This window comes from Syngnathus scovelli, chromosome 13, assembly GCF_024217435.2.
Source record: "Syngnathus scovelli strain Florida chromosome 13, RoL_Ssco_1.2, whole genome shotgun sequence".
In the NCBI taxonomy this organism is placed as follows: domain Eukaryota; kingdom Metazoa; phylum Chordata; class Actinopteri; order Syngnathiformes; family Syngnathidae; genus Syngnathus; species Syngnathus scovelli.
In genome coordinates, this window is record NC_090859.1 from 8515618 (window position 1) to 9640983 (window position 1125366).

General features: G+C 41.7%; 76 protein-coding genes, 13 long non-coding RNA genes and 1 other non-coding gene across 188 annotated transcripts in view; 51 read left to right on the forward strand and 39 right to left on the reverse strand.

The window, feature by feature from the left end:
• Positions 1-16108: 16108 nt before the first annotated feature.
• brinp1 (bone morphogenetic protein/retinoic acid inducible neural-specific 1) lies at positions 16109-137060 on the reverse strand. Of its 2 annotated transcripts, XM_049737468.2 has the most exons (10): positions 137015-137060; positions 111521-111688; positions 101131-101317; positions 81423-81690; positions 62456-62646; positions 54193-54362; positions 40597-40702; positions 27907-28143; positions 26678-26900; positions 16109-20670 (listed from the first exon to the last, which is right to left on the reverse strand). In XM_049737468.2, the coding sequence occupies exons 4-10, from the start codon at positions 81638-81640 to the stop codon at positions 19536-19538; spliced, it is 2280 nt and encodes a 759-aa protein (XP_049593425.1). In that variant the 5' UTR covers positions 81641-81690; positions 101131-101317; positions 111521-111688; positions 137015-137060; the 3' UTR covers positions 16109-19535. The 2 variants fall into 2 exon arrangements, with proteins under 2 accessions (XP_049593425.1, XP_068508849.1); XM_068652748.1 differs by lacking the exons at positions 111521-111688; positions 137015-137060 and adding an exon at positions 101406-101509.
• A 4965-nt stretch (positions 137061-142025) lies between these two features.
• Positions 142026-169256, reverse strand: eng (endoglin). Of its 3 annotated transcripts, none has more exons than XM_049738014.1 (13): positions 169127-169256; positions 168250-168387; positions 158331-158470; positions 154392-154508; positions 150806-150983; positions 149154-149358; positions 148971-149073; positions 148694-148886; positions 148369-148517; positions 147499-147732; positions 147225-147291; positions 145342-145452; positions 142026-144471 (listed from the first exon to the last, which is right to left on the reverse strand). In XM_049738014.1, exons 2-13 carry the CDS (start codon positions 168359-168361, stop codon positions 144308-144310), a joined length of 1773 nt encoding a protein of 590 aa, XP_049593971.1. In that variant the 5' UTR covers positions 168362-168387; positions 169127-169256; the 3' UTR covers positions 142026-144307. The 3 variants fall into 3 exon arrangements, with proteins under 3 accessions (XP_049593971.1, XP_049593970.1, XP_049593969.1); XM_049738013.1 differs by lacking the exon at positions 169127-169256 and adding an exon at positions 168563-168584 and having other exon boundaries at positions 154392-154505; XM_049738012.1 differs by lacking the exon at positions 169127-169256 and adding an exon at positions 168563-168584.
• A 2993-nt stretch (positions 169257-172249) lies between these two features.
• On the reverse strand, positions 172250-177584 carry ak1 (adenylate kinase 1). Of its 2 annotated transcripts, none has more exons than XM_049738019.1 (7): positions 177418-177584; positions 174947-174984; positions 174142-174177; positions 173912-174075; positions 173669-173785; positions 173399-173590; positions 172250-173027 (listed from the first exon to the last, which is right to left on the reverse strand). In XM_049738019.1, the coding sequence occupies exons 2-7, from the start codon at positions 174951-174953 to the stop codon at positions 172962-172964; spliced, it is 582 nt and encodes a 193-aa protein (XP_049593976.1). In that variant the 5' UTR covers positions 174954-174984; positions 177418-177584; the 3' UTR covers positions 172250-172961. The 2 variants fall into 2 exon arrangements, with proteins under 2 accessions (XP_049593976.1, XP_049593977.1); XM_049738020.2 differs by lacking the exon at positions 177418-177584 and adding an exon at positions 175137-175200.
• Positions 177585-178500: 916 nt separating this feature from the next.
• Positions 178501-190425, reverse strand: gpsm1b (G protein signaling modulator 1b). The gene is made up of 14 exons (XM_049738005.1): positions 190168-190425; positions 186108-186329; positions 185350-185485; positions 185146-185288; positions 184932-185055; positions 184417-184532; positions 184123-184278; positions 183948-184056; positions 183736-183850; positions 183172-183242; positions 182943-183104; positions 180495-180642; positions 180219-180421; positions 178501-179970 (listed from the first exon to the last, which is right to left on the reverse strand). Exons 1-14 carry the CDS (start codon positions 190227-190229, stop codon positions 179764-179766), a joined length of 1974 nt encoding a protein of 657 aa, XP_049593962.1. The 5' UTR covers positions 190230-190425; the 3' UTR covers positions 178501-179763.
• Positions 190426-194476: 4051 nt separating this feature from the next.
• On the reverse strand, positions 194477-217149 carry LOC125979620 (uncharacterized). Its single transcript, XR_007485365.1, has 7 exons — positions 217040-217149; positions 216889-216953; positions 200507-200623; positions 199827-199960; positions 199121-199227; positions 198547-198597; positions 194477-195951 (listed from the first exon to the last, which is right to left on the reverse strand). It is a non-coding gene; the product is annotated as an uncharacterized lncRNA (long non-coding RNA).
• Positions 200499-208775, forward strand: lhx3 (LIM homeobox 3). Its single transcript, XM_049738015.2, has 6 exons — positions 200499-200897; positions 204576-204747; positions 205860-206062; positions 206680-206831; positions 207452-207623; positions 207697-208775. Exons 1-6 carry the CDS (start codon positions 200828-200830, stop codon positions 208113-208115), a joined length of 1188 nt encoding a protein of 395 aa, XP_049593972.1. The 5' UTR covers positions 200499-200827; the 3' UTR covers positions 208116-208775.
• An 11749-nt stretch (positions 217150-228898) lies between the features above and the next one.
• On the forward strand, positions 228899-230654 carry LOC125979616 (transmembrane protein 250). Its single transcript, XM_049738021.1, has 2 exons — positions 228899-228975; positions 229794-230654. The coding sequence occupies exon 2, from the start codon at positions 229891-229893 to the stop codon at positions 230308-230310; it is 420 nt and encodes a 139-aa protein (XP_049593978.1). The 5' UTR covers positions 228899-228975; positions 229794-229890; the 3' UTR covers positions 230311-230654.
• Positions 230655-232779: 2125 nt separating this feature from the next.
• LOC125979610 (nucleus accumbens-associated protein 2) lies at positions 232780-263340 on the forward strand. Of its 5 annotated transcripts, none has more exons than XM_049738006.2 (9): positions 232780-233389; positions 238504-238621; positions 251887-252055; positions 252453-253217; positions 253914-254090; positions 255022-255127; positions 255290-255387; positions 256248-256751; positions 256880-263340. In XM_049738006.2, the coding sequence occupies exons 3-9, from the start codon at positions 251944-251946 to the stop codon at positions 256996-256998; spliced, it is 1881 nt and encodes a 626-aa protein (XP_049593963.1). In that variant the 5' UTR covers positions 232780-233389; positions 238504-238621; positions 251887-251943; the 3' UTR covers positions 256999-263340. The 5 variants fall into 5 exon arrangements, with proteins under 5 accessions (XP_049593963.1, XP_049593964.1, XP_049593965.1 ...); XM_049738008.2 differs by lacking the exon at positions 232780-233389 and adding an exon at positions 233478-235117; XM_049738007.2 differs by lacking the exon at positions 238504-238621.
• Positions 263341-264002: 662 nt separating this feature from the next.
• On the forward strand, positions 264003-279745 carry nup214 (nucleoporin 214). Of its 4 annotated transcripts, none has more exons than XR_011088028.1 (33): positions 264003-264213; positions 264623-264818; positions 265247-265401; positions 266112-266310; positions 266392-266462; positions 266535-266598; positions 266680-266783; positions 267151-267257; positions 267332-267398; positions 267496-267619; positions 268382-268540; positions 268629-269022; positions 269122-269258; positions 269340-269428; positions 269625-269714; positions 269830-269979; positions 270050-270208; positions 270693-270796; positions 270873-271046; positions 271294-271382; positions 271455-271538; positions 271623-271940; positions 273731-273898; positions 274105-275544; positions 275648-275712; positions 275783-275948; positions 276022-276174; positions 277247-277418; positions 278468-278613; positions 278687-278720; positions 278870-279108; positions 279387-279414; positions 279497-279745. XR_011088028.1 is itself a non-coding variant. In XM_049737984.2 (31 exons), the coding sequence occupies exons 1-31, from the start codon at positions 264172-264174 to the stop codon at positions 278904-278906; spliced, it is 5457 nt and encodes a 1818-aa protein (XP_049593941.1). In that variant the 5' UTR covers positions 264003-264171; the 3' UTR covers positions 278907-279371. The 4 variants fall into 4 exon arrangements, 1 of the variants encoding a protein (XP_049593941.1); XR_011088029.1 differs by having other exon boundaries at positions 279501-279745; XR_011088027.1 differs by having other exon boundaries at positions 279387-279745.
• A 3113-nt stretch (positions 279746-282858) lies between these two features.
• fam78ab (family with sequence similarity 78 member Ab) lies at positions 282859-287866 on the reverse strand. The gene is made up of 2 exons (XM_049738017.2): positions 286902-287866; positions 282859-284530 (listed from the first exon to the last, which is right to left on the reverse strand). Exons 1-2 carry the CDS (start codon positions 287243-287245, stop codon positions 284005-284007), a joined length of 870 nt encoding a protein of 289 aa, XP_049593974.1. The 5' UTR covers positions 287246-287866; the 3' UTR covers positions 282859-284004.
• A 566-nt stretch (positions 287867-288432) lies between these two features.
• On the forward strand, positions 288433-293366 carry LOC125979613 (inactive phospholipid phosphatase 7). The gene is made up of 2 exons (XM_049738016.2): positions 288433-289298; positions 291548-293366. The coding sequence occupies exons 1-2, from the start codon at positions 288776-288778 to the stop codon at positions 291934-291936; spliced, it is 912 nt and encodes a 303-aa protein (XP_049593973.1). The 5' UTR covers positions 288433-288775; the 3' UTR covers positions 291937-293366.
• Positions 293367-293858: 492 nt separating this feature from the next.
• prrc2b (proline-rich coiled-coil 2B) lies at positions 293859-306751 on the forward strand. 3 transcript variants are annotated; one of them, XM_068652736.1, is made up of 31 exons: positions 293859-294035; positions 295583-295761; positions 295876-296050; positions 296136-296238; positions 296350-296413; positions 296490-296633; positions 296719-297044; positions 297119-297243; positions 297335-297498; positions 297793-297880; positions 298012-298150; positions 298882-299212; positions 299287-299471; positions 299722-299926; positions 300030-300246; positions 300352-302349; positions 302447-302601; positions 302691-302806; positions 302885-303026; positions 303099-303178; positions 303243-303521; positions 303607-303693; positions 303766-303958; positions 304136-304233; positions 304314-304432; positions 304509-304749; positions 304823-305008; positions 305186-305265; positions 305351-305435; positions 305580-305789; positions 305998-306567. In XM_068652736.1, the coding sequence occupies exons 2-31, from the start codon at positions 295647-295649 to the stop codon at positions 306043-306045; spliced, it is 6498 nt and encodes a 2165-aa protein (XP_068508837.1). In that variant the 5' UTR covers positions 293859-294035; positions 295583-295646; the 3' UTR covers positions 306046-306567. The 3 variants fall into 3 exon arrangements, with proteins under 3 accessions (XP_068508837.1, XP_068508839.1, XP_068508838.1); XM_068652737.1 differs by lacking the exon at positions 305998-306567 and adding an exon at positions 306605-306751 and having other exon boundaries at positions 293860-294035; positions 305580-305813; XM_068652738.1 differs by lacking the exons at positions 305580-305789; positions 305998-306567 and having other exon boundaries at positions 305186-305275.
• Positions 306752-311344: 4593 nt separating this feature from the next.
• add1 (adducin 1 (alpha)) lies at positions 311345-325964 on the forward strand. Of its 17 annotated transcripts, none has more exons than XR_007485360.2 (19): positions 311345-311500; positions 313727-313938; positions 314226-314388; positions 314484-314635; positions 314708-314788; positions 314873-315022; positions 315126-315269; positions 315337-315435; positions 315786-315959; positions 316032-316376; positions 318712-318807; positions 318877-318969; positions 319588-319674; positions 320208-320364; positions 320615-320854; positions 321889-321975; positions 322976-323009; positions 323965-324018; positions 324999-325083. XR_007485360.2 is itself a non-coding variant. In XM_049737989.1 (19 exons), exons 2-18 carry the CDS (start codon positions 313741-313743, stop codon positions 324014-324016), a joined length of 2334 nt encoding a protein of 777 aa, XP_049593946.1. In that variant the 5' UTR covers positions 311345-311500; positions 313727-313740; the 3' UTR covers positions 324017-324018; positions 324999-325139. The 17 variants fall into 17 exon arrangements, 13 of the variants coding, with proteins under 13 accessions (XP_049593946.1, XP_049593948.1, XP_049593949.1 ...); XM_049737989.1 differs by lacking the exon at positions 322976-323009 and adding an exon at positions 323410-323425 and having other exon boundaries at positions 324999-325139; XR_011087951.1 differs by lacking the exon at positions 322976-323009 and having other exon boundaries at positions 323410-324018; positions 324999-325100.
• Positions 325965-326204: 240 nt separating this feature from the next.
• On the forward strand, positions 326205-331997 carry nop14 (NOP14 nucleolar protein homolog (yeast)). Its single transcript, XM_049737986.2, has 19 exons — positions 326205-326354; positions 326817-326999; positions 327251-327385; positions 327462-327603; positions 327869-328017; positions 328091-328228; positions 328395-328517; positions 328655-328786; positions 328864-329188; positions 329362-329492; positions 329550-329635; positions 329713-329848; positions 330074-330175; positions 330288-330444; positions 330519-330678; positions 330768-330915; positions 331149-331267; positions 331346-331501; positions 331579-331997. The coding sequence occupies exons 2-19, from the start codon at positions 326817-326819 to the stop codon at positions 331673-331675; spliced, it is 2619 nt and encodes an 872-aa protein (XP_049593943.1). The 5' UTR covers positions 326205-326354; the 3' UTR covers positions 331676-331997.
• A 422-nt stretch (positions 331998-332419) lies between these two features.
• Positions 332420-337009, reverse strand: LOC125979617 (alpha-synuclein). Of its 2 annotated transcripts, none has more exons than XM_049738023.1 (6): positions 336862-337009; positions 336379-336533; positions 334489-334518; positions 333980-334122; positions 332942-333013; positions 332420-332869 (listed from the first exon to the last, which is right to left on the reverse strand). In XM_049738023.1, exons 2-6 carry the CDS (start codon positions 336497-336499, stop codon positions 332855-332857), a joined length of 381 nt encoding a protein of 126 aa, XP_049593980.1. In that variant the 5' UTR covers positions 336500-336533; positions 336862-337009; the 3' UTR covers positions 332420-332854. The 2 variants fall into 2 exon arrangements, with proteins under 2 accessions (XP_049593980.1, XP_049593982.1); XM_049738025.2 differs by lacking the exon at positions 336862-337009 and adding an exon at positions 336666-336848.
• LOC125979618 (uncharacterized) lies at positions 334650-376403 on the forward strand. Of its 2 annotated transcripts, none has more exons than XR_007485362.1 (7): positions 334650-334938; positions 335006-335077; positions 344240-344356; positions 347275-347411; positions 354582-354696; positions 357176-357301; positions 376239-376403. It is a non-coding gene; the product is annotated as an uncharacterized lncRNA (long non-coding RNA). The 2 variants fall into 2 exon arrangements; XR_007485363.2 differs by lacking the exon at positions 376239-376403 and adding an exon at positions 357606-359441.
• On the reverse strand, positions 360762-373949 carry LOC125979619 (uncharacterized). Its single transcript, XR_007485364.2, has 2 exons — positions 373764-373949; positions 360762-371821 (listed from the first exon to the last, which is right to left on the reverse strand). It is a non-coding gene; the product is annotated as an uncharacterized lncRNA (long non-coding RNA).
• Positions 376404-377322: 919 nt separating the features above from the next.
• klf4 (Kruppel like factor 4) lies at positions 377323-383973 on the forward strand. 2 transcript variants are annotated; one of them, XM_049739355.1, is made up of 5 exons: positions 377323-377438; positions 379081-379189; positions 380785-381619; positions 381966-382136; positions 383133-383973. In XM_049739355.1, the coding sequence occupies exons 2-5, from the start codon at positions 379103-379105 to the stop codon at positions 383306-383308; spliced, it is 1269 nt and encodes a 422-aa protein (XP_049595312.1). In that variant the 5' UTR covers positions 377323-377438; positions 379081-379102; the 3' UTR covers positions 383309-383973. The 2 variants fall into 2 exon arrangements, with proteins under 2 accessions (XP_049595312.1, XP_049595311.1); XM_049739354.2 differs by lacking the exon at positions 377323-377438 and adding an exon at positions 378734-378988.
• Positions 383974-385621: 1648 nt separating this feature from the next.
• Positions 385622-389158, reverse strand: rad23b (RAD23 homolog B, nucleotide excision repair protein). Of its 2 annotated transcripts, XM_049739356.2 has the most exons (10): positions 388946-389158; positions 388422-388503; positions 388046-388125; positions 387696-387895; positions 387571-387620; positions 387044-387171; positions 386832-386952; positions 386641-386768; positions 386257-386433; positions 385622-386086 (listed from the first exon to the last, which is right to left on the reverse strand). In XM_049739356.2, the coding sequence occupies exons 1-10, from the start codon at positions 389009-389011 to the stop codon at positions 385973-385975; spliced, it is 1146 nt and encodes a 381-aa protein (XP_049595313.1). In that variant the 5' UTR covers positions 389012-389158; the 3' UTR covers positions 385622-385972. The 2 variants fall into 2 exon arrangements, with proteins under 2 accessions (XP_049595313.1, XP_049595314.1); XM_049739357.2 differs by lacking the exon at positions 388422-388503 and having other exon boundaries at positions 388946-389154.
• Positions 389159-390255: 1097 nt separating this feature from the next.
• On the reverse strand, positions 390256-418796 carry znf462 (zinc finger protein 462). 3 transcript variants are annotated; one of them, XM_049739347.2, is made up of 13 exons: positions 418344-418796; positions 403950-404218; positions 398612-403686; positions 398392-398526; positions 396497-396864; positions 395561-395679; positions 395246-395446; positions 394113-394341; positions 393897-394045; positions 393563-393783; positions 392966-393293; positions 392765-392894; positions 390256-392590 (listed from the first exon to the last, which is right to left on the reverse strand). In XM_049739347.2, exons 2-13 carry the CDS (start codon positions 404194-404196, stop codon positions 392065-392067), a joined length of 7728 nt encoding a protein of 2575 aa, XP_049595304.1. In that variant the 5' UTR covers positions 404197-404218; positions 418344-418796; the 3' UTR covers positions 390256-392064. The 3 variants fall into 3 exon arrangements, with proteins under 3 accessions (XP_049595304.1, XP_049595302.1, XP_049595303.1); XM_049739345.2 differs by having other exon boundaries at positions 396497-396867; positions 418344-418795; XM_049739346.2 differs by lacking the exon at positions 418344-418796 and adding an exon at positions 413419-415412 and having other exon boundaries at positions 396497-396867.
• LOC125980216 (uncharacterized) lies at positions 411568-412527 on the forward strand. Its single transcript, XR_007485550.2, has 2 exons — positions 411568-412118; positions 412302-412527. It is a non-coding gene; the product is annotated as an uncharacterized lncRNA (long non-coding RNA).
• A 12327-nt stretch (positions 418797-431123) lies between the features above and the next one.
• On the reverse strand, positions 431124-437900 carry tmem38b (transmembrane protein 38B). Its single transcript, XM_049737462.2, has 6 exons — positions 437478-437900; positions 433928-434084; positions 432979-433163; positions 432792-432879; positions 432462-432579; positions 431124-431784 (listed from the first exon to the last, which is right to left on the reverse strand). Exons 1-6 carry the CDS (start codon positions 437584-437586, stop codon positions 431563-431565), a joined length of 879 nt encoding a protein of 292 aa, XP_049593419.1. The 5' UTR covers positions 437587-437900; the 3' UTR covers positions 431124-431562.
• On the forward strand, positions 435920-467310 carry LOC125979345 (inactive tyrosine-protein kinase PRAG1). Of its 2 annotated transcripts, XM_049737461.2 has the most exons (10): positions 435920-436049; positions 439464-439573; positions 452064-452161; positions 453250-453351; positions 457164-457504; positions 457581-459229; positions 461643-461776; positions 463140-463906; positions 464507-465196; positions 465589-467310. In XM_049737461.2, exons 5-10 carry the CDS (start codon positions 457241-457243, stop codon positions 466024-466026), a joined length of 3942 nt encoding a protein of 1313 aa, XP_049593418.1. In that variant the 5' UTR covers positions 435920-436049; positions 439464-439573; positions 452064-452161; positions 453250-453351; positions 457164-457240; the 3' UTR covers positions 466027-467310. The 2 variants fall into 2 exon arrangements, with proteins under 2 accessions (XP_049593418.1, XP_049593417.1); XM_049737460.2 differs by lacking the exons at positions 435920-436049; positions 439464-439573; positions 452064-452161; positions 453250-453351 and adding an exon at positions 453988-454275.
• Positions 467311-467524: 214 nt separating this feature from the next.
• cdca9 (cell division cycle associated 9) lies at positions 467525-469774 on the forward strand. Of its 3 annotated transcripts, none has more exons than XM_049737464.1 (10): positions 467525-467722; positions 467787-467915; positions 468198-468232; positions 468312-468369; positions 468439-468497; positions 468633-468694; positions 468766-468834; positions 469126-469207; positions 469492-469578; positions 469658-469774. In XM_049737464.1, exons 1-10 carry the CDS (start codon positions 467611-467613, stop codon positions 469700-469702), a joined length of 738 nt encoding a protein of 245 aa, XP_049593421.1. In that variant the 5' UTR covers positions 467525-467610; the 3' UTR covers positions 469703-469774. The 3 variants fall into 3 exon arrangements, with proteins under 3 accessions (XP_049593421.1, XP_049593422.1, XP_049593420.1); XM_049737465.1 differs by having other exon boundaries at positions 467526-467722; positions 468195-468232; positions 469496-469578; XM_049737463.1 differs by having other exon boundaries at positions 467528-467722; positions 468195-468232.
• A 525-nt stretch (positions 469775-470299) lies between these two features.
• Positions 470300-472514, reverse strand: edf1 (endothelial differentiation-related factor 1). The gene is made up of 5 exons (XM_049737466.2): positions 472280-472514; positions 471380-471431; positions 471139-471299; positions 470950-471043; positions 470300-470735 (listed from the first exon to the last, which is right to left on the reverse strand). Exons 1-5 carry the CDS (start codon positions 472355-472357, stop codon positions 470674-470676), a joined length of 447 nt encoding a protein of 148 aa, XP_049593423.1. The 5' UTR covers positions 472358-472514; the 3' UTR covers positions 470300-470673.
• Positions 472515-475183: 2669 nt separating this feature from the next.
• Positions 475184-498348, forward strand: sema4d (sema domain, immunoglobulin domain (Ig), transmembrane domain (TM) and short cytoplasmic domain, (semaphorin) 4D). 6 transcript variants are annotated; one of them, XM_049737705.2, is made up of 21 exons: positions 475184-475342; positions 481107-481222; positions 483932-483990; positions 489445-489578; positions 490964-491109; positions 491221-491283; positions 491532-491630; positions 491861-491954; positions 492044-492160; positions 492257-492405; positions 492495-492670; positions 492747-492903; positions 492979-493201; positions 493274-493386; positions 493470-493642; positions 493728-493774; positions 493859-494197; positions 495854-496015; positions 497010-497222; positions 497299-497390; positions 497984-498348. In XM_049737705.2, exons 4-21 carry the CDS (start codon positions 489482-489484, stop codon positions 498002-498004), a joined length of 2481 nt encoding a protein of 826 aa, XP_049593662.1. In that variant the 5' UTR covers positions 475184-475342; positions 481107-481222; positions 483932-483990; positions 489445-489481; the 3' UTR covers positions 498005-498348. The 6 variants fall into 6 exon arrangements, with proteins under 6 accessions (XP_049593662.1, XP_049593663.1, XP_049593658.1 ...); XM_049737706.2 differs by lacking the exons at positions 497010-497222; positions 497299-497390; XM_049737701.2 differs by lacking the exons at positions 495854-496015; positions 497010-497222; positions 497299-497390; positions 497984-498348 and having other exon boundaries at positions 493859-495017.
• A 382-nt stretch (positions 498349-498730) lies between these two features.
• shc3 (SHC (Src homology 2 domain containing) transforming protein 3) lies at positions 498731-509778 on the forward strand. Its single transcript, XM_049737972.1, has 13 exons — positions 498731-498805; positions 499617-501850; positions 503665-503735; positions 504154-504217; positions 505473-505592; positions 505684-505737; positions 505817-505868; positions 506162-506291; positions 506441-506588; positions 506664-506757; positions 506833-507021; positions 507086-507393; positions 507480-509778. The coding sequence occupies exons 2-13, from the start codon at positions 501305-501307 to the stop codon at positions 507606-507608; spliced, it is 1905 nt and encodes a 634-aa protein (XP_049593929.1). The 5' UTR covers positions 498731-498805; positions 499617-501304; the 3' UTR covers positions 507609-509778.
• Positions 509422-512877, reverse strand: LOC125979602 (sphingosine 1-phosphate receptor 3). Its single transcript, XM_049737974.2, has 2 exons — positions 512731-512877; positions 509422-512574 (listed from the first exon to the last, which is right to left on the reverse strand). The coding sequence occupies exon 2, from the start codon at positions 512540-512542 to the stop codon at positions 511388-511390; it is 1155 nt and encodes a 384-aa protein (XP_049593931.1). The 5' UTR covers positions 512543-512574; positions 512731-512877; the 3' UTR covers positions 509422-511387.
• A 5819-nt stretch (positions 512878-518696) lies between these two features.
• Positions 518697-531454, reverse strand: LOC125979622 (zinc finger and BTB domain-containing protein 7C). 2 transcript variants are annotated; one of them, XM_049738029.1, is made up of 4 exons: positions 531293-531454; positions 521735-522395; positions 520918-521579; positions 518697-520230 (listed from the first exon to the last, which is right to left on the reverse strand). In XM_049738029.1, exons 2-4 carry the CDS (start codon positions 522383-522385, stop codon positions 519729-519731), a joined length of 1815 nt encoding a protein of 604 aa, XP_049593986.1. In that variant the 5' UTR covers positions 522386-522395; positions 531293-531454; the 3' UTR covers positions 518697-519728. The 2 variants fall into 2 exon arrangements, with proteins under 2 accessions (XP_049593986.1, XP_049593987.1); XM_049738030.2 differs by lacking the exon at positions 531293-531454 and adding an exon at positions 525866-529176.
• On the forward strand, positions 528080-537685 carry LOC137840862 (uncharacterized). Of its 3 annotated transcripts, XR_011087980.1 has the most exons (9): positions 528080-528184; positions 529170-529305; positions 529696-529848; positions 530627-530760; positions 530927-531000; positions 532381-532491; positions 532763-532986; positions 534593-534758; positions 537133-537685. It is a non-coding gene; the product is annotated as an uncharacterized lncRNA (long non-coding RNA). The 3 variants fall into 3 exon arrangements; XR_011087979.1 differs by having other exon boundaries at positions 530627-531000; XR_011087981.1 differs by having other exon boundaries at positions 529700-529848; positions 530627-531000.
• A 7449-nt stretch (positions 537686-545134) lies between these two features.
• ctif (CBP80/20-dependent translation initiation factor) lies at positions 545135-572190 on the forward strand. Of its 3 annotated transcripts, XM_049737646.1 has the most exons (14): positions 545135-545339; positions 546865-546996; positions 548558-548780; positions 549311-549382; positions 549487-549609; positions 549701-549774; positions 549955-550059; positions 550173-550251; positions 555902-555978; positions 562657-563164; positions 563588-563881; positions 564828-564983; positions 568437-568490; positions 568622-572190. In XM_049737646.1, exons 2-14 carry the CDS (start codon positions 546965-546967, stop codon positions 568835-568837), a joined length of 2013 nt encoding a protein of 670 aa, XP_049593603.1. In that variant the 5' UTR covers positions 545135-545339; positions 546865-546964; the 3' UTR covers positions 568838-572190. The 3 variants fall into 3 exon arrangements, with proteins under 3 accessions (XP_049593603.1, XP_049593604.1, XP_049593602.1); XM_049737647.1 differs by lacking the exon at positions 546865-546996; XM_049737645.2 differs by lacking the exons at positions 545135-545339; positions 546865-546996 and adding an exon at positions 547022-548469.
• Positions 572191-573935: 1745 nt separating this feature from the next.
• Positions 573936-608887, forward strand: LOC125979461 (uncharacterized). 2 transcript variants are annotated; one of them, XR_007485320.2, is made up of 7 exons: positions 573936-574319; positions 574398-574484; positions 574565-574645; positions 574972-575125; positions 597162-597296; positions 606154-606243; positions 607832-608887. It is a non-coding gene; the product is annotated as an uncharacterized lncRNA (long non-coding RNA). The 2 variants fall into 2 exon arrangements; XR_007485318.2 differs by lacking the exon at positions 573936-574319 and having other exon boundaries at positions 574332-574484.
• Positions 590018-606162, reverse strand: smad7 (SMAD family member 7). Of its 2 annotated transcripts, XM_049737696.2 has the most exons (4): positions 605266-606162; positions 604265-604318; positions 599966-600037; positions 590020-590915 (listed from the first exon to the last, which is right to left on the reverse strand). In XM_049737696.2, the coding sequence occupies exons 1-4, from the start codon at positions 605732-605734 to the stop codon at positions 590377-590379; spliced, it is 1134 nt and encodes a 377-aa protein (XP_049593653.1). In that variant the 5' UTR covers positions 605735-606162; the 3' UTR covers positions 590020-590376. The 2 variants fall into 2 exon arrangements, with proteins under 2 accessions (XP_049593654.1, XP_049593653.1); XM_049737697.2 differs by lacking the exon at positions 599966-600037 and having other exon boundaries at positions 590018-590915.
• A 1771-nt stretch (positions 608888-610658) lies between the features above and the next one.
• On the reverse strand, positions 610659-635626 carry dym (dymeclin). The gene is made up of 17 exons (XM_049737873.2): positions 635390-635626; positions 634435-634625; positions 634054-634106; positions 633856-633949; positions 633198-633334; positions 632625-632697; positions 631518-631643; positions 630786-630925; positions 627300-627485; positions 626950-627128; positions 626591-626716; positions 626401-626514; positions 626233-626327; positions 624037-624136; positions 617772-617954; positions 615604-615717; positions 610659-611522 (listed from the first exon to the last, which is right to left on the reverse strand). Exons 2-17 carry the CDS (start codon positions 634572-634574, stop codon positions 611373-611375), a joined length of 2010 nt encoding a protein of 669 aa, XP_049593830.1. The 5' UTR covers positions 634575-634625; positions 635390-635626; the 3' UTR covers positions 610659-611372.
• A 350-nt stretch (positions 635627-635976) lies between these two features.
• On the reverse strand, positions 635977-636482 carry LOC125979455 (UPF0729 protein C18orf32 homolog). Its single transcript, XM_049737688.2, has 2 exons — positions 636315-636482; positions 635977-636241 (listed from the first exon to the last, which is right to left on the reverse strand). Exons 1-2 carry the CDS (start codon positions 636480-636482, stop codon positions 636176-636178), a joined length of 234 nt encoding a protein of 77 aa, XP_049593645.1. The 3' UTR covers positions 635977-636175.
• Positions 636483-636854: 372 nt separating this feature from the next.
• Positions 636855-639135, forward strand: rad1 (RAD1 homolog (S. pombe)). The gene is made up of 7 exons (XM_049737687.1): positions 636855-636988; positions 637181-637373; positions 637462-637573; positions 637667-637824; positions 637928-638028; positions 638102-638200; positions 638477-639135. The coding sequence occupies exons 2-7, from the start codon at positions 637188-637190 to the stop codon at positions 638655-638657; spliced, it is 837 nt and encodes a 278-aa protein (XP_049593644.1). The 5' UTR covers positions 636855-636988; positions 637181-637187; the 3' UTR covers positions 638658-639135.
• Positions 639136-639376: 241 nt separating this feature from the next.
• Positions 639377-641638, reverse strand: bxdc2 (brix domain containing 2). Its single transcript, XM_049737686.1, has 10 exons — positions 641458-641638; positions 641178-641289; positions 640945-640988; positions 640771-640841; positions 640658-640707; positions 640502-640575; positions 640378-640428; positions 640122-640223; positions 639900-640028; positions 639377-639782 (listed from the first exon to the last, which is right to left on the reverse strand). The coding sequence occupies exons 1-10, from the start codon at positions 641602-641604 to the stop codon at positions 639531-639533; spliced, it is 1032 nt and encodes a 343-aa protein (XP_049593643.1). The 5' UTR covers positions 641605-641638; the 3' UTR covers positions 639377-639530.
• Positions 641639-641789: 151 nt separating this feature from the next.
• Positions 641790-645945, forward strand: dnajc21 (DnaJ heat shock protein family (Hsp40) member C21). Of its 2 annotated transcripts, none has more exons than XM_049737691.2 (12): positions 641790-642273; positions 642350-642443; positions 642653-642776; positions 642841-642972; positions 643349-643653; positions 643775-643932; positions 644184-644283; positions 644724-644900; positions 644995-645043; positions 645221-645387; positions 645459-645546; positions 645655-645945. In XM_049737691.2, the coding sequence occupies exons 1-12, from the start codon at positions 642177-642179 to the stop codon at positions 645808-645810; spliced, it is 1647 nt and encodes a 548-aa protein (XP_049593648.1). In that variant the 5' UTR covers positions 641790-642176; the 3' UTR covers positions 645811-645945. The 2 variants fall into 2 exon arrangements, with proteins under 2 accessions (XP_049593648.1, XP_049593647.1); XM_049737690.2 differs by having other exon boundaries at positions 641820-642273; positions 645652-645945.
• Positions 645946-646342: 397 nt separating this feature from the next.
• On the reverse strand, positions 646343-652604 carry agxt2 (alanine--glyoxylate aminotransferase 2). 2 transcript variants are annotated; one of them, XM_049737695.2, is made up of 14 exons: positions 652357-652604; positions 650997-651117; positions 650733-650923; positions 650529-650652; positions 650078-650172; positions 649855-649948; positions 649189-649282; positions 648835-648935; positions 648630-648722; positions 647784-647916; positions 647509-647597; positions 647285-647434; positions 646747-646845; positions 646343-646663 (listed from the first exon to the last, which is right to left on the reverse strand). In XM_049737695.2, the coding sequence occupies exons 2-14, from the start codon at positions 651054-651056 to the stop codon at positions 646562-646564; spliced, it is 1425 nt and encodes a 474-aa protein (XP_049593652.1). In that variant the 5' UTR covers positions 651057-651117; positions 652357-652604; the 3' UTR covers positions 646343-646561. The 2 variants fall into 2 exon arrangements, with proteins under 2 accessions (XP_049593652.1, XP_049593651.1); XM_049737694.2 differs by having other exon boundaries at positions 651029-651117; positions 652357-652603.
• Positions 652605-652733: 129 nt separating this feature from the next.
• Positions 652734-661323, reverse strand: prlra (prolactin receptor a). 2 transcript variants are annotated; one of them, XM_049737693.1, is made up of 9 exons: positions 661171-661323; positions 657733-657822; positions 657419-657551; positions 656373-656542; positions 656118-656284; positions 655257-655398; positions 655063-655156; positions 654854-654923; positions 652734-654792 (listed from the first exon to the last, which is right to left on the reverse strand). In XM_049737693.1, the coding sequence occupies exons 2-9, from the start codon at positions 657791-657793 to the stop codon at positions 654007-654009; spliced, it is 1623 nt and encodes a 540-aa protein (XP_049593650.1). In that variant the 5' UTR covers positions 657794-657822; positions 661171-661323; the 3' UTR covers positions 652734-654006. The 2 variants fall into 2 exon arrangements, with proteins under 2 accessions (XP_049593650.1, XP_049593649.1); XM_049737692.1 differs by having other exon boundaries at positions 661086-661285.
• A 1476-nt stretch (positions 661324-662799) lies between these two features.
• Positions 662800-687688, forward strand: nedd4l (NEDD4 like E3 ubiquitin protein ligase). Of its 7 annotated transcripts, XM_049737672.2 has the most exons (32): positions 662800-663143; positions 664659-664732; positions 666647-666728; positions 667865-667903; positions 668151-668204; positions 673661-673696; positions 674288-674338; positions 675404-675465; positions 675555-675657; positions 675968-676122; positions 676216-676354; positions 676513-676701; positions 676789-676866; positions 677868-677927; positions 678370-678507; positions 679060-679224; positions 680166-680363; positions 680537-680614; positions 682505-682559; positions 682763-682821; positions 683071-683136; positions 683564-683793; positions 684346-684467; positions 684544-684614; positions 684689-684784; positions 685040-685113; positions 685193-685253; positions 685341-685400; positions 685481-685588; positions 685794-685890; positions 686058-686130; positions 686271-687688. In XM_049737672.2, exons 1-32 carry the CDS (start codon positions 663099-663101, stop codon positions 686371-686373), a joined length of 3021 nt encoding a protein of 1006 aa, XP_049593629.1. In that variant the 5' UTR covers positions 662800-663098; the 3' UTR covers positions 686374-687688. The 7 variants fall into 7 exon arrangements, with proteins under 7 accessions (XP_049593629.1, XP_049593630.1, XP_049593624.1 ...); XM_049737673.2 differs by lacking the exon at positions 673661-673696; XM_049737667.1 differs by lacking the exons at positions 662800-663143; positions 664659-664732; positions 666647-666728; ... (1 more) ...; positions 668151-668204; positions 673661-673696 and adding an exon at positions 670442-671701.
• A 1769-nt stretch (positions 687689-689457) lies between these two features.
• LOC125979968 (uncharacterized) lies at positions 689458-690325 on the forward strand. Its single transcript, XR_007485514.1, has 2 exons — positions 689458-689640; positions 689748-690325. It is a non-coding gene; the product is annotated as an uncharacterized lncRNA (long non-coding RNA).
• On the reverse strand, positions 690127-697335 carry LOC125979957 (alpha-protein kinase 2). Of its 2 annotated transcripts, none has more exons than XM_049738873.2 (10): positions 697155-697335; positions 695750-696923; positions 694582-694729; positions 694030-694157; positions 693591-693632; positions 693254-693522; positions 692630-692718; positions 691080-691297; positions 690944-690992; positions 690127-690867 (listed from the first exon to the last, which is right to left on the reverse strand). In XM_049738873.2, the coding sequence occupies exons 2-10, from the start codon at positions 696780-696782 to the stop codon at positions 690657-690659; spliced, it is 2187 nt and encodes a 728-aa protein (XP_049594830.1). In that variant the 5' UTR covers positions 696783-696923; positions 697155-697335; the 3' UTR covers positions 690127-690656. The 2 variants fall into 2 exon arrangements, with proteins under 2 accessions (XP_049594830.1, XP_049594829.1); XM_049738872.2 differs by having other exon boundaries at positions 693224-693522; positions 697155-697331.
• On the forward strand, positions 693405-765396 carry LOC125979967 (uncharacterized). 5 transcript variants are annotated; one of them, XR_011088020.1, is made up of 13 exons: positions 693405-693540; positions 694103-694242; positions 694562-694731; positions 722675-722762; positions 741493-741601; positions 746757-746881; positions 748834-748916; positions 749889-750022; positions 758481-759175; positions 761235-761550; positions 762125-762797; positions 764839-764902; positions 764977-765124. It is a non-coding gene; the product is annotated as an uncharacterized lncRNA (long non-coding RNA). The 5 variants fall into 5 exon arrangements; XR_011088021.1 differs by lacking the exons at positions 764839-764902; positions 764977-765124 and adding an exon at positions 765138-765396 and having other exon boundaries at positions 762125-762253; XR_011088019.1 differs by having other exon boundaries at positions 762125-764902.
• On the reverse strand, positions 697470-700629 carry LOC125979988 (uncharacterized). Its single transcript, XM_049738917.1, has 3 exons — positions 700572-700629; positions 697851-699144; positions 697470-697526 (listed from the first exon to the last, which is right to left on the reverse strand). The coding sequence occupies exons 2-3, from the start codon at positions 699096-699098 to the stop codon at positions 697470-697472; spliced, it is 1305 nt and encodes a 434-aa protein (XP_049594874.1). The 5' UTR covers positions 699099-699144; positions 700572-700629.
• On the reverse strand, positions 701976-706207 carry oacyl (O-acyltransferase like). 2 transcript variants are annotated; one of them, XM_049738874.2, is made up of 15 exons: positions 706029-706207; positions 705480-705613; positions 705317-705395; positions 705114-705249; positions 704850-705046; positions 704171-704383; positions 703992-704094; positions 703659-703760; positions 703422-703587; positions 703255-703334; positions 703076-703186; positions 702864-702987; positions 702588-702774; positions 702273-702415; positions 701976-702180 (listed from the first exon to the last, which is right to left on the reverse strand). In XM_049738874.2, the coding sequence occupies exons 1-15, from the start codon at positions 706183-706185 to the stop codon at positions 702058-702060; spliced, it is 2055 nt and encodes a 684-aa protein (XP_049594831.1). In that variant the 5' UTR covers positions 706186-706207; the 3' UTR covers positions 701976-702057. The 2 variants fall into 2 exon arrangements, with proteins under 2 accessions (XP_049594831.1, XP_049594832.1); XM_049738875.2 differs by having other exon boundaries at positions 705480-705590; positions 706029-706180.
• On the reverse strand, positions 706773-714454 carry znf532 (zinc finger protein 532). Its single transcript, XM_049738870.2, has 9 exons — positions 714114-714454; positions 710939-713216; positions 709980-710161; positions 709708-709884; positions 709187-709349; positions 708804-709115; positions 708591-708703; positions 708195-708327; positions 706773-708122 (listed from the first exon to the last, which is right to left on the reverse strand). Exons 2-9 carry the CDS (start codon positions 713183-713185, stop codon positions 707631-707633), a joined length of 3819 nt encoding a protein of 1272 aa, XP_049594827.1. The 5' UTR covers positions 713186-713216; positions 714114-714454; the 3' UTR covers positions 706773-707630.
• Positions 717829-721025, reverse strand: rx3 (retinal homeobox gene 3). Of its 2 annotated transcripts, none has more exons than XM_049738880.1 (3): positions 720714-721025; positions 719800-720041; positions 717829-719057 (listed from the first exon to the last, which is right to left on the reverse strand). In XM_049738880.1, exons 1-3 carry the CDS (start codon positions 720997-720999, stop codon positions 718641-718643), a joined length of 945 nt encoding a protein of 314 aa, XP_049594837.1. In that variant the 5' UTR covers positions 721000-721025; the 3' UTR covers positions 717829-718640. The 2 variants fall into 2 exon arrangements, with proteins under 2 accessions (XP_049594837.1, XP_049594836.1); XM_049738879.1 differs by having other exon boundaries at positions 719788-720041.
• On the reverse strand, positions 724045-728851 carry cplx4a (complexin 4a). Its single transcript, XM_049738882.2, has 3 exons — positions 728531-728851; positions 727165-727252; positions 724045-725240 (listed from the first exon to the last, which is right to left on the reverse strand). The coding sequence occupies exons 1-3, from the start codon at positions 728692-728694 to the stop codon at positions 725013-725015; spliced, it is 480 nt and encodes a 159-aa protein (XP_049594839.1). The 5' UTR covers positions 728695-728851; the 3' UTR covers positions 724045-725012.
• On the reverse strand, positions 729456-737441 carry lman1 (lectin, mannose-binding, 1). The gene is made up of 13 exons (XM_049738876.2): positions 737134-737441; positions 736096-736250; positions 735084-735191; positions 734719-734780; positions 734176-734275; positions 733979-734102; positions 733571-733629; positions 733298-733430; positions 732985-733172; positions 732422-732498; positions 730124-730292; positions 729925-730049; positions 729456-729846 (listed from the first exon to the last, which is right to left on the reverse strand). The coding sequence occupies exons 1-13, from the start codon at positions 737405-737407 to the stop codon at positions 729810-729812; spliced, it is 1611 nt and encodes a 536-aa protein (XP_049594833.1). The 5' UTR covers positions 737408-737441; the 3' UTR covers positions 729456-729809.
• ccbe1 (collagen and calcium binding EGF domains 1) lies at positions 742751-758391 on the reverse strand. Its single transcript, XM_049738877.1, has 11 exons — positions 758139-758391; positions 757979-758062; positions 748346-748398; positions 748020-748154; positions 747706-747843; positions 746208-746320; positions 745365-745461; positions 745149-745288; positions 744382-744417; positions 743248-743283; positions 742751-743152 (listed from the first exon to the last, which is right to left on the reverse strand). The coding sequence occupies exons 1-11, from the start codon at positions 758240-758242 to the stop codon at positions 742895-742897; spliced, it is 1194 nt and encodes a 397-aa protein (XP_049594834.1). The 5' UTR covers positions 758243-758391; the 3' UTR covers positions 742751-742894.
• An 8013-nt stretch (positions 765397-773409) lies between the features above and the next one.
• LOC125979956 (potassium/sodium hyperpolarization-activated cyclic nucleotide-gated channel 1) lies at positions 773410-817735 on the reverse strand. 2 transcript variants are annotated; one of them, XM_068652855.1, is made up of 9 exons: positions 817048-817735; positions 810957-811380; positions 797339-797500; positions 792105-792323; positions 790460-790606; positions 788029-788269; positions 784758-784922; positions 781285-781348; positions 777254-777598 (listed from the first exon to the last, which is right to left on the reverse strand). In XM_068652855.1, the coding sequence occupies exons 1-9, from the start codon at positions 817404-817406 to the stop codon at positions 777412-777414; spliced, it is 1968 nt and encodes a 655-aa protein (XP_068508956.1). In that variant the 5' UTR covers positions 817407-817735; the 3' UTR covers positions 777254-777411. The 2 variants fall into 2 exon arrangements, with proteins under 2 accessions (XP_049594828.1, XP_068508956.1); XM_049738871.2 differs by lacking the exon at positions 781285-781348 and having other exon boundaries at positions 773410-777598.
• On the forward strand, positions 784151-784435 carry LOC137840885 (uncharacterized). Its single transcript, XR_011088022.1, has 2 exons — positions 784151-784235; positions 784324-784435. It is a non-coding gene; the product is annotated as an uncharacterized lncRNA (long non-coding RNA).
• Positions 817736-831094: 13359 nt separating the features above from the next.
• Positions 831095-857375, reverse strand: LOC125979954 (probable E3 ubiquitin-protein ligase HERC1). Of its 2 annotated transcripts, none has more exons than XM_049738868.2 (80): positions 856962-857375; positions 855015-855987; positions 854823-854918; positions 854569-854751; positions 853927-854139; positions 853750-853848; positions 853588-853684; positions 853373-853516; positions 853181-853308; positions 852930-853074; positions 852691-852862; positions 852247-852381; positions 851904-852069; positions 851707-851832; positions 850985-851218; positions 850749-850901; positions 850262-850394; positions 849978-850181; positions 849703-849906; positions 849339-849512; positions 849083-849197; positions 848848-848965; positions 848590-848776; positions 848222-848525; positions 848112-848145; positions 847989-848034; positions 847666-847904; positions 847422-847604; positions 847218-847338; positions 846903-847143; positions 846673-846839; positions 846374-846526; positions 846175-846272; positions 846002-846097; positions 845740-845907; positions 845440-845679; positions 845278-845361; positions 844851-845076; positions 844514-844769; positions 843476-844179; positions 843182-843395; positions 842891-843060; positions 842564-842647; positions 842201-842387; positions 842003-842133; positions 841603-841820; positions 841275-841534; positions 841157-841209; positions 840895-841089; positions 840508-840673; positions 840209-840443; positions 839905-840139; positions 839513-839778; positions 839289-839416; positions 839034-839161; positions 838712-838939; positions 838485-838612; positions 838197-838396; positions 837833-837947; positions 837632-837760; positions 837336-837434; positions 837096-837269; positions 836559-836843; positions 836423-836488; positions 836117-836242; positions 835911-836049; positions 835600-835781; positions 834703-834858; positions 834519-834641; positions 834250-834352; positions 833986-834155; positions 833638-833776; positions 833402-833571; positions 833140-833309; positions 832869-833034; positions 832723-832799; positions 832389-832641; positions 832102-832254; positions 831675-831980; positions 831095-831519 (listed from the first exon to the last, which is right to left on the reverse strand). In XM_049738868.2, the coding sequence occupies exons 2-80, from the start codon at positions 855954-855956 to the stop codon at positions 831334-831336; spliced, it is 14241 nt and encodes a 4746-aa protein (XP_049594825.1). In that variant the 5' UTR covers positions 855957-855987; positions 856962-857375; the 3' UTR covers positions 831095-831333. The 2 variants fall into 2 exon arrangements, with proteins under 2 accessions (XP_049594825.1, XP_049594824.1); XM_049738867.2 differs by having other exon boundaries at positions 843476-844203.
• Positions 857376-858126: 751 nt separating this feature from the next.
• On the forward strand, positions 858127-860543 carry esm1 (endothelial cell-specific molecule 1). The gene is made up of 2 exons (XM_049738881.2): positions 858127-858937; positions 860003-860543. The coding sequence occupies exons 1-2, from the start codon at positions 858613-858615 to the stop codon at positions 860230-860232; spliced, it is 555 nt and encodes a 184-aa protein (XP_049594838.1). The 5' UTR covers positions 858127-858612; the 3' UTR covers positions 860233-860543.
• Positions 860544-864549: 4006 nt separating this feature from the next.
• arhgap24 (Rho GTPase activating protein 24) lies at positions 864550-886423 on the forward strand. 3 transcript variants are annotated; one of them, XM_049739025.1, is made up of 10 exons: positions 864550-864677; positions 867522-867728; positions 870828-870915; positions 880490-880612; positions 882540-882747; positions 883004-883136; positions 883215-883288; positions 883788-883909; positions 883973-885122; positions 885277-886423. In XM_049739025.1, exons 2-10 carry the CDS (start codon positions 867537-867539, stop codon positions 885554-885556), a joined length of 2370 nt encoding a protein of 789 aa, XP_049594982.1. In that variant the 5' UTR covers positions 864550-864677; positions 867522-867536; the 3' UTR covers positions 885557-886423. The 3 variants fall into 3 exon arrangements, with proteins under 3 accessions (XP_049594982.1, XP_049594984.1, XP_049594983.1); XM_049739027.2 differs by lacking the exons at positions 864550-864677; positions 867522-867728; positions 870828-870915 and adding an exon at positions 876091-876494; XM_049739026.2 differs by lacking the exons at positions 864550-864677; positions 867522-867728; positions 870828-870915 and adding an exon at positions 878842-879303.
• Positions 886424-886762: 339 nt separating this feature from the next.
• On the reverse strand, positions 886763-906188 carry mapk10 (mitogen-activated protein kinase 10). 9 transcript variants are annotated; one of them, XM_068652668.1, is made up of 14 exons: positions 905897-906188; positions 900267-900338; positions 899921-900090; positions 897886-898015; positions 897618-897676; positions 896964-897102; positions 896705-896870; positions 894986-895057; positions 894595-894777; positions 893284-893408; positions 892956-892982; positions 892297-892360; positions 891678-891755; positions 886763-890484 (listed from the first exon to the last, which is right to left on the reverse strand). In XM_068652668.1, exons 1-14 carry the CDS (start codon positions 905897-905899, stop codon positions 890342-890344), a joined length of 1431 nt encoding a protein of 476 aa, XP_068508769.1. In that variant the 5' UTR covers positions 905900-906188; the 3' UTR covers positions 886763-890341. The 9 variants fall into 9 exon arrangements, with proteins under 9 accessions (XP_068508769.1, XP_049595041.1, XP_049595045.1 ...); XM_049739084.2 differs by lacking the exon at positions 894986-895057 and adding an exon at positions 896042-896113 and having other exon boundaries at positions 905897-906186; XM_049739088.2 differs by lacking the exon at positions 894986-895057 and adding an exon at positions 896042-896113 and having other exon boundaries at positions 886763-890489; positions 905897-906186.
• Positions 894653-896043, forward strand: LOC125980166 (uncharacterized). The gene is made up of 3 exons (XR_007485539.2): positions 894653-894793; positions 895582-895639; positions 895718-896043. It is a non-coding gene; the product is annotated as an uncharacterized lncRNA (long non-coding RNA).
• A 1806-nt stretch (positions 906189-907994) lies between the features above and the next one.
• ptpn13 (protein tyrosine phosphatase non-receptor type 13) lies at positions 907995-934635 on the forward strand. Of its 9 annotated transcripts, none has more exons than XM_049738974.1 (48): positions 907995-908340; positions 911574-911693; positions 914440-914606; positions 915816-915881; positions 915963-916148; positions 916774-916861; positions 918060-918692; positions 921877-921969; positions 922048-922141; positions 923057-923273; positions 923603-923677; positions 923754-923922; positions 924000-924135; positions 924210-924348; positions 924442-924597; positions 924806-924988; positions 925119-925284; positions 925354-925738; positions 925931-926010; positions 926095-926148; positions 926228-926317; positions 926406-926513; positions 926589-926720; positions 926995-927380; positions 927704-927835; positions 928525-928618; positions 928699-928784; positions 928891-929065; positions 929172-929386; positions 929474-929572; positions 929753-930222; positions 930332-930464; positions 930550-930705; positions 930785-930956; positions 931038-931248; positions 931331-931413; positions 931565-931626; positions 931697-931852; positions 931928-932093; positions 932176-932363; positions 932441-932496; positions 932575-932675; positions 932844-932992; positions 933061-933151; positions 933275-933612; positions 933671-933886; positions 933973-934035; positions 934111-934635. In XM_049738974.1, exons 2-48 carry the CDS (start codon positions 911579-911581, stop codon positions 934186-934188), a joined length of 7608 nt encoding a protein of 2535 aa, XP_049594931.1. In that variant the 5' UTR covers positions 907995-908340; positions 911574-911578; the 3' UTR covers positions 934189-934635. The 9 variants fall into 9 exon arrangements, with proteins under 9 accessions (XP_049594931.1, XP_049594937.1, XP_049594938.1 ...); XM_049738980.1 differs by having other exon boundaries at positions 932575-932669; XM_049738981.1 differs by having other exon boundaries at positions 927704-927820.
• Positions 934477-938945, reverse strand: LOC125980069 (glutathione hydrolase 5 proenzyme). Its single transcript, XM_049739064.1, has 12 exons — positions 938785-938945; positions 937776-937903; positions 937616-937708; positions 937353-937548; positions 936951-937111; positions 936731-936877; positions 936530-936660; positions 936207-936394; positions 936050-936141; positions 935843-935952; positions 935650-935760; positions 934477-935572 (listed from the first exon to the last, which is right to left on the reverse strand). Exons 1-12 carry the CDS (start codon positions 938943-938945, stop codon positions 935426-935428), a joined length of 1665 nt encoding a protein of 554 aa, XP_049595021.1. The 3' UTR covers positions 934477-935425.
• LOC125980162 (uncharacterized) lies at positions 935947-939819 on the forward strand. Its single transcript, XR_007485534.1, has 4 exons — positions 935947-936111; positions 936181-936322; positions 936638-936842; positions 937803-939819. It is a non-coding gene; the product is annotated as an uncharacterized lncRNA (long non-coding RNA).
• A 2993-nt stretch (positions 939820-942812) lies between these two features.
• On the forward strand, positions 942813-958554 carry LOC125980116 (calcium-binding protein 1). Of its 2 annotated transcripts, XM_049739174.2 has the most exons (8): positions 949511-951224; positions 953643-953810; positions 954731-954761; positions 954841-954984; positions 955499-955608; positions 955719-955793; positions 955903-955975; positions 957154-958554. In XM_049739174.2, the coding sequence occupies exons 1-8, from the start codon at positions 951081-951083 to the stop codon at positions 957177-957179; spliced, it is 771 nt and encodes a 256-aa protein (XP_049595131.1). In that variant the 5' UTR covers positions 949511-951080; the 3' UTR covers positions 957180-958554. The 2 variants fall into 2 exon arrangements, with proteins under 2 accessions (XP_049595130.1, XP_049595131.1); XM_049739173.2 differs by lacking the exons at positions 949511-951224; positions 953643-953810 and adding an exon at positions 942813-944819.
• A 2174-nt stretch (positions 958555-960728) lies between these two features.
• LOC125980029 (caldesmon) lies at positions 960729-969293 on the forward strand. The gene is made up of 6 exons (XM_049738988.2): positions 960729-961157; positions 964331-964758; positions 965014-966808; positions 967356-967946; positions 968263-968377; positions 968587-969293. The coding sequence occupies exons 1-6, from the start codon at positions 960817-960819 to the stop codon at positions 968770-968772; spliced, it is 3456 nt and encodes a 1151-aa protein (XP_049594945.1). The 5' UTR covers positions 960729-960816; the 3' UTR covers positions 968773-969293.
• A 136-nt stretch (positions 969294-969429) lies between these two features.
• brf2 (BRF2 RNA polymerase III transcription initiation factor subunit) lies at positions 969430-972227 on the forward strand. Its single transcript, XM_049739123.1, has 4 exons — positions 969430-969693; positions 969780-969839; positions 969926-970247; positions 970790-972227. Exons 1-4 carry the CDS (start codon positions 969546-969548, stop codon positions 971559-971561), a joined length of 1302 nt encoding a protein of 433 aa, XP_049595080.1. The 5' UTR covers positions 969430-969545; the 3' UTR covers positions 971562-972227.
• Positions 972228-972273: 46 nt separating this feature from the next.
• On the reverse strand, positions 972274-974700 carry prlhr2b (prolactin releasing hormone receptor 2b). Its single transcript, XM_049739254.1, has 2 exons — positions 974260-974700; positions 972274-972907 (listed from the first exon to the last, which is right to left on the reverse strand). The coding sequence occupies exons 1-2, from the start codon at positions 974667-974669 to the stop codon at positions 972274-972276; spliced, it is 1044 nt and encodes a 347-aa protein (XP_049595211.1). The 5' UTR covers positions 974670-974700.
• A 3269-nt stretch (positions 974701-977969) lies between these two features.
• On the reverse strand, positions 977970-983675 carry anxa4 (annexin A4). The gene is made up of 13 exons (XM_049739175.2): positions 983619-983675; positions 981903-981929; positions 981728-981815; positions 981272-981366; positions 980572-980685; positions 980404-980494; positions 980251-980330; positions 980081-980137; positions 979909-980002; positions 979202-979297; positions 979073-979131; positions 978872-978994; positions 977970-978748 (listed from the first exon to the last, which is right to left on the reverse strand). The coding sequence occupies exons 2-13, from the start codon at positions 981909-981911 to the stop codon at positions 978692-978694; spliced, it is 963 nt and encodes a 320-aa protein (XP_049595132.1). The 5' UTR covers positions 981912-981929; positions 983619-983675; the 3' UTR covers positions 977970-978691.
• Positions 983676-984190: 515 nt separating this feature from the next.
• Positions 984191-999600, forward strand: LOC125980036 (AP2-associated protein kinase 1). 2 transcript variants are annotated; one of them, XM_049739002.2, is made up of 20 exons: positions 984191-985055; positions 986731-986849; positions 987133-987241; positions 987664-987806; positions 987999-988120; positions 988198-988279; positions 988967-989099; positions 989252-989355; positions 989598-989680; positions 989769-989929; positions 990358-990479; positions 990541-990843; positions 990987-991114; positions 991192-991364; positions 991437-991526; positions 991595-991690; positions 991783-991890; positions 991982-992152; positions 992844-992951; positions 998032-999600. In XM_049739002.2, exons 1-20 carry the CDS (start codon positions 984893-984895, stop codon positions 998559-998561), a joined length of 3048 nt encoding a protein of 1015 aa, XP_049594959.1. In that variant the 5' UTR covers positions 984191-984892; the 3' UTR covers positions 998562-999600. The 2 variants fall into 2 exon arrangements, with proteins under 2 accessions (XP_049594959.1, XP_049594960.1); XM_049739003.2 differs by lacking the exon at positions 998032-999600 and adding an exon at positions 993169-994504 and having other exon boundaries at positions 984194-985055.
• Positions 999601-999793: 193 nt separating this feature from the next.
• On the forward strand, positions 999794-1019357 carry LOC125980039 (bone morphogenetic protein 1-like). Of its 7 annotated transcripts, none has more exons than XM_049739012.2 (21): positions 1000402-1000517; positions 1011933-1012027; positions 1013178-1013261; positions 1013422-1013541; positions 1013611-1013728; positions 1013808-1013986; positions 1014055-1014160; positions 1014578-1014702; positions 1014792-1014907; positions 1015113-1015215; positions 1015272-1015388; positions 1015449-1015594; positions 1015689-1015884; positions 1015953-1016078; positions 1016649-1016809; positions 1016877-1017057; positions 1017119-1017244; positions 1017535-1017662; positions 1017740-1017953; positions 1018042-1018292; positions 1018367-1019357. In XM_049739012.2, the coding sequence occupies exons 1-21, from the start codon at positions 1000468-1000470 to the stop codon at positions 1018499-1018501; spliced, it is 2877 nt and encodes a 958-aa protein (XP_049594969.1). In that variant the 5' UTR covers positions 1000402-1000467; the 3' UTR covers positions 1018502-1019357. The 7 variants fall into 7 exon arrangements, 6 of the variants coding, with proteins under 6 accessions (XP_049594964.1, XP_049594966.1, XP_049594963.1 ...); XM_049739011.2 differs by having other exon boundaries at positions 1000403-1000517; positions 1016646-1016809; XM_049739007.2 differs by having other exon boundaries at positions 1000400-1000517; positions 1015272-1015594.
• LOC125980066 (anthrax toxin receptor 1) lies at positions 1001776-1009639 on the reverse strand. Its single transcript, XM_049739059.2, has 18 exons — positions 1009271-1009639; positions 1008284-1008355; positions 1008133-1008204; positions 1007976-1008057; positions 1007852-1007885; positions 1007559-1007638; positions 1007282-1007350; positions 1007131-1007211; positions 1006987-1007047; positions 1006638-1006736; positions 1005647-1005716; positions 1005486-1005564; positions 1005299-1005394; positions 1005152-1005196; positions 1004985-1005077; positions 1003710-1003874; positions 1003077-1003157; positions 1001776-1002711 (listed from the first exon to the last, which is right to left on the reverse strand). Exons 1-18 carry the CDS (start codon positions 1009423-1009425, stop codon positions 1002361-1002363), a joined length of 1785 nt encoding a protein of 594 aa, XP_049595016.1. The 5' UTR covers positions 1009426-1009639; the 3' UTR covers positions 1001776-1002360.
• On the forward strand, positions 1016220-1016291 carry trnag-ucc (transfer RNA glycine (anticodon UCC)). Its single transcript has one exon. It is a non-coding gene; the product is annotated as a tRNA-Gly (tRNA).
• Positions 1019358-1019450: 93 nt separating the features above from the next.
• trim69 (tripartite motif containing 69) lies at positions 1019451-1023090 on the reverse strand. The gene is made up of 6 exons (XM_049739066.2): positions 1022010-1023090; positions 1021392-1021487; positions 1020924-1021157; positions 1020437-1020459; positions 1020245-1020360; positions 1019451-1020133 (listed from the first exon to the last, which is right to left on the reverse strand). The coding sequence occupies exons 1-6, from the start codon at positions 1022619-1022621 to the stop codon at positions 1019589-1019591; spliced, it is 1626 nt and encodes a 541-aa protein (XP_049595023.1). The 5' UTR covers positions 1022622-1023090; the 3' UTR covers positions 1019451-1019588.
• Positions 1023091-1025196: 2106 nt separating this feature from the next.
• Positions 1025197-1032326, forward strand: LOC125980126 (calsenilin). Of its 2 annotated transcripts, XM_049739197.2 has the most exons (10): positions 1025197-1025334; positions 1026341-1026503; positions 1028794-1028918; positions 1029424-1029493; positions 1029575-1029645; positions 1029713-1029820; positions 1030075-1030179; positions 1030239-1030301; positions 1030376-1031552; positions 1031856-1032326. In XM_049739197.2, the coding sequence occupies exons 1-9, from the start codon at positions 1025329-1025331 to the stop codon at positions 1030421-1030423; spliced, it is 759 nt and encodes a 252-aa protein (XP_049595154.1). In that variant the 5' UTR covers positions 1025197-1025328; the 3' UTR covers positions 1030424-1031552; positions 1031856-1032326. The 2 variants fall into 2 exon arrangements, with proteins under 2 accessions (XP_049595154.1, XP_049595155.1); XM_049739198.1 differs by lacking the exons at positions 1025197-1025334; positions 1026341-1026503 and adding an exon at positions 1026542-1028047.
• A 154-nt stretch (positions 1032327-1032480) lies between these two features.
• Positions 1032481-1035768, reverse strand: prnpb (prion protein b). Its single transcript, XM_049739076.1, has 2 exons — positions 1035613-1035768; positions 1032481-1035248 (listed from the first exon to the last, which is right to left on the reverse strand). Exon 2 carries the CDS (start codon positions 1035242-1035244, stop codon positions 1033727-1033729), a length of 1518 nt encoding a protein of 505 aa, XP_049595033.1. The 5' UTR covers positions 1035245-1035248; positions 1035613-1035768; the 3' UTR covers positions 1032481-1033726.
• A 305-nt stretch (positions 1035769-1036073) lies between these two features.
• Positions 1036074-1041645, forward strand: LOC125980120 (protein phosphatase PTC7 homolog). Its single transcript, XM_049739182.2, has 6 exons — positions 1036074-1036569; positions 1037636-1037815; positions 1038075-1038273; positions 1039015-1039138; positions 1039221-1039350; positions 1039469-1041645. Exons 1-6 carry the CDS (start codon positions 1036368-1036370, stop codon positions 1039525-1039527), a joined length of 894 nt encoding a protein of 297 aa, XP_049595139.1. The 5' UTR covers positions 1036074-1036367; the 3' UTR covers positions 1039528-1041645.
• Positions 1041646-1042139: 494 nt separating this feature from the next.
• Positions 1042140-1046294, forward strand: LOC125980082 (TBC1 domain family member 10A). The gene is made up of 9 exons (XM_049739091.2): positions 1042140-1042830; positions 1043301-1043400; positions 1043497-1043604; positions 1043681-1043787; positions 1043907-1044021; positions 1044092-1044157; positions 1044221-1044410; positions 1044478-1044632; positions 1044755-1046294. Exons 1-9 carry the CDS (start codon positions 1042637-1042639, stop codon positions 1045139-1045141), a joined length of 1422 nt encoding a protein of 473 aa, XP_049595048.1. The 5' UTR covers positions 1042140-1042636; the 3' UTR covers positions 1045142-1046294.
• A 3163-nt stretch (positions 1046295-1049457) lies between these two features.
• Positions 1049458-1052550, forward strand: LOC137840858 (uncharacterized). The gene is made up of 3 exons (XR_011087975.1): positions 1049458-1049568; positions 1049680-1049788; positions 1052161-1052550. It is a non-coding gene; the product is annotated as an uncharacterized lncRNA (long non-coding RNA).
• Positions 1052551-1053206: 656 nt separating this feature from the next.
• On the forward strand, positions 1053207-1055451 carry LOC125980107 (apelin receptor B). Its single transcript, XM_049739160.2, has one exon. It carries the CDS (start codon positions 1053258-1053260, stop codon positions 1054323-1054325), a length of 1068 nt encoding a protein of 355 aa, XP_049595117.1. The 5' UTR covers positions 1053207-1053257; the 3' UTR covers positions 1054326-1055451.
• A 2695-nt stretch (positions 1055452-1058146) lies between these two features.
• On the forward strand, positions 1058147-1060080 carry nfkbil1 (nuclear factor of kappa light polypeptide gene enhancer in B-cells inhibitor-like 1). Of its 2 annotated transcripts, none has more exons than XM_049739157.2 (4): positions 1058147-1058575; positions 1058752-1058864; positions 1058972-1059086; positions 1059191-1060080. In XM_049739157.2, exons 1-4 carry the CDS (start codon positions 1058302-1058304, stop codon positions 1059766-1059768), a joined length of 1080 nt encoding a protein of 359 aa, XP_049595114.1. In that variant the 5' UTR covers positions 1058147-1058301; the 3' UTR covers positions 1059769-1060080. The 2 variants fall into 2 exon arrangements, with proteins under 2 accessions (XP_049595114.1, XP_049595115.1); XM_049739158.2 differs by having other exon boundaries at positions 1058149-1058575; positions 1059194-1060080.
• Positions 1060081-1060446: 366 nt separating this feature from the next.
• atp6v0a2a (ATPase H+ transporting V0 subunit a2a) lies at positions 1060447-1067045 on the forward strand. 2 transcript variants are annotated; one of them, XM_049739023.2, is made up of 20 exons: positions 1060447-1061032; positions 1062077-1062155; positions 1062223-1062320; positions 1062486-1062623; positions 1062818-1062915; positions 1062990-1063116; positions 1063196-1063278; positions 1063347-1063440; positions 1063508-1063720; positions 1063789-1063939; positions 1064013-1064152; positions 1064215-1064372; positions 1064445-1064535; positions 1064608-1064726; positions 1064800-1065010; positions 1065080-1065199; positions 1065318-1065434; positions 1065731-1065848; positions 1065951-1066122; positions 1066210-1067045. In XM_049739023.2, the coding sequence occupies exons 1-20, from the start codon at positions 1060922-1060924 to the stop codon at positions 1066310-1066312; spliced, it is 2541 nt and encodes an 846-aa protein (XP_049594980.1). In that variant the 5' UTR covers positions 1060447-1060921; the 3' UTR covers positions 1066313-1067045. The 2 variants fall into 2 exon arrangements, with proteins under 2 accessions (XP_049594980.1, XP_049594981.1); XM_049739024.1 differs by lacking the exons at positions 1060447-1061032; positions 1062077-1062155 and having other exon boundaries at positions 1062269-1062412.
• Positions 1067046-1067476: 431 nt separating this feature from the next.
• Positions 1067477-1076051, forward strand: osbp2a (oxysterol binding protein 2a). Its single transcript, XM_049739033.2, has 14 exons — positions 1067477-1068112; positions 1068491-1068696; positions 1071565-1071818; positions 1071926-1072094; positions 1072219-1072327; positions 1072400-1072466; positions 1072540-1072677; positions 1072764-1073009; positions 1073132-1073252; positions 1073573-1073676; positions 1073776-1073871; positions 1073944-1074128; positions 1074214-1074434; positions 1074661-1076051. The coding sequence occupies exons 1-14, from the start codon at positions 1067952-1067954 to the stop codon at positions 1074801-1074803; spliced, it is 2220 nt and encodes a 739-aa protein (XP_049594990.1). The 5' UTR covers positions 1067477-1067951; the 3' UTR covers positions 1074804-1076051.
• Positions 1076052-1076489: 438 nt separating this feature from the next.
• On the forward strand, positions 1076490-1081355 carry slc35e4 (solute carrier family 35 member E4). Of its 2 annotated transcripts, none has more exons than XM_049739155.2 (3): positions 1076490-1076769; positions 1077619-1078229; positions 1078964-1081355. In XM_049739155.2, the coding sequence occupies exons 2-3, from the start codon at positions 1077638-1077640 to the stop codon at positions 1079461-1079463; spliced, it is 1092 nt and encodes a 363-aa protein (XP_049595112.1). In that variant the 5' UTR covers positions 1076490-1076769; positions 1077619-1077637; the 3' UTR covers positions 1079464-1081355. The 2 variants fall into 2 exon arrangements, with proteins under 2 accessions (XP_049595112.1, XP_049595113.1); XM_049739156.1 differs by having other exon boundaries at positions 1076495-1076591.
• Positions 1081356-1082190: 835 nt separating this feature from the next.
• smtna (smoothelin a) lies at positions 1082191-1084315 on the forward strand. Its single transcript, XM_049739211.2, has 7 exons — positions 1082191-1082452; positions 1082800-1082875; positions 1082964-1083086; positions 1083165-1083195; positions 1083514-1083628; positions 1083706-1083857; positions 1083946-1084315. Exons 1-7 carry the CDS (start codon positions 1082360-1082362, stop codon positions 1084091-1084093), a joined length of 738 nt encoding a protein of 245 aa, XP_049595168.1. The 5' UTR covers positions 1082191-1082359; the 3' UTR covers positions 1084094-1084315.
• Positions 1084316-1084481: 166 nt separating this feature from the next.
• On the reverse strand, positions 1084482-1086622 carry LOC125980098 (tigger transposable element-derived protein 1). Its single transcript, XM_068652798.1, has 4 exons — positions 1086534-1086622; positions 1086353-1086454; positions 1084954-1086089; positions 1084482-1084826 (listed from the first exon to the last, which is right to left on the reverse strand). Exon 3 carries the CDS (start codon positions 1086079-1086081, stop codon positions 1085104-1085106), a length of 978 nt encoding a protein of 325 aa, XP_068508899.1. The 5' UTR covers positions 1086082-1086089; positions 1086353-1086454; positions 1086534-1086622; the 3' UTR covers positions 1084482-1084826; positions 1084954-1085103.
• An 801-nt stretch (positions 1086623-1087423) lies between these two features.
• LOC125980052 (inositol polyphosphate 5-phosphatase K) lies at positions 1087424-1093774 on the forward strand. The gene is made up of 14 exons (XM_049739034.2): positions 1087424-1087878; positions 1088696-1089172; positions 1089938-1090045; positions 1090127-1090235; positions 1090322-1090438; positions 1090809-1090984; positions 1091065-1091176; positions 1091384-1091493; positions 1091581-1091791; positions 1091874-1092011; positions 1092079-1092144; positions 1092207-1092311; positions 1092694-1093104; positions 1093660-1093774. The coding sequence occupies exons 2-14, from the start codon at positions 1088700-1088702 to the stop codon at positions 1093735-1093737; spliced, it is 2214 nt and encodes a 737-aa protein (XP_049594991.1). The 5' UTR covers positions 1087424-1087878; positions 1088696-1088699; the 3' UTR covers positions 1093738-1093774.
• A 662-nt stretch (positions 1093775-1094436) lies between these two features.
• Positions 1094437-1100180, forward strand: mat2aa (methionine adenosyltransferase 2Aa). Its single transcript, XM_049739133.2, has 9 exons — positions 1094437-1094732; positions 1095980-1096057; positions 1096383-1096505; positions 1097325-1097437; positions 1097508-1097651; positions 1097766-1097984; positions 1098061-1098243; positions 1098307-1098440; positions 1098519-1100180. Exons 1-9 carry the CDS (start codon positions 1094639-1094641, stop codon positions 1098619-1098621), a joined length of 1191 nt encoding a protein of 396 aa, XP_049595090.1. The 5' UTR covers positions 1094437-1094638; the 3' UTR covers positions 1098622-1100180.
• A 123-nt stretch (positions 1100181-1100303) lies between these two features.
• sftpba (surfactant protein Ba) lies at positions 1100304-1107652 on the reverse strand. The gene is made up of 10 exons (XM_049739186.2): positions 1104552-1107652; positions 1104427-1104479; positions 1102642-1102716; positions 1102190-1102318; positions 1101995-1102105; positions 1101838-1101918; positions 1101456-1101639; positions 1100755-1100813; positions 1100596-1100660; positions 1100304-1100423 (listed from the first exon to the last, which is right to left on the reverse strand). The coding sequence occupies exons 1-9, from the start codon at positions 1104601-1104603 to the stop codon at positions 1100607-1100609; spliced, it is 798 nt and encodes a 265-aa protein (XP_049595143.1). The 5' UTR covers positions 1104604-1107652; the 3' UTR covers positions 1100304-1100423; positions 1100596-1100606.
• A 97-nt stretch (positions 1107653-1107749) lies between these two features.
• mpx (myeloid-specific peroxidase) lies at positions 1107750-1113065 on the forward strand. The gene is made up of 16 exons (XM_049739028.2): positions 1107750-1107816; positions 1107936-1108001; positions 1108100-1108184; positions 1108663-1108838; positions 1108899-1109031; positions 1109245-1109374; positions 1109454-1109660; positions 1109735-1110095; positions 1110172-1110332; positions 1110402-1110660; positions 1110802-1110972; positions 1111041-1111278; positions 1111405-1111622; positions 1111765-1111808; positions 1111924-1111971; positions 1112639-1113065. The coding sequence occupies exons 2-16, from the start codon at positions 1107938-1107940 to the stop codon at positions 1112648-1112650; spliced, it is 2307 nt and encodes a 768-aa protein (XP_049594985.1). The 5' UTR covers positions 1107750-1107816; positions 1107936-1107937; the 3' UTR covers positions 1112651-1113065.
• Positions 1113066-1114819: 1754 nt separating this feature from the next.
• LOC125980167 (uncharacterized) lies at positions 1114820-1116549 on the forward strand. Its single transcript, XR_007485540.2, has 3 exons — positions 1114820-1115418; positions 1115522-1115631; positions 1116198-1116549. It is a non-coding gene; the product is annotated as an uncharacterized lncRNA (long non-coding RNA).
• Positions 1116550-1117015: 466 nt separating this feature from the next.
• loxa (lysyl oxidase a) lies at positions 1117016-1121449 on the forward strand. The gene is made up of 7 exons (XM_049739130.2): positions 1117016-1117773; positions 1118510-1118618; positions 1118995-1119126; positions 1120394-1120550; positions 1120641-1120736; positions 1120813-1120928; positions 1120996-1121449. Exons 1-7 carry the CDS (start codon positions 1117164-1117166, stop codon positions 1121000-1121002), a joined length of 1227 nt encoding a protein of 408 aa, XP_049595087.1. The 5' UTR covers positions 1117016-1117163; the 3' UTR covers positions 1121003-1121449.
• Positions 1121450-1121589: 140 nt separating this feature from the next.
• snx24 (sorting nexin 24) overlaps positions 1121590-1125366 on the forward strand; it is a 4326-nt gene continuing 549 nt past the window's right edge. The window contains exons 1-7 of the mRNA XM_049739223.2: positions 1121590-1122265; positions 1123016-1123099; positions 1123719-1123823; positions 1124115-1124209; positions 1124335-1124364; positions 1124456-1124520; positions 1124699-1125366. The exon at positions 1124699-1125366 is cut by the window's right edge and continues 549 nt beyond it. Of these exons, the coding sequence (XP_049595180.1) occupies positions 1122197-1122265; positions 1123016-1123099; positions 1123719-1123823; positions 1124115-1124209; positions 1124335-1124364; positions 1124456-1124520; positions 1124699-1124769 (519 nt within the window). The 5' untranslated portion in view covers positions 1121590-1122196 and the 3' untranslated portion in view covers positions 1124770-1125366. The remainder of the gene's footprint in view (positions 1122266-1123015; positions 1123100-1123718; positions 1123824-1124114; positions 1124210-1124334; positions 1124365-1124455; positions 1124521-1124698) is intronic.

The window sequence follows — 1125366 nt, forward strand, 5'->3', positions numbered from 1 at the left end:
ACACTTTTCTCCAGGCGCTACTGTAAGTGGTTTAAGGCAAGACTTGAACAAATCAATAGAGATAAAACATGCATGTATTGTCTTGCACCATACAAGTTTTATTACCTTGTGTGTGTGAATGTGGCTTCCTGTCATTTCTGAACTCAACAACAGAAACCAACAAAATCAATGATGAAACAGAGCCTTTTGAATTTTTCACATCGCATCCAGAAAGGGTGTGTCGAGAAAAAACAGCAAGGAACATAAAGACAAGAATTTGAGCAGTACCTATTGACTAATTTATTCTCCATATCGTGCCGTACATCCCCTTCCACAAGTCAAAGTGGTTGCATTGGGCCAAGATCGCAAAGCCGACCTCACATCAAGGAGCTCAGCCATCCTGCCCTCAAGCCAGGCAAGTCCCCAGGACAAGCCGAGGAACATACGAGCACAAGGAACATAACGTACTCTCAATCTTGCACGTACTTGGCAAATTAGTTTCTGGTTAATTCCACGAGCTCTGTTCAGTACAGCGATAAAATGAAAGAAAAAAAAAATCTATAAATGCCAGAAAAAAGACGTAAGTAAGTTTAATGTGAGGTACTTTTTGTGAGCCAAACGTTGAGTGGCTTAAAATGAGATTTGCTGCGTGCCTCTTTGCACCAAATAAAGTAGCTTTTAGCTTTAATAGTGAACTGAACCTCTAATATTGTTCTTAAATATTCTACCAATTTCACCATCATTCACAATTCATCCTCCTCTAAGAAATCCCCCTTCTTTCTACTAACATGCAAAACATTCTGAAAAAGTTATAAATTGTCAGTAAAAGATAATTACTATTGAAGCTGGTTTTGCCTTTGCAAACAATGCTCAGTCCAGACTCTAACCGTGAACAGACCTTGCAATATTGATTTTATTTCCATCAGAAATATGCACCTTGTCAGCTCATAGCAGCAATAATGGATGTAGCAATTACTGCCTGAACGGCATGTCACAAGAAGTGTAAATTCTGTTAATTAGACGCATTTTAAGGAGACCAAGTCTATTAGTAAGCCATTCACAGCTCCTTCATAGTTGCAGACGGTTCTCCCAGTTTCCAAATGAATCCCTCATGGGTGGTTTGATATTGTGATTGTCAATTGATTTTCTTAAGACTATAATTGTTTTTTGATATTTAAACAATAACACTTTTTATTATAAATGCTGAACATTTGGTCGCCTTTGTCATGGTATTGTAGAGTGTACTGAATTGAAGGGTCATCAATCAATGTTCATTCATTAAAAAAAACACTATCAATGTCAGCAATATGCAAACAAATATGAAATCAATGTACTTTTTTTAAAAAGATATAATCGTAGGTCTAGTAATCTCTAATCATATCGCATGGGTCGAGCTTCATCGTACAGAACATGTCTTGCTGCCATCCTCTACCGATCCCCAAAGGAGACAAAAATAGTGAATCGCAAATTTGCCAGAATCCACCATTTCATGCCACTAAATTACTATGTGATTTCATAATATTATTTAAAACTGATAATGTCAAAGAATGTCAACATGGCCTTGCACTCTTCAGTTTTTGTATGTGTGGAGGAAAAAGTTTGATACTCCTGCCTTGGGTGATAGCTGATTGAAAGGTGACCTGAGATTTGATGGTACACTTTTAGTGTTTTTGTTCCCAGTTCAAAGAATGCTTCAACTTTGTCTCTTAAGTACAAAAACATAACTGTCGTTTGCATTCTGATTGAGTAGCTACTTGTTTGGACTTGCAAATTGGTAATGACAGCTAAGAGATGTCCAGGGAGTTCTGTCCACTTTCTTCTCAAGACTGCTTTTAAGAAAGCTGTTAGTGTGAGTTTGACATGATTATGAGATGGGATGATGGCGATCAAGGCACATCAGTTGCTTTCACACGACAACACTCCACTCTGCCTACATCACCGAGGGGAAGAATCCGACTTGCTCTGTATACTAAGCAGACCCGTCACCTTTCAAAACGCCAAATGTGACATCAAGGTATCGTTAGAGCTTTCATTGTCTTCATTTTACACATCCCGGGGCTTTATTTGTCTGCCCTTTTGACAGATTGTAGGATTTATCATCGGTATTTTTCCCCCCTATTAGACTAACTTGGAAATGACGGCTTTAAGGGATGAGAAATTAGTGCCAACCTGTCTCTTGATAAGACAAGGCTCTGAGGAAATTCTTTCAGTGACATTTTAGTTTGAGCTCCAGGAGACCATGTTCTTAGCAATGCAGACTGGATTTTTGGGAAAAAGAAAAATAATCTTTGGGTGAGATTTAGTGGATGGATATTACATTAGACCACAAAAAAAAAAAAAAACATAGCAGAATGGGCTAAAAATGCAAATGGGCTCTAAAATCAAAGTTATTAAAATTATAGTATTACAGTTTCCATGGAAACAAGAAAAACATACTTGGGTAAAAACAGTACCCTGGAGATTCAGACTCACTGTACCAGCGATTGAGTCTGCTCATAGTCGCATCAAACACATTTCTTACAGTGTAGTGAACCAGTCTGTGAAGAAGAAAAAAAAAAAAAATCTTTGAAATAAATGATTACATTGTTGTCAGCTGCTGGGGTTTTAATGACTCTATGTTTTTGGACATTAAAACTGAATTTAGTGCTAAATGAAACAAACTATCACCAATTAATAGTGACGATGCGGTAGGACTGGGTGATGAGAGAGAGAGAGAGAGAGAGAGAGAGAGAGAGAGAGAGAGAGAGAGAGAGAGAGAGAGAGAGAGAGAGAGAGAGATTTTTTTTATTAATTGTTAAAAATAATGACTCGAGGGGGGGGGGGCTGAATTTAACATGCAACATAACAACAACATAAATAAGGAAAAAGTAAAACAAACTCACCAATATAAACAGGAATGTATTTTTAAAAATGTGTGTAGTAGAACTGGCTGAAAAATGCTTCTTTATGTTTGGAGGCAGAAACTGCTTCTTTGTGTTTGGAGGCCGCTGCATAATGCTGATGTTTGAAGTATGAAGAAATGAAGTATAGTAAGTTTCCTTATAGGTTTTGCTCACCAAGCTATGCAAATATTGTCTGTACTGTGGTGTGTGAAGCATTCCATTTTGAAATACATTATGGAGTCAGAAAAATGTTTCTCAGTAATGGATCACGATTTTGGGGGGGATATTGACATCAACAACACGGTCATCCCATCCATAAAACATAGCCTAAAAACTGTTTCTCACACACACACACATTTGTTAATGCAGTCCAGGAGTATTTGGACTGGAAATTGTTTTGCTCTGTACGCTACCATCTTTTTCACAGAAAGGTTTTGTCCTTGGCTCTCTATTTTATTTGCTGAATGCTGATTTGCTTTTGTTCATTGTCATGCTTAGAAGTCTCAAAAAACGAGCTGGTTTACCCCACGGGGTTTATGCTTATAAATAAATGCATCAATTGTTTTACTTTCTTCATGCAAATACATGTGTGGTCTCCGCATGCAAAGTAGAACCGTCCGAAAAGCGCGCTGTGTCAGATTGCCTCAGACATCCTCGGCCAAAGAAGGCAAATTGTGTTTCTGTGGAGGTTAAGCCCACCGGCTTTAGAATCAATCTAATTGAGAGAAAAGGCCTTTGCTGTCAAGCCCCTTGGGCTCTTTTAAACATTGCTCCAGTTCTAGCATTAAGCAGGCTGCCTCCCTGATGCCTTCCCTACGACCAATCCTCGGACAAATCCCTAAGCTGTGCCAATGATCTCGATGCATAGGTGTGCGAGTGTGTGTGTGTTGGGGTGGGGCTTTGCAACGGAAGGTCACGGTATTCTCAGACCAGCCGAGAGGTAAGACATGGTCACGGCTGAATTATGAGATGGCACGCGGCAGGGCATGAAAAAATTGCACAGCAGGTCGATCTCTTCAAGACTTCATTGTTGGACGGTTCCACTGTTAAAAGCTCATCTAAAGCAATTGCTACAGCATATTACTTATATCATTTGTGATACAGTCTCATACATGAATCACTGGCAGTTATGGAAAGATTAGCAACATGATCCACAAATCCAAAACCTCTTTTATAGTACCCTGCTTTCCCCTTGAGTATATCATGATAACATTCTATGAAAAGTCCATGCTAATTGCAAATATTAAAACTAAACAATCATTCTTCTTTTGAATATGATAATCCTTTGCATGGCTTAAAGAAAAAAGGCAATTTGGACGTGATCTAAAAAAGATACAGTATGTGTGCTAGCAAAAACGAGTACAAACTTGATGGCTCAAGCAAACAAATGTAGATGTTGATGGAGTATGCCCAGGGTTGCGTTTGCAGAACAAACTATTGCCGTATCCGACTACCGGTATTTGCGAATATGTAGATGAATTTAGCTTGTGAAATGTTGTACAGTAAACCTTTGATGCAATATGACATTGCATCTTTAAAGAACTTCCCCACGACTCTTGGTTGATGTAAAAATATGCCTGGTACTCCTAAAACTGTGCACTATTTATTGTGGGGCTTTTCAAAGTTTATTTATCCATTAGTGTAGTAATGATGTGCTTTTCCTCTGCAACGATAATCTTTAATTACTGCAGCAGAAACCATCAACTTCATGATGGTAGCTTGAGGGTAAGGACCCTTGCAGATTAAAAATGAAAAGTCAGGGGACCACAAATTTGACACTATATTTATGTTGATTTAAATGTTAGCAGAAAGAATGCAGCTGAACAAAGCACATAGTGGATGTTGCGCCACCGTGCTAGGACACAGTTTGTGCAATGCCACACAGTATAAAATCAGCTATGATAGAACATAGCTTCTGGGATGCTGTTTTGGTTAGCAACAGAGTTCCACTGTAGTTGGTTTAACCTTAGATAATAACAACAGCAGCGGGCCAAATAAAACGATGCGGTGGGCCGTATCTGGTCCTCTGGCCTTGGGTTTGACACCTGTGATTTACAGTATAGCCACCTGGGATTACTTGTGACTTGGTGGTGAAAAGATCTATTGCTTTTCTCTCAAAGATAAAATGCAAATATGGCACAAATTACAATTAACGTCATGACACCAACTTCAAATGGATGCATACTGATGATGCGATGAATCATTGTTTGGTGCCTGATATTTTCTTCTAAATATCATTGCTGTAAGAATTGCATCCTGATGTGCCTTAATTATTGTGTATTGTTTATATGTGCACCAATAAAACACATATTTGAAATAGATTCACTCCCTCTAACCAAGATTGCGTGCACCATAAGAGAGCGTGAACATTCAATAAATAACAGTACAACACAACCACTCCAAGCTGTGCACTATGCTTTTATCTTTAAGACTGCAAAAATCTTACAGCTTACAAAATAAAAACAGGCTTTACTCTTTGAACAACAATGACAGCAAAATTCAATTCTGGCCCACAAGAAATCGTTTTTTACTTTATTCCTTTTTTCTGCGAGTTGGCTACTATCCTTTAAGCGCCTTCACCTTCAATGACAATAGTAGTAACTACGATGTAAGCAGCAAACCTTTGGGTGCAAAAAAAAAATTACCTTCACTCCTATGACCTAAAGTGTTAGTAACAGAAAGCATCATATCAGAAAGGTAACTGGCTCTAAGATTGGAGAATTTGGAGGACTCTCACCAGCAATGACTGTACAAGCATTTAGAATGTTTTAGTTTTTTTTTTTTTTTTTGCCTGCCAAGAAGAGGTGATATGTATTTCCCAGAAAATAATTAAATAAATGATGAAATTTGTCTATGGCCACAAGTGTAGTCAGGGGTCCAAGCTGCCCATCCCTTATACTTTTACAAAAGTTTATTAAGCTTCAGGTTAGGCAAAAAAAAAAAAAAAATCATATACTAGATAATTATTTTGGTATTAAAAACTTCACATGTGCCAATTTGCTAGTATTCCTACTTGCCAGTACCCCATTTTAGTCAGACCTGTGAAGGTCTTTCATAGCCGCTCAGGGGTATTATTATTATTATTATTATTTTATGAAAGTGATTGGGATGTTTCTAGAAGAGAGCACACCCACAATACTGAAAATTAAAAAATGTACAAGGCTTCACTTTTCATGAGAGTTAGCAATAAGTGGATTCTTGGATTCTTTCTGGCGGCCATTCAGGGAAACAAACAGTAGCGTCGTCAAGGCAAAAGCTAATGCACTTAGGCGAGGACATTAGAAAGACATCCTATTTTATTAATGTGGTCAATACAGTCCATTAGGCCACGGATTTAGCTGCCACAAAGCTCTCGCTCCTCCATTAATATCTTGCTCCTCCAGCTCATGCTAATCTGTTTTTTTTTTGGAGTGGGAGGGACGAAGGCTGAGCTACATCTCAATAATTTTAAGTTTTGAGCCTCGGTATGTGTTTAAATATTCGTTAACCGCGGTGAAATAACTATCATTTTTTTACTTGAATTAAAGTAGTTTAAGTATTTCAGTTTTTTTATAGTTCTTTATGGTGGCACAGTGAGGCACTGGTTAGCACGTCTGCCTCACAGTTAGGAGGGTGCGGGTTTGATTCCACCTCCGGCCCTCCCTGTGTGGAGTTTGCATGTTCTCCCCGTGCCAAAAACATGCGTGGGAGGCTGATCGAGCACTCCATATTGTCCGTACGTTTTGGGGGTGGGGACGAGATTGGAAAATCGGCATTTCTATTCATTCTATTCAGTTTCAGCTATGAGTGTTTTGAGCTACAAGCATGCTCAAAGAATAACTCAAACTTGTATCTCAAGGCACCTCTGATAAGCAATTCCCAGGTCACCTAGCTTCCCAATAGACTCATTGACCTTGTTTATGTACCAAAATGGAGGAAAAGATATTCATAGAAAGGAGTGTCAGTCAATCGTTAAAGCTCAATAGGACAAAATCCACACATCAATGAACGTCGACCGCCGTGTCCGCAAAGAACCTATAGAAATGTGCATTGTTCACAACGTTATACGGTAGCATCTTGAAGGTCAATTCATTTTTATTGATGGGAATATTCATCCATTTTCAACCACATTTGTTGTCATTAGGGTCTTGGGTTGTCTGGAACCTATCCCAGTTGATTTTGGGTGTTTGAAATCATTTTGGTGGTTGCGGCACTTGATACACAACACAATGTATGCAGCACATGGACCCATCCCCAAAAAGGAATGACGTAAAAACACAAAACTTAAGACCTGCCTCCATGTCCTTGTGCCATTCTTGCATAACCTTGCAGGTCCACAATTCCCCCAAGATTGTGGAGGCAAACCTTCCTCTAAAATCAAGCTCCATGAGCCAGATATTTGCGTATGACAGTAATGACGCTTTAAGAGTCCAGCACAAGTCTATTTTCTTCGCTGCTTGACAAGGTCGAGGAAAAAAAAAAACGATTGTCTAGCGCTTGGAATCAACACCACTCTCGCTCTCACAATAGTGCTATTTCTGATAATCCCTACTAACATCATGGCAGCCGTCATCCCCACAATAGAATACGTACGTGTTAGAAAATGTGTTTGGTGAGAAGTGAAAGGGTTATGTCTTCTCTCCAAGCTGAAATGCACCATGAGTTTAGATTTTATTCGCCCGAGGTAATTTAACACTTTTGTGCTGAATGATGCATTCAGGTAAACATGTAGTTCATGGACAAATTTGTATTGAGGTACACTATTTTACTTATCACAAGGGGAAGAAAATAGACCTTAGATCCTCACTGAATGTTTTCCTTATCCGGATATTTTGCATCAGAACAGGCATATTCAAAGAATTACAGTAAGTAGGAGTAAATCAAAATATTGCTTGAATAATGTTGAAGTCACATATTTCTTGCTTTTCATCCAAACCCAAATACCCCTTTTGATTTTCTCACAGAAGTTTAGTGTCTCACTGAGCAGGATATTGCCAATCTTGCAAATGAGTGGGCTCATACCTGGCAGCATTGAGGAAGAGAGTGCTGGAGATCCATGCACCAAGCAAGACTTTTCCAATGAAGCTTTGGCCGCAGAGGAAGTCAATATTAGGACTGGAAAGACACTGCGCTGTGAAAAATAGAAAGCTTCTGATTGTGTTTAACGACTTTGGGACCAAGGAAGAAAGATTGTCCAGGACCGAGGTGGTTGACATCTATAACGCAATGACCCCACAAGGGAAATCACGGAATAGAACAACTTTTTTGGACTCACCTGAGAGGTAGTGGGAACAAGACTCTTGACTGCTGACTTTCGAGGCTGGAGATCAGAGAAGCGTAAGCCCCGGCCAAGCTGGGCAATTGGCGAGGCTGCAAACTGGAAGCCAACTGGCCGGGTGTCATCTGGGAGATCTCGGCGACAAGAAGAGCCAAGATGAGAGCTTTCGGCTTGGGGAAATGGTGTTGGAGGAGAAGATTTGGCATCAATTATAGCGACTATTGCTTTGACTTAATTGTGCTGAAAATATGTGTTACTTACTTTCTTGCAGCTCATTTAGTCCTTTGTCGACGGGTGCTCAGTCTGCTTGGTCTTGGGTGGCCTGAAAATAATGATGGGAAGGCTCATTGATGAAAAAAAAATACCGTATTTTCCGGACTATATAAGGCACACCTTCAATGAAGGGCCCATTTTAAAACTTTGTCCTTATATAAAGCGTACCGGACTATAAGGCGCACCATAAATGCATCATGTCAGATTTTTAATCCAAATCAAATCATTCTCCATTTCATCTTTTTTATTTCAACTTCAGACGCAACAAATTACTTTATAATCACAAAATAATGATCCATAGTCTTTTTGATTTATGATTCATAGTCTTCAGCGGGCCACTTATGATTGATTTCATGACACAATGCTTCGGGACGGTTTAAATTTAGGAATTTGGTCCATATATAAGGTGCACCGGACTATAAGGCGCACTGTCAGCTTTTGAGAAAATTTTAGGCTTTTAGGTGCGCCTTATAGTCCGGAAACTATGGTACTGTCATTAGCATGAGTTTAGCTGTTAGCTTTCTCCCACATTCCAAAAACATTTCACTGACCCTATCTTCATAAGCGTTCATGAGAAAGGTTGCACAAGCTCACCCAAAACATGCCAATAAGCAGTATAGGATATTGATCAAATAAATTTTCCATTTGAATTTATAAGAGACTCCAAAATATGGGTGAATAATGCCAAGATGAAACTTGAGACTTTACAGTTAGAGAACAGGGCAAACCTCTGGTCCATTACGTTCCCTGTGGACGTATTGACTTCTAGACAATATTATAGGAATATCAACAACCCACTTAGCAAATAGATATTTGTGTCAGACGAGATCAGCAAAAGTGGATACTGGGATGCGAAACGAGAGCTAGAAGCAGGAGGCAGGCAGCGTTCCAGGCTGCGGTAACCTTGATGACACCCTTCATTATGGGTGTGCCGGCTGACATCCTGACAGCGGCGTCCGGCACCAGATGGAGGGGAGGGACACACACACACAAGCATTCGCATCCTTTCGCCTGACCCATCCTTTAAAGAGAGCCCACGAGTTGCCGGTCAGGAATGAAGCGGGAGAGTTGTGTCGGCGCCTGGGCTTTTTGACCGGCTCAGCCCGGCAAAGCCGCCCTCGTCCTTGCGCCCGGGCAGCAGGCGGCCTCCATCGCCGCTCGACCTTGCCATATCAAAAAACCTAAGTCCCACTCTCCGTGAATACATGAGAACCCAACAGCCTCCGAACGCCCCCCACAGAGACGTCAACTTTGGTATGCTTCATCATAAATTTAAATTGTCCCTGTAGGGAGAAAGCACGCTCAGTGAAGATTGACAGCTGGTGCAAAAACTCCTTTAAAGGCAACCCGTTTAATGTTGACTAAAGTTTAGACAACTCCTACAGATGATGGCAATTAGGGAGATTTTTTTACACAAGTCAAGGGTTGGATTGCTTTTAAAAATTTCAAGTTGCTTTCTAAGCCACATTGCAGAGAAGCTACAGCATCACTCAGTCATTCCTGACAGTGGCGCAGTGCTGCAGGAAATAAAGTCATGGTGGACTGATCAAAGGTGGCATTGCCAGTTAAGTCCCTTTTTGAGGGCATTTGGAGTCAGCATAGGGGGCTGCCAAGCTTCTTTGTCTCCCTGGCAGCCACTTTGATGGAAGCCCCCCTGGGGTGGTTCACTCTTACTTACATGAGTGAAGAATCACATCAAAACGCATTGAAAGGGGGTTTAAGGCGAGAGCGGAGCATGAAAAAAAAGAGCTGATCAATGGAGATGATAGAAATGAGCGATGAGACATTGATTTAGATCTCAATGGACATGCAGTGTTCGGGAACAATATAGTACAAAAGGGTTACTGCCAGGGTTGGGGTTTCAAATTGGATTTCAAGACACGTCAATGGTTCAGAATTAGAGTTTCATAAAAGGGTTAGAGTTCCAATTAAGGCATTTGAGTTTGGGTTTGGAACGAGGGTGGTAAACCAGGGCTTCAATCTATGGTTATGTTTTTCAAATGAAGTTTCAAGTCATGTTAAGGGTTTTATGAATAAAACATTTTGATGACCCAAGGAAAATACATTCTTATTTTAAAGAAGCTCAGGGTATATAGTTGGTTAAATTAAACTTCTAATTTCATATCAGAAAAATTTAACATTGGCCATTTCACGTTGAGCACAGGCAGCCTCGTCAGCATTGTTTTATTTTATTATTTCAATGACTGGCAGTGGTGCTGTTTCCTGCCTGTTGGTGCCAACAGCGAGAGGCTCACATTAAACCTGCTCAATTTTGGCGGCAGATGGCAAAACTGCGTGCGCTCCCAAGGGGGGTCTTATGCCAGCCTGGCCTCTGCGAAGATTGCCAACTGGAAAGTTACTGCTTTTTGTGTGCACTTGACGTCGGACATCACATCGATGTAGCAATAGTAGCCAGGGTTAATGTTTCCAATTTGGTTTTACAAAATAGTGTGAATGTTTAACAGGATGATTTCAAATTTCACAATTTCACAGTTCAAATTAGGCTTCAAGCCAGTGTAAGGTTTTCAATCTAGGTTTTAAGTGAGTGGTATTGTTTCAAAATAGAGTTTTAAGTCAGCTTTGGGATTTCAGGCCAAGTTTGATATTTCAAATAATTTGGATGTCGAATTAAGGTTTCAGCCTGGATAAGGGTTTGAAACAAAGATTTGATTTTAAGCCTGGGTTAAGTTGTCTAGACAGTGTCAGGGTCCAAATAAGGGTTCAGGTTTAAAATAAGTCTTTCAAAGCAGCGTTAGGGTTTCAAACCTGGTTTGGCGTTTGCTGCCAGGTTCAAAAGTTGCGTTTCAAGCTCGGCATGTACATTCATTGGAATAAAGGATATGATAGTGTTTCACTTCCAATAATAATCGGGTAACACACAAAGAGGCCACAGCATCTTTTGTGTTCTATTTAAAATAAAACTGAGCTCAACGATTAGCATCGGGTGAACCGAGCACCTTTTGACAGCAGGGTGAGCATGCCATCCTGCTAAATTCCTTAATTACCTTTAGCCATTCGGGAATCACTCAAACTTGCGAAAATGTGCCTGGGCCACATGAGGTTAATTGGGCATTTAGCACCCAAAGAGCTAGCCTCAACCCCCAAGGACCATCTTGTCCCTGAAACAGACACAAGTCCTTATTAGTAAAAGTAGCACAGTGACCCTTTGCAATATGAAATAACTACTTTCTTGTCTTTGGTTGCCCCTCCCACCCACTTACTTCCCTTCCAGATACTCGTAAACGGATGAATGCCTGCACGTAATCCTATTCCGCCCCGGTACTGAGATGGGAGGGAAAGGACATAAAGGTGTCCCTATTTTAATAGTATTCCATTTTTAAGGAGAGCAGAAAAATAAGAAATTTTGTTCGTTCGATTCGACTATAACGGCTTTTCCCTCACAAATAATGAAACCAAAATATGAGCAAATGTAATTATTGCACAGATGCTCCGAGACAGGATTGTTTACACAAAGGCATTAAGAAGCTAACTTCTGAGCTCATTTGAACTCCCTTCCCGAGGAAAGCAGCACCACCGAAGCCTGTAAATAGACTCTCTGAAGAATTCAAGTATACAGTATTAAAGATCTAAAGATGGTCTTACATAATGTGGCGTTGGCATCATTCCTGTAGATTAAAATGTTTGCTTCATCAATCACTCCGCCTTGTTTCTTGACATTTTTCTGCTTTTCTCATTACAATGATTTTCATTTTGTTTCCCTTCACCTTTACGTGACATAAATTGTATTAGTCTCAAAACACATACAAATGGAGACGTCTCATATTAGACCACAAGGATTTTGTTGTTTTGGACAATCCGGACATAAGCTTTTATGATGAGGTAAGCACTGACACTTTTCCCCAAGTTCCCTCCCAGCTAATAAAATTGAAAGCTTCCATTGTGATCCATCTTAACGTTCGCTAAGGTCAGTCCCATTTTTTTTCCCCTCCCAAAATGCGATCCGACCATGCAGCTGGCGAGGCTCAGCACATAAAGCAAAAACACACAATGGCGAATCCAATAACCTTAAAAGTCTTGACACCATTACACTTTGTGTGCACAGCTGTCTGCACAACCTTAGTTGACTTTTTCAGAAAATGAAAGACAGAGAATGTTTTGACACATAATGCTACTGGAAGGAACTACACATTGATTTAAAAAAAAAAAAGTTATGAAGCCAACTCTAAACTTTTAACCTAAAATTTCAAGATTTTTTTAAATTACCTTGATATCCCAAGATAACAATTTTCTTCAAAATTGCATGCAATTATTGGCTGTATTATATTCTTCTAATTTCTAGTTCCTGATCGTATAACAGCCAAAATAGGATGACCGATATCAGTATTGGCCACCGTCGAGAGTACCGATGTCGTGGGAAAAAAATGAATTAATGAATTCCGAGCACCACTCGCATGACTATTTTGTTGTCAACTTTTTCACCAAGCAAGCAAAGTGCCTCAACATGCAAGCTGATTTGGGCGCGTTCAGAAACAGCGGGAGAGACAATTGCAGCATAATGCTCCCACTTTTCTGGTTTGTGGCTTCCAATTACATCTACAGATGAAGAGCAAAGGATAAAATAATAAATAAAATAAAAAGAACTCAATATATTTTTTTTGCAATGCAAAAATAGACTGGAACAAAAGTTATGAGAATATAAAAAAACGAAAGATTTCTTCGAGTTTCCCCAAATTAGTCTCATTGTGTTGTGCTACTTTGCATTTTTGAAATGTTGCGATGCCCAATTTACTGCCTCTTATCACAAATGGCTTGGTTTGCTTTTTGCTCAAACGTTAAAATGGGAGAAGGGAGCATATTTATCTCTTGCTAAATCAAAAATTGTTTACAAAGAAGAGACTCTAAAACCTGAAGTCATTTGAATCCAGACAACACTTTGCATTTAACATACTTTTAATGCTCAAAATGTCATGTTGTTTTTGTCACCAAAGCGGCTCGTGTGACTGTCATACCAATTCATCAGACAAAAACAACAGCCTTAAGGTGTTTGTGTTGTGTGTCTTCAATTATCAGGAGAGCTGCCTGGCAGCAAGCTTGTGTGCAATTCCTTTCAAGACAAATGGTAACTAACGAGGGTGTCGTCTGAGGTAAGTGTGCAGCTACCAACTGTTAACCCCAACTGTTCCACTGATGCCCTTTATTTATTTACATGTTTGTCTTTTTCCCCCTCTACTCACTCGTTCCCTAACAAGGTGGGATGTGTCATAATTGCCCCATTGGCACCCGGCAACTAAGTGGAATACGGCGGATTTGAAGGAAGGCATTTATCAGCCGGTGGTGGAAAATGGAGTTTACAACCACCCATGTGAAAAAAAAAAAAGCATCTATTGTCTAGGTGTGAAAGACAAGGCCCGGGGGCCAGATACGGCCCGCCACATCATTTTACGTGCCCCCGAAGACAAATTGTGCATCAACTTCATTGTCAATATTAAAGTTACAAATTGTCTTCACTTTCAAAAAAATACAGATATTGCAAAAATTTTGTTACCATTGATCTTTTCAAAATATTTGAACAATTTTTACTAGTCTCCAGTTTCAAACTTAGTCATTCATCAGTTTGAAAACTATGACTATGATGTGGCCCGCGACAAAAATGAGTTTGACACCACTGATCTATTTGAATGGATTGAATGTGTGACACACCCAGTCGGCAATTGTCTGAACCAAGTTGCAATTGTATAAGAACTCGTGGAAAAATTAGCAATTGATTTACTCACCTAGTGCGACACATCCACATTTATCAATTCACCTTAAGTGGATGACGCACCCGGTGACTAATTGGGCCACTGCGTCTATTCAAGGGATGGTATAAAAGTAACTGTTTTGTCCCTGACGAGAAAAACAAAGTTGTCTACTTGGGAACATATTTATTTAGCTTAAGTGGCTGAAGCACCCCAGTAGGCAACTGAATGTACCATGATACAGTCAACTGCATCAACGGGGAGAAGAAAAGGGAGCAATTGATTAAAGCTCACTTGAGGTGCTTGGATAACAATGGCTGGTCAATTAGCTCAGTTGGGGCGGGGGTGTTAAAAGGCACAGTGGGAAACCTCGTGTGTTGTTCATTTCCTATTGACTGATGGGAGAAAAACGCTAACGCAACAAAAGGGCTCTACTTTAATCTTACAGATTTTAAAGACTGTAACAAATAAGGCTTCCAGATATTGGCTAATCAAATTGAAGTCTTTGTTTTGCTTTAAAGGGCTTTCGGGCGGGGGGTGTGAAGGGGCTCGTTTCAGGCACAAGCATTGGACTGATGGCTTACATAAAAGGTGCTTTTTCTCCAACTCAAGTGGAGTGTTCACACAATAGGTTGCCTCTAAAGGCATTTTTCTTGGCTTTCTTATCCTTCCAGCTACAGGCTGAATGGACGTGTAACTCCATGAATTGTGCCACAAAGAAATCCAAGCAGCCTTTTCCAAAAACCTGCTCTCTTTCTAAACTATTAGATTAATTACTCTATTCAAGTCACATTTATTTATATAAGTTAAACACAAAAGAGTTTCAAAGGGTTTCATAAATCCACAGTTCAGAGATCAAATACATCCCCTGGTTTAAGTCCCCCACTGGGCAAGGAAGAATTCCAAGAGAAAACATTTGAAAGAGGAAGAAACCTTGAGAAGGGAACACATGCGGTGCAATCCTATTCCCAGGACGGCGTGACGGCATTGAATGATCACATTATCCTGCATGATAAACAAATGTGAACTAATGTTAGTTTCAACAGTGTGAAAGTCCATTTGATGATATGATGTGCCGCAGGTAGACACCTCTGGGGAATTGGTCCTCCTCTCTCAGGTGATCAGGATGCCGACAACTCCGCCACCAGTCACCTAGCCCTGAGTGACAGAGCAGCAAAAGGTTGAGTACCAATCCCTGCGGGACTCCGCAGGTGACATTACAATACTCGCATTACTCACAAGCCACAATGACATGAATTACATTGTATGTCCTGTCTGATGCATGAGATCCCTAACCCTTTTAGGTCTTTAATACCCAGATAAAATTAAAACATAACAGTTGGTAAAATTTAGTCAAAGATACTACAAAAAGTATCGGAGTAGATACACAGTACCGTATTTTCCAGACTATAAGGCGCACCGGACTATAAGGCGCACCTTCAATGAATGGCCCATTTTAAAATGTTGTCCTTATATAAGGCGCACCGGACTATAAGGTGCACCATTAATGCATCATGTCAGATTTTTAATCCAAATCAAATCATTCTCCATTTTATCTTTTTTCATCAGACGCAACAAATTACTTTATAATCACAAAATAATGATCTATAGTCTTTTTGATTCATGATTCATAGTCTTCAGCGGGCCACTTATGATCGATTTCATGGGCCAGTTTAAATTTAGGAATTTGGTCCATATATAAGGCGCACTGTCGGCTTTAGAGAAAATTTTAGGTTTTTAGGTGCGCCTTATAGTTCGGAAAATACGGTACATTTTTACATATCACCTAACCACCTAAGTACCATGTAAGGCTGTACAGTATTGTGCTGTGATTACAGACAAATGCCATGACCAGATATTACTTACGTTCTTCCATTTTCTATCACTCTTGTCCTCATTAGTGTTGCAGGTGAGCTGAAGCACTGCTTGCCATCAGCCAAACACAGGGCGCATATCCTTAAACAAGCATGCAAAATCTCTGAAGAAGGAAGATGAAAAATAAAAACAAGCATGCCAAATATTATTAAATATAGTTTTTTTTTTAATGAGAAATAGATTATAATATGAAACATTCATTGAAAGAAGCTGATATGACCTCAACAAAACGGAGGAAAAAAAACATTTACATTGGCAAGGTATTAGATGCGAAATTCTTAGGACACATTTAATGGATACATGTAAGCAACACTACATAGCATGATGCAAGACGCGTAAATGACTGCCGTTAAATTAGTTCTACTGTATACATTGCAAGTAGCGGAACATTTGCAAACTGTTCTTGTCTGGGCGCAAAATTCAAAAATAGTTTCTCATTCATTATGTATTAGGTGCATTTTGAGGTTCCCTTTAATAGTTTTTAAATTCCCATATATCACTCACCTTAGTCAAAATGACTAACCTCGCCCCCATAAATGTGAAAAATAGTCACATTTTTAAAGTAGGTTGGCGTAATTTCACTGTATACAAATGGTTTTACGCTGTCAGTATATGATATAGAAAACAAAATAAACACCATAGACGTGCATGTTTTATGGACCTTCCTGTTGCTCAACAACAAAAGTTAAATGGTCCCGATAACACAAAAACATTCTCAAAGTGTGACAGGCCTGATGAGAACCACTCTATACTTTGCACTAATACACTGGACTAATTAGGTTACTGCAACAAGCATAATACTGCAAAAAGTATCGTGTAAAATTGGGGATAGAATTGAATTTAGAAAGCAAAAGCTCCTTAACAGGAGATTGTCATTGATAGAGATATTTTGACCAGTTCTAAATATGTTAAAGGGATACATAACAGGCACTTAATCATAAGAATAATCAATTAAAAATAGAATTATAGGGTATAATTTCTTAAGAATTGTCCAATGTAGTGCCAATGAAACAGGGACCAACAGTATTTACCGCGTCTTTTATAAGCCTTGACTTTCTGATTTGACATCCACTCACAGGAGGCACAGTTTCAGCAGTTAGTACACTCGCGTATGAAAGCATCTGCGAGATTTGAACATTGAACACAAAAGCCAAACAAAAGTCAGCCTAAATGGTCGAGACGCCTGCTTTCAGTGTTGGAAGAGTCAACTAATATACAATATAAGAGATGATTATTGTTAGCATGCAAATGTTGCACTTGGGATGTTTCGCCACATTTTACCATTTCCATATTAGCATGCTACTAAGCTGAAAATTCGTAGTTGAATTGCATAAACTAATATGATAATGACACTAGAATGTTAGTTTGTTTGGGGCGGAGGGAACCTTTTACATAACAGCGTTGCACTTTTAACAATGAAAACTTTCCAAAGTCTACCGCGTGAAATGATAACTGAGTCAAAGTGGAACTTTGCAATTCAGGAATTCACACGCAAGCCGATAACATAAAGCAATTATGGGATCAATGGGATATCACAAACCCACGTTAAAGGAGACATGTTTTTTTTTTACCACTAAAAACAGTTCGAAGATCGGCACCAAGTATCACAAATTTTCTCATCCTTTTTTTTTTGCAGCCTTGATGACAAATTTAGAATTAGTCTCATCTACCTCTCATGTGTAGCTTAGGTTAATGTGCGGTAACTCTCCTGCTCTGCTTAGCTTTTAACTTCGACATGACAACAGTTGTGTTTAGTCCATCCTAATTCAAAAATGTTGTTTCGTCACTCAGCTTACTTGCCAAATCATGGGCAAAAAAAATCAGTGCGAAGGTATTATTTTGCAAATTCGACATAAAATCTTGCTCACACACATTTTAGAAATAGATACGTAGCTCACAAATGATTTACACTTACCAGGTGGACAGGCACATCAGAAAACCAACTGTGTGTATACAAGTGATTAAAAGGTCAATTTTCCATGTTATGTCCACTTTAAATACTGTTAATTGCGGCAAAATTAGGAAAAAAGAAACTAATTAAACTGCAAATCTAGGTATGGATTCGGAATTTGTGCCTCTGCGAATATCCACAAGACTTTGTGTTACATTCAACAGTGAAGCAGCAATATATAGCAAGATCCGAGCAACCAAAATAAAAATTAAATCTCAAGAGATTTGTTTTGCAATTCAGCTGGGATCTTCTTTTTTTGTGCCGATAGACTATTAAGGACACCAGGTCAACAGGTATAACCAGCCAAACACATGAGAGAAACAATATAATTTCCATGTCCAACAAATGGGATTATATACATAGTCATCTGGGATGGAATAAAAGCAAAAACAAAAATACAGGCAGTAGTGAAAATATTCCAGATTAAAATATATGATTTTACATGTGAATATTTTTTTTTGCAACAAATGTGGCTCGCCAATTGCTGGGTTATTGTCTCAAATCAACTGAGAGACAAGTAAATCGTATTGTGATCAACCCTTATTCTAGCTTTGGGGTGGAAGGGGTGGGGGCGTCTATGGCTTTTAGTCAGCGTGCCTCATGGATGAATGCTAACATTTTGGTGCCCAAGAAAAAGCTTCACAAACCAGCAGTCACAACATCGTTACTATTTTTTTGTTTGTTTGTCCGTTTTACGCAAAGCAGTACAAAATTAGCATCGACTGTTAAATCCACGACAATGACGCAGTCACGCAGCGGAAAAGTTACTGCCTTGTGAAAACACACCAAACCAAAAAAACACGCAAGAATTGAAAAACTGGACACATTCAATTAATTATCGAGCCCCCCAAAAAGTCAAAAGGTATGTGCTGACAAACACACACCATCACATCCACTGTATATGTATATATATAAACAGCTGGCTTTTTGTTATTTGACGTGACTATCCATTACGGGCCTGCTGCGTGTGCCTTACATGTCAGAACGATGACCGAGTGCTTCATAACTCACCGACTCGCCGAGGGTTGGAGAAGTAATAAAGACTCTATAATAAATGTGTTGGTTACGTTACACGCTATCGAGCTGTTTTTAAATCCTTAAGGTGTATAGAAACATTTTTAATTTGCATGTTAGCAGAAATAAAAGATATCTGGTCTGCCTGCTTGATTATTATTTTTTTGTTAAAAATGTTTTTTTTTTCTTTTTTTGACTTCCCAGGTAAAGAAGAATGGCAGTTTCAGATACAACCTTCCGATCAAGGCCTCTTTATCGTGAGTATTCTTTTTTTTAAATCTCTCTCTCTCTCTCTCTCTCTCTCTCTCTCTCTGACAAAGTTCTTTGGAGGAATGACAGACATGCTTGGACACGTATGTTACAGTCCTATAACGTTAGTTCCGATTAACATCGTCCTTTCATAGATGCCTTTTTCGTTTCCTCCCCTTCTTTTTACGAATTATGCTTACAAAGTTTGAGTTACATCAAAAAGGCAGAAAAGGTCCAAAAGAGGAAAAAGGCAAAATAAAAAATGAAATAAGAGCCCACCCAGGGGAGGTTCAGTTCATTGGCGGGCATTTTTTTCTGTGTTGTTCTCTGTCCTTACGTTGGACATCTTAAAGTGATCAACACAATTTTGCAGTCAGATGATCTGATTGTTTTAGTATCTCTGTGCTGTACATGTCCAAGGCATGATTGACCCTGATCATTTCGCTGTTGTTGAGCTTGAGCCGATGCTTCAGCATACATGAAAAGAGGTCCAGCTGGGGTTTGCCGGGCGCAGAGGGAGGGGCAAGACGGTTAATCCGATCCCGTATGTCCAGTAACAGGAGCATGACGGACGACGCAGAGTAGAACTGACTTCCCTGCGTGTACGACTGGTTGACCTGTTGCACGGCGCTGCGGAGGAGGTCTGCGTTGAAACGCAGGCTGTAGCCAAACACTTGAATGTCGGATATTTTGATGTAGATCTGACGCTTGTTTGGGTCTGCCAGATCGACAGGACCCGTGTCGTTGCGGAGCCCGGTGGGGATCTTGGCTCGGCTCCTCAAGTAGATATGGACGGTCTCGAAGAAGGTCTTCCAGCGGTTGCCCAGCAACAGGGTCCAGTTGAAGCACTGGGTGTTCTGAAGGCGCACCTTTTCCCAGCGGGGGTAACCGTGCTCACCGAAGGGCATGCTCCAGCCTTCCGAGTGGCTGCCGCTGAACGGGTTGACGTAGACGAAGAACATGGGGTCGATGCTGCTGTTGCGCATCTGACAGATCTTCATGGACAGGCCGATGATCATGTGGAGGTAGTCCATGCGGTTTTTGTTGCTTTTGAGTGTCAGGGACATGCGCTTACGCCACCGAGGGTCAAAGAAAGTCTCTAGGCGGATCTCGTTACTAATGAACGTGGTATGGATATACAGTCGGGAGTCCATTTTCTGCAACAGGTACTTAAGTTCCAGATCCTGAAAGTCCAGGTCCGTTTCGAAGCTGATGAACTGCTCGCTCCGCTCCGAGTCCACATTTTGGGGCTCGCAGCGGCCGCGGTACAACTTGTAGCCCTTGTTGCATGAGCCGCACTGCGAGATGTTGGCCAAGCTGCACATGGCGCAGCTGTTGTTGCCCCCGATGACACAAGGGATGGGTCGCTGGCACAGGGTGACACCCGTGTGGCACACGCACGTTCGCTGGCTTTCCAGGAAGGTTCCCCAAAAGCCGTTCTCATTGCAGTAGAGGAAAGACTGGACCCTGTTGAGCCACTGCATCACCGACCTTGTTGGAAAAGACATGAGAAATATACATATAGGGTTACAATTTTAGCAAGATGGAGGACAAAGTAACCAATTAAGCAATTGTCCCTTTCCCACTAGTCATGTGTGCGTACGGTGCGGACTCAGGATGAAAAATCAGAGTAGACCAACAATTTTCTAGTTTCCAATGTGTTAATAGACTCGTACATGGTTATGTAAGAATATGGCGAGTACCAGTGAAATTGTTTTATGCGCTTACGGTGTGGCCTTTGTAATCCAAGGCCAGCCTGTAGCCTGGAGCCGTAACAAGAGCGTGAAGTTTAACACCCGAGACTCATTTCCCATACCCTGTTGCGTTTCAAGCTGCCAACACTTATTTCATACGTCACACTAACCAGGAAATTCAAATTAAAAAGCAGTGATGCTGAAAAAAAGTATGGTCAATGAAATTTTTAAGACTGACAATGAAAAACGCTTCCTAACATTTATTATAAACAACGAACATTTAATATTCATCTGAATAGCCCATGGCAGTGTTCTGACCCTACGCACAAGGCATTTAATTTGATCAAATATGACTACATTTAAGGACAATTTTCCAAGCGTCTTAATATTTTGCAAGACATCTATTACTTTTTTTTGTGTGCGTTGAATTGGAATCTCTTGTGCATTTAATAAGGTTGTTTTTTATGAGGTGGATAATGGAGAGGGTTGAGATTGTTGGTGGTGGCTGTAAAATGCCAAAATGATCCATTCCCTGGAGAAATTTAGTCCGCCTTGTCTGTGAGGTGGCAATTCTGCGGAAATTCAGCGTGATGGAGACGAGAGAGTAGGACGTTCTTTCCTTTTTACAAAAGGGAGGAGTTTAGTTATTTCCCTCAGGTGGAAGGTAGCACTTCCTATTCTTAGTTCGTCTGCGCTTCCCCGCAGGCATCTTTCCATGTCATCCTGACAGTATTGGAACTTCATTTCTGATTATAGGAAGTGAATTCAGTTTTTTTTTTTTTTTTGAGAGAGAGAGAGAGAGAGGAGAGTTGGTCAAGGTTAGCATGACATGTTAATGAACCCGAGTTTCTCACCATGATGGATGACATTGCATTGTTACCAGAGCGCAAATCCCACCCGAGCTATACGCCTAAATGAGTTTGCACCTATGGAGGACGCTGAGCTGGCTAACTTTAGATCTGACGTATCGGTTTAGGAAGCACTTCATATTTGAAGCTGCCTTTAAGAAGACAAGGTAGTTCAATGACTGACTCCCACTGGGAAAACTGTTGAATCCGGGTCAAATGGTGTCACAACAACTTTGCCAAGTGAAATTACACACAACAAACTTATGCTGATGGGGTAAAGATGTCAATTACAGAAATTATTCCTATGAAAAACACCTCCAGGCCACAAATATAAAAAAAAGTACATATTGCCAATATGAAGGATTGTACCATATTTTCCGCACTGTAAGGTGCACCGGATTATAAAGTGCACCTTCAATGAATGGCCCATTTTAAAACTTTGTCCATTTATAAGGCGCACCGGATTATAAGGTGCACCTTCAACAAATGGCCCATTTTAAAACTTTGTCCATATATAAGATATATACATTTGGCCCGCGGGTCGGACTTTGGACACGTCAGCTGTAGTGGCTCAATATTGGTCCATATATAAGGTGCACCTGATTATAAGGCGCACTGTCAGCTTTTGAGAAAATCGGAGGTTTTTAGGTGTGCCTTATAGTGCGGAAAATACGGTACAATGTATTTACAAAATGATCAGTGCAAACTGAAATGATCAGGTTTGTTGTCTTGTCTCTTAATTACTAATTTCCTCATTTGGCAAAATACTTTGCAGCACTTCCCTCCAACTTTGGTAAATGGCACAACAAGTGACCGAGACAGATCACCTGTAGGAACTTTGCAGGTCTCCACAAGATGTCTTCAAGAGCTACCAAAGATGACGACCGCGTCGCATGTTTAGGCCTTGTTTGTGTTCGCTACATGCTTTTTGTATTCACTTATTGAATTTGAACCTGTAAATAAAGTTCGATGCATATAAAGTCAGCATTCACACTATTCCTCCTCTTCAGCTTTCAAGTATTCTCTTTCATCAGTAGAGTCCTGAAGAAGATAATACATTTTGGGAAAATCCAGCTAGACTGGAAATATTGTAAGTAGGTCATATCACAGGAGCTGTATTACTGTGTATTACCTTTTATTTGCTTTCTTTCTCATACCTCAGTATAATTTTAGCGTTTCAATTCTAATAATAAGAACGTTTTGGCCTGTGATTTTTGGCTTCTTTGCTCTGTTGGTTTTTACGTTAGACTGTCCTTGGCGTCGACTCAAAGCACCTTCGAATCAGTGAAGTGAAAAAGCTTTGCCTTGGAAAATGTTCATATTATCATATCCACATCATTATCATTTTGGTTCTGGGCAGACTCAAACTCTCATGCCGCTTGCCCTGGCTGTGGCTGTATGTTTATCTGAAATTAGGGTGTGAGGGGAAAGTAAAAACCATAAAGCTCCAGGCAATGCTTTGGCCAAAACCATACAGTTGTTGCACCAGGTGTTGACAGATAGAGCGGGAGTGTTGGAATAGATTGTCGTGAAGCGTTAATAATGTCGCTCTTATTTGACCAGCAGTTGTGTACAAATTTCAACCACACACTTGTTGATTTGTATTAGAAACGGCACCCAAAAATTAATGCTAATTAGCAGGCAGCAGGTTAAATATGCACATAAGCATGAATGTGTCTTTCTGGTTTCTATTCTAATTGTGCATTTGCATGAAACTCTTAAGCGGCTGATTTGCATAATGGTGCCATGACGGGGCGCAGCACTGCTCCAATTAGCAACTGGAAATGGGAACGACGCTCGCTATTCTGAGTACATCATGTGAATGACAGAACTCCCCAAAACAGTCATTTATTATAATAACCACTTTATGATTTCTATAGCAAATCAGATTGAGCTCTGAACCGGTTTTAATTGTCTGTATCTGTGACATGACTGTTGGTCAAAAATAATCCCATGATCAAGAATTGCAGCACATTTGAAAGTTCGCCTGGCTGAAGTCAGCTCGTTTTGAGAGTTTGGTCCTGACTATAATTTGAAAGAACGTCATAAGTTTAACAGTCTTATTTACGTAAGCTTTATTTCAAAGTAAAACGCCCCCGAGAACTGACACACATTAACTAATAGACATATAAAAGTAAGCCTTGGAAACTTAAAAAAAAATGCAATCATTTCATGTCATTATTAGGTTGAAATAGCGAGATAAATTGTTTTCACCGCGATGTCTGGCTTGCTTAGATTTGTCGTAGGAAATCAAAAAACAATCAAATGGAATAGATGTTTATTTCCACTGAGAATACTTAGCGTCTGTGAGGGGCTTCAAAGTTAAATGAGCTCAGATTAAATGCATCATAAATTCCTCCCAAAGAGACAGTCGAATCAACAGGGAAAAAAAAAAACATTAATTTACCTTTATTATTTGGAATATTAACGGCAGACTTTTGTTTTTATATAAGAGACATTGATTGTGTGTGGGGATTCTTATTTCAATTGTTTAGTCACAGTCGTATTTAAACCATTTTAAGTAAATGACTATTTTCAATATGTATTCTTCTCAGGCATAGATTACCAACTAAGTGCCACCCGAGCAAGAGTGTCATAGCAATTAGAGGAATGAGTTATTATCACTTAATGAATATATTGTACTAATTCTTTGCAGGGGTCATTCTAATTCCATACATGTCAGATTTGGTTTTTTCAACATGAATAAGTAAATCTTAGGTATAGCTTTACAAGAATTAATCTCCCGGGAGTAATGGGACCAGGTTGCCATTGAATGATTACATTTTAAATATAAAAACATATAGATTAATCACTCATTAACGCTTCTGGTGGAGCAAGGAATATTGTAGTCAATTACTACGGCTTTTTGGAGCTTTATGTTCTCAATACTTTATTGTCTAAAAGGTAAACATTGAGCATTTACCTAACATCATGTCATTAGAGAATGCACATTATGTTTCCTGGGTACATTTATTCACATACTGTTTTGCATTTCCACGACTAAAATAACCTTGACGTTGCCAAGCAACGTGAATTATCGCATCCTTTGCCAAGAACATTTAATTAGTCAGAAGAACTTTAGCATTAAAGCCTTCTTGGACTGCTTCAGATTGTTTTGTTTATCCTATAAAGATGTGTTGCGAGAAGCGTTGGATGGCCACTCGTGATGTTTGCACTTCTGGGGAGCTGAGAGGACTGCGGAGGAATCTGCAGGAGGCGCCACTGAACATAATTTTCACAGCGACCCTCCAAGTAAAAGCATGCAACATTGGCGGCTGTGTGACAACATGCAACCCCGTTGTGGGTTTTGATGTATGAATGGCGGCAGTCCCACGCTGGGGATAGGCCCTGTGGTGCATGTTGTGGGCCTGAGATGCTTTCACAGCATCATCATCAGCTGCTGCTGTCTGGCTTGGACGTGGATGTTAAAATGCCTCCCTGAGGAGGTGCTGTGGTGGTGGTGGTGGGCACACACTTTGGAAACACTTGACAGATAGATTTTCAGTTTTGCTGCAATTCCCTCATCTATTGATGAGGGCTGCCAAAAGTAAGGGCAAGTCCCACTTGGTGCGAGGGACCTATGTTCTAACACCACATACATGACAGCACATTTTGAAACTACCTTTGGGACTGGGCGTTTACAAGCTTTACGCTTCAGCCTAGTCATTTTGAGCTTTATTATCAGTATACTAATTTTCAATCGTATATACTTTGAGTATTGTGAAATTTATTTCCGCAATAAAAATAATGCTGGTGAAGTACTACCAACCTTACTAGCTCAGAGGAGTTAACAATTTAACCATATGCAAGGAACCAAACCCTGCTGCAGGTAGCAGTCTGCCAGCAATCAGCGGGAATGATACATGCATTCTGTTTTTAGCATGAAATGTTACAAGAGACTTAATCAAATGAGAAATAGTCAGCAACACTAAATATGGTAAAACATTAACCCATTTATTCAAACATTTAGGTTACACGTTGGATCCGCATGCTAGATTCAGACCCTGCTGAATAGACGCGCAAGAAACATGACTGCAAATATTGGATGCAGCCCAATAAAATAATTTTATTTTAACCAATATTAATCTAATCCAATATTGTTTGTTTATTTATTTATTTATTTATTTATTTATTTATTTATTTATTTATTTATTTATTTATTTATTTATTTGGGGCGGACACTGATATTATTCGATAGCATTATCGCATCGGAACACTCATAAATGCTGCATGCCAGCTCATTATCATCTAACTATAACTATCCCGGTTTAAACAAATTAATGATAAAGAAATGTCTTGAAAAAGGGGAAAAACTTGGTATTTGGACAGTGTTGTTGCATGACTGGAATGACGCTTTAACAACTGTTGATGGACTCTTACCGAAAGAAGCTCTAAGTAGGGGAAGCGCACGCTATCTTTGATAACACTTGAGAAGCCAACTCAGGCGAGGGACTAGTGACAATCTAAGTGCTCATTTTCAGAACGCGTAAATCAATATTTCACTACTTTTAACTTGTACAGTGACGCCCTCATCACAGAACACCGTTTTATATTTTGGGGTATTTGCTGTCATGTCAGGCGTCGGCGCACCGGCGTAGTGGAGGCTCTCAAGCTGCAAGAGCAGGGAAGTGGCGGCAGATGTGTGCAATGACCTTTAGACAACACTCCCAGAGCTGCATTTGCTTTTATAGACGGTGATGTGGAACTACACAAGTGAGGTAGGCATGTGCAAACCTCGGCACTAAGTCGACGTGATGGACACAAATAACGGAGCCATAATTTATAATGGATGATGTCCTTTTAAAGCGCGCAAGTGTGACGCAGTGGCTGCCCCCCCCAAAAAGAAAGTGGACATTTTTTTCTTCCGAAATAAGTAAGTGCATTGTCACCTCGAACCTTGGGGTTTTGAAGCATAAAAAGTTGAGCGTGTTCTGTCAAGATTGTATTTCTACCCACCTTTCCCTGGGCATCTGGTGGTTGGGATTGTGGTGACAGCGGATGCTGAGGCCAAAGAGCTTGCGGGCAGTGCGCTGGATCTTGATCCGCTGGACCTCTAGGGAGCTCTGGAGCAGCCTGTAGCGAGCCTGCAGGTCCCAGTCGCTACCCCACAGCAAGTGCACGCTGTTGATGGGCAGGAAGTGAGTGGAGGGCAGCCTCTTCAGGAAGGACTTGAACTCATCTGGAAAAGCAGAGAGGCATGTATTTATTTATTGTTAGACCCTTAGTTTTGTCACAGTGGAGACTTGAAAGTAGTTTTGTCATAGACCCCTTCTCACTCCATCATTCCGAAGCTCCAAAATTAAATTGCTTAATACACATTACATCACAATTTGGGGATTTCAATCACTGCTTGGCACGACCTTCAGTTAACTACGATAAACCAGCATGCTGAAAGGACCCAAAGTTCGACACCTTCCACACTCGATTCCTCTCCGTACTTCAACAGATTCGAACAGCTTTTTTTCTTTGCCCTAGCCTCGACGGAGACGTTTCTCAGAGTTTTGCCTCGTCCTCCCGAGGCTTGTCAGATCCGCTTTGCTCGTTTGCTTCAGAGATATCAGAATCCTTCTCCTCCACCCAGTGTTCACTGATGTCACACACCACCCTCAACGGGAATGTCGGTTCACGATTAAGGAACGTCTGAATCCGACGCCCTTAAAAAGACCTTTAACATGTCACTTTCTCCTGCCGGGTCGACAGCTGCTACGTTATGTATGCAACGGAAACGAACAGATCTGCTCCTTAATAGAAATTCCTAGAAACACCAAGATGTAGTGATGGTTTATCAAACCGAAAACACGACGAGGATATGTTCTTCCTGAAGTGCCTCATTTGCGTGAAAATGTTGATATTTACTAGAACAGATGTGCTCAGATAACATGTTTTGACTTGGTGAAGCAGCATGTGTTTCATTACAAACGGTTATTTGCATGCTTGAGTAAACAACTGTCAGCGAGGCGGGTCATGTCTAGTTTAAATTTGACAGTAACTGCCGTGTTATTCAGAAGACCTTGTAAACTGCATTCTCCGTAGCTGCCATATGCAATCTCTGATCTTACTTGAGAGATTTGGTCCTAATGTCTTACCTAATTGTCCATGACCCTGAAAGCAGTTAATGACGGAAATGATCAACTCAGTTTCGCAAACTACAAAACTCCGTTCTTAAAAAATAAAATTCTACTCACCGGAGTTCTCAAATTCTTTGTAGGAGGACGCCCACGACTCAGCCATGCCCAACATGGTGTTCTCCATGATCTGGATGTCGGTGATGGGACAGTTGCACTGGGGATACTCGTCGCCACATTGGCAGATGCACTGGTTGTTGCGGCACAGGTACTCTCCTTCGCCGTTACACATAATGTAGCTCAGAGCTGACTGGACAAACTTCTCCTGAAGGTACTCTGGGAAAATCACCTGAAGACCTGGAAAAGACCAACATAAAGGTCGATGTGTGGGAGATTATTTTATATTATATGGCAATGGAAAAGAAGGATTGAACAATATTTTGATGATTGTGAATGTTTTGCATGTGGGGAAATAAATGGCAGTGTAATTTCAGGGCACTCTAAAGGACGTGCTTCAGACGTTCTCAATGTTCAACATGAGCTTTTGTACGGGCTTCACTCTCGGTGTGACAGCTTTCACTTGTGATTGATGCCTCCCGTTGAGTGTACTGTCGTTTTATTTGATAATTACCACACAATTGTTACCCCCACCCCCGCCATTGTAAGCAATGTTTGTGTATTTCACAAAATTAGTCAACAAAGGAGTCCCCATTTGTGTGCATTGCATATCAATATAGGAACCAGATGACCCACAGAAGTGGAAGAGGCCATTTGCACTGTCTCCATTCCCTATAAAATCAGGGCGGTCAAGGCATGCATAGTGCTTGACATTGCAGAAATTGACTCGCCGCGCATGACATTGGCGCACATGAGGTGCATATAAACTGCAAGATCTCCCCTTGTTGATGATGTAGGGAACCACTGGCTGTCTTGTTATTCTTGAAAAAATATCCTGATTATATTTCAGTTGTATATTCATTGTCATTTATTGCAGTTATTTTCTTTCTTCCCCAAAAAAATATTGCAATATTATCTTTACCTGAAGGAATATATGGACATACTGCTATGCTACAGTACTGTAATAAAATATCACTGCACTTGAGTCCCGTTCATATTGTGCCGGTGTTGATCCATAAGTGTCTTTTTAGTTTGGTATATAAACTAAAGGCGAACAAATGGAAACAGAAGTCCATTTCGACCCATCTAACCATCTCTCAATATTTCTGGACTCTGGGCCAATTGATGTCTCACAGGAGATCTCACAGAAATGAAGGCTGTGTGGCAGTAAAGCCTTTTTCTTCAACCCAGTGCCTGAAAATAAATCCCCGGCTCTACAACCCAGTGGACTGGAAAAAAAAAACTAAATAGGTTTTTTTCTTGCCCTTTTTGTATGGAACATTGGGAAAGCAATATATTTTTTTTTAATCGGTCTTACTTGAACACAAATGTCGCCTCAGCAGAAAATGTGCACGCAGGAACCACAACATAACATCGCACTAATGAATGTTTTTTTCCCTCTTCAATTTTCCACTCGTGCATTATTTTCACCGAAAGGTGAAAAACTTAATAAATTCATGATGAATCAATGTAATGAATGGGGAGAGCAAAGGCTTTAATACACTTGAATAATTTGCCGATAAACTGTCAAACAGTGTCTCCGTTGTGTGCACACTTCAATTAGAGCTACTTATTTTCACTCGCTAAAAAAAAATGTTAATGCAAAAACTGGGATGGCTAAAAGTTAATTAGAATGTTCATATTCAACAATATTAAGCATACGTCGCATATTGTGCATGCTGAGATGAACATTTAATTTCCTGAAACCTGCTTGGAACACTAAAATACCAACTATAACCAGTCAGCGGTGAGTTAAATGGGGGCCAGCTAAGTGTTTTTATTTATAGAGGTTCATTAGACTTGCTGGTGAACTCCAGCCTATCCCTAAAAAGTTAACAATAACACGTCCCTTTTATTACGAGAATATTTAATAAAGATGTTAGAACAGCAACAGTTTAACTCTATTTTAATTATTCCCTAATGACAAAAAAAACATTGCCAAAATAGGAGCAAGATTTACCAGATTGTACTCTAATTTCTCCAGTTTTTTTTTTATTTATACAGTAAAAGCCGCTTCCCTCAACCGCACAATGATTGTTGCCCGTCAACCCGATGGGGTGGGGTGAGGGGGAAGGTCGGGTTCTGGAAAGAGCAAAGTGGATGGATAACTCATGGTGTGACCACAAAAGACTCAAATTGCACGGGCCTTTTTCTCTCTCCATCAGGCCTGTCTGTGGCCCCCAGATCCAATATTCATTTAGCTTGATGTATTCCTGGACTTGAAACTTTAATGTGATTTGTGGGACAATCCAGATGGCAAGTTCACGGATCAACGCCGCTCGTTGGCAGAGTCGGGTGCCAGCGGGGCCCACCGCACAATAACACAGAGTGCCTACCCTTCTCCTTCCTCTGACCATACTTCACGAGCGCCGAGCCTCACGTCAACCTGCGTCACTTCAACTGCTGTCCACTCTTTTCTGCTCGCCGACTTTGTCTCTCCTCTTTGCACTTCTGTCTGACTTCATTACGCTCACTTTTGCTCCCGCCGCGCACCTCCACGTGGCCTTTGGTTCACTCCATCACTCACTCCTGTTTCTTCACCTCTCACGCTCTCCCCCAACTACACTCGATCACTGTGCATCGACTCAGTTACTGGAAATGTGATGTCTTGTCCTCACACACCCTTTCTACAAAAATCTCTCGGCAGCTCTTGCTGCTCCAGCGTGACACAGACCGCCGCTAAGGCTTATACATTTGTCACGATCTAAATCCCCTTCAATGTCATTGCGCTGTAAAATAACAACAACAGAATACTCTTGTATAACCCTAAAAACTTTGCCCACACTCACCCTCACATAATATCGACATAGTGTACCTAAAATGCTCATAACTAATATTTCCAATAGATGCTACACGTCATAATGCCAAAACATTTATCAATTATTTTGCCGACAAGGCATCTTTTTTTTAGTTTGTGACTAATATGTGCCTCGGTTCAAAAAAGGTTGAGAACCATTGTTCTAAATAGAAGGGCTGAATTGCAAAGCATTTTTGCCTATGCCATCAAATGTGGGTGTAGTATGATGTCGAAGTTTTTATGGGATTTGTATATAAAAGCGAGTGCAAGGGTTCCGCTCAGCTTTATTTTCTATTATTTGCTAGAGGAAAATTTTGACCTTAGAGGCCCCATTGTAAATAGCGTTGAAGTCAATAAAGGCTTAATTCTATCCACTGAATGATGACGACCATGAACTCCATTGTGACTTTGCCTTTCCATTCTGTCTCCTTGTGGCGTGCACTATTTTCAAATGTTGATAGATAGGGGTGAGGGGGAGGGAAAATGTGAGGGGGGGGGGGGGGGGGGGTCAGTGCTTGTAACTGCAAAGCGGTCGCCTGCTTATTGCAATGCCACGCTTCGCCTCATAAGTCAGCGTTTCATTACAGATTAATTGACCATTGTGCGGCCTGCAATTTTGCTAAATAATCATTGCTTAATCCACTGACGCAATAAAGTGCATTTACTTGAATGGGAAGGTGAAGAGGGTGGTGGGGGGAAGCATATAATGAAGATTGGGGGTTATCATTATCACACCCAAAGACCTCGGATGTGGATTACTGCTTCTTGCATTTTTCTAGGTTGGCGAGCAGGCACTCTGGTCTGCCAGTGGAAGCTTTAAACCAGAGGGGGGTGGGGCATATCATTGGAAGATTTGCTGTGTCGGCTCATTTTGCACACATCTGTGCAGCCAAAGCTGCTATTTATCCACTTTTCATTTCTATTCCGTAAGACTCTCTCCGAGCAGCACCGGAGCTCAAAATAGCACTTTTGAGAAACTTTCAGAGTTTCAGCATTTAGGTATGCTGAGTAGATTATTGAAGATTATCATAAATGTTTTCAGCAAGCAGCCTGTGTTGTCAAACGAGGAACGTCCAACCCTGACGATCTTAACCTGCCAGACTAAGAATTGCACCAGACAGTTTTGAAAATATTCCAAGCCTTCATTTCCAGTACAATCATTTCAAGTGGACATACATGGATGAGGAGATGACGTTATAGCTTCTATTAATTAAAAAAGTAAAATATGCTCTTTCACACACACACACCAAGCATGCACACTCCAACATAGTTAGCCCAGATTGCTTATTAAAGCAATTGTGAGATTGAAGGAGGGCAGAGCTGTCCGTGGTACTTGATGAGCTGTCGGTGGCACTTGATGAGCTGTCCGCACAGCCAACATACGAGTCACACAAGCACGCAGTAAATGTGAAATAGTGAGGCCGCCTCTCGTCTTTTATCCTACATGCACCATCTCAGATGGTAATAGAAGTCTTTGTCATTTTTCTCCAAAGGAACAACAACAGTGAGCCATAAAAGGCATGTTCAGACTGCATTACAAAGATAATGTCAGTGTTATGCATTAGCCAGAAATAAATGGGCAATTTAACAAAATTACAATTGGGATTGTGTGTGTGTGTTAGCAATATCATGAGGAGGAAGTTTCAAATTAATAAACAGAAAAGGGCATAAATTGAGTGATTATTGCCGAAATTACTGGAGCAAGTGCTCAAATTAATTTCTTGTTTCTATTTAATGTGACTAACGCATTTTGGCAGCGCAGTGTAAAGTGCTTGGTATATCTGCCTCTGAAGCAAGTCGTTTTTAGGTTCAAATGACCTGAAATTACAGTAAATTTAGAGGATCACGAAAACAAATGAGGAAAAGTCATTATAACTTAAAGGAATAATGTAGCATAAGAATTTCAGCGAGACTAAAGTAGCAATCTGGTAAAATGTAATTATGGCAAAACCGTAGTTCTGGTAGTAACTTCTACACTAAACTATTTTATTACAAAAAATATATAAATAAATACACACAATAAAGGAACTGGTTACGGTATATTGATGGCCTGCAACATGTTCATAGTTTGAGCAGTTCCTTGCCACGTGTCCCTGAACAGCTGTAGCGGCTCTAGCGCACATCCGTGTCAGCACACACGAACATGCACACTCACTCGTCAAAGGTCTTGCAGAAATCACACGTTTTACAAGTACCCCGTAGAAATGGTGGGGTGGGCTCTTGCCCGATGACAAGCTTTGACGTTTCCGCTACGCATCTAAAAAGATACGTCCGCTCTCAAAGTATCACGATTACGCTGGCAGATCAAACACTTATACTGACTGCGGACATTTATTGGGGGAACTTAAGTTTAAATACTCTCCAGTGCACAAATCATTTTACACATTGAGATGTTTTAAGCCAAATAACCAACTGTGATGTATAAATGACAATTAATAAAGAAGTTGATTTGCTCATTTAGGCATTCTGCCAGGCCTGATGATCATAGGGGCAAAAAGAAATGCTGCAAGAAAATATTCTGTCACATCTGTTATGTCAAATCAAAACTAGTTTTCTACTACGACAGCGGGCAACTTGCAAAGGAATTTACTCGCTTGAGTTTTGGGTTGTCTGCTGTCTGCTGAATTTGGCAAAACAACAGAAGACTGTGGAATATACATAATATGGTAAATAGGGTATATTGTTTGTAATTGAAGGTTCAGACATTTCTGTCAAGATTTTAATTAGGAATAATTCAATCAGTAAGTACAATCTGGTGCCCAGCCTTGGTGGAATATTTTTCACAATATTTTAAGAGGCGAAATATTCACCTGATCTCAAGTTCAATTACTGTCAAAATGTCTATTGCTTCCCTTCAACTGGGATTGCGATAGTAATTTGGTGGGGCACATTAATATGCTCTTTGTTTATTTCTCCCGACTCCAGATTGACCCTTGAGAAGCGTTCTCAATATCAGTTGGAGTGGAATTTAAATTCCTCCAGCGATCTAAAAGGTAAAATGATTCAATTGAAGCTCAGATAGAAGTTGCAAGTAGTTAAGTGGTCAGGATTTTAATTGTACACAAATGTTTTGCTATGTTGGAGAGAAAGGAATCTCATTTATCATCATATGGAAATACAATACAGTAATATTTCGTCACAATTGAGCGATGCAGAAAATCTTCAATGCAACTGTAAAAATGCTCCCTCCATACAAGAGAGTCTGTTCCAAATTCAAACTCGGGTCCTCTCGACTGTGAAGCAGACGTGCTAGCCACTAGTCCCTCGTACTGTCCTGAGTTGAAAAAGTAATTGAAGAAAATCAAAGGGGCATGAGTAAGGTAAAAAAAAAGCCATTATCCGACAGCAAGCCAATCACTGTCAATAAGGCCGTCATAAATTAGAAGCACAACAAAAGCAGAGTAGTTTGTCTTCCTTGACACGTGCTTTCACTCACCAGGCTCTTTTCTGCATTTTCTCAAGAGTCTATCTCGGAAGACCCATGAGCCTATCGCGAAAGATTTATGAATATGTTCCAATAGCCTGAGCCAACAGTTTTCAAAGTGGTGAAGTGAAAATAAATTAAAGTGGCCCTGTAGGCTAGTCGTGAGCGGCGTGATGAATTAGATACTCATTGCACTGTCGCTCCATCGCCGTCCCTCCTTTTTTTTTTTTTCCTGAGGAAGAATGCTGCAAACACAAACATAAAAATTAATTTCTTTTACAACGGACGTGTTGAGAAATTGATTTGTAGGCTTACTCATGGTGGAAAATAATTAGCAACTTGTTTTCTCTTGGAATTTTTCATTTTATGGAACCAATTGCTCAGGATTTCTTCCACAAATGAGCATTTACAGTAAATCTTGAGAGGTATTGAAGCATCTCATAGAGAGTTCCATGTAACCGAACCACCGTATTGATTTCCTTTATTAAAACATGTGACCCTTTGCCCGGAGAACTGATAAGAACGGGATCATTTACAAGATGGATGGCTGCACCCGATTTCTACTCAAACACGGCAAAAGCCCCTCCACTACCTGATGAAATCTTCTCCGACTGACCTGCGGGTCAGCCTTCAATTGGAAGTGGTCAATCAAGGGTAAGTTTCCATTCGGGCTGGCACGGCCATAAATCTCCTCCTCCTGGCTCACTCTTGCCAAATGCGGGCTGTCATTTGTGTGTAAGCGCTAGCTCACTCTTGTGTCACAATGTGATGTAACCTGTTCTTGGTGGTAGGTCATTCTTTTATTTTGTTTTGGTTTGGTTTTAGAAAAGCACTTGCGATAAACAGAGTGATGAATTGTTCTTGTAGGGTTTCAATCTCATGTTTTATATGTACAGTATATATTTTCCAAATTATAAAATACAATCTACCGTATTTTCCAGACTATAAGTCACTATTTTTTTCATAGTTTGGCCAGGGGTCCGACTTATACTCAGGAGCGACTTATGTGAGAAATTATTAACACATTATTATATCATTTCACATGTTAATTTTACACTAAACCGCAAGAGGGCGCTCTAGGCCTGTGGAATAATTGGAACTGCAACTGCCGATGAGTCTGATGTAAGCCACGTAGAAGAGGAAAAGCCGCATCTTCTCCCTCTGAAGTTAGCGAAGTTGTTCAAAAGTGACACAGAGGATGCCATTGGATATAGTGATTTGGAGTGACACGGATGGTTTGGTAAACTTGTTAGCATGTTATATATGCTATGGTTATTTGAATAACTCTTAATATGTTACGTCAGGCACGTTCAGAGTTCATTGTTTGTGTTTATGTAACGTTAGCATGCCGTACAATTATTCATTTTTTTATTTTAAATTGCCTTTCAAGATGACGTCTGTTCTTGGTGTTGGATTTTATCAAATAAATGTCCCCCAAAAATGCAATTTATACTCCAGTGCGACTTATATGTGTCTTTTTCTTCTTTATTATGCATTTTATGGCAGGTGCGATGTACTCCGGAGTGATTTATAGTCCTGAAAATACAGTAATTCTTTTAATTTACAATTATTTTTTTTAGATTACTTCACTGGAAAACATTTTTAATCAGGAAATCAAATGGAAGTGAAGACACCTTATTTACGGTCCAATTAAGAACTTCAATCATGAAACTAGATAATGGGGAGTTTGAGATCGGCAGATTGAGAATCATCCATCCATCCATCCATTTTCTGAACCGCTTAGTCCCCACGGGGGTCGCGGGCGTGCTGGAGCCTATCCCAGCCGTCATCCGGCAGTAGGCGGGGGACACCCTGAACTGGTTGCCAGCCAATCGCAGGGCACACAGAGACAGACAACCAATCGCACTCACACTCACACCTAGGGACAATTTGGAGTCTTCAATCGGCCTACCAAGCATGTTTTTGGAATGTGGGAGGAAACCGGAGTGCCCGGAGAAAACCCACGCGGGCCCGGGGAGAGCATGCAAACTCCACACAGGGAGGGCCGGAGGTGTAATCGAACCTGCACCCTCCTAACTGTGAGGCGGACGTGCTACCCAGTGTGCCACCGAGCCGCCCGATTGAGAATCATTGTAATTTTAAAGAATTTTGCAGATTTTTTTTTTCTTGGTGTTTACAACCAACTTATTTGCATTAAAACTAAAATGCAAAAAAATATTTTTCTCTTCTTCCAAATTTAGAAATGTCAAATAATTTACAAATAACTCCGAAGATAATGTTACGGTTTTGTTGGTGCCTTTTTTCTTTTAAAAATATATGAATAGACCTAAATACTTGTGCATATTTAAGTGTTTTTCTTTATGTTGAGTGTTCAGAGCCTTGGAAAGCTAATGAGTCATTCTCATGACCTGTCACGAAGCAGCAATACGTTCTCAAAGTAGTTTCCGCTTGATAACATGCTCTAATGACCGTCTGCGTAGTCGTTACTGAATGTCGAACAAGCCCGAATATAAAAGAAACTTTTTAGCGGCCACATTAAGTTGACATCAATAAAAATCTTGGGCGTGATTGATCAAAGCTGCGTGAAATGTATTGTGAGAACAAATAAAAGACACACTTGCAGCATCATCCTTAATTTGGATGATTTGTTGAGAAAAAAAAAAGTAGCTGTTGGTTGAATATGCCAGCTATTGTAAATCTGCAGAGGCATGTACGAGGACAGTGTGTTGGCTTTGATAGACTGCACCATTTATGTTCAAGTCCAAGAGCATATTCTCATCTATATCTAAGTGCAGGCAGGAGGCACATCCAGGGAGTGTCATATCCGCATTGTGTTATCAGTGGCTCGCAGCCGAGCCTGCTTCTAAAAGACCACAGAGACCACCAGGGTGAGAGAAAAACACATTTCCTTTTGAATATTCCGATGCTTTGTGTATGATGTTCGTCTGAAATGTCTCCGGGGTGGACTAAAAAGTCATTTTCTTTGCTATGTTTGATTTTCATCTTGCACCTGACCTTGTATGCGGCTTGAATGTTGGGTTAGAACGGTGGCATAGTACATATTGTGACTTCCAGTCAGGCCATTTTGCTCCATTGAATGAATGTCGGCTTTGCCAGCCGACATTCACTTGAAAAAAAAATTACAGTTGTCATTTCTGTTCCTTAAATTAGATTAAAATGGCAAAGCTACACAAAAACATGACATGGGTTCCTAGCCCATTGAAAAGCACTGAAAATGTATCTTTACATAAACTAATGCGAAGATTTCAAGATATCATTATAGACGACGACTACCTTTTATCCCTTTTCAAAGCATTCACATCCTTTCACATCGTTTATTTTTACACACACGTTTTCTGCTAAATGAAAAGATGAGTGTGTTTCTATCAATGACAAGAAAGTGTAGTGTGTCTTTCACGGCCAAATCCTCAAAACATAATCAGGGGAAATGAAATCAAAATGTCATTTATGATAGCATATGTTATTGCCAACCTTTATCTTCATATTTCATTTTGGTCTTTATACCATTGTGTCTTTTACCGATTCCACGCGCAGGTATCTGAAACGAATTCAATCTAAAAGTTTCTCCATGTACAAAATATGTTCATAATGATCAATATGACACTTTAACACAAACTGTTCTGCTCTCCACCTTAGTGCAGCAGTTGGAGGTTAAAGTGCTCACTTAAGGGGCATCCCAATGGTGTTAATGATGACGTAAAATTCTTGTTTTTTGTCTCCAATGTTCCACAGTCCATGAGGCTATGACCTCAAGATGGCTAACCTTTGGGTCTACCGTTGCTGCTCTGAACGTAATGTCATGATACAAAAAATATTAGATTTACTCAGAACGTATGCTGAATAATGACTTGCTGTGCTCAAAAATTGATTGCATTGATTTTATTTATTTATTCCTATAACAGGAGGTGCCTTGGTTGGCACGTCCACCATATTACAAATGAACCTTTAAAGATGCCATGATCTCGTAGCCTGTTTGTAGGTGCATGTGGCTCTAATTTTTGTCTAAATGGCGCTTGACTACTTTTGTATTTAGACAGATGTATTATTTCTTATGAGCAGCCCGGTGTCATATTTTTTCTTTGGGATACTTTGCTTTCCTTTATGATGTCAAAAAAAGAAGATGCCTTTGAGAGCTTTTCTAAAGGGGGAGCATTAACTATAAAGACCAGCGACTCAGTCTTCCTCAAAGAAAAAAAAAAAAAAAAAGAAACGTGAAATTGCTCTAAGGGGTTCAAAAGTTTGTCCTGATGGTCAAAGCTTCCACTTTTTTTTTTCTTCTAAGCCAAAGAAATAAAGCATCTGTCAGTTTCAGTGAGATTAATCAAACTCTTTTCCGAATTGTACTGAGAGCGATATCCAAGAAGAGGCTTGTAACCTTTCTTATCAAAGTGTTAATTATGCGCGAGCACACTTTTGGTATTTTTATCCAAGCCCTTCTGACATAATGGGAGGCAATGTGGAAATTTATTCCGGCACTTTGTTTCATGGAGTGGCCTCATACTTCTTGGACGAGAATCAGTCATGACATAACATCAGTTTTTTCGCCTAGGCCTTCAAAATTAAGAAAAAAAAGTACTATGCTCATCATTTATTGCTTGTATTGTTGTAAGAATCATCACAAAAGTGAATTTTGTATCGCTGCGTTTTCATGTTAATTAAGTAGAAAAGGGATTTTTGATCTGTTACCTAAAACTTTTTTTTTATTATCTTAATCAGTTTATTCAGTAAAAGGGTTTTGGTTAAGATGACTACATGTGATCATAATTTTTTGTAAAAATAATATCGTTTCCATTTTTTTTTTTTTTAGAATTCTTCCCAACGTAAAGCATGTTTTAGTAATTTCCACTTGACCAAACGAAACACACCACGAGAGCACTGGCAGAGGAACTCTGATCACAACCTGAAAGCAAACCTGGGTTGAAGCATTTATGTTTCGTCTTAACAGATTTTCATTCTCTTCCTGTCGGAATCCAATCTATTGTTGTGTTCTGGGAAGAATACAAAATAAAGAGTGTCTAACTTTATGGATTGAATCACCGCATCATAGATCACACAGCTGTTATGAAACAAATCCATCCAACAAAAGGTCGGTGCAAAGAGGCCAAGAATATTGTCAGTGACCTCCTAGTAAGGTCAAAATAATAACACCCAGGTCGAAAGACAAGGTTTAAAAAAAAAAAAAAAAAAAACTGTCCAAAAGCTTTAATCGGATCAACATGTGTTTAGTTTGGGCTAAATCAAACTTGAGTCAAGTGAACTGAGAAAATGAAAAGCTTTACAGATTTTCTGTTCCCAAGAGAAGAATTTGCTGAGGGATGCACACGCCAACAATATATATAAAAAGGAAGACTAATTGCGACACGAGCACTAGCGCTCATGACAAAATGGGCAAATTAAATAAGTGGATGTCATTATTTCAGCAGCGCATACCTTCAAAGTGCTCTGCTGGGAATGGGCCTCTCTTTATGAGCTGTACAAAGTGCCATCGTGCCAAGCTTGTTGATAAAGTCAACCATCCACTTCTAATGAAGGAGGCCTCAAGCAAAATTTCACTCCTTTAGAAAAAAAACTTTTTGAGGTGAATTAGTTTGAATCTCAACAACTTCAATAGGAAGTTTTAGATACAAATTGTTCTCATTTCTTATATCACCCAAATCTGCCACTTTCAGGCCTCTTTCAGATTCAGACTATTTCCTACTTCATGTTTTTTTCTCTTCACTCTGCCATGACGCATTTTCAAATGGCGCCACATGAACTGCGTCAATTTAACAATGTAACGTCTTATTTGAAATACAGGTACCATTAAGTCTGTCAATAACATCTGGGTAAAGGATGCCTACAAAAAAAAAAGGAGGCTCATACTTGAGAGCAAGGCTTTTGGATGCTATTGAGTGCGGGATGACAAATTGTTCCTTTCACAAATCCACTTAGTTCTCTGATTTTTAAGAGTACAAATAATGATTTCTCTGTAGCAATGAGAGGGGCTGGTCATGGGCGCCACAATGACAAAAATGTACCTTTTGAGAATTTCTAGCTGCTCGTAATCATCTCGGTAAACTCGGCGAAATCAAAAGAAGCAATCATGCTGTTCAAATACTTGACCACACATTATGTGGCACTCCATCGTTGACTTCAATTGCATTTGTCTGCCCCCGTAATTACTTACGATATTATTTGAGATCTTCAAAGACGAAAACCGCTAGATTGATTTTGAAAAAAATAGCACAATTCTTCCGGGGTATTTTCTCCCAAAAAAGGTTTCTTTGACACTTTTATACTTTGGTAGAGAATAAGATATTCAGTGATGTAGCGGGGGATACTGGAGTTGAATCACAATTTAGCAGTGGAATACAGTAATCAAGTCCAACCGTAGGTGAAAGCTTCAATGCATCACTGTGCTCCATTTTGAAAGACAAAATGGAGTTTGCCCAGGCGTGACAATGTTAGACGGCATCCCCGACAGTTCATACAGACGGGGCTTGTTGTTTACCTTGCAGATGAAGCTTGCTCTCGGGGCTCTGCAGCAGGACGGAGCTGACCGAGTCCAGATTGTCGTAGCTGCTGCATCCTAGCGGGCCTGTGCGTGTCTCTGTCACCTGTCATAAGACAATAAGATTGAAAAATGTTTTGCATTGATGCGTATCATTTTGTCCAAGTAGTTTTATGACGTGCTACACAATGTTTTGGAGAGGTTCATAGTCTTGTGGTTGACTGAGTGTAACCATTTTATTTATATTTTGGTGCTTTTTAGAGCAAAAGAAAAATGGAACGCTAACAAAAAACAAATAGAAAATATAAAATCCATTGGGATGCAAGAAAGCAGTTTGTGCTTCTCTGTCCTGGCTGCTTAATGCATTCTGGCTAAACGATTAAATAATGCAAATAAAATCTGCATTCCTCCTCTGTCCTCTTCATTTTTTCACTCCTTTGGGAGTCTCATTTAAAATCGAAACACTGACTCGATTTACAGAAAAACAAATGAAGATTGTCTTACTCGATTGTTATGTTCCATATGCTCTAGTGACAATGTTAAAAAATGTACATAATATTACAGAACAAAAACAAAATGTAAATGAATGGGCTTTGTTGGAGGAACTTTGTATTTAATTTAATTTGTTAATGTTAGGAATGTGTCTTTAAAATTGCTGACCCTGCAATTTGTTTGTATGAGACAGGAGTACCTTATTAAATTTCAGCAATGCAGCAGTCGGCTGTGTAATGAATTGTCCCATCAGGTGTTGCCACAGTGAGTGACTCTCATGATTTGTCTGGCACAGTAGCTGGGAGTCGAACCCGCTCGGGCACGTGCTTCGACACAACCGGTGCCCTTCATAAATATTCCTCGACAGTCGTAAAAGTTTTATCGGGGTAACAATTTGGAACAAATGACTATCAATACACTAAAATGAAAGTTTTTGTTGTGTAAGCGTTGAGAGGGAGTGTATGGGAATTATTATTATTTTTTTGGGTGGGGTGGCAAATCCATCAATGTTTAATGGCTCTCCCAAGCACATGTTCAAGAAAGTCTACGGGAAGACTGAGAAACAATGACCATCATTAAATCTTACAGCGTACATTTAAGCGCCGTTCCAGAGAGATTTGAGAAAGATGAACACATTGTTTGACATTAAAGTGCTGGCGAAGGGCCCTAACTCGTCACTAAGGATGGGCTTAAAACACTTTTATGGGGGGCATCAATGGACATTATTCTCGAATAAAAAGCCAGAGTCAATGCCAAACAGCCGCACCAAGACATATAACAATGTCCTGACCCAGAAATGCCGTCAAGAAGAAATAATGGAGCGCTTCCGACGTGAAGAGGCTCCTTGTAATATACGACTTTCACATCCGCCTTGGAAAAGGTTGTCCTTAAAAACTTAAGGGAGGGAATACAAAGTGAAGGACTATTAAGTAGTCTCATATGGTACCTTTGAAAGGTTTGAAGGTAAAATATATGTAATTTGAAATAAAAGTGCAAATTCACTGCACTGTGGCGTGTGAATTAAATTCAACAAAAAGCAGACTGTATTCACGGGGAAAAGTTTGAAAGAAGTTGATCACGTTGGACTTTTCTTTTTCTTTCATGTTGATCGTGCACCAGATGGTGTGCTGACATGCAAGAAATTAGACAGACATGTTTCTTAGCCGCCGATTCAGGTCGTTAAGGCAGGCAAGGGAAAAAAAAATCTGATTGAGAGAAACATAAAGCTTGTATTTTGGCACCTGACGATCGTAAGACACACTGTTGTAAAAGGATAGCGTTGTAATATTTAATTACGTTTGCTGGTACTGGGATGCCTGAACACATTGTAGTAAAAGGGATGGATGGCTCATTTCAGGAAGCTCGATTGGCAGCATTTTAAAAACGCCGCGGAAATTGAACACCTGTCTATTGTTGCCTTGTGCCATCAAACCAACTATCCAGCCTTAATTTCATTATCAAACCTACAAATTCAATCAAATGTAGAGTAACATTTAATAAAAATGTTTCCAATTATTTCAGCTAGTCTACAACAGGAGGGTCAGCATTCGACAACCAAGGAGGAAAAGGGGTCAGTGGCCTGTATTTTGTTTCAATAAAAACCTTGATGTTTACATCCCGCAAAGGGTAATGTGACACAAACTAGGCCATTAAAGCTAACAAGCAACAAATGGTTGGTGAAATTGCATTTTTACGTAAGGTCTGTCGCTGTATTACAAGCGTCTCCTATCCTTATTTGTCCACTAACAAAGGAGAAAAACAAACAGTGTCAGTCTTGTAAAATTCAACATGATGATTGATTGCTGTGTGATTCATGATGAGATGCGAAATCACTGAAACCTTTTTGTATTCGGTATGAAAGTAGTCTTTGTCAGCATTACATTCAAAAAGGACATTTGTCATTTCAACACTTTATGACAATGAATGACTGCAAGCTTCATCTTCTGTAGCAAATGTTGTCTTGATCCAACCATTGCTTCACAAAACGCCATCTCATCTTTGCTACGATATTTGTCTTTGTAGTATCATTGCTTTATGACTGCAACTTTCCTGTTATTTGTATTTGGCAGGAGATCAGTTCAAGACAACAACCTATTCTGAATGGTTATTTGTCTTTTGTCACAGTATCACAATATGTACATCTATATACTATATAACAAATATATATAAGAAATCCGATCTTTGCATTTGGCCCACTGTGTCTCTTTGATACAACACATCTCAAATAAAATCTTTTTCATACAACAGATTCATGACTGTTTTTTTTTTTGGTCTTTGTCACACATCCCTGCATGATGAAACATGACACTACGGAACCTTTTATCTTCAGTATGAACCGGTTCAGAAAATGGATGGATGGACATCACGCATATTTCACGGTACCACATTATATGACATCATCTTTCTCCTTTGCTCATTTTATCACTTAACGATACCATACGACATATTTACATCTTTCCTCTCTGGTACGATACTTGTCTTGGTCACATCTGAGCTTCACGATATGACATCATCTACCAGCAACTTTCCTCTTTGTTACACCAAGCGATATGACACATCGTTACAGCAAGTTTCCTCTTGGTTATGATATTTGTGACACCAACAGTGCATGTTATGACTCTGCTATTTTGTAGATTATTTCGGGAGGTTAATTTTACAATTACTTGTGTCCTTTAAAAAGTAATGTCGCGTGGCAATGCGTATATTTATTTGTCCCTTGTCGCCTGCTTCCACCAGTCGGCAGAAACATGTTTACATTCATTGTCACCCACACGCATGCAACGCTAATACATGTGCATAAACATGAGCACGGTCATACACAGTTTTATGGATTAAAGTGCGGCCCTGATAATCTGCGGGACTTTTAGGAGAGCGTATGCGCCTCACTTCCTCTCTGAGCACACACCAGCAGATTATGAAAATGTGGAGTCTAAAGTAATAAAAATACAAGGAGCAATCAAACGACTGAAGTGGGCCTTGGGGGGGGACAGCGGAGGATTTGGATTATTAAGCGGAACACAACAGTGGAATCCCACCGGGCCACCACCACCCACCCCCCCTGGCCGGCTATATCAAAGCCCACCGTTAGACAGAACGCAGAGTTCTGGAACAGCCTCGATAATTGTCATCTGTCGTCATGAAAGTGATCTTCACGCTGTAAATAAAACGATGCACAGGAGATCCAAAGTTTCCTCTGCAGTGAAGTGGCAAGATAAATAGCGCCTTGTATTCCCAGCTCGACAAATAATGACGAATGCTAAATTAATTCCAGCACTGTGCAAAAGTCTCAAGCCCTGGAGAAGATGCGCTCTAATGACCCTGTAAAACTAGAATGTCAGTTTATTTTGTGCAGACCTTGACTAAACATGAAAAATTGCCCATCGTCATCTGTACTTTAAAAATTCATCTTCGATAGCCAGTGTGTGAGCGACTACTAAATTTATTTTCTTGATGGCACACATATTACTTATTCTGAACTAAAAAAGTGAATAAGTGTCACTATTTGATTAGCCTTGGCCTACTTTGACCTACTTTAATGAGCACACAACTCGTACCAACAAACTGATGCCGACGCTTTTCCATATTTCCCCCGCCCCTCCCTCCGCATACATCGGCCTATTCACTCATACGCTCGACCTTTCCTGCGCGCACACTTTTAATTAGATACCAATTATAAATCTCATTAGGGCCTCAGCAGCTTGACAGTAAAAAGTGAACCGGGCACATTCGGCAGGGTAAACGCACGGCTCACATCAAATCACAACAAAATGAGGATTCGCACAATTTCGGCTCTCGGCGGCGACACCGCATTGTTTTGACAACCGGACGCTGCGGCGCACAGTGTCATGGAGCGGCGCAAATGATACTCCATAATTGAAGTCTTGCTGCGTGAGTGTGAAAGATCGCAACCCTTGCGCCTAATTAGTAAGTTATTTTCTATTTCTTGTCAATGTACGAATTGTTAGACTGCATGCTGTAGGATTTCGGAATACAATAACACATTATGAGGAACAACATAGAGAAATGTGAATGTTCAAAAAATGGTTGCTGTTAAATTACATCCTTGTCAGCGCTTGTAATTAAAGCTGCAAGCAACAACAAAAATGCTCTATTTGAAGAGGCGAAATAACGCTAAGTGATCATCAAACTTCCTCCGTCATGTTTTTGCTGCCCTTAGAAGGCTTTGGCTAAAACGAAATCCCTTCACCATTAGTGTTGCTCATTCAGCAGCTGGATTGACCTCAAGCAGTCATTGTGAATGAAGCAGAGGTTCAGAAAATCATATTTTAAGAAAGTAATTAAAATGAAATGAATATTATTCCAGACTGGTACACAGTTACTTCAGCGTGTCACCAGACTTCAACCCAATAAAAAAAAAAAAAAAGCAAATACAAATTATAAACTGTTCATTTCTTTGTCAGCAGGGGATTACATAATTATTCCTCCCACTGGATATAGGGCTCCTTGTTGGCATAGCTCCTTTGATTTCTCATCTCAGCCGTGTTTTTAATTGTTTTAATATTTCAGCTTCAAGTCATAAAGAATTAAATGCCAATGGTCTGGTGGGACTTTGGTGGATTTCACACGGCCTCTACCGAGGCCTCCTAATCTGCCCATCACTTGCCATTCTCTCCTAATGACTTGCTATTTCTGGCCAATGTAGAAATGAAGAGATGTGCTCCAAGCTAATTTTTTGCACATGGTAGTGTTGAAGATCTCGGAGGACATTTGTCAAAAGTTGATCTCTCAGACACTTATGGGTGAATCAAGCCACTATTTTTACCTGGGAGTCTTTACGATGAATTTGATTTAATTTTGACAATAGGCATTGTGTCAAAATGATTTCCTCACCAATTTAGTGGAGGAAATATATTATCTGGAATTGCCTAGACTTTTAGTTTTTTATATATTCAAGATTCAAGAGATTTTATTTGCCATGTTTGAGCGTGCCAAACAAGGAATTTGACTTTGGTAAATCACAGCCATTTAGGTGACTAACAACACTCAGGACATGTGAAAAATGGCAAATATTCTCAAACATCCCCTGATCTTAAACTCCCAAGAGGGCAAGGAAAAACTCAAAACTCCAGCTAGGGGAAATGAGAAACCTTGAGAAGAGACCACAGATGGGAGGGTCCCTCTTCCAGGATGACCAGGCTGCAATGGATGCAGAGAGGACACATAGTACAAACAGTGTATATATAAAAACACTGATCGTTGCGGATTTGTCCCAAAATGGATTTGTATTGATTTATACAGTTTTAAAATCAGTGGACAACTTGTCGTCACAATGTATATTGGTTTTAAAAGAATAACATACTATACTATTCCTATATTGTTTTTTAATATCAATTTAATTCTTTGTAAATGCATAATTGTTTATATAAATAAAATCCAATGTCAGTTGAAGGTCACTGAAAATGAAAAAATAATTTGGGTTTGGAATTTGATCCATAATCAAACTCAATTTAAAGTCACCAAAATGATTTTGAGAAAAAAAAAAAATCTGCTTGAGTCGTATTTCAATATTTTTGGAATACAAGAAATTTTGTTTGGTGATCATTATTAGATTTTTTTTACTGTGTCATTTTATTCCACAATTACTTGGCATTCAACAGGGGTGTGTAGACTTACGGGTATCCACTGTTTCTCCCTACGTACCATAATCCCATTTTCTTGACAGTCACATTTTTCTTTACTAATTGCTAAAAGCATCTGTTCCAGGCACACGCATGCTCGCGTGGTTCCTGCTCCTCCACCATCGCCCACACACAGCAGGAGCAGCATTAAGGGAGGAAAAATGCATATTGAGCACTGATGTAAATCAATCCGTGGTAGCTGCGCGCATAGGTGACCTTGTGAGCGATGCAGTCAAAACACTGCCTGGCAGCCATGTGCAAACCTCACGCCCAAATGCATTAACGACACACATTGACACGGTTTTGCCATGTGTCTTCTCGGCACCACGTCATTTTTCATGCACAACCTGCACAGGAAGACACTTACAAATGGAAAGAGTGGTCTTTGCTTTTCATTAAAATACTCGGCTGGGTGTCTTAATGTTGTCACTAAATGTTGGTCCACACGACTGGAGTCCTGGGCGGCGCAGCCACCCAAATACAAACAACTTGACGTCATTTATTTTAGCGAAAAATGATATTGGTCACAGTGGGAAGGGGCTTTTCATTTCCTTCATGGCTGCACAGATAAAGCCTGTTTTTGGTTTGGTATTTTTTGCATGTTATTTCAGTGATTTTCTTTGGGGGGTGTTTTTTATTGTTTTTCTGGACATATTTTCTGGAAGTGGCTTTTTCTTCAGCTTATCAATTGGCTTTGGACTGACAATTGCATTTTTATTCTCGTGGAGATGGAAGTACAGTAATCCTCATATCATGGTCCTTTGTGTTCATTTACTCATCTGCACATAGTAAAAACTGTCTATCATTCTTAGAAATTATTTCCCAAAATCTGCTTTCAGGTTTACGGATTTCACCTTTTATTTAAAAAATAAATTATATTCTTAGTGTAAGTGAAAAGAATTATTGATTCAAGTAGCAGTCATTTATTTGAGTTGAGGTGTTCTATTTAGGTCAGTGTTGAGATCCTTAGCAGCTTTTACTTGCTCATTATTTTTCATTTCATCGTACTGAAATCTTTTTTACCTCGACAGATATCAAACATGGTGGGTCAGTTTAGTGTGCTTATCTGTTACTTTTTTTCATTGACGGGAGAGAAATAAGTACATCATTAGCGGTATGGCTTTCATTTATTGAAGGGAACAACCTCCATCAGAACAGAGGTCAAATATAAGAGTATTTTTAAATGTTAAAATCAAACTCTGCTTGCAGCGTTACAGATTGTGCAAGCATTAGCCAGATTATTTTTTAAGGTTTCCAGGAGCATTTAATGATGCAACTTTCTTGAGTCAATGTATCAGGCATCTATTTGGGGATAGGCCTTTTGTTTTGGGGTCAACTTTAAAACAGCTTTCACTCTAAAATTGGCTCATTAAACTTCAATGTGAACATCACAGCTTTACAGAAGCCACGTCTGTTGTGCAAGCTGTGTATTTGTTCAAGACGCTACCACATGTCATGGTGGACATCGTTCATAGTAGTCATTCAAGCACGAGTCAGTGTGCTAGCACTACGTTCATATATTAATGAATGCAGGCTTTGGCTGCTATAAGGCACGCAAGCTGTACTGTACAGTTCAGTCCATTCTTGCCAACGTAAAAGCTTGGGAGACATGAATGGAGTTGCACGATCAGAAAGAATGCCCATACTACATGATCTCATTATCTCCTAACCTCAGGCTAGCTTCCTCGTGCATTGTTGATTTACTGTGTTTGTCTCTGTGGAATCTGCCTCCTTGCTGTCAATGGTGAACACAAGCTGAAACAGGTGAGAGGAAAAAAAAAAAACATTTTTCTCATCCCCAATGGAGTTTTTTTTTTTTTTTTTGTCGTAGAGGACATATAGTGGAGAAGCTGTGAATGTTTGTTTAAAGTGATGTGCTTTCTGGAGAGTGCAGTAAACAACTCAGCGAGTGTGGAGATGTATATGTCTTAAATTTTGATTCATGGTGTGATGACGGTTAAAACCTCCTTGGATATGCTGAGAAGGATAGCGAGAGAGCCTTGATTTATGCGGCTATCGCTTCACACTTTTAGCGGCAAGCAATTGGATGAGGTTCAGACGTGCACGCATACACAGAGGCCGGTAAGATTAGAGATTTGCCACAAGAGGGTTTCACTTAATAAACGCTTCTCACATTTTCACTCAACTTTCTAATATCCTGTAATGACTTTGGCGGTCGTCAAACAATTGCGGCAAGCACAGCACAGCCGCAATAACAATCCCCAAAAATATTGTTTGTATTTTTTTTTCCCGCAGAAAGAGATTAATGAGGAAGCACCTGTGCAGATGTCTGCTAATATGTGACTGATTGTTATGTCCCGCTGGCTGTCGTCATGCTTTCTCATGTTGCATCGTAACGTTGCCTCGTTAACAATTTTATAATGGCGCGATTCTTCAAAAGGATACACAGGGGGAAAAGGCATATGGAGACAATCTGACTACTTTCTACTGATTGATCATGGGGAAAATCAACAATAAATGAATCAATTAATTGATATTTTGCAATGGTGGAGCTCATTGCCCTACAGGACCAAATGTAAACTAGTGATTTTTCTCTAACAATATGTTACATGTCCATTTTCTGACAAACTTGGTAAATATGCTATGCTTCGGTTCTAGGATGACGCATGGATCCATCATCAGACACACTTGTGCAGTCTTAGGCTGACAGCCAACAGCAAAGCTGGCGGCAAACCATCAGTGACCATCTTGCTGAAGGGGATGGTGCAGTCACCAGCTTGGAATATGCATTCATTTCCAAATGAGAGCATCTGCTGTCTCCCACATCAGATGGAAATAATAGTTGATGAATTTACATCAGCTTCTGTGTTTGGTCCAATTTATAGAACAACAAGCTCGAAGTCCAAGGGAATATTTTACATTTTTGTGTGCATTTATTTATTTATTTATTTATTTATTTATTTATTTATTTATTTTATTTATTTTATTTATTTTATTTATTTTATTTAATGTATATTTATATTTTATTTGTTTGAATAGGGACGTTGCACATTAATGAACATTATTATATAAACAAATGTAAATATGGCAGATCATAGATACAAATCTAGTTTATTAAGGAAGTGGACGATTGATATTGACGGGCTAATGTGGGTGGAACGGCCTATGAGGACTATTTCGCATATTTTTCCACTGCTGTGAGAATGTAATGGTGATTCAAAATGGTTATACAACAGAGTGGACTTTTGATCAAAAAGGGTTTTACCAAAATAATATGAATAGCTTTGCTTTGTGAGCATAGTGCATCCCAGTGGGGCAAAATCGACTTGCTTCAACTTGCTTCCGTGTCCACAGGAAACGTCTCAAACATTTCGGCCGTATTGACACATGCTTTTCATCCTGATTGTAAGTTTGCACTGCATAGTTGCTCTCACAGCCACTCTGAATCAATATTGGAGGAGCAAAGCCCTTGTTCCCTGTGTTTATAGATCCACGGGCTGGACTTTGCTTCCCCTGCACATTGGCATCACTTTCGCTTCAATCTACAACGTGAGCGGAAAACAGTTATTTCTGTCGTCGTTATTCATAGTCAAGAGGTTTTATAAGGCATATAAAGTGAGATTAAATTTGGCTTATGTTATGTCTGCAATAATACAGTTGGCTATGCACGTTTTATATTCACGAGGCGCTCGCTCACCGTCATCTCCTGCAAAGTGTCTTTTTTAGAATTGATTGTATTGTATTCTATTGTGCAGTTTGTAAGTGAGCCTTTCATACAGCCAATTTTTGAAAAGTTGGTTGTTTTCTCAAGTTTTTATAGGTCAAACTTGAAAATATCTAAAAATCCTTATGTGCTAGGTTAAAAAAAAGCCTTTTTTTTTAAATTAGCATCAAAAATACATTCAAGGACTATAAATCTACCTCTTTAAAATGTGCACACATGGTCATTTGTTAACATAATTTATTAACTATCTCAAATTTAAAAATAAAATTTAAAAAAAATGGAACCTTGGAATACAGATACTGACTACTTATTACTTTTAAAACAGGATTTGTCGTAATCCATATTTCAGTGAATAAAATAAATTACAGATTATCTATTTATTAATATTGATGCATTTACATCCTTGATCTTTTATTTAAACAAAACGGGAGTGATAACATAAGAACGTAACCTTTTAAAAAATTTGCAGGTGGTAAGCTGTGGTTTTTAATTTGCCTCTATTCAAACTGGCAAAATGCATCTTAAAGGGTTTTGCAATAAAAAATTTGGAAAAAAGGGCTCTTGTTTTTTTTATGACACCAAAATCAATTTGGGAATAATCTATTATCCATATCCTCCTACACAAGGCTCAGCCAAACTTAAAAACCAACCCAATTTAAAAACGACTGGCTTGAAACGAGGCTCCACAGCGTATCTTCAGCTTTTGTCTCTGGTGGTGAACATGCTGAAAATATTTGCCAATCTACAAGAAACCTCTCATAAAAATCAATCTCAACTGCGTCTCATGCCAACCAGTCCAATGCCCGCTACTGTTGCTCTCTCTGGAATTAAAGCAGAAAACAAAACACACCATAAGGAGCTGCTGTGATCTATGCACAGCTGTGTTTTGTCTATCTGTGCAGCAAATCGGCATCACTGCTGCATTAGAAGAGGAAGAGATATCCAGCAGGAGTTGCAAATGAGTCATTATGTCGCAACAGATGTGATGATATGTGGGATCTCCATGTGCCGTGTACTAAATCACAGCTCTAGGCCCTCCAGCAATTGTTCCTAAAAAAAAAAAAAATCAGACAAGCTTCACCTCGTGACATATGCCGTATGTCAGTCACACTTGACAAACACACTGTCCACTCCACGTCTTGTCTAAGAGGCATCCCAGCATTCCCTAGACACCGCTCGCGGTGTTGCCTTCCCTCAGAAACTGACTCAGCAGCCACTGTCAGGTTTGCTTAATTTGGCTACGCTCGACTCGTCGCTACCTGCACTCTCATCTGCCACTGCTCCTTAATCCTCTTGTCACTCACCAGCCCCCCAAAAAAGATAAGGATGTGAATGAAGTGCCGGGATGAGGAGTTGAGGAGGAAGCTCGTAGTCCAGTCGCAGACTAAGCGACTAATGGCATAATAGTCTTTTTCCGTGAAAAACAAGAAATATCAAGCCCCGGTGTAGTGAAGTGCTCTTCGATTTGTTGACAAGGTCACATTCAAGCACATTAGCAACTTTGTCCGCAGGGTACAAAAGTGAAGATTGCCAAGGGGCAAAACATGTAGTGCAAATGTACAGAGGTTTCACTAATGGGAAATTAAGACGACGAAGACATATATCCCAAAGATATCCCCAGATATCAGTTTTAGTCAAGCGAATCACCTAAAAATTGGATGCACAAAAAATTAGGACATCATGCCTAAATTTGAACAGATAGAGAAAAAAACTAAATTGTGAAGCAGCCAAATTTCATGGCTAGTACAATCTGCTACTCGGGAAATAAGTTCCAAACAAGCAAACTAAAACATAATTTTAAATAGTGAACACCTGTATGATGACAAAATCAGCTTTTTCCAACATAATTTAAATATGTACCGTATTTTCCGGACAATAAGGTGCACCTAAAAACATAAAATTTTCTCAAAAGCCGACTGTGCGCCTTATAGTCCGGTGCGCCTTATATATGGACCAAATTCCTAAATTTAAACTGGCCCGAAGCATTGTGTCATGAAATCAATCATAAGTGGCCCGCTGAAGACTATGAATCATGAATCAAAAAGACTATGGATCATTATTTTGTGATTATAAAGTAATTTGTTGCATCTGAAATTCATTTGAGGTGCGCCTTATGGTCCGGTGCGCCTTATAGCCTGGAAAATACGTTATATATTTTTTATTTACACAAACACCATCTGTTATTAGAAGTGAAAGATGATATCCAGCATTATGATGCCTTTACCATTTGGAACAGGAAAGAGGGATTTCAAGCCGATGTTTACTTTTTTTGTTCAGCAGCACTCCATTTAGCCCAGCGTTGGTGATTGAAAAATTCCAAGTGATTTACATTCGCAGAGGCCGATTACAAGTAGCAAGGAGTGCGACATTTCATTTTCTCTGTGGCTCGGTCTATTTCTACTTTCATTCCATCTAAGAATTGCGGGATTGTGAGATTTTAGAAAGCCAAATAAGTTTAAATAATTTGAAGCGCCAGGGCTTGAAATAAACAGCTTGTTGTTCAGCTCCTGTATGGGGTCATGTGATTCCATCTGGGCCTTGATTGTTTGCACTTGAAAAAAAGAAAACGATGTGTTTGCTAGCAATTTCTCCCTACCTCAAAGTAATTGTTTTAGGTCATATCTTGGACACATTTTTAGTAAAAATGAATTTGTACATGGCGAATTAAGTAAAAATGAAGAAAAATCTGACGACTGATTGTGGTCAAAGAAACACGGGACGCAACCCTCATAGAATAATTCATCCTACTGCAGTGACACGAGAAACTTTAATACTCAAGGTATTGCTTTTCAAAACATAAAGAATAAATAACTAATGTACGTGCCGGCAAGGTCATTGGAGAGAGCCGGACTGTTGTTCTGAGGGCCCTGGGCAGTATTATTTATTCAACATACAGCCGCATGCATTGCATTATAGCCCTTTCCTCACACTGGGCTTCAACCTGTAAAAAATGTGAAGCGTGATATGGTTCAGGCTGGTGTAATAAATTACAAGGTGTTATTTGCTCCCCTCCTGTCTTGAGATTGAGTGATCATGCAAGTCGTTTCATATGGAAACACGAGAACACCAGTAACTGCATTGATGATGACAATACTGGTTACTAGTGATCCATTTTGCGTAGAGCTTTCATTGTAGTAAATTGATTGTATTCTATTCTTAGACACTAACTGTCATTTAATCATCAGGTTATTATTGCAGACAATAGATGGAGCGTGTGCTCTTGTTGTTATTAAGTGTTGAGGACAGTAATGGAGCTTTAAGCGTTGGGTTAGAATGGTTCTGCATCGATTGTTGAGTGCATTCTCTAGTTCAGCTGTCACCAAGCAAACCGAGAAGTACTACTTTGGTACTGTTAATGTGAAGAGCTATCAATTTGCCATACACAAAAATAAATATATTTAAATTATTGTGAATTGTTATTAATTGTTTATGCTAATAGGATCTATGACAAACACAAAAATAAATTAAATCAAATTATTGTGAATTGTTAGCAATTATTTATGCTAATTAGATGTATGTAAAGAGACGGATGCTGTTTACGATTTCTCAATATTGTCAGCAATGATTTTATTAGGTAGGAAATATCAATATGTAATATTTATATATTTCTGCAAGGCAAGAATGATCGCTGTAAAAAAATCACAATGTATCATTCCTATGTAAGATTTTTTTTGGTTACTCATGTGAACCATAAAGGCTACCAGGTGCCTGTGGGTGACTACTATTGTAATCAACAGATTGTAGACAAAATTCTGTAGTGATTATTCATGACCAGCCAACCTTGATAGCATTGGTAGAGATCTGGATCTCGTGCAGCTTCCTCATTGTGCCATCACGGTCGATGAAGTAGGAGGAGGCCAGCTGGTGGAGGGCTTCCACATTTTGAGTGGCGTTGGCGAGCTTCCTGTCCAGCTTGTTTTTGGCCAGGTACATCGTCAGCGCCTCCTCTCCTACAAGGGAATATATAACATCGGTTATTACCAAGTATGTGCATTTTTTTAGATGACATGGTTCAAGCGACACCAATTAATTTCTTGTACAGTATCCAGTTTGTAGACGTGCCATGCGAGCTTTGGCATTAAAAAGAAAACATGGAATAGAGTCATCCATCCATTCTCTATAGAGCTGGAGTGTATATTATTATTAAAAAAAAAGTAGAAAATAAATGAAAAATAAATAAATAAAATATACTAAACAAACAAATAAATAAATAAATAAATAAATAAATAAATAAATACATACATAAATAAATAAATAAATACATTATGTAACATTTAGCTGGAGAAAGCAGATGCCCCACTTTTTCAGGAAAAAACTCCAAAGGTTTGCTGCTTCAATCCCCGGTTGGGATCTACACAATGGCACAAAAAGACTCTCGATTTACTCTGTTGCGATGGAATTACTTCTGTGAAAACAAAGGAAGGTCTTAGATACATGTGCTAGGGACAGAAATAGCAAGTAAACTGAACACAGGACTGTACCGTTCCTATGATGTTCTAATCACTTGAAACGAACTGGGCGCTAGGAGCATGTAGTGTCTTGGACTTGCTTGTTACGCCGAGCTATTTTGTGCGCCATATGCAGTAGGATGTTTTGACATTATCATCGCACCACAAGCTTCTGTTTATGCTGGCACAATCGGGCCAATAATCACATTTTTCTTCTTTAATACTAATCCAAGGTTAGGTGAATCTCACTGCCATTATGAAAAAGCAATTTCATCTCACGTAAACGTTACCAATGTGTCATCTCATTGATAAAGAAAAAAAACTGCACACAATGAAAGGAAGTATAACGAATGTGACCTTGTTCTTACATCCTGTTGCTACTTTGTCAGTATTGCAGGTTGTCTACCAGAATGTAGCCAAAGGCCCCTAATGAGCAGTCTTGTTGTTGTCTCACTGAAACTCCGGCAAATATTTAACAAGGTAGGTTTCTTACCTCTAACGAGAAGGCAGTTTCAGACAGTTGAAATAAGGTCACATATGTTATCATTCGTTTCGTGTATTTTATGTGCATTCTAAATAACCAAATGGCACATTTGAACTACGCTCTGAATTTTTGAACAGAAGTCATGATAATTTAATGCCAAAACTAGCAATAATAACAACACCCCTGTAACTGCATTACTGCCTACACAAAATAACACATTTCGCAATAAACACAGTCACACGTGTTAATTATAACGGCAACAAAGCATTCTGAGAATGCCACTTCTCTAATGGATGGCTATGAAGCCCAGATGAGGCAAAAACTACCAATCCTGCACAGTAGAAAAGGCCAAAAAGTGATTTATTCCCACAGAGTAATATGTTAAGCTTTTTTTGTTTTATTTGAGTGGTTTGACCTCAGTGTTTTTCTTCTACTGTCTAAAAATGAGCATGGTCACACACAATTTACACTGGTTCAGAATCAGCTGTTAGCATTCCTGGAGTGTGACCGAACATTGAGCTGAGGAAGAGTGTATGTCCTGCTGGGACAGAGCTTTGAGCAAAGAGGAAATGATGTCAAACTGTTTTTGCGGGGGGTTTTTTCGTCATGGGGGATGTAGAGGGAACGACGTTAAAAACTTAATATCAGTAGCAGTATCTGTAAAATGCCACTAGGCAGCGGTGCTGTTCTGGATATATTCTGTCAAGGATTAATGACAGGGTGAGTAATATTTGATTTTTATTCTGTTAGCTTCTTTTTACACTTAAAGCACATGACAAGCATTCGACATTTTACTATTAGCCGATATAGGATATGATGCATGTGACAGTTAATGATCCAGTGCTAGATGAAATATTTTTTATAAAGGGTGGTTACCGTATTTTCCGCACTATAAGGCGCACCTAAAAACCTCAAATTTTCTCGAAAGCCAACAGTGCACCTTATAACCCTGTGCACCTTATATATGGATGAGGACTAATTTAATAAAGTAAGCTTTACGTGTTTATTTTGTGTGTTGTGTGATATTAACGTTTGAACAACGTTGAGTTATTGATATATTGTTATTGTTTTTACTATTTCGAGTGTTAGTATATTGTGATTGCATTAACGTTTGAGCAACGTTGAGTTATTTATTCTATGCGCCTTATAATCCGGTACGCCTTATATATGGACAAAGTTTTAAAACGGGCCATTCATTGAAGGTGCACCTTATAATCCGGTGCACCTTATAGTGCGGAAAATACAGTAGTTGCTTTTACCATTGCATGCAACACACACAAAAGAAGCCCAAGGGAATTGTTTTAAAAAGGCAAAATCCATTCAACACATTTGCATGGTATATAAAAATAAACATTTGTTCTAGCTTGTTCTTCCCAAAATTTAGTATGGCTTTTAGAGGAGTGTATTTAACTGAATAAGAAAAATGTAGTAGACCAACGACACCTCAGACACGGGCGGGGGAGAAATGTGACTGCACTGAGCCATAACACGTCCAAATATTTACCCGCCGTGCGGCAATCGCTGGTGATTTGCATGTCATACATTTGTGTGTTGACACATTCTCAAAAGGTTTGCGCTTTGCTCATTCTATAAAACATCATGTTTATCCACATCTCATTCCGACGAGCGGAGGAGCAAACAAGCAAACGGCCCCGATTCAATCCCACAGGCTCACGTGACCTTGTCTTTCCAAGATTGCAGTTCAACAAAAAGGCAAATGCGAACGCCCGCAGCCGGGCTGGAGTGTGTCACACACGCTCACATCCGCGGTGCCCTCCAACGCTTTATTGTCCCTGAGCGACGCATGTGAATTGGTCACTTAACTTGTGGTGACCAGGACTTGCAGTCTGGTGCCTGGTTGGAGGACAAAATCACCTTTCCCCCCTCGGGGCCAGCCAGATGACTGAAACGGAGTGCACACAGACTGAGAATTTTTTCTCCCTTTCGCAATCACTCGGCAAAGGCCCGATTATTGGATGTTTCTAAAAGATTATCCTAAGCAAGTGTTAAATGTTTAGAGCAGAGGTACCTGACCTTTTTTGTTTTTACTCTGCTCCCTACCTTTGAGTATTAAGACCTTGGGGCCTATTCGTAGACGCGCGCTGGTGCGTTCAGCATAAAGATGAATCATCTTTATTTTTGTACTGGGGCAATTCTAGTTTGGCGTGTTTGGGTGAGGTGAAACCAGGTGAAAACAGGTCTAAGTTGTGGCGCAGGTGGTGTAATACAATTTTGATGGATTTGTTTCAGGCGATGTGTGGGTGGTGTCATCTTATTTCATTCACAAATATGACACGTGCATCAAAGAAATTAAATGAAAGAAATTAATTGAATGAATTATTATTATTATAATCTTTAATATTATTTTAAAACTACTGTTGCGGGGGTGGGGGGGTCGGGGGATCATTCCACCTGGATCTGCTCGTAAAATAGGTGTTGTAGAGAGATGACGACAATTTATTAACTGACCATTACCAATTTGGTCAACTTTGGTGGGAATGAGCTGCTGGTTCATCATATCTTAAATCAGTTAAGTCATTTACCTCAAATTAAAATAACCAAGTGTGTGAAACCAAAATGTTGCGAATAGATAAGATAATAGTAAGCCTTGCTTCCTCCCGTAGTTCTTCATATTTTCCAGGGAGAGGAGACACATAATTTCCAGGGGAGGTCTTCTCTGTATTGAAAATCTTGAGCCACATTTATTCCTTGTCATATATGATCTCTTACATTTTACAAATCTGTTTGGATGTTAAAAATCCTCATGTATGCGCCCCGCTTCAATGGCACTGCTGCACACTAATATTATTCCCACATTTAAGTTCTTTTTATAGGAAGCTAGCGTTGCGTGAAGCTTCATAAATATTTGTGGTTATTGCCTCTACTCTGGCAGTAAATTTCTATTACAGACCACCCCGCTTGCCCATAATCACAATTAATGCGCTTTTGTTTAAGCTTTTTAAAAAACAATGTAGTGTATCACCTTGAAAGCCCCCCACTAAGTAACTCCTTGCATATGTTTGCAAATGTATCCATGGTATCTACAGTGATGTCCACAAGGGTGTAGAGTGCAAGTAGAGTTTTACAGTAATGGAAAGGATGGAGCCCTCCATCCTGTGTTAATGTTACATATGTGGATCACTTTATGGAGAAGCATTAAACTATATGGTGATGCAATGTATGGCAATCACCCAGCGGAGCGAGGCCAAATGATGATTTTTTTTTTCCATTCAGTCACAAAAGAGATGCTTTTAAGTATGACAGGCACATCGATTAAAAAGACGGTAAAGGGAAGCATAGAAAAAATAATTCAGTGTATAATTAGGACAACGTAAAAGTGCTTCACAACAGGCAACCACTGCAGTATGTTATAAAAAATCCTCCTGATTCTATAGAAGAAATGTCCATTGTTGTAACTGTCAGTCTTGAACTATAAGACATGTATTTTTATCTTGTTTTTTTTTTCATGTATTTATTTTTCATGTCTAAGGAATCCAATTATTTATTCCAGTGAAACCTGCTCCAGACTAATGCAGTGTTGGTGAAAATAAACAATATCATGAGAAGATATTATTTGAACACAAACACAGTTTGAACACAGTTTTTATATGAATGCTTCAAAGTTTGTTTGTTTTATAACTCCCGCTAACAACCTAGGCTAAACCTGACTCCTGCTTGAGATACTGTTCAAATATCTTAGCCTCAGAGCTGAAATGTATCATTCTTCCTTGACACCAATTATTACTTTCCTATTAGCCAGGGTTTGTTATCATGTGGCATATTAAGGCATTACAGAAATACCACAAAAAAACAATAGGCTCTGTACTTTTTTTCATATTTGAGTGGATTAATATCTACTTGGATTAATTGCTCAACATTAATTCAACACACAGTGTGTAAAACACTGTTTGTACATGCCGGAGCATAAATGAGCCTTTTTCACAAAACACCTTGAATTGTTGTCATAGAAATCAATCCTAAATATTCAACCATGTTTTGAATGGACAGCAGACCAACACAAAGATTTGAAAGCGGTGAGTGATGTGACAAAAAGTAGCAGCACGAGCCGCTTTTGCTAGATTCTCTTTCACATCACCAAACAATCCCCCGCGACCCCGGCCGAGTCATTTCAATAAACCATTTCGGTGAGCGTGCCACTGAGCACAGAGGACTGTCGCAATGAAAGCACCTCGGATCCAATCACAGGTTGTGCATTTACGAGGGGGAAGCGGAATGAGCTCTCGCGCCCGCTCTCTTCCCCCTCAGCCGAAATCTATATTGCACTGCTTGTTGACGCTAAAGGAGTAATCTACTTGACAACCCGCTCGTTCTGTTCAACAGGTTCGGTGCTCTGAATCAATCATTTACGTTTAAGTTCCACTGCACGTCTTGTCAGATAAATGCCCCCTCCTTTATCTCTAGCAACCCTTAGGCAGGAGAAAATGTAGTCCAATTGTGCCCCTTTTTTCTTCCCAAAACTACCTGGAACATTTTATACAGCATCACATGTGATGGTGGGTAAACAGCATGATAATGTAGGTGACATATGAAAGATTATAATGTACCGTATTTTACGCACTATAAAGTGCACCTAAAAACCTCAAATTTTCTCAAAAGTCGACAGTGCGCCTTATAATCAGGTGCGTCATATATGGACCAATATTGAGCCACTACAGCAGGCGTGTCCAAAGTCCGGCCCGCGGGCCAAATGTATATATATCTTATATATGGACAAAGTTTTCAAATGGGTCATTCGTTGAAGGTGCGCCTTATAATCAGGTGCGCCTTATATATGGAATGAAGTTTTAAAATGGGCCATTCATTGAAGGTGCGCCTTATAACGGTGAGCCCTATAATGCGGAAAATACGGTAGGCTCGATGGCGACATCAATTTTGCTGAGGTGGTAGCACACATGCATTCATTTCATAGTATAATGATTGCACAATATATTACAACGGATTTCCCAGGTAGGTGCTGCTGTTTTGGTTAGTAGCAGCATTGAAGCAGGATCAGATCTTAATGTGACAACTGAGTTATAATTGTTTTAGTGCTGAGAGCAAAAAGGGAGCAGTCAAAAACTACAATGATTGCCAAGCCAGCGGCTATTTGATGAAATATGACGTATCTGAAACAGCTTTAGCACAATAGCCGATCCGCCCTCCGCGGTAAATTTGATAGCAGTAGCAGGCCCTACCATTTATGTATCGGCCCAGTTGTGCAGTAAATCCCTCGCTATCCAAAAAAGCACTGTGTGGGGCGCTGGAGCACATGAAATGAGCGCTGTAAAGTACATTTCGAGCTTCTGTTCTCAGCCTCCAAGTGTATCCAAAAGAAGTGAGGAGCAATTACATGGATAGTTTGATAGTTTTGTCAGTTATGACAGTCAACTTACGTTTTTGTTGAGGAGTCTGAAATGTTGAAAACATTTCAAGTTCTTCCCCTCTCACTCAAAGCAGTCGTCAAAAGCTACCACCGTCTTTCTGTGGCAACTTTAAAGCATTCGCACCTACTTGAACCTTTGCTTTGAGTCAAATAAAGTCCAAATGTTTCAATGAAGGAGAAACACTCAGTAATTCATGAATATTGGCCCAGAAATCTTAAGCACACTCACATTCATCTTAAATGGTGGTACCTGACTTTCAAATTGAATTTGTTCCTTGACCAAGCTCATGTGAATGCTTTTAATCTTGGTTTTCTGTTTACCTCATATTGACACTGCTTAACTTGTTACATGAAGAGACTTCATTCATCTCAATATCATTTAAAAAATTACTGAGGATATAACACATGAATGCTGCGCCTGTTTTGAGACATTTTAGAAGTGTTCATTCACCATGTGCTACAATAATATAATGTAACCTATTAACCTATGAAACTACTTTTACCTTTCTTCCACTGCCAATTCAGTATTGCAAGACTTCTCAAAAGTTTCTCCTTTGAAAAGTTAAATAAATGAATAAAAAGGCACTTCTTCAACAAGTCAAAATAACTGATGATGTCCTGCAGTTTTTATGGGAGCGTGCTTGCACTTCAGACTTGAGGCTTGAAAAGAAAAAAGTAATCAAGAAGAAATGAAAAAATTGAACTGTGTACCAAAAATAATGTTAGGGAGTCAAACTTCAGCAGGTAAAATATGATGGAAAATGTCTTAAGTCGCAATGGAGCACAATGTAAATGTCAAATTTTATATGGAAAAGGATAATAGCTCTCTCCGAAGAAATAGACAGCAGCCAAAGCGTCATTTGACTTGATAGAACAGGCCCAGAAAAGTGAGGACCATTAAGTAAATATTCACCCAAGAATGTCAGTGTATTCTATAGTTCTTCTCTTTCTATTTGGTTTCATATTACACTCAAATGGGCCAACCACTAATGGCACTCTTTACAGTTGACCAGTGAAATTTAAGTTGCCTTTGAAAATTCACTTCTTCCCTACCCTGGTGTATAATGACTCTTGAGAGCATAAAAGTGTTGGTGGTCACGCGGAGAATTAGCCTCTTCTTCTTGATTACTAGCCTGCTGAGCACCTTTATTGTCCTCTATAACGGTCTTCTTTAATGGGCAATCCCGAGAGTCAAATTGTAACAAGTGTATTGACCTGCAACTTGAGACAAAAAAGCCTCAAGGTTAAAAAACAATGTTTGGATGGTTAGGTTGTAAAAAGAAGTCGAAAATATGAATGAATAGGAATCGATCCAGTCCTATATTGTATGTATCAGTTGGTAGAAAGGTACCGTATTTTCCGCACTATAAGGCGCACCTAAAAACCTCTAATTTTCTCAAACGCCGACAGTGCGCTTTATAATCCGGTGCGTTTTATATATGGACCAATATGGATTTGTGGATGAGGACTAACTTTTTAAAGTAAGCTTTACGTGTTTATTTTGTGTGTTGTGTGATATTAACGTTTGAGCAACGTTGAGTTGATATATTGTTAGTTTTCACTATTTCGAGTGTTACTATATTGTGATTCATTAATGTTTGAGCAACGTTGAATTATTTATTCTATGCGCCTTATAATCCGGTGCGGTTTACAGTGCGGAAAATACGTTATTTAGTTTTTTTACTCCTCCGTCCTCAACTATTATCCAAAGTAGTGAAGCCGTTTTACCTCCCAGTGTGGCCGAGATGAGAATGTGGGTCCCATATTTCTTAATGATCGTATGGATGAACTGCTGCGTGGTCGGTCTGCGGCCCAGCAGGCGGACGCTGCGCTGGAACTCGGGCATGAGCGGCACGGGGTTCCGGATCAGGTCCCGCCTCTCAATCGCTGTATTCCTCACCTTCCAACGTGCAAATTCCCTGAATGCAACACAACGAAAACAATTGCATCAGCAAATATTAGGGTTGTCGTGAATAGGGGAATTTTTCAGCAAATAGATGATGTCTCTCCAACCCCAAAAAAACCTGCAAACTTTCTGAGCTTGTATAATTCAAGATGTCAAAGAATTCTAAACATTTGCGGTTCCGCTTTTGTTACAGAAGGTTAAAGCAGTACATCAGCCTTTTGCATTTCTTCTTTGCTAAGTTTACCGCTTTCACCATCACTATTTGCTGAACTTTTTCCTTAAGCTGACAACAATCTTCTTCGACAGGAGCAAAAAACATACAAATGTATCTGCCAGATTGAGCTTACAAATATATTTGCGTGGGAGCTTTCGCGACGTGTACTCATGAGACCGCCGACACGCACGTCAAAAAACAAGAGATAGAGAAATCTCTCTGTTACTCTGTGGCAGAGCACCTTTAAGCCTGAGGATAAAAGTGCCAGGTTTTCTACAGCAGTCTGCCACGTTGAAGCGCTAAAGCAGACGGACTGTCATTGAGTCAATAGCTCGTGCCTGGCATATTCAAGAACTAAAACGTCTAAGCGTGATTAGGCATTCAGGTAAAAAGCCGCCATTGGATGGCGCATTATCTGCCGGGAGAATGTGTGAAATGGCACAGACCACCTGCATTTTTTATTTCCACAGAAGTAAACAAAACTGAGCTTTGCTGTTTTTCTAAGCTCAAATTTATATCATTATGTAGTGTGTGTCATTCAACGAAAATATGCTAATCCATCACTACCGTGTCACTATTCAAAGGCTTCTCACTTTCGCAGGTTTCACGTTGATGCTAACTAAAAAACAACAATGCGTTTTGACAGAATTTCGCAAAACTTGATTAACTACCATTTCTAAAATAATACTGAATGGAATCTCGCAGCGTGTCATGAACTCCTGCTTTGAGGATTTTGTTGTATTGCACAGTGTGTGCAGTTTCCTCGGTTTATGACTGAGTTCCAATCCTAAATCACTTCCCAGTAGCCAATAGGCTTTGTCACACACAACGTGATGCACAGGTGCTTTTGGAGTCCAAACTTTACAACAATGGAGGAAGAAATTATCACTGCGGTCTGTTGTCACTCAGAGTTCTAGAACACGGCCAGCTCTCAATATTACTTCACAGGACACACGTACATGGTGAGAAAAAAATAAATACGAATGTGGGACAATACAGCGAGCTTCCCATACCTGCTGGGATGGAGTCAAAAAGGAGCAGGCGAGGAAGTTGTGTACTGATTTGTTTACAGCTGACCAACTGTCAATCAACACTGACGACCAAGGTTGGAAACTCAGTGACTGCTATTTCTATTTTTACGAGTTGATCGATGACTCAACCGATTTCTTCATATCAGCTTTTGTGCTTTTTGAAATGTATAAACCACAAACAGCACATCCAACTCATTATTTACCATCGCTGCATTATAATTTGAAAAACACATGCTGCTTGGTGTCTGTGCTTTAGTGGTGGAACAAGGACGTGACTAATTAAATACACAGCAGTGAGCACCATTAGAATATTGTAAAAGGACCACAGAGATTCAAAGGAAAAGGCCTGCTGTGACCACCACTGCGTGAAAAGAAGAAGATGAATATATAAAGCAAAGGCAAAAGAAAAAAAAACAGTAATTGAAAAAATTCCAAATAAGTACAAAAACAAAAAACTATATATCCCCAAAAATCCAACTATAAAGGAAAATATAACTATGTTTTCCTTTTCACAATTTAAAACCAAATGTCTTAATCAAATGTTTGACAATCTTTGATGAAAATACTCAAGGGATAAAGATTATATCCACTTGTCAAATTCAAAATACTCAAGGTTGCCAACTTGGCAACAATTTCACTTTACTTTTCTGACACCTCTGGTGACTGTCCCCCCCCCGTCATATTATATGATTAATAAACAGGCAGAGCCACCACAACGTGGCTCATGGTAGCATATGGACACTACTTCAAAAGGCTCAATATTGAGCCCTGAGGTACTCCTGAGACTCAACCATTTGCTTCCCCCAGCATTTTTCTTTTAAATCGAAGACAATTTTATACTATACTTTTACTATTTTTTATACAGACTTTATCCCCGAGTGAGATGACCATTTTCATACATCCGTGACTTCCCCTGATTTGCTCCCTTGCATGCTACTGTACAGCGACTGCCAAGCTAGTGGCCATATTGGGCGATGTAAATTATTCATTTGAGAAAGCTTTGCCATCCAAAATGTGATACACAAGCTCTCTTGCTAATTGAAAAACACAGAGAAAAGCATCTCTCACTTCCCAATTCCCTATGCTGCTATGTGACAACTTTTGCTACTTATTGAAGAGTATGGAAAATGATGTCATCATATTCCATAGTAGATTTTTTTTTTTTTTAAAGCAAAAACTAAAACGATGTATTCCTTTGATGATTAATTGAACTCAGACGCAATTTAACATCAAACTCCAAATTTTTTGTGACTTTCAAGGCACATTTGGCCAAATTCCACAGAGAGACTTTTGGTTGTATAACATTAATTGTACTTCAGTTATGAGCCAAAGAAAGCACTAAAAGCAGCACATCTATAGCTCACTGTCATCACAATCATTTTCAGTGAATCCCATTGGCTGCCAGTTGTTATATAAAACCTTAAACGGCGGCCATATGCGCTCCAGCCCTTGCGCCCCAGATTAAGCATGCCGGCAGATGGAATGGGGAGACATGATTCAGTGCTTTACTTCACCACTCCAAGACTACTTTAATGACCTATCACAGCACGTAAAGGGTAGACGAATGGTACGGCAGGCTGCATAGGAGGGAGGAAATTGGAACACAGGTGATTATTGCTTTATGGCCTTCCTGTAACTCACAGGGCTTTACATTGTGTTGGCGTGTCACATACAAAATGACAAACGTAAATAAATGCTTAAATCTCACTGGCAATTTTTGTCACGGAATTTAATGGTAAGGCCTGAGGTCGTTTCACAAAAACAAGAATAAGATCAGAGGTTATTCACTATGTGTTTCTATTCCGGCCTACAAAAAAATGGCAACATGCAGTATTTATATTGTAGCGACGTGCAGGCATTTGATTCACTTCACTCGTTTTAAAACATCTAAACGGCACGCCAAAAAAAGAAACGCACGAGTCCTCGAAGTCACAAAAAAGAGGAAGGGCTGATTAGCTAGGAAGTTTTGGGCATGAAATATTAATGCGGTATCTCGGATCTTTTAGCCACGTATGCGGTTGTTAACGACACGCTCGTCAACATCTCATAATGTGGACTTACAATTAGCCAAATGTACTTAACGACTAAAATGATTTAATGGCAAAACATTTGGTTCTGCATTAGTGATGGTTATTGGACCAATTTTACTTTACCATCTATGGGGATTTTTTTTTTAAATGTAAGAAGACAAGATCTTAACATGGATGTTCTAAATTATTATTTGAATTCCAGTGTCGTTTTAGGAAGTTTAGAGTTAGCATGGATGTAGCTCAAGTTAAGTTATTGTTCTTGTTAACATTTTATTGTTTTGTTTTTTTCCTAATCGCAGTTTTTTTTAACCACCATCCAGATTTGTAACTGATCTCTACATGTGTATTTGTACTTTGCTGAGAACATCTTGTATTTTCTGGGATATTTTGTTCATGTGCGGCTTCTTTTAACTCGTTCTTTTTTTAAAAAAGAAAACTGTGACACCGTCGGCCTTTATGACGACGTCTTGTCGGCTTCAAATACAAGTCGGTAGATTTCTGATAACCCTCACGTTTAAAGCGGGATGTCACATTTTTTTGATTGCTTTGCTTCATCATAAACGTTTGTTTTTCTCGACTGAAAATAAAGTTGTTTTTCGAGTGCTCAGTCTAACGAAGCTCAGGTTAGAACTGTCCAAAATAAGCACTTTGATATTTTTATTATAGCAAGTAAACAGGAAGATGATTTTTTTTTTTTCTTCCTCCCCTTGAAGGCTCGTAACTCTTTTTTAGATGTCTACTTTTGGGCTTCCAGAAACATGTTGTCTTTGAATCCTGCTGAGCCATTTTTCCTTTTTAATTGCTTACAGATTTTCTTGCAGTTAAAATGTTAAAACAAATTATGATTGATGATGTCTTGAATACTGGATGATTTTGGGTTTTTTTTTAGGTTCAGGAGTATGTTTTGCGCTTTTCTCAGGTGAATCACATGCTGCAATGTGCTGCAATGAGTTATATCAACCTAACGGCAATCGTTTACGTGTCCACACCAAGTAAAGATGGAGTCAGGATTGCCAACACATTTATAATTGAAAAGTTGGCTGCATTGCAAAGGTGATCATGTTTGTGATTGTAGTGTAAGTTTACAATGCTTATTCTTGGGGGAGGATAATGAAAATAATAATTCAAAAACACCTAACATGGAGGAACACAAAATGGCAAAAAACAAAACAAAAAATTATCATGGGTGGAAGCTTTGTTGTCCATTGGTTGAATTTCCTACCTATGTGAGACTAAAACTATTTGCAGTTATTTGCTAGCAAAGGGAATTGTGTTATTTATTCATAATAAAGTGTGTTTTTACTTACTTTACTTGTGTTTGTACTGTATTTATTTTCAATAATACTATTAGGGTAAAATGAGTTCTTTGTGTAACTGGAATAAATGAATTGCATTTCCATTCACTTCAATGGGCTATACTGAAATCAGTCACCTCTTTCTTTTCCCCACCAACATTTCAATTCAGTAATGAACAAAAGAAATGAAAAAATATATACCCTGTTGACACTGTTTGGAGGCCTTCCTTTTAACCATGCTCATTTATTGTGCCACTGGAGAAAAAAAAAGACGCAGTTGGCAAACTAGTCCTGCTCGTTGGCTCATATTTGTTTTTGAAAACAAAAAAATGAGAAAAAAATGTTTTAGTTGTAAGTGGAATAAAAACTGCGGAATTCAATGAAGCAAAGATAAATCCTAATCAAACTGGCCGTGCATTGTGTAGATTTGAGTGCATGTGTAGAAAACGTCAACTCATTTTGTCGCAAACAAGACAGCACCGGGTTTCATGCTTTGATGAGGGATGAACCTTTCATTTTCAGCCATTTGTTCCACCACCTATTTGTTCGGGATGACTTGACTAATACTTCAAACGCCGCAAGAGGCGGACACAATAACGACGATGTCAGCTCGCGTTCTTCGTCTCGCGCTCAAAAAGAAAAAGCGGACCGTCACTTGACAAAACGCTTCAGTGGGAGAGAAACAATTTCCGACGTGACACGTAAAGAGCGTTAAGTACAGTATGGATGTCAGATTTACAAGAATACAGCAGAGATGATTAGAGACTATCAACAGTCTTGTCATTTGTCAAACTATTTTTACATAAAAAGGTTATGTTAATAGCACGTTAGTTTGATTAGTACAAAGTGTGAATGCTTGAAAGATGATATCATCCATCTGAAATGCCCTAATAATGCAAAAGTCGACTTTGTTTTTTGCTTTCTGAAGCTTTTTTTATTGACACTTAATACAAAAGACCGCCTAACTTGATTTATTATGGCTCCATGTGCCCTTTTTTTGGTCTCAGTCAAAAAGACAAACTTGTTCTCAGCCTATAAAGATAAGATTTGTTGGGTCTTTTTGTTTTCCTGTTCTAGCTGAGTTTAGCTGAGGCTAAGTTGCCGCTCGCTGCTGTCGGTAGGGCAAGGACTTTGATCCGATAATGATAATTTGCCCCAGGAATGACTTTGTGAAACAATTTGGTGTTCCCACACAGTATTGACTTGTTTGCTCCCATTCTGTACATATTGTCCCCGCCGTGAAGCAATACAGCGTGATGTCATACAGTTTGTTATTATTTATTATTTTTTTGAAAGGCAATTACGGCAAATGTTATTAAATTCAATTTGTCGGATGGCCTGTCGAGGCCCACATTTGTACGTTTGTGTTTCGTCATCAGCAGCTGAAGGACGACAAGTTGCATGAGGTATTTGACAAATATATTACCTCTCCTGTACATTAGCTAGCACTATTTCATCATCTGAAACAGTCCACAAAAATCCTTTAATAAAGTAGTCATGGGTCTTGGATTTAAAAAGTACCGTATGTTTGTTCTCAAGCTCTTTTCAACAAGTTCGATCACATTTTGAAAAGCACAGATTTAAAAACATGGGAGTGACCATTGGTAACTACTAAAAGAAAAATGAAACTGACTTCATTCGAAAAAGACAATTCCTTCTTAGAGGTACACTTTAAGATACAAAAGCAAGACTTTAGAATTTAATTGCAGCCCATTCACTGGCACTCCTTAAAAATCTTCTCATTTGACTCATTTTCACACAGTGGTTGTAGAACTGGTCCAGTTTCTGAGTCAAATATCGTAAATAAGTCAAGTGCCTCACAGGCCAACAGATGTTTCAGTAATCTGCATTATACATCTCTTTTGTCTCGCTAAATTACAGCAGATGAAGCAAGCTAACATCTGGCGCTTTCTCTCTTTAAAAAACAAAACATTGCATGATTATACTTTGTAACATTCCCTGAAGGGCAGTAATAACAGGTTTTGCTTCGGAAGCGACCGCCGTAATCGTCGACCTATGGAACTCTAGTTCCTGTCGAGGTATTATGCGGCAGCCCACGGGGGATGTGGAGGGGGGGGCGGCGGGAAAAATACTTTTTCATGTTAATAAGAAAGCAAAGTCCAGCCATAAATCACACAGACAGAGACGCAATTGAAATGCCTTTGTGAAATCCCTCCGTGAAATTCATCTAGCAAAAAGTGTTCCAAATATTACAGAATGCATCTTAATCACACGCTACAGTGCACACTGGGGGGGGCAATAGGAAGACACACACAAACCGTGCAAGAGAGGTCGGGCGTTATTTCGCTTGACCTGAGCTGTTTGCTGGGGCTTGATTTATATATTGTTACTTTGGTTCTGTCATTGTAAAAAAAAAAAAAAAAGAAAAAAAATTGATGAAAGAAAATGCAGCGGTGGAGTTTTTACTCATTTATTGTCAGAGCAGTGGTGTTATAAACGAAGCGAGTGATAGCATCAGTAAACATTGCAGCAGGCGTTCAGAGTGACAGGCAATATTGCCTTGCAACTGTAACACACAGGTAAGTTCAAAGAAGCGATGCTCCAAGAATTTTAAAGACAGATTTTATTTATAACGCACTTTAAATTGAGATGTTTATAGAATATTATATGGTGACAACTGTGTCATCGTTCGGGGACATTAAGAAAGAGTGACTTTTTATCCTTTTCTATTTACAGTAAACTGAGGTTTCATGTGTGCCTTATTTGTGCCTGAACAAATAATTTTTGTCTTGGCTCACTATTTTCTCAAATGTGTATCTGAAATTTAGATAATTACCACCCCTGCAACTGAGTTTCATCACCCCTGACTTGCTAGCGAAGCTGGAAATCACTATCTTTAACATGGAGTTAAAGCCAAAAGGTAAGCAGAGTCGCACTGAGGATTGGTCCGTGTTGTTAACGTGGTGGAAGATGGCAAATTTTTTGTGTTTGGAGACATGACCATATGCCACGTGCACACAGTTCAGTGTATAAACTGCCGACTCCACCGTTAAAACTACTTTTATTGAGTTATTATTTTTTCTGTGACTAATGCATATTCTAATGCATCATCTTGAACATATGATGGCAGTTTCAGACACAATTATTTACATATTTTCAATGATTGTGTGCCCAGTTTCAGAAATAAAGCCATTTACATATAATTAAATACAAATGTGCAAGTGTAAGGTAAGCATAAAGAAGTATTTTAGTATTTTATGGTCTAAAGCCTTGTCCGTGAAACCAGCACTCTGTTGCAAATAGCTCCCTAGTTTTGAAGTAAACAAGAACTTTTATGAGTTTCTCATCCACTGTTTTAGTGTTCCTATTGCAGAAAATTCCCAGAGATGATCAGCATTCACCAAATTAACTGGGCTTCCTCTTCTGTTCCTTATATGAACTGCATGTAGTGCAGAACGACTCGTAAACATCCTTGTTTTTAACCATTTGGTCAGCAAATGGGACATGATTACCAAACTGGAACATGATGGGGTAATAGTCATAGGAGTGTGCTCGGCGGTTGTGATGAAGCTATGCGATGATAATTCATTGAATCAAAGCAATCCATTCAGTCATTCCAGTCTTAAGCATATGATAAGGGATAGTGCCGGAAGACAGAATAATTTGCAAGAGTAATGCATGAATGGCATAACTGACTAACTGATGTATAACATAATGATTTTGACAAATTTCATGTCGATCCCATTCATATTATCACTGGTATATGTATATATTTTTTATATCTGACAAAGGGAAAGAAATCTCATTCAGTAATCCCCTGCATATCTGCAGTTCATTTTGCATGAATTCACTTATTTGAATTTTTTGGTGGAACATATCCCCAGCTAGTTGCTGAAACACAGTTTTTCTGAATTATTCGGTCTAAACAGAAAAGTGGAAGTATCCTGAAGTGATATAGCTCCACTGAGAGATAAGTTTTCTATGTCAGGGAGTAGCTAGGTTTAGCCTGGGTTGTAAGGGAAATAAATGGAGAGTCTTTTCCACATGTGGATGTGCATTTACACTTAAGGTGCATATTGTTTGCTGTTTTTCTTTCCCAAATGAAATAAGTCATTTATTTTTATCAACAATGTGTTTGAAATGATATCATACTTTGGGGTACAATATATTAATGTTTTGAATCTCATTGAACAATGACAGTATTCATATACATTTTTTAAAATAGTGTTTCAGTTGTGTCTATGGTTTAGCTACTGTGATTACGTTTTCTAATAGGACTTCAGCTGTTACATGTCATGTATGTATTGTCATCAAGGACACATGGTCGCTGTAAATGCACAATATCACAGCTGCTTCACAGGTTCTATTTTTGAAAATGAGATACATGTCGTATCTTGCTCGAGTCACTTAGCAGGTCTCTGTTGTGCGAGATATCGGGCTGTGTGAGATATTGGGCTGTGTGTCCTCTTCAGCTTTAGAAATTATACACATACATATATATATATATATATATATATATATATATATATATATATATATATATATATATATATATATATATATATATATATATATATATATATATAAATGTAAAATGATGTTGCTTTGTCTTTCTTTCTCAAAGTTTGAGGCTCCCTAGAAATTCATCTTTGACCAGTTTGACCTTAATACGGTTTTATGAGGCTCAGCAGGTCAACAACATTTTGTCTTTGCTTCTAACACGCATTCCCATTAAATTGCCTACAACCTCTGCCTTCATGAATATAAATGGGCCCAACGTCAGAACATTAAAAACACATTTTGGGGTCTCAAAGTCGCTGTAGAGCGGACTCTAAATACACATTATGCCCTTCTCTATGATTCTGGGATACATTTAATTGCTACTGTTGGTCAAACATTCATAATTTCAAGGCTTTTGTTTCATCTTCCTGAGCATTATTCTGAGTTCAAAAATTCAAGCACGGCTCTCATGACATACATTGAAATTAAGACTGAAGTAGACTGCAATAAGCAAATCCCATGTCAAGGAATTACATGCAAAAATTGTATGAAGCCTTCCAACAACCTGGACACACACACATCTGATGGTTCCATTGCATATAGTTGAAGTTTGAAAAGTGTAAAACCTACTAATGACTCATTTATAAATATTGAGCATTTTTTGGCTACAGTTTAATAAAGCCAGTTTGCTTTGTTTCTGATTCTCTGCAACCTACACGAACATTTAAAGAAAAAATAAAAGTTTATACTCTGAGCCTCCTACAGAACATCTGACTCACTCTGCAAAACTGTGAAAATGTCGGACATTGTTATACTAGCTTCTTTATGTTAGAAATACAAAGCGTGGCAGGCTGCTTGGTGCTGTAAACACAGCGCTTACTTTCATGTGTGATCAAGCTGAATGAGTTTACCAGCTGCTACGCTGGGCTGACGGATGCACAGCCAGCTTTTTGTTCACTTAGGTGGCCGATTCCTATTAGAAAATGAAATGGCAAGGAAAATTAAAAACATGTTTAGTGCGAAATACATATTCATGTGTATTGAGAGTATGTCAGATGCAGCAGATATAAATAACCAAGATCATAAATGAAAATATATGTGAGATACAAGATATACTGTGCAAAATACTGTTACCGTCCAATGATTTTGGTCCTCAGCCAATCACAGGGCATAGTTTGACAAGCATTCCAGTCTTAATGGAATGTGTAAAGAAGCTTGGGTAATTAAAGAAAATCCATGCAAGCAAGGGAGAAGATGCAAACACCAAACAGGAGTGGCTGAATTGAGATTCTTAGAAATAATTGTGAATTATTTAGTAACTCATTCACGACCATTCACGGCTATAGATGTCAAAGATATTATAGTGGTAATACATGCAAACCAAGCATGTGACAACGCTCACAGGCATACATTGTCTCTGCTCAGTGGGTACATCGCCTAGTCATGGCTCCTACCGAAGCTGGGGAGCATTTTTCCTCTTATTTTTGCTGTGAGCTTCTCTTATAGCGGCACACTGCAGTACATAAAGGCATGCCACTTCAAATTCTGTGTTTACTCATTTTAGAGTTACTGCAACCAGCATGTCTGCTTTGCTCGCCTCGCCTTTTGTTGGCCACAACTTGGCCGCGCTCGACCTCATCCCTGTCCAAATTCGACAACTCGGGCCCATTCATCAACAGACTCAATAAACATTTGTTACTTAAATCTGCCTCTTCTTCCGTATCTGCTCTTTTTCGGTCATCCTTCGCACACTGAACCGTATCACTTAAAGTGTCACATTAACCTCAAACAGGGAGTTACCAAACTCCTAATGTCATAAATAGCATTTAAATATTGAAATGTGAACTCGGAATGGCAGAATTCAATGGGCAATTTATACGGCTGTGGATTAAAGTGTCAGCGCCCGACACACAAACGCCATTAACACGGGACAGGGCGACAGTTTTTTAAAAATATTATTACATGTACATTTCAGATGCTCTTTCACTATATTAGACAGATTAAGCGGCTAATATGAGACGACGGCAGCGGCGAGACCGACGTCCCCGCCTCCGAGTGCTGTGTTGCTCCTGTGGAGATTGCCATAGTCTCACGGGAGGTTGGCAGCAACCCACGCGGTGAATTAGTCACCACTTAACCCTGACACTTCCTTTCTCCCCTCCCTTCCCTGTTTCATCGCTAATTAGCCAACCCTTTTCGTTGCTGACGATTAGTCAGCGAACAGTTGGGGCTTTTTGCCCACAAAAAGGAAGTGGTGTGGATTGCATAGCAGATAAGGACAAAAGAGACTGTATAGAGCAAGGGATGCAGGACACAAGATCTTCTGACAGCAGGCACAGCTGCTGTCTGCACCTTGTGATCACAAACTGGCGGACAGAGAAAAATATTGCCTAATGAACCACATTCTGCTTCACCATGTTGCACAAAACTACTCTGGCTTTTGTGTTGTCAAAAATAGTCGGCTTTTTATACTTGTGTAAACTTGACATGCCTTAAATGTTGCATGCACTATTACCAAAGTTTTGCATTGGACTTCTGGCCTTTCTTTTCGATGCTTTCACCAAAGACTTTTTTTTGCCAGTTGGTCGCACACCCGAGAAGTAAAAAGGGCGACGCCCACACTCGCCATGTTTTTCCCATCGGTTTACTACTGACAGGTTAATTGAAGATCTAAATTGTCTTTAGGTATGAATGTGAGTATTAAGGGCTATTTGAATGACCTGCGGTTGGCTGTGCAAGTGGTCCAAGCTGTACCCAAAGTTATCTGGGAAAGAGTCTAGCTAACCCGTAATTGATGGATGTCTTGTTTCAAAATTTCTTATATTAATCATGACTGTCTCACTGCAGTTCACCCTCTTATCTGAACACAGCCATTATCTCTTTCAACTTTTAAAAATAGTCAGATGTACGCGAGTCCAAAAATGACTCAACTTGTTACATAAGCCAGCTAATGTGTTCTTAAAAACAAAGCAATGATGAGATGACAGCGTTATTAAAAAATAAAAAATGTTTTTTTGTGTGTGTTTGTGTGGGTGGGTGAGTCCACAAAGCCCATCCGTGCTCACGCGCGTGACCTCACCGCCAGCGCTCATCTGTTTGATACTAAACACAGCAGACCTGCTTTCATGTCTCCGTCCATTACTGTACCACCCCCCCCCCGCTCACCTTCCTGTCGCATCCCCTAATGGCCTTCTATGCCCCTCCCCCAGGCCCCCACCTTGCTCTATTTTGTGTTCTTCTATTCCTTATTCTGTTTCATCCATCCTGACTTCCTGTCACCTCTCCGTCGCTTTCCCCTCCTGCGGCTACCATGGTAGTACACCTGCTGAATTAAACATGGCCCCGGCAAAATTGCAAACTCCATCAAATCAGCTTTCCAATTACAAACCGCTCATCCCGGCTAACGCAAGACGCCGAGTCGAGACGAATGGCGCACCTTGTTGCGGTGAGTCATGAAAAAAAAAAAAACATTAAAAAAAGGACGAACTGTGGTTTGATAGAGACCTTGAAATTCGAGAGTGAGGCTTGAGAAGTTTTCATATGCAAATGACAAGCCCGGATAATTCATTCAAGGCTCATCTGCGGACTGATTAGGCATAATTAACAATGTCGAGGAAATGTTCTGTTAGCGCAATGCATAATGCGCTTGTATAACGGCATATGTCACGATATCAAGAAGCCGAGAGGAAGGAAGTCCATTTCAAATACATGCAATGCCATTCCTTAGAGATCCATAGAGAGTCGATATCCCAAAAAGAAAAAACATTGAACTGTTGTGACTCTTCCCAGAAGTCGCTACATAAATCACCCAAACAGCACAGCGACGACTTATCCAGAAAATCTGTACAACATCTAAGAACTGCAGGTCTCTCTCGCCTCAAATCAAAGTCAGTGTTCATGACTCAACAATAATGACAAAAATGTCATCTATGGCAAAGTTCCAAGGCGAAAACCACTGCTCACCGAAAAGCAACGTAAAAGCTCATTTTACTTTTGCACTCAGACCTAACAAACCTTGAATACACACACCCTGAAAGACCGTTATCCCTGAGAGCACTTTGAAACCCACAGATGGATCTCACCTTCTATACACCAAAGCCATGGTCTATGTGGGCAATACAAAGCAGTACATGGAAATGAATGGGCAGTGCTGGCCAATGCAATAATTTGGTAGACATATCCTTGGCAGCATACAAAAGAATCAACAAACAAGAAAGCAGAGAGAAAAAAAAGTGATCGGGTTTGAAAGTAGACGACAAAAATCATCAGGAATGCAAATTTTGCGCTTTTAAAAAAAGCATGCTCCATTTCTGCAATTTGGGTACTTGCCACTAAGTGATTTTAGCAAACAAAACCCTTCTTTTTTTTTATCCCTAAATGGCATTTTATGAAGTATTAACAGACTCTTTACAAAAGAACATTAAAAAAACATTAATACCACTTATTGATTGATTTCAGTTGTTGCTTCTGAGAGTGGCCAAAGCTGTTATTAGGTTTCAAGGTCAGGTACTATTTCACACAGGGGCTAACTTTAAATAGTTCGCACATCATAGAAGGACGGAAACAACCAGCAGAGGCCGATTGGTGTGGACGTGCATCTTCGGGACACGTCAACGCCGATAAAAGTCGCAGGCAGTGACTCACCCGGAGAGCCAGCAATGTGCAAATGGGCAGCTTAACACCATGACCGACGGTTTATGCTAATTGGTCGCCACTGGCTTTAGGTTTTTGATTGTCATAGTGATCCAGTAATTAAGTCTGCGGCAACCGAGTTGCTTAAGGGGTATTTTTAAGCATCATCTTCATTAAATCATTTTATGCGATCGTTTGCAATGTTGAGTGCAGCTCAGTGGAGGTTGAACAATTTAGCATTATTTCAAAATGTTTGACTTTCGATAGTACAAACAAATAAAAGTCAAATGAGTGCTCAACCCAACATACAGTTAAGTTCAGACTATAAGCATCAATTGCAGGGGGTGCCTTGACATAAGAGTTTTTGGTGGCCTCAACTCGGGCAGCGTAGTCTGCACACGAGCACCTGGGACTTCTGTTAGCACACTTGGCATTTGTGCATTTGACTTTTTCTCGTTTAATACATCTGAGAGTGCATCGATGACTAAAATCTTTTGCCCCCATTGCTTGTGAATTTAAAGTAGGCCTAAAACAAATATAAATCATCTCCAACTCAAAAAATTAAATTGAGGAGGTCATAAGTCACGTTACCACTTCATTTTTCCTGGCTTTAACTTTTGCTGCTCAAATAAAGACATGGGCCCAATTTCCCAATTCTCAGCTTATCTTTAACCCTTCACCTTTTTAAATCAAATCTTCACACAAAGCATTCAGATCAATTTTCAGATCTGTTCTGTCCCTCATCCTGCTTTCGTATCACTGTGCTGTTTCTACTTATTTCTTCCTTCAGTCAAATTGGCAGCTTTGCTTTCCCCGCACATTTGCAAGGATTCGGCTTTCCCTGAACATGCAGTTTAATTTGGAAGATTGCTAGCAGTTCTCCAAAGGAGAGGCCAAGTATTCTTACTTCATGCTGTTTATTTGTCAGAAAAGTGCTTTCCAAACAGCTTCCCTGTGATTATCATTAACTTCAAGTAATAACTCTACTAGCTTAATGATAGCATACAATGGGATTTTAAACCATCAAACTACAATTATTTTAGCATAAATGCAATAATAACATATACAAATGGAACAATCCGAATTTTACAGAACTCAATATTGACTATTAATGAATAGCTATGTGACTTGTTTCTGTTTATACCAAGTTCTCCACTCTGCAAGCGTATGAGGACTTGATTCAGTTAGCAGTTCAATCGCAACAGCCTGTTTTTGCTCAGACTAGCATCGCTCATTCTCTCCCTTGTACTCCATTATGAGCGACCAATGTGTTTCATACTCTTTGTTTGTTCTATCTCAGGTTCTTGCTTGCCCCACACCAAAATCCAATATAAATGCAAATCCGGAGGCCATTAATGCATTCTGAAGGCCTCGATTCGGCATTGTACTGTAATCAAAGACGAGAGCTGGAAGATGTTATTTCGACATGAAAAATATTTATGAAAATGCACCCTTTTGATTGATTGCTCTTTTTGAAGCGTTTCCCGTCCAATCTGTTAAATATGCGGGCGGCGTAATGACCTGTGGAGAAGTATAAAAGATATCTGATATCAAATAAAGCAACCAATCTTTCACTTTATTTAAAGGCACACTGTTTTCACAGTAAAGAAGGAGGAATATATTCTACTGGGAAAAAAAAAAACTCATTTAAAATGGAAAATTGGGCCAAGGCATATTTTACTGCACCATTTTCAGACGCTTGCAAATCTCTCTATCGTATTTATCATCGCTACGCTAAATTATAGAATGAAAATTGCCTTCACATACGCAACTATAGTCATGTTTAAAGCTATTATATGATTTTTATTAGGATTTTCATGCTCTATAATAAGCTTCATGCCAAATATCGATACAGTGCCTTCTGCTTGTCAAAGGTCATGGCAAAGTATAAAAATACTTGCCTGTATTTTATTAGTATTGTAACTTTGCAGCTGTAATTATTATTATTAGATTTTCAGACTCCAGGAGTCCCAGATCTCGTGGAAAGACCAAACTATACTACAAGTACTTACATTGATAGTCTAAATTATATGAATGAGTCAGAAAATGCTGTGCTGGCTGTACAATACGGCAATAAGCAAACATTCATAATAATAATAACAATAATAATAATAACAATAATAATAATTGTTGAGTCTTCTTTGGTGAGCCACATCAAATGCTCTTGCAGGACCACGTATGACCTGCAACAAACTCAGAATGTGGTCCGCAGCTTAAAGATTACAACAGCATTGATGATTACAAGTCGCCGTGGACTTTTTGAGACTCTTAAGTGCGGCGGGAGAGAATAATTGGTGCCTTGTGGCTCTCCGCTCCCCCCTAGCCAAAGCCACTGACCTTTTCAAAGAACGAGACAAGAGGCTGGCACCTCCTTAAGCAGTGTTTATCTTCTGTATTAGGCGCCGCGCCCATGTTATTAGAGATGGGCCAGATTTGTTTGTCGCTGATCAATTTGGCCTTGTCCAAGCACTGTTCCTCGAGGGTAATCCTTTGCGATATGAGACGCCAAGGGGAAAAAGGAAGGGGGAAAAAAAAATAGGACGTGTGCTTTCTGTCACTCTGCGAATCTGATTCGACCACTTTCAACCTCTAAATCGCCGTGGCCGACAAGGTCTCCGGGGAAATTTACAAAGCTATTCAGTGCTCATTGGCGCTTAAAGGAGAGCGCGGTAGGAGCGAGCGTTGTGGTCGAGGCTTCATTCCGACAAAACACTACAGCACCTGATGTCGCTCGTTTGCTTCCCCATCGCTGCTTGAAGATGCACTGATCTGCTACTCCAACACACAACCAGAGTCACCGGTCAATTTGTGCCGGTGGGTCGGCCAGTTTCGAGTGTTCACTGCAATTTGTCTCCATGGTGGTTGTGTGCATGCTGACAGCAGTCACACTGTGCATCAGTGTGTGAGACACATCCTATATCTTGTCTTTCCAATGCAAGTGAGTAAGTCCTCTTAGCTCCGTGGACTGCTAACCTAATGGTAAATTTGGCTTTGGTTACCATAATGACCAGCAATAGCCTGAGCTTTCTGACTCGTGAAGCTTGGTGGCTTGCCTTTGGTCATTGCGCTTACAAGTGTATGCGGAACAGCGGATTGGAGTGTAGGATAAAGCCAACTGCTTGTTTTTATCTCTTTTAGGTAACAAACATAGCAATAAAAACGAATTAAGTGAGCCACATTTTTCCCCCCACTCATTTCTAAGTTCTTTAGACTTAAAGCTGATAAGGCCCGATCGTCTTATGTCTCCTTCTGAGAGCAGAAAGTATAAATTGTTTCCCCTATTCAGAATTATTGATGGTACAGTCCTACTGTCAACCTTTACCATCATACACGCAAGGACAAGCAAACAAATCATTTTTTTGTTTGCAGTAACATCCTTGGTGGAGTTTTGCATTCTGCTACAGCATCTCTTCACTTTCAAAGCCAATTATAAAGCATCTGATTTTTTACTTTGATCGATTAGTCATCTGAACTCTTACAGCTAAAGATTAAATAATATATTGCTTTGCCAAATGAGAAAATATTCCAAACCTTTTTTCATGTAATTGTCTTGTAAATAGGAAAGTCTAGATGGCTAGATTTAAAGGTACAAATAGTTTGCCAGGAAGGGAAGACGATACCGGGGCATAACAACTTCCCCCAGCGTCTCCCTCCGTGCAAACACAGCCTGCGTTTTAATAAACCCACGCAGCATGCTGCACCGCATCCACCGGACCTCGGCTAAGAAGTCTCGCCTCTGAGAATCGCATCCCTGCCGAAACAATCCCTGCTCCAGTCGAGAAACGTATTATGCAAATGTATTGTTTACTGTTACATGTGACAACATCGGGGCTACGAAAACCCAAAGGGGAACAGGCAGGCACAGTGGCGACTTTCCAAGAGGAGTGAAATAGCACAAACCCGGGAGGGGAACAGTCAAAAGCAACATGGCGATTAACTTGAGTTTTATGACTTGGGTATTTCTGCACTTCTGAGTTTAGAGGCGGCAGGAGAATGCAAGGAAAATTCTAAGATGCACCTGCACTGCATGTGAGGAAAAAAAAAAGAAAATACGTACAAAGGTCAGTGAATCTTCACATATTATGGGACTTAAATTTGCAAATTCATATATTCCGTTTCAACCAAATGACATGGTTACAATTTTGTTTTGCTAGCCAAAGCAATACAAGTACTGGGGTGATATGGAAACCTCGCTTTGGTTAGTTCCCAATGTCTCTTCATTCCATTGGCTCTTAAAATTTAGAAGACCGTCAGTGGAACTGGTGGTACCCTGTGGCTTCGTGGGTGCACAGCAAGCACTCTAAGGGGGCCTGAGCAGCACTAACAAAGCCAGGTTCCCCGGGCTGCTTCTCACTGTACACTAATCTCGGATATACTGTATATAATTTTTGGAATACCGATATACCTCCAAAGTGATGAACTGTGCAACATGTGTGTCGCTCAAAACTCTGAAAAATATTTGTAAAGTGTGGGGGAAAGTTAAATTGGGAGATTCTACAAAAAAAGGGTGGAACTCTTTTCTACAAAAATAAAAATAAATTATTCACAAAAAATGTAATGTGGTTGAGTTTTAAATGTGAATGTGCATCTCTGATCATGAACACAATATATAAATTAAAGCAGGTGTTGTTGCTTTCACAAGGGCCGGTTGGCTTTGGAGGTCAGCATGACCGTTTTATAATTCCAAAGTTATGCCTTTGCAACACAGCCCAAGTGTCCTTGTACAAGACTTGGAACCCTTAAGAGCTTGTGACGAGCTGCTTTGCACCTTGCCATCATCACCAGCGAGTGGTTGTGGGTGTGAGTGGCTTGCATAAGAGGCGATGCAATGAAATGCTACGAGGCGCTTTTGGACTTAAGGGCTATAAAAATAGAGCTATAAATGCCCTCTATTTATGGAGGGTGTTTCGGCGTGGTAAAGTCCAGCTACTTGGCGATTGTTATTCTGCTTGTCAGAAAAAAAACATCCCCCCCATTCAAAGTAAGCAAGCATCAGCCTCATCAATATCTAATAAGTCGCGACAACACGCCACGATAAAAAATGCATAGTTAGTAGGTTAAAAATGTACATGCAGCTTTTTGCAAGTGGCATCTGAAAATAGTGCGCGGCGTCAGCGAACACTCACCTATAAATTTTATATCTGGTCGTGAATCCTTGGCGGAATCTATCCACAAAGGACAGATAACTGCGTGAGTGGTGGAACGGTCCGCGGTCGGAGATGAGCCAGTCATACTGCTTGGCAACATGTTGCTCAGTGGCCAATGGGTCCTGGCGGGAAGACTGAACTGTTATATGGTCCCATATAAACAGGAAGCAGATGACCTCAATAAACCTCCAGTTCATGCTTTTTTTTCAGCCGCTCTCTGTTCATTCTCGCTCCATTATGTGGAGACCTGATGGGAGAGAGAAGAAGAAAGGGGAGAAGGGGAAAGGAGGGTGAAGAGAAAGACAGTCATTACATGACAATTTGGGCTATATATGAGGTTAATTGTCCTCGTACAAAGAAAACATAAGCATGCTTTCACATTTGTGCTCTTCAGGTCTGTCAGATATGACTCATCACATGGTGTTATCAGATGTGTTGTCAGTTTAGCATTTAACTAGTTCGCATGTTGGCGGCTTTAGAATTGTGGCTAAGGTTGGGGTGAACGAATTGAGAAAAAAAAAAAAAAAATCATCCGGACAAGAGAAACAAACCAAAAAAGCACCCGAGACATACCCTTTACTTTACTGTTATCCATCACAAGCAAGTACCAGCCCTCATTTTTTCGACAAACTGCCGTCTGGATAAGGTATAAAAGATTGCATAGTTAATTTTAGTCTGGCTACATTTTGGCTTAGGTTCACTCTTGGTTCAAATTTGCATTTTTATTCATCTCATCAAAGATGGCCCATTAAAAAAAGCTTTTGGCATGCACCAGGTTTCAGATGACAGTTTTCACAAAACAAAGACCCACTCATAACGGCATTAGATATTGTCATAAAGAAAATCTAGAACGCGTTAGCAGCTAACATTTCAATGATGTGACTCGAGGACTGTTTTCCAATCGTGTTACTTATTAAATAAATCAGTGTATCACAATCACTGTCCCTCAGGATATTAGCGTTTGGTGAGGTCTACAACGATCCAATGTCATTATGAATTAATACTGGCGAAAAACAAACAATCATCACGTGCGCAAATGCTCGCAAGTATTGGCCAGACAATTACCAACAAACATGAAATTTGACTTTACTAAGAGGCAAAACAAATGAATGCCCCTCGACTAAATGCAAAAATTAAAATAAACGCTAGAAAAACTTGAAACATTTCATTTAAAAAATGAAAATCTATACAAAATGTGTGAGTACCTATAGAAAAGTTACTAAATGTTTACTGAGCAGCAAGAAAACAATTAAAGACAGCCTGCATGACTGTTGTATTGCTCTCAATAGCAACAAGTCATTATAATAGTAAACATGAATACGTTTCTATGAATTATTTAGCGCAAGACCTTCGGGGATTATCCTCAACTCACCCAAAAATAAATCTAAATAATGACAACATACGGTTTGCACATTCAGATTCAGAGAATCATGACTACAATGGAGACGAGATAATTCCTTGGTGTGTTCAAACTAGACTGCAATGTAATTCATAATTTACAAATCTTACAAGCTGTGAGTAAGACAAGATGAGAACAATATTCACAAAATCTTGCTCCTCAGAACATTTTAATGCTACACTTTCTCTTTGTGGAGAATTCCTGCATTAATATTCTCTCGCAAGTTAAATCAAGCCACTTAGTTACCGATAAAAGAAATTACCAAAAGAAAAAATTGTAATTGCGTTGAAAGAGCTGCGCCCCTTGGCCAAGGGAGGGATGGTCGACAGAGCGCTATCAAGTATGACTGTGTGAAATCTTTCCTATTTCATGCTTTATTACACAATAACATTGTAAAAGAGTAGACTAAATGTAATGAGGCTAATCTGTTCCTACTAAATAGATGATGTACAACTCGATACCTAACGAATATCACTGGTGCACATAAAATTGTCTTGCACAGGACTCTATAATATTCGTAACTAAGTTTAAAAATAAATGTTCTTATTACAGAAGAAAAAAAACACTGATACTATCAATATGTGAATAAAAAATAGTATTCTTCACATACCACGCAGAAAAAATAATTTTGCATTGATTCTGAATGGCTAGAGTATTTAATCGAGTCAGTGTTACTTCATTGACTAATGTCATATTGAAAAAAAAAAGGTGTCAGTTCCAGTACCAGTATCACGAAATATAGCTCAAACTAAAAGTGATCACCTAGGAATAAAAACTGTGAACTCAGCTCTCAGCGCCCACTGAACCTTTTGAAAGAATGTGCAGAGTAAGTGATGACGAGACCATTGAGATTAGACTTGCCAAAAAAGAATGATCACTGATAATGAGTCATGAATCTTCGAGTACAACCTGGAGACCAAACAGCAGAGCCTTCAATTGGAAGAATTTGACGTCACCAAATACACTAGTGCTGGAACTTTGCTTACATAAGGCGACTTGAAAAGGCAACTTTGGAGTAATACACGTTTCTAATGAGATAAAAACGTACATTGATGCAGCAATGTGAATATGTTGATTTATACAGCTCATACCAGTTGCCGACTGGTGGTATGCAAAACTACTACGCATTTTGGAAGTGGTGACAGATTCGTGACCTGTGCTGTGGTCCACCCGGAGGGTATGAAATTTTAGCTACCTAGCGTGTCATTTCCCTCTTGAATCCCCAAACCTCCTGGCGTGAGTACATTTACATTTGTATTGTCACAGGATGAGAATAAACCCTCCGTCCTATTTCCAAAGACACGATTCTGTTGGCGCATTAAGATCTTTATACCTCCCGCTGCCATGAAATGGTGTTCATCCAATGCTGTATTTTCTGCAGATAGTTGGACAGCGGGACTCTTTAAACTTTGCTTTACTGCCAGGAAAAAAGGATTCCGAATCAGCTAATAGCAGCACGAATATAACATGGCTTCTTCAAGGGTAGCAATAAGATAGTCATGTTAGCAATGAGCAACCAACAAATTTGAGCATGGCTGTGTTTATAATGACACAAAGTCATGGAGTTTTTTTATTTATCTATTAAATTAAATAGAAATCTCTGACAATTATTTTTAACACAGAGAAGCAGTGCACACATCCAGCACTAAGTATGCCACATAGGTTTCCGGATTGTGCTTTCATTGCTCCTTTGAGGACTGTCGTCAGATTGTAGGAAGGGCTTTTCAATGCCGTCCAAAGGACGACCAAATCATTCGCAAACCTGCAGGACAACTAGATAAAGGCTATCGAACTGAAAAGCACATTTACAAAACACAGATCAAAGTACAATAGAATGAGGCTGCAGGATGGTGCTATACCTGCATTTACGTGAGTGCGTCTATTTATTATTTCAAAAAAAAATATATATATATATATATATATATATATATATATATATATATATATACATTTTTTTGGATTTTATATATATATATATATAATATATAATTGGTTCCACGTCCTCAGCTTTTGTCTTAATGATCAACAAAAAACACAAATTAAAAAGGTACACCTACAAAGTTTCCAAGGTACTTCCCTTTCACCTTTGAAAAGTGCGTGTTTGAGGACATAAAGCAACAGAGTCAATCAAGCGCCCCGCTGTAAATATTGACCCATCGATTCTGTGTTTTCTGTTGTTTTTCCTCTTCCGTTTACATCCCGAGGCCAGATTTGATATGCGTTTCACAAAACAGCCTGGCGGCATGTCGTAAATAAAGGCCATCTTGTGCTGTTTGCAGATTACAGCTTTTTCCAGAGTGGATTAGCGAAGACGAGGGGAGTCGGTGAAGAAAAAGCGCAAGCTCTAAGGAGTGGATCGTGTTGAATAAGAAACACAGGAGGGAGGATGTCTGCTTCAGGAAATCAAGCAGACAGGACAAGGGAGGGCTTGTTGTCACTATCGCCTGTCTTAAAGCAGCCCTATTCATGCGCCGGCTCCTCCTCCGTCATTCAGGTTCATTCAAGGGGATTCAATTTCCATTCTGGTCCCATCACTTGCTTTGTCAATCCCATCTTCTCCCCCTGTGTGCCCGCCTCAAAGCGTCCCTCTTCATTTCCAAAAAGTTCATAAGAATCGAGAGTCTTGTTCTATGTATCTGAATTCGGAATCCCAGTCGCGAGAAAGATAAATGGAGACTGAAGTGTTTTGGAGAAGACAGACAGACGGCAGGGATGCTGCACGACTCGCTTTGCCTATTTTTTAAACTGCATCTGATCGCCATAATTATCAGGGCTCATTTCAGGCCAAATGATCCGCCATTTTAAGGGCTTTCCAGAGTGGACCCACTAAAAACACAATACACAAAGCTTGACCGAACTTTATGAAGGATCAACCTGAAGAGACCCCAAAGCCAAAAATGCATACATTATCATCTCCTGATGCTCTTAAATATATCATCCATCGAGCCATCCAACTTTCCCAGGAGTGCTACAACCGTTCATCACTGCTTGCCAGTAGTTAATATATCGATGTTTTCTATTGAATTCTCCCCTCCTGACACACTCACATTGAAATCAAAAGGACACTCGATTGAAGGACACACCGTCGTCCAGTAATTGGTTGACAGAGAACAGTCTCAATGGTACTGCTTGGCAGAACAGTGCCTTTCGAAACACAAAAACATTAGTCCCCTCGATGGAGGTAATAACCTTGATGCATCACCTCTCAGGGGTCCAGTTGAGGGAATAACCCAATGTAAATCTAAATTCCGAGAACGATGATCACACAGCTTTCAGCCATGTGCGGAAAGGCGTGGTAATGGTCTGCCACTTGCAATTGCCGGGAAGTAACAGAAGAAATCGAGGACTAGCCGTGGCTAACTTCATTTGGATTGGATTCCATATCCCCCCACCACCACACATCACAGTCTCTTGACATGGCTGCTACTTGGGGGGTGGGGGGTGGGGGGGGGAGCTGTGATGGCACCCTGACCTTCGCAAAACGTGGCTGAGCAAGCAGCATACTTGATAATTAAATTCCCCTATCTGGTCAGCAACCAATCAGCTCCGTTCCAAGATCAATGGCCGAATTTAAAGAGCAAACTAATTCAGTAATGGTCACAGTTATTCCAATTTACCTGTGGGTTGAATTATTGCAAAAACGAGGAGGAGCATTATATGATTGTTCCCCCCCGTATTAGCAGCAACGGCACAGAGGCAGTTTATGAGACGCTTCTTATAGCGGGGAACGTCTCTGTCATAAAGCAAACTAATTAATAAGATTTCAGAGACAGCATGAGATCAGTCGCTATGGATGTGCCAAGGCTGCATGTTTTTTCACTGTTATGCAGATAAATTGGCCACCAGAAAGGCTGTAAAATACAGCATGGAATAAAGAGGAAAAAAAAAAAAACTAATTCATTTGCTCCGTGAGGGAACTGGCAACGAGGGAAATAAAAACATTGCCAGCCTTTAATTATTTTTGTTCCTCAAGTCTATTACTTAAAAAAACAAAAAAACGGAGCTTGTGAATGAAAGACACTCAACATTATTGTTATTTGAAGCTGACAATCAGAAATGAAGATCAAAGTCTGCAGCGACTGTGAAGTTTATAGAGTGACTATGGATTTTAAAGAGCACCGTGGGAGCTCGTACAGCGACTGGACTATGGCCCTTATAGTGCAGCTATAGAACTTCAACAACAACTATGGAGTTTGTAAATCTTTTATTGACCATAGACCTCATGGGCTATGGAGATTAAATGGCAGAATGGAGTTTACAGAATATATTTTATATTGACAATGGCAATTAGAGAGTGCATACAGGGATGATGCACTACATCCATGCAGCATCTATTGTCTATTGAATTTATACACCAACCAAGATTCAATTCATAAGACTATCAAGGCTAGACGACAAGAAGAGGCTCATAGAGTGACAATGGAGCTTCTGCATACAACAAAGGGGCTTGAACTGGAGCTATGGAGTTTGTGCAGCTCATATACAGCATTGTCTACAGGGCTTGTATATAAAAAGAATCGGAAGATTCCCCCTGTGGTTCTAGGTTTGAGCGATTTGTCACCAAATTTGTCCGTGCTGCCGCTTCACGCGACCGTGGCTGCCTCACAGATGAAGATTGATCATTTGTCAAGTCACAAATTGGCTTTCAAGTGCTTTCTCTAATTACCCTGTGGTTTTATTGATGAGAAACCGCTGACTGTTTTCCTTGGATTTACCTCAGTAGGCACAAGCTTTTTTTTTTTTTTTTAAATACGTCTTCTCTCGCCAAAAAGACATTAAGGGAAGGGACATTCAAGCGAGCCACCCTGACAGATTGCACTCATCTGTTCTGCTGGAATAATATATGACGAGAACGTACGCGAGCAGATTCCCTTCCCTCAGTGGCGTCCCATAATGCACCGAGAAGAGCTCCCGACACGATTCCAAGCAGCTCAGAGGATGTCGATGACAGGTGCTCACTGTGTTGCTCCGCCGTGCTCGCGCATGTAAATGTCAAGCGATGTTATCTAATGTAAGCTAGCCCACTGACCCAAAAGGAGTCCATTGTGGGAGCGCGTGAACACAGAGATGTTATCTGACAGTGAGAGCATTACAATACACTGACAAAAGTGGACATAAAAAAATAAAGAAAATAGCAAACTGGTAAATACAGTACCATATTTTCTGGACTATAAAGCACACCGGCTCTTTTAAAAACGCTGTCCTTATATAAGTCGCACCGGACTATAAGGCGCACCATTAATGCATCATGTCAGATTTTTAATCCAAATCAAATCATTCTCCATTTTATCTTTTTTATTTCAACTTCATACGCAACAAATTACGTTATAATCACAAAATAATGACCCAGAGTCTTTTTGATTCATGATTCATAGTCTTCAGCGGGCCACTTATGATTGATTTCATGACACAATGCTACGGGCCAGTTTAAATTTAGGAATTTGGTCCACATACAAGGCGCACTGGACTATAAGTAGCACTATCGGCTTTTGAGAAAATGTTTGGTTTTTAGGTGCACCTTATAGTCCGGAAAATACGGTATATTACTTCACTTACAGTGCGGTATATAAAATGTCATCAAATAAATATACTTTATCCACAATGGGTCAAGACAGCAGTTCAGAACTTTCAGAAAGGGACTATTCAACTATTTATCTGGACCTCTGGATTTATCTGGACCTCCTGCATGTATGAATGGGTCTCCGTAGGGACTCAGTTCACCTCAGCACCCATTAACACTTTCCAATTGTTATTACCTGACGAATTAGACAGCGTTTCCAGGGTATCTCCCCACTGCGACTGATCTGTCACCTTTCGTTCATGTCATAATGAATTCATGTCTCACTGCGGGTGTCGCCTCGTTGCTTGTGATCAAAGCGTTGCGAGGAGACTGTGAAGATTGCAGTTGAAGTGAGGAAAGATGTACGCAAAAAAAAAAAGAGAGTAACATCTTATCAGGCTGAGGCTCATCCTATTCCGGTAACGGAGAGAGAGGGAATAAATACGAGTCGTTTTCCCATTCCTGGGGTTTTATCGGAAGATGACGCTTGAGCGGAATCATGTCATTGCCCCCTCCGACTTGCGCTTTTACCGACAGATGTTCATATATCACAAGGAAATATATGTAATGAAAAAATGGGGAAGAAAATGAAGAACAGCTGCTGCCTTCTCAAGGGATGCAACCGGCCGCATAATGCGCAGAGAGGTTTTTGTCCAGCTGCAGCAGGTTTATTTTTGCACTTCCTCTGATGAGGTGCCATCCCTGAATCTAGCGACCTCATTTCTTCCCAATTTGCTGTTTACTTTCCAATTCGCCCGCCTGACGAATTACTAATGAGCAGACTTGGGGGCTGACAGTTTCTTGGGCGGGCAGAGCAAATCAAGTGTTAAGCCAGTGTCCTGCCGCCTCCCACTCTTCCTCCATTCAAAGTCATACATTTTGTGGAAATGAGGGGGAATCAGAAGAACAAGCGAAGAGACTCGCAGGGTTCCATAAGTTGGCTAAATCGACCGAGATGCCCAGCAGATGGTTTCTTCTGAGTGACTTCCATCGCGATTCCTTTCAGATTAAGAATTGCAAAGCGAAACGGGCCGACATTACCAGTGCCTTGTGTCACCAATATCAATATTGTAAAGGCTCTTTTGTATCTTACTGAGCTCAATCACAACCACAGACGGTACCAGCCTATCTTCTGCCAACCAGCATTTAGAAGCCAACTTTGGAATCACACAGATGTGCTTTGTCAGCTCTGTTAAATAACGAGACATTACGTCACCCAATGACTTCGCCCAGAAGAAGAAGGACAACTATCCAGAAAAATAGAGGACATCCAACATTTGTTGCCTTCTTTTTAGAGCTGCCAATTTTTCAACATTGTAAACATTCCATTAGACTAAACAACCAGAATCATATTCTCTGGGCCAAGTTTGTTAAACACACAAATAATTAGTTGGCGGGAGTGGTCTTTCTTAGTCTTTCTTATTAAGAAAAGAGGATTGCAGTCAGTAAACAAATGATTGCATGCTTTAAGCAGACCAGAAGAATCACATCCATGGTTTTAATATCTCCAGTACACTTGAATATTGTAATAGTCTTTTAATTGGGCTCCCTCGAAAAATCATCAAACAGTTGCAGCTCATTCAGGATGGTTGCATCAAATATCTATTATCAAAATTACAGATGACAGCAATAACCAAAGAAAAACTAGAAAAACTTCTGTAAATACGTTGTCTAAAAATAAGACATTTAAATGACATGACGTTTGAATTGATCTTCCAGCCCACCCTGACAACGGCACACTTCATTTGAAAGCTCTGAATAAATAGGAGGAAGGAGCTGACTCGTAATGAGAGTGCCGCGGCGGCCTAATTATAAATACAGGTCATGTTTTTCCTTCTCACGATTTTTCGATGAAATCGCCCTGAGCAGTGAACGGAACAGAATTACAAACCGAAATTGTCTGTCAGGACATTCGGCGATTCACACTGAAGGCTGCTAACCTTGTGAAACAAGCACATACTGAAGCGAGAATACTGCAACAATAGTTGAGCTTGTCTTGTTAGGCTTCGAACTCAAGGTGGGTAGAGAAGCCAAGAATTGCAACATTAGGATATTAGGATGAAAGTAAAACTAATAACTTTACTTGCTTAGGTGCAATTTAGGTTTAGCAATGGAACAGCTTTACATTTGTTTCCAATGTAAACATTTGAGATTTGAACAGCTTGGAAGTCAACCATCATGACAAATTGACTTGATTTAAGACTTTGACAAAATTTGCTTCTTTCATTATTTTATCCTTCATACTGAATACAAAAATTAGCAAGGTATCCAAATAAATAAAATATAAAAATGACTAATAATTCACACTCTTTTAAAAATAAATGCAAATTAAATTGAATTCAAAATTTGGCCTTCGTTTCATTTTTTTCAGCAAATAGAAAGTCAACTTGCCACTTCAGCTCTTTTGGAACTGAGGCACAGCACTAAGGATATTTCATGTTAGAAAGATTTGTCCACGTTTTCCAAAACCGCCGGCTCACTGTAAGTAGTTTACTTCTCGACTTGTCTGCAAATGGATGTGATAGACGGAACGCAACCTTTTTGCGAGCTGCTTCCATTGTCTTGTTCCCAGATGGCAACGCAAACAACCCATCTGGCGCGTCACTCTCCGTGAGCCCTGCAAATGCGTACTCCATTGAGTCTTTGAGAAGTTGCACAACGCACGTCCATCTTGATTGCATAAATCCGCATACCACAGAGAAATCTCTTATTTCTGCTTCCTGTTTCACCTGTTCTTCCCTGCGGTTATCCTCGGCAAGAAACGCCCTCTTGATACAGGTTAGAGCAGCCATTCCGAGTGTTAAGATTGGAAATAGAGTGCTCTTGACCTCCTGCCTTTGAAATTCTCCCACCGCCACCGAAACTCCCTCGAGCTGTCTTCTTTTTTTTCCGGCTCAGAGGCTTTTGCCACAGGGCTCGCAGTTCTAATTTTCATCTCCGTTCTTTTCAAGATGGAAGGCAAAGACAATCTCACAATGGGCAACAATGTGGTTTCTCAAAATGTTTCATACTCGCCGAAATGCATGACTGAAGGTCGTTCGTATGTCTGTGACAAACTTGCAATTCTGTTCTAGTGCCTTTTAAAAGAAGTGTTATTTATATTTAAGCTACTTAAAGTAAACTGGAAAAAGTCTCAAGTCCTTATCTTTCTGCTGCCAAATTACTCACTGGACGTGTCAGCAGAATATAAATAAAGTATTTTGAGGGGGTCCTTAGTTTAGAAGTGAGTTTTGCTCCTATATTGTAAACTTGTATTTTAGAGTACTGAAAAAATCATTTAAGTTGGTTCTTTCAAAACAATTTGCTGAGTTACAATACGAGGTACAATTGATTCTGCAAACTCTGGTGAAAATGAGGAAACAGGAAAGACAATTTTCACATTGTCAAAATTTAAATATTTTGTTGAATTGCCCAACTTAAATTATTTTCCAAGTTTGTTACATTAAATTTTGAGTCAACTATAGTTTTTTTTTTTTAGTGTACAGTTTTGTAACCTGAATTTGTCCAGGAGTCAGGCTGGTACTTTAGCACTAATAAGTGAAGTTATTATTGTTTTGTTATAATTTATGTATTCTTAAGTATGAGTACTCGAAATATTTGAATGACAATTTTTACAAATTCACATATTTTCTGCTGTTTGATTTTTTTAAAAATCACATGATTATAAATACACAGTAATTTCAGTAAAAGATAAAGTCTTTCAAGATGCAAGATTCGCATGTAAACTAGTCAGCTCTGACCATTCCTGTAATTCTGCAAGCCTAGTCGTGACTGGATTTATTTTTAGCCCTAGCATGATCAAGATTGTTGTGCAGCAAACTGTGCATTTTTTTTTCTGCTAACGACTGCACGAAAGTGCTGTGTTGCCTTTTCTGCGCCCTACATGGGAGACGTGGCGGCATGCTGAGTGTGCACGTTGCGAGAACACGATACAGTGCCGCTAAGCTTCACCTGGGCCATTCTCTCTCTGTCATTACCACTAACAACAGTAACTCCATCAGCACAGACTGCACTCGCAGCATCTGTGGGAATATAATGCTCTTCATCTCCTCATGGACTTGTGTCAATGTACAGCAGCCGCCCTCTAAATATTGTTTGGAATCCACACTGTAAATGCACAGTTTGTGTGCATCCACATACGATCAGCGAAGTGGAAGAGATGAGACTAACTAACTAACACTGATTCCAATAGCAAAAGAAACTGAAACTGTCAAACAAATAAAAAAGGAGTGTTAATCTACTCAAACTGCACGTGAGAAAAAGTGTTGATTAGGAACAGAGGCCTTCATTTCACAAGAGTTTACAGCTAGCCAAAAAGGACGATTATGGACAAATGCGGCAAAAGGCTACATATAGAAATACATAAAAGGATAAACATGGACATAGCTAAAAGCTTCAGTTTTGTTTTTGTTTTGTCTTTTTAAATACATTTTAGCCTAAACATTGACCTGCTTGTGCTACAGTGCTGCTGTTTCGGTGAGCAACAGAGTTCAAATTGGATTGTTCAATTTTGCCATTTATGTTTTACAGTACGTACAATAATTAAAATATTTCTGTGTATCATTGCGTAAAGTCTACTTCAGCACAATAAAAAAAATAACAGAAGCAGCGACAATAAAAGGCCCAATGTCAATTGAATCATTGGAAATATGATTTGAATCTATAATCATAAATAGCTAATTAAATGTTAGCATCTACATTTTCAAGTGCACATCATTACTATGTCAGCAATTAGACTGAAAACTGAGAGAAATACAAACCTTTTCTATCGTCTGCTTGAGAAACACTCATAGAACTGCACAGGATATGAGTGCTAAAATGACATGTTTTCCAAATATGGGTTTATTTGGGTTGCTTTATTCTGAGTTCTTTTTTCCAAAGAACAAAAAATATATAAGATGATTGAAACAGCTCCACTTGAGTTATATGCTAAAATTAGGAGAAGTAGACTGGCAGAGTGTGCTAAAGGTTTTGTGCATATTCAACAACTTATTGTGTGTGTGTGTGTGTGTGTGTGTGTGTGTGTGTGTGTGTGTGTGTGTGTGTGTGTGTGTGTGTGTGTGTGTGTGTGTGTGTGTGTGTGTGTGCGTGTGCGTGTGTGTGTGCGTGTGTGTGTGTGTGTGTGTGTGTGTGGGTGGGTGGGGGGGGGTTAAAAGCACTCAAGCTTCTTGCCTGGTGGAAATCAAAAGACATATTGCAACACACACTCTAGTATTGGCTTTATTGCCATCGGATGATTTGCGATGCGCAAACATCTCAAAAGCAAAACAATTCATTTTTTTCCTGAATGTGTTTTATAATTGTTCAAAGACAGCCCATGGGGTGAAACATAAAAGCCTCACAATTTCATGTCAGGCAAAATATTGCATGTTTCTTCACAAAGATGAAGCACTTTTGGGGCAATATTGAACATTATTACCAGGATATTACACTTTATTTCAAGTTTGAGATATTATGGCCAAAGGCAATTAAAGCTGGCACAACATAACCTGATATTATTTAATACTACTCAGGGAAATTTATTTACAACCTGAAGTATGTATGAAAAAATAATGTTATTCTGCTGAAATACAGATTGAGGCATGTTATACTTACGGTACATAATGAAAGAACTGACTGCACAAGGACATCATTAAGAGCTGATCACGTTGGACTATAAAGAAAAATGTAACGTCGATCTAAGGGAAGGGATTATTTGTTCAAGTGAAGACAGTCAGAAAACAAATGCGCCTTTATGTTTCCTAAGTGCTCAGAAAAATTTGACTTTTACAATAACACACAACTAAGTAGGAACATAACGTGTACGAAGAACACCACTTTTATATTCTTCTGTTCACGTGTTATGGTAGGTGCTGCTGTTTTGGTTAGCAACATTCTTCACATGAACTCAGCAGTTAATTTTTTGAGGTCCAAAATGTTGTTGTTTTTTTTCTGAGGGGTAAAGGGAAGCGTCAATTTATGATTTATTTTTGTCCAGCTGTTCATGGCCCGCCGTTGGGATTTTAGAGGTCCCATATGTTCCCCTTAAAAATCATTGCACAAAGCCAGTAGGACTTTTGAAGTCATATAATTGCACTCAACTTTTATCCTGTGTCAAATTCCATTCCTCCTTCGGGCTCAAACTTCCCCCAACACGCTCCATCTCTGTCACCCCAATTTCCCCTGAAATACAATTCAAACACTTCAGACTCGTAATAGGTGTGCTACATGATGACCATGTGTCAAGATTAAAGAATGGCTACTCCCCATCCTGACGGGAGAAAATAGCATTCCTATAATTACTGATAAAACCGGCGCACTTCCTGCTTCCTCTCTGTTCGCCTGGCCTTCGTGTCAATGTGCAAGGCTGAGTGATTTAAGCTGAAAATGGCCCTGCTTCCTTGGCACTGCTGATATTGCAGTTTAGTTGAGGGAATTCAGGGCCAATTGACCAGCTTTTATTCACCTTCCAATTGCCGTCTCCTTTGAAGTGAGACCACGCCGTACTCGAGCCGGGCCGCCGCTTACCAAGAGGAGCTCGCTCCGCAACAAATCTCGTTGATAGTACACGTCTCTGAACATTCAGTACAGCTTCCGCCTCGACATTCTGACTGTGTTGTATAACCCGCAGTGGCTGCACAACAAAGCACAGCGGGTCTTTTTTTTTTTCTCTCTCTCTATCTCTATGCGGAGTGCCACGAGCGTGCCATGCTTTGCCAAGACCGAACTGCTGCGATTGTATTTTTTTAGTAGCCTCAACAGCCCAAGATGGAAAGCTGTGTATCCTAAATTAGAACGAGCGATTTAGAAAATATGAATGAATGAATGAATGAATGAATGAATGAATGAATGAATGAATGAATGAATGAATGAATGAATGAATGAATGAATGAATGAATGAATGAGTTGGGTTAGATGGGAGGGATAATGGTTGTACTTGCTATTCACTATGAGTGAGTATTTGACCAAAGATCCTTCGTTGATTAAAATGTATAAATGAATTGCTATCACTGGTCAACAATTTCTTGCAACATTTAATAATCAGCAATGAAAGTAAAAGTTTGCGGCTTAGCTTTAGCGAGCCTCAAAAGTTTGAGAAGTAACTAGGGTAGATCATCCAGCTGGCCTCCATTGTTCCGGGGAGTGGTTTTGCAGTGTATCATTGTGCTTTTTGTTATTCATAAATTCACTTATTTGCATTTTCTCTGTAGAACCGAGCCTAAATTATTTGCGGTTTTACTCCTTCTGTAGTACCCTAAGATGACACAAAATCTCAATGTCTGCCAAAGTCTTTTCACACATTTTTAAAATGGCATACACTTGCAGTTCGGGTGTTTTCCAAATTAAAATGTAAGCCATTCATTCTAAGGCTAATGTGAGTTGAATCTGAAATGATAAAAAGTTTTTTTTGGGGGGAGGGGGGCGACATTTATGGTATTTATGGTACAAATGAGACTACAGGAATTTATTTTAAAAAGTGTAGGGCTAAGTACTGGAATTTTTCTGCCACTCACAGCAGGGCAAATTACTTTGAAGTGGAACCAAATACAGCTGACATTAGCATGATAACGTCTACTTCATCTTCCTTGTGCTTTGCCGTCTCAACTAGCTGAGCCAACATGGCGGTCCTCTGAGCTTTTGTTGAAAAATGTTCATTTATTCAAGAGTTGTTGTTTCCCCCCCCCCCCCCCCCCCCCCCCCCCCCCCATTTTCCTAAGAGCCTGTGCAAACGCATGACTCTGCATTTTTCCTGTTATGGTGGCTATTTTTAAATGGAAAATGGCTCTACATGTATAATACTGTGGCATTTTTGTACTTTTGCAACTCAAAGCGCTTTATACCAGCAAGTGGGAGTTCAGTGTCTTGCTCAAGTACACTTCGACATTGTCACAATGGCTGGGGATCAAACCCCCAGTGCATTGAAGAATGGACCTTCGAAAAATCCAACTGAGAATGGTAGCGGCCATCTCAAATCATATTCCCACTGTGACACTCTAACCTTGGTGCAGAGAATGATCACGGAGAGAAAAAGAAATTCCGTAGGGAGCCGTTTTAAATTAAGAGACTTCAAAATATTTTTATAATCTTGCATTAAGTCCGAAACCTGTCTCATAAATTTTCCCAAACCGCATTTATAATTCATCGCATTGGGCGTTTGCTCCATCTCCAGCCTCAAGTTCTATAACTAGAATATTCAACGCCATTTCCTTTTTTCGCAGAAACCATGCTGACAGCTGACCTCACCCTCGCTCCTGTAAGTAAACCAACTTTTACGATTCACTTTTAAATTATGCAGACGGAAAGCATATTGCTTGTCTTCCTGAGGGTTGTGTCTGAGATGGAGTCTACCCCAGCTGACTAAGAGCAAGAGGCGGGGTACACCCTAGACATATTTCTGGTATAAACAAACATTCACACTTACACCTATTGGCAATTTACAGTATTTTAGAGTGTGGGAGGAAGGCTCAACTTGCACACAAGGCAATGGGTCCCATTTTTATAGTCTTTGGTATGACCCGGCAGGGGTTTGAACCCACAACCTTCCAGTCTCAGGGCGGACACTCTACTACTAGGCCACTGAGCTGTTGTATTTGACGCTTCAGGCATATTTTTGGTTGAACTCCAAATAGTACCACTGAAGGTTTTTTTTTTTTTTATATTAAAGCAAATTACCACAATAATGCAACAATCTAGTTGCTCTTAGCTCTTTATTTTATTTTTTTTAATATCGGAAAATCAAATTTGAATGTTTTGGTCACCATGACATTTATTTCACAAGTTTAATTATGGTAATGTCATTGTTATATCAGCAAGAATAAATCGACAATTTACTTATTTTTTTAGATTTTCATAACATTCTTCACCCTGAGGCGAGTCTTGTTTGAATGCAATAAGGCCACAACCTTCAGATCATGTTTGCCTTCCAAACATAAGCGTTTTAATTTACATCCAAAATAATGAAAAATCATATCAGTAGATCCAAAAGAGTAGAGACGGGGTTGTCATGGTACTTATTCTTAAAAAAGCAGATTTACACATCATGATAAAGTACGAAATTAAGGTCGAGCTGTGTGCCAAGTGGGGTCGGTATTACCATAGCAACAAGCCAGGAAGTAACATGGGCTGACCACAAATGCGTATTAATTGCTATCAAATCAATGTTTCCGACAGGTTGGATGTGACAGGATGTGGTTAGTGAGCTCGAAAGATCTCATCCACATGTTGCTAATGGGAACTGCTGACGTAAGTGACAGCTTTTATTATGGCAGATTTTTAACCACGGCCTTTCTCAACATGCGCCGAGTAATTGACAAACACTCGTGTTACATGATCAGGGGTGCCCGGCTGCATTCAATTCTACGAAAAGTAAGTGATACTGCAATTCACGCTACAGTCGATAGTCAGAAAGCTGACTTGGTTACGGACACTTCCTCTCTCGTCGCCTACAAACATCAGCGCCTCTTCAGGCTGACAATAAATCCTCTCCCGTTCCCATTTCTGTCTCCCAAGTGGTTGTTTTGGGCTCACCTGTGCACAAGCTGTGAAAGATAATGATTTATCTGTGGCACACCAAAAGACGTTTTGGTTCTCCGCCTCTGGAAATGTCGTTTTAATTCAACCGTATAGTGTTTTTTACCTGGAAGGAGTTATGAGAGATAATGTGAAATGCAGAATTTAATACAGATACTCAAAGCTGCGAAGAATATGAAATATGAAAATCAGAATCCTTATCTTGAGGCAAAGTAGCATATCGCTGTAATTTATAGAATTAATTTCAAGCTCGCCCACAAATTAAAGTAAGAATTAAAATAACCACAAACCTCTCTGGAAACGTTTCATTAAAGGGAAAAAAAAATGATTAAAAGCCTCACAAAAGCAAGATTAATGGCATTATTTTTACATTCCTAATTAATTGGCAACTGAGTTGATCACTGAATCAGCCACATAATCAAGGCCAAATTACAATCTCTTTAGTCTTTAGTTGAAATTGTATAGGCCAGACCCAATTAATATGTAAAAAGATCCAGCTAAAACCCCAAATCTTGCAGTCTATACCAAGTGAACGCAGCAGCCCATTAGGCTTCGGCCATATTTAGTTCAGCTGAAAAACAGTCCAGACCAGGAAGGTTTTACATTTTGCATTAATTGAATTAGCACTGTCATTGATTTTGATTGGTTGGCTAGTTGTGCACAATTCAAAATGCATTGAGAAGAACAACAGCATTTGGATTGACGTCCAGTGTACAAGATCTTACGTAACCAAGTGCAACTATTTCGATTGCAAGTTCAGGATTAATTTAAGGCTTTGGAAGGGATCTGTAACAAATACAAATGCTGCTAAGAGGCGTTGCCCACTTTGAAGGGAGAATGAACAAGAGTATAGTGGCAGAAAGTGAAAGATAGAGCTAGTGGGACCATATGTGACTCTTCAGAGGAGCAATTGTGCAGTCTGGAAGCCTCAAAAATTTATAAAAATAAAACGTCTCTATTGTGATAATTTCCTGTGCCTGCCCGGGCTCCCAAAAGGCTCAGTCGGCACAGACTTCAGTTTTCAAACTGCCTTTTTACTTGAATGGTGCACACAGCTGCAATTAAGTACCAGACTGAGAGTCTTTGTGGCTTAAAATTATTCATATGCAGGCAAAATTTTGAGTTCAAGTAAGTTCTTTACGCGTGAAATGTATATTAGTTCTATTTATCCTGATAGGCATATATTCTTCACTGTTTTTCGTGCATCTATTCAAGATAGACATAGTGAAAGTGCATTCTTGGGCAAAACAAAACTCTCAAAATAGTAAATTATTCTTTCTTTACGCCAATCATGACCTTTGTTCTACTCACAACGAATATGCGACAGCCTTGCTATTCATTAAAAATGAAAATAGCTATTATTTTTATTGACTCTGTCAAAACAAAGCATTTTGGAAGCCGCTTCCCCCCCCCATCATTTTCAAAAGATAAAACAGATGAAATATAAAACGTTAGGCCGGGGTATGAGTAATTCCAGTCTTAACTGTAGGTGACATGGCTTCAATGACTCAGCAGCTTTTTTCTTCTTTCTTCATGTCATTATGTGACCCAGTTATTTTGTCTGATATTTTTCTCAGAAGATACAGGCAGCTTTATGGTCCATGCAACTGTAAACAATTAGATTTTTATCACTGTCCATCACCTAGAGAAAATATTAAGGTCAGAGCAGTTTAGTGCAAATATTTTCTTGGAATGTTTTTTTTTTTTTTTTTTTTTCTTGTTAAAATTGGTTCAAGAATTGGCATGTGCAGGAATTTTTGTGAGCAAAAGAAAATGAACTAAATTTAGGGGCTCTGGACATGATGCCCCAAATTTCCAAAGAAATGTACTTAAATATATTTGACAGAACATGGTTACATGCTAAAATCCCATGATTTGAACATTTTAAGTTAAAAGATTTTAATTTAATTATAAATGTAATAATTAGTTATCAATTTGTCAATTAATTTTGATACTTCTGATTGGGAGAAACCATTTTGGGTTAATTAAGGGCTTGCACTTTGAAGAACTCTAACTAAGTGTAAACATTTGATTCCCATTTTGTGGTTTTGCCAGGATAAACCAGGCACAAGGGATCGTTCAATGCTGCCAGCTTTAGTCATACTTGGTTTTAAGCCTGAATTCACACCCTTCTGCAAAATCACCACTGACCAGTGCTGACAACATGACTTGAAAGAAACCATCCACACTGGGTCATTTAAAAGCCAAAACGCAAATACAGCTCAAAGCTAATGTTGGCCTTTTTCTGTGACACTGGGATCCTTGCGAACACGATTATGACGGATTGCAAATGAAAAGGCCACCAAATCGAATGAGGCATTGCAACTATAAGGCAGCGGGGTTTTTATCTGGAGGGAGACCAAACTATAATCACAGAATGTATTTACTCTGCTGTAAATATAATGCCGTCTCATCACGATGGGAAAAAACGGAGTGGGGTGGATGTGGGGCGGGCGGGTACTCGAGTCTGGAATCGCTCCAGGGACCCATTTTTTCCAACAGAAGCCGATTCTGTGGAGTTGATATCGGAGGATCATTAGCAGCCATCTCGCCTTGGGCCAGAAGCGTGACACCTTTAGTGGAAAAGAGCATGAGCTCCCCTCGCAGTGTGCTGGTGGAACAGCACAATCAAGGTAAACTTTTGGGTCAAACAACTTTGTAGTGATATGCCAGGTTCTACTTGAACAAGGGATTTTTCGTAATATTAAAAACAACGCTTGGAAAATGTATTTCTCTTTTATGGTTTTAGATTGAGCCTATTGAAGTATTTCTTTGAATCATCCTAACTTTAACCCTCATCCTGAACTCGGAGAGTGTGTATTGATCATAGATGTCCTTGGTCTGCTTTGCGTGCACAGTGAGACGTTTCGAAACTTGCTCACATGATTCTAAACACAAGAACATGCACACGCCACTGAGTACTAATTAGACTCTCTTGCTCACACATATATGTAAATAAACACATAACCAACCAGCTTGGCTTTCAGCCTATTTCTAACATGATATGCATGGTTTACAGGAAGCAAGCCTTTTTCCATATCCAATAACACAGATGCGACACACGTGTGCGGAATGAAAAATCTGTCCTGGAAACACAGATAGACTCAAGTCATTTGCATAAATGTTTTTTTTTAAACAAAATCAGCGCTCACTGCACTCCACAATAACCATGCTGACCAAGCACAGATGCATACAAAGAGCTCACACGCAGTACTCACCTAAATCAGATGCTCCCCTCCGAGTCTCGACCCCCCTGTGTGACTTGCGCGGACAACAACTTCTGCTGGAGCATCCGGTGCTCGGTGACGGCGATGCTTCTGCTGCTGCTGATGCTGGATTGCGGCTAATTGGGCAATCCTGGCAATCCTTTTCATGCTCGGGGGGAGGAAATCCAGGGCTCGGTCGCTATAGTGCACACAGAATGACAAGAAGAAAAAAGTCCGTCAGGAAGGAGCTCTCTCGGTGTATGTGTGAGTGTGAGTGTGTTACTCGCTGGGTCTATATCGTTCCTGTGGCTTCCTGTCACATAGCGGCGGGCTTTGCGGTTGGAGAAGGTGTGTGTGCGTGTGATGTGGAGGGTGGGAGGGAGAGGAGGCTGGGATGCTCAGACTCGAGGCGAGAAAAAAGGGGGAGGTCCATGCAGACGGTAAAAGGGGGGGGGACCGGATGAGGTAACCAAGGGGAGGGGTGGGTGCTTAGGGTGGATGAGGACAAGAACCTTTCGGTATATGGTTGGGAATGTTGTTCTCGTACAACTGGGCACAAAAAAAATCCTATTGATATCAGTTGTACAGGACTACAAATATGTTGTTTCAACAATTCAAGTAGAAAATACTAACCGCACATGCATATAAGAGTAAGTTTCAATTCCAAGTGATGAGCTGGTAGCAAATGAGTTGGAAAGAACATCTACATCTCAATTCAATGTTCCTTTTAGTCAGACAGCACCAACAGATTGCCTCAATTGCCAGTCAAACAAGATCCAAATTCAAAGGACAAGCAAACTAACTAGCTAGCATACAAAAAAATCTGTTAGTAGCAGTCTGTATGTTCGCTGCTCCCTCTCGATAGCAAGTTTAAAAGGATGGACTCAGATGCTGGACACCATTCGTACAATTTTATTGTCTGAAAACAATTCCCGCTGGGTTGACCAATTTTCAGTCAAGTTCCAAAACGGCCATTTATATTTTCACTCATCACGACAGATGGATAGAGTCAAATGCGTAACAGACGAAAAAAAGTTGCTTGTTCTCAAAAAGTTGAGTTGAAAATTCTGTCAAAACATTTACTTTTCAAACTGTCCATGTGTGTCCATGCTACAATAGATGATACCCATCTGGATTCCCTTCTTGCTTGCTGAAGTCCACATTAAACTACATTGTCTTATACATTTTAAATTCAAGTTAGTTTTTTCACAGAAATTTTTGGTCCAACTCACGTTGTAAGGATCACTAATTAGAGATCCAGAAAGCAGAAGGTGTAAGATGTTGCAGAGGCGGGTAGGAGTCACACACTCCTGTGACACGCGTGGGCTGTGTGGAGCAGCAATGCCAGCGAGAACGTCTGAACATGACACGCTTTAACAAGCCACGCACTGAGTACCAAGTCAAGAGGGAGTGGAAATGAAAAGATAGCGGCTGCTGTCCTTGGTGCTGAAGACAACTTTTGAGTGCACAAGCCACATCATTAGGTACACCTGAATGAAGAGCTAAATTCTTCTTCCTCGGCTCACATATCTTTTTGAAATCAATCCAGCCATGGGCCAATACGACATTGTGAAGTGCTATAATGCAGAATCTTACATTTTAAATCTAAAATGGCATCTCTAGTGGGTTTGTTAAGCACTGTAATGTCTCAGAGTTTGCAAAGGTTTACCTTGACAGAACATTTCTTTCAGCAATCAAATTAGCATGGAGTTTCTTCTCGTCTTGACAGCAGTTAAAATAAAAATCAATGAGACACTCGAATAACTGGAATTTGCAGCGTTAGATAGAGCTACCCATAACTGACATTGATATCAAATTTTATCAAGTCCAACCCCACCAGCAGATCAAAACACATTTCAAATACTGTCTGCCGTGAAGATTTCACAGCATTATGCTGAACATGCAGAGATGTGAATTTCTCGTCAGTGATTTATGAGCAGAATATTTATCATTAATTAGATGCGTAATGGTATGCATGTAACTAGCTCTTAAATCTAGTTTATTACTCCTCTCAAAAAAAAAAAAATCTTGCCTTGGATGTTAAGCTTGGGTGGTCAAAATGTATTTTTCATTAATCGATGCTACAAGTTCACTCGTGAGGGTATTCATTAATTAATTCATAATTTATTGCCAACATTAATATTCATAATGTTGTCCATATCTAGGTTTCAACATAAAATAGAATATGGCGTATAAATATATGCTGATGTAAGCAATATTTGTTCGACCAAGACAAACATCAAAAAATTTTAAATAAGAATCTCGGGTCCCACAAAAATTACTTAGATTGTTTATTTGTAATTTTTAAGGCTTTCTCGACAGCATCAATGCTAATAAGGATCATTCATTTTCAGCTTCTTGCAGACATGTACTGCTGTTTTGATTAATAAAATATAGGGCAATATTTCTGAGGTTTATAAGGTTGTGGAGTTATTTAAAATATTGATTATATTTTCAACTTTTTTAATTAGAAGCCAGAGAATTGGTACACTGAAAAGTTTTGTTGTATTTATTATGCACATGCAACATAAAAATATATTGGCATGATTCTCATCAGAGCGGTGTCAAACCTATTGGATGAATTTGCGGCATATGTGGACAAGGTTTATCGTTAATATGTGTAGATTTGTCATTTTGATATAAAAGACTAAACATGTATCAGTTTTGCATTTTTATTTCCTAATTACATTCCATTGCAGTTCTTTCGGGCAGCTGTCCGTTGTCCAACTCTTTTTATGCACCACGGACCAATTTCACATCAGAATATAATTTGACGGACCATTGAAGCCGTGGCGCAGCGACAGAGATGACCGTCTCGCCAGCAGTTCTCCTGTGAAGAGTTCAGCTACTGTCTCACGGTGAATTGATTCTCGTGACTTGACAAAGTTAACAGGGAAAATTCCAGTAGGTAAAGCGCCACATGCTGCTTCACCAAGTCTAAAGATTTATTCTTTACCCAATCACATTTCAGCCTGCTCTGGTAAAGTTTCCTTCTATTTGCATTTCCAAACAAGCAAGCCCTTTGACGAACATCACCCACACACACGACTATTCAAAGTGGCCGGCACGTTTGCAGTTTGTTGCTATTGTTTAACTTACGCACACACTGCTATGCCAAAAGCCCACAAGTCAAACCGCCTACGTCTTCCTCCACAAAACTACACAGCTAGTTCACTTCTTTGACTTTTTTTTTTCCAAACATTAAATAACTTCCAATAATTTCCATATAAATGCATTCTAAATGTAATTCTATTAAATGTAATAGACTTACAACAGGGCTGAGCAAGCCTGAGTAGTTTTCCATCACTTTTATATCCGGCACTCTGCGACCAAGCGTTACATTCCTGTGTTTATCCTCCACACTTAAACGGCCAATATTACTTTTAATGACGCCATCTTTAAGGTGACGGATGCAGTCATTTGTGCACGCCTTTCTTTGCAAAACCGACCATCCGTTTCGGTTGACGGAGTTCTTGGGGTGTCAAAGGCAGGCGAACATTCCAAAACCTTTGATAAGTTGATGTTTTAACTAAAAACTGGTGGTTGACAAAGTCTGTTTCAAACTGTAAATGTATTTATAGCAACATTGATATACGAATGAACCATTTAAAATGGCAATATGCTTTTAGAATTATGTATCTAGAGGAAGGTGTTTTATAACATAAAGCATGTAGCTGTTTAAAATAACAATTGATTGATTGATCGATCTTCAGATCCTTGTGATGTAAAGTAAAATATGACGCAAAGCTCAACATAACCGGTTCAGCCACTGTTCATGACGTAATTTATGTATGTTGCCCCACAAAGGTCAGCGTTTGCTTTTAAGCCATTTGTTGACTTGTATGGCATGTATTTATTTTCATCAAACTTTAAAGACAACATACTTATTGATAGAAATATCTACAGCAGTCTAAGATTTTTAGCTATTTAAAAGTCTATTTTTTTCAAACCCTTCTATATTAATAAAGTTGAGTCTAAGTCTAAGTCTAAGTCTATATAAACCTGTTTTTTAGAATATATTTATTTATTTGTCATTTTACACGATTTTTGCCATATTTATTTTATAATGATACATTTAGTATTATTTTCATTGCTGAAGAGAACTTTTAATTTAACAATCCCAAATCATAAGGCTAAAATAAGTTAATACTTTTCTGTTTTTCCCTCTTTCTGCTCATATACACTCAATGGTTCACTTGTGCGAGACTGGCAGAGGAAGCTGGCGAGTCCTGTGCAGCATTAAAGCCAATGAGGCTAAATGGACAAATGGTGTCATTACTGAGTCATTAGAGCTCGGAGACGGTGGTGAAACGTGACAATTTGACTTTGCTTATCACCCACGTCGAATATTCCAGGGATCCTGGCATTTCATATCAGTCCATTTCTCATGCATATCCATGTATTGCGCTCATTTGGAGCCAATATTCGATTATACTTCATCATCATTGGATTCGCATTAGAAGGAGTGGCGGCTATGACAACATTCGATATGATTGGGTTTTAATTTCTCCACTGAAAAGGGTTTTGGCGTGAAGAATTCAAAAGCATATAGGTTGGAAGGGTGTGTAAACATGTTCATGCATTCGAGAGCAAAACATCCATCATTGCTGCAGGCGCTATCAACACCTGTCAAAGTGTTTATGTGTATGTTGGCACTTGAAAAGGTTTTCCTGCAGCTCAGGATGGACTATAAGCGACAAGGGAAAGGGTGTCCAAAAATATATTTTTTTTTTTATCTTTATTGCACTGTAATGGACCGGAACTGAATTTAGGAGCCACATTTCCTCATATAGTGGCCCAGAAAATGAAGAATGAGATTTTACTCAACAAAAGTCAGCATGGTGAATTGTCTAAGGCTTTGGTGATGTGCAGTGCTGTACTTTTAGAATTATGGTTAAACCTTGGATTCAATAGACCTTACAACAATAATGTGTTTAGGAGATTTCAATGAGAGCTCTAAAGTGGGGGATATCTGAGCACCTGCAAATGGCATTAAATCTGACTTTCGAGAGAGGTCAAGTAAATTTGGGGCATTTTTGAGGACACAAATGTTGAAATGAAGGCACTATATTTCTAAATAATCCAAATTTAAATTAATAAATAGAAGATTTTACTCAAGTAAGCCACAAATAAGTTATTTTGTCCATCCATCCATGGAAGTATTTTTGTACTAATCTAAAAACATTGCCTTTTGTCTGACTTTTCCTTCAAACTTTAGCCATAACTCATCTCCAAAAATCCAGTTCCCAGCCAACTTTTAGTTCGTAGCAACACTTCTCTGCCCAAAGCGGAAAACCACAACATTATTTGATCAATAACTTTCATACAAACTTTGGAGCACACCAAGAAACAAGTCTTTTTTTTTTTTTTTTTGCCAGTCCATCATGGTTGCCAAGTGATGTGTGCAAAGCACAAAGTCACATACATCAAATTCCCTCATCATTTCTCGTTAGGTGAATTAACGAGGCATACTACTAATTTACATAACGCGGGTTTCTAAATACAGCTTTTATGTATTAAAAACCGTTAAATATGAACATATGATGTGGCAACGGGCGTTACTAAAAGTGATGTAGGAGCTTCACGATAAGTTTGGCCTCACGTTTTTTTTTACACCCAGCCAGCTGGTCAGACTGATGTTGAAACATTCACATCAACAGATTTAGAAGTTGAGCATTCTCTGTCGTTGATAGTTTGCTTGCTCTTGTCCAAATCAATTGATGCGTCTTAAATATTGATTTGGTTTCTTTTCAAATTGGATAAAATCCAAAAAAAACAAAATAAAATATAGCTCACTCCACTTTGCCTCATTGTATTCAAAGTGAAATCAATTGACAGAATTCAATAAGTTGTTTGGCAGGCTACGTCTTTAATGACCCAGCTGCAATTTCATTTTTTTTTTTTTATTTTACTATTTTTTTGCAACAAAGTGTTCCATCTTCCATCAATAGCTTCAAGACACGATTGACAGCCGTTTGCAAACACTTTTCAGAATTCTAAACAGTTTATAGATATTTTTCAAATAGGACAAACAAAAAGAAAAAAAATGTCTTTTTAAGCTTTTGAAGCAAGCACACTAGAACTCTTTTTTTGAACAGACGTCCTTGATGTTTCCCTGAATTTGTGAGTTGGAGTGCTCATAAGCTAAATGACTACTCAATTAATTTGTATTATGTTCCCTTTGCAGGAATAGAACACGGTCGTGAACTGAGCGCCCCTGTACCCCACCCTACTGTGAACCACAGGCCTTCAGTACATTAGAAATTTAACAACTGGGACAAAGTGCCGTACAATTTCAGCGGCTGAATCAATCTGTAATGATCACACTTTTACCTTGAGGCGATCCTTCCTCCCAGCTGGCCACAGTAGCATAAAGCCCATCGCTAGATTGACAGGCCCTTAATGGCGGATCTCCGAGGCCCAGGCCACGAAGGTGTCTCTACCCAGTGTTAATCCATGTTGTCTCGGGAAGCCCGTGACATTGTAACCGGACCTTTTCGCTGCGGCGGCGACGAGGGAGAAGACAGATGTCCAAATAGCCCAAAGGTTCATCACTCACAAGGATTTGTTTGCTGCGCAAGGGTCGAGGAGGGGCGAAACGCGGATGAGTAAAGATGGCACCCTTCTAGCATCTTTGCTCCTCTAATGAAAAACAAACTCATTCGAAGGGGGCCCAGTGAGTAATGACGGCCAACAGCCAGATCTTGAACTTTTTCTGAAGTATTGCCTTACTTCTGAGGTTGACCCATTGTTTTGTCAATGTCAAGAGTCTTCTCGCATTAAAGCTACAAACGGGAATGTTTGCTAAATCTCATCACTGTCTATTGGAAACCCCACATGTCCAAATATGGCCAATTTCATATTCATTTTCATATCCACCAAAATCTTAATGAGGAAGAAGCTCTTTTGTAAATGGATCGATGGACTGAGAGAGACATCTATTTTTCCCCTCCACTGCCTGTCAACCAAACCAGGTACTGTGGTGTGTCTTCCGACCTTTAGGTACCTCATCCCTATCGTGATTACCACAGTAGCAGGGTGCCAAAACAAAGAAAAAAAAATTAATAAACTGAATGAGCATTTACATAGTGGATGTAAACCAGAATGTGTTTTGCATAGTAACAATCATATTTTAATGAGAAAAATGCTATTTTTCCTACTGTGCGCGGTTCAGTAATCACATTTAAACATACAGATGCAATTTGCATAGCAATGTGCCAAACACATCAATTAAAAGAGAGTCAGCTTTATCTTGCAGCCACTTTTAAATTTCCATTGTTATTGTTGTTCTATAACATCTCCCATTCACAAATCTTTTAATTACATCACTTCACAATTTTAGTGCTTATCTAAAAAGGCTTTTTTTATGCAGCACAGCTCGCACAAAAAAATATGGGGAAACAAATATAAACTCCCTATTCTTCATTTCAAGCTCTCAACCTGCATGCTATATTTTCCACCTAATTGTCCAATGGCCAGATGCACGCTTCAAGCTAATTTGTAAACGTTTGTCATGAGGGGCAATCACTCATGGTGCTGGTGTTTACCAAAATGACATAACTCATGCTAAATGTATCAGCGGCCTGGCAAAATCCCAGCGCAGGCAGGTGTTGAGGGAGGGGGACATGAAGGGGCGGGGGTCGCACTAACTCGAGATCGGTCTTATAACCGAAGAGCTACAGAGCGGCAGCTGCTATCGACAATCGACTGAAATCGGAGTACTTCCGCTAGAGATAACGCGTGCTGAGCCAATCGCGTGCGCTCAATCGTAAACAAGCCGACAAAGGCCACACTTCACAGACGTGATGAATCCCCACGGATACAACGTTTTGAGGCGGAACGGCACAAACAGCTTATGTTAATGTTTACGTCGTTATCGTCGATTATCTGCTCGAGCTACCGTGTATGTTGACCGTGGACCTGCCTGCTGTCAGGAGAGATAAAACCGTGATTATTTCACGTTTAAAAGAATTGCCCACTGAATTAGCTGGGTACTCCATTGTTTTTACAACTATCACCTAATGGCTCACGATAAGGCGCAGGCACACACGCTGACAATCGGGCCGCATTTGAGTGGATGCCGTGATTGTGTGAAACAATAGCCAATTACAAAGCTCACTGAAGCTTTTGCTCTTGTCGAGCACAAATTGAGGAGCAACTGGTAAGGCTGAGTGTTTGTATACTGTGTCTCAAAAGTCATTTACCACGAGCTAAATGAAAAGGGGAAGCACTTTCACCTGCAAGCTGTAGTATAACTTCTATTTCTTCTTTTGTACCACTCTTTGTTCTTCTCTGCATTTTTTGGCAGTCTGGATGCCCTGTGGCACTATGCTGCCTCTTACAGGTCAGTCTTGGTATAACAAATATATGGTGTGAGGGAAGAGACTTGCAATTTCTTAAAATCAACATGGGCAAACACTGTCCAGGAACTTCTAGTTAAAAATAATGTGTGGCCAAAATAGTGTATCCACAGGATGCGGTATAGACAGTCTTCTAAATACTATCATGGAAGCTGCTGACGAACTCACACTAAACCCGAGAAGCCTCATGATCAACTACATACAATTGTTTATGCTGTTGGCATACAAGGATAATCTTGGACAATAAACCACACGCTGCTATGCCAATTCAAAAGACAAAAGATATAATCTAGTCACATGGAGCAGCTTGTGCTGGTGTATTTCCATCTCCAAATTTCTGTGCAAAATTATTTATAATTATTATTATTATCATCATTATTATTATTACTGCTACGTCCTTGCTTTAGGAATTAATTTCGTTTGGCAGTCCTATCGGATCACCTGTGTCTTTATAGAAACACATCTTTAGACTAAGCCTTTCAAAATCCACAAAGGCAAGATCGTAGACTTCTGCTTTTTTGTCAATAAGCTCAGAGTTTAAGGACAAGAAGTACTTTTTTTTCTTGTAGCTAAAAAAAAAAAAAAAATCCCTCCGCATGTGCTGCTGCACCAAGCGCTCTGCATGTGGTTGGCATATTTCTAATTTCCCATCTGGTACAAAAGGTAGCACAGCGTGAGTGCATGTCATGTAACATCATTGAGCAAAGCACAAGTTTAAGAAGCTCCCTCGGAATATATGAAAGCTGGCTGAAACGTAAAAAAATTGACTAATAATGTTAGAATGGAATGCTACTTGACTCAAGTACTGCCTCCATCACTGATAATATTGTCAACATCTTTCTTAAAGTTGTGTACTTTCAATGGGCCTCGAGTATTTTGAGATTAAAGTAGTAAAACTAAAATAAAGGTCAAATAAAAATATGTTGTGTATTGTGTGGAAGGGGAAAATGCTTTTCTATGATTAAAGAGAGAAAAAAGTTTTATATTCAAGAATAATGTTGGTATATCTATGCTAGGTATCGAAAGAAAAGTGCTTAGCTCAGACGGATGCCTCACCTAGTAAGTGGGCGGATTGTGAAATACACTTTAAATAGCTTTTTGTCCAGAGGAAATACTTCATATAACTCAAAAGACTACACCTTTTTCTCTTTCATTCTTCAATTTAATTATTAAAAATATCTTTAAGAGGAAGTATATTGTAATACATTACAATGTTTGTCATTTAATAATTAAAAAGTAGACAAACTGGATATGAATTTGTGACCCTTGTTAACTTTAAGGTGCAATTTCCTATATGAACTCTTTAATTGTCTAATTTTTATTCTAGAGAGTGTTCTCTCCGTATTGTTTGTTTGTTTGGCTGCACAGAAAATCATTCGCAGATGCAATATTAATAAAGAAAACTCTCAAAGAAATTATTGAGTAGGAAAGCTGTGATAAGGAAACAGCGGCTGAAAACTACAAGATGGCTTCATTACACCGTTTGCTGTAGAAGCTTCAAACTGACTTTTTATTCCTTGTCTCTGCCACCTTTCTTAAAATTATCCACCCTCTTTTATCCCTTTGTGGGATTTTTTTTTTTTTTTTTTTAATGAGCATTCATAACGTTTGTAATCATTATTTAATGTGTTTTTGTATTTCAGTGTTCCTGAGCTCTGGGCACTTTGTGAAATATATTCCACTTGCGATACTTTGTTTCTCCGCGCCTTCATGATCGTTTAATCCATTTGACAATTAATTTCATTCGTTGAAACCCTATAAATTTTGTTTGCAGAGCAACCAGGCTTGATAAGTCAACGCTTTAATAAGCATGTGATTTAAGTTGTGATATTTTAATTACTTGCTGTTAAAAAAAAGGTCGGAGCGGGGAGATGTGAGAAGGACAGAAGTTGAGTGTTCAGTACAACTTAAAACATGGCCTCAAGTACGGCTTCATTATTTTTTAAAGAGTACAAGAAAAGTTTGATTTTCTTTACATCTTTGCATCAGTGACATTCCTGAGTCCTTAGAGGTGGAAGAAGAAAAAAAAAAAGAGTTTCTACCTGAAAAGTGCTTCAAGCTGATGCGCTCTCACTTCGATTCATGTCGTTGGCAGTGGAGAGCAATTCAATTACTTTTATTGGCGAGGTTTGATTTCTTCCTCAGTTATGTGAGCTGTTGCCATATTTTGTGTAGCCAGCACGAGTCAGCACACAGCCAAACAATGGGACCTACAAAATAAAATAAATAAATTGAATGCTCGAGGCCAATCGAAAATAGTTGCAATGTAGTATATTGACTATAAATCAACCACTTAAGTCATGAAAAGATACGCTGATTCAAAACATGAAGTACTCTGTAGAATGCCAAGGAACACGACATTTCCAAAGTCAACAATTTTGCCCCATGGTCAATCAATGAAATTAAATACATCTCTGTCAGCGTGAAACAGTCACAATTGTAAGCCCGTCATTAATTTTTTAAAAATATTATTTGATTATTTGGTTGCCTGTTGTATTAAAATTATGATAAAACTGACTGACCATTTAATAATGTGTTATGTCCACATCGGGCTTGTACGACGTCACATTGAGCTACTGTTCTTGTTCCATCATTCTATCACTCCCTTGGCATAACATAAAATGAATAAAGCATACACATAAAGTATGTCATAAATATTGACATTTCATTGTGACAGCTGCAAACCGCAACGTTCCTCAACAGAACCCATCCGCCACCGCCTCGTCCTCCCTGAGGCGGATGCAGACGTAGACAAACAAATACACACACACAAACACACACAGAGAGGCAAACAGAAGACTGTTGAAAGGGTATACAGTGTTGAGAGCGACACTCAACTCAAAATAGTGACTGTCACAAAGAGACGTTTGAGCTGTTGCTGACGGCTTGAGAGGCAGAAAAACACAGTCTAGTCATAAACCTCAACAACGGGACAACCACATACAGTAGGAACACAAAAGAAATGCTGAAGGTTAACGGCAGTGCGGTCAAAATGGCTAAAGAATTCAATGAGTTATGAATCAAACACAAAATCTAGCTGTATATTTGTGGTCTCAGCAACTACCAGCATGCAAGCTAACCCATCCAGCGTTTGTCGTGTGCGTAATACTCAATTAGTAGATAGAACAAAACTGACCAAGCAATGCATCTGCTTAATACGTTTTCACATAAAACAATATCTGGCTGTTTGTTGCCACCATAGTTCTTGCTTGTGTACACCAAAACAGTCCAGAGTAGGCATATTTAAATTGTTCCATCACGCAAACATCTTTACGAACAGGGTCTCTTAAGTCAAAGACTGATTCTTTCATTTATTTATTTTTTTATCCTTCAAGGCTAGCATACTCCAATATGTGCAACCTATGAGGCATCGTTTTCATCAAACTGCAATTTTTAAGACAGCGGACAGGTTCCACTTTACTGGATGAATAATTAATGTTAAACTATGTGCCATTGTGGTCCTAAAAGGAAACCTGTTTGGATTTTTGCCTGAGGCTCTTTTAATCAGAGTTGCTCCGTAATGTCAAACTCATCACCTCGGCCCCTGAGCATCCCTTGTGAGGTCTCCGCGATAGAGACGATGGGGGCAGTATCCTAAACGTGAGTGATGCCTCGGACGACAGCTCAATCTCATAAACGACCGGGCACGGCTTTAAGTTATTGAGCTCGGTCGACGGGAGCGCCAACGGCCAAACCACTTCATCACGCCGGCCAATCTTCCTCCCGCTCTAATGTAATTAGTGTGGATCTCCTCAGCGCCGCTTTGGTCTTGTGCTGTTTGCTAAATGTAATTAGAATAAACAAGCATTAAAATTAAAAGAAAAATGGAGGTCTAAAACAAAGTGACAAGACCGGCTTCGTTATTACCAGAGTGGTGGAAAAATCATGCACACTCCAATTATCCTTGAAGAAAGGAGATTCTATATAAGCGACAACTTTTAAGGTGATGCTGACAACTTATTTACAAAATGTTGATGATTAGAGCACAGATGTTGTTTTTTATTTAAAATCACAGCCATCTGTTGGAAACTAAAAATGGAATGTTCACCGTGGTACAGCTGCACGGTGTCTACCAATTGATTGAGGGCTGGTTTGAAACGGCGACAACGTATTGAAAAGAGGCAGTGAGGCTAAATCATGCGGCGGAGGCGAGATGTGGCAATTTGTACAAGGTACAGTTGCTTCAACCTCAGATTGAACCACTGGATCATTCGTCTCGCAATCATTCAAGCAAAGCAGAGACTGTTTGGAAAAGGGTAAACACTCGGGCAAACCTGTAAATAATAGTACTATATACCGTATTTTCCGCACTATAAGGCGCACCTAAAAACCTTCAATTTTCTCAAAAGCCGACAGTGCGCCTTATAATTCGGTGCGCCTTATATATGGACCAATACTGAGCCACTACAGCAGGCGTGTCCAAATACATGGATTTATATATGGACAAAATTTTAAAATGGGCCATTCATTGAAGGTGCGCCTTATAATCCGGTGCGCCTTATAGTGCGGAAAATAGGGTAGGTATATATTTGTATACACCAGCTGGTATGTTTAAAAAACTGTCAGAGACTACTTTTGGTCAAGAGCTTCATCTTGATAAAGACTGACTGCCCAGTTCTGACTTTTCTGACTATATTGGCACTCAAATCTCAGAGGCCGCCGTTTTTTACGGCATCTGAAACACCCCCTTAGCTGCCGCCTCCATCGCCTCAAAAGCCGATTGGTACGCACTCATTTTTTATTTTATATTTTTATATAACTGCCCACAAATGTATCAGCTGACAGAGCAACGAGATGGATTTAGAGGATGACGTACGTACCCTTGCGGATTCATCTACCACACAAGGTCAAGATTTTGAATCATTCGCCGCGCCCGCTGGATGAAAGAGGGTGGCAATATTTGAGGGCAATCAATAAGCGTTACAAGAAGATCAAGGGAGTTGAAACGACCTACGGTCGCAGCGTGTGAAGGGGAGTGCGTGAAAAGTCTTGTGTCAAACTGTTTTGCATGAAAGGCTTGTGGGTATTCTGTTGCCATGATGCTGGAGGGAGCTACACTTTGTGAGGTTGTGTAAGCTATTAGTCACTTCATACATTATACACGCTCAAGCACAAACTCACTAATGGAGGAAAAATGTAACGCTCTGGCATATATTGAGTGAATTAAGTTTTTTTTTTTTTTTATGACGACCTAGGGATTCGTGTACTTGGGGAAACAAGATGCAATTAGTACACTAACTGGTACGTTCGAAAGAACAATAATGATGAGTGAGTTTGTGCCTACGTAAGTGAGAAGCTAATGACAGGAAGGGTTGTTTGTTCACTAATTGGCATGTTAAGGAGACCGACAACTTTACAGGAGGTATTTTTGCAAAATAATTACTTTATAATAAGTGACACGAACTGTGGAATCCGATACAAAGTAAATACATGGCCAGTATCGCAGATATGATACCAAAAACCTTTTCAAAATTTCAAATATCTAAGTTTCATGACCTTTATGTTTTTTTTTACTATTGAATAGTTAAAAGCCAAAACATCATTAGGACATAGTTAATTCATAAATAGACAATACTACTTTATTTTTTTCTTTTACCAGAAAACTAATTATTATTGTTGACGCCCCTGAACAACAAATCATGCAAAACATTTAAGAAAACAATTATTTTGCAAGTATGTTTGGGGAATCAAATACAAAATAAATAAAAAACATTTCTCCATTTAAGTGCAAGTGTGTGCTTGTGTGCGTGCCTCAGTTCAGAAATACAAGAGTAAACATTGTTTGGTTACAGCGTTCCGCTGGGAAATGCACACAATTTACACGGCCTAACAAGCACCGATTACGTTTGGGACCATCACCTGTTTGACTTTCCAGCTTTCTCCATTTCCAACAGAAAGCGAAAAAAGAACAATGTAAAAGCCATTCAACAAATTCATCTTTTCTGCTTTTTGTGGACGTCATACCTGCTGACATCAAACATTCCAAGTCGTCTCATGAGAAACTTCAGTTCTTGCCAAAATAATGAACAAGGTTAGATCTGCCACATGTGGAGGTTTTATTTTTTAGTTACCATTAAATCAATCAAGGAACGAGAACCTCAAAGGAAATCAATGAATGTATACTGCATTTGCTTCTATGGTATTGACCAAACAGAGGAACAAGGTCTTTAAAGACTATTGGCATTTTCTTGAGCGAGGCCAAACTGCTCAGGAACATATCAAAACAAATCTTGCACCAAGACTAATGACTGACTACTAACTAGACTGGATCATAAATGAATGCCTGTTCTAGTTTAAGTCCACCCTTTTCATCTGGACTAGCCTGTTGAAGTACAATCGCTAGCAATAACTATTGTGTCGTTGTTTCTTGTTGTGAGGTTGATCTCAACTGACTGGAGCGTTCCAGCCGGGATGCGACACTTAACACCGTCTGACCCAAACAATTTGCAGCTGTCCTCGAATCCACACCGGAGCGTTCGGGACCCCCGCTACCAATTCGCCTTTGCGGTACGAATCGATTTTTATGATCCATCCCTCCCGCACGCCTCCCTGAACAATCAGTCTTCATCACGGTGAGGTGCACGTCGCAGCTCTGCGCTTGACAGATTAAACCTGGCACACTCAGCAGAGATTGTGCCTCCCCCGCCTCACATCACGTAGAGACGGCGGGGATATTACGAGTGTGATTTACGAGGCAACATAATTGTTATTGCATTAGTTGAATCATATGTTGCATCGCTTCATTTGAATCACAGAATGGAAATCATCCGCACTTTCCATTTGGTTTAGATCCCTGTCAGACCCTCTGACTTTCTCAGAAGGGTTATCCGTGGTTACTAAATTCAATATATTTAATTTTTGGCTATATAAAGCTGCATACATACCAACAATCAGGCATCCCCACCAAAATTCACAAAACAGCAAAGGCACACTTGTCAGATATATCCTGTGGTGAGTACAAAAAGCGGTAATCAAGCCAAATTTGAGCATTTGTTCGTCTTTATAATTCAATTATGGATGCTAAGATTATCTTGAGGGATTTTGTAGTGAGGGTTATGATGTAAGCGATAACCCCCAGTTTGCGACATCTAGGGACCCGTTGAACCGGGTCAATATTTATGACCGGAAATAATAAGTGTCAGGTAAATACGGTGTTTAGTCGATCTGAAGACTCTATTAACTAGTTTGCTACCACAATGCTGTTACCAAACAGAAGCAAAGACATTATGAAATCAGTGTAGAATGAAAAGTTAGATAAAACCCAAACATAAAAGCAGTATAAACAAAAACACTGTTATCAAGTTCAATCAAAAAATAAGCAAGATAGTGAAAACGAGACATGAATTTCCTGCTTTTGTGGGGTCGTTCAGATTTGGGGGAGAAAATGAAGGTTGAACAGTAAGAGTCAATTTGTACACAAGCTGCCTAAAGGAGGGGCTTTGGCACGATGACATTGGACCATGTGTGCTATCTCCACAGCAGAGTACAGATGGACAGACGTTCTGCCCGAGCAGTAGTGGCTGCAACAATGACGACGCACTCATTGCTCTCTTCCATCCGTACAACGTTTTGAAGCATTTCAACATGTCGACCTTGAAATAAAAATGCCGTTGGAAATATTTGAAACTATGCCCTCAAAGCTTTTGCACTTTGCATATAAAAATCAATGGACTTCAAAATGGATCACTAATGTGAACAACGATGGCAATTTGATCTTCCCGGAAGTTTGGTATACGTACGAGAAAATGGGAGCACTTTTCTGTGTAGTTTTGACATGTTTGTACTGCATGATTCAGTGACTGATGTATTTGGTGTCCTTTTAAGGGGAAAAGAAGAATTCAGGTTGACAGTTGTGAGAGGGTTTCAGCACCATCAACTCTCTGGAGAACTCTGATGCTTTCCAGCCCTGAGAGCACACTGTCGCATTTTTAAGAGAAGCATCTGTCGTGAGCTTTATAACTCACAGCAAAGCACCTAAGCTTTATCTGCGGTCTCTTCCTCGCTTTTCATGGAGGATTCTGCCTTCATGTCGATTGCTCCGATGGACACAGTGGAATGCCTTTGGGCTATAGCCAGGTGAGCCGCACGCATGGGCATCTGGGAATACTTGAATATTCCAAACTTTTCTTTGACTGAAAGCCAATGCAACACTGTCATCATTACACCTTTGGTAAATGGCACAGTCACAGATTAGAATAAACCCTTTTTAGTCTCGCAATAGGTTCGGAACCTCTAATATGTACAAGAATAATAAAATATAAGATCAAAGTAAGATCTATGCACATACGGTATTTAAATGAGACAATGACATAAATTAGAATGAGCACCAACAGTGTATGCGGCAACTGTACATGAATAATGAATCATATACTGTACATGAGAATGTGAATGGCAAACTGAAATATTAATAATTGGAAATTAAATCCGCAGAATAATGATTCATTAATGTATCGCAATACTTCCTACCTACTTTGCAATTCAGTACCGATTCAGCAACTTTCACCCAGAATTTAGTATTGATTCAGAAAATCCTTTGAATCGCGAATCAAATTGAATGGCTATGCTCATATTATATGAACGCTATAATGTAGCTTGTCAGGAAGATTTTATGTAGCCCCAAAACTATAAAAGAAAAAAATGTACAAATACAAATATAAAAAATGAGACCATGAATACTCCAGTATATGCCAATGTGAATGTTAAAAACTAGCCAGAACAGGCTGTCGCACGCTGAGACAAACACAAAAAAAAAACCAAATGGTGGCTTTGCTTGGAGCATTTTTACATTTGCCATTTTAAAAACTCTTATGTTTGGATTTAAAACGTTCGACAACCTGTTATGCATAATTGCAAGCCGTGCCCTTTAGATAATGCGGGATGCCCTTTTCGTAACCAGTGTCGGGAGTAATCCTACCAATCAAACGTTCAAATCAAACAGGTGCACGGCTGATAAAGCCCACTTATAGCTTTGAGGGCACCGACAATTTGCAGATAGGCATCAGAAAATTATTTTTTGGGGGGTGGAAAGGGGCGAGCATTAGTGCCAATAATGTATTTTGCCAGAGCAAAAAAAAAAGTCAGTTTTTTTTTTTAAATTGAAAGGAAACTAGCATTTAATTAACAATTGACCAGAAGGAAATGAGTTTTATTGACTTGTTTGCCAAGGGACAACAGTCATCTATGCTTGTGCGCCTCACCGCTTTACGACAGCGAGGCGACTGGTTGGTTATCGGCAAATATTGCACATGGCAATCAATGGCGTCGGTCAATACGCGGACTTCTTCAGGGGAAGGGAATGAGCGGAGGCAATAATGGTTCCAAATTACGGCAAATTTGTGCACTTAACACGATGACACCAGCAAGAACACACGGCTGTCCATTTTATTTGTTAATGGTTGAATAGTATGAACATGCTGATGTAAACGTGTCAGTGTCTTTTAGTCATTTTCATAAGTCTCTTTGCTTGTGAATGTTTTGGCTGTTCCATTTGTTAATACTTTTAGGTTTTGTGTTTTGGACTGTGTGAAGCACATTGAGTTGCCTTGTGGATTATTTGCCTTGCCTCACCAACAGCTTCATCAGGCAGAATCTGTCTCCCTGCACCTCAATTACATTCTCCCAAATTGCCTTAAATGCACTCCCTGTGTGAATTTTAGAGCACTGCGCCATGGGGTGCATTGAGTGTTTTTGTCATCTCTCACAAGGAGATGACATGTAATATTAGTAATTTATTTAAAGAAGAAAAAAAGATGTCTGCGTCCAACTACTGAGAACCACCAATCGATTTATAAGTCAAAATCAATCAGGCTCTTGCTTGGACATAAAAATCAACGATCCCTAAAGGCTGCTGATTGGTTGAGCCGTGTCAGGTGACTTATGAACTGTGTTGACCTTTTTAAGACTCCACTTGCGACATGAAATCTTTATACAATCCTTGAAAACTGACAAATTTGGTTGCCTAATGTTAAATGTCCTTTAAAAATGGACCAGACGTCAAATGTTAAATCTGAGTCACCCAAACATAAGTGAAAGCACTTGAGTGCTGTCAATTTTGTGTTTTTCTGTGGCTTAAAATTTGAAAAAAAATAAGGGTGCAGGAGGGAGATTTTTTTTTTTTTTTATTGCATTTCTTGGAGACAGAACAAGAAAATAGCTTTGGATTGCTGTTGGACAAAAAACAAGTAGCTACTGCTGCTGCTGATGCAGCCGCAAGGTGGGCGGCTAGTGGACATTTTGCTCGCTTGCACAAGTGTGCGTGGGTGGGGCGCAGCTAAGGTTGAAACTCACAAGAGTGTAAACACACACACACGCACATGTATATACTATATATATGCAATTTAACTCACATCTCTCATCATTATTCATACTGTAGAATTTATTGTAATGCCCACAGGGCTACAGCTAATTGTCTTAGACATAAAACATGTTGACAAGTTCACTAGATCAGCTTGAAAGTTTGACTTTGAGCAGATGGTGCAGTTTTACAAAGTCTAATTGGCCATAGCATCAGTCTTTGTATTCCAGAGACTTGAAATGTCTCACACAAAGAGGCAAGTATAATGTGCTCTCCAAACACATCCTCTCAATTTCACAAGTTATCTCCGCATCAATTTGACTGACTTGAAATTCCTCCCTGAAGTTTCTATTTGGCCCTCTACTAAATAAATCCTTTTTTTTTTTTTTTTTTTTTACCAGAAGCTATCAAGCTGGGAGATTCCAAAGTCTTAGAGGCAAAGCTCTCACTCAAAGAATCCAAGTGACTTCTCATACAACTCCAGCTGAGTGTCCTCATACAAAAATGACAACTGCACCCGATTAAGGTTGAAAGGTACCAAATTCAACAGGCTAAACCAGTCACTCAATAAATCTGACTGACTTGAAATTCCGCACAAAAGTTCAGATCAAATATGATCTATAAAATTATACGTAAAAGTTCCAAAGATAATTGTTACCAGTTTTGATAGAACAAGCCCTCATTGAGTTTAACTGAATTTTAAATGTATCACACAATTCCAGCTCATTATACTCCACAATGATGTTTTCACTATAACCAGATTAAGAAAAAACAATTCCTTCCATTCCTTCCTATCTAGGTAGTCATGTCATCTTGCCTGGGTTGCCTCGCATACATTCCATGAACATAATGAAGATGAAAATAGTCTGTCAGCCTTAATATCCCCAAAGTTTCAAGAGACGTGGCTCATTAATAGTCCAAATGACTGATCTCCCATTTCTCTGCTTGTGAAGACTACTGATGTGATACTTTTTTTTTTTTTTTTAAACCGACTTGGACTCACAGAAGTGGCTTCAAAGCCTTCTTCGTGTGTGCATGTGTCTTTCTTATGGATGACTTTTTGTGTTTGCATAAACGAGAAAGTCCGTTCATTCATCAAGGCTTTACCGCTCACCTTTATAAATAATGTCAGCGTTTGTGCATCCCGCTGATACTGCTGGTATGTCGGTGCAAGTGTGCACAAACCAATGGTGCTTCAAAGTTGGCCATTTGAAAGCATTAGCATTAAAAGGAAGTCACGACCGCCGCAAAACAGACACTATTAAAACACTAGTTCAAATATGCTCCTTGGCAGTATATTGTGGGGGTGGGGGTTCAAATTCTAAAGAGAGAAACACAGAATCTTTACAAAAACTTGACTGAAGACAGAAAAGTTTGTAGAAAGGCTGAAGAGGAATGCCCATGTTAGCTGCTAGCTCTAACGCAGTTAGCTAAATTTACTTTAAAATCTGAACACTGCAAATTTTAAAATTCACAAATTGGAATTGTAGCTAAATTTCAAACTTTAAAGTTAGGAATGTTTTAGTTGGCTTCCGTAAGGAAATCTGAAAAGGCCAGAGAGACCGGAAACCTTTGCTGCAAATGCTAGCCGAAAAAAAGCACACGCTAGCCATAACATTATAAATTATTTATTCTGCATTATTATTTTTGTTAAGCATGCCGGTGACATGCCTTCGCCAAAATACTTTGAGAGTCAAGAGTTATCACACAATTATCCTACTTTTTTAGGGATTGGCCATGCAAATATTTTGTGTGTGGGCATTATGCAAATTAACCCAACTGTTACCTCGCAGTGAGGCCGAACGACTCACAGGCATTTGTTGTTATCTGCCTGTTTAGTTCTGCATTTAGTCGCTAACACTCCACTGACCAAAATTCATGTGGATTCAACCTCACAGAGTCCACAGTAGGCATTTTGAACTGCATAATAAAGTGAATAAGTAGTGGTTGTCATAGCAATAGTTATAAGTAATCTAAAAGCAAAATATATTGTCAATGCAGGCCAGATGTGGGCCAAGCAGGCAGAAACAAATGTGCGAATAAAAGTGAAGAGTTAATTAAACAAATTCCCCGCAGAAGGGGAAAAAAACAACAATTAATGAGTTATGTCTGATAGAACATTGATATATAATTTTAGAGTTACATGAATTCAGAGAATTAAGCAGATGTGTGAAAACGGTCTTGTTTAAAAAGGCCCAATAATTGAGCATGGGAAATAAGTCAGTGTTTTTGAGTCAGTGATTAAAAAACACGCAAGCCAAGCTTGAATGCATTTTATGTAATGGCTATTAGCCACAGACAGGAAGCAGTTTTAGCGCTCCTATTTCCCACTTCGCTGCCCGTCACCGTTGCCAAATCATGGCAGGGTTTTAGCAATCTAGCCGAGGCAGGCTGCCGGCATTACGGTGATAAAAGGATTCAGCGTGTCCGGGAAACGCACTTGCAAGCAGCACGCAACTTTGTAATCCTTTTCCGTTGAACTGCAGCAGTAATTAACGGCATTTTCACGGACAATTAATACAACTTTTTGGTATAATTTTCCTGAAACAGAAGCCATGTCCACTGACACAGGGATACGCGTTTGGTCTTTTCATCCAAATGTATTTTCGATAATTAAAATAGAACTTTAGTGTATGATGTCACAATGTCCACCAAATTGTCGTGCTTGTTTTATTGCTTAACAGTGGAACCTCCAAAGTTAAATACTAAACTTTTTGGGATGCTGCTCAACCTCTGATTCCTTCCCACTTGGAAATGTTTTTCCTCATTAGAATTGAAAATCAGTTTGATAACTTTATCGATAATGTTCATTAAACATATCAATCGCTTGTCTTCTTTTAACAAAAGCAAGCCAGCAAATGTGTGAGAGGGAGGGCTGTGCCACTGTGGGAATGGTCACAGCCAATTTTAGTCATGACCAATCAAAGCATCGCTTTTAGGTAATATAATATAGCTATATCAATGTCATCATTAGACTGATTGATTTCAATTTGGATTTTATCACATTAGCACCAACTGCAAAATATCTACACACGCATCCAACCTCATCGTACATGCAATGTTAAAACACTGAAATTACCATATTAAGAAAATATAGCACATATTACATTTTAACTAATCACAAAGGTGAGAGATCTCAGGTGATGAGGAAGTCTGACGCCAGAAATCTGAATGTCACCTCTATAAGGCACTTTTCTAAAAACACACAAAAATAAGAACCCTTTACAAACTGTTTACAAGACTTGCAGATTGTTGCAACCAGTTTGCAACTATTTCCAAAAGCAGGTGTTTGCCACCAACTAAGAAGACTGAGCAAGCCATATGTTCTTGGCAACTTTCCTCCGACAGCCGCAGGTCAAAGTGTACAAATTCACCAGAAACTCTCTATTGAATGGAGGCGGCTTGCCTCTTTACCCCTACTCCAGCTTAAAGATACATATGGTAGAAGAGCAGCTCAAGGATGCATGCCAGATGGACGTTCAGGAGGCAGAGTTTGCCTTTAGCTGTTGTAATTAAGTTGCGTAATTGCACAGATAATGAATCATTGTGCCTTAGAGTCAAAACAGTCCACGACACACAGCAGGGAGTTTTTTACCTCCCCATCATCTGCAGGAAGAAAAGCAACTTGTTTCAATGTATTACCAATGCAGAGTGGTAGCAAACTACACTGGCAAGCTGGTTGATGCAACACCATAAAACACATCCATGATGGCTTTAATTCAGCTTCGCATTATATTAGAAAACATAAAACATTGTAAAAATTGCCGTCTTTAATAGGATGCGGGGCAGCCAGGCGGCGTAAAACCTCCTTTATGGACACTTACTAGCCAATAAAAAAAAAAGAAAAGAAAAGGAAAAGAATGCAGTGTTGCTAATACTATAATAAAAAAATATATATATACAGTAAATGGGAGTTTAGTGTGGATTTGTGGAGAACAACTAGTCATAAATTGCATGTATTAACTCAGTGAACTTGCAAATGGTAACAAAGTACATTGTAAATGCCAAGAGGGCGCAATATTATCTTTCTAAAAATGGTTAAGACGGTCTGCTTTGGAAACTTTACATGCATGACAAGAGTAAAATATTATCTGTGCTGGTGGACGTTTGCATTGTTATGAATTTTATTTTGTTTTACACTATTTGTATTTTGCTTCCTGCTTTCTTTCTGTCTTAGTGGGATCGTTGTTCCTGTTATGGTGAATGTTGTGTTTCCTTGTGTTGTATATACATGCATACACTGGTGTGTGTTCTTTAATACGGCATCATGCACTTCATTAAAAATATGTGTCGGAATGCCAAACTCTTGTCAGCGTAGGAGTAGACCATAATAAGGAGTCTGCCAGATGTTTGTTTTTGTTTATTTTCTTGCTGCTAAAAGCCAAATGTGTCTCATTAACATTGCTTGGTGTGTTAAGTGTGTTTTGTGTAATAAAAACACTTGAATTCCAATATTGCGTGACTCATGTCATCTCATATCTAAGTGATGGACACTGGAACAATTTTTGTGTACGGGAATAACTCAGAGATAGAAAGATGAGTAACTTGTTCACTTTTCACCGGCCCGTAACTGTCACAGCGCTGGTACCTGGATTATATTTTACTTTTCACTTGACTATTTTACGAGCACCTCACCCACAGAACGGTGAAGAGATGGGGTGAAAGCGATAAAAGTGCAGTGGAGATCCCTGTGGGTCACTTTGGATGAGATCCAAATGAGTCCCGACATTTGACGCAGGGTTCATTCATACGGATTTTTATCATCTTAACTGTATTTTAAAATGTGACAGGTCCGACACTAAGGGAAAAACATGGCTGCTCTTTGGCATTCTCCTCTGTTATAGTAGCAAAATCTGAAATCTGTATTAGGCTGCATGGTTATCCAGATTGCCAGAAAATACTGTCACTTTTCTTGACAGAGTCAACATAGCAAAAGCGAGATAATGCAAATATGCTTATTTAGGGAACCTGCTTTGGGATCTCATGCTTAAAAAACCGTGTGGTGATAACCAGGTTTGAGAAAAAAAAAACTGAGTTCACTGCAAAAAGGATAGATGAGATATCTTTTAATTTGGATAGGCCTACACAAAGCGTATTAAATGATAAGAGGGCCGATAGCAGGAGTCATATCCAGCAAAGTTCTCTGAGGAATCAAGCCACGATCTGACATCTGCTCCCAGATGAAGCACTTGAGGACTAATACTCGCAATGTGCCATGATATCTGAGATCACTTTAAAATAAACATTGTTTTGCTCAATACAAAAAGGGAAGCGCATCCTAAGAAACAAAAACATTGAGTCTGAAGGACAGTGACGAAATCACCTGCAAGGACATAACTTCTTAATATTCCATTCAAATGTTCTATGTATCCATGGAAACAATGACATCCGGAGTAAAATTTGTATTCAAAACCTTATTTAAATGTGACATGATTCTTTTTTTTAACAACAAACATTATAAACAACGACAAAGACAAGTGTCACATGCTCATTAGCGGCAAGTTTTTTACCTACAGTACATAGCGACTGTTTACATATAGGCAGCAACATTCTCGTTTGATCCCTTTGAAAACAAAACGACAACGCCAGCAAACTTACCCCATATCCAGTTATTATTGTTACCATTACTCTTGTTGATTGTCAGTGACATTTCCAGCTTTTATGATTCATGGACTATAATCCGCTTGAAGGGTACTTTTATCACAGTTTGTTTACGGCATTAAGCAGGAATAACTCACAGTACTAGTCCATGGATGAGTGAGATATGGATGACAAAAAAAAAAAAAAAAAACGGATTTCAGATTATTTTGACCCAGTGTCAACAAGAAAAATCCTCTGTGGTCAGTTTTGGGCAAAAAGATTAGAAGGTTTAATTTTTGTTAAAAGAATTAAAAGTAAGATACACTAGTGCTGGAGTTGAGTCCCCCCCCCCCCCAAAAGACAGAATAATTCACAGAACTTGGTCATTTTGATACATTTTTCAAACCATCCAAACATCAAGCTTTTGCTCAAAATCCTTAGTTTACCTCTTAAAAATAAATATCAGGTAATAGAAATACCCCTAAAGAGCAATTTGACCCAAAGCAAACCCTAACCCGATAGCGGCCTACAGTTCCACCAGTTCCCACTCCTCAGCTAATGATTCCATGCAATTTTTTAAACTCAAAACTTGTAACTCCGAAGGGTCAAAAAGTCACTTTGACCCGAACCATGATTGTTAGGACTTAGATGGGCACTAAGGAAAAATTGGTTGCACTCACACCTTGGGTATTAGTAACCTTGAGTGCAACAAAACAGACATGCTTGCCCGACTCAGTCCCTCATTAAAGAGCTGTTTCCAGTTTGAGAACCCTATTCTTAACATTACTCCTGAGGCCCAACTGATTAATAATCACATGGCCTCTTGAAATCTATTTATTATATTATATTTAGGGCAAATGAGACGGTCCTCACAAAAGTGGTTAATGATCTTTTAACTAGCACCGTTATCAAATACCTGACGCTGCCTTTTGTATTTCATGTTAGTGTATAGGCTTGTTCTGGGTAAACTCTTATCTCATAATCTCTTTTCACACTGTACTTTGCAAATCATATCTTACGTCATCAAACTATTCATTGTGTGTGCAATGAGGGTAACCTTGAATCATTTTAGCTTAAACAAGGACTATCTGCAAAGATGGACAATTTGGTGCTTGCAAAAAAATAATAATAATAATAATTAAAAAAAAAAAAAAAAAAAAAAAACCGGAACAGCTCAAATTTTATTCAGAAAAAGGACCGTAGCCGGGTTATTTGAGTTCATGTAAGAGAATATCGGAATGATAGATGGGACCTGAGCCCCTGGCACCGCGCCTAGCTAGAAGTCAGAAGTGATACTACAGGTTAGACACTATGCTAGAAAAATCCATAGGGGAACATTTTCAAGTTCACTGCATAGACTCTTCATGAACTAACTTTAGTGGCTACAAGAGTGTCTGACAAGATGAGGATTTTTTTTTTTTTTTTCACCTGAGGAAACATTTGTGTGTATTAAAGAAAGGCGGAATGTAAAAGACAGATAAACATCACGGTTGGTGGATTTGCGCACATCCCTGCAGCCAGTCGCGCTGTCATAACACTGATTAATGTCGCCGTTTGCACGTGACAAAGCGAGCGGCTGAAACAAATGATAAAAGTAGCATATAAATCTGTATGGAAGAGGCTGTCTGGGACTGTCACGCTTTGTGAAGGGTAAATACGGCGCGGCATGGAGGACTCAAGATAGGAGGGAAGTGAGTGACAATAGGCCTGCAAGAAAAGGAAAAGTGGCACATTTGTCTCTGGCTGTAGAAAACAAACAAAAAACTGCATCGGAAGTTAGCAGCAGGGAGAAAAAAAAGTGCAATAAATTAGGAAGACATTACAACAGGATGTCTCACCTAGCTTGGAATCGCTCAACCGTGATCCACACATTTTTTTCTTTTAAGAAGAGTGCAAAAGCCAATTAATCAGGAGTTTAGTGGCAAAAGACTTGATTTAATCTCCCGGAGGAGGCTATTTCATGTCCGGCATTGAAACATGTCAGAGTTCAGGGCTTTAAGGGATTGCGGAACAGGCTTAGCGTGTCTGGACAGGGACAGTTATTGAGTGAGCTCGTCCTTGGGGGTCGGACAAGGGCTTACGTGATGGTGACGAGAGTGACGGTGGCAGATGTCCCCGATTGTGTCCTATAGTGGGTCGTGCGGTAAAAGGAAATGGTGTCCTTTAAAAAGGTGCTAGTTGACTTTTACAGTTTGGGAGCACAACAGGACCTTAGTAGTTACAGGCGATAGATTAGAGTCCGACTTGCCCTCCGGCTGATTTAATTACAGTACACAGGAATTTCAAATGGTTTGGTTCAAAAGCTTAAGGCAGCATAGTGAACATCCTCCCCATATGTGTGGTGCCCAAGTTAGCTTATAGGATGGATCACAACTGAGGAAGTAACATTTTTATATGTCAAGAGAGGAAATAAGTTTAGCCTGGGTTGTTAGTAGAACTCAAGGAGAGTCTTTGCCACATGTACCTCCAGTACATTTTAAGGGGAATGTTGCAAGATGAGTAACAAATCTTAAATAACTTTTTTTATTGCAGTTACAATTTTGAAGTATTAATAAATTAAGATAACTATAAATATTCTTCTAACACATTTTTAATGCACCGTGTTTTCCGCACTATAAGGCGCACCGGATTATAAAGCGCACCTTCAATGAATGGCCCATTTTAAAACTATACCCATATATAAGGCGCACCGGATTATAAGGCACACCTTCAATGAATGGGCCATTTTAAAACTTTGTCCATGTACAAGATATATACATTTGGCCCGCGGGCCGGACTTTGGACACACCTGCTGTAGTGGCTCAATATTCGTCCATATATACGGCGCACCTGATTATAAGGCGCATTGTCGGCTTTTGAGAAAATTGGAGGTTTTTAGGTGTGCCTTATAGTGCGGAAAATACGGTAGTTATTCACGTACTTGTGCTATTTACTGTAGGCCTCTCTCCCCATCTCCCAAAAAGGAGGGTTGACTATCCTGAATCTAAAACCAATGCATGGCGGCTCTCCAATAACTTTCCTAAAGGTCTCAAATTAATTTATTCACAAATGTTCTTACCAATCAAACAGTATTGCGCAGCTTTTAATAATGCTCCATTCATGATGTATTGGAACGTACTCTCCTGAGTGCTTACTTGGCTGACAACTGCAGGTGCTGTGATCCTATCAAACAATTTTTTTTTTTTTTGAACGTACAACAACTGGTTAGCTGCACCTGTTTTGGTTCATTATTTTTCCGCCTACACCAAAAACAGCCAGTTTTCTTTTTTCTGGTCTTCACAGCATCAACTACTTGAGCAGTGAGGATGCGACGGACAACAGAAGTGCTGTACTGGTGCCATCAGAACTCCACTGATGTCAGTCCATGTGGTTAATGCATGCACGGACCGGCTCCATATGCACACCTATACAAGCACATGAATACTGTCTAATGAATGCTGATGATCGTGCTTCTAGTTTCTGTATTCATCTCCAACTGCTCTCTTAATGCTAATTCATCTTCTTTTTTTGCTTTAGAATGAACTTTTTTTCCTGACTTTGTTGAGATTTATATATACCGTAAATTCCGGACTATAAGCCGCACCGGACTATAAGCCGCACCAGCTAAAATTCAGGGATATTTTAGTTTTTTTCTTACATAAGCCGCACCGGACTATAAGCCGCACGTGCACATGAGTTTTTTACAAAGAAAGACAGGACACAGAAAGTCGTAAAAATCCATAAATACGCCGCGCCGCCATTTAAGCCTCAGGGTTCAAAGTAACCTGAATAAAATGCATTAAAAGTTCACATTCATTACAACTTGTTTTTGGTGAGCAAAATGTCAGAAGAATTGAATTTAAATGCTGATTGATTGGGTTTTAATACAGTTCAGGTGGTCCAAACAGCGCCACTGCTTCGTGTAATCTCTGAGTCACATGGCAGAGTAAGAGAAAGGGTTTAGAGCCCTTTGACGCAGGTCACCTAGCGTGCATTCCTACTAAAGCTCATAATAGTCACAAGCAACACAGCCAGAATAAGTAGCGGCCATAGTAGTGTTTCAAAATAGTATTTTTGTTGTTGTTTTGTTCTTCAAGATACCGCACAACAGTGGTCCACAGCCTTTTTGCGAGTGTATAAAAGTGATCAAGTCATCACAAAAATCATGAAAAAAATCGTATATAAGCCGCACCTGACTATAAGCCGCAGGGTTCAAAATTTTGGAAAAAAGTCGCGGCTTATAGTCCGGAAATTACGGTATTTGATATTTACTGAGATAAAATCCGAGCTAGCAGTGAGACAAACTTGCCAGGTGGAATAAATGAGGCTAGAGATACCCCATGGGTCACTGAAAAACAAAATGGCCACATCCACTCACGTGTTTGAATGATAAATTAGGTGCTGAAACAACACATTTATTTACTGTCCATGCAGAAATTATTGATAGACTGCCTTGTGTGTATTACATATACACGTTGCTGAATGTGTTGGAGAACATTTCATCCTTCATTCCTCGTGGGAGTTTGTTGTGGAACAAGACACACATATTTACTTTTTTCATTTACAATAAAAGTCTAGCTAGCTCACAGTCACACAAATAAAAGGGGATGAGATTCTTTTTTTTAGGCAGACTATAGGGTTAGACAATTTCCTGCAACTGCCATTCGGACATTTGAAATGACAAAGTAGGAGTCAAAACTACCTGATGAGAGATGATTATTTTATACATAGCAACTATTAAACAACTACCCATTGCAAGTTTTTATTTTTTATTATTATTGAAAGATTGCTACATAAAAAACATATCACTGGGAATGGTTGGGGCATTCCATCGCCTGCCCCAATCATCGCAGTGAATCTTTGTTTTTGGGTTTTTTCATCCAAAAATAAAAAGTATTCTGGAGAAAAGAAAAAAAAATCTTTCTTGTAACAATTTACATCGTATTTCTTGTGTTATTAATTTGAAACAGTATGCAGCGTCAGCCATGCATGGCTACCAACTAAGCAAGAACACGATTTACTTCGAGTAAACACAAAACAAGTAGCCAAGTCAACCACAATAATGTCAGCATGAAAACTAAATTATTTTAGCAATGGACACATTATTCAATTATTTTACCCTGTCGTATTAATATGCAACCAAGAAATAAAAATCTCAAACAAATCATGAATCTAATCATTCAATGCGGGGCCGGGAGGAAATTAAACCTGCCTGGAGATAATTAACAGAAGCTGAACAGGTCAGCGGGCTATCACAGCGCCATTAAATATATCTGACAGATAAATAAAAACATTTACACAAGCACTCTCCTCTTTTTATGTCCTTCCAGGAAATGATTCAAGATTGCTCAAATGTGCTCTTATGATGCGTCGTTAAATTTGTTGCTGTGTACAGTACTTTTTTGTGATGCAACCGTGCTAGCTGCCTCAAGTATCGTGCAATCGATGTCAATGGGAAACAGTGAAAATCTGTTTTGAGAAGCGGGAAAATGAGGCTTCCTCGAGGGAATGTTTCAGGCAACAAAGGTGGTGCTGTGATTTTTGCTGGCTCTGCACTTTGCCCTCGGTCATGAGTTAGCGGTTTTCTTTGGATCAATAATCCAGCCAACCAAGGACGACGACAGATCCTTGGATCTCGGCACAAAACCAGACTCCAAACGGAGAGTTGGTTGAACAATAGGGGGGTATGCGTGGTCACGATTGAGCGCAGGTCCAAGAGAGGGGGGGTAAACAAGTCCTCATTAGTCGCACTGATTCCCTGGTAGTGTTATAACGCCAGGAGCGCCTCCGGCTCTTGTAGTACATGCTTGGAATATTTGCCCGAACCTGTGAAGACCTTCAAACTGGACTTTCAACATGAAATTTTGAAATATATTGGACGTTAGTTTGATTTAATGTCACGACTTTTTATAGCTGGTCACGATGTCATAAAAACAGCCGTTGTGGTTGTGAAAATGAAATGAAGCAATATTTTGATAACATTAAGAATGTCACAATGTTACAATATTAAAATTGCCATGACGTTGTGGTCGTCAAGAGATGATTTTTTTATCGATAAAGGATAATATATACTCCAGTCCTGAAAACAAAAAAACCCGCATTACATTCATTTATCCCTGCCGTCCATGTCACCCCTTAGAGGCAAGCATTGGCGTTAACATATTACTAAACTGTGCTCCTTCTCATTTGTCTGTTCATCCCCAGCCATTATCATAATTAGCTTTTTGAACCAGGAGCCGCATTGATTTTAATAAAGATCCCCGTGAAACAGCATGTGAGGACACAACGACGGCAAATTGGAGCAAAGCAAAAAGTGAATCATGCGGGGCAGCCGTCTCGCTGGAGAAATAAGTCGTGTTCCTGCCAGTAGCCCATGTTGTAATTGCTCCTTTCAAAAGAGCTCCAGCTTGGTCGCAACACGATAGACTGACCTTTTTTAGTTTTTATTCATTATTTCTGTTGTTTGTTTGTGAGTGTAAACCTCTAGTAGCGCTGCTTGGTCAAAAGCCGTGACCTTCTAGCTTTGGCTGCCTTGGCAAATATTCTAATTATGTCATTCAAGAGGCTTGTCATTTCACAACTCGATCTTTGACAAATGCCATGAATGTTCCTGAATGCAGCAGTGTGTAAAAGGGAAGCTTGAAGTAAAAACACATTCTTCACGTGCTACGCTAGCTTACAAAAGTGTGATTATTGTTACTATGGCAACAAGTCAACGAGTCTCTGCTATTGCATACGATGTGCTAACTACTATTATAGTAATTCAGTAAAAATAAAAGCTCCAAAAACCAGAAGTAATTGAACGAAAGAAAAATGTCCAATATTGTTCCAGTGAATATACAAATCAAGACATACTTCATGGTATATGACCTTTAACACTAGATGTGGTACATGATATCGAGTGGCTACGTAGTAATACAAAAAGGTGCGAAGAAGTTATGGGAATAGTGATGACATTACCATGGTAACAACAGGACATTTATATTGTCTGACTGTTTATTCCCAACGGTATAAAATGGCTCCGAAGTGGACTGCGCTTGTTATTGTAAAGTTTCAAATGTTACATTGTCGGTTTCGTCAAGATTAGTGTGTCTGACATGCTTCTGGATTAAATTTTCCTTTTCTCTCTTTGAATCCTAGCGGTGGTCAAAAGACACTTCATCGCTTTTTTGTATGCTTCCTGTTTGCCGCCGTGCAATCGGGTGGTGGAGTTACTCCAAATAAGACAGGCTGTCTGGTTTTGTGAATTTTACGTGAGAAGCATTGATGCAGCATTCCCAAGACGCCGACTCTGGATTTCTTATTCAGCAGCTTGACAAAGCTTCTTAGTGGTGGGTCATCTATCAGAAGATCAGCAGCACCCCAACAACCATTTGTAATTTTCTCCCCGCTGCCTGTGGCCCATTAAAATCTTTTCAGTTCTTTTGTGGTGGACACCTGGGTGAATGTCGATTCAAAAGAATTTTACTACCGAAAAAAACGACGTCATTTTGATCAGAAACGTTTCACGCAGGGGCTAACTGCAAATTTTAGTGAATTAAATTCATATTTATTCTCAGTATACATTTATTAACTACTGTATAGCTTCAAGAATGATCAAATGTTTTCCTTTAACATTGCCTGTACATTCGATCCTAATTGTTAAAGAGGAGCTGTCCATGGTACCAATCGGGACAAGGATTGACAATGGGCAACATTGGCACTTTCATCTGCATAAATACGTCACTTGTAAATACATTGTGTCTTTGTGACATTTGAAATCCGCCAAGCAACAGATGATGACTCATTTGAAAAGAAGAGTGCAGCCCCCACTTAACCATACAGTGTATTAATACGAACAGCTTTTTCAAAATGATTAGTGCACGAGCCAGACCCTTTTTCTATTTTCTTACATTCCAAGCAAACATTTAGCATTATTTGCTGTAAAATAATACGTACGTCTTCAACTGTAAGTGACTCTTAGCTACAGAATAAGGCAGCTGGGTTGTTTACTTGGCAGTTGGCTACAAGCTTATTGTTTCCCCTTTACAGTGGGTTTAATTACATGGAGGCTAATTTGGAATTAGTATCACTTAACAGAACCTTAATTACCGTCCTTTCTCCCACAATTACTCTGGATGTTTATTAGGATTTTATATGTGTATTCTCCCACACTCCCCCTACGCAAAAAAAAAAAATCTGGATATCATATTTGCCTTTGCCCAAAGCGCACCTTCAGCTCTTCTCTCATCACTGTCACAAGATGAAACGCTCATTTTTATGCCCTCCCCGCCCCCATCTCAGCCTCACCCCTTTACTAGGCGCATCTCTTCGTCTATTTGACTGCGCTCCCCCCCCACCTCTTCACCGCCCCGTCCCCCGCTAACCTTCATCTTGGAACAAGCAGAGACGCAGCCAGCGACTGTTCAAACAAAATGCTAATGCCCTACTAATGGATCCCCGCTTCCCTGATATCTATATAATGTACACATTGGATTTCTCCCATACAGGCGGTTCTCTACACTGCAAAGAGACAGCACTCTTTTATATAACTGTTTCTTCTCTCAGAGTTATTATAGCAGCACAAGGACTAGTTTCAAACACATTCACACAGATCTACATTATGTGTGTATGAGATTAAATGACCGACATGGCTGAATTTGAGACAAGATATCGAGACGGAGAGGGATAATTTTTCAAAAAGTTAATACAAAAAAATACATATTTATCTTTTAGTTTATACTTGTAGGGGATTAATGAATGTTTCTGCTGTTTGAGTTGATATTAAATTACAGGAAAAGAAAGATGGCAGATCATTTCTTTTCTGAACTTTTGGACAGGTTGATCCTTACAAGACTTGTTTATATAATGCGCAAAAGGATAAACATCCAAACAGCTTTTAAGGTCACTGAACAAAGACAGCGTGAGAGATTGTAAAAGCGGGACACTCCATTTTATCAGGAATAATTTCCATCAGGCCTTTGATTGACCAAAATTACCTTATTAACCACAATTTAGGAAAAAATGAGCTTTTCCCCTTATATTGCATTTTCAATGAGAATAATTTTCTGGGTTGAATGTGAACATATATTTCATGCATTTCAGAACATTTGTAGGCTTATTGGTGGGATGTGCTCAAGGTAGTAAGATTTATTCAAATTTTATTCACACGGTGTGAAAAATAGGAGTTCATACATGCAGTCAAAATATCCTCCAAAGCAATACGTAAAAATAGGCATCTATATATACATATACATATTATATAGTTTTTAAAAAGACTTCTGAAGTTAAGTTGTCAAGTGAAGGAGTATAGGTAAAGCAAGACTCGATTAACTTGAATTGCATCAGCATGGAGGCCGAGGTTGAGAAATAGAACAAGAGGCCCCCCTTGTGAAGGTGGGCACGAGTCCCTTCCTCCTCCTTCTCCTCTGAAAAGCATTTCTCAGCATTATCGATTCATTCCCCGCTCGCTGAACTGAATTACATTCGATCCAATTTGGTTCCCCCCCACCTTTTCTCCTCTGCAGGACCTGAGAATGATTTGCATGTAAGGGAGAACCCGCAATTGTAATCCAATACTTTTTCTCAGCAAATTGTACTGTGTCAAGGAAGTAAAAAATCGTCTCTCAGAAAAAGTTAAGAAGTACGCAGCAAGCAATACTAATCGGGCAATGCAACATCCACCGATTCAACAAGTATGACTGAGAGTGGGAGTCCTGTCAAGCTGGCTTCTTCTCCTTCTTCTCTTAGGTTATCGACGCATTACAACTCTTTGGCTGCCACCTACTGTACGGGACATGCAGTCGACTCAAGCAAGGCCCCCGTGAACAAACAGTCATTGACTGACTGACGGACTTTTGGTCAGGACGGATTAAATGCCCACCAGTGTCCAAAATAAATTGAAGCGTTTATAAAAAGTTGGTTGATGATGTCCTTCCTAGCCAGCTTGCTCGTCGCTAGTCCGAGAAGTTAACACAGATGTCTCATCTTGACTCAGCGGTCCAACTTGTCAAGCAACACAAATAAATGGACTCCAATTCATGACAGCAGTCACAGAACATCCAAATCACAGCTCGTGAATCTAGTGAAGCTTAGACTAGAATCAAAATCAGGACGTCACCAACCAAAACACAACAGTGTGAAAGTTTTAAAATCTAAAATAAATGTTTCTTGGAAAACCCGACGCTCACGTTTTATAAACACTATAGAAATGTATCGTTCAAAATGCTACAGCTCTTGCTAAGGACCAACATGTGCCATTGATGACAGATGGCTGTCTCGGTAACGTCTCAAAAAACCTTTAAATTGGATGTTTTTCGGCGCTGTGTCATGGGATCCGTCATTCTTAAAAAGGTCACCTATCTGACTAATGGAAACTGAAAAAAAAGGGGATGGCAGTTAGCACATTTCTCTTAAACTAAACTTAAGCTGGAAGAGCTCATAATGACATGGTGGAATACATGAAGCTCCTGCGCCCCATCCTTAGTGTCAAACCCACATCTGGTAAAGCCAAGCGGGGGCCGCTGACAGGACAGCAGGCCAATTAATGATTACTCTTCAGCAGGTGTCCTATCGCACCATATCCTCTGACCTTTCCCGACAAATACAACAGTCGATTGACTGCAACAGCGCCCAGTCAGATGTCCTCCCTTCCAACTAATGGCCCGTCAAGCATATCAGGAAGGATGATTTCACCATCATTTTACATTGACTTCATACGCACACAGCCAAAATTAGCCACGAAACGGAATAAACTGTTCATATCACGATCCCGCTGCCCAATTCGATCATAGTGATCACGATTATGATAGTCGGATGCTTCCCTGTTCTTTTTCGTCACAGTTTTTTTTGTTTTTGTTTTTTATGAGACAAAAAAATGGCGCATCAACACAAGCTGGTTTCCACAAAGGTTTAAAAAAAAATTGTGCAAAGTGTTCAGGAATTCTTGATGAAATATTGAGATACAATATTTTTGTACTGACATTGAAACACAACAATGATCGATACTTCAATAAAGTTAGCGGATGTAGAAAACAGTTTTAGGGAGCAAAATACATTCTACGAGATATGAATAACGATTGCTAAGTTGTTTTTGTCTCAGTAACATTATTTCACATTATGCACCGAACCGTTCAATATTTCTGCGAGGAAAAAAAAAACGTGAACATTAACGCTATAAATGTGCAAATTGTACTTTTAGTGTTTTCTCATCACATTAAACCCCACTGTAATTTGTTCCTGCTATCATTCCGAGCTCTCTGGTGTGTATGTCGCCGTCGCCATATCCGGAGGGAGCCCGCGAAGAGCCGTCATCCAATTAAGGCGAAATTTGATTTGGCTAAAAGGCCGCCATCATTTAGATCGCTCTTTGAGTCAAGAATCACAAAGATGTATCGACGCCGATACGAGCTTTGTTTTGTGTTCATTTACGTGGCCGTTAACGCCGTTTAATCTGTGCCATCTTTGAAACAAGCTGCTTCTGCGTCATGTCTCCTCAAAACATACGTGATGTATAATTCAGTTGCTTTGTAATGAATTAAAAATGATTGTAACAAGAACAGAATGCACCAAAAGTATAAAGTTGACTTTTCAGCAATATATTGCACAACACCGTGTTGCTTTCTGATACGTGGTCAATTAATTCAACTAGTCTTCTTTGCAATCAATAGATTTTGATTGTCTTTCAGATTATATATTTTCTCACCTGTCCACGTGAAACTGCCTCTAGTCCTCCAATCACTGCCAGCTGGCAATACCTGCAAACATACTCAATTATTAGTTAAGCTCCTCCCCTTTACTTTTGTATTCAACTGTTTTTTTCTTCTTCTTTCAGACAATGAGTTTCTTTAGGTCAGAGGTTAAAAAAAGAACCTAATTGTCTGAAAGAAAAAAAATACTTGAAGGGGGTCATTAACTATGCGTGCACAACACTGCCCCAATGAGGCCAAAATGTGCATAGCAGGAAAAGCGTAATTAAAAGCGCACACAACTGGGCTGTGTGTGTGTATACGTGCATGTGTTTAAAAAAAATAGCATTGTTAGAGAGAATTGGCATAAATATGAGTTACTTGGGAAATCTGTAATACACACAAGCACACACGCCTTAAGCGGGTGTGCCAATATTTAAGGAGGGCAGTGTGACATGTAAGATGCAGAATATTTCTACGATTATTATTTGAGCAGTATAACATATTTAAACAGTTGCAGGATCAAATAATTTCTCTGTCTCATATCTGAAAAGTTGAGTCCAATTTTTTTCTTTTTTTTTTAACATGTAACCTTTTCAAAAAGAAAAAGCTAACACCTTTTTTTTAAGTGGTGCATGGGCTAAATTAATTAAAAGTAAAGGGCAAATTATTTTTTTATGTACGTTCATGCTCTGCACTGCCAAAGGCGAGTTGTACCATATTGTGTGTGGGTGTCCTGCTGTGACATTACAGGAGGAACTTTAGGTTCCTGAGAATAAAACTATTTTGGATTGTAAAAGAGAGAACGTCTACAAAATGAAAAAGTCAAGATGATGAATTCCATTTCTATCGTCGTCACAGACCTGAATCAATATTCATCCTAAATGTGACTTTTACAAGTTCCACATGTGCTTTAGGAGTATAATAACAGAGGTCAGAATCCTTCACATCCTCACCTGTAATTAGCCGATTCACAGAGTGCATCCAGACACCGACAGCTGGCACAGACTAATGAATAGTTCAAAAATGAGCTTTGCGCAAGATGAATGGCACTTGTGCTGGAAACAAAGACCCAAACACCTGCCAGAACCTCTGACTTACACCCTGGTACGTTACGAGCGCTTGATGAGCGCTGCCACCTTTGATTTACGGCGGCGTGCACTCGTCCTCTTTTCAGCTGGGCTCGTTCCCCCTCTATCCTCCATCAACCTTCACGCCACGATTCTGCTTTTGAAAACGACTCGAGTCATTCGCCGCATTTAATTACCTTGCAAGTTCTTATTAGACGCTGCTTAGGCCAGCGCTCTCTTGGCGCGTTTGGACTTCTTTTTTTGGCCACATAGATCCTGTTAAGTCACTTAATCCGCCTCTGTAGAACAGAGGAATGTATTAATTCTGAAAAGTGCCTCGTGAAAGAGTATTCCTGTGCAGGAAAAGGTCAGCGAGAAGGGTAACCTGTCCAAGATGGTGTCAAGATATCACGTCCAACGCACCTTTGTATCCCAGGAGATGGTCAGGATGAGCTGTAAAGATCTCGGTTTGGTTCACTTGAAGTATTTATTAGTGCCTGACCAATATAGATTTTTGATGCTGATTCCGATATTTGGCAGGATAAAATCCCAAGAGCCGATTAATCGTCGGATTAATTAAAAAATATGTAATGAATAAAATTGAATGAATGAATAAAACTGAATGAAAAATAATTATAATAAAATTATTCTTTGGTTAGCTGAATATTTTATTGTTTTAGAATACTTGCTCTTTGAGTACTTAACTGTACAGCAGAAAGAAAAAACTGCAAAAATCAGCAGATTTGTGGAACTATTATTTTAAGGGCGGTTGGAATGTCATTACCTTTTTCTTAATGTGTTCTTTAAAATCTGCTGTTTATTTCATTTTTAAGAGCTAATAATAGGGGACTATATCAGCCAACCGATTAATCGGTCAAGGTCCAGCTCACCATGACCCGAATGACAAGCAGTAGAAAATAGATGGAAGGATGTTTTGGTTTTTGGAGGTTTGTATGCAAATGTCATATTTTAAATTCAAAATACTATGCTAAATATGGACTTTGTATAGCAAAAGAACAACTCTCAGCCCAACTCAGACCTCATACCCAATTATCCATGACAACTTCAACTTTCGACGTTCCTTGTAAATGTGTGTACAAGACCTGGTCCAAAACATTGTTTACAATTCTGCTCAACCCTTTCACCTGTGCTTTTTACCTTTTAAAAGGTAATAGCTTTTTGCTTTTTGGAGTGTTAGTTTAGCGCAGAGCATTTTGTTTGGGTCTGAGACAGGAGCTTTTAAAAGCAAGCAAGAGTGTTGCGGGTTAGAGAATGTGCATTACACAATAGAAAAGATCTCTCTATTTTTGTGGCTAGTTTGCCAAACTGGTTAAAATTTCTGAATCACTCCCAGTGCTAGAGGCATAACAGTCCCATGTGTGTAAGAAACAAAATAAAATATTGAACATGTTGGTATACTAGTCAAAACAATCACACTATGGTATTATGGTTAAGTGAAAGACATTAACAAAATAATACATTTTGTTTATTTACATAAGTATTACATAAATAATGAGTATGAAATGCTCTCTGGGGCATTATATGGCCCGGGAACCGTAGGTTGCTCACAGAAATCCAAATTATTGCCGTTGCTGTCTGCTCACTAGGTTTACTGCATGGAATTTGAGTAGTGCTACATTTTTAAAGTCAATGCGACTGATACGCCTTCTCCTCCTGTGCAAAGGCAGATATGGAAATAAGTCGTGGATACAAGAAAGCAGTAAGTGCGGCTGGAGATAAACCAGCGACTGGCTTGAAAAGTCGAAGGCGGCTCCGTGCCCGGAATGCAGAGGTCGCTTTGTAAACAAAGCTGCCGCTATTTAGCTGCAGTTGGCTTAATGAAAATGAATGATAGGGCATGGGGGGAGCTCGGGAGTCTTTGTGGATGGTGGAGGTAGCTGGCCTGGACAGATTAATATACTATAGTGGCCACGTGGGCAATTACAAAGGCAAGAAGAATAAGCGTGTACCTGAATTCAGATAAACAATATTTTTTTACTTTATACGTTTCACTTCATAAATAATTTATTTAATCAACTGTTTTAATTTCTTAAATTCACACTGCATTAGGGCAAACCTTGTATGGTTTAGAAACATTTTCAATTTTAAATTAAATGAAACAAGTCTTTGTACAACTTCTCTTGAGGAGCGAGCATATATAACATGTCATCGTTTGGATATTATTTTTTTAATGATTGCCTAATCTAAAGTGTTGAAAATGGCTTGCATATTTATAAAATACCATAAATATAGAATAGTAAAATTTAAAAGAATTGTAGATTTAAAAAGAACATAACTTAAAATAAAATATAATTTGCTAAAAAAATAAAAAATTATACAAATGCATACATTTATTAGATATGATATAGATCCGATTGATCAACATTTGCTCTTCAAATGACCCACCATAGTTTCCACAACATAAACAGCACAGACTTTATGTTTCCAAACGCTGACCACAAGGCCCATATTGACTTTGTGTCAGACAACCCACTTGGCCTTTTATTTTTGGAGGGAATGGCCTGTCAAGGTGTGAAAGGAGATGGACAGGGGGTTCGGGGTGAGGGAGGGGGATTTCTCTGAGAGAAGATGGCCGGTGAAAGGTCACGGTAAATAAAAGCCTTTTAATCCCGCCACCTTGGTTCCGGTGCCCAGGGAATATCAAAGTCATCCCAATCTCGGAAGGGGATTGGGTGGGGGGGGGGGGGGGGGTGGGGGGGGGGGTATTCTGTCTGTTAGCCTAAACAGCCAAAAGGTTAGAAGCAGCGCGGGTGTTTGTGTTTGCTCTCTCTCTCTCACCCATTGTTAGGAGATAAGAGATGAAACATGGCGGCTTGCAGTTTAAGGCTTAGCCATGTTACATGGAGCCAAAGCAAGGGAAAATACTGCAATGCAGTTACTTTGTTACAAAAGAGAGCAGTGCAAGCGTCTCTGTCGTGGCTGCTCAGCACAATAGGACAAAAAAAGTAGCACAAGTTGACAAAAAAAGATATTGGAAATTAAGCTCATTTTACAAAACAGACGCAGTCAATTCCCAGTCTGCACTTTTTCCCACCATATTGTTGTTCCGTGTAAACACTGACAGCATTTTTTGTGCATTGATTTCTTTCTTCTGTAGAGCATTTTTGCCACAGCTCTGGTTGCTGTTTAAGTGGTTTATAAATAAAGCTGAAGTGAGATGAGTTATGATCAACATTGCCAGCTACCTTGAAAAAGTAACTTCTGATTTTTAAAGTAGCTTAAGTTACTGATTGCTTGAGTAACTTAGGTGTTTTCCAGCTGTTGAGTATTTTTATTATACTATGTTGTAACTTTATTATCCTGTTTATTTTAATTGGTAGAGTACATATAAAAACATTCACCCAGAAAGACCAGCTTGCTGCCCTGATTTATTCAAACTTGCATATTTTTTTGATCTTATACATTTGGCATTCAAATTATGTACTGAATTATTATGTTCAGTTATGTATAAATGGGTGTTGAATATTTATTTTCCTTTTGCGACGTCTATGGGAAAAGAGGACGGTTACGAAATATCACCATCTAGTGGTGGTCACCTGGTCATCATACGCTAAACACACATGCACACAAAGTGCATCCTGTGTAATCCCAAAAGTCAACTGAAAATGGAAAATAGCTTAACATTTGTCAACATGCACTGTTTGCATGGTACACACATGCTTACCATTTTTGAAAAGGCATCTCAATTTCAAAATAAAAGCCTGCAGACTTTCAGCAGTGTGTTTGTGTGGTATGATAGGAAGTGGGAAGTACATAACCCCACAAATTCCAAAACAATGCATGACACAAACATTTTGGAGTTCCGAGTAACACTAAACACGGGGTTCAATTGTTTGCAATAACTCGGAATAGGCGGTTCCCTGTTTGGAGAATAACTGAATGTCAAACATCTGTCCACACGCCATCAGCTGTGTGTAAAATAATGACATTTGACAAATAAAGTCATTATCACTTTATTCATGTAATTTCCATAAAAAATAAGTATTCCTTCACAAACACAATACACAGTCCCTGGACTACAGTCTCAACAAATGGACATTTTTGTTAGTCTTGATGCCAAGTCAAATGTATACAGTAACTATTAAGAAAAAGTACATTTACAAAAAATATTGTGCATTTGGTCACTGCCTTCATTGAGGGATGGTCCCAATTCTTCAAAAGGAGGGGGACAAAATTGATAATTACATATAAAAGTCTAAAATATGGTGATACATTGATCCTGTAATTCTCCTATGATACATATTAATACAGGATGTAATGATTCATCAGCAGCACAATTTGATTTTGAATAAATGATTTAAGTGAAGGCAGGAACTCAAACAGTTTGATTTTTAAACATTAAAAATGAAGAGACAAAAGTGTGTCATCGCTCCTCCATATATTGCACAAATACTCAAGTGGTGATTTGTACTGGCCCTTCTGTCATCCGCATACATACAAAAATAAAGCACAAAAAAAGTGGGGCAGAGAGAAAGGTGAAATTCTCCAAATAAACACTGTCCAATGAAAAGGTGGTGAATTTTTTTTTTTTTGTGGGGGGGGGGGGGGGGGTACAACAAATGACTGTTGAGAAAGAGAAGTCTATACTTTCTTCTCCCAAAAAACAAACACTTGGACTTTTGTTCGTTTTTGTAGGGGGAAAAAAAATATGACTCGTTTAGAAAAGTGTCAAAAAAACAGATATTACTTTAGTTTTGATGTAAAACAAGTGACCTTTCTAAAATAAAAAAATAATGACTTGTGTATGAAAATCAGCAAATTAATCGCTTTTCATTGGACAGATGATTAATTGAACATTAGACACAAAACGCAGTGCTGCTATGGAAAGCACTGATCAAGAATACTGATTATGGAGAGTGAATTGTTGAAAGAAACCAGCTGGAAATTATTGCTTACATCTACTTTATGAAAATAAGGCATTAAAATCACATTATGGCTGTAACAGTAAGAGACGACGATAACTTTTTTTTCTACATTGCCAGCAATTATACATTTTTGCAATACAGGAATTTTAAGGAAAAAAGAAAAAGTCTAAAATACATTGACAACAACCCGATTTGCAGTCCAGCAGCTGATTTGGAGGCAACGTCGATGTTCTGTCCTTGTTGAGACAGTGTTGTGCTTACTGACAAATGCTACATTTCCTAACGTTGTCAAACAGATTGCTACGTTCAAAGCATTCAGAGTCCTTCCGTTGGTGGTTGTTGATTGTTTTTCAGGCAAGAAAAGCTAATATCAGGGCTGACATAGTGGCGGCGACAGGAAATTATGGAGACGGTAACCCGTTGTAAGAGAATATTTTTGGCAAGCCTAACCGTTTTCCCTTCATCTTCAACTCTTGTATTAACAAGAGCTTTTGTAGTTTTTTGTAACATCAAATTTGTCAAAGGGCGACACAAAATATGGCCATAGATGTGTCTTTTGATGTTTTGCTAACTGTTTGGAGACAGGTAGTAGGATGCTTATTTTACATTTCTGTCTTTTCACTTCATCACTAGTCCCTCGATAAGCTAAAAAAAAAAAAAAAAAAAGCTGTTTGCATCATATTTGTCAAAAATGGGAACCGGAACTAAGGAGACAAAAAATACAGTACAGTTTTTCAAATCTGCCTTTGTATTACCTAACTTGTCTGCCTAATACAAGAGCAGTTAGCCATCAAATTTATTGAAAAGGACAACAGGAACTCTAGGGACTGATTCCACTATCGGAGAGAGTTTCAGAGGTTTTGCTCAATTATTGAAGACCGCTTGAAAGATTTTTGTTGGTTCTTATGTTAACCGTTTTCAAGCAGTAGGCTTGCCTTTATCCACGTCTGTCGTTTGCTTCATCTCCCGCCGCCCCGACTTTGATTGTGCAACCGTCACAATCGGCGGAGGAATGCAGTGAATTTCCTGCTGGCTCTCAGGGGGGGACAGGGTTTGTTTTTCCTGTTGCTGGGAGCCAATTTGTTTTTCTTTTCCTCTTGCCCTCTTTAACTTCCTGTCTGGAAGCCACACTTTAAAGGGCGACCACAGAGGTGAGCGTCACACGCCATCCGTTAGACATTGCCGCCAGCCGACAGTACAAACAACGCAATTGTATCAATTCCAGGCTTGTATGTCAAAGATGGCGAGTTTCAATTAAAAAAAATAATAATAAAAGGGGCAGGGGGTGGTTGGGCCTCTATGAAATAAAAAAATTAAACCCAAAACTGACTCGAAAACTGACCTCGCCCTAATCTCACGCCATGCTGCTGGTGGGGGTGCTCTGGGTGCTTCCGATGCTCGCGTTGGCGCTGCTGTTCTCCGAGGCGGAAGGGTTCGACGATACGGGCTGCTGCTTGGCTCCTGAGCAGGGACAACCGGACGACAAGGAGGAGGCCATGTCCAGTCCGGTCGGATAGCCTGAATCAAGCAGGATGACACGCAATTACCTCTGCCAAGCTCCGAAAACAAGTGGGGCGGTGGTAAATGCTTGTTTGTTCATGGAAAGCCTCGGAAAGACAAACTCAATACTAATAAAAGTGACACTATGACACACACTTGTAGTGTATGTGGAGGTTTAGAGTGTTGAAATTATACAGTATCAGAAAAATTCCTTTCTGTTGTTTGTGCACTCAGGCCAAAGCTCTATCTAATATACGGAATAGGATTGCCTGTGGTTTGAAGTGAGAGGAGGAGCTTTATTTACTCCAGCCATCATATACAATTGAAAAGTAGTGCTCTTTCACCATCCAGTAGTATCATAAATCTTTTGGGGTTGGTGTCAACATGTTTTTTTTTTTTCCATTCACTGCAGCGCTAGGTAACAATTCCCCATTAATAGACTGCGAAAACTTTTTCTTGAGGAAGGGTGTACAAATATGTATAAAGGTTTGGGTTAAAAAAAAAAAAAAAAAAAATTGGATGCAGCTTCCTTTAAAAAAAAAAAACTAAAAAAAACAAAACAATAATTACGCCATCTTTTGAGTGAAGAAATAACAATTTTCAGGAAATAAGCCTCGTGAGTTTAACTCAAAAGGTTTTCCCCCCAAGTTTTTATAAAACAAATTTGAGTTTTGTTTGTCTTTAAATAAAACAAAAAATATGAACTACTATTTTATGGTGTAAACAAAGATTTTCTAGATTGAAGAAAAAAACTCAACCATTAAAAAAGGTCACAGTTTGATTGTCTACTCTATTGCTTGCATATGAGCAAATAAATGAACACTCCTTTTACAAACTATTTCTGAAAGAACCTTGTTGTATTGTTAAGCTTATGAAAGATTGGCCTACCTGTTTTAATTTTGATAAACCACAGCGCTCCAATTAGTAACACTCCGATTAGGAAGCCACCGAAAGCGATGCCCAGGATGGCAGGGAGGCCAAAATCAAAGCAGGGGGTGTCTGAAACATACACAAGAAAAAAGAAAAAAAAACATGATGCAACCTTCAACATTGGCGACAGCACTGAACTTTTTCTACACGTCTTTAGCTCTATTGGTACACACAGTCGTCGACTATGTTGACAGTCAGAGTGAACACCCTGGAGGCAAAATGTGGCAAGCATGATGTCAGGCTGTCGAAGAGCATTTCATTCCTGCTGCTTCAATGCAGCAGAATGGACTCACAACTAAAGAATCTTTTGTTTTTTTTCATATACAATGCCAACATTACTGAGTAGTTTGCATAAGCATCGTCAAAGAAACTACACATCATCTGTTGACCGCAGTAGTGACTTCTTGTGGACGCTTGGTCTTATTGCACAAAGAGAGATGAGTCACGAGTAATGAAATCGTACCAAATTGGACCACAGTGAGTGACATCAGTCGTCTGTAAATTGGTTGCCGTGTCAGTTGGTGCGCTTTGATGGCAAAGCTGAACAAACAGTGGCAGGAAGCAGGAGCAGGTGGAAAGGGATGACGCGACAGCGGGCCAGCACGGTGACGCTAACCCTCCAATTGCTTGTTTTGTTTTGTTTTTTACGGAAAAAACAACTTATACAGTTTGACGTTCCAAAGGTTGTTTTTTGTTTTTTAATAATAGCGCTAACTTCTAATCCATTTTCAAAAAAACTATTGTTTTTCTTAGTTTGAAGGGAAAAAAAATTGCTGCTTCGTTTTCCTTGAAAAACTACAAGTATCCTTTTTTAAGTTCGGGTCCCCGGGAGGAACATTATTTGTAAGTTCTGTTGTAAATCGTTGGCTGTGACTTTTTTTTTTTATCAGAATTGCACTAAATTCTTGCGAAACCACTGTGGTACTGTGCATTAACCAAAGGAAAGACAAAAAAAGTGGTAAGAGGCCAAAATAACAGCAGGGTTCCCGACTTTTAATCAGCCTCAACTTCCTCGCGTGATTCCACCGCTGGAATCATCTAAGTGTTTCTGCACGCTTGAGTAATGGCTGTCCAATAGGCTGACAATAGCTGGAGGCCCAGCGCCCGTGTTTGGACAGCGGCGCAGTCAAAAACCCCCGTGGAAAACACAAAGGGCTCCGGGCCGCGTCCCCTGAGAGTCGTTACTTGTGATTGTGGCCACAAGGTCAGGCTGCAGTCCTTCCTAGAGGACGAGCCCCCCCCCCTCTGCCTTCTCTCGGCTCCGCACCCACTTGGAAGGCGGCATCCTGAGTTCACTGCTATGACGACCGCCTATGCGCAGTTACTGGTGCACTCAAAGAAACAATAGCTAAACTACAGCCAGCAGTGAGGACACACAGCGAGGAGACCACTGGCCATTTGGAACTCCTTCAGCTCTGTGTCATCTTTGCAAAGAAAAAGTAAATTACACTGCACTGGTGGAATTGCTTCAATTGATGCACTTTGTAAGAATAGCCAATAAATGTACTTTCACTGAAGTGTAAACCTAGAAAAAAATGGAAATTTTTTTCATGTTTTAAAAGCACACAAAATGGGGAGAATATGAGCTTAATATCACATCAAATTTAAGAATTTAAAATATACGAATCAATATGAAAAATAATTTTTGATGTTTTTAGAAAAAAAATCTCAAAAGAAAATGTTCAAAAGCAACTAACTGAATACATAAATTTAAAAATAATCATTAAAAGTATGTATCAAGTAGATAAAAATAAGATACTAATAACAATCAATCAATACCATTTAAACAGTATAACGGAAGCAGCGAGTAGAACAAATGTTGGAGATTAAGCTGAACTCACTGAGTGTTTGTTGACAAGGCTGGGTGACCTCCAAGTTTCTTTTCACTCGTCCTCCATCGCCACATTTCTGGTAAGCAGCAAAAGACAAACAGTTGACCAAGTGGCCCCGCGTTTGAGCATTAATGAGTCCTAATCCTGCCCTGGTATCTTCTATGCTCGTCATTTATTTAATAGACAGTGTGTGACGTGATTCATTTCTCACTCGAGATTTAATGAGCCGTCACGTCCTTTCCCTCGCTTGCGGTTTTAAAAAGTAGAGCATGTTTTGAGTTACCTCGCTGTAGCAAAGTTTGACAGAACATTCCAGGTCCCAAGTGGTGGAGCTGAGCTCCTGCAGGTTATCCAAGGAGAAGCTCAGTCGTGTGCTGTTGGGGCATAAATTCGAGGAGCATAACTCTGGTATGAAGCGGAGCTCCTGAACTACCGGGCAGGAGGAGCCCTTGGAGCGCACATAGCAGCTCATCACTTTGATAGTCAGAACAATGTTACCCAGAGTGTGGCCCGAAATCTGAAAAAAATAGGCAGAAAACAAAAGATCCTGATTAATCCAAACGGGGAACTCTTACAAAATTCTTCCCCTAAATTAATCAGAATGAGTCACAGATGTTTCTAAGTGCCAAGAAAATAATTGGTTAATTGAAATCAATTACTTTTGTTACTGTCTTCTTTCATTCAATTTTTTTATCTGTTTATTTAGTTTGTCAGCTGGTTGGTTGAGTAATTCACTTTATTAGTTTGTTTTTTTTAGTTGGTTTGCTCATTCATTCAATTATTCATTTAATTAGGGAAACTCATTTATTGTTATTTTTTTATAGCTCATTTAGTAAGTTAACTTGGTAATGTGTTTGTTCCTTCTATTAATTTGGTGATTTGCTTTATTGTTTCATTAGTTCAGTTAGGTTGTTATTTTGATCATTCATTTTGGTAATTAAGTGTTTAATCAGACTTGTGTTGGTGTGTTCATTCATTTGTTAGTGAGCTAGTAAGTTAGTTTATTAGGAAGATTACACAATCCTATTACATTTTGGTGAAGATCAATCAGACCATGACCTTGGCAGAGGTCCGCACTCATCTGGTGCCATTGGAGCTCTTATTGCAACCTACAACTTCATTCAGACTCTCTGGGACGTGTTGTTATTCCTACCTCGGCATAGATTTTCTTGTCGCACTGCACCTTGGTATTGGGGTCCAGGGGTGAGCGGTAATCAGGCGCCGTGTAGAACTGCATCAGCAGAGGCATCTGATGAGGCTCCGCCGTGGTTGACGGCACGGCTTCTGTTATTGTTTCTGTCACTGAAGCACAGAGACAGTGTGTATATTTCGTGTGTAGTGCTAAATGTTGCCAATTTTCCCTTTGTTTGAGCAAATAATACAAAAATGTGTCCCGCAGTTTCTGACAAATACACGAGATGATATGAATTGAGGGGAGTCCATTCAGCGTAGAGTGGAGGCCACTATATTTTGCTTACCTGCCGGGCTGTCTCGACCGAGCACCAGCAACAAAGGGGAGCCCTCGGGTCTCATTTCGGTGTAGCTGGTAAAGGCGTCGGCCTTAAAATAATCCAGAGCCTTCTTCTGCACGTCCTCGGCTTGATCGCTGCTGAGCTCAAACATGGGCTGAATTCGGTGGGCCATGGCAGGCAGCACAATCTCATTGTTAGACTGGAGAGGTTGGGAGGCAGGCCCAGTGAATTAGTCATGACACTGGGACGGGTAGAGTAAATAATGTAAGGCGGCCAGACCTACGCAGAACTTGGTGTGCTGTGCGTTGAGGAAAGTCCAGGTGGTGCCCTGAGGACCCCTCAGGAACACGCTGGACTTCTTTGTGTCCACACGAACTGACACGTTGCTGAAACGCCGAAAAGGAAAGATGGAATTTGAATTTTGCACTTCAGGGGGCGCGGAACAATATATTTTTTCGCCGCCTACCGAATTTTGGCATCCTCTGGGATATTGATGATATGAAGCTCCCCGTCGTTGGCAGTGGGGCGGCGTAGCTGCTGTCTCTCTGGCTCCGGCGGCGGAGAGCAGGACTTGAATGAAGACGTCAAGGGCGCGGCTTCAATTTTCATGAAGTGCTTCTCTGATGGATCTTCGCTGTGCAGCACGCATTCTCGAGAACCGGCTTTTGTTCCTGCGCAAGTAACATTGTTTTGAAAGTCATGTGCATTTATTGACAAGAAAAACATCCACTACTGATTGACAGCCAGAATTATTAAGCATGTTTACCGTATTTTCCGGACTATAAGCGACTTATACTCAGGAGCGACTTGTGTGAAATTAACACATTGTTATTTTCACACTAAAACGCATGAAGGCGCTCTAGGCCTGTAGAATAATTGGAACTGCAACTGACTACGAGTCGGACGTAAGCCACGTAGAAGAGGAAACGCTGCATCTTCTACTCCAAATTCATGAAATAGGCCAAGACAAAAATCATCGTGCCCTTCACTTAATATATTGATGCACAAACTTTTGAGACAATCACTGCAAAAAACAATTTTGGTAACTTTTTTTGCAAGTAGTTTTAAAATCACCTTTGCAAACAAAAATGGACGTCATCCACATACTAAACAGCTTTCTACAAAACTTGAGTTTCAAGGAGGTGAGAGTGCCAGCTACTACAAAGGTTCCAATAATCACTTACATCTCCTTTAACATTCACTCAGACTATCTAGGAACGGAGGCATTGAGAATTTTAATGCCCACAGCTGCTTATTATGCATTTTCCTGTTGCTACCATGCATGGCGTGAATTCAGAATCTCTCTCGCACACTCTCTGGGGGAACTCAAATGTTCTATTCTACACAGTATTCAGATGCACAAGAGTACAACAAGACCAACAACACGCCCACATAGGTCATGGAACGTTGGAACTTAAATTTTCCAAATCTGTATAGCCAACAAAAAGGAAACCGTGAGTTAGTATTTCACTGGACTACTTGAAACCTTTCTTATGACATGTTCATCTTCAACAAAGCCACATTCCATCCCTAGAGAACAACAAAAATAAAAGCTGGACATGTTAAAAAACAGGACTGTCAATTTGTGCAGGGTAAAAGATAAAAACATAACCCCATAAAAGTTGCTCAAGTTATAATAAGACTACTGTTAGCGCAGAGATAGAAATAAGATCTATCCGAATAAATCTTCATTAAAAAGCCCGATTATTTGAGAACATCATTTTCCCCAAGAGATGTTTTCCCACAGAATAATCTTTTTGTTGCTTGGAATATCTGCAGTATTAACGACTGCATTAATCACTCAATTGAAGGCTCATATTTATTGGCGTGTTTAAATCCTTGCGGGGTCTCATGTAAAACGAGACCAGCTGATAAACACTAATGTAATGGAGGGGGGGAAAAAATGGAAGAGGATGAAAAAAACGTAACCACCGGCATGCGCCGCATCCAGCTTGAGCCGTGTCAGGGCTCTTCTGTGGCTCAGTGCGCCTTAAGGAGGATTTGTTGGGGAAATGATTGTGTTCACACGAGCAAGGGTAACTCGGTTCGCTCCGCTTTGTATTCACCTTGCCGTGATAGGAAAAACAACACACGTACTACCAGGAAAGGCGTCCTCACCTTCTATGCGCCTTGAAAGCAGCAATTTAAGATTTTCCACGGTGGTGAAAGAAGTCACGCCACCGAACTTGCGAGTGGCCCACCTCACCAGCTCCTCGTCCTCACTGGGTAAGTCGACGGCGTGGACGTTGTTGAGTTTCTCATTGGACCTAAAGGTCAGTGTCGAGGTGTTACTTCTCTGTAAAGTGGAGACAATATTTAACTGATGAATGATTATCATGCTATCATCTATTATTACTAAATGATCACATGGAAAAACTTTTGATTTGAACGTTTTGATTCGTAAAACAATAGCAAGAATGCTGAGGTCATAGTTGAAAGCCAAAGAACAGCCAGCGTAGCGTCACCATTGTTTCTATTTCTATTTGCCTCCAGCATTCCCAGACTTTTTTTCCATATCAAACATGTTTGTCGGCCCCTTCTCTCTCTCCCTCTCCCTCTCCCTCTCTCTCTCTCGTTCTCGTTCTCTCATTCACTTATTCCTCGCCTCCGCCCAGCTCTACTTTGTGTCTATTCTCTCGTTCGAAAAGAAATGTTTATTATGGTTAAGCGTCCACGGGCCCGGTTGCACAACCCCCTTTGGAGCCAAGGTCTTTCCTTTGCTTCCTGACTGGGGCCAGGAAATGGGACCTTTTTTAGCTTTGTGCGTCACCACGGTCGGCTGGATTCTGGCTCCATACAAGGTATAAATATATACATCCATGCTGGAGACGAGACACTGCCGTTTCCGTGTCTGACCCAATGGGGAAATAATGGACTTTGTTTCGACACGAAAGTGGCTGTGTATGCATCGACATGTATGCAAAAAGACTGATGCTACAAAAAATAAATACTGAGTGTTGACCATTTATATTCCTTTGGATTTGAAGATCTATTCATTTAATTTTTAACAATATTGCTACAAACATCTTGGTAAGCGCAACCCAGACTAAAAAGAAAACAGCGGAGGATATCTTATAAAAAGCCCGCAAAGCATAATATCCCATAAATGCTCACAATATAATCCTCAACCTTCATTCTGATAAATTATGCATTATGCATTCAAATTCTGAATTTACTTTCATTTAGCATTAACCTTTTTTGTGGGGGAAAATGTTGACCTATGTTCTCCTGTTATAATAATTGCTTTAATCACATAAAATTATGACCTTAGTACATGACTTTTCCCCATAACGTGAAATTTTAATCTGTAATTTTTTTCTGACAGTTTTAGTCTCAAATCTAGTCGCTATGTAGTACAATTCAAACGATGTTATGACTTTTCCAAACCTTTTTTTTAAGACGAATTAAAGAATTTCTCTAATATTAAAACTTGACCCTTTTAAAGTACATTTACAAATGACTTTTTTGCTCATTACAATTTGTGTCGTAACAACTACTGCTAAATTCTTGTAATAGAATAAACTTCTTTCTCGTACTTTTAACAACTTCTCTCAAATATGGCTATTCTTTATCTTGAAGACGCAAAGTGACTTTTCTGTGTTATTGGATTAGGGACAGACGGAGCACAAATGATAACCAGGTCAGTGTTTGATCCTGAAAGAAGTAAAAGTGCTGACTCTCGCAAAATGACTTATCTTTTGGGGGCTTTTGTGTCAGCCTAAGTCACCAAGGTCGCACGTACACACGCACGCAGTCGCTTACTCGAGTGTGTCACACCGAAAAGAAAGAATGGTGAAAGGCGAGGCAGCCTGCAGGGAGTCATTGGTTCTAATGTGACCATTTCACTGATGCTGAAACCAAAAATAGTACGTGCGACGGGAAATCTACCAAAAATACAAATGGGGAACTCCACTTACACTGGAATTTGAAAGAAGGTAATGTTTTTTTAATCGCGACACCACAGCGGATTTTAGCCTTACATTTTATTCAGTGTGATGTACCATGTTTAAGGTTTGAGTTGCGTTCAAGGATCCCAAGGGGCGTTTGTGGGAATCCGAGATGAGATCTAAAGGATAGTTCTCATTAGTCGTTTTGGTACAAAGGGAGGATTAAAAAGTCAAACTACAAAGGGATTAAAGTTTAATTTAAATTTAAGATTGATAAGAAAAATATTATCCATGGAAGAAACATCTTAGCCCCACCCAAAAAATAATTTTAATCAGTGATTTTTTTTCCATAACATTTTTTATTCAACACTATTCAGGATTTGATCCCCCTTAAAATATTACAACTTTATTCTCCTATTTTAGGAGGGGGGGGGGCACATTCATTAATTTGTCATATTCCTGCCATTAGTTATTTAATACAACTGCATTCTTAAAAAAGTAAGTTTTTCCTTGCAGTATCATTTTCTTTGATTTTTCTTATCTTTTTTTCCCCATGACGAGTATTCTTGGATGATTCAGATTTTTTCTTTATACTTGAGTTTCCCCCAATAATGTCAGTCACAGTGGGCTGTTTATTGAATGGTGCACTGCAAAATTAATTCTTATTTGTGGAAAAAATAATAAACACCATTCTGCACACTCAGCAGGGTCAAATGTGTGCATTTGCCACTTGCTGCGACCCATGCGCCGAGTCAATGTCCCAGCGTTAGCTGCGAGGGTGACCCTGAGCCGATCTGTCACAATCGTCCTCGGATGCAGAGCAGCTGCTGTTTTCTCTGACACTGCACTTCAACTCTATTATCCCCCAGTGATGCAGCTCACCCCTCTGTAACAAAACAAGAATTTGAACAAAACGTCCGGCGCTCCCAGGGTAACGTTGTCCAGACCCTTAGTCAGCCATGATAACAGTAATGCTATCACACAACTGTCAGCATATCTGACAGACGTCACTTTTTTTTCCAGCATACGAAATTGTTTCCAATGGCGGGCTGCTTGTGTAATGTAAAATAAATAAATGAATAAGTTGATATGTTGAATTTTAAGTGTAGAGATAATATTTTCTAGATTATAGCGAACCAAAAATAAAACTTTTTACTTTACTCTTGTAATATATTAGTTAAGGATGGGTAAGTACTGAGAACAGGTATGGGATGGCTGCCGATACCAGCCACCGATACTTAAGGTAATAATCATCTCACATTGTGCAAGTCCTCTTCTGCAATACTGTGGCGGTTTGACACCTCAGCAAATCATCCGGGTCAGAAAATCTCACTGTATTAATGGACTTTTACATATCAAAAGTACAAGAGGTACAGGAACTTAGTGAGAGTTTGATTCTTGGACAGATCCATTTTATTATCGTTCATCTTCGGACTATAAATCTGAACAAAACTTCCCAGGGTAGACTGTATGTGGTGCCTGCCTATTTAAAACATTCTTGATTGCCAATGTTGATGCAATGACAAGAGCTTCAAATCTTAATCCTGCTTCCGGGCTATGTAGTTGATAGGGGGCGACACCAGTAGCAGGATATGAGGCCACAAAAAGCACATTTGTCAATCAAGAAAACACTTAGCGGTGCAGACAAAGTTCAAGCTCACAAAAGAAAAGTGCAACGTGTGCAATAGCGGAGGAAGGTACAACAGCGCTACATGACAGCACAGGGACTTGGAGCTGCTTGGCAAGCCAACAAATTTTAGATAAAAGTTTTTATCTGAAGTTGTAGCACGACTAAGCGAAACGTAAAGGCTACTTACATAAATGTTGATGCCAGCATTGCTCGAGTAGAGACCGTAGGCAGTGTCCCGCGACGTGATGATGAGGTTCATGGGTTTGGCGTCTGTCATCGCCAGAGAGAACATCTGGGCATCCTGATAGAAAATTAAAGCAATGCGGTTAACAGTATTGAAAAGGGGGAAGAAAAAAAAAAAATTGTGCACGTTGTTGCATCTTCATGAATAATTAAGTCGCGCAGAATGGGTTAAGCAATGCGTCACTTTTATATGCAAATGTTCGACTGCTTAAGCATAAGAATGAGACAATAACTAGTAATGCTTATATGAGAGCTGCTATCGGTCCGACTGCGGGGGAGGTTTGGCAGTAGATGAAAAGACGGTCTGTGATTAGGGAAAGACGTTCCAGCGAAGCGGCGTAAATATTTCTCCCGCGCTGTCAAAGCGTCCCGGTGAGAGTTACGGAGGAGCCGAGTAATGAGGCTCGCCGAATGTACGCCGTGTTGCACAAACAAAAGGACAACTATGCGGGATGGCACAGCATCTTCTCGAGGATCAATAGGATGAATAGAATGAGAAAAATTTAAAATGGTGATGTGATGTTCAAGGACACTCCTTGACATATTTTCATTCAGGAAAAACCTGCAATGACATCAGTTCATAAAGAGAGAAGACAGACAAATGGAAGCATGCTAAAATGAGTGAACTCCGTTTCTAACCAAATCATAACATTTACGTAGGTGTGTGCGTGTGCGTCTGTCGCAAACCACTTATGATAAACATCCCGTTACACAACAGAAATAAATGTGTCTAGTAAAATAATGTGTACTATCACACATAATCCATGCTATCTATATAGCTCCTCTCAGTTATGCATCATAATACACAACCTTTATAATTTCACCACAGGTTTAAAAAAACATTCCAAGACACACTCGGCCGGAGCAATTTAACATATCACATGATTAATGGAGTAGCACTTCTCACTACTGATGTAAAAGAATTTCATAAAATGTGAGGTCATGCTGGAAAAGTGTGTGCACTGTATTAGCATACGACTAATGAAATAGCTTCTCTCGTCAGTTATTCATAATCTCCAGTTTGGCATGCGAAAGGTAAAAATAATCCATTGAGTGAACAAAGATCATGACATCCTCGGTCACATGCACACAATGTACGATGATACCGATTATGGTAAAAAGTTCATTACAGATCTTGCCTAACCGAAAACGAAAGTTTTAGTATTGATAAGATTACGCACAATTTGTCTTTGCGGGGCACATAAAATGATGTGGTGGGCCGTATCGGGGCCCCCGGGCCTTGAATTTAACACCTATGATGTAAGAGGTCTTACCAACGATGCTCATTCACTGCGTAAGTTATCCAAATTGTAATTAAGCCATTTTCCTCCTCTTCTCCCGCCTCCCGACAGCATTGCCTCAATTAACAAAGCTCCAAATTGGTTTAGAGGAGTGTGAGGTGTTTCGTTTGAAGTGTTAAAAATAACTTCCAGCTGCAGTCGAATCTAACTTACACTTCTCAGCCTATTGCGTAATCAGCCGAGGGTGTGACAGCTATGCAATGTCAACACGTCTCCGGAACAAGCGGCGTGCCAGTCACTTGCTCGGTGCAGATGCTAACGAGGTAAAATGTGCTTGCTATTTTTAACAACTCTGTGCCGTGCAGAAAATGTCACACACAAATGAGAACTGGTGAGCAATTTATTGTAGTTTAGGGGTGCGTAGTTTTGCAACATTGACATGATGACCAAAACAGATGTTTAGTCACCCCCCCCCCCACGTAGTCTGAACCTGGACGCCCACAATATTGTTGAGTAGTCCAGAGGAACACTATCATTAAAAGATCCTGCTGTCTCTTCATAACATAAAATCAGATTTAATACTGTGCAATGTTCACATTGAGAATTTGTTGAGGCGTCTCTTAGTGCTGCTGCTCTTTAGCAACAAAAGTTCACAGAGTTTAGAAGTGTTTGATGTTTGTGTGCGAACAATGCTTCTTTCTCCGGACCGTAAAAACGGAGACGTCTATTTGAGGGCCGAGTTACTCGCACACAATATGTATCGTTTGAAAGTAGTAACTTACAGTGTGAGAAGATTTATAGTTTTGAATCAGCCCAAATGAGCATTTGTGCGTCACCGCTCCAAGACAGTGTACAAGTTATTTGAAATAAACGCAAATCCGTAATGTCCCTCCAGTGAAGATTTAAGGATCACTGAAACTCATTAAGGTGGATTTTTTTTTGGTGGGGTTGGAGTGTAAGATTATTTTTCTGGGCTGCATCCAACAGGGAGGCGATGTGCAGGTCTAAACGCTAAATTAATTTTCTTTCCACCACATTTTGAGAAGGAGCCAAGAGAATAGTAATGAGCCAGGTCGGGCCAAAGAAAATTTGCAGAACCTGTGCTGAACAAATTAAGTCCAATGAGACCTCCTAAACTAATTGTCGAGCAAGTTAAACACATTCGCTTTGCATATAAAACAAAACCAAAAAAAACGTTTAAATTATGTAGTTTTTTTTTTTTTTTTTTAAAGAAGAAAGAATACATTTCACACAATGGCTACCGGATATTGAATTATTCAGCTCCTTGGTCAAACTACAAATTCTAAGACGTCCATCACTTTTATCAATAATGTTGCACCTCGACAAAATCCATTTTGGTTTGTGCTATTTCATAAGACAACTTTCACTCGGCTGCCTTGCTGCTACCTCCCAGATTGAATCTTTCTACAAGTTGACTGAGTGACTGCAACCAGACGCCTACGTTATCGTAATGATAAACATATGAGAAGGACGATCGAAAACAGAGAATCTTGTAAGACGGCAAACAGAAGACGAATGAGCACCAGCTGATAAGGTCGTGACAAATGCGGACCGTGTCGGTGAAATATGGAGTGCGGAACAGCGATAAGAAGGTGTTAAAGACTCCAGAGTCCCTTTTCCTGCCAAGTGAATCCCAGTTCCTTCAAAGACAAAGGACACATTATTTGATTGTGGAGTGCAATCTGGGGATACCGTATCAATACACCTGAATAGGATATCAACTGTGGAACTTTTATCTCAGTAGAGCCACCACCACATGACGTCATACTCTCCTGACTGTACGTTTTGAATCCTCTGATATTAATATACACAATTATCACATCAACACAAAAAAATACAAACAAGAATTCCTATTTGTATGGAAATTAATGTTGGGAAAAACAACTTGCGATGGTATCAGGAGAAATAAAGCAAATTCCAGGAGGGGGGAAAAGAAAACAAAGCAAAACTCGACCTTTGATTTTTCTATAAACGAGGAGGGGAAAAATAGTCTCTAAGTAAATAATAATTTTGTGAAATCTAAATCCCTGATTCTATTATGATATATGGCACAACCCTATACCAACATGACATGACTAACTTTTAGTTTGCGTATTAAAACATGATTATATTAAGACTGCATCAAAATACAGTTTTGCTGACATATTTGTGAATGGCAGATTCCATTAGAGCAGGAATACGGATATGAAAAATGTATTTCAATGCTGATCCAACCCCTCCCGTTCATTTATAAGGAGAAACCGGCCTTGACATCCTGTATTGTCCTGTCAGCTGCAGATAATCATCAGGCAGTGATGTCGGCCACGTGCCAGAATGTGGTGCGATGGATATAAATATCAAATAAGCAATGTATGACATCTTGACACTTGGCAGTGATGATGGGTATGATTGCACAACTTTCTACTGAATATTTATGTATGAGCGGCTGCGGCAGTTTACGTAACTGAGGTTGAGGGAGGAGTCTGAAATCGTGTCTTCCTGCAAATGCTAAGAGCGACGTTTACATCAAAGCAACAATCAACATTTGTGCCTGGGATTGATTTATATGTCACGATTACACAAAATCTACATAAACAACTCGGTTATGTACTACTACATTAGGATCGTCTCAACGTTCTTACCGTGGCAAAATTGAGCTTGAGGATGTGGACCTCGGCCTTGTCCTGTCCCACGAAGCTGGTCCAGCAGCCCAGTTGCAACTGCCTCACATATATCCAGGAATTGTCGCTTACCTCCACAGGAACACACATCGGCCGTGAGGCTGGAAGACACCGCAAAGAGAAATTTGTTGAGCCATGTTGAAAATTGTCACGAGCAACACGAGGCAATTGCTTGGCCTTTGTAGTTGTGTGCTCTCCCAGGGGCACATTCTCGTTTTACTGATAAATTGAGCCCAGGTATGTGTATCAGACTCGTGGTCCAAAAGGGTTTGAACTCATTGTAGTAACAGTGCGAGTATCACTCTATGTGCGACTCATAGGCCGCTGTTTAAAAACGAATCGTCTGGGACGCGTTTATCAAATGTGTCAGGATAAGCAGCCGCAGTCATCCATCAATCCACTGGTATGAGGCACTGTTTAACCCCGGGGGGGACCCGTGCCTCTGGAGGAGGAATCAATCTAGAGCAACCTGTCTGGTCACAGATGAGGCATGGGAGGGTTAAATGAATGCTGTGACCTGGGCAACATGTGTCCATGCTCTTATGTTACACAGCGCTGTCAACATACTTTACACTGACCAGAGGGAAAGCAGTGAAAGGGTCACATGACCAATCTGGATCCGTAATTCTTTCCTGACCCATGTCCCATGAAAAGGGTATAAGTTAACTAGCATACTACTATGGGGAATGGCAATCCATCCAGTTCATTCTGGTTCTGGGACTTTCACTCTCTAATTGTTCTGAATGACTACTGTATTTTCCACACTATAAGGCGCACCTAAAAACCTCTAATTTTCTCAAAAGGCGACAGTGCGCCTTATAATCAGGTGCGCCTTAAATATGGACCAATATTGAGCCACTACAGCAGGCGTGTCCAAAGTCCAGCCCGCGGGCCAAATGTATACATCTTATATATGAACAAAGTTTTAAAATGGGCCATTCATTGACGGTGCGCCTTATAATCCGGTGCGCCTTATATATGGACAAAGTTTTAAAATGGGCCATTCATTGAAGGTGCGCCTTATAATCCAGCGCGCCTTATAGTGCGGAAAATACGGTATTTCGATAACAGTGAGCTTCTGCTGTCATGCGATTCTTCTACTGCAAAGTAGTCGAGTGAACAATTAGCACATTAATAGTTGACTAATCTCAAGTAGCGCACTCCACATCGCAGTTGCTTCAATTCAACCAACAATTCCCTTTATTCCAACATTCAACTTGACCACTTTTTTTCAGACTGGATCATCATCACTTTCTGACTATTTTATGGAGACGACAATGACCTTCCAATGGTTGCGTAGTCTTACAACTTTGCCTTGCCATAAATTACTGTAGCACAGTCCAGGTCTTTGTGCTTCGATTCGAACTGAAAGAGGCATGAAGGGCAGTTGTGTCATTCATGGAACAACTTCTTCACGCCTTCCTGCTCTGTACTGCAGCTTGACTTTGTCCATCCCCATCAAACCGGAGGTCAAGGCCGGCTTCCTGTTATTCTGCCTTTCTGCGCTCATGTCTCTAGCTCAATAGCCACCACGGCCATAAAGGCATTTTTCTCTTGTTCTGCTGTGACGGAATCAACTTTCCATGACAGTCACCCCAGGAGATCTCGCTCATAAATCGTGTTGATTGCGGATTGCAATTGGGAGTGTGTGTGTGGGCATGTGTCACATTTTTACAACGCACCGTAGGATATGAACAACATTCATTTTGCCCTCGTGACCCAGGAAATGCCAATGGCCTCGCTAAGCGTTTTGCTGGTAAATGAGGTATGGAGGACTATTTCATTCCGTGTCCTCTTTATCCACTTATATCACCCGCCTCCATTTCCCATTTCATGAGAGAGGGAAATGTTTACGGCAGCTTGCTGATTTCCAGTTTGATGTTTGGGTTTTGAGTAGGTGGTTATAGCAGATGTGGGAAGAACAGACGGTAAATTAACCGAATTCCACCAATTCATGTCTCAGCGTATCAGCGACACGGACAAGTGAGCGAACGCTTTGAGGGGTGATTGCGGTATTTTAAAACCAGGTCCACAAAACAGCTGTTAAGTAAGCCCGTGGGATATCTGTCGTTGACACGGCTATCACGATGAAAGGACGCCAAGATCCAGTGATCAACCTCAAGTCAAACTTCTTTCACACACAAAGACGCCATGTGTGGTTAACCTTTCACGAATACAATGGCTCAGCTCTCTGACTTCTCAAGAAATTACTGTTTTCTTTGGTACTCCTCTTGGAATAAATGTTTTCTGGGCAATATCCAGAGACTAAAAATTGTGTTTGTGGTGCACATGACCTGATGACCTGATTTGTGGGTTTGATATACACAAGACCTCCAGCATATAACATCGATTCCACAATTCAACTGTTTTGGGAATATCACTCAAGCAGATATCCCAAAAAAAAAACTTTGTGTTCATGTCTCGCTTCCCTCAGGCGCAGGTTAGTTGTGACAAGCTTTGTTGCTTTTACGTGAACAGCACATAATACCTTCGGATAACCATATTCTCTTCACTCTCCTCTCCAAATAATAGCTACAGTATCTTGGAATAGAGTGCTTCACTGAAGGAGTTTGAATTTGATTGGCTATCTAAAAAGATCCCTGCAGAGTCTTCGTTTTATAAGATGCAATCGACGGCAGACATTGCAAACATTGTGAAGTATAGCTTTTTATTTATTTATTTATTTATTTTTATTTCGTTTGGGCCAGCACAAGCACCAATCACTGCTTATATTTCCCAATAACCATCTTTTATTTATATATATATATTATATATAAAATTTCTACATCACCTCGCTCGAGCTCCCCCTCCTTTTCTACACTTCCTGCAACAACTCACCTCCCACCAGATTTCACAATGTAACTTCTCCTTGAGCGAGGCTTTCCATTTGACAGATTTACTCGGGTAAGGATCCCTGCGGAGACAGACTTGCATCTGACAGGATAAAACATCACTGCGTGTCGGCGGCAAAAAAAACAACCGCTGTTCACCAGAATGCAGACAAATGCCCCCATTGCAGCGGTTGCCGGTGTTTTTCACAACATGTCGGACTTAGGTGGTCCCACGGTGGTTTTAAAATACAGGGTTTGGTTCATTTGCTGCAAGGTATCATTGGTTTATCATTATTCATCATCGACGCTCTTTCGGATTATTTGTCAGATCGGCTGAGCCGTTTGCATGCTTCGATGGAAAGTCAAAGCGAACAACTGAAGCGTAAAAGTGCTGTAATCAGACTTTAAAGGGACTTAATTTGGACAGCACAGAACATCACACCCCTTGTAAAGACAAGGGGTGTGATAACATCACAATTGCATCGTCTCGCATCGATACCTCATCTTCGGAACTTAATATAATCATCGTATATATCTTAACATTTATATTCTACTGTGAAATTTAGTATCAACCCAAACCAAACTAGCAGCAGACTTTTGGATGTATTTCTTCAAATATTAAAAATAAAGATTTTACTCCATGGTACAATGCACCTGGTTTTATTAGGGGTGGTGCTCCAGTAATTCTTTTTTTATCACTTTACCACATAATTACGGTATTGCATTCCAGTTTGGATAATAGCACACTAATTTGTATAGCAACAGTATACCACTGGTTGCTTTAACAATGTAAAGAGGAGCAAGCCGACATTATCATCTCCCCGTACTAGACTGCCCATGGGAGTCCATTCCTCTCATTTGTTTCCAGGATTAAATGAAAACACTCTTATTACTCCTTAAATGAAAGCTCACCGTCCGTGTAGGGCCAATATAATTATGCAGAGTGCACTTGAGTTGCACTACGGGCGACCGGTGACTGTATTTGGGCGTTCCTGGATACTTTGAGGTGATTTATCTTCTTCAGGGATCAATGCAGCCCAACACAGAGCAGGCTGGCTGGCATCCTGTAGTTCTACTTATTCCCTTTTGTTCCACAAAAGCGGCTAAATCCCCGACAGCAAGTATCTGGACTTGTTTGCACTGATTTAGCATACGAGCACCACACAACGTGACTAAAATGTATAAAACAGTAAGATGGACACGGTTATGCAATAATTTAAGAAAAATAGTTATGAAGCAGCATCGTGGAAGCCAGTAAAATATTCATTGCAGGGTGTATGCGTGCACTGTATTATTCTAAGGGCCCGTAATCCTCCCTTCAGAGTAACATCGCTCCACGCTCTGTTAAACATCATAGCGATAAGGACATTTTTATCTGTCAAGGTTCAACCTGAATAAAAGCAACTGAAGGGAGTTTTTATTTTTGTGGGAGAGGAGTGAATGTGAGGAGCCCCATGTTAGAAATATAGGCGGAGTGCTTCATTAAATTACAGTTACACATGAAATGCTATTGAAAAAATGCAATTCACCAATATTTAGCCATTAATCTTAGAAGCAGAAGTTTCTATTGAAGTTTGCTGCAGAACCATATTATAGAATCATTTCTTTTTCCAGTCCAGTTCTCATCTAATATTTAAGAACCGTAAATTTCGGACTACAAGACCTTTTTCGCAAGTTTTGAACCCGGAATCACGAGTTTTAGCTGGTGCGTCTTATAGTCCAGTGCGGCTTGTAGTCCGGAAATTACTGATTATGTCATCATTATTTTAAATTTCATATTACGTCAGTAATATGCACTTGAAATAATTTAAATTGATGTTTTGTCCTAGGCCAGCACAATTAAACGATTACACAATATTAGACGATTAATTGTGCCTCTTACTGTAAAATTAGGTTTGCATCTGGGGAATCGCAACGAGGAAGGAGAGGGCCTTTCGTTCCTTTCGTAGTGACTTGTTAGCTATGGCGCGCGTCAAAGCAACAACACACCACACGCACGTATGTATGTATGCACACACACAGACACAGACACACACACCTATTGTCCCGCCGTTTCCGCAGCTGCAGATTGAGGTCTGACCATCCACAGGAAGGTAAACAAGCTCTTATCAGTACTCTGCAGGGGCATGCACTGTCCCTTGGCCTCTCACCCCTGTGCTTGCTGTACATCATCACACAAGCTTCCTGAGCATCTTACTTCCTCAACCACCTGAAATACTATCCATAAAACACAAACACTCACGCACGGTGATTAGTGGTGTCAAAGTTTTGACAGCTTACAAAGGCCGTGAGCCAAACGGCTACTCCAGCCAGGCCACGCTTGGAAAGGAAGCCAGGACGTAATCGCCGAGCCTGGAGACAGCCTGTCTTCACACTAACGCTGTTTACCCCTAAGGGAGCCATTCGTCCGTCGCCTCATCGTTGTCGGAAGCCGACTGAACGGCGAGTACAGCGGTGGCGTATGGAAGGTCTATGGCTCACTTCCTCTGTGCTCGCTTTATGCCCATAATGAGACGTTCCCTATTCACGCAGGCATATTTGCTTCTATGCTGTCTTTTGTCGCATCATCAACAATAATATATCACTTTCACCTACACGCTCTTATAACGCAAATTGAAGCTTGGGGTTCAACTCAACTACAAACGATAGTAATTTTCATATCCAATAATTTTGTTAGTATTTAACAGTTCTTGTCGGGTAACACTATCAGTGTCTCTGTCCAGTATCGGTACTCATAATGTTTAATACTGTACACAGTGACGTCATGTCACCAGCCTGATACATAGCTTCTGTTTAGGAGCCATATCAGCAGCCTGCGTGTCCAGATGCTTTAAGGACACATGACAATAATTTTTGGTGAATGCAATTTATACTCTGAACAAGCTATACACATCTTGGGCAGCTGCCCCATGAGTTGAAAAATCGCTGACCAGAAAACAAAGTTTTCCAAATCCCGTTGATTGCTCTGAATGCACACTAGTATGTTGGTAAACTTAATAAAATACTTCTATAAAAATAACAATAGCTATCTGGGGTGTTTTTAGAACGAGGTGCTGAATTGAGAAATGCCATTTAATTGAATCAGGCCATGTGGTACTCTAACCCTTGCATCGGAAAAGATTGATTGCGTAACCTAATCATACATCTGCATGTTAGATGTGCACAAAGACTAAATTAAAAAGTTCCGTGCTAATTAAGCACAACAGAAAGCAGAGACAAATGCCACAGTGTCTGTTCCTAATCACTGGAGATTGATGTTGCTCGGCAACAACCTATGCATCATCCGCAACAAGCAAAGATTAGCTTCTATTTGTTTATTGGTGGGTTGTTTTTTCATTTTTGACTGATTCTCTCCAACGGATATGGATGACTTCCAATTTTGAAGGCAGGAACGCAACGAATATTTGAATCAAGACACAAGCCAAACGGAAACAACAAGGGGAAATGCACAGTGCTTACGAGACCAGAGAGGTTATCGCTCTCAGATAGCTCGTTTAATACTCCTGACAACACATTACGAGCTAATTAAAATGTTGCAGCAGTTAGGAGTTTGACTTCCAGTGATGAGGAAAAGTTGGAAATGTTAACGACAGCAGGGTTTCGGTATCAGCAGAATCTTAAACGGATTTGTGAGGCAGATTTGAACTCTGGCGTAAACTCAAAGCTGTCTGACAGACATTTGCTTTACAGGGAGTCTCCAATAATACCACCGATAATAGTCGATAGAGAAGTTAGTAAAGTTGTTACATATAGGAACCAAGTCTATAAATAGGCCAGAAATAAAGATTCTGTGTTAGAACTAAAAGACGCCGATCGTCCAAAATTTACTCAATATTTGAATGAGGCATGAAAGCGTCACAAGTGCATATTAACTATTGATGTATCCTTTGAGCATGTTGATGGAAGAACATTTTAAGGCACCTGAAAACTTTTTTTTTTTTTTTTTTTTAACAGCACAATATGTAATCATGGTTTGGTCCGATGCAAAAAAAAAATACTTGGGACATCAATAAAAAAAATAAAAAAAATAAAATCACTCGGGATTTTCTTATTACGTCAACACGCGCACACACACACACATTGTCACCCTGAGCCATGAAGATGCGATAGAGATCTCAGGTCTATAAATAAAGATTAAGCGGTATGGCACCTGAATCAACAGGAAGACTACCCGCCCAGTGCTCGAATCAAGAGGCTTGCAAACACCTCGATGGGAATGAGTTTGTTCCCAATGTCCCACGAGGATTTTTTCATAAGCTTTTCAACAAAAAGTAATAGAACTAGATTTAGCACACAAGTGACATATATTAGGGCAGTGACTTGGGAAAAACTTGAGCTTGTCTCGGACTGGACTTCCAAAAGTCTTGGTCCCGTTTTGGTCTCGCCTTGGGAAAGTCTCGGACTTGGATAGTGTGACTTTGAGCATAACACTACTGTTATAGGCAAATGAGACCTCCAAGACTAACAAATCAAATTTCTTACATAAAAACAGAACTTTTGTACAGTGTTTCGGATGTAACATTTATTGGGCAAAGTCCACAACCTTAAAGGATTGGGGCGAAGCATATCAAAAAATCACGATACGGTGCATTAGCGTCGAGATCATTTTTTGTGACTAATCTGCCGGGTTCAATTAAAGCGCTTATGCTCCCCCGCATAGCATTATCCTCATTAATTCACGTCCCGAGTGAATGATTGAGTGAAATTAAGATAAGGCTCACCCATAACGACAAATGAGCTTGCAGTCTTCGAGTACTTTAGGTCAGTGGCCGGTCAAGACGACCAATGACATTGCACCCTCACAGATCCATCCAAATGTCGGTACTTCCTGCGAGAGCCACTGGGCCTGCCCGTGGGCACAAACGGTCGTGAGATAACGGCGTACATAATGCCAGGTCTTATCAGTGCAGACAGCAGGCATGTTGACATGGGCACAAGTGGTCGCCATGCTGACGAGGCATTTATCTCAACGATGACTAATGAGCCGTTCAGAGCAAACTGCGGAATAAGAGCACTGGGCCAGACATCACAATATGGACGAACGTTAGTATTATTTTCAATAGTCCGTGTCGTGTGTGACAATTAAGAGATCTGAAGTTTGTTTTGTTGGCGGAAACGAAGCAGAGGAGCAACTAGTCAGGTATCAAAAGTAATTCCCAACAATAAAAATGACAAGGTGAAGCGTTTGCAGCTACAAAATAAGCCAAAAGTCAGTCTTCTCTTACTTTTTGATGCCCTTGTGGCACTATGCTGCTTCACAGAGGTCAGTCTTGGTACTACAACAGATGTCAAGTTCTGGGTAAGAGACTACAATTGTTTGTGTACATTTGTAGACGAAACTGACATTGGAATTTTAATCATTTTGTAGGACCACAAAAAATAAAGCAATGTTTGATATGTTCTGTATTATTATGCATGTGATGACTTTTGTTAATTGTTCTTAATGTAATGGTGTCAACAATATTGTCCATGGTTGCAGTTCAATATTTCTGGCCAGTCAAGACTTAAAAGTATATACATGAGGAATAAAGGAGATTGGCACTGGAGCCTTCTTTGCAGTGCATGGGGAGTTGAAAGAGAGGAAAAGCAAGGCAGGCAGAAATGGATTGTTATTTGGGAGGGGCATAACACTGAAGGAGATTGAAATCGGTCTGGGCCAGCGACAAGTGGTCGCGTCTGTCTCCCTGCCACCCAGTCTGACGGCCGCCCGAGGCTGGCTCACGCCGCATTAAAACACAGGAAGTGGCCTGTTTTGACTCGCCACGCCACTTTTTCGCATGACATCGGCCTCCTTTCGTCTGAGAAAACCCTCTCACGTCATCATTCCTTTCCACTTTGTAATACTTAACAGCTTCATCTCTGTTACATTATAATCAGCAAAAAGGGAATTCTCTAGTTCCCATCTGCTATCTCTGGTTGTACTGTATGATCTATTTCGCTTTTAAAACGGTTTTAACCACCCCTCCCCTTTTCTCCAGGCGCTGGGTAATCCTGCTTTTGTACTTTTCTCCCAGCTTGTGGAGAGAAGCTCCAGGGTGGGCACAACTCACAGTAGGAGGTCCACTAGCTCCAAAAGTAACGTACAGTAGCATACTCTGCACCATTTCCTGTCTGACAAAATGCTTCCAAGTACGTCATAAATCATATTTCAGAATCAATACCTCAGTTAGGCACACAGACAATTATGTAAATTTACACTTGAATGCATTGATCAAGTGAGATTATTAGAATAGAACATCGAGTAGCTGGTGTGGAATTGTTGAATCGCGTCTTGAAGAGGTCGATACCAAATTTGCCGCTTTATTTGGCTGCAAACCCAATCTGATTTATTATTATTGTAGCCTACGTAAAATTGGAAAAATAAAAGCACAAACTGTTTAAACACAGTAGTGAGAATAGAAAGGAAAAATCTCATTTCACATGTTTATCTGTTTTAACTAAGAATAACAAAGCAAAAGTAAAATTATGGGAAATAAATTATAAATAACACCACTGTTAGATTCGTGTTTCATTCTTCCATTGATAATGGGAATTGAATGGAGAAAGTTCCAATGATTTGAAATTATTTGACTTACGTTGTCTGAGGCAAATGCAGGAAAAAACACTGAATGAATGATGCTGTCACTTAGAATTCGGGAACATTAATACTAGACAATAGAACATGAAAAGGAATAAAAAATAAAAACTAGCAACAAAAAAAATATGTGGGGTGTTCAGGAACAAATAGTAATAGAACAACAACTTTTGTGAAGAGTATGATGACCACAATATTACAGTCGTGTCTCGCACGCAACTCCCATGTTCATTATTTACTATTAACTGGTGTCCATCAACATTCTTATTTCATATATCGGACAATATATCATTAAAAGTCACTACAGCAGCTTCTTTAGCCCCCAATGTCGGTTCATACCAAAAGCTGCAAACATGTTGATTGCAATGGTCTCATGGATAGTATTGATTGGATTTTGCAGGTTTGTAAATTTAATATATTGCACATCGATAGTATTTACAGTGTATTTTGATAAAGGTATGATCAAGTGACTCACCTGAGACAACTGCAGCAAGGCAGAGAAGAAAAGAGAGCAACTCCATATTGGACTTCAGTTGACCTTTCAAGGGATGTGGATGGAGAATTTCAGTAGCCTCCTGGAGGTGCATGCGTCTGTTAATAGAACTCTCAGGGCCTGGGAAAGATGAGGTTGAATGTGGATTTTGAAGGGCAAAGTCAAAGCAATGGGATTTATTGACCAACAACAGCATCCCGCCTTCCCTAAACAAAATGTTTTTATTATAAAGCGAGGACATAACACACTCGATGCACACAAAAAGAGAGAGAGCACAGGATTTTACAAAAATCACCTGACATCTTCACCCCGGCTTCCTTGATGCATAATCGGTTATCGTCTGGGCTGTGTACAGGGAATGTTTCAGGAAGCGCTTATACAGCAAAGCTTTTTGCTTTAAATAAAATCACAATGCGGGATCAGATAAGGAGCAGGAGGCTGACTCCTGTTATGAGAATCACATTGGAGGAGGGGGGGGGTCTGTAATTTGTTCAATTTATGAACCGACAACCCAAAAAATAATGGCAAAAGTGGGACTCTGGGGATGACGTGAAAGTTGCAAAATCCTTGATGGAAATTGTAATGTTTGCGACAACCATAAGGTTAATATATTTGTTAAAACTTTGCATTAATATCAGATAAATATAACTTGAAAGAACTTTATTTATAAATTTAGCAAAGGGCGCATGGAAATGATCGGGTTTAATCTGAAACAAGTGAAATGTTGCGAAAGTGGCGTTACAGTTGGTCTATTTGCAGCAACGCGCTCCAATACGGCTAATGTTTACAAATATGAAAAGTGGTGAAAATGGCCTATTCATAAAGTTAACAAACGTAAAACATTGGCGTCAAAACATACCTTTTCAAAGTGGCACGCGGTAAATTAGAGAAGGGATTTTAGTCCACGCGTGGATGATGCGGCTTTCCACAGCGGTGTGAGCGAGTCAGACTTGTCCAAAAGTTTGGCCACTAGTCTGGGCGGCGCACTTACACATTGCTACGCCCCCCACGAAGGCAGCCTAATATAAACTCAAATGCTCCACTCTAGTACGGAAAAAAGTTTATATTACAAAAACATTTTCTTCAATCAAATCTTGGACTGTTATTTTTTTTTTAATTTAACAGCTAAATACAGCTTTTAACTTCAAAAATACAATGACAATAAGGTATCAAATCCAAGTCCAGAAAGAAAAAACCCTACCACAGTTTGGCTTAAGCCACAGGTGCTTCTAATCAACCAACAGGTAATCTTCTAGTCAATCAACAGGTAAACTCACGGGACATGTTTACCTGCAGGCCTTGATGATGAGAATCATCTGAGCCGAAAATAAACTGTGTCAGGGTTTTTAATAATCTGGACCTGGATTTCAAATCAAGTCAAGTCAAGTCAAGTCAAGTTTATTGATATAGCCCTAAATCACAAGCAGTATCAAAGGGCTTCACATATACAAAACAAATTGACAATTATTCTCAAAGCATCCCCTGATCTAAAGCTCCTGATCTTGATACCTCATATTAAATGTCAAGCTTGAATTTTACACTAATGTTAAACCAAATTAAACATTCAAAGCATTATTAAATGATGTTTTTTGTTCTCATTTTCATGTTTTGTAGTTCTTGAGATGATGCTTTTACCACTTTCTGTGGCGCGTTAACACAGAAGCCAGAGGTCAGCTATCTTGCGTTGCCACCCTATCGATCAATCTTACCGATCAAATGTGCATGTTACGCTTCTCACAGTTTTATTGATACAAACAAATGCCATACACGGTAGCATTTTTGCCATAGTGACACAAAATCATAGATGTGCTTTTGTCATCATGACAATATATAAGTCAAGTCAAGTCAAGTCAAGTCAAGTTTATTTGTATAGCCCTAAATCACAAACAGTCTCAAAGGGCTTCACATAGACAAAAAATGACAATTATTCTCAAAGCATCCCCTGATCTTAAGCTCCCAAATTGCCAAGCTAGCATTGGTACTTTATAGCAATAGAAATAGAGACTATTCTTTTATCATCATCACTATTAGCCTACAGTGTTAACTTTACCCTGAGTAGGCTTACGATTTATCTTGAGTTTTTCCTCACCAACCTTTGTTGCGTGTTTTTGTAAATGGATTTAGTGTGTGCAGGGGGAGTGAGTCATTCTGTTCAGTCCAGAAAGGATGTTGTGACTACTTAATAGTCTATCACTCCCCCTCGCCAGTTTGTATTTGTTAAATTATAAATGCCATTGTAATGGAAATGTACCAGTACAGACTGTTAAGTGTGATCAGATAATAATGTCTTGGTGAAGCAGCATGTGGTTCATTGTTTTGAGGTTATTCTCGTACATTCTGTTCCAAGAAACCACAAACAATTGTATGTTTGTTATCATGACGCGACTCCAAAAGAGTGTGTATACTGCAATAATGTGGTATCCGCTTTAATTATGGTGGAAATCAGCATTGACTGGACTTTTGCTTGTGTGCACATTGCTAAGAGTGCTTCCAGTCTATCCCACCCCGCCACGCAGCCCACCCTAATATTTCAATAACAGGAAGCAATTGGCCGTCATCTTTCATCGCGGCTTGACGTCGGTTCCCGCACGGTGCCACCAGGTCTCTGCGGTACCAGTCGACCCGCCACCACCCCATTGAGGGTGAGGGGCTGGGGGGTGGCGAGTGTGAGTATGAGCCAGGTGACTGGTTTCCTTATAGGCCCTTGGAGGGAACATCTGACGCATGCTAGGATTGGCACTAATATTTTTAAAAAGAAAGAACAACGTCCCAGCATTGCTTCTAACACGTCTAATCAGTGACCCTTAGACTCCTCAGCCACCAAAAGGCAGATTTTGTGGTACCAGGTAATGCATAATAAATGCAAAGTAGAAAATGTATTTATTATTTAATAATCTATGTGACTCTTCATGCTATGTTTTAAAATAACAATTTAATCATGTTTGTGCTGTATAAAGTATTGGTTGTCTTGTCCTCTCAGTATCATTGAAAATGACGGCTTGATCGCTCAACATTTAAATAAATTTGACTATTTTGTTAAAATTATGTTCTCTCTGATGGTGAGGAAAAAGTCTTCAGATTATCTATGAATATTATACTTGAAAAATAAATTACATTCTCTCGGTTTGTATTTATTGATTATATTTTAAAAATCAAGTCCTCTTTTTTCAAGAGGGAAAGATGTATTATTTTGCAAAACTATTAACAAATATTTTAAAAAATACAATAACAATTTATTCCATGGTATATTTTAATATAAAATATTTAACATGTATAAAATGAAAATATTCTACCTTCATTTAGCTACGTGTGCTTTTTGCCAATGGGAGAAAAATATGTACTTGTTTTAACCATTACTGGAAAATAATCTCTCAATTGTCATTTCCTGTAATGCCACAGGAGGGCGTTAAAGCATAGATGAGGATGAAATGGTGTAATGTATTTCCACAAGGATGTTGGTAGGTCTCCATTTTACAGTTTAATTTGCATGTCTGGAATGCGCCCGGTGTGTCATCCACGTGCTACTCTTCCTGCCCTATTGTCTTTTACAGCTGCGTACGTGATTTATCGCATGGCCTGGATGGTCACCTTTTGTCCACTGGCATTTTTCAATGAATTTATTTACTGTCTGCATTCCAGGCATGACTTCTTTTCAAAGTGCTTAGCGACGCCTTTTCTTGTCGGGAGTTTCCGACAAAAATGCATCCTGTGCCCCCACGTACACACTTCTTCCCCATCATCTTGAGCCTCCTTGGAGGATAGTCCGGATACCTGGTAGAAATGTGCCTGTGTTATGAAGTGTTGACTTGATGGCAAAGCAACGAACACAAAGTGTGATGTCCGTCATCCTGTTGTGTCTGATATTTCTAAAGAGGGGCACTTCCTCTTTCCCCTGAGTCATGTGAATCTTATTTTCAAAATGGCCAAGAAGTGATTGTTTTAATGGCTGCTTTAAATATTAAGCTAGACCGTCATCAAACACTTTACATGTTGAAGATTTTATTAGACTTTTGCATTTTTATATACATGACGGCTTATTGTTGATGGTAACCTGCTCGTGTGAATGTGCTTTTGAGAAATAGGGAAGAAGACTTGAAGTGAGCGTTTGATGCTAACCATCAAATAGGAAATAGCGTAATAGGCGACAAGTGGCTACGTTAATCCTGCTATATGAAGATTATTAAATATGAGTACTTTTGTTTCTTATTGCAGCTTTGGAGGCACATGAGAGGAAATGTGTGAGGTTATTACCTCTGCCAAGGAAGTTTTTGTTGTTTGTGAGTAGAACTGCTTGGTCTCTTGAGGGTTCGAATCATACAAAGTTGTTTTGTTAAAAATCTATATCAACTTTTGACATAATGGTCAATTTCTTCGGAAAATTGTTAATATCCTTGCGGCTGTTGGGAGAAAACGTTTGGATGGCCCTAATTTAGTCCCTTCAATTTTTGGAATGTGGGAGGAAGCCAAAGAGACAAGAAAAAGAAATAAGAAACACAAGCAGGTAGAGAACCTTCAAACTAAACAAGGAGGATGGCGCTGAGATTTAAACCCCAAACCTCAGATTGTTGGCAATCTTAACATTCTGATGACGAATTAGGACTGTTGGCTCTTGGCGGAGTTAACTGTAAACTCAAAGCAACAAACAAACAAGAGTGGATTTTTTTTTTTTTTTTTTTTTTTTTTTCTTTTTTAAACTACAGTGAATCAACAGCTTTGGCGACCTGGCTGAAGACCTCCTCCACCGGAAGTTCAGAGTCCACCTAGGCAGGGCGAGATGATGATGTCATCAAATAGCCATAATAAGATCTGTACATCAATTTATTGCGACCATGCTGATTACTCAAATAACCACTAGAGGGCAGTATAATTTATAATCTGAGAATTCATAATAATGGGTATCCTTACATGCTTTGATTTTGCTGCACTCCGTGTTCCAATATCAACTTTTTACAGTAAAGTTTTGACGATGGTGGATGGCGTTTCGCATCATTTATTTCATTATTTTTTTATAAGAACGCTAGCAAACAGTAGTAAGATGTTTTGTGGTTGGTACTATTAAAATAATTATTAGTTACAACCATAGTTGGCGGCACTCATAAGTCACCAGTGCAGTAATGCGGATGTTACTCACCTTCTTGACAATGCCGCGCTTCTCATAGAAGGCGATGACGGGCTCGGTGGCCTTGTAGTAGAGGTCCAGTCGCTTCTTGATGGTCTCCTCATTGTCGTCCGAGCGGCCGCTTGTCTCACCGCGCTTCAGAAGTCTCTTCACCATGGTCTCGGACTTGGCATCCACGTACAGCAGCAAGCACGGTTTGCCGATCTGGGGGCGCAGAGACGAACGAGGTTTGTATGTTGCTGTTTGGCTTTTTTAAATCAGCAAAAAGCCTCGGCGTTTTACCTTCTTCTCAAACTCCTCGCCCTGCTTCAGCTCGCGGGGGTAGCCATCGATGAGGAAGCCTTTGGACACACTGGCCTTGGCAATCATGGCGTCCTTAATCATGTCCAGCACTGTGTCCTGAACACATAACAGCACGCTTAAGTTATACAATTCATGCACGATTTCACCTAAGGTAACCATATTTAGCTTTTTGACTTTGTTAAAAAATAAGAGTTGCATGAGTTCAACATGTGCTCCTCTCACCAGTGGCACCAGCTCTCCCCTCTGCATGATGGCTTGAAGCTGCTTGCCCCTCTCAGAGCCTGAGTCCACCTCGGCGCGGAGCAGGTCCCCGGACGACAAGTGGGTGAAGCCGTATTTTTTCACCATCATTGCACACTGGGTGCCCTTGCCGGACCCGGGTCCACCTACAAATCACAGCGTGTTTAAATGTGTGCCTTTGCAAATGAGCCACACTTGTGCATTATACTCACCAACCACAAAGATAATTTTAGCGTCTTTGAGCTTGTCTGGAAATAGAAAAAAAGGCATTATTTTAAAAAAAAGACTAGTTGTAATTCCCTTATTTTTCTAACGTGATGTTTTTAAACTTTTTTGGGTATAAATTCACTCGTGGCTCCATTATTTTTCAAAAATTATTACAAAATAATAATGAATGAAAAAAGGCAGTTAGGTAAGGTTTTGTGAGTGCAGTCAGTTTTAGATTAAATAAATATTAAACAAAATACAATAAACAAAAATACTCATTGATGCCAATAAGATACATTACAAGTTAAAATAAAATTAAAATAAAGTAATAGATTTTTTTTTTCTATCAGTGCACAAATATATAACAAAACGGCTGTTACAAACCATGTCGACAGGAAATATCTTGCGTAGAGCTGCATAGATTCCCCATGTCTGCCACACTTCTTACGTTTGCGTTGGCTTGGTTACCATGTCAACGAGCGATCCAAATATAGAAATGAACAGCTAATAAATATTAATAAATCTATTAATATAATATTCCCAACGCACATAAATTGGGGTAGATTTTAGCTGTTTTTTCTGAGTTTAGTTTTGAATATCTATAATAAAAACGTGAGCTTGTACGATACTCGCTCGCCGTATTCTCCAAAATGTCCACAAGATGGCAGTAGATGTTAAGAAAAGAAGCAAGGCAAACGAGTGCTTTCCACCCAACTTCATATAAAAATACGAATAACACTTCCGCACGTCTTAAACAATGACATCAGAATAATGTTGTCATCTTAGTGACACGTTTAGGGCGTCATTTACCTGCCATTGTGTTGCGTTCGTTGTCAGCTCCCTTTCCACTGAAATAAAGAACAATAACATCTTGGTGACGTCAACGAAGGAAATACACATGACTGGAAATAGTGCAAAATTTAAAGTTGCGTGCTGTGACGTGTTGCCATTTCAAGCCCTAAATTGCATAAATGAAACAAAAACAATAGCAGTGTCTTACATTTGGACATGAACTCTTGCGCATTCATCAAACCAAATTGCCCTTTGTTTTCCTCTTTCTGTGAATGAGGAAGGAGGAGGGCCAGCATTTTGATTGACAAGTCCAATCCTGCCCAACAAGCATGTTTTTTTTTAATGCGTGTTTTTTATCCATTTTCATTGCTGCTTATCCTGTCAGCAGTGTTGTCTTTTATTTTTATTTAAATTAAATAAAAACAGGTTTTTACTCCTTCTTGTATATTTATTATATTATATTATACTATATATTTATTATACTATTGCTTTTATTTTAGAAAACCTGATCTATCTCCAAAACACAAACAATTCCTTCAGTCAGGTTTGTCATTGCAAATAAAGGATGAACAAAGCAAACATGAACGTCCTCATGTTCTCGAGTCAAAACTTAAAAAATTATCATATGAGAAATATGACCATTGCAAAACTCAGACGACAAATTACAAAGGTTAGCGCTAGCTATACTCGTCACTCGTCTAAGGTGTCAATTTTTATGCCAGTTCCCGTTGACCCTGTGGCACCAGTAAAGGTCACTCGGAGGCCTGCATCCGAGTCAGCACCTTGCCTTTTTGGGACCGGGACATTTCATGGCACGTTAAACATGTTCACATGATGCTTACGGCAATTCAATTCCATACGTATTAAATCAGTTGATCTACTGTTTGCATTTTAAATGCAACAGGAACCCACCACCTCAATAATGTCCTAAATGTATTTTTTAACCTGCTAAAAAAAGAGCCCGTCGCAGCTGTTGTGAAGGGATCATGTGTCAGGCGAGCGAGGCGTTCATTGACTCCCAAGGCGTGTAAAAGGCAAGTGGCGCATTCCACCTTTGGTTGCTGTGGAGAGGCACTCGCTCTTGTGGTTCAATGAGGTCCAAGCGCTTGCTGGCCCTTTAAGGCAAGCAGGCAGTCAATGTGGAAGACCCTTTGACGTCAGAGCAGTGGTTGATATTTACTGGTGGAGCTCATGTTAGTACATGCAGCCTGACTTCCACAAAACCCATTCGAGTTAATCAATAGGCTGCTGCGAAATTGCCATTACGGACATGTTTCAACTATACTGCAATATGGACGCTAATGGATGCAGATGGAAAATGTTGTAGCACAAGAAGGCATGCTCTTCACAGTGCTATTAAGCCACTGCATTGTTGCTTAACATCCCCGGTCGTCTTTGTTATAAAACACAAAAAGTTCACTTCAGTCTTTTCTAGACTTTGTCTTGAATCACATTTGGAGTTTTCTTCTGCCTGTGCCTCTTTGAAGTCAATCATGCATTCTTTTTGCCTCCAAAGTGAACTTTGCCTTCACTTTTGTCCTTCTTGGACCTCATTTAGATTGACAGATGTCCAGGTTCCTGCACCTCCCCTATTTTACAAAACTGAAGTCAGTCAATCTTCAATTTGGTTCTTGCTGGACTCTTCAATTACAAAAATTGACAGAGGTGGTGACTTTTTCAAGTATACTGAAATCATCTAAAATACTTCCTTAATTTTTTGCCCTTCCTGGACCTCATGATGATTGACAGCTGGACTTCCCTATTTTTGAAAAAGTTTCAAGTCTTTTTTTTGTGATAAGTTGGTACTCCATAGGTCTCCTCCTCCTGCCTAGGCTTACTTTCTGAGTTGTCCATACTGCCTTCTTGCCTGCACTGCCACCATGACATAAATTTTAAGTCAACTCTGCTGTTACTTGGGGCCTTCATATCATTCCCCAGTAGGGCAAGAGGCCAAACACTTTGGAAGTCACTAGTTGAACATGCCTTCACTTGTCTTGAGCAACACAACACCCTTCATCCCCTTTATTTATTTATTTAAAAGATGGCATGAACCTTGCCATCATTCTATTGCTTCATCATTTTCTCAGACATTAGGATGAAGCATCAACCCTGCCTTCACTTTGGTCCTACCTGATAGAAATTTGTGGACCTAAGCCACAAAGAGAAGTTGAAATCAAACCACCAAGCCTTTTTTTATCCTCCCAATGTACATTCTCGATGCATCATCAACCCCATTTCTTCTATCTGTACTACCCCTTTGCTGGAACTTGAAATCAACTGTGCTGTACAAGTTCTGGTCATCTATGTTTTTTCCCCCATCAACCTCTGCCTTCTTGTTCATCTTGCATCTTCTCCATGTCAAAGATGCCAACCAGGCTACATCTCTTCAGTGTCTTTCAAATGAAACCAGCCCTCCCTTTCCCATTTGACAAAGATGACGTCACCCCACTGCCTTCTCGTTCTCCTTCATTTGCATCCTTGGTACTAACCTGTCCTATGTCTTCTGTCTCCTGATCTCCCGGTACGAGGAGCTGGCCGCTGACCCTGTGGATCTCCCCAGCAGTGAGTGAGCGGGCAAACGTGCACGGTTCCTGCTGAACGGCAGCCCTCCCTCCCCCACGTAACGCCTTTTTATAGCACGGCTGAGCTTCCGCTGTCTGCCTGCGCTGAATTCTGGGTAAGAGGGCAGCGGAGGAGATAAGGAGGGGAGGGAGAGTACGAGTGGTCGGAGGAGGCAGGGGTGAAATTACAGAGAGGCTGAGATCTGGAAAAGATGGCAGTTGTACAATTTTTTTTTCCCCTGTATTACTTCCTCTTCTGTATAAATACAGACTGGAAACATGGGACAACACCTAATTTGTTGTGGGAAAAAAGTAATTGTCCCACTTTGTTATTGTTGTTTTTCAAGACAAATAGCTCTACTGTACTTCATAAAAAAACAGTAACAGCATAATTTTATTTATTTTACAATACTGATCAATCTAAAGTGTTGAAAATGGCTTGCTGTCTTTGACAATGCATTGTTTAAACAAATGACGCGATGCCTACTGATATGCCTTTATTGTTATATTGTCTGTTTACATGTGTTGCTGCCCCGTCTGTGTTCAAATGTAAATAGCACTGACACAGGAGTGGGGCAGAGGAACTCAATTCAATTTCTGATTGCGGGATACCATTTGACTGGTACTGTGGATAATTGCGCAAATGTCCTTCTGGATTTGTGTAAAAGGCAGATAAATGTTGATGTAGTAATTTTGCAGCTCAGCGTAAAGGAAGTACATTTATTACTACGGTTTGTATTTTACTAAACTATCAAATAAAAGTGAATAGCTGCAATGGTATATTGGAGGCTTTTGCTTAGTAGGGAAAAGAATGAGAGAAAAAGTCAAAAAGGGTAACCAAAAAAACATGGGCCTGGATTCAAATCTACTTTGGGTGACCTGTTCACATTCCAACACAAGGAATGTTTTGTTAAGAGGCCTTTTGTGCTTCGTCTTAGCAAACATTGTGAAATACCACCTATTCAATGCAATGTCTGTAAACTAATATGTGTAATTACAAGCACCGATCGATAAATCTCAGGAACATTTTTATTAAAAGCATGGCAAAATTACTTGTATCCCCCAAACGGAACATAAATAAAAAATATATTTATATACTGTATATATACAAATTATGGCAGTGATAAATGGAAGCGTACCTGGTAAGTTAAATCACAAAAACTGCAGCTCCCAATTTTCTTTCCTATGCAGAGTTATACTTTGAGGTACAAAAATGAGGTATGAGCCACCTTTGTATATATGTTAGAGGAGGGAAAAAATAAAGGAAAACACCTAGCAGGTCATATTAACAATTTTCGTACCATTAAACTGATCACATTACTCACAGCTTAAAAACGTCTTTAGCTGGCTTGTCTTCACGTCAAGGAGTTTCCTCTGCAAACGTCTCACAGCCCTTCTTTGTGTACTTATCTAACAAAAATGCAGAGTTTCAGCATGGGTCAAGTGCAATATCACTACAGCATTACTGCGGACAGGGGCGCTTAACCAGCAATACTTCCAATACATTGAATTACAGAGGTAAATACAGGGCTTTGACCACATGGGCGCATTATGTCATCTACATTAACTGTGATCCGGACGACACACTTCCTAATACTGAACTGTACTTTTTGCTCAGGAATCTCACTTAATTTAATTACAACTATTAAGCATCACATGCTTTCGAATTTTACCACTGTGTAGGATAAACTGCAGTAATAACATCACTGAACATCAGTGACACCAGTCTTATAGGAATGCTTAAAGCAGCAATAATTCAAGCATTATTTTTATAATCATTTTTTGCCTAAAAATCATTACAACAAGATTTGGCATTTACCTTATAGCACATGTGCTAACCACTCACCCGCCGTGTTGCCCACTAAATAAATACAGGGGGAAAAAAAAGAACAGTGATTAAATGTGTTACTAATGTCCATAAATCGGATTTTAGATTCCTGTGCAAAATCATTGAGCGTTAGAATTTAGATGAGTTCTAAACAGTTGATGTGCTTCTACAAATACAATCTTGAGTCTGGCAACAGAAAATGCTGATTAAGGCATTAGATCTGAGTTCACACGTTACGTTATTTAACGTCAAGGTGGTCAAATATTGGAAAATCCCATGATCGTGCAAAAAATGCGCCTGTTTCCCCATTATATTTACACATATGAATTAAATGGCACCACCTGTTGCACGGGGGACATTTTTTGCTAGCAAGCGGCTGGCTCGTCTTGACGTGCATTTATTATCGTCTCGGGTTGTTGGGCCGAGAGCCCGCTTTGCCTACATCACTAACTGAGGAACCCGCCGGGTGGCTCAGGATCGGACGAATCCTCTCCCGGGCTGTCCTGCTCGTCGTTGGAGAGGTGGACACGCTGCTCGTCCATGCGTTTGGCTTGCACCCGCTGGATTAAACTGAAGAAGTCCTCGTCGGGCACGGTGGGCGCATGAGGGCCCGCTTCAGGCGGGGAACATCGCTGGTCATCGATCCGAGAGGACTGCGATCACACACAAAATGTTAAATATTCAACATTCATTTGCGTATAGTTGCTGTATTGACTTAAAGGTGGTCTTAGTACTTCAATCTATCCTGTCCATGTCTAATTAGTCTGTCGATTAATCGATGATGGGATTAAAAAAAAAAGCATGTTTTAATTTGCATCCCTTTGTTCAAAAATAGGATATACATTAATATAATATTGTCCGAAAATGCAAAATACCGATCTACAGTTAGTGCAGTGTTTACCTGGCACTTGATGAGCATGTTGAAGAAGTCGTCACTGGGTTCCTGCTCCCCCTCCCCCACCAGGTGTCCCAGGTTGTTCTGTGTGATCCTGAGACCCGGAAGGCTCCCCACGTTGACGCGCTGGTCATCCAGGCGGCGACTCTGAGAGCTGGCGATCAAATCAAACAGCTCCTCCGTCTGGGGGGAGGTGGTCACTGCGGGATCTTGAAAGGGGGGTGGGAAGAGGGGGGGAGTCAGTCTCACATTGATTTATTGAATGAATACCAAGCAACTGACCAATCATGTCGCACAGTGCGTTGCCGTCTTGGCCGTCGCCGTTTTGTGATCCATCGAGGCGGCAGCGCTGATCGTCCATGCGGCTGCTTTGGAACTTGCTGAGCAGGTCGAAAAAGCAGTCCTCATCAGAAGGGTCACGGCCAATGTTCTAGCACACATAACACGCAAGCAAGGTCAGCCATTTTAGGAAACACCTAAGCTGCCCATGAGATAACTAAACAGAGTGTCCATTATAATTATGCATAATGAAGCTTATCCTTTTGAGTAGCATGGGGAAATAATTTGATGGCATCACAAGAGCTCCATTAGTGCAATGTGACTGTCCTCTTTCACAGCTGTTCTACACTTTTATTCCTAAAAGTGTTACAATTGGATAAGCAGAGTCTTCTTTTGGAGTTGGGGGAGAGGGAGAGGGAAAAAAAAAAATCAACCCAGAACAAAACTCAAGACAAAAGTTCTCGTGATTCTTCAACGATTCCAAGCTCCAGGGCAAAGTTCCTGTGGTGAAGTAGACCATAAGACAGGGAGATGATGTTCATGATTTATACTTTGAAGTATTTTCTTAAAACTAGGCACATTAGAAATATGCAAAGAAAATAACCGGCACGTGAGGACCTTATTTAAACTTCAATATGCTGCAATTCCTACCAGTTCCAGGTTATAATGCAGCCACTAAGCACCAAGTACTTCATATGATGTATAAAATAAAAATTAAAAATACATCATTGATGCAGCTTTGACAGTATCTCGAAAATCGAAGACTGACTTTTCTCCTTAACTCTGTGTGGTTCATACAGAACAGCCACACATCTTAAAAAGGGCAGTGTAAATTGGGATTTACACAAACAGGATCCATCCTGCATCTGATACAAGCTCAGAGGTGGAAAATCACAAGGATCAACTTTGACCCCCAACTGACTTTGGTGCTGTTTTTGTAGAAGAGAACCACAGCACAAATTTTAGGACATAGTCAGCGGCCATTGTGGGGACCATCACCTTTGTGCCAATATGGTGCGGGACTGTTTGCTCTTGGTGGCAGCCAGAGATGCTACACAGACACAATTACTAACAAAAAGTTTCAAAAGATCACTGTAGCTAACTTCTCAGGAAACAAGTTGTGGTATTTTTCAGTTTTCACGCTTTAAAAAAAAGTTGAGTTGACTACGCCTCACGGCATAATGTAAAGTAGGTCAGCAGAAGTCCACATTGCCGTCGGCAGCGACAGACACAATTTTGCTTCATTTGAATTTACCTTTGAACCGCTGCAGCTCGGAAAACGTTACATGTAGACCATACGCAAGCGTGAGGACAAACTTTGTTCCTGAAAACATGAATGAAACAACTCACCGGCTGTTGCGCTTCCTCTTCCCAACTCGCCCTCTGTCATTCCTCTCCCCTTACGTCCCCCCCGAGCACCTTACATCCCTCAAAGCCCCTCTCCTCCCCAATTGTGTCCTTCTATTGCAGCCAACTCTGCTTTCAAGCGCATACTCCCTCCCTCCGTCTCTCTCGCCCTCGCTCTCTCTCTTCTGCGAGTCGTTTTTGTGCCATTCAGCCACTGTGGGAAAACAAGTCATTATGGGAAGGCTTGGCGCTGGGGAGGGGGTGGGAAGCGCTTCTGTGATCAAGGTCACATTATCACTGTGCTGGTGGGGGGGAGGGCGCAGTTATGAGTAGGTTGCATGCCAACGTTGGCAACACTTGGGCAACAATGTCAAGCCACCATTGTTTCCATGCCAACGATCATATAATGAATTAAGCGTAATCAATATTGACAAGACTTTTTTAGAATGTGATTGCAATTAATTCAGACCCAACTCGTTTGCTGCCCTAATGGACTGTCTTGAAGTCCAAGCGGAGAAAGTAAACAAAACGTTGCAATACGGTTTATTCCGCCAACACAGAATGAAATGAGGTTCTAATTAGCACGTCAAAAGCCTCTTTAGCGCTGCCTATGAAACCATCATGTTTGTTTTTTTCCACCCCGTTTGGCACCTCTAAGAAATTCAGCTCAAAGGAAAATAAGATGAGGGGTGAGTTCCTGTCTACGGTGGGCAACCTGTTACATCATGTTGAGCAAGCTCGAGGGAAATTAAAAGAATCCCCAATTTAACCTGGCTAATTGTGTCTCGTATAATGAAAGGAGACCTGAGGACATGGAGTAAAAGTATAATTGAAAGACAAGCGCAATAGCGATGCAAATGTCGTCTCCCTAGCAATAGGTGTCAAACTCAAGGCCCGGGGTCCAGAAACGGCCCGCCACATCATTTTATGTGGCCCGCGAAGACAAATTGTGCATTGACTTCATGTGTCAATACTAAAATTACAAATTGTCTTCACTTTTAAAAACTACAGACATTGCTAGCAATTTTTAATCCCTGCTCTAGACAGTTGCTTAATATCTGAAAATCTAGACATCAGAACTTGTGCGTAGTCTTGTCTACTCACTGGAACGGGAGGCGAGACTTGCAGATTGATATCGTCAGCATCGACAGGAGAGTCCAACCAGGGTCTTTCGTCTGACGAGCGGCTATCAGGGTAGCCTTTCCTTTTAGCCGATTGACTCGTAGACCTTCTGGGTAAGCTTTCGGTCTCGTGGCCCTCACCGTCCTACGATAAACGAGTCGTTAAGAGATGGTCAAACGCAAAGAGGGACAACTTCCGACAGCTTGTTTACCTTATAAGAAGATAACTTCCACAGCTCCACACTGTCCATGCTGTCCCTCTTAGTGAATTTGGGCCTCGCTCCTTGAGAAAGCGTAACAAGGACATCATGAGACAACACGAAGCTTGTTGCCGGCGGTCACGTTGTGGTCACAGCGGCCGTGACGCAAATGAATAAGAGTCTGTCTGACTGCACGGATGCCGTGGAGAAAATGGACAACCTTAACGTTGAGTTGTCAGCCAACAGGGACGCTGCATTTTAACATGGCTGTGTGTGCATGTGACCCAAAAAGAGATACAAGTCACGAGAATTTCCCCAAAATGTGTCCTTTAGTATTCTTGTGTGAACTAATCTATGTACATTTTAAATGTTTTTGTATGTGAAAATAAACAAACAAACAAACAAACAAACTACTGCGACTCTGAACTAAAACAATTACACTAACTTTGTTAATTAGTTATTTATATTTAAGTATAACGTATCAATTTATTTATACATCTTTATTCATACCCAAATTAGCCAAAAGAATCAGATAAGAGGCTAATGGAAGCAAAACCAACTCAAGTTGTGTGTCACCTTGCATCTCAAACTCTGAACTGGAAGGTGAAAGGTCGCCGTCACTAACACCCAGCGCCTCCATCAGCTGCTCCACATTCAACCTGGCTGTCAGCTCGCCGTTCCTGTCCCCAATCTGCCGTACATAGAAAAACAGAGGCAGAAAATTCATATCTGCATTAAAATGTGTTTGCGTTCATGGTAAAAATAAAAATAGAATAAAAAAAACTCACTTCTTTGGAGATCTCCAGATGTTTGCGGGCATAGTGGAGCGCTTGTTTGTGATTGGCTAAAGACACGTAGGCGTTCCCCAGACTCCAGCAGGCTCGGCCTTCACCAACCCTGACGGAACACGCGTGGTTCTTTTGAACTTCCGTAACTGGCTTTGTGTAAATGTCCTTGCTTTACCTGTCGGTGAGATCCTGAGCAATATACAGGTGCTTGAGGTGATACTCTATGGCTCTGTCATACTGCTGCAAAAGTGTGTAGGTGTTTCCAAGGCTGTAACAGGCCTGGGCCTCCATCACTTGGTCTCTAAGCTGGCGTGACAGCTGAAGAGTTTTCCTTCAAGATCCACAAAAAAAGGCATTTTGTGTGAGCTAACATGACACAAAATAATTGAGGGGACTGCTGCACTATATTGCTCAGCTTGTTTCACTTCCTCCGGCCACCACTAGATGTCAGGCTTCCTTTTCCAGTCACCTGTAGTAGTCTGTGGCTGTGTTGAACTGGCCCAGGAATATCAGAGCGTTGCCCAAGTTGCTGTAGGCTCGTCGCTCTGCCGCTTTGTCGCCAAATTCTTTCGCTATGGATAATCTCTATGGGTGACAAGATGCAATCTTGAGTTGAATAACAGAAAATGTTTTGTGCTTTTATCCAGAGATCACACACAATTCTGTCATAACCAAGCTTGAGCTGCCTTTGCCTTTTACTGTCTGATGTGACATAAGACAGTTTTTTTTTCAACTAATCTGTGACTTGAAAAGGAAATAAGATATGCTGGCTTGTGTAAAAGTATGAAAAGATGCTTTCTACAAAGACACTCTCCCATCTCTATCCCAGCTCTGATGCTTTCTTTAAACAGAACATTTCTGGGTCGACTGCCTTCCCACTACTTCCGTTTCTGTAAAATTGCGCTAATTATCTCCATCACAGAGTTTGTGCCAAGCACACATTTTGTTCCGGGAGAGATAATGAAGATGCTTAGAATGTCTGACCTGCCTGTGGAACTTGATGGCTTCAACAAAGTTTCCTAAAAGGTAATGTGTGTTGCCCAGGTTGCCGTATGCTCTGCCCTGAGCAGCTCGATCACCAACTTCTTTCACCAGACACAAGTTCATCCTGTCAAAAAAGTACACACTTTACTTCCCACTGATGGCGTGACAGGAATATCGAGTCCAATGAAGGCGTTCGTGTGTTTTGAATACAAACTCGTAAAAGCTGGTCGCCCGTTGTAGCGTGTCTCTGACGTCAGCGGGAAGATCTCCGGGTTCTTGGGTGCAGCCCCACAACTGCTGCTTGCCTTTGGCATGGAACACGTTGCCGATGTTGTAAAGCGCCCGGGCCTCACCCACCTAAAGCGTCAAAAAGTCAAAAAAAAAAGCTGTCGTTGATATCCAGAGAAGCGTTTCAGACCTTGTCGCCTTGTTCTTGAGAGATATCCAAATGTCTCTGGCAGCAGACGGCGGCTTCGTCAAAGCGGCACAGCACTTTCAGAGTGTTGCCAAGGTTACCGCTGGCTTTTCCTTCTCCGATTCGATCTCCAATTGTCCTAGGAGAGCAAAATGTGTGCGTGTTAATACAGCAATTCTCTATCAAATAAAATGGCCCTGGTTTAAAGAGCAAAGTGTGGCGCTTAAAGACTTGATTTAATTACGAGAGACACTAAAGTGCCTTTTAATGAGCAGCTTCACCAGGACTCGCTCCCGATGGGACTGGCAGTTCTGCAAAGTAACGAGGTAAATCCTGCCCACAGGGGTCTTTAATCACTCCCCTGGTAGCAAAATACCACCTGCATTCACAATGGGATGCCACATTTCTCACTGAGTTCTTCAATCACAGTTGTTTCCGAATTGAAAGTCCACTCACTTTTTTCTCCCAGTGTGTAAAACACTACACAACAAATCATCAGCTACATGAATTAAAAAAATTCAATTCTAAAGATGACATGATTGTGGTTATGACTTTTAATTTACAAAAAAATGAAACAATCATGCAATTAAACAAATGCACTAGGATATCATATTTAGCATTATTTGAAAAATGCCAATGTGGAAAATAAAAATGGGGTTGCAAAGAAAATTATTTAAAATGTTTAAAAAAAAAAAAGTGATGCGATTTGATTCAAAAATACAATTCCTTTTTGAAAAAGCAATGTGCTGCAATTTTCTCACCTGGCCAGCGTGAGGTCATGCTTGTGGTACTCCAAGGCTTTCCCATACTCCTTCAGGTAGAAGTAGGCGTTGCCCAGCTGGCTGTAGATAGCGCTGAGGGTCTTGAGGTCCTCCGTGCCGACCTGCACAGCCGCCTCGAAGAACGCCGTGCCACCTTTGAAGTCCCCCGCCTTGCACAGGCGCTCCCCTTCCAAGGCCAACTCCAAGCAGGACGCCTCCATCCTAGATGACAGTAACATTAGCTCCACTTTTCACATCTCTTTTCGAATTGTCATCATCTCCATGACAACAGGCGCCTTAGCGATGACACCTTTTCACTGCAAAACCCGTGTGCACAAAGACGCACAGTATCCGATGCCTTTCAACAAGAGGCTTCTCAAACGCAATACTTTGGTTACCACGGAAACCATTGGATCACATGCACTGTTTGAGGCCATGTACAAGGCATCTTTGTGTGCATTGACAAGTGCTTTATTGTAAAAGGAGCAGATAATGCCATGAAAAGTGCGTGAATGGAAGAATCGTACAAACGGAGAAAAGCATCATCAGCAAAGTGTATGGGCGGATGGATAATCCAGGATGAACTAAAGGGCAGGGTATTTGATGAAATTCCGGATTGTAGAGTTAATCAAGGATTACTCGTCAGTCTAATCAAATCTAATCTACATGTGCTGCCTATAGAAGGGAAGATATAGTACCATATGGGACTCAGTAAGGTTTAGTGGGGGAAAACAGCAAGGGCCATTTCACTGTACTCTTGAATCATTACACCTGTATATTATTTTTGTCTGCATGAAAAAAAAATCCTGCAATAATTAGTTTTGGAATTTGTGGAATGGAGACAGAAAAATCTAAAAACAATTAGTGAAGATATTACGAACTAGTTGGTCAGTATTAGAATGTATGAAAACTAAAAACACAAAAATTAACAAAACGGAGCGAATGCAAAGAGGAATAAAAATTCTGTTATTTAGAAAAACAACATTATGAAATTAAACTTGTAAGTCTTTTGTATTCTCGAGTTTCCATCTCTAATATTTTTGCTTCATCGATTTTGTAAGTTTACTAAAAGGAGGGCCTCCAATTTTGTTTTTTATTCTTAAAAAAATATTTTACACTTCCCAATATTGTAAACAAGTTATTAGCTCCTATTCAACACAATGGAGAAGGTGGATATCCGTAAAATAACATTTAAGACTCTCAGCGGATTTTCACTGACTCACTGCCAGGACAATCGAGGGCACCTCCGACATCCATTTTTTCATTGATTTTCATATTATGTATTACTTGTGCCCTCTCTGCATCCATTACAACCTGGTGATCCTGAAAGCGGGATCCTTCCATCTGTGGTCCCTTCTCAAGGTTTCTCAATTTCCCCTGGTAGGGGTTTTTGAGTTTTTCCCTTGCCTTTTTGGGAGCTTAAGATCAGGGGATGCTTTGAGAATAATTGTCAATTTTTGTCTATGTGAAGCCCTTTGAGAGTGTTTGTGATTTAGGGCTATACAAATAAACTTGACTTGACTTAAGGAAAAGATGAGCACAGTACAAGCTGCTGAGTTTCACTACCTGTGCTTTTGCTTGCCAATCGTCTTGTCCACAAACCTCTGCAACTCCAAGTGTAAAGGCTTGAGCACGGCGTGAGGTCGAGGGCCGTGGTGCACCAGTCTGCACACCGTCTGCTCTGCCCCTGTGAGAGGGCATGACTCCGATGCCATCATGACAAGTCCTTGGACGACTTGGCAATTTGCCACAAAAGAGTCAAACAGTATGAATGACCTCCTATAGTGTCCATTAATACAATGGAATCCAAAATGTCCAAAAGAAAACAATGAGTGAATTCCAAGTGCAAGATTCTAGCCCCAAGAATCACATCTGCTTCTCAGGTTCCAAACACAAGACTTTTTTGATGATTCCAAGATGGCGCCGCTCCAATGAAAAAAAATTTAAAAGTCAACAGAGGATGATTTAAAGTAGTCCAAGCTAGCAGAGATCGTTGCTGCTTCTGTGAGTACTTTTCAGTCCTACAAAGGATTGAACAGCTTGTACACCTTCTTAATTGTGTCCAAGCAGCGCCGTAAGTGGCCCGGGCTAATCCAACTATTTGCTTACTCCAGCAGGAACGCTATTAGATCAGACATCCAAGAGACTCAGTCAATGAAGTGTTTCGTTATTTTCCCCAAAAAACAAACTGCACCGTTAACAATTCTTTATTTAACGACCAATGCGTTGAAGTCAAACTGACTAAAATAATTTGAGCTGTGATTCATGCGCCCAGTTAGTGTGTCAAACTGCCCTTGAGAAAGAAATTAACCGCGTTGGGGGGATTTTCTGAGCGTCACTTATTGACTCATTTTTTTGCATAAGAAAACGAAAGTGAAAGTAGGAAGAGATTTTGGTATACCACCAGCTGCTAAAGAGACTTTGCAACTAAACACTCCAATCTGAGAAGTCATCTTGATGATTAGCAGCTACTTGGCAGTTTTATTCATTGCAGACAGTAGTTAGAAAGACATCAATTCAACTTCTAAAATCCCTCGAGGGAGTTGTAAAATAGGTTCTCGAATTGCAATATCAAACACTACCCTCGACAAATAAATTCAAGGAGTCAAATCTACGGAAGGAATGCGAAGAAAACAAGACAGAGAAGGGAGGAAAAGAAAAGCAACCGCACAAGAAAAACAGTAATTTTGTTTAACTTTCATTCTTGACATCCTTGTGGTTAACTGAAGAATGGCACTGTGTAATAGAGCCATTCAAATTGGTCAGCTTGGGGCAAACTGTCATTCCTACTCTTAAGCATAAAAAAAATTAATCAGCCATAATTATAAACTACAGACTGTCTAGAAAAGCAAAGGGTAGCTCAAGAATGTTATCCCCCACCAACTCCCCTAAAAACTGACACAAAAGGGTACTTTTTTGTCTCTTCTTTTCATAGTTTGCTTCAGGGAACAAAACAAACAACATGTCTTGCAGAAAGGTCACGTGTCGTTTGGAAATAAGAGCAACAGCTCACAGAGGGCAAGCGCCAGAAGTGTGAGTCAGTCTTCATATTTACCTTACAAGTGCCAAACAATCACACAGACCGTGAAAATGTCACTTGACAACATAGCAGCAATAACCATTGACTGCCACACTGGGCGGCCCACAATTACATATTTGGGATTTTTTTTTCCCCACCTTCAATTCAGTCTCGATTACTTTATTTAAAGTTAAAGTGTGCAGAATGTTTATATTTTCTTATGTTCATTCAATTTAAAAATACAATATTGATTTCAATAGTATGCAAAATAATATGTTTGATCACATCAACTTACTTTTTTGTATACATTCATAAGTCTAGTAATCTCTACACACACAAACATGTCAGCTCACTCCCCATAATTCTTTGAATTCTTTACACAGCACAATTCAAAACTCAGAAAAACCTGGCGACTACTTGTAGGCTTTTGGCAAACATGGAGTGTTGTTCACAAGCCAAAACACATTTAGTCAACAAAAAGAGAATCATTAGCCATACAACAATGTCAGGGGCGGGGTGAGGCTAATTTCAGCAAGGCAAGAACAGGGTGTGTTAAATTGTACTGCAATTCTTGATCTAGTTTGACAAAAGCATGCCATGTGAACCAAGGCACTTGCAAATTGTTTTGTGAAAAATCTGTGCAGTAGGTCCCTTTTTTAAAACTGCAGATCTGTAAATGTGACGTATGCAGCGGACACATCACCAAATAACACAGGTCATTATTTAATGTCTCATTCTGATGCAGATAGTTGGGCAGATTTAATTTGATTCCGACATCTGGATCTTTAATGTTGTATGTGCATTATTTTATTTTACTTATATAGACAAAAACTGCACGCCTCAAAAGTGTACGTGGGCTCCGCTCAGTCTGCATGCAAGTCGAGCCAGTGTTCTTGAGGTTTGGAACCGGTCTCTGGCTGCCAGCCGTCCTCGGAAGTCACAAACCACCGCCTGCCCATTTTCCACTTAAAAGCTTCGAGTGGTCATTTGTTATCATTTTCAGAGTTTGACAATATATGTTAATGAATGAAAACGGCTTACCTTGAATGTAGCCGCTTGCTAGCCAGTTCCTGCTGCACACCGCTAGCTAGCGACCGATCCATCTCACCGCCTCGTACCTGCTTCCGCCAGCCCCCCGAAAAAGAGGCCCCTTCACGGCGAGTTGGCTCTTTGACAGGCCCTCTCCCCCTTCAACCACTCGCCTTTGACTCGGCTCCTATTCACCCCCTTTCCCCCCGACTCTTTGACCACAGTAATGTCAGCGGCTGCAGAAAGCGACTGCGTAGCCCCGCCCATAAGTGACGTCACGTACCAGGAAGTCAGAGGGGAAGTGACATTTCCTAATGTTTTTTCAGTCCAACTCGTCCTTCAGCATTAAGGACAGCGAGATGATAATTAAATAGAAGAACATGCAGGCAAAGCCTATTTCGAAGCAATAAGAATATATACATATATATAATAAATATCAAAGTCAAAGTCAAAGTCAGCTTTATTGTCAATTTCTCCACATGCCAAAGACACACAAAGAAACCGAAATTTCGTTCCCCCCTATCCCACGGTGACAAGACATGGCTCACAACAGACAAACAAGTAAACAAGTATAACAAAAGCGTGCTGAATAAATAATGAATAAATAACACAACAATAAATAAATAAATAAATAAATAAATAAATAAATAAATAAATAAATAAATAAATAAATAAATAGGAGGAGCAGAAAAAAAAGGAGCAAGTGCGCGTACAGCAGACATTCCCGAAAATAGCGCAACAGTGCCGCACGCTACGCAGAAGGGGGTAGCGAGTTCAGGGCCCTAACAGCCTGGAGAAAGAAGCTGTTGGCAAGTCTGGTGGTGCGGGAGCGCAGGCTCCTGTACCTCTTCCCAGAGGGCAGAAGGTCAAACAAAGAGTGAGCCGGGTGACTCACATCTCTGGCAATCGAGGTTGCCTTGCGGGCGACATGGGAGGTGTAAATGTCCTTCAGGGAGGGTAGCGAAGCACCAATAATCTTACCAGCCGTATTCACTATGCGCTGCAGGGCCTTCAAGTTCTGTTCAGTGCAGTTACCACCCCAGACAGCGATGCAACTGGTGAGGACGCTCTCAATGGTGCCACGGTAGAATGTAGACAGGACTGCCTGAGGAGCACATGCACGCCTGAGCTTCCGCAGGAAGTACAAGCGGCGCTGAGCTTTCTTCGCCAGTGACGAGGTGTTTTCGGACCAGGAGAGGTCCTCAATGATGTGCACCCCCAGGAACTTGGTGCAGCTCACCCTCTCCACCACAGCACCGTCGATGATCAGCGGCAGGTGTGTTGTGTGACCCTTCCGGAAGTCAACAATCATTTCCTTGGTCTTATTGACGTTCAGCAGGAGGTTGTTGTCCCTGCACCACGTGGTCAGAAGGTCAACTTCCGACCTGTACCGAGTCTCGTCGCCCTTCGTGATGAGACCCACCAGAGTCGTGTCGTCAGCAGACTTCACTATGCGGTTGTCGCTGTAGGTCGCAGTGCAGTCATGCGTCAGCAGGGTGAAGAGCAATGGACTGAGCACGCAGCCCTGGGGGGCTCCCGTGCTCAGCGTGATGCTGGCGGAGATTTTGTCGCCAACACGCACCACCTGAGGCCTCTGACAGAGGAAGTCCAGTATCCAGTTGCAGAGGGAGGAACAAAAATGTTCACAATGCGAAACAAAAACAAGCAAAATGACAAATCAAAAGTCTCTCTATGTATTTTTTACTTTCTTATAGCTCTCACTGTTCAATCTGTTGTCGACAAATTCAATGCAAAAACGAAAATATCAATTGTAATCCACAAGCAAATGAAAATTCCCACAGCAGCCCAATGTCAGTTATGTCAAGCCATATTGTACTTCCCAACGTTATTACTTCCGACCATAATGTTAAAAGCATACATTTTTAATAAAAATGGAAATAATATATATAAATTTACTGTGGAACGTGAAAAGAGGGAGACGTATTTTTTTCCTCTGATATGCAACACTTCAGAAAAGCCACTAGAGGTCAGCAGTGTACTGGTGAAACGCTATTTTCAGAATCAAGCAGGTACAAAAAACTTTTTTCTCGTTTCTCATGAAGATGAGCGAAATAATTTGCTATACACATAAAAAAAAAACATCCATCCATCCATCCATTTTCTGAACCGCTTAGTCCCCACACTACCTGTACTCATTTATGTTGCACCGTATAGTATAATACTGTTAATTATTAGACTTGATTATTTTGTGGGATGAATGCAATTTTTTTTTCGCATGGACAATCAAAATTATTCAGTGACCACAACATGTTTTTGGAATGCAGTAGAGAGCCAGAGAACCTGCACGACCTCAGAGCCAGGATTTAAATTCATGACCTTGCAACTGGAGGTCATGATGCCAACCACAGTCTGTGTAAGCTCAATGTTTTGGGTTTCCCATAACAGTTCCTCTGAAGCTTGAGCCTTGTTTCTTTTTTTTTACAGTTGCAATATAGGCCAGATATTGCAATATTCTATATTTGGCCCATTTGTGACCCCTGCTTAAAAACAATATTAAGGGGGAAAACTACCCTGGTAAAGATACAGTACCAAAATAATCCCGTTTCCCACACATCCCTTCAAGGTTGTGGTCTATTATTTCCAGTGAAGCCTCTTAAGTTAATGAATTGCCCCCGTGAGTAATACGATTCTTCAAGTCTCCTGCCTTACATTTTCATATTGTTGTCATAATAGTAATAATAATCCTCAGGGAGGGGGGGCACATATCAACCGCACTAGCTCATTACGGAGCATAGTGAAGAGCAGCAAAAGCAAAAATGAGATTGAAGGTATAAGCTGATTTCAGATTTAAACTGAGCAACTTAAATTTGCCTCTCGCTGTTTGACAAAAACAAAACCATCTGCCTATATGTGTGTTTGTGTGTGTGTGTGTGCATGTGTGTGCGTGTGTGTCTCAGTCTCGGGTGTGCCCCGCCTCTCACCAAAGGTCAGCTGAGATCGACTGCAGCTCACCTGCAACCCCAATGTGGACAAGGCCCATAGATGGTTGCATGTAAAAATGCAGTTTAAGGAGTATAAAATGGCCTTTCAGTATCGGAAGTCACAGAGTTGCTTGAAAAACAAACAAGTGAGTTAAGTTTACTAATTTTTTAGTTGTGTAAGCAGGACACAAGAATTCATTAGTGTGAAGTGCATGATCAAAAGCAGACTATTTGCTTTTAGGCTTTTCTTCTTTCAAGGCTAAAGCTAACACTCAATAAAACTAATTGACCACAAGGGAGTGATGGAGGGGGGGCAGCAATGACAAACTCATTTGCATAATGTCAAAGGCAAATGTAATCTTTTGCACAACTCTGTTTGCTGCCATGAGGCGGAATGGAGGGGTGGAGGATGTGAGTGGTCTGGATGGATGGATGGATGGATGGATGGACAGACGGAGGTGGAATGGAGGGGTGGAGGATGTGAGTGGTCTGGATGGATGGACAGACGGACGGAAAAAAAACATCCGCTCAATTGCACAAGATGCTAACTCATGACTCAAAGTTTTAAACCCATCAAGAGATACACATCCATCTTTCTTTAATGGTTCGTATGCTTGTCTGCCAGCATGTATAGTTTACTGTATATCAATCAGCTTATACATCATCTGTCCACGCGTGTCTGTGTGTTGTGACTCCTTGTTCTTGGCCTATTTTGGCAGAGGTGAATTGGGGGCAAGTGGAGTCTATGAGTAAGGGGATTAGGTCTCCAAACATGCTCCTCTCCAGTTTGGGATTTTGCCTCAATGCCAGACACTTAAAGTCTGCCAGGGATTAAGACACGCAGAGAAGTAAGAGCGTCGTGTATTGTGGTTGATTTTTGTGTGTGTGTGTGTGTGTGTGTGTGTGTGTGTGTGTGTGTGTGTGTGTGTGTGTGTGTGTGTTTTGGACAACAAGGAGGAGGGGGTCGTGGTTGATAAATCAAAATAGTAATAAGATGATGATATGACCTATTTGGAGCAGGCTCGTGCCATGAAGTCGGTCAGTATGTTTTCAAGGGATAAGACAAAATAATGGAGAAGCTGTTCTTTTGATTTTGTTTGTATTAGTGGCTCATCTCAGCTTAATTTGTTGCTTTAATTAGGAAATGGCTCAGGTCATTAATGTCCTCACAGCTTCCTTATTTAGCAAACAAAGGAGGCCTGGTTGTATGAATAACGCTGGCACGTGGAAGCACTTATAATAGATGATTGATGGCCATGCATTTTCGATACGTGATGAAAAATTGTGACAAAACTGCTAATATCGATGGACATTACAATATTTTGTTTTAGACTCGCATAATAGACTTAGACTTAGACTTAGACTTAGACTCAATATGATGTAAGAATAAATAAACTAGAATATCTATAGTGAAAATTACAATATTTTTACAACACCAGTATAGTAATATGTGGAGAAAAATACAACGCAATGAAAATCATTATTTTTCAGCATTTTTTGCGATAATCAATATTTTAGATGGAAATAAAATTTAAAAACTACAACTCGTGATGGAAGCCTTAATAGACAGATACCTTAATAGACAGTATATAAGTTGTATACTGCCTCAGTAGGTGCTGCTGTTTTAGTTAGCAACATAATTCCAAATACTGAACTTGCGCCACTATAGAGGTGCGGTCATGAAATCTTACGATGGCATTCATTGTTCGTTCGAGAACATCAGCTGGAGGCATGAAGTGCTACCTGACCTCTTATTTGCCTTTAAGTGTGTCTTTCTCTTTGTCTTGCTTGAGTAAGTGGGTGGTGGTGGTGGGCAGGGGAGGGGCAGGGGGTTCCTCCACCCCACCACCCTGCGTCTGGAGGCTTCTCCCGGGTTAGAGGCCGCGGCTCCTCAGTGCCGCTCCTCCAAGAAAAGTGGGTCATGAGTCTGAGAGCGAAGGATTAGGAGGGCAGGCGTGTGCCAGGCCACCTCTTACTTAGCCGTACTGGTCCGACGCACACACCCCCTTCATGCTAAAGACAAGGGGGGTACTCGTGATCTCCACTCAAACTCCAAATTACACTAAATTCTTCAGAGGATGACAAAGGGCCACACCAATTTCAATTGTTTACTAATTTAATAAATGATATATATATTTTTTTCAATATGGCTAAGAATGACCATCTAAAGCCCGGTTCGGACCACCTCGAAAGTCCCCTACGTGGACCTCACAGCAGGCCAAGCAACATCTGTAACGACAAGTGAGGTCAAGCCTCAGCACTGGCTGAAAGCTTTGAACTCTGACCTCAGTGGCTTTGTGCCGAGCCTCTGGGGGCGTCTAAGCATTGCCGTCTGAAGCTGATATTTCTCACCCGCCAACAAAGGCCAAGAAGCAAAGACAACACGAGCAGCCGGGGTCCCCAGAAGGGAGCGTCGGACCATCCTGGCACTAAACGGGCCGGCACAGTTGTTGGGCCATTCATTGTGCAAGCGTGAAAGCAGGGACACATGTTGCCTAGTAAAAGTGTCAGGGCCCCACTGAAGACCCATTGTGTCGCTTTCCAGTTGTTGTCGTGCGCCTTTTGTCACGCATGTTGTTGGCTATTAGCATCTCAATATTAAAAGGGGCGGCGGGCAGTGGTGGCAGCCATTTCAGTCTCGAGTGCGCCCTCACACAACGACCAGCTGGTGACTCAAGCCGGAAACCCATACAACTTGACATAACTGACTTAAATTTGACCCGGTGCAAATATTTACGGTGTTGACTTAACTGTATTGTAATGAACAGCCAAGAAGATTCCATTTCCTGTTCGATGTCCATCGTCACACTTTGCCATCACTGGTGCCGTCAACGTGGTGGGTGTCACAAAACACCTGAAGAAAGAAAATCGAATTATTATTTTCCAGAGGAGACAATTTAGAGGCAGCCCTATTAATCTATTTACAACATATACAACAAACTGATTAATTATTGAATTAATCAATTTACAACACATGCAACAAACTTGAACCAATCAACATCTGTGGCATAGCCAGGAGTGGTCAAATATCAATTTTATGATTTATGATTTTTATTTTTTCATGAAACCCTAACAACCAAATGGCAAAGGCTCATTAAAACAACAAAGCTTGTGCCCAATACTGTACTTCTGACCTATTTAATCCCCTCTGGTGAAAAACAAAAGGCCCAAGATGCCGACACCACCCCACCAAGCGCCTGTGCTTGACTCACGCCAGATGACCATCCAGGCCGGGCCGTGCCGGGCCGTCGGGCCATGCCGGGCGACAGTTAGCGCTGTGTATGCATGTGTGTGTGAGCGTGTGCGTTGTTGTTACAGGAGTGTCGGTTGCTGCGAGAGCCAAGCGGGAAAGCGGTTGGGCAGTTTAGCCAGCTGCCGGGGGAGCGCAGCAGCACCGCCCGGGCCAGTCAGTGAAACCTCGCCAGATGGAGCCGTTTTCCAAACAATGAGAGCAAGGGAGGAAATTCATCTACAGTCTATGACCACGTGCGTTTGGTCACTTGTTTGTCTGGAATCTCTAAGAATTTCCTGAAATAGACATTGGCCGCTATCCCGAGACAGTTGTATTATTTGGACGGCAGCGTTGCTCCTGCTTTGCACACACGGGCTGTCTGCTCGATGCGCAACAGGCCGAGGTGTCTTGGGACCACTTTGCTTGGGAGTAACCAAGCCTGGCTAATGAGGCGTGTGATTGGTCCCCTCCCTCACGAACAAGGCCCGTCTTTTTTTTTATTTGGGTGGGGGACATGATGGATCATGACAGCAGCACAATGGTGGCCGGGTGTCAGGAGGGTGGCATGGGTGCGCTCGGCACCCCCGCGGCAATACTCGACCCCCCCCCCACACCCTTTTTGCTCGCCTCTACTCAGCGGCTTATGTTTTTTTGTACACGTTCTTGAGGCACTTGTAGATGCATGGCATGCGGAAGATTCTGCAATTTACCAATTATTTATAATATTCAAACGTCAGTATTTATATTTTATATCTATGTGCGTTGTACTCTTGATGTAATTTTTTTCTCCTCTAATTCACAGTGATTCATACTTAAATGACTTTAATGTATATGTATATTTGATTATTTTTCTGTCGCACGTAATTTTTTTATACATTTAAACTTTGTGAAATTTTTATTTTTCACATGTAATTTAATACATTTTCAAATATCTTCAAATGATTTTCCTTTGCATTCAGGCTGAATTAATCTGTTTGACCAGTTTTAAATCAGATTTAATTTTCATTTGAATATGCCTACGATTTCTTTCTTAAATTATATATAATTTTTGTATTTTAAAATTTAAAGGATTAAATTTAAAGTAAATGTAAAGTAGTAATTGAATTCATTGTAATGCATTGCAGCGACACCGAGTCAAAATATTAGAAACAGCTCCCATAATGACTACACAGAAAATGGCCAAACACCGCAAGGAATGCCGGCTTGCAGCTCGCAACAACATACCCCACTCGTCATTTTGAGATATTTTTTTCCCTCAAACATGAACACATTTTTACCGTTTGCCTTTTTTTTGTGCAGTTCACTGCAAACAAAAAGCCTGACCTTTGTGACATTTTCAAGACAGCATGTTTCCAGGAGAAACAACATCAAGGAATCGTGTTGCGCCTATCAGGGGCTCCAATTGTGCTGCATTTGTTTGTTCTTTTGAAGCGGCCCTTGAGGAAAGAGGCTCGACGGTGAAAAATCATGCAGCGAGAAGTGTGCGAGAGGACGAGAGCCTCGCTGAAGGACAGCCAGGGGCAGCTTGCACCTGCTTTCTCGAGTGGGACCTCAGCTGTGTGGGCATCTTTAGCAATTAGGTGCGATGATGCTTCAGATTTGGGCAGAGGATGGGAAAAAAATATACATGAAAAGGCTTGTTTATGAACGAGAAGGCAGCTGCAGTGATTGCATGATATCACAGCATGCCATAAGTCAAGAATAATACAGAAAATAGAGCTGTCGGTGCAACTTTAGCCACCTTTTCCTTACAAATACTGTAATATGTTTTAGCTGCAATCAAAATTAAATATTTGTATGGGCAAGACTTTAAAGGTGACATGCATTTTTTTCATAATTCAAAACAATTCCCAGGTGTCATACTAACATGTCTCTAAAAATACCGAAACACGTAAGAAATTGGCGGAGCAAGGATTTTTTTTCCTCTTGGTATTCATTATTTATTTTTATTATATTTATTTATATATATTACATTTGGTATTCCCCATCACGATTCATTGTACAGTGTGTACATGTGTGCGTGTGCTTGTGCGTGTGTGTGTGTGTGTGTGTGTGTGTGTGTGTGAGCCATTTATCTTAATTACACTTTATGAATGCAGATTTCTTTACATTTTCCTGATGTTTTATTATAATAGATTTTACATTTATATTTTACTAGAGAGTGCAAATTCAATTATAGTAAATTATTGAATAAATTAAATTCAGAAGTAAAGTCACCTTTTGATGGCAGTATCCTAGAGGGAAGTGGCAGAGGAAGTGTAATCGATCCTAAAAGGGTAAAAAGAAATTATTACAGTATAAATGATGTTGTGTGCCTGCGTAGCAAGTTTCTTCTCATTCAACACACCTGACTTTGCGATTTATTGTAGATTTAGTACCTGCTTGACATTCTGAGCCATGTTGTACTGACCTTTTACCATTCACACTTAACTATGTCAAACTAAGCTTAATTTTTGGTTCTATGGTTAAATCAGATTTTTTTCTTCTGATTTTCCGACATTATAGGTTCACACAAAAAAAACAAGTAGCCAACGACTTCAAAAATTAATTTACCTCCAGTACTGATGAAAAGATGAACTCTGGCAAAAAGTTTGTTACGTTTCAAATGTTGTGGTGAAAAATGAATAAACTGTAAAATATTGAAGTAAATCAGGAAAGCTTGTTAAAAATTCTAATATTTCATCCCTGATCTTTTTCAACATGTGCTAGATATTTTTTGACCGGCATGGTAGTGCAGGCTTAGAAGATGCTGCCCCCCCACCCCTCCCTCAACCCCCGGCCCCCTCCTCACCGTCCTCGCTGTTGTTGTGCTTCGCTGTGTTGCGCCTTCTAAGCTCCTTTGACACGGCGGCAGGCTTTACTGTATGTACGCCTCCTTGCAGATTTACAAACCTTAATCTGCGGAGAGATGCACACTGACTTGTTGACTGGAGATTAGCACCAATACAGCAAAGCAAAAAAAAAAAAAATACTATTTTTAAACAAATAAAAAAATAAACCGCCACTAATTCGAATCACAGGCGTTTTGATGGTAGGAACCAGATGATTTCTTTTAATGATGGAGGCTAATTGGCCTTGAAGGTGAAAGGTCTAATTGGAGTCAAATAGAATCAACACTGTATAGAGCAGTGAGGCTGATAATTGGCACATTGTCAATGAGGATGGAGACATGGCACTTGGCCAAAAAGGAGGCGTCCCAGTCACGCATGTGCATGACTCAAGTGGCTTTGTGCAGTCAAAGAACTACAGATGAATTACATAATTGCTCGTACAAAATATATATATTAATATTATTTTTTGACACTTGAATGTAATTTGGAATGCAGATCAAAACACGAAACGTAAAGCCAACCTTTAATCCCTAAACGCCACTCAAGATCCCAGCCAGGATTCAAATCCAGAACTTTAAAACTGTGAAGCAGATGTGCTCACCACTTAAACGCTACTGCTGCTCAACTGTTACAAAACGTAATGGGAATAAAATTAAAAATACTCACTTTTTGACAACAGAGAGGTTTGCTGAAGGCACCTGACCTCACCACGCTTGCTGATGTCATTAAAGTGAATAAAGAGGTCTGCTCTCTAGTGCAACCAATCTATCCATATAGAGCTGAAGTCTGTCCCAGCTGACCTTGGACAAGAGACAAATATGTTGAAAAATGTTTAAGTTTCTAAAAACGAATCAATGAATAGATCCAAACATAAGCATAATAAAACTGAACAGGTTTATGTCAAATAATGAAAATTCTACTTTAATATCCGCAAAAATAGTCTGTGCTAAACCGTTTATTTAAAATGAGTTGAAAATAACAATTAAATAGTCCAAGCCTGTAACACAGTATTTTGTCATATTTAAAAAAAAAACTTAAAACGTCACGTTTAAGTATTTAATTCGAGGATGTAAAAAAAAAACTGTGTCAGAGTCTGTACTAAACTAAGCTGATGATTTTAAAGCATATTTTGAGTATCATCATGGATGCTGCATGGTGCACATTTAAAGCAAACAAAAGCACAATCAACAATGTCCAATTGGCCTATTGTGTGGCCTGAAAAGACAGACACGTGCATCACAGCGTCTATAAAAGAAGAGGAAGGAGGGGAGGGCATAAATCTGTTTATACAATGCAATGTCCTCCAAATATGTGTGCGGGTAGCGTTCAGGACCATGGACAGTTACCTCCTACTCTGGTGTAGGTTAGTCGGGATCAGCTGACCGCGTACGAGTAACGCCCCCCTCCTCCTCCTCCTCCTCCTCCTCTTGCACTCCACCCTCCTCCTTCCTCCTGAGCATCATCTACGGCCACACGGAAGCAACACATGCACATTTGCTGACTTCTCCCTCTTCTGGGTGACAACACTCGGGAGAGACGACTACTTTTTTGTTTTCTTTTCTTTTGTTTTTTGCTCTTTTTTGTTGTTGTTAAACAAGCCAAGTGCATCCATTTTTTTTTTTTTTTTTTTTTGGAGTGGGAGGAGGATACAGCAACAAAAGTACAAAATGTTGCTCGAACACCCGGGCTCAAGTTGTCAGAATAATGCCAATTTCTCCCGCTACAGCGCAGGCCAAGGTAGGACTTTGATAACGAACTATTAATATTTGGTGATTTTTCAACGATGATAAAATATTTTATTTTGATTTCATGTTGTTAGAAAACTGATGGAAGCTGCTTCTTAAAAACATATGAGAGTACAATTTAAAATCGAGGAATATTTCACCAAATATAACTCGACTTTTTAAAAGTGTGTGAGCAGAGCCAAACCATTAAAGTGTCGAATGACGGATTTGTTCGTTTAATTGTGAATATTATGTTATTTCTAGGACAAATATTGTTGAATATTAATAAGTTATACACAGGTGGTAGACAAGTACGAGGCTGTTCGATCAGACCACATGCGGGTTTTTTTAGTGTAAGGTTCCATCATGAGGAGGGCCAAAAGACTTTTACTTAAAACAAAAATTGCCTTCAGATGTGTTTTTGGTATTCTAGGCAACACATGCGCACTTTTGTCACGTTTGGTTGCGCAGCATGCGTGCGGGAGACGTTATGAATGCGTAATGAGCTGCCATTGTTGCACAAATGGCCGGAACAGATGTTGTGCGCGTTCTGTCATTCCACACCGCCGCTGCCGCCATGTTGTCGTCACGATAACGGATATGGTGCATGGACCCCTGCCACACTCCCACCCTGCCACACACACACACACACACACACACACACACACACACACATACACACACATACACACACAAAGCTTGCACCGGAACGACCCAAAAAAGGTGCTCGGCAAGGTACTGCAACAGGTGTCACGTTCCCACTACCGTGACCGACAGGTGGGACACCTGAAGGGGTCAAAAGAGAAATGAATCGGGGAAAATGCACATGTATTCCCAAATAAAAATAAGAAGTTAAAACGGCAAAACACACAAAAATGAAATATTACAGTAATGCATAAATTGCCACCTTGAACTCATCATGCATATATAATCCAACAAAAAATTATTCAATACAATACCATACAAAATGTTGAAAAAAAAAACGTATTAAGGCCTAAATGATCGGAACAAACATTTAAGCATAAATATGACCGTGATATGTAAGAAAATAATCCCCCAAAAATAATACAGGTATTAAAATAATGTAATTAAGCATGTTAGCACGTTTCCTGGTCAGGTGGATTGAATTGAAAATATTTCCATTAATTTAGAGTAAATCTTAACACACTACTCCCAAATAGCTCATTGAAGACTTAGAAAATGACGAGTTGTTTGACGCTCAAAATTAGTAACAGACGCGCGCACACGCGCAAGCTAACGCACACACAGAATATAAACAAATGTTGTTGTTTTTTTTATGACATTCATCGAAAATGGAAACGATTAATTGAAACGTTTTTGATGGTATTTTGGTTACATTTAAGTCACACAACTAACCACCGGTATTAGTCACGCATAAAATCTGATAATGTAATAAAGCTCAACTTTATTCACCCGCTTTTAGGTATCCCACTCATTAATTAATTCATTTTCATGTTTCTTTTAAGGGTATTTTTCTTTTGAAACAGCTGTGAAAACATTTTTAAACATTTTGAGTATATTCAAAATGAGATAAATTATTTTCTAATTACCAGTAGCCTTACATTTTTATAAAGGGTCCATACAAAATTAACGAAAACGATATATTGCACACAAAAAAATAAATCATTTATTTATTAGCATTTAGTTTGTATTTGCGATGGTTTTCATAACAGTTCCTCAGTGGCTTTATTTGATCTTAGACAGATTCTAAATTGCATAAAAATAAAGTGAACAATCTACAAGCGATTAAAGAAGTTGCAAAATAAGAAAAGAGACATGTTTACCCTCCTTCACATATACACTTGCTCAAATGTGGACAAATGGCGCAATTGATTTTCGATTCCTCAGCATGCTTGCACTCCGCATGATTTCCCCAGGCGCCATTTTGTGCCAAAGATCAGCGTCAATAAAATTCATTGGGGTGCTGGCCCGATCAACATTGCTATTGAACAGCACGCATCGGCCCTAAATAAACACGAGTCTCGCAGGACTCCAAAGCAACCAATGGGAAATCCGATGATTCGAGTGTGTCAAAACGTAGTCAGACTCATATTTAAAAATACTGTTTAGTAAAAAAGATTTTTTACAATTTGTGATAGAAACCTGTGCATAACAATTGCCGATACAATAAGGCTTGTTGCCTGCGGTTTTAGCAATGAAATATTGCCTACTAATTATTAAATATAGTTAATATAAATTACTTTAGTACTTATTCTCACGGGTTGACTTATTCTACTATTGTTAGAATGAGTACCCCTGTAAGTTTGTTTGTAGAGGAGGGACACCTATTCAAATTTGCTACACTTAGAGAAAATACCCTGAAGATGACAAAGAAAAAGTAAAGTGATGCTGCATGGCATGAACTGGGAGCAAATTAAAATTCAACGTCTTGCTTTAAGACAATATGATACGATAACCGGAGAAAGAGTTTTCCGAGTCGTTGAAAGCACCCCGGGAAGAAAGCGAGTGAGAATTAAAAAAAAGGAAAATAAAAGAAAATAACCAAGCTTCTAAAGATGAAAATTGACAAACACGAAAGTGTGTTCCTCGTGTTTTTGTTGAAAACAAGCTGGTCCTGTCTGCTGCACGACAACGGCTTTGGTTTTTCACTCAATGCGTGCGCGCTCCTGCAGCAGGGGATCCCTACTTTGGCACAACCTCGGACAAAATCTGTGGCGAGCTCGATGATCCATGCTCCTTTATGATTTCGTGTTTTATATCACAGTGGATAAGTCGATGTAAAAAAAATTGCGAGGCTCCGGTTCGTAAGTATCGGTACCTCTGTACTTTAAATATATTTAAAAGTGGCCTAACATATATTCTGCATTCGTTTCTTTAACATTTTTTTTCTGCGCTTTTAGAAGTCAATATTTTATTTTGTTTTCATTTGAAATAATATTTTTAAGATGACTTTATGCTTACCAAAACCACAAAACACATTTGACGTTTTGATTTTTATTCTTATTTTACTTTACATTTAATAAACTTTGCCCAACTTTTTCCACACTGAATTATTTCTACTAAAAGGGGGTTCGGGTAAAGTGCCTCTTTTGTTGTTTTAATATTCAAAATGGAGCTCCAAAGGCGAGCAAATGACTTGTTGGACGGTCTTACTGTATGCTTGAGTAGCTGATCGAGCACCTGTCAGATGACGTCACCCCGTATGCACTCCCAAACTACAGAAAGGGCTTCATGCATGTTGCATGGCCTCGGTCACCATCCACAATGGCCATGATCAGATTCATTGCAGCATTTGTTTCAATAAATAATAAGCCGATTGTGTGACGCCTCCATGACCTGTCTGCTGTTCTCTCTTGATTATCTAAAAAATATCGGACGTTATTACATTACCTTCAAGCACATTTGATGGCAACATACCGGATTTAAAGGCTTTTATCACTATTTTATTTATTTATTATATGTTTATAAGGGCTTAAAAACATCTTGCACTGTAATATGTAATATGCTTATATTGCAAATAACTTGTCATTTGTATAAAAAAAATGATATGCATTTTTTAATGTAGTCCCAGGTTGCAATTTACCAAGTACATTTAACATTTTGTATTCTTGTATTACTATAATTTGAATTTGCCCCATAAAAAAAGTGCATATTGGCTTTCAACTGACCTGATTGCAACTAATTTTTGCATCCTTTTTTACGTGCCCAGACATCCCAGTGTGTGCAGGCTGCAACCAACACATCGTGGACCGCTTCATCCTTAAAGTGTTGGAGCGCCACTGGCACAGCAAGTGTCTCAAATGCGCCGACTGCCACACTCCCCTGGCTGACAAGTGTTTCAGCCGGGGGGACAGTGTCTACTGCAAGGATGACTTCTTCAAGTGAGAGCACGCACACACACACAAACATACACACAAAGTTAAAATGAAAGTCTCAGGAACTCCATGAGATTTTAAAGGCAAAAGTTTTGGCATCAAAAATAGTTGGCTTTGTTATGAACAAATGCTGGAAAATATGTAAAAATAAAGTTGGGGTTCAGTGAAGGACAACCTATCTCGTATTTTTTTGTTGTGAAATGCAGGAAAGTTTTGCCCAGTAAGGTGTGGTCAAATTATGTGTTCATTCAATGTTTGTTTGTTTTTTTTTTTGATGGTGTGATAACAGATTTTCATCACCATGACTGTTTTATGACAATGACTTTGGATGCATCACACTGTTGCTGGAAGAAAGATGAGTTTCTTGTCAGGCTGGTTTAGGTCGAAAATAACTGCTAGAAAATAAATCATGTTCAAATGACGGGCAAGTTTTATGATCACAACCATCATGAGAATTTAATTGGCTTTAGAAAAAAATGCATGTTTTCCATGATTATAAATAGTTTATCTGCTTGTAAATGCTAATTTTCGGGGGATTATATTTACTAAAATGATTTTATTTATTCTATTTTACTCTTCACTTTTAACTATAATGACCTAAGACTGAATGTAAAAAAAAATGTAAAAGTGCTCATTTAGTTCAATTTTCTATCAAGAGTAATAAGGATTATTTTGCTGTAGATTGTTAATTTTCTCAGTTTGACCTTGAATGTTTGTTTTTGTGTTTACAACGTGAAAGTAGAGTGTAGAAAGAAAATTTGATGACGATTGACCTATTTGATTGTGCTCAGTATATATTGCTGGTGCAATTTCCCCTCATTATAATTATATAATATAATAATTTTACAAAAGGTAGTGCATGCAAGGCAGACTTGTTTTTGTTCTTGCTATTAAATCGTTTGATGAAGTGAATATGGCATAACCTGATTTTGTGGGTGAGCTATATAGTGCCTGTTTCTAAAAACAAATAAGACTCGATTTATCTAAAAAACATCCATAAAATATCATTTTTGGTACAGCTGCCATGCTGGCTCTGATTCATTTACAACTATAGTTTAACATTTTGTCTACAAGACGTGAAGTGACGATCCACCTTGTCCACACTCGTCTCCCAACAGGAGATTTGGCACCAAATGCGCGGCGTGTCAGCAGGGCATCCCGCCTACGCAGGTGGTGAGGCGGGCCCAAGACTTTGTGTACCACCTGCATTGCTTCGCCTGCATCGTGTGTAAGCGGCAGCTGGCCACGGGCGACGAGTACTACCTGATGGAGGACAGTCGGTTGGTGTGCAAGGCCGACTATGAGACCGCCAAACAGAGAGGTGTGTGTGTGCGTGTGTGTATATCATATTGTTGCGTACTCCTTTTAATACAATTAAGCTACACGATGCACTCAGCTATATGAGGCCCAAAAGACCCGCATTAATTCGTGGTGCACTATATTTCAAATCCCTTTTTATATTTCCCCATCTGTTTGGGTTAGTTTTCGCCCCCCAAAAACACACACGTTTATTTTACTGATGAAAAGGTGCCATTATTAGGGGAAGGGAGGGCATCCATTTGGAGGATGTTTTGCCAACAGATGTGATGTAATTAGTAAGATGCCAGGTTTTACTTAATGGGTCATTTTAGCTGTTAAACTTGTTTTAGCCTCGTCGTTTTGGTCCAACTTGTTTTTGGATCACTTATAGCTAATTGGTTGGATTTGGGAAAATCTTTAGGGACAGGAATGCTCTTTACTTCATTCTAATTAAAGCTGGTACCAAAAAAAGGCACTAGGCTACTACAAATGGTGCCAAATATGGACATTCTTGCTGAGTTTTGCGTTCTACCATGCAGTGAACTCTACAAAAACTGTCCAGTGTAAAAAAAAAATCTTAAGGCAACAGAAAAGATGCTCTTTACTCCATTGTGCCTTTCGTGCTACTCTGCCCTTCAGAAGCTGACTCGACCGCAAAAAGGCCCCGAACGACCATCACGGCCAAACAACTGGAGACCCTGAAGAACGCCTACAATAATTCTCCAAAGCCGGCCCGCCACGTCCGCGAGCAGCTCTCCTCTGAGACAGGCCTGGACATGCGGGTCGTGCAGGTAAGGTTTATTATGATCCATTAGGAAGCTGATCCATTAGTGTCCCGAGTTCATTACGGCGGGACAATGGGCGGCCGAGCTGGCACCGTAGCACTCCGCACACCCGAACGCTGGAGTGAATTTACGGCGAGATGGAGCAAAATGAAGTCCACATCAAAGTCAGCGTGGTTTAAGTGCGAGCTCGTTAACAATGGCGAGAGCCGGCCCCATTCTCGTACCGTCGCCCGGGCCGGGGAGCCCCCCATGCCGGCGGCCGTATATATTGTTTTATTTGCAAGGACAAAAGTGGGGGACGGAAACCACTAAAATGCTCCTCATTATTCCGTGAAAGGAAAGGAAGAGAGGAAGGTTCACCCAGGGCGGAATCTCATTAAGGCGGATGTAAAAGGCCTTTTTGAGTTTCACGTTTGTGTGTGGGATTAAATGGTGGCGATTATTTTTTTCCTCACTCTTGTGCTTTCTCGCCATGGCATGAATAGAGTTAAGACAAACAACAAGGCACTCTAAAATGGCTACCCGAGCAGACTATCTTAAAGGAAGAAGCATTTTCAGGGCGCATGTATTGGAAGCTAATCGCATGAAATGAAACGCAGTAAACTCACATATTTTTTCCATCCCAGGTTTGGTTTCAAAACCGGCGAGCCAAGGAAAAGAGGCTAAAAAAGGATGCTGGGCGCCAGAGGTGGGGTCAGTACTTCCGTAACATGAAGAGGTCACGTGGAAGCTCCAAGTCAGACAAAGACAGCATCCAGGAGGAGGGCATGGACAGCGATGCCGAGGTGTCCTTTACAGGTACGATTCATTTGCACGCTCCAGAAAAGACGACGATGCAAGAACCAAACTTGATCTGTCTTTTCTGAAACAGATGAACCCCCCATGTCTGAGCTGGGCCACAGCAACGGCATCTACAGCAGCAACTCCCCAGCCATGGGGGCCCGCCAAGGGGGCAGCAACCACGCCTCTTTCCCTTTGGAGCATGCCGCCTTGCCTTCGCAAGAGCAATTCCACGATATGCGCTCCAACAGCCCCTACGGCCTAGCCCAATCGCCGGGCTCTCACCCGACGCTACCTCGGCATCAGCCACTCATCACCGGGCTGGTCTACCCCGAGTCGGGCCTTTCTATCATGACCCAAGGTGGGGGGATGAACCCCGCTGTGAGGGTCTCCATCAGCGCCGCCAATGGCCCGAGCTCGGACCTCTCCACCGGAAGCAGCGGCGGATACCCGGACTTCCCGGCGAGTCCCGCCTCCTGGTTGGACGAAGTGGACCACGGACAGTTCTGATCATTTGATCCTAAGAAACTGGACTTATATTTATGGTTTTTGTCTTCTGTTTGGATTGGACTAAATAAGACCGTGATTCTATGGCAGACTGGTGGAACCAGTTTCTCCTCATCAGTTCTGATTGGATGGAGGACAAACTCCTTCGTAAAAAGCACTTGGCCTAATATTGTAAGTAGTGTTCATTGGCGTCTCAATATGAACATTGAGAATTTAGGGTCACTTGGCTCCTCCTACTGCTTTTTTTGTCGTTGACAGTGTGGTCAGGTGCAGAAGTCTTTTAGTGTCTGGTTGTTGCCAAATGTCTATATATACGAATATAAATATATACATAATGGTTTATCATTGTGGAGACTTTATTTTTATACGAGGACCATAAAAGGAAAATCCAGCGAGGGAGGACTTTGTACATTCTTCAGACATACGACGTTCCAAGTGGGGCGGGTCCAATCACATCTATGCATTTGTGTGTCTCGTTCTGATCGAAAACAAAAAAAAAACCCGAAGAGGTGCTTGCTGTAGCAACTCGGAGGCTGTGATGTATATGTTTGTTAATGTGGAGAAATGTTTTATGTCTAATTTATTCCTTTATGGTGATGACCACGTTCATTATGATGATGACGATTCCTGATGCAGGACTTTAATAAATTAATAAATTTGTCACTTGTTTGGCTTTCTTTACATCTAGCGAGATGCATTTCTTTTTATGCAAAACACAGGGCAGTACTTTACTTGAATTGCCTTGCTTTTTTTTTTAATTTTGACTGATACCGATATCAACACAATGAGATCAACTCTTCCGAACTACATAGCTTCAATTTTGCCAATTGAGTAGCTGCCTAATAATCGACACTGCATCGGATGCTTTTAACGGGCCCTTTAACGGGCCCCTGATGCAGATAGTGAGTCCGCTCATCAATTGGGGGATTACTAGGACTTGTTTGCGCTCAGATGCCCTTATGGGAAAGGAATCTGCAATCCATTAGCCTGGGAGGGATCAAATACCCCCTGTGAATTCCTCCCATTTGTTTAGGCATTCAAAGTCAGGTTCAATTAAGTGGATTAAAACTGAAAGATAGGTTGGGGGTGTGTGTGTGTGTGTGTGCGTGTGAGTGTGTGTGTGTTATATCAATTTCCTCAGATGTTTTATATAGTCTACTGTATATACAGTACACATACACACAGTGTCGCAGTTGCCCCTCATTTCCATAAATAATTAGCGGAGCGTTTCCGCAGTAACCTGACCTGTTTAATTGATAATGAGGCCTTTGAAATATGGAGATCGGATAACCTCCTGAAGTTTTTAAATGATGTTGAACTGCGCTACATTTTTAGGGGCGGATATCATACGTTACCGCAGTCATTAGGTTGGCAGATTTTATGGGATGTTTATTTACTCAACTGCAGAGGGAAGGAAGATTTTACTGCATGGATGGGCAACTCGAGGACCACCAACCTGCATATTTTAGATGTTTTCTTGCAGCAACATACCTGATTCAAATGATCAGCTCACCAGCAAACTCTGCAAAATGCTCATAAGACTTGATTTGCCTGTTTGGTGTAATTAAAATTTAGGATTTGTACTGAAATGTAGACCGGATGTGTTTAGGGCATATCTAATTTATTCCTGTTTTTTTTTTTTTTTTTAAATTAAATGGGAACTGTTGAAGGGAGAGTTTGAATGCGTATTTAAATTTGTTTTATTTGTGTAATTTTGGAATTTATTAATGTTCTTGAATTGTTTACCTCCAATAGGATCAATATATTTTCCTTTATGGTTTTTATATTTATGGTTGATGAAAAAATGTGGCAAGATCATTTTGAGTTTAATAAAAAATAAAAAAAAACATCAATAAACTGTATGAGCACAGAAATTGACACCATTAGTTCTACCTGGGAACATTTTGAAATGGATGAATAAACATTTGAGTTCTGGGTGGCCAGCTGTCGTTCCTCAGCCACAAATGGCCGCCTGTTTCCCCTCTCAGGTTGCCGGGAAAAGAAAAGGTAGGACAGGCAGGATATTGGTTCGAATCTCTCCCGTCAAGCAGCAGGTGAACATGTTGTGACTGAGGCTGTGGTCGCGAAACCCGACCCTGAACAAGTTTGGGAACGGTTGTCAAAAAAATCATTCAACTAGATGTTGACTTGTCACGGAATCATCAAAATGAGAATTTTGTTACCAGCAGGAAATTTTGGAATCTAGTTGACCTAGTTTTTTTTTCTACATCTCAGCAGGCGTGAGATTTTGGTGACCAAGAAGTGAACCCGCACTCAAATAACAGGGATTATCCCAATCCACTTTTACAGATTGCGCTGCAAATCCTGACACTTTTTGCAAAAATAAAGATTTAGAATAAGTCAGGCAGGTAATTTGTCGGATGACTAACAACACAATGGCAGGAAGTCGCGACAGGTGTTAGTGCAGTGTAAATGTACAACTCGAGGGGAGTTTAGAATGCAAGAAAATTCACGAGAATGTCAAAGTATTAAATTAACATTGAAATTGGAAAATTATTTCCAGTGTCACATACAATTAATTCATATGAAATTGATTTATCGTGGAAGTCAAGTGTAAAATCGTCTTTATAATATGTTTTGTGTGCCCCCACTAGTGTAAACACGCTATTTAGATTAATATTGTGTTTGTGGAATAAGAAGTAAGCGGCGAAATTCACTCATTTTTATCCATCTGCAGCTATTTTGCTTTTTACTGCCACTTTTACTGACTAATTTCTCGTGAAAATAATTTTTCTTGTAATATTTCACTTTATTTTAATTGGTTGATTTGTCTGAGATGTTTCATTTTCAATTTTATTCTTCATAAATAAGCTTTTTTTTCATATTGATTAATTTTGGATCATTTTTTAACAGCACGGTGTAGTAGTGGTTCATACATCTGTCTCATAGTGGAGATCTGTGTTCAGTTATCACTGTAGGGAGTTCTTCCTATGATGTGTGGGTCCTTTTGAAAATAAATATCATGATATTTAATTATTTTTTTAATCAAAGTTCTGTTTGTAGGGTGGTGATAACTAGAGCTTGATAACTTTTCATTTTCTGTCTTTTTTGTTAACTTTCACTTCAAAGAGTATTGTGAGATTACTTTTATGGCACTCCTAGCACTAGAGAATTTAGAATGTGCATACTTGCGGTATAATTAAGAATCATGTGACTATAAATTGAATGATTATGTAGCACAAATTCATTTTCTCTCGGTGACCGATCCTCATTATATGAGGCTGCAGTTAAGCATTTAACAACCTTTAATGGTGCTTTCTGTGAAGGACTCTAAGCCCGTTGTCTCTCTCTCACTCGCACACACACGCACACACGCACTCACACACACACACACACACACACATCATACCCAAGGCCCTGCGACCCATGTCAGATGGTGGCGAGTAAATCAGTTCTGACAATAACACCTCCCTCGGGTCTCACACATCACAGCTACAATTCAGACCTAATGGAGCAGTGGACGAAGCGGATGCGTGCACATCTAAGTGTGTGTGTTAAATGCTGTTTTTCATTTTGGGCTGTGGTATCTCATCAATATGCGGTCATTAAAGTCATTCATTTTTTTGAAAATTCTGAGTTAAGTTCTGGTTCAACTTCAGATGTCTAACAAACTTTTAAGGGTAAGAAAGACTCGATTTGACCTATACTTGAACTCTGTGACTTGACAAGTTTACATTTGGAAATCCATTTTTGAAAGAAAAGTAATTAATTGTGTCTTTGTGTCGTCGTTCAGCCCCGACAACTCTGGCTATCGGTTTGGGATGGCCGCAGTGTGACGATGTTTATGTTCATTTGTCAGATTCAGGTAGGCTAGCTCTGTGAACTGTAAAGCTAAGCTAGCTAGGTTAGCACAACAGTTTAGTTCACTCAAAACTGCCTTAATTTGAACTAAACATATGCATGCGCGCATCGGACTATAAGGCACACCATTAATGCATCAGATTTTTAATCCAAATCAAATCATTCTCCATTTTATCTTTTTTATTTCAACTTCAGACGCAACAAATTACTTTATAATCACAAAATAATGATCCATAGTCTTTTGATTCATGATTCATAGTCTTCAGCGGGCCACTTATGATTGATTTCATGACACAATGCTTCGGGCCAGTTTAAATTTAGGAATTTGGTCCATATATAAGGCGCACCGGACTATAAGGCTTTTGAGAAATTTTTTGGTTTTTAGGTGCGCCTTATAGTTCGGAAAATACGGTACAATAAAGTACGGCACCATGGAGTATAATGGACTATAACATTGAAAGTATTTTTTATTTAAGAGTAGCTACTATTTAATCGAAAACCTCCATGGTAAGACTCAACTTTTAAGTACTTTTCTTGTCGTGAGCGTGTCCGCCATATTTGATGTGGTAGGGGCCCTCCGTAAACTAATACTTGTCAACTCCACTCAACTTCCTAAAGTCACGCAGTTAATGCCTCATATTCACCCATTTACGCCCACTAATAAATTTGGGAAAGGGATTGACAGCAAGGTACGCAATTTTTAAATGATTATTCTACAAGTTTACACACAGAAGCAAGTTTCAGTATCCACACAATTTGTTGACAAAACAGCGGACAACACAACTTCAGTTTATTGTTTACGCCCAAGATTAATATTGGCGGCATTCACGCTGTGCAACTAATCAACATGGTCATTAGCGCGTTGTCACTGACAACCTTAATCAAATCTATCACGGCTCCTGCTAGGCCTGGCCATTACATCTCCGTCTGCATAATTATCTCTTCATTCCGCCCCCGAGACGGGAATGCAATATGCGGTAATGTGTCGGTGGTGCCTGATTGAAATGTATTCTGGGACATTCATATTAGAAACAGATCAGCCATGTATCACTCGTGTCCTCCTTGCGAGGCGACACCGTCCTCGGTGTTAAGTCATTTTTTATGCAACACTCACGGCACTTCATATGCAAGTCGGGAGTGTGTTTGTGTGAGCTACATACTGATTTGCAAATGGGCTCAACTACTTTATAATAAATGTGAGGTTTTATTCTTGTCATAAGCACCACGTTTTGACATGATGTGGTTATTCAACTGAAAGACATTTTAATGTCCCAATATTATGAGTGTCAATTTTTGTTTTAATATTACAACTTCTTGGATTTTTTTTGCATTATGTACCAAACTAACTTTTTTGACTTCACCATGACCTAATTCACACAAACTCTTTTCTTAAAAAAAAAAAATTATAACTTTTTTTTTTCTTAATACTACAACATCATGTTTAAAAAAACACAAATGAAATGTTACATTACAACAATTTTCGCGTCAAATAAGCTTTTGGGCTGTTACTACTACATTCTCAAAATCAGGGCTTTGCTCTTTTTTTAAATCATAACATTATAATATAATTTAAGTAATAATAATCATTCATTATTTTAGTCCACAAGCGGTAACAATGCAAAATAAAAAAATTACAGAAATATATTTTTTAAGGCAAGTTGTATAAAATCACAATTTCCTTGCTTTTGTGAGATCGTGAGCAAACGGATATTGCTATAATATGCAAAAAGCGTCATCAATTAATTCCTTTATTTGATAATGTGGCCTGATGAATTTCTTTCCCATTCACTTCTTATTTATTACTTAGTGAACTCAGAGATTAGTCACGCTATATTACAAATGTCAATAGTACTTGGGTAATAGCAACTATTCAACTCAGCGATCTACTGAATGACTTTATGTTAGTTGGACTTTAAAATTGTGCCACTACATTAAGAAAAAAAATTCAATGTTGATAAAAAATTTAAAATACCAAATTGCTCATTTGAGCCCAAGCAAGCCTTTGACGAATGACCCCAACAAATAATTAGTGAATCAGGTTTCAATTAATCCTCTGTGAATAAATTAGTAGTTTTAATGGGTAATAAATCTTCCCTCCACTATTCCGCACTCTTGGAATGTTTAACTCTGCGTCCTTGTTACTGTTGTCAGGATTCATAATGGTACACCCGCTTAAACTCAGCGCGATAATCACCCGTTTTCTCATTAGGCCTCTTGGACGTGCAAAGGGCCATCTCGGGGGTTTGGGGGGGGGACTTTGTGGCTATGAGGTGTTAACTGCTCCCCGAGGGAGGCTGTCTGGCACTTGCATCGCCCGTCCACCCACCCCACCCCCGACACTCGGCAGAGCACTCAGACTCACAGATGGTTGCAACACAAGCAGCCGGCCTGGCGTGCTTTTCAATTACCAGCACGAGCCAGAGGGAAGGTCATCGCTCAGCTGTCAGCGGGATGGATGGCGGACGCCGAATTCCTGCATGCGCAACCAATGCTGGAGGAAGAAGACCAGAAATCGAGCTCTCGTGCAAAGCGCCTCGTTACGACCAACTGGGAACATCTTCCATTGGTTTTGGTCTTGCTTCAGGAGGCCATTTTTCACTTTGGAGATCACTTTTGCTGGAGGCATTTAGGGCAGGGGTGGACAATTAATTTTGAGAAACTGGAACGCTTGCCGAGGCCTTTGCCAATTTATAACAAGCGGATTGTCTTGTCTCAATAAATTGCTACGTATCTCCGATACTCCGATGCTACTTAGCTTGTACTAGCATCCATACTTATGCAGATAAAATAAAAGGACAACTTTCAAAATAAAAGCACTGCATGTCTTGGGTTTTATTTTGACTTTATGATCACGTGGCCGTTAGAGGCTGTTTACGTAACAGACTGAACCAGGGCTGAACAGTTAATTGAATTCAAATCAATATCGCAATGTAGTAGAATTCAGTTTTCAAATCAGAAAGGCTGCGACTTGGAAGAAAAGAAATCTCTGCTTCATTTCGGTTGGAACGTTTTTGCCACGATCGTCTAGATGTAATTCATCTTTGTAACAAGGCAGTTCTTTTCAGTTTCTTATGTCTGTGTTATTACTCCTGCTTTGTCAGTTGATATAGGAGGTATTGCCTGGGGGATATTGTAACAGGTAATTGATTATTCCACAAGCCCGTCCTTCTTGGAGCCTGACAAACCCGGAAGTGATCAATCACACGGGTCATTGGTGATGTTACAAAGTTCAAGGTTTGTGCATTTATTCAATTTGAACTGTGATTGGAGTACAATCCTTAAAGGAGGATAATAATAATTGTTTTGATTTTGTTTTTTGGGTTAACGTGAAAAACGTTACAATTCTACGTTACGTTCTTTCTGACTTCATCAAATGAAGTTGCAGCTTTTACGTCTTAATATTTTTATACAATTATAACTTGACTATTATAAAAAAAATTTTTTAAATCGTTACATAGTGGAAATTTAACATGTTTTTTTTTTTGCACAGTGATTCAAAAAAGACATTATGGTACTTTGGGGTTCATAGCAGAGTTTTAATAGTTTGGGGATTTTTTATTATAGATTTTACTTCATTTTGAATTTTTCTTTTTTTTAATTCTGTTAGTTTTAATTTGTTTAGAAGGGTTTAGTAGTTTTGATTTGTTTTTATTTGTTTTCAAAAGTGTTTCACTTTGTTTTAGTTTTTTGTAGTTTTAGTATTAGTTTTAGTTTTTTAGATAGCATTAGCTTTGTTTTATTAGTTTGTATTAGTTTCTGGAGTCTGAGTAGGTCAATAAGTATTTCATAAGAAAGAAATAAACTAAACTGCAATTCCTAAAGGACTTTTTTTTCTGGGTGGTCACACATTAAAATCAAAATAAACACATTTAAATAAAACCTCAAAAGCTCATCTATGAAATCAATTGACAAAATTGAAAACAAAGGTCATTTTTACTACAATTTTTCTTATTTTTAGTTTTATAAACACAAAATATAGTTTGACAGACTGAGCCACTGCTAACCCGAACATAGCATAGCATAATCTGACAACCTCCCTGAGCTATAAGTAGACCACGCTCCCCAACCTTGCTATTTGTCTTCCAAGAAGCAATCCAGCTTCAACCTGGAGAGCAATACCCCTCCGCCCCACCCCTCCCTTCCAAGGTCACAGCCATCACTCGCCAAAGCCCAATCCCCTTTGGAACATTTGTTCCAGCCTCTCGTTCTCTCCCTTCTACCCTCGGATTGTTGTTTTCTTTCCCCATTTTTTGTCATAATTCATGTTAAAGCATCTCTGGAGAGATGAGTGAGGATGGTGTGTGTGGTTGGTTTGGTAAGGGAGGTGGAGTAGTGGAGGGGGGGGGTAGTGTACAAGGGGCGGCAAGGGCACACACTTAATCCCTGGGTCAAGATGTATTTATTGAAGATTAATAACCCGAGCAGCAATCTCATCATGCTCTCGATGATTTTATAATTTGGTTTCTGGGGAGTCGGGGCGGGGGGCGGCTTTGGAGGGAGGGTTGCGGGACAAAAGACACAAAGCAGAACTATTGTTTACAGCAGGAGAGTCATAGTCCGGTGATCTTCTACACAAGAAGCAGTGTGACCCTGTGGAATTCAAATTTAAAGTGTCTCTTTTTAGCATATGTTAAATTTGCCATGTGTTGTTTTTCAGCACCACAAATTTTCTATTTCTGTATATGATTTGGGGGGTAAATCAGTTTGGGCTGTGATCATAAACTGTTGCACAGCTTAATGCGAAAATTGAAGTAAAAATAAAAAAGCAAATTATCCTTAAGTATTAAATTTATAATAAATCCACAGATTTTTTGTATTCATAAACATTTGTAACAAACATTTGTATTCATAAACACTAACCTGTATTCAGCAGACAAAATGTTTCATACAAAACACCAAAATTATTAAATGTCTTAAATATTTGCGCTTTGATATTACTACATGGCTCACTTACTGAATGAGAAGTCTTCAAATTTAATCAAAGTGGAGAGTCTTCCAGTATGTTGAACTTTTCAAAATCTGAAAATACAACCAACGGAATGAAAATCAGGGAGGAAAATCAAGAAAAATCACAACTTTCGTGGTGCACTATAAACTGTACCCACCACATGTGGACCAAGATTGTGTTCTGGGGCTGCTTTGCTCCATGTGACACAGGACGTCTTGTATCTGTGCGGAGTACAATGGCATCAGAAGACAAGCATTTGGGATTTAGTGATCTACAGTGTCATAAAGACACAAAATACACAGCTTGAAGAAACATTCAGGAATAACAAAGAAAAAAAATTGGATGATGAATATGTCTCTTTATTTAAGCTCATGTGATTTCTTTTAATATTACAATTTCAAATTCAACACAAGAAGGCCAAAGCTAAAAATGCCTTTGTTGACAATCAAGATAATTTAGTGAAATGAGCATAATCTTGTTTGCGTTCTTCGAGAGCTCGTTGTTTTTAGAAAAGCCATTTCTTTGAAACACTGGATCCCAACACACAGTCCGAATGTGATTTATGAGCTCCAAATCAATAATAGTGCACACATACATCAGTATAATTTCAATTATTTCGACCGCATTTCAGAATATTGCATATGTAGAGTGGCAGCATCCATCTCATTCGTTTAATGGATGTGTTTGACGCTTGGAGCACAACAAGCGGCAAGGGACACTTTTTGGCGGTAGAGGGGAAAAAATGACTACAAAAGATGAATTTGCTCAAAGTGTACAGGTTCAAAGTTCAAGGTGCAGTCTGCCAACCAAATGTGTTTATGTCCCTAATAAGAATGAGTGGATTGAATAGATTGTTCGTCCCTGACCTTGGCGATCAGGTGAACCCGGCGTCACTATATCACGGACGAGAGAACGGGAGGATGCCGTCCGCGCCGCTCTTGACGGCTGCCACCGGAGGACCTAAGATGGAGGATGGGGGTGCAACAGAAGTGATGGGAGGTGAAGGGGCAATGGTGGCGTGCACGCTTTGCATCTTGTTTGGAATGAGGAGCAGCATTTGAGGGTGACTGAAGGACATATGCAAACCAAGCAGAATACTGTGACACTTTGATTTTTGCATGCTAAGTGTATGTGTGGATCTTCGGCCTCTTCACATGATCAGCTTACTATTTACGCGAAAAACAACCAGCCTTGTTTATACAATCAAGTAAAAAGGAAGGTGTCATTGCACTCTGATAAATTGATGAGAGATCAAAAATAAAAATAAAAAAATCTGAATTGTGTGGCTTGACTGCTACAAATCCAGCCTTAAGTGAGCGCAGGACACAATAAACTTGAAAAGACACCAAACTGGATGGATTAGCCATCAAACGGCCATTTTACATGGCCTTGTCTGATACAGTATCCAACAAAGTGCTACCCTCTTGACTCCATCTCTTCTTTTAAATGACTCAAGAAGCAAAACAAGGACGATTAGGAAGGTGGGTGGCTGGGCTGCGGCAGCTCGAGGGATTTACGGTGATAAAATGCTGGGGTCAGCCGGGGTGTGCGGCGGAGGTATTGATCAGCGAGGCATGCACCGGTCCGAACCCTTGACCCTTAAATAGCGAATGAATCTCAATCCAATAGACTGGAGTGTCTGCTACACCGCACGCACAAGCTCCACGCAAATACATATGCTCGGATACTTCCCGGACACACACGGGAGAGCGCCAACTCGGCCTCCCGCGATCAATAACTGCAGCGCATGATTTCCACATTATAGATTGGCACGGGCTTAATAAAAGAAAAGGTGCACGTATGTCGGTGTACATCAAACCCCTCAGCCTATTCGCGGTTAGCTTTTTCACAAATTACCTATTTGTGTACTTTTTTATTTATGGGTGAAACTCTTATCTTATTTGATGAAATGCTCACAACAGTATAGTCCTAGTTGTCCTCAAGTAAAAACCACAATGGGTTCCGATAGGCTGTTTGTACTGTAAATCGAATTGAGACACATTAAATTTAGTTTTAAAATTATTTTTTTAAATAAAACAAATCATTTAAAAAAATAATCAATTATATTATATGTGGTATATACTGTTTATACAAGCGCTGTCTTCACATAAATTAAATGATAAAATACATTTCAATGACATGGCTATGTATTTTCCCTACAGTGACAAAAAAAAAAAAATTCTGGAAAATCAGAAAATACCCAAAAGTCAATTATCTGGCCTGGCACCTGGGGGGTCTAAGCATAGTATTTCAGGGGGAGGCAGTGCCCCCACGACCCCCCTCTAGCTCCGCCCATGTGTATACCTATATTTGTAAATCAAACGTTCGTAAATTGCGGACTACCTGTATATAGTTTTTGTGCACGTTTTGGAATGCCTTATCTATTTACACGATGGACAATCCTGGCTAATTAGTTTTGTACTCAAGGCTCACCCCAAAAAAAAAAAGCCAAATATGCATTGCACGGGTGAGGGAAACCATCTTGGGATGTAAACTACTCATTTACAAAATTGTTGAGAGTAACAGATTTAGACCATTTAGAATATTTTCATTGTTTTTTCTAACCCAGCCCACTGCGAACTCCTCCAAACACAATAATATATATGTTGCTAAATCAATATGTACACAGTGAGTCAAAAGGTAGGCATTAGACGCAAATAAATAGACACAAACATGTTGACAGTGGTACTTTGCCGAATAAAATACATTTCCATGCTTTCTATTGTTCATTTTGGAGCTTTATCATGAGTTCAGATCAGACTGTGTTTTACATCACTTAGGGCTTTACCGATAATCACATCTTCTATCTTCTTAACGCACACACACATGCACACACGTCGCTGCTGCTCTCCAACAAACACAAAACCCTTTTACATAATGAAATTACACAGAGTCATATGTTACGTCGTCAACTTGAGTTATGGGGGGGGGGGTTTACATAAAATTCACATCGGGGGTAGGACGGGGCCGAGGTGGGAGGGGGATGCATGTGTGCATACGGATTTACATTTTATTAAAGAAATGAGAGAGGTGCGGTAAAATAGGCTAGTGGATGAGGGACAGAGGGGGAGAAAAAGAAGGGGAAAAAGCGACCCAATTTCCTGTTCTATCAGCTCAAATCCTGGCAGCCATAAATAAATCACACACATGCACGCGCATGCACACACACATTTGCTTGATAGCTGCTTTTACTTACATACACTACACACAAAAATGTAACTTCAACCTTAAAGTGCGTACATTTTGGAGGGAAAAGGCGAAAAGGATTTAAGTTCGTTTCATGCTTTTGTTGAAATACCGCGAGGAATCGGGTTAGTATTATAGCACACTTTAGACACTTGTATTGCTGAAATTAGCCCTTTTCCTGACTCCATCCCCAAAACCCATGAAAACATTTTAACGCGATGAGGCAGTAGTTTATAGACTATACTGTCTCTTCTCTTTTTATTTATATAAAGATATTTTGAAGTGGGGGGGTCAAGTCACATGACCAAACCTAGAAAACAAATCAACCGTGGTTGTTTTCTCCCTCGTACATTACATCAAGAAGTATAGAAAATGGATGGCATATTTATTTCATACTTGTGTGGTCATTCTTGTTTAAAAAAAATGAAGATGTGCACTGTTGACTATGACTTCTCACTTGTCATTGAAGAGTGTATTATTGTTTTTAAGAGCATGGTTAACTTCTGCTTGTACTTAATTTTGTATCATTCATTCATAACAGTTTGGACAAATTATTGTAGAAAATTGTTCTCGAAAGTAAATGTAATATTTTACAACTTGAATGCCTTCCCCGACACCAACACAACTTCTAACATCTATTGCCTCGTCCTGAACCTTAATCCAGATTCCGACATATAATATATGACTATATATTTTGATATCAGAAGATTATACTTTTCTTTTATTACTGGAGCTGCAGGAGAGTCTCAGCGAGGTTACAGATGTGAGCCCAGAATGACAGGATTACCAGAAAAAGCCCCAGGGTTTAAAAATTGAACAGAGGAATAATAATGATTTTTCTTCATGTAGATTATGCTAGAATTCTGAAAAACAGGTAAAAGAAGGTCTAACACAAGAGTTGTAATCCAAGGATGAGCCGTAAAGCATTCCGAAACACGACTCACTTGATTACACGCATGTATGATGATCGACAAAAGAAATCCAGGGTAAGCCAAGTAAAGTGGATAAACAATACAAAATATGGATTATGCATATTTGGTGTACAATAACTGTACTATTTTTTTTTCATATGAAATGCCCAGTGCAGTCAAATTTTTTATGTTTTATTAAGTAATTTTTTTAGCACCCAGAAACATTGTAATAATTAAAAATGGTATATTAATAATATAAAGGTACAGTAAATGTATGATATTATTGTCATAAAAATAGTTAGCTTGGTACTCTCTGCAGTTGAGAGACTTGATTTAATATTAAACACCTCCTACAATGTTTCCGTGCAAACGACAATAACTGTTCAGTTCATTTCTGAAGAGTAAACGCTAAATTGCACTTTTTCTAGCAATAAGATTATGTGTTGGTATGTGACAACAAAAAAAAGGGGGGGGGGGGGATAGCGCGGCGGCTGCAGACGAACGACCTTGTAAGGAAATAACAACAGCAAGCCTTAATGTGTTGCATTACAAGATATGTGATAAAACACTTTTATAGGGAGGGTTGTAAATGCCTCGGTGTCACTACACACACCCATTGTGCGCACTCAGAGGCCCATTTTCTGGGGGTGTCCGGAATCAGAGCTCGGATGGGTTCAAAGGGAGGAGTGGCTGCTCTTAATTGTCTTTGTTGTCACCTTGATCCGGGTTAGTAATTGTCAAGCAAACACGAGTGTCATGGCTATAGGAATGATGCAATGCTCATTCCTGGGCAATAAAAAAAAATGCTTTATCTGATCAAAATAACAGCAGGAAAATAATCAAATATGTGTGACCTTATGTTTTTCAAGGCAAAATTCTTTGCAGCCATTTTGTGAAATGTAAGCAGTTCAATCTGGCAGGAAATTTTACAAATTGTGTCCTGTTTGTGAAATAGACACCATTTGAAATATTTGTCCATTATGCGAGTCATTCACAAGGTGAAAGCACTCCATGGCAGTTTTTGGCAATGTCAGCCACCCGGGGCGCTCAAAAATAGTCTTGCCCAGTGAGTAATTTAGTGTAGAACCGCCACTGCTCCATGGAGTGTGTGTGGCTTTCTTTATTCCCTAGCTGTCACTCTTTTAATTCCCCGTAGTTCACTTCCCGCCTTGTTTGTGCACCCCGACAGCAGTCCCCGGCCCTGACATCCAGGCCGCGTGCAAGTTAGGCCAGGGCTTATTGATCAGCCCATAAATTACCAATGCATCACCCCTCCTCGCCTTCGGGGACCTTATAGAAACGAGAAGGGGTAGTCGAGAAACAAGCAGAGAAGGAGAGAGCAACAGTCTGAGGTAAATTGTTAATTAAATACAAATCAATCGCCCGCCATTTATCAGGCCGGGCGTTCAGCTCACCTTTGAGGAAAGGTGGAGGGAGGAGGGGGAATATGGGGAAATCAATAAAGTAGACTAAGGGGAGGGATAAGTGTTTAATCCACCAATCAAACTATATCATCGGCATTATGGACAGACAACTGGACATTACGAGATAATCAGAGAATCTTATCACACTATACAGCATTGACTCCCACCAGCCACAATATTAGGTACATCAATGTATGTGCGAAGTAGAAGAAAATTATGACAGCTAGCATTTATGCTTGTATGTTAGGACGTGAATGTGAAATAACTGGACTGTACCATTTTTAATGCCAATGTTTGGGGAGCAGTTCTGTTGGGGTCAAAACAGAGAAAGGGGAAATTCCTTACCGGTCAAAAGGTCAAATGGCCCCAAAAAAAAAATAGAGAGCCATATTCATGATTAACTTGTCCATTCGCATACTATTACACTAATTTGTGGTTTAAAGAAGACTGGACCATACCACATTTTTCAATCCCAAAAGATTCAACCCCAGACTCCAAACCATGAATTTTCCCCTTCAATCTGTGCAAGACAATCAATCAATATACCTATAAAGAAATCCTAAAGCAGTGGTCTTCATTCCTGGTTCTTTGGGTTCAGTGTCCTGCACGTTTTGCATGGCTTCCTGCTGCAACACACCTGATTCAACAGCTCAAGATCATGTGATCATGTGATCATGTGATCTGCATGTGACTCAGGTGTGTTGCAGCAGTGTGACATAAAGCCTGTCCTAAGCTGTTTGCATGAAAAGAGGCAAGACATTTTATTTTTGTTCACCATGCCAAAGCACCTGCTTACAACGCACTGAGCATTTTCTTTTGTTTCCCTCTCAAAAAGCTTTTGTTTACCCGCTGCTATCTTCTTATGCTTAGAACCCTGGCAGCTTAACCCGTAGCCAGCATCTGTCTGCAGCTCGGAGAAAGGCAACGACGCAGATGTTGAAGAGATTGGTCTTATGGGTAGTCGCCTTCTTGGCCCCTTCACTGGTCCAGTTAGCGGATTACGCGTTACGACATATCCAGGAGCCAAACACCGCTCAACACACACACAACCCCATTCTTTGCTATAAAAAGCTATCGACGAGTGTTTAAATCCAACGAGTGGCCGCGCTGACGGGCGACGGCAACGTCGCGGGCATAAAAGACAAATTAACAAGGTGTCCCAGGTAGAGAAACGTCAAGCGGTGGAATAATGAGGCTGATTTATGAAGTGGGCGCAGATAAATATTTATGACGCGTATTTATCGTCATCCAAATATTGCTTTTGGCGCGTTGCCTCATGGAGGCCTCTCATCCCGAGCATGCTTTTAATGGTCGCGCCGTACGTGTTAAACGTCAGCTGGGTTGTCCTCTATCAGTGTTTGCGTCTGTTTCTCCTGCCTAAATCCCCTTCCACTGGAGCTTTCCTTTTGCCTCCTAATCGCAGGCACAATCCCTCACTGCAGCTGGCTCGGCTCCTTTAAGCACCGCCAAAGAAGTGAGCTCATCCCATCTCATCCCTTTCCCGTTATCCCGACGTTATCCGTCAAGTCCCCCACATCCCTTTCTCTCAACATTATTCCCTCATTTCTCATCCGGAAGATTCTCTTTTTTTTTTCTTCCCTATAGTTTCCCAGAATGACAACTAATTTACATTGTCAGTCTTGCACACTTGGATTTCTTTTAATTGAAAGCATCTTTTTAAATAGAGCTTAACTCTTTCATTCTATTTGGTTTGCTGGAAGACATGCAAGAAGAGGCAAAGAAGGTCCCCAACTAAATACTAGTATTAGTTGGTTTTCCCACAGAGAAGAAAAAATATAACCTGCATGTATTGTGACAATGTTTGTTTGTGTAGCACTTGATTTAATTTTTTACATGATCCGAACATATATGCTAACTTCAGTTAGCTCGTCTATGGTATTTCATATCCTGTTAGCACATGCTTTAGCTAAACATTTTGGTGTTTACAAGATAGTCAATGTTTCATTATTTTGTCTTGTATGTCGGCTTAGCGTAGTTCTCGTGCAGATGAGTTGCAAAAAGCTATGTTTTGGCGGTTACTTTAAAACCCCTTTTTAAAATTATTCGATAATATGAATGAAATTATTTTGTATTTTATGCAAAAATATCAAATGTGCATTTATTTGAGGATTTTTTTAAAGAAATATTTGCTGTAAATGTCTCTTATATGATTTGATTTAATTTGATACCAAAGTTCAGTTTTCACTCACTCCTGACAATGGGCAGGGCGGATTTCTACGACAACAAGGTCACGGGAGGCAGGGTTATGACATGAGGCCAGCAAGTGGTCGGGGTCTGCCATGAAGGGGAGGTGGTAGGCTGAAAAAGCCAGAGGAGAGATGATGAGGGGAGGTGGGTTGAGGAGATGAAAGCTGCGGTACCATTTTTCACAACAGACAAAAACATTTGCTATGATATCAATTTGGAACTGCAGCGGCAGTCCGCCCTTCCTGGCCCACCATCCATCATCTTTTCGGGCACCCAGATGAGTGGGTGACCCATAGGTATCGTGCGTGGGAAGGAAACGCCGCAGCGCTACTGGGCGGCGTGGGTTGCCAGGGTGGCCGCCCACCTCCCCGCCGTCAAAGCCCCGCAACTACTCGCTCGCCCTCAATCCCCAAGTCTTTTCCCATTAGCGCCAGCAGCGGAGACCCCGCCCTCTGCCTGCCCTCTTATTGGCACCTTTGCCTGCACCCCATCACTCATCTCCCGGCCATCATCCATCACCCATCGCGATCAATAGGAGGCCATGCATTCATCAGGCAGGGGGAAAGCAGGAGGAGGGATTGCATGGCGGATGAAAAAAACAAGGAAAAGCTTGTAAAAGAAGGAGGAGGATGCCAAACGAGCAGCCATATTTAGGCAGAGAGGACGAAAATGTAGACCTTTGCGGCAGTTAAGGACCACGCCCAAGCACAAATTTGGGAAACCAATTGGTGATTTTTAAGTCAGGCCGCTTGGTTGAATCGGCCATCGAAGGCCACTCTGGTTTGCTGTCAGCTGGCAAAGAAGAAGTTTTTTTTTTTTCATTAATTAATTAAGCAAATTGTTGCTGGGCAAAATTTTGCGGAATTTAATATGTAAAAATAAGGGATGAGGTACATTAGGTTGTAATTCGGACCGGTCGCATGTGGTGTTGACAGCAATGGCGCCATCATGCTGACAAGTGGCTGTGCCATGTGCATCCTTTGAGCGGAAGGGAGAAATATTACTGAGTGCAGCTTTAATCAGACACATGGCACACACACACACACACACATAAGTAGAAAGCGTAATGGCACAATGTCACTGTCAGTCATTCTGTGCTTGTCAGTTTCCGGCAAGGCTGCGCACTTTGTGTTGACAGCCCATAAGTTGTGTTTGACGCACACATACACACACACACACACCAACACACAAGGTGGTTCAGAATACACGCACTTCGAAGTGTAGCCAGAGCGGAATAGATGGTGTTTTAAGATGATGGATGCCTTCTCTGCCCAGAAAGATTAAGCCAGACCTCTAGCGATAAGTTAGCTGGCGATGCGTTCAGCGTACACAGTAATTGTGATTGCTCGACAGGAGCGTTTGCCGTACTGTGGGGTGTTTGGGTGGCAAATGTGCAAAAAATAAATACATAAAAAGTGAAAGATTGCATCTGTGTGTACTCATTTATCACACAGCAATACTGCAAATGCAGTCAAACGTCATTAGAACATAGTTCAGCAAGCCGCCGAGGATTAAACTGCATGTTTTGCTTTTTCTCCGTGTTCTCCCTCCATTTGCAGGCGGATAGGCACTGACCCTTGCCGCAAACCATGAAAATTGGTGAGGAATTCACACCACCCCTAAGAGGTTCAAAATCTGCCAATAGTTGCCACAAGATGGTGACAAAGCACTACTTTTATTATAGACGTTCCTATGGCCTGTGTAAATAAAGCTTCTTCCTTATCTTCGACATACTGTTGTTCCTTTGCAAACAAGAAACTCTTGAATGGCAGCTAAGAATACAGTAAACACTTGAACATAACTTGGATTTGTTATTAAGGTTAGTGTGTTTTGTTTGTTTATTAGTGGTTAATTTTACACAGGCTATAAGAAAAAATGGATCCCAGAGGCTGCTAGCCAAAAGTCAGCTGGGTCCTGTCTGAATCCAACGTGTCAGGTGTCGCTCTTGGGTTTCGGACCCCCACAAGTGCCCCATCTGATGGACACTCTCATTGGATTATTCATGAAAAGAGAGGAATGTTTGTATGCTCAAAACAAAGAATTCTTTCCGTCTGCAATACGTTTTATTGTATAAACAGCCTAAAAAAACAACTGCACACGTCTGAGATTCCGAGTTCCAAACTTTCCTTCTATCTTCCTGTGTGGAGTTTCAGGCCTTTGAACGTGGATTTTGTCACACGTAAGCGCCTTTAATTCTTTCATCATTGTGTTCTTAGCAATGATGTCATGGGGTTAACCTGCCTCGATGACCCCTCATTAGCCCCTTGACCCCTGACATCATGCACACTGCAACGGAGTGTGCTGGTATTTCCTTTGGCACATACTGTAGGAGTTCATAATTAATGGCCGATGCATGCTTTTGAGATGTGGGAGAAAACCAGAGTGCCCGGAAAAACCCACACAGGCACGGGGAGAACATGCAAACTCCACACGCATTTTTTATTTATTATTAATTGACATGAGAGGTAGAAAGCACGTTTGAATTGAAAAAGCCATGTGACACAAACGTGGGCTCTTATATTTCTACAACTGAGGAGATTTGCTGCATAAATCACAGCGCGTTTAAAACATTCAATTGAAAGCTGTTCGAGAGAGTCGCAGTGTAAATCAGCATAAGTGATCAAGATAGATTTTTTTAACCCTCTTTTTGTTAATGTATGGTAGCGTCCGAGCACATGCAATAACTCAGGTGCGGAGGAAGGCAAGACTGATGGGTCACGCCATTGACAAGGTGATTGACCCTTCAGTTGACCGCCACTGACGGCTCAGGAAAATTTGGCTAATGGTGGCGAGCCGTGCAAGCGTAAACAACATGCAGACTTTTCCATCACAAGGTTTCTAACCTCGGTTTTAACGGCTTGTAATGGCACCTTCCTTCGCAAGTCATTAGCATTGCCCTCACACACGTCATGCTCTTGTGACAATCACATGGACGTGCTAGCCTCTGTATGTTTTAGGAATGAAACCTGTGTCATCTTTGATGAACACTTAGGCCAAATATGCTACTGTATTTTAATGTTGGTCATGGTGATACTTGGCAAGTTGGGGTTTATCTTTTTTTTTTTTTTTTATGGAGGAACTTGGTATAAGAAGTTTGAAAAGCAAATGTTTTTACAGAATGAAATGGATTTCTTAATATAGATTCAATTGTCTTGGTCAGAGGTCACCATGTTTATAAATTAAAGGATTGCAGCAAAGATTCAAAACACTGGTTTTAACTATAGTTTTAATTAGTTTACTCCATTGTGCCACTTTCATCACCTCAGAAACTTATTTTTCCATTTGTATTCTAAAAAGTACATCCTATACACAACACCTACAGGAAAGCAAAATAAACTGTTAAGATAAAGTGAATTAACATCAAGGCACACCAGCCTATTACTCTGCTTCAGAACACACCAAACAGACTTTTTGATTAAAACTTTCAATCATTAAAGACTCCCTCATCTTATTAGCCTGAATAATTGATTTAATTTGTCTCGCAACAACTCCCGCTCTCACCTCTACTTAGTTAATGAATTAATTGATTGAGCACCTGTGTGTGTGTGTGTGTGTGTGTGTGTGTGTGTGTGTGTGTGTGTGTGTGTGTGTGTGCGTGCGTGCGTGCGTGCGTGCGTGCGTGCGTGCGTGCGTGCGTGCGTGCGTGCGTGCGTGCGTGCGTGCGTGCGTGCGTGCTGCTAGAAACGTGAAAGCACTCAAAACTTTGCAGTTGTATCCCATTTTAATGTCTTGGATGTTTGTTTTTTAAATGAAGACATGTGACAGTTTTGGGAGTTTTGTTTTGTTTTTGGTATTTCCGTTTTTTTGTGTTGAACAGTTCAATAAAAATTTAATTAAAGAAAACCAAAAAAGTCTAAACGGAAGTACAATACTCAAAGAGCCGATGAGAAGTCACCAATTTCGCAACATTCAGCCAATCAGAGCCTATAAATTGAATTTCAATTTCTAACGTAAACTGCACATTTGAAGACGCAGTTGTGTGTATTTGCAGGGCTTAGAGTCTTTATTATGAGAAACTCACAATTGGAGTAATGGCGCCCTCTAGTGTATGAACTACTTTCTGTTGCTTACTCCATGTCAAGGTAGATGTAATAGATGATGATCACAACACTGTTTGTTCTTCTAATTTTGCGCTTGCCCTTAAATCACCAACAGCAAAATAATCAATTTTGTTTGTTTATGGAAGTTATGCGCATTTGTCTGGCTGTCTGTCCGTCCGTCCGTCCGTCCGTCCGTCCGTTTGTGATACTGGCCCTTTAAATGCGCAGTGCCGTCAACCCGTTTGTCGTGCCGCATTTTGCGACATCGGGTGATTTCCGGCAGTTTTATCCCCGCCAGCAACAGCATCATCTGGCTTGTAGCATGTAAGTATGCTCGATATGTAAGTAAGCATGCTTAGTATGCTATAACTATGCTCAATGGATAGAATAAAAGGACTGAAAATGACATTATTATTCTGCAAGGTGGTTAAATGACAATTAAGGTGCTGCTTTCCACAAACATTAGAGCAGGCTAGCATTTTGCTAACACAAGTGTCATACGCAATTGCTCTCCAAGTGGAGATGAGCTATTGTCTGACTTACCGCCACTAAGTAGTAAAGTCGTAATTACGGTAAATGCTTGTGAGGAATACACTACTTGTGCACAAATACGAAATAAGTAATTTAGTAATTTGTTAGTGGTAGCTTTTTGCAAGCTGAGTTACGGTGAGTTTTGTTAGAAGCGGATTGTGTTTGCTAAGTGACACTTAACTCACAGTATTGTGTCATGATACCAAACCACAGATGATAGATCCTCAAGTTTATTTTGGGTGACTCCAAAATTATAATTATTGTTCACAACGCTGTTAATTTGGGGGGGGGGGGGGGGGGGGGGGGGCGGGGCACAAATCGCAACACACAGGCATTTATGTCAATATTTTCAATTGTGACGTATTAGTGACATAGAAGGTCTCGCTTACTAACGCATTTTTCATAAATAACAAAGGCACCAAACTGTTTCTGTACCAACAATTAAAGAAAACATCAAATTTAATTCATGACAGCAGTAATAGTTAACTATAATCATGACTGCCTAACACATTTTTTTGTCAATGTCAGATTTATTTGCAGGAAATAACCCTTGAGTACAATGCAGATGTTGCAAAAACACCGGTCATCTAATGTGTTTCTTTTGTTTTTAGTCTGTGGATTCTCCTCAAAAGAAGACCATCAGCTACCACATGATGCAAAGAGCAGCAGCTAGCACGTCGTCCAACCGGGGGCTCCTGTAGCCCACCCATGCCTGTGATCCCTATCCCTCGGCGGGTGCGCAGCTTTCATGGCCCCCACACCACCTGCATGCACTCGGCGTGCGGCCCGGCGCACACAACCAAGCTGGTGCGCAGCAAGTACAACAACTTTGAGCTTTACGTGCGCTCGCGCTGCATCTACAGCTTCCTGCGCTTCCTGCTCTACTTCGGCTGCAGCCTGCTCACCTCTCTCCTGTGGGTGGCGCTGTCGGCGCTATTTCTCACGCAGTATATAGGCGTGCGCGTCCTCCTGCGCCTGCAATACAAGCTGTCCGTTATCCTCTTCCTGCTTGGCCATCGGCGCTTGGATTTTGCCGCCATCAACGACCTGGTTATTTACAGCATGCAGATCACCATGTTCATGGTAGGCGGGCTGGGATGGTGCTTCATGGTGTTTGTGGACATGTAGCTGGGATCAAGGTGAGGTAGCAAAAACTTGCAAGAGACCAGAAATTTACCAGTTAGGTTCTTTTGGAAATAGCTGTGAATTTTCAGCATCACAAAGCTCTGTGATTTTCATGTGTTGAGTGTTAAAAAGTACCAATTTTGTCACTTTAACGTGTTTGTGGGTACATGTTTCGGGGATTTTTATATAAGAGTTCCTTTGAGTATTTTTTAATTGTATGATGGGTTTCTCCAATGCTCCCAAGCGCTGTATGTAGGCAATGGACTTTAAGTTGTCCATTCATGCACCCATTGAATGTCAAGCGATTTTATGTGCATTAAAATTATTCTGTACTACTGGAATAAAAAGTTCCAAGTGTCTGACATTTGTGCATTACAGCGGATGTGAGAATCAAAAATGTTTTGGTGATGACCAGAGCTCTTACAGCGCTATAGAATCTGCCTATTTCAAATTCAAATATATGCAAATGAAGCTGGTACCCTGTCATTTGCCGCAGTACTGGTAAATCATCACTGGGTGTCAGTGTCGGTCTTTCAACAGAGTAAGTTTTTTTTTGTGCAAATTCCCTTTCATACGCAACTCTTGTTCACTCCGTACGACTTTTTAAATGTGACTAAACATTGCGTAAAATGGATAGCAAGCAAATTTAAGTCATATCTTTGTGAATAAATTTTATAACACATCGTCTACTTTCATGCTTATGTAGTTAAAGGTAATTGGATGCCTACTGCAATATGCGTGTAGGTATATATGTGTATGTATATATTTTACATGTATCTGGTCACATGCTTTGAAAACCAAAGGCTGTCTTTGTGCAGACGATCGTAAAGCATGTGGTTGATGTGTCATCCATCATGTGATGCCATGAGAGCAATTAGTCAAAAGCACAGAAAGCAGTGCCACCTTATATGTCTTTAAAATTATCATTTAGGCAGTACAGTGCAGAAATTTGAAATAAGAAATTATGTTGAAGCATGGATAATTATATGACAACCAGAACGTTGCCAAATCCATCTTGAAGGTCTCACTGATCACCTCAGTGCATAGGTTCTGACCTAGTTAATGTTGAACGGTCAACTTGGAAGTAATAAATTTGTCTCTTGACTCTCAATTCTATCAGCACCTATGTCATGCACTAAATTCAGTTTCTCACGTGTCCTCTGATTCTATGTTAAACAACAAAGCTACTATTGGTCAGTGGCATTTGCACAGTTTTGTACATATGACATTCTGCTTCTTTATTCTGTGTTTAATAAATGTTCCAATGACGGATGGGGGGAAAAAAGCGGTCTGGTGAATGGGTCCACTGTGCAGCTGTGTCATAAGAGAGACTTCAAATGGAGATGCGCTTGCGGCCGGACTGTTCCGTCCACTGCCCTTCGCATGTCACCGTTATGATGCAAAAATTTGCCATGAAGACGGTGTGAAAGATTATCTCACACACACATGCACACACACTCACACACATTCACACACACACTTGACAACCAAGATTCTTGCCAAGCATAACAATGGCAATGGCTGCATCCCAATCACCTTATATAGCCTTCAAGGTGGGTGCCTTTTAAAGGTAAAGTGAACTAATAAAAATTCTTTGAAATGTTTCATGTCTATATTTGGTATCAAAACAAGGACAGAAAGATGTGTATTCAAACCAATTTCCATTTAGACTAAAAATAAGATCAGCAAAGCTCAGCATACTTACAGTGTGACATTTGCAAGTTCACATTTATTTTACTTAATCTTGGTGCCTGTGTTGAAGTTGAAGATTTTTATTCAGACAAAATTTGTGCTTTGGTGCCATTTTACATCATCTTGACAGGGGGTGTGTCAGATTTTTGCGTTCTGTAGCAGGGCTCAGTTCCTTTTTCCATTGCACATTTTATTTTGTGGCTACCTATTATTGACTGTCATTGTATTTTACCTCAACTAGAATTGACAAGTTTGATTCCTGAGTGTTTTGGCTACTGTGGAGAAGAGCAGCTCAATGTTCATATTGTTTTCATTATTGAGCTTTATGCCGTCTGTACTGGCTGTAGACTGTACATGAACTCAAAAGCTGGTGATCATGAAGTCATGGCAGATGTATTTTCACTTCTTCTTTTTCCCAAAAACAGAAGCTGACCTCTCAGAATGCCTCTTTTCATGCCGTGTCATACATTTCACTTTTTTTTTTTGGTCATTTCACCACTAGCACAGGAAAGCTGCATAAAAAGTTGGTTAATATAGCCCACTGGTTTATGAAAGTTTGAAAATGAAATGTATATCAATAAATCATAAGCCAATAAAAAAAATCAACAAATTATAATAAACGATTGATGTGCTCATTCCATCATACAATTTGGAGAGAAAGAGAAACTTTGCTCCTGGCTGCAGTGAGCCATACCACCACCAGCTGGCGCTGCCGGTTTTGCCAAGAGGAAAAACAAAATACAGACGCATGCGCATAAACTCGTCCGTAGCTGTCATCTGAGGACACGTGAGGTGACTACACATGTTCACGTTGTTCTCGCGCACAAGGAACCCCTGTGCAGTGTCATTTCTTCGCCTTTTCACGAAAGCACCACGACACACTTGGCCCAACGAAAGGCCGCTTTTGCCATTTTCTAGGTTGAGAAGTGAAGTCAAGTGAAGTGAAGGGGGGAGGGGGTGGTTCACCGGCTTCTTGTAAAGCTCCGGAGTGCACCGAGTTCATGTGTCCGTAAAAGGCGGATCGACGAAGATACTTCTCCCGTCGCGTTAGCAAGCTTCCGCATACACCATACCCTCCGTAACCGTCTCCCCACAAACAAGATGTCTGCGTCTTTAAAGCGAAGCGCCGTTTGTCAAACGGGCCATGATGTCAGGCTGCCCCGTCAACTGCTCGCGTGAGCTGAGTTCCACTTCCTGCGCAGGCGGCCAGGCATCGGGCACTCGAAAGGCGAGCGTGGCCGAGGGAGGTGCGCGACGGACGGCCACGAAGGAGCCACAAGAGCCGATAGAAAGGACGGAAGCAAGAACTGGCGGGAGCTGCATTTTTCCACCTAACTTCATTGGTCGTCGCTGCCGACTGACAGTCCATGGACTAGCCACATTTTTTCGGGTAAATATATATTTAAACATATATATATATTGTGTATACATACACATTGCTTTGCGTCTGTGACGCATTGGCTCTGTGTCTCATTTGAATGTGCTGACATGACACTGCGGTGCTGCGTTCGAGTTTCAAAAGTCATCTCAAAATGGTTGCCCCTAGTTCTATTAATTTGTTAAAATGTTGGCATACTTTTAACCGTCGGTGACTACCAGTGGGGAAAGTGCCTTTTTAAAACAAAAAAAATATTAAAAAATCCAAAGTTGCGTCACTGTGAAGTCAAAACAAAACCCAAATCTCCACCCACACTGAAGCGTGGGAGTCCTGCAATGCACAGACTATCTTTTTTTCCCCTTTTCTCCCACTGCAGTGAACACATCATCTCTTTGAATGGCTGCTTTTTGTGTGCCACTGTAACTGTAGAAGTGCATTTGGGGTGAGAAGGATTTAAATGTCATTTTTGTGTGTGTGGCTGTTCACACTCCTTGAACCCTGAGGTCACAATGGTTCTACATTCACTTCTTTATGGATATTTTTTTGATACATATTATACACATTATATATTTTTTTACAAGTATCAGAATATCAAACTGTGTGTGTGGATTCCCAGTCCTTTCCTCAGCAATACTCATTTAGAGTTTTTTTTCCCCAACCTGCTCATCCTTGTCAGTCAGACTAATGTGAAGTGGTGCGTTTTTTCCAGGTCTATGTGGTTTTGTACGCATTACTCTTTACATTTCATTTTAGCCTTTGAGACTGCCAGATAGTAAAGCGCAGCCAAAAATAACAGATCAGACTTCTGCCGAGGCCAAACAGAATCTTAAAGTGCATCAGCAGCCCCTTTTGGAATGTTCCCTTTAGAGCACCGTGGAATTAATGGAAAATATTGAAGGAAAGTAGTATAATTCTATGATATTAGCAACTTAATGCAGGTCTGCGCAATAATTTGGGGTAATACAAAGAATAAATAATCTGATGTTCTTGGGCAATTGGAAAATCTGAAGGCTTGTGCGAATTCATAACAAAACACCCGCTGTTGTATCAGATCATTTCCAATCTATCAAGCCATCCATTTTCTACACTGCTTATCCTGTTAAGGGTCTTGCCAGATCTGGTGATGCCAACGTCTAAGTGTCTGTCTTAGCGCCATAATGTAAAACAGGAAAAGGTACAAAAAAGCCAAAGAAAAAGCAAGAATGTATAACCTTGAGGTCTGTGTTTACTGAGTGTGTGCGACATCACGATTGAATTTTGTTCTACGGTTAACACTAATGCAGTATCTGTAGTCCCTGCAAATTTGCGACTCGTAGTTTATTTGATTACCGTATTTTCCAGACTATAAATCACACTTTTTTTCATAGTTTGGCCGGGTGCGACTTATACTCAGGAGCGACTTATATGTGAAGTTATTACTTGATCATTAACACATTACTCACTAACTAGTATATCACTTCACATGTTATTTTCACACTAAATCACATGAGGCCGCTCTGGTCCTGTGGAATAATTGGATCTGCAACTCACGATGAGTCTAACGTCAGCGACATACAAGAGGAAGTGTCGCATCTACTTCCTGAGTCAGTGGAGTTGTTTATAAGTGACACAGAGGACGAAGATTTCAATGGATTTAATGATTTGGAGTGACTCGGTTGGTTCGATAAATTTGCTGAAATTGAATGTTATTGAGAACGCAATAAAAACACTGCAGTATGTTAAAATGGAAAGATTGCATGGGTAAGATTTACAAAGTGTTTTAACAATTTAAGTTGCCGTAGGAATTTTGAGTTGCGATACCTGTTTTTTGTATTTTCACTTGGGAGATGACATGAAACGTTATGTAAGTCAGACACAGAGTCGACTTTTATGTTTATGATTAACACATGCAAGCACATACACGTGAATAAGTTCATGTGCTTTCTTGTCTCCTTTCTCACTAAACCTTTCCTTGCCTTGGCGCTACTCCAGAGGGTCGTGACAGCACTCGGCAGCTGTATTTGTGTGCGTGCGTGTGCGTGTGCTAGCGTGCTAGCTATGTCCCGGGATGCCCTTCCTCCATAGGCCTTGTACTATACAGCATTCCATGAGGGGGCCCAGGGAGAGGAGGAGGAGGGTGGAAAAGTGTGTGTGTGTGTGCGTGCATGTGTGTGTGTGTGTGCGTGCATGTGTGTGTGTGTGTGCGTGCGTGCATGCATGTGTGTGTGCGTGCGTGCATGCATGTGTGTGTGTGTGTCAAGCAGAGAGAACGGCAGCACTTTTCAATCCCATTTGAGGCTTGAAAGCACTGGTGAGAAGCACAGGGAGAAAAAAAAACTGCATTGGTCTGCTCGGCAACACAAAAACAGTCCCTCGATTTTTAAGATATTTATTTTTTTGCAGCTTTTTCCTTATTTACATGACACTTTTTAAACAAAATTCACAGTGCATTAAATGCGCCTCCATTTTTTTTTGTTTCATTTTTAATTTCATGACAGATCAGATCTCACGCGACCTGCTATGCAATTATTGTCACAATTGTTGTTTTTGTAAATAATGGCAATGACAAAATATTTTATTGACACTCCTTTTTCCCATGACTACATGACGGTGATGAGCTCAAGATAGCTTTTTGATGACAACATCATGACAAGACGTGTATGAGTTTTCATTACAGAGACCAGACTGGACAGAAATGTTAGTGGGTGTTTATCCTGGCGATTAAAGGAGGGAATATGGAGGATGACATTTTAAAAAAAAAATCTACAAAAAACAATAGGGAGGTTTTCATTGTTTTAATTTGTCTATGTGTCCCCTGTAATTGTCTGGCGACCAGTTCAGGGTGTACCCCGCCTTAAGACAGCTGGGACAGGCTCCATCACCCCCGCGACCTTCGCGAAGATGAGCATTTCGTAAGATGAATCAAATTATGAATTTTCTTCCTCTTTCAAATTTACATCGTCTTAGAAAAAGTTGTTTGCTACCATCTAGTGGTCAAGATTAGAATAGACCGACACCAGCAAAAAGATTTAGAACACCATAAGTGTTATTAGATGTACTAAACCAGAACTTGCGACGGAGAGGTATTTTACTGTGTATCCATTTTGGCAGAACATTTTTTCATTAACTTAATGTGGCCCTTCTTGATTTACGTGTATGTTGACGCGCCAACCATTTTCCCTTCTTGAGCCACAGCGCTGACTCACCGAGGATGGCATGCGATACGCGGCAGAGGGCATACGTCACTTTCTCATACAATGCTCTTGTATTTCCTTGCCATGTGTGTTTTTTGTGTGTGTGCATGCGTGTGTTCCGACTTGTCGCTGGCTGTGAGTCAACTGCAGTCTTCCCACTTGTCTTTGTTTTCAGTCAGCGATACAGAGTACATTGTAGCTATGAATCTTCTGCGTACATGTCGGCTGAAAATGTTTCCACTGCATACATCTATTCTTTCCTGCTACCCAGGAGGTTTCTGTAACAATGGCATCAAATTAGATTGCGCAAGTGTACCCAATGAAGCCACCCGAGAGTCTTTTTCATTAGGTTGTTGTTGCTGTCCGTGCGGCGGGGAACAATGCTAATGATTTAAGAAGGAAATTATGTTAAAGTACTTTAAATATATTGATTTGCTATTTGCTGATCTAGCTTGCATGTTTTTAGAATGTTGGAAGGAATTATCCCCAGAAGCCCTTCGCAATGGGATAAGACGCAAACTCCCAACAGAAAGGCTGAAGCCGAGCCTCGGACCCTGACCTTCTGAACTCTGAGATGTATTATCCAGACTCAGTAGAGGTCTGGCTTAAGTGCTTTAGACAAGGCCAGCACCTCAAACCAGGCTACCAAAAGTCTTTTTTTCTAAATGTGCGTGGAAAAATGCTTTGACTCCATTAATTTAAAAAATTGTGACGATAAGATATATATATAACTGTGCTCAGAGCCTTTCTAGGTGTTTTATGATCATCAAGTAATTTCACCTATTCGCCAGGATAATAAAGTTGCTTTTGATTTTCACTCATCAGACACACGAGTCTCCAATCGGCTTTGTGTCTTTGTTTTGTGCATTTTGGAAAAACAGGCTCAGCAAAACGCTATTAGGCCTCTTGAAAAGTTATCCCGTTTGCCTTTTCATGGTGGGCTCCTCTTAAAAGCATTCCAAGATGGCAGACAATGAACAGTAAACACAATGTTATATGCAACCCTTTTTTTTTTTTTTATAAAGAAAATGTTGGATAATTCTCCTCACAGTTAAATATCGTGTGGCGAGAAACCCCGGACAAATGCATTTGCTCAATGCGTGTGCTTTTGTGTGTATGTGTGTGTCAGCTCTCTGCTAAGTGACATGTTTGGCCATTGGCGTGATGCCGAGCTAGTGCGATCACATGGCATGAAATGTCGTGCCTGCGTTTGTGTTGTGCGTTCGTGTGATGCCGCATGTCCGTGCGTTTGTGGCTGGCTTGGGGAATGAAAGGATGGGGAGGAAAATAAAAAAACAGAAGAGGAGTGGAGGAAGAGTGTGGTGTGGTGAGTGCACGCGCGCATGGGGTTGATTGTTACGAGTATTTTCAGCCTGAATAAGCAGCATGTAGCATGCGTTTAGTCCAAAACAAGTCATGAGATTGTCCTCAAAACGGGATGGAAAATTGAATTTTGCCACTTAATGGCACTTGAAAGTCCAACAAATGTGCCTGTTAATTTGAAGCGGATTAAAAAAAGAAATCATCAATTTTCGCTCGTCTAATTTTGTTGTCTTGTGACCCCCTACTAAATCTTAAGGAATTTGTCATGCCATGCATGTTATACATAAATCGTCTATCTAAATGTTTATGCAACGCTGCTGCGAGCAGACGCAATTAAGTGAATACTTGCCAGCCCTCAATAAACTTTGGAACATAATCACTATTTTGGATAAATAACTCAAATTTCTTGATACATATTGATTTTGAATTAAGTTTTGAGTACTAACATTGCTCTCAATGTGATTGCACACGTTATCCATACTATCAATGCCATCACTATACATCAAAGATTCATGTTCTATCAGTAACTTAAGATCTAGCGACCTCTCGTCATCTATCTTGTCTATGTATTGTCTCGCTAGCCCCAGCAGCACACAGTCTGACTCGGCACATTTCTTTGCATCTTTTCAGCTGCAGTGAGACGACTCGCAAAGTAAGACCTATCATTTGGTGCGAGATGCCCTCAGATGCGTACAAAGGCAAGGAGATAAAAAAAAGAAAACTCCCAAGTCTCCAAGACATCAAATAGGCAAGTATTAGCTTTGCGTGAATGACATATTTTCTCGCAGCCCACCTCCATTTTGTGGGCTCTTGTGCTGCGCACTGTGCATAATTAAATTGCTGATAACTTCAAGCCTCACTCAAGGCTTGTGCTGGTAAACAGAGCCTGCAAATTAGCGAGGAAAGTAATAAGCGCGGGAGGCTAATTGACAAAGACGCTGCCTATATTATGTGCTTCTGCTTGGTAGCCCCGCAGAGCGTGTCTGGAAATCTATAGGCACATTGTCATCATTTCCACAGCCTACTTTGTCATTCACGATTGAGTCGAGAAAGTGTCGAGATAGACAACTTCCCTTCACGTCCTTTCTATTACCAATTTAACAAAATTCAACCAGTGCAGTTAGGCACTCGAAAACATCCGAGTGCGCTAAATCGGTTTGATAGTTACGTTTTAGCCGTATTTGCGTTGTCGGATCCTCGCTTCCTGTTTTGTATTGTATGTCGCTAACTCAAGAGACTCTTTTGGAGCACTCAAAACCCGTGATTTTGTATTTATGCTCAAGTTCCTAAGGGCCCAGTCATAATTCGCAGCAGTTATGTGAGTTAATGGAAGCCTCAGGACACTTGAGCATAGAATGTGGGTTGGATTTTTTCCCCCCCCCTTCTTTTCTTCCTTGTTTGAGATTAAAGATTTTGTATTGTATGATTGTGAATACTCAACAGGCCATGTCTGAAGATATCGCTTTCTCAAGGTCCTCCTGTCCTGTCCATACTAATCTTATTTCCATGTGTCCTTTTGATCTGCAAAGACAGACTGTCTGTTTTTTCTTCATTTTTATTTTCCTACTTTTCCTAAACACTCCTGAAAGGCCTTTTTGTAAATGTAGCAAGGTAAGTGTACGTCGATTCAGAGCTTTGTTTCTTCCTTGGTCCATGCATCAATCACCTTGCCTAACCATTCACAACTGCAGTTTTTGCGTAATCTCTTCAAATTGCATGCAAACCACTTCGACCAAGAGACAAGCTTGCAAACTCCCAAAATATACCCAGGATTTTTTTTATACAAGATGGTTCTAAATCACTCTCAAAAAGCTTGTCAGAATTTTGTGCAGTACCGTATTGCTTTGTACTGAGGTGTCTGTCAACTCTAGGGCCGGACGGTAGGTTTGTGTGACTTTTAGACTGTAAAACATTCACATAACTCAGCAGAAGGTATGCTTGTTGAGAGCAACAGGGCGGCGAGGGGGAGGTAGCGGTGTTCGCCATGCTAAGAAAGTGGCCTATTTTGACTGCTTGATTAAGTCTGACCGGCACAAACAAGCAGTGTTTACCCAGGTCATTTGGGGCTCTTTGCCATGCACGCAGGTTATCCAAGGTGACATGTCATTTGAGCACATGTACACCGGGGCTTAGTTCACAGTAATGTGTGTGCGTGTGTGCAAGTGGGCGGACGCTAAGGGTGCTCTGAAAATAAGTGTGCATATCTTAACACTCAAAACCATTGTGTTTTTAAGCACCATGAGATTTTTTTTTTTCAATTCACCTACCGCAACATGCTGTGATTTGTTTTTTTTTCTTTCAAACCAATCAAAGGTGAGGACTGTACATGTCCATGTGACTGTGTGTACGTGTGGGTGACACACTAGACAGTAGGTCACTGATGCTGAAAGTGGTGTCCTCATTTGGTGTACTCTGGTGGCCGCTGACATGTCACGCATGTGTCAGATCTGAAACGCCACCATGATGTTAGTATTACCTCTGTTGAGCAAAAAAACATTTAAACCATTTTAATAGAGTGCAAATAATGCTATTTCAAAATGATGGCCAAGCGCATGATTTTCCATTCTAGGTTCTTGCTTGAATTGTGCAAATAACTGTGGTTTGACATGCGAGGCTTGCGGGACTTCACCTTCTTGGGGGGTGTTTGATATTCAGACATCCACAGAGCAAAACTCAAAAGCAAGAGTTTGGCGGGTTAAAAAAATACAAGCAAATAGGTTCATATGCAATGCACATGTAACACACAGCATGTGATAGCACAGCAACAGTCACGCAATAAATCTGTTACACCACCATCCGCTCATAGCCGCCTTGTGACATTGCTTGTGTCCAAAACATAACACAGGGCTGTACATTTTTTCCACCGGCCTTAGGGTCTTAATTTCATGGAGGCATGAGCCAGCAGATGATGGATTTGATGGGCTGAACTAATAAAAATGCCAGACTTTGAACATTTTCCTGCCTGTGAAAGGACAAAGACGGAATTGGTCGTTTGAGGACAACACGACTGTGGAATTGCCAACCTGCTACACTTGAGCAAAATACTTTTACGTCACATACTTTGGGGCCATTCTTTAGCTAGCTAGCTTCTTTAGAGTTTGAAGTTGTTTTGTTGACTAAAATTAGCCTTGATGCTTTTTGAAGAAAAAATGTGAGATTAATTTCACATTTTTTTGCTGGTAGAAAATCTTGATAGCAGTATTTTGGTGTGTTGTACAAAATTTTGAGTAAAAACAAAAAAAAAACACAGAGGCATTTTTACAAAAACGTCCTTTTTTTTTTCCAAGAAAGAATTTCAAAATCCCACTTTTTTTTATCACTGTAGAACATTTTGACAAAGTTATCATTTGACATAGCTTTTTAAGAACAAAGTGACCCATATGTTAAAAATAAATAATCCTAAATCAAACTATATTTATTAGGATGGAGTAAAGACTTAACTTGCTATTTGACAGGAACCAACAGATGTCAAAAGTTTACTAAAAAAATAACAGTTGTGTTGAAAGTACTGATGTTAACGTCAAGCATAGGGGAGAAGTGAGTGCCCCTCCCCAAATCATCTTATTTTCTTGGGTGGGTATCGAGGGTTGTTTTGCTGCTGTGTGACTCCACTTCTCTCGGGAAGATGTTCTTGATAGTCACGGTATCTCAAATGTGCTAAGGCGGAGATTGTATGTTTGTTTTTATTTTTTGTTTTACTCTTAATGATTGGCTACACTTGTTTTGCTAGATTATTCATTTTAGCTGGTTATTACCAATGAAAGAATTGTGCACGTTGGCAACCGATCATTGCTCGTCGACTGTGTGAGGCATGACCTTGATTTTTAGGACAGCGGCGGCCTGCGGAGTGTCACTGGCTGTCGCACGCTTTGCGACAATTCAATTAGATTTCACAGGACGTCTCCATCTTTTGACGCGCGCCATGTATTTCTTCCGAACATGATTCGATTTTCGCAGAGCATGAGATGCTGAGAGAAAATGCTGCCAATCGGCGTGAAATGGGAAGCTGACCAGTTCTGATTTGTGATTTGTAGAAGAGACAAAGCACGGGTTGGACTTTAGATCATATTTTGTTCAGTACAAGAAATATTGAGTTTCCGATGGAAGTGACGCATGAGAGGTTGAGGTCGTGAACAGTGTGCGTTGAACTCTAATGCAATGAAACGCTGTCACACGACAGAGAAGGCACACTCAGTTTGCAGCCTTACTTACTGTTTTGCTTCATAAGTGTGTTTCATACAAATATTTACCACAGGCAACACGGTGAAAAAGTGGTTAGCACATAAGCTTCAATATTTCTCTGTAGAGTTTGCATATTCTCCCTGCGCTTGTGTCAACAAAAGCACTTTTTGTTTCATTGCGGTCTTGTTTTTCCTCTGTAGCGTCAAAGTAATTGACAATTAATTCAACACAGTCGAAATAATTATTCAACGATCACTAATCAATTATTGCCATCTGTCGTTACGATCATAGTTGCTTTTCACTCAGTTTTAATGAGTTTCCTAATTTGTTGTCGATGTTTTATTCATTATGTATAGTTTTAAGCAAGTCATCTGTAGTAGAGTAGTTTCAATTGCAAAAAAACTTCAGTATGTGCTGAATGCACGTTTCTTGGTTGTGCCTCAGTTTTTAGCCAGTGTTGATTTGTTTGTTCATCTGTTAGATGGCTGATTTTTGTCACTTTGTGTGTGTGTGTGTGTGTGTGTGTGTGTAAGAGCTGAATATGACCCAACAAAAAAACTGCCTGGTGTTTTTTTTTGGTGATGATAATTGATATTGTCACGCAGAAACTTATTATGTTGGGCTCCCTGCAAGTTTGTTGTTGTTTTTTTTGGTGATTCAGTGGCGTGTCAGCACATTTCATGTGATTTCGTCCGTTACCCAAAGAACACCGCCATTTTCTTTTTTGCATGATGTCTAAATTTTTTGCCAGACTTCAAATCAGCCAGTGTTCAAAGCGTTAATTCTGCACAAGTTTTTGCTAGCATATTGACTCCATGGAAGAGAAATGCGATAAAAGAAAAAGTCTAGTACAGGGGTCACCAACCTTTTGTATTGTATTGGAACGTGTGTGACCGGGCTGTACAATTATGTGCAATACATCACTAAATATGAGTTAAAACATAACTGCCATGTAGCCCGAATGCTAATGAGTAGCATCAAAGTGACCTTAAAGTGTTTTGCTTCATTTATTTGAGAGGTACAATAATTAATAGACACCAAATTACCAAATAAATCCTAAAAGTATGTTTGATAATCAATATATTGTTTCAAGACCTAGTTTCATTTGAAATTGTCCCAAGCCTCGAAATTTCAACTTCTTTGACAGTAAATACCCATTTCTGCCGTCTTCCATAAAAGGAAAGTGATAATACTTGTTGAATCAAAATATTTGTGAACATCTGCTTTTAGTTTGAAAAAAAAAAAGCAATTTTACGTCCATTATTTGTTTCTTGATTAGGTTATTTTTAATTTATTTTTATTTTTAAGCATGTTCTGGAAAGCTAACAAGGACATGATAAGGACTCAACTGTTTTGAAGGGTGAGTAGCTTTACTTTTTCGTAAACACAGATTTCATACTGTTTTTTTTTTGTTTTTTTTGTTTTTAATGTAGTCAAGTTCCAAGAAGTCAACACTGCGTAACAAAATATGTAGGGCGAGCAGCTTTACTTTTTCATCAATAAACAGATTTAATACTGTTTTTGGAAATGGCTTTTTTAAAACGTATTGAAATTCCCAGAAGCTGGACGTCAACACTGCGTAACTAAATGTGTTGCATTTCTTTAGAAATGAATTATGATATATTAGCCACGTGGCTTCCCTGCCTGATAGGCTTTCCAGTGTCTGAAATAAAAGCTTTTCATTGGAGTGAATGAAGATTGTTTCCAAAGCATATCCATGTATCTTCCCTGCAGGCTTCTCTTTGGCAGCTTCACCTTTCTTTGTCACCCTCCCTCCTCCTCACCCTCCTCCCCTTGTGTCTAATTGTCTTCTCCCTGCAACTGTGATTTTGCAACTTCATACTTGTTCTGTTTGCGTTTGACACACACACACGCACACACACACACACACACATGCACATTATCGCTCCTCACTCCTTTTGTTCGTGTATTTGCTCTCACGGCTGTTCAGTTAATTTTTCTATCTCTTAAGCTTGGGACTCCGAATGCCATACATAGATTTAGAATGGAGGTGCTTTATGTGTTTGCGTGCTTCTTGAGGCATTAGATGCGGCTGCTGCTGCTGGTTGTTTGTTTGTTTGTTTACCTCCCGCAGCCACTTGGAGTCCATTTGCCTTTGCCTCAAGGGATCACGCACACACACAAAGATGCTCGCGCAAAGCCAACATGCATTGGCCCATCTCAGGTTTCATTATGGCAGTCATGCTGTGTGGATCGGGAATCAGGGGTGGTAGAATTGGGCCCATTGTAGTTTTTATAGTTTTTACAAGTCCTAACTGGGCCGTATAAAATTTGTGAAAAAGTAAGATTTAACGAGGCAGCAGGGTAGACCTAGTGGTTAGCACATCTGCCTCACAGTTGAGGTCCCGGGTTCAAGTCTCAGCTTTGGCCTTCTTGTGTGAAGTTTGAATGTACTCCCCGTGCTCGTGTGGGTTTTCTAATTTATTGTCTGCCCAGCAATTGGCTGGTGACAAGTTCAGTGTGTACCATGCCTCTCAACCAAAGTCAGCTGGGATTGGTTTCGACTCGCCCGTCCGTGACCCTGATGAGGACAAACGCTATAGAAAATGAATGGATCACTATTACTATATTGTGAGAGTTATTCTAAGACATTAGTGGCAGTAGTTTGCCTGATGCAGACAAAAAATACTAGGTCACGAAAAACAGTTGCCATTTGGCAGCAATAACTGCTTTGACTCTTTACTACAGTTTGTACTGCTACAAAATGGCCTCAAAGTTAGCTTGTACCAACGCGGATAATTCTCATTTGTTGACGTGTTTTGGGTGTAGTTTTATTGGTGCGTTCTTGAAAATTCCTGAAATAAAATTGATAGAAATGGAAAATAAAGCGAAAATGCACAGTTGTTCGTATCAGATTGTATGGGTGAACCAGACTTTTAAGTTTCTACCAACTATCTTGAAAGTGACCTGATGAAGGCATCTTGTTCCCAGATGGTGCAAACTTTTTTTTCCCCCTTTTTTTCAGTTTCTTTGGTTTTGTGTGGCTTCAACAGCCAAAGCCGATTACCGCGTGAGTGCCGAGAAGGGACCAAAACCAGAACGCTTTTGTTTACAGCCACTTTAATATTTACGATTGCATTTAACGGATGATAAAAGTTTAACGTTAAGCATCATATAACTCAGCTGCTTTGTAAACATTACACTCCATTTTTCAACCTGGAATTCACCCCCATCTTCTCCTCCCCACCCACGTTCCTTCTAACATTAGTGTTACGTTTTGAGTGGAAAGATACCAGACACAAATGGACCCACTACGGATCATTTATTTTCTGTCTGTTTGTTACATAACTGTGTGAATCATGAGGGGTTTTGTTGTTGTATTTTTGTGTAAAGACAAAAATGATGATTCTTGACCCTTGGGGTACACAGACAACTTTACCCAATAAGGTCCAGCTATCCTCACTGTAAGTGATGTTGCATTATAAGCAGTGATAAGCAACCTCTCTCTCTCTCTCTCTCTGTCTCTCTCTCTCGCTCTCAACATCCCATAATGATACTCAGACATGCAGACAGCCGCTTGGTCCCCATTGGTAGAACTGTTGCCAGGGAGCGTTGCCGTCTCAACGTGGATAGAATCTGTTGTCTGGTACACTTTAGACATGAGAACAACTGCAGGATCTGAATATTTATAACATGGCCATTGTTCACATTGGCATTGTATGGATGGAGAAATAAACAGCAGGCATTCTGACTTTTAAACAGCGTTTAACTACAAACATCTCAACTTCGTCTGTGTCAGCACTTTTCTACAACTGCACTGCATCAGACCAAAAGCTGTTTTTAATGTTTTGGACAGACAATTTAGCTGTAAAGTGCAACCACAATAATAAACTCAGTGTTACGGTAATATATGTTTGTCAGTCAAAACTGAGGATTTTTTTTTTTTTTCAGTACTGGATTCAGATGCGTTCTCGAAAGTAGATTAATTCATCGTCAAAAACTCATGCTCGATTTATTATTTGTGTCTTAATGCACCTGAAGCAAAATAAAAAAAACATTTTTAGTTAAGTTGGGATGAAGTGTAAAATGTAATCAAAAATATCTACGGTCAACCTAATGGCTGCGAGGTCATGTCCAGAAAGTAAAAACCGCGCCATAGTTTGGCTTTAGAGACAGGTGCCTTATTTATGACTGTCCCACCACCGTATGATTCCACCATATACCGCATTTTCTATCATTCTGGTTGTACTCCACTACTAACCTAGATTAGACTAAAACACGTTCAGATTTATGTACAAATTCATGTTATGTAGCCGCCATAGGAATAGAACTTGTCATAAAATGAGAACCACTTCCATCTACATGTTTTATATTCCAGTGCAGTCTTTTTGTTAGAATGGACTGTAGGTGTGTGTGCGCGTATACGTCGTGTGTGTATGCCGTCTGGTCAATTGTCTCCGTCTTGATTTTATTCAAATATGTCTGGACCTGCTGCTAGAGAGAATGCCACTGTGCGTAGGTATGAAATCCTTAAAAAATCTGCCAAAAGAAGGGGGGTACATCGCCGCCGTGACTCAAGATGGCGAGACAACCGATTTGGGGGGGGGGAAACTCTGGGAAAAGTTTGAGGTGCAATCGCAGGGCGGGAAAATGAGGACACGAAAGAAGGCGGGGGGGGCTTTTTTATTTTTCATCAGGCATGTGCAGAATTTATATTTAATGCCAATGGGAGGGGAGTTTAATGTTGGCGCATGCATACGTGCCCCGCTATTCACTCCCTGCATATATTACAGTGAATATGCGGCTGTGTGTGCATTTGTGTGAACACTCTCGGCCCGTTCTGTCTGCCTGACTCAACATATTCTACATCCCTCCCCTCCATTAACCCCCCCAACACACACACACACCCGCCTTCTTTTCTCCTCTCTCTCACTTGGCTGGCACGAACATGCATGTCTGTAGACTCAATAGCGCGCCAACTTCACTGCAATGCAGCCCTCTGTGCATTAATTGGCAGCGAGACAGCGGCTACGTGCTATGCAGGCGAGGAGGGGGAGAGTGAAGAGAGGGAGGTGGCGAGGGGGGGGTAACATGAGGACAATCGTCACGGTAACTGATGGATGGATGAGCAGGTTCACGACGACACACACGGCAACAAACAAGAGTGTGCATTCCTCAGTGTGTACAGGGAGATGACGTGACTGTGTCTATAAAAGAACACAGCGAGGGAGGAGGGGAGTGTGTGTATATCTCTGCGTGTGTCTGTGTGTGTGTGTCGTATATGTCCGATTGTATTAGCGGATTTGCGTCTCCTGCCTTTTGTGCCTGCTCGCTCATGTGAGCCTATATGTGCAGTGCAGATATCACGGTGCCAGGCACTGGCTCTTAAAAGCCGCAGTCAGTGCTGCTGCTTTTGTGTGTGTGAGAACCTTTTTTTTTGCATTATTATTATTGTTATTATTCCTACCACAGCTGAGATAAAGTTGAGCACAACTTTCTCAGTAAACACAATGCAGTCTAATCGAATGGAAACGTCAAAAGTAGTTTGTTTCCTTGACACTTTCTACCACAGAAAACAGAATAAGTCTGTTAGAGGGTCAAACTGGCCACCAGCAACTCTTTATTGGCTTTTTTAAGTAACATTTGAACATTCATATCTGGTGCAATCCAGTTAAAATCGAAATGTCAAACCAATAGAACACTCAGTCTTAGGAATTAGTAAATTAATCTGTTGCAGGGTCAAACTATGGCCATCAATAAGCTTGCAGGGTTAGTTTGAAGTAACATTTTAACATTATTTACTGGCACCTGTTACAAAAAAAAAAATTAAAATCCCCAACCCTTTGACTCTCGAGTAATAGTTTTTAATTGTATTATGCTGCACCACAGTGCGGATGATGCGCCACTTGCCACTTGAAAGACTTGGGACGTCATTCTTGTAACTTATTTATAATTGTTCTTTTTTGTTACTGAGACTACGACGTCAGAAGCAGAAATTTGGCCAGGTGAGGTAGCCGTTTTAACATTTGACTCACAGTCCAGAGGTCCTGGGTTTCAATCATGGCCCCACCCCCCCTCCCCTTTCTGTGTTTACTCCAGCATTCCAAAAACTGCATGTTAGAAGGTTAATGGAAGACTCGAAATGGTCGTGTGACAGTATATGTGCTTTGCGATTGACTGCTGACCTTTCAATACCTTTAGCGGGTATACACAGCATCGAGTGTGGAAAATAAGGTGTTAAAAATGCAGTCTGAAAGACAGTTGTTTGTAATATTCTTGCTTTGCCCTTTGCGACAAACCTTCAGAGAAATGCGGCGACTCAAGCATCATCCAATGATGCATAAACATAATCATGTCACAATTTGGGCATAAATCCAAGCTACGTGTGGCTTCCTGACAGTGTTTTCTTTCCGTGTAGGTGGTTCGCTGGAAAGGTCTGCATGATTCACTGTAAAGCATACAACACTTATTCAAGTGAACTTTGAGAAAAAAAAGAAAAAAAAATGAATAAAAAACATTGTCCTCCACCATACTCCAAACAACTTTGCCGCGATGCATTTCGGCTACATTCGACATGAAAAAGAAAAACAATTGTTGTATACCAAGCAAGAAGAAGTGGCCCCTTTTTTTTCCCTTTTCCTCTGATGTGCATGTGTCGAGCAGGGATTTCAACAGTTTACATCATTGGATGTCCAGACGATTAGTCTTGCCTCACAAAGATATATTTCCGTTTATTTGAGTCATCTTTCCCTTTGTCTCCCTGTTTGTAAGCCTACTGCGGTCAACATTAACATAGGTAGTGTATACTGTGGTAGCATACACAGCCTCATGATACAGCACTAGAATGATTCTTGTTGCTAAAAAAAAAAAAAATGTGTCGACAGTCGCTATAGCATGATCAGACAGTAAACATTTCATATTGTTGACAGGGAACAATCAGAATTGCATCAACAATAGTGATGCAGTGCTAAGTTTTTTTTGTAAACAGAAAATATTAGCGTCAACAGTAGCTTATACTACAATACCGGCCAAAAACGTCCATGTTGTTGACAAAACATGTGATAACTATCTATCTATCTATCTATCTATCTATCTATCTATCTATCTATCTATCTATCTATCTATCTATCTATCTATCTATCTATCTATCTATCTATCTATCTATCTATCTATCTATCTATCTATCTATTTGTCTGTCTTGCTCAACCCTTTGTGATTTTTGGCACAAAAAAAGGTGTTATCGTGTTGACAGTAGTTAAAACAACGAAAATGTATCTCATTGCTAGGAAAAAAAAGGTCATAGTGTCGAAAATAGCTTATACCATACAACTTTTACCTTTATCGAAAAAGCAATAACATGAAATCTACATGAAAGTTCTGTGAATCCCACTGCCGCCTAGTGGCCCATATGTGCACACCATGAAGAGCAGCACAATGCCCACTGAATTATCATCATGCACAAATAGTTGAAGCCGTAATCTGTATTTGATTGATTATTTTAAAGCTATGAATCTTTTGAGTTATGAGGACGGTCATGGAATGGATAAGTCATGGGACCACGCGTCCATGTTATGACACGACAAGAGTGCTCAGTTTTTTTCACTGGACAGCAAAGAAATGTGGCTATATCTACGTCACGGTAACTTATAGCCCTCTTATGTGAGCAGTCATGTGAACGATCCCATGCAGATCGACGCCGCCCCGTCCAGGGGGGGCGAGCGGCGCAACTTGCCTCAATCTAATTGTCTTTCTCTGCTCGTACTGTCCTCAAATGACTTTCTCAGTCTGTCTCGGCGACCCCCCCCCCCCCCTCTACTCCACCCTCTCCCCCTTCCTCCCCACCCCTTCCATCTCCACGCTCTCTCCAGCTCTGCCCACTTTCTGACTCCGTCTGTAACTGTAGCCTGTGTTTTTTTCCCTCTCCCTCCCACTCCCTGCGACGTATAGATACTGCATTGATCCGACACACACACACACGCACACACACAAGTGAGCCTCCCACTCCTTTCATCATTGATTTACACTGCTTTCTCTCGCTCCATCTATCACACATTTCTCTGTCTATTTCTTCACCGGCACTTGTTGAATCTGAGCCTGCAGAGAAGGACGGAGAGATGGGAGAGCGGCGGAGAGATCATGACAGGCAGGCAGGGGGAGTCTTTACAGCACAGAATGGAATACCGACAAAAGACGAATAGGAGACGGGAAAGTCAGTCCAGTAATGTCGCAGAGCAAAAAAAGAATCCTGTCATTTTGAGGGGGATTCAATAGGAGTGACACTTTAAGAGTGCACGTCAAACTCCGCTTTTGGGACCTCACACCGGCAACCAGTCAGACCATCGACGCTTTGTCTGCACCTCGACTGCAAAGACTGTCTGAGCACGTTTCTCTGCATTAGTGTTATGTGCCGCTCTCCCCAGGTGAGTGCTTACGTGCAAGAATCCACACTCATTTCCCTATTCAGATTGCGCTGTGTGTGACACACCGTGTGTGTTTAGGCGTGCATACTTTTATGTAAGTAAGGCAAAGTGCGCGCGCGCGTGGTTGTGAGCGCGTGCGTGCGCATGAAGTGAGAAAAAGAGGGAGTACGTGAGAGGCGGTGACATTTTTTTCACTTTGTATTCCTGGAAACTGCTCTGCACCATTGCTCAATGATGAAACTGGTATGTGGTATATATATATTTATCCGTGGTGCGTGGTGGGGCATGGTTGGGATTCAAAGTTCATGTCGGGAAAGACGGAACGTGCATAGGGAAAGGGCCACGCAATTTATAATGATTTAAAAAAAGTAAATTAATATGAGATTGGCGCTGCAGAAGTCGAACACAGCATTCTATACAATGTAGAGTTCTGCCTCAATTTTTTTGGGGAAAAAAACTCAAGTTCAAACCGTGGTCATGGTTAACAATGTTGCGCAAGACCTCATTGTGTCTTACAATAAGTATTATGGAAATAAGGTCCATTTTTGGAAGAAATTGCCTCGAGTCGTATAACAGCAAAGATCCTAACTATTATAAAACGTAATAAAAAATGGTGGTGTCGGGAGGCAGTCAGTTCATTTAAAACTTTGGAGTTCATACTGTGGTCATACAAATCTCACAAGACGTAATAAATGAACTGTGAAAATGTAAATTTTGGGGAAAAATTAAAAAAAATAAGCCGCAAGTTATACAAATCTTCAAAGCATTGGTCATGCTTTACAACAAAGCCCTTATCTCATAATACATATTAAAGTAAAAATGTCAGTTGCGGGAAAGAATTTCCACAAGTTGCTCAAAACCGTGGTCAATTATCATACATGGTAACAAAGACCTTAGCACATTTTTAAGACATAATAACAGTGGAATATGGATAATTTTGGGAGAAAAGATTTTCCCATTAAAGCACTGCTTTGGCAGCAATGTCGGGTGTTTTGGAAAGGGTGAAAAAAAATGCCAATAGCTGAGTTTTCAGGTAAAAAAAAACATTTGTGGCAAAATACAAATTAGCCGGACTGTAACAATTGTTTTTTTTTTGCTATTTTAATATGGCAAAAGTGTGACCCTGGAACAGATCATTTTTCAATTCTGAAAGTGGTAAATTTACATGTATGTTCATGTTGCTGTGCAGGCCGGCCAAGAAGGGCCATGCGTGAAATGAGGCCATGTTGCCTCGGAGTTGCAGTGTCGTATACACTAACGCGTTTGACATTGGCCTCATATACACACAGCTCGGCTCTGTTTATATTTAGTTGACTGACTTCAGCCGTCCTTTTGTCGGCGGCGGCCCCGCCTCTCGACCAGACCCGTTTGCATAGCCATCTCTTTTTCACAGCGCTCTTCCTGCCAGGTCGATTGCACCCCTCCTTATGTTTATTTTGTTTGTTTACAGATTCCTCCCCTCACTGGCGCGTTCTGCGGTCCATAGCTGAAGTCTCCTGGTCCAAATATGTCGCAGCTCCTCCACGTGGAGATCCCAAACTTCGGAGCCACGGTGCTAGGCTCCCTGAATGAGCAGCGTTTGTTGGGACACTACTGCGATGTCTCCATCCTGGTCAAAGGTGCAGAAGTGGGAAAAGTGAACGAGAATAATCTTTACGATTTACAATAGTTTGTTGTATGTGACCGCATGAGCAAAACACACAGTATGTGGATTATTTTTGCATTTGTGAAGTATGAGTTAAGCAAAAATATCCATCCAGGGGGCGGCCATTTTGCCACTTGTTGTTGACTAAAAATGACATCACAGTGCCGAAGGGGTCAGGTAGCATGCAATCACCACTCACTGGTTTTCTGAGTTTGGTCATGTGATGTTCACAAACTGAGCCCCTGAGCAACTGTGATGTCGGTTTCAGTTAACAGCAAGAAGTGCGCCTCCTGAGATGCTTGTTGGTCATATTGTTGTGGTTCAATTTTTCATTAAATCAGCTGTCCTGATGGTCTTTTTCGTGATTCCAGGTCAGGCATTCAAAGCCCACCGGGCAGTGCTGGCCGCCAGCAGCCTATACTTTCGTGACCTCTTCAGCACCTCGACCAAGACCCAGTTCGAGTTGCCCTCCTCAGTCACGCCGGCATGCTTTGAGCAGATCCTCTCATTCTGTTATACGGGTAAGCTGACCATGGCAGCAAGTGAGCAGCTGGTGGTCATGTACACAGCGGGCTACCTGCAGATCCAGCACATCGTGGAGCGTGGCATGGACCTGATGTTCAAGGCCAACTCGCCGCACTGCGATTCACAGACGGCCGGCAACTTGGAGGAGACGGGCTCGGAGCCACAGAGTCCGTGCAACAACGGCAACGGCCTGGCTGTGGCCGCTCTCCTTGCGAACACTGGCTGGTCCCCGTCCCTCCTTATGCCACCGCGCAAGATTAAGCTAGAGAGTGGCGAGCCCACACCCCTCACCATCGCAACCACCCAAGGCAAAATCTCCTCTTCTGAGTTGGGCAGCCGTCTAGCGAGGGCCAGTTCGCTCTTTTACACCACCGCGGGAGGGACCACCATTCCGGGCGTGCCCCCTTACCACCTTCTGGGGGTTGGGGGAGGCGGGGCTGGGGGCGGAGCCACAGGCGAGCGTTCAAGTCCCGGTGAATCCAGTTTACCCACCACCGATAGTCCCACGTCGTACCAGAACGAGGATGAGGAGTTTGAGGAAGAGTCCTTTGACGGAATGGTGGAGGACAGCTTCAGTCACCTGTATGCACGTCCAGGCAACCCCTATGGCAGTGAGTAATGTAATGTTAGATCCTGTAGATTTTGTTAATTGTGTTGAATTTTGACACTTGTTAGAATTATATTAACCTCAACCTGGCACTACCCTAAAGTTCCTTGGTGGCCACTATTAGCAGACTTTAATCCACAGTTAGCTACCTTAAAACCACCTGGCTGCGTTTAAAATCCTTATAGCTTTCTGATTACCAACATTAGCAAGGTTTAAGCTTCCCTTAACTACTGTTAACGGCATGGAATCTTGAAACTGACCTGTTAGTGTTACATTATCTCTGCTCAATTTGCCTGGTTGCCACACTTTGCTGTCCAGCTGTTTAGTATCCACTGTTTGTCGTGTTTCAACCCCAGTTAGCCTCACAGTATGTCCTGGAGACGCAGCTTGTGCGTCATCCTTCAGTGGATAATAAGACATATTCATTAGTATACAGTCTGTGTGGGCTTGGCTAAGGGCAGTATTTTTTCCTCCCATTGACTTTGGCCCGTGCCTGATGGAGGAAATTCATTTGATGTCTAGCCAAATTTCAAAGTAAAACTCAGCATGACTTGCAAAAAGATTGGAGGTCGATGTCACCGCAAATGTTTTTGGGGGAGCGTAGTATTTGCTGCTCGGTTGGACATGTTTTCATTTGCGTTATTTAATCTTTTTTTATATCGTGTGCTGCAACTTCAACTCACCTGACACTCTTCCTTAGTGCCGGACAAGCCCGAGATGACGGGCGTACCGCTGGCTTTGGAGAACCGCAACTGCGTGCTAATTCGTCGGGACCTGGTGGCACTACCCGCTAGCCTCATCAGCCAGATTGGCTACCGATGTCACCCTAAACTCTACACAGAGGGAGACCCCGGGGAGAAGCTGGAACTGGTTGCCGGTAGGCACTGTGGCACACGCATGCATGATGACCTCATGGCAGCTAGTTTTTTTTAGTCGCTCGTGTGAGAACCAATTGTAAGTGGTCTGAATGTTTACTCACTGCTCCTCCTTGTGAAAGAGAACTCAAATGCGTGTCATAACGAATCCCAGTTGCCATATAGCAGTCATACGTGACTGGATTCAGTAGCCACTCATATTGCAGCAAGGCGTAATCTGCCTGGATGCAGTATCCAATCAGTGTTTTACAGTGGGGGCGTGTCCTGCCTAGAATTCGAGTGTGATTCATGATAACGTGTCAATCCTGTCTTAGACTGAGAGTTGGATTTAGTCTCCTGACTATAGTTAGTGGCTAGAGGAAGAAGATAAAATTAAGTCGACATCATCACTCAGGGCTTCTTCAAAGGGTTGACCTGTCACAGAATATTGGAACTGAAGTCATTTGATCACTAAAAGGTAGTCAATACTGGCTGAGGGGTGAATCCTATGAAGACATCTAGGAACAAAAGTCCACATTTTCAAAATCGGGTAAAAGGTCAGCAGGAGAAGAGTCTGACCCACTTTGAGTTGTGAAGCCGGTACAGGGAATAATACTTATTAGAACTAGAAATGCTCTCGGCTATTTGTTCCGTCACAATTAAAAGCCTCATGTAAGCATGCCCGTGAAGAATTTTCAACGTGACTTGTCCAGAAATGGAGCGTTTTTTCCTTGGTAACAAACTTCTGTGTAATTTGAAAAAAGTATTAAATTAATTTGTCTTTTATTGTCAACAAAGTGGGACAAACATCAATAGCTTGTGGCAAGTGCCAAAATCAGCTAGCAAATAACTAGCACTTGACACAAAACCATGAAAGGAAAACATATTGCTTGATTAAATAATATTTATTGTCTAATTCGACTTTTTTTTTTTTTCTTCTCTCTCGCCATCCAGGTACACAGGTGTTCATGACTCGAGGTCAGCTGATGAACTGTCATCTTTGCGCCGGAATCAAACACAAGGTCTTGCTGCGGCGTCTTTTGGCGACATTCTTTGATCGGTAAGACTCCTTTGTGGGCATTTCTTTTGTGTCTTGTAAAAGTCACACACACACAAACTACTTTCACACTCCATCTGTGTCCACTTTCTGCAATGCTGTTAAGACTTTCTGTTACTGTGCGTTTGACAACTGCCCCGTTGTGGCCACTGTGGTGCATTACAGAAACACACTCGCAAACAGCTGTGGGACTGGTATCCGCTCCTCCACCAGTGACCCCAGCAGGAAACCCCTGGACAGCAGGGTCCTCAACGCTGTCAAACGTGAGTCTTTGCTACAAAAATATACCACAAACACTCAATTGTGTTTTAGAAAGTGATGTTGATAAAATCACATAGGTGCTGTCATAAGTATAATCATGTGACTTTTAAAGTAACTAAAAATGTAATTTACTGAGTAATCATGAATTGTTATCAGTAGCAATAAAAAAAGGAATCTCAATAAATAGACTTGGTGTTATGAATTTAAATATGTAATATACGCAGAATTTACTTTTATTTATTTACTAATATATATTTTATTTAGGTACGAGTTATTTTTAATCAAATAATTACATGAATTTGTGAAATTTACAGAAATAGAAAATGTATTAATGGGTGATCTATTATCCTCCATTATTAGCAGAAGACTTCTCTTTTACGCCTTTGCTGTTTTGGTCTCAGGAAGAGAAGTGGTTTGTCGCCATCTTGTGGCATATCTAAGCAATAATTAACTGTACGCTACATTATTAGAATCATAATAGCTGCCATACTGGCCTAAACACAGGAGTGGAAACTGACGTGACAACACGCCACATGAGTCATTAAGAAAAGCTTTTGTCATGTACACTCAATAATAAATGTTGTTGCCAAAACAGACGGCGTAGGTTATTAGTTGCTGCATCGACGGAGAAGCAAAAACATCAGTTTGACGATGCAGGAGGTGCAGCTAATGACCAACCCCCCAAAAAAAAAAAAAAAAAATCAATGAATCAGACTAGACAACAACACCAAGATGGAGCCAGAGTAATACTTGAGAACATAAACAGCTCATTTTGTTTTTCAGTGAGTAATGAAAGATGGTCAGTGCTGCTGTTTTGGTTAGCAACAGTTTTGAAATGGATGAATGTTTTTGTGTGTTGCAGTGTACTGTCAAAACTTCAACCCTAATTTCAAGGAGAGCGAAATGAATGTGATTGCTGCTGACATGTGCACCAATGCGCGGCGCGTCCGCAAGCGCTGGCTGCCTAAAATCAAGTCCATGCTGCCCGACGGCATGGAGGTGTACCGCGCCGGCATGGCCATGGGCGCCGCCGCCCCCGTGGCCGTGGGTCTGAACCTGGGCCTGGGCGCCAACCCGACACAAGTTGCGCTCCCCTTCGAGACCGACTTCAAGAGCTTTGAGCAGAGGCTGTATCCGGAGCGCAAAGATCCCCTGAGGACTCATTCGGCGCTGGCCGACGGCAGCCCGGGCTCAGTGGCGGCGGCTACCGAGCCCGAGGGTGGAGGAGGGGTCCACGAGGAGCAGGAGGAGGATGAGGAGGAAACCGGCTTGGAGGCCACCGACACCTCCGCAAATTTGATCTCCAACGGCGCCGAGGCGTCCGCTTGCGGCGACGCGCCGGCCGAGCAAGAAGCTTTCGGACAAGGTCTGAGAGTAAACGGACAGTGAATGTCGTCTCGCAACACATGTCGTCAAGTTATGCTTAACCTTTTGCTTGTTCTCCCCCTCTGCCATCTTTCTTCTTCTTCTGTGCTTCCTCCGCGGTGCAAAAAGCTTGTGATCGTACGCCAGGGGAATTTGCCACACGTGTACACGCACAGAAGCGCTTTTGTGCAACAACCCCGATGTTGACGTACAAAAAGCGCTCCGAGCAGACGCAGGCATCAAGATAAGTCACACTTTCACGCCTTTCAAGTATTGCTTAGAATTTCACCTTGACAAATAATAATGTGACCGGCATACAAAAGCGCTTTTAGAGACTTTTTCCAAACAAGCATGGAAAAATTTGATAGCTTGAAGTAAATAACATCAAATGTTCTTTTTCGCAAATTACCTTAAATCTCAGAGAGAACATAGTTTACTGCTTATTGTATTAGATTCATAGTAGAGATTTTTTAAATAGATTTTTATTACATACAAATTTTCAACACAGTTCAAAAAGTTCTGTACACAGAACACGCAATTCAATCAATGCAAACAATCTTTGAGATCTTTCGTCCAAGTCGAAAATTGCAGCTCTGTTTTTTTGCACACGAGACACTGATTAGCACTTGCAACATCGACCAAATGTTTTGTCAAAAATGTTTTGAAACGTTATTGAAAGATATTATTGAAGTGGTAAAAATGATAACAATTTGAAGACAACCATGCAATTGGGGTTCATTAATGTGACGATGCCTACGTCAGCTTTTGGACCGCGCTTCCTGACCACACACACACACACACACACACACACACACACTCACACACAGTGAAAACATTCAGTATAAATGCTAGACAACGCAATTTAAAAAAAAAAAAAAGACCTACGCACCGCAGCGATGCTTTTGTAGTACAATAATCTTGTCTTGGGGTAAAAGAACATGCGCTAAATGTTACATTGCATGCACGACTACCAAGGATTGATGATTAACAACCCAATCTATAGAGAACTGCAAGTATCATACGTCAGAAAGGAGGATTTTTAATTGTATTTTCTTACGAGCTCTTACCTCGCTAGGCGCGCTGTGTTGTCGCTTGGGTGTGACCCAAAAGTGACTTGTGTGTGACACAATCAACAGCGCGCGCTGCGAGACGGTTTCCCGAACAAAGCCCTGTTCTACATTCACATCCACATGGTCCACCTGTCATCCTATCGAATGGTTAAGGATGGGTACATTATTATCGACACGCGACTAGCTTACTGCATTTGCACTCTAAAAGACATTGAAATGGTTTTGGAAAAGATTAACTTGAATTTGAGACTGAAAATATTGCCCTGCTGGGAAAATAATTTGGTTTTTTTTGAAAGGAGGGCAATATCAAATTAAGAGCTATTGTTTATCGTTTGCCTGTGCTCATCTATTTCCGTGCTAACTAATTCCACCCTCTTTTGCTTATTCATGTGCCCAATTAGTGAGAAATTTTCATTTACACCCCCGCAACACCTTACCAGAGGAAACAAGTGTTTGAAAAACATTGACATTTCCCCCCCCTTCATGCAAAAACAATTGTAATACCCCGAAGATGTGTTTATTGCAAAAAGATGTGCCATTTGAAAAGTTTTTAGGAGGCGAGCTTTAAGACAGTCCTGCACAGGGAGTACAGGGTTGTAATTGCACTATAGGTAATAATGTAAATGACGTTTACAGTGTCTTCTTTTAGTTGTTTTGGTTTTTGTTTACATGTCACAACAGGGCTAGCCTAGACTAGAATGGCTGAGAGGCTCCAATGAATGTAAACGTTAGCTCTGTTTTTTAGCAAATGTTCCTGAACGGTCTTCCAATAGTGAGAAACGTCAGCTTCCCCCTAACCCGATAACGTTTGAGTGAGGTGCTTCTGCTTATAGCACTCCAGAAATGACACGTATAGGTGCATTCACGGAATATCACGGAAAATGTCATTTATTTCAGTATGGTAATTTGGATTTAAAAAGTGAAACTTCTTATTATAATTTGGCTTTAAAATTTTGATAATAGCTTGAAGCTAACAAAAACTTCATATGGAAGATTTGATGTAATTATAATATGAACTTAACAAGTCAAATGATTAAAATTAAGAATTGGGGTTCTGAAAAGTATTACCTATTTTGCCTACTGAAATAAATTAATCTTTCTACCATAGTCTAATTTGAGATGCACTTGCATATTTCCTCAAATAATGGCCTCCCTCTAACTATCTTAACTCAGTCATTGATAGGCTCCTGAAAAACCTATCTCAAACAAAAAGACTTACCATAACTTCAACAATAATTAGCGTTCACGCAGAGACCCAACAAAAGTGTTTCTCTTCTTTCTTTATGCAAAACTCAGCAAAGGTGTGATATTGCTCCCAATTGTGTTTTCACACAGCAACATGTAAAAATAAATTGACACCAGAGATATGTTTTCTCAGTCGACAGTGACAATTGCTTTCAACACTTGTCATTTTAAATTTCACGCGTCTATGCAGACATTGCAGAGTTCCCTTATACAAGAGTAATTTTCCGCCGCTTTTATGTCTTTGGAACTACCAACTTTGCTCCCAAGCCCCTCACCCCAATTCTGTTACATACCAAAGAAATGGGAAAAATCACTTGGAATTTGTACACAGGTGCCATCTCTAGAGAAAAAATAATTTCAAGCTAATATTGTTCCCACTCGGTATTGGTGCCGTATTTTTACAGAAGAGCAACACGAACAAAGGCTGATACTACCTCCGAAGACAGAAACTTGCTAGGTTAACTTTGCCCCCCCCTTACTCTTTGTTGGGTCCACTCAGACTTTTGAAAGAAACAAAATAAAGCCAAAAATAAAAAAAAATACTACCTCTGAAGGTGAAATATTAATAAATGATGGCTTCTATAAGCAGTGTTTAAAAAGGGGGCTTTTAACACTGGTGCAGTCCCGCCCCGCTATGACTCTACCTCCAAAGGCGGAAAAAATGTCAGGTTGACTTTCGCCCCCTTACGCCATCTCGGTTCACTTCATACTGAACAAAAAAATTAAAAAGGGCAGGAAAATTATTCTGTATGAATAGGGCTTTACAGACAGGTGGCAACCCGCCTCTGTTACTACCTCCAAAGGCGGAAATTTGCCAAGTCATCTTATTCCATGGTCACACTGAACCAAATAATTGATCAAAGGCTATTACTGCCTTTACAGAGTTTTACATCCCACCTTATCGATTATCCATCAGCTACTACCTCCATAGCCCGGAAATTGTCTGCTTGAATTCAGTTCATACTGGATTAATAAAAAAAGTTTAAGTTGTCTGCTTCAGGCGGTGCGAAGAGGGTTTTACACTTACGCGCTTGTTTCGCCTGTTATGGCTCTGCTACTACCTCTACATACGGAAAATTGTCGGGTCTTCTTCATCCCCCTATTCTGTGACTTTATTTCCTGTCGCTCTTCGGTATAAACTGCACCAACACCGATAATAGGGGGTAAACTATTTGCTGATTCAGGCAGTGGAAAAGGCACCTGTCACGGCTTTGGGGAATATTTCCAAAGCTGACAATTTGCTTTGGCACCTCAAAAAAAAAAAAAAAGCCCTAATAACATTGGGATCTTTCTGTTAGAAACCTTTGCAAAACCTTGAGTATGTCAACACCCTTGGCCACTTTTTGAGGAAATATCGTAATTCACTGGCAATTGCCTGTTAATAATTGAAACGACTCATTTTTTTTATCTCAGTTTAGGTTCTTTAAGTTGAAAAATGGGAGCCATATATTAGTTGAGTGCATTTTTGTACACCCATCATTTTAGTGGATGGTCATACCAAGTAAAATGATTGAATGGGATATGAAAAAATAATTTATGGAAATGCTACACTGTGGTAAAGGGGTGTGAAGCTGTGCCTTAGACTGTGACTGTGCGGGCGTCAATTATGCACACCAAAACTGTACGACTGAATTAAATGCAATTTGTTTTTCTTTATTTTTATTTTTTTTTAAACTAAAGTTGTGCTGAACCAGGCCACTGAAATGGCCTTTTTACCCAACATTTTAATCTTTGACCATATGTGGTTTATTTGTTTTATTTTTTCAACGAGAAAAGAAAAAAAGTCACGCGGAGGGTGGTCATCAATACAAAAATGGCTGTGGTACCACTTGACTTTAAAGCATTATGAATGGGTTATTAACATGCTAGGAGAACATTTTAAATGGGAGACTTTGGAAATAAAAATTGTTGACAGCTGGAAATGATAAACAGTATGCATCACCATTCAAATTTGACATGACAAATTTTATACGATATTTTTTAAAAAAAAGGAATAAAACAATTCCTCCCATCTAGTGTGTAAATAATTTCTAAATGTTATCAACACAGCAGCAAAGTCAAAACATCTTGTATCATAATTAACGGAAATATTGTGTTAGAATATTGGAAATTATTTTGACTTTGCGTCGAAACCTTAGCAAAAAAAATAACCCACATGTATGCATTTATTGTGAAGCGGTATCCAGTCGAGTCCCTTTTTAAAATCACACTTCTTCACTTTTATTGTCATGATAATCCAAGAATGTCATGCCAAACATTGTACTGACGGAAAGACAAAGAAAGCTCAGAAATATTTTTCCCCATTCTCTCAAATGCTCATTTTCCTTCCTTCTTTCCTCCCCTCTAAAGACTTCACTTGCTCATCAAACAAAATGGTGGTCGGTATAAGGCTTCAAAAAAAAAAAAAAGTTGTTATGCAAAACAAGGAAGCGCTTGTACCATCTAAATGCATGCCATTCAAAGCAAACCCGATGAAACCTCTCTGACCTTTTATGCACCGTGTATTAACGCTACTTTCAACACAAGACTGTGAAGTGTCGCAGCAGGCTGGCTCTATTCTTCTTTTCTCGTCACAGCAAACACTTTGTTGAGCCTTTTTTGTGAATGTTTTTTGTGGACAGCGAGAAGAGTGCGCGGGGAATAGATGTCGAGAAACTCCCTGGTGGTGCATTTGAACCTTCAGCAGACTTTTGAGGGGGGAAAAAAATAAGAATGCACTAAAATGTTTGAATGTGTATGTATTTGTCCTTGAACCAGCACTTTAGAGTGATTTCAGGCAGGATTTCCCAAACAGCTCGAGATGGGCTTCTTCCCGGGAACACAAAATCCCATATCCCATGTGGAATGGCACCACATTAGATACTTTCGTAGAAGATTTTTACATTTGTGGCCCCCAACCTGCAGTTTTGGTGACCCCAATTTACAGTTTTGGTGACCCCAATTTAACTCTTGTGAAGGAAATGCTTAGCAATTGTTTTTTATTTTTTTACACCTTTTATTGAGGCATGCTTACATGATTCAATAAACAGATTGGTCAAAAATAACCCAATGTGGGTTAGAAAAGGACGGACCCAACATTTTGGGTTATTCAGTTCACCCCAAACGTTAGGTCAAATGAATGAATAATCCACCAACCAGCCCTGTGGTTCCTTTATTTTAAAAAGGGACCAATTAACTATGCAATAGAATTTTGGTTTGATAAAAAATGACCCCACCCCCCTAAAAATATATTGTGACCCATTGATTTTTTATGATTATCTCTAATCCTCAATTTGAATAATCCTAATTTAACATCAAAAGTATTTTTTGCTTCACTGACCCCATCCAAAAGAGAAAAATGCTTTTGACAAGTTTTTGGAACCCGTGCTTCACTTTGGGCAGTAGTGATTTAGGTTCACCTCAGAAATAATAATAAAAAAGATTCAATATGTTATTAAATATGCAATGGTATTTTATTCTGGAAATTGATCCTCTTTAAAGAAAACTTAAAAAATCACCTTGACCCCTTTTGGATCATGAGTGTCTGTTTGAGAAATCCTGCTTTGATTTAGAATTAAAAAAACTAACAACAAAAAAGACACACACACACGAGTGTTATGGAAAATGAGAAAATCGCACCTCTTTTTTAAAGCCATGTGTTCCGAGCGCTGACAATCAGGATGTGTGGATGCACTCTCGGAGGATGCGACGACGTGAACTGCTGTGCTCTCGCTTATTTGCCGAGTCATCGTCCTCTTTTGCCGATCTAATACTTGGAGGGACGCGAAAACCACAGACTGAATTGGGACTGATTGGTGCTTTGGACCAAGTCTCTAAAAAGCTCCACTTGGCTGACCTCAACAATGGAGAAAAAAAAAAAAAAAGACTTTTGTCATGCAACTCCATATTTTAATCATGGATGTTCTTCATTAGCCAGCTTGGACCTATCTTGAATGGGACAATTTCAGTGTTGCTTTTATGATACATTTTAAAAATGTTTATGCGCCTTCTGACTCCAGCATCAGTAATAACAACAATAATATATATATATATATATATATATATATATATATATATATATATATATATATATATATATATATATATATATATATATATATATATAGTTAAAAATGCAAGTTGCCATTTTTGATGTTGCATTTAAAAAAAATGGAGAGTTCATTCCCATCATGGTGTGTCTCATCACCAGTTGTGTAGTCCAAGATTCCTAATTTCTTTCAATGCAATACAGAAAAATCTGCTTTCTAATAAAAAAGTCCTTCACCACAGACTCAATTTCATTTTTGTAAATGTGTTTTTTTCCACTTCCTATTTCTCAGTAATTTTCTGATAATTTTCCAAAACTGCAAGCAGTACATATATATTCTTTTAATTTATACATATTTTATTCATGTATTTTGTTACACACCTGCTGACAAGCTACATGTAAAGCCGTAATGTAGTCGGAATTCAAAAGAAATGTATGTCTTCGATATACAGTATTTTAATCAGAGATTAATGATGTTGGATTGAAATATACAATATTTACTACATTTTATTTCCCGCCGACATTATGTTATGGACATATACGTACTCGGATGCGCGTCTCTGGCATCAATTGTTCATCCTGCTATTGTAGCTTGAGAAAACATTCCTTCAATTTTGTTTTCAATGATTAATATTACAATTATTACATATACATTAAAATGCAGTAATTAATCACATATATTTTTAAATCCTCTTTCTTACAAGAGTGTCCACCTTCCTTAACAGATCACGTAGTAAGTCTGTTCAAACATTTCTAAATCAAAAAATAATCATCAATAATACTTTTACATTATTTACGTTTCTGATTTTTATGTGCATAAATGTGTATTATTACGATAGTCATTATATGTCTTGACCGCAAAAAAATAAATAAAAAAAATAAAATCATTTCTGGCATCGATTGTTCATCCTGCGTTCGCTGTGACGTTTACGTCGCTCTTTTGAAATCGCGTGGACGGTGCGGTGTGTTTGCGTCTGTCAGGCGAACAAATGTTGCACCCCTCGATATTTTGACCCAAGAAAAGGAGTATTTAAATCTAGAGGCTTATTTGAGAAAGTTTTTCATCTGCATGCTTGAAAATGAGCGACGACACCGACTCTCCTCCCGAGAGGGAGATGAAGGTAACCATCTTTCGGCATTTCTTGGATTGCTTAGCAAGAGCTAGCTGGTGTTTGCTAGCATTGAAACACTCAGTTAGTCAGACTTAACTTTGTGTTGTAATGAATGAACCGTTCCTCGACAGCTTTTATTGAGTTATTGTTATTGTAGATTAAGCAGCATGTAGTATTTAAGGGAACATTAAACTCGTCACTCGCTAGCTAGTGTTTGCACACTTTTTCAAGCTACATCCTTCGCATTCCGTTTTAAAAAGATGATAAAAGTCTCCCCATGGAATTTGACTTTTCCTATTGTGATCTAAGTGCTGAAAATTGTATTTCTTGGACATGCATTTAATCTGATGAAAACCAAAGGAGGACAAGCGCTTTAGAAAATAGATGTGTTTTATGAAAGTATACTTCTTGCTTCCAGGACTTTCAGTTCCGCCAGATGAAGAAAGCCAAAGTTTTTGAACCTTCAGGCGAAATGCCGAGAGAGCGCTCCAGCTTACTGGCTGTCTCTAACAAGTACGGCCTGACGTTCGTCGGCTCGGGTGGGCTGTTCAAGGTCTATCGCACGGAAGACATCCTCGCTGTTGACAAACGGGAGGGCAACTCCAACACGATAGGTATGAATGGTCCTAACTTCTGTGATAAATTAAACCTACGAGTTTGATTTATTGCATGACATGCTCATAACTTGTTCCTTGATCATTTTACAAGTATGTAAAATCAACTTTTCCTTTTGAAATGAATGGAAGGGCCATTAATTAAATGCAGCTTCCAAGCAACGGCAAATTTTAATAACGTTTCAGAAAAATTGATGAAGTGTAACGTACCAAAACATTTTGAATGTAAAAGATTTCCACAACATTTATTCCTTAAAATAAATCCACATTGTGCTGCTCCTTTTTTGCACTCTAGGGGGAAGTATAAAATTGACAGTCATGAGCAGAAAATAATAACACGCCTTAGGGGTTAAAGATGAGCAATCCAAAAGTCAAGGTACCACTGCATGTTTCTTAATTGAAATCAACATGTTTTTATTTTTCTTTAGTTGATGGAATACCAGCATTGGTGGAGGTGAGGTTGGATTCGACGCTGCATAACTTGGCTCTCAGCAGCGACGAACTTACTTTGTCTGTATGCGCCGTTTCGGAAGAGGCAGCATTATTCGCCAGCTTTTACGACGTACGCACCTTCGTTAACCAGGTAAGCATCACAAGACCAACACACTGTGACAGGAGACTGAATAATAAGGCATACAATTTGGATACTCCCATTAGGAGGGGGGGGCGCTAGGAATTCACTGGGGAGCCAAGGGGGCGCTAGTCTGAAAAAGTTTGGGAACCACTGCTCTAGACTTTGTACTACGTTTCACACAATAATAATGATGAGTAACTAATCAGATATCTCTTGTGCATACACTCCAACAAACGTTAAGTAGATGTGAGATAACTTGCATGAAGTCTACTTAACCAAACATTGAGTAAAAACTGTCCCGGTCAACAACAATTCATAAATAGAAACTACAAGGTATAATAGAGAAAGAACTTCTCTTTAGCTAAACAAAGAACAAAGGTGTTCTGTTCATAACTAGTGAGGGCCTCTCACAGATAAGACAAGGAAGGGAATATAAGAACTCCCTAAAACCTGGCAGATGTGTTGGCCTTGAGCGAAGGTATGAGACCTCCGGTTCAGGCCGGCCAGCGCTTCTACAAAACTAATTATCCTGACACACTGTAAAACCTAAAACAAAAGACAATTACACACTTTACCATATGATGTTAGCTTAATGCTACATACAATGCCAAACACATAGGAAGGAGGGCAACGTCAATTGCATTTCCCTTGTAAATAGCGGATATTGACTGCACAGTATGTAAAGTTATGGTTTGAATGCTATTTTGTGCTCTTTTCAGGCGCGACCGCAAAAGTTTCCTTTCGCCTCGTGGCAGCCAACAGTGCCCTCAGGGACTCTGGTACTGGACCTCAAGTGGAATCCTGTTCAGGCGTCCATGTTGGCCGTGTGTCTATCCGATGGCAGTATGTCCATCTTGGAAGTTGCAGACGACGTCCGAGTTCAGGCCACTCTCCCCGCCTCGAGTGGTGTCACATGCCGTAAGTAAGGCCCTTCGCGCTGCGTTTGACCATGACACGGCTGCTGCTTAGTTTTGGCTTCTTTGTGATGTCATTCCCCAGTTTGCTGGAGCCCCAAAGGGAAACAGGTCGCCGTGGGGAAAATGAATGGCACTGTCAGCCAGTATACTCCAGTAAGTCAAAATATTGATTAAAAAAAAAAAAAAAAATGCAACTTTTTTGCTAACTGACTTTTTGACTAAAAGGCCCTTGAGGAAAAGAAAGTAATTCCGTGCCCCCACTTTTACACCTCTGATGACCCAGTCAAAGGTAACTTAGTTTCTATATACACGTGTCTTCCATGTATGTCATTTCAAAATAGTCATCATAACCGCTTTGTTTTTCTCACAGTTCTTGACGTGTTGTGGTTGAGGACGTTTTCGTTTGCTGTAGCCTACGCTGCCGCCGACGGCTCCCCGGAGACCCCACCCGAGCTCGTGTTGATCACCATCCCTGTGAGTATCTGAATTATTATCTACTGTATGCTGAGTTTGTGAATTGCTATTTTTGGCGGGAGGGTTCTTTAGTCAGCTTTGTTCTCAACATTCGTAGCATCACATCACACGTGCTGTTACTACATGTATTTAAGCGTCATTTAGCAATTTTTTTCAAATATTTCAAATGTTTTTTTATACATACATATATAAATCTTACAATGTGAAACTGCAATTCAAAATTTGAGTTGCCAAAAAAACGGCGGCTGAGGTTCATCCACTCATGAAATGTTGGCATCAAGTCAAATATATTCATCACAAAAAGTGTCAATCACTAACTTCTGGCTGATGCTAAATAGAGCAAATTATTCTTTTGTTTTTACAACAGAAAAAGGATGAAAAGGTGGAAACAAAGTACCTGAACTTCAGTGACACTGTGTATGGCTGCTGCACGGAGCGACAGCACCACTACTTCCTCAGTCATATAGAAGACTGGTGAGTGTGACTCAAAATATCAATATGGAGAATATGTACTTCAACCATTTTGCAACACGGTTTGCTTTTCTCAGGAACCTTGTTTTGGCCGCGTCTGCAGCCTCCATCGAAGTCAGTGTCATCTCCAGACAAGATGAGAAGGTGCCTCATAAAGTGTCCATTTTATCATTATGCTCTTCTTGTTCAGTCACGGTGACGTTGAAATATTGGGGGGGGGGGGTTTTGTTTGTTTTTTAAGATCTGGGAACTGTGGATGCTGGAGGATGCTAGCAGGGCTGAATTGCCCGTCTCCGAGACCAGTGAAGACACGCTGCCCCTCGGCTTAGCCATCGACTACACCAGCCAGCAGGAGATCCGCATTAGTAAGCGTCTACTGCTCTTTGACTCATTAAATGCCAAGAATGACTTAACTCGTCTATTAGAATCAATTCAATGTGAAGTTGTTGTTGTTGTTTTTCTCCCTCATTTTGCTCCACCCCCTCTTTTGTTTTCACTCTTTCATGACATATTGTCGACATCACTTGTCAAGGCTGGGCCTTCCTGGGGAAAAAAAAATCAAAAAGCAACATGCACTTTGACCTGACCTCTATAGAGGTGGCACTTAGTAGGCTTAATCTCGTGCCTAGCGTGTGTGTCAATTCTATTTAACGGCCAACACACCCTCTGTAATGAGCCCGAGCCAAAATCCCTCATGTCTTTGTCACTGCAGTGCTCGACAGAGTTCACGTAGAGAATAGTAATAAGCATCCGCCTCAACAGATATTGACGCACTCCGTCTCGTCGCTCCCTCTTGTCTTTAAGAACCTGGACTTTCTTGCGGCATTGTTGACACGATAAAAATTCAATGTGCAACAAAAGAGAGAGACGTCACATTGAGAGATGGGGGGGAAAGTAAACGAGGCGCTCATTAAAGATGTCTCACAACAAACAACAAAGCGGCTCCAGACGCCCTTGCTGTGGAATGCTGATGAGTCTCTCTCGCTCTCTTAATCTCGCTCTCACTCTTTCTTTCTTTCTCTCTTGCAACGCCTTACTTTCATTGTTTAATTTTCAGTAAGACTTTATTTCCCTCTAGAAGTGTGATTGGTTTCTTAATGCATTTAAATTGCTTCTCTTTTATGAAGGCGATGAAAAGACGTTGCCGCCTGCTCCCACTTTGCTCATGCTGTCGACTGAGGGATTGCTTTGCCCTTTTGCGCTGTTAAACCTCAACGCCGGTGTCAAGCAACTAATTGCACCTTGTGTCGCACTCCCAACGGAGGGTGAGAGACCCCCCAAGCCAGGTGGGAAAGTCACAAATACACACCACAGAAAATAAAGAAAAAAAGTGAGTTGTACTGCATGTTATTGATGCGACTATTTGTTCTTCAGTTTCCTTGGCAACGCAGCCCCCAAAATCTGCCACTCCTCTCCCGTCTGCCTTCCCAAACCTCGCCGTGACTTCAGTGGATGTCTCGTTATCTATTGCGCCCCCCTTTAGCCTTAGTCCCACAGCCACTTCATCATCATCATCAGGCTTCGCTTTCTCCTTATCGTCTGTCAGTGGCAACTCGGCCCCTCCCGCCTTCTCCTTGGGATTGTCCAAACCTTTCGGCTCTGGGGCCTCAGGCTTCACGTTCGCCGCCACCGCCAAGCCTCCATCCAAAGCCCCAGCGGCGCCCTCTGCATTCTCTTTCAGCACCCCCTCAAATAAAGTCACAGCCCCGACGCCTCAGAACCTTGCCACTCCCTCTATACCTGCAGTTACACTCAATTTGAGTGACAGGTGAGGTATCCTTATATCCTAACTGGCAAAACTAAAAAACGAAATATACGATTGAACTAGAGACGGAAGCAGTTTTCCAATGACATCCGTTTTCCCCAGGTGTTCAGCTGTTGAACCTCCAGTAGCCCCTCCGTCGTCTTTCTCCTTTGCGCCATCTGTGCCCAAAGGTATAGTCTCAAACGGAAGGGTGGCTGCCCTCCCTGCTGTTACCACCGCTAAGACAGCCACAGTGTCAAGTAAGCACAAAACGTAACTTTCCATATTTCCTGTTCTTACCTGTTGCTCATCTCATAACGAGTTGTTTTCTTTCCTCATAGCCCCGGTAAGTTCAGTTCAAACTAGCACACCACCTGCGGCACTCCAAAAACCTTCGCCAGCTCCCCAGGGCCGCATCCAAACCCCACAGGTGTTTTATTTTTATTTTTTAATCAATCAACTATTTATGTACAAGCTATGAAAAAAAATATATAGCACACACAGAAACAGAAAAAAACCTGAATGTTTTATTATTTTCTTCGTAGTCCTGTACACGACTGTACTGTAACATACTGCCTTGGTCAGTAATTTGGAATAACAGCTGATTTTCTGACTTCCTTTTGCAGGCAGTTGGAGTCGGAGTAAAGCCAATGGAGAAGCCGCAACCTCAGCTAAAGAAAGAAACTGATCCCATCATGATTGGAATACTGGAGGAGGTATGGTCGAATCTTTCTAGGGAACTTGTCTATGATTTTTATTGTATGCCTTTTGACACTTACTAGGGAACTTGTCTATGATTTTTAATTGTATGCCTTTCGATGCTCTCGTCAGATTTCACACTTCCAAAAGGAACTGGAGGATTTAAAGGCGAGGAGCTCGATGGCCGACTTCAAGGTTGGAACCAACGAGGAAATGAAAGAACTGAGGAAAGAGTCAGAGGATCTGAATATTTTCACCCTGGAGATTAAGGAAACAACAGAGGTAATTTTTTTTAAATAGAAATTTTCATTTTACGGAATAGTTGGAGCCATAACAAAATTGTTCTTTCCAGTCTCTGCACAGTGACATCGGTACACTGAAGACCACCTTACTGGAGGGCTTTGCCGGAGCGGAGGAAGTTAAGTCCCAGAGCGAGCTCAGCAGAGATCGGAATTACAGACAACTGCTGTACAAAAGACCCCTGGACCCACGCAGTGAGGAACAGCTCAAGGTGAAAACACATGACCATATTCAAAATAAGTCCTCAACTATCAAGAATAATGCAGCTAATATATTTAAGGGCGTCTTATCAAACATCAGTCACAGAGCATCCATATCCACGCTTAGCTGGCTAGCACAAGAAGCTAACCTGAGCAGTCAGTGCTTTTTCCTGTCAAGCAGCACAAACAGATGAAGTCAAATGCTGAAACCAGCCACAGAAAATCTTAATCAAAGTTCTTCATACATAAAATCTGGCTGATTCCACCTCTGGCTAAAAGTTATATAAAGCCAGCTGGCTAACTATTGCAAGAAGCTAATTTTAAAAGTCCAGATCTGCCCTGAGTACCCATTCTTGTCAATCAGCACAAACTGATGGACAAAAGACAAGATCCAAATGAAAAGCCTTTGTTCACAAAAATGTTCGATGCAAATGACGACATTAGTCACTGAAGATCCAAATCAGTTTTGTTTTTTTCCATTTGCTTTCTGTGTAGGAGATCCGCCAGCTCTACCAGTACGTCATGTTTGCTGTGGAGGACGTCAACGGCGTGCTTGATGTGGAATGGGAGAAACACCTGGAGAAGAAGAAAAAAAAGAAGTATGTAAAAAATCGCCCTTTATCATTTAGTGACTTAGCGTTAGCATTACCACTTCATCACATGGCACGTCGGCAGGCACATGGTGGTGCCTGGGCGCGAGGGTCTGTTCACCACGCTGGCCAACAACCTGTACATCATCAACCAGCAGAAGAACAGGCTGGATCAGATGGTCAACGAGCTCACCTCGCTGCACCTCTATAACAAGACGGACGCTTCTATGGCTAACCGCAACAAAGCCACCACCGGAAGGTCGTATTTGCGTTTCTCAAATCCAGATTTCAAAATGTAGTCTCATAAATGACATAGGAGAAAAAAAAAATTCATGCAAAATGACATTTTCTGTGAATATAACAACACATTGCTTCGAATTGGAAAATTGGTTTGAATTTAAAAAACGCAAGTGAATTGAATTGTTTCACTTCACCTGTATTAAAAATACAAATATTCCCTTTCGAAGTTGAGGTTATATTTTGTTGTTGTTGTCTTTTTACAACAGTATAGAAAACGAGCTTGACAGTTTAAGGGATGCCCTGCTGAAGGCCCGACTGGACACCACCTCTCCTAAAGCCAAAAGCCCATCACCAGGTAGAAATTATTGCACAGTTAAATGTATATTACTGACAATGGAAGAGCTCAAAATGTCTGTGTGTTTCTCAGTCAAGATATCGCCTGTTAAACAGTCCCAGCTGCGGAACTTCCTCTCCAAGGGCCACATGCCCCCGGTTCGCTCCACTGCACCAGGTACTCATTCAGGCTAAAAATTAGACTGAGAAACTTCTCTGATATATCACACTTTGTCATGAATTATTCCTTTTTCTCTCCAAGCCAACCTATCCCGCTCAGCCTTCCTGTCGCCGAAATACTACGAAGACCTGGATGACATGAGCTCAACCTCGTCCCTTTCTCAGTCCATGGAGCCTCATCTGCCTCACTTTGAGGTGGAGGAGGAAGAGGAAGAAGAGGAGCTGCAACCTGAGCGCCTCCCCATGGCAGCCGCTGCCGCTCCTCCATACCCTCGACACCTTACCGTGGTGAGGACCCCCTCCATCCAGCCTGGCTTTGGAGCCATCCAGTCCACACCATTGGCCAAAATGCAGTCCGTGGCAGACATGGGCTTTATGTTGAGTCCTATCGCCAGCCCGAGTAAGTAAAATATTGTGATATTACCATTTCACACGTGCACACATTTATTTGATATATATTTATTATATATACTATATGCAGCAGATTCTTTTTCCTATGTATTCAATGTTCTATATACAGTTAAGGACAAAATTATTAGCCCCCTTTTGAAAATGTCATTATTTTTCGAATATTTCCTGATTCCTACTTACTAGAGCAATGAAATTTTAGCACAGCATTCATGAGCATATCTGATTTATTAGGAAACCTTTATTACACATAATTTTGCTCAGAAGCAGAACATACAAAACCCAAAAATACCATGGTCAAAATTATTAGCCCCCCTAACATCAATAGTCAATTGTGTATCCTTTTTGCTGGACAACAGCTTGCAGTCGTTTTGTATAGTTCTCAACAAGCTTAAGACAGGTCTCCTGAGGAATTGCAGCCCATTCTTCCTTGGCAACTCTCTCAAGTTCCTCCAGGTTTGATGGTCGTCTGGCGTGAACTCTGGTCTTCAGTTGTTTCCATAAGTTTTTGATGGGCTTTAAATCTGGGGTTTGTGCAGGCCACTTCAGAACATTGACTCTTTGCTCTTCTGAAGGTATTCCTTCACCATTATCGATGTATGTTTCGGGTCATTGTCATGCTGAAACACAAAACGATGACCAAAACCCAGCTTCGAAGCAGACTGTTTAAGGTTTTCCCTCAAAATCTTCTCATAATCTTCTTTCCTCATGATTCCTTCTATCCTGACAAGATTCCCAGTGCCAGCTGCACTGAAGCACCCCCAAAGCATAATGCTCCCACCTCCGTGTTTCACAGTCGGGACAGTGTTGTTAGGGTTGTATGCTTCTCCCTTCTTCCTCCAAACAAAGGCAACATCTCAGTGACCAAACAGCTCCAGTTTAGTCTCATCTGACCTCAGAACACGCTTCCAATATTGATCGCCTTTCTCCATATTGTCCCGAGCATACTGCAATCTCGCTTAAAGATGTCTCTTGAAGGAGTGGAGTTCTTCTTGGTCTGCACCCTCGCAGACCATTTCTGTGCAGGGCTCTTGTGACTGTCTTCCTTGAGACATCTATTCCAGATTTCCCCAAGTCATTAACTAGTGTCTTGGCAGTTGTTCGTGGATCTTTCAATTTCGTGGATCTTTCAATACATCTCTGACTACCTTTCTTTCCAAAGATTTTGAAATCTTGCGCTTCCTGCCTCTGCTTTTGTTGTTCTGTACTGTGTGAATTTCCTTTAATTTCTTTATGATGCTTCCGACTGCAGTTCTTGAGACTTTGAATTGCTTTGATATACTTGTATGACCTTCTCCTTCCTTGTGAGCATCAACAATTATTTTTCTTAAGTCAAGACTAATTTCTTTTCCTTTCACCATGATTGCAGACTAATGTGAACCACAGGTAAACTTCAGCCAAGCGTAATATTGAAAGCAACCTCTAGATTTGATTTCAGGTCAATCATTGAGAGCTTGGCAAAGTTTTAACAACTTGTTAGACCAGTGTTTTGGAATATAACTCAACAGATCAACCATTACTCCCAAAGGGCTAATAATTTTGATCATGGTATTTTTTGATTTTGTATGTAATGTTCTGCTTCTGAGCAAAATTACGTGTAATGAAGGTTTTCTAATAAATCTGCTATGCTCATAAATGCTGTGCTAAAATTTCATTGCTCTAGTAAGTAGCAGTCAGGAAATATTCAAAAAAAAAAAAAAAAAAAAAGACGTTTTCAAAGGGGGGCTTATAATTTTGTCCTTAACTGTATGTATTGTTTTTCCCTTATCCTTGTCATTTCAGTTCCCACCAATAAGATCAACCTTAGCGGCGCTGACAGCACTGCACTTGCCACCAAAACGGTCAAGCATGGGGCACCGTCCACTGAGAGGACCGTGCCTGTCACCATTCCGGCTCAACAGGCCGCCGCCAGCGCTGCCCTTCGCAGGCTGATGGCCAATCAGAAACCGGGTAAAGCTAACATGCAAAACTCTTTGGTTTTTGTCACTACAAATCTATTTATTCCCAATTGTCATGCTTTTTTTTAAATCAAAATTTAAGATTTTTTTTTTGATTTAGCACTTGTTGAGTATAGGGGGTGCCTACTCGTATTTTGTTTTTATATTTAATGTCAGCAGCTGCGAGTGTCATTTTGCTTTGTTTGTTTTTCAATTCAGTGAAGGATGTCAGTGAGTTCTCCTTTGGAAGAAATGGCAAGTTGATATTCGGTCAGACTGTCGAGGAGCCGTCAAAGTCCGTTTCTCCTTCCCTAACTGCTGCCCTGTCAGCCGCACAGCCGCCATCTTCTGAATCACCTGTACCTGCTCCTACTGTGGTTTCTGCAACTCCAATACAACTCCCTAAAACAACTGGAGGTGAAACTTTAGGCAGTTTCTCTGGGCTACGTGTCGGTCAAGGAGAAGAAGCAAAGGATTCCTCTACCAAACCTACCCCTGCAAACACTGCTTTCACCATGGGAGGTGTTGGAATCGGCAAAGCAGCGGTACAGTTCAACTTCAGCAGTGATCAGAAGTCTGCGGGAGACTCTCTGGGAGCTGACATGTCTAAGTCCGGTAGTTTGTTCAAACCTCCTGAGACCACGCCAAAGCTGACCTTCTGCGTGACCACGGCCAACGTCCCTGCCTCGGGGCTGCCCACGTCTTTCAGCAGCATCCTAGCGGCCCCCACAGAACTAACGGAAGACCCCAAACCAGCCCCGCAACCTTCAGAGCTCCCATCATCTCATGAAAAAGAGCCTTCTCCAGAGCATTCTATCGAGGGTGTCGCACCCTTAGAAATGTCTTCCCCGGAGCCGGCCACTGTCAAGGACGCTGATCCTGTTCCAGATGCCCCTGTTTCAGTCCCAGCAACGGAGGCAACACCCCCGCCGGCTCCAATCGCCACGGCAGACACTACTCCAGACGTAACGTCGGCCACCCCTGCGGTTCCTGCATCCCAAGTAGCCCCACCGACGTTCCAGGTGTCCGCTTCTGAGAAGCCTGGGTCCATTTTCACTCAACCCACAACAACGGAAAGCAGCTCTACTGCTGTGATGCCCGCCATCAACACGACAGCTGCTTCTGAAAATGCTGCCAGCCCGGCTGCAGCCCCTGTGACCAGCACCCTGGGGGAGGCCACCCCCACTTTTTCAGTCGCTACTACCACCGCTGCCACCACTGTGTTTGGACAGCCGACCGCAACCCCTGCAGTCTCAGCGGCCCCTTCGGTGTTTGGCTCGTCCACCTTCGGCACATCGACCGGAGGCGGTTTCGCCGAGCCTGTTTTCGGCCAACCCAGCGGCTTTGGCCAACCTGCGAGCAACACCGCAACACCAAGCGGCTTCTCTTTCGGACAGTCTGCATTCGGAGCAAGCGCTAGCACCGCCACCACCGGAGGAGGAGGCGGTCTTTTTGGAGCAGCCACGCCAAGCAACGCCAGTTCCTTTTCTTTTAGCGCCAGTACGAACGCCAACACGTCCAGCGGCACTGGTGCCGGACTGTTTGGACAGAGCACCACCTGCGCGTTTGGACAGAGCTCCGCCTTCGGACAAGGGTCTCTCTTTGGGAGTAACACCACCACATCCTCATCTGCAGGATTCAGCTTTGGTCAGCCGTCAGGTAGGTTTAGTCTCGCTGTATGCTTATATTAGCAGGTATCTTACACAGACAGATAGACAAATGGGATTTTGTTATTAACTTCAAAAACCTTTCTGTCCTACAGGCTTTGGATCAGCTGCTTCGTCTGGGTTTGGCCAGCAAGCCAACACGGGGAGCGTATTTGGACCGGTATCACTATTTTCTCTCTTAAAAAAGAAATAATTTTCAATCTGCATAGTGAGTATGACTTTTCTCTCAGCCGTCGGGTGGAGGCCTGTTTGGTTCCAGCGCCGCCAATGCAGCAGGTTCACCAGCCGGCAGCCTCTTCAGCGGCCTAGGAGGCAAGCCGAGCGAAGACGCAGCCAACAAGAATCCATTTGGTCCTATTGCTTCCACCGGAGGGTTTGGACAACCTGCTCAGACCGGTATGAGACGTTGGCTGTCACCTGTCTCATGTCCCCTTAAATTTTTTCCAACCAACCTATTTTTCCCCAACAGGTACTCCCAGTCTCTTTGGTGGTACCGCTGCTGAACCCATAGGATTTGGACAGGCCTCCTTTGGGGAGCAGAAACCCAGTGGGACCTTCACTTCCGGTGCAGGGAGTGTTGCTTCCCAGGGCTTTGGATCCTTTGCTAGCCCAGCAAAACCAGGTACTGTAAGAATTCAGTGATAGTCCTGTTACAGTGATGAACCCGTCCATTGGCCATCTAACGCAGCACCATTTTTTTTAACACTTGCTCCTCATTTATCATCTGAGCTGCAGCAAGTGTTATCTGCTCAACCCAGCCAGGCGTAAGCAGGCTTAGTCTGATCATCTGTCAGGCAGTGTTGCATCATTTTACATGTGAATTACTTGCACAGACATTTCCAGTTCGATACCTTTCTGTGACTCATCCCATCTCGATCTGTCCCAAACTGCCGCAAATAATAAAATGGTTTCGTAAACGGCAATAACGTCAACACCTTGCGTCTATCCATGTCCTCTGCCAATCAGGACACGTATTTTTCTTTTCTCCAATCATTCATTCAAAATGTCTCGCTTAAGTAGCACTAGGGTGTGTTTGATTCCGATAGCTTCGAGCAAACAAAACATGCTTAGAATTAGAATCCGCCCAATAACCTCATTTAAAAATTGCAACATGAGCGCCTATCTTTTAATGTTATCTTTCAAAGCAGCATTGTTGGTCTCATCCCTTGAGCCACGCCCCCCCCACATTTTCAGCTGGATATTAGCACCCGCCCCAAGCCTCCACGCCGTAATGCCTGATCACTCTGCTACATGGAGCCAATGTAATCTTGTTACATTAGTGCAATCAATTATTTACTGGGGCGTGCTGGTAGGCGCGTTGTAATTTCAGCACACCCGCCGTCAGGCCCGCTGCAACTTGCACATTTCACACCATGAGACGCTTGACAAGTTTGCATCCTGGCTCGCTACGAGCGAACAAATATCTATTAGTATTTTTTTCCCTCTCTGAGCATTACCACTAAATATCCTTTCATCAAAATTAAGTTGGACTAATACATTTTTTAAAAAATCCTTAAAAAAAAGTAATTAAAAAACAAAAAGTCATGTTTGTCCAAGAATAAAATTGTGGAGTTTCCATGTCCTTCCTGTGCATGCGTGTTCTTTCTACCATTCCAAAAATGTGCATTTTAGGTGAATTCATAGGCTGATGCCGATTAAGTGTAACAAACTAACGTTTGTGCTTCGCAATTCAGGCGGCTTCGGCAGTGCACCGGTGTTCGGGAGTCCCCCAGCCTTTGGCACGTCACCATCATTCGGCGCCACTCCGGTATTCGGCACCAGTCCGTCCTTCAGTAACACCATGGGCTCCTCCGCCGGCAAAGTGTTTGGAGAGGGTACGGCAGCTTCCAACATGGGCGGATTTGGGTAAGAATAAATAATTATGCTCTTTCTTACAGGGAGTCCTCGGTTTACGATGGCGTTCCATTGTTAATGGCGGCAGCATAAGAATTTATACAAATTTAGAGTGTGCATTAACGTCCATCACTAAAATCATAATAGAGAAAATATTACTATGAGAAGCGCCTTTTGGACATAAATTAAAAAAATAACAATTAAATGAAGAACGCCAAATTGCACTCACTGTTGAACAGTAACACTCCCATTTTCATTAGATCGGTTTTCATGACCACAACCCAAATTTGTGCTGGAGTAGATTATTCCCCTCTGATAATCTCACTCGCGGATCACGCTGCTGGCGGATTAAGTCATCTCACTTCCTGTCCCACTCTCTGGGTTTTGCATACTCGCGGATCTACTTGCTGATGAGTCGGTGGGCACAAGTCCTGCGGGGGGGGATTATCTGTTGATATTTTAACCCCCAACCTCTCCCCCATCATTGTATGCACCATCTGACACTTTGCTCGCATTGTTTTTGAAAATCATCTAAATGTATGTTGTATATTATCGTCCAATAAATGGTGGGTTTAATCCAGGCTTGGAAGATTTTTCTCATCAGCCCCTCTTAAATCCTCCAAGCTGTACACTTTGTAACAAAATAAGCAAACAGACATTTGACGTCTCCATAGCTTGCAAGGACGAACTTTAGCAAGCTGCACTATTTCTTGTCATACAGTACACACAAGTAGACCAAAATTTAAATCACAGAAGACTGTTGGTTCATCTGCGAGTCAACTGGCTAGCCAGTTGGTGGCTAATGGCAGAGGCTAACACCGCTGTCTTTATTCGGTACTGCTTTTTGTCAGATAGCTGTACAGATGGCCAGACAGAAGATTTGAATCAGAACACTTTGGTCACAAGAATGTGTGTCAATGCAAGCTGAGAATCCCATCAAACTGTTCACCAGTTAGTGCCATAAGTTAACATTAGAAGTGTACTACATCTTCACTCAGTGCTTCTTTTGTTAAACGTTAGTTGAAGGTCTGAATCATTTTTATCTTACTTTAACTCCACAGTTTTGCTTCGCCGTCCAGCGCGTCGTCTTTTGGGGCACTAGCCAATCAGAGTGCCCCGTCATTCGGGGCTCTGGCCCAGCAGGGACCTGGTTTTGGGGCGCAGCCTACCGGGTTTGCAGGTTTTGGACAGCAGCCACAACCTGGAGGTGACAACTTTTCCTTCTTGTCTTTGCATCATCTTTGTGTGCGCACTGTATAACATTGTATTTGTGTTTGTAGGGTTCTCAGGAAATACCTTTGGCTCCACAAACCAGTAAGTTCTAACACGAACATTTTTTTTAAATGCTTTCCATTGTTTTTAAATACAACCCTCCTTACATTTTAAAAAATGTCTCGTGTAGAAATAAACATACACACAATTGTTCTTACGTTGACATTTCAATAACGTCTTGTTTCTTTCAGATCAAGTTCCCAAACGTTTGCCGGTTGGCGAAGCTAGTTTTACTACACAAGCTTTTTTCCTGTTGCTAGGAAAGGAAAGTCAAAAAAAATTAACAAGTTTTATATTACTTTCCTTGATTAAAAAATGTCACATGACACAAAAACATTTTTGTTTGATTAGATTTTTTTTTTTCAGTTGTTTACTTGCACATACAGTATAATGCTGTGTGCTCTGATTCACTTTGAAGTGTTCATTGAAGGTAAGCAACCTTTTAATAATTACATTATTGCCTTAAAGTGGCAAATTTGATGGTCTTCATTTTAATGTTGTAATACTGGGGTAGAAAATATTCGGATTATTCAATATTCAGTGTTTTGAACTGAAAATGTCTACAAAGAAATTTAAAGGAACTGAAATGGAAAACCTATTTTTACTGTGTCAACAACTGTCGTATATTTTTACGTGGAAATGAATATGTTCAATAACATTTTTTCATGTAATTAAAATGACTTTTTTTGGTAATGTTTTTGTCTACAGAGCTACCTCAGAAGGGCAAAAATGTCATGTAAGAAGATCCACTTATTACTCCATTTATTCCTTGGTGGTGTTTATACTGAGCAGTGACACTGAATAATGACTTTTTCCAGGCAGAGTTCAAAGAGGCTTTCCATGCCTTTCTGATACTACCCCCAAAGGTAGAATATTCCTGGGTCGACTTTGACCCCGCCCCATTCTGTGTCATTCCTACGGGAGAATATTAGCCGTTTGATTTCAGCCTCCCTTTTTGTGCCAGTGCTGTTTATACAAATCAACGACACGCACAAATTAGAATACCTCTGTTAGACCTTGACAACAATCTCCAAAGGTGCAGTGTAAATTAAAGTGGCATATCACTGTCCGAGCGTCCGACCGCACCTTGCTACCCAATCCAAAAGGCATTGCCGACCGAGGCCATGTTTGGCATTTGGGGAATGTCGAGGTCATTATACGACCTGGGCTCGCCACCTGCCAAAATGTTGACGCCCACATTCCCAGACGGTTTCAAATGGATGTGAAGAGACTGGCGCAAAGTCAGTATTTTACATATCCTGGCAGTGTGTAAAATGTTACCAATTTTGGGTAAAAATGACTAAACGAGCACCATCGCCTGTTTTTTTTTTTTAAATGATTGTCATATTCTGAGATGCCTTGTAGCTTAATTTCATATTTTTTTTTGCCGAGTCAGTAATTTTGAATGAATTGCACACATCTCGCACATTTGCCAGTGTATGTAAACTTCTGAGCACTGCTATCATTGAAATTCATCAGATGTGTTGTCTGTTAGAACTTCAGCTAAAGTCTTTGACCGTATTAAAACGGTTTGTTTTTCTATTTGCATAATACCTCAAATGTAAGCAAACTAATCTATAGCCACCAATACTTCTTTAATCCTCGCCCTCTCCGTGTCAACTTTGTGATGGAAAATGCAGGAAAGTCTCACAGACACTTGAGAGGATGACAGCTGTCATTATGGAATTCCGATAAAAATAGCCTCACCACGCGCCAGCCAAAGGCATCCACGAGCTCCACGTGAACGTGATCAACCCCCCCACCACCACCACTTTAAACTCCATTACTGCGTTTCCTCATCGTCTGCCAACAAGCCATTATTAGCCTCTCAATATCATTTCAAGATCTAAACGAGTTGCTTCCATCTTAATTTACTTCCATCACCACCATTGAATTTCTCACTGAGGTGTTATTCTTGTAACACAGAATAATTGCTTTTCACCGTTGGTTGTTTTGTCTTATCAAATTGACAACTAATATTAATAATCGAGTAATCGTTTAAAGCTATGGCTTAAAGTAAACTTGTCCAAATCCACTGATTTCATCCTTTCAACAATAAGCATCCTCTGATTTCTGTAATGGTTCATGAAACTAGACTGAATGTTTTTTTAACCAAAATAATAACCTTTGCTGCCCTTTGTAGGAAGCAAATTCTAAATTTGACCGGATTATGTCTGTTTACCCTGTTTTAGTAAGCATGACCACTCAGCTGTAGGCAGCATGCAGAAAAACAGGAAAGGATTTACTTTGAAATCAGCACAGAATCCGCAATTGTACACATTTTAATTTAATTTCACACAGCAAAATGTTTTCCAACAAACACAAATGTCAAAGCTCGTTGAGATCAGTCCTTGAATGACAAATGGTCCCATTAGAGAGTCACGGTGACATTGGCACCGTTGCGGTATTAATAGCAGTGTCTGGTGCCAAAGATAGTGAGTGAAGTGGTGATTATTTTGCATTAATATCAGTGACAGGTGGCCAAGTGTGAGCTGTGCTAATAAAAGTGAGAATGTGATGCTCTGGAATGCCACCAGGATAGCATTGAGCCCTGGCTGCACGCTTCCAGCAGCTAAGCAGGAAGCCATAAACACTCCCAAGTGAATGTTGGGTCATCTCGGTCTCGGACGTATGTGGATCTATTTTGTGTGATAACGCTACTACAAACCATGTATCATGCAATTTTTATAGAAGCAAATGTTTTGCATAAAAGCGTTTAATTAATAATTCTGTTTCATTGTCATGTTGCGATCAAATATCTTGTTTGCTCTGACAATGAAAACAGCTTTTGTGTCAGATCTCATTAGATTATTCAAAGTATTTTTTTTAAATTAATTTTTTTCCGCTCTATTTGTCTTACATGAACGCCTTCTTTTCTTGTGCTATCTTTCCAGCACAAAAGGAGTTACAAATAGAACGGTCGACATCTTATCCAGCAATGCAAGAAGTGCCCTACATCGTCAAGCTCGTAGTAGCGAAGGTGGCCTCGGGCATGCGCATATAATGCATGGAACCTTTTTCAATTCAGCGCTAAGAGGCTAAAATGTGGTGCTTTTGTGCAAAGCTTGCTGAAATAGGACATTGATGGTTGGGATAGCACATCCACCTATAGCGCAATTAGCCTTGAGGAAGGTAAAGACAACATAGCTCAGGTTCTTGCAGGTTTTACTCGCTGATGATGTCAGTGTTTGAAACGTGGGTGTCATTTTACAATGAAACACAATCTAGTGTGTGTAAATGAGTGCACGCCAGTGTGTGAATATGTGAGTGTCCGAGAGTTAAGGAGTGAATGTTTTTCTGCACCATGTGTGGTCCTGCATGATGAACAAGGCCCACGACAGATATGACCAACCTTTGGTGGTGGTGGTGGTGTGCATTAGAGAGAGCATGATGATTCAACAAGAGCAGTCAAACTTGCGTTGGCCTAAATCCCTCCAACGGGGGTATTAAAACACACACACACACGTTCAGGTTTAGGTTACATGTACTCCAGTTGACTACTACACTGAGTAATCATCCAAGGCCTGCAGTAGCCTCGTCGGGTGAATGGGTCACATGGGCCGTCGCGACTTTCTGATAACATCAAGCTACATTTAATTTGGTTTTTGTTTTCAGGGGCATAGCTTGCTTTTGGTGACACTAAGGTACTCCTGTATTTAGGTTCTATGGTGACCATGGATATTTGCTGATTAGCATTTTGATTCCCGTCTTAACCCTCGCAACTCGGCGAGACGTCGCAACCTCAACTAACTGTGGTTGCCCCTCGTGGCCAACTAGCTCACCCAAAAGTCACACGGTCGCCTCCATGTGTGGTGTCCAAGTGATCTCATTATGTCGGGAATACCCCGCTAGCCCTTCTTTTCTTAACCCTGCTTCGCCAGGATGGCCTTTGAGTCAGCATGAATCTCACTCAGCCATGCGAGAGCTTGTTATGCAATCATGCTAATGTGGCCCACTAGCCTCTCAGCATCAATGGACTGTTTTTTTTTTTCTTCAATTGACCTGAAAATAGCATAAAGTAAAAATATATCCCGAAAAACAAATATACAATCCCGAAATTGAAAAAAAATCGGAGCACTTGTAGAATAAAGGATATTTTGAAGAAAAGAAGGAAAGTCCGATAAATTTAAAGTCAATATGAGAATAAAGTTATTTAGTTAGAACAAAATTTGCTCAAGTCTGCAAAGATAATCAGTCATTTATTTAAAAAGGGTATAGTAATAAAACATCCATCCATTATCTTTTTGCATCACTGTCAACATTATGCTAACATGTAAAAAAAAAAAGAAAGCAGGGAAGCATGTTTTATTGCTACATTAATAGCTGCTCTTTGTCATTGAATACATTGCAATTATTTATTTTTTCTCAAACATTTAAAAGTCCAGTCCTAGATTTGGACTCTTGAAAGGAAGACCAAGGACATTGGGGCAAAATGCTGCCTTGCACTCATTTTTAAGGCTAAAAGGGTTTGGACGGAGCGGAACGCGACATACACGTAAGGCAGCATGGATTGTGTAACACAACAAAAACACAAATGCACTCTCCCAGCCTATAAATAAAAACACACGTGCACAAAATCGATGCATAATCATAGTAAATACTTAAAACTCCACACAGAATAACTCAATTAAAATTTATAACTTCCTTTAGCACGAGCCAGCTTGAAGGTAGAAATGTTGTGATTTGTTCAGTCCGGTTTTTAAATGGCTCAACCTCTGCCGCACCAATAAAAATGGTGGTGTTTTTTTTTTTTCTTCACAGCTTCTGCAGTTCTATTGAAAACAGGAAGACAGGATAGACAACCCTATTTCACACAGATTGGCGGCACAAAATGCCGGCCACATCCGAGTCGTAACAACTTTACCACCGATACAGCATCCCGCAATCAGACAATTAGGTGTTTGACATAAAATACTCATGAGTTCACACAAATAGCACATTTTTTTCAATCTCTGTATCGGTACAAAATAGTATCTTGGAAATAAAAAATAAAAAAACTGAAAATGAAGCAGTGCAACGCAAGCTTTACACACAGGCATCCTCTCAATTCTGGTATGGCTCTGATACACCAAAGTTAGTTAGATCAAAAATAACCCAATTTTGGGTCAGAACCAACCAATTGCCATCCCAACTTTTTATGCAAATTCAACTCAAAAAGTCGGATCAAATTGACCCAAGTCAGCTCAGCCCATTGTTGGGTTATTTTTGACCTACTCATATCACCTCAGTGCAACAAAGCCACGGAAGAAAGGCATAAAAACACTGGCTTTAGGCCATTTGAAAAGAGCTAACGTTGATACTGTTTTGGTATGAAAGGTGTGTGGGGTTAGTATCTAGGTGGGATCACAACCTCAGGGTCTCCTTCCTGCGGACGCCACATGAGCATCTGGGCGTCATTTGCATTGGGCTTGACCAAGGCGTTGGGCGGGATGCTCTCGTTCTCGCCCAGAATCTGCGGCTGCTCCTGCGCGATGGGTTCCAGGAGGACGGCCCGCTGACCCAGTGGCTTTTCCGGGTCCACGCGGATGAGGATGTGCATCCTCCAGCGGATGGTCTGCAGGATCATGGTCTCGTCCGTAGCCCTGTTGATGGCCACCAGCCAGGTGGTGAAGCTCTGGTTACGGTGGATGGCGGTGAGCTCGGCCGCGTTGCTGTCGCTGACTGGCACAGCCCAGGTGATGCTGGGTTTGAAGTTGTCGTTCATGCTGACGGTGAACTTGCTCTCCTTCCGTGTGGGGCCCACGATGGTGTACGTCTCTGTGGTGCTTCCATACCAGGGGTAGTTGACGCCATCCGAGTCGCTGATGGCCTGGATGTTGCCGTTGCGAAGATCGGGGAGCTCCCAACTCGACCTGGAAGACAGACGGAACCAGGTGAACTCGATTTCCATAAATGGGGCCGTATCGACTGAGATCCTAAATTGTGGATGCTAAAAGTTAAAAAAGTTAAAGTCCCAATGATCATCGTCACACACACATCTGGGTGTGGTGAAATTTGTCCTCTGCATTTAACCCATCCCCATGTGATTTTGATCCATCCCCTGGGGGAGAGGGGAGCAGTGAGCAGCAGCGGTGCCGCGCTCGGGAATCATTTGGTGATCTAACCCCCCAATTCCAACCCTTAATGCTGAGTGCCAAGCAGGGAGGCAATGGGTCCCATTTTTATAGTCTTTGGTATGACCCGGCCGGGGTTTGAACCCACAACCTTCCGGTCTCAAGGCGGACACTCTACTACTAGGCCACTGAGCCATAAACCATAAATTGTATGTTTATGGTTTTTGAGGCAGAAAGAGACACTGCAAGCACCAAAAGAAGTTTTGTAGTGATGGAATTACTAGTGTTAATGGAAAAGGCGAATAAACATACTGTATCCAAACCCCCCCGCCCCCCAGCTGTGCTGAAGAGATGTGTGAGCAGCAGCCACATGACTATCTGCCTGCTCGGCCTCACGTCCATGTTTTGTGCCACGGGGCCAGATTATCACATCAGGCATGACAATTGCTCGCGTGTGTGCAGTTCACTGTCCGTGTGTTTATGAAAACTCATTTCATCCTTCCTACCACATGCCACCCAAACAAATAGAACACTTCCCTCATCCTCTGTATTAATGCTGCCATCAAAATATGAGTAAACATATTAAATTAATTCAGTAAACAAGCATTCATTTTGTAAACACAAATTTGACAGCATGTAATAACAAAACATACCATGAGTGATAAGCAAGGCCGCCTGACTTAAGATCCTTGGCCATTATTGCTCACCACATGGCTCTGCCTCCGCAGATCGATAAATTTCAACTTCCGATTTATATCAAATGAATTCCTATTGGTGTCTTGAGCCTTTGGTGGCTGACACCGCCGACAAATACTTTGCGTGCAAGAGGAATCTCCGCCCAAAAAAGACCACCCCCCTCCCCCACACACTCCCACCCTTACAACAAATGTTTTCAACCCACTGCATGCTTATTTCTCAAGGGAAAAGTAAAAATATTACATGAAAAAAAACTTCATGATTTTATAGAAATAAAGTCAACACATTGCAATAACATTTGAAATACTGAGTAAAAAGTGGTCATTTTACAATAATAAAATATTAGATTTTCATAAATACTTATAGTAATTAATTATAATATAATATATATATATATATTATATATATATATAAAATAATAATAATTTGGGTTATTGCTGTATAGACTTAGTAACAACAAAACAAATTAATTCCCTTGCTGTTATTTCCAATGGGGGCAAATACATATGTTTTGCTAGATACGTGTCAAGGGTGTGTGCATATGTGTTATTTTTTGATTAGGAGGAACGTGTGTCTAATCTTAAACGTTCAGCCCTTCGCTGGTCCTGACGCAAAGTGAGATGATAAAGGCATATTTTCAGCCCACTTGTGGTCGCCCCAACAGGATGTCACAGCTCACATTTGTTCCTCACTTTCAAGAGAGCACAAAATAGCACCTATGCGACACCACCGAGAACACTTGCATGCCAACATTAGGAACATTTTAAGTTTGACCAATAAAAGCTTGTCTAATGTGGAATTTATCATGCCTTGCAGTTTATAAATTATTTTTTTTAAATCCTTAGTTGCTGAACCTGTTATTCATAAATACTATGTGTTATGTTAATTTTCTATATACACATGCATAATTTACTCTTCTATTCTGTTATGGGAATCCCATAGTAACTCTTCCCAAGACCAACTGGTTTGTGTTTGTCAAGACAGAATATTTCTTTTTAACTCAAACACTTACACAAATGAGGATGTGAAATTGGATGAATCAGCTCAAATGCAAGTACTTGGTGTCTCAACATTGGGCAAAAATGTTGCCACTCCTATGATGAAATTGAGAAATGTTGGTAGTTTCAATCCGATCTTGGTTTGCAAATACAAAAATGCTGTTTTATATTCTGACAAAACAAAACAAAACAAAACCTTACATCAGTTCTCAAACCTTGTACAGCGTATCACCTAAAAATATATTTTTTTAAAAAGCGCTCCAAGTAATGACCAGTATTAAAAGACAGTAGTATAGTAGCTCTAAGTGTTCATCCAAAAATAATTTTGCATGTTGCTATTTTTTTTTACACTGTGTAAATATAGTGTCATTGTACAAAATTGTTGAATACAATTGATTGGTACCAGAGTGAGTTTGAGAATGAGTGCCATCTTTAGTTGAGTACATTAAGCGGATTGACACATTTGTGATACTCACATCCCCTTGCTGCCGTAAGTGTTGTAGAACTCCATGTGGTTGCAGGCTTGGATCCATCCGACAGTCCACGTCTCGTTGGCGGCCACCGGCGGCACCAGTACTAGGGCCTGGGCGCGGAAGTACGGCGTGCGGTAGCGCAGAATGACGGCGGACGACTCATCGATATTGGTGGGGTTGGAGTCGATGGACGCGTTCACCTGCAGCACCGCGACGCCGTCCCGGAAGGTTTTTGGCTTGCACGCGATGCTCTGGAGGCAGCCCATGGCGCTCGCATCGGGGAGCCACTCAACGACGGTCCACAACAATACGATCCACGGGAGCGCCTGCGGAGGGGGGAGACGCATCGGGGCGACGGCACAAGTCACCGGCCGCTGGGTCCGAAAAAAAGCCTCGTTGGAGCTCAAATGGGGGAAACGTGCGACTTTGGAGAAGGAGGTAACCAGATCATATGATGTGGCGTGCGAGCTTGCGCATAAACGCCACCAAGAGAAACTTGGAACGCTTTCCTTAAAGTTGCGTGAGAGTTAAATGAAGGTTAGCACTATCATAATAATTTGGCGTCAATTTTGAAGGAAAAAAAATACTCTGCCGATGGTGTCCTTTTAATCCTCACTTGGCTCAGTCAAGGCATGAATTAAAAAAAAGCGTACCTTTTCTCATGTACGATGATAATAACATCGAAATACAGTTTCTTAAATGCAACTCATTTCCCACGCAAAGAAAAAAGCCACTGCGCGTCCGCAACTCGCATCATGCGCAAGGCACCACCGGTTCCAACTACTACTTGCAACAAATGCAAATAAAATGCCGATAGTGGGGGCTTAAAAATTAATAAATAAATAGCGGTGTCAACTCTCGCCGAGCAAAAAATGAGACAAAGGAGGTAGAGGCTGAGTCCGAGTTGTCGTTGCAGCGCGACTGCTGGTGCAGGTTCACCCGCTCGTTGGTCTCCGACTGCTTAACCAGGACAGTCGCTGGCAAGCGGTTTTATAATGAGCTTACAACGTCATTTCCTAGTGTGAGCGTGGGGCATGATGGGAAACGTAGGCACAATCAAACATTCTCAAAATTACTAATTATTTCAAGTAGATATACGATTTTTAACTCGTATAATTATACTTTCAAGTAGTACTTTTATTCTTGACTCCCCCCTGTGTATTGTCACGTCTGCATGCTTTCATATGGCAAAAAAAAAAGTATTTTAACCTGGATTTTATATTATTTACACTTGAGGCTGGCTTCACTTCTGTTGGCAGTTTATGCCATTTGCGTGCAGCGTAACACCTAAGTGCCACTTCACCACGTTTGCTTTCAACTCCGGGCAACACTAATTGATCCAAGTCTGCACAGATCCCCACTGGGTTTACATTCAATCAGCATTTCTTTAATGAATTCAAAGACCCATTTTAAAATCCATGCAAATACATTTCTTTTATTCAAATAAGTCTTCAACGTTTCTCGTTAAGCACCTTGGACAACTCCTTTCCGGTGCGCATCTAACCTGGAATCTGCTTTGTGCGTCGAACCATTACGTCACTTGCGTAAAGGGCAAGGAGGGGCTTAACTGCACGCTTTATGTCTTTTTTTTTCTGCTATTGTTTGGTTCGCGATCGATTTTTCTTGTGTGTTTTTTTTTGGCGCATACCCGGAAGTAAACAATTTGGCGATGCACGGTGCTGTTCGTGAGCAAGTGTCAAGTGGTCGCTCTCAGGTCGGATTACCTTCACGACGGACGAGCATGGCCACTGCACATTCCGCCCGCTCTAAAAATATCTATTAAGGGCACAGGAGAAAGAGAGGAAAGCGGGGCAGAGGGTTATTTTTAGCCATTTTCACCGTTGCATGTCGGTTGGAGAAGAGGTCCAAACAAAAACATGCCCGCAACCAGCATGAGACCCAGGGCTCGGGAGCGGAACAACATCCTGAACAGACCCGAGTTCATGTCGCTCAACCAGCCGCTGAGAGGCGGGGGCCCCCCGGAGAACCGAGGTGGCGGCGCTGGCGGAGGAGGCGGTGGTGGTGGCGGCGGAGCTGGACCGAGGCGCTCCAGTTCCCTCCGCAGCCAGCCGAGCGAGGAAGCCGGAGATGGCGCACCCAAGACGGACGCTGGCAAGCGCGGCGAGCCGAGCCAGCAGCGGCTGCCGGAGGAAGACTGCATGCAGCTCAACCCGTCGTTTAAGGGCATCGCCAAGAGCTCGCTGCTCGCCATCGACATCAGTCTGTCCAAGCGCATGAGCGTGTGCGCGTACACTTGGTCGTCGTGGGGCGGCTGCCGTTCCATGTTCAACCTGCTGGCGCTCACCGGACACGGCCTCACCTGGATCATCGGGACCGTCGTGTGCCTCACGCGCAGCAACACCCTGGCCGGCCAGGAGGTGCTCGTCAACCTGCTGCTGGGTGAGTGAGGTCAGCGGCGACCGCAGGCGACTAATTGGGGACAATTAGAGTCTGCTCGCAAAATTCGGAAAAAATTGGAAACGCTCCATTGGAATATACCAAATTTAAAGTTGGCTCTTGACTATGGGAGCTTTGAAGTGGTATCTTGACGAGTTCTGTGACCATGCTCCTAAATCATCTATCCCCAATGCAATGAATGAAAGTGCCAGTAATTCGTTCCAATCTCTCAACATTTTTCATAATGTGATCATTAATTCAGTATTGTAGTCAACAATAACACAAACAGATATCCAATTATTAAACAGTTTGAGCCACATGAAGTTAAAAAGTCAAAGTCCCACAGAAGCACAGAAGTCACAACTAAGCTGTAATAGTTGTTATTCGCAGAGGATAAAGAATATGTACCTGTGATTTTTAGATTGTTTGCCTTTGTGTGTTCCTGCACCATTAGCATTTTAGCTGTTACTTAAGCATTACTGCAAAATCAAAGCTAATTATATGAGCACGTAACATAATTTGTGCTAACAAACACCACAAATTCAACAATTGGTTAAAAAAAGGGGAAATGGTTTTACAATACACTTAAAATAAAATACAATAATCCATTCTAAAAACATTTGATAGTGACAGCCCTTTTATTCTACATTATTCTCGGGAAAAAGTCAGACTTTTTTTTCTCATGGAAAATGTCACCCTCACTCTCCAAGTTTAAGCTTTATTTCTCAATATGGCCCTAACACTCCTTCTTAGTGGGGAGCCAAAAACAGATTAATGAGCCGCAAGGTTGACAAACCTGCTTATTGGAGCAACACGGCGCTCTGATTGGAGGCCACGCTGAGCCTCTTCATCGCTACTTATGTTGTTATTTTTTTCATTATCAAAGAAAAACAGAGACATTAAGATGACTTTGTACCTCATAAGACAACACACTCCTTATTATCGTCAACAACAACACAATGACAATGTGCGAGAAGTCCTTGACATACTTGTTCCCATCTGTATCACCTCCGCTGCTTTTGTTCCGAACCAAACAGAAATAACTATTGGGTCAGGTGGCATTATTTTTACATAAAGAAAACTTCATAATGTGTTGATCCTTCTCGCTGTTGTTTTTTTGTGTGTGACTGCACAGTAGGAAGCTTGTTTGAGGGGCTCAAATCCACTAAACACAAGCAGCCTGGCACCAAAACTGCCGGCAGAGCAGATTAACACACGAAAACATTTTTTTTTCTTTCCACATGTAGCGGTTTAATTGGAATAGAATTAATCTCTTCTTGGGTCAAACTGTTGCAAAATCTTTTATTAACTGGGCAGGCACTTAAAACATTCTATACAGTCATACAAGTTGTTAAAATATGTCATGTATTGTAAAAATACAAGTCACTCTCACCTTTAAAGTACATTTTTTTTAAATAATTGCTACAAACATGTAAAGATTTGGCATTAAAATGTTCTTCATTTGTATCTCACATCACATCTTCCCCACTATCAAATAACCTGAGTTCCCTATTTTTTTGCTTGAGTGATTATTTTCAACTGTCAGTAAACAGCATCAAGAGCTGAAGTTGACCCCCCCATTCATTCACAAAGCTAAAAACTTGTTTTTTGAATGGTTCATATAGGAGAATCAAGCGTACCTAATATTGTGTCCATGCTCAAAGTGTGTCGTGGGATAGACGCTAACCTGTCAGACAGCTGACGGGCTACTTTTAACATGACCATGATGCTTTACTGACTGTGATATTTTGGTGCAGCTAAAAAAGGAAACATCTGCTATGTGCACTCAAAGCTAATGTTGCTAAGCTACATGTGCTAGATTTCCTCCATTTTGCTCACTTGTCATCACAACTTCACGCATTCATTTTGGTCACGTTTTGTCAATACTTGAAGTGCTTTGGATGCTTTCATTTCAAGACACAAAACTTTTGTTTACTTTCCCTTCTGCCTGAAAAGTTTATTCTGTCAAATATTGACAATGGCGTCGACCTAAAAAAAAAACAGTCGGGCCCTAAATATTGCTGCAACTTTCTGTAGATGTGACTGTCGTCTTTGTGGATTTATTATATATTTGTCATACTGCCCTCTGGTGGCCAAGGAGGTGGCCCATTGAATAAATGTATGAACACATGCAATTTTTTGTGCTGTAAAGCACCACACCATTGTATTTATACCCCAACTTGAAGTAAAGGAATGTGATCATGCCAAATAAATCAATGCAGCAGTTACATATTTGTTTTGTTTTTCGGCAGCACTGATTGTGGACGTGTTGACGGTGGCGGGGGTGCAGCGCCTGGTGAAGCGCAAAGGACCATGGGAGATGTCGCCGGGGTTCCTGGACCGCGTTGCCATGGACGCGTACGCCTTCCCGGCGGCGCACGCCAGCCGTGCCGCCATGGTGTCCAAGTTCCTGCTGTCTCACCTGGTTCTGGCCGTGCCTCTGCGAATCCTGCTGGTGCTGTGGGCCGTCCTGGTGGGGGTGTCACGCGTGTTGCTGGGCAGGCATCATCTGACAGATGTGCTTTGTGGCTTCGCCCTTGGTCTCTTCCACTTTGGCCTGATGGAGACGGTGTGGTTGTCGTCCAACACGTGTCAGACTCTCATCTCCATCGGGACCCTCAGCTGGAGCCCCTTTTTTTGACTGTACTGCTGCGCTAGGACTTCACCGGTCGCAGTTGTCACATTCTCAATGCAGGTTTGCATGAAAGGCCTTAAAAAGACGTGTACTGTTGCTTTCATTTCATTCAGGACACTTTTTTTTAATCCTCTTAAACTAACTTCCATATTGTAAAAAAACATTGTATTTTGGGGGCTAAAATAGTAATATAACTTGAATTTGGGGGGGAAGATAATGTCATTGGTGAATTATAATTTACGCCCTTCCAATAAAGTTCCTAATAGCCTGTAATGTAGATGCCACAACATGGTGGCAAAGCACTGCTTTTGTCTAATTGAAGATGTAGATCCTTGGCCCCAAGTTGGCGGCAAAAGCAACACTTTGGTCTAAATAATGAAGCTCTTTTTCCCCAAATGAAGATTCTCAAATGCTACATGATGGAAGCAAAGCACTACTTGTGTCTGAATACTGACGCTCCTCAACCTACTTTGAAATAATTCGATGGCAAAAATACCACAAGATGGCTGCTAAAAAATACTTTTATCAGAAAAACCTGCTGATCCTCAAATCATTTCAAAGGGTTTGATGGCAAAGTATTTTTGTCATAAAATTACGACTTTAAAATTACATCTTTCTTCCCTTGTGATGAGGTTGTGATGTATTTTTCAGTCTGGTTACTTTGCACTGTATTATTTAGAAAACACACTATCTGCTATCTGAATTCTCTGACAATTTACATCGTCATTGAACTTTATCTTTAATTTTATTCATGTTTCTTCATTTCAGTCATTAATATTTGGCTATTGTGTTAATAGACTAAAGGGCTGAGCTGTTCAAAGTTCCACAATTATTGTGCCAGAATGCATGTTAGCATAAAATACCGCATTCTTTGGAAACAATATTTTTGTCTCTGATAGCACCCACCCTGCTGTTTTTGGGACTATGTAGCAAAACAACCTAAGAGAATGATAATAATGCATCAAATTTATATAGTGCTTTTTTCGATTTTTACAGTTTTTCTCACACCCATCTTGTTAATAAACAAAGATGGAAGTCGGTAAAACGTGTCTAAGTAGTTGTTTCTGATGCTGCAACAAGTGAGAATGTTTCCTGTGTGGCGACATTTAGACAACCTGACAGGAAATGATGATGTAACAACATAACAGAAAACTTATCACTCATTAGTTCTCATAACACAGTCTGGTCCTGTTTTCCCTCCAAATCAAGGTCTCGTGTTGAGCTCATGTCCTGAATATCTGTGTGTGTGTGTGTTTTTTGGTCCCTGCAGACACTACAACACTTGTACTGTTGTGTCTCAAGTATATGGAAAAACTTGAAAAACATTGTCACTGTTGAGGGAATTTAATTTTCTAAGATTATTCAAGTCAACTCTCCTGCATTCTTCTTAGTTGACTCTGACACTACTGATAAACGTTGAAGCATATTGATCAAAACTGTTTGTTGTTCCTTTCACCTAATGGGGAAAAACATTTTAGGGATAAATTAAAAATCTTAAGATGAAAAAATAAGGGAAATAAAAATCTCAATTTTTACAAGAAATTCAATACAAACATTTAGTTAAGTGGATATTTTCATTTATCTAAGACTTCATAAAAGATGAAGATAGCAAAAAGGTTTCTCAGCAAGTACTTTGCAGATCTACTCCACTGGCGGGGAACAAATAATAGGACGATGTCTCCCTCTAGTGGAGAAGACATGGATACGCGTCCTTTCTGACCGGAGTTCATTCATGGGTTGCTTGTGATTTTATTTTTATTATTATTATTATTATTATTATTATTATCATTATTATTATTGTTATTATATATGTTGCTCCAGTATTAAATGTACTTTATGAAATGTTCGTAATGACTGGCGCTTGACGTCGCCCGGTGACGTATGACGCATCGAGCGTCGTCTGTGTATCCTCCCTCCCTCCCTTCTTGTAAACTGGCTTCAGCCTTCATTTGCAGGCCGGGTACAATCCCAGCAACAACCTCCCTTACTTGTGAATCCTAGGAAACATTGGGCTTCACAATCCCCATCCATCCTTCCAAAAGACGATATTTTGCGGACAACAAACCCTTGCCGCTGGACATAAGGCACACATTGACGTCGAAACCGTAAGTTATGGGCCGTCGTCAGCCTCGTCCGAGGGACGTTTCGCCGACCCGCTTCAGTTTTATTGTCGCTTTGTTCTTTTTGGGCAGCAGCCATTTTTAATCGTCTTGTCCTGAAGGTTGGCCTCGGTGCCTTTCGCCCCAGCTCGGGAAATGTTCCCTGCTTGCGAATGACTCGTTCCGGGGTCTGTAACGCATAGTTTACCGGGAATATCGTCGTCTTTTGCGGTCAACTGAATGCAGTACCGAATGTCCCTGGCCTGTGTTTAGGGCTTGTATTTGAAACACTATAAATCCAACCGGATTGTCGTTTTCCCCACGTATAATTTCCTTCCAATAATCCCCGTAAATAACCACAATTGGTTGGATTCTTTTCACCGTTTTATTTTGTCATGTGTTTTTATTTTTGATGGTCCAAATATGAGTTATAACCTTGGAATCTTGGATGTTTACATAGCCATTTTCTAGTAGCCGCCAAGTTAGCATCGGCAGTTAGCGTCATAGGTCGACGGTGACTTTGTGCCCGTTTGGTCACAAAAAAAATCCATCGTAAGTAAACATTTGTCTCTATTTTGACTGAGATATCATCGCGCAGTTATTTAGATAAATATTGGCATTGTATTTCTTGTGCGCTGGTTTGGCGTCACGGTCCGTTTCCTTTGCGCTGGCTAGCCAGATTGACAAACATCCTTGTTCAGCGGCCTGCTCATTTAGCTATTTTGAAACATTTCAACTAGCTAAGCTGTCATTTTCACAGACTGGCCTGTTCGAGGCTAAATATGAAGACCCAAACGTCAAGCATATGACAGGGGCTAGATGTCATCACGTTAGCGTCTGCGTGACGTCATAATGCTATCTGGCGCTGCAAAGCTTTTTAAATGCGAGAGAAAAGCGTTTAATTGACTTAAAATGGACGACGTTTTCTTGCATATTGCACATTAGTCTTATTCTGTTACATTTGAAAATCATTATCGTTGGTTATGGATTGATTACACACTCGAATATGTTTTTCCTATAGCAATTGCAGAGAAGTGTGCGTTTGTGTCACGCCCCGTTGAAGTCATCTGTAAAAATGACATGTAAACAAAGTGAATTAAACTTTGTGAAGGCAGTCCTATGTGGAGTTTGCATGGTCTCCTTGCTTGTGTTTTGCTCCAGCTACTGTGGCTTTCTCCCACGTTCCAAAACACTAGGTTAATTGAAGACCTTGAATGATCCTGTCTGTGAATATTTGTCTAAAGCAGAGCTCGCAAATGTATTGCTTGTGGGCACTAGGTAGCCCCCCCCCCAAGCCTTTTCTAAAATTAGCTCACCAGTAATGGGACATTGTGATTTTTGTATGAATGCTGTAAAGTTGATCATTTGGAATCTAGCTGGATTTAAACTTCTGACTTCAAGCACTGTAATTATGTTTCCTGTGTTTTTGTGTATGCTGCTCAAATCTAGTGACATGACAAATCTTATCTCAATGGGACATTCTGTCTTAAGTGTTCCTGTTAGTGTTTATTATTGTTTTAATACTTCCACTCTTGTATGTCTCTTCTATGTAGAATACGAAAAGCACTGGGAAGAGGCGCAAAGACAAATTTCCATACTCGATGACATTACATCGCAATGTCCGATCGTTTGGGGCAAATAACCAAGTCCAAGGATGGGAAAAGCAAGTACTCCTCACTCAGCCTGTTTGACAAGTACAAGGGAAAATCAATAGAAAGCCAGAAAAACTCAGGTACCTTTTTTATTTTGGTATTGTTACCTTGCATTTTAGGCTGTGTTTACACTTGTTAGCAACATGTTCATTCACACAAACATCTTTTTTTAACTGCCTTTCTCTCTCCATCAGTTCCACGACATGGCTTGCAGAGTCTTGGCAAAGTGGCCGCAGCCCGGCGCATGCCCCCACCCGCTCACCTACCGAGCTTGAAGTCTGAAAACAAAGGAAACGATCCCAACGTGATTATTGTCCCGAAAGACGGTACAGGATGGGCAAACAAGCCGGAACAACCCGATCAAAAGAGGTAAGAGGGTATCGTTGCTAACGTTCCCGGGGCGTCTTATCTCCCAGTTGTCCGACGGGGTTTGTTCCTTTTCTTGTCTTCGTAGTTCTGTTGCATCAATACCTCAGCTGCCGGAGTCGCAGCTGCAGCCGGCTTCACAGAAGTCTGTCTCCAATCTTCAGAAGCCTCCCCCAGTAGCCAACCAGGAGGTACATATAGTTGCTTACCTGGCACAGAGATTGGCAGTATGGTGTGCAATTCACTAGTATTTGACTTTGAAGTTCATTAAGTACTCACCTTCCCCCACGCCCATTCCACAGAACACAACAACAGGTGGACCAAAGCAATGGGCCCAGCTAAATGGAAAGGCAGCAGAGCCAGATGGTGAGTCAGCTCACTCTTGGGGTGGAAATGCGTATACGCTGGCATACTGAACTTTCTGCATATGGCGACTCTGCAGGTTCAAGGGCCTTAAGCCAACTTCGGCCCTTCTCTCACGAGGAATTTCCCACGCTGAAGGCCGCTGGAGAACAGGACAAGGCTGGCAAGGAAAGAAGCGGCTACGATCCGTCGTATGGGCCCGGACCAAGCCTCCGCCCGCAGAGTATGTCTCGCCATTGCTGCGTCAGTTCGGGAGGGAATTGGTTTCTCGTGTCTGTGTTATTGAACGGCACACTGTCTGTCTCAAGATGTGACCAGCTGGAGGGAGGGAGGTGGCAAGAACCTCCAGCCCTCATCCCTGACCCTCGGCCTGCCAGCGGACCCCGAGGGCAAGCCCACCACCCTGGGCGAGACGGGCACCCCTCCCGCCACGTCCCACCCCTCTTCCGCCACCAGCACTGCCTCATCTAGCGTCGTCGTGGCAGCGACGGCAGTTGCACAGCCGCCGAGCGTGGACCCCAAGGAGCCCTCCCTGCGTCCCGCTCAGCCTCTGCGTAGGACGGTGCCGTCTGCCCTGCAGCATCAGCTCCTCCACACCTCCAATGCTGTCTACCATGACATGTTGCCAGCTTTCGTAAGTACCAATAACATTTCTTCTCAAGAGATGATTAGTTGTACTTTCAACTGACATCATACTGCTGTGGACAGATGTGCTCCAAAGAGACGCGAGAAACTTCAGGCACAAACCACGTCTTTACCACAGTAGTACCACCAGCCCGATTCGACAGCAAACCGACTTTTAGACTGACTTATGCTAAACCTGAACTAGTCAAGTAAGTACATCAACTGTGTGACAGGTCGCATGTCTACTTTCCTGAGGCTAAGGGATCCTTTTTTCTTTTCTTTTTTTTTTTTACCCCCCAGTGGTGACATTCGGCGAGAGAACCGATTTGTCCGTGTGCCGCCCAGGCTCTCATCCCAGCCCATCCGTCGGCCTGGCGACAGACCACAACGACCCGCCATCATCAATCCCGAGGACCTGAAGGATCTGGATGACCTCGACAATGACTGTGAAGATGGATGGGCTGGTATATACTACATTTATCTCACTTAAATAGCAATGAAGGCATTCATGTTGACGCCAGTTGAAGATCTGTCTGTTTACTTGCTTTCATCTCATATGTACGTAGATATGCATTTTGAAAAGGGCTGCTGCCTGGTAGAATAAGTTGTAGGGGTCGTCCGTCATCCCCCCCCAAATATTTCAAACTGCCCCTCATCACTGTATGCCAATCCATCAAAAAGTAGTTTGTGTCATTCTTATTCCCAGTAGCCTCCGATTCTTCTTTTTTGCTTACGCATGGTGTTTGTCATTACTTTAGGTCTCCATGAAGAAGTTGATTACAGTGAGAAGCTCAAATTCAGTGACGATGAAGACGAGCACTCAGCCAATGATAAAAACAAGATGTGGTGAGATGCTCTGCATTCCCTTTCACCTCAGTTAACTCAGTCGCCCCTCTACTGTAATATAACAAGCATGCAGCTCAGGACAATTGCACACTTTTATGCTTCCTGAAAAGATTGTGTGTTGAATTTTCCAGGGCTGAGTGGGAAAGGGAGAATCGCCGCGACTGCCAGTCATCACTCAGCTCGATTGAGGGCCCTGAAGAGAGTTCTTCTTATCACCACCAGGAGCCTCTGAGGAAGACAACAAGCAGATATCTCTCTGCGGACACCCAGGTGAATGACACACCACGCGCCCTTTTTACACTCTCGGCTTCTCTTGAGTTTACTTGGCTGAGATGAACTCATGGTCTCAGCTGTTTTAGCCCATCATTGCTTACCATAACTCAATATATCTCCTGTTTATTCATTTTTGAATAGATTATGCAAATGATTCACATGTTCCAATCACTAGTCCCTTTTTACACTGCTGTAAAAGTGAGTTATAGTTTTCACCTCACTGGGAGAGTGGCAAAGTCGACCCACTTTTGTGGGTATTTTCTGAGTTGACACAATGCCTGTGTATAAAGCTATTTTACTGCCTGCAAAAGCTGGGATTGTTTTAAGTTGCATTGTTGTACAGATTTAGGGACAAAGTTAAGCCACCAAATTTCCACCCTTGCAGGTAGTGTCAACGCTAACTGTAAAAGTTTATATCATAGCCTTTGTTTTTTTTGTTTTTTAGCGCAAAGGCTACCGAGATTGTTTTTCGCCTTTGCAGGTAGTGTTAGCGAAAGTGTGTCAGGTTACCTTGCAGTGCTGGGACAAGGTTACATTCCTGACATTTAATTTTCCCACCCTGTCATTTACATTCTGACAAAGTTAAATATCATGCTTCTTCTCCGTCACTTTGTGTGAAAGGTAAATAATATATTTTTTAAAGGCTCCCCTGCTATTCTCCAGGATCATAATGTGAAAAAGGTTAGTCGATGGCTTTGCTGATAAGTCTCTTCCATCTTCGGTCTCAGCAGAAGAACCAAAGCGAGCCAGCGATTGACTCAGAAGACCACCAGCGGCAATCTCAGCCCCCGGCAAGGGCAAAGTTTGCATCGCCTGAGCTGTCTGAGGCCGTGGAGAGGGCCCGTAGGCGTCGCGAGGAGGAAGAGCGGCGCGCCCGCGAGGAACGGCTGGCGGCCTGTGCAGAGAAGCTCAAAAGGTTGGATGAGAAATTTGGCAAGACGGAAAGGCAAGCCTCAAGGACGGAGGAGGGCCACAAAGAGAGAGACAGCAAAGAAGCCCCCTTGTCTCCCAACAGGAATCATAATAAAGCCCATGACAACCATCTGTATAATGCAAAAGGTAGCAAATTTAAGATGGGTCACTTTAAGATATTAAATATAAAATATTTCAATCATGGGATTGTTGTTCTCCAGATGAGTGCTCCTCTGACAACTCCCCCAGCCCTAGTTTTCGCGAAGAGCTCAGTTTCCCCGCCTATCGCAGCAGCGAGGATGATGCCCAAGAGCCTTCCTCGCCCTCTGGGGATTACAGTGGACGCCCTGCCCCAAAACCGGTGCCACCCCGCTTTCAGAAACAACCCCAACAGCACCAGCATCAGGTAAATTCGAGCTTAACTCCCGCAAAGTGAGACTCCACACTTGAATCAGCGAAGTGGTCATTCTATGTTCTGGGAACATACTAGCTTATCAATGAACGAAGGACTTATTGGACCAAGCAATCACTGATCCTCCAGAAGTTCTAATTCTTGTGTAATGTTACTATTGTGGATATGTGAGAATATTTACGTTTAAGTGCTCCTGTTTTGGTCCATAAGTTCATAGGTTACTCCATTTGTCATGCCCATTCAGCAAGAGCAGGTCTACAAGATGCAGCACTGGCAGCAGTCGAGCCATCAAGCCTCACCCACCTCGAGCCACGCACAACGAAGCTACTATCCCCCGCATGTCCTCGGCTTTGATCCTCGCTGGATGATGATGCCACCTTTCATGGACCCCCGCGTCAGCCAAGGACGATCTCCTGTCGACTTCTATCCCGGTCCGGTCCATTCACCTGGTGAGTGCGGACTCCGCAATATGATCCTCATGCTTTATTTTAGCTCTGTGGTTCTCAAAGGGTTTTTTTTTTTTTTTTTTTTTTTTTTTCCCCCCCCCTGCAGGAATGATGAAACCCCTGATGCACCAAGACCGCCTGAACAGTCCCAGTTCTGATGAAGGTCATCCCAACCTGCAGCAAGAGCGAAGAGCCCCTTCCACTGAACCATATCCTGTCTGGAGCCAAGACAGCTACACCCTGCGCAGTTTTACTCCACCTTACCAGAGGCAGCATGAAAACCAGGATAACAGTCAGCTTGATGACAATTCACTTCCTCATAGGTATTTCCATTTATTCATAGTTCTACAGGTATTATAATCAATACCACAATACAATCTGTTGTTGGCGAAAATCCTGCAACCATGTTCTGTTTTGACATTTTTCAGCAGAAGTGATGTGGCCTCCCAGCAAGACACTTATGAGGAGAGGACCAGCGAGAGCATCCCCCACCCTCATGATGACCTCCAACATCAAGCTTTCCAGACTCGAGCCTCAGATCGAGACCACCACGACCAGGGGCTGCTGACTGGCACTCGGTTTCACACCCAGCATCATGGTGATAACGAATCCCCAAAACAAGACACAAGAGACCGTCATCTGAAGGATGGTGATTCTCACGATGAGAGCTTTGATGGTTCAAAAGACAACTGGAAACGAGATGAAGGAATCAGTGCTCAAAGTCAGTGGTCTGATTCTGCTGCTAGTGTCAGCCAGCCATCAGAGACCACTGGCCGGACTTTGACGCGCAGAACTGGGCCAATTAAGAAACCAGTTCTCAAGGCTCTGAAAGTGGAAGACAAGGAGAATGAGAAGCCCAAACCTGAGCCTGAAGAGAAGGCTGTTCCCTACCGGCTGGAGAAGGAAGTCCTGACCAACGTCTATGACTTAAAGAAAGATAACCAGGCTGTCAGCAGTAGGCGCTCTGGATCGCCCATGGTTGAGAAAAAGGCCGAAGAAAGGCAGCGTCAGTCCCCGGGTCCTGCTAAAGTGGAGCGGCCTCCAGTAATCAACCATAGTGATGATTCCCCTAGGGAGAGCGTTTGGGACACCAACAAATTCCAGCCGCCGAGAGATGTTCTCGAAAACACGGAACCTCAGGCACCACGCCGTAATAACTGGATCTTCATCGACGAAGAACAGGCCTTTGGTGCAGTCAGGGGATCCGGAAGAGGCCGAAGTCGAGGTTTTAGGGATTTCAATTCGCGAGGTGGAGGCCGCGGCATTCGGGGTGGAGACAACGTCAGAGGTGCCTACAACAATGGCGCCGGTCAGGCTCTGCGTCCAGGGAGAGGCCGAGCTCAACCGAGAGAGCTGAAGGTGGAGGAGTTCCAGAGAGGCAAGCCACGAAGACGAAACGTCAGCGAGACACTAAGTGAAACTTCCGAGTATGAGGAGCTGCCGAAGAGACGGCGACAAAAGGGCTCTGAAAACGGAGAAGGCTACTCCGAGTCTGGAGAAACTCGCAAAGCCAATCGGGAGTCTTGGCGATCCAACAAGATCTACACGGAAGACCAGGCTGCTGCCGATCACAGAGAAAAAGTCAAGGCGAGCAGAGGCTTTGGAGGCCGCATGCTGCCTCCCAGACTGAACAACGGAAACTATACTAGAGGCTACGGAGGTTCTCGAGAGATGTCCTCATGGAGGGGTCGTGGTCATCAGTTTGGTAGCACTGGTGCTTCCATGCAAGAAAACGGTTACGGTCCCGGAGCTGACGCGTCTTTCTCCCGTAAACCGCTTGCTGAGCGTGAGTCTCTGAAATACCCCACAAAATTTACCGGCCCTTTCATGGAAAATGGCTCCGAGGACCGTGAGGGGGAATATTATTTTGACCCTGACAACCCTGACAGACAGGTGCTGAGGCGGCGGCGCCCCCCACGTCAAGACAAGCCCCCGCGCTTCCGTCGCCTGCAGCAAGAGCGTGACCCCGCGTCCAACCAGTGGACCAGTGACGAATACATAAATGGAGACTTTGCAAACCCCTGGCCTAGTCGCCCTAAAGGCAACGGGGAAGACAACTGGCCCAGCGGCGCCTACACTGGAGGACGCGGCGGCCAGCAAGCTCAGACTGAAGAATGGGACACCGGATCGGACAACAGTGACTTTGCCGACTGGAGGGAGAAGCGCAGAGCGAGCGGTGGCGCGTCTACGCAGGGGCACGCTGACGTTCTCGCAGACCCGTGCCACGGTGAAGCGGGCTCCATCGAGAAGAGGGAGCTTTCCAAACGAAGCTTCTCGAGCCAAAGGCCGCTGATTGACCGCCAGAACAGGAAAGGAGAGCCCTCGGTGCTGGAGACCAGTAAGATGGCACGTGCACCCGATAACCCTCAATCTGCTCCCTCAAACAGGAATGACACCTGGCAGAATGGAGTGGCCTCTTCTAAGAGGTGAGAAACCAGTTGCTAGTAATCTTCCAGTTTTTGACATTTTCTTCACAAACCTTATCCATGTTTGGACACTTTTTTTTTTTTTTCTTTTTCTTAGCAGGAGTCCAGATGAGTCGGGCCCCGTCTACACTATTGATCAGTCAGATGAGCGGGAGCTGAACGAGTCCTCCGGAAAGAACTTTGATAAGACGGGACCCATCAAACCTGACATCGTTGAACCACTTTCCCAGTATGAGCTCAGTGCCTACCCAAGTGAGTGTTGAACCAAAAAATGATTAAATTATATATACATACTTCCCCTATTGCGGTAGATTTCGAATTTCAATCTTCTTATATTTTAGTTGAGGAAGATACCGGGGGACCCATTTCAAATTCGGACACTTACCATGATGCGTTGTCCAAAAAACAAAGACGTCCGCAAGATGACGATAGGCGCAGGAAGGATCAAGGAGTCGCCGTAAGTTCAAACGGTCGTTGAGTGAGAAAGGATGCCAAAAGGGGTTTTCAAGCATTTCTTGTTAAATTCATGCATCAGGTTCAAGTGAAGAACAGGTCAGTCGCGTCCAAGATAGCGCCGCGCTTTGCTAAGAAGCAGGGAGGCATGAGCATCGAACAACCAGAAGAGCCGCTTTCCTCTAGTAATTTGGGAACGGAAATCTGGGAGACCAACAGTTCCGGTGAGTTAGTTTGATGCAGGCAGCACCACTCTGGATGAATGCTCTGAATTATTACCTCTGTTTATTCCCCAGCTCTTTCAGTGCAGTCTTCAGGGGCGGGAGACTCGTGGACTAAACAAGTGTCTTATACTGGCAGCGAGCCCAACTCTGAGGTACCACAAGATTGAATCAACAATAATTACTCAGTGAATCGCTCAGCCTCTTTTTTTGCCCAAGGACTCGGATGCAGGCCCAGAGCAGAGCAAAGAGCAGCACAAACCGGGGCCCATCGGAAACGAGCGCTCCCTGAAGCACCGCAAGGGTTCCGAGGCAGTGGATCGCCTGGAAGGTAGCCCCATCACCCCGGTTAACGGCGTGGACCTCCACGTGGACACCGTGCCCCCCATTGAGTTTGGCGTCAGCGCCAAGGACTCTGACTTTAGCCTGCCACCAGGTTCCACCCCAGTGCCTGTGTCAAACTCCGTCAACAAGCTTCAAGATCCCCTCACCGTCAATGTGAGTGGTGAATTTGAACTAATTGTTCCTAATGAAATGCCTCACTGGTGCCTGTCCAACTAATTGGGAACTCGTTTTCTTTCAGACTATCCCCATGCTCCGCTCCAATCACCTGCAGCCTGGCATAAACCTCAACCCGCTTTCCTTTCCAAGTACTGACCTGACCCTTAAGGTACGACACGATTTCAGCTGGAGACGAATTCAGCTTCATTCTTGTAAGACTGCAATGCTTTTCTGCTTTCAGATGGAGTCTGCACGTAAAGCGTGGGAGAATTCCCAGTCCCTTCCTGAGCAGGGCTCTCCCAGTGCGGGGGCCTCTGGCGTGCCACCTCCGTGCAGCGTGGGTTCATCCAGCGGGGTCAGCTACAGCTCTTTTGGAGGGGTCTCCATGCCGCCTATGCCTGTGGCCTCCGTAGCACCCTCTATGTCCTTGCAAGGTACAACATAAGAAAGAAATATGAATTGTTCCTATAACAAAGAGAAAGAGTTGTAGGGGGGGGAAGCATTGTATTTTATGTCAGTGATGTAAATTTCTAGCTAGAGTGCTTATTAGTACAGTTAAAAAGTGCATAGTCTCTTGAAAAAAAATGCTGACCTAATTTCAATTTCTTTAGGTAGTCACATTCCCCCTTTGTATTTGGATGGTCATGTCTTTCCGAGCCAGCCTCGCTTGGTTCCACCAACGATGACTCAGCAGCAGACCTACCAACAAGTTTGTGCACGCACAGAATCACTGACTTGTGTGTGTCGTCTCTGAAATGCTTCAAATGTTTGACATGTGCACCCATTCAGGCGGCAGCCCAGCAGATCCCCATCTCGTTGCACACATCTCTTCAGGCTCAGTTGGGGCTTAGAGGAGGTTTGCCTGTGTCTCAGTCCCAGGAGATGTTCAACTCTATTGCCCCCTTTAGGTATTTAGTGGTGCATTAGTAACTAGTTTCCTGTTTGTGCGTCATCTCGCTTAATTTGCCGTCTTGCCTTGTTTAGGTCGCCGGTTTACATGCACCCCAACCTGTCGCAGCCCAGCCCCATGGTGCTGTCAGGCGGAGCGCCATTGAAGGGGCCATACTCGCCGTTCCCCGGCATGCAGCCGTCAGACATTGTCAAGTCCTCGTCGGGCTCGCACTATCAGCCCATGACCGGCAGTCAGCAGCTAGTCTACGATAGCCAGCTGAACCAGGGGCCCAGCATGGGATCGTCACAGCTAATGGACTCTCAACTCATCCAGGTGTGGGGCTTTTATTTTTATTTTTTTATCCCCTATTTTCTAGTAACAACTCTTTCAATTGATTCATGAAAAGTTTTTGTCGTCTTCTCACCAGGTGACCATGCCCTTGCCTGGATCTCAGGTGCGCTACGGATCCGCCCAGCAACACCTCATCCTCCCTCAGTCCATCCAGCTACAGCAAGGCCAGAATCTCTCAGTGGGAGGTCCACGCAGGATGATGCCACCTGGCTCGCAACCCGTCATGCCTCCTAGCAGAGAGGTGCGCCCCTCTTCGTCATGAATGCAACGCGCACACAAAAAAGATTCAACCGGTCCCTTGCCTAAAAAAACAAAGCTGCTTGAGACATGCACTATTTGAGGTTCTCGGTCATTCCGTTGGATTTAATCTCCATTTCATTTTGTGATTTGTTTTGTCTATTATTTGGTCGATCCTTAGAGCTCCCAGATGGAAATGAAAGGTTTCCAGTTTTCGGAAAAGCCCAATCATTCTCCGGGGATGCCCGGAGGCTCCTACAGGTGAGTGCAGGTGAACTATGTCCATAAAGATGACGATCAAAAAAGAATGTCTGCGCCAACTCTGTTCCCTTCCACTCTTCATCAGGCCTGGATCTTCTAGCCCAAGCGGAAAGCCTTCTGGTCCCGGAGGCCCGGTTGGACCATTGCCCACCCACCATTATACACAGCAGGTACAACTTTTGATTTAGAATTCCTTAATGAATTGTACACGGTTGTCACATTTTAGTCTCAGTTTTGGTGATTAACTCTTTTTATGCCTCCCTGTTTTGACCCCCCCCCAATCTCATCACCAACCATGCTTGCATGACCATCAGGTCTCACCTGCTCAGGGTGGCTTGGTGATGCACATGCGTCCCCCCACCAGTGGCCCCTTCCCCAGCCCCATTCAGAGACCAGTCATGCAGGTCAACAAAACCGTCATGATCCGCTCCCCCCCTTACCCCAATCCCGGCAGAGACCTTTGCCACTCCACCCCTCCCTTGGCCCCCGAGCCCCCTATCAAGGGGCCCGAGGATGGCATGAAGGTGAGCCACCCACTGTAAATATAGGTAATTTCATTTCATCTTCTTTTTTATCTCTATATGCACTGCATTGATTGTTTGTTTATCAAAGCTGCCATTGGTTTAATTCAAACATGTTTGTAGTATGTATTTGAGAGCCGTAGAACTTCATGGACCTTACAAATACTTTTCATGTCGGGTTTGAAGTTAGTTTTCCCCCCACTTTTTCCAGGGGATTGCGGACCAAGCTTCGTCACAAATCATGAAAATCCACAAGTAGTGCTACCGCTCTGTAGGTGCACAACAATTTGTATTTGCCTATGCACGATGAAGAATCATTAAAGAAATCTGCCAACTAGCATATTAGCTTGGAACACAATTTATATTTAAAATTGCACACTTTTATCATTGTGTTTTTCTCCTTGATATAGTAAAAACAATTGTTACCCCTACTTGGCAGCAATTATATTTTTTTTGGGGGGGTCAGACATTCAGTTTGCCCGCAGAGGTATATTTTACAAATATTTTGCAGTTCCACTTTCTAAGAAATTTGTTTCATTTTGAGTAGCACTTAAGTTGTCAAATTAATTTCGTTTCAATTCCGAGCATTTTCCTCTGGCTTGTCATCTCTTGTGAAAAGCAATTGTGTAAATAAAGTTGTAACAATGCTGTATTATGACAGTGGTTTTGAATGTTTGACCATATCTTCCTTCAATGTTCAGATTTAATTCTGTTGTTTAACCACAGAATATCTGCTGTATTTGTTACCTAATTTAATTGAAATAAATGCAAATGAACAGCGTCGCTTTGTTACTCACTCTGCCTTCTTCTCGACGCAGTGCAAAACAGTGCGAGAGGTGCGCATAGCCGTGAGCGAGGGCCAGCCACCATCGGGAGTAATGACCAGCAAACTCCACGAGCCCCTCGCAGCCGCCGAACACCCCAAGCTGCCACGCACGGGCGCCATCAAACCCCAGGCAGTGAAAGTGGAGGAGGGCAAGGCGTAGTCGTCAGTTGTGGACCTAAAAACAAAATAGATTAAAAAGACAAAAATATGAAGAGAATGGTCATCACCCAGCCTACAAACACAAACTCCTTGCACAACGTCTGAGCCTTCCAACAAGCACCATCGACAATTGACCCGGACACTTTTGACGTCACACCCCAATGTAAGACTTCTAAAGAGAGAGATATATATACTGTATATATAAATATATACATAGACACAGCCTTTTAAAAACAGATCTCCACACAGTTCTCTTTAATTTATTTCCCCCCCTCCCTCTGTAAATGGCTGCTTGATGGTTCATTTGTGCACACTGTTTTTGCCAAACTCTATGAACTGCCTGGTTATGGACAGTCATTTGGACATTTTTAAAAGCAATTCAAATCAAGTTGGGGCACTTTTCCCCCTCTTTGTTGAAAATTAAAACTCAAGCTCTTGTCATCTGTAATGGGGGTTTTATAATTACAGGAACAAAATAAGCAAAACATTGCATGTCGATGTCAAATTGCCATGAACTTGTGGCTACACTTATGTAGATTTCTAGATGTTATTTCTTAAAAAAAAGAAAAAGTAAAAAAAGAGTTTGCTTTTACACTATTGTCTCTGCTGTACAAAATGGTGAGATGTTTTTGTTTTCTTTCCCCTCCCTTTCCCAAATTCATGTTGCTTCCACGTTAAACTTGTCACAAATCCAATTGTCTCTGGGTGTTACATGTGACACTTCATTTTAAGCAGGGGTGGGCAAACTACGGCATGGCTGAGATGGCATTTGATACAAAACGTTCAAAATATTTAATAATAAAAATACGGACTCTCACCCCAGAGAGCGTCATGTGTACTTCCTCAGAATCTCGTTTTAAATCCGCTGAGGCCCTTGTGGAGTCTTTTTTTAAATCCATCACGACAAATTGGTCCTCGGAAGAATTCAAATGTCTCCCCGATGGCCCTCGGAGGACTTAAGCTGACGGAAGATAGGCAAAAGGCTCCCTCATGTTTTTCAAGACTTAAGTCACCCCATTAAGGTCAACCAGCTTCTTATCTGTGTGGCACAAGCAATAAAGGCAGCAATCAGGGTTCAATTATGATTTAATATTTCCATCTCAACAGTTTTTTTTTCCCCAAACTTTTGAAGACAAGACTTTTGTTTTGAAATTTTTGTTTTTAAATAGCCACAAAATAATCACTGGGTGGGAAACCTCCGCCTAGCAATTCTGAAAACAACATTTAAGCCACAAAACATTTTTTTAATGAATTTCATAGACAAAAAAAAGTTTACCATCCCTGCTTCAAAGTCACAGATGGGAATTTCTGTTAACGTAACAATTAATGTGGCCGGGTTGTTTTCCTCTTGCAAAAAAAAAAGTGCTACGTGCTTGCTTATCACCACCAAAAACATTACCCGAACTTTTATTGAGTACTTTTAAATATGCATATTTAATTTTGTCTAAAGGACCAGTCCTTTCTACACAGCTGATCCCAGCACAGTATTGTATTTATCCTAGCCGACCGATACCTTTTGACCTTATCAAAAATGTGTTCATTACTTAGGAAAAGCAAAGAGCTTATGGAAAGAAATAAAGCAGTTGTGGTTTCTTATAAGGTGCTGTTGATTCTATTCTATTCTATATTTGCGTTCATTCAGTGTCATCCTCACCCATATGCAAAAATTTTAATGTAAAACTAACAAGCCAAATAAGAGCTTGTGCACATTTATAAACATGTACAAAGTATATTTATATTTTAAAGTGTCAGTGAAAACTTCAAAATCATTTTATTTTCGGTCGTTACTGTCATACTCGAAAACGCACTACAATGTTTGTGTGTGACGTCACAAGTGACATTCTTCACATTTTTGCCGAACTTGTCTGGACGAAGAACTACTTTAACACTGTAACTGTCAGGGGGCGTCGTGGACTAAAACGTTTTATGTAGTTCAAATAAAACACGGTAAGTGCTAATGTTTTCTTTGTTTTTAAACTAAGTACACCGTTTTTAAGCTAGCTACCAGCCAATGACAATGGCTTGTCGGGAGTAGCATCGGTATGAAGCGAATTGTTTACGTTTTATACGCGTCTAATTGATAAATTTGAGTTTAAACCGATAACAAACTCTCTTCTGAGAGGTGTTTTTTTTACTACAAACTTGACAAAGTAAGTTAAAACCGGGACAAGAAACGACGAAAGTGGCCCAGTAGACTAATGCAAACTATATCGACGTAAATCACAACACGTAATTTTTGTCATCAAACATTGCATTTGAAAAAAAATAAATAAAGTTTTCTAGCAGCATTTGAAAGCATGGCAGTGACAAAGTACATAAACTTGCCCAAATCAAGGTTTGGACGAGATACCTTCGAATACTTATTCGGCTTTATGAGAAGGACAAAATATTAGGAACAGCTCATAGTATCACCCAATTCATCCATCCATCCATCCATCCATTTTCTGAACCGCTTAGTCCCCACGGGGGTCGCGGGCGTGCCGGAGCCTATCCCAGCCGTCATCGGGCAGTAGGCGGGGGACACCCTGAACTGGTTGCCAGCCAATCGCAGGGCACACAGAGACAGACAACCAATCTCACTCACACTCACACCTAGGGACAATTGGAGTCTTCAATCGGCCTACCAAGCATGTTTTTGGAATGTGGGAGGAAACCGGAGTGCCCGGAGAAAACCCACGCGGGCCCGGGGAGAACATGCAAACTCCACACAGGGAGGGCCGGAGGTGGAATCGAACCCGCACCCTCCTAACTGTGAGGCGGACGTGCTACCCAGTGCGCCACCGAGCCGCCTCACCCAATTCATTTAAATTTTTTTTTTTTTTTTTACATCTTATCTAATACAGTGGTTCTCACACTTTTACACAAGTGCCATCACAATGACCAACATTAAAATAAAATAGTGTGGTAGGCCCGAATAAGTGTTAAACATCCAAACTACATTGCGGCAGGCAACTTTGTTATGATTCAATTAAGTCATCCATTATCTGAACCGCTTTATCCTTAATTTAGTAAAATGCATTGTAGATCATTGCACCTAAATAAACCTTTCAAAACAGTTATTGAAGAGCAAATGCAGTTTTATTGTACTTAAAAGTTAAATACAATTGGACTGTACCTAACAAGCTCATTGGATTGGGGCCAGTTTGAATAAGTAATTAATTTGTGTACCACTACGGGGCCACACTTTATGAATCATGTTCATATGCAATATTAACAGGTTATCAGGGTGTTGTGGTGTAAGGCAGCATGGCTAAGGTGGCTTGGAGAGCCAACGAAGGCCTGATGATGATGCAGGAGCTCGACGACCGCCTCAAAGAGCAGATTGACAAACTGGAGCACATCCGCCTGGCTGCAGTTGAGCTCAAGGACAACTTGTCTGCGGTGATTGAGGCAGTCCATACAGCAGTAGTACTCTATGCATGTAATGTATGATACAATATTACTTTGTGTGCAGGGCAACAGTGATCTTTCTCAATCACTGAGTGACCATGTGGAGTGGTTGAATCACTTGACAGAGCGTGTGGAGAGTCTTCACATGAACACGTCGGTTTTTGTTCAGGTAAGACAAATGGTGACATGACAGCAAGTACACACCTTGGTACTGTCGAACAAACCAACTGACCAAGAAACTGACTAACCTACTAACTTCTATCTATACAACAAACTGACCGAGTGATGTGGATAACATAACCTCTGGCTGACAATAGTATGGGCTTGACTGAGGTAACAATCAGGGCATAACAATGACACATCTCATCCACTAATGACGGGTTCTTCATCAGATGAACCCGAAGCCTCGGGCGTGGTCAGGGAGGCACACCTCCAAACACGGCTTCCGCCGGGGGCGTGCTCACCCAGCTGATGACGCGCAGTCCGAGATATGTTGGTCGCCCGTACGCACACGCAGGAACAGTGACGCCGCCTCCGAGATGTCTTGTAATTGGTGACCTCCCACAGGGAAGGATATCTGACCTCTTCGTTTAGAACTATCTTCCCACTTCATCTCTCATTCAAGTTATTTGCATATTGCCATTGTTATGTGTTATATTTGATGCATGACTTTACATTTCTGTTTGTGTAAACCTAAATATTTGTTTCCTCTGAGTTCTCATTGCATGAATTAGTTGTAGTAAGAAAATACGAATTAAAAAATAACGTGAATCGGCAATTTGAATTTGTGATCTTTATTGTGTGCAAATGAGATGAAATGAGTACACCAAACTATTATAAAATGACAATAAAATTCACTATAAATGACAATTAATGAATAAATAACAATGGGGTGAATACTTGTGCTCTTGCCCACATCCAATATGGGGAACACTGACGTGTTTACGGTCCTCGTGTCGTGTTTATTTTGTTTACAATGGGCTGACGCTTTGCCCAATCAGACGTCCAAGTAACATCACGTGTTACAAATAAAACTCCTCCCAAATCTTCTTTCCATGCGAAAGGTGGGGCTACGGCATCGTCACCCAATTGGGCGTTCCAGTATTGTCACATGTTGCTACTTAACCAATTATAAGATAGAGTTGGAAGCTGGCCGCACCCAAGTCTGGATGATGGCGGAGAGGGAGGAGCCAAATTAGGGGGACGACCAACGCTAGGGGAGGGCGAATTTTCACCCTGCTATCGACAGATTCTGTGGACAAAAATAGCGGAATTCGCCTGCCTGCCTGCCTGCCTTCAACTGTCAAGGGTTACGTTTCATCACCTCGTTTAAGAGAGGGTAAGCTTCGAGGGCTTTTTGGCGTTTGCTTGGATCAACATGGCTCCTGACTTGTTTTTGCCAGCGCCGTATGTTTTAAAAGTGAATGCGAACAAGCTAACGTTGTTTTGCTAATGTGTCGCTGCTTGATCAATGGAGGCTGCGGGGAAGTGGGTGTGCACTTTTTTTTATTTTTGCAATGCCGAGCTGTTTTTACTCTAAAAGTCATCCGATCACCTTTTAGAAGAAGGGGAACAGTGGTTTATATTTTTTAAGTTAGCCCATTCTATCTTTAGCTAACGCTGGGCCTGTGGTGCCTTATCGTGCATTTCAACAGCTACATGGGTCGGCGCCTGTAGTGTTTTTGCATTTTCTGCAACGATTGATGCTATATTTGGATGCAGGGAAGGTTTGACATGCAGTTGTGATGTTTCCACATGCTTAAAGTCTTCATTTCAATAAGCATATTTAGTTACTAATCATGTCTGTCCACTTGTAAAATTGGATGCAATGATGTACATTTTGTCGTACCTAATCATCAACCATATCCTACTTAAACATCCTATCGTACGTACATTTTAAAATTAATCATGAAGACATTATTTGAAATAGTTAAACACCCCGTGTTTGACAAGTTCAAGGTACTGCAAGTGTAAAGAGAAGTGAATATGATAAATACAACTCATAAAAGTAAAACGGCCCTCATATTAAATTGTGGCACAAGAAACTTCTCAATCCAAATAATTAGCCAATTAATCGTGTCTGTTATCTGTTTGTCTACTTGCAGTATATAATAAGACTACATGTAAGAAAATGGAAAGGGTTTGTTTTCTGCTAGTCATTTGTTATTGTGCTTCCAGCCACATGCTGTTTACCTCAGTATCTACTTGGAAACAAGAAAAACTGTCCTCTGCTGGTCATAAACCAATGCACTTCCTGCTCTATGCTATTTTCCTTAGCATCATGGGAACATGAAGCTGTTTGTTTCTTGCTGGTCTTGAGCCATTGTGCTTCCAGCTATACGCTCACCTTAACATCTACTTGGAAACAGTACACCGTTTGAATCTAATCATTAGCCGTTGTGCTTCCAGCTATTTGTGTTGGCATTTACTTGGGGGGGGGGGGGGGAGAAATCAATGTGTTTTCCCATTGCATATTGCTCCTACTGAGCTCCCAGACACTTTAGCGCACCTATGTTGGTTTACTGGCTCTATCATTATCATCACACTTATTTTTGTTAAGTCCTCTCTAGCCCCTCTTCATGTTAGATGTAGAAGAGCCCTTCATTGGTCTCTCTGTAGTGAGTGTACAGAATGGCTGCAAACTCCCACAGGATGTAGTTAGTCTGGCTGTGTGTTGCCATCACAGTGATGGCAACACAAACCTGCATAAACCGCCCTGATTTGCAGGCTGGTGCATCAGCAGCAGCATTTCACCGCACCCTTCCTTTTAATCAGAAGCCATAACAGTTGAGTGTGCCTTTATTTCCTTTGGCATGTTCAGTTACAGAAGTTTGCCGTGTATGGCGTTTAATACCGACTGTACTGCTACGATCTTAGCTCACAGCTGCTCTTACGTAACAGTAATCTTTACAAGACTGTCCTGTTACCATGGTAATGTGTTAGGTCTCCATAGAGATGACACCCTCAAACAGGACTGGAGATGTGCAAACAACACCCCCCCACACACACACACCATCACCTCCACCCACCCGCCATCCCGGCGCCCACGTTTGTAAGGCGGGATGAGGAGCTGTGAGATGACACAGGCCATCTGCCTCGTGCTTGGAAGAATGCTTCTTTTCTTTCCTAACACTAAGCAAAAAGAATTGAAGTACCGATACGTCCTTATTTAAAGAGGAAGTCAAATAAAAAAAAGAGTGATACACTCAGGGCTCAGTGAATGACCAGCCTGCAGATAAAAGACTTTTTAAAGGTTGTATGCAGAAGTTAGGTTTGTAGTTCAACTACCAATTGTGAAATAAAATTAAATTAAGTTAACTGGGCTCGGCGGAGGCCAGGGGTGAGAATTCTAAAGTGCCCGGGCTTGGGTAGAAATCTAATAAGTGAGTCAGGACAGACAGAATTGGATTGTTCTGGCTCACTGCAGCATTGTCACGGAACATTTTTTGTTATTGATACCCCGCTGTCGGAACGACCCCATTATGCTCGTATGTTTGCACTCGTGCAAGTCAGCCAATCATCATCCAATATTTTTTGTAGTGTTAATTCTCACTGCCTTTTGCAGGAGGCCAGGCCAGGATGAACGGCGACTCAGGTGCCGGTGTGGTGACGGCCCACCCTCCCGCCACCGCCCCCCACAAGGAGCGCTACTTTGACCGGGCGGTGGACGAGAGCAGCCCCGAGTACCAGCGCGAGAGAAACATGGCGCCCGCCCTGCGCCAGGATTTCAACATGATGGAACAGAAGAAGCGAGTCTCCATGATCCTGCAGAGCCCGGTTAGTGGGAGAGTTAGCTGACAAACACCACAACTCATTTGACCAATTTTCTTTATCTACTACACCAGCTCTTTCTAGCACCTCAATGCCATTTCCAGTTGATGCCACTGATTTAAAAATACAAACTAGCAATGTCATCATCAAATCTTTTTAGAATTGATTAGCAAAGTATGCTAATCTTGACTTTCTTCTTGCATGTTAACAGATTAGTTATTAGTCACTATCTCTGTTGCCACACACCTTTTGTGGAGGAATAATGTGCTGTTTCCAATGGCTCCTCTTTGTAGGTGTTCTGCGACGAGCTGGAGTCCATGATCCAAGATCAACTGAAGAAAGGCAAGACACCCACCAGCCTGCTGGCCTTGCAGCAGATTGCCGACTTCATGACCACCAGCATGCCCGCCATGTGTCCTGCTGCGCCGCAGGGGGGTATGGCAGCGCTCAACATGAGTAAGAATTTCTCTTTGTCCATTGCCACACTATTTTTGAAAATTGCTATAGCGCCACCTGTTTTCCCACCTCCAATATGAACCCCCTTTCTTTAGGTTTGGGTATGGTCACACCGGTGAACGATTTACGTGGATCGGATTCTATCTCGTATGACAAAGGCGAGAAGCTCCTCAGATGCAAGCTGGCAGCGTTCTACCGGCTCACTGACCTGTTTGGCTGGTCGCAACTCATTTACAACCATCTCACAGTAAGACGATTTACAGCAAAACATCAATTGGTGGAATCTCTGCTGTAATGCCACTTACTCCTCGTCATCCAGGTAAGGGTGAGCTCCGAGGAAGATCGTTTCCTTATTTGCCCTTTTGGGCTCCTGTATAGTGAAGTTACAGCATCCAGCCTGGTGAGTCTTGTTCTAAAGTTCTGCTGCTTTTTTTTTTCCTCTGTTTTTTATGATTGCATTTTTTTTAACCCCTTGTTCTTTTAGGTGAAGATAGATTTGTCAGGTGACATCGTGGATCGGGGAAGCACTAACCTTGGTGTCAACGGCGCCGGCTTCAATCTGCATGCCGCCGTCTATGCTGCGCGGCCGGACGTCAAGTGCGTCGTCCATATACACACGGCTGCTGGCGCAGCGGTAAGTCTGAAAATAAGATGTTGTGATTGGGGTTCTGACTATGACCTTCCAGACAACAAAACATAAGCTTCTTATCACAAAAGTTTATTAAATGTAATTCCAGGTGTCGGCCATGAAATGCGGCCTGCTACCCATCTCACCTGAGGCTCTTGCCCTCGGTGAGGTGGCCTACCATGACTACCAAGGCATAGTAGTGGATGAGGAGGAACGAGTTGACATTCAGAAGAACTTGGGCAAAAATGCTAAGGTACCATCTCAATAGCTGCTGTTGTTAATCTTCTTTAGTTTTCATCCATGTTCTTGTACCACCTCAGGTGCTCATCTTAAGGAACCACGGTTTGTTATCAGTTGGCGAAACTGTGGAGGAAGCTTTTTATTACATCCACAACCTGGTCAACGCATGTGAGATTCAGGTGGGAGAGAGTTTATTTTTTATTTTTTTTTCCGGTGAAGTATTTGTTGTTATGTTTTCTGTTGTGCCAAGTGGCAGCCTAGTGACAAGATGCTTCAGTGATAGTGACAGCTCTTTGGACTTCATATTAAGAGATGAAAATGGGTTATGAAATGTGTTAAGGGCCAAAGCACATCTTATTCGTGCCATTTCTAATCCATCGTGGTGGTGTACAGACGAGGGCTGAAATGCTAAAAATTACCTTAATGTATATGAACCAATGCAATGTGCAATCTTTTCAGTTTCATGAGTGTTTTTTTTTTTTTTTTTTAATAATAATAATAATAGCCAGACTCTTTTATTGTTCCGTAGGTGCGAACACTGGCCAGCGCTGGAGGCCCAGATAACCTAGTGATGCTTGACCCAAGCAAGTACAAGTCCCGTCCTCGCGTTCCCGAGCCTGCCGGCGACGGGTCCACCGCCCAGCCCAAGTGGCTAGTGGGGGAGCAAGAGTTTGAGGCTCTCATGCGAATGCTCGACAACCTGGTACGTCAACCTCAATCACGTTTTTTTTTTACAGGATTACGCTCTTAATCCTTACCATCTGGTTCCCATCAGGGCTATCGGACCGGCTACCCTTACCGTTGTCCGGCATTACGAGACAAAGGCAAAAAGTACAGTGACGCAGAGAGCGCTCACTTGGCCGGTTTCACTTACGGCGAGGACAGCGACTCGGGCGCTCGCTCCCCAATGAAACACAGCTTCCAGCGCGGCCAGCGCGACAAGACCCGTTGGCTCAATGCCGGCGGTCGGCCCGACGAGCCCGGCGAGGACGGGCCCGACGGCGGAAGCCCCAAGTCGAAGCCTAAGGTGTGGACGAACATAACACATGATCACGTCAAACCCTTGCTGCAGTCTCTCTCGTCCGGTGTCTGCGTGCCAAGCTGTATAACCAACTGCTTGGTCTGTGCCTACCTTATTGTTCATAGTATGTGTGTGTGTGTGTGTACCGTAGCTGATTTGTTGGCGGCAGTTGGTCGACATCTTGGTGTGCTTGGCTGTGAGGGGAAAAGTCTTATTGCCTTATTGCAAACTAAAACGCATAAGAAAACTGCAGCCAATTTAGGCCCACTTCCCCACGGGTATCTGTTCAATACGCTTAAACTGATATAAAAATGCTAAAAACGAATGAACAGTTCGCAAGTAATTATAATTACTATTATTATTATTATTACTATACGCACTATTTCTTCCCCCCCAACTTTTTTGATTTTGTGCTCATTCCGGGAAACATTTTTCTTCATAGTGTTTATTTGCAAAAAGGCAAAAAATAAAATGTAAATGAATCTGTGTTGGCAATCAAGAATTCAAGAAAAAGTATAAAAACAGGATTTTAGAACATCTCTCAATAATATATCCAAATCGTCATCCCTACTAATGATACTTGTTTACTGGTATTTTTGTTCTTTAATTTTTAAAAGGCTCTTCCAAGCTTGCCTTAATCACCGTGTAGCGTATTGTTTTACCCCGCAGTCCTTGAATGCGTCATGACCGCCGACCAGCTGCCCCACCGCATGCCCCACTGCATGTGTGGGTCCTGAAATGCATCGTCGTCGTCGTTGTTGTGTGTTGAGAATGTATTTTCCAGAGGAGCGAGCAGCAGGGGGTGCTCACCACTCTGCTATACTCCTTCTTTTATATATTTCTTTATCAAGCCCAACAAGTAAATCGCTTGCATACTTCAGACAGGCTGAATGCCCCTTTTTTAGGATTATGCAGCTTGAATTTATGATTTGCCTTTCCCCCCCAAAAAAAGAAAGGAAAAAAAATTGCAATTGCTTCTTATTGAGTTTATTGTAATTTTCTTTAAATCTGCATGATTGGCAGCAGGGCAGGGGGAGCGGGACACTAATTTGACCTGGCCTTATAAAAATGAATTATCTCCTGTTGGAAAAGTAGGTGATGTTGTGTTGTGAGGCTCTTCCTCAGTGAGTATATAAATCGTGTTTACATGTCCATCTTCATGCTCCACCCACTTTCCTTCCTTCCTGTCTCCCTCATTTAAAAAAAATAATGAGCTTCCCGCGGGCACAATTTTTTAAGAAGAAAATAATTCTTGCATGACCGCTAGAATTTTCACCTGCTGCTGCTCATTCTTCTTGTTGAGTTGAAAATAATTCAATTTTATTACAATCCCTGCTGAGCATTACCAGGTTTACAAAAGCTGTATTTCCGCAAATAGTGCTGTTGATGGGGCATTTTTATTTACCGGTACTCAACAACAGATGTGAGGAGATGATTTTTTATTTATTTATTTATTTATTTTTTTAGGGGGCATTCCCTCATTTGCACAAATATTCAATAAGCAGAATACTTTACAGTACTTAGGCAATGCAACACCGTTGGTATACAGTACTAAAATAAATCCAGGGAATTATTGTAATACAAAAAATACATTAAATTAATATCACACTTTTTTCAATGCCCAAAAGTTGCATTCCACTTCCAAAACAGGGCTGCTCTCTCTCTTTCTCTCTCCTTATCTCTGTTGTCCATGTTGATGTTGTTGTCTGATCAGCTTTGAAAACGACTTTGGTGATGCCAGCTCACCCTTCACTCCCCGCCCGACTCGCTTCGTAAGCGTCATCGTCCTCCCACCCGCCCGCTCCTCACCCCATCCCTCTCTTCTTCTTCTACTACTCATCCTCGTTCTGGGATGTTAACACCTTCATCAGCTTGTTTTTGTTCATGACTTTGTTTTACTCAGCATAACACTGACAATTGGGGAACAAAGTAGCCGCTGCGCATCAATTCAATTTAGCTCCGTATAAGGTCCTTACAACTCATCATGCAAATGAGTTATATCAATAGTCAGCGTTTTTCTTTGTGGTCTTACAAATTAGCCATACCAGACCAACACTAATTTTGTATTGTACGTGAGACTTTATGTAATAACTGCAAAATATGTCAGATGTTCTCTTGGGTGTAAAGGCGCGTCCTTATTTTTAGAGATTATTTTTATACATGTAAATAATATAGAAGTATTTGCTATTCACTGACAATTTTTTTTGCTGCTTAGTGATTGAGCAGAACAAAAAAATTTGGTCATCACTGACTCACTTCATTCAAATCATTTTTTTTTCATATCAACTTATTCTGGTCTTTTTTTCTGTTGAGCATGGTTATTTTAGTTATAGTGAAGCCTGCAAAAAAAAAAGTGTTTGTTTATAATTTCAGTTTGGTTCTCAGCTTCTTGCTTCTCTTTTGGTTTGACTTTGTTTTTGTGTGGCGTTCGCAGTGGACTAAAGAGGATGGAATGCGACAGGCCGCCGTGGCCAATCAGTTCATCCCGATGAACACCAATCCCAAAGAAGTGCTGGAAATGAGGAATAAGGTAGTTTTGGATTATGCTTCTGTTTATTCCTATGAAATATCCATTCTTCTTAAATCTGTGTCTTTGTAGATCCGCGAGCAGAATCTGCAGGACATTAAGACTGCCGGACCTCAGTCTCAGGTTCTGTGCGTTGGCTCGGTGGTGGAGCGCAACTTTCAGCAGGTCGGTGCTGCAATGTCACTTCTGTCCTGACCTGGAGAGGAATAGTGGCTCCTAATTGGTTGTATAATTACCCCTATTTGATTTATACATACCAAAGTGACCAAATATTATTGTATATACACTGGAAATGGGGCTAAAATATATTATTTCCAGGTCGGGATCCCCTGATACCATAGACGTTATATCATTCTAATATAATTGTATTCATTTTTGGATGAGCTTTGGCGGGCTTCATGGAATGCTGAGCACAAAATAAAATCATCACATCTTTTAGGTTTTGCGTGCATGCGTTCATCGTTTTTTTTTTTTTTTTTCACTTCCAAAATCAAAGCAAGAGCAGGGCGTGAGGGAAATCAGCAGAACTGCTATTTTTCGAGTTTGTTGATATTAAAATTGACTGCCGCTTTGACGCATGGTTCTGCTTCACTTTGCATGCTTCTGCATGTTTGCTGCAGTTGGTGTAATTGCACCAAATTTGGGTGAGGACGGAGTATACGAAAGTAAATGGCGCAATGATGCTGCTTGTGCAAAACCGCTCCGTCTCTGCATGCGTGTATCGCAATTCCCCGTTGCTGCCCCTCCCACCTCCTTCCACCCTCACTGGGTTTACTATTGCAGGACGCCCCTCTGTCTGACTGTACAGACACTATTGACGGCCTCGATGCCTCGGAGGGGTCCTATAGTCCTGCTAGATCTATTAGAAAGGTACTTGCAGCTCCAGTCACTAATTTGTTACTCACATCGTCCCTCGAAAGAGCCTAGCGTTTGTTTGACTTATCTAAAAGTGGCTGTGCAGAAGAGACTTTTGCGGCAATTGCTTTTAACATGTCAGGACGGGTGAAGTGAATGTCCAGTGTTTAACTTTACATCATGGTCTTAATATTACACACACGCATACACATGCAGCAGTTCCTATGAGGCCACAAAAAATATATTTATGCCCCTGGTGACTGTGAGCAACATAGACATCTGAACAATTTGTTTGGATGCTTAGAAAGCTGTGAACGTACTGCGGAGGTGCCAGGACATTATTTTCCCGCCATTGTCTCACTGTCTCATGAAAATTGTAAGATTATGTCAAATCTGTCCTGTGATTGTCCTCAAGAAAAATATTTAAGATGTAAAGTACATTTAAATGACAAATTTCAGCTTTTGTTTTGATCGCTTACTGTCATTTTGAGGTACGTTCTTGTTTCCACCCCACCCCCCCTCTTTTCCTCCTTGTCTTGGTCCCAAAGGGAGAACTGGTGACCGCATCCAAGGCCATCATTGAGAAGGAGTACCAGCCCAAGGTGATTGTCAGCAAGCAGGGGCCCAACCCCTTCAACAAGCTCACCGACCAAGAGCTGGACGAGTATCGTCGAGAGGTAGAGCTGAAGCAGAAAGGACCTGAAGGTAAATAACTTCAGCAAGCCCTCCAGTAAATCACGAGAGGCAATTTATGACGCACTTCTGTGGTTGTTGCTGTTTTGGTTAGCAACAGAGTTCAAATTGACTCTGGTGAACATATATGGAGGCATAAGAAAGCATCGAATTGTGGGAGAGCTTATTTGTTTGAATGGAGGTAGACTGGTATATGCTGTACTGGAAAACTAGGTAATGATATCTCTCCACCTCCACGTGCACTGCCAACATGGATTCACAGTGCAGGATGAAGGTGATTGCAAGGCAGCACTCTCCTCCAAGCTGGAAAGCGTGCTGACGGTCGAAGCCCCAGTTCCCCCTCCCGTGTTATCTGAACCCGGCACGGCAACAGCCTCCGGGCAGGGGCCCCCGCCCCTTGACCTTGTGGATGCAGTCCACCCGGACTCTCCCCATAAGGAGTTCCACTGCGCCGTGCTGCGAGCCCTCAGCAAGGAGCCGATGGAGGCGAATCAGCCTGAAGGTACATGAGGCCAAGCGGAGGCGATCATCCTTGTCCCGTCCTCTTTGCCCTCTCTGGGCGGGTCCCGAATCTGCTGCTCCCCCACCCCCTTTTGCCCCCCCCAAACCCCTCGCTCTGATGTCTAAGGCATCCGAGAATTCCGCAGATTGGAACGAGGAGCCGAGGACACCCGGGTGCTCGCTCCTCGCATCCAAACGTTCCTTTTGCTGTGGTGTGCTGTGCTTAACCTCTCCAATCAGAGCAGCTCAGATCTGGACTGGAAAGGTGATGCTTCTTCCTGCTAACCCTTTCCTGGATTGATTCTGGTGGTGTCCACTCTCTCCTGCACCTTTGAAATAACTTGAAAGCTACACACGTGGACAAATTTGTTGGTACCCTTAAAGAAGACAACCTAGCCATGTCTTCAGCACAGTGGCAAAAGTCAATTGAAATATAAACTTGGATCTGTAGATATTTGTATCTGGCATAGTGTGTCTTGAGACATGGTTATGTTGTTGTGCTGCTTTGCTGCATCCAGCACAGGGACTTTTCCATCTGTGCATGGTTCGATAAAATCTCAAGACTACCAAGGCAATGTGGACCGAAATGTGGTGCCCAGTGTTAGAAATCCTGTTGGGGTGAAGAAGCAAAACCCCCATTGGTCCATTATAAAATGGTAAAAAATAAATAAATAAATAAATAAATAAATATATATATATATATATATATATATATACACACACACACACACACACACACACACACTTGTGCCAGATACAATAAAATCACCAGACTATAAAGGCACCTTTTTATTAAGTTCTCTACAATGCCTGGTTTTCATTCATTATTTCTTTTGTCAGTTTTTGGCGGTGATGAATGGAGGTTTTTCTTTCTACCAATGATTTTGTCCATGTGTCAAATTTGCTGCCCTTTTGGGACATTTTTAAGGGAGATTTCAACTACGACTTATTGGATGAAGCCTTCTCGTCTAAAATCAATCCGCCTGTTCTTTGTTTTGTCAAGTAGTCATTTTTTTTCCCATAAATCCAACGCAGATCAAGAGTTGGAGGAACCAGAGGAAGAGGCCAAAGACCCAAAGGCCACCTGTACACCACCCAGCACTCCAGTCAGGGCAGAGGAAGGTAAGGTTGGCCCACTTAAAGGTCCCAGGACTCCGACTAGCCTCACTTAGTTTAAACATGGCTGGATGGATGCCGTGTCCGGTGGTCTTCCAGAGGGCAACGTGGAGTCTCCTAAGCATTTGTTTGGCTGTTTAAATGTTTTAATTGCATTGCTGTTGTGCTGTTTTGGAGTAATAATAGTCCAAGAGGCAAAATTAGTATGATCGTTATACTCGTCATAATCAAAAAGACGTTTGAATGTCCCTTCTGTTTTTAGCTTGGTGGCAAAAAAAGTGAATTCTATTTTTAACTTGCAGGGAAATCCTTTGTTTCTATTTACTAAATAAGTACTCAAAAACGCTGAGATAATATTTAATTTTACTGCTTTAAATTCATATGGAAAAGTTGCTCAAATCAAACATCTGCGAAGAAGAATACCCCAAAATAATTTGGAATTCAAGCTGCATGGCGTCACGTTGTGATGTCATCAATCCTTGCTTGTTAGTTTGCTCATTTACAAAGAAATTCACAGTCTTGACTTGTTATGCTTGTTGAATGATTACTATAGTAGGCAAAACGTCATTCCATTTATAGAGTTAAGGAATCTCTTTCATGATTTTGAGGAGAAACTGCTAAAAGCATGAACTGAAATAATTTCTCAAGATCATCAAATCGAGTGTGTCCTTCCTCTTGGTCTTTATTACAGTTGGATTACACCTACGTCGTTGCAGCATCCAAAGTGATAATTAATTCTCTACTTAAAATCAAGATGCAGCTTTGACGTCAGTTGTAATCCAACACGTGAGCTCTATTACATCTCCCCTTTTGATTCTCCGCCTTCCATCGCCCATCTCATTGGGTTCCACCAAGAATGGCGGGGTCGCCATTCTTACAATCACCCAACCCAAAATTTTTTTCTCCCCTCCCTCTTAATTTTAACACTGTGCCTGTGGTTTGATCTGCATCGACATTTGTTTCTACTTGTGCTTCTTTTCTTCTTTGTGGCTGCGATTACAATCAGGAGATGGAAATGCAAAAGAGTACCTGTTACCATAGTAAGTACGTACAGTTCCACCCCCCCATTTTATGACCCATCTCCATGCTTGTCTTTAGACATGCCTCTTCTCTTGCTGCATGCGTCTAGCGCTAGTGCTATATGGACTAATGGCTCCATGACTCTTAACCCCTCTTCTGGCTCCTTCTGGATGTGGGTGAGGTTTATTTCAGACATCTCCTAATTCAAATTAGTCACCACGAAAACCGCTTTTCAAACGTTGCGGCAGCAAATAACCTTGCAAGGATATAACGGTAAATAATGAGTTGAAGTAACCCTCACCACCCACCTGTTTGTTATCGACTAACCTTACTCCCTTGCCACTGTCGAAAAGTAATCACATTTTCCTTCTCCGAGTGGTCAGGTGAAATCCTGATTTTTTTTATTTGTTCATATTACAGAGGCCTCCTTCACCAGGTACACAAGTGCCTTATTTGAGTGTGCGTGTGTGGCTTCCCGTTGTTGGCTTTTCATGCTGTTGCGCTTGGAAACGCTGCTCCAAGGCCAACGCTGTCACCGTATTGTTAAGTGTATATGTGTGTGGGCGCGTAGGAGAGGAATGGTTGCGGCGTAGGCTGAATAAAATGAGACTAACATTGTTGGGTAGCTGGATGAGCTTCTTGTGACTGGTTACTACTTATTTGGCTCCCGGTTGTTTCATTTAAACCTGCAGCATCGTTTCAGATTCAATTATCCTCCTGCGACCCTTTTAATCAGTATTTTATTTCCAACTTTGCGCCTGTGAGTAGTTTCTAAGTTCAAGGGAAATTTGATGATACTTTCAGATTCGGATCATTTCTGTTTAAGCTGGAGTTTTTGGTCTCAGGAGGTTAAGAATGCAGCTGTGTGGTGCTGTGACCTCACATGTGTGGCTTTGCTTTTTTTTAAAAAACATTGATAGCACCAAAGTAGTTTGTAGCACAACATAATATACATATTTTTGTTTGTATACACAGGGTGGAAATGATCAAAGGAATGGCACTTATTAAGATTTTGCTGTTTAAATGAAGGTAAAAAAATTGATGGAAAGTACTCATTTCCTCATATAGTGGCCCTTTTCGTTTACTCAATTGCAAATTCTGCTTATGCTGTCCTCTTCTCTGATTTTATTAGGTTTTTATTCTCCATTTTTAATTTTGTAGGCACTTTTTTTTCCTCAACGCAGAAAAAAAAATCATCTTAACAGATGGCACGTCTGCTCTGCAGACCTTGTTGGTGCCACTAGTAATGTTAATTACAGCCCACATGTCATGGAGTAAGAAGCACTATTTGTGTAGCGATTAACTGAGGTGCGCTACGTGTTAGTGCAAGAGGCCACTGTTTGAGGAAAAGTGTTTGTTTAATGCTGGCAGGATAATAAGCAGTGTTGTTTTGGCTCTGACGTGAGTCGCTTGTTGTCTTAGGTTGACTTTGTCACTCATTTCCATTCAGTACTGTATGAACAGAACCAGTGACACGAAAAATGCCATCTCAAAAATTTCCCGTTTAACTTTATCCACCACTATTCCATGTCGGTTTATAGGGGATTTACACAGTGTCTTTCTCTGATACTACCTAAGAAGCGGTAAAATTGCTTGGTTGACTTCGCCCCATATTCTGTTGCGGTGCATTTAACTACAACATCGACTGGGAGGAAAGCTGGTTTTTACAGGCAATGTTAAAAAGGGATTGTACACGGGGTCTTGGCGCTGTGATTTTACTTCCAAAGGCAGAAAGTAGGACTTTAAACGGAACAGTGATTGGGGATGTGAATGGCAGAAAATGACTACTTTTACTGGAAGTGTGAAATGGGAATTTACACATAGGCAGAAAGTGGCACAGTCATCTTGGTCCCTCCCTGTCAGTGTGTTTGGGGGAAATTTTTTTTTTTTTTTTTTTTAACCAGGAAGTCTCCAAGGTGCTCGTTTTGTCCCGCGGCTTGATTGGTATGAGTGTGGGCTCGGCAGTGAGCCTTTTTCTGTCATTTACCGTTGCCATTGTCCCTCATCAGAGACCTTGCCAGTGCTGACATTTAAGGACGACAGTGACGCCGCGACCCTGAGACAGACCCTGCCAGACTTAACCCCCGATGACCCATTCGACGCCCCAGCGCTTCCCGTCGAGGACTCAGACGCCGTCCCCACCCCTGCTGCCGCCGAACCCACCGACGACGTGGAGGAACCCGCTGCTGCCGACGCAGACGGCGATGAGTCTCCCAGCAAGTCCCCCTCCAAAAAGAAAAAGAAGTTCCGCACTCCTTCCTTCTTGAAGAAAAACAAAAAGAAGTCCGAGTCCTAAATACGAGCTTCCTCATGCTTTTACCCCTTTTTTGTTAACATTTGCCGGCTTTTAAATCTTTAAATTTTCTTTAGCGCGTGCCAATTTTGTATACATTGTAAAAAAAAAAGTCATTATTTAGGGTGTGATGCCTCCTGTCTTTGTCCACTCTGCAGGCCTTTTTTTTTTTTTTTAAATGCATGTCTAATAAGAAGCACCCAGTGCAAAGCAAAGCCAGTTATTGTAACCACAAGAATGTATTTGGATTGTATAACGATAGAAAAAGTGTCTTTTGAAAACAAAAACAAGTGAATGCAGAAAGAAAAATTCTCTCATTTCAATGTTAAAATTGCAAAAGTACTAATTAAGTGACTGCAGCAAACATATGAGCTAATTAACAACCTGGGCTTAATTCCAGCCGATGCTTTATTTTGAAGGAATGTGTACAAAGATAAGCATTGATTTTTGCATATGTTATTTTCTGAATATTCCATGTTTTATTTTGTCACACGCTATTGACGAGCCATAGTTAGCTTGCTGTGAGAGAGCACCGTGAACCACTGTTTCTTTTTAACTTTTTGTCTTTAACCACACTGCAAACTATTTTAATGTATTTGCCTTTTAGATCATGTATCTGCCGTAGAAATAAACATCATGTTACAACTCAAATTTCTTTTAATAAATCTACAGTAAAGTAAAATGACTCATCCTTTAACATTGCCTGATTAATGCGTGACATTTTGCTTCAATGCTTATTTCTTTGCTAGCCATACAAAACATGTTCATAAAGTCTTAATATTCACATCGGCAAAGAAAAAGGTTTTAGAGAAGAAACTTTTTGTTATTGTGTACATTCCATCAGTGACATAATTTAAAACATTACTGCTCATCGTTCTGATGTATTACACATGTAATTCTATTTATGAACGCTATAGTGGCGCTGCAGGCAAAAAGGGAAGCTGGAAGGTAGCTTTTTTTCTGCTGGCTTTCGTTTGTCTTTTGAACTTTCACACCATCTCGTGTGCTCTTTAGGTTAACATGAAGTAAAACAACGTGGATAGTGGATGAAAAGTTCTTATTAGTCATTAATGTAAGTGCCCACTCCATTTTGTGATTAAATGTTTTCGATGTGGTGGATTATATAAATTGACTATTCACGGTAATCTCTCAAGTGATGAGGTGTTGAGGTTTCTGATGATAGTTTAGCTACCAAAGCTAATCCTGATTACTGGTACACTTCTGTGGGGTTCAGAAACAGCGACATATACTATAATGAGTTTAAAATATATGATATTTGTGTAAGCATTTCGTGTTAATGCTAAGATGATATGGTTTTGAAATCAATTGTGAATTCGAATGTGAAATGATAAAACATCTCACGCATTGGATTTTTTTTTCAATGTCTAAATTCAGAGTTCTTGGTTGAGATATTGATTTGAGAAGTTTGAACAGGAAAATTAGAATTTGGAGCAATGTCAACATAAACGTTCTCACAGCATTTAGTCAATAATGGTGGTTTTTATTCAATACTAATAATATATGTCTATTCCAGATGGGTAAAACGGCCAAAAAGCGAAGCGTGGCTGACAAAGTTCGCAAAGTAAAGACCTCCACCGAGATCAAGAACAACCCATTTGAGGTGAAAATTAATCGCAAGAAATTCGATGTGCTGGGGAGGAAAAGCAAGCATGATGTCGGCCTCCCTGGAGTGTCCCGCTCCAAGGCTATCAACAAGGTGAGCCTAAAAGACAACACCTGTACACCAAAGAGAATCATTCCAATGCAAACAATCTGTTCCCGGATTAGTATGTAAAAGATGTTAGCATCTGCCTACCCTTTCCATTTCCTGTTCTATGTGTATTGTCACACATTTCCCCATTGCTGTCACAGGTGTGATGTCACACCAAAATCAAAACATACATTGAATATTTTTCGAGGCTCACAGAGCAGCTGTCTCATGGGATGATGTTTGTTAACATTCAATAGAGGAAGGAGACACTCTTGAAGGAGTACAAGCAGAAAAACAAGAGCAACAAACTCATTGACAGGCGCATTGGGGAGTATGACACCAAAATGGCGCCCGAAGAAAAGATCCTGCAGAGGTTTGCCATAGAGAGGCAGGTGAGCCATGTTGCCATTTTACCAACATTTGATTGTGTTGAAGTCTTTTGAATGGTTTTTAAATGACGTGTTTCAGCGCGCCCATGAGAAGAAGAACATGTTCAACCTTAACGAGGAGGAGGAGCTGACTCATTACGGACAATCTCTGTCCGAAATGGAGAAGTTCACTGACATGGTGAACAGCGACGATGAGTCGGATGAGAAAGGACTTTTGTCGGGTAAGAACTAATGCTTGTGTTACTGCAAATGTGAGGAATCATTTTATGATCTGTTTTCCTAAAGTCCACCCAACTGAACTTAAAAAAAAAAAAGAAAAGAAAAATCTAGTGAAGTGTTTTTTATTTTTATTTTCCCCATAACAAATTTTAAAATCACTTCAATTTACCCAAGAAGCAGAAATGTAAAAAAAGGGATGACAACAACTAGTTAAAAAAAGATAAAAAATTGGTTGAATAAATGCTAGAAATTGTGACATATTTTCAGCCGAGCTGACGGCCTCTCACTTCGGCGGTGGTGGGGGCCTTCTAAGGAAGAAGACCCCCGGGGAGCACCCAGATGACGAGGGAGGCCCAAAGGCCAAGTCCAGGCAGGAACTGATTGAGGAGCTCATCCGCAAGTCCAAACAGGAGAAGGTGAGCCACCTTCTCGCCGTTGCAAGCCATGAAGTATGACAAATAAAATTGTCAACCTCCTTTTTCTGCTCAGAGGGAGCGCCAGGTGCTAAAGGAGGAAGCGCAGGAGCTGACGGAGAAGCTGGACCATGAGTGGAAGAGCATCCAGACGCTCATGGTGCACAAGAGGCCCAAAGCTCAGCAGGAGGAGACGCCAAAGGAGAAACCAAAGGTGGGAGCACCAGAAAAACCAAGAGCATTTTAAATGTTTCAATCAAAACCTTTGGAGCACAGTGCTCCTTAGCCTTTTTCAATTTCAATCTGTTAATTGATCATAATTGTGGAGCTGATCACTGCAGATGCTCACTGAGCCGACTTGGCCATTTACGTTTACGCAGATGGAGGAGTATGACAAGATGGTGAGGGAGTTGGGCTTTGAGATGAAGGCGCAGCCCTCGGAGAAATTGAAGACCCCCGAGGAACTCGCTAGGGAGGAGCGTGAGAAGCTGCAGAAACTGGAGGTGCGTTTGCAAAAGTCCATTGGTAACAAGCATACACGTGTGTAGGAAATGGACCAAAATGGTAAAATAGTCAAGTGATTTGGAAAAAACAAAATATCATTGGTGGTGACCCCACCCCCTCCGATTTTTTTTCTAAGGCTGATCGACTGAGGAGGATGATGGGTGACGATGAGGCGGCAGTAGCACCGAGCCGTAATCACGTATCGGCCGACGACATCGATGACGGATTCATCCTGGACAAAGATGACAAGAAAACTTTAGCCTATCAGGTGAAAAGAGATACTGTACACGAACACGACAGTATACTGGAAATATGTATGTTATACGTGTTTACTTTATTGTAAAGGATGGTAAATGGAACCTTGACGAGAAGCCAGCTGAAGATGGAGAAAAAGGTGAAGAGGAAAAATCTGAGGAGGAAGAAGAGGAAGGTGATGGTGGCAGCAATGAGGGAGATGAAGAAGAGGGGCATAGTAGCAACAATGAGGAAGAAGAAGATGAGGATGAGGAGGGGGAGGAGGAGGAGGAAGAGAACGGTCATTCCGACTTGGAGTCGGCGTTAGAAAGTGAGGAAGAGGAGGAAGGTGTGGAGATCAAACCGAAGATGAGCGAAGAGGACAGAAAGGCCCAACAGGAAGCAGCCAAAGTGGAACTTCCGTACACATTCGCTGGTAACAAAACTCTTCGATTGCTTTGTTAGCATTGAGTTGCATTCGCTGTCTGTTAGCTGCTTTTTTTAAATGCCTCATTAGCAACCATTAGCACTAGCACTGTAATAGCCTGACTAATGCTAGCATCTTTATGGTTTAAATGTATAGAAGCTTGAATTTTTTTATCATTACAGTTCCAGAAAGCTTCCAAGCTCTCCAAAAGCTGCTTCGCGGTCACACACCTGACAACCAGCGCCTCATCGTAGCCCGAACTCAGAAGTGCAACCACCCCAGTGTGGCTGAGGGGAATAAGCTCAAACTGCAGGTACAATTGTGCATTCATTTTGCGTTATCTCGTGTATTCATAATATCTGTGTGCCAGAACCTGCTGGGTTTTCTGTTGGAGTACCTTGGAAAACTGGCCTGTCGGAGTCCGCCTGAACTCACCACTGTTGACAAGCTAATCCCGTGAGTTGATTGCTAGCCTGCAAATTGAAATCCTGTATTCAATCAATTAAGTATTGCTCGTTTTATCGTCTGTGTAGAGAGGTGTACAGCTTGTGTCAGATGTTTCCAGAAGCAGCCTGTAGATCCATGCAGACCATCATTGGAGATGCCGCTCACAGCATGGAGGAAGCGCTCGAACTCAAAGGGAAAGCTCCCTTCCCAACACTAGACATGGTATTATTAATTATTTATGTGCAGTACAAACTTTGGCCAACATGGGACATTGTGCAGTTGGCCTTAAATTTAATCTAAACTAGAATTAAACATTAAATCGAAATTGCGTTGCGCTGTGGGAATACTAAATATGTTATCGTCACTTAAAAAATATCATACAATGGAGTGAAATAGCTTTGTTTTTACTGTTGGTGTCACTTCATGTCTATTTTTCTGTGCTTTTAGCTAATTCACCTGAAGGTGACAGCGTTGCTGTTTCCTACGTCTGACTTCCGACATCCCGTCACCACACCAGCGCTGCTTTACATTGGCCAAGCTCTCACCAAGGTACGTAGTCACACTCCATCACTACGATTAATTTTTATTGCTGATTTCAAAAACGTCTATATTTTAATATCTTTAGCTGTATTTTAAAAGGCTCCAAATTCTGTGTTCGCAGTGCTCGGTGAAATCCTTAGAGGACGTGACGTCAGGTTTAGTGTTGTGCTGTCTAGCAGTGGAGTACGTCTCTTTTTCCAAGCGCTTCCTGCCTGAGCTCATTAACTTCCTATCCGGAACGTTGCACCTAGCTGTGCGGGACAAGACCTCCTCCGCAGGTTGACACCGTTTCATCTTTCAAGCTGTTTCGTGGTCACTGCCACCAAACTTGATGTTGATCTTGATGTTGCAGGTTACAAGGTAATTCCATCTTTTCGAAGCACGGGGAAACACAGCAATCTGCTGGTGTTGTCGGACCCAGAATCTTGGAAGAGCTGGAGTAGGAAAACCCTGCCGCTGTCTGCCACTCAGCACGTCACGTTAAAGAATGATGTGGACGCAGATCACTACAGGTAGCTCATATGTTTTTTTAATATTACTCGACGCATGTATGACAGTGTGGAATGTTACTAAAACATCACTTTGCTGTTGTTATTGAAAGGTTGACATGCTTGTACACGTGCTTGGAGTTGGTGAAGAGATGCTGTGTGCTCTACAAGGACCTGCCGTCCTTCACGCATATTTTTCAGCCAATCACAGCGCTGCTCTCGCAACACCTCTCCTCCAACTTTTTACCAGAGTCTTTAACGGTAGGTTGTCATGTATTGTCTTGTATGTTTGGACAGAATTTGAGTAATTACCTTGCCATTTTAATAATAACCTAAATATTATCATGGTTGGAAATATTCAGAAATAAGTAGCGTAATTTTAAAATGATGCCAGAAATATTATGGGTGAAATGTTTAACCACTCAACTATTCATATACTGATTTAACCAAATGGGTTTTGATGTGTAGCTTTGTGTCCTTAAATTGTGCTGCAGGATCTTCAAGCGTTGGTTCTGGAGGACCTCGGTGGTGCTCCGCAAGCTCGCAGTCGTCTGGTATTCGATAAGAAGAAGCCTGTCCCTCTGAAATTGTTTACACCCAAGATCGTGCAAGTGTACGTGGACATAAAAAGCAGCCGTCATACGGAGCATGTGTACGACTTTGGTCAGCGCTATGTGTTTTTTTCCTGCAGGTTGGATTACGGGAAGAAGCGTGGCACGACCAGGGAGCAGAAAGAGCATCACAGACTGCAGCACAAGTATAAGAAAGAGTTCAAGGGAGCGCTGAGGGAAATCAGGAAGGACACTCGCTTCCTGGCCCACGAGAAACTCAATGAAGTCATGACAAGGTATGCGTCATTGTCAGGCGAATATCCGGGAGCTCGAGGACGCTGCTAACGCTCAACCTGCTCGATGTTACCCACAGGGACGCGGAACGGAAGAGGAAGGTAAAGGAGCTTTTCGGCAGCTTGGCCACGCAGGAGGGAGAGTGGAAGGCCCTCAAGAGGAAGAAGAGGAAATGAGCCCTCCTGACTCACATGGACGGTTCTGTACTTTTTTTTCCCTTTTTTATGACTTCACTTTTGATGTCAATTTGGCATGTGCACGACACAGTAGGCAGGTTACAATACACATCGCTCAATTTGATTAACAAATGCCTTTTTAAGAACAACATACAAATGTATATACTTTTTACATTGCAAATATATTCAGACATGCAATTTGCAGGAAAAAGTCGGTTGAGTACTATGTCGCTTCAAATTTGTAATAGACATAGATATGCCTAATGTATGATGCATAATAGCTACCAACATGTAAATTAAAAACTATGCTGTAATTAACGCATCTCAGCAAACCCTTCGTCTCATCTCTTGAAAAAAAGAAATGCCACACATGAAAATTTATATTTTAATCCATTTAACATTTTTTTTCATAATGTATATGAGAAATGCAACAATTTTAAAAAGTATAAAATACGCTAATTCGAAAATATTTCCTAAAAACAACCTTTTTCAATAGCACCAATATACTGGGTGAAAAAAAAAACAAGTTTTCTTAAACATTTTAATAGTCTATTTATGGAAAAGGAATATAGGACAGTTATAGATTCAATACAAAAATTAATGTTCTCTCTTTTTTGCCCCCAATCGGTACAAAAACAATTATATACTTTTATAATATTTTATGATTCATTGAATAATTATTTCATGTTACGTTAGTTATTTTGTGATGGTCAGTGTGGAAAAAAAAAATCTGTTTCACAAAAATTTCTTAGATATGCTTTATTCCACATTAAATCCCAATATGACATCATACACACATACAGGTACATACTTTTCAGTTTGGTGATGAAAATACAACATGGATACTCAAACAGACGCCATACCAAAAAAATAGAGAATATCATCATGGTCATTGTTCATATAGAGACACTTAGGTGGTTAATTGTGGCCTAGTTCCATGTTCCACTAAAAAATATGCGCAAATTCACACACAGTGATAAATTAAAAATATCATTGTCACAAACAAGACACCTGAGGTCAATTTGCTGATGTGCATAAGACACAATACAAACGCACACAACCTAACATCATTCAATACAACAATTTGATACATACGGACATCATAGAGGACGAAGACGAGGCACGACGAGACTTGGCAGAGAGACATGGAATGTTCAAATCGGCCGTCTCAAAACATGTTCAGTCCGTGTCATCCTGTGAGACGAGACCGAGCGTCATTGTTTGCATCCGCTGGAAGAGTTTGTTTGCATTTTATTAGCTTCTCACCTCTGTGGCGTCAGTGGTGTCGGTATCCACCGGTGACTCGGCTGCATCTTGCGCGGCCATCTTGTCATTGTCCTGGAACACAGACATTAAACAGAGTTTAATGAAAACTTCTGAACTTGACTAAAGCCCGACTTCGGCAAAAAATGACAGCTGGCCACTGACTTTGTGTTATCTTTGATATTCTCTTGGATAATGATCTGTTCCAACCAAACTTGGAAGACATTCATCCTGTGATTGATTACCGCTGCCAAGCATTTCATATCGATCCTCTGCATTGTTAGTCGCCTGTCAACACGATGTCACTTTCTAATGGGATCTTCACTGATAAACGGCCACGGCATCTGAAGTATGACGCTCCGACTGTCAGTCGGTCCATCTGGCGCTTCAGTTGATCTCGTCACAAGAAGCGGGCTCACATTCCAGGTGGTGTGTCGCATCCCTCGGGGTAGTTAGCCTGATTACACGCCGCGTCTGTGCGTGTGTAATAGCGTTAAAGGACATTTGCAAGGAGAAAAGGACTTGTTTCTTGTGATTTCCCGGGAATCTTCTCACTTGATGGTGATGCATTGTGACTCATTGAGGAGACGCTGTCATCTCCAGATATGTTCGACATGTAACATCAAGTGTAAATTGTCAATGATGCTAATGATTTATTAGAAGGGGATAAATCTTCCTCCTGACTGAGGAGCAACACGACAAGGCAAACAACGATGAAAAAGACATGATGACAAATGGCTCAAGGTCGCACGGCCATTTTGAGTGGACGTGCATGAAATGGAGGAGGAGGATGAGTCAACGGGATTTGTTAATCCTCCTTTTATGAAGACAGAATTGGGGAAAGTTATTTTTCTGTGCCACAGTCCACAAAGCAGATTGTTACATGAAGGAGTTGGGTTTCCTAGAATTTAAACTTTTCTTTCAATCTCCCCACACTTCTAATTTTATAGGATCGTCAGCATTTCACCAGAACTTTGGCCTTGGCCCGAGGTCAGTGCTATCACGTTACGGGGCGTTCTATATTCAAGTAATTGCTCTCACCGGTTTGGCAGGATCCTTCTTGACCAATCCAGTGGCGGTGACGATGTTGCCTGCCCCCCCCACCGTTTTCTGGGCCACGTTGCTCATCCCGGTCATCATTGCTCCGCCCACCTGACTCACCCCCTCCACAGTTTTACCTGCGACTGGTGAAACACATGAAAAGGGGCCATCAGACACTTTTGATTGTTGTATGGCTTTCACTTGAAGATTACACGACCACACCCTCTACTGTCTGTAGTCATTGTGCAATTTGTGCCTTTGCATATCCAGCCGGTCTTGTTCTGCTTCACCTTTCATTTACGAGGCAAAGGCGTTCTTTGCATTAGCCTATTAACATGAAACGTTGAGCTCCCGGGAGGCCTCACAGGAGGTCACCATGGGTGCCAATGCTTGTTTGTGACAACCACATTTTCCCCTCCCAAGGGGTCCGTGCATGGAAATATAGCACCTCGCGGCTCACCCTCAAGCGAATTTGTATAATGTTTTGTGTCAGATAGATTGCTCGATACCTGATGTGACTCCATCCACTGTTTTGGTGCCTGAAAGTAGAAGAGAAAATAATGACAGGTGAAATCTAATGAAGCAATAATTATTCATTATATTTAATAATAAATTATATTTAATAATAAATTAATGATATGTAGGTCCATACCCAGTCATCACCATGTTTCAAGATGTCTTTATAACCTAAACATCTCAAGACATATTGGTACGTTTGAAGACGCCACCCCTTTCTTAATAGATGATGGGGCGCTCCCCAAAACAGATTTTTGTCTTGGACATCGAATTATATTATTCGAGTGTTAAAATTAAAATGATTTATAAATCAAATCAGACAAAAAACGTATGGTTGGAAAATCTGTGTATGCCACTGACAGGTAATACCTCGTTACGCCACATGGTGGCACATATTCCAATAATTGGTCGAAGTGACACGTCTCGAGAGCAAGCAACCTCAGGTGAAAATCACATAAAATAACGATTAACTCACTCGTATCAATATCTAATAAGTTGGTTGCTTGTTAGGACCACGAAGTGTACGCGTATATTGACGTGTGGAGCTGTTCTCCATCGAATGAGCCCTCAAGTTGAACTCAGGTAAGGAAGTCGTCTTCTTGCTTAGAGGCTAGGTCTCAATGCTAATCCACTATAATAACCTGTTTTTGCTTAACTATGTCTTGGTAAAGTCTTTGGTTAAAACCAAGCGGAGTTCTAGACGTGTTGAACACTCTTGTTTTGTTGTATCATGTTTTACTGTGACTAAATGAGTAGAAGTGGATGCTAATTGGTGATTAGCATCACGCTAACGATAATTGCGAGTGGCTAACCGCTACGCTAGCGCATACGACGGCAAGTACTCAGAAAGCTATTATGAAGTGCTATTATTGATGTTAATTTATTTTAGGGGGTTGTATAAACTCTATTTTAAAAATGTACACTTCATTGAAATGATGCATTTCAAGTGTTATAATACATAATGTGACGTGTGTGTGATAACACATTGTGGTTATGTTACATACAATTTTGTGTAGGTCTGACAAAAATGATAAAATGTTAAATTCAACTGAGTGTTTAGGACATAAGACACAATAAGACATTATGTCCAAGACATCTAAAGACATTCTGAGACATCTTGAGACACGTTGATTGCTGGGTATGCAGTGATGTTGCAAATAAATTGATTATTTTATTACAATACTACTATGAGTTGTAAATATCAATGTAAACTAATATATTTATGTAGTATGAATATAACAGCGAAACACATTCATATGATTAAGGAATTGAAAATATACACCAAATGTCTATTTTTTTAAAGTACACAACATAAAAAATAAGTGCTATTCCACTATGAAAGCACAAACACTAAAAAAAGATAGTTATAGTGGTTTTATTATTTATATTGATGCAACTACTGAGCAATATTTTCATAAAACTAATTTGTAAATAATGAAAATTATTTAAAGAGAACTTAAATTTTAGGTTTTTTTTTAAAAAAAATCATTATTTTTGTATGGAAGTGTAATTCCAGGCTGGTAATACTAATAATAAGAAATAGTCAACGTCAAATTTACTGGCATTTTTGGGTCAGGTCGTCAAGGTTAATAGGAGGCAAAGTGTCCAAGAATTTATTTAACAATATTTGAAAATAATTTCCATATATAGTATCAAAATTGAAAATTATTAGAAGACTACTAACTATCATGGACACTACAACCAATGAAAAAATAGCATTTATTAAAATTAAATAAAAGGATAAAAAAAATTGAGCTTTTCAAGGTTGAATGGGAACACCTGGGCATTTCAAAGCGACACGTGATCCCGATCAGTGCAACTGAACGGCGATGAATATCAATGATAACATTAATGAGCTAATCAATGATGAAGTTGGAACCCACCGACGTACAGGACCCCATCTTTGGTCATCTCAGCCGCGCCACTTACTCCCTGCTTGGTCTTCGTCGCCGCCACCTGCACTCCTTCCTTGGCTTTGTTCAATCCTTTCATCAACGCATCCATTTTTGTCCTCCCCAAGCACTTTCTGTATTTATAACTGCAAAAAAGAGTGAAAGGAAAAAATAATGCTTAACCACCGCTGCTAGGATGTCACTTGCACAAGATGCGTGCCGATCGCAGCCTGTCAAACACTAAGACGACGCCCTACTTTTTTTTTTTTTTTTTTTACCGCGGATGTAGACCCTTGCCACCTGTAGAATCGTGAACAGGAAACCCCCTTTTTTTTCTCTCTTTAAAATTACGTTTATACTTAATATACGTAGTAGACGCAAAAATTAAGAAATGTCATTTACTAAAAATAGCCAACTATATTTTAAAACAACAATAATAAATGTTTAGCGATTTCGGTGTCACGAATCACGCACTTGTGCGTTAAGGTCCTCTCTCGGTTCCGGGTTGTATATCCCCCGAAAAACCTGTTTGCTCACTCCAATACTCACTCGGCCGAGTGTGTGCGCGTCCGTGTCTTTGTGCGTGCGCGCCCGTGTGTGCAGATTTTACACGCATAAAGACACGCCTCGTTGGTTAGATGCTTCACGCGCGCACACGCACATTCGTGCGTCGCACAGGCGCAAAGAGGCAGCAGACATCGAGAGGACCAGCCTTATTGATTTGGAATTAAAATACTGTTATCAAAACATATTAGTAGCTGAGAGTGTATGTTGAATAGTATCCGTTTTTAAATATCATAGCTTGAACGGCCAATCATGAAAACTTCACTAAAATGAAAAATAAAAAATGAAAGAAAGATAATGCAGCAAAATTACGTTTCAAATGAAATACTGTACCAATGTCTTTCGGATATGATGGTGTGACGTGTAATACTTCTAATGGCCACTTAGTGGAGCCAGAGCACATAAAACACAGACACCTTCAATAACAACTAACACGCTAATAGAGCTAATACTTATTCTCATCAGTATTTTATATATTGGACAGCATATACGACACATACTGTCAAGTTAATGATATTTACATTGTATGGTCTGAAAATAACGGTAATACCATTCAAAATATTTTTTAAACTCACTTTACACTTCTTACAAACACTCACCTTGTCGTTCTGCTCCACATTTTTTTCTGAACACCTTTCCAATCATAATTGCTCTGGTTCCTTACTTTTAGTTTCTTTGTTATTTTCCTCTTTTTATATTTGTGCCGTGTTTTCCTGGCAACTTATTTGTTCCATTTCAGTTTTTATTTTTATTTGCCGTTTTCACTTCCCCTTATTTCTATTTTTTACCTACTCTTTGTAATTGTCTTATTCTATTTTTTTTCTATTTCTGCAACTCTCTCTCTCTCTCTCTCTCTCTCTCTCTCTCTCTCTCTCTCTCGCTCTCTCTCTCATATGCATACTTAATCTAATTTAATTTTATTTCTCTTCATTGCACAGTTTTAGTCACGTCTAAATGTAATGTCATGAAAAAGTCTGAGAACAATGTACACATGTGCTCTGGCCCCCAAACATCATTGAGGTGACCAGATGAGGCGCTACATACAACCTTCGGGGAGTGTGTTGTGCGCGTGCGCGTGCGTGTTGTTGATGTTGGAGGTGCTCCAGGCGTGCAGATGGCGCTGCTTTGTGTTTGCAGCTAGCGACTGCACGCTTCACGGCTCCCTGGCGGCCATGACTAAACCATGTGCACTCTCGACACATACACACACGCAGACACACACATATGATTGTGCAGTCTTCAAGGGTCAGGAAGGACGCAGAAAAATGTCTGCGGGATGCCAGCACGCCACACGTTCTTTTGATGTTAGCCAAAAGGCTTCAAATTCACTTCATTCCATCAAAGAAGAGAACGTAACCACCATGACGTCAACATGTGTTTGTTTTTCCTGCTTTCAGTCTTCACGTCTGCGTTTTTGCTCTTTTGTTGGTTAGTCTTAAAGAGAGAAATGAACATAAAATGGAAACGAAAAAGAAGAAACAAACAGAAAACGGAAAACAATTTATTTGAACATTCGATTGCATATGTTAGCGATCTAGCAGAAAGTTTAGGAGGCCAAGCAAGGTAATGACTGACCAGCTAAAGATTTAGGTAAAAAGCTGGCTGGTTGGCTAAGAAACTACTGAATGGAAAACATACTTAATAATAAAAAGTACATTTTATATTTAAAATAAATGAGGACAAAAATAAATATACTACATTGAAAGCAGAAAGTTTTATACAACATTTATACAAATAATTTTTTATCAAATAAAAAAAGGAAACGTGATACAAATTATTATATTTATTATATTAAAATGATACAATTTAAAGAAATATTCTTTGGTATATTTGGTAATTTAATCTGTGCTTTTTGTATTGCTGAATTGACAAAAGACAAATTTTTTACTAAATAAATACCATATGTTTAATAGTAAATTTGATTAAATAATAATGAAGGCAAATATGCGGTACATTAAATAAGGGGGTAGAAATATTGTAAATGGATGACATTGGTGCCTTGTGATATGAGTTACCAGCCTTCTGAGTTTTTTTTATTTGAATAAAATAGATTCTAAAATCGTAAGCAAAAAAACTTTTTCTGTTCACCCCATCTTCACTTTGCCAATTAGCAGTTGCTATGTTGCTCTGCAGTAGTTGACAATGCAAACACGGCAGACAGTAATGATTTGTGTTATGGAAAAAAATAGTTACACAGCTGTGATCTCACTAAGGCGTGCGAATCAAAGCTGCCGTCTCTATTTATATCCTTGTCATGTTGTAAGAAGGAACCTGCTCTCACCTGTACGTTCGCCCGCCACTACTATAGCAACACCAACAACAAGTAGAAGAAGCGCTCCAGGGAACCCTAAGGACTTCCTGGGAGTCCTCTGGCATGCCGATTCACACTCGAGCCTGCTGTTTGTCTGCCTGTTACCGTAGCAACTGCACGGGGTGGGGGCGCCCTCGGGAGGGAATTCCCTTATCTTGCTGACATTGTCGAACTGGCGTCACGTCACGGTTCAAAGGTTTGCTCTGCAGGAATGAAAAACTCTGAACACACCTTAAAGTGTTACACTTCCATTCGGTGTGTATGCGTCGCTATGGTGACCCGAGTGTTGGCATGCGTGCGTGCGTGGTGGTTCCATGAATGGTCATAATGCTTTAAGCTGTGAGTCAGCACTTAGTCAACGTGCTGCACGTTCATCAATGAGCTGCGTGTCATTCACTGTGCACTAGAGTGGTTCTTGAAGTTTGAAGTGCACCAAGTATCACCTTAAAAAACCGATGTCCGTTTCACAGTAAGGTTAAACTCGAATTTCCAATTGACAAATAAAAATCTTGAAACAAGCACTGTACTAAACCCAAAGAAAAAACAAACTTTATTTTTCATTTGATGTGACATGGCAGGGAAACGTGTGTGGAAAAAGCTTCCTGAATTTTGGCACGGGGTCCAGGTGGTATTGCGTAACGTAGCACGCTAACTAACAATCGTTTTTTGATATCCATATTGCGTGTGTTTAACAACACTAGGCAGTTGACACAGGTGGCTGTAATCTGGCTGTCAATCAACGTAACGTTAAAGAAAAAAAATGAACGCAAGTTGGTCTCCAAGGGTTAAACGCTGCGCTCATCCCCCGCATTTCCAAAAGCCAAAATCCGAACCGGCAGGTGCTTCATCTGACAAATGTTATTCGTTTGGCTCCGTTCTTTACGCATGTGAGAAATCTGCTCACTTTGCATCCTTGCAAGCGGTGGAAGTGTTCCAGGCCCAGAGTGCACCAAGGACACGCTCTCATCACGAGCGCAAAATAGGGAAAAGCTAGTCGAACGTTGTGAGAGCAACAACAACGCTTGAATTTCAAGCAACTGAGTCATGCCGAGGAGGAGTTCTTCTTCTGTAGAATCTGTGAGAAAACATGGTTTTAAGTTGGATTAGGTGTTCGGGTTCAATTTAAGGTTTAGGCTGGAGTTGGGACATAAATGCTCAGGAGGCCAAGCGGCACCTTCAAATGAAAATGAACACATTTAATTTGAACATCAGTAAACAAAGACTTTCCTATGATGATTAACAACCAATCAAAATCAATATTACATCGTGTATTCCTATGGTGTCCTCAGGAAACATCACATGACCTTTGCGGTTGAGCACGACGGCATTGAAGGTTGCTAATGTTAATATAAACGCTGAAATATTGATTAAAAAAATCTACATAATCCTCTGAGACTCCGGGCGGGGGAAACACATCAGACGGGGGTCCTACGCCGGAGTTGACCTGCTCAATTAAACATCAGCTAAATTTACCTTTGAGTGATTATTAATGATTTATGCCGAAATAATCCCATTTTAAAAGATACAGCACCTTCCTGGAATATTTAGGACTGTTTGCTTTCCCACATGTCTCAATCGGTGAAAGAAGCTGTGGTTAAAAGAGTGACGTCCCAACAAGTATTAAAGTAATGAGTTGTTGAGGGAGTGTCATTATACTATGAAAGTATTCGTTTGATTCATGCGGCAAATAAACAGTTACCTTAGTTAACCTTCTTTCATTTTCTAGCACAACACATTTAATAGTCACGGCAGGAAAATATCTATGCTATGGCTACGAGCACAAAACATACACTCAAATAACAAAATCGGAATCTAGGTTTTTACAAGCTCAAACAAATGCAAATGCGAATTTTAATTTACAAGTCACAAGAAATTGCACCAAATTTAATAAATTGAAAAGAAAAAACTTTAAGTGACAAGGTCAAACTTCGATAGCAGGTGACGACCACCCATTTCTTCTGCTGAACTAACTTCTAAAGCCGTGCACAGCGGGCAGACGTTATGTGTGACTTAAGAGGCAGATTTTTCCAGATATTTTCCATCAATTGATTCAACTGTATGTTCCAGAACATTCGTGTGCTAAGCTAACAGTTGCCTCTTCCCTGACCCCACTGGTTTTCACTTCCTGTCTCCTGCGTTCAGAGGGGGGTCACACACGGTGCACTTGTGCATTATCTCCCAACTCCCACCCATCCCGACCTTGTGCTTTGTATCCCAGGCCGCCTTCTTCTCAGCCCCCTCAATCAAGGCGGCGCAAGATTTAGAGAGGAGGTAAACAGTCTGGTTTTATGATTGGGCCCCTTCTTACAGCGCGGCCGGATAATTGAAAAGCCCTCAGTGACTATTTTGAGACGCTAGTGGGAACGGACTCTTTGCTGCATTCACCCCAAACGCGCAAGGCCACTTTTTTCTTTTTTTTTTTTTTCCGTAACAAATGCGCAGGACACAGAACAAATAGCAGCCGTCTCTCAGCCGTCAATCAGACAAGCAAATAAGACGCGTCGCGGCGCTTGCTTGTGTGTGTTTTGCAAACAGGTTTTTCCACTCTCGGCAGCTGCCACCGCCAAACATCGTGCCGCAAAAACCCCAAATTACCGTTGTTTGACTGTGAGTTGAAAGTTTAAGCAAACACAAATATCAGCAGTCAGCATCTTCGGGGTACATTTGCGGACCGGTGGGACTTGCGCCACACTTTCCTTGCCACTTTAAAGCTAATATTAAAGTTGAGAAGTAGACAGAATGGAGGATAAAGATGCGAGTAAACCAAGTGTGATGGAAATCACTGTCTAAGGGTTTTTAAATATAACGTATAAATGCAAGGACGGAAATTCCTTTCTCGTAATTTTGCGTTGCTCCTCTGTCTAATACAGTGGTTCTCAAGTTTTACACAAAGAACCACCTACAAAAAAAATACGTGGCTCGCCAAGTACTACTGTCATGACCAAAAACACAGAAGAAGATATATTGGAGGATTTGTAGAGTGCAGGATTAAAAAAATGTGACCATTTCCAAACAACTGACCTACAATAATACCAAAATAAAAACATTTAAACCTCCAAAACACATGTAAATGTAATTTCTTCTTTTTTTCAAGCACTTTTGTTTTTGTGAACAAATTGTTTTTGTTTCATTTTAGTTTTAGTTATTTTATTAATTTCCATTAATTATAACAACCTTGGTCCCTGGAGCCCAAAAGTTTGAGAACCTCTGTTCTAGGTTATTATTCTGTTCCAATTAGTAAAACAAACGCCTCTGCAGAGGGAAGAAGAGGGATGTTCAGGTGAAGTTGGACTATTCTGTCAGGGTCGGGGCGTTTCAAATCAATACACATTCCTTACGCAACTCCAAATCAAAGTGGGTGTCCGGGAACCCAACACCGCTCGCGCTAACACTGAAAATATGCAAGTTTCATTACAGCCAATTATGACAGACATATTCCCGCATGGATGTAAGTACCGTAAGTAAGCGCTCGGGCCCTTGCAATTATTCCAATTACACGTTGGATGTAAACCAAGGTGGCTAGCGTGGATACATATCTGCACGACACCACGCGGGCCAGCTGCAAACCATCTCGCCCGCCGCTTCATGTGACGTCGGAGTAAATGACAGAGAGGGGGACAGCATCCAAGTGTGCGCACCACTATGGCCGCCCCAAGAGGGATGCTCCTGTGAAATCCATTGTGGTTCTTGCCAGTGGGACCGCTGGGCGCTTTGAGGAGCGCTTGAATGTTAAATTCGGACACAAGTGCTTCAATCAAAGCATCGTTTCGTTCAAGGACAAGCATGGAACTCCAATTTCTGTCTTCTGAGTCTTCATCCTTTAATCCAATCCATAGAAATCTGATTGGACCCAAAAAAACCAAAAAGAAACCAGCACAAATGTCTCAAAGCTGCGCAGCCAAGGCCTTGACTGCATGCCACTGCTTTTAATTGGTTTGACAGACACAACTATTATCATATTTTTTTTGTAGGGTGGGGTGGGATATTTCGTTGATTCAACAAACATACTCCGGAATATAAAAGTGCAGTGTTTTGGTGGCTATGTACTCTCTAGCTCTAAAGCTATTGTGCTAGCTTCCAATGTTGAAGAGCCACCGCGTTTCCGAAGACTAAAAGTCGTGCAGTAGAATTCCCCGGAGAGCGTGTTTGCACATTTCAAAGTCAGCCACAATCATTACATGTGATTCCAGAAAAAGATCAGAGGCAGCAGGCGGCAGGAAAAGACTCCTCACGAAAGATGAGGTTGAAAAAAAACACAGTGATCTGGAACAATGAAAGGCACGCTTAAGTCTTTCAAGAAGCTAATTGCTTTTATGTTGTTTAGCTTTGAACATGAATAGCTGCCACGTTATTGCGTCAAAGCTGCAAAGCTTGACCACAATGACGACTTTAAGCCTTAGTGTCAATAAAGCCACCCAATGAAACTCAGAGCTGGTTTTGCCACATTATCCATTTTATGACATGATGGGATTTCAACATTTTCGAATAATCTCATAAAAGAATCTATTTTTAGGTGGTGGTTTAGATTTTTTTCCACTATCGTGATTGCTTGTGGGTAATTAAGATTTGTATAGCGAAAACTGCTGTTTTTGCAAAGTTTCTGTCATTCCTGGTGTTGCAGTGGAGCAGCCGGAAAAGAAACCTCAAAGAATTATTTTCTACTGGTGGACTATTAGCGCATTTCTCACGTAAACTTTAGCCAAGACCTTTATTCGGTAGCTTTTACTGGCCGATCTAACCTCAGTGTTTTCCGTTGTTAGCCATAATTAGCTGAGTACAACATTTGATCATGGTGTGATGCATATGTAGCGTTAAAAACAAAAACCAAACAAATGTACCTCCAACTGAAACTGAAAGTAACGAAAGGACAGATGCTAGGCTGGCCTGATCAGGTTACACTTTATGCCACCTTTGTATATTGCTACTATATTCCTCTCAACAATACTTTTTTTTTTTTTTTTCTTTTAAACCCCTCAGATGTCCTCGGGCTGCTTTCCACTTCACAGCTGTCATTGGAAGGATCCAAAAATGAGGACATTCAAATTCTTCATCGCCATTTCCCCAGGAACAAGTGTCATTTTCCATGGCCGAGAGGTAAACAACAGGTGTTGTATACAGAATGCCCTGAGGCAGGCTTAGCTAAATAGCGTACGGTAAGATAGAATGACCCAACAAATAGCATTGTGCGAAGGCCTAGTTTGAGCACTCTAGCTCTAGGTAGCTCGTATATTCTTAGGTAACATCCTACTACAATATGACATGCTGCATGAAATGTTTGAATAGTTTCAAGTCTTTTGAGACAGGACAGCTTTATTAAAATGTATGTTGATTGCAGAGTCTTGTTTAATTGCAGCTAGGGTACAATATGCTACGGAAAAAGTCAAATTTTTTGGAATCATGAAGTTTTTGGACAGAGCTAGAGTAAAAGCACGCATCTTATGAGACACACATTATGTCCTTGTATTGACAATAATAATAAAAAAAAAGTTTGACATTGAACACTCGCACATGTCACAAACATGTCCTTGATCGCAAGATAATCCGTTGAGAACTGACGAATTTAGTAAAAACAGCATTTCACAGTTGTCCGATTGGAGACACTTGTTAAACGTCCTGCTAGGATACGACAGTGCCAAAAGAGTCCAATGTTTTTGAATCAAGAAGCAGAAATTTAATAGCACACCCATCCCAAATGAGATGCACATTTGGCCCTTTGACTGCAAGATATGCCGCAAAATGACAATGCTACTCAAAAACGTTCGGCTATAAACACTTGGTAGAAATGGGAAAGAATGTGTTCTTTGTGAATGGTTTGACTGACATTTCATCATGGCAATTCTTTCTAATGATGATCGTTTGTCTTTGCAAGCCCCTCAGGAAACGATCAACTGAGCAAATGTTTTTACTGGAAACTATCTAAAGTATATCTGCATTTTTTTCCTCAATTCCCCAGGTATTTAGTTGAGGGGGGGGGGGGGTCATGCGGTAACTTGGCCCTATCTAACCAACTCAGTGCCTAAAACAAACATGATTTACTTGAGTGGCACTTGGCACATACCTCCCCCAAGGCTCATTTGGATTTCAGTAACTGCAAACTTTGGTGTTATATGGAAGTCTCTTTAGTAGTGTACATTATATGACAGGGGTCCTCAACCTTTTTGAAACTGAGAGCTACTTCAAGGGAGCTGATTTATGGAAAGAGCTACCAATTTGACACACTTGTCTTGAAAGAACACGTTTTCTTTACATTCATCAAAATGTCCACTGGAACTCCACTTTTAGCTATGAGAAGTGTGAAGAAAAAAAACTTTGAGAAGCATTCACAAGAGTATCTGTTTAACTCACAGAAAACTCTTCGTCGTCACAATGAGCCACTTTGGTGCCTAAACGCTGCTAATCCCGCCTCAGGGGCCCGAAGCAGCTCAAGTTATGGCTTTTTCTCTGGAGATGAGCACCCAGACAAAGAAACGAAGGTGGTAACCGAAGCTTTCCAGACCTGGATAGCGTACAGGCGGCGTTGGAAGGCCTAGATTCGGTCCTCGTCGGGTGGGACACGGAGGTGTCTTGTAACAGCGGCTCCATCGGCTGCTCTGGTTACGTTTCAGAAAAACGGGAAACACTTCCCAAATGGTTACTAAAATTAACAGGGATGTTGTTTTACAATCTTTTTTAAATTTATTCTCATGTATGACTTTTCGGTCTAATGGAGATGAACAAGTTTGTGGGTGTGAAAAAACAATAACTTTAATTTTTATTATTTTAACAACATTGTAGTGCTAGATGGTCATGTGAAAAAAATACCATAACCTATGTTAACCTCTTATTACACTAGCCAGACAATGATGCATCCCACTGTTGTACTCAAAGCCAAAACGGAGTGTTTTAAACCAAATATGAACAGTGGTTCACTGATTTTTACACCTAGAGAATTGCCCGTACAGGTAAAGTTTTTACAATGGCCACAGTTTGACCCAGGAAGAGATTATTTCTATTTACTACAAGAAAAATGGAAGGTTGACCATTACTATTTTTTTCCCCCCATTGCTTTTGTTTACATTTCGTCTCATCTTGCACAAGAAAATGCTAACATTGTGCGATGCTCTTGGGAAAGCCTTGTAAATGTCTCTGGACGAGCACTGAAATCAAGCTGGTGTGTGTGTGTTTGTGTGTGTGTGTGCGTATGTGTGTGTGTGTATACAGTGTGTCTAAGAAGACAAGAGTGAAGCAATGCAAAAACATCTGTTACTTGATGACGCACTTTTGTGTGTGTGCGTGTGTGTGTGTTTGTGTGTGTTTTTTATGGAGCTGGACAAGACTTGAGGTGCAGGGCGGACATGTTGTATAGAAAACTGACAGGGGAGTCATCTCGTTGTGCCGTTTGGCACAATCATGTTGATGTAAAGCACGCCGCTCGTACATGTTTACATGAGCGCGTGTGTGACCTGCTGTCGTCAACATGGCGGCGTGCCCGCTATGTCCGCATCGCCTTCTTCATTGTCCGCGACCTTGCCAAAAAAAGACGGCACCTAATGGCCTGCGAGTATACTGCTCTGAGTCAGCACATGGATACAACATCATCACTGGACGAGATGCTAGCGGGTTTAGCAAGGTTATCTACTTCGGTCACTAACCAAAGTGTTGATGTGAGCCCAAGTCTATCCATTACATTGCCAGCCTTACTTGGATGCATAGATTTTTTTGTGTGGCATTAAAATGTTAATTTCTGACCCTATGGCGGAAATGCTACTGTGTATGTCATATAGTTATATCGTGTTAAAATTCTTTATGTACAGATTTACAAACCTTCATAGATATGAACAAATTTTGCCTGGTGTCCATAAGTGTCATCTGCATTCAAATTAGCAGCACTAATGCTCCACTTCACTAACTAAAGTGGATGTAATATATATGACCCTTAATTTTAGCAAAGGTCAGAGTTATAACACTTAAAAAACATTCAAAGAAAACAATTCTTTGGCTAACCTGACTTTTGTCATTTTGCATATTTTTAGAGTTGTGTCATGCTGCTTTGGGCCCAAAACATGTTCCAAAAGCCATGTTTGAGGAAGAGGAGGGAAAAGAAAAGCAGATGCTCACTCGGGAGGAGGCATGTGCTCCGCTACACTCTATCCTGGTTTCATACCGAATGGTGAGTCAAGTACAGTCACATTTATTTACACAGCACCAATTCACAACTGAGATTATTTCAAGGCTTTTTATACAATCAGAAGGTTAAGAAGCACACTCCTCATACAGCAAATGTATGAGAAACAGTAAAGGAAGAGACGGTAGAGGGCAGAGCGACTGAGGAGCGGTGGGAAAACAATAAGAAAAACAACAGATGTAGCAACAACATTTATTGGACGACAGTACTATTCAGCCTTCAACACCATTGTCCCGACCTCACCACCGTATATCATCTTGGGACCCAATCGTGACAAACCCATTCATGGGAAACCTCCTCATTTGTCTGCGCCTGCAGGAGCGCAAAGATTTTGAACTGTATTTTTTATCACCATCTTTAACAAGCAATGGAAGTCAGCTTTATTTATGTATATAAGCACATTTCTTCCACAAGGCAACTCAATATGCTTCATAAAACATCTAAAAGCATTTAAAATCAGAATCTTGAAAGACATTGAAAGTAGCTAACCAAATCTGCAAAATATTTAGCTAAAAAGTACTGCGTTAAGCGTGTGAATTAAAACTGAAACAATAAATACATTTTTTTGGGGGGGGGGGCGATCTTTTGCAATTGCGTATGTTTGCCTTAGGGCTCCACCACTGGTGACATAGCCAAACAAGTTGAGTGACCATGGGACAAACAAATCATGATGAAGTAAAAAGCTGGAATTGCGAGAGATTTCCTCGGAATGCGGAGCGTGCGTCCACACATTGGTGCGTGAGGCGGCAGGGCGTGGCAGGTGGGGATCCTCTCCGCTTAGCGGGCCTGCGTTTCATCACAGCGGAAAGCCTGCCAGGCGTTATCACTTTAATAGGACCATGGTGTGTTTGTATTGGACTGCGTTTCATTAAGCACGCCTCATTGGGAATTCCGCAGTATCCCGTTCCCTCGTGATGGCGGCGCACGCGCACACGTGCGCTTACGTACACGGAATTACTCGGCTGATTTTGCAACCGCCAGAATGTGTCCTGCTGGACATTTTAGGGTTGCTTACCTTGTATATGCAAGTGGACAAAAGCGCGATGATAAATGTGCAAGTTTTCATCATTGCGCATCATCATAACTCTATGGATGCTAACCACGTCTAAATGGCCCGCTGCAAGATTTAATCCAAAAGTAAATCTTAATTGCTGTGCAAGAAAAAAATACAGTACACCTTAATTTGTGAGTTAAAACGATAGACCGGATAAAAATCATTTTATTGACATTTTCGTTTGATTTTTTTGTTATTTTATTTGTTTTCATCCAAAGAACTTTTTTAAAAAAATTAAGCAACATTTTGTGAAATCCGAAAAACAGCAGTTTTCAATTTTAATCCCAAAAATACTTTTACTTTTTTTTAAAAAATTCTTATTGAAACAATAATTTGCTTCCTAATAATTCTATATAATAATAATAATAATAATGTGTGTGTATATTATTATATATATAGGAGTACTATACAGTACAACAGAAATAAATTAATCACACTCTTGTTGAAAACTGAATAAAAACATTGGTATGGTTATTTTTTCATTTACTTTTTATGGGTCACAAGGCAGTGCAGGTGTTGCTAATGATTTCGTGGCAACTGATGCTATGCTAACAGAAAGCAAACAAATGGCCAAGATCAAGGCTTCATTATGCTGATTCCTCTGTTTAAATGTCCCTCAGCTACACACTTAACGCTCATGAACCACTAAATTCATTCATAATAATGATGTGTGTTCATGGGGAATATTGATTTGAGTTCACTTGAGTTTTTCAGTAATGGCAAGACTTATTGTGAAACGCTACAGTATGCATACATACATAATCAAGTAACGCTTTGAAATTACGGTGAGACTTAATGTTAGGTCAAGACTTTCAATGTTTGAGTTTCTTACATAAAAACACCTGCAACTTGCCAAATAGTGAGACTCGTTAAACGCTATAATGCTTTGTTGTCTGCAAATGTATTAAAAGTAACCCCAAATGTAATGACATGTCTGCGCTATATGATTTATTTGGCTGTTAGTAACATAAAATCAATTTTTCCATCCCAGATTCTACTGTTGGCCACAATGCAGTAGTTAAAACAAGACGGCAGCAATGCGTCAATACGTTTTCAAATATTTAAATATCTAGCTTTTTAAAACATTTTGGGTAATGTATGGTGTTGGTAAAACGCTATACAAGCCTTCTGCAATTACTATTTAGGGAAACATTTATTTTCTGGGAAATACATAGGTTTCATCTTCCAAGCGCCTTAGTGACGCTTGTGTGTTTATTTTATAACGATAATACTAAAAATGCATTGGTGTCATCCCAGACTTTTTACTGCCACTTGAGCGCCCTGGGAAGCAGTCCAATTCTGGTTGTAAATCATTGTCCAGGCTACACTCACTGTTGCTTTGTATACGGCATCATCACGGCGATAAACATTTCGCTCAATTTTACGCAACATGGAAATCAAAACCCAAGTGATTGTCCAATATGTGGGTTTTCCAAAATTTCGTAGCTCTAGAGACAAATTTGCATTTTGCTTCCTCCTCGGGGCTAATACTGAGGAAAATATGTCAGGACATCCAAAAATACGGTACATAAAGTTTTAATATTACATAACAGAAAAAAATCTATAATGCTACATTATTTAGTATCTTTAATGGTGGTGTATGTTTAAAATCACCCTCCTTGGCGTTTGCTAACTAACTAGGTTGATTGAGGCTCAGAGAATTTTCTGCATGGACACCAGTGAGTTTACTTCTGCTTTTGTAACGTCAATGTCAGCGTTGTTTCTTTTGGCCGGGAAACCCGTCTGTGTACCAAATACAGAAGTATAGTAAATATCAGAAAAAAAAAAGAGCTTTTTTGGGGGGGTCGGGGTGGGGATATTTATCCTTGTACAGCTTGACAATTTAACTTTTTTTTTTTCATTATTGTTTAAAATTGCAAAATTTACCCCTCCCCCCCCAAAAAAATTGCCATAATGATGAAATGAGACTTTGGAAATGTTGAACAGGGGTGAAAATTCTTGAAGAACACCATGCGTTCTTTCTTGGAGGCTTGTTACGGGAAGTCCTCGCTCCGTTGTTAGGACGGTAACAGAACCGAAGCAAAAAACTCTCTTTTTAGTCAAAATGAGGGTGGATATGAACAATGAGTCACAACATTTGGATCTGATGCTCATCTTCCATGATGATCGGGTCAGTCCTCTAATGACCGACTATAAAGTGTATTGGGGGGATGGGAGGGGAGCATTTTTAAAGAACAATCCAGAAGAACCTCAAAAACATACAGTATGAGGGAACCTCCATAATCAAACACAATGAAAATATGTTTTTGTTTTGTTCCATTTTAGGTGGGGTGAGCTCGTTTTTACATGAACACATGGCAGTTATGTAATGTCGTGTAACATTAAATCATTTTGTGCACACTTAAGAAAAGTTATACTTATTTTTCTTTCATTATACAGCGATGTTTTATGCTCGTGTGACAGTTAGGAATTAATTGACATTACATTATTTTTTAGGGATGAAATTGTGTTTTTCATCTTTTCATTCCAAAAAGAGGGTAATTAACTACCTGTTTTAACACTTTTGTGACAGATAGCAATGAAAAAACAAAACTTATGGATTACTTGGAGACCTATAAAAGATTTAGGGGACGTGACAAGAAATTTATTGACTTTATAGCGTTTTTAATGAGGTGGTTATCAGGTTTCTACACTTTTATGACATTTGCACTGAAAAAATGGCATTGCATTTACTTGGTTTCATTTCTTCAAGTTGTTGCATGAAAGGGATCATCTGGATCAAGATAAATTTTATAAGTCTACTTTAAAATGCATTTGGATCCAGATGCTTTTTTTCATGCAACCACTTGGTGAAATAAAATTGAGTAAATCACACACAGCATTTTTCCCATTGAATCTTTATTGTAAAGTGGTCAGCTTGTGTTTGCACTCGTGTGACAGTGATGTTAAAATATGAGTTCAAACATGGTCTGTACAGTTAATAAAGGTTTTATGATGGCGACAGAAGGAATGAATTGACTTACCATTATTTCCAAACGAAAAAGAACGTCTTGAAATTTAACAAACAGAACAGACTGTGTTATAATTATAAGTCCTAAAAGAAGAACTCGGTCGAGGCTGCAGTGCATTAGCATCAAAAGAACACAGCCAGTCGTAGTTAACAAGGATTCATAAGCTTTTGTTAAATTGCCTTCTCCAGGGGGACATAATTATTGTCAAATGTGTCACTACAGTATATTCTAGAGCAGTGTTTCAGATAGAGCAGATTGCACTGAAATTATCACAGTGGAGGAATTCAAGCGCTGGCATAAATCAGTGTCGCGACCTTATTGGACAACAAACGCGTCGAAATGAATCGTGCTTATATCAACATTTGCCTCGGCCGCCGTCTGACTGACATCAATCAAACTGAACGCTCTTATTTCGTCATCGCAGCACTGCAGTTGGTGGTAATGTTACCACGTGACCAAGCAATGCGCTCAGGCTACAAAAGATGTTTGATCAGTCCGGTTCAACTGGTTGTATGGCTGGTTAGACAGGATTCAGGTTGCCTAATGAGAGCAATTTGCCTCAATATAGAACTGCCTCCACTCATTATCGATACCGTGTGAAAATAGTTTTACTTCAGGGAGAATAAGAAAGTATGACTATGACCATTTAGAAATATTTGCATAATAATTATACAACAACAAACACTGTATTTTCTCAGTATATAAACATTCACACGTAGAGATGCATACTCACATCTGGGAAGGTTCCAGCGACCCTATGACACTAGTGGGGATAAGTGGTATAAAAAATGCATGGATGGTGTTCCGTAACGTTATCATTTAAAATAACAAATTACAGTATAATTAAATCCATTATCAATGCCAGATAAAAGTATACACTGCATCTGGAAAGCATTCACTGGGTTTTCCTTTTTCCACATTGAGTTATATCACAGCCAAATGCCAAAATGGATTAAATTCATTTTCGTCTCAAAATTGTACACACAGCACCCCTTAATGACCACATGAAAAAATTTTACTTTGTCATTCAGCTGTGAAATTGTGGGATCAATTTATAAAAACTTTCGAATCAGGCAGAAAATTTGGAAAAGGGCCAGGCCATGACTCCTTTCTGTAGGCGCTGTATTGTCAAATCCATTTTGTGACCATTTTGACTGTTTATGAGATCGTTCACATTCTACTGGTGAAAGTATGTCGCTAAATAACCAATGAACCAATGTTTATGTCCATTGGCCGCCAAAGCTGTCCGTCAAAACACGTGTACTTCCTCCTTAGACCACAGACAAAAACGAAGCGATATTTTAGTTAGCGTGAAACTGTGACGGTTTATGATACGTGGTGTCATGCGGTTAAACTAACTAAACAAATGTACGAGTACAACTTCCAAAAATATATACCTTATGTTGTTAAAACAAAAACATGGTTCTGATCTCAAATGGAGGTTTGAGATGTTTCAATGGTGAACATTTAAGAACGAAAAAAATAAAGCTGGACGGAAACGTCTCTGGCGGTGGATTACGACTTGGTATGCGCAGGGAATTAAACCCGGGGGTCACCAGAGTTTAAGGCCGCACTCGCTGCCATCCCCCTGAGCACCCCCCCACACTCCCCAAACCACAACACCCTCACTTTCCACCATGTTGCTTCAGCACGAAAAACCACCGGCTTCTTCCTTCCTCCAGCTAACCCTGCTGCTGTGGTGGGGAAAAACACCCCTTCAATGTGTTGGAGAACTTCACCAATGCTTTAACGCTAACTAAAGATAGAACATGAGAGGCGGTCGACGATTACGGACCCTTCCTCCAAAATTACAGCCATCACTTCCTGAAGAAAATATTCACTCTTTCTACCCACAATGAGTTCTGACAGAGTATGGTATTCCGGGTATTTTTTTACTCAACTGGAAATGGGAAGGAATAGAACAATATCTTTAGTTATTCTGGTGTCAGTTGGAATCACGAGCTCTCTTGGGCGAACAACCTCGTTTGTCTGAAGACGTTTTCATGCTTTGTTATGATAGACACATCCATCCAATTTTCTTGTCTATGAAATTTACGTTAGTAAACCACTGGAATGACTAACGTTTGCCTGTCGACGTCATGACAGTGTTTAGATCAGCATCACTTTTGAGTAGAAGATAAAAAATTTAGTGGTGACTGTCACATCAACTACAAGGGAGCAAAATGCCAACATGCAGAATGTCGGGCAATTTTAGGCACCTGATACTCGAACGGAGTATGTGTTGCGGTCGGGAGTAGCGTTCAACTCAAGCCATATGCTGAGTCAATGTCATAGTTTGAGGTGTCACTAAATAATAAAATATTAAGGGTCCAAGTCACTTATCCACTTGACATGTTTTTTTTTTCATACAAAAAACTGCTGATTACTAAAGAACAGAGCCTTTGCCGCCGCCACATCTCCTCTCTCTTTTGGTTTGGTTCGCTTCTTATTTTGTCAAACCACGTAAAATTCATTGGATCTTAAAAGATGAGTCCAAATGCTCTCAAATGGGTGGCCATATGGGAAAGACTGCTTTGAAAATGGCTGACAGTAAATGACTTTTGGAGAGTGCCAATCAAAAGTCAGCAATATTGTCTTCTGCACTTTGCATTCATTTATTTAACAAGAACAACTGCTCACTGACGCCAAGACAAAAGAGTATTACAGACATAAACAATAAAAGCATCGGGAGGGAAAACAAAGAGAAGACAAAGCGTTCTTTTCATGTAATCCGGAGCAAACAGACTTTGTATGAACACTCGTCACACTTTTATTAGTGTTGCCATTTGCCCACACGTGCTTTCCATTTACGGGGAAGGTCGAGGGGTCATCGTACATCTTAATCAGCACATAATAAGTGTCAACGTGAACTCTCACCTCGGCCGTCCGAGGCTTCACGGCTCGGGTGGCCGTCGGCTGGAATCTAAGGGATCGTACAAGATAACATTATTCATCCATGCAGAGATGTTCTCGCGATAACCCGACATGCTCTTGTTTGCTCCGTCAGACATGAGCAGAACGTATCCCGGATCGCATTCGAAATGCACCAAAATAAAATTCAGACTCAAGGCAGTCAAAAAGAGAGATGATTGCTATCCATCCATTTTCAACACTACTCATTTTTTTCAGGGATGTGTGGTGTGCCAACCAGCCGCAGGGCATATACAAAGACAATCAACCAGGCATACCTGCATGCTCACTGTCACTGAGCTGGACTTGAACCCATGCTGCCCACACACGTCAGGTGAGTACCCCTTTCAGTTATTTTATTTTAATAAACCAGGCGGTGGCAACTTTGGAAATCTGAAAGTTTTGCACACGATTGATGATCAAGGTTTCGTTTCCGGCTTTGACTGTTTTGACGACGAGCAAAGGAAATAGATCAGCCTTACTTTGCTTTAATTAACTGTGTAAAATGGCAACAACCGTGGATAATCAGCGTAATGTTTCTGTGTGAAGTGCTTGACAATAAAAGTTTGATTTCAGTTTAAAAGAAACCTCATAAAATCATGAGCACTCATGATGGGAAAAATTGTGACTACTGTATAAATCAAAACAAACTCGGAAGGCAAAGACAATTAAAAGCTTGATTTTAGTCCAAAACAAAAGACCTCATACCATAATCACTCAGAACGGTCAGGATAGGAACCAATCTGTGTTGCTTTGATTTAATAATCCAAGTGCTGACAACCTTGGATTGTGAACATAATGATTTGAGCAAAAGATTTCATACTGCTCAAATTCCCTGCACTATGTTTCAGGTCAGTTTTGACCAGGTTCAGAAATAGGCTCCCTGTAATTATCTGGATTAAAATCGTTGAATTAATGTCAAACAGGGAATGACTGACATTAATAAATAGACGATTAATTGTTACTCAAGCTTTTAGAGAAAAGGTCCTTTATAGTTTTATTTACTACATCGCAGTCACTTGTTTTTGCAGGTGCAGATCTTGTGCCTATCTAAAGGCCCCTTCTGACCTCTATATGAGTCATACGTATGAATGATCCTTCTTATGATGTTTTACTCTTTCCATGTTTCAAGATTCCCCCGTGACCCTTCAAAGACCAGCAGATGCATGTTTCTGTGTGAACAAATGTAGCGGGGACTCAGACACTTTTTGGGATTATTTCAGACTCCCTCTTGCGCTACGTCCGTCCCATAAAAATATGCACATTTATGGAATGTACAGTTTCAGTTGAAAGAATATTAGTGTGAAACTTGGAAATCTAAAGTCAGGCAAAATTGATCTGAAACAGCCTCGGTGTACGCAAACTCATTAGGCCCAACACTACAGAAGAATGACATTTTTAAAGAATTCTTATGTAAGTATTTTGGCTCATTTTAGGAAATTCCAGGTTGAAAGAATGAGAGTGAGAGTGTTTTTATTACTGTCAAAACGTAGAAACGATCTGCGGACACCAATTTTGGTTCTCAAGTACAGTTTTCAACACATCCACGCACTCACGCAAACTCTCCACAGGATTGACATGAAGTCCAAGGTATCCCGGTGGGATACAATAAACTCCTTGTGAGCTGTAAAGAAAACAGATAACACGACACCAACGTCCGTCATAGCCGCAATGCCCGCCCACACCGCGACGTCAACGTGTGTGTGTTCAGTAAATGCGATTAAGGGTCAATGGCCGAGGAACATTTTGACACATGTCTTGTATTTGGAGCGAGATATCGCCGACATCGGATCCAGAGTCCAGATGGCGGCTTCATCGTCAGGCTTTTTCTGCGCCCGCAATCCTTAATGCGGAATGGTTCTTGGGAAGCATTCCATGGCGAAGCGCACTCACAAGAGTGACGTGACCTCGAATCGCCACATGTGTACGTTCCGTGGAGGCCTTCTCCGACGTCAGCACGCAGCTCTGGAACCACTAATGCGACATCTTTGTTTTGGTAAACACGCCTCTAGAAACCGCTGCGATCACAATGCCGGCCCGGCCGCTGCCAGAATGAATACGCAGCTAACGACACGCTTTGGCATGCCGCCTGCCCCCGCTGCTATTGATCCAATGTGGATTCTTCCAGTCCACTTTATTGCCCTAATGCGAAACATCCATCACTGAGGATTCCTGCTGTCCAAGTCAGCTGAAAATGCAGGATTTCCCCTTTGAGGTTCTGCATATTTGGCATGCAAGGTAGAAGACGCTATGCTTTAAACTGGGCTAGAGGTCGCGGGTACGATGACAGCAAAGTTTAATGCTGGGTACACACATACACCTCTTAAATGCGGGTACATACGTACCATTTTTTAACATCTAAAGCTGGTACACGCATACCGATTTAACATCTAGAGCCAGACACGCAGGGTACACACACACACGGTTATTATCATGCCAATTTTTTGTATTATACATAACCACGTATTGAGCTCTAGCTTAATCTTTAATTTCATTATGGCAACATCTTTTTGATGTGGAGAAACACTCTGAAATCAGTATGTGTGGTCTCGCACACATAATTATGTTTCTTCCCATCAAATTGTGACCTTTTTCCAAAACACATGGTGGAGGAAAAATCCATTTACACACCAAACGCACAAGATTAAAATTTGATGTTGACAAGTTTTATCATTCAAAGTTGAGTCCACACATACCGACCTACGATAATCAAGAAATACTCAAATTTGGCCCCATTATCCGTATGTGTAAAGTTTGCTTTAGCAGGGCCAGCAAATAGTCCTTAAAAGTGCTGTTTATCTGTCACATTACAGGATTACAGCATGAAGGATATTCTTACTTTATCTCAACAACATCTGGAGAAGATTTGACCAGAGCTTGTGGCGTTAAGTTGACTCGAGCGGCGAATTAAGAATCAGGATGTCGTCACCGGCTTTGAGGTTGGTGACTTGCTCATTGAAACTTGTCTTGTCTATCTTGACTGACTGTCTGTCTGTCTGACCGGGAACTGGGATGAGTGCCATGAGCGTGTTGCAAGCATTTTGCGGTGGTTTCCAAGGCTCGCCGCGAGGCTCATGATAAGCTTTGATAAACACTCGCTTCAAATGAGAGCCGCATTTTCCGTGAAATCCATGCAATTGTGAAAAAAAAGCTTGACTATAAGAGTATCTAGATTGATGATTCATTTTATATTTATAACATGTTAACATTTTCTAAACTACCTTTTACATTCAATAAGAACAGCAAGAGTGAACTCCTGCTTGCCATATTGTGATTGACATAGTCGTGGAACCTAATCAACCACGCAGAAGGAAAACCCAACCTAGCCGGAATATTCACTCTTCATATACTGTCAGGGGTTGCCTAAATTTTGAGTGTGCAAAGAACTCTATTAGAAATGTGCATTAAAATGAAATGTCACAGCAAAAATCAAATCAAAAGTCTCTCTGTGTCAAAGAGGCCTCAATCCAATTAATTTCCAAGGCAAGTTCTGTCTTTAGTCCAAAAATCTAATTAGGCACATACTAATACAAAAATACATCCAAACCTAACACCAAAGTGAATCTAATTAACTTTTAACGGCTGCGCATTTAATACAATGCTTGTATTGGCTTACATTAGTGTGTGTAGGTGGACCAAATCTTTAATTTTGTTAAAATTCTTGGTTACAACTTTCCTATTCGGTATGCTTGGAATTCCATGTGATTATTAAACCTCAAAATAATTTGTGATTATCACAATCCTTCCCCATCCCATCCCATGAATCCATTCAGTGGACTCACTTTCCTCCGACCATCTGTTCTCCTTTTCACCCTTCGTTCTCACTTGAAGCCAAATCAATAATAACTTTGTGTTGGAAACGGAAAGATCAGCACAATGTGAATGTGTCCAAAAAGCACACTACAAATATAAACAACACTAAATAGCCAAAGGAAAGCCACACTCATGTTGATAGAATTAGCCTAATTGCGCCTTTTGGCCCCAATTTTGACGCACACACGCAGGCATACACACTCACACAAATAAACAGTGCACCACATGGATCATCACTTGCACTCTATCGTAAATTTTTATCGGTTTACAGTATACAGGTAAGTCCAAATTTAAACTTTTGAGCCTTCAGTGCAACATGCAAGAGATATAGTGTAATAGAAAATAAGAAGGCAGAGTCCAGTCCCCAAACTTTGGCCCCATGAGACTAGAAATACCTGAACATATACACATGTATGCATACACACAGTCACACAAACCAACCAGTCCCTAAAATACGTCCTTGTAATCCAAAACACATATGTCACATGCACCCATGCACGCACACACTGACATGTGTGAAGGAGTCATTAAAATCCAGCTGCCTCCCATCCGAGCTCGTCCACCATTGCCAAAGGATGATGATGATGAGGATGGTGATGATGCTGTTGATGATGAAGTTGCACTGGATGCCTCTGGTCCCTTGATGACATCACAGACTGATGTCATACGGGTCGGGCGTGGCAGCCTGACAAGCAGCTGAGAAGGGGAATGTTTTATTGTGTGTTTGTGTGTGCGTGCGCCTCTGTGTGTGTATGTGTGTGTGTTAGGGCAGGGCGCAAGTATGCAGTGAGTCCACTGAGGTTTTGTGCACTCAATCAGATGTTTGGACGGACCCTCGCTGTTACGTTTGTGTCGTGGGAGGAAAAGACGAAGGAAGTCCAGGGGAAAAAGTTGAACATGCAGCAAAAGTTACTATATTCGAGTAAATGTTGCTAACAACAAAACAAGCTACTCTGGGTGGACATATAATCCATCAAAGAAATTCATTTCTTTGTGTGGAGTTGATTAATCATGATGAAATTTGAGTCTGCCACCAGCAGAGGTACTGTTGATTCACTGTTCACTGAACTGAGTACTAAATAGTAAAATTCCAAATAGTGTGTGTGTGCGTGTGCATGTGCGTGTGTGCGTGTGCGTGTGTGTGTGTGTGTACGTGCGTGTGTGTGTGTGTGCGCGCGTGTAAATATAAATAGATATATATACGTATATAGATATATGGATGTCTATACTGTGTATTTATATAGCTATAGCTATATATATATATATATGTGTGTGTGTGTGTGTGTATGTATATATGTATGTATATATATATATGTATATACATACTACATCAGAAAAGAGGTTTTCTTTCCCCCAAGCGATGTTGTAACCATTGTCTTGTTAGCACAGTTATGCAAAACCTACTATGCAAAATTATGAAAAATCACTGTAAAAAAATGGTGGGTGAAATTTTGTCAGAAAATTAAAATACTAGGAAAGAAAAGTAAGCGGCTAAAGTGAGTAAGTAAATGTTACTAATTTTCCCCCCCCAAAAAAAAAAAAAAAAAAAAAAAAAAGATACACGTATTGTGGATGGAATCCATGACCAGGTTGGGAGACGGCCACTCTAACACCTGTGGTATTCCACTCCTGGTGTCTTCAAGACCCAAAACGTTTTGTTTGGGAGGTATGTAAAGTCACCCTGACAGCGGCGATCGACTATCAGGGGGAGGCATCGTGTAGGTGGTAGAGTGGCTGTTTTTCGACCAGGATGTGCATACAATGCTCAACACATTTTTTTCAAACAAACCACCAACTCAAAATCTCTCCTCGTAAAACTTTTTGAACGGAAAAACTTTCCTAGGTTTTTTTCAAGTAAATTTCAAATTTTTTGATAGTGAGTGTAAGTGCCAATTGATTGTGGCTCAGTTCCAGGAATACACTTTTCATCATAGTTAACATATTCTCTTTCATGTCACATGATGAGCTCTTGGATAGTTTAGCCTTGGGCGAGGTATGTCCGACTGAGTGCTACCCTTAATTAACAGGGTCTTAATGGCTGAAGTCCGAAAGATGTTTCAAATTGTTCATCTTGACGCTCTTGCGATGTCACATTTGAGCATAAAGTGGTTTAAGGTACAAAGGGCATCTCTTTTGCTATGCAGACAATGTAGGTCAACGGAAACTTCAGTGCCACTTCCAGACAGCAAGTCTGCAATAAAATGACGAAACAGTAGATTCCGCAAACATGTTTTTTCCACTGTCCGTCCCTGTAAAGGTAAGGTGCTGCTTCGGTTTCTTGGACTTTGATCAGCCTCCTTGTGGCAGTAAATTGCAGCCCAATCCTCCCATGCAGTACATTGGACCTCAAGAGATATAGCAACGCAGACAACAAAGTTACAAAAGAAGGTGGCCGAGTGCACGTGTGACGTAGGACACGATACTGTGCTGTGCTTCCTCAGAATAGAGCGAGTAATTTACCGTCCTGTAGGAGAAAGGGCATATAGCGGCAAGTCGGACGTGGGTGAAGTCACGGCAGAAGAATGGGGAAACCTGTTTTAGGATTGCCTGTGAGTCACGAGTGGGTGAAAGCACATAAGTAGGTCATCATTAACATCACTTTATTGTCACAAGGAGTGACAAGGGGAAAAAATATGTTGTGGTACAAGTCAAGGACAAAAAGACTTTTTTACATCGCATTCTTTACGTCAGTGTTTCCCAACGTGTATTGAGCTCAACTGAAGGATACTGTCAAACTAAACAAAACCAAAAGTATTACGTGTGTTTTTTTTGCTCACAAGTTACACAATTGGGATGTGTTATGTTAGCATAAAAAGACAAAACTAGATTGGCTTTTTTAAGATCGGAATTAGGGTAGTGTCCGATTAAGTAGCTACTACCTGTTGGAACAATTAAATCACAAATTAATTTGAATACAGGTGTAGAAGTCAGGCCCAACAAGTTTGCTGTTTCAAAGAGCTTCTGTTTAAAACAGGCGGTGAGAGAACTCGGAAATAAAGGATCAGTAATATTCATCACTAAATTATGGTAGTATTTATTTTCCTGTTTCAGTCTCTCAGGCTACATTGACACTACGTGGTCCAAATAAATTAATTCCTTGCAAGCAGGACAATGCAAATATTCAGCATGGCAAAATGAATAGAGGACAAAAAAACTGAATGAAATTTGATATTTTCGGACTGGAATCTTCCAAATGTGGATCAAAATCCGGTATGAATTTGACTTGTGCCAATGCGACTGCAGTGTAAACGCATTGGTCAGAGATAGACTTCATTGGATAGTCTTTATCAATACCATTTTGATGATGACAAAGTACATCGTCATACGATCAGTGACGCATACGCACGTCAGGCCAAAGAAAAACATTTAGAAAACGCCTGTCGTAAATCCAAAGCACAGCAAAAGCAAGGTTGAAATATGTTATATCATAGGTGTGGCCATCATTAAATCAACAAAGTAGTTTTTGATTACAACTTGGGGATTAATGTCACGGTTACCCTCATTTATGAATCAATAAATGATTGATCTATTCAGTCCAGACTAAATAGTTTAAATAAAATTTGTGTTATTTTCTCAAAATATTCAGCTCATTTTTTTCACTAGAGGCAAAAACATTGGAGAAATTAACATTTCAAAGCCTTTTTGAAGAAGTCTTCTTGTTTCACAAGAAAATTCCCACCCGATTGAAAAAAAAAGTGTCAACGGCCAAAAATATTAGATTTAGCATTAAATCAGTATTGCGTACTTGGACCAGCAAAATAAATCCAACCGAGATAACTAGATCGTGGGAAGCAAGCAGGTTGGGCTAGCCTGCCTACTGCGAGTACGTTAGGTTACATAATTTGGATTTTCTTTTCCCTGCCGCGATGACGCAATCGCAAACATGGCCTCGCAAACCCCACAAGTTAGCTTTATAGACGTGTAATTGACTTTTATAAGCCTCCGCTTTAGGAGCCCAGCGTCAAAGAAAGAAAAATAACTGCCAGTATTGGCGCAGATCAGTAAAACAACGCTGGGCAGCACAATGGTAAAATGTTTATTTGAAAGTGAGACAGTCTTGCCTGCAGTGTGAGTCTGCGCAGATTTAAACTTGTATGTTTTTCTCGAATCTCATGTGCGCCTTCAGAAAAATCCAAAAAATATGTTATAGTAAACGGACTGCTTTGCTGATACAATTCAGACTGTGTATTTGAGATATGATGGTGGTTCCCGTTGTTTGGACTACTCTCCTGCAGTGAACCCAGGAGAATGAATCCAGATTATGGTCTATGAACCGATACTGTGCTGGCTTGTAAAGTAAAGGAAAATAATATGCGAAGAAAGGGGCGAAGGCTCAGGCACTCCCTCCATGGCCACCAGGTCCTAAATCCCCCCCAGGTATCAATATTGCTGTCTAGTTATTGTATAACCACACAGTTAGATCAAATCCTCCATTATTTATTAACTCTTTTTTTGTAAACCACTGAACTGCACTTTCAGTTTTGGTGAGCTCAGAGAAATGTCTGCAAAAACAGCATTTTGCACTCTGAAGGTCAAGCACCTGCATGAAGTAACGGCTACCAAAACATCAATTTGAGACTAAAGGGGGGGTGCTCAGCCTGTGCTCACTTGAAACTGAAAATGACAGACTTTTAGGCCAGGCGGCGCTGTTTGATCCTGTGCCAGATGCTAATTAATTCGCATCCCTTGCCATTCGCCCGTCAAAATGTTTGGCAATGGCCACCGCATCCCGCTGTGGCGGAATAGATGGTGTGCTGTCTGGTGGTTCGGTACCCGAAGGAGTCGGGGACCTTTACAAGGGCACACATACTGTACCTGGGAGACAGAGTAAATGGTGGAATGCGACGAGGGCAGGTGAAGAGATTCAGATATTAAGTATGTCACAAACCCAACTTCCTGTTACAGTAATTATCTTTTTATGGCCAGACTGAGCCACCCCTTTGCCTCGGGCAGACAAACAAGAAGTGCTTGCCAGTCACCTGTTAGACAGCAGACAACAAAAGATGGGAGAGGGCAGAGCACTTTGAGGAATGTTTCAATGTCACAATAACAAGGCCAATCAAAAGAGCAGAAAGCAAAACACTACATTTACTTTCACTTCCTTTTGTTGGATTCTCTTGAAACAACAAAAGGGGATTTCATTGTGAAGTGTACGTTTAGGTAACTATTGGACTGACATTTTTCTTGGGCCTAAAAGTAAATACTCTAAATTTCCTTGAAATACGTTCTTGGATTCGCTGATTTCTAGATCCATAGTAAGTACCTGTCTGGTGTCTGAAATCAATGCCCAAAGAAAAATCCTTATGGATTGAGCTTTCTTTTTTTTTTTTTTTTTTTTTTTTTCTTGCTCCAACCAGGGAACAATCAATGTTCAAGTTCTGCTAAGGCCTAAAAAGACACCCTGGTCTCTCCATTGCTTTACGTGAAACCTAACCTTTGTTCAAAAAACGCTCAGAAGCGCTGCTACAAGATGCACGATTCAGTCGCGGTCAAGAGGCTAAAATAAACCAAGTGGCAGCGTTCTTATCCGTCGCTCCCTTCCCTTTTGCTTTCCTTCCTGCTAATTCAGATCCAAGCTGCGACCTGTCTAAACAGTCGCCCTGCCCTCCCTTGCGAAAGAAGGACGGGTAGATGTGTCTGTCCTCGGCGTTTCCTCGCCAACCGGGGAACTGGGTTACATAATATCAGGTTGAAGGGGACGCCGCCCCCTCCGAGGTCACCCGTCTCCCGCCTCAATAAGCGACGTGAGCCGACCGGGCTCAATCTCCAGCCGGCTCCTCCCTTCCTGAGTGCATCCTGTGATACGGAGTGAAAGTAGGTTAACATTTTGGGCCTGGGACGTGTATATAACAAAAGCAGGTTTCCACTAAAGTCACAAAAGTTGCTTTTTGAACCAAATTCAAATGTTTAGGTTCAGGAAGAACAAGCCTCTCTTGACCTATTTTGAGGTTCACATGAAAAAGTACAACCTGCAGACAGTCTTAATCCACAAAAGCTGCCTCTATCCCTAGACACTTTTCCCTCTGTTGGAATGGGTGCCAGCAATTACCAAAGACATAAACTCTATCTTTGTGCTTATCACTCATCGGTGAACCCACAACAGGAAATGGTCGTATAATGAGCACACTGGCCCGGTACGCCATGTAGCGAGTCAATTAGACGCCGCTGACCATGATGATTACACTCCAGTGTGTATTTTAGAAGTGGGCCTTTACACGGCGGGTACACAAGGTCGCTTTGAGAAGCGACTAAAGGTGCACTTTTCTTCTTTTTTTGTCACTGTGGCGCTTTTACAAGTTGATCTGATTATCCGGGCTAGCATCATGAGGTCCTGACCATGTTTTGGTGACGTTCATGGAACGAGTGGCACAGGAACACGGCGATAAACATCTAATGGGCCCAGAAAATGACAAATGTTAATTTTAATGTTTCGAGAGACGTGTAAGAAAATAAAAATGCTAAAACAGCATTTTGTTAGCCAAGCAGATTTTCAGTTCATTTTTTTTTTTAAATGTGTTGAACAGGTATTAGCATAAAGTGCATTTTCAGAATGAACCTTCATATTTTTAAATCTTTCCCTACTTTAATAATTTGTAAAATTATGTAATTTTGGAGGGGTTCATAAAAAGTTTAAAATCATATTCACATGCAGAGAACTTGTTCACACCATGCAATAAAAGATCGATAAAAAAAAAACACCTTAGATCCATCTGAAGGTCTATTTGTCTATTAGCAAAAGGCGTTCAAATGGACTCAGCAGGTTAATCTCTTAATGACCGTCTGACATTCTTACCATCTTTTGACACCTTATTTCTGTTTTCATACAGAATATTATCAAATAAAAAGCCACTTTTAACTTTTAGTGTATGGCCGTCATATGAATAATTGTGGGCTATATTTTCAAGTCTGTTGCTTTATATGTATGAGTTTAACGTTTAAGTGGAGCATTTTTATATTGAATTTTTATTGGGTTTGGCCATATTTGCAGAACCATAAAAGCTCAAAAGAGTTTTTTCACACGAGGGTCCGAGAATGAAATAGCTCGGAAAAAGCATGAAACGCGCTTCCTCGTTTTGACTTTTTTCCCCGTGAAATGTTTTTTTAAGCAACGTGGGCTACAATAATTTACAGTCACCCAAAATTATTCATATGCTGGCCACATTTTGAAATGGAGTGCATATTTATGGGGGGGCTGTTGGATGTGCGGCTTGTACTGCTGGAAATGACACGTAAAAGTGTAAAAGACTAAGTCGTAGCGGTGACATTTTCATCGTTTTAAACTGTTTGACTATTAAAGAGTCAAACAGAGAGCTTCCCGGTTGTGTGGCAGACTACACTGCCTTCATTGAACCTTGTACCTCAGAACTCTGAGCTAGACATGGACCACATTCGATTTGGGTTCCACAGTCTGATTTAGAATGTTCTGTAGTGCTGGCATGGCTGCAGTGTGACGTTATAATGGAGCTAACACCCTACTTGCGGGCTTAATAAGGCTTCAGGGCTGACATAATACTACAGAGACCCAAACACTCAAGCGGTCCTTCAACGAAGGACCGAGGACCAAATTATTCGTCTTTCTCTTTCCAACGCATGCTTCTCTTTGGGCCAATGTGCCAATCTTGTTCAAAACTTAATGTGAGGCAAAAGTTATAGTGAGCCAAGGTTTACGGCAGCCTGGCGGCGCGGTGACAATAAACACGCAAGCGGCATCATAATGGCACGAGCAATGGAATACTACTCCGGTTTGCTTACGCACACATCACAATGACTCACACAGGGAGGGGAGGGTGCACCCCCTTACACACACACACACACGCACGGGCTCTCCCGCCCTTCTGCAACTTTGCGGTGACGCATTAAAATAAAATAGGCGAGGAAGAAGAAGAAAAAAAAAAAAAGAAGTTTGACAGGCAGTTACACAAGCCGGATCCAAGCGTGGGATGCATGTGTAAAGTTTCTTTAGATAGATCTGATTAAATGGGCCAAAGAATCGCTCAGTGTATTTAGCAATACAGCATAACCTCTGAGATTGCAATGATGTTTTATTCCCATAGGAAGTTGTGGAAATAGAAATAATCCGTCACAGGGTGAAACTGTTGCCGTCAAAAACTTAAGCAACTTTTGTGTAAAAATGATGAAACCACTGGTTCGAGTCAAAACAATAAAAGGACATTTTAGGGTGTGATTTTTCCCATACAAGTTTAAAAAAAATCTTTGATTGCAGTGAAATCTGTGTATTTGTCTTTTGACTGTCTTGACTCTACCACAATGCCTGCATTTACCTTGCCAAAGCCAAAATACTTTGTAGATGACCTCAAATACAGATAATATAGAAGAAAAAAAAATACTGAATTGTAACATTTGACGGACTAATACAATAAGTGATTTATATTCAAATAAATAGAATTTAAAACAATCTAATTTTGCTGGCATTACAGTATCCACAATGTGTTTTACTTGTCTTCAATAAAAAAATCCCTGAAGAGCCCATTCAAAGGGAAGTACGTTCCAAGGGCAATGGTCTGCAAGGCCTTTTGTTTTTAATCTTGTGTGAGGGACATTAAGGCATTGAGTTGACCTCTCTGACCTAGCAAGACAATAAAATGACACCAAATACGGAAATGACTGTAAAATGTTGCACTGGATCCTAAGACAGAGCCAATGCAAGGACAACAGGCATCCTGAACTAATTGAACATTGTCTAATAAAGTTTTGATCTAAATGAAAAATGTCTATCACAACAGGATGTGTGAAAAAGTCTCAAGGCCTTATATATAAAAAGTAAACAAAACATCCACCATTTTGATTTGAAGCAGCTTTTTAGGACGAACTCCAGGGCTCATACTTGATGACGTCCTATTGGGAATAAAGCAAATGAGGCCCAGTTGGAAGCAGTTGTACAAGACAGATGGGCAACGCTTAATTGTGGCGCTTTCTTTGCCTACACCACCGAATGTGGGCGCATGTATGGCGTCAAAGTTCTAGGATTCTCGGAAAGTTAGAAAAATAAACCTGTGACGCCAATTTTAATGAATGACACAAAACTTGCTCACCGTGTTGATCATAACAGAACAGAGGACCCCAAGACATATTGAACAAGGAAGTTGACTATTTTTATTTGAAGCAGAAAATTTGGGATGAATTCGAAAACTTTCATCCAGTTAAACGTCAATCAAAAGCAGGTACCTTTAGATAATTCAGTTTTGCCTGGATTTCCAAATGTGGGCGGAGCACAGCGGCAAAGTTAGATGATTAGTTTGAGGATTCTTGTTAAAAAGTTTAAAAAAAAAATAGTCTCCCCAACACCTCTTTCACTGATGGACACGAAATTGGGTGGCCATATCTATCATAACAGGACGCATAAAAAAGTCTTCAGGACCCATGCCCAAAATTATATCATGTCAAAGTTTGATGATCATTTTGACGATTCGCCAGGAAAAAAAATGCTGCTCGCAGTTTTAATTATTATTATTATTATGTATTTTTAAATCCATCATAACCTGAAAGGGTTTGACGTATTAAGCAGATTTTTTTTTCTTCTAAAAATAACCTTGGAAGGTGTTTGAAGCGGACTCATACGTAGGATGTGGTACAACACAGGTGATGGAAATGACGCTTCATTCGCACATGCTTGTTTGCATTGCCAAAACTCCTGAAGTCCATCACGACAAAACAAGCCCAAAGACGCTCATTATGCCCAAATAAAAGGCAGCCATGAATAAAAGCCTCCATTGATAGCGCGTCCAGTACTTTAAATAGTCGCCTTCGTTTTTTTTCTTACTCCGAACGCAGTGACAGCGTCATTCGTAGGGTCCAACACAAACAACAAGTTGTATTTTTCCCCTCGTGGCACACACACAGAGCCAGAGTGTTTTTACGCTAACACACCGGCTAGCACACATCTCCACGTCGTCACTTTTTCCTCCCCGAAGACGTCGAACGAAGACGTGAGCTTGCATACGTCCAAGTGCGACGGGGTCACATCGTCATGTACGTCATTTAAAAGTCAGGTGCATAGATTTTTTTGTAATAGTAACATGAGAAAACATTAGATGTGTTCCGTTGTAATTATCCTCATTTACGTGTCACTCAAACTGAAACCGTAATTGGTGTTAAAAAAAATAAATCTTTTACAAGTAAAAGTTACAGTGAAGCAGCACAGTGATGATGCTAAGAGATGATAGTTTGCAAGCTCATTGCAAAATCACAACTTAAAATCAGTGTAACAGTCAGTAATAGGCAACTATACTCGTCCTCGTTTTTGTCTAGAATATTTATTCCAACACTTAACTAACGTCAGAGCTAACGTAACGTAGTCATTTTCTATGAACTTTGCTGTGGCACTGAAAAACAAAATCACTAAAAGACAAAATTGCTTCAATACTAGCATCATATCTAACGTAACTATTAACCATTCACACCTACGGACAATTTCAATTCGTGAATGAATCTACCAGGCATGTTTTTTTAGAATGAGGGAGGAAGCAGAGTACCTGGAAAACCCCTAGAAAAACTGGGATTCAAGCCCAGAACCTGAGTCTAACGTGCTAGCTGTGAGATACTATGCTGCTACATGTACAGTATTTAGCATGTTGTTGTCATAACACAATAACAACAATACAGTATCACATCGGCTGTCCTGTAATCGCTCTGATTTTGATTTCGACAGCATGCTATAGCAACTCCGGTGTGATGCAACAGAGCAATAAAGTTAATATGACTGAATGTCTATGAATCAGTCATATTTATTAATAAAACAGTCCACGCACAAGTTAAATATTTCTTTTACACGCCTGTTCACTTACTGATGTCACATGCTTGTTGCATCAGTTTCCGTGATCTGAATAACAATGACTAACGTCTCGAATTCTAGAGTGAATAATAAAATATAATTTTACATCTTCCAAGGATTGTCATGACCTTCATGTTAAAGATGAATTGTATATATATTTTTTTCTTTTTAGTCGATGGCCAACTCTGGTAACGGTTGCCATGGGTTTGTCGTGTTTTATGAACATTTATGAGCGAGGAGATTTCTACTGTAATTCACTGCTGCATTACACTTATACTGATTTGTGCTTGGCTTCCATCTGTTTGTCTTTTGATGGTATTTGCATATTCAGTGCTAATGATATCCATGTGATCTTTTAATTTATATCATACTCAAAAGTCAGTAGCGATAGTTTGACATTTTTAACATGAAAGTTCAAAATTAAAAGATTGATGATTTGTTGTTAGCTTAGCCTAGCATCAACATTGCAAAGCATGGTAACCGTAGCAAAAGCCGTCAAAGCCTTTGAACACGTTCAAATGCAGTTTTCAAATTAGCTATGACAACGCTGGCGAGTTTTTCGAGCAGTTTTGGTTTGTTTGTGGTCTGGAGCCGCCGCGGCAAACGCTAAGCTAAGCAATCCCGAGTCCCTGGCTAGCGTTGGAAGATTTAGCATGCAAATATAAGAGAGATGTCATGTCAAATTTCCCGAAGGCGCTGGTAGCCAGCCACAAGGCAGCGCATCAGATGCACCGCTATGACCCATCTTTAATTTATTATCAGGGTTTTCGCTGCCGCTGCTAACTGCTACCCACTAACCACCTTGGCCCATTCGCCAAACTAAAGTTTGTCTTTTATTTTTATAAAAATGAAACCCTGCTCAAAGTAGACTTCTAACTAGACTAGAATCTCAGGCTGGCAATTAATCGATTTGAAATTGGGTTTATTGGTGGGGAGTCTGGACGATGTATTTTAGTAATTTCAGTAGTTCAAAGCACATCCGCTGATGATTAGAACTTCACTAAAAACATAGCTGCGAGCAAGTTTATAGTCAGAATTGCCAAATTTGTGTCTTGTCTTTATATTTAGCGAATTTCCCAACCCCTTAAGCCACTATTTTCAACAAAGTCACAAATGACAATGAGATTGTTTCAATATTATGACCAGAAAGGAGCACAGTGGAAGGCAATCAAAAAACATTTCCAAAGATAATGGCCATTTACAGGTTGCAAGAGTGACATGTTAGTCATCTTGACTCAGAACGCTGCATGAGAAAAGAACGTGAATATTTAAAATTTTAATTTATACATATGCTTTGTTTTGTTAAAGGAGAAAACCCATTTTCACATTAGTAAAGAAATCAAATGTTTGATTATATCTGTGAACATTGATTTAAGATAAAACTGCACGAAAATTTAGTTGAGCGATAGAAAGCCTGTTTGACATTAGGTGAAATAAAGTAAATCCCAGGAGGAAAACAAAAATCTTATTTTTTTAATGATGTCGTATTTTTTTCATTGAGCAAGGAAAATATTAATTAAAATCAGGATTAAGATTTCTGCTCAAAATAATTGATTCCATAGTGATCAGGATGCCTAACATTGTAATATATTTTCTCATTAGCTTCACATTTTTAGACGACTCTTGGAAAAGTATCAAATGATTATAAGTGGTATAAGTTGCGCCAGAAAGGTCTATTTTACGACATTGTATTCCATGTTTAAGTATTTCTTTGAGCCAAAACTCTGCGACACCACGATTGAGTTCACTAACTGGTGGCCCATCTGGTTTGAATAACCCCCAAAACCCCCCTAAAACTCCCTATCCTCCTCCTCCGCATGATGTCAATAATACGTCAAAGCGGAGAGGCAATCACTTAAATTGAGCCTGTCAAGCGATTGCCTTTTGCTCAACGTTCCAGCGGGGACCATCCGCCTGAGATAATTTGTAGTTTGATTAAGGTTACCGCAAAATGCCATGTCCTATTACGTACAAAGTGAGCTCGCGAGCCCATTACTGAAGGTATACTGTACTGTAATAAATATGGAACGGGGGAATGAAAAGTGAAGATTTAGACGTCAGATTTATGTGAAAACGTTAATCTTTATACCTTAGTGGTTGGAAGAAATATTGTTGATGTTTCGGCTCTCTTATTGACCGTCAGGTTTATTGCAAGGTCTAAACTGTAGATCTTTCTGCTGCATCAACACGTTTAAGGAGACAGTATTTATTTCTGCCGTTTTTTTTAACCATTTAAAGCAGGTCTCTGGTGCCTTAAAAATATCCGTTTGACATGCTTTGGTCTAAATAACCAAACGTGAAAAAATTAGAGTGCAGTACACTTTACCTATACTCTAAACAGTCCTGTTGAAATCAGTCTTTCAGGGCGCTCTGTGCCAAGCAAACTTTAATCACACTGACCCCCCTTAACTTCAGCGTGTGCACTTAGGGAGTAGCTAATAGTTGTAAATTTGGGGTTTTAATGTTTTAAGCCAGAATTGCAATTTTACATTAAACTATAGAGTGCATTCAAATCTCACGAGGCAGTTAAAAATAACATATAGCATATTTAAGACAGTCGAGGATAATCACGCTTTTGCTGACTTTAATTAGAAGAGGGAAAATGCTCAAATCCGGCTCAGTTATCAGCATGCACTGCAAATTTTCTGGCCTGGATGACTTGGTTATGTAATTTCACACTTAATGGGCGGGCAGTCACTCCAGGGACTCAACTATTTGTATACAAGCAATTAGGAAGTCAAATTTTCATAACATGTTCCCATTACGTACCCACATTTTCTGTTGTTGTTGTCCACATGCCACCTCATCCCCAAGAGTGGTCGCCCCCAATTTGCCGGCATGTTTCCAGACAAACCTGGAACAAAATGGGAATACATGAAAAAGGTCACACATTCCCAAGTTCTCCCAACGGGAAAACAGGCAAGTCCACCGCGCCTGCTCTGGAACGTGCAGGGCCTCGTACGCAGGCCGCAATCTGACAACAATTACCACATGAATGTCAGCATATCATAATGCCACTTGGAGATGGTCCGCAGATGATTTGGAGCTGGAAAAACTATCCAGAATTCCAACGTCTCCGATCAATCAAGTCAAAACGTAACAGCAGAGCTGCATCGGGAATACGTCGACACCTGATCAGCCCGCCTCTGGATCTGGGAATTGTGATCTCTTGCAGAAGCACAACTTGAATCCTCGTATGTTTCCATAGGAACCTTGCTAACGTCATAAAGCTGTGGTTTCGCTTTACTGGCAAGCTTTAACATCGCTTGTTTTTTTCAAATTGGATTGTTCATATGTACTAGCTCTGGAGGAAACTTTTTTTTAATGGAAGCATGCATGCTGGCCCCGGGAAGAATAATGGCAACATTTAACGAACGATAACCGCTTTGCTGGCTTCAGGCGCCGCTCGGATTGAGTTGCCGGATAGCCAAGTCACATGGCTGGATATGTTGAGAGGCCTCATGTGATTGTCTCGTTTTCTGTTTTTGTCGTTAGCCGATGACTTGAATTGGCGAGAGAAGCCAATAATGAGCTTGTAAAGGGTCGTTAATTTAGGGGACCCTCAATTTAAGGCAAAGTTTTGTTCCGGCGCCTCGATTTATGTTTGGTTCGTTTCCTCACTGGCTATCGTTCTATTTCACGTCACAATCAAGGAGCTCGGGGCTCGGTTGTTAACGTACAAACATCTTGAAGAGGTCTATCATCAACTATTGTTGTTCCTCGCAATTTCCTCATCAGATCATGGAGGGAAAAAATACTTGCTCTTCACACATCTCACACCACAAGATAATCACTCTGGGTAATCTTTTAGAGGCATCCAATAATTGAATACTTATTGAGCTTGATTGGAGGGTGAGAAAATGCTAAAGGTCAGGCTAATTAGTGGTATGCGTGTAAGCCACTGAAGAAAGTTTATTTCTGTAACTGTAACGTCAGTGCAGAGCTACGCCCAGAATGGCGCGAACCAGCCAACCTGATGTTTATCTACACTCACATAGTTTATCCAAACATTTTTGCACTTTTTGTGTCAAAACAGATGCTGACTCGGAAAAAAATACCATCCAAAATTTTTCTTTTTTTTAGATCTTCCTGAGTTCTGTCAAGGCTTTGCTGCAAAAAGCATAGATCTGAAGTAAAGAATTGAATTCCCTCATGAGGAAAGAATCACGTTCATTAAAATCTTTAGATGTGGAGGTGGCTGGAAAGCGGCCAGAAAACCAAAGGTGTCAAATCCAGGTTCTAAGTCTAAAACCAAACTGGCAAGGTTTCTACTTTCTCGACCTGGATTTGACGCCTCTGCAGAAAACCCACACAACCACGGGAGCAACAGCCACACAAGAAGGCCTAAGCCAAAATTCTAACCTGTGACCTCTCAGCTGTGGAGCACATGTATGTGCTAACCATTGCCACAACTATGTTTATATGACCTAAAACATCAGCTGTACAGTTTATAAAGCTTAAATGACAGTTGGAGCCTGGAAGAAATGTATTCGCTTGACATTACTACCTATGGGACCAATTGTTTCATAATTAAAACAACTTGGAAGTCAGCCAGTGTGGCAAAAAAAACAGGTTGGAAAAAGAACATATTTCATCGTTGTTATCATTACGATTGCGGCACATTTCAACTTGAGCGTCCACAGATTTAGAGAAATCTCCCTGGCCGATTGCGCTTTGTTTCATCATCACTGGCCTGAAAAACATGTTAATCGGGCCCAAATGTGATTCGACAATCCCGGCACACCTTGAGATGAGTGTCGTAGCACTGCCGAGGAACGGGAAGTACTCTCACTTACAAATGAAGGTTAAAGCAGGCTGGAAGTCGTAGAAAAATCAATTCTGCGACTTCCGTGAGCCTTGATGCCGTCCGTCCAAGTTGAATCAATAAGGTGAGCTCATGGGAAGTCCCTGACTCTCCCACGTCCGACAGACAGCGTTTGCCTCGCCGGAGTCGCGGGGGCTTTGCTTTTTAGAGGCTTCTAATCCTGGCCACATCCCCTCCCACCCACCCACCATCATCACCACTGTCTCCACACACCCCCGCTGTCTGCTGATGTACCCTCATTCCCTCGATGATGCATCGCAAACATGCCCGGTGAGAGAGTCCAAGCCTGCATAAACTTTCTCCTCCTGCTGCCTGGCCTGTGTCATGTGACCAGGAAGTGCTGCTCCCCCTTCATTTCCCCTCCTGGCAGAGAGGAAACATTAATGTAGCAGAGAAAGGGATTGGAGAGGGGGAGGGCGGCGCTGGGATCCGTGACGTCCGCAGTTAAAAATAACCGGCATATTTAAGACAGACGAGGAATCCCGGAGCAGGCAGAGGCCGGACAGCCGGCGGCCCGGCGGGAGCTCCTTCGCCCTGCGACGTCCTGTAATGCCAACGGAAGCCACAGCGCTTAGTCAGTTAGACGTGACAGCACCTTGTGGTCCACCATAAACCTCGTTCATATGGCTCACACATCAGACACAAGTCATTCCACATTTTAATTGCGCATTTCCTGAAATGTTTTCGTCAACCATGCACACACCAAAATGACAAAACGTAAGAGAATTATTTTAAAGGAATCAGACAGGCCAACAAGTTCAATTTATCATTTGGATCAAAAAGGGAGATTGGATAGTTGCCAAATGAGTTTTACAGTGCTTAACTTAGTTTCACACTTGAATGAGCGTTAAATAGGCAACAGTTAATTCCTGCAATGGATTATTTATATATCCATTTATTTTCAATGGGGTTAAAGTGGTTTTTAAAAAAAGAAACATCATTGAGTTTTTTGAGGCGGGGACCGAATTCTTTATTCAGTCAAGAGACTATTAAAAACCATTTTGGTCATGTAGAAAAAACACTTTTTCTTTTCACTTTACATAGCGTGGCGGAGGGGGCATGACTCGGCTTTCACGAATTAGTGCAAGAATGACAACTATTTCTAATAATTACTGAACGGCATCCGGACTGAAGTGGCCCTGCAACGCTCGCTTGAATATCTTCAGTCCTAATCTGCCGCTACTCAAATTTACTCGGTGACCACTGACACTGTTTACAGTTCACCTGCAAAAGCATTAGCGGGGAGCATTAGTATAATCGCTAACACCTGAGCTAACATAACGTGATAAGACAGCGCTCGTGTCATGTCACAGCTAATGAATGGAAAATGTTACACCTCTTAACTTATTCATGCCACTATAATAATAATAAAAGCCGTAAGCAGGGCCCTTGCGCCCCCTTTTCCACAACAAATCTTCCAAATGATCGTCCAATATTGACGGCATTCTTTGGACACATTAGATGCTAAAAGCAAAAGGAAAAACGTGGCCATTTAGCAACACCAATCTGTCTAGGAGTTTGCCAAAGCGCAAGTCCTGGTATTCGCCTAAAATGGCTGCTTCAAACTAAAATGGCTGACTTCCTTTTCAGTTCAGGGGTGCCATTGAGTAAATTTTGAAGGGATCGCTCAGGGAAGACCAAAATCGATGCATTTTTGCCAGGATACACACCCATGCCAAATTTGCAAAGCTTTTAGGCCATAAAAAAAGATGAATCTGTCGGAAGAGTAATAAGTGCAACAATTCTAATTTAATAATACTGTTATGATCTCAATCTCTCCACATCTCATTCCTGCGCTGTGCTCTCGTCAGGGTGGTGAATTTATGATCAATATTTGGCTTGTTGTGCTTTAAAATATGATTCATGCTGGGTGGGCTCTGGAATTCCAAAAGTTAGATAGAGCCAAGGCACCACAACAAGAAACGTAAATCAACCCGTTAATGAAGCAAGCCGCATTTGTTCTTTTGGGCCAATTGGGATTATTGATACAATCATCATCTTGTAACAATTCATTCATGACTTCACTAGTTTCCAGGATGTGACTTCTGCCAAAGATCAATAATCCAAATTAAAATGGCATCTCATCCTTTGATTTTAATTCCATGTCATTCAAAAAGCAGCAAACAGTTTCATGTGAACTGGATTTGGCTAAACAATTTATACAACATATGAAATAACGTCAACTGTCACAACAGCTATTATTAATAATAGTAATATAAAAGTCAAACACACTCCGCCCTAGGAAGTTAGTAAAATTTCAAAATAATTTCTCCCATGAAATGAATCCGCCATCGTGTTGAAACCTTTATTAATTACAGAGGCAAGATAATATAAAGCCATATTCCTGATGTGTGTCAAGGCTTATAAGCAATTAAACACTTTCATGACAAAGGTGGAGCTATACACAGTCTTTTTCCTGACATCTCCTTTTATATCCCATTTGCAGGTAAACTGGGGATGGGCTACAACCTGGTCACAATCGCAAGGCACAAAAAAGACAAAGAACCGTGCGTACACAGTCTTCCAAGACCCTAACGTGCATGTTTTCAAGAACGGGGAAGAAGCCAAAGTACTTGGAGAAAACCCAGGACCTCGCTACTGTGAAATACACATGCTGCCGGAAAAGGTATCGGAGGAGGTAAGCTGCTGGTGTCACATTCAAAATTAACAGGCCACGCTGCTTTGTGTTGAAAGCAATTGTTGCCGTCATGCTTCTACTTATCTCATTGCAGTGGCCGTGTGAAGCGCTTGGATATATATCACTTATCAGCTCTACTAATATTAAATGAATCACCCTAAAACAAACTAAAAATAACGTGAGGTAACGTGTGACATCACGCCTGACGCTGGGTTTGAACTCTTGACTTTAGGGAGATATTTTCTTTCGGAAAATAGTACTTTATGCCACAGTTCCGTTGTATTTTACTCAGCAGGACACACTAAGCCTTCGTTCATTGTGTTGAAAGGAGGATAGAAAACAGCAAGACAGTGGTGTCATTTTCTCAGTCTTTATCTCTTTTCACTCTCCCCCCTCACCACTGTGCTTCTTATTGCCATGCAAAGCATGGATCATTTTCAAAAATTGCATTATCCGGCTACATAAAGAAGAAGGCTACAATGGCCGTAGCCCACATTGAACTAGCTTGGGGAGTACTCCAGGATAAAGCCATTGCCATGTGTTTACAGGAGACATCCGAATGGGATGTTTAGACAGATTACCTAATAGATCATGTGTATCCCCGCGGGATATGTTTTCTCTTCCACAAAATGTTTCTTTCCCACCACTGTCTTGCATGTCTTGGCCAACAAAAAAGAAAAAAAGTAGCATGCACTCAGGTAATCTTAAAAAAAAAAAACTACATTGACACTTCCAGTGTGTCCTGTTGGAATGACGGCAGTTTGTTGACATGCCCAAGGGACAAGATCCTGATGCAAGCAGGATGAGTGGCGGAGAGTTTTGTTTGCTCTCAAAACTTGGCCAATTGTAATTGTGTAGCAAAAAGACGATTGGGTGAGAGAGAGAGAGCGAACGAGAGAGAGACAGAGGCTTGTGTTAGCTTTCTAGCTCTGAGCAAACACAAGCACTTCAAAACCAGTTCAAACGCAGCACTGCAAAACGCTCACAGCCATTGTGATAGCTGCCCGGGTGAGTTTTTCTCATGACAGATTTTCATAACTCGCGATTCGAGTTAGTCGTGTTGTTGCAGGTGGTGGGAATTAGAAATGTCCTCTTCTGATATAGTGTCGATACCCAAGCGATACTATGACTCTCTGATTTCCAAGAAACCCCAAGTTAGCATTGTCTTTTTAGGTGGTGGGAAACATGGAAAGAAGTGTATAAAAAGTCAAATAAAACGATGTCGGTAATAACCAGCAGTAATATTTTATGATGATTTTGGGCTACAATAAGTGTCAACACTGGCAGTGCCAGGATGTTTGCCTTGGGGCGGGGCAAGGATATCTCAGGGGGTCCGCTAAACATGCTTTTTATTTTATTTTTTACAAAGCCAAACAATTCTTCAGAAAACCTTTTATATAAACATTTATTTATATATTTTTTATGGGGGACAGTAAAAGTCTTGAAAAAAATTACAGAAAAATCAGATAAAAGTCAATTATCTGGCCTGGCCTCGATGTGGCGGTCCAGGGTCCCCACAGACCTCAGGCTCCACTAGTGAGTATCAAATATCAATTTTACGACATTTTAGACAAGTTCGTGTTTTCTCTTTTGGTAGTACTGTATAAAGACGTAAGATATTTTTTCTTTGTCCAATGAGATTTCAGCATTTATTTGCTGTCAAGAGCCAGCATTGCTGGCCCATGTAACCTAAACTAAATTCGCATAAGGACTCAAAGATGCAAATCACCTCACTGGACCTCAAAGGCGTCAGCATTTTTCTGCCCTCTGATTGGTTGGCCTCAGAAAACTTTCTTCAGCCAATTTTGCCAGGTTAAAAAAACACCTGTGTCTACACGCATTGATACAATTAATAAACAACATCTCTTGTGAGTATGCCATATTTTGCCATATTGTTAAATGAACATTAAATTGAATAGTATCGATGTTTTTTTTTTGTTTTTTTTTAAATCACAACGTGAACAAGCTGGGGTGAATTTGTCCCCTCTTAAGGCAAAGGGAAGAAATGCAACGAGGCAGCCACCGCTTACGAGTAAAGTCAGCATACTATGGCGCCCATTGTAAACGTGTAAATACGGCAGTAAGCGACCGTGTGACCCTCCTTGACACAATAAACGATTCTTCCGGTGAATAACTTTTTACAAGTCTTCGGCCACTTTTCACAAGACCAAGCGCAAAGTGCGCATGGGTAACTGTTGCTAACACAAACAACGCGCAGCCTCGCGCTGCTCTTGTTTTGGACCCGGTTGCCGTTGGCGACGGGGTGGAGCCTCAGTCGGCGCTTTAAGAGACACGACTCCGCGCGCAGCTCCCAGTCCACACGCACCAAGACGCGCTGCCACCGCTCATTTTGCGCGTGGCCAGCGAGGGAATCCCCCCCAACCCCCAGCCCCCACCAACACGGCCGGCGCCTTCGTGTCTTCCCACAACAAAAATAATAAGTAACCCACGCGTGGGGACTTCTTATTTCGCAGTATGTCTTGACACAGCGGAACGGGGCTACTTTTTGAACAATCCTCACATTTTGCAACTTTGATCAAAACTTTTTCGTGAATGAGGTGACTTTTTTTTTTTCTTTTTGAAGACCACCACCAAGGACTTACAACATCAGGACCGGCACTTCATTTTTTGTTTTGTCGTCTATCTGTAGGCAGCCTCCAAATGACGTCGAGATGGCTTTAGGAGGGACCCTGCTGCCATCCATTTCCACCTTCACCAGCCCCGCTGTCAAGACCAAAACCATAGGAAGTACCAACCTAGTGAGTACAACGACAACCTGATGGGTACAACAATCTACTCTAGAGGACTTGCGCTTTTCTTATAAAAGTGTCTGCAAGATCCAAAACACAAAAGAAGCTCACCCCCTGTGACACAAACTTATTTAACTATAGCATGGTTTACATTTTTTATGAGAACACTAATGACAGTAATGGCCAAAATGATTGTTTTTAGTTCTGTCATAATTATTACACGAGATTGCACAAAATCCACAAATGCTTTTATGCTAATATATATATATATTTATTTTTATTTATTTTTACATAAAACTGGAAAAAGTAGTAAAGAACAAACGTACTTAAATATATAAATACTAACAACATGTCCTGTCCTGTACACAATGAAATTGGACTGAAAACAACCAACACGTACGTCATTGAAGTGCAAACGTTCAGTTCCGCTTTAATTTAAAAGGCATGACAATAATAAAACATTTGTCATTCCGGATAACATCAATTTGAATAGACTTCCTCCATTTATTAAGATAAATCTGCTCCGAAATTAATTTTGGGGATTATATAAATATTTATTTATTTACCTAACTATGAGTACTTTTACTTGTGAATCTCGAGATTAAACTAAACCTTTAGGGAAAAAGTGACATGTTCTGGAATGACAACAAATATCAACGAGGCAGTAACAGAAAGGGGAGGCTTCAGAGCAAACCTCATCCTATCTGTGTGAAATAGATTTAAAACCATTTTTCTGGATAATGATGGACACAACATATTATGAAGGAAAAATGTTTTCAAAACATTTAGATATTGATCGATGGTCAAGTCATGACACTGATCTCAAGACTATGCTTATAGCAATTTGGCAACATTGATGGCCTTTATAATTTGGATTCTTTGACTATGAAGGATTTCTATCCAAAAGACAAAAAAAAATCTGTCACTGGTTTTATGTGAAATATCTGAAATTAAAGCTGAAAGTCTGTTTTTTACTGTCCAAGTACTTTAGGACTTAACTCTACTCAAACCCAATTGGATGTATTTGCTTCATTCAGCCATCTTACCTATAAATACATTTCTACCTTCTAACTGTTGGTATTAGGACCATTTTTTGGATCTGGAACAGTTTAATGACCGCCACCTTGGATTCAAATGATCAAGAGTGATGAGGTAGCAAATTCGACCTTCGAGGAAAGAGGCTGACCCAAAATGAACTTCCAACCCGATTGGATGCATTTCTAGACTTTCAGATAACAGGACCTTATTGTACTTTTGACAGGTATAATCTCTTGATTTATTGATTTATACTATCTATAAACTCCAGAGATTAACTGTTATCCACATGGAACCTTGATACCTGTGTCTAAAGATAGCTGCCCAAACCAAATCTAATACACATACTTTTAGATGAGGAATCTTGAAAACAATTTAGGTTTATACCTCTCGGGGAGGAAAAGGTAGATTGTTGTACTTTAAGGGTACACAAATGGCTAGTCTCTACTGTACACTTGCTTTACAGGTCAGCAACTGGTCTGATTCATGAAAAAGGAACAAAGAGTTATGTCTGGGAACCGGCTCCCTAACCCTAACCCCTCATTAATGCCTCTGTAACTTTCCTTTAGAGATGGAAGGAGGAGCTGTCCCATCTTAAGCGACTCAGCGTGCCAAGTGGAAGCTCGGACCCTGACCATCCTACTGCCACCTGCACCACAAGCCCCAGCATGTCCAAGAAAGACAGTGAGCCTGACCTGGACTTGGACTATGACTTCATTCTGTCCAACTCCATGCTCCAGCAGCAGCAACAGCAGCAGCAGCAACAGCAGGACGATGTCATGGCGTGCGGTTCCATCCAAGCCTTGCCACCCAGCTCGCCCGGTTCTTTCTCTTCCTCCTACCCGCTGCTCCCGCCATCCCCTCAGGGCTCGGCTGAGTTGCTCTACACCATCCCGGACATCAGTGACGTCTCGCCGTCCGGGGGCTTTGTGGCGGAACTCATGAGACCCGAACTGGACCCGGCGTACCTCCACCCCACCAGCCTGCACGGCAAGTTCGTGGTCAAGACCACGGTGGACCTGGGGCAGTACAGCCCCAAGATTTGCGTTAACGCTGCGCCAGACCGCCCCTCTTCACGGGCGTCGCCGCCCTTTACGTGCCACCGGATAAAGCAGGAGGCCCCCAGTAACTGTACCATCTCACAATCAATGGACCTGCACCGGCAGCGGCCTGGCCAGCTGGAGCTGCACGGCTTTCCCGGAAACGGGGGTCGCTCCTCCATGACGGGTGGCGGCCGCCTGTCCTCGTCCTCGTCGCTCTCCCCAGATCACCCCCTCAGCCGTGAGCACCAGGTGTTGGGCCACCCTCACGCTCAGATTCCTCTACCTCCCCACGGATACCACCACAGCTCACCGCAGGGATACACCGCCTACCCTCAGCCCACCGCCATGCAGCAGTACCAAGGTAGCGACTCACGCCATGTTCAACGTCCGTGCATTAGTCGGAAGGAAAGAAATGCAGACACTAACAAAGAGCAGATTGTCAAAGAAATCTTTTTTTAAATAGAGCCTATACAACATGGTGGGTTGTAATTACAGCCTAAAACAAGCGCTTGAAAGGGATTAAAACCGACATGCCACGGCCTTGGACGCGGAACCGTCTCTTAATCGTAGAGTTGCAGAAACCAGACCAGATGTGAAGCAAATGAAACGTATTGTTTTTCTTGTATGGCTATGACTTGTTTTCCACTGGATCTCTCTGTAGTTTGTACGTACACCACCTTGCTTCAATATCTCCTTTTCTTACGCAGACCCCCTCATGGTCTCCAGCGGTGACTGCTTACCAGAGGAGCCCAAGCCAAAGCGCGGGCGGCGCTCGTGGCCCCGGAAGCGCGTCGCCACGCACACCTGTGATTACGTCGGCTGCGGGAAGACGTACACCAAGAGCTCGCACCTCAAAGCGCATCACCGCACGCACACAGGTAAGCAGTCCAACGCAGAGCTCTTGTGGAGTACTTCTCAGATGCTTTCACAACACCTTGATGCTGTAGTATAGCCAATAAAATGCAAACATCTCCAAATGTTGCTTTTGGAAAATTATCATCGGGAACAAAAATAAACCTGTTGTTTTTCTGACAAAAAAAGGAGCATTTTATCCTGCGGCAACACTGTGGGTAAAACTTATTGTATTCCATAAAAATCATACAAACACATAACTATTTAAATTGGTGATCTTGATATAGTTATAATTTTTTTTCATTTAGTCATCAAATGTGATGTTAAAAATATATTGTGTGCTTTGCTGTTGTACAAGCAGTAAACATTACTGGTTACAGTTTCAAGCGTTTTATTCCAAAACAAACGCTGAGTTGAGCCTTTGCAGCTCAATTACAAGTTTTCTCATCAACCACTTGTATTTATATGGTGTGTACCAACAAAGATTTAAATAAATTAGGCTTCAACAAGGTTTTTATTTTGAAATAGCAGGGAGAAAATTAAATGAAAAGCAAAATGAAACACTTAAAAGCACTCCAAGTCAAGTTATTGCAGTATCACATTCTGAATCATTACCATCATAAACCTTTATGAAGTCACATTTCAACATTCTTGACTGCCCTGATCGTGTAAGAAGAAAGTAACCCCGTCTAAAAAATTTAAAAACAAAGTGCAAACACTCAGGCTTTAAAGACACCTGTCAAACTGGTCAAGGAATTTGACGTTTGATGGTGATACTGCCACCTAGTGGTATTTTATAGTTATTACTGCAATTGTGACAGTGTCGTGCACAATTTGTATTTGTAGTCGTGTAACATTAAACACGTAAGCTTCTATGATGCATGTTTAATTTTATAATTTAGAATATGGTGAAGAGAAAATTTGCCACAGGCCGCAAATTGCTCTTGTTTTTTTTTTTTTTTTTTTTAACAATTTTGGACAACCCTGACATAATACACTATTTTGTGTGTCCCAAAAACTAGGAGAGAAGCCTTACCATTGCGACTGGGAGGGCTGCGGCTGGAAGTTCGCACGCTCCGACGAGTTGACGCGCCACTACAGGAAGCACACAGGCCACCGGCCGTTCCAGTGCCAGAAATGTGACCGGGCCTTCTCCAGATCGGACCACCTGGCCCTCCACATGAAGAGACACTTATGAGGAGGAAAGCGAAAAAACAAAACTAAAAAACACGGACATTCAAATGACATGCTGTGGCGTTCACAGCTAAAGACAATCAAGACGAGACCTGCGAACGTAGGTCGGAACGGGACCCAAAACTGGAAGTCAACTTTATTTATGTGACCAAACTCAAAGAGGACCAGCAACTGGAATCTCACATGGAAATACTCCAAAGACCTTCATTAAATTGCCAATGACACTGTATTATTAATACCTAGCTATATTTATACATATTCACATTTTACCTGTCACCTCAGGTGCTGTGTGAATTAATTTATACCAACTGGTGCTCAGTGACTTTTGCCCAAAAAAGGTACCAAAGAAGCCGTGACAAAGTGCCATATTTCTAGTGTGTCCCCTCTCTCAATAATCAGGTTTTGGAGTGGTGAAGGCAATCTGAGAATGCACTGCAAGTCGCATAGTGCAATAATTTATAAGGAAACCTCCCTATTTTTATAATGGAATGAGTGACTCTGAACAAAAAAAAGGGGTTGTTTTTGTTTTTATATAGCCAAAACTAAAAAATGTAATATAATCTTGATCTTTGTACATTTGTAGATAAAAAAAAACTTTGTTTTATTAAATGTTTTGTATTTTACGGTATAATAAAATGTATTTCAAATAAAGAATCAGTGGAATTTTTATTCATTTATTCTCATTTTATTTTCGACATCCATTAACATGCTAAAATGACGTCAATGTAACTTGTTTCAAATCAGACGAGTTGTTTGAAACCCTAGCTTCCGGGGGTGTCGAATTCCAGTCGGGGGCCGCGTTCCAATATATATGTTTCCAAAGTTACCCTCGTTAAACACACCTGCGTGAAAAGTTGAGCTCACTTTCACGTCCTGCAAGAGCCAAACTTTTGCCACACGTGCACTTAATGAGGGAACGGGGGGCCGCGTTCCAATATATATGTTTTCAAAGTTATCCTCGTTAAACACACCTGCGTGAAAAGTTGAGTTCATTTTCACGTCCTGCAAGAGCCAAACTTTTGCCACACGTGCACTTAATGAGGGAACGGGGGGCCGCGTTCCAATATATATGTTTCAAAGTTACCCTCGTTAAACACACCTGCGTGAAAAGTTGAGTTCATTTTCACGTCCTGCAAGAGCCAAACTTTTGCCACACGTGCACTTAATGAGGGAACGGGGGACGCGTTCCAATATATATGTTTTCAAAGTTACCCTCGTTAAACACACCTGCGTGAAAAGTTGAGTTCATTTTCACGTCCTGCAAGAGCCAAACTTTTGCCGCAGGTGCACTTAATGAGGGAACGGGGGCCGCGTTCCAATATATATGTTTTCAAAGTTACCCTCGTTAAACACACCTGCGTGAAAAGTTGAGTTCATTTTCACGTCCTGCAAGAGCCAAACTTTTGCCGCAGGTGCACTTAATGAGGGAACGGGGGGCCGCGTTCCAATATATATGTTTTCAAAGTTACCCTCGTTAAACACACCTGCGTGAAAAGTTGAGTTCATTTTCACGTCCTGCAGGAGCCCAACTTTTGCCACAGGTGCACTTAATGAGGGAACGGGGGCCACATTCACATTATCTGGCCCCCGGGCCTTGAGTTTGACACCTGTGTTATAGACTATTTATTTATTTATTTGTTTGTTTTTACCTCGTGTAGAGTACCTATTGAATTGTGCGTGAGTGACGTCACAAACGAAACTGCCAATCAGGAGGTAGGGATGAGGGCAGTTAAGATTTGACCAAGAACTTTCCCTAATGAAGTGGCCTGTCATTAGGCATACCTCATGACGTCACAAAAAAAATCAGCCAATCAGGAGGTGGGGGTGAGGGGAGGGGGTCGTTTTTCCAGTTTCATTTAAGATTTGACCAAGAATTTTCCCTAATAAAGTGGCGTGTTATTAGGTACACCTCATTGAAGTTTTACTTATTTAGATGTTTTGTTTGCTATGTATTTAAATCTCATGGATGGTTTATTTCCTATTAATTTGTTTTGTTTTTTACCTCATTTAGTTTTCCTATTGAAGTGTCCATGAATGACGTCACAAAGGAAACAGCCAATCAGGAGGTGGAGGTGGGGGCAATGAAGGTTTTACCAAGAATTTTCCCTAATGAAGTGGCCTGCTATTAAGTACACCTCATGAAAGTTTTATTTAAATATATAAATATAATATAAATAAATACATCTGAGGTCTACAGGCCATTTCCGGGTTATGGGTATGATACTCACGCATTTAGCACATGTTGCTTCTTGCCAACATGTCGGTGGAGGAAGCACGGAGGTGACAATCAAACAAATATGAAACAGCAACAAATTGGTTAAATTGTTGCAATGGGGGGGGCACCCACAGGAGAGCACATGGGAAATTTATTTTAGATTAAGACAAGTATTATGTGTGTAAAGCACTTAACTTCAACTGGTTCATTTAAAAAACAAAACAAAACAAAAACAAGACATTGGGTACAGTTTACAGCCATTTTAAGTCATACTTACTTTTCCTTTACACAGAAAAAATATATAATTATTTGAAAATAAAAAAAGATTAACTACTAATTAATCAATTCAATGGTGAAATCATTTTTGGAAGCTGAGGTGATGCAAATGGCTTATATTCAATAGCGACAATCAAACATAAGAAATAAAACAAAAGCGCATAAGTTGGTCATCTCTCAATCATCATCAAAGTTCTGCTGTAAAAGGAAGTTGGCAGCCAAATTCTCATTCTTCTCGCACGCGAAGTAGGCTTGTATGACCAGTCCCTCTGGAAAGCCTAACGCTTTTAACTGCAACACACACACAAATAGGAGATGCAGTAATTATATTCTAACATGCTTTGTGGAACCGCCAAAGTGGAACAATGCCTTCCTGTGAAAGCGCAAAATAAAGTTAATCACTTGTAGTTTGAGTCAAGCTTAGTATTTGTTTAATTCCAACCCCGCCTCCTTGTCCTCACCCTCTCAATAGCTTCCTTCTCCTGCGGAGTGACCTGGATGTAGCTCATGTTGCTGCCGCTCTGCGGGTCGCTCGGCGCACCTCCGGAGCCCCCAGAGTCCTGGGCCATGGGTCCCGGTGCCTCGGGGAGAGGCTCGTTAAGCATTTGAATGAAGTGCTCCTGGTGGTTGCTGATTTCCTGCAGCAGGGGAAATTAACTTTCTTTTTGGAACGCCACCACACAAACTAGGAAAAGGGTACCCGGTCGGTATCCATAGAACAGAATGGCTGTTATTGGAATGTAGGTGATGGTTTGTCATAGTATGAACAGCGGTTCACATTTTACAATATATGGTCATTTTCTGGCTTTTACAGCGATTTTTTTTATGAGCCCATAGAACCTCACCTGCAGCAGCTCTGGGTTTTCCCTACCGATCTCTTGCAGCAGAGCAGGCAGCAGTGATGCGTTCTGCTGGATCAGGTGCCGCATCATGTGGAACTGCGGCTGATTCCTTAAGAAACTCAGCGGATTATCTGACAGGACAACCGTTATGTTAGGATTGGACATGAAGACGTTTGTGTTACAGCTTGAGCTACCTGTGCCCTGTGAGGCGCCCATGTTGTCGGGGTCATTTAGGTCTCCCGTTGGTCCGGCTGGAGCTCCGCTCAACGCCGTGTCGGACTCTCTGCCCCGAGGCTGGTCCCTGCCTGGGATACCCTTCAGAAGGAGTCATGATGTGTTTGAAATGGAAACTGAACAGGGCGGCAAAGGCGGATGATTGCCTTGTCGACCGAATGTCGGCTCTTACCGAGAGCAGGTACTCCACGGCTCGGTCAGGGTTGTTGAAGCTGGCCCTCAACGCCTCCACAACCTGCTCCCTCTCGTAGCCCATCAACATCATCTCCGTCACCATGGAGTCATACGACGAGCCCGTCACTGCAACGCCAACAAAGCACACTTTGGTGGTTGGTTCAAATATTGGAGAAGATATGGCTTAACTTAAATGTTCTACCTTGTTTTGGGAGACGGCTAATGCTTGATGTCAACATGCATCACCAACTACTTCTACTGACTGTATCGCTGCTCTTGTATAAAGTTAGCGAGTGCTGTGTGTCACGAGAATGGTCGCAGTACTTCCTGTTTTTGTAGGGACTTTCAACCCAGTCCAGTATTGTCCAGCTTTTTTTGCTAAAAACAGACCTTGATTTGGTTCTTGTGGTTCTTTAAACTCATGTGATTTTGATGCTGACATTTGGCTTTCACTGGGATTTTTATTTCAATTCTGGACAAAATAGACATCCACCTACATCATGTAACCGTTTGTATTCAACTTACCAACATTTGAACCTGCCTCGTCCATTAAGTTGCCAAACGTCTCCCAGACCCTGAAAGCAGACTGTCGTGAGTCAGGATCATGAATGCCACAAAAGCCATGAAATGACTGCCATTTTCACAGTTACCCCGTTGAGGGGGGAACAGGAACGGCAGTGGCGGCCGTATCTGAAGCAGCAGCAGCGGCGGCGGCGGTGGCGGCTTGTCCGTCCGCTGGAAGTCGCTCGGTTGGATTGTGTGAGGCAGTTGACGACGGCGTCGGAGGCGGCGCCGTGCTGGGTGTCGATGTGGCTGGTGACGGCTGAGCTGCAGAAGGGGCCTTTTTAGGCTTAATTAGGACAAAAAAACAACACCACATTACATCCATCCCTTTCTATACCACTTGTTTTTGGAATGTGGTAGAAAACCAACCCACTATGCTGGCCTGCTGACCAGTATTTATTATTACAAACTGAGAAAAGCAAAGGTGCTGTGATACCTTTGTCACCATGACGACCACAAAGTTCTTTTCATCAATTTTATATTCCTTGAGGACAGAGTCATCGCTGAGGATTTTACCTATGCGGCAAAAAGTAAACATAAGTTATCATGATTTCAACCATATTTGGAGATTTAAAAAAAAATACTCCACTTTAACGTATTCTTGTGGATTCGTTAAACGTCTATTGTACAGGAGTGCCTTGAGATGTTTTTTGGAGATACACAACCAATCCAACTGAGTAATTGTATCTCAAAGCACAACTGTATATTGAGGTATGGCAAGCTATTGTTTTTAAAGCATAACAAAAAAAAAATACATTCATTTCTAACAGTGATTGGACAAAACACGGTAAAAACAGGATACAGTACAGTACCAGCGTAGATGAGTTTCTGCCCGGCAATAGGAAAATTGTCCTTGCCCTTCTCTTGTTCAATCCTCTCTTTTAATGTTGTCACCTTTAAGCGAAACATGACACATTAAATTGTCGCTTTACTATTTTTGTTTTTACACAAAAGGATATGCCCAGCCACAACATTTAAAGGCATATAATACAAGGTCCAAACTACTTTGTAGCCATAAAAGACTCATTCAACATGGAGTCTTTGAAAGTAAAACTAACTTGACGTCACTCTGGATATTCTCTCGAGTTCATTATGGCGGAGAGTTTAGTTTGGGTTTTTGTTCACGTTATAAATAGTAGTGGGCTATGACTAAGCATTGATGATTTTTCAGCCAGTACACTAAACTGAGGTAGATAAATTGTTTCTTAAAGTCCTGATAGACACCAGTCGTTGTTTAAACCATACAAAAGGGGCTGTTTACACAAAAAGGTAAAAGAAACATTGCTTCTAGCCCCATGAACCTCGCATGACATGATTTTTATGTTGTTTGTCCTACCGTCTCCTCCTCGTCGATGTCGATTTTGAACGTCTGCTGTTGCAAAGTTTTCAAAGTGATCTGCATTATGGCGACGTAATTAAATCCACAAACACGATGCAAAGGTGATATTTTAAACTTGCAGGACTCTGTGGCGCTTTTGCTGTCACGCTACAAACTGTCAGCCGCCATGGCACTTTGGCGCCACTCTTCTTCTACGGTTCATGCGCTCTTCTTCTGTGGTTTTCTATGCCAAATTTGAAATTGACATAAAAGCGTGAATAAATTCTGTTAATACTCGGTATGAGTGAATTATATATTTTTCCAAATAAAAACGTTTAAAGTTTCGTTTTATTCAGTTATCTTTCAAATTTTTTGAATGGGCTGTTGCGTTCAACACCCACTGTCGCAGCGGGACATCTAAATACTCATGTGCTGATCTTTGCTTAGGCAAAAGTATAACCGCGACTCGCAAGTCTTTATACAATATTCTTTAAGTTTCGTGACGTATACTGTGCGTGTGCTCTTTAGAGGTCCTTGGAGTGTGACGTCAACGCGGTGTTTTTGGTTCATTTCTCTGAGTGAACTGGAAAGACAGCAAAATAGTCGTCTCGCTATGTAATTACAAAAAGTGTGAATACGTACATTGGGGGGGTTGCTGTGGCTCTTAGTCTGCACGTTAAGCCAATAAAACCCAAATAAATTCAGACTAGAGTAGTTTTAGACCACTAAGTTAAAACAAAGCATTTTGCTCATGCTGATGACGTCACGCCAGTGCAGTTTGTCATACTCCTGTGTAAACAACTGTTATGGGGGGGTGTACTAGTAATAATGGCCATTCTGCACCAGGTGTTAGGGCAGGGAGTGTTTTTGAGGTTTGGAGTAATTAAATACAAACCTACTATCATCAGCAGTTTTAGTTTTATGCTTGGAATCAAGTCAGAACCATCCACGCATAACAATGTGTCTGTTATTGATTGTCCTACATGTGCCCAGTGGTCAGAGAATCGCTGATCTGTCACATGCAAAGTCACACATGCAAAGAACGCATGAATCTGTCGTAAGCCTCTATCCATCTGGACTCCTTTTTCAGTGGCAAGATTTCATCTTCGCCCTGGCCTGTTTTGGCACACCCTCACATCATGTCCTCCTTTGCCCCTTGTCTGAAGCAGTAAAGCGGGAGATTAAAAATCTGATCCTCTGCGATCTGGAAATAAGACTTGACATCAAATGTGAGCATGTGTCTCAACAACCCCGCCCCCATCCCAAAAACTACATAAATCAGCAAGCATATTCATATCAGATTATATTTGCACTTAGAAACAAGATGATGAGTTATCTGATAACTTTATTACCAAGTTAAAAAAAGACAATGAATTACAATATGTACAGAATATCCAGAGATAACATGGAATCAAATTGTAAACAATCATCCTAGGCAACGATCACAACCCACCATATCAGGGATTTAGATTGAAACAAGAAGGCATAGAAGGACAGATTCTATTAAACCTATGGATAGAAGAAAAAAAACGTATGTACAAAGTATATATCCAGTGTGTTGTCAGCAGGGACTCAACTTTGGGGTTTTTTTCTTTTCTTTTTTTTTACAGTCAGAACCAGACTGCGATCACACAGTGAGGGAGATTCACAAACTATTCAAGATCATCACAGAATCACAAAAAAAAAAATCAAGTTTCAAGGGCCTCAGATTCCAAGATTGTCCCGGTATCTGGTTTTCACAAAGAGAGGAGGTCCAACTGGGAAATGAGAACTCTGCACCAACCCGATCGCTACGATTAAGTCGGGTAAAAGAGAAGCACATATAGGCTTATATATTCCCGCCTTTAGCCAAGTACGGGCATGGTGACTGATACAAATGTCGAGGATTAGCGGGAACCACATCTCAAGGGATTGACGGGTTGACTTGTGAAGCTGCTATGCTGTAAGAATGGAAAGAACATACAATGTCAACCCAGCCATGTTCTACCTCTGGAGGTAGTATCAGAGCTGTCTTGTAGCTTGAAGCAAAAGTTGACTTTAAGATGGTTTTGATGCAATTCAACTACTGTATAGGGAGGACATTGAAAGTTTAAAAAGAAAAAAGGGGGAGGAGGTTTTAGCGTATCCTTTCCGAAAGAACACATTTCAAACATGTAACAAATAGTTCTGTACACGGATGCCAGCTGGAGTTCCCTTTTGTCCGCAAACGGAAAAGCCATCCACAGCAGCGCAACAAAGCAGGCTTGACAAGCTAGTTGGGTGCTGCACAATAAAACTTCTCAAACGTGCTCATTGTTCTTTCAATAACGTCGCTAATTTGGGCATTTGACAAAAGTCTGATTGCTATATTTTGTTTCTTTGTAATAAGGCTTTTGGGCGTTCGAGCAGCAACTTTGAACACAAATACAATCTATGCCTTTTTTGTTTTCTTCCTTAGCCGTGAAAAGAGCACATAAATGAAGACAACGGGACAAGTATGGGGTGGAGGGTGAAAATAACTTAAATGAAATAACTGAACAACTGTTACAAACAGTACAGTCCAAACAACTAGGGACTGAAGTCTAATGCCTAATATAATAACTGATTTGAGAACAGCAACTCGCTACAAAATTGTTTCTACCAATGAGGATTAGTAGTAAAATAGATAAGGTGCAATCCTTCCTACACGTTTTAACACAAGGTTTGAATGGGCCAAAGATAAGGTAGCTCTCTACATTGTTTACTTGTGGTTTTTTTTCTTATGTCAAAGGTGCTTCAAATACGCTCAATTTGGATAATCATTTTGGGGCAACATTCTCTATAAATAAATTTGTATATAGACAGGTGGCATCTTTCATTGTACTTTTTGACCAGAATGTCAGCAATAAAGTTCACTATTGGTTACCAATATATTAAAATCTGTCCTAGGGGACCGCCAGCATTTTTTTTTTTTTTTTAAAGCAGCACAACCTAATTTTTATATTTTATATTTTATATATATATATATATTAATATATTATATTAATATATATATATATCAATATATATATATATCACCTACAATCTAATGATGCGTGAGCTCGTAAAAGCTTTTCACTTTTTTTTTTTTTTTCCTTTAACATCCTATTTTAACCCAACTCCCAAAAGTCCCAATTGGATCAACCCAACTGTTGATCCTTTTTGTCATCAGGCGGCTCCCCATCATCCGTGCGCTGACCCGGCGAAAGAGTCGTGTTTTGATCCTCGTCTTGGTTAACGGAAAGTTCTGGTCCGGTGTCAACAAAGGTGGAAGAGAGGGAGGATGGGGTAGAGGTCTCCGTGTTGGAGTTTGGGGCAGAGGTCTCCGTTTTGGAGTTTGGGGCAGAGGTCTCCGTGTTGGAGTTTGGGGCAGAGGTCTCCGTGTTGGAGTTTGGGGCAGAGGCCTCCGTGTTGGAGTTTGGGGCAGAGGCCTCCGTGTGTGAGTCTGGGGCAGAAGCCTCCGTGTTGGAGTCTGGGGCAGAAGCCTCCGTGTTGGAGTCTGGGGCAGAAGCCTCCGTGTTGGAGTCTGGGGCAGAGGCCTCCGTGTTGGAGTTTGGGGCAGAGGCCTCCGTGTTGGAGTTTGGGGCAGAGGCCTCCGTGGAGTTTGCGGCAGAGGCCTCCGTGTTGGAGTTTGTGCTGGTTTCCTGTTGACTATTAGTCACCGTCCTGTAAAAGATAATAATATTTACACTGGAATTGTATGGTGGTAGAAGATCACAGTGAATCGCACGTGATATCTTATATATTAAAAGAAAAAACAGGTACATAATTTTTCTATTCACGGTATGTATCTTTCAAAATCGGAATAGGTTAAAAAAAAAAAAAGATTTCAATACTTACATGCCGTGCCGAAGGACGTGACGTTCCCACTCCAAATTGTTTGTGAAGCAGCGTCCACAAAATTCGCAGGGAATACGCTTCTCTCCAGAGCAGCTGCTGCTGCTGCTGCTTGTTGGAGAAGCAAGAATTTCTGGGAAACAAATGCCTCAGTTTGGTATTGATGTTATTACTTTTATTGTGAAATATGTTTTGATAAGGAACCTTGTTGTGCAGGCATCTCTTCTTCCATCTCTTGGAACTCCTCCTCATTCTGCTCTTCCTCTAGGATGCTGTCTTCCCGCTCGTCATCCATTACACGTCCCTCTTCCTCTCTCGGGTTCTCCGCCACCTCCATGACTTCGTCCTCCTCCGCCAAAGCCACGGTTTCGTCGACCGCCATCCTGTCGCCCTGTTCTTGCTCTTCCTCCTCCTCCTCCTCCTGCTGCTGCTGCTGCCGCGGCTCCTCATCACTGCTGCTGTTTTCCTGCTCTTCCATCATCTCCAGCTGGTCTAAATTGACGCGGCCCATCAGCTCAAAGTTCCGGATGACCTAAGTGCAGCCACAATGTGTCCTTTGAGTTTGACATGCCACTGGAAGAATGAATAATTGATCATCCCTGGCTGTTTTCCTTTCTCAGAAGTTAGCCGCCAAAGATAGCCTCTTCAGAAATTTAATCCAAAAAAAAAATTAAAAAAAAACTTTGACAAGGTTGCAAAAATCATACGTGCATAAATTCTCAGCAAGATTTTCCTTTTTCATTCCTTGTATGTGGAAGACCGCAAAGCTTAAGCTTTGGCCTGGCTTCTCATATTTCTCACCTTGTGCTCGAGGCGCAGGTGCTCCTCCAGCTGGCTACGGCGGCGGCTGTCGTAGTAGCACAGTTGGCACCGGTAGGGCTTGAGCTCATGCTTGTGCAGGTGCAGTTGCAGGGCGTGGTCGCTGGAGCACGTGAACGTGCACTTGTGGCAACGGAAGACCACACCCCGGAGGTGGCGTGACAGCTTGGAGCGATTCACCTCCAGCGGACCCACGCGCTCCTCTGGTGGAAATAAAATCACATGACTATAAGTACATCTGCTTAAACATTGGGCTCATTAGAATTTTGGGCATGTGTCTTAGTTTAAAAAAAAAAAAAAAATACAGCTTGTGTACCTTTGTGTAGGACAATGTGGTCAATCATACTGCTCTTGTATTTGGTGTGGTAGAGACAGAGAGGACAGCGAAGGTCTTTCTGGACATCCTCCTGCGCGTTGTTGTTACTGCTGTTGTGGCCCGCCTCCACATGCAAGGTGAACGTATTCCTAAGAACGATAGCAGCTCTGTTCACATCAGCTCCAACATGTATGAGTCAGCATAGTGGCGTCTCACTTGTAGCAGGTGAAGAAAGAGCAGTCCTTGCACTTAAAGAGCTTCTTGCCTCCATGGCGGTCCCGATAGTGTCGCCGAAGGCTCTGCATGTAGCCTGAGCTGAATTCACAGAACTCACAGGTGAGGATGCTGTCGGGCCGATTATCCCCAGAGGACGTGTGACTGCGAGAAGAGATCTGGTAGTGGCTGAGCTGCTGGTGGACGTCACTCGGCTCCCAATATGAGGTGTCTGAGAAATAAGCAGTCGCTGATATTAAATGCTGCTCACAAAGGTTAGGGTTTGAATTAAAATGAAATAGCCTTTTATTTCCTAATATAACGGGCAATGACTTTTTGATTGGCAGACATTTGGATTTAATCTATAACCCATTGTAACAAATGAACTCAAGCCTCATAATCTCGCCTAATACTCATTTCAAATATCAGTCACATGCATACATCTCACTTGCGTGTTCAATCGATGGTAGTGCGGGAGAGCGGCGACGAAGCAAACGAGCACGTGCTTCATTCGTTCTCTCAAGAGTGTTTATGTGAGCGAGCGGGCTCATCTTCTCGCCCTACTTTGAGGCTCAGACACATCAATAAATAAGCCACCGTGACACTAATAGAATATCTACCTGAAAAACCCACCGTTCAGCACTCAAGAGTTTGCCGAAACATGCAGGAAAAATATTTTGTGGTTTCGCTTCACTCTTACAATGCTTCCTTGCTTTTGCATTTAAGGTGGAGGAATTCAACACATGAATTGAGCATGCTTTGGATCTATCATACATTTCAATACTTGCTATCTGTTCAGCACAAAGATATATTGCTACAGGAATCAAAATATTTGTTTGCAAAAATATGCACTGTTAATGAGGAAAAATGTTTTAATGTCAAAATTCCTGCACTGCTAATACTCTGTATTTAGAGGCTGCTTGGTCTTTCCAATGTACAGCAGAGGTCATTGGACTACACTATTCTGCATAAACATTGAGTTTGCTCAGAGGGATTTTGTCCTTGAAGTGGTCAGCTTTTGCCTGAGGATATTTCTGAGTTTGCATGTTTGTTATATCTGCAGAATTTCTTTGACAAAGAAGCCACATTAGGAAGCATCACAATCTACGAATGCCAATCCTTCCCACATGTCATACCGTCCGGAGTCAAGAGGCTTTGCTCCGCATTGGTGGTAGGTCGGGTGGGGGTCCTGAGGGCGGCGTGAGCAGCCTGCGTGGCGGCTCGCAGTTTGGGAAGGGTTAGAGCTTCGCCGTGGTCTCGCAACGAATGCTCCTTCAGTTGGCTGATGGTCATGGAGGAGAAGGGGCAGGACAAGCACTTGTACGTGTACTGCTCGCCTGATGAATACGATACGGTGGTGTCAGTTTTATTAAGTGGACGACATCCCCAAAATAATGGCTGCTAGTTGTGGAAATATTATCTGTATAGTATTGCGACAATTGTATATTTACCAGTGTGTGCCTTGTGCAGGTGGCTCTTCAAGCGGCTCACGTAGGCAGACTTAAAGGGACATAGTTTGCACTTGAAGGGTTTGTGATGGCCGTGGTGTGACTGCATGTGTCTGTCCAGACTGGTGATGAGAAGAAGAGACAAGACAAACGTTTCAACTAAAACAAACGTGATGGAAGATAAAACAACTAGAATCAAGCATCGCTATGGTTTTGAAGTGCATTTTCCAGAACGGGGAGCTGAGGTGGAGGAGGCGAGGGGGAACTCATCTATCTACCCACAATCCCCTGGTGGGAGGTCCTGTGGGGAAGCTGGCTGTGTTTTGAATGCCAGCCTACCTAGGTGGCATGGGAGTGTAGCCTGTTTCTAGGTCAGGGCACACAGTATTCAGCAGGGATTACACCTGATTCTCAGTCCAGATCACTGAGTGTCTGACAAAAAAAAAAAAAATCCGTCCCTCAACTGACAGAACGTTTTTGCATTTAGTTTCAAAATGTGGCAGCATTACACTTTTAACACTGGTCAACAGGAAATTTGTTTTTCAGTTTGACCAGTAAAAGCTTGTTCAATATGGATGTAATTTATAGCCATGACATTTCAGATGAAAATCCACTTGATGCTGAAACTAATCCTTAATTAAAAATTACTGCTAGTAATTACGATATTACATTTGGTGAGTGGTATAAGATGAATGGGACTTTTTTCAAACTTTAATTAAAATCCATCTATATTTAACACCTGGAACTTAACACTTTCTATAGACGGTTTACATTTTTTATATGACAGATAAAGTTTAAAATCCAAATCAAAATAATTTTATAAAAGTCAAATCGTATTGACTTCTTAAAATTTAAACCAAATCCTGCAAATATTTAAATAGAAAAATAACTCATAAATGAGATTGTTTAACTTGCAATAGGAATGTTGCTCCCACTCACTTGTGTCTGAAGGGTGAGACAAAATGGCAGTACTGGCAGCTATACTTGTCCTCCCTGATGATCATGGCCATGGCCGAGTGGCTCCGCTCGTGGGAACGGAGACCCTGCATGGACATGAATACCCGGTCGCACTGGGCGCATGGGTGGCCCCCCGTCGCAAGCCGTTGCTTCAGCGTCGAGGACCTCCCATCCACGGCATCCAAGTCTGGTTGCAGTGTTGCTGTAGCAACAGCGGAAGAAGCCGCAGCGAGCGACGCGAGGCCTTTCGCGCCGTCCTCCAGTCTTTGGAGGCTTCCAGTTTCATCCTCCTCCAAATCACCATTAACGAGTCCCTCTGACGGCACCGTGAGGGCCACCTCACTGATTTCCTGCTGAAAAGTAAAGACAGGTCAGTTTATTATTTGCCTATTAAACAACTCATTAGCTCACATCGAAGGTACGAAAAATAGGGGTGGAGGTCTTAAACGTGTGGACTCTGGTCTCTAACTCTATTCAGGATCCCAGTTCACGATCAATTCTATCCACTTTGGTTTTGGACAATATTTGGTTACACCCTGGACCGGTCACCAGCTAACAACCATTTGCTTGAGTTTGTCGATACTACATCTGAAACTACTGTCTCCTAATCCTCATTCTTGGGTTGTGTGCTGAATTTTGATTTCAGCCAGGTGACAAGAGGGCATGTTTTTCTATCAGTCCTCATCTTTTGCAGAAGCTTTCTGTGGCTGTCACAAGTCAAAGGACAATCACCGTGACTTCTTTCACAGCCTCAAGAAGACTCATTCGAGCTTGCAGAAAGCCTTGACCCTGCCCTTCATGCGGCCATAAAATACAATGTGGCACCTTCACAGTGAACCTCTCTCTAAAAGGGACCACCTGAGGAGGCGAAATGTTCTGTAAAATGCACAAATGAATCTGTAGCTATGCTGCAGTGTGCTGGTTGACTATCAAGTCCATTAATGTCCTCCGTTTGGTCAAGGCCTTGTATCCACAGGCTCGTTCCCAGTCTCCCTAGAATACTAATGCGCCAATGGATACCCACCGCTATTCTAAAAGTAATAGCTTATGCTCTCTCTGTCGGCCGTGTCCCGCCGCCCCCCCAGCCCACCCCTCTTGTGCTGTCTGGAGAGGAAGCTGGCAGACGCCTTTGTTGCTAGCGAAAGTGAATGGGGAGGAACAAGATGCGCGCGTCAAGAGAACCAGATCACAGGGAACCGATAAGCATGTCGTGGTGCTGAAGTCAAAGACTGAGATGGTTTTAAAATGACAGTTGCACTACATGGAGGAAAACAAAAACGAGTTCATTCTTCTTTTTAAGTCGAGAGAAAGTGGCAAAATGGCCGCCCCCGGAGATGGATCAAATCAAGTGGATTTTGCTGCTTAATTTATATTTCACAAATGCAACATTAGTCACAATGCAGTGTATAGACTTGTGAGGAGGGCACAGAACATATTATTGTAAAGAACGTTTTAGATTCGACTTTGCCCTTTAAGCATTTTTTTCACCCTTCTGATCAAATTTAGAAAACGTGATCTCTTCAAAAAATTATCCTGCGCGATCAACCTGCAGTACAGTTGGTGTCAAGAGTGATTCTGCCAAATTTGCCGAGAAACTACTTGCGCAGCTAACCATAGATGTTAAACCAGTTCAATATTTACAATAGCAAATCCTTGTTTGAGGGGTCAATACGAGTCGGGCTCAGCCACAGTGAAGTCAAACAGAATGACAGCCAATCAGGAAGCTAACACTTAGCCTAGCTTCTTCTATTTTTCTGAGTTTCTGAGCTTCTCATGCTGAGTCTTGGTTTGAAGGAGACTTGTATCTGCCGATCGATATCGTGAGAATCATCAAAAGATTATGAGGTAAAATGCATGCGTCAAATAACTACATTTACCTTGACATGTCCCTCTTTGACCTCTCCATACTGGACATGCTTCCTCAGGTGATTGCAGATGGCGCGGATGGTAGTGTGCACCTCAATGCAAAAGTTACACCTGAAGCCTATAGGATTTTTGTTTGCACAGCTTTCCTGTCAACGACAAAAAAAACAACAAAAAACAATGCCATGATAAAGCTTCCAATAATCTTGCAGTTCTTAATTCATTCTTTCTCACCTTCTCGGGCTTGCTTTCTGATGCGGCCGCTGCTTTGTGTTTGCTGAGAAGCTGACGCCTCCTCTCGAGCCGAGTGGCCCTTTTCTGAAACTCCTCGTTGTGATTGAGCAGATGCGTGGCGAGCGTGGGGAGGGACAGGAACTTCAGCTCGCAATGGGAACACTGGAAAGACTCTGAGGCATCGTCGTCCTCCTCCTCAGGCTCCGGCGACACGGCAAAGTCCCGCTTAAAGTCTGTCCTGTGGTGGTCGTTGTAGTGCATAGACAGCAGCAGGCCGGTACTGAAGGACAACTGGAAACACTTGAGACATTTAAATGGCAGCCAGTCGGCATCTTGCTCTAAATCAGGGGCATCCTCCAACGCTTCCTTGACGTCCTCGTCCATAGGACTATCTTCTGGTTTCTCTGGTTCTTTGGCATAGAGGACAGTAAAGTAGCGACTGAGTTTACTAGCATGCTGCTTCTTGGGGAAGACGCCTGGATGGCGTTTGATATAGTGTGACACAATGCTTTTTCTGCTGAACGCCTGGAAGGGACAAAGAGAACACTTTCGCCTCTCTACGGCCAAGCGGACTTCTTCGGTCATCTCCGAATTCTCCTGTTCTGAAGGGGGCGGTAATATTACTTTGCTGGGTTTCTCGGTCATGGTCTTGGAAGCAGCCAGACAATGGGTGTAGTAGGCATCGATATCATGGCGCTTCTGGTAGTGTGCTGCCAGGCCCTTGCGAATGGGGTTGGTGTACGAACACAGAGCACATTTGAAGACGTTGTTTTTACCCTCAGGCTGAGCACGGACATTGTTGTGCTTGATGCGGTAGTGGCGAGCAATGCCTTTGCGGGTGGAGCAGAAGTATTTGCAAAGCTGACACTTGAACACGGCGTGCTTCTCGGGCTTATTGATGGGTAACTGTGAGAGGGTGAAGTCCGCGTCGTTGACCTCCTGGACTTTCCTTGTGCTTGATGTATGACTGGCACTGCATTCCGCCACTGGTTCTGTCTCTTGGCTGACTGAGAAATTTGTCAAACCGGGAGAGAAAATCTCAGTGGCCGACTGATTGTGGTATTTCTCATAATGGATTTTGAGTTTCTCCAGTGTTCCGTGTGTATACGAGCACATTTTACATCTGTACGCACCGTAGCCCTGCCTTTGAGTCTTGTTTTTGTCGTCGACCTCATTTGAGTCTGCAATTTGCTCAATGTCGTCCGCAAAGTCTTCTGCCGTGACTTTAACCAAGGGGTGTCTTTTCTGGTAGTGGGTGAGGACACCATGGATGCGAGAGTTCACGTAGGGACAGTGGCGACACTTGTACACCGAGCTGGGGTTGATGTCCGCCTCCTGCGCAAAGTCTGCCGCTTTGACTTTCATACCGGGGTGCTTCTTGCCGTAGTGGGTGAGGAGGCCGTGGAGGCTGTTGTACTCGGACAGACACACAGTGCACTGATAGGGATTGTTCGAAATAGAGAGACGTGGGTGAGCGGGATGTGGGTTGCTCTCTCGAGGCGGTGTGGCAATGTACAGAGGACCTTCGTCTTCCATAGACTGGTTGTTAAAAGACGTGTGTTCTGTGGGCATCTTCTCGGCTGAAGGCTTTCCATTGATGATATCCAAAATCACAGCTTCGTCCCCTTGGATGGCCCAAGGGTGTACTGCCTGATAGTGACTTGTTATGTCATAAACTGTGCAAGCCTCAAAGGCGCAGTCCCTACATTTGTAATGTTTTGTTTCTTGGCTCCCCCCTTGTTTAGTGGTCTCTGGGCCAGCCCACAGCTTGCTGGCCATGTAGGCGTAGTCCACATTATGCTCTGGGTGGCGTCTTTGGTAATGAAGGAGCAGGCCGTGAGGCTCGGTGTGGGAGTAAATGCACCACTCGCAGTGATAGCCCGCCTCCAGAATGCCATCTTGGTAAGCCCAGTTTAAAATTGTCAAGGCTGTGGCCTTGACGGTCGGGTGATCCTTCTTGAGATGCTTCTTGAGGGCGTAGACATAAGGAGATGTGTAAGGACAGTGTCGGCACTTCAGGGATCGTAGGGGCGCAGTGTTTTCCGGGTCGGGAGGGGCAGAGACACTGCTCGACTGAGCGCGCTCACGCTGACTCCGGACGACGGCGGTATGGCGACGGACGAGGTCGGCGTTAGCTTTGGTTTCTCTGTGCTTCTTCTGGTAATGAATGAGCACTCCTTTGACAGTCCGGTTGCCGTAATCACAGTGCTGGCAGAAGAACAACTCGTCCTCGCACTTCTCTCCACTTCCCGGTTTAGGGCTGGAGTTGTTGGAGCCATCGTGACCGTTGTTTGGGAACTGCGTCATAAACTGCTTTGGCGCTGCAATTTGTAATTCGTCAATTAGTTTCAGCAAGGCCGGGGTGGGGGCACCATGTTTGATATATTTGGCCGTCACCTTTACTTCGGGGTGTCTCTTTTGATAATGCACCAGCACACCCACGACAGATTTGTTGCTATATACACAGTGTTTACAGTAGAACATATCCTCTTCTGATCCGTACAGTGCCACGCTTGATTTTTTGGGGGTAGTTGATGTGTTTAAGTTAAACGATGCATTTGCGAGGGGCTGATCTGCTGACACAACCTTCATGGATTTTTGTATGCGGAAATATGACGCCTTTTGCTCAGGGTGCTTCTTTTGATAGTGGACCAAAACAGAGTGCATGTTGGGACTGGAAAAAGAACAGACGTCGCAATCGTATACCACGACACTTCCGCCCATGGCGTCCTTGAGGGAGTCCGTCTCTGTGCCTGATTCGGGGGTCTTGGATGTCGTTTTAAGCAGCGGGCTTGACGTGGACCTCGGAGTGGACGTGGCCGAGTTAAACGTTTTGGGGCCGGAGTTTAAAATCTCTCTCAGGGTTTGCGATTCGCCAGCCTTGTGCGACTGCTCCACAACATAGCTAGAGAAGATCATTGCATTGTTGATCTTGACGGTGGGATGCATTCTTTGGTAGTGGGGCATTAGGCTTCGTACATTGGGGCTGGTGTACGAACAGAAGCGACACATGTATACCAAATTGGGTTGGTTAAAGTTGAGCACATTGCTAGCTTCCGGGTGGTGATCCATGTAGTGTTGGTGTAGGTCGTTGTAGTTTGTGTACTCAATGTAACACTCCAAGCAGCGAAAGACGGCGCTCTGGTCCTCAGGGTCCAGGATGTACTTAAAGCTGAATTTGATGTACGGGTGCATCCTCTGATAATGGGTGCTGACGCTACGAGCGGATTTGTTGTGGTAATCACAGTGTTTACAATAGAAACGCGCCATTCCAGGATCCCCGGAATAGTCGCTGTTCTCTTGGGTAGCCTCGCGACTTTCAGTCAGATCACCTGAAATGTTTTCACTGTCGTCAGAAAGAGTCAGGGACAGAGGAAGGCTTCTGGCGTTTGATTTGGGGTTGCTTTTTCTTTTCCCTATCCTGCCTCCCTTGAGGGGGGAATCCCTTGAGTGAGGCTGTAGTATGTTGTAAGCAAAGACAGCATTTTTCCCTTCGTGGTTTCTTCCCGCGTCGCTGTTCTGCTCGGCCATGTCCTCGTCATCCACGTCATCCAGATTTATGATCAGGTCCTGCTGGCTTTGGCTTATTTTGCTTTGAAGGTTGCTGGCAATTTCATCAATTCTTGTTCTCTTTTTGACTGAGGACAAATCCAAAGGCAAATCGTTGATGGACTTCCTCGCACGCTTACCACCGACTAAGGGTTTTTTGGTGGCTAGCCCTAAAATGGAGGTCTGGGTTTTTTGTAGACAAGTCGGTGATGCTGCTACATCCATGTCCAGTTGGTCAGCCAACTGACTTTCAAAGACTGTGGGGTCCATGTCATCGCAGTAAGAGTGCTTGTGTTGCTGGTGAACCCTCAGTCCTTTCAGAGTGGTGGTGGAGTAATTACAGAGCGTGCAGCGGTGTGGATTCTGTTGATCGTTCGACCCGCTGATTGACTTTTTGCCATTCATCTTGGATATACTTAGATTACCCCCGTTGACGGGATCCGTCGTGCTGTCATTGTGAGGATCTGGGCTGTCACTTGTCAGGTCCATGGTCTCCACATCGGAGGAGCTGTGGCTCTGTTTGTGTGTGCCTAACTTAAGAGGGCTGGTGCAAATAAACGGGCATTCATCACATTTATAGACTGTGGTTTTACCAGAGAGGTGAATGTTTTCAATGTGGCGCGAGATGCTGCGCCGGTGCATGGTGAGGAAGGAGCAAAAGGGGCACTGGAAACGGTTTTGGAACTTCCTGAACGGTATTCCTTTCGTCTCCAGCAGTTTATTATCCTCATCTGTTAATAGCTGCTTTGCATCTGCCGACAGCGTTCCAGTGTAGTTGGGATCGTCCATATCACCTAGTTCTTCATCTTCACCCTCTAAACTGCTCCTTGAGTCCTCTTCATTGACTAAGTTGGCCTCTATATCACTGGCTCTGTTGGGCACCTTGGGCGAAGCAGAGCATCCTGCGGTGACAGCAGCAATCTTCGCTGATGCGCTTTCGAGCATTTCTCTCGTTGACTCCTCATATCCTTCAGTCAAAGCTGTCTTTGATCCAGTGGGGCTTTGGGATAGGGAATCTGGTTTAGGTGAGCTCGCACATGCATCTCCTTCTGGTTTGGGAATGCTGGACACTATATTGACCTTATCGCCATGTTCCTTGACCACGTGATTGGTCCAGCTGGCCTTCTGGTCAGTTTCAAAGTCACACCATTCACAGGCTAAGAGCCCCCTCGTGAGGCCGCTGGATGAACACGACTCTCCGTCAGCTTCGGTCGTCTCTGAGGCAGTCCCGGAGACCCCGGAGGAAACTTGCCTATGATACATAACGTGGTGCTTCATCATCCTTGCTTTGCGTGGAGTCTTGTAGGTGCAATATTGGCAGGAATACCCCTTGGAATTTTCCGTCTGAGAGGAGATATGTGGGACCACGTCCTCCTCGACAACATTGTGCACCTTCTTGGTGTGGTTCTTCAGGAACGACTTGGATCTGAAGTAACGGACGCAGAACTTGCACTGGTAAAACAGCAGATGGGTCTCAGGGCTTTGCTTCGGCGATGCCTTGCTGGGGCTGTCGGCAGAGTTGGGACCTGAACAAAAGATTATAAGTGCATGAGACATCGGCTATATAAGGACAATCACCTTTTTTAGCTCTGTTTCAGCATATGAGAGTAGTGTCGTAAAAGTATCATCATCTGGCAATTCCCAATTTGAAGCTATTTTGTAGCACTGAGTAAATCAATATTCATGACCGTCTACTAAACCAAGCAATGGTCTTTTTATGCAGAAAGTGTGTCTCAAGTTGACGCAAGGTAAATGAACTGTAACATTTTAATTTATGTGTGAAGATTACTCATTCCAGCTTCAGGAGGTGTGCAATTGTTGTCATCCTTGTCTCCGGTTTCCTGCTCTGTTTCCTCCTCCGGCTGCTTGTCGTCATCGTCTTCTTCGTCTTCTTCCTCCTCGTCGGCTTTCGGTGAGTCTGAATCGTCTGCGTCGGCAGGCTGTAGGAAAACTGTATGCACTTCCTGAATGTGGCTCTTCAAGTCATCGTACGAGTCGGCGCGAAAGTCACAGCCGTCGCATTGCAGTACCTCCATCACTAAGCAGGGGGAGGGAAACCTGGGAGAAAAACAGACAAAATTGGACTCGGATCAGAACATGGAAAATAACTTATTACTGTACTGTTGTTCTGTACTGTTATTAAAATTTTCACAATGCTTGCTGATGAAATTCCATTTTTATTTTAAATAAAAGCAAAAACCAATTCGGGGTTACTAAAGTAAGTGTCAGGTTGAGTGTTGCCGGTATAATTTTTCCTAATCCTACAAAAACCCTTTTTATGCCTAAATGTACAAACAATGACCGTCACCACACTAGCTAACTTTAATAAAGTGTATATCTAGTTCCCCGACGGAGGCCCACAGACCGTTGTGTATCAGACAAAGCCGATAGCTTGAGGCTGGCTATTTGGCTAGCAGTAGACACTTGAAGCGAGCTCTGAATTCAGTTTGTAAACCCTAATGACGAAATCACTTGGATGATGTTCGTTTTGATAGTAGTAGTGGGGTCTCATTTTTGAGCATAGCAGCATCATTCCAGGAACAATGGAGGGACCAAAGAGGGATTATGGCCTGATTCATCCCATTTTTATTACCTTGGAACAAACAACAGCTGGACAGCAGCTCCACACAATAGTATTTAGATCAGAATATTTCATCAAATTTGATCAAATAAGATTTGAGGGATGATGGCATTTACATCTCTTTCAGTCTTGTCTGTAGTTTTGAAGAACAGCCAGTGGGGAAAAAGATGGATACTTCAGAAGAGGTCATTTTCATGTGATTGCTGGTACAAAAACGTAAAATAATAAAGCATGTATTTATACTGTATGCATTTTTGTAGTGGAAAAAAGTGAACGTGTGGGAATTTTTACCGTAACTAATTGACGTTTGTTTTAAACAGTTGGCCTGTAATGAAAATATTTCTTGTTTAGTTTTCACTCTGACAAATGACAGTTATGAAAAACAGGATTTCAGAACATTTTCAAGCCATTCTCCCACGTCATTGATAATTACTCGTATGAGTAATTCCCAACAGAAACAATTAGTGAATTGTTTCACAACTAAAGTTGAGTCATTGTTTATATCAATGAAGCTTTTTCAATGTCATCTTTAATAGCCCATGAGCTATATAGCATTAGCCTTGCAGTCAGCCTGCTGACCTGAATACTATAAAATCCCAAATCCCAGCGACTGTGGCAGGATCTAACCAGCTTTTCATGTCCAACGAGTCAACCAGGGAAGAGCTCCACATGAGCCACAATGGCCCTGAGCAAGCAGGGGATCCATTGTTACAGAGTCATGTTACAGCCGCGCCCTGCTCTCTTGGCATTTCAACACTGTTTTAGAACAAGTGGCCTCCAAATGGCAGTATTCTTGACATGGGTATTACGGAAGGGGGGGGGCATCTGCCAGGAGCCTATGCTGTGCCACACCAAGTTTAATGGGGGCAAAAGTACATCTGCTTTTATCTAGTCAGTTGGAGCTCTGACAGGCGATGACTGAGCTGCTCAGATCCTCCCCTGAGCTGAGCTTCAAGGGCAGCCATTTTAAGAGCTGACTAGGTGTTCAGCCAGCAGTACAACATGGACCCACGGACCTGATCCTCTTCCTCGACGGAAAAAAAAAAAAAAAAAAGAAGGGCTGGGCGCCCTGTCACGGAGGAACTGCTGACAGAAATCTCTTTGCCAGATGTACAACACAAGCTCAGCAGAAATCATCTCACACTTTCACCAGCATGCCCGCCTCTCGTTTCTCAGGACATTATCTGTCACATCAGGGGATTTTCAGAAATGGGTTTGTGCTCTTGAGCAGAGTTGCAGCGAACCTTTGTGGAAAAAGATGGAGAAGTGCAGCCTCTCCTCTGCTTTCATTTGTTTTGTAGAAGCCGCCAACGACATTCCACAAGGGGGTCTAAAAATGCAAGGCATGTTTGAACTTCTTTATCTGGGAGTTCTGCAGGCCCTCAGGAGAGCACGGGAAGGGGCAACAAGGGCCTGAAGGGGAAGGGTGGGAGGAGCAGGGAGCGTGACGGAGCAACCTGGAAGACCTTTTGGTTGAGAGCAGCACAGGACAAAGCCATCAGACTGGGCTCCCCAGATTCCAAAGTCTACAGACATTTGTTAATCACCAACCGGTCTCGCTGCATCAGCGAGCTCTGCCAGTAGTCACACCCTCCACTCTGCAGCTGCATTGCCTGAAAGAGGGCCTTTGAGTACGGCCAGCATTAAGCTGATTAGATGTGCTAAGGGTTCGTCGTCAACTGCTGGTTATTGGTACTATCTCGTGTTGTCAAGAAGGAAAAAATGACGTTACAGTGCGGGGACTGATAACTACAACCCTTAACTGCCCAATTATGAGCCAATAAGGAACATGAATAAAGCCTTCTTCAGAAAATGCACAATAACAACAAGAATAGCATATTAGCCGATCTGCTAACTGTAAATATAAACAAATAAAAACATTTGTTAATCAGTTCCACATACGTCTGTGAGTCTGGAAGCAAATAAGACCAGCAGGGTCATTATGTCATGGTCTCTTGTAGTTATTTTTTCAGTTTTGGACCTTGCCCTTTGTCATCTTCGACGTTTCACCTACAGTGGGGAATGTTGTTTACTTCCCATCTTCATGTTTTACCTCTCCACCTGTATCTCATGAGTCCAGATACAATTCCTGACCTTTGACTAGTCAATTGGAACAGCTCTCATTCTGTGTCCAAATCAGTGTGTATATAATCCACAAATCTCCTCTGTATGACGTTACCATAAAATAAACATTTTTTAAAAAAGGAAAAAAAACTAGATCTGTTGTCGGTGTTGAGTACTGCAAATGATCTACCCTCAACTGCAACTATACCTGACAACCGAAGGCGTTAGTCCATGCCTTCATTCAAAAACCACACGAAGATGTAAGGGTTATTCTTTATCTGTTAAACAGCATACTAGCATCATAGTACTCCTGAAGCAAGGGAGATAAATAAACTCTGTGACATCATACAAAGAAATCAAAGAGATAAATAGAAACAGTACAATTGAATAAAAGGAAAAAAGTTTCAAAACACAACAAACACTTGGTTTCATTAAAGCTAACTTTATTACGTTTATTGTATTTCCATTATCATTAAAGCAAACTTGCATTACCAAGTGAATTTAATTATTTTTTGCTCGCTTTGTTATTGTTAAGTTTCTATAAAAAAAAGCAACTTTCCACATCCCTTTTGATTAAAACTGTTCCTAAGTACTCCTACTATTATTAAGTGCTACAAGATGTACTACTACTACTATTTTTACTATTAAGTACTACTTAGTACAACTACTACGGTGTATTACTGCCAATTGCACCACTAGGTAATAGTTGTCATCTAACTGCAGGAACAACAGGGAACATTACAAGGGCTCAAGACCATGCAGGCTCAAGATGGCTAGCGCTCATTTCCTGTGACGTAACAGGCCCCCGAAGAGCTCAGTGTATCACGTGGAAGCACATAACACCGAGTCTAATACACAAAACAGGAAGATGGTTTGGGATTCGACGCAGATGTTCCGCACCTGACTTTATATTTCTTCGAAAACAACTGGCAAGAAAACGACAATTTGTCAGTGTAATAATAAGCATTTTTCCCCTCTGCATAGATTCCATGTTTCTTTGATTGATTTGAAACAAACAAAAAACAAAGGCCTTTCTTTGGATAGAGAAAATGTACCTGGGTCTCTTTTTTTTAATATCACAAAACTCTGGCATTTCTTTATCCACTATTATGTTACTTTTGGCCCACTGACAAGAGGCATACCTGACCAACTTGCTGATCTTGTCACTCTTTGAATGCCAAGACGCTTCCTGGATTCACATGAAAGTCAAGTACCAAAAACACAACAATAGCTTTACATGCCTAGCTAGCACGTCAGTTCAGACTTTGCTTTTTATCAGTTGGCGTGTTGCGGATAACAACAATGGTGTAAAAAGAAAAAGAGGGGGGCTTGTCTGCCCTGACCGACCTTCATATTCCAATAGGCCTTACTTGCAAACGTGATAAAAACCATGACGCGTGATGAGTGGAGATGCTAACGATATGCTAACTTGTCATTCAAATTGTTTAGTATTTTTACAAATGTTAAAAAGATAAAAATAGATCCTGGTGATGGGTTTTCTTTCACAAGGAGGCTCTCTTAGCCCATGTTGACAGTAAACAAAAGACTTCATGGAACAAAAACGGCTTGAGATAAGGGTAAAGTACTATGTGAAGAGCGAACCACGACTGCTGTGAGGTCCCCATTGTCTTTGTAGAAATGACTTTTAGCATTTATAGAGGATTTTCCGAAATTCTTAGCATTTGAAGAGAGACTTACATTTGACTACGGTGCATTTCTTGGATCAGTTCTTGCCAACTAGTGTGCCGTGAGAGATTATCATGAGTGCCGCAGGAAATAATGCAATTTCAACTTCAATTAATTTGACCACAAATTACACAAACACATCATAAATATATTGTAATCGATTCATCATAATTATAACTTTATTGTCAAATGTTAACCCCACCAAGGAAGGCATGCTCTTTGAATTTTTTTGATCAATTCTGGCCACACTGACACAAATGCATTCTGCAAACACTTGCTAGCTTTCTACCCACAGCAGCACTACAAAAAGAGCCACTTCAAAAGAAAAACCTTTTGTACTACACTCAATTCCCAAAACAACAAAGCTCTTAAATCTGACAAAGGCATGTTGGGTCACTCTCGCCTTGATGAGCATATCACTTTTAATCGGTGACATTTCAGTACTTGTGATAAGACAAAACAGTGAGCTAACTCACTGCGCTCTCCATCTGAGCAGAGAACAGAGGTTCCTGAAATGATGCGATCACATGATGCAGCTCATTTGAGGAAGTCTTAATACACCAGAGATGAGACATTGATTTCCACCGGCCGATCAATGAACTCCTGCGCCTTTTCAGACGAGAGATGGAACCGGTCCATCATGTTCAGCCATGAGCGTTTTTGTCAAGAGACAAAAAAAACCTGTCATATACTGGAATCCAATGAAAAAACTGAGACAAATACACAGCATGACAGCGCTACTTTAAAATTGTTCAAAATTAAAACTCACAATAGTCAAGTCGAAACATCCAATGACCGGATGACCAGCTACTTCTTGCATTAACTCTACAAATCAATTTTCTTTTCCTTGACATGACAATCATAAATCAAAAAATGGCCCGTTCTGCTATCCTAGTCACGTTTATCAATTTTCTTTTCCTTGACATGACAACCAAAAAAATCAAAAAATGGCCCGTTCTGCTATCCTAGTCATGTTTATCAAAACGTCTGTCACTTGTCATCAAGCACAAGTATGAGACATCTTATTCAATTCCTTTTTACACTAGTATGACAGCTAAGAATGTTTAAAATGCATAACGGCGTAGGTGCTTACCCAACCCGGCCAATTCCGCATAAGCGCACGTCCTTAACTTAAAACACTGCCTGTACAATTTGACCTTTCAATTGATTAGTTTGTCATTATTTCCTACGGTAAATAAATCACATTCCAATTCATATTCCACATTAGAAACGGGCAATGGATTACATTTCCATGAACGACTAATTACGATAAATCGGTTCTCATTTTAATACATATTTTTACTGGAATGCAGCATTCTTAAAGTTCTGAATTCTAATTTTGATACCAGCGTTATAATAATGCTGCCCAGAGGGTGGTGACTATGCTGGATGTAGCCTAATGTGATTATCCAACCATTAATCCCCCAATATAGCAGACATGTTTAACCATCAATTATTTAAAATGTCAACTATAAACATCTAATGTTAAATGCCAACAGTAGCATCACCGATGTATCACAAGATATTAATTTGCATTATCAGTTGCTTAAATTGTGGCTACTTGATGAAAATTTATGAATCTGAGTCAGACAACTTCTTTTGTTACTCAGCAAAAAAAAAAAAAAAAAAAAAAAAGGGGGGGGGGGTGAAAGTCAGGTTTTTTTGTGAGGACAAGCAAGCAAAACACTGAGTGTCTCAGGAGACAGTGGCAAATGGAAGTGCAGAGCTGCTTGGGCACTGCAATCCAGAGAGCTTTGCTGATCTGTCTGCAGCCTGACCTTCACTGGTGTCACATTCACAGGACACAAAAAAAAGAAGCACTGCAGCACGCCGCAGTAGGCCTCAAAGACCATCCTCCTCAAGGACCTCATTTACGACCACCACTATTCAGTCAACTGGCAGTGAACCAGAACAGAGCTTTAGCATTTGAAACTTAAAATGTGACATTGCTAACAGCATGTATGACTTAAAGTATTTTGCCAGAGGGGGATAGCAAAAGGAACACCACTAGTAGCAAACCGCTAATCCCGTATTTTATGTCCATGTTCTCCATACTGCAAGGTCAGACTGTCTCCATGTGACAGATGGCTACCTGACATCAGCCACCCATCCACACAGACAGGCCGCTCAGTTCTTTTTTTTTTTTTTTTTATCTTTACTCGCAAGCCTTCTCAATTAACGATTCACCTAGGCCATGTTTGCTCTCCAAAGCCGCATGAAAGATTGGTGGAGAAGCGGCCGTTGTGGTAACCTTGCTCCAAGGGTAGCCCTTCTGTTTTGCAAAGTGCTCAGCCTGCTGAAAAAAAAAACGTAGCAGGGCTAAGAGGAGGGGGTGGGGGCTGTTACACAGAGAATTAAGTAGCAACATTTGGCCTGTTTTGCACAAGATAACGACCAAGTAGATTAAGAGGAGCATTAATGACCATCTCCCAGTGGTTCTTTAAAGCAGCAACTCCATGACATCTCCTAGTCTGACACCATGAGATGGTATTTTCAATGCACCTTCATTGCCTTTTGATGGCAACATTACCCCAGCTAAATGGGACGGCTACTCATCACGTCAGTTTGTGATTTTATAATAAGGTAATAGCCTTGATGTGATGATAGAAAGTGGGTCACATTAGCAAAACAAAACACCATACGACAAAAGACGAATCGTTTTGAAATGTCAACCTCCATAGAAGATCTGGAGTGAAAAGGAATCAATCATCTTAGTCCCTAAAGTGGCAAAACATCCTATTGTTCTGATGCGTTGGGTTTTATTCATAGTGGGGTGGCCGAGACGTATTTGATTACCTTGATCAATTCTGGCAAGAATCTCTCTCTGCAATGTTCTCCACCGACCAAGAAACTAGTTGAGACTGAATCATCAGTGCCTGAGCTCGTTACAGCCAAGAAGTGCTCTCCAAAGCTTTAGGCTTCAATCAATCAATTCCACACAACCGACAGAATACTTCAGCATCCATTAACTGATTCAGACCAGAGCAAACTGTTGCTGTGATAATATGCGCCTCTATGATGTCAGTCTTCAAAGAACCTTTCTTCTTTTTTTTTTTTCTTTTTGTTAAAACAATCGTGCAAAAAACAATGAACATAGAGAGTCCGGTGGGTTTAAGAGGAGAGATAAGAGGAAGCAGACGTGCATGGCTGGAGTTGTCTGGAAGTCTACTCAATCTTCCTTTGGTGTACAGTCAGTTCACTTGGCTGCTTCCTCATCTCTCTCTTGGGGCAGCCAGAATTATCTTCTGCATCATAGGCGAAGCCCGGGCCGACACTCCACACCGACGGCTCTATTTCACACTGCGGCCAAGGACACGCTGGAGTATCGGTGGCACAAACCGTCCACCATTTTGTGCTCCTTGAAGTCTTTGGCGAGCCCTTTTGAGAGCAGAGAGAAGAGTTGCCGCCTAGGCTTGCTATCTAGTTACACAGATGGAAATGTTTAAACTCTCCTGCCGGTTCCTCTGCAGACCGTCATAGCTGGCGGTCAGCGGAAGGAAAAGAAGATGGCCGCTGCTGAGAGAACATTGGAAACCAGCAGCTCTAATTTTGGAGATTTGAATCACCCTGTCTGTCACACAAGTCTGCATGACACATGTCCACGTTTTCTGTGGACATCAAATACAGGTGAATTCACATTTAGAAAATCAGAGAAACCTAATCTGTTTTGTAGCTCATGATTCAACTTTCCATCTTAACAAGTACAAATGGGTCGCGTGTTATAGTTGGCTTCCGAATCACGACTAGGAAGATGGCGGTTTCTAACCGTCTTTCATTCTTTTCCCCCATCTCACTATTTTGTGTCAACAGCACCAATATGGAATTGCGCCATGTCAGTCCACTCATGAATTGCCTAGATTTGGAGGTAGTATCTGGACTGACGGGTGAGGTGCCGGCTGTGTGGAAGAAAAACAGCAGAGCACTGGCAACGGGGTGTGATGTTCAACACTGTGTGTGGAAGCATCTAATCATCAGTGCAAAGCTGTGTTGTCGTGTGAATAAATAGACTGTATTGTTGCCAACATCAAAAATCTGACTTGTGATACGATCTCTATTCCTGGCAAACTATCGGTTGAGACATTCTATGATTCCTATCCGATTCACCTTTCTGATCCACGTGGTTTTTTTGTGTAAACCTACAAAGGATTTTGGAAAAAAGTCAAACGGTGAGTGATTTCTCCACCTAGTAACATTCCACATTCATTGACATATTGATGACAACAATAGGTTGATACTTTAATTGATTGAACAAAACAAGTCATTCTTGTCGACAATAACCAAACCAGTTGCTGTAAATGAGACTCAGTCCCCCTCGAGCGTACACATTCAACACAACACTTAAGCCTTAAGCTCGTGTAGAATGTCCAAGGACAGGTTGTGGAGAGAAACCAGGAAGTGTTTTTCCACGAAGACAATCACGCCAGGAAACCTTTTGCATTCCACACAGCCATCTCCCTTAGGAAACCACTTCCTGACATAAATCAATTCAACATTGTCATCTAATATCTCAAAATATACTTGGTAGTCCAACCATTAGGTATAATGTGACAACAAAGTAAAAGAAAAATCTTGTTGCGCTGCACTAAAGGGTGGCCCTGAATGGACAAGTGCCAGTAAACACTGTCGGGCATACAAGGAAGTCAGCGTCGCAAACACTCGCGGGCACTTGGAGAGGTTTAGCAGCACGTCCGGGTGGAGTATTCCAGACACAGCCACGAACGAGAGTACGGAGGACGCGAGATGCAATTAGGAGAGAAAAAGTCCAAGCGGTTTGCTGCAGGAATGTTTGCGAGGGTGCTGGGAAAGCTTTAAAAAGCTAGCGCTAAGTTTAGAAGAGGTTCCTCCCCAGGATGGGACCTCTTGAGGTAACTCAACAAGTTAAAAGACGAGGGTGGGAAAGATGAGAGAGCTATCAATATTAACTTACCACCGAGACCTCCTTTCCAAACTCTTAAATATTTAATCGTCCTTGGACAGCTCTGCTGCTTCCAGCCAGTGGATCCTTTCTACAAGACTGCTCCTATTCCAGCTCAATGAAGGCCTTGTCCTGTGGCACCACACTGCCCAAGGAACGGGCGTCTCCAAAGAATTCAGGTTTTTTTTTCTCTCTCTCGCTTTCCCTCCCCACCACAGGCAGCTTTGGGCTGACAGAGCTTGGGTTCACTGTCTTACTAGAAGAAGGACCGTAAATCCTGAATTTAGAGCAGGAAACCTGAGCGTGTCGACGGGCTTCATTTATCAGCCACAACACTCTTTCTCCATCTCAACCAGAGATCTGGAATGCTCAGAGTGTTAATAAGCCTACAGATAAAGACACTGAGCTCCTCTTTTTTTTCTCCCCCACACACAAGAGAGAAGGCAACGTTCAGACTGTTGGTGTTCTGATGGAAAGTGGAGAAGAGGAACCAGTTTGGCGGTGGTGTAACGTGGCAACTGACAACAGAAACTGGAAAGACACCTCTCTTTAGCTCACGCACACACAAACACACACACACTCACACCGCTTCCTTGTTCAAGTTTAAGCCTGACATGAAGCTGCAGCAGAAACTGAAATCTGAACCCAAGCATACATCAAACATTGTCATACCACCAACATAAACAGAACATAGACGAATGACAAAGAACCCAGAGGTGTTGACCCGAAAGCTACCGACTTTCAGTGCCTACATGGCATTTAAGTTTTCACAAGGAGAAGGAAGCGAATGGCGTAACGAGAGCAGCAGTAGCAGCAGCAGTAGCAGAGAGGCCGGCCTGCATCTCATGAGCCGTGCATCACGCCAAGAAAGCATTCACTGGAGCATTTCAATTTGCTTTTGTCCCGAGCCTCCCTTCACTGCCCCAGGTGGAGAAGAATGGCCGAGTGCAATGAAAGCCACCAGTAGAAAGACTGATGGGCTTTATACACACACAAACACACATGCGTACAAGACTTCAACAATTTGTTGCTGTTTAAGATCAATCTTTTCCATAAAATTACCAACCCAGACCAGGACAGAATATATTCCTTTTTTTTTTTAGTATGGCTTCTGAAAAATATTCACTGCCGTACAAGTGTAAAAAAAAAAAATTTGCAATAGATGTATGGTGCAAGAAGCGAGTCATGCGTGTTTGGGAAAAGTCATTTAATCAGCGTTATCGACACTTGCATATAAGCTACACTCAAAAAATAAGGCAAGCAATCGATGTGTGAAAGGGCGAGCCAACCAGTGGCTTATCCAAACTAGCAACAGTCTTTTGGGTTTATTCAGTCTTATGCTTTAATCATATTAAAAGATAACAAAAAAGGAGCGCATAATGTTCTGGTTGTACGATAGTGTTTTGTCAGTTGCTTCCACCATTCATCTAGAAATGGCAATTCATTTTTTTTCTTTATCACAAAAGACAATTTCACTTACGGTACATTCAGACCGTGAAATCCCATTTTAGGCGCCAGGCTGTCATTGTTTGCCATAAATCGTATAAATCATTGGCTTCATCGTGACGTCGCACTACACAAACAATCCCAACAGCAAGCTATCATTAAATTAGATAGTTTATACCTGATGGTTAAAATTAAAAAAAAAGATTATCAAACAAGAATGACGAAAGTCGACAGCCTGAGGCTAATCTACACCGTAAACTTGACGTTCTAAAATCAGTTGTGCTGCTTTTTAACTTTGGCTTTTGATTTGAACGCATCAATCGTGGCCATGTGAATGTACACTGTGTACTTATTTCTTTTGTTAGCGTTTAGCAGTGGTAGGCTATATTAAATTATCTTACACAAATAGGCTACTTTCAGGATTCGTCATTAGCAGTGGTGGCCCGCATTTTGTTTTGAGCAACAGGTAACATAATTCTACAAGTAATAAAACTGGCAAACATTAAATACTGAGATTTCCTAAATAAAACAATGTGAAAAAGTAACTACTCAGAACTAATATTTTCTTATTGGCTTAAATACTACTGTCTGGAAAGTGGACTTTAAAAAAAAAAAAAAGAAAACTACACTGGATAAGAATTATTTAATGATCATATAAATTTTTCATATCGTGTCATGAATATTCAGGGTCAGTGCTGGTTCTGGCAGGACCACCAGCACCCTTAAAGGCTTAATCCAGGACAGTAGACCTTGACTATGTGTTGGCAATTATAAATGTGCCGTAACCGTTTGGCCCGAGAACTAATTGCTTTTTATTAAAATTCCTTTGAAATAGTTGTAACACTATCGATTATGGACTTTATTTTGAGACTCCAAACAAAGCCAAACACCAGAATGGCAAAAAGTGTTGAAAGTTAACAAGAGCTCCTCGTGAGTCCATTACACCACCCCAGAGTTGGAAGAGCAGCGGGCTCATCGACCAACACCGCAGCAGCCTGCCAGAGAAATGTGTCGAGCGCAGCAGATTCCTGCCAGGCTCCTCCTCGAGGAACCTGCCACGCCAGGGGAACAGAAGGAGCATCGCCACCATTTTGATTTGGATGGCTCTTCTTAGCTGTCGCAGCATACCGCGTGTCAAGCTCACACACACATGCACAAACACACACACACACCCTGCTCGTCAGCAACATTGCACACTATAGTCACCGCTGCAGAACACCAACACACACACGCGCGCCTCTTGATAGGCTGAAGGCCTTTGGGGTATTTTTCTGTGGAGTCATTTAAGTTGAATTGGCCGCAACATGAGGCACATCTTGAGAACTTCCTGACAGGGAATGTGGTACCCACACGGGCACGGTCAAAACACCGCAACGGACGGTGATCACCAGTCATGACTTGATTTGTCCATCAGTCATTACCGTCACAACCAAACACTGCCGTGCGTGTGTGTCATTCACTTCCTCGTCTAAGCAAAGCCAGATCAAAACTATTCAATGTGGAGGACGTCGAGAAGCACATTCCTTATGCACAAGAACCTCCAAGGTTGTCCATTTTAACGCTCTTTATCAGCAATACAAGCATAACGTTAACATTGCTAACGATAACACGTAAGAGCAATAAAAAAAATGATGAGTGATCAGTGAACACTTCTGTTTGTCATCTTATTAATGCCTGAAAAAATAAATGTAATACTTCCAAGCCAGAAAACTGTTTTTTCTATTAATAGAAATTGATCTGGCTGAGCCAATATGGTTTTATTGAAGTCAAACAAGTGGCAGTCATTTCTATCACGTGATAATTTGAGGTAGTAATAATAATTATGAATTGATACGTTTGGAAATGCAGTATTCAAAAATTAAAATCAACAAGTTTTCATACCTGATCTCAAGTTCTTGAGGTCATAAACTAATTGAGATTCAAAGACAACAATCACGCCTCTGCTGGCCACAATGAGTAGTACACTCAATTGTGAGACAACTGCTTCAAGATACGATTCATCAACAACCAATATTTGGTAACTATCCCATTATGCCATCTGGGTGCACACCAAAATTTAGGATTTTGTGAAAACCGATTCAATAGTTTTTGCTGTTTTGTGTGATCCACATAAAACTTCTCATATTAAAAACTCAAATAAAAACTACCAATTTGCTTGCAACAACTTTTTTCCGGGTCATGGTAATGCATAAATGTTGAATCAAAATAACTGGACTGATGACTTGGGCAGTTATGCTAATAAAATAATGAAAATAGCAATGACAATGTCCCTAAACTCATATGGTGTAGTTGTTCATACCACTAACTATTTTGAGATCAAACAAGAACATCAGTGCCTCTGCTGGCCACTGTTGAGTACTGCACATCAATTTCCCCTCAACTGATGTTCTTCTACACACAATTAATCTTAATCGAGCAACAGTTCCCTGGTTAATGATCAGTTGTTGATCATTATGCTCTGAACCATACTAGAAAGACAGAAAAATATAATCTGATGGAACGCAATCCAGAGTAGTTTTTCGCTAAAATATGACTTCCTTAATGTAGCAAATAATAAGTACACATGGAGTCAAATGTTAAACACAGATCACAACTACATACATGTGATATATATCAAAGGAAAACTACAAGTTCCCATAGTCCGACTGAAGATGGCAGCCTGACTTCTGCTGCTGCTTCTTCTACTATGTCCTCGTCCATCTGTCTAGCCCTGCAGCTCCATGTCAAACACCACCTTTGTTCTGCACCCCCCCACCCTCCCTTCCTCCACTCCCCACTCATCTGCCAGCCTCCATTTTATGCTTGGAGCTCCACTGTAAAAAAAAAAAAAACCCACTCACACGAGCACCTGACCCAAGACCAGTGACGGGCAGCCAGGAGACGCATCAACACAATGACAGCACATTTGCAACACCATCATCCAGTCAAATCAGCAGGAGGAAGAGAAGGAGGATGGGGGTGGAAAAAATGGTCACCAGATTTAGGGAAGCGGGAGGGGGGGAACATATCCTGCTCATGCTGGACACTTGCATGGCAGCTCCTAATGGAGGACACAGGAGAGGACAACCATCCGTGCTTTGGCTTCTCCTCCCCGACTAACTCACTAATCCCTCCACCGTTTTTTTTAGGAGGATGAGGATCATAAAATAAGCCTCACGTCTTAGCGATAACGTTTATTTCCTTGAATGAACTGACGGACACAAGCGCGAACGAACCGGGAAGCCGAGAAGACACTTGACTTTGGGCTGACATGGTGGCCGTTAAATAAAGAGGAGAAGAAGCCTCCCAGTGGAAGAGGAGGAAGAGGAAGGAAGGGGGTCAAGCTCTTTCCAGGTCACGCATGAGGCGAAAAGCTTTCCCATGATCCACCAATGGCGACGTTCTCGCAAGACCTTGAAAGCCCCAACCAAAGCGCCCCCTCCATGAAAGTGCTATCGCGTCGCCGCCGTTGAAGCGTGACAAAATAGAGCGAATGAACAGTCAAAACTCACCGCTGCAATCTTCTCCTTCTTCTCCAAAGTTGTCGGTCTCATGCGTGCGCCCGCTCCGGCTAGTGGGTGATCGCCATCTTTCCTCCTGCTTCTCCTTCTTCTTCTTCTTCTTCTTCTCCTTCCTCTTCTTCTTCTTCTTCTTCGCCGCGGCAGCTGTAGATGACCTGAGCTCCTCCGCCGAGCGGCTCGCAATCACACGCGGGGAGGAGGAAGAGCAGGAAGACAAGCACCTCCACCACCACCACACCAATGATAATGTGACGAACGGGTCACACAAAGGAGCAGAAGGAGAAGGAGCAGAAGTTTGGCAGGCGACGAGCGAGCACCAGAGGGTGCGCGAGAGTTGGACACAGGACGAGTGAGCATCGGCGGAATGGACTCCCAAGAAGCTCATCCTTCATCGGCACTCCACTCCAACACCGAACCGCTAACCCGGGACCCCCTAACCGGCGCGCTCCCGTGCAAACACAGACACGCGCACGCAGCCCCGGCGACATTTTTGTGTACATTTTTCCATACGCGTTTGCGTGCGCGTGCTACGTCACAGGGTTATCTGCAGTTCAACAGTGGCTGCTGCTGATGAGGATCCCCCACATATTATTCTGTACCACTAATCATTGTGACACTGTAATTAAAAGTATTTTTTCTCCAAATCAATCTTAAACTGCATTTTGCATTTATCACTATACTTGTAATAAATTCAATTTGCATTACAGTTTAAATTATTATATATAATTATTCAAGATGTAAATTTATAACTTATTATATTTGCATGAATTCAACATATGCACATATTTTATCGCTCGATAGATAAATAGATAATCCACACATTTAATCAAGTGTCCAATCGGATACCAGTGATGTCATGCTGGTACTGCTCACAGCCAGTAGGGGGCATATTTGGACACTACCCGGAACTTGCCATAATAGGTTGTGATCTTATTTTAATAGTCCTTTGAACGTTAAGTCACCTCATACTTTTCTTTTTCTTCATAATTTTAACTTTAAAATCGGTAGATAATCTTAGCAGTCAGCACCACGGATCATTTACACTACTTAATGAGGAGCCAAGCCAATAAAATGTGGTCAGTGATGATAAGACCAGTTACAGTGTGAGTTGCACAGTAGAAACATTGACGCTGCCTCTGCTGCAGACTGGCTGCTTTCACTAACAAAGAGGAGCCCCAAACAAAAGGTGTTCACATGCACATGTCAGTGCAAGGGATGGCTTTGTGGGTGATGGGGGCCGGGGGGGGGGGGGGGAGCTTGGGGCAGCAAGGAGGAGTGGTGGCGCCAAGGGAACCACGCGTGATGGGACATTTATCCGCCTTTGATGGCTTTGTGTCATTTGTGATGATTTTCACACTAAATCTTCCAGTCGTATAATACATAAAAGAGAACTTATCATGAGATCAGTCATTTTATTATGAGCAGTACAATGCAATGACTTAATTATATTCACATGAACAAAAAAAACTCTGTATTGTTAATAAAGGGTTTATAAAGGCAACAGTGTAAACACTTTCCTGTGAGAGGAGAGAAAGGAGGGAAAATTAAATATTATGAACATATAAACATATAAAATACCTTCAAATGGTGTGAATAATGTGACGTTGAAACAACAGATGGAATACCTTCATATGTTGCGTTGTAGTGACGCACTTAGCCCCATGTATTTCCCCAAACCACTACAGAGTGCCCTGTGAGTGCCAGGTAGCAGCCGGGGGTTTATCACACTGCTTGGACATATGGCTTCTGCAGCAAATCTGATTAATATGGGATGGCCTCCAGTCCTGAGTGCAGGACAGACTGCACCAGAGCATTGGGACGAAATCCTCACCCCACTCCTTACCACGCAACCCCAAATCTGCATGCAATGCCAAGCACGGCTAAAGACAGACCAATTGATGGGGAGTCACACGATCCAAAAAGGTGTTCATTTTAAGCAATGCAGTATCCATCGTAGTCGTCATATCTGTGGTTGAATGTGCTCATGCTCCCAGTGGAGGCAAACAAAAGAAAAAACGCTGTCATTGAACCTCCAGCAATACTTCCTGGGCTAAAAGAAGAAAAAGAAGAAGGTCGCACAGCTTCCCTGTGAGCACTGGATGACTAACCTCAAAGAAGCAGACGTACGATGTGCGTCAAGAGATGACAAATCACGAAAGGCCCTCCGCTTACATCCGCGTTTAATCTTCCTTGAAGATTCTTATTTACAGTTGCTATGGCAATGAGGCGTTTGCAGTCTAAGGTGCCTCATCTTTGTCCCCTACCATCATCTGCGATAAATCTGCCCTTCGAACTGAAAAGTCCCCCAGGTGAGAGGGAACAAGCAAACTGTGAACATTCCCTGGGATTAAAAACTGCTGCATCCACTCTTCCTTGGTGCCCTTTGACGGATGGACAAAGCCTTGGACTGCAGCTATCTCCAGAGACAGACAAACAGACAGACAGAAAGAAAAGAATGCCTGGGGAGCCTTGGAATCCGTAGAACCTTCTTCAAATGGCTTTCCGAGAGGTTTGGGATGAGTTGAAAGGGCCCATTAAAGTAAAGCCGGGGTCCTCAGTGTGATGCCGGAGCAGATTCATCACACAGAGCTAGGCTAAGATAATGACGGTCGGGATGTGACAGGTTATCAGGTGGGACGCTGTCAAAACAACAGCAAAGGCTTCTCTTTTTCACACATTCCTCTGTTGTTCACAAGAATTCCTCTTTTGTCTGCCTACTGGGAATGAGTCTTGAGATGCACATTATTCCCTAGAAGCCTCACACTATTTTACTTCTGACAGCTTTCTTTTCAACAGCCAGTACGGTTTGGCTAAATTTGGTTGTTAAAAATTAGCATCGCGAAGTTTCACTTTTAATTCTGCTGGTTGGTTTACTGGTCAACTATCTGTTTGTTTAGCAGCTAGACATCACGTCACTGATTTATAGACCTTTGGATTTTGGTCAAGCAGGGAAATTCATGCCTGACCATACAAAAACACTAAGGTTAGCTTAGCGCTAACAACCAGCAGGTATGACGCAAGCAGATGGATTTAGCAGCTTTAAAATTAAAACAATACTATTTATTGCGTTAAAGATATGACAGTGAATTCATATGAAACACATTTAAGGTTAACATACTGTGAGTCAATCTGGAGGATGATTCCAGTTTCTCACATGACCCCTATGGAGAATCAATTGCCCACCCTGGATTTAAATTGTCCATAGGTGTGAATAAGAGTCCAATTGACACCCACGACCAAAAAAATGGATGGATGGATCACAACATTGTGAACCGAACACCTTGCTTGGTGTAAAGTTGTGAACCATTGAGAAACCCTCTGTTGTTGTCTTGAATAGACCTTTGTAGCTACAGCCGATAAGAATGTGGTCAGACAGGATGAGAAGGGAAGAGTGAAGGCCGAAGGGGAAGGGAATAAGGGTGGGGATCGTGTGTGTGTGTGTGTGTGTGTGTGTGTGTGTGGTTTGCTGGACTGGTTGTATTTGAGACACATTTGTCATTTGCTCTTCCTTCCACCTGCTCTCTATCCCCCTCCCTCCCCCCGCCATGCATCCTGCCAAAGGAGGAAATGCAGCCTGATGTCTGCGGACAACAGTAGGATGCGGAAGTCTAGTTGGATGTGGATGTGAATGAGAAAGAGGAGATGTTAAATATATTCGTGCCGGTTGTGCACCAGCTCTATGTAAATCAACCTCAGATTACTCCTGCCTCATTTGCTATTCATATATTTACAAGGTGACTCTCTCCAGTCAAAGCAAGATGCTCAAGAGCTTCTCTTTTTTTCTCCTTCAGCGTCCTACCAGAAGAAAAAGCAGAAGTCGTAAGCCTTCCCTCGCAAGCACCACAAGATTCCGTATAATATGCATTCCATCAGCAAGCTCCATTTAATCAATTTTGCCTGTCAGAAGCATCTTGGAGTGTGGAGCAGCGGGAATAAGATGCAAGCAGAATAAAAAAAAGGCTTTGTGATGTTTGTCCATCACGTGAGACGCTAAGCAGGTGTCAGTGCTTCTCCAAGGTCGTTTTTCTTTTTTTAATTATTTTTCTCCTTATCTTTGTTGTCTCCACCATAGTTGACAAAGGGAATTTGTTTGGAGAAAATTCTTCTGGGAAAAATTCCTCATTTTATACATAAGGGTCAGACGAACAGTGAGAGTCGGAGATTGCGGCTTGATGAAGAAAACAGTACCGCATCCCCAGTAATGAAATGATTAGAAGAGCCAATAATCAGTAGTGACCTTTGCAGGAAGTCACCTCTCTTGTTGTTCCTCAGCTTACTTCGCATGCGCCTCATCACGCAGAGGCAGCACAGCAACAACAACAAAAAATGGGACAGGGACAGACACCGCTGGGGATGGTCTGTCAGGGCATCTCCTGCTTTATATTGAGAAGCTAATATGTGGATGGAGATGAACACAGGAACCCAGGTGTACCAGGTCGCTCTCTGTATGTATGCACAATTCAATCAAAGCCAAGTCACATCTGCCTTCCCGCTCACTCTATTCTTCTTAATTTCACTCCAATACGCCGAGCTGTCGCCATGAATGATGGATGAGAAGCGTCAATGCAGCAGCGCTGTCGGAATATAAACATTTTTTTGGTGCATTCAAGGAGTATCATAACACCTCATTCTATTTTCATATCACAGGCGGAGATTTGCACTCACCGGACGTTTCATTGGGAACACTGTTGAAGTCCAGTAAAAGAGACCAAAGTGAGATTTTAAAACTGCATCATTACAACATATACCAAAAAATCATTTAAGAGAACAAAATGGAAATTTGGTGACCCCTCAAAAAAAATAATCGGATGAAATAAAGTCGAGATATGAAGGTCAGAATTTCAAGCCACTAAAGACACACAATTTTAAGACAATTCCATGTGAATAGTAACTTTTTGTGAGCAAAGGCAATTTTTCTAAGGTCAACATATTTAATAAATCAGCTCACATTTAGAGAAATCAGAAAAAGTAATCATTTTTCTCAATAAATTTGTAAATTCAAATGAATTGTAAGGCCCCAATTCCTGCTTAAAATGTATTTTTAACTTTTTGCGAGAACTATTTTTGGGTGACTTGCTTCAAGACATTCTTCCTGTGTGTGCGTGTGTGTCATTTGCTGACAAAATGAAATTTGGGCCAGCACTGATTAGATGAGTCCATGTCTGACTTTAATCCCTGTTGGAAGGAGCATCAAGTTGCATGCGGCGGCGGCGGGCACGCACACGCACATTGACACGCTTGCAACTTGGCATCCAGATGTATGTTGATCCCCACCCCATCCCCCAAATATGTGAGAATCTGCATCTGCTGTAACTGTAACACTGGCCGTTGTGGCATTCTCCCAAGCTGCTTATAGACGTGCAGCTTTAACCTGCATTCATTTCACTCACACACGTTCCTTTGTTAGACCTAGACACAAGTCCAGCACCACGTGCCAGCAGGGGGTGGAGACTTTGTGAAATTAATCTGCATAAAAAAATAATGGTGTCAGTCAACTCAGTAAAATTCCCTCCCACTCCATTGTTATTAAAAAAAACTAAAAAGAATGTAAAGAAAAAGGTCATATTATAGCCTAAAAGTTGTCTTAAGTTTTAAATGGTCAATTGAAAATGGTGCTTCATCTTCAATAACTAAAAAATATGCATGAAGATGCTACACAATCTTGTCTTCCCCTCCCCATAAGAAACATTTTGTATTAGTACACTTTGATATTCTGCAGCCTGTCTCGGATGACACATATTGAAGAAAAATCGCTTTTCTCCGAGGTGACCACGACGCAATTAGTATGCCACCAAGAGCGCGTCTGCGATAGGAAACGCACAAGAAATGAAGAAAAGATGATGTGTTTGGCGAGACGCCGCTAATATGCATGTCAGTCAAAAAAAAAAAAAAAAACAGCCGAATAGAAAACAATCCGACCGGATGTTAGTTTTTGGAGAAGCCGACACCCAAAACGCATTTACGCAGAGAAGTGACGCATATAGTGACTCATTTATCTTGAATGTCATTTAAGTGCGGAGCAGAGTGACACTTCAATTAACTAGCAGACCCAAACAAACTTTACCTGTCAACGAAATAAATAACCCATTGCCTCGATCCCTTTTGGACCCAGCGCATGGCTTAGCTAGTTCACCTATTTTTTAACAGATCCAGTGTCCGATGCCATCATCTATTCATATTCATTCATTTCTAAACTGACTTTCTTTTTTAGACGTGGCTTGTTATCGGTGTGGAATGCACAACCGTGTGTGTCAATTCAGTGTGGCGTGAAGATGCAAAACTCTTCTGTATAATCATATTCACGCCCCACAGCAACCAAGCACTGAGTGAATAAATGTGATTCAAAAAGTCAGTGGAGTTTGCGGTATGTTCTGCAGAAGCTAAAACTAATAGTGGTTTTAATTTCATCTTTATTCCATGGCGGTTGTGCTTGTCTCGCCTCTGCTGTGTAATCGTTCTTCATCATGTTGTACGGTGGTGATGATGATGGATATAATAGCGCCAAGGTAAAAGAGCCATTATGCCGTTCTTCATTGTTGATTTTGTGTCCCTGATGGGTGATGACAAGGCTCATTAGTAGGGAGAAGGTCGGCGGCGTTAAACTTGTGCACTTAAACTGGACGATTGATAGGCAGACGAAATGCAGAAAAAAAAACATTATTTTCTCACATACACTGGCCAGCTGTGTGAAATTTAAGGATGATGCAGGAATTCATGAAAATATAATTTGTTGCAACATTACTTGGACAAAAGCTTCCAAATCTGTTTGGGTTGCAAAAATAAATGGAAATAAATATACAGCAGTTGAGTCAGACATGATCATCCTGTCCTGTCCTCGAGTTGCTTCCTTTGCATCAATTGCGTATATCCTGTTCTTGTGCTTGGATCCTCAGTGTTCATCCATTTCCTTGCTCTCAAGCTCTGCGGTCTTGCTTGCTTTCTAATGTATTCTGACCCCCCAGCTTGCATTGCTCTTATGCTCGACAACAATGGAGAGGGAGGAGGTCACTGCATGCCTCATCCAAGCTCTTTGGCTCTCCTCGTATGCCCTCTCTCTGTCTCTCTCTGCACTTTCTGTCTTTCTTTTTGCCTCCTCAGCCCTCTGGGTGAGGTCATCCTAGCAGGCTGCCGCTATATCTATCACTTTGACTGTCGAGAAAAGAGCTGAGACTAGGCACATTGAAGGAGGCGAGCACTGCAGAGGGCTGATATTGTTGTTCAACGACACAAGAACACTAGTCATATCTTGGTCACAGCTTTGATTTTATGTTGAGTCTCAGTGACGTTGGCCAAGCAAGCTTAGTTTTCTTCTTCAGCTCTTGTCCTGACAACATAGCACTAACCAATCAGACTCAAAAATATGTATCCCTTCATTTTCAATTATCTGCTCAAAGGATTACTTTCACTATCCTTTGTTTGTTGAACTGTAAATGGCTCAGCTTTTTTTTGACACAGACCTTTTTAAAAACAGGATATTGTAAGACATGTTTGATGGAAGTTGATTGTGTGATTCATCGCACCGAGTATGGCTTTGATGCACAAGTGGGTGGAATCGGGGAGTTGTGCTTGTTGTTTATGCGGATGACCTTCAGCGATTCATCTCCTGCTACTCCGCCGCTTTATACGTCCTTGAGCAATCTACTGAAGCCTGCAGCAGCGGCGGTGGCATCATCAGCGTGTCATCACCATGTGAGATGGAGCTGCTCCCAGTGAGGCATAAGAACATAAAGCATTTTGGTGTTCTGCGACTGGTGGGAAAAAAAACTGCAGCTGCATAAAATATTGTCTCTGTTTATGTCACATCCAAGTTTTATTTTTACAGAAATAATAAAAAAAAGTATTTTATAAAAACACCCTAAAAAAGGGTTTGTAGCTGGATTAAGCACCAGAACTTTAAATCTAGTGTTTTCCAGCGATTATTGTAGTTTAGAGGCCATAAAATGTTTGAGCAGAGTAAACGTAATACAGCAGTGATTGTCAACCGGTGGTCCGCGTCCCTCAAGTGGTCCGTGGCGGTATTGCAAGTGGTCCGCGAAATTAGAAATGGAAAATAATTGTAACATTTTTAAAAATAAAATGTATTCATGATTTAGACTTGATTTATTTTCCAGCTAATTTTGTGAACAGTCAACTGACTTTTTCTTCCTGGAGGTGTTTCATTACAATAAGTCCCGCCCCCAGTCAAAATTCAAATTTTAAGTTAGGCAATTCAGTTAAATATTTATAGTTTCCATTAAAACAAATAAAAATTACTGAATAAAATAAATAACAATAAAATAACTAAGATGTAGAGTTTTTGAAAAAATCAAAACAAACTTGCTCTGAGTAATTGTTAAAACTAATAGACTATCTAAAAAATAATCGAAACAAAATAAAAGCACTTATAATGGAAAACTCCAAGATGATTATTACCCTGTTCAACACTCTGATTGTTAAGAGCACAGATAATGTCAGGATGTCAATTCCACTCCACTTCAAGCTCCTTCACTAAACGCAGCATCAGCAGAGGAAGTCTTCATCATGTCTTCCACCTCTGTCGCCGTTATTGGACCCCGTCGGCAGCCATGTTGAATGATTCATCCCCCAAAACGCTGACTCCTGGCTTAGTCGTGGTCTCATATTTCCAAAGCAATGGCGCCTTCAACTGATGCTAAATTATCTCAGCTCATGATGCCAACTGGGGGAAAAAGTACATCTTATCTGTTTAGCCAGAAATTTCTGAACAAATGTTTTCGGCTGACACAATTCACACAAAATAGAAATTGTTTGTTTTACACTGCTTGTAAAATCCTGTCTCTTCAGTGGATGGCTTCCCCCGTCCCTTCCTCCATTTTCTTTTTCTTCCTTCACAATGACCTCGGTGGCGTTCTCATGGCAACACAATCTGCCACGTCTGAAGGATTGGATTCATCCAGGACACCGGGAGCTCTGCTGCCCTCCATCTTGCGTCCTCGTCCATCCCGTCCTTCTCCTCAGCCTATAGTTATCTTTTCCTTTCCCTCATTTATTGGCGCAGCTGGATGCATCTACAGCATCTTCTCCTCATTTTGTCATCCAGATGAATATCAATCATGACGTTATTTTATCACGTAGTCAATCAAAATGTCATTTCATTTGCTGAATTGGACAATTGATATTTACCTCCCGCTGAGTTTTATCTGTCTGCTGAAGTGTCAGTGGTCAACATTTTAACACATTCAAATATTACCATAGCATCTATGCTAACTATAATGTTAGCATTAATTAAACGACGAAATTAAAATTTAGAAGGAAATATGTGTCTGATGCAACTTTGACATCTTGCATGGAGTTGGAATTGTCATTGAAAGGTTGATTTGAAAATTTCATGCATGATTAAAAAAAAACAGCTTTGGGGTTCCTGTCAATGTAAATATTGATGTGCAATTCAGTCTTATGCATGTAGGTGTGCGCTTATATTGGGTCACAGGAAGGACACACAGCTGTTCCTTAGCTTTCTGAAGCCATCTGTGACACCAATTCCCCCAAAACCTTCAAATCAAATCCAAGCTGGCTCTTTGTGTGTGCTGCTGCCATCTTAGCATCCACAAGGTGAGCAGGCACTACTCTTTCCTCTTCTCCTTCCTCTGGTTTTCCCTGTGACGCCATTGTAAACGGGATGAGTGTGGTTGCATTGCTGTATTACGGCGGGATAAAGTATCAGTGCTGGTAATCTTCCGTGGATTAATGGCTTCTTCTTTATCTGCAGCGGCGGCTGCTCCGCTCAGATGTCTGGGCCGGGCCAGGAGCCTCCTGCTGGAATACTAATGATGGACAGCTCCTTGCACCCCCCCCACCCACCTCCTACACGCTATCCCTCCTTGTGTGTATGTGTGTGAGTGTGTGTTACCACAACCCCTTCCAAGACCCCTGTCGCCTCCTTTGTGAGGAAGTCGCTGCCTTCTTGTCCCGGCTGACACCTGCTTTGCATATACAGAAGTGGTATTGGAGATGTGGACCAGAAGAAGAGAAAGACTTTATTGGAATAAAATGAAGCAGACTGATAGAAAGGTAGCCGTGAATGAAAACGAGGCACAATGGAAAATAAACTCCAATCCTCCCCAATGTCACGTTTACCCACAGATGTGGACCCTCTCGTCTCAGAATATCTCGTTGGTCCTTTATGAAACGCAAAAAACACCAGCTGCCTCCTCAGTGGAGGAAGAAAGGAGAAGAAGAAGACGAGGAGGGAGGACAAGGAGGGGGAGTGAGTCAAGCACACTATGTACCAACCACTGGCCATGCTGATGTGAACAAAAGAACACCTTGTATACCTTTTTGGGAAGGTAGAATGTTCTAGATCTAGAAGATCCACTTTTAAGGACGGTGTGTCATATTTCAAGATTATAAGTGAGGTTGTGTTTATAACAAATGAAAAATGACTGTTATGAAAAAAATGCAGAGGGACCAGGTAGAATGGGCAAAAATGAAGTAACATGGATGCACACAACATTGCACCACATTTCACAATCAAATGGATTGCAAGCCTTTGATAAAAAAAAAACAAAAAAAAAATCTGTCTTCACCGTTGAGACTGTGCTGCTGTTTTGGTTAGCAATGAGTTCAGAAAGGGCCTTGAAAAATAAACATAGGCGCACATCACACTGGGGAGCGGCCATATGTCAGTGTCAACTTGAGCAAGAATTATTATTCAAAACATTCCAAAACTTTCCACTTGAGACTCTACACTTTTTTGTGTAAGTGCTGCTGTTTTGGTCGGTAACATAATCCCCAGAAGGTAGATTTTTCAGAGTGAGCACCTGTCTGAGTCCACGCTGACACGAGTCATTGTTAAAACATAGTTCAGAGTAGTCCATCCTAAGCATGGTGTGTGATTGTGTGTGTGTGTGTGCAGCTGTGTGTGTTTGTGAATGAGAGCAATGCCACATCCTTGTTAGCCTTCGTGTCCATTACATTTTCCTCTTCTTTGTCTTGTTTTTCTACTCCGTTTTACCCCCCTACAGTCGAGCAGAATCTTTTCCTGTGTGGTCCCAATCTCGCCTTTTATCTTCCAGAAAAAGAAGATGACATCGATTGCATCACCAATGAAAAAAAACCTCAGGATTAAGACAAGCTTTGATCGTCAGAAGTGCAAAAGTTGTGTGTACCAAAATGTGGATGCAGGCTTTAGCAGCATCTTTTGACATTGCTGCCAAGGACCTATGTTGAAATGACAGAAGGTGCTTTTTTTTTTTACTGATAAATTTAATGTTAAGTCAAATTAGACTTGGCGGCTGAATTTTTCAAAACGTCTATGAAACTGATCTTTCACTAGGATGTACATTACTTGAACTCAGTGCAGTATTAGTAAAGAATAAAAACCCTGAAAATATGGATTAATATTACTATGTTATTTGGCGTATGAATGCTGAAAAGAAAGGAAGAAACTATAAAGGTGGAGGTGTAAATGTGCAAGCAAGTCGCTTTGGACAACAAAAGCTCCTCAGCTTTGTGTCCTCTTCAATAGCCCTCCTTTGTCGCACACACATGCGCACACACGCACACACACACACACACACACACACACATATACACACACACATGCTTTAAACACTCAAAACACTCTGTATTGAAGCCATTTGCTTCTAACGATTGAACACTCCCAATCACAATGAATAGAAGGATGGACATTGTTTTGCTCTTTATGTCCAAACGTCCTCGCAAGCCCAGAGATCTATCAATTTGTCCCCTCGAGCATAGAAAACTCGCACACACCTACACAAGCATGAAGCTCCACAAAGCCCCCCCCCCCATACACACACACACACACACACAACACCCCATTCCAACCCTCTCGGCCTGCAGCTGCTTGCCAGCCTGTCAATTCCCAGGCGTCAAGAAGCATCAATAGGCATCAATGCATTCTGATGCCACCAAGTGGTCATCTACGGCACTGCAACATCCATAGTGAATGGAATAGGAACCTCCGTTTTTCACTGGAAATACGTTCCAGTCTCCTAAAAGGAATTAATATGAAGCGCAAAAAATATACGTATATTGACCACTGTATATGTTCAGCTTACTTTTTATTAAAAACAAAAGCGCTGTCAATGAAATTGCATTGGAAAAAATGACAAATTCCCTGATGTGTTCTCTGACGAGTCAGTCAATGGCGAAAACCCATGAAGAGTTTGAAATGTACGGCAGGTGGATCATTTCTAGAGTTTCATCATCTTTGCTTGTCTTCCTCTCTTTTTTTTTCCATTTGGATTCACTGCAGAAATCCCCCACTGCACCAGGTGCTGATGTTACACTGATGCAACGCTATATTCTATAGTGGAGTTCACAAGTATTATGCTGTATGCGCTCCAGCAGCTTTTTCTTCCCTCCATGAGGTCCTGATGTTTCAAGGATACAATTTTTCCGCCTATATGCACTCCCGAGACACCATATTAGGTTACCCATGCACAATCTAGATCCAATACAATACACAGATTTTATTTTCACACCTGAACATACAGCTCTATTAGTATTTTATATTGTTTAATACTTAATGCTGTGAAAAGATGATGTATTTTGTTAACACATAATTATATCTGCATGACATTTATATCAGAGGTCACCAATGTGGTGGCCTCAAGGACCACGAGTAGCACATGGGCCTGTTTTAAAAATAGCTCGCCAGTGATGGCATGTTGTGATTTCCTAGGATGGACTAGAATAAAACCAGATTTTTGTTTGTTTGTTTGTTTAAGGTACACGTGTTCACATTTAAATGTCGCTTAATCTCAATACCAGCAATTAATCAGTGAAGTGTTTCAACGGAAATTTAATTTAATTTCACACAATCGCTTACAAATTATTCATCAAAAAGCTTTGTTTTCAAAAGTGCAATGATTTTTTTAAAACAAATTAAACACAATACAGAATATAGTTATGATACAATAAAAAAGATCATATCTGCTTTCAGTGTAGGAAAACTAGCATTTGCAGCAAGCATCACAGTATTTACACACAGAAAAAGCCATTCAGGTGCTTAGCATTGATCCCAAAACCCGGATACAGATAAAGCTTAATTTCCGAATAAAATAAAAAATATAATTCAAATTAAGACACATTTTGCTGCAAGTGTGCATTGGGCTGAAAAAATCACAGTACTGTACCTCCAAAATAAGGTGCAGGCTTGATTGCAGTTAGCTTAAGAAAGACATTCCACCAAGGCAACTATGTTCACCAACAAAAAAAGGCTTTGTCAAGCATTCTTCTTTGACTTATCTTTGGTCCGGAGGTCCCCATTCGCCCCGTTAGCTGGAGACTGTCGGCGCTTTTTGGTCGGCACGCTCTTGGCGACGTTATTCGTCGATGGCGCGGTGAGGGCGGCGTACGGGGAGAAGCCGGTGAAGAGAGTTTTGTGGAGGACCGATTCGATGGGCGCGAAGGGCGACGTCGCTGAGCCCGTCAGCATCATCCTCGTCTGGAAAATGATATGTAACACAATAAAACAATGTGTAACCATCCCGAGTTTATCTTGAGAGAATAAATGTCATGAATAAAATATGAATTGAGAAACCTCCGTTGAGTGGAATTGGCTTAATAAATTAACGTGACAAACGCTTTGCTTCTCATTAGTGAAACGTCACTGATAAGAGCATTATTATGAAGTAAAAATAAAAAAATAAACAGCAGGATGTAAAGGCAATTGAATGTGATGAAACACCTCTTTGTACAAAATTGTGACGAATCAGAGGTGAAAGGCACTGTTGGGTTTGTCAGACAAGGATCGAGTGATGCAAGGCTATGGAAATGATGCAAAAGTCGCTGCCCTGAGGGTAACATCCAGCTTACAACAGCCGAGGCGAATAAGATTTAAGAGGTTGAAAGGAGCACAACCACGATTTAGTGTTCCAATACTTTTGTCCCCAAGTAGCATGGGAGGTCAACCTACAGCCCATGGGCCTTAATGGTCCAGCCTGAAATTTGTTGGAACTTTTCTTTTGGATTCCCAAAAAAAGCAAACACTGTCACAAGTTCCATTTCCAATTTGGTGGTTCTCATTACAATACAAAAATAATTACAGTATTGTAAGATTAATACTACGATAAAACCAAAGAGTGAGATTCTGAGCTCATGAAATCCGTGGATGTGACTGACCTTGTTGACCACAGTGAATGTGGTGTAGATGAGCATCAGATGGTGCGTGTGGAGATGCAGGTAGTGAGTCTGCTGGAGAGCAAACAGCACCGCCCCAATCAGGGTCACCTTGGTGGGACTTTCACAGAAGCACACACACACTCAATTAAGTTGCTGTCTAACACATCCATAAAACGTTTTTAAAAATATGGATGACTAAAATGTATGCAAGGCTTTACTGTAAAGGTCAAATTTACCTAAACTGGGCCATTTCAAAATTTTTGCCAAATGTGCATCCAACTAGGGACCAGCAACACAAAATCTGAAAAGATAGTTTTCCAAAGGACTCACTAAGACATTTTGAGGAGCTCGTTGGTTTCCGGTTTCCACACGCCGCGGACGAGCTGCTCAAAATTACTTATCAGACCTCCTCCAGCTCCTATTGGACACAAAAGTCAGGCACAATAACCCTCGTACGAAAGAATGTTTTACAACATTGGAACACTATTGATGGGTATACTCTGAGTTTCTTGAATACCTCTGGCCCAGCCGATGGCGATCATGACCAGCAGTCCGTCTTTGTACTTGTTGCGCGCTTGTGTGACGCCACCCAGCACCTTCCACGTGCGTGTTACTTCTTTCATTACGGACAGAACTAAGCGCAAAGGGGGCAGGGACGTGCAGCTGTACACCAGGTCCAGAGGGCAGTAGAACACAAGGTACCTGAGTCCCCCAAAGGAAACACTAGTGAGCAATGGTGGTAGTAACACCCTTTTACCACGCGGGGGCAGTGTTGCTTCTTAATCTAAAAAAAATATATCTTATGTTATTTTATATATATATATATATATCAATGTTCATTATGATTTACCTTAGACTGTATCCAAATTGTGAGATTTTCTTTTTTCTAAATCACACACAAAAATAATAACAAAAGAAACCTTTTCAATGGATATATGACATGTATTTTAATAATTATGTTCGTGTACAAATAGTTGGCCCTCTGGATGGCCTGCCACCTACAAATAATATGAATGGCCTTTGAATTTATTTTTCAATCTGAAAAACCATAACAAAATTTATTTTAAATCCATTTCTGGGGTTTTCAAATAAGTATGTGAAGATGTTTTTAAACTGTAAAGTTATTTGTCCTTCCATATATCTTATTAAAATCCCTTTATATGTATCAAAACGTTTCTTTAAACTGCCAGGATATTTTTAATTTACAAAAATCTTGAAGTCCTGTTTTAAAATGCTAAAATACAATGTATTAAAGTAATTTGTCTCTTTTTTTCTTAACTGATTCATTGCCAAACATCACAGTTACAGTGCATACTTGGCATCAGCCTTTGTTCTCACGTTACCTTAACTGCAATTCCATGTTTAACCAGCAGAGAGAGACAGTCTTCAGATTATAAAGTTGGAAGCAACTCCATTAAAAACTCAACCTCTTTTTATGACCTTATTGTTGTTTGTGTTAGGTTTACCAGAGGAGCGAGGCGAGCAGGACGCTGGTGCCGTTGGACAGCGGCGCCACGGGTGGTTCAGCCAGCATGATGCCGGAGAGCACGGCGCCGCCGAAGCAGTACAGCATGGAGCTAAACCAGCAGGCCAACGGACTCACGCGGGACACCTCCAGAGCTCCTGCATGGTAAAGTAGTTCAGTACATATTAACTAGACTCAAGTAAATAAATGCAGCATACAGTACAATGTGGTTAAGAGGATTAGGAGCTAATTGCCTCCAGTTAAATACTACTCAATGCTGCCTCCTGTTTCAAACACTGGATTCATTTTTACAGTTTAAAACTATTTGCACACCATTTAACATCATATCTTGTGACTGGCTAACACAGAATAACATTACACAAGTAGCCTATAATGTCAAATAAAATAGAAATAATTTATTCCATCATTATCTCAGAATGATAATGCCAAATTATTATCATAGGTCTATTTGACATACCTGATGTACTGTAAATAAGGAATGCATTCTTTAGTTTTTTTTTAAAATCCAAAATAAACAAGGTTGAACATCGCCAGCAATTTTTTCATCAGTTAAAGTGCATCAAACCAGTGGGATAAATTTAACCAGTCCAGTGTAAATATTTAAACAGTCACTTTGTACTAGAAAAGATGGACCGAGAGGTCAAAAGGTTAAGGACTCCTGCTCTAGACATCTCTGTTAGACCATTCGGTCATAGCTCGACCTGGCTGGTGTACTTGGCTAGCCCTTCAGGTAATCTGGATTAACCAGAGGTTAAAGACTGCAAGAGAACCGGCAATAAACTTGGATTAACTAAACCTCAGATTTATTCTACAGAGGGTGTAGGGCAAACTCCACACAGGTTCTTCAACTCTTTAACTGCTGATATCTGGATTTTGCAAGATCTTTGCCACACCCTCCAATCGACATAACAAACCTTATCTTTGCTTACTTCTAGCATGAAGAGATGCATCACTACGTTGACTTTTAAACTGCTCTTTTTCCTTCACATGCAGCCAGCCTGCTTCCTCTCAAATAAATCCAATGTCCACACAGTCGTTGCAAAATAAACGCTGGTGACAGCACTTTGGCAAGAAACGAGTTTGCTAGCCTAATAGTGGCCAGGGGCCTTTATTTACTCAACAGTGGTTGGGGGAAGCCTTTACACTTAGTGGTCCTATATAGTAAAATCGATGTCAAATAAAAGTGGCGTTTAAAACATAAGAATTATTATTAGTAAAGAAGAACGTAGAAATGGCATGACAGGTGAAAGTAATATCAAGATGTTGAGGAGATATCATACATCAGAATTTTAATAATTCCTAAGTAAAATTATCTCTTCAATATTGAGAGCTGATTTTAAGTCCCATATAGTAATTTTAACATTTTTAGATTTAAATATTGTCCAGAGTAGTTTCTATTTCTGAGAAATCATTACTTAATGTACTTTTTATTAAAATTAATTAAGCTCCGCTTTTACACCTGCACTTCTACTGGAGAGTCAGTGCACTTTCCCTCCTCCTGTATTCAAACTTGGTAAGTAAAACTAAGCGGAAATCTAGTCAGCTAATTATGAATTGATACTTTGAACTGCAATATGTACTGTACAATGAACATAATATATGTTAAAAAGACTTGTTTATTGTCAGGAATGGACAGCAAATATGTAGTATATGTGCGTGGCTAACAGCTAGCGAGCTAGGGTAAAATTAGCCTTGTTGATTAGCCTTGTTAAGTTTTGGTTACCAAAGTAGTAGTAGTAGTCGTAGTAGTAGTAGTACTAGTAGTTTCCCTTTAAATTGAGTTGAAAAGAAATAGTAAGAACGAGACTTTGAAGCGGAGACAAACTAGACATGATTACAGATGCCGTGCCAAGATAATTCAAGACTAAAAACACAAGGCAGGTTTCATTTTAGTATTCTTTTGGTGAAAATATTTTTTGGGTGGTGTGCCATGAGATTTTTCTAATATGAAATGTGTGACTTGGCTTATTAACAGTTGAGAAACAGCATTAGTGGGACAGCCACTATTTGAGGAAAGGACCCCCAGGAGTCCCTCACAGGAATTGGAGTGCGTGCAGTCAAGACAAGGGAGGAATGAATACAGCAGAGAAAGAGGAAGCGAGGTATGGCCAAAGGCATTCCTTTCCTTTTTGGGAACAGAATATAGTCTTCTTGAATGTTGACTTTGTTTTATTACACCGCATATATTTATGACACTACTACGTCACATGCATATTTTTGCATGTGGTGCATTTGTTAACCCCCAGCTTAACGGTGTCACTTGTAAACTGAGATGGTCATAGTGGGGTGTTAAGAACAATGGGTGAAAAGGTTACAGGCGCTCGGATGCTTTGTGAGGCAAGTTCCAAAATAGACCACGCTAACTTGACGACAATGAACTCAGTTCAAGTCCACCTGTTCTTTACGCCATTAGCACTGTGATATAATGTCAACAAGAAGGCACACGCTTGCATTTTGACACAGTTACACATTCTCATTTTGTCTGCAAATTTCTTGTTGCCCTTTAGTCAAATGAAAGCATTTATCCCTTACATGCTTTTTTTTATTGCTGCTTTTTTATCAGCCAGTGTCCTAACATGTCTGTACTTGCTAAATGTAGCTCTACTTTTATTGTTCACCTGAAATAATTATTGAGTCCATAACTGTACTAACTTGTTCTCAAATCAATGTTTAGTCTTAGTATTTCATAACAGTTTGATGACAGTTTAACCTGTTTAGTCTTAGTATTTCATAACAGTTTGATGACAGTTTAATCTGTTTTATTGTGACATTTTAAACAAAGGAAACTATGTTTCTCTTTGTCAGTGAACAGTGAACCTCAATATCCACTTAGTTATGGTTTGCCATTCACAAAGTTGAATATTAGGACTTTTTTTTAGACCCTTGTGCCTGTTTTTGTGCTCAAGTCAAAGCATTTGAAAATGTATCCATCTTGTGGCAACAGTAGGCAATTTAAGCCATCTTTAGGTATGTTGATTACTCCGGGACTTTTAGTTGACTTGTTTTTGTGCTCCAAAATATCTTGAGAAGTTCAAAACATCTTGAGGAGTTCAAAGTTTTGGTCTGCTGTAAGCCACATTTTCACAAAATTATGTTGTCCATTCCTTAAATGCTTAACTTGTTCAATATTTGCTACATCAGAAGCTTACTTTAAAACGATTGTCCAGAGGGTGTGTCACAAATCTGTGATTATGTCGTGTCTTTCAATGCGATTTAGCACAATTTTGTTCGTACATGTGAGGAATTACGTCATTAACCACAACCGCAAATATATGTAAAACTGCTCTAAAGTTGACCTTGGATTAACATTGCATAATATTTTCAATATTTACACTTATCTTTGTATTTGCATTGTAGTGTTTGAGTCTGGAGGCGGAAATTAGTAAGAAAAGGTCACACGGGTTCGTTTTGACAGCGATTAAGTTTCAGGCTTTGCAAGAAGGAAATTAGTCAAATTGCTCCACTGATTGACTGTTAAGAGAAGTTTGGGACATTGCCAGCGGTTGGATGCCAAGCACACCTGAGCTTACCTGGCTGCTCCCTCAGAGCCATGACCGACACGATGTAGTGCGCCGTGTCAAAGAAGGGAAACATGGACAAGTTGGCAAGTCCATGAGACAGCTCGTCCAAAGAATCCATAAGTTACCCGTAAAGTTCTATAACTTAGAATGTTTTAGAAAGAAAAAAAAGACAAGGCACCAGTCCAACTCGAAACATCTGAGTGAGCGCTTTAGCTTGAACACAGATGTACTTCCGCCAAAGCGGGAATACAAAAAAAGAGCAAAATTACACTCAAGGCAGCAGTAAGTTTGAACAACTGAGGTCGCCGTTTGTCAGCGGGCAACAGGTCGGCTCTGAAGCCACGGTGTTCATCCCCTGGTGGCGCCGTTGATCAGTGCTGTCATAGTCACATAAAACGGAATTCCTGCTTCGTGTTCCGCCATAGTAGCGATGCTGCAGGAGGAGCGAGAGCAAGAGCTGCCTTGCAATTGGCTCAGAGGGAGCAGGTTGAGCCAATCAGGTGTTAGGAAGTGGCAAAGGCTCGACCTCCGCCACGAGTCCCTTTCATGCTTGTGTTTACATGGAATAATATGACTATTGATACGATTGCCATAATCGATTTAACGGGATTGACATAGTTTAACAAATGAACAACAGTATTTCATCTCTCTTTTCTAAACATAAAACCGACATGAACAATTTAGCAAAAGTCAGCAGATTTGATACATTTTGTAATTTCTATCCATCAAAAGAACATTGTTTTAGTTGTCAGGGATTAACAAAAAAAAAAAAAAAAAAACCAAACAAACAAACAATATATATATATAATTCTGTTCTGTTCTTCCATCCATGTATAGTCCAGTCAGTGTTATGATGACACGTACTGGTTACAGAAATACTAGTAAATTAAAACTTTTGAGTTTTAAAACACAAAATAAAAGTAAATAACACAAATATCATCGAGGCAGAAGAGCGCAGACATTGGGGATTGATTAAATTCAGATTATCTTTAACGTTTCTAAACTGTGGTATATTTACAATAAAATGTGCCAAAATTATAGAGTATACACTGAAAGTAATATGCGTGATACATTTACATCTTATTACTCAACTCTAAGATAGTGTTTAAAAAATATTCTGTCAGCTGTAGCGTTTAAAAAATATTCTGTCAGGTAAGCATTTCTGAAGAAAGCTGTACTGTGCCCAATTAGCCGCTAGAGAGCAGCAAACATCCAATGCTTCATATGTTAGAGCGCTACTGCTTGTGTAATAATTATTTAAACATTACAAATAATATTAACTTATTTTATGTTATTGGTATGCATTTTAATCAATGATCTTTTCAGTTACTTTATGTAAAGACGCTGAATATGTCATTGATTCCTCACAATAATTATGAAACTGATAAATATCAATATGCAGTCCTATTTCTATAAATCTCTGCCAGTGTTTACATTTCTAAATGATCACATACTTTAAAGTCCTAGAAAACCACAATGCCAAGCTATTATAGGAACAGGCCCACTGGCAGCTTTTGTGGTCCTTGGGGGCTACCTGGTGCTTGTGTGCACCACATTGGTGACCTCTGATACATGAACAAGTCAATCGAGAAATCTGTTCTGTGGTCCATTGATGTATATATGAGGCTTGTATTTTAGTATAGACACATCTTGGAATGGCGTGCCAAGTGAAATGCACATGGAAGGTCAGTGCAGTGAGTCAGCGACTCAGATTGTTGTTTTCGGCCTCAGGCACACAACATATACTGTATGTGGGACATGGGCCGCTTCTGGGTCTGGCCGGAATAAACTGGCACCCCTAGGGCCACACACACACGCGCACACACACACACATGAATTACACACACACACGGACTACACACAAGCATCTTCAAGCGCATTCTGTCCCACCGCACACTTTGAGGCACGTCATTATCGTGTTATATCCATATTATTTTGGGCCCCGGTTACGTCCATAACCAAATTATAACCTAACAACATGCTCTCTTTCCACAGTTTGATATCATGCTGGCAGCATTAAGCATTTATTTGCACTGAATGATGACAAGAAGGGAGGATTCTTGACTTTGTAATGATGGAAAACAGGTGGGGCACCAACCGCTTAGGTAAGCTGCATAAGACAACTCTCGCATTCATATAATCACCTTTTCAATCCAATTTACGCAACATAATACGTACATACAAAAACACAGGTGTAAGGAATTTTTTGTTGCTAGGTATAATTGATGCAACACATTCAACAAAAGGCACGGAATAAAATAATTGCATCAATTTCTTGTTCATTTTAACGCAAGGCGCCAGTAAAGGTGCGCCACATGACTACTAAGTCATACAAAAGAAAATGTGAAAATGCCTTAAAGCACTGTTTTTTGGTAGTGCAATGATAAGCTATTTACGTAAGAACTGATAAAGGCATTTTAGTCATTATCAAAACAAAAAAAGCTTTTGAAAAATGTTGCAATCCGTTATTAAATTCAACTATCATGAACTGTTTTTGTTTTCATTGTTATATTGTTCCAAACAAATGTACCTTTAATTATACAATGCTTTTGAAATAAAGATGAAACTGAATTACTGTTGAACAAGTTCCCTTGGCCCAGGTGGTTTGCATCTCCACCGCAACTCCTCATTCTTGGCAAATCATTCAAATAAAACTGATGACGGGGAGATGTTGCGTTACTAGTTACTGACACCCTAAGGCTCTTAAACGTCACTGCAGTTAACAGATAATCATTCAGGCTGTATATCTTAATCTAAGTTTAAAAGATATGCAATTTGTTTCCACGAGAGGGCCCCGAGTTGCTTCTTGGTTATGTTGGTGGTCCCTTGAACAAAACCAGTTGAAAACCCCTGATGTACAAAAAATCATGTTTAAATAAAATGTTATAATTACATTTGCATTGCATGTATTTTTTTAAAATAACTTAATTAAATTAATATTTAATTTATTTAATAACTACTATATTGAATTTTATTGTATTCTTTTTTATTTTAGCAGTTTCAATTCAAATTAACATCCTTCTGGAGATTTTTGCTCTTTTGTGTTAATTATCTGGCATTGGACCTTGATAAAAAAAAAAACCTCTAGAAGATGCCAAGAAGCTTTGCCAATGGGGATTCAGAAGGCATTTGTATGCCATAATCAAATGTATTTGCACTTGAGAGGAGGCAAATTTCGTTGTCATGCTGCAGACAGACGTCGGTATTAATCAAGGTTGACTTGAGCACTTGTCGTGCTGAGGAGGAATGCTGCTCTTGACTCTCTTCGCCTTTGAGTATAATTGCTCGTGATTGGCGCCCCTCACTGTGTGTACTCACTGATGAGGAAAGACACACGCACACACTGCTATCTCCCAGTGAAAAACAAGGGCCAGTGCATTCAAAACACTCATTATGTGCTTCAGTACCTGTGGAGGACGAGATTTGTTTATGTATTTGGGCTGTCTCTTTAAGAAGACATTCCAGAGGTTTTTTTCTCTCTCTTCTTTTCCCACACTGATGTGGCGGATAAACTCGGGAGGCAATGACCTTTTGGGATTTTGAGTAGATAAATTGGTGTGTGGAAAACAAAAATTCCCCACACAATGCATAACAGGCATTCCTAGGAGACATGCCGGGGCATGTTTTTGAGGAGAGTAAGCGGCACACGCTCACATATACACACACACCAGCCGTTATTTTGGTGACGTGGGTGTGCACGAGTGTTTTTAACAATGGTTTCAGTTGAGACACTGTTTACATAAAGCCACTCCCAACTGAAAATGGTTCAGTGATGTCATTTTGGTCTTTCGGTCAAGTTTTTGCTCGCGGCACTGTTATGGGTAAACAGTTAAAACATACCTGTTGCTAACCAAAGCAGCAGCTCATATATACTAACAAAGTTTAGTTTCGAGTTTACTTTGATTAATTGTTCAGCCTATAGTTCGAATGGACATTTTTGTATACTTTATTGACAATGTGGAGGGTCAAGCATGCATTTTTTTCCTGTTGTCTTGTTGTCTTCTTAACAAATATACAGGGAACCTAAAAAACGTTGGAACATCATCCCTGTTTTCAGAAAGTCGTTGTCATGTAAACAAATCATCCCTGTTTTCACAAGGTCGTTGTCATGTAAACAAACCCTTCACGCCATCGCTAAACACGGATGCTACGTACATAGGAGGTATGGAAAAGAGGGCAGCAACAGATAGGGGCTTCATCTGGCTATCCATAGAGCTGACGTCGTAGTTCAAGCAAGGAGAAAGTTGGGGGGGCCGGATGTGGGAGGGTGTTCAAAATAGATTTTATCGTTTAGACTCTTGTTCCCAGACGAGAGGCCTGATAAAAGACAATTGACAGTCTATTCAGGCCTGCGGCAGCATCACTTTTAAAGTTCTCCTTGACCTAATCAATTCATTAATCAATATGATGTTGGCCGAGACTCCTTGATTGTATACTTCCTTCTTGTTACTTCCTGCTGGAATCTTTTTGTCCAGTTTGAAACCACACACCCAAAAAAATCTCTCTTATTTTTTGGCCCTTCTGTCACATGATCCGAGTAAAACAAGTATGATAATGGCATCATTTTTGCTGTCCAAAAAAATTTATTACTCGAGGATTTTTTTAAAAACATTTTATCCAAAACATTTTTTTCAGTTTTTTGAAATATAAAAATGCTGTTTTATCTAAACATTTTGACTTTTCCCAATTCAATGGATCCCATTTCCAATCAGATTGACTGCCCCAGTGTTTTATTATAGTTGCACCTTATCCACTTCATATCTGGATTTATTGCATTAGGTGTACATGCAGGTTAATATATAAAAATCCTTTGACCAATTTTCGTTTTCCTGATCTTGCTGTCCCACTGGCAAACATCTTCTTTGTTCTCTAAAATGCTTGCAATGAACCGCTATGAAAAAACTTCAACACTCACTGCCAAGATAGATGGAAAAGAAATGTAGCGATAAGAGAGTTTAGGAGTGTCTTTGCAGGAAGGGAGCGGGTGGGAGGGGAGGGTAGGAGAAAGGAAGGGGACACTGCAGAATGCTGAATCAGCTCCCACCGCACGAGCTATTCCAGAGTGTCCCAGAGGGAATGGTTTTGCTCTCAAGGCTTGACACTCTTCATAACTCTAAGGGGGCAGGGGCCACCAAGCGATGGATGGGGGGGTCAAGTTACCAGGGTGGGGCTGCATGACTGCTCACAGATGAAGCCATGAAGAAAAACACAGCTCGTTGAAAAGATAAAAACACTTAAGGTTAAAGTCACATATGGAATGTCCTTGGTGGGACATTTGTGAGGATGAAGCACTTCAGAAAATGGATGGATGGATAAATATGAAATAATGTTAAATAATATAAAGAATAATATTAATTTTATTAGTCGTCTTTGTGGCAGAATTCAGAAGGTTCAATCAATGTGAGCTGCCCCGGTAGGCCAATGAAAATAAAAATCACATCTGTTGCTAGGCAGAGTAGATAGGGCTCCATCACAAATCCCCTCACAGGGCAATGAAAAAAATCTGTATTACAGTTGTTGCCAGGTAGAATTAAAAAAAATGGCGAATCAGACTAATATTGGCTATTGACTAAATATGGATGTAATATTTCTTATGTATACACACAAATAAATATAATCATTGCTCTGCATTGATAATATAAACCTTCTGTTAACATATAAAAAATCTGGTGGGGCATCGTCGTTTACTCCATGCAACTGAATGTCGCTGACATTTCAGTCCACGTCAGCCTGTGTCAAAACAATGGCGGCGCCGCATGGAAGGTCGAGACTTTCTCATATAACAGAGTGATACTGGCGTGACTCAAGAGAGAGCCTTTCGTATTTGTCTACAGGAAGGAAGTAGAAGAATGCCAGGAAGTGCAGTTCAGTCAAAAAACCAACGGCTAAAAAGGGCCTTGAAAATCCATTTCAGGCTAATATACACTCACTTGCCAAAACGTTAAGTACCCTTTCAAATTCCAGGGTTTATACGAGGGAATTTCCCCAAACTGAAAGCAGGTATCCTACATAGTTGGATCTTGTTGCCTACACAATCTAAAGTGGGGAGAACTTGGCATCAAAGATTGACAATCATTTTAAAGAATGGCCATGAAAAAGACAAAGCAAGACGTCGTTTGTATTTAATTGTTGTCCATTTTGCCCGCAGCTAAAAGACTAGCTTCAAGGTCCACTATAATAAAAACATTGGAATTCCACTGTGAGGGGAATACTGCGTGTTTTTTTTTGTTTTTTTTCCAAAGCATGTGCCAACGATAAGACTCCAGAATTAGTATTCTGTCTCCCCTCAGGCATGCATTCATCTCCACCACAATCACACAATCATTTCTAAACCCTCCTCCTCTCAGTCTATCTCTTTTTCTATCTGCTTTGTCCTTCATTGCTCCTCCGTATGCTTGTGCACACACTTTTTCTCCTCCTCATCTCTGCATGGATAAAAACCCATTCATGTAAAGGTTTTCTGCTTCTTTGTTGCAGCATATTTCCTTTTTGTTTGTGTATCGGCAACAAAGATAATAAAGACGTTATAACGATTTTCTGGAAGATTAATATGGCTAAAGTCTTTTTAGCATTTTGCATAGCTTTTTTTGTGCAACAAGCACATTTTATTTAATTCAGATGATAAGTATACAACTAGAATAATGATGTTAGCATAATAGCAAAGTAAGATAAATTCAGTGGGGATTTTAGTTGAACTGTACTTGCACTTACAGCAGCAACTCAATGGCAATTATTGTTTTGGTTGTTGTTTACTTTACAACACAACTAGACACAACAAAAGGCAGCTAATAAAAACACAGACATTATTAATCAAATTGATGTGAGCAGACCGGTGGGCGGATGCTAGAGCCAGCTGGATCTGTCATGGCTGCTTTGACGCTCTACCTCCCCAGGTGTTACCTCTCGAAGGGAGGCACGGCTGGTGCTGCATTCTTCTTGCGTTTGCGTGTCTGTCTGGAGGGCAAGGCAACACTTTCAAGTCAGGTTTCGGTGCCAGCGTGTGGTGTCATGTTGAGGTGGGCTCGTCATGGCGGGCCTTAGGAATCTTGGCTTTGAGGAAGAATGCTCCCCACGTGTGAATTCTTTTCATATTAAAAACCTGACTCAAGAGAGGAAATGTACCTTGTCCTAATATGTCAGCCATTAATACATGCTTACATAGATTGATTACATAGATAGTTTACATACACAATGTAGTGCACAATGACAGATCCACTTTGGAGTATCTGCCTTAGCATGCTAAAATATTTCACTGTACCTCGACATGGAACATCCTAAAAAGACTTAATAATTTATTGAATGATGATGAAAATATGTAAAGATGTTATTTAGCAAAATGCTAACCAGTAGAAGAGCAAAGCTAAAAATATTGCATAGTAAGTTACTGCTACTGGAATGCTAAGCTAATTTTTGTGCTAGCAAGTGCATAGTCAACATTATTTTTTAGTGCATGGTTTTATTCACTTATTACTTGTTGTAATATTTAACGGCACTTTCTGTATATTTAAAATGTATTCATTTGTCATAAATGTTTTCTAAATATATGAAATCATCTTTATTATTTTAAATGTTCCCCTTTTTAATTTAAGATAAATAAATAATGAGCAGGAGTTATTTCAGTTTAATTCCAAGTCCTTTGACAGCCATTTTTTTAAAACAATATGAAGTAAAAGTGGCATTTGGGGCCATTTGATGACTGACCAGGTATTTGTGGCCTTCGCGACGTAGATTTGCCCACCCGCTATTTTAAAACAATGAAGGGAGTGTTCTAGAGTGGCGTAAAAGGCGCTTATGGCGTACATTCCCGTGGGCATGATCTAAGCGAACCTTTAAACACAGTAACCTACACCTGCTGGTATCTGGCAGACAGGAAGCAGTGAAGTTGCGGCTCTCGTTCACTTCCTCTACCAGCTGAAAAGCAGGAAGAGTACGCTGATAAAACCTCAGATGATGATGGTGGTCTAAAATACCAGCAGAGAAGACCACATATGGCGACTGATTAGGAATAATGTTTGCAAATGTGACAAAAGACTTTCAAAAGGGACCTCAGCACTTCCACGTCTTATTGGGCAAAACAGATCATGTGACCCGGATGTGGCATGAATAAGGATGTCCTGCTGACAGATGCACTTCCTGCAGGAAAATCAGATGAAAGGTTAGCATGTGTTTATGTTTTTGGCAGTGAAGATGAGGAAAAAGAGTCATGTGTGCTGGTTGGGAATCAGCAGTTTATTTGGTAATTTAGCCATTTTTGGGTCAAGAAACTTCACTTGTTGCTCATGACTAATCAGCTGGTCATTCTTTGCCCGCTTTTTTTTCCCTCTCTCACACAAATGTCCCCACGTTTTTACTCATCCACTGCCCACCCTGCTCTCCCACTCTGAACTGCAAAGCTTGTTGGGTCTTACTGGAAGTGCACAAAAGGCTTTTGTGGCACTGACAAACTGCGCCTGAACGTATGGGAAGAGATTAACAGTGCATATATTATACCACCACTATTAATACAATACAACAGAAAGCAAGTTATTGTGAATCACTCTTGGCGCATGTGCCCAGTACATGATGGGAGACGACATCACTCTCCGGAGATTTCTGTGCTTTGCTCATATTTGAGGGAAATTGCGCTGTTAGCGTCGCAGAGTGAGCATTTGTCATCGGAAATGGAGAAAATCTAAGCGTGAAAGGTGCAGAGGAAGCACAGATGAAGAGATGGGAAGGGGGGTAGATTCTACAAAAAGGATCCCCCCCATCCTTTTAATGAGACAAAGAAGAGGAAAAATGTGAGAAGTGAGCATGTCTGATGTGGACAGACAACAGCTCCATTATGTCACCATTCCGAAGGAACATTATGCTGTACAGTAGTTTAGTTAGTTACAGGATTTGTGCTATAATTTATTCAGTCTTGACCCATATGTTGATTAATTAGATACAGCATTTGGGGCTTGTAGTAATTTTTCTATATGTCAGTTTCTATAATTGTATAGATATTGTATTTTATGCTTTACATATTCACGCGTTCGTTCTATTGCACTATATTGATAGTCATCTTACTTAAATTCAGGATTTCCAAATCTGTTGTTATTGACATTTATATTGTGTTTAAATCCGTTTGTCCATTTATTATCTTGTATTTTAACTAATCCTCATCCTATGAGAATTATGAGGACAGGTATTTGCTTTTTCATCACTTTAATCTTTAATGTCAATTTATATTATATATGGATCATTAATAGTTAAAGATTTAATATTTACTCTCAACCCATGGGAAATAACATGTCTTGACACTTTAAGCATTAGATTTTTTTCTCTTTACTCTTAATATGCATTAACTTGTCTTGTATTATTCATTCTTATAAATTATTTATTAGACTATGCGCTGAAACGTTTATTTATAGTAAGCCACATATTTTATAATGGTGTTTTCATACAACTGTAAATCTTTACATATATTTTTATTCAGTATTTATGATCAATTCATGGGATTTATTACTTATGATTCCAAATATTTATATTTAGATTTGTTTTTAATTCTCACCGAGTCACTTGATTTTCTTTTACTTTATTTATTAGACTATTACTATTAAACTGCATACCAATATTTGACATTTCATTATTTGTATATTTTATGTCATTTAGAATTCCATTTTAATGTTGTATGCTTTTGTAGGAATAAATGATTTCATACTTACTGTCAACCAATTGGCATTATTACAGGAGATTTTCATCAACTTCTTTCTTCTGTTCTAAACAATGGGTCCCATTGAAATGACTTCTTACAACAATTTTATCGCGCAAATACACACACACTCCCACACACAAGAAGAAAGTGCAGACGTGTGCTTGCAAGCATGCAAACAAAAACAGATGCTTACATGCACACCAGCCGTTGTTTGATGATCATGCTCCCATCTGTAGTGTGAAACTGCATAATTCAACACCAGGGAGACACAAAGCCCGCAAGATTGCGCAATTAAGTTTTTTTTTTTTTTCCACCTATGCGTGCACATCACTCGTGTAGCACGTGGTTAGGTACACGATACCTTAATCCAACGTCAGTGCTAAAAGTAAATTACGAATCCAAAAGCAATACCACTGCAAGACATGCGTGATTACACAATGCACACATGCCAGAGAAGGTGATATCATTGCACATTTTGCAGACACGCCACCAATGAAAAGGTGTGTTAAGGGTCATGAAAACACATGGCAAGACATACGTTCATTTCCCTCCTTCTGTGATTTATGCGTCATTTATGGGGGAGATGGGCCATTACCGACATTTTTCTCTCCTTCTTCTTTGGTCTAAGGAGAGAAAAAAAAGGTTGTAACCTGGAAGATGGGATGTTTCATCATATTGTTTTTACTTCCAAGCGCATTCCTCCATCAGTTATTGTGTGCGTGTGTGTGTGTGTGTGTGTGTGTGTGTGTGTGCGTGTGTGTGTGTGTGTGTGTGTGTGTGAGACTTTTTTTTTTTTATCGGTGTGCAATTTCCCACCTTAAAGATCCATGAAAGTCCTTTATATGCAAATCCAGACACAAAAGCTAACATTTAATTACCACACATAGGGAAAGGTTTTTCACATACACCCAAAAAGCGTTTTAGACTTTATAAAATAGATCGTTTTACAATGCTATCTTGAGCCGTGTCAAGAGAGAGGACCATTGGAAAAAAAAGTCACATAAACAGGGCCAGTGGGCCATAACCATGTGAAAGGCCAGTGTCCGAGGCATATAAAACAGGTCCATGAGCCGCATCCATAAGAAAGGCTCATGAATACTGCCCTTGAAACTCCCCCTTGAGTAAGAGAAAAGCTCAGAAAACGCACCCCCACATTCTCATACAATTCATATAGCACATTAACCTATCCCTGCCAAAAACCGTTACATTTCCCCTATGGAGTATGTCAGCAATTCCAGTAATTAAGAATGCATACAGTCATGGTTGACTGGGGCTGCTAATTCTCGAAGCGGGACCCCCACCCCGAGCCCACCCCTTCTCTTTTTAAACGTGAGAACAAAGGTTTCAGTGTAGGCAAACATTTAAATGAATGAAACCCCAAACTGACCATTTTTCTGCCAGAGTACCAAAGCAAGAAAATAAGCTGCACCTGTGGCTTTTTTGTCAACACATGACAAGCTACACTAAGTAAGAACCAGACCGGAATTTCTGGTTAAAACCCCTCCACTACCCCCACCCTACCCAAACAGGTGTTTACTTAGAACAACAAACTTTTTAGTCAAGCGGAAAAGCACAGATGAAGAGTTTTTCCAGACCACCGACTGACTTTCTATATTGTTAAGATTTTGCCCAATATTTACACTAGCAACTGTTCCGCTCTGGTTCAGATTTTTTTTTTTTAAACCTCTTAGATATCTTTGTTGACACTAAATGTAGAAATGCAGGTGGCTTTCCTGAACACCTTTTTAAATATTGAATATTGTTTTTTTACGCTAGCAATGATGTTGAGTGCTCGCATGTAGGCTAAATCGATTAGCCACGACCGTTAACAGCACTCACGTAAATAAACGCAATCTGCGTTGTACAATATACAAATTTCACAACCTTTGGCGAGTAGAATTTCTAATATCACTAATATCCCACATACCGGACTGATCAAACTGAGACACTTTGCAATGTACACGAACTATTCATGCTGTACAAACACTTGATTGATTGTCATCATTAGTGGTTGTTGATTAGTCGCATCACATGTCAAACTACTTCAATTTCATCACTCCATCTCTTTCAGCAACATACACAATTGTTCATCCCGCTATTTTAATAAGGCACCATAACAGCTGGCCTCCATTTTGTGCCTGATAATAAATTCATTTGTCCGGTAATGTAATCTTCTGGGCAGACGGACAAGTGAGGTGAGTTAACGTTTCTCCCCAAATCCCATGAGGCAAAGTCTCACTCATCTGACTGATTATAGTGAACAGTGCTTCTCTCCTTACGCCTCCTCCTCCTCCTGCATAATATTGAAAAAAAAAAAAAAACTTGCGGTTTTGCGTGTCCGTGTGACTGTGTGTTTGACTGTCAGTGTCTTAAAGGCTCTAAGTGCCAGATGTGTCCCTATTACATTATAAATGATTTTAACGTCTAATGGCTCAGTTTCAGTCTTCAAAGTAAACTTTACTTATCAATAAATAATTTAAACAAATAAATGATTTAAACCAATACATTTTATCTCAATTTGTAAAAAAGGACTTTAAATGAGCCACAATGTGTCATATTATGATGTAAATGAACTTCCAGCAGTCTGACAAATACTAAATGATCATTGCATAAATAAGGGAAAACTAAACATGACATAAGCACAGCCGGGAAAGATGAAGTCACGCGATGTCATATCATCAAGTGCGTGACATCCATATGTCTGAGGTTTAGCAATAACTTACGTCCTTCCGTAAGCGAAAATAAAATAAAATGACTCGAAATGAGCTACAGTCAGAAAAGTTGTGCAACAAAACCCAGCAGTACTCCCGAAGCTTAACGACAAACAGCCTCGATTTGACGCTATTAAAAAGTAATTATAACCATAAAGCAGACACTCAATAGAGCGTCCACTTCATTAAAGTCATATTATGAAATATATCTGTGAAAGGAATACATGTAGCTGCTATTTCCAGCAGGGCGTGCATGATGTGGATGATTGCAATGATGCCAATAGCGAGGGTCATTAAAGCAGCGGCGATGTATGAATACGTGATGAGGCTGACTTGAATGCAGATGAGGTGCATGTAGAGCAAGTCTGGGCACAACGCTGCCTGGGAAAGACAAAAAAAGCCTCATTAAGAGTCTGCTCGAGTATGCGCCGGCAACTTGGCTTTGATGCCGTTTCAGAGATCCAAATGCGAAACCAACACAACACGTCGTGCACCCGACTTTTCTTCTTACATATTTCATCGTTTTGGATCACCAGACACTTTTCGACCTCGGTGTCCTCACCGCTTTGGTTAACTCACCCGTCAGCGCACGACTTTGACGACCCAGTGTGGAATTTCAAATTTGTGCGGTCGACTTGCAGACATGCAGACGACACGGCAAATGTTCATACTGGTTTTTAAAGTATTTGTGTCTTCAGTTATTATAACAAACATCCATAGCAACTTAAAACTATGCTGTATAAACAGTCCTTCACACCTATTTTTAAATGTTAGCAAAGTAAGCAACCAAAACATAAAAACACACCAAAACCATTTAAAACCATATTTCTAATACTTTCAGGTGCCAATATATTATTGTCATAACAACCAAAGACAAACTTTAAATAAAAACACTGCATGAGCCAGTGCCACCATGCACATTAATGTATTTGTTTATGACGTTCACTTTAGCGTGACTTGACCTGAGGTCATTCGAGGGCTGTGGAGGAGTTAAAAACAAGTATGATATTGGAGGGGGGGTGAATCACGTCTGGGAAACAAGTGTGATTCACACGCTGCTCATCCTCATATGTTCTCTACCGCCTCAGGCAGCACATGTGAGGGGGGCTTTGTCTGGCATCCTATGATACCCTCTCCCTCCTTCGTAATTTGACAACTTGTCGGCTTAGGTCTAATTAACGCTTTATTGTTCATTTTGGCTTCACACGTCGATCGCTTGCTTTCATCACCGAAAAATGCCCTTGACACGTGGACCACACGCTACACACAACGCTAGTTAACTTGCGCCAGTGAGCTGTTATTATCTGCCAAAGAGACTATTAGAGTCTTTGAAGCCGTGCAATAGTGGAAGTGAAAGCTAAAAAAGGTCAACACACTCAAGTTCTGCTTTTGAAAACAGCACATGTGACAGTGGTCGTTAAATAACTGTCATACACAAAACACACATTATGATATATGAAATAATATAATAATTAAATTCTATATAGTCTTTTTATACATTTTTGTCAGCAAACAGTAAATCCTTGTAGCTTGATGAGTAAATCTCAACCATTTAATCATTATTTATTATGTGTTAAAGTTCTGTAGTTTATGTGTTAAATATAAACAAGACACTCACTTACACACTCCCCCTGGCTATGATATCTGAGACCTGTTCTGACCTGGACATCTGTAGACTGCTAATGCAGCTGGCAGATGGCCCCCAGTGTGTGAGTGTGTGTGAGTGTGTGTGTTCAAGTGAGAACGCTCATGTTTGTATTTGTGTATGTCAAGTAGTTTGGCATGGCAGCAAGTGGCTGGTGGGATCAACCAGGGTGATTGGGGGCTGCCAAAATCATGCAGCCAATCACGAATTGGGCAGCTGCTAAAGCTTCACAGTTTACACACAACCAATACTTGAGCGGGAACGTAAAAATTTGAGATGCAATAATTTGTGCTAGGTTTTATCCATCTTAGAGGGCGGCCATTTTGTTTTTGCTGTAACTAAGCAAAAATGTGCTCAGGGCTCAGGTAAGGACCAATTTTTTTTCTGAGTTTCCTGCATAGTATATTGAAGTGTCAAATGAGTCCAACATAATCTGTGCGTAAAGGAAAAGCCAAGCAGCCAAAAACTCTTGAGAAAATTGTTATTATTGTGTTATTAAGTACATGGAAACAATGGTGTCCCTCATAATGTTGAAATGTATTCTTTGGTATGTCTTTCAGAATCCAAGCTTGTCCGGGCAGCTACGGGAATGCGACAATGGAGGCTGAGAGATATATCGTCATTTGACACCGGGTGGGCGATAAAGAAAAATAATTGGGTGGGTTTGTGGGCGTTTTGTTTGTGCATGTGAGGTGTGCCCATGGCAACCCCAGAACGACAGGGAAGGATTGTGAAGGTGGCTTTAAGGTGGGTCGAGCTGCTGTCTGGCTCTCAGAAGGCTACGGTTACGTGGGGAGGGGGGCAGAGGAGGGTCACCTTCACATGCTTTGTAAACCTGTCCTTAGGGTCTTTGTAGCAGTAAATACAGAAAACACAAGTGTGTCCATGATCGTGTCACAAGTCAGAGTTCAAGCAAGTGCTGAGCGTTCACATGCAGGCCAAACAAACAAATACCTTTTGGTGTCAGGTCAGAATGCTTTAGTTTTTTTTGTTTTTTTTTTATGGGTCCTTCTGTGCTTGATGCCAAGTGACACGGTGAAGTGGACTGAAAAAGAAGCACAATACCTGCTTTGTTAATTAACCCCCGAGAAAATGTTGTGACCTTCCTCGCTTAGTCGTTGGGTGAGAGGTCACCACGCCGTGTGACCAGGCTCGATGAAGCTGCACTTCTATATGTTAAGATTGGAGTAACAACCAAGTGAAGTTGAAAAATAAATAAAAATATAATGAAAGGGCAAGGATATAGCGCTTTTGTATCCTCCAGATGAGGGCTTCCAGGGAGAAGCGAGACATTCAAGGTTGCAACGGCTCAGACAAAAGGATTACCGAGATGGAGGACGCAGCATTTTTCTGTACTCTTATTTTCCGAGGTGAACACACACATACAATTGAGGACGTACACACGGGAGTCAAACTGCCAGTAGCAAGCTATTAATAAAATTCTAATCGCTTTGATTAAGTCGCTCCAATGGGAATTCTCTGGGGTTGTCCTCCGTAGTGGAGATAGGCCAAGTGTCTGCGATCTCTATAATGGCTGCCATCGTTACAAGTCAATTAGTCGCTGCTTGCATTAAAACCTTCTACCTACTCCTCGCCGGATTGAATTTGAGATGAATGTCTTCTGAATAATTCATTCTGTGAAAAAGGGACAAGTGCAGCAAGAAAGAAAAAAAGCATCAAAATGTGTCTTTCCACGCAAACCATTCCAATGACTTATTGCTGTGTGTTTATCCGATTGTAATGCAGAGCTGCAGGCTGGGAAAAGGTGACGGGGAAAAACCCTCACACATCACAGAGATATTTCATGATCCTGGCTCGCCTCCAGCCGACCATGTTCGCTTCATTCAAGTAAGTGTTGTAAAAAAATGAGCGGCTACATGTGATTTATTGATAGACTGCATGCTATCCGGCAGCAGCAAAGACTGTGCGCTTATTTTCAAGAGCAGGTACTTTGGTAGACTATGCAGGAGTCCAACCAGGCTCAGGGTATTCAAAGCATAACAGTCCAAGGGGGGTCTAAGGGGGGGCGGGAAGCGGCTTGAAAAAAAACCTTTGGTGCACCTCCATCTACATCAAAAGGTTTTTTTTTGTTTTTTGTTTTTTTACTGCTCATCATGTGTGGTATTATTGATGCAGTCATTAAAAGCATCCACATGGTAGCTATTAGGACACACGGCAAATTCAATCCAATTTTGTTTGGATCTCCCCCCCCCGCAGCATGTATGATCTAAATCCAAATTTTGTTCTTAATCATGATTATTACCAGATCCTCTCTCTATATTGAAGCAACTCACTGGGTTGCAACCATACCCATTCACTCACCACACAGAATCCATTCAATCTGTGCTACAAAAACGATATACATAATTTCCTCCTTGGTGGAGGTAATAAAAAAGCCACCAGTGGTCAGACAGCATGGCTGCTGTGGGCTCCTCCCACCTCCCTTCCCCTCCCTCCTTTCGTCCTTCCCTCCAAGCTGCTGCAGAGGATTCGTGCTGCACCTCTGCACAGCACACTCACATTCATTCACAGTCATTCAAGCAAATAGCAGCAACGTGCACGCACCTCTGCAACCACAAGAACAAGCAACCCACCGCCTTAAGAACCTGTCGCATTGGGGGGGGATAAGTCATCAAGACACAAAACGGATATAGCAGTGCTCCAGGACCAGCAGAGAGATTCGAACACTCGACTTTTGTTTTCTGCTCTAGTTTTTAAGGTTTTGGCGAGGTTGATTTCTTGTTGCCAGGCAAAAATACAAAGTCCGAGCAGGTAAGCTTCCGGTCATTTCAAGCTAATATAGCTAATAATTCGTAAATAATAATCACTCATTATACATTATAACTTCACTCAAGTGTTGATCGCTTTGAAAACACGTTCAAAGCCCCGTGTGTTTTTTTTTTTAAAGAAAACATGGGTTCTAAAAACAGGTTTAATGTTAAAGTTGTTCTCACGTTGTCAACACTTTACAAATCTTTTGTTTATTGATGACGTCACGCCGATATTTTATGCACTTTTTGGAGAAAACGTGATTTATTTGTGTGAGCGCTACATTCAAACTCAAGTGTTGCACTTTAAGTAGGGGTGCTCAACCGACGGCTCGTGGGCAATAATTGGCAAATTCTCACAATATGCAGATCATAATTTGTTTCATTTGATTTCCTCATAATTTTTAGATGTACTTCAGACTGATTATTTATAGAAGAATAGGTGACTATACAATTAGCCAAAGTGCAGTTTGAGCAGCTTTTGTGTATTGAGAAGCCCCTCGAGCTTATTATACCTTTTTATTGCACCCTATTAGTCAGTTTGTACTAATTGTTGGTTCAGATGCACAATTACTCTTGTTTAAAGTAATATATGGCAACTTAAAACCCCCAGTTATAAACGTGGTTCCTCTTCGTGAAAGTTTTTCAGTCATGACTGTCAAGGATCAGTTGTGAGGATTCACAAGGCATGTTTTTATTGCAGTAAATGTTCAGAGACCAGCATTCCGGCAAATGCTAATCTGCATCTTTCTGCTGGCTGATTTTTATTGGGGTACTTAAACAGTGTTTGCCCGACAACAAGAAAGTTTTCAATAGTTTGCATTTTTTCCCACACATTTGCATTTTGGCTGAGTGGCAGCATCTCTCAACATTCAGGTTCACTCCTTAGCCCCTCTGGTTAGCTTGTCCCCTAGTGACGTCTTAACACATTCATGTTTCTGTTATTTTGAACGTTGTCATATGATTGAACTTTTGCAGCTTTTTTTCGTAAGAGGAAGTGAAAAATATTGGAGCTTGAGGTGGGGTGGGGAATGTCGACAGTTGGGTCTAGCGGCAGGCAACGGCAGGCGTCGTAATGAGCAAATAGAGATGTAGCGGGAGTTTTTGTTTGGAGGGGAAAGGGCAGAGCTAACACAAAAATGTTCTCGAATGAATTTTGTCTAATATGATAACCAATGGAATTCAATTTAGCTACCAAACCCCCTCCAAGTTATGACAGCAGATAAATTATTTGTGCATACTCGCTGTGGCAGCATTATTGCTTTTATCTGGAAACTTCAACAAAAAGGTAAAAAAATTGTCCTTTGGCGTTGTTGTCATGTAAACGAACATTAAATCAAATCAGCTTTTATAGCCGAAAGCCGAAGACACTTTGAAACCACAACCAAAGGAATGCCAAAACCAAATATGAGCTTCCGATAGTCATCATTTGGTTTGGACTGGATAACACAAGGTTGATAGGCGAGGCTCTCGCTGTCGTTACAAACCCAACTAAACAAACATGGAGCGAACTTCTAGTGAGTCATATGGAAAAAAGGTCAAATGTAAACACGAATTAATTATTTTGTACTTTTTAAAACAACGGGAAGTCGCCTACTTCCTAAGGCTTCACAATTGTGTTTTTCTCTGGAAGCTTGGGGATATCCTTCTTACGAATGACCAACATGTTTTTGAGAGCTGCTCTAATGGGCTCGTGTGTCACTGCAACACCTTGTTGAGACGTAATTAAAACAGGGTAAGGAAAAATAAAGAGGAATGCCCAATTCTTGTGAAGTGCTGTTGATCCTGTCGCTGTCACTCCTGTTCGACAGGAGGTGGGAGCTTTTGTTTGTCCAAGGACACTCACACATGTTTAGAAGAGGAGGAGGTTTTTTTTCTCTGAGTGTGAGATTCACCCTGGTGAGATTTGCGCCTTTTCAACATTCCTTACATTCCGACCTCCGGGATGTTTGAGGCTCGTCAGTCTTCCTGCAGCATGTCGGGGGCTGCTGAGGATCCGGGAAGGCTTTTATGTCACCAGGGTTCACAACAAGCCAGCCTCTGTTTTGCTTGCTCAGTTGTTGTTTTTTTTGTGCTTCAACAGACAGCGCATGGCCTCTAATTTAGAAGGCCATGAGAACAAGAAATACCAGCACTTCTTATGTTACAGCCGCAGTTGACATTTATATCCTAATGAATGTCTGAGATCAGGCTCCCTTGTTGCTGTTTTTATATTTGGACGTTAGACTGAAGGAAGGCAGACATGATGGATTATTTTAAACTCCAATAGCAGATTCCAAAATTCCACATTTATGGTAACCAAAACAACCAAAACTGGGAAAGTACACAAACTGTAATATATAATAAATAAGATTTGAAGTGGACATTTCCATTTTTGAGCATTTTGTGTAATACAAATCTATTATTGCACTACAATAAAAAATAATTTTGAGTACGTCAGTTGACAAAATTATTTCCATTGAATTTATTTATGTGTAGAATAATTAATATTTATTGATTGTAAATTAATTGAGTTATAATCATTATTAATATTTATTTAATTATAAAATAATGACCATTTTAATATATTTGATTTTTACAATTACAAAAGCAGTTGTACCCTTTTGAGTGGAACATGTGCACAGCTATTGATATAAATAGATTAAATTGCTTCATATATAAGGAAAGACTGGATTTTGTATGACCAAATGAGTGACTTTGATGTGACATGTCATACGTCATATGAGCATTGCAAAGCAAAATTAGCACCATGATGCCTTGCTCAAAAAATAGCTATGTTGCTCGGAAGAAGGAAAGGACATGATTCTACTTGTAGGTTGAGCAAAATATACCCACTTATTTTAAACTCATGTCTTTTTTCCTCTCCTCCCTAATCCGCCACAACCTCGGCAGCCATGAGATCGTGTCCCGTCTGTGGCGCAACGCTCCACTGCCACTTCTGACCTTCCGCTGATCGAGCGAAGACGAAGATGTCAGTGTGTAGCGACTTTGCAGAACACGTGTGGAAACCCGGCTCCTGCAAGAACTGCTTCCACCAGCTCAGCGCACACAAAACCACAGGCCGCCCGGCCGGCGCCGCACCCGCCGCCACGTGTCCGAAGAGCGGAGGCGATGACGACAACGCAGTGACGGCGTCTTCACCCTACAGCAAGCCCACCATCGCCGTCAAGCCCACCATGATGAGTTTGGACACAGCCGACACCATGGCTGATGTCAACATGAACATAGAGCAGGTGAATCTTCTCAACTGGTTTTGATTCTGTCATACTGTTTGTTCATATTTTTTACCATTTTTTTTCTGTGTGACAGAAAAACACAAAGAGCCCAGTGGAGCGTTTGGGTCTGAAAAAGATCCTGGATCTCTCCTCCCTTTACATCGATAGTAAAAATTGCAGTAAGGGCCTTAGAGATTCAACTCTTCAAAGTCCCGACACCAAGGCCGACTTTTGCTTTTCTTCTCTGTCCAAAGACTCCATAATCATTAGCAACATGTTGGTCACTCAAGATGAAGTTAAATGTCCTCAAAGTGTCAATGAAGAGACCCGCAGGCAGCAGAATAGTACCACCTCCCCAAGAACCAAGAGCACTTCTAACCTCAGTAGTGCCATACAGAGAGCACATTTTTTGCAAGAGAATTCTGCGGACATTGGTCCGACAAGTCCGACCAAATCGTATAGCAATGGCATCAGGTATAGCAGCACCGCTGTGCTAACTGCCAAGACGTCCAGCACTTTTGCCAGTTCCTTAACCACAGCCTTATCTCTGGACACTCTAAATAACAGTCAGCCGTCCATCCACTATCCTCCTGTCATGTCCAAACAAAACAGCCCATTAGACTCCTCCTCCTCCTCCTTCGGTAGCAGCACAGATTCACTTCCTGTGACCGAGGCTTCTGTTGGGAGCCCGCAAGCTAACTCGACGCCCAGCTCCCCCAATGGTCCAGACTCGGAGCCCATTTATGCAGAGAGCACCAAGAAAAAGCGCAGGCCACAGGGTAAGGGAGGGCAAACCCAACTGGGTTCACCAGACCAGGCTTACAATTCTGAACTGACAGAAGAAGGCCAGCGGGCAACCATCAGTATGATGGCTACTCACACAGAGAATAACAGGACCTTCTACCTGAGCAGTCCCGATTCAGCCGTGAGCATCAAGTGCCGCTTTAGCCCCACAGCACAAAAGGACCCGAGCAGCACTGCTTTCCGCTGGCCCAGCCCCAGCCGCAGTGCCCCCTCCTCGGTTACAGAATCCAGCCTCTCTCCCTCGCTACAACCCAGACCACAATCTAGCCCGCCCATCCCACCAAAAAGGACCACCCGGTCCCCCAAACTTGGCACCTCCAGCCTGTCACCATCCATCTCGTCACCGGTTCCACTTCCGGACCTTCCCAAACTGGGCACCTCCAGCCTCTCTCCGTCCTTATCGTCTCCCGTTCCCCTCCCCGAACTCTCCATGCTTTTCTTGGTCTCTGCCAAAGAGGGACACTTCAAGGTTCAGCCAGAAAACCACAGCCTGGCAGCAACTGAGCGCTGGCACAAGCAACACCATCACAACTCCGCCTGGAACTGTCGTATTGATGAGGAAGAAGAGGAGGAGGAGAGAGAGCGGAAAGAGGCTGAAAAGAAGACGCTGACTACTAATCCCCGGACAACATCTCGTGTGACAGGCCCGCTCAATGGCGCTGCTGTTTGGAAGGAGTCCAGAGTCTGCAGCAAGGCTCCGAACAGCCCCCCTCCGATGACAGAGCCAGGCACGGTTCCCCCGCCCCTGCCCAACAATGGTGTCTGTCAGGGGTATAGCGAGGGTGTCGTCGCAAAGGAGGAGGCCAAGCAGAGGAGCAGGAGCATGCCGGCCAAGCAACACGAGAGCTCAACAGAGCATCTGGCAGAAGGCAGGCACGGATCAACCACCCATGAGACCAACCAAGCACCTCCACCGCCGCCACCCAAGAAGCAGCACAGGTAAGAATGACAAATAGACATTCTCCTACCTGCGCTTGATTGGGCATTAGCATTAATGGCTCTGTAATTCATTTTTTGCGCATAATGTAGCACTCAAGACGGGCACTTAGTCATGGCAGAATAAATATATTTTGCTCTCTGATAGTAGTATATACAGTACCTGAGTGCTGTCAACTGTGTGGCAGCTTTATTTAATCTCCATTCAAACCGGCAGAGCATCCCTCCTAAATGCACGCCTTGTTCTATTCAATGCTCGTAATGGGTGTTTTTTTTTTTAAATTCAAATGAACACACTGTTAAATAGTGACCTTTGTTTTGACTGCAGCTTGATAGACTGAGCCATTAAAAATAGGGGACAAAGACGAAACAGTTGTGAGTTTTTTAATTCCAAATTGGAATGATTATAAAGTTTCAGAATTTGGAGCTCAACTAAATGTTGCTGATGAAGTTTAAAAAAAAATGCATGCTTTGAAATATTATTATTTTTAACTAATAATTTTTGTAAAATATACATTTTTTTTGGGTCAGATTTTTTCGCTTGCACGATAATGGTGATTTGGCGATTGAAAATATTGGACAATGAATGTGGAGGTTTTTCAAAATCTAAAAAACAGTCAAATGGATGATGGCATGTATCATAATGAACCCAACAAGTTGATGCGTTTGCATGTGCCCCCATGATGCATGATCATTTTTTTTTAATCATTTAAAAGTCACAGATGGTTTTGGAAGCAGAAATTTCATTTCTGTCAAAATACTTTTTTTTCTTTTTTTCTTGCTTTGGATTAGCCCTTACTTTGCACTAGTAGTCATGTGCAGGTAATATGTACATGTGCAGTATGTGTAAAATTGTAAATAGCTTCAAGAGCGGGTCAGCTGGAGATAGCCAAAGGGAAGGAGCTCTGCTGAACAGATTGTTGCTCGGGGCAACACCCAAACTGTCCCACTCTGGCAGTCACAGTGTCCATCAATAGAAGTAGAATTAATAGATTGGCCAGTCATCACTCGCCATGTGAGCGCTCACCATACGGGAGCGCTTTATTTGGGAGTTTTAAATACAGCTATGACCCGGGCGGTGCCAGCGTTCAGTTACATCTTATTTGGGGACTTTCGAAAGCCACCAGGCTGATCCTGAAGCTTGTTGTTTGTTTTGCGGGGGTGGGTTGGAGTCTGCTAGTCTGTGAACTCTTCTTTCGAAGGTAAGATGCTTGCATGTTTCTATCAAAGTGTTGCGTCACATTATGGCTCCTCTGAATTCTGAGTCAGCTGGAAATCTTTTCGAGCCCCACCTTGCTGAAATCTCATCAAATGTGTCATAAGTTAATGTCAGGCGGGGTAATCTCACACACACACCTCTTTTTAGTCACGATTCAGTGTAATCATTTCGTCTTTGGTTCATGTCTTGTCAGTTTTCCACAGTGCAACTGTAAGTAATGTGTGTCATTCACTGCTAGATGCTCATGTACACTGTAAAACCGGGTCAGTGCGGTCACGGAATTGTAAATGACAAGCTTGTGTGGCGTCTTTTTATAGCAAAGGAAGTGTTGGTATCTGTTCGCAGGAAATGTGCAATTAGGATGTTGATTAAGTGCAGTTTGGAATCCCAAAAATAAGTGGGACAAACATCCTGGTGAGTTGTGCGGTTTTTTGTTGTGACGAAATGCCTTTTAGTTTGTGGGCTAGCAATTGGCATTTTTTTTTTTTGGGGGGGGAAATGCTTTCTTTTACCACCAGCCTGTAATTTGTCCTTATTTTTCACTCAGCCTTTCTCAAGCATCTGTACCTTTATGCTGCAACCTTTGTTAAGTCGTTTTATGTTACATAGTATCATGATAAAAACTTCCATGATACTTGCGGGATGATTGTTTACAACCATCCTATCTTATCAAATATCTGAATACCACATCTCATAAATACTTCATTTGCAGCGTGAGACATTCTTTCCACATGGAAAATCATATGTTTTGGAAAAACATTGTCCATAGACTTGCGCAGACGTGCCTCTGCGTCATACGCCTTTGACGGCGGTTCCTTTGGTGTCGAAAATGACAGCAGAAACCTTTGAGGAGCGTTTATCTTCTCTTCGTCCTCGTCGTCTGTTGATTTACGGCAGAGATGAAGGTTGTGAGATTAATGACGGCGCGAGTCGTTTTTGTAATGGAGGCAATGGAGGAGTAGGACAAGACGCTGTTTGCCTGAACCATTAGCGCCATCTATTAGACAAGCGAGTGGCTGTCAATCCCCTTAATTGATCGCCTTGATTGGAAAATGAGTACGTTCTCCGTTTGCAGAAGCAGGAATGGGAAGTTGGACCATGTGGTTGAATTGTACCAAATCAGGAAGTGAATATGCAACAATTAAATGTGACTAGGGAGTATTTTCTGAGCCCTCTTCTTGTCTGTCTTTACCTCAGAGTGTCTGCTCACTTGAGCGGCAGCAACATGGAACTGAACCGCGCACTGGAGAGTTCCGCCGCAGCCCCTCGAGACCTGGGCAGCAGCGCCGGCCTGCCGACTGCCTCCACCGACAGTCTGACTGCTGACTCGGGTGAGTTGCTTTAATCGAATGCCCCTATTCCGCTCTGTAGTACTGATTACTATTGGCCGAGGCCGATACTCTTATTTTACTACCTAGTGATGAGCTGATAGCCCGCGGGTGATAAAACACTACTGGCCACTCATTGTCTCACACACTCTCACTCTCTGTGTGCACTTGAACACCCAAGATTCACCGGCCAGACCCCCGCAAACTTTTTTTGAACGGGATTTGCGTGAAAGGGGCTATTGTAAAATTTGAGGACACAAACACTAATGTTAGCTAATCCCGTTTCTCCTCACATTAGCATTCCTTTTCACTTTGCCGCAGTGTTTTTTTTGTGGCCATTTGATGGTTCCTCTCTGATTAAATTTATAAAGAAGTAAAAACAGATTAGTGGCAGTTTCCCCGCTGTACTATTTTAAAGTCAAAATCTTAAAGCCCCAACTTGAGTGGAGTAGAGCCAGCCAGTGGTAAAAAGCTATTGAACTGAAATGACAGGGTCATCTCTGCTTTTGCGGTTAGAAAAAGTGGACTGTCTGGATTTGTAATGAGGAACAAGAAAGTCACACATTTATACGTGTGATGTGAAAGTGGAAGTATCTGCAGTTTATTTTTAGGCTTGAGTGAAAATATGCATATTTATAATTGAACAATTGTTGTGTGCTCCTCTTTTGGAACTTGAGACATTTTTTTTAACCATTGTATGCTTTGTGCCCCAGATGGGTTGACAATGTATACAGCTAATGGTGCGATTGGAAAAGTGTTGCTGCTGTGTTGGACTATTCTAATGCACTTTGTTCAGAGTAAAACTCCACACAAACAAGTAGAGGAACTTCCAAGGTTTTATTGCGGCTGTCTGTCGTCTTATCGCTTCCCCTTTCACACTTTGTTGTGACTGAGACAAACCACCAGAAACCATTTTTTAGGACTTTGCCAAAGACCTCAGACAGGGAACAAGCAGTATGTCGCTTATGTTTTTGGGATGAAAAAGTTCTCTTGCAATTGCGGCGACTTCCTGACTTCCAGTTTGTTTAGAGATAATTATGGAGTCAGATAAAGAGAGGGAAAAAGGGATTGGCTACATCCTCCTTGCAGTTAGTTATTGGAGGCGGCACCACACAATTATGTCAGTATCTTGACTCCTCCGCTGCTAAAAGTCACCAAGTAGTCTCGCTTTGCGAATGTCTCAAGTGTGGATGGAAGACGGAGTTTGGAATTTTAGTATGAGTCCTGGATTGTGGAAGATTCCGGCTGTGTTACAGAAAAGAGGTAAGGAGATCTGAACTGAGATTAGTCGAAAGGAAAACGAACTCTGTCGAAAGAGGATGTTGAATTCTACACACGCTTGACCGAAGCCGTAATCTCTCCTCAGGTTCTCGTGATGGATCACGGCTGTCCTGCTCCTCTCCGTTCCTGAGAAGTCCTGTCGCATCAGCACCGGGTTCTCCTCGCCCTCCAACTTTTAGCACCACGGCCAACCAGCCGCCTCCACTGCCGGAGAAGAAGATGGTCAACCGCACCGTGTCAGCCCCCGACAGCGCCACTTCCAAAGCCTTTGTCCGGGCCTATCCACGCTTACCTTTCACCGGGTCTGAAAACAACGTGTGCAGACCCAATGACTCCAGCTGTCGGGCCAGTTTACCATCTAGTCCAGTAGATCCGAGACCCGTTTTCTCTTCAAATGAGTATCTGGAGCGCTGTCTCGCTCCACTTGGCCGACCCTCCAGATCCCGAACTTTGGACGAGCCTTTTAAGAATCACGGTCGTTTAGGTGTCCATTCCCGAGGTAGCATCACCTGCTCCTCCTCCCCCCAGCTAAGCGCCCCCTTTCCGGTCTCCGAGGCGGGGGCGACACACAACCTGGGCTCCAGTTTGCAGCTGCAGACCCTCCTGAGTAACATCGACAGCCGGGAGGGCGTGTACTCCAAGCTGGGCGGCCTGTACGCCGAGTCCCTGCGCCGCTTGGCTCTCAAGTGCGAGGAGCACTTCACAGGCTCGCAGAGAAACCGGCTGAGGTTCGAGGAGAGCAACTGGTCGTTGTTCAGGCTCACGTCCAACAAGCCCAGCTGCAACGCGGGTGACGCTGTCTACTATTCGGCTGCCTGTGCTTCCGACCCCAGCAACTCTTACGCCGTGAAGGTAACACAAATATTAAATTTTGTCATCAAGGCAGTTTAGGTGACCCTTTGCTTAGCTGCAGATTTACAAGTTAAGAATGGTCATCAGATTAAAATCAGGCGCCGGTTTTATTTGTTCTGGGACGTCAGAGGGGTTGGTCCCACAAGGGCACACAACATGGCTCCAAAGTAAACTCAACTTGAGGAGGGGTGTGTACTCGGTCGTAAGTGGCTCTTTGTACAGAATTTGAAGCTCACTCATTCATCTTGCGGTGGAATTTACAATCAGATATATCCCGAATAACCTCAAACCATTGTCCATCTCTCCACTCACTACCACTCTCTAATTAGACATTTAAGGGTGGTGCCAACCATACCTCCAGTATGTTGTACTCACTTTTGGACAGTTTGTGGTGAGCCTTTGGAATGTTTTTTAGGATCCAGAATTCTGAGAATTCCTCCTGCCTTGCATGTGTCTCACATGAAGGCATTGACCTTGAAACTGCTAATAGAAATTCCTTTCTTGTGTCTTGGCTCCCCACCCTTTTGGACATCTCCCCTCCCCTCTCCCATTCCTTTTGCCCTCTTCCTTTTTTCTTTCCTCCCCCTCCTGCCTCATCAGATCTGCAAGAGTCCGTCTGCGGAGGTCAAGCAGGGTCACCTGTACGGCCTGTCGGTGCAGCAAAGTATGCCCCCGCACTTTAACCTCCAGCAGGACTGTGGCCACTTCCTGGCATGCGTACCCCAGAGCATGCTGCCCACCGACCAGGCATTGGCATCAGCGTCGCCCGCGTCCTCACCCAAGCCGCGCGGGCAGCAGGCGGAGTGCGAGCAGGTGGTGGTCATCACGCCCGAGATCCCCCGGCAGACGGCGGCCGACTTTGCTCGCGACTTTGAGGCCTTCCACAAAAGCCAGCCGGAGGTTTACGAGCGGCGCGTCTGTTTCCTGCTGCTCCAGCTGTGCCACGGCCTGGAGCACCTGAAGGAACACGGCGTGACGCACCGCCACCTGTGCCTGGAGAACCTCCTCCTGGTTCCTCACCCTCCAACCCCGTCACCGTCTCCTCAGCAGACAGAGACGAGCGGCGCTTTCAGTCAGCGTCACCTCCCTCGCCTCCTCATCAGTAACTTCGCCAAAGCCAAACGTCGCTCTGTCGAGGACTCGGTGTCCGCCAGCGTGGACCCCCGTGTCAAGCGGGACCACGCTCGCCTGGCTCCCGAGATCGTGTCCGCTGCCCAGTACCGCAAATTTGACGAGTTCCAGACTGGTATCCTGATCTACGAGCTGCTCCACCAGCCCAACCCCTTTGAGGTGAGTCCTGAAGAAACATGACTACCACTGGCAGTATTTTTTTTTTCTATTTTAGTTTTTTATTTTGTTTTCTAAAATGTACACGTTTCAAGAAATACTAGATAGTGTACTATCTTGAAAATATACATTGTTTTCTTTAAAAATGATCACTCTCACAAACATCCAAAGCCTTTTTTTAAAAATATATACATACACCCCTTATTTTGCAAATACCTGTACTTTATTTTTTTCAAGTTTTCCCCCAGAAAAATAAGCATTTGTACTTAAAAGTAGATGCCTTTTTTCTTGAAAAATTGCCCCTTTAATTTCTTCACATTAAACTTTCCAATGATACAATTTTGATTTTAATCTCGTAGTGTCAGTGTAAATATTTCTTTGGTTGCCCCTTGTAGGTGAGTCCGGCCCTGAAGGAGCAGGACTACCGCTGCGAGGACTTGCCGGCCATCCCGGCCGTGTCACTGTACTCCGCCGGCCTCCAGAGGCTGGCTCGGCTTCTGCTCCAACCAGACCCCATCAAGCGCATCCACATCCAGGACGCTAAGCGTGTCCTGCAAAGCCTCCTCTGGGGGCCCAGGAAGGACCTGATGGACCAGCAGTGGGAGAGGCACGGCCCGGGCGGCAGTGGCCCGGGGCCAGACGGCGCCCGGCATGAGGGCCTCCTCAATTGGCTGGATGTGAAGCGGGCGCTGCTCATGATGAAGTTCGCCGAGCGGTCACTAGAACCCGAGCGCAATGCCGAGTTGGAGGACTGGCTGTGCTGCCAGTACTTCTCCTCAGCGCATCCTTTGGCACTTTGTCACACCGCCGAGCTGCTCTACACGCTCAAGTGACAGAGCGCAGGTGTTGCGTGAACCTGACTGATGATGTCATACACTGGTTGGACAAAAGTATTGAGACACAGGGCCACAAAATGTGGAGTCCCCCAAAGTTCTGTCCTTGGGTCCCCGCTTGTGTTTATTCACTGTTTTTGTTTATATTTGTTAGGAGGGCGGCGGGAGGGGGCGTTTGTCTCTAAGTGTGTCAAATGTCCAAATTGTGTGGTGCTTTTCTACTTCTTCGAAAGGAGACACTGTGAACGCAACACCCTTTTTTGTGTTACCGACCGTCCGTTTGGGAACTTTTATCCTGCCACTCTTTCAAACTCGTGATTAAAATTCCTAAGAAGCATTAGGGCCAAGCAATAAAACGAAAAGAAAATAACACTTCCATAGCGATGTTGGAATCTTATGATCACGTAAATTTGTTGTACACACTAATTTGCAGGGGATAGGTACAGAGACCTGCTGCAAATAATTGACCACCCTGCAAAAATATTTAATCTTCTGTACAGATACCACAGGATGGTGGCAAAGCACTGCTTTTCTTCTTTTCTGCTTTTCTATGATCTGACTAAATTGAAAATCTACGAGTTGCGTGTAGAATTATGCAGTGTGTTTTTCTTTTTTTTTTTTTCTTTTCAGCATGGCCCTAAGACTTCTTGGAATGAAATCTAATAGGTATTGTCATATTCGTAATGTTCGAAGCTGTGTATTCTGTGCTGTATTTCAAGTATTACTTGGTGCATTCTTTTTGAGGACTGCTGTGTCATCTAGAAAATGTAACCTTATCTGTTTGGATGGATTGCATCCTTATGTTTTGTTTGATCTGCTGTACTGTCCGGACGACATCTTGTGCAACACCTGGCTCACTTGTTCTTATTGTGTTGACGCTGTGCCTTGAGTTCCTTGCTTGTGTGTTTGTGCGTGTGAAGCCAATGTGTAAATAAGGCAGTTTTTTTGTGAAACTGGATTTTCACAAACCCATTTGCTTTTGTACAGTTGATTGTGAAAGAACCCAAGCAGGTCTTAATAAAGCCATGGGAATGAGCAGCAGTTAAAAGTAATATTTATGATGTCATTTGTTTTAATCACTGGAAGTTTTTATTCATGGCAGCCTTGTTTTGTTGCCAAGGAATAAACATTTGATTCCTAATATTCCTAATAAAGTGCTTGATGAGAGATTAGATAACAGGATTGCATGTACAGTATGTGGTTTAAAACATGTTTAAAAACATCTTTTGACTGCTGAATACGTATGTGTCTACCAATAAACTGCCTTTATTTTCTCACTTCAAATCTTTGTTGCTCGAATAATGTTTTTGCAGCAAAAAAAACCCACCTTAACATATATTATGTATTTATTTTATTGCAATATTTACATTAGCTAATTTTAGAAACTGGTTTTTGATTGGATGGTGAAAATCATTTAAGGCTGGCAGCCAATAACTACTGTCCTTTTTGGGTTGTTACGTAGCTACGTATATAATAGCCAATAGTAGTCCTCCGTACTAAGGTCTCAGGTCTGCACCTGACAGATAAAACGCTATCCGGACATTTGCTTTATAATTAGTGTCAATTCCTTATGAGCTAGCTAAAATGGCACCAAGGGGCTCAAGAAACGCATCTAAAGAGAAGCACCAGGAGGAATTAAGCAGGGTATTCCGAGGACGCAAAATTACTCTATTCATTCAGCAAGTTGAGAAAGAAGGTTAGACAACACGTAGTCGGGCTGTCTTTGCGATATCTTACTGTTATCCAACTTTGACACGCAGCGCAAGAACGAATGATGGAACTGGAGAGCAGACTCGACAACACACTAGCAAATATCGACAAAGTATTCAAAGTGGAGCTCATGAAGTTGCCGCCTTCTATTCGGAACATGCGTTTTGTGGATTTGACTGGTGAGTCAGGTTCTCTTTTTCCAATACCCACCTTATAAATCCTTTCGACAGTATGCTTCAGCTAATACACTGAATTAATTGTGTTTGTGTCCTTATGTATATGTAGAAAAGTATCCTCTTTGTACAGTTTATAAATAGCTATTGTCTTTAATATGTTGGAGTAATACGTCTCAACTGCAATTGGTCAAATCCAACATGGCGCCAACAACTATTAATTCAGCGGTTAGGGCGCCATCTATGTAAGGCTGTCGTTATGCTTGATTTGTTCCCTTTTTGTAGAAGAATTGTCAGCCAGCGAGGTGTCCTTAGCTATCCAGGTGAGCTGCCATGCAATTCTGCTGCCATTGGCAAGTATGTAAAAGTAATACTAAGTCTCTCATGTGGTGTGATTTGCAGCAGCAGGAGTCCCCAGAGATGAAACAACGGACCCTCGAGAGGGTGCCTAGCACCAAAGGTAATGTTTTGTTTTTTTGGACCTGGACTTGTATATAAAATTTAAAAAATGTCATTTTGCCTTTTCAAGGAAAATCAACACCGCTTCAAGACAGTTTGACTCCAAAGAACTCTGGCAGGACACTCAAGGTACACAATAATAATGATTATAATAATAATACATTTTATTTGTAATGTACTTTACATTCCACAGAAGCAACTGTATGCTTGCCGTAGCATGTACAGTGACACTGATTGTGCCTTTTTGTATTTTTGTGGTTTCAGGTGGCAAAAGAAGCAAGGGTCCGTAACCTTACAGCCAGCGGTATGAGTACAGGAAACCTGAGGTACATCTCACAGCATTTCTATACACTGTCGGGATCACTCCTATTTAAACTCTCTCTTCATATCTCCACAGGACTTTGTCTTCCATCAAAGGAGGACCCTTGACAAAGTCCAGCGACAGACTGACCCGAAGAAAACTGAGGTATTCCGAAGGTTTGTTTGGATGTTGCACAGCAGGGCCATTAATAGATGTTATTTACTTTTGGATAATGCACATTGCATGTTTTTTTTTTTGTTTTTTAATTGCAACTGACCCACCTCCTCATAATATTGAACTCGACCCGGAAGTTCTTCTCAGTATTCATAAATATACATCAAGGTGCAAGGATCAGGCAGGGAGGAGCTTCTACCAGCTAGCTTAAATCGAGAGACATCTGATTTATCTTCTGCAAAAATCCTGTAGCTGAAGCTCTCCTTTGTTCTGCCTGTCTAGGTCCGTGGTCTCTACGGGAGAGTTGGACTGCGCAGTGGCTGGATCTGCAGCGCACGTCACAGTAACCACAGGACGTGGACAGGTACTGACCACCGGGGGGGCGTCTAGCAGTAATTTGGGGGATGTCAAAATAGTTTGCAATAAAATTTGAGAGTGAATATCTACTCTAAACTTAAATCATGGAAACAACATGAGTGGTGGTTAAGCAATGTAAATGCCCAAATACAGTCAGCTAGCTAATACAACTAGTTACTGGAAAGGAATTTATGCCCTAAACATTTGACAAGTCGTGGATGACAACACAAGTCACGAATCCACCTTCTGTGGATGTCGTGTGTTTGTTTTTGTATTGTTACTCAATGCCAGACAGTGTCCTTTTCGGAAGCGACCAAGGACGAAATCAACTTTGACCTGTTGGACGAAGTGGCGTTGCGTCGAATGCAGGAGCTTTCGGTTAAGTGCTGCCTCAGAATCTTGTCTTTTCTTGCGGGAACAGGCCAACATGGTTAATGCTTTCTGTCTGGCTTCACAGAAACTGATAGAATATGTGTCGGGAAGAGGCCGTTGCCACAGATGAGACTACTTCTGTTTTAATGTATTTGTATATTTTTTTTTATAGTTGTTATAATAAAGGGAATAATTAACACAATGTGATGGATGTGAAAAGTGGATACAACTAGACAAAATAAAGATATGCGACTGACAGGTAATTAGTTCTGGGTGCGTGACCTGTCATGATGATGGCTTGAACTGTTCGTGGAAATTAAATTTCACGCCACAAAAATGAAAGTCCATCGCCACCTGGCTTGTTGCAAAACACGACAGTCTTGACGCGTTACGCTGTTGCCACCTCCTGGTCAGTATTTGAAATGCAACTTCTGGGAACCCTATAATTTCCAGTATCTTGGTGGGGTGGCCCAGTGGTGGTGTTTGCCTTGCAACTTTGGGGTCTGGAGTCGATCCTCAACCCTGGTCACCATGTCAAAGTGTCCTTGAGCAAGACACTTAACCCCAATTTGCTCGCAAAGTAAACCTCCGAGTGCCTTGCATGGCAGCGGCCTGCCATTGGTGTAAGACTCTGTGTGAATGTGAGTCATTGTGAAGTGCTATGGGCACCATGTGGTGTTGATAAAGCGCGATATTAACGCATTCCATTTACCAAAAAGAGAACACCTTGAAGTGTGAAATGTCAGTTTATTTGCAATGAAAACTAAGCAGAACATTAGAAAGGCTTTGCACTGTTAATGACATCCACGTCAACTGTCGCTAAGTGAGCGAAACTAATGCCATGGCCCAAGCACGTTTGGCCATCAGCATGCTGGCAACTGTTTTACCTCAGCAAGTATCACTATCGTCACACCAGGGTGGGTGGAAGCAAAAGAACCAAAAAGCCAAAGCTCTCGTGCATTGTTTTGTTTTATTGTGTCTGTGTGTGTAGCCTGTGATGCGGAGTGTCCAGTCAGTTCCTTTGGCAGGAATGCTGGACTCATCAGCCCGGGGAAGGGAAGGGGGTGGGGTTAGGGAAGGGCTGATTTCGAGGCTTTATTTTCATTTCGTCTTGGATTTGGGCTCCAGTGGTTGACCAATTTCCTTCCCGCGCAGCTTCAAACCTGCAGCGCAAATATCACAAATGGGCACCGTATGTCACGCATCAGAAGAAACTAAATTTCACCAAGTAGTCATTGGAAGCTAGGAGATAAAAATCAATTTTTAAAAAAATTCTAAATTATAAACAATTCTAAGGGAAAATATTTGTTTCCTTTAAGATTGTTTGTGCAAAAATTAATAAGCATTAGAGATGAAGCTTTGACAAGCACTGATTACCAATGGCTCTCTCAATCTTCCCCATGACCTGGTTGCTGGGAATGGCTTTCCCACTTTCATAGTCGGCAATCACTTGTGGCTTCTCATTGATTTTCTGGACACACACATACATACAGACACACAAAGGGGTTTTCATAACCAACTGAAGCAGGTGTATTTTTTGGTGTATGTTTTGCGTGGCATCCTCACAGTGGCGAGGTCCTTCTGGGTCAATCCTTTATCCTGGCGGCCTTTCTGGATGACCTTGCCCACCTCCAAGGAGACCCTGTCGTGATGCAGCTCCTCGGTCTCGCGGTCCAGTTTGGCCGTGTTCTTGCTGACCAGGTGTTGTTTGTTCTGCCCTGCAGCCCCTTGGAGTCAGAGCAGAGCATACTGTTATCACGGCAACGCCTTTACAGCACACTGCATTTTCATCGGCATGGTTAGTTACATTTCTTGGTGGTCTCCACGTCCTCGCCGCGTCTCTGAGCAGTGGTGATCGCCTTCAGGAAAAGATTTTAGAAAATACTCGCTCAAAAGATAAAATAATGCATCTTGATTGCATCCTATTTTTTTTTTTGTCATAGCCAATTCAAAACATGCACTTTGAACTCGATACACACCTTACAAGCGCATTATTGCCAAAATCAAAGATGTACATGATAAAATCAAATTACAGCTATCACTAGATAGCTTTCAAAATATAAACGGTGACATTTAAAAAAAAAAAAAAAAAGATACCATGAAGGAAACAAGCTATTAGCTATTATTACAGCACACCCAAAATAAACACGAGTTGGATCAAAACAGTGCGTAAATAAGGACGGTGTTTACGTCACACTTGGAGCTAGTGGTAGCTAAAGCTAATTAGATACAAATGCACGAACAATACTGTTAGGTATCATCAGGCACCATAATCGTTTTTACAATTTGCATTTTCAATAGTATAAGTCAGTACTTTGAAAGTGAAATGGGAGGCAAGTGGTTCGGTGACATGGTGGCTAGTGAAAGTTGGCCTGAATGTTAGCTTGTCTGCCTTTATTGGCAAATGTCGCCAAGCTACAAAAGCGGCGTGACGAGTTGGACTGGCCCACCTTAAACGTCAAACTATTACACTCAAACTTTAAACGCGTCACATTTTCAAGAGTTTGTATCTTCTTGAGGCCATTCATAACACGATTGTTTTCTTTGTGATTGTCACGTCCCACGAAGCACTAACTTGCTAGCCAGGCGACTGACGAAATCGCTATGGTATGACGATTTTATAGATCCTGTCCAAAATGTTTTTCAGGGTTTCGATGTGACTGTATGGTCTAATTACCCACTAGAAAGATGCGAAATGACATGATACCTGCTTGGACTTAGCCTGAGCACCAGTCGGCCCCTTCTTCCTCAAAACAGTCACGGTGTCCCAGTCGCTTTCGGCCATTTTCTTAGCTATGTGTAATATTAAGGCTCAAAATATAAAAATAACGTGGCAAATGTCGCGTTTTCGATGCTATTTGTGGCCACCACACGCCTTCCTCTACAACTACTAAGCACCACGCGTTCCTCCCAAAGCTTTATTGACAACACGAGATATAGTTGGACAAAAACAACGTCAGGCGGAGGAGTATCCGTAAGCAGTAGTTCCTGTTTCTCTTTTGGTCATTGTATATTACGTTTAGAAGCGGTTATTAAAAATAGAAAAATGACTCGTTATTTCATTTTAATTTTAATATGGAAATACAAAGATTTAAATGTATTTTCTAATTTGTTCTCTGGAAAAAAGTTACCAACAGAATGGCAATTTTATTTTTTATTTTATATTTCTAAACTGAAATAGAATATAGCACGAGACATAAATAAAAATAAACTGCTTGGATATTTGCGCGTGGTCAAATTGGGTCGGGGCAGCGCCTCTTGATGACGTCAAGCCAGAATGGATGGAAAGACAGTACATTGACGTTTAAGATTGTAGTTTTGCGAAGAAACTATTATTAGGAGGGATTTCCAACAATCCGACCCATAAAAACACTGCAACCTTTATAATAGGTTAATAGTTCATTTATTCTTTTGACATTAGTTAGAATAAATCTCGGGGGGGGGGGGGGTGGTCTGATCAAATTTGTTACACTTGCTGACCCACCACCCACTAGTCAGTCCAGGGCTCACTGTTCTAACATGGGAGGGCGAACTTATTCTCACAGGTTGACTTATTCCACCAGGGCTGCTGTTAGAATTAGTACCCCCCTGTAACTTTGCTTGGAAGGGGGTACCGTCTTCAAATTTGCTAAAAAAAAAAAAAAAAAAATCACTATTCAATGACAACATATGTTTACCTTTGACTTTTGCCATTTGCGCCATTAGTAAGAGAGGATACGCTGCTGTGACCTATGACTTTCGTCTAATAATCTTAGCCAGCGTCCTCTCAAGACTGATCCGGGACCAGCCACTGCTGACCCTTGCTGGGCTGAGAATAATTGCACAGCCTGCCTTTGCAGCTTGGATACCACCAGCTTGAGATGCTAAATATACACGACTGGTGAGTTTGAAAAGCTCAGGCGTAGAGATAGTATACTTAGACTTGAAATCTACACCTTACAGCATGATGCTCCATCCATTGTGCACGGACGGGGGTTTGTCTTATGTCTAACATCCAGCCACTGCGATTTGATATTTTTGAGTGAGTTTGACATATTAGTTCATCATAAAAAACACAAACCAGTTTATTTTACCTTTATAAATGCTTAAATATTATCCCTTTATTAGACAAGAGACAGGGGAAGCATGACAATTGAATAAAAATTTGCATGTGAGGAGATTCAAATAAAACCAAGATGGCTGCTTCTAAGAAATGTCTTCCTGTTTCTCCTGAAGCAAGGTCACATATAAACACATTAACAGGCAGTTATCATCTGTTCCCCATCCCCCCCAACCACAGATATTTTGCTTTGTCTGACAGTATTAGTAACAACTTCTTAACCTCATTTTTTATTATTTTAAAAACTTTATTTCACACAGCATAAATTGAAAGTCAAAAACATATCAAAGCTCTCATTACATATAGTAACTATAGTTAATTTTAAGTTTTACCTGACTTTCTAAAAAACAATTATTAACTCTAATGACATCTTCCTTGGTGCAACTTCCAATTCTCATGGTCCTGTAAATAGGATCAGATTTATTTATTTCCACAATTTTATTGACTGGCTCCTGTGGATAAACGTCGTTAAAACAACAAAGCAAGTGGCGGCCCAAGACTTTTGCACGCTACTGTACGTGTATATCTTTTCAAAAGGAGCAGACCATCTCGAGTTGCAACAAATCATCTGCGCGCCACCGATACTTTGCTGAACATTCCTCGGTCACCTGTTTCCTCTTAGCAGCACATGTCAGCAAGTGAGTGAAGACAAAGTCAGCTGCTTTGCAAATTCATCTTATATCATCTGCCAGTTAACTCTGAAATCACCGGCGCATGATAGCGAAGTAAACAATTTGTACAGTTGCTAGCCATGCTACTGAAAAACGTATTTCAAGCGTACCAGCGAACCAGTACGCTTATTCAACCTCTTACTTACACAATTATGTTTCAAATAATCAAAACATCAACTCTGCAAAAGAATTTAAAAATGTACTTCTGAATCTTCTCATGGCCCAGTTCAAATTTTCCACATACGTCTGGTGAAAGTGAACAGGAAGTGAGTTGATTATGTCCACCCAATTTTGAATACTTTATTGTACAAGTCACAACCGCAGAGGTAGAAGTGTATTTTTTTTTTTCCCACCTCCAACATAAAGATGTTATTGTACTCATGGCGTGCACAGAAAAGGCTCAGTCAGTGACACCAGTCATTCTGTCTCCGTTGTACTCCGTTACCGGTGTAACCTTTGACCTGCATCACTCACCTTTTATACTCTTTTATTTAGGATTAGACTAAATATTTTATTGGTTTAACATGAATTATAAATTATGTGCTTGACTCCATAATCTGAAATTGAATGAAAAATGTCAAATAATATACAAAATTTTGTATATTTATTAAATCCACTCCCAATAAATCGATTGTAATACAATTCTTGAAATAATAAATCAAAATAAAATCATCAATGTTAACATTTTATCAACCCTATGCGAGTGTAAGCACATGCATTAACTGTCCAAGAATGAATTCGAATGTCTTTATTCAGGAATTTGAAACTTTGTGAATCTCCATCCTTTCCTCCTTTGTGCCTCCTCCCTTCTTTCCCTCCTCCTCCTCCTCCCCCCAGCGAGTCCCTATGAGATCCCAGAGCGACAACACTTTTCAAACAGTCTGGCTTCAGTCACAATGTGGAATCGCTAGCACAAGCACACACAGCGAGCTTCGTCGCGCTGCTTCTTCCTTCCCTCACCAGGACAACGAAGAAAGGAGCGGAAAAACAAGCGTTCACGGTGAGTTTAAGTTCATCGAAATTCATTTGATTCCATTTTTTTTTTTAAATTCTGCTGTGCTTGCTCGCTCGCTAGTCGCTGTTAAGTGCTGCCGTGTCGCGATGTGCATTACTTGAAGCTCGCTTGCACTTGTTGCTCCCCTACGGAGATAGGAACTCTATTTTAGGCGTTCTTGTTAACACCTTTTTTTACGAGACAGCGCCTTCTTTTTGGAGTTTTAAAAGACTTGGATCGTTTGCAAGTCAATGTGCAGGATTTGGACAGTTTAGAGTTCAAAGGGTCAAAGAGATACATGAAAGAGGAACATATGGTCTGCGGCCTATTTGTGGTCCTGAGAGCATTAAATAAAGGCCAGACTGGAGGTGGGGATAAAAAGCAAATATACGAGAATACAAGTTGTAATTGTCTTCAGGTTTTACGTAAAAATAAAATCTGAATTCTATGACTGTAAATTATTTGATACATGATTAGATAATTTATTGATTCCAGGGGGGGAAATCTGTGTTCCAGCATGTAATGATAGTCATATTCTTTTCTAAATGGTCTTTTTTACAGTTAAATGAAGTAATTTCTCAAAAGTTATAATTACAAGTATAATGTTAAAACAAATATCATCTGAATCTCATGAGAATACATATTTTATTTTGCAATATAAAAGTAGATTTGATCTAGGGGAAAGCCTTATTTTTCAAAAAGTCTTTTAATTATAATTTGTATTATTTAAAAAAAATGTCTGAGTAAACAGCAGTCTTAAGAGAATAGTCATGTTTTTGGGAGAAAGAGAAACAAGTCACAAGACTAATGTTGTAATTTTGCATAGGGAAGTGAAGCAGAAATATGAATTCTTTGTTAAATTTCAACATCATTCTTGATATCTTGACATTTTGTTCCATGGTTCCGTTTTTTAACAGCACCTCACTTATGACGGCCGCTTTAAAGAACATAAGACGTAAATTATTTGATGGCAAATATTCACTCCACACGATCGCATAACGAATAAACCAGCATTACATAAGCTGCAGACTTTTTCAGACTTTATTTTCACTACTCGGAAGAGCCATTCTGGCACCCAAAAGTCATTGGGAGGTTTCTGCCCTTGACACGTATAAATTTAAGGCTGCGCTTTCAACCATAACAATAGGATGACGTTTATAGGCTGTGATCTTGTCTACCGCATCACCTCCATGTACCGTATATGATACGGTGGGTTAAAAGATGTTGCTGTTCTTGGTATTTTCTTTTAAAAATCATGCATTTTTGGAAACTTGTTTGTTGTCACTGTTCCGTGCGTTGTGATAATGCTACATGAAAAGAGAGAAGTGTTAGACGGACGTGTAGATGGAAGTAAGATTTCACAGGATATACAGGAAACGATATGTGATATACTGTTGCATACCAACCGTTTTTCTCAGTTTCACATGATACCTGATGATGGTGGTTTACTTGTTTGTCTGTTGTGGGCCATGTCTTGTCACCGTGGGATAGGGGGGGAAACGAAATTTCGGTTTCTATGAAGATCCCGTGTGTGGGAGTTTACTGAAATGTGCAACTGAGGTTTTTCAATAGTTTCACCTGCATGTGGTTGCAGCTGTGGGTGATATAAAGGAAGGAGGGCGGTTGTTTCACTTCACGTAGAACACCCGCCCAGTTTCCCTTAAGCCTGGGACCGCTACATCCCCAACTCGCGCCTCTTGAGTACAAATGTTAGTCAGGTCACAACATCTCGTTGTGTAATTCTCCCACGCCATTAAGTTTATTTGCACTGGGAGGCCTTGTCGATACGATGGCCTGTCCGTTGTGTTGTGTGATACCCGGGCCAGTGCTCGGGGGTTGCATATAGCAAGCTAGCCCGAACAGGATATTACTTGTACTTGTTCACCAGCGGAGAAATCATTAAACAGCTGGCAGTTGTGTTGCATGCACTGACTTTGCCTCAGGTTAGAGGTTGTATGTTGTGAGTTTGTCTTGGATCCTTTTTGAAAGGTTATGAAATGCCAGTAGAAGCGATTGGCATATTGCTTCTATTTGTTCTTCAGATCCCCCCCTTAATAGCTCCCTTTTGTTTCCAGGGTACTTGTAGATTGCACAACTTAGAACTTAACAGAAACAGTGGAAAAAAAAAAAAATTCCATGCGCTCGGAGTATTAAATGAGCCTGTTTGCTTTTTCTTTAGCTTTTTGTCACAACCTCTTTCCTTAGCAATCATCTTCGCTTCTCTAGAGGCTCCTTGTTTTCCACTCTTAATCAATTTGCAGTCTTCTGCGGCTCACCATTAGTCACTAAACACGTTAACCTCCACCCGGGGTTGCCCATGTGAGGGTTTTGACGTACGACTTGCGCCCACCCGTATCGTTCTAGCTACGCAGTTTCAGGTCAAGGGAGCGGCCTCTGGTGCTCTGATGTTGAGGTGTGCGGGTCCTGTGTTGCCTCCACACGTCAGACATCTGGGCCAGCCTACACCACCCCCTCACCTAACACTACTACCCATACTCAACAGCCACAACAATGCCCCCTTCCCACTCCCCCAGGCTGCAATCATTTGTTATTGGCAGGGAGGGGCACCATCTGGCTTCATACACCAGACATGCCTGTAGAGGCATTTGGTGTTGTGTGTGTGTGTGTGTGTGTGTTTTACTGTTCATGCATAATGCACGACTGACTGCATTCCAAAGATGTTTTGGCGACCCATAGATCAAATCTTTTGAATAAACTGATAACAAGGACACATCTGAAGAAGTCAGAAGCATTTTTCACACAGAGATCACGTTAAATTACTGTATCACAAGCTGGCTGTAACCCAATCCACTGTAGTTATTAAAATAGGCTCCATTTTGTGATCCGGTCGGTGATCGGTTTATTTGAACTCCCTGATGGATGATTGATCTAAAAAGTTGCTTTCCCAGGCAAGTGCTTTAGAAGTGCTTTCCGCGGCAAAAGCTTCCCAGGCCTTGCTGACGACATAACTGAGTGCAGTGCAAAGCTCAGCCAACTTGGCTGTGTGTGTGTGTGTGTGTGTGTTTTTTTTAAAGTTCCCAGCGTTTAGTGTTGCCGAGGGCACAGAGCTGGAAGGGAATGGCAGTGGGAAAGCAGCCCACATACACTATATTCTGTTTGTTGTGTTTGTCGTCTTCCTCCTATCTATGTCTAATTACCATCTGCATGCAGGGCAAGTTTGACTTCTACAAGAGGCAGATTTTAATCTTTTCCCTGCTTGCTGATCAACAAAAAATTCACACTACTCCACAGAATCTCCCCAGTGATACCTCTTCAACGTTTTTATTCTGTTAGTGCCTTATGATGTCCAAATTTTGAGCTTCCAAAATAAAATGCCTTCCAAGTTATGCCCCCTGGAAATTTGGGTGCCACGCCCACTTTCGGTGTTGCACAGAAAATTTTGGCCCTCAAGGACCAGAGTTTGAGACCCCAGGTTTCACAGCTGCACACTCCTGAGTGCTCAAAGGAGAGAAGAAAGCAACCCCCGTCACAATAGACACACTCCCACATGACCCCTCCCCCCCATCTCTCGCTTGGTTCCTCCACCTCCTCCTCCTCGAGTCGATTGTGTGCATTGAGGTTTTCCAGGGACTAGACTGCACAGTAGCAGAGCACCGCCCTTTTTTTACACGGTAGACGACGGAAACAGGCGTGGGTGATGATGTTATGATCATATTTGGATGATAAACTCGTTCCGTTTGTCTGTCATGCAACGACAAGACCGAGCGGAAAAATCTCTCCACCTGCACAATCTTCCCCCGCTCTCGTCATGGTAAGACTCCCGCGTTATTGCTCCAGAAATCACATTTTGTGCTGTGTGGATTCACTTGCATGCTTCGTCGCTATTTTTACTCCGCCCAGTGGAAGTAAATAATGCAGTATTGTGGTGGATTGCACTTTCTGGGTATTTGTGGGACTTTTTGTTAGGTGGGGAGGGGAAATTGTTACTAGAGGTAGATTGGAGATTTCAGCTATACCTTTCTTTTCAAAGTCACCACAGGTTTTTTGGGCCATTTTTTTACCCATATTTAAAAAAATATTGAGTACTGCTAATCCTGTTAAGGTCACTGCAGACTGGTTAGCTAGGATGCTAGCTATGCCCAAGGATGAGCACTTGATTGATGCTAAACATGACAACCACTGAAACTAAAATATTACATTATAAACATCTGTGGCCAGTACCAGTTGATAATTATTTAGATTGATTCATCATTTAGCAATCTTGTGGGAGTTAAATTTCTTCGAATCCTCATGATTTGGGCCTCCCAAGAGTAAATATTGTCAGATTTTTGTGGCCCATTTGCGGTCCTCCATGAACAACAGTTTTTGTGTTGAATCAAAGTTAAACATTTGTAAACATCCGCTTTTACTTTTGGAAACAATGATAAACATGTTTTGTCTTTTTTTTTTCCCCCCAGACATTAAAAGCCAAACGAGTAACTGAATTGTAAAGAGAATGGGAAAGACCAGAAGGGGAATTTTCTTTACCTCACTTACCTTTTAATTCTGTAATTACTTTGTTTGTGGATTTTCTGGATTTATAATTTGAAATAATGCTTTGTTTTTCAATTTTTAAATTTTTTTTCAGTGTATGAAATGAACCTTCTCTTGGAGTAACAGTCATTGCAGTAAAGACGTTTGGTTGAGAGACTGAAGAAAGCGGAACTAAAGCATTAACCTGCGACGGCCATGGCTAATAAAATTCAATGACTGTCTTGTTAAGAACTGCTGCTAGTACATGAAAGCATCCGTTTGAAGGCAGCGTAACATCGGAGCAGACATTAAATGTCCAATTTTTACGTGATAAACTGCCTAATGGAATTGGGGGATTGTCCAAAAAAACGACCTTTTTGGATTGGATAATCTGTTTTGGATTATGTACTTACTGTCCATTTTAAAGAATGACGTAAAACGAAAAAAATAATAATTTTAGTGTGCATTGCTTTGAAAATTGGAATAGCAACACTCATCTGCTTACGGGGCTTTGATGGGTCACAATCTGTGTTTTTATTTTTTATTTTTACTAACACATAATAGTGTATTAATCTAGGAATCCAATGTGGCTATTGTAATCCCGTAAAGGCGGGATGAAATGAAGAGCTAATACCTGATTTTGGTGTTAGGGACAGCATGCATCACATTAAAATATCCTCTTCCAATAACTTTATAAATATTTAGGACGATTTGTAGCGATGAAATTGTTTGTTTTACTCATGTATTTAGCAAAGTTTTTTTTATGTCACTTTGTGAAGTTAAGCAAAGACAAAAGCTAATCGTTTTTATTTTACCTAAATACGCAAAGTATTGAAAACCCAAAAAGGTTTGTGCAAATGAGTGATAACATTTTTCAGTTTTGAATTTTGATTAAAAAAAAAAGAATAGAGCCTGATTTTAATTGCTATTTAACGAAACAGAGAGCAATCTTTGACATCTTTTTTTTTTTTTTCCTTCTCCCTGTGTGTTCTTTTGATAGCAATTATACCATTTGCTTTCTACTGAGGGGATTACGTATCTCTGTTTAGCTAGCTGGCCCGCTGAGTCGAGGGGTGTGCGGGGGGGGGGTCTGCTTCAGTCTCCACGGTAACAGTATCCCACAGATCTCGTCTCGGAGAGAGCGGGCCTCGTCAGTGCAATTGTGAGCCACTGAAGCATGCCTGCTAAGTTTGGAATCATTTCACAGCCTGATTGTCATTTTGTGTCTACCCGATGACCAATCACAGTTAAAGGAATTTCAATTCACGCTAACTATCCTTTTCATTTTTCTCAGCAGATTGGCATTTTGAGAATCCCCGGGCTTCATCCTCAACCTGTTTCAACTGTGAAAGTGGGAAAGTGCGACGGCGTTTTAATGAACGACTACACGCTAGCCGACGCCGTGATGGATAAGTAAGTGACGTCTCGTTGTCACGCATGTGTCACGCTATACTCTGGCTAGCTTGATTATTCAGTGTGAAAGTAAGACAAGGAGTGCTGTGGCTGCTTAAGTAATAACACTCCACTCACTCCGGGAAGTGTTATTTGAGTGTTCCAGTACACTACCCGAGGGGAGATGGGGTAAGAGAGTTCATGACACAGAAGAGTAACTGGTTATGGTTGTGTGGGTGTTGGAAGGAGGGGGGCGGGGGGGCAACTGTTTTCCCCCCCTTGAGAGTGTATGACATTTGAACTAATTTGCATTTCTTGTTAGCACAGACAACTGTTTCCGATAATTTCCTCATTACTATTTTCATGGAGAATTTGGGTGCTGTCAGCAAAAACAGGTTTGCATGCTATCAGTGGTCATAATAAGCGGAATGAGTACAAGAGGCCCGGCCGGGTCGGTCAGCTGAAAGGGATCTTCGCAAACAACAAGGCGGCCAGTTCCTATTATGAGGCAGCCTCATGATAGCCCAATATTAAGTTTGAAAAGTCTTTAATTCAGGAGCTCGGCAATATAAAGTGAACGTTTTAGGAGTAAGCCATGATGTTGTTGACGAGCTGTGCGTCTCTGATGAAAGGTATCTGGGCAACCAGAAGGATGGAAAAGGAGGGGGAGGAGCCGCCCTTTTTTTTTTTCTTTTGTGCGACCGTGTTGTTATACGATGGTTCAATAGTGAAGAATGATAAATGTTATTCCAAAAGGAAGTGAGGGGAAAAGTTGGAGGAGGTGCCCCCAAAGCGGCTACAAGGAACAAAATCCCCCCCCTCCTCAACATGCAACTACTTAACATTCACACAAAAGAAGCCAAAAATGCTTCGTATTTGCTTTCCAATTTGCACAAACACGCAAACAAAATGTCCCCTTTATTTCCATGAAATAAACATTTGTTCAGTGTGGGATATCGGTCCACATTCCTTTTTGGACACAAGCATTCCATTCGATATTCCCAGATAGTCTAACTGGTCTGTTTCCGGGAGCCCTTTCCAACCTTTCAAAAAAAGTTAACCTTGCTCATATTTGCCTGTTTGGAACACTTTTTTTTTGTATTTTGTGCGGTTTCACACTAGCGTTAAAGCTTGGCCTCCAGCTGTACACAAGCTTTTGGTTTGAGGAAAGTTTGAAAAGCCAGATTTGCCTCTGTAATCCTCTTCACAACACCCCTCCTCCCGAGTAGGATTTCACCAAACAAGAATTTCTTCCTCTCTCACAACAAGTTTTTCCTCATGTAGTGAATAATTTGGACAGAAAGCCGATTCCCAAAAATGAAGAGTACATGAAAAATAACCTGTAAAGCATTGGTGTCAAACTCAAGGCCCGGGGGCCCAGATACGGCCCGCCACATCATTTTATGTGGCCCGTGAAGGTAAATTCTGCATCAACTTAATGTGTCAATGCTAAAATTGCAAATTGTCTTCATATTTAAAAACTACAGATATTGCTAGCAGTTTTTTTTTTTTTTTACCGGTCATCTTTTTAAAACATTTGAACAATTTTTACTAGCCTCTGATTTCAAAGCTAGTTATTCATTAGTTTGTTGTGTAGCCAATACTGTATATAATATAAGGCCTTAACAGTCATAATAACTCCCGAAGTACAATGTGGCCTGCAACGAAGAAGAGTTTTACACACCTGCTGTAAAGAATCAGAGGATTGATTTCCCAATAGAGGGAGTCTTGAGCCTGATTCGTAACTGGGAGCGTCATTGTCCATAGTGGGAAGTCGGGTGTCACACTGGGGTGACCTTAGTCTGTCATCTGTCATTATGTTTCCTACTCACTGGGTTTCTGGAGTGAAAACCATTTGATAAATTAGTTCTGAGTCTGAAGAGTTCTCATTCAAGTCCACGCCTGTAGCATGCCCACTTCCTTTCAGTGCCCTTTGCGGACCTCGGTGTCACCAAAGGTCTCAATCTTTGGCCACGATAAAGACGTATGTAGGCGTGGCGCCGTCTGAATCGTGCAGGAAAAAACCTCCGCATCAGCTGTCAGCGGGTTTTGTCGGAGCTGAGCGGGTAACAGTCTGAGTGCTTCCTAACCATGTTGAAGGGGTTGCAGCCTTTGACCCGAAGCTCATCAATCTCGCACCAATGTCATCATCTCGCCCGTCTCAATCCAAGCTGTCGGAGGAGAGCAGGAGGCACGGGGACTTTTTGTATCGTTTGTTTGTGTTCGCTAGCATCCGTGTTTGGCTTCTTTGTGTGGGCATCAACAATGGAGTCAATTCTGGAGTGCTCACTGAAGGGCTGCGTGGGATATCTTGGGAGCCAGATGACCTTGAGCTCACGCTATGTTTGTTTAGATGTGTAGATTGTAGTAATATTTTTGGGGTATTTATGTCCACATGTTAGCAAATTAGCATTTTTTTTTAAAATTGTTTTCCTATGACCTAAATTCAGTTCACGTTTTTTGTTTGAGACGTCATGGCTTTAGGGTTAAGTTAGTTTAGCAGATGCTACCATTTTATATCTAAATGTTCCTGAATTAATTATCTTTAAACTTCCAAATATCATGTCTAGGGGTGCTACATCGGGACAGTATTTTGTATTTTATTTTTATAATGTATTTTGGATTGTGTTCCTTTTGTATTGCGACAGCATCCGTCCCATATTGACTCCAAGTCCTTAAAGGTACATACACACAATAACATCCCTGTTTGATCTTTCTCTTCTTGCCCAGCTTGAGAATTTTATAATTCTCCCCAGAGGAAGAGCATCGCATCTTGTAAGGAGCCACAGGTCAGAAACGTTCCTCCTCCTCACCCCCCTTTTTGTGCTGTGCTGTGCCAGACTGTGACCGAGTTGTTTGTGTGCTTGCACGCTCCAACTCGAATATTGCATGCTTGCCCGACCATTCCCTGCCGGATCAACTTTTGCTTTTCCTACTCCTGGAGTCACCTTTTGGGGTTTGCTCTTTGCTTTTTTTTTTTTTTTTTTTTTTAATTAACGCCCTTTTGCATGAGTATACCTTGCCCACTTTGATGTCTTCCTGCTTTTTTGTTGGTGATCTTCCCTCAGTTTCTCTTGGAAACAAACAAACTGATGGTTATGTGCACAGCTGCTTGCTTTTTTGAACTTCACATTTTACTTTGCTCCGTCACTGTTCCCTGGCTTTTAACCGTTTACGAAAGCCAAACTTGCTCGAGACCTAAAAGTGAAATTGAATTGAAAAGCCATTACTGAAAGAAATCTTAAGGTTTGTCTTTGTGTTGTTTGACCCCTCCCCACTTCCCTTATAAAAACAAAAATGGCCCTTGCCCAGCGTTGAGTGAAGTCACCTGCCCTGGTCTGCGTACAGAACAAAACAACCACAGATCGGACTAGCAGTCGCACAGCATGTCTCAAACAAGCAGGCTTTCACGGCTTCCCCAAATAGGCTGCCGTAATGTGCCCCAGAGGCCCGGCGGCCATTATGGTGGCCTCAAGTAAAACGACTCGTCTGTGAATGGTGGTTTGCGTATGACGTACTTGGATTTCCTCCTTTCGCTGTTTGTCTCACATACAGCCCTGCCGTAGGTGTATTTATTTGCTTTATCAAAACAAAACTTTATTATACATTTGAAAACCTCTGTCTTTAGCATGTTAAAATTGGGATTTAGCCCAAACTTTCTGTGCTGAGAAAGGGAAGCAACATTATACGCACATGACTCACCCATATGTTCACTCCGGAGTTTTTCAGATCCGCCTCGGCCATGTGACTAAAGGAAAGGGCGTGTTTTTTTTTATTTTTTTTATTTTTTTAAGAAAACCTCTCCATCGGCATACTAAATACACCCTTTGCAGGACCTGACCTCTCATTTGCCTTTGCTGTGGCCACTTTAGGTTGACATGCTAGCTCCGCCGTGGTCCAACAGCTACTAATTATATACGAGGGTTTCCATTTTACATCCTCTGAATAGTGTCTCCTTCACACAAGCTCTTATTCTTTTTTGGTCAGTCATTGATCGTTCAAGCCACCCTTTTTAATATAACCAGGAATAGTTTGTTTTGGTGGGTTCCCTTGTGTTTGCTTGATCCTTAAGGAAAGGCGTGGATTGTATAAATGTACCTAGAGGTTTGAGCTCAATCTGTTCTGTGATGCTGGTAAAACCAACGTTAATTAAAATCGGGTTTAGCAGAAGCTAACCGCTGTGATATAAATAAGTTTAAAATCACTCTCAATGTAAAATCGGAAACCCATAACTTCCGAAATGTTAGGCAGACGCGCTAAATTCACTCGCTCGGTATCAGTTTAGTCAACATAAAAAAAAATCTCATAATGCCCAAAAGCCAAACAAATACTAAATTAATCCTTCCATACTGATTTAAAAGAGGTTTAGGGAGATGACATGACAGTCCAGAATTTGTCTGACATTTAAGGCATATTTTACAAGCTTTAAGGCATACGACTGTATTTAATCACGTAATCATCCAACCGTCCATCTGTCATCTGGTGAGGTTTCAGTAGATAATGCATCGAGACTGCTGTGTCATCTCCCAGCGGCTGGCCAACCACCGGAAGTCACGCATTAAGTCTCTTTTTACGAGCTGTACATTAATTGTCCTGTTACATAATTATGAAGAGGCAGGCTTTGGAACAGTAAACAATACACACTTAACAATCCACCTGTAGCCACTATGTCGGAATTCAGTAATTGTTGGAATGAATGATCGCCAGCTGGAGTTGTAATGCTTGGTTAAGCCGAGATGGTTAAAGCCTCGGCTGGACTGACAGAATCAGTTCATCATGCTGCGGGGAACCCGAAAGCCGCCTGCATTTGTTTTAAGGCTCTTGCTCTGTGTGGTCCACTGACCCCCGCCCCTTAGCTTACAGTTCGACGTCCACTATTTATAGCCAAACATGCATTTAATGTCTAAATCTGTCCTCTCTTCAACATTCGTCTTGACTGCTCTCGTCCTCACCTATCTTCTGGCTCTCGTAGTGATTTTTGGGAGCTGGATGGGTATAATCCAAGGAGACCTCATAAATGTTGGGATTGCGCTACGCCGATCCCCCCCCTGGGGTCAGATGAAGGGAGGAAAGCCGTATGTGATTCACCACTTGATCTTTCAAATCCTGCTCATAAAATTTGGATTTGGGATTGATAATCCAACTCTCATCAAAGTACATAAAACATATTAAGACAGGCTAGACCATTTTTGAGAATGAAAAAAAGTCTTTAATGTATTAGGTACTGACTTATTATCAAACTAAAATAAATAAATAAAATCTAAGACTTACAAAAAATCCCCAAAATGAGACTCACAAATAATTGCGGTAATTAAAACACTTTTTTGTTTTTTTAAATTCTTTATTTTTACTTGCATTACGATACTAAAGAAACACTATTTTGTGACCCCAAAAAATCCTCCTACCTATGCAAGAATAAAATGATTTGCAGTCTGTTGGCACGAGGAATGAGGACGAATACGAAGGCATTGATGTTGATGCATTGATGTGTGAGCCAGCCAGAGCTCTTGAGAGGTTGGCAGCTTGTGAATGTCCAATTCTGTTGCATCCGCCTTCGCCGTTCTGCTTTCCGGATGCCCAGAATCTTGTCTCCTTTGCATTTGAAATGTGGGAAGACACCATCTTGTATTGTGGCCCGGAACATCCGGGTGTCACACATAAAGACTTTGAACCACTGTCAGGTATGACATCATTTAATGTTGCTGCTTATCTAGTAAGAGTTCAGTTCGGTAAAAAAAAAAAAAACATTTCCCATCAAAACAAGATTGTATTTTTGATACACAGATTAGTTATCTAACGCTTTTAGCTTCCGATAAGCTGCATATACTCGTCACTGCTTGTGGCGCATGCACAGTCACACAACACTAACACATTTGATTTGGCGCTTCCTCAAAAAAAATAAAAATAGAAATCATGCTTTGAGCGTCTCGACTTTTTTTCTTCAAACTTTCCTATATAGCAGCCGCTCGCCCCAATGTCTTAGTTCTATTCTGGTTGCTATGGTGTTATGACCCTTGGCATTGACCCAGCATTAGGCTCCTCCTCTTCAAAACAAGCGGGAAAAGGTTTTGACCGAAACATGTCACTTGTTATCAAAACGGAACAACAACCAACCATCTTACTTGTCTTTCCTACACTTGTGTATGAGAATGTACAATCTTAACTAATGAATGCCTAATGAATAAATGTTCCCTGACCTGATTCTATTCAAACTTTGACATTCCTTTGGAGATTATTGTGGCCTACAGTTGTAAAGTCTTCTGGGAAACATTGCACAGAATTCCAAATTGCGTAGCCAAGGTTTTTGTGTGAACAGATAGGCAAATGCGTCTTACGTGAGTGACCCTTTCTGCCTCAAGTGGGCACCCAGCCAACACGAGTGCTCGGTCACCAGCGCGATACTGGGAACCCCACGGCCCTGAGCAGGTGCCGCCTCCTTGTGAAGCCCAAGGATCCGAGAAGGTAACACAAAGGGCTCAAAGAGGCCTGCCAGCATGGTAACCATCTTGAATATCCAAGCCCGGTTTGGCGGCCCCTCTAAATCTGTCAGTGGGCCGAGGGTGGCTGCCAGTTTTGCGCTTTCTGCTACTGTAACCCACCAAGCCTTGAAAATGGGCTTTTAAGGCTTTTGTTAAGCTTTGACCTAAATGCGGTGCATGCGCAGCGCTAGCTAGCGAGCTAGGAGTTTGCGCTGGGAGTTTACAGACAACTACAAAGTTATGATTTATATTCCTGCCTTTGTTTTCACTCTTTCTTAAAACTGACAATAACGTTGTGGTTACTTCTGCAGCTTGCAAACTGGCTCTTAAGCCAAAACTGTGCCGGCATTTAGTTTGGCAAGAGTGTGACTGTGTCCTCTCCTGCTTCTCTGTTCATTGTTTGCTACTCTGGAGTGTCGATGTAAAGGGATGGAGGTTGGGTGGGGGTGTTGGCTGGCTGGCTGGCTGGCGGCGGAGTGAGTGGAGGCCATCTTCTGTAAACAATTGGTCCTTGTGCACTTGGAGCAACCACCCCCTTTAACCCCTCCTATTACAGACCTTGTGACTCAAACTGCCAAACTTGGTTGGTGATCCCAATGTTTGGGAGGTCAAAACCCCCTAAGCAATTTGTTCTCATTTACTCAAGAATCAATAATCAATTAACAACCCCCGCCAACTCTATTTTAGCAAAATAAATGATTGATTGTGTATGTGGCCTCCTACCACCGACACCCTTGTTATTAAAAGTAATGACTAACCTATATTTAGAATTAGCCTGGATGGTCCTTTTGGGTCATAACAGACAATGGATTAGTTGTTCTCAATTGATCTAATAACAGAAATACAAAAGAACCACCTTAAAACAAATAATGTCCAGGTCTGCCTTTTTATTGAAAAACTATTCTCATATAAGACAAACTACTTTAGTTCATTTTCACTTTTTCAATTAAAAACAAAAGTTTTGATTTTTGGAACTTAAAAACACCAAGCTACAACCCAACAAACAATGTTGTTGTTTTTTTAATATCCATTTTTAGTTAAAAACTATTTGTTGAAAAGGCCCTAAAATGGAAACATTTGCCAGTAAGCAACAAGCCAAAGTCTTTTGTAACTGCTAAATAAGTTTCCACCAGTTGATGACTAAAACCCCCATGACACCCGATAACCTGTTATCTCTACCTTCATGTGGCCGACTCACCCGTTTGCTGCAGGTATCTCTGATGGTGTTGTGGAAAAACAAGAATAACCCGCTTCTGTCCGGATCACGTTACCATCACTTTGTGAAAAAGCGTTTGACCTCTCACAATATTATTTGTTGATATGACGTCAGCATGAATAATTGAACTCTGCTAGCCCGTAGCTTCCACACACAAAACTCAAACTATTCCAAGTGGATAAAGAAAGCAGAAACACTTTGAATGATGATGTCATCCCAACTTTCTTAAACTTCATCTGAGGATTTTTACATGCAACAATTTGCTGGCGCACTTGAGCAGCACTGTGTTTCTGGTACAAGTGGGATTGAGAACAGATTTAGAGATTTTTTTTAATGTTTCTGCTTAATCTGGAAAGTCCCCACACACAACGGTCGATTTGCAGATAGGCCTCAAACAACCGACTTCAGATCACATCGACCATTATGGTCAACCTCAACGGCATGTTGCAAGGGGATATGAGACAGACATGTCACGTTTCGGTTGCTTCTTCCCTTTTTGGTCAGCATTGCTTGAGAACTTAAACTGTCTCTTATGAAATATATTTTAGAGGAAACTTCTCTGTTCCGAAGCTGTCGGAGTCCAACATGGGGTATGGCGTTCTAAGCGTGTTCCTGGGACTGCTCCTGGAGGTGTCCACTCACGGACCCCATGCTGTGCCCCGAACCTCCTGGAGACACCAAGGTGAGTTTTTGTGAAACACACATAGCTCAATCGCCTTTGTGTGCTTGTGTTTAGCAGCAAATGGAAGCTGAGGTTCTTCAGGTAGCAAACTTGGTTGAAAGAAAATCAACACAAGGCGAATAAGTTAATTTATTTCCCTTGTTTCAAGATTTCAGATTTTATTTAATTTTTAAAAAAAAATATTTTGTGTTTTTATTTAGAATTTCTTATTTATTTATTTATTTATTATTTGCTGCCCTGCTGCTTTATTCTCTGAATATCCTATTAAGTTGTTTTTGTACACAGGTCAAAGAAATAAAAAAATATTACTTTTGTGCCATCTACTGGAATATTTTCATTGTTAATTTGTTCAATTTAATTCAGTGAGATTTTTTAAATTCATTTTTAATCTGCATTTGCAGCCACATGTTGCTTTTTGGCAGTCCTTGAATACGCGTTGCACATCGTTTCTGTTTCTCTCCCGTCAGCTGCTGAGCTGCTGTAGTTTACTTTAACTTTAAAATTTGCCTAAATTGTTATTATAGCCAAAAGGGCGAGTTTAATAATTTAATACAGTTTGTTTAAGGTGTGAGTTTACACATTTCTTTGCTCCTGTGTGATGTTAAGCGAGTTTGTGCTATTGCTAGTTGTTAATTATATTATCCTAGCTATGAATTGTATTGATGAACCTCATGTGAAGCTGTTTTTTTTTTTTTAAATAAGTCAATACAATTTATGTAACTTGGATTCATGATTATGCACGTTAGTTGCATGGCATTGCTAATTTACGTTTCTCATTGCTGCCATCTTGTGGAATTAGTATGCAATTACAAATTCCTTTTAGAAATGCGGGTCAGTTGCTGGTGGATTAGCTCAATTTGCGGCAGGGTAAATAGCGCACAAATATCTGGATTTTACTCGACACCTTTCCCATTTATTAATTTTGCTTCTTACTAGCCGATTTTTGGAAAATGCAGGCGCAATGAAGACACAGTGGAAGGCAGTTGCACAGTGAGCATAGTAGCCCTTCCTGGTGTCCGCCCTCCATCATGTTTTAATTGACGGTTATGCATGTAATTCCCTGAAAATGACTATTTGTCTTGCCTGTACCCGATGTTGGCAGTGAGACCACAACAACAATGCTTGATCTTTTCTCGTGATGTATTGGCCAGACTTGTCAGACAGCCCTTGTTTATGTTTCTTGCACAGAGAAAAGATATTTTTATTCCGTCTGTGCATTGTGTTTGAACTGCGGCCATTTTAAAAGCTTTACCAACTGTACGAACGATGTTTGAAGTCAACACACATTTTCTACATAACAACCTCCGTGTGGTGGTAAAACACAAAAAAAGCCAAAGAAAAAGCAAAAAATCGTTGTTTTTCAATTTTGTGCTTTCTGTGATCAGAGTTGGAGTTGATGGAGTTTTCAGAGCCAGGCATCTTCAACTACTCCACACTGCTGCTTAGCCACGAACGGGACGCACTCTATGTGGGCGCCCGGGAGGCCATCTTTGAGCTCAGCAAGAAGAATGTGACCGTCCGAAACAAGAAGGTATGGAGCCAATTTGTTGTTTTAAGACTATATTTAACTTCTTCCAGGCCATACAGATAATTAACATGCCGGGATATAATTGTTTTTAAACTGCAACTTTCTCTGTTCAAGGTTCTGTGGCAAGTTGGCGAGACCATCATGGCCATGTGCACGCAGAAAGGAAAATCCAAGGAGGTGAGGAAGCGGCAATTGTTATTTTGATTTGTTTTGTTTTAGCAACACCATGAATTAGATGAGTGAATTTTTGACTGATATCTTTTATGTTTTACTTTGTATTCGTTTGTGTTCCTCAAAATATAAAAAAAAGTGGTGAACGGATTTATGGCTTTTTAATTCATGTGAATAGAGAAACCTAATATGAATAAAGATACGGCAAATTGTATGAAGTGTATTGTAATCTATTCGTCTGTGTTGGCATCTAGACGGACTGTTTGAATTACATCCGAGTGCTCCAGGTAGCTGACGACCGGCGACTCTACGTCTGCGGGACACATGCCTTTCAACCAAAGTGTGATTACTTGGTGAGTTACCGTTTTCTCCATTTTCCCTCAAAAGTCACTCAATAGTAGCCCATTGGAAAGTACGAAAAACAAAAAAAGTAAAACAATTTAAGGTGGTGAAAAGTAGTTGGTAGTAATTGTTTTGTTTCATTCGCATCTTGGCTTTATTAATAAATTAAATGTAAACAATTAAAACACTCATAGAAAAACTATTACGATATAAATACATTTAATACATTTGTTTTTTGCAGACTTTGGCTAACTTTTCATTAGCGGGTCGAGCAGAAGATGGCAGGGGGAAGTGCTCCTTTGATCCCTCACAAAGCTTCACCACCGTCATGGTTGGTGAGTTCAGGCCCCTTTTCCATGAATAGATTTCTTCATCATTGATAATCATCCCACAGAAATTCAAATGCCTTTTTTTTTTTCATCAGATGGAGAACTGTACTCTGGGACTGCTTATAACTTTTTGGGTAGCGAGCCAATTATTTCTAGATACTCTCCATCAGCATATCTGCTGAGGACGGAATATTCCACATCATGGCTCAATGGTGAGTCAGCTAAAGTGGACAACAATAGCAAGATATATGGGACATTATTTTTATTTATATTATTTTTGAGAACACCTCCCCTCTTGTTTTCTGCAGAGCCCAGTTTTGTTTTTGCCGACGTGATCAAAGAAGAAAACCCTACAGACGGCGAAGATGACAAAATCTACTATTTCTTCACCGAGGTGTCGGTGGAGTACGAGTTCTTCGGCAATTTACTCATTCCTAGGGTGGCCCGTGTTTGTAAGGTGGCTACATTATTCATCATCACCTTTGTGGCACCATTCCCGTTGTCGCCATTCCTCCAGCTCATCTCAGTCGGTCTTCCTCAAAACAGGGCGACCAAGGAGGACAGAGGACGTTGCAGAAGAAGTGGACGTCCTTCCTGAAAGCCAAGCTGGTGTGCTCTATGCCCGAACTCAACTTTGTCTTCAACGTGGTGCATGACGTCTTCATTCTGAAGGCCCCCCACTTGAGGGACACGGTCATCTATGGGGTCTTCACCTCTCAGTGGTCAGTCATACCATCCATTTTAGTTTTTGTGGTGTATTTTATCTGTTTAATCTCATTCTCCATCTGGTCTCCAAAGGGGAAATGTCGGTCTGTCTGCAGTATGTGCCTACAACATGTCCGCCGTGGATGAGGTCTTCTCCAAGGGCAAGTACATGCAGAAGGCCACTGTGGAGCAGTCACACACAAAGTGGGTTCGATATAATGGCAACAGTCCTTCACCACGCCCTGGAGCAGTAAGTTTCCACACACAAGCTCAAATTTCCTCACTGAGGCACAAGTGTAGAAGACGTTGCTGTGTGTTCCGGCAGTGTATCAACAACCGTATGCGGCAGCAAAACATCACCAGCTCGCTCCACCTCCCCGACAAGACCCTGCAGTTCGTCAAGGATCACCCCCTGCTGGAAGACCCTGTCCTGCCCATCGGGAACAGGCCCCGCCTCATCACCAAGGACGTGAACTACACACAAGTTGTCGTGGAGCGGGTCCGCGCCCTCGACGGGAGCACCTTGGATGTCATTTTTACCGGAACGGGTACGAAACAGTTCCAGAGATTCAAAGCCTGAATGTGAGGTAGGCCTGTTAATTAAGATCTGACCACTTTAGACACGGGGGTCCTGCATAAGTCAGTGGTTCTCGGAGGAGAGGTCCACATGGTTGAGGAAATCCAGATGCTGAAGAACTCCGAGCCCATCAAGAACTTGGTGCTGTCCTCCGAGGTCAGTTTTGTCATGCATTGGGAAATAGGAAATTCTCTCCCCATCTGCATTTGAGTATCTAAATCCTCTGACCCTCCTCACAGACACAATCTCTGTACGCTGGGTCAGACTCAGGCATTGTACAGTCGCCCACGGCGTTCTGCGGCAGTTACCACTCCTGTGCCGACTGCATACTGGCCCGAGACCCGTACTGTGCCTGGGAACCCCAAACTGCTCGCTGCGTCAAAATCTCTGACACGCCCAGTCAGCATCTCAGGTGAGTCAACGACGACGACAGCTCAATGTCATTAAACCATTTGTGCAGATTGTTTAAGAAAAAAATGTTACATTTCTCCCTCTAGGAGGCTAATTCAGAGCCTTAGCGGTGATGCGGACAAATGTCCTAAAGGTACGGTGCTATTCATTTCCCCCCCTCCAGTCCTTAGTATTGAAACCATGATGTGCTAAAGTCATATGATTTTGTGTTTGCTAGCTCCCATTGTGCCCGTGAAGGACTACCAGCGTGTTTCGGTGAAGCCTGGCAGTTCCTCCGAACTGCCGTGCCCGGTGCGCTCCAACGTGGCGCAGGTGACGTGGCGTGCCAACGGCTCGCTCCTCACCGAGGCCTCGCCCTTCCACTTCATCCGAGAGAACGGCCTGCTCATCTACAGCGTGGCCGCCGAGGACCAGGGACGCTACGAGTGCTGGTCCGTAGAGTTCGTCGCTGGCGTCGGGAAGAACTTCACCCGCCTCCTAGCAGGATATGTCTTGACTTTGGAGGGCACGCACGTCGAAACCACGGGCCACAACCAGGAGAGCACGCACGCGGAAGGTAAAGTTGAGGCCAACAGAGTGTTAACATTAGCCCGCGCCCCGCCCAATTTTACCGCCGCCGTGCAACTCACGTCCCCGGCCCACTCAGAACTAACCCCAAGCAGCAGCAGCAGCACCGAGATCGACGCCCCGGAGGCGAAGTACTTGCAGCGCGGTAATGGCATGGCCCTCCTCCTCCTCTTCCTGCTCTTCTTCCTGCTCTTCCTGGCTGCCGTGGCGTACAACTGCTACATGCAGTACCTCCCGGCTCCGTGCCTGCGCCTGCGGGCGGCCCTTTTGGGCACGCACAAGAAAAGCGACGCCATCCGGCCCGAGTACAGCGCCTGCGAAGCGGGCCTCATGGAGGCGCCAGCCGTGTCAAACAAAGTCGCCGCGACGGAGCGGCCGGCGCAGAACAAGAGTCAGAACCTGCGCGCGCTGCGTGATACAGGCTACGAAACGGAGCCCGAGTGCAGCAACGGGCGGGGGCCCTCACACGGCTTCGGCGACGAAAGTCCGTCCTCACAGAAACCTTTTGACGTGGACTGCGACTCCCAGTCCATCCAATTCGCTGACGCCGATGAGCCTTATTCCTAGAAACAAACTTGGCGCTCTGGATACACACGTCGTCGTTTCTGCTTTTTAGGTTTTTTAATAATTACCAGAGTACACACACGCCAATTTTCCACAACTACAAACACGCAACACAACCTGTCTCTCCTCTACTTAGTATGTCCGCCAAAAGCTAATTAGATCTTTGTCCGTTTTTGTCACAGTTAGTCTCTTCAACATTTACGATTGTCGTTTCCACTGGGGAGGAATAAAAATTTCTTCCAGTTGTTGGTATGTGCTTGTGTGTGTCGTTTTAGCTTTGGTCCAACAAGCAAAGCTCGTTTCTTAATTCCAAATTGGAAACATCGTTTACCAAATTGGTATGTTATGTGAATGTTTTCCAAATTGGACTCCGTTTTCTTTGTATAGGCTGAGTATTTTTTTGTGTGTGTGTTTGCGCTTGTTGTGCATTGTCTGCAATCTGGGCCGATGGACTTAAACAATTCTCAGGGAAGGTGTTACTTATGTCGTAGGGCAGCTTTACTCTCGGAAGGTGATGTCTGATGGAATGGACGAATCGGTGGAAAATCTCCACTTTTTCTGCCATGTTGTTGTTTTCAATTTATTTTCAATCATCACTCTATCCTCAAACAGAATTTTTTTAAGCCTCAAATTTCCTCAAATGGTGGCCATCTCTTTAAGAGACAAACACTTTGTAATCTGATCATTTGTCTTTTGCCAACTAAAACAGCAGCACCTATTGAGGCAGTTGAGGTTAATTGTTCAGATTCGCCACATTTATTTATTTTTTACCCATTCCTTTCCTGTTACTTGGCATACTAAATTGTAAAAAGGTTTTCTCATGTCTGAAGGTGATATAAACAGTGGCCACCATTTGCAGGAATGAGGTGAATTTATTGTGAGGAGTTTTATTTATTGCTGTTTTCCCAGCATCTATATTGTCTCTTGCACATCACAGTGTCCCGTGTTCCTCAATCTTCCTTTTTCTTTTTTCTTGCTCCCTTTTTCCACCACCACCACCATTTCCTTCCTTCCTTCCTTCCTTCCTTCCTTCCTTCCTTCCTTCCTTCCTTCCTTCCTTCCTTCCTTCCTTCCTTCACAGCCTCTGTCTTCCCTTCGTCTACTTTCACTTCGTCCTCTTCCTCCATGAAACCTCGTGTGGAAGCTGGTGAGGTCAAAGTGAGGCTGTTGCCTCCTTTACTGAAGGACCAGGCGTGGGGGCTTCACGCTCATGAGGTTTTCCTGCTCTTCTGTCTAGCCCTGGGTGAGTGATGAGCCCCCCCGTCCAGCCTGCAGCCTAATAACCACTTTTAACCCCGCTGCTCATTTCTATCTGGACTTCACCTGCTTGGCCTGACTAACATTGTGGCCTGTGCTCTGAGCTGAACTTTTGAATGTGGTGGCACTGAAGGAAAAAGTTGACGTTCTATCTTTGAATGTCCGTGAAGGGGTGTGTGGTGTTTTTTTTGTTGTTTTTTTTAATCTATGGTAGGCTCACTGTGTTGCGATGCCTAGCCCATTTTTGTGCCTGCAAATCTGTTACAATATCTCTGTGTGTGTATATATAGGAAAAATATATGTAAATAAGCTTTTCAGTAGGTAGGGAGGAAGAAAAAATAAACTGTATCAAATGTGTCTAACGCTGGCTTGTTTGTGTTTTTAATTTGCTGGTTTTGTGTGATTAACACCATTTAGCGACAAATAGACCTCGTGTGCCACACTTCTATTTTTCTCCAACTTTTATGTTTTTTTTTTGTAATGGCACCAGTGGGAAAAAAGCAATATACACAGAATTGTATTATCCTTGCAATGCATCGTGAGAAACGTCCACAATCCAGCCTGAAGTATTCACTACATGCGTGCTTTGTTTTTTTTTCTTTGACTTTTTTTCGTCGTACCAATGTGTGATGCTATGGGTCCACAAAACTAGTTTACTGCCAAGTTGTATATGTCTGTCCTGGCTGCTCAGTAAAATAAGTACACAATAACTATCAAATGAGAAGAACAGAAAGCAAAATAAGTTTTAGAGGGTTTCCTGTACAGTGTTGCATTGCTATTTCGTGAGAAAAGGGATCAAGGTACCATCTTTGATTGTCATTACTGGAAGATGCATTAATTATATCCAGCTCATCTAAATATTATTTACATAATTTTAAATCGTAACAGCCCGCGAGTAGGAAATCGCAAATGTGCGGGGGAACGCTGGATTAAGAATGCAAGCAGTAGGTCAACATGCAAAGCCCCCTTGTGTCCCTCAGGTCCTAGCGACGTCCGCATTCACTGGCTCATAAACGGGCGCAGTGCGGACACGGCCGTAACGGAGTACCGTCTCCCGCTGGCCGGGAATACGGTACTAGTGAGCAGCCAGCTCAGGACGGAGCCGTTACTCCGGGATGCCCGTTTCGGCTGCGTCGCCCAGGCCAGCACAGGGAGCGAGGCGTCGCAGGTGGACCTCCACCTTGCCGTCGGAGGTACCTTTTGCCCGACGGGGGCGTCCAATCCGTTTGTGTCACGGCTGGTGTGATGAGATTGTTGGTTGTTCGACAGATGAGGAGAGCACCCCGTCTAGAGATTTGAACCAATGGAGGAGTGCGCTCACGCAGCATGAGCAGCTTCTAAAAAGATGGGAGAAGTCTTGGGTAGGTCCAAGTGTCTTTTTCTAACCTGCCACTAACAAGCTCCTTTAACGGCTTTGCAACATTTTCTAATATTCAACTATAGTAACCTTCTGTCTACAAATTTCAAAAATAAACTTTTGCTCAGATACTCCATAATCTCCAATTTGCTGCAACAGAGAAAAATGCAGAAGACCTGCATCATCCTAATATCTGAAGATAAATGCCTCCAAATGGTTAAATAAATAAAAAACATGCTATTTTAGCAGCACCTTAGTGCCAGGTTGTGCAGTATTTGATCCACTAAATGTCAATTTTTTTCTCCAGTGGCCCTTAATCTCCTCTTGGATAAAATCAGTCTCCATATACCGAAAAGCAAATATTGTGCTGTAGACCTTTGTTCTGTTGTGTTTTGTCAGTGGGACTTTGCCCATGTGATGAGTTCACCACAGCATGATCTTAGCATTTTCCCACAAATCTCACCAGTACAATACAGAAAAGCAGCAATGCTCAGCATGTAAAATTCTTTGGCGAATGTCCGTATGGATGCACTGTGGTCATCTACAGCCATGTGTTTCTTGTTTCCAAAGCTCATTACCTCTTTGTCCACGCCACAGGAAAGCTGTGATGGTCACTGAACGCTGCCAAAGGCCACAAAGTTTACAATTGGAGATGGAGGAACCCGTGCCTCTTCCCCCCAACTTTTGGGGAGACTCGAGAATCTGGAGGTCCAAGTTAAAGGAGTTTTTTTGCGGGACACGAGATAAACAAGTTACTGGATTTGTGATGAATGCACTGGGATTACAAAAATGGAGGGAAAGGCTCTATGTAATTATCTTGGTGTGATTTATGTATTTGTATGCTGCATTAAAAATAAATAAACGAAATAAAGATAGTTTACAGCAGCATTCAGACATGGCAGATGTCACTGATTTTCTTTTCCATGTGCCTTGAATGCAGGAATAAAGGAAACTTTAATTTGTCTTGTACTTGTGCCCCCTTTTTTGTCTTTTTATGTGCGAGTTCGCTGTATAATGCTGTTGTGGCACCCTCTTGCGTCCAGATATAAAATAACAAGTACAATTTTTTTTAAACCGTTATTATTATAACGTGCACATTTTGCGTCAATTGCACTGCATTGACCTTCTTCCTGCCTATAATTTATTTTTTATCTTATATTTACCAATTCCTATTTAATTGACCCTAACGAAAAGCTACCATTTCGTTTATTTTTGGCTTTTAAATATTTTTTTTCTCCTCACATTTAATCTTGAAACTACACGTAAATGCAAACGTATATACTACATTTCAAAGCAATTTTGAACAAAGGGCAAAATCGGGAAAGAGACACCTTTTTGTTTTGACTCAAACTGACATTTGATTGGTTAATTATTGTCACATGTCCGGGAGTGGTCAATGGCTGCTTCGTGCCAGAATAGGTGAGTACAGCACCGCTAATCTTTTTAATTGTTTGGTCTGTACATATATTTATCTCAACTTTATGGATTATAAAATCACATGGGAATATATGTGTGTAATAATTTTATTGTGGTAGAACATTATATGTGTATTTGACTCACAACAGTCATGACGCACTTTGTGAAGATGATCATGGCGTAGATCGGAGACTCCGTAAACGTGGACACACACGAATCTTTGAATTTTGAGGAAAGTAATCAAAACCAAATATTTTTTTTCTTGACGAGGTAATGCATTTATTTACATGTATTTGTTTACGTAGAAAAATCACCCTACCATTGAGTATGGCCTCCCCATTTGTGTTGTAGGTGAGCAAGAATCAATCCCAAAAGTCATTACATGCAGAAAAACACTTGCATTCACATCTATAGACATTTTGGAGTCTTTAATAACCATAACATATTTTGGGAAGTATTAAAGCAACATAGAAACGCCACCGAGATTCAAACCCAGAACCTCTTGACTGCTCACCCCAAAAAAAAATGCAATAAAGATAAATATAGTCACATCTAATTAAAAAATCCATAGCAGCACACGCTCTTGTCCTCCCCCACACACTGTAGATTCATAATTAAATGCTCTCTCGAATGTTGAATTGAAAACGGTGAGCTAATAAGAATGGTTACAGGCAAGATCATTTTGGAAGAAGAAGTGGGTGCAGTTCTACTGTTGTGTATTGCATGGATGTTTTTCTTTATGATTCAAACTTATTTGAAAAAATGAACATATGCAATCTGATGTTTTGAAGTTAATATTGTTTTGCTTTTACAGTGAGAAATAAGACCGGTCCTCACCTGCCCTGGCTGGGAATGGTTTCTCCCACTATCCTGCAAGCCTTCCCTGAATGAGTCATCCAGCCAAGCGCTCATTGGACGGGAGCGCGCCGTCCCGAGGGATTGCCTTGCAGTAACGGCGGCGCGGCAGCAGCAGCAGCGGCGGCGGCGGCGGCGGCAGCAGCAACAGCGGCGGAGCGGCCTTGCTTCCATTCACAGAAACATTGGTATGCCAACCTGCTATTTCATTCACAGCCAGGACTATGAACATTGCCTTTTGTCCCTTCCAGTCCTCTTTCTGTTTTTGCTCTTAAATTAGACCCCCCCCCCCCTCCCTTTTGTTTCAGAGGGGAGAAGGCAGTTTTTTTTTTTCTGCCTTCTATATTTGCCATGTTGGGGAGGGAGACTGCAGTGCGAAATGCAGCAGAGTGAGCGAGAGCGGAAGCTGCTCATGAATGAGCGTCGCTCTCTCCCGTTCTAGAAGGCGAGAGGACATTTTTTACATGAATGGTCTGTGTTTGTGTATGCGCGCTTCCTTTCCTGCTGCCACGGTGAGCGCAGATGCTTCATCATCACCGGCAGTGGTGCGGCGGAGACTGTCCTTTGCGCTTTTTTTCTCCCCTCTCCCTCTCTTCATTGACTCATCCTCGTGTTGAGGAAAATGACGTCCATAGCGGATTTATTTGGGTTGTATCACCCTCATTGCTGTAGTTGCCTTGTTTGAGCTCCTAGCGCTCAATTTCAGATTTAAGATTATGATGGGGATCCACGTTTGATTTTAGTGATGGATTTTTTCAAGTGTTGACGAATGTACTTTAGTCGAATTATGTTCTTTTTAATTGCGTTTTATGTACGTCCACTGAAGTGAGTGTTTTATTAGCTGGAAAGCAGTTTAACTATCACCTCATAAGAAATATTTTTTTTAAATACAATATTTCATGATATTGCACAATTACGTTTTAGAACGAATTCAGACAAATCCCAATAGATGATCAAGCTACCTCACGTTATTCCATCCACATATAGATGTTTGGAAAAATAAATTGTTAACTAAATTGAAACTTGAGTACATTAAACAACTGGAGGATTTTACTAACAGATTGTTTCTAGAGTGCTGTAAGTGGGAGATTTTTTTTCTCCCTCTCCCCTCTGTGCCTCCCTCCCTCCCTCCCTCCAACAGGAAGTGATTTGCAGTGTTCAGCAAGCCTTTTGTTGAGAAGGTTTTCTCACATCAGTGAGTCATGCTCCAGCTCTGAGCCGGCAGCAGCTAGGCAGGAAGGCAGCAGCCAGCCAGTGCCATTCTGTCATCGTCACCTTCGCCGCAATTTGTGGATTTTTGCTTATTTTTTGGGAGCCTGAGAAATCGTTGTTGGAAGCAGCAGCAGCAGCTGAAGCATCACCAGTGGAAACCACCACAACAACAACCTCTCCATCCTCCTCTGCTTCGTTTCCATGGATTTGCGCCGTGTTTTTCTCTCTTGACTGCATTGAAGCGCCGGATTTTAGCGATCGGGAAATCGAGAGAGGTGGTTGCCGTTGCTCCAAAACGTTTGCCACCAGCGCCGACGTCTCCACCGTCGCCACGTCTGCTGCTGCTGCCATGTTACAGGAGAGGGTAATCATCGCGGCAAGGAGGCGGGCGGTGCGTGTCGCTTGAGGCGCCGTGAGAGAGAAGAGGCGAAGGGTATGCTTCACCGCACCAAATACAACCGCTTCAGGAATGAGTCGGTGACGTCCGTCGATGACATCGTCCACGGCCTGTCCATGAACCCCAAGGTGTCGGCCAGCCCCGAGACGCCATACGCTCCCCCGGCTGACGACCAGCCCCCGGCCGCTCCCGGCGTCGCCGCCGCCGGCCACGACCACTCGGACGATGGCGGTACGCCCCTGTGCACCCTCATCAACAAGGTGTCCAACCTGAAGTTCAGCAACTCCAGCAGCTTGCTCGGCATCAAGGGGCTGCCCTCAGCAGTCAAGGACCTGGCAGTGGCCAAGCTGCAGGGTGGGGGCGCTTCGGTGACGAGCCCCGGCGTGGCGGCCGTAGGGGCGGCGGCCTGCCTGCCAACGCTGGAGCCTGCCACCGGCATGAGCAAGAAGAGCAGACCGGACGAGCTTCTACCCGCCGGAGAGGACTGGAACCCCGGCTGCGGTGGACCGGTGGGCAAACCTTTCAGAGGGTGGCTGCACTCCAGTGAGAAGATCTCCGGACCAGGAGTGACATACATTGTTAAGGTAGGTAGGTGGTGAATGTTGCTCATCCATTTTCGGGCATGTTTGGCTGCTGAATATGAGGCGAAAAGCAGACTACACCCCGCATTGCTCACCAGTCATGACAAAAAAAAAAAAAATTCACCCTCAAATCCATCCATTCTCTATTTTGCCAGTCAGGTTTTGGTTTGCATGGCTAACAGGAGCTGAAATGGCAAAATAGAACATGATACAATATTTTTTGTAAAAAAGGGGCAAACATGACACAATAGTGTCAAATCAACTGAGAAAGAAAAAACATCCAATGAAATATTTTATGTGAATATGATGATATCACACCTAATAATTATCAATATCTGTTACAGATATATAGTTCGGATGTATAGTATTGGAAGAAATACATCACGGGCCTAAATTGTAGCCATTCAGTGGCAAAGCTTCACGAAGCACTACATTTCTAATGCGTCTGGTTGACTCATCATCAGCCACCATATCAGGAAAGCCTCTTGTAGAAGGTCATCTGTGGGTGATAGCTTCGCCCTCTGTGTAGTGCTTTCGTAACCATGCCGACATCTTTATTCCCCCGTGTGCTGTGGCAGTATTAGCTGAACAGCAGGGGTGAGGGGGGAAGAAAAAAAAAAAAAAAGATGCAGCGTCTTATGTCAACGGCAAGCATACATCATTTGGAAGAAGCACACGTTGGCGCTGAGCTATGAATGTCATCATGCCGCCAATGAGTCACCGGCGGGACTGATGATGCCGATGTGTGAACTGAATGCAAAATGTGATGTATGGTCTTTCTTTTTTTTTTTTTAATAAATATAAACGTTTTTTTCTTATTTGAACAGGCAGCATAAGAGAACAAGTGACAAGTTGTCACACAAAGTGTCCGTGTGCTGCGCCGCGTTAACCATATTAAGGCCAGTCAGCGTCAATAAATGCGTCTACCATTTTGGACTTTGGGTCCTGTGAGTTTAACGTCGCTTCAAATTAGCGTCACATGGTTGCCCCTTTCACCCATCATGTGCCATTAGTCCCAATGGACATTGATCTCCTTCACAACATGCACGTCAATGAATTATGGCAGACTTTCACAGCTCAGTACCCCAAATCAGGCCCTAACTTTAGAAAATACATCACGACTACTCCTATCATGAGCATATGGCAGATTATTTATTCTTTTAGTTGATCATAAAATCGGCCTACGTCGTGTGTACCGATACCTCGAAATAAGTTGATACGATACCTGGTATTTTTATTATTGTTATATTATACCGATTTGTAAAGCGCTTTTATTAGTAGTAATTGATCTTTTCAGTTTATGTAGATTAACAAAAATATTTGTTTAACAAAATAGACATGCAGACAAGCACACTTAAAACATATCCTCTTGCCGCCAATTCCTTAATGATCTTGTTTCCTTAGCTTTTGGCGAGGATAATGGCTAAATGAAGCGGCAAGGGGCGGAGGAAATTTTTTTGTTTTTTTTTTGTTTACAGACCTGACAATGAATGCAACGCTCATCATCAGCACAAAGTGTTCCCGGCTTGTGCTCTGTGTGAGTAGGTGGCTGCTAATGAAGAGGATTACAGGAGGATCTCATGAGGCGTAGTAACACGGCAAAATTTGCTTTTCTCTCGATACTTTGTTCTCCATTTGGGCTGCAACTTTCTCTCAATCGTGGTTGTGTTCAATATAAAATGCAGTGGCTCCTCCTATAAAACAACTAAATAAGTAAACCGGGCGTTATTTCTTGTGCTGTGAGTCAGTTTTTACATCATTGTTGATGCTTTTGTTATGTCAAGTTTTGCTAACCCCTTTGTGTTACTTCTCTCCAGTATCTGGGTTGCATTGAAGTTCTTCGATCGATGAGATCTTTAGATTTCACCACGCGATCTCAAATAACAAGGTGAGTCTATGTTTTCATTTTAGAGCTTCACCTGTTACGGCAGGACATTACGAGGCGTCACCGATGATAATGATTGGTTGCAATTAGAACCTTTTCAAGTCCTGCTTTGTTTTCACGCCGTGTCGTGAACACCTCTATTTATATCGGTGCAACTATTGAACGGAAAGTTGACAGTGATTCGCTTTGTGCCATGTCTACTTTTCTGCTTCACTTGCATTGATGTCAGCCAGTAAGGCGGCACGCTCGTCGCCTCTCTGCTTTCGAGAATGCTCGCAAACATGGAAATTACGTTCTCTGTCCTTGAAACTACGTTCTGTGACTTATTGACAATATTGTTGCAAATTTGTAAAATAATATTATTATTATGAGTACTACATGATATTCATATATTGATACGAATGTCTCTTGAACCCTCCAGGGAGGCTATCAGCTTGGTTTGTGAGGCTGTTCCAGGCACCAAAAGCGCTCTGCGGAAGCGAAAGGTATGTAGGCGGGCTAAAGGACAGCAAGGGTGGGGTAGGGGGGGTGCAGGTTTAAAGAGACGAATGAAAGGCAAGAAATGAGAGCGTGGGGAAGGCATAAGGGAGGCAGCAAGGAGGAGGAAGCCAAAAAATATTGTATAGAGCATAGGTGTCAAACTCAAGGCCCAAGGGCCAGATATGGCCCCCCACCTAATTTTATGTGGCCCATGAAGACAAATTTTGCATCGACTTTGTGTCATTACTAATATTACAAATCGTCTTCACTTTAAAAAAAAGAGACATTGCTTGCAATTTTGATTACCATTCGTTGTTTTTTAAATATTTGAACAGATTGTCCAAATCTTCTGACTTCAGGATCAAAGACATTTGCAAGCATCTACTTTTACTTTGGAAAACAATGATAATAATAGATAATATAAATAAGAAATAATAACAAACAAACATAATTGGTTGATAAGCAGTAATAGAGGACAAAACTTTATATTTAAATACACTAATGCAAAAAAAAAATTTATCTGATTATTCAATTAATCAGTGGAATAATCAATCAAATAGTCGATTCTAAAATGTTCGATAGTGACATCCGTGCTTGTGGACGGTAAACAGAAGCAGCGAGGAAGGCAAAAAGGGAGGCCGAGAGCATGAGAGGTAGTCACGTATGCAAATAAAATGTTGGCGGAGGGGAAGAAAAAAAAACATCATTATATATTCATTTAGAGTCTATTCATAGCATCACTTTTCCTGCGCGTCGTCTTCCTTCCATCCTTCCTGGCCGGAGACGGACAGATAACATGTCCTGTTAACGAGTGCAGGGAAATGATGAGACGCCGTCTGTACGTGCGTGTGTGTGTGTGTGTGTGTGTGTGTGCGCAGACGCATGTGGCATGCTGCCTCCCATGCTGCATTCATTGCACACGGCTCCTCAATGACTCACACAGCACACGCGCTTTCTACGCCGACCTGCATTCTGTAGTCCTCGTTCAAATGCCAGCGTAGACATAAAAAAAAAAAAAAACGCAACGCCATTTGCTCTATTTCATGTTATTTCACTTCCGTTCACGTTATTTGGGTCGTGGCCGAGAGGAATAACAAGCGCGCCGCAATGACGTCATCTGGAACGCTTTTGGCTAATTTTATCCACCCTTCTATTCATTCATATCAACAACAGTTCACAGTCGCTCGTCATTAGGCACAGCATGTTCTTACCCCCCCCCCCCCCCCCCCCTCTTCTAATTGTATTTTTATTTTGTGTCAGCCACCATCCAAAGCTCTGTCTAGCATCCTGGGGAAGAGCAATCTGCAGTTTGCCGGCATGTCGATCAACTTGAACATCTCCACCAGTAGCCTCAACCTAATGACGCCGGACTGCAAACAAGTAAGCCGGGAAATCGGCGCCAAGAATTAGGAAAATCAGACGACATTCGTAGTCATTCATCTACATCTGCTGTGTTTGTTTTATTGTGCAGATTATAGCCAATCATCACATGCAGTCCATCTCCTTCGCATCCGGTGGCGACCCCGTAAGTATCACAAGCACACACACACGTGTGTCAAAATTGTTACAATACACATCTTAGAACAATTTTGTTCATCTTTCAGGACACAACGGACTTTGTTGCCTATGTGGCAAAAGATCCTGTTAACAGAAGAGGTATGAATGAAGTCCTTTAGCTCACTAATGATTTAATTAGTTAATTCTTGTCCTGGGTTCTACATTAACTGGGTCTGAATAACTCACAGCCATTATGTGACTGCTTGGCCCAATCGGAATTGGCCCAAATATAAAGATGCTAAATTTGATGCTAAGATGCTAAATTTGAAAGAATCATATTTGAAACGTATTATAGTAATATACAGGGCCAGTGCTGGTTCTGGCGATGCCACCGCGACATGGCTCACGGTGACCCAAAAGGCTTCATGTCGGATCCTGCTGTTTCTCCCTAGCGTGTCACATCCTGGAGTGTTCGGACGGGCTGGCCCAAGACGTCATCAGCACCATCGGCCAGGCCTTTGACCTTCGCTTCCAGCAGTACATGCAGTGTCCTTCCAGCAAGCCTTCCACCACACATGACAGGTGAGTACCTTGAGTCTGTTCACACGTCCATCGGGACATGTCATTGAAAGGCAAATATGAAAATTTGGCATCAAATGTGTGTGTAAGAGATAAAGTTCAAGTATATTCTAGTATGGGACGGGCTGATACAAGTATGTACTTGTGCACAGGGTGCTCAATGTGGAGGAGTTGCCGTGGACGGAGGAGGAAGAAGAGTCTGCAGAGCATCCATACTACAACAATATCCCCGGGAAGATGCCGCCCCCCGGAGGCTTCATCGACACGCGGCTGACCAATCAGAACGCAGACGGAAGCCAGGTGCGTTACTTTGGAGAAGCCCAATGGCAGACCAACAGTTCCAAACATAGCAAAATGCAGATCTTCTACATTTAGATGGGCTCAAACTCTGTGGATCAGAACTATTACCAAGGGCGACATTGTGGGGAAAACTGGACAGAGGAGAGAAAGTCTACCTTCATACAACAAGGTAGTCATTTTTTTTCCACATGTATTGTTTTAGCCATGCATTTCTATTTTACCATGTATGACTGTTCCTCTCCAGGTTCCTTGGACATAAGCAGTGAAAGCAAAGGTCCGCCGCCGCCAAAAACAAGCGAGATGCCCACGTACATGAACACCCAGCAGATCGACGAGCAGGTCTTGGCGGCGCTGCAGGCCGAGGCGGAGCATGTGACCAAGGGAATGGCAGCCGCGGCAAGGGAGAATCCGCTGACGGATCTCTTTGACATGAGTAAGTCCTTCATGGTGGCTCCAAAAAACTTGCAATTTAAAAAAAAAAATTTTTGTGTGCGTAGAACCCTTCGAGGACGCCATCCAGGCGCAGCCCCAAGCGCCCTCGCAGGTGTCATCGCTGCACAAGGCGACGTCAGTGGACAACTCCAGCCCGCTGCTGGCGCGCTCCATCGCTTTCCGGGCGCAGGAGGAGCTGGAGGGCCAAGCGTGGTACCGCGGCAAGATGAGTCGGCGTGACGCCGAAAAGCTGCTGCATGACGACGGCGACTTCCTGGTGCGCAAGAGCGCCACCAACCCGGGCTCTTACGTGCTCACCGGCATGCACAACGGCATCGCCAAGCACCTGTTGCTGGTGGACCCTGAAGGCACGGTGAGCCTCACCCAAAAAAAAATCATCTAGCCATTTTCTGTTACACATTTATTGACAAAACTAAAATCCGTCTTTTTATTTTCAAGGTTCGGACGAAAGATCACGTGTTCGACAGCATCAGCCACCTGATTGGCCATCACCGTGACAACAACCTGCCAATCGTGTCAGCCGGGAGCGAACTGTGTCTGCTGCAGCCAGTCGTATGGAAGCAGTAATTGCGCCCCCATGTGGATACGGGAAGCTCTGAACTTTCCTTCCTGCTGTCTCAGAAACATGAAGCGTGAGGGAAGCTGCTACAAAAAAAGTTTTTAGCCCGGGTGACGCTGAAGAAAACAAAAGAATATTTATTATAGAACTGTTATTTTATCGTGACAACTGAAATGCTATATTTTTGCGAAGACACAGTATAGGACACCCACGATATATTGATTTGATGTTTCAAACGATATGATACGATACGTTCTTGTAGTTTAGACAATTCAAACCTAGACGAGGTGCGGACCAGAGTATTTTAGAGTATGAGAGCTACAAATTTTACGTTTTGTCTGCCAAGCACAACCACATTTCTACTGAGAAACGAAACAAACCCGCCAGAGCCCCAAACTCAAGAGCTATTCATAAAGAAGGAAGATCTGAGTGCGTAAAAAAGACCAAAAATTATTATTTATTTTTTTTCTCTGAATATTTTGTTGTTTTTCAGAGAGGCCCTAATACTCTTCCTTATGTTGTCTCACTGACTTCTAGAAATCGTAAAGTTGACGGCTTTTATCTTTGGCTTTTGTGTGCCAACACTGTAAAATAATCCCGCATTAATTCGCACGATTTGGGTTCTTTTGTACGTGTTAGTGATTGGTTTGGTGGGGGGGGGGGGGGGGGGGGCTTTGTTGACATTGTTTTGAACACTACTGTTTTAATGACCACACGTAAATAGTACAATCACAGCGACGTCATTTGCTTTGTCACCAAAGACACAGAAGTAAAAGAAGCAGGCCCTCCTCTAGGTGTCAGCAGTCTTTTTTACTTAGCCTCATTTCCTCACAATAGTAGCAACAACATCATTTCTCAGCCCGTTTATTAATAGCAAATGGATGCGTTCAAGTGCAGTCGAACCAAAATCAGCATGCGTTTTGATCAGTGGGTTTTGATGAGACCGATGCAATGTAATGCCTGTATTTTTGCTGCAAGAGAGCGTGTACAATGCATATTTGTCACATAACACAAACACTCAACAGAATTGAGCGGTGTCGGGGGAGGGGGGGGGAACAATCTTGGGCAAGTTTAGCGTAAGAATTTCGGAGCGAAATCGTCAAAGTTGGCAACTTTGCTTTATTGGTCACTTTTTAATGCATATTTAAATGATTTATATTTGTGTTATTTTAAACAGAAAATAAATACAAATAATATGCAGGTGCATCTCCATAATGTAGAATAATTTGCCATTAAAACCAAATACACAGTGGCTATAAATTGCCTGTTTAAATGTCAGGTTTTTATGATATGAATTTTTTTTTGTCATCTCGAAAACGTGGCATTTAAAGTGTGTTGACTTTGTATCTGCTGTATATGTTTTAGACAAAAATATTAAGAAATAATTGTTTCGGAGGGTTTCACCCTCTTTTCAAATTTATTAGTTTCCCATTATAGACTGGCCTGCTGTTTTTTTTATTCACCCTTTATTTTTGATCCACTCCCATAGAAAGTGTGCAACTTTCAAACATGCTAATTCTGCAACAGAAAATCTCATTTTTCGTTTTGCTTTCTCAAATCATTTTCAGAGACATGGAAAACAATACAAAGATTTTTTTTAATATTAATAATTCATGGTAAATGACCTTGATATTGAAAGAGACGACCTAATCATGTTTTAGTAATGAAAACTACACTACTTGAAATGGACAGTGACAATTTGAGAGAGGGAAAATTAAAAGTAAATATTTACAACAAGAAACTAAAGGTAAATAAGAGAATTTTAGCGGGGATTTCTGTTGATGAAAATGTGCCTTTTCTTTGTACAAACTACTGGATGTGTTTTCTTTCCTTCTTCAAAGTGCAATAGGTGATGTTCAATATGGAGCATGCCTGTTCTCCACTTGTGGACCTCGTGTTTTGGCCCTGCTGCGTATTGCTGCTCGACACCTCCCTCCCTCCCTCACTTGTTATTATTGTTATTATATACCTGGAGTGTAAATTTAATCATTTTTTCCCCCCATGCTATACAAGTAGAAACACAAGAGTTGACTATTTTTTGAATGGTAAATGGGGAAAGTGAGAGCAACGAGGACATAAAAACAAAAAGTCCAGATGTTTACAGATTTAATCTTTTGGTTGTATGGGTTTCACATTATTCTGTATGACTGTTGGCAATAAAACCGTGAATGTGTAGAATTTTGGCGCTTCTAGTACTATATTTACCTTTTTTAAAACAGTTCATTTTACTTTAAAATTGCAATTTATGTTTATACTGATTTTAAGTGAATTGTTCCTGTACTATTTAATTTCTGCTTCTTACGGTTTGTTTTTAATAATGCACGCTTCAATGTTGATAATTTGTTGATTAATAGTACTTTTTGTTACTTTTTTAAGTTTTCAATTCTGTTAGTAGCTGTAAATTTAGTCTGTTTTTATTTACATTAAATGTTTTATTGTATTTATGACCCTATTTAAATACATTATTTTATTCAATTGTATAATATACATACATTTTATTTTATCTGGAAACGTTTTCCATTTTTATCAGGCCCCTGACCCCCAATATTGTTTTCATGCACTTTTAGTGTAACATCCTTAACCTTGAATATTTTTATTTTAACAGACCACACTGCAAGTGATGTGGAGTTTATTTTGAAGAGGATGACCCTGAGTGCATCGCAGGGACAGTTCGTGACCTCCGCTGCCCACATGAGGTAACAGCCACAGTTTTACGCTTCACATCTACGTTAAAAAAAAAATCATGCCTCTCAAAAGTGTAACTTCATGCTTTCAAAGGTAATTTCAAAGGTAATTTGATTTAATAATATAATAGTTTATCCATCCATTTACTTCCTTCAATAACCAGCAGGTGGCACCCTGGCATCATGTCTTTCATTACTGCAGCTCCTTTCATTCAAGCATGTGATGCTGTTGAGCTGTGCAGTCATAGTTAGTGCAGAAAGAATATAATAAATAGGTTGTGATCGTTTCAAACAATCACGACAATAATGCTACATTGAGATTATTGGAAGATGCTGACATTGGTTCCTTTAAGTCTTATACATGTAAGACTGCGTTTACACTAGTTCTTAATGCAAGAGAGGCCCATTTAGTGTCTGTATCTGATTTGTGGAAAATGTTGGTTAATGGCAAAACGACAGACAAAAATAGATGTGATGTCATCATCCGGCAAAAACTTGTTCTGGCCGTGTACACTGCAGTATTTGATTCAGAGCTGATTTGAATCAATTAGCTTTATATCCGCCATTGATCCTGATTTGCATTTGACGTTCTGGGATCATTGTATGTGCTTTTCCCGCTACTTTTCAGTACACTGTCTATATCTGATCAGTCCTGTTTACACTACAGTCACATTCGAATCTGAATCTGATAAGGCCTTATTCAGATTTGAGGTTCTGACATGCATACATGCATTTTCTCACTTCTGTTAGGTAAAACTGTTTACACTGCAATCAAATGATTTGAATCCCACTGGAATCTAAACCTAGTTCTGATTGGATCAGAAAATGTCAGAGTCTGTTTTGTTTTTTTTCTCTGAAGATAGAAATTGAAATTGAGTCACTTTAAGCAAGTAGTGTGTATCATGAGATATTTTCTATTGCAGTGGCCCAGAAACTCTTCTGGACTTTTTCCAAAGGTCCCATTTCTAGACGTTGCATTGTTTATCCTGATTTGGATAGGATGTGCCTCATAGTCAATATGTCTTTCAAGGAACTGAACGTTGTAGTCACTGAGTGGGTCAAATCCAGAGGTCATGGTGTCACGACCGCCCTTGCCTGGCCTCTCACTCGTTCCCGTCATTCTGGAGGAAGTTGTCAGCATCAGCACCGCTCGGCCCCGCAACCACCGACACCTTCCCGAGTTCAGAGTCCGCCTCCACGTCCGGCCCCGCCTGCCTGCTGCCTTGCTGGTTGTGGTTGTTCTGGCTACTCCACGACTTGCTCCGGCTGCGACTAGCCTCCAGACATTGCCTGTTCCCGCTGCCCGGCGTCGATGTTTTGCCCCGATAGCAAAGGCAGCAAGCCAAGCCCAGGAAGGCCCGTCTCATCTCACGGCTGGCCAGCGTGTATATGACGGGATTCATGGCCGAATTGAGCACGGCCAACCCAATGAACCAGTCGGCTTTGTAAAGGATGGGGCAGCGGTGGCGCTGATCGCAGGCCACGTCCACCAGGAGCAGCACAAAAATGGGCGTCCAGCAGGCGATGAAGACCCCCACCACGATAATGACGGTGCGTAGCAGCGACATGGCGTGCTCTGAATTGCTATGCTTGCTCACCTTGCGGCTACTGGACTTAACCAAGATGTAGATGCGTCCGTAAAGCACCGACATGGCCAGGAGCAGCACCATGAAGACGGTGATGCAGAAAGCTACGTACTTCTTGGAGTACAGTGGCAGAACGGTGGAGCAGTCGGGGAGGTCGCCCAGGCAGTTCCATCCCAGGATGGGAAGCGCCCCAAAGGAGATGGCGATCAACCAGCACGTGCCGATGAGAAGGAAGACCCTGTAGTTCTTGTTGGAGTCATAAGGCCTCATTTTGATCATGGTCAGGTGGCGCTCGATGGCGATGGCCAGAAGGCTGAAGATGGAGGCGCCCAAAGCCACGAACATGCTGCCCTCACGCACAAACCAAAGGGCGGGCGACAGGTGCAAGGTCCTGTCGCCGGACAGGAGCAGGTTGACCAGGTACGCCACGCCGGCAAGCATGTCGCACAGCGCCAGGTTGCCGATGAAATAGTACATGCGGTTGTGGAAGCGGTGGTTCCGCCAGATGGCCACCAACACCGTCAGGTTCTCCAGCACGATGAAGCTGCACACCACCAGGAACAGGAGCGTCTTAGTGTCTGGGGTCCCCACGCCGGCATTGGCGTCCACGCTGGGCCGATGGTCCAGCTTGCCCGTGTAGTTGTAATGCAGGTAGATGCGAGGATCAATCATTTTGAAGTCCGACGGGTTGGTTGCTCGTTCCTCTACGGGGAGGACACGCCAAAAGAAGTGATGCTTCCACTCGGATGCCTTTTTCCACTTCCTGTTTGCTCAATGCATGCAGCAAGCTTTGAAGGCTTGGCGTATGGCCGCGCAAGAGTGTAAATGAAAAACAGACACATGGAATCGAGCAGACTTACCAGGAGAACTTTGGAGGCTTCAGTCGATCCAAATATGAAGTGCAAACATGTCATTTAGCTTCAGTTCCACTTCCTGCAAATCAGAATTCCCATAGACAAACTTCCCCAAGCTCCTCTTGCTCCGCACCGCGCACACCATCGTCAGCCTCTAGTTTTTTCCCTCCTCCAAACTCAAGAGTTGACGTCGGCAGACTGGAAGTCACACCCATCTTCCCTGTGCCCTCCCTTCCTCATCCCCCACTTCTCTCCTCCCTCCTCCTCCTTTAGTGCATACATTGTGGTTTGCTTTCATTTATCTTGTACTTACCCTCATATTCTGTCTACCATCAATTGCATGTTTTTTTTATATCTGTATCTCCACCAAATGCCTAATAGTCCTTATCCATCCATCCATCCATCCATCCATCCATCCATCCATCCATCCATCCATCCATCCATCCATCCATCCATCCATCCATCCATCCATCCATCCATCCATCCATCCATCCATCCATCCATCCATCCATCCATCCATCCATCCATCCATCCATCCATCCATCCATCCATCCATCCATCCATCCAGTCAATCGTCTTTTCTTTGAGAGATGCGCACCTCTATTAATCGTCAGTATCATACTGTACATCCATCCGTCCAGCCAGGTCATGTGACACTTTGTTTTTGCTCCACAGCATTCTTGATGACTGGACGGCCGCTCCTCTTTCCAACAAGATGGACCAACGTCTACTCATGTACGTAAGTCTCAAGGATTTATAACTTTTCCTTTGTGCTCCACTATGTTTATCTTTATTTTTTGCTCGGAGCGATCCTGTGACACGGATGACTTCCTGGACACTGACACTCCTAGACAAACTGGGCTACTGGCATACTACTGACTGCCTATGAGGAGAGACATTTTCAGGGAAGGGGCGGGGAAGAGGGCAAGCTCATCCTTTGTTTCTGGTCGTCTTGACCTGACCTCATGTCCAGGAAGGATGGGCAGGACCACAGTCCGTGATGATAAATATGATGATTCTGATGATGTGATGTAAGATTAGTCAAGGGAAACAAAAAGTAGAAACATCGACCGGGTTTTACAAATAATTTAATATAATTTTAATATAATAAAATTAATATTATTAATAAAATAAAATATAATATTTTTATAATATCGCAAATGTACATACACATGTACACATGACATCTCTAGGGCTGCTACTTAACAAGAATCTTTAGAGAACCTTCAGTTTGATGTAGAGCCTTGGTGGGGGTTGGCCGAGCACTGTTGTAATTCAGTGGCATGTTCTAACAGTTTCCCAAAACAAAGCCCAGTTTTTCCCCTCATGTGAGAGCCAATCATGGAATACTTGAATGTGGTTATGAACCAAGAAGAATGTTTGTATGTGCCATTAGCATTGTTAAGCACTCAGAGGACGAATGAGCAAGCAGCTTTTAAGAGAACGAATCTGGTAGCTATCATGGAGCTGGATTAACGGCCATGGTTGGGGAAAAATCCAGAGGCTTTTTCAGCAAAAAATACAGCGGTGTGCGGGACGCGCATCTGCATTTATATCAACGGCGCTCCAAGAATGAAACCATCATCAAGCAGGAAGCCATAATGTGTGGTTGTGTGTATTCATAGACTACCACAGAAGAAGAAGATGGGTGGAGGGTTGTACTTTTTTTTTTTTCCAGCGGGACCACCCTCACTAAAGCGCTAGCGTCTTGGCTTTGGGTTTGTCATCTTCTTCAGCAATTAGAGTGTCACCGCTTGCATCGTCGCTGTCTGTCTCGCGTGTTTGATTCCCATCATACGCCAAAGCCATTTGATGTCGCCCTACAAAGCCACAACCCCCTCATTATGAGAGCAGCGCAGCCTGGCTAGGCCTCGCTTTGCCGCGACCTCACAGCTGGGAAAACCATTCCCGGACTTTTCCACTCCTTAGCTGCAGCCAGAACTTGATATGGTGTGTGTTGGAGTTTATTTGAGTTGCACAACCGCACTGCACAGCCGGCCGGCGCTGTTGCAGGAGCTGCTCTTCACAACAGTGCTTGACTTTCAAGAGGCAACTCAATCATTTGAGCATTTGGATGGAGGGAAGGATGGAGGGACGGACGCATGGATGGTTTTTAGAATTCATATAAAATTAGAAGAATGGTCTCTATTTGACCCAGGTAGAGATGATCTGCATTTACATGTTTAAACTCCTGATTTTTTTCATTTTTTACTAATTTATACTTTATATACATTATATACTATGACATACATTCACTCTATGGGTTGTTCTCAGAAATCATGGTCCAGAAGTGTGACATGTGAGGCCAAAAGTGAACTTGTGCAAAATCAGTTAAAATTGCTATATGCTTTAAATTAAGCCTTCATGCCGTTTGCTATGAATAAATAAAAGTAGTTCACTCAGGAACGCAGGAAATTGCTGAATGTTGTGGTCTACTCTGTGTAACTGTTGTCACACGGACACCACACAGCTTATATATTATTATAAAAATATTTACTACTTGTCATTTCTGCTTTTGAAAATGGGAACAAATGAAAGATCGAGTGGATAGTTTTCCACTATGTAGCTTCCGCTTTTACGTGGCTGCATAAAAAAAAAAGCTAATATTTGCACATGTCAATTTATTGCCAAATGATGGGATGAGCCAATGGGCATCAAAAAAAAAAATATCTTGGCCCTCACCTCAAAGGAACGAGCATAGAGTATACTTGGATATGAATTATTCAAATGCCGTAAAAAAGCGCATCCCCACATACAATATATATATAGATAGATATAGTAGAAGTATTATGAAGACATCCATAATTGATTCTAATGCAGCCGTGGAAAGCGAGCACGGCCGGATAAGAAGGAGATAAGGACCTTGGTCTTTAGTGCAATGAGCGCGTTGTGTAATGTGTTTGTACAGAAGTGGTTTAAGGGGGGGCAGTGGGGGGATGTTAGTCCGGTTTAACCCGTCATTAGAGCAAGAGCGTGGCATCGAAGGGGGGGCAGTAGGCACCTTCATGTGCAATTACACCCAAAGACCGTGCCTTTAATTTCACCCTGCGCATATTTTTTGCACGGCGGTCCCCCAGTGAGTGAATGAGTGAGACGGAGAGTCCCCTCCTTTGCTGTGTGGCTTTGCGGTCGTCATATTTTGGGCCAAGGCAGTTGGGGCCCCTCGAACGTAGCAAAGATGATTACATCAGCTGCTAGTTTGTGCAGTGTGTTTGCAAAGTCTCCTTTTGTAAAAGCTGGGATTTTCTAGATAAATGGTACTGACGTGAAATGGGAGGACGAAGGCAAATTAGGCAACTCAGCTGTTTTTCGCCTTGTGATGTTGCATCGAAATGTAAATCTCTGTTGCTATAAAGACTTTAGAAGAAGACTGTGTGTGAAAGTAAGATGAAACCAATGCATTTTTTTTACCAGAGGATTAATGTAATTACAGAAGAGGCTTGACTTGATGCAGCTGGCCTGGACATTTTATTTTATCTTTAATGCGGTTATGGCATCTTTTCTAATGATTCACGACATTTGTGTTTTGGGGAAAGTTTTCAAACCAAATAGTCCTTTGAAAAAGTAATTTGTCATTCGGATGAAAGATACTTTCTGAAATTGTACTCCGACATAAAGGATGTCGTGGAGTCTTCATCTGATAAGTTGCGTTAGCTTGTAATCGTTTGCTTTTCTTTTGCTTGACTGCAACTACAGATGCTTAGCGTGTGTGTTTGTGTTTGCAAGCGCACTTATTATCAGGCTTCAATGCATTTCTCCTTTAGATCCATTAGCGCTAGTCGTATCGACGTCAAGTCGCCGCTGTCATCCATCTTTAAAATGGACGCATGTCCAAGCACAGGTCAAAGTTTACTCACAGCTAGTTGACATAACGAAGACGCCTTTTATCTTAACTGAATTTTTATTCCATTACCATGATAACCATGACGTAAATGCTTAAAAAATATATGCTGCTGTCCATTTCTTTTTGATATAGTTCTTGTTTACGTTAAAACAGAATGAATGGTTCCGTTAGCATTTAGCATGTTACTTAGATGAACTTCTGAACCTGTCGCTAGTGCTTAAAAAATGCATGTGTCTATTTTCATGGCTCAGAGCTGACTGACTGAAACACAATCCATTCACTTCCTGTTTGCTTTGGAATCAATAAAGGTGCTTGTCAATTATCCAGGAAATTACTCAGATGCAGCGTAAGGGAGCTGGAAACCATTGTAACGTAATTAAACACAAAAAGGCGGCCGATCATGAGGTGCAAGTGATGAAACTAAAAAGGTTTTATCGACATGCACGCTATTAACGGGTTAGTCCTAAGATTTTATCCCCCTTAAAACTAACATAATTTTTGTATGCATATGTATATAGTTTATATATCTATGTAGTTTTTTTAATCAGTTGCATCATTTCATGGCCTCACAGGGTGTCCGGAGTTTGTCTTCGGTGATCGCTAAGCGACCTGACGCCAGAGAATAACACACAAGATAACACATTGATTGAACAGTCTACATTTTTATTGCGTCTACTCTTTGTTTTGTGCAGTATACTGTAGCTTTACTGGAAGCGATTATGGATTAATGCCAGTGATTGTGTCTGTGAAAAAAAAGGCACTCTCTGGTAGAAAGGACTTAATGGTATTCTTGGGGCTACTTTATTAACAATAATTGAGTTTAAAATGGGGCTTATGTCAGCATTAGTGTAAATTTTGTGTATTTATATAACTACTTTAATAATTTTTTATTTAATTTTATTTAACGTGTTTTCATGTATTATTTATCAGACTATTTTTTATTTTAATGTCATTTGTATTTAGTAGTATGGTATTTTCATATTTCGTTCTTTTAATGGATTGTCAGCTGAATTAGTGGAATTTATGTTTATTGATATTTGAGTTAGTTATATTTGTCGTGAGGAGAGCATTTTAGTTTCTTAAATTCCTTATTTTATATTTAAAATTAGTGCCATTAAACATTTACACATACCATTAAATACAGTAATTAAACAAGGTCAAGAAATGTAAATTACAATGTTCAGTATAGTTATTAGCAATTATTTTGCAATGTAAATAAATAGTGGTCTTGTATTTATTCATATTTAAGTATCAAAACTGGTGAAATCTCTGCTACATTGAAGACGTATGAATGAAGTGTCCCGTGCGTGCGTGCGTGTGCGCGTGCGTGTGGTTGCATGTTATGTTGGTGCACATCCTCGTAGGAAGTTGAAGGGAACAATGCTCTTCAACGCTCTTTTTAAGGACCTCCAGCAGGAAACAGTTTCTAAACAAAAGGCCTAGAAAAACAAGACCAAAAGTACACTAGCAACTTTCCAACAATCACAGTAAAGCAAAAAGTCGACTGGCAGTATTAAGTAAGCATGGGCGCAATATTGTAACTCTCTTGCGCCACCGTGAGGCGTAAATACTCATTAAATCTGAAGGGCGTGGAAAATGGTAACCATAATATAAAAACAATGGAAAGATACAACCGCTACATATCATTAAACGTCTTCATTCTACTATTTCAGACTGTTTTAATTTAGGATGGTTGCAATTGCACTGGTTTTCCACTAGATGGTAGAATAACCCCACATGAAAACTCGTTTAATTATTCCGATACATATCGTTTTCAAATTATACGGCATTTTAGTTTTTTTTGTAATATAATATATGCTATATTATCAATGATCAATCAAGTCAAATGCATTATTATTATTATTATTATTATTATTATTATTATTATTATTATTATTATTATTATTATTATTATTATTATTATTATTGTCATTGACAAGCAAACTGGCACAGTAGTTGAAGTACACTAGAAAAATGAGGTATTATTTCCATTTATAATAAATATATACTATGCAGTGCCGTGAAGAAGATTCTAGCCTCTTAATAGATTTTCTTTTAATGTATACATGTATAGACTATATTGTTCATAATGAATAATTCTGTCGTGAAATAAAGCTCGCACACCGGGTTCAACATGTCATGTCTTTATAAAACATTTTGCAAAATATAGCCAAGGCTCATTCATTTAAATATGCATAAATAGCACATACACACACACGCGCGAACGTACACGCACACAATACTATTTTCATCCCCCATTTCAAGTCAAATAAATGTGATTAAAAGTCCTTGTGGAGATACATGACGTTTTGTTTACGAAACATTGATTTGTGACTCATTCGTGTCGCATCAAAGTCTTTGGAAGCTTTACTCGCCTGTTTGAATGTGTGCTATGTACAATAGTGCAGCGGAAGGAGGCATGTTCTTTAGTCCACTTCAATTGTTGTGTATTTCAGTTTTGCCCTTAGTCCTGATTCATATATAAATAGTATGTTACATTCATCTTTGTCATTAATAACTTTTGATTTCCTGAACAAAATGCATCACTGCATATTTCCTTTGAGCCTTGGAGCGTATCAGAACTGCTCTTGTCTTTAATGCTTAAAAAGTGTCCATTTATATTTTAAACATCCATGCATCCATTTTGTATAATGCTATGATGCCAGGTCACTTAGACTGGAGACAAATATTTACACTTATGGACTATTTAGAGTCTTCAATAATTATTAAATTCAAAATATTTTTTTCAACAGTTAATTTTTTTGAAATTTTGGGTAGACAATCGTTGAGCACGTAGACAAACAACCATCCACACTCACATTCAGACCTAAGGACAGTTTAGAGTCTTCAATAATATTTTTGGAATGTAGGAGGAATCTTTAGTACCGTGGGAAAACCCACCCAACCTAATCACAGGCATAACATAGACTCCTAGCAGGTTGGCCAAAGGCGATATTTGGACCCGAGCCTGAGGCAGACCTGCTCATCGATATTTGTAATTACATTAACAACAACCTCTCCCGAAGTGCATGTAAACATTCGCAAGGCTTCTCAATTGCGACGTGAATGATTGTGGTGTTTTTATTTTCCCATAAAAATAGAAGCTAAAAAGTCAGGAAGTTCACTGATTTCTCTTTGTGTTTGTTAGTGCACTGTTAGTTCATGTGGCAGTCTCCGGGATGGGCGGGGCCCGCTCCAGTCTGACGGTCCAGGGGTCCGAGGCGGCCGCGTAGAAGGGTGAGCGGGTCAGTGCGTCGTCCCCTGCCAAGGCGAAAGCAAACACCCCTCGCTGGCGCTCCGCCGCATCCTTCTCCTCAACGTTCTGGTATGACTTGAAGCCGGTTCCCTCCAAAACACCTGCGGTTGAGGCGGCGTTGGGCGGGCACAGGTAACCAGCAGTGGGTGCAGAGCGCCAGGCGGCCGGCTTGCGGCCTCGGCGTGGGCGGGAAACCCGGCAGCTCTGCCTCTTGAGGTGGCGGTGCAGGTGGTCGGAGCGTGTGAAACTCTTGTAGCAGTGCTCGCACTGGTAGGGCCGCACGCCAGTGTGGATGCGGAGGTGGTTCTTCAGATCGTAGTTGTGCACAAACTTGGAGTTGCAGTGCAGGCAGATGTATGGCCGTTCGCCCGTATGCTTCCTCATGTGGATCTTCAGCTTGTCCTGTCTGCCATGGGGGATGAAACGCAGTGTTATTAAAAACAGCAAGCTAAACTAGCGCTATGAAAGGTACCGACCGACCCAGAATTGGGAGTGACCTGACAATGTCTAAGAATGAGGTCACCATTAGAAACGGCTTTCTTGAGAACTGACCGGCTTTCTCCCGTTTCTCTAATTGTTCCGTATGACTCTTACTCAAACGGAATGGGAGTGACCCAAGTGACAAAGAATTGAATATTCTCACACCACAATAATGATTATTAGCATTATTGTGATAGCGTTCACACCACGGGACAGTTTAGTGTTACTTTTAGTGTTGAGACATACAATGTACGATAATGATGAGCGGGTAGAATGTCAAGTAGAGGTTTGCTGGTGGGTGAAAAGTGTGTCGAAGCTGTGGGCGGGTGTCACATCCCCTGCAGATAAATTATCAGAAGGGGGTTTCCGCACTTAATCTTCACTTGAGATGATCCTTAGATTGGTGGGTTTCGGTGGGTGCTTCATTTTTCATTAACCCTTCCTCTCTTTGACAAAACAGAGAAGTAGTGTTCGGTTCAGTTTGGTACACAATTCTATGTGAAATAAAAGCTACTGATGTATTTTGGGCACCCTTTTGCTGGGGAACCAGTCTAAACCGCATAAAAAAACCAAATGGTACTAACCAGAATCTGGTTTGATTCTGTTCACTGACCTGGTGAAGCGCACCTCGCAGATGGTGCACATGTATGGTTTCTCCCCCGTGTGGGTCCTCATGTGTCTCGGTAGCTTCCCGGCCCCCTGGATGATCTTGTTGCAGATGGGACACTGCTGTGACGACTTGGGCTTCATCTTCCTCTCCTCTTCCAGTTGCCAGGGTGGAAAGAGTGCCCCAAGGTGAGATGCCGAGTTCAGGAAGCTCAGGTATGAGCGGAAGTCAGCCTCGTCTTTGACTACTCCCAGGGAGTGGCTTGAAGGCGGCATGGGGCCGGTGGCGCTGCACAGCCCCGAGCTGACAAACTCTTTCAGGAAGTCGCCGTGAAGCAAACTGGGCAGCACGTCCTCTTTTATTTCTTCTTTGATGATCTCCCGCTTCACGGCCAGATCAAGGGGCCCGGGTGGGGGGTTGTCAGGCGTCGGATAGATAGCGGGCACCCTCGAGGAGCCGCCACCTCCGCCAGAGTGCTGATGAAGCCCTGGTTCCAGGAAGTGCTTGGGAAATGCCGGGAAGTCAGCGGCCCACATGGAAGGGTAGAAGCCAGGCAATAGAGGAGAGAAACTGGCCCTCCTGTCCAGAGCGGGCATACGAGGGTACAGACCATCTTGGAGGAGTGACTCGATAGAGAAGTCCTTCAGGGTGCGGTTCTCCAGATTCTCCTGCAACAAGACAAATAGTAAGTTTTGCATTCGATACAAGCGCAATGCTACTACTACCAATGCTAGCAAAATGTTAGCAACTCAGTTCTCATTGTGATGGTACCTGAATGCAATGAGAGGTGGGAAAGTCAATCAAAGCCTTGGCTGAGGCCTACCTGCTTTGCACGCATACTGTCAAGCGACCGCTCCTGGTAGGTGGAGGTGCTGGGCGGCGGCGACTCGTCCATCCCCGCAGGATCCCCCCTGCTCTCCGACGACCTGTCGTCATCGTCCTCCTGATCATCGTTCCTCGACCCGTCTTCCTCTTCCTCCTCTTCTTCTTCCTCATCTTCTACTTCTTCTTCCTCCCTCCCTTCAGATCCTCCACCTTGTCCCCCACCGCTGTCCATGATCTCCAGGCACACATTAATGATGCAGGGGATCTCCAGCATTTGCGCCGCATTCAGGATCTCACTGACATTGGACGCCGTCACTGTCAGCGTGGAGGTGTAGGCGAACTCTAGGATGGCCGTGAGCGATTCCGGGGCCACAAAGTCAATTTCGTAGATGGCCGCGGAGGGCGTGGGAGCGGCGGCGTGGTGGTGGTGATGCCCGTCCTCGCAGTTGGCCACGGTGAAGAGCTTCTTGAAGTAGTGACTGCAGGCGGCCAGCACTGAGCGATGACTGCGGTACTCCTGGTCGCGCACGATGAGGACCACATCGCATAGGAGACCGTCACGACGCTGCTCGTTGAGGCTGCACAGGACATCGCTGCTGTGATTGGGGAATGGGATTCCGATGCGGTCTTCCTCTCTGTGATGGACCATCCTCCGCTCTCTGGGTAAGAACCAATACAGCAATGTTAGCTTGTTATACTGTCAAGAGGATACATAAATGTTCCTTTATCGTTCAAAATAGTACCTGAATGCATGTTGGCATTTTCCATCAGAAATTTTTAAAAATGATAGAAAACAAATACGATCATTCGATGACCACGAACAGAATAACAAATCATAATCATCTTTATTTATTATTTGATTATTTTCATAACCTTAAAGATGAAGGTCATGAACCATTTTGATTCGCATGGGAGAACCGCAAAAGTGTTTAGATCATTGTCAAGATAATCACATCCTGCTGCAAAACACTTGTTCTGCACTTTTTCTTCAACTCTCTCGTAAATGAGGTGCTGGCCAAGTCTTGCCCACCGGCTGTCGCACTTAAAGCTGATGCAAAATCATCGGGTAAAATGCAACAAAAAATTATAAATAAATAAATAAATAAATAAATAAATAAATAAATAAATAAATAAATAAATAAATAAAGTCTACATGGAAGAATGAAAAGGGAAAATTATTCATTATAATGTTACATCACTCTAGTCCAGATAAGAATAAATCAAAGGGCAAATTCAGGAGTTGATCCCTCATTTTTCCACTGGAATGACATTTAAAAATATTCCCCACCAGATTTTAGAATCATTTGATACAGAATAAAAATTACCTCCATTTTTTCCAACTTGGGGAAACAAAAATCCAAGAGTCCCTCAGTTCACCTGCAGCCACACACCTACGTATAAGTTTATTGTCTTGTTGCTAGGGAACGGTTGCTATGTTGACGCCATTGATCGAGTGATTAACAGGTCCATAGAGGACGTGGCTTAACCGGATACAAGCCCTCGGGCCTGTGCAAACATCCCGTGGGAAAAAGTGTAACAAAAGAGCAACTGTCCAGTACCTAGATAGATAAATAGACAGATTTATTATATTAACTGTTAACTCGAGTAACACACCTTGTCCTCATGTACTGTACGTTGGAGCAAATTTCCAATTGAAAACTCAAGGTACCTAAATGAAGTCTAACAGTGTGAGTTCATTCGATCAATCAGTGCAGGTGATAAGATAGTGGGAATTAATTCGTGCTTATTTTATTTGTGCATTATACATATAATGATCATGGAATATCCTACCAATTCGAGATAGTTACCTATGAAGGGTGATTCACTCAAAATAATAATAAAAAGATTGTAGTATAAAGTATATGAAATTAAAAGCTGAACTTAAAAATATATACATAAGATGAAATATCTAATATATTATAAAATCATAAATGAATAAATAAATATTCAAATTCATTAGCATACCCTCTTATTTTTCTAATGTGCGAATTTTATGATCAAGTACTACCAGGATTCTGTGCACATGAAAGAATTGACTCCCCTCAAAAATACAGAGTCGACCACATGTGCGTCGCCCTCCGTTAAAAGGGAAAGCGTGGGTAAAAGGTGGTTTGAAAAGTTCCCTAACAGGTTGCACAAACAGCAGAGGAGGGGCCCCTCCCTGCCTGCGCGGCCCCCGCCTAAGCAAACAATAAAAAGACAGCGCCTGCCAACCCCACCGGGAAGTGTCATTTTGTTTGCGCCGAGGCCATCCTCATACTACCCACCCTGGAATGACGAACGTACACGTGCTCCCGCACTGTACGCCTGCTCTGGCTCGCAGTGGCCAGCCCCTAATTACAACGTGGAGAGGATCTAAGGAGGATGTGCCACATAGACATACTGAAGGGTGGGGAGGGTTGATGCGGTAGCCGTGACTTCCCCACCCTCAACGGCTTTTCTTCAGCCAAGTGCACTTGTTATGCCTTTAGGGCGGCAACTCGTCTCTTTTAATCACCACTCTGTATTAAATATAAAAGTTGAAGTGAGGGAAGAAGATTCCTTTAGTCAGGCTAAGGCTTCATCTAATACAAAAAATGCTTTGCCACCATCTTGTGGCACCTATAGCCAATTACAAACCTTTTAGGTGGACTTCAATTGTGCATGGGTTGTTGCTATATGCGCTGCACAGTAATTTCACGAATAAATCCCAGCACGTTATTGATTAAAAAATCCTTATCAGAAAATAGATTAGGCAAACAACGCGCACTTTTTTTTCCTGGCAATGCCACATGTGTATATTGTTTCTTGTTGCTAGGCAAGACGTCATAGAGCTGAGTTATATGAATTGCATATTTGAACGTAGAATTGAGAATTGCTTGGATTTTTTTAACCCTGGCTATTTGTGGCCGCTTTTCATTCATTCATTCCTTCATTCATTGGTGCCAATGCACAAAAATGTTTTACCCCAGTCATGCTTACTATGGCGTTGCCAAGGCAACTTAGGGGGCTCAACTGAGGCAAAAGACAGCAGATAAAAAACAGGGAGGGTCAGCTGGAAATCAGACATTACTAGACATACACTATGCTAATTAAGCTAAGCACCTTCTGTACAAATTTCATTAAACTTTTTGGCTCTGGTGGGGCACTGCTTTACTTGCCCCAAACGCAACGCTCCATTGAGGATAAGTTTCCATGTGACAGTCTATGCAACTTATTAAAGCAACCCCTTCACCTCTACCTCTACCTCCTCCACTTCCTCCTTATCACCACCACTAGGTCCTGACATTGGGCAGCCAGACCCCGCAAATCATCCTCCGCCCATGTCACAAGCAGATGCTCATTTTGTCCTAAACGACTAAAATGCTGTCAGGCCTGTGCGGGAAATCATTCATTACGAGGCAAAAGTTGATGGCGAGCGGCCAAACAAACCTGTCAACAGCCCCCCTTTGTCGCCCCACCTTATTAAAAGAACATTTGAGCTGCTGCGGGAGTTGACTGTCACACAGGAGACTCCAATTGCTGTCCATCACTGCCGAGTTATGCTTGGAAGTTTACGCCTTAATTCACTATTAAATTGGAGCAAAGTCTCACTGGTGTTTATTTGGACATTCAGAATAAAACACTAATTAACCCCAAGTAATAATTTGTCATCTTAAATAATAATGTTAGTAACTTTGAGGCAAACAGAAGTAGCCCGTAAACAGATATTAGTGTAACACCAGTCATTAGATGCGGTAAGTACATGATGTCAGAACATCAACAGTCACCTCGCGTGACACTTCAAATACTTTTGATTATTTCATTCGGTTTTGAAAGATAATCAAATATAGTATTGGTATATTATCAAGCTGAGATTTTTTTTGTGGCTTGTTGATAAGAGAAGCAACAATAATAATGAAAATAATAAAAAAGGAAATTTGAGCTAAATTTAGAGATACTTAAGTAATTAAAACAATAAGACCATAAAAATAACTTAATCAAATCCAACTTAGAACATCTTTGCCCCCCGTCGAGGCGGCATGGACATGAATTAAAACACATTGCGCAGCCCACACGTGTATTTTTCAACACGCTTGTTCACACAAACTGTCATACAAACACCAGAAAAAAACAAAACAAACTCAAACTTTTGCGCTGCATCACATACCTTTTTTTTGTCCAGTCCCGACTAGTGTGAACTTCTGGCGGCCTTTGCGTGACCTCTCAGCATTTCCCCCCTTTTTGACTATCCGTCAATCAGTCTTTGAATCAATCAAGCTCCCATTCATAAAAATATTCAACAGCAACAAAAAATAAGCCAAAGAGGAAGAATCCAAAGGCGAAGCCGCCGGTTAGTGCAGGTTGTCGGGTCTGTGAGTGAGTGTGTTAAGAGTGCGAGATAGCGAGCAGGGGACTCAGGTTGTGTGTGTCTATGTGTGAGTGTGTGTGTGTGTGAGAAAGGAGCGCTGGGGAGAGGAAAGGGAGGGGAGGGCCGAGCAGCAGCACTGCGCTGCGGAGATGTCGCACCGCTAGTTTTTATAGCAGGGTGGGTAGCTGCAAGATAATAATACCCCATCCTCCTCCACAACACAAGTGTATGTGCACTGTGTAATAAGCCCCATGGCGCAGACACCCTCTGATTTAGGTCAGACAAAAATGAATTTTTAGTCGTGTTCGAGGGGACCGGGGGCAAAAGGAACTCCGAGGGATTGTTTGGGGAGATGGAGGGAGGCGACTGAAGAGGGAAAAGAAAAGAGAAGGCGAGAGAGATTCGGGAAAACTATTTAGCCGTTTAGACTGGGATGTCTGACAGCACGGTGATGGATGGAGATACAACTGTAATTTAAAACTGCGTCTTTTTCATCTTTTTTATGACAATGTTACACAAGATCATTGGCATTTTTTTCAATTAAAATGTCATCTTTTTTTATCTGTCATTTTTGATTAATTGCAAGGAAAAGAAAACACCGTGGTCCCTTGAGTTATTACCGTCACTTTTTTTTATTTATTTATTTTTTAGTTTAGAATTTTAGCGATGGTAGCAAGTTAGCTACACAGTGCTTGTTTCACTCCAAGTTGAAGTTTACTTTAAAATTAAATAATTGTGTGAAATCAACCAAAACACATTAACTATAATAACTTGCAACTACACTATGCAAACAACAATGGACGAGCAAACAAAACTAGTTTGATATTGAGGTTATAAATCTTTACACAAGCTGTAGTCATTGGTCCAGCAAATTTGTGATTGGTTATGTTTAACCCTTTCGGTCAATGTGACTTTTTAAAATGATTGACCATTAGAAAAATCAAAACTTTTTACACACTGTCCCTTTAATTGTCTAGGCTCCAGTTAGTTTTAAGTTGAGATAAGATTAGGAATAGTGGTTATGGTTCACACATAGATGTACAGTAGAAATAAAGTTAAGATTAGGGGTTAGGTTCAAAATGGGTTAAGGTTCGGGCAGATGGTAGCTTGGACACCAAATGAAACAGAACACAGTCTCAACGTTGAGGCAGCAGAGTTCGTTTAAACTGAAACAAAACCGTCAAGTGTGAACATGCCTGAGATATTTCTTTGTGTCCAACAGCACTGACACAGTGTGACCGTGGTCCATCTGGCCCGCACAAAAAAAAAAAAAAAACACAAGTCGACGAGCCCACTTCCCCTCGGCTCCTGCTGAGTGACACCGCTGCGGCCGACTCACATTGGCATCCAGTATATATAAACGAAGGGTTAGCCACTAACTACTAGCAGGCCAGCCAGACGGCCAGAAAAACAACATGAGACGGCCCGGCTATTCTCGCGCCTTAAGTGGCACCTGCGTGGAGCGCCTTCTTATGAACCGACATGGGGGTTTAATGGCGCCGTCGACCCGTGTGTCACTTTGACGCTGGATAGGTTCACTTCTCGCAGACTGCAAAACAAAAAAGCCGCCAGACTTAAATGACAAACGGCTACCGTTGTAATTAGGAAGTGAGGAGCTCAGGACAGGCCAGACGAGAAAGTTGTGGACTAGATGTGGTGAAACGTCGCTGCTCATTTCCTGTTTGCGAATTTGATCTCAAACACCTGGCTTGAAATGTTAAGGTCACATGACTACAGAAGAAATTGTGCCTAACTGTGAGGGAACGTGATGACGAACGTAGACAGGAAGTGGACGTTATTGTGATGGAGCAATTGTCCAGCTTTTAACCGTCATCATGCACGGCAAGAAGAAAAAATAGTTGGGAGGGATTTCACTAACCATTTGAGAGGTTTTGCTATTTTTCTGCCTTTTTTTGTCATTTTGCCTGTGTTGACAAACACAATGAATATGATGATGAGCATAGAACAGGACTTATTGTCACATAAACTTTTTGTTTGTAATTTTCCTAAGGCTACAAGTGATGCCAAGGGAGGACAAGTGTGATGACGACCATAGGAGAAGAAGTAGAGCTTGTTGTCAGATAGAAATGACCCAACTGTGATGACATTCAATGAGAGGTAAGCAGATAACACAAGACATCTGCTCAGTGAGCATCTGAGGGATTAACTCCACAGATGCATTGGCGCTTTTTCTTTGGCTTGGTTGAGTGTGTGTGTTTGTGTGTACCTGTCCGTATGTGTGTCTGTGTATGGATTTGTTTGTGTGCGTGTGTGCATGTGTGTGTGTTTGTGTCGAATGAGTGCTAACGAGGACTAGACTTTGCAGTAGTGGGACAGCCTCGGTCTACCTTAAGGTACCGCTCTGTGTGTGTGTGTGTGTGTGTGTCTGTGTGTGTGCGTGTGTGTGTGTGTGTGTGTGTCAGCAGGAGAGCCCTGAGGCACCATGGCACCTCCTAATTAAAAGCAGTCAGGCTGCAGGGCAGGCCAGACACATGCCTGTCACCTCACACACACACACTCACACACACTGCAGCAGACCTCACTGCAGTACTCACACATGGGCAAGGTGTGAGGTACAGGTCAACTATTTTGGGAGAGTATGATTCCCCCTACACACACACATGCACACACACACTATCATCCAGGTAAATGTTTAAAAAAAAAAAAAAAGTGTTTGCCTGCTGCCAGTCATTACACTGAAAGCATCGTTGTACCATTTGAAGCACTCTGTTTATTACCTCCACCAAGGAAATTTTAATTTGTAAGCAGGTTTACATGGAATGTACGCAACCACAAAACAGCAAGATACACACAACCAGATGAAAATGAGCACCCTTTCATTAAGAGCAAATGCAAGTAAAGCGTGTGCAAGCCACTAATTACCTCCACCAAAGCCCATTTGTTTTTGTGGATGATCTTATTATGAACTGATTAGCTCACTTTTACTTCTCAAGCCACAAAACTTTGTCAAGTGCAGTGATATGTTGTGGCCCAAACGGAAGTTGATTTTGACCAATTTGCAGCACATTTTTGGTGCCATTCAAAGCATTGTTAGATTTCCATTTAATGTTGACACTGAACGTGTTACCTGTCCACATTTTAGATGTTGGTGGGGATGCTAACGTGCTAACCGACACCGGCGGAGGCCAGGTGGGCGGATCAAGGCGCGCGGCGATGGGGTGGCATGAGCGGGCCGAGCGAGGCCATCCCACACATATGCTCAATCTCGCTCCTCTCAGGTGGGTGGACCCACTTATTCACGCCATAGCTTTCTTCTACAAAGCGTTATGAAATCACGCTTGCCTCTATGCCGCCCTCTTCTTCTTCTATGTGAAAATCAACTTTGGCTCAAATTAATCAATCAAAATCAAAATATATGTGAAATATTGTAGTCATTAACAAGAACAGGCAGATAGATTTGAATAAAAAAATATTAAATACTGCACTGCTTTTCTGTTTATTAATAAAAAAATTATTAAAATTAAATGAAATTAATATAGCTATGAGGAAGAGATCACTCCAGCTCAACCGGCTGACCTCCGGGAGCGTGAGGTCTCGCCTCCTAGTCAGCTGCTGTGTTTTTGGTGAGGAATGCGAGTGTACACAAATCCAAGCTTTTTTTTTGGCAGGCAGGCAGGCGAGCAGGCAGGGCCCGGGCCTCCCACCCACGACAGCCTCTTCAAGCCTCCGCCCATATATCCTCTATTCATCGACTTAGTCACCCAGCCAGCCCCATTCCACACAAGCAACCTGGACTTTGCTCCTGTACGGAGGAGGAGGAGGTCCGACACGCATGCACATGCACGCATAAACATAGCTGATAGAGGCATGCTAAGACACACTCGGCTACTGTATGTCCACACTTACACAGTGAATCATAAAAAACGATTTTTTTTTTCCCCACCCACTGTCAACTAAACAGAGCTGTCATTCCACTTTAAAAATTGCATTTCATTCTCACTGGCAGAGCAAGGATTTTTTTTTGTCTCAGGGTAGCCGTGGGGAGTCTAAGGACAAAAAAACAAAACATTTTACAAACCACCAACATTTCTGAAAAAGCGGTTATAAAAACAAAAAGTTGAAAAAATGAATGAGAAAATACCCAAAAAACAATTATCTCGCCTGGCACCTGAGTGGGGTGGGGTGAGTCACCCAAGGATTTTTAAGGGAGAGGGGCGAGTGCCCCCCACAGGCCCCCTCTAGCTCCGCCAGTAACACACTGTCCACATTTTGTCCGTAAGAAAGTCACGTGCTGAAAAAGTACAATTAAAAACAAAGTTGAAAATGCATGACCAATGCATGCATGTACATATATATTGCATTAATTTCTTTATTAAATTGCGACTCTGTGTTACAGTAACTATAAAACATTGCCATATTAAACCTTGCCACATCTCACAAGACTCCAGTAAACCTTGTGACAGTTCAACTTTTATTTCCACCAGACTAATCCTATTTCTATTTGAGACAAAAACATATTCTTTTGTGGATCTACTGTAAATAACAACACCAAGTGCATTCCCATTCATATTTAAAGCAACAACGCTGAATGTCTTGCAGAGTGACATGGATCTCATGCCGCAGACTATTGCCAACACAAATTGTGCAAACATGAATGCAACACGCCTCTGGTGATGTTTGCCCAAGACAAAAGGCCAGCGCGGATCAGCTTGAATTCCCACCGTCCCACTGAGGTCCATCATTGTGTGTGTACACTATGTATGAATGTAGACTGTCTACTGGCTGACGTCCTCAGTTGGCCTCCACTGAGACACACCTACACTTATGCAGTCCACATAGTTTTAGAAATTAGTATAGTCAACTCAATTTTAGATTTCACTCATTTTTCTTTCCAAACAGGTGACGGAAAGAGAATTTGACTGACAACTGGACGCGGATCACATGTGGGATACGTCATCTTTTACAATAACCAAGTGAGTTCTGAGAAATGCCAAAAAAAAAAAAAAATGGGGAGGTTTAACTGAACTTCCCGTAGGAGAGATGTAATAAGGTTACATAATGTATTACTGTCATATTAATAATACATGTGACACACACACGCACACACAAAGGGCTGCTATTGGATGACTGAATTTTGGGAACCTCAATAGGCCTCACAAACACATACGACGAGTATGGCGACCCTTCACCTTCGCACTAATTGGACACTCAATATACGAAATCAGAACGATAACCATACAAAAACACATTTAAAGAGACACTAACCTTTCCCTAAATGGAGAACTCTTGTGATTTCACTTCCTCTGCTCAGTGCTCGTCAGGAAGTCTGACACTTGCTCAAGTTAAGACTGAAAGAGGTGGAGATTTCAGGGGTGTGTGCGTGCATGTGTGTGTGTGTGTGTGTGAACGCCAGGGCGAGAGAAAAGGTAGCACTGTAGAAGAGGGGGGGGGGGGGGGGGAAACAGTTATCTTAGAAACATAACAAAAAAGTGCTACACCCAAATGGGCCCTCCCTCCTCCTCCTCTTCCTCCTCCTTCTAAACCAAAACTATTTGGCACCCTTCCATTGCAAGTCCACCTGTGCTCAGGGCTAAGGGAGTGACACACACACACATACAAACACACACGCACTAAGCCTTGGAGAAAAAAAAACTGCTAATGGGAGGTTGGTTACAGTGCAGGTACAGATGACTCATGATTTCGCTCTGATAGGAAATGGTAACGGAGGATGAATAGTAAACAAGCTGCTACTGTCACTTAGTGGCTATGTCCAAAAATGTTTACTGTCAAAGTAGTGTAAAAATGAGATAACTGCTCTCTAATAAGAATAAAATTAAGTAAAAGTGCTTTGAGTAACAGTAACATTCGTAACTGTCTTGAATAGAAGAAACAGGAAGTAAATTACTGTGCTTCATGTGTCACAAGAAGTTGATTTCCTGTTCTATGGTTATCGTCACACTTTGACGTCACTGAGACCCTGTCGTGGTGGCAACACACCCACAAAAATGCCAACAAGGATAAAAGAAGATATTTAAACGCCAAGAATGTTCAGATAGCTGAAGTGTCATGAAATTATGATGTATAGGGTTAAAGGTTTAACTTTTTATATACTACATTTGGTTAAACGCAAAATTTGGGAGTTTTTGACTCCATAAAAGAACAAACAAAGAATACACAGATGTGATACATTGTGCTTGTCAACCACTGCGGAGTTTATTTTGGGTTGTGTATGAGTAGACTGAATAAGTATGTCGAGCATGTTTTTTTTGGAGGTTACATATGTGTGCCATAACATTTTAAAAAGGCAAAAAAATAAAGGAATGCACATTGTCAACAAGATTGACTCATCTTAGGAGTTCGGAGAAGACATCCATTATAAACTGGCAGCAGATGGGGATGGAAAATACTGTTTGTGCAAAATTACCATCAAGTGTCACAACAACAACAAATACAAGATAACACAAGTAAGTGCTCGGACAAAACATTGGGTCCACCTGCTCCATCTCATGACATCCAAAAATAATAACGCTTATCAATGCGCTTGCACTCTGCATTGCACCGAGAGCTGTTCCTAATGTTTTGACAACAACAAATCAAGGCAACACCCACATGCTGCTGCCGCTTTCACGCCACCACCTGTGGAGTGGGAGTGGGAGTTGCCATCTTCATCCACCAAATGTGTCCATTTATGTTTTTGTTTCTTTTTTGCTTCGTTTCTTTATTTTGTGTTGGCAGGTTTGCTCATCTGCCCGCCGACGCATGTTCTTCATATCAGCAACAAAGCCAGCAAAGGCAGGATGTTACTGCGACTGCGTGCAGTCAAATAGTCTGACGGCGACGTTTGCTTTCAACACAAGTGATGGTGTTAGCTGCCCCTTTAGCTACATTGGGGAATTCCCTTACAAATCGGTGGCACAGATCAACACAACAGTCCACTCCAAAAGTATTGGAACGGCAAGGTCAATTCCTTTGTTTTTTGTATCATTTGTTCGACTTCAGAATTCATTGTGTATACGTAATATATGAAGCCCCCCCGTCCAGTTCTCTTCAGCCTCTCCACTCCACCCACTTAAACACGATCTCCCAAAGTTAATACCACCCCCATCCTCAACACGCACACACTCCCTCCTACTATTGGCTTCGTCATACCCATGTGTCCGTTCTCCCCTATCCCACCCTTCCATGCCATCCTCCACTCCCCGCACACTCCCGTCAGGCCGTGGTGTTTTTCTTAGCCTCTCCTACACACTTTTCACACAGCTCCCCTCTGCCTAAATACACAACATCGTCCCACACAAGCCGGGCCCGGATGACCCACTGAGAGAGGAAGGGAGAAGAGGGGGTGGGCAACAACACCATCGGGTGCTTTTCAAGGGTGGGTAGATGGAGGTAGATGACAGCCAACACAAATCATTTCAGTGGGATTTTGGATTCTCCTGTGGGCCACTTCGATATGACTACAATGAACCATTATGTGAAATAAAATTGGAAGACTGCAAGTGCTGTCTTCAATGAAAGTATGTCGTCAGAGGAGTTGCTTTGACTTGTTTACTCCCCTCGGGATGGGGCCAGTCAATGCGGGACAATATAAAAGTATATTTAGTAGATGATAATAATCACCGTGCTCTATCAATATCCACATGATGATTATGGCCGGCAGAGAGGAGAGGGCGCTGGTCACTTGCGGCTGAGAGTGGCTAAAATAGCCACGCCGCTAGTGACGGCAAAGAGTAGCGAGGCGATGGTAGCGCGCTGGCGGCAGCGTGCAAACCGCGCGCTGACACAAACGACACAAATGACTGGCCTCGCGTGGCTTTCATCTCGACGGGGAAGCCGAGCTACTGCTCAGACACAAGCGACGGCCCGCCAAAAAGACATTTTAAAAAAAAAAGTATAAAAACATACAGTGCCGAAAGGCCAGGAAGCATTTTATTTCTGCATCCCCGTGGCGGCTTTTACGGAGGAAGACGTTTTCCTTTATATGACACGCTGCCTTGGCTAAATGTTTTTATAAGCCTGAGTTTATTTAGTGTGCGTGGTAGAGAACCACAATTTACATAAATGCAGCTTGTTATAAAATACATCAAGTAGTGATGGTGCCTTGTAAAAGAACTTTATGTTAAGCTAATGATAACATTAAATGTGATCCAATAAAAGAGCTGTATCAAATATTCAGCTTTTACAAAGCTTTCACTGACACTTTTAATTATGCATAGAAAATAGCCAATGTGGATTTTTTTCTGTGACACGCAGTAATGTTGGGCTGTTTTAACTATGGAAATTAAATGATTCAGATTTTACCAACAAAATTTGGAAATTCTGTATGTATTATTCACTGTATGACACACTTAATGACATTATCTGTGGAAAAAGAATATATTCCCATTTTTTACTATAAATAAAAACTACAACAAACCAGACAGGGATTTAAAACCCAAAAATAAAACACAACTATAGATGTAAATGTACTTGTCTTGTAAATGTAAATTTTGCACTACTTTGATTTGAAATAGCTGTATCTGTCACAAGCACTCATAGTAATGTCATTTTTGTGTGTGTTGCCAGGTCAGTGTGCCCACTCAGCAGGCATGAGCAGGAGAGGAGGTGGGAAGATAAGCGAGGACAATGGAGGATGAGCGGCCTATCATATTGGCAATGTATGATGCAAAGTATCACGATGCAACCAATAGGTCACAATTGAAAGGAAGAACGCTCCGTGCTGCAAGACAAGGTACTACAACTGAAGGCACACAACTTTAAATTTTGATACGCTTGTATACACAAATGTATCAATACTGTAAATACTGTATTTTAAGAGACGCGATACCGTGTGTGTGTGTGTGTGTGTGTGTGTGTGTGTGTGTGTGTGTGTGTCTGTGTGTGTGTCGGCACGGCCCCTGTCTACCAGCTGCCAGTGTGTAGCACTGAATTCGTCGGAGGCGCAGGCCTAATTACAGGCGCAAGGCTACAAATTTAGCCAGCATGCTAACCATAACAGAGGAGGCAGCAGGGAGGGGATGGCCCGGAAAAGTCACAGGCCGGACGGGAGCTTCATGAGAGCGGACCACAGGGACGAGGAGGGAAGGGGGGTGGGTTTGGCGGTCCTGCGACTCTATTTCAGGATGCGCCGCGCTCGTTATTTATCATCGTCTCCAACCTACAATTGACTAGCGAGCAAACCCCCGCCTCAGACACGCACTCCCGCCCTGGCTTTTATGTCTTGCCAAACTTTTAAGAATATCCAATTAAAAAAAAGAAAGAAAAAAAAAAAACAGGAGTCAAACGCTTACATACAAGCGTGTGGACAGTTTAGCGAGTGCGCGTGTTGGCAGTTCAACTCAAAGCTCACCCACGACTCTACCACTTCCACCCACAGTGTCCTCTATACAGCTGCTCTCGCTGAGCCAAACTCACACCTCAGCCTCATCCCTCGCTCCTCTCCTCGACAAAACCACCCTCCCTCCATCGGTCCAACCGTCCGTCCGGCTATTTGGCCATACATCCAGATTCCATCCAACCGCCAATTATTACATTCATCTGTCATCTCGCCATAAATTCATCAAATAATCTCGTTTTTTCTACTGTACGAGCATCCTTGTATCAAAGTGTACTTGTGTTCTCAGCGAATTTGTGTCCTAGTCCACTTGCACATAAGTATAGCCCCTGGCAGGCGGTGGTCGTAACTGTACTTGTGTACTTGAATCAGAGTGCCTCATCGTCCCATCTTAATGTGTGTACTTGTGTCCTACTTGTGATGCCATTGGCCTGTGTTCGTAACTACCTACATACCTTTAAACCTCTCACTGTGTATTCATCCAATCAAGAATAATCCCCGGGATGATGGGATGATTAGAAAGAAGCGATGACTCAGCAACAAAGTCAACAAGAACAGAGGAGTTGACTCACACAACAGCCCGTGTTGAGGCTCTGTTCAATGTTTGTTTGCTCTTTAGCGCTCCTTTGACTCTTTGCTTACCACAAGTGTGTCAGGTCTTAATTTTTTTCCCAAACGTTTTTCTAGATGACTTTTTTCTCCTCCCAATTTGAACAATTTAAAAAAAAATCTGAATGTCAAACTTACCTTTCTTCTTATGACCAAGATAACCAAAATCAACAATAATCTGTAAAGTGCATTTCTTGAATTGAAGACGCTGAGGCACGTATAGAACGCAAGACAAGTTGTTTTTTTAGTTTGTCCAAGACACGGTACGGCCTGATTAGATGAGTCGAGACACGTAAGGGATGACATTCAGAAAGGATGGTGATGAGTCATGTGTGAATTTCACAGTCAGCAGATCGTGACCCACTTTGAACGCGTTAGACGTCCTTCTAAGTCGCCGTCATGAAGTCGATTTTTACATCCATCTATACATCCCCTCAACCACTTTTTGGACAAACATAAATAAAAATTCTTTAGTTTCTTAAGTGATCCGACCCAAGCAGAAACCCACACGCACCCAGATTAGTTGCGGCCGATGGGCAAAGTAACCCGGTGCTCACCTTTCAGAAGCAACGCCCACCGTCGGTTGGAGCTCTGCCGTGTCAGCGTTGCATTATGGGGAATGAGGAGGAGTGGGTGGGTGGCTTGACCTCTTGACCTTACAGCTAAACTGGCTCAGGGCATGTCTATATCTCCCGATGCCGATCGATTGCCCTCCACCTCTAAACTTTTTTTTTAATAAAAGGACCTCCTGGGCTTGTCATACTTCTACACAGCTGCCCTCCAGCTCATTCAATTCCACATACAGTAGTGCATTATTAACCTGCATTTTTCTTTTTTTTTTTGAATAAGGAAAAGTTATATGCTCATTAACATAAGATTTTGCCCACACACCATTAAATGCAATGTTCAAGTTAGCTGATCTTGACAGATTAAAAATCTACAGTACAAAATTTTTTTTATCTTGTACTTTTTGAAGAAAAAGAGCCCTTTAAAAAAAAGCAAAGAACCATTTAAGCATTTTGTATCTTTGCAAGCACAACACACAACTGTGTCGATATTAAGCACTAGTCGATGACTGTTCCATTTCCCCCCCACCTCCTTTTCCATGTCCTCATCCCTCCACCCCATCCGCCTCTGATTCCTTTCCTGGCCGCCTGAGAAGCAGAGGCGCAGCTCAAGGCGCTGACCTCGCCCCCGAGACCCCCAGGAGGGATGATGACCATTTCTTGGCTTCCGGGTGTCTCGGACAAAAATAGCACCGAGCCAGTTGCCTTCACTGCCTATTAGTGCTGTCCATGACATCGGCGGACATGACACGACGTTTAACATACAGGGACTAATGATCTGTGCATGTCTTCAAAAGTGACATCATTGCTGCATGATGCCATGATGGGAGGAGAGCAGGGAGGAGGTTCAAGAGGTGCAACATGTGATGACGATAAAGATGTGAGTAAGACATCTGAAAAGCCAGATATTATTAGTATAAAGAGAGTGCAGGATTCATGTCCATGTCGACAGGAATAAGTTTTGCTTCTAGTTTTTGGCTACGTTTAACACATGCAGTAATTACACGTGGCCCTTATGGCTACATGCAGCATAGGGGCTTTGTTTTTTTTTTCTTTTCGGAATTTAATTGGATTTTGTACAAAAATGCACTCAAGTAAAAGTAGAAAAGAAATATTTTGGGGGTGATGCTGTATTTAGTTGTGTAAATTACAAAGATGCTAAATATAGTAAAGTATTTACAATGATTCTAAATTTTTTTGTAGCAGGACTCATGCAACTTTCAACTTTTTATTCTCATAAATTATATAAATAAATAATTTAATTTACTGTTGAAATAATACATTGTTTAGTTAAGTCTTCTTTTTCGAACAACAAACAAAAAAATTACAACTTCTCACAAGTTACCATGATTTACTTTGTTCTAGCATCTTCTGACTTTTCAATCCTAAAAATCAACTATGTACATCTTCGCTTTAAATATATATACATTTTGGTATTTGTAAAATACAATTGTCATGTATGAAATATATATAACAAAATATAACAAAAAAATCCAACTTTAATTTTAGAGTTAGTTTGAATGTTCCAAATTCAATTTTGCAACTTCTGACTTATTTTTGTATTAAAAAAAAGAGAGAAAAAGAAAATACTTGATTGACACCAACAAAATTTTGGTGTGTAGAAGTGACAGGATTAGGTGGTTGTGCCTTGGCTGAGATTTTACAAGAGCTCTGAGTTGAATGAAGCCTTTATTGGCCAAGGTGGTAAAATAAACACCAATCTGTACACAAATTATCAAATTAGTGTGATGTTCTGCTCAACAAACATTTACATCAGTGTGATACATGATGTGTACTCACATGCACGCACTTGTACCAAGCATGCGGTCATTGTTGTTTTACAGGCTTTTTTTTTCATGTTTGCAGTCGCCAAACAGCCGTTTATTTTGGCGGAACCAAATAAGAAGCTAGTAGTTAGAAGGAAGAAGAGACCAAAAAAAGAACAAAACTAAAAACGTTTTAATTATGATTCCATCAAACGTGGACTTTGATTTTGGATGTTTGCTTGTCATGGTAAATTTGAGAAGTGAAGTCTAATTGTGGATGTTTGGTAACTTGTTTTTTTACAACAAAAAAAAATTACGCGAAGTTGCTTCAAAAAATTACATTTTTTTTTATTGATGTCATGTAAATTCATACTTTTTTTTTTTCTTGAAGAAATACTCCGCTTTTTAAGTTTTGGCTTTGCTTTGAAACAAAACTGACAGTTTCTCAAAGAATGAGGGAAAGAAAACTCCTGTAAATTAACTTTTATTCCTGAAAACATCCTTTTTTCATTCCTGGGGAAAAATGCATGTCAAGATCTGACTTTTCCTCTTGAAAAACTCTATGATGATTTGCCAATTCAACTTTTTCTTTCAGAAAAAAAATCTCTTTATTCTCATAAGTTACCATTAGTGTTTCTATAAATAAACTCATTAAAATAAGAGCGCAACTGTATGACCGCCACATCCATTATCTTCCATCCAAAAAGTGAAGCCAATCAAAACAGTTTAAGCATTTGTCCCATCCACTCCACATTATGCATTGCAAATGGCGGCTGTATGTGAGGGAAGGTGTTGAGGGGCGTGCAAGTAATGAAGCTCATGCAACGTGAGAAGGCCAATTAAAGCTTACGTGTGGTGGCCGCCACCATGCTGTGCTTGGGCTCCCTCCGGGCTAAAATACACAAGCTAGTAAACACTTTCTCTCTCACACACACACACACACACACGGACGCACACCCAAGAGCTTCCCAAAATTTTGATTGACACTTTGGATTTTCTGCCTCATTTAGCAACATGCATACGGCAAAACATTAGCAACAGTGATGTAGTGCAGCTCCTTTTTCCCCAAAGGAAAACAATGAATAAATAAAACATTATTCTTCATTCACAGACATTAAAGCATTTACTGCAGAGCACTTTTGTACTGTTGCAAACAAAAACAGCAGCATCTAAACATGTTCTCAAATTGATGAGTTTGGAGATGAATTTTGAAAATGAAAAGATGATAGCATGTTTCTGTTATTATTATTTCTAAAATATATAGAATGTATTTACAGTGCAATTCTGTCCATCGCAGTTTTCATCCTCTTGGAAATGTAAAACAACAAAGCATTTTGGAGGAAGGACAATGTGAAGGATGAGGGGGTGTCGCAAGGGTCCACCGGTGTCAGCCGTTGCATGGGGTCATCGTGGGGGAGGTGAAAATTAAAGCACGCGGGTGACGTCTTGCACCTTGCTACCTTGCCCTCAATGGGATCAGTGACCTGTGTATGTGTGTGCGTGCATGTGAGTGTGTGAGAAACACACATGCAGGTAGGTGAGTCACAGGTGGAGCTGCTGTCGCTGCATATTTGAGGCCTATCATCACTTAGGTGGTGAGGCCGTAAGAGCACGCACAAAACATTCTGATGGCAGTGTGTGTGTTTGTGTGTGAGTAATATTAAAGGGCCATCGTCATTTTGTTATTTTATGTCTATGGCTATCGTCACACTTTTCCTCTTTGTTGTCACTGATAAGCTTCTGTCGTGAGGTATAATTTTTTTTTTTACTTCTGCGCTATAACTTTCATTTCCCTTCAGAAAATGAGGAACAGAGTGATGACAACCATAGAACCAGAAATAAAATAAAAAAATACATGAAGACAAGGTGAAAAATAATGAAAAATGTTAAAATTAATCGGCAAAAAAATTTATCAAATTTTACCAAATTATTGCGTCACCCTTTGAGTTTTTTTTCCATCATAGTGGACATTATTATTCAAAGTGATTTTTTTGGGCCCTGCTAAAATTAACCCAAATTAAAATGCATACGACACATGAAAATATCCTAAATGTTTTTTTCTTTTCCTGTCTATGCTGCAGCCATATGCGTGCGTGTTAGTGGCCTGCATACGCGTACTACGGGGGGACCATGTGACTCAGCGTGGCTTTCGCCAGCCACATCATCGGGATGTCCTGGCACATAGACCATAATCATCTCCCGACATTAAAGGCCACTCGTTTTTCTCTAGTGTGTAATAAAAGGGGACTTCCACCAAAACAGCTTATAACTTTCTACAAATCACGTTCCATCAAAAGGCTTCCGTGTTAGTGTTTATTCCCACTTGTGAAGGAGACTCAGACGACATTCTGACAGACTTGGGCTCATTTTTGGGTTTGTCAAGTCACGCAGTTTTGGGTCAAGTTAATAGTTATTGTGGTTTGAAAGTAGTTATGTTGTGCGCTACTGTAAATGGGTTAACAGGTCTCGAGAGTAGGTCTTGTCCCAGAATATGATGACTGACACGTACACTGAAAAGCACATTAGTAGGACAGTATAATCATAAATGAACTTGTCAGGTGCTATAGTAAATATAATGACCCGATAAATCTTTTAGACTGACTACCATAGTATGAAACCCGTTTAAAAAAAAAAAAAAGAGTGATTTTTATGCTCACGCCCACAACATCACAAACGCCCCTTTCTACTTGCACCGGTCTACAAAAATACCAGAACTAAATTTTCTACAAAAAAAAAAAAACGTTGAAAATATTCAATTTGCATTTCCCACAAAAAAAAAGGGTGAAATAAGTTTAAAGGTCTAGGTCCCTTTCTGTATATAATCACTGACATGTAGAGCGTCCAACAACTAACTAAACAATGCCTAAAAGCTGGCCAATGACGAAAAAGCACCAAGTTATACCATGAGGGCATTTCTCCCAACATCGCTCATTGGCAGCGCTCCAAATGAGTGGGATGAGGACGAAGAAAGGCTGTTGTTGGACAAGCGAGACAGATAAAAAAGGGGAAAAGGAGAGACAGCAAGCCAGTGAAGGTCAGTGTTATAGACGGGAGGCCAAACTCTGAGAAAGTCTCCAAATGAAGCAGCCAGAGGGGGGAGGAGAGAGAGGGAGGGTGTAATCTCTGGCTTCACCAGAATTGAGAGGAGGGTGGGGAGGCTTTTGGACCTCGCTTCACACACACGCACAAACAAGTTGGCCATGCCAGGCGGTTAGGTGGGAGGATGTAAGGGAGAGGGCTCCACCCTTGAGCTGCAGCTTTGTTGTGTGACACATAGACAGCCCACCCTTGCATTCCCACCCCTAAATTTGGCCTTGAATACAATTGCAGGTTTTGAGGGCAACAAATCGGACCCGGCCACGCAGGCGGTACCGACTCGGCGCAGAACTGGCCCAAAATGAAAAATGACTCGAGGAAAGAGGAGGAGGAGGTACGCCGATTTTATGAACTCAGTTTCAGCCCCCAAACTTTAAAGTTCCCTTTAAGAATTACATAAAAAAAATACAGATACAAAATACATACCGCCCATTGACTTGTCGAGGAGCAACTACAAAATTCAGTGAGCGAAATTAATCATAAATAAATGTATCAAAAACATTTAATGTGACAGTATAAAACCATATTTTGGAAAACATATATTATCATAAAAATATATCATGGCTGCACTTCCACAAGGCAGGGCCACCTCATAAAATGTGCAAACTTTTTTTTTCTATGGCAAGATTCGTATTTCATTGTGGCTTTTGCTGCAAGTGTTTTTTCTTTTTTTCTTTTTTTTTCTTTTTTAATAGCTGAAAAGTGTGTGGCCGCAGCTACCAGAGTAGATTTTTTTTTTTCATGACCTCTATGGCGGGACACATTTCTCTCCCCACCGCTTCATACTGGCTGTAAACATGTGTGGATTGGACACACACTCCCCCACACACACACACAAACACACAGTCTTTATTCTGAGTGTGCATCCCACCCCGATGACCACTTTGAGCTTTCTGTCATTCTCCATTTAATTTACTATCCTCCACCACTGACCCACTGCTGTATAATTACCATTTGTAACACATATACACACACACATGAGTGTGTGTACACACAGGTGCATGGAAACACAATTATACACTCATAATTATACCCATTGCGTGCACGTGCAATGATAACAAGAGCAACACGGATGAACCGATAGGACAAAATGAGGGTTGGTGTTTACAAGATTCACTGCTTGATAGCTTTTCTTTTCATCTGCATTTGGTTTTTATTCATATTTAAAAGTCTTCTTTCCAATTTTTTAACAAGCCTATTTAATAAGCAATATCATTTATAAATGCATACATTAAATATGGCCTGCGATTGGCTGGTGTCTATTTAAAAAAAAAAAAATTTCCAACTTTTATGCCACATTACCAAAAATAGTGAATTGGTGAGTTTTTCTGCAAATAATGGAGGAAAGGTTAAAAAAAATCAGCTCATAGATGAATGTGTAGAAGACACCTATAAGATTTTCTTTCTCGCCAGTTGAAGGTCATGAGTATACTTCTCCCACCCTGTATCCTTCCTCCCATGCTCCCTTCCTGTAGTCCTCCCTGCACCTGATATCACTTTCACCCCCACCCTGAGAGTTTGAACTCCCCCATCCTTCCACCCTCCCTCCTCACCACGTGTTTGCCGGTTGAACTTCCCTCTGTGTTCCATCTGCCCCTTTGCCACCTCTCCCACTGCCTCGCAGCAGACCCACCTACTCAACGGGTGCTCGGCGCAGGCAAGCAAGGCAAGGCATCGCCGCTGTGGTGCACTAACTCAGCGGGAGGGGAGACTGTCGGGCTGCCGGGTGTCAAAAGCGATGGACCTGCAGCCTCCAAGGAGCAGACAAAGTGTGGATATGAAGCTCATGTGAGGAATGCTGTGTTCATATTGGACATGAGGGTGCTCCACTATGTTGTATGCGTTCAGGTTACTTGCAAACTAGTCCCCCATCCATGTTACCTCACTATAAGTTTGTGGCATGGGGTTTTTAAACAACAACTAACTAGTTCCACTTGACTCAGACGTGTTGTTGTCACTTCACAATGCAGAGTGAGCCATTGCTAATCAAAACAGCAGCACCTACCGAGGCATTCTCTTGGATAAATTAAAGCGTGGCATTTTGTGTGTAGTACAAATGACCATGAAAATGCATATGTAGACTACAAGCTTGTTCCAGTAGCATCTGACTCCACAATGTTTGCTAACCAAAACAGCAGCCTTTGGTTCAAGGCCTTGAAACTGGCTCTTGGATGAATAAATAGGTGATGAAAATGTCTTTAAAATTACTATTTGACCTGGCTCTCCCTTTTTTTAAATATAACTAAAACAAAATAAAAGTAGAATTTGCACAACAAAAGTAGAATAATTAAAATAATAAAAACATTTGAAAACTCTGCAATATACATGAAACGAACGAAAACTCAAACTAAATATTCTTATTTTTCTTATTTATATAAGCCTCAAACTAAATGTTGTTTTTTAATTATTTTCTTTTGTGTATAGCAGCACATATTTAATCAAATAACATAACATTATGTAACATTATTATTCAAGTTCTTCGAGGGCTTTATTGTGATTTGTTTTCCCCCCGACATGAAACTGCTCTGTCTTGCCACGTTCTGTACTGATGATGATATAATGCGTTGACACCCACTGAAGTGTGCTTGTATTGTATTAGATTAATACACAACATTTTGCGCTATCTTTCAGCTTATGATTTGTGTGCTGCCCCCACCTACTGGCTGCAAATCTAATGTTGTTTTTGTTACTCAACAAAATGGCACTGGGCCCATTTGTGGGCAGTCGCTTCCCACACAGGCACACGGAAATATCATCACTGCTAATTGGTGCCTTGCTGGTACCCATTCCTCAAGCCTGAGGAGCAATGAAAAATAGCTATTTCTATGTCATGCATATATTTTATCTACAGTGTTCGTTTACTCTGAAGGGCTAGTGGTTTGTGCATCCGACTCACAGTTGTGAGGTTGAAGGTTCGAATCCGATAGGGCTTTCTATGGTCTCCCTGTAACCCTAACCCTTGAAATCTCTGTGGGTACTTTGGCTTACTGACATTTTACATCTTTATAGACTTACTACCTCCCAAGTAACTGCAAATGATTGTTGACTAAAGTGTTGCCGTTTACATCTCAATTTATTTTGAGCAAGCTTCACTTTTGATAGCGTCCACAAGGGGTCATGATTTTGTTAAAGTGGTTCTCAACTGTGGTGTCCAGCATTTTTTTGCTATTATGCCTCACCTACCACTTTATTAGGTATACCTGCACAATCCAAAGAGGTCTATCCTAAATTACACATTTGCAATGAAGTTTAGTACAAATGTAATAATGCATATTTGTTTGAAATAGTGTATCAAATAACATGATATGAAATAAATTAATACTTTAGATAAAATACTACAGTGAAATTAATTTGATACAAAACATTAATACCATGCACAGTAAATAATAAAATGCTGACTTGTAACTTGTGTATGTTCTAAAATTATTGCAGTTAGGTTTGCAAAATGACAGGAAACCCTTCATGGCAATTACATGAACTAAACTGTAATTTATAGGGATGAACATCATTTCTTTTTAATTTTATCTAACAAAATTGACTGAACCCAAAACTGTATTTTGAAGAAATACTTGCCTGTGAAAAAACATTTAAATTTTTCATGATGTATCATTGTTCCCTCTTTTTATACAGTTCATTTCTAGTAATTTATGCCTTAATGCATACCTTTTGTCCGCAAGCGCTGCTTTCGTACATTGACTACATTTCCCATGATGCACCCGCTTCGGCTTGCACGTGTCACCTCTGCCAGCAAACCGGACCAGACGTCACATTCCTGCATTCCCTTTTACCCCTACGAATTTTCTACGCTGGCGTTAACCCCATTGTTAACCGGCTCCCGCTTTTTATACATTTCTTTTCTTTTAAACAAACACACTCATGACGCGGCAGGATTTATGCGAGAAAGGTGGTGAACCCGGGTTTTAGAGACACCTCAATTCGGGGTAAGCATTAATCTCATTATAAACCGTATGTGTTTGTCGTTGTCAGTGCTAAAAAGAAATACACTTAAAAAGGCTGACAGCTTAAATGTCTTTTTCATGGAGTGTTCTTATGCTTTGACATTTTCCGTAAGATTAATATTGTGGTTTTAAAACCTTAACGCGTTCTCTTGTTGTCTTGTGGTTGTTAGCATTAGCCGGCCGGTTAGCCGCAAAGTTGGCGTCAGGTCAGCATTGTTGTGTTCCTCGCGTGGGTGGACTCACTATGGGAGTGGGTTTTGCCGTCGTGTGTTTCCTAATGTGTGGACACCGTAATTGTAGTTGACATTCTAGTATTTTTCTTTTGTTGGTGATGAAGATGTGATGTAGAATGCTAAAGCTCGTGGCTAAGTGATGTGGCGGACCTCAGGATCAGGCTTCTCAGGCCTGTGCAGTTAAAAATAAGGGTGATATGTTTGTCTTTTGTGATGGTGTCGTTGTTGTTGCTTTGATGACTTGTATCTAGCCATAATTGTTGGCAGATAGTTAAGGGATAAAGACGTGTTCCTCACTTCTGCTACAATATAGCCTCTCGGGCAATATGGGCGTGGTTACGGTAGAGCAGAGACAAGGACACTGTCTTGATGGCCATTGTTTATTTTTCTTCTATTTGCTTTATTGAATTTATTTGACAGCAACTTAACTGGGCAAACAGTAAAGATTCAGTGGTGTGCTCCCAATCCAACAGCCAACCATCATCTGTCTAAAATATGAGCTCTGCTCTTGAAACATATTTTGGATTCTTGTTACATCGGCATGACTTCAGCAGGTAAATGGAATGTGTACGTGCGACTGCATGTCGCCCATTAAAGATCCTCAGCATCCAAGTCTGTATGTGGATGAGCAGTTGCAATTGTTTGTGCTACAATTTGACTTTCACCATGGCAGCGGATATTCATTTGTGTAATGTGATTTTGTATTATCATACGTGGGACCACTGCATTGAATCATAATTGGACATTTGGACCTGCAGTGTAAATCCATTTTAGTGTCAGGATCAAGTTGAAGTTCATATTACATTTATAATGATTTCGGATCCATCTTCAGTTCAGTGTTGAATGAAATATTGTGTGCTTTGGGTTGAAATTGATTTATTTGTCAGTTTGATTATTTGTTCACATTGTAGTTAACAGTTTGAACTTGAAATTAACTATTTCCATTGCATTGTTTTTTTTTTTTTTTTGGGGGGGGGGGGTTGCCATTGTGTTCAGCTTTAGGGATTCTGCTGACATTTGGGTCTGGATTGAGTGCTGCTGTCTACTGATCTTCTGTCCTCAGAGGTCAAAGTGTGCTTTTGAATGAGAGAAAAGGGTTCCCCCTCTCTTCCACGATTTGTGAATTCACACAGAAATTGTATTCTATTATCTGTCTTTCAATCTGATGTGCTAATATGGATAAAATATGCACCAAAATCTGGCGGGATTGTGCCTACACATGAAACTATAGAAACGACAACATTTTCCTACTTCTTTTTTTATTTCTTTTTCAGAATAAATGGCACCGAGAAGGAATGAGGGGGACAAAGTCAACCCAGCAATTTTGAGCAATATCTAAAAACTCGGTGACATCAGAGGCGTCACACCAGTGTGATGAAACCTGTGTGCAAGGAAATACCAGAAAGGTTTGACAACAAGGGTGTGACGTTTAACACCCTAGCACTCACTTAAGAGCCCAAGGCCCTTTAGCTTTGCAAAGCCCCATACTCATTGTGGTCTTATTATAGTTTACTTTTTCTCTGTGGCTAAACAAATTCATGATGCAACCCATCCACAGCCACTCGTGGCACTGAACTACTACATTATAAAGGCATCGTATATATTTTTTAGACAGCTTTTGTAACTGGGTGTGCGCTATATGTCAATAGTTGTACTGCCTGTGATTACACAATGCACACACAATGCTCTCTCGTCAGGTCATCACTGTGCCTGGAAACAATGGACTATTGTGTACACAAATGTATGCAAGCATCGCCATCCGCAAACTAGTCTGCCCCCATTTTGCTTTTTGCTCCCATGGTATTGTATTCGGGCTGTTCTTTAGCCCTTCACATATTCAGCTCGTTCAACTCTTAATGAAATGAAAGCAATACGAGTTGTCACTAGTGCAATCATTTAAATGTAAGTTACCAAATGTAAATTAAAGTGATTGTACGCAAGAAGCTTTACTAAATATTTTGCTAATGTGATGCAATATTTCCCATTGCCTCAATCTCGAGACTTGGTGGAGGACAGCAACAACCCTTGATGTGACCCTGCTTTCAGAAATAGACAACACTAAATTCGGCGTAAATAATTAAGACAGCCAGTCTGTAGTAGACCAGATTAGATGCATTAGCCGCCTTCACGGTATGTGGTGGGAACCCTGACTTGCATTCCCGCTGTTTTAGCTCCAGGCTTATGCTTCTTTATGTCTGCTTGTTGTGTAACCACTGGCATCTAAAGGATACCAGACAAGTGACTGAGTTGTTATGCGGTGCAACGCTAAAAGCAAACCGCACCGTTTGCGAATCGGATTTAATTAATGGATGGGTCAATATCAATTGATAGCAGTTTGTCCTGCGGCCGTTATTGTAGCGTACATGCCAAGGACATCCAACTCGGCTGCAAAAGCAGTCAATAAAAATATCGAGTCTATACAAAAATGCTAATCATTGACTATTAATATGTAGGTTAGGTGAATCCTTGCCACTCATTTCAAATGTTGTCAAACTTCTTGTCCATAACTACCAGGCTTTTAGTCAGACTAACGCCGAGGACTTCCCAGCGAATCACCAGGCGTCAGTAGAAAGCGCCCGGTGCGCTCCATGGGGATAAATCCTCTTTGCATGGCGGCCGATCAAAGCTGTGATGTAATCGGAGCTTAGCGGTGAGGGCCAGGGGGTCAGGTGATCACAACCCTGACGGGAGAGTAGGTGATGTGGCGGGGAAATGAGACGGAAAAACAAACAGAGAAAAGCTAGTGAGGGTGGTGACAGTAGCCGAGTGGTGCGTGATGGTTTTGATGTAGTTAAAAGATCAGGTTGTTGTGAAAAGATGGTGCATATGTGGGTGTTGGTTGACAGTAGTGATGTGATGCGTTTTATTCCGATCATTAGGTGAGAGCCGTTGTTTTGATACGCTTAGTGGAAGAAAAAAAATCTGCTGCTGATGCTGACTTTGCTCTCACAATCTTTCCCCTCATAGGTCACTTTCCTCTCCTCACTGCCCACCTGCTGCCGTCTCGGTTGTCATGGAGAGCTCATCGGTGGCGTCGGCGTCATCCGAGGCCGGCAGCACACGCTCGCAGGAGATCGAGGAGCTGGAGCGCTTCATTGACAGCTACGTACTGGAGTACCAGGTGCAAGGGCTGCTAGGGGACAAGGGTGACGGAGACTTGGATCTGGACGATGGCGGCAAGGTGCCACAGGTTAGCAAAATGTTTCTTAGATGAATGACATTGAGACTTTAACAATGACAAGTCCAAGGATGGAAAAACCTTTGTGCCTTGTTTTTAAAATAGGCAGAGTCATTTGTCGATGAGGTATTATTAACAGCAGCAACACCAAAAAAAAAAAAAAAAATGTTGAGGTGGGTAGAAAATATTTTTGTAGATCTAAAATAATATGCAGAACACACTTTAACTGAGTTAATTTTTGTGAGATTTTTTTATTGTTTTTACAAAATTAGTTGTTGATTTAATGTTGTTTTTTTTTATTGGTCAGCCGTTCTTGATTGGTGATGATGATTTGAGTTGACTGGAGATTTTACTCTTTTGTGTGGCTATTTTTTTCAAGTCCAAATTAATAAGATTTCAATTCAACCCGTGGTTGAAGTTTATTTATTCTTAATTGATGTGTGTACGTAATTGTATGTTACAAAACCACACCAGCAGTTGGGTTATTTTTCTGATTCCAATAACTGGCACATCCATCCTCTTTGGTGTTTCAATTTTTCTAGTGGACAGACAACTGCAATGACTACAAAGATGGCAGCTGGACGTCATCACAGGGGAGAAATTCCTCCAAACCAGTAAGTGTGTTTTTGTTCTGTAGTTTTGGAGTTGGTCGCCTCCCCTTAGAAGGGTAAAAACAAAAACTTTTTATTTTATATATTTTTTTTTACCTTCCTTGCAGGATGAATGGGAGCACAGCAGTAACGGCAGCTCAAGTTCCAGGCCCAGTTCCGGGTCTAGACCGGGTTCCGGCTCTCGATCTGGCAGCAGGGGTCGAAACAATCAGTTCAAAGGGTCCACCAAGGTGCCAGCTCAAAACATACGTTTTTAGGATACAGAATGTCACATACTGACGATGTATCTCACGGTTTCCCTTTCTGTTGTTTCCGTTGTAGAATGGAAACAAAGATGTGGCCTTTGACATCCTGGGCACAGACATATGGGCGGCTAACACAATGGACTCGCGTGGGTACGTGCTTTACTCCTCATCGTCACCCAACCTGCTCCTGATTTCAGCATTACCATTCATGCCGATCGTACTAGAACTTATCAAAACAACTTTGTTCCCGACGATGTCAGTGCTTTTAATATCAACGAGTGGCACTGTAAAGCCTTAAAGTGGTCAAAAATGTTTGTCTGTGGGTTGCAGGGGGACAGGTTGGGATGTGCAGCCGGAGAAGCTCGACTTCAGTCATTTCCACAGGAAACACACAAGGGCTATGCCAAAGCACCTGCCGCACATCGACCGAGAAGGGTATGATTGGCCATTTTGTGTTCAAAATCTGGCCGGGTTTGTTTCATATTACCATGTACTCCTTGATGCTGACCTTGATGGTGTCCACTCTTTTTCCCCCTCCCATGTTTCAGAATGAGCAAGAATAAGTTTGAGGAAGACGATGGCTTAGACTTAACTGACATAGAGAAGTTCCTGCCCCATCTTTGCTCCGTGAGTTACATCATTTCTTGATTTCCTTTTCTATTTTTATAAAATAGCGATATAATAATTTATTTCAATATCCTAAGCATATGGCTGGCTGATCATAAGCAGAAAACCTACATGTTCAAACCGCCAGTAGAAAAAATGCTGACTATAACTAAACCTCTAGTGACATCTTGTGGCTCATTGCTGAACTGCGATGTCCACTGCTGCAAAACGCACCACTGCCACCTGGTGGGTTTATGTATGCACTACATTAGCGGAGGTCTATTTAACATGGGCGTTTCTTTTCCTCCACATTTTGAAAGATTTCCCATGATTCATAATAACGAGTGTTTCAGGTGCTGTATGCTGATGGATATTTTAAACAAATATATAGCTTTTGATAAAAATCAAGAGAACAAGAATCACTGGACCTTCCTTTTTTTAAAGTAATGCTCTTTCACACATTATTTGGAATTAAGGAGTTATGTTGCCAGTAGTTTATAGAACCAAACAAAAATGTCAATTTTAATCAAACGTATACTCAGAAAGAGATTTAGTTCCCTTTGCTCCTTTGCACGTATACTGTTTATTCCTGTGAGTGTCTTTTCAAGATGTCTTCCTGAAGATAGTGTTAACAAATGATAAAACTGCTTTTGCAGATGTGTTACTACTATCGTCAGACACCGAGTATTGTGTTTTCCCAAAAGTGATTTGTGTTTGGCCGGGGTTTCAAGCGGGTAATCCCTATTCAAAAATGTCACCCACTCTTCCTTCCCTTTTGGCCGAGACAGAACGTCTTCCACTGGCTCCCCTTTCCTTCCCCTCGCGGCCTCAGTGTCACTGGTGCCTTTATGCACAGTAGCAATTTGAGCCAAGACTGGCCCGCTCGCACCTTTAAGGATGGCTTCCTCTTTGTATAGATCACGAACCAAGAACGCTGTTTTCAGTTCTCCATGGAAGCTGGGGCTGACCTCACGTGTGCATAAGATCGGTGTGCCAAAATTGTCTCAAACTAAAAACAGTTATCCAAGTTATCCAGACACACAATTTCCCAAGGAACCAAAATGTAATCAAAACTATAAGCAAAAGTAATTAAGAGCTGATAGCTGATTGTCATAAAATGAGTAAACCTGAATACCAACGATGTAATTTACAGCAATTAAAATGACTCTAATTTATTTGGCTCAAGACAATGACACTCGCAATCTTTTTCACTAATATCATCATTTATGGAGCAGTCTGTAAATAACTAATTGCAAATAACCCATAGGCGCTCACTAGAGAATGACTCTGGTATTGTGTGGTCATTTACAATTATGCCTTTTTTGTTTCACAGTAACAGCATAGAGGGTTAGAGGAAATACCTAGTTGGCCCAGGACCATAATTATGAAAAACGGTTGCCTGGAAGTTTCGCACAAAGCCACGCCATGGAAAACATACAGTAACCTTCAATTTCAAATGACCACACAGACCCGCTGTTTTTTTTTTTTTTTTTCTCCTCCTCCCTGCAAGGAATGAGCAGTGTTGTTGTATGGCCCTGTCTGGGGAGGGGGGGACAATTAGAAGAATGAAAGGCAGCAGAAAGGGAAGGTTAGGTGAGAGCAGTCATTGAGGACATATCCGCTCTCTGGCCCAGGAACAAAGCGGCAGCCCGGAGCTGAGATGTGTCGCAGACTGCCTGGCCCCTGTGCGTGGACGCGTACGTGCAGCCGAGCAGGACTTGGGCCGGGAAATGGACCTCGGGCTGGGCGGGGGAGGAGGGAGCGCTTGGGCTGGACTCTTTGTGGCAGTGTGTCTGCCAGCTGTCAACTGCATTCCACCGACAGTCTTTACCTTCTGCCGTTTCTTTCATGTTCCTGCTCTTCCCACCAATCTGACTTCATCTCCCATCGCGCTTGGTATTTGACATCTCCTTCTTCCTCACTCCCTGCGCTCCACTTGACATCTTTCGCAGTTCACCACATCCTTCAAATGTTGGTGGGCGGCGGATCAAAATCCAGGGAGGGGTTGGGGGGGTCACGGTGACCGGTAGCCCCCCCACCCTGTGGTCTCTTTCCTGCTATTGTCCCTGCTCTTGATCCTGCGCTATGTTAACTATGCGCTGGTCACTTCTGCAGTGTGACCCTTTGGTCTTTTCCCACCTTAGCCACAGCCCAAAATTTGAAGATACGTGCTTCTTATTAGATGAGAGCTGCAATGATTATCAACAAGTAATCGATAATGTAACTAATCTTCAGATAGTAAGACACCTGAGAACAGTTTTAAAACATCTTGTACTTTATTTTCACGTAAACGCACCTTAAAGCAATCCTGAGCGCACAAGCCTGAAGCTTTGATTCATCCGACATGATGAGCCAGCTGTCAGTGTAACACTGACTGTACTGTATAGCTCGGCGCACGCGTGTGATTGAAGTCACCTGGGAAGCGGCGCTGTAGCGGTGGGTATCGCACAATTCCATTTCTATAGGGTACGACGGTCCCCGACCCACCCCCCACGACACTTTGATCCCACAATAGCCCCATCTCCTCCTGCATCCAGATCACTGGCTGCTTTGCTGTCTATCTGTCGGCGCTCCACTGTGCCACTGGCCTCAGATCTATTTAATGAGATGTGGCTGTCAGGACCTCACATTTTTTCACCTCCTATCACCCACTGTACCTGCACCCTTAAATCTACTGGACTAAAAACTGGACCAAACCAGGAATTTGGTTTAATTTGACCCGATTTCCTGGGTTTTACAAAATAACCCAAGGTTGGGTCAAATGAACCCAACTTCCTGGTTCGGTCTAATTTTCGACCCAAATTGGGTTGTTTTGAATGCAGCATTTTTAAGGGTGTCACTGTGATGGCTGCAAATCTCCCCCTTTCTGTACTGCAGGCGAGCGTCATTTAGATCAAAAGGGCCCCCGAGTAGCGATCATCAAACAACAAGAAAATCCAGTGCTACGGGGAATTCTATACTACAGGGATTTTTGTTGTTGTTGTTTTTAAAAAAAATAAAATAAAAAAGACAAAAATAAAAAAACTGAGATTGACTCCGCCTTGACATGAAACGTAATGTGCGAGTTTGACTTTCCGTTGACAGCAACAGCGGTTGGTTGTCAACCTCGATTTTCTGATTACACGTCAAGTGCTGCTCAACAAATTGTCTTTGATCACTTCATAATTTTGAATAACATTTCTTATAGCAAGCAAAAAATGAGCGATTGAAGCTATAGCTATGTCTGGATTCCCGAGGGCTTTAGGGTATTACCTGGAAAAACTAAAAAAAAAAGCGAGGCAAGAAAGAACATTAAAGGTTTTTGAGATGAAAATGTATATTCCCCCAAATATATATATATATTTTAAAAGTAGTATTTGTGCTAGAAAATGCTCTAAAATTACCAGAATAATAATTTTGGAAGATCATCTTTTATGTTTTATTTTTATTCCTTTTACTGTATGGCAGTCATACAGATTAAATCTTAAAGAAAGATTAAATAATTTTTAAACTTTGCTAAAGATGAAGTTTAAAAATATTCTGTAAATGAACAAAATATATATAATTTTACACATTTGCCCCAAGCACAATTTAACCATCTAGAACACATGCTGTTTTTAAACACAACACCGGTGTTCTTTTTATATGCACCTTTGTGCATGTAGATGTGATTTTTATGGGGTGCAGCTCATTTGTAGTTTGGAAGAAGTATCATTCATCCATGTGGGAATGTGGGGAAAAAATGTTGTACTTTAGTGTCCCTCCCTCCAGCTTTTATATGCTCCCAGCCTCAAATTTACAATCTCTCATGTTGTCATTGCTGCACTACTTCTCCTCCCAACCCTCAGTGCTCTCAACAACCTGTCCTGTAACGCCACTCCTGGGGCATTTTTATATTTATCACTTTTGGCCGCGTTCCCCGGCAACATAAATAAGCTGAGAGAGAGAGAGTGAAACAATGGGGTGCTCCGAAATGATGCCAGAATTGTCGTTCCACTTGAAGGCACGGGAAAGACAATGCGCCTCATTTTTTTTTTTTTTTTTGCGCTCTTGCGCGAAATTCATGTAGAACCCTTCGTCTTGTTTCTATTCACATTTCCTGCTTCCTTCCTTGTTCTTCATCCCTCATCCTCGAGCAAAGCGGCGTCCATTCTAATGTAACGACCAACAATTATAATGAGATCGTGACCTTTCTCCATACGCCGAGGATATTTCAATACAGTGAGTTAAAGCGAGGCCGTTATCTAGCGTCCGTTGTTTCCTTTGCGCTAGGTGACTTCACAAGATGTGCCGTCCCGATTTTTCTAGGAATTCTCACGGCTAGTAGCAACATCGGCTTGTAGGTACTCAATGTCGTGCGTGATTTGTTGGCTATAGTTTTGACTGGGCTACACATAAATATGAGAATCAGAGCATTAAAGAATTAGAGCAATAATAATTAATTTTTTTTTTCCGTGTTGCAGCTCTAATTACAGTGAGGATGACATCTGCGTGCATTTTGGTTCGTGAGACTCCGTTTCTCCAGCCCCGTTGTGTTGAAAGTATTTGCCACTGTCAGACAGAGGCTTCCCGCTGATTTTATTAAATGTTCTTATTGCAGGAGGTTGCGGCAATGACACAGTTGCGTTACTAATCTCGCTTCACAGAGTTTCTGTACAAAAAAGGCAAAGGCAGGGTTTGTCTTTTAACAGCCCTGACGTGTCAATTTACATATAAATGAAAAAATAATTTAAAAAAAATATATCAATATTACATTTACGGCAGGCTTTCTTTTTTTTATTCGTGGATGTTAATTACATAGCTAATAAAGTATCACTGTTGCATCTCTGCTGCACTTCCAGAGGCCAGAATGTGCCGACTCGGCATTCAGACCACTCATCAAGGCTGTCTGAATGACAATGATGATGAGGCAGCTATGTATGTTTGACCTCCACAAAATAACGCCCTGCCGTTGACCGTCGCTTTTAAGAGCCGCAACCATAACCAGGGCAAAGTTGAAGGGGTTGGTCCATAAAGTCCAGGGCTAAGATGTAGGTTGATGATCAGAATACAGAGCTCCTCATATCTAATCTGCCACGTTTGCTAGAGGACAAGGGTAAACGCAGCAGTTTATTGAGGTTTCGTATCGGCCACCAGTACTGTAAGTGGACGTGCTCCAAGTCGCCAGCACGAGTTACAGGCTGATGTGTAACCATGGTAACGACACGCATTGATGCAAAGTGTTGCTGGAAGCGTGCCGTTTGACTGGCAGTGGTGATGTTTCACAGATAGAGCTGGATGATTACAAGACACTCCCCCCCCCCTCCGCTAATTTCATAATGCCTTAGTCCAAAGTGTATGTGATGAGATTAAACGTAACAAGGGCTGTTTATGTACAGTCTGCACAGTCTCACTGTTATTCAACGTGTTTCCACTTGTTGTGCCCAAACTTGGTTCCTGGGTCCAACTGCTGACAACTTTTGCAGATGGAAATGCAAACAAACTGTCTGTTTTACCAAATAAAACCGATGGGGAGAATAAATCCAAGTACTTGCTATTCAACTGAAAGCAGACCCTCGGGCAAAAAGGTCTTGGATGATGTCATACATAACCAGCTATGCAATTTTACTTGTATGTCATTTTTCTGTACGTAGTCATCTTGCGCACTTTGCCGGTCTTGACATCAGCCGCCTCTATGATTTGTTTCTTACAGGTCTTCCCACCCTTTCCTAATGAGGCTGAGATTGCGCACACCAAAAAGCTCTTCCGACGCAAGAGGAACGACCGACGGTAATGACGCATGGAAGTCCGCACACGCACACACTCCTGGGGGAAAGTTTGAATGCGATGAAGTCACATGTCAAGCAGCCAACCCCTTTGGCCTTAACAGCTCTCGTCTGCCAAATAATGTCCGCGCAGGAATGCAGACTGCAGACAAATAATAAAACAGACACGTTCAGGTTTTAACTTTTTTCTTAAACTTTTAAACCATACTTCATTTTGATTCAGTTCTGCAAGTTTGTGCTGGCACATCTGCTCTTCTTGTATACACAATGAAATCTGATTTGCGACTTCATTGAAAGCAGCTTCTTGAGGACGGGCCGGTGGGAACCCGATTCTCTCGCTGCCTACCCTGATGTCACTGGAAAATTGTTCTCGGGTTGCTAAGCAACCGGCAAAAGGAAAATATTAGTGTTTTTGGTAAGAAAAATTACATTACCTACAGTTAAGTACCAAATGTACAACGCAAAGTACAGCAAATAATCAGCTGTGTTCTGGATTTTGCACAAAGGAATCAAATATAGGAGGAAAAAGTGAATATTTCCAAGCAGACAATTATCCTTGATTGTGTGCAGTTGATGCACCGCCTCCAACAAGACTCGTTTGTTTTCATCTTTAAGTTAATTTATCGTTCCGGCACTTAAGTCTGAGCTTTTTCTGTCGAGCGATCGACCGCGTCTTGCAGGCTTGTGTCAAAGCATACCAGTCTAATTTATAGTCAAAAAGTACTCAAACCACACAACCAAAGACTTTTCTGTATGGTCGAGTCATAACAAGGAAAAAATGTCGTCTGAACTACACTGGAACCTCTGAAGTGGAATGCCCTCCATTTGGAATCCAACCCAAAATATGCCTTGAAAAATCACGCACAGACATGAAAAAAAATCTCATCTTTCCTTTTTCCCCTGATTGTATCACAGGAAGTTATGACGGATGACAAAGAGGAAAAATGCTGCTAGAGCAAAGTGACAGAAGCGATACACGCCTCTGTCATGGTCGCTTAGTACAATCGGACTCAGCTAACCAATCATAACCATAAGACATTCGCTCCAGTCAGTCGGTTAGGCACATAACTCCCTTGACTAGTTTTATTTTTTTATTTTAATAGTAAACATTAGAAATATGAAATTTTACTTTAAATATTGCCTGTAGGAAATAAAGGTTTGATGTTGGTAGCCGTTTGACCCTGGCACGGATGCGGGTCTGTTTTCGTGTATTTGAAGTCCAAACAAATCAATTTGACAGACAACAATATCTGTCAATACACACACACACACACACACACACACTTTTGCAGGTTATTGGTGATAATACAAGTGGTAATTACTCCCTTTCCACACGCGCTGTAAAATAAGTGGTGAAACATGCGTTTTGTTCGAATGTCTATGATTTAGCAAGTGCGCCATATGATCTACACGTGGTGGTGCTCCATAAGGCGAACACTGTCTAGTAAGAGAAGTGAAGGGGAGGCAGGCACGACATGTGTTTCGACTTTAGAAGGCACGTCAAGCAGAGCTGAAATTAGTTGTGATTTACTGGAATGTGCTGCTTGCAGAGAAGGGGCAAAGTACGACTCAATATGCTCCTTTCTCAATTCTCAAACATTTCGCTGTTGTGCTGCTGTTGCACATCTGCACGCACTCGGCTTTGCACGATTGTCTTTTTTTTTTTTTCGTACTTCATTCATGGCGTGGCGCTCTTAGTAATCACCAGTTCTGTGGCCGGCCCCTACTTTGGAGTGAAATAGGTTGACAACTTTCATCCTTATTTTCTTTCATAAATTAAATGAATGTATTCTTCATAATCCCAAGTAAGACCCTCTAACATTGAGGCCATTCCGTTTTGTAAGGCAATTCCCACACTCCATTAAATCCAAATGTGCGGAGTGGTCAGTTTGTAGCTGTGGTCATTGATATTATTGACTGTCTGCATGGCTCTCCCCACCGTGCCTGGGTCATTAAATTTGTCTGGGTCAAGCAATGGTCACCAATAGCAGCAACGCTGATCGATCGCCAAAATCCAACCAGCATATATCCATGTTCATTTCTTCAGTCGCCATAGCAACCTTCATTTCCTCTAGTTCTCTGCATGTTGGTCAAATGATATTGTTATCAACCTGTAGTTTTGTCTCTTTTTTGCCTCCTTGCTTGCCTCTCCTATAAAATAATCTTCCCTTTTTTTAAAAAAAAAAAATATTCTTTTCACTTAACGCACTCCTCATCTATGCATGTCTCCATCCTTGCGTTCACCCACACTGTGGCGCACCCATCCTTTCCTGCATCTAGAGCAGTAGATCACAGCCAATGATTAACCGCACTTCTGCCCACCGGCCCTGGGGGGACACGACACGTCTACGCCAGGTTAGTCTTGGACCAGGGAAGACCATATAATGCTGCTGTCCAGTAAAAAGCATACATCATGAGCTTAATTTTGTTTTGGAAGGAAAACATGTTGCTGCTTTTCAGAATATGGAATGTTGATTGCCAGCCAAAAAAGCAAAGGTTTTTGCTCGTGGAATTGTTTTTTTTTTCTCTTTTTTTTTTTCTTTTTCAGACAGTGTTTTTGTAGCCTGAAAAAACAAGCACAATTGTATTTGAAAATATGAGGTAAAACGCTGTCCATTTCAGGACAAGAGACATAGAAACTGAAAAAGATTGGACTTTTGGATATTTATTTCTATGATAACAGTTCCTGAGCCTGAAAACGCAAAATAAACATGAACAAAAAAATTACTTGCAGAATCTGAAAATTTTATAGTCTGTATCACAATCCTCAATTTTGATCCAATCTGACGGGGCTATGTTTAGCTCAATTACATAGAAACAACTAACTGATTTTCCTAAAAGTATAAATCTAGAGTTGGACACGGACCAATGAACCAAAAGTCCCATAAGGTTTGGTTCACTCATATGGGGGGAAAAATGGCCACCATTTGCTATTTTCTCTGTGAATAATGCACGATTCTTAATAACATTCATGTACCGTATTTTCCGGACTATAAGTCGCTCCGGAGTATAAGTCGCACCAGCCATAAAATGCCCCAAAAAGTGAAAAAAAACATATATAAGTCGCTCCGGAGTATAAGTCGCATTTTGGGGGCAATTTATTCGACAAAATCCCACACCAAAAACAGTCATGAACGAGCAACAACAGGCTAAACGATAGCAACAACAGGCTAAACGATAGGTATGCTAACGTGACAAACACAAACAAAGAGCTGAGAACGGGCCTGACGTAACATATAGAGTGATTAAGGACAACTATTACATGAATAACATGTTTATAAAACCATCAGTGTCACTCCAATTCATTAAATAGCAACAACAGGCTAAACGATAGGTATGCTAACGTGACAAACTCAAACAAAGAGCTGAGAACGGGCCTGACGTAACATATAGAGTGATTAAGGACAACTATTACATGAATAACATGTTTATAAAACCATCGGTGTCACTCCAATTCATTAAATCCATCGATCGTTCTTTGTCAACAATGGGTGCGCGCGACTGAGGGCGCTTGCACTTCAAAATATTCCACAGGCTCATATAACGATAGATAAACTATATTTCAAATAACTATAATATAAGCCAATAATATTATCAAACCATCCGTGCACTTTAAATCCATTAAATCCATCGGTCAAATTCCTCGTCCTTTGTCAACATCGCCGCGCGTGCGCCCTGACGTCAGCCTCGTCTTTATTCCACAGATCTAGTATATAACTATATTGTAGCGTTAACAAAGTACAAGGATAGACGTGGGTTTGGTATACGGCTCTTTATTAAACAAAACAAACTTCCAAGCGTGTGGCGGCGTGGACTTCCAGACACGAGAGCTCCATGGCATAGGACCGGGCGTGCGTAATGGCCATGTCCGAGCCCCGCGCACCGTTCAGCGGACAGCCACTCGGCCGAGCGTCGGCCCCCGACTCAGTAGAGACCGGGCGTGCGTAAAAGCCATAATAGTTTTTCAAACCTTCTATGTCACTCCAAATCCTTAATTCCTTCAAACTCTTTGTCCTCCGTGTCACTTAGAAATGATCACCGCTAATGATGGTAGTCCTTGTGTGGGCACGTTTGTATGTAAACAACCGGCGCGCCGCGCTACTGACGTCACTTGAAATAGTAATCCATTGGTACATCATGGTTCTCCAAACTTTCTTTCTGCTGCTCGATTACTGTTTTCAGCTGCATATTTTACAACTTGAAGTTTGTAACCTGCAAAATATGAGTTTCTTTTTGGTGCCATTTTTCTTAAGCCCACCCAGTTGATGAGTCACGGCCAACGGTAAAATTTAGAGCGCCCTCATCCAGTTTCGTCTGAAAATATAATTTTTTTTGGTTGTTTTATCAAAGTCAAAGTCTGCTTTATCGTCGATATATTTTTTTATATACTAAGACACACAAAGAGATTGAAATTACATTTCCACTATCCCTCGGTGAGATAGTACACATATGCATACAAGCAACACAAAAAAACCCCAAGAAGGCACTAACAATGAATAAATAAGAGTATTGAATAAATGATAAATAAACAAATAATAATAAATAATAATAATAAATATAAGAGGAGCAAAAATGGAGCAAGTGTACATACAGCAGACAGTGGACTTGGATATGGTGCTTTAAAGTGTTAATTGCTTTATTTGATGTTTTCTCTATTTTTTATGTTTTGAATATGTTCAAGATAAAGAAATAAAAGCATGTGAAGTGATCAACTATACTAAAAATAACATGGGAAGTGGTCAACTATACTTGTAAGTGATGTCTTAATGATCAAGTAAAAATTTGTGAAAAAAAAACATATATAAGTCGCTCCTGAGTATAAGTCGCCCCCCCACCCAAACTATGAAAAAAACCGCGACTTATAGTCCGGAAATTACGGTATCTGCATTTCCAATGTGGTACTGATCCAATTTAGGATTGCTGTGGTTCTTTTTATCTTGATGAGGTTTTGCAAGAAAAACCCCCCATCATCTCAGACTACATCAAACAAGTTAATTATGATGACAACACTGATGCTACAAAACACATTATGCTGAAAATACTTCTCTATTTAATTTGCTGATGGCTTCAGAGACATCTTAGTTTGCGTGTTGGCGACGGAATGCTCATCACCCGCCTCAGTTGTTACATCTTCCTCGCAAACTCCCCGCCAGTGATGTGAGTGATAGACGGTCGGCGCGAGCGATGCCGCCACCGAGCTTCGTCGTCATTAAATATGATTAACGTTTTATTACCGTCTCATTTTCACCCCCTCGCCTCGGGCGCTTTGGGGAAAGGTTTACGAGACGTGAGCTTCTACTAACAGCTGTCATAAAGATCAAATTAATCATTAGCGTGAGCCAGATATTGTGTCCTGCTCAACTTTCACGACGTCTCCGATGAGCAGCGCGTGGCACCGTCGTATATTCCAAATACCTCGACCTCTTTAGCCCCATTAAACACGATTTTGCCATTTCTGTCGGTCAGCATTTAAACTGATCGGGATTAGTCACGTAAAAGCCCGTTGGAAACATCGCAGCCTTGAAAAGCGGCTTTGTAGCCGTCACTTTGTTGAGGGAGGTGAAGAAAAGCGCAGGCGCTCATCGCAATGAAGATCCATCTCGAAAGATGCTGAATATTTGAGGCAGTTGTTTGCTCACCACCAGATGAACTGTCTCCCAACCTCCCTGGGAGAGTGGAGCCGAGGTGCCAGAAAGGACGTGCACTCAATGAATGCATATAAAGAGGCCTATAAATATAATACATTTGCATTTATTCAGGCTGGCGCTTTTATAAAGAGGAGGAATACTTAAAAGTAAGCAAATTTCTGAAACACAAGACTGTTTGATGTCTGATAAGGAAGTTAGTCAGTCCTTTGAATAGTCACCTTTTAGACTTTTCCAAACTTGCTGGGTATTCATTTAAAAACTTACCAAGTACATGTTTAGCTTCTATTCATTCCTTTGTTTTTCTTTTTGGCCACATTTTTTCAAGGCTAAGGGTCAAGCTTCCGTGGGGAACGATGGAACTCACGGCAAAGTTGTTGATCTTGTAACAATGTTTTTAATGTTCTTTTGTGTTACTCTTGAGTACAGCCTCTTTAAAAGCCTCTTTTATATTTTGTATTGGACCCGACTCAAGTCAGAAATGAGTACACATTTTACTCGTGTGTAGAGTTGTATCGAGTTGTGAGAAGTTGTGACTTATCCTAGCATTAATGCTAATTTTTGCTGTGCTTATGCTAGCATTACGCGAGTGGACTTTTGCCGGCTGAAATTATATGGTTTGGTAGAACATTTTGGTGTAAATGGGAGTTGCAAATAAGTAACCTTTGCCTACTATGGAGAATAACGCGAGCGAGGTCATGTGACTTAATAAAAGTAAAAACAAGTGGGAGATGTAGCTGCGTCATCAACAAAATGGAGGTGGCCGAGCAAAAGCAATGGCTGGTTGCGTTTGCTCATGTTTAGGCTGAGGTAGATAATAGGTCAGCCGCTCGGTGCCGGCGTGTTTAATCTCCCGGACCATATGTCAGCGGTTCGTAAAGCACACGGAGGTCGTACAGCACTAGGACAGAACGATGAGGGGGTGAAAGAACTCACCGTGCATCCACATTTAAGCAGCGTTATATTAATGGTGGCGGATTGGTAATCATGATGTTACATCACAACCAAGCTAATCTTTAAAGAACTTCTCATTCCAGGAGACAACAACGAGCTCAGGGAGGAAGTAAGAACCAGTCTCCATCACCGCAACACCAGTGGGATCAGCAGTCACCCAGCCCAACAGAAGCAGGAGACAACAGAAACAACGGCAGGTCGCCTCGCCAGTATCAAAGCGGACATGGGCAACGTCAGGGCGGACCCCCACACGGGTACAACCAGAACCGACGCTGGCATCCAAATCAGAAAGGTCCGGGACAACAGAACCCCGCTGGTACCGACAGAGGAGTGCCTCTGAGAGCAACCAAAGAGACAGAGAATGTAAAAGTCACAAGCGACAAGCACACACGACAGATGGAGGTGCCTCGGGACTGCGAGAGCCCCGCTGACTTTCCCAAAGCTGAGTCAGCGCTGGACACCAACGCCTTGTCAGACGTGACAGCTGGCAAAGAAAGCCCCGGCTGGTCTGGCCAGGGCCAGTCCAGGGAGCCCCCAATCAGCTTGCTGCAGTCATCCAAGGAGAGGCTGCAGAGGAGACTAAAGGACAAGGTACAGAAAAGCTGCTTACTTCCTGTCCTTCATTATTAAGCTAATCAAGACTGTGTGCTTGTGATTGCAGGCGCCTTTCTTTTTTTACCACACACATCACGGTGCTTTAGTTTTTTTTTTTTTTTTTTTTTTATTTGACTCAACTGTTGCATGACTCAGCTGTGGTCTCTGGCTGCTCAGACAGCAACGCCACAATTTATGAACATTCATCTTCAGTGACGCCTCTTGAGCCGCTGCTTTACTCAATTTACCTGAAAAGCTCAACGTTTTTTTCCGTCAACTTAAAGAAGGGCAACACGGTGCGATAGTGGTTTGCACGTCTGCCTTACAGTTCTAAGGTTCAGCTCTTGGTTTTGGTTTTCCTTTGTAGAGTTTGCAGGTTTGAATTTGACTGCTAAGCAGTCAACTCCTGTGTTTCCCCAGGAGGAGGCGCTGGCGGAGGTGTTGGGCACACCCAGGATGGACCGCCTGCTGAGACTGCTCAACAGCATGAGGAGCAACAGCAGCGGCGTGGAAGAGCAGCTGGCCTCCTTCATGGAGGAGGCGCAGAGTTCAGCGCGCTCCGAAGAATCCCTGACTCAAGTCGTCGGCACCATCTACGACAAAGCCGTGTCGGACCGGAGTTTTGCCGCCACCGCCGCCAAGCTGTGTGACAAAATGGCGCTCTTTATGGTGGACGGGACCAAGTTCAGGTCCCTGCTTCTCAACTTGTTGCAGGTAATCCTCAGAGGCTTTCACTCGGAGATCCGCGTCCTTTCATAAAATAAAACAGCATCCTACAGTCAGATAATTAAAGTGGCGTCCGCACGAGCATTTCAGACACGATTAATCAACTGTCGATTTCACACTAGCAAACAAATTCTCTTGTAAATGCATTTCCTGCCTCCTTGGATTGGCAAGACCTCAATTTTGAGTTCAATCTAACCCAAAAAATAAGGAAGAAAGTGGAGTGGGAGTAAGTGGAGGGTAACCTGGCGTGGAGGCAAGATAACATTTGGCCCTTTAAATGTCACATGAAGACAGCATGGACGTGTTCGTCTCAGTCGACCACTTCAGGACACTTTTCTGCCCTGGATGAGTCGTTTGACCCGCTGGAGCTGAGAGAGGAGAGCGCTGATAGGCTGGTGAGACCAAGGGGGCGTGGGGTGATGGACTTGTATTGAGGCAGTGGCCCGTGGCGTTGTGGGTGAGAAGAGACGATGACATGGGGAAGCGCAGGGATCATGAGGGCTGAAAGACCGGCCACCGGCATTTTTTTTTTTTTTGCGTTGAAACTGGAGTTTAGAACAAACTTTATTTCTATTCTTGTCCTCCTTATTCACCTTTCTGTTCCCGACATTTTGACATTTAGCTTCACACCGTTGTAAATGTCACACGTGCATTCACAAAGGCGGCCCTGCTTAGTGGTATTATTTCAAGACTCTCGCCTGTGTCAATACGAGCGACAATTATTGCGCGACCACTCCGCTCATTAGTCGCCGAGACGTCGATTGTCACGCATCATCTTTAAGAGAGCTTGGCCTTTCCCTCCCAACTTATCACCTCCGCTTGACTTGAGGGCTAATGCTTTATCGTATGCATCCATGTTATTAGAGCGAAATGTCAGATTTAACAGTGGTGGGCGCAGGAACTCATCAAAGGTGTACTCCCTGCTCTTCCGCAGAAGGATTTTGTTCGCCGTGAAGAGCTGCAGCGGTCGGACGTGGAGGTGTGGTTGGGGTTCATCACTTTCCTCTGCGAGGTGTTTGGAACAATGAGGAGCAGCTCTTGGGAGCCTTTTAGAGTCTTGGTGTGTCCCATCTACACTTGCCTGCGAGAGGTGTGTGTTGTCATCGTAATGGTTTGTTGCACAACACATAACTCACACATGCAGCACAAGGGGTTGCTTGGTTTATGACGGGCCTGACATGCAAGGTTTTGAGGTTATGAACGCGATTAGGAGTGCGAGTACTTAAACGTTTTAATTGATCGATTGACTTTTAATCATAAGTGACAAATATGAGGAAGCTAACTAGTTAGCATAAGAAGTTAACATTAGCAGTGTACATCGAAATGTGGTGCTTACAGATGGACTCAAGTACACAACAATAGTAAATCAAAACAGGAACAGGAACAATTTCAGCAGTGCAGAAATACTTTAAACATGGTATAATTCTTGATCCTTTGGGCATTTGTCACAGAATTTGTAAACTCACTCAAATCTCACGTTTAAAACGGTCCCATTTACAGTAAATCACCCCCCTCCACATGTTTCCAATAAGAAGAAAGCACTTAAGTGCATATTGCACCATGCAAGTTGAGTTTCCTGTTTTCCGCCCTGACCCCGTCTAGACGCTACACACCGCAATGGTTTTTCTGTTCGTGGCGCAACCCGCCAGTACGCCACCGTTTCCAGGAGAGCGCAATACCCAGGGTTTGACTCTCATCAGCAGGCCACGCCGCCTTACGCATAATCTTCTCGGTATCCATGGAAACTATAGGTTAGGTCACCGCAGCGGAGCGACCGCCATACAGAAGGCGACCTGTGGGGCTTTGAAAGTAGGAAGTGGGGGTGGGGAGAAGAGGTGAGGGGAAGCTGGGGGAAGAGACTGCGGTCAGGTCGGAATTTGTTGTACAGGAAGTTGACAAAAACGTGACAGGCAAAAGAACTGTATGAATTTACCTCAACGTGCAGCACAAGGTAGAACAGATCAGGAACTACCAATTTCCCCTCCAAGAAAAACAAAAAAATGAGTTAATCCGTTCTGTATATAGAACACGCTAACTGACATTTAAAGTCGACCAAGCAAAAGTGTTGTTAGCCACATTAGCATCCGTTACCATTCAAACACCTGGTGCCCGCTTCTATTTTGTTGTCAACCCCAGGGGAAATATCTGCTTATTGGCCGCTAAGTGCTCCGCTATGACCACCAAGCGGGTGGCAAGCGCTCATCCATTTAGTGCAGATGCCACACAGTGGCTTTTTCATTAGCGGCGGCACCTGCAGGAAGATGCTACTGGGTGCAACGTGAATAAATTAAGCGCCACTCTTGTAATAGTTGCGTAGTGTACAACGGCAAAGAAACACCCCCAAAATGCCGAATGCGGGTTAAGGTGTGATAGCAATCCCCATAAACCATGCATGTCATTTGACTTGTGTAGCGTAAACGCAGCCTTAGAAGATTAATCGTCTGCTTTTGGATGACGTTTGAAGAAAGGCTAAGCAATACTTTTCCCCGCTAAATTGTGTACATTTTTCCCTCAGAGCGTACACAGCAGAACATCACTGAGAAAGGGATATTTGTCTCTGAATTATTCATCAAGTATCAGCATGTTGCCGCAGCAAAAACACGGAACCGAAACAACTTCCTCTTGCGGTCGGCTCAAATACATGCTTGATTAATTGATGCACATAGCTTGTTGTTGTGTAGGCGAGCTGAGGGGAAGAAAAAAAAAACATATAAAGGATTTGTTTTGCTTCTTTAGATGCATAAGCTTTCAGAGGAAACTTGTTTCTGCAGAAAAACTCATTGTTTATTGAAGCTGGGCATTTGAATGTAGCTCACTGAAGTATAAGTACACAACTGAGGCCACACACACACACACACACACACACACACACACACTTAATTTTCCACTGCATGACTACTTGTTATTGATTGAGCCTTCGCCATTGGCAAGACCAGTTGGTACCCAGTTAGCATTTTGAGTTGCCGCCGTGTAGCTAGCATCAACGCTTCATTGAAACCGAGGATACATAGCTACATCATGTCCGCCCACTTCTTCAAAGTTGGTTCCCTTCATGACCCCCTGTAGCTTGGGTAAGACGAAAAAAAAAAATCACCCAGAGGCCAGTTCGAGTGAGTTGCCTGTGATGTTTTTCTTGGCCAGGAACTGTAGGATGCTCGGCTCCTTGTGGCCCAGGTATGTTATTATGGTGAAGTAGCCACAATTTAGCCTCTCGATGCTTCTGACGCACTAAACATCGGAAATTATGGAATTTAAGATAAGCGGTCATAAAATAAATTAATAATTACAAATAATGCATCTGTTCATCCCTCTATGCCAGACAGCAACATCTGGTGATAGGAAAAAATTAATTAAATTCCCCTGCACGAGATGGTCGTCGGTAACTAACCGGGTTTCCACCTATTGTGACATTATGTTTTGAGGAGGGGTTCCTGAATTAGTAGGCGTGTACCTAATGAAGTGTCCGTTATGTTCTTTTACACTGGAGTGGAGTGGATGTGATGGAAAAACACTAATACTCGATGAAAGAGGCGGGATCACATGTCCCGATGCCAGAAATAGTGTTGCTATGCAACGATTGGAAGCCCATTTGAAGTCTTCCAACTTCCAACGCTCTCCGCATGAGTATGTGTTATTTGTATAACGATGAAACACGTTTGCGTGTCAGCGTGAAATTGGCGCATCCCATCACGACGTTCTTTGACAAAGCCATCAGCGACATGTCATTCGTTTGTCAAACACGCGCAACGTTTGATCCATGACGACAGAAACGTTGGCATGAATATGGATGTTCACTCGCTCATGTTTGCAGAAAATCACAGCGGTCCAACTTTCATGTTTCTGATCAAAAAATCTTTTGAATACAGGTGGGTGGATTAGTGAGGGGGAGGGGGGGACAAACTAAATGGGAATCACAAGAGGTTCCTAAAGGGAATTTTCCCGGCGGCTTGGTTGTATAACAGCAAGCAGGCAAACAACTCCTGGCTTGTCAGGAGATGCTGTGAAACTTTGTTTCCACTTTAAACAAAGCAAAAAAAGAGAATCTATCAGAGAACAATTGATGATTAATGACTGTATTTGAGTTAAACGTCTGCGCAAGATTCCCCAGAGAACTCATTAGGAGAAGATCCGGCTTGTGTGAGATCGTCACGCTGTCACAGTGTCCGTCCACGCGTGCTGAGAAGGTGACGCCTCAAGGCGTTAGATGACAGTTGGGATATAGTTGCTCCTACCGTATAATCTCCGTTTTCATGACATTTCTTTTCAAGAAGTAGAATACATTTACAGGTATCAAAAATTATAGACACACTTTACACACATGCTATCTTGATGGCTAAAATTAGCTCGCAAACGCTGCTGGGCCAATGACCAAGTTTGCTGCAACTTTTAAAAGAACTTGAAATGAATCTTATTCAGCACAGTAGTTGCTTCTGCCCTCGTTACCTCCTGGACTTCCTCACCACACTGGATGTCAGCGCAATGTCGCTACGCTTGTATCGGTCCTGATCTAAATTGGCACCGCGTCTGTTCTTGTACCATGTAGCTGCTGCAGTCCAAAGACGTCAAGGAGGACGCCGTGCTGTGCTTCTCCATGGAGGTAAAACACACAGCCAGTTACATACCATAAGACACTATAGACACTAATACGAAAAATATTCTACACTTGCATTTATTTTGTTTAAATAACATTTTATCGAGTTTAAATGGCATTTTAAATTTTGATTCAAGCTGCAGAGCGTCGGACGCCTCTTGGAGGAGCAGCTGCCCGAGATGATGACGGAGCTGCTCGCAGCCGTGCGCGACAAGATGCTAAGTCCGGCCGAGTCGCCCCTAAGCCGCTCGCTCTTAATGGAGGTAGTGGAGCTCCACGCCCACCGCTGGAGCCCCCTGGAAGCTCTCACCACTCAGTACTATAACCGAACCATCCATAAGCTTACCACCTAGACGCCATGTTTCTTTCTGGACTCTTGGTAAAGGTGTCTGGGCCACTAGGGGCAGCGTAGGACAGCAGCAGCTTGTCCGTTGGGAGTCAAAATGTTAATAGGGGGTGGGGGGGGCGCGCTTGTGTCTTCATTGTCATCCGCCCCCTCCTCCCATTCCATTCTCCAGCCCTCGTGGCTGATAAAAGACAGAAAATGGAGGCAGGGAGCAGACATGGTGCTGTCTGTCTGCGCCGTCTGCGCTCCCCTCCGCAGGGACCCCCGGGTCAGGAGGTCTCGCGGCGGGACTCCAGCACGCCTACAGCAACCCCCATAACCCCCCCCCACACACACCCTTTGTCTCCCTCCCTTAGCAGGAAGCCTTTTTTGTAGGGATGAGACAGCGGGCCTGCTGGGCCAGGCTGGGCTCGGGATAAGGATCAGGCTGGCTAGAGTAGGGTGGCAGATGGCGGCTTGAGCCCTTGTGACACACACATACAAAAACACACAATCAACACTTAGACACACGTGCACGGCAGCCCGCCACCACGCTCCCCGATGGAAAAGAGGAAACGAGGGGGGTCGTGAGCATTAGAGGAGCATTAAAAAAAACACATAATGCCGTTAAACCTTTTGTTTTTGTCTCGCAAGCCGTGCACATCCACATCCATAATAACCGTTTTTTTTAATATGTATTTATTCTAAGCATTTGATTTTAATGTCTTATTTTTAAAACAAAGTCTTAGTGACACACTGAAAAGTAATAAATGCTAACTTTATGAGAATAGAGTTGTGATAATACAAGAATGAATTTTGGAATGGTGCGTAATTACAAGTTGCATTTGATGTAAGAATATCGCAAAGTAGTTATTGTAGGAGACGGAAGTTGTAAAAAGAGAATCAATTTGAAAAACTACACATTAAATGCTCCAAAAAAATTATAATAGCAAATTGAGGTTGTAATAGGAAAGACATGTTGTAAAGCCACAACATGAACTTGCAGGCAAATTTATAGTCTAACGATATGCAAATGTAGGGAAGTGAGAAAAATGGATGCAAATAATTGTGTAAAAAGTCAGTGTTTTCAAAATGAAAGTATAATGTTCCGGGGAATATTTCATTGTAACGAATATTGTAATGTTTATTTTGATCATTTTTTTATTTATTTTTTTATTCAACAAAATACATAATTTTATGAAAATGAAGTTGTAGTATGAGAAAGAAGTAGGAAAGAAGGAAAATTACAGCCGTGATGTCATGCAAATTTGTAATATTACCAAAAAAAAGCATACTTAAAATGAATGAATCTCAAAATTCACACAAGTTTAAATGTAAGAAATCTGCATCCACTACTCTGGTATAATTTTTTCCCCCCTTTTCAGTGTGGCACTAACACTCCTTAGCGTACAATTTTGTTTTTCAAAATGTACGTACGCATGTATGAGATCTAGCAGAGGGCCTTGTTGCACATTTGAGTTTGAGTTGTTTGCACTGTTCTGAGGCGGTTTGCTTTAAACAAAACAAACGGATGGATAGGAATCATCTTTGCAGTGAGAGGAAATTTTTGTTGAGCTCAAAAGAAAATGTTTGTATAGGGAAAAAGAAAACTAGGAAAAAATGGGGGGGATGGCAAATGAAGTGCAGCTGACATCCATCCTTTGCCGTGCATTTGCTGTGTTCAACATTGACACTATTTGATGGATTTTATTGTGTTTGAGGAGTAATGACATTAACCTGTGTATTTTGAAGAATAGCCCAAAAATCTCGACACATTTATGTATATCTGTGAAGCTAATGTACACTATGATCCGTTATGTAGCATTTGTGAATGGGCTCTCTGTGATCTTGCGTTGAATATATTTGCAAGTATTTAAAAGGAAAACAATTGAAGATAGCATAAGAAATGTTACGGAAAACACCCAAAACATTTCTACCGGGACTCGTTGATTTTGTGAATACATACAATTTAGGGGTTGCATCCTTCGAAGGACCATTGCTCTTTGAACAGCCGTCGTAGATGTTACGGTCATGGCCACCAACGTTTTACGTCATGATGCAAGGTGGCTACACGTTAGCATTACGAGTACCACATATTTTCAGCTGAAGTTTTAAGGTTGGGAGAAGAATGAATACATTGAGCCGCTATATTTTGTTTTTACGACGAAGGGGTGACCACAATTAGTTATGACAAATATAACAAAAAGATTGTAATGCTACATGTTTGTGACAATGTTATAGGGATAAAAAAAAGTTTTTGTAATGACAAGCATGAAGTCTTTTTTTTTCCAGAGTTGTAAAGAATTAAACTGTAAATCATAGGTAGAGAAAAAAAAGGAATCACAACGCTAGGAAATTGTCTACATATTGCACGAACCTTCCCGAAAATAAAAGTGTAACATTAAGGGAAAAGAAGGAAGTTGTAATAAAATTAGAGAAGTCACATAGCTGCAAAACAGTTGTAATATTACAATAATAAAGTTACAGGTAAAAAAAAAATGGCAATTTTACAACAAGATATTAAGCAATCGTAATGAATAAGTTGTAATATTATAGAAAGTAATTGCTGTAATTGAGTAGTCATGATGTTCCAGGAAAACGTTGGATAATCACAAGAAAAAAAATTAAAGCTACCAAATAGTGGTAAGATCAATGTATGTTACAGGAAAAATAAGTACGATTACAAGAATAAACTTGTAAAATTGCTTCAAATTTGGACGGCCTTTGCGGTTCGTTGGGTCACTGTCCTTCCGAATGATGTAACACAAAGGAGTGCAATGGTACAAAGACGTCTCAGTTCCACGCCAGTTTAGGCCAACAAATGACCTTTTTTTTTACATTATTTTTAGTGCCTTATCATGAATTGAAGAGCGACGTGTAGCCCAAAAGCCAAATGAATCCAGCCTTATAGCTAGCTAGATTTAGCCAATAGCTTAGCATGTGACGTCAAGTACCCTTGCACCCCGAATACACATGCTTGTGCTTACACATTGCGTGTTTTGTCTTTTTGTATTATTATTTGCTCTGTCTTGCATCAAGAATTCAGATCACGTGTAATAGAAACGCCATCGCTTGGATGATGATGTCATGATGACGGTTACTCGTTTTCCTGTCTTGTTTTTATTTCTAGCTTTCTATTTAAGTTAAGCTCATTTATATATGCGGATGGAAAAAAGACTTGTGAAACTGTTGTAATACCTAGCTTGCAGGCGAGTGTGTAAGTGGTGGGATTACTGTGGTTTAGTTACCAACGCAAGTTTTTGTTATGCAAAAAAATGCGGGGTGAGGAGTCTGTGCCGTGGAACCCTCTCGCCCCCTCCCTCCTCCCAACATGGTTTGCATATTGTCATGAATATTAAAACTTAAATGCTTGGGGGCCCACTTGGTTGTCTGTTGTGCTTTTTTTTCTCCAGAACTTGTGGAAAATAAAAAACAGGACAAAAAGATACGGTGAAAAACAAAGTTGTTTTTCTTTGGGATTCTATGAAAACAAAAAGGCAGACGCTCACATTGTTTCCAGGGTCATTAGCAATAGAAGCGGGTGACAAACACGGCTCCACGGTGGGTAATTCTGATAACAATGCAAGCCTCATTTACATGCCGGCCGTTACGGCGTCACACATCGGGCACGCGACACTTCTGAGTGGTAATTCTGCCTGCGTCCTTGGACTTTATCTCGCTTGAATAGTCCAGTACAAGCAAGTGCTCAAGTGTCCAAAAATGTCCAAATATTTGTCCTCGGCTGTTCTATACTTTGATAACTCCGCTTCTAGTCAGACCTCAAGCACCCTAAAAAAGCTATTTTAAACTTTTAAGGATTATTGCGCTGTCAAACAAGATCCTTATTGGGTTTAAAGGCTTTATGACGTTAGGTTAATGAGATCAAAGGATGGTCTAACGCAGATATTATTGGTCTTGCAAAAAAAAAAGCTTCTTCAAACATTCTTATTGGGTTGAACGGATATTGTATATGAGCAACATAACTGTGATATTGTGTTAATTTTAAGCAAAATGTTGAAGATAGCTAATGTTATAAAGGTCACACATTCATCCTGGCATCACCTCGTATTTCCCTTATTCCACCGTGCAAGAACCTTATTGATTTTAAATGCTTTCTGATGATGCTTGAGGGAGCCAGGGGTCTGAGGTCAGCTCTGTACTTGGAGTGTCAAAGTTTTCTACCTGCTAAAACTTTCATAATGTGTGCCTTACGACCCATGAGGTAAACTTGTACAGTACAATCATTGGGCGTCAGAGTTTTCTCGCTGCCTTTGATTATTGTTTGAATATCTTGCAGCTCCACCTATGTTGAATTAGCAGTTGAATGAAGAACAAGAAATATTGTAGCCTTTATGCTTATAGCCCGTCGATGGGGTCATGCATTGTATGTTAGCATTTACTAATTGTCTAAAAAAATATTTGACAAAAATACAATTTTAGTATTGCAATACAGTTCAGTTGTTTCTGAGTACCATCAAGTCAAAGTCTGCTTTATTGTCAATTTCTTCACATGTCAAGACACGCAATCAACTTGGTGTCTTGGTTGATTAAACACTTTTGAAGCGGTTTGAATCCCTATCGATGGTCAGCGACACCTTAACGTTCTTGTTCCTGTTCAAGCATGCGGTTCCATGCACTGGGTAGGCAAAAACAAAAACTCAGTTTGCCTGCATGGAGGTCACAGAGGGCACACATTGTTGAGAACAAAGTAAAGTTAAAAAGACATAGAAGCTTCTCCCGAGATGTTACGGCTGCAGAAACACTCTTCTCTGAGAAAAATCAATAACTCTGGGCTCCCAGCCGCATCCATCTTGACCTCTGGACTTCTCCATCTCAGTGGTAGAGCAGTAGCGCAATCTAAATCATTACCCTGGAAAGCATCATTTTCCACGTGTATTTTATTAGTTAGTCAGTTAGTTAGTTGAAAGTGAGTTAAACATTAGTTAGTTTCACCGAAGAGTGACTTTTCTTTTTGTTATTCTGTTTCGGTATTTTAATCGTATGCTGTTTTGCAAATTGGACACTAGGTGGCAGTACCCATCTGCGGCCTAACAAAAACTTCGCAATGTACAGCGGAAGTGACGCTCCTATCAGCAACAGGTGTCCAGTGTCGCTCGTGTAGGTGACGTATTTCTCACCTTTACAAGTTAGCTACATGTTTTTTGCTTAACATGTAAGCTAAATGTACATTAAGTGTATTGAATAGCGACTCATGAACTAGTAGACAATTTATGACGAACTAACTTATTGTTTTATTTTATTTATTGGGGCAATTTCGAATTATTCCCTTTGGCGTGAAAAGCGAAATTAATTTGCGTGAGGGTCTGGTGTGCATTGCTAAAAGGTAACAAGCTAATGGGCGAGGTTAGCAACGACGACGACTGTAGCCCCATTTATTGTAGCCATAGTTATTTCAGTTTGTTTTTATGAAGTCCATCAGTCTATTCTTGGTAAAACCTGTTCCAGAAAAATGTGAATTAACCATACGGAACGATAATTCGTACTAACAGGTATCCCGTGTTGCTGATTAATTTATCATATTTACACCGTACTTCAGACAACGGAGTCTCTGCATCTATATCTGCCAGCTGGAACCTGGCCTGGGCTGCTACACATCTGACAGAACGTCACAAGACGCAATTTTGGGTGCGGAGATGTTTCTGTGCCATTGCCACGTGAGTACATTTCGGAGGCTCTCCTGGAGGATTAAAATTAAATCAATTTATCTTTGACAAGATTACCCGTGCCTTTTCAGTGTCAGGTCCCCGGACTGCAAGGAACAAGCAGAAACGGGACAAAGTGATGGAACAGGTCGCTTTTTGCCTCTCTTAAAAAGGTACATTGTTCTGTCAGTCATTGTGTTATGGATGATTATGATTTATGTCATTCTACAAAGCCATCACTTTGCGCTGTTATACTGAAATCTGCATTGATGTGTAAACACAATATTAGTCAAACATCTGGATGCAAAGTGTTGTTGCTGATAACTTATCATTGATAACGTTTCCTTGTCACTTTCTTTTTTTTTTCTAAATAATGCAAATCTTTGGGGAAACTGCTGTCAGCATGTGTCGCACTTGAATCGACTCTAGGCTTTTAGAATTCTGACACTTATCAACCTTAGTCGTCATCCTTATTAATGATTTGCCTATTTATTTTCAGTATCCTGGGTTAAAGATAAAAAAATGAAATCTCTCTGGTGGAAACAAAGCCACTAAAACCAAGTCAAGCGGCAGTGGCAAAAAAGACCCAATCCAAGAAGAATCAGCGGCTATACACTGCAACCAACCGGACATCAATTTCAAAACTAAGCTTGGTGAGTAGGCAAAATTAATATTTCATATTTATTAGATTTTACAATCAAAATGTGCATTTACTTTAATTTGGTTTCAATTCTTAAATTTTCAATTCACTTAGTTGTGTTATGTTTAATTGAAGAACGTCAAAGTGGCACTTGCATCTATCCATTTTTCTGTATGCAACTTTTGAAGGAAACATTTTAGACGGCTCTGTTGTGAACTGTGTATTGTTTAAACCAAAACAAATTGTTGAGCTCAGTGATGCAGACCGGTTATATATTTAAAAAAAAAAAAAGTTTTTTGGGGGCGGCAAGGGGAAACTTTTAGAAGCTGATGTCAACTCGAGCGGAAACTCGAAAGCTGTGTCGCCGCTTCCTGTACTGCCAGTGCAGGAAATGATATCACGACCTTTACGCTTCCTGAATGAAGTGTCTCAGTGGCCCTTTTGGGGCGCAGGAACTCCTGAGTCAGTAAATCAAGCTTAAATGAAGCCAAAGACTCACTCCCGCATCGTGCACTGCATGGAGGCCTTTCAAAAACCACAGTAGATCTCAGAAGGCGCTCACTTGGCTCTTCATGTGTAAAATGAGCTCATCTAAGTTTGGTGGTGGAGGAGCAACAGTCCCCTCTGCATTTCCAAAGAAGTGACGCAAAGAATATGTAAATTGGCGTTTTTTTTTTCCTCTCAAGACTTTTATCGCACAAGTGCTATTTTAATCACGATTTTAGCTCAATAATGCTTTAGAATCACAAATATGACACGTTGTCGTCTATTGGTCACACCCGAGCCTCGGCTTGGCCGACTTGACTTTCCACGTTTGCCGCTGCCAACGCTAACAGATGGAATGTGGCACTGAGGGATGAGAGGAGAAGAATGCAAGGAATGAGGAAGTGGGAAGAGGTCGGGAATTCCTTTGCTTTCCTGCTCTTCTTGGCCAGGATACTTTGAGGTGTGTGTGAGTGTGTGTGGCTTTGCTAAGATCAACTGATCACTACAGCAGAAATCAACACTCGCGCTATAATTAGCTACGGGAAAAGAGCCCAGTTAGCGTGTGTTGTGTGTGCGGAGGTCGCCGCAAGTGTCCGCGGACAAGCGGTGGGAAGTGGCACCTGATGTCTTTGTTGCCGGGCTCCTGCCAAGCGACTAACAGGCTTCGACCCTGTTGCCAGGCAACCTGCGCCTCTCATTTTTTCCCCCAACATGCTAAAAAAGAAAAAAGTCAGGAAACAAGTTAACCCCCGAGGGAGGCTTTGAACGGCGTCGTTATGAAAACGTCTCTTTGTGGTCACCCACTTTTAATGGGCCCAGTGGCTCAAAGGTGTGTTCCCTGTATCAACAAACTTCAAAAAGTTCGCTCGGCGGATCGCATGTACTCGTAGACAAGGTGCTACTTTGTCCAGAGAGATCACACACCTTAAGCATGTCTCACAAACCCAAGCCAACTTATTCTTAGTGGGGACGCCCTTAAAAGGAATCTTCTGGTTATGTCGCTTAGAGGACACCATTACGGGGATATCTGTAATTTATGCTAACTCAGTAGTAAAGTCATAGTTACAATAAATATTTGCATGAAAAAGTCATATAGGCTAACCGGTTTTTGCCATTGATCAATTGGCATAGAAAGTGAAAATAAATATATAATAAAAATAAATTATCCAAGATCACCACCATGTCACCTCCCCATCATCATCATGGTTGCAGTAACTTTTCTCTCAAGTCATCTTCTCCCGCTTCACCAAGCTTCGGTTCATCTCCTTTTTAGTGTAACTTTGATTGAACTCGCTCAAGTCATAAACCATATTTTTCACCCGCTGTGATCTTAAGTGCAGGTCGTCCTCTAAACTTTGCCTCTTCTAGTGAAGCGTTGAATTTTCATTATCGTGTAGCCGCCACCAGTGTGCCTCCATGACAACACGCTTTATTATAGCAAGTCTGTTACACACACGCGTACACACTCACAGTATGTGCTTGTATTTAATTTTTTTTTCTTTTCATTTCGCTGTGGGTTGTGCACGGGTATAATATATATGGTAATTACGGTACAATGTGTGTGTGGGCTGGGAGCATCGCACACCTCTTAAGAGTCCTTCATTAGATCTATTTCCCCCCCAGTGTCGTGTCTTGTGTGTGTGTGTGTGTGTGTGTGTGTGTACGTGTGTGCGTCACACGGCTGCAGTTGAGACGCCAGGCAACAGACAAAGGAGCATTGAGGCGCCCTCGCGGTCACCCCAAGGCCGCCATGGCGGTGGCGGTGGCGACAACAATGGCGACATTGTTTGATGTCAGCGCCTCGGGATTTTGTCTCCGGCTCTGAATATTAAACGCGCTGATGCTAAAGAGACAACTTAGCCACAGGGACGTATATCGATGGTGGTTTAAAGGTGATTTTAATTTCTATGAAGTTTATTTTCCATGAAGAGTTTGCATTGGCATGAGTGGAGAAATCAATCCCAAGCCCTCTGGGCTTTTTAATATCGTCACAGTAACAATGGAAAAATGTAGAGCTACTTAGTTGCTAATTGGTCCGGGAACGTCTCATATTGAGCAATGTAAACGCCAAGCCGTCCAATCGGCTTATTGACAAACCTGTTAGACAATACGATCAACCCAATAGATTTTCCTCCTGAAACTGATTTGTGACTCGCGACGACATTATCGGGCTCGTCATAATTTTCACGCCTCTCCGAGACTGATTGATTACGCTATCGATCCCTCATTACAGCTGGCCATCCCGTGTGTTTTGCCTCTTTTATGACTGCCTAATCGTTACTTTGACTTTCACGTCGGTGACAGTAGGCGGCAAATTAGTTGAGGGGTGACCCCGGCGTGCTTTCATCAACGTTGCACTTTTCATCTGCTACGTGACTGTAATTAAAATGGTCGTTTGTTTTTACGCCGCATGGCGCCGCCAAGCCAAACAGCCTGGTGTGAGAATGAGCATGCAGGTGTAACCTACCTGTCTCGAGCGGTTTTGCCGACCATGTTTATTTTTGTGTCAACGCGCCTCGTAAAGGAAACAGAACAGGGCCGTAGTGTGTTTGTAGATATTTTTAAAAAGTCTTCAATGAACATTGGCTGACCTTAGAGGAAATAAAAGTGCTGACCGCACTGTTTGCTCAAAGGCTTAAAATACACCGGTTGGACAGAACATTAGGTACACCTGCGCACACTCATGACAGCAAAAAGTAAACACAGCGGTACCACATCTTAACTTACGAGGTTTTCACAATGCAATTTTTCAAACATGCTATTCTGATTAATATTACAATTGTGGAATATGAATTTTGTAGGAAAAAAAATCACTTGTTTCAATCTGTCTCTGGGGGCTTGCCAGCCATTTCGGCTTCCATTGCCACTTGCTCTTGACTGGAAATGACATCACAGTGCCTACGGGCTCAGGCAATCACTGTGGCGGTCACCAGTTTTCTGGCTTTTGTCATGCCAGTCTTAATCGGAGCCCTTACCGTCTTTGTGTAATGCCGCCTACTCATTGTGAGGAGACCATTGGTGGCCATCTTGTGTTGCCACACAGACCGATTGAAACAGTGTTTTCACACTTTCTTTCTCCACGTACGGTTGTACCAATATATCTTGGAGAGGTTCTACATACAGATTTCATTCCTAAAAATGCAGTTGTAAATTTCCACTCTTAAGGTATATCTTCGGTTGCTACTCAAACATTCATCTCATTTATCTTGTCAGAAGCATCAAAAGTGAAATGAAAGCAAAGCCCATTGAAGGAAAAAAATAATAGCTGCAAACTTTTAACCTAACCTCTGTAAGAAAAATATACTTTTTTTACTGTAAGAAAATATACTTTGAATGTTCGATAAAAAGAGTGAAGTTTGCTCTGAGAAGCTCTCATTACTCCATTCTCGTGGAAAACACACAGTGAAGTGGCAACGACATAAGTTGGCTGCCCTCTGGCTTCCGACCCAGCATGTTCATAATAACTCGTATTTATTTGCTGATGTCAAATTTTTGCTTCAAATGACATCAAAGCCAGATTCAAAGCGTTTATTGTCGTGTGTACAAAGAAAAAGTGCTTTCCTTTTGTACACGTGACAATAAACGCTTTGAATCTCGCTTTGAATAGTTGAATTCAGAAACCCTGTGTCAAAGAGCCAATCCGTTTGAATCGTGAGGTCTTATACATACTGTATATCCATATACACGAATACTTTCATTTCATCTTGGTTCAGATTCCTTTTGCACCTTTTCTGTCACCTCTTCACACGTGCAAAATGTAGTATAAGTACAAAGAGTGTCAAATGTGTGTGCGTGGCTTTGCATGTCTGTCGCCTTGCATTATCAAGTCCTACTGCCCCCGCACATCCCGCCTTGCCCCCGCGGCCTTGATGTTGATGAACAAGAAGAACACGCCAAAAAGTGTGAAGAAAAAAACCGCCGTGTGAACTGCTAATTTCCTACGCGCAGGCACATACACGTACGCGCTCACCCAATCCACCCCCTTCCTCACGCTGCCTTTGACCTTAGCCACCATGCACAAAAAGTTAACCTTTCACGTCACTAGAAGGTCAGATGGGGAGGTCAAGGAGAGGCTCCCACCGTTGCCTCCAAATGAGTCTATGTGACAAGGACGAGGCAATGGCGTAGGTAGCCTGTGGGAATTTACACACTGTGCGTACGTGCATTATACAGTATATTTTATCTCGGATGCAGTAGTGCAACAGACAGCGCACTGACTCTCACCGAGTTGCCAAAGGGCCATGTGCCCCCCCCCCCCCCCCCCCATTGCCAGACAAATTAAGTTTGGGCCCCCTCTTCCCACAGTAATATTCAAACAAAGTATACTGGCTCGATATAATTGAATCCTGATGCCACGAATGTACAACAGGGACTACTTTAGATGCAGCCACCATGTGCATGTGCACACGAGCCTTGGCTGCCAGCTGTGTATGTTGTCCTGAATACAAAATGGCTGTTGTACCCGCAGCACACATTGTTACTTTTAAACGTCACAATTGGTACACTTGCACAACCCTACCCCGCCCTAAAAAAAAAATCTAAAATAAGCCACAATTTTACAAGTGTGTGATCTTGACTGTATGACTTAAATTCTGCACAATTCCTAAAAAAAAAAAAAAAAAAACACGATGGCATGCTTCATTAAAATAAAAAAAATGTCAGATTGACATGAAATTTCTCCCACAATTCCAGTTTAATGTCTTCTACAAGAAAAACTTATGACTCACCGCAACCTAATATTAATTTGGAATTCCTGACACAATTCAACATCCAGATGAGTATTCCTCCCTCTACTAGTGTAGCGTGCTCCTATTTCAGTGCCGCTACTGTATGTGCCAGCAATGCTCCCTTTGGGATTTGAGGGTTGTTGTACGCTATAGGTGAATCTAATGTAACTTTCCTTTTGATGAGAAGAGCTTTTGATAAGTTATGCTGTCTGCGTGAGTACCGTCCTTGTTATCGTGCACATATTAACAACGTGTTTGTTATTGGCCACTGCATTCTGTCAGACGTGGACATGTTTTGTCACTTGCTTTGTTGCATTTATTTTTCTAATGAATCATCTTAGTTCGCTCCCTAAAGTACATCATGTTTCTTTGAATATTCAACTAGAAACCTAGCTAGTATGCGAAAACAAAAAAAATACAGTTGGGTCTCTTAGGAATAACCGCATGCTTGGATTGTCCAATTCATCACATGCTCTAGCTAGCCACTGCAAAAGAACAAATTTATTTAAAATAAAAAAAAAATACTATTGAATATCACAAACATTACAACTAATGTAAATACTTTAGTTGGACTTTTTTTCCCAAATGATTTCGATGTAGTGACTGGAACATTGACATCCTATAACAGTAATCATCAATATTAATAGTATAACATCAATTTTTCTTCCAAATACCAAAAGCTTAATGTTAATTTGTGGAGACATGAGCCTGGTTTTGTCAAACACATCACTAATGTATTATAAATAGAAATTGGTTTAATTAAAATGTAAAAGTAATTTAAAAAAAAGTATAATACCTACTTTACATTCAAATTCGCGGCAAATTTTTACTGGTGCTCAATTATTCTTGATTATACTGTAAATGCCTTGCAACTTACACCCCTTTCTTTGTTGTACCAATTTTCTCAGCCTTATTTAAGGTTTATAGTGTCAAAGTGAATCCCTACTTTTTTATTGAAACCGCTGTAGGGTAGAGCGTCTCAAACCGAATCGGGTCAAAGCGGCTACCACCTGGGCTCACACATGCTCGCTCGCTCGCACATTTATGTGCGCTCATGCGAGGTGCCGCCAGTAAACAGTGTGACTCACAGCGCCGCTTTTTTTTTTTTTTTCTTTCTCCTTTTAATCTAGAGGTCCTACTGTGGAGCAGCCTAGCGCTTAGCATCAAGTGTCAGCATCCAGAGGGGCTTTTAAAGGTCACGTCTACAATCATCTGTGCATGAACAGAAAATGATGTGCAGGTCCTCAGAGCATATTGTTGGGTTTTTTTTGTCAACAATATATTGTATCCAAAAGTAAAAAAAAAAAACATTTGACATAAAATCGAGATAGTCGTAGTGAAAAATAGCTCTGCTCGCATCAGGACCAATTGGGGCGACTAGATCCAGCAGATTGGGCTGTGGCGGGGAAGAAGAAAAAAATCGGGGTAAACTGACCTCTACCAATAGCGATCGAGTAAAACTGCATTTGAGTGAAACCGTAATTTGATTAATCTTATGCCCAAATTCTCAACCAGTGTTATTCATTTAAGATGAATAAACGTCTCCCTCAAATAAACACTGCCAGGAAAAGAAATTATTTGTAACTCATGATCACTTGCTACTGTTCATGGACAAGCATTAAAGATTGAGCCATCTCTGTTGCTTTTGATTTTTAACATTATTAATATTGAGGGAAAAAAGTGTTGCTTAGTTCCTGAAATGTTGAAACGTCGCTTTTAGAGACACTAAATATTGATTGTGATGCACACACGTACACATGCACACCATCTCCTGTGCTTCCTGTTGTCTGGCGGGCTGTCACACTCAGGTAGTGGTGCAGAAAGAGGAGGTGACAAACACACACACACACACACACGAACCACTTAATATATCATCTGGCGTTTTTTTTTTCTTTTTTCAGAGGCACTCACACCTCCTCTGTCTCGCGCCGTTTGTGTGTGTGTGTGTGTGTGTGTGTGTGTGTGTCACAGTCAGGGTTCACCGGCGGGTGAGCTGGCAGCGCCGCCATGTTACTGTATTCTCCATTTGACTCTGACTGTTGACTCACTTCTTGGTTTGTTTTTGAATATTTTGGGCCAAGATTTCACGCACTGCTGTGAGAGGGAGGAAACACCATATGGTTTATACGGCCTGCTATAATTCATGATATCGTTGTTATATTACATATTGGCTTAGCGTGCATATAACGTTTTCTGTCATTTTAGCAGAGTGAGTTTGTTATAATAGGCCATAGACTATATTGCATATAGAAGTGAATATAAACGGCAACAATAATAGTCAGCAGTGTCATATGTCGCTATTAATAAATATTCTCTAAAAATGTAAATGATAACTGTGCATAATGTCACAGAAGCTTAAGTAAGACTAGTCAGCAACATTCTATACAGCAAAAATAGCCTATACACAGATAAAAATGTCTGGGGGGAAAAAAAAACAGGTCTATTTATTCTTGAGCATTGATATTGTAATTTTCATGCCAGGCCTAGCAAAAATAGAGGCATTGTATGTAGCAAATAATATACACATACCAAGTCTAGATATGAGCAGCTGAGAATTGAATATCAGCAGTTTCAATTGTACGGTATAATATCTGCTGATGTGAATGTGAACAAGCAATCTAAAGATTCGTGTTCTGCCTATTAAAAGCAGTTTGTTCTTTTTGGAAAGTTGGGCAGCAAAAGTCTGCCTTTTGGCCGCCTCTGTGATTGAATAGCAGCCTCCACGCAGGCGGACATCAAGTCCATCTAAATAAAGCCTGGCACTGGCCCTCCCACGACCGGCCCTCTCAAATTGCATAAACGCCTGTCACTTGAGTGCGAAGCCTCAGCGCGGTGTGCGTGATTAAATGTACGTGGCTGTGTGATTATGGTGGTAAAGAAAGGGACGGTGCGAGATGGGCAATCCGTCAACTGCCGCCGCTTGCGCGTCGTGTCGCGTTCGGATGATACAATGCGGGGCAGCTTCGTTGTGATGCAGCACAAGCACAAACAATTGAAGGATTCAACTGCACGGCAATATAAAACTTTTTTTTTTGTACGTATAAGCAGTTTGCATATTACAAGCGACCTCAATCTGTTTGGTCTGTGAACATAGGCGTCCTCAAAATGACCCGCATACTCGGTCGGAAGGGAGGAGGTCGAAATACTGTATTTGGGGGAAATGAGGCGAGACTTTTCAATCTCATCTCATAGGACATCACATAGTGACGTCGTTACTCCTCATAATAAATTAACTGTGTTTTATAACAAAGTTAGGCGGTTGTCTGTACGTGAAGCTTTTTTTTTTTTTTTTAAATTAATGGCTTTTTAACTAGGTCATTGTCATGAAACGTAAACATAGCCGAGTCACTGAAACCAACTCCCCAATCTCCACTTCTCCCGAAGGTGCATCACATTTCCACCGCGTTATCAACGTAATAAATTGTTCCAGATGTTCTATTCTGTCCCAGGAGGTCCATGCAGTCACAGTAACAGACACACGCATACGTGATTGGTAACTGTGACTGCACAACTAACTGGTTCAATGTAACCATTCCCGCCCGCCTCGAGCCAATTATCCAAGTAGCGAGCTTGAGTGGAAAGAGAGTCACACTAATGTAAGCAGCTGGCTGGTGGAAAAGCCCACGACGACGACTTTCCCCTCTTCCCTTAATCTTCTTCAAATCTGCCCGCTAATGCTCACACACCTAAATACCACAGGCAAATCCCAAGAGGTAAACGAAGATATTGTCAAGCCGAGAAATTGATCTTTGTGGGCAACACAGCTCTTGGAATCCATTGGAGAGTCAAAAAGTAAACAGCGAGTTTAAAAGTCAAGTTTTGTTAAATGTCAAAATCAAAGAATAGAACAATTGCACTCTTTACTGTTAAAATCACAGTTTCTTAATTTACTTTAGTTATCTTAATTATTAGTACAGTAGTTTTAATGCATTTTTTTTTGTGTGGAAAGCAAGTCACTACCGCCTGTCCCAAGTTTTCCAAAAGGCCCATTTATGCAATTTAACTGTGACGTTGTTCTTTCATTGAATTCGAATAATGGAGAAACCGTCTCAATGAATCAGAATAGTTTTAATCACTTTCTCGGCTTGTATGATTGCCTGAGGTCTTGGGCATCGATTTAAGCAGCCTGTTGCTATTTTCTACACTCAGAGCTTGCCAGGCAGTGGCGATGTTCTGCTCGAGTTGGTCCAGCGTAGTTGGCTCTCTGTTTTGACAATAGCAGAAAAAGTTTGCAATGACATTGAGGTCAAGGGAGTTGGCAGAAACTTGAAGTTGTTTTTTGGCGAACCAATCTTTGGCCGACCAGAACATCGAAGTGAAAAATACATGTTATGAGAGCCATTCCCCTATACATCTAAAAATGCGTCCTGCTCTTCTGCAAAGTCTTTTTCCACAAGAAGTTGATGTTGCTTCTCCTAGTCATTGCAACAAGGTCATAAGCGTCTGTTCAAATCTCACCAGGTAGAACACAATCACACTCCGCACGTTCCTTTTACACTTGTTTTTCTCACTGTTTGTCCTGCACACACACGTATATTGTCCATTCAAACATACACACACGCACATATACAATCACACACACACACGCACACACACCGGTACACAGACACTTCTGTCTGGTACAATGTTGAAATGGGTCCCCAGGAAAATTGGATCTCTTCCACAGCTTAAATTCCACAGACTTGGAGGCATGCAGTTGCCTAGCAACAGCAGTGCTGTATCCACCTTTTTTTATTCTTCATGTTTTTGCATAGTCCTTCAAAAGTTAAACACGCATAAAGGGCCACTATGTTATTAAACAATATTGATGCCTTTTTTTTTTTTTTTTTTTAATAAACGTGATCTCCCCACTCACTCATGCCTTACACACTCTGGGTGAAGAAATCCGAAAAGGTGACTGTTACTTTCCAAATCTGGTCATCCACACGCATCTTACCGCCAATTTATGCTCAAGTCCTCTTACGCACTCCAAAAGATGTAGTAAGTCCAACGCCCCCTAAAGGTGAAACGTCATATTGTACTTGAAGTTTTAATACTTTAATACGCCGCCAGACAACACTGGCTATCCAATGTGCTTTGAGAATTCGAACAAAAGATATTTCATTCAAACAGCCGCTCTGAGTCGCCTATTCCCGTGTTATGATTTTTACTGGGGAAGGATATCGGCGCTAACAGACTTTTGTCTCATTTGCATGTTCATGGACTGCAATTGCGCTTCAAACATATTGGGTGGCGGCCTGCTCAGCTATCCTTATATTAACTCTATCTGTAAAATTGTTCATTACTTTTTGACATTTATGCTAACTCTAAAAATTACCACGCTTTAAAAGAATAAATGTCAAGAACTTGCGTGTCATTCGCTAGCTAGCTGGCTAGCATGAAAGTAAATGTCAGCATGAATGACATCATTTAAGATAGAAAAATTAGATAATTCCACTTGTATTAGGATTCTAACTGGAAGGTCCAACAGGGTTTACACGTGAGGATTTATTCACTGTTCTACAAAAAATGGCCTGGTCATGCCAATGCTATAAGCTAATTTGTTGTGCAGGCATCGTGAATCCGTCTTTTCCCAAGGAACCGTTTATTACATTTACACAGATTAAACAATTAGCTTCAGAAAGTATACAAGTGTCATTATGTTGACAATGATCAGCTATCATGGACAAAGAATGTCAACTTCAACAAAATCGTTTAGAAAAATAGAAACAATCCTATAACTTGTTTGCATGCTAATCGTGTAAAGGTGAGTTTTATTCACTTTGCTTTGAAGCAACCAATGACCGGAGGTCTGTTGCTAATGCTACATGCTGATTAGCAGCTTAGCCACCCTGAAATTTTTTATTACTTTTTTTACTCGGACTAAACAAATAAAACAACACGGGAGATTTGTGATAATGATGTCAATGTCAAATGACATTTTAATCCAAGAATTTGGATGCTAGCGCACAGAGACACCATTAAAATAAACGGCAGAGTGAATGAAGTCACAAAGGAAAGAAAAACAATCAGAGAATTTACATATTTAGCAAGATCTCGCTCGCTCACTAATAAACTGTTATTTTCTTTTTTCCGCCCGCTTTCCAAGGATAGAAGGAAGATAATTAAAGCAAAAGTCAGCGTCTTCCTCGTCTCTGCATATCGCTTTCTTCCTGCTTTGATCGAGCTCATATAACAAGGCCCGCGGGTCCGACGCTATGAGAAAGTACAAAAATCCTAATTGTGCTTGTGTGTGCGCGTGCGTGGGTGTGTGTATATGTGCCCGCTAACACACCCGTGTGTACATGCTTAAAGTATGCTCTGATTATCGTCTTACTTATGTCAGACACCAAATTTGGCCTCAGGGATTAATTTTTCACGAGGTTTTTTTTTTTTTTGTGTTGCTGGAAAGCTTTCTGCTCTCTAACAGAAGAAGATGTTGCATTACCATTTTTGTGTAGATGTTTAATTGGCATAAAAGTGCTGATACTTTTTCTATCTGCGGGTAGAAGCTCTGAGCAGCTTGCTCTCTCCATTGTTCCTAGTCGATTTATTATTTTTATTTAAATTGTTTTCTACAACCGATTATTGTTTTGCTGCTGATGATGCTTCTTAATACACAATACAAACGTTTGATTGTAAGCTGACCACTTAAGGGTAACGTCTGGGTCAAATGGAGGGTTTATACTGGGTGGGGGTGTTCAGCAGGGTAGGCGGGGGTCCAGCCAAAGCGTCTCCTTGGGGAGGCAGTGTGTCTGTGTGGAGGCTTTTCCCGCTCCTCTGAAGTCTGCTAGCTGCTATCTGGTTACTCCGTGAAGGCCCACCATGATTAGCCTGCACTCGCATTCCTCAGCTCCCATTTACTGCAATCTGCACAGACATCCAGCAAAGTCAGCACTGCACAAAGAAGCACTAATACACACACACACAGAGCCAGAGCCAGAGCCAGACAGGAAACCGGTTGACCAACTTTTATTAGCAAAAACTTAAGTTGGACCCATCACCCCTATGTTTCCCCCACAAAATTGCCCATACTAAATAGACTTAATGTAGTAAGTATGCTAATGTTAGTGCACGAGGAGTAAATAGTAAATATCTTTCTGACACAGTGCTGTATAAGCAAAAATACTTTATGCAGAACAGCAATTCTTTTTTCATAGCCTCAGAGGCTATGGAGTGCAATATTGAACTTCCAGTGACAGGTATGACAGACTGTAAGAGCAATAAAGTCCGATTTTACACACTGGCTCCACATTCACACATGAGACTAACAGCAATGAGTCACATGAGTCTAAATTTTGGACGTTTTCACTCAGTGTGCTAACTTTAGTTGCCAACAGTTTCGATTTCAATGGCTTTGTGTTGAGATATTTTGAGGGGACAGTATACTTAAAATGTAAATGTGTTTATTGAATACTTTACATTGTCCAATTGTCATTTCTGCAATGTCGTCCATTAAATACATTATTCTGGACATAAATAAATAATGTGTGTCTACAGTAGTTGTCAGTGTTAAGGGTCTTCCAATTTCGAAAAAAGTAAACAATTTGGTTCTTTATATTGTCAGCTTGGCAACCGTATGCTTGTGTAACGGTCTGGGTAAAATTTGTCCAGCGGTTGAGTATGTTGTTGGCGTTGTGGTGTTACTGGTAAACTGGTGTCATCCGCACATACACGTCAGTCACCTCACACAAAACTGTGAGGACCGAGCGGTCGTTGCCGCTGCCTGCTCCTCCTCCTCCTCATCATCTTCCAGCCAGTCGTCTTTAGATGACATCGGTGCATTATTGAAGTCAGCTGTCAGTCGGTGAGGCCGACGTCAAGGGAAATGTCTTTTCCTTGCATCATGTTATTGAAAAAGGAGATTGTCGGCTGTCTTGAGGCCATATTGCTGCAATCAATCATATTTCATGGGCCGTGTTCACTGACATTTCTCTTGAGTTATCCTCCTAATATACTATATACATGCATGCAACCTATAGAAATGTACTCAGGAATGGGAGGAAGTTATAGCGTGGTGATGCTAATGTGATGTGACGCTAACAACCATGGAATATATCATTGGAATTAGAATAGAAGTCATCTGTGCATCAAAATTACCCTAGGGGGTGGGGGGGGGGGGGAGTTTCCGATTGAACTCGAGGCCTGAAAAAAATCATTGAAGGAACACTTCCTTACATTTGATTGAAGCTCTTTCTCGGGTCACATCCAAACAGAAGCTCCGGAAAGCTTTTCTGATATCCTCCAAATACATTCAGAGAGAGAAGCTTAATGGATGCGAGACATCCAAAGCTGCCTCCAACTGTAACTTCCTGCCCGTAATCATAGGCAGACTTTACTCTACCCACCATTGCCAACGTGTCCCTCATCCTGGCTCCTCTCCTGTCGTCCCCCCTTCCGGCTGGGAACAGACAGACTACCCCCCCTCTCCCTCCCCATCCATTTGAGTTTATTAAAACAGGCAGCTGAGCATGCGTTCATGCAAGCATGCGTGTATAGTACTGTATATACACGTCTGACGCACATTAGGCACATGCGAGGCCGCGGCGAGAGCGCTTGATCTGTAAATAGCACATGCACCTCCAAAAAAAATCAACTTTTAAGGGATGACTCACTTTCCACTTTCAAACAATCGAGAGGATGTTTAGATCGGCGTGAAGGTCACGTGTGCGTGCACGCACACAATTTCCCCCATTGACACAGCCTAGACAGGATTTGATAAATTAAAGATAAAAAGTGTATTATATTGACACTTCCAAATTTTGTAGCCCGTTATTACTCACTGGTATGCAGATGCCTGATGGAATGTGTTGCCTTGTATTTTTCTTGACAGCCTGAGCTGCAATAACACTTTTAATGGCTTTAGTGCAGGGTGGGATCGGTGGGTCATAATTTCTGAGAGGTCATGGATATGCCAACAAACACACACACATATATACACACGCCCGCACAAACTTGGAACCGCTTAAGTTGTATGCTACTGTATTAGCAAGGTTAAGGATTAGCGCTGCATATCGTCCATTACGAGGCCTATGACTTCAAGGAACGAGGTGGTCCTGTCATGTGACCACCTCATATTCCACCCCGATGGTGTTCAGTCAAACTCGTGAATATTCATGACAACTGACTGTCTTGCAATTTTAACTGTCTGCGCGTGTGTATTATTCTCAGCTATTGTTACACCGTCGCCCTAAATGTTTGCACTTTTACAAACGGAACGTTGTACGCAGTGTTGTTGTGCGTTGTGTAAAGTAGGCCTCGCAAATGTAGGTCTTTGAAACAGTGGAAGTGGGTAAAGCGGGCTTACAGTCGTAATCCGCTTCACAGACACCCATCTGACAGGACGAGGCCCAGACAGGCACGCACAAGCACACACGCATTTTGTCTTGTGTGGGTCACAGTCAGGCTCATTGCTCATTTCCACAGGCGTGCCACCAAAGTTCTTTGTTTGATTCCACACGTTCCTTCGGTGACAAGGAGGAAGACGGGCACCTCTGTTGACTTTGTGGCTTCCTGATGTGCGTCACTGCTTCCCGCCTGTGATGTCATCAATCATCAAGGACACCCATACCAAAATAACCCGAGCGCAAGGAGACCCTTTGAAAAGTAATGATGAGCATTTTGGAAAAGGAATTGAGGGTCGATTAGTCATGTTTCAAAGTCTTTGACTCAAATGACTGCACTGGTGGAATTTATGTAGATGCAACAAGAACACACCATGAAGCAGGAAATATTTGTATTTTTTTTTTTAATTTTGGCATTTCTTTGTTTTGCATTTATATTAAGCAAAGTGCATCTTAGTTTCTTTTTTCTCATCAACACATTGCACAATACATAAATAACGATGCATATAAAACGTCTTTGTATTTACAATTAATAATATATTTATATATAACATAAAATACATTTCTCGCCTCTTTATTTTTCATTAACTCTCGAGTCACTTTTCGTGAAGAAGCTCTTGTGTTTCTTCTTCTTCTTCTTCTGCAATAACTTTATCCATTTTGAACCTCTGGAACAAAAAAGAGGATGGGGGATAATGTCTGGGAGGAAGGGGCAGGGGAAGCCACCGCTATCGGGTGTTGAAGATGACCTCCAGCCAGCAGGGGCAGCTGCTGATGAACTGTCGCGTGTAGCACTGTCCCCAACCCTTCACGAAGCTGATTTGCACAGTGAAGCCTGTGCGCGGCTGCTGCGTGAACTCGTGGTCATTGGGCCTCCGCAGGCTGCTGGCCTTGTCGTAGTCGAAAGCCTTGATGGAGAACCCGGGAAACACCTTGTGCACCAGCAGCGTACGCGAGTCTGGGTTGTCCAGTGTGGCCGACTTGATGAAGATTGGGTAGCAGCTTCGGTTGTATACCCACACGCCGTCGGGCTCGCGGGTCAGCTGGATGCCGTAGCCGATCTTGGCGCGCACCATCTGCACCAGCTGCGACTTATTGTCCGAGCAGAGCTGGCCCAGACAGAAACCGTTGCCCTGAGGTAGATCATAGAAGATATCCAAGGAGGACTCCTGGACCGAGTAGAGGCGCCCCACACGGGTCTTCTCCTCCCAGTAGGCCACCACGCACCAGTGGGACCGCTCCCCCGACTCCTGCATGGCCAGCGAATCTAGAGAGGGAACAAAAATAACAGGACTTAATATTTCGGAAAAAAACCTTGCATGTCATGAGCATTTGAAACTCGGTCTGTAAGGTCTACAGTACTGTACATTGGTTGGTCTTGGGTTTTTTTGGACTGGTGAAATGACGGAAATAAGGAATGGCTGGTTGCAGTAGTGCACTTGAGAAAAGGCCCTAAAACCCCAGACCAGAGAGGCAGCCCCACAAAAAATGATGGATGCTGAATCCCAACATCCTAAGCAGTTCCGGAACTCTTCTCTGATCTCAGACACTGCTTGAACACTTGCTCCCAATAGCATTAGCACTCAACCAACCAACCAACCAAAAGAATCTGACTTGGTTACAAAAGCAAACCACTTCGCTATGCGTCAGTGAAAATAGCTAGACAATGTTCTCCCTGCAGACGAGCTTCGGTTGGCCTACTTGTCGACGTGCTTGAGGGATATTTGTAGCTTTGACACGGGGCAGACGGCAATATGGTCATAGTAGGCTTGTTTTCAGGCTTTGTAGACAAAAGTTTATCCTTGCCAGAAAAGCAACTGCAAAATTTAAGAGCATCTAAAAAAGTATCTACCGTATATACTACCCGAAGGAGGACCAGAAAATGACCATCTGTCTCTAAAAGCAAACAAAGTCCATCAAATTCCTTGATTATGCCGCTTAATAGCACTCTCCGCCCTACTTTCTGCCATGTGGCAAGCAGCCACGTTGAAATTCCTGGAGGCCAATGCGACAACGGCGAGACGCTGGCGGGCAAGTGTCCACATGCACTACATTATTTGTTGAGGCATTAAAGCGCTTATCTCCTGTCTGGTTCGCCATGTTTTCGTTAGCGGCGTGGGCCAACAATGCGCTGACGTCACCGCAATCATCCCGCCGCGTTCTGCAGGAAATCGTCCTGCAAAGGAGGGGGATGGAGGGGCTGGCGTTGTTGAGTTGAATAACGTTCCCATAAACATTCCCTCCTTCAGCCTCCTTGGTCGGGGAGCACACGTGTAGTTGGAGCAGAATGGCGGAGGCGAGCGGCGAGGCCAAGCCAGTCTAAAGTTTCCCCGAGCGTAAAAAAGAAGCGTAGCATTGGCCGCGCTCCAATTTCCAGCCCCCTCCCTCCTCATATCTCTATTTCGCAGCAATGTGGCTCCAAGCGACCCCCCCCCCCCAAAAGATGGGAGCCAGTGAGGCGCAAGGAAGTGGAGGGGTGTCAAAGAGAGGGGAACACATAGTTGGACTGCAACTTTTGCGTCCTTGACTAATTGCAGCGTCCTCTGTCGGACTTGTTTACTTCCAAATGCAAAAGGGCCCCTCCCCCCCTTTTCCCCATCTCTGAGCTCCGCAGTTCTTTCATCTCGCACTAACCCCTCAAGTAAGCATTAATTTGGAAGGTCCCGCCGCAGACAAACTGCGACGCTAATGCGGCAGGATCTGTGGCGGTCGAAGCGAGCCTCACCGCGGCCTGTCATTAAGCTTCATTAGACAACACCGGCAGACGGAATCAGGGAGACTGGGGAGGGACTTTTAGGCAAGAGGTGGTGGGGGGAGGGTGGGAGGGAGGTGGCGACTGAAAGCCTTCCATAAAACAAGCAGAGCTGTGTTCTTTGAAGTTGGTCGCAGCCGGGCCTCGGGGGGAGTTTATCGTAAATCCATCTTCGTGGGGAGCATGGGGAGGGTGAGCCGCCCAAGAACCAGACTATCTACCTTAGACTAAACGCAAGGGGGGGAAAAAGGCATTTATCTTCCAGATAAGGGATGGAAAAACGTCTCTGACCCCGCTGACAGCCTGGTAGTGGCACTCACCTGGGTTAAAGCGGGTGGGGGGGAGGGGGGGTCTGTAGTGTTTGTGTGTGTGTGTGACTGGGGAGGGGGCATAGACCTGGAGAGTGTGTCTGTTTGTTATTGCTGAGAGAGACGAGGCCTGGCGTCAGAGGTCATTAGAGCTCCGGGCTGCCTGTCTGAGCATGTCAGAAAACACCCCGCTATTCATGACGACACCAGCCGGGCCCGCTGGTTCCCGCCCCCGTCGCCATAGCCCCAGGCAGGAAGACGCATTAAATGCCACAAAGACCGAAGATAAGAACACGAGGGGAGGATAAACACGTCAACTAGCAAAACGAGATAAAATTCTGAAAAATGGGTTACCGCACAGACAGCCTTTTTGGCGACAATAATGGAGCGCAGGCACGTCACGGGCAAAGGGATTTTTCGTCGATCATAAAAAAAGTTGCAAAGTTACGAGAAGTTAAGAGTGAAGGTGGCTTTTGTTCAGCAAAGTGCCAATACAAAAGTAAGGCCATATTTTGTTCTGAAAAACTTAATATTGTCATTTTGCTCAGATAATACAACAATATTGTGAGAAATGGTCACAATTTGTATACTGTAATAAAAGAGTAAGAAGTAAACAAAGTAGCACAAAAGGTAGCAATGTAACTCGAAAAAGTTTGTAAAGTTGCAATAGTGTTTCTGCAAACAACATTTTTGGTTAGAAGAAAGCCTCAGAGGCATTTATTAGCAGGGTGAAAGCGATACAGGCGCTTGTCGGCCATGTCAGGAGCTTGTTCACAGCTTGTCCTGACAGCACATGGCAACTTCATACTCAACAGACACGTGGGAGAAAGAGTGCATCTTGTTGCCAGGTTTCGGACAACCTTCTCTCCTCGCCTTACAGTCTGATGCTATTTGCGGCACCCAATATAGGTGCTGTCTGACTGCGCCTCCCGTCCTTGGCGGGCCAAGCAGGGCACGTCTTCCGCATGTACATCTGTCTGGATGTATGCCCGTCCAGGCATTAGTCTGTCTGTATGTCGGCCAGCCGCTCCACCTGCTCTCAGCGCTTCTCCTCTCCGAGGATAATCTGGCTAGCCGGCAGTCTCGAGGCCATCTGTTGGCCCTCTCTTTTGTGCCTGTTAGCCGGCCGCCTGCGTCATTTTGGCCGACAGCCTCGGAAAATAATTTCCTAAAATAATTCCTCATTTCATTACTTTGTATTATAACTGGCTGTTTGAAGTCGGGTTTTTTTTCAATGCCTGCCGAATATCAAGTCGGGGAATCAAGACTCCGCAGAATCATTGAATCGACATTGCTGATTCCTTGGTGACTAATAAGTCATTGAGTTGCAAATTAGAAAATAAATAAATTTGGAGTCTGTGGACATTCATGTTCAGTGAAAATAATCTGCCTCACTTGAACAATATCAATATTTGATTTAGTCATATTCAATATTAATCACAAAACACGACAAATAACGGTATTGATTATTTCCTACCAGCCTTGAAGTGAATAATCAAAACTACCATGGGTACAAAAAAATGGTAATGATAAAGATGCATTTATTACATTTGTATTTTGTTCAACCTATTGCCATCTGCTAACATCAAAAACTTGGCAGGACGCGAAGGCTGAAAGCACTGTTAGCACGTTGCTAATGCAGCAGATTGTGCGTGCGTCACACATTCTGACGATACAGATGATAACCGAGCATTTTGTGCTCTCGAATCAAAATGGCAGCCGGCGGGAGGGCACAGGCTAGCTAATTTAGCGCACACCGTTATCGTATCTCAATTTGAAGCGGACGACAGTATGCTCTATGATAAAAACAGACGGTGTTCATTAAAAACCTCAAAATGTTTGGAAAATAAGGCTTTCCTCAAGTAGACTGGGGCAGCTATGTTAGCATCAATGCTAAGCTAGCCAAAGCAACTGCACAAATGAGGGAGGAGGTAGTTGTCGGCTGACTGGGTCCTCGCAGTCTAAAAAGGTTAATCATTACTTCAGTCTGTCTCCACGTACACACACGCGCGCTCACACGCACGCACGCACACACACATATACACACACACACACACAGCGGCTCATTGCAGGAATGGGGAAGACGTGAAGGAAATGGACTCTTGGCGGCGGCGCCTTATTTTCTAAGTCAACACCCTCTCCCGAGCTGGCAGGGAGGAGGCGGTGACGGGGGTCTATTCCAAAAGTTCAAGGGTCATGCGGCTGAAGCATTCCTTTTGTTTGTTCTGAGGCAAGACATCTCACTCATCTCTCTCACACACATGCATGCACACACATGTACAAAAATAAACCCGTAGCCTCCACAAAAGCGGCATGGCAGGTGAAACACAGAAAACAGAAGTTCAAAATCCTCTAAATATTCAATTTCCAATTATTTTTGACAGCAGAAAACATATTGTCTATGAGTTGAGTCTTAGCAAGGAATAGTAGACCCCAAAAAGTTGGTTTGAGCTAGAAAAAGATGTAGCCTTGATGGCAGGAAAAGCCTGGTATGGGAGTGGCCCACTTTCACTATCTGCACATCTTGGACAATGACTCGCAGACATGCTATTTCTTCCCAGAAGCATCCGGGGTGGGAGATAAGGAGTGGAATGTTTGGCTGACATAATCACATGATCTCCATGTCTGGACCCCGACAAGACATGACGAAGAAACATTATCATCATCCTCAGAAGAACATTCTGTTCCCATGGAACGCCTCCTTCCTCCTCATGCTGACTGACTTATTATTGCAACACTTCATCACGCTGACCACACACACACACACACATACACACACATACGCACACACTATTCCCGAGGCCCAGATTTCCCAGGGTGACAGGACAAATAAACACCGCGTCGCCCAGCATCAGGGTGCCAGGCGAGCACTGATGATGTCATCACAGACTTATATACCATGCTGACTCACATAAGTGGACAAGTGGACACGCCCACTTGTTTCGCTGTGCCATTCAGGCGCCGTGGTGGAAAAAAATGCAGACGACCCGCTAAGACGCTATATACAGTGTGTGGCTGTGTGTCTTTAAAGTATATGTGTGTGTTCTGTTATGCAATACAACGTATGATTTGTGGTATATAGTTTGGATGTGAACATGGCAACCAGCAGGGGAAAATAAATTATAAAAGTTGTCAGTTATGAAAATAGTTATCCTTTAGAATACATTTTCAATTATAATATTAAAAACAAAGTATAACTATTATGATAACAACTCCTTAAAAGTTATTTTTTTTAAATGCTGTAATATTTCTACAATAAACTCAATCGATAAAAACTTTGACATTAACACGAGAAGGGCATTGATGATGTCATCAGTCAAGACTTGTTGCCCTGTGGCGTTCAGAAGGCGTGGGAACAAAAAAAAACGACCAGCAGAGCCTGTCTAGCTTTTTGTTGTGTTTTTAATAAACACCTTTTATGCGTGTGTGATTACGCAACACACTGTTGTCATGACACAATCCGGTGCCTCGTGGCCAAAACAGTGACCTCTGGCTGGTACAGTGAACTTCGTACATGAATGAATGGGATGCGGGGCAGAGACGAACGGGACGGGGAAACCGCCTTGCAGGAATCAAACACACGTGTGGGAACGCGTAGGCATGTATTTTTGCTTCCATCCCCTCTGTCGTTTCAGAATGGGCTTCCACGGTAACAATGTTCAACTTGTTCTGGGCCCCCCTTCCCGCTCTCCCCTGCTTAAAGGTAACCGTAAACGCCTCAGAATGGGAGACGATTCAGTACAAGGCAAGCGGCTCGGGGCCCACATTCCGTTCTCCTTCCTCCTCCTCCTAACCTCACTGTTTTTTCGATTTGCGCGGCGTAATGACACAGGGTGGAGAAAACAGAGGAGGGCCAAAAACCAAAATGGAGTCGCCCCTTGCCAAGAGGCGGCTTTGGCGGCCTCGCAAAGAGAGGAAGTGGGGGAGTAATGAGAGACGCCGGCCACGGCCCGACTCGGGAGCGGGGCCCCCGGCCGACATCTCTGCTCGCGCGCGCCGCTGAAAATTACAGAGGACGAGGCCTCCACCCAAAAGACGCCATCTTGCCTCCTTAAAGGAAACATCGAGATAGGAGGGGGAAAAAACGCAAAGGACAGTGGACTCTCCAAACTCTAACGCCACTTCCAGTTTCTCACATTCATCTATGTAATGAAGTGAAGAACACTGGACAAAAGTATTGGGACACCACATTTGCTACTTGCTTTTTGTGCACTGTTGGAGTAACTGCAATGATGCTCATGATAGACTTTTATTACTACATAGAACTTCCTGACTTTTAAGATAATTCTAATAAACCAATGAAAAAGTAAAAACCAGCAGAGATAATCTCACTGAACTGGTGAGTTGCACTGACAAAAACATTCCGATGTTCTTATTTTTGCTTTGCCTGTACGTGAGCGTGTGTTTTTTTTTTTTGTTTTTTTTTTTTAATGCGACTCCTTTTCCCCGCCAGCTCAAAGACATGAGGTCATATCCTGCGCGGCCCTTTCCTCTTGCCGCTAACCCAAACAAGGCGGGAATGCTGGGAGCGCAGGAGCTGGAACGCTGAGGAACACTGAGGGCACTCTGTTCAGCAGTCAAGCTCGAAGTAAGTTTCCGGCTTTTAAAAAAAAAAAAAAAAAAAAAAATCTACTGGGTTATGAGGGTGACACTTGACTTCCCGTCATTAATGAATATATAAAAAAAAAAAATAGGGCAGTCGTCATGACAGCAGGTTTGATTTAATGAGCCTGGACTAAATTTAATCCCCTTGCCAGAGACAATGATGGAGTTTGCACCTCCAGCGGATTAAGCCCCCAACTAATTGACATTGTGACAGGGATGTGGAGAGCAGGATGGAATTTTTAAAAAGTGCAGGTGTCATTCTATAGGTGACTACGGTGACACTGGTTAGAATTAGCAGGACAAAAAGTAACTTAAACTTTGTAAAAGGTTGAAAAAAAATTATTAGTGAGGACGGGTGAAAAATAAAAGTATTCAGTCAAAAATATATTAAGTGTAAATAAAAGTTCAAAACCACTAAACAAAAAAAATCCCATTTTGCCCGCAGACAGGCTGCCGGGTGAGGTGACGGAATTAAAAAAAGAAAAAGCCTGGCTAAATTTAAAACCACGGCGGGAGGAAGCGCCTGTGTGACAGTGGGCAGCGTGCCAGGGCTTGCACCGTGGTCATTCTATCCCTGTGTGTGTGTGTGTGCGTATGTGTGAGAGAGAGATATCGCAGCCTGACAGGATCCCAGTCAGTCCCTGGTGGCACCAGGAGGCACGCCACTAACACACTGCTAAGACGTTAGCAGCACTGTCCACATCCAAGAGCACACAAACAATCCCGATATGTCCAGTTAAAGCGACTCTTCCCCAAATAAGAGCATTTCAGACAGCGCATTTCAACACACAGCGGCCTACGCCTGCGTCACGTCGGCTATTTGGGCCCTTTGCCAGAATTTCAACAGCCCTCTCATCATTTCTCGTTAAAAACAGAAGCAGACGTGGGCCCGTGCCCCGTGCGCAGGAACCACGTGGTGGGTGGAGAAAAAGCCACACGCGAACGCTAAATCCAGCACCAACCTCCGCCAAGGAACGCCAGACAATCCTAATTTGGATTAGATTAGACGCAGACATTGATTTTCCAGCCGCCCCACTTGTGTCATTGGGGATTGATGTATTGTTACATGAGGAATAGGGGGAAATGTTATGCTAATAAAAGTAACAAATTTGAACAAAGGCAACTTTAATACTAATGCACCATGTGTTCTATGGTGGTTTCCCTGAACTACTAAATTTGGTTAGAATTGATTTACTTGGGTTTGAGCATATCTTCAAACTGACTTGGTCTACCCTGCTCTCCTGGGGGAAATGGTTTTGCTCAAATCTGCCAGCAAACAAATATTTTGTGGCAGATTTGTGTTGAAAAAATGCTAAGCTATCAATGTAAACAAAACCATGTTGAAACTATTATATGCATGTGGATGGCAATAATTCAGGTTGTGAGCCACTATCCTCTAAGGAGTCCATTTTGTGTAACAAAGTGCGGTGAAAACCTCCTTGGCGGAGGTACTAAAGTCCCTGCCTCTCTTCATTCACAAAACACTTGGTGATCCCTCTCATCAGTTTCTGTGGTCAACTGAAACCCGCTCAATCAACTGCCCTCCCCCCCTCAACCCCCACTTCCCCAACCGTCCCTCCCTGTTCTGTGTCGTGTTCCAAGCGGATGACGCGAGGCGGTGAGAGGCCGCCACGGAGCCACTAGCCTGGCAGGCAGCCCGGCTTGCATTTGCGCTTGTCACTGTCGCGGCGGCTCGCTGAACTCCTCCTCTCCCGGATCGGATCTCTTTTCCCTAGTTTGTGGGTCATGCGCCACAGTCAACGATCCCTTAAATATTCAAGTTGGATCACCCTCAGCAACACCCCTGAAAGAAAAAAAAAACCCTTCCCTTTGCTGACCCGCCTCCACCCTTCAATCTGTCTGGAGGGGAACATAAAAAAGGGGCGATTTGAGGGAGCTAGAAGGTCACCGGCAGGCCTTCTGGGAGAGCCATGTTTCTTTTGTCAGGGCCCCCGAGGGAGGGCGCAGGGGAGGTGAGAGGAACTGGGGGGGAGGGTGTAGCGGCTTGCCAGGGAAAACCATGAGGGCACTGCTTTTCTCCCATCTTAGCTGAGGAGGCCCATTCACAGAGCTGCTTGCTGACAGGAAGGAAACCAGGGGAGGAGGGCACAGCCCATTCAGAAACAAGTGGCAGCAAGAAGTACTAGTGGGGGGGGCGCCCCCCACTACTCCGGTTCTAGGGTTTCACAGTTTAAAGTAAAATCTGTCAAGCTAATACACGCAAGGACGACTTTCATGTCCAGAATGAGGCAGATTCTGGTTCTCCGCCGACACCAAACAAAGCAGGGCTTAGGGCGGTGGTGGTGCTGTGGAGTGGAGAGGGGTGGGTGTGGAATATGGCAGCAAACACCAACTGACATAAAACAGGCTTTAAAAGGGCCCGGTAATGAGAACCAGCTGAGGGCCCAGAGAGAACAACTCTGCCCACGGACGCGGCCCCGGTTTGGGAAGGCGGCCAAAGAGGATTTTGGGAAAGGAAAGCCAAGGAAGCCCTGAACTAGGGCCTGGAAAAAAAACGTGTCTGTCTCTTGCTCGCTTCACTTGGCTTTGGGTTTGCACAAGAACAGTACCAAGCGTGTGTTCCATACACTACCCTCCATCGTCTTCTTCTTGACTTACTATAGTGGGGAAACACGCAATCAAGATATTTACCTGAAAGCCCCACAGGGGCCGAGTAGGTTGTTCCTCCGGTCTCACTGGATGAGGGTCCTGAGTCCGGAGAATCTGGAGCAGAGACAGACGGAGACTTGGTATTAGTGAGGGGGGAGACGGCAAAGAAACAGCTGCGAGGCCGTCAATCACCAAGCTGAAATCAATGCCTGATGAAGACACTGACGGATAAATTTGAGCCATGATAATCTCCCATAATCTACTGCTTCAAGAGAATCGGTAACCCTACATTCAAAGGAAGGGGTATTTCTTGCGGCTCCATCGCCGAACAAACAATGAAAAAGGGGTCAGAGGCATCGCGGTACCATGTATTCGGGAACAGAGGTTTTATTGGCACGGCCTTGCTACCACCGCGGTCGTGCTAACGAGCGGCGCGGGCACACAGCCCCTCTTGGCCGAGACGGCCTTGCCTGCACTTTCATTGGCTGCCAGCGGCCTGGCCCTGGTCGCCAGGGCAACAGTTCACAGCTGACCGCAGGATTGAGGAAGGGGGTGGGAGGCCGTAGGGGTAAACACTGTGTGGATTATGTCCCACCATAGAAGAAACAAGGTGGCAATTTACATCAGGGCTAATGGACTAATCGTCGTTGCCAATGCTGTGTCGGACAGCGACCGTGACACGGATGACCTCCACTTCCTGCTCATGAGAGTCGTAAATTTGAGTCGTCGTAAAAAAAATCCCCAGGCAGACGACCGGCGTGCGATTTTACAACAGGGATGGCCTTCTTTAGATTACATACTCTCAAGGTGTCATTAATGAACAACTTGGCAGACATTGAAGAAGACAGTTACAAGATCAAGGAGTACATTAGGTACCGTTCTGGGTACAAGGTCCACAAAAACTTGAAGTTCAACACGTACCGTTTGAAGTACTGGATCCATGAGAACAATTACATTTCTGGGTATTAAATCTACAAGTACCAGGCCTAAAGCAGAGTGATGTCAAGCATAAAATGGAAGGAGTAAAATGGAAATAGTTTTTCCACGAAAAATTCCAGGATTGATGAGGACAAGGGGTACAATAGGTATAGTTGTGGATTCAAACCATTTTTGTTCACATATAATGCTAGCATGCATGCTAAGCCTCAGGAAGTTACCGCGCGATCGGGTGACTGACGGCTGCCCTGGGCTAGTGGCGGGGGGCGGGACCGTCTATGGCCTATTGTCCTATTAATACATCTCCGCAGAGTCTCTCCCGTGGTCATGATGGCCATAGCAGCTGCGCCCGCTGAGTAACGACAAACGGCGGAAAAAAGTGTGACAGATGATTTAGAGGCTAGGCTAGCTGCTAATTTCCTGGTTCTCCCATGGTGCTCCCACACAACTCCAGGGTCTTTTTCCAGTTGCATAATCACTTCCTGTATCCGCACAAGATTTCCTATTTACTTCAGCGTGTGCGATGCTGGTTGTTAGCATGACTGACAGTGCTGATGCTTGGCTTTAGTAAGACGCTGAATAAATAATGGTTGATAAGCAGACAGGGAGGGAGCGCGGGGGCAGGTGCGGAGTGGAGTGGCGAGGCTGGAGGGGGTGGGATGGGGAGGGGTGGTGTAGTTGTACTATGGAGTCACAGCTGCAGCTGCAATGACTTCCTATTGTTTCCACTCACTGAAAGCCACTTTCTCCCTTTTCGACCGGCGGACCCCCAGCCAGCTGCTCGTCTGGCAGGGGTCATTGTCTGGACCCCCAGCTTTCTTTTACGCCACTGACACACACCCGTAAATGAGAGGAGACCCCCGCATACCCTACCCCCCACCCTGTCCACATGGACACATCTCACTGTGCACTATATAACTCCAAGTGGCAGTTCAACTGCAGCAGTACAGGATCAGAGGGGGCGGGGCTAGACACAAGGCCGTTTGTTGATTGGTCTGCAAAGATGATTGCTTGTTATACCTTCTTTAAAAGCCCCTTGCCTCACTGTAATTTTCACTTCTTGAATTTTCTCGAGCCGCATTGAGCTGGAAGCTACAATGATTGCTTTGGAATGGTGCCGCGAGGCATGATACTAAATTTTACTTTTCAGCATGGTTACTTGAATCAGCATTCCTATTAATACTTGCAATCTAGAGAAGTGTGTTGTTTTGAAAAAACACTGCTTGTAGTTTCATTTTTCTGTTTGCGCTTAAGCCACGCGATTACCAGGTGGTTTTCCAGAAGAATCCCCGTTCTGTTTCTCTAAAGCTTCCGACAGTGCCAGAATTGCACTCCCATTTTTAGTCCTAAATCAGGAATAGATGCGACGATTGTTAATGGAATACACGCTGTAGGCATATATTTGGAAGACAGTGGGTATGTTGAGCCTCGCATTAAAACTTTGGGTTTGGGTGCAAAAGTTGACCGCTCATGATTTTGATTTGGGATCAGCACCCAAGCTGCATGGTTGCCATCATTGTTTCTTCAAAGTACCGGTACCTGAGATAGTGGATTGTTGATTGTCTTGTTTTGAGTTTCTCTTTCTCTTTCTGTAACATTATCTCTTGTTATCAGGCAGTTACTGTTAAACTTTACACAGATCTGATCGACTTTCGTTCCTTGGGATAATGATTGAGAATACTTCTCTTGAGTAAACTCTACACAAGTATACTTTATATGACATAATCTGCCAAGGTACTACAAATGCAAAGCAGCTAATATATTCAGAAAATAAATGAGCAAGTCATTTATCCATCTTGTAATTAGATAGGGGATCGGTTATTACTTTGTAAACTCACTCAAATATCCTACAAAGCCTATTTACGTACTTTGTGTTTCAACATTCTTTCTCTATTACCTGAGAGCTAGAGAAGCAGGAAAAGACTGCTTTGGAATGACACTCCACACCACTGCATGACCTGTGTCGATTTTCGCTTTGGCTGGAGCCATGCGGGTATTCACAGCAGTGGCTTTTGATGCCACCAAGTAGTTCTATCGATCAGGAAACTCTCATCTGGCGGATCAGTGATCGCTGTGTAATCGTCATACAAAAGCCGTATTCTTGTGATAAGCACATTTATAGCAAGGTGCTAAAACCTAGACTTGGAAATGTCCTCTAAATACAACGTATGCAATAAATGACGGTTTTCTGCATCATCACGCAGTCCGAGTGGCGACACGCTACACTTGAAACGTAACACGCTTCACAGGGCGACGATGACATAACCCTCTGCGCCTCTCTGGCACCGAGGTGACAACCGTCGTCTGGCTCAGGCTGCCGTGGCGGCCAACAAACAAACAAACAGGCCAAGACTGCCGCCGCTTGGTAAACAACCAAAGACGCTAAAAACAGCTCACACATGCTAACATTAAAGCCATCCAACACCGGAGACATGTCCCGCTAACATGACTGGAGTGTGAATAAGTGAGCAGGGCTCCATGAAGACGGACTGGCAAACAAACACGCTTGTAAGCCGCTGTGAGCGCCAGCTGGCCGCCAGCCACGCTAGGAGTGCACAGCCAGCCTCAGTGCCTCTGCGCTGCTGCCATAAATCACAGCAAAACATGGAGCTGCTTCCTGTGCACACCATCATGTATGTGCACACACATGCGCTGCAGAAGCTGCATTTATGAAGATGTTCAAGTCAAAAGTGGCTTTATGAAGAAAGGGAGTTTGAGAGAGGTGTTTGCGTGGCGCTGTTTGAAGCAAAAACAACATAAATTGACATTTTGGTCACCCGTCACACAAAAACTTTATTACGGCAGTCTAAGTGCATGACCCTGTTAATAGGTTGCGGGAAACGCTGAGAATGCAGGCGAAACAAAAATGTCAAAGTTGTGTCGTTTTGATTCTTCCACAATGGAAAATTTGAAAAATTGTGGCATTTCTTTCAAATGAGTCACACCACTGTCTTAAAATGAAAGTTAAATGTGTGCATGTAAAAACAAAAGCATTTTGTCTTGGTTGCTTACTTTAACCTGCTATATCACCAATCTACAAATTCATTCATCAGGGTTTGCAAGAATTGTTTGACGTGCCCAAATTTGAAAACCAGTCTTTATAAAATGACACTTTGTAGAAAATGCTGAATGCAAAAAAAATAGGAAAAGCAACAATAATGAACCTCCGCGCTATTAACACTTGTCTTGCCACGACACAAAGGTTATCCAACGACTATTTCGGAAAACTTCAAGCTCGTTGCACGTCGCCAACTCGTGGCCTGGCATGCAATAGCATTCTTACATTGTATGGAAACGAAGAGCGAGCTTTGTTTCGACATTAGTATTTGGACCGGAACATACTTGGTTTTTATTGCAATTGAGTTCAAATCAGTCTCATGCAAACATGAATGCGTGTGAGCTCACCTGGTGGTTTAAGATAATCCATGGGATAGCGGGAATATGGAGGAGGTGGAGACTCTGTATGGAGACAGGGGGGGGGGGGGGGCAAAAGTGTAAGACCACATACCACACGGGTCATAAACCTAAGGCACGTGGGCCAGAGAGGGCCCGTGAGACCATTTTTAATCAAGCCTTCATATAACTCCAAAGACTAATTAAACTAGAAACACTTATCATTCCTAATAACATCATAATATTTCCCGTCGGTTTAGCACACCCTCCGAGGATTTTGTGAGCAAGAGAGCGAGGCCCCGAGGGCTGGCTATTGCCTTTCACTGACAGCCAGATAAACAAGGGGGCCGCCTGGCGCCAGGAGGGCCGCTATCACCGTCTAGGACAAACTCAGATAGGGGCCTCGCTCCCTCTCTCTCTCTCGCTCTCTAGCTCTCTCGCTCTCTCTCTCCCCGTCTCTCTCTCTCTCCCCGTCTCACTCTCTCTCACTCTCTCCCTTCGTCTCGCTCTCTCCCTCCGTCTCGCGCTCTCTCGTTTTTCTCTCTCTGTCTCTTTGTCTCTCACACACACACACGCACACACACACACTTGAAAACTTCCCTGCACAGTAATAAACTGAATAAAATGGAAACTTAAACTTCAAAAATAAATTCAAAACGTGCAAATAAAATAGTAACTAAAACAAAGCAGTGCAATTACACAATGCAAACAATACTTAAAAAACAATATTGTATTTTATTATTATAATGCCTAGCTTTTATTATACAAACAAAACATTTTAAAAACTTAAATGACAATATAGTTTTGTCAAAGGCAACTAACCTTACTTGAAGGATTGGTATTCAGGTAGGCTGCCAGTACCAGCCACCGATAATTCATAATTCAAATATTTGTTGTTTATTTTACACCAGTGCCATCAACAGTCAACTTAATTTTGTTTACATATTATCTTTTTTATTTTCATATTTTTTTTGTTATTTATTTTTTTGGGGGGGAAAAAGAGGTCTGCTCACCGAGTTCACAGAGGCGGCTCATGTGATGCGGGTTGCAGCAGACGAGCTCCGGGTTGACTTTCCCGTAGGATTCACAGCACGACAGCCTCTTGAGCTCCGAGGAATGCCTGAGGTCGGGCCACCTGAACACCTTGTAGAGCAGCATGGGGAGGGAGTAAGACACTTGACCCACTTTGGCGTCCACTTTGCCCGGGAGCAGTAAGCAGGGGCTTCGGGCGCCCCCCTTGGACTCCACCGCCTGCAAAAGCACCTCCAATTGTTTCTCTTTAATCTTCTTGAGCACGGAGTGCGTGAGTGCCTTTAATTCGGCCTCCGACCCGCCGTGGGACTTGGCCGCCACCTTGGCCGCTTTGCCCATGCAGCAGCTCCCGGGGCCATGCGTCCCTCTGTCCGCCTCCCCGTCGCCCTCCACGGGCGCGCGGCTCCGCCACAGTCGCCGGACGAGCCCCGATCGTTTGGTCCTGAACATGCGGGACGAGATGAGGGATCCCCGGCTAAACAACGGGCATGGTGTCCGCAAACCATGAAGATTGCCGGGTCCGAGTCCGGAGGAGGCGGCGGAGGAGGGGATGAGGAGGGCGGCGACGACGGCGGCGGCGGAGAGGCGGCGAGCCGGAGGAGCGGAGCGGCGGTGCTGCAGCAGCGCGCCGCCGGAGACGGGAGCCCGCAGCCCGGCCAGGCGCTCGAGCCTGCTCCTTTGGGCCGCCGCCGGTACTCGGCACGCTCGCTTAGTGGCTCCCTGCTCACAACATCGAGGGGTCTTCGATCGCGCTACAACAAAGCAGCGTGACGTGAAAGGGCGAAAAAGGGACCCGAAAGAGCTTTTAATCCACGTCAACTAAAAATTCCAAAATTCAGGCTCGTGGTTTTTTTTTTTTCTTTTTTCAGGTCCGTGATATCCTTCAGCGTGGAATCCTGCAGCCTTTCTCTACATGCACACGGCGAGTCTGTGCGTGGCACCGGAGCAAGCAGACGTGGGTGAGTGTGTGTGCTCCCTACAGGCGGGGGTACAAGTGAGTGAGCGTGTGTGTATGTGTGTGCGCGCGTGTGGCGTGGATTGGCTAGTGGTGTGCGTGTGTGTCCTCTCCACAGTGCGCATTGACGCGCCCGGTCACATGGGCGTCTAGACAGCCTGTCGCTTGACAAAGAAATGGGATTGTGTTGTTGCGCAAACACTAAACGCGCGTTATCAAGCAGAGCGCGCACACTCAAGCGAGCACGAGCACGCCAATGAAAAAAAAAAAAAAAAAAGTTGACGTTCTTTTGCGGGACAAAAAAAGTGTCCCACTCGACTTAATAAAGTACGTATGTGAAATTAAAGTGGACGTAGGTAAAGCAGTGTGGTTTAACATATTTGACATTTGTTTCGGAAGTTTTGTAATGTTAATGAAAAGTTTCCTTGTCAATTTAATGTGTCCGCCACGAATTTTATGTGCATGATCACTACTGTTTCCCGTCACGAATTGACTTTGTCATTGTTCGTATTTGACTTTAAATAGATTTCAAACACACATACGTTTTCAAACACAAAAATCGAGAGGAATTTATGTGGTCCTGCGAGAATAAGATGAGGAAAAAAAACCCAATGATTTTAGTCTTGCTTGCTCGCGACTTCCCCCTGCTGGACGCCTACGACACACTCCAAAAATACCCCCCCCCCCCCCCCCCCCCCTTCTATTTATATGTATGAAGCAGAGTCCACTTCCGGTCATTGGTTCAAGGGGATGCGGCTCAGTCGATGCTTTGACACATATAAAATCATATAAAATGTTTCAAGTTTTGAAAATTGTATTATAATCTAATATACATATTTGTGAGGATAAAAATGTAACATAAAATTCATACACAAAAAATATTTTTGGTTTGTAAGAAATTTTAAGTAAAGTCAGGAGTTCTCAACAAAACTTTTTTTTCTCAGTAGTCTTTTACTTTATCTTCCTTTTTTATGATTGTTATTAGCATGTCGCCAATAATTTATAGTAGAGTCTAGACAGTCATTGTGCTGAATTTGCATTAGTGTATGCGTGTAGTTGCCGTAAAGACAGACAAGGGGGATTTGTATGCAGGCATCACTATGTTAATGTGCCCGTTTGGCTGGGGGGCAAAGTGGTGTCTGGGCGTCGGTGGGGGGGCTCATGAGTGTCGTGACGTGTGTTAGAAGATGGAGATGCTTGTAGTCAATTGTTCATCCCTGTTGTCCCATGCTCCCGCAGTGGCGCCATTTAAAATTGCTGAGCAGGAGGAAGCACAACGGGGCTGGAGCAACATGTCTGGAAGTAATCAGTCACCAGGGGAAAGCTTTGTGGAAGTGACTCCATGTTGTCCTTCCTCTGTGTCTGCACTGAGGATTTTGCCCATGCAGGAAGCAACTCAGTCGATATCAAGACAACAACAAACTAGTTCAATCTTATACATGTATCATAAAATATATACATAATGTACATTCTATAGTCTACATGCATGTTTTTATTGTACATATTTATGTATACACTCATTCGTTGATGTTTCTACAGAAGCCCAAAAGTGTTTGAGCTAACTTTCCCCTGTCCTACTTTGGCCTGTGTAGGTCTACGACTCTTTGCATCCACCTTGAAGTAAAGTGGGGGGAAAAAAAACGAGTGGCTGCTTCATCCATCTTGCTGCAGTCACGTGAAAAGAGAGCCGTCGGTAAAATGACCCCGGTGGCGCAGCGGCACAAGGAGGACCATGTCACATTGGAAGCACCTCCATTCAGCCATCTGCCAGCTCAAATCTCAATCCCCCCACCATCTACCCCATAACGAAGCTGCAAGCAGGTGAAAGCGGGCCACTCTGGAGAGAGAGAAGCATTAGCATTGTTCTTGACCACGTAATGTCTTCAGCCGTAGAAATAAATCCATACCGTGGCATGAAATTCTCTGGGGAAGCGGCAACCATTGTGTCCTTTTCACCTCCCTCACCGATGGTTTAATTTCTTTCATTTTCTTGGCTGCAGCCTCAGTTAGTAAAAGAAAGGGCGGCATTGAAATAGCCGTTGTGCAAGTTAACAACCTTTTCAAGACCTCGGTTCAGCAAGCAAAGGATAAAGACTGAATGGAGGAATCAATTGAAAACATTTTCTTTGCAATAAGATGTTCTATGTTCCCATACTAGTCTTACAACAGCATTCTGATCATTATGTTTGTGGCATTACTAGATAGTCATTTAGCAAAAGAAGCCTTACTATACATGGCCATTTAAAAAAATAGGGGGGGGGGGGCAGTGGACTGTCGTGTGTCCGCACCATCAGGACCTCGGACAGAGTGGTCTTTTTTATTTTTGCAAAAGCCTTACTATAGTAAGTATGTACATATATATATATACTATATTTAATTAAAAAGTCATTATATTACTATGGCCATTTCTTATGGAAAAAAATGCCATATAATACATGGTCACTTTTTTTATTAATAAAAAGCCTTACTGTTGTGTCTGATGTTTATATTGTTTATTTAATTGTTTACTTATATTTTGCATGTTTTATAAGTTATGTAGCTACTGCATACCTGTTCTTTAACCTCTTGTGTGCCACTCTTGGATGTGGATACTGCTAGCAACTGAATTTCCCCCAATGATCAATAAAGTTTCTATCTAGCAACCATGATTGTATCCCAGTGCTGCAAATATGTGTTTAATCCTTGCTTTTTTAATGCACAAGGTAGAATAATCCAAACATAAACTGTCGGATAATTCCAAGTGATCTTAAAACAGCACAAACATATTGGAACGCGGCTCCCTAATTAAGTGCACCTGTGGCAAAAGTTGGGCTCCTGCAGGACATGAAAATGAACTCAACTTTTCACGCAGGTGTGTTTAACGAGGGTAACTTTGAAAACATATATATTGGAACGCGGCCCCAGTTCCCCAATTAAGTGCACCTGTGGCAAAAGTTGGGCTCCTGCAGGACGTGAAAATGTAGTCAACTTTTCACGCAGGTGTGTCTAACGAGGGTAACTTTGAAAACATATATATTGGAACGTGGCCCCAGTTCCCCAATTAAGTGCACCTGTGGCAAAAGTTGGGCTCCTGCAGGACGTGAAAATGTAGTCAACTTTTCACGCAGGTGTGTCTAACGAGGGTAACTTTGAAAACATATATATTGGAACGCGGCCCCAGTTCCCCAATTAAGTGCACCTGTGGCAAAAGTTGGGCTCCTGCAGGACGTGAAAATGTACTCAACTTTTCACGCAGGTGTGTTTAACGAGGGTAACTTGGAAAACATATATATTGGAACGCGGCCCCAGTTCCCCAATTAAGTGCACCTGTGGCAAAAGTTGGGCTCCTGCAGGACGTGAAAATGGACTCAACTTTTCACGCAGGTGTGTTTAACGAGGGTAACTTGGAAAACATATTGGAACGCGGCCCCCCGAGAACTGGAGTTGGACACCCCTGTTTTATTGTGTATCTATAATAAGTTGTTTTCACACATTTAGCGTGGCCCAGTTATATTAGAAAATGAAATAAATAATTCAATTCAAAAGCTTGACATGCATATAGACATAATAAAATTGGAGGCTGAAACACTTGCCTTACCTTACTGAAAAACTTTCATTTGGATGAGTTATTAAATTCCTATTTTTACTGACCAAATGCATTTAGAGAGAACAATAGTATTAGCCACTGAAAAGAAAAACTTTCATTTGGATGAGTTATTAAATTCCTATTTTTACTGACCAAATGCATTTAGAGAGAACAATAGTATTAGCCACTGAAATAATAATTATTATGATGTGTGTGTGCATCCACGAGGAGTCCACGTTACATTTCATTTTTGTATTAGCTTCTTTTTTCTTTCTGATATTTTCTTTCTGCAAAAAAAAAAGTCAAAGAAATGAGTTATGAATATATATATATATATAAAAAATGCAGAATATTTTCAAGAGAAAAAAATATATATATTGAATTGATTTTTCTTAAAAATGTTCTGCATTATATATATATATATATATATAATACGGCTGGGATAGGCTCCAGCACGCCCGCGACCCCCGTGGGGACTAAGCGGTTCAGAAAATGGATGGATGGATGGATGGATGGATATATATATATATATATATATATATATATATATATATATATATATACATATATATATATATATATATATATATATATATATATATATATATATATATACACACACACACACACACACACACACACACACACACACACACATATACATTTATCAATCATTACAGGTCATTATCAAGCGTAAGCATATTTCATGTAACTTATTCTTAAACAAAATAGACCAAAATAAAATATTTTTGAACAAAAATTGTAACATTTCAAGACTGTAACGCTCTGTCAGCTACATCAACACTGATATGTCCTCCAAGAAGTTGATTTTCATCAAATTAACATTTCCCATCTTTCAACTTCTATCATAATATTTAGACTTTATTCTTGTAATAATCTGGAATTGATTTGAAGAGGTTAATTTAGGTTAAGTACTACTTCTCTGCCATCATATAGCATCTAGACAATTACAATTTTTTATTATGGTGGCGATTCAATAACAGGTTTGTAATATTTACGGCGGGGCTCTTTGTCAATGATGGGCAACACTGGATTCACCAAACAAATTCACCCTGTGTTTTACAAAAATCATTATTTGACTGATCTTGAAATCATCTGTCGTCATTTTTTTTTTTTTTTTGTTCAGTGTGGCCCTAATGCTCCTAAAGTGAACTTATCATTACAAGTGAGCATTTTACTGCATATTCATGAAATGCCAGTGCATCTGTAAATAAGTTAACCTACGTGATGAGTCCTCTGCATGATTAATTAACTTTGTTTTCTTCCAGAAGACACAACCATGGAGATTATTGTCTGTCGCTGGTCTCTATAATGCCCCCCTACAATGGGGAGCTTCAGCATTACATGCGTTGTGGAAGCAGGTCAATCCCCCAAGAAGATTCCCAGCGGAGAAGCCAGAGGACTTGTTTTGGTTTACAATAAATGAGGTTGCGCTGTGACGCTGCTGCAGCGCAAGTTCGAGGCACTTTCCAAAGCAGCGTCCTATAAAAAGCAACACACACACACTTGCACAAAGTGCCAGTTTGTACTGGGAAAGACACTCAGCCTCAACCAGAGTCCATGCTGAAGAGCTCGATGCCGTGCGGGGACCAGTGGAGGCCCACGCCTGAATTGAAGACCAGCGACCACACGTACGGGATGAAGAAGTCCTCGGGCTGGTCCTCCTCCACATACTTAAACTTCAGCTCCGGAAACTTCTAGACAATGAGAGGGATGATTGGAAAAGTGATTAGGATGCACAGAGAGGTGGAATTAGCAAGGAGAAAAATCTCCCTTTTTCAAAACATGGCTAAATACCTTGATCATCACTTTAATACATATATACACATAGTGTGTGTGTTAGTGAAGGTAGCGCGTGCGTCATATTGATTATACAGACACTCATGCATTGCAAGGTAACCTGCTCGGGCCAGGTAGATTTTCACTCAGAGGCCTCTCAGTGATCACTCTTCATGAGCTACTACAGTAGCGGCAGATGTAATTCCACCTGACTCCAAGGTTCAATTGCTTACAGCTTCCCGCAGGGCACGGATCAACTCATGGGTCCGAGGAATGACCTTTTAACTAATGCGGCCACCTCGCCTTTTGACCCGGGCTCATTGACGGGAACTGTTTGCCAAATAAAAGCGGTGGCGTGTGGCTCATCCACGAGGGAAATAAGAGGAAATATCTTTGCTCCATGTGCCTGACCTGTGCTCATAACGAGTAAACACCATCGGGGAGTGTAATAAAATGAAACCAAGCATAGAGCGGTGTCATTTTGCACAACAGTTTGACCTTATTGTTTGAGCCTGCGGCGGCGAGGTGCCGAGTTACATGATTACTCGCTAACAACAGTCAGACTCCCGCTGGTCTCGACTTGTGTGGACCACACTTGTTCATAGACACACACTCGCACACACACACACGCACTGTTGTATTGTATTGTTTACACGGCGGTCCAGACGACAGACAACACTGGCTCAGGTGTGTCAATAAATGTACGTAATGTGTGTGTGTGTGTGTGTGTGTGTGTGCGCGTGCACACACATATAGGCGCACACACACGCACAGACATATATAGTCGACTGAGTGCCATCCTTGTTAACGCTTCAATTATATCTATGACCTCATAAGCGTACAGCACTTGGTGCGGTCTGTAATGTCATGGTGATTATGGCAGAGATTTCGATTAAAAAAAAACGAACTAAATTAAGTAAAAGAATGAAAACGTCAGCAGGATAGTGTTTTTCAGGCTAACGAGAATGGCTGATGTTGAACATTTGATGAGCTGGTGTCTACGAGACAGTTGTCGACACACCAATACTGGTTGGATAATAGCGAGCCTGCATTGTCAACACAACGTGAGTGGGAGGGAGGGAGGGAGGGAGGAGGAGGGGGTGCTTGGGTTTCTGGCATATGGCCTGTGACCCCGGTAGCCCTGGTGTCTGGGTCATTATGATAGCGATAGTGTTGCGCCGAATAGGGACAGGGAGAGCTCAATTGTGCCTTTCATGTGTGCAGACAGCAGACGAGAATGAGGCGCTCCTGTATAATTGATGCCCTTGGTCTATCTACCTGCTGCTTGCTGCGTTTGGCGCTTCTGTTTTTCTGCCTGCATGCTTGACAGAGGCCAGCTACTATTGCTTCATGGATGGACCTAGCAAGACATGTTGGATTTGCCTTTTGACATTGTAGCTATGCTTTCATGTGCAGAATTTAGGTCATATAATCACACTGAGTTTATAGTAAACCTTAGCATGGGCTTACGCAGGCCTACTTTTTTTTTTTTTTTTAACACAAAACATTAACATTTCATCTCAACAGATGAACAAAACCAACCACTAACTGTGCTTTCATCCGCTTGCATAAAAAAAACAACATCTGAACGATGCTAATTTCGATAAACACCAAATCATAAGCTGTCATGGTAACCATTGTGGTGCACGGCGGCAATTTTCATTTTTCATATTTTTCAGTGAGACTAACTGCGAGCACAAAATGGCCACATACATTATCTCAACACAAGAATGTTGCCTCTGGGTTACAGTCGGAACATTATCTCAGCGCCTGGACTGTCTGCACAGCGCCTTCTCTTCTTAATATATCTGCGGCGTCCTGGCAGTCTCGACAGTTGTCTGAGCCCACTTGGCCTGAGTTCCTATCAGTCAGTTGTGGGTCCTAGAGGGTCGTGCCCTCGCCTCTGGACACAAGACTGGCTGGCCTCATGTCTGCACTGGGGAGACGCTGTGTTCCCTTCGCTTCCTTTCTCCTGTGGGAGCATTTCAGCAAACCTAATAAAAGAAACTGCAGACCCAAAGTTTAGTGGTCCTGTGAATGTCAATTATCCCTGATCTACAAATCCTACAATAAAGTTGTTTGTGGCTCATTGCTGTTGACCAAAGAAGGTCGCTGTCCTACACTGGCCCAGGTACTGAGCAAAAGCGGCAAAGCTAACCAGCGCCCCCCTCCTCCTCCCCATCCTCAGGAGCCAGAGAGTCTGTGGGTTATCGCCGCTCAATAAGGCAGATTTCGGTCGGCCTAAACAACACATTCCACAGGCGCTGCCCATGAGAGTCGTTGAAACAACACCCACCCACAAACAACAGTCGTCCCCGAGACCGTCGCCTTTTAACCCTTTCTTTCAGTTTGGACAGACTTAGCATGTGTGTCGTTTTTTTTTTTTTTTTCTCCACGCACTAAGCAAATAGGCGTCTTGTCGTCTTCTGTCAACAGTTTTCCCCTGACAGTTTGTTTTGTCGGTTAGCAATCTGAACAAAAACCATTAATGTCACTGAAATGCCTTTGGGGAACACCATGACAAGTCGGTGTTGAAAGTCGAATACATTTAAGGTTGTTTCCTGTATCTACACAACAGGCACGCAGAAAAATAAACTTCTTCCTAATCTTTCAATGGGCAGAAAGATAAATCTTTGGTGACGTTGCCAACAAGACTCAGAATCTTCTGTTTGGATGCCATACTGATGTCTATGAGAGATTAAATAATTAAGTCAAGACACAAGAATGTTCTTAAGGTTCCTAGATGAATTTCATTTGACCAACATTAAAAATTCGTGTACTGACACTATCTGAGGTAGGAACATTAATCATTACTTATGCAAAAGCAAAGTTGTCGCCTCTTGTCCAAGTCTAATACCAAACTCCGGCCCGAATAAGTTCACAGAAACAAGTGAGGAAGCCTCAAAGTCAACGATATTTGACCCACTTTTAATGATTATCCTTCACAGCTACCTCGTCAGCATTCCCCGCACATTCACTGCCAAGAGCTTTTAGCAGTAATTACCAATTCATTGATGATTCCACACGACATTAATCCAGCCTATGGATTTTCACGCCGAGGGCCCAGTAGCCCAATGAGCTCATCGGGGCAAAGGCATGCGTCAGGTGTGGGAGAGACGTCAGTTTGTTTGCCGCCATCAAATAATGATGGTCCAAATTAGCTTTTCACTTCACGGCGTCCTCTGGACGTACAAAAGGATGACGACGCTCACGCTAAGCAGGACGCATTGATTGGACTACTTTCATCTTGCTACCGTTGGCCGGTTGAAGGTCAACACCAACCACTCATCAATGGAATGAGAAATATCGCCGCCGCAGTATCAATATTTTAGACACCTCCGACAATCAGGTCTCAACGTTCGCCCGGTTTGTGTATACCCCATTTTCGAGCCGTCCACAAGGCTCATTGACGGCCTTGCGTGGAGGTGGCGATGGCAAGGCCCGCGTGCTATCTCCCTCTTCCGTCTTCTGGCAAGACAAATGCCCTGCGGCCGGTATAAAACACAGAACACATGATGAACCATGCAATTAAGAGCTTCGGCGGCGGCGAGGAGCCGAGCTGGGGAAAGACTGGATACATATTTCCTCGCTGATTAATGGCGGAGCTCCGGGAGGGGCAGAGGTTCGCAAACCCCGGTAGGAGTGCTGGGAGTGTTGGGTAACGAGGCGTTGTGGCAGATTTATATCCGCCCCCACCCCTACCGATTCGTATGTGCCCGTGACAAAGTGCCCCCGGCCCACGTCCCATCTCCTTGAAATGTCATTATATGTTCGCAAGGAGCCGGCCAGCAGGGATGGAGGGAAGATGAGCGTTATGGCTAATGAGAATGGGGTTTGGCCTTTTGTCACATGTCCCAATGGCTCTTTCCATCTTACTCCCAGTTCTCCCCTGCCGCAATTCCTTTCCCACCTGTGCACACAACTTTATAGCACCGAGTCGCCCCGGCGGTCCCAACGCATGAATCTTGATTACGAGTTGCTTTTGGGCGCCTGTCTTACCTTCAGCCTGTCTATAGGCAGGGCCTGGGCTCCTTTCATGATCACCTCCTGGACCCTCTCCACCGACAGATCACTGCCGGCCTGCTCTAAGCGCTGGCTGAAGAAGGCAATCACCTAACAACAAAGGTTGCAAAGAAAAAGTAGATGTAAACAAACAAGTGTTTTCATCATAAATGTGCTGTGGCACATACGTGGTGTGAGCTGACATGTAACAAACACTCTGTACTTGCATGGGCTGTAATGAACAAAGTCGGCGCCTTTCACAGCAACAACAAAGCTCTTCCCTTTTTTCTTTGCGGCACACAGGCGCTCGTTTCATGCTTATCTCATTGAAGCTTAATATCAATTGCCAGCCCTGGCTTGGTCTAATCCGAGCATCGTCGCGTCGGGCTCGCAGCAGTAGAGCTCCTATATGATGACGCCAAGTGCAATATGGAGCTTTAATGATGCTTATGGAACCACGCAACAAAGCGGTCTTTTCCTGTGCATCGAGCTAGTCTGATGTCGCTTGATGTAATGTGGAACTTCTAGTTTTTTTCACGCTTGGGAAATTGGGTCCAGGGTCAAAATGTTGCCATCAGAGATTTATTAACTGCATGGGCACTACTGAAAGTACCAAAGACTGCTTCATGCTCGAGCCACACAAACAGTTCAGAAAAATACGTCTCAGCTTCTGATCAGCTCATGTCACGTCATCACCTTATATTTTAAGAAAATAGAAAAATAAATAAATCAAAATTAATTAATTAAAACATTAAAAAACAACACGGGACAGATGTAACTCCCAGCTCCATAATGTGAGAGCACCCCTATCATTTGCACATTATTAGCTCAAGTCCGTGTCAAGCATTTTGGGATTCCAGACTCACCAACGGGCCTACTTGGAATTAACTCGTCTCTGCGTTATGCGATGCCTGACGGGTTTCAGCCCAAACAAGACATCAAGCGCACACTGCGCTTGATGTTTGCAGCACTGCGCTACATTCTCCCCTGGAGATATGGATGATATCCGATAATTAAAAATCTCTGCTTTACCGAGTATTTTTAATACCCCCCCCAAAAAAATAACATTTTTGGCAAACCGATAGTACTAAACACATGCACATGCAGCGTTTCTTCTCTTACAAGCAGAACCCACAAGAGCATTCTGTGCGTCTGCAGCAAAATACTAATCTCCTCATCAGTTCTGAAGGCCTCCCATATGGGGTTAATTTAGAGGAGCAGTTCCCTCAATCCAGCATCACATATGCACGCAGATCTGCAGGCCGAGAGTGGGGAAGACTTTGGAGAATCGCCTCGAGGAAGCTGACTTAACCGAGGGATTCCAGCAAGCATGCTTCCTCATACTTATGGATAACTGCGGTGCCTATGGCCATGTACTATGCAGCAACCCCGCCAATCGCACAAACACACGCACATGGGAGACTGCTCGGCTTCCTTTTCCTTTTTGTACTTGACTCATAAAACCGTGAGTGACAGCTTTGGTTTGCCCCCACCATCTGATTAATAAATATCTGACACTTATTCTGTATACTGCACAACCCTCCTGTTTTCGGGAAAAACATTATTTGTAAATAAAATGTGACTTTTTTCATATGCATTAGGGGGGAAAAAAAATTAAAAATATAAATAAATAAAAAATGTATTGTAAATTAACCAATGAAAATAAGGCATGACTTTTGGACAAAGTCATTGCAAAAAAAAAAAAAAAAGATGGTAGGCCACCTCTAGAAAAGCCAGAATAATTTGAGCAGCAGCATAACAGGAGGATTAAGTAGTATTCAGCACCAGCCCTTCCTGTGTGGCGAGGCTTAAAAAAATTATGATGAACCATCCTACTGTGCTCGTTTCACATTCACGGGTCAATATGACCTGCTCGACATTCATCCTTTGAAAAATGTGGTAACACGATGCAAATTCTATTAAAAGAAAAGAAAGAAAAAAGTCAAACCAGAGGACCTGGAGGGTTAAGTAAAATGCGTTTTTTTTTTTCCTTTTCCCCCCCAACGGGTCAATGTGATATACTACAATGCCCTCCATATTTATTGGGACCTCTGGATAAGTTGTGTTAGAAGCCTTAATTTTTTTTTTATTATTATTATTGCGGAAGCAATCTCTTATAGTGAAAATTGCAGAAATGGTTCATTATACACGGATGGGATACTGACCGTGTCCAGATTTTGCATGATGTCTTGGAACGACGGGTGTGTCCTGAACTGCTCAAAGAGCTCCCGCTTGTAGAGCAGCGCGTACACCAGGTTGGGGTTGTGGTGCAGTGAGTTGCAGAGGCAAGAGTTGATGATCTCCAACATCATGCGGATCACTTCCTCAATCACATTCAAGTCCTGAGCCTGAGGGGGAAGACGGAGGAGGACGACATAAAAGGTTAATTGGCTTCCCACAACACTGGTTTCACATAGAATGGTGTCTTTAAATGATTTCTTACAGAGAGATTAATGTGTGTACTTTGGGGGTCAAATGGGAAAAGAAGACTAAAAGCAAAGCGGAAGCTGTAAAAATGATTTCATGTGCTAAGCTAAATGTCGCTAGGTGGAAAGTATTACAATACATAAAAAAAAAAAAAAAAAACCTGCCTACCAGCAGAAAAAAAAAAAAGATAATGGTAGGCACAAATGCCTTTAACACAGACGTGCTGAGCCCATTTGAACACGCCTATAAACCAAAACAACTGCGCCTAAACTGCATGCCGAGACGTTTACAATTCCAGGGAACTCTGACGAGTGGTCACGCCACAATGTTGTGGGCGTCCATGTTTATGTTCTAGAGAGCCATACCACTCATTTGTTCCATTCTGCTGCAGTTCTTAATGTTTCTCCTATATAGTCATTTTTTATTGATTTAAACTCCAGTTTCACATTACAAAAGCGAATATATTTTCAAAGATTGTTTAATATTCCAGACCACCACCTGCTGCTGCTTTTTTTTTTTCTTCACACGATTAATCAATAACATAATATGTTTAGGTGTATAGCCCAGCCTGAGGCAGCCACCCTTCCGTAACCAACCGGAACATTAATTAGTTTGATTGGACAAACAAAAAACATTCTTATTTGCCTGACTCTACCACAAAATGATTATTTCGAGCTCAGACTATCAATCCATCTGCCCTTCATGGAAAACATGTCTGTTCATCTGGTCGTGTTGATCACGCGTCAACGCCCCAGAAGACCGCCGCCAAGACGAGACGAGATAACAGTTGCCGCCTGCGTGCGCAGCTATTCAACGGTGCGATGACACCATTGTAGACTAAGATCCCGCCATGATGAGGGTGGTTCCCACGCTCCGTATTCATGGAAACAAACTACCTTTAGTGTGTATAGGGGTTGTACAGTGCTGTGGAAAAACTCTTCTCAAATTCTTGCCTTGTTGCCTATTTTGAATGAAGCTACATTCCAATTTTGCTAACAGTTTTAAAATGGTTGGGGCCTCTTGAAAATAATGTTACTGGAAGAACAGAGAAGCCCATAAAAAGCAAGCGGGAAGATGTTAAATATCTATCGGGTCTATCGAGCGGTAGAGATGTTAAATATCTATACGTAGAGTGCGACGCATTGATCTCCAGCAGGCTGGAGGACGTGCAGGGCAGGCGCGGCAGCGTTCAGCGGCAGACGCGAGGAGGTGAGCGCAATACAAGGGCAGCCAGAGATAATGAGGATTGATCGTGCGTCTGGAAGCAAAGAAGGAAGCGCTCGAGGCTTGACTACGCAGCCCGGCTCTGGTCCGCAGTGGCGGCCCATAATTAGAAAGAACCGAGGGGGAGCTGAAACGGGAGACAGTCGAGAAGAACGAGGTAGCGAGGACTAAAATGGAGAAGCGGATGAAGGGTAGGATTGAGGTGGCGAGTGTGTTTTGTTCTCTTGCGGCAGCTTAATGAGATTGGCCGGGCAAGAAAAAAAAAAAAAAATGCCACGCTAGGGAATTCAGGTCAGAGGAAAATAGGCTAGCTAGACGTCTGCCTGGCCCCATGTGTGCATGTGTGTGTGTGTGTGTGTCAAGTGGATGAGATTAAGAGGTCTGCTTGAAACCCAGACAGGATTTAAATATCTTAACTCCTCATTTCTTGGTGCTCCTGGCTTTTGTGCTTGTTTTCCCCCCAAATTTGAATCCCCCAGACAGCCTAAAATAAAAACACCTCACACACACGCCTGCTGTGTGTGTTTGTGTGCGACTTCCTTGCCTCGCCTCCCCGCGATGTTGAGTCACAAACCGCTCCTGCTGCTATTTAATGCCTCCCCACACCCAGGAACACAGGGCTCGGACGTGAGCTGTATCATTATTCTGCCCCATTTGCACAAAAATGACAGGAGGCTTGCTGCGAGTCTCCCTGACTAGCACAAAAAGTGCGCGTGTGTGTGTGCGCAGGTGCGTATGACCTCCGCTATACGTCTGACAAGGTCGATCACGGGTCGTGCGGCGCCACTAAACATCATACTCGTGTCGATTTTACTGCTTTTCTGCAAGCATTAGCTTGTGTGGAAGCGCTTAAAGGCAGCGGGCGTGTAACTCCCTGTTCAAGTGGGTGCCGGCATCATTAAACCAGTAGCTTAGCGATTCCCTGGCTGCTCACCGCAGGCTGTTGCAAGGCAGACAAAGCGGACCAGCCTATCGGGAAGCGGCACCGACAAAGAAAGGAACACGGTGACAGACTCTCAATTTAACTCGCTTGAAAAGCAGATTTTTAGCCGATGTATTTTTTCAGAGCACTTTGAAAGAATTTGGAACTTTACAGTCATCGTTGAAGCTGGTTATTGTTTGTCAAAAGTCAATCTTATGTTTGATCTCATGAGATGTCACGGATGATGGCAACTGTGTGACTAACTGAACAGGAAGTCAGACAGACATGGGAAATGCGTGTCGATGAGCACAAAAACACATTATTGGTTCATGTCAAGATCTCAAGTCCAGTTTAAAACCAAAACAACAAAGAGACAAATTCAATCCATCCCTGCTCAAAACACGTCGGAATGAGTGAAAAACAGGGTCAGAGTGACTTGTACTTGTCAAATGAACATGGGGGAAGATTCATATTGTGATTGGGAGGAGGGAAAACAATTAAAAGATGGATGTTGCAAATGGAGCAGAAAAAAAAAACACACACACACCATGCAGACAAAAATGAGCATAGGTCAGAGTGACTTAGCAGCCCCAACAGCTCTGTGTGTCTCTTTCTGTCTGTCTATCATGTCTTTGGGGACTTTTTAAAATAGGTCATTGTCTGACCTGCATTTATGCCGCTACGGCCGAGACATAATCGTGCCATTTTTTTGCCAGGCGACTTTTCACACATAAGGTCTCTGCCTGGGGTTTGTTTTGGAAAAACATGGGAATGTCATAGTCAGAAATGGAATTAAATGATTTCAAAAACGGTCGCCATTAGTATGAAGATAATGTTCCAACTATCATTAAGCAAAAGGTAAAAAGAAGCTTTCTTTCTTTCCAAATGGATAGTGTTGCAGAAAAGTTTGAGGAAAATTGGCTGGGGATTTTGCTGACAGTTTATGGAACAAGGAGCTACCCATTGTGCTCCTATTACTTTTTTTGGCAATCACAAGTGACTCAAGGCTATCTTCGCGTGGGTAGCTAGGAAACAAGACTTAATCAAGTGCCAAATTACTTGACGAGGAAGCGAGAGTCATTTGTTTATTACGCTATGTGTCCTTGGGCTGGACTATTACCCCTCGACGTGAAGCTCAGCGCTACAAAGCCGATGAATGTCTCTAGTCTAGGCTATTAAAAAGAGATCACAGTTTGTGACTCAACTGCCGCACGTAAACACTGACAGGGTGGTCCTGGAAGCCGGCTCGCTGCGTGTTCCTTCGTATGGCTGTCTGCGTGTGTCTTTTCCCAGAAAGGCAGTAAGAATAACAGTAAACAGACAAACAGACAAACAGACAGAAGCACCATTAGCACGACCGCTGGCCGGGAGTGTAAACAGTGACATACAACACAGCACACACAATCACAGCTTTTAACGTTCGCAGCACGTCATTGTGAATAATTCAAACTAAAGCCGAGAGAGACGGAGGGTGGTGGTGGTGGTAATGGGGGGGAGGAGGGGTGGGGGTGTTCAGCCAGACCGGGGTGCCTTTGGGTGTCCCCCGGGGCTTCAAGGGGCCCATCGCCCGTCGCTCTTGCCTGGCTGACACTAACCAGACACAGCAGCGTAAACAACACGTTCGCGGATGAGGATATAGGATGGGGGGGGGGGGGGAGAGAAGACGACATCAAGAGAAATAAAAATGGAGGGAAAAGACTGGCGACGGAGGAAAACGACAGATGTTTGTACTCCACTATTTTTTTTGGTCTCATAACCTCCCCCCCTTCCAGTCTCTCCCCTTGTAAAGAAACCTATTACATGTCCAGGCAATCCCACATTAAACAAACATTAGTTCTCTCTGCAGGGCCAGACTCCGCCAAATGACATTGTTTCCAGATGCCCCGTCTCCATCAGCCCCTCACCCCAACCCCCTCCTCCCCCACTGCAGCAAAACGCTCTCCTCCAGCCGACTTCTCTATATGGATGCTTTCCCATTACATATGTGGTTGATGGCTCGAAATGACTCAAACAAACACACCTGCTAATGTTAGCTCACCTTATACGTGGTGGCGCTGTACTTCAAAGCAATCCGACAAAGTGCAAAATTTAACACCTGAGCCTCTTTCTGTCGGTAGAAACTGACACTGTTGCGCTGACATCGCCTAACGGTTAATTATCTAAATGGGGGCAAGTTGCAAATGCTGCGCAAACACGGCCGTGTCCTACTTGCTGTCTAAAAGGCACATACGGATAAATCTGGGCGCTACATACGCCTCGGAGGTGCCAATTTACTGGGGATGCAGTGTGAAAGCTGTTCATGTCAGAGCGATGATGAATGGCTTCAACCAATGAGCAACCAGGTACTTTCGCAGACTGTGTTGAGTAATTACAGTAGTCGTATCTCATTTAATTTCCTCGTTCCATTGTAAACAACATATTTATACCATTATTTCCAAGCAAATGTCCTCATGTAATTGTTAATGAGTCAACTACTTAGCCCGGGGGCTGCGTGCTCTACTCTGCTACACTCTGTATTTATTAATTGCCTCCCAGCTTCAACCGGTTGCCAACAAGCTTGCTTATCACAAAATAATTCACACTTATTTGCTGTTTTGACTATCAAGTACTTACACAAATGGTGTAAGAAAGTCACACTTACAGTAAATATGTGGATAAAAAAAATGAATTGGCGTGTGCCTGTTTGAGAGGCGTGACAACATATTCAAAATAGAGCATTGCGTGATATTTGTAAATTCCAAATCAAACACTAAACCAAAAAATTATCTTGAATAAATATCCAGTTGGCACGACAACAAAAAAAAGTTTCCAAATTACAATTTTGCAACAAGAAAATGCATGCCAATGAGAAAGGTTCCATTTCCTTCCGGCAAAACGCATCTGGACTCAGCTTGTTTACTATTAAGAGGCGATAAAGTTGAACTAAGAGTGTGTGACTGTGCGCGTGGGTGGGTGGGCAAACAATACATCACGGTCCCTTTTTCCTGGCAAACGTCAATAAGAGTAAAATGTAACTTATAGAGCCCCGGCAGACATGGGAACCAATGTCACATTGAGTTAGTATAGTCTAAAGTCAAGCACAACAGCGCTATCACAGATGCTGACCAGTTCTCTGACCCAGACTGGATGTCACACGCTATTCAAGTACAGGAAGAAGAAAAAAATAAAACCCAGTGCTAAGATTCCCATGAACGACCATAGAGAAAAAAAATCATCAGGGTGCCCTTGAGCAACAGACCAACTGTCTTTGGATAATAAGCTGCGGTGTGCCGATGTTAACAGTCTGACCTTCCGCTGAGTGCCGCTAGTTATTTGTTGTTGTCGCTGCCGTTAGTGTCGGCACGGATGCACGCCGCTTGCACATGACAGATAGGTATCTCTACTCATACATTATTATTATATACATATATAAAGTATGCGCTTACATAAAACAGAGCCCTGGAGGAAAGGAAGCAAAACCTCAAAACATATCTGGATAATTGCCTTTTAGATAGAATCTTCATGAGGGCACTGATGTGTTTGCAAAGGGGGTCTCATCAGACGGCCGCTGTATGCTTGAAGGAGCACTCACATGCACTCATGTCCCCCCCCCCCCCCCCCCCCAACACCTGAGGGCATCCTCAGACATGTCGCATAGAAACACACACAAACACACTTAAGAGAAGGTCTATGCAAATCTAATATGACAGCCAGACTCAGACGTAGACAGACAAACCTGAAGGCAGAGGTGTGTGTGAGCATCGATACAAAGCACAGCCATAGGTTAGCTGACAATTTTGTTCTCTTTTTTTTTTTTTCCCCTCATGTGTGGCTTCTGTATTTGTACCAAAGCACGTGCATGTGCGTGTAATACTCACATAGTCAGGCAAGACCATGTTGTCACCCTGTCTGCGTCTCAGACTCTGCGTTGCCTGTTCCAACACCTTGTTGTGCTTCTTGGAAAGCAAAGCAAATAGACTGCAGGAGACACACAAACAAAGTACACACAAGGGGAAGCAGAAGGCGTGAGTGCAGCGATGACAAATACCATTCACAATCACGGCAGCATTGTATTTATTTCTTCATTTTGTTTCCTTTTCCATATGTACTCTTAAGGTTGCGGCAACTCTTTGCTTCATAATGCTTCCACTTGAAGGAGATGCTAACAGCGTTGCGCTAAAGCCTTGTCACACACAATCGATAGTGTTCAGTCTCAGAAAAGTAACACACCTCCACATATGTGCGGTGACAACCCCATTTGGAATTAAATTGCTATCTTGATTTATGAGCTTGAATGGTTTTGGGAGCAATCCCATTTTACCGGGATATCAAATCAAATTTCCCCATTAAAAATAATTGAAATGCTATCAATCCGTCCTCACAAGTCAAGGTACAACTGTAACAAAATATTAAAGATCTGCTCGGGATTAATTGAACTGTTCAACACACTGCGTTCTACTAAAATGGAGGACAGGTTGGTGGCTACACCTCATCATCTGTCACCACCGGGACAAAAAATAAAAATTCCACATGGGCACCCCTAATTAAATAAAACTGAGACATTTGAGCAGCTTTGTCCGCGCTTCCGTTGGACTTGTCGTACCATTAGGATGTCCGAGCTCCAGCTGGGAGCCGGGTGCACAATAACCCAGTGTGTGACAGTCGCTCATGGAAACGAGCGAAATGGGCGGACTTCCACGTGGCCGCTCCGTGGTACCCATCAGTCATGAGGGCGAAAGTAACGACAGAACGCTTCACTGTGCAATGTATCCATGTCTCAACAGGCTTTTTGTTGTGTTTCTGTGCACATATAGGCTCTAAAGCACAAACTGGGTATCTATTGTACACAAATACTATTATTGACTATTCTTATATACTGTGATGGGATTATGTGTGACATTTACAGCTCAATGGTGAAGAAAATTGGTAAATTTGCATTGTATCGTTCCATTTATTTTTATTCACGCGTTTAAGGTCGGTTGGTCTTGGTGGAGGCCAGTGGCTGACCCAAGTTGCTGTTAAATTTTCCTTGGGTACAAATACAGATGGAATTTAAAATGGCACGTTTGGAAAACACATTTTCATCAGCCTGTTGGGTGAGATCAATTTCCCCATGAATGCCAATAAGGTTATTTTTACGGCGGATGGAAATGTGCTGCTTGGTGCATTGATGACTCACAACCAAAGTGTGTGGACAAGAGAGCACCAAGTGAATGACTGTGCCGAGAGACAGAAAGAGAGAGACTGTGGAAGTGATTTAATGCGGCGAGGGAACCGCGTAATGGGAGAATGTGTTATCTGGGGCAAACGAGGATGAACAGTAAATAAAAGGAAATGGTGGCGCTGGGTGTGCTGTCGGCAAGAAATTCAAGAGATGGTTTGTAAATAAACAATGGCCGCCATGGTGCTTGTCTGGGACTCCATCAAAAGGAAGCCGGAGTCAACGGTTCTAAGTGTCTACGTGGCCGTTTGGAAATTCCGGCCAGGAAATCCCCTTTTATCTAGCTAGACAGTCCATTTAGTCCGTCGTGGTTATCACTGCGGCAACTAGCAGGACGCCATGGCAAGACTGAGGATGTCCGCGGACGGTTTCTTCCTCTCAAAAAAAAGGCTTAGTCACAGAGTATGCAGCAGGACAGATAAGAGGATGCTGCTGCGTGCGTGCGTGTATGTCTGCAAGGGGTGGGGGTGGAGGGGGGCTCTTTCCTGCGCGGTCGGAAGTTGACTATCAGAAGTGAATAGCTTGGCGTGCGTGTGTTCTCACAAATCTTCTCTGGATGTTACGTAATGTTATCCGCGGAACAACGTCGCAGCGCGAACTAAATATTTTATATTTTCTTCTTTCCCTGCACGCACGCACGCACCCACACATCCTGCAAATTCACAGTGGCGCGAGATGTTTTGTGCTGACTCAGCATCAATTATTCAAATGACATGGCTGCTCTGGATATTTGCGTTTTATTGTATTTGTATTTATATTTTATTCATTTGTTGTGTTTGCTAAATGAAATGTGTTTTATAAATGAAGAGGAAATTAATTTGAATATTAATTGCATCATATTCATCGAGCCTACCTGATGATACGCTGGGCGGCGTACTGGTGGAGACATCGGAACTGGGCCGACATGTTTGCAAGCGCAGCCAGACAGTTGGTGTGGAGGTATTTGTCCTACAGGAGAAAGTAATGAGTTTTTTTTCACCACTACTTGGACTCTCGTTTACTGACAAAACCCAGGCTTTACCCTCGTGCGGGTCATGTTGAACTGGATGGTGCGGATCACCACCAGGATGAGCAAGCTGCCCAGGGAGATCTCAGTCAATGACCTCTCTGAGTACCAAGTGACATTTTTCAAGACCTGCGCCGACAGCAAAGAGAAACATGGTGAACAAGTTCGTGCTTCAAGGGTGCGTGCAATCGCACGTGCGACCCACCACTTCGTGAACAGAGCGGTTGAAGGCGTCGTCTTCCGTGAGGATGAGGAGGATGATGAGCGCCATGTAGACATGGTGAGAGTTCCTTTCCTCCACGTGGTAAAGGATCTCCAGGATGGGCAAGACCTAGGGAACAGAATTTTTTTTTTTAAAAACTAAAAATTGACCTTTTCTCCTGTTGCTAACCAAAACATCAGCACATATAAAGTCCTACACACCAACTCACCCAGTCTGCCTCACCTTTCGTCCATTTTATTCAGTTTTAAGATCCAGTTTAAAATTACAGGTTAACAACATTAATGCCTCCCCCTGCCAGATGTCTCACCCCATCTGCAGTTGAGTAAATAAATGCCACCTACCAGATTGTCCATGTCTGTTCTGGAGAGCATGTAGGTCCTCATGTTGGCGTTTTGGTGGAGCAATGTGTAGAGCAGCAACGTGGCCTGGTCAGAGCACTGTTGCTCGCACAGCGCCGTGTACAGGCTGTTGAAATTGATCTGGAACGTGTGCGTTTGCTCCACCGGAACGGATGATGTGTCTACACGAGCCAGAGACAGAAATGAGAAAATTGTAACACCACCTTCTGGTACTGGTTGCATGAATGCCCTTAATTACTTCAAGTCCAACACTGTATTTAAAAGTTGGCTAAAAACGTAAAACATATAAAAAGTGTCCCTTCATTTTACTTTGGAAATTACCCCCCCATCACCTTGTGTGTTCCTGAAGCAAGTAATAGCCTGCCGGTAAGGGTTGGGCCAGTCGGGTCCATCAGTCAGGTTGGCCAGAACCAGCAATAACAGAAGGCTCTGGTTGGACAATGGTAAGGGGTTGTGCTGCAGATCCACCCCAACTTTGCTGACAGCTCCGCCCAAAGTGAAGACGTTCCATAAACCACCTGAACACATTCAAATGGAGCGTTACAAATACTGTGCAGTGAGTGGAACCTCTCTCAAAAATATGGACTCAAATAGACATAAATAGCAGAATAACGTTGGTCAAGGCTGAAATGTATTCATCATGCGACTAGAAATGGTGGCAAAACCAAGAAACCTTGGTTTTAATTACGTAAGGCAGGCCTACCAAATTGAGACAATAGTACATACAATTCAAACACCCAATAGTCATAAAGCTCCTAGCTCTGGAATAAAGTTGCAAAACGTGGCACTCGTAGGAGGGACGCTTTATTTGGTAAGCCTTGCTGGCCAACAGGCTGTAAATTGTGGCGGTGTTGCACAATAAATCAAAGGTGCGGCTAATATTCAGTCATATCTCTCTAATCTATAGATTACAAGTGCCAAGCTTGCTGCATAATACAGTCAGGCTGATTTACGCTTGATGAGAGAATGAATGCAAAGGGAAATGAGCCGCCAGACTTGATGCAATCAAGAGCAGAACGGGCACAATGGAATCGCCGCTGACCCTTTGCGCCGCCCGCGATGTCAAACAACATACGGCGCCAGAGAACAAAAACTACTGAAGCAACTGGAGACTTTTTTTTTGTACTGGTGGTGGGGGATGTGTTGGGTTTCTCGAGTGAAGTGCCGGTGCGCTCAGGCGTCATGAGAAGCATGAGCATCGAGGCACACGGATGACCGCCCTCTGGCTCCTGGACGTCTAGCCACAGGGTAGCTGCGATGATGCAAGCGTAAAGCCAGTCGGGTTGGGGTTCCGATCGCCAGCCTGATAGTTGGAGCCAAGTAGACATGTTGCCATCTAGTGGTGAAGGTTAAAAGGGCAGGGTCATTTTTTTTTTTTTTTTTTTTAGCTGACTGTGTAAACTGCCTGTTAACGTCAGTGTTCTGTATATATAAAACAACACTGACGTGGAATGTTGGGTGACATGAAGCAGACTACCTTTTACTAGGTGGTATCAGAACCGTGATCAGGCCCGTGTGTCACGGTATGCTTCTGTGCCAATATCACACTTGGGTGTAAAAAGCATCTAAATGCCGGTTCTTTTGTTTATAGCTGCAGTGTTTAAATTTTGCGGGATCTGCCTGTCACATTTCTTGTTTTAAAAGGGACATGGAACAGAAAAGCCCCATTTGGCGTTGGCAAGCCAATTTCATTTGCAGTCTGGACACAGAGGGGTGAACGTCTGTGTTGGATCGGGTCGCCAGATATCGGCAAGAACAGGCCTTAGCTCCACCCACCCGTCGTTGTCATGGAAACAAAAGTGTTCTCTGCATGAAAGCAAGAGAAAAAGGCCATCTTGACCCGATTTGGCAATTATTGCATTCTATATTGGTCAAAATTGCAAGTAATCATGTAATAATTCTCTCTGACAAATTTCCAACTGGATTTTGGTCTTGGACAAATTGACATGCATAATAGTGAAATTCATTTTCTCTTGCTATATTTTTGCAACTATGGGCCAAAAATTGAAGTGGTCGTTGAATGTGCGTGTGTAAGTCCGGTGAGGAAGTTAGATGACTTCACCACACGGCAAAAAAATGTTCACATTCACACAGCTGTGCATACACAGCGACTTTCTGAGAGAAAACAAAATCTCAAGAGAGACGGCGCCAACCTGTGACGCAGCCTTGTTCAAGGAATCACTGGCACCAGAGTGACTGGCCCAACTGTGTCACCCAAGCCAGTCAGGCTGCCACATTTCCTGCACTCACACACACATTCACTGAGCTTTATTCTACCTTAGCCGTGGCTATTTGTTTTTATCCCTAAATAACCGCTGTGACTGCTCCGCCTGTGGCCAGTCGCCCAGTCCGGGGGTATAAAGGAGGAAAGGGAAGTGAAAAGCAAGGAATGGAAAAGGTCACACACGGACACAGAGCCCGGCGCACCGAAACATGAACCTGGTTTAAAGCACTTCCAAATTCCTACCTAGGGAATTGTTCCAACGGAGAACCTCACATGCGGTCAGCTTAGACTCAGCACTTAGGTTCGGCTTGTTCTCGCTTACTTAAAACCCAGAAATGTATTTTGTTGAATATGTATGTAATTATTTCTTTTGTTTTTCCACTTTAATGTTTATCATGTATCAGACGTATTCTCTGGTTGAGCCACTCACAGCGGCAACGACTGAAAACAAGCATTTTCTATAACCGCCAATGAATCTTCAGTAGTTTGACCCCAGAATTACAGTAATTGATCAACTCTGGAGGGTTTACAAACTCAAGTGGCCTTTTAAAGGTCATGCCACAGCATTTCAATAGAGTCAAGTCACATGCCGGTGGAACTCGTCAGTCTGATCAACCAGATCATTTCATTCCCAGGGCACTGACCCGGTCACAACTGGACTGTTCTGATTGTCTTAAAACAGTGGTCCGCATCCTTTTTCCCCCGCCAGGGACCTCTTCATGGTAGCATCGATTTTTTTGTTACATTCAGAGTTCTTGCAATGAATGCTCAGCAGTTTTGTACCATTATAGACTGGTGGAACTCTTTTCTTTGAGCGGCTTTTGTATTGGATCTGATTAGAGATTAGAGTGCATCAGTAAAGATGAAAGAAGACAGACCAGAGGCTCAGGATGTTTCTGGTGCTGGTCAAACAAGATGCCAACACTGTGTTCTGATAATCTCACACATATGAGAAGATAGTGTGTTCAAAGACACACATTTTCCCATGATGCATACAGAGCAGCAGAGAAAAGAAAAATACTTTTCAGAAAAGCTCCTACAGCGGCACATAAAAACAGGGCCTAAATGTGTATAAAAAAAAAAAAAAAATCCCCTTTAGCAGTTTTTGCTTTAAAAGCGTTCCGCTGTTGCAGTTACAAACATCTTTTTCCACATGGAAATGGAATGTGCACGCTTCACGAGACGGGAGACATAAAACAAGCGCTGTCTCCTCGCGGCGGCTGTATGAGTCGCCCTGTGTCTTTGTTGATGTGCGTGTGTGTACAAGGGAGGCGGCTGCAGACAGACGGGCTCTGGGGGATTACGGAAGAGGACAGGGCACCATAACTCATCATCATGGCCACTGACACACACACACACATAGACAACACAAGCCAGCGAATGCCGATGCCTCGGCGGACGTAATCTGTCGCGCAAAGAATGCTAATCTGTAGATGGAACCCGTGGGCGCACGTGACAGACACGTATGTGGCATGCAACAATGCTGGCCAATAAATGATGTTCTAATCCAAATGATGACTAAATCTCAGTGAAGGTGTGCAATTTGGTGAAAGCAGATGTTGGTGTGTTTTTTTTTTTGTGGGTGTGTTCTTACTTGCCACACCAGATGCCAGGCCGTAAAGCAGGCCACCCTCCGCTTTGGGCTCAAAGATGTGCGTCGCCGGGGGCGGACATTTTTCCTGCCTGATGAAGTTATAGAGCAGCGTCTTCACCAAGCGACTCGTCAGTGACAAACTGGAGGGAAAGGAAAAGTACACACTCTTTGCTTATCAATATGTAAATATTTACAACAGTCCATTGATATTTTTGCACGACATCGGGTGCTCGGGGCGACTTTTGCTTGTATAACTTGGGCGCGGGAGTTTTTAGGACAGAAAAGAAGCAGGAATTTGGGTCGGAAACTAATGGAATGAATGTCATCACTCAAAATTCAGACTTGGCACTCGTCCCCCAGACGGCGAGGGAAGGGTCATGGCGGAGACGGCGGGGCGATGGCCGCTTGGACGTTTCCCTGTTTTGAACACCGTAGCCGAATAACACATAAAGACATTGTTTGTGATGAAATTGTCTGGCAGCGCAAGATTGAACGAGATCCAAAATGCTTGGTGTCATTGACAGAATGTTGAAGGCCAACTCCGGGAACAAAAGCGAGAAATTTTGCACAACTTAAAGGAGACACTTTGCAATTCTAGCTCGAGGGAAGGTGTGATGCAGTACAAATGTCCAAATAACGGCTGCGACTGCTAATTTCTTTTTCCCCCATTTTGTTTTCCATCACTTCTTCAGTGTCGACAAAGTATTCCAGAAACCACGTGTGTGAGCTCACCATCGTCCCTGCATGACATGTCGGTAGATCAAACTATCTCTGAGGATGTCCTTGCAGAACAGCTGGTAGGAGAAGAACACCAGTAGGGTGGTGACAGCTTCAAAAAGGATGCTGTAGGTGATATCACTGCACAGACAACACAAGACCACGATGGCGTGAACATCAGATATTGTCAATGGACCAGTCGGGACACCTCTTAAAATTGGAATAATAGAAAGTGAAAATCCCAGAAATAAATCAGATACAAACAGGGATAATCATTTGGCTTTACTTGGAAACAACTGGGACTCGCCAGTAATGTCAAAAGGCATCAACGGAAAAACTGCAAACACAATGACGACTGGTGACATTTCTCTTGTACAAATTAATCCCCAATAATAAGAAAAAGAAAACAAGTTTTCTTCCAAGGCGACGATCAAAGCGAGAGAAGTGTGTAACCACGAAGGAATGACTCCATCTGCACCACGAGCACGTACTAAGGAGGAAACGGGCCGAAAGCCACAAAGCGGTGGAGAGGGTGGGGCGGGGTGGGGAGGGCCGCAATGGAACAGGGTGAGTTTGGAGGCCGGGAACAATGAATAATATGCTGGAATGTCAATGCGTTTATGTAAGCGCAGAGGATTGAATTATGGCTGTGGACAGAAAGGAGGAAAGGATGTCTTCCATTATGACAAATTCTCTCGACGCAAACACACCTCTTAAGCAATTACCGGTATTTCTCCAATCAATCAATCAGGAGTTGGACCTCCATCTAACCAAGACATTTTGGACAACTGTGTGCTTCCGAGGCAGAACGGCGATATAATGGGTACTGCATCTGCCTCACAGTCAAGAGATTCCCGGTTCGAATCTTGGCTGCGTAAGTGACATACTCCGCGAGGGTCGCAAATGTTTCATCTGTTTTAAAGTCGGTTCTGCAAAATGTCAGACAAGTGATATTATTAAATAGCTGCGTGGGAACAGTAGGGGCATTGTGAGTGTCCCGGTCACCATAACTGTCTTTTTTTTTTCCTCCAACAGTCTGAGCACATCTTGACCTTTTCAAAATGTGTGTTACATTCATGGCACACACATTTACAGTCACACACACAAACTAGAAGTACTTACAGCAGAGGTACTTCAACGATCAGGTGCACTAGGTTGGATAAGAGCTCCTCGAGGAGGTCCTCGTGGCTCGCTCCTAGAAGAGACGAGGAGAGGTGTTAAAAGCGCTTTTTTTATTCTGCCTGTAAAAGCTGACATTTTCCACCTTTGTTCTGTATTGTATCGAATCAAGGCCACAGAAACAGAATGGTTGACCTGACTATTTTCCAGCTTTCAAGGTAGCATCAGAGACGTCGCCTCAAGTTTAAGAGATGGGACAAAGTATTTTTCTTTTTCTTTCACTTTTACCTACCTTTTTGTGCTAACCTTAAGCGGAAAGGAATTGTTATTCTTACCACAGAATGGAATTGAATAAGTCAAAATATTATTTGTTCACATCACTAACTTAGAGTACTTCATGAGAAACCGCAGTCATCAACAAAGAACTTTCCTAACTTTCCTGAATGCAGAATAAGTCACTTATTATGTCAGATTGTTTCCTCGCTTTCCATGCCCCCTTGACAACAACTTCCTGCCCTAAACCACATCCGTGTGCATGGGTATGCACGGGAGATCGAGTTGTCAGACATCGCTCACCTCCACAGGAGCCTGGCGCCCTCTCCTGGTAGCTAAACTGCAAGTGCAGGTCCTGCTCGCTCATCTCCCGGATGAACACCTTGAGCAGGCAGCGGATCATGAAGAGAGCGTTGTGGGCCTGCCAGATGAACAGTTGACTGTAGAGGAAGGAATAAAATCACATTAAAATACATTTGGGATCTTGATAAGGATGGTAAAATATTATGCAAAAAAATGGTTATTCATTATTAAACGCAAATTTGTACATTTCCTGGTTCATTCTACTTTATTCTTATAGATTCCTGTTTGTGCCTATGAAATAATTTCTAACTGAACATTTGTGGATTTTTTTTATTTATTTATAACAATTTAAACAAAAATTGCGCAACATGACAAGACCAAAATCCAGTGAGCATAAAATAATGAACTCTTTTCATTGACTTTTTGCGATCAATCATGTATTTGCATTTACATCATCACGTATTTAATCCCAAAAAAATCTCCATTTTGTGGACTGAAACACAACATAAATCTGGTGATACTTTCATCCAAATCAAATAATTCTAACCGACATCGAGTTGATGACGCAGAGCTTGCTCATCCTGCTTTTGATTAACTGTCATCTTAGACACGTTAACAAGAAACAGTGATGACGACCATAAAAGCTTCCCACACTCACTCTTGACATTCTGTGGAGATTTTCAGCTCTTTTGTCCGTCCCAGGAAGATTTTAACCAGTGCGCCAAAATTTCCAGTTCTGGGATTGTTTTCAACTGAAAACAGAGGGAAAAAAAACATTACACAGGGCTCAGCACATAATACAATTTTCCATGTGCCTGATGCAATATTGATCAATTTATTAAGAAGGATGCCATACTGAGGAGCTTGGCCAGCGGTAACACAGCCTCTTCCAGCAACTTGGAGTCTCCACTGTTTGAAACAGAAAAACAGTACACAATTATCATACAAGTCTACTACATTTTTTGCTCATCTATATTGATAGAAAGGCTTCCATTTTTTTCCTTCATCAATCTGCCATGACACTTATCGCAATTGTGCCTTTGGAAGTACAAAAATAAAAAAGTTAAAGGAACTAAACACAAACTAGTCTGTTTCTTAATGCACAACCAGGTTGTATAAACCTAAGTAATCATTACTCAAGTGATGGGCGGTTTAGCAAATATCCTGGAGTACTATGGAGGATCCAGGATGGGACTTAACGACTTGAGACAATAGACCAGACTTTGGTGTCCAGTACCTGCTGGTGGGACTGATGACAGTAAAGGAGATGAGCTGGTTCCAGAAGGGGTCATTCTCTGATATGGACTCGGTGCCCACGAGAGCCTTTAGGCTGGGGTTGTTGGGCAGGTCACTGAGCTGGCTGGTGTTAGCTCCCATCTCCAGACTCAGTGCTGCCTCACTGCTTGTTCGTGGGGCATATGGCAACACCTTTGGAGACAAAAGGGCTTGGAATGTGACAAAGGCCACTTATATGGTTCAAATATTCCACACATTAAAACTCAAATAGGCACTCATGCAGTATTTTCTTTTGCATCAATGCACCAGAAAACAAGGATGCAAAAACATCAAAATGTATGAGGTGAAAAATGTGCAGGTAGTTTTAGCTGACTTTAGGCAGGAGGACTAAGAGTAGTAAATTGTATTTCACATGCAGACAAAAAATATTTACATTCGTTAAGGGTTTTTCAGTTAACCTCAGGTGACTTAGACGCGGATTACACCGTACACCGGTCATCAGATAGTTGCAGGGCACAGACATACAAACAAGCGTTCGCACTCACTTATGGACAATTTAGAGTACTTCAACCAACGTGTGTGGATGCATTGTAAAAGGAAATCCACGCACATGGGGATATGGAAACTTCACACAAGGTGGCCGAGTTTCGAACCGCTAACCACTTGGTCACCGCACTTGCCATTATAAATGTGCATATGTACATAAAAATTGATGGATGTATAGTTACAACAATAAGATCCCTTAATATCCGTATAGAGTTGAGAGTCCCTTATTTAGCATGACGTCGGTTTGTCTAATCCAGGAAGTGCAATAAAGCTAATTGACGCGATACTGTCGTTGTGACTGGGACATGGCAAAGATACTCTAAATACGACTAAATAACTAGCAAATTTGAGTTGTTACTATGACAGCTAACGCTAGCCGCTAGTCGCCATCAGCTGACCACTTAGCTTACCTGTCACAAACGCTTCTCGTCGCTCCTGTGGCTCTCTTCGCTCGTGGGACAGCGAAATAAACCCGCCCACTGTTACGCCAGGTAAAACTAGAGTGTATTATCCAGGCGTAGGGTGAAAACGTACACGCTTCTAATGCTGAGGAATTACAATGAAGGCGGTAAGTTTTACTCTACATAGACACTCACATACTCCATCGCCTCCATGTTTTCCACGTTGCGGACCCCTTGCGTGATGACGTCAGGAACACAAGTTCACTTGCGTCATGACGTCAAATACGGACGTTATCAGAATGATAAATTCTTTGAGAATTTTGTATTGACATGACATTACTTAACTAAAATGCCTGATTTAATATAATTTTGCTTTAAAAAATTACGTTGGGGTTCTGTCTTGACTTATTTAAATTACTTGCTTTTCTTCATTTCCTCCACAATTAAATCTAAACAGTTTTTTAATTTAAATTACTTGCTTTTCTTCATTTCCTCCACAATTAAATCTAAACAGTTTTTTTAAATAGTCCAAAATACTATTTTAGACATGTCACTGTTGTCATTTCATGTATAGTTTCAAATAAACACACTGAACCGTCTTTTAATATACATGATTTATTTCCTTCATAAATTTAACATCTCATTTGAAGTGGATAAAAAATGTTAATTGCTGAAATATTTAACAATATGTTGACAAAACTGAATAATAAACTAAGTGTCATCTGGAAAATTATGAATGCAACATCTACAAATATTTACAATAAAGTTTTATGTGGTGACCACTAGTTAGAAGGATCAATCCGTCTTCTTATCGCTCGCCACAGTGGATCCATTGGCAGTCACCTCACCATTGCGTTCGGGCTTTAGAGAAAGAAAAAATTATAAGTGGTTCTATTTTCCCCAACACATTTTTTATCTTTAGTCTTCATCTTACCTCCTTGGATGTCCCGTTGCACTTCTCATTTGGGCCAGACTCTTGCACTGCTTTTTTATTCCAGAATGTATTGATGATGGGCGAGATGAAAGGATAGAGGATGGGCTCAAGGAACCTCTTGTAGACCCACAACAGAACAGGGATAACAATGCAGGGAATGCACACCATGGCTGGACCCAAGTTAAGAACCTACAACTACACACATCGTCATTCTTGGAGTGTTGTTGTGAAAAATCAAATGTATTGACATACTTAATACACAGATTCCTTTATCAAATGCAGAGATTTTACTTCAAATTATCCAACATACGCCACCATCAATTTACGTTTTGTTATTTTGCGACTATTACGTCATATGACTAGCTACGTGGCTAACGCTGATATATTGCCAGGCATTTTGGTGATAAAATTAAATTACACAACAAGATAGTGTAAATAACCACATAATCTCATAACGAGGTTTAGTTTTTGTAGATTTAAAGCACAAACAGGCTTACACAGGGTCGTCAATTGGTCAAGCGAAGAGAATGTTCAGGAATCGGAAGTCCACACGCATGCGCATAATATACTTCCGCTCCAGGCGGAAGTTGTCAAAAAGAGGATAGAAGTAGTGGTATGATCGCTGGCGCGTTTCTTCAAAACTTTACCAAGAGGATGTCTGAATTATAAACTACGTGAGTGACTTTTATACTTTTCCAGTTTACGAAGTTATCAAGAGCTAACATGCAAAAGGGGTACAAGCTGCTGAACTTGTATTGTGTATCCCTGTTTGTCGTGCATAACACAGAAAAATCATTGCCGCCCATAACAAATAGCATTGTTATGTCACAATTCCACTTGTGTTACTCTTCTGTTTTTCTTTCCAGTGCTACAATGACGCAGCCGCAGGGCTACGATGAGCAATACGTGCTGGTGGCCAGTTTGGACAACGCTCGCAATCTGTCCAACATCGTTAAAGCCATCGCTTTCAAAGACTACGCCCTCTTCACCGCTACACGCAACGGCCTCAAAGTCACCGTAGAAGACTCCAAATGCCTTCAAGCTAATGCCTTCATACAGGTTTATTTGCTTTTTTCTAATTATTTGTAAGGCTTGTTGAATTCTATGATTGTGAAGATGTTACAGCATTGTTGGTTTTATATTCCAGGCTGAAATCTTCCAGGAATTTACCATCAAGGAAGATGTGGTGGGATTGCAGATCAACCTCACAGTTCTCCTGGATTGTCTCAGTATTTTTGGAGGCAGCACAGTACCCGGTGGTGAGTTGGAAGCTGCAAATATGTCATATTACAACCCTCGATGAATAGTTTCAAACGTATTTCTTATTTACTGCCTTTGTGTATTCATATCAGGCGTGACAACCGCCCTGCGACTGTGCTACAGAGGCTACGGTTACCCCCTGACCCTGTTCCTGGAGGAGGGAGGAGTGGTGACTGTTTGCAAGATCAACACACAAGAACCCGAGGAGCCACTTGACTTTGAGTTCTGCAGCAGCAACGTCACAAATAAGGTAAAGGAACTTCCGATGTCACCACAAAAGGGTTGCACTGATGGAAAACTCTTGTGAGAAAAATCGAAACATGGATTATTTTTGTGTATATTTCTTTCCAAAGGTGATCCTATTGTCGGAGAGTTTAAAGGAGGCTTTTTCGGAATTAGACATGACCAGTGAGGTGCTACAGATTACCATGTCTCCAAGCCAGCCTTACTTTCGGTAAGCACTCTTAATGAAGGTTTTTAAATAAGATTTTTATGATTTAACTTTTGATGTGTTCTCCTTACTCCAGGCTGTCAACATTTGGCAACAGTGGAAGCGCTCATTACGATTACCCCAAAGATTCTGACATGATGGAGCTGTTCAATTGCACCAGTACGCAAACCAACAGGTGTGATTTTTTTTTTTTTTTAAGTTTTGGGAAAATGAATGAAAATTAGTTAATATTTTACAAGTTGCCAGACTTGCATGTCCCCATAAATTTCATTTTTGTTCTATAATAGTTATTAGTACATTACCTCTGTGTTTTCAACAGTACAATTTATAGTGGTGTCACAAAAAAAAAAAGATCAACACCCTTAAAGCCAAAGTCTTATAAGATTAGCCAGTGTCACATCGGACATTTGTCTAGAAAATTCTGTTTGTGCTTAACACTCCACCCAAACAGATACAAAATGTCCCTACTGAAACCATCCACCAAGGCGCTGGCGTTGTCTAGCAAAGTGTCTGTGAGGACCGACAGCAGGGGAGTCTTGTCGCTGCAGTACCTGGTCCGCAACGACGATGGACAGATCTGCTTTGTGGATTACTACTGCTGTCCCGACGAGGAAGTGGATGATGACTATTGATGGTTCCCCCAGAAATGTGGCAGGGCAGCTTCAAAAAAGGTTCAAAATAGTTGAACTTGCTGCTCATTTCAGCACTTTTATATTTTCTGCTTTCTTTGTGGATATGTTTACTTAGGTGTGTTATCGGCAACAATTTTTTTTATGGTCGTTTTCATACGATTGTGACGAAAAAAAACATTCACTCATCACATTAAATGCAGGGTGACCAGTTTCGTTACGAGTTGGCCACTAGAGGGCGCAAGCTACTACGTGTTATCTGGTATTGTCAAGAATATACGCACAGTATTGTGGTTTTCACACAATACAATAATTTTACATCACATATTACTCTGTTTCCATGAATTTAACAGTTGGATATGAATGTAAATTTTTATTTGCATCTACTCATCGTGCTGTCTACTAATGTTTTGTATATTTGTAATATAAAACGCCTTGTTATGGAAAAAGCGCAGTATAAATAAAGATGTATTGTACTTTATGGACAGCCTGCAGCTCTATCCGAGCATATTTATATGGAAATCTTATTGAGAAGCACAACAGTAAACCATGGGGAGACGAAGCTATTTATAATTTAACCTCTGGTATAGTAGCCTAGCAACAACATAGCTGTTGTACATACACCGAAGTCATGGCTCCTCAGTAAAATATAGCTTTAGAAAACCATAACTGAAGTAGAATGTCAGCTGCGAAGAGCAGAAATTATCCCAAACGTTTGACAGTTTGTATAAAAAAAATGCTTATAATTGGAAGAAAGAGGACATTTCTGTTGATTTCAAACACTGTTCTAAAATGACAAGTAGTAGTTGCATTCACACATGAAAAAATCGTGGTGAAAATAAATGTATCTTCCAGGTCATTGATCAGTCCCTTAAGTTACTTGCGCGCCATCTGCATCCTGTTCCTTTTAAACAGTTTGCGCTTCTTCGTCTTATTCTTCGCTTTGGGCTCTGGTGGCTCTGTCTCAATGGTCACGGGTTTCTCTGGCACCGGCGTATCGAAGACACTGTCCGTCATATCGCTGATGATCTCCGGCTTGATCTCGGCTTTCTTCATCTTCTGCAACTCCTTCACCAACTGCTTCTCGCGCACGCGGGCCGCCGCCGCCTGATGAAGCTCTCGTCGGTGCTGCAGCATAGGATCACGTTAACTGTACATTCCTTATACAGCAATGAGATCATTACTAGGAATTGTGGCAATCATGCTATTGCTGTTTTTCCTTTACAGTTGTAAATTGAATATTACCATATTGGGCGACTTGAATAACGAATTTTCATAGAGCGTGGGCCCCCCGAAGCTCCCCTGAAACATCTTTATGAGATTGAGGACGAAGCGAGGTCCGATTTCCACCAGCGCCGCATCCTCCTCGATGATCTGTAAATGACCAATAACAATCCAAAGTTACATTTGACAGGGGATGTGTGAGGTGTGCATGTGTGAGGGTGAATGACAGAGGAAACAATTTACCTGGTAGTTCCTGAACCAAATTCTGTTGTCTACAACGGTGAAGGTGATAACATGGTCCACAAAAGGTTGACTCTTGGGGTGATAACGCGGCGTGGAAAAAGTCTACAAAAAGACTTCTTAATGACAACTTGCTCTTCCATTTATTAGCGACAGCTCAATAAAAGATCATTTTAAAATACATTCCCACAAAGTTCAAGGTAATTGTATTGACCCAGAAAGGCAGGTTAAATAGTTTCTCAAGAAAGGTTGCACATACCTGAATGAATAGTTCCTTCAGTAAAGCATAGTGGGGCTCTTTGTCAAATGTCTGCAGAGGAATACAAAGACATGAAAACAAACCCGACTAACTTGGTCACAATCTTGTTTCTGGTTTTACTCACAGGATCAAAAGACAAGAGCGGTCTGGATCCTTTCAGGCAGTTCCCTGTCATCTTAAGCTCAGCCAGTGTATGAACTATAAGGAGTTTACATTGTTTACATTACACTTTGTGTCATTGTAGGAATTACACTCAAGTAGTAGATTGGCAGCCACTCACTATTCTGAACGAGGAATTTTGCAGAGGGTCCATGAGGGCTATTTGACACCCTGCGTGACAAGAAAATTGTTAAACCTAAGTAAGGTTTATACGCTAAGGTATTTGTCTCTTACCACATGTAGAGATCCAGTTTCTTCTTGGCTTCAAAAAATAGGCACTTGTTGCAGTTTTTCATCTCGCACACCTACAAACAGAAAAAATGTCAAACTAATCAAGCAATAAGTTCCTATTTATCTACTATAGCGCTTCATAGGTAAACATTTTATTAATCGTATATAAACACTCACCTCGTTAATAACAAATAGCTTGTCCTTTCTGTCCATTTTGGTATCTGATGGGAATGAAAAAAGGTTTATTAAGATATACGGATTTCCAGATGGCACATTTTAATCCAACACGTGCATACTGAGCATACCGTTTCCGGTGCTAATCTTTTAAAATATAATTATTTTTAAAACAATAACATTCAAATCCTTTTTTTTTTTACTTTTGTTGAAACGCAGATGAACGCAACACTGACCTGCTCTCGAATGTGGCATTATGCTCCTCAGGTCTTGCATTAAATGTCTCGTTCTGAAGCTAACGCCTCTTGAGGAAAAGATGAGAACCCTTTCTTTGTTGGTCCATTTTCCCTGTACACAATTGATACAAACAATATCCATGACATCAAAACACTAAAACGCAATTCCAACTTTCCCCAGAGATAACTTACTATTCAGAGGACTAAATGTTTTAAACCGGTTAGCTTCTTGCTAGCACGCCAGCACCCTCCGCAAATTATAACAAGTTTCGCCACGTACCATAGAAACTGGCGGCGGAATGATGTATTCATCTTTCTTCTCTTGTTGGGTGTCAGCAGATTCGCCTCCATCTGCGATAGTTTCTACTTTCTTTGCCTTTTTTCCACCGGGTAACCGTCCTCCACGTTTTCGCTTGCGAGTCGACATGTTTCTTCCAGGGAAACTCTCGCGTGAGGCGACGAGAATTCGACCCATGTGGAGAAGGGGGGGGGGGGGGGGCGAGAGCGACTACAAATTGCACTGATATTTTTGTTTTATTTGCGTAGGAAAAAAAATCACCACGTAATCAATAGTATGTAGAATATGTCTTTATTTACATAGATGATGCCATCTTTGAGGCATGACTGCTTGTAAAGTGTAGTAGATATTTGACAATTCAGCATTACGCCAGAAGGGACAGCAACGAATTTTAATCACGCGCAAAAGCGAGTCGAGAAAGAGATTCTCGCGTGAATAGTGGCACGAATGGAAGATTCTCACTTGCCGTGTTATCGTCAAAACCGGCTTTTTAAGCGATCTGATTGGGCATTTGTCAAAAGCTGCAGGATCTCCACTATTTTGACTGTGTCTTGCAAAAAAATCAATGATTCCTCAACAAGTCGAGGTTATTTTACTTTAACCGATATTCGGACCGGTACTTAGCGTGCTGCTATTAGCTACATGCTAACGAAGGTACAACGTGAACGGGAATATAAATATCGTATTTTAATATAACAACAATGAAGTGCCATTACGAAGTCCTGGGAGTCAAACGGGACGCGGACGACGATGATCTGAAGAAAGCATATCGTAAATTAGCCCTGAAATGGCATCCTGGTCAGTGGCAGGTGGCTCACAAACCGTCCATTCTCTATTTTATATAGTTTTAATTGTTGTCATCAAACAATTCCAGATAAGAACTTGGATAAAGCCGAGGAAGCAGCGGAGCACTTCAAGCTGATTCAGGCAGCCTATGATGTCCTGAGTGACCCACAAGAGAGAGCATGGTAATTACCGAGTTGTTCACTATTTTATTACTATACAGTAATAGTAATCATGGTACAGCAGAAAGGGGGCACCCTGCTACTTGAAATTATTTGACACCTAGTAGTGCTAGTTCAAAACAATTAAAATGGCATCGTTGTCCAATTGGTCACTGTTGCACTCCACGTGATTTTTCTTTAAGGAGAAATTTCAAACTGCTGCTTTTTGTCAGGTATGACAATCATAGGGAGGCTCTGCTGAAAGGCGGCCTGAGCGGCGACTACGAGGATGACAGCACCGACCTGCTACAATTCTTTACTGTCACCTGTTACTCAGGCTACGGAGATGATGAAAAGGTCGGTGATTGCTAAATTGCGTGGAGAGACTGGCAGCTGATAAAATGTGCCCCCACTTTCGTAGGGCTTCTATGCAGTCTACAGGAATCTATTTGAATCAATCGTCAAGGAGGAGATGGAGCACGGAAATGTGGAAGATGACGATGATGACGAGGAGTTTCCGCCCTTTGGGGATTCTCAGAGCGACTACGATACAGTAAGTACCGACTCTAGTGTATATATGCAATTTGAGGCCTGGTGAGACGCAACCGCGCATTATTATTTGATAACGCCATTTTGTGTCAAATTATATGGCTCATGCTTTTCACTTAGCACTTGGAGGGCTGTTTCTGGGAAATTCATTGGGTTCTGTATTTTGTTGTTGTTGTTTTTTTGAGGGGGGGGGGGTGAAAACTAAAAACTCCCCAAAATGAGTAGATTTGGAATTGGATAACAGATGGACAGAAATTGAAAAATGTCTAATTATTGTTTTTTTTCTTGTCTTTATTTTTGCAATTTATGTTGGACATATATATGTAAATATCTTTTGGTATAATTTGTATAAATTTAATTCTGGTATTCCCGCGGCGCAGGTGGTCCACATCTTCTACGGTTACTGGCAGAGCTTTTGTACACGTAAGAACTTTGCCTGGAAAGAGGAGTATGATACGCGGCAGGCGTCCAACCGTTGGGAGAAGCGCGCCATGGAGAAGGAGAACAAGAAGACCCGGGAGAAGGCGCGCAAGGAGCGTAACGAGCTGGTTCGCGAACTGGTGGCCTTCATACGCAAGCGCGACCGCCGCGTGCAGGCGCACCGCAAGGAGGTGGAGGAGCGCAATGCAGAGAAGACCAAGAAGGCGCAAGAGCTGAGGCGTCAGCAGAAGCTCAGTCAGGCCAAGTAAATGTTCCTCATGGCGGTGCGGTTACGTGGTCACAGTCGAGAGGTTAACAAGAACAAGCGCTGTTAAAAACAAAATGAATGGCTCCACAATTACCCTTCATGTCATTTGTGTTACAAGGCTGGCAGAGGAGTACAAGGAGCAGAGCTGGGCGGCCATGTCGGAGTTGGAGAAGGAGCTGCAGCAAATGGAGGCTCAGTACGGGGAGGAGTTTGGAGACGCATCGGAAAGTGAAGACGAAGAGCTGGAAATTCAGAAGACTAATGAGGAACCGTTAGGTTGGTGACAGAAATATTCAAATCCTTCTGACATTACTACTTTCTTAGTGTGGATTAGTCAAAGACCATGGTGCATTCAAAATTGAAACAAACAAAAAATTCACCTTTTTGTGCTCAAGCAAATGTACTAATATAAAATAATTACTTTGGCGCCATCTTGTGGTGTCAATTGCGCTATCCTATTCACATCAGGACTGAGTCCCTAACACTATTGATTAATGACTTTTGTGAACATGCACCTCATTTAACAGGTCCAGATGGAGAGCAACTGGATGGAGACAACATCAACCTCGATTATTATGATGCTCTCTACTGCCCAGCCTGCGACAAATCCTTCAAATCAGACAAAGCGTGAGTCTCCATCTTTCTGCAAAGTCGCACACAATCAATTTAAAATAGTAATAATTAAAAAAAAGACATGCACATTTTTCTCCAAAGAAAATGATGCACTGTGAATTAATTTTTGCAATTAACAGGTAAGGTGTAAAAATAATAAATTTCTTAAGCATTTATCTCACATTTGCGACTGTTGGCAAAAATAGCAAATTGCTGTCACGGTTCGTTCATGGTCATGAAAGGTTCGCCAAGAATAAAATTCAGTGCAAACATTAGCCACGATGTTATTACGTTAGCAGCACGTTTTTGTAAATTTTGTTCAATACTTGTTGCATGCAGTTCTCACCTGTGCCAGCAGAGGATCCGGTTGCGCAGCTCATAAAAAAGGAGAATTGTCCTTGTTAACATGAAGACCCCATTCTATTCATTTGTACTGAAATATCTACCCTTAAAAGCATGAGCAACCACGAGAGGTCCAAAAAGCACAAAGAGATGGTTGCGTTACTCCGGCAACAGCTTCAACATGATGATTCACTCGCTCCAAACCTGGACCAACCAGAGGATGTTGAGCAGGAAAGCAAACACTTAGCAGATGGAGGAGAAGAGGAGGAAGAAGATCGCCCAAGACAGAAGTGGGTCCTTGTTGGAAGCATGAATACAGCACGTGTGGGGTTTTTTTTGTTGATGTTTTTTTTAAATACTGTTGTCCTGCTGCAAACAACACAGATTGTCCAAGAAGCAGAAGAAGAAAAAGAGGCAACAGAAGGCCGCCACAGTGAGTTAGCCCTAAACACACCAAGGACATTTTGTCAATACCAAGGCTTTGTTGAATGATTGTACTGCAAATCCAATTTGACAGAAGGCAGAATTATCCACTCAAAGAAAATGTAGCACTTATTTTTCCATCCAAAAATGAAAAACTCTTACTTCCTATTCTTGGCCTTTAATGCAGAGCACTCCAGCTGAAGAGCAGACGGAGTCCGCCTCAGATGGTAAACCCATTTCAGAAGAGTATCCCGAAACCTTCACCGAAGAAGTCCAAGGAAATATTCCAGAGGAGTCCTCGAACCCTACGGAAGCCGAGAAGGACGACCATCTTCCTCCCGCTGAACCCAAGAGGTGTTTTTCTTTCTTCTTTTCTACTGTTAGATAGCTAGATACAATTTTAACCATTTCTCCATGTTGGCCAGTTCCGTCACATCCAAAACCAAAAAGGCAGAGAGTCAAGACAAACCAAAAAATGTCAAGGCACATTCGGGAGGAGAACAGTTTCCTGAGGTTAGTACAGAAATAATTTCACGCCATCCCAGTAGGTAATAATAATGTCAATTTAGAAGTCACACCTGACAGTGTTTTTTTTTTTTTTTTTCTCCCCCATCTTAGAAGGCAGTAAAGCTGAGCTGCGTGACCTGTAACAGCGAGTTCTCCACCAGGAACAAACTTTTCGACCACCTCAAGTCCAGTGGCCACGCCACCGCTCTCTCCTCCAATTCGACGGCCTCCGCCAGTCGGAGCAAGAAAGACAAGCGAAAGAACAGATGACAACAATTTTGGTGGACTCAAATAGAAATGGACTGCTGGCCATCACAGCATGCTGTCGTGCATTTCACTTACTAAATGAATACAGTACAATTTAAAAAAAAACACAAAAGTCATTATTAAAAAAAGAAAAATGTTGCTTCCTTCATGTTTTCTAACTACGGGGCAGGAGTTTTAATAACCCCACAGTAGAAATTGTTCAGGGTGACTAAGACTGTCCATAAATCCACCCCTCACTAAAAATGATAGAAGTTAAACGATGAAAGCTTCTGAAAAGTGCCTTGCTGTTAAACCCAGACAAAACCCAGAACCTCTAGACTGAGGAAAAGTATCTACACATGTAAGACCACTTTTCCATTGAGACATTTTTTTTTGTCCTATTTCACAGCCACATCAGCCCTTGAAAAGATGTTTCTGAGTTGGTCAGCCATTGAAGTCAGCGAATTTCCAGGAAGGAAAAAAAAAGATTGTCTTGCGTAGTCTGAGTAACGGAGGTAAAGTGGTTTGGAAAATGAATGGATGGATAGTGTAACAATTATGTAATGTCTTCTTTTTATTGCATTTACACTTGGCAACAAAGCAGTAACAAATTAGTATTAAATCACGTGAGGTAGACACCATCTTTTATAATCACTAATGTGTTTATGCCTTCATCGCAATGTGTAAAGTTTTTGTAAAGTAATCATTATGCAACGGAACAGGTTTAAAAGTGATGTACACTGTCGATGGCGCGGTTTTTTTTTTTGGGCCGGGCTCATCTTCTCGCCACAAAATTCTGGATGGACTTGTTGAAAACAGACAGGAAAAAATCTGCGTCCGCCATCGTGATGCACATGGGCGGTTTGATGCGGAAAATCTGAGGTGGGCAATTAAATGTTTATTGACTTGTAAAAATAATAAAAAAAAAAATTAAAAAAAGGAGGGGGGGATGATATCTACCTGTCCGTAAAGTCCTCCTTTCCCGATGAGAACGCCCATGTCTTTGATGTCCTCAAAGATGGCGGCCATTTCCTGGGCCGGCAGCGGTTCTCTGCTAGCCTGAGAACATAAGTGGTTGAACATGAAAGGAAAGCTTCGACAAGGTGGTTACTGAATGCGCATGGTGATAACCATGGCAACACATGACGTAGCTACACTGTACTCTTTAAAGGCACTTTGCGGCTGCCTTCTAAAGTGATTGTCGAACCATGAATTGGTCTTAAGTGGGGAAAAATCACCAGAAAAACAACCAGAAAAAAAAAAAGCACTTCAGCATTGTGTTTTTGCTCAGAAGACTATTAACGAAATAATTTCATCTACCTTAAACTGGAAAAACACAGCAATTACAAATTACATTCACAACAATTTTTGCTTCTGTGTCGCAAAGTAAAATTACTGATTTAAATGCGGCATAAAAAGGATACTGTAACACCGCGGCTTTACAGCTCCAACACCAAAAGGCAGAAAAGGTGCAAATGGAAAAAAACAATGCCGTTACCTTGTCTCGAACCATTTCCACACCAATCTGCAAGCCTTTGCCACGGACGTCCCCGATGATGTCATACTTGTCTCTGAGCTTGGCGAGTTCCAACATCAAGTAGGTCCCGACCTTTAGACTGTTCTGCTGCATTCCTTCTTCTTGAATAGTCTGCCAAGCGAGGTCACAAACACATTACATGTGTACAAACCATTCATCTCGGAAATAGAAAATGGAGTTCTCACATCAATGACAGATGACGCGATGGCACAAGCCAGTGGGTTTCCTCCAAAGGTGTTGAAGTGAACGCCCTGTGCGAACTTATCTGCAATCTCTGCAAGAAAGTCCAAATGACAACTGTCACAAACAAGAAAACAAATATTAACCAGAGAACATAATTTATGAAAAAAAAAATGCGTAAATGCTCAAGAGCTGTTTTTGTGAAGCCATTAGTAAAAAATGCACCATGAAAAGGTCCCTTTACCACGCACACCGATTTAACCAAAAGTCCGCATCTCACCCCGTGTCGTAACCACTGCTCCCATCGGGAAGCCGTTCCCGATGCCCTTGGCCATGGTCACGATATCAGGAAGGATGTCGTGACCTTGGAATCCCCAAAAATGGCTCCCTGTTCGACCAAATCCTGTTTGCACCTATAAACATGATCGCTATCCTTTAATTCAAGAGATGCCACAATGTGCTGGAAAAAAAATCACCCCAAAGTGAGCCCATTGTCACGCCCGTGCCACTTCGCTCAGCCACACCCCTTTCGTTACCGTAATGTCTGTCACCTGCTTCCTCTTGTTACCCTGTGTATTTAAGCCCTGCCCGTGTGTTTCTCCCTGTCGGTGTCTACTGTTGTGTCCATTCCTGTTCGTGCCCAGTGTTCCTGTTCGTGTCATCTGGTTTTCCCTCGGTCTGTCTGAAGGCTCACGGTCAGAATTTTAATCTTGTCCAAGGGGACTTCATGTCGGTCAGTCTGTCTGTTTTGCTGGCCGTGAGTCTTCCTCCCGTCTGTGTCGTTCGTTCCCCACCTGCCTCCCTTCCAACTCCTTTTCCCTGCAATAAATCCTGGTTCAAGCTGCATTTGGTCGCCCTGGCTCAACTCATTCCTGACACCCATTAGGGTGAGACTTGTTCATCTGGCACGATTTAGTGGAATCATCTTCTCAGATAAGGAATCAAGAACTGATCAACCAACTCAAATGTTTACAGGGGTTAGGTTTTCACTGCAATGGGCTAGCAACGATACAGGATTTGGAAAAAAAAAACCTGCAAATAGTTTGTCTGCATTTATAGCATTTTTTTTGTTAAACATGAACAATTTGTAAGTGGATGCAGTTGAAGTAATAACGTATCTTCAAACCTCATCAGCAATGCAGACGCCGCCTCTCTCTCTCACGAGTTTGTACGCCTCCTTCAGAAAGTTTTTCGGGTACTGCACAGCACCACCAACTCCCTGCGGAAAAAAAACAACAGTCAGTGCTTTAAATATGAACTAAATAAATTATGCCTAGCAACAAAGAGTTGTACAACTTGAATTGACTTAAAAAGGAGGATTGTGTGTGCACCTGAATAGGCTCAGCAAAGAAAGCAGCAATTCGACTAGAGACGCTGGTAACAAACGTCTCTTTGAGTTGTTCGATGTAGTGCTCGTTTGCTACACACTGGCCTGTGGAATACAAACAAGACTTTAAGTTATCACTTGTATTCTACTCCCTTCCTGAGAATGAAGTAAATGATTAACGCTAGGAGACCTTGAGCTTCTTTTGTGTGACCAAAAATGACCTTTACGCAGATTGTTACCTTAAAATAATAATAGTTTTTTTTTTTTTTTTAAAGTACATTACTCAAGCTATATTGATTGAAAGGAATATATTGCTCATCAACGCTTGAATTGACACTGGTGTGAGCGTGATGTTTACCTTGAGCACAGTTACATTCTCTGGTGGTCTGCACAGGAGAGTCCCTGCAGTGGCTTCCCCCCCAGGGACCTCTGAACACATCAGGACACATGGTCTGTTTGGTTTTTAGGGCAAAAAGCAAATCAGCAGGCTCCACAACGTGTATTGTGCACATGTGAGTAAAATCCCACAGAGGGGAAAATTTGCCTTCATGGACACATAATTGAAGTATTAGCGCAGGAAAGACAAATGCTAAGACTATGTGAGTACAAATTATAGAATTGGAAAAATATGTTGGATTATTGGACTTTATTTAACCTGTTAAATTTATCCTGTAATGCATTCTCATAAATTTGACTTTATTCCTTTATTCCTTTTTTCCACGTAACACTAACACTTTATTCTTGTGATATTCCAGCTTTGGTTTTTAACAGTGAGACTTCATAAGTAACACATTTAATATTAATATTTCATGTAAATGTATTCTCATAATTCTATGAAATCCTTGCCACTTTATTGTAAAAACATTATCACAGTTTTTTAGTAGCATTACGTTGTTTTTTTTTTGCTCTCTTCTTTGTGTGTCCCTTAATGGGGCTTCTTAAGTGTCAGTAAAATTTGGGGATAAAAGAAACATGATAATGATCTTTCACATGATGGTGCTGAAAGGAAGTTAGTCATACGTACATTTGTGCAGCCTAAGCCGATTGCGACGGGGTACTTGTAAGCTTGTTGTGCAGTCAGACCCATGCTCTGCGGGCTACCTCCGTGATACGATCCTCTGAAAGCAAAATTGCAATTCAAAACTCTGTGTGCGTTCAATCAATGTCTCTAAAAGGAGTTTTTTTTCTAGCCAGGAAAATATACATTAGCAACCCTAGGAAAATGAGAAATGTTAAAAACCAGATACCTGAAAGTGATGATGTCAAAATTGCCAGTGTACAGTCGGGCCATACACATGGCAAGGTCGTTAGCCTCTGAGCCGCTATTGGTCAGGTAGATTACCTGGATGAAAAAACGTAGATCTGGACTTTTTCACATAACATTGTGCTCACACCCATAACGGCGCAAACGCCCGTTTCTAATTTGCACTAAACTTATGCTGATCAAAAGAAATGAGCCCAAGGCCTTTTTCTCATAACCCTACAACTTTATTCTTCTAATATTAGGAAGGTTTTTTGTCATTACAAGATGAGTTACATTTTAAAAGATTTAAACTACATTCTTGCAACCTTACAACTTAAATCGATATAGATACCACGGACATGTTTCGGTTTGTTTACATTGGGCGATACTTAATTGAAAGTCATACTAGTTATTCTGGTTCTACAATCCTCTATGAAAAAAAGTCTTGGCAGTACCTTGAGAGGATCAGGCAAGTTGGACGCTAGTTTTTCACAGTACTCGTGGATAGTAGGATAAACGTAGATGTTGGTGGTGTGTACAAGCTTCCTCAGCTGCTGCTCCGCCGCCGCCGTCACTTTTCTGCGCCCGACACAAGTATGTCAGTTTAACCGTCAAAACCACAACAAAAGTGTGAAGAGAAAAAAAATATGTCATCTTACGGGTGGCAGTGGCCCACGCTGACTGTGGCCACGCCAGCAAAGAGATCCAGATAGCGTCTTCCATCCACATCCCACAGCCACTGCATGTGACCCTGATGGATGCACACTGGCTTCTTATAGTAGGTCACCTTCATGGTCATAGGATGGCAGATGGTCCGACGGATCTCCATCATACGCTCTTTGGACATCCCCTGAAGACCCAGAGTGATTTGACCATCGCATATCATCTTTGGGGACAATATTTTCTGCAACTTTCTAATTTACCGGGAGGCGGACTGCAACATGCTTGTTGTCACCTTGTATTCTTGTGGTGTGAAGTTGCATGGAGGCATCTCCAACAGGTCTGCAGAAGTGCTTTTCAAGGCTGATTTCTGACGCAACGGCCCTGTGGAAGAACGGAGGTCAATGACCCACAAAAAAGTGGTCATTCGAAAAAAGTATAATGATAGTCATAGAACCAGGAAAAAAAATTAAGTTGTATTCAACATCATGCTGTTTCAGGAAACTCAATTGGTATATACAGTCAAAAGTTGTTGTGATGAGAATTATACAATTTTAATGCATTTTAAAGGTCTTGACCTCAAATTGAAGAACTTTTGAAACAGGCAACATTGCGAGCATTTCCTTTCACAACTTTAAACAGTTTGTATGTGTCTTAAAACATGTGACGTGCTTTCAAAATACCAAAATGAAAAATTATAACATATTGTATTAATATAAATTCATATGATATATAATAAATAAAATATGATATTAATGTAAATTAATTAGAACACTTCACATCTGTTTGTTCATATATATATATATATATATATATATATATATATATATATATATATATATATATATATATATATATATATATTTCAGATATGTAAGACAAGAGAAAATACATACAATTTAGTTTTTAGGATTTTCCATCAATATGACCAGCAGTATGTAATGGTTAACCTGACTAGTTACACAGTAACTAGAGTTAGTTTCCTAACTTGGTGGTTTTAATGATTTCTATATATGAATGGTTTTATTACTTTTTTCTTCTCAGTGCCACAATAGAAACTGTATAGGACTGACACAAATACAAAATGTGACAACTTTTGTCATCTTTGTATGCCATACTTAGGTTGTGAAAAATAGGGTGATTCTTATCTTTCATTGCTGCATCGACCCAAGGTTTCTTTGTTTGTTGCCTATTATTTGCCACATGAAGGAAATTGTGCATATATCTCTGGTATTCAATAAATTACTGTTTTCACAATTGAGCACAATGGATATATTATGAAATGCATCTGTGGACACATCTGCAGCTGCCACGTTGAAGGACATTTTTGTTGTTCTGGTACCGTCGGAGTGTTTTTGAGGAGTTACCAAGTACTTGAGAAAGTATTGCAAAGATTACCGATTTTAGGGAACCTTCAGGAGAAGAAGAAGAAGAAAAAAAAAGACAGGTGTGCAAACCTTCCTCATGATTCAGGATTCTATCCACCGCCAAATTTAACAAAAACATTTCTTACAAAATGGTGCCAGTTGGTCCTTATATTAAAATGTCTCTTTCGTGAACTACTTCACCTCCTCTCTTTTGCTACTTGTGTCCAAAAATACGCGGTTGCGATGTTAAACTCACCTCCCGCTGTGTGGTACTTAATCAGGCCTCTCAATGGCGCGGAGCGACTCCAAGTTACCTTGTGCATTTTTTTACGTCTTCTTTAAACTCAACACGGTTTTTTTTTACTCAATCGTCGCGGGACGAAGGCTAGAAGTTCTACCCGAACCCTTCTAGAGTACAAAGTTTTTCAGAACGGAGGGTGTGGGGATGGTAGGCGGACACTGAATCGCCTGGGGCCATTGCTACGCCAGTGAAGATGGCAGGCTGACAGCTTGATCGACCAGATTCCCCCCTCTCTCTCTCTCTCTCTCTCTCTCTCTCTCTCTCTCTCTCTCTCTTTTCCCACAGTTTTATTGACTGTGTAAACTTGCTTATCGTATTCATCACAATAAAGATGAGAACCAAATCGGGTACATTTATTATTACAGTGACACCAGCAAAAATAGTCTGTTCGTTTTCAAATTCACACAGTCAACTCATTCATTCATTCTTACTGTTTTTCATTCATGCATTCATCCGAACTGCAACAACAATAGTCAGACAAAACAATAGTACCACTTTGTTCCCAGCCAAAAATATCATTATGGAAATGACGTAGCAGGTAAATTGTATACTTCTTTGGACACATCATTTCACTTATAGAGGGTCAGGTGTTGCATTGCTACTGTGGCAATATAAACCATATTTGTGCATTGACTTATAAATATTTGTTCTGTGGTTATTATCATGTTTTTCTCTCCGCATCACAAAACAAAAAAAGCCAAGAGAATATTTTGGCGGTTCGATTGTACAGTCACTCAAAAATAAGCTATAAGACACAACCTTGAAAATAATTCAGTCTGAAAAATAGATTTACTATAACGGGAAAATCTCCTACTGTAGATTAAAAAAATAGGCATTGTAATTGATTAATTGATTGTGTATTATTCTGTCATATGTGTGGAGTTGATTAATCGTATTTTAGAACAATTATAACAAATTTGACTGTAGTTGGCTGCCCATACTACATACATACATACAGCACATATTTTGTGGTAAATTGGAAAAAAATAAAATAAAATTGTTGAGTTAACTTAAATTTCTAAGGCGACCAACCAATAAAATGTTCAGTTGGGGGATTCAAAAAATACATTTAGTTTTTTTCTTAAATATATAAGTAAAACAACTCAGCAAATTGTTTTGAAGCAAAGAACTTGCTTGCTTTGACGTGCTAACGAAAATTCTTTGACATAGTTTAAAGTTCAAACTTAAATCACTTTTACAGCACACCCGCAAAAAAAACCAAGTTGTTTTTTGTACAATGCTTTGCATTTGATATATATCACACCAGCCCAAATAACACGAAATACTCAAGCTTACAAATATAAATACCTACAACAAAATGTTCTGCTTTGTTATTTTACATGAGGTCAAAATTGTTAGTGGAAGTCAAAATCCTACATGAAAAGTCACGTTTGTTAAAAGACAAATCCAAATTTTGCAGGCGTAAAGGCTTGTTTTTAGTAAAATATTCACATTGCGTTTTTCAAGTTTTTTGAAAGAGTTAGCTTACTAATTTTTTTTGTGTATGAAAAATTCTGGGCCTCAAGTGCATGAAAATGAAGTTCACAACTTTCGGTCCCAAATTACGAGAATAACTTAAATGCCCGCCCCTAAACAAAAGGACACTCAGGACGTTGTCACTGGAAATCCAGCGGACGTGTCGACATAATCGCTTGCTGCCATGGTGGCGCTCTTCTGGCTCGTGGCGCCAAAGCTCATCCCACCCTCGTGCCCGTCCGCCGTTCCTTCCGACACTTTCTGGAGCAGCAGCAACATGTTGTCGCTGCCCACCTGCTTCACCCGGCTGTAGTCTCGCTTCTGAAAAGAGGGCGGCGGGGAGCAGTTCTCCCTCGGCTGGAGGATGACCACGTCATCCTCCACGACCGTCTGCACGCCCACGTACTCCACGGACCAACGATCGGGCGAAAGTTTGTGATCGGACGCAGCGATGTTGCCGTCGCTACGGGCTTTGATTTGCTTGCACACCTGCGAGGGCCCCAGATGCTGAGGGAGGCTGTCGGAGAGGCTGTGAGAAGACCGCTTTGGGGGGCTGGTAAACACAGAAGTCCATGTCCTATCTCCCGTGTCTACCCTCGCATCCCCCCAGTCTTCCCGTTCGGCCCGCGCGCCGTCTTCGTGTTCTTTGGGCCGGCCGCACTTCTCCATCAGCAAGGTGTGACTATCACAGCTACCCCGGCCCGAGTCGCTGTCGGACGTGGAGCTCTCCGACGTAGAGCTTTCCGACTTGAAGCCGCGCCCGTCGAGGTCCTTGCTCCCTTCCAACATGGCCTCCCGCTCTTCTGAGATGTACACTTCCAGATACTCCACCAACAGGTCCTCGTTATTAGACGATGACATCAGGGGAAAGTTGGACAGCACTAGCGCGTTGAAAATGTCTTTGGAGGTGCCTTTCTGCATGAGAAGAAGCAATTTTGTGGATCTCAGTGTTGGGAAAAAAAAAAAAGGTTAGTACCTTCAGAAGCTGTTGATCAAATCCTTTTATTTTAGGACCAGGGACTGGCGGCAGAAGGCAGTGTTTCAAGCTTCTCAGATAAAAAGAAAGAAAAACATCAGAAACAAGACAAAAGATCTCAACCAAGGCTGAAATGATCAATATGTAAATGTGTGGTGACATGAATTGTTCTGCTGTCAACAATTTTCTTTATTTATTTTTCTTTTTACCTGCGACTATTCATGTGCAGCAAACAGGTGATGAGGAAGATGGAAGTGCAAAAAGCTGTGATGATGATCCATGCTGATTTTTCTCGAGGCAAATCTAAGATGTGCAATTCAGGGAAAAACATCACAACCAAATCATCTGTTTGGACTATAATGTACAAGGTTACAAAACAAAATCATTACGTGTGATTTCTTACAGTCAGGAAAAAAGATTTGGGACTCAGAGCTCCATTCACTCCAAAAGCCGTGGTCGGGTTTGCAGCGCACCTGAACGAGGTACAAGGTGCCGGAGCGAAGGCTAAAAATGTTGAACAGCTTCTGCTGGCCAGCCACGTGAGTCTGAACACACACAAGGCAGCTTTTACAAAGGGTCTGATAATACTCAAACTGAATACAATGGAGCACAGAGCGCTGCCAAGATTGGAAAAAGAACTATTGAAAAAATCTATTTTCTAATGTATGATGGTTGGAAGTCACTTTCCAGTTCACAATGGATGACAAAAAAAAAAAAAATGTTTTCACACATTGTTGTCGGATCGGACTGTATTGTAACAGCGACCCGATCAGAAAATCTCTTATTTACAACTAAAATAATTTGAAGAAATGGCATCAAACAATATTTAAAAAATGCTGCGTATTACATTTAAGTCCTCAAAACTAATAGTGAGGTTGGTTTTTAGCTCCTACTAAACATCAAAAAGACATTTTGATGCATGTTTGTATCAAGAGTTTTATTTTTTTTCTCTCAACACGTGTCAAACCCTAAGTTTATCAGGAATTAGTTTTGTAATTTTTGCATAAACCTGCTAAGGGCAAAATCAAAACAACACTTCCGACATTTGTGCTTTTGTGCTAAAGATCGGAGATAAAAGCGCATTCAACACAAAGCGGGGATTTTATACAGTGTCCTAATCCAAAGGAACAGCTGGCATTCGGACCGAGGCGTTTCAGATCAGGTTTCAACCGTCGGCTGCTGCCTTGGAGACTCCCTTTCAGAATACGATACTCCAAGTCGATGATGGTGGCAATAACGTGGATAATAGGTTACCTGTACCTACCTCCCACTCGTTTTCCCCCTCGGACCGGATACGAAGCTCATAGATGAGTGTGATCCAGCCAGAGCGAGTGTCGGCCTGACGGGGCGGCTCCCACACCACTCGCAGGAAGGGCCAGCCTTTGTCCTCCATGATGTTCAGTGACACGTTCTCAGGAGGGTTGGGCTGGACTGCAGAGAAAAAAAAACATCCATCCATCCATTTGGAGGTTCTCAGTGAATAATCAGATTGTGACTCAAGAACCAGTTGGGTCCTCACCGATGTAGACCACGTCGATGTCCACCGGGTCGGAAAAGGCGCTGCCCAGTTGGTTGGTAGCCACCACGCTGATGATGTAGTTGACCCAGATGGATGTGTCGTTCTTGTTGAAGAAGCACGAGTTCTCGCCGCCAGTGGAGTAGTCGGCGCACTCGTGCACAACGTCAGAGCTGGAGGCAGGAGATGGGGAGCGGGAGGACCATTAATGGGTTGAGGAAGTGTATGATGATTATAGGGGCTTGTTTCTATAAATGCTGCCGGACATGAAATGAACGCAGAAGTGCAGCGTGGATAAATTGTTCTCAGCACTGAGTGGCTGAAAGATTGCATATGTGAAAATTGCCAAATGCATTATAAAGCACTAGGCAAGGCAGGCAAGACAGCTTTATTAGTGTTATTCTTCATCATTCACTATTATTATTATTATTATTACGCTTCTTCTTCTTCTATTTTATTCGCTTGCATTTTTCTCATTCCAAAAAATTTCCGTTTTCATAAAATTCGCAAATTCACAGCAAATGTTTCCCCATTTATTCTTAATTCTAATTTCTACATTTTTCAACCGATTCAACCAGTTCCAACTTTCAACTGTTCATCTTTTGCCTACCTATTCCAAAACATCCCCCTTACCAAAAATTAAAAATGTTCAACTTTAAAATTCACGCCAAATTTTACAAAATTTTGCTTTTCGCTTCTAATTCCAACATTATTCAACCGATTCAACCTGTTCCAAATTTACACATCATTCTGTAGCATACCCCAAGTATTTATTCAGCTTCTTCGCCTTCACACGCAATTTCTCCAGAAATTGCAAATTCTAGTTTCTTCCATATAGCGCTTCGCGTAATTACAAAGCAACATTTAAAAGCAAAATATTTTAAAACATCCATCAGTCCATTTTCTGAACCGCTTATCCTCATGAGAGCTGCAGGCACCTGAACCGCTAACATTTTAAAGCAAAATGATGTAAGACATAGAATAAGACATTTAAAACAAATTAGAGAAAAAGTAGTTGATCAAAGTTACTACAAGGGAAGTATGCTGACCTTTCCTTGCGGTAGTACAGAGCGTACGTGGTAGGCAGTCCTCCGTCTGAACCAGGCTGCCACCAGCAAGTGAAGGTCTCTTTTTCAGGAGAGCGACAGCTGGTCAATGTGGGCTTCCCCGGCGGACTGAGACCTGAGAGGCAGGTAGGGCGGAAGCTTTAGATCAGCGAGAGCCGCGACCCTTATTTTTCTCATGGTCCAAGATCCAGATTGGGTCACACGTCACAATGACAAAATTCTGAACTTTAAAACAACAGGGAGAACCAGATTTGACAATCAGGAAATTGTGAAGGTATCCAGTTTAGAGAATGTACCTTTAGCGTGTGGTGTGATGAACAGCAACAGCAGGTAGGTCAATTCCAGAATGGTTCTCATTGTGGCTCGGGGCACCACACAATTGACGGCTGCAAGATGGATAGAAATTACCAACAATGATAAGTGAGGAATTGTGGTGTTTTTGAAAGTCATTCCTGCTTAAAAGATTTTATGACAAAAAGACTTACGGGATTGGAAAGTATAATATCACAATAAAATATTTATGTTAAATCATCATGTCACATGAACAAATTCCATTTTGTTTTTGAAAAATGGCTCAATATTATGAAAAAAATTTACAATGGTAAAAGTTCTCAAAATTAAGACTCAGACCAAAGCAATAAAAATATTGTTTTTCTGCCATATTGTGGAATTTTGGTTGCTAGGGAGCTATGTTTAAGTGAGATGAGAAGCTTCACTTAGACAAAAGTTGTGCTTTAATGCTCTCTTGTGGCATGAACTGGAAATTATAAACCTGAGCAAACATCCTTCTTCAAGAATATGGCACACTAAAAAACCCCAAAACGTTTTCATTATAGATACGGTATTTTGCTCTTTGTGGAAGGTTACATGAAGGATTAAAAATGAACAATCCTCTCCATTTACGTCTAGTGTCAACCTCTACCAGCTGGCACATGCAGTGTAAACAATTGCATAACTGGGCAGAAGCTAGCTTTTAGCATTGCTAGTTCGCAGCGTGACCCCTTTTCATCTCTGAACCTGCCTAAGATGGCTGACGCGTGCTTCACCTGAAGCGCCATTTAAATGCACTCTTTTGGCGATGCCTCATTAACGTCGCCCATGATCTGGTAATTGGCATTAAGGTCACACCACTGGATTAGCCTCCCGCTGTATATAGCGGCGCTTGCGTAACTTGGAGGGCCCACACCCAATAAGCTGCTAAGAAGACAGGAGAGAGCCACAAAACAGTGTCAAATATAAAGTCTTTCAGTGCTATGCAGGGATATGTTGCGACGTGTTAAACCGCTAAGTGGCCTAATTTTTACTCTGAGGTATGATTGACCTCATCCCGAATTGTTAAATATAAATTTCAAATTATCACATGGTGACACCCCGGTGTAATCTGAACCAATCAGAATACAGAATGAAAATTGGCCAACTGAATCCCCATAACATAAATGTGGCGGACCATCGGTTCAACTTCTCCATTTTAAATCGAGACAATCGCAGTGTAGTTAAAAATTGCGCCTTCTCACTCCCATTGAGTTTTAAAGAGAGTGATTATGGTCAAGGTTGCTGAACATACTGCAGCATTCACTTCTCTACTGTTGTCACATTGAATATAACAGCACAAGGTTAGTCACATTCAAACGTGCTCACGTGGATTATACAAAATACATCTCTTTGCAAAGATGGATATCTATAGAGCTTTTGAGTTGGGGGTCACTGTTGAACTGGACCCTTCCTCAGAAGACTTTGGGCGAGAGGCAAAATTTCAAATCTCCGGACAATTTAGACTCCTCAATCACCCTAACGTTCATGTTTTTTTTGATACACAGGAGGATGCTGAAATAGAAAAAAAATCCACCTTCCTCATTTGACGGACACACACACAATTTGCCGTTATAGGCCAACCTACATGTTGATGTAATTGATTGAGAGAAATCCTTTCCGTAACATTGATGCCCGTAAATGTGCTGCAATGGACTTCCTTCCTTTAGCCTGTGCAATGAAGGACTGATGTAGCCATGAATATGACTCAAGTACACAGTTAAAAAGCAGTCATTTAGGGTATTTAATTATTTCCTTTGATTCCCCCCCCCCCCTTTTCTTTTAGAATCTCGCTTTGAGACAGGTCTATGTGAACAGACAAGGCAGCTGATGTAAGAGCAGCAGCAGTAAAAGCCTTCACAGAGAGAGGTACAATGTCGTGCAAACAGTCATTGGTAGCCTCTAAGCCATAAAAGCACAATTATGTTTCAATCTCAAATAAAGACAGCCTAAATTGTGTCCATGTACTACTCTATATTACATTTGGCCATGAACATTCCATGGAAATTCAATTAAAAAAGAAGAGTTTTTATTGAAAGCTCCATTAAAAACAACCTTTTAATCAATTACATTTTAACAAAGGCCACATCAGTGTCATCAACTAAAAACCGACGACCGCGTTGATATTTTGTGTAAATGCAATACGGACTGATGAGACTATTCAGCTCAAAACCGACCAGTGGAATACACATCTAAGAATATTTAGTGCAACCGGTCAAAAGAACAAAAAATTCCGCAGTCACACTAATAAGCATCATTTGGTGAATGTTAAATCTGATTGGTTAAGAGACAACAACCACAACTTGATATTAGACATTATTATTCTGGTTGTGTTATGGGCCAGCAATAACAGCAATGTAAGCTGCAGTAATTATTTTTTTCCCAGAGGATAAAGACATCTGTGAATATTATTATATTCTCTGTCTACATTTGTTGCTGCACCACTTGTGTTCAAATAGCATTCGCACTAATTAAATGTTCCATGCTATTCTGTTGCCCATGCTAGTTTTGATTGACAAGAAAAATGACAATCCGAGCTTGAATGCAAGCCATAAACTGAAGAGTATACGTATATAGAAACACGGGTATGGTAACAGCGGAAAAGATTTATTGTAATAGCCAACATCTCTCTAACCCTCAACCTGCTTGAACCAGACTCAAGTAAACACCAGAGGACAAGCAGATCATGCCCACGGAAATCCCATTACGAGATCTATCATAAGACTTTTAAGCATATGCAATGACAATTCAGCTTTTACTAAAGCTAAAATTGTTTACTTTTAAATGACACTGGCAGAGAGCTATTTGTTTGTTTAAAATGTTGTTATAGTTGTTGTCCTATTGAGAGCTGTCCTAATATTTTGGTTAGGTCCTAGGAGTTAACATGTTACAAATGACTACAAACACATGGAAACAGATATCTACTAATTAAAATGTGTGTGTGTAATTTTCACTCACATGCAAGCACAAAATGAAGGGGGAAAAAAACAACACTATGTATTAGTTCCTTTGCAAATATTGTCAACTTGCAACAAGGTTGCCAGAATTGTATCAGTTAAATGTAAATGTTATATTATTTTATTGGTATTTTTATTGAAGTAATAATATTCGTAAAATATTTTATTTGTCTACTATATTTTGGCAATTTATAGTTGATTAGAAATATATTTATGTTTTAAATATTTTTGTAAATATTAGTGTACTGCTTTACTTATAATTGATAATAAATAATATACAATTTCAAACATCAAATATCAAACATATATACATACTACTCTTAAAAAAACTCTACAATCACTTAAAAATATTGAATTTCACTGTATATGCATAATGCATGTACCTTCAACATCCAGGTATGAGTCCACTCATGGAACATCTGCCCTGTAGGATAAATTTTAAAAATTTAAATCAAAATGAAAACTTACCAGATAATCAGTGTTTCAGCATATGTCCGCGTAAACCGGCGGTGGCACTCCACACAAGCGCGGAGTGGTCCAAGTAATTCTCCACGGAGGCGAGGCAGACATTAGTGGCAGAGCCGTACGGTTGGTTCAGCCTTGATGTGGGAGGAAACATCGCAACATCCCTCCACCTCCCATTAGGGGAGGAATGGGAGGGGGTCGGGGGGGGGGGGGGGGGCTGTTACGTCCAACAGTTGAAATACAACAGCAACAATTAACAACAATAATATAAGGTCATGACAAATAAATGTCAATTAAATGAAAAATAAAAAATGATAAATCATAATACATACGTACATAAGATGGTATGTATATTATTTCAACTCATAAATTGGTACAAATAGAGTGAGCCCCTCTAAAAAATGCCTTACACCTAGTAGATATACTTTATAGGCCTTTGCAACATGTTGTCAGCACGTCCAATGTTTATGTGCATTATTTGTGTTTTTTCAAAACCATTTGGAAAAAAATAACTACTGTGATTGAGCTTTGCAACCACCAATGGCTTTGTGACAATCTCCGCTTCAGCTGTGCTTAGAAGCAACGGTATTATATAATGATGCCATCTGCTCTCCAGTTCAAGCAAAAGTAAAGAGCGGGATGAATGCCGCTGCAAATGCCCATTGGTGCCCTGGGTGCATGGATGTCAATAGTTTCCGTTCCATTTCCTCACTTGTCCCTCGTGTTAGTGGGTGTTAATAGTATCACAGTGCTACAATGTGAATAGATATTACCATGCTTGCTGATTTTTAAATTTTCTTTGAGGAAAATAGTGGGCTGCGATGATAATAATTTTCTTATATCCTTGGTGATATTTTTTTAAATCATTAAAGTGCCATTTTTGCGACGAACCACGATCTATATTAACATCGTGGTGATATATTGACATCTAGCGGTGAGATTGGGAATTGACAAAACAGCACGAAACGCCAGGGACACTCCCATTAATCAACATTTCATTACACTGTGTACTTTTCTTATGTACTTTGAAGTGAAAAAAATGTTACGCTGTTTGGTGTTATTTATAAATAACTTTACTTCGTTGCTTCTTTGAAAGAAAAAAATCGTGCAACTGTGAACTTGACTGAAGAAGCCAACTATACTACTCCAACGAGCAACAACAACAACTAATAATAAAAATAATAAAAATAATAATAATAATTTTGCATGTATCATTGTTGTCACCTATGACGGTATCTGGGACTGAGAATGCCGGACCTGTACGTAAAGTTTCCCACGCCGACTTGAACTTTAGCCATTACGGGTATTAAATGCAGGCTCCGGTTGGCAAATATTGGCTAGGTGTTTTAAGCCCCGCCCCCGACCTGTCCACCTGGAGAACTACATACAATAGCAAACTCCTCGCCACGTATTAAAATCTAATACAATACGTGCACGTAATGGGTATGATGTTATTTGTGGTGTTCAAGTTAGATAGATTGCGAGACAAAAAATGCAATATTACAGCTCCACACCCATCTACTACGTTCTAACACGCCAGCTTGGGTGGGAAACACCAGGGCACCCCCGATTGGTCGAGACCGCTAGCAATCATGGTTACACGGCTGGTGATTGGCCGAGTCCCTTTCGAGTCAAGTGTCACAGCGTTTCGAGAGGAGAGGGGATATGAGCATTTGACAAAAGCGATCTTGTCCCTGACAAGACATTTTTGGACTGTGTGAATATCTACAACGCCAGATCAGGTTGTGGAACCGCAAAGAGATCTTGCAAGCTATAAGTCTATTCTTCTCTCAAGAGCGCATTTAACCACCACGGCGCGACAGGAGAAGCAGGGGAGCAAAAAAAAGTGAGACTTAATTGTTCGAGGCTAGCTAGCTAGCTCTGCCTCGCCTCCTTCTTGAAACGGCGATTAGCGGGAACCGCCGGGCTATATGGCTACGAATTACGAGCCGATCTACGGGCTGTCAGAAGATGAGGTAAGCCTCGTCCGCTGTGCCGCTAGACGGCGAGACAGCCGCACGGATGCAGCTGATGCTAACGTTAGCTGCGTCGGTAAAGCTAAGCAGCCCTCACCCACATACATTCAGTCAGCTGTCTTGTTTCCCTGAAAACCCTCCTCGCACTTATTCCCCCTCTTCCGTGTCTATTGCACAGCATCTTATTTGTTTGTTTGTTTGTTTGTTTATTTGTTCAAATCCACCAGTTAAATTTACCAGCTTCTCTTCCACTCGGTAGTTTGACGTCCACACAGATGAGACCGTGTTGTTTACACGGAGTAGGTAGGATTACAACCATTTTGTAAATAAACACCAAGAAAATATAATAATGGGGTTGAAAATGTTCATATCAAACACAATCGTTGCTGTCATCGTGCATTAAACAATGTGAAAACTAAGAACTAATCCACACAGTGTCAGTGTCAAGACAAGGGACAAAATACAATCAGCATTTTCACTTAGTTGAAAACTCATCATCACATAGTATGTTTATGGAACTGGATTTTAAACGCTGACAGGACTCAGTTGTTAGTCATTTAACAAGCTCAGCATTGACCTTCTTCTGTCAGTCACTCTGAGAAAGGTGCAGGATGTAGGCATGCCATTCATCCCACCTCATATTGAACTCTGCAAAGGCTTGGCTCGCCTTCGCCACTGTGCCTTAACCACAACATTTAAAATTGTGAATTGACGCCAGAGGCTATAAAATCGTGTTCCGTCACTTCAGTAATGCGACACCGGTTTCAAGTAACAGCTGCATCGATTGGCCTGGGTGTTTAGTTACAACATTTGCTTTCTTACTGTGCCTAATGTGAACTGAACTGTCAAGCCATGATGCTATTATATATCTTCGATTATACACCCTAGAAATTTGTGGTTAACCATTGTAACAGCCCCATCCCAAGGCAACTATAACCAACGTTCACTGTGAGGAAACAAGTTTGACACCCCTGATTTAGAGGTTTCCTAAAGCCGATACCATCTGATCGTTCACTCATACAGTGCAACCAACAAAGAGCGGAACTTCCCCATAATAATTCAATTTGAAAAAAGAAGTCACTCTTTGGCTTATTTGTGTGTGTGTGTGTGTGTGTGTGTGTGTGTGTGTGTGTGTGTGTGTGTGTGTGTGCGCGCGCGTGCGCGCGTGTGTGTGTGTGTGTGTGTGTGTGTGTGTGTGTGTGTGTGTGTGTGTGTGTGTGTGTGTGTGTGTGTGTGTGTGTGTGTGAGAGAGAGAGAGACAATGCCACCATTTAAGTGCAATTAAAAAAAAAAAAGCGAACCTGTGAGAACAGGAAATGTGTTGTAAGTTGCTCTGTACAGTAATATTTTAATTCCTTTGTTAGTCGACATTTGTAATCGAGACTATGCCAGTAGCACATTTTAATTCCATTCATAATCTCAACCATTAAACTGTTATTGCATTTTGAGTCGCCATTGGCACTCAAACGGGATAATTTTTTTTCCATAAACTTGATTGTCTTTTTCCTTCCGCAGCATGAAACCAGAGTGCTGCGTGTTAAGGTCATCGCCGGAATTGATCTGGCCAAGAAAGACATCATTGGAGCCAGGTGAGTTTCACTGACTGTTATTCATCAGAAATTGTTGCTCACTGGTGGATGCAGCATTTAATCACCCAAGCACTAAATTACAATTGGCAATTAGCCTATGCTTTGGCTGCTGTTTGAAAATCTGGATTTTTGCAAAAACATTACCTTCTTCCTGAATGGGTGGGCGGGCCAATCAAGAGAGACAATTGTTGCCATACAAAAACATGTCTTTACTGCCAGGCCAGCACGTAGTTGAACTGCCTCGTTCCTGGCGGTAAAAGATTTGTCAGGTGATAGGCCCATTAGTGTGAACTTTCACTATTTTTCCCAGTGTCAAAAGACCTTTAACTCCTATTTGAATTGTGTTTTTCTATTTACAACCAACCTCTGTCACAAAACCTTGTACTGTGGAACATCTCGTTTCGACCGCAATCTTCTCCCAAGATGCTTCAATTATTCTCTTTCAAAAAAAATATTGATTCTGGACAAAATAAATCTCTTTACACCATATTTGAAACGACATTATATAGCATGATAAACTATTCTTCATTGTCACTGCAAAAAAACAAAACAAAGAAAAAGCAAATCACACGTTTGGTCCTGGAGTTACACAATAGTTTCCTTCTCATTTTTCAGACCAAGCAAATGATTCTAAGAGTTTCTGATTGCCAGCATATTGTCTTTCTTCCTGTCCTCAACTTAACCTTTCTGTTGACGTCCACTGGTGTCTGCCTGTTTTGCATTGTAAAGTTATGACATTTGGCCTGTCCTCCATTTTCCTTTTTATGCCCCGGCACTGCAAAAACACTGCGATTAATTATTAATGCCCCACCCCACCACCAGTCAATGCTTAACCTGCTATATTGCGTAATGTGATAAATAAAAATGTATGAATATACAGTAGGTTATAATATAATCTTAATTTTTTAAAGAACTGTTGTCATGGGTCTTCCAACAAAATAAAGACAAAATGAGAGGTGGGAAAAAACAAATCCCTATTCTGACAAGTCCTTATATAAGATATTTCATTACAGGTATCATTGTATGAATGATTATTTTGCGACCGTTTGAACGTGTCAGCCATGATGGTTGCTCTCCTCCCCCCTGTTGACGCAGCCCTTCGACTCGCCGCTTTCTTTGTTTTTGTTTTTTCAAGTGAAGAAAGAAGTCAAGTGAGAGTTGTCACTGAATTGACGTCACAGCGGTCCCAATTGTATCTGTTTAGTCAGACCATAAACAAACGATTAAAGGCGGCGGGGTTCTCTCAGCCAATAACAATAATTAACAATCATTTCTTCAATACCAGCTGAATGTTCTCATGCCATCTTTTCTTTTTTTTTTTAATCACTACAGCTACTTATCTGGAAATGCTCTTCCCATTTTAAGCCCCATGGCGCCATCAATAAGAAATTATAGGTCTTATCTTCCAATTTCCAAAGGCAAGCAGTTTTTATCTGGGGAGACTGCAGTTTGACAATTGTAAACAGAGACAGCTCTCAGGTTGTGACAAATAAATTATTACAGAAGGAATTTTTCATTTTCTTTTGAGAAGTACGAAGGACAGGAGCAGAGAGCTCATTTAGACTGACCGACAAATGTTAGAACGGAAATGCAGTTACCATGGTTAAGAGCAGAGTGCAGTGGTTGCTCTTGGTGACAATTTATCATGTGCAAAATGAATCCAATACTTTCAGTGCAATTCAGCCTTGTTGTGTATGATCATTTTGTCATGATAAATCATTTTATAGATCTTTATTATCTTTATTTTCTAAAACCACAATGCAATGACTGCAATGAATTTTTTGTCTAGGTTGCTCTGTTTTAGTTATGACTTGTGGAGGATTCAAAATCGGAATAAATCAAAATCTAAACAGCACCTTATGGTTTTTTTTTTTTTTTTTTTTTCTGAACTGAGGCTTTTTCTTTCATCTGCAGTGACCCCTACGTCAAACTCTCCCTTTATGTCACGGACGAAACCCGAGAGCTCGCCTTGGTCCAGACAAAAACGATCAAAAAGGTAAGTAACGAGCTGCCATTGTGCCGCTTCTTCTTTTCCTCTCCTCGAGTTTGCGTGAGCTCTAATTTGCTTTGACTTTATCAGATTAGCCACGCCTGTTCTAATCACGTCCTCCCGCACAATTACTGTCCTGCTGCTTACATTAGTCCCCACTCGGGCTGCTCTTTCCTGCCCCCACCCTTCAGGAAATGTGTTGCTCACGCAGTCACAGCATGGAACGCTAATACCGCTTACTAACTCAAATAGTGACCGTCGCTTTTAATAGACACCATTCCCCATTTAGACCAACTTAAAATAAATAAATGCATCCTTCAAACAGACACTTCTCTTTCACCGCTGTCTGTGACGCACATGCTGGTAATCTAGGCTCATACATGACATGAAATGTGGCTAGTGTCATGGCTAATAGTGTTAGCAACAGTGTGAAAGTTAGGGTACAAGTCACAGAAGATACTAGAGGCAAATCTGCCTTTGAATGACAGCACTGCAATCATAAAGAAGCTTCTAAAATTGCCTGATTCCATTTCTTACATAAGGACAGTCATGTTTGGAAGCTAGCATTGGCGCACGCGGTTTACCTTTTGTTTGCTTATGCGAATATATTCTAGCGTTTACTATTGATTATGGAGGCATTGGTCAGTGAGCTTCTTTTTATGAACAGTAAATTTGTCAACTGTAGAATGCTAGCGTATCACCCGCCGACCCTACGCTAAGCTAGCAGGCAGCACCTCAGCTACACCCCCCCATGCAGGAAGACATATGCTGCTAGTGGCCATGCTCGCCTTATAGGATATAAATAGCTGAATACACTATGTGGAGCAGAAAAAAAGAAGCTTCCACTGTGGTCTTTTTAAGTGGGACACCTTTTCATCTCATCTTTTATTGCCGAGATAAAAGTTGTTATAAAATGCCCCGCCGCCCTAAAAGTAAACAAAGAATAATATAGTGCATATTCCTTTTTTGGGAGGGAGGAGTGTGGGGGTTGGGTTGCTGACTAGACTTAAAGCGTCATTGGTATTCTTGCGATAAATAAAATCCAGGTATTGGTTTTTCTTCTCTTATTATTGTAGAATTCCTACCTCTTGTATTTTCCCCTCCAAACTACCATGCTAACATTTGTATACTTGTTGTTTTAGACGCTCAATCCCAAATGGAATGAGGAATTCTACTTCAGGGTGAGCATCAATTTGTTTTGTTTGTCTTGTCATGTGTTGTTTTTGTTGTTACGACATATTTTATAAGCCATACCAGATTCTGCTACTGTCATCAAACTATCGGACTGTGGGGTGCTGTGTCATTGTCAATGTCCTATTTAGCTGAAAATTACGTAAAAGTTTACGGAAGATAAATGAGCATTGATGTATTCTTGCAGTCGTACAGCAGACGAGATTGCTAACACGATTGCTTTTGGCGCCTATGCAGGTGTGTCCGCAGAATCACAGGCTCCTTTTTGAGGTGTTCGATGAAAACAGATTGGTGAGTGTTACCCCTCTTTCCGTCATCTAATTATCGTTTCAAAAGCTTCTATTAGCAGTCTGTATATTTCATTTCACCCGCTGAACTCCTTAGGTCGTGTTGTGTTTTTTTTCTCCCCATTTTTTGCTTTTATAAATGATCTTGGTTGCCATTGTTCCAGTCATGAGAATTTTTCCAGTGCTGTTTTTAAGGATGAATATCTTCCAAATGTAATGTGATGATAATAATTATGATGTTGCCCTCACCACATTCTCGCGTAGCGCTTTGGAATTTGTTTTTCTCTTTTACCACAGGGGTCATCATTCAGCAGTTTGAAATGAATCAATCTGCACCTTTGTATTATTCATTCTTCAAAATGCCTCAACATTTAATCCCAAAGTAATTTCATGCAGAAGAACCACTTTTTTAATTTTATATTACTGTCGTGCAGTAACAACAAAACACAACAAATATTCAAGTTTGAAACAATCCTGACCTAAGACAAGGAGAATGGCTTTTCTATGGAAAGACTTTCTCCGAAACAGGTGTTTTGCAGCGAGTTCTCTGTAACTTAAGCTCCTGGAAGGTCATTGTGAAGATGTTTGGTAGAACCATTAGTGGATACTTCCCAGGATGCAATTCATGTCTGTGCCTGGATAAGCCCTTTGTACAAGGTCTTGCTGAGATTTTTTTTTTTTTTTTGGTGAGCTGAAATCCTCAAGTGTTTTTTTGCACGTCATATAAATCACACGTATGTAATCCGTGCATCTATCAGCACTGCGCCCTGTACGCCAAGAGGTATTGCTGGCACGTGGCCCTCCAAGAAAAGGGCAGCTCATATTTTCCCTAACGTGAGCGTTGTGTTGCAGTGGCAGCGGGATGACAGATGAAAGCGGAGCCTCAAGCATGTTTATCTCCTTATATGTCTGAGGAGGGCTTTTCCATTTCATGATGCATGCACGGACATTTCCACAAACACTATTGCACTTTATTTTGAAGCATCATCTTGTTTAGTCTACCCTTGGTTTTAAAAGTGGCTCAGTTTTGAGTAAATCGCTTTGATCATTTTTTTTTTCATATTCCCCAAACCACTTGACGCCTCCGATTTGATTTATTAGGGAAATCCTGGCACAACTTTATTTTCTTAGCCCGCAAGGCTCTCTTATTTTGTGGCTTTTTTATATTTTTTATATTAGGTCTTGAACCCAAAATATTCAACGTACTATGAAATCTTATACAGTCCCACAAGAAGGTTGAAGATGTAACATTTGTCAATAAAAAAGTTTTTGCAGTATAAAAAAAAAAAGAAGAATAGATTCAGCAGTGCATTTTGTTTGAACCAGACTGCTTATGTCATCGCTGGAAAGTTTGGCTTTGTGCCATCGAACCGACCACACATTGGCATTTCTTTTATTCTCGTTCTTAACATCTCTCTTGCACAAACATGTATTGACAGTGCCCAACACAGTGCACAGTGTCTCGAAATGCTTGACAGACTTCTGTTTCAATGCCTCCGTCAGTATTTCCCATCTCCCAATGGTCTTCCTCCCACAAATAGGAACTTTTTTCTTTTTGCTTTTCCCCCCCTGTCAGCGTCTTGGTTGTCTCATTTCCTTTTTGTGACATGGTGACACACTGGGGTGAAGCACTGGCCAAAAGAGTCACGCTGAGTTTCATACACCGAGAGTCCGAAGTGTCAATTTACAATGAGTGTTGTCCGTTCTCTGTCTGAGTGCCAGTAAAGCCCTTTCGATTTTATCCCAAGGGAAAAGTAGCTTAAATTCCCAATTTCCTTTTCATGTTGTTGGTTATCAGGCGTCCAGATCAGATTTTAGCATTTTGGACTAAAATAGTATCAAAGATAGATTTTGTGACCGTGTGTAATTGTGCCACTTCCTGGGTTACCCTCTATCCAGCTGGCACTTGGGGGTAGCATTGCATCGTAATGGAACATATTGTCGAGGGGTGGAGGGGGTCACTTGTCGTCACGTGACTGACAGGCAACCCCGCTGTCACCCTGGAAACCAGAAGCGCTGGCGGCCCTTATCCAATCATGTCAGGAATGCTGGCTGTCACTAGGCTCGGGCTATTTCTGCTGTCTGTCGCTAGTGCCCGGTAGCGCTAAGAACCTGAGCCTTCTTGATTTTGTTTTTCTTTTATTTTCCATCATTCAAGTGTCGTGAAGTTTGCGGACTTTGTTTTTGTTGTGTGACGTTGTCCAACCACCCCCACCCACCCCTGTAGTAGTTACTAGTGGAATGAAAGTTGTGGAAGGGACTGGAGGGTGGGTGGGACCTAATGGGAGCGGGGCTGGAGTGAGAGGAAGAAAAACGGGGATCAGTCATCTGGCCAGCCAAAAGAACGACGTGTGCGACTCTTGGAGGACAGGACAACCGTACAGTCCTTTGGAGGGATCCGAGGCTGTCGGGCCGGACATACAAATGGCACGTCTACGTCTGTATTTTGGCTCCAACCGCAGTAACACCGCCCCGGAGATCCTAGGAGAGGCAGAAGATCAACATGGAGATAATGACGTGGTCACGACGCTTCACAATCAACCACCTATGGCAAGTCCTTCTCAGGAGGCCAGGGAGCAGCCAGTTCCTCCGCTGGCTTTTGGTTCGCGTCCGGAACCGCTGCTTCGACGCAGTTCTTCCATGTTCATACCCCAGCTCGCTGCCTATGCCGAGCCGCGGCCCACAAAAAGCTCCTCGATGCACATCTCTCTTCAGCGCTCTGATGGAGCCACTAATGGGGATTCCAGTGGCCACGCTGATGTCCCGCCACCCTGCTATACTCCTCCGGGACCTGCGCCGACCTACGCCGAAGCGTCGGGTCAAGCGGATGTTCCGCGACATCCACCTCCTCCATACTGCGCCACGGATTATTCAAACTCGCAAATATTTGTGACGGACCCAAATTTTCCAAAGCGCAGGGTCTTCAGCATTGGTTCGAATGGTCCTAATGTGTACAGCAGAGGCCAGCAAGGTATCAATGTAGGTGGCATTCGTATTCGGAGGAATTCAACCGATGGTTCCGACATACGGCATCTTAGAATTTTACCTTACGGTGGTTCTGGGTGGACTGTGCAGCAGCAGTCCCCAGCTGCTAATAGCGGAACACAGCGACTTGTGTTTCAGCTCCAACAAAACCAAAATCAAGATCTGAACCAGTACGGGCAGCGGTCCGATTCACCCCAGGAGGAACACACCAACGTAGATCTTGGGAGGTCAACCAATGGCCGTATTTTCCGTTACCCCAGAATTCGACTGGAAAGAGGTTCATCTCCACTTTCGACGGATGATCCACCAGATAACGTTCCAGATAGCCAAACATCTGCTTCAGATAGTCAACCGGTTGAGGAGAATCTGAGAAAAGACACATCTAATGGTTGTACTTTTAAAATCGGCGGAGATCCCTCTTTAAGGCAGCCCCATCTCAAGATCTATTTCACCCCGGGTGGAGCTGGAGATCAGGATGTGATACTTGGCAATGACTCATCAACAAGTAATCCCAAGGTAAACATTGTTGATCTGTTTACATGTTGGCTACTGAATATTTTTCAGCAAGGCTTTGGACTCCTTGAAAATCGCTTTGAGTTAGTCATGTGTTGCACAAATCTCGGTGGCTGCGTTTATTATTTCTTGCTGAATACGAGAAGCAGCTGGTGTTTCGCTTTGTTTGACTTCCTTCAACTAAGATGAAGAGAGATCTGCGTGGTGCAGACAGACAGCGATGACAATCTGGGGGAGCGAGCACACATTTTTTTACACTTGACAACCGCAAGCTCACTAATGAGTTGGAAATTTCACGCACTTTGTCCAATTTAGCCATAGTTGGCAGCAAGAATGAGAAAATGATTCATTTCTCAACACGCTTATTTGATTTCAGACATTTAAACTTGCTGGTAACCTCGACCGAGACCGGTGTTCCTTGGTAGTTGCTATTTTTAGAGAGCCTCAAGTGTTCCTGCTGATTTGGAGGGTCGGCAAGCTCTGTCTTCTCTGGCTCTCCGCTAGAATGCGCCTGGATTTTGTTATCTGCTTTCATGATGATAGGATGTTGGATTGAAACGTTAAAAAGCTGTCAGTTGATGGTTATTTTGGTTCAGTTAGTATTGTCAAACAATCCTATCAACTTTTAAACCACAATCTGTATTCTTGCCATTTGTAAACACTGCCAATTGATTTCTCTTCCAACAATCTTCAAATAGACAACAATGACAGGTCTTCCCCAAATCCCCAAATGGGCCAGACCCCGAAATCCCGTTTGTGTTTGCCAACTTGAGCATGCCCACCATGCCCTGCTGGGATGACACACTCTTTGGCGTCCATTCACAAAGAACTCTGCTAACCTCTGCTCATTTCCTGGAACCTTGCCGTCACGGATCACAGGTCGTAGCGTAACTAAGAAACCGTAGAGGTGTTGAGCAATTCAAAATGAGCTGAATCTTTCCCAATTAAGGGACAATGTTTTTTTTGGCGGCGATATCTACAATTGCTTCCAACAGTATTCTGCAACCAACCACATCAAGGAAATTGGACTCTATTCTGTTAGTGTTACCTACCTCTCGTTCCGAACAATCCATATGCTGGCCCCCCATCGTTTTTGGTGTTGATCATTGGCGACACCCTCCCAACCCGTAGTGTAACCTGGCCCAGGGAGGCAGCTGCATGGCTCAACTGTGACCCTTTGATGACTCTGCAATTATAGCCCAGCACATACACATACCCGCAGCTTAAAATGCTCCCCTGCGTTAAAGGACACACAAAACAGCCGTGTCTCCCCTGGGTGTTGTTGTGCGGCCTGTTTATTGCCGAAACCAAACTGTCAGTTTAATGCGTTTGTTTTTGAGCCGAGCGAGAGGATGCACGTGTAGAGGTAAATCCAGTGCTGAAAGCATGACTCAATATCTATATATTTTGTTAACAGAGGCTGCTTTTAAAAAAAAAAGTGTTCCATGAATTCCGAATTGACACGTGACACACTTCGCCTAGTTATGATGGGGTTGATGATTCATCACCGTTTTGGGAATTTGGCAGTCACTTAGTAGATTTTCTGCTTGGTTTGGGAAATGAAAGCAGATAATGCGAGTCTTTTTTTTTTTTTTTTTCCACCACTTAAAAAAAAAGTTCAAATGTGTGTGTGTGTGTGTGTGCGATTTACTCATCTGGTATTGACATACTAACTGTACAATAATAACTGACAGGCGTGTGACTCACCTTTCACCATTGGATTCCAGGTCTGTTAAGAGTGTTATGCCACACTCGAGGATGATAAGGCCGAGTATGCCGGCAGCAATTCTCGGCAGGACGTGATTATCTGCCAGAATTGAATCTCACTGAATAGTCTCATTGGATTGGGAAGGTTCTAATGTTTGTTTTTAAACATTTTGGGACAAAATCTACGAGGTGGTTAAATGCCCAATAATGGATCAATCAAGTCTGCCGTCTAAATCAGTTATGTCCCGCACACAGGCCTCTTCCAAGAATGGGCTTTTCCACATCGGACAGGTAATCTTTGCCCCTCATTGAAGAGGGGAGGGGCGACTGTTGTGCAGTGCAATCATTCGCTATCTTTCCTCCCCTCTTATTTTTCTCCCCTTTTCTCAGTCTGCGTTAATTTCAGCAAAGGGATGGCCAAATCTACAGGTTTCTTTTTATTTAACTCGCAAGCCTTCTTCCCTTGTTTTATTCCTGATGTTGTCATAGCAACAACCCTCCTTTTTTTTCTCTGTCTGGCTAATGTGGGTAATGTCTGGGTTTATGGTGTTTCTGATACCAAAGGCCTACATAGACTGAGCCTTCTGTCTTGGACACGTAAAACCTGTGCTCCTTGCCAGATATCAAAGTGCTATCACATGATAAGACCCTGATAAAGATGGGATTGTATCAAATGCTCATAAAAAAAAAGGCCTGAGGTTATTTCTGGAGCTGACTTGAAATCAATACCTTTCTCTTGGTCAAATTGTTGCTGTATTTTTTTACATCCTTGGCAATACTGCTACACCTCAGTGGTTTTCCCCACTCTTCCCCTGTTGGAATTGTCAGTCCCCAAAAAAGCTGCTACTGTCCCTGACCCTCTTTCTGTTTTTTTTTTTATAGACCAGAGATGATTTCTTGGGACAAGTGGATGTTCCTCTTAGTCATTTGCCGGTGAGTTCTATGTGTGTATGTGTTTAGCTGTATTTACACTAGATAGTTCGAATAACGGTGTGAATATTTATGCGTCAATGCAGTGTTGCAAAAAAGGTTAACCCATAACTACAAACCAATAACTTATTTTACTATAGTAAGATTCCATAAGTTCTCCTGCAAATGTAGCAGCCGAGGTCGGCTTGTTTAGAATGCTAATGCTAATATTAGCTAGTAGTACAGCTAGTGCTACTTTGTTGAACTTGGATATGCTAATTGAATTGAGGTCCTTAAACCTTTGTCAAATTCTCTGACGCTCCTTATCTTCAGTTCTGCTTTTGTTGAGCCCAGAATACTTGTGGTGTGAGGAAAGTGCTCCCACAAGTAGCTTCTTGTTAGTGCTTTACTAGCCTACCAGCGCTCACTAGACAGGGAGAGGTCTAGAGTGTAAACAATAAGGCGACTGTCCTCGATTTGGACTGCATGGAAAAAGCCACCTCTGTTAAATTTGCATAGTGTCAGTGGGAAAATGCAGCTTCAGTGATAAAACTGGTTTGAAAACCAAAGACGCAATGGGTTTTAAAGTGTACACACGGACTTAAAGAGAACAGAGAATATTTAATATGGGCGTAGACCTGAATTGCAACTTGTTTATACAGCAGTTCCTCTGCAGCCAAGATGAAATTCATCAACTGTTAAGTCTACAAAGTTGACCAAGGCCCTGTAAAGTGAATTTAAAGATTTGTTTCTAAATACATTAAACAGTACATGTTGGATGATAACTTCTGAAACGTCAACGGATGAGCCACATAAGCCTACATACTCAATCACAAGCCATGGGTGTTAATTTATGCGTCATCTTTTTTTTTTTTTTTTGCTGTGGACTGAAAACAGTTTAGCAGACTGCTGAGAAAGACAAAGTCGGGTTTCTGTTTTTCCAATGTGTAACCGGAGAAGCATTGCACATCTCCACTCCAGTGTGACGCTCCGAGTCACGTAATCCGGCACCGTGACTCTCGATTTTGATGCCCAGCCAAAAAAAAAAAAAACTAAAATAAATTAAAAAGGTTACTCTTTAATTTGCAGACGGAGGACCCTGCCATGGAACGCCCCTACACATTTAAGGACTTTCTGTTGCGGCCCAGGAGGTTAGCATCATCTGGATGAGACAACAAAAAGGGGGAAAAAGATATGATGTTATTTGTTTGCCTCATTCCTGTTTGTTGATATTTCCAAGTCACAAGTCTAGGGTGAAGGGTTACCTGCGTCTGAAGATGGCCTATCTGCCCAAACAAGGAGGACATGAAGAGGAAGCTGGTGAAATTAGGGAGGAAGCAGAGGTAAACATGCATCTTTGTTGTTGCTCTAGATTTTTTTATGACTTGACATTAGTCATCTTCACTGTTAGCCTGCCACCCACTTAGAAAGCTGTTCAAAATAAACCATTTTACTTGCTGACTTAAGACACGTAGGTGGAATCACAGTGCCTTTCACATAGTGCTTAACAAGTTTATTAGACCACCTGTTATTGAAGACTCCATCCAGCATCGTAACGCTAGTAGCTTTAGCAACATTTGGGATTGCAGATAGTCATCCACTTAAATGAGCTTCAAATATCAAATTGATGTCCATTCTGCTGAATGATTTCAGGGGTGGGATGAGTCTGCGGATTCGGGTTCGCAGCGACCCCAGCAGCTGCTGCCGCCATTGCCTCCAGGCTGGGAAGAGAAAGTGGACAACCTGGGACGCACTTATTATGTCAACCACAACAATCGTTCCACGCAGTGGAAACGGCCTTCCAACATGTACTACTACTCTTCTTCTTCATGTGTGCAGAATATATTCAATAGCATGATTTTTTTAAAATGTTTTTGCAATCCTTGTTTTGTTCTATCAAGGGACGTCATTTCAGAAACTGAGAGCGACAATCGACAGCGTCAGATCCACCAGGAGGCGCATCGCGTCTTCCGTTCAAGACGCCACATCAGCGAGGACCTGGAGCACGAGCACGTCGAACCGCGGGATGTTATTGACAATGTGAGTAATGAACACACAAGGGGACACATTAACAACAAAAGTAGGCATTGAAGTTCTGAATTTTTAGAAATTGCACCAAAAATTTAAATAGGGAAAAAACCTGAATTTAAATCAGTGTTATTATTCTGTCATGGTTGAATTGCCTACTGCGTGTGTAGTCCTGGGAGCTAATCACAGAGGAAGACCCAAATGACAGCCTGGCCCAGTCCCATCCTGGCACGTCCTCCATGTTGACCCCACAGCCCCCGCCAACGCCCGTCTCCCAGGAGTTCTCTGACGATTTGAGCCTGAGGCTATCGTTCACCCCCGACACCAATGGCGAAGTGCCTGGGCCTAGCTCTGTTCTGGTGAGAAAGCCAATGAGTTTACGTTACAGTATTTTAAGTGGGCATCTGCAAAGTTGAGATTTTCAAAAGTCTGCTTCCTCTCGACAGACCCAGTTGTCAAACCGACTGCGCTCTTCCAGTATGACGGATGGCGTTAGCGATCAGGCCCAACCTCCTCCTCTTGCGGTAAATATTTCCCAACACTCTCATTTCCCTCCCTCCGTCCGTCCCGTCGTCTCTCTTGTGCTACTTCCTCCCTTTCTGTTTTGTGACTCTTTGGCACTTTCATCATCCTCCAAAGGCTTTTTTTAGGGTTCACATCTCCATTGTTGGTGCTGTGGCTTTACAATGCATTATTACCACCTTTCCACCACGCCGGACAGGTGTTGTTGCTAACGCTTCACTTTTCCCTCTCCTTGTAGCATTCCTTCCTTTCCTCTTGCCTCAATAGGATTACCGCACTACGTCTTTCCCGTACTTATAGGACTACTTAAAAGGAAACATTTAATCTTCAGCACTATGACCGTTCCAGTTAGAAACCCTTCCACGATTTAAGATGTCGTCATTCACAGCCTCCAAGTCCGACTGCCACATGATTCTTGAGGCTGTCACGCGGATGAGTCACAGAGCTGTTGAACAAAGGAATAGTACCAGTGCTGATGTCAGCAGCAATGACTCGCTATTAGTGGGTGGTGTAATCAGGCAGGCATTTGCTATCTTCGACCAGTAACTAACCGGTTACCGTCACTGCAGTCTTGCAGAATGCAGTATTTTTTTGCAAAAAACTTTAAGACCTTAAAAGTACAACGTAGACATATTGCTAATATTGCTTTAAAATCCCCCTTCAATTTTTGTCAAGTCGTGACAGTGCTTCATCATAATACAGATTTTTTTTTTTTTTTACCTGCGCTTTCACTTGGCATAAATTCTAATCTACTTATAAATATTAACTCACCTGTCTTTGCATAACCCAATCAACCAATCACAACTTCACAATCAGTATACAAGATTCTCTCGATTGACTTTTTTTTTTTTCCCCTCCTCACCCCAAAAAAAATCACAGCTCCCTTTCCCAATCCCAATCACTTCCTACCAGCACCCTTTTGTCCTTTCAGCGTCTCTTCAATATACTGCCCCACCTTAATTTTATGAATGCCCCCTCCTGACAATACTATTGTCTGCCACAGCAGCGTTCCCATTCCAGAAGAAGCAGAGCTCAAACAGTCTCAGGTGGTGAGGATACCACGGTAATGTCTCAGTTTATGTACAATACAAACTATCTCCACCACTTGTTGAAAACATTAATAAAATCAAATTCACTAAAATAAACACAAAATGGAAGCCATGCTAAAAGTGTTTCATTGCGGCAAAATAGTCTCTTTGGTCTGTCACTTTATTTGTACATCTATTCATCGATTTCATATTTTTATTAATGTGAGGGTTTTATTGAGTGTTTTTTTTTTTAACCACAGTTTAAAGGTCACTATGTTGTTGCTAGCTAATGCCCGCAATAGTCAGGAGAAAAATCTATGTATGATACATGAAAATGTTCATGTAACTTTCCAAGGGTTGCACCTTCCATGCCTCCGAATTGCTCTTGGAACATCTTACATTTCCCTCTTGGAGACCCACTTCCGATCTTCTCTGACTCGTTTATTTTTGCTCTCTCTCCACGCCGGGCGGGGCCAGTCTCCCACAGCGACCGGGTTCAACCTGACCACCCCGGGCCTGCCCCCTGGATGGGAGGAGCGGAAGGATGCCAAGGGGAGAACATATTACGTCAACCATAACAACCGCACCACTACCTGGACTAGGCCCATTGTGCAGGTACAGCAGGTCAAGAAGGCGGGAGCTGAACTTAGGGCAACATCGCTTATCCTCTTTTCGTCCCCTTCTTCTCAGCCATGTGTATGGCCTCTTGTCTTTTTGTCGTGCCCACCTCCGGCTCTTCCTTCCCTTGTCTAGTGTTTTCTGACTTTCCGGATCGGAGCCACGTCTTCTCTTTCCCGTACTTTGATCCACCACCGTGTTTTTCTAATGTCTCTTTTTATCCTGGTGGTTCTGTCAGTGCATCTCTTGACTGTTTGTTGTCTTCTTCCCATCTGTCTCCATCATTGATCATGAGCATTCTATTGCGGATAAGTAAGTGTTAAATTTCACAGCGATGTGGAGTACAGACTGCACCGTTGAAATGCCAGGCCGACTTTATCCTCCCATTCTCTGTCGGTGCTGAACTGCAACAAAATGCGGGGACTATTGTTGTTTGTTATTCCAGATGCACTTCATGGTTTTTGCAGCACTCTACTTTTCTGGGCGGAAAACGGCACATGTTATATTTCCAGCCCGTCCTAACCTCAAAAGTGCTTTTCTCCCCGGCAGCTGACTGAAGATGGACCCAGCGCCTCATCGTCGGGAGCAAGCTCCGCCCTGACACCTGCCCCCTCCCCCTCCTCTAATGCCTCCAACAACCACCTCCATGAGCCCCAGGTCCGACGACCTCGTAGCCTCAGTTCCCCTACCGTCACCCTCTCTACCCCCTTGGAGGTGAGAAGTAGTCACCCGTCCCAGTCCATTGCAACTCCATTGGAACAGGGGTGGGGAACCTGCGGCCTGTGGGCCATATGCGGTCTGATGTCTAAAAGAGGAACTAAATAATAACAATCAATTATTTAATTATACAGAGGTATTTTCAAAAAGCATAAAAAATAAGGTTCTCCACCCCTTGTTCAAAATAACTCCTCAACTGGCTTCTTGGTGAATCTGTTTTGTTTTGTGAACCCCGCTGAATTAGATGATAACTTTCCTCACACTAGTCCTCACTTCCACTTTTGTGAAATAATCATCTTTGCTCTGGAGCATACAAGGACAGCATTTATTTATTTTCTGCACTCCGAGAGAGCACGAAATTGCTGCTTCTATTTAAACTCGTGTGACAGAAATGTGGCCAATTAAGCTGGGAGAAGTGTTGCGGCGTGCAATCTTGTTGCTCGCTGGCAATCTATCAAGAGAGCTGACCTGCTGAAGATTTAATTAAGTTGTGTGGAGGTGTGAGCGATAAGACACCGTCAAAGCCAGAGTGACAAAAACATAATTAGATCCAGATTAAACTGTTAATTAACATGTTTTGTCGTACTGAAAGTTTAGATCGGCACTTAATGAGTGATTTCTTTGTGACAACGGAACACTTATTAGCCTTTGTATGGTTGACGTGCTTTAAAAAGCTTGGAAGAGTACAAGAAGGTAACTGCAAAATCAGTATGACTTAGCACTGTCTTTATTAAAAGTGACAGGAAGCTAAATGTAGAGAATCATTGGTAGGCTATTAGCATTGGTAATTTTTCTGAACTCTCAATATCTTTGGCTCATTGTTATTTAAAATGTAGATGCGCCAAAAAAAAAAAAAGTTGATTCATATGTATAATAGTTTGAATGTTTATCTTGGACATTTAGGACTGATGTTGCTTCTCTGTAATTTTTTTATCCAGGGGGCCAACAACATCCAAGCGCGGCGGGCAGTCAAAGACACCTTCTCCAACCCTCAGTCCCCGCAGCCGTCGCCCTACAGCTCGCCCAAGTCTCAGCACAAGGCCCAGCAGAGCTTCTTGCCGCCGGGCTGGGAGATGAGGATAGCCCCCAACGGACGGCCGTTTTTCATCGACCACAACAGCAGAACTACCACCTGGGTGGGTAACGCTGCACTTCTCTTCATCATCATGCCTCTTCTCTCACATTCATTTAATGAGATGCTCTAAATAAAAATATATACATAGATAAGTTAAGGAAAATCAGTTCAGAAAATGGATGGAAATATTTTCCACTCATTCCCTACTCTCATCACTCTTACACCAAAAATTAGGAGGACCCCAGGTTAAAGTATCCAGTCCATATGAGGAATAAAAACTCCATGGAACCTGGTGAACTTGGACCACTTCCTGTAAGTATATTTTGCTGCTAGATTATGAATCTCTTTAGAAATATTATTTTTAAAAATGCAATTGCTTAATTGATTATCAAATAATAATTACATAATTGACTGCCGCCAAGTCATAAAACTACAGTATGTACAATACAAATTAATAACCGGTCGACAAAAAAAAAAAAAAAAATGCCACAAATTATTTTATCAGATCAAGGGATACATATGAAATTGTAAACATTGTAACTTGTAAAACAAAATATATGTGCATTGCAGTTTTATGTCTTGGTGCCGGCTGACAAACGTCTGTATCCAACTCGCTTAAACCCAGATTTTTTTTTTTCCGTCTGTGTGAAAGCTTCAGTGTGCATTTGATGAGCTATAATTTGTGACACCTTCACATCTTGCTTCATCTTTTGAATCACCACAAAAAACACCACCGCTATGTCACACTATGGTCTGTGTCCTGCTTCTGTCCTACCGCTTCCCTGCTTATCCAACTTATAGAAACTGCATCTTATTAGAGGAAGGATATGGATGAAATTAAAATGCCCTATCAGCCTCGGAGAAATTGTATTTGTGGATAAACATAAAATCTGGTAACAGCACATAATGGATTAATCATTAACGCAATATCTGCTAATGTTGTGTTATGGCTTCACCAAAAAAAAAAAAAAAAAAAAAAAAGCTAATTATGTACGTAGATGCTCACAGAGCTTTAGTATTGCGTAAATGGATTTTGTTTTTTCCGACTGTATGACTTTTAGCTTTTAATGTCACGAGAAGGTGCTGTCTCACCATCGGGGCTGTGCAAGGCATTTCCTTTTTAGTGCTGTGAGAAAAGAGGCACGCCTGGCTGTGTGGTCTGTAAATGGGATTGTTTTGACAAGGGAGAAAGCATTACTGTACTGTAGTGCCATGGTTGGCTTACGCATGCTTCTGTATGTTCTCTTATTTCTCTCTTCTGTTCTGGTGGATCTAATTATGTCCACTACTTCCTCCGCACCCCCCCGGGGCCGTGTGCATTTGGCAGCACCTACCAGAGGAGGTTGGTCGGCTTCCTCCCTCTGCCTGCCTTCCTACCTGTCTGGTCTGCCACGCCGTGGTCACGTCATGCCTGCAGACAGCACCTCGCTTTCTTTTTCTGTTTTCATCGCCTCTCTCGTTACCAGCATGAATGGATTATGCCTCTTCCTAATTTTGTCATCCCCGTCGCCAGCTTTCTTTCTCCGCACGGGCCTCTGCACTAGCACTCCTCCCTCTTGACTCTCTCCCAGGGGCCTCTAAGATTACGCCATGTCCGTGTAACTGTATCACAGAGGGACAACAGAGAAAGCACCCTGCGCAGTTTTTAGCAAGGATGATGGTCGTACGGTAGATGTCCAAATTGGCCCACTCGCACAAAAACGAAATAGCATCGGGATTATTTGTGGAATAATTCTTTACAGTGAAAAAAAATTGTACCGGCAATGTTACACTTGGCCCTTTTAAGCCCCCCCCCCCTCCACATGGTCCCTATCCTCTTTATCTCCTTGAACTGCCTGACTTCCGGTTCCGCTGTGTGTGGCCTGTGACTCTTAAGCGATGGCTCTCCGGGAATGGAGCGGAAGCTCGCGGTGATAGTCGTGGTGATGAGCCTCCTGTGTCATGTGTGGTGGTGGTGGTATCAGTCATGCCGTTGCAGTCCTGACTCAAATAGATAATTAAAAAAAATAAAAATAAAACGTTTTTTTTTAGGGCGGTTGATTGAGCTTTACTATTTAAGTTTTCTTTTGAGGAGGGCGACAAGTTCAATCAAGCCTGAGATAAAGATTTGAATGACTATTTGAGCACGGCCTGTTTTTTTTAATGGTGATTTGGGTTTTTTTTCTCACTCCACTTATCCTCCATTTTTTTCCATCTTTGTAGCCCGGTTGGGAAGAGCGAATTCACACAGATGGACGCACCTTCTACATTGACCACAGTAAGATTCTTCTTTTTTATCCCTTCAAGAGCCATACGGTGCCTACTAATCTCCTAATGTATTTATGTCAAACACTCTTCAGTTATAAAAAGAAGGAAAAAGGAAAACATGTCAAACCATAAAACAATTAACTCCACAGGCAAACATGTACAAATATAAAAAAAAAAAAAGCCATTTCCAATGTTTGTTTTTGTCTCATCTAGATACAAAGAACACACAGTGGGAGGATCCTCGCCTTCAGAGTCCCGCTATCACCGGACCCGTAAGTAGATTGCAGTTTTCCACTTGGTGCTTGTGTCCCATGCTTTGGAAAAGACACACTCCTCTGTCAACACTGTGACTCCTCTGTCACTTTGGTCACTTAGCATGCCAACACCTTAGGGTCAATTCTGTGCAGCACAACGTTCCACCATACAATTTTTGCAGCTTCCATTCGCAAACATCAGCAAAGCTGCTAGTTTCTGAGCTTGCTGGTGGCTTTTTAAAATTGCTTGTCTTGTCTCCTGTGCAGGCTGTTCCTTATTCCCGAGAGTTCAAGCAAAAGTATGACTACTTTCGAAAGAAGCTAAAGAAACCGGTAAGATGTGTGATGATGTCATGATATGAAAACCCCCTAAAGTTTTCATAAAGACACTTGATTGCAGATGCGTTGGAGCTCATTGAACATTAATGACAGGGATGTTTCTGCTATTTTTTTTTTTCTCATTCAACACTTCAAGTAATTGCATGTTATTTTTTTCCTGCTGGGGGTCTTAATCTTGAGACTTAATTATTGCTAGCTGAGCGGCTGCCAGAGAACGTTAAAGGTCAATAACGTGAGTCATAAAATGGTGGAACTGACCGAAGGAAAAATAGTTTCATATCCACTGATGCTGATTGACTTCCAAGTTGAAATAAAAAAAATTTGTTGCTTTGTAGAAATTGTCAAGATGTTGTAACAGTAAGATTATTTTAACATATCAACCAATCAGTTTTGACAGACTTTTCAATCTATGCAATTCTAGGCTGACATCCCCAACCGGTTTGAGATGAAGCTCCATCGCAACAACATCTTTGAAGAGTCGTACCGTCGCATCATGTCGCTCAAAAAGCCCGACGTCCTGAAAGCTCGTCTGTGGATTGAGTTTGAATTGGAGAAGGGCCTGGACTACGGAGGCGTGGCCCGAGAGTGGTTCTTCCTCCTTTCCAAGGAGATGTTCAACCCCTACTATGGCCTCTTTGAATACTCCGCCACGTAAGTCTAACAAACATTTCCACCGCCGAGGTGTTGTTTCCCACTGGGACTTCTAAAATGTACTTTCACTTTGACTTACTCTTCCTCTCATTCAAAAGTCCATCCTGATGCAAACTGCTGATTGAAAACAAGGAAATATAACAAACCCCTGATTGCCTGTTTTTGTTGGTCACGGCAATTACCTCACATTTTTCTCTTTGCAATGTAGAGCAAAGGTAGAACAAACAAAAGTAACCTCGTGATCAAGCCCTTGAAAACACAATAGAGCCTATGCGTCTTTAGTCTAAAATTAGTAGGAAAGAAAAATATGCCTAAGATGTTCCCTAGCAACCGCAGGTGCTCTTGTGCGCTTCGGTCTGGTTTTCATAAGAATGTGACAACACGCTGTTCATTTACCAACCGCTCTCTCGTCACTGCGAAGTTTTGCAAACTAAAGTGACAATGAATGTTTAAAAAAAAGTCTTACCCAAATTGAAGGATTTTTAATTTTTTAAATTTTTTTTACAAAAATGTCCACGAAAGGCATTAATTGTTGGTGTGCTGTATTTCCAGAGACAACTATACCCTCCAGATCAACCCCAACTCCGGCCTGTGCAATGAAGACCACCTTTCCTATTTCAAGTTCATCGGACGCGTGGCGGGAATGGCCGTGTTTCATGGGAAGCTACTAGATGGTGAGCGTCTGGATCCTTGCTGACGGCCCATCTCAGTTTGTGATATTCACACACAACTCGCTTGTGCCCCCTGCAGGCTTCTTTATACGACCGTTCTACAAGATGATGCTTGGGAAACAGATTTCCCTGAAGGACATGGAGTCTGTGGTGAGCCATTGCAGTCCTGAGACCCTCGAGTCTGATCCGAAAATTGGTTTTCAGTGTTTCTATTTTCCATGTAGGACAGCGAATATTACAACTCTCTCAAGTGGATCCTGGAGAACGATCCCACGGAATTGGACCTGCGGTTTTGCATTGACGAGGACAACTTTGGACAGGTATGTCCAAAAGTTCCATCCAATCGGGAGTCTCAAAATACTCACAAGTACCTATTTCTGAAATTTAAAATTGTTGGCCATTTTGGTTCATAGTGGACATTTTCGGCAAATTCTGAAGCAAAGAAATTCGATTTAATGACCCTCCAATCGGAAGCAGGAATACTTGACAGACGTGCAACTGTCTTATGTATTAACAGGGATCAAATGGCACATTCATCTGTGCTAGTAGATTCCATTTATTTTTTTCCCCCACAGACGTACCAGGTGGACCTCAAGCCCAGCGGCTCGGACATGGTGGTCACCAATGACAATAAGAAGGAATACATCGAGTGAGATATTTAATGCTCTCACAATTCATGTGTAAAAACAATGCAGAGGTTCATCTTGACATATTTTGTCTCTTGACAGTCTGGTCATCCAGTGGAGGTTTGTCAATCGGGTGCAGAAGCAGATGAATGCCTTCCTGGAGGTATTTGTGCACTGCTGTCTAGTTGCCACCAGGGGGAAGTGTAACCCCAAAGTGTTGTTCATCACGCTGACGTTTATTTATTTTCAGGGCTTCACCGAGCTCATCCAAATTGATCTGATCAAGATCTTTGATGAAAATGAACTGGAGGTTTGAATTATTTACGTTAAATAACTCAAATCTGCTTTCATTTGAATGCAAAAGCTGATTGCCTTGCTGTGTTTGTGCAGCTGCTCATGTGCGGCCTGGGCGACGTCGACGTCAACGACTGGCGGCAGCACACGGTATACAAGAATGGCTACTGTCCCAACCACCCGGTCATCCAGTGGTTCTGGAAGGTCAGTCTGGTGCTGTTTTGTTTTGCGACACTAACACGTGATCTCTCTTGCGGCGTCACTTTTGAAGATCAAAGTCTGTTTGGAAGAACAGACTTGTTTGCACTGATGAAAGTCTCAATCCGTTCCCGCTTATCATCTGACTTGATTTGAGGCTTGAACATAAACATAGCAAATAGCCAAAACGTTATCTTAAAATGTCTTTCAGGTTGTCCTGTTAATGGATGCCGAAAAGAGGATCCGACTTCTCCAGTTTGTTACGGGAACTTCGCGCGTGCCAATGAACGGCTTTGCAGAACTTTACGGTGCTCTTTTCTTCCTTTCTTCCTTTTCTGTCTTTATCGGTGGACAGCAACCATACACAACACCACAAACACATTAACATTGTTTTAAAATAAGTGTATGATGTTTTAAATGTCAAAATTGCGAGCTGACTTAATGTCGTTTTTTTTTTTTTTTCGTTTTTTCTCAGGTTCTAACGGTCCTCAGCTGTTCACGATTGAGCAGTGGGGAACGCCGGATAAGCTGCCCAGAGCCCACACGTGGTATGTCACAGTCACACATTAACATTTTAATGAATGATAAAATGATGATAGTTCACTCATTTTCCAATGTTGTTTATCTTGAGTTGATCCATGTTTGTTGAAGCACATTAAATATTTTGAACCAAACATTCTTTTGCCAGTTTCAACCGTTTGGACCTTCCGACCTATGACTCATTTGAGGACCTGCGGGAGAAGCTGCTCATGGCCGTGGAAAATGCGCAGGGTTTTGAGGGAGTTGACTAAACGGGGTGCCTACTTGAGGGAAAACAGCATCCAAAACAACCTCCGATTCATCGGAATTGACGAACGGGAAGTACAACAAAAAAAGCGTCCAAACCGGCTATCGTAGAATGCGGTTAGCCAACGCCGGATTGTTAGCCATACCCGACTGTACAGCGAGTCGACATGCCTACTATGTCTTTCAAAGGGGGAGGGGCTACGTTAGGGCGCAGCCCCTTGACCCCCAGCAGGGAAGGGAGAGTATTTAATCCCCTGGCATGAGCATGAAAAACCAACCCTGTGAAAGCACTACAACTAACTACTAGCACTAACATTTCATTTCACTATTCTTGCTAGCGCAGCAGCCAAGGCCTTAACACGGCTGACTTTAGCAACCCAACTAGCCAATCTCACGTCACACACTTTGCCACGCCTCCCTCTCCTATGTTGCAACAGGAACCTTTTTGTCAACTTAGGGCGAGTGTTTTTTTTTTTACGTTTTTTTAAATCCTTGGTATGATTCCTTCAGGAAATATGACGTCTTTGTACCGATGTTTACTACTTTGACAATTCTCAAATATCTCACAAAGTGAAGTGCAAATGAAAACAAAACCACCATTTTGTTATGCTGATTAATGGCAAAGATCTTTAAAAATCGATGTTTCTTTTTATAAATGTTATTATCGCTACTCTGGATATTATCATCGTGCGCCGAAATGTGGCATGAAAAACGACAAAACCTATGTTGTGTTGGCTCGTGATTCGGAAATGTGGGGCTAGTTTCTGTAAGACTATCATGAATAGTCCTAGCTTGTTCATAATGCTGTAAATTTTTCTTTTTTTTTTTGACAATATATAATTGTATGTATGTTTTACATTTAGTATTACCGATCAACACTAAAAATGAAGTGTGTGAGCGTGTGAGAAAGACAAGCTGTGATTTAAAAACTCTTGAATATTATAAAGCAGCACGTTTCATACTAAAAATGTCAAATGAATAGAACTTTTGCTAACACCATGGAACCTAAAGGGCACTTTATACAACACTGAGGTCACCTGTGTCGTCAACTTTTGAATGTGATTCTATCATATGCAGCGCTTAATCGGTGCAATAGAACACAAACTAATGTGGTTAAGCTGCTAAAGCAACCAGATTTCGGAGAAAAAAAATATTTAAAAATAAAAAAAATTCTTTATTTCCCCTTTCTTCCGTTGCCTCCACTCTCCTATGTACGTATAAATATATATATAAAATTTTGTAAAAGATGACACTGCTCACTGCTCTCAGCTCTTTGTGGTTCATTTAACTTCAGCCCAATTAAAGTAAAACTTCTTTCAACTCATCTCTTGTCTTCTTCTCACTAGCAGTGGCTTGTTCAGAAAAGTGTTATTATACACAAAACGATTAATTGTACTGAGTGCATCATAATGCATAAAAAAAATTAAGCCAAAAATTAAGAATTTGTTTCAATATTTTGTTTCAGAGTGTGAAACTTGTTTTAGTTCACAACTGAGAAAGGAAAATATTTCAAGCCTTTGTTTATTTGATTATGGCAAAAAGACGGTATCAACACACACACACGCTAGGATATAACGGACGAATTTTAACTGAAGTATTTTTTTTCTCTTTTGACTGCATTCATAACCTAGCAGGAGAGTTCAAAAGTAGACATAATATAAAATAATTTTAAAAAATCAATACATATAGACTAAATAATCTTAACACTTCCACAAGATGGCGCCAAAGTAATACTTTTTAATGTTTTGCCTTATGTATATTCAGAATACTAGCTTGTTACTATAGAGTTACTTTATTGCATGAGCAAATACATTTATTTGGTGTATTTGTTACATGCCACTAAGTAGGTATTGTGTTTCATGTAAATAGTATATTTCCTATTGTATTCTCATTAGTAGTGTCATTAGTGTACCTTTTAAGTCCATTTATGGTGATTGAGTAACTTGGAGAATGTGCTTTTGAAGCTTTGGTGAATGCACTACACGTGTTACGGTGAAGAGACGTCCGTTCATTCACACACACAATCTGCAAGTTATCAGTTCCAAGGACGAGCAAATAAAAGCCAACCTGCCAGAGCGGGGACATTTTATCAAAACCCTGCTAGCCTCCAAAGGGTTACAAACAAGCTGGCAGCCAAAAATTGCTAATAGAGGTGCACGCGAGCCATTAAATTAGGCCAAAGTGAGATCTAAATAATGTTGTACTATTTATGTTTACACACAACACTTATTCAAGTCTAAGTATTGTTTTGTGCTTTGTTTTGTGTTTTGTGCAGTCCAATTTTTAACCCAATTTGGGTTGTTTTTTTTGACACACCAGTAAGAGTGGTCCTTATCATGAATAAACAATATAATTCTCAGATGATATGGACGCTGTATGCACTCTAGAAATTAAGGTGTAAAAAAAAAAAAAGCCCATTGTGGGTCAAAAATGGACCAACAAAACTTTTGGGGTTGTTCATTTAACCGCAGAAGTTGGTTCAAATGAATAAACAACCCTAAAAATAGCAACCAACCAACAACCCAACCTGACTTGTCCAAAAATAACCCAATTTTAGGGGTTTTGTACAAATCATGTAGAAAAAGCCTACTAGATTATTTGAACTTGATTTATTTTGAGGCACTTTAAATTGTTGCAGGTGACCGGAAACCAAACGCATTTATCATGAGATTGAACGTGATTGGTTAAATCCGAACAGAGCCACAACCTCAGTTGTGCAACCGCATCTTTTTTTTTTTTTTAATCTTGTTTTCAATTTATTTGCTCTCTTGAAGAGATTAATTTCCAATTGGGTTGTTGTCACTCACATTAGTGATGGGAAAACATTTGAAATGATATTTTTCTTTTCTTTTTGACTTGTATTTGAACAGGGGTGTGTAGACTTTTTTTTTAATGCAAATGTACAAACTGCATATATGGATAATCTGAAAATATATGTTCTAAAAGGCAAATTGGGCAGAGTGACCTGCGGTGTAAAAGACCCCTGTTGCCTCAACAGCCCTTTTATTTATTCTTTGGTCCCACCTCAGCTCACCCTCTCTTGGCTCCGGTCAGGGTCGATCAATACTTGCCCTGCCGCTTATCACTAATGGGCAACCAGCTGTTTGTCTACATAAAGACTTGCACCGGGCTTGGACCTCCCTCGGCTACCCACCTGCCCCGTCAGCTTCTGGACTTTTACCGTTTTGGAAAGCTCCCTGAAGGTATATGAAGACTGTTGGACACGGCTGGAACAGGAGTCAGGAAACGACCGCCATCCACTCCAAATAAAGGTGAGCACGAAATTTGATCCACAGGAACATGGTCTGGGAATTCCACAGATGTCATGGCTTGACCCTGCTGCAAAATGGTAACCGTTTTCTGTATCTTTTTTTCCTAGTTGCCTGATGGCAGATTTTTATGACCGATCCCAGAATTCATCCAACTGCCAACCATCATTCGTCCTCCAGAGCTGTGGAGTGTGACAATGGTGTTTGTGTCCTGTCAATCAAACGCCATCATCACACTAAATAGCTACAGGGTGGAAAAATCACGAATTGGACCGCCCCTGATTTTCTCAAAATGGCTACCATCAAAAATCTTGAAAAGCCTTAATTAATTAATTTTAAATAGAATTAAAAATGAAACATTTTATATAATATAGATCATTTTCTCAAAGTTGTTGATTGGAAATTTTACAATGAAAGCAGACAATTTGGACCCCCTCATGGAATTTTGTGGTGGGAATACATACACTAAAAAATAAAATACACCCAAGATTTTGTGACATCATTTATTTTGGCGTCTGGCATTTTGGTTCAAAGTGACCATTTTAAGGTCATTATTGAGATGTCCTTCAAAGAAAAAGTTTCATGACTCAACATAAAACACAAAATGTTAAAATTGATAAATCAGGATTTCCTGTCATGACTGCATATCTCAAGTTTTCAACAATCAATAAAAGCACGTTTTATTCCATGTTTATTGCATTTCTACAAATTAGAACAGGCTGCCCATGGGTAGCAGGTAGACCCCACCCATGAGGTTCACGTGAGTAGCCTTCGATCCAGTTCTAAAAGTAGCTCATGGATAAAAATAAAAATCCAACAACTAAAAGCATTCACACTGAATCCATAAATAACAACATACAATATGTCCTCCACATTCAACAGTGTTTCCACCAATAAATTAATTAACCAGTTCATTAATTTAATGAACACACACGCTTGGAAACGTCACAAAAGTAAAAAAGAAAAGTCAGTGTAAGACAAGTTCAATACCCCAAATCAAGTCCAAGCGCTTCCTGGTGTTAAGACTTGGCCTTCAAAGTAGGCCCAAATATTTTCTTTTTGGATCCTGATGAAGGCTGTGCTTTGCTTCTGGGAGTGCAGGCTGTTTTTTTGGCCGATTTGGGTTGCAGGGAGGTCAGGCCAAGGATCTCGCAGTACGCGTTGCACTGGTGCAGAACTTTGAACTGCTCGATGAACGAAGTGGCGCAGTTTCCCTTGAAGCCCTTGTAGCTGTAAATCAAGTCAAGAAATTGCCTTTTAATATCCCTCTGATTTTTAAAAAGTCTTTTAGATTTTTTTTACTTACCCTTTCTTGCAGGTGGCTATTCCAACATCAGTGAGTTTCATTCCGACCCCTACAAAACATAACGTTATTTGGGGATTTACTATTAGTGGATTATTTTCTCAAATGCTTTTACCCACATGATGTACTTTTTGCCCACCTTGCATATCAGTAACAAGCAGGTTTCCATCTGTCCGTTGGTAAACCCAATGCTGGAAGGTGCAACACTTGCGTCCAGCTTCCGAGTCCCGCCTCAACAGGTTGATCTCTTTTCCGTCCTTCACTGAATACTTGACGAAGTCGCCTATCAGCTCCTCCTCAAGCGTGGCGTAGGGGATGTCGCTGGACGGCCGGTGAACCAGGTAGATGGGAATGATCCTGTGTGCAGAGAATAAAAAGATACAGATTTAGTGTTTACTTGCCACCCTAAAGGCATAAACGGACAATGCACTGCGGCCTACACTTTAAGTGGCCCCCGATTAATTTAGAAAATGAAAATGGAGCTGCCCGCGACCCTCGTGAGGAGAAGAAGTTCAGAAAATGGTTGGATGGATGGAAAATGATGCTGGGCCATTAAAACATGTAATACCAATGTTAACCACAAGACGGCAGTAATTGCTCACCTGCGCCTCTAAGTCCGTAACTATAATTGCGAAGAAGAATGTGCCGCGAACTCTCCATTCGACAACATCGATCTCAAAATACACTAACAACGGTAGAATTCTGTTTCTCCAAAGCGTTGACTGTTCGTTTAAAGTCTATGAGGATTAAGTAAATTCGAGTCCTCCAGAAAAATAAATATATTCAGGGTTTAATAGTGTTATAAACGCGTATGGTTGCTTAATTGGACGAGCGGATCTCCACTAACTTTACACTTTTCACGCAGGTGAGTGAGCCAGACTTAATTTGGGGATTTGAAATACGTTTGGTTGTATAATGTGAAAATATTCGAATAAGTAGGTTTTGTGACGAATATGTGTAAAATGAGGTCTTTCGGTTAATGTTGCTTTGCTGTTCATGTTTGGATGGGAATACAGTACGCCATTTATACGAGAGCCCTTTCAATGCGGGACAGTATATGGTTATTTTTGTAACTTAGCAGTTGATCTTCTCTGTATGCCCATGAAAAAAATGTCCATATTACAAATGGCATTTTTGTCATAAATGTGGTTAGAAAGTGTAACCACCCTCGTTGCCCATCCCTATACTAGTGTTACCACACTTTGACAATGTTGTATTGAACATTTGAGTACAATACATTTGCATTTAATCTGTAAGAATACAACCAAAATGTTTATGTACAGTCACATTTACATATACATTTTAACTGAATCATTACAGTATTTTTTGCCCCTATTTTAAGTGTTAAGTTAATGTTGAACTATACACAATGTTGCATTGATTTGCAATAATATTAAAAATAGAATAGACTTTTTGGGAAATAAAACTTCTACCTCATGATTGATTGAGCAGTCCTACTACGCCACTCCATTTTAACATGGTGGTAATAGGAGAGCCAATCATTTTTCAAAGTGGTACTGGGTGTAAGAAGTATCTGACTTCATGTTTTGTCATTTGGAATGTGTAAATCATCTCCACTTCCATTCATAATGTAACACTGTTGCGATAAATTAATAGTAGATGTAAAAATGATCAACCCATGGTGGCGTGGGCCGGTTTTAGTCGGAAATTTGATGGGTTGTTACTTACTCCGGGACTTCTCCGAAGGCGTCGATGGACTGGGCGATGTCGGTGTACTCTTTGATGTACTCTCGGGCTGTGTTCTGAACGTGACACTCCTGCATGACACATTAGCACATGCTAATATTAGAATGATTGTGAAGCCAAGCATCATATCACATTTTGGACTTTAATGTGGCATGTGACATGATTTATATATTGCAGAAGCATCGACTACAGTGACAGCTATTTGTAACATAAGTGGCTGCTGAAAATGTTCTGTATGTATCACACTTAAAACGAAGGCCAACGCACGTAAAAAAATAAAGTACGGTACTGGATATGCCAGACATTTTTGATACTTAATGTAATAACAATTAATATTCAAATTTATATTTAACAAAGAAGTCAAATTTTAGACAAATGCAAAAAAAACTCACTGTAAAAAGAAAACCCAAATACGCATTTTTGCGCTTCAAAACCCCGCTAAGTGCTTTGAAAATATGAATCAGAACGATAATAAAAAATAATTAATTATTAATTAATTAGATTTATATGTGTTTATTAATTTGATAAACTATTTCATGACTACATTTAATTTAAAATGGTCAATGTGGTGCTTACTTCAACAGCCAAAGTGTAATTCCTTTGTACCAGCTCGTCATTGTTCTTGGTCCCGTAGCTGATGGAGTTGTGCACCTTCAGCACGCACGAGGGTCCGGCCAGCAGGAGGGGCACCCCACCGCTGCGCAGCCTGGTGCGAAACGCCCGCCGGTGCATGCCCTCCCCAAAGTGGGCTTTCTCTGTGACGATGCTGAGGGACTGGTTCTCGCTGAAGTACTGCTCAGAAAGGAAGTGGTCTTTGAAGAGCAGCTGGGAAAACTGGACGTCTTCCACCTCTGAGCCCACATCAACGGCAACGGCTGGAGAAGAGAAGAACGGTAAGAAAGGAGGAGTATAGTCGATTTTCAAACAGTCGATGATAACTCACGTGTGATGTTTGGCGGCGGCGGGATGACAATCTCACGGAGCACTGTGAAGAAGTGACAGTCAATTGAAAGTTCTAGTTGAACAAATGTTTTTATAGATGTACTTCATTGGGCAGTGTTTCCAAACCAAAAGAGCATTTACTTTGTGAAATTAAACTCATATTTTAAAGGTACCACTCTATACAGAAATGATGATCTCATGTCAATCGACTCACAAAATATGCCTGCCAGGACTTCTTCTGTTGTATAAATGGTAATTGTTGGACAAACAGTTTGAATCTACTTGCTGCCATCTAGTGGAAGAGTATTTAACTGTAAATGAACAATGATACCTCATTTTTCGTAACTAAATTATATTTATAGGAGCAATTAAGATTCATTTGAATAATTTCCCAGCCCAGTGGTTTGGAATCACTGCCACAAGGTCTTGTGAGTCCTAACCTTCATAAGTGAGCACGTAGTCGAGCGTGATGGAGCCTTGCAAACTGCTAAGACAGCACTGGTACTTGCCCAGGTCTTTGTGGGAGGCCTTGGGGACGGTCAAGGACGCACGACTCTCGTCCCCTGCACTTCAGAGACAAATATGACATCACAAGGGGAGAATTTCAAGGACTGCGGCAATTCCAGTGCCCTTCAGCATTGGGATTAGTGGTGGTAAACTTTACTCTCATTATTTAACATTATCTGTGTTATCTTATGCAACCCATTTAAGCAGCAGACATGTTGTCGTTTTCAATTTTCAAATTATTCTGCAGCCCGTTTAGGCATGAAACATTACTTTTGTGCTTTTTTTTTTCTACCTTTGTAAAAATGTTTAACAGAAAAATATATTTGTGTCTTAGTGGTCACATAAACTCAACATTTGATTTGATCATGTGATCTTTTCTGCAGCCAGTAAACAAACATCGTAAGTGTAATATTCTGGAAAAATCACACCCGAATATTAACTCAAACAATTGATCTTCCTTGGCAGAGGTGAACAAGTTGAACTACCTTCGCTTGGCTTCCGCAAGGACAGCACCTTCTCGCTTCCAAGTGATGGTGTGCTCGCCCGAGATGGCACCAAACTGACACCACAGACTCAGACTTTGTGGTTCGGCGCTCACGGACGCCGGCTGGATAGGTTTTGTCACCTTCGGCTCTGTAAGTCAGAATTTCATTTATTTTTTTAATGGTCCCACATCAAACATTTCTGTTGTTTTTAAGCACGATCTGAGCCACTAAAAAGTATATTTTACTTTCTGTTACAATTTCTTGTGCAATCCGTTCAAGCAGAAAACAATGCATTAATGAGTTTTGTAATTAGTTTTTGGTTAGGAATTCCACCAGTAAATTCCACTTTTATGATTTAGCCTGAATGACAACATTAGTCCCACACCCTCTTTCCAACATTTACAGGACAGGGGGTCCTCGGTTTACGACGGTCGAGTTACGCTCTTTTGAGTTTACGACGCGCGTCTCGTATATTTAAAGCGTTTTTTCGACCTAAGCGGTAAGCGTAAGCGTCATAAAGGTAAGATTCGTTACACGTGCGGGAACTAGTTGCTGTGCGCGGCGGAAGAATACACCGCGAGAGAAGCTATGGACCGAAGAAGACACCATTTTTGACTGTTGCGTCGTCACGCTCTTGCAACGCCACTTCCAGTGTTCAAGCCAACCACAGGAATAAAGGTAAGGAATTGTTTTCTCTTTTTTTTTTTACTACTGAACTGTCTCATTTTATTACTGTTCCAACTTGCACCGAAATTCAGTTTACGTCGCTGCGTAGGAACGGATCTATGTTGTAAACCGAGGACCCCCTGTATATTGGACGCTTTTGGTTACTGCTGCAGCCTAATTGCAACAACAAACCCTTTAATTATATTTTACATGTATGTTTACAGCCAGATTGAAATTATTGCTACCTGTTTGGGCACAAAATGTGACTTGAAAAAAACCCCTTTAATTTCAAACTAGGGGAGATCATTTATTTAAGTTATCTAGCAGTGAATGACTATTGAACCATTTATGCTGATCAGAGAAGAATTATGGTTACAAACCTTAGACATGCATTTTCTTAAATATCCCACAGCAGTTTTTTAGTTTATTATACGAAATGTTTGTTCCATTGATCATTTTGTGATAATTTTATGGTGTAAATTGAAATGTATCCAAGTCTTACCTTCCTTGTGTGTACTTATGGTTTGTTTGACCACCTCGCCGGATGCCTTCTTGCTTGGCGCTTTGACATCCGTCTTCTGTTTCTCAGCCACCTTCACCGGAACAGAAACGCTCGGCTTTGAGTCCAAAAGCTTTGCAAATTTATCCTTGGACAGGCGACGCTTTTTAAAGAGATCGTCATTAGTCGGTTCGCGGGTATTTTTGTGTTCTGCGTTATGGTGAATGTGTTCTCCCCGTGAGGGTTTCGAAACTTCTAGGTGCTTATTATCCCTTGCGTCCTTGTGTGATTTGCCGTGTTCGGTGCTCATCTTGGCTTCGAACATTTCGATCCGTCCTTTAGCACTCTTCGCTTTTGCGTGAAGCTCCGTCTCGACCAGAGGCTCTGCTGCAGTCTTTGCCCCGCTCGCGTTGTGGTGGTGTTTCTTTTTCTTCTTGCTGTGCGACTTGGCAATGTCGGCAACCAACGTCTTCTCTTCGACATGCTGACAACCTGAATTTTCAAGGTTTTCTTTTGGTCTGCCGCTTGTGAGGTGAGCTGAGTTCTCCTCTTTCTTGGGAGCAGTAGTGCTCTGATGATGGACGGTGGATTTGTCCTTCTTGCAGTGGTGTTTGCCCTCGCTCTTATGGGCCGTCTTTCCTGATGCCCCATGATTCGGTTTTGATTTAGCCGCAGCGTCTTGGTTGCTTACTTTTGCTGTGTTGGAAACATGCGACTCATCGAGAACGGTGTGGTTCTTCTCCGGGATAACTGTCAAGTTGGAAAGTTCTTTATAGAGTCCGTAAACCTCCTTGTCTGTCGCCGCCTCGTGGCACAGCGGCCAAAGAGTCCACGTTCGAGCATGGGCATTATTGAAAGTCCTCAATTGATCTCCTTCCAAACTACTCCTGCGATACTCCAGGGCAGACCTGACCTCAAGTGGAGCAACGGGCACAATAAAGTTGGGACACCCATCCTGGCTTGCTCCTCCGGGGTCTGTCAGAGTGTCAGGTGCCACATGCCCACCACCATTAAACACTGGCACATGCGGGTTCATTGCGTCTTCCTCAGAAGCTCCGAGTCCATTACAGTCAATATCTGTTGAACCGGTGATCGGATCTTTGCACTGATTGGGTGGAGGGTTGGGCTGGGAGACGCTGTGATCCTCTGTCACCTTAAACCACTCATCTCCTGACAACTGGAAATAACAAAGTAAATTGCATGATTAGCGGAGAGCAATATGGTGATCCCTCACCTCGTGTGTTGAATTCTTCTGTCGCCTGTTTAATCTCCCACCCCAAAGGCTCAATTATGGACAACTGTTTTCCCAATGATGCATTGTACAACTTATGACAGTTCCAAACTGAGACTGAAGATCCAAGGACAGATTTGATATTTTTCTCAAACCTAATGAAAAATGGTCACGTACCTTCCCGTTGAGCCACAAAGATACCGACTTACACACAAGACCGTGCGTTTAAATCCAAGCCCGTCGGCCATGTGTGCTGCACACAAGTGACTAGTCTACCGCTCACTGACCAACAACCAATGCGGGACCCCTTCTTGGTCCTCGCCTTTTCAGAGGGGCATGTGACGGTTGTTTGGGAAAAGGGGAGTTGTGTTAAAATCGACAGCTGTGCTCAACTCCACCTTCCTCACACACCAGAGATGCATGCTATTATCATGCTTGTCCTGGGCTATTATTAGGCTCTTCTCATGCCCTTCCCTCATTTTCTTTCACCTGTTACTCCCGCACAGCATAAGCCAAAACGAGGCATCCTGCCAAATCTTGGCGCTCGATCTTGGCAAGGGAGGGTGAAAATATTTGGATAGCTATTTTACATTGTGTTCACCTTTGGGACCACGGTGAAATGAGAACGTTTGCCCTTATGACTGCCGGTTAAATGCCACCGTACCGCACTTTGTGTTCATCTGTGCGTCTAATTTTATTAGTGTGTCTGCAATGTGATTACTTCCCATTCATTACACGTTGGTGTGTGCAGGATTATGATTATATTGCTAAATAATTTAAACAATCGGGCGTGTTGCATTGGATAATGAAGATGAAGTGTACTTAATTTCTTGGCTGGTGATTGAAGTCAAAATTGATCTTAAATCGTCCTACCTGTTCAGTTATCAGCTCAGCAGGTTGTGCAGTCTCATCTGCGTCCTCCACTATCTTCAGTACGATCTTGTCTTCTGTCCCTGAAAACTGGACAAATTGAGGACGGTCCACTTCTTCAATGGGAGTCCATGCAGGGATGAGGCTGTCCAAGTCACATCCAAGTGGAACCAGCGATTGGTTCTCATGTGCAAAGTTGTTTACGGCAGGTTCCTTTGGTTCAAATTGATTGTCAGTTGTTGAATTTTCAAGAGATTGGACATCATCTGTAATTTCTGGTTGGAAGGTGAAGCATTCCTGAATGGATTGCTCTTGGATGGTTTCTCCCATTGGCTGATCCTGGACTCCCATCCTTCCGTTCGTGTGGTTATTGGTCTTAATGTCGGCTAGCGCTTCAGTCAGGGCGTCTATCTCGGCTCCTATCTCTGAGAAAGCGGTCGTGAGCTCCTGCCTTGGTGTGCCGATGACGTTCCAGTCAGAGAGTGCGCTGGCCCAGCTCTCCACTGAGGACCACCTCTCCACTGGCGGCCTCCAACCCTTGTTGTCATCTCTGCCCCAGCCAATCCCGTCACTGCTGTAATCCGACCCCCAAATATCTTCCAAAGATAAGTCACTGGAAGCGGAAGTAGGCAAAACATCCGTCTTATCCAGATACTGGCAGGCATCCACCCACAACTCAATAGGACTGACGCTCCTTGGTGTTCGCGGAGTGATCCGGGTGACCTCAGCAGGTGGCTTTAGCCCTGACTCAGACTCTGCCGTCACCCAGTCTTTATTCATGGTGGGACTGTGTGTCCCGCTCTTGGCTGAATCACAGCACGCAATGGGAGAGGCGTCATGATTATTATCAAATAGTCCGTTCTGTGGCGCAGCTGCACTCAGGACAAAGTCCCGAGTCTCATTTTCAAAGATGTACAAGTCCGACATGAAGCCTGTGGCTGAGTCAGTGTCCGAGCTGTCTGACAACGACGTCTGATAGTCGGTCTGACGGCGCTTGGAACCGAGGCCAGAGGCGCTGGAACTCTCCAGAGTTGGCGACTCCATCCTGAATAGGTTTCTCGTATCTGGTATGTGAATGGGTTCAGTGCAAATCTCAGAAACATGTGAGATAAGCCCCCCAGGTAGGTAGGGTAGCGGGGGTTCCGATTGGTCCAAAAGAGAAAAATAGCCAGAATCCTGACTAATTTGAGACTCAGGCATCACATTCGGTGACTGTCTTTGTTTGTCTGCGGCGATCAGCGTCAGATCCATCGATCCAGCAGGTTTTCACACCTCCTACATTGCCGTCTGCCTCCTCCTGCATGGAAATGCATGGCAAGAGGAAAAAACAACTTTTTCTCACAAAAAATGAATAGCCAAGATTCTAGGCAGTTTCGCTAACCAATAATATACCATGCTGCCCTCAAAAGTAAACGTAATCAGAATTTTGAAATGCCATGATACTATTTCTGTATAATACATTTCCAATAATAGTGCACTTTAGAAAACCCACAATATTAAGTTGTAGAATTTCATTTTGATTGAAATTATTGATTCTTAATTTAATCCCTCAATAGTCAACAATCTCACTTTATATAAAAACAGTTGTGCCAGGTGCTTTTGATATTGCCCTTCAATTTGATTAAATTTGGTCAAAAAGTTCTGCACTTCTGCGCTGCAAGCCTACACGTGAGTGTTTCGTAGCTGTAGGTGGCGATATGAGGTGTTGAAAGCAGCTCTGTTGATTTTCACGAGTGCTTGAAGGACTTACTGGTGGCAAGGAGGCTGGAAAAATACCAGGCCATCTTCACCCATGGCCTGCATTTGTCACATACTCTGTGAAGGGCACCTCGCTTCAAGCATGCTACATAACAACAACAACACACTAACATGCAAGAGCTTAAAGGGACACATTGTGTTTAATAAGCCTTCATCGCAATGTACGCTATTTAGTCCTGGGCCCCTATGCAAGCTTTTAAGTCTATATACACCTCTAAAAAGGAGAAAATGTCTTTACATCCCAACCAAACATAATTTACAATTTGGTCAATCATAAGAAATATATTGTTATTGACTGACAAATGCTGAATTCTTTTCCTTTTTACACAGCTGTACTTCACCAAATATCAGAGAATAGTTTTTTACAAGATAAGCCGTGATCTTTGTTTAGTTATTTACTTAGTATGTATTAATTTTTGTTGTTGTCCTTGTACTTTGCAATTATTATTATATTAAGTTGTAATCATGCATTTTCTGTTTTGCTTTTCCCCCCATCAGTTGTGGCGTAATCATGTCTTTAATTATTTTCTAAAAATCCAGACAAATTCAAACAAAGGAAAAAACTTTGTTTTTCTCTTATTATAGTAAGTTAGTAGGATCTGAAAGAATGTTTTTATACATTTGAGCAATTTCAAAAAAATAAATTCTGATAAAATCCATTCGATTTGTTTGGGGGAAATAATTTAGATATTCGTTGATGCACCCACATTATTTAAACTATTGATATACATATTGTATCCAAGTCTTGCGGTATTGCACACCGCTACAAACTACACGAGAAAGTTTCCAGAGATGACATTTAAGCAGCGAGTGATTATGATGGAAAGTCCATCAATCAATCATAAAAGCTTGTGCAACAATTTAAATCCTCTGTCAGCCAAAATACCCCATGGGCCATTTTGGAAGCAACAAGCCTGTGGAGTGGTTTCAAGGCTAATAAAAACAAATAGGCCGCAAAGTACGTACCTCTCCCATAGACGTGCTTGACGATTTAAAGCTGTGATGCACCACTTGAGGGTGAACTTTCCTTCAAATGTGAGAGGAGGGGGGCAGGGCTATTTTTAGGTGGCCCCCCACCATCACAGACTCTTTGCGTGCGCAAAGTTACCTGATAGTGCGGACATGTGCCGATCCTCAACAGTTAAGAGACTTATCTATATTTACAATTATGGCCTATTTGCTGGCGTCAACCAAAGTGCTTGTGACGTACTGTTTTGATAGCCACCAAGAAAACGGGGTGAAAAAAGATGTAGCCGATTTGTATTTTATAGAAGTGTGGCGCACGTGCCGATGAAGTATACAGTTGTGCAAATATGATTGTTCCTGTCTATCTACCGAACCAGACTTTTTGAGTTTGAGCTTATGCGTACAGGCAAGTCCCAAATTAATTGCACAACTTTAGTGTAATACCACATTATGCCACTGCATGCCTGACGGTACTGAGCTCTCCTCGAAGAGATGCAGCATTTAATAATAAGCATTAACAGGCAGAGAAGGTCCCCAACTAATCCCCAGTCATTTTCATTGTCCCCACTAAACTCAGAAAACGTCATATTTTCTGAGGGATTATTGTATTATTATGAGTAGCAGTTGTTTGGAGTTGTTACCGTAAAATCTATGCTAATATCATTAGCCAGATGATGCATTCTAGGTACGTGTATAGAAACAGTAGTGGTGGCTGGCAACTGTATGAATGGAAATGTTGACCAAAAATAGAAACTAAAAGTATTGTAACGGCACACGTACAGACATGTTACACCTTGTACGCTATTTTGTTGTGGCGTGTTGGATTGGACTCACGCACTCAATGAGACAGAGTGACCAAGTGTCCTCTTACAACAGCATGATGTATTTTTATACAGTGTTGTTACACAGACTGCCGTCTGCCCTCCTTGCCCAGGCTCAGGGGGCCCAGGAGTGGGGAGCCGGTGATGCTGCACATGTCCAACATGTGCGTCACTGCTTTGTTTTTGTTGTTGTGACGCTGCGTGGGAGAGTCAGCTGAATGGAATATGAAAGTAGTCATGTTATTAGAAAATTTAAGCTCTTGTGTAACGAGGATATTTTTATGAGCAAATTTTTTTTTACAAGGATAAAGTCATAAACATATGGGAAGAAACCTATTTAAACCAAATTAATGAATGAATTATTACATCAAATCATAATTTTATAGTACCAACCACACACAAGAAAAAAGGATTAAGTGGTAATATTCAGAGAAAAAAGTAATTGTATTATAGGAATGCGGTCAAAAGTCTCTCAAATCCTTAATATTACGGAGGAAATATATATTTATTTTAAAATGTGCCGTAACGGTTAATCTGGTTGCATAATCCTTTTTAGAAACCAACCAAAACAAGGATGCACAGACTAATATGGCATTTTTATTTATGATATGACAGAAATGTTCAGAGTTTACAAGACGACATTGGTTTTTGATTAATGGTTTTCGTCAGTGTTGTACTGGGCCAGCTTTACGATTCCAGTTGAGGAGGACATAGGGTTTCTCGACCAGGACTGTTAAGACCACGCTCGTCCCGAGTGTGAGCACCACGTTGCCGAGGAACAGGTACATCTAAGAAAGACCACAGAAATCCAGAGATACGCTACAGTACGAGAATTCAAGTCACTCACACAGCAGACAGTACGAAGAAGCCAAGTTCTCACAAAGTTGACATCTGTGTAGTGGATGGGTGTCTCCTGTAGTCCAATGTAGACCAGGATGAAGACGGGATGGATCAGGTAGCAGGCGAAACTGATGTTGGCCAGAGGACCCCACAGAGACAATGACAAGAGGCTATTGATAAACCCTGCAGGAGTGAAATGTTGATAAAGCATGATCAAGCAAATATGATATTTATTTAACCCAATCTGAAAACTAATTAAAGCTACCTAAATCTAAGAAAGAAAGAAATTAAAATCTTGCTCTGATGAAAACTCCAAAACCATTATAACCCCAGTGAATCAAACGCCTGCCTTTACCTCCATAGCCTTCCTCACAGGCCAGGATGATCCAGGCAATCGCTAGAGCCCACATTGGCCTGTGCAGTCCCTGGTAGAGCGCATGTGGCACGGAGGGGTGTACTGGGATCCCCTGGAGGGCGTAGGCCAATCCTATCAATGCCGCCAAAACTGACAGACAACAGAACCAACCCAACACCGCCTGCCACTAGAGCAACAACACGAGACAAGCGTTTGAATGTGATGGCAGAGACAGTGACACCATTTTGAGTTTGGGTTGTGGACGAAGAATCCTACCTTATGCTTCAAGACTTGGCTTTTTTTAGTCGTTAGGTATATTCCAGTTAAGATTCCTATTAAAAATGGTCCATATCTGGTGTGAGGCTTCACATAATAATACAAGACATAATTCTCTGATGTCCTGGAAAATAAATGCAATGTTACAAGAAAAAGTCATACATTAAAGTTATCATTTGAGAAGGTACATTTTGACTGGATTATGGTCTTACAGCGTAGATGGCTGGAAGACGGGCAGCTGTAGAAGTGCCGTGACGATTGAACTCGCTAACATGGTCATCAACACAAGGCCTCCTGCCACGGCTGCAAAGACACCTCTATTCCTGGCAGAAGACACAGATTGAGTACTATTTTGATCTTTTGAATTATGCAGTAAAATGTTTGGACATACAATCTGTAGAGATAGACCAGTATGGGAGTGGTGGCGTAACACTGGAAGTCCAAAGAGAGGTACCACGTCCAAGGAACACACTGCGGAGAGGTCAAATACTCTTAAACGACTATTTCAAGATACAAAAATAATACCGGTCATCCTTCGAAGCTACTGGTTGACCTTACTATCTCATGGACTGGGAGCAGATTACTAATCAGCAGCAAGTTGCCCCACCAGTAAGTCTTACAATCCATCAAGTTGTCTATGAATGGAAACCAGTAAGGACCCCAGTGCACCAGAGAGATAAGGCCAACGGTGAAACACATCACGAAGATATGCAGCGGCTGGATCCTGTCACGAAAAAAGGCAGTTCACTTGTTCTGTTTCCATGATGACTTCCCATCACGGCACCGAGAGCTAACCTTTTGAACCTCCGGATGAGATAAACCATCACAAGACCAAAACTCAGCTTGTCTTCTGCTCTTTGGATGGAGCCGAGTAAAGACCTGGCGCTAAGTAGACCCCTGAAAGACAAAAAATGCTTACGGAATCAAATCAATTTCTTTTTGGTGTGTGTTCATTCAAGACTCCTAGGGTTGTCGAACTAATCTCACTCAGATTTCTCAACTGCCATTGTCAAGTCACGTCAGATATCTAAATCTCCAAGCAATTAGCAAGTAGGAACTCTGACCTTTCCTAGTCTGAGATAATATTTTCTGACTTCTCAGTGTCCTGGAATGCAGCTTTAGTCTCACCCTAGCAAGAGGAAGGTGTCAACGGCCATAAAAACTGGTCCACTGAGAGAAAACACATACAGAGGGCTTCTTTCTACGGTTTTCTTCCAGTCTTTGTAGTTGTCTGTGAATGATATAGTCATTTATGTGACCACATTGGACCTACACATCTCACAAGGCAAGGTTTAGCTAAGTAGTACCTAGGTTGTTTATCACGGGGAACTGTGCAGAATGTCCGCACATGATCCATAACAGGCTCAGAATGCGGATGCCATTCAAGGAAGAGTAGCCGCCTTCGGGGAAACCTGAGGAGCTGCTGAAGATACCCCTGCTGGTCGTCTGAAGGGAGAAGGCCTGTAGGCACTGATATATGCAGCTTTTGGGAAAGCATGAAGCTCCAGCTCTGGTATCGTCTGTGGGAGACATGACCCAGTAAGGTAGCAGGTAGCAGGTACCATTACATAGTTCACTATGCCAAAGTCAGCTAATCAGCTTCCATCAATTATCCTTTGCTCTGCAGCAGCCTGACCAGAGAGAGCCAAACTTCCTTGCTTCTATCCACTAGATTTCAGTTCATCCCAGAATTTCCAAGCCATTAGGAGATCTTGTCTCTCCAATGTGTCTGAGGTCTGACCTGACAATTTCACCAGGGATGCAAATGAGATATTGCATTTTGTGATCACAAAAGTAGTTTTACTACCGAAAGGCTATTTGTTGGCTGTTTAAAAACAGCAATGTTACAACCATGCTATGAAGAAATATAGTTTAGCTGAACCTTGTGACCAGTTTAGATAGTGGATGGATAGTAATGTCGCTACTTTTAATGCTAGTCATAACGCAATGCTAGCCTAAGGTTTTTGGACAGTACATTCTACTTACTATTTGCCTCTGTTGTGGTACCATTTACTTCGCTACCCAAAGAACCATTGGTCTTCAGGGTCCCGTACTGGTTGAGGCCCGTGTTTAAACAGTCGGACTCTGTAGTTGGCATCACCGCCTGGTTCCGGTTCCACCTCACTGTTGCTGAGAACAGCGTGGCGGCAAGGGGAATCGCTAGCATTGCGCAACATATAAACCTGTGATAGAAAGGAGGTTCGGTTAAGGTGAAGGATGATGGTGAATATATGATGCGGGTCCTCTTACAGGCATGCGACATCCGATGCATCAGGGGCAACAGTGTCCGACAAGCAGTGAGTCATAAACATCTCCTGAGTGGACTCATTAACCAGAATAGAAGGTAATGGAGGTACAAGGGATATGTGTCCCATCTTAAATGTATCTGTTAAAACGTGAATACATGCATTATTCTTAGGAACACAGAACACAGTGGCTTTAAATTAACTGACCGTACAGCACCAATGTTTCTACTTCCTCTTCATCACAAGAGTCTGGGACACAGATACCCACAAAATACTGAACGGTTCCCTGTGAGTAAAATACAAAAAAGTAAAATAATAATTTAATCAAGATGATATTTTAGTCGCTGTAGTTTGTATCATTTGGCCATACCTGCTTGAGGAACACTTGGCAGTACTGTCCTGAGAAGGAAGGACTGTGGGCAGAGTGACACTGCTGCAGCAGGCCAGGCCGGTTGGCATTACCTCCTTCAACATTGCTAGCCTGTTTCCCAAAGGCATCATACACTGCAATTAAAAATATATACATGTCATTACATTACATGACTTTTTATATTTTAAACAGACTTCAATTTGGGAGAGTGTCCATCTATCTCATCTTCCCATTAAAACAAACTGGTCGCCCCCTGATGGCCTCTAGAGGAACTGCAGACTAAATGAATTTGTGGCTTTTGTTTCGGACCTAGTAGTTAACATTGATGTCAAAATATTTTATTTTTTTTCCCAAACTGAGGATTTGGCCCAAAAAGGCTTTTTGGTCAATTTGTCTTGCGGCCCTTATTTTAAAAACATTATGCTACCAAGCACTTTAATTAGTTGTCAATCAAGAAGACAATTTCTGAAACATATAGACGGTACATGACAGTACAATTTGGGTTAAAAATTAAATTGCTAAAAGTGAATTGAAATATCCACCACTTACTGAGAACAGCATATTCCTTAGGCTGGTCCTGGTTTATTTCCCATAGGAAAGTATTGGTGTCCATTGTGCATTTTTCGGACACGGTCAACGACCGTGTTGTCTTTATGAGTGTACTTAGACCTGCTAGAAGAAACAAGCTCGTCCAACCAAGGGCCATGATAAAAGTGCCTTCATCTTTTTACAGGAGTGGGTTTTTAAAAGAATGAGGGGCGGGGGACGTTAAAGAACTACCCTGATAGCTGTGACGTCAACACCTGATTTCCCATGTCAGGTGTAAAGTATTCAGTTGCATGGGATGTTAACAAAAAGAGATCCACAGTGTCACTGCGTCACTGCGGGATCAACGCGATTAGCACCTTCATGAACATGCTTAATTTCCTCGACATTTCCACTCTGTCTTAGTAGAAGTGCCAGTGATTTATTTTTAATTCGCAACATTTTCCCGTAAGTAACCACATTTGATAACTTAAGACTTAAGTCAATGTTCTTTCAACTAATTCAGTGATTTTACCACTGCGTTACCATAAGTTAGTAATTATTTCTACCCTTTAAATAAAACATCAATAATAACGACAATGATCATGATAATCATAATCATAGTAAATATGATTCATTATTGGCCACTAGAGGGCAGTCTTTTTCAAAACACCCACTCAGCCTAGTTGTTCTTTTCACCTTTTCCTTTTTTAAAATGGTAATTGAGAGACAGTAACGTCTAATGTCTTGTTAGAAGTAGACATCATCTTTTGCCTTGCTTTCACCATTTATTGACATAAAGACCAGCGCAAGCATCTGAATTGCAAGAGGTAAGATTAAAAAAACAGCAGCAACAATAGCAGCAACAAGACAACATTCTAATAAACAATTCACAGACTGCTTGTCGCATGCAGTTTTACAGCGAGACACTGAAGTCATCTTGTCAAAACAGCAGCTTCCCTTCTACCCTACAGTTTATTGATATGTTTGGCTGTTAAAACATTGATAATTCAAAGCACCGTTAGTTGTTGTTTAGCTTTGTGTTTCAGTTTAACAGCCATGTTTAAACTCTCCAATGTACCAAGGAACAAGAATAACGTTGACTGAAAGGCTAAGTCCAATCGTACACAGGTTGAGGAGAAAAATACAATCCGCACACAGAGGGGTTACTATCGACATTGGATGTATTCTTATGTCATGTCATCAAATTCAGTAAAAATGATATTCTAGAGCAAAATTGGATTGCTGTTTTAAGAGGCCCAGGCCAAATAAGTAAAAAGCGGGATTCTTCTAAAATGTTTCATGGATGAAAGACCCAAAAAGCGTAGAAAAGTTGAGATTTTGAAAATATCTGCGTTATGTGGAGAATTTCAAAATGACATTATACTAGCTCTACACAACAGTGCAATCAGTTTAAAATAAAATGTTCTTCTATAAAAATCAATTAAAATCTTTAGAAACATGAAGTACAAAAACTATTTTGTTCAATTAAAAACAAAAAGTGACTCTCATATAATGTATTTTACATGTGCTGTGTGAACAGTATATAGAATATATATGTATTGCAGTATTTTACACATAGTAGGACCATTAAAGTTGAAAAGTTCCAATTCTACTTGAATCATTTTACTTCTCCGCCGAACTGAGTCTTTTGGCCTTGATGAATGCCATCCCGTGCGTCCTCATGTGAGTGTTCAGGTTCCCCTCCGTCTCAAACATCTTCCCGCACACTTTGCATTTGGTCTTTGGCATCTCGTCATCGCCGTCCGCCGCAACGTTTAGTTGGTTCTCCCTCTGGCTTTCGTCGTCATCCTGACCCCTGAATCGGTTGAGACCTTGCTCCTTCAGCCGATGTACGATGAAAAGGTGTCGGGCCTTGGATCGGGGTGAGGTGTAACACAGGCCGCACTCCTGGCACTGGTAAGACGAGCCGTCCGACTTGTGCTGGGGGATGTGCTTGTGGAAGGCGGCCACGTCCTCGGTGGTGAAGCCGCAGACGGCGCACCTGTGAACTTTGGGGATGTTCACCTTGAGCCTCTTCAAAGGCTGTAGATCCAAACTCCTTGGGTTTAACGCCGGGGACCCCTCATCTTCATTCTTTCTCTTGGGGTTGGCAGTCTGTGAAGGACATTAGAAAGATTTCTTAGGTGACCGGAAAAGTGAAGTACAAATGAATGTTTATGACTATACCGATTTCTTATCTGACAAATCGTTCCTGGTATCAGAGGTAGCAGTTTTCTCCTCTGAGGTGCCATGCATCAACTGAATGTGCTGATCCAGCAGCACTCTCTTGGTGAACGGTTGACTGAGAGTCGGGCAGTGCCTGTTAAAGTGCAATAAAAGTCAAAGTGACACTCCCAACAAGCTATTCATGTTCTCTTTGATTTGTGTTGGCCTGGTTTATTCTTTCTCTACCCATTTTGGTCTTACTGCAATCCAAATATTTGTCTTTTCAACTGACAAGCTGTCACTTGGTCAATTCTGCTTTGTGTTGCAAAGCATTTCGAACTGTACTGTAAATTTAGTTTCACTACCAGGTAGCCACGTTTTCATTTACTTTACTAATCAGTTGCAGTTTGTACTCACGGGCAGGTGTAGACTTTGCGCACTTCCTTGTGTTTGAGTCGATTATGTCGACAAAGACTGTGCGGAGAACTGAAGGACTTCTCGCAGTGCCGGCACGGGTGCTTCTTCAATATCTAATGTGCAATTAAAGATTGTGAGTTGGCATGTATTATTCTTTCCCATGTTACCTTACTTGACATGCCAGATGTCTCTAGAACGGGTTCACTCATTTACCTTGCCGTGCTCTTGCTTCATGTGAGCCACAAAGACCTCCCTGGAAGTGAAGACTGTATTGCATTCGCCACACGTATACCCTGAACCATTGGGGTTCTTAAGCTCCCCCGAGCTATTTTTGGTTGAGTTTTTTGGTGATGAAGGTACACCTTTATTTACGCCCTTGTTTTGACCGTTGCCCTTTCCTCCATCAACGTTGTTGTTCCTGGTGCCATTGTGGGTGGTGTTTGAATTTGTAGCCTTGGTGCTAAGAGGGAGGTTGAGCCCCAAGTTTGGTGGGGCCTCAGTGGTCTTTAACGTTCCATGGATGGCCTTGCAAGAATTAAATTGAGGGGTGATTGAGTTATTTCATAGATTTGTAGAAAACAATGTTGTCGTCCTACCTTTATATGGTCCATCATGAGCTGTTTCTGTGCATAGTGCATTGAACAGTCCGGACATTTGAAGATAGGGACTTTATGATCAACCACATGCTGGTCAAAGTGAGAGTAGAGCAGAGACTGCAGGGTGAATACGGTATCACACATGGAACACTTGTATATAAGCCTGTCGGACAGAAGAAAGACAATGTCCATTTTGGGAATAGGCTACAAGATTTGGTAATCGCATTAAATTTGTTGTGCCTGCAAATGAGGATCTATTCAAGTCATTGGTTTCCACATGGAACAAAAACAACCAAGTTAATCCACCATGTCTAAAAGCCACAAATCCTGCAACTGGTGAAGCGGAAAGGGACATTATCCTGCGATTTGGTTGTGGGTATCAGATTGCAGTTGTTGTGGCTAATTCGTCAATGCTAAATTATATGCCACTGTTCATATGACATTTTCTTCTTTTGTATAGTTGATTGCAGTGGAGCGCTTGTAACATATTTTTGACCTTTGCGGCCTTTATCAAGACTTACTTGGGCTCTCCAGCTTTCAGTCCAGGATGCTGTGTGTGTGCATGCGAGTGTGTTGCTGGCGCAGACTTGAAGGCCATGGGACAAAGGGGGCATTTATAAAAGATCTCACAGTGGGAAGTCTGGATGTGCGACTTCAGGGTTGCAACATCAGCAAAGATCACACTACAATGGATACAGCTAACGGGTAGAGACAGCACAGAGAATAAAATAATGAATGAGTTAGTCAAAGTCAAACTTGAACACTGAAAACGAATTTCAATTTAGAGACTAACCGGTAGCCGACTCGACGGGTGTAGTGCAGGCAGTTCTTTGTGATGTGGGACTGGAAGTGGACAGAACGACAGCTCGTGCCACATTCGGGACAGATGTACGGAGACTTGTGCTGGTGGATTCGTTGATGGCATAAAAAACTACACTGGTTTGGTAGAAGCATTTGGCAGACGGTGCAGGTTTTCTAATACAACAAAGAAAGCGAGACAGGGAGGACATATTGCAGTGTTGTCACGTCGTTTCTCTGCTTAAAATATCAAGTGTACAGCAAACCCACACTATATTCTGCTTCATTCTCTATGTATGAGTACTAACGTTGTGTTCAAGTTTCAGTACATTCCTTGAAACCTGTTGCAACTGGTAGTGTGTGTTCGGAAATATAGTCCGAGCACGCCGAGCATTCGGAAACTCAGAGCGTTGTTCAAATGTACCGTTTGGTTATAAAATGGAGAACACTCAAGGTGCATAAACTGTGGGCATGGTGCGTCACTTACAGATGGAACCCGTTCAAGCACATGGTCCTGATTAGGCTATCTTCAGAAATTAATGGGAGAGAAGTGTGCTCTTCCTCTCACACCACTCTATATAGCGTCAGAGTCAATTTCCAAATGCGCCATTAATTTCCAAAACGCTTTATATCATCTCGAGGTTGAACATAGGGCGCGCTAGGAAATAGGCTTCAAGCACACGCTGATTCACTCTGACCGCTCCAACACAAATTGGCTGAAACTGCTTTAATGGATAAATCAATAGATAGAATATGTGCTAGCAAATACTTAAAAGACGTTTTAATACGTTGTTTTAATGAGTTTAGATGCGTTTAAAAGTGTAGGAATCACAAAAGTATATATAGTGTTTTCTACGTGTTCGATTTTCACCTATTATTTATTTTAGGGTAAGTGTGGGTTGGGCAGAATAAACGTGGGGTTTGTTTTATTAAAAGCAGCATTACATGGCATACCTGGCCATTGGTCTCCAGAGCGTGTTGATAATGCGTTGCGAGTGAGCTGTCATCCTGGAATGTTTCATTACATTCCAAACACTTGAGGCTGTGCCTGCAGAGCTTTGATGCATCTTCCTCTAAGGGCATTGCTGCCTCAACAGGTGTACTGTTTGGACTTTGCGATGCACCACTTGGAACTTTTCCCGAGGTTTGAACGGGCAATGCCTGCGCATCAGAGGCGGACGAGATGCTTTCTGTGATGGTGGGTGGTCCAGAACAGGGTGATGCTGTTATCATCTGGTCGGCAGGGATGGGTTTTAAGATTAGATGTGAGCACTGCATGACAACCCCCTTGTCCTTGTGGCTCCTAGCATGAGACAGCAGACTGCATTTGTTGTAAAAGACAAGACTTTTTGAGCAGTGGTTGCAGGTAACCTCGATCCGCACACTGCGACGTTCATAGTGTTGGGTCAGACTCTTTTCAAGAGCAAAGGAATCGCTGCACTCCAGGCACTTGTAGCCGCGAGCTGGAAGGGAAATGCAGGCTGAGGTTGGCGGAGAGAGGTTTGGGACATACACAGGAACAGGATTTATGCTACTCAAAACTTTATTAAAAGCATCAACGACAGAGCTTTGAGAGCTGCTGAAAACTTGAACCCTGGAGAGTTTCTTCAACGACTGGCCAGTGAGAAGTGCTTGCTGTTTAACACCTCGTGATTGCTGCTGCTGGGATTGCTTGGAGGAGGTCATTGCCTTTTGGAGCTCATTGGCAGCAGAGGACACATTCTTAGAGAGAAGGTTGAGATTACTAAAATGGACTGCCTTTGGTACAAGTTTGGCATTAGCTAGACTGGAAGCAGGGACCATGACAGTCTGTTGCTGCATGGCATTCGCCGCTTTGAGGATGGCACCGCTGGCACTTTGTACCGAGGCGGCTGGAATGACAGTTGCTTTGACTGTGGTGTTATTGGAGAGTTTGAGGTTTATGACTTGGGAACCGACTGTCTTGACAGCTGAGACGGGCAGGAAGGCTGTTGCTACTGGTTTGATGGTCATCTGCTTAGTTATTTCTACTGGTGGTCCTCCTCCGCAGTTTGCAACAACTGTATTTGGCAAAGAGGAAGATGAAACGAGTGCATCTTCAGTAGCCTTTAGCGTTGAGCCATTCCCTGAAGGGTCTCCTTTATTCACTCTGCCAAGATCCAAGTCTGGGATAACTCTTGTGACTGTGCGCTTGATCTGTCCAGAAGAGGTCTTGATTGTTTTTATCCTGACTTTTGGAATGACCGGTGTGGTGTCTGTGCTGCTATTCTCACTTTTGACACTAGAGGGACTATCCGGTGGTCCTGATAACAGGCGCTTTGCCAACTCCAATGCTGATTCCTCCTCGCGTTTCTTCCCTGGACCTCTGGAATTTTCAACATCTTGGTTTGATTCCGTCTCTGTTGTAGAAGAATCTAAAACGTAGTCTGTAGTTCTTTCCTTTTTAGCGCTAAGAGCGGCAATGGCTGCAATACAAGAAGAAAGTTTTGCAGAGGTCTTTGACTGCATTTGGGATGTTTGCCCATTATTCTCCTTGCTATGCGTAAACAGAAGAGTTTCCTCAGGTTCCCCTTGAATTAAATTCGATTGAGGAGTGTCATCGGACACCGAATCTTCCAGAGTGATATTTTGATTGTTATTTTGATCTGGTTTTAAGTGCTTTGCTTTGGACTTAGAAACTTTCTCCACAGGTGTAGAATGTTTCAATTGCTGTCTCTCTCTCTTGGTCGTGGACTTCTCAAGTGAGTGTCCAATACTTTTAATAATCGGCTCACATACTTCATTCTTGTCCTCCTCAAACTCTTCCGCACTGGAGATGGGACTGAACTGATTGCAGGGCGATGACTGCTTGCATACAGCATGTCCATCCACTTTGGATAGATTCCATCCATTCTTGGTGCAATGAGCACTGGTTGTCATGGAGGTCAAGTAGCCATTCTGTAGTCTATTGCCAATTCTTATAGAATGAGGTTGGTGATGGAACTGCAAATCTTTTCCTAACAGGGTTCCAACATGGTGACTTGTTTCGGCATTTCTAATATTCTTGACAATGACACTTACACCAACGTCTTCGTTGGTTGTTGACCCGCACTTTGCTTGCTTGACTTTGTCGTCATGGTCATCTTGCTGGCCAGATTCAATAGCAGCTTTGGGATCCACCATGTCAGGGATGTCGAAGGCTGCAAGGAGGTCGTCAAAGTCTGGTGTCTTCATATCTCCCATATTCCTTTCCCTGCTCTAATTAGGATCTTACCTGTAAGTGGCAGAAAATAATAGTCATTGGATTCAATGAATTGACCATCACAGTACTGAGTTTTTTTTCTAAATTTGTTTTCAGTAATTCTCCCTCTGAACATTCATCACCTTCACCGACATCGAGGTGAATACAGAGTTTGTTTTATTATACAGCGTTTTAACGGATGGATAGAAAGATAGGTTAACTTCTTTTTCAATGCACTTTGAACGAATGTTCAGAACATTGAAAAGCCTTTCTAAATGTTGATAAATCTCAGATTACCCAGCATCCACAAACAAATTCTGTTCAAATTTAGAGGTTCCTTCCGTAGATGTTTCTCATCGGTCAATGGTGGAAAATATTACACTCATACGTGTGCATTTCAATTCCAACTTTTCATTTTTTTCACAGTGGGTGGTACTACAGTGAATTATGAAAATGCTCAATGTTTGTGTCATGCTTGTTGGGGACAAAAGACATAAGGCTAGCCTGCTTCCATCAACACCATTTCTGCTCTTTGCGCCATCTGACTGGCAACCGCAATCTGCATACACTGTTTGTATTTTGACTATATTATGCAGCCTTTCTCAATCCATACGATGGGGGATTTCATTGATGGCAGTGAGGGGGTGGAGGGAAAAGGGCTGACGAGCAGTGAAAGGATGTGATAATGGCCGCTGCAACAGCAGAGAGAGAAAGAGAGGGAGAGGCCTAGTCTGAGCAGTGAGCCAAAGTCGTCAGATGCTGAAAATGAATGTTAAAAACACCCAAATGTGACAAATAATCAATGCAAAACACCACTTTCAAACTCATGCATCACTGCCAACCCACTTTAATCGTACGGCGAGATCACCACCGTTCCAGTGAAATGAAGATTAGTCATAGAAACATGCAAGAAAATCAGCCACTCCTCACCCTCTCGTCTCGTCTCGTCCCTCTGCAGCCAATAGCCAAACCTTCCTCCTTTCCTTTTTTCCCCATCCTGCAACAAACTAGACACTGCTAACCCTCAAAAAGCCATGAACCCCACCCTGACTGAAGCAGCAACGACAACAAAATCCTGCCTCTTCACAAAGGGCCCAGAAGTCAGGGTCAGGTTACATCCAGACTTGCTCTAAGTTGCCGGTGGTCCAGGGAAAGATCTCCTTTTGTCATTCTCTCAAGCACTGGCAGCACACAGACATACAAACAAGACACGTGGATCATGCCCTGTGTGTGTGTGTCTAAGTGTGTGTATGTGTGTCAGGACTGCAGATTCACACACTTCCAGGCAGCCACCCCCTCTGTCCTTGTCTTTTCCCAAATCTCTCTGCTCTCTTTTCTGCGAGTCTTTGCCGCAAAGCAAACCGCCGCAGGGTCGACGCTCACTCCGTAGTCACCGGGCGGACGAGATGCGAGGGGCCGCCATTGGATTGGCGTGGAATACCGGCGAGAAATCCCAGAGGAGCATAGAGACAGCATTGTTCCCGTCTGCCTCAAACTGGTTTCAGCTAGTTCTGCTCTCCCCGACATAAAGCCCAACGCTGCATTGCGGCCTCAAGAGCACACAGGCAGGAGGCAGAATAAAATGCTCCATTCCCAGGACACCTCTTCTTGTTTTTCCCTTCGTCTTATGGAAAATGATGCTCAGATAGACGGTGGCAGGATCTGACACCTTTATGGATCGTATCTTTTTCAACAATATTTCCGTCTTGTGAGGTTGACGAGCTTGAGGAAGGCAAGATTGGGGCTGATGATGGCAGGTCTAGATGTTAGACTAATGACAATGGAAAGAAGGCAAGCTTGCTCATTTGCCTTGCTAGTTATGTACTCTGAACACCAAATACTGATTTTGTTCTTTTCATCCATTTTTTAAGATTACCATCAATCTTCCAGAAATCGTTTCAGAGATCGATTTCACTAGATTTCCCTAAACTTTAAATCCCCAAGAGAGTGGTCATCAAACATTGTATGTCCATGCACCTGGGTTGCATATCCTAAATGCTTGATCCCCAAGAAAAGGTGGCATGGGAGACCGCTGCATCTTCCTCACCTAGATTGCTACAAAACGGTTCCCATCCCTCCCCACATGCCCCCACTGATACATGCATACACATAAACATGCACATGCAAATATAGAGCTAAATATTGCATACCCAACAAGATCTTTTCCCCCACACTGGAAAATTGATGTCTTCCTGTCGAGGCCTCAGCACCTGCCTTAGTGTCTTACCCCAGCTATTCCAGCCTCCATTTTCTTCCTCCTTCCCCTCCCCCTCCCATTCGGCTTCACTGATTCACTCCCAGTCCGGGCCTCCTTTCCGCCTTTGGCTGCAGCCGCCACCTTCACGGATATTCATGAAGGGAAGGTTAGAAGTGGGGGGTGGGGGGTATTGGGGAGCAGTGTTCAGCAGGCGAATCAGGCCTTTTGTCTCTATCGTTGGAGGGGGTGGTGGTGGTGGTGAAGGGACTCTCCACTCTGGCTCTGGAGCAGCAGCTGGTGCAGAGGAAGAAGAGAGACAGAGACCGAGAGAGAAGGAGAGAGAGAGAGGGAGGCAGATGGAGGTGGGGGACAAGGAGTGGAAGAACTCAGTTTTCATATAATAGATTATTACATTTCATCCTATTTTGATAAAGTGGGCCTTGTGCCTATGGAGGGTATATATGAGCTAGCATTAAGTAAAGTCAACAGTTCTTCATTAGTCCTAAGATTGCAAAGTGAGTAGGCCTTTGACAAAGTCTACTGCTTGGATAATTTTCTGGCAGTGAATTCTGTGTTTAAGGAAAAAAGCATCTTGTGATTTTCATCATCACATCCATATTTGGAAGATTGGAGAAATTACGAATCATAAACGATGAAGATGCTAACCTACCTGGCTGTCCCTCATCAGGCCTTGCTTTACCAGTCCTCCAGACACCTGGCAACTTTATTGTGTGAACGGGGCCTTGATGGATTAATTTGTCAGGCGGCACAAATCTACGCTGTTAACAAGACAGGAATAATTCGTGCATGGATGTATAGTGAAAGGCCCAAGTGGTGCTTCCTACTCCTCGACGGCGGAACACATTCTGTGCAGAAGAGAGCACAGCGAGCTTCCCCTCCCCCACTGGCTCAGTCATATGGCGTCATTTTCCCTGGATACGAGTAAGCAGAAAGAATGAGGCGCATCCCAGTTTAATGTTCGTGCGGTCTAAAGAAAATCAGGAGATTAATTTTTTCGTTTTGTATTTTGAGCACAAGGGGACCTAGACATGTCTTGAATGCACAGAGGAAGTTGCAGTACTCAAGAAATAATTCATTACACAACTGATGAGGCAAATGCAAAGTAGCAGGGAGATGAGAGCGAGTACCTGGTCATCAATCTTGACCAACAAATTATCTGCACTTGATTTATATACTTGAACCCCTTTTATTGTGAAGTATTTGATGGGGCCCAGACACCCGCAGACTCTAACTAGAGCGGGCCACATATGAGTTTATGACCCCTGTTGTAAAGTAAGTGGGAGAAAAAATACCTGGCGCAGTCTTGCGTCCAAGTTTGAGAGGCATGCTCTCAAGTGCGTCTGCACTGGTGCAACGTTGGCTCACTTAACTTGCACAACATCGCCATCTAGTGTTTCATTCGGTATACTACACATTGCTTTAATTAACTACGATATAGTGCTCTCGTTGACGGTAATTAAATTTTCCCCCAACAGAGGGCGCTCAGACACCCTTTTCAAAATATGTTTGAAACAACCACAAGGGATTCATTGATGCTAATCTGAAAGAATCAAGCATTAATTACCCAACTAGTTTTCTTGACTGCGGAATTGACGACTGTAGAGAAAGTGTGTGCTGGTCTCGTGGTCTATGATGACTATGGTAGAGTAAATGAAATGTGATTGATTTTTAACACTGCAGGAACTGATTTTTTCAGCCGGGTACAGACAATCACTTGGAGCATTCAAGGTAACAATTTAATAGTAAAAATAGAACATTAAAGCAAGTTATCATGTGTGAGGAAACATTTAAGTAAAATATACAGTATACTTTCACATCAGGTAAAAGAAACTCTATCCCTCTCTTGCTATCTCTCTCTCAACACAGCATGTAAAAAAACAGTAGGGTACACATTGACGGTGAATGTTTTCGGCCCTCTTAGTTTTCAGACAATGGCGAGTGCTAATTGCAACAAGTTGGTTGCACACGTCCTCCCTTTTAATGCCAAAAGGAAAAGTTTCCTCTTGTGTCCTTATCCCTCATTTGGTTCACGGCTGATTGGTGAACAAAAGGGGCAACAAGCCACTTTCACCCCATGATTACGCTTGTAATCCCGCCGACGGATGGGATAACGTTTACGGGGGTTAATGACGAGGAAACAAGTCATTCTCTGAGGGGCCAGGAGGAAGTCAGCAGGTTAAGCTGATTTAGGTGTAAGAAAAACCCTCGGTGTTTATTTTGTGTGTTGATGTTGCTGAAATTTATCAAAAGGTATTTTTTGCCAGTTATCTACATATTGAAATATATATATATATATATATATATATAAAAACTTGAAAACATTTTACCAATCAAATTAGATTTCATTATTATAGTACATCACCGCTAGGGGGCACTTAAACTATCTTCCTAATATGAATTCACAGACTGAATGACAGTAGCAACATAGGCTGCTAAGTTTTGAATTTATTCGTGAAATGACCAACAAGATGTCCCATGAGTCACTTTCTATTTTGTTTCAGGTATCAGTCACACACACTTGAGGTCATCAGCATTTGACGGTTACTGCTTTGCTCTTCTATTTAGCATTGCTGCAAGCTTTTCTGTGCCCTAAAGCAGTTCAGCGTTCAGTTAATTCAGTGAAGCGATAGAGTTTTACTCTTACCAATCTCAGGTTGTAGAGCATTATTACCATCTGTTAGAAATATGCTTAGAAAACCTGCAAAGCTGTCAAATGTGTGATTTTTGTAAAGTACATTATTATAGTGCTATTTTTCCTTAAAAAAAACACACACATTCCAAACAATTTTGTTTTGTGGGGGATGCTGGAACGAATTGATGGTATTTTCATTTATTTCAGGTAGGAGAAAATATTAATAATTAATTTCAAGGTGCCAATGTATTTCCTAAGGGTGAAATAGTTACAAAATCTAAACAAATGGAATGTCAGCCAGCATCCTGGAATGGATTGTTTTCAGCCTTGGATGTTCTCCTTTGTTATTTTGTTTTTACATATAAAGATTATTGTCTTGAAAATATTCACGTCGGGTGGATTTTACACCAAAAACTAAATTTTCTTTAAATGTAAAGTGTCAAATAAATACATAATGCTTGTTGTAAAGGTAAGAATGAAATTGAAAGAACAAATGTATGAGAGCTCCAAAAAGTTTTTTCAAAGTTTGTGTCCGTCAGGTAGTTGCCATAGCAACGTCAGCCTTCCAATCCCTCCAGGTTCCCCAAAGACGCAGCAGCCTTATCCATCACCACGTCTTGCCAATAGATTGAATGTGTTCTTTGGCCTTCATCCTCAATGAGGCAATGCTGGAGTTCCTCGGGTCTGACGAACACTGGTAGACCGACAGCGGCGGCGGGCACATGGAGCCCATCCGGGGCAAGTGGGTGGTCTGCCCCAGGGTGGGGGCATTGAAGAAGGAGGGTGGCATGGAGGGGGGAGGCGAGGCGGCATAGGCGCCGCCTCCTCCTAAGAAGCCCGGGAGCGAATGTAGGGTGGCGGAGGCCCCGATTGGCGAGGCCAACCAGGGGTCCAGGGAACCCGTGGCGTGGGGGCGACCGAAGGAGAGCAAGGAGGGGGTACTGGTGTTCTCCTGGAGCTTGATGGAGTTCACTTCCAGTTTTTCCTGACGACGCCACTTGGCCCTGCGGTTCTGGAACCAAACCTGAGAGCAGCCACAGAGAGTTCAGTGCAACTGTATTCATCCTCTTGAAGGGTCCAAAATATTAGGTACACCGATGCAATATAATGAGCTGTATCAATAATCCTCATGTGGGTTCATCATAGAGCTGTTTCTTTTTTTTTTTAATGTTTCACGTAACCTTTTAAATGAGTACTTCAGTGTCAATTATCAACCTTATTCGTTTTTAAAGACCTTTTAAAAATAGATGTTCATATGATGATGATGATTATTATTATGCATAACACTGTAGACAGTTTTTCAAACCAATATAAGGATATTGTTTCCCACGTCGTGCCTAACTTTTTTTTCTTTTTAATGCGTACTGCCAACATTTTTTAGGCCAAGAGCTACTTTTTGGTGACTGATCAATCGGTTTGATACACAGTAATTTTCAGATTTGCTCAAATTACATTTAACAATACTATGTGACGACGCTTAATTTCTCGGTAATTAAGAAACAGAAAAACTATAAATAGCTACATTTTAGAACAGACGCAGACTAACTCGTGGTCGATGGTTGCAATCACGTTGCCGACGCCTGCTTTAAATACTTAACGAAGTACTAAAATAAAACTTTGTTGACGCTGTTAAGGGGAGAATGATAAAGTTGTAGTGTTGATCATATTTTTCGGGATGCATTCCCAACCGTAACGTTATAAGAATACTGGCCGTTCTTTGATTAAAAACAATTATAAATTTTTCCCATAACTACCTGTACGCGGACCTCGGGCAGGTTGACTTTGAGGGCCAGCTCCTCTCGGCTGTACACGTCCGGGTAGTGGGACTTCTCGAAGGCTCGCTCCAGTTCGTGCAGCTGGAAAGTGGTGAACGTTGTCCGGTTGCGGCGGTGCTTCTTCTTCGGGTTCTCGTCGTCCGACAACTTGCAGCCGTCCCGATCGGGCGAGTCCGGACAAGGCGGAACGTCACCAGCAACACCAACACCGGGAACACTCGGGCAGCACATGCCTGCAAAAAAAAAAAAAAAACCGTTGTTAAAATTCGTCATCATCCTTGTTTTTTTTTTTTTTTTTTGTGAGGACGGAAAGGAGGAATATGGCTAAAGTTGAATTAAAACTAATAAGAAATAATAAAATGTAATCTAGCTCAACTAAACAATTACAAAATAAGACAAATTGCACAGACTGAATCTTTAGCATTGGTTAATTTCAATACAACGAATATTAATAAATCAGTTGAAGGAAAACAATCAAATACATTGTCAAAGTTAAGTAAAATGTTATCAAAAGTAAAATTCACATTTGAATGAATTAAAATGAAACTAAAAGCATGCAAATAAAGTTTAGAGATAAACTAAAAATTAACTTCAAAATATACTGTAACTCAACAAATATAAGTGCTGAAATGTTATCAAATTTGGGATCACATAAAGATAAAATTAAATAATATAACAAAACTAAAATGTGTACAACTCAAATTTAAAAAGAAAATAAATTTATTAAAATTGAAAAACAAGATGTTAAATCTGAACCCAAGACATTAAAATATAAATCCAACAAATATACGTGAAATAAAATGAAACTCTGGATCTGTTTGGATGAAACAAAATTCAATTGAACAACAACCACTACAAAGAATAACTAACAACGTTTTAACAAGACAAAATGAAATTGAACGTACCGTCCAAACTTTCAGCGAAATGACTCTTATGAATTTGTTGAGCGTGGCGCTCTTGCGCGTGTTTGCCGCCCCCATTGGCTGGCAGGCTGCAAGCGCCTGACTTGTGGAACAGGAGGTCTTCCTTGAAGCCCAGGATGGCCTCGATGCTGTGCACCCTGGCCGGGTTGCCCGCTTGCTGCTGCTGCAGGAGGGTGCGCGCGGTTGGGGACTGATGCAGTCGCTCGTCCATCATCATCATAGCCATCATCCTCTTCCTCCTCTGGAAAGGCGGGCCAATCAGCCACATGGGTCGGCAAGGACGCACAAAGATGGCATGATTGGTGCCAGCAGCATTCTCGGCTTTTAAACTAATGCGACCCCACCCCTTTCCCCCCCACCTGCTCGCTTTTCTGACGTCACAGAAGGGACGTCCCGGATTCGGGGGGGGGGGGGGGGGATAAATGTGTAGCACGTGTAAAACCTACTTACATCAATCTTAAAACCATCTTCCCACTCCTCCAGATGTCATTTTCATGTCAGTCTAAGAGCGGGGGAAAAAAGAAGGAAGATTAAGATTAAGGTACAACAAAATCATAATTACAAGATTTCTTGCCAGGATTGCCAGCTTAATATTTTCATCCAAATATTGGTCTTGGCCGTTATCCCCTACCAATAGCAATAATGCATCAAATTTGGAAAAACGATAAAAAGTCTGACAGTTTGGTTTTTAGTGGCCGTTTTTACCCAGTAACGTGTTATGAACACATGGCAAGTGCAACCAAAAAAAAAATGCTGTTGTTTTTATTGAGAAACATTTTGAGGTGTCACATACTGTACTGCAGGGGGCACCAACTATATTTGTCAGAGGGACAGAATTTTACCGGACAGTTACCTTGGGGGCTGGAACCTCAAATAATAATTAAATGAAAATTAAATGTTGGCATATTACGTAACCTTCATTGTTTATATATTTCTTGTCACGTCATTACAAAATTTAAGGCATTTTGAGCCTTTGAGTCAGGCAATTGCTTTAGTGTCGATATTTTCTCTTTCATCTTCATAGTAATTATAGAATCCAGTCACGGGCTGGATTGGACGATTCGGCGGTTTTGCCCGTGGGCTGCCAGTTGATGATCGATCACATACTATACTATATATATTTTTTTTTATTGATCTGCAAACCACATGGCGTGATTGTCAGGAAGTGGATTGTGCCAGCTGCTGTAATGTAACTTTAACAATGCAAAGAGAGTAAATGGGCACAAAGGAGAGAATGCGGATACTTGAGAGGCTATTGCTTCATTCCTATTGGTGACCGAGACTCTACACACTTTGCTTTTTAGCCACATGTACAAATGAAATGATGAATATAGTTAAGTTTTATTGTAAAATATGTATACACTATGAACTATATTGGTATATTGGCATATTTTTAACCTGCAATTCAAATTTCCAATCACAGCAAAAGTGTCCAATGATGCTCCTGATGCTCTGATTCATTTTGGAGTCCTAAATGTTGCACACCCTCTCATCTGTTGCTGCTTGTAACTTTGATTTGTACTAAAAATGACCTAGTGCACCAGTGTCATTTCTGGCCAATGGGCTGCATGTCCCTCTGTAGTGCAGGAATAGCTTTAATTTTTCCCTTCTGATCCATTAAAGAAGCCTACATTTTAAGTGCGGGGTCGGTCCCCCCGGTCGGGAACCACACAATAAAGACAATTTTCAGCGATAACCATTTAGGAGCAAACAAAGATTGACAGCAGTGTGGTAATCCCGCTTAAAGGGGGATTACATGATGTTGCTCAAAAGAGTTACCCCCCCCCCCCTAAAACTATTTAGCTTTTCCTAATTGCACAAGGTGACCTCATCCTTTGTGGGCCTGTGAGAGAAGGAGGGGGAAAGAGATGCTAATTAACACCACAGGGTCATTGCACAACTTCCTTTTTGGTGCTTTTATTTATTTATCCCTTATCTTGCAGGATAATTGACATCTGTTGACTCACTCAAGTGAAAATGGAAGAAAATATGACAGCGATAACAGCTTCCAGTCTTCTGGCAACACTTCAGGTAAGATTTTCAAATCTGGGTTTGTCCGGTTTGTAAGGACGCTCATACTCCGATCGACACTATTGATACACTATTCACATTATCCATCTGTCCGTCCATGCATCCATCCATCCAACCCAACCCAACCCAACCCAAACCAAACCAAACCAAACCAAACCAAACCAACCCCACCCCAACCAACCAACCAACCAACCAACCAACCAACCAACCAACCAACCAACCAACCAACCAACCAACCAACCAACCAACCAACCAACCAACCAACCAACCAAGCAACCCATCCATCCTCCCCTCGATCTAAATTCTGATGCCTAATTAGTTCCCACCATCCAAAATAGCATAAACACCAGGAATTATCGTAATATTGACTAATAATGCATGTTTTCCAAACCCTGCATTAGATTGTGCCTAATATTACGCCCAGGGAATATTTGTGTATTTATTTTACGTGATTGATCATTTCATAAACATTGCTATGTAGAGCTTTGAGAAGTCACAGGTCACATGTCCATTAAGAATAATAACACACATAGCTGGATGGATGGATGGAGTGGGGAGGGCCTGTCCGACAAACCGGGCCTCTGTGATCCTATTAGATGTTAATCTGCAGACTGCAAATCCACAGCCGCTCAAACTTGGACCACTGTGAAACTCTTAACTGATGACCGTGTAACCTCCCCTCGTCACCCCAAACCCACAGCCCCGCCCTCGATCACAACCAACCCCTAATCGTCCCCTCGTTGACAAGTGTTTGGATAACGCCCAATTGAATTAAAACCATCCCTCCACCAGGTATTAATCGCTTCTACTTTGATCATCTTTAGTGTCTATGTGGAGCTGTCTCTTGAATGCATTTCAAAATCCAATAAAGGATTTGAAATGTGATCCCGTCACATTAACTCAAACGTAACGCAATCATGTGATTGTTTTAGCATCCCTTAATTGACTTATACAAATACCACGATTAAGTAATAATGGAAATAAAGGGGGGGGGAAACCCCATCCACATCGCATCACAATATTCACTCCATGGTAGTCCGTATTCCTTAAAACAAAGTAACGATCATCAGTTCTTATTTTTTTTGTTTTTTTTTGCTTCATGTAAAATAAGAATAGTAGAAAATAGATGATGTCTGAACCGTTTAAAAATCAAGACACCGCATATGACAATTATCATCGACGTGACATTCAGCATTTTTTCATCGCAATGTTTAGACGATGTTTAGTCACTGTCTGCATAGAGAGACAATGGAAATAATAAAGCAGCCAATATACACGTAAATACTGCATAATACACATCTTTATTTGATCTGCACCTTCATATGTACATTATTTATTGCACTGCCATATACTGTGTGTTTTGAGATGACTGTGGGCAAACAAGTGCCTTTTTTGCATCAACAGGTTGAAACGCTAAAAGTCTCAATTAGCTCAAAAACCACACCAAAAAAAAACATCAACAACCTAGCATAAACATTGTGTAAGGGAGGTCAAAACACTCAACAGGCTGTAAACATGCTTTTACGTGACTTGGGCAACCTTCTCGGTTGTCACAGCAAACGGAAAAATAAAGATTGAAAGTCATGTCGGCATTAAAAGGAATTTGAAGTGGGGCAAAAATACAATCTACATTTTGGAAAAAAGTCTTTATGGAAAGTCAGGACATTTCTAAAAAGTACCCATTGATAACACATGGCACCTGATATTGATGACTAAATAGATTTTCATGGTCGATATTTGACATATGCTTAAGTTTTGAGTGGCGATTTAGATTTTAGGTGTGTTGCAATGACGGAAGCTAGCTGTTATGTTAAAATTCAACAAAAAAATTGAATTTTGTTTTCCCAGCGCTTTAAATACAAATATGGCGCACCGTGCAAAAGTCTTTGTTGTTCTAAATAGTCATCATTTTGGACACAACGTATCAAGTAAATACTAGGACAGTTAGCAGGACTAAGCTAAAAACAGAAACAAATCCCACAAAACCTTCGTCACATTTTGCTGAGGATCCGAATAATGGTGCAGATGCAGGAAGGTTTTTTTTGATGATTGAATCGTAATGATAACGCCGATTTGTTTGGGAACCAGGAAGTGGTGTGCTGGTTAACAAATGGGTAGAAAGACAAACACTCTTTTGGAGTTAACATTTCAACCTTGGTGGAAGTTGCTGATTGGTTGCGATCGTGTCGCTAAAACAACAAATCCAATGGTGGCTTTTGCACAGAGGTCTTCTTTTTGCTGGTGGTTTCCTCACATGACGGCGCACTTTTCCTCGGCTTTGGTCTTGAGCTCGGTGACGGTGGCCGACGCCTTCTCCTTCAGCTGGTCCATGTCCATGTTCTGCAAGTTCTGAATCTGGCCCATGAGGGAGTCCTTGCCCTCTTCTTCGGTAGCATCCTCGTCCACCATCTTGAGCAGCTCCTCGGGCACGTCCACGTCGTCACCGGCCATCTCGATCATGTTCTCGTCCTGCTCGCTCTGCATCCAACAACAATTAACGCCTCAACTTGACAACTCGACAAATAGTTTTTGTTAGTTTCCATTGTGAATTAGATGATGATCCAATTCAGATTGTTTGTCTCTGGCATAATTAGTTATTTACACGTCAGATGTTTCTAGAGGAATTACACAAAAAGAACTTTCATTTTAACACATTTTTGTGAAACTTAGTGCAACAGTGGGGCAGGCCTTGTGAATATGCGAGGGAATTCCCATGATAAAGGTAAACAACTTTTCCCTAGATTAACATGTTTTTCCGCAAGTGCTGAAAACACTGCAAGATTGAAATGATTGAACAGAAGATTAGATATGCTGTAAACAAGTGGATGAATTTTTCTTAATCCCTGTTATTTCTATAATGATTTCGTTATTGCGTAAAAAGCAGTAGTGGGAGGAGAAAACATTTTCTTTTTGCGGAGCTATTTTATGAAACAAAAAATGTGAAATTTGATGATTTCTTGACGAGGCAGTCCAAAACACTTTCCCTCACTAAATTTAATTACCAGGAGTATATACACCATTGATTCTCATCTGTTGACCCCCGATTTCCCATTTGGCTGCCATGTAATTCCAAATTCTGAGATTTTTCACATTTACAAAATACGTTTTCGTGTGATATTTCAGATGACCGTGCTGGATTTCAAAATAAAAGCTATACAAAAATGTTGTTCAAACGATCAATTTTAGTCGATCGTGGCTGTGCAGGCGGGATCACTGGACTTTAAGGTCCGATGATGGGGATTATCCGCAGCCAGCAGTCTAAAGATAACGTTCTCTGAGTCACACGCTAATGCCATAAGATGGACGACAACTTCCTGTTATTCAGTGAAAGTATTTACCTCTTCAACTAACCCTTCCCCCAATGCTTTCAAAAAAAGAATCTATTGTAAGCCTCTACTATTGTTACGATGCTGCAAATCAGTCTCAATAAAGACACGGTGGCCTTTGCTATTGTGCGTACAATGTAAACATCATTAGAGCGGAATAATTAGATTTATACATAAATGTGCTATAAAAGGCCACAGAGCGCCCATTGTTTTTTTTCCATCACACGATAGCGGACAAGGTCAAGAGCATGCATTAAAATCACACTTTTTAAATAGAGTTTCACGATTGTTGTGAATGGCTCATTAGAAGCTGTATTCAAATTATAAATAACATACCTTCTGTGCTCCCTCCATGCCGACTAAATGTTCAGTAATATTCCCGTTTTTTTTCCAATGTATGGAAAATATACAGTAGGTGAAGTCCAATCACATGGGCTGATGCCGAGTGATCCTGGGATCTCAGCTCAGTGGATTTTTGGCTTCCACAAAAAGTCAACACCTTCCTGTCTAATCTGGTGACGCGCTTCGCACCTCCTCTTCTAATCACAATCATTCCCTACCATGTTCTGATGTAATCATTTAGACATATAAAGGAGCATCTTGTTGATGAACACAAAATTTAGAACTCAAAATTTCACGATTTTATTTCACGCGTGTCTGAAAATGTAATATTTCCTTTTGGATATTTATTTTTTAATTTGATTCGCTAGAACATAACTCAATCCGCAGCCGGAAGAGAGTAAATATGATGTTGTATGGAAATCACAAAAAAAATCTTAACGTTTGCTAAATTTGGCAATAGATTTGGCGGTTGAGATTTATTAGCGCTGGTATAATTCAGTGAATTTTTTTAATATACATTTTTCCTAATAACCCTATACACTTGAAACTATTGGCAAAGTATTTCACAATAACATTTACAAATCAACAAAGAAGTATCCATTTCAAAACAATGCTCTTGATGAAGTCCATGTGTCGCTAGACCTTTTCATTCTTCAAACGCAACCCTTTTATACAAAATGGTGGCCTCCATTGTTGTATTTGTAGTATTAAGATGATTACTTGACTGCCCCTACCTTAGGCAACCTGTACTTTTCCCTGAGGCACACCCTCAGCGTCGCCCTCTCGGCCTTCTTGTGCAAGAAATCTGCATCTCTCTCCATCCTGAAACACATTCAATTGTTCAAAATCGGTGAAACCTAATTCTTACTCCGCATGAATTACATTTATTTTGCGGGCTTTTCTGTGAGACATGCCTACCAAATTTCATGTTGCTAAATTAACCTGGCTTTGGGAGCTGGATTTTGTGTCTAGGCAGCACTAGTGCGACAAAACATAGGTATGGTTTTGGGTTTCTTTTTCTGGAAAAATATGATGCAAAGGTTAATTTAATGTGATCAAATGCAGTATTATTGCTCTCATTGGCCGTGTGAGACATATGACATTGTTTAGTAATCCCGCCCAACTAGAAAAGTAAACTTGCTTGTCTCAGGTTTGACTGCAAAGTTTCTTTGAGGTGAGTACTCAGCCAATTAAAGATTGGGATTATCAGACCAGACTAGAGGGGCACATCACCAAAACACATCCATAGACAACAACCTTTTTTTAAAACAAGTTTGTTCTTGAAGCGCTGGACTGAGTGAGCTGTTATAAAAATTATGCAAAAACATGTAACCTGCATCGTCAGTATATATTACAACAATAACTATAAATAAAAGAAAATAACTTAAAATTTTTGATCAAAGTGTCATATTTTTTGAGAAATTTAGGTAAATGTATTTGGAATAATATTGCCTTGACATTTGAAGAAATTGACAATAAAGCAGACTTTGACTTTAATTTTTCCCGTTTAACATGCCCATTGTTAAAAAAATAAAATAAAACAAGAGAGGCTGATAAATCCTGTTATGTAATTTGGGTTGACGGGATTTGGTTCATGCTGTGGAATACCACCCCCACGCCCCAACCCGCCTCCCCACAAACAATTTTTCAAAATACTGATTCTAATAGAGTTATGTTTTTTTGCCAAGATATGCTTGTGCACAAATGTCTCCTCTCATGAATTATCATGGAATGCTATGACAAACCAGATTTTTAATCCATGTTCAGCATTTATGTGCAATGTATCCTCGACATCGTAAAATTAAGTATTTCAACTGATTGACATGTCATTGAATCCAGTTTGACTGTTTACTCAAATCATGGTGGCTAATGTCATCCAGAACTCCAACAAAACTCGAATACAATGCCAGATTAAGGCAGATTATTGATCAGGACATGTAGCCTGTACAAGGTTAATGTTTCCATTTTGTATAAAAATCCTTAAATTGTAGAGGTGACAACTTGTAAAATAGCATAAGTGAAGTAATTACTCAAATCTATGTGTGCATTTTATTTTTCAAGGTCAACCCGCACTAATCCAAAATGGAGGCCCGCACTCACTTCTCCTCCACCACTTGTTTCTGGTACTCCTCGTACTCCTCTCGCGTCATGCCTGCCGCCTTGGCCGGGTCCGATGGGGTGGCCTCCTCTTCCTTGTCTCCTCCGCCGCCCAGGCCTATTCCCGAAAGCGGGTTTCCGATCATGCTCTTGATTAAGAAAGCCATGATGAATTTTTTTGTTGTCTTTTCGGGGGCTGAGGAACAAGGAAAGTGAGTTGGGTCGATTTCTGTTCTCCGGTTCCCTTAGCTCCCCTGTAGCTGTCGAGCTAACCTGCTGCCTGTCTATACAGCCAAGGACGCAGTGATGACAAGCAACACACACACATACACACACACGAAGTTGTGTGCTCCGGCCATAATCTGGATTAAATCCTCCACGGCTCCACTATGCTAAGAGACAGATGGCCGGTTTCCTATCTATTTTTGAATCAAGCAGACCTTTCAGAGAGCATGCACGTTTTGGTTTTTTTAATTGAATGTGCACCAAATAGGACGTTTTATAAACAGAATCAGAGATGTAACCCGGGATGGTCGCTTTATTGAGTTAGCGGAGAACGTGCAGCGTTGCAGTTGCGAGAGAAGCAGGATTACGGGTCTCGTTTATCCTCACTAGAGCCTTTCTCCATGCCGTGCTGGCGCGCTGTTGTTTGAGGGGGGAGAGGGTGATTGACAGGTGGGAGAGAGTGAGCATTTGTGGCTTCTCCATCCATCATCATTATTATTGCACATATAAACCACTGAGAACTACAGTGGGCTAACTCCATTTTGGTCATTGTTAAATTAAGTGCAAAAAATTGTCCCATTTCAAAATATTTGTTTTGTTTATAAAAGACAATTGGATTTGCAGATCATTTAGTCTTCAATGAAGATAATATTTATGCTTATGTGTGTGTACATGTGTGTGTTTTTCCGTTTTAGCGCAAGTGTCAAGTGTTAAACAGGTTTTCAGCTTTATTCATACAAAATGCACATTTAAAAAAGACACAGGGTTTTTCTTTTTTTGTCAGCAACGGTTCCAGGAACAAAAATCAAAAATCCCAAAAGATGTGACCACGCAAAAATACTGTCAGGATTAAATTTTGTTTCTCACTCATTATAAACAGGATCAAATTAAGAATGTGGAGATAATTCAGCAAAACAAAATTCTTGCACATAAATCATATTTTCCTTTCTGGTACAATAAATTAGGAACTCTTGGGAGAGGAAAAAAAAACATGGAGGGGGGGATCACCTAAAATAGACATTCCCTCATTTACATATTGGATACATTTTTTTCTGCATCAAAAAAACTTCTTGGCTGCTGCTTCCTGTTGGCTTCTGCAGCACAGAAAAAAAAGAGAAATTAGCAGCTCATTTAATTTGAATTTAAGCGATAAATAATAAGCATGAACTTACTTGTACATGATATAACACAAGAATAGAACTGACTGGACCACAATGAAAATGATGAAATGGACGGTAGACAAGCAGGAAGGCAGGGCGGGAAGCTCGGGGCACTTTTGGACCTTCTCACCAGGATTCTACAAGGAGTCCTCATATTAGTGGGCAGAAGACAAATGACGCGACGATGTTAGCATTAACTTTGCATTCTGACCTGAGCGCCACGTTGTACCAGGTGCTCCAGGTCGCGTCTGACTGAGTGCAGGTGCTCCTTGATGTCGTTGAAATGCTGAATGCTCTCGTATGTGGCCACGCCGCCACCCTGCTGCTGATGTTGTTGCTGGGGCGAGCCGATCTGCTTCAGAGATTCGTAGAAGGCGTTCCTGGCGAGAAAAAAATAAGAACGTAGTATGATGGTCACAATTTTTGAAAAAAATTAGCTTTATTAGGAGAATTAGGAAAATTGTAAAATTGCTTAAACAATATCAGTTATGAGTCAAGAAAGTCAAGTCAAGAAAAAAAAAGAATATTGATTTAGATAAAGTATAGCAATCAGTAGAAAGGTTTTTCTAAGGCCGCTCAAAAAGCAAACCAAAATACCAAAACAGACTACGAGTCTAATTTTCATGTTGGCAAACACGACCCACAGTGGGTATCACCATTTTTGTATATATATATTTTTTTTTTGCAACAGTGATATAATTTGTCCCCTGTTTATCTTTTAATCCCTATTCACCAGGGGATCTGTATAGCCAAAGTTTGAAAACCAGAAAATTACCATCTGATAAAACAGGTCATGATTGCCAAATTAATCCCTTATAAAAACATGTTTCAACATCAGATTACAAGGTCTGAAAGGGTTAAGGAAACGACTCGCTGTGATGCTAGCAGACAGAATTAGCGCGTCTGAACAATAATTGACACATTTAATGTGTATTACAAGAAAAAAAGTTGTAGTACTACAAGAAAATAAAGCAACGGTACAAGAAAGAAGCTGTTATGCTACTGGGGAAAAAAAGTAAAGTTAAAGAAGTAGCAAAAAAGTTATGCTACCAAAATTATTTTTGTGTTACAGTAAAACATTGTTGTGCTACAGGTAAACAAAAGTTACGCCACCATAAAAAAATATGTTACTACAAAATTGTCAATCACATTGATACTATTTTATTGCATTAATTGAAAAAAAAAAAAAAGTGATATTTTCATTGGGTCGCCTTAGTCATACAATAAATCAGGGGGGAAAAAAAAGACTTCTTCCAGTTGATTATAGGCAGGCAGAAAGCAGTAACTTTCGCTTATCATCTTAAAGTACATCTAAGACGATTAGGACAGAGGGTTAAAAAAAAATGGACAAACGAAAGGAAGTCCTGCAGAGCATCATTTGGAGTACAGACCACGTTGACCCTGTCCGTGTATGGCAGATGTATTTAAAGACATCTAATCTGATACGGCGCTAAGACGTGGCCTTTTCTTTGCAAATCAACATGTAATTTGTTTTCATATATATTAAAATAAATCTCCCTTGAGAAAGTAAGTGAGCGTTTATTAATAAAGATGGCATCTAATCTTCATCTAGTGACCCATTTATGAGCATTTTCTAATCCAGCGACAAGCCGTAAATCAGTTAGTGCGTTTGAGGCTGGACTGGCCTTTTACTGCCGTCAAACAAATGATCGACCTGAAAGTTGTGGGTCAATGTTATAGTGATCATAATATATATTATTTTTTTAAATCATGTACGCACATGGGATTTAGGCCACGTGGACAGCTTGCTTCTTTTATGATACATGACACAGATTAATGTTACATAAAGTGAAATCTTTAATATTGTGATTAATTCGGCATGCAGATGGCACGCTCAAATTAAGACACAATCAAACAGTGACGGCCACAAAAAAGGAGACATTATTTAATCATTAAAATAACAAGCTCTGCCAAGGAGTATTAGGGCCACGCTGAAAAGGAAAGAAATGGTAGCCGCAGTACATTCATTTTATTCTTGTATAAGTCAATTTCCCCCGAATATACTTTTTTTTGCTGAGGCTTTAATTTGAAAGGGTGTGAACAACCACACATACAATATTTCATGATCTAATATTTCAAATATTCTTAACTGTTTGGGTACATAAATAACACAGCCATCCAGAGCTTCACCATATAATAATGTACATTATCTTAGATTTCTTTTTTTTTTTTAAATCAGGCAGGCTTTCACTTTCATTCAAGAAAATGACTTTTGGGGGTTGTTTTTTTGTAGTATAAGACCCCAGAAGTTTAAGAAGATTATGGGTGGGTATTACTGCGCATATCATGCCTTGTACACATACCTTTAAAAACAAACTTACTTTCGCATGGATGTCATGAAAGCATGATCTTGGGATTAGCATGGCAGACAGTCAGACACCTGAGATGTGCGCAGCCTGAGATTAAATATTCTTTCCCGGGGTTTAACTGCTCGGATTTTCTCTTTGTTTTGCCTTTCAGCTGATGCTAAAAAACAAAAGAGACTCACCTAAACTCATTGAGGTTCCTGAGCAGATCCTGTTGAGAAGATGCAATAGTGCCCAGCTGCTGGTTCGCCACGTCCAGCTAAAATAAACAACAGCATGGTAGGAGGAGCTAACTTTGGGAAAAATAACATTGTTTGACTTTGTTTCAATTGTTTAAAAATGTGATTTGAGCGTAAACAAGCAGGAAATGGCAACATGAAAACAAGTAATGATGTCATTTTATAAAAAAAATATGCTAACGTCAAAAGATTTTAGGATTTAACAAATACAACCTTATTTTCTATTTAACAAACCAACACTTTAAGTTACTTTTTTAGAAGAAAAACATTATATTTTATGCCGTCAACAAAGACCTTTTTTTCTGAATATTATAAAAGTATTTATTTATTTATTTAATCTTCAGCCATGAGAAAAGTCGTAATGTGACAAGAATGATATGATAAATATCGTAAGAGGAAAAATATATTATATATTTTACAAGGTAAAGAAGTTGGTGCAGATGGCATAAAAAAAATCTGAAAATAAACGAGTGCTTTTCCAACTGTGGGTTGTAATATTGACCCACCTGTCCAGAGCCGGTGTTGGATCCCCTTTTGGAGATCTCATCGGTGACGATGGTCACGTAACGGCGCTGTTCGTCCAGTATCATGGCCAGCTGCCGGTTGAGCTGCTTGATCTCCAGGTGGATGCGGTTCTGACCCTCAAACACCTGACGGATCTCTCGATCATTCACACTCTCGTACAACTCTTCAACTGCATAGAAACAAATCCAGGTAACAAACGAATCAGAAATGATCTCATTTTCCAAAACATTTACACTCATGTCATAAAAGAAAAAAATGTACAACAAAATTGCGGTTAGCCTCCTCAGTACTAACTTGGCTCTCCTTGGACGTCAGGGTGCTCTTTCTGGAACTCCTCTTTCTTTTTGTCAAGCTCTTGTTGGAAATTGTGGAATTCCTCCTGGTACTTGTCCTTGTCTTCTTTGGGAATCTCCGCTTCTGGTAGGGGCTTCAAGAGGGCAACCACAAACCCCACAAAAAATGGTCAAAAAAAGAAAAGCTGCAATGAATTCAAAAGGGGCTTTGGACTGATTTGTTAGCACACAAGTGGTGGGATTCGGAAAAGAAGTTCTAGCAAATGGAACTCACTGGTGTCTGGCCTGGTTCCGTGAGTTGGAATAACAAGAAGGACAAGACGTCATGGTCATCTGGTGCAGAAACAATGTAATGGGAAAAAAAAACAAAAACATGATTATTACATAAAATGGTGGCATTAAAACAGGACGGATATTAATGTTATGCGGAATAAGTATTGCTGGAATGAGTTTCTTAGCGCTCTTAAACAATATGAACGCTAATTAGAAGCCCTAATTGACTGAGGCTTCATTTGAAAACCTAACCCTTGTTTGAAAACATTTGCTTTAGGTCAAGCCTCTGCCCTTGTTTGAAGCCCTAACACAGTAATTAGAGACTAACCCTGGCATGAAACTGTCCTTTTAAATGCCAACCTTGACTCACAAGCCTAATTTGAAAGCTTTTGCTCCACCATCGAATTACCTGCTAATCCTCCAGTGGCAGCCGAGACACCGAAGAAGCCCTCGGGAGGAATGATCATATCATCCACCTTGGTGCAGAGCTCAAAGTCGTTTGCGTCGGGAGTGAATCCATTGTTGATCATAACCTGCCAAGCAACGTCGGATTGGCATTAGAGGAAGTGGGTGTAATCAATAAGCCAAAATTGCACTGGTGCGTACCGTCAGCGTCTTTTTGTAGTACGTCACTTTGGCTCTGATGGGATACGGTTTGTTACGGAAGTCTCGCAAACACGTGCCCAACGCTTGTGTGCTGCCGTCACTGCCAACAAAATCAGACAAGGATTTTTGTTAGTCATGGCCTGGCCTGGTCCTTACTGTAGATGCAGCATCTAAAAATGGGAGGATCATAAAGCATCAACAGCATACTTTTAGCACGGTACATAAAAAACTAAATTCACTTGTTAAATTATGAACATTTTGTTCATCAATAGCTAGCATACAACCATAAATAACACCATTTTTTTTCTGTACATGTGACCTGTTTTGATTAAATACTGTACGTGAAAAAACAAAAAACAGTACAGATTCCAAGAAAAATGGCAGCTTGGAAAAAAAGTGATTTCAAGATTTCACTGGTCTGCGGGAGATTATGGAAAGATAGGGGATTATTTACTTTCAAGCAAATATAATCATATTTCCTAATCTTCTTTAAAGTTGCTCAAATGTGAAAAATGTGAGGTGGCAAAGGACGGGCTTACTTACTTTTTGTGGTCGTAAACAAGTTTGCCGTTGTTTCCAACTACGACGATAACCGGGTTGTTTTTCTGGAGGGCACACAAAACATGCTCATCTTGAACAAATGCACACACAAACCTGTTACCTAAACATGGTCAAGCCTGACCTTCTGACTATTTGTTTCATCACGATGGCGAGATAAGCAAACAATGTAAATCATTAAATTAATCAAATCACGGTAATGATGTTAGGGAATTAATATTTGATAATTGTGGGAAGTAAAATTGGATTATTGGCAATATCAATCAACCTTTGCCCTGTTATTATACATGTTGCCTTTCTTTTACAACTCAGACACAAAAAAGAAACGAATCTGTGGACTTGACACTGACCTTTCCGTCATTGTCGAAGGAGTCAAAGAAAATCCCGACTCCGTTCCACTTGTCAGCGGCGCCGTAGACGGGCCCCTGCAGGCCTTGCTCTGAGGTGAACCAGATGGCCTGTCGATACAAAATGAGACAAAATTCAAGCGTTTGGCCGAGACAAATGCAACTATTATGTTTTTATCATGGGAACACAATTGTAAAAAGAACAAAATATCATAATTTTGCCCCAGATAAAGAAAGATACACTTTTGGCCAATATTGAGGTCTCGCATACTGATATAAACACCATTTCAACACAATCAGAGTAAAAACAAATACCCTGTGAAATATCTCAAGAATTTCTGGACCCCCCAGCCAACAAAATTGACCATAAATCAGCAATTACTGCAGGTACCTACACGCTACACTTATTATCAACTCCTTAGGCCAGATGATGTATTCTAATTTCTCATACAACCTGTAAGACAACCACAGAAGAAGCAGCTGCTGCCTTTGGGTTAGTTAAACACACCGCTCCTATCTTTGCTTAAATTAGCTAAACATCATTCCAACTTGCTTTATGCTGCTATTGTAAGAAGAGACTTGTTCTTTTTAATTCAAGATGAAGCTCAACCTTTGTGAGTGCAGTCTTTTCTGGAATCGAATGAATGAACAAACGAACCAACGTAATTTTTTTCGTAGCGATAGGCGAGTACTGATAACAAGTATCGGTTCGGATAACAGCACCAATGTAGTTACTTTTTGTTTCCACTTTCCGCTTAAAATAAATATTTCTTCATTCATTTGCACTGTTGGCGTGCCGTTTCATTAGATTAACATGAACAAAGATAAATAGTAACAAAAAAAAAGGAAGAGAGACAAACCAATGGGCAGCGTAGATGCTAGTTGGTGAAAATAAAAATGAGCAAACATAGTCAAGGAGGAGGACATGAGAATAAAATCAATGTTTCCTAGTAAGAGATCCAATTTCTCTATAAAAGTGCCCCTGTGAGCTTTGACTCTATTAGCTTTTTCTTACCAAGCCGTCTGCTCCCATCCGTCCTCTTCCAGACACCCGGAATGTCACCTCAGCCTCCCAATTTTCGAAGGACGCCTTGTTCTTGCACCATAAAGACCCCCGCTGACTCTTGAGGGATGGCGCGATACGCACCTGGTCCTCACTGGGGATGGCATCTGCCGGAGAGATGAGAGCGATACACTTTTAAGCACATTTTACAATTGCATGAAGTTCCTCATGCCTTTCTTCATGACATGTCACAGCGCGCTGAAATGATCCAGACAAGTAAAGGCAATATTGGAAGGAGGGAGGGACTTTTTGTCATAGGTGATATTGGGCAAGACCCCTTTTTGTGACTGGCTTAAGTCAGCACTTTGATCATTCAGCCGCGTCAAAATGACATTACTAAATAGTATGTCGCAATAGTCTTTGTTGTTTAGACAAGCAGCAAAGACAGGGCTCCTTTAGCAATGCTGGTTTATACTTGCCTATAAGAAGCACTATTTAAAGACACAAACCCCTTATGTTGGAAAAATAACGTGACACATGCCTAATTAATCAATTTGCATATGCACATATCCATAATTTCTTAGACATAACGTCTTGCTTTTGTTATGCCTTGTTGTATTCGGCTGTCTGCAGCCAAATCGGAATTGCAAATGGGGATGTGTTCTTGGCTGAATAAATATTATAAATATTTACTTAAAAAACACGGCACCTTATGACACCGTTGCCCTTTTCATGTACCGACATCAGACGGGTACGTTATCAGTATTTTATGAATGGAGGCTGCACAGTGCAGAAGTCCACAACTGGATGACACGCCAATCCAAAGGGTCGCGTTAAGCTAGTGACGCAATTGATCAGGTTTTCAACTTTAGAGTTGAATGTCTTCGTCCTTTAACTCATCAATGGCATTGACAATTACCCAAAACATGCATATTAACTGGGAAGGTTTAAAGGGGTCAATGTTGACGTTAGCACCGCTAGCTCAGAGACGTTACAAGCCACGATGGGTTTTGCATGCCCGGAAAGTAAGTGCATGACATCTGCATTTACCGCCCATGTGGATCCAGAAGGGGATCCTGCCATCCGGCTGGACCAGATGTGGCCCCTTAAAACTGTACTTGTACTCAAAGCGGCGGTGAGGAGCCGCATCCGCCGGGTCCGGTGTCTTCGCGACAGCGTCCGTCACCGCGTCGTTGTCGGTGATCGTCACTTGGGCGACACTGCTGTGACACAGCAGCCCTGCGAGAAGCGCGACGAACATCCTTCCCGTCGCCGAGATGGAAGTCCGCCGCAGCCTCTGTGTTGCAGCTCCGGGCACCGCCATGTTTCGTGTCAGTGCTGACGTAGCGCTGAGTGAGGCAGCACACGAGCATGATGGGATGCCTGGAGGCCAACAGGGCGCCTTCTCATTGGTCCACGACTTTCGCTCGCACACAATGCTGCGGTGGCCGGTCGGGCCTCCAGGGACGTGACACGACACACGTTGAGTCAAATAACACAAGTCAACACAAGCTGGTTTTCGTGGTTTACAGCACAGTGGCAATGTCAATAATACATAATTAGCCAGAAAACAGGTTGACATGTCAACAGAAAAAAGTTAAGTTTTACAACAAATAGCACCCCCCCAAAACTACTGAGCACACTACATACCACCAAATTAGCCATAACAACCAGTAGTCCAAAGTATTCATCATAAACAAGGCAGAAGTTTTATTTCTAAAAAGTAAACCTGCATATATTTTTATAAGACACTGTAAAAGTTTAAATATGAACAATTGGCCATCCATCCAATTTCCCTTTCATCATCCTCACTATCTTGCAGGGTTCAGCAGCCTGCAGCCAAAAATCAGCCCACCGTCAATTATACTTTATGTGGCCCACTGGATGACATTAATGGAAAATTAAGATGTCTTGTCTTGTCAGTTTTTTAAGAAAAATGGTTCATCCTCCAGCTCTTGGCTGTTCCGCTTATCCCAAACAAAACCGTTGTATGGATGCATCATTCCCCCTTAAAAAAAACAAAGACTATCATGTTGATGAAACAAAATCTAGCAACATTACTTAAACAGGTGAGCAATGAATTAATTTTGAGTCATAATTAGCGCGTGTTAAATTTTGGGTCAGTATTGGGCTGTGAAAGCCACAGCAGGAGATGCAAGGTTGACACAATTGAGTCACCATTCACTTTCTGTTGACTTTCACTGGTTCTGCCCCCGTTGACCGAGGGGGCCCCAGCGGCCTTCCCTTCGGTGTAAACCTGCTCTTGTCGCAACAAAACAGGGCTATTGTGGCAACGCTAATCTGGGGATTTTGACTCTTCTGTCGCATGATCAGCAAATGGTAAGAAGTGATCTGTGAGGCTTTGGAGTGAGAAGGTTTCATGTGCGCTGCCGGTGTCACTTCATGTTAAACGCTAAGATTTTGTTTATCCGCAAGATCCATAAACATGCATGGCAGATGTGATTTTTTTTAAATCGGAAAATCATAAATCAAAAGCTCTTGTCCTTTATCCCTCTTAAAGTTCACAATAATGGAACATAACAATCCTGCCAGTGCAATAACTGGTCAATTGGTTGCTCACTGACCCCCCCCCCCCCTCCCCCATTGATATTTATGTTAAAAATGCCATAATCGTTCTTTCTTAGATACTACGTATGTATATTTCACATGTTTTTATATATATATATATTTGGGAAAAATATATTGGATTGTACATCACTGCAACAACAACCACACTTTGTACAGGGTATTTCTTTTTCACAGTATTGGACGTCATAAATTGTCAATTTTGCGAAGCGCACCGTAAACGCTCAGTGGATTTAGAGAATAAGATAAATAAGAGTCCTCTGTGCCTTTGTGCCCAAAGTCCTCATTAGGGAGTTAAACCCGCACTCCTTTGAGGCCAAACGTGGGATTTAAAATGACAAAAGCCATGCTAATGGATCAATTTAGCTCAACACAATGCCAACCTGCTAGATGTTAATGGGTCAGCGGTGCCTGTGAAAAGCTCATCCCGGTAGCCAGCGCAAATATTTGGCCAGTCAATTATACGTTTTGTCGTCAACATGTCATGTGTAAATCAATGTAGAAAATAACACAGCGGAAGTAAAGAAAACAAAAACGTATCTCATCCTACCACTTAGTCTCAAAGTAGTATTTATCTTTGATTATCATTGATATACAAACTGGGTTATATGACAATCTTATTATTTATTAACCAATGCTATGACCAGCCCACTCAAATAGAATTGGTCTTATGAATATTAGATCACAGCCTTCTAAATCCTCGCAAGTGAATGAGCCCATCAGAGAACATAATCTCGATTAAATGATCAGCTCATCAACAAGTTCTGCAAAAGCCAGATAAAGATCGTGATTATTTGAATCGGGTGTGTTGGAGGATGGAAAGATCTAAAACATGCAGGATAGCGGCCCTCGAGCATCATGCATCATGTCACACGAACCGTCATGCATGATCCATACAAATGGACTATCAACATCTCCCTAGACATATTTTATGGTTGAGTCACTCAATGTAGTTTTTTGTGTATTGGAATGTTTGATGAAGTACTGTAAAGTATGATGAGGATTTTTTTTTTAATGGTGTTTCTATAGAAGAAAACATTTTCCCAAAAAAGATTAGCCCAATAAAAGTGGCTGAGTGTTGCACATGCTCCATCTTCACAATGGCCCAGGGTCCCACCTTGGAGGGGGCTTCGCTCCAACAAGGTCCAGTGTGGTCCGGCCTGGAGTGGGTTAGACCACTCATCGGACTTTGGCACATTCATTTCAGCAGCAACCTTCACGCTCATTATTTAAGCAACAACGACAATGGCATATGCCCCCCCCCCCCCCCTGTCCATTTATGTGCAGAAGTGTGGTGGGGGCTGGTGCCCCCGCCTGCCCCCTTTTAGTGTGCCCTGCCAGGTCTTTTCAAAAAAGATACCCTCAACTTTCCCTTTCTTCCCTTTGCCGAAACAGATTTCTTTTTTACTCTTCAGGCCTCTCATTAACTCCGCTCATGCTCGCCATGGTTTGAAGTGGGCGGGCCTTGTGAAAAAGCGACCAATTAGGGGCCTCATCAGCTCCAATTAGACTAGACAAAGCCAGAGTAAAGATAACTCAAGAGTGTGTGCGTGCGTGTGTGTGTGTGTGCGTGTGTGTGTCGATCCAGTGTTACAAAACTTGGCCATTCACAACACCAGATGGGGTGTGGTGGGGTAGCGGGGGCTTCTCTCCAGGGCCAAGTGTTGTTGTGCTGACAGGGCCCAGGGGCCCCCCAGGAGTCCCAGAAAGAGAGCCATTCAATCCTCTTTTACCTGTTTGCAATCTCTTATTATTGTCCGCCTCCACTCTCTCCATACTTCCTTCAACAAGGAGGGTGGGGGGGGGGGGTGGGGGCAGATGGATGTTAAGGGGGTGCCTTTCACCTCATTAGAAGCGCATTTGCACTGTCTCCTCGCTGCAGCAATGTATTTTTCTTTTTTTTCCCCTTTTTACATCATAATCTTCCCTGAATGGAGGATTTTTGGAGCGCTTAATTTGCTGCCCATGCTAAACGCATTCATTAATGAATTGGGTAACACTAATTTTCTCCCATTCAAGCGGTGCATCTCTTTTAGGGGGGGGGCTAAATAACGAGGGGAGGTGGTGGTGGGGGGGGAGATATAATTAGGATACAAGGGTCCACTTCAGTAAATATTTGGAATCTTTTAAGGCTTACCCTCGATTAATTACTTCCACAAGAGATTTTTGCAGAGGGAAATGAAGTGCCAACTTTCCTCTAACAAGATAAGCTTGTTAGGGGAGGCGTTCTTCAATAGCGGGGGCCGCCATTTTAATCAAACGCATGCTCGGAAAATGGGCTCATTACGGACACAAAGACACGACCCGCAACAGTGATGTCATGGTTTGTCGTTTGTTTACACAAATAAAGACAACTTGGAAAGGGTGGATAGTGTTGATCATTACACTGACGTCATTGTTGTGATAATGGCGGATGACAATTCAGGCTGTCAAGTTGTATAACTACATAAAAGCAAAATCAGTAAGACAAGTCACAACTACTTTAAAAAAAATCACATGAACATTTATTTCGGTGATTTATTTTTTAAATTATTTTTGCAAAGGTCACCAACATGGTGGCCTCCAAGGACCACATGAATAGTCGGTGGCTTGTTGTGATTTCCTAGGAACGTTGCGCAAATGATCCTTTGAAAATGTGAATACAAGCTAGGATTTATTTGTCTTCACACAAATGAATATCATCAGTTGTTAATAATGGCATACAATAATATCAAAAGTAACTTGCTCATTTTTTTATTTCAGACTTGTGTATCATATTGGTAACCCTTCGCATTAACAAATAAACTTATACAACAATCATTCATTGCAATTTTTCTTTTGCAGACCCCCACTTGGACGCCTGTGGTTCTTTGAACCCCACTTTGAATTGTAGCTGTCATGTCACCATCCAGTTTGTTGTGAGCGACGACCGCCATCTAGTGGCTCTCAAGAGGTACTGAGACTCTTCATACTTTGGGGGCATCCGGGGTGCAATATAATGACGTCATGGCACAAACCTAAAGATTACATGGTTTATAGTATAGTTGCCAAAGCAGCCGTAAATTGAACAACTAGAATGAGATTAGATGTCACCTCAAATGATGAAGTTTACGTTTTTCTAAATCAAAGCGGTCTTTGTAATGAAACGTCCGTCAAACCTGCAGAAACATGCTGTAAAGTAGAAATATGCTGTTGGAAAAACACTTAAAGCCCAAGTGGGTCATAATTTAGAGTGGCTTAAAGGAATGGACATGGTGCCATAAATTTGTTAACGTGAGCAGGCAACAAATTGTAGACTTTTAATTAAAAATAAGTGTTCCAGTTTGATTGCTGCCTTCTCTGTAATTGTCACAAATATTGCTAATGTTTTTATGGCATGTATATAGTAAATCCAAGCTATTATGGCTGGAGAAAAATCTGTGAAACCCACCCTCCCCAAGATAACACATAATCTTTAGATGCCACAATTTGGCGGCAAAGCACTACTTTTGTCTCATTGAAGCTGCTTATGTTGAGTATTCAATAAGTTAACTTATTTGTAGGACAGTTAACAATACTAAAATGCTACTTAAATGTTTTATTCTGGTGACAGTTTGACCCTGGCGCCGATTATTTCCATTATTTTCTTAAGTCTCCATTTTGGAAACACGTAGAAGCACAAGTGATGAATGACACCAACGGGGCACTTTACAGTTTTCTTGCCAGGTTGTTTTTCAAGAAAACAACAATGACATTTAGCTCCTAAGATTAGAATTTTTCTTCATCCAAACGTCAATAGGTTCAGCAAAAAAAGTTCAAACAACAACAAACTTTTATGACTTTAGAAGAAAAAAAAAACTTAGCTGGATCCCGACGCAGCTGGAAGTCCCAAAGAGGGCCCAATACGGCCTTTTGAACTTCTGACACAGCGCATATAATAAGTGGATGTAATCATATTTTAATAAAAAAATAATACTCAATGAATACTTTTGTGGCACCTTGACATACTAGTGCCCCATGCACAGTTACTAGTGCAGCAAACAGTCAAACTCACATAGTCACTCCAGCTCCTCAAAGGCGCCACATTTTGCTGTTGTGACTTTCAGCTTAACCCCATGGAAGGATGTTTAAAAAAACGTTTAAAAATAACCATTATCTTGCATACAATCTAGAAAAATAAACATCTGTGATCCAAAAGGCATCTGATACATTCTGTTAATAAAAATAGTTAAATAATAATACGATATTTACATCTCACATTGACTATTTAGAGTCCATTGCTGTCTGTCCTGCTTCGCGGCGGCTTTCTCTTGCGGGTCCTCTTGGAGTGCGGCGGTGACATCGTCTCTCGGAAGTCCTCGCCCGAGCCCATGTCTTGGCTGTCTCGCCAGGCGCCAGGCATCACAGGGAGCTCCTCCCCCGGGTAGACGGGCGCTCGGCCGTACACTTTGATCTGCAGGTCGGCGATGTCATTGCGGATGTCAGCCATAAGCAATAGTAGAAAGTCGAAAGAGCCTGGAGGGCCCTAAAAGTCGACAATGACAAACAGATAAATAACAGTGACAAAAAGTGATCTTCCTTACTCAGAACTTTAATTTGGATTTAGATGGCGATACTTACTGGAGGTCCAGCTGGCCCGGGTGCTCCTCGCTCCCCCTGTAGTGTAAAGAAACAAATATTTAGTTTAAATGAATTTGAGTATAGGGGATCGCGAGAGGAATCCATAATATTGTAGATTTTTTTTTTTCTCTAACGAGCGCAATAGCAACTGTGAAGAATCACTGTTGATCTACGGTAGCGCTCGTTTGCCTGACTGTTGAGGTGGTTTGGCGTGCTCGCAGGGGCAGAGGGGGGTCACGCTGGGGCTGTGAGTGTTTTGGCAGATGGTTTGGATTTGTTACTCGGAGAGACAGATTAGCATCACCCTCCGATCTATCCACACAAACATCTCCGTTGCGGGAAAATTGTGTGTAGCTAAGGCACCTCAATTGGACCACACCAACGAGCCGCTTAGCCCAGCAAATCGGTATTAAACTAAGCGGCACAGTTCCAAAAGATGTCATAACTTTATCAAAAATCAATAGAACCATCATTTTTGCCACATGTTGCATGAAGGCAAGCCAAGAGCAAGCGCATCAGCTCCGCCTGCTTCCCTCATTCAACATGAAACATATTTATTTATTTACAATATATCAGTATTGACACCGGAAAATGGCGAGAACGAGTCAGACATTAGTCCCAACAATTAAGCTCACCAAACTATTATAAGATTGCTTCAATACCAAGAGTAACCAAAAATGCTTTTATATACAGTTAGTGGTATTTTTTCATGTCTGATTAAAATAAAAAACGAGACAGAAAACAGAAAATGCGAACAGACATCCTGATCTAAAGTTTGGAGCATCTTGAAGCCTTTTGGTTTCCTGTCGAGGTGAAGCAAAGAACACCATTCCAGTTCCCTTACGAAAAAGATCCTGAAATATTCCAGACGTGCCGAGTGGTCCGCAGGGTTTTCTTAACACCGATCAGGAAAAAAGTTAATGACCACTTGAACAACTCTAAAGTGTTAACCCCCTGCGGGCTGACTTGTGATTTTCATGGGGCAAGAAACACGTTTGCACTTGAGTGAATCACAGACGTCATGTACAATCAGTCATCCGTCTTAAATCCGATTTAGCAACTTGGACTGTGAATAATTATCGCCGTGTAGTTGACACTTGACCTCTGTTAACCGCAGTTGAATTTTTACGTCACCTTGTGCCCGTCTTTTCCCGGTGCTCCCGGAGGCCCCTGTTGGATAAAGACAACAGCTCATGTTAGGAATTGTAATAGTGCTTAGCCATGATGATGCGCTAGGCTCTCTTAAGCTAGCTTCATACCACAGGTCTTAATGCTCAATTTAGATTTTTGCGTGAAATACGATTCTTTTCCCCAATACATCGACACACCTCTAACGAGGATTAAGAGGTTTTCAGAGACGAACGTAAGTAATTAAAAACCTCCGAATGCTCACTGGAGGGCCTTGTGAGTTTTTGGCCCCGTTAACGCCGCCGGCTCGTCTGATTGCAGGTGTTGATAGTGTCATTCATCAATATGGCAATGCACAACGGCACCCTGCGCATTCTTGGTCCACGTCCCGGTCATACTAATCAACATGAAAGGATGACGCTCGCGGGCAGAGAAGGCAACCCGGCCAAAGAAAACCACTTGTCAAAGGATTAACCTTTCATTGTTCTTAGCTCCAAAGGTCAACGTTTCAGCATTTCAGGCTCAGATGAAATGGATCGGATCTTAACGACGCTATTAATAACCATACATTGATTCCAAATATTTGCATGTGAGCTCATACTGTAAATGAGTTGCACTTTAATGATCATCTATTTAATTGTGAAATGAAGTTATGAGATCATGAGAAAAAAGTCCGTATTTTTCTTTTACTATTATGGAAGCAATTTTATGAAAATTAAATGTTGCCAATATATAATTTTACAAGGCTAAATGGCTGAATAGTATCAACTGACCACAGGTCCCCGAGAGCCTCGTTTGATGTGGGACAAGTCTGGTGTGGGCCCCATGGGACCCATCAAGCCCCTTGGTCCAGGAGGGCCCAAGGGCCCTGATTGTCCTACAAGACCCGGTGCTCCTTTGGGTCCCGGATCTCCTAAACAAAAAAACAAAACCAGACGTGTTTATGAAAGTTAATGTTGCTTTAACGGTGCAATAAGATGCACGTTTACCTGGCGGACCAGGCAGGCCCGGCGGTCCCGTTAAAAAGGTAGCTGGGATTTTGTCGTTGGTCCTTTGCTCTGGAACATTAGAACTGCTCGACAGTATCTTGATGAAAGAAAAAGTCAGTCGGTTAATATTTTACAATGATGCATGAATGAAGATGAATAATCATTGTCACGCATTATTTTATATGTCTGTCCAGTATGTATGGTACTAAAGTACCACGTGACAGGAAGCAATTAATCATGCGATCCAAAGCGCCAGAAGTGGCAGACAGGATTCCTTGCGGTGAAATGCGAGTCTACCGTTGTCTTTTTCCCCTGTTAATTTCCTGTCTCATTCGCACTTGGAGAAAGACATCAAGTGAAGTGAAATGTGTCCAGGCGTTTTTATCTCTCTTTAAAAAAAAAAAAAACAAAAGGATGAAATAATGTAGTGTATTACATCTCCAGGGGGCTGTTAATGTGTGACTCGCACTGTCAAAACTGTGTGGAAAAATAAAGGTGGGAGTAAATGGGTTCTGCAGATCTCCATCATGAAGACGTATAGTAAATGGAAGTTAGTTAGCACACATTAAAGTGGATTATGGTTTACCGTGTGCTCGCAGTTATTTACTGTAAGAAACTGCTAAACTAAAATGTTCGACCCAATCAAACCCAATCAAAAAAATATTCCAGTTGATCTCAGTGCTGCTGGCATGTTGCGCCATAATTTGGTTTTATACTCAAGGGACGGCGGATTTGTAAAAATCCATTGGAAAAAAAAAAAAAAAAAGTATTATTATCGTGGGGTTCACTGTATAATATTGATAAGATTTCAATTTTTCAAAGTTAGACATCTAGGGCGCCCACCTTCTGTTTTAGCTGCAACACGGTGGTCTTGATCTGCTGGAAGTCATCACACGTGGCTGAGCAGGTCCCCGTGTTCATCACATTGTCAGATGTCTCCAAGACATGATGCAGCACTGTTGATGATATCATTGCTGTTATTTTTTATATATATATTGTTAAAACACACTTCACTATTGGTGACTCACATTCCGACGCAAATTAGTATGATTCCCGTTTAATTGACAAGTATAGGAGCAGGCATCACACCTCGTGACATCACACCTCGCGAGCCAGCCGTCAGTCTTGGGTCGCCCCTTTGAGGGGACCCGTTTGCCAGAATTTTTCCACCGCCATTCCCATTTGCCCCTCTGGTTGGATAATCAGAGTAACAATCGTGAAAAAGGTCGACGTACAGAGCTTGCTTTTGTTTCCACACGCATACATTAAATGGCAGATTGACAGTGTCGGGACCACGTAGCTTTTGGGGAGATACCCTCGGGAGGAAGGACCGCCTCATTGCCGACGGAATGGGCGTGAACATCTTTATTATTATTATTTTTAATCTTCCAGGTCCTTTGTGATGTTTTCCTCAAGAGCATCAAGGCAAACCGTAGAAGGACCCCGGAGTCCAAGGGTTCAAAGTTCACGCTCGGGAGGAAAAACTGTTCTGACGTGCCATTTGTAATGACTACCAGGTGCACCCACCCACACACACAAACACACACACACACACACACACACACAACACACACACACACACGTACGTCCCCACCAATGAGGACATAAAATGTCCCTGCTTAACCCCAACACTTACTGTTTGCATTAAAACATCCCTTTCTAACTGTTAAGTTTATTATACTGCATGGAATTGAAAGAAGTCATAACTGAAAAAAATATATATACATCCTTACATCAGCCCTGAGTTATTCAACCACCCAAGCTGACATGGCTCGGCATTTTGCAGCCCTTGAGCAGAATGTTCGCTTTTCCAGAATCACCTTTCAGGAAACCAAGAAAATGGCATGTTGCATTGCCAAAGAGAGCAATCCATTCTCAAAACTTTAGATTTACTCTATAAATTCAGCTAATTTGAATGAGCTGTTTCCACCCGGCAGTAACAATATATTTTTTTCTTTGGCCTGAGGGGCAGTTATGATTGTGCCCATTGCGATCTATATAAGACAATAAGTCATTTTAAAAAATGCTGAAATTCACAAACTGGAAAAAATGCACTCTAATTTGAATTAAGAAAGACATTTCACATTTTTTATGACAAAAGTAAACAGTTAGTCCACCAGGGGATTAATATCACCAGAAAAAAAAATCATAACTCTTCACTGCTGAAGCCATTTTCTCTAACCCGTCTGCGAACCCGTCACCGTACTCAATTTACGGCTAAAGCATTTCCTAAGCTAGCCTAAGAGAGCAGTTGCATTTCTATACGGGTAATTTTGTTGAGAAACCTATGATTAAGTTCATAAATCCACGCAGCCCGGTCTCCACGTAACAAGCCACTGACCTCTTCCTTCTTTGCTGCATGTTTGCCCATCTTCCTCCAGGAAGAAGCCCGGATGGCACTTGCAATGAAAGCTCCCAACCGTGTTGATGCAAAGTTGGGAGCACACCGTCGTGTTTGTGTCACTGCATTCATCAATGTCTGAACAAACAATACAGGAATCCACTGTTATGTGTGGGGTACAAATACTGATGCATGTAATAATTATTTACTGCTTAATCAGATGCAATGCAACATTCATCTTTTTTGTAGCAACATACTATTTTCACATCCTGTCACGTGAAAAAATGTCTTCGCTTTCAAATGGAAAGGCTCACCCAGGCAGTAGGGCTTCTCACGGTTCCGGTGTCGCTCGCGGTGGTAACGGTAGCCGGGGTAACAGGTGCACACCACGCGGCCAAAGTGATCACTACACTGCTGCTCGCAGGGAGCGCCAGCGCACACGTCGTAGTCTGCAAAATACAAACGAAAAGTTAGCCGTGTGATTTTCTACTCACTTCATCCACAGGACAAAATATTTATTGTACATAAATTATAACCACACTACAAATAGAAATAGCCTTTTTAATATTTTTCACAAAAATTTGTAATATATAACCAAATTGATTGATCATATCAAAACTAATTGGCGAGACTCGCTTACCTTCAGGAATGCACTGGCCCAGCACGAACTTGAACCCCCGGCAGCACTGCTTTCTGAAAAATACCAAACGGGAGCAAATAAAGTTGGGTATAATACGTCTATTAAAGCCGCATTACGCCTGACATGTATTAATAAAATACAAACAGTCGCAGCTGTCCGCAGGTCGGACACAAGACTTTCCCGCTGACTTGGACTGGTTCCCTCACCGCTCCATTCTGATCCAAAGCATTACGATTATTATTCATCACCGGCTCACACTCTAAAAGCAAAAAGTGCTTCCAGGTGTTGCTGTTGGTCAAGCAGGAAATGATACACACTAAAAAAAATTTGAATTACCTGAATAAGTGAACAGGGCAATTCAACGTGTTCACTTAGAGAAGATGACCCCGTAATTCTTGCAGCATTTATTCAGCTATTGGGGGCACTGCCTTTATTTTGTGCTTGGCAGCGTTCAAATATGATTGATGCCACTCATTTTTCTTTTATAGTTTGACCTACTTGTGATGTGAGGTAAAGGACAAGAAAAGCTGGCACAGAGGAGTCTCGGTTCAATCTGATGAAACTATAAAAGGTAAAAAAAAAAAAAATAATAATTATAATAATCTAAAATAGTAATAATTGTATTTATTAGAAGGATATTAACAACAGTTAGTTTCTGAATGGTAGCGCTACACCCAATGATGATTTTACAGATGATAGATGTTAAAATGGAGGTTCGTCTTACATGAACATATTTCTTTTCAGGAAACCATTCGATGTAAAACGGTAAATCAACCACATGAGGGAAACCACAATGATAGCTTGAAAACATTATTTTGGTTCAACAATGTACTTTTAATGTATGTTTTCTTTAAATGTGCGCTGCGAGACATGCTCACTGGAACAGAATGCAAATAATAATCACTCACTCTTACGGAATACTTACTAGACACCGTGACGACTTCTCTCGGCACACAGGGGGCGTATGAATGTTAAAGCGTGACCATCGCATTTGATTACGTTTGTCTTGACCCTCGCCGCAAACCAGCCATGCGCCACATAGGGGCGCTCAAGAGGCAAATGATTTTCAAATCAAATATCTGACCAGCGTGGCACACATAACGCCTGGCAACCATACTAGACTGAAGTAGATTATGAAACACTAGACGAGACAATACTAAACTTGAAAATTTATTGCCAGTAAATTTTATTCCCAGTAAGTGCTGCCTGATCTTGGCTAGCATGAAGTATTGTATTGTAAAGATTCTGGGAAAGGGGACGCCACGAGTGGACACCCTGAGAGAGTTGACTCGCGGATGACTTCCTGTGTGACCCAAAAGGAGAATAAGCAAACAGTCGGTGGGACGATGGCGGTGAAAACAAACATCCCCCGCCATCACGAGAGTAACCAGATCCATATCCGTGTTCACTTTCCCTCAACTGTGCATCTTTTATTAAATTAGCATTAAGGTAAAATGCTCACAAGATTGCCCCTTGTGGAGAAACCAAGCGGGGTTAGGAAACATCCAAAACAACTCTACAAGATTATCTGTTTTTCTTTCAGGAATGTTTCTGTTTAAAATGATTTCTCGTGGACTGGTGTTGACACACCATGACTTCAGTCAGACGTGGAGGGAGGAGTTGATGTTTCAATCTGCTTGAAGTTTAAAACAACAACGGTGTCCTAAGGAAAAGCAGGTCAGTAGCCTGAAACAATACAAGCAAAACAAAAAACAAAAGAAACTCGGCCTTTTTTGACCTGAACAGACAAGACAAGACATGCTATGACTACGCTTGACGAGATAAGACTTGATTAGACTAGACTTCATTGGACTTCACTAGACTGGATTGGGGTAGATGACACTAGAGTAGACTAGACTACACCACAGAATAGTTAATAACAGGCTGTACTAGGGTAGTTTAGCGTTCATTAGTCTGCATTCGAATAGACTAAAATAGACAACACGCGAATAAACTGGATTTGACTACACCAGATTATACTAAACTAGTCTACACGAGACTGGGCTGGGCGAAACTACTCTCGGCTAGGCTACACTAAATTAGCGTAAACTAGGCTAGACTAAACTCTATGCACTAGATTTGCTACACTAGACTAGGATAGTTTAGACTACTCTTGACTGGACTTGACTACAGTGGATTGGACTAAACTAAAATAGACTACAAAAGACCAAACTAGATTACTATAATAGTATACTAGATTAGACTATGGTAGAATAGTCAACACATGTTCGTGATGTTATGGTTGAAGCCCTGTGTGATGGACTTTGTGCATGCCGATACTTTCTCTCTTCCACCGTCTCACTAAAGCAACAGACCAATGCTCACATTTTCAGATTATTTGTCTTCAACGTCTGCTGGCGATACACAATATTAAAAAGACTCCCACCTGATTAACCGGCCCACTTTGAATGTGTGTATATGTGACCTCAAATATACAACCAATCAACCCATAATTGAATCATTTCCACAAATATGGTGGCTGCCATTTTCTTGCCTAACATCTCTGTTTGTTATTCTGAGAGAGATCCATTACTGTAGTCAAACCAAAGTGGCTTTTAAAATATAAAAATACTCACTTTTGATTGACACTATAAGAAAGAGATATTAATAACAAGATCTGTGTCCAATCCTCACTTTCTATACTTTGGCCACACTGTTTTTCCTCATGTTCACTCGTCTTTTATAGTCTATATTTATGCCAAAACCTATAAAATGGAATTCATCCAACTCGTCTTTTTTTATGGAATCTGCAGGTATTCCGTCTATTAAAACCTCTATGGTATTGTATGCACTCTAGCCACACTCCCCTTTTTCATATGCACTGTAAAACATTCTGTTCCTACGAATGAATCTTTTTAATACCCCAAGTAAAAAAAAAAACGGCAATGACGAGGTTATACAAGCGACGGCGTGTTGAAGGTTTATCTTCGAGGGGAACGCGCTAGAAAGAATGATGAGCCAGCACATCACATAAACCACAAAAAGTAGTTATTTAGTCACGTAATGTGTCAACGTGATGACACAAAAACAGCGAGAATAAATTCCGGGTGTGCGAAAATGTGAAACGGTTTTTGTTTTTGTTCACCAGAAATAGTAACATTCGCGTGTTTGATTTTTAATATGTTTACATGGCCTAGATTTAAAATTAATTGCATGTTTGTGAAGCAATGACTTTCTATAAACCGTCTTGCTAATTTTCGGCACACTTGAGTCAAATTAACTAGTATGCAGCTCCTCATTCAGGTACACATTTCATGTACATTAAACCTTGTAGGTTAAGAAGATGATGCAACAGATATTAAATCAAGTTGTCACTGTAAACCGTCTCAGCAGATCTTGGCATAGTCGAGTAAAAATGTAAACATGCACTGAAGTGCATCTTGCTCGGTTTACACTGTGGGGGTTCGCATCATGTCACTTACAAATCAACCTCCTCCATGACTGGTAAAGAGGATGATGTTATGGGATATTAAATCAAGACATTCACCATAAACTGTCTCGGTATTTGGAGGCGCAATGTATTCAGGTCCTATATAACGTAATGGTAAAGAAGATGAGGAGCTCAAGTTCAACAAGTTCAAACTTGCTAAAGCACACCTGAAGATAAGCGGTTTATGGGAATACAAAAAAACAACAACATAGTAATCTGAATCCATCTTAAAGGCCAGAGAACCACCAGGGGGAAAAAGACTTCATAGAGGTCACTGGTTCATCTAAAAATACCACAGGAGCGATTTTCCCTGTTCTTAATGTAAAATTCCTTTGACGTATTGACGTTCCCTCATCCGTGTCCTCATTATTCGCTGGAATTATTAGATTGCAGGTTAAAAAAATACTGACGATTGTTACTGTTTTTCCACCAGATGATATCTTTTTCTTAAGAGGGGGAACAGCAGATGGAGAACTTTGGATGACGAAAGTCGGATTTCGCAAACGCCATATAACATCTCAAGTTTTGCAACTGGCCATACTCTGCAACCTAACTGATCTTTGATTTCAGCCATCAATCAAAATCACTGCAATTCCTTGTTTTGTCTTGAAAAAATAACGGCCGTCTGAATAGCTGTCGAAATTCTGTTTCCGTTAGAATTCCTAACTCCCTAAAAGCTGACCTATGACTCAACTATTGTCTGTCAGATATCCAAAATCACTTGGGTTTCCGATCATGTGTAATTCAGTATTTCCCAATCTTCATAGAGCCATGGCGCATATTTAGAAATCACTCTGTGAAAAATGTCAAATATGAAAGAAATATTGAAAAAAAATGGAACGCGCGGATGCTAAGCTGCAAAAATGCAAATGTCAACTGTAGTTGACATATAAAGTCCATATTTAAAAATAGCATTTTTGTCATACATCTGGTCAGGAATGAAAAGTGGAAGTCTAACTCCGGGGGGGTAGTGCAGTCATTCGCATAGCTGTCATGGCGTTGGATCGATTGACACTCAACGGTCCATTCACAATCACCCTACGATTCACTAGCAACTGAGCCAGGGTCTAGTCTGCCTTCAGTCTTAAGTCAACCGGGATCGCATCCAGTCCCTGCTTGATGAATCCGTAGCAGTTGCCAAGGCAGTCTTAGCAGCAATTTAACCTTAAAAGCAAAACAACTTGACAATGGAATTGTAAACTGACTCAGGCTCTCCTTTGGTTCCCAACCCAAGACTGATAAATAATGGTCTGGGGGACCGAAGGTTCTAAGTAGAAGTCAAATCGAGCCGTGAATTAGACAAACTGCTTCAGCATTGGTGGTCTAACTGTGGCTCGGGGGCAATTTGTGGCCCGTCGACCATTTTTTGTGACATAGTTGTCAAGGATTTAGATTTATGCATACTCAACGATCCACTTTGAATCCAAATTGGTGAGCAACCAGGATGTATTTTACCTTTGGCTTCAAACAAGACAAATGTGGCCAATCACAGACTTTTGCCGTGGAACCGATTCCCGACTTTGATTTTTTTTTTTTTTGCAGACCAGGGTAAATCGGTAAATCCACTTCCACGCGCAAAATTGGCTCGGTTACCTTTATGCGCCCTTAAGGAAAACCCAGGAATGTTCCATGGTGGTCACTTGTGTTCAAGCAATATAACGAAGCAACAAACGGCATGTTTGCCGTTCCATGGTGTCCATATCTGTCACAAAGGAATGCTCTTTAACACTAACATGTCCTCCCTTGTGCTAGGGTGATGACTTGCACTCCTTCTGCATCCTCCTCACTGTAGGAAATACAAGTCTGGGCTTTAATTCCCCCACCCCCACCAGGAGCAGCAATAAATGCAAATCAAGCATGTCTTCATCTCTCACTTGCAGCTAATCAATCAGATCTTGATTCGAAAGTACAATATTATTAATGGGAGAATAGAATTATGAGGCACTTAATTTTAAAATAACAAATCGTTAACCTACAAGACAACGATTTTACACGATTAAAAGTCATAAATATTTCTAACAGATATTTTTTTATAATACAAGTCACAATAATAAGAAAACAGTAGTATTATGATGACAGAAGTCACAGTACTTTAGGAGCAAGCCTTAATGTATTGAACATTTTCTGTAATTATAATGAGAATAAATTTTACGTTAATGAGAATAATCGCAGTATTATGAGAAGAACATTTTATAAGAAAATGTTACAATGTTTTTGTAATAGTTAAAAATAGCATAGTGTTTTTAAAAAGTGGAGGAACGGTATAATGGCAATGCAATGACGTTTATTTGACCGTAGACGATAGCCAGTTCTGCTTTGCGGCAGGCACATTGCATTTTATCGTTTTTTCTGAAGTTTGAAATGATTCCAAACTTTGGACATTCTCTGTCTTTTACTCACTCTTTCCTTCTGGCTTGCACTTTTTTGCTACTTAAGTCTGCAGTTACAGTCTGTGTGGAAAAATGATCATTGAAGAATCTCGCGACATAGCGAAACATCAGGAGTATAAAATTAGATATGTACAATTTAAAAACCTGCAATACAGTAACGCCACAAAAAGTGAACCGCGTCATTTTAGTTTAAAAAAAATAAAGAGAAAAATTCCACAAAAAATGATGACAATTTTTAAAATATAGAAATGCTTTCGAACATACAAATAGTTGTGGACTGTCACACATAGAAAGTCATTTTGAGAATTGTAGGTTTCTCTCTAATTTTATGAGTAGGGATTCACAAATCATCTTTTTTAACACATAATTGCTTCCAAAGTTAATATATTATTTTTAAATCATTATTTAAAAGTACTATTGAAATATAAATTTGCCTCATTTTGTGAAGTCAATCGGCAGGTTCTGTATTACTAAAAACGTACGTCACACAATATCCTGTTACAATTATAGGGCACTGGGTTTGTGTGCAGAAAACGAATTTCTCAGTTTAGGTTTTGCTGTGCTCGTAATTAATCACAATGCAAACACTACCAATGACAATTAACAGTGTTTTTATTACTGATTAATTGTGATGATTACAATTAATCATTAGGTGTGCATGCTAGAAGGAAAGCAGTGATCATTAACTAGCCCCATTTCTTCCTCATCCTTCTTCTTCCTCATGGTCCGCTATTGAAATATTTTCAGCTTTCAACTCTGTAAGAGTCGTTATTTTCCCGACACTCATCTGACAGGCTTTTCTTTATTGCCAAAAACAATGATCTCAGGTTTGTTTTGACCCAAAAGCGAAACTATGTACAAGAGAGAAAAAAAATCCCTGTTGTTAAGCTAATACCAGAGGTTTAGCATTATGATTAAAAGCCCTTAAAAAAACGACAGGAATATATTACAATTTGAAGGCTATTGACCTGGAAACGCATTGCCAAAATTAACCCGAGATCCACTATAAGTTGTTAAGAAAAAAATCATAGCCATGTGTTAAAAATAGTCTCACTTTTTACAATAACCATATTATTGACAGGAAAAGTTTTTTTCCCGGATATAGTCACACGTCGGCATAAGCTTTGACACAATGTAGGCTGGTTAGTTTTACGACGTTTAATGGTAATAGATCGCGAGGATTTATTGCATCTCAATTGTCATATGGGCTTGTTGCACTTTTCCTCGGCAGGCTACGTTTCAGTGTTTATGATGGCGAGGAAGGCTGCCAACCAGTGTAAATGCTTTTCAGGCATCTCAGATTGGCATGATTTGCTGTGTCTACATCTGCTCAACGAGAAGTTGAGAAACAACCTGGACTCCCTCCATCATCCTTTCTTAGCTGCATTAGTAGCACAAAAAAATAACATATTTTAGTAATGCTGCTTTTAAACATATCTGAGTAAAACTTCCAGATGTGTTTTTTTTAGACAATTGAATCCACCTTTTATTTCTTTTCCCATGAAGCTGCAAAAGGAAGATGATTAGACATTTCTTATGCAGATGTCTAGATTAGAGATTTGTAAATCTGATACGTTGCTATAATGACCAACTAACAAGATGTTTAAGAAATTGATTTTACATCAAATAAGGCTCAAAATTTACAAAGGTTGACGTTCCATAACTTGAAAATAGCCCTCACTGGTATTTAAAAAAAAAAAAAAACATTGATTGAAACATTACACATTGTACACTGATAGGGGGAGCGACCACAATACAAAATATGCAAAATACAAACTGCGAAAATTTGACACCCGCCAAAATGGTTTGTAGTAGATGTTTTTTATAATTTTTATATATATATATTTTTGCTGACCATCCTTGCTCCCACCTCCCTCTCCCATATAACCCATAAGGAAAAAATTCCCAGCTCCGCCATTGCTCTTTTTTAGAGAATTAAAGAACCCAGTTTTGTGATGTTAAGAAGTTATGTTAAATATACAAAATATTAACATAACCAGAATAGTGTAACAACTGTGACCTGTGTTATGTCCACAAAACAGAGGAAAAATTAAATAATTAAATCCCATGTACCCTCCTTGGGATTCAATTATTTCCTACTGTTGCTTTAAACAACATCAAATTTGCAATAGTGGTTTGCAGTCAATGAAAGTGAGAGTGGTTTTTGATGAAAATAACAGCTAGCATATGCTAACTACAGCCATGGGGGGGTGGGGGGGTTGTGTACATAAGAAAAAAAGAAACAAAAAAGCTCCGTAACAGCAGAATTATTTTTAAAAACAACACTGCAACCACTGCACATGCCGCACATTAATTATGTTGCAGCTGTAGAGGGGAAGGGGTCTTTTACGGGGAAGTCTTTTTACAGGCCGGGCTAAGCCAACATCGCTCACACAATAAATCAGCGCAATCATCCTTTTCGCGCGCCCCCACTGAAGAAGAGTTATAAACAAAACATTATAAATGTGTTCTTTTTGTTCCCGCCATTGTTGCTTAGCGTGGAATCTGGCCTTCGTCTTGGCATGGCCAGCGCGGTGACGGTGAAACCGTTTCAACAATGTGAGCGTGGCCGATGAAATTTGATGATTTTATCAGCGAGTAGATGGCCTTTTGCTATGCTACATTAACTAGCTAACCAGAATTACGCTAGTGATAATAAACCTTTTATAACCACCATGAAAACCGCTATGTAAACAATAAAAAAAAACTAATCACAAGCAGAATGTTAAGCCAAGACTTAATTTTCTTGATGCGTGGCAAAGTAACAGCACTTAGCGCCCATGTTGTTGCCACACTGGCACACAATTGCACTAGTAATGCATTTATATCGCAATTAGAAGCATTTGTGAAGCAAAAGCCATCACAGCCTCTTTTGAGCCAATATTTAACGCAGGAGCCAGAGAAAATATCAACACACTAACACTCAGCTCTGTCACAATAGATTGAACATGATGGGAGGTGGTCCGTGGCGCTTTGATGAAAGAAGATCTGACATGAAATTGTGAGGCTCACTCCCACATGCATTTCAGCATCTTTGAAAAACTCATACCCGTAATTGTTCTGCAAAAGAACAGTTAGCTGTGTGTTTAATCACTACCAGTTATTTGTTATTTGTGTAAGACAGACAGACAGACATAAGTCAAGAAAACTTTGGGGTAAAAGGTGAAACGTCTGACAAGCCAAGTCCAGTTCAAGTTGAAATTTTCAGTGTTTACATTGGCATTCATCATCATTCATTTTGCTTAAACAATGTAAATTCAACATGTATAAAGATGTGACAGTACAATTTCAATCACAAAACACAAAAATGTATCATTTATTAATTAATCATTTAGAAGCTTCATCAGATTCACATACAGAAATTATAATGAAAAGGGTCAGTTGTGATGAAGGTAATGTAAATATGATGACATTTGTAGTATTATTTAATCAAAGATGCAAGTACAATTTAAGATGATTTTTTTGGTGCTGATTCCAAATCTGCCCTTTTTTCTCTCACAATTCAGATTCTCATAACAATAATAAAAACTATCATACATTTAGTAATTTTTTGTGAATTAGAGGTTAGTTTCAGCAACAGGTGGATTTTTTTTTCCTGGTAGCTATAAATTACAATACATCGTAAAATCTGTATTGTGCAGGATTTTAGAGGTTAACCTTAAAAACAAAGAAAAATAATCCAGTTCAAAAACCTGATGTGCTAGAAAAAAAAACCCTAAAGGCATTTATTTAATAGTAAAAAATCAGGACACTTGCCGTATCTGATTGAAATTTGCTGTTGATCAGTGTAATGAAAGCCAATAATGGACTTACCTGTAGCATGTCGCAACTTCCCCACTGGACTTGACGCAAGAGTACTTGGTTGTGGAGATGTTATCTGAACACTCTTCACTGTCACTGTCAAAATATGATTTTCAAAAGCAACGTAAAAATCTACGCCGTGGTCGCGTGAAAGTGTCCGCCGAACCCTCACCTGAGGTGGGCGTCCTCCTGCCGCTGTGACCTCGGCGAAGCTCCGGAGATGAGCAGTACGCAGGTGACGGCAGCGAGTAGGATCCGAGCGTGTCCGGGATTCATGACGCTTCGTCGGTGCTCTTGTCACTGAGCCACCCGCTCATTGCATGAGTGCGACGGTGGTGGTGCGGGGACCGTGCGGGATCCAAACCGAACACGCAGCCAGCTACGGACCCTCCCACTTGCCACGCGCACGTTGGAAGCAAGCGGCTCAACTGCAGTGATTTAGAAGTCATTCTTAGAAATAATTTTTCTTTAATTACTCGCTTTCTCTTTTTTTTTCTTTTTTTTTTACATTCAGGTGGAAGTGCAGCGAAATTGAGGACTTGAGCTCTGCTGCCTTCTCGCGGTTATCAATGGAAGCTCAACGGCGCACACTCCAGTTCATTGTGTCATTGGAGAAAAAAAGTTTGTTGCCCGTTATGTCACTGACAGATATCAATATCAAGTTCAACAACTGGGGATGGCTGATGGTGTAGTAATATTCAACATTTTATTTTAATGCAGCGAAAATGTATATTTATTCATGTAACATTTCAGTATGCTACGCAGTGGTAGTATTAATTTAAAAACTACTTTAAATTTGTTGTTTTTATGAGATGTTCCGACATTTATTCGGAGCTATGACGATGACATGGGGGTTGGTAAATTATATTGCCTCTACCCACCCACCAAAGCAAACCTACGCCTTTGGTTTTAAGTGAGTATTGCACATATTTTCAAGCTGTTTGTCGTTTAAATTAACATATGCAGGAGCACCATTACGACACGAGTTTGTTTGTACCTCACGAGCTATCGTATATCAACAAAGGTGGCTTGTCAGCGAGCACGCCCACAACTGGCACTCGGCTGTCGATCAAACTTTAATCAAGGAAACCGTTTTGTTGGTTTGTTGTTTTCCACGCAAAAGCTGATGTCCAAACTGCAAGAATGGAGGCTCCACTTCGGCTGCTGGTCGTCTACCTGCACATCTTGACGCCAACATATTTTCGAAAGGTACTGCATGTTGCGTTTCCTTCATATTTTTATTCGTACTATGTAGTGTTATGCCTTCGGTGACGAGAGAAGGTCAAAATACCGGCAGAGTCTAATGAGACGTGGTATTCTTTTCCAAAAATAATTTAATCCGTGCTTTGAGTTATTCTACTATTCAGAAGTTGTGGTCAAAAGAAATAAAAAAAAAATAAGTGGGGTGGGTGCACTACAACTTGTCTCTAGCAGAGGGCGCTCACCCTCTGTATTTGAGGATTCCATTACTGTTGCGGTCATTTGATAGTTTGTGATAATCGATGGTAAATAAAGTGTTAAAAATAGGAGAGTTTCATTGTAGTTACCAAGGAAATAGTTTAACAAAAAAGAACAAATTGATTTAAAAAACATCATATTGGCTCGCAGGAGCTAGTTAGTCTGTTTACATCATTCAGCATTAAATCACTTTTAATTACTCTTCGTCATTAAATCCTAGCAACCGACTGCACTGGAAGCATTTATTTCGAAACAAAACGTGGTGTTTGGATTCGAAATTGTATTTTCACAAGGGGAGGTAAAGGCATGATGTTAGGAGCAGTTTGTTGCCTTTTACAATAGTTTGACCAATTTTGTATTTTGGCACATAAACTTAGTCTTTTCAGTCGGAGGACTTTGAAACCTTGGTTGAGGTGCTCATTGCATGTCGGGTGTGGATCTGATGTGTGCGATGTCACATTGTACCACAAGATAGCCGGCTGCCAGCATCCACCTATCCTGTTACTTCAAATGGCACACAGCGCCACCATGGGGAAGGTGAGCACATGCAAATATCTGAAATTGCTCTCTGGGCCAAAAACCTTAAAAAAAATTAATCATCAAACACCTCTTAATGTGTTTTTAATGACATTGATGCAAAGCAGGTTAGTCAGAAATATGCATTTGATTAATATTCAACTAACTTGGTTTGTATCAGTGCCATTGAAAAACACATCCAAAATTCTGTGATGAAGATGTCATGCAGTACCTGGCACTTAGAGATGTCAGCTGTTTGCATGTGCTCACCTTCCCCCTGGCGGCACTTGTGTCACTAAATAAGTGACATCACACCTAAATTCATCAAACAGTTAAGCTGCTTCCATGCAAGGCCTGTTGTCAATGTTTGTGTGCAACTAAATCAGTCCCACACAAACATTGACTGCTCAAATGTTTTCAAACTGTTTTTTTGTTCAATAAACTAATCAACTGGAATACATGTCTTGTGTTTTTTAAGAGCAAATTTGCTTAACTCATTTGAAGTTTTCGTGGTTGCTGCAGTGGCACTTAGGTTTTGGAAGGCAGTTTTCAGTCTCGAGGTGAGCGTTGCCCTGCTGTCACTGCCATGGTCTCAAGTCTTTGACTGTTACTCTCCATCTTACGTGACTCAAAGTGACAGGAATTCAACTGCAGTCACTTTAAGTCATGTGAGATGGAGGATAACAGTCAAAGACTTGTGTCCATGGCTGTGACAGAAGGGCAACGCTCACCTCGAGACTGAAAACTGCCTTCCAAAACCTAAGTGCCACTTTGCCCGCCTCCTAACTCTGCCCAAATTTAGTCTGACCAATCACAGTGTGGCTCTAATTTGCATAACCACGCCCACATGTCTAACAGCCAATCAGAACACGGCATTTGCACATCTGACCAATCAGATTGCTTCAAAATGACACAGCCACGCCCCATTTTCGCCCAACCAATCACACAGCATCTCATTTGCATCTCATTTGCATATCCCCGCCCAATTTTCAACCAATCAGAGATTTTAGTTCCCGTTGCCCCGCCCACTTCCTTAGCTCTCAGCGAATCATAAAGCAGTATTACAGTTTTATCCCGCCTTAATTCAGAAAATATTCTGGGGGGAAAAAAAATCCCCCAAAAAATTTTAAAAAAATTCCAGGGGGGGTAAAAAAAAAAAAAAAAAAAAAAAATTTTTTTTAGGTTTTTTATTTTAAAGTTAGGATATTTTTAAAGTTTGATTTTTGTGATGTGTTTATAATGAAGAGTTGAGAGTTCAAGTGTTCTTTGCAATCAAACTTTATTTCTTTTGCAGAGTAAACATTCAATCGCAACAAAGTAACAAGTGTGATCGCAGTCTGCTCATTGCCGAGTGGTGAAGTGGTCGGCCAGTGGGACGAGTGGTCGGCCAGCGGGACGTGTGGTCGGCCAGTGGGATGAGTGGTGGAGTGGTCGGCCAGTGGGACGAGTGGTCGGCCAGCGGGACGTGTGGTCGGCCAGTGGGATGAGTGGTGGAGTGGTCGGCCAGTGGGACGAGTGGTGAAGTGGTCGACCAGTGGGACGAGTGGTGAAGTGGTCGACCAGTGGGACGAGTAGTGGAGTTCGTGTCTGGACCTAAGACAAAGAGATCTGTAAGTTAAAAGTCAAGTCAACATTTTGGCATGAAACATACCAGTGCGAAACAGTTGTTCATGGCACCAAGTGTTGAGAGCTGCATGACCAGGAAGCTGATCTTATTCCTTTCTGCCTGTCAGAAAATAGAAAAAAAATATATTGGAAGAAAGTTGTCATGATTGTGCAATGAGCATTTAAAGAGCGTACCGCCCAAATTTTGCCCACCCCTCAGTCACCTTTGAGATAAGGAAGCAACGTTTTGCTGGCATGCAGCTTTCCTCTGCTCCTTTGCTTCCACTGTGAGCAGGTACTCCATGATAACCCTCCCCTGGACACAAAAAAGAACAGTCACTCAACCTTTGGAACATGGTAGGCTGAAATGAAATTTACTTCCTTCTCTTACCAGTAGAGTGCTCTTCAGGCAGCAAGTAGAGACCTAAAAGACTTGGTACACCTGCCAAAAAATTAACTTAAAGCTTTCGGCAAGTAGCATACCAGAAATGGTTCTTTTCACCTGTAGGTCCTATAAAGAAAAGGAACAAAGACAACTCATTTTTAGTTTACTTTTTTTTTTTTTTTTTTTAACTGTAGACTGGAACCTTCCGCTGAAGACTTTGGTCATTTGTGCACTTGAATCTGAGACGAGTAACAGCAGGTGGATCTCCTGAAATGTTGCCGACTCCTGAACGGACATCTGCATACAAACAAGGGAACAGTCAAGTAAGTTGATTAGTACGTCTCAACACTGAAAACGGTTACAGCCTAGAGGACCTTCCGCACAGTTTTGCAGAATTTCTTGGCCCAGCAGGTGGAAGGTCTTTCTCCTGCTCAACGCTGCACTCCCTAAGAGGGGGGAAAAAAGCAGGTTAGTGTTAACATGCCAATTTTTTGTCCAAGTTTTGTCACCTGTCAGCATGTAGGACAGGAAGTTGATTAGGACGCCTCATTTCTTGATGGCCTACACCCGCACCACCTGAAACAAAAGACGAAAACGTGTCAAGCACTTTGATTTGTCAAGTTTGTCATTGCAGGTTCAAACCTAGAGCTTTACTTAAGTCAATCCATGCAGCAGGTACCCGGTCCTTTGGCACCACCTGGTGGACAAAACGGGGAAAACCTGCACAGGCTGAAATAAATTGGACAAACAATTGCTCTTGTGTGCACGTGTGTTTCACCAACGAAGAATGCTGGGGCAGCTCTGGACTTCTCTCCAACCGCAGTTTGTTGGCCTGAAAGACACAGTAACGTCACGACCTATCTTGAGGTAAATTTTCAGTCATACGCGATGGTTTGATAAATATGTTCAACAAGAGTAGACCTGCAAACGTCTCAAATCCAGGGCTCATAGGACAGCAAGTCGGCCATTTTGAAACCTGCAGACAAAAAAAACAAAAAAATTCAAGTACTCGATTAAGTTTAATGGCTGTCCAAATTAAAACGTATTTTTGCCTTTTTGCAGTCAATCGGGTTCTTCTGTTGCAGATGCAGGCCTAGGGACAGAAATGAGACAATTAGATGCGGTTGATTAAAAGGGTTGACGTGTCAATCTACTTTAAAACGCACAGAAAGTCGGCCATGTCGGGCTCATTTTTAATATCCGCACCTGTAGAAAGAAAGTAGAATATTAACACGAATGCATCGAAATATTTGATCGAGTCCCTCGTGTTTTTATGCAAACGCTTTGTCTACTTACCTTCGGCCAAACGGCGTTTGATGCAACTTAAGGTCGTTTCCTGCCAAGGATAGAGCAATCCTTTTAGCTCGCATGTCAGCAAGACGTGCAACCTGCAACTTGACGCTGAAAGAGAGTAAAAGCAGTTAGTTTTAAAAGGCTTAGAAATAGTGAACACTCATCTTGTCTGCGTTTTAAACGCTGCATGTTGTGGGAAAGCGTGCCGCGCAGCAGCAAGTGGACCAGCACGACGAGACGCTGTCAAAAGTGTGCAAGAGAATGATTGTCGCGTTTGTGACGTCTTATATAGGATTTATGTGATGACGTCATTAACAAGCAAAAGGGGGGAAAAGAAAAAATAGACTTTTCGGCGAAGCGAGAGGAAAATGGCAAAGAGTCATCGGTGGGAATAGACGGGCCTCGAACTAGGGTTCAAGTATTCGGTGGCAATGGCGTTATCCACTCGACCACAGCCTAACGAATTTCGCCGAAGATTTGGTCGTATTTGTAGAACGGCTTTGAACAAGTCCACTGACACTGAACTACAAAAAAGCGAAATAGTCTTTTCGAATCTGCAATGGTCGAGAGGTTAAAGATTTTGCCTTGAGTGCAGGAGACCCCGGGTTCGATTCTCCGTCATGCACATTTATTGCGTAAATGATGAGGAGACCGGGTCTCGAACCCGAATTGTCTGGTCACAAGCGCAGAATTATTTCGTTCGGCCACATTGCCATGAAAAATTCGCGATTTTGTTCTGTATTTAACGTACATGTTCAAAGTAACGTACAAATAAAGAAAAGTTGGCCCTGATGCTAAGATATCAATTGGTCTTGTGGTTAAAGATTTTGCCTTGAGTTCAGGAGACCCCGGGTTCGACTCTTCGTCAATGCACATTTATTTCGTAAATGATAGAGACCGGGCCTCGAACCCGAATTGTCTGGTCACAAGCGCAGAATTATGTCGCTCGGCCACATTGCCATGAAAAATCCGCGATTTTGTTCTGTATTTAACGTACATGTGTAAAGTACCGTACAAACATAAGTGGGCTTGAATGCTAAGATATCAAATTGTCTTGTAGTTAAAATTGTTGCCTTAGTTCAGGAGAACCGAGTTCGATTGTCACTCATGACTGTGTATTATATAAATGTTAAATAGAGCGAGACTCGAACCCAAAGCTCCCGATTACCAGACCAGATAATATATCATTTGGCTGAAGTGCCGTAAAAATGTCCATGTTCTTACATGTATTTCATGTACAGCTCGACTGGTACAAATGCACAAGTGTTACGTCGTGTGAATAAAAAAATCAACCACGTATAGTAAGGCTTTTGATTTTTTGTAAATGACCACGTATGAGGCTTTTATTTTTTGGGGAAAAAAACAACAAAAAGACACGTGTAATAAGGCTTGTCTTTTAAATTACCTTGTAAGATAAGGCTTTAAGAAAAACGATTGTATAGTAAGGCTTTTTTTTTTTTTAATCGGCATTGTATAATGATTTTTTTTTTAGAAAACAACGAGTGTATCGTAAGACTAAAACAAGAGTGTATTGTAATGTTTGACAAATTTATTCCAGCACGTGATGCACTCACTGATGCGGTCAGTGCATGTTCTTCCTGCTCTTGTCCACTAGGTGGTGCTGCAGTATCGGGTTCCTGCAGCATGGATTGACTGGTGAAGTAGTGCTCCTCACCAAGGTTTGAACCAGTTGCAAAGACAAACTGGATGACTAAACTTACTAAAAAGCAGTTTGACTGTTCCCTCATTGAAGTTGTGTGCAGGTGTGTCCATCCTGGTGAACCTTGACAGCATTTCATGTGCCGTCTGATATTTCAAATGCACGAACGATCACCTGCTTCAGTTTCCAGTCTAAAGTTAAAAATAAAAAGTTAACTAAAAATGAGTCACTGTGTCTGTTCTTTTTCCTTACAGACAAAGGTGGTAAATCCAGGTTCATGCAAGTGAAAAGCCTGCCACGATTTAGCTTTAGCCGCAAGTGCTTCTTCTCCAGCAGCTAAATGAGCTCCCTGAGAAGCACCTGTGGCCAAACTGTGGACTTGTCCACACTCATATCACCGGCCGACTACTTCATCACGCAGCAACGAGCAGACTGTCTTCCAACTTGTCACTTTTTTTTGCTTTGTGATTGAATGATTACTCTGCAAAAGAAATAAAACTTGGTTACAAAGAACACTTGAACTCACCTCTTCATTCTCAAACAGATCACAACAGTCAAAGCAAACGTTTGACTATGTAGTTGCAATACCGCTTGCCTCCACTGGATGGCTCTTTTAGCCAAGAGATCAGCATCCCTCCTCTCTGCTTCATCCCTCCTCTTGTTTCTGCACCCTCGTCATCAGTGGCCACAAAATGGATGACAGCTTTTAGTGCAAGCGGGGTGCGTCACGAAGGCGACGGTGACGATGGTGTGCCATTTACCTTCCACCTGTTTCCATGCCTCAGCAACCTGAGCTGTCCAATAATGAGGGATGCTGCGAGGCCTCACAGGCTCACATATAGGAGAATAATAGGGCAGGAGAGGCAGCCGTGGCCTTGTTTACAACACAGGTGTCAAACTCAAGGCCCGGGGGGCCAGACACGGTCCACCACATCATTTTGTGTTGCCCGCGAAGACAAATTGTGTATCAAAAGGGTTTCAAAGTAGGGTTTAAAGCTGGGGTTAGGGTTTCAAAGTAGGGTTTCATACTAGAGTTAGGGTTTCAAAGTAGGCTTTAAAGATAGGGTTAGGGCTTAAAAGGAGGGTTTCATACTAGAGTTAGGGTTTCAAACTAGGGTTTAAAGCTAGGGTTAGGGTTTCAAACATGGGTTTAAAGCTAGGGTTAGAGTTTCAAAGTATGGTTTCAAACTAGGGTTAGGGTTTCAAAGTAGGGTTTCATACTAGAGTTAGGGTTTCAAAGTAGTGTTTAAAGATAGGGTTAGGGTTTCAAAGTAGGGTTTCATACTAGAGTTAGGGTTTCAAAGTAGGGTTTAAAGCTAGGGTTAGGGTTTCAAACATGGGTTTAAAGTTATGATTAGGGTTTCAAACATGGGTTTAAAGTTATGATTAGGGTTTCAACTTAGGGTTAGGGTTTCAAAGTAGGGTTTAAAGATAGGGTTAAGGTTATGTTATTCAAGTGGATGCTGTGTAAAGAGTGTTTTTGTGACGACTCAGCGGGCTCCGTGTGGTTTGTTGTCTGCATGCCGGTCTGCAGTGCTGCAGCAGTGCCGGTCTGCACATGCCCAGACGAGAGTGGTTTGGCACTTGGCTGGCTAACTGATGCGACCAGCCTGCGTCACCTTGCCGCACTCATCTAAGCTGTTTTGGGGCCACACACACACTTGCTAATGCGTTAAGAGGCTCCTAATGGAGCAGAGAGGATGTCACAAGTGTGGGACGTCTATCATTTATCTATTTATTTATTTATTTATTTATTTATTTATTTATTTATTTATTTTATCATTATGACATCAAGGTCACTTAGGCTTTTGTTTTAAAAGCAAGCTGCTCAGTGCGGCAAGAACACAGCTGGGAGCTCATTTGAACTCATGTTACTTTCTCTCTTTTTTTTGCTCAAATAAAGCCACTAATTCCTTTTTCATTACCCTTGACTAACTTTGCACACGTCAGTCCTCGCTCGTTGTTCATGATCCTCTTAGTGCAGTTGAAATCACGGCGTGCTATGCTACCTCTGTCTTTGGGTCTGTATGGATTTTTAGATTAAAACCACGAGCGGCGTTAAAGCAAGCACATGCATATGCATTGATTTAATGAGGTGATCCACTCCAATCAGTATGGAAATAGCCCGGCCGTTTAATCATGTCTGGTGCAGTCAAAATCTTGCAAATTATTTAGAGGCAAAAGTCCTGTCTAATAAAAAAGGAGCGCTTTGCCGCCATTTTGTAGCAAAGTGTTAAAAGATTAAAGGTGTGAGAATTAAGTTAGAACCTTTAGAAGTTAAGAAAACGAGCTCATAATGTAAGATGAATCTGAAATTGTAGTATCGTAATCTTAAGAAGTAGTAGTCGAAATGAGAGAACAAAGTGAAGCTTTCACCCACTTTTCTTCTTCGCTGGTGAGACGGCAGGTTAATAAGCAATTTCCTTCCTGTCGCTTCAGTAGTTTCCCTGCAGCACGTACGCTGAGACGGCCCATCTATTCACTGCCATCAGCTGCATAACCAGTGACTCTTCTGCTACCCAAAGAAAGAATTATGATTTTATCTTATAGTATTATAACTATATTCTCAATATTACTTTTCTTTTTTTTCCCCAGCTAAGCTTAGATCAACAGTTTTTGGTTGGAATATAAATATATGATGCTACCATTGCACTTTGATTGTCATTAAAGTTGAACATGAAAGCACAATTGTACAAACAAGGAAGAACAAAAGAAAATCCCTAAGCCGATTTATCAGCAGCCGACATCTAGCGGCAGATTGGAGACAACTTCCACGTTCTGATCAATATGAATGACCTCTCGGTGTCCTTGGGATCACCTTTTTTTTTTTTCCCTTTTTGCCACATGAAAGTACGAGCGCACACTTGGAAATCATCTTTCCTCTCCGGCGTCATATCAGATGCAGATAATAGGAAAGAAATACTTGAGGTCTTTGTGCACACGTACAGAGCGCGCATTGTGTGGGGAACAATCGGACAAAAGGAAATGGAAAGATAGAGCTGGCCTTTAAGATTACAAGTCAGGTGGACGTTCCAGGGAAGATGAGGCAGTTCCGGATTTGTTTTGGAATGTTGGAAGATTATAATAGTTATCGTTAATGAGAATCGATTCATTGACTTGAAATGTACCCACAATTTATAACTAATGCCATAGTAAAAAAATAAAATTAAATAAAAAAAAAAATGGAAGTGAATTTCCTACTTTAATTCCTTCGGGCGGGCAGAATGTGGTTGGGGCTCGATTTGCCGACGAGCAGATGGCTGCAACGAGACAATTCATGCAGGGAAAATGTGAATTAGGAGATTTTTCCAGCAGGCCTCTTTACACTAATGTGACATTTCACAGATCCTAAACAACGCTACCAAAAAAAAAACCCCAAAGAAAACATTGCTGTTATGTAAGAGGATTTTACGCCAAAGTTGTTGTTTTTTTCCTGTACTTTGCTTTTCCCATGCAATTAACATCTTCTTCTGCTCTTCCGTGACTCCCACCCATCCTGCTGCTACTGCCCAAGGGCACCTCCTGGATCGGGGTGACGTAGATGAGGACCGAGCGGCGGCGAACGGGTTTCGGTGGACTTTTGTAGCTGCCGTGGGATTCGGCTTGCACGAATTCAGGAAACATGAAATAAAATAAAACTGGACTGAAAAGTAGTGTTATCAAAACTCCTAATGGTCAGTGCTGTTTGTTTAGCCAGACAGGGCGAGGTGTCAATCAGCGGCCACACCTCCCTGAAGTCTTTGCACTTTTCTCCTTGTGATTGATTCAGCCTGCACACCTGTCACTCAAAGTTTGAAAATGTCAGAAGGAGGGAGGGGCGGGACTCTATTTTGGGGGAGAAAGTCAAACAAGGACGACGGCTGAAAGTCAATACGGAGGAATTTTAAGGCTTCCTGGAGGATGAGTCATCAGCAGACATTCAGACAAAATGATTGAAAATTAACAGAAGAATTAAAGCGAATCATGCATGATAACGGTCGGCATATTTGCACTCAAACGCAAATCACCATTCACAATTTTTGTGTCAATGAGCAGAAGAAAAGCTTAGGTTATCTGAGGAGACTGCATGCCCGTATCAGAGGTTCTTAAGAAAAATGATCACGCCATTAATTCATAAAATAAGAAGGACAGAAGTAAGTCTTGGCGAGTGTGACCTTAATGCCTCGGATTATATCTGGATTGAAAGACAAAGGACATCTGTCATGCGAGCATCCGACTAAAGAACACGATTACTTGGGAGTTTACAGAGTAATATAGAATAAATCTTTTTTTTTTTTTTTTTTTACCCATCATTTGGAAGACTTGTCTGTTACCAAATATGGTTCATTTTCTAATATATAGTTGAAGGGGCCACTTGTTGCTAGGCAGACTTCAGAGGGCACAACCAAAAGTGCCCCAAAGGCCAATTTAAGATAAAAATAAAAATCACATTATAAAAAAAAAAGCACATGAAGCTGATGCCAATATAATGGAATTACATCAGATCCCTTTCAGGTCATATTTATTTTAGGAGGGAAAATATACTCAAAAGAATTGGAAGCTTATGTGGTCTAACAGACGGTTTGGGATTGCAGAGCTTAGACAGAGGTCACTCTCCATTCATAACGGCAGGCAGATCTGTGCATGCAAAAGTCCCAATGACTTCAAAGTGGATGCGACATGTGGGTGTATACACTCCCCACCTCCACAGCCATCATGAGATGATGATGAGACAGTTAATAAAGTTATGGATAGCGCAACAAAAAGTGAAATTGACTATGGGGTCCTGGTGGGAGGGGGGGAGATTTGCTTTAATCTGATAGGAGGTTTAGCCGTGGCGGGATTATTTACTGTTACGCAGGAAGCTTTAGGTGTCACATGGCTGTGCAGAGTTTGGCGTTGAGGGGAGAGGAGGGGAGGGGGGTGGCTGATAGTGGCGACATCCTTTCACCCTTCAAATGACTTCAATATTATCGGCAATTTATCATGCGCTTGACTTAAGAAACGACAAAAGCGCGACTCTCCTCAAATCCAACAAATCAAACAGACTTTGACATTGTCCTAATTTGAAATATTTTATCATTCACTGACTTGACTTGAAGCAACACCAAAACAACAAATAGAAGGAGAAACAGCAATATATACTTTCCCTCGCTTTAGTGCTAATCTGTTCCCGCCACAACAAGGAAAGATTAAAGCTTTCCCGGAAATGCCTGACCACGATATGAACAAGCGAAGGGGTCAAAGGGAAATCGGACCACTGATCCTCCTTCGCTATCACCAGGGCTCGACTAAACCTTAAAAACAACACTTCTGCTTGTAAATGTACGCGATGGAGACGGCAGGAGCGCTTGCCTGCAGCAGCAAATTTGGCCATAAAGATGGCAGGAAAGCGCATCGGTGCAGAAAACGAATCCTCGGCGAGGAATTGATGGAAAGTTGCATTGCATGACGGAGATGATGATGAACTGGCTGCGCTGACAGCTCATCAATAGACGAGAAGGCGGCGGCTGCGCTGACGGGGACGGATACGATTGGAGATTAAACAGCCAAGGTGGCAAATGTGATAAATTTCCCATTAAGATTTATTCTATAGCAACGGAACAGTTGAGTTTGGCCTGCCGTGGTTCCAAACGTCAAGGAGCTAATAGCTTTTTGCTTAAGGGGGAGTGGCAATTGTGTCTAGCTCCGCCCATTTTGAAATTTGCCTACAACTAGTACTACTGCCACATTGATGCGGCTGTATCGATGATTCCTCCCACACATTTATGCATGTGTGTGTGAGGAAGTGTGCACAAGTGTGTTCGAGGGTCAATAGATAACAAGAAGCCCACGACCCCCGTGCGGAGGTCAGCGGAGATGTCGGGGCCTTGGCACGCGAAGTTAAACGCGACGTGAAGGCAAGATGCCGGATGGAAAGGTCAAGGTTGCTCGTGGCGCATCTGGCTACCGCTACCGCACGCACGCCAACCACAAAACCAACAAAATGAGAAATGTTTTGTTGTATTGATATTATCATCTTTTTTAAGTGTTATTTCATTTGTTAAAATCTTGCTAATACATTTTAATTGTTTTATGACGTACACATTTGTATGTATTCTATTTGGTTTTTATTGATGTTTTATTTATGAGATACATTTTTTTCATTTCTTTTTTAGGTCCGTATTTTTAAACCTAAATTGGATTGTCATTTAAAGAAAAATAATGGCATGGTGGAGCGCTAGTTAGATTGATGAACGTGCACACTAATTTTTTTTTTTTTAAAATTGATTGTTTTTAAAATAGATTGTAGGAGAAAGGAGGAAAAAAACAGTAAAACTTCTAAAATAAAAAAATAAATAAAAAATGAGGTGTGCCCAAATGATCACCTTGTGGCAGGTCACCATCACTACTATAGGGTGGGCGTGGCCTTTATGCAACAATGGAGGAAGGTCGATCAATTTCGGATATATCTGTTCTGATGAAATTCAAACCAAATTGACTCTTTGCTGGTCGTGCCGTTGAACGGTTGCACATAATTGCAAACTAACATGCGTCTTGTGTCCTTGTTGCCAAGTCAATGAGGCGCCCTCACGGCAAGGACACCAGACACACGCGATGGCCAACCATGCGAGGTAACGAGCTCTCAAAGAAAATTGAATCGAAGGGATACCATCACAATGAGGGAAATTTAGTGGCCCTCCCAAGGTTGGACAAGGTGAAGACAACTACTACAGGGAATCATCAGGACCTGATGAGCAAAGACCTCCAGCTCTCATCGACTTCATGTAGCCATTAATTAAGAGCGCAAAAACAAAGAAATTTGACTTCAGAAATCAATACAGTAAAGGATCACACCAGAAAAAAATAAGGTATCACCTGATGATAACAATTCAAATTAAGTTAAAAACAGAAACGATCGATGCTACGGAATGAAGGTAACAAAAACTATGCAATTGACATACTAAGTTGTTAGTTAGGTCAGAGTCAGGACTTTTGATCTAACCTTGTTTTCTTTCCGGGTAGACAAGACATCTCTTTGGACGACTTCTTGTACACCATCTGGCAACAGTGCAAGAAAGAAGACAAATCGGGATGAATTTACATTTTTAATTTGAATTGACAAAAAGAACAGATTCAAAATGCACAAGCTTTAAGTTGTGAATACGTTGTGTTCTTCGAAGTCTGCCAAACAGCTTACCTCAGTGCTTTCCCATGCAGATGGAGAACCAACAGAGCACCGGCACCATGTGGTTATCCCGGCGGCCCTGCCAAGCTTGCTCTCAACATATGCCTTCCTGGTGAGGCTCAGCCGCCTCGGGCACAAATCGTTCCGGACCTCGCGGCTCCTTTAACTAGCTGCAATTCTACAGGGAATCAGAGTGGACTTTGCGTGTCATTTCGTGGACCCGGACAGCTCGAGGGAGTCTCCCAAGAGGGTGCATGCTAGCAGGCTAGTCTCCATGCTTGGAACCATATGGACAACTGGAGAGAAAGCTGTGTCACTCTTTGGCAATGCTGTTCACAAGTAATGTAGTCCTAAAGATCGTATCCTTTCCTAAGGCTTAATGGTGGATCAATGCAGCATCGGCATCAAGGTCAAATACAAAGTAGTGTCCATAGAGGCATTTGATGGTCACTCGGAAATAGCCAGATTGATTTCAAAATCATCAGACTTTCGTGGCAGACTTTGTCTTGGAGTTGTTGACAATTTTTTGCGGGTCTACTCATATTAGCTATGCCTAGCAAAATTCTGTGACATTTGGGGATGGATTCTTGAAAAACTGCAAGGGGCCAATGGAAGTAGAAACACAGAACAAGTCCAAAGTCTTTTATGCGTGTAATGAATCTTCCATGGTTAAAAGTCTTTCAAATGGTGCCCAATTAAGGACTTAATGGTTATCACTGTTTTGTTAGGTTTGTATCTTTAATTAGGTCCCATTAACCATGTTTAGACATGCTTGATTAAAGACAATTTCTGCAGGCTAAAAATAAGTGCAATTTTGAACAGAAAACAAAGAGATGGTTAATAACCAGCTGTTTGTTTACTGCGATTGTGTTCCAAGCCCGAAAGATATATTGTTTTCGTATCAAAAGGCTCCTTGGATGTAATTGCTAAGTTGGTCATTGGGAAAGAAACGATCCCTCTGTGACAAAGACAAAATGTCAGGAAAAGTTGAAGGGATGCATGCTTTAAGAATTCATTTCCCGTGTATACAATTACTTTTCATAAAGGCTGAATGAGGCCCTGTTGTTGTTGTGATGATAACGCGGCAGCCGCAAAGCAACGGCTCGGTTCCAAAGCCAGCCTTAGGAGATTTATTCCAGACAAGTTTGCGTTGTTTGCTGTTGATACTCGCCACAATGAAAGCAATGCGTTGACCTGCAAGAGAGGGAATTTGTCTTTGAGACAGGCAGCTTTACGATTTTAGTACTGACTTGAAAGGTAATGAATGGAAATCCCTTCCCAGTGGTATGTCCAATATTTCAGTGGAAGTGCTGACTCTTTCAGAACCATCTATAGATTTCGTCCCGACTCACTAGCGTCCGAAAGACCATGACACGCCATCGCTTTTAAATGACAATATGTCGTTTATTTTCTATATCTTAAAGGTTTATTATTTACAAACAAAATAAAATCCAAAATCAAAGAAAAATCCAAAGGATTTTTTGACAAACACTGTTTGTCTGCATATTGTTGTATAAGAAAGTTTACATTAATCTTTCTTTTCCTCCGCGAAGAAACTCAGTAAACCAAAGTGTGGCTCTCGTCCTCTGCGGAAATTCTTTTTGCATCTCTATTTTTCTTCCGCCTAATCCAAACAAACTGACGAACGACTAAAAAAAAGAAAATAAAGGAACAAAATTGAGAATATACATACAAACGTATGTGCTGGTTTGTTGAGGGTCTCTACGCTGCTAATGTGTAAGCTTGTTACGTTGCCATTAATGCCCCTCTGGTAACCGTGATCGGAACAGTGAGGAGGGTAAAAAAAAAGCACATATAGTTGGGAAGCACTCCCCCTCCAAAGGCAAGTATAAAAAATACGGCAAAAAAAAAAAGAATAAAGCAACAGTCCTGCGATGTCATCACTCATTCCAATGCAACTATGGCAGATTCATGATTAAGTGCTCCAAGATGGAAATCTGCCATCCCAAAAAATATTTAGCGTTCTACTCAAAAAGTGCAATTTGTAAAACAATGACTTTTTTTTTTTTTTTTTTTTGCTTTGGCCGGTTTCCTTACACAAAAATCAGTGGCTAGCTACAAAAAAGAAAATGTAAGAAAGGTGCTCGGCATTAGTACATCTTGTCGTGCGTGATATTACTGCGTTAGGATTGCACCACCCCACCCAAAAAAAAAAAAAAAATCAACTTTACAGATAATAGCGTGAACGTGACAGAGATAACAACAAAAGTTGCCATGAGACATTTGGCCGTCGTCGCAAACTCCTTTCTTGTCAAAAAACCAACAAACAAGAATTAAAAACACAGACGCACAACATGTAAAAGAGGAACATCAGGATGAACCAAAGAAGGGCGGAACATGGCTATTGTTTAGGCACAAATACGTAAGAATGTCCATGTGAAAAGTCGATGCTCACACAGACCACATCGAGACGGACGGACAATGAACATAATCAAACAACAACATTTAACGTCAACATTGTTTTTTGTTGTTGTGACCGTGCATGCTTTCATTGACAGCGGCGGTGAGATCATATCGGTACACTATCGACACAAACTTGGAGCCAAACGTTCATTCCCGGAAGGCCTTGGACACGCTTGACCGACCTGGAATGCACTGGAAGTCATAACATATCTCGGAAGCAAGAAAGACGGTCTTCCTGATCTGATGTGAACCGGAAGAATCGTGGTCTGCTTGGAAGCTTCAGTGTCTGTTTTTGGGTGGGTTTAGCGTGTCAGAGCTCTCGGGGAAGGATTCGGATGAGACGGGGAACCTTAATGCAAAGAAGCACTGTGCAACCTTTTTTTGTGGTAAAGTTCTGTTTCCTGAATCAGTTCAGAGGGTTAGCAAATGTTACACTAAACCCTTAAGCTAGCTCCATTGACTCAAGTTCATTCTGTGTTTTTACGGACTTGGTTGTCAAGTCTATTTCTGAAGTAACAGCTACGACTCTGACAATTGTGACGACTAATACAACGACATGGGGTTCCTTGGTTTACACAAGTCCTGTCGTACAAAACATCGAGGCTACTGACTGACACACATGGAGCTAGCTTGCGCAGTGGTGTAGTGATTGTTTTCCTTTTAATTGTTTCATATTTAAGGTCAAGATGTACTGTATTTATCATATCCATTAACTGGAAGCTTAAAATACTACAAAAATATGAATTTAAATGTGCTAAGAACAAAATTCAATTTAGCAAAATGGATGACATAACCCAGGCCAAGGGAGAAGGCAGCGCCAATGACTTTACAGTTCAGTATGTTTCTTTTTCACTCATTACACACACTATATATAATATATATAAATATACATATATATACACACATATAGTATATATTTATACACATATATATATGTGTGTGTGTGTGTTATTAGCACTGTGCATTTCTTTGCATTAAGGTTCGTTTGTCTGCTTTGTTGCTTGCACGTGGGTTAGCTAGGTTCCCCGACAGAAGTAAGACATTTGTTTATGATAGAGAGAATGCACCACACAGTATCTGTAAATACTAGCTCTACAAAAATTATTTACAGCACACGTATAGGTAATCTTTATGTCACAGTCTATTGCATAATGGTGATAATTCTTTAGTTTATAAATATTATAAATATACACAGAGTTTTCTTTTTTTCTCTTTCGTCGTTAGGTCACATTTCAACCATCCCAAATGAGGAATAGAAAACAAACGCACCCATCCGTCCTTCCGTCCATCTGTCACGCTCGTCTTAAAGCAGCATGTTCTGTTATTCATTCCCTTAACACTGTCGAGGTTACACACACTATCCATACGGTGTTGATTTTTGAAAGTCCAGAAAATTCCATCGTGTGAGCATGTGCTATTTGTTCTTCTGTATTTTTTTTTTTTTTTTAAAGATGATTTGCAAGAGTTTACTTTGTACGTATGATTCCACAGTGGTACTAATTGCTGCTTCTCTTCTTTGTTGGTGAAAAAGGAAGTCACAATCTGTAATGCATTCCAGATTTAAAAAAAACAAAACAGATAAACCCTCAAATTTAAAAATAAAAAATTCATACACTGTATATAATTCATTATATTTCTCAGAAAGGAAGACTCATGTTTTTTTTTTATACTACAGCTTTTTTTCAATTGCCATTGCGAAATATATTATAATTGGATTTCAGCACACAGTCACATGCTCTCGCATTCTCCCAACGCTCCCAATTGTACCATTTATACACACACGCACACACACGCACACAAACACACACTCACACACATACAGGCCATATACCAGATATGTGTATATTTTCATAGATATGGCATTAAAGAAAAAGAGATTATCTGTATAATATACATTCTTAAGTAGGGTGACAACGTGTCTAAAATATAATACAAGGGCTTCGTATGTACACGATTACAATGAGGTTATCTGAGAAGAGAAAACGCTGAAGTAGATTGGAGCTCCTCCGTGGTTAAAAAAATAAATAAAATCAAAAAGAAAGAATAAATGGGATCATAAATTAGATGCAAAGCGCATTTTGTCTTGCTCAGTCTCTGTACTGCTCAGGACAGAATCTCTCCGAGAGCCAGGGGATTCCCTGTGCTGGCCTGATGACGACGAGGCCGAGGCCGCTGCCGCCGCCGCCGCCGCTGCCGCTACTGCCGCCGATGTGGAGCGCACAGGTGGCAGGGCTCCTGACGACATCTGCCGGAACAAATTGACCCGCTGGGGAACTGTGGTGCGGATGCCGCTTTGAAGACTCAACCCTTGAATGCCCGCCGGCACCAACGTTGCTGCGGGTGACGCGATGGAGGCCAGCGAATCACCGGAGGCCTGATGAGCCCGAGGCCCGAGCGACGCGTCGTGGGGAAGGGACGGCTGCGAGGCTGACAAGTGCCGCACGTCTCGACTCAAACTGCCCGACTGGAGAGCCTGCGTGCTCTTGTGGATGTCCCCTCGCTGGGGCGAAGGGACCTGCTGCTGCGGAGACGACTGCTGCTGCGTCATGCTACCGCCTGAGCCCGACACGGGCGGCTGCTGGCTAAGTTGCGGCTGCTGCCCGGCGAGGGACGACTGGCCGACAGGCTGCTGGATGAGCGACAGCTGGGACGCCGTGGGAGAGCCATACTGGAAGCTACGACTAGCTAGTGGCGTCTGTACCGGTGGACTACACATGGCGGCCGTGAAAGAGCACGGCGACATGATGGCCCCTTGGAGCGGCGTCTGCGGGTTGGCAGAGGATGAACCAAGGTGGGAAACGCTGGCAGCGGGGTAGAGAGCCGCGGCGGCCGCGGCCGGCAGCATGCGAGCGGCGGAAGCGTTAGCGATGGCTGAAGCACTGTAGGTCAATGGTACCGACGACTGCTGAAACTGACTCATCCCGAAGGCGGCGGAGAAGGGCGGCTGCGCTGGTGAGTTAATAATGGAATTGCCGGATATCGGTGTCGAGTTCATCCCGCTGAGCGACTGCTTGCGGTCTACCATCATCACCATCTCCCGGTCCTGGCGAATGATCTGCTTCAAGATTTCGTTTTCCTGCGTGTTGAAAACGCCGGCGTTCAGGTCCTTCTGGAATTTCTGCAGCAGCAATGAGTTCTTCTTCCCTGTTGGGGAGCAGTCGAAAGAGGTGAGCTGGCCTGGCCAAGGACGCGGATACCGACAAGAACGGCAAATCAGGTCAAGATGCAGCTTGAAGACTTGACCAGTGGTCAAGAAAGCAAAGTACCAACACTTCTCATTCGCTCTTAAGATCTATATCTTAACTGACCTTTTTATTGTTTGGAAATCATTTTACTTTTACTCTTTCTATTTGAAAGAAAATATCTGTATCTGCTCTTTGTCAAAATAGATTTGCGACTTTGCACATCACGTGCAAATACATAGATATAAATAGACAGTGGTAATTGGACTGCTGAAATTGGTTGAGGTGGAATAAAAATGTGACAGCAGTAAGAAGGAAGAACTATACCAGAAAGCGTCAAATTCTGAGAAGCAAGATAATTCCAAGAGAATTATTTGTTGTTGGCTACAAGAATGATTTTCGTGCTAGCCTACAAACTAACAGCAATCGTTCAAACGAATTGAAGTCATCCAAACATATTCAAAAAGTCGTTCGAACGACTTTACCGAAGACGTATTGGCACAATGTAAGCTAATTGCTAACAACTTTACCAATATATTCAAACAACTGTCTCAAGACATTCGAACGCATCAAAGTTACGTAAACGCTAGCTAGCTCTTGGTACCATATTTGGTTGTGCCAAGCTATCAAAACAGACATTTTACGATATAAAGCTGGCTTTTACTTTTGTTTTTTTGTTGTTTCCTTCCATACATGTACTAAATCTCTTATCCGTATATCGTTTTTGTTCGACACAAGTATCTCTACTCGTACTTCAGAACAGAGTGTGAATACTTTCACCATGACTGGACCTGCTAATTTCTACTGTCTTCAAGCTGCACCTTGTAAACATCAACTAAGCTCGGTTGCATGGAACGTGAGGTGTGAGGTACACTGATGATGATGATGATGATGATGATGACTAGAGGGGTCTGAGAGGAAGGGGTGAAGGACACATAAGGAGACAAAGATTAGGTGTGGCGTCCACTGGTGGAAAAGTGCTGACAAAACACGGAATACTGATGAGTCGCAGCCCCCGCGTCACCACTCTGGACACTTTCCCTCCCAAAGACGACACGAAAGTCTAATTGAAAGTCACAATCTATTCAAACCACAAGGACTCCTAACACAAGTCACCCAAGGACACCGAGAATATCCACTTTGCAAAACAAAGTAAAGGAAAAAAACAAAGATCTATTCTACCACTCTTACCACAGAGTGCTTTTGAGGTGACGTACATATTTAGTATGTATGAAACAGTTACGCATGGCGGAGTCGTGCTTCCAACGAGACTGCGCAATTAAATTAGAACATTGCGTAATTCCTCTCAGAACTCGCCACAGTGGGTGTCATAGGGACCCGTTGAACCTCCCTGGGGCCTTATAAATACAACTGATTTAAATCGAAAACAGAGTAATTATGCGTAGTAAAGGGCACGTTGCACCCGCGGGCCCAGTAAGCAATTCCCATTTTTTTAACGCATGGTTTGGACATGCGACATGGCAGATCGCATTGATGGGTTATATTCCAAAAGTTTACCCGTTGTTAGAAATCCAAGGGAAGAGAAACATTCGGATCGGAGCATACAAGATTTTTTTTTCATTTTAATGTTAGTGTAACTTTTGGCTTGTAATGTCGCCACAATGAGTCGCTCTCATTATTTGTGTGGCATATTTTTTGTACACCGAATTTCTTACCCTACTCAACCTAAGTATTTTTTTAATTCAGGATAGGGACTGGCACTGATTCGGAATTAAGATTTCATTGTAAAACTTCATTCAATTTTTCTTGTTGCAAAATTTACACTGCTATGACATCGGAAATTTCATCAGTCCGGCCTATCGTCAACGCAGCATTTCTATGAGTTCTTTAGAGCTTCGAAGGCTAACTGTTGTACGATTTGCTTTTATTACATGTCATGATGATGTAGTGACAGCGGCAGGCAACGCCAAAGCACGTATTTCTCGTGATCACCGCGGGCCTTACGTATCGACAGCCTGTGACAAAACCTCGCTAGCTAAAAAAGACAGAGTGGATGACAAGTGCGCTCAAGGCTTCAACCTCAGTCACTCCATCATGAAGACTTGGTCCATCCTCAAGGGAATGAACACTTGGCCGCTTGAACGGCGTTTTTGTCCGCTCAAGGCCGCCAGTAAGTTAACAAACTCGCGTCAGCTTTTCGGAGGATTGATGTCACCTCTGTGGACTCTGTTTCTCACTACAGGCTACAGCTAGCACCACCGACTGCCAGATGACTTACAATGCTCTTTGTAAGGCAGTTTTAAAGGCGACAGGATTAAGCTCTGCGGATTAGAAGAACAGTAAACATTTCATAACACTCACATGGCTGTTTTGACAACACAAAATATGGCGTCCAAAAGTGATCATTGGGATTTTTGGTCTGTTTCACTTGCTGAATCTTTGGCACTCTAAAATGGTTACGATTGGTAAAACGGTAAAAAAGATTCCGACAAATTTTGAAATGATAAATCAAAACTTCACCAGAAAAACACAAACAAACAAAAAAAACAAATACATTATACCACAGTTGGTACCCTAAATTATGGGAGAAAAGGGAAATGGGGGGGACACACCTTATAGTATTAAATAAAAGTAATTAGCTCAATAAACACAACACATTGCCAGCACTGCAAAACTAAGATAAAAATCACACAAATAAAGAAAGAAAAACACCAACATAGATAAACCCAAACAATTCAATAAAACATAACACCACAAATATGAATGCAGTTGTAAGAAACAATGAAAAAACCGATGAACACATGCGAAAAAAAAAAACGTAAGCATGAAAACAAACGTGACAGAAATCATGATCAATGTGCCTAAATAAAACAAATCCAAATAATATTAAAAAATGTCATTTTGATTCATAAGCATTCTTTTACGATCAGGGTGGGAAACCTTTTTCCTAACAGGAGAGTCCTCTGGGGACGAGTTTGATTTAAAGCAAAATATTACCAAACAAAAAGCATAGTAATAATGAGCATTTATAGGTATGTTTTGGCTTTTTATTTTTGGAATGCGTGGGCGGTTAGGATCAACTGCCCTTGCAAGTCTCAGACATACAAAGGCTCCCCACCCTTGTTTTTTTTTTTTTTTTTTTTTAAAGAGAACTTCGTATTTATTCATTGCACAATGTGACAAACCACTCACTAATTGTCATGCTGCCTAAAATCATCTCCCTGTTCGTTTTTTGTCCCCAAAAATGTGATTCTTTTATGGTACTAAAGTTGGAATGTGTGGTTGAAACAAAGAAGCTGTATTCTACTCGCACAATCAAAAGCGAAAACATTTGACTCAGTAATGTAATGTAAGAAAAACAAGATGGTGGCGGGCTGCATTAGTAAAGTTTTACTAATCTGCAGATTTGGAATCCAGGTGGTTGGTTATTTTGCAGAAAAAAAAAATATGGCATGTGAATGAGGCATGTTTGTCTCCTGGATTGTCTTCCTTAATATTCGGGGGCTGGTGTGGATGGTTGGAATTATGTGTATGTATCCTAGTGCAAAAGAGGGAAAGGGAGGGGGACAAGAAGCTTTTGGAGGATGAATTTGGGGGCGGGTCCAACTAAGCCAGCCTCTACTGGTACACTATTTTTTTTAAAATTAAGCCTCTGTTCAAATGTTGCAACTGGAATGAAGTGTTTACCTGGTGCCTACTCGTCGGCCAGGACACTCTTGAAAACGAGATGAGCTCGTCTCAAGACGGACTCCTGGTCAGGTGATTTTTAGATAGATAAAAGATCATGTCAAATTTGCAACACGTTACTTTTTTTCTTTGTTTTCTTTTTTTTTTCCTTAAATAAGAGCAAGGCAAGCATGTAACCAAATGCAGTTCATGTCTTAATATATCAAGAGAAAGTGAGAGGAACGATACAGTCATGACAACGCACGCGTCTTCCCTTGTATGAGACAAACTCCCCTGTTTGGTGTTGGTGGTGGGCGGGACAGGAAGTGAAGCCGCTCTGAGAGATGTCACTCAGAGTGGGCGGCTGTCTTTTTTTTTTTAAATACATTTATGATAGGAAAAAGGGCAAATGCAGATTTTCACTCAGATTAAAGGGCATCCTGTTGCGAAAGGTTACACAGAGACAAATTTAGACGCCTTACTCCAAAGTGAAGACTGCAACCCTGTCTCCTTGGACTTACATCGTTATACAACAATATAATGTACAATGTACGCTACCATCATGCATGGCTGTTGATGTCTTTATAAAAACACGACTATGCATTTTCACCCTAATATATCAAAATATACATGACAATAGATACATATTTTTTTAACGGCAAAACGATAACATATAATGTCAGTTTTAAAATATAAAAGCCAAAGTCATATTTTGACAATTGCCTAAAGCAATTGACGATGCTGCCAACCTGCGGTAAAATCGATTACATCCTCAATTAAACAGATTGTTTCTACGCCTGAATTGAAATTATTCATGAATATCCGTTTTGCTTTCTTAAAAAAGATGACAGGGCATTAATCTAGGAGGGTGACGATAATTTAATGTCATATTTTGTGAGATTAAATTATCGTTTTTGAACAAATAACGGTCTATCAGACACCAATCAGACATGTCATGCGTTTGAATAAATGAACACCATACCTCAACTAAACACCTTATTTCCCACCCTCCCTTTCAACATGATTAGAAACAACTTAATAAAGGAATAAAAACAAAAATAGTATAAAACGCAGCATGCTTGGCAAGTTCTACGGAACATGCCCAGCATTTGTTGTACACAGACGTCATTCCGAGGAGAAAAGGTTGCCTTCATTACATGAAACACGCGTGTCGTCTTGGCTGAGTGCTGCTAATCAATGCGTGGTGTTGCACTGGAGCAGAGTGTCCTGACACGGTTACACTAACTCGGTGTAATAAGACCACCATCGGGTGTATTGATGCGCCTGAAGGACGCACAAATACAAGGATGTGACAGTGAAACGCAACAGGAACAGGTAGAAAACACATGACAGCTCCACCGCTGACAACATAATAGGCACATTGCAAACTTCCCATTAGAACAGAAAAAAGGCCGACCATTTCCCATTGATGGGTGTTGTTAAGACTGAAATCACCGCGTGCTATTTTTGAAAAGCTACATATGACAATGCACGGATACACAGTGTGCTTTGGTTGCTTGCGTGTAATTAGCCGAAAACAACGCGTATGGTCGGAAGAAGACGCCGGGCTCGGCTCCAGCGGCCCAGTCGAGCGGAGCCAGCGAGCCGCCGTACCTTTTCATGTTTGTGGGGTAAACAGTCGCCAAAAAGGCAGCTCAACAACAAAATGGCTCTTTCTGTGGTGCATCTCAAGAAGTTATGTCTGAGAAAGTATTTGTCACATATTACAGTGGAACCTCTTAAGAATACAATTTATATGGAAAAGTGATTGAAATGTAGATTTACAGCATGTCGTAAATCACTTTCTTCCGGTTTTTATAGTTTTACAGTGCCCATTTGTTATTTCAACAAGACCAGATGTGTACAGGAATTGATTTCTTCCGTCCAGGTGGACAATTTAATGATGGTTATTAACTATTCCAACATTTGATTCTTTATTGCTTCATTGAGTGCGCTGCCATAAATCAAGCACTTCTTGACATAAGTGCTATTCTCTATTCTCTCTATTTAAGGTAACGAAGTCCGGATTCTAATCGGTTCCAGGTCTGCTTTGGACTTGTTTTATTAAAGCCATTAATCATTTCCACAACAGATTGTCAAAATGCAGATGTACGTACATTTGATAGCTTACAGGTGTGCAAGCTATTTTCTTATCTCTTTGATTAATTTTGATCTATTTTATTGTTTTATTTTCCGTGGTGTCATTAATCACTCAATAAATGACTTTTTGATCCAAGATCTATTCTCTGTTGAATTTGATACCGGATTAATGACTATAGGTAATAAAACACAGATTTTATTTATTGGTAATTTCATCTTTAATAGTGTTATTTTGTTATTTGGGAGGGTGTCAATAAATCACAAGTGATTTTTATTCTCGCCAACTTAAGTTCGGATTCACCGAGCTTTTTTAATGGTATTATTTCAACCGATAATTATTTTACCGTTTGAAATTCTGACAAGAGGAGTTCTTCAAATCCAGAAGTAGCTTGTCAGTTGTATTTCTTCAATGGGCTCGGGTTTCAAAATGAGGAAAAAAAAGAGATCGCAAAGGCCAAATGTGCATTTTAGTCCATTTGGGTGGACATTTGTTTTAGTTTTATTACTCCCTGTCATTTCCTATGGGAACATTTGTATTGTACTTGACCTTAAAGGTTCCACTGTAATGGCCAATCACAAATTATGGTAAAAACACAACTGAAAAATGAATGCCCCTAATGGAATTGCATAATTGCCATATTTATGTCATACATGTGCCCCTTTTAAAGTCATACCTTGTGTACCATTTCAGGTTCTATAGAGGTATATATTTGAAAATAAGGAAGCACCGATGTGGCTGAGTTTATAACCGGATTATTCTACAGCCTGAAGCGACTTCCTGTTTCCTGTCGCTGGCTTTGATTTAGTGTTTGCTTGATTTCGGGCAGGGGTGGGGAACCTTTTTCCTATAAGGGGCAATAAAGTCCTCCCAGGTCTGTACTGAATTTATTTTGAAAAACATGATGCAACAATCAAGCATAGTTTGTATAATGATGTATTGAGCTTTTTTTTTTTCCTTAGGTTCTATTTTAGGTTCCCCACCCCCGATTTAGGCCTTTCTATTCGGGGGGTAGGGTGCTGCTCATACCCAGGAGTGCAGATGAGTGGGAAGAGGGCCACACAACACATGCATGTGAGGTTAGCTTCCATCCACTCGCTGGCGTCCACCGAGGGTGGGCGGGGTCAACGTCTCCCCCCGACCCCCTCCGGGACGACGGCATGCTCTTCCTCCCCAGTTAATCCAACCATAAAGATTGGTTCTTTACAAGGATTAATGCTGGTTCCAACACGTGTGTTAATTCATCAGAACAAATGACAGCATAACAAGGCCATGCGGCACAAGATGGCGGACACGATGCTTTCATGGAGGGAAGACGGCAAACGTGTGACGACACGAGGGCACGATGACAGGCAAAATACAAGACAACAAACGGTCGGGACAGGAGAATCCTTACCGATGCGATCCAAGCGGTCGATGGCGACCGTTTCGAAGGCCCGCCGCATCATGGGGTACTCCTCCAAAACCTCGTTAAAGTGGTCCACAGACAGCGAGAAGAGGCGGCAGTAGGTGTCGGCCCGCACGCTGGCTGTCCGTCTACCTTTGGTGAGAAGGCAGATTTCTGCCGGACGACAGAAAACAAATATATTAAAAAATACAAATTGATTCAGGACACAGAATACATTTTCTGTGCTATGATGCTGACCTAATGTTTATTCATCAAGAACAAAAATACCACCTTAACGTATTTTACGATGAATTTTTAAAATATTGATCAATAATAAAGCTACTGTTTGTATGACTCAGCAGACAACCAGCTTACTAGTAGTGAGAAGTTGCTCTGTGCTGCGCTTTAATTGGCCAGTCTATTTTTTTGCAGGCTGCGGCTTAACTAAACAAGCGTGACACATTAGCATGTAGATGAACCGTCACCGCGATGTTACAAAAGGAGACGTCGAGTGTAAATAAACTCTGTCACTTGCGCAACGCTGAGACCATTTATCATCCGCCGCACGGCTAATGGCCTCTCAATGCAATGCAGTCGGGTCCTGTCAGGCATCACGCCGCATCGCTGCATTGCACCATCCGAGCTGCCTCTTTTCAGTCTTTAGTCTTACCTACACGACATGAAGGGAATGAGCCGCTTTTCTTTGGCGCATCTACTCACCCAATACCACATGTCAGTACGGCTATATAATTTGTCATTTATTCACCGGGCGAATTGTAAATGAGTATTGATGCAAGTGTCGATACATTTCACTTTGGACAAGAGTGAGAAAAACTGCATGGCTAAGCTAAGCACATTTATTGCAATACATTTTTTCCACACAATTAGAAAATATATAGAAAGCTATCAGTGCTTGGATTTACATGTATATGTGGTAGTATTTTGAATATCATTCATCACTTCAAGCTCCTTTGTCTTCCATGGGTACATTAAGCATGTAAAACAACTCCTAGGATTTAAAGTTCAATTAGTTTCTGTTCGATACGCCCTGACAAGCTGTAGCCAATGTTTCGTTCCCGTGTCTGAGAGAAAGGAACACTTCTTCTTTTGTCTCAATTCAATCTTTATTACCAGAGTTGTGCTGTGATCTTTGGCGGGATCGTGTCGTGAAAAGAGAGCAGGGTGTGTGTGCGACATGTTAGAGCAACACCCTCACGCTGGGGCTGTGAACGGTGAGTGACGGGCGGCAATGAAACGCAAGAGGAGCGAATGTCGTTATTTTGAAGACGTGAGAAAATTATTATAAATAATTAAAATTTTTATTTTTAATTGTAAATGTGTATTTAGTAGAGACGTTTTAAAATAAATAATGTCTCCCCATTTATAATTGTTGCAGTGATATAATGTATTTAAAAAAAAACATGGAGACACTTAACCATCAACATTATGAACATTCATTGGCATTATCGTAGGGCCATGAGCGATTTCCCTTTTGCTCACGATGCCTCTGTGCTCGGCCTGTGCGTCATTGGCCATGGTCGCTTTGTGACCTACTGTACTCCTCCATGTCCAGCTCATTAGTATGCTAATGGTGTCCTTTGGCTGCTTTTTGTTCCTTGCGTATCCTCCTCCCTTGGCTTTCTGTCTCGGCAGACTATTTCTCGCCCTTGCCGCAGCGGCGACACCGCATAAATCATCAATGGAAAAAGAAGAAGGTGCCTGGCTTCATTGGGCCAGCTGTTCCTGACCGACCGACCGAGCGAGCGAGCGAGCGAGCGACCAGGGGCTCGCTCATCCACACACACATGCGGGTGGCATGACCAGCTGGGCAGCAGGGCAACAGCTGGCTAGCTACAGGCAGAACACGGCAAAAATCAGGATTGTGCTCTTATCCTTTTTGACAAACACTCATATAAACTCCCATTCCAATGAAGTTGGGCTAAAAACAGAATGCAGTAATTTGCAAATCCTTCACTTAAATATACGACTATATATTTCATGTTCAAACGGATCCTTTTCTTTCAGAGTTTTTTACGAAAACATCTGAACAAAATATGGTGTTCTTTAAAGTTTGGGGTATTTTGCTAAAATCATGTCACAGCACTTTACTAGGATAATTATTGGTGGAAAAAATGCATAATGTACAGGAAAGAATTGGTGCCAGGCTATGACGTCTATGGATGATTTGTCTGAATGAGCTGTTCTCCACACAGACCCTCAATAAAAAGCCCCACAGCTCGGCACAGCGACACACGAACAGACACTTCCTGACAGCGCCCTCCTTAGTTTCCAACACACTGCTGCAAACAAAAAAGACAACCAAATTTCGCCCTTTGATTCTCGCCTGCGAGACATAAATCGCACCACAGCGGAAGTATTCTTAGAATCCTCCGCCCGTCTCTATAGTGCCTGTCGACCTCGGTATAAAATATGCAGGCGCGTCTTAAAATAGGAAACTTTGCCGTCACGCCGAGATGACACGGATTTTGTCAGAGTAAACAAGAGACGGCGAGCTTGCAGCTGACATTTAAAACATGGAGGGTATCCACGCTGAGATGTGGAGAGAACAAAAAAGAACAGCAGAGAGGAGGCCTTGTTATTTATCCACAGAAGGAAAGTCCAATCCGCTTTTGTCAGTGCCAAGACAGGAGCATATAGAAGGGGGGAGGCGGAGGGGGCTCGAGTTCATGCAATGTGTATCTGTGTGCGAGGGTGGGGAGGGGAGGGGGGAGGTTTCATCCTCTGTGTCCTCGGGGATGCCTGATCCACGCCTTGGCCCCCTCCGGCGCCCAGATGAGCGCTTACGTAACGGCAGAGGGGCTGACGAGGGGCCAACGCTGCCTAATGAGAGTCTCCATTAATTTGACTTCAAGAGGCATCCGACGCGCCGCGCCGCCTCGGGCCTAACTCGACGTGCGTCATTATGTACACTAACTGTATCATGTTCGGGGAGCAAGGCAGTGCAGTGAGTTAATGTAGAGATGATGGATGACTTCAAGTAGTTCCTTTAAGCAAAAGAACTATTAATAAAGTGTGGGGTCTGACTTCAAGAAGACAAATGGGACCCTTTGTGTGAATATAACCAGTTAATGATATTTACCTTGATTACTGACCCTATAGGTGTGTACGTACGTATGGAATACTTTTATGACATCGTAAGGGTTCTATCTGTTTACTTTAACCAGACATTTATTTTAATGCAATTCTAAAGTTGTTGGGCGGAGGGCTCGATGGACTATGAATTTAAAATCGTACATCCAGCGGGCGTCCTTGGTCTTACCTCCGAAGTAGGATCCGTCAGTCAGCTTCATCTCCTTGTTGAACTTGGTGATGACGCTGGCGACACCGTGCTGGATGAAGTACATTTTCTTGCCGACGGTGCCTTCGCGAATGATGTAATCATTGGGCTGGAAGACTTCAAACTTCAACTTGCTTAGCATCCCCGTCACAAAATTGGGGTCGGCGTTTGCAAACAGCGGCATGGTGGCCACCAGCTTGCGGCAGTTGAAGTTGACAATTTCCTGGCGGGAAAGGGAAAAACAGGGACATGCGGCAAATGAGATCCTGAGAGAGATCTTCTTGGGAAGTCAAAAAAAATAAATAAATACTTGGAAAAGCGCTTGCCGCTCCAGCTGCTATTATCAAGCGGCACAAAATGAACTGGACGCATATTGCTGCTTTATCCCTGCAATCTCTAAAGCACTGCTGAGGAGAACATTTTGGCACTGCTGACAGATCTTGATGAGTTCTGCCCCATCCCGGACCTCCAGGCCCAGCTGGAGATTAGGTGTTTGTTTTCCGTTTACCCCCAACGGGGCACCGATTGAAAGCTGCTCAACACATGTGGTACGGCCATCTCCGTCACCTCGCTCTTGCCACACTTGCGGCGTAATGGGACATTAAAAGAGCTACGCAACCTCTGGGGCTAACTACACAAGGGCTAGCCGCATGCCGGGGGGCGACGACCTCAATCACGGAGCAGAACTAACGAATCGGATAGTAAGCGCTTTTCATGCTTCAAGGAGGCCCCTTGGCGGCGAACAATCTTTGCGTACACAATACTTATTTAAAGATTTGTCACATGCCAAGGGAATTGGACAGTCATGTTACATAATGTGCTCAACATAATAGTCAAAGATTAAAACCCCACTCACTGAAAATAGGGCTGTTGAACCTAAACCGTTGGTGTGTTTTACTTGGCCTATGCAAAATTGCGATTAATTTGGTCATAAGGATCAATTTGTAATATTGTTTGTAAAGGCAAAATAGTGTACTAATTGGCTGCAACCAGCTGAAGGAGGATTGAGGCAAAATTAAAAAGCAAAAAGTTACGAAAACTGACGTATTTTTTTTCCCATAAACGGCATGAAAAAATATCCTCTTGCTACTTGAAAAAGTCGCACATTTAAAAACAATGCTATTCAAATCATTTTACAATAGAGTATCTTTGGGAATAGCTGTCAATCAAGTACTGGTGGTCTTCTATTGTTTTCCAATTGCCATCAACACTGACTATTATACAGATAAGTGCTTGTGAGCAAGCAGAAATAGAAAATATAAATGATAGAAAATAAATCTATCATGCATTAACACAGCATTTTCTCACGCTTATTCATAATATTGGTATCTTCGCTGTTTTGATGCTTCCCAGGTGGTCACACTTTGCAGGAGCCAGCAATGTTGGCGGTGGCTTTAATCTTGCGATAAAACAACATGCCAGATTCCCCGCATAGTCTGTTGAGTGGAGTGGATCCTCACTCCCACTATGACCCCCACGCTTCCTTCCAAATTTGGCTGGGAAGGCGAGGTGCCAACAACAGTCAGGTGGCCGTCAGCCAACGATCCGCTCTTGGATGTTACTGTGGGAAGTCTGGATTCGATGTACTTCAACGAGGCAAGAGAATCCTCACGGCCAAAATTTCCTGCCAGGGAGGTTCAAACTGGGCACGTCCATAAAATTAAGTATTTTGCGGTGAAATGATGACGTAAATGCTGGCATGACTCAGTTCGTCTTTACTCGCCATCCCCACCGGGCAGATTTCATTGCGTGACGCTGTCACCAGGCAGATTTTGCCTACTGTGCATAGTAGACAAAAAGCCTGTAAGGATTTTCCGCATTGTAGGTAATAACCATAAATCCCCTGCGCGTCCTTCCTCCGCCGCAAGTGTCTGGGATCTGCGGCATTCGACCCTGCCAGCCAGCGCGCTTAATGGGTCTGCATGGGAGACAGTCACGAATGCCACGCTTGCATGCCTTTTATGACGCTCCTCGCCCATATCTGCCCAGTGTAATTACTCATCTAATCCTGTGGATATGAGAAGTCGCAAAGTAGGAAACTGATCAATGGCTTCGTCATCAATTTCGATATGGCCGATGCGTATACGATTCTGATTATCATGGATCTTTGTTAAAGTGAGACAAGTGCACTGTCGTTAGCGTTAAATTTTCCGTTCCGTTGGTCGCCCTGGTTTTAAAATCAATGCCGAAGCAATTCCACAATGTTTATTGAGGGGTAAGATTTTGGGCAAAATTAAATGCTCTAATGTCAAAACTCAAATTCCTCACAATTTTACACGGACTATCTGGTGTACCGACTATCAGAATATATATTTTTCAATATTTGTGTGCAACAAGATGGCGCCAAAGGCTCAAACAACGGGAAAGTAGTAATAGGTGCATCCCTGATATTCAGTCATTTATTTTTTCTCACCTCTTTGAGCGGATCATTGAGTTCGCTAAGGATGTTGTCCTCGTCGAAGATCTTGCCCTGGTAGCGATGTTCATAGTAGTCGTGTATTTTTTGCCTCATGTCCGCCGGAAGCTTGTGGAAGGACATGTATTGCTCCACTTGTTTGTACTAAAGACAAAAAGTAGACACATATGAGTTTCCTTCCGCTTGTCTTTAGATTCTGCTCCCATAACTGATGCTCACTTCCCGCCAAAGGTCATTGGCAGTTCAGTTGTTGGCATAACTAACTTTCAATTCAGGCCATGGTTTTTAGAGTGGTTCACATAATTGACTTTGGATTAAGGTCATTGCTAATGCAGTTGTTGGTGAAGCACAGGTTAGGGGAATTAGCAAGCATGACACAAGCAAGCCTGGCCCTCGACATGAAACTGGCACAGGATGCAAAGAGACTCACAAGGCGTCTCTCATTGATTCCTCTCTCCCGGCTGCAGACATTTGATAAGAGCTCAGGTCATTGTTTATTAGATGGGGAGAGGGTGAATTTATTTGGAATGTGGCTCAGGTTGTCCATCTGGACTGGAATGACCACGGTGGAACACCAAGTCATGGGAAAAGAAGCAATGTGAATGGCATCAGTAAGCCTCAAGATGCTAGTTTATAGTTTCAATTTTGAATATGATTCATATTAATATGCCACAACTGAACAGTGAAGACAGCCTTCACAGCCCCTCTAAAAGTGTCAAAGACCAGAATGAGATGTCAGGAGGTTGGAATGGATGAAGCAGATTTATTGTAGAACAGATGCACTGTACATCTACGCTGAGTAAAAGGCATGTCGCTGATTCAGTGACTTTGAGTGTTTGCTGTGGGCGACCTGCTGTCATTAATATTCACTAGAATGCACTGTGCCATTGATGTGTGAACCAATGAGCAAGTACATTTCCACACTGATGTTAACATTGATGTTAAGGATTCAGCGATTAGCAGGCTAGCTTGCAGTGTTTACGTAGTTGCACTATGTTGTATGTCAGGTCAACGTACGGCTTTTTGCGTAATCTCTAAAAGGGTCAATGCGGTCCTTCTTTTTTTTTTTATTTTACATATCTTTGTGATTCAATCCTAATCTTAAATCCATACATAACAATAATCCCTGCACGACTGATCTACGTATGTATATTGAGCGGTGTAGCTTTTACGGGGTTGTCGGGGTTATCTGATTGTTGCGTGCGAGCAAAAAGCGCGCATCCGGAACATCCGCGTGTTCTGGGAAAAGCCAGATGGTAGCTTTTGGCTGCAATTCTAGATAATCATCGACTGTATGCACATCATCATAAGATGAATCCAAACATGAAATAATCGTGAATGTCTATCTGTCAATCGATCACCCATTTAACGATCCATCCATATAAGCAACCACCACTGTGCAGCTCCTTTATTGTTGCCGAAATTAGTTTTGATGGGGTGGGAAATGAATGAATAATACTTTAAGAGCATCTCAGCTTTAATTAGCATTAGCTTTATGGCGCTAATGTGATTATGTACATCAAAGGGGGCCAAGAGGGATTAGCGCAAAGTTACGTTAAGTCAGTAAACAGGATCTAGGTGAAAGCGCTCGTCAAATTGGGCAATTTGGAATAATTTGACCCCGGGATGACTTCCCGCTTACCTTCTCTTGGTACTGTCGTCGCGAGGAGTCCAGCGACTGGATGAGGGCGGTGGCGTGGCCCACGAACATGGCGTAGCACGTGGCGCCCACGATCATGCTCAGCATGGTGATCCAAAGGTCCGACATGCTCACCGGTGCCCGGGCGCCGTAGCCGATGCACAGCATGTGGCTCATGGCTTTGAAAAGGGCGTACGAGTACTGCTTGCCCCAGGACACGTTCTGCCAGGACGGGGAAGGAGAGAGAGAGAGAAGGACGAAGTGGAAGCAAAGTTATTGTGTGGCCGAGCTTGTCGTTGATGGATCACTGAACTTCCACGCACGCAACAACCTCGCCATACCCTTTACTACAAATACTCGCGCTTGTTTCTACCTGCTTTCATTGGCTCCCCATTTGCCGAGGGGTGAAAAACAGTTCATGTCGGCAGAGCCAAAAAAGAATAACTTGCATTATTTACACATCTGAGGCATCTTTTTTTTTTCTCCTTAGAGAAGCAGGAGAAAATCTTCTCTTCCCTTTTTTTTGCTCACTCATTGCAAAAAAAATTGCCGGAGGATTCAAAGCAACCTTTGTGAGAGCTCAGTTCAGCGGGTAAGCAAAGTGTCAACATTGCACATTTTGCGATTTCTTCAACTTTCCCTTGGGCACTTAATCAACAACAACAACATAAAGGAACTAAAAATCACAGCCGCGCATGACTCATGCTGGATTTGTACAAAAACTTAAGCGAGCTCAGCTTGGTTAATTTTTTTTCTTTATCCCGTTTCGATTTTCTTTGTATTATCTGCCACGTATTAAAGATAAACACAAGATGCATTTTTATATGGTCGCCCACTTTATTTTGTGAGCGGATTTACTGTGACGTAATTTAAAAAAATGCACTTCAGGCTTTTAACGTTACTTCAAGACAGAAAGCTTTACTTATTTCTCCCATTTTTTTTTTTTTTCGTATACAACTCATTGCCTTTATTTGGTATCGTTCAAACCTGCAGATGCCCTGGACGGCGATTGTCCATGCACACATCATCCGAGGGCTTAGTCATGTATCATATCAGCTCAAGTGAGTATGCACTTAAACATGGAGGATTTAGTCACGGGACACCTCATTCTTATAAAATGCAGCGGGCATTTTGACAGGGTGACCGCCATTTCTCTCTGGTGCCACAAATAGCACGATAATAGTTCCCCCGTCCCATGTGGTATTTTTGCAGCGATGTGCCCAGCTGTGCGTCTCATTTTTATTGGCCTTGTTGACTTGTCATCAATCAGACTAAAGCTGAGCAAACTCGGTGAGTCCACATGGAGCGATAAGAGGCCAAATAATGGCGGGCGGGGGCAGCGTTGGTGCAAAGAATGCATGTAAAACCATGGCTGAGCACAGTTGTGGTGGGGACCTTTGATATACTATATTTTCTCCGATAGAAAGCAACCCCTGCCTCAAAATAAACACCCTCAAATAGATACCTTCCTTTTTTATTATCAAGAAAAAGGGTAGTAAATGTTAGCACCTAGTTAAACACATGGTTTCCTCCAAAATAAAGCGCAGTCATTTCTACATGTGCACTATTGGAAGAATATTGCTGGTAAATTATTTTTTTAAACTCAATATCAGCAGATTTTTGTTTATCTTTTTTTTCCCACAATTAAAATATTGTATCATAAGTTGTGCTGTGATTTCCACCCGTCGCTACCATGTTCCAATCAGGTTTATTAATATTCATGTTATTATTATATTGGACGCCGTTCAGTCCAACTGGGAATTTTGCAAGTGACAAAACTCAACAGCGATTCATCATGACTCATCACTTTTCATCTGCTCATTAGGAAACATATTAGAACTTGTACCTCATTACATTTGCCGTTTCTTTGGCTAAAATCTTTCTTGCTTGTCCAAAGTCCCTCTGAACATATTTTTTTCTTCTATGTCATGAAGTGCAAACACTGAATTTTCCATTTTGCACAAAGGCCGGAACACAAAATGCAGTCGACCATATTGCCGGAACAAATGGCATTTGCGAGGTCGTGAAGTGTCCTTTGCACACGTTAGCGGAATATTTGTGTTTGCAAAATGTGCTTGGTTGGAGAAGCAGGGAAATACATATATTTTTTTTGCTCTGAGGTGCCTCACAGCACCTTTTCACCCTGCCGTCGTGTGGACGAAGAAGAGCTGCGTTGGCACCGTGTTGTGCATTGTCATCGCTTTGTCATACATTTGTGTTTACACTGCGGGTTTGTGACAACCATATTGTAAATAATACTGAGTGACAACATATAGACTGCTATGTTAGCTTCTCGGGCTAAGTGCTTGTTAGCTAACTGCAGTTTGCCAACACTTGTAATTAAAGAAAAAGGGGGCAGCAATAGATTATTTGTGCATAAAAAGAAACAAAGACTTTTCTATTATGCAATACTTTTTGGAAGAATTTCCTAAATGTGAGCCAAACACACTTTTTATGTTGAAATGCTAATTTATAAGGCTTCAACACTTGTACTGCACACACTGGCCAGAAAAACAAATGCAGTTATTTTTCACATCACTGCTTTTAACTAACCTCATTTGTATTCATGTTTCCCCCCCCCCCCGCCTTTCGTGAGCGAGCCCTGCATCATGACGAGGCCAATCATATACTTTGTTCCTATTGATTTTGCTTCATCAGTCAAACGGCATGATATTTTTCATCTGTGAATCATCGGGAAGAATCGAAGCGATTGAAAGACATCCCTCGTCACGTAATGCTCGGGCACCCATGCCAGGGTTGGGGGAGGGGGGGGGAACAGTGGTAGTGACTCATTGGTGTATTAACACATTTCCAAAACACAGCTTCCGCTAGAAGTGGGGCGCCTAACAAATGAGGTGAACGCGGCAAATGTATTCAAGCGGCTTGTTCTAATTAAACACCACATGGACGCTGCCAAATGAGCAACGTGGTTGAATATTCATCCGGCAGCTCAGCCTCGGCTTACAAAAAAGTGGAAGGCTGACTTTATTATCACGCCAAAATCATCTGAATTCAAATGCCAATTCTTACCATTTTCCAAATTATCAAACATAAAATCTCCCTTTATGCTTCCGAATTAGTACATAACAGTTGGACTGACTCAATCATATGAAATGCGGCAATCTCTCACATGAGTGGCAAAAACAGACTAGTGATGCGCCATATTCATTTGTCCAATTACATAATCAAATGGGGGGGGGGGGATGCCAAGCTGTTCTAACAGACAGCATACAGAAGGCAGAGAGGACTTTGACCCCATGAGGGAGGAAGTGGACAGCTTTGCAGTTCCAGACGCTGATTCGAACTGTCTTTTGGGATGTTCAGCAAAAACTCTCTCATATTCCTGCCAACATCTTATTTACTGACATTATTTGGCTTCAGCTAGTTCGTGTAGAGGATGACCTTCTGCGCTTTGCTTCCCACTTGTACCGCCGCTACAGTCTCTGATTAGCACAAAAGGTTAGACCGCGAGACAGAAATGAGAATCGGTCCGCCGTCAACTTTCAACACGATAAAAAAGTATGGCCTCTAAAGACGTTCGCTGCTTATCCGAGACACCCCAAAAAAAAGAGATAAACAAAAGTGCTACCCTCCATGTTTGATCATGTTTAACAGAATGCCTTTGACGACGCTTACAAAGTTTTGGACAAGCGTCCTTAACTGTATACACAGTCATGGCAACGGGCCCCATCAGCCTCCCACCTGACAGCAACATTATCTTGTCGACTGATTAAGTCAATGCCAGCGCTCGAGAGTAAGAAGCTACTCTAAGGCCATTAGTCAAGCTGATAACACCCCTACAGGCCCACTCGCCACTATCGCCAGTCCTTGCTGGCTCGGACGCTCCTTAGTGCCGGACATGATGCACCAGGTCAACAAGACCGATGGCGCAATCGTGGAGTCTGCAGTTTTACTCCAGTCCTCTTGGTGGTGGTGTTAAATGCAATACAGAGTAAAGAAGGATATTTTCCCCGATGAATTCGACTTGATCTTCCTGAATGTTCCCATAGGTGACATAATGTTGCTCTTTTTAAACAGCAAGATCAAAATCAAAAAGGTTTGTGGTTCATATAATTGTGTGACACACGAGGCGACTATTCTGACATCCTAATATAGGTTGATCATACAAGCATCACACTCTCGCACCATGTGGGCTTCTATAAATAGATAGGTGTGCCATCATGGCTGTCTGAACATGACAACGGATTTTTTTTCTTTTTCTGCTTTTAACTCAAGGAGTCTACAATGCAGCAAGAATAAAGTGACCATAAGAGAACAACGTTGCCATATCACAAGAAACAGGAGGAAGTTTGAAATACGACAATATTTTGTATCTAATATATACACATACATGTATATCAACTATGGGGGGGAACTTTGCAAGCATAAAGCTGTAATTGTGCAAAAAAAAATCATGAGAACAAAGAATTTTGGGAGGATTTATTTTTTTTTGCTGTGGCCACTTACTAAAATTAAAATATATCACAATTAATATGATTACAAAATGTGATTCGAAACTATGATCAAATGTTTTCCCTCTGATTTTTAATGATTATTTAATTGCATGGGGGGCAAGTTGAACTGCTGTTATGACCACCCCTGCCTGAAAGTGGAATAAAAGCTATTTGAACTTGCGACATGAGGTCTTGTTGGGAAACCTCCCGTCGTGGCGAAAGTACTCGATGCAAATGAGGCCTCGCGGGGTGCAGCTAATTAAGTCTTTTACGCGATTCTGTATTGATCTGCAGCGGGGTAATAAGGAAGATTTATTCCGGGCGAGAAGTGCAGTGCAAATTTTAGGGCTGTTCATTAGGCTCTTTGGTTGATTTTGACGTAGTTTAATAATGTGTGGCCTTTGCATAGTTTTGTGTGGTACATAATCAGAATGAACCGCAGCACACAAAACAATTCCCGTATTTGTTTTTGAGCGAATCGGTTGGTTTGGGCTGAGCTGCGACGCTGAGGAGAGCTGACGTTTGCACCTCAAGCCCGGATGCCTCGCAACAGTCGCTTTGCATGTGGTGAGTTTGTCAGAGGAAGAAGAGGCAGGGGACGGCCCGAGGCGAGCGTTTACATTCCGCATCGCCTACAAGACGCTCCGCGTGATCGAGTCACTCCGAAGAGGCGGAAAACAGTCCCAATGGACACCAAACACTAAAACAGCTCAATCCACGCAAAATAAATTTCATAACATTTTTGTACCTTGTGACGAAAAAGAGTAAAAGCATGATACTTACAACCATACCGTTTAGCGACACCCAGCAGTCCGGCGGGAAGTCTTGGAGCAGAGGCACCAAGTACTGGAGGCAGCCATCCCAATGGCATAGCAGCAACATCATGCCTATTAAGTTAAATATTCGTACCACAGCGCTTGCCAGGTCATAGGTCATATGGAAGATCTGCAAACAGAAAAAAAGCAGAAATTTTAGTTAGGTTGCTTCAGAAGCACAAGTAATGCAAAAAAATAAATAAATCTCAGATTTGCCCATTGAGGATTTGCTTGAGTTTGAGCTAGCGCGCTCGCAGATGTTAAGCTGTGCATAATTCAACATGGCCGCACTCCAAAACAAACAAGCTTCAATAAATATAAATCCAGTAGCATGTGTAAATACTTCAGACTACTCCATTTTATTGATGGATTACGTAGAAAGAAACAAAATTGGAGTTACAGAGTCAAACCCTGGCATCACTAGCCACTATCTCATAATAAGCTCATAATTGAGAGCCATTTTTAATTCCAGGTTAGTTATTCCATAATTCCTCGAACTGTAATCATTAAATATGGACGTAATGATCGCTGATTGGTGCACTTGGGTGATAAACCCGTCGTATTCCAGGATCCGCCGAGTGAAATATTTCCTCTAATTGCAATCTATTTTTAAAGTTGATGCTTTTCCATTTCCCCTTAAAGAGCCCCTTTTAATTAATCACGGCTGAAAAGACGCTTAATTGAGCCTCTTTCGTTCCTTAAGTGGCGAATTTTACATTCACCTCCAAAACGGTGCCCAAAAAAAGTGATCAATTAAGAATTTTTCACACATGGAATTAGATAAGATACCGTCCAATTTATAACACATGGAGTTTTCAACATTTAATAAAAATGAAATGTGACCGACGCAGGTGGTCTCGAATCTTTTTGAACGGCAATCCCCTCTAATGCGGTCCATTGTGACTGTCCTGTAACCTTTCTGCAACAAAAGGACAGCAAGCACACACACACCCAGTGAGAAAAAGGGAGAGCGAGACAGACAGAGAAGAAGAAAGAAGAGATGAGAGAGAGAGAACAAGAGGGCTGGGCTGATGCTCAGATCCCTCCATGGTTCAACACTTCCACTGGGACATACAGCGCGCTGCCCCGCAAGGCTAAAATTAGCCACTAGCATATGCCAGAGGAGAGCGCTCGTCTCCAATGCACCCTGAATCTCTTCGGCTGTCTTTTATTCTTAATTTAGCAGAACGCTGTCTCTCTCTCTCTCTCTCTTGTGCTTGCTCACTCCGTTTGCCTTCACGTTCATCACTGAATGATGACTTAATGGGATGGAACAACTGACATAGAGAGAATAGAAAAAACAAAAACAAAGAAGGAAATTTAGGACAGATATTCCTCAATGTTTTGAGCTCACTTGGGAAACAAGAGAAGGTTCTTTGTGATTCAGTGTAATGGCCGCAAATCTAAAAATTAAATCGATCCTTTTATTTTCCCTTGGCTGACATACTTAAATGCTGTTTAGCTAAAAGAAAATGGCAGTTGATTTATATGACAAAAGTGTTTCCAAGCCTTAAATCGCAAACAGTAAAAAACAAGTGTCAAACGTTAAATGCTCATAATGGCCCTCGGAATATATTCATTTTGATTAGCGGTAATTAAAGAATGACTCAGTGGTGTGGAATTGATTGTTGACGCATCTGGTGTTGAGTCAAGGGGGAGGTCAAATTTGAGTGCACTACTTGAGAAAACCACTAGAGGCACTCGTTTGTTGCCAAAAATAGATGGCAGCATCTACATTTTTCTTCGCATAGATTTAGTGCTGTCATAAACGAAACAAGCACCTTTTAAAAAAATATCGCTGCCTCTGAAGGAGTGCTTTTTCAAACTTATCATTCCCCAAAAAATAAAACTACGACGTGAATAAAATGGTGCCACCATTTTGGAAGATTTACGGGTCAATGAAAGGTTGCATATGAGGCGACGGGAGGATTAGCTTGAAAAATCTGCAACATGTTTATCCGTTCATTGTTATGTAAATATGTTCGGAAGAAGCTAAATTAAAAAAAATAATAAACATCTTTAATGCAAAGAGATTCTCCATAAAGATGTATGAAGATCAGACCAAAGTTCACAAGTGGGTGTAAATTGAGAGCGAGAGTAAGCTTCTCTTTCAAAGAGATTTTTCACAAACTTCCCAAGGATAGCTTTGCTGGAAAGCCTCGCAACCTGCGGGTCATCCTTCCCTGAGGACGTCAAGGAAAGATGTAGAAACTCATTAGCAGCATGTGGAATTTTGTTTAGCTTGCGGTTTTGTGGGTTCTAATAATAGCGGGAGTTCTACTTAACAAAGGGTTTTGGATCAGTGGTCTGGGTTGGGCCAGTTTGGTTATGATGAAGGTGTCTATTCGGGAGTTTTCACTTTGGAAACTGGGGAGCATTCATTTGTGGAGAAAGGCTAACGTTGCTAAAGTGTTTTACAGATCTAGCTGGGGGGGGGAGTAGCATTAAAAAAATCTGTTTTTTTTTCTCCACGAGGGTTCGTTAATCGGACAGAATGGTGAATGAGAGGTTAGTATGTCTGCCTCCGTTTCATCCTGCCATATGAAAATTTTCACCTGCAGCTCCACTGTGGTTGTTTTTTAAGTGCTCTATAAATAAAGTAGAGACTGGCATAATTCATTATAATTGGTTCATCAAATATTTTAAATACTTCATTCAAATCGAAATCCTCACACAAATATAACATCGAGGTGGCATTGAGAGGGAGCCAAAAGCACGGCCAAAACCCCGGGCTGGCATCGGCAAAAATACAGGCTTATAGTGCGTTCCGCTTCAGTTTGACCAGGGGCAAGGGCAGAGGTCAGCATAATCCTCTAATACAGCAGAGACAAAGAGCCAAGATGTGATGTGATAGCAGCAAAGGGTCACACGGCGGTGCAGGCCGGCCAGCTCGCTCCCGTCGGGAGGACTCGCGCCAGCGTAGTGCATTGTCGGCGCACAGTTTATATAAAACATGCTATCATGCAGTCCAACATAATATTTTGTTTTCCTTCCCCAAAAAAGCGAAAAAATATTGATATAATTGTGGAAGACAATTAGCAAAGCATTCATTTATGCATTTTCAATCGGACTTGAGTGACCTCTGCTTGAGGTTAGGGGGGGATTAGCGAGGGACTAATTTAAAGGGATTAAATCCACCATCCAACAGCTATTATGTTGAAGGATGAAAAAAAAAGGCTTCCGGCAAAATCTGCAATTCTGATGTTTTAAAGTTGCCATGGGAATTTATTTCTTGGATTTGCCTTACCACAAATGGCAGGTTTTTTGTCTCATCACAATCATTTGTCAAGCTTAAGCATAAAGCATTGCCAGAACAATAACACAGAGGAAGTCTCGAGAGTTCAAAGCAACTTCCTGTTTGCTTAAGGAAACTACTTAGCATGCAAATGAGTCGGGAAAAAAAGGAAGAGACAGGACAAAAAGCTCAAACTGCATCGACGTTATGAAGCCCTGAGAGGAAGAAAGAGACTTCATTAAGAAGCAGATGGGTGATGGATGGTGGAAAACAAGACGCTATCTAACCGCCTAAAATAAAAGCGCAACATTAATATCATCTTGAAGCACAGCCTTGAACAAATGTTTGCTTTTTGGCATCCAGCCATGTATAATTTGTGAGTAAAATGTTCTCCAACAGAATTTAACAAAGATAATCATGTTACGAAGGGATACAAAATGGTCGCCGTATACAAAAATCAAAGTTGTGTACACAAATGAAGTCATCTTTGAGGATTGAAAAGTTGTGTTCCACGTTGCATGTCCTCGTACTAAGCACATCAGAGCGGCGCGGCCCGTTCGCTCTTTCCCGCCGCGTCACCAACTCGCTGTCTATTTTGGTCGTGTGAGCGTGATAACCTCGACACTTGTGTTCTGCCTTCATAATCTGCAGCGAGTACTGTTTCCGTGTAGTTTGGAGCTATTGCATCGGTAATGAGCGCAAGGCGCGGATTAGGTTTCGACACTGGTGGGCGGCATCCACATGCAAGGAAAAGCCGAGGCGGAGGTCATAATGGCAGTAAAATCGATTAAATCTAGCCTTGGGGTGGGCAACCTACGGCCTGTGGACCAGATATGATCCCATGAAGCATTTTGAAACTCTTGTGATTTAGCATTAAAAACAAACTTGCTATAGACAGAAAATTCTCATAATACAGAGTTTTATAATTTTACAATTTTTCAAATTACTCACAGTTGTTTATTTTACTAAGAAGAAAAAAGGACTTCAAATCTGAGCTTTATGCTTGGAGGATAATAGATTAATTTTCTTGTAATATTACAATTTTAATCTGTGACAATTTTTCCTCACTAGGCATTCATGTTTTCTTTGTGTTTATTAACCCCAAAACATATGTTATCTACGCTTTTGTTTGATGTAGCTTCATAAATCTCCCGTCTCTTTGGGCACCTGACAACTCATCGGCACAACGGGAAGAAAAGCGGAGAGGAGACAGATGACGCGAGATTTGTGTGGACATATTGTCTGAAAAGCTGCCAGCAGGCCCGAGAACAACTGTTTTCCCACTTGACCCATTTTCTCACTTGCAATTGTTACGCAAGTTAGTTTCGGTACGCCAGTTTGACAACATCATCATTCCAGGAAGTCAATTAGAGTTCTTTGTGCGTCATGCAAAACATATTGCAAAAATACTCGACCTACTAAGAGCTTCTTCCTTAGCTCATTTGCAGTCATTTTAGAATGTCAATATTAAATGTCAAATAAAGGCCAAATAAGTCACTTGAGGGATTCTGTGGAGGGGTGGATTTATTTTTCAAAATAACATCATCTAATGAGGAAGAGCATTATGGAAAATGGATGCTTTGCTGTCATGTCCATAAGATAATGCCTAATGTATGAAAAGTAATTTTACCCTGACGTTCTTTTATAATTCTCATAAGAACCGTGACCCAAAAATGTCTCACCGAACAAAACTTAAGCAAATAAATACAGAAGTGCTGTTTTTGCAAATATGTCTGTCACTGAGACAGAAGAAGGAGGGAATGGTTTGAGCCTAAGTTGTGTTTGTGCTAAGGAGGCAGTCTGGGTGGATTAGTGCCCATGTGAGAGCAGGAGGGATTTGACTGGATTGCACAAGATGACCCGCTGTGCTCATGTTAACATCAGGAAGATGAACCCTCCCCGCCATCATTTACACAGGAACAGAAGCATCCTCCAGGGGGAGTGCATGGGGGTCCCGCGGTATGACTCCAGTCAAAGTGGTGTGGATCGACTCTCTGCCCATGGGCAAAATTCGTTTAGCCATACAAATAGAGTTGTGTTGGTACAGAAACCCTGATTTAGTGAAATCATTTTTACAATGTAACCATTTCTATAAAACGGCAAATTATCTAATGTTGATCATTACCTTTGCATCAGGGCAACTTAATGGTGTTTTGATTGGTGCAAACAGCTAACGAGAATGAATAAATGATGATGATGACAAGGGCCATGTTGGCAGATAGATGGAGGCTGCTAGAGCAAATCAAGCGCAACATTAACTCTTGGGAAGTGAAAACGCTAATAGGCGTCATTACGCGACGGCTGCCGAGACTAGCGCTACTCGTCTTAATCTGATAATAAAACAACGAAAGGCTCGTGTGGGGAATCTGTTTACAGTGCAAACATCAGTAGGAATGCAGAAACCCCCCTCGCTAACTTTGACCCCCCCCCGGTCTTCACAGGCCAACCACCACCGTTGAACAAAAATAAACCAGATTAGCCTAATCGCCATACTTATCACTTTAGCCCGCCCTACCAAGACCATAGCTGTCATCCATCTGCTTACTGTTCCATGTACACTAGGAAGCAGAATGGGTCGGGGTGACTCGGGATATCCCACAGTCGATTAATTCTTCACAATTTATGCTGGTTTGAATGTGGTAACAACGAGAGGTTTGGAGGGTCATCAGAAAATTCAAATTTAGTACCAATCTGGACAATTTGAAATTGATTCTAAAATGGTTGTTTCTTCCGTCTTTATTTTTGTTTGCGGGGTTATGCGCGACATCCAGATTCCTTGCTCTGAAGTCAAACACAGTCGGGGGCCTAACAAGAACATGAAAACGTGCGTTATTGAGCCTGCGAGCACAAAAACATTTTCACATGTTTTGAGGAAGGGGAAAGCCCTCCGATTGGAGATTTATTACAATAATGATGCTATCATTGGCTTTAGACACGGAGGGATGGATCCAAAATTAAAAATACATATACGCTGGGTTCAGATGCTAAAAATAAAGCAGCGGCTGCTGGACGACAGAGCAGATGTTGATGGAGAGTGACTGCTGAGGGGCTGCCGAAACACTTACATCCCCGCAGGCCAGATAACAGAGGAGTGCATCCTTAAAAAATAACAAGCCGTACACGATTGCTTTTGCCCTTCCTGAGAATGTTGATCATTACGTTTCTAAATCAGTTTTTATCAGTATTATTTTTGTTTTGTTCACATATTGCGTAAGACTCTTTCTTCCCCTGTATCTGGCTCTTTCTCCTGACTGCTCTGCTCTCCGACGCTAAATAACAGGAAACAAGAGACGGATATAGCAAACATTACACATTGAAGGAGATGTATCGTTAAGAAATCTGCGCGAGATTGCAGCGTGATGAATTGCGCCTTCATGCAATTGCATTTGAGTCATGTGACAAGAAAGTGGACCAGACTGCTGAGTTAGCTTCTTGTGCTAGCCGCGCAATGGCTAGCTGCCATATGCTTGTCTATTTTGATAAAAGGGACATGCAATTTGTGTGTAGTATATTGAAATTTACCATTTTTGATGCCGAGTTGTCAAATTACGCTGTCATGCTCGGCCAACACTCGGTCACAGAAACTCGAGATTTTGAAAATTTAGCAATCAGTTTTTGAAGGGCCTTGACTTGAACTGTATGTCTTTAAATTTTACAAATGTTACATTTTTGGCACAGCAACACAAAGGGCACTAGGGTTCAAATCTACATGGCTTCCAAAAAGAGAGGAGGAAAAAAAATTGGAGTCTCTCAGGCGGCAAGCGTCTGGGATCTTCCGCCCCTCAGGGCCGAAGAAGAGTGAGCTGCCCCCCATCAGCGAAGCGAGGCAAGTGAGAACGCCACTTGAGGCGCGTTATGTTCATCGTCACACAGGCGTGCGCTAAAATGCGGACGACAAGGGAGTATAAAAAAAAAAAAAAAAAAAAACAGACACGAGGCGTCCATTACGAAACAGCGTTATACGGTACATGCGCCATAAATGCCATGAGACTGTATTCTACTTAGTGACAGTGTGTCTTCATATCTTAAAGGGAAAACAGCAGGAGGGGAAACGATGGATTATAACACGTCTTCATGGGGAAATAAAAAACGGGCAAATGTTAATGTTCCTATTGATATAATTGGCGGAATAAGAAGATTATGCCATCACTGGCGGAGCAATTCTTGAACTAACTTGCACCACCGCCAAAAACAACATGATGTAAATGACACAATGTGCTGAATACATACATAGAATATTAGTCCTTTCCTCACACAAATTCACTTATGTATATTAATTTTGGAGGGGATATGAACAAGAGACCAATTCAATTTTGCACAAAATGTTGAATTAAACAATATGGCTTAACTCAAAAGAACTTTGGAATACAGCAATGGCAAAGTATCATCCACCTAAGGCACAAAGTGTGCTTAATTTATGCAAATATATCCAATTGCGCAATCAACAGATAAAATGTTTCTTGGTTTCATCAAGACTTTGTGAGTTGACAACATACCGACCATGAAGGGAATTTAGATTATACTTTGAAATTTGTTTCTTTTGTCATGCCTCATTTTATGAAAATACTTTAGCCACAATCGGCGATTACCTTGACTGCGAGTTTTAAGCTCAAAATCATTACGAGTGAAGAAATGCTTTGATCCGACTCCAAGTCACGGTGCGGAATTGAATATTCCAATAGTGACTGAACACAGAAATTGTTTTCAATACAAAACTCAATTATATTCATTCCAAAAAAATAAAAGTGAATGTAAAATCCAATCTTTTAACCAGTAAGATGACAAGAAGCAAACATGGTTGCCGTCTTTTGAAAAAAGCAAATGGCTGCTCGGCTCTCACAGTTGGCACAGTGTAAAGAAGAAGACGCCCGTGGAGCTTCTGAGCTCTGATGAAAAATGTACGACTGCGAAGAGTAGTGAGCGAGTCACTCTTGCGTACAAGAGTGCTCTGCACCTTTGGACAGCACACTTACTCCCGTGCAATGAAATAGTATCCCTTTCTGCACTTTAAGCAAAGCTGTATCCATCAAAGTGTAGCCGGCCTTTCAGGACCAAATGGAAAACCTACCGGGGTAAATGTAGCTACTCAGTAATAATGTCATACATACATTTTTTTTAAATACCCAAAATGTAATCACCTGGCATATTTCAGGGGGGGCGGCAAAGCCCTAACGGTCCCCCCTCTAGCTCCGCCAGCGTGTGCCGTAAAAAGGAATGAGAGCCAATTAAAAAATGCCATGAAGCTGCGTGTTGCTTGTTTGTACGTGTCGGTCACGACAATGAAAATGAGTATAGATAAAGTACGTCATCACATCATTTAACTTGTACCTCGCAGTGAAATCAGACCTTTTGTTTGCTGTGACGCACGATGGCGATGATGACGTCACCCACCCACCAACTTCTTCTTAGTGACACATTAAATACACACAAGCAGCAGCAGCAGCAGCAGCCTCCGCTGTTTTGCTCCTCACGATGTCAAAATCTAAGCTAACGCATCAGTGAGCTTATTGATTCTGTTGAATTTGTCCGATTGTGTGCGACTGGTTATTGATTAATTATGTCCGGGTGAAACTAAGGTAAACAGACCATTCACCTATGTATGGCACTTGCATTAATGGGCTTTAAAATGGAGATTTCAACAGGGCTTGATAGAATGAAAACATGAGTCAGTCTTGTATTAAGTCTTAAGTCTACTTTATCTAATATACTGCCTCTGACTTGACGGAACTTACATGCACACCGCTGATTGAAGAAACGAATTACTCGACGCAGCGTGGTTCCTCAGGAGAATTCAAATGTTGTTCGTATTGATCTATGTTGCCTTTAAATTCAATCAGTGCAAGTTATTCGACTAGCTTGGTGTTGTTTGACTTCAAACTGCTACTACGACAATGCTACTCCAGGCAATGTAAGGTAAGGAAATAAATTGAGTACCAAATATGGTCTTTTATGGCCTTACACCATCCTCTGTTGTTTTTGTCAGCATTTTGTCTACACTTCCCTGCTGCTGATTGCAGAATCCACTATCGGCGATGTAGTCTGGCAAGCCGACACAAATAAAGTAGCGCAGGTCTCAACCTCTGTTGCGTTTAATTTTACTTAGGCTAATCTACTGCCGCAGTGAGCACGCTGCCAATTGCAGGAATGACTACTCAACACAATAAGTTCTGTCAAGGCAACGTAAATGTTGTTTGTATTGATTTATGTTGCCTTTCCATTGACGTTATCTGCCTCGTTGGCTATTAGAGGCAGTGAAGGTTGGCAGAGAAACCCGTGGAGCCAATATGATGCATTTCATCATCTGACGTCAACCTTTCAATACTGTATTTTTATTTTCGTGTATACTTTTTGCGTGCCAATAAAATATAAAACGAGCGTGTTTCACGAAAGGGGGAAAAAAAAAGATCAGTTGTGCGACCTCGCACGCACGTGCCACCCTGAGGCGACGTGGTTTGATAGATCCGCACGCAAACATGATGCATGGCAGACTCACATACACTTCACACACACACACACCGAGATGTCACATCCAATCACGTCGCAGAAGAGGAAACACACTCTGTGTGTCCTGCCGCTAAATGGCATTTGAGCGGACATGCTAATGAGGCCTTGCTGCCTCTTTGAAATGTCACAGGCTGGCATGTGTTATCTATGCATTGTGTACTCTTGCGAAGATTCGGCGCGTCTGGAGAATTAATTGCAAGTAGCCGACTCTTTAAATAGACCACGGACTGACCACATGGACTCCAAAAATGCTTAATTTAGTGCCGCCTCGGACTTGATCAAACAAACTCAAATATGGTACTTCTTGTTTTACCTCAATCTGTGTCACCTTGCCTTTTAATCTATTTAATTCATTATACGTTCTTATCAGATTGCAGATTTTTGATTCCGGAATATTTTTCTTTACGTAATCCTGCGGCGGAAATCCAAACTATGACTACTGTGTACTTTCACAAGTTAACCCGGAGACTTTTTATGTTTGTTGTGCACCAACAACACGCTGAGACTGAGTCACGGTAAGATAGACAATCAGCATCTTCACCAGTGTGTTTACATAAGTATCCGTGTGTGTGTGTGTGTGTGTGTGTGTGTGTGTGGGAAGACAGTCAGACAATACTTCAGTGGAGGGCAAATGCAGTCGCTGTAATGCAGTTAGGAGTCATTTAGATACTTGGCTCAGCTGGCTCACAATTTCCCTTCTTGCGGATCAATTGACCGAGCAGCAGTAAATCTCCTAAATAGCAGCCAAAGATCTGAATCACCTTCATCCAACGCAGGCTCCTAAAACATGTTGTCTTGATGCAGTTTCAATGCCAGTCTCTCTAAATCAGTCGTCAAATTGGCAAGGAGAAGTAATCCATTAACCATCAACTATGGGAAAGTAATTACATCATGTGAGAGATGACAGCAGAGTCAGAGGTGAGAGTAAATAATCAACTTGTGAAATGCTATTTTATTGGCAAATGGGGTATGCTAAGAAAATGTTTCGTTTCCCATTGTAAGATTTAGCATTGAAATGAGCTCTGGATGAATTCTTAGCGATGCAGATTGCATTGGGGGGGTTTTAAGAGAAACAGGAATAGATTAATTTTGACTTTCAATGCTGGCATAAAATATTTGTAGCTATTACATAGATTTTGGAACACACTAGAATCTGACAGATTGAGTTTGGAGCTGGAAAAAAAAAATAGTAAAGCTTCTCCCGAGGGGGGCCACCAGACCAACCTGAGCCCATGCGGCTGAGAGGGAATATGGCAGCAGGCCGGATGCTGATGTTGCTGCTGGTGGCTGTTATGAGCCAGATGAGGCACGGATAGCGTTAGCTACATTTACTAAACCTTCCCGCCCCGAAAATGAAAACTGCAACAAGGGCAGCCATTTTTTTGCTAACACATATTATTGAGGTGTGACCGAGTTAAGGTCATTTAGATCATTAGCGTTCCTTAGCGAAGCATGGAATTAAATTTTTTTTAAAAAAAAGCAGGAAAGGGGCAAAAGTGTCCTTGAAAGATCAAAAACGGTTTGTTAGTGGAAAATGATTATGTAAATGAGCAAATGCTCAAATTCAGCCCAATCATCGTTATGACTGTACCACACTTAAGCAGTGCTTATGTTATTTTTTTATAATTAAAAAACTTGCTACTTTCAAACTAACAAAGGCAGATAATATGGAAGGCAAGGAGAATGTCGATGCCTTGAGGTCTTATCGCTCTGAGCCAAGCATGACCTATCATCAAAGGTGTTCCATTACAAAACTGTTTAAATTTGTCCTCTGAAGGCCACCGTGTCACCTTTGAAGTCCATCTGAAATACACAAAATCAGTTTCCAATGTTCTGCCTTTTCTGTCACTCGCTTTTTTTTTTTTTTTCCTTTCCAAATCCTTGTTTGTTTTGCTCAGCGTGCCGAATGAGCAGTCAACCGCTCGGCACGACCTTCTCTGCGTAAGCTGCAATTTCCCTGAGCCATCGCCATAATTACGTGCGAGCAAACAAACAAATGAATGATGGAGCACACGCGTGCATGCGTGCATGTTGGCGTTCCGCTCACTAACCCCAGCCCACCGGCTCCACTCGGCCTGGAAACTTACAAGCATGACCGACCATTATTCTAGGAGGCGTTGAAAGGAAATTTCTGCATAATCAAGCTCATCATTTGTTTTGGCCCCAACCTAATGGGAAGCGTCATTCAAAGCATAATTATGAATTCGAGATTATTCAGTTGTCAATGAATCGAGTTTCGATGAGTCGGTAACTGGCTCGATACTGGCTACTATTACTAGCTACTTTCTCCTTTTTTCTAAGGTCACCGTGATGAAAATATCGAAAAAGGGAGCGAGCGTGTTTCAGGCCTGCTCTGAGTGCGACTCTTGATGAGGCAGATGGAGCAAAGAGGTGGTGACAAAGGGGTTAGCGGTGAAGGACATTGACGTGCATGCCGGATGACGACTTATCGTCCACTTCGGAGTGGCTGACCGACCGACCGACCGTCTGAATGGAACTGATGACGGTTCACTGCATTACAGAATGCGTTTGTTCTCCCTTTTTTAAGCACAAATCCTAACTCCGTACGACAGCTGAGAATTCTTCCACTCCCCGTGCTCACAGCAGCTCCTGCGGATGTGTCAGATCCGTTGATGTGTTGGCGTACAGGATGGGGCGGGCAGGAGGGGATATGACACCTTAACGCCTCCATTTTATTTCTAGCTGTATTCTTAATTTCTGTGTAGAAAACAAACACTTGCGGGGTGAACGTTCGTTCATTCATGCCCTGGTTCATTAAGGATCATACTTGTTTGCGGTTGTGGTCTGTACCACTTCGCCTTCCTCCCACAGACTCCGAGTGGCTCATCTGGAATGCTAATCAGCTTCCCACATAGCCGGCATGCCTAGCACATGGCAACAACACGTTTCGAGGCAGGGAAAAACACACACCAAAATAGTCAGCTGTTGACCGTCCTTAAATTTGAACAGTAATACATCCTACGCTCGTCCTGTTAACTAAGTGAGCAACCAAAAAACGCAAAACTGCACTTTGAACGTGGTTCAATGAAAAATGTACGCGGTGTTCCGAGCACATACAGACAGCTACAATTATCTGTTCCATGATAACATACGACCCACCCACCACCTACGCAGCTATGATATACCCTCAAACATAGCCTACGTGACAGTGGAAAACCTGAATGAGAGATGTAGCTGGCAAATGCGTGACTTGGTTATATTAACATACACACATAGCATAGCATGATGCAGCACAATGGCCAATATGCAGTTTTTCCCTACCCAAAATGATGACCAATAAATTCAGGAAAATGGGCTGCCTGGACTGTTTTTTTTTTCTTAGCACTTTCTACTTCATTGGTTAGCATCACAGGAGCTTGAAATTGAACTCGCGCCCCAGTACTTTTATCTACGCAGCCTTATTTAGTGCTGACGTTCAGCTTGGAAAATGGTTGCAGACTTCAGGTCGCAGCCTTTTGGACCTTTAGATCAGTGTTCGGCCATGCGCGACGTTTGCACCGTAAGAATGTCAACTCACGATGTCATCTGCATGATGACAACAACGGTAACGAACAATGGTCGGACAAGGACACTGAGGGCTAGAAAAATAAAATACAACGGAGGAATATATGCCAAACAGCAGTGGCCATCCCCTCCAATTAGTCCGCTTCAATAAACGCCTCCCTTTTCCCGTCGGGAAATGTAAGCCTAATTATCTCGGATGAGATACACGCGGGCATCTAAAAACGGGTGAATAAATGCCACCACCTCTGCATTCGACAGACGGTATTAGTTTTACAAGGACCTCTGCATTGACCCCCCCCCCCTTTTAAGGTTGCGTACCCACCTCTTCCCACTGATGAATGTATCGGATGAGTCGAGACAGTCTCAAGAGGCGCAGCAAGCTGAGGATCTTGGTGAAGCGGACGATGCGTAGAGCGCGCGCCGTCTTGTACACCTCTGAGTCGAAGCCTTTCTCCACGATCAAAAAGATATAATCCACCGGTATGGATGACAGGAAGTCCACCACGAACCAGCTCTTCAAGTAGTTCATCTTGATGACCTTAGGGTCCAAGATGATCTCAGAGCTCTCCTCGTTGACGATGCCCGTCCTGAAGTTCATGACCAGGTCCACCAAGAAGATGGTGTCCGAGGCCACGTTGAACACCAGCCAGGTGGTGGTGGTCTGCTCTGAGAAGAAGGTTATTCCCACAGGAATGATGATTAGATTCCCCATCATCATGATGAGCATTATCAAGTCCCAATAGAACCTGCAGAGACGGGCACATGACACATACTTTATGTTAGTCAACTATCAAAATTGGCAAAACACTGTATTTTGGGGGGAAAAAAATGGCTGAAATATATTTAATAGTGTTTAATGAAAAAACAGAGGGCAGATCATGACGGATGTGTTGACCTATCTTCACTTCAGGTAAATAAATTCCCAATTTTAATCAGTTTTAACTAGCTAAAACAGAAACACCACAATGCATTTTAATTTTTTTATTTAATTTTTTACATAACATTCATCAAAAATTCATGAGCAACCCAAGCACTAAGCCCACATTTGAATCACAAGAAAATTGAATATTTTTATCAGATAAGTCTTTCGTGCTTTAAAATGTTAAATTTGAAATAACTTTTCTCCAGTTAAAATACATTTTCTGAAGGTGGCGCTGGAATAAATGAATTATATTGCGACGACGACTTAGTTAAGGATGATTGCCGTCTTATTATATTACATAACAGCTTCCCTATAATTGGCTTAAAAGAATCGCCTGTGCAGTTAATAAAAAAAATAAATGTGGCACATTGAACCTGGAAGAGACTATTACCGTTAGTATCGTTTTGTTTTTCAGATTCAACAGCAATTTCCTTTTTTTGTTCCTGTTTTAATATCGTGCAACAGAGGCCAACGTAATAGATAATCCATTTTCTGGACTCTGTACTCCCTGGATTGGTCGCCAGCCAATTACAAGGCACATATAGACAAATGTAGTCAGTGAGCTAGCCACTCAGTCACAATGTTTGGCCCATGTGATCTTACCATACAATCATAATTTTTTTTTTTGTATAATTAGGACAACCATTTTCCATTATGAACATGATTTTGGGCTATTTCTTACAGACAATAACTCCGCCCCGCAGGAAGAGAGAGAGAGAGCCCTTGGTCCAGGCTGTTAGCAATTCACCAGCCCCTCCGAGCGTCCCTGGATCGCCGATAAGGTCTGAAAATAAATGCTTTCAGGCATTCTATCTTGCGGTGACTAAAAACTCCCTTCTGACACCATCCTACAAGGGTGAAAATCGACTAGCTGGCTGGCTAGCTGGCAGGCCGCCTGCTTTTGTGCTGGCAGTCTGCACCGGCAGTAATGGATCTGTTTGAATTCATTAAGCCGCGACCTCGGCTTCATAAATACCCGCAGATCGCGTGTCCGATAATTGTCTTCACTTAAAGCTAAACAGCGGCGCTCCAGGCCCTCCGGAATATAGCGGCGCGGTTATTTTTACGCGGGCACTCGCTGACGTAAAGTCTCTTCGTATGCGCGGCCTTGACTCGGCAAAGAACCTCGAGCTGGGCATCCAGGTTATTATTCTTACGACAAACCGCAGCCAAACGGGCCTTGAGTCTGACAGATGTGTTATTTGTCTTTTACATGAAGGTACCAGGTGAAAGGTGTCTTTGGAAGAAAAAAAACCCGAGTTGTATCGCAATTAAAAAGTGCTTTTTACAGCTGCAACGATTATCTTAATCACTAAATCTGTTGATTATTTTTTTTATTAATCATTGAATCTGATTGAATTGCTTTGCTCACAAACAGTGTGTTATTTCAATTTGAGAGTTCATCAAGTCAAATCAGTTCATTTCTATTTTATGGACGATAAAAGTCAACATAGATCAGGCAAGTCATGATGGTGCCAACCGTTGGCCCTAAAAAAAACAACACAAACTACACAAAATTTGGCCAATCAATGGGGAGGAAAAAAACTGCCCCCCTGTTGGATTGCCGCAAAGCCGTTTGGTTATTCAAGAGCTGGTCACCAAGCGTGATGATGCAGTCAGCCACAGTTAACAGCGCGTGCAGCTCTCTCGGCATCATTGAATTAAGCGCTTGCTTTAACACTTCAGCCGAGATCCACGTAGACCAAAGTGCGACGTGCCCAGTTAGGACTGCAGCGATACATTGAGAACTTACTTAAACATCGAGTTCAATTTGTAGTCTGATAATCAAGAGCTACACAGAAGTGGCGTAACCACCGACTGCATTGTGCTGCTCATTTGTCAAGCAGCTCGGGTACGCACCGGAAAAACTTCAGTGGGGATCGATGGAAGCCAGAGACACCATTACCTGGTAACCGTTCCGGAAAAAACACGGATGACTCTGCAGATCATTGCCACGCATGTTTTGTTAATCTCCTTTTACGATGCCTGTAGGAAATTTTTAATGTTATTCTACTATATCGGAGTCAAGATGCCACATGTACCTTGCAATTCTATATAAATGGCACCAACACGGAATGAATGGATGAGGTCAACCTGTCAACATTCCGCCTTTAGAGGTATTATCAGAAACATCACAGAGGCAAAATGTCACCTGTGTAAAGTCTCTTTTACGCTGCCTGTAAAGCCGGAATGTTCCATCTTTTTTGTGGGTTTAAATAGAACGTGGCAATGGCAGGACAGCGGTGTGAAATTTGACACCCGCCTCAATCCGTCAAGTTTTTTCACTGTCACACCAGAGATGATGACCTCATCTACACATCGACTTGCGGGGGTAATTTGTGGCTGAGTGAAATCAAGTAGAGAAATGTCCCGCCTGGGCTAGGTTCTGTATGGAAGACAAAAAATTGTTATTTAACAATATCTCTGTGTGAAAGGACCTTTAATTGGGCGAATATTTTGGCATGAAAGTTCAAACAAGACATCTTAGTTTTGACGTCTGTGTTGATCTCGGCTGATTATCAATCATCACTACTTTGGGTAAATGCCAATGCCTCATTATAGGCCTATTACTGATGAGGATCAATACTGTGCTATTTTTAGAACTACTAGCAGGAAGGCTTAGCCGGAGGAACAAGTGCATATGTTTGATAATGGGGCGGCTACACCCTCTGCCAAGGCCACATCGAGTTAGCTTAGCCGCGAATAATATTGTCCTGTACGTCGGCGAAGTCATGCAATATTGGAATACTTGCCGAAATAAATACACGGCGATGGACTAAGAAGACTTTTAAGGGGTGACAACGGCGCCTCTTGAGGTGCCCATGCAAAGGTATACCGAGCCCTGCACGTGGGACCTCTCCAAAAACCTTCTGAATAATGTATACTACTAACTTGCCATTAATCTTTAAGCAGCCACACTGCACAAAGAATATGCTGCGTGTTAAATTTCAAGTGAAGGGATATACTGTAAGTCTTTATGGATGTTAGGACCTTTTTGTTTTCAGGGCTCAGCATGAAAGAAGAAAACAAGACACTGAATGTGAAATGAGAGCAACAACAGAAAGGGCCTACTTCAACTTCTCGGCCAAGACATGGCAGCTAGCTAGCTGAGGAAGGCTATTTCCCGGGCGACTTCCCCCTCAGAAAGTGCCCTTTAGAAAATGTCAGGGCGATGGTACGGAAGTCGAAGGGGAACTGCTTTCCAAATTTGGGGCCATCCGTTGCATGGTGTTGATTGTCAGAATTTTCAGCAAAACACGAGGCTTAAAATTAAAGATGAACGATCTAAAAAAAATATATATATATATATCTAGCATCTATCTAAAATATTAATACTAAAAACTGAACTAAAATGAAACATTTAATAAAACTACTAAAAATAGTTCTACAAACTGAGGTGCGTTTTAAAAAAAGTAAAGAATAGAAATTTCAAAAATCCCAAACTCTTGTGACCCCAGTATGGCATAACACAAATGACCTTGGGTTTCCAACAAAAAAAAAATCGTTATGCTAAAAACCACAAAGACAATTGGCCAAGTTGCACGCTTTGCCCATCTTCTAGCGGCATGGGTCAATCTCCTTACATAATGGTTTGTAAAGACCACTAAGCACATTGACTCCTAATCCTTGACCACCACCAACTCACTGCACGTACGTCTCGGCTTGTCAAGATCGTCAGAGATCTTTGATAAACCTGCTCGCGTCGTATTCATGGTCAACGACAAATTACAGCCACAAAAATACCTACTGGAGAGTGGCAAACCTCCACCAAGGTTGAATAACGAATGCTAGCAAGCCGTGTTGTTTACGTTGACCCCTATGGACAATTTAGAGTCTTCCTGTTTAACTCCGAGCTGAGGCATTCCCGCGGGCTTGCTCGCTCTGACTTCAGGACCAAGGACAGATCCCCGAGACAGGAGCAGGCTCTCTAGCATAGCAGAGCTCCGGGGATGACGGTCACCATTGAGCTGAGTCAAGCCGCACGGGTGATGGGGGCCCGGATGAGTGAGACACGTTAATTGGTGAAGTGGACCGTGAGACAGCCGCCGAGGTGCACCTGATTTCACTGGTGGAGTTAGACGAGGCGGTCGGAGCTTCAGTCAGCCCACAACACCAACACTTTCCATCATACTACAACATAAGAGCAAGATCAATATACGTATCTATAAAGCTACATATATAGAAGTATTAGTTGACAACTAATTCATATGAAAAGACAACTATGTAAACATTCAGGTAATCGTTTAGATTATCCTTTAATTTAAGATTGTTCAAATCCTCTGATTTCAGTCTCTCAATAGCAATCATTGTAGGATTTCTGTAGTCTGACAAGACTGATTTACCTTTTGTTTTTAATCAAACTAAGACAGTTGACATGTGCTGTTACTTTGGTAAACAATGACCATAAACTAATAAATGTATCACGTTCAAAAACATTGTCATATTTCATGACAAAAAACAAAAATATATATATTTTTTTTTTTTAGTCATTAAAATTGTATCCAATCAATCAATGGAATAATTGATTTTAAAAATATTGGATAGTGACAGCCCTAATATACACATATCATGTACCTGTCTTAATATGGCTAGAAATTTTTTGGGGAATAATAATTATTATTGTTTTGATACCATGGGAATAGAATCTTAATTTTACAAGAAAAAAGTTATTTATTTATCATATCAATTTCGTTTTGGGACAAAAACATTATTCTATGAGAGAAGAAAATTTACAAGAAAAACATTTTTTTTAAACTTTTTTTTTCAAAACAGAAAAAAAAGTCATCAAGAACTCACAATCAAGGCATGCTTGTGACCGGAAGATTATTTCTGGGTGATACTCACGTGTGAATTTTTCTTACGGCGGGGCGGACATGTGGATTTCCCCCCCTTCAGGTGTTTGCCTGGGGGCTCTAGCCCCCTTGCCACCCCACCTTTGCACACCCATGGTCGATCAAGAGTGTGCTGGAACCAAGAGAAGCGGGGTACACCCTGGACTGGTCGCCAGTCAATCGCAGTCGACTGCCAGGTGCCAGCCACTAGGCTATCCTGCTGAGGATGTACTGTTTATGTATTCTGGCCCTCACCCCACTGGTTGTCCACCCTCAAAATGACATCACACCTGACTGCTAAAACTAAAAGAGACGCCGCCCCCCTCCCCCGCCCCCCATCTCCTTGGTCCGTCGTCTTCCCCCCTGCCTTGCAGCAGAGTAATGTTTACAAGCCACGATGCTGGTGATGGTGCATCGGCAGGTAGAGCGGTGCCTACACGAGCTGCAATATGTGGCAGCACAAACACGACAGGCGCGCGCACCGCGAGCGCTTGAGCGTGTTTGTGTTGCGTCCAAGGACGTTTGTGCGATGCAGCAAAATGCCGCAATGAGACGCGCGCTTGAGTGCAAGGTGTGCACGAAAGCTCTCAGACCCACGGGTGACCGGAGCCGGGAGGGAGGAGGGAGGAGGGGAGAGGGGGTGCGTTCAGGTGTTTTACCTAAAATCGCTATACGGGTGAATGATCCAGTAGCCGGCCGTCTGCACCCGCTCCTGCTCCTTCTCCACCGCTTTCTGGCTGCCGAACATCCGCAGGGAGAACTTATTGACTCCGGGCTGCATCATAGCCCCAAATTGCCTCTGCATGAACCCGTGTTGCCTGGACGCCGCTTCCAGGTCGTCGAAGCCCACCATGGCCTCGTCGCGCTCCCCCTTAAAGCCCACCGAGTTGCCGTGCTCCTTGGTGTTCTGGCCGCCCGCGCTGTTGTTCTTCTGGATGGAGTCCTGCCGCTGGAAGGCGTTATTCCCGTCCGCCTTCTCCTCCTTGGCGCCGGAGAACGAGTTGGCTTTGTCCTCCATGGCTGCGTGCGCTAAAGGAGGGGGGCCGGGGAGGTGGAAGGGGGCTCGAGCCGGAGAGGTGCCGCTCAGCTCTCCTGGTGTCCTTCACAGTGCTTCGGCGTCGCTGCTGCTCCTCCTGCCGCAAACACCGGAGCCCGAGTGGCCGAGAGCCCTCCCCTGCTCGCTGGATCAGCTTGCTTGGGTTACCGCCATCTACCGACGGGCCCCGGCCCCGAAATGTCCGCGCGTGCAACACGCACACACGCGCGCGCGCACACACGAGGCTCGTCTCACTGCGGTTTCAACCTGCACAAGCTCCTGCCTGCACCTTATTTACATAATCATGATGGACAAGAGCCCCCCCACTCCCGCCTCTCCAATTCACACATGACGCGTGCACCCATCAGCCATCTCTTAATGCGCCCAGGAAAAAAAAAATGTTGGATTTACATTTTAAAGCATGGAGATTGCTTGGATACGCATTCAAATCGTGTTTTACCAACACCAATGTTGCATGAAATAAAGTCAGGCATGTCGGTTTGAACAGGATTTTAACGCGTGGTGAGACCAATGTCCACACTTTTTATGTAAAGCCAGCAGATTTTTTTTTTTCCAGTGTTACACGACGAGGTACGTATGTTGTGCAGCTTGTGCAATATTGAGTTTGCACTGGTGCACAACAGCGCTGCATCATAATGACTGCTAATATTTCAGTCTAAAATATGGAGATTCTCTTGTATATTCAAATGTGTTTTTTGCAATGAAAGCTTTGCATTAAAATCTTCTAAAATACTTCAAATGAAATAAAAAGAATCACCGCCCTTTCCAAAAAATACATTACAAAAATTTGCTTTATGGGCCTTTATGATTGTGGACTCAAATAAATGTTTGATCGCCTGTTCCATATCACAACAAATAGGTAATTATCTAGTTTTGGAATCATCCGCAATTTACAGGGGGTCAACTGTACACTAACACACCACCTCTGACGATCAAAAAGACTGTGTCGTAGAAAACGAGTGGAAGCTAATGTTTCAGGCTAACGGATAAGGCTGCAACTGTCACTCACATCTTTATGAGATAAATTGGTTTGACTATGGGGGAATGTGGAGGGATTTGGCGGTAATAGCGTGCACTGGTAATAAATCAGGAGAATCAATTGCACAAGTCTCACCACACACACGCACACACCGCCTCCATTTGGACAGGCCCCATACACACGTGTTACTAATGTCCTTAATTAAAGGCTCTAATGACAGCGTTGGCCGACAACTCGGTCTTGATTTAACGCATGTAAGTAGTCCTTCATTACAGGACTACATCGAGTTTTGTCCCCGTAGGTAGTCATGTTTTGTCGAAAAGCAATTTCCTCCCGTTTGTTGTTTCTTTAGATCACTGATGCTCTTTCACTTACAATTTAGCATGCTATGCTAGATGTTTTCTTTTGCCTCCTCGGAGGCTGTGATCGATTGAGCTGTTTTATTTTTGAGAATAAAGTGGTAATAGTTCTTTCATAATAGTAAGCATAAGCAACATCTGATTCAGCGCAGCTGGCTGTCTTGATGACCCGGCAGGATATTAGCTTGGATGTTTTGCATGCTTACTGTTGGATTATTATGTAATGATCCAAATGTTACCCTAATTGAAACAGACATCCCTTCATTTATTTCCTCCTGTTTTTTCCCCCCTCTTTTCGTTTGGTTGGATTAGTTGGCATGCCAACTGTTCAACCCCTTCTTGTGTAATTTCACTTCCACAGTTCATGGTACCAGTGAAGGGGAAGGGCAAGGCAGGATGGGAGGGGGCAGACTAAAAGAGAAAGATTGCATAAGATTTATGGCTTAAAGTAATACTGATATTGAACAATGTGCAAATCCCCCGATATTACGTGTCAGGGGACAACAAAAATATATTTATACGGTTAAAGAATCTCGGATTCATGGAACGTAAGCCTGCATTGGAATAAGAATCGATGGTGATTTGTGTGGAGTCGATTATTGATTAATCGTGAAGAAATGGGAACAAATTGGAAGTTAGTCTCCCACTTTTTATGTTTTAATATAAATAATGTATACTTCATGGACAACTTTACTCAAACGTACATTATTACAAAATATTTATAAGGAAAAGACGCAACGAGGTCTCAGCGTGACAATTGCAACTGAGAGCAAACGTGGCATCCCACGGAGCACAATGTTCCGTTCGCTACCGTCTGATTGGCCGGTCTAAAATTGCATTGTGTCTCTAAGATTACATCCCAGTCATCTCTGCTTACGGTCAATAGCTCATCTTGACATGAAGCATTTCATAGGCCTGCACTGGCAGCTATTACTTATGCCACAAATAGCATCAGCCGCCAACAGAATGGCAGCATTGCGTTACAGCCCCCTAGCCCCTCCCCTTTCCATTATTTTTTTTTTAATTTTATTGTATTTTTTGCAAGTCATTGGACGTAAAGTCCGTTTAGGGGGGCCTTAAATCAATGCGTAAATAAAAATATTTTTCTTGACACACATGACATCTAATTCTCCTGTCGTCTTTGGACTTCCGCCCATGCTGGACTGGCTATTTTAATTAAAGTGTGATTGGAGCTGGGAGGAGAGTAGCATTTTAATAGGATTGCGGGTTTGGTCCATCTCCAGGCCAGGGCCACGAGGCTATCACGGAACGCATGGGGATGAGGTTGGACAGCCACCAACCCGGACAAAAGGTTGGCTCCATCAAGAATAAAATAAATAAATAAATAAATAAATAAATAAATAAAAAATTGCCAGGGTGTAAACAAACCGGAGTGTCACGGATGTCATAAAGGTCATGGAAAATATCGGGGTTCACCAAAGGTGATCGACTCGCAATCTAACATGTTACTTAATCTAATATAGTAATCAGATTTAAGTGACAATTCCAAGACTTACTGCGTTACTTTGTGACCAAAAGTCTTTGTCCAACTCAAGATCGTCTGTCTTCAGGAAAGACGACAGCAAACTGCCACCAGACTGTAGAAATAAGAAACATGAGATGCAATTTATTGATTCTCTTTTTGTTTTTTTATATTCTACCACAATCCGGTGCATATATAGTTTGCACATTCAACAAAACTAGTTAGCATTTAATCAAAAACACACAAGTGGTTACCGTGGTTATTTTAATACTTGCTGATAAATTAATAAATATTTAGCTTCAGCAAAGCACTATTGCTGTCCAAACAAAAACAATACGACAAATGTTAGCCTAAGTGCACGGCTGATCCAATCTGTCGGGCTAATAGCACCATCAAACAATTCAAGCGGGTGCAAAAACTCTCATCCACCCTTCACGGAAACGTCTCGGGTTGCTCGGCGAGATGCTGTTGGATCCAAAAGTGGCCGCGGCGGTATTGCATTAGCCTCAAGGGTGCGGTGGTCAAGTGGGCTCCACGTGTGCTGCAAATTCATTCGAGTAGGCACTGCTAATGCAATAAGCACTGACTGTACGTGTGTGTGTGTGTGTGTGTGTATGTGGAGAGAGGCCTTCTCACATTCTTACCTCTACTTCAAGCTATCCAGTCGCTAAGGGTACTCTAACGACTTTAACCTAAGCCACAACCTAACCTAACTCTGCACAAATACATTAAACCATAAACAGCCCAGTTAAGAACCGAGGATAAAGTCAAGACTGAAGCGATGTGAGGTCAGGTCAGAACCTGCACTTTCTGGAGTTGACAAAATCCAAGACCTCAAGGGGGTTAAGAGCTTCATGATGGATGGAGGGTTATGCTAGTCAACATTGCTAAAGTTCAGATGCTAACGTGTATGAAACAAAACCGAAAAGAAAGCTTTACGTTTCTCCTCGGGTGACCTTACGAAATGCATCACGGAAGCGCAATTTGTTAACCTGACCCAAATAAAAGTCCTTCTATGCAGCTGCGTGCTGACGACAAAGCCGCCAAGATTATATTTTAAGCAGGGGGCCCATGATTTATCTAGCGCTACATGGTTAACGGGAGCATTAATCATGCCGTGAACTATGCCTACCGTCTAATCTACAAACAACGCAGGTTGCTATGTTGAAGCCGCCGCATATTTAAATAGGCTGTGTTGTCTTTTTTGTTTTTGTTATTAGGTTGTGTACAAGAAAGATGGACCATCTCTTTCGGCGTGGGATGCGCCTTTATCTTTAATCTCGTCTTTAAATTCTCGCAATGTTAAAGGTGGTGTTTCTCGGGATGTTGATGTTGGGGCAACTATAAACAGGCTTTGTTACTTTTTCAGGTGGCGAGATCTGTCGAGATGATTAATTGTTATTTCCAGGGTGGCTTTAAATATGCTTTATTTTAATTTTTATCTATTTTTTAATTGCTAAGAAGATCAGATGGGATGCACCGTGACCCCACTCTTGCGCACGTGAAATCTACCAGGTTGCCTAAGAACTCGAATGCCATTGGCTTGGTCTGTAGTCAAATCTTTACCTGCAGTGCCTCGTGTCGCGGCGCTAGGCAACTCGAATTACATGTAAAGTATCAGGTGTGCCGGGCGCGGTTTGTAAACACATCCCATCTGCGGACGAAACTCGAGTGCTCCCACCTGTATTTGAGCCCATCAGAATGGCAAATGATACAGCGCAATGTCAGGTGTGGGCACGTGCGGACACACTTGACAACAACTTTTATACGGCTATAAACCTTCACTCTCAATTTTAGTGAATGTCGACTTTGAGAGCGCTCAGCTGTGCTTCAAGTGCGTTTGCAGGGTAATGTTTGCAAAAAATAAAAATTGCATAATAAGATTAAAACAGGGAACAGAACACAGGGGAAGAAGGAGGGGTGGAAGTAGCTATATTTAAAGCCAGCTGTTCGTCGCGTGTTACTCTGGCTACTTTTATGATTACGAGGGAGGATGGCGTTAGATAATCTATCAAAGGATGCGTCGTTTGCCCCGTTGTGAGGGCATGGGCCGAGGCGTCAGAATGACAGGAGGTGGAAAATAAATGAGGGCTTCAGATGAGATGTTTTGTATGCATATTGTACAGCCGTTGGATTTCTCAGCTAACGTTTCTCAAGTGACACTCTGTGGAGTCTAGACTTTGAAGAGACTCGACCAAATCAAGACCAAGGTCAAAGTGTTTAAGACAAACATTTTCAAAACTCAAGTGAGATAAAAAAAAAAAAAGAAAAGTCTGTTAGGCTGTCCTAATGTCCTTCATTCCAACAACGTTTAAGCTTATCAATCATGATCTAGCTCATTGCCAGTGTGACAGGACCAGTCACGTGTCCTGCACAGCTGCTGCTGCTGCTGTTGTTGTGCAGTGAGGAGAACATGACTTGGGACTTATCATGACTTTGTGCCAACATCCAGCAGCTACAATACAAAAAAAAAAAAAAAATATCGGGAAAAGACCAGTGCATCATTCCTCAACACTTGAGCTCTTTAAAGGTGAAAAGTTGAAGTCGTTCATCAAGCGACTGAATGCTCTCGCTGTGAGAAGCTCATTTTCTTGAAAGCCTCCCCTCAGCCAGAACATCAGTCAGTGACAGTTTGCTGTCAGACACTTCTCTGGATTCATTGATGGATTTGCATCAATGACATTAGACCGGGCAGCTTTTTTCCACGTGTGGCGCACGTGACCGCCTGACGTAACCGTACGGGCGATTCCTCCCCACCCAGCACCCCGCTGTAGCGATGGAAAAGTGGGTCTCCAATACAACACGGTTATAATCAGTGAGCTTGGACCCGCTAAAGCTAGACAGATTAATTATCAAAATGGCAATTGCTCCACACAGCTGAAACAATTAGAGAGAAACGTCCAGAATCTGTCTCCCGTAAACACAGAGAGAACATTTGATGCCTAGCTTGTTTATTCTTCTTTTCATTCCAGCACCATGTTTTCAATTATATCGACTTTTTCCCCCAAAATAAATATGAATATTTGTTTACTGCAAACATACAAGATTGGTACAATGTTTTGTACACACATTTTTGTGTTATCCATTTCTCTTGCTCTCGTTCACTATATTAGGTAGAAGGTGTTTAAATGTTTTACTTGAAAAATGAGTTAAATATTGAACTTTCTACTGCCTTTTTTAATTTATTCGGAAAGAAGGTCTGTGGTTGGAACATAGCACACAAATGTGCGCACCAAAACTAAGGACGGGAATGCATCAAAAATAGATTTGGTCAATCAGCGTACTAGTCAGCCTCAAAACATAAGCAGGATTTGACGTCAGGTTACCACGTCAAGCAGACAGAGTCACGTGATGGTATTGCTGCGTCAATGTTTGTTTTTTTACGGGAGAGCTAAGTGAGTCATTTGCGCTCGAATCATTAACGCAGTATCAAATTGGGGCACCTTGACACTGTTAGCTTTTGTTTTATTCATAGGGATGAGCTCAATGGACTAAGACCTGGATTTAAAGCTTTCTACCATGCATCTTTTGGTCCTACATGGAACGATTATTTGACCACTTTGGGTAACTACTGTCCACAACATTAGATGCAGCATTGATGGCGGCCAGCAAACTCGATGCCATAACTGATTGAACACAACAGACTTAATTTAGACTCAAGATCAACATGATCCCTTTCTGAATGAGTAGACGAGACTATAAATATATTATCGACATATTTGAAAGCTTTGAGACATGTTTGAGAAATATGAATAGACATACAGCATCAACATGAATTTTGAGCTAGCAAGTATGCCAACAACAAAGTGCTTTTGTGTGTTTGTCTTATAAATCCTGCATTCTGGAGCAACAATAATGGACTGGAATGGAATGAAATTAGATCTGATGTAGTCATCAGGACAGGATGTATGCCAAGTTCAACATCTTGTTTACTCTCCCTCACTGATCCAATTAATCGATATATTGTTTGTCCTGAAGAGACTTCCTCTTTAGCATAAAGAGAAAGGATCGACAGACTAAAACCTTGACATTTAAAAAAAAAAGGAGATGTATTGTTATTTTTAAGGATGATGAATATTTACGATTGTAATAAAGTTTAACGTGACTTGATGACCTTGCCAATAATCAAGCTTTCGGATTTCAAAAACAGAAAAGACTCGTGGATTTTGGGGGAAACTCATGGTATTAGCTGAGCCAATCAGGCAACATTCCCTTGCATGACAATGATTAGCTCCTCACTTAGCCTGGAAGGTCACTTGAGTCCTTAATGTGTTACCAAGGCTTTAATCCAAGTGCCGTTCTGAGATACTTGACAATTTGACCATTTTTTATTTTATTTCACTTCTGCCAGCGAAAATTCTCTAAAACACTAAGTATTCACTTGATTAGATATAATAACTTTTAGCAGAGTGACTGGCTGGCAACCTGTTCAAACCAGTTCTGCTCAAACGCCGCTGGGAAAGGATCCAGCTCATGTTTGACCCTAATGATGATAAGCCGGAGAGAAAATTGATGGATGGATGGAATCAAGGGATGGCCTTTTATAGGTGATTGAATTTTTTTTTAAATAAAAATAAAAGTCATTAGCAGCCTTCAGTTAAGGCAGCTTTCACTTACTGTTAGAATTAGTGCTGTTAGTAGTAATCATGATTACAAATATTTACACGGCACGCTACTTCATTTGTTAGTCTTTTTATGCAATTCTTCCCTAAAGGAGAAAATGTGGACTGACAAATAACACTGGTCAACAAATTACAGTTCTTTTTTTTAAAAGCATAGATGCAAGTAAATCTGTTAAAAACAAAATGTGATATTTTGAATCCATAGCTAATGCCAGTGGCCACATGTTGATTGATGGAGAAGAACCAGAAGACATCCCAGACAAAGGTGTGAATCTAGCCCCAATCCAAAACATTCAGTAGCAAAATTCCTGTCACATCCTCAATTTCTTCAGCAAAACGTGTCCTGCGTGCAAATCCTGACTTGTTTCAAGCAAACAAACACCGGACCAGCTAAGATTGTTTGGTGTGTCCACCCGGGCTTAGGCCATGCCTGGAGTGTCTTTACGAAAGCTAGGAGGCAATTAGAGTGGCTTTCTGATGACCTCTAAGTTCGATCCATTTTTGTTACCAGACACCTTCAACTTCTTTGGCCCTCAGTCTTAGAGCTTTCTGGCAGCATCCTGTGATGATGCCGCCGCATTGACTGTTGGATCACACTGTCATTTTCTCTCTATCTGAAATGCTTTGAGCAGAGTTTCTCTTGCAAGATGAGGACGCGGTGTGTGGTAATGGGTCGGACCACAGGGGACTGCTACTATTTATTTATTTTATTTAAAAAAAATGTTAGCCTTGTAGGAAAGTATTCCTGACATGAACGGAATGGAGAAGAGTTTCTGGATTGGACATTTGGCTTGCTCACACCAAGAGTCCCCATTCCACATTTGCACAGTGACTGAGGTGCGTACTCCGGCGACTCTACTACCCATCAAGGGATCAACGAAGAGTCGGTAAATACATTACTAAAAATACTTGCCAATCCTTTGGGATTACTAGCAAGTGGACACTGCGTATGGCCCAAATCTGGAATTAGGCAGCGTAAGGCTGTCAACTGGGCTTCATCAACACCTGAATGACGGGTGAAGCTAAAGGTGTGCGCAAATGAGTCAATTCACTTGACTCGTGCCAAATGGCTTGAACTTTTTTGTGGAATGGAAAAAGATGCCCACCCTCAAGGACATAAAGCAGAATAAGATAACTCATTCATAAAAAAGCTCAGGTCAAAGATGTTGCGTATCATTCAGCTTAACGCATTCAATATGATGCATTAATAGGACTTTTTTTTTTTCCCTTCCACTTAATAAGAGTGAAGCCCATTAAACAACAACATGGACAGATGGCGTATTCCAGATGTTTATGATTACTGGGAATGCAAAATGACAATTTCAACGTCATTAGCAAATAGAAAGCGTGAAGGGAGGGGGAAGAAATTCCTGTTCTTGGCTGTTAGTCAAAGTACACAGGAATGCCCTTCATGTTTTGATCCCTTTGAGGGGCGGTGGGATTGCTGTTGATGTAATCACTGCTGCTTAAAAAAAAGAGGGTGGTCTGGTCGTCCGAGGTCCCTCGTCCAGATGTTGTTGCATAAGAGCTGAATGAAACTGAAAGCGATGTTTAATATTGGCTTGCAAGCCCAGGGGATGTCCACTGCCAGCCGAGGAAGGTAAATCCTCGGCCAATGAGTTGTCCGTCCGGAAGCCAGATGATGTATGTTGGCAAGCCTGTGACAACGACGACCCCCCCGATAGAGTACACGTGTCGCATCATAAATCTGTCGTTTTAGAAGTACTTTATCTCCAATCATCGGCGATTCTGTCCTTCAAACGTTGTGTTTGAAAATGACCGGACTATGTTGAGACCGGAAGACACTAATATTACTTTAGCCTCTCTTAGATATTGAGATCATGCAAAAACATCTGATGAATCTGTATCGGTGTTTTCTGGAGAATTTTATGGTTTTGTAAAACTTTTTTGGGTTGTTTTTCTGACCCCCTGAGATATCCTTGGCCCCCTTGTGGAACAAAAAAAAATCATTCAATTCAGCTATATTATTTGATGCCACTGCGTCATTGCAAAAAGGTAAGAAAATGGCAGCTCTTATAGGCCGTATAGAAAGAGGCTTTTGTTATATTTAACCAAGTGTTATAAAACGGTGGACAATGGATGATGACTGAATAAAATGGATTTTTATGACTAGCAGTGTCTGACTGACGACTGAAGGTCAGCTGAATGCGTCATTACACTGAATTATGATCATTTCAATGTAAGATATCTTTCACGACATTGCGAATGCTCAATGAACATCTCGTTTTATTATGTCGCCACCCATTCCCACGCATTTGACCTTAATAAGGACAAGTGCTACTGAAAAAGGATGATACTATAATTTAAATCTCAGACTGCTTTGAGAATATTTAGATGCATTTGACCAAACCGATATATCCGAATCTTAATGGGGTTTGTGTCCTCTCTTTGCACTTGTATGTTAAGATAATTCTAACAAATTTATTAATTCCAAAACAATCCACTTCATGGAGCCAATATGATGGTAAAAATATAAATTTTTCTGCAGTGATTATTTTGTATGATGGCACTCATGGGAAATTAGCTTTGGGTGGCAATAATACAGCTTATGAGAGATCGAGACAGAAAGTACAAATTTAAAATGGCGGACATGAGTATGACAGGTTCCCCTGGCCAGAAAATTTAGCAGACTGATTTCTAAACGAGAATCAATTCGCTATAATTACTTTGATTAGTATTAGCCAATATATTAGAACGTGATGCTGTTTAATGAGCTGCTTTGTGTCATCTTGGCTTCATGTTTAACTGCTAATGAAAAAAAGGAAATTAATAATTCATTGTTAATTTCCTTAAATGATGGTTAGGGAAATTAATTATTAAAGTTTTTGAAAGCCTGCTGGTACTCCCAACATGGTAATAAAAAACGAAGGGTCTTCAAATTTAAGTTAAACAAATGAACCTGATCCAAGTGCTCTACTGAATGCTTCTAGAAAGGTCCGTCCGGAGATCGCCTTCCTCCTTCAAACGCTGCCGTTGCATTATTTATCAAAGCAGTCTCACCGGCCGCCCCCCCACAATGGCCGAGCACCTCGTAAATCCCACTTAAATCCCCAGACACACCTCAGCGTTTCCCTCTTAGGCCAATCGCCACTGACACGGCACGGCTAGGAAAGGTTACCAACTTGGAGGCTACGGTGGAAATACGGCACACACTTTTCTCAGGCTACGAGACTTGTTCAAGTTTCTTAAAGATATTTCTTTGTTGACTGAATTAGTCATTCATAAATGTGAAGACAAAGCCGCCTTATATAGATTGCAAGTTTAAGCTCCTCCCATAGATGTTCAATGGGATCATCACATTTTGGTCATGGGCCATAATCACAGTTATTATTTCCTTCAGCGGTCGGTAACCAAGTGTCATAACAGTAGAAAACACAATTTTTGTACTCACTGCAATTGGCATCACCGGAGACATCCACTTGGTTGATGGACATCATGTTATCCAGCATTTCCTTGTAATGGATTGTTGGGGCCTCTCTGAAGTGGATTTTGTTAATCGTCTGTCAACACGCCGTTCCACTTAGCCCAGATTGATGAATTGTTTCTTGAAAAACAAATAAAATATGTTATCATTGCTTTAAGCAGTAGAAAATTGATGAAACAATTGATGGATTTTCCACTATACACACATATATATATATATATATATATATATATATATATATATATATATATATATATATATATATATATATATATATATATATATATATATATATACACACACATACATATATATATATACACATATTTACATATATACCCACACATATATATACATACACACACACGTATGTCCACTGCCATATATATAAATATATATATATATATTTCTCAATTTTAGCCTCTCGCCAAGTGGGACTTTTTACTCTTCTCTTGTGAATTGTCTTTTCGTGTGCACTGGTACGCCTAAAACGCCCTACCCTCGAGAGTCGGTCACGCGAGGGAAGGGAAGCGCGTATGTGTGGCAGAAAATGGACGTAAGGAACGAAGAGTAAATAATGTAAATTTAGGGCGACTTTAGATACTCACTCCGACGCCCGTACACTACTCTGAGTGCGGCGTTTCGAATACATTAATCAGGAAGCATACAAAGGAACAACAAATCTACAGTAATAGACAGAAACAAATGTTAGAGGCGGGAATACCAGAATTACTTACAGTAAATGTGGGAAATGGAAGAACAGTACAAATGTGGCAAATAAGAGCACATAATTTAAAAAAAAACTGTACTGTAGCAATTAGCTTACATTTGTGCAATACACTGTATACGTAATTAATTATGCTAGCCAGGTGTGCGCCGTAGCTCCGCCCACCCACCTAATCATGAGTGGCAAAAATACTTTTTTTTAATAATTCACGAAAAGTAATGTAGCAAAATCTCGATAGCAGATACACATTTTGAAGTGCATATTCTAAACACGATATCAAAAAGACCCAAAATAAATTCAGTGAATTTTCAGTGTTATTTATATTCCGTGTTAATGGATTCCATTTTAAAGCATAAATAATTTGAGGCATCAACGGTATTTTCTTTTACCATTTGCATTTATGTATATGGGCTTTACTCATAAATAATTATTACTATATTGCACAGTTTCCACATTTTAATGGGTATTTTATTTATATCAAAGAATGTGGTTCAAATTTAGTTATGGTGCTATATCCGAGTGAATCATACATATTATTTTAAAGACATTTTTGACTTAACTTCAACTTTAAAAATTGGGTGAAATGGAAAATGTTGAGTTTGTCAGGGCAATGTATTCTTCTATCTTCATGGGCATCCTGAGACAAGCACTAGCCAACATGCTGACGTTTTTTTTTACGTTGTATAATCCTTTTTGGTTGACATGACGTACTCTGCTTTTGGAGGCTCAAAAAACAACATGATGCCATCATTAAATACCCTGAAAGCCTTTCATCAAGTCCTGATCTCCTTTTCGCGAGCGTCAGAACATTAGTTGGCAGTATGTCATCAGCGGCTGAAACTGTAGTCTGAAGTCTAACGTGTCCGAGAGGTGTGATGATGGTCAACGTTCCGCCTATGCTGTAAACAGAGATGGTGAGGTGACAGGCGCGGGGGTTTCAGGTAATGCGTCACATCACCTCAGCATTACCTCAGCGACGTGTTGACCCAAAAGCCTGAGTTGTCCTTGTTTGGAAAAGTTCATCCAATTCCCAGTAGGGTGCTCTGATTTGGGGAGGGGGAGGAGATCAGGTAACCGTTTGCACTCAGATTGTGAGACTATGTAGGTCGCACCTTCCTTTCACGAATTAAAAATTCAGGATGGAAAGACATGCTTTGGTCTTTTACAGGAATAAAAACAAAAACAAAGGGTTACCTTAAATAAAACATCTTAAAAGCTGGAAAGCATCTCTGAAAACAAATTCTATTATCGATGGATAAATATGGCTCTTACCTGCCAAACGTTCTGATAAGTCAGAATCCTTTGGTCAAATTCATTTCTGACTGACTCGATCTATTACAAGATTCAGGTGAATTCACACTCGCATTCATTTCTTTAGTAGAGATATAAAAACAGCTGGAGGCCATGCTGACATTTTCCCCAACACTGGCCTTTACCTGAGATTAGTGCATCCTTGTTAAGATGAAATATGGATGTTATATTTATCTCACACTCTTTCAGCTGCAAGAATGCTGACTGCAGGTTGAATTCTACGCCGTCTGTCGAAGCAGCTGGCAAAATAATATTAATAAGGTCTTCTCAGCAGCACAGTATGATTTAAAAAAAAAAATCTTAAAACCTTGAGGATAAATTAGCATTGCCTAAAAGAATCACATTGTGACAGAGAGTGGAAAATAAGTAGTTGTCACTATGAAGGTCATTGTATTAATTCACGGGGCTGAACTGCCACATTCAATATGATGGACCGGACACACTTGGATATCTTTAGCAATGGGCCAACCTGCTCAAGCTGTGGTCTTCCTCATATTTGATGCCTCCATCCATTTTCTTCCACATATCTGGGGTAACACCATATTAAATTACATATATTGTATACATTTTATTAATGCACAGTTTGTTATATATGTAATTAATATGGAACGATCCCTATTTTCGACATGGTAGTTTTGGGCAGAATGGTGAACGAGTGGTTTGTGGTTCAGACGTTCATTGTTTAAATTTTAAATCTGCATGTCAATTGAAAAAATACCAAGCTAGAAGTAAGCAGTCTTTATTTTACAGTAACACTGCCTACATTGGACAGATACTTAAATTACATCTTAAAACAGGCACATTGATTCTGTGGCTTATATGATAAGAAATAGTCTATATTATAATCAGTGGCTTCTCGATTCAAGCACTGCAATAAATACACAATACTTCACACAAATGCAAAACAACAACACTCACCCATGGGGAAAATAAATTAAAAGTCAGTGCATATAATGGCGGGCTCAGTCCTCAGTGTCGGAGGTCTCTAAGGGCTCCGTGTTGTGCGTCAGCATGTAGTTGTCCATGTCGATGGAGGGACAGTTGTGTATGGAGTAGCGCAGACGCTCGGCCAGCACCGCCTGGCTTGTGTACGGCGGAAGGCGCAGCAGGAAGAAACACGTCTGAGCCGTCGGCAGGCCGTTGACGGGCTGGAGGGACACAGATTTATCCTTAGTTGACCCACAAAGGGGAAATTCAGGAGAATAATAATAAAGTAATGATGGAAAATATACATGTATTAAAAATATTTCCCATTTTTGTTCAAAATTTTTAGATCAGGCTTCATTTTACAGCGTTGACTCACCCGATCCACCTTGATGATCTGGAACTTCTGCGTCATGTCAGCCGGGTTGGACGGCAGCCGGGACCTGCCGGAGACGAAGCGCAGGAAAAGCACGCGCTCCTCATTGGTGAACTCCTCCAGACTCTGCCAGAACCAAGCCACCAGCTGGTGGCTCTCGGCGATGTCCCGGTAGCGGACAAGCTTCTTTAGCGTCTCCACCGACACCTCGGGCAGGCCGCATACAAGCTGCTCCAGCTGCTGGGCGGTCAGCAGGGAGAGGAGCGGAACGGGGATGATGGCCGACATGCCCTCTCTGACCGACGCCACCTGGACAAATGCCAACCACGGACATTACAGTACGGTCCAAAAATAAAATGCATTGCTGTTTAATAAGCAGGTGTTAAGAGGGGTTGGTGGGATTCCGGGTACTACTGTCTTTGCTTCAAACCTGAGAGTCCATTTCATGAAGTCTGTACTGCAACGCCCTCTCCACGTATTCTGTGCGGTTGGAAAAATTGAGGGAAATGTTTTGACCTCCCGGAACCACTGGCACCAGCCTGCCGTCTGCACTGTGGGCCACGAACGAATCCAGTGGGATCATCTTCACGACGAGACGCAGTAACAAAAAGAGAGTAGTAAAAAGAGAGAAAGGAATTTGAGGTTGAGACTACAACGTTTGTTTCTAATTTTCCATTATTTGGAAACAGAAGTGATACACAGATGAAGACTTCTCACCACATGGAAATTCTCCTCTGTAATACCGCTGTTGTCCAAATGGAGAATGCCTTGCAAGGTGCGAAAGGTGAGGAGGTCCACCTCCTCCAAGTCAGGCTCTTCCAACGGCATGGAGCAGAGCTGTTTCCAAACCCACGGCGCCAGATGCAGATCCAGAGGTTTCTTGGTGCGGATGGCCACCGCCATCAGGATGCCCAAGAAGCGAAACTGGACCATGTGATCTTTGGAGAGAGCGGCCGGGTTCAGCAGGAACCTGTTAGGGCACAATACCAAATCTTGAGACTGGACATTCGGGGGCACTGGGATTAAGGTTGGAGGGAAAGTGCACCAGTACCTGTCAGTATGACTGCCTACATCCGTAAAGCTGTTGGGTGTACGGATCAGGAGGTCCACCGCAGTAGACTGCAGCTCCTGCTCAAAACCAGCAAAATCAGAAAACTTTCAACTTGAGTTCCATTTTGTTTGTTTGTTATCCCTTACCTGGCACATCTCTGTAATGGTGTCATCAAAAACTCCACCGGCATCATCCGCTCCCTCACCGATGAGCTTGACCTTCCATGCTCTGGACGGTAGTCGCAGCTCGAGAGGGTTCAGGTTCACCACTTGCTTGGCAATTTGTACAAAGATGGGCTTGCTGGAACGCCCTCTGTGAGTTGGTTAGGAACAAACACAAAAGCATCAGGAAACTCCTCTATTCCTGCTGACTAGTGTAAATGCGACCTTCCTGTATTCCCTTGACAATCGTACGTACCTTGTGGAAATACGTTTCACGGTGATCTGCGGCCCGTATGTCTTTCCCTGGGTCATCGTTCTGCCAATGGAGCGTACCAGAGGCAGAGTGTTGACTTTGGGTGATAGAAGACCTCTGAGCTCACCACGGACTATAGCTGTTGTCCCCGAAGTGTACCTCGAAGTAGACACCTGAATGACAATCGACGAAACAGTAAGACAAAAGTCAAGAACCGGATACAGAAGAGCAAGTCTCTTAAAGGGCCGATACGAAACATGATTACCATATTCCTGGCATCCAGATTGAGCAGCCTCCATGACTTGTACATGAGATCAGAGAAGTGGTGGAGCACCCTGAGGCGCATGCTGAGCAGATGAGGGCTGCAGCCTTTCAATGTGTTGTACTGGGGAGGGACACACTGGGGAAGACCTAGCTGGGAATTTACAGAACCACCTACAGAGGATTTAGATGTTAATATCAAAGCGGAAGTATTAGCAAGCAAGGAGTGTGATCGCACACCTGAGGTTTTGACGGAGGTAGAGGGTGTGGTCCATGCCGAGCTGTGGCAGCGCCCCGCTGAGATCTGTCGGATGTTCTTTCCCTGGAGGGATGTCACTAGTGTAGGCTCCTTCACCGGGTTGGAATGTCCCAGACCAAGCTGGAAAAAGCAGGAAAGAGGACAGAAAATTTGATGTATTCAACATACTATTTTAAAAATGTATTCAAAATATTAATGGCCAATCATGTTTTATTAGCCTTCATGCTAGCTACAAAGCTAACTTTGACACCAATTTTGTACGGAGCTAATTCTGTATTATATTTAATCTGGCCCTTGTCAGACTTTATAAAATAGGACTGCCCAACTACCTGGCCATCACTATTGCAGCCCCAGGTGTAGACGTCCCCAGTGGAGGACAGGGCAAGGACGTGTTCACAGCCTAGGGCCACGTCCTCTATGAAGTGTCCATCCAGGGCCGGAACCACCTGAGGACATGACTTGTTCTTAAGCATGGAGTCCGGCAAGCCAATCAGACGCTCTGTTGGATAAACAGAGTACAATCAAAATTAGAATCATCTTTGTTGATCAAGAATGTAAAAAGGATTTTGTCTTTCTTTTCTATTTAGCTGTACCTTGTCCAAATGTGTACACATGTCCATCGCAGGCCAAAGCAACTGAAAACTGTGTTCCACAGCTGACCTTCTTTATTCCTTTGTTACACAGCTGCTCCACTTTCTGAACATGTGAACGACAAACACGTAATCACTGTCATTTTAAGGTTTCCTAACGTTGGTATCGGGGCCTAAATTGGGCCACAGCCGTACTATGACATCATAGTTCCAAAAATCAACTTCAACATTAATACCCAGCCATAATATGCTAAAACACATTTTCAACATACCTGAGGGTAATATTTTGCCGTTGAGGAGCCGGTCCCCAATTTTCCGTAATCGCCATCTCCGAACGCCCATACAATCATTCCGTCCGCAGACAAGACCAGAGTGTGATTGAGACCACACGACACCTGAAAAAATATTACCATTTAAGTCTTCTGCAAGGTTCAGAGCAAAGCAAAAAGTCTTTACCTGTCCTACATGGTAACCCTCCAAAGCGGCTACCCTCTCTGGCAGCATTCTGTTGGATGTTGACCTTTGACCTAGACGTCCGGATTCACCGCTACCGAAGGTAAACAGTTTCCCGTCAGATGTCACCACAGCGGAATGGCGGAACCCGCACGCGAGCTGTAATGAGGAAGCAATGCTTATTAAAGAAAACGACGACTTGAACTAACTTTCGAATTACCGTAATTTCCGGACTATAAGGCGCGACTTTTTCCAAAATTTTGAACCCTGCGGCTTATAGTCAGGTGCGGCTTATATAAGATTTTTTTCGTGATTTTTGTGATGACTTGATCACTTTTATGCACTCGTAAAAACGCTGTGGACCACTGTTGTGCGGTATCTTGAAAAAAAAAACAACAACAAAAATACTATTTTGAAACACTACTATGGCTGCTGCTTATTCTGGCTGTGTTGCTTGTGACTATTATGAGCTTTACTAGGAATGCACGCTAGGTGACCTGCGTCAAAGGGCTCCAAATCCTTTCTCTTAGAGATTACACAAAGCAGTGGCGCTGTTTGGACCATCTGCATTGTATTAAAACCCAATCAATTAGCATTTAAATTCAATTCTTCTGACATTTTGCTCACCAAAAACAAGTTGTAATGAATGTGAACTTTTAATGCATTTTATTCAGAAGGTTACTTTGAACCCTGAGGCTTAAATGGCGGCGAGGCGTATTTATGGATTTTTACGGCTTTCTGTGTACTGTCTTTCTTTGTAAAAAAACTCATGTGCACGTGCGGCTTATAGTCCGGTGCGGCTTATGTAAGAAAAAAACTAAAATATCCCTGAATTTTAGCTGGTGCGGTTTATAGTCCGGTGCGGCTTATAGTCCGGAAATTACGGTAAATGGTCTTCACCTGAACGACATCTTCCCCCTGCAATGCCTCAATTTGTTTGGGTCTTCTCTGCCTTTCGGTGTTGCCGTGTCCCAGTTTCCCAAAATCGCCATCCCCCCAACTGAACACCTCCCCTGTCTCAGTCAGCGCCATGGAGTGTCCGTCCGAGCCGCAGGATGTCACCAGCCGGGTCACCACGTAACCTGCACACAGATAGAAATTGTCAGATTTTCTAAAAACGTGGGCTTTTTTGGGAAAATCTATTTGAAAAAAATCCATAGCTTCCTTAAATCTACATTTCCCTAATTTTTCCAGTTTAACAAATGTTTTACCTTGAAAGGCGCCGATAATCGTAGGAACATACAGATCATCCGAATTTCCTTGTCCCAGCCTTCCATACTGTCCTTCCCCAACAGCCAGCACACCCCCATTGGACTGAACCATGAAAGTGCAGTTCTGACCGCACACCACCTAAAAGACAGCCAAAATGGAACATTAGGAACATCTTCGATGACTGCTCTTGGAAATGTCACAGTACCTGTTGTGTTTGTAGGAGAGAGGGCGCCAAAGTAGGCGCCGTGGGATTGGTCCCCATTCCTGCCAGTTGTCCGTAACGTCCGTTCCCCCACAGGTACACCTCACTCTTGCCTCCTCGCTGCCAGTCCTGTGAAAAAATGGTGCATGAGATAGCGCTTTGGTGTTGTAGCCAGAATAGTTTTCACAGCCAGTGATGTCACATTATTGGTAAACACACTTTCTATTTTCACACATCTCCAGAGTCCCTTTGACTGGCATCCAGAAAACTCTCCCTGCCACTGAAAACAATTTTATAGGTATTCATTACCTCCGGTCGGGTGGTTGCCCAGGACATCAGCTGTTCATCCATCTTGAAGCTCCATTTACTGTTATCCTGTGTATCAGTAGCTAGTTGAAATAACTCACTTAATGATAGTCGTCAGTGTGTAATAATTGTTTCCTACCAGGGCCTTTGAGATTTCATCCTCATCCCCCTCCTCAAACTCTGGAACCACAAAGGACTCTGGGAAAACAATGCCGCTGGCGATAGCCTCAGCACTGCGCACGGTGGTGGCGTAGGTGGCGAGCCAGTTCCATTCGGCTGGGCAAGATCGGGTGTTGGGGTTGGCGTGATGCGGTGGGCACGGGTAATGGCACAGGTACTCTTCTAGCGACAAACCGACAGCGAGAGAGGCCACACTCTGCAGGAAGGCACTGTGGACTAGTTGGTCACCGGCAACTACGTGGGCCTGCAAACATCAAGTGTTCATTAGACTGGTCTGGAAGAACTGAAGCACCCTTCTGCCCCCTGCAGGTAAGTCTTGTTACTACAACAATTGGTTCTGGGGGAGGAGATTAGCATTGAGTATAAATGTATAAATGAAAATCTGGAGGTCAACACACACTTTTAAATTAAGAGGAACACATTCATTGATTTATATTGGCCAAGAAGTTATGTCACACTGTGCTTGAAAGGTTAAGAGGTCATAATGGTTCGTTACCCGCTCGTAGGCATACTGCTCCTGCAGCAGCAGGGGCAGCCTCTCCAGCAGCACTGCCAAACAAGGAGCCCGATGCAGACCCAAGATGCTTTGGCTTCTTAGGACCATGCGGCAGGAAGCCAGCACGTGATTCTGAGTGATCCAGTCGGGGGTGCAGCAGATCAACAAGACATCCTGTGCGGGAAGCAAATGTGATTGACAAGCAAAAATCATCTCAAATTGCTCATGGATTCAAATTACCTTTGACCTCCCGAAACAGGCGACAACACCCATTTTGGGGATCCACGTAGTACTGACGACGGATCCCAAACCCGTAACGGTCTGTAATACTGAACCATCCTGCAAGCACACACACAACTACAGTGAACCATCTCTCCAGGAGACCATGGCTTATCTTTTGCATCGTGGCTATATCACAAATTTTTAAGGCAATACTAAATTTAGCATTACGTTCATCTATTCTGGTCGGGTCTTACATATCCACCGTGATAAACGGGGGTTTACTGTAACTGCAGCGGTGACTCATACTCTCTGACCTGTAAGGACCAGATGTTGAGCAGCCCCCCTATTCCTCCAGAAACCAGCGCCAGACCACTGGAGCAAAACGAAAGCGACTTCACCGCTGTGATGTGACCGAGGAGGACAAACACACACTTTGCACTCTCCTGAAACAAAACAACCCCGCTGTTAAAATCCTGATATGAATATGATTTAAATTTGAAGACGGCTGAATAGACCATGACAGTGGCGCTTTTATGCTGTCTGGAAGAGCTGTTCTGCGTGGTTGGCAGAGTCACAGCAGCACTCGCTTGCGGCAACGTCCACACATGCACCGAACCGTTCTGACAACCTCTGCAAGGATAAGAGTTACAGTAAAAAAAAAATCTTTCTGCACACTGTGAAATGCTACTACTGGAATGCTACTCATCATTAAAGATGCTGTCTTGACATAATGTAAGATCATCTTCTATATTTATTTACAACACACAGTTACTATTGGATTTTTTTTTCCTGGTGAGAATAGGGAAGTGTTTATTTTTCATATTTTCCATTAACCTGAGCTAAATGATCAGATTAAAGATCGGACGAGATGAAACTCACGCCGCCATCATGAGCATGGGGTCCGGGGCTCGGCCGGCGGTGGGACACCACTCAGCGACGTTGACCGTGCTGGAATGCGCGAGGGAGTGGAACGTCATCCAGGAGCCCCCCGAGCATCCGACGATCTTCACCACCTCCGACCTGCCCAGACAGAGCAGCAAGTGCCCCGTCGGATCCCACTTGAGGGAAGTGACACCATCCTGCATATGCAAATCAACCTCAGATGAAATAACACATTTTTCTTTTACCTTGACGCAGGGGCGGAATGTAATTCTACTATGGTCACACCTGGTAGATGGGCAGCAATACTAAGGGCTCGTTCTCGTAGGTCTCAGTAGTCGCCAAAAGGACTTTTCCGCTGGGGTAGCCGACTGCAAATGGCTTTTCCTCACTGTGCCAAGCCACACACTGCGGAGCTGGGAAAGTCAAAAATACAAGAATATTTAAATATCTTGCAAACACCTCACCAGAAAGGAAAACACCGTTTGTAAACGTTCATGTCCTCGTCTCCTCACCCTCCATCCTGTAGCAGTGAGTCAACTCGGTGGTCTTCACAAGCAAGTCGAGTTCCTGCATGGTGACACGCAGCCAGCAGAGAGAGCCGTCCAGCCGTCCCACCAGCAAGCTCTCGGTGGGTCGGACTTTGTAAGCTTCGGGCTGATCGAGGAGCCACAAGCTAAACGCTGTGGCCCAACACAGCGCCGTGACCCGCGATACCTGAGCCTCCGTGTGACAATGAGAGCCTGCAGACAGTCAACGTATCCTCGTTATTTACGATTTATAATCTTAATTTTAAATTTGCTACTTTTCAAGAGAACCCCTGTAATTTATGTTTACCTCTGATGTTCATAATGGTGATGTGTTTGTTCTCCGGGGCAGCCAGGAAGTCTCCACCGGTGCTCCAGTACACAGGGGATGACTTGTGATGACATCTGCCTGCCCTCTCGGAGTTTTTGTCTGTTTTACTGCAGAGAAGACCAAAGAGGCACAAAAAAATATTTTACTTTTAGTTTATTTTCAATGTCAGACATCCAAACAGGATGAGTAGTTTTATAATATTTACATTTTATTTGAGGGTGCAGCTTTTCTTACCTGGTTATGCAGGAGAAGGTGGTATGCAGCTGGGCATTGTTCTCACTGACGCTCCACAACTGCACCACTTTATCCTGGGAGCAAGTAGCCAGCAGGCTCTGTTCACTGTTCCAGAAACAAGTGGCCACCTAAAAAACACACAAAAAAAAAATTAATAGCCAAGATTTTCTCCCATGATTTACTCACATAATTCAATTCCACTGTGTTCTTTGATCCACACACACCTTATTATAGTGTCCTTCCAGTCTCCTTACAGGACATTTACGCAGATCGCCAGCAAGGTCACTGAAGGTTTGGGCTCTCCCAGGTCCGTCCCGCCCGGTTGCGGCCAAAGCTTGCACTAGCCGCTGCGCCGCCCACTGGCGGTGTTGGCTGCTCAGCATGGCGGACAACACGCACGCCGCCAGAGCGTTGGCCAGCTCGAGAGGGCCCACTCTTGTGGCACGGTGGGCAGAGGGGCAGGTGGAAGACAGGCCTTGGTGTCCTGCATCTTGGTTGGGAAAATTCACCATTTATTTCTATTTATCATCCATTTGTTTTCGAAACATTGTGCCACGCAAAACAAACAAATAAGCTAACGGCGGCTCGTAAATATAAAACCTAGTAAATGACTCACCATGAGTCTCGTGTTCAGCCTTGTCAGCGCTGTAGCAGTGAACAGCCTTCTCGGTGAGCAAGGCCACAAGGCTCTGCGTGACCAGAAAGGACTCCGAGTGCTCGCCGCAGTCCCTCACCTGCTGCTGCTGTTGTTGCTGCTGCGTCACAGCAGACACCAAACTGACAGTTAAGCAAGCTCGCTGCTGTGCTTCACTATTGGGAATATTCATTCCTGTAGCCGCTGCCATCAGGTCCTACAAAAGACAATATGGTTTGTATTCAAGAACATTAACAACACTGACTACCAACTGTGGCATACTAACGTGAGTGCATATTTCCACCAGCTGCCTGTAGGCGGATGGGCTGCGGGAGACTACGCTGCCTATAGCTGCTGTCAAGAAGCTAAGACAGCTGGAATTGCCGCGTTCGGAGGATGACCCCTTGCCGTCCGACCGTCTGGCCACGCAGGTGTTCGCCCTGCCCGCCGCGGCAAGTGTCATCAAACGCACTAGGATGCGGATGTCTGCCAGACCCAAAGAGTCCAGACCGCCGGATGGACTAGGAAAGAGTGAGAAAGGAGGAGTAGCGACATATTAAACCAGAAAAACATCGGTGGACTTACCTGCAAGCGGTCTGAGAAAGGGCTCGCATCACCATGCTGTACGCTAGCAAAATCTGAGCCGTGGAGGTCACCCTTCTCAGCGCTTTCAGTCGGTCGTGAGAGTCCCTCAGAGACATGGCCTGCTGGCCCAGACTCAAGGAGCCTTTTTGTTCCACCACAGCATCCCCTAGTGGCGAAAAGAAAACATGTCGTATAATAGGAGTCTGGAAAAGTAGTGCACAGTGAACCCAGCTTATGTAGTTGCCAGTTTTTTAGGAAGCAGTTACTTGCTAAAAAAAACAAAAATGTAGGACAGATATTTTAGGTATTTTTAGTTTTTTCTGTTAATTAGCCCTCAGAATGATTCCCATGAAAAAAAGTGCAAATGATTGTATAAATAAAAACTACCTTTGAGATTGTCCCTTAGTGGGTCCACCGAGCTATAGACCATCGCCCCAAGCGGATCAGGCTCGGTGAAGCCGATGGGGTCGGGCACTGGCTTCTTTTCAGTCAAGCCCAGTGGTCTCAGCAGAAGCCCAAAGTCCTCCAGTCCTGTCAGTCTGTCTTGGTCACTCTCATCTTGGTGGTTTATTTCCCAGTCGTCTGAGGAAAGAGGCATGCTGCACATGTAAAACTAAACGATGGAAAGTATTTGAGTTAAAAGACCCACCATCAGAAGTGCTGTCCAAGCGGCCAATCAGATCACTCGTCAGGCCTTTAATCCTGAAATAAATGACGCGAGAATATTGAGAAATGCACCAGTAAATATCGTTTTGTGTTTGCTTTACCGTTCACTTCTGGAGCTCGGATCGCCGGTGTTGGCGGCGAGGTACTTTTCCCTACAGGAAGTGCAAAGGAGGTAAAAGGGAAAGTTGGAGCCGCACTCCCCTTTGAACCAGACGTCCACGTAAGCGCCGGTGCTGTCGTAGCCCTTGCGCGCGGCGCTCTGACCACAGCCGGGATGCCGGCGCTTGATGTGGTTGTTGAACTGTAAGGTGAGCGTGTTGCACAGCTCGCACTTCACCATCGGATTGTGTTCTTCGCCACTCTGACAACAAAAGACGGAGATCATTTTATTTTAAAGCTTCGAGAGAAGAGGTCGTATCAATGTGTCACCTCAACTATGTGAAGCGTATCTCTCTCCAGGCTGAAGAAAGGAGTGAGCAGGTCCTCGTAGGTCTCCTCGTGGTACACGTCGTCCATGTAGCCCAGCTCCGACTCCTCCTCCGTGGAGAAGGGATGAAACTCCACGTACTCAGGCCAATCGCCTGTGTTCTGTGGGTACAGCTGTGGGATGGGGTTCGGTGACGGCAAATCTGAAGATACGGGAATTCCTTTCAATTCAAACAAAGGGTAGAAAAGAAAATAATGAGGCATCATCATTGTTTAACTGCATAGTAAAACTCTTGTTTGTGCTATGTTGTCAATAGCAACCAGTTTAGGCAATAAATGATTCCACACCAAACTTTTTTCCCCTCACTGTTTAGGTTCTCTTAGACAGTAAACCGACTCTTACCTGCCCTCCGAAAAGACGTCCTCTGAGTAGGACCTGAACGCCGCCGCCGCCTTGCTGGAGGAGGTCTGTTCCTTGTCAGGTGGACATCTAAGAAGTTCTCTCGCTCAATCCAGTCCAAACCGGGCAGCAAGCTGGCGATATTTAAATCAGTTGGTAATGTCGTTTTATTTATAATAAGGTTTTTTGAGAATCACTGACCTCTCAGTGGGTTGACTGGCAGGACGTTCGGGGCACTGCACTGTCTCGGGCCCGTCGGAGGACGGTGTGTCGGGCTCACTCTCGTGTCTGGGCATCTCGGTGGTCTGCTGTTCATCCGTCACCGGGTGCTCCAGCATCCAGCTAGCCAACACCTCGATGGTCCGAGAGTCCAGCTCACCCGCTAAGTCTAAAAGAGGGGATTTTATGTTTGTCTTTTTTAAGTAAATTGATGTAAAATACATTTTCCTTCGATCGGAATGTTTCTAATCGCCAACAAGGCTGAGGCCTTAGCATGCAAATGAAGGCCAAACCGTTGACGTGAGAGAGCATGTGAAGAGGACAACACGGTGGCAATAGTAGTACCTGCTGCCTCCATGGCGCAGTAGATATGTCTCATAGTGAATCCCATTTCAAGCAAGCGGCTGGTGACAAACATTTGAGTCCGCTCTGGGAGTGAGGGAGAAAAAAGGAAAAGTGCACAAACAGAAAAAACTGAAAAGCAACTCCATAGTGTTTCTGACTTAATATACAATACGGACTAAAGTGGTAAAGAAAGTGATTTCAACTGGTGTGACAAAAAACATGCTAATTTTGAGGACCAAGCACATTGACAATAAGACCGACAGATGTGTTTTGTAACAGTGTGGTTCAAAAAGAGCAAAGGATAGAATGGAAGAGACTTATTCTTACCCAGGCTGCTTCGGGCCTGCGTGCTACAAGGACCGGGTTCCATGAAGCTGGTCTGCTGCTCTGTGAAGGCGTCGCACGAAGCTGAATTGGCCAGGCTGAAGCAGGGATGTAGGACAGGCGGGTTGCTGACCAGTCCGGTAAGCGTGGGGAAATGAGTTAGCACCATGTGTCTGAAATTAGCCACAACACAATATGCGTGTTTAATGAACTGATTATCGCATAATGATTTTTTTTAATATATATATATCATTCAGGAATGTATCGATACAATATTGCAACCCTAATACTCACTGAAGAAGGCTGATGGGTAGGAAGGGGTTGAACTGATCAAGAGCATCCGCCTGCAGGTTAGCCGGGAGTGACGAGGCCAGCTCCGTGTTGGACGATGACGCGGAGGCTCGGTTGGACTGGCCGAAAATGGCGGTGCCTTCCGAGCCGACGCTGTACAAGGAGACAGAGCTGGAAGACTTGGAAATGGGCTGGGAGGTGGAGTGGTGACCTGATTCTGGAAAACAAAAAAATGATTGAGTTATTTCCACCCAGCCTAGCTGCCAAGTTAACTCTCAGAAGGTGGACCTGAGTTACCTTTGCGTTCTTTATCCTCTAGTCCACTCAGAGCGCCTTTGTAGATCATGATTTGAGCTCTTTCCAGGTCTGCCACAGACACTCTCTGTTTTATGGGACAGGGTCGGACCGCCCATTTGACCATGCTCTGCACCACGTACTGCAGCACAGACCTCAGCTCGGTGCTTTCGTCCCATCGCTCGCTACCACTTCCATCGGCTTCGTCCTGGTCAGAGCTGGGACTCGATAAGGTGGAATTCGGCTTAGGCCCGGAGAGCAAATGCGACAACTTCTCGCAGCTGAAAACGACAGCGAGGGATTTCAAGGCGCCGATGAGAAGGTAGGAGACTTTGATGGCTCTGAGCTCTAAGGCGAAGGTGTTTATTTTGGTTTGAGATGGTTGCAGCCGTCTGGTTCCCTCCTCTTGGACATTTACATTATCTTTGACGGACGTCTTCTCATCGTCTTCAACCTTCTTCCAGTCGTTTTCTGCTAAGCACATGAGATCATCTACCTCGTCCAGAGAGTACTGCATCTCGCACTCAGCCAGGCTCTCTTGCGACAATTTTCCAGCGGTGGCCGTGCGAGCCCCGAGCCAGCCTCGCTCTTCCAGCATCCCCATTAGGTAAATCAGATCCAACAGCACCGCCGGTTTGAGGCCTCCCAGTCGCGCCACATCGCAGCTGGTCGTGTCGCAGGGCTCGAGCGAAGCGATGGGAGTGTCGCTGGGTGACCAAGAATTTGCGGAGCTTAGTTATTGACAGATAGGTTAGCGAGAAGCCACAGAGTCGACACCAGGATGGATTAGTGAATTTACCAATGAAGGAGAAAATTAGTAAAATCAAGGAGAGGGGGGAAAAAAAAAGAAAAAAATTGAATAAAATAGTCACACATGTTGTAAATGTTGATGACATTCAAATACTAGAGATGGGCAATCAATTTGGGAATTCTCAAATTGTATCTGCTAATGAGCGGTGGATATGAAGTTTGTGAGTTTTGAGGTTGCAATTTACAAATTCCTTCTATGCCCATTCCTATTATTAATTTTATTTGAGATACCTGATTGAGATATCGGCCTCCTCCCATTGCAGCTTGGCCAGTGAGCTCCTCTCTTTGAGGACCCCCAGCAGAACAGCCCTGCGCCCGCTGGGCTTGTGAAGACACAATCCCCCAGCCCGGAGACCGCCATCCACGCCTCCAATCAACGCCAGCACGGGCCACACATCAGTGCACAAGGCAGCTAGCTTGGACTCAGACAAGTGGCTTTGATGAGGGTCTTGGAATGGATCATTTTGCTCGGAGGTTTGCTCGTGGCCTGTATAGTGCCATGAGAACATTTTTCAAAGGAAGTATTTAAAACAGACGAGAAGTTCCATAAGCTGGGCTTGTAACCGACCTGGGGCGAAGCGTCCCAAGTGGTCCTCCTTCAGCATGGGTCCGATGAGCTCCAAGCTGGAATGGATGTACTGGTTGATGTGCGGCGTCCACTGATCGTATTGGTGGAGCCGCCGCAAAAGCTGTATCGTGGACTCGATGAGGGCGGTGTTGTGTGGGCTGCACAGCGGCTCGCCAGGTAGCAAGTTACTGGGCATGCCTCGCATCTGAAGGTCCCCCAGTGTCACCTGTTTTAAATGTATAAAGTCAAGTTTCCTCCCATGGACAAACTATATAAAAAAAATATATTTGTGCTGTCTAATCAAATAAATGTCAAAAGAATTAGATTTTCATTGCAATGTGTTTGAAAGTTAAATTAATGTAATAATATTTTTTCCCATAGTCAATCAAGGAAATTTTGTCAAACATCCATCCAAAATTTTAGGTACCTTCTCTCCTGGATTGCTGCTGTAGAATAAGACACATGGGTACAGCTCGGAGGCAACCACACCCTCAAAGGCCAATTTTGGCTCCTGGCATAAATATACAGACAAAAAAAAAAAACTAGAAAATGTTTACAGATCAGCCGGAGTGACACTACAAGAACAGACCTTGTCGTTTTTAGCGAACGATACAGTGTGAGCCTCCATGTCCAGGATGCAGGTGATGGTGTCACCCTGGGTGAAGGATGGGAGCGTGCGGACCAGCTCGCCGCCATGGTACAGGTTGCCGCTGTAGGCGCGATACAACCACATATCGGTGGTGGTGTGGTGGTTGTAATCCCGGACGGGCCAGCGTGACACGCCCACGCACGTGCCCTCGTTGCCTCGATGTTCTTTGGCGATGTGGAACTGAGGGGAGGTGAGCAAAGTCAGGATGGGGAAAATATTCTTTAAAAAATTTCTGTTTACCTTCCAAATGAAACATCCGGAGGTGATGGCTGTGGTCGCCAGGCCATAACCTTTTCCACCGGTTCCGTGCGAGAGGATGTTCCCGCTCTCCAGGGAGCAGCACGTTATCTTATGAGGGTCGAAGGAAAAATCTCCGATGGGGATACATTCGTCGTTGCTGCCGGAATTCTAACACAAGAAAAATACAGATTAGTATGTTTGGCAGTCTTCTTAAAAAAAAAAACATATCACACTCTTGAATTCAGAATTTTAACGGATTTACCTCAGAATCCTTTACTGTCGTCTCTTTATGGGTCATGTCGGCCAGAGGCTCCTCCCACATGTAAACAGACATCAGCTGAAAGAGTTGTTTGACAATCTACAACAAAAGTAAACAAAAAAAATTAAAATAGTCAAACTGAATGAACATGAAATTGCATACTTTCCATGTCCTACCTTCTGAACATATTCTGGCTCAGAACAAGCAGGCAACAGTCGTTCCAAAACATGGAAGGCCAGGAGTTTTGTGCGAAGGTTCTGGAAGCATGGTGATCCTGGTGAACAAGCAGTGTGAATTTATATATAATTCATATACAGTATAGAAATGTAATTAAAAATAGAATTCTAACTTGGTCTCCACTTAGAACATAATTACCTGAAGAGCACTTGTAGGAAATAATGGCCATGAGTGGGTCCACCCACTTGATGAACGAGGAGAGTGTTTTCATCACTCGTGAGGACAACACCCGCCTAAGGAATACTAAGAAGTCGGCAAGCTGACATTCGAGCACTCGGCTGCTTTCTGATGCTGAAAAGAAAAAAAATATATAGCAATTATTTATTTTTTAAATTTTTTTAAAATAATATATAGTTATGATAGTTAGCTAGCAAGCAAACAACTAACATGACTAATATATTAAATATAAAACCTACCATAAGCAATAATCACCTCACCTTTTAAGTTCAAGCCATCCTTCACAATCTCGTCCATCTTCGTCTTTGCTGCTGCAATTTCTGCCGCTTGCTGCTGATGGAATGCATGCAGTACATTTTGGAGATGCTGGCACATGACCTCCATGAGGGATTGTGAAATCTCAAGAGGCAGCAGATCCTCACAGGAGCTGAAAGGACACGGCTATTTTGGTCACCATGGCTACTTCCTCAAAAGACATTTAAAGTCTCACCTGGAAGTGACTGCAAGGATCTGCAGCAGGCGCGTACAAGCCAGCTTGACGGCGCCACTCAGGAGTGGACATCCTGACGTGGAGACGGTGAGCCAGCCTTGGTTCATGAGGGCGCAACTGTTATCAGTCAGCAGGCAGAGCAGCTCCAGGATGCCGCGCTTGACCACTAGCACTAGATCCATCGGCTGGTAGCTAAAGTTCAGTGCAAACAAGGTGGCCAGCAGGAGGTGTTGACACGAACCTGAGGACGGACGAAGACATTACTGGCACTTGTTTTTTTTTAAATGTCCACGAAATACATCAACTTTACAGAACCTGGATGTTTTCTTTCAAGCAGGACCCTCTGTCTGAGAACATGCACCACTTGCTGGTAGAAAGCCTGCGCTGCACATTGTAATTCCCGTTGCATGTCAAAGGCAGCTGAATGGGTGCCAGCCTGCATGGAGAATATGTACGACATATTACTCCAGTAGTGACTTGCCAACAAAAGTGATTTCAGCATGAGCATCACATGTATACCGTGTAATGGCGCATCTCGTAATGGCCCCCCGCGGGGGAGCCCATGATTTGCGTTCCCAAGGCAAAGCAGCCAGACAGGAACTGGAGCTGCACCGACTGTAACAGGGTGGGAAACTGCGGAGAGCCGCACTTCTCCATCTTGGACAGGAAAGGCGACATCTGACGGAAGGCCTCCAGGCGCATCTAACCAAAACAGGAGATTAAGCCGCCTTCAAAACCAGCACAAATATTTCTGTATACATACCTCAGCCCGCTGTTGTTGCTGGAGGATAGCAAAGGCTATAGCTTTGGGATCAGCCTCATGACAAGCCTGGGTGGGCACTGTAAACTGGAGCGTGTTGCCACACACAAACTGGAGAGCCTGGTCCAGGATCAGCTGGGTGCTGTCACCAAAGTGGGTCGTGGCCGGGGAGGTCGGGCTGATGCACTGACGCAGGCGATCCCAAGCGTCTTTCATGACGTCCAGAGAGCAGAGAGGCAAACCTTGGAAGGAAACAAAACACAGCGATTTTAACTAACTGGTTCGTAAGATGAAAGGATGAATGATTGATCATAAAACACACTTACCCATTTTGTTCTTATATGATCCCAAAGTGGTCTTTGATTGGTCAGACTGAATGAGAAACATGATGTGCAATAAACAACAATAAAAAATAAACAAAAACATCCTTTTTCAAAAATGATATTTACCTGCTGTCTGAGACCAGAAGACTGTGTAGTTGCCCTGGAATGTTGATTAACGAGAACATAGCTTATGAAAATTGGACTTAAAGGAAATTAAATATTCAGACTAATATTACCTGGTGCTAGCGTTAGCTGCTTGACTCTCTTCCCTCTCACTGGGTTCAGCCCAGGCAGGTCGGACTCCCAGCAGTAGGAAAAGACAGCGGGAAACGAGTAGACGACAGGTGGCGGGGAAAGGCAAGATCTCCTCCTCCGACTCTCTCCGGTTGTCCCAATGCTGTGTGGAATCAAGTTCTCTGTGGGGGCTGACCGGGCTCTCAACGGTCCCAGGCAGCGCGGAGGTCCCGAAGGACTCGTACACGGTCATGTTTTGCTGCACCTGCATGGCCTCACGGGTTGCCATGAAGGACTCCAGGACTTCTGTATAAACAGGAATGTTGTGTTTGAATCTAAAATTAAAAAAAGGGAGCTCTGGGTCTCTAACCTGTGAGATCTATTTGATTGCTGCTCAGTGATTCCTCAACTGCATCTTCATGGTCCTGGTTGTGGTTGGCTTCAGGGGGCGGCGGCACCTGCACCTCCCGGCTGCATTGACCTACAGACAGCCGCTCGCTTTCTTTCACCACAGGAGCTCCTGACTCTTCTAACGCGGGACTCTGACACGCCGAGGTCTGCCAGCACCCGGAACAACAATAAATATGTCTGTTTATGATATTGATCATATTCATCCAAAAGGTGGTACCTGTCTGGCAGCAGCAAGCACTTGCGAGGTTCTTGGGGAGTTTTTGTGGGCCAACAAGGATATTCTGATTTTATAGACGCTTTCAAAGACATCTAACAGCTTCTTGCAGGGCTCATATCTGAAAGACAACAAAATACTGTCTGTGTGTGTATATATCATTGCAAACTGACTTTTTTGACAGTGTTTTGTACTTTTGATGTCCGTGAATGCATTATGAGGACATTGTGTTACCAACCTGTCCTGCCAGCAGGATTTGTCTGGTATGCCCGTGTGCTTCAGAAGTGCTGCCAAGCTGCAACGACAGACGGCCTCCAGCAAACCGTCACATGAAGATCCTTCACTCTCCCACTCTGTTCTCGACAAAGAATATTTTGGAGTGTTTTTAAAACTTGCTTCCTGTTGGCAGACTATCACTGACCTGAACTAAAACAATGACTTAACTTGTTTTGGGGATATCGAAACCAGTTTAGTTATTTTATAACTCAATGTACCTCTGCCGAGAGCATAGTCCTCCATCTTCTGCAGAAGGCACCCGGCAGGCCCTCTGGAGGATCCCAGCGCCACCTCGAGTAACGTCAGAGATTCCTGAGTCAAGCTCAGCTCGGACAGTCTTGAATCGCTGCCGCCCAGCAGCACCGCCTCAGTAAGCCATGCCACGCTGGAGTCTGGAGAACAAGCATCTATGTTACAGCATTTTTAAAGTAAGGGTTTTTATTTTTTTTCTACCTCCTCAATAATGACTTTTTTCCTAAATTTAGGTCATTTGTAAAAAAAAAAATATATATATTTTTTTTTTAGTTAATAGGACAACTATGTAAGTGGGGAAAAAAGGAGGAATCAAAATATAGATCCTACCAAGCTCCTCATAATCCATCTCGAGGCCATTCCGGAGGAGCACATTGCTTAGCCAGAACTCTGAGGTTCTTTCCTGGGGGGAGGGCGGCAGACCTTGCATCATCCCGCCAAGGCAGCGTCCGACCGTGAGTGCTACAGAGCGCTCTAAATCCAACAGCCAAAGCCATGAGCACTCCTCCTCTTCCTCTTGATGTTCACTTGCATCTAGATGATATGTAACTTGTCAGAATCGATGTTGATTTACTGAACAGCATGTCAGCGCTAAGACCACAGACCTGAAGGGAGTGTCGAGAACTCAACCTCGAGCTCCTGCTCCTCAAGAAGGCCTGTCTCCGGCAACAAGCGGTTGAAACTATCCAGGTCCTCTAGCAAGTCCAACAAATGGCCAAGCAGAGGCTGGACCGTGCTGAGGGGCAAAAGTAGCAACGAGTACATGACCTGACACAGCAGGCTGCCTGCCATGGAGTTGTACAACACCGCTGGACAACACAGAAGAGGGGAAAGGTTGAATATGATGGATGGATGGATTTCTTCCAAATGGCTTCTGGTGTGTTCTTACTGTGCAGCTTCTTCATCATTTGCGTGTCCATGTAGCTGTCTTTTAAAAGTTTGGTTGATCTCCGAAGCGTCTCTGCGGCGCATGAGAACATCAAGTGAAGATGCTCACTAAGTAGTTTGACACTGCTGTCGTCCTGAAAGGCAGCGAGAACAGCAGGCGTTAAAGTGTGACATAACGTTAAGGCGACTGCTACAGCAGGCACGATAAATCTTTTTTTTTGCGGAATTTAACATCCTACTTAATGTTATGTTGGGGGCATACCAGATTTCACTACACAAAACATTATATTATTTTAGAGGGGAAAAAAATTGAGGATTGAGTCTAAAACCCTTGAGAATCAATTCCTAAGAGATTCAGAGGAAAAACAAAAATAAGTAACCTTATTTTTTTCACTTATTAGAGGGAAAGAAAATTAATATGGGATTTTTAAGCAAATAAAAGCGGATTACATTAAATAAAAAAAATAGGCTATATCCGTAAATTGTACCTCAGGGCTGAAGTGGATGTAGCAATGGGCAAGCATGTGTTTGTGAAGTCCAGAGAGAAGCTGGTGAAAGTGCGAGGGAGGCTCAGACTCTCGTTGACTATCACTCAATAGCATCTTATCGCTGTTTTTCTCCAATTCCCCAAATGCTCGTTCCTATGTGAACACACACAACACTGTAGTGAGGCCCACAAATCACCCAGTCATTGCTTTCAAAGTGGAACGGTGTTTGTTCATACCGTGTAAAAGCCAATACTGAGCAGAAGGGTTCTGAGAAGAACCTCTGCTAAGTGAAATGGGTCGTATGCTTCGGATGACGAAGACGAGGAGGAGGAGGAGGACGGTCGGGTAGATGGGGCGGGCGTCAGAGGTGGTACCAAGTTTGCCACGTCTCCGAAATTGCTGTAGCCCAGCAGGGACGCCATGTGACTTTGGTCTTGAAGGCTGCTCAGGACCATGTCCAACTGCAGACGCTAGCAAATGCACAAAAACAGTAAGCTACATTATTTACAAATTAGAACTGAAAATGAATTTGATCTTATATTAATACAATACTTTCACTTGGAGGGAAATATTTTTTTATTTGTCCATGTGCTAGCGTGTTCAGCTAATACTGTGTTGAACTTTTGTTGACTTATGATATGACTGTAATCTAATAAATTCAGATGCAGTCCCTGGAAGTAGGCGCCTAGGAAAATTTATGCAGAGATACATTCTGGCACATCTTTCTCTAACAACTCAGTCATTTGTACAAACAGAAAGAGACAGTGGTATGATTTTTGTCGAATCCAAACTATTCTAATGAAAAATGATGCCTTTGGGATAAAGTGGACCAGAAATTTCCAACAAGCACACTTCAGTCTTGCATGAAGGCTTTTTCAGCAGAATACTGGATAATTCCGTCATATTTCTTTCTTGTTGTACTTCATAGGGGTGTCCTACTTGTCCCGATTGCACTTACTTGCCCTTTGGAAAGAACATTTAGACTCTGCGGTCCCTGAGGTAGGAGGGAGAGAAGCAGCTCTGTGCGTTCCCTCAGTGGAGGCAGGAGCAGCGAGGCGCCGATGGTAAGCGTGTTCATAACCGCCTGCGCATGTGGACACAAAGACAAATGTTTGAGCGGCTTGTTCGTACGACGTCATGACAAGACTAGCGTACCTGCTGTATGGACTCGGGCATGTTGGTGTCTATGAGTCTGAAAAGCAGGTTCCGGAGGGGCCTGCCCTGAGCCCCCAACACCATAGCACCGGTCCCCCCGGCGTGAGCCAGGGACAGATGGACGGACAGAAGCTTCATGCACAGCAAAATGAACTGATGATGCTCCCTGTGGTAACATATACAGAGAGATTGAGAGCTACTTATGTGACCACATCCGGACCTCAGCGTCATTTTATGCTCAAAGCAAATGTATGGCACTTAAAGTTCCCATCGCATAGCTTTCTTTTTTTTAATGTTTGGATTACTCTTATAAGGTTTGCAACATCCACTGACATGCACATACCGTTTGGATAAGAATGGCGGCGGGGGGGAGTCATCCCCGATGCCGTCGCAGTAGCTTTCGAGGAAGCTGCGCAAGTAAGCAAAGGTGCTCTCCTCCAGGTCCACACAGAAAGGCCTGTGCCATGCCACCAGCTGCCTGGCAAAAGAAACACAACATCACTTACTAACAGATTGGCACCAATTTAATGTAAATAAAGAGGCCGAGCATGCTTGCTTCAAGTAATTTGTGACTCCCAGAGGAGGTTTACTGACACGTAAAACATTATATTTAAACATTCAAGCAAAACAGACAAGTCTAAATGCTAACATATATAATTGGGACGTTTTCAGTAAAGTTTTATATATTTTAACTGACACACATTTGTCCAGAATGTTCATAATGTGTGGGAAAAAAAACATGGCCGGATTGTCAGTATCTGTACACGGCACTTGGGAAAGTCTTTACCTGTCAGTCGGTACGGCAGTCCACGCCAGGCTGTGGGAAGTTCCTGCTGTGATCTGCTGAATGGACACTCCCTCCAGGCCAAGCACTTTCCTGGGTTTGGTAACGGGCGTGGAGGTGTGGCCTTGCCCACACTGGCCCATGGTGTTGTTGCCCCAGGCGTACACTTCGTTCTCTGCATACAAAAAACAACACAAGATAAGAGAGAAGAACAAAGAAATGCTGGCGAGTCTTCATCGTACCGTGCGACAGTGCCAAACAGTGGCTGTCCCCGCATGAGATGTCGATGACCTTAGTGATGCTCAGGTCTTCTATGAACCGGGGTCTTAGGGAGGTGGTCTCGGATGACCCGCACCCTAAACACGAGCCGCAGCCCCATGCGAACACCTTGGATGAATCACACAAATAGCCATGATATAGTTTGACTTGGTATGATGATTCCCAGTTGTACCAAAATGAAATTTGTATCCATGTTCTGAAGGCAGCTCCTCACCTGTCCCGCAGAGGTGAGCGCTAGAGAAGACTGACTTCCAGCGCACACTTTCCTGATGATGCATCCATGCAGGGCTTCGATGATCTTGGGCCGATACACGCGGTTAGTGTCGCCGTGGCCAAGTTTACCTGCAAGGGTGACATCGATGTGAGGGCATAGTAACAACACCATGTTTGTTACGACGAGCATTACCATTGTCGCCTCCTCCGAAAGACCACACGGTGCGTCCGTCCTGCGCTACGGCGATGGTGTGTGAGCTGCCGCACGCCACCTGGCCGACGCCGCTGATGTCCTTCACCAGCGTGGGCGTGTTGCGGCTTTGGCTGTCACTGTGGCCTGCGTGATAAATTTGGAAAGCTAGCACAGTGTTGCTAACATGCTACAAGAGGTCAAATAAAGACTCTCACCAAGTCTACCAAAGTCTCCTTCGCCCCATGTGTAAAGCTCGCCCTCGTTGGTCACGGCAGCACTGTGCCTGTAGCCGGCAGACACGCACACGACAACCTGGAATAAAGGCGGGAAAATTTCAAAATGTAGCACTGGCCCATTTCTTCAGAAAGTTTGCTTACTTTTCCTGACAGAGGTCCTTGGATGATTTTAGGGTATTTCTGCGTAGCACTGTTGCTGTGGCCCAGTTTCCCGTATTCTCCATCACCCCAGCTGAACACCTAAAAAAAAAAGTATTTGGAAAATCTCAAGTGGCATCCTAATTCATCTCAACATATTCACACCAAATATTATCTTACCTCTCCCTCCATGGTGATGGCCAAAGTGTGACCGTCTGACCCCTTGGAGGAAGACACCTTCTTCATGTTCCTGTGGGGCTCCAGCACCAGTTTCTTGGGCATGGACTGGTTGTTGGAGTCACCCAGGCCCAGACGGCCATAGCTTCCTTTACCGCACGCCTTTACAGCGCCGTCCGCCGACACGGAGAAGGTACAGTACTGGCCAGCCTCGATCTGAAAGAAGGTCATGAGTGGTTATTTCTGCAAACCTTTAGGGGAAAGAAAATCACAATGTGATCTGAAGCCCCACTGTCTCGTGGTGAAGTTTAGAGCAATTATTTAAAAAGTGAACAAAGGGTCATTCATTCAATCATTTGCGCAAATACAATTTATTTTGTCATTGCAAAAAAAAAAAAAAAAAAATAATAGCATAGAATATTTATATAATTAAATATGGTGGCAATTCAGGGAAAGAGGTGGATCTTAAGAAGTATCTTGATATTTATTGTCTGGTTATAGGCCATCACATAGAGCTGTAGACTGCTTTAAATTGCATATTATCGCCACCTACAGGACTGGAGGAGAATGGTTTTGCATAGGTCACGACTTGTTCAGAATTCTTTTGGCCTTGACAAAGGTCTGTTATAGTGTTTAAAGACGCACCATTTGGGCATCACTGAAGCCCTGCGTGGGTTTGGGCACCAAGATTTTCTCCAGCGTTCCTTCCGCCAGCTGATGACTGCTGTTGCTGCCCCACACGTACACCACGACGGCTTCGCTGTTGGCGCCGGGAGCGTCTGCGTCGGCGCTGCAGGAGCACAGGCAGAAGGATGCCAGGTTACAGATCTGCAAAAGACAAGTAGATAGTAAGCGCCAGCAAAACTTTTGCTAAAAAAAAAAAATATATACTTTTATACCTCCTCAAGGAGACAGAGGGCCGCCTGAGAGAGACGGCAAAGTCCGTCCTTGTCCTTTTGGAGAACTAGAATGTTGATGGCATCGCCATTGAACCCCTACGAGATAATATGTTGTCACAAAATCAGACAAGTGTACAACTAGAACATCAGTGGCTAAATTGAAATAGTAGTCTTTATTCAACTGTAACCTACCGAAAACTGTCTCATCTGAAGGAGAGTTTGATAGATGAAATCGAATCCCACACCGGCTGCTTGGGAGGAGGAACGCGAAGACACGGAGGCCGCCAAAGCCACCTCTACCCACTCCAGGAAAAACTTGAGCGAGCCTCTCTGCATGGCCAGTCCGAGCAGCAGCTCCAACGCCAGCCTCCGGCCCGTCAGGTCGGCGCCGCCGCTCCCGCTGCTCGCCGACGTCTTCTTCAGAAAGTCGGCCACTTGTGCCAGGCAGTCCAACCCGACTGAGGGGATCTTGCTCTCGTTGGCCAGGGAAAGCGAAGGCAGGGATGCCAGCACGGAAGAGGCGGTGGCCAGAACGTCGTTGCACAGCATGGACTCTGGTTGCGCAGAAGCCGCGTACCTCCAGTTTTGCTGCAGCAGTGAGAAGAGCAGGCTCAAACCCGTCCTCACACCCATCTCGATCAGAACATCTGTGCCCGACTTGACTTTGGGCAGCCCCCCTGGCAGACACGGCTCAGAGGCCAGCTCAAGATGTCCGCATTCCGCACTGTTCTCTGCGGCCTGAGAGGGAAGCTGAGCACGGAAATTATCATGGTACTTGGTGTGAATGGCATAGAAGATCCTCTGCAGAGCTATCAGCCTGTGGTGGAGACCCTGCGTGTAGCGGGTCTGCGTCAGCATCCGGCGAGCCAGCCATCGTTGACTTTGCAGCAGCGCTAAAAGATATTCCTCCTTCTCCGCGGCGGCGCAGGACTCGCACTCAAAGTCTGGCAGACGAGGGCCAACGAGTTCCTGAACGGGCTGGGCCAGACTCACCACCTCCTTGTTGTGGAGAAGCTTGCTGTAAAGGATGGCCGCTCCACGCCTGGTAGCCGTCTGCGAGCTGTCCTCGGCCGCCCAGGAACTGTTGAGGTGTTCCTGCCACTTGAGCAACACATGAGTCTGACAGGGCATCATGTCTGATCATTATCTTCACCTTGACGAGCACCTGAAAGACAAAACAAATGAGTGAGTGGATGTGGACAGAGTAAACTTGAGATAAAAGATTTTAAAAAAAAGAGCTGTTGATGAGTCAGGGTCAAGATAGAAGTCTGGGTCATTGGCTTCATGGGCCCAAAACACCACCTAGTGCTCAAAAGTGACAAGACCCAAGAATACAGAGGCCTTCTTCACTTGGGCTATATAGTTTCTAGTCTGGATAAAAATAACCAACAGTGATACCATCAAGTCAGCTGGCAGCCACCACAAGCTAAACTAAACCAGCTACTAAGCGTCTGGACTTGAAATGAAGCAAAAACATTCAAAGTCATTTCTTTCAGGAGCTAAATCTTGAACCACAAATTATCATTGCGCCTTGGGACTTTCTTATCAGTTTCACCTTCAATAAACAAGGGAATACTCCTCAAGGTCTGCCTACTATAATTCATGCATCCATTTTGTAAATCTCTCAATCGGATCGTGGTTGAATTGGAGCTTATGTCAGCTGAAAGTGAGTGTACACCCTGAACTGGTCCTAAATCACTCACTTGGTAAATACAGACAAATAATTTGGGGGCCAAGAAAACTTGGGATTCAAACCGAGAACCTCAGAACTGTAATGCAGACGAGTGCGCTGTAGCATTTCATCCCTTTGTAGAAGGTTGGATGTTTTTTGTTTTATAGGGTGGAGCACAATCTATTCAATAACTTAAGTTGAAGGACGCCTTTACTGGGACGTGGGCCATGAGGAGGGCTGAGACAAGGTGGGTGGTGTGGGGAGCGCTGTTGCCAAGACAACTCCAATAAAAATGGAGCAGCAAATGAGATTGACTGTTTTATGCAGCCTCATGAAAAAGATGGGTGTCAATGTGCATCCATGCTAATGACATTAGCCGATTTAATGGTCCAATATATTAGCATGACATGACCCAGCCCCTTCCGGGAGATATAACCACATACACCGGTGACATTGCGGCGACTCACCTCGGCGACACAATAGATAACCGCGTCCCCGCAGTCCGAACTCCTCCGATTCCCCCCGAATGAGCTAACGCGGGGGCAGGGGTGGCTACACTGCGGCTGACGGGGAGAACCAAACAAGCCGCCCACTCGGCTGGTCGGTGGCTGGGTGACAACTGGCGGCAAAACAAGCCCCGCTGCTCGCTGACGTCCTGGAGACGGGCGTGTGACGATGGCGAACAACAAGCGCTGACATGTATTTTAGCTTCGATACATTTTGGACGTTTAAGCCGCAGACTTGTTCGCTGGCTTGGGAGCACTGCCGGCGGGTCGTCGGCGTTACCTGTCCCGTCAGAGGGAGCTCCTACTCGGACGAAAATATCATCCCCCGGCTTCTGCCTCCTCCTTCTCCTCCCTCACCTCCTCTTCTTCTTCTTACGTTGAATCAGCTGAAAGCGGCCGGCGTCGGATGATTACTTTACTGCCATCTTGTGGCTGATAAGTGTTCTACACCACCTCATTATCGATAATCATCGTCATCATCACCATTCTGCTCGTTAATCTCTGAGTTTTATTTTAATAATGTCAAATTCATCACTCACCCACCTTTACACGTTTAAGTAACGGCGTAAAAACACGGCAGCAGTGTCTCCCTCCATTTTTATTACCATAGTTTATATTGGACAAATTCTACTTACATCACCAAATAAAAATATCACAAAAAGTTTACATACTGAAGTAATGATTACTGATAATTTATAAGAACTTTTGTATGAACGGTTACAGTTGTGTGAAGAGGTTTGGAATGCATCTTCTGCTGGAAGATTTAATTGTTTACTAATTTACTAAAATAACTACAATAATGTTTACTAATTAGTAATTTTATAAAATAATGGACTGAAGTAAAAGTAAAAAGTAGACCTCCAAATAATTACTTGACTAAGAGTAATTAGTATTCAGTGAACTCACGTACTTAAAAAGGCAGTTAACTCTTGTATATTGGCAGATTATTCCTCTTTTTCAGCATTATATTTTGTATGTTTTTTTTCGCGATTTTTTTGTACCTCCATTGTATACGTTTTTTTGTGGAAAACATGTTGAAATTTTATCCATGTTTTCTTCAAATTTTGGGGATTGTACAAAAAAGAAAGTAACCAAATTTCCATAGAAAAAAAAGTAGCCCACCCCTGCTTTAGGGTGTGCGTTGGGAATGTCTAACTTGCTTTAAGACGTTCTACTCTAAATGTTTTTTCTTCACTTTTGAAATGTTGCACATCCCCAAATGTTGCCCATGGGGGCTGGTCAACAGCATCCTCTGGTTCAGTCCGTGGCACGCAGGTCCGATGACAGCGCAGTTCCCTTTGTCTCCCGCAAAAAACAAAGCAAAGATAACTTGTGCCATGAGGTCACGTGGATTTCAGTTCCTGGATGGCGACTCCACGCTAATCCCATGCATGCACTTCCACTGCCGGATCTCTAAAAGAGGAGCGGAATGAGGAAATTGACGAGAGCGAAGTGCAAAACAAACTTGTTGGATGCCGTGAAAAGCTCTCAGGCTGATGCTCGCCTCCTCACTCCCACTTAAGTCTCAGGCAGAGGCAGCATCTCATCATCAGCATCACCACCACCACCACCGATCATCACCATCCTCCGCGCCTCCTCCTCCTCGCCCGCCATGTCTCTGCTGCTGTTCACGGTGCTCTCCTCTCTGCTCGCCCTTGGCGCTCACGGCGACCCCGGCGCCCAAGCATGGGGCTCCGGCGTCAAGTACGCCGTCAACTGTCCGGACAGGTGCGACGTGGAGCGCTGCGGTCCCACGCTCGGCTGCGCACGCACAGTGCTGGATGACTGCGGCTGCTGCCGCGTGTGCACGGCCGGGCGAGGGGAGCACTGTTACCGCACTGTGTCCGGCATGCACGGCGTCAAGTGCGGACCGGGCCTTTTCTGCGAGTTCTACAAGGACGAGGACGACTATGGGGATGAATACGGCGTGTGCAAAGGTAACCTATCACATTGCACCAAAATACTGCAGACTGGAGCCCGTGTAGTGACAAATTTTGTTGTTCTGAAGTTAGACGTGCACGATCGCTTTATCCACCTAACTTTATGTAAATGCACACAGGACACTTTAATTGATTCCTGCATTTTCATCGATTTGATTCAGCATTATGCAAAAAATAAAATAAAATCTTATGAATAGTTTCAATCTTATGTAAAATAGTCTGGGAAATGTTCCTAATATTTAAATTGATTGGGTTTTTTTTCATCAGTTGATCATTCAAACTATTTTAGTGAAAATATTCTATTTTAATCAAATCCAACACTCCAGCGACCCTCGTGAAGATAAGCGGTTCGGAAGACGAATAAATGAATGAATGAGTGAATACGAGAATGGGAACTTCTTAAAAACAATCTGATGTGTTTCAAAGTTTATATTGTACACAAAAGAATGTATTGAACATAAAGTAAAGTATTTTGAGTCATTCATTAGAAAACCATTTTATATTATAATCCAGTCTAAAATATTTAATGGTACAATATTTGTTTCAGCAATCTTTCAGGTAATAATTTAATATAAATAATTTATTCAAATATTTTGCTCCCCAAATGTCTCTAAAAACAATTTTAGTCCAAATATATTTTATTTCAAAATATTTTAGAGCCATGAAAACAGTTATCATGTCATTAAAAAAATTTAAAAATTGTAAAATATAACCTTTTTTAATAATTCATTAAAAGATAATTATAACAGTTAAAAATGTTATAAAAAAATATTATTCTAATATATTCTAGAACTGTATTGCCTATAAATAGATTTTTTATCCAAATACTTTAAAATGTTTAGTAAAATCATAGAAACTGTATATAGTATTTTAATATAAAACAATTTATATCGATATTTAACAACAATATATGTATATAATATAGCTTGCAGTAGGCAACATTGTTGCTCTAACTCAGTGCACGTGAACCTTATACGTGCTCCAATGGCTCGACATCGATCATTTGTGGTTTAAAAAGAAATTAATAATTAACCTTCAGTATTATTTGTTTTCTCTTCCCAGACTGCCAGTTTGGCACCTATGGCATGGAATGCCGTAAAATGTGCAACTGCAAAGGCAGCCTGTGTGACAGGGAGACAGGAGCTTGCCTCACCCTCCGGTTCTTTGCCAAATTGGCCGGCAAGCTCAAGACGGAACCTCAAGATGGAGAAGAGGGTTCGGGAGAGGTTCAGGACTCGGATCAAGCGGCAGCAAATATTTCCGACGCTTCCAAGCGGCTCATCCCTCGCTGACCAGTGCATTCAATCATTCACTCAATCAGTCAGTCAGTGGATATGTAGCATTAACTTATAAATGAACAGACAGGCCTTATTTTATTATTATCTTCTTGACTGCATGTTGATTTTATTTATATGGTTGATTATATCACCTTTTTACTCTGGATTCTCCAAATGTATAGTGTGCCTTCAAGTGACGGACTAGGATGCATCATTTTTCATGGTGTCGCTGTACTATAATCAGTCATCCCTATTGCATTTGTACTGTATAAAAGATATTAACATGTAAAGACTGGTCTTACAATTAAATTCAAAATGGTCAAAAAGTGTTGTTGTTTGGTAACCTGTTTCTGGAAGTGTCTTCTGCTGCAGCAAAACACAAATGTGCACAATGTTTAGTATTTTTACAGAAGTTATTAATTCTATTTTTTCCTTAATTAGATATTGCTAAATGACATGGGGTCCCTCAAGGGTCATATCTAGAGCCACTTTTGTTCTTCCTGTATAGATGTTAACCATGGGTCAAGTTATTTAGAGGTTTAATGTTGACTATCAGGACTTTGCACATGACACACTATTATGTCCATAATACATTAAAGAAATACTAATGGCATATAAACCAAGTAGTGCTGTGAGATCTGCACTCTAAAGTCAAACTGTGAAGCCCGGAGTTTGAAGCAAACATGGCGAAGAAGTGTTGAGCTGTTATGATGCACATCAATGGAAAAAGCATAAATGGCACATCAATGGAAAAAGCATGAATGGCACCTAGTAAATAATAATAAATTTATTTTATAAATCCAGAATATTTGAAGTGCTAAAACAAATGTGAAATGTTTTTTTTTCTTTTGTAGCAAATTTGCAAAACTATTGGCAAGTTACTCTAATATTTTGGCTAAAATTTGCAGTAATTTATTTTTTCTATAGTCTAAGTCTAATATTTAATCCAAATATATCTAATTCAAAAATGTATATACAGTACTGTATCACAAAGAGTACCTTATGTTTTTTAATAATGATGAAAATAGATGTTTTTCTATTATTGTAGCGCAGATATATTTTGCTCTAAATAAATGTACAAAAGTATTAGAAACTGCAATATTTTATGCTAAAAATATTCTCAAAGTCCAGGTGCAGGTGTATGACAATAAACACATGGGCCTTGTCGCCTTATTGGTTGTTTACAATCAGCGTCTGTAATCAATATTTCAGCATATCAACAATAATATTCACAGTATATTTTGATCACCATCTATTTCCACTATATCCCAAAAGTACAAAATGACATAGAATCCAACAATGGTGCCTCACCTCAGACTCTTTGAACTCATACACAAAAATGTTTGTGCCGCGTTCGGCGTGTTTATTTCCTGCACTTCCTGACACCTGTGAAAATGGTCCTTCTTCCTGTTGTTGTTGTGTCTGCCAGGCAGGAATTCAAGAGCAAGTGACACTCCAAAAAAGTGAGGAATTTTTGTCACACGCACACGCACCAAAAAAGGTCCTGTCCTCTGTCCGTGGGAGTCACGAAAGGACATTTTACAATGACCTCTCCTGTCATCAAAATAAATAAGAGCTCATTTCAAACAAATGGGAGATTTCGGCTTCAAGAAGTCTTCAGCTCAGTTAGCATCTAAATGAATTAATTGAATTAACAATATTTTGGCGCATGATAACCATAGAACAGGACGTGGCTTCCATGAAAACGAGTATATAGGAATCTGCAGTACAGCAAGATCAATGCTAGTTCTTTTAGCCTATTTATGGCGTTTTGCATTGTGTATTAGCATAAAGCTAACATACTTTCATTAAGACAAACGTATTGTTTTGGTTTTTGTTCACTACCCATCAAACTGATACTTATTGCACCACATATTGCATAAGCTTTGATATGTAGGTCAAACTTAACACAAAAAAGAAAATACAGTATCACAAAAACTTAAAGGTTCTCCATAGAAATTTGAAATCAGCGTTACAAATTTGCTGTTGACCTTAATGGAAATACCTTGAACAATTCCATAGAAAGGTGTCAAATGTGCTTGCAGGTACATGGGAGCAATCAGTGTCGGAGCGTTCCGAACGTTCCTCTCCATTCCCCTGAGAGGCGACGTTCCGAGGCCTCGCATCCAAACAAACAAAAGGAGCCTAACAAGGAAGGAAAATAACAGGAAAGCGTTGGTGAGAAATACCCTTTATGTGACTCCCCGAGCACGTCACACTGCCGCCCACGCTGAAACAAAAGGTGTAAATAACACTGATTTACTGCTAATACATGTCCTGCTATTTCCAGTCCGCCCCGCCTCCACGGCCTGTTTATACCAGAAGCAAACAATATTATGAGAACATTCATTTGTTCTCATTAATGAACCCTTTGGCCTAAAGGTCTTTGAATTGTCTGGGAAATGAAAGTAAAATAAGATAAAATAATATATAAGGTCAACATATAAGAGACAATGTAAGAAATATATCAAAAAAAATATTTATCAATAATATATAAAGATGGAGAATCAAATTTGATTGACCAGGTCGAGATGAAATGAAAGTAAAAACAATAAAAAAATATATAAAAGTGGTATAAAAGTAAAGACTAGTGAAGACCATATAAGATTAGACAGAATGAAAAGAACAAAATGAGTTACATATGATAGCAAGGTTGACATTATATGAAAAAAAATCAATAAAATAAAAAAATACGTTAAAATTAGAAAAGACACGATAAAACAGGTTAGAATAAAATTAAACTGAATATGAGGCAAGACATAATTGGACAAATTTTCAGAAAGTATTAATGTATAAAATCAGAGGAGGCAGGACTAATAATAGTTAAAACTAATCCAATAAAACAAAGATATCATAAGGTCAAATAGTCAGAGTCAGAGTCAGCTTTATTGTCAATTTCTCCACATGCCAAAGACACACAAAGAAACCGAAATTTCGTTCCCCCCTATCCCACGGTGACAAGACATGGCTCACAACAGACAAACAAGTAAACAAGTATAACAAAAGCGTGCTGAATAGTGGAACTAAACTGAAAAAATATACACATTAAACTGAGGCAAGATTTTGAGTCACTTGCTGGTGAGCAGAATTTGTAGTGCCCTGTTAGATATTCACAAGCTTATTAATATTGTGCATTCCATGAAAAATACAACACTGCTATCTGCTGGACATGGTGGAGCACTGTGCCCATGCAACTTTATTATTTTGGATGTTAATTAAAACCTATCAAATTGTAATATGGGGAATTTGGATTAGTCTGAATGTGTATCTTTAAATGCATTGATGTAATGATTCAAAATTAATATCAAATAGCAAGACAGCGAGATATAGTAGAATCCTCGCGAGAACATGCTTTTGAACGTGAACATTAAGATGTAATGTCAAAGATTACCACAAGAGGGCAATGTTGCACCAAGAGACTGCAATCCCAAGTAAGTACACCTGACGAAAACTTGTTTAATTTTAATATTTAAATGAAATTTGCTGATTGATTTCGACTTTATACACTCTTAATATACTTTACTAATGGGAAGGTAGATGCTTCTTATGTTTTTTAACTTTGAGGCCATAACAAATTTGTTGCATTGGAATCCTGTCCACTGAGGATGACCCCCACAGAAGTCACCGGGGTCCTAACCCTTCCACTTGAAGGGCCATGAGAACAGAAGAACCACAGAGACCCTCTAAATTCCCATAGCCGCCATCTGTGAATATTCATCCCGTGTAATCTCATGTATTTTCTCCATGAGGACCCCCAACACAAATCCCCCACACTCACTCTTATGCGGTCCTCATGGGAGTCACTAAAAGCATCTCCATTTTGTTTACAGTTTGTTACTCAAAGACAGAGAGATGATGGTGGACAAATGACCTCAAAGATCAGCTGTCATTTTAATTGATTGTCAATATGGCTACTTTGCGTGCGGGCTGTATGGCGACAGCTCGCGAGTAAATAAAATGCGCTCTCCTCCCGTTGCTGTGTATTCAGCTGAGTTGACACCTAAGTGTCTACGAAATGACCTCATAAATGTTTGCTTAGCTGCTACAACATACAATATTCACTACCGTAATTATGACAAAAGCCACGCAGGTGAAAAATAAAACTACCTTAAATCACGCAAAAGCTGCGCATGTACATTATATGATACCTATAAAAATAGATTTTGCCTTTGTATGCTGACGTCATGATGACTTCTACATGTCGGGCTGCAGCAAGTGTGTGTGCATGTGTGTGTGGGCTCCTCCTCTTGGAGCGAGAGACTGTTTCAGCATGCACACATTGTGAGAGTTGAACTTGTGGCCACATTTCTCCACACAGTGAGTCGGGGCAGCGATTGAACGTCATCTCCCATTTCTTCCTCCTCCTCCTCCTCCTCCTCCTCGTCGTCTTGTTGTTGACACGGGCTGTCATTCCACACTGGATTTATCTCGGAGAGCAACACCTGGTTGATTATCTGAAGGTGAGTGATATGCTCTGTTTTTTTGTTGACGGGTGCTTGGTGGTTGTGTGTCTCCCCTTTTTTATGTGTGGGAATAAAAAAAGGTTGGCACTTCATTAAGCTACCTTGCAGAGACGTTTTCAGTGAGGGTCTACTGTGGCTGCAGTTTGCAGACTGCACTGCCTCACATCGAGAGTCATCTCATGTGGAACTGCTATAAGGGTTTAAATTTTTCTTGTACCTGCACAAATTATTTTTTTAATCAAACCATGTCTTATATTCACTTGTTGCTTGGAAAGAATTTGCAGGGGGAAAAAATCTGCAGGGCATACTTATTTGTGCCAAATAAATTCAATTAGTTTGTACTCAATATATTCAATTTGATTTAATGATAAAATGTTGTATATAAATATAAAAATGCATGTTTTATTTAAATATATTTAAAAATTCCATTTAAAATTAATGTTGTCTAGAAGAGGCATCTTGTTGGACAATATTTTTTATTTGTTTTTTCATTAGTTAAAATAACTTAGCAAGCATAAAAAAACGCAAGAATGCATAATGCATGTTTTTTTTTAAATATATATTTAAATTTTTCATTTAAAATAAATTTAGTCTAGAAAAGGCATCTTGTTGGACAATATTTTTTATTTGTTTTTTCATTCATTAAAATAACTTTTAGCAAGCATAAAAAAAAACTAATTGCCCTCTCATGTCTTGACAATGCACGTTTTTAGACAATCCCATTGTGTCACGCTTGACATCTTCTGGCTTTGCATTCAATGCACCAGTGGATGAAATTCCCATCACATAGCTTTTATTTACAGGGTTTGTTGCAAGGCTCCAATAGTCCCCCTTCCACCTGGCATCTTCATGGAAAAAGAAAGGCACATGGGACGTGATGAACCCCCCCAGTGCCCGGAATATGTTTGCAGTAGTCACTTCACAAGCTGTGCTGCTGGAAAGCTGCAGGATCAGGTTGCCTGTGTCAGCTGGCGTACTCTGCTGTTCCCAGATCATTTGGTAGTTTTTCAAGCTACTTCCTGGTTTGAAGCACTACCAATTTGATTCAAAAAGGAAAAGAGAGTAATGCTTGCATCATCGCCAAAGGCTGCATTGTAGACGACGAAGGGGAACCACATGTGATCCATCAATGTTTATCCCTTTCAAGGCGTTATGAGTCTTGACATTGCGTGTGCTGCTTGCAATCATGCAGTGACGTCACAGCGTGGGTAGTCGTGACTGATCTCGGACCAACACGATAAATCCATAATTGGTTCTCCCTTCGAGTCTAATTGTACTTTATGTGCTGACCAAGGTGAAAAATCTGTTCTGGTGTTATTCCTGCGACACTTCCACATGAAGTCAGTTCCTCTTTCACATCCGCTGAGAAGCATGGCCTTCGCTCCACGCCAGAAGGAGCAAACTGTTGTCCAAGCTTTGCAGCTTTGGTAACCGGGGTTATATTTGTCTTTAACACATGTGGGTCACGGGGGCCCCACCGTGCAAGACTCAAAAGGGGGAGGAGATATATTTGCAGCACTGACAAGCAATATGACGTCCATATTTTTCTGTTGGGTGACCTGGAGCCAAATTTGGATTATAATGTTGAGTTCAAAATATATGATTTAATTAACATCTTTTTTAAAGATGTTTTAATTATATTTATGATTAAGTCATTATATACAGCCCATTAAAAAAATGAAAATAAGAATTAATTATTTTAACATTATATGGTATTTATATTTTATATTTTATAGTATTAAATAATTGTTAAGTTTTATATTATACAATTTAATGTGAATAAAGTCTTAAATCGAGGAGAGTAATATAATGAGGAAAAATATTTTATTACATTTCATGAGGGAAATGTTGCATTTTACAAAAATAGAATGGAAAATAAAATCGTGATTTTTCTGGAGAAATACGCGGGTTTTGGGCGAAAGTGCATCCGGATGATTCCACAAACTTCCCCTATACAAACCGACGTTATCTTGTGTTGGACAGCTTGTGTGGGCCTCTTCTTCTTCACACGGCGCCATTTTGGAACGTCAAAAGGGCTCATTGCATTTGACTCACCACAACCGAGTATAGACCAGACTCTTGCCTTTCTGCCACACACAAACTAACTCACAGTCGTCTTCTCTCACGAAACAAGACGCGACGGAAGAGCACCCTGGACCAGGCTAAAATGAGTCCAAATTAGCCCTTTTCAAATTGCACCTTCAACGCCACAGCCGAGAAAAGGCCTTTTTGTATACAACTTTCTCTCCTCACGGCCGCTTCCTGTGGTCACACAAGATTCCACACTCTCAATTTTGTAGCCTTTTCACAAAACCTTGAGCAGTTCCAGCAACAATCGACATAGTCTCAGCCAAGAGGAAGTCCATGGATCTTCCCTCGCATAATTATTCCCAGAATGAAGAATTTTTTTGTCGATATTCCAAAGAACAAAGAAAAAATGTTTGTTTCCAGACTTGTAGAAACATAAACATAAACCATGTTTTGCTAATATTTCAACTTTATTACACACTTGGATTTGGAAATCACCAAAGCAACACTTAACCACACTTTAATTATTATTTTATTTATCTTTTTATTTGCTCCGTTTGGCACATTTGCAATTTGTAAGCACCGCTGGGTTGCCGCATCTGGTCGTCATCTGGACCTGTGGCTTGTTTGGCCTCACACCAAGCCCAGCTCAGCCAGAGTCACGGAGGTTTTAATGCTGAGGTCAGCAGATTTCAAGAAGGAGTCACTCAGCATTGCAGACCATGTGTTGATGGGTTTAAAATGAACGTGGGAGATTCGGAAGTTTTATTAAACTTGAAAGGACAATAGATCTTTGTTTTGGTCTCTTAACAGGTTTGAGTCGCCGTGATGGACGAGCAGTCCCATGGCAATCCCCAGCATGGCGGCTTGAAAACCGGCGTGGAGGCCCACCAGGGTGTCATCAGATGCGGCTGGCTCAGGAAGCAAGGTGGTTTCGTCAAGACGTGGCACAGCCGTTGGTTTGTCCTGCGAGGGGACCAACTCCTCTATTACAAGGACGAAGAAGAGAGCAAATCTCTGGTAAGTATCGCAACTCAAAAATCACGCTTTTTGACAAATAACGTGGAGGGGAGTTGTCGATTCATCTGATAATCGATTATTTGTCGATTGATCGATGAATTTGTGAATTATATCGTTTTTGTTGCCCAAAGAATTTTTCAATAAAGTTGAGCTGCTTTCAAATATATGACAAATATGAGAACATTTTGTGCTAGGGCTTGTTTTTCAGACGATTGTTTGACAGTCAGTGCATGGTATGTGTGCCGAGATTTCAGTGACTCATGCAAACAACAAGGCAACCTCTTTAGTGACTGTAACCAAGCAGCTGCTAGCCGCGAGCATGCAAAGACTGGACTGAACAAAGACCCAGACAGACACATTTTTGGTTCTCATGACAAAGCAAAATGTAGACTTCAATTCTAATTCTTTCCACGTGTTTAGTTAAACAAGACTCTTATTCTTTTCCTGAACCAGATTTTTCCAGAACTTTCAATGCAAGATTTAATTGTTTGCAAACCATACTCATTGCTCAGTGAACAAAAGCTAGCTAGCTAACGTCTAAAGGTTTAACCCGTTCATGTTAGCACAAAATACAAAGTTAATGGCTTATCATTAATGTTAAGCAGGATGCTTAGTCAAATTTAGCTAGCTAGCAATGATTTCCACTCATTACGTTATGCTAGTCAGTTCTCGGCTAATGGATTTGGCATTCTTCGCTTGACAGATGCAGCTTTGACATAATGTTGTGTTTTGGTTTGGAGTCATGACCTTTATTTAAACAATGACGAGCAGACTATGTACCGACGCGTCTTAGGGAATCACTGGCGGCATTTAGGTATTCGACAATAACAACTGGCGAAAAGCCATTGTCGCCTCAAGAGGTCGTGTTGTGTCCCGCGCGCTTGGGCAGCCAAACCTCTCCGAGCAACGTGTGGAATCCCAAGAATGGCAGCCCAATGGTAGCGCGAGGTCACTAGCATGCGTAGGGTAACGGCACGTGTGGGCTTAGCGTCGACATGCTATCTGCCTGCCCTCACTCGTCAACTGAGTCGCGCGTCACTCGCACTCGGATTTCACCGTACGCCGACTATAAACAATAGTGGCATTCATTAGCCGTCGTGATCATTGCATATAAATCTCGTTGTCGTAAATCTGTGCCAGTGAATTACAGTATTGTTCTGAAATGTGCTTCAAGTTATTATGTATTTTGATGGAAACGATAACACAACGAGGTCTCATGCAATGACGAGTTTTAATCTGACCTTGACATTTCGCCCTTTGCTAAACGCAGTTCTGTTTTCAGATGTAACGCACAATGAAATGTTAACGCCGCCGTTTGACCTTCGGCGCTATCGTCATCAGCGAACGTGGCTCCCATTAGCACAACCGCGGCGTGTATTACATGGCCGCTTGCCACCTGATGCATCATCGACAAAAGTGCGCAGACTAAAAGCACTCCATCCTATTTCCGCATTATTCTTCGCACGTAGCCCAATTACAAACTGTCAGTGGGTCTGCACGTCCTAAAACCGATGGACGGAAAAGGCCAGCAGCTTCCTTCGTGTTCTGTTTTCTAAATCACATTTATGACTTCAGGTAGGAGCTGTGGGAATTTGAAGGAATGTGCACAAGTGACTTGAGATGTCCTACGTTGATCTTTCATGGAAGTACATCCATAAAAGCATAAACTCAAAAGAGCACTTTGGGCTTAATGACTTTTTTTCTCCTCTTATAATTTTAACAAGGTCAAACGAAGACACTGAGAGACATGCTGCACTCAAGCGTCCAATGAGTTCTCGTTAAGTACATCAAAGACGTGGTTTTTGGGAAGGGCAAAGCCACTGCAAGGTTTTTTACAGTCCACAGTGAAGTTATTGGGCCATGACTAAATCTTGACTGTTTTGAGTTCAGTTGTAATTTTTCTACCACAATCTTTTTGACTACTACTTTGCCAGTGACTCTTGAAAAGAGGGATTTCGGGAAAAACAAGAACTCACTGACATCTCAAGAGCTCCCACTGGGTTTGACTTCCTGACTCTGTAAGACCACTGAAGCTGGACGCCAGTAATTAGGAGATACAAAAAAAAAAAGGCTTAGTGGTGGTGATCAACTAGCCAGTGGCTAATGACCAATGACTTGCAATTCAACAACTCTGTTCCTGTTTATGACCTGAATTAAAAAAAAAAAAACCTTGGTAGGATTGATTAGCTTGCATCCTGAAGATCATATATCTCAAGGAGGAACATCTCCTGGAGTGTGTATAACAATAGCCTTGCTGCAAGTCAATATGTAGCTATTACAAAATGCCTGACTCGGCATTTTTTGTTCTATTTTCTGCAAATCTGGTTTTGCTGCAAACATGTTCACAATTTCTTCAGAATATTTCAGGAAATGTAATGCGATAATTTATACATTCCCATCACTCGGCTTTGGCAAAGTTCTTCCCTCAACTGTCCACACGTTATGAAAACAGAACATCCCTAGCAAAGTTTCGCCTCCTCGTGTTTGTATTTTGGGGACATTGTCATTACAGCATTCCCCTTTCTAAACGACTCTTCCAACATAGCAACAATATACAGACGTTTAAAAAAATTGTTGGTCTTTGCGGTCCGGTTTGAGCACTGCAAACAAAAGGCCACCACGGGAGAGTCAGTGGGCGTTGTGGTTGAAAAGTATGGAGCAACCAAAAGCCACACCCCCCAAAAGCATCTTGTTTCCTGCCACCATGATAAAAGTCCAATACAAAAAACATCAACTCATTTTTATAGAAACATCCCAGTTCTGTCCCACTTTTTACAACCTTTTTGCTCTGAAATCACCTCGTCTGGGGCCTCAGGTTGGGTTTCCTCTACGTCTCTGTTGTCACAGTTACGGCCCATTAAAGTGTCCAGAACCAGGACTCCCCTCTGATCTTGTTAATGTTGTCACTGACCCACAGCTTGTCTTCATTATCATGAACCTTGCTAATGACCTCTATCGATTTGGCACCCCGGGGTCTTTTAAAACTCACACTTCAGTCCAAATGACTGTAAAGTAGGTCAAAACTTGGATTCTGATTGTTTGGGCTGAAAACACTCACAGCGTGGGATTGAAATGTTCCGTTTTGTTCTTCTTCCACAGGGAGCCATTTTCCTACCTGGCAACAAAGTCATAGAGCATCCAAGCAACGGTGATGAAGTGGGAAAATATCTCTTTGAGGTCATTCCAGGTAGGAAAAAAATCATTCCAAGTCATTTTATTGGATTTATGAAAAAGTAATGTTAATGGAGTTGACTCACGAATGAAAGCCAAGGCTCGTTTTGTTTCTAAGTGATGCCATAATGGAGAACACGGAATATATACAATTGTCAACGCAAAATGGTGGGAGAAGTAAATGTCAAGTGTTAAACTTCACATCCCTGTCTCAGTATTGCGGAATTTCCCTCCAAACAACTTGCGGCTAACCTCTGTTAGGGTTATAATGCTACCTCAAAAGTAAAACAAAAATGGCCAGGTTGACTTTGTCTCCCATTTTGGTGTACGAAATGCAAAAATACCAGGTCAACTTTGTTCCCTCGATCCTGTGCTGGTGTTTTATTAATACATAGCAATCATACAACAGCTAGAGCTATGCTAGCTTTTTATGCTAGCTGTTACAACATCCCTCGCACTTACACACAGTAACACTTTGACAAGAATTTCTAAAGTAATATTATGGTTGCCATATTTAGCTCCATGAGAAAATATTGTATATGTTAAGTGTATATTGTCTTCTCGTACTTTGAAGCTTTAAAAAAAAAGAGATAATTGGGGGTGCGTTTTTAGAGTGTTTATGCTTCATTGGTCAGAGAAGTGAAACTTCACGAGGCCACACCCAGCGTCATTTCGGAAATAGGCTGAGTGTGGCCCAATACTGCAGTCAGAAACATGTTGTTTTTTTCAACAAGTGTGAGGGCAACTGAGTTTATATTGTAGTTAAAAAAAAAAGGCTTCAGTCTCACTTCCTTCTTTCCAGAAAGCGTATTCTTTCTATCCTGTTTTTGAATAAATATCGCTAGTGAAACCTCCAATGACCAAATTTGGTCAATTAATTTTCTCAAATCTATATTATTGATCAATTCCCTATTTGTCATTGACCAGTCTAATATATTGAAATTGACGTAATCTCTTTGACAATGGATTTTGCACACATGCATTTTTTTTTGGCAAGGATTCCTAACGACGTGGCCATTTTATGGGCTTCGTCTTTCAAGTTCATATCTGAGCCTGTTATAGCTTCAACATTAGTCAAAAATATTTCCACTGCACCGTACCACCTTGACTCAGCTCTACTTGCTTTGGCTTGGAACAGTCAGTTTTGGTTGGAATGGTGTGAAGGAGACGTGCCAACATACAATAGAGGAGAACGAGAATTCTCGTATTTACTTTTACTTACTACGATTCAGTTTATCTGAGAGGAGACTGCTGACCATAATGCTGGGAGTGTTCAGGCTAGGCTAACGTTAGCATGTGCGTTTGTTTTTTTTTTTTTGTAATTTCTAGCCAGCTAGCTATTATGACATGGAACCTGCTCGACCCTTAAGCCAGAAGCAATGTCTGATGATTAAAAAGAGCAGTAACTGGTTTCGACATAAAAAAACATCATTAGCTGCCATGTGTCGTCTTCGTCATTTTTTTTTTAATAAATGATGATTGAAGGCTTGTTTTCCGTTGCCTCCCCACATTCAGGTCCTCGGCCCTCAGCAAATTACCGCGACTGTTTACGCCATCCCCGTTTGGGAAACACGTCTTGTTATGAGGAACTGAATAAAGAAGTCTCAGAGAAGTAGGAATGAAAGGAAAAAGCACAACACATTTATTCCGTTGCTTTGCTGCCGTGCAAAACACAGAACGGGAAGTGATGAGGGCGGGAGGGAGGCTGGGGGATATGTTGATGACTTTCCGAGGAAAAGGGAGAAAGTCGTACAGAGATGTCTGTTGTCTCGCAGTTTGATGTTGCCCGAGGCTGGAATCGCTGCATTTTTTATTTTTGACTCTTTTAGCAAAGTTTTGTCAAAGTTCCCCAAATTCACCTGCGCTCGCTTGTTTCCTTGCCCCCCCACCCCCTCCTCTCATCTTCCCTCATCTTCTCCCCGCATCTGTGTTTAATGTGCGCAGTTCAAGGCAGGAGAACGTGGTTACAGGGAAGCAAATATTTAGACTACAATCCCATTTCAGCCTTGATCCCGCCAATAACTGTCTGCGGGGCACCGATGCAACCGTGACATTCTAGTCGTGTTGAAACAAGCTAGCCAGATGTTGAGCTAAAGAAGGTAGACATGAGATATGCACAGTATGCATACTACACTTTTTCATGTTACATCGGATCGTAAGATGCTGAATAGATATGCTGCTTTTTGTTCTGTGTAAAAGGCAAAGTTACTTTAATGATAGATCTTTGCAGTATGAAAGCGGCTTGACTTTCCACATAGTATCTTAATGGCGCATTGGAACATCTCACTGATGGGGATCAGGCTTGTAGTCTTATCTGGTTCATCCATTCAGGAATGTCAGGTATTTGTGAGCAGGCAGTCTTCTTATTGCACCATATTGTGACCCCCCCCCCCCCATGATGGATGGATGGATGGATGGATGGATGGATGGATGGATGGATGGATGGATGGATGGATGGATGGATGGATGGATGGATGGATGGATGGATGGATGGATGGATGGATGGATGGATGGACTTGGTTGTTTTATTTCACACTTGATAGGTGGGAAGGCCCTCCAGTGACTCAAGTTTTACAGACATTCAAAATTAAATTATCCAAAAGAACCAATTCTCATTTATTAAGGTCTCCAAAAATATGTGAGTCGTTAGCACAGGAAGCATTCCACGCTGTGTTGTCCCTGCGGCTTGATGACCAAAGTCCAAAGGTTTTGGCTGTGGTCTGAGTTCACCGGGTCACAAACCCTCTTCATTCCTTTCCCATTCCTCGATGCAAAAGAGGACTTTGTGGGTCACGTTGCTGTGCGTAGGCGAGCAATAAAATCTGTTTACGGGGAGAGGTTGGAAAGTTACAAGTCTCTCCTGAGTTTTCGTTCCAATTTATAAGTCAGTTAAAGTATGTAAGCCTCGTTTTGTAAGAGCTTTGCTTGTGGAGGAGTGATATGATAGAGGAGTAAGTAAAGTCGAGGGTGCCCTCTTGTGGACATCTTGGGTATTCTGTGAGCTTTTAGGCAAAGCAAATAAAAGCATAAATTACACAGTTGCTGTACAAAATACACTTAAATACACTTCTATAAAACACACACTATCAAACAGTAACGATTACATTGTTTTTAAATGTGGACATTTTGCATTCACAACTATACCTATGAGGTTTGATGTTTACATTTTAATTACGTAAGCATTCTCCCCTCGTAATAAAATGTGTGTGGTTCAGATTATAGAACCAAAGTAATCAATCAAGCATATCAATTACTCTGCCACTGACGTTTCAGTGTCACACCACGTGTGGATGAATAAATAAGTCACTCTAAATGTCTTACACCCCCCCCCCCCCCCCCCCCACTGAATTCCGTCAACATGATTGAAAGCTTAGGTAAGCAAAAATGGGACTTTAATTGCAATGACATTTTGCATTTTACATCTAATCATTATAAAAGTATAAAATTAACAGACAATTATTTCTGTACAAATAATAATTAAATTTCATTACAACAATACTATGTACCGTTTTTTATTAGTATTAATTATCAATATTTTAAATATGTTACATTTTAAGAAGAAGGGTAAGAAGGGTTTTTATTTTCATGCTTATTTTGTTACTGGTCTTGTTCTATTTTATATGATAGATATTTTATTTGTATTATTTTTATAATTATTGTATTTCTTTTGCCTTTTACGAATATATTTTTAATTTTATTTTACCTACACGCACCTTACATTTAAGAACAAATTTAAAATGGCTCATAATAATAATAATAATAATAATAATAATAATAATAATGATGTAACCTACAAAGTAGATACAGATACACATAAAACAATAAAAATAGTTAAAACCATTGAAATTCGGTTTCACTACAGTGATAATTAATAATCGCATGCCTTGCCAGCATTCCAAGTGACTTTAATGATGTCATACATGCATGCATGCAGTACACAAGCAGTATGCGAGTTAGTGAGCCGCTACGGCGTGATGAACTGATTTAATTAGCATTCCTGCAGTGTGTCGTAAATCTGTGAGGCTGAGTTGTGAAAGTGATTTTTTGGTTATGATGTCTTCCTGCATGTGAAGTGCGTGGTGCATGTGTGAAATTTACAAGCCGGGAAAGACTGTAAACGGCAACGGTTTTGTCGCTCCAGCCGCTACTAATTAAGAAGGCGGATGCGTGGCTTCAAGCTAACCTCACCTAGCATCATATAGAATTATACGCTATCACATTTTGTGCATTTACAAAAGCACATTATTTTTTATTTTTTGTTTCTTGTTTTTTATTTTTTATTGTATTATTTTTTTTAGTTTGTACTTTTTATTTATTGTTTCTTTTTTTTCCTCTTTTTTTTCTTCATTTTAAGATTTACTGTATTTTTTTTGTTTTATGATTCCTGCTTTCAATATAACAAAAAAATGTGTCAGGTCCACACACAATACGGTCGAGGGAAAAAAAAATATTTATTTCCGCCCATCCGTGTTCCGAGTGCATCCATCGTCTTCCTGTGTGTCGTGTGAGAATGTGGCTTCCCTGGGAAGAAATGCTCGACGGGAAGTCCAGCTGGCTTACATAACATCCAAATTGAAGGCTTCACCATTTGACAGTCAGACTCGCTGTCACCGCATATCTCTGAGTACGTATCAGGTTGGCCAGGTCACATTTTCGGGATGTTTGTCCAACACTTGAATGTTTACACCGACAGTACATAAACTGGTCCTGTTGCATAAATATTTAGACGTCTCCCTGTTTCCGTTTTATGTCGGACTGCCAACAAGTTATTACGTGTATTCATGTTTAGTCAGTGTTTGGTTGTGAGTAGCAATATTTATTATGTTGTCATGCAGCTCCCATTCTTAGAGGAGGTCTGTGCTCGACGATATAAATGAAATTGTCCTGGAAGGCCAAAATTAAAAGCGACAAAAGGGACCATTGAGGAGATTTAAAAGGGTTAATAAGTGGGTCAGCAAGAACCTTCCTGTGAGAGCAAGAAACCCAGTTTCTTACCCCGTCTTGGCCTACCAGTAGCAGCAGCAGCAAGCTCGGAAAGCCCGCATGTCTGTATTTATAGAGCTCTGTGGATGAGTCATTTGGCCAAGCTCCTGCTCCTGGTCTGCCAGTTTTACAGGTCTCCACTTTGGGGAGGGCTGCTTGATTTACGAGGCGACTCCCTCCCCGCAGCCCTCGTTCCCGCCCTCCCCTCGCCTGCACCGGCTTCCAGCCTCCCCACCCCTCTTAACTTCCCTCAGAGACGAGCAACTGCCGCTCTCCGGGGGGAAAAAAAAAAGTTTCTGGGAAGAAACGACTTCCTGAGGAGAAGGCAGACTACCCCGGGCCTGACCTCGCGTCGGCCGAGCGCTGCAATGCAGTTTCTTCCACCACCCGTCGGGCTTGTGCGCAAAGCAGGAGCTGTATGAAGACGTCAAGTTGCAAAGGAAGGAAGGGGGAAAGAAGCACGAGTGTTGTAGTAGAGAAAGAAGACGGCGGATCTATTTGTGGCCAGGGATAGGAACCGATGAAGACGTGGGGCCGGTGGGCCGGGGGGCAACCACAGCAGCGACGGGGCTGGGCTACTCCTGCGGCCCATGGACCTTAACTTCAATCCAGGTTTGTCTATGAGTGATGTCTGCAGACAGGTTAACACTCGGCCGGGACTGTTTTATAGCTCATATAATTAGACTTTGGACTATTTAAAGTGACAGACTGATGAGCGGAAAGAGTCCAAGTCATATATGAGGTTACTTTACCGACAGTTGATTGTAGACTTTGCCTCCTACTCTATCAAGTGTGTCATGTTCGGAAATTGTTGAATTCCATATTCGTTGCAGCACGAGAGCATCCGATATTCCTGCAGCGGACATCTGCAAAACATGTAGTGTGGAAATATTTCTATTGTCAATGGAATTTCCTCCTCCGTGCAATCCGACAGTTCTGATGCATTGAATTTAGAACAGCAAGTGCGTCCAGCTGGTGATTTTATTTATTTATTTATTTATTTATTTATTTATTTATTTATTTATTTATTTTTTGCTTTGTGCAAAATAACCATGAAAAGCAACGACTCTAAATTTCCAAATTAAGAAAACACACTATTGTGTGTGCAGCATGAACATCAAGGGGCTAAGTCAAGTGCCCTGAGGCTCTCCTTTGTTGAATGCAGGAGGTGTGAGTTGTCTCTACTCTTGTGAAGTCTGTCAGTCAGTTCTGTGTGTTCTGTGTCTTAAAATAACATCAAGAGGAGCTGCTCATCACAACAGTTTGCAATTATAAGCTCCTAAACCGCACATGCGGCTTAAATGCCACTCGAGCGTGTTTGTAGTCCAAGTGTGCAGCTTTAAGAAGTTCTGCCCAAGGGCTAAAAATCCAACCTTAGTTTTAAAAACAACAACATCCAGCTGGCTCATGTGTCACTTTGCTACACATCATGATCAGATAGATAAGAGTTTACACTAAAATGATAAATAAAATAATAAAAAATTGTATTTCTTAAATTCTGTACTTTATTTTTCCAAGCTTAAGTGATAGCTGCTACCTTCATTTGACTGCTTTGGGAGATACAGACATACGCCCCCCCACGTGACATAAAAAAATGTCATCCGTGCCAAAAAGCGCCACTGAATGTCTGCATTCATCACCCGACGGTGACCCATTTTTTTTCTCCTCTGATCCAACCGGCGCCGCTTTGCTCGGCTTTGTCAAAGACAACAAAACAAGGATGTGGAGCCACGCCGGCGGCGGCACAGACGTGGCCCTCTAGCCAAAGTTTGATTCTCACGTGTAAAAAATGATGCCGCAAGAATCCACCTGCTCTGCTCTAATCCACACGTCAGTCGCTATGTGGCAAAATGAAGTTATGGAGCCTGCTGAGTAACAAACGTCAGATTTATCTCTCTTTCCATCACAATAATGTCCCTTCTTGACAGGCCCTTCAGTACTTAAAATCAATCCGGCAGATGAAAATCCTGATTCACCGCTCCCGTCACATCGCCAGACTAAAGTCATTACTCAACAAAACTGTGAAATTGATAATACACACTTCCTCCTTTTTTTACTGCTAATCTTTTACTTTCCCACGGGGGGGAACTCAACCAGTGTGCTGAAATGCAATAATTTGTCACAATAAATCAGAAGGTTGTGGGACCTTTAAAAAAAAAAAAAAAAGGGTTCAAAGGAATTCCCTAAAAAAAACGGCTCAGACTACCAATTTCGGTATGCAGGTGTGCATCTGGCCTCGGGCTGTTATCAGTGCTGAAAGGTGATATTAGCAAGTATTACTGAGTGCTCCATGACTCTTCTCACGGCTTGACATTTTTGGAACACAAAGGGAAGGCTTTTTAAAAAGACAAAATAATATCAACCAAAGCTTTTAAGTGTCTGGTCATTTGATTCCCTCGCAAGCTTCCGACCAGACAGTTCCTATTGCTGAAGTGGCGCTTATATAATAGTGTATTTACAGCAGCCTTGGCAGAACACACACACTCACACACACACAGTCTGTTTTTTGCCCGGCGTGAAAACAGAACGGAGGCTGACCACCCTTGAACGTGATGACCCCCCTCACCCCCTCCCACCTGGACTGTCCCAGCAGCTGCAAAAGTAGGAAAACCACTGTGGTAGATTTCAAGCTCATGTTTTCCAGAAAAGATAATTATTCTTTTTTTTTTTGGGGCGCCATGATTGCATCTTCGCCCTTTAGACGGAGTCAGTCAAGCAGACCCCCTTAGTTGTTACTCATTGAGCATCAGATGGTAATGGATAGCCATTGTAGCTCTATGGGGGTCTGTGTTCTCCGGCAGGCAGCGTCTTTAGGGACTTGGGTAATGTTGCCTCGATAGCGACATTGTCGAACATTGATACCACCCACCTGTGGGGGGGTGGGGGTGGGGGGGTAAAAGTGGAGTCTTGTATTAGATGAGAAGAAATGGCCCACGACGATTGAGTGGGGACACCCAGAAGCAATAATAAGCAAGCAACCTCAAGTTAAAAAAAATTTTAGGAACAGATTGACGGGTCATTGAATGAAACATGGGAAAGCGAATAGATGACATCATAATGTTGAAGCGTTTGTTTGGAGAAGCATTATGGTGTGAATGGGCCTTCTCTGTTTGCTTATGGGGTCGCGGCTGAGATCTTCCCATTGTGCTAAAGAGAGGCGTGTGTGTGTGTGTGTGCACGCTCACCAACCCCCTCTGCAAACCTCGCCTCCTTGCCTTTCTCTTTCGCACCCTCTCAGCTGTGCTCATTCCCCAGTTCGGAGCCGCCGTCCTCAAGTTAAGAAATCTCCAAAAATACTTTTTTTTTTTTTTTGCTAAGTCTCACCGGATGATCCATGACAGAAGCATGGAAATGGTACAGCATCCAAGCGTTCATAGTTTGCCTTTGTATGGATTGTCTCAGTTACTGTCTTCACCATCAGGTAATTTTAGTTGTGTCATATTATATCACATTGGATTGATGTATTTTTTTTTTTTCATTCCCAAACAGGTTGGCTGAAATCAAAAGAGATTAAATTAAAGCACTTTATAATGTTGGATGCTTTGGTTGTTTGTTTTGACAGGTGCAGTGATATATTTTTTAAGCACTGTTGGTTCAGAAAATCACAATTCTAATAGTGACGTTCTCCTCATTGTTTTTTTTTTGGGGATATTATTATTGTTTTGTTTCTTGGCAAACATTCACAGGCTGAGTTCAGCCAAATGTTTTGGGCTAGCATCATTTATCAGTCTCCTTGTTTTTTGGGATGCCATAACTTATTCTCCATTTTTGTATGATTGCCAATGTTGTAGTGCTGTGGGAACACGCATGACTGTATTAGTGTTAGATTCTGAAATAATCTTTTTCTGTTTATGGGATCGCAGATACTTTTTAGTCACTTCGTCATCAAATGTGTCACCATTCGCCAAAATTGGTGTTTTATTTTTGTTCAATTTTGACAAATTTTGTCATGTCAAAGAGTAAGAAAGTCCATTTACTAAAATGAATTCATCCTACATTGTTAGACTGCAGACTTGTTCACAATTCAACAAAAAGCAAAACAGTTTTTTTTTTTTTATCACAATCAAAATTTGAGAGAGTTTGTTTTGGATAATAAAAAAAAGCTTAGACTTGGAACATATGAACATCTGCAGGTCAGGTAGGATTCATTTTGCTTTTCAAAGTAATGGATTACTTTTATTTTGAAAAAAAGTGCAGTTAGGATTGTTTTTTCAAGCAGGTAACATTGTTTTGCTACACATACAGTACCTAAAACTACATAATTACTAGCATAAAAGCTAGCGAGCATCATCCTGACTCCTAAAGGTGCATCTACTGTAACTGACTGGTTTACGTACATATAACAACCACAAAGGTATTTGTGAGCCATTCCGAGTTTAGCGGAACGCTTTGTTGTATCCCACCTGTTTTTTTTTTTTTTGTTTTTTTTTTTTTGCCGGGAGGTTGTTAAAGACTTCTCAGTGCAGCTGGTTTAGCTTCATATTAGCATGCACAGCTGGCATGGGCAGTTGCTGCTTTCCAATGCTACCATTAAAAGTTATATTGTTTTTACAATGGGATTCTTTTTGCTGCCTGTTCTAATCACGATCTACTGTTTTTGACAACAGGGGGAGACAGAGAGCGGATGACAACCAACCATGAGACCTACCTCCTTATGGCCAGCACCCAGAATGACATGGAGGATTGGGTGAAGACCATCCGCAGGGTCATATGGGCGCCTTTTGGTGGAGGTCAGTATGCAGCTAATGAGAAAATAAAACCAAAATTGAAAAAAATTAATCATAGGACATAGCATTTGAACAAGGGTGTGTAGACTTTTGAAATCCACTGTCCAGTAGGTTTCCCTGCATTGGATGGATGCGTGCAAGCATGACTAATGTTGGGGGTTTTAACTTTGGTGTGTCCACGGGGTGCTTGTTATGGGGCACACGTGCCGCGTGCGTAGGCGGACCTCCGTGAATACGAGGCGGCGTTGGCCCCTCAGTTTGAGCTTTGACGTCTATCGCAGTTGACTGCTCTTGAAAGGGACGAGCCATTTGTCAAAGATGCCACTCGAAATGTGGCCTTTCTCTGCCAACCCCCCTCTCTGTATCCACACACACACACACACACACACACACACACACACACACACACACACACACACACACGTTTGGGGCCTTTGACATTGTGCTGCAACAGCAGATTGAGGCCCAACTGGCGGTGCGATCGGGAGCGGGCGATAACGGGGCTTGGCCGTCACGTCGTGTTGAATCCCGGGCCAGCTTGTGGTCTGAATTTAGACTTTCTGGGATGTGCTGCCGTGGCCTCTCCTTGTGGATCCTTCCAGATTTACTGCATGGTAATTAGCGGTCGGCTTGTCCTTTGGGAACGTTCGCATGGTAACTTTGAACATAAGGCTTTTGCTTGGTGGTGTTTGCGGAACTCGCCTTCAAATTAAAACACAGCGGTGCCTGGTAATGTAAATTTTAAGCTATATGTCGTGCTGTAATAGCGGCCTTTACTCAACTTCAGATGGGGGACGGATTTTATTTTTACCTAAATTCAGAATAAAAGGAATGAAGAGAGGCAGACAAATAACACATTGTAGAGTGGCCTCATTTGAAAGTTTACTCGGTTCACATACTTCAGATCTTTAAAGCTGGGCAGGGAACTTGTTTACAACTCTGCACTTTATCTGAGAGACTGTTTATTTGCCTTGGTAGGGCCTACTGTTTTGGTCGACAACAGAGTTAGTTCACATTGGCACTTTGTAAATCGGTCCTATCTGTTGTATCCAAATTTAACAACAACTTTGCAACAACCCCAGACTGAACTCCTGCAGGTCAAGACATTGTAAATAATTATGAATCATTCATTTGTGCCGGGTTCATCTTCACGCACGCACATGTGATTTGTGGGAAATTTCTTGAGACTCATGACTAGAACGTCTGCATGGATGACCTCCTTTTTCTTTTCTGCTCAAAACATTCCTTGCGAATCACTCGGCTGGACCGACACTCTTTGTAAAAGATATTCCAAATCTGAAAGGATTCATATTTTCGAGTATTCCTTGGGATTTTTTTTTTTTACATGAACTTAAAACATTTTTGGCGGTAAAATGGTGGGATGCTGGCACTTAAAATCGAGTGCTTCCACTGTGTTGTCTTTCTCTAAATTCCTCAACAAGCGCTTCCTGCTTAAGTTGATAAAGTGCGTCAACTTCAAGAGGGGTGAGTACAATAACAAGACATCGTGTGAGGTGCTATGATAAAACATTCAGATGATTTGGTGTCAAATAGAACAAGTTAGACAATTTCAACCAATAGGGTTTGCTTGAGGAGGATAAAGAATATATGCCTGTGATTATTGTTATAGTGTCTGTCTAGATGTGTTGTTCCACTCTTTGTGCTCAAATTTCAATTCCTTAAAGAGGTTTCAAAAAGGTTTCATTAATTGTATTTATGACAATTGCCTAATTTTCAGACAGTTTGGGAAATTTTCACCTTCTCAGTACAGGATTCGCACAATTATACGACTCCCTGTGATTTCCTAATTGAATCACTAACTCTGTATTGAATATAAAATGTTACTGCGATTTTTTTGGCATGTCCCATCAGGTCAACTTTCAGCTGCATGATTTGTTTGGCACAATTTTTACATTACATTACGTTGCAGGGATCTTTGGTCAGAAGCTGGAGGAGACCGTACGGTACGAGCGTCGCTACGGCAACAAGATGGCGCCCATGCTGGTAGAGCAATGCGCAGACTTCATTCGACAGCGGGGGCTTCGCGAGGAGGGTCTCTTCAGACTCCCCGGGCAGGCCAACCTGGTCAAAGAGATGCAGGAGGCCTTTGACTGCGGGGAGAAGCCCCTCTTTGACTGGTGGGCTTCTTTTATCATGTGACCAAAAGTCAACACCTCGCCTTATCTGAGCAACCACTTTCACACTTGCCGTGATAACCATAAATAGAACGAGTCATTTGACATATAGAACATACTTTGTGAACTCTATGCATACACGTTAGACTTCCTGAGTGTCTCCAATAGCAGCAGATGGTCAGTCTTTAAAAAGAACCCCCATATCGACATGTCCGCTTGATTTATAACGGCTCATCCTTCATTCATTCTGTCTTTGCAGTAACACGGACGTACACACGGTAGCTTCGCTGCTCAAGCTCTATCTCCGAGAACTCCCCGAACCCGTCGTCCCGTTTCATAAGTACGACGACTTCCTGGCCTGCACCAAGCTACTCGGCATGGAGGATGACACGGTGGGACGGACGTTCCGAAGGGGTTATTTTCAGTCAAATGTGCCGACGTGAGGAATTTGTGCTTTCTGTGATCTGCAGGGTATGAAGGAGCTGAGGAAGCTGGTAGATGGTTTGCCTCCAGTCAACTATAACCTTCTCAGATACATCTGCAGGTAGCCACTATGATGAGAATCGTCTATGTTAGCACTGGATTCCTAAAATTACAGGATAAAAAATCACAATATTAAAAAAATGAGACTACTGGAATACTAGTATGTTTTATACTTTTAGAAAAACAAAAATCATAATATGTAGGCAAAAAAGAGGAAAAATGGGGTTATTGGTTGTTGTATATTTGATGAGAAAATTTAAAAAAATTAAAGGGGGAAAACAATTAAGAATTTTTTTTTCCAATTTGGGGTGAAAAAGTTAAATTGTGAGAAAAAAAATCCTAAAATGAGAAAACAGTTGAGTCATTATTTTTGTTGCTGGTGAGAAGAATTCCCAATATTATGAGAAGAAAATCATAATATCCTGAGAATTAGAAATGTAGTGCTACTAAAAGGAAAAAACATCCTAAAATGATAGAAAAAAATTTTTTTTTGTTTTTCCTTGACAGAATGTATGTTAATGTTATATGAATAAAATTGTATGTTTGCATTGACTTGGCAGATTTCTTGATGAAGTCCAATCATATTCCGGAGTGAATAAAATGAGCGTGCAGAACTTGGCCACAGTGTTTGGACCAAACATCCTCTGGCCAAAATTCAAGGATCCGGTTGCCATCATGGAAGGTTCGTCTTGAAAACCCTCCAGAAGTTTCCGTGCCAAACAGTTGATTGTTCTCGTATTGGCAGGAACCGTTCTGGTCCAGCAGCTCATGGCGGTTTTGATCGGCCGGCACGACACGCTCTTCCCTCGGGACGTTGATTGTCCCGCCGGCCCGCCGGAGCTCGCCAACAACAACAACGCGGAGTTGCCGAGGCGACCCACGGCCCAGGCGGTGGTGGCTCAGAACGTGGAGAACAACAACATGCAGGCGGCGCACCAGTGCGTCTGGGAGGCGGCGCTCGACTCTCCTTGCCGGCACGAGGACGAGCGAGGCTCCCCGCGCTCCGCCAGCCCTCGGAACATTCCGGGATGCTTCGACAACAACCGAAGCCCGCCGCTCACCATTAAAAAGAACCCTGCGTTCAGTAAAGGGAGCGGCATCGTCACTAATGGATCCTTCAGCTCCTCGCCTCCCTCTTCGGATCCAATTCTCGATAAGTGTCAGACTTTGATGAGCGGCGGGAGCTTACCAGGGCGCCGCAATGGGACGCTGAAAGGCTCGGGCACAAAAATGGGCACTGGCGGCGTTACGGGGGGCGGGAACGCCAACGGGGTTCTTCGCATGGGAGTTTCGGGCCCCGACACCGTCTCGGCAGTTCTGAACGGACGAGGTGGTCTTTGGTTACCAAACGGTTGCGTCACGTTAAGGGAGGCAAGCAAAGGTCCACGCGACTGCCCCAACGGGGATCAAACGTGTAACCAAAACCGTTTGTCCACGTACGACAATGTGCACCTGAACCATCAGAACCTGCAGCTGCACAACCACGTGGCCCACGTGGCGTGTCTTAGCAGCAGCTGCGAGGACAAGCAGAGCGTGGACAGCGCCACCTGGTCCACGTCCTCCTGCGAGATCTCCCTGCCGGAAAACTCCACCTCTTGCCGCTCTTCCACCACCACCTGCCCCGAGCAGGACTACTACAGCTGCCATTACCAGGATATGGACGGCCCCGATCGGGATGGCGGTGGCGGCGGGGAGTCGGGTGGGGACGACGGCAGGGATAGCGGCAGGGAGGCCTCGGGAGTGGACGGCGCGCTGAGGAACGGCAGCGAGCCCAGCAGCAAGTACAGCGGAGGAGGAGGAGGATCGGGAGGGCACAGCGCACTCCATAGCCTGGTGGCCAGTCTCAAGCAGGAGATGCTCAAGCAGAAGTCCGACTATGAGGCCAGGATAAAGAGGTGAGCTAATGCTAATGCTAACTATTAATATTAGAATGCAAGTAGGGCAATGGAACAGATTTCCACTTGCTGAGTATAAAATTGTAAATCTAGGCTGACTTGAAGCTTCATCCTACCTCTGTCCCATGTTCACCAACCTCTGCCCAATTTCCAGCTTGGAGCAGCGCAACCTGGACCTGGAGTCGGAGATGGTGAGCCTGCACGAAGAACTGGACCAGGAGCGTAAGAAGTACACCATGGCGGAAATCAAGCTTCGCAACGCCGAGCGTGCCAAGGATGACGCCGAACGCCGCAATCACATGCTGCAGAAGGAGATGGAGCAGTTCTTCTCCACTTTCAGCGACCTCACCGCCACCAGTGGCAACTCTGCCTCCGCTGCAGCCACCGTCGACCCCCGCCGGCCCGATCGCAGCAACCCCATCTGGATACAGTGAAGGTGGGTGGGGCTAAAGACTACAGAGTTTATTGTGACGGTACCGAACGGGATCTAGCGAGGAACTAGTGGAGAGGAACTTCCAGGAGTCTTCGCTTCCGTTCGCATATATAAATGATGACGTCGCCCGGGGTGACGTCTGGGTGAGACTCAATGTAAATAAAACGCTATTTAAATGTTTTCAAAGGCTATGTGACACAATACGTACTAAAAAACCATTGGTCCTCAGTTCTTGCTGTCTCTTCTCTTCTGCTCGTGTACATAAAGCAAAAAGTAGGAGGAATGCACGTTTTGTGTATAAAGAAAAACAAATACGCTATTTAAATGTACGTATGTAAATGTTCACACTGTATACACGCTTGCACTTACCTTTTCGTGCTTGTCCATGTGCGTCGGGTTCTTGACCAAAAAAAAAATAAACAACAGCGAGTGTGTAGCAACGTTATGCGAAAATATTTTGCGAAAAACCAAATACGGTACGAGACAGTCGTTTTAAACCTGCTGCTGGTCATTGCAGGTGCAAAAGATATGTACCGATGCTAGGTGGCTACATGTTAGCATTTCTATGAATTGTACATACTGTATTTCCCTCCCACCTAAGAGGAATAATCCCAAAAGGAATAATGGCCTCACTGAAATAGCACCATTGATAACCAAAACAGCAGCACCTATCACCGCATGTCAAATGTCATCTTTGTGCATCCCCCTCACCGGAAGACTTTTTTATTTTAATTGTGAGGCAAAAGGACTGGGACTTCTGTGGAACGATCCACACACACAAGATACTTGATACTTAAAGAAGTGATTATACAAATGATAATAAAATGATGAATAAATGATGAATAAAAATGCATTGAACAAATGGAAATTGCTGTTTTTAACTCTTCTTTCAATGTTGCCTTGTTGACATTTTTTGACAAATAAGTGAGAATGTGTATTTTAAACCAAAAAAAATACAACTGCAAAACATACAATCAGGAAGTTAATATTTAATCAAATATATCAAAATAAATTCTCATATTTATCATAATTTATTTTTTGTATTTACTTTATGTCCTATTTCAACATAGTATTTTATGTGTTTTTAACTTTTTATATTTGCCGATGTATTATCACTGCAGTAATAATAATATGAAAATAAAACAACTTTTATTTTTCACTAAGCAGCAATATTATATGCAAAAAACTCAACAGAGAAGACCACACATTCCAAGATCAAAGCTTTTGTTTATTTTCAATCACATACATACATTACGTACTATTGTTTTGTTTTTATACATACACAGTTCCTTTAAAATGTGTTTGGAGTAACAGCTCTCATTTTAATCTCACTCTTTCGGTCTCTTTTTTAAAATCTTTTTGCAATAGTTTCACAATTTTATTTGCCCAAAGCTTTTGCAATCATCAGCGGGAAACATTTTTTTTCATTTCCTGTCAACCCAACAGAATGCTTGATGAAAAGATAACAAAATAAAAGAAGGAAAATGGGAGAACATCACCTGATTCAGATGACCTGTACATCGTATGTCGTCAACTCTCAGTCAAGACGCTGCGTCTACTTTTATTGCATTCTTGGATTGTTGTTATTTACAATATGACAACAAAACAAGCATGTGTCCAAAATGTTTTCAGGTGACAAATGAATAAGTGAAAAGATCCCTTCTGAGAAAAATCAGGATTTGTCGCTGCTTTAAATCAGGGCTGGGGAACCTCAGATGGTTTATTTTGTTTTTACATTTTCATGATTGACTCAATCACATGATCTCACTGGGCTGTCCATAGGCCGCAAGCCGTAGGTTCCGCACCCCTGATCTCTTTGCTTTCATTCTACATTTTAGTGAGACTAAACATGTCAACTTTTTTTTGACAGACACATGCACACACGCACACATACAAGTGACATCTCATTGTCATTTCTAATGAAAGTAAAATCAACACAGGATTTATAGAAAGTTGCGTTTTCTATTCCGATTGTGTTGACTTGCTGGTTTATTTCTCTCACACACACTAACACACGCACACACACACACACACGAATCATACAGAGATGACTAATGATTTGCTTCTACGTTTACATTCAGTGCCGACAAGCCAGCAAGGACCCAAAATGTCATCTTGTATGTACATTTTGTGCGCTGTTGTTGCCCAAAAAGATTTCAATATAAAGTCAGTGACATAAAAAATTAACATATCATTTTTTTAATGAATAAATGTGAATTCATTAGAAATGTGTGTTTACATTTTAAATGTAATTGGAAATTCTGATCTTTATTTTGTATTATTAATTTATAATTGTCTTTGTGTGGAATACATTTTTAAAAATATTAATTATTTTTAATTATGTATAATATTTTTACTGCATTTTATTATATTCATTTCATTTTTTAAATTTATTATTTCAATGACTTTATATATTTTTTCCCTTTTGGCCAAAATAAACTACAACATTGATTAGTTTTGACAAGGTGAAATTTTTACATTCGGGGTGGGGGATGTTCCATAAAATGGAAAGACACAGTGTTAAGTGTGTAATAGTTTTAAAATATCCCATAATGTGCAACAACAAAAATGACCCTCAGAGAAATGTGGCTGTTGGGGAATCCTCGTCATAATGGTAAGTGTCACCCTGTTTAAAGAGAGTCGCCGCGACCGACCGGGCCCTGAACTCAACACCGAGCTGTAATGTAGCTTATTCTGGACACAGCACCCTCTAGCAGGCCTTTTGAGGTACTGCAGGTTTACGTCACTGTACTTTCTAAAAAGGACTTGGTAAGTGTATGACCATTTTACTTAATTTACCTTAATTAAAACAGCGGATATCGAACGTTTTAAAATAAAAATTGGGAAGAGGGGTACAGTAGTTGTTGAGCCATGCCATGAGGTGAGCGATGAAGAACAGAAATGTTAAATCAAACTTCATTCCTCACGTTTCTACTAAGTGTTTGCTAGTTTTAAGGCAAAAATACGTCACGTGTTGCTGTGCAATGTAAAACACTATAGTCGAACTCTTTGCCACCACCAAAAGGCACTCGCCATAAACTTTTCAAGAAGTGTGTTCTCAGGGATATCATGCTGTTTAATAGTCTTGGGCCAATATTACATTTGTTTTTTTTTTTAGCAATACTATAACGAACATTTATTAATACAGAGCAGAAAAGGCGTCATAATAGTTTTTATGTATAGCAAGCTGCCTCCTGGTTCATGGGGTTGCTAATCGGCTAGCAATGGCGCCACTCACTAGTGACACTTGACTGGTTACCAGGAGGAAATATTCAACGTCTCCCACGTTATTATCAATTAGAGGTAAGACAAAATATCGAAATTACGACATATATTACATTGTTGTTCTTCAAGGTACAGTATCAGTTAGGCAAGGAACACAATATTTCTCACTGTCAATTAGAAGTGGGACAAAATGTCGATACGCCAATATTATCTTTCACGAATTGTTGTTTTAGTAAATATCACGATATTGTATCTGTATCCGCATCCAAATGTATTTTTAGTTTTACATAACATTAGTGCTTTGAAAAGGGCACTAACTACTGTAAAGCTATTGGCATTCTAAGATTTTTTTGCACAGTAAACAACATGAAACGTGAGAATCAAAGCACTGCTGTGGCAGTTATCACTGCTCACCTCTTACTCCAATAAATGACATGCAATGTGGTAATAGGCTCTTTTGGTGGAAATTGACTCACATCATCGAGCAGGCTCAAATGAAAAGAACTTTACAGCAAAAGCACTCTTGAACAGCAATGTTAGCCCCAATTGTCCACATCAGACCTCCAATAACATCTGTTATTGTGTTAGTGGATGTGAGACAGCCGGATTAAGCATACTTTTTGCAAATGTGGATTGAAATCATGCACAAGTGCAGCAACTGGCCGGAGCAATTCAGGTTACAAGGTGCATCAATAGTCTAAAATAATAAATTAAAAAAATCATATACTCAAAAAGTGTCATTATGTTAATTAAATTTAATTTAAATGTTTTATTTTACTTTATTTTATTACTCTCAATCATTTTTGTCAACCTGTTATAAACCCCAGTTATTTAATTATTTGTTGGATTTTTATTAATTATTGTTTTTTATTTGTTTAAATTTTTATTTTAATATAAAAGAAAAATTGGTATTCGAACAAAAGGCAATTGCGCGCCACAGGTTGACATGAAGTAATGTTTTTTTTAGAGTAATAAAATAAAGTAAAATACAAATTGAAAAAAATTGCGACATTTTACCAAAATAAAACAAATTAAGAAGCTTCCAGCATACTGGCCGTTAGTCCCACTCCATGTGTCCTTCGGCTGTACACAATTACATTATTTACATGACATGGTGTGTTTATAAACACGAAACACACATTTTAAGGGTTGTTTTGGATAAAACTACAGCAGAGAGGTCACATGATGAGTCCAAAGACAGGAGCGTATAAATGCTGTTTGGGGCCATTTGAAGGGGGGCGGGGCAGCCAGCCAGTGTGATGCTTTTACGTTTAAAGGAGATGCAAGTCAAAGCTGCTTTTTGTATGCAATATACGTGGGCTAATATAAGCAAAGCAACTATAGGATCATCCACATAAGAGTATAACTTTAAATACCGCTGCTGTTTTTTTTTTGTTTAGCATGACAACGCGCAGGCTTGCTCATCTCTTTTTGATGGTTTCACATTTTCCCAATTTTCCGTTTGTTTTTCGATAGCGCCCCTCTACCCCTCTCCTTCCTTCTTCTTCTTCTGCCCTCCTCAGCGGCGGAAGAAGGCGGGGTTGCGCAGGCAGGCGGCTAGTCACCTGCAGCACCCCAACGGTCCCGCCGAGGTCTCCAGGCTGCTGTCGGTGTCTGAGGCCAGGGTCTGGTCGGTGGACATGGACGAGATGTCGTTGATGGACGAGGACGGAGGGAGGCTCTCGCTGCTGTTCACGGCTGCACCTGCGCTGAGGGAAGCAACGGCGGCGCCGCGGTTATAACGTACCAGAGCGCCTTCGCTGGCGCTGGAAACAATCATGCCACACAGATAAGGGGAAAAAGCACGGGACCCAAAACAAAGTGATTGGACGAGAAAACATCACAGTGTGGTTATTGGGACTTGGGTCCAATGGGTTACATGGAGAAAACTAATAGCCAATCGCAAAGAATTGACCCCATTCTAAAAATAGTGGTATCTTGGCATAGTAAAATATTGGTGTTATATGGGTCTCAGCCAGCTTGTCTGTAAAATGCATTTAAGAGATCCAATGCACAGATTATGTCATTAACCTGATACATGAATTAAGCAGTAAAATGTTTTTATCCATTTCAGGAGGTAGCCGTTTTGCCACATGGTGTCAAAAGAAAATCGCATTACAATGTCCAAGGGCTCAGGTAACTAACAATCACAGCTCATGTGTTTTCTGTGTTTGGTTTATGTGTTGTTGGCAATCATTTAAAAAAAATACACTTAGTAACACATTTCCAAATGCTTGTATTTACTTGAAGTGTTTAACTTTTTTGTGCCTGCATGGAAACACTAATTATTTACAGACGGAGTAAATATGAGATACATTTACAAATTTTGTGTCTCCAGTGTTTACAAGGAAAGGCTAATGTGTACTGTTTTGGAAAAACATCCACTTTGTTTTTTGTTTACGATCTACGTATCCACAAATGTGCTAACCCTAGCAGATTTAAAAGACATTTATGTTGAGGCATGTTTTCAAATGTTCGCATTTATAAATAAGTGCTTATGCAAGTGTATTTCCAAAATGTCGGTTTTGGGGGCCTAAGTGAGATGTTTGTGTTTTAGCCACTTTAGGCCTTTTCTGTGTTTACATTGTTCGGCTCTCGTTGCTAGGCAGAGTTCATGGTCAATCATAACTTCCCCCAAAAATGAAAAATCTGGCCTGCACCCAATGTTTCCCAAGAACCCAAATCACCATACATACTATGGTACAACACACTATAGTATATTATATGTAAACATATATTTTTGTCATATTTTGTTGCTTAGCATTTCATTTAGCATTTGGAAAGAGTAAAGAGGAAATAGACGGACAAGACAATGGGGTGTGTGAATATCAGAGGGTCCAGTAAGGTTGTATATAAAATTGACTTACAGAGCGATTAGGCTTATGCACTGAGAGTACCTGAAGGTGAAGGCTGTCCCTTCACTACGCCATTCTTCGTTCTCTCCTCAAAATTCATCACTTCTTTATAAATCAACTCTGTGGAATACAAGGAGAAATAAAAAAAATGAAACTACTACAAAAATATTCAAATCCAAATTTACCCCTGCCCAAATTATTTGTAACAATACAGTGCTTTTCTGGGTACTCAAAGGCACATAAATAAAAAACAAAATGTGAAAGATACTGTACATAATTTTGGGAGAATAAATACATATATTAGAATATATTATAATATAGCATTTATATTAAAATAAGGAAAATAATAATAAACAGAGGAGCTAGAAATGAGCCTTGTGGGATCCCGCCATTTTTCATTTATATTTGGTGATTTTTTTTAAGAACTAAAAGATACAAATGTTATAAAATATATTTTAAATTGAGATACAAAATGTGTACTGAAAATATGAACAATAACTTGTTTGCAAAGTGCTGTGCATGAATGAATAATTAAATAGCTCAAGATGTTCATAAAATAAAGTAAAAGAGAGCAATATAAGAAAAAGGAATGATAATAGTAAATAAATATTCATGAATAAAAGATTATCCTTAATTGGTTGAGTGGTTGAATGTGTCTGACCTTTCCACTCATCAATGGAGTGTTCTCTCTCATCAAGCTGCTTGTCGTAGATTTGAGGCGGAGGCTGTTAAAAAGAAGGTACGGCATCATTAATCATTGTGTATCATTAGCAGCTTGTTAACAATGCTTTTTGTCTGTTTTACAAAAAACGCTAGAGCTCAGTTTCTATGTAAGACTTGAGATTGTTTGCAAAAACACACATTTTATGGAGGAAGAAAATAAATACAATTTTACAATACATTTTCGGGGTCAAAATAGGATTTTGTTTTCTTGCTTTTCCTTTAGTGTGTTTTTTCAAATCAGTTCATTATATGATTCTTCAATACTTGCATACATTAAAAACAAACAGAGACAAAACAATCAATTAAACCCCCTTTTTTTTAACATGTAAAAAATGCACACAAAAACATGCCGGGAAGCAAATACACATACAACCTTATTGATCTACTCAACCAAGGAGACAATTTTATTAATGTTTGATTTTGGAAGAAGGTGAGATCAAGTGGCTCCCTCCATATAGAAAACAAACAGAATTCCCCTCCATTTTTGCCACAAAATATATTTTTAGTCACGTCCGAGGGTCACGTTTAACATCGAATCAGCATATTTTGTCAGGAGAAGGGAGGGAGAGTTTTGCAGAAGCGATGGTGGTCATTTACCATGGATATTTGGATGAGATCTCTGGCCTTCATCAGCATGAGGTGACATTAGAGAAGGGGGGAAACAGCAGAACAGGTGTTGAATAAGGCCACTCATATAAAGATATATACAGTCAGTTAACATCAGACGCGAGTGCAGATATTTCAGTCATATATTTGAAAAGGAAAAAAAAAGCCCAATTTTTATTTTTGGGGCTATTTCCCGATCTCGCTGTCACCTCACACGAATGAGGCACTGATATTACGCAATACTTGATCCGCCCCACCAAAAAAAAAAAACAAAAAAACGCTTTTGGGTGATGAAAGCGTCAACTCGAGGCCTACTCACCGCTTCCACCTCAGCTGGATCGTACCACACGTTAATGTACGGATGCTGCAAAGCTTCATCCACTGATATCCGCTTGGCAGGGTCGATGATCAGCATCTTGGACAGCAGGTCTCTGGCTTGGCTTGCTGTAAGAAAAGAATCAAAATTAATGCGAGGAGAATTTTTAAACACGTATACCGTGACCTCTAAACACCGCCGCCATGCTACCCTTACACGAAATGACAAAAACTCGTATACATTGTTCAAATTTCATAGCAAATCATCAGAATGGCCCTGGAATGGCTTCAGATCAAAATGGCTGACTTCCTGTACCTCTTTTTATGGCAAGTCGTCAAACTTTTACCACCATTGTCTGCCTACTCGTGATGACGCAAAAATGACTTTAAAATGTCCATTTGAGGTCAAAATACTTTCATTTATGGCAGACAAAACACCCCTTTATGACTCTGATCTTCCCTAAAAATAACTACGCTACCAGAAGGACAAGCTGCAAGTGTAGGAGTTTCCTCCCACTGCTGCCTTTGCATGGAACTGATGGTAAATCTGTAAAATGATGCCTCTTGTTGCTCTCTATTTCATTTCTCCGTCCATCTGTCCATCCCTCCATCCATCAATCCAGGCATCCCGCTTCAGTCGCGGGGAAACTCGCCCCCACTTTCTCTTTGGAGTCTCACACGCTTCCTGTCTGTGACATTGATCTCCCACCATCTAGATTGATAAATATTTTAAAAGGCGGCAGCTTCAATGTCACACCAGAGGCGTTTTAACATTTAACATTTTTGTGACGTAAGAAAATGTCAGGCTGGTACCTTCACTTACTTATTTGTTTTTAGAAATTCACTTTTTTTTTTTTTTTAGGGCTTAAGTTGCAAGTAAAATTTTGAGCTACAAATCCTAGCTATGGTAAGCTAGTAAACGTCACAAGCAGATGTCTGGTATAAAGTGAACTAGTCTTCAAAAAAGAGGCCAAGTGCTTGCCTCAGGCTTTTTATTTGCACTCCCAGTTGAAGATTACTATCAAATTATAAATAAAACAGAGAATTACACGCATATTTAAGCATGCCACATCACCTTGCCTTACATAATTCTGCTAGCTTAATGCTAACATACAATGCAGAAAGCCATAGACAGGCTAATGAATCTGGCATTGATGTGTTGATGTATTTTATTAGCCAGAGTTTCTTTTAAAAAATTGCAGGCTTTATTGATTATAGTATGATAAAAATGAAGGCTATCATAAATGTTTTAGCAAAATTATATCTATATTATATTTCATGCATTTTTGTAGGTAAAACTTAGCTGTCCTCTCACCTTTCAATTTATTGTGCTCTGAGTCAGCAGGGAAGAGGCAGTCTGGGAAAAGTTTGGGAAAAGTGAGGCCGGCATACTTGGGCCGGTTCTCCACATAGTTCCTCACGGTGGGCTGCAGCTTCTTCATAAACTCCGGCGACGGTGTACCGAGCTGCTCAATCACTTTGTTCCATTGATCGATGTCTGGTGCGAGATTAAGGTAAACACAAGCATACACACCACGGGAATATTCAAGAACATTTTCAGATCCAAAATAGCTGTTGATGTTCCAGATCTCGTAATTACGCCTTCATGGTGAAAATGTCAATGTCGTCCACACTAAGTGCTTGGGTCAGCATTTTGAGGTGGCATGTTAAGGGTGGGCGGAAAGTGTTGGATGTCAGAAGGATACGGTCCGTCCCGGGGAAGAGCACTGTGCCTCTAATCACCTCTCCAAAGATGCAGCCCACTGACCACATATCCACTGGGTTTACGCAAAAACACACACAAACTGGAATTACTGCCAAATAACCTCTGGAAGTTCTGCCTCATAGATCTGAAGGGTTTGAATCTCTGCTGGGGCATTCCCGTATAAAGTTCAGGTTAAATTCAGCTTTAATTGAAGTGCTGAAAGCTAGCGGCTACACTGACAATAAACCATAGTTGTTTTTTTTAGTTTGCCTCCATCATGTTTATTTTTGAATTTCCAACTTACCTGTTGATATGTAAAACTTTCGAAGTCTTCTAAATCACGCTGCTTTGGCTAAATAACATTTTGTATGGTTTGTTTACTAGTGGTGCCAGAAAAGGTCCAATCTGTGCAATTGATTGTTAATTAATCATGTCAAGCAATTGAGGCAAAATGAATAGCACTACTTTGTCATTAATCCACAAATTTCTGAAATGCCTCCTAAGCACCATTTGTCATTATTTATTGAAACATTGTGACGTCCATGCTTCCTTCACACGCACGCTCGCACTCACACACTACTGTGCAATCTCAAACAGCCTTTGGCCATCTTGAGGACGCAATTAAAGCTTCCCCACAGGAGAGGCATCAGTCCAGGTGAGCGCCCGTGTTGAAATATTCATACAGAATACAAAATACTCTGCGACTAACTGATTATTTTTGTCTATGCTGCAGTGTTCATCAGAAAGGAAACAAAGCATCGCTTGAGTGTCACTGGGTTAGTTTTCCGCCTCAGAAACATAGAGAGAACATAAGGTGAGTGTTTGAAAATGTATGTGTATGCTACAATTTTTTTTGGATTAATTTAGATAAATATATAAATGTAAAAGAAACAAATACAGTATAAATACTGTAAATATTTTTTAAATAAATCAATTTCTTCTTACACAAGAATTAATTTAGATAAATGTATAAAACTGTAAAAAATACTGTAAATATTTTTTAATTAGATTTGTTCTTACACAAGTATCACTAAAAACACACTTTAAACAAGGATACAGTCCCGCCCGGGGAAAAGGATTTTGTGGCGCACCATTTCTCCCATAATGCACCCCACCGACCATATGTCCACTGCACGCAACGAGGCGAGGGCAAAAGAGAAAAGGGGAAAAGTAAAAGGTTAGTGTTGACATCCAGGAGAGAAAGCAGTCATTAGAAAGCAGCGGCTAAATTAGAGTGCTAGGTCTCATACTGTAGTGCTAGAGCATTCGAGAAAAAAAAAAAAAAAAAAAAGCAGAAATGGTAAAGCGGAGCTTTAGTGGGATTAAAACGTCAAGAAGTGTGCACAGTCGCGACTCCATCAATATGACAACAAGTCATTGTGTTTGCACAGCAAGTTTATGTTCTTCAGACTTGATATCGACTCCCAAGGACAATTCTAAATATTGTGCTCCAGTCACAAGGGCTTTGTTTTGTCTCCCGCTGTTTTAATGAATATATTAAAGGCGTCTTGCAAACATAGCGCTGTTAGATTAAGCCATTTGCTGATTAAATCACCTCTGTCATACAATTTGGGATAAGATTTATTACTTGTCTAGAGACACCCGTTTGCTGCAGTCCTGATACATTTCTTAGACATTTTGCACTATTTGCTGAGCGACAATATGGGAATGTAACGGGATTAACCATTGACGGGTTAATTGACATAAAAAATGTGCTCACCGTTTTCTTTGTAACCCATGCCCAAGATAACTTCCGGTGCTCTGTAGTATCTCGTCACCACGTAAGGGGTCATCATGAAACTAGTGCCGGCGGTTCGAGCCAATCCAAAATCCAAGATCTTGAGAGTGCAGTCTGACTTTACCACTATATTGCTTGGTTTCAAATCCTACATGACAGAATATTAAAAAAAAATAACTTTTAGCTTTTTTTTTTTTGTTAGAGTGGCCAATGAATTCTGTTGAATTTGAACTTCTCATACCCTGTGAATAATTCCGGCCGAATGAAGATGTTTAATGCCACATAGCATCTGGTAGAGCAGATAGGACATTCTCTCGTGGTCCAGCTCCATCTGGATCACCTGGCACAGGTTTGCGTCCATCAACTCCATCACTAGATACCTGGGCGACATTGGGGTTTAAACCTTACGACTGCTTCGACCACATCTTAGTCTATCATTTAGAAATGTTGTTTTCAATTCATTCTTCTGGGCTGTGCATCTATGGGGCTGTTTTGGGTCAACACATTTTTTTTCCCTTGAAAACTGATAATTTTGAAAATACCTACAATATACTTTGTAGTTACATACAAAATGGACTGTATACAGTCATCTATAATTTTATTAATTTCTAGAGAGCAATAGAACCAGAGCGATCGAAAGATAAATAAGAAGGAATTAAATGCCTTATAACATTATCATCCATCTGCCTCAGATTACTTTACACCCACTTTCACTGATGACACTGCGGGCGTTGTCTTCTCACCGTGCCAAGTGCAAAAGCAATAATGAGAAGACGGTGATTAACACCCGTCAGTCATGACGTGCCATGTAAAGGGAACAATGCGTCGCCATCCTTCTGTGAAAATCGGCGATGACTTTTCATGGATGTGTGAAGGTGTTGAGTGCTGTACTTACACATCTTGGAACTCTTCTAATGATTTTTGTGGCGTGAAGACATTTAATAAACTGATAATCTGCAAGAGAAAAGAATCGGTGTGTCAAAAAGATAATCGGCATTTAGAGTACAACAAACAACGTAACTACACATTTTTTAAATATAGATGTCGGTTATAAAATTACTTCATTTAATTTTCCCAAGGATTGATTATAGCTTTGTTGTGTTCACTAAATATGAAAAGGAAACATCCCAGGAAAAGAAATAAAAGGTCAGGATGTGACTTACATTTTTGTGATTGACACATTTCATAAGCACCAATTCGCGGTACGCCCTTTTGGCATGCGTCTGGTTCTGGAAAGGTCTGCTCAGCTTCTTGATTGCCACGTTTCTGTCGAGAACAGCGTCGTAACCCGCACTGTTGACAAAAACAAAACATTTAGTGACATTCAATATAATAAAATAAAATAATGTTTTAAAATTACAACACCAGAAACAGTGTCATTAAGACAAAAACTATTTTAGAAAAAAAAACTATTTCACACTTAAAAATTCAAGCTATAAAGAAGGAAAGACTATACAAAAATAAAGAAATGTGGTTTATTGTAATAAATTCATGTGTGAGTTTGAGGGTGACAGATAAGGGATTGGCTGCGTGTATGTTTTTATTTCTTTGCCTGTCTGCGGAGACTGCAGATCCGATCAGAGATGATTTGTTACCATGGTAACAGTGGAGCCTACATGTAAAACACGCACACACACATTGATCCAGAAGGGATTTGAGTGAGGCAGTCATCACTTGGTGAGGCTGAGAGGAAGATGATGGCACGAGGAACTGGAGTACTTTAAGCCTTCATCCTTTTTCATCCTCACGGAGTCAGAAGGGCAAAGAGATGTTACGCCCATTGGGTGTGTCACATGTCTCGCCACATTATTTAATGCATATAAAAGGCATCACGTTAAGAGAACAGAGCTGTGATTTATAGCTCCACTAACGCTCTGAAGAAGTATTAGAGCCACACTAAAAAGAAAATGTCAATGTAATAAAAAGTGGTAAACATTGTAATGTAATAGGACGAAAGTTGTATTATTATGAGGAAAATAATACGCATTGTTACAAAAAATTTAAATAACAATCACTAACAAAAGATACCGATACCCTGGTATCGATACTCACCCATTCCAAGTTAGTTTTGTGGAGTTATATAACTTGAACATACTTGGCAAACAGACAAATTAGTGAAGAGTGAACTGCTAATATGCGGGGCATTACTGAACTAGCATGCTAATGCGCAATTGTGTTAATGAGACTAAATGAGATTACTTCCATAATAGATCCCGTTTGCTCGCAATAGGCCGCCAGATATTAAAGTTTTCAGGGAGGGCGGGCGATTTAGTTGGCTCGGACGCGATAATACCGTCACCGTATGACATCACATGACTTGACGACAGCTGCTGAGCTGACTCTCTGACATGCGTCACTCACAACCTTCTTAAATTGGCCACAAGCCCAACCCCAGATTATTATTTAGCGAGCCGCCCGCAACGGTGTGTGGTCGATTGACGATGCAGGTTTCGTGCTTTCCACCCCAAAGCCGAAGCTCAGCAGTTGTGCTTTGAATTACAACGTCCGAGCTCGCTCGGCCGCCTTGCCGTTCGATCCCTCTTGGCTCGTGTATTATTCTAAACACAGCAAGGTTTTAGTGCCATGAATTTAAATGCCCCCTATGCTTCAGCAGTTTATTCAAACTAAAGTACTGTGCTAAAAGCCACGAGAGTTTTTGTTTTAACGACACGTTCCACAGCAGTTAATTTGTACAACAGTAGATGGTAGGATAGACACAACTACCAATATACGTTCAAATAAAATGATAAATCGGAATATTCCACAAAAAAATCTGGGATTCCTCGTTTTCTCATTACCAACATTCGGAATCAGACCGATAGTTTCAGCGTCAGACCAAGATGAGCTTGTGTCCATAATTGGCCCCAAAACGAATAGAAAATTATTTTATGCGACTTATTAGCCAAGTACGCCCAGATGGCAGTAACCATTTCCACCCTAAAAATGTAATTTTGCTAACACTTGAAGTTTAATTAACTGGAAATTTGGTCCATATGTGCAGCTTAATTCTCAACTATTGTGAACTGGTTGTGAACCCATCTCGTTATCGTCTTCTACAATATTCATTTATATAATAAACTACGGCACTAACTACACCAAAAAGAACCATTAACCGCTAAACGAGACCTCCCAAAAGAAAATCCCATCGTAATAAGAGTGTAAATGAAGATCGTAAAAAGCAAAGCCAAAACGACCTACCAGACAATCCCCTGAGCTCCGGACCCGATGGGCTTTAAATTCTGGTAGCGTTTTAAAACGGTGAAGGTGGAGTCTCCCACTTCCACACTGTAGAACTGGTTGTCCACTTTGCTTTTGCTCATGTTGTAATGTTTGGCGATATATGACACATCCACTTGTTTTCCAAAACCCTGCGACACACACCACAAAATGCAATTTTATGTTAGTGACAACAACACAATAAAAAACATACAAAGCTGTTTTTTTTCGAATTTCACATCCAAATAAAATTCATTAGATTAGCGGTGTGTAATGGAACAGAGTGAGTACTGTACCTTTTCTTTTTTTACCTGTAAGGGACACACACCTGACAAAAAGCTATCTTCACATCCAGGATCGGTTGGCTGCAGTTGTATAAGAAATGTCTGCTCATAAATACCTGCAAGACAAAACACGACAAGCAGTAGAATTAACTCGTGTTCTACGTACTGTCCAAAACATCAGCGAGAAATTCGGTTGCTCAAGTTTGGGAACTTTACATTGTTCAATTTGAGTAAAGGGAATTTGGGTATTTCAGGAAAAGATTGACAGTGACCCTCTAATTATGCTATGATTAAAGCTTTGATAAATCCAAAGGGAGCAAGGAAGTCTTAAAAATGTCGTGGCACATTAAGATTTTATATTTGTACATTGGCCTGTTTAGACTGACCTTATTTCTTTTTTTTATTGCCAGTGGACAAAATAACTGCAGAAACTCTACCTTCTTTCCTACCTTCTGAAAAATTGCTGCATCAGAGCTATAACTATATATTTAATGTTTTATGTGCTTTGGACTTGATGAGATCAGGTGGATGGGGAAAAAAAAAAAATCCAAACACAGATCATGACATCTATTTTGTACGACTACTCAAAGCATTAAAACCAGGCAGCATACCACCTGTTGCACTTCTGATATTACCCATTAAGGTGTAAAATTCTAAGGTTGATGTTTTATCACCATTCCGTGCACAGAACAACAAATGGCCAAAAACGGGACGAATAACGGCGCTTACGTAATCTATTAATCTGTGCTACGTTAATCTGCAGCCATCTGTGTGTATATTTGAGTTATTAAACCTCTCCCAAGGCTCAGTGTTTGCCTTCTAGCAAACTGATGAGGACTCGCTAGATCAACTCTGGCCAGATTGGGTCTCAAGTGCTGCTTTGGTTTTATCAAAGACGACACTCGGCGCTGTAGCATCAAGCGGCAATACATCATACTGAGTGCAGTATGACTCGCTGCCAGCGGCTTGAGTTGAGAGCTTTAATAAGCGGGGGAAAAAGTAGCTTGGCTCTCCGTTTTTCTACTTGAGTCGAGGCGGGGTGCGGACGAAGCCCAGATATTGACTGGAAAATCAAAACGGTGTGGTTTATAAATCGGAGGAAATCATCAAAAATAAACTGCGACTATGAGTTTGTATACGGAGAGAATCGATTGATTGATCTTTAAGTGACATTTCATGGAGTGTAGTTTGGTGCTTGGTTTTGCATCATCTGTTGCTGTGAGATTTTGCAGTAAGCTCTGTGAAAAAAAATCAAAACAAATACTCGGTTTAAGATTGATGTTTCGAGGTTTCGAGGAAGATGGTGCGTTTAGTTACCGCTGCATTGGATTGCTTTAAATTTATGATCTTTACTGGTATTATAACTATTACCAGTTTAGTGATAAACTGCAACACGTTCTAACTTTGATACAAATTTGTTGTCAGTTTTGGAACTGGAGGTGCGAAAAGTAATCGATTAATCGACAACAAATTGATTATCAAATTAATCGCTTTGTATATTAATAATCGGGTAATTGTTTAGATTTTTTTTTTTTTTTACCTAATGATTGTCCAAATATTTCATCTTATCTTATATATTTGGTTAAAATACAGTGAATTTTTTAAAAATACACTAACTTAAACGTAATTGTATCCGATTATTTGATTAATCAATGGAATAATCGATGGAATAATGATCATATTCAGGAATTAGGCCAGTAATGATAAAAATAAAATAAAACACTGTGATTTTTGTTGTTGTTATGTTTTAGGTGAAAAAAAATGGTACGCGTGTACTAAACTCTGCTTCGGTACGATTTTGCTTAATTTGATTGGGCGCAATTTAATTTACTGGTACTATTTATCTTAAAAGACCATTTTCAGGCCGACGGACCCGATAATTCGATCTTCTCCGACACCGCCAACGTGCTGAGTGTCATCCAAACAGACTGGCATCAATAATGACCACACCATACGTCTCCCAGGAAGGACGTCAATAATGGCTAATGGAGACGTGCACACGGTTTCTGACTCAGCACAGTGCAAGCTAGCAGTATGCACGATGACGACTCAGTAGTTGTTGGAGCTCATTTGGAAATGATTAGCCGGCAACGATGTTAATATGAAGATGTCACAGCTTTTGTACATTGAGTCGTCACAAATGTCTCCCATCATCCTCAACCGTCTCTTTTGTCCCTCCCCTCGCTCCCAGGCTCCCAGCCTGGATGCAAACGCCTACATTGCCGTCCTCCCCCCACTCCCTCAACCCAGCCTTCAAAGCTCCATTGTGAGTGCTGGTTTCAGCAGCCTCTCCTGCAGTAACGCGGAAAGCGCAGTAAGGGGAGGGGGTGGAGGAGGCACCCACAGAATGGAAGTCTGGGAAACAAAACAGCACTGACTCATGCATGGGAGTCTCCAACGCTCCCCGGCAGCTTATTGAGTTCAGCGGTGAGCAACCGTTTAACCGTGAAGCCGCCTTTGAAATGACATACAGACAAAACAAAATGTTTCCTTTTTTTATATTTTAAGCATGATAACCAAACAACCAAAACAATTGATGTGGTAGTTTTTTTTAAACTGCATTTAGGAGAAATTATTTTTTCTTTATGCCATTTTGAATTTCTTTGGAATCATCCCCCTTTAAAACCAGGAAATAGCCTGATAATCAACAAGCTGATAGTCAAAGCAAACAAACATCGCAATTTATTTCAGAATCAAATAAAAAATCCCGTCAACCAGGAAGTAGCCTGAAACCCTTTTAATGGCCAATCCAATTATTCCCCCTCCTCAATTGAAAAAAAAGCACATTCAGCTATCTATTTTTCTCGGTTTAACTCCATCACGCCATCCGAGCCTCATATTTTGACTGCTCAGCATAAAAAACAAAACAAAAAAAAACTAATTTCCCTACCACAAGCACGAGTAAGAAAGGAGAAAGCTTTCTTTTTTTTTTTTTAAGATCTAGAATTAATATGCTGTCTTTAGACTTTGGACTATAAACCATACAGATGCGCTGCAGCTTTAAATCTTGCTCTTTAAGCTGCTATGCACAAGCGAAAAAGCGCCGCATGGTTGCAAGATTCAATCCACGTACGTACTCGCACACTTGTGCAGCCATGTTTATCTGATTGTTAGGAGTAATACCAAAGTAAGACTTAAATATTCGTTGTACCGTATATAAACAGGGCCCTCCTCAAGCATAGTAAACTTGAATGGAGATTATAATGAAGCTGCCCACTATAGAAATACCATCAAATCGATTTAATGAAAAAACTCATTTAGGATTTATACGGCAAAGTCAGAGGTGGAGGGTCTTATCTTCAAATCAGGATAAAGTCTCCTCCATCCTGGAAGTCGATTAGAGAGTGGTACAAATGAGGTCTTTAACGATGCCGGGGTAACTGTGGATGCGTGGCTAAATAGAAGCATTTAAAATGGAGTTAATCGGTACTCTTCCCAAAGTAGGGAATTTTAAAACTAATATTTAACGTGTCAAACTTGAGTCGTAAAAATTTCACTGTATAGGCAACCCGTCTAGCAAATATGCACACGTTCAGTGTGAAATTAAACAACCAAGTAAATCTTTAGTTATTTGCCTGCTTTAAAAATGTCATGACTTGGCAGCTCGGCGAGCCAAAGTACCAAAGCGAAAGACTCTTTTAAAAAAAAAAAAAAAATCAAAGCACTATCTTATCGGATCCAAAAGCTAGGCAGTGTTAGCTATGATTAGTGTTAGCTTACAGTGTGACTAGCATTAGCTTCTGATACTAACAATGCTGCAGTAATTTTTGGCTAACTTGTCGACATGGGGCTAATTATGTTTGCTCGTGTAATGCGTCACACTGCTACATTTATGTTGAAGTGTGTAAGTTGTAATATAAAAAGCTAACTTTTTATAGTTTTCCACAACAATATTACTGGTAGCTTTCTGTTGTGCCATCACAAATAAAACCAATGGTAAATCCAAAGACAAAGCCAAACAGGACACAATCCTGTCAAGTCCTTTAGGTACATTTTTTTTCTAGAAAAAGGCTTTCAAATTGTACAAATATATTTTGAAGTTGCGGTATAATGACCGCATCAGCAAACCCGTAATCGCTTTTTCCAGTGCCGAGTCTCCATTGGCAACAATGCGTGCCAATCAATCTGATTCTGTAAACATTTATGAAATAAAATTGACTTCACTCAGTTTACCTACACAATTTACCTCTCAAAAACCATTGTCACGTAAACGCTTACATAGAATGATCGTAGAATTGGTTTAATGGTTAAGCGTGTTCCCTGCAGCACTTTCACATGAAGCATGAAAGCACGCTCCTGAATTATTCAACAGCACAAGGTCAAAGCCACTAAATCCTCTCTCGTGCTGTCTATGGGTCTTTATCTGTGTTTTCTAACATGGAGAATTTGTTGTGACACCTCAAAAACGTCAGACACAGCAACAAAATGACAAGTCGGCATCTCCTCAGTAATAATGCACATGAAGGCACCACTATGAAATCAGGTGTCGATATTTGATGCTGGACCATAAGAGAAAATGACGCAATATGTTGTGATATCTTTTTCAATATAATTGGCGTCATGATGCAGCGCTAATAGCACTAATTGATATGTTGATAACTAATGTCATCTGTGTTTCTAACTTTTATTTTTATAGAACGTCATCTTAAACAGAAAGCATACAAAAAAAAGTTTTATTTGAGCCATGATGGTGTGTTATATTGTCGGTCTACATGTGTTGCTGCACCGTTTGTGTTGAGTGCATTGAATAACTGCAACATGGATGCTAATTAGAATTAGCATTAAGCTAGCAAACTGAAAGTCTAGGTTATGTGGTGACTACACAAAGTGTAATTCCATTTGAGAGTGAACTTCAACTAGGAGCGGCATAAAGTGATTTTTGAGTTGTTCAGCAATATGTTCATGTAGCAAACAAACATTATGAACTATCTTGAAATTTCATCCTCCTTAGCAGTACATGTGAGAGAATTCTGAGATTTATATCATATTGGAAAGTCCAAATGTGCATGCATTGTGGCTACTGGGTGCATACGAGTCATTTTTTAGGCTTGGATTGCGATACAGTATCGTAGCAAACAACGATACAGTAGAGTATCGATATTTATTCATGCACCTTGTTGACACCACTTTATGTGGGATCTGGGACATCCCCCTCCTGTCCTTTTGAGATCCACTAATATTCTGCATAATGCACAAGGTATGCAGCTGACTTGTGTGTGTGTGTGTGTGTGTGAGAGAGAGACAGTGAGGGGGTGGGTGGAGTGGGGGACAAACTCTGCATGCAGGCCTACACAGAATGGAGCTCCTGTTTTGAAGAGCATCATCCATCCATCCGTCCATCAATCCCTTTATCTTGCGGCCATTTGCATGGCTGCATCAAATATGCAAGACAATTAGCCCTAGAGGAGAAAATGGGATGTTCCAGATTGATTTCTTTGGTGATGTGATGGGATTAAATGGCTTGATGCCATGCGGTAACACATTCCGACGACCTTGTTTTGCCTAGGCAGGGTGGACGGGCTGCATTAAAGCAATCATATGCTGTTGTTGTAAAACAAAAATGAATTGAGAATGAGAGATTTTTTTTTTTTTTTTTTTACATGACCTCATGCAGTAGATATTCAAATATTCCTTTATTAGTCCCACACAGGGAAATCGTAACGGTCCTACTTACCATTCCGTGCCAGCTGATAACGAACCAAGTCCAGTTCAAAACATCCCGACGGGAAGCGTTGCGGTTATCATGGCTGCAGGATCCCGAAAACGGGAGATGGAAACTACTTAAAAAATATATCTATATGAAAATTGAATGCAGTGATTGAGAAAAACAAATAGCAAAAATCAAGAAGCGAAGATTAGCTGATGCTGATTCACTCTTCCCCGGCTCACCGACACCTTGCAACCATTGTGCTGCAAGATGCTGGCTGTACCATTGTGCACCGGGAGGGTAGGGAAGGAGGGAGAGGGGGGGGGATGAATAAAGGGAGGGAGGGTTGGAGGTAGAGGGGAGCGGTTGCCATGGCAACGGGAGAGGAGCTCATGTGACGTCAAAGCCGAGCAGTGCAAGAGGGAGGAAGGGAGACCGACTGGTGCCGTCCAATTACAACGAGCAGTCAGTCGACTTGTCCGTCTGTTCACCTCATAGCATATTAGTCAGTTTGATATGCAAATGATTCAATATTAAATATAAAATACCCAATTTACATATATGGTTCCAAATCATCATGCAAATGTCGTATTATCAAAAAAGCTATTTTAAGAACATCTTAACCAGTCAGGTTACATTTTAACATAGGACCTTGTATTTAATAGCAGCTTCACAATTCTTGCATCCATTGAAAATCATCTGCTTAAATTTCTTTCCAGGATGTCAGAATAACCTCCCAGAGCCGTCGTTTGGAACTGCCTCCTGCTCTCGTTGACCTTTTACTTAAGGATGCTTCAAAGCTTCTCAATCTTGAGGACTCCTGAACGAGATGATGTACTTGCTGCATGAATCGTCTTCATTAAGAGTGTGCGCTGTATTAGCAACAGTCTGGATGGGGACGTCTCTGCTGTGAGGTAAGCTGCTTATAAAAAGTAGTAAAAGCAATGCTCGCCTCATGTTCGTTGTGCACAAATGATGCATTGATGTGCCATCTAGGCTATGGCAATAGTTTCACAAGGTGTTCCACAAGGAGAGGAGGACCAAAATGGCATCTAAAAGTGTCTTGACACTTTCTTACCAGGTGACGTATTTCAAAGGTGGCAAAAATGATCCCCAGGGAATTTTGAAATGCTCTATAGCTTGACTGCGAACGACTGAGCTGTCTTTAACCTGCTCGGTGCCCCCACATTTCCGTCAGGCGGCGATGCTCTTTCAAGTGCAAATTTTCCCAAACCTTGATATGAGACACTCCTGTCGGGCTTCATTGGAACAGATTTTCAACACTTACAACAAATGCATTTATGTATATGGCTAGTATTTTGCAAAGCAAAATAATCACTGAGATTTATCCTAGTACTGGACATTGTGTGTGTGTGTGGGGGCAGAGGGCAGGTGGCAAGCTAAGTGGACGTCTGGGCCTCAGGGATGGAAAGGGATAATCCAGTTTTCAATTACATTAACTAACTCATGTGTCACTTTGATTTATATTTTTCAAAGAAGTGTGTACAATTTGCTTCAGTACAAAATATGATGGATTTGCACCAGGGTTTAATTCACACTTGATGGGTCAATCAATTGTTTTTTGCAAGCCATTGAAAAAGTTTTCCTTAATGTGTCTGCTTAATGCTGCTTTTAATCCTAATTGGTGTTTTCCTTCTTTTTACATTACTTATGTCCAAAATTAAATGCATGTCACGTTGGACCAAACTTTATAAACATGACACAAGGATTGAAATTAATCTTTATTATGGGAAGAGGAAATAATTATTGGCTGGTGTAATGAGCTTTACTGATCTCTAGATGGCGACAGGCGACAGCGTTACGCGTGCGGTGGTAGTTAGGCACAAATGAGGAAGGAAGTATTTCGCTTTCAATCGTTTCCTGATTGCCTGGCTGAGATCCTTTGAAATAGAAGCAATAAAAACGGAATTTATTGATTTTAAAAATACAGTAAAAAATAAAACATTGTAAAAATGTGAGACTCGTGAGTTGGTCATGTTTAATGTGACAGTTTTTCTGTGTGTTTGTGTCGCCATGGTAACACTTAAACGAACCGGGAGGGCCAATGGAAGAACTCGGTAGAAGTGTCTGGTTACTGCCGGTCAGCCCACGCGAACTGGGCGAAGCGAGGTTAGTCCGATCGCTTCCCCCAGCAGTTATGGTAACTTGGACGGCCGTGAGCGAGTGACGCGCGGTGGTTCAACTCCATAACACTCGTCTCGTTGAAAGTTTGTTACCGAGAAGGTGCCTTTGAAGAATCGGGAGCGCAACTTTTTACGGGATATCCCTATCTGTCTAACCGAGGAGAGCAACCTGTCGCCCGCTTGCCTGCCTGCTCTTTCCCCTGCCCAAGATGTTGCTTTGTGGATGGGATGGCGTCTCGTCCCGTTCGTCTGCGCACGTCTTCTAGCTCCCCCGGAGAATCAAATTTAACCCCCGGCGTGTCTCTTTTGTAGCGCTTCTGTTCATCGGTAAGTTTCATTTTCAAGTAATTTTTTTTTTTCCCCCGAAACGCGACCTTCAAACTTTTTTCCCCCTTTAAGCGCCTTGCTAGCTGATTTCTTGCTAAAGGAGGTACGAGCGCATCTAGTACGTTTTAGACTTAAATATTAACAATTTAATTTAAATCGAAACGTGACAGCAAGGTCTTTTTGGTCAAATAATCAGTAAGGTGGTGTTTGCAAGGAGTGGAGCACAAAACATGAAAATAATTTACTTTATGGCTGCTTTGCTTATTGAGGGGGGAGTAAGGATGGAAAATTAAATGGAAAAATTCCGACAATTACAATCTGCGGCTTTTTAGGGAAGAACGAGTTTCCAAATATCATTCAAAGTCAAAGTCAGCTTTATTGTCAATTTCTCCACATGTCAAAGACACACAAAGAAACCGAAAATAGCGCAACAGTGCCGCACGCTACGCAATTGCCCAGGTCAAAGTTCACGAGTGTTTGGAATAGTTGTCCAGGCAAAGGGATGCAATTGATGGACGTTCCTGACTTGAGTCTCAAACAGTGAAGGTTGGATATTTGGGGGGGATTTTTGGATAAATAAGTTTTAAAGAAACCAATGTGATCCGATCTTTATCTGCATTGGCGGAAACCTGTTATCAGATTTTTATCCTCATTTAAAAAGATTCAGATCCAAAAATATCATATTGCACATTTTCATTTGTCATTCTCTTCATTTTTCTTTATTTTTCCTATTGCCATTTCACATATATAATTTGTGCTACTAGAAAGCAAAAAGAGTGTAATTGTGTCACTGGAACCATGCTGTGCCAATCCGATCTAAAGAAACAACGTGTACAAGCAGGTAGGCTGTGAACCAGCTTGTGGGCTTTTCTTTTTTATTTCTGAGTCACCATTTCGTGCTTCTTCTTTTTTTTCCCCCCTTAAATTCCCGCTACTGTTTTCTCCACAAGAGCCCTGACCTCACAAGACACAGCTGTGATTACTCTTAGCGACAGAAAGTAGAGTGTAGAAATGGCTGCTTTATTCACCAGGGCAGCCATTCTTGAAATCCCCTCACATGTTTATGAAAACAGTCCTTGCATCATCTTTTGGAAGCCTGCGTCGTCATCGTGTGTTTTGCATCCGAGGTTCCGCTACAGTTTGTTCCAAAGTCACTCTCGGAAAAGCGGTTCACTCTAAGTTTGTTCTTGTTTTCCTGGCTCGAATCGCTTTCACCTCAGCAAATGTCTTTGCCAGCCAAGACCACACTTCTGACATTTGAAGGATATGAACACATTTCCGTTCCAGTCTGATGCGTTAAGAATCGTTCTTTGCGGAATTTGGCGTTGCTTTCTGGTAACGTTACAAATGAACAACAGAAAAAGTTTCTTTTTGTTACGTAAAGTGAAATTGTCACAGGCCGGAAGGTGGGAGGAAAGGAAAAGCTTTATGGGGTAAAAGGCCCTATCACGTTTCCAGGATTAGTTTCTTTAAGTCCTTGTGACCGTCGTCAAGCATCTGAAAGCAGTGGACTCGAGACCAGTCAATAAACAATCTGATAATAATAATGCCATTTTTAGACTCTATTTTGAAAACTGCTTGGCTGCCTTAATTTCCAATTAGTCAAGAGACATATTGGACTAGTTGGCTGCAACATGAATAGACGCTCTTAATTTAGTCGCAACTTTTCCGAGGGATGAAAGACGTAATTGTCTAATGTGTTTTCTTGTTTGTCTCCATCTAGAAAATGCAATTAAATGCCAAGTATGTACACGCCAGCCTCTTCTTGACAAGAACATAGCAAAAGTTGGCTCCAAAAAAAGCATAGCAGAAATCCCCAAAGTGGGTCAGCAGACTGATTAGAGGTTGGGATAACTATGAAACAGCCTCCCTTTCTCTGAATCCTGCTTGGGAGAAAAGAGTTAATGAGTATGGCCGCAATAGGCCTGCCATGTTTATGCAGGAATGCAGGTTATCCATTCTCTTGCGCAAGCCAGAAGAGAAAGCCAGCGAGAGGCGAGCGGGTTCCTCGCCATCTCACTCATTAGCCGTGAGAATTGCAAGCGCTGCTGTGAAGACTTGATTGTTTGGCAGCTCTTGTTGTTTCAACACGGTGGAATGTTTTTATCCGCAGCCGGGCCGCAGTGCAGGCCGGCTCGACTCTCATTGGACCGCGGCCCTGCTCATGATTGAAGGGGGGCTTTGGAAACAGGCGCCCTAAATAGCATCGGGCCTTCATTACCACTGGGTTAATGCTACGTTTTCTTTACCCTCGTAAAAGTTAGAGCTGGACTAGTTTTACGGTAGGTAAGATAGTAAGTCTCGTAAAAACGTTTCGCATACCGGGCAAAGGACAATATTTTCAGGGTGACAATTAGTTTGCGCAACAGTGTATTTTGTTATATATACAAATATATAAATAAAGATGTAGTAAATAAAAATATAGAATATTTTTCACAGTCAATCTTAGATGTTGCTAGCATGCACTTAAACACGTCAAGAACTTACCGTAAATCATAAAGCTGTAAAATTTGATGAAAAGTCCTGAGGACATTTGTTTGATACATGCCAGTCGGAGTCAAAGCTTGTTGTGGCACGCACACTTGAAGGTATTGTTGTAAGCCAATGATCCGAACTGCTTGATTACATTGACTGCTTGATTTGTTTATTGCTTGTAAGTCACCAGAGATTTTTTAAATCAACGTCAGAATTATATTTAAGGACGCATGAAGACAGCTCTGATTGAAATTTGTTGTTGGACAGTATTATTTTTGTAGTTATCAAAGTAGTTTGATTCATTTTATAATCTATGACTTATTGATTAAGTGGTTCACTTCTGGACTTTATTTATTTATTTTTTTCTGAGGTCTTGAAATTTTCTGATTCAAGATTTTCTGGAGTCTGGTGGGATTTGTTGAGGTCTCCCAAGGTTTGCTGAGATTTTCGAAGGCCTTCAGAGGCTTGCTGATGTCTTGGGAGATTGTGTGGATTCCATGGTGATTTGTTAAAGCAATATTATTCGTGTCTAGCGTGACATGATGTGCGATTGTGGTTTAATCTGTGACTTTTGCGTCCATTTTTTTTTTTTTATATCTTAATGATCTAACATCTGCTTGCGGTCGTTCTATTTCCAGCACTTTTAATAAGACTGCCACTGGCACAACAGCAATTGCTTCATTTCTTCCTTCCGTACTATACCACAAAGCTGAAGGGGGGGGAAAAAAAATAATCATGCTGGTTTTTTACTGCTATAGGGAAGATGCACGTGTCCCTAGCAGAAGCCTTGGAGGTCCGAGGAGGTCCGCTCCAGGAGGAGGAGGTCTGGGCGGTGCTGAGCCAGAGCGCCGAAAGCCTCCAGGAGCTTTTTCACAAAGGTATGAACGTTGTAAATTCAAGACAGGAGAGACGTTTTTTCTTTTTTTTTTTTATTGCATATCTCAATCTTCATACTTCCATTGAGCCGCAGTTCTAACCTCTCTATTTGTTGAGTTCCCTGCGGTCCATAAAACTGTCGACCGCACAATTTTTGGCTTCATTCTCTTATCTGGCTTGAGTCGTATTTTCCATTTTTCGCTGTTCTCTACCTGCTTCGTTTGCACTCGTCGAAAAAACAAAAACCGTCGCATGCTCGTCAGGGTAATTACAGATTGCCAAGAATAAGCTAAAAGTGCAACCCTCCCTATGGAGCCTGTTAGTCACACTTATTTTCGCCATAAATATTGTAATTACATTACTGTGAAAACTTGCAATCCGGTCTTGGTTGACCTCCAAGTATTCTCAGAGATTTTGTAATTTAATTACAATTTACCCATTCAAGCACAAACATTTATCAAATTGCTTCCATTATACTAAGACATAAATTTAATAGGACAGCTAGTAAACTAAAATGGGTGCTGCCCGACAGGATTGGACCAAAACAATTTTTTAGTCCGCAGACTGTGCAGGATATGAGTCAGCGGGCACCACAGGGCTCTCCTCTCTCTGTTGATGTTTAAAAAAAAATCTCAAGGTGGTGCTGCCCGGGCGACTGGTATGAAACTCCGCCGCACCTGATTATGTTGGCACACTTGGCTTGGTTTTGATGAGTCTGCAAAGATTCAGTTTCATCAGCGTCTGCCCTTAACCAGCCTGACTTTCTTTCCCCTCCGGACTTTCAGTATAATACAGCACAGTACTCAGCTGGCTGATTTCCGCTGAGTACCGTGGAGTTTTTACTCGTTTTATCAGCGAGGCCTGTTTTACGCTGAGGTGGTGTTTTTACGTCAAGAGGACCGTGCTCACATTTTTGACTTCCGCGATAACGTGGTGGTTGTTTGAAGGACCGGATTGCAATTTAAAATTACTATTGGAATTAATGTTAATAAATATGTTCATTCATTCATTAAGTGTAAATAAAAATTCATAACTAAAGGAAATTAAAAAATCTGATCAGAAGTGTTACAAAAAAAATCAAGGAATCAGGGAATTAATGTATGAAATAATCCCTTTAATCATTTTACACGCAATGTTTTTTTTACTTAGTTTTTCAACAGTCTCAATCTGTAAAACCTTTTTTTAAAAAAAAATCTGTTATCTGTCCATCCATTTCCTAAACTACTTAACAGCTGACTTTGGGTGAGGGCGGACTACACCCTGGACTGATAGAGACCCAAAAAAAAAAAAAAAATCACTGTCATCCACATTTTAGTGTTTTCAGTTAAGGTAAAAAACATGTTTTTGGTATTTAAGAGGAAAACATAGTAGCTTGAGCAAACTTGAAGAACAGGGAATGTGCTATTCTCTGTTACAGTAATATAGCTAAAATAGTACAACGCATTTGAAACACCAATTTAATTCATTCACTACCACTGACAAAAATAGACGTCAAGCATTGTTTTGTACTCGGCTGGCAGTGAATAAGATAAAATACCAGTACATTATTTAAACTGGCTAGAAAAGCCGGTACTTTGATGAAATGCAATTTTGGTACTCGGGGCATTTTTGCTTCATGAGAACAGATGCGTCGCATATATTGACATTAGATTGTCTACCTACTGTTTTCACACAATGCGCTGACTGTTTCGTTTTACTGCCACTTGGAGTCAACAGAAACTGATGCTCACTCAAGCGTACATGTGCTGTATGTGCACTTGGATCCAAGAATAGGTCTTCAACAATTAGTTATGAAAAAACAAGCTATTTATATAGTGACATAAATGGCACATTCCCTAATTAGACTGTATTTATTTTTTTATTTTAGTATTATTATTAATGTGTTAGTTACTTCCGAGTTTGGTTTCCATTTGTGCATGACTCACCTTGTTGAACAATGGCCGCTATTCTATTTCCTCGTATGTAAACCACAGCACTGTTACAATGTTTATACAAAAAGGATTTTCTTGTACTAGTCGACCTTAATCTGCTTTGTGCTGGTAGTTGAACTGTACGTGACCATTTGTGATGCTCTTGTGTGCTTTCATTTTTGGGTGTGTTATGTTTTTGCCGTTTCGTTGCACAACTTTGTGTTCAGCGCTTGGACAGGACCTTCTGTCAAACGACATGACAACATTGAAACATTTAGTACGAGATAAAACTGCTTGTCAGATGGCGTCTTATCACAATGACAGAGTGCATTGTTTTAGGACAAGCTGCAGTCTTTTTTTTTTTTTTTTTTCCACCCGAAAGAACGATCGCTCTAGTTCTGAACAGGAAACATCTATTTACATAGCAAATTCCAGCTTTTGGAAAGAAAATGTTTTAAGTTCATACTGCGCCTCTCCTGGGTTTTTGTATCACTTGGAAGAAAAGAATTTTACAGCGCTGCTCAAACATTCCTTTGTATATTTTTAAAGCGCGCTCTGACCGTGGCGCTGGCTGCGGCTCGGTCGGAAAAAGTACATTTCTCCCAAAGGCCGTTCCTCTGCGCCTCTGTGCTGCAACAGCTATTTTCTTGTTTGTTTACTTCCACCATCTTGAATTTACTCAGCAGTCTCATCCAGGCTATAAATGTTTGAGATTGAATGCGACGATCTCTGTTGTAGTGATTTACGTTATTGTTACAACAGCTTGGAAATGACCTAATTGGATGCTTCCTGATCTTATCTCCAAATTTTCCGCCCCGCCTCTCCCCTCCCTCCTCAGACCCTTCCGCGATGGGCTTCATCATCTCCCCGTGGTCTCTCCTGCTCATGCCTTCAGGCAACATCTCCTTCACAGACGAGTACGACACTCAACAGGACCTGAGAGCCTTCACCGCCCCTGAAGTCCTGGAGGGAAGCACCCTAACTTCTGTCTCTGACATAGAAAAGGTACAAAAACATTTGCTTTGGAATTCTTTGGTGTTTAGGATTCCAGCCGTCATGTCAGAAGTCCGAGCAAACACTGTGAGTGAGTGTTTGGCATGTGCCACCACAGATGGATTATATTTCAAAGGTTTTACTATTTAACCACTAAAGTTTTTTATTATTTTTTTTTTATGAAGCTTCTTTGGTGAAATTCCCTCAAAGCACCTTCACGTTTAATGACGCATAACACAAGTGGATGCAGTTTCAATCTTAAAAGGCTGAACGAGGAAGTTCATTGACTTTAGACTTCTTAGAAGAAACTTAGCCTTTATGGGTTGGGGCAAGGGGGCGGGGCTATGCCTGGCCAAATTATTTTAACATCTTTCACTTTATCAGAAAAGTCATTATTTGATAATATATTTGTAATGATTTAATTTTTCAAAAATGTTATCAATATTTGATGATATATTTGTAATGATTCTGTTGATTCTTCTTCCTTCGTTGATTGTTTTGGGTAAACACTACCATCTTACTGCCCTGCGAGGCCTGAGTTGCCGGGCTAGTTTATTTTGAGCACACAATTTACAAATCTGTTTCCTTGGCCGATAAGACTTGGCCAATTTTGTGCATTTGTAACAGTTGACTGCAATGTCTTTTTTTTGTTTTGTTTTTTAAACCACACCCCCCTCTGTTAGAGTGTTTGCCTCCAGTAGAGGAGCTGAAAGCTTGTATAACTGCATTCCCCTCTCCGGCACGGTCCCGCAGACCTCAACACACTTTTTCGCTGAGTCAGTTTTCCACCACTGGTCCGTGTCTCTGCTCGACCCTGAAGGTTTTTCTTTTTTTTTTTTTCAGGGCTTGAAACGCTAATCCACACTCATTATCACTTGCAGTGAGCTCCAAGTTTTTCTCTCAATGCACCTTTCGTGTTGCTGTTTTTATTAAATGTCAACATTTTCAGAAAGTGTGCCCCGGCCTTGAAAAGTTATGTTGCATTTCTTGGCCGTCACAAAGTTATTCTTTCTCCTACCAAGACTAACATTGAGGGGAAGTAAATTTTCTTCCCAGCGCCGAGTAACAGGAGAAAGAAAGTGAGGGGAAAAATGTCCTCCATTTCCGTTTTGAGGCTCGTGCATTTCCAAAATAGCAAGAATTTGACACCTCTTGTGTGACCTCATGTTTTTTGTGGTGTTTTGTTGTTCTTGTTACAAATACAACTCTTCTCTTGCACAGATGCACATGTACTCTTTGGGGATGACCCTCTATTGGGGAGCCGACTACGAGATACCCCAAAGCCAGGTGAATTGCGGCCACTTGACGACACACTATCGCTTCCTCCTCAGTTTGTGTCGTAACTTTTGACTTTTTGTCTCCATCCAGCCCATGAAGTTGGGGGAACACCTTAACAGCCTCCTCCTCAACATGTGCGACGATGTCACAGTGAGCCGAATGTCACTGCGCACGGTGCTGGACATCTGCAGCAAACATATTCGAAACTCCACCTGTGACCCTCCGTTTTCGTATGTTCGGAAGCTGGTCCGCTTGGTACTCGGGAGCCTTTCCCAGGTATGTTCTTTGTCAAAGCAGCTGCAACTATGCGGTCCATCATGATATTAATAAAATATCATTTAGGTTAAGAGAGAATTTCAGAACGCTTGGAAAAGAAAATTATTTCAATTAAGTCTGATTTAATTGGAATCAGATCCACAATAGCAGGAAATGTTAGCTTTCTCTCTTTGGAGGCTTGCTCACAAGAAGTTTAACTTCCATGTTTATAATAACTTAGCATTAAAAGAAAGCGAAAACTATTGTGGAATCCTGTGTAAGGATTTAGTTTCACTATTTTACAGCTATTTTTAGCATGTAGCTAACTTGTCAGGTTTACTTCCGTGTTACTTTTATTGATGAGACAATTTCTCGCTGCCTTACCTGGGATAATGTGTGTTTTACATAGCTGAAAACCAGCCAACAAATTCATCAACATGAATCATATTGTCATGAAATTACCTTGCCCACATGTTTACGAAAAAACTTTAAAAGAAATTAGTTGGAGGAGTTTGCAGCTAATATTAGCATGTAGCTAACACTTATTCCATTGCCTCCTTCAATGATGTCATGATTGAATTTTGTGGTCTGAAGTAAAGATTTAAAAATGAATAATACATTTGTGTTTTTGTCCTCTCTGCCTCAGCTGGACGGTCTTCTAACTGACAGAGAGTCTCTGCCTGAGCGGAGTAAGGAAATTCGGGAGAGGCTGAGGGGGAAAGGCTTGCCTTCAGGTAACGTCAACAAAACAAAAAGAGGCTCGACAATCCATTAATAACCCAAACATACTCTATGAACAAATCACGGTTAAATTGCGCTTTTGTCAGTTGCATCCTCACTTTCCACGAAAAGCGAGTGCAAATTTTCGAGGAGCGTTCAGGATCAGGCTTCGATTTCGGAAAGTATGACCAAATCCTCCCGGTGGTTTTCTGAGAACATGTTTCCAGACCCACAGAAAAGGGAGAGGGAGCGTGCAAACATGGCCGCCGTCCCGATTATGTAAGCGTGGCATGGCATTGATTAGAGATGCATATTTTGAAGAGCCCCGAAGCCGCTGCTGCTGCTGTTGCTCTGCTGTTTGTGTCCATGTTTTCTTTCTGTGAATGAACAGTGGGCAGCCACAGGGGAAAGAATCTCATTTAGATTTTTAGTGTCTAGCTTCTCAGGCAGCAACTTCCACTTCTATGTATGAATGGCTGTTTTCGATTGACTTTAAGAATGAATTCGATTCTGTTATGTGGCTTTTCTACTCTTCGATGTTCTTGGGAAGACCACACTTTCTAACAGCAAGTTCGAGAAATCCTGCTCAACAACATACTTGTTACTGGTCATCTTTTCAAGATGCTTCAGAAACTGGAACAGAGTTATGTAATTACTGTAAAACGTAATTACCCCAATTAGACCTTATCCTTCTTAGGCCTATGCAGACTCTGTTACTAACCAAAACAGCAGCTCTTATTAAAGCATTTAAACCGTCTCTGCAGTGTAATCCCTTATGTAAAAGCATGGCTTGAAATCATTTCGTATTTCACAATTTTGAGAATAAACGACTACATTTGAAAAGCTAATTTGTAATATTGAGGAGGATTTTTTTATCTTATCTAGAAACATCAGTGGCTAACCAAAACAGCAGCACTACAAAGGTTGGAGTCTTGAATGAGGTCTCACTCACATTTTTCCATCTGTGGTACACCCAAAATAAAAACATAACAAACGTGAAAGAAAAAGCTTGTTTGAAGAGTTAATCTTTTGAATGCTCACTGAGTTAAAATCTCTCACTTATTTTTAGCGAAAGTAAAGCCAGCTTTTCAGCGCATTCGACTGTGGAGGTTCCACCCTAACCCTATTTCTCGGCTGTAATATCTGTGAAACTGAGTATTTTGAGAACTTCTTTGATTTCTAAGTGAACCTTTTCTTTTGATGTCCTTCTAGGAAGGAGTGCAGCCCCCAGGGTGTTGGAGCGCTACCGGGCCAGGTCTCAGGAGCAGAGCTCTCTCAACCGGGGTCTCAGTCGCTCCATGGGATCCCTGTCGGTGCACGACAACATGAGGGGGGATGAAGGGGCTGCCCTCCAGTACCCCCACTGTGACTATCACCCTGACTCGGATTGTCCCGGCGAACTGTGCTCCGCGCTCGTCTCACTCCAGCACCAGCACGCCTACCCCTACCTGCACCCCCTTCACCCCCAGCAAAAAGGCCGACCTGTGGAGCTGGACCGCAGGTCTTTACCCTTTCACCTCACAGACCTGAGGGCAGTTCAGACCAGGAAGTCCTGGGCGTCCTCCGTGGACTTGGCCTGCATCGACCCCGAGGCCCTTCGTTTCGGAGCTCTGGAGGACGCGCGACGAGGCAGCAACGCGTTAAGCACGCAAACAGTCGGCAGGACCAAATCGCCATTCAACCCATCCAGAGAAAGGGACTCTCGCTGTTTTGATCTTGGCGCTTTAAAAAACCGGAATGCCCATCACCTCTCTACCCCGTCAGTCAGCTCAGGCCTGCCCGGTACCTATGACCTCATCAAGGAGCGACAGAGGAAGCTGCAAATACTGCGACAAGCCGTTGACGGTGAGTCCATCAAGTTGATCTTCACTACTGATAACATTAATTGCTCATAAATTAAGTCGAACCCCCTCAAGTCAAACATAATCAATCAAGCAATGCTTGTTGAGTCCCAGACTTTAACTACCCTGAAGCTGGTTCAGTTTAGCAGCATGAAATTTAGTAGGCAAGTCTATCATAACTAGACGCGCAACTAATTCCCAGGAACTCATTCCCGGAAGCACACAGGAAGTCGGACATTTTGTTTAGAAGCTGCCATTTTCATTGGTCTATATTCAGTATGCAGTGCCAAACGTCATACGTTTCCACACCGAGCTTTAAAATGTGGTTTTTCCAGATGTTGTTTAATATTGGATCATGACGCATACAACAGGCCCTAACAATGCACAATTTTTGTTACCGGAATCCACCGACACACCTACCATAGTCACACCACGAAACGTTGCTCAACCGGAACAAAAAAAAATGCTGTATCATCGAGAGAAATCTTGCAGGTTAATAATGTGCCTCAAGTCTCATCACGTCATGTTGCATTTTACTTGAAAGAATTACGCCATCCAGCATACAGGATGTTACTTACTGGTATTGCGCAAGAGCAAAACTATGCCTGGTTCATTAAGAGTGCAATTTGGTCAATGTTCTTTTCGTAGAACTGATGAAGAGTCCTCATTAAAACAAAACCATGCAGGCTGGCCCATATTTTGCTTCCACCAGGCCATAAAAGAAGAGACTGCGTGGCAGCGCCAATGGGGAGGTGAAAATTACACCAGAAGGGGACGTCCATCTTTAAGTGCCGCACGCTCATTTTTTATTTTTTGTAAATTTAAGTTGACTTTGTGTGAGTCACTCGCACGGAGCTGTCCAAGTTGCTCCTTCTAATTACAGGCTTGCTTAATTCTAGCCTACCACGCTGTGTCATACATGTACATGTAGCGTGTCTACGCCTCTCCCCCTTTGTTTTTTTTTTTTTTTTTTTTCGCCAACGCTGCATATTCTTGCGAATTGCACAATTTGGGCCCCAACCTCTCAAGCACAAACAGCTCAATTGTCAAAGCGGGAGTGTTGAATTTTTTATTTTTTTTTTCTCAGCAATTTACTAAGAAGTTCTTTGTGAAGTTTCCGCTAACCAGCTGGGCTGAGTCACATGTGGACAAAGACGTCTGCTGCCCATTTAGAGATTGTATTCTTCGCTCTTTTCATAATAACATGAACAGCCTTCGTTGCCGCTCGTCCTTCTCCTCCTCCTCCCTGTGCTCAGGCAGCTATTTTCGGCGCACTGGAGCCGCAGCGCAGAGCCGTCTTTTTCTTCCACATCTGTGGCTTCTCCTTCTGTCCCTCCCTTTCTCCACTCTCCTCTTCCACCTTTGCAGAGTTTGTTTCATAGAGTTGTAACTATTGTCAAAAGTTGCCCAAATATATATTTTTTTAAAATGTGAGAGAATGGCCGTGGAATATTTCAACCTGTCAAGGTGGAAGGAAGGCTCTATCGCTGCCCTTCATCCCAAAATTCTTTGCACGCTGCCACTCCTAAAACATATTTCAACAATTTGTTAGAACCTTGGCAACGCTAACATAGCATTTCAACGTAAGGCTGTGACTGATATGATAAACGTGTGGATCGGGCCAGCTCAAATATGTCCATCTTGAGCGTGGTGTGAATGGGGCTTTTTGCAGGGGGGGGGGGGATGTGTTCCTTGGCTTCTTCTTCGTTCTCCTCCTCTCACTCCTCTCTCTTGTTTCCTGCAGGAAAGTGATGGCGCAGCAGTGGTCAGTGCTCTCAGGTTTCACCCCCATGCACAGTGCATGAAGTCTGTCTGAACATGTGTGTGTGGGTGTGTGTGTGGCTCACTCTGGACTAAACATTGTGTGTGCGCATGGGCATGTTTATACCTGGTCGCTTTCATCTTACACCACCTCAACACAAGGTGCTTCAATCTGTTCCAACAAATCTGGACTCGATAATTGGAGTCATGTGTAGCGGATGAGGGAATTCCAAAGGTTATTGGACTTTTCCGGCACTAGGCAGCAGGTCATGTGGCTCAGAGTAGTGGCTGCTCCATTTAGGACAACACTACGGAACGGGGAGCCTTGATTAAAGGTATTTTTGTCCAACAAGTCAAATTTGACTAATTGTCTGGCAGTGTGGCATGCTGACCCCCATGGAAAGATTGGAGTGTTTTTTGCACTTGTATGTCTTGAACACATGCTGCAAGGGCTCATAAGCTGTCCAAGTGTTTTACAAAGAAACCAATTTGCTATATTTAACTTTACACTAAGGGGGAGCCAATTTGACCTCCCCGCATCAAATTTCTGATTTAACGGGCAGAATGTTCCCATAATGAAAAGTAGGCCGATTAGCATTAGCTTGGCACGCAGCTCAAAAAGGCTGTGCTTATTTAGGCATACTGCACTGATTTTGGGACAATGTACAGTTTATTTTTTTTGTTTTTAATCTCAGCTCTTGAAAGCGACGAGCTGTAATAAATCTTTGTTTAATGGACGTGACACTAGGCTGAGACTAATTGTATTTTACAGTTCGGAATGGCTGATGTTCTGCAAGACTTAATTACAGTATTTGAACTTTTATTGGCAATTATCTTGTTTGGGTTTTTTGGAGTAGTTTTAAGGAAAGTAATTGTCGATCTAGTGTTACTTAGAATTGTCATGGCAGTGGTGTTTGAAGTAGTGGTGGTGCTGCTAACAGAAGTAGCAGTTAGCAATGTTCGGAGGAATTGTGCTTGTCCAAGCAGCAGTCGGTGATTAAACAAAAAAGAACGGATTGTGTGTCTTGGAGTTTGGTGTCCTCGCTAGTTAGATTCACAAGAGAAGATGTGATGTCAATTAAAAAAAAAAAACTTGAGCAATGACTTGGGAATGCCACTCATTTAAGCTAGCTAAGTGATACTGAAGAGCAGGACTTTCAAGTTTGTTTCACTTAGATATGTACCGTACGTGCACTACACGTTCAGCCGGTGGAGCAAGACGTCGCATGACAGGCATGCATGCTTAAGCGCTTCCTCCATTGTTGATGTTTACCAACATAATGATGAGATACCTCAACTACTGTGAGAGCAGGATAGATTGTTTTATTAAACCAACCACCTTTCTGGAAACAACGTGTGTTTGTTTTCAAGGAAAAAGCACTCTGTTCTTTGATGCTGGTTAATTGCTGTCATTTTTCTTCTCTCAGAACCAAATCTCACCCACCACCGGCACCACAGTGATTACAGTTCCTCCAGTGAAAGCCCCTCGGTTGCCTCCTCCGATCCAGACTACAGACAAGGTACGCAATTAAGCTGCCCGACGCATTGTGGACCACTTGGAACCTTTCCACGTACCTATTCCCCCGTATCATTTGCAGGGAAGAAAACAGTCGATGCAAGACGATTCGGATCACATCTGGCGCTCTCCTCGGAACACGACTCCCTGTCCGTAACCAGTCACAACAGGCACAGGTAAACACGACTTGACATGATACATTCAAAGCTTTAACTAGGACTTCCCCAGAAGTGTTAGAGAGGAACATTTTGCCCCAAAATGTCAAACATTAGCTAATTTCACCTACATGAGTTTGTTTTCCTTTTTTGGGAACAAATTGCATGGAAATAGATGAAGTTAGCAGGTAGGTACAAAACAAAATGGTCTCCAACACAGCGCTGTCAGAATAAAAGGCAACCCAAAGGGGAACTTTTTTACTTGTGTAAACATTTTTGAAATGCCAACAAACATCATCGATTGAGCAATGCAGTTTAGGAGCTTCCTGGATTATCAAAAAAAAAAGTAATGCAGTGTCACCTATGACAAAATACTTTTCAACTCTGCTTTGGCGGTCTGAACCTGTCCTGGAGTAATTTTGGTAGTGCTGCGTTACGATAACAAATGTCCTCTGTCTCGTGTAAGGATTTTTCCACGTTTGACAACCCCCCCCTTTGGCGACTGATAAGTGGCAGATAAGAGTACACACACACACACGTACTCAGCGAGTTTTTCACAGCGGGGTCAGCCCCCATGCTTGCCCAGTGAGGTCATCGGATGCAGCGTCCACACTGAGCAGCCTCTATCTCGCTAATCTTCTGGCATTATAGAGCAGAGCTGCCTCCTGCTTGTCGGAAAACAATGTTTTCAATTTGTTACATAGCACAACACCCGCTTCCCAATGTTCTTTCCTTTTTATTTTAATGTTTCACGACTCACCTATGTACTGGTTTCATTTTTTTTTAATTCTCTGCTTCAATACGTTTCATAGCTAAGCATTTTATTCCCAGTTACCATAAAAAGCTAATTATTAGCTTTGATATAACTCTCAATTTTTGAAATTTGCTGAGCGTTATATGTGATTGTAAACATCTTAATTTTTCTCCTCCTTGTAGGCAATATGAAGGAGCCGCTGATGAAGGTTTAGCTGGAGCCGAGCTGCTCCTCCAAAAGCAGGAGGCGGAGGTGCAGCGTCTGCAGGCACATCTGGCCAACAGGTTGTCCCGGGCCAACATCTACACCTTGGATGACACACTAGCTCCTTCGCACGCTTCCATGCTGGACCTCCAGGACCCACCGTACACGTCTCCTATGCCGCTCCGTAAAGCCAAGGTCCTTGCTCTTCTCATTTTGGCTTAATGCAAAGTGCTGACAACGGCATAATTCACAGTAGCCTCTAGTGATAATTGCAGCTGTGTGTCATGTTTTGGGTGAAGTCTTCCTTTCACCACAAACTCAATTAACTATCATTTAAGGACAAAAAATTGTTGGCTGCAATCTGTGACCATGACTTCACATAAAGCTGCGAGAGTTTTATGACGCCGCCCACACGGAATAGCGGACCGCACATTTTTCGCTTTTCATAGCACTGCTTGGCCCCTGCCACAAATATGAAATATTGTTTAATTTTTTTTTTTTTTTAATCCTTTTTGCTTCAACAGCTGTTTCACGGACCAGAGTTTGTGAAGATGGCCAGTGAGCCCAGCGTCACCCTCACTGTTCCCTCTTCCATAATGGTGAGAATGTTTTTTCATGGTGACGGAGCAAAGGCTTTTGATTATCCAGTTAGCAATTCATTGATTTTCATCATAGAAGCGTAAAGGTGAGGAAGTGCAAAGGAAGCTGAGTGTGGTGTTACTGAGCGGCCAGAAGCTGGAGCTGACCTGTGACCTCAAGGCCTCGTGTAAAGACACGCTGGATATGGTGATCGCTCACGTTGGCCTGGTCGAACGCCATCTCTTTGGCTTAGCTTATCTCACAGGTAGTGTACTCCTATCTGCCGAGAAAAAAAAAAATCCAGTGTCATACCTTTGCTAAAATCTCCCTCACTCTACACAGAAAATGAGTTTTTCTTCGTTGATCCTGATGTCAAGCTATCGAAAGTGGCACCTGAGGCTTGGAAGAAGAAATCTGACGTGCCTTTTAACCTTTACCTCCGCATCAAGTTTTTCCTCGATGATGTCAACCTAATTCAGTGAGTATATGAAAAAAACGTTTTGCTGAACTGCATATTTATAATACTTGTTTTTTTCTTTCCTTGAATAACAGACATGCTATGACCAAACATCAGTATTATCTCCAGCTGAGGAAGGACATCCTAGAGGAGAGAATGCGCTGCGACATGGAAAATGCCATCTTGTTGGCCTCCATCGCCTTGCAGGCGGAGTTTGGTGACTACCAACCTGAGGTACTCAATATCACGCATTACACATTTTTAGAATAGATTAGGAGCAGAAAGTTTTGAAGTTTTGCTCACTTTTTAACTTGATCAACTTTGCAGCAGCTTGTCGGGAAGACGTACTTCCGAGCTGAGCACTACTTGCCTGTGTCAGTCTTGGACAAGATAGACCAGACGACCATCAAGGAGGAGCTGCCAAAACTTCATAGGAACTACTATGGAGCACTTGAGTCAGAGGCTGAGTTTGAGTTCCTCAAGGTCAGTTAAGAGCAAAATTTCTCCGTTCAGCCATAAAGCTAGTTGACCTACATTTTGTTTCTCATATGAAATAATATATCATTTTATTAGCTATATATAAAAGTACTCTTAAAATTCAGAGACCCACAGTAAATTATACTTTTATACATTTTATGAATGCCATTTCTGGGAATTGATATATTATATATGAATTTTTATTTTTCCTTAGGTGAGCCAGAGGCTGCCCGAATACGGTGTCCATTTCCATCGTGTGCTCCCCGAGAAGAGGTCCCAAACTGGTATCATGCTGGGCGTCTACACCAAAGGGGTTCTCATCTTCGAGGTCCTGAATGGAAATCGAACCCCAGTGCTAAGGTTCCCCTGGAGGGAGACAAAGAAGATTTCGTTCACTGTGAGGACATTTTGTTGATGAGTGTAACCCTAATCTGGTTATAACACTTTCGGTTTGAACTGTAAGCTAGCCAACCTTTTTTGGTCAAAACTGGAGCTTGACCTAACACAACTCTTTGCTTATTCACCAGAAAAAGAAGATTTGTCTTCAAAACACATCGGATGGAATCAAGCACGTGTTCCAGACAGACAGCAGCAACACATGTCAATATCTGCTTCAGCTCTGCTCTGACCATCACAAGTTTCTCCAGCAGATGAGGGCTCTCCAAAGCAACCAGGAGCTCCAGGACCTTGGTAGTAAGAACACAGATTTATATCTGCTTTTTAAATAAACTAACCAATAATTTTTTAAATCTTTATTTTTAGTGAGCACACCCCTGACTGGTATAAAGCATTCCTCAGATCGTCAGGGTTTGGTAAGCAGAGCTTTGAGCTCTGGCAGCCTGGCTCCTGCTCTGTCCACACACTCAAACCCAGAGCACCTCAAGAGAATCTCCTACTCAGAGGTGGCTCTCAACAAGGCGCCACCTGGCGCTTTCCTGATCCAGGACCAGCTTAACTTTCCAGGGTTCCATCCTGCAAAGGTACACCCTAATCCCCGGCCCATGAGCCGCTCACTTCACAACCTCGGCCAGACCCTGGAGGCCTTGGAACAGAGCACAGCGGAACGATATAGCGGCGGCCTGGATCGGATTCTCCCCGGCCAGCGCGCCAGTTCAGACACAGACTCACTCTTGCACCAGACCAACACGTGAGTTTAAGTGATTTGTAACAAAAATACTCACACTCTGTACTGTCGTATTTGTTTACAATGATTGATTGCTAACTCCCACAAGCCAGGGTTCTCTATTGAGTCTAGTGACCCCTAGTGGTAGAAACGAAATACTTAATATTCTACTTTTATTTTACTTACTTATTCCTTTTATTTATTTCTCTAAAACAGTCCAGCATGGAGTCAATTAGAGCCCAAAAGAGAATCAGACTCCTCTTCTATAGAAGATGCGGGACAAGCTTATGTGATGGGTAAGTAACCTTGCAGACAATGACATTTTAAAAAAAATAAAAATACTGGGCGTTCTCAAAGGCTAATTTTCTGCCTTTTTTTAGGGGTCAGTATGCACAACTCCACTGGACTGCCATCCACCCCTACCTCTGCTAATGGTATGTATTTTGTTTCTATTTTTGTGCTCTATTCTTTGTATTCTCAACTCAAACCACATCAAATATTTTTCTTTAATAGATTCCCTGAAGAAAAAAGTCAACGCTTTGCCATCTCCAGAGAAACAAATCACATCTGTAAGCCTGAAGAAAGATATGAAATATGGGCTTGGTAAATAAATGTTTTCCCCCTTACGTGCATTGTCATTGATGTGGTGTTGTGTGATTTGCGTTCTTGACATCAGTGTATATATGTGCAGGGTTCCAAGTGGTTGGTGGGGAGAACTCGGGTCGCACCGAAATGGGTACTATCATCAGCTCAGTCACACCAGGGGGTCCCGCTGATGTTAATGGTCATCTCAAACCTGGTAGACCCACCTCACTTTTTCTTCCCCCTCAAATTTGACCAGTTCATCACGCTTGCCGCATCCATGTCGTCATAGGAGATCGCCTAATGGCTGTCAACGATCTGTACCTGGAAGGTCTCTCTCACGCCGACACCATTGAAGTGCTCCAAAATGCTCCAGATGATGTTACGCTAGTGGTTTCACAGCCCAAAGAGAGACTCTATAAAGGTAGCATTCGACTTGTGATGTGGCCTAAGATCATTGTTAATAAATATTCAGAAAACTTATTAAATAGGGTTCCATTCCATTTAGGATTTAGTCAGGAGTGAGGTCCCTTACAAAATTTGTTAGCCAGTCAGAATGTACCATAATCTGTCAAAATATACTTCCAATTCATAAATCTAAAAACAGTTCTAAAAAATAAAAAAATAAAAAAAAAATAAATAACTAATAAAGTTTTCCTCTATGTCCTATAATGCAAGTGTTCTTGTTATTTATTCAGAGTCTGCATCTGGCTCTTCTCCAAGTAAGACCAAGTCTGCATTGGAGGAACTCAAGTCTGCTCAGCGAGAACTGGACGTTCCATCAGCTGATCACACGACCTCCCGTCCCTTCCCAGCCCGACTCAGTTCCCCAACCTCCCAAGACATAATCAGCAACAATCCAACCCTCACTTCCAGCCAAGTCCAGCAGTGCCTTGAAAGGGCAACTACCACACTTGCAACCCCAAATTCATCCTCGGATCCCCCGCCACCGGCGTTACCTCCCAAAACTCGGAAGACCAAACTCTTAGAAGTTCCTAAGCTTTCCGAGTTTTCCGATGGAGGGGATTCTGATGTGGATGAGGAGAGTCCCTCCAAAAATCAGGAGAAACTAATGGTCAATAAGGTACTTTCACTTTTGTTGATTCTGGGGATGGGCATAAGAATTGATCGATTCAAAAGTTGTTTGAAATGTTTGTATCTAGTTCGGCCTCCCTTTCTTATGATGCCAAAGCAACATTGAATGCAATGATTCCACCTTCTCATTTCTTTCTTTGTCTACCTTCACTAATGATCTGTTTATAACCAGTGCCTCTCATTGCATTTGACATGGCAATGCGAGGCTCTTTTGTTACAAACTGCATGTAATCCTCCTGCTCCTCCCCCACCTGCATGTCCCAGCTTGCGCTCATTCACCGTCATGCCTTCTTCTTCTTCTTGTCTTCGCAGGGCTACCACCCAGAACATTTAAACGGTAATGCCTCAGGTGTCAGTAGCCTCCGGCCCGGAGACCTATTTGACATTGAGCTGTCGAAAAAAGACAGCAGCCTGGGCATAAGTGTCACGGTACTGTTCGGCAAGGTTTTCACAATCTCTTTCTTAAGCCCCTTGTTTTCCCCTCCCCCCTCCATCCCGCATCGCTGATCATCGATGGTGTATTTTGCCGGGTTTGCCTTGCTTCACTGTAAATGGATCTGGTCCAATCTGGAAGTGCTTTTTGGGATTCTGGACTGTCACTCACCCTGCATGCTACATTTGTTTATTTTGAACTAACACATTTTTTTTTATTACTGGAAATACAGGACCTTTAGCACTTTGCTAATACTTGACCAGGACTCATTTATGTAACACATTTAATAATATTCAATGCTAGTGCTGTGTGTGTCCATAGTGCAGTATATTATATAAAACAAGTAAAGCACACATCAACACAAAATAGTAGCGGAATAGAAATGATGCACATTATCAGCAGTGATTTGGATTCATTTTGTAGCGAGTGGCACCATAGACCAGATTTAACAATTGATAATTGCTAAACAAGAAAATGAATGCCCAAATTTCTTCACCGGTTGATAACTTCAATTATATTTAATTAATCTTGCATGCCAAAAAATGTTTTTGTATTAAATCCATCATACAGTATGGTGCTATCATTTTAGTACTTAGTATATGACTAAAATTCCACACACCCATCAATCCTCCCCAGCAAATATATCACCAGCATCTCTATTGGACTTAGTTTTCATTTTGGTTCTCATTTCATTCTTTAGGGGGGAGCGAACACGACTATTCAGCACGGTGGCATCTACATTAAGGCCATCATTCCCAAAGGAGCTGCAGAACTTGATGGAAGGATACTTAAAGGTATATGCAGATATCCTTACAGCACTGTAGAAAATGGATGGATAGAAGTCGCCATTCTGATTTTTTGGTGGTGTTCTCAGGGGACCGAGTTGTGGCCGTCAACGGAAAATCACTTGAGGGTGCCTCTCACCAGCAGGCTGTCGACGCTCTCAGGGACACAGGGCAGGTGAGTGACCCTACCAGTTAGCATTTAGCTAGCTGCTAACTGCAAGCGCTCTCTACCATTTTAATGTACTTATTGTAATGTCGATTTTTCTATCTTATCTTCTCAGACGGTTCATTTATTGCTGGAGAGGGGTCACCCACCCACGGAAAGGATCCACGCACCTGTCACTCCACAGTGCACACCGCTGCACTCCAGCAACAGCAGCCTCCGAGATGCTCGTAAGACTAAAGTAACGCCACAGGACCTCAAAGACAAGCCGGAGTATAGTTTTTTAACACCAGGTAAAGCAGAAAATTTGCACACAGTTAAATAGGATACTATTGAAAACAATAGCATGAATAATGGAATAACACTTTTTTTTTTTCTTTTTAAAAATTGCTGTACCAGATAATGTATTTGAGGTGCGACTGGTGAAGAACACCTCAGGACTGGGCTTCAGCTTCAGCAGGGAGGAGTACATCGCAGACGAGTCTCCGGGCTCCAGTATGGTGCGAGTGAAGAAACTGTTCCCCGGTCAGCCAGCCGCCGAGAGCGGCCGCATCAACGTCGGCGATGTCATCATGCGCGTCAATAAAACACCCCTCAAAGGACTCTCCCAGCATGTATGAGAAGATTCCTTCTTGATGGTTTCTTGAACACAAAAAAAAAAAAAACATAAATTTATGTCAGAATTGTTGTTTTGTGTTCAGGAGGTAATATCAGCCTTGCGAGGAACGGGACAGGAAGTGACGTTGCGCCTCTGTAGACCAGAACCGGGCGTTCTTCCAGAGATGGACAACTCATCTTTGGTGAGAATAACCAGCAAAGAGTTACTATAATAAATTTATTTTACTACTCTAAATAAATAGAAAGTTGTTCATATGGTATTGTTGCTGTCACATGTCCAAGTTTATGCAGTCAATAAAGAATTTGATCGATTCAGCATTGAAAGGTAAATGTGTTTTGTTTGTGTGTGTGTTTCTTCTCAGACACCCAACCCATCACCCCGTAAAGAGCCACTCCCCCCGGCAAAGCCTGATCTCCCAAGGACCAAATCATTCCCTGTACAGGATGACAGGAGAAGTCAGAGCAGCGTGGAAGAAGCCCTGGAGAGACTGCGACTCAAATCCAGTGACAGCACAGAGAACTTCCAGGAGATGTCGCGTTTAAAGAAGTCCGAAAGTGTGGAGGACATCCTGGACAAGTTGCAAGTCAAGAACCACGGCCGACGTAACAGCTACAGCGACAGCACGGACGGCGATGAGGAGGTGGAGGAAGCGTTTAGTCCCAGCGCTCTGGAGCTTGGTGGACAGACATGGGACAACAGTGTCTCCCAGACCCCGAGCGGCAGCAGCCTGGGACTCGGATCTTATGGAAGCAGCCGTCAGTTGGAAGACGGCGTCCAACCTGCTTTCTACTCGCCACAAATGGCCATGACCAGACTAGAACAAAGCAAGAGGTAACCAATCGAAAAAACGAACATGGAGGTCCTCATTTGACAAAATAGTTGTCGTGTAAATCTAATGTAATAATCAAAATGGACTAACTTCAATATTGTGTTCGGGCAGGAATCAATGGTCCTCCCTCCAACTGCCGTCCTCCCATTCAGCCCCGAGTCCGGATCCGCTTCCTCCTCCTCTGCCCATGCCTTTACACCAATCTTTGCCTAGTAACGGTACAGAGATGGACGAACTTCTCCCGGTAAGGCCGTTGTCAACCACTGTGAAATCAAACCAAAGTGAAATCCTACAGTTCTGGTTTAAGATTTCCATGTCTGTGTTGACAGGAAGTGGAGCTGATGGTGTCACTAATGAAATCTGAAAAGGGCAGCCTTGGCTTTACGCTAACCAAAGGCAGCGATCACGGTTGTTACATCCATGACATTGTTCAGGATCCCGCCAAAAGTGACGGGCGGCTCAAGCCTGGCGACAGAATGCTCAAGGTCCAGAAGCGTTCATTGTTCTTTTTGTTTTAAAAATCAAGATAGCACCCCTCTCATCTTGCGTGCCTTTTATTCACAGGTCAACCAGACAGACGTGAGCAACATGGACCACACCGAGGTGGTAGAACTTGTACGTTCAGAGCCTCGGGTGGTGAACTTAGTGGTGGGCAGGGTGTTAGATGGCCCTAAACCCTACATCGATGCCCACCTCCTGCCCGATATCTGCTTTCAAGACATCCACAAGCCGCTTGGTAAGAAGATCTACGATTTAAATCCAACCGATGAAGTAAAACGCTTGTCAGTAAGTGATGATTCCTGGTTCCTCCTTGAAGGTCTGGTGTTAGACGGCGGGAGGGACAGCGCGTACGGTCTCGTGTTTGTCAAGGACATCCTCGCCGGATCAGCGGCTTTGGACGAAGGCAGCTTGAGACCCCTGGATGTCATTCATTACATTAATGGTGCACCCACTCAGGAACTCACCCTCAGCGAGAACACCAGATTGTTGGAACTTTCCTGTGGCGACCTGATTCTTAAAGCCACAAGGTAGTGTGACGTATCCATTGAAGAATAATATAATGTTTTTTTATTCGGAACTCATTTTTTCCTCTCTCGCTCTCACTCAAAGGGATGGCAACCCTGTACTTCCTGGGAAAACTGTTTCTACACTCGGTAGCAACGTCAGGTCCAATGTATCATCTGGCATAAATGGTATGTGCCAATTTTGCCTCAGATTATACAATCCACTTGTAAATAGACACGTCAATAAATGAACAAGAAGTTTTTGTGTGACTATTAAAACCCTCGTTCTGTTGGGGAAAAAAAAAAAAAGGCCAATATTTGTGACTGTTTGTCATTCAAGGGTTCCGCACAACAGAAGATCCAATGGAGAATGAGTTTTTCTCAGTGCTGTCTTCTTTAGAGGTAGGTTGAATCCTGGGAAAAAAAAAAAAAATTCTCGTGATGTGCAATGTTTACACGTTTGAACGTACAGGAGGAGGTGATCAAGCTGGAGCTGGACAAGCCGCACTCTGGGGGTCTCGGTTTCTCCGTGATCGGAGGTGAGCGAGGCATCTTCGTCAAGTCCATCACAGCGGGCGGAGTCGCGGAGGCCTCGGGCAAGTTGCAAGTGGGCGACAGACTTCTGAAAGTAATTTTTTTTTTTTTTTAATTTAACATTCCTTATGAAAATGAGCTTTTGTCTGAGGCTATTTGGTGTTGGCAGGTAAATGAGGAGCCAATGACTGGCATCTCGCATATCAAAGCGGTCACCATCATTCGCAAAGCTAAAGGCTTGGTCCGCCTGATGGTGTCCAGGCCACCTGACCAGAACTCTAGCACCTACCTGGCCTATCTGCCTATCAACACGGACAAGTGCAACGGAAATGCAGGTACCAGTGTGCCTCGAGTTTGTCTCCGATAACACAAAAGCAAAACTCTCATGGTTTGTAATAGTCAATCTTTTCTTCTCAGATCTCAGTGAGGACAGCGGGGTGAAGACCAAGTTGGGTAGTCCCCATAATTTACTCAAATCCGATTTTCCGCCATTACCGCCGACCGACTACGACGAAGGCCCGCCCCATCCCACAAAGGAGCACAGTGCCGAACTCTCTGAAGACACAGACTACGACGGCTCCTCCTTGCCCGAAGACTCGCCTGAGGTTCTCATCAAAGCTCTCAACCTAACTCTTAAACATTTACAATTTATCTTTTAATTGCTTGTCCTTTTACTCCTTAGGGTTCTCGTAAAGTTGAATGGCTGGAGGAGAGCGTGGACACCCCCAGCAATGAAAAGTAAGAGTTGGCTATCGTAGAGTGGCTTTTCGATGTTGTTTATTTTTTTAACATCCCGTCTGTTGTTTGAATGGGCAGTTATCTGCAAATGAGCGCTGGCCAGCTCGAAGATGATGACGTCATCACGTGGGGAAGCGATGAGCTGCCCATTGAAAACCTCAATTCCAAATTCAGTAATGGTGAATATTTTATTATTTATATGTAATAAGCACCAATTACTATTAGAATCTTGTAAGTGCTGCCATAAATTAAAAAAAAAATACAGTTTATATTTTTGATTTTTCTGAGGATTCAAATGTTTTTTCTTCATTTTCTAATATAGTGTGTTTTGTTGTGCTTTGACGCAGATGGGCCGATCATCACAGAGGAAGAGATGACTTCCTTGCCACTGGTTGAGGTGGTCCCCGACGGCCAGTACACGGGTCTCAAGCTCAACGGCGTCGTGCGCATGATGAAGGGCCTTCTGGACCAGAAAGTCCCCCAGCAGGAATTCGAGGTGAGAACCTCTCAATAATCTCACTGATCTGTGGATCCTCCCATCATGCTGGTGACACTTTCTTGTAGAATCTTCAAAATCTTGAACCTCTGGACGACTGTTTGGTTGGCCAGACGAAGGAGAACAAGAGGAAGAACCGCTACAAGAATATTGTCCCTTGTGAGTTCACACATTTGGGTAGGGGAGGGGGACACAGAGGCATCCATTTTAAGTGTGAAGGCACTTATGAGGCCTTTTACTTTTTTCTCTCCATTCAATTTTTCCATATCTGTTCTCCTGCAGTCGATACCACCCGAGTGGTGCTGGGCACAAATGGCGGCTATATCAACGCCAACCATATTAAGATGGCCGTGAAGGACGAAGAATTTGCTTACATCGCCTGCCAGGGACCCTTACCTACCACTATGGGCGACTTCTGGCAGATGGTGTGGGAGCAGAAGTCCAACGTGGTAGCCATGATGACGCAGGAGATCGAGGGCGGCAAGGTGAAGTGCCAACGGTACTGGCCCGACTCGCCGGGCACCACGGAGATGGTGGATCAGCGCCTGCAAGTCAAGTTGGTCAAAGACCAATACCTGGACCACTTTGTCATCCGGCTCGTGGAGGTCAAAGATGTAACGGTAAGGCCGTGAAAAACTGTAAAGAAGCGAGGTTTATCTGACGAACGTTGTCGTCCAGACGGAGGAAACGCAGCTGGTGACGCACCTGAACTACACGGGCTGGCCCGACCACGGGACGCCATCACAGCCCGAACAGCTGCTCACCTTCATCTCCTACATGAGGCACGTGCACCGCTCGGGCCCCATCATCACGCACTGCAGCGCAGGCATCGGACGCTCCGGAACGCTTATTTGTATCGATGTGGTCCTCGGTCTCATCAGCAAGGACGCCGACGTGAGTGGGACCAAATTTTGCATACATTTTGTACATTGCAGTGTCAAAACTTTGAACATAAGAATGATGATGTTTTTCTTTTTCAGTTTGATATTTCTGATGTGGTACGAAACATGAGACTCCAGCGAAAGGGAATGGTCCAGACAGAGGTGCTCTTGATTAATGAGGAACTTTGAAAGCATGACTTTTTACACGTCTTACGTATGTCTTTATGTGCCTTCCAGGACCAGTATATCTTCTGCTACAGGGTGATCCACTATGTCCTAGAATGCCTTCAAGATGAGAAGAACATTTCAGGATAATCACTGAACACTAGCAGAAAAGGCCAAATCATGAAATATTTTAAAAATACCGTAAATATGAATTCCACTCAACCCTGAAAGAAATTTATATTTTGTATTGTATGTTTGCTCTTTTTTTTTTTTTTTTTTAAGTTCTCTTCATTTTGGCTGCTACCCCTCACCCCCTCGTGCAAAGATGAGAACTGCTGATTGTATTTCTTATATCGACCTATAAGAGAACACTAGTGTTTTTATTTTCCAGATAAAATGATTACATGTGGACCAATGACATCATATTGTATGTGGAACAAAATTGTGACTATTTTAATTTTTTTTTGTTTATTGATGCTGGAACTTGCCTTGACAGAATACTATGTCAGTATTTGCTTTGCTCGCTGCCTGAAGCTACATGGTGAACTTAAATGTGTACATATTCATCTGCTGAAAATTAAACTAGATACATTTTAATTGTTGGGAGCCTTTTTGGAGTTTGAGTTTGTTTGTCTTTTTAAAGCTTATAAAAGAAGGCTGGTTTTCCATCCTTCCATCCATTTTCTGTAACACTTTTTCATATATTTAGCTTCCGGAATGGTGGAGTAACATGGCCTGACTCAAAAAAAAAAACGAGTTAAAAAAAGATTTCTTTCCGGTGGGTCAATTTTCTGACATTTTCTGAGTCACTTTTGTATTTGCTAACAGTAAATGTGCTTGTGTGACTTGCAGCACAAACAGAACACCGTGCAAAGTGGAGCGCAGCAGTTCAGCAACATCTTTGATGCCCACTTGAGGTACATTGCAATTTCTAAGAATTTTCACTGTATTTTTTGTTTTTTCTGCTACATGTGATGCTTAATGGGCAAGTAATTTTTGGTAAATGGCCCCAGCTCACCTAACTAGAAGGTAGCTGAACATAATTTCTCTGCTCCATAAAAATTAAGTCAATTAATAGTTATATAATTTCATCTTTCCACTCCAAAGGTGAAAATGCTGACAGATATAAATGCTGAATTAATAAAGTGACCATTTGTATAATAACCATGTTTTATCGTTTAAAATGAACAAATCATATTTGTTAATCGGTTGTTAAAAAATAAATTCAATGTATCCCACTGCTGGTAAATAAAAAAAAAATATTAAAAAGGCATCATAAAAAATAGATAATACACAAACATTCTTCTACAAAGTCCCAAAAAAGTTCACCTGATCATCGACCAAAATAGAAGAGAGTCTTTAAGGCAAAGTGTAAATCGTGTTTAAGTCAGTATCCATCTGCCATCCCGTTCTTCCTTGCGTCCGATTCGGCCATAATGCATCCTTTCTCCTTCTCCACACCATTCACGATGTTAAAGAAATACTCCATTTGTCCAACTTGATGCCCGAGAGCTTTGAGGCCGTCGATTACAGACTGAAAGCAAAGCGAAAACGTATCACGACTTTCATAAGTCATCGTATCCGATCGTCGAGTGCGTTCTGATAACTCACCTGGTCAAAAGTGGGTGGAAAATTGACATTATTCTTGGAATCCACAAATACAATGGGAGCGTCGATCGCTTCTTTTAGACTCATTCCCAGCCACAGGTGATTTATTACAGACTAAGGGACACAGGGAAATAAAAATAAAAAAATCAATAAAGGACACACACAAATATATTATATATACTTATATAATTAATACCAAGGCCACTGCACCGGTGATCATGCTTCCCCCTGCTCCACCAATCACAAGAAGCCCCCCAGATTTGGACTCTAGTATTGCTGGTGTCATTGAGGAGGGAGGCTGCTCACCTGAAGCAACAATTTTGAAATAGCTTGATTAAATGAACCGTTCCCGCCAAAATGACATAAGTGTGTCCATTTGTGTCTTCACAGAGCTGAACCTTACCAGGCATCAGTGTGTCTACTTTCCCGCAGAAGTCAGCCAGCTCATTATTAAGGATGATGCCCGTACGTGGGGAGTAAACGCCTCCTCCGAATCTAGACCAAAACACGGTGATGACACTCTTCATATTTCAGGACATTTTCAACAAGCGTCTCCTCACAAATGGTTGATGGTGCTGGTGGCAGAGACGGCCAGTCCGTCTTCATCCAGCACGGATACTTGCGACGTTCCTGTGTGATCGGGCGGCGGCTTGACGTTGGAGTAATACGAGGGCGGGTGAGTGCCACTGGAAGAAATCATTGTCCTGATATGATCGATAAAGTCTGGATCTATCAGATGCTCTGCACTCTGTAAGAAGATGACATTCCCGAACCTATTTTACACTTTGAGGTCTCGTTTGTGAGGGCAGTCCTGGAATTTCTCTGACACACCTGTTAGATTTTTTAATGGAACAATTTTTGTGCTTAAATATAAAATCCTAACCTTCTCGCTGTTGAAAAAAGGATCACGAAGGCTCCTTCGCTGGCCATTGGCAAATTTGACGGCCTCTATATAAAGATGGTAAAACTGAATTTTTCCTTCCCCATCCAGGGAATGTGGTGTCACGGAGAACCCTGTGAAAAAAAACACTATTTGAATATTCAGCTTCTTTGCTTAACTAACATGAAATGAGAGAGGAGAAACCTTGCATGATCTTGAGGATAAAGGCAAGCAGGGCGCCCCCAGCAGGCGGTGGAGGGATGTGCATCAGCGTGTCCCCCAGAGGAACTGTCCACGCGTCCACCACCCTTGTCCGGTAAGACCTCAGATCCTCCATTTCTAATGTCCCACCTAAAAGAGTTATATATAGAAACACATAGAATATAGAAATATAAATAAAGAAAAATATTGTGTTGCGTCCCACCTTCGGCTTTGACGTCGTGAATTAAATCCAAGGCCATCTCGCCAGTGTAGAAAGCGTCCGCTCCTTTCTTGGCAATTGTCTCCATGCTCTCAGCAAGTTGAGGAAACTTGATTATGTCTCCTGTCTCAAGAACACTCGTGTTGTTGTTGCAAAAAACTTCACTGGAACACAGACATCATTCCAAATTTTAATTTGCTTTATGATTTAGAAAAAATAATGTTGAAGAATAAGGAAAAAATATAAATGGAATCAAAGTCATTGATGATTTTTATTTTTTTATTTGGGTGTACTTCCACAGTCAGCCACTAGATGGCAGCACACTATTTTGTTTAAAAGAAGAGAGGAAATTAAATTTTTAATTAAAATTTAAAAGAAGAGAGGAAATAGGAAGTATTTCAATACCAGAGGGATGATTGTTCTACTCTTCTTTTCATACTGGGTATGGCAAGAATCTTCCCCAGGTGAGGAGGCACCTGGAGACCCTCTCTGGCCAATCTTACGGGCTCCTCGAAGAGCTTGAACCACGGCAGCTTGCCATAGCGCTTATGAAGGGCCTCGTAGCCCCGCAGCTCACCAGGAACGCCAATCCACTGACTACCTTGGAGAGCACAATATCGGAAATGATAATCCTCATGCATCTTTACCAACATACATTATGGAATTACCTGCCATCTTTTTTGAGCCAGTGCAGTCATCTAACAGGTTGCTTTTAAAATTACGTGGGACTGTCTCTCGGAAGTTGTAGACCGTCACCTTACCTGGAATGAAAATCCCCGCAACCGCATCATTGACAATCCGCTTTGTGAAATTCATGTCAGCACCAACCTGTTTTATTTCTAACTGTTACCACAGAGCCTCCACCGAGTCCCATACTCTGAGGGTAGACCACGGCGGTGCACAGGAGGGCCGCGATGGCGCCGTCCACTGCCGAGCCACCCTGCTGCAGCATGTTCCTGAACGACATTCAGGTATGCGTGGGGGCGTTCATGTGTACACTCCAGTAAAAAGACATAAACCATGCACAAGTTTTGATTGTTTGACAGCATGAAGTTAAAATGACTGGATATGTGAAATGTGTCAGATAACATAAGTTATTCTTGCAATTAATTCTCATTTTTATTCAGTAATTGAGATTAAATGTATTTTTTTTTTATTTACATTTCTGACTATATAGCAATCAACCTAATTAATTCAGCAACTTCAATATGAATAAAATCCAAATCACAATCCAAATATTTTCCTATCGTGTCTCAATACATTGTGTCAGTGGTCAACGTAAAATTATGGAGAGATGTATTGCAATCTAGACGCACGCATTCGACCAAACACAAATGTAATCACCAAAATTTAAAGTGACTCAATTACTTGGCAAAGCCAAAAAAAATATAACTGGTTGCCAGCCAATAGTATCACAGAGACAATTTCTGCTGGGTTAAACAAAGCTGAAAGTTGACTTTTTCATAACATGGTGAATAAAAAGATTTATTTTAAAAAGTCTACACACCTCTTCCCTGTTTGGTTTAAATTGTCTAAATTTCAAAAACTCGCCATTTGAACAGGGGTGTGTAGACTTCTTCTATCCACCGCAGAACAGCAGCATAATTTAACTGCCCATCTAATCTCAGTTTGCATGTTATGCAGCAACATGAAGCGACATGAAGTAAGCAGCATACCCATGGGTGCATTAACTATCTTATCCAATCTCTTAACCTGCTTATCACCTTAGTCAGATTCTCAGAAACTGCTGACTCAGCAAAAAGCGTGCCGCAAACTATTGCGACGAAAGCCATAGAAGACCACAAAAAAGAATCGAACCGATTGAAAGTTTACTTACTTGCCAACCTGAGAGCAAAGCAGCGAGTCTGCGGCCACGGCAGCGTGTCGGAATCCGCCCGAGCACGGCGCGAACATCAGAGTGGCCACGCACACGCACACGAGTACCACCATGCATAGCAGCGTGCTCGCCAGGCAGCAGCACCACTTGGACTTGCCCATCTCAGTCAAAGGGCAACGCAAGGTCACTCACTTAACATCTGGCTGCTGCTGCTGCTGCTGATGCGCACTCAATGAAGTTCCTCATGGGGTTGTCACGGGAACATGCGCTGCCTGGCTCCACCGCTTAGGGACTGTCAAGAAATGATTCTCTTCAACTCCTGCAATTCTTTGGTTTTCGACTCGGCATGAGATTTGTCAGTGTTTACCCTTTTTTTCTTGATAACTAATGCATTGTTTTAACTGCCTTGATATGTCTGATTTGTACTTTTTGTACAGCATTTTGTATGCAGCCGTGGTTGTTTTTAAATTGCTCTATGAATAAAGTTGAGTAGAATATGGTGTGTGTATACATGCGTACATGCACACACACACAAAAAACTATAATATATTCGAATAACGTGTTCGATTATTGGCTGGCAACCAATCCCTCTGGCCCCCAAAGGAGGTGTAATTTAATGACGCTCCCTAAGTGACCCCAGCCCCCCCTGCTGCTATCTTGTTCCCTCCAGTCCAGATGGGCTTGTGTAAACTTCTACAAGTTCACGCACTCTTTCTTATGTCAGATCATGGACATCCATGTACGGGGTCCATGTGTGCTATATCCATAAATGGTAACATAGATGTCATCAACAAACTCAATTGTGTTGTTGCAGTCTCTTGAGGAAAATTTCAGCCTGCTGACTTTTCTATCTGTGTATCAGGCCACCTCTGTGTGGTATTTTTTTATTAGACATTTATTGATACTCCAAAAAGTCAGCCAAATGTTTCTGTTCGTGTGTCAATGTGTGCACACGTGTGTGTGTGTTGTTATAATACTGATGCAAAAAACACGAAGTGAAAAAAGTTGTAATAAAAAAACCTACTTCAATTTCCATACAGTAGTTGTTAATTTCATTTCAATATTTTTTAATTTCTACAGTATTTTTGCAATACTCTGAACTAAACATAAATAATCGTTTTTATTTTAATTTAAGAAAATGTAACCTTTAAAACATTAGAATTTATTTTAGCTGTGTATTTGTATTTTTTCACTTTTCAGTTTATATCTGAGTATATTAGTAAATTAGAATAATTGTTTTTATTAATCTATATTCTATAGTGTTTTGTATATATTTTTTTATTTATATCTCTTATTTTTGTGTAATTCTTTTGAGTATTTTCTAAAATAATTTCTTTATGTACAATCTTTTCATATAATTTTTCATCATTCATATTTTTTCCTATTGTTATTCTTCAAAACCAGACATGTTATTTAATTATTTTTGAAATAATTTTAAAAATATAATTATTTTATAGTCGTGGTTATTTAAGTAAAATGCGGTCCAGAACCGTTAGTCTGGTTGTTTCACACATGGCCACAAGGGGGAGACGTTGAATACATTTCCCATTATAGTAGCCCTCTAACACAATATTAAATATTGCAGAATGTTTTAGTGCCCTAATGCTTGTATATTTTCACATTTTCTCACCTCTTGGAGTTCAGTTAACGCCATTTTAAATCACGACCTTATATTCATTAAACATATAAATATATATTAGTATATAGTAACACCCGTATAAGAAACATGCATGTTGATGCTTATGAAGGTTAAGCGACAACTGTCAGTCGTGACTCTTTCAAACTATATATGTATAGATATATTTACATACATTTAAATATGTATATAAGTACGTATATTATATATTGTATACATGTTTGATAATATATATTATAATGATAAATCCTAGTATTTTTATTTTTTCCATTTTTGTATTTTTATCTATTCAATGAATAATTATTGTAATATTTTTTCTAATCAATTCATGTTTTTTTTTAATTGAATGGGATAAATTATGACTGCCGAGTAACCCCAAGGTGTTACTACCGTGTGCATCATTTCATTCATGACTGCTACTTCCTTCCAATGGTGAACATTTGAGAGGGCAGCACAGGAGCTTAAACATCTCTCCTGCATGCTCTGTACCTAATAATAGTGCACCGTTAATATTTTCTAGCCTGCGTCATGCCCACCCACCCGTGCCACTCTCTATTCACTCCATTTCTATGTGTGCCGCCTGCACCTTTTAGTGCTCTTGGCAGCTGTCACTCAGTCTCTTCGGGCTCGGGCAATCCTTAGATGGTCTTTTATTCTCAATAACTGCCAACAGGGTGCTATATTTGCAGAGATTAAAGTATACATTAAATATAAAATGACAAATAAGCACAGGGCTTCTGATTTGACAATTCAGGGGTTCCTAATGAAGTTTCTCTGTTGGTGAGCTACAGTGCATATTCCAACCACTAAATGAATAATTATTAAATGAATACCTCTATCAAAACAATACAGCATGTCATACATTATGTATGGGCGTCATTATCAATCCTTCCTCGATAATTGGATGCGCTTCATCTGAGCTTTCAGTTCATAATCAGTCTGTTGATGACACTGGGGACTTTTTAATGAACTTGCAACTTCAGCCAAAGAGTTGGACAACGTGCTGGGAGTGGACGTCTTGTCTTCCAGCTGTAGCTCGCATAAATATTTTAGATTTGCTTATTAATCTTTCAGTGTAGCAAACTGTGCCGTGGCACGTGTACTAGCTGGGTCAGGGACCACCATAACAACAATTTTAGGTAATCTGGGACATTTGAATATTCATTTGATGATGTCAAATATGGGATTTTTTAAATTATTGTTTTATTTTGTTTTGTATTATATGGAAATTAAGGGTATTTCCAGGCTTTTCCTTGCATGACTCTTGTGATATGCAGTAGGGGGAAGAGTTCTAAAACTAAGGAGCCGTGGAGGATGTCTGCTACACTTGGTTTATTTTCAAAAGTCAATATCATGTTTACTCTAGCTGATGAGCTCACACTATAAATTTATTTATTTATAGTTAATCCTAGGCGGCTCGGTGGCGCACTGGGTAGCACGTCCGCCTCACAGTTAGGAGGGTGCGGGTTCGATCCCACCTCCGGCCCTCCCTGTGCGGAGTTTGCATGTTCTCCCCGAGCCCGCGTGGGTTTTCTCCGGGCACTCCGGTTTCCTCCCACATCCCAAAAACATGCTTGGTAGGCCGATTGATCACTCCAAATTGTCCCTAGGTGTGAGTGCGTGTGCGAATGGTTGTTTGTCTCTGTGTGCCCTGCGATTGGCTGGCAACCGGTTCAGGGTGTCCCCCGCCTACTGCCCGATGACGGCTGGGATAGGCTCCAGCACGCCCGCGACCCCCGTGGGGACTAAGCGGTTCAGAAAATGGATGGATGGATAGTTAATCCTCCAAACGCGCCTGTGTGTGTCTGTGTGTTTGCGCACCTTTAAATGGGCCACCCAGCTCCCTGAGGCTTGCTCATCTGCAACAAGTCTACAAAAAATAGCAAATCTGTGTAGAGAAAATACTGGTCTTTTTTTTTTTTTTCTTCCATCGAAACATAATTTGAGCCACCAGGCCACAGGGGGCAGTGCCCACCCGCCAACATGTCTAAAGCATGGCTCTCTTAAAAATAATCATACTAATAATAATAATAATTAAATCATCATCTGTCAAAGTAGCAACACTAACCATTAAACATTTTCCGGAATGTGGCCCCTGTAAAGTGGAAGGCAACCCCAAATTTTACTTTGTAATAATATGTTCTGTACAGTCCAGCTAGTCAAAACAGACTTCTGATTAATGTTAAATTTGTTGAATACGAGTTAACCAGCAAAATCCACCTGTTTTTATACATCTCAGAAGGCGGCCATTTTGCCAAATACTGTCGACTTAAAATGACATCACTTACCGGGCTCGGGTCACAACCAATCACAACACACCAGTGTTCTGAAGCTGAGTCTTGATTGGTTGTGACCTGAAACCTAGCAACTGTGAGGTCATTTTCAGTCGACGGCAAGTGGCAAAATGGCCGCCTCCTAAATTTGTATAAAAACAGGTGGGTTTTGTTGGTTAACAATATTAATCGATATGCCGTGTTTACACTATAGGGGGCACATACAACATATTATTGTAAAGGGAAAAAATGGGTTCACTTCATCTTCACGTGTGATAAGGACGGTAAGGGAGCAGATGAGTTAAAGTAGGTGACTGCTTGAGATGCGGTGGAGATAGTCATGCTCTCCCTGCAGCGCAGGAGACACAGATGTCAGAACGCACACGTTCCCCTGGGAGCGGAAGGCAAAATGTGCTCATTTCACACTTTTTCGTTATCAAGCTCAAGTCCTAATTGGCCCCCGCACACATACACACACATATACACACGAGCATACTACACTCACTGCTTTTTTTGCTTTTTTTGCCCTGCATGGACATCTGCTGCGGGACTTAAATGACCCTCGGTGTAAACATGGCTCTGTTAGCATTCTCATGCAAGTCTCCATTGCAAATGTGCTCTTTAGTAGTGCAAAGGCACACTTCTCATTATCGACCGGGAACATTATGCAAACCTAGCCAGCGACTTAAGCCAATTTTTTATCTCATAAGCAAAGAATACACTTTTTTTTTAATTGCATAAGTCCAAAGCAGCTCCATAAGATCCCACCAAAATTTAACAGCCCTCAGCAGACCAAGCTTGAAGGATAAGAATGAGGCAAGTGTCGTTATTAGGGCATGTGTGATACGCCGATGAGGACGTTAGACAGAAAACACAATTTTCAACACACAAATAAAATTGATATTTTTGTTAGTTTGTTTACTTGTTGACTCACAGTCTATTTCCTGGTTTGTTCCTGTGAATTCTCCATTCACTCTTCTCTTCAGGAGGTAAAGTGCATGTTCTATTGGGTTGAGGTCCAGTAAATGGTCAGTTTTCCACTTTTGCCCTTTTTTGTTGTTGGCAGTAGTTTTGAGTCATTATTGTTGAATCGGTGAAGCTTCTCACAATTAGTTTTGATGCAATTTTCTGTAAATTGCAGGACAAAATGTTGTTTTTAGACTTGTGGTTTTCTACTGGGAGAATTCTGTTTTTAAAGTTTGTATTTATTGTTCTCCAGGCATTAATTGTTTAAGTGGGCAAGTGCTGGCAAGAGTGAAAATGAAGTGTTGATGTCATAAACTTATCCAGAGAGCAGGATGAAAAGACTGATAGCAGCGTCCCCCTTCACTGAGAGCTGCAGTGGATTCTTCTTTTCATTCTTGTGGCAAATTACGCGCGTGATAATCCGTGGTGACGTGGGTCCCTTTGCTGAACTCACAGCGTGGACTGTGTGAGTGCGCGCATTCAAAGTTGGAGCAAGTGTGAGGGAACAGTTCTCTTGCAATTGTCCCGGTGGCAGGTGGCTGCTGCTGCAGACCTCCATCCAACCACCACCCGCGTGGACGTGAATCCAGCTGCCGGCTGATGTTCCTCACGCACCTGCAGCTCCATCCGTGAGAAATGGGACGCGAGAGAGCATGAGCTGTTCTTTGCCGAAAAGCGAATCTGCAACGTCCCTATTGAAGTCCGCGGTACTCCAGCACAGATCCACGCAGAACGGCCGCGGCGGGCACCAAAACCAACGCGACCAGAGAGGAGCCGACACCAGCCGGATGGAGGAAGCGAGCGCTAGGAGACCCCTGTGCCGGCCCGGCCACGCAGAGAAAAGCGCGGAGGACGCGAAGCGCAAGACGCGCGCAAAGTCCGTCAGGTCCAAGCAGTCCGCAGGGCACGGTGGACGCGGACGGGACTCCAAAGGGTCCCCGTGTGCGAGTAAGGAAGAACGGGACGACGCTGACTTCTTCTTCGAGACCGGCAGGAAGCCGGTGAGCGGCTCAGCCTCCAGCTTGAGCTCGGACGCCGCCGCCACCAGTAGCGCCCCGGCTACGAGTCGGCCCACCTCCGGCCGGAGGTCCAAGAGGCTCAGCACCGTTTCGGACTATGATGCAAGCCTGCACCCCATCGTCAAGTCTGTCTTTGGACAAGTAAGCTTGGACTCATCACAAACATGCAACAACACTTAAAAAAAAAATTAAGCTTGGAATCAATAGTTAATTTAATTGTACATGTTGGATTAGTTGCTTGTTTGGGGGGAAAGCAGCACATTGCACTAGTGGTTAGTAGGTGTGCCTCGCACGAGATGTTCTTGGTTTGAATCTCAATTTATTGCTGTTACTCCAGCTTGCACATTCCCAATGAGTGACTAATTTTTGGGGTGGTCAGCAAAAGGATAAGTGGTTTTACCCCATAGCTGTGAGGTCCTGGTCTTGACCACCATAATTTTCCACCATACATCAAGCAAAATGTCCGAACCTGACAAAAATCACAGTTGGCATTACTTCAAGTTACTGAGCACTGCACATCTAGCAAAAATGGAAAAACTGTAGTGAGTTTTGAGGTTCCTCGTACTGCACTGTATTATTTTATTGAAGCGCAAAAAAATGGCATGATTGTCAAGGAAGGGTCAGATTGCCACAAAGAGCGGAAAAACTAGTGGCCTACAATTGGCCGCTTGTGAAAACTAGCAAACCTCAAACACTGACAGTTCCGCGTTGATTGGTATGCATTGGGTCTTCTGTAGATCCTCATGATACCCAATGTATTCCATTTATGATGACATCCATCCATTTGCAGTGATTGGCTGGCCATTCCGGAAAATGGATGGATTTTATTTCCGTTGTATTTTCAAGTAAAAATATCACAAAGTTCCACCAACTGAAGTTGATGTCGGGTCATGTCCAGTTGCTCCTCATCCCATGTGGCTAGTTTGAAGTCCTCCAAATGGTCAGAGACAGTCAGATCAGAGAATAATAAAGAGAGGGGGTGGACAAAAAAAAAACCCGGTAAAAACGTGCAATGGGGAAAAGTGAGGAAATTAGCTAGGGAGCAACATTTAAAGAGACATCTCCCAAAAGAGCTGGGAGGAGGAGGTGCTAGCACATGGAGGTTTTTGTAAAGCCACTTCCTTTCTCGCATATATTTCCAAGTTAGTTACTAAACTCAAGTAATTGAGTTACTTCAATTTAAATGAATGGATTTGACCAATTATAATGATTAGTGCTTTGACGCTGTCACAGGTGTGCATTGTCGTCATCAAAAAGGTCGATAATACAGCACGGAAGATGCATCTTCTCCTCTGCGGCCCTCAAACACCTCCTTCAAATTAAGCCACCCTTGCCGTGCCCTTGCTGTCTTATTACTCACCAAAATCTATTCATTTTTTTCCAATGGGTCACCCTCCACATGAATGAGAAATAAATAAATAAGCTGGAGAGGAGACAATTACCTCCGTGCACACTAATGTGTTCCAGAAATAACTCCTGTCTCGCGCTCAATCCAGGCCAGAGCTTCAATCAGTCTCAGAGGTTAGTGCAGCGATGTTCTCATTACGCTCTCTGCTTGAAATCTCAAAAATTGATGACGTCTTTCATCCATATCGGAATGAAAAAGATTTCAGTGATAAAGATGCAAGTCTGTGTGAACTCACTGGACACTTTATTAGGTACACCCGGAGAGCTATTAAGGCGTCTTTTGAATTGCACAATGGATTTACCGTTCAAATTCTTTAGATCCAAGAGCCAACACTTTCTCACAATTTTATAATTTCATATCTAGCTCTGACAAACTCTGACACTCAGTCAACACAGAGCTTCTATACTTGATATTGTATAATTGCACTAGTGTACCTAATATTGTGGCCTACGAGGCTAAAGATGTGATAAGCACAACTTTTACTGTTTAATGAACTCACATCACTGAGGTTCATCTCGTTGACATTTATATACTACTGTATACGAGATGACCTTAATTCTTAATTGCCAAGCAACAAGAGTGAAAACGAGAAGACGGCACACACACACACACACACACGCACGCTTGCACACACTCGTCCAGAGCTTCAAGCGGACACGTCAGGGCGATGCAGCACAACAAAGTTTCTTTTCATAAAATAATTTCTTACGTAACGGGAAGATCTGCATACATACGAAGCCAACAGAGCAGCCAGTGGAGGAGGCTAAAAATAGAACATCAAGACCTGAATTTGAAAGACTGGAGGCGGCACACAGTTTTTGTTTTTTTGTTTGTGTTCTCTGAGCTGAAAAGGGAAAAAAGCAACCCTTCATGAGGCGCTCATTGAAATGCTTGCAGTCACAATTTTAACCTTCGACGCATGACTAAATTTGTTCCCCTAAATATTTCTCATCATCATACGTAGTTAGATAAAGCACAAATATAAATAATTTGTTTTCAGTTTTGTGACTGGAAGAAATAAACTGGTGATCAACCCTCTCAATTTAATGGCTGGGTTGCAATTTAAATATTTCCAAAAAATGATGTATTCTGATTATTTTATCATTATTCCAACCCTGAAAAAATAGCAATAAATATACAGACATAAAATAATATACATAAAATAACACATATAATAAAATACAAAAATAAAGCAAATTTGAATGCAATGAATACTTTCAATATATAAAAATGACATTTTTTTTAAAAAGAAACATTTTTTTAAATTAAATCTGCCAAAAACTCTGAAAAACACCTAACAAATACTTTTTTAAATATAAGTAATCATTAAAATATCCATTTACTGTGTCGAAAATATATAAAGACAGTTACATACATACAGTAAGACTAATTAAGTGGGTCTGACAACTGCTTTTCGTGTTGACCAGCAGAGGGCGCAAGATTCATTTGAACTACTGTATGTCTGCCATATTACCTCCAGCCATGTAGCCATTGAGCGTGAGAGGACAAATGATGCAAGAACAGGAAATAAATGGGACAAAGAAAGCCACAAATGGTTGACTTTGTGCAATGTGGATGATTCTTGTGAACAACGTCAACACTCACTCGCTTGCTCCATCGTGACAACGGTGACTGTGATGGGAGGAAAAAAAAAACATTAGCTCCTCACTTGCTTGCAGTGATGCAGTCACTCATGCTGATTCACCCTGTCACCTGTTGCCCTTTTTCCCTTTTCTTTTTTCCATCCCCACAAATCTGTCTCCATCCATCCTCCATTTTTGGTCTTCCTCGGTCACTCTGACCTTGACACCTTACAGAGGCCAGGAGTGATTCTGTGATCCACAATGCTATGAGTACCAATAGGCTAGTGTTACGCGGGCTCCCTCTAGCGGTACATAAAATAAGCACAGAATTACTGTACGTATATACTAATAATGATTGCGTTAAAAACATTAAAGAGAATAAAAAATAATAATTTATAACTGCACAACCTTCTTAAAATATCTTTTTGATTTAGTACAGTATATATATTTGTTTACTTTTGAAGTATTCTTACCCGAATAACCCATTTTGGGTTATTTTTGACCTAACAAGGGTGAACAAGTGTACTTTTTCTAAATAAATAATCTAATGTTGTTGCTTGGAATACTCAGTATGAGTATAGGATGCGCTGAGTGGTGACTTTTTTTTTTTTTTTTTTTGGCATGTGTAAGGGTGATGCTGGGAAAGAAGCGAGCATCAGCACAGCGAGCGCAGCATATGCCTCCAGTATGTCTCGAGTGTGAGGCGCTATTTTTAGAGCCTGGTGGATATTTTTGTATCTACGCTTGGCATGAAAAAAAAAAAAAAAAAACACGTTTGGTGTAAATCCTCCCTTTTTGTCGCGCATGAGGATTAAGCTGCGAAACGGATGCGCTCGGGTGCACGTGGTTACAAATGATGCTAAATATTTATGCATTTTAAATGTCACTTAATTTAGAATAGCATAAAACTGTTCATTTATTATTATTTTTTTCCTTTGATTAATTTTTTTTAAATAATAGTTTTGCATAACATCTGTTTGAAAAATTGCATCAAAATTAATTAAAATAAAATATAGGTAAGCTTTAAATTGTATTTTCATTCATATTTTCTTTTTTCATTTGAAACTGTTTTTAATGTATTTCTTTTGATTTCTTTTATTGTTTTTGTTCATAAATAAATTTAATTAAATTCCATCTCATTTATGAAACTATAAAGTAAACTGTAATTAATTCATGAAACTTTTCACCTCAATTTTAATTAAATTAAGTGCTATCTCATTAACCAGACAGTTTATCTTCATTAAACTCCCTGTTTGTGGTTATGTAAAAAAATATTAAAGCATTGATACAGAGTTATGTAAATGAAAGTGAGACAAGGATGTGAAAAGGTGGGGGGGGGTCATGGAATCGGAGACGCACATACACATGGGCACACACACATAAACTCCGGCTTGACTTGATGAAAGCTGACGGCTCGTGTGTGACGTCCGATGAGTTCTGAAGTTCACAACGAGCCTGCGGTGCGAGGCTGCGTGAATCATCCAGTGAGCAACACATGCACGCACACGCACACACATACAAGGCCAATGAGAGCTATTGTACTGAATGGCAGACAGAGTTCAAATAATTGCAGTGTAAAAGTGTTTTTTTTTTTGGGAGGGGGGCGGACAGAAGAAAAACAACATAAATGAATAATTAAATTACAGAATTAAATCAATTGTGCATCATGATGTCATGCTTTGTTGCCAACTGACAATGTGCGGTTTCTTCCAGTGTGCACGCCTTGGCCGCCAGAATGCACGACAAAGATTTTCAAAACTAACCGAGCCAGTAAGATGTTGTAATATAAGTGAAGTGTTGTTTTGCGATTGTCTGTCTATATGTGTTGCTGCACCGTGAGTGACACTACCTGTTGCTTAAATGGTTTTGATTATCAGAGCATCAATGCTAGTTTCATTAGCCTGTCAAGGGTGTTTTGCATTGCATGTTAGCCTAAAGCTAGCAGAGTTGAACAAGTTTGGTCAATTCTCTTGATGTTTAGTTTTGTAGTCGACTTCAATTGTACTATTGTAGTGGCAAGATGTTGTTTTTGGACCTGTGGAAGGCCTTGGTGGTCAGGATTTTGGTTTTGCAAGATATTTAGTCATGCATTCATCCTGCTGGTTAAGTAAAAGTGCAGGCTCAGCAAAAAAAGGCAAGCTTCAAAAGGGGCCCGTCATGCCGTTTGCCATCATTCCGCTTCGATAAACGTATTCATCATTATAGCTTGGTGGGGGGGCAGTGCTTAGCATGCTTGCCTCACAGTTAAGAGCCTCTGTGGTCACGTCTCGGCTCAGGTCTTCCTTGATGGACTTTACATGTTCTCCTCGTGTTTGCCTTATGTTACTCTGGGTATTCCAGGTTTCGTCCTCATTCCGCCAACATGCTATAAGTTCTTTGAAGACTTGACATTTCCACTGATGTGAATCCATCCATCCATCCATCCATCCATCCATCCATCCATCCATCCATCCATCCATCCATCCATCCATCCATCCATCCATCCATCCATCCATCCATCCATCCATCCATCCATCCATCCATCCATCCATCCATCCATCCATCCATCCATCCATTCGTCTGGACCTGTTTTAGGGGCTGCTTGACAAAAAGATGATGACGAATAAATAAATGTGTGTTTTCAGGAGAGCAAGACTGAATGATTCAGGCCAACTTATCTTGCTTGGAAAAAATATGAATAAATCCACACAAATTTTGTGCGTGTGTTTGAGTTCGGAACAGCTGCGCATCTCTTTGTGTGTATATTTTGGTGTCAATCCAAGCACTTCAAGCCTAAAACATGACTTTGCGATGTGTGTGCGTGCGTGCACGTGTGTGTGCGTGTGGATGGATGGATGGAGGGATGCTGGGGCTATAAAATGGGGAGAAGGAGCAGAGGAGAGGAATGGTTTATTTTTAGATCTAGAGCCTCACATGAGTGTATATTTCTGACCGTGTGTGTGTGTGTGTGTGTATGTGTGCGCTTGTAGGTATCTGTGCATTTTGGATTAGCCTCTGCGGCATCTTGCTCCGGGGAAGGTAATATGCTTGTCCGAAAGAACCTCTTGTGTGGAATTTGCATAGATTTGGGAGAGCGTGGCAGAAAGAGAGAGAGAGAGAGAGGGAGAGGAGGAGGGTTGAAAGAAAGTGAGTGAGGGAGAGCAAGGGAAGGAGACAGGGTAGAGGGGAGGGAGGGATGCAAAGACCGTCGGAGAGAGGATGGAATGATTAAGCCATCTTTTCCACTCCCGCCGCTCGCACCTCCACGTTCTTCCGATCCGTCGTTTGTTCTCCTTCTCCCTATGAAGACCCCCTCCAATCCATTTCCTCCTCTATCATTTCTCTCCTCTTCTTCCCAAATGTCCTCTCCTGTCAGTCAATGAGGCAGTAAAACCTTCTTCCCCTTTCCCAATCACTCCCCCATTCCAATGCATGCCTGGAGACGCACGCGGACATTCATGCACGCGCCGCCGCCGTCACACACACTTAGGGGGAAAACATAAGGCGAGACCACCCCGTTTGGGGATTTTTGCAATGGGCAACTCTGTAAAGTCGCTCAAAATTTTCACCAAGAAGGTAAGCTCTGCTTTTTTGGCTGCCGGTTCCTGCATGCTAGCTCATCCCAAACTCCCTTCAAGTGACTGGACTTTGTGTAGTGCTGTCGGACTTTGACGATACATCCGTGTAGCGTTTGCTTGGGAGGAAATCGTGGCAGGATGTACTTTGTGTAGTTTCACTGTTGCATGCATTGTGTTTTCAGAAGTAGAAATGAATTGTTGGTTCATGAGGTCAACCGGTGGATTGTGTCAATAGTGGAACTTTTGCCATGTCAGTACAGTCGGACCATTCCAGAATGCTTATCAATTATATGATAATAGAAATGGAATGTTATGTGTTCTATTAGATTGTTACAGAAATTGGATTTTTTTTTTTTTGAGTAACATAAGCAAATGTTAAGAGCCATCCAAGTGTATAAAGAAGTTAACCTGTTGCCCCCCCCCCCCACTTTGGGGGTCAAATTGACTCATTTTAGAGGTTTGTTTTTCTATCTACAGTAACATTTTAACGTATTTAACGGTTATGCAAGTGCAAATGGAAGTTAACAACTTAACTCTCCTGTCATGTTACAGTTTAGAAACTAATATGAAAACAAAGTTGAAACCTATGTTACTGGTTAAACTGATCCATTTTAAAGTCACAAAATTTCAATTAAATAATACAATGTAACCCACCTGTAATGTTAATGTTTAATAAATAAATATATAAATAAATAAATAAAAACATTTAACATTGCTGTTATGTTGTTAGTCAAATTGGCCCATTTCAAGTAACACATTTTTTTTACACCTTTAAACCTGTTGTGTTTTTTTGTGTGTCAAATTAACTAAAAAAGTTTTCTGCTAATGCTAAATGCTACAAATAATGCTAACACATTTTATCATGTTAGCATGGTTTAGCCATATTGTCCACTTTTCGAAATCACGATAACTTCCATTTGCTTTTGTTGTGTCCTTTCCTCAAATGTGTTTTTCCTAGAAATTGCTTCAAATCTTGAGCTTCCACTGGACTGTTTTGATACCGTAACATAAAATTGAGACATAAACGTGCATGTTGACAAGCTTAACAAAGTGCAACATCTGTTGTCTTCATTGCAAAGCCTTCAATTGGCTGTCCGGTGCATCCCTACCAGAAGCAGCTGCACATTGTTGACCTAAAAATAAATAAATATTATGTCTCCACACACGACTTTTTTCTACACTTGGTCCTTTTATTTTTTCTATTTCTTTATGCGTGTTATGTAACTGTCCGCGTGGCTCGGTAGTAATTTTCTGGCACGCTGTATCCTCCGCAAACAGCCCCTGCGCCATGCATCACTTGCTCAGATTAGCCAGTGGGCATCGAACCCCCCGTGCTTGGCTACTGCAGAAATGCACAAAGTAGCTACGTTTGCACTGACATGCTAAGCAGATGGAGTGTGAAGGTCATTTTGAGTATCGAATAGTATTTTTGTATATGCGCTTTAAATGTTATATACCGGTGTAAAGATGCAGGAGGCCGGTCAGCGCTCTCTGGGTAATTGGTCGTGACAGTCGCACGATCCGAAGATGTGATCGGTGATGTCACATTCTATTTTCAGTCTTTTTACGGCTACGGCTTGTTTAGATCAGAGGATAACAAGGAAGCGTCCTGTTTTAATTAACCTGTGGATCGCTCTGTAATTGGGCCGACTTTGCATGAGAGCTTGGTTAGCCCTCGGGGTTGGTGAGCTTAATTGGTGATTAGGAAAAAAAATGGCTGACTGAGCATGAAAGGCATCATCTGGACTGGCCTGTAAAATTTGCATGAAGATTAGGTGCGTCTTTTAGGTCAAGGTTGATCGGAGTTGATATTAGGCATCTCTTGTCCCTTGTCTAAACTTGTCCTGAAATGTATTCATAAATATTAAGTAAAGTAGTGAGTTAATGATTATTTTCATTGTTGATTAATTGTCGTTATTATTATTTTGTCGATTAATTGATGAATCAGATGACTGTCGACAAGCTGAAATTCTGAGGATTTGAGCAAAAAATATGCCTCAACGTTTCATTGATTATGAAAAACCATTATTGATTAATTTAAGAACCGATTAGTTGTCGATTAATCGATGAATCCTTGTTCCTCTAGAGTTAAGTAAACTAGTCAGACAGGCAGTGGTGTTTCTTTGCAGTGCCATTGGGATGTTGAAGCTTTGGAAAGGCTGTCATGGGCAATTTGTCATCTGTGAAGTTTTTCGCCTTCGGAAGAGAAAATAAGAAGTAAAAAAAAGCACATCAATGTATATCAGACCTCGTCTGCCTCCCTTCCCCGAAGTTTACGTTCCATAACGACTGACTCCAAAATGGCAAATAACTGACAGATCCCTCCCTCGCGTCGACTCAAATTGAGTCTCCCGTCTTCACGCGCCAACCTCACCCGGCTCCTCAATACTCTAACCCTGGACCGATTTTGCTCCAGGACCAGAAGAAGAACTACAAAGCGGTGCAGTCCTCAGAGGAAGGGGGCTCAGGGGGGGGCTATCTGGAGCCACTAGTGGCCCTGGCCCAGAACGGCACCAACATGCACAACGTGCTGGGGCCCGCGTGCATCTTTCTACGCAAGGGCTTCGCCGAGAACCGGCAGGCTGTACGTAAGTCCGGAAACTAGCACGTGCATGCCTGCTGAGAGAAAAGCGTGCTGTCAATTTCTCACTGTCACAGCACCTAGTGTGACCTAAAAAAATAGGGAATTATATGTTGTCATAGCCAGTTTATGTTATTTGTCATTATGTCATTTGAATGCACAATTGCGGTTGCAAAATAAATTCAAACAGTTTATTATATTTACTAACTGCATTTAATTCAATGTTTTATTTTATTGTATTTTAATTGATTTGAATAATGCATATTATTGTATATTTTTAAATGATATTATTATTATTTTCTCCATTTATTCATATTTCTTTATGTTGTCCTTGTACTCAATGGCCATTTAGGCCACTCGGGGAGCAACACAGTCAATTCGGGCTCAGTGATTTCAAGTATAGTAATTGTTTCTGGAAATATTGTGCTTTAAGTGCTTCAAAATTGCAACACAGTACGACTTTACCTGCAACTTGAGGGCCGCAAGTTGGAAAATAATCTATTGCTTTGTGCAATCTCTACATTGTGGGATGTTGCAAACGTTGCTACTATTTGTATGATGATGTCATCATCTTTCACTATCGCTTTGCGACAGCGACATCACACGTTAGACTTTTTTCTTCTTCTGAAAACAGATCATATCAGTCAGGGTAGGCGAGCGTGCCTGCGCTGACTTGTGAGAGGTCGCTGTGCTGATGAGCTGCGAGATGGCGGCTCTTCTTTTTTGGACACGATGGTTACATTTGTCACAAATGTCAAGTTCAGTAATAAAATGCTAAACCTAAAAACAATTTGGAGGCAGCACATGATACATTAGACATGTTTGTGGCGTATGGACACCACCAAACACATTTATTTGTTTATTTCTCACGCCACATTTGTGTACTGGTGGGCTGCTAATTCTCCCATGTGATTTCCTTCCAGGACAGAGAGCTGCGGCCAGAAGAAATGGATGGTAAGCGACAGCGACAAAAATAAAATAGCCTCTAGTTTCGATGTAATTGTGTAATAATTACCCTCTGATACGCTCCCAGAGCTGCGCGAGGCGTTCAGGGAGTTCGACAAGGACAAAGACGGCTTCATCGGCTGCAAAGACTTGGGCAACTGCATGAGGACGATGGGCTACATGCCCACAGAGATGGAGCTGATTGAACTTAGCCAACAGATCAACATGAATTGTAAGTGAATTTGTCAGCCAGGACCTGTCAAATTTTTTAGCTCAATAAAGTTGTATTGTCTTTGGATTTAAAAGTTAAATACAACTGAACTGTACTTAACAAATATACTATAGTGGGTTCAAAAATGTTTTGTTGACAATATGTTCCATGCGCCCACACTAGTCGAAACATGATGTTCTGATTAATAATGCATTTGTGGAATTTGAATTTAGCAGCAAAATTCGGCTGTTTTCATCCATCTCAGGGGGCGGCCATTTTGCCATTTGCTTTTGACTGAAAATGGCAAAATGGCCGCCCCCCGAGATGGATTTAAAAGAGGGGGATTCTTCTGCTTAATTTATATTCCACAAATGCAATGTTAATCAGAAAAATTTGACTTCCTCTTTAAATCACGTAAAGATGCATCTTTTTATTTAATTTAGTGATTCTTTTGCTTACCACTAGAGGGAGTCTGAGTACCACTAACCTAATGCACATTTATGTACTGTACAACTTTACTTTTTGTCCGCAACAGTGGGCGGACATGTCGACTTTGAGGACTTTGTTGAGCTAATGGGGCCCAAACTTCTGGCTGAGACCGCAGACATGATCGGCGTGAAGGAGCTGCGGGATGCGTTCAAAGAGGTCGAGACATTTCAATTATTGAATCATCCATTCATCAATTGTCTCCAGCGCTGGTGTTCTATTTTAGGTTGAACAAAAAAAAAAAAGTGACGTAACCTTGTCGTTTGCAGTTTGACACCAATGGCGACGGTCAGATCAGTACTGCAGAACTCAGAGAAGCGATGAAAAAGCTTTTAGGACAGCAGGTATGAGTCATGCAATCATAAGCCATTTTATTAGGTACACCTGCACCCTTGCCAAAATATAGGTCGGTCAAAACTGAGCAAAATTATCGTCATATTTTTACATTTTCAGGTAGGCCACAGAGATCTGGAGGACATTTTACGAGACATAGACCTCAACGGAGATGGGCATGTGGATTTTGAAGGTAATACATCTCCTTATTTGTTCATATAATATTCAAATACTTAAATATTCATATTTTATTCCGTGTATGAGGGATATATGCCTTTCACGTTTTGAAAAGAATTACTGAAATAAATTCCAATTTCCACTATATTTGAATTTGCTGAGAAGTACATACTTAGTGTATGTACTGTACATAGAAAAATATATACACTCCATTTCTACTTAGCTCACATCTAAAGCACACACCGTCTGCGGGGATGAACGGCGCCAGTGTGTCTGTCAGATTATCTCCGTGGGGATTATGTCACCTCAAAGATTACACCCCCACCACCACTACACACACATATACAGAGAGAGAGACGAGGATGCATATTTGCTGTGAGGGATGAGAATATCTGCGTTATGTTTTTTGATGAGTAAATGCTACAGTGCAGCTTTAGTTCATCTGAGCTTGTGTATACATTGTGTCACTATAAAACAGTTCATGGTGCCAAAGCAAGACTTGAGGAGAGGTAACAGTTTGCTCTACTCATTCAAATATTTTTGCAATTGTGTAAAATATGGATGACATAAAATCCTGGTCAGTTTAAAGCAGGGGTTTCAAACTCATTTTTGTCACGGGCTGCATCGCCTTATATTACATACAGTATAGGCTACACAACAAACTGAGGAATAATTAATTTAAAAAAAATAAAAAAGATTAATGTGATAAAAATTGCTAGTGTTGACACATGAAGTCCATGCGCAATTTGTCTTTGCGGGCCACATAAAATCATGTCGGGTCGTATCGGACCCCCAAGCCTTGTGTTTGACACCTACAGTTTAAAGCTTTAGAGAGAAGCTTTATGTTGATGTTTGCTATGCATTGGCGGAGATAGGGCTTTTTTTTTTCTTGGGAGGAGGTTGCAACTATTTTTCAGGGGGGGCCAAAAAAATCTGTTTTAAAATATTACAAAAATAATTGACTATGAGAATGTTTTAAATAGTGGTCCTTCGCTATAACGCGGTTCACATGTATCATTTTTCCAGTAAATGACATTACTATAAATGGACAAAAAAGAAACTACAATAATGAAAATACAAAATAAACATTTATTATCATCACTTTGTAACCCCTGCGATAAACAAGACAATACTACACTATGTGACGTTTGTCTTCATCTCACATGCTTGTGCTGCTGTGCTTTAAATTGACAGAATTCGTGCGGATGATGTCTCGATGACTTGAGCGTGCACCGCTGACCTTTACGGAGAAAGAAAAATCACATCAAGGCCGGCCCTGAAACTGCACCGCTGGAGTATGACGGCCGACAAGCACATCAAGTCAACACGGTTGGGGTTTTTTCTCCTGCTGTTTCTTTGAACATAAACCGATTTGTTTAAGACTATAAACGTTCTTGTTTTTTACAAAAAGGATAAGCACATTTTCTTCTGGTGCTAATGTGCTTGTCAAATTGAATAAATCTATCTGACAATTCCGTGTAGCGATTTAGATGATGTCATCCACCGAGAGCCTACGAGAGCGTATGAACTCACTCAGCTGCCGATAAAAAAATAACAAAAAAAACATGGAGGCTATCTCAGGTTATACGTGCACACCATCAGTGGAAGCGAGGTTTAGGGATGAAGGCAAAAACACAATATGGCAATATCTCGGTGTGGTCTCGTCAAAGAAGTGTCATTGTGTTTTTTTGTACATATTTTTTTTTCCTTTCCAGACTGTAGATATGTTCCCATTATGCTGTCTTTGAACATACCTCGCGGTAAGTTTTTTTTTAAATTTGTGATGTAACTTCATGTTCTGGATTCAATTATGTCATTTTATTGTGAATTCTGTGTCTTTTTCTGTGTGCATTAAGATTTCCTGACACAAGTTGGACAGTGCATAAAAAAATCTAGTACATACATACCTTTGTTCAAATGTCAGTTTTTGTCATATGAAAAAAAAAATTGCCAAACTGTTTCAAAACTTTTGGGGAAAGTTTCATAACAATGAAATGATGTATCTTGGCAATTGAACAGGGGTGTGTAGACTTTTTATATCCACTGCTTCTACTGTATGTACAGCTGACCTGAGAGGCAATTTAAACATTCCAAACTAATTCTGAATATCATTGCGCATGAGTATCCAGATTATTTTTTTATTTAATTTTACCAATTCCCAAAGCACATACTGGTGGCAATGTGAGATTTTTTTTAATTATTAGATTTTATAACTATACCGTATTGTTGGTTGTGTTTTCTTTGTAAATTAAGAGGCAATTTGTGTCCATGTGTGTAATTTGGATGAGTAAGATTCTCAATAATCTGTTATTTAAATTATTTTCTACATATCAACAAAGAAGCAGCATTTGTTTCTTTATGCACAAAAGCCAAAGAACGTTGACAAACTACTATTTGACTTAAGTACAAGGTATGCAGGATGTTTAATTTATATCGATAAAAGAAGGGACTGTTAATAAATGTGCATGCCAAGTGGAGGTATGAAATCAAAAAGGGAATTCTCATACTTGTTTTTTGCTGTGTGAAAACTATGCATGCCAAAAGCAATTTGTAGCAGATTTTCTGGTAGAATAAAGGTTTTTATGACATGCGAAATTTGACCAGTGTGACTTGTTGACGTCTGCTAGGCACTGGGGCTTGACGTATTGTATATTACGCCACAAAATGTACTTCATTTAATTTATGCAGGGCCCTGCAATTAGATTAATGTCCATGTTCAGATCACAGGACAGTGAGGGCACATGCCGCCAGCGTCCTATAAAATGTTTACTTTATTTTCATTTGCTAGATTGAGATAACAGATGCCTATTGTTGTCAAAATCCTGACAGGTAAAATTTTTATTTTTTTATTTTTTTACCAGCCGGTAACGGTATCAGTAGTATTTCAAGGTATCGATAATTGCAATGGATGCCGATACCAATCTCAGTTGCCCTCTTTTACTATTAGTATTTTTATATTTTTACTATTAGTATCCTTTGATTATTAGTAAAGTAGAAATTAGAATAGAAAATTACCTTTGCAATTTTACAGATAACTGCTGTACTATTAGGATGTATAGGTTTTTCTTTAAAATTATCTGCCTTTTTTTTAATTAAAAATACCAGTTGTATCAGTACTTATAATCAGTATCAGTGACTACTCAATAATTAAATAATTTTTATATTTCTTTAGCAATAAATGCTAAAGCTAATCCTGCTAACACATCAGTGCACTGTGTCACGCTGGTGAATTTAAATAACTTTGGAAATGTTCACTGTTTGATGCCTGTTCAAATCCAGCGAGACTTCCAATGCCAGATCCTCCAGCGGGAGCCCTCAGCCCAGGGGGCCCATTGGACACATTGGCCATGTTGCTCCAGAACCCCCTACATCCCCATCCCCTCAGCTGGAAGGGGCTTTGTGATAACTCTCGGGAGGAAGCGTTACTCTTTGCTCACGGGACTGTCATCTGATGTTGACACTCCAGGGAGAGAAGGGAGCATCTGTATTTTGAAGACATGATATTGAGCTAACAAGCTAAGCCGCAGTGCAGAAAGGAATCTCTGTCTTTTACTGCAAAACTGGAGTGATATCTATATTTTTCTAGCCAATTTGATCATAACAAATGTAATGCCGTCATCTTCACTCCTTAATCCAGTTACACAAATTACAATAATTGGGTCGAGTTCCCATGAAATTAAATTCTGCAAAGGCCCAATATAGTCAGTTGTCAAGGAAATTGCACAGCTCTTCTGTAGACCCACCAGGAATATGATAAGCTCCAATATAAAGAGAAAACTCCAAATACCTAAACAAAACCTTCAAACCAACCTTTGATGCTGAGAGTAAAAATGTGATAATAACCATAGGACCATAAATGGAATGAGCAATTAATTTAATATCCATTACAGACAAATTAAATTTCTAGATTCCATGTTGAACCTGGAATGACTCATAGCACACACCAGAAATCAGAGGCAGACATCTAGTGGTCATAAAATAGAACATCATCCATTGAGATGCTTCCATGAAGACTTTAAAATTGACATAGGTGTGAATGCAAGTGCTTGTTCCTTTTTTTGATTAGTCACATATATCACCAATATCGGAATGAACATATTTGATTGGTTCACATCTAATAGCTTGTTTGATGGTGCAGTTAGGAGATGCACTCTTGCATCACTTCAGTAATTGGCTCAAGATTCTATAAATAAGCACCAGGGCTCCAGGAAGCGGACTGGTGACTCAACACATAAAATAACACAGCACAGAATGCACCGTTTGTGTTTTAGGATGGAAATGATTACAATGACATTTCAGCACATCATTTTATTGCTATTCAAACATGTCTCCTTAAATGCCTGCATGAGATTTGCTTCTGTGTGGTACTGCAGAGTGAAAATTGAATTTCCTCTCATTATGAGTCTATAAAAACACAGGCCCCTCTAAACGTATTGGGACGACTTTGCTGTATACTGAGGAAAGACATTTTGGAGATATAGTCAATGAAAAACAGATCACCTGCACTTTTGTGATATTATTTTTACTTATTCAGAGCAAACTAATTTTGTTTGATCATTTCACAACTGAATCTAATGTATAACATGGAAGTATAATTGTAGTGTCTCGCCTTTGAGAATGTAGAATTAGATACTTAGTTGGATGAGTATTAGTGGTGACAGCCGTGGTCCATCAACATAAGTAATTTGTTAATCTGGGGGCGGGGCTTCACTTGAACCCAACCCCCCCAATCCAATTTTAACCACGCCCACTCCAACCCGTCCTAGTGTCCGGCCGGTATTGCACTGTACTTGAGCAACTTTTCCTGGAGCGGCTGGTTGGTCACATCTCAGCCGCTTTGTAACTTCTACAGCCGGTATGTCGTTTCTGGAGCAGCCCTGGTGTCCGACCAGCGTCCAGGTGACCGTCCTCCAAGCCCGCGGGCTCAGGGCGAAGGGCAAAGGCGGCACCAACGACGCGTACGCGCTCATCCAAATGGGCAAAGACAAGTACCAGACCTCCGTGGTGGAGAAGAGCGTGGCGCCTGTGTGGAAGGAGGAAGCCGCCTTCGAGTTGCCGCAGCAGGGCACGGGAGGGGAGCGAGGCACGCTGCACGTCCACGTCCTGCACAGAGCCCTGGTCGGTCCGGACAAGCTGTTGGGTCAGGCAGTCATCGATTTGGGACTGCTCGCTCAGGATAAGAGCCGTAACAAAACTGAGTGAGTACATCAACTTTGAATTGTTTGGTGCCGCGGATTTTGAAGAGGAAGCAAGCGTATCATGCTCATCTTTTTATGTTGTTTTGCATAATTTAAACGAAGCGTTTTAAATTGCACTTTTTTTTGCAATCATGGAATACACTGGTTAAATTTAATTGAAAAGATAGAAATGCATTTGCAATATGCACCGTATACATCCAGACATTTATAATACCGGCCCACAAATAATTCCCCATCTTGCTGATGAAGTGCTGCTGCTACAAAGGAAAAGACAATGTCCTGACACAATTAGAAAAAAAAAAACCCTTTAAAAAGTCGATTTTTCATATTCAATGACATCACGTCTGAGATGCTAATCACCCCTGATTGTTAAAATGAGTGAAAAGATTTTTTAGTCCTTTTCCAAATATTTCTTCATTCAAGGGAGTAACCATTGAATTCGTTATAAGACATTTCATTTTAGGAAAATAGTTTTTCCACTTTAAGAGTGAAGCATAGAAAGTGTTCTGTTATGCTAAGCTGCTCGTAAGTAGTTTATTCCGCCACCATGTGACTGCCTGCATACCAGCTTTTTTTCTTACTCACCTTCTTATTACTCTGCTTGAACGTACTTACCACCACAACCTTCTCCCATCATCATCGTAGTGCCTGAAATGTTTTTTTTTTTTGGATGATCTGTTTGCAAGTATGTCAAACACTCCTTGCTGCGAGGTTTTACATCGGTCCAAGGCCTCGCATTCCTAGCTGCTTTATCAGTAAAAAATAAACATTGGATGACCCGCAAGGTCATTTTTGACAAAAACAGCACTCCCGGCTGCTGTAAAGGTTGTTATAATACATGATTTCAAAGATAGCCTAATAATAGCCACGTCATGTTGTGTTTATAGTAACTTGGCTTACTTGATCAATAAAGTAATGTAACCAAAAGATGGACTTTGACATGAAGCAATTAAATGGACTGTGCTTGCTATCAGTTTTATTACCTCTACCAAGTAGGTTGTTTTGATTAGTTTGGGTACAACTTCCTGTTTTATTTTTAACTATGCATCAATTTATTTTCAATATTCAAAAAAATACCTTGCTGACTGTTTTTCTAGAGGTTATCATTGGTTAATACTTGGTCGAGTTTAACTCTGGATGGGCCTTGCAGAGCCAGGAAAATTATTTTCAAATGTTGACTGTGTGGTTTCAGCTATGTGAAGCATACGAGCAATGTGGCTCAGCTTGGGACGTGAAAGGAATTTAGCAATTTCGAGGGAGGCACCAGGAGAGAGACGTTCTCTTAGAGGACACATTATGGAAAATTGACTGCTTGCATGTAAATACTTGGCTCTCTGGTGTGCCTTGCTTGTGTATATGCGGAATTACACAAACAAACGCCTAAAATGTGCCTAAGAGCAAGCTGTTGTGAATTTTGCAGAGTTGTGTGAATTCTTTGTCTGCCAATGTCTGATGCATATTAAATATGCTGTTGGGAATGAAATGTCTATCTTGTTCCTAATGAACACTTAGGTCCAATACGCTACTGTAGTTAAACGTTAGTCATAACGGGTGGTGCTTGTTCTAGAAATAAACATGGCTTAAAAGTTGTTTTGGGTGTGCGCTAATGTGCATCATTAGACTAAAGAGCATATCAGTCCTCCCAAGTTATGTTTTCTCCAGCTCCACCCTGCCTCCAAAACCTTTACTGGACACACTGATGGCCTGCTCTGATAAGCTCCATTCACTTTTGCTACATGGACACTTATCACTGCTTAGCTGACTCTTCTCCCACTCGCACAGCTGTGTGTGCTGTGATAAGAGGTCTCCGCCAGAGCGGCCATTGTTCTTATCAGGACTACATGCTGCACTGGGAAGGATGTGTGTGTGTGTGTGTGTGTGTGCGAGCACAAAAAGGAGAATGCTTGTTGACAAGGTTGAGTCATGAGCCTCCACTTTGCACTCAAGTGTCAGATGAGTCGGCTTGAAGCCATCTTTGTCACCCGGGGTTGAAGTGAAGACTTCCCTGACATTTTTTTTTGTGTGTAACTGCCTTTGTGTTGCAATTGGAAGTCATGTACTTCTCTCTTTTTTTTTTAATTTTTTTTTTTAACTTGTCCTCTTGTTAGTTTTCTATCAATGAAAGGAGGTCAGTTGTATTTCTTCAGTATATTGGAACAGTAAGCATTTGTATAATTTTTTTTACAACAAATCGTATACAGCAAATGCTGGTTTAACTCCTGACCATTTTTTCCTTCTTAAATAAAATGCAGGTATTGTTTTACTTGAATTAATTTTGATTAAAAAAAATACAGCTTGTAAAATTCTTGCAGTGTTATTAATATGATGCCATGTGACATGTGATACATGATCATTTGAGCCACAGCTGTTAGTTTTTAAGATTACTTTATTTAGTACTCAACACTGGCCTGCAGCACCAAAATACCAGAGAGAACCCCTGCATAGAGACACACACACACACACAAAACGCCTTCTCATTTCCCCAGGAATCCAGATTTCAGTTGGAGTTGTTTTTTCAGATTTATGCTTGATAAGCACTTTTAATGCTGACTCGGTTGCTTTGTGATTTGTTTCCCTCCCATCCTGAGACCCCCCCCTCAGAACCAGCAGTCTTACTGTCAGTCTTGTCATGTGAGACTTTTTTTTTTGGTTCGAAATCGAAAAGCTTTCGATTGATTTCAGAAATTGTAGAATGCTGCACAAAGATGCTTAAATGCAAACTTAACAATCAAAGCATTCATTCAAACTCTCCATGGTTGGTGCAGTCAAACGATTGCTCACTTTAAGTTCCTCGTTGAAAACCTTCCCATGAAGTCACTTTCCATTTGCTAGCAGGATCACAGTTGCCATTAAAAAAAATAAAAATAAAAAAAAAACTGGAAAAGGTAAAAACTGTCATATTTTGTTTCCCTATTTTTTGGACTTATACAGCTACTTGTTCTGATGACAAAATAACTTTCAAAGATTGAACATCCAAATCTCAGAGTGGAATACAAGACCTTCGATCTTGAGTCTATATGACATCATATAAAATAATTTTGCTACTAAAGCTTTGCCATGTCATTTAAAAGCGTGACATTTACACTCGGCCCCAAATTCAATCCCCTACTTCTGTGTTATTGAGACCTTCAAGCTTTTTTGGTCCAACGTTCTTTTGGTTTTTCTACACACAGGTGGTTCAAGTTACTGGACAAGAGCGGCAAGTCGGATAAAGACCGAGGCGAGGTGCTGGTGGACATCCAGTTCATGAGGAACAACATGACGGCCAGCATGTTCGACCTCACCGCCGTGGGCAAGCCTCGATCCCGTCTGGGCAAGCTCAAGGACAAAGTCCGGGGCAAGAAAAAAGAACCGGAGGCGGTGGCGTTGTCGTTCAGGCAGGTCCTCACTGACAGCGAGGAAGATGAAGATGAAGAGGAGAGCGTGGATGGCGGAGCAGGTGCGGGCGAAGAGAAGAAGAAGAAAGCTAAACTCAAATCTTTGTTTTCGCACAAGTCCAACTTGCAGAGGAACATGTCACAGTCCATGTCCGTCCTGCCTGCCAAGAACTCCTCACTGAGCGGCAGCTTATCTTCTGGGCTCAATGTGGATGCCTCAGAAGGTCAGTGGGAACATTTTCATGGATTATTTGACTTCTCTTTCAGTTTAGCAAAGGAAATTGTGAAAAAAAAATTTATTTGGATAAAGCTAGAATGAAAAATAATTATAAACTGTTTGCTCAGTTCACGTGCTAGCATGCTACTTCCCTTGCTACCTAGTTTGATTCCATTGTGACTTAAAACAATGAAACAGGGAAGAAAACAGAATGAAACCAATCTCGTTAATGTTTGACAAGTTCCATTTATGCCTTTTACAGGTAAGAAGAAGTTCAAGTTCATGAAACACAAACGCTCCGGCAGCTCGGACAATAAAGAGGCGTCTCAGAAACGTGCCGCTGTGGAAAAGAGCAACCTGTGCATCAATGGCAGTCACGTTTACTGCGAGGAACCGCTGCCTCGCACCACGCGCATCGGATCCAACTTCAGTCTGACCAGCTCGGGACACGGATCTATGGAAGATGTTCCGGAAAGCTCCCCGCCGCCCGTCGAATCGCTTCCTGTGATAAGGCAGTACACACCCTGGGAGGAGGAGGAGGAAGAAATGAGGAACGAGGAAGTGGACAACAAGGAGGAGATGAAAAGGAGAAAAGAGCTTGCGGAGAAAGAGAAGGAGAGGAGAAGACGAGAAGAAGAGGAGAGGGAAAGAGATGAAGAAAAGGCCAGAAAGGAGCAAGAAGAGGAAGCAAGAAGACAAGAAATGGAGAAGAGGAGACGGGATGAAGAAGAAGAGAGGAAAAGAGAGGAAGAGGAGAGGATGAGACGAGAAGAAATGGAAAGATTAGAAGAGGAAAAGATGAGACGAGAGGAAGAGGAGAGGGTCAGAAGAGAAGAACTGGAAAGGTTAGAAGAGGAAAAGATGAGACGAGAGGAAGAGGAGAGGGTCAGAAGAGAAGAACTGGAAAGGTTAGAAGAGGAGACGTTGAGACGGGAGGAAGAGGAGAGGATAAGAAGAGACGAGCAAAAACAGTTAGAGGAAGAAAAAAGAAGGGAGGAAGAAGAGGAGAGGCTGAGAAGACAAGAACTGGAAAGGATAGAAGAGGAGACGTTGAGACGGGAGGAGGAAGAAAGGAAAAGAGAGGAAGAGGAGAGGGTCAGAAGAGAGGAAGAGCAGAAACGGTTAGAAGAAGAAAAGGGACGGGAAGAGGAAAGGCTGAGAAGACAGGAACTGGAAAGGTTAGAGGAGGAGAAGTTGAGATGGGAGGAAGAAGAGAGGAAAAGAGAAGAAGAGGAGAGGATCAGAAGAGAAGAAGAGCAGGAACGGTTAGCGGAGCAAAAGAGACAAGAAGAAGAGAAGCTGAGAAGACAAGAACAGGAAAGATTAGAAGAGGAGAAGCTGAGATGGGAGGAAGAACAGCGCAAAAGGGATGAAGAGATGGCGAGAGAGAAAGAAGAGGAGAGAATGAGGAGACAAGAAGAACGATTAGCTGAGGAGCAGCGGAGACTTGAAGAAGAGAGGAGAAGGAATGAAGAGAAGGCGAGAAAGGAAGAAGAGGAGAGAATCAGGCTGGAGGAGGAAGCCTTGCAAGAGAAAATTCGAAAAGAGGATGAGGAGCGTGCGAGACAACGAGAACAACAAGAGGAGCAACGCAGACTTGAAGAGAGAAGGAAAGAAGAGAAGGCGAGAGAAGAGGAACGAGTGAGGAGACAGAGAGAAGAGGAAGAAGAAGAGAGAGCGAAGGAGGAGGAAAGGAGAAGGGAAGAAGAGGAGAGAAAGTTGGAGGAGGAACTGCGAGAAGCCAAAAGAAAGGACGAAGAGCTTCAGGAGAGACAAAAGGAGGAAGAGCAAAAGAGAAAACTTGCTGAAGAAGAGGAACGCCAAAGGGTTGAGGACGCAAGGAGGGAAGAAGAGCAGAAAAAGTTGGAGGAGGAAGAGAAGGAGCAAGAAAGGCGATGGAAGGATGAAGAGGAAAAGAAAAGGAGGGATGATGCAAAGAGTGATGTTGACAATCCACAAGTGAATTCCTCCAATCCATTTGAAGAAGAAGTTTCTAATCATCCCTTTGACGACAACAACGCAGCTTCGAGGTCAGACCCAACCGTCGTCACCCAAAGGTCAGTGTTTCCATGACGACACATTGACCAATCCAAACATCTCTTTTCCCTTCAAAGTACTTCAACTATACACTTTGTCAATCAATAACACACAATTAAATGTAGTTCGATCAAATTGGATTGAATCAAGGCGATGTTCTTCCAAGTAGGAACTTGAAGACATAAGTAGTTGGCGCTGGATGAAAAAGATATTCAAGGTCAGAGTCATTTAAATGCACGAAGGAGTGACTTCCTCGTCTGGGTTACCTTTGCCGTCGCCATGGCAACACACTCGGTACGTAATCCAAGCCTGACGGCTTCGTGAAAATTGCATGGCTTGTGGTGGCATCGTCGTCCATCTTTCGCCTTGACCTCATTAACTTGGCTCAACAAGGAACGACTCGAGTGATGGTATTTTAATTTCGCCTTAATTTATGCTCACTTTTATTTTCATACAGGCCTAAAATGAGGTTTGGTCAAATTTAATACGGAGGGGAAAACGATGGTATTCGCTTGAGTCAATCCGTCCCAATACTTCTGCTCACCTAAATGTGCTTCTCTTAAGCAGTTTGCAACAGCCTGAGACCTCAACCACAATCGCTCAACGTGAGAAGCGACCAGCGCCTCAGCCGCCCGGAAGAACAACCGGACGGGATGAAACTTCACCGATTACCGAGCAGGTCAAAGACAAGGAGGTTAAAACCGCCAGTGTTCCGCCCCAGCGCTCGGTGCAGACCATCCCTCCTCGAAGTAGATCTCCCACAGATGCGCAAAAACATAAACGCCCAGCACCGTCAATACCGAGCACCGAGTCCAAGCAAGAAGCGCACAGCTTGAATCCATTTGATGATGACGATGATGGGATCGAGTGTGCTCACGTCTCCTCTTCAGTGTCATGGCCGCCACCCGTGTCCCAAACTCCCGATCCAGACGCCAAAGTCAAATCTTCTAAAGTGGCCCGTGCCCCTGCACCTCCCGCCAAGACGGCTGATGTATCAAGCACGCAAAGTAACACTCGTACTTTACCCGATGACGCTAAAACCCAAGCTCAGACTTTGTCGCACCGGGAGAGTCCGCCGAAAGAACCCAAACCGAGCACGCTGCAGCACGGGCGGGATGTAGGCGGGAAGAAAGAAGCGCCTCCAGCACCGTCACGCAGGTGAGTTTGCGAAAACATGCATGGAGAATCTTTTCAGCTATGAAGATCCCCGCTTATCTCCATTATTTTTTTTACATGTTAAAATTGTAAAGCAATAAAAAAATTAAAAAAATAGCAAATAAATAAATAGATAAAATAAATAAATAGATAAATAGATAAAATAAATAAGTATATAAATAAATAAATAAATAAAATAAATAAGTATATAAATAAATAAATAAATGAATGAATAAATAAATGGTGTATATATAATAAATATTGCCGTTTATAAATAATATTGTTCTTGATTGTCATTGTTTATTTTTGTCCATTGCAGACTACATCCTGTGAAACCACTCAGTGCTCAAGAACAACATCCTGTCGTCACGGAGGTCCAAGTAGACAAAAAGAAAATGGCGGGAAATGTTGGTCAAGTTGAGGAGAACACAAAGGTAGCTGACATTTCATACTGTAGGAGACATGTTTTGCCACAATTTAAATTCAAGTATTTGGGGACGTTCTTCCGGCAAAACCACTTGAAAAATAAGATTTACAGCATACATGCTCACCCCCTCCCTGTCCAGATTGCAAATAAATGACGTAACTTCTGAAATGGAATTTCAAATGGATTGATTTTGTTTCGTTGGCAATCCCATTCTAGGTGAAAGCTGGGCCCTACTCGATGCTCACCCGGGAAGAACTCATCGCTCTGGTGGTAAAGCAGGAGACGCAGCTTCAGAACAAGGACCGAAAGATTGCCGAGCTGGAGCAGTACATCGACAATTTACTAGTGCGCATCATGGACGAACAACCGAGCATTCTCTCGTCTATGAAAAAAGTCGTCTAGGTGGGTTTGACTTTTTTACTTTTCTCTGCATTTCAAAGATATTTAGCCGAGTGGAAAATTAGACAGTTCTTTGTTACAATCGAGCAGTTATTGACTGTCTTAAACTGTATTAAATGTTGCCAACGTAATTCCTTAAGAGCAAAAAAAAAGCTTCTGTTTGTCCTTTTTTGTAAATGTTTGCCTTTTTGATGGTTCTAGCTCTGCATTTGTTACATATCCACATCTTCTTGCACTGATTAAATGTTTACATGATCCAAAAAAAAAGCACTTTACTGAGCTTGCGTTAGAATCTCGACACTGATTGCAATGTACTGTTGTAAAGTATTAACATACCTGAGACTAAAACAAAATGCCAAATGAAGTGCTGTTTTTCTCTTTCCTAATTCTCACGCGAGTGTGGATGATGCTTTGTCTGTTTTCAAACTGTACAAAAAATAATTGTTTTGTATTTACTGTACAAGAATATTGAATCATTTTTAGTTCCCAAAATTGTTACAACAATAAAATATTTGCGATAATCAGTCTGGTTCTCTTTATATTGAATATAATACTTTATAAATAACCTGCTTTTTAAAAAGCCCTCGTGATGATGAATGGATGTAGTGACGTTTGCATATTTTTCCTTATGAGGGCGGAACCATTGCCTTCTAACGTTGTTTCTACCCGGAACTATTTTGATGACTTCACCGAGCCTCCTTCGGTGTCTTCTTCGCGATTTTTCCGGTGTGTTTTGTGAGAATATATTAATTTATCGCGGCGGTAAGTGACACGACATGCCTGCAGCGGGTTTAAAATGTCCACGCTGCGGCTCGCCCAACATTGTGGAGGACGATCATCACACTCAGCGTCAGAATGTCTGCGTGGATTGTGGTGCTGTGGTGTCAGAGGGGGCTCTCACCCACGATGTTTTCGAAGGCTCAGGTAAAAAAAATAAAATTAAAAATAATTCTTTTATATCGCTACCAGTTTTGTTTGATGGTGTTTCAATACAAAAACCTACTTTTCAGATGTCAGCTACAGCCGAACAACAGCTGTCGCTAAAAAGCCATGTTTAAACCAGATAAAAGGTGAGCTTCTTTGTTACTCGATTATCGTAATGTGTTTACTGTGTACCCCACTTTGAAATATTCTTTTACTTTTCAAACCCACGCAGGCCAGCAGCAACTAAAAGCCCTCTGCAGAGTCCTACGGGCCAACGATGAAATCGAGACCTTGTCAAGCACGTATTTCGCGCAGGCTTACGAGCACGAAAGCTTCCTGAAAGTCAGCCTGCAGAAGAAGGAATGCCTGGCCGGCTGCTGCGTGCTGGTGAGCTGCAGGCAGCTCAACTGGCCCGTCACCATGGGCACCATCGCATGCTTGATGGAGGCAGACATTGTGATGATGGGCGCTGTCTACCAAGAAATGATGAAGGTTCTCAAGGTCGAGGCACCACTGATCAACATCAGCGATGTGATGGAGGCTCACTGTCAAGAGTAAGCATGCATTTTGTTTTATTCGCAGCAGTTACGTGAAGAATCATAGCCTGTGATGTAATGTCTCATACTTTGGGCTCAGCAATAACATATTGCGCTAAAGTATTTGTGCGACTAACTTGGTTGAACAAGGGATGCATGTCAAACATTGTGGATAAGGAGCCCTTGAAGACCCGATTTGCTGAGCGCAATTGAAATTCAAGTTTCCTCCACATTTCCAATTTACGCAATCAACTCTGGTTGCTTGCAAGTATGCTCAGCCAATGTTATCCCTGGGTAAGTGGTTTTATTTGTTTGTCGTTTTTACATGTTGAAATGTTAAGTCAACCATTGCTTGTCTAGCTAATTGTTCTTACATGTAAATTGCTAAAAACAGAAAGCATCCTAAAATTTGAAATGTGTTCAAGTGCTCAACCTTCACCTAATCTAATTAATTGAACATGCATTTAATTTAATTCAGGACTCATCCTTAGGATTCAATTCTGATTATAGACAAAATATGTGTTGTGTTTGGTACAATACTATGTCATTATTTCCCCCAGGTACAAAATTACCTCCCTCGACGTGCATGAAGACCTTGCCGAGGACCACAAGGACTTAAACAAACGAGCCTTGTCCCTGGTAGAGTTGGCCGCCGACGCCTGGATCCTGACTGGCCGCAAGCCCGTCCCCTTAATGATGGCGACGGTCTATTTGGCCTGGCAGTCCCTAAACCCCAATCACGTTCGCATCAAAATGTCACTGGAGAAGTTCTGTCTCATTGCCAAAATGAAAAAGAACCGGGTTGCCGCCAAGAGAGTTGGTGAGCTCAAGGAGGTGCTTTGCAAATTGGGGAAGGAGATCCCTTGGGTGACGGATCCGGTGACGTCGGACAATGTAGTTAAGCACGTGGGAGATATCGTCAAGAACAGATTTGCTCTACTACGGAGGGCTATGAGGAGCCATGAGGACGCCTTAAAGGAGGAGAACCAACTCTGCTGTGAAGAAGCAAATCCTTCTGAACCCGAAGATCAGACTCCATATGCAACCACTCGAAATTCTAAGGAGGCTAAAGAGCCAGGAGAGGATACAGAGTCCAAGAGTAATCAAGAACCAGAACCCAACTGGGGGAAGAGGATGCTTTTCGCGCCACCCTGTGTGATTCACCCTAAAAGACGGAGAATGGCGCTAGAAGGGCTTAAAGATGTGACGGGTGACGAGGAGATCTCGGACAGCGAGATTGAGTCTTATATTCGCACCCCGCGGGAGGCCAGGGAATTTGCGGAGATGCAGAAGGCTTGGGAATCACAAAATGAGGAGGCCAAATGTGAATAATGAGAACTGGAGCTACTGGACTTCTGCAATTATGCACTCAAAAGGACACTCTTTTTTTTTTTTTATCATTTTCCTTAATTGGTCAAGACTGTAAATTTGTTGTTTTCTATTAAAAAAAAACACACACATAATGAATAGTGGTGTGTACAAATTCATTTTAATGTCAATCACACAACATAGCTCCCACTGTCATAATGCAGCATTCATTTTATTCATGACAGTCACAAAGTAATCAAAATTATACAATTATAGTTTACACATAAAACAAAAAAAAATCAATACAACAGAACACATCACAAATTATTCGCAATAATACAATCTACGGATGTTGAATATTTTTATAATCGATTATTCTATCGCATCGCTCAATCAAATAAAATTGTATTTAGCATACAAATCAATTTCCCCATTTACTGTTAATGATTAATAACAAGTAAATGACAACAAAACAATATGCCGCAAGAGGTGATTAATGGTGGTCACATGACTTGACTAATTAAGGAATGCTGAAGTAAGTAACCGGATTTCTGTGCAGGCTGTGTGTCCGTTGTCGTGCAACTGTACACGATCCTGAGTTTGGTGCAGGCAGCTCACAGAGAAGCTGGGAATTGAGTGTGAATGCTTGTCCGTCTCTAAATGTGAATCACTAAAGACCTTTCAAAAATAGATAGATGATAATGGATGAATTTGCTTGTCTTCCTCATCACGGGACTTATAAAACCACGCCGGCGGCGCAGCGGTTAACCGGCGCTCCGACGCGACTTCGGCATTTGAGCATCTTCCTCAGCTCGCCGCGGAATCGGTCGTGCAGCCACGCGTAGAGGAAAGGGTTGCAGCAGGATGAGCTCATGGCGCACAGGTGGCAAAGCAGCTGGATAAGCAAGAAGAAGCGTTTGTTAATGAGACGGATGTCGATGTCTCGAAGCATGTTGAAGACGTGAATAGGGAGCCAGCAGAGAGCAAAGGCGGACACCAAGAGGGCCACCAAGCGGAAGATCTTCCTCTTCCGGGCTTGTTGGGCGCTGGCCTTCTCTTGGGTCCGGTGGCCTGGCGCCACGCACTTTTTTAACTTGACCGTGATGCACAAGTAAGAGACAAAAACGGCAGATAAGGGCAGGACGTAGGTGAGCAGCAGGGTGGTGTAAGCGTAGGCCCGTCGCTCCTTCTCACGGCCCAGCCAGAACTCCTCGCAGATGGTGAAGCCTTCGTCTTTAAACTCCACGTGATAGGTGTGGCTCACCGCTGGGGTGACAAGGCCGCAGGATATTAGCCAGATCCCGGCGAGGACGCACACACAGGTAGCCATGGAGGTGCGCTTCTTCAGGGGGTGCACCGTGGCGTAATATCTGCAATTTTGGAAAAAAGCATTTTATTATGACAGGTCATCAGATTTTGTTTCAATTCATACTTTGACAAATTCTGGTATGCATTATTTTTTTTACCTGTGAGGTTCCACTCTGAAAGAATAATTTCTGCATGCATAACCGGTCGGGTTTTTAATTGGGGCTAAAAATATACAAAAATGTGTGTGAAATCGCACTGAGCTCACACTGTGATTTAAATCCCCAGGCAATTTAGAGGATTGCCCAATTTGTCCAAATATGCATATGCCAAGGACAAAAGCCGGGCATGTTTAAAATGTGTAATTAGAGGAGGCGAACATCATGTAGCTCAGATGAATAGCGCTGACAAGTTCTTTTGAAAGGAAAGAAATAGTTTTCTTTCCTAATGGTGTTAAAGAGCTGCGACTGTGCTCAGTAGAAGTATATTATCAACGGCGACGGATGCTTCTTAAAGATATGCCATACGGTGCAAATGCATTGGTAGCGGTAATGGACTTTCACAGCACAGAACATGAAGGACCCAAGGTAAAAAAAAAAGAAACGTGCGTTGTAACATCACTGGAATCAACATCATACTGCAAAGAACGGGAAGCAACAACGTTACCATTAGGTGCCTTTGAGGCTTCACCATTTTGAAAAAAAAAAAAAAAAACATTGATTTTTTTTTTTTTTTCCTTCCATTGAACTTTGTTGATGATGATAGAAATGCTTATTGGTCAACATTGTATAAAATACATTTTGGGGCATCTATAATAAAACATTATAATTTGTCGGCGAATAATTTTTTAGCAGATAGGTTAAAGGAAAATGTGAATTTTGGTTTTACAAATAAACCATGACAGGACTTTGATACTATGTTGCTTGTTTTGACCCCCACAAATTAACGAGGTCTCAGTATTCCTTAACGTAATTCATCTTTTTAGTTGTTTCCTTTTCATGAAGACTTGATACGCAGTGAATACTGACAATACTGCGTATTTATTATCCACTTAAACATTTCTAAACATTTACACCATAGGTGTCAAACTCAAGGCCCGGGGGCCAGATATGGCCCGCCACGTCCTTTTATTTAGCCCGCGAAGACAAATTGTGCAACGACTTTATGTGCTCAAATTACAAATTGTCTTTACTTTTAGAATATAGTTTTTGCTAGTCTCTGATTTCAAAATGAGTTCATCAGTTTGTTGTGTAGCCTGTGTTGAAAGTCATAATGGCCTTCCGAAGGAAACTATGACTACGATGAGGCCCGCGACAAAAATGAGTTTGACACCCCTGATTTAGACCCCATTACTGTCATGCAGACACAAATTCCAAACAGAATTTTTTATCTGAAACCAAAGACCGTAGACTCCCACCTGTCCACAGCTATGGCGGTGAGCGTGAAGACTGAAACGTAGACGGTGACCGGCTGGATGAGGTACACCAAGTAACACATGAAGCGACCGAAGACCCAACCACGGGGGTTGAAGGCGTACGCCAGGGTGAAGGGCACACACGTCACGCACATGAGCATGTCAGAGAAGGCCAAGTTGCCGATGAAAAAATTGGTGACGTTGTGCATCTTGCGCGCTCGGCAGATGACGTAGAGGAGCAGGTAGTTGCCGAAGACGCCCACCGCCACGACCAGAGCGTAGCACGGGATGATCAAGGGCTTGAACGTCTGCAGCAAGGCCACGTCAGCAAACTGCGAGCTGCAGTTGCTGGAGTTGTCATGCACGGCCACCTTGTAAATGTCTCTCTGCGTGTTGCTGCCATTCGTCTCCATGGTGGCAAAGCCGTCACCGTCCTGAAAAGATGCAAGGAGGGGGGGGGGGGGTATATTTCTTGAAGGAAATATCAAATATAAAAGGTCAGGAATGAATCCTGCTAGTTAGGGGGAAACACCTCAAATGGTCCAAAAGACACTTTTAATAATACAAAATGAAAAAGTAGTCATGCTTTTAACAACAACTTCCTGAAGATAGGAGTCATTCTCTAAAACGTGTAATTGGAAAATGTCAGTTTAAGTTCAGTCAATTATGTTGAAAATGTTAAAGCATTCTAGTGGAGAAAAGCATCAACCTTGCAAAGTTGATGTCATACTTTATGGAATCAAATCAATTTAAAACAACAGGAAAACGGTGACGTTGTACATTATTGTTCCTCGGAAGAATTTTTTTTAAAAATTTTTAGTAGCAACCTTGAAATGCATGCACCGTACAGTAATCATGCAAAATATTGTCGATCTATATGAGTTTTAAAAATTATGAAAGTATGAATATATATATATATATACATGCAAATGTTTTTGCATTTTTCTTAAATAGAAAAACTCTTGTTCGTTTTTAGTGAATAGTAAGAACCAAAATCAATATGTTATTGTTTTTTTTACCATCCTTAAAATGCATATATAAATGAACCACGAGAGATGTTCCACAACAAATGCAACATTTATAAAAATGTGAAGATAAAGTAACCTTTTAATACACATTAAAAAAAAAAAACATGAATCTATTTTAAATCTCAGACAATGCAATTGTTACCATGACGAAGAGCTCGAGGTCAAAATGGAAGTAAATGCAGAGTATCAGTATATATATATATATATATATATATATATATATATATATATATATATATATATACTTACTGTTTGTATATTATATTTACTGTATATGATATATATACAAATTCAAGCGTTGACCTGCTTTTACATAGAATAACATTTTGATATAAATAACAAACTGATTCTTTCAAACTGGACAAACAAACTGAAATAGAGTCTCTCCATTGACCAATACATATTATTTTGAAGTACTATCAGGATATTAGCACCCGTAAAAAATGAAGCTCAGCAACTTACCTGTGATGAGTTCAACTCTAAGTGCAGATAATCACTGCGCGTCGTATCTGCCTCCGATCACACCGAGGGAGCTTGTAGAAGGAACTGCTGGAGAGGAGGAGGAGAGAAGGAAGGGAGTCTATGGGAATGACAGCTAGCCAATAAAATGACAGATCTCCTTTGAAGATTCATGAGACGGCCTGACGTTGATCTTGAACTCTTTGGTTGGTTGACAGCGTTACCTATGAGTGATGCAGCGGTTGCCGTCCAACTGCTGGCTGGCAAATATTGGCAACTGGTGCCAGCTTTTATAGATGTATTTTTTTTAAAAATGTATACATATATATATATATATATAAATTAACTACAACTAATAATGAAACAGATCAATTAAATTTAATACAACCTAAAAATGAATTAATGAGACAATATACAAAACTTATACAAAATCATTAAAATTATGAAAATAATCCATAGATAAGCCGCACTGGACTATAAATCAAAAAGTAGCGGCTTATAGTCCAGAAAATACGGTATATTAACTACATCTAATGAAGTCCAATATCATGTCTTCATTATTTGCACCTTTCTTCCTTCACCGCATGAATCTTGGAACTCATTCAGTCCTCCTGACGGTTTTCAAAATCACATTCATGGCTGGGATTCCGTGCATCGTCGGTCACAGCTAAAAAAAAACAAAATAGCTTGAACTCATCCACCTTTCTTCCATGACATGACAAATATTCACATTCATGCTTGTGGTCTTTTATGAACCGGACTCCCAGAACTGTAAGGTAGGTGTGCTCATGAGTCTTGTGTGTTTTTAATACTTAATAATTAGTCTGTATCTGACTGTGTTTTTATGGAATTTTATAAATAATATTGGCCGATGGTCGGTTGACCCCTTTTTTCACTCCGTAACTTCACTTTCCATTCGAAATTCCAAAAGTTTTAAATGAGCTATTGTGCTGTGATCAACGAACGTGCACTTCACTTCACAAAATGAATGAATGACATTGCTTTTCTGCTTTCTCCATGCCAACTTCTTTCTTTTCTTCCAGTGGGCTGAAAAATGACAGAATAGGTGAAGATTGTCTCATTGTACTCTCCAACTTGAGGTAAATGAGCGGCGCGCACACACAAAAATTATAGAACGCACGAAGGAAAATGTCTTGATATTGATTTAGGTCAATGATTTCACCTGATTTCTTTTTTTAAATTAGTCAAGATTAAAAATGAATCACTATTGATTTAAAATGTTTAATTTGATTTAAAATAAAATAATCTAAAATAACCCAAAATAAAAGTACATGAAATAAAATAATAAAATAAAATAAATGCAGATTGACACAGACATGTCACGGCACATTACAATTCTGGTTTTGAGGTTATCATCACACTTTTCCCGGTACCCTTTTATTGAAATATATATATCTTATATATGTATGCATGTCACACACTCTGACTATTGTACCAAATGTTCTCTGCAGCTTTGTTCTTTTGCTATTCCTCCTCACATCGAGTCCCCGGCACACTCTGTACACATCGCCTTAATGCACCCAACAAAGATTTACATTAACCACATCTTCTCAAGTGCAACATCATGCGTCCTTCATATTTGTCATCTTCCCCTCCCACTGCATGCAGAATACAACCTATTATGTTTCCTGCAGTGTTTTAAAAATTACATACAGCTCAGATTTACACATCAGACAAGACATGTCATGATGGAAGGCGAAAGAGATAGATTGAACCCATCCATCCATTCATTCTCAGCTATCCTCATTTGGACCGTGGGTAAGCTGGAGCTGACTTTAAGTATGAGGTGGGGTACGCTTTGAAGCAGAGGTGTCAAACTCATTTTTTGTCACGGGCCTTTGACCTTTTCACCTGAGCCATGCCACCCTGCTGGAGTTGTTAATTTGTGGGAGGACTTTTGCAAATTGCAATGCGTCCTATACACGCATCACCACCTTACTTTTTTTTAATTCAAAAATTAAATTGGAAAAGAACAGCAATTTACATTATTATTATACATTATTTTTTGCAGTCTTGAGTTGAGTAGTAATTGTACAAAATATGCGGGGTTTTTTTTCTCATTTCTGAGATGCTTTATAACGAATTCTTTTTTCTTCTCCACAACTTTATTACTTACTATGAAACATCTTTAATTTTTTTCATGAATATGAAGAGAGAAAATAAACATGGCTTTACGACACAAAGCAAAAAAGATAAGTGCCAAGGTTCACTCGATTACTGGAGGATTTTATTTTCCCATATTGAATAGCGTCATTGTTTTCTTTCTTTTTTTCTAAAAAGCATCACGGTGATACAGGTTGCAAAGTCATTAACTGGCAAGGTTGCCTACGAGTCATTTCGTTTTAAGTCACCATAATGAGACATTGAGTTGTGCACTATGTCAACAAAAGACGACTATCGTTTTTTGTTTTTTTTGTTGTGTTAGTGCCTCGCAGTTGTTAAAGCGACAACGGCTACACCGTGTTTCCCTGACAACTCCCGGCTGAAGACGGGAGTTTGGGAATAGGGACCTCGTCCTTAACTTAATTAGAGTACACTTTACTGTTGAAAATTGTGGCTAGGATCCTGTTAATGTAATTGAGAGGCTGACTCAACCAATGAAGAATGGCTTCAATTAAACAAATGGACTTGAATGGGCGGTAACGAGACAAGAAGCCGATCACATTTGTCTTTTCCGTCAGTGAAGATGCGGAGGCGCATAGTGGAGCTATTACCATTCGTAAATCCTTTAAGAGAAGAAAAACACGGACATGTGTAAAAGGTCATTGGTCTTTGGTATAATTGGTCTTAGATACAGTAAAACAAGGCACGGTGGTCGGTTGAAGTTGAGAAATGTAAAGGCCGGAGGAGATGATGGGGAGGAAAGTGAGTCATTCACGACGTGGAACAACGTGGATGGCTGATCTTCCTCTCTATGGTGTTTCTTTTCACTCTCCTCCACACAGTTCCAGAAGGATTTTGCGGTAGTCACCAGACGTATCTCCCTAAAGAAATGAATGCTAGCTTAGCAGGGACAGCTAGCACCAATACACCGATGCTAGCTAGCTAGCTAACATTGGTGCATTGGCTGACTGATTAATAAGTTGTCTGACAGTCGAGTATCTCACCTTAATGAATGAATGTAGAGATTTGCCGTACATCTTCAGGAACTGCGCCTTGATGTCCAACATGTCAATCTCGGCCCTCGACACCATGATCCTTATGAGCACACTGTCGGTGGTGCCCAGACCCTGCTCGCACGCGTACGATGTCAGCAAACACGTCAAAATGACATTTTTAATCAGCTCACTGAAGCGAGCGATAGTCACCTTCATTGATTTGTACAGACGTTCGGCAAAGAAGGCGTGTTTGTTCCTGATACATTTCACTGGATGAAGACAACACAAAGTCAATATTTCTGAGAGCTGGAAATAGCTACAGTATTATCGGTGACACACCTATGGCCAGGAAAACATCCTCCAGGCAACCTGACATTTCCCTCTTGATGCTCTCTTCAATGTCTTTTCCGGAAATTTTTTGGTACTCTTCGAACACTGAACAAAAAGGAAATAATAATAAGTTGAGGAAAGAAGCAAGATGAGTTAAATAATACAGTGCAAGTATTCAGTGACCAACTTTTTCCATGTTTTATGTTATATTTCAAAATGAAATATAAAAAAAGTGCCGTCAAAATTACTTTTGACTTGAAAACCACTATTGTATATTGTACTGCGATTGCCACGAGATGACGATAAAGGACTACTTTTGTCTAAATGACACTACTCAATTCATTTAAACAATGTTTTGGCAGCAGGTTGACACCAGATGGCGCCAAATCAAAACTTATTGATTGAACAAAAGCAGTGAATAGGAGAAATTTTCAGCAAATAATGGAAAATATATATATATTTTTTTAAATCTGCGGAAAGGCCAAGTTGTGTACTCCATTTTGGCCGTCATCTGTAGCCGTAGCAAAGCTCAAACTAAATTAGGCCAGATGGTGAGGATCACTGCACAGCCATTTTGAAACAATAAAATGTGAAAAACGTAAAGTGAATCAATTCCAGATGCACGATGAGTGGCACGCAAAAAAAGTTTAATGTACAAACCCCTCATGACAGAAAGTCAAACAGAACTTGGCATTCTTACGCTTGTGCAAACATACCTCGTAACAGATGCTTCTTGTTCCTGACACAGAGCACGGTCAGGAATTTCACCTCGTCCGTGCCCCATCGAGCCTCGCCTGCCTCGTAGATTTCCTACAACCGTAACATCGATCATATTTAGGACTTCATTTTTAAATACGGTTTGTCTAAACACCGAAATAAATTCTCTACCTTGGCATCCTGCGACACTAGGGCCTCGTTCACTGACTCGCTTTCATCACGTCCAGCCTATATGAGACACAATTTTTTTGTTTTGTTATGTAGATAGCACGGTGAACACTTGTTTGCACCTCTGCCACACAGTCGAGAGGTTCTGGGTTCAAATCTTGGAGGTATCTTACCGTGAGTAAAGAGACCAAAACTCTCTGGAACATTCCTGACGTGTCTCCACACACGTCCTCCTCCAGGTTATTGCCATATTCTGACAGGACCCCCCAAAAAATAATTTCAGTACGACCATTTTAGCACTCGTTGATGAGACAATTGACACTCACGTTTCTTGTAGGCTGCATTGATTGTTTGGATTTCAGGATTAGACCTGGAAGCCAGAATATCGATCAGGCACGCCTCCTCTGTTCCAGCTCCCTGTTATCACACAATGTATGTTTTTCAATTTTTTTTGTATTGATTAGCAGCATCAAGCTGCCCAAGTCAACTCTGACCTTCATGGCAGTTCGCAGCTCGTAGGCGTCGTACACGGGCGCCAGCATGAGCAGACCCAGCACCACGCTACGGAAGTTCCCGCTCAGCTCCGAGGACAGCTCATCGGCCAGGTCCTGAGGAGGTTTGGAAAAATCCAATTCAAAACACTACCAGGGGTAATTTTGCTTTGCTTAGCTTCAAATTTTGTGGTTTGTGTTTGCAGTGTGGCTTGCTAGCGACGTGACTGCCGTGACATTTTTAGGTGACGCCGAACATGAAGGTAAGCTACACACATTGACTTCCAGTAGATCTTTGTTTTAACAATATGGCTCATCTATTTTTCTGTGATGGAAAATCTCTTTAAATCGGAAATTAATTGGAACAATACGTGTCAGTTTTGTAAAAGGCATTAACGAAAAAAAGGCAATGTGCCTCCCACTTGTTTTATTGATTATATGATGCGATGATCCTTCCAGCAGATTACAACGTTCTCATTGTTCACGTTACTTTTCTAGGATCCATTTCTGCTTTTTACCCGCCAATGATTAACAGTCACGTTAGCAACACCATGGCAACGAAATTCAAGTCTTGCATACAGAACGAACAAAAAGTGCAGCGTGGGGAATTAAGATGTGAAAACAGATGTTTTGCAACTCTCCAGCTGTCTCCTTTTGTTTCTTTGTATAATTAGGATGGGGACAATATTTTGTTTATGCTCACCTTCCCCACCGCCTGTTTGAAGGCTTCCTTGATACGCTGCCTCTGGGCGATAGTGCGGTGCGCTAACACATCAATGATGACAGCCTCATCGGTGCCTGTGAGACATTTTTTTCTTTTGTTAAAAAAATAAGACAATGATCATTTTCAGTGCTCCGGGGTGAGGTGTTTTTTTTCCTCGTGATTCGGTCACAGAATCAGGGAAAAGCAAATTGGCCTCAACATAGAAAGCATGTGTCAGAGTCAGGCGAGGATGATTTAAGCTAATAAAATTAACATTCCCATTCATAAAGTTGCCGTTACAAACAAATTGAATGTTCGCTACAATGCATAGCTGTCACAAATGAGAAAAATAAATGGGCTGTAGAAAACCTGAGCAAGATGGAATTTTTGACTTTGTCAGAGAGTAGGAGGAGTTTTTTTTTTCCATGGAGACACACACTATTTTGTGAGACTCACCAGCTCCCTTCATAGCACCACGAAGTTTCTGGGCGTCTGCCTCTGGGTCGAATCCAGCTGCCTCCGTCACTGTTCCGCGTTTTCCAATCTAGTTATTAAGAAAGGAAAAAAAATGCAAAAAACAACTCCATAATCAACGGGAATTTCTTTTTAACAAAAATAGCAGTAGACTCACCGCTGCCATAGTGAGATGAATAGAGAGCTGCAAAAAAAATATAATTCAGTTAATAACGTGGTAGCCGTAGCAACGGGTAGTATTGTTCATAGTGACCCTCATTAACCTCCATCTCAATAATTCATGTGCTTCATCGTCCCATGGAGGCTCTTGCGTACACTTGTTGACAGGTTCTCTTGGTCCCAGCTAATCCCATTAAGAGTTTTCTTTCTTTTGTTTGAACACACCTGTAATTAAACCAACCGTAGTGCATAGCTCACTATTTCCTGCCCATGTGGATCTTCTTACACGGAAATGGCCGCATAATGTCTACCCATACTCCCTCAGGTTGTTGACCTTTGTAGATTTAATTTAATTTAAGTTATCTGTCAATTTAATTTGCATCTTCCACCCAATCATGGGGCACAATTCAATTTTATTTAATGAATTTTACGCATTATACTGCCTCTATACAATCAGAAGGCTTTGTTTACTTTTTATGTTTTTATTTTTTTTTTTATTTAAATTATTTTACTGATGACAAGCTCTACACTCAGTTACAGGACATAATTTATTTTAATTTGTATTTATCTGTAGTTTACTTTTAAATCACATGTTAGGCTCTATCCATTCATCTATGCCATCAAAGGGAAATTCAACAAGACAAACATTAGATGATCAAATATACAAATACTGTTAGGACGTTGTTCTACTCTACACTTCATAAGAGGACCCAGGGGCTGCCACAGGATCATTTGTGTGTCGCCATCACACATTTGACTGTGTGTACATACACACATGGGTGTGTGTTTGCTTTTACACTACTGGTACTATAACTAATATTCAAAGTCAACGTCTGCTTTGTTGTCAATTTCTTCACGTCAAGACACAAAAAGAGATCGAAATTGCGTTTCCTACTATCCCACGGTGACAAGACATATTACATATATTATATTATATTCTGTTTATGTCCCTCTGTTTCCAAAGTGCTTGTTCTCAATAGGGTGAGGGCCGGGTGAGCTGCAGCCCCTCGAAGCTGCCTTTATGGGGGCGGAGGTGGAGTACCCCAAATTAATAATGAAGGCACTTGTAGGTAAACTTCAAGTTTTCAACGGGCCACACAAATGTTTTTATCATGTGGAAGGAAGCATAAAGAGAACATGTAGAATTAGCACAAAAAGTCAGGAGATTTGAGCCTACAATCTCAGAACTGACAAGCAGTCCTGCTAACTACCTTCACTTTGTGTTGGCTGCTCTTCATTTCAGTCATGCATTCTTTCTTGTATGACCCGATCTATTTATGAATTATGGGCGGTGTGGCATTGTGTGGCATATCTTACGCTACAGTTACTGTGTAACTGAGAAGCACAGCATAAATGTACGAACTAAATAAGGTCATATTTGATTTATACAGTCGTCATCATAAAACAATAATGCAGTATTGTGCCAAGAGTTGTGCAAGATTTGGGAAATTTGATCAACGCGTAAATAACTTTATATTAATTTCCCAACTCCAAAAGGCATTGCTCTCACTAAACCGAGTTGAAAGTTGCATGATTTCGCAAGACTTAAAAGACAACCCGTTAACTTGTGATCAAATTGGGCACACCCAGAAGTCATCGAGGGCGCCCACCGTGCCGCAGTCTCAATTCGATTGCGTCAAATTCAAAACCTGCAAAAAAGTGCGGTATATTGCTCTTAACACTTATCACGCCGCAAACGGAACAGAAGTCTTACCTGTGTCGATGACGGTGCAATCTGTACGTCAGCCAAAAGACAGCGTAAACCAGGAAACTAAGGCTTTTTATCACTCAGATGGCCCAAAGTCCCACCTACTCCGAGTCTTTTCTTTTTTTTTTTTTTTTTTTTTTTTTTTTTTTGCAAAAGCATATGCGTTATGCAGATACGTTCAAGAACCACGGCAAAACAGGAAGTCGGGGTTTACACTTTCGCTATTTCACAATACCGACATACATTTCTTAGAATGCCATATTCATAAATAAATGGAAATATTAGTCAACTCTCAACACAGTTGCATTCAAGACTTGTATTACATGTTGGTCATTTTAATTACCTTGAAATAACACAAAGCTATGAATACAATTTATTTTTATTTGCATTCCAGTTCAATAAATTAAAGTAATGTCGTTTATATTAACGTCTATCAGTACCTGACCGAGTAATTAAAAACGGGGACGACAGCGAAACCCAGTTATTAGTGGTGCTTTCTGCTGCCTCTCATTCCCCCTGAACGCCACATATGACATCATACCCGATGAGGGAGGAGAGTCTGCAGCTGCGTGTGGCGCACTACATTAACCATAATCCCATGCGAGCCTTGAACGGCAACAGCTCGGGATGTTGCGATATCGTTGGCAGCCAGAGAACGCTGTGGTTGCCGAGATTGAAGCAAAAAACCTCCGGACGCTCTTTACTCATTTTTAGGAACGTGTCACGTTTTGAGTTTGATTCCAAATAGTGTGATCGACGAGAACCGAAGCAAGATTTAAAAAGAAAACTATTAAATCAGGTTTTATCGTCAGTAGATGTGATTAAATGGCTACCAGCGAGGCTACGTGCCACCGAACGTCCGCACAGCTCGACTGAGGATGGAAATATTGGCCGAGAGAGGCAGTTTTCCTTCGAAGCCCCTCAACAGAGGATAACACGGATAACCTCAAACGCGAAATGTCATAGCGTGCGAGGAGCTAGCATCCGGCTAGCTGCTACCAGAGATGGAAGAGATGTTTTCGTCGGATGAAACGAGCTAAATAGCTACAAAAGGGAAATTACTGTACGTTACCCGGAGGATGCTACTATAGCCTCCCCCTGTGTAATTCACTTACATAACAGCTAGGCGCAACCGTTTTCGGCGTGCCAATTTTCATTCTACCATCAAAATCTCTTTCGGCGTCATCGACACTGATATCCGTGTTTGGATGCTACAAACCAAACAACGACAAAGCATCCCTCTTAAACCACAAATCTAGTATCCTGTCGTTTTTGACGCCATGAGGAAGTTCTTCGATTCCCGTCGGGAGTTGGTCAGCTCCGGACCTGGTTCTGGAGGAGGTGGTAGCAGCTCTGGGTCCAGCCATGCCGGGGGGAACTTCATCGGGCGAACCTTCACTGTTGGCCGCCACCAAGTCACCGTGGAGGAGATCATAGCCGAAGGTGAATGAGGGCATTTGTTACTCTCTCGCATGTTGTCAATGTTTAGCAACCGAGGCACACATTTGGCTTTTATCACCCTGCATATTCATGTGAACCAAAAATTGTGAAATCAATTTCTGAGACAGAGAAAACCTCTAAAATCCATGTGTATTATTGTCAAATCATCTCAATGCTTTCATAGTCATCAATAAAAATGTTGATCGACATTTAGTAAAAACAGTGGACCATGTTGACCACTTAAATGCATCCTCACATCTTTTCCTTGTGTCACTCCTTCATTACCACCGCAACCTCTTCGACTGTCACTGACAACTTGTCACTGAGAAAATCTTTTAAAAAGATGAAATAGTCCATTACTTGACAAGGGGCTCTCGCAACAATTATTATAGATTATGCATTTTGATGTGTGTGAATTAAGACACTATTAATTCCTTTAAATGCAAGAAAACCTCATCTATGAATTTATTTTTCTTGTGCTGACCCAGTGGAAAGTCTGTCTGCCCCTCTCTGATAATATTCAGTATTATATTGTTCCCATTTATGTGCAAAATTACTTGTATGGTGTGAAGTTTCTGTTAAATTAAACACACAAGCTGTTCTGTTATGTGCATGGCAGCAGGTGGGTAGACAGGATTATAAAAATGTAAATGATAATTTTGTGAGTTTAAATTGTAGTGTGGATCAAATGCTCTTGCTGAATTAGATCCAGAGCCTCAAAACTGACTTTCTATGGTCTCGCTTTTGAGTTAAACGACCCAAGAAGCCAGCTCCATCATCGATTGCGAGAAAGAAACTCAATTAAAAACTGACTAGCGAGATAATTTCCTTCTGTGCGACTGAGGTGGGAGGATAAGACAACATAAAATCCACTTTGCCTGCTTATGAGATTAACACAGTATAAACATCTATTTTTCCGTGTAAATTGCACTCCCTGTGCACTCGTAAAACGTAGGGAGCGCCAATACTAGAGCGGGAGCAAAATTATCACTGTGCCAATACTTTGTGTTGATTGCTACTGTCAAAACAATACTGTGATCCTTTTAGTTGTTTGTATATCAGCAAATATTAGCATCCGTGCTGTCAGTTTACTTATTTGTATTTTCGATGCAGAAATGGATCGCGTCTATTTTTAGCCCCACCTTTATTCATTTGCATTGAGCAGTTGCAGGTAATTTGTTGTACGAAATGAAAAACAGGAAACTTAATGTGTTGGAATGCTTCATTTGGGACACATCGGCCCTTGTACTGTGATGTCACAGCAACTTGATTTAGGACTGCAGGGGTACCTAATGTTGTGTCCAAACATACTGTACATTTAGCTACATGGCCATCTCATACACTTTTAATGCACCTCAGCGCTGTCGTAGAATTCAGTATGGCACGCCACGGTAAGCGCGTAACATCAGCCTGAAATCGAAGACGAGTGATCCAGACCGAAGGGCGCAAAGTGAATTTGTGGTCTGAGCTGCAGCAGATGGTAAGGCCGCCATGTCGGCCTCGACACTATATCAAGCCCGCAGCAAAGACATGACTAATGCATAACACTGTACAGGCCTCAAACGTTTTATTTGTCCTGACCATTTTGATGAATTTCAATGTGGTTTGAATGCCTTGATCAAAATCGGACAAATACAGCGTGCAATATGGATTCTTGTCCGTGTGTGTGTCCTAACAGGTGGCTTTGCGATCGTGTTCCTGGTGAAAACAAATCAGGGCGTGCGCTGCGCCTTGAAGAGGATGTACGTCAACAACGAGTACGACCTGCAAGTGTGCAAGTGCGAGATTCAAATCATGGTGAGTCCATGGAAATTAGACGCCTGCTTCATGAAGCTCACACAAAAATACGGCGGTATATAATGTATGTTATTCTATATTCTATTTATACATTGAGGAACGGAATGTTGAGTTTGGAGTGACACGTTTTATCTGCCGGGCTCCGCCCTCCAGTGTTTTCTTTTAAAAACCAACAGTAACTTGCTCACTCGCTGCTTCCAAACATTCTTGTCGCTCAAAATTGGCACGTCTCGCACTAACTTCCTGCGAGGTCACGATGCCCTTTTTGTGTCTCGGCTTGCAGAAGGACCTCGTGGGCCACAAGAATATTGTGGCTTATCTGGACTCCAGCATCACAGCCATGGGGTCAAGGGACGTGTGGGAGGTCTTCATACTGATGGACTACTGCAAGGGTGAGTTGCCTTGAAGAAAATGGGTGTGGCTGTAATGTGTAACTTTTCTTGATTTGAGTTTTGTGGCAAGTAATATCTTGTATGTTTTGTTTCGCAATACAGCTTCTTCATAGTGTTTTAGTGAAGTCATTTTTCTTTTGCTGCTCCCATTATGTCTTTAATTAATTTGTATTTGAGATGACAGGGTTGAAATTCTGAATGAATGAGAAAATGCAAAATCTTTCCAGAAGCACGTTACTTCTTTTCTACAGTCAAGTGAATGGAAAAAGCTGTTTTTTTTTTGTTAGCCGCTGAGGGACCCTAATGAAGCGTGAAGAGGATATTTTTATCAGTGTGACCCACATGGACGCACTTGTAAATCACCATGAAGACGTTTTTTTTTTTTTTTTTTTTTTTACTTATGCATCCTGCTTATTTTGCAGGCGGCCAGGTTGTTAATTTAATGAATCAAAGGCTGCAGACGGGCTTCACAGAGGCCGAATTGCTTCAGATCTTCTGCGACACCTGCGACGCCGTGTCGCGCCTGCACCAGCGCAAGACACCTATCGTCCACAGAGACCTTAAGGTGACACATTGTGAATTTTCTTGCACTTTCTATTTTTGGATGTCGCAAAGACTCACTTAAATCCAATGGGCCGTCATGTGAATATTTTTTTCCCCCCCGCCCCGTTCATTATGCAAAGTGCCAGATAAGGTCAATTACGTGTTTGATGGTTGCCTTTAAGTGTGTGTCAAGTCTCATCTTTGATGTGTCTAGGTGGAGAACATCCTCCTGCACGACAAAGGTCATTACGTGCTTTGTGACTTTGGCAGCGCCACTAACAAGTCCCTGAGTCCACAGACGGAAGGCGTGGCAGCTGTGGAGGAAGAGATTAAAAAGTGAGTGTGTTATTATTTATTTTGGGGTCACGTGATCAGACTGAATGCAATTCCTTGTCTTTTTTTTTCCCTCTCAGGTACACCACCTTGTCATATCGTGCACCTGAGATGGTGAACCTCTACAACAACAAGATCATTACAACCAAAGCAGATATATGGGTTGGTAATGATAGTGAGGATTATTGTCACAATGATTTGGGAAAGAGACATCTAATTTGAAACTGGCGCAACTAAAATATGACTCAGCTAAGACATGCACACGACAATTTTCACTTCCCACTCGGCTATCGTTCTGTTTCAGGAAGTTCTTAGCTCCGAATAAAATTGCTATCAGTAATGTTGACCAGGCTTAACATTTTAGATCATTTTCAAGAGACACCCGTCAATCAGGATTGTGCTGAGTGATCGAACAAGACCAAAAAAAATTACTCAAAATTAGGTTTGTTTGTATGTGCTTCGCTTTTGATCGTTTCCTCTCTGAATGATTGCTCTGGTTGCATTGTGGCGCTCGAAAGGTAGCCAGCCATGCATTGAAAGCAGCCCACTGTACTGTATAATCTATTTTTAGACTTCAATGCAGTCGGACCTGGAATTTCTCCCCCTTCTGGACACCCAAGGGCGTGTTACCCAATAGCTTTAGTTATTAAACAGAGGCTTTGCGATCTGGGATTATAAAACAAAATATGATAGCCTGAGCTTCTGTCAACATTACTTTGCAACTAATACAAATTGAGCATTGAAATTAAACGAGTGCGATGTATTTGACAAGCTTGTTTTGATCGCTCCTTTCGTCTCGGCTTGGTGTTTTTGGTGTGATGGGGCGTGCATGTGGTGTTCCTTCTCCAGGCGCTGGGGTGTTTGCTCTACAAGTTGTGCTTCTTCACTCTGCCCTTTGGTGAAAGCCAGGTGGCCATTTGCGATGGCAGTTTCACCATTCCGGACAACTCCCGCTACTCTTATGATCTCCACTGCCTCATTCGTTAGTCCTTCTTAACACTTTTATTATTAAACTGTTGTTTGGCAAATTGTGCTCTCACAAAGGCATGGATATGTGACTCAGTAGTTCTGCTCTTCTTTTTTGTTTTTTTATAAATAATCCGACCCTGACAGCTCTGTGTCATGTTTTTGCAGGCTACATGCTGGAGCCTGACCCAGACAAAAGGCCAGATATCTACCAGGTGTCCTACTTTGCCTTTAAACTGGCACAGCGGACTTGTCCTGTTCAGAACGTGAAGGTCTGTTGGTTTTTTTTTTTCATTCTGTCATCCGTGATTGATTTTATTCACATGCTTTTTTATTGAGCGTGACCCACTAAAGCAGATAATTCAACATTAGGAAAAGGTACCAATCGATCCACGTGATAACATCATGAGCACCGCAAACTGTCGACCGCCCGCATTGCTTTTTATTTTATGTTCTGCCTTGTTGCGCTTGACAGTGTAAATAAAGATGTCCTTCTCCCTCCCTCCGCATCAAGAATTCTTCAATTCCTTCCAAACTTCCTGAGCCAATCAAAGCAAGCGAAGCTGCTGCAGCCAAGAAGAGTCAAGCCAAGCCACGGTAAGTCTCACATTCTCGGATTGCCTTTTGAGATGTGCTAATATCAGCGAGTTAATCATTTTGAGCTAACGCCCGTCTTTGTTACCAGACTGACAGACCCGATCCCAACCACCGAAACTTCAATCACTCCTCGCCAGAGGCCCAAAGCTGCTCATACTCAAGCCGCCGCTGGCATCCTTCCCATTCAGCCCGCTGCCCTCACGCCTCGCAAGCGGGCTAATCTCCCCGCCGGGGCAGCTCAGCCTGTTGGTAAGTGGCAGGACTTTACCCATATTTGTCACAGAGCAGTAGAATAAAGATTAATTCTCGAGTGGACAGGATCAAGAACACGTGTCAGAAAGTGAAATTAAAGGGAGTGCTATTAGAAATTAGATTCTCTTGCCTGGTTCCCTAATGTGCTACTCGAGTTATGTTGGCGGGGAAAAAAAGTGGGTTTCATCTATGCTGGATTTAAATTTTTTTAATTTTTTTGAACTATGAGAAACCAAGACAAAAATTTGTGTTCCTACTTCACCCAGACTGCAGATAAAAAAAAAACAAGAAGAAATAAAAGCAACGATGCTAACTATTAGCTTATTTGCTAACTAATTCTACTCATTATTTTCACAGTCGTGAATGACATGTCATAAGGATGCATTTGCCAACATGCAAACGTCCATGTGTGCGATCTCCCACAGGAGTCAGCTTGAATCTCTCGCAGCCAGCTGCGGCCCTCCAGTCACAGAAGGTGCAAACTTGTGCTTTGCCTCTGGTCCAGTCACAAAATAACTCCAGCCAAGCCGTAGCGGCACAGAAGCAGGTATGTAGGAGATTTGGAATTTTGGTGTTTCAATGGCGACTTATGTAAGTGTGCTGTGCAGCCTGCTTCAGTGGCACCCGTTTCCAAGGCAGATGTCCAGCCGCAAGCCCAAGCGCAGCCGTCCACAGCCCAGCAAACGGCTCCGCCTCCGTCCGTGGCCAGCCCCGCCTCACAACAGGCGCCGCAATGTCCGTCCAGCCCGGCGGCACCTCAGCGTCCCGCTCGACGCAAGCTGCCCACTCAGGCTCAGACGCCCGCAGCTCAGCCGACGCTCAACAAACCGCCGGACGAGCAACCGCAGCAAACGAGTCAGCCGTCGGTCGTCCAAGCTCAGGCGGCTGCCACGGAAGTTGCAGCTGAGACGGTAATTTGTGTTTTTCACGAAAACATTCCGAGCCTGATTTAGATTTAAATGCTCAGTAAAAATTTGTAAATGAAACAAGTAGACAATATGACACAAGATTTTTTGGTCCCGGTATTCCACACGCGTGATTCTTTTCAAATCAGACTCCACCCGCTTCCCCGAAGACAACGGAGGTGCAAAGCCACAAACGTGTCCCAAGTGATGTCACGGCGAGCACCACCAATGGAGCCAACGAAGACTCCTCACAGGCAGCAGAAGAAGATATTGTCCAGTAAGTCATTTCAAATCCTGGAAATTGAATCCAGTTCCCTTCTGTCCTCTGTTTCAACTAGTTTCTTTTGTCTTTAGGCCTCAAGTTGACTCCGTCCAGCCTCATGGCGATCTCGTCCAGGACCAAAACAAAGTCCCCGCCCCCAGCGGTGACATCACCTCACCGCCCACATGGAACCCATTTGACGACAATGATAGCTTCTCAGGCTTCATCGCCGAGGAAATCAAACCCAAGGATGCAAAGCCTTCGGGTAAATTTTTGCATATTGACTTGAACTTTACATTATTGAGTTATGAAAATTTTGTGTGGCCATGGATTGCAGACCCGCCCTCAGAGTGTGAAACGCCGTGTGGAGAGCTGATACCGGGCTTGCAGACCTCACACGAGGAAAATACAGAACAAGACTCACAAGGTAGCCGTTACACAAACACATAAAAATCTCCTTTTTTTACGATTTGCATTTTATTTTGCTTATCTTAGCTGAACGACCATCAGCCATTGTTGACACTGATTCAGGAGCATCACTGTTGATCGTCCCAGATCCATTCCATACCCTTGAACTGTCAAACGCACCAGGTAACTGTGTAAAAATATACTCCAAAAATATGCATAATAAATAAAAATACAAATTATAAAGATTTCTTCTCAAATTCCTTGTCTTTTCTCAGAGAAGCTTATTGAAGGACTCAAATCTCCAGACGTGTCTTCACTCATGCTTCCTGACCTGCTGTCTTTGTCTGATCCTTTTGGCAGTTCTGTGGAGGACTCTGCAAAAGGTAACCTTTGTTTTATGAATCCAGTCAGGATTACGGAGGTAGTTGCTAACGACGCTGGGAAAACCATCTAACGTTCTGCCTTTTTTGTCAGATCACATCACTGCAGACGCCTCTCTGCTGGGCTGTTCTCTGATCTCCGGTGCATCCGCACCTCCAGGTGCCGTAAGCAGCGCCGCCTCCTCAGTGTCCTCCGCCTCCGCTGTGTCTGCTTTAGACGAGTTTGGTCTGCTGTCTGGAGAATCTGCACAGCCCAAAACAGCAGGTAGGTGTGTGAAATTGGCCCAAGAGATTTCTGCTTTGAGCACAGGAGAGCTGGATGAATTGGAACCTCTTCATTGGTATGGTTTGGAGTTCAGGCAATATTTTGTCTGAATTGAAAAGAAAAAATACAATTGCCTTATATGTGCATAACAAAAGGTAAAGGTATGTTAGCCAAAGTGGCAGAAATGCAAAATTAAAAAAAAATCCTGCAAGATTTACTAGCCAGCAGTGATGTTAGCTTGTTGAGGTAATAGCTGCAAATTTGATTTAAAATGTTTTTGTGAATGTAAAGACAGCCATGACTCATTTGTAATGTGTAAATGCAGCGACAATGTCAGCATTACCTTTTGAAATGCGGCGTGGACAAGAAGCGGAATCATCGTCGTGGCACAAGCGCAGCTGCCCTTTAAACGTCAGCTCGCTGAACGAAAGCGTTTGACTGTCGCCGTCTGAGGCGACTGTGAATCACAACAGAAGTGTCTGTCTGGCCACCTGCTGCGTGCTGCTAAATCAATGTGCTGGAGGCGCCGTAGCGTGGCGACGACTCATCAAGCCGCCTTTGTGCGCTCGTTCCTGCAGTCGCTGCTAATTTGAGATTGGGGTGTGTGTCGAGGAAGGACAGGTGTTAATTGCTGTCGGAAGCAACCGCAGCTAATTTGCACTTCTTTAATGCGACTACATTTTTTCTGCAGATTCGTCTCTCTTCATCTCTGACTTTGAGCCCCAGCAAAGCGGCGCCGAGGCGGCCACAGAGGACGAGTTTGACCCCATCCCCGTAACCGGTCGGAAGAACTCCCAAGGTAAGTTTCCACAAAGACTTAAAAACTCCAGGATCCACCGCTTACGCTTCTCTCACTAAGAATATTTTTTAAAAAAAAGCATCAGAGCTCTATCAAGCTCAATTCTTCTTTCTCTCTCCTCCGTCCTTCACCCTGTGCCTTTCCCTCCCCAACTTGTTTGCTCGACCGCCCTTTGCCCCCTCCCTCCCTCTCTCCCTCCCTTGTCTCTTCCGGCCAGTTTCAGGAGGCCACTCGCGCAGTAACAGTGGCGGCTCTGAATCCAGCCTGCCCAGCTTGGCCCGCTCCCTTCTGCTGGTGGACCAGCTCATCGACTTGTAGGCTGTAGCTCCCCCTCACCCCCTTTTCCCGCTCCGTAGATGTCGTAACACTGGATTCGAGTCATGCCATAGCTCACTTACGGCTTCCATCTTTTTCTCGTGCGTGCTGCAGTTCCCCCCTGCCATCCTTGCCCAGCTCCTTTATTGGCATCACCATCTCACCATCCTCTCATCTTTTTCCCTCCATCTCCAACCTTCATCCTTTATCGAGCTTAACCTTTGAATATTACATGATGTCTGATAGCGAAAACTATAGCTCATTGTCGTCGCGTACAATAAGCCTAGTGCTAAGTGGTCGTAGTTCATTGTGCACAAGTGAATTTGTCGTCGTTTGCCTTGAACAGATTCTCCTCCTCCTTCCCTGTTTGATTTGCACATTTTAAGAGCTTGAAATTTATTTTATTATTTTTTAAAGGCATGCATATCCATTACATATCCATTTTCCTTTCCCCTGACTGGTGATTGAAAGATACGAAACCACCTTATTTTCACAAAGGCGAAGCAATAAAACTGTTCTATTATCAGAAGGCAACAAGTTTTACAAAACAAGCCTTGTTTAGCACCTTAGCTTGTCCGTCAGGCATCCAGACTAAAAAAAAAAAAATTCAAAAGTTCAAAGCTTTGCATTTGCAGCTTTGTATTAGCAGCTGTCACTCAAAGTCATTCCCCCAGGGAGATATAATTGAGATTTTGTTATAGAAGCCTCCCCAATTCACAAATGTGAAAGCCACACCAATTGTTCTTAAGAATTAAGATTTCCAGTAACAAGGAATAACTTTATTTTATTAAAATAACGACTGTAATCTTTTTTTTAATTAATTATCCTTATTTCATAATAAAGTTGTAAACATTCTCAAAATATTACAACTTTATTTTAAAAGTTGTGACTCCTTATATTATATTAGGCCTTATAAAATTTTTCTAGTAATATTACTTTATTCATTTCATATTACAGATTTTTTGTAGTAATATTAAGAATTTATTCTCTTATTTAGTAACAAATTATGACTTGTAACATTATGTCCATAATTTAGTAAATTATTTTGTGTATTAATAATAATTTTCCAGCTTTATTTCTTATTTCATTTCCTTTGTAACCCTAAAATGTATTTGCATAAGCTGCTTATAAATTGTAAAATTACTGTGAAAAAAAAAATCTAGCTTTTCCTGGTGCCATCAAATGATATGTGAACAACAGTGGAAAGTGTGCAAAAAAAAAAGACGACAAAACAAAATCCTTACTGGCCGCTATACTATTCTATGAATATTATCTCCTCTTTTGAGGTAAATAACAGCTTGCTAGAAACTTGTCAATGACAATGCAGGCAATCTACCGTAATTTCTGGACTATAAGCCGCACCGGACTATAAGCCGCACCAGCTAAAATTCAGGGATATTTTAGTTTTTTTCTTACATAAGCCGCACCGGACTATAAGCCGCACGTGCACATGAGTTTTTTACAAAGAAAGACAGTACACAGAAAGCCGTAAAAATCCATAAATACGCCGCGCCGCCATTTAAGCCTCAGGGTTCAAAGTAACCTTCTGAATGAAATGCATTAAAAGTTCACATTCATTACAACTTGTTTTTGGTGAACAAAATTTCAGAAGAATTGAATTTAAATGCTGATTGATTGGGTTTCAATACAATGGCAGAGTAAGAGAAAGGGTTTAGAGCCCTTTGACGCAGGTAACCTAGCGTGCATTCCTACTAAAGCTCATAATAGTCACAAACAACACAGCCAGAATAAGCAGCAGCCATAGTAGTGTTTTAAAATAGTATTTTTGTTGTTTTTTTTCTTCAAGATACCGCACAACAGTGGTCCACAGCCTTTTTACGAGTGTATAAAAGTGATCAAGTCATCACAAAAATCACGAAAAAAATCTTATATAAGCCGCACCTGACTATAAGCCGCAGGGTTCAAAATTTTGGAAAAAAGCCGCGGCTTATAGTCCGGAAATTACGGTAATAGCGGTTAGCAGTGTGCCATATCAATTAGAAGACGCCTGTTTCTGCATATGCATTAATAGATGAATAATGAGTAGCGCATAAATAGTGCAAATGTTAATATTCTTTGGAAAATCAGATTCTCCATTGTAGGAAATCATACAAAAAAAGTTAAGCATTGTATTGCACTATATAGTATGTTTATAACTAGATATATTTTCCAGCAACATGATCAGGATATTCTAAAAACATGCCGGGCGAATAAAGCTGTATTTAATCACAAAACTTTAAAATTCACCATAATTCCCAGTTTATTTAGTACATAGATTTTTCTATTTTCTAGTATAGAATATAATCCACCCAGGATAAATGGATAAAAATTACATTTCTACCAATTTCAAATTTTTTAAGCGAGAAGGTAATTTACTAATGTCACCACAAGGTTGCGCCACTAGCACTTCTAATACATTTAAGTAGTTAGGTGTTATACGTAATACTTGTCTATAAATAAGATATAGTATATTTGATTAAAGGAGACACATATTGCCATGTTTCCACAATTTTAAAGCAATTCCTTTCGTTATCCTGACGACTGGGGGCGGAGCTAAACATGACAAAGTGAGCGGACTTGTTAGCGTTGCCAGTTTAGGAACTTTGTTGCTATATGAAGTGACCTTTATGACCTCTGCAGTTACTATTCCCCCTAGAAATTGATTAGCAAACTTTTTGTGGTGAGGTTCTAGAAAAGAAAAGATGGGGAGACACAGAACCACCACTTGATAAATAAATGTCCCCTTGAAAGAAAAGTCAGTTTATTCTCAATAAAATCAAAACAAAACAAAATGACAAATTCCTGCTAATCGTCCATGAGTATAGGTGGGACATTTAATATTTCTTCTCATTCATTCCCATTTTTCTTTAACTCATTCAACACATTTCCGACATTCCTCCCCATTAGTGTAAATACATTAGTCAACCCTTCCCCATGTACATAATAAAGTCACTGTCATATAGCTTTATTGTGGATATATACATATATGATATATGAATTTGTTTCCTGTCCATAAATGTTAATACAGATAGAGTGTTAGAGAATGAATGTAAGAATTGAATATTAGTCTTAAAAATATCTATGACATATATCCATCAGATGATATTGAAAGAATATATGAATATTTCATTCTTCTTTGTGGACTGTGTGTGTGTGTGTGGGGGGGGGGGGGGGTGAGAAGGAGTTGTTTTTGTGTTTCTCTGATGATACGTGATATGTTAGTTGTGGGAATCCTGTTCAGTCCTCCGCTCCTCTTCCTTTGTACAAAGCGTTTTCGTGTGTTTACATGGACATGATATGAAGGACTATATTTTTATTCCAAAACAAAAAAAAAAAAGAATTTTCTTGCCAGGGGGATTTTATTTTGTGTGTTCGTCCTGTTTCATTTTCTTGGCCGGACCACTCGGGGGTTGAAAAAAATATGTGCTTTAGTGTAAATTTTTGTTTCGCTTTTGAGTTGTTTTGGAAACGCATGGTCGTGTCATTGGATGGTTATGTTGGTGTCTTGTGTGTGTGTATAAATGTGAGTGAGTTCTCTACTTGTGTGTTTGCTCCAAATATGGCGAGGGTTACTCTTCTGAAAGCACAGTCTTGTCTCAGGTGGAAAGACTTTGATGGTCAAAAACACTTGCAGGAGGAAAATGTCTGGCAGGCAAAAGCAGCATTGTATTGGTTCCCACCGGTAGAGGAGGGGGGGGGGGGACCTAATGGCCGCCATGAAAAATCTAAAAACATATTAAAGCTTCAAGTAATGATGTAACGAGCCTTTGCACCCCCATTTTGTTGGCAAATCTTCAAAATGATCACCAAACAATATCTGCTTATGATTTGGACAAATCCCCAAAATGGCTGACTACTTATTGTTTTAAATAAAACTCTGCACTCCACAAATGTATTTAAAGATATAAACTGTGTTGTTCTGCCCCAATCTGAACAGCAAAAACTTTGTTTGTAGCCCTCCATTTTTTCTCAGTCGTTTGCAGTTTGAACCTATGCAACTCCCTAGCTTGGCGCTAAAAGCACGCAAGCGACAAGCAGGCAGTGCGATCCACGTTGAAGCAGAAAGCCTGTCTAAAATGTCAGCTGATGTTTTCCTCAAGCCCTCCTTGCTTGTGTTCATGGCCCGCAAACCCGCATCAGTCTGAGCTGTGCTATCTTTTCTTGTGCCCCTTCTATTTTCTGTGACATCATTCGAAAGGGATGGCCAAATAAAATGCAAATGTGAACGTCAGCATGCGGGCTGGTGTTTGATTAACACGCCATTGTTGTGTTTTATGTTATTTCACATAAGGACAAAATATATATTGTTTTTTGTTGCTGTTCACGAATGAAAGTAAATAACAAAACTATCATTTGATAGACTCATAAAAAAGTGAAATTGTCATATAGACCGACCATGTATATTTTTTGGGACCCACAAACATAAATCCCAAATACAAATATTGTAATTTAAAACATTTATTTGCAGAAAATGAAACATGGTTCTCCTGATTAAAAATGTGCCTTGGCTCAAATAAATATGAAATTCTGTGTTGAATGCACTAACCAACATTTATTTCATCCAGAAAGCTGATTCTTTCTAATCAGGTAAGAACAAGCATCCAGGCCTCTTAAAGTGACAGTTGCTTTCTAATTTTTTTTTTCTTTGTCTCCATTATTATGTTGCTGTTTTTCTGTTTTGAGTCATCTTTTTTTGATTTTTCGAAAAGTACAAAAAGGATTCCGACTCTCCAGCTTACCTATATCTTTTTTTTTCTCCACACAGACCACCAGGTGGTGCTGTCCAGTAACACGCAAGAAGATGGAGGCGGGAAGGTGACATCTGTGCAGGTCACCATGGAGACACAGGAGAGGACCACTGAATGTATACCTCCCTCAAATGAGTGGAGCGGACCCTTCGCCTGCCCGGAAGCAAAACCTGCCGATCAATGCCCCAGCAGCCCCCCCACGCCCGACATCTTTCTGCTGGCCCCTTTCAAAAACAAACGGACGGCAAGTAACACCTTTTTTGCCCCACAACTACCCGAGCCGGCGCCTGATGTTTTCCTCCAGGCGCCGTTCGGGAAGAGCAGGGAGCACGTGCAGGTCGTCCCGACGCGCCCCCTGGTCCAGCCGACGCCTCTGCCGCAGCAGCCGGTGGCCGTGCACCGCGTGGTGTCCCGGGTGGGCCGGCAGGCCGCCGTGGGCTCTGTGGCTGTGGGGCCTCTGCACTCGTGGACCATCGGGGGGCGGAGTCTGGACGACCCGTTTAGCGCCGCGCCGTTTCAACCCAGGTGCTCCCAACACAGACCTTGATTAGCAGACCAGATTGATTTTGTGCAAAAATACTGCACTGGAATTAGTCCAATGGTGATATATTTTGACATCTTTCTCAAACGGAATATTTATTCACTTTCTGTGCTAGTTCCAACTAAATTCTTCATTGTTTGAAGTGTTCAAGACATTCCCATTATTTGTGTGGGATTTACTGTATAATCCCAACTAAATTGACTAAAAAAAAATCTTCACAGTAATATTTTATGTTTTTGAGTGTCACTTAACCAAACCCAGAAATTAGGTGAGCTGCGATTGGCTACCTTTGGGCACTATGATGTCATTTCCAGGCCACAGCAAGTGGCAAAATGATCGCCCCCCCCTTTACATAAATAAAAAATGCTGCTTTTTTTTCGTATTCTCGAAATGCAAAATTAATCCAAATGTGTCCTTAAGGCGAGTGGGGGCACAGCAAACATGCTTTGATTTGACTTCCCCCTTTTTCGTTCACCATTTTTGTAGTTTAACTGCAGTATTTACGAGGGCATACTGATACTTTTCACCAGTGAAGCTCACTACCTCGCTCATATGTCATTTGTGTGTCCCGCTGTGTGCAACATTTTACTACTCCAGCCACAATGCGCCCTTTTGAACCCCGATGGGTCAAATCCAGGTCCAGAATGAAAAAACCCTGCCACAGTTCGACTTTAGTGTTTCTTGTCAAGCACCTGTGGCTAAAGCCAAACTGTTAAATAATATGGTACTATAATTGAAATTTATATTTTTGGCTGTAAAGTATGCACATGCCCAAAGTTGATATATTTCTAGCTGTGGCCTTGAGTCATGCACCAAAGAAAGTTGTCAAATGTAATACTAATCCAAAAATCGCAGACATTTTAGGAGAATTTCTACTTTTGAATATTGCAAATGATTCAAACTGGAAACGCTTCGATTATTTTGGGCTCATTCCGTTTGCTTTAGAATAGTCTGACTTGACTTTGAACCTCCCGGTACAACCAATGACACATATTGTGTATTTGACGAGCAAAAAAATAATAATGTACTAAAGTTATCATATGTACTTTGTCTATGCAATATCTGTAGTTTCTGAAGTGACTGTTACAAAGTATGTTTTATTAAAAGGGACGTATTCTAAACACACCAAAGCTTCCAATGTTAGCCTGTTATTCGGAATTTAGAATGACTGAAAAAAACTTTTCTCCCTAGTGGTTGGGAGTGCAACATTTAAAATCAAATGGGACAAGGAGAGTAAACCTAAAAGTTGCTTCTGTTTCATGAGCACTTATGTCAAAGCTGATGCGCTAATAAAAGAACGCAAATCCTGTATTTGAACAACTAAAATGGAAATGTACAACGACTGTGAAAGGTGATGCGCTCCACTCAAGCCAAGTACACATCAAGTGTCACTCACGCAATGTTACATTTTTGGAAGGTGTAGACAGCACATGGAAACATTTGAACTGGAGTTAAATCATGAGGACTTTTGATGGAGGTAAGTTTTTTTAGCCTTTGTCAGCTTTCAACACTCAAATATTTTGCCATTCAAGCATCTCTAATTATTACAAGAGTAACGTGTTGAGTTGGAAATGTAATTTCTGTTTATTCTTCTTCCATAGAACACTAAATTTATTTTATACATAGCAAGGAGCTCCCCCTGTGGACAGTGATTGGAACTTTTTCAGTGATAATATGGTGAAAGTGACTCCTAAGCCAGGTAAAAATAAACTTCTAAAATGTCACCATGTTTGTGATATTTATGAAATATAAGTGCACATTGAATAGATTAAAATGTCTGCGCTTATCTAAAAAAAATTTTTCCTGTCTGTATACAATTGTAAGGGCTGCATTGTGTACAAATGTGTAGAACATTCATCGTTGGCAAAACAAAAACTGATTTTGTGAGTTCCACAAAGTGAGCTAAAGTGACATGCTCACGCTCAAAAGTGAAAGGTCAGTCAAGTGGAGTCAGGAGGAAGGGTAAGTCAATTTCTGTTTTGTGTTTACAATGTGTGTTTTTATAGTGCTGAGTTGTAACTCCTGAAAATAATTTAAATCATCAAAAAAATAACCACTAACTAAAATGGGAACTGGTACTTTTTTACTGTTTTTTTTTTTAACCATGCAAGCCTGTTGTTAATAGTTTGCATCATTAATAAATGTATATATGTACTATACTCAAATCAACATTCTCAAAATTAGCATCTCATTGAAAGCAAAACCACCGCCCCAAAAATAATTAACGGAAATACTTGACTTGACTTTATTGTCTGTTTCCTGCATTTTCCCCGAGACACGCCTCACATGAGGTACCGGACTTTCCAAGTGAATAAAAAAAAGCATATGGAAAAGATATTTACATTATTAGGATTTATTGTCAATCCACTCCACCTTTGTCATTACTTCATAGGAGATTGCTCCCTGGAGTTCTCCTCCACATAAAAACAATATGTTCATTTATACAGAAATATTTTTTTTAAAGAATATTCAATAATAATAATAATATTTGCATGGATTTTCGTTCTACATTTCACTTTTGTTTTCCATGCTGCATTCCTGTATGTGTATTGATTAGGATTTGTGTCGTGGTGACTTATTAGGAAGAGACAAAGTGCAGAGTGTGTGCTTTCCAACATTTTAAAACTGACCCCAAAAAGCAAAAATTCAGACTACTGGTTGTTATGTCACATCTTTCCTAAGTTGGAAATAACTTTTCCCAATCGGTACCCAAAGCTAATAAATAGTCGTTACGTTTGTTTTGTAATCCACCTCTTCATTCTTTTGGCAACTGTCATATTAGCCTACTGATGACCAATTCCATCTTGGATTCATCACTTTTTTTTTCTTCTTCTTCAAGACTTCACAAACAACATTTTTTTCTGTTTTTGAAGAACTGCAGAACGACTTGTCAAAACTATTTCATAACAAAAACAAAATTTCTGTGTGTGCATTTCCCCTTCGATTAAATAAAGTAGGCATAAATAGAAAAACAAAGTCATCCATCAACGCTTTTAAGACAGGAGGGAGCAAGCATGTCGAGAAACAACTTATTCTGAAGTCATCTATCACAACTTCTAGACGCCGCGTTGAACTGAGCCTCACAGGGATTTTTCCAGACCGACAAACCACAAAAATCTTGTGACGTCAAACACAATTTTTTTTTTTTTTTTTTTTTTTTTTTTTAATGCTGTTAATGTTTCCCTCTGGCTCATTGATTTGAATGAAGACGATACAATAATTATTAGTGTTCTACACCTTTTATTTTGTTGTAGTTTCCACAAAAACCACAAAGGGGAAAAAATAATAGCACATCAAAAATTATGAATGTATTAGCTGATTCCATTGACATATTTACACCTGAGAGTTTACCATTGTGGAATACACGTTAAAACAAACAAAAGCATATAAAAATAGAATATTTACCATTTTTCAGGCACTTTTATAGTGGCAGTGTTTATTTGAGTGGACTAACTCAATTGTCATTTTTAAGTTAAGTGGATAAATGGATAGAGGAAAAAGCGTTCAAGTCAATACTGTTCTGAATCAACGTTTGGTTCCGATTGTTTACATTGGGCCAGTTTGTTTTTGTACTTTCCCAAAACCTTAAGTCCAACTCTGGGCCAACTCTCATTTCAAAGCAATGTACAAAGCAATAAAAAGGCTCTAAACAAGCTTAAGCAATAATATGTACATTGCAATGTGCTTAGTCTAGTCTAATATGATGAAAAAAAAATAATTGCACATAAGCCCTTGTATTATAAAAAAAAAAAATAATAAGTAGAAATGTGTTCCCTAACGTGCTTCCATCAGACTTGGGAATTCGTCAGTAGTCCTCATGGCTAGGCCGCGGTGGTGGGCGGGACGGAGGCGGAGCTCGACATGGCGGCGAACCCTGAGGCGGCGGCGGCAGCGAGGTGATGGGCGAAGGCGGCGTGGAGACAGAAGGCAGAGTCCTACAGGGAGGGGGCGTGTAGGAGGGCGGCGGAGGCGAGCGGGGCAGTGGCGGCAGCGTGGCGGTGGGTGAAGAGGGAAAATCGTCAAAGTCAAAAACATCCACCGAGGGCTGACGCTCGGAGCTGTAGGGTAGCGTGTAGATATGCGACGAGGGGTGCCGGTAGATGGGGTAGCGAAGTGCCGGGTAGGATTTGCTCCGTGTGAAGTTGATACACTTGCCCTTGAATCAGAACAGTGGCACAATTTTAGGGAAAAAAAAAAAAAAAAGCTGCTTGACACATGGAAAGTCACATAAAATGCCTTCGAGAGTGAGTGAGTGAGTGTCTTTAAAAAAAAGAGCATTCCTGCCAACTCCGCCACACTGCCGCCGGGAGCTGGAGGAGCCGTTTTGTTTAATGACTTCTGCAGACTAAAGTGCTCCCGAGGAAAATCATTAAGCTTTTTTGTTTTGTACCTTTGGCCTCGTTTAAATCACATACTTGATATTAATTAGCTGTTAGACGATTCATGGTAACATGCTGTCAGATTTCTTTCCAAGAGATTCGACTTTTTATTTTATTTTTTTCCCTTTTCATAACACCTCACCTTGTCTCCGGGATGAGGTCGCATGATAGACACTCTGTCATATCCTCGTCTCATGTAAACCCACAAAGCATCCAGTTTGCCCTGTAAAAGATGACACACATTTATAGTAAATTGACAAAGCGTGTTCAAAACAACCCTGTAAATCACGATCACTCTGTTTGCTCCTGTCATGACCTTACTTTGAATCTGACTGGCAACTGCTCCACTTTTTTTTTTACTTCCAGATGTCCCACATAGCAATTTTGATTATTGGCAAGGTTAGACACATTTTTTTTGTTAGGTTTAATGACAGCTGCTGATAACAATTCCATAATTCAGGAATGAGCTCAGTTCACGTCTGCTTTTCATTACAGCTGACTGATAAGGTCCAAAGGAGACAGTATTAACTATTTCCTGGCAACCAAAATACATTTGGCCTGGATTAAAAAAGGCATTCCAACCCTTTTCAATTCCGTAGCCATCCATGTCATATATTTCTTTCTTTTTGGAATCTAGCATGAACAGAAACAAGGCACTAAGTCGACAATATATTATTTTTGTACTTGTAGTCTAATATTTTAGTTTGATTATCCAGCTAGTGGGAAAATTATATTTAATTGTGTATTTGACAGCAGCCTGAGCTAATTTGAGTACCTTGATGGGAGAATACCACTTGTGAGTGTGGACTGGTCTTTTCATTTGGTAACGTGGTCGCGATGGAGGTGGCTCAGGTTCCTCTTCGGGCATCACAACCTGAGCGTTCTTGGCTTTTTCCAGCTTTGCACCCTCCTCGGTCGAACCCTTATCACCCCAGCGGACCTGAAATAAAAAGGGAGGGCAAGTTAGCTATTGTGGTTGTACAGTACAGATCACAATTAGACCAAAGAATACAAAAGAGTGAGTATTTTAATTGAAAGTGATGTCAAAGTGACCTTGACAGTCCATTCCGCAAAGTGTACAACTGCCACAAAGAAGTCATGAAAACTTCAACCTGGCAGAAAAGCTTTCAAACAAAGACTTGCATAGTTTCCATCGCTCTGTTTGCGAGCTTCCAGAAGACCGCACTCCCGAGACGTCACCCCACACGTGCTTTACTGCTATCTCCTTGACTTTCATCATGGACTGCAGATGTGAAACGTGAACCTCTTTAACCTCTTGGCCACATTCATTTGTGCAGTTCAAGCGCTTGGCAGTTAAGTGAACGTCTTGCTGTCAGTGGTTATAAAGCAGAGCAGTTAGAGGTCATCTTTTCGACCTTACTGGCAATGTGTTTCGTTTTTCATTTTTAGACAAGAAATAGTTGGTAAATGCAGACGGATGCTGTGAATGCCAAGGACAGAAATTAATTAAGGTCATGTACTATATTTCATTCATATCTTGCGCCCGATTGGCTGTAAGCGGCATGTGATGACATCGAAACAATCTGATTGGATGTTGGCAATGTTTTGAAATTGTTACATCTCTGTCAATAATTTTGCCTTTCTATTAAATATTGTGGAACCAATGCAAGTTTGGATGAGCTCACAAGTGAGGAAAACTGGCATCAAACTAGTTGAATGAAATGCTGGAGGATTCATTGAAATGTTGAATTGTAGAATGAATATGATGAGATCAGCAACAAAGTATGATTAATATGGAAAGAGCAAATGTCAGGATTGAGATTAACAGTTGGAATCCGGTGGGATATCTGAAAGAGTGACGTGCGTTTACATAACGTCATTAATTTTGGATTCATCCCTAGGAAAATGTGGAAAAAGTCAACTCAGAATGTGAAAAATGTTTCCCAATATGTTCTGAATAAATGGAAAATTTTTGACGTCATGTTTTGAATCGGTTGAGAAATTTGAATGGACAAGGTTAATTTCTTTTAAGTGTTTCCATTCATTTGGGTTTCAACAATTTGGATTGTCCGATGATTGTTTTAAGTACCTCCATCCTTTTAATGCCTCCAACTCCTCTGCCTCCGTAGTATGAGGCATCCACGGTGGGCCACCTCTTCTTGTGAAAATCGTCCTCGTCGTCCTAGACCAGAGAGAAAGCTTGTTAGCAGGATCAAGCTAAAGTTATGAATCCATATTTTTTTTTAAATCACTTACAGAGAAGTCGTCTTCTGACGGTGGTGGAGGTGGCTCATGAATAACCTGCATGTCAATCAAAAAACGGGAGTAATGTTGAGAAACACTCCACAGATTATGTGGGTGTACCTAATCATGTGGCCATTAAGTGTAAATATATTATTTTACCACGGTGCAGCAGAGAGGCCAAAACCACCACAGAAGAAGAATGATAAGCAGGAGCAGCAGGATGAGGAGAGCAATGGCCACAAAGGTGCCGTCAGACTGGCCAAAAAAATAACATTGACGCCATTATTTATCTTTATTTACAATTCATTGTAGTCATTTTAGGGAGCTGTCTGAAAAATTTACTCACACAACTGACGGCGGTAATTGTGACAGAGCTGGATATAAAACTCAGGCCGTTGTTCATGCTGACATGAAGCGTGGCGGCCCTGCGGAGAAAAAGAATACATTAACGGCGTTGTCCAACCATTTTGGTGGTAGCTGCCTTTTGATTTAGTACATTTCACTTACGTTCCTTCTTCTTCCAAAATGGGAGCTGGGCACAGCAGGTAGGTGTCTCTCACCACCAAAGGTCTTTTCACTGAAGTACATAAAAGATCATCCCAAAGTTAACGGATGCCTTTCTGAAATCATGCAGCCATCATGAGTTTTAAGGCTCAGCCCTTTTTTTTTGGAAACTAAAATTCCTGCACTTCCTCACTTGCAAGTGAGAAAAAAAAGCCCAATGAGCAGGGCTGTGGTTTATTTACACTGGCCAAAAAGGCGAGTGTCAAATGTCCACGCAAAGACGCCGGCTGCTCCTCGTCGATGGGATCTACATTCCCTTCTCGGATATCTGAGAAGGCTTGAGCATTAAACCAGCTGATCCTAGTGAGGAGGTGCTGATGTGGTATTTTTTTTAGGGGAGGGGGGGGCGGGGATTGGAATCATTGCATGGCTTCAATTTCTGTCACAATGAGGATTTTGGCTGCTGAATGGTATTTGAAAACCAATTTTATTGATTCAGTTCTATTATTAGCTTGGGGAATTTTAGCTCTCTCAATTTCTTAGTCTTCGTTGACTCACTTATTGTTTAGCTATTTATCCTATGTACTAACAAGCGTGCGTCACTGTTTCTTCCTCATTTTAGTTGAGCTGTTAAATTAATTCACACGCACGGCTGTATAATGACTCAGCCGCGTGAGACTTGAAAGTGTCTCGCCGAACTCCTGGGAAATCTATCTGCCACTTTTTAGTTTTTTTTGTTTTTTGTTTTTTTTAACCAGACACTTGCTATGCAGGGAACTTTGGCTTGGTTTGGCTCATCATGGCGAGGATTTATATAAGACCTGCCTAAAGGCGTTTTTTTTTTTTTTAAACACTGGAAATTTTAGCTAGTCTAAGCCAAACCATTTTGCGTGTTTAGGTATAGTCTGAACCCGCTGCCTTGAAGCTCATTAAAAGCTATACTAAAAATATTAGACACACTCAAGATGTGTGTCATTTGGAGCCAGGTACTTACTAATAGTCACTGTGTCGTTGATGCGAAAACTGCAGAGGACTTTCTGAACGTCGCGGGCGTGAAAGAAGCCGTTTCCTTTGATAACCACCTGGAAAGATTCTGTAAAAAAGTGATTTACTTGCTACAAGTGGATTCATGTTTTCATCATGTGTTATATTGGCAGGATTTTATTCATCCTCACCATGCAGTCTTGTGTATACTTGGTAGATTTACAATGAGAATTGACTTTGCGGATATCCAGACGACAGGAACAATATTAAGTGAATCAAATTGACTTTGTGGATATCCAGACGACAGGAACAATATTAAGTGAATCATGAAATTCTAAAAAAAAGAATTGGAGCATTACCTCCTGCACAGATGCTCGAGGGCTCAACTGCCAGAATCTCAATGCAGGACCTCTTGAGGATCTACAAACATAAAACAGATCAGATAACACAACTAGAAGTACGTCCGGTGGAATAAGAAAGTCTGCGATGTGACTTATACCGACCGAGTCAATGACTACATGCAGCGCGTGAAAACCTTCGGTCACGGGAAAGACGTGGTCCTCGCTGTCGGCGATGGTTGACAGCTGTGGAGATTATGATGAAGATTTTTGTGTGACCTTTTTTCTCATGATTCATATGGTCCGGCTTGTTCACCTGGGTCTCATTGAAGTCTTTCACTCCCACACAGTAAACAGTGGCACCCAACTGGCGTGCTCTGTCAGCCTGAGTTTATGACAATAATCAACAAAAGAGGGTGGGGTCAAAGGTCAGATCACTAAAAGTGCAGCTGTAGGGTGCAAACAATGCACACACATTTCAAAAATGGGGTAAGATGTTAAAAATCAGTCTGTGTGTGCCACGCATTAGCGCTTTGCTAACGCACTTTGCTAACCACAAACATAGTCTTAATAACGCAGTATAAGTTTCTTGCCTCTCTTTGAGCCCGATCGAATTGATTTTCCCTCAATTCACCATCAGTCAAAGCAATGATGACGCTGGCTGTCCGGTAGCCTAAAAACAGAAAGAAATTTTACATTAGTATAACAATCAAAACCGATGAGCCCCGATATTGCATGTCATTTATCTGCATGACAAAAAGAGACAGCTATATTTTTGGGGAGATTTAGCTCCAGTTGATCATTCTGCCATCTGGCTGAACTAAGTTGTGGTGGATGAATGGACAGAGTCAGCAGGAAAAGTGCCTGATTAAAAAGCAAAACTCACCATCCCCCATGCTGTAGTAAATTTGCTGACTGGCCTAAAAGAGACGCCAGCAGAAGGGCATTTAAACAAAACAAAAATTTACGGTTATCAGATTGTTTTATCTATCGAAAAAACAAAACCTCACCTTTGTCAAACCAAGTTCCATGTTAGTGTCTCCACCCGGTTGGACCATGCTGAGCTTCTCCAACCCGGTTCGTATTTGCTCTCTGGGGACCAAAAGAATGTCGGAAATAAAACAGAAGCCAAATAAACATCGATAATTAAGTTGTCTAATTTGGCACCTGTCTTCTGTCAGCGGCATGAGAATTTGTCCTTCTGTCGAAAAGACGATAAAAGACATCCGTAGCTGAGGACTGACAGTAAATAGAGATAGTTAAGCACTTTTTAATTTCTTCCAGCACTTTTTCGATCTGAACAGTTTTCCCAGCCTACCTGATGAACTTGTAAGCCAGGTGGTTCACAAAGTAATAAATTTCATTCCAGTAATGTCGCACACTTCCAGATCTGAAAGTATGGAGAACAAAAATCTGATCAAGAAAAACATTACTTTGATGATAGGGTTTTTTTTATTTTTTTTTTTTAAGACTCTTTGCTACATCCTGATTTTGCAAAAAAAGTGAGTAAATCAAGCGCAGCCTCTTTCTGCTTCTGTTTTCATTTATCATTCTGTGATGCGAGACTCGGCGCCGGCCGGCGCAGCCAAACGTTCTTTGGAACAGCCGGCTCACATGGAGAAAGGGTTCGCTGGGACTGAGACGCGTGGCTGCAGTTGGACAACACAAATCCCCGTTGTGGGTTTTTACGAGCGAATGAGCATCTTTGATTCTCATTGCTTCGTGCTTTCTAAGACTTTGATCGTAGTGACTGATTTGCAAGAGACGTCCTGAATCGACGAGTGTTTTTTTGACATGAAGGCATTCATTTGAGACACACATTTTTAATCGGTTCTTAATCGTTTTTTTTCTTAATCGTAAATATCGGACGTTTAACATTTCGATTGTCGTCTTCCTAGTGGATCTCAGAGAAAAATTTTCATCTAAGTCATGTCATTGACATGTTAGCATCAACAATTGTGTCCTGATTTCGATCTGACCTAAATAACATAACCGAAAATGCTGTCATGTGATTCATCTGACTCGACTTGTTTTGATTCGGCTCGACTTGCTGACAGTTTAACGGAATAACTGAAACGTAAACATCGACTCTCTCAAGCAGATGAGAACACATAGTTTAAAAAAAAAACAAAAACAAACGCTGACTCTTGCATATTTAGTTCACATTGTTGACTAAACAACTAAATAGATGTTTTTGTTATATAATAAAAAACCGTCATTTATAGACTAAGACACTTAAAAGTTGATTAATGCTGACAAGTGGCGCCTTTACATCCCATCAATAAGTAAGAAGTAAAACACTCACTTGTCTAAAACAAAATAGAGGTCAAATCCGCCGTAGCAGGATGACCCGGCTTCTCTCCCATCGTGGCTCTGTCCCGCAGTGCCGGCCACCAGCGCCACCACGACAATCCCCACTTTCACGCAAAGCAGGACCTGTCTGCACCAGCACCGGGACATTCCTCGGAATTAAAAAAGAAAGCTTCGTCCTATGTACGTATAGCTTCAGGAGAATGTAAACATGAGCACTCCAGGTTTTGTCTTTCAACTTCAAGCACGCACGAAACCAGTCATGCTGTGAAAGTATGAAAGCGTCTGGAGTCGGACTCTCATCTCCTCAGCAACAGATGTGAGCGGGAAGAAGGTGGAGTGAACACTTGGCTGTCCTCCTTTTTCCTCCGCACACAATCCCGTCAACAAATAAGTGCCATAACCTCACGCAACGTTGCATAACTGTGACACATATTTTATCATGTGGTGTGAGGAATAACAAAATAGCTTTCAACTTTGTTGTTGTTTTAACAATATTGCGCAGGGATAATAATTGGTATGGTGGAAAAAAAATGAGGCAAGCGATTATTTACTTTTTTCAAGTTGTTTTGTATTTATGGCCCAGAAGTAATTTCCGTGCAAATACTTATTCAATTGTTGTCACATGACACAAGGCAAGCTTTGTACTTTTTATTTGATTATTTCACTTTTATAGCTGAGATGTTGTTTTTTTACCCGTTAACTGATATTTCAAACTTTCAACAATTTCAACTTGTTCTCAAACTGTACTTCAATTCTCTTGTCTTAACTCATCCCTAGCCTTTAGCGCCGCTTAGTGGTAAACACGTAAATTGCAATCCACACAACTTTAGTCGTCGGTTCATTTGTAAGCCCGAGTTGTTAATAAAATAATAAACATATATTGACAACTTTTAATTGATTGAAAAATTGATAACTTAGGAGGCAAAACGCTTTGCTCGAAATGAGAAAGAAGTGTATAAATCCTGCACTACTAAATTTAAATCCAATTATATGCATTTTTAAATTAATATGTTAATTAATCAATTTTGAATAGGCGCACAGTTGGCTAGTTACTTCTGAACCCTGAGGATTAGCCAAATTGCTAATTAGCAGCCGGAAATCGGCAACCAGCTGAGCTAAACCTGTCTAAAGCGATTACTGCTATAAAAACCACACCAAATGCATATAAAGGTAATTGAAACAGACATTACAGGTAATTTTCCCCACCAAATTAATCTTAGTTTAAAAACAAATGCGACACACCTATGCAAATTGTCCTGTGACACAAGGTAACAAAATAAAAAGCAAACAAATCCAAAATATGGATCAGAATTTTTTTTGTTTTTTTGTTTTATGTTAGTCAGCACAGGGGAAAATCCATAAAAAGTGCCTACACAGCAAATAAAATATAATGAAAAGCCGGTGCTGTTGTTTGGTACTCTACAGCTTAACATCTGTTTACATCTCTAGTCGTCCCCGTTCCAAGAGCCGGGGAACAACAGATGTTAGTGATCATTTTGGAACTACACTTTATTTTCTTTTAAAAACTACAATTTTGCTTCTACTGTAATCAATTAATATAAAGTAATCTTGAAAATTGAAGTTCTTCTGTATTTTGGTACATAAGAGTTCCATAGTGTCTTCCAACCCAAATTTCAACCAGCATGTCTATAAAGACAACCTGCAGCATTTATGTGGTTTAGTGTGCAAAGCATCTGACAGTTCCTGACCGGGAAGAACATTACTGTGTTCCGACTTATCTGACATGGCTCTGTATGATTTTCATTTTCCTCCTTCCCAAGCTCAAAGAGCTTTTCAAGGGGACCCGACAACATGAAATTGGCCGTGACGGCCAATAAAAATACATAGTCAATTATGGAGTCTCACGCTGTTTTGGGGAGTTCCTTTCCACTCGTGACTTCCTCTAAGTTCTGAAACACAGTAGTCGCCTGGAGATTGGAGGTCACTGAGGCCAGCCCTGTGAAAATGCCTCTGGCTTCAAAAATGCACTGCTGAGTTGATTCTCATTTACACTCACCAGTTGCATGAGTGAATTCACCGGGGGGAAAAAATCTCATTAATTTTTTTCATTTTTTTTTTTTCCATTGCTGGGAAAAGTGACATCTTTATTCATGCAGGATGTCCGATCTGAATAAAATACAATACAACGCAATAAATCAATCATTCTAAAAGACTAAAACAATCACATAGCTGCAGTCCAAGACTATAAAAATGAAAAATAAAATATTTCCCCTCTCCATTATGATTGTCAGAAATCCTCAGTCATAAATTAAAATGATTAAATTCAATATTTTAATCAGTATTTTGCTCCAATTATATTATTGTCATTTGAAACGTTTGTTCTGCTTGCATGTCATCTGACAATAGGTGAGTGACATCAGATGTGTGTTTTGCAATGAAGGCTGGCATGTGTGCGTGTGTGTGCGCGTGTGTGTGTGCACTCAGTCCTGAATGTCCACTAATCTCTGCAGCAGAATAGAGACCTGAAAGAGAGAAAAAAAAAGAGCTCTTTTTAAAAAAAAAAAAAAATCACACTATCAAGGAACTTCTGACGTCAACTTTCCTCCATCAGCAATCTACGTTATATTTTATTTCTGCTTGATTTTTCATTTTTCAATAATGCTCTTTGCTTCTGCATACCTATTTTTGTTCAGTTTGCGGGTCTGTCATGCGGCTGATTGGGACTACGCAGATGCAAAACTTCAATACGTGGATGATGAGATTGATTACAAGGATCCCTGCAAAGCTGGTAAAAACATTTGCTTTCCCTTTTGTATTTAATTTGTATTTCTTTTTTATTATTGCAGTCTAGTATACTGCAAAATGGTTGACATTTCTGCTCGGACATTGTGTACTTTAAGACCCACTCTACTATGGGTATACAAACTCATAAAAATACAAAATGATAATAAATAAAATAAGCTTTTATAAAAATAAAACAAGCTTTTCTCTCATGGAGCTATTATCTACTTTACCTCCTTTAGGTACACATGCAAAATTTATTGAGATCTTCAGGATTTAATTAGCACTATATATTTAAAATGTGGTTATAGTAATACTGAAATGCACCCATAACAGCTGTTTTTAATATTTCATATAATAGAAAATAAATAATGTTTTATTAATTAATTTAATTAATTATTTATTTATTAAGCAATTATTTGTTTATCTCACCAATGAATTGTAAGCAAGTTAACATTCAATAGATCATTTAAAGGTCTAATAGGCCAAATAATTAATTAGTCAATTATGGAGTCTGGAGTTGTTTTTGGGGTTCCTTTCCACTCGTGATAGCAGCACTCCTCTGCACAGCAGTTGCCAGGAGACTGGAGGTCGCTGAGGTCGGGCTGGAGCAGCAGTTAAACTTCCCCTGTCTTCAAGGCACATTGTGCGATTGACAAAAATAAAAATTATTGACGCCTAACATTTGTATGAGTGAATTAAAAAAGTCAATTATGTCTTTTCATTGTGGATTTCCTCCTTTGCAGAGGTTGTTAAGGCACACTGCAAATGGACTTATTGCTCTTACGAGCGCAACATGACGTCTTTATTCTTTCAGGATGTGTGGTCACATTAGTGGAAATAAATGTTCATCACAGTGTGCACTCACTGAACCTTCTGTGAGGGAGCAAGTCTGTTATCTGGAATAAGAGCTATGTTGGAAATTCTGCCTTTACAAAAATGATAGGAGTTTAAATGCATTTTTATGATTTTTTTTTTAACAACTATGCCTAACACATTTATTGACTGTACTTCCCTTTTAAAAAAAATACAAAAGTTCTGTGCTTGAAGGACATGAGCACACTGAGGGGTCTTTCAAATGTCTCGATTAAATGTGTCTATTGATGGATCTGTTATGTTTGGCTGGAATATAAATGTTTTTAATCTGTCCCGTCTAGCTGCCTTTTTGGGAGACATTGCCTTGGATGAAGAAGAGCTCCTCATGTTTAAAGACGCCTATAAAAGAGAAAGTGCCGCATCAGGTATCGTCGTATTTAAGAAAGCACCGATACCACTATTTTGTATGTCTGTGGTTTTATTTGGATTTGAAAAAAAAGTGATGTAATGTCATTATATAATCTCAGTGCTTGATATTGTGCTGATATTTTGCGAATAAATTCAGTTGCTGATCCCTTTTTACAGTTAAGCGGAGCTACCGTCAGCATAACAACAGAAGGAGGAGGAGGAGGGCAGCCACCTCCAGATCCGAGCGGATTTGGCCCGACGGCATCATACCGTATGTGATCAGCGGTAATTTCACTGGTAGGTTCCGGCTGAGGATGACTTCCACATCTTGAAACAGTCAAACTCTGATTCAGAATTTCTTTGCAGGTAGTCAGCGGGCCATTTTCCGTCAAGCCATGCGTCACTGGGAGAAGCACACTTGTGTAACCTTCACGGAGATGACGACTGAAGAGAGCTACATTGTGTTCACGTACAGACCTTGCGGGTGAACTGAATGACATCTTCGGAATCAAAATGAAAAAAAAGTGAGGCAATTTATTTAGAAATGGCGTCTCTCCTTGCAGGTGTTGCTCTTATGTGGGACGGAGAGGCGGCGGTCCTCAGGCCATCTCGATCGGGAAAAACTGCGATAAATTTGGCATCGTGGTGCACGAACTCGGTCATGTGATTGGTTTCTGGCACGAACACACGAGACCAGATCGGGACGAGCACGTGAGCATCAACAGAGACAACATTCAGCAAGGTACTTCAGGATGGTTTGAGTGCAATAAAATGAACCTGATGTTTGGGTGACTCTCTGCACATTCACAGGACAGGAGTACAACTTCCTGAAAATGGAACCGGGCGAGGTTGACTCACTTGGTGAGGTTTACGACTTTGGCAGTGTCATGCATTACGCCAAGAATACGTTCTCCAGGTTTGCATAAAATTTTCTCAAATTTTTATATCCGTTCAGTACATGTTTTTTTTCCACCCCCCTGTTGCTTTTGTATTGTTTTTTTGTTGCGGGTCATGTAGGCAAGCCAGGCTAAATAAAAGCACAGCAAAGTAGGCTTTGTTAAATAATTTGAGCTGGAGTGGCTGTTTTTTTGGCCTCTGGCATTCAGGGGCGCGCTCCGCTGAACTGGCTGGCAAAAGCCAAAAGCCTCCATTCAGAGCCCTGTGTTTGCACATGCCTGCCATTCATGAGCGTATCGCCATGGGAACCGCATGAGCGAGCCCTTGAACACACTGAGAGACTATCAAAAAGATTATCAATAAATCAACAAGGGAGTCGACATAGAAAGACATTGATCGCTCTTTTGGCAATGACTCACTTTTTTTTTGGGCACAGAAGTATCTTCTTGGACACAATCCTACCCCGTTATGATGTTAACGGAGTGCAGCCCACTATTGGACAGAGAGTCAAGCTGAGCAAAGGGGACATTGCACAAGCACGAAAACTCTACAAATGCCCAAGTGAGATGCATTTGTTCTACTTTTTTTTTTTAAATAAAAACTTAATTCTAATTGTCAACCTTCATACAAATGTTATGTGCTTATGACAGGATGTGGGGAGACTTTCCAAGAGATTGCTGGAAACTTTTCTTCCCCTGATTTCCCTAATGGCTACTCTGATTATGTTCATTGTGTGTGGAGGATTTCTGTCACTCCCGGAGAAAAGGTGATAAAATGAATAATAGAATAAATATTTGGAAATGAAACGTGACTGATAAAGTGTCAGGTATGTATGGCTCTAATATTTTTTTTTAAGAGATTACACGTCAGAATTCGAATAGGCTGTGTAATTATTTTTACCTCCACAAGAGGGCGACATTACTCAGTCCAAAATAAGTATTCTAGCCGTCTATTCTTTTCTTTTCTTTTAGATTGTTCTGAATTTTACTTCTATGGATATCTTCAAGAGTCACTCGTGCTGGTATGACTATGTGGAGGTTCGAGACGGCTTCTGGAAAAAAGCTCCTCTGAAAGGTATGAAACTGAAAATACATTTGTGATTCTTGACTCATCTTCATTTGCTCCGTCAGGCCGTTTCTGTGGAGACGCAGTTCCAGATGTTATCGTCTCAAGTGACAGTCGACTTTGGGTTGAATTTAGGAGCAGTAGTAGCTTGGTGGGAAAAGGCTTCTCGGCCATCTACGAAGGTACGGCGAGGTCACTCGTCATCTTTAAAGTTGAAATGTTACCCGCCGATTTCTGTGCAGCCGTGTGTGGCGGGGAGGTGCAGCGGGACAGCGGCCAGATTCAGTCCCCCAATTATCCCGATGAGTACCACTCCAACAAATTGTGTGTGTGGAAAGTCAGAGTGGCAGAAGGTTATGAAGTGGGTCTTTCCTTCCAGTCGTTTGAGGTAAAATCCAAGAAAGAACAAACAGTTCTCCAACTTTGGTGGTCTTTGTACCTGCATGTTATGCGGGGTCTCATTTCCAAATCTTGTTGTTGAGCTTGAAAGTCACGACAGCTGTGCCTACGACTATGTGGAAGTGAGGGACGGCGACTCGGCGCACAGCCCGCTGCTCGGCCGCTTCTGCGGCTACGACAAACCGGACGACGTCAAAAGCAGCAGCAACCGACTGTGGCTCAAATTCGCCTCGGATGTCTCGGTTAACAAAGCCGGGTTCTCCGCCAGTTTCTTTAAAGGTTTGCGTGCCGATCACCCCTTCCTTGTCACCCAAACAACAAAAAAATCCCTGCTGTTCACTTTTCAGAGATGGACGAGTGTTCCCAACCCGATAATGGCGGCTGTGAGCAGCACTGTCTGAACACTTTGGGGAGCTACAGATGTGCTTGTGATCCTGGTTATGAACTGGCCACTGACAGGTCAAGTTGCGAGAGTGAGCACCCGACTCCTAATAATAGCAGACACTGAGATTGTAAATAAAAAGTTTGCGTTTTTTACAGTAGATGGCGCTGTTAATCCTTTACTTACTCTGCAGGCTTCGGTAAGAGCTCTAAGTAGAGTCAGATGTTACACAGCGTTGGTGGTATAGTGGTTAGCATAGCTGCCTTCCAAGCAGTTGACCCGGGTTCGATTCCCGGCCAACGCAGGTTTCTTTTCAAAATCTCATTTTGGGATTTGATAGACATGTATCCAAAAACAAAATAATTGTACTTAGCCCAAGGCCAGATTTACACTAAAATTCAGGAAGTTTTCCACTGTTGCGTTGGAATCTGTGTTATAGTAGATTCACCACAAGAGGGAAATATTTCTATGTCATAATCTTAACATTGTCCTTTCTCAGCCATTTTGTGTAATGATTTTGCTTGAAACTTACTATCCCTTTTTTCTGCACCAGATAAACTCAACAACCTCAATATTCAAGTATTAGCGGCTTCATTTAATGTGATTATTTAGCAAGCAACAACAACAACAATGTTAAAGTAACATTTCCTTCCATCAGCAGCAGCCTGCGGCGCCTTCATCACTCAAATGAACGGCTCCATCACCAGCCCCGGGTGGCCTAAGGAATACCCGCCCAACAAAAACTGTGTGTGGCAACTAGTGGCACCCATCCAGTACCGCATCACGCTAGTGTTTGATGCCTTTGAGGCCGAAGGCAACGATGTAAGTTTGGAAAAGAATATTACACTATATGTGTTTAAAAAAAAAAATAAAAAAATCCCGTCATCAGGTGTGTAAATACGATTACGTGGAGGTCCGCAGCGGCGCCAGCGCAGACTCAAAGCTTCACGGGAAGTTCTGCGGGGCGGAGAAACCAGACGCCATCACCTCGCTGCACAACAACATGAGGGTCGAGTTCAAATCTGACAACACCGTCTCCAAGAAAGGATTCAAGGCTCACTTTTTCTCTGGTACAGTGACCAGTTTGATGGATAGACAAAATATTTTGAATTTTACTGACTGTTTTTGCAGATATGGATGAATGCGCGGAAGAAAATGGCGGTTGCCAGCATGAATGTGTGAACATCATGGGAAGCTACAGATGCCAGTGCCGCAGCGGCTACATGCTACACGACAACCGGCATGACTGCAAGGAAGGTGCAAGCAAAATTTTACCCATATTACAATATCCCTTCAAATGATATAAAACCAACAAGTTTTCCATAACACTGTATGACCCATTTATGATGAACTGGCATGACCTCGGCATTTTCGTTTGTAAAACCTTCAGTGATTTTGAGTATGACGCAAAACAACCACAAAAAACACACATTTCCTTTGAAATCCGGCAAACACAAAATGCTGCTAAGTATAGGAGAAGAGGAAATAATGCGGCCGCCTAATGACGCAGTGCATTGTGTTGTGAAATGTCGTCTCGTTTTTTCCAGCGGGTTGTGATATCGTGGTGAACGGCGCATCAGGCACAATCAGCAGCCCCAATTGGCCTGATAAGTATCCCAGCAAGAAGGCCTGTACCTGGACTCTGTCCACCACTCCAGGTCATCGGATTAAACTTGTAAGGGAAAAATTATTAATAACGTTTTCTCAGCACGCTGTGATTTATATTTTCATCCTCCTCATAAAAATACTCAGACCTTCAATGAGATTGACATGGAGGCTCATCAGGAGTGCGCTTACGACCATTTAGAAATTTTCGATGGTACCGATACCCGTGCCCCGAGACTGAGTCGCATCTGCGGTACCAAGAAGCCGTCTCCTGTCATCTCCGGTGACAACACAATGTTCTTACGTTTCTTCTCGGACAACTCGGTGCAGAAGAGAGGATTTCAGGCCTCATACACAGCAGGTGATAGAAAATCATCAAATGTTTTCTGTATGCTAAGTTTTTTTTAACAAGGCTTCTTTTTCACCCTCTAATTTTGTGGTTGCTCCAGAATGCGGAGGAAGCCTTAACGCCGAAGTCAAGACCAAAGATTTGTACTCTCACGCACAGTTTGGAGACAACAATTATCCCGGAGCCTCTGACTGTTTGTGGGTCATCTCTGCTGAGAAAGGTTACGGAGTGGAGCTTCTCTTTCAAGTTTTTGAAATCGAGGAGGAACCCGACTGCGGGTACGATTATGTCGAGCTATACGACGGCGCTGATGTTAAATCCCCGAGACTGGGGCGATTTTGTGGATCTGGGGTAAACTTCAACTTTGTAAACAACCAACTTGCCTGACAATAGACACTGTGTAAAAACTTTTTTTTCCTCCACAGGCTCCAGAGGAGATCTACTCGGCTGGAGATGCTCTGGTGATAAAATTTCACTCCGATGACAGCATCGGTAAAAAAGGTTTTCACCTGCACTACACCAGCACAAAATTCCAGGACACTCTACATGTGAGCAAGTGACCCTCAAAAACCTCGAATCCCAGACTCAAAGGCAACCAGTTTGTCTGCCACACCCATTCCAGCATGGAATCTTACCACTAAGCCACCAATGTACCACACACGCATCTGTTAGAGTAAAGCCAAGCAGACAAATTACATATTTACTTACTTTGGATCAACACTAAGGACTCATTTGGGGGTTTTGCCTGGTAAGGATTTAAAATGCAGATTTATTCTATTTTATTCCCCTACTGTGTCACTTTGTATGTGAGGTCACATGATCACTTGTGGTTATTGCACTCCAGTTGTGTTTGGTGTTTTTGCACATAGAATTTGTGGGAAGTGGGACCCACAATTGCTTTACTTGAGATGCACTAAAATTCAATCTTCATTGTGCAAATAAAATGCAAGCTTTTTATTTGTATAGCGATGCCAATCAAAATATTCAGATGCATCTCAATAAATTGGTAGAAAAGTTCATTTACGTCGTTAAAGTGAAACTAATGAGTTAGGTTGGACGGGGTCAATTCAAATAACTACTTTCTTCGTTAAATATTTTGGTTGTTTTTTTTAATGTCCTAATTTTTTTATGGTGACTTTCTGTGATCAAATGTAATAATAATAAATATAGGTGATAATAATACCATGAAATACTCGATTAACATTTGAATTGAACTACATAAATAAACTTTAATAAAGTTTTCCACCATATTCCAATTTATTGAGATGCACAAGCTTTAAAAACACTTTGTTTACTTTATTCCAAGTTTTAATTTTGTCTAAACCTTCAAATCTGAACAGTGTATGATGTAGCTACTGATGGAAAATGTGGTAGTTGATGTCCTTAATGTAATAATAAATTAGCCAAAATGTCAAACTGTCTTTATGTTAACATATATATTTTTTTTAATATATTTTCTGAGTGCTGAAACACACTATATAGCTCCATGAATAAAATAATGAACTCACATTATGAGATTAAAATATTTATTAGATGTATTACAAATACACAAGTGTCCGTAGATCCCGTCTACAGTCTTTAAAAATCATCCTAAATCTACTGGAGTGTCACATTCTGTACAAAAGAAACAAAGAATTCACAGTAATTTTAAATCTTTGGCAAGAAAACTTTAAGAGGCTCATTCTCATGCACTTTATCCAGAAATCCCAAGTTGAAGTAAGGAAAGAGTGTCTCACTGAACATCTCCCTGAAGGTATACAAATGCGTCATGGTTTCTGCATTGTAAAAGGACACCAGACCTCTTTTGTAGTCCAGGTACACCCCGATCCTGGCCAGTGGCTCCTCTAGGGACAAAACAGTCGGCGGGGACGTACCCGCCATGTACTGTATACCATAAGAGAGTGAGAGGGTCCAAAAACCGTTAGCCGGAAGAGCTTTGATGACTCCTTTTCTGGGCACAGACTCCCGGGCCACGCCAACGGTCCACACGGTGCTGCTGTAGACTTCGATCTCCCAGTAGTGTCGGCCGTGGGTGAAACCTTGGCTGGCGAGCAGCGACAGGGCGGCGTTGAACCTGTGCGGGTTGTCCTCCACGGCGTGGTTAAAGGTCTGGTAGCGAACGCAGGTCAGTGATGAGCTGAGACTGAGCCAGGGGTTGGCCGTGCTGGAGTTGAATGTGATGGCCGCGGGCACTGAAAGTACAACATGGGGGTTGTTTTTAATTAGATTTAATCTAATTAAATTTAAACTCATTTAATCATTTAAACTTTAAATGCTCAATTATTTTGTCAGATCTCCAATACCCGGATAAATGTTTCCTTTCATGGATTTCCACACTCTGTACTGCAGGGGCCCCGCGAATCGGCCTTCGCACAGACTGGGAGGTGTAAAAACTGGCTTCTCGAACTTGAGCGAGGGTCTGCCAACAAAACCAAAGAGACGTAATGAAAACAAATCCCCGACAGAGCTCACATGCGTTTTCTCACACTCCTCACCTCTGCAGCAACATTTTGATGCTCTGAAATGAAAGAGAAGGAGGGAAGAGTGGTGATTAGGTTTGTTGTATCTGACATGAGAGAAGTTTTTTTCCACATGACATCAACGTCTGCCCACCCAGTAGGAGCTGGCGGGACTTCCCCACACCCCCTGTCCGTGGACATCGACTGGACCAGTGGCTGAACTGAACTCCTTATCCTCTCGATCAACGAGTGAGCTCATTGGCCTACATCCTGTCCAGCAGGGACTCCTTTGTTATCGGGAAGCGGGAACTACTCAACCCTTGAAATGTAGCATTTGGCTTCCTTCAGGTCGTGCGCAGACTTGACAGGAAAAGCCAAACAGTCCCACCCAGCTCAGTTCACTCAAATGTTTTTATGTCTACTCTACTTCAAAATGAAAACCTCAGCATTTTCCCTTCATAATCACCTCCAGAAGCTGACTCAATACAAACTACCCGACATGGGGAATTCCGTTTGACTTTACCCGTAGTAGAATGAAGGGGTCCTGCTCCCTCAGCTTGTCTTCGATCTCTTGGAGAGCTCTCTGCAGACGGGAGATCTCCACGCACAAAAGGGCTTTGTGCTCGTCCAGACGGATCAGCTCGCGGCGCTCCTCCGTCTTTAGCTTCACCTGTAGCATCTTCTCCTCCTGGTAGAGGAACTGGTGCAGGTCGCTGAACTGAGCCTCGATGCGCTGCTTCAGGTCAGCCGTGTGTTCCTGGTGGGTCACACACGTTGACCCAAAAGTTCCAGGACTGGTGTCAAACCTATTTTATGCCCAGTGTGAGTTTAGCTCAAAACACGTTTATGTGTGTGCATGGATAGAGTTTTCTTTCTTGTGATAGGGGCGTTTGCGCCGTTGTGGGAGGAAACACATTTTAATTTTCTGATTTTTATATCTACAGGAAGGTCACGAGAACCTGCGATATTAAACTGAGTGTTGTCTTCTCACCTTAAGATTTTTTACTTCGTCCTCAGCTTCCCTGTCGCACTGCATCGCTGTGTTGAGCTCGGCTTTGAGGGAATCCGTGGAGCTGCTCAGAGATGCCTGATTGGATAAGTAAGAGGAAGCCTTTAATACCAAAGGAAGTTTTCTTTGGATGAGGTGAGCTTCTGAGAATTTTTAATGAGAGTGTGAATGCAGGATTTTCTGGTATAGCTGTTCTCTGATTGGTCGGTAACCAGTCGGGCGGAGTTACATGACTTAAGAGTTGAAAAACTTAAGGCGTTATGTCATCAACACTTAAGGACCATTTTAGAGTCGTCAGTGAATTTAACATGGTTGTTTTGTAGATCTGGGAAGATGCGGGAGTACGAAAAAAAAATCGACGCAAACATGTGGAGACCAAATATCGGAACTGTCAAGTAGACTCACTAGCTACTTCGCTAATCAACGAACAGGTGAGTAAATAAATTCAAGATTTTTTACTTTTGTTACGTTGGCGGTCATCTGAAACTCATTCGAGTGCATTTTTTTTTTTGGTTTTTGCGAGAATATGCACAAATAGTTAGTTAGCGCTGGAATGTCAAGAAACAAGTTAGTAGTACTTTTCAGTTCTGGTCAGCTCACCCTGTACTTGAGCTCCGCCTCCTGCACACACATCATAGTGTGGTTCCTGTGCTCCTGGGAGATTCCGCACACCAGACACACCAGCTCCTGATCCTCCTCACAGTAAAGCTTCAGCTCCTCTCGGTGCCGGCTGCAGCGTGGAGCCGGAGCAGGCGCCTGCTCCGGCTCGGCCAGCCTGGTTCCACCGCCACCGTCGCACTCCTCCAACCCATGACAGTAGCTCTCCACAATATTGGCCACGATCCGATTTGGCCTGTAGCTCCGCCCGGGGTAGACCTTCCTGCACTGGGGACAGGAGCCCGATTCCCCTTGGCAGTGGCCTCTCGGTCCAGTCCAGTAGCTCTCAATGCATCCCTGGCAGAAGGTGTGATCGCAAGGTAGAGAAACGGGCTGCTTGAAGAGATCCAAGCAGATGGAGCAGGTCAGGTCTCTACTGATTCTGTGCGCTGAGCTTTTGTTCACGGGTGTGATCGCAGGTGGCTGGCGCTTCTCAAAATCTCCTTCCTTGGCCTTCCAGCTCTTCCTCTCTTGCTTGGCCCCTTGGTTGAGCTTCTCCACATTCTGCAGATAAGCAGACTGGATTTTCTTAACTTCTTTCTGGTTCTTGCTCATGTCTCTGCCGGACCTCTTCTCTCCGTGGCCTCTTTCCTGTTGACTGCGGAGAAGTGCGGGGGTGTGCAGAGCGGGGTCGAGCAACAGCCTCTCACATCCGTTGATAGTGAGGGGAATCTCCTCCTCCCAGTTGACCGCCTCCTCTCTCCAGACAGTCACAACATATCTCCGCCAGGAAACCGAGGCGGGATAAAGCACTTGAGCCGCATGTCTGGGCAGCCGCTGCGACAAAGCTCCAAACCGCAACCCTCTTCATCGGCAGCGGAAAAATGTAAATCCATTTTATGTGCCTCTGAGGGGCGGTTCAAGATGAAGAACAATCCTGTAAGATTGTCATCAGGTTCAACTAGTGCCAACAAGTTGAGTTAAACAACATGGACATTCCGTCTCCCTCTTTGTCCATTTTTATGTCACGTATCTTTAAGGACTCGGAACATCTGTGCAGCAAACATCTTTGTGCTGTGTTATTACTCACTGACACATAATGACAGGCCAATGGAGGAAAACTGGCAGTCAGCATGCGTGTGTGAGAAGTTGCTTAGTTCCCATCCTGTCCTCGTGCGTGGGAGTACATTGAAGGGCGGTAACGATATTGTTTACTGGGAGCCCAATGGTCATTAAACGTGTCACGAGAAAATATATTCATTTGACCGCTACAAGTCATTGGAGACAAATGAGGATGATGACTTTGTCCCCGTCAAACGTGTTTCCAGCTGTCATCACTTCATGAAACCTAAAATTATGTCTCATTAGTTGCCACACACGCTGTCATTTTTATTTTTTATTTTTACACTTGAAAGGAAAGTGGCAACAATGCTGAACTTTCTTTGTGGGTTTTTAAAAAGTGTTAAATAGGGCTGTGTTTCTTGAAATCTTTTCATTTAAATTTGTTTTATGTTGAATTCAGAGTAGTCTTTTTCAAAATATAACTTCTCCCATAGTTATCTCAGTGATCACATTCCTGTCGACTCTCCTTTCTCTGCCGCTCCAAGTTTCCAAGGAAACAACATATTATGAGGTATGCCATTGTGTTTTTGTAATTGCCTTTATTCTGCCTAGCAACAAGCAGCCACACAAACAAGTGGTGACCACCAAGAAGAATCTGAAAAATTCTTTTGTTTGACTACATCATATCTGCAAATTTTTATTTTCTGCTCATTTATATTTTCGGTTTGTTTGTTTTTAATATGTTGTGGAGTTTATCACACGGAAAAGAAATTGGGACAATTACTGTTTTAGCCTATCTATTTTATTTTATTTCATTTAAGACTTTAATATTTTGAATGATGAATGCTTTGTTGTGGCCGGTGAACATTAGCGACATCTAGTGGACAAACGATTTTTTGTCTTAATTAAAGCTAACCAACATTTTAACCTTAAAATTGTAAGGCAGACATCTCCGTTTTGCTTCATGACACATTATTTTGCATGGAAAATTTAATGATTTATTGGCACACATCCAACAACCCCCCCACTAGTCAATTTATCTTGAATGATTAAAATAATCTGCTTTATATTAAGTGAAGAAGTGCATACAGCTAATTATTCCGTAACCTTCTGAGGTGCCTGATAAAGTGGGAAAGAAATGACAACTTTAGAGCTGTTAATTAAGTCAGTGGACAGATTATGGCTTTGGAGTTAATTTAAAAAAATATTCGTATTCCTGTGCGCTTCACCTCGCAGGTCATTGCGGTATTACGTTATGTTTTTTTTCTACCATTTTTAGGATTTATCATATTTTGAGCAAATTGCTCCAAGAAAAAGTAACATTACAAGCATTTTTCTGGCAATTAAGATATAACTATTGCCAGACAAGAAAGAGCATTGCCACTTTTTAATAAAATCCCATTTTCCCATGAGCTCATAAATGAAGAATACTTCTTAATCCTAAATCCTTTTTTCTCATTGGATGTTAGCAAGAGGCAAGGATTCTGTGCGGGAAGTAATTTGCCGATAAATGCTTTATTTTAAATGTGGTTTTAAGAAATAAAAATGACTGACATATTTGTGGTATGGCGACTGAGAGTGCAAATGTGTTTGCAAGCTGCATGCAGGGCAATGCAACATTTATTCAGGCGAAAATAAAAGCAGCAGTCACACGCGTGTCTGCGTGCATGCACATCCACCGCCAAACTCTGAAATTGGAGGCGCTCGGGAACTTGTGAGGCTAAAAATATCACCGGCGTTTGCATCAGGGGAGGTGGGCCATGTTGCAGATCTGGAAAGCAGCTTTAAAAATTGTCAGGGTGGGGGAAAAATGCATTTTAGAGGAACACAAACAGGAGGGTTGCTGTACATTGTTAAGTCTAATATTGAAAAGTTTGACTTTCACAAGTAGGAGAAACTCATATTTTCTTTTCAAGCATCATGCCTGCAGATATATTAAAAGTCTTTGTTTTTTATTTCCTCAGAGAGGCACGACTGAAGTCAGACCTAATCTAATTGGATTTCATAACATACTGTATGTCACCATGCAAACAGTACAAAAAACTCCTCCTCCTCCCCCTCCCTCCCCTGAATCCTGCAGAGCTTCAATCAATCCATCCTATGCTGAACTCAGGTGAGTGAGCAGATGTGCTCTTCCTCCTCATCTTTCCTCCACAACTACTAATTCCGCTCCTCGCTCTCTTTTGTTTTTGCATCCAACTGGCAGCTCACCGAGGAGAATCTGTAGAGCATCGCAACAGCAAAGCGGGAAACAACCACCATGCAGGTATGTTTCATTTAAATGTATATGTTTGACTTTATCCAGATGTTGTGATTTTTCTGCGGTTGTACCACAACAGCCAACGCACGAGCCCACCCTTTATTTAATAATTCATCATTCAAATTGATTTTGGCTCACGTTTTATGATTTTTCAACCACAGGGAAGAACAGCTCCCAACCATGCTGACAATATTTTATTTCAATTTTTTTTGTAAGGAAAATTTGCTCTTTAAATGCATCTTTTTATTTATTTATCTATTATTTATCTTTTTTTTTTTTTTTTGCTGTATCATGCAGCACATAATATTTGCATGCAGGTGAATATTTTTTCACAGTTTTTAATGTTTTTTTCTTTGTCCTTTCAAGAGCTTCTATAAATGGCCTAATCTTTTATTGATTCAATTTTAAGGAGTGTGAATAATTGAGTGAGGACATTCATGTGCGTGTGTGCTCCGCCACCCTCTTCTCTTATTCAAACAGAAGGGAAAGCCAGGCATTGTGCAATATTTTTAATTCATGTGCATTCAAAAATACTTTGGTTGCATTTTTCAAACAAAAAAACGCAACTCCACAAATAGATTTGCCAATTTAGTTGAGCCAAATTAAATCACTGACAGATTTGATGATGAAAACCTCACAGAAAAATTGCTTCTCAGCTCTTTTAAAATTCAGACACAGTGTCCACAGTGACTTATCCCTGAAATATTCATCTGGCTGCAGAGCCCCCTGAATGTGCTCCAGTGTCAGGTGACATGATGAAAATAACAAGAAAATGGGTTATTTTTAGAAGCGCTCTAGACACACAATGATTCGATATCTACAGCATCATCAGATCACATTTTCTCAATGTACTCAGTAGCAAGGTGCTAGGGGGCGGAGTCATATTTTGAAAATGGAAAGTCATTCCTCCAGCAAATCAAAAGGGAGAAAAAATGAGTGGGAGATTAGTGTGCAACAGACATGTCTAAAGGAAAACCATAATTAAAAGAAGTCTATTTGTGTCTCCCTTAAGGCACAAGGCAAGGAGGTGGATGGCGGTCTGCTGCCTGATGGGAAAGAGCCGGCCGGACAAGCTGAGGGCTCAAAGTGGGAGAAACCCAAGTTCTCACGAAAATCTCTCATGAGGTGCTGTCTGGTCAAGTGGATCATCGCTAGCACCACTCAACAGGGCCCAGGTAGAACTATTGTCAAATCGTGACCCAATAGTTAAGAACAATTGAGAGAAAATGTTTTGTTTTTTTTTTAAATAAATGTGTGCATCATATTTTTGAACTATGAAGCCAGCTCTGTAAATAGCATCTGGACTGGTTAAGTGCACAAGTGAATTATTTGTCACTACTATATTGCCATCTACTGGTCAACAGATGGAACTCCCACAGCAAATGATAATGAAAAGATTGAGGTTATTCAATTGGACAGTTTTTATGTGAATAAATGGGAAGAAATTTGGGTCTTTTTTTTTTTTTCTTCAAGAAGTAACTTCTGTTGATTTAGTTGTCATAATGTTTGATTTATTTAGACATTTTTTAGATTAGAGGGGAAGAGAGCAGGACTACATCAGAACTCAAGACGCATCAAACACTGATGCTGCGTTGTTTTTACTGTACGAGTTCCTAGCTTTGGATGTTATTGCTGTGATGACGTGTTTTTTTTTTCCCTCTAACTCGTGTCTGGGTATAGATCATACTGTAAGTCTAATTCTTGTTTTGGGTTCAAAAAAGATTGTGATGCTTAAAATATTAAGGGCTGAGGATTGATCCTTGTGGCACACCGCATACTAGACACTAGATTTTTGTCCCAACCTAGCTTCCCCCCAAAAATCAGCAAATTAGCATATGCTGACGGTAGGGAATCCTCCAAGCCCACAGGAAAGTTTCCACCTCCAACAAAATGAGCTGTCCCACTCCCCCCCTCCATCAAAGATTGTTACCTCCTAACAATTGATTTGCCCTCTCCTACTTAAACTGAGTCCATTATGTTCTGCAGAGTCATCAGTTTTGGATCTCACTTCCCTTTACTGGTTCGTAAGCTTGCTGACAAACACATTCAAAATATGTAACATGCTAAGCACATGGATGTTCGGCGGAAAGTTGCAGCGGCACCGACACGCCTGCTGTGTGTACCGGCAGTACTTTAAACAAGGTGCCTTTTAGCGGCCCCCCGTTAAATGTGTTTTAAGCTCAGCGATATTGACAAGCCGGCTCCTTCACTCTTAAGTGCTGTTCATATATCCATAGCATCAGCGGATATGGATGATCGCTTGTTTTTTTTTTTTTTTTTAATACAGCTTTGCATCCAAATGACTGAGCAAATAAAGCTGAGACTATCCAAACCTCCCAAACACATAGGTGAGAGGTGGTGGGTTGCCACCACTAGCGATGGAAGCTAGTTTAGCATCATGTGAGGAGGGGGATCAATGCTTCTCATCATCATGTGGTGGTGGAATCCTATTTTAACTTTGCCTCTTTGGACTCGGATTGTCTCCTAATGAGTCTCGCTTGTAACTGCTGATGTCTTCACTCCAAGCTGCATTGTCAGATTCTTTTTTTAAGACCTCATCGCCAAGGCTTACATTAAGTCTATTTTGGTTTTTATAAGAATCAGTGAGATGCCATGATGGGATTGGATGGCATGGAAATTATCGCAATGGTAGTTGTTGCCGGGATGTTTTATTCTGTGCTTAAACAGTTTGGGATGTGTGACCCTTTGATGCAGGAAGGTAAGAATATTTTGTTGCCTATTTGGTTCACCTGTGACGTTTATGATGTCATGTACCAAGAAGTGGGTCAAAAAAATCGACTATATATTGTTAAATGGGGTCACAGTATAATTAAATGTATTTTTAATTTATTTATGGTCATCATCTCAATCTCTCCCCCCGGTTTTGTCTCTTCCCACTTTCCATTTGTGTTGCGCTCCTTGTAAAGATGGTGAGTATTTATGTTACAGTAAATTGAGTTGATATTTTAGCACTTTTGACATAATCCTCCCTTTTCATGATGGACATTTTGAATATTAAATTACAGGAGAAATTTACTTGCTTACTTTACCAGTGTCTGTTCTCGATTTCTTAAGTGAGAATAATCTACACAACTTGCATTCAAAGTGTCCAAAATGAAAGTTAAAAATAATGCTCTGAATAGTTGTTATTTATTATCTTTTTTCCCCAGCACTTATTTTTTATTATTTTTAGTATTATCATTTTTTATTTTTTATTTTATTATTATTTTTATATTGTTATGTTTTATTACTATTTTTTATTTTATTATTATAATTTTGGTATGTTTGTTGCACTTTCTTAACATCCTTACTCTGTTTTGCATCCAGATGGAAAGAATCGCCTTATTTTGCTTTCCATTTCTCTCTGATAGAACCCCCCCCACCCCCCTCTGGATTTTCCTGTTATTATTAACGTGTCTTCACGTTCTCCCTTTTGGCCTTTTCTTTTTTGCCTCCCTCTGGCAGACAGCAGCGACTGTGACCTCGAGCTGTCCATGGTACGTCATCAACCCGAAGGCCTTGAGCAGCTCCAGGCGCAGACCCAGTTCACCAGGAAGGAACTTCAGTCACTTTACAGAGGCTTTAAAAATGTAAGAAAATTAAGAGATCATGAACAAAAAAAAAAAAATATTGGTCCACATTTGCTTTTTAAAGCTTTATTCTGTTTTTCTGTATATGCACAAAAGTGCTGCTTTGACGCTATCATGTGATTTATACCGTCAACTGTTGATGCTAATGCATATGGTGGGAGTTGCAGGTTTTAGTGCACTTTAACCGAGGTCAACACTAATCAAAGTGGATACAAAGACTACAAGCCAAAATACATTAAGGATGCGTGTCATGACTTGTGGTCAGGAACCGTCCCTGTAAGCAAAACCATGTTGCTTATACAGTGGAACGTTTAATGCCTAACGCAAGAAGACTCTATTTTGGGTTAGCGATATGTTTGCTGCCACTCTAAGTGCGCCCCTGGTTGTCATGGTAACAAAAAAACATCTTGCGTAAGCTCAGATCAGGTGAGTCAAGGACTAGCAAAGACCCAGACATGTAAAAAGCACACATGTAATCAATATTCATTCATATTTTCACAAATAGGAATGTCCCAGTGGGCTTGTGGATGAAGAAACGTTCAAGACCATTTACTCGCAGTTTTTCCCTCAAGGAGGTAATTGGCAATTTTGATTGATATTTTTTCAGAGATTTTCAATGAGAGCTTTTTGTCCATTTTGGCGCCTTGCCCCCTCAGATGCCACTATGTATGCTCATTTCTTGTTCAACGCTTTCGACATGGATAGAAGCGGCGCCATCCGATTTGAGGCAGGTCTTTTCCATTTTTATTTATAATTTTGAGATTATTTATCAGCTAACCTAATGACCTTTGCAGGACTTTGTGGTGGGCTTGTCCGTGTTGCTTCGAGGTTCGGTGACAGAAAAGCTGCGCTGGGCCTTTAATCTCTATGATATCAACAAAGATGGCTACATCACTAAGGAGGTTTGAGAAATATGCATCTAATATTGCTCAACTGGAAAAGTCTACACACCCCTGTTAAAATACCTGTTTTTTGTGATCAAAAACATTTTCCCCCATTATTGTGACATATAACTTGCACAACTCAATTAAAAAAACGGAAAAAAAATGTGGTTGCATAAGTGTGCACACCCTTGTGCACCCTTGTGATATTATTCAATTTTCACTTACACAAAATAGGAAGAAGCACTTCACTGTGATTTCTTATTTTCTTGCAGGACATGTTGGCAATAATGACTTCCATTTATGACATGATGGGCAGGTACACCTTACCGAGCGTACGAGAAGATTCCCCATATGAACATGTGGAGAAATTCTTTCAGGTATGCTGACTGTTTGTTCGACTTAAAACAAGAAGTCCATGGAAACAATTATTTTCCAGAAAATGGATCGGAACCGTGACGGCGTGGTGACCATCGATGAATTCATAGAAACTTGCCAAAAGGTAAAACCAACAATTTGAGTCACCTTTTCGAGTTTTGCGCATCACACTTAATTCATGTTCTGTCTTTGGAACAGGATGAGAGTATTATGTCTTCCATGCAACTTTTTGAAAACGTCATCTAGCTTCAGACGGAGGAAAGTGGAAACGCCTCAGCCTACCGTAAACCTTAGAAATCACCGTAGGTTTTCTTTTCCCCCCCAAATATAGTAGCCGTACTCGACTGCAGAGAATTGTGCCAATTAGAAGTCAGTTAGGACAGGAAGGCTTTATTTTTATTTTTCTAAATTATATTAGATTTGTATCATTTCTTTGACAAATAAATAATGACACTTAATTCAAATGAATTACAATGTAATGTTTTGTCTGTATGATTTAACAAGTCCAAGCTGTTAATCTAGCCATAGCCCTATCTAATAAAAAGTAGTGCTTTGCCGCCATCTTGTAACATCTTCTAAATTATAAAACGTTTTTTAGGTTACTTACAAATTTATACTTATTATGAAACGCAATTTTATGCAGTCTATGTTGTGACAAAGGAGCTTCACATGGTTAAATCATGTGAACAAGTGTGTGTCTGTCACAAGTTTCCCCTCAAAGGAAACGGGATATTCCACACTCTTAGGAAAAGTGGGGAAAAAAAACAAAACAAAGACAGAGTTGAGTGATTTCACTGGACAGAAATGTCTGTTAACAATCATCTCTGTTGTTTTACATCTTCTGGACGTTTTTACTGTCTTGTGCAAAACATGCCGTGCAAACTGGTTCTTATTCATTGCTGTCCGCTGTGTTGTATAAAATGAATCACAGGCCCTGAAGCTACTCAAGCACTCTGTGTGATTATGAAGAAAGCGTTTCAGAAAGCCAGCTCGTTGTTTTTCAATGAGGGGATGTCCAGTAGAAAGTCGATACAAACCTTGTAGAAATACGTTTTTATCTTAATTGTCATAATATGCAATTTAAAGTAACTTTACCGCTAAAAGCATGTCAGTAGAGTTGCGTGTTGTTGTCGACAAACAAACACGTGTGGTGTTGCATCGTCCGCTTATGTGCTGAATAATGGCACATGAGCGTTGGGAGGTCAGCAAAAATCATTCAACCTGTACTGTATTATTCATCTCGGGCCAATAGGGACACGTAGGGGGAGGGGCTTAGCTCTTGTTGGTATGGAATTAATTATGAACACGGTACCTTCTGGATCAAATGGATGGGCCTCATCAACATTGCATCCTCAGAGCGGGACTCGACGGGAAGGTAAACACATTGAATTGTTCTTTGATTTTTTTTTTTGTGTAATTTTTTGTTTTTGCATGTTATTGACAAAGTAAATACATTGTTTAATAAATAATATTTTACTAAATACATAAATCTAGAGAATACATATTTATTATTTCTAAACTACATAATTACAACTGTGAACCCATTGTTAAATTTAATTTAATTAATTTGATTGTGTAGCCTTTTCTTAATGCCGTTTGCTTTTTAGGTGGTCAGTTCTGTTATTAAATTCAAAGCAAAGAAAATAATGAACATGTTTTGACTAATGTGTGTTTGCAGGACCTCTAGATTGTGATGACAAGCCAGCAAAAGCTTGCGTCACTGTGGCTCTTGTTGCTCATCGTAGCACTCTGCCCAGCGGCGCAGTTCACTTCCAGTAAGCGTGGCGGAAAAAGCAACAAGGCGCCTGCGTCAAAGGGTCACAGCCTCCCTAAGAATGGCTTGAAGTGGGCGGGGACAGCGACTGGCATGCTGGGCGGTACAGGCACGGGATATGGACTGGGTTTTCTCGGAAGGCCCAAGCAGGGGTCCAGGGGGCCCGTCGGCCAGAAGAAGGAATCCACCGAGCGCTATTACGGCCAAGGTCAAATGTTTCGCAATCAGTCAAGGTGGAGGGCTTTTCTGAAGGCGGAGGCGCCTGCCCACATGAGTAACCGCTTCCTTATGCTGGGACATACACTCACCTTCCTCACAGGGATTTGTATGAGTGCAATTTGACCTGGTGGAAATAGAATAAAAGTTTGCAAATGATATTCCCTGTTGATTCATGTTCTGCTATTTTGGTCAAAGGTGGAGGGAGAAATTCCTAAATTTAGACACTGTGTAGCGCGATTAATTTAAAATAGTTTCAAATGTATTTGACTGAAAAAAGACGAGTCACAAAACAGAGAACTGAGTCAAGAGATAGGGATTTCTAACACAGAATTTATTTGATAACATACACTTTTACAGCACGGTAATACATTAGTATCATTTGTTGGCCGATTAATGCAACTGAATTCAATGATGTATTTATTTAGTATTCCAATTGTAAAGGAGAAGTGCACTTTTTTCCCTATGGGAAACACAAACGTGTGGAAAATACCCAACATTCATTTAAATTTCATTTTAATTGACAAAACTGAATGATTTGTGAAGTTTAAAAATATATAAAACAACAAAAGAAAATGATCTACTACACAAGTTACTGCACAATAAATCATTGCCGGGACCAGACAAACTAGTCAAATATTAAAAATGGACAACTGAGATGGAAAGATGTCTTTAAAATTTAAATTGAAAGTACATTTTCTTCTGTTACAACTTTACTCTCATAACATGATGTTTGTCTCATATTACAGCTTTATTCTTATAAGAGTGTAAAATTTTTTCCTGAATATTTCAATTGACATCTTACAACTTTTTATCCTCGTAATTTCAGCAGTAGTTTTTCAGCGTGCTCCTGTTACAATTTGACTGAAAACATTTGCATGACAATTCTCAGAAAGCAGGCGCTCTATTTACACAACACAGTGCACACCCTGTTTACGCTCAGCAGGTGAAGCTTCGGTGCATTATTTCTAGTTATATTGTTATAATAAACTGCCATATAAGTGCAAAAAAAAAAAACTATGTACCGGTACTCTATTAACAACATTAAGTGCAAATAAAAAATGAGACAGTACTTTTCATGAAGACGCACAGGTTAATTTTATGTGTGTGTGTGTGTGTGTGTGTGTGTGTGTGTATATGTGTGTGTATATACGTGGGGTATAATCAATTGTTAGTTGCCATCTGGGTTACATGATGCTTTTATATAGGATGCTGTTTATATAGCAACTCTGATCAAACCTGGAAATGTTCATTTCCATTCAAGGATCAAAAGTGTTTGTGAATTTCACCATTCTGCTCCTTGTTGGAGATTATCAAGGTTTGCAAAAAAGTACCGAAACCTTGAAAGTTTAAAGACAAACAGAGCTCACCTATGAGGGTGAGACTGCCTTTTAGAAAGTCTAATATGTATCCCTCCTAAGTTTTTATCAGTAGTTTACATAGTCGTTGACATAATATGAGCCAGAAGGTGCAAAATTCATGATTGAGGATATAGAATACATTGGACCAGCATTACTGTGTAAACACGTGCAGCTAAAATGGCGGGACTAACTTTTTTTTTACTGGAGTAGAAGCATGCTGGACAGCATCACGAAGAGTGATGGAAAAAACTGTACCACCCCGGAGCTTGGCCCCCTTTGGACCTGAGAGTCAAACTTGCGTTTCTCCAGGAAGCGCTCGGAGTAGGTCATATAATTCTCCACGCAGCGGCGTACCTTCATCTGTTCCACCAGAGATGGGTAGCCGATCTCCTCGATGCTCACTGTGTCGTCGTCTTCTTGGATATTTCCGGAGGAGTTGGTCTTCTGTTCCTTGAGAAGATCCGTTCTGTTCATACATTTGGCCATGAACGCGTCATAGGTCTCGGCTCTCGGCGGCGGTTTGTAGACGTAATCGCGGCCAAAGTCCTTCTGGTCGGTGGATTGCGAACCGTAACGGCGGTACATGTAGTTGTTGTAGTAAGACTCTTCCTCTGGGTTACGGAACGAGAAGTGCGGTCGAGGGAAGCGCCCCAGTCCGTATCCTACCGCCATCCCGGCTACGGCGCCCACGCCCGCCGCCATGATAGCCTTCTTGGCAAACCCTGAAGATTTGGGTTTGTAACCCATACTCTGCACGGAACGGGAGAAGGGGGACCCTCCTGTTCCATGACCGCCGTATCCGTAAGCGCCCCCGCCAATATGGGGACTCATGATCTTATTGTTTGGGTTTCCTTGTGGATAGCCGAATGATCCGCCACGCCCGGGATATGGGTTTCTGTTTGGATACCCCCCTGCAGCTGGGTAGCCTCCTGCAACTGGGTAGCCACCCCTGTTAGGATAGCCCCCTCCGGCAGGGTAGCTTCCCCCGGCCGGGTAGCTCCCCCCGGCCGGGTAGCCACCCCTGTTTGGATAGCCCCCTGGATTCTGGTTAGGATAACCGCCTCCAGCTGGGTAATTGCCCCTTCCAGGGTTTTGGTTGGGGTATCCACCTCCTGCGGGGTACTGGTTGGGGTATCCACCGGCAGCTGGATTACGGCCTGCGGGGTTCTGGTTTGGATAGCCGCCAGCAGGGTTTTGATTGGGGTATCCACCAGCAGCTGGATTACGGCCTGCAGGGTTCTGGTTTGGATAGCCGCCAGCAGGGTTCTGGTTGGGGTATCCACCAGCAGCTGGATTACGGCCTGCCGGGTTCTGGTTGGGGTATCCACCAGCGGCTGGTTTACGACCTGCAGGGTTTTGATTTGGATAACTACCACCAGCTGGATAACTACCACCAGCTGGATAACCACCGGCGTTGGGTCGACCGGGATTCTGGTTGGGGTAACTACCGCCTCCCGGATAACTTGATGGGTTTCTATTTCCTGCTCCTGGGTAATTCCCACCAGATGGGTATGGATTGGTGTTTCGGTTAGAAGAGCCTCCTGGATTCGAGCTGGACGGTTTGGATTGCGAGCCCCGGTTACTCGAAGAAGAGCTGGAAGATCTCCGGCCACTGCTACTGCTCGAGCCCCCTCTTTTGGCCCATGTGGAGTCGGTGTTTAGCAGACATATGATGAGAGAAGACAGCAAAGCTACCTCGACCCATCGCTTCATCATGGCCCTAAGGAGAAAAGGAGCAAAATCACTGATTTGAGATTAAATAAAACACAATTACCAACAACAATGACAAGGCAACAAATGACATCATGTTCCTGGTCGGTAATGGATCATCCGATAGAGAGAGCGACTTTAACCTGATTGTATTTTAGCAATCGGCATTTATTTTCCTCTCATCGTTTGCTTGACTAAAACAAATCATGATAAACCCACAACAGAGTTTACAAATATTGTCGAATATATCATTTTTCTTTCAAATAAATCGGCAACAGGCAACTTGGCCGACAGCAATCAACCATAAGAATAAAACAAATATGAATAACGGAATTGGCTTTGTCTCGACTATGGAAAATTATTATTGCGTTTACCTGAATAATGTCCCACTGAGGAAAAACGGCTAAATACGGTTATTCGTCGTTAAATTTAGAGATTACGCGTTGTTGTCCTCCGTGTTGTTTCGCTCCGTTATGCGCTGAGACTGTGAGGGTTGGGTCTTGAGCTGCGGAGCACTCGTTTTGTACACACCCTCGACCTGACATTTGCATAAGTCCAGATACAACCAGTTACCAGGAACACAATTTTACTTGATTGTACTCTTTTTGTGTTAAAATGCTCCAGAGTGATTTTGCAATTAATACAGCGTGAACATTTTGGAAGGTCATTTTTGTATAAATGTTATTTTATTTCATCCTGTGACGCCCAGTTCACAAAACAAGCGCATCTGTTACTCATGCGCAGTAGTGCGGTCCAAAGGTGGGCAGAACGGCTAGCGTCTCTCTCATTGGCTGATGTCACCACGCCTGTGACGTCACGACTGTAAACTGACAAGATACCCGTATGTACTCGCGGTACATCGTGGAAAGATGTCGGAAAGGAGAGTAACAAGTGGAGGAACCGCGGACACGAAATCAACCATAAAGCTCCAACGTCGTCGTGTTTATTGCTAGATTTTAAATTAAGTCGCTAAATTAGTTATTCCTAGAAGCGGAGTCGTCTGGTGTGCATGGGAGGCTAAAAACGTCTTAATCCGAAGAAGAGACCGAGCGGTGACTGGCAGAGAACGACCGCGTGAGAGGGCTTCAACCGGGCAGGGGTGCTGCTTCGGCTTCTCGCTTAGGTGGGGATGTTATCCGTACTGTCTTATGGCAGACTGGTAGCCAGGGCTGTCCTCGGTGGACTCTCGCAGACGGACGGGCGCGACTACAGCCTCGTTACCGCCAGCTATGGCTTCGGCAAGGACTTTCGGAAGGGGATTCTTAAGAAAGGGATGTGCTACGGGGACGACGCCTGCTTCATTGCGAGGAACAAGAGTGCCGACGTTTTGGGTAAGATCATTCTCCGTTAGTGGGAACCGGTCTGCATGCTCCGGTTGTACCCGGTTGACCTTCAGTGGTCCGTCGTCCACCACTACACGTGGACTGACCTCACGATGAAAACATAACAATCTCCACCCCCTCCGGTCACACGGCCTGAACATTATCGCCAAATTCCATTTTACAAAATTTGTCAGTTTCATTTGTATGCATTCACTATGTAAAATTGACCGATAATGGCATAATGTATTGTTATGACACGTTGTCGAGGTGCAGTTTTTACGCCGTAAAGCAAATGACCTTTCACCTAGATACGTTCGGACAAAAAAGCGGTGCAAGATAATTCACCAAATCGAGTCGGGGTGTGTATATAAACTCATTCAAAGACTCCCAATGTTGAAATTAACACAAATTCGAAACATTGTGACAGAAAACAACAAGGTCAGAATGGTCGAGCATGGAGGCGGCCATTTTGCTAACAGCCACGTTAGCCTCTCTTAGCTTGGCTGGAATTGGCTTTTGTCCACAGACGTGATGAGTAAACGAAACTGTCTTTCATGCTTTTCCAGGGGAACCACCGAGGAGTTTGTCATTCATGGGGGTTTTCTTAAATGTTTCACATCAGAAAACTGCGTGCAAATTTCCCTTTAAACCTAACACGTTTACTCTTTAATCAAATTAGGGAGGGGGCCGCATCAATTCTGCAACTTGAGTGTAATTTAACACTTTTGTGGACATGAGAGGGGATTATAAACTTCTAAGACCGTGATGTCACATCAAACAAAGAGCAAAATATTACAAGATGTCAATGGTTTGCATCAGCCGATCTCCGGGAATTAAAAATAATGTTTGCATTTCTGCCTTTGTAATGTAAGAGGTCTTATTTATTCATTGTTCTTTAATGTTCTTAAATAATTCATTATAGTAAATTTCTTGGCTTATCTCATTGTACTGTCTTGGACTCGCGCTTTCTCCAGTTCAAAACAATAATTTGTGTTATTCAATTGAACTTGTAAACACCGCACATTTTGTTTTTCTCTCTCAAGATAGGTGTGCTAATTTCCTGCTTGTCTCACAGGTGTAGCGGATGGCGTGGGTGGCTGGCGGGACTACGGCGTCGACCCATCTCAGTTCTCTGCCACGTTGATGAGAACATGCGAGCGGCTAGTGAAGGAAGGTCGCTTCACTCCGAGCAATCCAGTGGGCATCCTGACGTCTGGCTACTATGAACTCTTACAGAACAAAGTCCCCCTTTTAGGTAAGTTACGGTCCGCATCACACATTATGAGGATGTACATTTTGTGAAACCAAACAGAAACTCAATCTACCGCAGCCCTCACACTTGTTGAATAACCAGTTTCGTATTCATTGGGTAATGTGTACTTGAGCTCTGCAGCCGAATGCGGCTCTGAGTTTTGCCCGCCAAGGCTACAGTCACTCAGCAGCATAAATCACAATAAACACCTCAAGGTAAAGATAATGCCGCCGCTGTTTTTTTTTTTTTTTCCTTTTTGTAGGCAGCAGCACAGCCTGCATCGTAGTGCTGGACCGACGGAGTCACCAGCTCCACACGTGTAACCTCGGCGACTCAGGCTTCCTGGTGGTGCGCGGAGGCGAGGTGGTGCACCGTTCGGATGAGCAGCAGCACTACTTCAACACGCCCTTCCAGCTGTCCATCGCTCCCCCGGGGTCCGAAGGGGTGGTGCTCAGTGACAGGTGGGCAGCGAGACCCGTGTGACGCACCGTGAAAAGAAGTGCCCCTTAGCTTTTGTTGTGCTCAGCATCTGCTGGCTTCCTTCACACTGAATATGAGGGAAGGAATTTCATTCTGTAGGTATCGATTACAGGAAATGGGCAAGCGTTCTTGTTCCACATGACCACAAATTCTTCCCGGCCGTTGGGCTTGAGATGTACATCATTTGCAACCTCAAAACGACGTATGCCCCTATTACTAGTAAATAGCATGGCATGCTCTACAAAATGGCCTCCGGACCATGTCGTTTTGGATTTTGGCAAATTTGCATTAGCTGAACTCTATCTTTTTATTTATTTATTTTTTTTAATTAGGAACAGAGTTATAGTGTACTGACATTCACCCATTAATGGATTCCCATTAAAATTAATGGAACACATCTATCCAGTCCAACCGCAGAGTCGAGTTTCCCTCTCATAGATGCCTGGCGGAACCACACATTTGCACCCCCCTCCTTCAGAGACAAAAAAAAAAGAGAAAAATTATGCTTAAACTGTTTCTACACCAGGACTTCAGTTTGTCAGAGGTTCTGGAAATAAATATGCGTCCCTGAGACCAGCAATACTCCCTAGCGAGGCAGGACTGCTACCATGTCAACAGTTAACAAAACACCGTGTCCGAGCGACCTCCTCCTTAATAATAGATACGAAGAGCTTCAGTTTTGCGTTTCTTTGAACTCATTGCCCCTGTTTTCCCCTTTTCAGTCCAGAAGCTGCTGACAGCTCCTCGTTTGACGTGCAGCTCGGTGACATCATCCTCACCGCCACCGACGGCCTCTTTGACAACATGCCTGATTACATGATTCTCCGGGAGCTCAAAAAACTCAAGGTGTGACATCGTTTTCAATCGGCGTGCAACATACTGCACGGATTAGATTTCCTCCTAAGTAATGTCTCATCTTCTTATTCAGACCAGCAACTACGAGAGCATTCTGCAGACGGCACAGAGTATAGCAAAACAAGCTCACGACCTCGCCTATGATCCCAACTACATGTCGCCGTTTGCACAGTTTGCATGTGACAACGGTCTGAATGTAAGAGGTAAGCGTGTCCCTCACATGCACCAAGAATTACGTCCAGTTGTTGAGGTGCATCTCATCACATGACCACAACACCATCACAAACACTTGAAATTTATTTGTCTGGTTTTCTCCCGCAGGAGGAAAGCCAGACGACATCACGGTGCTGCTTTCCATCGTGGCCGAATATACAGATTAGGAAGCGTATGCGCTCGAATGTGTGTTTGGCGCCGCGGGGCTCGCTCACCCCTTTCCCGGCCGCCCAACTCTTCCTCCGACACGACGCCCACGCCTCCATCCATGTCTGTTTAGTTTTCGTTTGTTCCTCCGGCGTGTCAAAGGGAAAGCGGGCAGCTCGGATAGATCCATGTTGACCGTGGTGCAGGAGAAGCCCCAACGCGGCACATTAAGGCGTCCAAATTGCGTGGCATGGAAAGAGGAGTAAGCCAGGCTTTGGAGGTTCTTTGATCAAGAATTAAGAGGTTGAACTTGAATGTGTTTCTGTAGCCCCATTTGAGGCCAGTGCAGAGGAGGTGGCTTTGCGAAGGTGCAGATTGAGCTAACTAGCTCGGTCCTCGGAGGGAACTCAACAGAGCCTCCGTCGAGCCAACATGCATCGAGGTTTGGGGCTTGTAAATAGTTCTGTTTTGAGACTGTCTTTACTTCTCTTTGACTTAATGTCGCGAGTGATGCGTTCACAGACACACTGAGATAGTGTGATAGGAAAAGGGAGTAATTGCGTGCGTTTGAGTGAGTTCCAATGTTTGACGTTAAGAGAAACGCTATGGCATCTGGTAATGCTCACGGTTGCAAACATAGGTCAAGGGTGTGAAGATAAAGAGATGTATATTTTTTTAAATAATGTTTGAAAGTCTCTGCCCAGATCAAATGCTGTATTTCCTCCTATAGTGGTTTACTCGATGAACTGCCAAGATTGTCAGATGTTGATTGGGGTGGGCGGGGCTTTACATGTACAGATGGATTTTGAAAATATTAAAATGACGATACATTTTATCCACACATTTTTCTATCATACTGTTTCCCAATTAAGACGGGGAACAACAGACGAAAAATCTCTTTGCACGCCTCGCATCCAAAAATTGCATCTTTTGGTTAAACATTTAGATCCACTAACATAGATCAAATATTACCATTTTATTTTGTATGGGCTGTCCAGCAAAACAGATGTCATTAACTTAAACCGTCCCAAAATTAGGCAAGTCATGCTTTGTTGGACAGTGGTGATTGCTCTTACACCGCCACCTAGTGGCACAATACTTTGTAAATGTTATTTAAGGTAAGGCGTTTATTTCTTCCAGTGTGACAAGGGTACTATTTGAGGAAATATGGTATGTTTGGTTTATGAAAAAGTTGTAGCAACTATTAGCTGAGTTTTTATTTTTTTTCTGTTGCTGCTTTTCTTGTGTAATTTGATTATATGAGCTGAATTACATGAACATTTTCACCGTGGTTGTGTGCGTGCGGATTTTAATCCCTTTGCGTAATGTCTTGACCGTTTCAACATGGGTACACCAATGACATTTTTTCTTAATATATTCATCAGAACGCCTTGTGGTTGTAAACACGCAGCAATACTGTACACAAATTACGCTCAAAACTTGGTGGGATTGATCAGATATTTTTTGCTGAAGGATTTTGTCTTTCTTACATGCGATTGGTTGTTTAGAGCTTGTGCACGACAGGTTTCTGAAACCAAAGAACGAAAGCCATATAGAGTAGAATGTTATATTAGGGACCTTGCTCTGTACTGTATGTCTTGCTGTAAGTGGAGACCAATAATGTCACTGTTTTATGTATGTTTCAATATTATAGTAGGAGCTGTACTCGTGTGGCGGGGGTAGATTATTTGTCAGTGCTTTTCTCTTTGCATGGTTTCAGTCGATCCGTTTTACTCCTGTGTCTTTAAAATGTATGTCCTGGAAAAATGTAACTTATATGCAGACAAAGGCTGTGAAGTTTTAGCGTGCGAATGAAAAGGGGGGAGCACAATTTAAGCCTTACTTAACACATGATCTGTCATCAAGAGGCCTTCCCTGTCTTTGCAAGCTTGTCTCGTCCATGTTGTTTGTGTGTTCAATACGGTCTGCATACGTCCAGTTGTGTGTTCTCCCCGTCCGTCAAAGCAAAGGTGCTTCTGCCATCTCTACGACTGGTACGATTGTCCTTTTTCCAACAAGCGATATTTGTATGGGTGAATGAACTGTACATCTGTTTGTCACGGTGTAACAATGCAAGTCTAATTTATGTAAATATGTTTTGAAAAAATGTACAATATTTAAATAAAGAAGTTATAGTATTTTTATTTATTATTATTATTATAATTAAAAGTATTTATATTTAACAGAAAATGACTTGATTCATTATTAATAGCTCAATTTCAATCTGCAAATTTTAATTTGTAAAACTTGTTTTGAAATGTAAAAAAATAATATCCCCAAAAATTCAGTGTTGCACAATGTCTTTGTGGACATTGAAATTTTCTTGAGGTTAACATTAGGTTGCATTGATCATGTAATCTGGTTAGCCAAGCAATTACATAATCAGTATTTATTAATTGGGTATTTTATAATTATTTTGTATGTCTTAGTTTCTGCTTTATACATGTGCTTGGTTAAATTATTTTTTAAATAAATGAATTTATATTTTTTAGTCTCGTATCCTCAATACAAATGACTTGGCCACCCTTTTAAAAAATAAAATGGATCGATAGATTCAACAGTACCATGTGACTAATTATTGTAAAACACGTACTGGCCACACGGGGGCAGTCATGCTTGCCACAGCAAAAAGAGGTCCCCATAGAAGACATTTAGGAACCGTTTTAGTGCGTGAGTTTGTTTTATAAAAATTGAACAACTCTGTTAATCCTTTTCTAAACAACAATACTAGTTCCGATTGCGTTTGTAAAGCCGCAGTGCGGCCTTGAACCTAATGGGGGCAGTAGATAGCTGTTTTGTTGTACCTACTAAACGTGCTAGTCTGCATTCCTGCTGACAGTAGCAGAGATTTTGCAACTGTACAATTCAGCAGACAGGTGTGTGTGATGCTAGCAGGTTAGCTTGGAGTCCATACACACCTTGCAAGCAGCTATTAATATTTTCGTGGAGAAATGATGACGCTAAATCCACAATGTGACTTTTAAATATGGGGGCTTAACAGCAAAAAGCTTCCCTACTAGCATCCGTAGCGAGTTAGCATACCCCGGGACAGGAGTTGAGCTGCATGGAGGTTTATGAGAGTTAAAAATAAGACCAGTATTATTTTCTGCGGAGATAAATGTTGGCTAAATGGCAAAAACCGAGATGGACGATGGAGAGCTTGACTTTCAGGGTAGCGCCGAGCAGCTGACAAGCAACGGGAGCACTCGGTCGTTTGGCTCGGATGCGGTTACACTGGACTCGGATGGCACTGACGCGTCTGGGGAGAAAGAGGTGGACAAGTACGGCTTCACTGGTGGAGCCCAACAGTACCCGGGACTCCAGTAAGTCTGCCGATGCCATCGTAGAAATATGCATGTAATTAATGGTCAAATTAACTAAATACGGTTATAGTGCATTTCATGTTAAACCAGAAATGCATGCTGAATATTCAAATGTTTTGCAGATTATTAGGTACACTTAATCCAATGAGATTTTTATGTAAGAGCTGCTTTTGCAGAGACAGTAATGCAATTTACAATAACTAGATGGCAAAATGAGATTTTGTAGTGAAGTTAAATATTGTTAGTGAAAGGGAACTAGGGTAAAAGTTCTCCTGCAGCATCCTGTTTTCAGGAAATTGACTGCTGATGATGACCATCGCTCTGCTGGATTCATTTCCTGTATGAAAGAATAAGGAAGAGATCAGGCATTTCTAACGTCACAGCCTTCCCCATTCATATGTGACAGAATAATGTTACAAGTGATGAGAGTTTTTATTTTTATTATTTTGGTGTGATTGTTCACTTCACAGTGCAGAGGAAATTCCCACAGAGGTGCTGAGACAGCGGGAGGCCAAATGGCTGGAGATGCTCAATAGCTGGGACAAGTGGATGGCGAAAAAGCACAAGAAGGTATCTGCTTGGCCCAAAAAAAAATGTCCACACAAAAAATGCACTTTCAGGTTTTTATTATTTAACACAGTAAAAATGACTCATCAAATTCAACAGGTAAAAGAACGCTGTCAGAAGGGCATCCCACCATCGTTGCGTGGTCGCGCATGGCTCTACCTCACGGGAGGCAAAGTGAAGGAGCAACAAAATCAGGGCAAGTTCCAGGTCAGCTGAACATTTCTCGTTTTGTGCGAATAAAATATGTCGCCTTATGCACATTTGTACAAAATTGTGCCTTTAGGAACTGGACAACCAACCCGGAGATCCCAAATGGGTGGATATCATCGAGAGAGACCTCCACCGGCAGTTTCCCTTCCATGAGATGTTTTCAGCTAGAGGCGGACATGGGTAAGCAAAAATGAAAAGCATCCACTAATATGGGAATCCGCCTGTGCCAAAACATGTGTAATATCATTTACCATTGTACAGTATTGTTATAAATTGTCAATATTATACTTCCTATGCAGGCAGCAAGACTTATTCCGCGTGCTCAAGGCGTACACGCTGCACCGTCCCGAGGAGGGCTACTGTCAAGCTCAGGCTCCCATCGCCGCTGTGCTCCTCATGCACATGCCTGCCGAGGTAAAAACTTCTTTCATTTAAAGCAGTTGTGTGGTCCAGCATTTTAGAAAGTGTTATTTTTGTGTCCTAGGATGCCTTCTGGGTCCTTGTGCAGATTTGTGAGAAGTACCTTCCTGGATACTACAGTACAGGGCTGGTAAGAATGCACACTCAGCAGTATTTTAACAACTTACACAACAGTTGATGTGGTCTCCTGCAGGAGGCCATCCAGCTGGACGGAGAGATCCTATACGCTCTGCTGCGTCGAGTGTCTTCTGTGGCGCACCGTCACCTCAAGCAGCACAAGTTGGAGCCCATCTTGTACATGACCGAGTGGTTCATGTGCGCTTTCTCTCGTACGCTCCCCTGGGCTTCCGTGCTTCGCGTGTGGGACATGTTCCTCTGCGAAGGTGAGATATGAGTCTTTTTCCACACCCATGTGTTTGTGCATATTAAGTCGTCTCTCTGGATTCTCAGGAGTGAAGATTATTTTCCGGGTGGGTTTGGTCCTCCTCCGATGCATGCTGGGGTCTCAAGAGAAGGTGAAAGCCTGCCCGGGTCTCTACGAAACTATGGAGCTCCTCAGGGCTATACCGCCACAATACATGCAGGAGAGATTCCTGGTGCAAGAGGTAAAAAAGATTCATATAAGAAAATGCCCTTTTGAGGGAACTAGTAAAATTCCACACGTAATTAATCACAATTTCCTGATCATGGTGGTTTTATTCTTTTGTCCCCAAACACGGTAATTCAGACTATTGACCTGTCCGTGTCGGAGAAAGACATCGAGAAAGAGCACCTGGCGCAGCTACGCCGCTGGCAAGAGACCCGCGGCGATCTCAGCTACAGATCCCCTCCCAGGATGCACGGCGCCAAGGCCGTCATGTCCGCCGAGCCGCCGACCCGGCAGGATCTGAGGCAGCGACCCACCATCATTGTGGAATCCCCCTCGGAGTTGGACGCCGCCAGGGACACTCGTAAGGCCAAAAAGGGGAAGCGGAAGAAGAAGAGTGTTCTGCCGCCGCCGGCTGAGACGAAAAACACATCGCCCACTCTCACTGTCCCGTCGCCGCTCCTGCAACCGTTGAGCTCGCACGCGTCCAAAGAGAGCGTGAGCAGCGAGCACGACACCTATCTGTAGCACGGTGAGCATTTTATCGAAATGGCTTTTCTTCTTTTTTTTTTTTAAACACTCGTGATTCTTAAAATGTGTAGAATTTCAAACCGCTACCGTATTTTGAGAATACATTTCGGTCCTTTGGGAAAGTTCCCAAAGTCAACCTTAAGCTAGACATCAAGAATATCCAATCCGAATGCTGAAACGGGTTTCCAGTCACCTCTTTTAAACATGTAATCCCCTGAATGAACTACAGGTGGCGATGACGAATAGTTTGCACTTTTTTTTCTTTTGAGGTTTTAGCAGGCAATAAGAGGATGGAGAAGCACCTCTGAGGTGTGCGTGACTTAACATGCTAACTGACTTAAATATTGAAACAAAGAAACAATCTGTTACATCATAGCGGGAAAAGATACTTACTTACTGGCCACAATATTAGGTCCATTATAAAATCTACTATGTGAACTTTTTCCCCCCCAAAAAAAAAAAAAAAACAGACTATATACATAGGTAATATTGAAGATTTTTAGTTTTTCATGGAATTTTTTTCATATTAGAAATTAATTGTATTTATGTACCTAATGTTGTGTCCAGTAGGTGCCCATGCTTCACTACACAACATTGCCATCAATTTTTTTTTTTTTTTTTGTTACTACTTTGCCAGTCTCTGAACAGCTGTTGTACATTTACGAGAGCAAAACAACTTCACACTACTTTGACTCCACCTCTTTAAATGAAGGGACGTTGTTGTGTTACAAAGCCAAAGATTTTTAAGTTGGGCGTGTAGTATCTGTCGAACTAGGAGTGTTTATTTCATGTCGGGAATGAAATGCGTGAATGCAAAATCAGGCATGCTGGCCATAAAGACTTTGAAGGACTATTACTAGAAAAAAGAAAACAAAAACACTAGCAATGGGAGATTGTTGTTGCTTTACTGAGTCAGATATATCAAATGTGTATTTTTATATAATCCTTACGCAATGAATGTACAGCTGTTTTTATTTACAATGAGGTCAAATTGTTTCTTTTGCACTTACAGGGGGAAGGCAGCAATTAAAAGTAAAACATTAATTTATACGATGACTGCTATGGTGTAGGATAAACTTGTTTAAAAACTGTCATGTATTTTGATCTGAAATCGATTTTATAAAAGGGAGAGACTGTGGTGGTATTAGAACATTTGTGTTTTCTTTGTGTTCACTACAAATTTGTTGACTATTTTAGAATTTATTAGTCTGAACTAACCTTCAGGCTCTAGATGGAAAGCATTCTATTGTCTATAGATGGCGCCACTGAGCTGCTACTTCAAACACTTGGAGATTACAAGACAACTCACTAATGAATAGTTAAGACACAAATTTGTGTAATCCAATAATAGCGCTGCAGCTTTGTAAGACGGTGTCAAATCCATTCCATGCAAAGTTTTTCTTGCCTGATTTGATTATGGCCTCCATCTCTACACAATGCCGCCATTTTATCCTTAATTAAGACAATGAGACAAAATGGCACTCGCACAAGGAGCCCAGGCTAAAATTCAATGATACAGTACACCCTGTGTTGGTTAACATTCACCCGCTGCCCTCGCGGCAACGTACTTCCTCGGACACCTGTTGCTCCGGCTCTTTCAGTCCGTTCAGGAATTAGCATCTCAAATGGGGGAGGATTCCCACAGTGCCGTTCATTGCGCCACACTTTGCACTATTTAGCTTCACTTTTTTTACATGTCTGAATGATGAGGATCAGCTGCCTCAAGGCCCGTGTCTTCAAATCAAATCGATCACGTACATATGTGTGGAGTGAAATATTTTGACACATGCAGCAATTAATATAGTTGATGGTGTAAAAATGTTTTTCTGGCCTGGCTATTCAAGAAGCTCCCGAAATTCCCAATGGCCGCCATGCCCATGGTGAGTTCACAGCTCATTTTATTATCATTATTAATTTAGCTACATAACAGCCCCAATTAAAAAAAACATCCGCGTTAAGTGAGCATGTTGTTTTGTGTTGTTTGGGTGCAGATGGCTGATAACGTGCTGGAGGAGGCGGCCATATGTGTGAAGCGTCTTGAAGATTAAAGTCTAGGCTTGGTGAGCTGCAAATCTCGTCTCAAGCTTTTTGGTTACAAAGTTGCACCTTTTATCCCCTCGTGGCCTTTCTGTGCCCTCTACCCAAAAGGGGATTAGCGGCCTGGAGGTTCGGGGCAAAAAAAAAAACAGGAGGCAATCCCATTTTTTGTGTGAATAATAAGTAATTGTATGGCCAACTAGTAAATATTTCAATTTTTTTGCACAAGTTGGGTAGATAATTTATATCCTGTTGAGCATGTGTGTCTTCTTAAGACCATGTTTGGTCAGAAAACACGGAATTGAAGGTTGAGTTGCACGTGCAGGGCAGGAAGCGGAGTGGTAGCGCAGGTCATCGGTGCCACAGATGCTCTTTCAATGCACGATGACCAGGAAGCGCGTGTGTCCTATAATGGTTTTCCTCAGGATAACAGTAGCTGGCCAAGCGTATCGTCAACGTCAGCTTTTTTTTTTTTCTTTGATTAAGATTTGTGATAGGATATGAGACGTCATTGCCAGGATCTCCCTCTTTTTGTATAAATGAGGTTTTTTTTTCTGCTTGGCACAGTCTGCATAGTTATTGTTCTTGTTGAAGCTCCTTGAAGTGGTCATTGGCATTGGAAAAGCATGTGTGCAGTGCAAGGTTCATGGTCGGAATTAAAGTTGGGAAAATGTGATTAAATTAATAAAAAAATATTTTAACTTTTTTCATCACAATTCACATTATTGCTTAATTTTCTAAATTGTCCAATCCATATTCACAGTTAATGTTCTACTAAATGTTTGGTGCATGCAGCCATTCCGCTCTAATAATACAAGATCTTGTTAGTTGGAAACTTTTTTTTCCTAATTTCGGCGGGAAAGAAAAGGAAACAGCCGTAGTCTGTTCCATTATCGGACTTTCGCCATCATAAAACTTTTATTTACTAGACAGGAAATATCAGAAAAAATGGAAAGAGTTAAAGGTGCAAAGTGCTTATTCATTTCCACCTTTATCACAAATATATTTAAAAAAAAAAGGTTTGCAAGTGTAAAAAGAAGTTAACTATAAAACAGAAAACACTGCTTTTAATGACAAGTAACAATGTGTGTGGTCACATGTTGCTTATATATTTACATATTGACCCAGTTTGTTTCTTTTCATCTAGAAAAAAAGAGATATATTTGTAAATCACCATTAATATACCTGTCATCTTTTTCCCTCCCTTTCTGAGTGAAGATGTTTTATTGTGGCACATGCAACATTTTATTTATGGCTTTTTGTTGAGTGTGTGTTTATCTCTTCAACGGGGATGTTTGTGAGCTTGCACTTAATCTCGTACTGATCTGAAGCCACTTCCTGCAATTGTTGGGTCACATCCCCACTGTCCCCTCTCTTCCCGTCCATCCGAAGCCCCTCCATTGCTGATGAGGAAATGGTGGCGGTGGTGTTGGGGGGGGGGGGGTGGAGAGGATACACAAAGAGTATTAAGAAGACTGGGGAGAAAAAAAAAAAAAAAAAAGCGAGAGTCCTGTGCTAGCTCTGATAGTGGCTCAGCCAGCCTGCCTTGTGACTTGATAACAATAACATCAACATGGGGCAACAAAGATAAAAAAATTAGGGTTGATGCATTTACCTTTAACCATTTATCTGGAAACTGTATAGAGAAAAAAAATCACAAACATAATATAATGCGTAGACTAATTGGAGCACGTGAAAAATATTTTTGTAAAACGAAAACGAGCTTGTCTTTACTTCCGCTTTAAAAAAAATATTTTAAAGCTTCACATATTGATACATCAGATCATTGAATTAATTTTACGTGTTTTATTTTTGTGTGTTTCAAGGGATGTTCATCTCATTACAGGCTGACTTCATGGCCTTATAATTGAAACTAATGACAAAAGCACATGGGAGTCAGGACCTCTGGGTTTGAGGTTACAATAGCTTATTGTGTTTCAGACGCTGTTACACACTCTGTGTATGTGTGTGTGTTTGTGTTGGATGCAGGCGTGTATTTAGAGAGCACGTGCGTTCTCATGCATGAGCCTTGAAACTGAACACGTTCGAGTTTCTGAAGTTCTGAAGGTCCATAAAACGGTTCATGTTATATACGGAATGGCACATTCGAAAGCTTCCTAAATCCTGGTGAGCACTTTAAAATAATTCACAGGCTGTTCGGACTTCTTCTTTGTCACACTTTCCCACGTGAATTACGTCATGGTCTGGAAAAGGTATTTTTGTTCCGGTCAGGAAGCTGTTGCCATGCATGTTTCTTTTCTGCAGGTTGTACGTGATTCTCCTTCTTTTTGTTTGGGACAGGAAGTGACAACAACACTGACCCCAAACGTCGCCTGTGTAAACAAGCTCAATTGATACAAGTTGCTTCTGATCCAAACTTTTGTCACGTAAGTTCACATGAAGCCTATTTATAATTTTTGCCTAAATGCTATTGGGGGATTTCCATCTCCTCATACTTATATCAGATAAACATTTCATCTGGGCTACTTCTGGTTTAGGAGACAACAAGAGGGAAAGCAGGAAGGTTGCTATCAACACAGTCTCCCGGCCAACCTCCAAACAGAAGCTCGACCTCCATGTGTCACTTCACCCCCCCCTCCCAGTAAGGTGAGCAGCTCATCAGGAAAGGCTGCCATAGCTCAGCTCTGAATGTCTTCTCGGGGTTACGTGGTTCATCAGGTCAGACAAACACCTTGTGCACATGTGCTTGTTGACCTCAAGGAAATCCACAGTGATGGCATTGTTCCATAGTAGACAATAGTAGGTGAATCGGAGTTCGTCTCAAGTCATCAAAATTAAACACTTCATTTTAAATACTTGAGTTAAAGTCAACTCAACTGGTCAAGCGTTTGTCTTTGAAACAATGGCCAAATTTATTGTACCTAACAAAAGGTGTTAACATCTCCTCGAGGCATTTGCGCCTAACAAGCTTGTGTCAACTGCTTGATTTTGTAAACGAGTGTGGGGAGCAGCCAAAATGTCTGACGGCGCTAAATTACTAGTGCTTGAAGTGTCCGTTTTGGCAGCATTAATGTTAGATGTCAGATGAAAGCAAGACTTTTATCACTTTAGGTTTGCTTTCACATATTTGCTAATAAGACTCTGCTAGCATGCTAACATATGCTATGAGATGAATGCGCCAATCGCTTTAGGCTTTACATTGTTTCTGTATTTAGGTACAATTTCTAATTAAATTGATACCACGCTACATTGTATTGATATCAAGAGGCAGATACGAAAAGAGTACCAGCAGTTGGAATGCTAACATTTAGCTAGATAGCAATCTGAGTGGAAAATGTGCTAAGCCTAATTAATTAAGCCAAGCCTAGTTAATTAACTCACTGACCATTTGTCCCATTGTGCATGACTGTCACTACATTTAAAAGCGGCACCAAAGTTGCTGCTACATGCTAAGGATTAGCGACAGGTATATATATTCGTCTGATGATATCACAAAATGACTGTTACAAAAAAAGCCTTGAGGAACCAGCTGTCTCTGGTCCCTATACTATTTAGCCCCCCTCCTAAGTCTGCATGTGGTCAGTCTGTGACAGCTTAACACACACATCAAACAACTGCCGCACCACCAACACACACCTCCTCACTCTTTGGGTGTCACTGGTATCACCAAAAAGTGATCATCAAACATACAAGTTCTTGATTAAACATCAAAGATATTCGCTTGGTGGCAGACAGACTCAGTCTGGGTTTTTTTTGTTTTTTTGCATGTCTGTTATTGCCCATTGATGATGGACACGATTGAAAAATGTCAAGAAATCCTCCTCAGTGTGATGTGATTGTCAGATTGGCAACATGGTGTGTGGTTTACAGCAAAAGGCCACACATAGAGGCAACAATAACGAAAATCTATTAGTGGGCACAAGTGGACGGTTAGGTCAAAATAACATCAAGTCGAGGGGGGGTATAGTAGAAACAATAATGAGGTTTTAAGTCATTTTAAACTATATTTGTAATTTAGTTTACGTGCTTGATCACGAATCGTTATAAACTCCTATATCTAATTACCACATCTGTAATTGTAGTGACAAAAAATAAAACAATGCCTACCTCCACAGCGACCTAAATAATGATCTTCTTTTCCTCCCTGCCAACACTTGGCTAAAAACAGCATGCGGTGCCACCAAAGGGCAGATGGGAAGTTCACTTTGATTTATTTGTAGCTTTTTCCTGCCAGGATGGACACACAAGCAGGATAAGACATAAGTTGGGTGGACTTTGATATACACAATTGAATTTAATACCTCAAGTGTGCGTCACAATTAAAAATAAGAAAAAACATTTTGGGTTTTTTGGTCCCGAGAGAGTGGTAAAAGCAATGGAGATGTGAGAGCAAAGGCTTCATAATGAGAGGAAGGTGGGCGCGTTGGGGAAGGACGAGCGGCCGTGCAGAGGAAGAAGGGATCAGTGCATAGGGTTGGACATTGTTGAGTGATACAGTAGTTATGTCTAAAAGTCACTGGGTCGGCGCCACTCCTGCCAACCCCCTACGCTGACTTGTGGAATGAGAGGGCCCATATGGGACAGCCCAGCAGATATTGACAGAGGGAAGAAAGAATGAATGGTGCTTACACACAACTCCAACTTCAAATTACACTGAAAAAAAAATCATTGCTCAGTTAAAAGAAAAAAAATCCAGACTTTTAATTTTAAGATGACAAAGTTGTCACAGTTCAAGATTTGTTCTTGATTTTTTTCATTGCTTTAAATTGTTTATAATGTGTAAAATAAATAAGGAAAATATGAAAAAAATATTATACTATATTTGGACTTTTGCACCTAGTTTGCACCTAAATCCAATTGTGTTATTTATTTATTATATTATTAAAAAATCCAACAAATTGAATGACATTTGTCATTTTGCCGCAGATATGGCACCCATTTTTAGTTTTTTTGGTGTCATCATTGAGTCTGCTATCAGTTTACATAATGAGCATTAATGTCGTTGTAATCAATTCTAGGCTCGACGACATCCACCATGGATGCACCATGCATGTCGGAACACGTCCACAGGCAGTCGTGAGGTGGCAGATGAAGAAGCTGCAGTATTTGGCCTTGAGCTCAGGTACCGTAACGACTCTTGGATTGATATTGAAATGATGATGGAACATTTGCCTGGGCTTGTCTTGTGGCTGACTGTCTAAACATGTCTACATGTCTTTTTTCGCGGCCTCTGGCTAAAAGACACAAAAGCTTTTCAAACATCAGCGTTGACTTTACTGATTAAATAAACCTTTTGTTGATCTCAATTTGTGCAAGAGAAGATGAAGACTCTTCTTTTGTGCTGACACAATCCTAATAATTATTTAAAAAACTGTTATAATAATCTTTTTTTAATTTATACTGATTAAATCAAAAGTCATAATAATCTAAAATCTAATATGTGAACAGTATAATATAATATTAATCAAGTTCTATCGATTAATTTTGCAATTACTGGATATAGAAGCTTATTTCTAATTTCCATACCTTTATTCAAGTTATTAATTCTGATTTTAATTTCTGTTTTGGTTCATAATATGTCAGATAATCTGCAAATGGGTTGTTTTTTTGTTTTCGAAAGTTTGGTACGTTTGATTATTGATTGATTTGATAATTTGTCAATTGATGGATCGATTGTCGCAACACCAATATATATTTGCAAATGTATGTATGGATACAATGTACATATACACATACACATTGATAAACAAAGCTTAAACTACTGTCTATAAAATAATTTTACTCTATCAAGAAATAATCAGAATGAAAACTGTAAAATGCAATTTACACACATTTTTTCTGTATATTTATAATGAGTTACTTTTCAAATAAGTCAAATTTAAGAAAAGCGTAATATATGCAGTAATGTAATTTGCTTAGCCATGACTTACAAATGAGTGGGCTTGCTTCCACTGAGAGTGGGAGGTTGTGTTGTGGTGGATAAGTGAGGGAGGGGGGAGGGCGTATCCTGGGAGGGTTCACAACTCAGAGGGGGGCGAGGGGGTGCGTCGTATATAAGAGCGGGCCGATCACACGGGGCAGCAAGTCACTCCACCGCCAGCCGAAGGCAAAAGCCATGGAGCTCACAGGCAACCCGTACGATTATGAATACGAGGACGAGTTTGACAACGACACCATGTGCGACTACTCGGAATGGGCGCCGTCCTACTCGGTCATCCCGGTGCTCTACATGCTCATCTTCATCCTGGGCTTGTCGGGCAACGGCGTGGTCATCTTCACCGTATGGCAGGCGCAGGGGAAGCGGCGCGCCGCCGACGTCTACATCGGCAACTTGGCCTTAGCTGACCTGACCTTCGTGGTGACTCTCCCCCTGTGGGCGGTGTACACGGCCATGCGCTACCACTGGCCCTTCGGGGTGGCCCTTTGCAAAATCAGCAGCTACGTGGTGCTCCTCAACATGTATGCCAGCGTCTTCCTGCTCACCTGCATGAGTTTCGACCGCTACCTGGCCATCGTGCATTCGCTGTCCAGCACCCAGTTGCGCACCCGCGGCTACATGCGCGCCTCCCTCGCCGCCATCTGGACGCTGTCCAGCCTCCTAGCCGCACCCACCCTGCTCTTCCGTACCACCCGGCACGACCTGGGCAGCAACCGCACGTCCTGCGCCATGGACTTCAGCCTGGTGAGCGACAAGACTCAGGAGGCCAAATGGATCGCCGGCTTGAGCATTTCCTCAACCGCCTTGGGGTTCCTGCTGCCCTTTCTGGCCATGATGGTGTGCTACGGCTTCATCGGCTGCACCGTCACGCGCCACTTCAACACCTTGCGCAAGGAGGACCAGCGCAAGCGGCGGCTCCTCAAAATCATCACCACGCTGGTGGTGGTCTTCGCCGCTTGTTGGATCCCCTTCCACGTGGTGAAAAGCGCCGACGCTCTCTCCTATCTGGATCTGTTCCCGGCTACTTGCGCTTTCCTGCGCTTCCTGCTCTTGGCCCACCCGTACGCCACTTGCCTGGCGTACGTCAACAGCTGCCTCAACCCCTTCCTGTACGCTTTCTTCGACCTACGTTTCAGGTCCCAGTGCCTCTGCCTGCTCCACCTCAAGAAGTCCCTGCACGCCAGTCCGGCCGGTTCCTTGTCCTCCCAGAAGACTGAGGCCCAGTCTCTGGCCACCAAGGTCTAGCGCGCCTGGAGGACTCAGCCATTGCTCGGTGCTTACTTAAAAGACTCTCGGCTCTGAACTACTGACTTTTGACGAACTTTGAAGGGACCAAACGTGAAGTAGACCGTGTGGAATGTATCCTCAAAAAGGCCCGGGTTCTCTTTTTGTTTTTCTTTATTGGGTGGTCTTGGACTCAAGTTTTACAACCCAAGAATGAAATGTCATACTTTTTGTTATTCTATCAAAGGTGGCAAAAGTACTGACACAGATACTTGTGTTAAAAAAGGACTAAAAGTAGAAGTATGATTGAACTTCAGTACAGACTCTGAAATGTACAAAAATGAATGTTGAGTGTCATTTTTAACTATACTATTTGGATAACTATTGGAAAAAAAAAAGCTCTCATACAAACTAGTTCCCCTTTTTTATAATCTCGTCGCATAGTGTTAACGAGCTAGCATTTTATGCTATCAAAACAAAGTGCTGCCGTTGTGAACAGACTAACAAAACAATAAATTAGCTTATTATAACAGGAAAAAAATGCATATTAATTGTAGTTTTTTCAGATTTAACACATTACATTCACCTTTTATCATTCTTTCATGGCAACAAACAATTCTCTTAAATAATTCCTTTGTCATTCATGCTCCTTGTTTCACCAATCTTGCTGCTTCTACCATTTTTTCCAATCAATCAGTAAAATGTGTCTCTAACCTGATCTTTTTACTAAGTTACCTCCCACCATTACATTTTTTATGTGTAAGCACTTGAGGTGTGACAACCCAGTAAGACGTCAGTGTCTGTGGCATTTCCAGCCTGCGGTGTGTTACTACAGTCGAGTGTGTGTGTGCGTGGGTATGAAGTGTCAGGCTCTGATAAGCGTGGTAAGGAGAGACGGGGGGTCTCGGGATGCAAGGAGGGGGTCTAGACAGACGGACAGATGGCAGCTGACAAATGTTTTCAGACTGCCTGAACTGAGAAGCCAATTAAAAGGTGACTAGTTTGACAGGCAATGTGTGTGTTGTAGTGTGTGTGTGTTGTCAGCCACAATGTGTTTGATCCTGACAAAAATATGAATTTGTGAATATTTTTTTACATGTGTTTTATTTGTTTATGATTTGTAATAAAAAAAATGCAAAACCCCAAAGATCTTGTCTGAGTTGTTTTTTTTGTTTTTTTTGCTGGAATGTATTTTCTCCCCTCAGTTGAATGTTTGCTTCTTCCTGAGGACGCATTTGCGAGGGGAGGCGGTGGCCCTTCCATTGTGTCGTACGCTCCGGTTCCAAATCAAAGTATATGTCTGCAGGAAATGCATGTTGGAGTTCTGTTTCCCCCCGCAGAAAGACATGTTTCTGCTCCTCTCGCCTAAACAATCAACAGTTCCCCAAGTCCTATAAACATCTTAAAGTCAAGTTTTGGAAATCTAAATGAGAATGTTAATGACTGTGGACGGTATTGAGCTTCTTAAAGGCATAATCAGGGAGACAGAAGGAGCAGCCTAATCCAGGCGGACGGGTGGGAGTTCGCACGATAAGTCGGAATCAAAGAAAGGTCAGAGGTTTTTAGCCATAGCTAATAACCCGGGCTGTAACTAAAGTATCCTGGGTTTGATCCCCTTAATTGGTGCCAATAAATTGCCCGCTGCTCATGTGTATACAGTTATGTTATGCATGCACAATTAAATTTTTTTAGATAGAATCGATACTGTAGGTTTAAAACACGAGGCCCGGGGGTCAGATTTGGCCCACCACATCATTTAATGTTCTAAGTAACAGAAGAACTTCTCAGTCATTTTATACATATAATATAAGATGAATACATTCCCTTGTAGATTCATCATCTTTTATTGGCGAGGCCATTTCAGCTCTATTTCACTCGAGACGCCGCCCCGTCAAAGTATCCCTGACCTTTCCGCATCAAAGCAATATCCCGCTGCGTAACATAACCGGTAGAGATTATTTTCACGGAAGGTTTTATGAAGCGTGTGTGCTCATGTTACGTTAACACTAAAAGACATTTCACGGCGCGTGGACACTGTAGCGCTGCCATTCGGGTTCTTTGATGCACTTTTACTGCGGAGCACCGTTCAAAGAAATATTTTTTTTAAGCAAACGTTTTCATTCGTTTGTGATAATAAAGGTTGGATAAATAAATACTGGAGAGCAGCTTTACATCGTGAGGAGAAAATTAAACATCGCTAACCAAAACAACAGCACCTACCAAGTATAATCAAAACCCTGTAGGAACCAAAGTGGAAAGTTTCTATCGCATATCAATGGGTGGCCGTGCTATTGTTTGCTTTGCAGTAAGGCGTGCCGTGGGTGGCGAGCGCGTGGCCCCACTACCATAAATCCAAAGCCAATAAAGCGGTGAATGCAGAAAATAGACACAGGAAACACACGGCATTTCTCCTCTGCTCCTTGACAATGGAGGAGAAGCTCAACCGGACCTGGAGCCCAGGCCAAGCCCAAGAATGACATTAGTTGAGCGTCTTTGTGGCGGGACCTCAAGCTTCCTGTCGTGGAGTGTCGAGAGTGTGCATGGGGCAGGAAAGACAAAAGGCAGGTCACCCAGTCAAGGTTCCCGATCAGGGATATCCTCTTTTGCAGGGATCTTGAAGAGCAGAAGTCTCCCTTTTGCAAAGAAAACGCAAAAAAGTATGAGAAAACACCTCAAGTAAAGTAATCAAACATCTCTTTCTTCCCCACCTCTCAAAGGCGCCATCGTTAACGACGACACGTCGTTTCCGAGGCTGCGGAAGGAGACCGGCTTTTTGAGAGAGACTCCGGATCTTGGCCTTAATGCCAGTGTCCCTATAAGCACAAAGCGCCTCTTCATCCCTTCATCTCCGGCCTTCTCATCAGGTCCTAAAAGAAGCCACTGTGATCTGCGGTGGGCCCCGATGCTGAGGAGGCTCAGCTGCATGCTCTTCATTGGTTGCAGGTAAAGAACCTAGCACAGTGATGCCCATCATACAAAAGATAAGTGAGTGATTCCCAAAAGTGTGGGAAATTATTCAATCTCACAAAATTCATCTGAAAATGACTTTCTGATCATGTAGTTTTGTTCATTTATACATGCCAGCGACTGGCAGAACAATTGCCACCAGGCATAAAAGTGCTTTTCCTCTTCTTGAATATAACATGATTTTTTTTCCCCCTCTCCTCAGACTGTGTGTTTTTCAAAACATTGAACTATGCAGGAGCAGTCGGTTGACTTTGTAACGTGACGGCTTCCTGGCAGGTGGCATTTTGAAAGGAGCCTGGGGCGCACAAGGAGCCCACAGAGACGCAGAGGGGAGAGATGATGCATACTGAGTAAGTCATGTGGAATCTGCCACATCTTTATAAATGCCGTGGAACAAATTGCATGTGGTCAATGTTTATTAAATGCGGGCAGAATTGCAGCCTATTGAAAATGGAGAGTGATGATTATAAATTGAGGAAAAAAATGAATGAATGGCACTGTGGAAAGTGCCGTTTACTACCACAAAAGCAGTAGATAATCATACTATAACTGCTAAACATTTGTTTAATAATCTCTCATAGGCCATAACAATCCAATGAAAACCGGCTATCTTTATTTTAGTATTTATTTTTCTGATAATTTGTTCTTCTTCCTGCATTTCAACAAAGACAATATTTTCTACTCTTTATTTTTCCAAAGTATAGGCGTGTTACAGAAAAGGATAAATCAGAGCATGAACGACTGAAAAAGATTCGGAGATGCAAGCGATTCCCTAATTTAGATACAATAATGCAATAAAATAGTTAATACTGACATCTAGCGGCAGTAGTACGCACAATCCGGAACCTTTTATTTGCGCTCTTGTTTCTTTTCGAGACTTATTTGAAAATGGACAGACGTCGTGATAGAAGCCTACTTCTGCCATCCGCAGCGGCTACCGGAAGTGTTTTGGTGACATCTTGCTACCAAATAACCCATGACTTGAAAGCCCTTGTTGTTTATTTAAGCGAATAAATTTAACACACTCAGTATGCTGACTAAGACGCAGAAGCGGCTCTGGAAGTATGTCGAGGAGGGCAACTTCTCCAAACTCAAATCACATCTGCGGAAGCATCAAGATTTGGTCGTGAACTTCTCCCAGGGCAAGAGGCAGAGGAGCCCGCTGCATCTCGCCTGTCACCTGGGCGACGACGCCGCAGTTCGGCTTCTGCTCAAGCATGGAGCCGATGTGCTGCGGGCCAACAGGAAAGGAGACACGGCGCTACACGTCGCCGTAAATAGAGCTCTTGCACGCGGAAGAACAGGTGGGCTAGAATAGAAATAGTGAGGCTTATTCAAGTCGTGTCATTCTGTAATTAAAATAAAGAAGCTATTTGCATCATTATGCAAGCACCACAAAAATTCCAATCAACCCACACTATTTATGATGATAGGAGTCAGTACCAAGACCCAAATTAGATTTGTCTTTTTCTTCCTGCAGCTTATGACGACTTGGTGGTACCTCTCAGAAAGAGTTGCCCAGAGGCCATGAACGCCTCAAACATGGCTGGTGTGACACCACAAGAACTCCTGAATGGTTTCAAACACTCCGAGGTAGCATCCAGTTCATAATTCACATAGAGTTGGAATTACTGTTTTTACAAATGGATACATGACTAGCATTTTTACGGGTACTGAAAAAAAAATTCCATTGGTTTCAGCCTTCTCGACCGGGCCCGAGTGGCCGAGCTCACGGTGATATGGAGAAAGACTGGATGGAGAAGCTGTTTGGTGAATGTGAGGACGAGTTCTACGAAACCTTTGGAGTTTATGACGGTAAAATGTAGTTTCTCTAGCTGTCCATCTATAAAATTGTTTAACTGTGTTTAATTTTAATAGTTATAGTAGTCATAGTTGCTTCTCTTGTGCCTGCATGACAGCAGATGATTGGATGACTGTCGATGACGACGAGGAAGACTACGGCGACTGGGCCGAACGCATCAGAAGAGAATATTTTTCGAAAAAGCATGCTGAAGCTCAGAGACTGGCCTCGTCATTTAGCGGAAAGAAGAAGGAGAAGAGTAAGCGAGAAGAAGAGGATCAGAGCTACAAGGAGTTGCACGCCAGGCTGCAAAAGGAACACGAGGAGTATTTGTCTCGCGCCGCCCGCAAAGAGGAAGAGACTCGGCAAAGTAAGAAACGCCACTACGAGCAAATGTGCTCGGACACATTCCACAGCAAAGGCGGCGCCAAGCTCCTGACGTACGACGACATACCCTGGCCGACGCCGCGCGGCACCGTTGAGGAGATGGTGGACATCATGCTGCACGGCGTGGATCGTAAGGACGCGGTGGTCTTCCGGAAGGCCCTGCGCAAGCAGCAGACGCTGTGGCACCCCGACAAATTCGCACAGAGGTGCGAAGCTCGCCTGGACGGAAAGGACAAGAAGCGCATCATTGACACGGTGACCGCTCTGTCGCAACAACTCAACAAACTGGCTCAGAGCCTGAAGTCCTGACAAAATTGTCTTCTATTCAGGAGTTGAAGTGGGTGTTCAATCCTAGCTCCTGCAGAATTATTATTATTATTAGAAGTAATCTTCTTTTATATTTACTTCTTAACTTCAAATGTTTCTGCCATTAAAGCTTGAATAATGAACGTTGGTGGTGCCAATTTAAAATAATATATATACTTTAGGGCTTTGATGAAACAGTCTTACGTTTCTCAATGCAAACTTGCACGTCGCATTCAAATCCATGAGTTTTATTTATATTTTTACGCTTTTTGCAGGAGCGGTTCCTCCTCTATTAAAAGGAATCATTATGTTGTATCCCAGTGTTTCAATGGTAAATATGGACTATGACCTCTAGAATTAAGTAATGGATTTTTTGTTTTTAGCATTTCTATGTTTTGCCTGTAATAAATGAGTTCCTCGGATCAAAAGTAGACAAAGGTCTGACACAATGGATACAACCGGCAGGGAGTTATAGAACGGATGTGCTGGTTGCCAGGTTTGCAAACGGGCACGCTGTTATAGCAACTAAATCGTATAGAAAACGGTAGGAATTCCGAAAGAACACGTCACTGTCGTATTGATGATGCAAAATGAGAGAGAAATAAAAAAGACAGATTTCTATCTTTAGGTTTTTCATTTTGCAGTTTATCCTCCGTGGGATGAAATACAGCGGACCTGGCAACCCGGCGGCCCCGACACAATCTGTGTCAATTGGTGGACCGCGGTAGTGCGAATAAAGAAAGGCCCGAACCTATTTCCTAACCATGACGTGCTTTTGACCTACGTGGAGCTGCAGGATAGATCGAAAATTGGATTATTTCTCTTTAAACCCGCCCGTGGAGCCATTTGAGTACACGGCGGTGCTGGGCTCTTTTTGAAGTGACAGGTGTCGAGATGTAGCGAAGATGAAGCCCATCTCGACGTACCAGAAAGGCTTTGTATTCATTCCAATCCCTTTTTGTCCCTTTAACAACCTCTCGCTTTAGAAAGGACAATAGAACGGAACCGCAAGTGGTGCTGCAGCATGGGGATAATCCCAATTCACAATTAATCCTCTTGCTTAATTGGCGAAGGGCTGCAGAATTGCGTGATGCACCACGCATGGTGATTGAGTTTGTTTTTAAAGACACAATCAGCGACAGCGCCACGTTTCAAGATGGTGTTCCGGAGTGAGGAGATGTGCATGGCCCAGTTGTTCCTGCAATCCGGTTCGGAGTACGACTGCATCAGTGAGCTCGGTGAACTGGGCCTGGTTGAGTTTCGAGATGTAAGTACTCACAACAACAAATATATGAATCGGTAGTATTTTCTGCAGGTTTTCTAGCATACATCGAAGGTGCACCTGCATGGTTGTAGACCACAATTTATGCACATCATGCATCTGCTAAATCAGTGATTCCCTGCTAGTGTGCAGCACCAGGTTTGCTGTGGGGAAACTATCAAATTTGACTCAATTGTTTCCCAAAGAAATATTTTGATTTACTACAGGCAATAAGTATTTGTCTATTCCAAACAGTGACAAGCGGAACAATCAAATGTCCTTCCAATAGATGGACGAAGGTATGTCGAGCCCACATGTTGCCAATCAAACAGCAGAATTTTTATCAATACAGATCCAGATTTCACACTGAGTAACCTAAGCAAAATTCAGAATAGAGAATATATCAATATTTCAGTATACATAAGTGCTTTGGTTTATAAATGGTCATAATTTAAATTACTCAAATAATATTTCCGCTTTGAAATGACTAGAAATGGAAATTCAGTCCACCCTCACATCGTTTCATCTCGTGCGCACCCTGGCCACTAGAGGGCAGTGTAATACAGATATACAGGAAGAGTTAAACAAAATGATTCAATTGTTGAAAGGATTATTATAACTACCACTTTAATTCTAGTATGATTATGCCGTTTTGAATTAAACTAGCTCGCATTTGTAAGTAATTTATCTTGATCACATACACAACATTCTATTTGTTTTCTTTTTAGAATTGCCATAATATTGCGGATTATTTTTGCTGAATTCAACCTGTTTTTAGTCTGAGGAAAGCTACTTGCCACCCATGTATTGCTAAATGAATAGCAAGAGCGTTACCATGACGACCAGGGGTGGATGCTGAGCCTTGCAACTTGCCAGGCTTTGCGAGCTGCTTGTAAGATGTAATTATTGTGGTCAATGTAAATTATTTAGATGTGTACTTTTTATTTTTGTACTTTCTATGCAAAAAAATTAAACTATGCTGAGTGTGCTTGTTCACTGACCTCTTCCCTCACTGAACACCATGAACCCGTTTGTCCGCTCTGGTTTTAGCTCAATCCCAGCGTCAGCTCCTTCCAGCGGCGCTTTGTCAGCGAGATCAAAAGATGCGAGGAGATGGAGCGGATTCTGGGTAAAGACCTCACCTGGGGTTTATTTTTGTAATAAGCAAAATAATACATATTTTCTTTTGCGGACAGGTTATCTTCTGAGGGAAATCCAAAAGGCTAAGATTGCCGTTCCTGAGGAAGATGAGAGTCCACTTGCGCCTCCGCCAAGACAAGTGTTGGAGATCATGGTCAGTGTTGACAAAAAAAGAGAAATAAAGCCATCCATCATTCCATTCCTGCCAAATTATTTTGTGGACCCAAAGAGAGGTTTGCGGACAGTGTAAGATTTCAGTCCATTAAGGCAGAGTTTGTTGACAAGTATTTTCTTAAATGATGGAGGTTGTCGTTTTCAGGAGCAGCTTCAGCGACTTGAGATGGAGCTGAGCGAGGTGGCGAGGAACAAAGAGAAACTGCGCAGGAACCTACTGGAACTCATCGAGTACACGCATATGCTGAAGATCACTCGCAACTTCATACACAGCCGCTCCAGAGTGAGTGCTCGTTTATGAAGAGAATTATTTTATGCTTTTATTTTGGAGACTTTTGAATTTATAGCTAACAAAAAGAACGTCACCATCAAAATCAGTCATTGGTTAATTTTTTGGGGGGTTTCTGAAGAAATTATTTGGTACGTGATAATATTAAAATTTATTGAGATAGGGGTTTTGTCCCTTTTTGTTATTAGCATGAGGCTCTTGGTCCTCAGTATGAAGAATTCCCCTCCATGGACACAGACTCGGTGTCAGGCTACACTGGCATGCAAAGACTCGGAGCCAAACTTGGGTGAGCTGCCATCAAACGAGTGCGGTTGTATTTTTTTTTAATAGCGGCTTAGCTCAATATGAATTTGCTTGTAGATTCATCTCGGGCCTCATCCAGCGGGTAAAAGTGGAAGCCTTTGAGCGCATGCTATGGAGGGTGTGCAAAGGTTACACCATCCTCAGCTATGCAGAAGTGGAGGAGAACCTGGCCGACCTGGATACGGTGAGCTCATTTGAAATATTTCCATCCATTTTATTGATGGCGTTAAACAACACATTAAAATCCTCGGGGCTTTTCATAGGGTGAGATAAGCAAGAACGTTGTATTCCTCATCTCTTTCTGGGGGGACCAAATCGGACAGAAGGTTCAAAAAATCTGCGATTGGTAAGTTGTACATCACAACTTCCTCGATTCAGTTTGTTCTTCTCCCACGATGTCACTGTGTTCCTCAGCTACCACTGCCATCTTTATCCTCACCCCGAGAATGACGAAGAGAGGGCGGACATGTTGGACAGCTTACGAACGCGCATCCAAGACCTCAATAATGTAGGGCAGCTCAGATCTTCAAGGTTTGGAATCAAACGAGGTGATGCGCGAGCTGTGTCCCTTGCAGGTTTTGCATCGCACCGAGGACTACCTGAAGCAGGTCCTGCAGAGGGCGGCGGAGTCTGCGTACTCTTGGGTCGTGCAGGTGAAAAAGATGAAGGCCATCTACCACATCCTCAACCTGTGCAGTTTCGACGTCACCAACAAGTGTTTGATCGCTGAGGTGTGGTGTCCTGTCAGTGACCTGGCCAACCTACGGGGGGCGCTAGAGGAAGGCTCGGTAAACAAACTACATTATTTTGTTGTTGTTTAGCTAGCTTGATAAATATATTTGGTTCCATCCATCAGCGAAAAGGCGACGCAACGGTTCCATCATTTGTGAACCGCATCCCGAGCGCCGACACCCCTCCCACTTTAGTCCGAACCAACAAGTTCACGTGTGGATTCCAAAGTATCGTGGAGGCCTACGGAGTCGGGGACTACCGTGAGGTCAGCCCAGGTAAGTATCACCTGCTACTACTCGATAACTTTATTTGGACTAAAAAAACATATTTTGTTTTTCTAATTCTCAGCGCCCTACACCATCATCACATTCCCCTTCCTGTTTGCCGTCATGTTCGGCGATTTGGGCCACGGAACGGTGATGACCTTCTTCGCCCTCTGGATGGTGCTTACAGAAAAAAAAAAAACGAGGAAACGCTCCAGTAATGAGGTGAGCGTTTCCAGCCTGATCATTTTTTTTTAAATTTTCCTATAACAAACATGGCTCTGCAGATATGGGCAACCTTCTTCAACGGACGCTACATCATCCTGATGATGGGGCTCTTCTCCGTCTACACGGGCTTCATTTACAACGACTGCTTCTCCAAATCGCTCAATATATTCGGCTCGGGCTGGAGTGTCAAGGCCATGTTCACCAGTCAGCAGTGGACGTATGTTATTGATTAATTATTGTTGACATATGTTTACTATATGCTAATAGGACTGTCCTGATTTTTTTTCAGGAACAAAACACTTCAAACAAACACTTTGCTCACATTAGACCCCAATGTTAGCGGAGTGTTCACGGGTCCGTACCCATTTGGCATCGACCCTGTGAGTAAAGTGCTTATAGAATTTATCAAATTATGTTCCATCATTTAGTGATATTTTTTTTTGCTGCCACAGATATGGAGCATGGCGGTGAACCGACTGTCCTTCCTCAATTCATATAAGATGAAGATGTCCGTGGTCATCGGGGTCATCCACATGACCTTTGGTGTGGTTTTGAGTGTCTTCAATCATTTGTGAGTCCCTACAAATTATTTTTGCTTTTTACGAAGGAACATAATTATCAGCGTGTTTTTATTTTATCCTAAGGCACTTCCAACAGAAGTATGATGTCTATCTGCTGTTTCTCCCCGAGCTGCTCTTCCTGCTCTGTCTCTTCGGCTACCTGGTTTTTATGATCCTTTACAAGTGGTTGGCCTTCTCGGCGCGGGACTCCAGTCAAGCTCCCAGCATCCTCATCCACTTTATTAATATGTTCGTCATGCAGGGCAAGGACGTCGCTCCTTTGTACCCGGGACAGGTAACGCTGAAAATTGTCTGATGATTATTATTATTATTTATTTATTTTTCACGTATATTCCCTTCCCAGACGGGGTTACAGATTTTCCTGCTTGCCATCGCCATTCTGTGTGCTCCCATGCTGTTGCTAGGAAAACCTCTGTTCCTATACTGGATACATCGCGGAGGCAAAGGCCTACGCAGGCGCAGGGTAGGTCTTCCCAAGGCTTGAATTACTAAGATCCCCATAGCGATTTGCTAAATTGTGTGTTCACACAGTCTAAGAGATTGCACATTTGTCCAAAAGCATCATTGTTTACGTCTGGCAGGGCTACGAGAGGGTGAGACGTGCTAGTGAGGATGACAGTACAGCTGCGCCAGTTTATGAGGACGATGAAGAGGAGCGACTTGATGAGATGACCCACAGGGACCTTCGTCCCAGAGAGGTGAGAGAGACGTCACACCGGTTTACTGTTATTGCACATTATTGTGCTTCTTTGTAGTATTTTTTGTTCATATTAGTGCTTGAGCTCTCGCTATGGGTAAAAAATAACCCCATTTCCAATTTTAATTTACTGTACATTTAAATATATATATATTATATGTTGATTGTTTATAATAAAAAAAATAAACAAAAAAAATATTTATTATATGTTTTTTATTTATTTATTTATTTTTTACAGACATGTTTTGCCCTTCCCTGGTATAAAATAAATTGTTTTTGTTGCGATTTGTGCTACAGTTTGACTTTGCCGACGTGCTCCTGCACCAGGCCATCCACACCATCGAGTATTGCCTGGGCTGCATCTCCAACACTGCCTCGTACTTGCGGCTCTGGGCCCTCAGCTTAGCGCACGCGCGTAAGTGGAGTTGGCGCACCTTGACGAGCAAAATGCTCACTTTTGATTGACAGTCGGAGAGGTATTTATCAATTAGGGGGGCTGGTTGATGTGTGCTTGCAGAGCTGTCTGAGGTCTTGTGGGATATGGTGATGCGTCTGGGCCTGAGGATCACAACCCGCGTGGGGGTAGTCTTTTTAGTGCCTGTGTTTGGCCTCTTCGCTCTGCTCACTGTGTCCATCCTGCTGGTCATGGAAGGTTTGTCCGCCTTCCTCCACGCTCTCCGATTGCACTGGTGAGCTAACGTCATCGCCGCACAATGAGATGTTGTCATTGACAAAAATTCCTCAATTTAAAAATGACTGCTTCATGTTTTCTTCAGGGTGGAGTTTCAGAATAAATTCTACCACGGGACAGGTGTCAAGTTTATACCCTTTGACTTCTCGCTGCTGCCCTCGGTTTTCGAGCAAGACGGCCTCCTCTAAATTGAAAGCTCAAGTGAAAGTAGGCCTTTTTCACTGGAAGGGATGCTGCATACACTGGGACAAGTCACACTGTGAAAATGACAAGGAACCCTCAAGACGATGGTAATTCACTCTCGTAGCAATTTTTTCCCCTCCGTGATGAAATCATCATGAAAAAAAAAAAAAAACTCCTACCTGCTGTGCTGACTGCCTTACTTCTCCACCCAGCAAAAATCACAGGTTCTACAATTGTTACTGATGGTAAAATTCAGTTGAGATAACGTAAAACTCCCCAAGGCACACCAGCGAGTTTATGTTGTGCTGTGTGTGACCTACACTGGATTGAAAGTGTCATACAGCACAATGTACAGTAACCATTTCTAAATTCATAATATAGTGCCATACAGATGAACAATTTGGGTGCACCCCTTTCTCATAATTTTATCAAACAAGTGAACATCTCTCTAGCAAAGAAGCACTTTTCAGAAATGATTGTATAACAATTTTACGCTTGTGACGATGCCAAATTCAAACAATATATTGGCTGTTTGCTTATTATTCATTCATTTATTTAAATGTAACCTTCCCTGTTATATGCAGAAAAAAATGCAACCACTGCTTATTGTATATGTTGATATGGTTATTATGCTATTTATTTAAACAACTCTGTATACAAATCTTGATATTTTGCCATTTTGGTGTGTTAAATAAAGCTTTCAAGACTCACAAGCAAATAAAACGATGTACTGTGAAACATTTTATTTGATTAATGTACTACAGTGGATGACTGATTAGAAGAAACGACGCCTACCGGTCGCTGGCACCAATTATATTTCATATTCAATATTTATTCAATTGTCAAGGTGATATGAGATTCACGCATAAGAATCATCACAGGATGATTTAAAAGCATATATCAATCCACCACTGAACTGGGATTAATTTTGAAAAAGTATTAAATTTTTGTATATATTTAAACAAATATGGAAATCTTTACCTGTTAGAATTATTTCTTAAAAGGTAAGTGCAGCTTTTATTTCAATTTTTTACCTTTACAAGAACAGAAGCAGATAAAGTGATGTGTCAAAAATCAGTTAATTGTAATAGTTTTTATTTTAATTTAATATTTTTTATGCGTTATATCCATACCGTATTCCGACAACGCTGTCGCAAACAACCTCGCATCATTTCCATGACGATCTACTATCCCGACTTTTAAAGTTTACATTTGAAAAGGTGCTTTTTAAATTAATCATGAGTATATTTCGTCCCATTTTAATTCAAATAAGCCTGACAATTTCATATTTTTAATATTCTTCGACACTTTCTTTTTATCCTCTTTAAATGTGTTTTCCATGCACCTGCTGCCATCATTATATGGCAACGTCGTGAGCTCTTGATTACATCGTCAAAGTGGTTAGCAGAAAGCCGTGTCCACGTCCACATCGGACATTTATGAAAGTTTCTGTCGTATGTTCACAACTAGTGTTAGATAATTATCCCCTCCTTGGGGGACGTGGTTGGCAGCGGGCGTGTTCTTTGACAGTTCGTGCCGGACTTCCAGCTGCAGGCTAGCTGCGGTTAGCATCCGGTTAGCTTCGCCGCACAGCTGGGCTCATCTGGACGGGGAAGGTTAGGGCGTTTTGCTCCGAGGAGCTGCATGGATGAGCTGGTGAGGAGTTTGCCCTCCCCGAATCTCCCGGGGATGCAACTGCCGCGTCTGGACACACACAAGGGCTGGTTGTTTAAATGGACCAACTACTTGAAGGGATACCAGAGGCGATGGTTCGTCCTCAGCAACGGCCTGCTGTCCTATTACAGGTACCGTAAAAGTAACGGGACTGTGTGAAGGTCAACATTCCCCTGGACTTTGATGTCCTAAACTACTTATTTTATTTAGAGAATGGATATCTAAATTAAATAGTTATGTAGATATAAGCCATTTAAATAGTTTATTTGAAATATGCATCTGAAACATATTTTGTAATACTTCTAAGATTGTGCAAGGAACAAAGGTGAGCATTATGAACAAAGATAGATTGATAGAGGTTTTGTAATGTGAGAGGAAGTTTGAATACCTTGGGAGAAAAAAAATAATCATCTATCCATTAGACGACCACTTTATCTTCACAATGGTCGCAAATGTGCTGGAGCTTATTTCATGTATATTTTAAATGTATTATTTTGTTCATCCTTCAGAACCCAGGCAGAGATGGGCCACACCTGCAGAGGAACCATTCCCCTGGCGGCCGCTCAAATCGAGCTCGGCGACGCGTGCCACTTGCTGATAACCAACGGAGGGCGGAGCTATCACCTGAAGGCCACCTCTGAAGCAGAGTGTCAGCACTGGTTATCCACCCTGCAGCAGGCCAAAATCAACGCCAACGCTCTCATACATCACTCTGGTAAGGCTTACAGTGAGTCTACGTCATATTTAAATGCCTTGATAATGTTGTTTAATGCATATGGATTAGACAACTAGAGTATTATCCCTCCACCATCTGCACCACCTACCCTATGCAAAATAGCTTGACATGATGCCAGCTCAATTTAAGTTGATGAGTGTAGAACAGCTCTATTTACTGAAATATTAAAGGAACCAAAGTCTATGTTCTGTTTTTTTGCTCAGGGGGAGGAAATTGGCATTTCTTTCCAATATCGTCACTTAATTGATAAGATGCGAGAGTTTCAAATAGGTGTTGATCATTTTTTTTTATCTCTCAACAAGCAGAAAAGCAAGTTCAACATCCTGAAAATGACAGTATGAAAACAAATATTCATATTATTTCATTATAGTTTCACAAATAGGTCATATATTAATCACCTTTACCCAATACAAATAAGACTGAAAACTATACAAAAAAAATGGGGAGGCTATTAGACTCTTTAGTTTTTAGATAGCAGACTATTGCAAGATGTTATGAAAAATCTTCCTCTGATTTTTAGCCACAATGTGAACCCAAACGGCCTGCAGGCATTCTGGGTGTGGACACAAGAGGGCAGTGTTGTCCAAGAAGGACCTGTCAAGGGCGAGGAGCAATACATAGAAACACATCATCCTGTCATCCACAAGGCCACCTAACGTTATTACTTTTTTATGGGATGTTTGATCCTGACATGTAATGTCCTATTATAAAATTAATTTAATATCCTACCGCAGTGTGAGTGGTACGATGACGTACACTCTCTCGCACATGCGCCTCCTCTCCCCCTCTCTGGTTTGGACCACTATGACGACAGCAGGGATGAATGAATGAATGACCTTGCTTTAAGCTCCACCTCCCCTTCTGGAAGCGCAAGAGGCAAAAAAAAAATGAGAGAGAGAGCAGGAAGATTTTCATTCAGAATATTGTTCAGCACTCAAGCTGGCAATAAGGCGGGATGAGTGCAGACTCCCCATTGAAAGTCACCTTGTAAGTAACCAGTTAATTGCTGCTTACTGTTCGGAAAAGATTAAGGCTTTAAAATAGAAGCTGTAGCATCTGTGAGTCTTTTCATGCATGTGGAATTGCTGCTTTTTGTTTGCACTCAGACATTTGGATACAGTAATTAGCAAACACGTCATTTATTTAAAGTTGGAGATTTTTTGCATGAGTTCCTCAATGTATATTATTTTGATTCATTTTTAACATGAATATTTTGCTTTGATATTTTAGTAGTATTTGATTTGGGGTTATTAGATGCATGTACTTTTGTATTGATTACACAATAGGTACTTTAATGTTCCCACTTACTCTGGCCATTTTAGCATCAATAAAACTCCCTTAATAGTAAATCGAATATAATACAACAAAAGAGAATGAGGCTATTTTGTGTCCTTCAAAAAGGAAATTCAGCGTTAAAGAGAGTAATAATGTAAAAATAAAAATATGTATATACTGTGCATTTAATACATAGGCAACAAGGCCAAAAAAGACTTAGATTAGAGATTGAAGATATGCTAACCGCACTGTGGTTACGCTGCAGGAAACCTTCAGCTTGTTGAGAGTCCAACTTTGAGTTTGTCCTCCCACACGTGTCCATAGTAATGCTCTCGCTATTAATTGTGGGTGTGTTTGCGTTCGTGAGTCACCAATGACACCCAGAAGCATCTCCAACTCTCCAAAGCACTTATACCTTTTAATCATATGTATTATATGTCCACTCCACCATAAACCATACGAGATTATTTTTTCCCCCCTGCTCTATATGGGTCATAAATCAACTCCAGGCATTCGAAGGGGGTTTTCAACATTTGCCTTATAACATTCCCCCTTTTATTTTATTCATGTGTTTTGTCCTTATTCAAGCCTTTTGATAAAGAATAGTTTGTCTCCGACTAGGTCACCACTGAGTGAGTCCAGCCCACATGTCCTGCCCTGCTTTTAAAATCTCTGTGACTGATGGAGAGTCTCAGAGAAAGAAAGGGTGGCGGCAAATTGGACTGCGTCATTGCCCCCCATTTCTAAAAATAGCCAAGCCTCCTGATTGCACAGGCTTATGTTTCCAGGGCAACCGTCTTGATTCACAGCTTCCCCCTCATGTAAAAGGATGGAGTGTCTGGGATGGGCGGTGGAGTGTTTTCATCCATGCGCCTTGTCCCGTTAGCTTCATCTCAAGCAAACAACTAGGGTGCAGTGAAATATCATTTCGGGTTGTAGCGGGAGACCAAATTTCACTTAATTTCTCCAAAAGTACATTATACTACAAATATATTGTTGGTCATCTAATTATGCCAATGACAGATAGTGACAGGCAGAACAATTAAATGCTTTTCCATTTTGTTGTTACAGTTGGTTTCCTCCATGAGCTCACCACTTAAAGAAGTCAACCCAAACATTTTCTTTGTAATATGTTCTGTGTAATGTTTCCACCTGTTTTTATCCATCTCAGGGGGCGACCATTTTTCCACTTGCTGTCGACTGAAAATGACATCACAGTTACCACTTAGGTTACAACCAATCATGGTTCAGCTTCAGAAAACTGGTGCCCTTTGATTGGTTGGGACCTTAGACCTGCTGTGATGTCATTTTCAGTCGACAGTACTTAGCAAAATGGCCGCCCACTGAGATGCATAAAAAAACGGGTGAATTTTACTGCCAAACTCATATTCCAAAAACGCAATATTAATCAGAATGCTGTGTTTAGACTATTTGGGACACATAAAGCATATTGTAAAATAAAAATAATTGGGGTTGACCCCTTTTGGTTGGGCATAAATCAACTGGCATAGGATCAAGTACAAAAACTGTAGAAAATGAATGAATGTGTTGCTTTTTGTGATCTGTGAGCAGATGACTCAGGAGATGAAGAAAGTCCTGGCCCGCATGACGCTCGAGTTCTAAACCAAGGCACGTTGAAGACATTGGCCAGTAAGCTGGATGATCTAAGCACCTGTAATGAGCTGATCGGAAAGCATGGCGCCGCCCTTCAGCGTTCCCTCAGTGAATTTGAGGATCCCCGCGGGTGCGTCAACGGCGCAGACAAACTGAAGACGGTTAACGAGCGAGCCGCCCTCTTCCGCATCACCTCCAATGCTATGATCAATGTGAGTGTGAGCCTGCAGCCTTCCTCATTATCTGTTGCTCTCTTCCCCGGGCTGGAGTCGGGCGGGGGTGGGGGTCATCTAAGTTCTCTGTTGTGTTCTCACCTCAGGCTTGTCGTGACTTTGTGGATGTAGCGCAGTCTCAAAATAGGAGGTGGCAGAAAACCCTGCAGCATGAGCAAGAGCAGCGTCACTATCTGGAGACCACTATTGAGCAGCTAGCCAAACAGCACAACAGCCTGGAGACGGCCTGGAGGGAGAAGCCCACCTCGTACACAGGTGAGAGACACAATGAAATCCAAAAAGTGGAAGCCGCTTTTTTGTGATGATTGTTTCAGATGGTCCTTCTGTTCTTTAGTATACACTCACTAATATCCATAAAGAAATAACATGCTGTGTGCAGGTGTGCAGAGATCATGCGAGGTGGACGGGAGTGACGAGAATGATGAATTCTTTGACGCCATGGAGGACGCGCCTTCATTCATAACGGTGAATGCGGAAACCAAACACAGGTGAAATTTTGTGCCTGTGCTAAATTCATTTGTCTTTCTGTCGTTCTTCACCAAGACAATTCTTTCTCTCAGGCGCTCAGGGAGTAGTCAGAGTATGATGAGTGGTGGAGTCCCCAGTGACTGGACCTTAAATGAGAATGTAGGTGGCTTACTTCATCTTCGGCACACGGAAACAAACAAATTGCATTCTCTTGTTACCATTTCTTTTTCAGGACACCTCAGACTCGAACCACATGCAGCTACGCAGAACAAGACGCAGCCGTATTCCAGACAAACCAAATTACTCCCTCAACCTGTGGAGCATCATGAAGAACTGTATTGGCAAAGACTTATCTAAGATTCCCATGCCTGTAAATGCGCCGCCAAAGATTTCAAACCACCAATGGAATTCTATTTGACTCGATGGCATTCCTTCTGTCTCGCCGATTGTTGGCAGGTCAACTTCAACGAGCCGCTCTCGATGCTGCAGCGTCTGACCGAGGATGTGGAATACAGCGAATTGCTGGACCGGGCGGCTCGCTGCGGCGACTCCTTGGAGCAGATGTGCCTGGTGTCTGCCTTCTCCGTCTCCTCCTACTCTACCACCACCTATCGTACATCCAAACCCTTCAACCCTCTACTTGGGGAGACCTATGAGCTTGACCGGCTGCAGGAATACGGCTACCGCTCCATCTGTGAGCAGGTGGGTTGAAGTCCCCAAATTATACAAACATGATATATTTTAGGGAGAAATCAACAAGGATCAATTTTAAGTTTTATAAAATAGGGAGTTACTTATCATCACCCTGTTTGGTGTACTTCCAGGTGAGTCATCACCCACCAGCTGCTGCCCACCACGTGACCTCACAGCGAGGATGGACCCTATGGCAACACATCACTATTGACAGCAAGTTCCGTGGGAAGTACATCTCTGTCGTGCCACTTGGTAAGAAGACAAAGCAGCGTGAGCTTTTATGCCTTCCACCACAAAGCCCGATATGAGCCGTGAATGAAACTAAATTTACCTTTAAAAAAATACAATTGGAGGAAAGGAATTATAAGGATTAAATAAAAATAATAATAATACAACCGTACCGATGAGTATTATTCAATACGAAATTTTCAAGTGCATTACTGCCATCTATTGGTAAGAAATGTGAACTAAGCATCCTGCTGATCTAGTACCATTAATAAGTATTCTAAATTGTGGCTACACATATATATATTTGTTCATGGTATACCTCAGTGTCCTTCCATCCAAAATAGGGAAGATTCACCTGCAGTTCCACTCAAGCGGGAACCACTACGTGTGGAGCAAAGTGACCTCAACAGTTCACAATATCATTGTGGGGAAACTCTGGATTGATCAGGTTGGGTTTCCCTCATTTTGTAAGCATCCAGTAAATTGTTCATTAAGTTGAAGCCATTCATGAGTAAGTCAAAGATTTTTTTGTTCTTGTTCCTGACAGTCTGGTGACATCGACGTTGTAAACATCACCACCAAGGATACCTGCCATCTCAAGTTCTCGCCCTACAGCTACTTCTCCAGAGACGTCCCCCGTAAAGTACGACAGCCCTGTGTTCTGTCTGGTGAGACTTGCAAACACACGCAGAGCTGGAACTGTTTTATTTTCCAGGTGACGGGCATGGTGGAGGACTGTGAGGGCACAGCGCGTTACATCCTATCAGGAACGTGGGATGAAAAGATGGAAAGTGCCAAAATAGTGGATAGCAGTCAAGGAAGCGGTGGCTCGGAAGGCAAACAAAAAACTGTTTATCAGACTCTTCAGCCAAAGCTACTGTGGAAGAAATACCCTCTCCCGTACGCCTTTACAAAATCCTTAGCACCTTCTCTGCAAATACCAAATGTGCCATCTCTCACTTCATCTTCCCTTTTGGTTCCTCAGGGACAATTCAGAGAACATGCATTATTTCTCCGCCTTGGCTTTGACTTTGAATGAGCCAGAGGAGGGGGTAGCGCCCACTGACAGCCGCATGCGTCCGGACCAGCGGCTGATGGAGGCCGGCTTGTGGGATGAAGCCAACACGCAGAAGCAGCGTCTTGAGGAGTGTCAGAGGCTAGAGAGGAAGAGGAGAGAGGTCCAAAGCATGCAGGCCATCGAGGAAGGCAAGTCCTTTAAATATACCGTTTGAGACAGTTTGTTGTACCACAATTTAATTGTACAATTTGTGCTGTAGCATGGTCAGAGTGTCATTTTAAGTGCTTAGCATTAGCACATTAGCATTGCTTCTGTTAAATATTTGCAAATAGTTTAGTCGAAATGGTGTGGTTGGAGACTTACCAATTAATTTGATGCAATATCAGTTAGTCCTAACATATGGCGTGTGTGCAGGGCAAGAAGTGGAAGTGTACCAGCCGCTTTGGTTCGAGAAGAGAACAGATGAAACAACAAGAGAAAGCAGCTACATCTACAGGGGAGGCTACTGGGAGGCCAAAGAGAGGCAGGACTGGAGCATGTGCCCCGAAATCTTTTAGCGCAAATGGAAGCTGTCACTTAGACATCATGGACTCCTGTCTACGGTCAGATCATATCTGGCCCAAAACAGGTTTGTTGTTCTCAAAACTGGAAAGACACACTTATTGATGCTTGCTTCTTTTGACAAGGGACTTCAGGCCTTTAATGGACCCTGCTTCGTTTCCATTGTTACATTCTGGTGCTGCCTGAATGGGACTAAGCTGCTTGGCAAGTAAATGCTTTGGAAACGATATTAGCTATTGCTAGGTTGTAAATTAATTTTACTTTTCCATTTTAAAACGGAATGAACGAGTAAAATGACATCATCATTGTTCCTGGAGAACAGTCATCATCCATCATGAGATGTATACAATCTGTTTTTTAAATACAGTAGACGATAAAGTGAAAGGGAATTGCAGTTTTAATGAAATTATGCATATGTATAATTGATTGAGTCTAGAAAATTTGGAGTTAGACAGCAACAAATGGGGGCCTTGTTGGACCTATTAGAAATGATAGTTATAGCACTGGTTTCACTATTGTAATTACTGTTTAGAGTTGTCTGCAATAAGTTAACTGCCCTGTTACTTGAGAAAAAACTCAGGCAGATTAGCAAATTGTGTTTTATAATGCACAAAAACATATAATTTATTCTGAATGCTAATTTATCCATAAAAAATCCTATTGCATTAAGAAACTAAATGGGCTAGAAAAGCAAGACAAATACTGAAGGCTTCATGCGCAGCTCCGCTCTAGTAAGGACAATTTAAAAATAATAATAATACGAATAATCTGTTTATTGTACAAATATGAGTCACTGGTTGACTTTTGCCTGTCTATAGGAAACATAGAAGTAGAATCATGTCATTCAGAATTACTGTAAAAGTTTCCATATTTACTTGAATATCCCTAACATGGCTGTAAACAAATTATACTGTAAATATCATATGTCAGGTTAGATTATAATCTAAACCATATGAATATTTATTCATATGATTTTTTAGTTCAGATAAAGCACAACAGTGAAGTTTACCTGCAAGTTACCCAAATATCAAGCTTTTGACACACTACGTGGACTGTACCAATGGATGTTTTATTAGGGGGGATTTAGATTTGAGCACCTGTTTAAAAAGTGTGAATATCTTTCACCCAACCTTGAGTGGACTCTTACTGGAACATGTGAACTCACCATTTGTGCCCGACGACCTTCAAAATGTTACCTTTTTTTTTCTTACTCAAATAAAAACACAAAGCTATCGCTGAGACGATGTTTGCTGTCCACGCTGGCGTATGTTTAAAAACTGTATTAATGCAATATAAATATAGTTCTACACTAAATAATTTTGTAGTAAATATTCAAGTTGAAAATGAACACGATGACTCCAAACGTTATAGGTTCTTTGAAGATTCAAGTTATGTTATTCTTTTGACATCACAAACAAACCCTTTCATCTCTTATATCAAATATCTGTATATGTCTGAGAGAAAATGCCTCTTAACTTGATGATGGAGTTATTTTCCCCCAGTTATCATACTACTTTGGGAAATAGTAGACATTTCTAAAGTTGCCACTTTTCTAGGTGATTATAAACATTAATATTGAAAATTTTTGCTGCCGCAATGCGAAGCCCCCATGACTAGCTTTGCCTTTGACCTCTTCGACTCTGCACTGGCCCTTTAAGGAAAAAAAAAAAAAAATCAAAACACGCGACGCAATCGACGTTTTTTGAGTCCGCCTTGTTGCAGTGAATCTGCAATGGTTTCCAGCGGTCACTCAATGCGCTCGTCGAAAGATATAACAAGAAGCGGTAAATCTTATACATGCTTTTGGGAAAACGCGCTTGAACGCAAACTATAGTGTAGACAACATCACGAACCCGGAAGTAAAAGGTGAAACTGTTTTTGGTAGACCTCTAACTAGCCACGAGCTAACGTTAGCATCACAACACGAGTGAGGAGCCCGGCTCCTTGTAAAGGTCAAATAAGGTAAGCGTTTATTGTCAACAAATTACTGTTGTCTTTTTACATATTAAGCGTTTAACACGTGGTGTTCAATATTACGACATTAATTTAAAACGGTGCAATTTATCGTGGTATTAAAGGGTTCGCTGTTAGCTATTTTACGCTTAAAAGCGAGCTCATATTTAGTGACCTTACAAATAATATTCTGGAAGACTTCTGCAAGCTATGATGGTTAATAAACACGAGCTGCTATTTAAATAGATCACTGATGATTCTTGAAGTTTCTACTTTGAAGTGTATACGGTCATTCCTGCCATTACGTCATCCCCGTTTTTTTCCGCTCTGGTGTGTCACGGGCAGTTTGGTCAGGTCGGGAAGCAATTTTGAAACCTGAGCACTCCATTAGTGCTCCCGTGTGTAGTTTTGTAGGAAGCAATGCAGTCCATTCGTTGTTAGGCAGCAGGCTACGTCATCAAAATAGAAGCACGTGGTCAGAGGAGGCGAGTGCAGCAAAAAATGTCAACATTCTTTCCCAGTTCTTTCAGAAAAAAAAAAACTTAAACATTTCCCAGATGTTTTAACATATATACCATGATTTAATTAAAACATTTTGGCCCTCAAGCGTCTGAGTTTTTGTTATGGGCCTGCCAGAAGAAGAGTCTCAGCATTCAAGAGAATATAGAAGCCTTGCATATACTTTGGGAAGGAGAGAATTAAAAATCCAAAGCTTGTCAGACAAGCTGGGCGAGGCGCTCTTCCACGCCCGTCATTGGTGGCAGTAAATGAATGGCTTTCCATGTCAGATTAATTATTAAAAATCAAATACCTATACTTTTTCGCCCTTAATGTGTGGTGTCTGTGTTTCCTCAACAGTGAGCAGGATGTTCTCATCATGATCCACGCCGATGGCTTCTCAAAGTACGAGGCGAGCACGCAGCCGGGAACCAGGAGGAGACCCCCAGCAGAGATGCTCCATCTTCTCTCTGCTGTTATTATTTGGCTGGTGACCGGCACCACCATCTCCAGCCTCAACAAATGGATCTTTGCCGTGTACAACTTCAGGTACCCCCTGCTGCTGTCCGCTCTGCACATGCTTACGGCCATCGTGGTGGACTACGGCTTGATGAAACTCCGGGTGATCAACCACACGGGGGCGACAGATCAGGACTTGACCCCGGGGGCTAAATGTAAAGTCTTCCTGCTGAGTCTTACGTTTTGCGCCAGCATCGCCTTCGGCAACATGGGGCTGAACTATGTGCAGCTGTCTTTTGCGCAAATGATCTACACTACCACGCCGCTCTTCACGCTGGCCATCTCCACTCTGATCTTGGGCAAGCAGCATCACATCCTCAAATACACGGCCATGATGCCCATCTGCCTAGGGGCCTCCTTCAGCATCATGGGGGAGGTCCAGTACGACCAGACCGGCTGCCTGTTTGTCATCGCAGCCACCATGTTCAGGGGTGTCAAGTCCATTCAACAGAGTAAGTCACCTTTCATCTGTCTCAGGTTGCTCAATTTAGTTAACTCAAATGTTGTTGTTTTTTCAATTTCCGAAATTAATATATCTGAATAAATAATTAGTGAATTGATGTTGTGTAAGTAATAAAATTACCCCTACTAGTAAATAGAACTAATTTCTATAGTTAAATGTATCATTTCATATCAAGTCATTCTAAATACTAAAATAAAAAATATATTAATTCATTAATTTTAGTGTCAGAATTTCAAATTTAAGGCTTCTAATCGGGGCTAACTTTGGGAAGGAAGTAGAAACACGGTTTTTTATGTCTTTTTCTGTCCTTTTACAGTGTGTAACTTACAAATTTCCTTGTATAACTCTACTACACACAAAATTACACACATTGGCCTACTGTGGTGCAGCTTTTGAGCTATAACGAGATTTTTCCAAAAAGTTCCAGCAGCGAAGTGGTAGAGTTGAGACACATTCCACTGTGGAATGAATGTCATGTGGACCGCACCCTCATTGAATGTACCCAATGTTCCAATCCCATCTTCTTTTTTGTGAGTAGAAGAAATGATTGCCGCAGGCTCAACTTGAGTATGTTTCTCTTGTGAGTCGATAAGTGCCTCTAACTAATTACATGATTTTTATAGATTCCCCACTCATAGTTGGGCAAAGCTGACATGACAAACTTCTATTTTTCCTGACTCCATTGTGTGGATTGCATGTCTGAACAAGATCATTTCCCCTTAGGCAACCTTCTCCAGGAGGAGAAGATCAACTCTGTGTTCCTGCTCTACCTGATGTCCATCCCCAGCTTCCTCATCCTGGCCGTGGCGGCCCTGGCGCTGGAGAACTGGGCCTTGCTCGAGTCGCCGCTGCACTACGACCGGCGCCTATGGGTCTTCATCCTGCTCAGCTGCCTGGGTTCGGTCATGTACAACCTAGCCAGCAGCTGCGTCATCACGCTCACGTCCGCCGTCACACTCCACATCCTGGGTAACCTGAGCGTGGTGGGCAACCTCCTGCTCTCTCAGCTTCTCTTCGGCAGCGAACTGTCCTCCCTGAGCTGCGCCGGCGTCGTCCTCACACTGTCCGGCATGCTCATCTATCAGAACTCTGAGTTCATTATCAGCTACATGGACACGCGAAGAGCCAAAGCGACGGATTCACAAGGTGAGAACAAAATGGATACCCCTGAAATGAGATGCCAGCAAAGAACAGAGCAAGATAAAGAGCACAAGACAGACTGAACTGAAGTCAAAACAAAAATGTTCTTAACAATAATACATTCTATGTGCACCCCACTAGTCTAAATGCGATATTCTGCCTAATTCATATTTTACAAATACAATATTAATCAGAATGCCGCGTTTAGACTAGTGATTTTTTTATTGCGAATTTATTTTTCCCCTTTTAGTTGCGGACCTTATAAGGTGAGTCTCGCTGATGATGATGTGCCAAAGTACAGGAATCCCCCTCGAGCCCAACCAAGCCCTACCGTTAGTCAACAAAAAAAGTTAATAGTTGCCTTTATTAAGAATTTTAAAGTTATCCTGGTGGCATGATGGCGTTTTTTTTTTTTTTTTTATGCCAGAGTCACTTGATTGTACTTTGACACACAGACGCATGCGCCTTAATATCTGTGTCCATTAGATTGCTTCTACAGTAAATCGATTTACATTATTTACAAGCGTGTGTCAAATATATGACACAATGCAGCTGCAAAAATTTACTAATGATGGGTTAAAAAAAAAATCTGGTTCGGTGGGGGGGGTTGCTGTACTCAACCGTCCTCTTCACTGTGCCAATTCTTCTGTCTTGTGGAGACCAGAAGCATTGACCTTTTTTTTTTTTCTTTTATTAATCTTGCATCGTTACCTCTCCTACCTTCTCCTTCGAATATCACTCCGACATGTCCGCCACCCACAGGTGGTGTGTAAGCACACTTAGACTGTTTGGATACCTCGCCAGGGTTACATGACGTGTCACCTAGACTGCACTGTGACGTTTGAAGCGACACTATGTATGATGGTACTGTTACATGACCTCCTGACTTTTTTTTTCTTAATGTGGGGCTAGAATTTTGGCAGCTTTTGTAAATTGCCACAAGAAGCATGTGTTTCGTCATCAGAATAATACAGAGCAGATTAAAGTTATTTTGCCACCATTAAAAAAAATAGAACCACACATTCCCGGAAGTAGTGGTTCTCAAACTTCATTTAGCTGAGGCAGATGTTTTATATTTCAGGAAAAAAAACTATTGGAACTCTACCAAGAACAAAGATAGGTTAATTTGTGAGGAAGAATCAAAATTAGCTCAGTTCCTGTGCCCTAAAACATGCCAATCAAAAAGAAGATGCTTCCATCTTGCAGCCTTGAATTACTGCAGAAGACATTGTTTTAATATTTGGACTTCTGCTGGACGATGACAATGCTTCTTTAAATATTGTTTACTATCATTTGATGACAAATTTCCCTCCACCCTCTTATTTAAAAATATATATATATATCTAAATATATTTATTTTTGAACATTAGGACCAGTCACTGGCTTTGAAATGTCTTGCACAAACGTCAGTGTTCGTGTTGTCGGGTGCCATGCGAGCAAGCGAAATGTTTACTTTTGTTCATTGCACTGCTGTGTCAAATTGGTTACACACCTGAGGGACACCAAAGCCAATTTTGTGGTGGAAAAACAATTTATTTCAGTAATTTAGTTGAGATGGGAAAAGGAAGCTTCAAAATTGCTTCATGAACCACTTTTTTTTTTTCCCTCCAGATGGCACTGTTCAATATTGGGTTGATCGAGTTACCTCAAGCAGCTTTTGTTGCACGCCACCGAAAAAATAAAAGTAGAACTGACATGTTACGAGCGAAACGCATGTTCATCTTTGGCAGTGAACACTAGTGCACTGATTAGGTTCACAGCTGCTGGTTGGATGTATTTGTTGTTTTATTATGATTTACATGATGTATTTTTATTGTCCAAAATGGCGAGTCGACAATTTGCATCAGGCCTTATTGAGACATTCTATGGAAGAGATGTTTGCCATTTTGCTTGAAGGCAAATGTATGTGTGGTGGGGAATCATACAAACACTGCTGTCTCTTTAATAGAAATAAACGGACTGGTACAAGAACTTACTTTTGAATTGTATAACTTTTTTGTTGCACCTTTTTTGTCCGTTTGTGTTACACTAAGTTCACCAGTGTTGAAGACTTAACCAATTCAGATTTTCTAGGCCTGTAGCAAATTTAATCAAGATTTTTTTTATTGTACTACTAAAACTACCAGATTAGACTAGTGACCCAAATGAGCGCTTTATTCTGGAGATGATGCCTCAAAAATAAAAACAAAAACTGCAAATGTTTTTTTGTCTGATTTTACCGCCAACGTTTGAATCCCAACAAAATATTTTCACGATAACCAGACATTTTCTTAACATTGAAAAGTGTTTGCCTCTTTAATAGGAGCAACACTATATATGTATGTATATTTGAGGGGAGAATAAAATTGAATATTATGATCATCTGGTTGCATAAGTGTACACACCCTCATAAACGGGGATTAGTGTGTGTTCAGAATTACCCAATCACATTCAAACCTGTTAAATCGCCGGGTAACTAGCGAGATAAGTGATGTATAATGCACAAATTATTCATATTAATTGCATATTTATAGTTATAAGCTTTTTTTTAATCTATATGCTAAAAGAAATTCAGCTGTTTTGACAGGGAGGATCCAGAGAAAGATGACTGATGTGCTTCTCCTCCTTACTTCTGTAAGTAGCCTCCTTCCAAAAATGTAAGCAATGCTGAAATGAGACGGAAGCGATGAACGAATGACCCCTGAAGAGAACAGGTGAGAGTCTCCTGCATGGAGTTGACATGCTCTAATGTCATTATCCTTGCACCCATTGCTTTATTAGGGCTTTCCCTGGCCTTATCTGATTCCCGCTCTCTCTCTGCTACATTACTATATTTGTACGTGTTTTTCCAAACACTGGGCCAGTCGCTGCAGTGACGCCGAGAGTCACTTCTGCATGTTTCCTCTCAGTTTACATTCTTCATACTAACAAGGGCCGGGGAATGTCCTCCTCGTATTCCCCGAGTCATTTCTTTCAACCATTAGAACATTATAATCAGTGATGGAGCCCATGCCTCAAGAACACGGACCAAGTGCGAGCGTGACCAGCGAGCAACTTGCTGCTATTGAAGATGAGGATGTTCTCAACAAGATGGTGAGCTATCTTCTAGTATAGGCCATAATATTAGGCACACCCTCGTTCGATACTAGAGCTCTACGAAAAATGCTGCCTGGACAAAAATGGTCATATTGTGAATATGTTGTGCTTGTAGATTGATGTAGAACTGGTTTGCGTCATCCTTGAAGCATTTCTAATATCATGCGCCTCTTATGTAACGGAATAATTATTAGAAACATTTCTCAAATAGACTGACTACAATAATAAACCCAAAAAACATATTACACATTAAAATTGAGCATCATTTTAACCCCTTCAGTCACTCATCACATTGGACAGTTATTCAGTGAAAGTTTGTGTGTGTTTTTTTTTTTTTTTTTTAGCTGGACAATGCTTCAGAATTTGAAGAGCGGCGACTCATCCGTGCTGCGTTGAGGGACCTGCTGAAGAAGAAGCGAGGTGAGCTCAACTCTGGGAGGTGTAGCGTGAGTGTGAAACGTGTCCCCCCCACTTCAAACATCATGTAACAGCCGAAACTCCTCATCAGACAAGCGTGAGCAGGAGCGAGGGTCCCGGCAGCGAGACTTAAAGCAGCAGGGATTGAGCAAAGGTGGCACGCCGGGTGGGGGTGCAGCGAGGGCACCCGTCAACCAGCAGCCTGCAACAAACAGTGATGATGCTCTCATAATATTAATACATTGCACAAATTTTGCAACATTCATTTGATGCTTTTTTTTTTCCCCATTAGGTCGACCAGCCTCCTCCATGGCAGCAGGCAGGTGAGTCTTTATGTCTATTATTAAGGTGAAGTATTTATTTATAGCAATTTATTTCAAATTAAATAGGATTTTTTTTCTCACTAATATGAATGTGAGAGTCATAAATGCATAAATTAAATGTCATAAATTATGTTTAGTTGAGGTCAGGTATTATTTCTTGTGCATCCAGGGAGTCCTCGGGACAAAACCCGGATTTGCATGCAAGTCTTTTAATGTAGATTGGTGATAAAGTCATAATTGGAGTAAACATGAAAATCACTTCTGGGGCAGCAAACACAATCCAGTTAAAAACTACCAAATGTGTACTCTTCTCCTTAGTAAAGTGAGTTTTGCTCAAGCCACCCAGAAATGCGCCCCGTCTGCAGCACCCAATGCAAAAAACGTCAAGCAGATGCTTCTGGACTGGTGCAAAGCCAAAACGCAACCATATGAGGTCATCATGTCTCCGCCGTCCTTTGCTGTGATTTGCTCTGCTGTCTTTTCTCATAGCAACTGTCTTCGCTCTTTTAGGGGGTGGACATCCACAATTTCTCTTCCAGCTGGAAGGACGGAATAGCTTTCTGCGCTTTGGTGCACCGCTTCTTCCCAGATGCATTTGAGTATTCCACCCTGAACCCTAACAAGCCCAGAGACAACTTCCAACTGGCGTTCAGCACCGCAGAGTTAGTACTTCTTCTTTGTGTCGCCATGTTGTGTGAATGTCCGTGTTGCTCTTTGACTCTAACGTTGATGCTCCTCCTCCGTCTGCAGGAGACTGGCCGGCTGCCCCCCACTGCTGGACCCTGAAGACTTGGTCCGGATGAAGGAGCCCGACTGGAAGTGCATTTACACGTACATTCAAGAGTTCTATCGCTGCCTGGTGGAAAAAGGCCTGGTCAAAACTAAAAAGCGGGCTTAGTGTCTGTCTAATGGACATTAGCAAAGTCAAGTCACACTAGGTCCTTTAAAAAAAAAAAAAAAAAAAAAAAAGATCTGCACTGACATATTCATACTCGTTTTAAATGGAAAGGCATTTCTTTAGGTACACCAAGCCACTTCATTAGGTACACCCAGTCAGAATGAGATATGAGAATGCAAAGTCTGATTTTACAAACACAATAAAGTGCACTTTGGATTGAGACTGTCAGAAGAGGTATTCAATTAATGACATCATTGAATTCTGTCACTGATACTTTGTAGCCGGATCAGCAAAACTCATTCTACTCTTCAATTGACTAATAAATCCCTTTGTGGAGTTCCGAGGTGCTCGTTGGGTGGATGCAGGAATCAACACACTCACTCGTCTATTGCGTCAGCGACACAACAAAGTATTTATTCCTACCAAAATTGTCTAATAACAACATGGGCTTTGCAGTTTGTGTGTCTATTTGTGTTCTTTGTTGTCGGTCGCCACGTTGATAATTGTGTTTGAGGTTGGTCAGCCCGATCCTGCTGCTGCGATAATTCAGGAGTGGTTGTGTCCTCCTTTCATGAGGCTGAAGTTTCACAGATGAGGATAATTGGTGCATGGTTTGATATCCTTTAGCTGGACTGCCAACAAAGAAGTTGTCGTCTTCACCGTGAGATTGACTTCTCTGCCGTGGGGGTTTCCTGCCGCAGCGTCATCTGAGGTCACGCAAGCCTCTCCAGACCTCCTCAGTGAATGAAAAATGAAAAGCAATTATTGCAAGCAGTAATAAGTTAACTTGTGTCTTTCAAATGGCTAAATAAGTCAAACGTGAAAAGTTCTGAGGCCATAAATTCAATTGAATTCCTCACCTTTACTCCTGCTGATAGCATGAACACTGTGAGCTAGGAGAGGGGAGGAGCTTGCTGTAGAGATCACAGGAGGTAGAGATGGCGAAGAAGACACTGGTGGAGGTGAAGAACCAGATCAGGTGGCGAGTACAGGTACTGTTTCAAGCCTCTTCACTTTTTCGTAGGAGATGAAGAGGCCACGGGAGGTGACGAAGCAGTCGACGTCGAGGGTTCGGGATCCAGAACAGGATCCAGTGTGGGATCCGGTGTGGGCCTCTCTACCATCTTGAAGAACCGCTCCAGGTTTGACTGGAAGGAGACCTTCTTCTCCTTCTCCCAAATGTCCTTGTAACACCTTAGGTTATCCATGACCCCCTTGAAGACCCTTGCGTATCTCGCCGTGTCGGTGTCCTCCGCCTTGAACTTTAACAAGCCTTCTTCTATCAGTAAAAAACCTGCTGCCAAGCTCTTGCATGTGAACTTTGGAGTCAGTGTGTCCTCTCCCGCGTTTTGGCTCGGTTCTGTCTCCATCTTATTGATTAACGGGGGATTCGAGAACAAACCCTCACCCAGTACTTGTTGAGCACAACACTTATTCACCCCTTCCCTAATTGTCTCCGCCAAGGCAGTGGGGAAATCACGCCCTGCTTCGTTCTCATTATTGGCTGGTTCACCTTCCACTCGGAGGTTACGCAAATTAGCGCGAGCTTTAAATCGCATAAACCAACCTCGACTAGCCACGAATGATTTCTCCTCACTGCCTTCCCCTTTTTGACTTTTTAGCGTCTCGTATAGACGCTTCGCCTCTTGTTGGACCAATACGAGGCTCACGGGGAGACGCTGCTGGTGCCGATCATCCAGCCAAATCACGAGTTGTCTTTCCATCTCCATCATTAGCCCGCTGTACTGTTTGCTTATTATGGTCGACTTCATGTGCGGAGATGCCTTCACGTGTTCCAAGATGCGATCTTGATCCTTAATGATAGTCGCTACGGTAGAGCGGCTTAAGTCGAGAACGCGCCCGATGTTCGTCGGCGTTTCTCCCCGTTTCGATCGCTTTACGATGTCTAACTTCACCTCCATGGTGATGGCTTTCCTTTTCTTCGAAGGGCGCTCGTCGGATGATCCTACCTTGCCCTTGCGAGGCATGACGACGGCTAGAAAGTCAATACAGAAGGGAAAAAAAGTATTTATGCACGCACAGCACACCAAAATGGCGAATGGCGGAAAGTGAGGCCCGTAACTTGCTCCTGAGTCACAACGCGACTACGTATTCCGAGTTCATTGCTACGACACTGACGTAACTTAATACAACATAACCTACGCTATGTCATGCAGTAACTAGCATGTAATAAAGGAACTTCGGGGATATAATTATGCACAAATAATACCGCTACAAACGAAAATACCAATTCCTTACTTTTACCTCTTGTTGTTTTTTCTTGAGCCAAGTGTCGGGTGACGTTTTTTACGCCACTTTCTGTTTCTGCAGCTTGCAGTCTGTCTTTAACCACAGTCGACGCTTTTGTAGTCATACTTACAGTGAATAGTTGCATGAAAAAACATTTATATCCAATAATACTGTATAATAATTCGCTTACGTTTACTCTTGATTGGTTTGGGTCGTCCGCCGCGCGACAATGTAACGTAAAACGTGTACTGTACCCTTCGATAAGTTCCGCGAAGCCGATATGAAAACTAGTTCGGAGTTACGTTCCTACGACATCGACGTAACTTGTACGTAACACATCGTACTCTTTATCACTACCCTACGCTAACGCTGTAGTTTAATCATGATATAGTTTATGAAAACCATTTGCACATCCTACACATAAACGAAAATCTAATTAAAACAGTTGCGGATAAAGAAAAATATTTGTTTGCTCAATCGTTTTGTACACTGCAGTGCCGCGTGACGTATTCTCACACGCAAATTCACTGAGCGACATTCGTTTTAACACAATGACTTATTAATGACTGTATATGTCCGTTACGACGCAGACGTCACTTGTTAGTGTAGAATATAACTGGAAACGCCATCGCGTCATATTGATGCTGGTTACTAATATTTTTTAGTCTTTCTGTAACCTCAGACAAAAATAATAAATATGTTATTTATATTTACTGTATGTCACAAATTAACTGTACACGAAGTGTAACACTTAGAAGCAGCCATTAAAACTGATTTTCATTTTAATATAGAAGTACTAAAATTGATATCAGCTTAATTTACTCATTTGTTGTGTATAAAGAGAAAATAAAAGTCTTATAATTTTCATTTTTTTATTTCCAAAACGAAAATACCATGAGACACAAATCTTATTTTTTTGTCACACACATAACACCGTAAAGACAAAAAATTAATGAAATTAAAACCGTATTTCTAAAACATGTTTCTACAAGATTGCATCTTATTTATTAAACACACACGCCCCCCGTGTACTGAATGCGTACAGTAAGCGAGAAGGTTCAATTCAATCAATGCGAAGATTCATGTTTGATTAACGGCAGCCATTACTGCATCGTTTAAATACATATATGTTATTTGTAGAATATTGACATACCGTTTCATTTTACTATCAGTTACATTTTCTCCATACTAAATATGCAAGATTAAAGGATATTTTGTGCAAGGATGAAGATCTCTCCTGAATATGAGATGCATGCGTCATAGGAGAGTATGGAGCGAGAGAGGTGGAGCAAGGTTGGGATGACGCGCAGGATGCTGTGTCCAGCTGCACGGTGCAATGTTAAGTCGGATCATCTTCAATCCTCCCCCATCATCACCACCACCATCACTCAACATGCATAATATCACGTGACCGCCAACTGTCCGGGTGGCCCGCGTACCACCAACACCACCTGTCTCTTGCTCTCTCCGGTCCGATCCTCCGTCCTTCCATAAGGAATTTATGAGCAGCACTCGGAGCTTCACCTTGAAAAAAGGTAGGACATATATATCAATATTTTTGTTTCAATTTCAACATCACTCTGTCATGAGAATCTATTTGAAGCTATATTTAAAAGTCTGCCTTTGCAGTGACAATAGTGCTATGTTGATGATGGATTTGAGTCTTTCTGGATGCTAATTTGAATGTTATGAATAATTTAAATGATGTTCTAGTAAACAAAAGAGTGGTGGTGGTTGTAGGGTGATGGTAGCGGTGAGTTTTTCCCTTTTGAACTGTCTGAGCTCAACCTCAATGCATTTGTCCTCCATTGCCATTCAAAAGGAGGTCAGGCTCTAATTAACATTGCTTGGGAACAAGATAGAGGTCCAAACTTAATTCCTCAACCTCCATTTGCAGACTCATGATGGCATCATCAGAGGATGTCTGGGGAATAGGTTGGTGGCGTCATATTAAAAAAAATAAGAAAATTGGACACGACAAGGCAGTACGCTCTGACTTTTGGTTAGCACCTTTGTCTCAGAGTTTTATGGTTCTATGTTTGGAATCAACAAAAGCTTTAGGTGTTGCGAATAAAGGTCAGCTAGTGTAGACTTCCCTGGAACCCAAATAGGCTGACCAGTAAAGAAAATGTTGTTAAATGTGACCAGATTATATTTGTCTCATTATTAGTGAAGCAGCAAGTAGATTTTTCTCGTTTAATAGTTGTGTGTGTGAAAATGGGGCAGCAGCTGTGGTGTCATTCAAAGGACCTTGTAGAACTTGCGCTCAATGCAATTTCTCCTTTACTGCACAATTAAAACCAGAAAGACAACTCTTGGTGTTTCTCAGTGTTTGATTGTTGTTTTGTGCAGGCCGATGAATCACACAAGGCAGAACCCATCCAAGGCACTCCTTCATGGTCACAAAATGCAGCCTGGACCCTGTGCACAAACCAGACCAGGTCTAGGTCCACCTCGAGGGCCACCTGAGATTGCGCAGGACAACCACCTTACACAAAACCCTCCTGCAGCGAGAGACTTAACACAAAACAAATACGGGTCGGCTCCTGTGGCGCTGACCAACATAAGCCGACCGAGACCCACCGCCCTCGGGACTAAACCTCCTCCTAGACCCATCATGGTTCCTCCTAAGGATATAGATTTGATGCCGGTTTGCATCCCAGCACCTCAAAGTGCCAAAGTTCTGCCCAGTTCCCCGTCAGAGTCCTTGGTGTCTCCTCGTAGTCCACAGAACTCCCTGAGCCCCAAATCTAGTCTCAGTCCACCACCAGCTGGCAATACAACACAAGCGCAGAGTGACAAGTCCAGTGGTGACAACGATGACTTCAGGTGAGACTATCAGTTGATATCTCTATTGACACGTGTGTTAAGTAATGAAGAAAAAATGAAGCTTCAAAATTGCTTCATGAACCAGTTGTTGTATTTTACGAATCCTCTAGATGGCACTGTTGGTTTAAATAAAGGGGGTTTAAGAAATGGCAAATTAGTGTACTTCTAGACAAGTTAAAAATACAACTAGTTCATGAAGAAAATTTGAATCCTTATTTTCGCATCCCTACTATTAAGTAGTCTGTCTAGCCATTGTTTGTACAAGGCTCCGTGTTGTGTTTGAATGCAGCAGCAGTAAGCAAGCTACTATGCGCCCAAAGGCACCATATGAATCATAGCGGCTCTTTTCTCTAAAAGCTTTTTGCTGAGAAAGTGATGAAGCTGCATAAAATCCACTTGGCAGTCTTCCCATCGGCTCGCTTGCCCATAAACAGAAGCAGAGCGTTTTAATGCCGTGCACCTTGCTTTAGAGGGAGAACAACAACAGAGGGGCCTAAAACTTTGATAATGGCTGCTACAATATACTATATATTACTTAGCAACATGATAGTAGTGGATGGATTAGATAGCATAAGGGCCAGGTCTGAGAAGTACTGTCTTTTCTGGATTTGTGTTATGTAAGACATGCACAGAGAACACTTTTTTCCATCACTGAGGTAAAAAGAGGGATTAATCACGTTTACCCTCGCTCTCGATCCAGCCACACTAAGAGCTCAAGCTTACACATGACTGAAAGCTAACAAGGCGCGTGCGCTCTTTTCACAGAGTCTACATCGCCACATGGAACGTGGGCTCGGCCGTCCCACCGGATGATGTCAGCGCTCTGTTTGGACCCAATGTGTCAGATGGGAGTGTTGACATGTTTGTCATTGGGTAAGTGGGAGGACTGTGCCAAGGTGCCCACTCGCTCATCTCTCCCTCCATAGATGACCTTTTTTTTTTCTCACCGAACAGGCTCCAGGAAGTGAACTCCATGATCAACAAGCGGCTAAAGGATGCTCTTTTCTCAGACCAGTGGAGTGAGCTCCTCATGGACACGCTCAGTCCCTTTGGATATGTCCTGGTTGGTCACATCAGCTCTTCTCTATATGTAATCTATTTTATACAATGGAAAAAAAAAATCTATATTGTGTGTGACTTTATCTGTAGGTGGCGTCCCAACGGATGCAGGGCGTGCTCTTGCTGGTCTTCTCCAAATTCGTCCATCTTCCGTTCCTCCGAGGCGTGCAGACACAGAGCACCCGCACAGGCCTGGGCGGATGTTGGGTACGTGTCGCGCTGCTCTTGGATTTATGACTTTACTCAATTTGCCGTCGCGTGGGGAGCGTCAGTACGATTAATTATAAGGTGGAGCACGCCAGCAGGTGTTCGCGTGTGTAAGTGTGGCTATGTCAGAGCGTGCGTGACCTTCAGTGTTGATGTCGGCGTCACACTAGCGTGATGCTGCAGTCTCCTTCTTTTTGAGGTCAGTGCTGCAGCAGGCGTCTGGCTCGCCGCTTTCAAAATAAGAGCGCAAAAATGGCAGAAAATTATTCTAAATAGAATGAATTCCAAACATGACATTTGAGAATTTTAAGGATTTGTTGGCGCTTTTGCTGCTATTCACTACGTTTCTGCTCTGTGGCGCCACCTGCAGGGTAACAAAGGTGGCGTGAGTGCAAGGATGACCTTGTTTGGACACCCCGTGTGCTTTCTCAACTGCCACCTGCCCGCTCACATGAGGAACCTGGAGCAGAGGATGGAGGACTTTGAAAGCATCCTGCAGCAGCAGCAGTTTGAAGGAGGAACTGCCACCGGGGTGCTGGATCACGAGTGGGTTTGCGTGCATCATCTATTTTCAAATATGCAAAAATAAATGGTGGAATATGACATCATATTTTGTGCTTTCTTAGCGTCGTGTTTTGGTTCGGGGATTTGAATTTCCGGATTGAAGACTACGACATCCATGTGGTGAAATGTGCAATTGATAGCAATAAACTCCCTATGCTGTGGGAGCGAGATCAGGTGAGCATCATCAATATAAGATTTCCCTTCATGTGTTAGCATTAAGCTAGCGGACATTAAAAGTTATGTGGTTGTTTTAAATTCACCAATAAACTTTACTGGGAGAGAAATTAAACAGCCTTTTTTTGTAGGAACTGTTTAAAACAGCAGATGGCAGTAAAGTAGCCTTGATAACCTGATGTGATATTTTTATTATCTTTTGGTCAGCTCAACATGGCAAAAAGCACAGAACCCATCCTGGAAGGTTTCTTGGAGGGGCCGCTAAAATTCCCACCTACGTATAAGTTTGATGTGGGCACACACACCTACGACACAAGGTCCGCCTTTCATCGTTTGTATGAATCAGAACTTTACCCTTTCATTTCAGCTAACCACCGTTTTAAATGTTTCCACATGTGGTTCAGCGCTAAAAAGAGGAAGCCCGCGTGGACCGATCGGATCCTCTGGCGCCTCCGCCGCACCGGCTCCCCGGTTCCGACCCACAATGCGGCACTTCAGAGAGGTCTGACCTCCTGGTTGGGTGGTGCGACCAAAGTGACGCAGCACGCGTACAAGAACCATATGGCCTTCACCATCAGTGATCACAAGCCCGTGTCGGCCATGTTTTCCCTCCATGTAAGTACCTGACATATTTGAAGATGGCAGCCATATTGTTTTTTTGGAGAGTACTGTTTGAGTACACGCGTCTATGTCGCAGTTCCCATTCAGGGTGGACATGCCTCTGGTGGAGATGCAGGCCAACAAGGAGTGGTTCAAAGTCTCTGATGCCACAGTCAAGTTCACATTTGCGTCTAATTATCATCGCAGCTCGTGGGACTGGGTAGCAATATACAAGGTAGAGTAAGAAGCACCATTTTGCATTTTCATTTGATTGCCCGTGTCGTCATTTTGTCGGCCAACAGGTTGGATTCAGACACTACAAAGATTATCAAGCGTATGTGTGGGCCAAAGGGGAACATTCAGGACAGGTGAGCCACATCTTTTTTTGTAACTCTGGGATCAGGGATGATTTCTTTCCTGCCCCTTTCAGGTGTCTTTTTCAGAAGAGGACTTGCCAAGAGATGATTGTGAATACATCCTTGGCTTCTACAGTAATAATATGAACAGCATTGTTGGAGTGTTGACAAACATCCAGGTATAGTTGATTTGTTTTACTACAATTTCTTAAGGTCGGTTTTTAGGTGTTTTTCAGGCCGCAAATGACCCTCAGGCTGTAGTTTGGACAAACCACCAAATTTGCATATTTCAAGTTTGTTCTCACAATTTTCCAGCCAAATATTCCTATCAATACCCATGCCGAATTTTGGTCATTTTTTCAATTAACTTAATGCTGGAGAAAAAATTAGGTCCACACTTTTTAATTATATTAAACAGCAAGTTTGCTAGCTAAGGAGTGGACCAGCTCACAGAATCGGAAAGCTTAGAAGAGATGATTTAATTTAATTTATAGGCAGGCACATTATTTTGGCATTGTGAGAGGCCGTTAGTGTATTAAAGACCATTTTCATTCTGGACAGATCAAGCTTCCAATCCACAGCCCGTCAGCACACCGCTCCGACAGCTCCGAGATAAGCTCGGAAGACGACAGCACCCTGGTGCTGCTGGCTCCCAACTCCCGCAGCCCGAGCCCGAAACCCATCAAACATCATCACTGCCGCCACCGTCGCAGCCGCAGCCCCGCCGTCCCGGCTCTCTCTTCCAATCCCCTCCCCTCCCTGCAGGGCCTCAGCCTGTGTCCCCTGCCCAAAGAAACCGGTAGCCGTTCACCTGGTTGCACCTCGAAAAAGGAAAGACTTTTTTCCGCTGGTTCTTTGTCGTCTCCGGTCGTCAGCCCGCTCAGTCCCCGGAGCCCCGTGTCTCCGGGCAGCGGGGTTACGGTGCCGGAGGCCCTGATTGCCGCCATAATAGGGGAGCATAGGCCCACACAGGTAAGCCACTCGGGACTCAAACAGCTTGGACATGCAGGGAAAAACAACCCTTCATAGAAAATATGAAAACGGATTTATGTAATGTGTGCAACCCTGCAATGTCGATTTCCAAAGCATCTTACACTGTGTTTATCTGGGAGTCAAATCCCACTGACAAGTGCTTTTATACACTCACTAGCTCCAATGTGTAGAGACACACACATTGAATGTGAGGCCAAATCAACATCTGTTTGCATTTTTCTCGCCTGTCTGCCTTTGCAAACATGAGAGTATCATAGGCAACATTCTACTCAAATCTAATTTTCTCCAGGTACTCTGGCTTCTACCCACATGTCAAACATGCCTGTCAGTTGTTGTTCGTTGGTGTGAATCTATTATGTGGCCCGTTGTTTACAAGTTGTGTAAACCAGATGCAAAGAGGACAAAAAGCGAGTCTATAATTTAGATCGTTGTTACCAACAGCAGACAGAAAACAAGCTACTGACACCACAGATCTATAAAAGAACATCGACAGAGATATGTGAGGGCTTATCCTGATGTTTTTTCTTTTTTTAGAGGAGAGACTATTTGGATTATCTTATCTTTGTAATTGCTGAGCCAGACAGGCAGAAAGACAGAAGCCAGGCAAGATAAATCCCACTGGATCAATAAAGGAGTGATATGAAAAGGCTTCAAGGTCTTTTTGGTTCTGTTCATGTAAAGGGAAAAAGCAAAAAGTAAAAAAATATATACTCTTGTGACTTGACATAGAAGCAGTTTGTCATGAGTGTCAACAAATGAACACCAAATAGCATGATTTTCTATATTTGCACTTTTAGTTTAAAAAAAAATCCAATTGCTTCGATTCAACTTTTGCGGGGAATCTACATAGACACAAAGAAAAATAAATAAATTGAAAAGAGTCTTTAGTGTACAGTAATCCCTCGTTTATGGCGGATAATTGGTTCCAAAAACCACCCACGATAAGTGAAATCCGTGAAGTACGGTCACCAACAAGAAGTACTGGGCAGGCTAACAAGTTAGCGGAAAGATGCTAATTCGCGATCGTGCTAACACGCGAAAACAGACTTCTAAAGGAATGTAAACGAACGTTTGGAGCAATGCTAAATTGTCCTAAAGGTTAGACACGTTTCCTCAATTTAGAAGTTTTATTTTGACTTTTAAATGTTTTTTTCATTTGGAAAAAAAATCCGTGATGCAGTGAAGCCGCGATAAACGAAACGTGAAGTAGCGAGGGATCACTGTAGTTTTGTTTGTTTGCGTGCGCACACCCATCTGCGTCACATGGTTAGCACTCGCAATTTAATAGGCTGCACTGCCACTGCCTCTACCTACGAAACCACCGAAGCAGTCCAACCGGTTTGCAGATCACAACCAGCGGCGGGTCGCCTCCTGAACAACAACACAGGGTGCTTGTTTGGTTTTATTGTGAGTCGGAACAGCATTGACTAAGAAAAGAAAAGCTGTGTCTGTTTTCGCCTTTATTGCGTGGAGGCTATCCGAACGCCTAGCTTTTTAGCAAACATTGTTCAAGATGAACGGCCACCTGAACGGTTTCCATAACAACTCGTCCGCCGACGACGACTGCTTCCTCTTCACGTCTGAATCTGTAGGAGAAGGACATCCTGGTGGGTTTACTTTTTATTTTTTAATTTCCATAATATTAAGAAGAAATTACACATGATAACAGATGTACAAATGATACAGGTAAAGTTGAGATTGATAGCATTTCTTCTCAGGTTAAGCATCTCTCTTTTGTGAAAGTTTTAATGGCATTTTAAAGCGTTTGTAACGTTGAGAAACACTTTTATCGACTTCCCTTCATTATTTTACCCCCTACTGACTTTCATGTCAATTTCAGTTAGCTAGCTAGTTGGATACGAACGCTAAATGTCAATCACAAACGCGTCGTTTTATTTAATACAGTTCAAGTTTAGCTGGTCTTATTTATATATGTGGCTAGCATATGCGGTATATTTACGACAGATAAACATTAAGTCCAGCTTGAGGGGATTTATTAACGTTAATAGTTTTGCAACATCGTATACAAGCCCCACTTCCGGTTCGTGCACGCCATCGGCATGTTAATATCCGGTTAGCATCCTGCTGCAGTCAGGAAAATTAATAAATGTAAAGTGAGAATTTTACTCTTCCTGTCAAGTGAAAAGGAATATTTCTTGTAATTATCATTATATTTTGCCTTATTTACGTATTTGATATGTTATTATAATTGTAATATAAATATTGCTCCTGCTTTGTTAGAACTGTGGTTGTGAAAAAGTGTGCTACAAGTTGAGAAGAGTGTTATATAACCCTGCCAAATTTGAGTATCCACAAAAATTACAGATGGGATCAGAGACAACATCAGATAGGTCAAATCAATTAAATTATTGATTCCATTCCAAGTGTTACATGTGCACTGTGCATGTGGTTCAATAGAAATCTGTTTGGTTTTAGTGTCACCGATTTCAACACAGTCTTGTGACAGCTGTTGTGGCGTATCAAAAAGACTGTTTAACAGCTGAACAAACATCAGGATTTAAACTAAGCGTTTTAGGTACGACTAGTGATTTACACTTATCTGTCGTTAGGGGAGTTTTAGTTTGTTGATACAATAAAGTAACTTTATCTTGGAATGCATCTGGAGATTTAACTAATCTATAAAGTAGTTTAACCTGTTTCATAACTGCAAAACAAGGCGGCCAGGCAATCATAAGTCTGTCTTGCATCACGTTAAGACAAAGTTGTGTGCCACAGCGATACCTAATCAAAACAGAATGTTATTACGTTTATTTCTCCACAGAAACAAGACTACTTTGATGTATTTTTCCCCCTTTAGAATTGTGTATCTAAAATGAGCCTTTTCATTCAACAGATAAGATTTGCGACCAAATTAGTGATGCTGTTTTGGATGCGCACCTAACTCAAGACCCAGATGCCAAAGTCGCTTGTGGTAAGTGAGTTCCTTTAATCACAAAAATAACCTCGCTTATTTGTACAAAATGGCCCCCGAGGCCCCGAGGACTTAACATAGGAGCTCTAAATTTTAATGGGAACTTTTATGAGCTATGTCTTCATATGAAAGCCTGCAGCTAATTACCGTCTTTTTCCAAAAACAAAATCTTACTTGCTTCTTCCTTGAAGTTTTTAATGATTGATTTTTTATGAATGATTTCATATTTTCTGCTCTAAGTTCTTCCTTATGATTTCAGACACATTTAACATTTCTTTTGAACACATGCGCTGCTTGCTCACGTTAATCTCTTTCACCCTAACAGAGACGGTCGCTAAGACGGGAATGATCCTGCTGGCTGGGGAGATCACCTCCAGGGCTGTTGTAGACTACCAGAAGATTGTGCGAGAGACAATCAAGCATATCGGTTATGACGATTCCTCCAAAGGTAAATTTGCAAATCCTTGTAAACAAACCTATGGCAAGGTACTTCCAGTTTTGGGGGTAGTGTAAGCCCACAGTTACTTGTTGTGATGAAACCTGTTTTTATTATTTGGTTACGCATTTCTAACAGAACACGCAGAACATTGAAAATCTTATTTTCATATTTCTGTTAAGTGACCTGCCTGAGGTGTTTATTTACTCCACTGCAGTTTTCTATTTGGGTGTGAGCGTTAATATGTTCAATAATGTACGACGACATCTCTCTTGTTACCAGGTGTCAAGGTTCAGGATTGAACTGCCAAGACAAAACTTGGCATCAACTTTCACTGAAATAGAAATATTTTTTTTTCTATTTGGAAAAAAAAGCATCCTGTCAAGCATGTTCAAATATTTGACACCATAAAATGAGCTGTCAAACTGCATCGCTAAGCTCGAGCATGTTCGTTGACTAAGACTAGCAGGGAATCCAGCTAGCGCTTTCACAGTCTTGTGGTTTAGAAGCACATGCCTCACAGGTTTAAAAAAAAAAAACAACCACAAAAAAAACAACAACATCCAATGCATGATAAACAACTGTTTTTAGAATAGAACACTGACTCTATTCAGCAGCCATGTTCTTATTGGAAGCATGACATGTTAGTGCCGATGTGCTTTGAATCATCAAAGCCACTGAAGAAATTGATTTGAAAACATATTGTTCTGTCAAAAAACATTCAAATTGATTTACCGCTCAGTCTTTCACAACCGAGAGCTTTGATGCTGCAAAACCAAGTAATTCGATTCAAATTGTTCAGTACGATTGAGGCTTGATTGTCCATTGCAGGCTTTGATTACAAGACCTGCAATGTGCTGGTGGCTTTGGAGCAGCAGTCCTCCGACATCGCTCAAGGCGTTCACCTGGACCGCAAAGAGGAGGACGTGGGGGCCGGTGACCAGGTCTGAAAAGACTTTCCGCCGTTCATGCCCTCGTGTGTGTGTGTAACCGATCCAGTGACGACTCCCGCAGGGTCTGATGTTCGGCTATGCCACCGATGAAACGGAGGAATGCATGCCTCTCACTATCGTGCTGGCCCACAAGCTCAACGCCAAGATGGCCGAGTTACGCCGTGACGGAACGCTGCCGTGGCTCCGCCCGGATTCCAAAACTCAGGTCACATGACGAACCGGGTGTCGGTTTTCTGTCAGTCCGTAGCGGCCCATATAAAATGTGCTGAGCTCGACCCGACCATAGCATTTATTGACTGCCGCAATGTTTTCCCGATAGGTGACCGTCCTGTACAGACAGGACCACGGCGCCGTGATTCCGCTGCGCGTCCACACCATCGTCATTTCCGTGCAGCACGACGAGTTCATCAGTCTGGATGAAATGCGTCACAGTCTGAAGGAGCTGGTGGTCAAAGCGGTGGTCCCTCCGGCCTATCTGGATGATAATACCATCTATCACCTGCAGCCCAGTGGTCGCTTTGTCATTGGTGGGCCACAGGTAAGAGTCATGACGTGCTCGGCGTTTGATTCCATCGATCCAAAAATGGTGCTAATAGTATGCTTGCCTCCTCCAGGGCGATGCCGGTCTGACTGGCCGCAAGATCATCGTTGATACCTACGGAGGCTGGGGGGCCCATGGAGGTGGGGCTTTTTCAGGCAAGGACTATACCAAAGTGGACCGCTCCGCCGCCTATGCGGCTCGTTGGGTGGCCAAGTCGCTGGTGAAAGCGGGGCTGTGCAGGCGTGTTCTGGTCCAGGTGAGTGCCAAGCATATTGTAGCAAATCGAAGCAGATGGTGGCTAAACAATGTCTGGCGGTAGGTGTCCTATGCCATCGGGGTGGCGCATCCTCTCTCCGTGTCCATCTTCCACTACGGGACCTCCCAGAAGAATGAAAGTGAGTTGCTGGACATCGTGAGGAAGAATTTCGACCTACGTCCAGGAGTCATCGTGAGGTAATCCTTGCAATTTTTTCTTTTGTCACAGTTTTCATCACGATAACTTGCTCACGGTCGTGTTGCTTTCTATGGCAGGGAGTTGGACCTAAAGAAGCCCATCTACCAACGCACTGCATCTTACGGTCACTTTGGTCGTGTCCTCTTTTCGTGGGAGGTTCCCAAAGAGCTCAAATACTAAATCCCCCCCTCCAAAAAGCTCACCTTATCAACTCTTCCCGCTAGCCTCTTCCTCTGCACAAATAGCCCCATCACTGCCACATCTGCCGCGCTTTGTACTTCAGCCATTTTATCTTCTTGCTGAACCCCATTTAAGATCCGTGTAACCCTCGCGCCGAATGTCAGCGGGCTTACATTGGCATTTGTAGACATTCTGCTCAAGCCAGTCAAGCGCACAAATTTCTCCGTGTTGTCCCTTCACGCCATTTTCTTTCTGACGTTTTACAGAGAAGTCAGAAGCTGCTAATGACCATTTTGGCTGTGTTGGGCTTCACGTAAATGTCACTCCATTTTGTAATGTCCTCGAAATGTTAGGGGTCCGTTCTAAACGAGGTTAAGTGTTCTGGGTGTCATTTCAGCGTCCCCCCCCCCCCCCCCCCATCCCCCCCCGGTCCTACCTGGCCCGTACTTGAAACATAAAAATGTCTTTTGACCGTCAAGACCGAAAAGGTATGTCTACTTCCTGCTTGTTGTCAAGTTGCACATAATAGTTGCCCGTTCTATGGCGTTAGTTTTGCACTGCTGATGAAAGACGATCAGATTTCGCTTGTTGAATTTGCGATACTCCCCTCACAATTTGCGCCTGCTTAAATGTGAGCCCTATTTTCAACCAAGCTGCGGCCAAAGCATTTGTGTTATTTATTATTATTATTTTTTTAACAGTCAGGCAAATGCTCGTCACCTTCGCTCCAAAGACTTGTTGAAGCACATGATAATCTTTCTTTCCGCCCAATTGAGATTGTTTGCATTTTGCCAAAAAGATTGCGACGATAAGCTGCTTACTCACTTAGGCCTTTTATACAGAACACAGTCAAGCGGTACATTGCCGCGAAAAAACGGCAACACATCCATCTACTATTCAGATAATTATTATTGAATTTGTCACACCAGATGCTGACGTCATCACAGATCTAATTATCTGAAAGCCGGATTAGACAGTGGTGGTAATATTTAATCTTGCTGGGTTCCGTGTAAAAGGTACAGGTGGGCAAGTTGTTTCTTACCGCATTGTGAAATTTCCCTGCCTGCATTATGGCTGGTTGACTTTGTTCCCCCTTTCCGTATCAGGCCAGTTATTACGGAACAGTGACGCATAAAAATCTCGTTAGATGAAAGAGGCTTTGGCAAAGCGTCTCTGACACCACCTTGTGGTTCCTGGAGTGTACTACAGAGAAACTTTCAGCGAGCCGTGGGTGGTGCAAAGAGCTTACATGTTGAATCATCAGGTAAAAAAACTTCCCAGTGACAAGTTACTTAACATTGTTTACGTCCACAAGATGGGAGGGACCGAAATTGGCTGGTGTTGTACAGAGAAACCAGCTTGTTTACGTGGAATCTCCCATCATTAAAATAGGTTTGTCAGTATGTGTGCTTGCTGATTGTGTAAGTGCCTTTTCGCATTTTTCCCCCACCCACTCTGTTCCTTTGTTGTTCACTGTTTCACCCTCAAGGGTCTGACCTGCTGTTGAGCTTCTCTCTCCCTCAAACCCTTCAAAATAAACTGCATGCTTTGCTCATGCATTTGGGGTGTGTGACTCCATTCTTTTACGAAGAATTGTCCCGCGGATTTAGCGGCTTGAATTTTGAGCTAAACCTAAACCCAAAATGTTATTCTAGAATTCTGAAATCAAACCAGGATGCAGCTAAAAGATGAATTGATTTTTATTCAAGGATGCAATGACAGATTTGGGTGAAAGAGGGTAATACAAAATCTCTCATACATCAACTTATCAAGCTCCCAGTCTTGAGGTATCAAATCAAAACCTGAAAAGCACAGTGGGAATATCAATATTAATATCATCGGAGTTAAGAGAAATATTTTCAAGTTTCATAGCCACAAGTACTGACTCGCGCTTAATTCCAGCCTGATAATAAAGATACGCCGTTATGGTTTGCAAGTCATTATTGACATTTTTTCGACTTTGGTCACATGTACCTGACAACTCTTCAAAGAACTTTGTTGAGGGCTTTCCAGACAGATGTTTGGCAGTAGAACAGAGTCTACACAGAGTGGACATAATGTTAAATTTAGCATCTTTGTACAAAAAACATGAGATTATATATGTATACCTATAACAAGCTGTTGTTGACTTACCCCACATTTCAGAGAGGTTTGCAGGTCCCTGCACCTGTAGGTTTCCAAAGTACAGGGGTCTGGGGCGAGAACATATATGATGAATAGGGTGTGGTTTGGTTAAAAGATATTTCAGATTTTTACGCGATGGCCGTTTTAAAAAATCTTTTTGAGTAGATCTTATTCCACAGACTTGAACCTGGGTTGACTGGAACTGGATGGTAAGTTTTTTTTATTTGATTTTTCTTCAAATGGTGAACATATTCATTTATTTCCACTAGTCAGCATATTCATGTATTTCCCCTAATCAGCCATTTTATCATCCTTTCAACCAAAATTATGGAATGGTTTACATGTACTTAATTCCAGTGGTGCCTAAAGTAAATTTGTGTTTCATTAATATTTTGTAAAAACAATGTCGTTTATAAGCACCGTTATTGACTCCGAACCAATCTTTATTCAGATCACAGCCTATAGTGTAGGGGGCAGTATTGCTACGTAGTTCTTGAAATTGCTTCCTGCTTTAGGTTGGAGGAACTGCCTAGATTGAAAAGGCCAATTTAGTGTCTAGATTTATTTATTTATTCATTCATTCATTCATTCCTTACCATCTATTATATCAGGACTGTACTTAGGTGTCTTATGTGGGTCTCATGGAATTGTCTTGTTTTCTTCCAGATTAAACAATAAGTACAGTTTTAGTGTGTGTCAGCGTGACTGACCGACGGGAGGACCCTCCTGACTTTCGCACAGGCGGATGAGTGTGCAGATGGCCTTCGGCGTGGCGTAACCAAGGAGGGCGTCCAGCAACGTCATGCTGAACTTGCCGATGACCACCTCGCACTGATCACGATAGGAGATGGGCAAAATGTGACAGACGTTCTCCATCACCTTCACCACGGCCTCCTACGACACAGCAGAAACAAGACTTGAATACAATAGGTAAGTGCAGTGTGAAAACATCCTATTTTAAATGGATCAGGACTGTTAGAATATTTGCTGTATTACTAAAATAATACAGTGGATTGCTGCTGTTCAGGATTACTGTGAATTTTTTTTTGATGAGGTGTACCTATTAAAAGTGGGTTGGTGATGCTGACCTACCTCGGTCCTCTCTTTGGGCAGCAAGTCATCAAGTGTCTTGATGAAAAAGATGCAGAATGAGCATGGTGATGTGGGCTTCTCCTAACAAAACAGCAGATTTAAATAATAATTTCTATAATCGATTTTTTTTTTAATTTCTGCTTATTCTTTTACTGACATTTATTGGCATCGCAGCAAATTGGAGGACCTTGTCGACCATATAGTCGAACGTTTTCTGCTGCTCGTTGGCGCCGCAGAGTCCCATGAGTTTGCAGATGTCCCCAGGCTTCTGTCGGCAGATATATGGAAACTTAATATGTATTTAAATACGAAAGAGCATCTAGGAAAATAGTGTCACGGCTCTGCAACGTACTGCTACAACAGTAATCAAGCTGATGGCCACTGGCAAGATCTTGTCCACCTCCTCCTTGCAGAATTCAGCCATGCTGGCTTTCCCAGGCAGGTGGTCACACAGTTTGCTGATACCGTGCGTGATCTTTTTCTGAAAAAAGAAAAAAAATCAAAACATACTATTCAATTAATAATTCATTCCAAACACCAACAACTGAAAAGATGCTTTGCCAAACAATCCAAAACTTGACAATAGGTGTGCAGTGAACTTGAGTGTTTTAATCCAACTATTTTTTGTAAATCTAATTTTACTACCGTGTTTTGTCTTGTGTTGTGACGTGATTTGTCAACAATGTTGTTGATCGACATTCCAAGGATTTGTTGTGAAAGTTTTTAAGTGACAGCAGCTCAGCGTGATAGCACTGTTTACAGTGGACAGATAAGGAAGGGCAGATAAGCAACGTTTCCATTCACCTGGAGGTCTGTGTTGGAAAGCAGGTCTATGAGGAGGTTCATTATTTTTGTGCAGTCCTCACAGGGAATTGCATCCTGGGCACAAAGTCGCAGTAGATATGAATATATTGACAGCATGTTGTGTGTGAATGTATCATAGTTATTGAACATGTTGAACATCAAAAATTGAAAGAACGGAAAAGATTATCTAAAGATGTCTTGGTTCAATGCGCTTACTTGGGCAAAGGAAGAAGGAAGAAGTAAAAACAAAAAAAAACAATGCCTCTTTGTAAATACACTAAGTCATTGAATTTTAACGTTTAAATTGAGAAATAATTAATTGATTGGTTCTATAAAATTTGAACGGTAATAATTTGTATAGATTTTTTTTGTATAGTTTAAAGAGACTATTTTTTATTAGCCTATATGACAAAAATGATCATCACAAAATCCCGTCTGTGATATAGCAAAAAATATCAAATCAGATTATCTAAAGATGTCTTGGTTCAATGCGCTTACTTGGGCAAAGGAAGAAGTAAAAACAAAAACAACCCAAAAAAAACAATGCCTCTTTGTAAATACACTGAGTCATTGAATTTTAACGTTTAAATTGAGAAATAATTAATTGATTGGTTCTATAAAATTTGAACGGTAATAATTTGTATTGATTCTTTTGTATAGTTTAAAGACACTATTTTTTTATTAGCCTATACGACAAAAATGATCATCACAAAATTCTGTCTGTGATATAGCAAAAAATATCAAATTAGATTATCTAAAGATGTCTTGGTTCAATGCGCTTACTTGGGCAAAGGAAGAAGGAAGAAATAAAAACAAAAACAACAACAAAAAAAACAATGCCTCTTTGTAAATACACTGAGTCATTGAATTTTAACGTTTAAATTGAGAAATAATTAATTGATTGGTTCTATAAAATTTGAACGGTAATAATTTGTATCGATTTTTTTGTATAGTTTAAAGAGACTATATTTTTATTCGCCTATATGACAAAAATGATCATCACAAAATCCCGTCCGTGATATAGTAAAAAATATCAAATTAGATTATCTAAAGATGTCTTGGTTCAATGCGCTTACTTGGGCGAAGGAAGAAGTAAAAACAAAAAAAACAATGCCTCTTTGTAAATACACTGAGTCATTGAATTTTAACGTTTAAATTGAGAAATAATTAATTGATTGGTTCTATAAAATTTGAACGGTAATAATTTGTACAGATTTTTTTTGTATAGTTTAAAGAGACTATTTTTTTATTAGCCTATACGACAAAAATGATCATCACAAAATCCCGTCTGTGATATAGCAAAAAATATCTAATCAGATAATCTAAAGATGTCTTGGTTCAATGCGCTTACTTGGGCAAAGGAAGAAGGAAGAAGTAAAAAAAAAAAAAAAAAAAAACAATGCCTCTTTGTAAATACACTAAGTCAATGAATTTTAACGTTTAAATTGAGAAATAATTAATTGATTGGTTCTATAAAATTTGAACGGTAGTAATTTGTATAGATTTTTTTTGTATAGTTTAAAGAGACTATTTTTTTATTCGCCTATACGACAAAAATGATCATCACAAAATCCCGTCCGTGATATAGCAAAAAATATCAAATTAGATGTGTACAACGTAAAATTCTTTGCAGTGAAGCGTCAAAAAATAAAACACATTTTGATGAGGCACAATTTGACAGTATACTCTCTCGTATTTCTTTTATCAATATTAACTTCATACCCTATTGTAGTGCAAATTGCTAAATTATTTATTATTTTAATGCAAATATAAAAAGAAACTTACCGTCATCAGTGCATCTGGTTCATTATTCAAGCCATCGCTATTCAAACTCAGAGCTGCAAAGAAAATGTAATTGTATATTATGACTATTTATATGAATATATTAAATACGGGCTTTGAAAACTCACCACATCCTTGGAGACCAGTGACGAGAAGCAATGCAAAAGTAATGGAATTCATCCTCTCTTAAATTTGACGATTAAGTGCATCAGTAGGGTCCTGACTCAATTATGTGTAAGCACCCTCAAAATGCAGCTTTTATTTGACAGAAACTGCCTGACGCCCACAACCCTTGAGAAAGAACAAAAACTTTTTTGATAACATTTGTATTTGCAGAGTCGGGAATGCTCTCCTTTCAATTCATCGCAGGTGTGAGTGAGTCAGCGCATACATGCAATCGTTGTTACATTTATTATTATTGTACTGCAGTGGATCCATATGTGTGATGCATATTTTACCGTTTACATGCATCCAAATTAATCTCGACTCAGAATCATACAAAAGCATTATTTTTCACTCCCATAAACTTAAAAGTGAAAAATAATGCTTTTGTATGATTCTAGATGATAGTAAACTGTCATTTATATAGCATTTATAGAATCGTTCTATATTTCATTTTTTTACTTTTTTAGCACTTGTTAGGTTACGGATTCTAGTTATTGATCTGACTCCAAATTGCGATCAACACTTAACACATAAATTGCTATGTCCTAATCCACACACTGGCGCACCTAACAATTTTGCGAGTTCGTTCTGTCAAAGAGAAGACCAGTAGATCAATCAGACCAAATTTACCAATTATTTATTCCTGACAAAGCGCACTAATACAGGCCTGGGTCCCGGGTCCCTCACACTAAAACTCGTGCGTTTTTGTGACCACCAAAAGACGACACATTCTTCCGGGTTGCCCAGTTTTAAAGAAACACAATATGAATATTAAAGCATGCAAAATATTGTGAGATGATTGGTTGATGGCCATCTCCTCCCCGCGTCGGCGCTATCGCTGAGGTCAGGTGGTTGGAATTTCCCGCAAAGCCCGAGCCACATAGACGTGCTGTTGTTCTCATTCTTCAACGACCTTGAGATGTTCTCGTCCGGTACTCCCTGTCTGGGCCTATACACAACACTTCAACGAAAACAAGTTCATGCAGTTTGCCTGCACATTCTTCGCCACCCACCAATCCACACGAGCACTCCAATACTAGATATTATATTAATATGATTATAAGTTTAACACAACCTTAAAAATATGTTTGCAAACTGCCGAAAGCACATTTCCCTTTACACTCTAATTTAAAAAGTCACAATCTAAATGTTTTTAAACCCCTTTAACATTCAACAAAATGAGTTAAAATGTCACAGTTGGGTTTTTTTTCCCTCCCACATTACTATACGGTGAAGTCATCCCAAAGCAGCCAAATATGTGCTTCAAAATGATACAAACATAGTTTTAAGATATCACGTTGGTAAATTTGCAAAGGAATTATAAGGCAGAATGGCACGTTTGTCCAATATGTTCTCACATATTTGCAGTTATATGTTGATAGACCAAGGTCATCCTTAGGGCCACCAACCACAGTTGAATCCTTTTTTATTTGCTTATCCCAGCTGACTTCCAAACGTCATACCTTCTAAGACCAGCAGGCGGCGATAATTTTAGGCAGTACTAAATGGATCCGAGTCCGGGCCAGTGGCCCGAAGCCTCTGACATTATACCACCAAATATTAAATGTTATTTACTTCAAGTTAGTTTAATAATGTCTGTTCCAATACTTTTGCTCACTTGAAAAGTTGAAAAAAGATGAAAAACAAAAAGTTGCTCTCTCCTGGGTTGTTTGAGACATCTAAATGTAAATACAATGAAATAAAATCAGCTTTTATTTCATTTTTAACAGTGAAATAATTGTTAAATACTGTAAAGTCCAAGAATTCTGTAGTTTTTACAGGTATTTGTTTGGATATTATAAGGAAACACAATTACAACAAGTTAGTGTAAAATATTAGTAGTTAATTATTGCGAAATGCTGGTAAATTTTAACAGTGATTCCGGACTGTACATCCCCTGTGGTTACTGCTAAATCACCCTTGTTTTACCAGCTGCGAAATAGAAACGTTCTGGGTTTATTGTCCTTCTTCCTTATTATGTTCCGGAAAAAGACCGATTTAGTACATAGTAAATTATTTTGAGACGCAGGCAATGCTTATCTTAAATGCTGAGCAATGTCCAAAGCCACTGTACTCCTACATTTACTGTGAACTTTGAAATGTTGGTTGACCTATTCTTGTTTCTATTTTCTTTTACACTTTTGACAGTAAAATTAGTAAAACGAGCTGAACTGAGATGGCCTGCTAACAGAGCAACTGGTGAAACGCTGTTGCTTGCTACATTCCTAAAAGTTGGCCAAGAGTATTTCAACCAATGCTCTTTATTTCTGCTTTTCGGGGGCCCTTAAACGGGAACTCAACTGACTTCATGCAACTCTTCGGAATGTTGCAAACAACGACCGCACCAATGCTACAAGATGACTTATTTTATTATTTATCGAGAGGTCTTTCTTTTATTATGGGAGCTGTTTTATTTTATTTAAAAAAAAAAAAATAAGGCCACCAGTCAAAAGTAGGACACGTATAGGCATTTAGAGTGGTAGCTGCTTATCACGTTTCATGTTTATTGCTCTTAATTTAATTTTCCGCCTTCATGGCGTGTGCTTTTTACTATCAGGTTTAACTCGCACCTCAGTTATTCTGATTCATTGATCGTATTTTGATTATGTCTCTCGGTAGTAGGCCATTGTAAGGAGGGAAAACAACAAGGAGATAAAGAAAGGCCTTATCTGCACACTACGATGACTGCAAGGCCACTAATTTTATCACGCATCATTTTGACAGTTGGCTCGATTGTCATCGGTTTTGATTTGTGCTGTGGAAAGACTGTTATTACATCACTCAAACTTGTTTGTCTTCATCTGTCACCATTGTCCAGTGTTTAAAAATAAATAGAATAAAACCAATTAAAAAATAATTGTATGTTCAATAACAATGTCAAGCGTGAGGAAAAAATGGCATTTAAAAAAAAAAAAAATCAGCGAATACTAATGATGTAGGGAAATATATGAAACTTTTTTTTTTTTTTAGAATGCCACCATCCTGCTTCAAGGCTTTTAATCCAACATCCATACATTTATGTATCATTATAATACACTGCAATTATAGAGATGTGAAACCATCTTATCAATTGTTGGTGAGAAGAATCCGACAAGGAACAAGGAAACATAACTGTTTCCTGACAATCAACTAGTTGTGAAGTTCAAGGGGGCGAGGTCTCCTTCCACTAGCAAATAAAAACAGATGACCTGCAACACTGCAATGACAACATTTGTACGCTTCTGTCAGGTAAGCCTCTCACGTCTCGCTTTGCTCACAAGACTTGTTCTAGTTAAGAGAACCAGCAGATGCTTTTCAATCAGCAAACGGATCCTACATTTATCTTTTTTTTCTTAATTTGCTTTCAGAGATGCTCTTTCCAGTCTTCTACATACTGGGCATCTGCCTGGTGCCTGCACACTTGAATCCCACAGGTGAATGGAATATTATTTACATTTATGGAAAAAAAAAATCTCACTTTTGCTTGTTCAGTCAAATTGAAGATGTTTTTGACTATTTTCTTACTTTGTAGAACATCTTGGTAGCTCTTTCCTTCAACAATGCTTTGAGGAAGCCAAGAAGATCGTTGATGATGCCTACACATATTCCAGAGCAGAGTAAGTTCTATTTGTTTTTTCTAGTAACTTACCTAACTAACTTCCATTGACTGAGTGTTTTTACGTAGAAATATCAACCAGCTAAGCAAGTAATTGTATACAAAATACTATGGTCAAACCGGTTTTTGTGTTCGTCTAACTAATTTAGGTGACTTTATAAACATGTCAAAAAATCTAACTAGCGTACGAATGTATACATTAGCTAATTACCGCTATCGTTACCTAGCTCAATGTAATCCAACTTTATTAGCTCTGGTGAATTTTTGTGTCATGAAGTTAATTAACATTGGTTTAATGACTTGAACATTTTTGATCTCATAAAATACCGTTTAAAAACAGTAAACAGTAATTGATCAACCAATGAATATTAATATTTATGTGTTTTCTAGTAAATACCACAAACATTGTTAAAAACTGGCCTGGCAGGAAGTTGTCAAATCTTTCACAAGGTTATTTTCAATTGAATTGTCGCTTCCAGGAGTCTAAGGCGAGTGCGCAAGGATGTGGTGAGTCCTCACGACGCTCTGCGTCTTCTGAAGCAGCCTCGTGGGGAAACTCGCACGGCTGTGAGGGCCGCAGACTACATGGCGCAGACTTTGCACCTGGTGCAGCAGAAGGTGCACCGCATCCACAAACGCTCCCTCAATGCAACAGGTCAGACAGTGTGAGAGTTTTTCTACGAATCAACGTTGCTGACATGGGTCATCGTCACAGATTTGCTTTCTGACGAGGATCTGGAAAAACTCGCCATGCTGACGGGATGCGCGGCTCAAGTCAGGCCTCCGCCTTGTAGCTCTACACAAAACCTCGACAAGTATCGCACCATTACAGGCGTCTGCAACAACCGGTGAGCTTCTTACGTATGCTTTTGAGTCGTTTCACTTTCTCATCATTCAAATATTGATCATTTCCAAATGTTGGAAATGCCACTTTGCTTTAAAATGGTAATAAGACACAAAACCACAAAAAGTGTTGAAACTGCACTGTGTAACATGTTGGGCCACATGTAACAAAATGTTTACACTTCCTTCATTTCCGTTTTTTTTTTTTTGCGTTGTAGAAAGAAGCCCCGCCTTGGAGCCTCCAACACTCCTTTCACCCGCTGGCTTCCCGCCGAGTACGACGACGGCATCTCGGAACCTAAAGGGTGGCAGCCCAACCGAACGTTCAACAACTTCATTCTTCCCCTGGTACTTGTTTGGCACCCGCGATGTCTCTCGTGTTTTATGAGTCGAACCAAAAAGCCAATCAGCTGTCCTTCGCCCTCAGGTCCGCCAGGTGTCTAATAATATCCTGAGCACCACGGATGCGGGCGTGGTCAACGATACGGAGTTCTCTCTCATGGTGACCTTTTTCGGCCAGTGGAACGACCACGACCTCACCTTCACGCCCTTCTCGCCCAGCATCCGCTCCTTCAGCAACGGGATCAACTGCGACGAGAGCTGCGAACGCACCGAGCCCTGCATCCCCATCCCGGTCCGTCCCTGAAACTCAAATTGTTGGCCTGAAGTTAAAAAAACGTAACCTTTTGGCATCTGTTTTTATTAAAGATTCCTCCCGGCGACCCGCGCTTGCCCACCGGTCCTGATAGCTGCATCCCCGCGTTCAGATCGGCCCCCGCATGCGGCACGGGATTCTCGGCCTACAACTTTGGAGGAGAGCCGGTCAAGCGCGAGCAGATCAACGCGCTGACCGCCTTCCTGGATCTGAGCCAGGTTTACGGCTCCGAGACTAAGCTCGCCCTCAGTCTCCGAGATCTCAACAGCGACGGACTTATGCTAGTCAATGACCGGTTTACCGACAACGGACGGGAGCTGCTGCCCTTTCACCCTCTGCAGGTCAACATGTGCGCTACCCGCAAACGTGTGACCAATGACCCCAATGCCACAGAGGTTCCCTGCTTTATTGGAGGTTAGTCATATTTTCAGTTTTTAGGCTTCCTGCTTAGAAATGATGTCACACTCATGAATAATTTCCTGTCTTCCAGGTGACACCCGCGTAGATGAGAATATCGCTCTGACCTCCATGCACACCTTGTTCTTGCGTGAACACAACCGTCTAGCCCGTGAGCTGAAGAAACTCAACCCCCAATGGGACAGTGAGACGATCTACCAAGAAACGCGCAAGATCATGGGCGCTTACGCACAGGTCAGATTCAGCTCCCTTCATAGTTTTGGCTCCAAATTTGAAATCCTGAACTCATTCATTGCATTTTAGGTGTTTATAATCCGTGACTATCTGCCACACATCGTGGGTGACGATGCCATACGCAGGCTGCTTGGACGTTATCCCGGCTACGACTCAAACGTAGACCCCAGGATCTCCAACGTCTTTGCCACGGCGGCGTACCGCTTTGCTCACTTGGCCATCCAGCCTGCCTTAGGCCGCCTGGGCCCCAACTACACTGAAGATCGTCAGTTTCCCAGCGTTCCCTTATTCAAAGCCTTCTTCACCCCCTGGAGAATCATATATGAGGGTTAGTTGTCTCTGTGTCTCTCAGTTATATTTCAAATTAAACAGTCACACGATTAATCTTGAAGCAGTACACTGGATTTAAATGACAGTTTTCATTTATTGCAAAGTCCTGGTGAATTTAAAGACATTATGTCCCCTCCAGGTGGCATCGACTCAGTGATTCGTGGTCTCGTGGGCGGTCCTGCTAAACTGAACACTCAGGACCACATGATGGTGGATGCTATCAGGGAGAGGCTCTTCCAGTTTGTGCAACACCTGGCTCTGGACCTGGGTTCGCTCAACATGCAGAGGTCGCGTGACCACGGCATACCCGGTAGGTCACTTCTTCCCATTCATCACAGATAACCATTTCCTCATCCCCTCACTTTCTATGCTTACTAGGCTACAACGCATGGCGCAAATTCTGTAACCTGACCGAGCCCAGGAACCAGGCCCAGCTTGCTCGGGTCCTGAATAACACCGACCTGGCTCGTAGACTGCTGCAACTCTACGGGACGCCCGCCAACATTGACGTCTGGCTGGGGGGAGTGGCTGAGCCCTTTGTCCGCGGCGGCCGCGTTGGGCCTCTCTTTGCCTGCCTCATCGCCACCCAGTTCCAGAGGATCCGCCTGGGTGACAGGTCAGTCTCATGGACAGATTGGATGGATTGATATTGTCCCTGAAGGCAACACCTCACATAGATAGATAGATAGAAAGATAGATCACACTTCTTATCAGCTAATGGAGAACTTTCCAAAATTCAAAGGCTGTGGTACGAGAACCCTGGCGTCTTCTCGGCGAGGCAGAGAGCCGCCCTTTCCACCGCCACCATGTCCAGGCTCATCTGCGACAACACCGGCATCACAAGCGTTCCGAGAGATGTATTCAATGTCATCTCGAGACGTAACCCACTTGTACGCTGCAACAACGTGCGACGAATGAACCTGGCGGCGTGGAGAGAGAGGAGCTGTACAGATTTCCTGGGTGAGAAAATTGATGTTGCTATTTATTTATTTCATATGTTTCATTATTATTTTATTTAGTCCCTCCTAATTTTGATGGAGTAAGCACCAACATAGAATCCACAGCATCACGTTTTATTTGACTTTTTTTTTTTTTTTTGCAGAGAATGGTTCCTGCCCTGATCTCCCACCCGATCCTGAATTTGAAGTCAGTGCTCCCTTTCTTAAACCGTTCTCTCTAACACCATACAATTTATTTAACTCTATGTTTTTAATTGTGAGTCTCCTGTAAAAATGCTAAATTTTACTGTCTTGTCATGCAGGAGGAAAACATTTCAAATGAGTTGTCCGGGGATGAGATGGATAACGAGGTATAGTCATCACACCAAATAAGCTCTTTATTAATTTATGAAATAAAAAGTGGAAGTAGCAATGTTGGATAGCATAGAAGCATTGCAGCATATTAGTGAAAGATAGCAATGTAGGATACTGGCTCAATAGCTAAATGGAAATTCTGAAAAACAATTCTGAATATCAAATTGTGGCATTTAATTGTGCGTCCAAAACCTAAATTTTATTATGTCTTTCCTTGACATGTACCCCACAAGCATCCAAAGGATGAGCAGGATAATGAGGCACTTAGAACTCACATTTTTAACTCTCTGTTTACATGTACATTTCAAGTGATGCAAATCCTATATGACACTGACCACACAAAAGTAAACAATAATATTTAAAAAAATACAATACTAAATTAAATTACATTTTCCTCCATTGGAATACAGTAAGCCACTCAATGCATTTTTTGGGGGATCATTTGGAATATTTCATTAAATTGTTCCCTTGTTCAGAAATTTTGTAAATGATGCAGTCTGTTATTCTAGAAATTATGAGTCTAGACTGAAATCAATCTTCAATTCAATGCAGTAGACAAGAAAGACTTAAAAATATATAGTTTTGTAGTTTTCAAAAAGTAAGAAACAGCACCCTCTGCTGGACATATGTGGCCTTCATTTGTCTCATTTTGTTTCCCTGCAGCTTCCAGTCTGAAGCTGAAAGAGCCCAGCCACTTGGCGTCATCATAACCCAGCGCCCGTTTGCCCTCATCGTCCTCTTGTGTCAATTCAGTCTAACCTCCACATGAATTTATCTCCAAAAAGCAAAACCAACACCAGCATATTTCTCCACATGCCAGCGCAGAGTCAACCTTTATGTGCATCACTTTCTTCTAGCTGACTAACACCCGCACTTTTTTGTTGTCCTCCCTCAAACGTGCACGCGGGTTGCTGACAATGAAAAAAACAAAACATCTTTCTGTTACAACATGCGATTTGTCTTATTTTTGGTTTGTGCAGTGATTTTTTTTTTTTTATGTAAAAAGCATAGACATGCGCAAAGGCTATTTTTTACTGAATCCTTCTCATCTGTTTCTGTTCTGCACTTAATAAAAACTGTAGAAAAATAATTGCAACCAAGTGTTTTTATGCTCGTGTTCTTAATTTGAGGTCATCAAGTCACGTTTTATGAATTTAAACACATAGGACTACCAGAAATGTTGGAAAAACTTGACAGGGAACCGGTTGTAAAACATGTATAAATTATTATTCATTTTATTTCAGATACCCAACAAGAGGATGTGCAAATGAAGATCATATGACAACAAAAAGTAAGACTGGAAGGTTGTGCAATAATGATGAATGTCCTGTAGATGGCGGCAGTTTTTCTATATTTCCCTCTTTGCTACTTTGGAAAGCAGACACATTTGGCCTAATTTTCATTTCCATCTCATATTTATGGTCATCGTGAAACCTAATCTACTTATATTTGTTTATACATATTGTGACTACTGTAATTGAATTCGGTTACTTGTAAACAACAATCTTTTTAATTTGTCTGGAGGCAGCTTCGTGTAAATATTATTGGGCTGGAAATGCTTCAACACAGATGTTTTTACACTTACCATTTAGACAATATTAGGAATGAGGTAACAACATATTTCCTGTCGCATTATGAAAAATGGAGGATGCAATATTGGGCAAACAAATGAATGAATGCCAGACCACAATAGACCTGTTGTCCATTTGGACCTCAAGGACAGTCTGTGTTGCATTGAAGAATATTCTGCAACACTCAGAACGTATTAGTACGTCATAAATGACAGATGTGCAAAGGCACAAATGTTATACTGTGAGCAAATTAGACCCCCTACTACATTCTTCCACTTGTAAGCGAAACAGAGACATAGGAATTTTCTTTTATACGTAAATCCATAAATCTACATGACAGTATGAGTCCAAGTACTGTGTATATAAAGTGTGCTGGGGTGCGCTTTCACTCCGCCTCCCTTGATGCTTTGAAAAGAGTGCCACGTCGTCCCCCAGACTGTGTACGTGCGTGTGTGTGCGTGTCCCTGCGCCTGCTCATGCTTCCCGAGAAGTGGAAACCCAGTATTTAGGAAACACTTGAGTTATCTCCATCTGTTAAAGAACTTTGAGCTTGGCCTGAAAGTATTTGAATAGGCTTACGTTTTGCAAAACAAATAAATGCATGGGAAACCCCATTTCAAGGAAAATGAATGAAGTTTGCTCTCACAATTAAAAAGTTCGGCTTTTCAATCTCAGCTCCGGCATTCCTATTTGTTTTGCATATTCTCTGTCAAACTATCCCGATGTTTACGTTTGGATATTATTCTTGTATAGAAACAATTAATGGATGACTAGTTTTTGAAAGTATCAAGGATAATAGTTTCGTATTAAGATTTTTTTTTAGCAAGAATGATGGAAATTGAGGCACAAGATTTGTTTCCGCAGGCCGCAAAAAAGTGGTTGGCCGAATTAGAGGGAAGTACGTGAGGATTGCTATCATTTTGATTGAATTATTCGTACTGGTATTGGTATGAGAAAAAAATTGGTATCGAACCCTTTTTTGTTGTGTTGTTGTTTTTCCATGACAATGGTGTTGCAATTAAAAATAATGAATTAGCATTGATGAAAGCGAAATCCAAAAGTGTGCATTTACTGCACAATCTGGCATCAAAGGGTATGATGCTCTTAAAAACTACTTTCAATAAAATCCCTGCCTGCACACTAGACTCAAACAAAACAAAATGCCTGCCAGATGTTGACCAAGTGAGTGTACTTTAAATTGTTCAATTTAGTATCATGAGAAAATGGAGACCCCCCCCCCCCAATCCAAATAGACTTTAGTCTAAGGCAAGAGGCCATTTTGTCTCCTTTTGTATTGTTCCTTTTTGTTTTTCTACAAAAAGCCACAATGACTCTAACAGAATTTGGAAATAATATTGAATAGTTTCCTAAAATAGCAATGTCTTTGCGATATCACCAAACTTTCTAGCAGGCTTTGGTATCAAACATTTGGTAGACCATTCATAACATTAGAAGGAAAGTGGCTCTACGTAATGGCCCTGTGGAACACCAGAGGATATTTTTACTAAAAACACTCCCCGTGTTCTGCCAGTTATAATTCATCAGAGGCACGAATTGATTCAAATTCCTGCAGCTCAATTGGACGGCCAAAAATGTGGACCTGAGATGGATTCCAGAAACAAAAGAACTTGGTTAATTCCTTACAGATGTGTAAGGAATTGAGAGGAGAAGTGAAGGTTTTGTGAATTATGAGCAAAAAACAAAACAAAACAGAGACCTGCTGCAGCTGGATCAGACTTGTTTCTCATTGAGCCATGTTTTTCACTTTCATGGGACGCTCCATCAACGAAATGAAGCACAATAAAGTGCTTGTGAAGAGAGAAACACAAAGCAGCTGTGAAGCAGTGAAGGTCACTCAAATGTTCACTTTAGGTAAAACTTTTTTTGCCCTATTTTCTTGGGCTCTTTTCTCAATCTGCAAAGACATGTATAATTACAAAGCATAAACTTATACTTATCTTGTGTGTGTGCCCAGTCCAAGAGGTTCTGCAGGGAGGAAAAAAGTTTTGGATGCTTCTGTGACTCCACTTGGCTTCCATCCAGGACCACAGCTTGCGCAAGATGGACCAGCAGCCTCACGTGACGGTAAAAGATGATGTCTGTCCCGTCTGTTATCTGAGAAGTGTAAGACTGCCTCCGAGTAATTTACCGCTCACTCCTGGATACCGTTAACCCTTGATAGGGAATTTACTGACTTAGTCGAGTCTTGTGCAAGTCTTGGAAACATTTTCCATTGTAAAAATACAATTAGCTGATGTTAAAGTGGGAATTTGCAGTTTTGAAACAGCTAGTAAGATCTGAACGCTCCTCACTAACTTGGACGAGTGCAATTCTAAAACATGGTTATTGATAATGGCGTGGAATTTTAAAAGCGTGTATTCTCGGTTAACAGTCAGCGAGAATGCTGACCAGCTTTAACAAAATCGCAGGTGTTGGCAATTTTGTGTTCAAAAAGGGTGGTTTGCGCCGATGTGGGAGTAAACACAACCGACGAAAATCAAGAATCACCACAGAAGTTTGAAAATGGAGCTGAAAAAATCTCTCTCAACGCTCTAGTAATCTAATTTCAAAAATTGCATGGGGACACCGCAGCTGACGCAAGCTCGGTAGCCAATAGGAAAGCAACTAACAAAGATGTCAATAACTTGCAGGTGTCGTCACGGTAGCGACTCTTCAATCCGTCTTCATCGCTCGCTTGTGGCTCAAATCGTCCTGTGCCCAGTGATCACAGCTGAACGGCAGCCGATCAAAGCATCCATGTAAGCATGTGCCAAAAACAGCAACATGGCCTGAGAATGCATGCAAGAGCCAAACAGCTTCCGAGATATTTTTATTATGTTGGCATCACGTAGAGAGGGTTCCACATCCTCTTCTAGCATCTGATGCATTGGAGCTGGTGGCCACACAATCACCAGGACATCTGAGGACAGGAAATATCCTTGTGGGGTCAAAATGTCGTTACTGCAGTTGTCGTTTGCGGTGAAGCCAGTTGATATATGAGGAAACCAATTAAAGGCTTTAATGTTTCCCAAACTGAGCATTATCGCGCTGACGTTAACAGCGATAGTTGTTTTATAGGATCGGAACTAGGAAGACGACTGGAGTGTTAATCCATTTTGGTTCATTGTATCACTTGGTCCCAATGCAAGTTGACTTTCACAGCAATTTGTGAAAATTAATTTATTAATATGGTCATAAGATATACCCAGGGGTGTCCAAAGAGGGGAGCTGAGATTCAGGATTTGAGACTTCAGACTTCACTTGGTCCATTTGTTTTGGTTTGTGCTGCGAGCCAAAATTTGTGACAAGAAACTGTTCGATTGTAAGGCAAAAAAAAGTTTTTTTTTAATTAAAAAGACCTTGCAGGGTCAGACTGACGTCAAGTATTCAGTTATATGACTAGTAGCAAACTTGTGTAACCATCCGATGATGCCAACTCACAACTCCGCCTCCTCCTTCCCATCTCTAAGTGCATGTGCAGGCAGCAGGAGTGGAGAGATGTGACTTTCACACTTTCCCTTGCCTTGTGTGTGCTCTCCGCGTCAGCTTTGCAAATTGACATGGTGGATTTGTAAATTAAAACCAAGACAAGTGCCAGGGTCGCGAGTGAGTCCAACATGGGATTACGCATTGGCACGCCGCTTTACGCATTCGTGTGCGTCTATTTATTTGTCGTGACCCTCCGAGGTGCGAGTTGCCAGAGGCACCCGGCGCCCCCCCAAGGGAATAAACCTGAAGCCGCTCCCAGGCAGACACTTCAGTGGTCTCACAATGGTCAAATCTTTAGCATTTTAAGCCACGGCTCCGAGTACCAGCCGGCCAGGCGTCGCGGCGCGCCGCAGGAGCAAGTGCAGAGACCGATCACCATCCTCAGCGATGCCAAACAGCGGGCGTCGGACACTCCGCAGCAGCCCCCCGCCGCCCGGCCGGACTCTGAGGCGCTCCCGCCCGCGCTCCAGCGGCTGGTAAGAGGCAGGGAACATCGCCGGGTCCAAGCCCGGGTCCCGGACCAACCAAGCGAGCAGAACAACGGCACCCAAGCCAAAGTGACCGTGAGCCCACCTCAGCCCAAGAGGGAAGACGTGATGCTCGCCGACGACCCCTACGACCCGTCCAAGTCCTACGATATGGACCCCAACAACCCCTATTACAATTACTATGACGTGTACGAGAGGCCCAGGTCCCGATCATCCAGACCGGGATATGGCACAAGGTACCATCAGTACGGTAAGAGTGAGGGCTCGGTTCCGTGCACACCATCGGGACAGTCTAGGAATACATGTTCACACAGCGGACACCTTCTTAGGTATATTTAATTACACTAATAACAGTAACATAAAATGCATACAAGTTATGTGGTTTTAATGACTGTTGTGGTTACTACATTATACAGATTTAAGTCATGGCAACAGCAAAAGGTACGTTACAGTCTATAAAGTATAATAATTCAACTAAATATATGTACATACATAATATAAAGTTTGATTCGATTTTTTTTAAATCAATACAATAAATACAAATGCGAAATAATGTAACAAATAAATATCACAAATGTGAAATAATGTAAATAAAAATAAATCTAGTAAAGGTTACAATTTTGTTCATTTTATTATTTTATAAAATTAAATTTACAGTAATAAACCTGGGGGGAAATTAAGTAATAATCTAATAAGCAATAATACTTGTGGAATTATAATTTCAAACAAGACAAAATCGCAGACATCAGCCAAGGCGCAACACCAACACCACCAGTAGGTGGCGGTAATGTCCCACTTGTAATGTGGGCCAGGCTATCACAATGATAAATCCTTGTATATGAAGACAGATAAATTATTAACAACAGCTCTCTATAATCACTATACGTATGTCTTGCTTTGGCGTTCATTAATATTGTGGTTGGTATTTTACATCATGCCTTGTGTTGTATTTTTAAAATTGCATTTCAATCTAAATCATATTGCAGGTCATCCGGACCTGGTGCTGGACCCATACTACATTCAGACTGCTGCTTATGTGCAGAGCATCCCCATGTACAACCTCAGATGCGCAGCTGAGGAGAACTGTTTGTCAAGGTAGGCTGTTTTCGAGCCATGGGTGGTTTTGAAATCAAACAAAACAACATGGCAGTTAGTGTGTGATTCAAAGTCAGAGCCATGACTTTATAGTCCTTGCGGCTACGCTCTGCCCTTGTGCAACTGTGAGAGGATGTAAAATGAGCCAAATCCTGCCAGGGGCGGATTGGACGAGACGTAATCATAGTTTGCCTGAGGAAAAGAAGCCGGAATCGTAAACACATCACCGAACCCAAACAACCACGTGCCTGCGTGGTATTTTCCACCCGCCATTTAAGCTCAGGCTGTTTTCCCTTAAAGGCTTCACCTCAGCTCAGCTCAGCTCAGGACGTCATTGTTGGAGAAAAACAAATACCGCGTTCTCTTTTGTTTGCAGCTCGGCTTACTCGGCCAGAGACTATGACTCCCGAATGCTGCTACGCTTCACCCAGAGGGTCAAGAACCAAGGCACGGCTGACTTCCGGCCCAGCAGGCCGCGCTACGCCTGGGAATGGCACAGCTGTCATCAGTGGGTATACACTCATCACCATAATGAGTACAGTATCTGATACTAGTGGCGGTTAGGTGTAAAACCAGGTAGTCCTGTTTGCCCTTTCCTTATTCCTTATTTTAATTGTAGGATCCCTACAAAACATTAAGTATATTCTCAAGCATTTCACATTAAGTACCACCTAAATAAATATTTGGTTCTCCTAATAGTACTACCACTATATTTACCAACATTAACATACAATTTACTATGGCCCAAAGATATTTTATGCTATTGTAAACAAATGGAATAAGCTGTTAGAACATTAACACTACACAAAAATATAGTCACATATAAAAAGACTTAATAGTTCTGTTAAAATGTATTGCACACAAAATTTAAATGAAATTTGTTCTTAAATATTTTTGGGCAGGGAAACAAAAACAAACCAATAGTTCTCGAACATGAAATGCAAAAGCAGTAGACTAACTTAAAAAGTTTTTTGGCAATGATTAATACCCCTACCGCTAGAGGGAGCCCTGAGATATATTGATACTGTGGACAGCCAGATTGCGAGCTAAATGTGAACGTGAAGCTTTCTCAGCACTCAAATGATTTGTGTTTGTTCACTGTATGTGCGGCAAAGTCTAAATACATACAATAGAAGGGTAGAAAAATAGACTATAGCAAAAATACGTTAATTAGAGGGTGTGCTAAAATAGACTTATTACTGTCCATCCAGTCAATGTGCATTGTAGAGTCTATTGGAGTGTGAGACAAAGCAAAGTAAGACAGAGTCTCATAATGAGATACTCACAAAACCCGCAATCTGGCCCTGGTGACTTTCTTCGGCTCAACACTCAAATTCTATCCGATTGGTTTGTTCTCAATCGGAACAAGTTGGGTACACCAGCTTCTTTAAAGTCGATGTGAGCGAACTTCACATGACCTGTCAGTTGCATTCATTTACAACACAGATCCAGACATTGTAAAACTAACAGCCATAATGAGCCCTTTTCCCCTAATGGAAAATTAACTGGCTTCTCGATTCCCCAAAGAAATGACCTCATTCCAAAGTTATGTCTGGGGAAAGAAAAAAACCTCAACTGTCTGAATAAATCCTCTAAATGGTGAGCTTGTGGCTGTGCTCCAAAACACACACAAGAGATTTTTGGAGAGTTTCAAAGGTCTTTTATGCTAACCAGATTTGAATTGACTTTGAGAATCATTATATTAGACAGTAGAAGAAATGTGTGTACTGAGAAGAAGTAGCAGTATGTAATAACATGGCGGCGTGGGGTCACAGGCACTTCCACAGCATGGACGAGTTCAGTCGCTACGAGCTGCTGGAATCCGCCACGCATCGGTCGGTTGCCGAGGGCCACAAAGTCAGCTTCTGCCTGGAGGACACGTCGTGTGATTACGGTCACCACAGGCGCTACGCTTGTACCTCACATACTCAGGTGCTGCTAATAGGCTAATGCTATTTTCTCCATAACAGTGCATAAGTGTTTTAAAAATGACTTCTTATCATATTAATGTCCATTATCCAGGGTCTGAGTCCAGGATGTTACGACACCTACAATGCAGATATCGACTGCCAGTGGATTGACATCACTGATGTAAAACCGGGGAATTACATCCTCAAGGTGTGTCACATGGAAATGTCACCATAGAAGCATTCAGTGCATCGTCATTGTTATCTTTTTCACGTTTTGTTCGCAGGTCAGCGTGAATCCTTTCTACCAGGTGCCAGAGGAAGATTTCTCCAACAATATTGTGCGTTGTGACGTCCGCTACACAGGCAACTATGCCTACTTGTCCGGTTGTCACATCTCAGCGTAAGCGCCGACTTGTCAGATCTTACCAGTTATCGTCTCTTAATAATGATTCAATGTTGCTTTTCAGGTATTAATGAAGAAGAATCGTTCACAGCATCTGAAGTGTGAAGATGACTGCATTTGAGCGTATTTACAACACAAGGAGTTGTTTTTTAACTTAGTTTAAAATGTCGGAATACTCATGGTTTATATAGTTTAGACATAAATAGAGTTTTTTTTAATTGCATGCCATGTCCCTTCAATAATGGCTTTCTGAACATTTGGATGTTACTTCCTCCTGCTATTTTCTGCTTTTTTGCCTCTTTCTGGCCCTTTTATATTCTATTTTTTACTTTTGAATGTTGTCTTCTTTCCCATGAAGTAAGTAATAACAACAAATCTTTAAAATGTTAATTGATACTCAATCACATGCTTTATTTTTAAATCAAAAACCAAATTTACCCTTTTTTTAAACAACTAAATGTGTTCAGTACTAATCTTATTTGAATAAAAGTTTGTGATACTGTATCGTTTGCAAGAAAGATGGATTTGAAGTGATTCACCTTTTTCCTTGTGCGGGTGTGTGTGTGTGCATTGTTGCTAAGTGTAATGCTTTTCTGTTTTCATCATATGTCAGCTATCTGAACTTGTATGACGTTTTGTCTCATGTTGACGTTCTCTCTCTCTCTCTCTCTCTCTCTCTCTCTCTCTCTCTCTCTCTCTCTCTCTCTCTCTCTCTCTCTCTCTCTCAACATTATTACACGTGTACTCCTTGAAATCGCCGTTAGAGGGCGGTAACAAAATGACCTTGTGAAAAAAATTGTGCGCACTTGTTTCCTTGTGCACGTATTGTACTTCGTATTTGTGGACTTCTGCGTCATCAGCAATCCTTGAACATAGTAAATAATGATAATATAATAATAACGATAATATAATAATAATGATAATAATAATAATAAGAGTAATAATAATAAAGGACCAAATGAAAGTATCCACTTGTATTTATACAGCGTATGACTAAAGTACCCGTATGTGGTCTGGCTTCAAGAGTCCACCACGCAATGCATTGTGGGATTTGTTTTTGGTTTTTTTACGTTGCTCAAAGCCCCGCGCCGTGTCCTCTCGAGCACGCAAGTACGAACTAGCGTACTCGTTGAGCTAGTGTTATCTTTAACGGTGCCTTCGTGTGCATGTACGTGCGTACGTTCAATATTGTCCACTCAGCTCAGCCAAGTGTTTCCCTCTAGTAAAGTTTTTCTCGGGTCCGAAGTTGCTCACTAGTTGTCGTAATGCATCCCATCAGCGTGTCCATTCCGTCTTTTCGTTTAGAAAACAACCACGTCGAGAGGGGCTACACGGTGAGCTTCTCATCTTATATTTGTTTTGTGTCTGGTTACCGCTATGTGTTGTCTGTGTGTTCTTTCTTTACTTTTTGGACTTTAATACCATATTGCTCTGTGCACTGTGCTCCATTTTATTGACATAAAAACAAGAATCCCGACCGTTGGACATTCCAAACTGAAGGACACTGCAGTCAGTTAATAGTTAAAACGGTCAAGTGTCGCTTTGGAAGCAAACTACGTACGTTCCCCAGAATGCACTATAACGTCATTAAGCAGACGATAATTAATCCAAAAAGGGGATATTCTCTCCTTCTATGGTACTTTTGATTTATTTAATCTATATTGACAAAATTGGTGGATGTTTTGTATTCCAATTAATCGTCATTTCTGTTTAAAGCTTTATTTTTCAATCACTTGTGTGTGTTTTTTTTAATTCACTCAATGTGACATATTGCTACCAAAAAATACAAGGTCCAACCCCAGTTTTCACTAAGACATTATATTCTTATAATTTCCATTGTCTCATTACAGTTTGGAAACACAGAAGTTTTTCCGGTTTTGACACTTTTGGATTGTGCATATGTTCATTATAGAGTAACTTTTACTTTTCCTAAGCGGTAGTCAAACGTGAGTGACGGGAGGAAGTTTAATCGCCATTGTCAAATGTTTCCTCATGACACATCAGCCATCATTCTTGTTGGACTGCAAGTGGATCAGGATGCAAACATCCCCTTTTTTTTTTCCATGGTCGTTCCTCTCTTTCAGATGTTTCGGATTGACGTACTGACAAGCGGAAGGCAACATGCTATTGAGAAACGCTACAGTGAATTCCACTCCTTGCATAAAATGGTGAGCTGATTAAGCGTCACGCATTTTTTATGCGGCATGATGTCATTACACAAACTAGGAATTGTTTAGTCATCGGGTATGACAATTTGGGTGGCTTTCATCTTGAATTTCTTTCATGGGTTTTCCTCAGTCCTGCTCCCCCCACATTCCATAAACATATTGACCAATATTGTGAACGTGAGAATGAATGCTTGTTTGTCTGTATGTTCGCTTGCCCGTGACCTTAATGAGTGCTATAGAAAATAGATGGCATGTTGGCACATAGGAAATCTGAGCCGCAAAAAAATCTGTTCATCATTTTGTTTGCACTCTCAGCCATAAATACTTCCTCTTCCCATTTTTGAGTCTAAACAGGGCCTCTTAACAGTTCTCTTAAGCTCGTCTGCATCATCTTCTCTTCCTAGTCTATAGTTTGACTCAAACAATTGACTAGAAGATTAAAACAATATAACGGTTTATTTACAGGGCTCAATACAAGCAGACAATAAATCAAAAAATGTATCTCATGAACGTCTAACATGGAGCCAAAAATGAGAAAAAATGCTAAAATGTGGAAGGCCATAAAAAATGTTCTAGTCCAAACTAGATGCGGTTTTATTTTTTCCTTTCATGTTTTCAGTTGAAGAAGAGCATAAAACCGCCCGAGATCCCGTCCAAGCATGTGCGAAACTGGGTTCCCAAAGTGTTGGAGCAGAGGAGACAAGGACTGGAGCTCTACCTGCAGGTACTCGCCAGCATTACACCGGCTTGTCCTCTACTTTGTGTTTGCTGCAGCACTTGAGACCTCAACATAAGACCAAAATGAACTGAAATGATGGCGCCTAACTTTACAACAACTCGCTGGTTCAGTACATGGAGAATGGGCGTTTGAACACAAACACCACACCCAACACTTCGATCCACTCACTATTGGCAGGGCCCGGTGGGGCAGTTTGGTCATTTAAACGAAGACAAGTTGCTCTTCAGGGTAACAAATGCCCAATGTTTTTTTCTGCTGTTTTCTCTGTCCCGCCAGACGATAATTATGGAGAACGAGGTTCTTCCAAAGATATTCCTGGACTTCCTCAATATCCGCCATTTCCCCTCCTTGCCAAAGACAGAGAGCTGTGGGTAAGTTGAAACTGAATTCAGAACAAAAAATAAAAAAAAGCTTATTTTTGCGCCATTTTGCGGTAAGTTAATTGCCTGTTCACTGGAAGCCTTTGTGCCTTACCCTCCATTTTGCTTTCTTTAAGGTCTTTCGATACAGACTCAGTAGAATCAAGGTGAGTCAGTTTTGGTGTGTTGTTCATATAAAATCATCAGTCACTCAAATTAATAATGAAACTAATGAAATAATTGCTGGTTTGTTTTCAGTAAACTTTCACATCAGCCCATCGTGGTTTTTCTGAACGACCCCTACCTCCTGCCGGATGCACACGGTGAGTTTAGGCCACAAAATTAGGTATACCTGCATGATGAGAAGCCATTACGTAGCAAGAGCTGTTTCTAACAGTTTGACAAACTCTTTAGCTATAAAATGCCGTTGTAGGTGTACCCCATAAAACTTTGGTTTCATTTTAATCCCTATGCTTTTTCTTTCTCCTTCATGGCTTTTAGATGCCTTTTCAAATGTCGTGATTGAAGGCGTCATCCATGGAGTTTTCTTTGCTAATCTCCAGCCCAGGTAGAGTCACAAAATGGAAGCAAGTTGTACGGAAACTAAACCTCATTCACTTTGTCTTAAAGGTAGATTTTATTTTCAATTTAACCTCATAATAAGTTTGAGGCATTTGAATCAGGTGAATGAAGTTAATCAAGACATTTTATATGACTGAAGCAGCAAAATAGTGTTCTGGAGTCTTTTTAGCATGTCTTACTGTGAAATTATTCATCATCAAGTTTGAGAGAAAGAGGCGGGTTGCTAGGGAGATTTATTTGAATAACAAAATGATTGAGGGATACAAGCTGCGCCAAGGAGCCACATGGGAAATGAAGCGTTGAAGGTCTCTTGGTTTAAAAAAAATAAAAAAAATATGCAGAGCGGCGAGGTGCCACTCCCTTTAAAATACCAGCACCCGGGTCAGAGAGGACTCGAAAGGGACATTGGGTTCATTGGAAACCCGGAAGACTGACTTAATCTTGATTTCATTTTTTACTTGCACCTATAAGAGATTATGATTTATTTTTCAAGATATAATCAAAACTCTACTTAATTAATGGCCAGTATGTGACACTAGTACCAGTGATGTCCCAGACGGGATGCAAATAATGAAGACTGCGTTAGT

What these genes read in the sequence shown, in the direction of transcription:
- loxa (XM_049739130.2), top strand. Translation starts at nt 1,117,164, where the DNA reads ATGGGATTACGCATTGGCACGCCGCTTTACGCATTCGTGTGCGTCTAT. An exon ending in CACAAGGTACCATCAGTACG is followed by an intron (nt 1,117,774 to 1,118,509) that starts GTAAGAGTGAGG and finishes ATCATATTGCAG; the next exon opens with GTCATCCGGACCTGGTGCTG. An exon ending in CTTGTACCTCACATACTCAG is followed by an intron (nt 1,120,551 to 1,120,640) that starts GTGCTGCTAATA and finishes TCCATTATCCAG; the next exon opens with GGTCTGAGTCCAGGATGTTA.
- anxa4 (XM_049739175.2), bottom strand. An exon ending in TCAAACAGGCGGTGGGGAAG is followed by an intron (nt 980,686 to 981,271) that starts GTGAGCATAAAC and finishes AAACCTCCTCAG; the next exon opens with GACCTGGCCGATGAGCTGTC. An exon ending in CAAGAAGCATCTGTTACGAG is followed by an intron (nt 979,298 to 979,908) that starts GTATGTTTGCAC and finishes CTTTTTGTTCAG; the next exon opens with TGTTCGAAGAGTACCAAAAA.
- prlhr2b (XM_049739254.1), bottom strand. Translation starts at nt 974,669, where the DNA reads ATGGAGACGAATGGCAGCAACACGCAGAGAGACATTTACAAGGTGGCC. An exon ending in ACCGCCATAGCTGTGGACAG is followed by an intron (nt 972,908 to 974,259) that starts GTGGGAGTCTAC and finishes CCAAAATTGCAG; the next exon opens with ATATTACGCCACGGTGCACC.
- prlra (XM_049737693.1), bottom strand. Translation starts at nt 657,793, where the DNA reads ATGAGAACCATTCTGGAATTGACCTACCTGCTGTTGCTGTTCATCACA. An exon ending in CTGTACTACCGCAAGGAAAG is followed by an intron (nt 656,543 to 657,418) that starts GTCAGCATACTT and finishes TCCTGCCTCCAG; the next exon opens with CTCTGACGTTGTGCACGAGT. An exon ending in AGGGGGAAAACGAGTGGGAG is followed by an intron (nt 655,399 to 656,117) that starts GTAGGTACAGGT and finishes GTGTGTGTTCAG; the next exon opens with ACTCACGTGGCTGGCCAGCA.
- LOC125979957 (XM_049738872.2), bottom strand. Translation starts at nt 696,782, where the DNA reads ATGAACCCGCATGTGCCAGTGTTTAATGGTGGTGGGCATGTGGCACCT. An exon ending in CTACGTGCTCACTTATGAAG is followed by an intron (nt 693,633 to 694,029) that starts GTTAGGACTCAC and finishes ACTTCTTCACAG; the next exon opens with TGCTCCGTGAGATTGTCATC. An exon ending in GCCGCCGCCAAACATCACAC is followed by an intron (nt 693,523 to 693,590) that starts GTGAGTTATCAT and finishes TCTCTTCTCCAG; the next exon opens with CCGTTGCCGTTGATGTGGGC.
- LOC125980082 (XM_049739091.2), top strand. Translation starts at nt 1,042,637, where the DNA reads ATGGCAAAAACCGAGATGGACGATGGAGAGCTTGACTTTCAGGGTAGC. An exon ending in GATACTACAGTACAGGGCTG is followed by an intron (nt 1,044,158 to 1,044,220) that starts GTAAGAATGCAC and finishes GGTCTCCTGCAG; the next exon opens with GAGGCCATCCAGCTGGACGG. An exon ending in AGAGATTCCTGGTGCAAGAG is followed by an intron (nt 1,044,633 to 1,044,754) that starts GTAAAAAAGATT and finishes ACGGTAATTCAG; the next exon opens with ACTATTGACCTGTCCGTGTC.
- znf532 (XM_049738870.2), bottom strand. Translation starts at nt 713,185, where the DNA reads ATGGGAGATATGAAGACACCAGACTTTGACGACCTCCTTGCAGCCTTC. An exon ending in CGCAAAGTCTACACCTGCCC is followed by an intron (nt 708,328 to 708,590) that starts GTGAGTACAAAC and finishes GCACTTTAACAG; the next exon opens with GCACTGCCCGACTCTCAGTC. An exon ending in ATTTGTCAGATAAGAAATCG is followed by an intron (nt 708,123 to 708,194) that starts GTATAGTCATAA and finishes TGTCCTTCACAG; the next exon opens with ACTGCCAACCCCAAGAGAAA.
- LOC125980036 (XM_049739002.2), top strand. Translation starts at nt 984,893, where the DNA reads ATGAGGAAGTTCTTCGATTCCCGTCGGGAGTTGGTCAGCTCCGGACCT. An exon ending in GGAGGAGATCATAGCCGAAG is followed by an intron (nt 985,056 to 986,730) that starts GTGAATGAGGGC and finishes GTGTCCTAACAG; the next exon opens with GTGGCTTTGCGATCGTGTTC. An exon ending in TCGTCCACAGAGACCTTAAG is followed by an intron (nt 987,807 to 987,998) that starts GTGACACATTGT and finishes TGATGTGTCTAG; the next exon opens with GTGGAGAACATCCTCCTGCA.
- LOC125979617 (XM_049738023.1), bottom strand. Translation starts at nt 336,499, where the DNA reads ATGGATGCGTTGATGAAAGGATTGAACAAAGCCAAGGAAGGAGTGCAG. An exon ending in AGATGGGGTCCTGTACGTCG is followed by an intron (nt 334,519 to 336,378) that starts GTGGGTTCCAAC and finishes TTCTACTTTCAG; the next exon opens with GCACCAAAACAGTGGATGGA. An exon ending in AGTGGATGGAGTCACATCAG is followed by an intron (nt 334,123 to 334,488) that starts GTATCGAGCAAT and finishes GTGTTTCACCAG; the next exon opens with TCGCAGGTAAAACTGTGGAG.
- sema4d (XM_049737701.2), top strand. Translation starts at nt 489,482, where the DNA reads ATGGGGTATGGCGTTCTAAGCGTGTTCCTGGGACTGCTCCTGGAGGTG. An exon ending in AACCTCCTGGAGACACCAAG is followed by an intron (nt 489,579 to 490,963) that starts GTGAGTTTTTGT and finishes TTCTGTGATCAG; the next exon opens with AGTTGGAGTTGATGGAGTTT. An exon ending in CTTCACCACGCCCTGGAGCA is followed by an intron (nt 492,904 to 492,978) that starts GTAAGTTTCCAC and finishes GTGTTCCGGCAG; the next exon opens with TGTATCAACAACCGTATGCG.
- add1 (XM_049737987.1), top strand. Translation starts at nt 313,741, where the DNA reads ATGAACGGCGACTCAGGTGCCGGTGTGGTGACGGCCCACCCTCCCGCC. An exon ending in TCAACGCATGTGAGATTCAG is followed by an intron (nt 315,436 to 315,785) that starts GTGGGAGAGAGT and finishes ATTGTTCCGTAG; the next exon opens with GTGCGAACACTGGCCAGCGC. An exon ending in CTGCTAGATCTATTAGAAAG is followed by an intron (nt 319,675 to 320,207) that starts GTACTTGCAGCT and finishes TTGGTCCCAAAG; the next exon opens with GGAGAACTGGTGACCGCATC.
- LOC125980039 (XM_049739006.2), top strand. Translation starts at nt 1,000,468, where the DNA reads ATGCTCACGCTCAAAAGTGAAAGGTCAGTCAAGTGGAGTCAGGAGGAA. An exon ending in AAGTGGAGTCAGGAGGAAGG is followed by an intron (nt 1,000,518 to 1,011,932) that starts GTAAGTCAATTT and finishes ATTTTTGTTCAG; the next exon opens with TTTGCGGGTCTGTCATGCGG. An exon ending in TGACAGGTCAAGTTGCGAGA is followed by an intron (nt 1,016,079 to 1,016,645) that starts GTGAGCACCCGA and finishes TCCTTCCATCAG; the next exon opens with CAGCAGCCTGCGGCGCCTTC.
- nfkbil1 (XM_049739157.2), top strand. Translation starts at nt 1,058,302, where the DNA reads ATGCTGACTAAGACGCAGAAGCGGCTCTGGAAGTATGTCGAGGAGGGC. An exon ending in TCTTGCACGCGGAAGAACAG is followed by an intron (nt 1,058,576 to 1,058,751) that starts GTGGGCTAGAAT and finishes TTCTTCCTGCAG; the next exon opens with CTTATGACGACTTGGTGGTA. An exon ending in AACCTTTGGAGTTTATGACG is followed by an intron (nt 1,059,087 to 1,059,190) that starts GTAAAATGTAGT and finishes CCTGCATGACAG; the next exon opens with CAGATGATTGGATGACTGTC.
- edf1 (XM_049737466.2), bottom strand. Translation starts at nt 472,357, where the DNA reads ATGGCCGAAAGCGACTGGGACACCGTGACTGTTTTGAGGAAGAAGGGG. An exon ending in CTCAGGCTAAGTCCAAGCAG is followed by an intron (nt 471,432 to 472,279) that starts GTATCATGTCAT and finishes CTTTTCCTGAAG; the next exon opens with GCGATCACCACTGCTCAGAG. An exon ending in CGTGGAGACCACCAAGAAAT is followed by an intron (nt 471,300 to 471,379) that starts GTAACTAACCAT and finishes TCTGACTCCAAG; the next exon opens with GGGCTGCAGGGCAGAACAAA.
- tmem38b (XM_049737462.2), bottom strand. Translation starts at nt 437,586, where the DNA reads ATGGATTCTTTGGACGAGCTGTCTCATGGACTTGCCAACTTGTCCATG. An exon ending in CTGCTCGCCTCGCTCCTCTG is followed by an intron (nt 433,164 to 433,927) that starts GTAAACCTAACA and finishes TGGGGGACTCAG; the next exon opens with GTACCTTGTGTTCTACTGCC. An exon ending in CATTCACTGTGGTCAACAAG is followed by an intron (nt 431,785 to 432,461) that starts GTCAGTCACATC and finishes ATCATTTTCCAG; the next exon opens with ACGAGGATGATGCTGACGGG.
- ccbe1 (XM_049738877.1), bottom strand. Translation starts at nt 758,242, where the DNA reads ATGAATCCCGGACACGCTCGGATCCTACTCGCTGCCGTCACCTGCGTA. An exon ending in GAAGTTGCGACATGCTACAG is followed by an intron (nt 748,399 to 757,978) that starts GTAAGTCCATTA and finishes GGTATTTTTCAG; the next exon opens with AAAGCAGTGCTGCCGGGGGT. An exon ending in TGAGAAGCCCTACTGCCTGG is followed by an intron (nt 747,844 to 748,019) that starts GTGAGCCTTTCC and finishes TTGTTTGTTCAG; the next exon opens with ACATTGATGAATGCAGTGAC.
- esm1 (XM_049738881.2), top strand. Translation starts at nt 858,613, where the DNA reads ATGTCTCTGCTGCTGTTCACGGTGCTCTCCTCTCTGCTCGCCCTTGGC. An exon ending in TGAATACGGCGTGTGCAAAG is followed by an intron (nt 858,938 to 860,002) that starts GTAACCTATCAC and finishes TTCTCTTCCCAG; the next exon opens with ACTGCCAGTTTGGCACCTAT.
- lman1 (XM_049738876.2), bottom strand. Translation starts at nt 737,407, where the DNA reads ATGGCGGTGCCCGGAGCTGCAACACAGAGGCTGCGGCGGACTTCCATC. An exon ending in CCTTCGACAATGACGGAAAG is followed by an intron (nt 734,781 to 735,083) that starts GTCAGTGTCAAG and finishes TGTGCCCTCCAG; the next exon opens with AAAAACAACCCGGTTATCGT. An exon ending in ACTACAAAAAGACGCTGACG is followed by an intron (nt 734,103 to 734,175) that starts GTACGCACCAGT and finishes GTTGCTTGGCAG; the next exon opens with GTTATGATCAACAATGGATT.
- cdca9 (XM_049737463.1), top strand. Translation starts at nt 467,611, where the DNA reads ATGGCACCAAGGGGCTCAAGAAACGCATCTAAAGAGAAGCACCAGGAG. An exon ending in GCGTTTTGTGGATTTGACTG is followed by an intron (nt 467,916 to 468,194) that starts GTGAGTCAGGTT and finishes CCCTTTTTGTAG; the next exon opens with AAGAATTGTCAGCCAGCGAG. An exon ending in GTCGAATGCAGGAGCTTTCG is followed by an intron (nt 469,579 to 469,657) that starts GTTAAGTGCTGC and finishes CTGGCTTCACAG; the next exon opens with AAACTGATAGAATATGTGTC.
- nup214 (XM_049737984.2), top strand. Translation starts at nt 264,172, where the DNA reads ATGAGCGACGACACCGACTCTCCTCCCGAGAGGGAGATGAAG. An exon ending in CTCCCGAGAGGGAGATGAAG is followed by an intron (nt 264,214 to 264,622) that starts GTAACCATCTTT and finishes TCTTGCTTCCAG; the next exon opens with GACTTTCAGTTCCGCCAGAT. An exon ending in TCCAACATGGGCGGATTTGG is followed by an intron (nt 277,419 to 278,467) that starts GTAAGAATAAAT and finishes TTAACTCCACAG; the next exon opens with TTTTGCTTCGCCGTCCAGCG.
- prrc2b (XM_068652736.1), top strand. Translation starts at nt 295,647, where the DNA reads ATGTCCGATCGTTTGGGGCAAATAACCAAGTCCAAGGATGGGAAAAGC. An exon ending in GGAGTGGCCTCTTCTAAGAG is followed by an intron (nt 302,350 to 302,446) that starts GTGAGAAACCAG and finishes TCTTTTTCTTAG; the next exon opens with CAGGAGTCCAGATGAGTCGG. An exon ending in TCATGCCTCCTAGCAGAGAG is followed by an intron (nt 305,009 to 305,185) that starts GTGCGCCCCTCT and finishes GTCGATCCTTAG; the next exon opens with AGCTCCCAGATGGAAATGAA.
- dym (XM_049737873.2), bottom strand. Translation starts at nt 634,574, where the DNA reads ATGGGAGCTAACACCAGCCAGCTCAGTGACCTGCCCAACAACCCCAGC. An exon ending in GTCATCAGTCCCACCAGCAG is followed by an intron (nt 634,107 to 634,434) that starts GTACTGGACACC and finishes TGTTTCAAACAG; the next exon opens with TGGAGACTCCAAGTTGCTGG. An exon ending in TCAACATGACCCGCACGAGG is followed by an intron (nt 626,328 to 626,400) that starts GTAAAGCCTGGG and finishes TTTCTCCTGTAG; the next exon opens with GACAAATACCTCCACACCAA.
- LOC125979602 (XM_049737974.2), bottom strand. Translation starts at nt 512,542, where the DNA reads ATGATTGATCCTCGCATCTACCTGCATTACAACTACACGGGCAAGCTG.
- LOC125980116 (XM_049739173.2), top strand. Translation starts at nt 944,313, where the DNA reads ATGAGCTGTTCTTTGCCGAAAAGCGAATCTGCAACGTCCCTATTGAAG. An exon ending in TCAAGTCTGTCTTTGGACAA is followed by an intron (nt 944,820 to 954,730) that starts GTAAGCTTGGAC and finishes ATTTCCTTCCAG; the next exon opens with GACAGAGAGCTGCGGCCAGA. An exon ending in GCGGCCAGAAGAAATGGATG is followed by an intron (nt 954,762 to 954,840) that starts GTAAGCGACAGC and finishes ATACGCTCCCAG; the next exon opens with AGCTGCGCGAGGCGTTCAGG.
- mpx (XM_049739028.2), top strand. Translation starts at nt 1,107,938, where the DNA reads ATGCTCTTTCCAGTCTTCTACATACTGGGCATCTGCCTGGTGCCTGCA. An exon ending in ACAACTTCATTCTTCCCCTG is followed by an intron (nt 1,109,375 to 1,109,453) that starts GTACTTGTTTGG and finishes CTTCGCCCTCAG; the next exon opens with GTCCGCCAGGTGTCTAATAA. An exon ending in GAGCTGTACAGATTTCCTGG is followed by an intron (nt 1,111,623 to 1,111,764) that starts GTGAGAAAATTG and finishes TTTTTTTTGCAG; the next exon opens with AGAATGGTTCCTGCCCTGAT.
- lhx3 (XM_049738015.2), top strand. Translation starts at nt 200,828, where the DNA reads ATGTTGCTCGAACACCCGGGCTCAAGTTGTCAGAATAATGCCAATTTC. An exon ending in TGAGACCGCCAAACAGAGAG is followed by an intron (nt 206,063 to 206,679) that starts GTGTGTGTGTGC and finishes TCTGCCCTTCAG; the next exon opens with AAGCTGACTCGACCGCAAAA. An exon ending in TGCCGAGGTGTCCTTTACAG is followed by an intron (nt 207,624 to 207,696) that starts GTACGATTCATT and finishes TTTCTGAAACAG; the next exon opens with ATGAACCCCCCATGTCTGAG.
- atp6v0a2a (XM_049739023.2), top strand. Translation starts at nt 1,060,922, where the DNA reads ATGGTGTTCCGGAGTGAGGAGATGTGCATGGCCCAGTTGTTCCTGCAA. An exon ending in GCCTGGTTGAGTTTCGAGAT is followed by an intron (nt 1,061,033 to 1,062,076) that starts GTAAGTACTCAC and finishes CTCTGGTTTTAG; the next exon opens with CTCAATCCCAGCGTCAGCTC. An exon ending in ACCTGGCCGACCTGGATACG is followed by an intron (nt 1,063,117 to 1,063,195) that starts GTGAGCTCATTT and finishes GGCTTTTCATAG; the next exon opens with GGTGAGATAAGCAAGAACGT.
- LOC125979956 (XM_049738871.2), bottom strand. Translation starts at nt 817,406, where the DNA reads ATGGAGGACAAAGCCAACTCGTTCTCCGGCGCCAAGGAGGAGAAGGCG. An exon ending in ACATTCATCAGTGGGAAGAG is followed by an intron (nt 797,501 to 810,956) that starts GTGGGTACGCAA and finishes TTCTGTTTGCAG; the next exon opens with ATCTTCCATATGACCTATGA. An exon ending in TGACGGATCCTACTTCGGAG is followed by an intron (nt 784,923 to 788,028) that starts GTAAGACCAAGG and finishes GTCGTCCGGCAG; the next exon opens with AAATCTGCCTTCTCACCAAA.
- LOC125980098 (XM_068652798.1), bottom strand. Translation starts at nt 1,086,081, where the DNA reads ATGCCTCGCAAGGGCAAGGTAGGATCATCCGACGAGCGCCCTTCGAAG.
- mapk10 (XM_068652668.1), bottom strand. An exon ending in TGAAGATAGCTTTTTGTCAG is followed by an intron (nt 900,091 to 900,266) that starts GTGTGTGTCCCT and finishes TGTGTGTCGCAG; the next exon opens with GGTTTTGGAAAACAAGTGGA. An exon ending in CTCCATTGATGAGTGGAAAG is followed by an intron (nt 891,756 to 892,296) that starts GTCAGACACATT and finishes TGTATTCCACAG; the next exon opens with AGTTGATTTATAAAGAAGTG.
- LOC125979622 (XM_049738029.1), bottom strand. Translation starts at nt 522,385, where the DNA reads ATGGTCCATCACAGAGAGGAAGACCGCATCGGAATCCCATTCCCCAAT. An exon ending in ACAGTATGCGTGCAAAGCAG is followed by an intron (nt 521,580 to 521,734) that starts GTAGGCCTCAGC and finishes GTCTTGTTGCAG; the next exon opens with GAGAATCTGGAGAACCGCAC. An exon ending in TGCGAGGTGCGCTTCACCAG is followed by an intron (nt 520,231 to 520,917) that starts GTCAGTGAACAG and finishes CCCCCATGGCAG; the next exon opens with ACAGGACAAGCTGAAGATCC.
- LOC125979616 (XM_049738021.1), top strand. Translation starts at nt 229,891, where the DNA reads ATGCCTGTGATCCCTATCCCTCGGCGGGTGCGCAGCTTTCATGGCCCC.
- eng (XM_049738012.1), bottom strand. An exon ending in TCAAGCTCAATTTTGCCACG is followed by an intron (nt 154,509 to 158,330) that starts GTAAGAACGTTG and finishes TTAATTTTCTAT; the next exon opens with CAGGATGCCCAGATGTTCTC. An exon ending in TCAAACTTTGCTACAGCGAG is followed by an intron (nt 147,292 to 147,498) that starts GTAACTCAAAAC and finishes GCTGCTTACCAG; the next exon opens with AAATGTGGCGATGGAGGACG.
- sftpba (XM_049739186.2), bottom strand. Translation starts at nt 1,104,603, where the DNA reads ATGAATTCCATTACTTTTGCATTGCTTCTCGTCACTGGTCTCCAAGGA. An exon ending in TTGCTGCGATGCCAATAAAT is followed by an intron (nt 1,101,919 to 1,101,994) that starts GTCAGTAAAAGA and finishes CTGTTTTGTTAG; the next exon opens with GAGAAGCCCACATCACCATG. An exon ending in AAACCTCTCTGAAATGTGGG is followed by an intron (nt 1,100,661 to 1,100,754) that starts GTAAGTCAACAA and finishes CACTCTGTGTAG; the next exon opens with ACTCTGTTCTACTGCCAAAC.
- arhgap24 (XM_049739025.1), top strand. Translation starts at nt 867,537, where the DNA reads ATGGACGAGCAGTCCCATGGCAATCCCCAGCATGGCGGCTTGAAAACC. An exon ending in TCGGCATGGAGGATGACACG is followed by an intron (nt 883,137 to 883,214) that starts GTGGGACGGACG and finishes TGTGATCTGCAG; the next exon opens with GGTATGAAGGAGCTGAGGAA. An exon ending in TCCGGTTGCCATCATGGAAG is followed by an intron (nt 883,910 to 883,972) that starts GTTCGTCTTGAA and finishes TCGTATTGGCAG; the next exon opens with GAACCGTTCTGGTCCAGCAG.
- LOC125979954 (XM_049738867.2), bottom strand. Translation starts at nt 855,956, where the DNA reads ATGATGCCCTGTCAGACTCATGTGTTGCTCAAGTGGCAGGAACACCTC. An exon ending in AGGAGACTTTGGTAGACTTG is followed by an intron (nt 853,517 to 853,587) that starts GTGAGAGTCTTT and finishes TTTATCACGCAG; the next exon opens with GCCACAGTGACAGCCAAAGC. An exon ending in TATTGCTGCCCATCTACCAG is followed by an intron (nt 838,397 to 838,484) that starts GTGTGACCATAG and finishes TTGCATATGCAG; the next exon opens with GATGGTGTCACTTCCCTCAA.
- ak1 (XM_049738019.1), bottom strand. An exon ending in TAAAATTATCTTTGTGGTTG is followed by an intron (nt 174,076 to 174,141) that starts GTGAGTATAATG and finishes TGTGATTTGTAG; the next exon opens with GTGGACCCGGGTCCGGCAAG. An exon ending in GGGGAGAGCTGGTGCCACTG is followed by an intron (nt 173,786 to 173,911) that starts GTGAGAGGAGCA and finishes TTATGTGTTCAG; the next exon opens with GACACAGTGCTGGACATGAT.
- mat2aa (XM_049739133.2), top strand. Translation starts at nt 1,094,639, where the DNA reads ATGAACGGCCACCTGAACGGTTTCCATAACAACTCGTCCGCCGACGAC. An exon ending in AGATGCCAAAGTCGCTTGTG is followed by an intron (nt 1,096,058 to 1,096,382) that starts GTAAGTGAGTTC and finishes TCACCCTAACAG; the next exon opens with AGACGGTCGCTAAGACGGGA. An exon ending in CGTCCAGGAGTCATCGTGAG is followed by an intron (nt 1,098,441 to 1,098,518) that starts GTAATCCTTGCA and finishes TTTCTATGGCAG; the next exon opens with GGAGTTGGACCTAAAGAAGC.
- LOC125979610 (XM_049738006.2), top strand. Translation starts at nt 251,944, where the DNA reads ATGTCGCAGCTCCTCCACGTGGAGATCCCAAACTTCGGAGCCACGGTG. An exon ending in TCCAGGCAACCCCTATGGCA is followed by an intron (nt 253,218 to 253,913) that starts GTGAGTAATGTA and finishes ACTCTTCCTTAG; the next exon opens with TGCCGGACAAGCCCGAGATG. An exon ending in TTGGCGACATTCTTTGATCG is followed by an intron (nt 255,128 to 255,289) that starts GTAAGACTCCTT and finishes GGTGCATTACAG; the next exon opens with AAACACACTCGCAAACAGCT.
- prnpb (XM_049739076.1), bottom strand. Translation starts at nt 1,035,244, where the DNA reads ATGATGAAGCGATGGGTCGAGGTAGCTTTGCTGTCTTCTCTCATCATA.
- slc35e4 (XM_049739155.2), top strand. Translation starts at nt 1,077,638, where the DNA reads ATGATCCACGCCGATGGCTTCTCAAAGTACGAGGCGAGCACGCAGCCG. An exon ending in TGTCAAGTCCATTCAACAGA is followed by an intron (nt 1,078,230 to 1,078,963) that starts GTAAGTCACCTT and finishes ATTTCCCCTTAG; the next exon opens with GCAACCTTCTCCAGGAGGAG.
- znf462 (XM_049739345.2), bottom strand. Translation starts at nt 404,196, where the DNA reads ATGGAGGTACTGCAATGCGACGGCTGTGACTTTCGCGCCGACTCGTAC. An exon ending in CAGAAAGCAAGCCCGAGAAG is followed by an intron (nt 398,527 to 398,611) that starts GTGAGAAAGAAT and finishes TGTCGTTGACAG; the next exon opens with GAAAGCTGTGCAAACAAAAA. An exon ending in CCACATTGTCCTACACAAAG is followed by an intron (nt 393,784 to 393,896) that starts GTACACAAGCTG and finishes TATTTCCACCAG; the next exon opens with AGGAGCGCGTGGGTCCGCTG.
- brf2 (XM_049739123.1), top strand. Translation starts at nt 969,546, where the DNA reads ATGCCTGCAGCGGGTTTAAAATGTCCACGCTGCGGCTCGCCCAACATT. An exon ending in ATGTTTAAACCAGATAAAAG is followed by an intron (nt 969,840 to 969,925) that starts GTGAGCTTCTTT and finishes AAACCCACGCAG; the next exon opens with GCCAGCAGCAACTAAAAGCC. An exon ending in ATGGAGGCTCACTGTCAAGA is followed by an intron (nt 970,248 to 970,789) that starts GTAAGCATGCAT and finishes TATTTCCCCCAG; the next exon opens with GTACAAAATTACCTCCCTCG.
- smtna (XM_049739211.2), top strand. Translation starts at nt 1,082,360, where the DNA reads ATGGAGCCCATGCCTCAAGAACACGGACCAAGTGCGAGCGTGACCAGC. An exon ending in CCTGCTGAAGAAGAAGCGAG is followed by an intron (nt 1,082,876 to 1,082,963) that starts GTGAGCTCAACT and finishes ACTCCTCATCAG; the next exon opens with ACAAGCGTGAGCAGGAGCGA. An exon ending in CCAAAACGCAACCATATGAG is followed by an intron (nt 1,083,629 to 1,083,705) that starts GTCATCATGTCT and finishes TCGCTCTTTTAG; the next exon opens with GGGGTGGACATCCACAATTT.
- LOC125980107 (XM_049739160.2), top strand. Translation starts at nt 1,053,258, where the DNA reads ATGGAGCTCACAGGCAACCCGTACGATTATGAATACGAGGACGAGTTT.
- agxt2 (XM_049737694.2), bottom strand. Translation starts at nt 652,423, where the DNA reads ATGCACAAGGTAACTTGGAGTCGCTCCGCGCCATTGAGAGGCCTGATT. An exon ending in AGCAGTGGTTACGACACGGG is followed by an intron (nt 647,598 to 647,783) that starts GTGAGATGCGGA and finishes ACTTTCTTGCAG; the next exon opens with AGATTGCAGATAAGTTCGCA. An exon ending in TCGCGTCATCTGTCATTGAT is followed by an intron (nt 647,435 to 647,508) that starts GTGAGAACTCCA and finishes CTCGCTTGGCAG; the next exon opens with ACTATTCAAGAAGAAGGAAT.
- gpsm1b (XM_049738005.1), bottom strand. Translation starts at nt 190,229, where the DNA reads ATGGATCGGTCGCTAGCTAGCGGTGTGCAGCAGGAACTGGCTAGCAAG. An exon ending in ATCTGGAGATCTCCAAAGAA is followed by an intron (nt 183,851 to 183,947) that starts GTGAGTTTTTTT and finishes TATGTACGGCAG; the next exon opens with ATTGGGGACAGGAACGGCGA. An exon ending in CGCACTGTGCGACATGATTG is followed by an intron (nt 180,422 to 180,494) that starts GTCAGTTGCTTG and finishes CCCCCTTTCAAG; the next exon opens with ATCCCGCAGTGACCACCTCC.
- dnajc21 (XM_049737690.2), top strand. Translation starts at nt 642,177, where the DNA reads ATGAAGTGCCATTACGAAGTCCTGGGAGTCAAACGGGACGCGGACGAC. An exon ending in TCCTTCAAATCAGACAAAGC is followed by an intron (nt 644,284 to 644,723) that starts GTGAGTCTCCAT and finishes TACCCTTAAAAG; the next exon opens with CATGAGCAACCACGAGAGGT. An exon ending in GAGGAGAACAGTTTCCTGAG is followed by an intron (nt 645,547 to 645,651) that starts GTTAGTACAGAA and finishes CCCCCATCTTAG; the next exon opens with AAGGCAGTAAAGCTGAGCTG.
- LOC125979613 (XM_049738016.2), top strand. Translation starts at nt 288,776, where the DNA reads ATGCCCGCAACCAGCATGAGACCCAGGGCTCGGGAGCGGAACAACATC. An exon ending in GCTCGTCAACCTGCTGCTGG is followed by an intron (nt 289,299 to 291,547) that starts GTGAGTGAGGTC and finishes GTTTTTCGGCAG; the next exon opens with CACTGATTGTGGACGTGTTG.
- brinp1 (XM_049737468.2), bottom strand. Translation starts at nt 81,640, where the DNA reads ATGAACTGGAGGTTTATTGAGGTCATCTGCTTCCTGTTTATATGGGAC. An exon ending in GAGCAAGCTTCATCTGCAAG is followed by an intron (nt 28,144 to 40,596) that starts GTAAACAACAAG and finishes GGTCTTTTCCAG; the next exon opens with GTCTTCAGGTGATTTTCCCA. An exon ending in CAAAGAATTTGAGAACTCCG is followed by an intron (nt 26,901 to 27,906) that starts GTGAGTAGAATT and finishes CTGCTTTTCCAG; the next exon opens with ATGAGTTCAAGTCCTTCCTG.
- LOC125980069 (XM_049739064.1), bottom strand. Translation starts at nt 938,945, where the DNA reads ATGGGCAAGTCCAAGTGGTGCTGCTGCCTGGCGAGCACGCTGCTATGC. An exon ending in CTTTGCTCTCAGGTTGGCAA is followed by an intron (nt 937,904 to 938,784) that starts GTAAGTAAACTT and finishes AATGTCGTTCAG; the next exon opens with GAACATGCTGCAGCAGGGTG. An exon ending in AACAGTTAGAAATAAAACAG is followed by an intron (nt 937,709 to 937,775) that starts GTTGGTGCTGAC and finishes TTTTCATTCCAG; the next exon opens with GTAAGGTGACGGTCTACAAC.
- shc3 (XM_049737972.1), top strand. Translation starts at nt 501,305, where the DNA reads ATGCTTCACCGCACCAAATACAACCGCTTCAGGAATGAGTCGGTGACG. An exon ending in TCGCATCCGGTGGCGACCCC is followed by an intron (nt 505,738 to 505,816) that starts GTAAGTATCACA and finishes TTCATCTTTCAG; the next exon opens with GACACAACGGACTTTGTTGC. An exon ending in GACGGATCTCTTTGACATGA is followed by an intron (nt 507,022 to 507,085) that starts GTAAGTCCTTCA and finishes TTGTGTGCGTAG; the next exon opens with AACCCTTCGAGGACGCCATC.
- osbp2a (XM_049739033.2), top strand. Translation starts at nt 1,067,952, where the DNA reads ATGGATGAGCTGGTGAGGAGTTTGCCCTCCCCGAATCTCCCGGGGATG. An exon ending in TATCTAAGATTCCCATGCCT is followed by an intron (nt 1,072,678 to 1,072,763) that starts GTAAATGCGCCG and finishes GATTGTTGGCAG; the next exon opens with GTCAACTTCAACGAGCCGCT. An exon ending in CCAGAGACGTCCCCCGTAAA is followed by an intron (nt 1,073,872 to 1,073,943) that starts GTACGACAGCCC and finishes TTTATTTTCCAG; the next exon opens with GTGACGGGCATGGTGGAGGA.
- ctif (XM_049737645.2), top strand. Translation starts at nt 548,303, where the DNA reads ATGAGACGGAAAAACAAACAGAGAAAAGCTAGTGAGGGTGGTGACAGT. An exon ending in CCGCACATCGACCGAGAAGG is followed by an intron (nt 550,060 to 550,172) that starts GTATGATTGGCC and finishes CCCATGTTTCAG; the next exon opens with AATGAGCAAGAATAAGTTTG. An exon ending in AGAGGAGACTAAAGGACAAG is followed by an intron (nt 563,165 to 563,587) that starts GTACAGAAAAGC and finishes GTGTTTCCCCAG; the next exon opens with GAGGAGGCGCTGGCGGAGGT.
- LOC125980052 (XM_049739034.2), top strand. Translation starts at nt 1,088,700, where the DNA reads ATGAATCACACAAGGCAGAACCCATCCAAGGCACTCCTTCATGGTCAC. An exon ending in ACACACACCTACGACACAAG is followed by an intron (nt 1,091,494 to 1,091,580) that starts GTCCGCCTTTCA and finishes CATGTGGTTCAG; the next exon opens with CGCTAAAAAGAGGAAGCCCG. An exon ending in AAGGGGAACATTCAGGACAG is followed by an intron (nt 1,092,145 to 1,092,206) that starts GTGAGCCACATC and finishes TGCCCCTTTCAG; the next exon opens with GTGTCTTTTTCAGAAGAGGA.
- LOC125980120 (XM_049739182.2), top strand. Translation starts at nt 1,036,368, where the DNA reads ATGTTATCCGTACTGTCTTATGGCAGACTGGTAGCCAGGGCTGTCCTC. An exon ending in GGGGTGGTGCTCAGTGACAG is followed by an intron (nt 1,038,274 to 1,039,014) that starts GTGGGCAGCGAG and finishes TCCCCTTTTCAG; the next exon opens with TCCAGAAGCTGCTGACAGCT. An exon ending in GGGAGCTCAAAAAACTCAAG is followed by an intron (nt 1,039,139 to 1,039,220) that starts GTGTGACATCGT and finishes CTTCTTATTCAG; the next exon opens with ACCAGCAACTACGAGAGCAT.
- cplx4a (XM_049738882.2), bottom strand. Translation starts at nt 728,694, where the DNA reads ATGGCTTTCTTAATCAAGAGCATGATCGGAAACCCGCTTTCGGGAATA. An exon ending in AAACAAGTGGTGGAGGAGAA is followed by an intron (nt 727,253 to 728,530) that starts GTGAGTGCGGGC and finishes AATGTGTTTCAG; the next exon opens with GATGGAGAGAGATGCAGATT. An exon ending in AAAAGTACAGGTTGCCTAAG is followed by an intron (nt 725,241 to 727,164) that starts GTAGGGGCAGTC and finishes TGTTGGATGCAG; the next exon opens with AGCGAGCAGGACGAGAACAT.
- LOC125979455 (XM_049737688.2), bottom strand. Translation starts at nt 636,482, where the DNA reads ATGGTGTGCATTCCCTGCATTGTTATCCCTGTTCTGTTGTGGGTCTAC. An exon ending in GCAACGGGACATCCAAGGAG is followed by an intron (nt 636,242 to 636,314) that starts GTAAGATGAAGA and finishes CTTTCTCTAAAG; the next exon opens with CCCGAACGCAATGGTGAGGT.
- trim69 (XM_049739066.2), bottom strand. Translation starts at nt 1,022,621, where the DNA reads ATGAGCAAGAACCAGAAAGAAGTTAAGAAAATCCAGTCTGCTTATCTG. An exon ending in ACGAAGTAAAAAATCTTAAG is followed by an intron (nt 1,021,158 to 1,021,391) that starts GTGAGAAGACAA and finishes GTGACCCACCAG; the next exon opens with GAACACACGGCTGACCTGAA. An exon ending in ACCCCTTCATTCTACTACGG is followed by an intron (nt 1,020,460 to 1,020,923) that starts GTAAAGTCAAAC and finishes CTTTCATTTCAG; the next exon opens with AGCATCAAAATGTTGCTGCA.
- bxdc2 (XM_049737686.1), bottom strand. Translation starts at nt 641,604, where the DNA reads ATGTCGACTCGCAAGCGAAAACGTGGAGGACGGTTACCCGGTGGAAAA. An exon ending in CGCTCTTGTCTTTTGATCCT is followed by an intron (nt 640,429 to 640,501) that starts GTGAGTAAAACC and finishes ATTCCTCTGCAG; the next exon opens with ACATTTGACAAAGAGCCCCA. An exon ending in TTTGGTTCAGGAACTACCAG is followed by an intron (nt 640,029 to 640,121) that starts GTAAATTGTTTC and finishes GGTCATTTACAG; the next exon opens with ATCATCGAGGAGGATGCGGC.
- LOC125979988 (XM_049738917.1), bottom strand. Translation starts at nt 699,098, where the DNA reads ATGGATCTGACGCTGATCGCCGCAGACAAACAAAGACAGTCACCGAAT. An exon ending in CTGAGCTGATAACTGAACAG is followed by an intron (nt 697,527 to 697,850) that starts GTAGGACGATTT and finishes TCCCTTGCCAAG; the next exon opens with ATCGAGCGCCAAGATTTGGC.
- smad7 (XM_049737696.2), bottom strand. Translation starts at nt 605,734, where the DNA reads ATGTTCAGGACCAAACGATCGGGGCTCGTCCGGCGACTGTGGCGGAGC. An exon ending in GAGCCGCCTCTGTGAACTCG is followed by an intron (nt 604,319 to 605,265) that starts GTGAGCAGACCT and finishes GTCTCCATACAG; the next exon opens with AGTCTCCACCTCCTCCATAT. An exon ending in GGCCCCTGTGGGGCTTTCAG is followed by an intron (nt 590,916 to 599,965) that starts GTAAATATCTTG and finishes TTCCCTCTCTAG; the next exon opens with ATTCGCTGGCCATGCAGGAG.
- LOC125980066 (XM_049739059.2), bottom strand. Translation starts at nt 1,009,425, where the DNA reads ATGTCCCGGTGCTGGTGCAGACAGGTCCTGCTTTGCGTGAAAGTGGGG. An exon ending in TGGAACTTGGTTTGACAAAG is followed by an intron (nt 1,007,886 to 1,007,975) that starts GTGAGGTTTTGT and finishes CGTCTCTTTTAG; the next exon opens with GCCAGTCAGCAAATTTACTA. An exon ending in AGTGGTATTCTCCCATCAAG is followed by an intron (nt 1,003,158 to 1,003,709) that starts GTACTCAAATTA and finishes CATCTTTTACAG; the next exon opens with GGCAAACTGGATGCTTTGTG.
- nop14 (XM_049737986.2), top strand. Translation starts at nt 326,817, where the DNA reads ATGGGTAAAACGGCCAAAAAGCGAAGCGTGGCTGACAAAGTTCGCAAA. An exon ending in CGCCAAAGGAGAAACCAAAG is followed by an intron (nt 328,229 to 328,394) that starts GTGGGAGCACCA and finishes ACGTTTACGCAG; the next exon opens with ATGGAGGAGTATGACAAGAT. An exon ending in TTGGCCAAGCTCTCACCAAG is followed by an intron (nt 330,176 to 330,287) that starts GTACGTAGTCAC and finishes CTGTGTTCGCAG; the next exon opens with TGCTCGGTGAAATCCTTAGA.
- rx3 (XM_049738879.1), bottom strand. Translation starts at nt 720,999, where the DNA reads ATGTGGCTGATTGGCCCGCCTTTCCAGAGGAGGAAGAGGATGATGGCT. An exon ending in TTTCGCTGAAAGTTTGGACG is followed by an intron (nt 720,042 to 720,713) that starts GTACGTTCAATT and finishes TTTTTTTTGCAG; the next exon opens with GCATGTGCTGCCCGAGTGTT. An exon ending in TGCCCGAGGTCCGCGTACAG is followed by an intron (nt 719,058 to 719,787) that starts GTAGTTATGGGA and finishes GGCTGCTCTCAG; the next exon opens with GTTTGGTTCCAGAACCGCAG.
- oacyl (XM_049738874.2), bottom strand. Translation starts at nt 706,185, where the DNA reads ATGGCCCTTGGTTGGACGAGCTTGTTTCTTCTAGCAGGTCTAAGTACA. An exon ending in TACCACAACAGAGGCAAATA is followed by an intron (nt 704,384 to 704,849) that starts GTAAGTAGAATG and finishes TGTCTCCCACAG; the next exon opens with ACGATACCAGAGCTGGAGCT. An exon ending in ACTACACAGATGTCAACTTT is followed by an intron (nt 702,181 to 702,272) that starts GTGAGAACTTGG and finishes GGTCTTTCTTAG; the next exon opens with ATGTACCTGTTCCTCGGCAA.
- LOC125979345 (XM_049737461.2), top strand. Translation starts at nt 457,241, where the DNA reads ATGTCAGTGTGTAGCGACTTTGCAGAACACGTGTGGAAACCCGGCTCC. An exon ending in CCACCCAAGAAGCAGCACAG is followed by an intron (nt 459,230 to 461,642) that starts GTAAGAATGACA and finishes TCTTTACCTCAG; the next exon opens with AGTGTCTGCTCACTTGAGCG. An exon ending in CAGTCTGACTGCTGACTCGG is followed by an intron (nt 461,777 to 463,139) that starts GTGAGTTGCTTT and finishes ATCTCTCCTCAG; the next exon opens with GTTCTCGTGATGGATCACGG.
- rad1 (XM_049737687.1), top strand. Translation starts at nt 637,188, where the DNA reads ATGACGCAGCCGCAGGGCTACGATGAGCAATACGTGCTGGTGGCCAGT. An exon ending in AGGCAGCACAGTACCCGGTG is followed by an intron (nt 637,574 to 637,666) that starts GTGAGTTGGAAG and finishes TATTCATATCAG; the next exon opens with GCGTGACAACCGCCCTGCGA. An exon ending in ACCAGTACGCAAACCAACAG is followed by an intron (nt 638,201 to 638,476) that starts GTGTGATTTTTT and finishes CCACCCAAACAG; the next exon opens with ATACAAAATGTCCCTACTGA.
- LOC125980126 (XM_049739197.2), top strand. An exon ending in ATGGCTACATCACTAAGGAG is followed by an intron (nt 1,029,821 to 1,030,074) that starts GTTTGAGAAATA and finishes ATTTTCTTGCAG; the next exon opens with GACATGTTGGCAATAATGAC. An exon ending in ATGTGGAGAAATTCTTTCAG is followed by an intron (nt 1,030,180 to 1,030,238) that starts GTATGCTGACTG and finishes ATTATTTTCCAG; the next exon opens with AAAATGGATCGGAACCGTGA.
- LOC125980029 (XM_049738988.2), top strand. Translation starts at nt 960,817, where the DNA reads ATGTCGTTTCTGGAGCAGCCCTGGTGTCCGACCAGCGTCCAGGTGACC. An exon ending in CCAACCGTCGTCACCCAAAG is followed by an intron (nt 966,809 to 967,355) that starts GTCAGTGTTTCC and finishes TCTCTTAAGCAG; the next exon opens with TTTGCAACAGCCTGAGACCT. An exon ending in CCTCCAGCACCGTCACGCAG is followed by an intron (nt 967,947 to 968,262) that starts GTGAGTTTGCGA and finishes TGTCCATTGCAG; the next exon opens with ACTACATCCTGTGAAACCAC.
- ptpn13 (XM_049738974.1), top strand. Translation starts at nt 911,579, where the DNA reads ATGCACGTGTCCCTAGCAGAAGCCTTGGAGGTCCGAGGAGGTCCGCTC. An exon ending in CTACAAGAATATTGTCCCTT is followed by an intron (nt 933,152 to 933,274) that starts GTGAGTTCACAC and finishes GTTCTCCTGCAG; the next exon opens with TCGATACCACCCGAGTGGTG. An exon ending in TGGAGGTCAAAGATGTAACG is followed by an intron (nt 933,613 to 933,670) that starts GTAAGGCCGTGA and finishes GTTGTCGTCCAG; the next exon opens with ACGGAGGAAACGCAGCTGGT.
- fam78ab (XM_049738017.2), bottom strand. Translation starts at nt 287,245, where the DNA reads ATGCGTCTCCCCCCTCCGCAGGCGCTCCCGTGGATCGTATTGTTGTGG. An exon ending in ACTTACGGCAGCAAGGGGAT is followed by an intron (nt 284,531 to 286,901) that starts GTGAGTATCACA and finishes TCTGTCTTCCAG; the next exon opens with GTCGAGTTGGGAGCTCCCCG.
- nedd4l (XM_049737667.1), top strand. Translation starts at nt 670,442, where the DNA reads ATGAAAGTTGTGGAAGGGACTGGAGGGTGGGTGGGACCTAATGGGAGC. An exon ending in TTTCTGTTGCGGCCCAGGAG is followed by an intron (nt 675,466 to 675,554) that starts GTTAGCATCATC and finishes GATATTTCCAAG; the next exon opens with TCACAAGTCTAGGGTGAAGG. An exon ending in TGAAGGACATGGAGTCTGTG is followed by an intron (nt 684,615 to 684,688) that starts GTGAGCCATTGC and finishes TTTTCCATGTAG; the next exon opens with GACAGCGAATATTACAACTC.
- rad23b (XM_049739356.2), bottom strand. Translation starts at nt 389,011, where the DNA reads ATGCAGATCACTTTGAAAACTTTGCAACAGCAGACGTTCAAAATCGAC. An exon ending in ACATCGACGAGGAGGAGACG is followed by an intron (nt 388,504 to 388,945) that starts GTAGGACAAACA and finishes TTTCGCTTAAAG; the next exon opens with GTGACAACATTAAAAGAGAG. An exon ending in TGGTCGTCATGGTGACAAAG is followed by an intron (nt 387,896 to 388,045) that starts GTATCACAGCAC and finishes GTCCTAATTAAG; the next exon opens with CCTAAAAAGGCCCCTTCTGC.
- klf4 (XM_049739354.2), top strand. An exon ending in CCATAGGAAGTACCAACCTA is followed by an intron (nt 379,190 to 380,784) that starts GTGAGTACAACG and finishes ACTTTCCTTTAG; the next exon opens with AGATGGAAGGAGGAGCTGTC. An exon ending in GCATCACCGCACGCACACAG is followed by an intron (nt 382,137 to 383,132) that starts GTAAGCAGTCCA and finishes CCCAAAAACTAG; the next exon opens with GAGAGAAGCCTTACCATTGC.